The sequence below is a fragment of the Ovis aries genome, chromosome 21 (genome assembly GCF_016772045.2).
Source record: "Ovis aries strain OAR_USU_Benz2616 breed Rambouillet chromosome 21, ARS-UI_Ramb_v3.0, whole genome shotgun sequence".
Lineage (NCBI taxonomy): Eukaryota > Metazoa > Chordata > Mammalia > Artiodactyla > Bovidae > Ovis > Ovis aries.
In genome coordinates, this window is record NC_056074.1 from 17,492,057 (window position 1) to 18,645,489 (window position 1,153,433).

Consider the following 1,153,433-nt stretch of genomic DNA (forward strand, 5'->3'; position numbering starts at 1 on the left):
CATGATTTTATTTGAGAACAACTGAAAAGTTCCATGAAATATGGTTTTAAGGACTAAAGTAGAAGAAAACAGTAGCTTTATACTAAGTGGAGAAGGTTCCAAGGTTCCAATAGGAAGTACTAGAGCAAACTCTTAATTCCATCTTAGGAGCAGTACTAGAGTACTGAATCAGATTTGAGATTCGTAAGGTTATAGAGAAATATAAAGTTCTCAGACTCAGAATTTAAACATTGACTTTTTAAATGAAGTATTCATATTGTATATTTTGGTGGAGTTAATAAGATGAAAGCATATTATCAAAAAACAGTATCTTGATTTGATTTTAATGGAAAAATGAGATCTTTGCAAATTTATAGGCTATGCTTAATGGAGATCTTACACTGAACTATGGTGTCATGATAATGGCTTGCTGCAGAGATAAAAGCATAATTTGCCTGACTTCTGACTCAAAAGGTGAAATAAAGAGCACAGCAAGATGGAAATAGTGAGCACTCTGAAATCATTAAGATTTCATTGGATTTACATCCTGACTCACTGTGAGCTGTTGTGTGCCTCCAGGGAATGGATTTTATCTTCTCAATTCAATTTTTTAAGGTATAAAAATGGGAAGAATGTTACCTCCTTTCAGGAATGCCTTGAAGAATAAATAAAATGATGTAGTTTACACACCTAGGATGGTGTCCAGGGCTTCCCAGGTGGTGATAGTGGTGAAGAACCTGCCTCCCAATGCAGGAGACATAAGAGACACAGATTTGATCCCTGGATCAGGAAGATCCCCTGGAGGAGGGCATGGCAATCCTTCTTCCAGGGAATTAGAGTCTTCCCTGGTAGCTCAGCTGGTAAAGTATCTGCCTGCAATGCAGGAGGCCCTGATTTGGTTCCTGGGTTGGTAAGATCCCCTGGAGAAGAGACAGGGTACCCACTCTGGTATTCATGGACTTGCCTGGTGGCTCAGATGGTAAAGAATCCACCTGCAATGCAGGAGACCTGGGTTCGATCCCTGGATTGGGAAGATCCCTTGGAGAAGGGCTTGGCAACCCACTCCAGTATTGGGCTTCCCTGGTGGCCCAGACAGTAAAGAATCTGCCTGCACTGTGGGAGACCTGGGTTTGATCCCTTGGCCTCAAGATCCCCTGGAGAAGGGCACGGCAACCCATTCCAGTATTCTTGCCTGGAGAATTCCATGGACAGAGGAGCCTGGGAGGCTACAGTCCGTGGGGTCGCAAAGAGTTGGACACAACTGAGCAACTAACACACAAAACATGAATCTCTAGGCAGAGGTTAAGGCATTGGGTATTACAGCAAATACTCTGGCTTCTTTGAGTGTGTATTCTGACAAAGAAGATGGACGAGAGATAAATACAGTTGACCGATGAACAACGGGTGACACTGCTTTACAAGTCAGAAACATGCCTATAACTTTATAGTGAGACCTCAGTGTCTCCAGTTCTGCATCTATGTATTTGACCAATTGTGAATCAGGTAGCACTATGGAAGAGTTTACTGGAAACAATCTGCCTTTAAGTGGCCCTGTGCAATTCAGACCTTTCATTCAAGTGTCATGTGTGAATAGTGAAACACCAAGAAAAGCAAATCTGGGAAAGAAGAGAGCATGTAAAGGAGAGCCAAAAAGGACTCTCCGGAGGTATTTACTGCGGAGGGACTAGAAAGAAGTAAGGGGGTGAACCCCTAGGGGACGAGGCCTTCAGGCAAAGCCAGGGAGGACCAGCAGGACAGGAGACAATGAGACAATGTATTAGAAATGTGAGAGTCAGGGAGCCTGGAAAGGATGAAACAGGGGGAAGATCACACAGTTTTGTTTTGTTTTGTTTTGTTTTAAGGTAAATGCATTTTATTTATTTATTTAAATGTTTTGGCTGTGCCATGAACCATGTGGGATGTTAGTTCCCTGACCAGGAATCAAACCTGCCCCTCTTGCACTGAAAGCTAGGAGTCTTAACCACTGGACTGCCAAGGAAGTCTCATGAATTTTTGAATTTTTTTTTTTTTGTATAAATTTGAGAGAGGACTTAGTTTGAATAAGAAAGTCATATAATCTGGTTTATGTATTATACTATCATTGTGATTACTATGTGGAAATAGACTTTACCACTAAGAGCAGCAACAGGGAGACTAGTTAGCAGGTTAATGTAGCAGAAGAGGTGAAAAATAACGGTGGATTAGATATAATGTTTTAGCAATGGCTGTGGTGAGATGGATTCAGTGATGTGATAGATTTTGAGATTGCAGTTGACAAGATTTGCTAATGGAATCACTGTGGAGTGTGAAAAAAAAAAAACAAAATTTGTCAAGGATGATTTCAGGTTTAAAGCAGCTATCATTTTGGAGTGTTTACACTATGTCAGAATAGTAATTCTAAGAGGTGGGTGTAATTATGATTAGTGTCCCCATTACAGAGTTAAGTTTCCAGAACCTGTACACTTACCCTCCATAATAGAATGCCTTTTAGCAAAGCGAACATTACTAGCTAATAAATAGCACTCCTTAAAATATGATAAAAATAGTAATAATACAGTCTGGTATTTGTGTGTGTGGCAGCTTTATAAAATTTAAGGTTCATGGAAGGCCCTATGAATATTCTTAACAGTTTAATCTGTTCTCTCCTACAAAAGAAGAAACTATGACAATTTTTACCTGGGCTGAAAGGAATTCCTGAAAATGATTTTCTTTATGTGTATTTTCCTAATGAACATTTTGAGCCAAGAATAAAGACTAGTAGCTATTTCTAATGATTTTAAAAAGTAGATGGTCTTCAATTGATTATTTTTTCTTCTCTTTTTTATTTTTAATTATTTTAATTGGAGAAAAATTACTTTGTGTTGTGTTTTTTTTTTTTTTGGCAATACATCAACATGAATTAGCCACAGTTACACCTGTGAACTCCCCTCCTACCTGCCTCCCCACCCTATCCATCTGGGTTGTCCCAGAACACCTACTTTGGGTGCCCTGCTTCTTGCACTGAACTTGCACTAGTCATCTGTTTTACATATGGCAATGTACATGTTTCAGTAGTATTCTCACAAATCATCTCACCCTTGCCTTCTCTTATTATGTCCAAATGTCTATTCTTTACATCTATGTTTCCTTTGTTGTAATTTATTAACATTTCTTCAATGACTAAGTTATTTTTACCAATTCATTAGCTCCTATCTCAGCCCTGATATTAGACACATCCTAGTAAATACTCTGGACAAAAATAAGATAACAGTGCATTTACAAAAAATGCTTTTACTCCAAGTATTCCTCAGGTTTCCTTTTATCAGTTCAAATTAGTTCAAATCAGTTAATGTAATTCTACAATTGCTTTACTTTTTCAAACATTTATGAATTTAATAAATATACTTAATTACTTCTATTAATATACTACTGTGCATTCACAACCCACTCCAGTATTGGGCTTCCCTGGTGGCTCAGATGGTAAAGAATCTGCCTGCAATGCAAGAGACCTGGATTCAATCCCTGGGTCAGGAAGATCTGCTTAGAAAAGGAAATGCCTACCCACTCCAGTATTCTTGCCTGGAAAATTCCATGGACAGAGGAGCCTGGGAGGCTGCAGTCCATGGGGTTGCAAAGTGTTGTGCACAACTGAGTAACTTTCCCTTTCACTTTCACTATTAAATTTTTATATACTAAAAAGTTGTTATCTCTGAAGCTCAAACTGTTGATGCCTCGGTTAGGATGTTCCAGCAGTGTTCATAGTCTGTATTAACTTGATAAACTGCTGTAACCCTAGATGCCTCATAATTAAAATATTTCTTCAAAACTAAAATGCAACTTTCTAAGTAGAAAGGTAACTTGAAATAAAGAATAATGTACATTTTTCAGTTGTTTAATTTCTCAGCAGTGTGACTAGTCCTCACGTTGGTTTCTAGTAAATCCAGACGAAGGCCTTTGGTGTCCCATAGCAATGTCCTATACGAAATAGCTTTGCCAAAATCAGTTCTGCTTCTAATTCAAGAAAATGAGCAGTTAAGAACAAGTGATAGGCTAGAATGTGAGTCTCTTTGTAGGACATTTACCCTCCAAGTTGTCTCATGCCAAACTATATGGGTAGGACACAGCCCCCAAAGTCTCTGTGCACTTATCATCATTGTAATCATACGTGTAGAGGATTTTACCCTCATTTAAGAGATGAGAGACATGGGTTCACATGTCACACTTAGAAGCAGTGGTCTGAGTGGCTCAAAGCTGCATTTCTGGAACAAGTTTAAAATCTTCACCTCACCATTCCCTAGGGTGATCTAGGGACGTTCATATGTTCTCTGCCTCTCCATTTTTCCAATGGCAAAAGGAGGACAACAATATGAACAACTTAAAAAATTATGAAAATTATATAGTATGATAGACCTCTGATCATATTGTGCAAATGACAAATTCTCCATAAATGTTAGCTTTTGTGGTTCCCAGCAATTTATCCTAATGTCACAAAGTCAGTACGTGGTTAAACTAGATCTTAGGCCGTTTTACTCTGTAGAGTTTTTATTGGCTGTATACCACAACTGCTTTTACACAAATCATGTACTTTATTTTAGTCATGATCATTATTTTGTATTACAGGAAAACTTTACTGATACAGGGATTAAGAGATATTCTATCAGTACTATAATTCTACTTTATATCATGCTGTCCTTGCTGAGTGCTAGGACCCTGGCTAAAATTGTCAAGGTTGCATCCTGGTTCTACAATCGGCTGGTAATACTATTTTAACTTCTATGCATGAAAATTTTCTCCTTCAGAAAATAGGGACAAATGTCCAGAAGACTTCTTTTGGAAATTAAATGAAAAGTTGGGTACATATATATGAATATGTATGTGTGTGCATGCAAATTGATATATATATATATGTATACATATATATATACATATATATAGGGCTTCCCTGCTGGCTCAGCAATAAAGAATTCATCTGCCAGTGCAGGAGATACAGGAGACACTTGGTCCATCCCTGGGTTGGGAAGATCCTTGGAAAAGGAAACGGCAACCCATTCCAGTGTTCTTATCTGGAAAATCCCATGGACAGAGGAGCCTGATGGGTTATAGTCCATGGGGTCTCTAGAGCTGGATACAACTTAGTGGGGTGAACTCTGGGAGTTGGTGATGGACAGGGAGGCCGGGTGTGCTGCGATTCATGGTGTTGCAAAGAGTCAGACATGACTGAGCTACTGAACTGGACTTGTGACTATACAGCAACAACAATGAACATGTATGTGTATGAGTGTCCCACATGTGAATCACGGTATGGATTTTATATTAGAATATGTTACATAAATATGAAATCCATACCATGAGAGTTTTCTGTATATAAATATAAAATTCAACCATAATTCACATGTGGAATCCTCCTAAATCCTAATATAATCTAGTAAAATTTTTCAAGTTTTTGACATGTGGTGTACTAGCTTGAACCTGAAGATCACTTTCTATTTTGGAATGAGCCTACCCTGTTTTGTTCTGTTTTTGAATAAGTTTAGGGAAGCAAGTGGATGTTGGTTTCTTTCAAGATCTCATTTATGAACTAACCTTTTCTTGATCATCGGTGAGCTATATAAACAAGCATCTCAATGATTGATGAAAAATGGATCACAATTTTTGTGACTGATCACAGAATGATTGATCATAATGATTGATTACAAAAATTCAAAGAAGGATTTTAAGGTTCAAGAGTATATATCTTTATTATTTTCTTTTTATAAAACTTTTGACAGTCTTGTATTAACTATCTAATTACTCTTAAGTGTGGCTGAAATGTCATATTCTAATAAAACACACCTTCTGGTGACTTTTTGAGTTTTAGAATAGCACCTGCTTTCACTGCTTGCTTTCTCATGCGTTTTCCTGAGTGATCCTCCCAATAACACTGTGAAGTATCATCTGCATGTTGTAGGTGTAAAAATTGAGGTATGCAGTAAATGATGTGACTGTATTTTAAGTGATTACAAGAAAAATCAATCTTATGTTTTTCTAGTTTGGTATAGCGCCTTTTTTCCTATGCTAAAATTTATCCTGTATTCATATTATTGTTTATTTTGAAAGCTCCTAATTCTTTCCTTCTTTGCAAATGTACCATAAAGCCTTAAACAATGATGCCATTGTCTGTTGATTAAATCTACTAGTCAAGTGGGGCTCAGTTAAGTTTGAATTTCATTATCAGGTATTGTTCCTGGCTGGTGTTTCCTGATTAGGTCATAAACTGCTGACAAAAGGATTGAGACTATCTTGGCGTTTGTACCTCTCATTGTGTATAGATTGATACCAGTTATATGATAATTATATGGCGTGTCTTTCATGACTGAATGAAAATATCTAGGATTGGAAAGATACAGGTTTCAGAGCCATGCTAACTTGAATGTAAATCTGATTTTTGCCACTGCTTATCTGAGTGACTTCTCATTTTCTAGCTGTGTGACTTTAGACAGTGTTGAAGTGAAGTGTTAGTTGCTCAGTTGTTTTCAACTCTCTGCAACACCATGGACTGTAGCCCGCCCACGGCTCTGTCCATGGAATTCTTCAGGCAGGAATACTGGAGTGGGTAGTCATTCCCTTCTTGAGGGGATCTTCCCAACCCAGGGATAAAACCCAGGTCTCCTGCATTGCAGGTGGATTCCTTACCATCTGAACCACCAGGGAAGTCTATTTCTTCATCTATAAAATGTGACTAATAATCCTTTTTCTACCATAGCCATTACAGAAATTAAAATGACAAATTTACGCCAAATGCCAGCATTCCTGACTTGTAAAAGTTATGCAAACATTGTTAGTCTTTCCAATTCTATCATCTTTTTACATTTTAGAATAAATTTATTTCAATAAATCATTTTATTTTCAAACCAGTGTTCTACAGAACCACTAATGCTCTTGGTTTTTGATTCAGGTTATTCAATTAAAAACTAAATAAATAAATATGACTTTCATCCTTATAAGTGAATTTTGTTCTTTGGCTCTTATTTTATTTTCAATCAGAGTTTTAACTCTGCTCTTCTCATTTAAATAATCTTCAAAAGGTTTTGCCGTGAAATTCATCTGAATATATAAAATATGTAAGAAAAGTATGAATGAATCTGTATACATATTGTCATTTAATAATCATAGACCATTAATGTATAAGATGGATAGCCTCTAATAGCTTTCTGAGTGATTATATAAAGCTCTTGAATCCAGGTCATTAGGAAAATGGATCGTGGACAGCAAAGAGCCATGGGTTATTCACATAGTTGGAAGACGTATTAAAAGAGAGAAATGAGACTGGGCGGGAGATGCAGTATATAATCCACCTGGAATATAAGCATATAAGCAGGTAGATTATATAGCTATTTTCCTAACTATAAATTGTGCCAGCAGGCTCCTTTTAAAAATCAAATCTAATCGCACTAAACTCTATGCTTTCAAAACATTTCTCAGGGTTTGTGAGTGTTGTCATAAATTCTGAAGTCAGAGAAACTTATTTTGAATAAAAGTCCTGATTCTAACAGAGATGAGCCTGTGAAATGAAGTAAGATCCCGTAGCACTTTTTAAGTGTTACATCTTAGTTTCATTGTTTGTCTCAGTTTCATTGTTTATAAAGTCAGGATAACATTCGTTTCTAATATATCCATCCTTCAGTTAAAAACAAAACAGCAGTGAAAACAGAACTCCTTTTGTGCTTTATTTATGAAATAACCTTTATAATGAATCCCATCACCTTCTCTGAGCTCTTTATTGTTCAACTTCCTTAGCTCCTGATACCGTGTGTTCTGTCTTTATCCTTTGCATCTTAGACTTGATGGTTTAAAATGCTCCTTGGATATTGTTGTAGTTATTTATGGAAACCGTGATTTGAACTTAGTCCACCTGCCTCCTTTTCACCTGGATAAAACACTGGCAGACTATTGTTGCCCAGTCTTGGCCTACCAGATTTCCCCAGCTCCCACAAAATGGACAAATTCAGAAGAGATTGAAAATTGAGAAGTTGAGTCATAGCTGTTTTCAAATGTTTGAATTTTATATAGAGTACAAAAGGACTTACATCCTGTAAAATTTCACAGGACTTATCTCAGACAGTGATGATGTAAATGTTAATGCCAAGCCTAAATAAACATGTTCAGTTGCTCAGTCATGTCTGATATAAACATGAGCCACAAATGTAACTTTATAATCCTTTCCTCTTTCCTTTCCTGTGAAACGAAGACCAATAACATCCTTATCCTTGTCATATGACTTAAAAGCATAGATTGATTCCTTATAGTACTTAGCTTTTAAGCCTTCTAAGCATCAAATTTCCTTTGCCAGCTTAGTAGTCTTCTTGTAAAAATTTAGAAAATAATTTGTAGTTATCATATTTGACTCATTAGGGTTTTATAATGTTTTTCTTATTCTGACTGTAACAAAAAAAAAATCCCTATAAATTGCACAGCAAGCATATCTATTTTTATGAAGGGAAACCTGGATCTCATTGTGATGGAAACAAATCATTTATGATCAACTACTGCTTCTCCTGTAACCTCTTCCTCCTTTTCATCCTCTTTACAGGATAAACTGAGCTGTTAAACTAGGTCTTCTTAAGGTGTACTGCCTCATTCACAATCTCATTGTTTCTTACTTGAATTATTATTTTTATATTTCTGTTTCTACCTTCATTGATGCATTATCTACATGTCCAATTTTACATCTTCTGTTTTGGTTTTTGTTTTTAAGATTCAGAAATTTAAAAAGCATGTTGAAATGGTTCAAGGACCATAAAAATGACTCATATTCCTAATTTCGAAATAGGTTGTCTTAAATATTTTGATATATTTGCTTCTAACTTTGTTTATTTATATCATTATTTTAAAATATCATTAGGGTGCTATATGAATGCAGTCAGTTCAGTTCAGTTGCTCAGTCATGTCTGACTCTTTGTGACCCCAGGGAATGAAGCATGCCAGACTTCCCTGTCTATCACCAACTCTTGGAACTTACTCAAACTCATGTCCATCTAGTCAGTGATGTCATCCAACCATCTCATCCTCTGTCATCCCCTTCTCCTGCTTTCAATCTTTCCCAGCATCAGGGTTTTTTCCAGTGAGTCAGTTCTTCACATCAGGTGGCCAGAGTATTGGAGTTTCAGCTTCAGCATCAGTCCTTACGAAGATTCAGGACTGATTTCCTTTAGGATGGACTGGTTGGATCTCCTTGCAGTCCAAGGGACTCTCAAGAGTCTTGTTGAACACCACAGTTCAAAAGCATCAATTCTTTGATGCTCAGCTTGCTTTATAGTCCAACTCTCACATCCATACATGACTCCTGGAAAAACCATAGCTTTGACTAGACAGACCTTTGTTGGGAAATAATGTCTTTACTTTTTAATATGCTGTCTAGGTTGGTCATAGCTTTTCTTCCAGGGAGCAAGTGTCTTAATTTCATGGCTGCAGTTACCATCTGCAGTGATTTTTGAATGCAATAGCTTTGGGAATGCATGTAAGAATTAAAGATTTTAAAATTTAAAAAAATAAAAAACTAAAAATAAAAAAAATAAAAATAAAAAATAAATAAATAAAAAAATAAATATAAAGCCAAAAAAAAAATAAAAAAATAAAAAGTAGATCATTGCAAATAAAGCTGACTTGGACTTTCACTGGCCTAATATTATTTAACTTAACACTTCTTACAGGCAAAGTAGGTTAGCCAAAACCTCCAGCTAAAATAAAGCTTTCATCAGCTTATAACTGTTGTATACAGGTAGATTCTGTTTTATGTATTATACTGTGATCCCATAGATGTAAATCCCTCTCATATTCTAAAAGCTTGCTGAATATCCATAACTAAACATACTTCTGTCCAGACAATTGAACTTTCTGTCTTTGTTCACAAAATCCTACTCTGTTTAGGTTCCTGAGAAATCCTGTAGGAATCTTTTAGGCAAAGATGATTCTGCTTCTTTCAAGACCTCTTTATGATCCTTTCTCTGTTATGGAAGTTTTCCTAGTGTTCTGAAATTGTGAGTTTTGCGTAGTCTCACCTGCTAGATTTTGAAGACCATGAGAGCAGAGTTTTTTTTCATGTTCATGTTACTCCTCAATCCAAAATGATACTGGATGATGGATCTCAACATGCTTAATAGTACAAAAAGTAGATAAAATGAGGATGATGAGTGCAAAGGATAATGGATGAGGTTAGCAAAAGTTTCAGCTTGGTATTTATTAACTTATATAATACAGTTTTAGATAAGGTAATAGTAGGGATTAAAAAGTGGCAATGTTTCACAGGTTTCCTTCAATGCTCATCTAATTCAGTAGATTTCCAGAAGTAAAACATTTGTCTAGGGAGGAGATACTGAAAAAATGTTCTATTGAGAAAAGTTAGATTTTAGAATTTTTTTCAAGTGCCTTTTCAAGTGTTGAAACTCATTATTTGTCCTTATAGGAAGAAAAATATAATAAGTGAATTGTCTGTTTCTGTAAATTATTTAGCAGTTGACAGCTCTAAAATAATTCCTTGAAATCTTGATCAAATTATACAAAAGAGTATTTTTGCTTGTTTTCAGTTTTATGTAACCCCAACTGAGTCTTACTTCCTTAAAGTGCAGAAAAATGACAACTTATTGATAGACAATCAATGTGAATTTAATATATATGTAGAAATAACTTCGAGAAACTGTAAGTGATCATGTTTCTGGAGTTATATTGATTTGGTATTGGGGAATAATTTCAATAATTAACAATACTATAGTAATTAAATTGCAATAAGATTGATATCAATCCAGTAAAAGGAGATTCCATTATTTTGTGCTTCTAGGTCTTCAGAATTAATTTAACTATACTCATGTCTAGTTAGCTACAGATTGAAGGAGAGGAATTGATTGATTAAAAAAAAGGCTGAATGCGAGGAATTTATTTAGGAATGTATGTATATCACTGTGTGGAAATACTGATGACTTTTCAGAGAGACAGGAACTATTTCACCAATAACAGAGCCAGCCTATGGGATACCAGCTGACCAGCAGTCAAGGACTTTTAACCTCAGTCAAACCAAAAGTTTCCTTGAAGAGCTATATGGCAGTGTTACCCCTTGGATCTTCAGTACATTAAATGACAAAAGTACTTTTATTGAACTTGCCGGTGGTCTCATTTTGATTAAAAGTTCTTTCTCAGCATTTCAGTGTGTTACAGTCTTGCCAGTTGCCGTCTCACTGCATATGGACTAATTTAAAAGATAAGTCACATGCTGAAATGTCTAATCCAGAGAAAAGAGTTCTGATGAAAGGAGTTCCAGAGATGGAATTACTTGGTGTCTCTTAAATGGCAATATCAGTCAAAAAGAAAATCTGTTAAATTGGATGAAATAAAGGTCACTGTGTATTTGTCAGCTTTTCTATGCAGCAAACAAATACAAAAATCTCATGGGCTAAGATATGCACATTTTCCCTCATGAATCTCTAGGTTAGCAGAAGTGTGATTGAGAATATAGTTATGTTTCAGGCTGTAAGTTGAACTTGGGTCTTTTCAATATGTTTTATGCTGAGGATCTGGTCAAAAGCAACCAAGAATTTTTTTTTTTCCCTTGCAGATTGAAACATAAATGCTCAGCATATTTTGGGTCCCTATTTGTCAGTTCCATTAAGAGTTCCATGGTGAAAGCAAATCACATGACCAAGGCCAAGATCAGTGAAGGGAGGAAGTAAATTCTGCCCATAATGGGAGGAGAAAGTAAATAAATCTTTGTTGATCAACTGCTATATTTAAAATGGATAACTAACGAGGACTTCCTGAATCACACAGGAGACTCTCCTCAATATTGTATAACAACCTAAATGGGAAAAGAATTTGAGAAAGAATAGATGTATATGTATAACTGAATCACTTCCCTGTACACCTGAAACTGTCACAACATTGTTAATCAACTATACTCCAACATAAAATAAAAAGTTGAAACATAAAAAACTTTATCACATGTACTTAGTAAGTGAACTCAAAATAATAAACGGGCATTTTCAATGCCAACTTATAGGGAAAAACAAAACAAAACCTTAAACCTAAGTATTAGTTCACCTGCCCCACCTACCTGAGACCATTTACTGGGAAAAATGTTAAGAGTAGAGTAAGTAAGGTAAGAGATTGCTATGGAATCACTGAAGTGAAACTGCTTCTAATGTCAGAATAATGCATCTGGCCGCTCTGAATAGTTTATAAGCAGAAATTGTGTTTATTATTATTAACTTGATTTTTCTGTGGAGAAAATCACTATATGTAGCCAAATATACAGTGTTTACTTTTAGAATAATGGAATCTTGAATATGCGGTTACAACATACCAGAATAAAGACTGTATTTCTCAAGCTTCCTTGCAGATAGACAAGTGCCAACTTTTTGTCAGTGAGATGTAAGCGCAAGAGATATGTGGAAGTTCCTAGAAATTTCAAAACTCAGCAGACATGTTCAAAGCAGAACAATCATATGAAAAAGCAAGGGCCCCTGAGGACTTTGTAGAAGAAAGCCCTGAGCAACATAACATCTGAATTTTACCTGAGGAGAAATCAGAGTACCAGCACTAACTCGGGTGTCTTGACTCTTGGATTTTTATTCTCTTCTCTCTACTTTTCTTATCATGAACTAGGGAAAATGTCCTGGAACTTGTGAAACCTTTAAGATTTTCTTGCCCGCTTTTTGCTGTTAGCATGTAAGGACTGTGACTACAACCTCACTTTGATAAAATTTAACTTGTAAATATTGATCCTCCTTGCTGGTCTTCTATTAACAGTGACTTCACTAGATTACTAATCTCAAGCTAGTAACTAGAAAGTAATTAGAAACAATAAACTCATCTAAAATTCCATGTTCAGGAAATATTCACTTTCCAAAGCTGTGTTTCTTTTTTGAAAACAATTGTATAACATATATTTTAATGATATATGTGAGAGGGTCGTGTCAGCCATTCCATGTATTTATTTAATTAAAAAACAAGGGGAAAAAAAGCTCTCTTTCAGTATTCTATTTTCATGAGGTATAGTCATGGGAATGCTTTAGATAGTGTTTGTTCTGACAAATAGTTACTACATTCCTCATGGTCAATATTTAATGGAAGTGATAAAATGATTTATATGCTGTGGCTTCATGAACTCATATACCACAATTTCCAACAGATATTATAGCACCCTTTGTTGACTTCCTTTTCACCTGGTTAACTCTGGCTCACCTTTCACTTCCTCTACATTTCTAAAATCTGGGTTGGATAGTTTCACTATTTGCTCTTACGGTCCATTGCATTGCTCTTGGTAAGGAATATATTCTATTCTACTGTAACAGTCTCTTCTACCTTCTCTGTTTCATAAGAGTAGAACCTGTTTCTTATCTATTTAAAATATTATCACTGGGATAATGATGTTTAATAATATTACTTTATAGAATAAAGCACTATATCAGTGAAAGCTAACTGAAAAAAGGGTAAAACTTTATATGCACAATACTAAGTTCCCAAAAGAAACTATTCAGAAATTGTTTAATCTCTATTTCACACATAGGATATTGGGGATTTAAAGCAATCTACCCAAATTATTGTATGATTCAGCCACAGACATAACCTCTATTTTATATCAATAAGCATAGCTTTTCTTCATCACCGTCTATGACTTCCACTAACTTCTGTGTCTACTATTCTGTATCTTATATACTTTTGGATTTTAGCCTTAATTGATTTTTCTCCTTTCACATTCTCTATCAAATCTATTCCATAACTTCAGCCATCCTGTTTTTTCATGCCTGGTTCTCCTCATCTTCCCAGCTGTTAGCCCTCCATCCTCAACCTTCATGCTGGAAATTTCAATTTAAATATTTTCTTTAAAAAATATATTTATTTGATTAATTTATTTGGCTGTGTGGATGTGGGATCTTTGTTGCATCATGAGGGATCTTTCGTTGCAGCATGCAGACTCTCTAGTTGTGGCACACCAGCTTGGTAGTTGCAGTGCAAGGCCTTAGCTCCTCCACCATAGGGGATTTTTGTTCCTGACTAGGCATGGAACCCACATCCCCTGCATTGCAAGGTGGATTCTTAACCACTGGACCACCAGTGAAAACCTGGAAATTTCAATTTAGAGGTCTCATATAATCTCTGGCAGAATTTAAAATAAATAAAACGTATAAGTCACTTTTATATGATATAGAAAGATGAATATGATAAAGGGACAGGTTATCTTTATTTGTTAAATTTGGAGGCCATTAATCAAAAATGAAGCAATTATTTTTAAATTAAACGGATCCTCTTTCACTGACAGGATAGCCAGATCAACAGAGAATGATTATAAAATTTGGAGAGAATACACAGAGCAAATAGCAGCAAGGTCTGGAGAGTAATGTGAGGCAGTGAGATTCTGATGGTGAGTGATCTGGAATGTTTCCTTTTTTCAGCTTATAACATCAGGATGGTGATACTGGAGGGAAAATAGTAGTTTCTCTGTCCTGTCACTAGGATACCAAGTCACAGCAATCATGGTTGCTGGAAAGGGGCACGGGGCAATCTCAGAAGGAGAAAAAGAACTGGAGAGGGATCTTTCAAATTCTACTTGCCCGTATCTCTGCCTTATGGCAGAAGAATGCATGCAAAGAGGTGATGTGTGAAGAGATATAACAGTCTAGACAAGGCTATGGTTTTTCCAGAAGTCATGCATGGGATGTGAGAGTTGGACTGTGAAGAAAGCTGAGCACCCAAGAACTGATGCTTTTGAACTGTGGTGTTGGAGAAGACTCTTGAGAGTCACTTGGACTGCAAGGAGATCCAACCAGTGCATCCTAAAGGAGATCAGCCCTGGGTGTTCTTTGGAAGGAATGATGCTAAAGCTGAAACTCCAGTACTTTGGCCACCTCATGCGAAGAGTTGACTCATTGGAAAGGACTCTGATGCTGGGAGGGATTGGGGGCAGGAGGAGAAGGGGACGACAGACAATGAGATGGCTGGATGGCATCACTGACTCGATGGACATGCGTGAACTCCAGGAGTCGGTGATGGACAGGGAAGCCTGGCGTGCTGCGATTCATGGGGTCACAAAGTCAGACACGACTGAGCAACTGAACTGAATGAAAGCACAATTATGGAACAAACCACGTGGTTTTCCAAAAGAACAGCATTCCAGTCAAACTGAATTGAGAGAAGACTGGACTTATTTTGAGTTTCAGAAAGGTCAGAAAGGCTGTTAATTATGAAAGAGGAAAACAGTGGCACAAAGAAGACGAGATCAACACCAAATCTTTCAGTGTAAAGAGAAACCATTAGATGATTTTGAGCAAGACTAAAACATAATTTCACACATCTGGCTGAGGTTTAAACTGTTCAATATACAAGGATAAATGCTGCAACAGGAAAAGTTTTAGAATTCTGCTCTGGTAGCCTAGGCTACAAGCTAAGGAGATTCTTAAATGCAATAATAACTTGTTGAATTCAGAAATAGTTTCAAACTATGCTGCAGTAAGTAACTTCAGTGGAGAGATTACCCTAACAGTGCTGTGATACTTCACTTATTTAAATTGCATTCAAATCTAAAAATCAGCTCCCTCTTTGACACTGATTAACTCTGAAGTGCCATCTTGGGAAGTATTCAATAAATGTTCATTTCTGAATGCTGTTTGTATTGTACAAGCATCCAGACTACCTGATCAGACTGACAAAAATTTAAATCCCTTCTTATGTTACTAGCTCTGTAAGTTTTGGCGAATTAAATAGCCCTCCTTTCCTAATCTTATCATGTGGAAAATATTTTTACCTTAGTCATTGTCCTCAGTGTTAATTGGGACTGTGTATGTGGAACACGGGACATGATCCCTGGCACTTGGTAGAAATTTAACAAAAAAAATGACTGATTATATTCAATTATTTGATACTAAGAGAATTGTCATTGAATATTCATGGTATGAATTACTTCCAAGGCTTTAATATAAAACATTTTATGAAAGAAAGTGATCTTGATGTGCCCAGTGGTCATTTATTTTCCAAGCAATTGACAGAATGCCTGGAATAAGACACCACGCCATGAATAGAAAAGAAAAATGTCATGTCTTTCATTTTGCATTATTTTTCTTAAAGAAGTACTCTACAGTGTATAAGATCTAGACTATACAAAAACCTGAAAACCATAATAAATAATTTTAACAAGCTCTCTACTCTAAAAAGTACTGTTCCCTATTTTGAATCTTTCAAAAAGATTTTATGAAATTTGACTCAGATGCACTTGAGGCATTACTGGAAGGATATGTGATAAAATTCAGGACATATTAGAGCCTCAGGCTAGACGCTGGTAAAGTGATAATGATATGGTTAGAGGTAGCAAGGCATACTACCTTTCTTCAGAGCAGAAACATATGGTGTTAGTTGGAGAAGTCAGTGACTGTGGTGGACTCATCACTATGTCTCTCGGTCTTGCTTTTAGAAATTGCATTAAGGAATATTTAATAAATTGAATAGAATATGATAAGAATTTGCCATATTCTTTTATTTTCTCCTCACCAGTTTGGGGATAAATAAAAATTGTGAGTCTAAAACTCATGAAATTTGAAAGAAAGTCTCAATCATGATTATAATTGAAAAGAATCTTGAGAGGAAAATAATATTAGTGATTCTAGTCAATTGATTAGAATCTAGTCAAATCTCTTTTTTCAACAAGCTAAAAGACAAAATGTAGATTTTTGCATTTGGATTATTATAGACATAAAGAGCACTATTAGAGGTCAGCAAGGTGAGGTGAAATTTGTGTTTAAATGAAATCATGAATGACCCCTTTCTCTGTTTTAATTGACGTATAGTTGATTTAGAACCCTCCTGCCAATTCAGGAGACATAAGGGACATGGGTTGAATCTCTGGGTCAGGAAGATCCCCTGGAAGAGGGCATGGCTACCCAATCCAGTATTCTTGCCTGGAGAATCTCATAGACAGAGGAGTCTGCTGGGCTATAGTCCATGGGGCCACAAAGAGTCAGACACCACTAAAGCAACTTATCATGCATGCACATGCATTTTATCAACAAAAATTCTAATGATGTTTTCAGCCCTTTAATGGTCTGTCTGTAGCTTCTTGCATCAAAACCCATTGTTACAGCAGTTGTTCTGCTGTCTTAGAATAATGACTGTGATAGTCCTCATGATGGTGATGAGGGTACTATAAACAATGATTCTCAAACTCGTCTGCAAAACAGAATCATCAAAGGTGTCTGTTAAACACATTAATGATTGCATCAGCAATTTTGATTCATAATCTTTAAGTTGAAAATTAGTATCTCATATGCTTTTTTCAAAATATTTTCTTTTTAATTTTTAGAATATTATATTGGTTTCTACCATACAGCAGAGTGAATCAGCCATAATTCTACATGTATCCCCTCCTTGAGCCTCCCTCCTGTCCCCCATCCCATTCCTCTAGGTCATCACAGAGCACTAGACTGGGGTCCCTGTGCTGTACAGCAACTTCTAACCAATTATTCATTTTACACAGTATAGTGTGTATGTGTTGATGCTACTTTCTCCATTCATCCCACTCCCCACTTCCCCCACTGTGCACAAGTCCATTGTCTACCTTTGTGTCTCCATTCCTTCCCTACAAAGAGGTTTATCAATAACCATTTTTCTAGATTCCATATACATGCTTTTATTTTAAGAAATGAGTGATTTTCTTGTAGCTAGTATTTAAAAACAATGGGTGTAGATAATTTTCAGAGACTTGAGCCTGTTTGATGTTAAGCATATTTTAGCATATTTATTGGATAGTCTTTTCAAACATTGTGCAATCTGCTCATAAAAATATTCACTTTCACTTTCTTAGGGACTATTTTCTTGGTAGTCCTAAATTTGAAAAGAAATAATTAAAAATGAATTCATCATTATCATTTATTAGTGTTTGATTTTACTGTAACTTGTTTTACTTAATATCTTTCAGGAATAAATGAGAAAGTCAGAATATCTAAATATAATGTTCCATAATAATAAACGGTAAAAAGTTCATTCATTTTTATTTTACAAATTCTCTAAACTAAGATATTGCTAGCAAAAAAGACTTTTTTATTAAAAACATCTTTGCATTGTTACTCTACAATATAATTTAGTACATCACATTGATAAAGCCTGTGATTCCCTAAGAGAATTAAAATGATGTTAACAATATTTATTTCTATGACTTAAGGTATGTAAATATCTTAGACATGGAAGGAATTTAAGCAACCTAGTTCTTACTCCTTATTGTTTGATTCACTGTTTACAAGATGTGTTATCATTCTAAGTTATAGCCTTCAAATTGTTTCCAGTGTAAATGAATATAAGGATAGTATCAATAATGGTTTTAATGAAGTTGTTATAAGGGTCAGATATGAAAGTAAATATAAATATATGGTCCATGATAAGTATTTAATGAATGTTCTAGTTATTTTAATATTTTATATTTTAAGTGAAATGGCTTTTTTCACTGCAACAAAAAGTTTTAATTAATGTCTAAAAAAGGCAATATGGTTAAATGGAAAAAATGTTGACATGGTATAACAATCATAACACAAATGAATCTGAGAAGTGGGACTTCTTTATCAGCTGTGTGACTTGCTTTATATATATATATATATATATATATGTAAAAAAAGATTATAATAATACCTGAACTGCTGCTGCTGCTGCTGCTGCTAAGTCGCTTCAGTCATGTCCAACTCTGTGCAGCCCCATAGACGGCAGCCCACGTGGTTCCTGGGGTTCTCCAGGCAAGAATACCGGAGTGGGTTGCCAGTTCCTTCTCCAATGCATGCACGCATGCTAAGTCACTTCAGTCATGTCCGACTGTGTGACACTATGGACAGCAGCCCACCAGGCTCCTCTGTCCACAGGATTCTCCAGGCAAGAATACTGGAGTGGGTTGCCATTTGGCTGCCCTACCTCATTAAAGTGCTCTGAGGTTTACATCAGGATTGCATAGTAAGTACTGATGCAAACTGTCCATTATGCTTCATGTGTTTCCAGAGTTCTCACATAGCATGCTAATTGGAATAAGCATCTATCAGTACTGGAAAGTCACCAGTCAAGACAGGAGAATAAAAGTGAAATGGTAGTAGCTTTCATTGAAAAAGCAGCTTACAGTAGAGTTTGGAAGTAAGGTGATCTAAGACAGAATGTGCTGTTTGGGTGTGTTAAATTGATGAGGGAAGACATAGTGGGAAGATACAAGAGGGAAATCTATGCTTGGCTTCTAGCTTCAGAAAAATTCTGGAATTCACTTTTCATTTCTAAAATTTCAGAAATCTGAAGTAGATTTTTGAAAATTTGTACTAAATTAAAATATTATGCCCCTCTGATTATTTGTAATGAATATCATTTTCACCAGTAATATGCAAATAAATTGCTTAAAAATTGCTCACATTATGAAATTCATGCTTTCATTTGTTTTTGCGACTCTCCTGGTCCAATTAACTTCAGGAGATCATACAGAGTAATTTACTGTAACCTAGATTCAAGAAGAAGATGAAATTCTTTAGCAGCCCATCACATTTATGTTCATGGGAAAGGTTTCTAATATTTGTGCCCATTATCTTTTGAAACTGTTTTTCATGGCAAAGACTCTCTAAATCATAAGTTCTAACAAATGATTGCTTTCTTACAGCATTATGAGTCCCAGCGGTGCTCAGGGCAACTGGGTAACTGACAAGATTTGAATACAATTTTTACACAGTATTTTTGCTGTTTATAGCATGCAGAATACAATATTTGTGATTTCTCTATTACTGACAATATAATTTCACACTATTTCCTTGTCATTATGTTTTATATTACTTTAAAACTTAGAATTCTATCAATAATTATTGCTGTTTATCTAAGTCACAGGAAATAGTGAACAAATGGAGTGAGCCTAGCAACTGTTCAATAGGATGGAATAAATTGACCCCTAAGTTGGGCCCATGAAACACTGCAAGATTTTCATTTAGTTGGTTTTGCTGTTATGTCAGTTGAATAAAACACATTCACATGCCTGATAAAAATATGTGCATAAACTATATGCTAAGTCACTCAGCTGTGTTCAACTTTTTGCGACCTTGTAGACTGTAGCCCACTAGGCTCCTCTGTCCATGGGATTCTCCAGGCAAGAATACTGGAGTGGGTACCCATTCCCTTCTCCAACGGATCTGCCTAACTCAGGCATTGAATCCACAATTCTTACATCTCTTGCATTGGCAGGTGGTTTCTTTTCCACTAACACCATTTGTTGTTAATATATTAGCTTATTAGATAATTTTCACCAGTCTTCAATGTAAACAGTAAATCCTAAAAGTCATAGTTGAACCCTGGATTGAATGTCCTTCACTTCTTCAGATAAACCTTCTATCATTTTCTGCTGAGTGGTGCTCAGGGTAGACTACATTCATTACTCCTGGGCTTCTGGCTTCTGATTGTTTTCAACAGGGAGGAACAATAATATGTAGGACAGAGAGAAACTAATGAGGTCTGGGAATTCATTTCCTCAGCTTCTTCCCCTGGAGAATTTTCCCAGGAAACAGCATTTCTATGGTCAAAGACCATAATCCTGTTCCACTTGTATCTGAATCCCCATTCAGATTAATTCTTTCCAGTGGTGGTTCAGATGTTTAAGCATCTGCCTGCAATGCAGGAGACTAGGGTTTGATCCTTGAGTCAGGAAGATCCCTTGGAGAAGGAAATGACACCCCATTCCAGTATTCTTGCCTGGAGAATTCCATGAACAGAGGAACTTGGCAGGCTATAGTCCACAGAGTCCCAAAGAGTTGGACATGACTGAGGGACTTTCACTGACCCATAGGGTCGTCATGGTGCCCTGCTGTACTTGCCTTTGTGGTTTACCCTCATCCTCACACACCTTTGAAAATAGTCTCCATAATATAAACTCTGTAAATTACATAATTTGATAGCTTTTTTTCTTTTACCATGTCTGGGACTGATGCAACCCATTTTTTTTAAATTTTTTTTTACTGTCATTTCTTTAAACACAAAATGTTCATCTTCTTCTGGCCTCTGTTCTACTTGCTGTATATCGTATCTTGATATACAACACTAAAGAGATGAAAATGTGAATTCTGAGACTCATCGTAGATTCCTTCCTCTCTCTGGTCTCTTACAATCAGCATCTTACTGCTGGCAGTTTATTGAATATGCCCTCAAAAGTGGTTCCTTAACTTGAAATGCCTTTTCCTTATCTTTTCTTGGAAAATTATTTTTCCTTCAAATTGAAGATCAGATAGAAGTTCTTCCATTGAGCTGTCTTGAAAGTCTTCTCCCATTCCAAGTTCAAATAATCATTCCTTCTTTCTTTAGATCTATATTTTTGCTTTTTATTTTACTCTGATCACATCATGCTCTATTTTGTTTACTTATATATTAGTTTACTCAAACCAATAAGATGGTTCCTTGAAGGCAGAAATCGGTCTTACTCATTTTTCTACCCCAGAAGATCAGCCTAGAACTTGATAAGAAGTAAGTGCTCAATAAGTGTTTTCTAAATGAGATTACTATATAGAGTTTACTGTTTTCTTGCCACTTCTGGGGTTGTTAGGATACAGCTAATTTCCCCGGGTGAGCATTTGACTGATAAACTGTTTACCCTGTTTACCCAGGGCTGGTGGTGGAGAGGAAAGGGCAGCAATCAGGAAGTCAAGTGGAGTGAGAGATGCTGAGAGCTCATATTCCAGCATGCTCTCCAAACTCCAAAACCCTGGATTCTCTTATTTTTGAATTAATTGTTATTGGGGTACAGTTGCTTTATAATGTTGTGTTCTTTCTATTTTATAGCAAAGTGAATCAGCTACATGTATACACATATTGCTTCATTTTTGGATTTCCTTCTAACTTAGGTCACTACAGAGCACTGAGTAGGGTTCCTTGAACTAGACAGTAGGCTCTCACTAGTTATCTGTTTTATACATAGTATCAATAGTGTATGTATGTTAATCCTAAAGTTCCGATTTTTTCCACCTCCTGTCCTTGATGTCCCTATATTTGTTCTCTACATCTATGTGTCTATTTCCATTTTGCAAATGAGACCATCTAAACCATTTTTCTAGATTCCACATATATGTATTAATATTCAATATTTGTTGTTTCTCTTTCTGACTTATTTCACTCTGTACCACAGTCTCTTAAAAAACCCTGAATTCTTGTATGTTACAGAGATTGGCTGCAGTAGATATGCTTTTCTTGACTTGGAAATTTTAGTGATTCCTTTCCTTTGATAACATTTTTTAAAAATAGCCTATAAAATGAACCAAAATATAACTATGTTGACAGATCCTAGAAAATTGAAATTAAAAAATTAGCATTTCCCAGTAAGAAATGTTTATTGAATCTATTCTATTCATCTAGTTTATAAGTTTATAGAAAGTAATCACATTATTAAGTATCACTTGCAGTTTGAAAATGTGTAGTGACAATATTATAAAGTTTACAAGATAGTCATGTTATTCCAAATAAATAAAATCATTTTCTAAAAGTTATTGAGCCTTTACTATATAGCAGGCTCTGTACCTAAGGATCAGAGCAGTGGTTCTACTTTTCATGACCTCATCATGATACAAGGGCAGAGGGGAAGGTACACAGATAGTTAGCCATGATAATGCTGTGACTTTAGTGATAGAGTCTCATGGATAGAATTATGGAGAAACTAAGATTTGCCATTCCACCTTTTAAAGAAAACGATGCCATGATTTTTCTCCAGCAAAATGAACAATAGAAGTATTTCAGGAATACCGATGCTCCCAAACTTTAGACAAAGGAAAAAGCTGGTATCTTTCTCTCTTTTGAAATTATTGCTTTTATTTATTTATTGAAGTATAGTTGATGGATAATGTATATGTTGTATACATTAATAATATACATGTTACAAGTGTACAACAGTGATTCACAATTCATAGCAGTTACACTCCATTTATGATTATTATAAAATACTGGCTATATTTCCTGTGTTATATAATATATCCTTGTAGTTTATTTTATACCTAATAGTTTGTACCTGTTAATTCCCTACTCCTGTATTGCCCTTCTCCATTTCCTTCTCCACACTGGTAACCACTAGTTTATTCTCTGTCTGTGAGTCTGCTTCTGTTTTGTTATATTCACTGGCTTTTTGTACTTTTTAGATTGAAGAAGGCTGTTCCCCTTGTGATAGTGTTCACCTGTGTTACACCCTATCCCCAGCTTAAATTCCCACAGATATTCATTACGATCACTCGCTTGCATTTCACGCTAAACTCTTTTCATTTATTTTTACTCCTCTGGCAAGATGACAGCCCTCATAACATTCAACTCGGTCTATTCTGAGCTGCAGCTGCACATTTCCTGGCAGCAATGACAACAGATTTCATTTTGATTTCATTGTCACTAAACAATGGCACCCCACTCCAGTACTCTTGTCTGGAAAATCCCACGGATGGAGGAGCCTGGTGGGCTGCAGTCCATGGGGTTGCTAAGAGTCTGACACGACTGAGCGACTTCACTTTCACTTTTCACTTTTCACTTTCATGCGTTGGAGAAGGAAATGGCAACCCACTCCAGTATTCTTGCCTAGATGGGGGAGCCTGGTAGGCTGCCGTCTATGGGGTAGCACAGAGTTGGACATGACTGAAGCGACTTAGCAGCAGCAGCAAACGCTAACCTCATGTGGGCTTTAATATTGTCCAGTGGCCATATGATAAGCTTCATACCTGTTTTTTCCGCCTATTCTTCTAGATGACTCTTTAAAATTTCCTTGTCTTCTCCCAGATTTCCAGCAACAAGTCCTCTCTGTCTCAGGTGATGATCTTATTCTCCATTTAATGGATAAAAATCAAAGCACCCTGAACAAAATTCTACCTGCTCTAACTTAGGGTTCACTTCTCCAATTCCAAAATCCTTAGTTTCTTTTTTCTGATGTTTAAATATTTTTTCATAGCACTAAGCACCATCTGCACATCACTTTAAGAAAAAAGTTAACTTCTATACCTCAACTGTCTAAAGCAGTTCCACACTTGTGGTAGTGTTAATAGCAAAATAACTGTAGAATGAATAAGGGAGATGGGTAATGCTTTGTACACTAAGATGAATCTATCAGGGTGCTATGGGCTGAGGGAGGGAGCAGAAGTTATTCTGGCCTCCACACTCATTCCCAGCAGAACAGCTTCAAATCTGTCAGCGTTATCCTCAGCTTTCAGGTGTCTGGCTTGGGTGACTCTCCCAATAGAGCATAACCTGCGCAGTGTTTCTCAGTTTGCAGTACAAAGAATCTTCTAGAGGACAACAACAAAAAATATAGACTCCCATTCCCTAACTCACCAGAGATTCTAGTTTGGAAGTTCTGCATCATAAAGAATTCTGCTCCAGGTTGTTCCGGGTCTAAAGTTTGAGAAACAAGCCTTCGGGAGGTGGGAGGGGGGTTCATGTTTGGGAATGCATGTAAGAATTAAAGATTTTAAAATTTAAAAAAAAAATTAAAAAAAATAAATGCAGGGAAAAAAAAAAGAATTTAAGACAACATTTTAAACAGGATTTTAATTCCACTACTGCAAATATTTATTGACAGATACTGTCATTCCAGCATCAAAAAGGCAATGAAGGACCAGCATGATCACCCTTACTGCTTTTATTTTCTTTTCAAAGCCATGCCCCTGCATTCAGAGTTTAGAACCATGTCAAATTTGGGGTAAAGGGTCAATGTCTTAAATAATTACAAAAGAAAAGAGGTGATTAATCAGCGAAGTGAAGATTTCAAAATAATGAAATTTGCTACTTTCTCTAGCATCAGGAAAAGCATCCATGCCTCAGTTTTAATTAACATTAAATACATCTGCAGTATCATGTACCCTTAATATATTATTCTTCATAGCTCAACACCCAGACTAATTTAGGGAAAAAATAATAATAAATTAGGGAATGCACTTTCTTCAAAAAGCTAGAGTGAACAAAAGGGTAGACTTAGCAAGAAGTCAGTTCCCTTTTGATACTTAGGCATGCTGTGGTAACCTCAGATTGAGAAGCATGGATGAAAAAAGAGTTGATCACATCTCACCTAAGGATTAAAAAAAAAAATGAAAAGTTTTACATTCTCAGGAAAAAAAAAAAGTCTTGCATTCTTCTGAAAAACAAATTACTTTCATTTGCATATTCAGTGAGTATTCATTATTGAGATGGTAGACATCATAGGAAATGATTGAACATTATGGTTATGCCTCCAAGATGAAGTAAATCAGTAGAGGGGGCTGTAAGGAGAAGAAATCACTGGAGGAGAGAACTTTGAGCTCTTGTAACTTCTCGTGACTGACTTGTTATGTCAAGAAGGTCCCAGATTTGTAGGACAGGAATAGAGATACAGACAGAGAAAGGACTTGGGGACACAGCAAAGGAAGGAGGCGGGGGGAATTGGCAGATTAGGATTGTCATATAGAGATTATTTTATACACATATATGCACTATACGCACATATATACATACGTGACACACATGGGTGAAACAGATAGCTAGTGGGAAGCTCCAGTGTAGCACAGAGCGCTCAGCTTGGAGCTCTGTGATGACCTAGATGGGTGTGGTGGGAGGTTCAAGAGGGAAGGGAGATACATATATACATGTGTATATATACTCTTAGCTGATTCACGTAGTTTTACGTAGAAACTAACAAAGCATTGTACAGCATTTATACTCCAATTGGGAAAAAAAAAAACAGTGAACAATAAGGCCCTACTCCTTAGTACAAGGAACTATGTTCAATATCCTGCAATAAACCATAATGGAAAGAAAAATAAAAACAGGATATATATATATATATATATATATACATATATATACATATACACACACACACACACACACACACATAGATGTGCATGTATGATATATATATCACTCTGTACAGCAGTAATTAGCACATTATAAATCAACTATACTTCAATAAAATATAAATGAAAAAAAAATCCCAGATGATGACTCTCAGTAAGGATAGTGATTCTGATTCATAAAAAGGCCCTGTATGAAGCAGGATAATTTATAAATGTTTCAATGTGTGAGAAAGGCTATAATCAATTTGCAAGTTGTGACAACAGTGCCAGAGGAAAAGTCTCATAATAAACAGGGAAGTGACCTAGCACCTTTTAGACACCTCTTCTCATGTCTATGTATTTCTCAAATGGTAACCGGTACTTCCATGATGCCTCCAAAAATGCAGTACCATTTTCATTTATTCATCCCTTTATTTATCAACTGTTTATTAAACTTAATAAACAAGGACTTCCTTTGTGACCCAGCTGGTAAAGAATCCAACTACAATGTGGGAGATCTGGGTTCAATCCCTGGGTTGGAAAGATCCCATGGAGATGGGAAATGCTACCCACTCCAGTAATCTGGCCTGGAGAATTCCATGGATTGTATAGCCCATGGGGTCGCAAAGAGTCGGACATGACTGAACAGCTTTTACTTTCTTTTCCTTTCTATTAAACTTAAAATATGACTGTATATATAACTCACAGCACTGATACTGGCATCACAGTTTGACAACATTCTTACGATAGTCTCTGTTCAAAGGAGGGATATTTTTGCAAATTACTTATTACTAAGCCTGTTATTCAGTATACTCATTCAATATAAGAAAGCCAGACTTCACTCCTTCATTTATGATCTTATAGGCTGTTTAAATCTGTACTCCTGTGTTTCCCACACCTTCCTTCATTTTTCTCCTTGTTCCTCTCATACCATTCATAAGCACACAAACATATATACACGCACATAAGAACGAGTGCCATTCTGTCCACTCCTCCACGTGAATATGAGGATGAATCCAAGAATCCTGCCAAAATTTACCTAGATCTTTCAGCTTTAAAAAATAAGATCTATTTCACTTAGCATAATATCCTTCAAGTTCATCCATATTGCAGCAAATGACAGGACTTCCTTTTTTAATACTGCACAATATTTCATTGTATATGTATATTCTACTTTTTTTTCAACTTTTCATGTGTCAGTGGACATTTCAAGCTGTTTCTCTGTCTTAGATCTCATGCATGAGTGTGGCAATACAGATATCTATTCAATTTCCTGATTTCATTTTTTAAGAGATATATCTAGAAGTGGTATTGTTGGATCATATCATAGTTCTGCTTTTAGCTTTTTGAGGAATCTCCATACTGTTTCTTACACTGGGCTGGCACCATTTAAATTCCCACCAGTAGTGTATAAAGATTCTCATTTCTCTACATCCTCACCATTTGTTATCATTATGCTAGTAAAATAAGCCAGACACAGAAAAAGAAGTACTGCACGTTATCACTTAAATGATTAATCCAAAATAGACAAATTCATACTAAAAAAAAGTAGAACAGTGGTTGCCAGCGACAGGGTGCAACAGGAAATAGGGAGATATTGGTCAAAGACTACAAACTTTCAGCTATACAAGGTGAATAAATCTAAGTTGAATGTGCAATATGGTGACTATAATTTACAATACTCTATTGTATACTTGAAATTGGCTGAGTAGATCTTAAGTGTTTTCACAACCCAAACAAATTTTTTTAAAAATAGAGAGAATGAGTAAGCTAACTATGTGAGGTAATAGCTATGTTAATTAGCTTGATTATAGTAATCATTTCAGTTTATGCATATAAGACATCAGGTTTTTCACATTATCTATATACACTTTTTATTTGCAAATTGTCTCAATAAAACTGAAAAATGAATGAGTGAATGAATGAATGAAAATAAGAAAGACTAGACCAAGGTCCCTCTGTTGCTAGGAGGGATCAGAAGCCCTATGCCAAGGTCAGAGTTCAGTAGAGAAATGAAATAAAGGAGAATTGCATTTCTTAGGCGTCTTAGATACCAGTGCACAGGTGACTGTGATTGCCTCAATCCTTAGCATCAGAATGAGGAGGAAACAGTTATAGTCTCTGGTTTTTGGGTCAAGGACACCGCCACCAGGGCCCTTGCTGTGACCACCATGATGAGTCACCTGCGGGCTCTACAAACATCCACTGCTATGGCTCCCACTACTGTTGGATGGTATCACCGACTCAGTGCACATGAGTTTGAATAAACTCCGGGGGTTGGCGGTGGACAACTCCCGGAGCCTTCCCAAACTCATGTCCATTGAGTCGGTGATGCCATCCAACCATCTCATCCTCTGTTGTCCACTTCTCCTCCTGCCTTCAATGTTTCCCAGCATCAGGGTCTTTTCCAGTAAGTTAGCTCTTCAAATCAGGTGGCCAAATATTGGAGTTTCAGCTTCAACATCAGTCCTTCCAATGAACACCCAGGACTGATCTCCTTTAGGATAGACTAGTTGGATCTCCTTGCAGTCCAAGGGACTCTCAAGAGTCTTCTCCAACACCACAGTTCAAAAGCATCAATTCTTCAGCGCTCAGCTTTCTTCACAGTCCAACTCTCACATCCATACATGACCACTGGAAAAACTATAGCTTGACTAGATGGACCTTTGTTGTCAAAGTAATGTCTCTGTTTTTAATATGCTGTCTGGGTTGGTCATAACTTTTCTTCCAAGGAGTAAGCGTCTTTTAATTTCATGGCTCTCAGTCACCACTGCAGAGATTTTGGAGCCCCCCAAAATAAAGTCAACCACTGTTTCCACTGTTTCCCCATCTATTTGCCATGAAGTGATGGGATCAGATGCCATGATCTTAGTTTTCTGAATGTTGAGCTTTGAGCCAACTTTTTCACTCTCCTCTTTCACTTTCATCAAGAGTTTAGTTCTTTAGAATTCCTTAGTTTTTCTTCACTTTCTGGCATAAGGGTGGTGTCATCTGCATATCCGAGGTTATTGATATTTCTCCCGGCAATCTTGATTCCAGCTTGTGCTTCCTCCAGCCCAATGTTTCTCATGATGTACTCTGCATATAAGTTAAATAAGCAGGATGATAGTATACAGCCTTGACATACTCCTTTTCCTATTTGAAACCAGTCTGTTGTTCCATGTCCAGTTCTAACTGTTGCTTCCTGACCTGCATACAGATTTCTCAAGAGGCAGGTCAGGTGGTCTGGTATTCCCATCTCTTGAAGAATTTTCCATAGTTTATTGTGATCCACACAATCAAAAGATTTGTCATAGTCAATAAAACAGAAGTAGATTTTTTTTTTTTAACTCTCTTGCTTTTTTGATGATCCAGCGGATGTTGGCAATTTGATCTTTGGTTCCTCTGCCTTTTCTAAAACCAGCTTGAACATCTGGAAGTTCATGTTCACATATTGCTGAAGGCTGACTTGGAGAATTTTGAGCATTACTTTACTAGCGTGTGAGATGAGTGCAACTGTGCAGTAGTTTAAACATTCTTTGGCATTGCCTTTCTTTGGGATTGGAATGAAAACTGACCTTTTCCAGTCCTATGGCCACTGCTGAATTTTCCAAATTGGCTGACTCATTGAGTGCAGCACTTTCACAGTATCATCTTTCAGGATTTGAAATAGCTCAACTGGAATTCCATCACCTCCATTAGCTTTGTTCATAGTGATGCTTCCTAAGGCCCACTTGACGTCACATTCAGGACGTCTGGCTCTAGGTGAGTGATCACACCATTGTGATTATCTGGGTCGTGAAGATCTTTTTTGTATAGTTCTTCTGTGTATTCTTGTCACCTCTTCTTGACATCTTCTGCTTCTGTCAGGTCCATACCATTTCTGTCCTTTATTGAGCCCATCTTTGCATGAAATGTTCCTTTGGTATCTCTGATTTTCTTGAAGAGATCTCTAGTCTTTCCCATTTTATTGTTTTCGTCTATTTCTTTGCATTGATTGCTGAGGAAGGCTCTCATTTCTTGTTGCTATTCTTTGGAACTCTGCATTCACATGGGTATATCTTTCCTTTTCTCCTTTGCTTTTCACTTCTCTTCTTTTCACAGCTATTTGTAAGGCCCCCTCAGACAGCCATTTTGCTTTTTTGCATTTCTTTTTCTTGGGGATGGTCTTGATCTCTGTCTCCTGTACAATGTCATGTGGAAGACCATAAAACTACCTGACTACCAGCATCTGATATCATTGTCTTCCCAAAATGATTCAATTTGAGAAAAAGTAAAAGATGTAAAGGTATATTCCCAGTAAGGATGCTTAGCATACGAGGCAGAGATTTTTGGTATGGATGACTGATCAGACCACCCCAGCAAATGAGCTGTACTCTATTGATCTGTGAGCTGCAGTTAATAGTCTGGGTGTTTGGTTAGACTACTGACATGCCTCAAAATGACCTGTAAGCTGAGTTACCCTGTGGGGCTGAGTGAAAAGTGAAAGTCACTCAGTCGTGTCCTACTCTTTGCAACCCCATGGACTGTAGAGTCCGTGGAATTCTCCAGGCCAAAATACTGGAGTGGGTAGCTATTTCCTTCTCCAGAGGATTTTCCCAACCCAGGGGTTGAAATCAGTTCTCCCATATATCAGGCGGATTCTTTACCAGCTGAGCCACCAGTGGGGCTGAGACATTTGGATAAAAACCAACTTTGCTCTCAATAAATTTATTAGATTACCCATCTGGATAATAATAATTACCCATCTGGATACTTACCAGAAAAAGTGTCTATACTGAAAAAGGAAGACATAACCAATGAATAGAACACTTTTCTAGCTAAATGCATACACTCAATTTAAGCTCCAGATCAAGTATGTGCTCAACTCACCAATTCCAATTAGTTGCTAGATCCACTGCAGAAAATGCAGATACAATCCTAGACAGGGCCTACATGCATGGATTACCACTGCAGATAGAAAGTGTCAAAATGGTTGGAAAGGCTGTTCAACCTCCTAGGCCCTGGCTAATGCTAAAAATACTGTCCATGGTTAAATCCATGGAAACAAGTCTAGCACATTCTTAGCTTGTAGATTGTATTGAGTTTCTCATTCTGTCCAGAGGACACTGGATTATAACTACAATCAATACTTTCTCTGGCTTTGGCCTAGTCACATGCATAATTCCATTTACTCTGGCCACACTGTCCAGACCTTACAAGACCACATTTGTTTTCTTTTTGGGTTCTCAGAGCATTGCCTTCGATAATGACCCCAGATTTACATCTCAACAATGGGTCCTATCATGAGGTAGGCAATGGATCCTCCATGCTTCAGATCAATGCAGAACCACCAAAGTGTTTGAGTAGTGTGTAAATGAACAGAAAAGAGACAAGCTTAGGTGGCTGAAAGGAAGAGACAAGATAACCCAAGCCTGAACTACGTATCTCAGGCAAGCAATCCTGAAATCCCTGAAAATCCCTCATTTGTAACTTGCTTAATCATGCTATCTTTCCCCTTCCTTCAACTGTACACCCTCAGACTCTATGGAGGACACTACAAGAGCCTTCCATCACTTTTGACCCCTTCTCAAAGACTGGGAATTTAGGATAGCTGCAGGAAGTCCCTGACGACCTTCACATTGTGAACTTTCAAAGATGTGAATGTGCATGTCAACTGCTGTAAGCCAGCTGTTATACTGTATTACTGTAGTTTTCAAGGTACTGTTAAGGTTAAAAATGGCAACCTGTTCCTGTTAAAGTTGGGAGCAAGTGGAACTACCGAAGAGTGGGTGTGGAATCTGTGTTGCTATGGTAGCAGCTTTCTCGTCTCCTACACTGTCTCCTGTCTTAAGGTGTGATCGCAATTCCTCAAGGGACACCTGAATCAATGAAGCCGACAAAGTCGAATAATCCATTATTAGGCTGTTCTCTACCCCTGGGAGGACCGATCTTCCTGCTTCGGGTGATGTTAACAATGATCCGGGTTTGCTGGTGCCTCTGACATATTCGCTGATTAGGCTTATACGCCCACAATTTCTGGCTCACTTGAGTCTGTGACGGGACGCCTTATGGTTCTCCGTTGGATCCTGAAGAGTCAAGACATAGATTTGAAGAGGTAGGCTCCATCCGTAAATCCTATCTGTGGTTTTTCAGACCTCATCATAGGCAAAACTTTGCCTGGAGGGCCTCATGGAAGCAACTCTTCCTACACCAGAACTGATACACAGCTGATGCATTGCAGTGTTTTTGGAGGGAATTGAAATCAAAAACTCAGGTCCTGCAAACCTTGATTTGGTCATGCAAAGAGCTATGTTCCTAGTCCAGTTGCCTCTATTGGAATGGCTTCTAATTTGGGACTTCTGCTGAGTCAGTTTTCTCTACTCTATACTTTTTCACTTCTATCTATTTTCCCTTTCTCCCTGCTATATCTCTGAGTTGATTAAAAACAGTAGACTTTTTTCCAGGTGTCCTCAGCAGTGGCAAAATTCCCCCAATTGCATTGTGTAATCTGACTCTTTCCTGACAGGTGCAATTCTATTGTGAAAAAGCAGAATTCAGGGCTAGTACTTCTTTTTGCCTCTTGCTTTCACTGTGGCAGCTCTATAGTTTCCTGAAAAGTTGACAATAATAATAATATATTTTTTATAATTTATTTTTAATTGTGGGATAATTGCTTTCTGTGTTGCATTGGTTTCTGCCATACATCAACATGAATCAGTCACAGGGAATCATGTGGCTCTTGGACCTGCCTCCCACCTCCCACCCCATCCCACCCCTCTAGGTTGTCACAGAGCACTGGGTTGAGTTCCCTGCATCAAACAGCAAATCCCCACTGGCTATCTGTTTTACATATGGCAGTGTGTATGTTTCAGTGCTACTCTCTCAGTTCATCCCACCTTCTCCTTCCCCCACTGTGTCCGTAAGTCTGTTCTCTATATCTGCGTCTCTATTGCTGCCCTACAAATAAGTTCATCTGTACTATTTTTCTAGATTTAATATACATGTATATGATATTTTTCTCTTTCTAACTTACTTCACTCTGTATAACAGGCTCTAGGTTCATCCACCTCACTAGAACAGACTCAAATGAGCTCCTTTTATGAATGAGTAATACTCCAATGTATATATTAACCACACTTCTTTATCCATTCATCTGTGGATGGACATCTAGGTTGCTTCCATGTCCTGGCTATTGTAAATAGTGCTGCAGTGAACAATGGGGGTACGTGTATCTTTTAGAATGGCTTTCTCAGGGTATATGCCCAGTAGAAGGATTGCTGGATCATATGGTAGTGATAATAATATTTTTAATCAGGAAAAACTAGTCTCCACTATACTGTAATATTACTTCTAAAAGATATTGCTTTGGGGAAGTTTGAATCTGCATAACCTTAAGACAGACCATTCAGAAATAGCTTAAGTCAGCATTATAAAAAATGTAAGTTTAATTTATATATTTTAATTTAAATTTAAATTTTCTTCCTTTAGAAATCTGGGATATCATATACAAATCCTTTTTGTTACATGATTTTGCTGACATGAGGTAACGACACACTCATATAGAAAAGAAAGCATAAGCCTTTAGACGGAAGACGTGATAATTTAGTTGATAGATCGTAAGATGTTGAGTCATGTTTACCAGTAGGTAGATTTGTGTAGGTTAAAAATATCACAAAGTAATAGAAACTTCTTTAGTTTCCTCCATCCATGTGTTTGGATTTATTGATGGATTGATTGACTTTTTTACACTGGCAAGTCCCTCTAAAGGATAGGAAGGGTGGTCATCTTGTCTGGCTTCATCTTCTCTTTGCCTTACATTTTTGAATTAGCATCAGTAAATTTGCCCTTAGAAGTTTCCAGGAGGAGAGGAAATGTTGCTAGTTTTTTATCTTTCTAGCACTCTTGTTCCACTGCCTTTGGAATGATTGAAATGATAAACTGACCTCAATGCTCTCAAGTAGGTCAGGTTAAGACATCGTCCTTCTCTCTCCACTCTTATTATCACTTAGTTGAAAACTCTAACTTTTCAAGGCTCCTATCAAATGTGGCTAGCAGTATTTTAACATCTGAGTTTATTCCTAGAGCTGTGAAGTAGGCCCTTAGAACTTTAGGAAACTCAAGGTTATATTTCCAGAGAATTCTACATTTAGAGTTTCAGATCATGTCAAAGTAATATTAAAATGGAACAGTCCATACTACTCACTGGACACCATACTATGTTTTTCTAGTCACTGACTTCTTCCTCCTTCTACATGCCTACTGTCCTGCTTTGATGGTGAATGATCAGTGCCATTGCAAAGTCAATCCCTTCACTCATGCCCTAGTCCCATCCCCTCATTCCTACTAAAGAACTTGGATCCTGTGTTTCCTCTCGCTTTCATCCATCATCAAGTTTATCTTTTCTCTCTGATCTTCTCAATAGCATAAAGAAACTATTATAATTTCCATCTGAGGCAAAACAAATCAACCTCCATGCAAACCCTACCTTTTGCTTTTGCTTTCCTTTTTAACACTTGTCCTAAAATTTGTCTGTAATCTGTATTATAGATTGATGGGTGATATATATTAAAAATTCCTTCCTTCCACTCCATGTTATGTCCATCTTAATCAGGCTGTGATTCACTTATGCTGACAGTTGTCCAGGAACCCAATGTTCTCCCTCTTGTTAATTACAATTGTGATTTCTCAACCTAGGCTATACTTAGACCATCACCAGAAAAATGACTCAGTTAAGCCATCCTTCCTCCTTCAGACATCTTTCTTTGACCCTGCAAGATATAATCCTTTCATGCTTTGTTTGGTTTTGGTTTTTCCTCTGAGTCTAACAAACTCTTCTGATTCTCATTTGATTTGTCTTCATAGCATGTGTGTGTATGTTAGTCATTCAGTTGTGTCTGATTCTTTGCGACCCCATGGTCTGTACTCAGCAGGGTCCTCAGGCCATTGAATTCTCCAGGCAAGAATACTGGAGGGGTTGCCTTTCCCTTCTCCAGGTCGTCTTCATGACCCAGGAATCAAAACGAGGTCTCCTGCATTGCAAGCAGGTTTTTTACCATCTGAGCCACCAGGGAAGCCCCAGTAATACTGGAGTGGGCAGCCATTCCCTTCTCCAGAGGATCTTCCCAATCTAGGGATCCAACCCAGGTCTCTCACACTGTAAGCAGATTCTTTACTGTCTGAGCCACCAGGGAAGCCCTGTCTTCATATCTTGGATTTTTACAAATGAAAGTTTCCTGGCACTTATTTTTATGAATCCTTTTCTTTTCAACCTATGCTAACCCTACTATGATGTTACATAATCTCATTTAAAAAAATTTTTATGTGAACCATTTTTAAAAATATTTGTTGAATTTGTTACAATATTGTTTCTGTTTTGTGTTTTGGTTGTTTGGCCAAGAGGCATGTGGGATCTTAACCCCTGGCCAGGGATTGAACCCACATCCCCTGCAGTGGAAGGTGAAGTTTTAACTATTGGACTTCTAGGAAATCCCCATATTTTGTAAAGTCACCTGTATTTAATATCTGTAGATGTATATATCATCTATCTAAACTCAACTCTAGATAAATACATCCAAATGATTACTCATGACCTTAATTTACTAACAGTCCTCTCAAACTTAACACATATTCCCTTCAAACCTGCTTCACAATCAGCCTCATCATTTCTGTAACAATTCCATTCTTCAAGTTAATACTTAGAATTATTTTCACTTCTCTTTCTTAATTGCCATATCCAACCCATAAAAATTGTCTTCTCTATTAGCAAAATATATCAAGAATGTGACTAGTGAGCATTTCTCTTCCCTGCACTGAACCATATTGTTGAAGCTTATATTATTTTCCTTGTATTACTATAGAGTGGTCACCTAATTGTCCTCATGGCTTTTCCATTAACTCCTTTGGTATACTCTTGACTGAGTAGCCCAGGTAAATTGTAAATCATAATTAAATGCTTCCATTTCATTCAAAATAAAATCCAGTCTTAAACACCTACAGAATCTGTCTCCATTTAACACTTGGACCTCTTCTAGTATTTTTCTTCATGCTCAATCATTATGAGTGACACAGACTTCCTTGCCATTCCCCAAGTCAAATGCTTTGAAATTTTCTCCACCTATATCTTGCTTTCCATGAATAGCTACTTGCATTGCTCCCATATTTCCTTCAGGTTTTACTCAAATGTCACCTTGCTTTCTAAGCCATTCCTGAGTACTCTGTTTAAAATTCTCTCTCCTTTCTCCAAAACTCTGTTGCAATTTCCCAATTTATTGTTCTCCATAAAATGTTTCTGTTAAAATACTACAGTTTATACATAACTTATTTTTATTGTTTTGTCTACTTCTCTAGAATCTTGCATTGTCATCATTTGAGACTCAGTAAGTAAAACAGAATAGCAATCCACACCCAGATCTATAGATTCAATACCTGCATTTAACAAGATCTATAGGTGACCCATGTACACATTTTGAAAAGTACTACCCTAGAACTATCATGAAATAACATATATTAATCTGTTTCTTTGAGAGCCTGGCTTATAGAAGGTACTCAATAATATTCATTAAGTAAATGAGTAAATGAATTCCAGTTTTAATAACATCTCACAATTATTCAATCTCACATTCACCTCTGCCAGAAAGGACGGACAGTGAGGATAGGAAATGATGATACTAAGTGCTTTCAGTATATTAGGAGAATTAACTGATCTGAATGTCATTGATTTTGATGTAGGACATGTTCTCAGGTGGTAGATTGAAAGTAAAAATCCAAAGTATAGCTTTTCAGATCAGTGTCATATCCTTATATAGTCACTCTCATTTATTTCTCTGTGAAGTATTTTAAATTGCAAAACATATAAGCAGTTGAGTTGAGAAAGTTATTAAAATATATGAGAAATTAAGAATTTCATATTGAAAGCTCTGAGCTCAAAAGCAGCTAACCTGCAGAAGGCAAATTTTGATTTGAGCATTGGGAGGCATTTATTGCTTTACATGCTCCAAGCTGAACCTAATTATCTCATAAATAACCAAGCATGAACACACAAGCAATGATCCTCTTAGGCCAAAATTAAAGTAGTCAAAACTGATTAAGCTGAAATGAGGAAATGTACCCATGGGCTTGTTTTTCAAAGGTGTAAACTCTTCTTTTTTATTTCAATTAGTGGTATTTTCATTTTTTTAATAAAATTTATTATATCCCCCAGTTCTGCTAAGTTGGCCCTGTTGATTGCATATTTTTTTTTTTTTTTCTGGAGACTTGTAAAGTCTAATGTGGATTAGAATAAATATTTTCATGAATATTTCCTCCTAGTACTTTTAGTGAGTAAATATCCCTGTTTCCACTTTGGGTCACCATTTGGACTGGAAAGTAGCCATAATCAACACTATCACCCTGTTACATTAAAATTTGTTTAAGACTTTGCTACCATTGATAAGAAATAATATCTTTTAAAATTATAGACATTCACATTTATTCAAAAATAAGTACTACTAGAGAAAAATATGTGAAGCTACATTTTTATATTCAAAGCTTTCAATACATGAATTGAAACATTTATAATTATATTTTGTTTGGTGCTTATATGTCATATAGAACAGCAATATTGTTTACAAATGAATGAAACAGAATAAAGAACAATAAAACTCCTGTAAGTTAACACAGAGAAGATGAGAAGATCAACAAAATAAAAAGATAAAAGTAAAACCAACAAAGGAAGGCAAATTATTATTATTATTTATTATTTAGGGCTTCCTAGGTGGCACTGGTGGTAAAGAACACTCCTGCCAATGCACGAGATATAAGACACATGGGTTCAGGCTCTGGGTTAGGAAAATCCCTTGGAGGAGAGAATCCCATGGACAGAGGAGCTTGGCAGGCTACCGTCCATAGGGTCTCAAAGAATCAGGCATGATTGAAGCAACTTTGGACATTATTATTTAACAGATCAGAGAGGATCAACTGAGAGAGAACTCAATGCCTTAAACAGTTAATAAAATTGTTAACCTGCCTAGACTTGCTTGCTGCTAAGTCACTTCAGTCGTGTCCAACTCTGTGTGACCCCATAGATGGCAGCCCACCAGGCTCCCCCATCCCTGGGATTCTCCAGGCAAGAACACTGGAGTGGGTTGCCATTTCCTTCTCCAATGCATGAAAGTGAAAAGTGAAGGTGAAGTCGCTCAGTTGTGTCCAACCCTCAGCAACCCCATGGACCGCAGCTTTCCAGGCTCCTCCGTCCATGGGATTTTCCAGGCAAGAAGAGTACTGGAGTGGGGTGCCATTGCCTAAGACTTGCTTAGGATGTTCCAAATTGAAATGTATTCTGCACTAAATATTTTTACTTTGGAGAAGTTTCTAATCAACCACGACCTCCACTGTTTCTTCTGATCTAGAGTTTATAATCTATGTCATGAAACTCTCACTCTTTTGATATTATAGGAGAGAAGAGAAGGAATATATGAAGGTATTATACATAACTGGATAGGCTAGATTTGTATCATGTTTCAACATTAGGGCTGGGGGAAACATGGCAAAATAATTTTGTCAGTGACTTTTGCTCAGCTCCCTTTAAATTACCTGAGATCTCAGCCTTTTGACATCATAAAAATGTAATTTGAAGGAACGAAAAAACAAACATTATGACAATTTATTCCATCTTTTTGTTATACAGACTAGAAAATTTAGGCCAAGGTATATACAATGTTTGCCCAGAGTTGCACTAGTGGATATGAAAACTATGATGGTTAATTTTATGTTAACCATATCTTTGTCCTGAGGAACCCGGATAGTTGGAGAGTATTTTAGATGAGATTATCATTTAAATCTGTAGATCCTATAAAGAAGATTGTCCTTCCTTAAGTAGGTGGGTCCAATCTACTGAAGGCTGAATAGAACACAAGAGCTGGCTCTCCTCCTAGTAAGGGAGAATTCCTCCTGCCCACCGCTTTCAAATTGGACAGTGACACTTTCCTGCCTTCACACTCACACTGAAGCACTGTCTCTTCACTGGTCTTGAGCTCGCTGACCTTTAGACTAGAACTATACCCTTGGCTTTCCTGGGTCCAACTTGCCAGCTTATCCTGCAAATCTTGGAACTTATTAGCCTCCTTAATCATATGAGACAATTCTTACAATAAATCTAATGTATACATCTTACTGGTTCTATTGCTCTGGAAAACCTGGATAATACAAAAACCAAGACAGAGCCCAAGGCTTTTGATTTTTAGAGGTTTTTTTTTTTTTTTTTAATCGTCCCTCCTCTATCTACTTTCCACTAATTCATACTGAGAAACTGCCAGGCAGACAGCTTACCTCTTTACAGAAAGGACCATTATGATAGACTGACCTTAAAAAGCACCGGATGGACTCTTTTTACCTTCACAAAACCCTTGGTCCCTAATGGTAAACAATCTTTCCTTTTTTGAAATCCCCAAACCACTTCCTTGCTTTTGTGTGGCCAGCCAAAGGCTGCCAATTAGAACATTTCCCCTGCTTCAAATACTCCCAATTTAATATAACAATCTTATGCTGAAATTTATGTTGAGCCATCGATGTTCCAAATATTTTTCTAACCTATACTGCTCCTATCTTCTGGGACTCCAGTTATATTCTGGTGGAACTATTTGACATTGTAAACCAATTTTAGATGCTCTCAATAGTTTTTATACACATTTTTTCTCTTTTTGTTTAGATTTGAAAATTTTTCTTTGAACTTTCTTCAAAGATCCTTTTCTTTGTCATCATTGCTTAATGCATTCTCTTTTCCCTATACCTAGCAGAATACCAGAGCATAAAAAGTATTCAAAAGCATTCAAGAACAAACGAATAACAAGAGGAAAAAAAGTGAATTTAAAACAACCTGAAAGAAGGTGGTAAACTTTGTTATCATGGGAGGCTTTCAAACTCCTTTATAGATGGATCTTCCAGATTATCCGTATTAATGATATGTAACTACTTTTAGGCATTTTATGTCTTTCTTTGGATTTCTCTCACTAGATGCTGTAGTCATGAATTATGGTTGTATTTTTTCCCCTCCTGAGATACAATACTCATCTAAAAAAATAAAAGAGTTACACATTACATTTCTTTACTAAAGAGTGATATTTTTAAAAATCCCTTTTACTAATTACCAATAACATAAACCCAATCCAATAAATGGCACAATGGTGAAAATTCAGATTATTAATCTACAATATTATGAAGCCAAGCATCAATTTTCCAAGCATATCTAGAAAGTGGTTGAGTATAATAAATTTGAAAAGACAAAATTATGGATGCGCACTCCATACCTCCCTTCACCCTCCCTTCCCACCATGCCCCAGGCTGTCTTTCTGTGTTTTAGCTATTAAAAGGCTCTGAGAAGTTTATAAGGAAGAAAATTGTTTGATGGCATTTAAAGCAGAATTTTCCAAACTTACTTAATCATTGAGTGTTTTTCTGCTAGGATATCTATTATTCCCTCTCAGTAATATATTCTTTAAAAAATATGCTACTCGATGTTTGGGTTGGGACCAGCAGCATAGCCATTACCTGGGAACTGGTTAGAAATGCACATCTCAGGTCCCACCCCACATCTCCTATATCAGAATCTTCATTTTAACAATAGCTCCAGTTGGGCAGCACTCCTGATCTTCTATATGGCTTCCTAAATACCAGTTTATTAGCAACCACTGCTTATACTAATTTTGTTTTTCACTGCTAAGTCCAACCATTGAGCTAGATGACTTGTGAAACTTTTAATCTGTTCCCAAAGGCTTCAAGGCAGCAATTTACACTCTGACCATAAAGTGTTTGTTATTCGTAGAGGAGAAAGGAAGTGTAGCTTCTAAGCTTCTTACACCTCCAAAATCTCTATACACATCTAAATACTCCTCTCCCTTAAGGTGAATTCTGCAATTTTGATTTTTGAGTGGTTTGACTTTACAGTTATTTCTGCATTTCCTATTTATCTTGTCTTCTTGGAAAACAATATAAAGAAGCAGGAGTTTCAATTAATATATTACTCCATTGAGAACTGTGACAAGGACATTCAGGTCTGGGCATAACGTCAAAGCCATTTGCATACTCAGTGCCCATATCAGCTGCTGTGCCTCCACCCTGACTGGCTGGAGATGATCTTTGCTACAACATTTCCTTGGTTGGTGTAGTTAAGAAATTTCCTTGACTATATAACTCATAACCTGAACCTTGACCTTACAAAAATAAGTAAGCTACCCAACATCTTCTTAATAAAGTCTGTTTATGATTAAACTAGTCAGTGCAGGACCTATTATTTGCAAATAGAATTTTGACTGATTCAGAAGTCAGTGTCTTTCCTCACTATTTTCAGGGTCATTAAATGCTCTCCTTAAGTGAGGTATGCAATAGCTCTGTGTATTAAATAATAGATTAGAACAGTGCTAGGCATGCAATAGATGGTGAATAATTATGGATTGATTGATATTTACATTACTGGATTACTGGCTCTTTATAAAGGTTGTCTTCTGAGAGTAATGTTAAGAATTTCCTACCAAGTTATCCAGATCTATAATAGATTTAAGGATGTATTTGGAAAGGTGTTTTATCCTCTAAACTCTTCTTTTTTTCATTATGGTACCTTTATATCCCCAATAGCAAATAAAGAGTCTGATGTAATAAGAGACTGTGCAGAGTGTTAGCACTGACAGTTCATTTCCAATTTGCTACCTATGCTGTGGTTTATGTCACAGCCCAGACATTTCAGTGAATTGATGCAGTTTGAATGTTCAACTGGCCTATTTGCTTTTCAAGAAAAAAAGAACAAAACAGTGTCCCTTTCAAATGGTTTTAAACTTTGCTTATCATTCTGCAAAACAGCTTATAAAGATTGCATGTGAAACTGCAGATCAGCTTAGCAATATCTAGGCAGCGGTACCTAAACTTTAAGAGTTTGAGAACAAATAATGAGTGGTAGGTTTGGTTCAATATATCTGAACATAAATTTGTAGATGCCACAATTTTTGGTTGATAGATATTGCCAGGTGGACAACTGTAAGCCCTATAGGGAAAGATGATGATGCTACAGTTAAACTGTCTGACGTTTTAGGCCCTTTTCCCATGTTTCTCTACGTCTTTCTGATTCTATGGAATATGTCACCTGGGGTCCCCTGAATTTGCCTTCTGTGTAGGCTTTAGCTGGTAGGAGACACTAGCAAGAGACTGGAAGATAAAAGAGAAGCAAGAGAAGTTGATGTCCTTCGTTCTGACCTCAGAAGAGTCCCTTTGCCAGTGCCACACCTAATGGCTTGTTCTTATCTCCAGTTAAAGCTTTCCTACTAGGTTTGGCTACTACCTCCTTCTTGGGATTCTCTCCTCAGGCTTAGTGATGGCAGCTACTCCCCACCACTGCTAGCTCCAGGATGCTTCAATATTACTCTTATATTGTCTAACCCCGTTAGTAACTGTATTTAGTCTCTTCATGAAGTTCTGAAGTGAAAGGCTTCCCTGAAAGCTCAGTTGGTAAAGAATCCACATAACTTTATTTAGTCTCTTCATGAAGTTCTAATCCATCTCTTTTGATTGGGCATCTGTTTTTCAGCAGGGACATAGTCACTGGTACCAGGAATTGATCTGGGAAAACAGATCCTGAAAATAAGAATCTGGGATTGGTTTGATCATATATTTGATGTGTATCTTTCATAAGAGATTAACTGAGTTATTGGTAATGGATGGCTTGCAGTGGCATTGTGATTACTTAACGTTTTCCCTGCAGTTGGATGGAAAGTGAAGTGAATAGAGGGCAAGCTGCTAGAAAATAAAGTGTCTATGGCACCTGGATAGTATGACAGTGGCCATTAAAGAGAAATGTGGCATTGACTCTGTTTCTATCAAAAATAGAAAATATGTATAAAGGAAATGATGAAGTTTAAAGAAAATTACTGCGCAGCTCAAGGCGCAAGAGGAAAATCAGAAAGTCTCTATAGCAGGTTTTAAAAAATTCTTTATTGCGTGTAGGTACAAAGTAGATGTGACCTGTCAGTCCCAAGGTGTGAATGTGTTTCAAGATTATAGAAACAAGTTCTCAGAATTGCCAGATCTCTCATTAAAAATACAGCAATTGCGGAAAAGGAGATGAGCTATGAGAAATGAAAAGGGGCATTTAGGAAAATACAGACAAGGCTGAAGTTTCTTTGCAAAATAGACATATTTCTATTCATTCCTTTCATTACCAAGCCCTTAGAAAGCTGGATCCAACATAGCTCAGATCAGAAATGGAAGGCCTTCTAATAGGACCTAGACTAATAATGAAAGAGCTATCAAACTTTAATAGTTTGAATATGAAGATTGGGGAACATAGAGAGGAGTTAATTCTAAAGATATTGAAACTAGAACAATAAAGGAAATCAAGAAAGCATAAGGAGAACCGAATCAACATAATGCGATAAGACTGAATTAACATGAAATTTAGTAGGTTGGTTCAAGCGCTTGAGAATGGCCTCAGTTGTCATTTATGCCTCCTCATTCAGAAAAAGCAAAGGAGAAAAGGAAAGATATACCTATTTGAATGCAGAGTTCGAAAGAATAACAAGGAGAGATAAGAAAGCCTTCTTCAGTGATCAGTGCAAAAAAACAGAGGAAAACAAAAAATGGGAAAGACTAGAGATCTTTTCAAGAAAATTAGAGATACCAAGGGAACATTTCATGCAAAGAAAGGCACAATAAAGGACAGAAATGATATGGACCTAACAGAAGCAGAAGATATTGAGAAGAGGTGGCAAGAATACACAGAAGAACTATACAAAAAAGATCTTCATGACCACGATAATCACGATGGTGTGATCACTCACCTAGAGTCAGACATCTTGGAATGCGAAGTGAAGTGGGCCTTAGGAAGCATCACTGCGAACAAAGCTAGTGGAGTTGCTGGAATTCTAGTTAGGCTATTTCAAATCCGGAAAGACGATGCTGTGAAAGTGCTGCACTCAATATGCCAGCAAATTTGGAAAACTCAGCAGTGGCCACAGGACTGGAAAAGGTCAGTTTTCATTCCAATCCCAAAGAAAGGCAATGCCAAATAATGTTCAAACTACTACACAATTGGACTCATCTCACATGCTAGCAAAGTAATGCTCAAAATCCTCCAAGCCAGACTTCAACAGTACGTGAAACATGAACTTGCAGATGTTCAAGGTGGATTGAGAAAAGGCAGAGGAACCAGAGATCAAATTGCCAACATCCACTGAATCATCAAAAAAGCAAGAGTTCCAGGAAAAAAAAAAATCTGCTTTATTGACTATGCCAAAGCCTTTGACTGTGTGGGTCACAACAAACTGGAAAATTTTTTAAGAGATGGGAATACCAGACCACCTGACCTGCCTCCTGAGAAATCTGTATACAGGTCAAGAAGCAACAGTTAGGACTAGACATGAAACAACAGACTGGTTCCAATCAGGAAAAGAATAAGTCAAGGCTGTATATTGTCACCCTGCTTATTTAACTTATATGCAGAGTACATCATGAGAAATGCTGGGCTGGATGAACACAAACTGGAATCAAGATTATCAGGAGGAATATCAGTAACCTCAGATATGCAGGTGACACCATCCTTATGTCAGTAAACGAAGAACTAAAGAACCTGTTGATGAAAGTGAAAGAGGAGAGTGAAAAAGTTGAGTTAAAACTCAACATTCAGCAAACTAAGATCATGGCATCTGGTCCCATCACTTCATGGCAAGTAGATAGGGAAACAGTGGAAACAGTAAGAGACTTTATTTTGAGGGGCTCAAAATTCACTGCAGATGATGGCTGCAGTGATGAATTTAAAAGACTCTTGCTCCTTGGAAGAAAAGCTATGACCAACCTAGACATCATATTAAAAAGCAGAGGCATTAGTTTATCAACAACTGTCCATCTATTCAAAGCTATGGTTTTTCCAGTAGTCATGTATGGATGTGAGAGTTGGACTATAAAGAAAGCTGAGCACCGAAGAGATGATGCTTTTGAACTGTGGTGTTAGAGAAGACATGTGAGAGTCCGTTGGACTGCAGGGAGATCAAACCAGTCTATCCTAAAGGAAATCAGTCCTAAATATTCATTGGAAGGACTGATGCTGAAGCTCCAATACTTTGGCCACCTGATGTGAAGAGCTAACTCATTTGAAAGGACTGATGCTGCAAAAGATTGAAGGCAGGAGGAGGAGACGACAGAGGATGAGATGGTTGGATGGCATCACCGACTCAATGGATATGAGTTTGAGTAAACTCCAGAAGTTGGTGATGGACAAGGAGGCCTGGCATGCTGCAGTCCATGTGGTCATAAAGAGTTGGACATAACTGAGTGACTAAATGAACTGAATTCAGAAAAATGTGGAATGATGAACTGGTGGAATGGCCTTCTAAAATTTCTGTTAAATACCAACTGGAAGAAAACGCTACACAAGATAGGAGCATAGTCCAGTGGGACATGGTATGCACCTTATATGTGCAGATAATACAGAATGTAGTCTCTTCTGTAGCTACATTACCCATGTCTGGAAGCTGAGGAGTAGAGATGAGTTGCCACTGCCACCTAATATTTCACTTAAGGAATGTTGTTTCTTGTTATTTTAAGCTTTAGCTTGGTGACTTTGGATGACCTAGAGAAATACTAGAGAAGATAGTCATGGCATATGATATTCCACATACATGCTGCTAACCAGAGTTGTGGAAAGGAGTCATTCTTTTGGTCTGAGTGATTGGTCCTGTCTACAAAACAAAAATAGAATGCTGTGTCACTACATTCACTATAGATAGTCATTATAGGACTGTGTCTATAAATTAGCAGGCTCAGCACCTACATTTTTTGGTTCATTATTGCCTTGTGTCTGTGGTTTCCTATCATCTACAACTGCAGTGGACACAGTATTTCCCATATTCCTGAACAAGTTTAAACAAATGAGGACTTTTGTTCTTAATCTCTGCATGTTAACAAATTACCATTAATTAAATATACATGTATAAAAGTGTAAAACTTATGAACTATGTATGATAAAATTTCTAAAATAGAACTGGTAGCTCAACCAAAAAAAAAAAAAAGACTGAAAGTATTGTTCTATATTATGGTAATATCATCCACTGAGTTGGTCATGCTAGGAACCTTGATTCCTTTCTTTCCCTCTCTCCTTACATCCATTTCATCCATGGGCCTTATTGCTTCTGTCTTGAAAATACATTCTAAATCTGATCACTTCTCATTACCATTAAATTTACCAATTTTACTGGTAACTGTCGCTTGTCTCTTCTTCACGCTATATGGAGAGAATGCTTCAGCTACTGAAATCATAATATGTCAACTCTCTTCTCACATTATCCAAAGTCCAGCAAGACCAGGTGTGATCAGACTACTGCCTCTTCCTTTCACTTCATACGTATCCATCTTTTTACTCATTCTGGTTTGGCCACACCAGTTTTCTTACAGTTCCTAGAACATTGCAGGTTCATTTCCAACAGAGCCTTGGCCTAAAAGACTGGCTCTAGGTCTTTGCATAACCTTGTCCCTTCACATCATTTGAATAACATTCAACTTTCATTTGTGACCTAATTACAGTGAAAGCACTTTTCTCATTACACTCCAATCTGTTTTGCTACTTCATTTCATAGTATACATCACTTTCCAAAGTGTAATAGATTTTACATATTTTCTTCTTTATTTCCCACCTTCCTCACCAAAATATAAACTTTGTGAAGTTAAGGAATTTGTCTCATTAAATTCTTTTTTTCCAGTAGGTAGGATGGTGCTTGGAAACTTTAGATGTTCAATGTTATTGTCACAGATAACTTACTGTCTCTTTTCCATTTGACAAGCATTAGAAACTTTAAGGGTTTTCTTCATTCTCTGTTATTTTGGACAAGGCATTAAATCTCTGACCTATTTTTTACTTGTAATAATGAGAGCAATTATCTTCCTTTAATATCTGTGTTGGTGTATGTGACAGTGAATGAATAACAAAAGTTTTACTCTATAATTTTTACCTTTCTCAGTGCTATCCAGAAATATGCAATTCTTTCATTAAACTATAAAATACATAGCCCTAGACCTTTTATCCAATTCACTTCTCTCAGTTACCAGGGTAGCGTCACCCTAGGCACCAAGTCAATTTTAGGGAAAGTATTAATGTTATTAAAAGTTTAAATCCCTGTTAAAATTGAGAATGTACATTTTGCAAATAGTCATGCTTTCCTGCATGGCCTGTTTCAACTTGGTACTTTCATTTTAGCCTAATCCATATTAAAGCAGTTTGTTAAGAAACAAAATTTTATTTTCACAGTGAATAGTGAAAATTCTATTGTTATTGGATTATTAGATGATACAAAAATTATCACTGAGAATCAGTGATAAAATAACTCCAGATTTAATCACCTGCTGAGACTAATTACAACTTTGTCTTAGATAACTATCATAGTGATTGCATCGTGTATCCAGATAAATAGAATTGATTAAGCAATTCTGTAAAGTTAACCATGTTTTATAATTTATGCAATTCATAATCAGTGAAAAATGAAATGATAATTTATTATAGTTAAGAAAGGAGCTAGATGTAGCTGAGATATTTTTGATTTCGTAATTCTGAGCTCAAATTCTGGCAGACTCATTTCTGATCATGATAATGGTTAGAGGAATAATGAAGATCATCAGAGATAATATTGCAGGAAAGCCTACCACAAGTTTTGGCACAATAAATGGTAGACATTCTCTTCTGTTACTGAAGGTGAATATAGTAAAGCATAGACTTTTAAAAACTGAAAGTCTGTTTGTTAGATGATTTGCCATTTGTGAGGATCAATAGTCCTAGAACCTGAAAATAAATATGTTGCTTGAAATAACAGCATTGGAGGTTTCTTCTCCTTTCTAGTTTATGCTTATGGTGGTTTTATTATCAGGAAAAGCTAAACATACATAAAGACAAATATAGATAAATTTTTCATGATATAAATATTTGTCTTTAGACTAACTTTAAAATAGATTTATTCTTCCTAAGAATGAAAACTTATTATATTGGATACAGTCCTAAAGAAGATCAGGAAATCTATTATGTTGGCTAATTTTAGGTATAGGCATCCTTTACTGTGCTATAGGGTGTTCAGATATTTGGTCAAACATTATGGGATTTTTTTTGGTGACAGAGATTTTCGATGAGACTAACGTTTAAATCTATAGACTGAATTAAGCAGACTACCCTGCCTAATATGAGTAGCCCTCATCCAGTCAATTGAAGGCCTGAATAGGACATAAAGGTTGACCTTCACCATAGTAAGAGAGAGTTCTTTTTCCCTGATAGTCAATGAGACATTGGCTGTTTTCTTATTTTTAGAGTCAACCTGAAACGTTGGTTCGACTGATCCTCAGGGCTTTAGACTCAGATTGAAACTAAGCCATTGGCTGTCCTGGGTCATCTCCAACTTGCAAGCTCACCCTGAAGGTCTTGTGACTTGCCAGCATCCTAATAGTATTAACCAGTTCCATAAAATTAAACTCTTTCTCTTTCTTCGTCTGTCTCTCTCTCTCTCACTGTATGCCTCTGTGTGTGCTAATTCGCTTCAGTCATGTCCAAGTTTTTGCCACCCCGTGGACTGGAGCTGCCAGACTCCTTCTGTCTATGGGCTTCTCCAGGCAAGAATACTAGAGTGGGTTGCCATGCCCTCCTCCAGGTGATATTCTCAACTCAGGGATGGAACCCACGTCTCTTGTCTCTCCTGCATTAGCAGGTGGGTTCTTCACCACTAGTGCCAGTTGGGAACATATATATTTTGTTGTATATATTGTATTGTTTAAATATTAATATATCCTAGTGATATACATACACATTCCATTGGTTCTATTTGTTTGGAGAACCTTGACCAATATATTTACTTATGAGAAAATGAAATAATTGATAGTTTTAATTTTCTGAGAAGTAGGACCACCGTCATTGATATGCAGTTTATAATAATAGCTGAAACAAAACTACTTAGAATGCCTTTTAATAATGTCTTATATACAACTTGATATGCATTATCTCTTTCAATCTCCATAAGCATCAGATCAGGAGGCTATAAAAACCTGCCTGGTAAAGATGAAGAAGAATTCATTTTAGGATACTCTGTGTCCTAAAGCAAGAAGGTTGATTAATATTAAGAATGCCTAATCAAAAAATAAAAACAAACCTACTTTTTCTTACACTAATTTTCTCTTCAGGGCCTCTAGATTCTTAATGTTAATTTAGATGTAGACTTTACTTATTAATCCATTTGTCTTTGGAATAAAGATCTTAGCAGTTCCGTTTGGATACCTCCATAATAATCTGAGAACACAGGCATTTCTTTCTTGACTGCATGGATCCAAACATTGACTAGGCCATTGGTCACCTTTAGAAATACAATAGTAAGTAATCAGGGCTGTAGTATCACAAAGTTCTTAGTCTGAAACTCCTGCCGTATATTATATGATATTCTTTGCATGAAATATCCTCATTTGAAGCCTGTGTTCTATGTTGTGAGTGTTTTATGTCATGTGTTCTTCTACTGAATACACTGAAGTTTAGTTTCAATTTATAGCATTCTTGATTTCAGTAGAATAAAAGAGAATTAAGTCATGAAGTTCCATGGTTCCTTCAGTTGTTCCTTAGCAAGTCTTGCTGAGAAACCATTGTTAAGTCTTCCTGATGTAATAACTGAGTATTATAATATACTTTGATCATGCAAGTGATTTTCTTTTCATTCTGTCTTCTTAATTTACAAAATGCCAGTAGTGTATCACCTTTTCCAATGTGAAAGTACTTTGAAGTGGACGTAAATCAGTGTTTTTCCTTTTGTGAAACATTTTTAAAAAATTTTATACCCTTTCTGAGATGCTTTATTGCCATAGGATACATTTTTTATTATTATGAATAGAAATAATAAGCTATGATATTTACATGCTGCTTACAATTTCCAAAATAATTTTTACCAAATTATCACTGAGAAAATTTATTTTCTTGGGCTCCAAAATCTGCAGATGGTGACTGCAGCCATGAAATTAAAAGAAGCTTGCTCCTTCAAAGAAAAGCTATGACAAATCTAAACAGTGTATTAAAAAGCAGAGACATCAGTTTGCCAACAAAGGTCCATCTAGTCAAAGCTATGGCTTTTCCAGTAGTCTGTACAGATGTGAGAGTTGGACCATAAAGAAGGCTGAGCACCAAAGAATTGATGCTTTCGAACTGTGGTATTGGAGAAGGCTCGAGAGTCCCTTGGACTGCAGGGAGATCCAACCAGTCCATCCTAAAGCAAATAAACCCTGAATATTCATTGGAAGGACTGATGCTGAAGCTCCAATACTTTGGCCACCTGATGCAAGGAGCCGACTCATTGGAAAAGACCCTGATGCTAAGAAAGATTGAAGGCAGGAGGAGAAGGTGACGATGGGATGAGATGGTTGGACGGCATCACAGACTCAATAGACATGAGTTTGAGCAAGCTCTGGGAGATGGTGAAGGACAGGGAAGCCTGATATGCTGCAGTCCATGGGGTTGCAGAGTCGGACGTGATTGAATGACTGAACAACAGCAACAACATCTTCACGTAATGTTCATGTACCTCCTGTACGCTCATTCATAGATCCCACGAACGCTTGGGATAATAATCTGTCTGCATTTAAGAATCTCAAATTAGTGGGGAAGATAGAAGGGGAAAGGTAATTGAAACAGTGTGATGAGTGTTGTTAACTCTTAGTTCTTTAATAGCACCTAGGAGTGGCTTCCTGTCTATCCACATAGGAGTGTTTTCTCTAGAGAAAACAAAGGATTCTTTGAGAATATTATATATGCATTTGAAACCAAAATGTGACAAGTTTTACTTAAAATAAGTTGCAGTGGAAATACGTAAGGCAGGGTCAGAAAAGTAGCAAAGGCATAGTTGTGAAGAGATACTTAAGACTACAGATTCTGGAGCCAGAACGTACAGGTATGTAAACTTAGGTTGGCTTTGTACGAGTTACACAACCTTGTATCTCATCTAGAAAATGGGGACAATAGCAGGATATACTTTCTAGAGTTTTTATAAGTATTTTATGAATCAGTGTATGGCAAACAGTAGGGACGTGACACAGTAAGCATTCAGTGAAGGTATCCTTCCATGGGAGTAAGAGGAGGGATTTCAGTAGTGAAGAAACATGAAGTTCCCAACAGGGCGGATTTTTTTTTTTTTTTTTTTACATTTAACACGTAAAATTGCAGAAAAATATGATGTCTAATATTTAAGCAGTCCTTTCTCTTTTTGATACTTATTATCTCTTTCAGTCCTTTGACTAAAACATAACACAGTAAACTTCTTTGTAATGTAATTTAAGAGGAAACTATTACCTAACTAGCTCTGAGTTACAAATAGTCTCTCAACTCTTCAGTGCTGTTTGACAGTGAGAAAAAGAGTAATTTGGTTTTGGTTCAGATCCTCCTCTCAGCGCTTTCAGTCTACTTTAGATCGATCTGAGCATGATACAGAGGTTGCAGTAGTTATACCTCCCACACACCGTACCACTTACATACAAGGATTTCCAAATAAGGACCTCCATAAGGCACAGCTTCACAAATAACATGTTGTCATTTAAAAATGGATGCTGCTTTCCGTGTGGGATTCCAACATGACCTAGAAAGTTCCCCCTTTGTTATAACTCTGCCCCTGATAGAATAGCACCTTTAAATCAGAATAGTTGTTATTTTACACTTTGCCAATTCATTTACCAGCTTTGTTTCCATGCATAACATAATTTAATTGTGTGATAAATCCCTGATTCTTAGAATATCTGAAATTGAATGCATTTAAATATTAACCTCTCCAGCTTATTTTATCAATGTAAGGTGGTGGAAAAAAAGGATTAAAGCTAAATTTTTGATAATTTTTGAAATGACCAGAACTGGTCTATCCATAGTAAAGACTATAAACTACACAATTTAACTCTCTTTTTGAGTATGACTTTTTTTTGTAGTTGTTCAGTTTTTTTGAAATAGGCCTTGCCTTTTTCCTTCTGTTGTTTAAAAGAGATAATGAAAAAATGTGAATGTTCAGACATTCTTAACATCAGGACAGTTGCACAGGAAGGATACAGGAGAGTGATCCCAGCTAGTGTTCTACATACACTGTTATGTTAGCACCATCCACAGTGACTTTATTTCCGGGTTCACATAGCATGTCAGAAATGCTTGGCCTGGACCACTCAGTTATGTGAGTGGTCTGTCTATGTTTTCCAACTGGACAGCCTTTTGTGAGTTTAAGGATTATAGTAGTTGGATTTGTGTATCTATCCTCAGTATTTTTATATGCATGTCTCATAATTGAAAAATAAGCATTTGCTGGATGAATGGCTGAATAAGTAAATGAATTAATTTACTCAGCCTCCCTTAAATATGTCTCAGTGCCCTGTTTTTATTAGCATGGTTTTGCAACCATTACCTGAGTTTGCTTTGTTCAATTTCCTTTTTTTCTTTCAAGGCTGCTTATAAAACCATCTATCTAAAAAATTCTGCCATTCATATCCACTTACCTCAGTTTTCTTTTTTGATTTTCCCTATGCACGTTTTTCTTTCTTTGTTACTATTCTAAAGATAACTAAATAGATTTTAAAAAACTGGAATGCAATCAAATCAGGTATATTATGCAGATGAAGTACTTCAGAAGGGCTTTCACAAGGGAGGTATGTTATTTAGAAAATGTCCTGTGATAGTTGTAATTGAGTACTGTAGTTCAAGGGATGGACTTAGAATTATAGGAACCCTTATCCACCACTAATGGAGAAGGAAATGGCAACCCACTCCAGTATATCTTGCCTGGAGAATCCCATGGACAGAGGAGCCTGGTGCATATTTTACTATAACTTATAGAAGTTAGGAATTTTTAGAGACACTATAGCTAGAAGCCTTTTTAAGAGATGGTGAGCTCAGGATGTTAGGGGCAAACAAGACTTAGGAAGCTAAGTAGTAAACTGAGGAATGTAGCATGGTTAACTATAGGACACATTAAAAGAGGTAGATAATAGATGATAAGGCTGATTCCAAGAGAATCCCTGAAGCAGGAACTCTGTTTGAAGAGCAACAATGATTTATGGAGATAATAAATCTGGGAGAGGGGGAACTGAAAATGTCAAACCTCTGGCCTAATGTTTTTGTAAAAGTATAAAAAAGAATCTTAAACTTGGAATAAACGGGCAGTCCAAAGAAAACTGAGAGGCTGTCTCATTCGCTGACACCGTTCACCTTTTCATGTTGAATCCCTGGCTGCTGGAGTTGGACTCCAGCACAGTTGGACACAACTAAGCAACTAACACTATCCACTATTAAACATTTATTTGGTTAAGTACAGTTGTGAGGACAAAGTGTATCTACCTCCCCATGGCAAGCCAAATGAGTCACCGGGCATTATGGTGAAAATAAATGATTTCTTCCTTGTTGATTGGAAACAAAGGGCACAGATGTTTTAACTGCACAGATAGAATTTGATCTGGGAGTGTAAAAGCCAAGAGGACAGAGTTATCTTTCTGTGTAGCAGGTTATATCAAAGTTTAAGAAGAATTCTGCAAAATAAGATTTGTTGGCTGGAGCATGTAAGGATCACTGTTTCTTTCTAGATTTTCTGTTTTGACCTAGAAGCTGAGACATCTAGACCTGTCAAAGAAAAATACCAATCCTTTTGTGAATAAATCTTCATTCTTCAGTGGGAAAATAATGTAATTCACTTTACATATATTGAGTACTTAAAATATATTCTACATAGACAGTTTCTGTACTTGAGAGCAAGAATGATATACTTACAGCTAATCAAAATATGACATAAAGTTGTCATTCGTTCCCACTCCCAGATTAAAATCAAGTTTAACTGTTCTGTGACTTTTGTTAGAGTACAATTTATCTCTTATTTTTCTTTGTAAAGAAATTTATGCTGAGTTTGCAACAATATTGAATTACTTTTCCCCAAATAAGGTTCATATTATTAATTCCCAACATTGAGCCTGAATTTTTCTTCCTGAGATATAGATGAAAGTAATCCATCCCCAACTAGTAAATAGATGTATTAGAACTTGGTAGATTTTGCTCATCCCTCTGAGAGGTTTATCTGGACAGCCTTTTCCATTTGCTATTAATGGGTATAAATTAATGGAAACAAACCATCTCTTCTCTTTCTTGTTATCTTAAAATAAATTTATTGGAGTATAGTTGTTTTACAGTATTTGTTAATTTCAGCTGTACAACAATGTGAATCAGCTATATGTATTCATATATCCCCTCTTTTTTGGATTTCCTTCCCTTTTAGGTCAATGCAGAACATTGAGTAGAGTTCCCTGTGCTATACAGTATTCTCATTATTTATGTATTTTATACATAGAAGTGTATATATATCAGCCCCAATCTCCCGATGCATCCCACACCCATTTCCCCTCACTGGTGTTCAAAAGTCTGTGTTTCTTCTTTATGTCTGTGTCTCTATTTCTGCTTTGTAAATAGATTCATTTGCATCATTTTTTTAGATTCTGTATTTATGATATTTGTTAATATATTTGTTTTTCTCTTTCTGACTTACTTCACTAGGTCTGACAGTCTCTAGGTCTCTCTTAGCTCATTTCTTAACTTTAATTACACTACTATTTATGGACAAATCATTGTATCTTTTGTTTGCAAGAGTTTTTCTTTGAATTTCTACAGCAATATTTCTGGCCTGACAGAATAATGAATCCTCCAGGCTCCAAAATCCTTTATGTCTTTGCCTGGACAGTCTACTTTTTTTCCCTTTATTTTATACAAAGAGACAAAGAGTAAGGAATTTTTTTTTCCAATTCTTTGAGTTCTCCTAGGTTTGGCTGTTTCTGATAATTTGATAAAGATCATCTTGAGAGACAAATATACTTTAATATTCATTCTGTTATCTTTCCATTCTCCATGATTAATATCAGCAAGGCAAAGCTCTTTGGAGTGAAACCTTCAAACCAATCTTTGGCTAATTCCTACATGTAATGGCCAAATAAAGGTTGAAAGCAAAGCATTATTGGGAGGTGAGGGAGTTTTCTGTATGGGTATACAAAGGATTGAAAAGTCAAAGATAGAAGGCAAAAAGAGGAAGGGGGTGACAGAGGATGAGATGGTTAGATAGCATCACTGACTCAATGGAATTTAATTTGAGCAAATTTCAGGAGATAGTAGAGAACAGAGGAGCCTTATGTGCTGCAATCTATGGGGTCACGAAAAGGTGGACAGGACTTAGCAAGTAAACAACAACATTCAAGGGAAGGCTTTGCAGATAGAGTAAAATTCTGAAAGGGATTTATGCCTCCTATGTTCAAACAAGACCAAGAAACTGGAGAAAAACGAAAGATGAGAAAGTTTGTCAATAGTGGTCAGCAAAGTAAAGTCTTCTCGGCCACTGTAATGACTTTGACAGTGTATCTATATCCTCTGCTTTGAGCATTTAAAGTCTTTGTTGAACAAATCCACCCCCCCCTTTTTATTTAATGTAGAGCTCAATGATTTCTCTCCATCCATCCAGCAGGATGACACAGATAAAGATGACACAGATAAAGATGACAGATAAAGATAAAGATGACACAAAGGATATATGAAGTTTCCATGTTGATGCAGATTTTGAAGGGGTAAAATTTCTCTTCTGCTACCTCCTGGAGCTAATCCATTAGGGTTATTTAAAGGAATGAGATTACTCTTTAAGAATTAGCTGTGCATAAAATCCTTGGATGCTGCTATTCCTCCAAAAGAATGCTCTAAGGCATCACATTCATGTGGATTTGAGGAATACTCTTCTGTTTGAAAGTTGTCAATGTTATTTGCTTCCTGTAATCATAGCTACTTTCTTATGTTGAAGGCACTCATCCCAAATCTACACAATAAATTTTCAAAATTTAGGGTAGTGTAAGATGTTACTTCTCATAACAAACCTAATTTCTCATTTATTCCTTTATTGGCTCTGTAATTTATCATGCCTGGACAACTGTGGGACAGTTGACTTTGGAAATCTAGAATGAATGGTTCACTATTTATACACGACAGGAGCTGCTGGGATGCCATACATTAAAGCAATAGGCCATGTCAGTGGAGGCAGTAGATGTTTTAAAGGTAGATGAGCAAATCAAAGGCACACATTCTTTGATTGTAAACTGACTTTGCCTCTGGGGTTTCTAAACCCTACTACTATTTCTTCTTTGTGTTATGAATATTTATAATAATTTGATTTAACGTGAGTCTTTTTACCATCCTCTGAAGTGAGAAACTGGTGGGAGCTTTCTACTTTACAAATTCAGTCCTGGAAAAGCCTTTTATTATTCAACAAGTACTTTTTGATAGTCATTATGTCAGACTTCCATTTAGGTGAGTGAATGAAAGTAGCTCAGTCTTGTCTAACTCTTTGTGACCGCATAGACTGTAGCCTGCCAGGCTCCTCTGTCCATGGAATTCTCCAGGCCAAAATGCAGGAGTGGGTAGCCTTTCCCTTTTCCAGGGGTATCTTCCCAATCTAGGGATCAAACCCAGGTCTCCCGCATTGCATGCAGATTCTTTACCATCTGAGCCACCAGAGAAGCCCAAAACCTAAAGGCTGGTCTCATCTTTAGGTACTGGGAATAAAACAGAAAAAAAAAAAAAGTTGTTAAAGGCAATTTTTTATGTTATTTATTTATTTTTTCCCTTGTAACTTTCTCCTCTCCATTTTTTAACCTATCCAGACACACATACTAATCAGAAGTTAATGCTTTTTGTATTAATTTCTTAAATTAAGAAATTGAACTATTTTATTATTAAATTTCTGGGAGATTTCTTTAACATCTTTCTTTGCTATGGATTTTACTTTCATATTTTTGTTCAGTTCAGTTCAGTCACTCAGTTGTGTCCGACTCTTTGCAACCCCATGAACTGCAGCATGCCAGGCCTTCCTGTCCATCACCAACTCCCAGAGTTCATTCAGACTCACATCCATCGAGTCAGTGATGCCATCCAGCCATCTCATCCTCTGTCGTACCCTTCTTCTCCTGTCCCCAATCCCTCCCAGCATCAGAGTCTTTTCCAGTGAGTCAACTCTTCACATGAAGTGGCCAAACTACGGGAGTTTCAGCTTCAGCATCATTCCTTCCAAAGAACACTCAGGACTGATCTCCTTCAGAATGGACTGGTTGGATCTCCTTGCAGTCCAAGAGACTCTCAAGAGTCTTTTCCAACACCACAGTTCAAAAGCATCAATTCTTCGGTGCTCAGCCTTCTTCACAGTCCAACTCTCACATCTATACATGACCGCAGGAAAAACCATAGCCTTGACTAGATGGACCTTAGTCGGCAAAGTAATGTCTCTGCTTTTGAATATGCTATCTAGGTTGGTCATAACTTTTCTTCCAAGGAGTAAGCATCTTTTAATTTCATGGCTGCAGTCACCATTTGCAGTGATTTTTGAGCCCCCAAAAATAAAGTCTGACACTGTTTCCACTGTTTCGCCATCTATTTCCTATGAAGTGATGGGACCAGCTGCCATGATCTTCGTTGTCTGAATGTTGAGCTTTAAGCCAACTTTTTCACTCTCCTCTTTCACTTTCATCAAGAGGCTTTTCAGTTCCTCTTCACTTTCTGCCATAAGGGTGTTAATAAATTCTAAATAGTGTTTCACTTTGAATATTCCTTTTAATTGTGTTAATTATTTCTCATGAGTTTACATGTATATAGTTATTATTTCTCTTTAGTATAAATTACAATACTTGGTTTTAAGAGAAAATCTTGCTAAATATTTGTCTGTTCTTTATTGTATTTGCTTTATATAGTGTGTTAGTGTTAGAAGCTGTCCTAAAATATCACATTACTTTTTATACATTTTTAAAACATATTTATATAAATTTTTAAACATGTGAAGGTTGTCAGGAAGGTAGAAATTTTCTACTATACTTCTGAGTTCTTCCACCTGGTCTAATAATTCTATTGACATGAGATGGATTAACCAGAAAAAAATCAAACAAGTTTATAATACACACACACAGGAGAGACCCAGGAGAACTGAGTATCTCACCAATGTGAAGGTAGTGATTTGAGACAAAGGAGAGGAAGACAATTTACACAGAGAGGGAAAAGCAAACAACTGATAAACAGATGTTTGCTGGGACAAACAGGGATGGTGGGACATAGAGATGAATAGATAAAGAAGTTGTGATACATGTGTATACATGTACCACATGTATACACATATATCACATGTGTACACATGTATATCACATGTATACATGTATACAATGGAATATTACTCAGCTGTAAAATAGAACACATCTGAGTCAGTTTTAGTGAGGTGGATGAACCTGGAGCCTGTTTTGCAGAGTGAAGTAAGTCAGAGAAAAACAAATATTGTATATTAACACACACATATATATAGTATCTGGAAAAATGGCACTGTGAACCTATTTGCAGGGCAGAAATAGAGACGCAGACATAGACAAGGAATCTGGACACAGCAGGGCAAGGAGAGGATGGGATGAACTGATAGAATAGCATTGAAACGTGTACATTACCATATGTAAAATAGAGTGCTACTGGGAAGTTGCTGTATAAACCAGGAGCTCAGTGCAGCGCTCTATGACAGTCTAGAGGGGTAGGATGGGGTAGGGGGTGAAGGGGGTGGCTCAACAGGGAGGGGACATATATATATACTTATGGCTGATTCATATTATTATATAGCAGAAGTTAATACAGTATTATAAAGCAATTATCCTATCAATCACTAAACATAAAAAGAGTTTTAATAAATGAGCTTTGCTAGGTTGCTTTCTGTCTACACAAAATAGTTCGTACTATAGTTTCTATGGTGATAGTTCCCTTATTGGAAAAGATCCTCTATCTACATTCTTTTAGACAATTGAAAGTGAAAGTGAAGTCACTCAGTCGCGTCCGACTCTTAGTGACCCCATCGACTGCAGCCTACCAGGCTCCTCCGCCCATGGGATTTTCCAGGCAAGAGTACTGGAGTGGGGCACCATGGGGGAAGGTAAAAAGAGCATCCTGAGTTTTCGTGGCCATAATAGTCATCAGCCTAAATTGACCCTCATGTCAAAGAGATGCAGTTTGGGGTGGAAAATTTTGCTCCCCTATAAGATACTAAGATATGTAAAATAAAGTGCACAGATATTAAATGTACTTCTCATTATATTTATACCTGTAGAAACTCATAAAACTAGCACCCACAACAATATGTGAAACATCTGTAGGATTCTACATGCTTTCTCTCAAATATACCCTAAAAATATATCCCTCCATTCTTTTTTATTTTTTAATTTTATATAAATGAAATCATATAGCATTGTATTTTTGTCTTTGATTTTTCTTGCTCATTATTATGTCTATGAAATTAAATTAATCTATATGTTTTTTTTTTAAATTACTTTTGTGAAGTACATGCTTGTATATGAATATATCACAAGCTTCTTATCTTTTAAACTGTTTGTGACCAATTGGACTGTTTGCAGTTAATACTATACACACACACACACACGTATATCTGCTATGAACTTAACTGGAAATTCATTTTGGAGTGTAACTTTGGGGTCATAGTATAAGCATATGTTTATATTTGCAGATCAGCCCTGCAATAAACGAGTTTAGAACTTGCTGGAGAGCCTCATTCAGTTATTTTTATCTTTACTTACTTCAGTACATGAATAGTGGTGTATCTTTGTGATATTACGTTGCATTTTCCTAATACTGTTATCAGAGCTTCCCTGGTGGTTAAGTTGGTAATGAATCCACCTGCAGTGCAGGAGATCGCCTGCAGCACAGGATATCTAGGTTCGATCCCTGGGTCTGGAAATTCCCCTGGAGGAGGAAATGGCAACCCTTTCCAGTATTCTTGCCTGGAAAATCCCATGGACAGAGGAGCCTGGTGGGCTATAGTGCATAGGGTCACAGAGTTGGACACAGCTTAGAGGCTAAAGCCATGATAATGCTATCTTTTTTCCAGGCTTATTGAAAATCTGAATTTTCTTTTTTTGTGATGGCTGATAAAGATATTTTATCTTTTTTTTTTTTTTTTCCTGTTAGATTATCTCACTCTTTCTTGTCTGCTTATAGGAGATTCTCTCTAATGACCAAATTCCTTTCTAGGATAACATGTCAGGGCCTGGCCTGCTCCGGATTTGATTCTTAGTACATGATCATGGATAAATTAAACTCTCTGATTCTCAGAGAATAATATTTCCTTATATTTAAAATGAAATAAAATCAATCATTCCCTTTGTATAACAGATTTTGTTAGAGCCAAAATAAGATAATGTATGTGTAAGTGCTTAGAAAAGTGTAAGTTCCTCTAAAACTGTAAGGGATTGCTTTGAATAATAAGTATCACAAAATATTTTTACATGAATTTTGAAATGTGTGACATTGTTTCAGTGCTTAAAACTCTCACTGTAAGACAATTAAAAAAAAGTCAATGAAACATGGTCTAAAGAATATACTCTGAGCTTCACTGAATCTTCGTTATCAAATCTTTACACATTGATAAAGTCCATGCACAGAGAAATGCAGGTGACCTCTAAAGGTGCACTGCTTGCTCCAGGAGAGAATAAATCAATACTTCCTTGCCTTCTCCACTTTTAGAGGTCACCTGCATTCCTCTGCTCATGGCCCCATCCGCCATCTAAAAAGCCAGCAGGAGAGTACCATCTTGAAAACCCTCTCTTATCTCTATTATCACATCTCCTCTGACTCTGACTGTCCTGCCTCTGTTTTATAAGGACAATTAAGGTCAAATTAAACTCACCCAGATAGTTCAAGACAATCTCCTCATGTCAATATTTTTAACTTATTCACGTGAAAAGTCCCTTTTGCAAGACAAAGTATTATTTATGGATTTTGAAGATAAGGATATAGACATCTTAAGGGGAAATATGATTCTGTCTACCAACACATATTAAACCAACCAAGAAGATATGAATTATTTTAACAGTGGTAATAAGAATAGACCAAATATTGCTACTTATAGAAAATAAATATTACCTCATACCATATACCAAAATAAATTTTAGAAAGATAAAATAGTTTTATGTGAAAATTATTCATAAACATTTGAAAAAAAAATCATCAGTAACTCATCTCAGGTAGCCCAGGACTTTGAAAGCATAAAGATTAAATTTAATCATAAATAACTATGATACTGAATATATAAATATATAAAATATTATCTAAATAAAATGCCAACTATATAAATAAGAGGAAATGATAAAGAGAAAATAGTTATGACATTACAAATAGTATTACAGCTAATTTGTTAATCTTTTGCAGTCATATCTTATAAAATAGCGAACACTTTGAGTAGGCTCCATACTGTGCCTATATCCTTGTTCTGGTGCTGATGGAGCTTGCTTCTACTAGGATAAGAACTATGAAAAAAACTCACTCTAGCAGTTGAGAGTAGTTAGAGATGATGGTCTAGGAAAATCTCTTATAGAAGTGATATTTAAATTCTGATCTAAAGGAAGAGATCAAGGACAAGAATTTAATACCTAGACAAAAGCAGGCACAGTGGACATGAGACAAGAAATGCCTTGTTTTGTTGAGAAATCTAAAGCAGACCAGGATAGCTGAAGAAGAGGGAAGAAAGTAGGAGGCTTATCTGAGATAAGAGTAGAGAGGTAAGCAGAGGCCAGATCATACAGGGCCCTGGATTGTATTAGGTTGTGAATTTTATGAACAGTGTGATAACAATAAAATGCTGTGGTGTATAATTTAAAAGTTCTCATCAGTTCAGTTCAGTTGCTCAGTCGTGTCTGACTCTTTGCGACCCCATGAATCGCAGCACGCCAGGCCTCCCTGTCCATCACCAACTCCCGAGTTCACTCAGACTTGCAACTATCGAGTCAGTGATGCCATCTAGCCATCTCATCCTCTGTCGTCCCCTTCTCCTCCTGCCCCCAATCTCTCCTAGCATCAGAGTCTTTTCCAATGAGTCAGCTCTTCACATGAGGTGGCCAAAGTACTGGAGCTTCAGCTTTAGCATCATTCCTTCCAAAGAAATCCCAGGGCTGATCTCCTTCAGAATGGACTGGTTGGATCACCTTGCAGTCCAAGGGACTCTCAAGACTCTTCTCCAACACCACAGTTCAAAAGCATCAATTCTTCGGCACTCAGCCTTCTTTCACAGTCCAACTCTCACATCCATACATGACTACTGGGAAAACCATAGCCTTGACTAGAAGGACCTTAGTCGGTAAAGTAATGTCTCTGCTTTTGAATATACTATTTACGTTGGTCATAACTTTTCTTCCAAGGAGTAAGCGTCATTTAATTTCATGGCTGCAATCACTCATCACAAGATAGCAAATTAGTAACCGTATGTGGTGATGGACGTTACCTGAACTTAGAGCGGTAATCATTTTGCACCATATATTTAAATCATTGTGTTTTACACCTAAAACTAATGCAACATGTGTATTATATCTCACTTTTTAAAAAAGGTATACGTTTTAGTTTAAGAGTAATGGAAATCCAATGAGGGATTAAACTAGAAAGTTTCAAAATATTCAGTTCAGTTCAGTCACTCAGTCACGTCCGACTTTTTGTGACCCCATGAATTGCAGCACGCCAGGCCTCCCTGTCCATCACCAACTCCCGAAGTTCACTCAAACTCACATCCATCGAGTTGGTGATGTCATCCAGCCGTCTCATCTTCTGTTGTCCCCTTCTCCTCCTACCCCGAATCCCTCCCAGCATCAAAGTTTTTTCCAATGAGTCAGCTCTTTGCATGAGGTGATCAAAGAATTGGAGATTCAGCTTTAGCATCAGTCCTTCCAGTGAACATCAAGGACGGATCTCCTTTAAGATGGACTGGTTGGATCTCCTTGCAGTCCAAGGGACTCTCAAGAGTCTTCTCCAACACCGCAGTGCAAAAGCATCAATTCTTCAGTGCTCGGCTTTCTTCACAGTCCAACTCTCACATCCATACATGGCCACTGGAAAAACCATAGCCTTGACTAGGCGGACCTTTGTAGGCAAAGTAATGTCTCTGCTTTTGAACATGCTATCTAGGTTGGTCATAACCCTCCTTCCAAGGAGTAAGTAAGCATCTTTTAATTTCATGGCTGCAGTCACCATCTGCAGTGATTTTGGAGCCCCCCCAAAATAAAGTCTGACACTGTTTCCACTGTTTCCCCATCTATTTCCCATGAAATGATGGGACCTGATGCCATGATCTTTGTTTTCTGAATGTTGAGCTTTAAGCCAACTTTTTCACTCTCCTCTTTCATTTTCATCAAGAGACTTTTAGTTCCTCTTCACTTTCTGCCATAAGGGTGGTGTCATCTGCATATCTGAGGTTATTGGTATTTCTCCCGGCAATCTTGATTCTAGCTTGTGCTTCTTCCAGCCCAATGATTCTCATGATGTACTCTGCATATAAGTTAAATTGTTACCTATTATAAGACTGCTGCATTTAAAATATAGTTTATCATAGGTAATTTGGGAATGTCTGTCCTGATAATTTAACAGATTTCTAGCCACAGAAATAATCCATATAGATAATTTTCCTTATGTAAATGTATTTGAAAGAGACAACAGAAATGCAACTCATTATACGTTATGGCAGATATCTCCTCCAAATGTTAATCATGAATTTAGGGGAAATCAAAACATCTTTTAATAAAATATTATCAAGAATGCAATACATTCAAAATGCTATATTCTATAGCCAGTAAAAAGTATTTTTAAAGAACAGTTAGAAAGCAGAATGGGCTATTTTTCATAAATCAATGTTACACATTGGAAATCAGATCACAGTACTATATATGTATGTGGCAAACTCATTTTCTGAGTACATTTATGTGAGGGTACAAACATATAAATATATATATATATATATATATATGTGTGTGTCTCTGTCAGTTTCTGCATTTGTTTAGCCATGTTTGACTTCCAACAGACTGTCTTATTGCTATGGCCAATGTTTCCAAACTTCTTTAGGGTCATTAACCATTCATCCAAATGTAGTTATATTTGCATAGTCAAAATCAGTTGAACATGTATGTTGCTATACAGAAAAGCACAGACAAATGGTCAGAGCAAATGTGATGTCTTGGGAACTAAATGTAGATCTACTAAAGTAGCACCAGCTAAAATATAAATAGAAGAAAAGAAAGCACAACATTTGAAAGGCTACTTGCCTCCCAGGGGCCAAGTTAGTTAGTTTGTTTGTTTTTTAATTTCTTTCTTTCTTTTCATAAATTTCTGAAAGAGAGCTATTTTCAATCCTCCCTAAGATGTCACATAGCATTTATATACATTTTATATGATATGAGACCCAGAAAAATTAAATAATGTTTTAAGGATCCATACCAGCTAGGATGGTGGAATTTTTGGAATTTGAACTTGTTCTTACCTGATGATGGTGGGCTGAAGTCTAGATTGTCTGGAAGGACAACTGAATATTAAAATATCAGTCTCCCCATCCTGCCCCAAAAATCACAAGCAAAAAATTCCAGGACAGGCACACTTAATCATATTCAGAACTGTTTTACCTAACTATACAAACTGCATTAAAGCTGCTTTTGTAACAGGCCTGGTGACAGCAGAAACACCCTTATCCAGGTGAGATAGATGGTAAAAATAGCACCGATGGAGATGGTCCTGGAGTCCCAAGTAGCGTGAGTCAGTCTCAAATGCAGATGTCAGACTTCGCTGGGGTGTGTTTTATCAGCCAAAATAGAAGATATAACTGTGAAGAAATTTCTGATTCCTTCAGAACCTATCTTTAGCATTTATCCATTGCTTTCAAATGTAAACTAGAGAAAAAAGGTGATTGATTATGGCCAAATAAAAATTATACTACATACTAGGCTTTGTGGGAACTCCTGACCCAGGCATGCTGTTTTTCAGCTCCCATACTACTGTTAATCACTTTAACCATCACTATCTAGAAAAATAATTGAAAAGTAAAAAGGAAAGGTTTATAATTTCCCTAACAACTCAGGATATCTTTCATCATTCTCATGCCTCAGTCCTACATTCTGTTTCTTTTTATATGTCCCACTGTTGTTTTGCTTGTCGTCTGATTTATGTCTTCCTGTAAACAGTGCAATCAATTATACTTTAAAACCAACTTCCATGTTATTTACATTGTATAGTTCAGAAGAATTATAGTCTGTCTTTTAAAAAACATGGTCTCAAGGGGAATGTTACCTGTTTATATCCTTGACTTTGCCTTCCAATTGCTCATTTATCACACTTTTTCTCTTTAATTTTATTTTTCCCGTTAGTCATTTCAGACTCAGTCAGTAAGGCAGCTTTAGGAAAAGAGCATCTGGTATCATTGAAGCTGTAAACATGATCTAAAGAGTTTTGTTCTCCAACTGTCCCAGTCATCTATCAAATATCACTCACGGTGACATGCTGTGTCACTCATACTAATGGATATTACAGCATTGTAAATGGAAATGCCAGATGAACTTTTTTTTTTTTTTAGCCTTGCAAGCAATTCAGACTACCAGAAGCGTAAAATGCCTAAATGTAAACTTCCACATTTCAGAGTGTAAATTTTTTAAAGTTAAAATAATACAAAGAGTCAATTTTCACAAAAGGAAAAGCAAGAGTAAACATATACATGGGATAATGTTCATGCTTAAGAATCAGAAAATGAATGTTTATTAAAATAGCCCTGTTACTATTTTTACATGAACAAAATTATTAGAAAATCAATTAAAACACACATTGCTAACAAAGTTTTAGTAAAATTGAAACATATACTATTGCTAGTATTCAAGTTAGTATACCTTTTTTCAAAGAAATAAGGTAGAAAGTCACAATACTTATAAAGACATACATGTATAAATACATAGTGATCTGACCACAGAAATTTATTCTGAGGTAACAGCTCAACAAATAAAGTATGTTATGCTACAAAAAGATGCTTATACCACTTCACACCAGTCAGAATGGCTGCGATCCAAAAATCTGCAAGCAATAAATGCTGGAGAGGGTGTGGAGAAAAGGGAACCCTCCTACACTGTTGGTGGGAATGCAAACTAGTACAGCCACTATGGAGAACAGTGTGGAGATTCCTTAAAAATTGCAAATAGAACTACCTTATGACCCAGCAATCCCACTGCTGGGAATACACACCGAGGAAACCAGAATTGAAAGAGACACATGTACCCCAATGTTCATCGCAGCACTGTTTATAATAGCCAGGGCATGGAAACAACCTAGATGTCCATCAGCAGATGAATGGATAAGAAAGCTGTGGTACATATACACAATGGAGTATTACTCAGCCGTTAAAAAGAATTCATTTGAATCAGTTCTGATGAGATGGATGAAACTGGAGCTGATTATACAGAGTTAAGTAAGCCAGAGAGAAAAACACCAATACAGTATACTAACACATATATATGGAATTTAGGAAGATGGCAATGACGACCCTGTATGCAAGACAGCAAAAAAGACACAGATGTGTATAACGGACTTTTGGACTCGGAGGGAGAGGGAGAGGGTGGGATGATTTGGGAGAATGGCATTGTAACAGGTATACTATCATGTAAGAATCGAATCACCACCAGTCTATGTCTGACGCAGGATACAGCATGCTTGGGGCTGGTGCGTGGGGATGACCCAGAGAGATGTTATGGGGAGGGAGGTGGGAGAGGGGTTCATGTTTGGGAACGCATGTAAGAATTAAAGATTTTAAAATTTAAAAAAAAAAGAATAAATAAATAAATAGATAAATGTTTCAAAAAAAAAGATGCTTATAAATGAATCATCGATCATTTTTAAAAAACAAACTGAATGTAACCAATCCTCAGTCACTCTGAAATGGTATATTAATACCACTACTGTTTACATGGCTGTTAAATATATAATTATTAAAAGCCTATGAAGAAACTTCTGTAATGTTACATAAAATTATAACATTTAGCTGTATGATTGTCACATGTGCATATATACATGTTTTCCCAAAGCAAATACATAGTAGGAATATAAAAAAAAAAATGAGATACTTTTGAAAGGTTTGGTTTCAATGTAGCACAACGGTACACAATGCATGTATGTTTTGGAATTTGGGAGGGAGAAGGAAAGGTAACTGCTCCTCATCTCTATTTTTAGCTCTTAATATAAGATTCTGTTGCTGTTTGGTTGCTAAGTCGTGTCAGACAGTTTGTGATCCCACGGACCATGGCCCGTCAGGTTCCTCTGTGCATGGGATTTCCCAGGCAAGAATACTGGAGTGGGTTGCCATTTCCTTCTCCAGGGGATTTTCTTGCCCCAGGGATCGAACTGACATCTCCTGCATGACAGGTAGATTCTTTATCACTGAGTCACTTGGGAAGCCTGAATATAAGGCCTTATTTCATAAGGCTATGAAGTGAGCTTGGCAAAGTCTCAAGTCAAAACCATTAAGGACTCTGAATGAGTGAGTAAAGTGAGTGAAAGTCACTCAGTTGTGTCCAATTCTGTGACATCCTGGACTATATAGTCCATGGGATTCTCCAGGCCAGAATACTGGAGTGGGTAGCCTTTTCCTTCTCCAGGGAATCTTCCCAAACCCAGGAATTGAACCCAGGTCTCCCACATTGCAGGCTGATTCTTTACCAACTGCTCTATCAGGAAGGCTTTTAGCAGTCTTAAGTGAACCATTTACATGTTTAACTCTTTATCCATCTCTCTCTTCTAGGGTAACCAATTATTCTGATTTGTCTGAGAGAATTTTCCTGTTTTAGCAGTAGAGGTCCCAAGTTCCAGAAAAAGCTTCAATCCTAAGCAATAGAGGATGAATTGGTCACTCTAAATTATTTCCTTATGCTAGAATCCCACCCATGCCTTTTGTATGGCAGGATTCTCCAACCCTTCCTGAATAATAACCAGGACTTCCCAGATGGCGTTAGTGGTCAAGAACCTGCCTGCCAATTCAGGAGACATAAGAGAGGGGGGTTCGATCCCTGAGTCAGGAAGATCCAGTGGAGGAGGAAATGGCAACCATTCCAGTATTCTAGCCTGGAGAATCCCATGGGCAGAGGAGGCTGGCGGGCTACAGTCCATGGGGTTGTGAAGAGTCAGACATGGCTGAAGTGACTGAGCACACAGGCATGCTCTATATCCATGTGCAAATATTGTAGCCACCATCTTTGCCCATATGTCACTATCAGAGGTAATGCTTGTTTCCTTAAATGTGCTGGACCCCCTTCCTGCCAGTGGGAGTAGAATGCTAGTGGAGCTGGTGGAGTTTTGGAGATAAGAGTTGAGTTGGAGAAAAAAATAATACAGAGTCCTTCACTCTGTCTGTGTTTGTTTTTGTCTAAAACAAAGTAGCTCATATCTCAGTGATTTATTATTTCCTCAGCCCCTCCCTGGCATATCAAGTAAATGATAGAAAATCATATCTTCCTGTTGGATAAATTTTACTCTGTTTCAGTAAATTCATGTTCTTACCTTGTTTTACTAAGAGGGCATTGACCCTGTCGTAGCTGATTATTATTATTTTTTTCTCTCAAATCTTACCTTCATTTAAAACTAGAGATAAGCCAAACTTAACAGTCTAAGACCAGCTGAGTGACTCTTAAAGCTTTAAATCATTAAACAATATTGTTTTACCTTTGTAGATACTCATTACTAGTAAAATTCACTGCATGTTTTAGGATACGTAAATGCATTTCAAATATCATCATTATGAATTCCTCATTTATCGCAGGTATGGAATTCTTAAACTAACTTAACGATTAATTGTTTTCTCTCTCCCTACCCAGCTGACCCCAGCTTGCTTTCTTCCGCAGTCACATCTGAAACTTCGCATGATATCTCTTGCTACATGTAAATCAGAGTTGAGGGCTAAGGGGTGAAATATGGAATAGCGAATTGCTTTCTCCCTAAAGTCAACCTTTCAACCTAACGTGGGCTACATTTTACGAATACTCTATAGTTAATCTGGATCCCCAATGCACAGGAATGTCGCACTTTGAGAGAACGTGTGTGTCACAACTCTTGAATCATGATGCCATTTATCCACACAAAATTAAATCAAACCTAATGTACAAATAAGAAAAAAAGGAACAAAATCTCTTCTAGAACACAGGATCTTTTTTTTCTCTTCCTCCTTGTTGATAAGTTTTAATATTTTCTTCTCTGATAATGAATTTGTGTTGATTTTCATAAAATGCTCATCATCACCAAACTTAAAAGCATGAATATAGGTTTTTATGAATGTGTTGAATCATTTCTAGATATTTGATAAATGGCTCATCTTCTAGAATGTTCATACCTGCAAATGATCTCTTTTTCCCCTCTTCCTCCTTTCCTTTCTACTTCCTGTTCTCTCTTCTTCTCTCTTTGTACTGTCTTTCTCTCCCTCTGCCTCTCTCTCCCCTTCTCTGTCCCTGTCTCAAAGACAAAATTCAACACCCAAGTGCAGTGTTCAAATTAGCTTACATTTAGGAAAAAAATAATCCGCCTCCACATATTCTTTGTGTGTCTATAATTTTATAAGAGTTTCATTTGGTTTAAAAGTTATAGCAGACTGGATTCAGATCACAGAAATGTATTACATCTGAGCATTTCTATTCTTTTAGCTTTCTAGCTGGCTTAATCTGCAAGGTTATTAACAGTATTACTTAGACGAACTTAAGCATACTTAACCCATCCAGCACAGTGCTGTGGAAGGCATCCTGGGTATATTTCCAAGGACATAATAACATTCATTTTCTCAGAGCTTCCCCCTGAAGGGAAGTATGTTGGCAGCCATTATTCTATTGTCAACTTCACTGGATGGCAGTCGAACAGATGGCCAAGTTTTTAGGAAATTTGAATCAGAGATTCAGAAATATCCTTTGGCTCAAACAGGGGACATGTAAACTGAGTGTTTTAAATATAGAGAAACAGAAAAAGCCTCTCTGTTTGAAAAAAAAAAACTATATGAAAGGAGTATCTCAATGATAAAGGCAGAGGAAGGGAAAAGAGCAGTGGCAATTATCTGAATACTTTTCAATTTGAGATATTAGTAATAAGTAATCCCAACTCTGTTTGGGCTTTGAAAGTATCTCAGTATCCTTCCAATAGAGTTCTCTTTTTCTTTAACTACTTTAAGTAGTTTCCTGTACCCTGCAATCCAAGCACCATGAAATAGGACAAAAGCCTAGATATAGTGGATACTCTATAAATGTCAGTAAAACTGCCATCTGGTACCACAAATGATTAGCTGCTTTCTCAGAAAAGAAAATTTGAAAGAAAAAAAGTTTTTGACTGTTCTTCCAGAATTTGAGAATAAGAATTGTCTATGGAGTAGAGAAGCTAGAACAGTGTTTATGACTGGATCCTACTGTGATGATGATTATTCCCCTTCCACCTTCCCACCGCAACACTAGTTCCTGATGGCCAGCTGTAATGTGGAAATGTGCATGGAAAGTGACCCTAGAAAATGTAGCCTTCCAGCATAAAAAATTGATGCAAGACTATGCAGCACACCATTCATTTAGTATGAATCAATGATGGACAAAATCGGACACTATATCAATAAGATCAAGAAAAATGAGTCCGTTGTGATTAAACATCTTGAGTCTGTGTTCCCACAGGAATTCCTTTTTTCACATAACACTGTGAGTCAATGTAAAGGGAATTAGTATTTATTGAATGCAACATAATATGAGTAATTATGTTAAGAAATTTATACACTGTCTCCTGAAACATTCCCCAAACACATGCAGTTAGTTATCACAATTCCCCTTTTTAGATATATGGCAACTGAAGTTCAAAGATCTGTGCAGTTTGTTTCATGTTCACGTGCAGAAATAGGTGTTAAGTGTGTCACTGCAAGATTAGATAAAGGCAAACTTAAATATGTGAAATCTACACCAATAACTGTCTGAAACCCTCTTGCCCAAAAGACAATGATAGCAATTTAAATGTTTTAACTACAGCCCATAATATAATTCAGTGATCTAGTAAAAACCATCATATAATTAAACATCAGGGTCCATAGGCTCTTACCTTCTGGCAAAATAATACTCGGATTATGGGATCAGACACATTTGAATTTGTAACTTGTTTCTGACATACGCAAGCTGTGTGACTTTTGATGAACTATTTTAAAGCTATATTTTCTTGCCTACAAAATAGGGGACATGAATATTTATAACTCACAGATTTGTTGTGAGAATTAAAATGAGAGGGTAATGATCTGACTGTGCTCAGATCAAATATTAACATATTAAGCAACATAATGAGAACCTACTGTATAGAATAGGGAAATTACTCAATGTGGTGACCTAAGTGAGAAGGAAATCCTAAAAAGAGGGGCTATCTGATTCACATTGTTGTACGGCAGAAGCTAACATCGCATTGTAAAGCAACTATACCCCAATTAAAAATTTTTTAAAAACCATATTAAGCAACATATAAATTCCACTTATAATAATTATAATGAGAAAGTTTAATATATATAAATAATATATCCATGTGTAAAATGAAATATTTATAATAATATTTTATATATGTACACCTATATATATATATTTATTCCTTATTTAACCTAGATTTGAAAAAAGATAAAGTTAATGCCCAAAGGTAGTAACTATATTAGCCTAGATTTCCAGATAATCACTCCCTTATATTGCCTGTATAATTTATTTATTTTCTGCTATATAAGTTCTGCTGTATATGTCTTTTTGTAAATTTCTGCAAAATCTTTATTAAGAAGATTTAATTTAAATTTTCAGTAAAGAAACATTGCATATGATAATACTATTTGTTAGGTAATTATAACTTTTAGTATGTTGGAGATAATTATTTTGAAATAAAAACATTCTCTGTCTCCACAATTCTATGAAATACATTAAATCCAATGAATAATTTTTCATAAAACAAAGAACAGTTCATCACCTTCTCACTTAATAATAAAAACTTATTATTAATTTTTAATAATATTAAAACCTTCAGTTCAGTCGCTCAGTCATGTCCGACTCTTTGTGACCCCATGAATCGCAGCACGCCAGGCCTCCCTGTCCATCACCAACTCCCAGAGTTCACTCAAACTCACATCCTTCGAATCGGTGATGCCATCCAGCCATCTCATCCTCTGTCGTCTCCTCCTCCTGCCCTCAATCCCTCCCAGCATCAGAGTCTTTTCCAATGAGTCAACTCTTCCCATGAGGTGGTCAAAGTACTGGAGCTTCAGCTTTAGCATCATTCCTTCCAAAGAACACCCAGGGCTGATTTCCTTTAGAATGGACTGGTTGGATCTCCTTGCAGTCCAAGGGACTCTCAAGAGTCTTTTCCAACACCACAGTTCAAAAGCATCAATTCTTCGGTGCTCAGCCTTCTTCACAGTCCAACTCTCACATCCATACATGACCACTGGAAAAACCATAGCCTTGACTAGATGGACCTTTGTTGGCAAAGTAATGTCTCTGCTTTGGAATATGCTATCTAGGTTGGTCATAACCCTCCTTCCAAGGAGTAAGCATCTTTTAATTTCATGGCTGCAGTCACCATCTGCAGTGATTTTGGAGCCCCTCAAAATAAAGTCAGCCACTGTTTCCACTGTTTCCCCATCTATTGACCATGAAGTGATGGGACCAGATGCCATGATCTTACTTTTCTGAATGTTGAGCTTTAAGCAAACTTTTTAACTCTCCTGTTTGACATTCATCAAGAGGCTTTTTAGTTCCTCTTCACTTTCTGCCATAAGGGTGGTGTCATCTGCATATCCGAGGTTATTGATATTTCTCCCGCAATCTTGATTCCGTTTTGTGCTTCTTCCAGTCCAGTGTTTCTCATTATGTACTTTGCATAGAAGTTAAATAAGCAGGGTGACAATATTCAGCCTTGACGTACTCCTTTTCCTATTTGGAACCAGTCTGTTGTTCCATGTCCAGTTCTAACTGTTGCTTCCTGATCTGCATACAGGTTTCTCAAGAGGCAGGTCAGGTGGTCTGGTATTCCCATCTCTTTCAGAATTTTCCACAGTTTATTGTGACCCACCTTAGTTGGTTTTTAATATTATTTCACCTGATTCCCTAGATGCCATCCAGGCAAACTGACCATATCAAAATGTATTCAAACCTACCAAGGGCCTCTCCTTGAATAAGTTTGACTAAATTTAAAAGAAGTCCCGGATGATCTATAGTGATAGTGGGGATTGCATTATATTAAAGTTAATATCAGACAGTATCTAGCAATATTGGCTTAATTTACTGTAATCCAGAGAACTTTTTGTGTGAAGTTTTATGATAAATTGTGTAAAGAGACTCTTGTCTAATGATGCAAGAGGATGGGAAACCTACTCATAGAATTTCATGGCTGAGAGTTGCACAGAATCATTATGCTTAATGGAGTATTGATTGAAGCAGGTAGAAATATGGAGAAACAGTTGGAAATATTCCCAGGACATCTGAAAATCTAAATAGTGTTTCATTTAAGATTTTAGAAAAGCATGCCGGCAATTCTCTTAAGAGTGTTGTCACTTCATTTCATGCTGTTCTAAAGGAATAAAAATGCTGTTGTGTGATAAGTAAAAAGAACTGGAAGCAGAAGTTCCTCTCTGCTTAGCAGAGTTCAGAGAATACCAAATGGTACTTTGGGCAATATTAGTCTTTTAATTTTCCTTTGATTTGGTTTGCTTGTTTTCCCTGCAATTCATGGATGAAATTATGCTTCCAGTCCTTTGTATGGCTACACACTAAACACTATCCTCTTTGATCATAAGTTTTCACAGGGCTATTTTTTTTCATATGTTAAATGTGCTAACAAAGAATAATTTACAATATTATATTGAAGATTAATTGATCAAGAATTAATTATCTAAGAGCATTTAGTGTATGCTGAATATGTGATCACAATTGTTATTTAATTTAAATCACTTCTAAAGGTTTTAACACTTAACTCTATAGAGTTTCTGCTTATCTTCTACTGGCTCCCTAAAAACAGACCAGCCTGGAAGCAAATTTAAAGTTCAGTAAAGAAAGAGGATAATAATAATTCATGTTTCTGTGCCCTCCTACACCATAGTTGGTAACAATTTTGTGGATTTAATAGTTCTTATATTTTAGAGTAAGATGGAAAGTTAAACATACTGCTTTATAGATTGGGAAACTAATTTCTCTAAATCAGTTAGTCAACTGTATTAAGAAGACATAGTTCTTGATTCCAAAAGATTATGCTATGATATTATACATAGAGTTCATAATAGTTTGTGCAAACATTTTGTATACATATACTCTAATTTTTGAAATTGTAGTATTAATGTCTCCAGTTTCCATAACCTTAAATTCTCAAGCTATCTGAGATAACCGTTTCCTTCACTATAAAGCTTTTGAGAATTACTCCTACATTGGATGAAAAATTCAGACCTCATAATATTGGTTAAATCTGTGTTCAGTTTTCTCTTAGTTTGGTATTTTGGAAATGATTCTATTCTGACACCTGAGAAATTGCTGTTGTTTATAGCTTTCAACACAAATGTATATGTTTCTTTAATAGCCCCAAATGGTATTATATCAAAGAATGAATGAGTTACATAATTGATTGATTTTTTTATACATACATATATTGCTGTTGTTGTTTTTCAGTTGCTAAAACATTTCTGACTCTTCACAACCCATGGACTGCTGCACGCCAAGCTTCCTTGTCCCTCATCATCTCCCAGACTTTGCCCAAGTTCATGTCTATTGAATTGATGAGGCCATCCAACCGTCTCATCTTCTGTCACACTCTTATCCTTTGCCTTCAATCTTTCCCATCATCAGGGTCTTTTCCAATTTGTCAGTTCTTCACATCAGGTGGCTAAAGTATTGGAGCTTCAGCATCAGTCCTTCCAGAAAGTATTCAGGGTTGATTTCCTTTAAGATTGACTGGTTTGATCTCCTCGCTGTCCAAGGGACTCTCAAGAAACTTCTCTAGCACCATAGTTTGAAAGCACCAATTGTTCAGTGTTCTACCTTCTTTATTGTCCAGTTCTCACATCCATACATAGCTACTGCAAAGACCATAGCATTGACTATATGGACCTTTGTTGGCAAAGTAATGTCTTTGCTTTTTAACACATTTCTAGATCTGTCATAACTTTGCTGCTAAGAAGCAATTGTCTTCTAATTTCATGGCTGCAGTCACCATCTACAGTGATTTTAGAGCCCAAGAGGAGGAAATCTGTCCCTACTTACACTTTTTTTGTTCTATTTGTCATGAAGTGGTGGGACTAGATGCCATGATTTTAGTTTTTTTTTTTTTTTTCTTTTTAATACTGAGTTTTAATCTGGCTCTTTCATGCTTCTTTACCCTCATCACGAGGCTCTTTAGTTCCCCTTGGCTTTCTGCCATTACAGTGGTATCATCCACATATCTGAGGTTATTGATATTTTTCCTGGCAGTCTTGATTCCAGCTTGTAACTCATCCAGCCTGGCATTTCGGCTGATGTGCTCTGCATGTATGTGAAATAAACAGGGTAAAAAATAAGCAGCCTTATCGTACTCCTTTCTCAGTTATGAATCAGTCAGTTGTTCCATACAGGATTCTAGCTGTTGCTTCTTGACTCTCACACAGGTTTCTCAGGACACATGTTTTTATTAGGTTGTTACTGTTTGGTTGAAAGAACTTCCAACCCTGATTAAAACTGTAAATTCTTAGATCATAGTTCAAGGCAGTCTTAATTAAAATCTCAGTGGAGTTTTGATTCAAAAATTTATCAGCTTATTATAAAACTATGGTGAAATGCAAAGGATGTATAATGAAAAACTTTTAAAGTAAAATATTAGAAGAATAATGCTACTGTTTTCAAAACTTTGATAAAGAAAATAGTATTACCATTACTGAAATAAGAATGTAAAAAAATAAGCCAGAGAGAGACAGATAAATACTGTATGATACCATTTATAAATGAGGAATCTAAAACCAAAGCTCCAACTAATAGAGAGTAGAATTGTGGTTCCCAGGGATGAGAGTAGGGAAAAGGGGAGAGTTTGGTAAAAGGGTATAAACTTTCAATTATAAGATGAGTAAGTTCTGAGGATCTGCTGTATAGCATGGTGACTGTAGTTCACTGTACAGTCTTGTCTACTTGAAATTTGCTGTAGGTACATAAGACAAAAGACCTATACTCCAAAAACTGTAAGATGCGGATAAAAGAAACTGAAGACAATATAAACATATGGAAAGATATACCACATTCTTGGTTTGAAAGAAGCAATATTGTGAAAATGACTGTACTATCCAAGGCAATCTACAGACTTGAGTGCAGCAATCCCTATCAAACTACCAATTGCATTTTTCACAGGACTAGAATAACCATAAAAAAATCTTAAAATTTGTAAAGAGACACAAAAGACCCTGAATAATGTAAGCAACAGGCAGAGAATAAGAGATCAAGTGCCAGCATCCACTGGATCATCAAAAAAGCAAGAGAATTCCAGGAAAACATCTATTTCTGTTTTATTGACTATGCCAAAGACATTGACTATTTGGATCACCACAAACTGTGGAAAATTCTTCAAGAGATGGGACTACCAGACCACCTGACCTACCTCTTGAGAAATCTGTATGCAGGTCAGGAAGCAACAGTGAGAACTGGACATGGAACAACAGACTGGTTCCAAATAGGAAAAGGCTATATATTGTCACCCTGTTTATTTAATTTATATGCAGAGTACATCATGAGAAATGCTGGGCTGGAAGAAGCACAAAATGGAATCAAGATTGCTGGGAGAAATATCAATAACCTCAGATATGCAGATGATGCAACTCTTATGGCAGAAAGTGAAGAGGAACTAAAGAGACTTGATAAAATGAAAGAAAAGACTGAAATAGTTGGCTTAAAGCTCAACATTCAGAAAAGTAAGCTCATGGCATCTGGTCCCATCACTTCATGGTGAATAGATGGGGAAACAGTGGAAATAGTGGCTGACTTTATGTTTTGGGGGCTCCAAAATCACTGCAGATGGTGATTACAGCCATGAAATTAAAAGATGCTTACTCTTTGGAAGGAAAGTTATGACAAACCTAGACAGCATATTAAAAAGCAGAGACATTACTTTGCCAACAAAGTTCTGTCTAGTCATGGCTATAGTTTTTCCAGTAATCATGTATGGATGTGAGAGTTGGACTGTAAAGAAAGTTGAGGGCTGAAGAATAGATGCTTTTGAACTGTGGTGTTGGAGAAGACTCTTGAGAGTCCCTTGGACTGCAAGGAGATTCAACCAGTCCATCCTGAAGGAAATCAGTCCTGAGTATTCATTGGATGGACTGATGAAGATGAAACTCCAATGCTTTGGCCACCTGATGCAAAGAGCTGACTCATTTAAAAAGACCCTGATGCTGGGAAAGGTTGGAGGCAGGAGGAGAAAGGAATGACAGAAGATGAGATGGTTGGATGGCATCACTGACTCGATGGCCATGAGTTTGGGTGAACTCCGGGAGATGGTGATAGACAGGGAGGCCTGGCGTGTTGCAGTCCATGGGGTCGCAAAAAGTCGGACATGACTGAGTGACTGAACTGAACTGAAGTGAACGTAAGCAGTCTTTTTTAGCCTTACTGAAATGAGATTCAGAGTCCTACTGTACAAATTTTCATATAAGGTAGGTAGGTAGGTAGATAGAACAAAAGAAGAAAGAAAATAAAATGTATGTCACTGAACAATAAATTTTTATCAGCTTACTATCTCTAAGAGGATCATATGTGACCCTAAGTCATGATTAAATTGAAATAAACTGATTATATAAGGCAAATAAACAGTGATAGATTCAGTGTTCAAGCACTTCTTGAAACTACTAGTGAACCAGTTCTTTGTATCCAGACTACTCGTGTGTGTTTGGGAGAGAAAGGTGTAAAGTGGATGGTATAATCTAATGCCTGGTACAGAGTAAGTACTCAGTAAACAGTATCTATGGACAATTTTCATAGCTCATTTTAAGAACTTTTTGGAAATACAGGTTTTCACATCTAAATTTTATTCCCTTCTCACCACTCATAATTCCCCAACTCCTAATTTTATGCTTTAAATTTATATTCATCTGTTTTATTGAATACGTTTCTTTGGAACTCAAAATTTTAGTTGAGGAAATAAAAGTATAGAAAATATATGCATAAACATTAAAAAGTATTGTTATACTGGTGATAAAGATTAAATTATTTGAATATAGAAAAAGAAAAAGAATTTTGGAAATCACACTCTACCATATAAAAGCCCAAAAAGAAAGTGAGAAAACAAACAAAAAAATAAACCAAAAAGTCTTAATGGAAGAGGAAAGGAGTAAAAAATAAATGTATTCTCCTTCAAACTTCAGACACAATGTCTCAAATAATAAACGTTTTTCTTCGGTAACTACATCAGCAGAGCTCATTTAAGCATGAAGAAAATTCAGAGATCCACACAGATTCAAGATGAACATGACCTCTGAGGCTATGCAGTCCATATTTTTATGGTTTGAACATTATATTTTACTTGTTTCGTATTACACTTGCCCATCTGTTTTTAAATGTGAAATAACAGGAACAGGCAAGCTAAATGGTCATCACAGAACACAGTCAGCAGTAAACCAAAGCACCAGGGCTTGCCCTGTGAAGAATATATAAAAATTTTCTGCACAATAATGTATGTTTCTGACCAAAAAAAAAAAAAAAGAGTGAAAGATGCCATTCTTCTGACTCTCCAGGTATCATCGTAAAGCAAGGCAAACTTTCATCTAAATTTTTAAAAATGCTTGGATATTCACTAAGAATAGTAAGTTTACTTTTGGCAAATTGAACTTTTAGACAAATTATGCATCTCTATCATTTCTAGTATATCCTTTCAAATCTTAGTAAAAACTTTTCTAAAATCTGTTGGATGGTGAATACTGAGCCTTACTACACATCTTATATACTTACTATATATCTTACACTGAAAACATTCTAAAAATGAGCACTGTCCTTTTGCTATAAGATGGTTCACACACCATATTATCTCTAGGGATCCTTTCTTGATATGCTTTACTAAACGTAACACTTTGTTCGTCTACTTTAATTTTTTTGTAGTTCCACACATATAAGCATGAATTTTCGAGTCAATTCAGGTCTTACATCCTTCACTTAGGGTCTCATGGTCTCAGTAAACACATACTACCAGTAAGATAAATTTTTATTGATTAGAAATATGTTCACTGGTAAGGTACAGAGTGTTTGACTAATAGCTGCTTAAACCCATATAGGTGAATTTTTCCCGTCAGGAATCTTTGAAATTGTTTGCTGCAGTTGTTTGCCCTGTTGGCTGCAGTTGGTTGCTTCTCTGTATTGCCAGTAGGAGCGCAGCCTCTTTCACTGTTTCTTCTCTACCGTGCGTAGTGATTGGATTTTGTCCTCATTTTTGTTCTTTCATGGTCATGGGATGTCTGTTTTCATCTACAGATTACACATTAACATAGTATGGCTCTGTCCCCTTAGCAAGAAGCGAAACTTTTCAAGACTTCTCTTGCTCTTGTTGGCAGATTTTCAGTTACATATCATTGTCCAGAATTTAGTTATAGTCAATCATATCTCAAGAGAGGCTGCAAAATAAGGGAATATGGTTACTGAAGTTGGCTTAGAACACTAGTTTTCCATCACATAGAAGGTGGCATGAAAGGGGAAAGTGTATAGCTTCCCAACAGTGTAGTCCACTATAAATAAGTAGTATTTATTCTACAGGGCTATTACGATAATTATATGCAAATGTATAATTATTTGTCACAAGCTGTGTTTATAATGATTTGTAGGGCCATGATTTTAGCTATAGATTTATACCTGCTTTAACCAATCATACTATGTTCTACTTAAGGATAGGAGCTATATTTAATTCATTTATGTATGTTAGGATACCTCACACTATTTAGAATAATGAAGATGAAGGCCAAGTATTAGCAATTATAGCTTTTACATGTAAGCATTTATTTTTTTCTGTCTTTTAATTTGTATTACCTACTACTTTATGTCAATCATTAATTTTGTTGTAAAATTTATAATTATACTGCAAGCTTTGTGAGGGTTAGCACTATGGGTATTCCTATCTTTGTTAACTCTTCAAATTATCAACGTTCTTTGTTTCAAAAAAAGACAAACTTATTGGCCAAGAATATCTCAAGGTCTTGCAGAATTTGTACTTGACATTTGTAAACAAATGATCAAGTTGCTTTACTCAATTCCCCAACATTATATCACATTTATCTTTAGAAAGACAAGGCCTCTGGTTTCCTCGTGGCCTCAGAGAGAGTTCACTGACTTATTCCTTTTTCAAAGAGTTGCATCCTATGCACTTTCTCTGATCATTAAAGAAAAATACATTTTTGTGACAGAGGGTGAGGAATTAATTACAAGTAAGAATCGACATTTTTGTTGAATATTGGCCAAGTGACTAAGAGCTACATTTTTTTAAACATTTCTAACTCAGAATAAATCAAAGTAGAAGATATTATTAAAGACATAACCTTCCTGTAATCAGAGGAGGAAAATGATAGTGATTTGTGAAGGGAAGGAACTGGCAAAGCAGGTCAAGTCATAATAGACCACACATCTAATAGAGTCTTCTGAGAAAATTAATAAAAATTGTTAGAAAAATTCTAAATTCCCTTCCCTTTTTAATCTCTGAAATTTATTATTATATAAACTGTGAGGGCATAAATATTTATTGCATGGCAGAGAATAAGAACTTAATCAAATTATTTAAGTATTAATAAAATTCATATGTGGAAAAATCCAACTAAAACTGAGAGGAAAACGCCCACTTCCAGAGGATGATGCTACTTATTTTTTAGATCAGTTATGCACACCCAAACAGTATGCTTAAGTCCTTGTACATTGTTGCTTGTAAACTTCTCCATCTCTGGGAATTCTGCCAAACATATTTAGTGATGCAACTATATCAACATCCAGAGAACATACTTTCCATGGTTGCTCTTCCCCAAGTTTTGGTAATTACCAGTAATCATTAGAAAGTTGGAACACACAAAAGACAATAAATCCAAACTAGTGAGTTGATGGTAAACAATATAAGATACAGATTCAGTGCCCAGAGGCTCAAAATCTCCTTGTCTTAAAAAAATAAAATGTGGTCTTTGCATATATTAATTCAGAATAAGTACATAACAATAGCAACAAAAAAAATCACTTGACATTTCAGGTAATTCAGATAATATAGCATTAGAGGTTCTCACTCTTGGTTCTGACCATAGAACTCATTTAGATTTAACGTCAAAATCTATGACCTCATGGAATGCTAAAAACTTTTGTCATATCCCTGAAAGATGGACACATAGCCTCTGGCCAAACACTATGTTGAAATGTAATGATGGTCAAAACTGGTATTATTAAAAAGTCTAAATATGTACATTTCATATAGGATTTAGTTACTAGAGTCTAGGGTCTAAATGTCAGAGAAGGCAAAATCAAACAACCCCATGATGTAATGCTCTCTGAAAATTACACATTTCATTCCACCTCCTTCCATATTTCTTTCTCATTGGAGAGTTGAAGAGTTTAACCAATTTGCTTTTAAAAGTCCCTTATTCCCATGATGTGTGATACATGAGAAATGAAGAAAACGAAAAACTGAGAAAGAAACTTTTAACTTAGGAGACTATGAGTTATATTGACTTATAGAATTCATAATTTTAATGACATTTATTAACAACAAATTTAACATTGACATTTGTAGACCTCTAACTTTTTAGATAACCTGAGATAATCTGCTGCTGCTGCTAAGTCACTTCAGTCATGACCGACTCTGTGAGACCCAATAGATGGCAGCCCACCAGGCTGCTCCATCCCTGGGACTCTACAGGCAAGAATACTGGAGTGGGTTGCCATTTCCTTCTCCAGTGCATGCAAGTGAAAAGTGAAAGTGAAGTCGCTCAGTTTTGTCCGACTCTTGGCGACCCCGTGGACTGTAGCCTACCAGGCTCCTCTGTCCATGGGATTTTCCAGGCAAGAGTACTGGACTGGGTTGCCATTTCCTTCTCCATGAGATAATTTAGATAACCTTAGATATGCACATGACAAAACCCTTATGGCAGAAAGTGAAGAACTAAAGAATCTCTTGATGAAAGTGAAAGAGGACAGTGAAAAAGTTGACTTAAAGCTCAACATTCAGAAAACTAAGATCATGGCGTCTGGTCCCATGCTTTCATGGCAAATAGAGCTCCAAAATCACTGCAGTTGGTAACTGCAGCCATGAAATTAAAAGATGTTTGCTCCTTGGAAGAAAAGTTATGACCAACCTAGACAGCATATTAAGAAGCAGAGACATTACTTTACCAACAAAGGTCTGTCTAGTCAAGGCAATGGTTTTTCCAGTAGTCATGTATGGATGTGAAAGCTGGACTATAAAGAAAGCTGAGTGCCAAAGAATTGAAGTTTTGAACTGTGGTGTAGGAGAAGACTCTTGAGAGTCCCTTGAACTGCAAGGAGATCCAGCCAGTCCATCCTAAAGGAAGTCAGTCCTGAATATTCATTGGAAGGACTGATACTGAAGCTGAAACTCTAATATTTTGGCCACCTGATGTGAAGAACTGACTCATTTGAAAAGACCCTGATGGTGAGAAGAATTGAAAGCGGGAGGAGAAGGGGACAACAAAAGACGAGATGATTGGATGGCATCACCGACTCGACGGACATGAGTTTGAGTAAACTCTGTGAGTGGTGATGGACAGGGAGGCCTGGCGTGCTGCAGTCCATGGGGTTGCAAAGTCAGACAGGATTGAGTGAACTGAACTGCACTGAACTGAGCTTTCTAGAACAAAGCTTCACACAGAATTTATGTAGCTATATTTGGCTCCAAAGTAAGCACTTTCTACATTCAATTTAATTTTAATTAATTAGTATAACCAAAAAGTTGGGTAAGAGACCAGTACACACAGAGGTAACTCATAAATACTAATTAGTAAACTAGCAGTATCTATCAGAGAAGTTAGGAGTTTGCTACTGAAAAGAGATTTTAACTCCCCCATGGAAAGCTTGTACATGATACACCCTGTGAGGAAATCCAAACCCACACTGGGAGGTTCTCAGGTGAGCCCTTCCAACTCACTGTTTCTCTAGCTAGAATAACTTCCTACTAATTCATAATTTTATCAGTACTAGGATTGGCCATTCTGAATTGTTTTCTCTTGACTCTCTCTGATAGAGGCAGAAGATAACCACCTGCCAGGACCTCTCTCACTCAAGATTTTTCCCTATTTTTGGAGGTCTGGATTTCCCTTCATCAAAATCAGTTATATCTAGGTTATATTTAAGTATTTTATTATGTCAGTGTCCTTGACAAGTTATCTAGAAATTCCTTGAACAGAAAACATGGCTTTTCATAATCATATTCAAAAATCATATTTCATATTAAAAACTCAGTGAAGCACACTTTTCTTTTCATTTATAGGATTAATATTTCAGAGGTGTGAAAGAATAAAAAAAAAAAGATCATGAAAAAGGTCAGGGTAACTAAAAGATATTTCTCTCCAACCTGTACAGTTTCGCTTTGTTTGTTTCTTCTAAAGCATGCCTTCATGGTGCCACGTCACTGAAACAGCTACATGTTGATTAAAGCTTCATTCATGCTGGTATAAAGTGACTATTATTTCCTTTAGGAAAACAGTGGACTAAACAAAGATGCTCTTATCTTTATAGAAATGCCAATCAATGTATATACATACACACACATATATATTTATCTCCTAGTTTTAATGATTTTAAATAAAGATTTAAATAGGCTTCTTTAAATCATAAAAGCAATAATAGAGAACAATTAATGCATTGTGTGCATGTGATCTTTTGTTGGGATCTTGCTTCAAATGCAGCCACAGCTGGAGCAGTCAGAGCTGATTAATTACTGAGTCCAGGAGGCCACAGGGGATTAGTGACTGTCAGACCCTGGGATGTTTTGGGGAGAGCCTCAATAACATAATGAATAAAATCTGCATATTTTTTCTGTAACTTGTAAGTAAAATTACAAAGAAATTAGCCTCAAGTATTCTCAAACGTATGAAAGCAAATTGAATTTTGATTTGATAACCCAGAAATGCTTCCAAAATGTTTCATAGCCACCTCACAAAACAGAGCATTTTCTTGATCTATCAAAAAATACTAAGTATTCCCATGGATAAAAATAACGTGTGTAATATCCTTATAGTAGACATCTATACTAGACATTCCTGAAGGAAGCTTACTGATTTTTCATTCTGATATGTACCTCAACCAATGACTGTTTCTTCCTCAACTCCATATTTGTATTAGTAAGCATATTATTGATTTGAACATAATATAGAACAAGTATTCACTGTTTAAAGCATTGTCTTGTCAATTTGAAGCAGTTATATATTCAGGATCATGAAAAAAGTAACGGTACCTTCTGCATACATGGCACTGAGTCAGACTTGTTAGTTGCATACAGCTTTAGCAATTGGACAGAATTTATGGATCCTCTCTTATGAATGTATGCGCAGTCTCTCCCTGGAGGAAAAAGAAGTCGCAGGGTGTTTGTGTGCTCAGTTATGTCCAACTTTTTGCTACCCCATGAACTGTAACCAGCCAGGTTCCTCTGTCCATGAAATTTTCCAGGCAAGAATACATGGAGTGGTTGCAATTTCCTATTCTGGGGGATCTTCCTGAACCAGGAATTGAACCCATGTCTATTGCAAATCCTACATTAGCCAGTTTATTCTTTACTACTGAGCCACCTGAGAAGCAATACATACAAATTTTATTATATAAACCCATGCATGTACCATCTGTAAGAAATACCTTGGTAATTCCTGACCTCCTAAGACCTCCATAGTCCCAAGTTTTACAACCTCTCATATAGGGAGACATTTATGTTCTGTTTATTTTAGCAGAAGGCTGCATGTCCAGTTAATTTAAAAGAAATAGCGATCTATTGTAATTTGTGTTCCTCAGAAGGTAACAGTGAGGTGACAGTTGGGTATAAGATGCTTATTAGGTGTTTATTCCGTAAAGAGTTATGGAAGCAGAGTCAAATAGAAGTTGAACTGTGATGCACATCAATCAAGCGTTGCCAGTCATGAAAGGACCTCTGCAGTGAACGTTTCCGTCAGAGTCGTCTTAAGACAGACTAAAACAGCTGGGGCTTTATGCCTCTCTCTCGTTCAATCACTGCATGCAGGTTGCCCTGAGAAATACATGATGTCCAGTGAAGTGAATGACCCTGAGGAGCCGACACCTGATCTGCTCACTACAACCTCCCCTGTTGGACAGCAACTACTTTCTTGGAGGAATATGGTCAGTCTCCTCCTTGTGCCCTTGAGATTCATTTTTCTCTGTACATTGAACTGCTGATTCTCCTGGATTCTAGTGAACCTCTCTTCCTGAGGAAAATTAGAAAAGTTATAGACAGTACTATTATACTTATGGCTAGAGTTGTTCTCAGTGCTTCAATTGACATTCGTCCTTTCCGTCCTCCACTCCCTACTGTCATTTTCACAGTCAATCATGATCCTTTCAGTTCCTTATCCCTAAGAGATCTAAGTCCCTGTCTATCACATCCTTCCCAGCCTGCATCTCTTAATTTACAGCTAAAATTAAACGTGGAGGTACCAAGAGGCAGCCAAGTACATCAGCTGGGTTTCACGGGTATTCCTGTTTCCCTCTGTTGTGAAATTACAGCCTTGCCGCCTCCTGAGTATCATGATCAATTACCTTTGCTATGAGATATTTCTTATTTTTGCCTGCTAGTCCTTTGATATAAAATGCCCAGGTGATAGCCATAACTTACAATTTTAGTTATAAGTAACACTTATGATTACCTCTGGAGAACTTGTTCTCCCGTTAGAGAATGGGAATGTCTAGCATTATGGAAAGCAGGGTTCCAGAGATGGGAAACAATGTTCACAAATGTCTCACTGAGAATTATGGAATATAGGGCACAACTTCCTACACCTGTCGCTTCCGGGATCCATATATTCTATTAGGGAAACAGTGGCACAGAGGTCTTCAGTCAGTCCGTGCAGTGTCAGTACACTCCTGAAAAAGACTGCCTCTGAGATGGTGGTTCAGCTGTGACTTCAGCAGGCTATTGCAGTCTTCTATCAGGTCAGCTGACTTGGATGATGCAATGTATGATGTCATAGAACCAGAGGCTCACATGAGCATCAGTACTCTCACATATCTCCTTTCCTTCAAAATACTTGCCTGATCTGAAGCAATATTATTTGGATTCTCCTGCTAATGGGACAGTTATACAACAGACTGTCAGATATTAGTGCCATCTAAAAGCCCAAAAGGCCCATAGGTAATTGTATCTATTCCTAGAAGAGAGGTGATACGGATCTATGTAATCAGCTTGGCACCAAGTGACTGCTGAGTCACATCCCAAGGAAGAGCTCCATATCAGAGGTTCCACACTGGCTCTGTGGCTACCAGCATCAGTAACTATTAGCTACAGTAGAAGCAGTCCATGCTGTTAGGCCAGTGCACCGCCTCAATCTTTTCCATTGTTCACTTGGCTCGTTTTTCCATTGTCACCTGACTGTCCACTGATAGTGTGGCTGAAGTCACTCAGCTGGATTGTGTCCACAGAGATACTAAGTGCATCTTTCACGGTAGATGCTCTCTGATGGGCATTGACATATAAGACAAAAATATCTTTACACTTTGTGCTCGTGTCCATGTGTCTATTCATATGACAGTTTTCTATACTTCCTTGTTCATGATCTTCAAGTCCTTCTGCTTAGTTCTCTGAGCAGCCAGGCAAGCTATTTGCCTTCCATGAGTGGACATGTACTCTAAAATTGGGTCTAGTTTCTTCCCAAATAAGGCAGACAGACAGATGCACTGCTCATTGGAAAGATTTTTCCTTACTGCTGTCTTTCAAGGCCATTTTACTTGTAGATATGTATTTTTCAGCTTGCACACATATAAAGAGAGATCTTTATCTGTAAAATAAGTTCAGGCTTTTTCTTTCTCCATGTGGATACAGGGGATCCCCTACAAGTTATAGGCATAGGTTGATGAAGGGCACTGATAAAAGAATAATATGTCCCACAGTAGCCTGGGCTACCAGCTCAGATAGTTCACTGGAACCTTCTGGTCCTATTCATGCTTTTTAATTTCAGATATATCATTTCCGTTATCCAGCGGTTTGTTACTGAGCTACAAACCTTATGATTTGGTGGATCTAAGAGGGATGTAGTTCATGATGGATAGTTCCAGATACATGGCAGTACATGGGTTCAAAATGAGGTTAGAGGTGAAGGTAGCCACCAGATTATAGTGTCATAACTCACGAAGAGTATTTCCTGTCTTGAAAATTTGACTTGACAGCTAAAAGATTGGATCCCTTTGCAGTGGGAGCAGTATAAAAGTGATATTCAGAAGCAACAAGATAGAACCGTTGCTAAATCTAGTCACCACAGAAAGGTGAATGGGTAGACAAGACTGAGAATAAAAGGTATTAGAAAAGAGGAAGCTTTGTGACACATGAAGGAGATAGAGTTAGCAGTCATTCCCTAAATCTACCCTGTGTCCTTAAATATTGTAGTCCCAATTCTAGTTTGTATATGCTTTTATGCAGATAAACCTAGGCTTTCTTGCTCTAGTGTGAATAAATGTTCAGAGATGTACATGTCTAATCCAGAAGGGAAAATTCCAGCATTTAAAGAGTCAGTGCAGAAGAGGAGGGATCAGCAAGAAAGACTGAAAGTAAACAGTCAAAGAATAAAACAGGGAGAACGTGTAATAAAAGTCAAGAGAAAAAAATGTCCATAGAAGAGATTTAAATGAAAAGTATACATCTTTAAAGCACTCAAACAAGAGAGTGAGAGGTGTCTGAAAAGTCTGGCATCACCCGGGGAGGAGGAGCTTTTGTACAGATGGAATGTACTAAAGAAGGGAATTTATACTGTTGCCAGAAAGCTGAACAGCTTCAGCATTCAACCAGCAAAAAGGGACAATGGATTATTAAGATGCAGTGAAAAGAAATTTTATATATATTATAAAATTACTCTCATCTAGTATATGGATGAAGTCAATGGAAAGGACAACATCAAATATTTAATGGCCATGAATTCTGTGTCAGGCAATTTTCATAGCATAGAGTTTAAGAGCACAGAATCTAGAACCAGTCTGTCTGGATTCAAAGTCCAGCTCTATCAGTAACCACAGTGAGATCTTGGGTAATTTAAATAGCCTCTCAGTTTTCTTGATTTAAATTAGGAATAAAAGCAATATTCATTGCATGTTATTGTGAGATTTAAGTGTGCTCCCTAGGTAATTCATTACATGTTGTTGTTTCTACATTACGTCATCTTTTTAGTAACTCTGAGATAAATAGCATCTCCATATAATAAAGAGAGAAAAAAGCTCAGGAAAGTGACTTCTGAAAGATCTACCACCGATTTATGATAGAGCAATAATTCGAGTCTGTGTCTTCTTATTACAAAACTTGGGTGTTCTCATTCTGTGTTGTAGTCTAACAAGGATAGCCTTTATCCAAGGCAAACAGACACAGGTGGTTACAATATCCATGAGACATATGCTAATAAATCCTTCATCCAGGAAAATCTACCAAGAATTTCTCTAAAATGCTGTTACAAATGAGTCAAATAAAATCATATTTTCCAAGCAACTACTATGTGCACAGCTGTATTAGACTCTGGGTGAAGATGATACAAGGTCCGCAAGGATTAAATTTCAAAGCAAAACTGAAGTGTGGAAGAGAGATGTTCACTTCCAATGATATTACTGGAATAAAATTATTGGAATCCATCATCTGTTCCAGAATCCATCAAAGTGTGAAAATAAAGCTTGTGTAGTACCTCAAGAGGAATTCTGGTTTTCAAGGGCAAATTCAAATTGATCAGGACCTGGGAACATACATAAAGCATTTCAGTCCTCAAGGAAGACTTCTTTAAAGCATTAAACTAAACTGCTGCTTAGCAGCTGAACAAAAACAAGGGAGAGAAAATGCTAGTGCTATGAATTTTATGTTATTCTCAAATAATTCCCATTCTTTAGAGCAAGAAGTTACTTTAAAGCTTTTCTAAATAATTGGATGAATAGGGACTTCCCTGGTTAAGACTTTACTCTCTTCACAAGGCTGTCATTGAAAGACAATGCCAGAAATCTCATTCTTGTAATGGCATTTGGTTGAGAATTAAGTACAGAGAAGAGCTCAAGCAAAAAAGTAAATAAGTAAAATAAAATAAAAGTCATTAATTTTTCACAAAATGTTAATGATCCTTTTTGCTAAATGAAAGAACCAATGTAGAAATTTTGGCATAGTTAAAAGTAAAAAATAAGAGCCAGGAGACTGACTATTTCTGTCAGGGCAGTAGAAAGTAAGAGACATAGACATACATTCATCTATTAATGCTTCATCTATCATTAAAATGAAATGCAAACATACAGATACACAGTCCAGATTATTTTTACCATAGATAGCCACAGAATTAAAAACTGTTCAAGTCTGAATATTTTCACTTTGGGTGCATGGAAGGTGAAAAGAAAGTGGTTTGTACATGACTGAAATGTACTGAATCCAAACTCCTATGTTCTACGAGTATATTACCTCAATTTTCATAAAGAATATTGTAATTTCTATGGAGATACACCAAGTTCAGACTTGTTACAGTAGAACATGAGATGTAATTAAACGAGATTATTTGAATTTGTGGTAGAGATGAATCAATAAATTAAAATCTCAGCTGTGAAAAAGCATTCTGAAATGTTTTTCAACTCTTTAGGTTTTAACTAAATAATAATTTCCTAGAGAAACTAGATTTCCATCAATGGCCAGAAATTTTTAAAGAAAGTTTCTTTTCTCCTCTGACATTGTTATATAATAAAGACAGGGAACTATATTTGTTGTGCACAATTAGGAGCTTTTAGAATTTTTAAAGATGTTTTTCATTTAATAATGCACAGAGGGTTTTATTCAATAACATCAGGATGAGTAGTGTGGCAGTTAATAGAAAAAGTCAGTTGAATCAGATCCAGACCAGATCAGAACAATCTGGGAGGAAATTAAGAAAACAATCTCATTTATGATATAAACAAAAAAATAACTTAGGAATAAATTTCAAGGAGTCAAAAGACTTGTACACTAAAAGCTATAAAAAATTGCTTCAAGAGTTAGGAAGACACAAGTAGAAAGACATTTTATGTTCATGGGTTAGAAAACTTAATATTGTTAAAGTAGCCATTCTACCCAAAGCAATCTACAGATTTAATGCAACCCCTGCTCAAATCCCAGTGGCATTTGGGGAAAATAGAAAAACAATGCTAAATTTAATATGGAGGAGCAAAACCAAAACAGCCTTTTGACAGAATAAGGCTGGAGGCCTCACAGCTGCAACTCCTGACTTCAAATCAAAATATATTACAAAGATGCAGTAAATAAGTGAGCACTGTGCTAGCATAAACACAGAGATTGAGACCAATGGAACAGAAAGAAAGCCCAGGGAAAAAAAAACCCCACACACGCAGTCATATAATATTCACAAGGATGCTGAGAATACAAAATAGGGAAAGGAGAGTCTCTTCAAAACATGGAGCTGGGAAAAGTGGATATCCATATGTAAAAGAATAAAAGTAAATTCTTACATAACACTATACAACAAAATCAATTCAAAGTGGATTAACAATTTGAATGTGTGACCTGAAACTGTTCGGAGCAGAAAACACGAGTGCATCTTCATGACAGTGATCTTGGTTTTATTTATTGGTTATGAAACCAAGAGCACAGACAACAAAAGCAAAAACAGGTAAGTGGGAGTACATCAAGCCGACACATTTCTACATATCAAATGAGCAATAAAACACAGTAAAAAGATAACGTCTATGTAGATTGGGAAAATATTTGCAAACCATACATATGATAAGGAGTTACTATTCAAAATATATGAGCAACTCATACAACTAGGAAAAAAAAAACGCAACTTGATCTTTTTCAATGGACAAAGAACTTGAATAGACATATCTTCAGAGAAGATATACAAATGGGCAAGAGATACATGAAAAAGTATTCAACATCACTAATAATAAAGGAAATGCAAATAAAAAATACAATAAATTTTTGCCTCACATTTATTAGGATGACCATTATCTAAAACACACAAGAATTAACCCATGTTGGCAAGAATGTGAAGAAATCAGAACCCTTATGTTACTATTGGTGGGACTGTAAAATGATGTAGCTGGTATGAAAAACAGTTTACAGCTTCCTCAAAAAACATTTTTTAATTGAAATATAGTTAATTTACAGTGCTGTGTTAGTTTCAGGTACACAGAATATATATATATATCTATATATAGATATATAGATATATATAGATATACATATTTGTTTTCAGATTCTTTTCTGTTAGAGATTACTACAAGATATTGAATATAGTTGCCTGTGCTATACAGTAGGTCCTTGTTGTTTATCTGTATTATATATAGTAATGTATATCTGTTAACCCCAATCTTTAATTTATCACTCCTTTCTTTCTACTTTTATAACCGTAAGATTGTTTTTTGTCTATGAGCTTATTTCTATTTTGTAAATGAACTCATTTGTGTCCTTTTTGAGATTCCTTATAGAAGTGATATCATACAACATTTGTCTTACTCTGATTTACTTCTCCTAGTATGATAATAATGCATAGTGTATATTCATATATACATGCTGCTGCTGCAAAGTCAGTTCAGTTGGGTCCGACTCTGTGCGACCCCATAGATGGCAGCCCACCAGGCTCCCCCATCCCTGGGATTCTCCAGGCAAGAACACTGGAGTGGGTTGGCATTTCCTTCTCCAATGCATGAGAGTAAAGATTAAAGTGAAGTCGCTCAGTCATGTCCGACTCTTCACGACCCCATGAACTGCAGCCCACCAGGCTCTCCATCCATGGGATTTTCCAGGCAAGAGTACTGGAGTGGGCTGCCATTGCCTTCTCCCATACACACATACACAATGGAATATTATTCAGCCATTAAAACAAATGAAACAATGTCATTTGCAGCAACAGAGATTATAAAATTTAAAAATGGAATTTCACTTTTGGGTGTCCAAAATAGTGAAAAACATAATCTAGAAATGATATTTTATTCTTATATTCATTGCAGCATTATTCACAGTAGTTAAGAGATGGAAACAACTGTGTTCGTTGGCGGCTGAGTGAATAAAGAGAATATGGTATACACATACAATGGAGTATTATTCAGCCTTAAAAAAGAAAGAAACCCTCTCCGTCATATGCTACAATATGGAGGAACTTTGAGGACATAATGATAAGTAAAATAAGCCAGTACCAGAGGACTGAATATTACACGATTTCACTTGCATGAGGTACTTAAAGGGGTAAAACAAAAGCATAAAGTAGAATGGTGGTTGGCAGGGGCTGGAGAATAAAGGGCAGGAATGTGGATTTTTGGTTGAGTGATTATAAAAGTTTCAGCCATTCAGGATAAAAAAGTTTCTATCTGCTGTACAACCACATGCATATATTTAACAGTACCATCAATTCAGTTCAGTTCAGTCATTCAGTCGTGTCTGACTCTTTGCGACCCCGTAAATTGCAGCACGCCAGGCCTCCCTGACCATCACCAACTCCTGGAGTTCACTCAAACTCACATACATTGAGTCAGTGATGCCGTCCAGTCATCTCATCCTCTGTCGTCCCCTTCTCCTCCTGCCCCCAATCCCTTCCAGCATCGAGTCTTTTCCAATGAGTCAACTCTTTGCATGAGGTGTCCAAAGTATTGGAGTTTCCGCTTTAGCATCAGTCTTTCCAAAGAACACCCAGGACTGATCTCCTTTAGAATGGACTGGTTGGATCTCTCAAAAGTCTTCTCCAATACCACAGTTCAAAAGCAACTTGTTAGATTTTAAGGAGGTAGAGTTCATGGGTTTGTTACTAAAATTTTAAAAAGCTTACAAAAATTTCTATGGCACATTTCAACCTTCTAAACATCAGGAAATAAGTGAGTTATCAAAAGGTAATGAAGATAGTCAAAATTTAAATGATATACAGTGAAAAATATTCTTGATAAAAATGTAAAGCTTAATCTCGAGTCTAGAATACATGTATATATTTGAATACAAATACTCAAATATATATTAACTGAGAGTACATTTCTTCTCATCTTCTAGGCAGTTCTTACTTTCTTCCTCAACTCCCTTCTTAATTGGAGCAGATTAGCTTTTATCATTTTATGTGATAGAGTTCCAACGAAAGTCCAAGTAAGATTTCCTTTGATGAAGAAAAAAATCTGTATTTTATGAAATGATTGAAAATTAGTGAATTCTAGTACTTTCTTTTCGGAGAAGGCAATGGCAACCCACTCCAGTACTCTTGCCTGGAATACCCCATGGACGGAGGAGCCTGGTAGGTGACAGTCCATGGGATCGCTGAGTCGGGCACTACTGAGCAACTTCATTTTCACTTATTATTTTCATGCATTGGAGAAGGAAATGGCAACGCACTTCAGTGTTCCTGCCTGTAGAATCCCAGGGACAGCGGAGCCTGGTGGGCTGCCATCTATAGGGTCACACAGAGTCAGACACGACTGAAGTGACTTAGCAGCAGCAGCAGCAGTACTTTCTTTTACGGATGAGGTGTATACAATCCAGATAGGTTTTGGATTTGTTCAAGATCATGTAACTAGTTAGTTGATTCTCAGCTCAGAAACTCCACTCTTGCCAGCATTCTGTCTATATGTAATTGATTTCACCTCTATGAAACAGAGCAGGACTAAACAATTGGAAAATCATTAAGATAACATGAGACATTATAACAGGTTCAGTTCAGTTCAGTCATGTCTGACTCTTTGCAGCCCCATGAGCCGCAGCACACCAGGCCTCCCTGTCTATCACCAACTCCCGGAATCAACCCAAACCCATGTCCATTGTGTTGGTGATGCCATCCAACCATCTCACCATCTCTCGTCCCCTTTTCCTCCTGCCCTCAATCTTTCCCAGCATCAGGGTCTTTTCCAATGAGTCAACTCTTTGCATGAGGTGCAGTATTGGAAACTATTGGAGTTTCAGCTTTAGCATCATTCCTTCCAATGAACACCCAGGACTGATCTCCTTTAGATGGACAGGTTGGATCTCCTTGCAGTCCAAGGGACTCTCAAGAGTCTTCTCCAACACCCCAGTTCCAAACCATCAATTCTTCGGCTCTCAGCTTCCTTCACAGTCCAACTCTCAGATCTCATATCCAATTTGGATTAAAAAGCATTTCAGAAAGGTTTTTTTTTTTTTCTCTAACCGTATTTCCTAGGTCTAGTTTCACATATAGAGTTAACAGTTTTTTTGCTTAGTACAAGACATGCAAAGTGTCCTGAGGAAATCACTAAGTATACAGAGAAAGCTAATGAGCAGAAGTGCTATCGGAGTTATTTCACTCCTGTTTGCATCCTCTTCTGAGGTCCATTACTTCTAAGAGCTGGACAGTGCTTCTCATCACTTGTTCATCATGTTTTATGAACCAAGAGGAACAGTAAAAAGATAACTTCCAGCAAAAACAAGCAGAGGGGAGCAATTAAACTCATTATTTACATGAGATAGAGTGATTCTAAGAACTTGTATAACTATTGGCAATGGTGCAATTAAAAAGAAACAAAGAGAATGTAATTTATTAATCTCCAGAATTTTATCAGAAGTTAAAAAGTTGACCTCTAAATTATGAGATCAGGTGCAAAGTCTACTGTGAGCTAGGAATTCTATTGTTGCTTTAAATTCTCACATCCTGTAAAGTAAATGCTGTCTTTACCCAATCTGTAAATGAACAAGCAACTCAGACGAGATTGAATAAGAAAACCGTTATGTGTTTATTCATTCAGCATATAATTTTGAGTACTTACTGAGTGACATGATTGGTGTAGATTCTGGGGATAAAATTATGAACAAAACACACAATCAAGCATGTGAGGGCATGTATGTGGTGAGGGGGAGAGGCATACAAAAAATAAGTATGCCAGATTTAGTATTTAGGTCATGTTAAGAACTATGCAAAAGAAATGCATAAGAAAATAATTGGGATGTGTCAGGGTGGTTAGGGAAGACATTATTTTAGGATACCTTTTGAGTAGGAGAATGAAGGAGGATATGAGAGAAAGAGTAAGAGGAGAGAAGATTAAAAGGTAATGGAATCAATTCATGTAGTGTCCTTTAGGCCATTATGCCATTATGGTGATTTCATTCCACAAAAAATCAGTTAATTGGTTGTTGAGGAAAAGTATATTTTTTTCAGTAAAAGATATTTATTCTGGCCAGGAAAAAACATAGATGATAGATTAGATAGATAGAGATACAGACAGTAGCATAAGAAAGTAAATCACAACCTTAACATCTTAGATGTGCGTGATAATAGCAGAAGATTTCACACATTTTTAAAATGCTTTCCATCAAAGAAATAGCAAAGTCATAACTTGGAAAAATCATAATTCAAAATTGAGCTGATGTACTCAGCCTAACATGGTAAATTTACAGGAAAATTGCTTCAGATAAGAATGCAGTAAATTGTGTGTAGCAATGCCTGTTCATCTCTTTTAGAGTTCCCTGTTGGGATCCAAAGAATTAATTTGACATATATCAGATAAAAAGCAGTAGAAAATGGAGACATGCCTAGCACTGTTACAGACTGTCAAGTTAATGTGATGCGTCGATGGTTAATGTACTGTCCCCACCACTTTTCCGAGGAATGGCACATAATGTTTAGTTCCTTTCCTAGAGAAAGAATGTATAAAATGTAAGATGCAGCACTTTTGCTAAACTCTGCATTGGTCACTGGAGGACTGTGTTTCAAACTGAGGGATCACTCCTGAGTTCCAAGTCATCATGTCAACCAGTCTGGCATGAAAGAAGAAATAACCACTCTGTGATTTGAGGTCTGACCAAAGGAATTAGAGAAAACTAGAAAACGGAACAAGTGATCTATTAAATCTAAAAGGCTATCCTGAAAGAGTTTAAAAAAAAAAACAAAACGATTATTTTGATTAGCCCTAGAAGAGATTGGGCTAATTGAATATAGGTAATACTGATGTAGGTTTTTTATATTCTTTAATATAAAGAAGATCTTTATAATCACCAGAGTTATCCACCCCACTCCAGTACTCTTGCCTGGAAAATCCCATGGACGGAGGAGCCCGGTAGGCTGCAGTCCATGGGGTCGTGAAGAGTCGGACACGACTGAGCAACTTCACTTTCACTTTTCACTTTTCATGCATTGGAGAAGGAAATGGCAACCCACTCCAGTGTTCTTGCCTGGAGAATCCCAGGGACGGGGGAGCCTGGTGAGCTGCCGTCTATGGGGTTGCACAAAGTTGGACACGACTGAAGTGACTCAGCAGCAGAAGCAGCAGAGTTATCCAATAATGAAGTAGAGTAGCAAAGTACTAGTGACCTAGTAACTGAAGATATTTGATCTTGATAAACATTTGGAAGAAATATTGTTGGGCAGAGTTTCTCAAACTAATATGCATATTCATCCCCTGGGAATTTTGTTTAAATGAAGATTATGAAAGTGTATGTGAAAGTAGAGGTTGGTTTTCCATTCCAAACAAGCGTCTATAACACCCATACTTCTAGTCCACTGCTCATACTTCCGGTAGCAAAGTTGTAGAGCAATTAAATGAACATCTTTGTAGCTTGAAATAGGTGATCTAATTTTTTTTTTCATCTTGAAACTTTACAGACATTGCTGAGCATGCTGTAAACAAAGCTGCTTTCTTCTTAGGAATTCTCTCCTTCACCCTCACCAAAGCAGAAACTCTTTTAAGTCACTCAGGAAAATGAATTACCTTGTCTGAAGAGGAAGAAATCCCAAATACAGTGTTTGTTAACATATGTGCATTTCTGCTTTCTCCATTGACTTCATGACAAAAAGAAAGTTAAGTCTTTTTCTTATACCCTTTTAGTGATATTCTTTTAATTTTTGTTAGTCCTCCATTGTCTTCATTAATATTGTTGGAAATAAAACCTTTTACTGAGATATTTGCATTCTCTAATGCTGAGAGGCTATATGGATTTTGACAAATTGCATGTGACAGCTAAAACACTCAAATATTTCCAACATCCAAATCTTTAGTTGGGATTTTTTTCCCCTCTTTCATGGCCCAGATATAATAAAGACCAATTAAAGCTTTGGCCACTTGGCTATGATGGGCAATGACTTATATAAATCTTATAAACAAGACTATCAGAGCATAATCCCTTCATTTAAAACAAGATTCTGTCAATTTAGTTTGACCATATTTAAATCTTTCAGTTCCCTCAAGGAAGTGAGTGGTTGTTTTTCTTCTACATGATTAATTTTGGTTATTTAACTTCACATAAGGAACATCAAGAAATAAAAGAGTAAACACTTTAAAATAATGTGCAAAACCTGTCATAGTATAGACGTAACAACCGACTATTCTTCCTTTCTCCATTCTAAGGCTTCAAACAATAGTTGGGAAAATATTATTGTTTCAACAGTATAGTTTTTGAATGTGAACGATACTATCCAAGCAAAGAATTTCAGTTATATTCAAAGAAAAAATCTGTACCATCCTTTCCAGAAAACTGAAAGGAGATATTCTAAACTAAATCTAAGAAAGGCTCTCATTCTGACAGAGGTGTCCAGACTGTCTACTAACTAATAGCAAAACTATAAAGTGCATTAATTCGCTTCCCCTGAATTACAAACAAATCATGGTAATCTGAAGTAAGGAACTCCGCCCATGGCAAGGAACTAAGCTTCAGCCTTTGTGTTTAGGCAAGTGGAAACCATTCTACTGCTTTTGGAATGATGAAAAGGATATTTGACTTGGGAGAATTCGGGTGACAGTTAAACTTGATTCACTTTGTAGGTGGAAAATAAAACCATATTTCCTCTGGGTTCAGATGTCAATCGATGAAAATCCAATCCTTATAAATAAATAGGGTTGCATTGTGTCATTTATTCTTTGCCTGCTTCAGAAGGAGACCGTCACAAAAGCATTGTGGAAGATCAATTGTGGAGCAGGCTTGTGAATCAGAAGAACACAGTGATTTTTCTGAAACAGACTCTGAATTGAAAGAAATTTAAGCATTTATGGCTCGGAAAATATTTCTCACAGAAACGTGTGAAAAAGATATTTTGGAAAATAAACAAGACAGTCTTTCTACCATAAAGTATAAATATACTTATAAATTAAAGTATGTAATTATGTATTTATATATTATATCATGTATAAATTTCTACAATATACCTATGTGTACACATAGGTGTATGTGATATGTACTACAATGTACATATATACCTACATATAACCATCCAAATTTCTGGTCTGTTTATATGCATATATATATACATGTACATGTCTATATTATATATATCATCATATCTGTTCATACACATTTATATATGTGTGTGTATGTGGATGTAGCAGACATTTTAAGTGTTTAATGAAAAAATTTAAAAATCAGAATGTAACAGTCAGGCAGACACCAAGTATCATATATCACCAGAATTAACCGGGGAGGCACAATCTATGTTTTAGTTCTTTGTGCTGGAATCGGAGATAACAACAGCACACTGAAAAATCAGTTTTATTCCAAAGAGTCTGTACTTTAAAAGCAAAAAATATGTTATCTGGAAAATGTTTCAGATTCAGCATTAACTTGTAATTAATTGACTTGACTGAAGATAACATCCATAGTATAGTCTGCTTAATCTCTATTCCTACTGCTTAAAACCAACTAAAGAGGAGACTTTTTTTTTTTACCATGAACCTTTGAACTCATCTTTTTTTAAATATACATTTATTTATTTTAATTGGAGGTTAATTACTTTACAATATTGTATTGGTTTTGCCATACATCAACATCAATCTGCCACAGGTATACACGTGTTCCCATCCTGAACCTCCGTCCCTCCTCCCTCTCTGTACCATCCCTCTGGGTCGTCTCAGTGCACCAGCCCCAAGCATCCTGTATCCTGCATCGAACCTGGACAGGCAATTTGTTTCATATATGATATTATACATGTTTCAATGCCATTCTCCCAAATCATCCCACCCTCGCCCTCTCCCACAGAGTCCAAAAGACTGTTCTATACATCTGTGTCTCTTTTGCTTTCTTGCATACAGGGTTATCATTACCATCTTTCTAAATTCCATATATATACATTAGTATACTGTATTGGTGTTTTTCTTTCTGGCTTACTTTACTCTGTATAATAGGCTCCAGTTTCATCCACCTCATTAGAACTGATTCAGATGTATTCTTTTTACTGTCTGAGTAATACTCCATTGTGTATATGTACCACCACTTTCTTATCCAGTCATCTCCTGTTGGACATCCAGGTTGCTTTCATGTCCTGGCTATTATAGACAGTGCTGCAGTGAACATCAGGGTACATGTGTCTCTTTCAATTCTGGTTTCCTTGGTGTGTATGCCCAGCAGTGGGATTGCTGGGTCATAAGGCAGTTCTATTTCCAGTTTTTAAGGAATTTCCACACTATTCTTGATAGGGGCTGTACTAGTTTGCATTCCCACCAACAGTATAAGAAGGTTCCCTTTTCTCCACACCCTCTCCAGCATTTATTGCTTGTAGACTTTTGGATCGCAGCCATTCTGACTGGCATGAAATGGTACCTCATTGTGGTTTTGATTTGCATTTCTCTGATAATGAGTGATGTTGAACATCTTTTCATGTGTTTGTTAGCCATCTGTATGTCTTCTTTGGAGAAATGTCTATTTAGTTCCTTGGCCCATTTTTTGATTGGGTTGTTTATTTTTCTGGAATTGAGCTGCAGGAGTTGTTTGTATATTTTTGAGATAGTTGTTTGTCAGTTACTTCATTTGCTATTATTTTCTTCCATTCTGAAGGCTGAGGAGACTATTATTAAAAGGGTGATACGGTAAAGAATCTGCCTGCAATGTGGAAGACCTGGGTTTGATCCCTTGGTAGGGAAGATCCCCTGTAGGAGGGCATGGAAACCCACTCTAATATTCTTGCTGGAGAATCCCATGAAAAGAGGAACCTGGCAGGTTATAGTCCATGGGGTCACAAAGAGTTGGACACCACTGAGTGACTAAGCACAGCACAGCACCCAGGAGGCAGGATGACTCACTTGGAACTATCCGTAATGCTCAGGACTAATAGCAAATCTTCTTTTGACTCAGCCCTTGAGGACAGTTATACATTACTAGATTTGGCATTGGTACCAAATACAAGTTGATGATATACTGAAAATCTTCAAAAATAGGAGTTTTAGAAATTTCTATAAGATAAAAAATAGACTGATTCCAATTCCATATGACTCATTTCTGCTACTTTTTTATTCTCCTCTTAAATTATACAGAGTTGTCACAGAAGATTTCAGTGACATCAGAGTACATGGTTTGTTGACTATATAGGCTTTTGCGATTTTTATGCTGTCAGATCCATTTATTTTTCTTTTATGAGATTAGTGTCTCTTTGGAATACTCTCTTTGCCCCAAGGCTACACTGTTATATACATGATTTTATAAGACATTTTTAATTTTAGATATTTGATTAATACACAGTTTGCATTTTTTGATGTAAGTAAAATAACTTAATTGGAATTGCATTGAATATAATTATCATTTATTACAGTTAATTCTCATTCACTATTCTCAGGCACAGAGTTTAAACTCTTTTTTCTGTCAACTCTCATTTTTAATTCTTATGATCTTTTTATGCATTTGGATTTAGTGTTTAGATTATCCGTGTTTTTAAGAAATTTATATTTTGGAAACTCTAGCTTTGGATAGTGTTTTTCTGTTTGTTTTATTTGCTTGTTTTTTTCTTTCCAGCAATCGTTTCATCTCTCTCTGGTAAAATCATCTTCAGCACATTGACTTTCTTCTATGTTCTAAACACCTTCCCTGCCCTAACCCTATTGCATTCATCTCTGTTGCTTCTCTCAAAGACTCTAGCCCTTGCTTCATTTAGTATTAGATATGTCATAGTGCACACAATCTTTAACCTAGGAAGTTAAACTTTTAGAGATTAAATTAGTTTGGAAACTGAGGGATCAGCTCCATTGCACTTGTCACATCTTGAAGATGGTCTCATTAGTTATGTCCTTCTAGATTTCTGACCCTGTTCAAGTATCATATCTCTATGATGCCAGGATCTTCAACCCTTAATTAATAGGCTATCCTTACCTCATTTCCTTCCAAAGAAGCCCTTTACTTTTTCCAAGTAATTGGAGTCTCCCTTTTCCGTTTTTCTTGGCTAGAAACCAAATAATTCTCATAGACATGTAAGGTATAAGCTCTTATGGCTGATTTATGTTGCTGGAATGGCAGAAACCAACACAACATCATTAAGCAATTATCCTCCAAGGAAAAATAAATTTTGAAAAAAGGTATAAACTCTTTGTGGATTGGTGTTCATGCTCTTAGTTTTGTTTCAGCAGTGATTTTTTTTTCCACATCAAGTGTGATAAGGATTCCTATTTATGCCCTAATAACTGTTTATATGTTTTTTCTTAATGATAGAAATCTCAACATTTAGTCATATGCCTGCATATCATATGACTGTTTTAGTCAATAGAATTCAGATATCACTAATATGTGCTATACAGAAATATCCTTAAAGGGAAGGTATCATGGGCTAAATTGCATCTCCCCAAAACTTACATTTCAAAATCTTAAGAACACAAATACAGCAAGTGTGTGTCCTTTTTTGTGACTTTTTAATTCCTGTTTGCCAAAATGTGAAAGCTATGACTAAAACTTGTATCATCCTCTTGAACCAAAAAGGTGGTAGCTACATATATAGGATATACAAGGAAGAGGAATGTTGGTAAATTGTGGATGATTACTGTAATGAGCCACCAGGGAAGTCAAATACTGTGACAGATTTGTCACAGTATCCCTGGAACTGACATGATTGGTCAGCCTATTACAGTTTTACTTGAAAGTCCAAAGTCTGGTGAACACAAGTCTTGTTTCAAATGATCAGAGATTTCTGGATCCTGTACCAGTTTCCAAGCTTTTTTTTTTTTTTTAAGTTTTGGACATTTTATTTTATTTTTTATTTTACTTACAATACTGTATTGGTTTTGCCATACATCAACATGAATCCACCACGGGTGTACAGTTTCCAAGCTTGAATCAGTTTACAAAGTCATCCCTTTAAAAAGAAAGGGAAGATGGGTACCCTTGAGGAAGAAATGCTGTTCTGCCAAAAGGGTATTCTTAAATATTCCTTCTGGTCTTTCCCCAGTGAATCTTCATCATATATCAGGGTGGTTGTATATTGGGGAAGGACAAATAATGAGTTTTATGAGATTATTGACTGTTGACTTTGAACTAACACTAAACACTCAAATAAAAAAGTGCCACCAACCAGTATAGGGTGTTATGAAAGTCATGTGATTAATGGAGTTACCTTAGGACCATCACATGGTGGATGTAGAGGGACCCCAAACTCACACTATGGTTATTGTTTTCAATTCTAACGTGCATACTTGGGACAGATGTATGTAGCAATTAGCAGAAATCCCACTTTGGTTACCTGACCTATGGTAGAAGACATATGGAAGCTCCTAGGTTTGTCTCTGACTACCAAAAGAGCAAAGCAAAAGAAGCGCTACTGTCCTAGAAAGACTGGGAGATTAATTTCACCATCAGTAATTTGAATTATGCAGTTTGGTGATTCCAATCACATTCCAATTCCACTTGCTTATTCACCAAAGACAAATGGATCTAGGAGAAAGACAGTGGGTTATTGTAAACTTAATCGAGTGGTGACTTCAATTTCAACTGCTACTCCAGTGTAATTTCTTGGCTGGAGCAAATCAACACATCCTAGCACCTGATAGTCAAGTATTGATCTGGTAAATGCTTTTTTTTTCTCTGCCTGTTAGTAGGGACACCAGAGACAGCCTGCATAGTGCTAGCAGAGCCAATATCAAAGCTTCATTCTCTTACCCAGAGCTGTGTCAATTGTATCATAAAATAAACCACAGGGACATTGATCGCTTCTCTATTCCATATGACATGTGTATTCATTATATTGAAGATGTCATGCAGACTATAGTTGATGAGTCAGAAATAACAACAAACTTAAATACCTTTGAAGTGAAGTGAAGTGAAGTGCCTCAGTCGTGTCTGACTCTTTGCGACACCATGGACTGTAGCCTACCAGGCTCCTCCGTCCCTGGGATTCTCCAAGTAGGAATACTGGAGTGGGTTGCCATTTCCTTCTCCAGGAGATCTTCCCAACCCAGGGATCGAACCTGGGTCTCCCTTATTGCAGGCAGATGCTTTACCATCTGAGCCACCAGGGAAATCAAATACCTTTAGAAGACATGTACTTAACAGTAAGAAGTAAATATGGAGAGAGTCAATTGCCTTTCACATTCATAATGTTTCTAAATATGTGCATATATATATATAGTTTAGTTATACAATTGTATGTTTATTAATATATCATAGATATATCTCTTCTAAGGTAAAAGGCAGCACAATACTAAGTAAGCCTCTTTGAATTTTGGAGAACTATACATTCATGTTGGACATGGCATTCTAGCCCATTTCCCAAGAAACCCAAAAAGCTGACACTTCTAAGTGGGACTCAAAGAAGGAAGAGTCTTGGTAATGGGTCTTGGCTAATGGACAAGCTATTCTGCTTACATGGGCCATCATAGACTCTGGAGATGGTGATTTTTGAAGTCTGTATATGGAATAGGAATGCTGACCAGAGCCTCTTGTATGTCCCTATGAGGTGATCCTAGCACAGAGCTTTAGGATTTTGGAGCAATGCTATTCCATTCTCTATGTATAACTATTCTGTGGAAAAGCAGTTTCTGATTTATATGGTCTTAGGAAAGGTGGAAAGCTTTCCTTGGTCTATTAAGTTATAATGTGACTTCCTTACCCAGGTAGCCACATTGCCTAGGGTGCAATGTGAGGCATGCCCAGCAACCCTCCATCTAGTGGGAGTGCTATAGTTCTTATGAGGCTCAAGCAGATCCTAAATGCATTAGCAACTTGATTCATTTCTGTGACTGCTATATCTTCTTTTGTAATTGGTATCTACAGTGCCTATATTTCTTCCCTATTTTCAGCTGTAGGTATTGCTTGCCTAACCTAAATTATTAATCACAGATGAGTGCTAACTATATACATTACTTCCACAAAGCTTGTGAGAGAATCACAAAGGAAGCAAAAGGCACCCACTTTGCATTCAAAAGGAAATAGATAATTAAAACACAAATATATAGATGTATGCATTTTCCTTTACACAGAACTAGTGTTTCAAAGTAGTCAGTGTATTTATATTGTTGTATTTTCAGCAAAATACATAAAAAAGCAGTTGTCCCTTTTTGAACCATCTATCTGTCCCACCAACTTCTCAAATTTTCTAAGTCTATATTATTTAGTAAAGATGAGTGCAATACAAATCAAATCTTATTCTGTGGAAAGCACACATATGCCTACACACATGTAAGGTACATGTCCAAGTATAACAGAGCTTGAAATACAGAATATTACCAATTATAGCTCAAGATATACAATCTTATCTGTAAAAGCACAAGCTGTTATTCTGTTCATTATGTGAAAATATGATAATTCATTTTGATCAAAATGTAACATTTAGATCAAGATGGAAAATCAATAAATAAAGATAAGCAGTGTGTACCACCTTGAGGATGCATTTTCCATTAACCCAGCAGGTTGTACCTCCATCCCCCACATTTTGAATGAAAGATCAAGCTGTCTGTACTGAGAAGTAACTTATATCCTGGACCATACCATCCACTTCTCACCCAAATATAAGCTTTTGGGCCCCAGTTTTTCAGAGTTCCCAGCTCTAGTTATCATCAGTGTAGCCAATATGATAATGTTGTCTTAGATAGAGGAGAGGGCTCAGGCATTTTCAGAGTAATCAAGGCTGGGTTACTAAGATTCTGGAGTACAGCCCAGACATCAAAAACATCAGACATATGCTGTAAAGTGATTCAATGAAGGTACAGGTTTGATTATAATTTGGCATCAAAAATGTTGAGAGCAGAGTTTGGAGTATTGTTATGGTATCATGGAAGTATGAGGACAAGAAAATTGGGGATCGGAATTTTGTACTCACATAAATCTCCCAAATACATAAATTGTTTCTAAGTTGAGTACAAGAAGCTCAGATTAAATTATGTAGTTTAAAGACTTCAAAAGTATAGACTTCCTTTGGAGTAAAGAGAATGTTTAGGACTACTATCTAATGTTCTGCATTCAGTACTTTCTCCTCATAAAATTAGCTCATTTCATCCAACCATCAGTCCTTTAACTTAGATGCAGTTTTCATTATTCTCACTCCACCAGTAAGGAAATGAAGGCACAGAGAATCCATCTAACTTGCAAAGATTGCAAATCTAATAAAGGTATGGAGTCTTGAAGCAAATGCAAAAATTCCGCCTTCATAGTGTGTGTGCTTAATCACTCTGCTATTTCATGTTTAACTATGATTTCAGTGGTTAAGATCAATAATACTTTTGCCTTTTCTATTAGATAATACAAGGCTGACAAAGGGTTCCTGTAAGGCGAATGAATAATAAATGATGAAAAATAGAGAACTTAGAGGCAGAAGGGAGAGACAGATGGAATGGAAGTTCTTCCCCAAATCAGATGAAGAGAAGAATTTAAGGCTATGTGATTGACCCTGTTTCTTGATAGAGAAATATTATGATACCTCAGATATGCAGATGGCACCACTCTAATGATGTAAATTGAAGAAGAACTAGAGAGCCTCTTAATAAGGGTGAAAGAGGAGAATGAAAAAGCTGGCTTAAAACTCAACATTCAAAAAACTAAGATCATGGCATTCAGCCCTATCAACTCATGGCAAATAGAAGGGGAAAAAGTGGAAGCAGTGACAGATTTTAATTATCTTGGGCTCCATAATCACTGCAGATGGTGACTGCAGCCATGAAATTAAAAAATTCTTGGTCTTTGGAAAGAAAGCTATGGCAAACCTAGACAGCATATTAAAAGGCAGAGACATTACTTTGCAAGTAAAGGCCTGTGTAGTCAAAGCTATGGTTTTTCTAGTAATCATGTACGGATATGAGAGTTAGACCAGAAACAAAGCTGAGCTGAAGAATTTATGCTTCTGAATTATGGTGCTGGAGAAAACTCTTGAGAGTCCCTTGGACAGCAAGAAGATCAAACCAGTCAATCCTCAAGGAAATCAATCCTGAATGTCCATTAGAAGGACTGATGCTAAAGCTGAAGCTCTAATACTTTGGCCACTGGGTGCAAAGAGCTGACTAATTAGAAGAGACTCTGATGCTGGGAAAGATTGAAGACAAGAGGAGAAGGGGATTACAGAGAATGAGATAGTTGGATGGCATCACCAACTCAATCAACAAGTCTGAGCAAACTCTAGGAAATACTGAAGGACAGTGAAGCCTGGTGTGCTACAGCCCATGGGTTTGCAAAGAGTCAGACATGACTTCCGTTCAGTTCAGTCACTCAGTCATGTCTGACTCTTTACAATTCCATGGACTGCAGCACACCAGGTTTCCCTGTGCATCACCAACTCCCAGAGCTTACTCAAGCTCATGTCCATTGAGTTGGTGATGCCATCCAACCATCTCATCCTCTGTCATCCCCTTCTCCTCCTGCCTTCAGTCTTTCATCAGGGTCTTTTCAAATGAGTCAGTTCTTCTCATCAGATGGCTAAAGTATTGGAGTTTCAGCTTCAGCATCAGTCCTTCCAAGGAATTCAGGACTGACTTCCTTTAGGATTGACTGGTTGGATCGCCTTATAGTCCAAGACATGACTTAGTGACTGAACAATTAAGGTACCAATATAGACTTGCCCTCCACACTGATCTGGGTTAAAGTCATATGTATGTTAAATAGTTAAATAGTTAGATATCTAACAATTCTTTTAAAAATATTTTTTGTTTTGTTAAAATACACATGACATAAACCTAATGACTCTTGTAAAACTGCTTTCTCATTTGCAAGATGAAATAGGTATCTACCTTGTTTAATTAAAAGCTAGATCAGATGTATGGTAAATTCAATGATTTCAATAAATGATCATATTTTTTTCTATTTTTCAAAAGTGTTTGAATGGATAGCACTATATAAACAAGTGCAACAAGCTGTCTCAACATAAGCTCTTGTTTTTATCTACAGTCAAATAAGATGCTAATACAGATATGAAGGAAAATACACAAAGATGTCACATGTCTTTCTAAACTCCACTGTTTTAAAGTACAGGGACTGGTGATGATGAACTGTTTACTGCAGAGAAACATATGTAACAGCCACTTTGGCTCAGGCAGCGATAGGAGGATAGTAGACTCAAAGCCTCTTTTTACACAAATGAGGACACTGAAATCTGTAAGGCTGAATGAATTGCCTGGTGTCTCATAGATTGTTAGTGATATAGGCAGGATTTGAATAGGAATATCTGGGATACATGTGGTGTGATTTTTCTTTTTTAAATTAAATACTCAAAGTATACACCAGATTATAACTCTCTGAAATAAAAGCTGTAGTAAAAAATATAGAGGGCTAACAAATATTTAAATACACTAAATATACAAATAAATAAATAAATAAATAAATAAATAAATAAATGCATGTAAGAATTAAAGATTTTAAAATTTAAAAAAATAAAATAAAATAAAATAAATATATATATATGTATATATATATATATATAAAACTTTTTCACATGTTGGAATATTTTGAGTGGTGAATAAGCCATCTAATCCCCATGAGTACTCCCTTGCTTCATGTTGTTACATAATTAGGGTCATTTTTATTCATAATGTACTTTATATGAACTATAATCTTTACATAGACATAATATTTTGGGGGGGCTCCAAAATCACTGCAGATGGTGACTGCAGCCTTGAAATTAAAAGACGCTTATTTCTTGGAAGAAAAGTTATGACCAACCTAGATAGCATATTGAAAAGCAGAGACATTACTTTGCCAACAGAGGTCTGTCTAGTCAAGACTATGGTTTTTCCAGTGGTCATGTATGGATGTGAGAGTTGGACTGTGGAGAAGGCTGAGCACCAAAGAATTGATGCTTTTGAAGTGTGGTGTTGGAGAAGACTCTTGAGAGTCCCTTGGACTGCAAGGAGATCCAACCAGTCCATTCTGAAGGAGATCAGCCCTGGGATTTCTTTGGAGGGAATGATGCTGAGGCTGAAGCTCCAGTACTTTGGCCACCTCATGTGAAGAGTTGACTCACTGGAAAAGACTCTGATGCTGGAGGGATTGAGGGCAGGAGGAAAAGGGGATGACCGAGGATAAGATGGCTGGATGGCATCACTGACTCGATGGACGTGAGTCTAAGTGAACTCCAGGAGTTGGTGGGATGGTGTGCTGTGATTCATGGGGTCGCAGAGTCGGATATGACTGAGTGACTGAACTGAACTGTACAATAATAATAACAGCTATTCCTCAAAATAAAATCAAATATGCAAATAAGCGAAGACAATCTGCCTCCATATAGTTACAAAAAAAAAAAAAAAGAGAGAAACAGGGGGCGGGGACAAAGACGGAGACATGGGGAGAGATTATTGTGAATTTTATAGGATTATTCACAGTTCCAAAAATGTTCCATGCATTTCTTATGAGTCCTTTATATGTACACTCCATTGCTACTTGTACATGTTTAAGTGGTTAACAATGCAGTTTTCCTATTTGATCTATCATAAATGCTTGAAAGTTAATTTCTCTTTGTATATTTCCTTACTCGTAATCCCCAATTAACACCTGAACTTCAGAGACTTTATCAGTTAATCTTGGTTCCCTACTAGCTAGTGCCATGCTTGGAAACTACTAGATTGAAAAAATAATTCTAACTGAAAAGTACTTTATATAAGTTCAGGTACATATTATCAATGAAATAATTTAGTTTTAGCATGAAATTAAATATATCAGTGTTTGTTTCATTGATAGTCAATTTTATTATTATGACTAAATTGATACAAAAGTTCTTGTAACTCTAAAACAGAATTATCATGGGCTATGAACTATTACTGAAGAATTAGATTCAAACATGTGATTAGATTCAAAATAGCAATACCAAAAGAAACAGATGAATTAATTTAAGTGTGCAATTCACTACAAACTCATTGAGATAGATGCACACACACACACATATTTATAGTTATATGTATATGTATGTGTATATAATTATATAAAATGACAAAATTATCTAAAAATGCACATATATCTTTAATTTATTGCCTCCCTTATCTAGAAAACATTTGTACCTACATAAATTACCTTAAACAGATGTCAAATCCAGAAGGAAAAAAAATAATGTCTTCTGAAGAGTTATGAGGGCTCTACACTAAATTCCATGCCCTTTACTTTCAGAAGAATTTATCAAGATGCTTCAGGTAAAACCTTTTTAGCCTTTTTGTAGAAATTAGTCTAAAATATAGGGCCAATTGTTTTCTCAGTCCAGGGAAGATTAAAGTGCAGGCAGTTATACTGTTGATGGCAAGAAGTGAAAATTGACTATGGTAAAAGCAGAGACATTACTTTGCCGACTAAGGTCCGTCTAGTCAAGGCTATGGTTTTCCCTCTGGTCATGTATGGATGTGAGAGTTGGACTGTGAAGAAGACTGAGTGCCGAAGAATTGATGGTTTTGAACTGTGGTGTTGGAGAAGACTCTTGAGAGTCCTTTGGACTGCAAGGAGATCCAACCAGTCCATTCTGAAGGAGATCAACCCTGGAATTTCTTTGGAAGGACTGATGCTAAAGCTGAAACTCCAGTACTTTGGCCACCTCATGCGAAGAGTTGACTCATTGGAAAAGACTCTGATGCTGGGAGGGATTGGGGGCAGGAGGAGAAGGGGACGACCGAGGATGAGATGGCTGAATGGCATCACCAACTTGATGGACATGAGTCTGGGTGAGCTCCGGGAGTTGGTGATGGACAGGGAGGCCTGGCATGCTGCGATTCATGGGGTCACAAAGAGTCGGACACGACTGAGAGACTGAACTGAACTGAACTGACAAACAGAACCTTGGGAGTTCCCTGTTCGTCTAGTGGTTAGAATTTGGTCCTTCATTGCCATCCATGGCTGGGTTTCAATCCTTGGTCTCGGAACTGAGATCCTACAAGTAACAACCACAAAAAATAATAATAATAATAAATAAAACCTGAACAACTGAACAAACCTAATGTGGGAGAAATATAAAGAGACATAAAGCAGTGACAGTGACAAAGAGCTGAAAAATAGGAAAAAGGAAGGAAGAAAGGAGTGGAGGGAGGGAGAAAGTGAAGGAAGGAAGGAGGAAAGGAAGAGAAAAGAAATATTTAGGGAATCAGCAGAATAAAGTCTTAAAAGTCAAGCAGTTTGGACCATGTAGAGAATGGCCAATAGTACTGGTGTAGGGGAGGAAACGGAGAAGGCAATGGCACCCCACTCCAGTACTCTTGCCTGGAAAATCCCATGGACGAAGGAGCCTGATGGGCTGCCGTCTATGGGGTCGCACAGAGTCGGACATGACTAAAACGACTTACAGTAGCAGCAGCAGGGGAGGAAAACCTTTTCCTTGATTCTCCTACGTTTAGTTTCTGGGGGCATGTGAATTAAACTGATAATGGATAAATTAACAGGAGGAGAGACATGCACATCTATTAATTTTTAATTTTAAATATCCAGGAGCATCACTGAAAGAAATGACTACCCAAAATATCAGTGAGATTTGAGAACAAATATAACATCTTAATAGAAAGAAAGGGGGAAGAAAGGCTACTCAAAGGAGAGTAAGTGACATTTAGGAAAGATAAATGAGTCCTCAGGAAAATAGATGAGCGCTATGATATATTTATGTCCATATCTGTCTGGGCATGATGCCTTCTTCTTTCCTCTCCTGTGGTAGGAGGCAATCTTCCCTGGGGATAAAACTCTAGGGGAGGGAATTTAGGACAATTGAGTTCTTTTTTGGAGAGGATCTGTTTTTAGGTAATAAGGGAACTTTAGAGGAAGCTTCTTCCTGCATTTGTTGATAATCAGATGTTTTCAGCTCAAAATATTTTTTATGCCATTGTGGCAAATTCTGGACTCATTCATTTGGCAGCCCAGTGATTCCTAGAAATGTTATCATTTGTTGTAGAATATATTGAAGTTCATGAGGGCCCATGTCAAGTAATCAGAAAAAGAAAAAGTACTTATCAGTGTGTTTTGCTTAGAAAGATGAAGTATTGGTTATAATTAAAAAGGAATTTTCAAAACCAATGTTATAAAATGTTTTGGTGATTTAACATTTAAGATGACATTACCATCTAATAATATTTGGATATTGATGTAGTGATTAGCAGATACACATATGTGTTTTCACCTAATATGTTACTTACTGCTTATTTGTATCTGAAGGTATTTAGCATAAGTGCAATCCTATTATAATAGTTTCTATAATACATTAAAGCTTTCAAATATTATATATTTAATGATATATGCACTTACCTACAACAAAAGGAAAAAGGTTATGAGTAATTAACATGAGTTGTTGATGTTGTTTAGTCACTAAGTTGTGTCTTTTGTGACCCCGTGGATAGTAGCCTGAAAGGCTCCTCTGTCTATGGTATGTCCCAGGCAAGAATACTGGAGTGGGTTGCCATTTCCTTCTCCAGGTATCTTCCCAACCCAGGGATTCAACCTGTGTCTCCTGCATTGGCAGGCAGGTTCTTTACCACTGAGTTACTAGGAAAGCCCTTAATTAATATGAGTGTATCAATTTATAAAACCAAAAGTTTTCTGGATGACTTAAGCAAACTCAACATGGTAATCAACCTATCGAAATCTTTCCATGAGTGACATAAGTCACAGGTCAAACTCAAAATCCATCAATCTTCCCAGGCAATGAAATGGATGTCCAGTTGAGATAGCTCCTTTGTCTTGTTTACACATGTTTATGCCATACCTCGGGCTTCCCTCATAGCTCATTCTGAAAAGAATCTGCCTGCAGTGTAGGAGACCCAGGTTTGATTCCTGGGTTGGGAAGATCCCCTGGAGAAGGAAATGGCAATCCACTCCAGTGTTCTTGCCTGGAGAATTCCATGGACAGAGAAGCCCTGTGGGCTACAGTCCATGGAGTCGCAAAAGTCAGACACAACTTAGCTACTAAATCGTCATCATGCCATAACTTGAAGTTTGTTAAAATCCAGGAGCATCTTTGAGAATAAGCAGATTTTTATTTCTTTTGCTAAAAACTGATTACATTCATAGTCATTTTCTTCAGATACCTTCCTTTTATCTTTGAATAAATAATGGCCTGAAATATTAGCATCAACCTACAGATTCAAAGAGGGCTTCTCAGGTGGCACAGTGGTAAATAATCCTCTTGCCAATACAGGAGATTCAAGAGATGCGGTTTAGAGCCCTAGGTTTGAAAGATGCCCTGAAGTAGGAAATGGCAACCCACTCCAGTATTCTTTCCTGGAAAATTCCATAGACAGAGAAGCCTGGAGGGCTACACTCCATGGGGTTGCAAAGTATCAGACATAACTGAGCACACGTGCACAGACTCAAAAACTGTGCAGTTAGAATATACTTGATTTACACGACAAGGTCACCCTTAGCAACTTGTGAAATTATGGTATAGGACGCCTTACATCCATCTGCAACTTTGTATTTCCTGTTTAACTCCTAAGAGGGTCAGTGATCTTTCAGGGTTTCATATTTTTTTCTCAGGAAAAGGAAAATACTTTATAGTTTTCATGCTCAACAAATTCCTTTACTGAACAGCCAGAGGACTTGCCTCTTTATTTGAGCCTTGACGTTCACCTTGTAAGAACACTACATTCATTAATTCATCACGAAAATAGAATTGTACTGTAGCACTTTAAAAATCAAAACTGCAATCTACAAGAAAAGAACAGGGATAATAATATCTTTAATATCTAGAAAGATATGGTAGCTATTGTTCTTTCATCACTTGGAATTGAGCTGTTACATTCTTTAGTGAACCTTTCTGAGCCTGTCTCTTTGTTAATTTCTGTGTTGAGCCCTTGTGTTATAACAACGAACAGAAGCTTGCAGTACAAAAGAAAGTGAGAAAAAAATGAGATGTTGCACAAGTCACCATCCAGTTACTTGTAGCTTTCCGTCAAGTCTCTAAAGAGGGAAAGAAAGTGGTAAGATTATGCAACAGAATTTCTAGTTCAGAAGAATCTTACAGGAGAAAGCCAAATTTAAAGAAAGACAAACGATATTTTTGTCAAGAAAAATGTTCTGGACAGAGAAAGCCCATGTTCAAGTCTTAGGATGAGAACATCTTGAGAAGATTGAGGAGCAATATTGAAATTGGGGAAACTGGATCACAGAGAATGAAGTTAGGGAGGGCTGAAGCAGAAGAGATGATAAAGCTGTTGGTCTTTAGAAGGAAACAGTTGGAAACAGAGGATTTGAGCAGAATGGTGAAACTGGATAGAAGGAGAAGGCACCAGGGGTAGTGAGACAAATGAACGTTGCTCAGTAGTGTCACTCTTTGTGACCCCCATGGACTACATAGTCCATGGAATTCTCCAGGCCAGATATTCCCTTCTCCAGGGGATCTTCCCTAGCTAGGGATCGAACCCAGGTCTCTTACATTGCAGGCAGATTCTTCACCAGCTGAGCTACCAGGGAAGCCCAAGAAGACTGGAGTGGGTAGCCTATCCCTTCTGCAGCAGATCTTCCTGATCCAGGAATCGAACCAAGGTCTCCTGAATTGCAGGTGGATTCTTTACCAGCTGAACTACCATCTTGCAGCTATCCCTTCACCTATAAATGAGATGAGGATATCTTAGCCTTTGGGCAATAGCAGAGATGTATAATGACAGAATTAACATTGCTAGGACATGATCATTGATTAGACAGTGTGGTGAGAATGTAGAAAAAAATAATATCGGTAATACTGAGGACAATTCCCAGGTTTCTAGCTTGAGCAAATGAGTGGATAATGATCATGTCAAAACAAATTTTTAAACCTGTGAGAGAGAGACAAATAATTAAATTGCTAATGCAGACTTACAAGATTTAAAGACCTTAGAGCAATGTTTACTCTAATTTCATAGATCCCACTAATGAAGAGACACAGGTAAAGCAGAGAAGAATGGGATATCAACACTGTTCATGCTTTATTTCTTGACAAATTAAGTTCTCTAATGCTTCTTTAACAAAAGAAGACGCCATGCATGTATGTGTGTGTGTATGCCACTCAAAACGGTTAAAACATTTGGGGTTATGAAGGAATGAAATATGCCACCTTACTCTGATATTTAAGTAGCATGCATTTCCTAGATTTCAGTGTGTCTTTTTTCATTTTTTAAATTTTTTATCTATAAACAGTCTAAGATGAACCAGATATAGCTCACTAAAAATATTCTGTGGATATGGACCCTTCTGGTACTACATAGTATTTGTGTCTTTACCAAGAAATCTACTATTGCATATTTAAGAGCTATTGACCAGGTTATGTTTTCTTTTTTGATATTCCCCCAGATGAAGGCATTCAGTGGCAGGCCTGCTAATTCTTTCTCATCCACCGAGCACAAGATCCTTAGAAAGTATCTCTGTTATTGCTTTCGTAAAGAGCATATACTGGAAAAATGAAGACCTATTTAAACTGTGCCACAGCATTAAATTTTTTTATAACATGCTTTCAGATGCGCTGTCATTAGTTGCTGCAATAACCCTGTGCACATGTAGTATTGTCATTTTATGCAAGAAGACTCTTAACATCCAGGGAGGTTAAGTAACTTATCCAAAGGAATTAAGGGTCAGAGATAGTGCTTAAATCCATTTCTGACTCCAAATTCAATATTCTTTTCTCTGTATTATACTGCCTCCATGCTAGTCATAGATTGTACATTTAAACTCTAAGGAAATATAAATGCAGCGTTATATTAATTGGGGGATTGAATTAGATACATTTGAAAGAAAATACCATTAAGTGCCTAGTCTTATCTCATTTCAGTTGTCATTTCAAGAATCAAGAACCTGTGACTGATTTGTACACTGGAGGGCTTATTCATAATTATTTTCCACTTGCATGAAAATGGTGATGAATTTAGAACACATTATAGAAGTTAGCAAAAAAGATAAGAATATATAAATGGAATCTCATATGCTAAGGACTATCTTATAATGCTTTCTGCTAATTGTGCAATTGCAAATTCACTTGCGAAACATCTCTAAGATTTCCATATATCATCTTTGTTACTACAAAGAGATTTTTGTTTGTTTGTATGTTGTTTTTAAGAACAGATCATTTCTATGTACCAATCTGGAAAATCCAAATACAGAGAATTCTACAGTAAAGGTTCTGGTCACTCAATTTCCCACTTGTATTCACCAGTCTACAAGCAATTTTCTGACGTAAGTGGAGTGTCCTACGATTCAGTTCAACTCTGACATTGTCTACTTGGTGATAGAATCAGGCCCTTCAGGTTAAGGGCTCAGTCCTACAAAGCTGCCTGCTTTCCAACCTCAGAATCTAGTTGCAAGTTCAAGCTGTCACCTGGGCTTCTGACTGACCAACTACAGGTAGGATAATCAGTAGTCACCTCCTTGGTTTTGATTAGTTTGCTCGAGCAGCTCATAGAACTCAGAGGATGTTTTGCCTTACTAGATTTATCCATTTATTATGAAAGGATACAACTTAGGAAAAACTGGATGGAAGAGATGCATGGGGCAAGGCGTGGCATGTTGGGGAGGAAATCCTGTACCTCTAGGTTCTTTGGCTGACCAAATAACCAAATCAACATAAGATGAATTAACAAGAGAAAAACGAATTTAATTATGCACACAAGGGAGTGCTGCGAAGACAAGGAGATTCAAGGACTAGTCAAACAATTGAGCCTTATCTGCCATCCTGAGCGTGAATGAGATAGGGGCCTGGGGCTTCACAGGGGAAGAGGGTAATTCATGGGATAATAAGTAGAGCAGATGGTTGGTAATTAGATGTCTGCTCTAACATACAAATAAGTCATTCACATTAAAAAAAAAAAAAAAAAAAAAAAACCTCTGGTAATTGCTCTCTTCTGGGGCCAAGACACCTACCTAAATTATTTTAGGCAATTAAGAAAGAGTAGCACAGCTGGCAAAGAAGTTACCTGCCAATGCAGAAGATGCAAGAGAGGCAGGTTCGGTCCGTGGTCGGGAAGATCCCCTCGAGTAGGAAATGGCAACCCACTCCAATATTCTTGCCAGGAAAATCCCATGGACAGAGGAGCCTGGTGGGCCTCTGGGGTCGCAAAGAGTCAGACATGACTGAGAACAGCACGCATACAGAAACAGGTAAAGTTTTTCTTGAGTTTGCAGGGTTTTCTTGCTTTTACCTCAAAATAATTCTCACGCTAAAGGGAAATATTTTGGGATGACAAATTTGACTTTGCTTCACAGGGAAAGGGCTCAGAGCTTCCACACCCTCTCCGTGCATGTCACTCTCCCCAAATCTCCAGGGATCTGGGTAGGCGTTCCCTTCTCCAGGGGATCTTCCCAACCCAGGGATTGAACCTAGGTCTCCCACATTATAGGTGGATTCTTTACTGTCTGGGCCACCAGCCACAATTGTGATACCACAGTAAAAGATACCTTTAATGCTCTCACTACTTAGGAAATACAGGGGTTTGATACCTGGGTTGGGAAGATCCCCTGGAGGAGGGCATGGCAACCCACTCTAGTATTCTTGCCTGGAGACTCTCCCCTGGACAGAAGAGCCTGGTGGGCTACAGTCTGTGGGGTTGCAAAGAGTCAGACACAACTGACTGACTAAGAATAGCACCTGGGAAATCCCAAGAGCTTTAGGAGCTCTGTGACAAGCAAAAATGATGACTATATATATGTATATATATATACTATATATATATATATATATCATGCATATACATATCTTATAAATTGCAATATAACATACAGGGTTTTTTAATAATTATTTTATCTAAGCAGCTCTGTAGACCAATATAACCATTAGTGACCTTATGGAAGAAAGAGCAATCAATCATTGTTCAATCCTTGAACAGTCTACATTTCTGTATTTGAAATGCTGAATTGGAATACATTTCTCCAAAAGACAGATTTTGTGTAGTGTTTGACTTGTAACAAGAGTTTGGAGGGTTCAAATTATGCTTAAACTAGTTGTCCCAAGTTGTCACAGGAGCAATTAATAGTTCCGTTATTCTTAGTCAGTGTGTCCCAAACAGATTTCAAACTAATGAAGTCTTTTCAGTATAGGTACATTTTTCTTTGTAGAAGAAAGCGGACTTCCTTCTACCCCGTATATGCACACACATATATGCACAGACAATCTTCCCAATAAAACACGCACACACACACTCTCTCTCTCTCCCCCCACCCTTTTCAATAGTGTTTGTGGAGTGAGTATGTTTACCTTCACTCCAATACAAATGGATCACTCAGTTAACAAGGATCCATTTGTAGGGTTAATTCTCAGAGACAAGTCTTTGTTTTGTCTTCTTTGGCTTATACTCAGTTCATGCAACAGTTTGACATTTATTTCAACTTTGGCATTGACTGTGGGAAGACATTAGCACTTTTCTAGTTAATTATATTTTGCCCCTCAAAAGTATAATTAAGATAGCAAACTAAAATTGGTGCTAGTGACTGTTGGAGAAGGGAAACGCTACCCACTCCAATATTCTTGCCTGGAAAATTCCATGGGCAGAGGAGCCCGGTGGGCTGCAGTCTATGGGGCCACAAAAAGTCAGACATGACTGAGTGACTGAGCACGCACAACTACTTTATTTAAGTAAGAAACCAACAAAGCATTGAATGAAAAGCAAGAACAAGCTAACTGAACATCACTCTAACCAAAAACTGCCAGTGAATCTTTTGTGTACAGGTTATTGTTGTATTTCCTGTTGAGGGGTATTGATTATGATATAGTTTAGGACACACCACGTTATAATATGACTCTTTGGCATATTGAAATTTGAAGCTAAAGGGATTTAGGAAATGGTATGTGAAGGGCGGACTTTTCAATTTTCCCAAGAGGCAGGTCATAAAAACTAGGAAGAACTTTCTGATAGTCTCCTGATGCAGTCATAAAAGTTTCACGGGAAAGGCGACCTTCTTGTACCTGAAGGAAAGGAGCATTCTTATCGCTGAAGATGAAGGGATAGAGAGAGGAGTCTGATGACCAAGCCTCAAGAAGGAAGTTGGCCCCAGATGACTATGCTTAGCGCATAATCTTTGTTCTATCACATCTTTCCAGGATGTTCCATTCCTCAGCAAAACTCTTCCAAAAGCATTCAGGCCTAACTGTGTCTTTGGATCTTCATTTGCTCACGAAGGCTTCGGTGTTAGATAAAAATTACATCAAATAGATTTATATGCTTTTCTCTTGTTAATTGTTCTCTTGTTCCAGGGGTCTCAGTATTTAAGAGTAAAGGGTAAAGATATTTTTTCCTCCCTTACAGTGTCTAGTGACCACGAAAGAATGGCCGAGACAGCCCACTTGCTCTGGAGCCTGCAGTTGGGATCCTGGGAAAACTAGCAGACACTGTGAAAGGTAAGATCAACTTGCTTGGGTCTCTGCCTGTCGAGCCCAGTGAGAGTCAAAGGTAACAATTTTATATTGTCATTTCCTTTCAAATTTAGGCTAGGAGGAAGAGAATTGTGAAAAAATAGTTCTTTGGATTGTGGCTTTGAGATACCCACTGGTTATGTTTTCCCTTCCAGGGACAACTACTGCTTTCTTGTCTGTGTGTACCCACGTATGCCTCTGTGTGTGTGTGTGTATGTATGTGTGTGTGTGTATGTGTGTGTGTGTGCCCGCACATGCCTGAAAGTTTGGCATGTCTTTCTGCCTCTCAGGGCAGACAGTTTGTCAGTTCTTATGTTTATGAGGTCAACCATCAGGTTGGGAACCCCAAGAATATGGTCAGAGATTTGGGGTGCATCCCAATAACAGTCTAATATACTACACATCATTGCCAGCTCTCAAGGGGGATTTTCTAGGTCTTTCTTTATGCTACCTTTGGATGTGATTGTGAATCTTAGGAGGATTGCTTCTTTTGTACCCTCTTTGGAGAAATCTCTTGCATCAGTTGTCAAATAAATAAATAAAATGGTTATTAGCTTTGGTTTTGACTCACTCAATAAATATACCTTAGAAAAAGAATTCAGTACTGCCAGGAATGTTTACTGCTTGTCCTAAATACTGATTATAAGATTTTTGAAAGGATGTATATGTGTGTATGGGTGTATGTATGTATGTGTATAAATGTGTATGTGTGTGTGTGTGTGTATATATATATATATTCTCTTTATTTGATTCTGTTCTTCCCATGGGAAATTCTGAGCTGACTAAAACCCCCTTCTCAAACCCTTGCTCACTATATGTTCTGACAGTTCTAGCCACCTTTTTTTGTTGGCATGATTTCACTCAGGATAATTTTGACCTTCATCACCTTCTTTGGGAAACTGAAGATCTCTCCAAACTGAATACCCTGAGATCTCTTCCTTCTTACTGCTGCTTCTCCTCTTTCTCTCCGTTGCCACCTTAGATCTTCCATTCAGTTCCTTTGAACCCCTTGATATGCCCCCCTTCAAATTCCTACCTCCTTCATCGCTGGGTCTATCACTGCCACGTCATCTCTTTTCCGCTTCATTCCCTCAGCTTCCTTTTAACTGTAGGTCCCATACCCTTCACTGAGGATTTTTAAGAAACCTCTGAACACAACTACCTGAAGATGAAAAAGAGAAAGGCTAATTGGAAATAGATTGGGTATTTTATCTTCTTAGAGACATTCAGACAACTGCTTGGTGTCACCTTGGTCACTTGCCTGGAAGGTTGCCCAAGGCCTCCATAGATTCCATCTCATGTTTGTGCTCAGTCATGTCTGACTCTTTGCAACCTCATGGACTGTAGCCCGCCAGGATCCTCTGTCCATAGGATTCTCCAGGCAAGAATTCTGGAATGAGTAGTCATTTCCTCCTCCAGGGAATCTTCCTGACCGAAGGATTGAAACTGTGTCTCTTGCAAGTCTCGTGCATTACAGGCTGATTCTTTGCTACTGAGCCATGAGGCAAAGAGTCTTAAAAAGCCTTCTCTACAATTGTCAATAAAAAAGCATTAGCCCTGATGTTAAGCAGTTAATTTTAAGTTGTCCCATTAACCAGGAAAAGAATTCAGGTAACAATGTAAAGTGTTTTTAAATCAGTGAGTTTGTATTACTATGTTGTTTAAAAAAATGATCTTATTCATTTATTATTTGGCTGTGCTGGGTCTTCGCTGCTCTGCAGGCTTTTCTCTAGTTCTGTGGTGAGCAGGAGCTACTCTCTAGTTATGGTGTACAGGCTTCTCATAGAGGAGCCTTCTCTTGTTGCGGAACACAGGCTCTTGAGCTTTCAGGCTTCAGCAGTTGCAGCACGTGGGCTGAGTAGTCACAGCTCCCAGGCTCCTGAGCACAGGCTTAGCGATTGTGGCACACGGGCTTTGGTTCAGACATGTGAGATCTTCCTGGACAAGTGATTGAACCAGTGTCTCTGGTGCGGGCAGGCAGACTTTTTATCACAGAGTCCTGTGTTTTATTGACTCGTAGTTGCATTTAAACAATGAAAACCGTAGGATGTCTGTATCTGTCTGTATGTTTCGTATGTCTCTTTATGTGTATGTTGTAGGTGTGTAGTGTTATCCTATCTGCAGATGGTATCATCAAATTAATCATAAAACCCATTAGAGGAGTTTCATTTAATTGGCTAAAAAATAAATGAGCACTTATATAAATTAAGTACTTCTAGGACAGTTGGAAATAAAGAAACAACCTCCATTTTTTTAAGTTCACATGGTCTGAGATAATCTGTGATAAATAAAGCTAGTTTTAAAATCGTCAGTATAATAAGAAAACAGGTATGTCTCCAAACTTGTTAGCATTAAGTGTAATGAAGACATATGTATTTTTTCTACCCAGGTAAGCTAAGCTTATGATGCCTCTGTGAGACATGGAAAATTATAAAACTATGAATCCAACCTAAAAGCAAAGTGCACAGTAAAAATAAATTGCTCAATGCATGCCAAAAGCAGAAGTTAAGAAAAAGGAAGAACTATATGTTTAACTTTTAGGTTCCTTGCTTCTGTGATATTTTTGATAACTTGCCTTATTTGTTAACAGGAAAGTAACTGAAGATGATAACTTGCTTTGTTTAATGTCTCATGAAATTTTCATGGGTTATTCAAGCATAATTTTTAAGAACAAGTTAATTAAATAGATATAAGTGGGATAACAGTTTATAAATGAGCTTTTCAACCATAATTATGTTTTATGTCTATTGAAATTCATCTGAAAAATCTTTTTGATGACTTGAAACCTTAAAGCTCTATCAAATTAAGTTAAATAATGAATATTCATTGGATATCTAGATCATTTCTAAATAAGATGAAATACTGCAACATTAATTTCTGAATATAAATGTAAGTTTATCTACTTTTCACATTTTAGTACAGAGGAACGGAAGATATTTTGGCCTATTAAGAATACCTTCTGTAGTTCACAATTGCATGCTTCCTAGTTTTCACTGAAATTTAAGACTGCGAAGAATGAAAAATGTTAATTGACAAATGTAAGTGAAACCAGTAGAAACCACAGGATGAAGGAAAAGAAACTACCCTTTCGTTAAAGCTAATGAAAGTAATTTTGTCCTCATTTAATGGTTACTTACAGGTTGTTTCAGAAAAAAAGGGAGAAGTGAAAAGCAAAATATAAATGGATATAAAAAGTTGAAAAGAGAGAATCTTATTTTACATGATCAAGCTGCTAAGATTGGATGGGTTTATTTATAAAGATTTTATTTTTAAGAATTAGCTTTACTGTTAATCATATACTGATGTAAGATTACAGTTTCCTTTTTTTCTCCATTAAAATTACAGGGATTTATTGAATTATTAGTATATTCTAAATAAGAGATAGTAAAATATTTTTATCTTTTGAGTTTATTTCACTAGAAAACAAATACTCTGCATTTTATCAAAATAATCTGTTTCTGATATCTTAGGACAAGTGGGCATTCTCAACATTAAGAGACCTAACATTTGTTCACAACTGTTTAACCTTCAGTATTTGCCTTTAAAATTTTTTATTATCACTTTGATTAAATAGATAACTAAATATTGTTTTATAATGATCAGTGGTCCTATTTAATCAAATGTTTAAACTTTTTTGACAGGTTTGACGACTCTTCCAAATCAAAATCTAAATGGAACCTTTTTGTTCTTGAACAAACTGAAATTTCCCAGCGTGACCCTGGGATGTCTCGACTGATTGGGTTTATTTGGTATAGTAAATTATGTGGAAAGCATTATCAAATAAACAAGAGGACAGTCCTTCTTAGAGTGTATGTGTGTGTATAAATGTTGCTAATATAGGTATCCCAGAACCTGTGCAAAGTTTAAAAATTTGTTGATATCCTCATTGTCCCATTATTATGTCAAAGTGCCATATGTAACAGAAATAACTAAAGAAATAATAAGCCAGTATTTTTTTTAAATGTCATAGTCATGATAGTGAAGATGGAAAAACTCCTTGATAAGAAGAGACTAAATAGGCAGAAAACTGTACTCAACATGTGGGACCCGGGATTGGACCCTGGACTAGGAAAAAAATGGCAGGAGTCCAAAAATAGGTCAAATTGATTAAATCTGTAGATGAATTAGCATTCTATTAATGTCAGATATGCAGATGACACCACCCTTATGGCAGAAAGTGAACAGGAACTAAAAAGCCTCTTGATGAAAGTGAAAGTGGAGAGTGAAAAAAAGTGTTGAGCTTAAAGCTCAACATTCAGAAAATGAACATCATGGCATCCAGTCCCATCACTCCATGGGAAATAGATGGGGAAACAGTGGAAACAGTATCAGACTTTATGTTTTTCTGGCTCCAAAATCACTGTAGATGGTGATTGAACCCATGAAATTAAAAGACGCTTACTCCTTGGAAGAAAAGTTATGACCAACCTAGATAGTATATTCAGAAGCAGAGACATTACTTTGCTGACTAAGGTCTGTCTAGTCAAGGCTATGGTTTTTCCACTGGTCATATATGGATGTAAGAGTTGGATTGTGAAGAAGGCTGAGTGCCGAAGAATTGATGCTTTTGAACTGTGGTGTTGCAGAAGACTCTTGAGAGTCCCTTGGACTGCAAGGAGATCCAACCAAACCATTCTGAAGGAGATCAACCCTGGGATTTCTTTGGAAGGAATGATGCTAAAGCTGAAACTCCAATACTTTAGCCATCTCATGCGAAGAGTTGACTCATTGGAAAAGACTCTGATGCTGGGAGGGATTGGGGGCAGGAGGAAAAGGGGATGACCGAGGATGAGATGGCTGGATGGCATCACTGACTTGATGGGCGTGAGTCTGGGTGAACTCCGGGAGTTGGTGATAGACAGGGAGGCCTGGTGTGCTGCGATTCATGGGGTCGCAAAGAGTCAGACACGATTGAGCGACTGAACTGAACTGAATGACACGATTGAGTGACTGAACTGAACTGAATGTCAATTTTCTGGTTTTGCTACTTTTTCAGTGGTTACATAAGATGCAACATTTGGGAAGTTAAGTGAATGGCAGACAAGTGCTTTTGTACTGTTTTTTGCAACTTGGTACGTTTGAATTACTTTTAAAAGAAAAGCCATTTGCCAGTTGAGAGTCTTTCTAGTTTTTAGAGATGAGATGAATAATAATACAAGCAGATTTATAGTATATGCTATTAATTTAAGCTATGAATTCAAACATTAAGAAACATGCACATGTGCATATATTTGTAGAAAGACAGATAAAACCAAGATACCACAATGTCTAATTTTTTAACAAAATTTTAAAAATTAGCAAACTTATATTTTAAAAAGTGTTAGAATTTGTCACATAATGCAGTATTTTGATATTAAGTTATTCTTCTGTGTGTTTCTAAAAGAATCATTAGCACACATTTTGCTAGAGTGAAATCGTCTATTTTGTCTTCTCCATTTCTTTCTGGCCAAAGTAATCTCAAAAATCTTATCTCAAGTAATTCATCTAACCTACACGGATTACTTCTTTCTGATTTCAAGAGAGTTTTCAGGTTTAATGTTATTTATTCTCAGGAAAGAATTAGAAGAAAGCTACTGAAAATCAAGAAGGACTAATAAACCATCAAAATATTGCTTATTGCAATGTGTTGTTGTTGAGTCCCTCAGTCGTGTCCAGCTCTTTGCAACCCCAGTGAACTGCAGCATACCAGTTCCCTGTCCTTAGCTGTCTCCTGGAGTTTGCTCAATCTCATGTCCATTGAGTCATTATTGCAATGACCCCACCACTAACATGTTCATCAGATATGCGTAAGCTATTTCAGAGGAGTCATTTCCATAAATATTTGATTAGGAAAATATTCTATTTTCTTAGCAATTCTTGTTAAGTGTTACATTTGCTAAATGCAAATATTTTGTTGATGATATATAATTATTAATGGTCTGGGGTAGATGTAGATGATAGAGTCACTGGACAAATAGATTTTTTTACAAGATCTTCATATTCTTTCATAAAAATTGACACAATGAAATTTTTAAGATGAATTAGTTGGTTTCCTAAAGAGTAATACAACTAATATAAAAACATTGAAGTAGAAAATGCTTTGTGCTCTAAAGGGAGGCTAAGCTTTATAAGGAAAAAGTGTTAGGGCCAAATGCAAGAAGTAGAGTCTTAAAATCTTTGCTAATAAGCAAGAAGGATTTTTGCCAGAGGGCAAACTACTTCTCTCCAGTAATAAATTAGGTTGTCTTAACTGTGACAGCATTATAGAACTGAAAGCAAACAAGCAAATGTGTATGTCAACTTATCTAATTGCTTGGTTTTGTAGATAAGATATAGCCATAGAGAGGTTAACTAATTTGCTCAGTTAGGCATCAGAAACTTTGCACTGCCATATCACACAAAATAATAACACTTCTAGTTATAATGATGGTTTATAATCATCCTTTTCAAACATTTTCAGTGTGCCCCATCCACACTTCCTCAGTGGGTATTTAGTCTTATGGCTTTGGTCAGATACTGGCATAAAAGTGAAGTTTAAAGCTAGAGGTAGCAAATGTTAAGTATGCTACTTTTGATTTATGAAAATGAAAAAAGCCCTAAGGCTGAGAGAAGTAAAATCTTTTTATTTATAAAGAGCAGTGAGGTTAACTCTCAGCTTTGACCTTCTTATTACTCTTATATTTAAAGCGTTCTATGCTATTACAGGAAATGCATTTGTAAAATTCCAAGTGTTGGTGTCTGCCTAAATTGCTTGAAACTTTCTATTCTGTCAATGGTTATAAAAACATATTTTGAAGCATCTATTGTGCCGAGAATTGTGCTAATTGCTCAAGTTATAAAAGGAAGAAAATTAAACAGTATCTCTGCTCTCCTTAAGTGTGCAATGTAATGGGAGATCGTAAGATAACAAAAAGTCATTGCCACAAAAGCTTTATTTGTGATCTGCTATGTAAAGTACATTGTATCATTGTGTATAGGAAGGGTGCTGGATTTAGTTGACTCTTGCTAAAATAATGATGCATAACAAGCCACTATAAAATTCTATGCCTTCTATTTATGACGGAACAATTGATTTTGGAGTAGTCCTCTCATTATAGGTACCCACAAATCTGTATATAAAAGATAAAGCAAAAAAAAAAAGATAAAGCAATGTATTTTAAGGAATTGGACAATAAAACAAAACCCTAATAAGATCCAAGGGGAAACATAATTTGAAAATTGAATCCTTTGAACATAGAGGGACTTGTGTAACATTCTAGGCTTTCAGAAATGTTTCCTAACATGATAAAACCAAGAATACACAGTTAGAAGTGATCACCCAGTAAAGAAACTGTACATTATGACAAAATCAACCCTTTTCTGAGGAAAGACACAGATTTCAGAGTCTTTTAAAATATAAATTAAGAATGACCAATGTACAACACTTAAAAAACCAATTATAAAAAATAACAAATACAGGGCATTTACTCCTACCATAAGCAGTTAAAATAATTACACAAAATATATGAAATGTCCATTTTTATATTGGCCAACAGGCAGTTGATGAAATCTCCGAACTGAGCAAATATTACCTCTGTGATAGCTCTTTCTGTATGGAGGCACTTTATGCTTCAAGGGGAGTTTGTTGAAAACTAAGTTGAACATGGCAATCTTAATGAAATAAGGAAAGCTTTTATTAGAGTTCAAGGGAGCCAGGAATTATTCAGGAAAAATATCTGTGAGGAGAAAGCTACAGGGAGACACAGTTCCAGAATTCTTCTTGGATATCTCCTTAAGTTTAGGCTGTAACAAGAGATGGTGGTTCAGAAGACTGAGTGACTAACACTTTGCCTTTTGGCTTGAGGATTGTTTTTTCTGAAGGTCTTCGAAAATAAGCAGATACAAGAAAAGCTCCCTGCCCTCTACTATTTATGTAAAAGCAGAATATAAATTCATGAAAGGAAAGTGTCCCTCCTCTATTTTCTACCAAGAATGATAAAGGCTAATCCATGGAGACAAGTGCCTTACCAGTGGAGAAGGTACAGACTTATTGTCTAGCAAACTTGGCTCTTTTTTACCATGCTTTTTCTGACTACCTTCCTTCCTATAACTGATCTACCCCAAATCTTTCTTTTTTCTGTCTTTAACTGAGGGATAGTATTTACGTCTGAGGTCCAAGCCAACTCTGAGAGTCACTCATTGTTTTCCCCAAGGAATCTCTCATGCGTGCCTGAGGTATACTGTTAACAAACTTTCGTTAGTTTTTCTTCTGCTAATCCATACATTGTTAAAAGGGCCCCAGTCAAGAATTCATAAGGGTAGAGGGAAAGTATTTTTCCTCCCTTGCAACTAAATAATAAGTTATACATTTGTAGACAAAGACAAGGCCAGTAAAATAACAATTGTTGGGATGATCAATTCTTTGAACTCATACAAGATCGGGAGATGTTAAACTCTCACCGGTTGAAGTGGTGATTCAAACTCCAGAATAGTCATGTCTTAATTATAATGTTCAACTATTCTATTTACTTTAACCCATGTAGTATAAAGATGCTCAAGAACATAAAGAAATTAAGGAACATACAAAGAGGAGAAATAAAATGTATAAAAAATTAAATGGAAGTGTTGGAAAAAAAACAAGAAAACTTTTTTTTTTATCATAGGATGGAACCAATGGATAGGACCCTGCAGACCAAAAAATAATTTTGAAGTTTGAGAGTTGAAAACAAAAAACCTGTGAGATAATACAGCTAATACATGTGTACAGAGTCACAGTAGGAAAGGAGGGAAGATGCAGCAAATATACTTGAAGAAATGATGTTCTCATAGTTTTTAAACTGTCATGGAAACTGTAAATCCACAAATCCAAAACTGTTTAATAAATGTGAATCAGGGTAAGCACAAAGAAAAAATTACCAGGGCAGTTCAAGTTCAAAATGAGAAAGTCCAGTCATAAAAGGAAAATCATAAAATCAGCCAGAGAAGAGACAAATCATTTGCAGAGGAAAAAATGTAAGAATTACTACTTAATTTTCAGAAACAATGCAAAGGCAAAGAAAATGAAATGCCTTTAACTTGTTAAAAGGAGAACAAAATATGTCAATGTTGAATTTTTATCCATGAAAACAGCATTCAGAAATAAAGCTGAAAGAAAGATCTCTTGCAGAGCAAAAACTACCTAGAAAATGTGTTTCCAGAAGACTTGCACTTTGAGGACATATTAAAGAAACTACCTTAGACTGAAGAAAATGAGACAGTTGTAAACTTTGTTATATGGAAAGAACTGAAGAGTACTAGGGATGGTAAAATACATTAAAAATATACAATTTCTTCATCTTTTTAAAAATGCCTTGAAATACAGTTCAGCTAAAGACAAATTAATATAAATGTATTTTGAGGGTTTATATCATATAGAATTCAAATGTCTAATAAATACAGCTCAAAGGGTGAAAGAACAAATGGAATTAATTTCATAACATACACAAAGTGGTATGATATTATTTGAAAGTAAACTGTGATATCATAAAAAATGTACAACTGCTAAAAATACAGCAAAATAAACAAGCTAAGAGTGGAAACAAATGGAAGCTAAATATCTTTATACAATTAATTCAAAATAAGGCACTAATCAGAAAAATAGATGTGTTCACTTCTGGAGGAAACAAAATGAGGTAACAACTTTGGAGAACAGTCTGGCAGTTCTTCAAATAAACACTGTCATCAGACACAACAATTCTGGTAGGTAAACATCTGTCCTCTTCTGTCTGACTTTTAACACTTAACATAGTATTTGCAAAGTTCATCCATGTTGGAACACATCAGAATTTCTTCCCTTTCGAGACTGAATATTTCACTCCATGTGTATACCACCGTCATTGGAAAAGTCCCTGATGCTGGGAAAGACTGAGGGCAGGAGAAGAGGATGTCAGAGGATGAGATGGCTGGATGGCATCACACATGATTGATGTGCCCCATAGCCGATGCAGTGGACATGAACTTGGGCAAACTTCAGGAGATCGTGAGGGTCAGGGAGGCCTGGAGTGCTGCAGTCCATGGCTTCGCAGAGTAGGACATGATTTGACAACTAAACAGCAACAATATATCACCATGCTTATCCCTGTGGCTGACACTTGGGTTGCTTCCACTCTAATATTGTCTCTGCACATATAGGTATACAAATATTCCTTTGAGATTCTACTTTTATATCTCAAGACATAGCCAAAAGTAAAACTGCTGAATCATATTAACTCTATTTTTAACTTTGTGAGGAGCCATCAAACTGTCTCCAATAGCAGCTTTACCATTATACACTTCTACCAACATTGAAAAAGGTTCAAATATTTCCCTCCTTGTCAAAACTTATTAGTCCCAGCTGTTGTTTTTTTTTGGTTTGTTTGTTTTGTTTTTTTTAAATAATAGCTATCCTAATGGGTGTGAGGTGAAATCTCATTTTGGTTTTGATTTGATCAGTGATTTTTTTTAAACACCCTCTCCCTTCATTTTTTTTTTTTTTCAGTTTATGTGCCGTGTATTTTTCCCCATGTAGTTCTGATGTTAGGTGGGTGTATGTTTATAATTATTGTATTTTTCCTAAATGACTGATCCTTTCATCCCATTCTAAAATATCCTACTTTATATGTAGTTACTTTTAAATTTTGTTTGTAAACTGATTTTGTCTGATATTAGTATAGTAATTCCAGATCTCTCATGTCTGCCTTCTGCATTTTATAACTTAAAAAATATTTGTTTGCTTTCAACCAATTGTTAAGTGCATCTCTAATACAAACAGCATAGTGTTGGATCATTGTTTATTTTATTCAGTCTTCTAATCTCTGCCTTTGGACTGTTTAATCCGTATATGTTTAGGGTAATTAGTTACAAAGTAGGATTTATTTGTAAATTTGCTAGTTGTTTTCCATATGTCTCATGCCTTTTGGTTTGTTTCTCTACCCTCCATTGGACTTTGCTGGTAGCTGAGATGGTAAAGAATCAACCTGCAATGCAGGAGATCCGGGTTTGATGCCTTGGCCTGGAAGATCCCCTGAGGAAGGGAATGGCAACCCACTCCAGTATGCTTGCCTGGATAGAGGAGCCTGGTGTGCTACAATCCAGCAAAAGTCGTACATAACTGAGCTACTAACACATATAAACATGCATCCCTCCATTAGTACCTTCTTTTATGTTAAATATTTTCTAGTGTACCATTTTTAATCCAGGTGTCATTCCTTTTACTATTTTTTTCAGTTCCTTTTCTTAGTGGAGTACCTGGGGATTTGCAGTTGACTATTTTTTTTTTAAACTTTTTATTTTTACTTTATTTTACTTTACAATACTGTATTGGTTTTGCCATACATTGACATGAATCCACCACGGGTGTACATGTGATCCCAAACATGAACCCCCCCTCCCACCTCCCTCTGCACAACATCCCTCTGGGTCATCCCCGGGCACCAACCCCAAGCATGCTGTATCCTGCATCGGACATAGACTGGTGATTCGATTCTTACATGATAGTATACATGTTTCAATGCCATCCTCCCAAATCATCCCACCCTCTCCCTCTCCCTCTGAGTCCAAAAGTCCGCTATACACATCTGTGTCTTTTTTGCTGTCTTGCATACAGGGTCATCATTGGCATCTTTCTAAATTCCATATATATGTGTTAGTATACTGTATTGATGTTTTTCTTTCTGGCTTACTTCACTCTGTATAATTGGCTCCAGTTTCATCCATCTCATCAGAACTGATTCAAATGAATTCTTTATAATGGCTGAGTAATACTCCATTGTGTATATGTACCACTGCTTTCTTATCCATTCATCTGCTGATGGACATCTAGGTTGTTTCCATGTCCTGGCTATTATAAACAGTGCTGCGATGAACATTGGGGTACATGTGTCTCTTTCAATTCTGGTTTCCTCGGTGTGTATGCCCAGCAGTGGGATTGCTGGGTCATATGGCAGTTCTATTTGCAATTTTTTAAGGAATCTCCACACTGTTCTCCATAGTGGCTGTACTAGTTTGCATTCCCACCAACAGTGTAGGAGGGTTCCTTTTCTCCACACCCTCTCCAGCATTTATTGCTTGCAGATTTTTGGATCACAGCCATTCTGACTGGTGTGAAGTGGTACCTCATTGTGGTTTTGATTTGCATTTCTCTAATAATGAGTGATGTTGAGCATCTTTTCATGAGTTTGTTAGCCATCCGTATGTCTTCTTTGGAGAAATGTCTATTTAGTTCTTTGGCCCATTTTTTGATTGGGTCATTTATTTTTCTGGAGTTGAGCTGCATAAGTTGCTTGTATATTTTTGAGATTAGTTGTTTGTCAGTTGCTTCATTTGCTATTATTTTCTCCCATTCAGAAGGCTGTCTTTTCACCTTGCTTATATTTTCCTTTGTTGTGCAGAAGCTTTTAATTTTAATTAGATCCCATTTGTTTATTTTGCTTTTATTTCTAGAATTCTGGGAGGTGGATCATAGAGGATCCTGCTGTGATTTATGTCAGAGAGTGTTTTGCCTATGTTCTCCTCTAGGAGTTTTATAGTTTCTGGTCTTACATTTAGATCTTTAATCCATTTTGAGTTTATTTTTGTGTGCGGTGTTAGAAAGCGATCTAGTTTCATTCTTTTACAAGTGGTTGACCAGTTTTCCCAGCACCACTTGTTAAAGAGATTGTCTTTACTCCATTGTATATTCTTGCCTCCTTTGTCAAAGATAAGGTGTCCATATGTGTGTGGATTTATCTCTGGGCTTTGTATTTTGTTCCATTGATCTATATTTCTGTCTTTGTGCCAGTACCATACTGTCTTGATGACTGTGGCTTTGTAGTAGAGCCTGAAGTCAGGTAAGTTGATTCCTCCAGTTCCATTCTTCTTTCTCAAGATTGCTCTGGCTATTCGAGGTTTTTTGTATTTCCATACAAATCTTGAAATTATTTGTTCTAGTTCTGTGAAAAATATCGCTGGTAGCTTGATAGGGATTGCATTGAATTTGTAAATTGCTTTGGGTAGTATACTCATTTTCACTATATTGATTCTTCCAATCCATGAACATGGTATATTTCTCCATCTATTAGTGTCTTCTTTGATTTCTTTCATCAGTGTTTCATAGTTTTCTATATATAGGTCTTTAGTTTCTTTAGGTAGATATATTCCTAAGTATGTTATTCTTTTCGTTGCAACGGTGAATGGAATTGTTTCCTTAATTTCTTTTTCTACTTTCTCATTATTAGTGCATAGAAATGCAAGGGATTTCTGTGTGTTGATTTTATATCTGCAGTTGACTATTTTATTGTAATCTAGATTAGATCGATACCATTTTAATTTCAATTGGTATACACAAAACTGCTTCTGTAATATTTCTTTTGCTTCCTACTTCCTTTGTGCTATGTTTCTCATAAAAATTCCATCTTCATTCATTACTTGTGCATCAACACAGATTACTAATTACTTCTCTGTGCACCTGTCTTTTAAATAAGGTAGGATAAAATAGAGTAATAAACAAAAAATATATTTATGCTGACTTTTGTATACTGTGTGATTTCTGTTGCTGATGATTTTTATTTCTTCATGTAGTTTCGATTTATTGTCTACTACCCTTTAAGTTCTGTCTGAAGATTTCCTGTGGCATTTCTTGTAGGGCAGTTCTGCTAGCAACAAATCTCTCAATTTTACTTATATGTTAATGTTTTGATTTTTCCATTACTATACCCACCTTGTTGCATATAAAATTCTTGGTTAACAGGCTTTTTCTCTTAGTGCATTGAATATTTCATCCATGGCCTTCCGACTTCCATAGTTTTGATGAAAAATAGGTTGTTAATGCTACTGAAATCCCTTGAAAATGTTGAGTCACTTCTTTCTAGTTCTTTTCAACAGTTTCCTTTTATTTTTGGCTTTACATAGTTTGGTTATGTAATGCTGTGTCTGAAATCTTTGGATTTAAACAAAACAGAGTCCATTGAACTTCTTAGGTGTTTAATAGTGAAGTCGCTCAGTCATGTCCGACTCTTTGCAACCCCATGGACTGTAGCCTATCAAGCTCCTCCGTCCATGGGATTTTCCAGGCAAGAGTGCTGGAGTGGATTGCCATTTCCTTCTCCAGGGGAACTTCCCGACCCAGGAATCAAACCTGGGTCTCCTGCATTGCAGGCAGACACTTTACCATCTGAGCCACCAGGGAAGCCCAATTTTTCATCAAATTTTATGCTATTATTTCTTCAAATATTTTTCTTCCCCTTTATCACTCTCTTTTCTTCCTGCAAATGTCTATATTGGGACACTTGATGATGTTCCACATGTCTTCAAGACGGTAGGTAAGGAGACATTTTAGTAAAGAGATCTGCAGATGTAGAGGCCACAGGCAGAAGCAGCAGGAGCACAATGAATACAGTAGAAGATGATGGGAGAATAGGGCCAGTATCAAAGATGTACCACTTTGCTGTGATTGGTCCATCTCAGAAGGGCCCTCTACTTTGTTTGATGCTCTATGTCACTGTCATAAGATCATCAGTGATTTTTCAACAGTGACTCAACGTTTTCATTCGGCATCTGGCCCTGCATATTATGTAACTAGTCTTATGGTAGAGGACAGGATTAATGGGACAGGAACCAGAACTCAAAGAACTCCTACACTGAATCTTAAAGTGAGGTAGCCAGACATTCAAGTGTACAAAGCAAGGGAAAGTTGTGGACTATTTGTAGAGTGGCAAAGTAGTTAAGAATATCAACCCTGAAGTCAAACAGCCTGGGTTCAAATCCAACTCTGCTACTTAGTAGGTGTGTGATTTTGGATGATTTACTTAAATACTTTGAGCTTCATTATCCTCAGATATAAAATGGAAAAAAAAAGGATATAACTTATTTCATTGGTTGTGGTGAAGATGGGGTTAAAACATGAAGTGGTTAAAAGAATTATAGATACCTTATAAGAATTTATATAAATGTTTCTACATATTTTCATATATACATATGCATATATACATACATATAAATCATTTATACATATGATTAGTAGCACTGATAGGGTTTTGCAAAGTGTGTTGTAAGGGTATTGCCTGTCATCTTGCTAGAAGGCAATGAAAGCTATAGGGAATGTGGGCAAATCTGAAATCTCCATGGGCCAGATCTTGTAGGTCTCTGTGGATTATAGGGAGATGTTTAGATTTCAAGTAATGAAAAAGTTACAAATAATGCTCTAATTTGTATTTATTCTTATAGTTTCATCTCTTCATTAAAGATTTAGGTGAGGATCTCCATGCAAAGGCCACTAAAAAAAAATAAATTTTAAAATTCTTGCTGCTTCTTGAGGGAGGCAAAAGAGCTGAATTGAAAGCCAGCTCAATTCAGTTCAGTCAGTCGTGTCTGACCCTTTGTGATCCCATGAATTGCAGCACGCCAGGCCTCCCTGTCCATCACTAACTCCCAGAGCTCACTCAAACTCAGGTCCATCGAGTCGGTGATGCCATCCAGCCATCTCATCCTGGGTCGTCCCCTTCTCCTCCTGCCCCCATTCCCTCCCAGCATCAGAATCTTTTCCAATGAGTCAACCGTTCACAGGAGGTGGCCAAAGTACTGGAGTTTCAGCTTTAGCATCAGTCCTTCCAATGAACACCCAGGACTGATCTCCTTCAGAATGGACTGGTTGGATCTCCTTGCAGTCCAACGGACTCTCAAGAGTCTTCTTCAACACCACAGTTCAAAAGCATCAATTCTTTGGCGCTCAGCTTTCTTCACAGTCCAACTCTCACATCCATGCATGACCATTGGAAAAACCATAGCCTTGACTAGATGGACCTTAGTTGGCAAAGTAATGTCTCTGCTTTTGAATATGCTATCTAGGTTGGTCATAACTTTCCTTCCAAGGAGTAAGCATCTTTTAATTTCATGGCTGCAGTCACCATCTGCAGTGACTTTGGAACCCCCCAAAATAAAATCTGACACTGTTTCCACTGTTTCCCCATCTATTTGCAATGAAGTGATGGGACCAGATGCCATAATCTTCGTTTTCTGAATGTTGAGCTTTAAGCCAACTTTTTCACTCTCCTGTTTCACTTTCATCAAGAGGCTTTTTAGTTCCTCTTCACTTTCTGCCATAAGGGTGCGGTCATCTGCATATCTGAGTTTATTGATATTTCTCCCAGCAATCTTGATTCCAGCTTGTGCTTCTTCCAGCCCAGCGTTTCTCATGAAATACTCAGCATATAAATTAAATAAGCAGGGTGACGATATACTTTCTCTAATCTTCTTTGAAGACAGGGATGGGCCTGAGGCCATCACTTTAATATATGCAAGAAGTGGTACAAATTCAGGTTCCATAATGACCTACTCACCTGTAAACTTGTTGAAAATATTCACATTGTAAGCCCTTTCACAATCATCACTAATGACCTATTTGTTACTCAACACTACTTCTCTAACAAGGGCTGAGGCAAACTTCTGGCTCCTACAATCCATTTCCCTCCTTAACCTCCCTACAGTTTTTTTTTTTTTTCAGGGAAAGGAAGGATTTATTAGTTTAGTAAGTAAAGAGAACACCAGAGACATTTCTAAAAGCAGTGACTCTCCCAATAGCAAAACTTGGGAAGTTTTAAGCTAAGCTAAGGGTACAATATGTTCATGACAGGGCTTGGGTGGTAGACAGAGACCCAGGCTTAGTTGACTAAAGTCACAAGGGTCAGAAAAGGCCAACGTCGTCATCTCTTAGGTTCTAGTTGACCTGGTGGTTGAGCTAATCTTTAACACTGAAAGAGAACTGGATGTCTTTACAACTGATATGACATCTTTGATTGTATTACTTTTCTTGCCTCCTAACAGTTGTTTGTTCCTGCCTTCTTTTGTTCCCTTAAGATTATTAATTACTGAGGCCTTTCCAAGGGCTTTCTACATTTTTTTTATTTCTGCACTAAAAGATATTTGCGGGTGCCAGTCAGTTCAGTCGCTCAGTCGTGTTCGACTCTTTGTGACCCCATGGATTGCAACACACCAGGCTTCCCTGCCCATCACCAACTTCCAGAGCTTACTCAAATTCATGTCCATCAAGTCAGTGGTATGATCCAACAATCTCATCCTCTGTTGCCCCCGTCTCCTCCCGCCTTCAATCCTTCCCAGCATCAGGGTCTTTTCTAGTGAGTCAGTTCTTTGCATCAGGTGGCCAAAGTATTAGAGTTTCAGCTTCAGCATCAGTCCTTCCAATGAATAATCAGGACTGATTTCCTTTAGGATTGACTGGTTGGATCTCCTTACAGTGTAAAGGACTCTCAAGAGTCTTCTCCAACACCACAGTTCAAAAGCATCTATTCTTTTGTGCCCAGCTTTCTTTATAGTCCAACTCTCACATCCATACACGACTACAGGAAAAACCATAGCCTTGACTAGACAGATCATTGTTGGCAAAGTAATGTCTCTGCTTTTTAATATGCTATCTAATTTGATCATAGTTTTTCGTCCAAGGAGCAAGTGTCTTTTAATTCCATGGCTGCAGTCACCATCTGCAGTGATTTTGGAGGGCCCCCCCCAAAAAAAAGGTCTCTCACTGTTTCCATTATTTCCCCTTCTATTTGCCATGAAGTGTTTGGACTGTATGTCATGATCTTAATTTTGGGAATATTGAATTTTAAGCCAACTTTTTCACTCTCTTCTTTTACTTTAATCAAGAGTCTCTTTAGTTCTTCTTTGCTTTCTGCCATAAAGGTTGTGTCATATGCCTGTCTGAGGTTATTGATATTTCTTCTGGCAGTCTTAATTCCAGCTTGTGCCTCATCCAGCCAGGCATTTTGCAAGATGTACTCTGCATATAAGTTAAATAAACAGGGTGACAATATACAGCCTTGATGTACTCCTTTCCCAATTTGGAACTAGTCTGTTGTTCCATGTCCAGTTCTAACTGTTGCTTCTTGAACTGCATACAGATTTCTCAGGAGGCGGGTCAGGTGGTCTGGTATTCCCATCTCCTGAAGAATTTTCTAGTTTGTTGTGATCCACACAGTCAAAAGCTTTGGTGTAGTCTATAAAGCAGATGTTTTACTGGAACTCTCTTGCTTTTTTGATGATCCAACGGATGTTGACAATTTGATCTCTGGTTGCTCTGCCTTTTCTAAAGCCAGCTTGAACATTTGGATGTTCATAGTTCATGTACTGTTGAAGCCTGATTTGGAGAATTTTGAGCATTACTTTGCTAGCAAGTGAGATGAGTGCAATTGTGCGGTAATTTGAGCATTCTTTGGCATTGCCTTTCTTTGGGATTGGAATGAAAACTGACCTTTTCCAGTCCTGTGGCCACTGTTGAGTTTTCCAGATTTGCTGGCATATTGAGTGCAGCACTACAGCATCACCTTTCAGGATCTGAAATAGCTCAACTGGAATTCCATCACCTCCACTAGCTTTGTTCGTAGTGATGATTCCTAAGACCCACTTGACTTCACATTCCAGGATGTCTGGTTCTAGGTGAATGATCACACCATTGTGATTATCTGGGCTGTGAAGCTCTTTTTTGTATAGTTCTTCTGTGTATTCTTGCCACCTCTTGTTAATATCTTCTGCTTCTGTCAGGTCCATACAATTTCTGTCCTTTATTGTGCCCATCTTTGCATGAAATGTTCCCTTGGTATCTCTAATTTTCTTGACGAGATCTCTAGTCTTTCCTATTCTATTGTTTCCCTCTATTTCTTTGCCTCAATTAGTGAGGAAGGCTTTCTCATCTCTCCTTGCTTTTCTTTGGAACTAGCACCTAAATTCTGTGGCTAAATACAAAACCCACTTATCCTCCTGTAGGGGAAAATAAAACCACAGTTCAAAATAATTTACGATAGCTTGCTAGTAAAAATATTGAAACCAGTAGCTTCTGAAAGGGACTGTTGCTGTGGAGATCTCATTATAGTCATCCTCCACGGCAGTCAGTTGGGTAAGTGGCTAGAACAATCATTAGCGCTGTCAGTAACCACATTCAGTTTTAATATATCCAAGTCAGAAGGTCTAGCAAAACCAGTGCCTTGCCAGTTATTTGACTTTGTCTGGCTTGTTTATTTCTGTGTAACAAGTAGAACTGGGGAGATTAGCAATATTGTTTCATTACTGGCTGAAAGCTGCAGTATTTGGGAGATAGTTTGGACACATATTCTGCTATGAAGACCATGTAAGTGTACTGCAAGGAAAAACCTTAGAACAGGAAAGTTTGTTTAACTTGGTAGATCTCATATAACAAGAAACTGGGACAGTTCTAGGACCTAAGGAATAGTAATTATGTAGGTAGCATGTCATATATACTACAAAAACTTTAGCTTTATAGGTTTATCTTGAATAAAAATAAAAAGACAGAGTCCTCAGCTCCAGGGGGAAAAAAAAAAAAAAATCTACTATAATGTTTCTAGAATATGGCTGAGGAATCCTTTGTAATACTAATGCAAGATTGCAAGAAGGATGCATTTTAAAAGTTGGGTAGGCATGACAACAGTGACTTTCCCTTGATTCTGGTTTCATGTACCTTGGGCAAATCAACTAAAGTTTTCAATCACATTCATCATAATCTGATAAATTGATTTACATATATATATATATATATATATTTTTTTTGCTAAGACTCACCTATCCTTGTTTCAGATTATTTCATCATTTAGGAAAAACAATACTATTTTAAAAATTATTTAGTTATTTTTGGCTGTACTGAGTCTTCATTGCTGCATTCAGATGTTTCTCTAGTTGCTGTGAGCAGGGACTACTCTCTAGCTGAGGTGCATGGCCTTCTCACTGAGACAGTTTGTTTTGGAGCGTGAGCTTTTAGGGCATGCAGGCCTCAGTAGTTGTGGTGCATGGACTCAGTAGTTGGTGGCTCACAGGCTCAGCAGTTGTGGCACATGGGCTTGGTTACCCTCTGGCATGTGGAATCTCCCCGGACCAGGGGTCAAACTGGTGTCTCCTGCATTACAAGGTGGACCCGTAAGCACTGGACCACCAGGGAAGGCCCTATGGCTACTGTGTCCAGAGTCAGTTATTATTATTTTTAATCTGTGCTCATATTTTAGTAAGTAGCTCTATCAGAGATCTTAGGGAAATTTGGATGCAAGAGAATAAGTGTCAGTGCTTGCAGCTCCATAAAACCTAACTGCTTAAACACCCTTTTCTTGTTTTAAGAAATTTACCCAAAGCTAGTAGGCCAGTTTTCCTCCAAGAGAGAGCCATGCTCTGCACTGAGATTTTTTGTTTGTTTGTTTTTTTCAACTTTCACATGAGTCTTATTTCACGTTGATGACAGGAAAGGTTTAAAGACATCCAGAACAGTGCATTTTACATGTATTTATTCAACTTGTCTTCATAACACCTAATTGTTCCAGACTTTGGAGATATGACAATGAAGGAAACAAAGAAAGCCCTGCTTTCCAGGAGATTACATTTTAGAAGTAGAGAGGAAGAAAACAAATATACAAACACATGTGTAAGATAATGTCATTTATTGAGACATTTTATGCAGAGAAGACGAGGTGAGGGAATAGATGGTGATGGCAGCAGAGTGGTAGGGATAGGGGCACCATTTAGGCAGGAGAATCAAGGGCAATCCTTCTTATGTGGTGAAATCTAAAAAGAGAATAGAGCCACGTGAGCGGAATAAATATTCATAGGAAAAATATCAAAGCCGGAGGCACCAGCAGGTACTAAGACGGGACAGGAGCGTCTCAGCAGGTTCAAGGCACAGCAAAGAGGCCAGTGTAAAGGGGCTCGAATGAGCTGTGGGGCAGTGGTCAGAAAGAAGACCAAGAAGGGGAGGCCCAGCACTTAGGGGTCCAGTAGACCATGATGAAGTTTATGGTTTTTAAAAATAGAATTCTCAGTGATCTTAGAAACTCTTGGATTGCTTTAAAGAGAGGAAGGTCATGTTGTAACATTAAGTTGTTTTCTATTATTGAGGTAAAAGTCACATCAGAGAAAATGTGCTATTTTAACCATATTTAATTGTACAGTTCCATGGCACTAAGTTCGTTCATTTTACTGTGCAACTCTCACCGTCATCTATCTCCCCAAATTTTCACCTTCCTAAACTGAAAATCTGTCCTCATTATATATACCAACTTTCATTCCCTCCCCACATTCCCCAACCCCTGGCCCCTGGTATCTATAAATGTACTTTGACTGTATGAATTTGACAATTCTAATTATAAATGGAATCAAACAGTATGTATCTGACCCCAGTGTATATTGGAATGCCTTTTCAAGATTAATGTATGTCCTGTGAACAGACTGTGCCTTCTGTTTTTTCCTAGTGCTATGCACTAGGTTCTTACTAGTTATCTATTTTATGCGTAGAAGCATCTGTTTTATACATTGTGTGTATGTGTGTGTGTGTTCATCTCAATCTCCTAATTTATCCTACCCCTCTTTGCCCTCCTTGATGACCATATGTTTGTTCTCTACATCTGTGTCTATTTCTGCTTTGCAAATCAGCATAGATACAATGTAGTGAATAGATTATAAAGTGTAAAAACTTTTTATTTAATGAGTGTGTTCATTATAAGAATTCTAAACTTTTCAAGGGGCATTTAGGTCCACAGAGACCTTATCTCATTTACTCCCTCAGAAGAAATTTGAGGGCACATCAGGAAGTAGTCTGTTCACATACTTTCCTTTAATAAAGGGAAAATAGGAAAAAGGGAGGGTATAAAGAAGTCCACTAGGCTTTTAAGCTTTGAAGTGGGAATGAGGGAAGATTGGAAAGGAAATTTGATGCTTCTAGTTCCCCAAAGAGAATAAAAATCTAATTTCAAAAAAGTAATGAACGTGTATAAAATCTTTTCTGCCATAAAATTTGAAATGAGGCTTGGTTTTGATTAATGTTTTATTGGTGTTTTAAAGGCCCAAGAAAGACTACAGCTGGGCTGATGTAAGTTTAAAACTGGCAAAGCCAAAGAACCATCTGGAGCACATATATTTTTCTTTTTCTATAAAAATATCATTGAAGCATGTAAATATGTTTATCCATATAACTGCTCACCTGATTTTTGACAACCACTGTCCAGCATCTCCTGGATTATAGCCTCCCATACATCTTACTGAAATCATTACGGTTGCAAATTGGGTAAATAAACTTCTCATCCACCCCCCCAAAATTATTAATTACCTATTAAGATAAAAACAATCTGGAAAATAACTTATGCAAGAAGGATAAAGGATATAATTACATTCTTATTAAATTCTTAGGAAACAAACAGAATCCTTTAATTAGTATTTTTTGACTCTCAACAAGACAGAAATTAGATGTTTATAGGAGAAAAATTGTTTGAGGTTATTGTGTAAATAAATGGAGAGACATTTTGTGCCACTATCCAGGGATTTTTAAAAGGATGATAATATTTTGACTCATATTAGTATGAGTGCAAGATAGTGTTATCTTGAAAAATCCAGTCTTTTTCTTCCAATAACTAAAATCAAGAGTTTCTTTTAAACAAGACAAATCATTCCTCCTGCTAAGTCTCTCTCTCTCTCTCTCTCACACACAAATATACTACATATGTGTCCAATTTCAAATGCATAATAATTTTGTATTGGGCATTTGTGAATATATTCATGTGTATATGGATACCTTTAAGATAGATATAGGCAGTGCTTATTAAGGGGTTACTGTTTGTCCTATTTGTATGACCTCATTTAATAGTTAAAGGGAATAGCTATTGTTATCATGAGGTATGCCAACTTATTATTTCCAATTTACTGGTGAATGTACTGAAACACACAGAGGTTAGCCAATTGTCTGAGGTAACACAGTTAAGAAGGTGAACAAAGAATTTAATGTGAAAAGCCTGACTGCAAGTCTTTGCTCATCGTCATATTGTCACACTTCTAGTGTAGTTTTGTGTCCACTCTTTAAGGGTTGTAGATATGCACATGGTGAAGTAATTTTTGGAAATTTGACCTGGAAGTGTAGTATATTTTGAGTCACAAAATTGAGACCCAAGCTCAGAAAGGCTTCTGAGGATTTCCTATAAAAGATTCTACCACCACCACCATGCTTGCCCTAACCCTTGGCCTGAGCAAAGCATACAGGGCAACCTTCAGAGAGCAGTGGGTTTTCCTTATTTATTAATCTTGAAGAGAAGAACAGGCAACATTTATATCTATGGTATGTTAAAAGAACAACAGTTACCTGTCAGGTCACCTGGTGAAGTAGGAGTTTCTAGAAACTGCACAGTATGAATTAATCAGACAAATCTATCTTTAGATTATCTGAGGAAAAGAATGTGCAAAGCACCCTGGATCTTAAGTATAAGGCAATTAGCTGTGGCAGTTATTAGTGTTTCATTCTGCAAACTGCACACACACATTTAAGTAAATTTTACTCAGATTTCAAATTAAACACATAGATAACAAAGGAAGAATTCATCAATTTATTTAAAGAAAGTGAGAACAAGACAAACCGAAGCAAAATATTTCCTCATAAACAGACACTGATTTTCTAAAAGTGTAATGATTTCAAAGTAATCTATACCTGGAAGCTTCTGTACCAAATTCCTGTCATAAGAACATTCTCTTATTAACATTTGAGGTAGTTGAAATACCTCCCTCTCCTTGATCTTATGTTCTCGTCTTATTTCTCTAACAGTGTAGTGCACCTCACTTTAGTACAGTCAGAGCAGGCAGTATAATTAAGACTGTAATTACTCACCTCATTTTCCCCAAATAAAAAATACTTCGGTCACTATAAGGATAGTTGGTAGATTTTTTAGAGGCTCCATACATAGGAAACCATGCCGAAAGAAATTCCTTTTCGAACATCCATTGAATAACTCCAATTCCCTACTCTAGGCCTAACTGTAGACAAATGAAAAGACATAAAAAGGTACATGAAGCAAGCATCTGTATTTGAGGGATGGGGATAATTTTCCATGTCAAATGACTGATATGCTAATTTGGTGTGTCCATTTGCACAACCTAGATCAGCCCAGTGTATTCACTGCAACTGCACTGGGTGGTCATTAAACTATATACACTTTCCTCAAGGTATGTATTTACATGTATAGAAATGTAAACATATGAGAGTATTCATAAACTGAATTTATGCATCCACGAATTAGAGTGTTCACAAGTACCAGAAATCATGAACATATAGAGAAACTACTATATTAATGGCTATAATAAGCAAGTGCCGACAGGAGTGTGCACAAATGCATACAGTGCACATACGTGTGTATGAAAAATACATGAACAACTACTAGGGTTCAGTTAATGATGATAGAAATATCTAAACGTTATTAGTGAATTCCAGTGTCCTGAACTTGAAATGCATAACCCTCAAATAAGACGATCATGAAAGGAGAAACAGAAAGTGAGCTTAACATAGCAGAGGAGAAAAATCTGCCCTAAATCTTGATCCCAAAAATTAGTCTCTATTATGAGATGAATAAGGATATGTCTTCAAGGGTTCATATTTTTCCACCATTTTAATCTCTTTAATTATGACCAGGAGTATAAAATGTGAAAAGCCGTTTTCTTTTCCAATGATCATAGTGTTCATTTCACCAATTTGATACTAATTTACTTTTTTGAACATACTTCCCCTGATTTCTGTCCTCCTGATTCAGAGAAAGTTTGTCTCTATCTCAAACCCTTCCAAACATTACCTGGGCTAATATGCAATTAAATACTGATAGCTACATATTCACCCTGTAACAAATGACTGGAAATGCGTCTAGTAAATACATTCAGTTTTATTTATGCCTCATTTATGCATCTACTTCAGAGGGATTTGTCACAGAGTAAATGAATGGATTTAAAATGTGCTCTTAATTACCTGTTCCTTTTATCCATAATGTCCCTATCTCTTACCCACATTGCACTGCTCCTCTTTTACTATGTTAGAATCACCTGGTAAAGGCATTCTCAGGGGGTTTCATAAGCAAAATGTTAGCAGCCTGTTTTACTCCTATTGGAAATGTGACCATTTCAAGATGTACACTCTCTGCCAAGTGTACACTAAGATTTACATGCTTACTGTGTTATTCCAGTGAAAGGCGAGGAGGTTTGGGGATTTCCAGCCCAAATGATCTTTAAGTTTTGGGATCAAGATTAAAGATACTGGAAGCAGTCAAATGGAAATTTGCAGGAGAAAAACCACCGTGTCACCTTGAATATGCTGTCACTTTAACAGGAGCCTAGTAAAGATGTTCATCCTCTGCTCCATTCTGTTGCATCCATTAACCTTGAGCCAGAACCTTCTGCTTAGTATCTGTCTCTTGATTTACTGGGTACTTCATCGTGAAAAAAGTGGCAAAGATGAGGCAGAGTTAGAAAGAGGACGTGACCCACTACAGGATGCTGTCTCTTTTTCTCACCCTTGGTAGACACACTGCCCAAGGAAATAGGCCCATTTGGTAATCAGGTGCAGTAGTCACCTGCTTCTTCCAGGAGCCTCAAGTAAAGTGCCTGATTTTGGGGGGAAAATATATTACATTATATGACCTTCCGAAGATGCCGTTGGGTCTACATGCTATTAAGTGAAACAGTGTTCTCAAAGGAAATAAGGAACTTAGGAGTGAGGAGGGAAGGGGGTACACACACAGCACATTTGCTTTATTTCTGATGCAAATGCTGTAATGGTACAAGATAATCCTGCTCAATCATCATGATTCTGAATGTATGGTGTTTCTGACAGAGAATATAAGTGAAATAAAATTTCTATTTTTTCTGCAAGAAACCTACATGTCATTGTCATCTATACCTAATAGACTCACGTATATTAACAGAAAACAATGCTAATTTTTCCATATGATGCTTTCTTTTTTTGAACAGCACTAATTCACAGCTGTTTTGAATACAAGCATTCACTCTCAAATATTGCTAGTTAATATCTGTGAAAGTGAAAGTGAAGTCGCTTGGTCATGTCCGACTCTTTGCCACCCCATGGACTGTAGCCTACCAGGCTCCCCAGTCCACGGAATTTTCCAGGCAAGACTACTGGAGTGGGTTGCCATTTCCTTCTCCAGGGGATCTTCCCAACCTAGGGATTGAAGCCGAGTCTCCCACACTGAAGGCAGACACTATACCGTCTGAGCCACCAGGGAAGCTAATATCTGAGAATCCTACAAAATTTAATTTTGAAGTTTCAGACATTCATGAAAAATATTATATATTCATTAAAATTAGTTTAATATCATTTTCTTAAACTGCACACAGCTATGATACACTCATACCCACCATTCCACCCCATCTTGAGATGTAAGGAGAACCTTGTATAGCAGTCATACAGTTTTCTGTGTCCTTCCTTCATTAACATTGTCTCTTTCTCTAAAGCATAAGCTCCATGAAAGCATTTGCAAGAGACAGTGTAGTGAAATAGTTAAGCACATAGATTCCAGAAACTCAAGTCAGACCCACAGCCACCTCCTACCTCTTACTAGCTGTGTAGTCTTGGGCAATTCAGTTAACATTTTTTTATATTAGTTTCCTCATCTGTGAAATAATGATTACTATAATATCTGTTCTAAATAATCCTGAGAATCAGTTCAGTCACTCAGTCATGTCTGACTCCTTGTAACCCCACGGACTGTAGTACGCCAGGCTTCTCTGTCCATTACCACTTCCCTGAACTTGCTCAAATTCGTGTCCAACAAGTCGGTGATGCCATCCAACCATCTCATCCTCTGTCATCCCCTTCTCCTCCTACCTTCAATATTTCCAAGCACCAGGGTCTTTTCCAATGAGTCAGTTCCTCTCATTAGGTGACCAGAGTATTGGAGCTTCAGCATCAGTCCTTCCAATGAATTTTCAGGACTGCTTTCCTTCAGGATGGACTGATTGGATCTTCTTGCAGTCCAAGGGACTCTCAAGAGTCTTCTCCAACACCACAGTTCAAAAGCATCAATTCTTCAGCACCCAGCTTTCTTTATGGTCCACAACCATACATGACTACCGGAAAAACCATACCTTTGAGTCAGACAGACCTTTGTCGGCAAAGTAATGTCTCTGCTTTTTAATATGCTGTCTAGCTTTTCTTCCAAGGAGCAAGTGTCTTTTAATTTCATGGCTCCAGTCACCATCTGCAGTGATTCTGGAGCCCAAGAAAATAAAGTTTCTCAGTGTTTCCATTGTTTCCACATCTATTTGCCCTGAAGTGATGGGACCAGATGCCATGAACTCAGTTTTTGAATGCTGACTTTCAAGACAGTTTTTTTTTTCACTCTTTTTCACTTTCATCAAGAGGCTTTTCAGTTCTTCTCTTTCTGACATAAGGGTGGTGTTGTCTGCATATCTGATGTTATTGATATTTCTCCCAGCAACCTTAATTCCAGCTTGTGTTTCATCCAGCCCAGCATTTTCCATGATGTACTCTGCATATAAGTTAAATAGGTTGAAAATATACAGCCTTGACATACTCCTTTCCCGATTTGGAACCAGTCTGTTGTTCCATGTCCTGTTTTAACTGTTGCTTCCTGACCTGCATACAGATTTGTCAGGTGGTCTGGTATTCCCATCTCTTGAAGAATTTTCTACAGTTTGTTGTGATCCATACAAAGGCTTTGGCATAGTCAACGAAGTAGATGTTTTTCTGAAATTCTCTTGCTTTTTCGATGATCCAGCAGATGTTGACAATTTCATCTCTGGTTCCTCTGCCTTTTCTAAATCCAGCTTGAACATCTGGAAGTTCTTGGTTCATGTACTGTTGAATCCTCACTTGGAGAATTTTGAGCACTACTTTGCTAGCATGTGAGATGAGTGCAATTGTGTGGTAGTTTGAACAATCATTGGCATTGCCTTTCTTTGGGATTGGAATGAAAACTGACCTTTTCCAGTCCTGTGGCCACTGCTGAGTCTTTGAAATTTGCTGGCATACTGAGTGCAGAATCTTGAGAATACTAGTGATAAAAAATCAAAACCATGGCTGGTATATATTATGTGCAATATTAATGTTCATAATTTCTACTTTTGTTTACTATTTTACTATTGGGCCCTCAAAATAAGTGGATGGTAGGCACATTTTAGAATCTCAAAGAATATATAGTGAATGAATGACTGACTGACTAGCTCAATGAATGGAGAGGGCATCGTTGAGATCATGTTATTCAGTGATTTTCACAACACCTTAGATTTTGACTCCTTTTCTTCACTAAAAGTATATGCAGGATGTTAGCCCAGTAAATAAACTGTATGAAAAAATAGCTATCCTTCTTTAGAAATGTTGTTCAGTTGCCAGGTCATGTCTAACTATTCGTGAACCCCCATGGACTACAGCATACCTGGTTTCTCTGTCCCTCACCATCTTCCAGAGTTTGCCCAAGCTCATGTCTAATGAATCGATGATGCCATCCAACCATCTCATCCTCTGTTGCCTTCTTCTTCTGCCTTCAGTCTTTCCTAGTACCAAGGTCTTTTTCAGTGTATCAGCTGTTTGCATCATGTGGCCAAAGTATTGGAGCTTCAGCATCAGACCTTCCAAAGAGTATGCAAAGTTTATTTCTTTAAAATTGACTGGTTTGATCTTCTTGCTTTCCAAGGGACTCTCAAGTGTCTTTTCCAGCATCACACTTCAAAAACATCAATTCTTCAGTGCTCTGCCTTCTTTATTGTCCAGGTCTCACATTCATACGTGACTACTGGAAAGATCATAGCCTTGAGTGCATGGACCTTTGTCAGCAAAGTGGTGTCTGCTTTTTAACACACTGTCTAGGTTTTTAATAGCTTTCCTGCCAAGAAGCAATCGTCTTCTAATTTCATGGCTTCATTCACAGTGATTTTAGAGCCCAAGAAGAGGAAATCTGTCACGGCTACCATCTTTTCCCCTTCTATTTGCCATGAAGTGATGGACTGAATGCCAATATCTGGATTTTTTTTTTAATATTGAGTTTTAAGCCAATATTTTCACTCTCCTCCTTCACCCTGATCAAGAGGCTCTTTAGTTCCCCTATTAGAGTGGTATCATCTGCATAGCTGAGGTTGTTGATATTTTTCCCAGCAATCTTGATTCCAGCTTGTAACTCATCCAGCCCAGCATTTTGTATGATGTAATCTGTGTATAAGTTAAATAAACAGGGTGACAATAAGCAGCCTTGTCATACCTTCTTTTTCAATCCTGAACCAGTCAGTTGTTCTATACAGGGTTCTAATTGTTGCTTTATGACCTGCATACAGGTTTCTTAGGAGACAGGTAAAATTGTCTAGTATTCCCATCTATTAAAGAGTTTTCCACAGTTTGTTATGATCCATACAGTGACAGGCTTCAGTGTAGTCGATGAAACAGAGGTAAATGTTTTTCTGGAATTCTGTTGCTTTCTCTATGATTCAGCACGTGTTGGCAATTTGATCTCTGGTTCCTCTGCCTTTTCTAAACCCAGTTTGAATATCTGGAAGTTCTTGGTTCACCTAATGCTAAAGCCTAGTGTGGAAGATTTTGACCATAACCTTACTAGCATGGGAAATGAATGCAATTATCTGGTGGTTTGAACATTCTTTAGTACTTTAGTACTACTTAAGGCCTAAGCACTTAGTAACTTATACTAAAAGAAATCAAGTGACTTGTGCTAGTTCAGGTAAATGTCCCAGCTGGGTTCCAATTAAAGAAACATACATGGCATATGAGTGATGTCTATTACATTAAGCTGTATTCCAAAATTCATCCTGGAGTGCCATATCTACAAGCTTTCCCTTAGATATGGTTCAGCAGTAAAGAATTGACCTGCAATGCAGAAGACACAGGAGAGACAGGTTTGACCCCTGTGTCAGGAAGATCCCCTGGAGAAAGAAATGGCAACCTGCCCCAGTATTCTTGCTGGGAGAATCCCATGTACAGAGGAGCCTGGTGGGCTACAGTCTGCAGGGTCACAAAGGGTTGGATGTGACTGAGCACAGAAGCATGCACCTATCTACTCTGCTTAAAGTCAGTCACATCTATAGGCCCAAAGAAAAACCTTTCAGATAAAAAGGCAAAGGAAAAACAGCCCCAAATCAAAATAAACAAAAACATATTTATTGTCTTTTCCTAAAAGACGTTGTCATGATTTCCTGTTATATACTAGAGCATGCTCCCTTATTTCCTTTTTCCCTGGATGCTTCAGGTTCTGAATTCATTCATTCAACAGATATTCGAACAGCTTTTATGGAGCAAATAGTTCTAAGCACTTGAGACTCATTTGCAAACAAATAGACAAAAATCTCTGCCAACATGGAACTCTATTATAAAAAAGGGTGGTGGTGGGGAACACTAAAAAAGGGTTTTATTGGACAGAGGCAAAGAGAGATTGAAGAAATTTCCAGGATGAGATTTCAAAAAATTTCTTAGATCATGAAACACATAAGCAAGTACTATTTTAAAAGTTAATATGTGTTTTTCAATTAGTTTATGTAGATATATACATAATGGTCTTGAAAACAAACTATTATTGAGCAAAAATAGACCATTTTCCGCTACCTTTTATTCTTCACGACTTGACTATCAATATTATGTAATGTAACCCAGATGAACAAATAGTTTGGGGAAATTTAAGAATGTATACATGACTAAGAAAATGTCCCCTAAGTAGCTGTTTTCATTAGTCTCTCAGTCTGACCAGTTAACCTTACTCACTGGTGTCACAAGTAAGTTCAACCTCTACTTCAAGTAGTGCTGATTATAGTATCTGAGCTACAAAAATAAAAGATTCCATTTTAGCAAAGTTCACAAATACTGTTTTAATCCAGCTATCCACACTGTCCATCTAAAACAGTAAATGTCCCAGTCTTAGCTTTTTAAACCAGTATACTTTATGAAACAAATGCTGCTCAAATAGCACTTCAATGCTAAATATAGGATTAAAGAATGAGAAAAAATTAGTCATGGACATTCAGAATGTATTCAAAGATTTGAGATCACACAGAAAACCACATCCAGGTGAGTTAATTTTTCACTTTTCATCTTGAAAATGTTGGCACAGGATAGACATAGGCAGCTTTCATTTAGGTCTTACACATTTTAGGCACTAGTTTACACAGTTAATGCATATAAAAGGAAACACAAAATCCAAAACTAATTTCCAACTTAGAATATAGCATTGCTTAGTTTTTGAAAATAACTAGAAATAATAGTTAGTTGTGGTAGTACCTATATTAAGTTATTCCATTGGAAAATGCGTTTGTTTCTCAATAGGAACCAATTTACATTCTGCAAAGCATATGTAATTTTTCAAACAGTACCTAGTAGAACTGTACTATCTACAGTCTATATTCAGTTGATTTCTTTTTCCCCATATGCAGATAGCTAGGCTACAAATGTTAGCCCCTCAAAAATAACATCTATTTATATAGAAGTTACTTTAAAAAATAAGAAATGGTACCTCTCTTATGTACAAAAGCCACACGTTTGTAATGCATTTTAAACCTCTCTGATGCTATTTTAAACCAATTAATGGATTGAGATAAATAAAATGCATTCATAAAGTCAAGTAATAGTACACACTAAAAAGAATTCTGTGATTAACTGTTAAAAGGAATTTCTAAAGTATTTAAAAATGTTTATGAAATTTTTCTATCACAAAAGTTTTGTTTTTTTAACAAATAATGCAGTGAATATACCACAGTAAACTCTGTAGGATGAATAATGCTACCTCTTGTTAAAGAAGTATGTGTATATTATAATCAGTTAAAGCCCACTTGATCATTTCAGTAATTAAGAGAAACAAATTGATTATATTAATGGACTAGAATAGGAATTCAGACCATAGAAAAAATAATTTACAGATGAAGCTGTTGATTAATATTAAGCCAGATTCTCTTTCATTATGTTACCCTCTAAAATTTTCAGAAAAATACCAGAGTGACTCTTTATTATTTCAAAGATTCCTCAAGACATACACAGTGCAATGGTGATTAACTTTCCATAGGATCCATATGAACTAGGATTGAAGTTGGAGCCATGGGGAGAGAAGTAGGAAAGTACACCTAAATTAAACTAAATTATCTACTTCCCTTTCATAAACCTTTAGAGATGGTTAAGAGTTTCTCGGTACAGTATGAAAATTACAAGAAATAAGACTTGGGAAACTAGCAATATTCCATCTCATCGAATCAAATGATTTTTAGAGCTGAGGAGTCGGCAAGAACTTCAGGCTTGATCACTTCTTCTGTCCTGATCATTTCACCCCAAGACTCTACAAATCATCTATAAAACTAGTTATCTTTCTTAGGTACCTTAGACGTATCTTAATGTCACAGTATTACTTAGACATATCTTAATATGTCACAGTATTACTTTTACTGTTAATGATAGTTTGGCATCTCTCCAGATCACTACATTTCTTTGAATATGTCATTGTGATCAAAGTTGGGCCATTACATCCCACAATTTAAGTTCATCTGTTGATTATAGATTTTATATATATGTAGCTTGCCAGCATATTGTGCTCCAAATTAATTGTGGCTTGGCAGATCTATTCTAAAAAAACAATGGTTTTATGTGTTTTGTACAGAATGAGTCCAACCACCAGAAGTGAATATATTTGGTTCAGACAACCTAACCACATCATTTAACCCACTAATTTTAGTCTATAAGTTTGATCAGTATCAATTCCTCTTGCTTGAGAGGAAGCAGACTATTCAAGAGTGGATTTATTTGATCAGTGGTACTCTATGATTTTGAACAAATTCCGGGAGATAGTGAAGGACAGGGAACCCTAGTGTGCTGCAGTCTGTAGGTTTGCAGGGTCAAACACAACTTAGCACCTGAACAACAATTCCTATGTAGAGTCCCAACGTCAGAGATTCCCACAGCCATTAATTATAATTTTTTTCAAAATATACAAATTGGGGTTCATTAGTTCTATAAGGCTATTTACTTTCAAGTCTCCATTTTAAGATGAATACTGTCTGCCTGCATGTTTGTATCCTGGACCCCTCTTCCCATCCCACATTCTGTTACCCAATTTCATATCTAAATTCACACTGAGCTTGATTTGTAACTTGGAGTAATTCCAGCAGACAACGATAAGGGTGTGTCTATAGAATGCCAAAAATCTAATCAATTGTGCCAGTAACTTAGACATTCATTCTTGATATTTTGTCTACATCATACTAAATGTATTTAATGAATTTTCTTAACTAAACCCCTGACATTGTTAGACATGGCTGTAAATAATAATGAGAATAGCAATGAATGCCATCAAACAAAGGATACATTCGGATCAGTACAGATTCCAACCTTAAGGAAAGTGATTCCAGTTAACCAGCATGGACTAAAATGTAGTTTCAAATTATATTCTAAGGATGTTAAGGATCTACAACGTTTAGTTATTCTCCAGTTGATTAAAAAAAAAAAAAACTGGATCAGGGAAGTACTGCCTACCCAAATTAACCAGAAATATTAAATGGTATTTTGCATTTGATTTATAAAAAAGACCAATTTATACTGGGCAACTTACTAATGACAGTGACGACTTGTGACTGCAGATATCCATTTTAATTAGGTTATTGCTTAAGGATCATAATTGGCCTGAAATCTTTTGGAAAATTTGTAGACTATAAAGTTACATAAAATTGTGAAAAAGTTGCATGCTTTAAAAACTTAGTATTTCCATCAAGCTTGTGGTCTAAAAAGAGTATGAATACAAGAGCAAATGGATATTTTTTAACACAGTTTCTTGGTATTTACAGTAATTTTTTTTCTCTATTTGCTGTCCCTTCGGTGTCAGTCATTTGATTTTCTGGTTTCTTTTCCTCATCGCATTCAGTACAAGGAGGCACTGGTTCATCCTGTCAAACAATATGGAAAAGATAATTAGACTCAAAAATGTTTAATGTAAAAGTTAAACAATAACTCAAGTATCTCAACAAACATCTTACAGAAAACCAATGCCAGGCAGAAAATGTTAACACTTATTTATGTTAACACTGTTACTTTGTGAAAGCACATAAAATATGTTTTACAAATAGAAAAAATTTTCAAAAGCTTTTTTGAGAAAACTTTGGCCAAACCATTCAAGAGTGAATTTATTTGATCTTGATTAATCTAACTCCCAAACTGAAAAATGTTGTGTTAAGTAAAATGAAAAGACCCTGATGCTGGGAAAGATTGAGGGCAGGAGAAGGGGATGACAGAGGATGAGATGGTTGGATGGCATCACCAACTCAATGGACATGAGTTTGGGTAATCTCTGGGAATTGGTGATGGACAGGGAGGCCTGGTGTGCTGCAGTTCATAGGGTTGCAAAGAGTTGGACACGACTGAGCAACTGAACTGAAGTAAAATGACTCTTAATAATTGCTATGATGCAATATATTTGGCCAAATATAGAACTACAGATAGAGTTCAGAATTAAGCTCCTGAGTTATGTTTGTTTTGTGGGGGATACATATGTCTTTCTACCTTCTGTTTCTCAAGTCTTCATTTATCTTCTTTGTCCTCTAAGGAATGTTTAAGTGTACTTTTTGTTTTCCGTTTACGTTTGTTTTGTTCCTTGCTTGCTGGGGAAGGGTAAGACACCTCCCTTGCCCTTTTTCTTCTAGGACTTCAGCTAATCAGATCAAAGCTTAGTGGCAGGCACAGTGGCCATGGAAAGGTCCAGAGGCAATAGGTAAAAAATATATGTTGTATTAGCTAATACAACATCCTGGCTTCAGCTAGAGCAAGAGAGAAAATCATAGAACCCATGAGCTTCAAAAAAGTGTTTTCTGACAATCAAAACAACCAACCAACCAAACAAAATACCTGTGGGACAGGTGATGATTCTGCAGTGTCATTGTTTGGAAGATTTTCATCATGCTTCGTAGAACAGGCCGTGCTCTCCTGAAAAACCTGCGATTGAAAGAAGGTCAATGAAGTTAAATGAAGGAAAGGAACAGAAAATCTCCTTGAAATCTTCCCATTGGTAAATTTCCTTCACTTTGATACAAGCTGAAAGGTCAAGCGAGGGACAAAATGATCACAACATGACTGAGATCCCAGGGAGAGGGCAATTATTCACAGTCCGTTTGGAGGTCTCAGTCATGCTTATGACAGACAGCTACTTAAAAAAAAAAAGCTCAATTCCAGTGAAAAATTCTTTGCAAAAAATTTTAAAAAATAAAGAGTTGCACAACTACTATATTCTATTATCCCTGATGTATCTAGACTCTAAGATTTAAATATGTTCATGGTCTATATGCCTGCAGGAACATCAAGATTGCAAGCCAGAAAACAATGTAAACATTATGATCATGGTAAAAAATAAATAAATAAACTGAAATCACAGTTAAATGGAATCAGGAGACCAAAAGGGGAGCGCTCACATGCCACAACAATAGTAGAGCCCAACAAGATGAAGACAGACTCCTCTTCTTTCCCGGCAACAATTCAGCCCATGAAAAGCCAAGAACTCTGTTTATTGTAGCATTTCCAACCCTCTTTTCCCCTCCATAAAAAGTTTTTCATTTGCTTTGGGGGACTTGGACCTTGCTCACCATGATTGCAGACACCCAAATTGTAATTCTCTACCGATTCCAAGTAAACACATAATTGCTGAAGACATGTCTATCAGTCTGTCTGTTTTGGTCAACATCAATCTGTCTAGCAAAAAATTTTCAACACCTTTAAAAAGATTCAGTTCAGCTCAGTTCAGTCGCTCAGTCGTGTCTGACTCTTTGCGACCCCATGAATTGCAGCATGCCAGGCCTCCGTGTCCATCACCAACTCCCAGAGTTCACTCAGACTCACGTCCATCGAGTCCGTGATGTCATCCAGCCATCCCATCCTCTGTCATCCCCTTCTCCTCCTGCCCCCAATCCCTCCCAGCATCAGAGTCTTTTCCAATGAGTCAACTCTTCTCATGAGGTGGCAAAAGTACTGGAGTTTCAGCTTTAGCATCATTCCTTCCAAAGAAATCCCAGGGCTGATCTCCTTCAGAATGGACTGGTTGGATCTCCTTGCAGTCCAAGGGACTCTCAAGAGTCTTCTCCAACACCACAGTTCAAAAGCATCAATTCTTCAGTGCTCAGCCTCCTTCACAGTCCAACTCTCACATCCATACATGACCAGAGGAAAAACCATAGCCTTGACTAGACGGACCTTAGTTGGCAAAGTAATGTCTCTGCTTTTGACTATGTTATCTAGGTTGGTCATAACTTTTCTTCCAAGGAGTAAGCGTCTTTTGATTCCATGGCTGCAATCACCATCTTCAGTGATTTTGGAGCCCCCCAAAATAAATTCTGACACTGTTTCCTCTGTTTCCTCATCTATTTCCCATGAAGTGATGGGACCGGATGCCATGATCTTTGTTTTCTGAATGTTGAGCTTTAAGCCAACTTTTTCACTCTCCTCTTTCACTTTCATCAAGAAGCTTTTTAGTTTCTCTTCACTTTCTGCCATAAGGGTGGTGTCATCTGCATATCTGAGGTTATTGATATTTCTCCCAGCAATCTTGATTCCAGCTTGTGTTTCTTCCAGTCCAGCGTTTCTCATGATGTACTCTGCATAGAAGTTAAATAAGCAGGGTGACAATATACAGCCTTGACATACTCCTTTTCCTATTTGGAACCAGTCTGTTGTTCCATGTCCAGTTCTAACTGTTGCTTCCTGACCTGCATACATATATTTCACTAACCAGGATATCCCTTCTTACTTACTAGCTTACTTACTAGTCTTAAAGAAAATGACTCACTGGCAGCATATTCCAGTCGGCTTTCATTTTCATATTAACCAAGGGTTAAAATATTGAATTTCTCTTCTCTCCATCCCTCTCTTTCTTCCTTCCTCCTCAGTCAGCCTCTTTCCCCTCCTGTTTTCCTCACTGCCTCTCAATTCTCCCTTTATCTCTTCCTTTTCATCATTTTTTTTAACTTAAACACAATTTTATAGTAAATGTCAAAACTCTTTAAGACTGTGTACTTTTTAGTGATATTTCTATAATCCTTTCCCTGTAGAAAATGTATAAAACAGAGACTGGGAGTCTAATACTTCACAGCCCCTGTGTAACTCTAACGTTGAACAAGTTACTTGCTTTGAAGTCAGACAAGGAGGATACCTAAGTTGGCTTTGAAATCTAACTTTCCATAAATTCTAGGAGTGGATGATAACTAAAGAAACTGTGTAGGATATTTAACCTACTCCAACTCAGATTAGAAATCAAAGTTATTCTTACCTGCTCCCTATTATTACTCTACATGGCTCCTAAGTGAACGTTCAGCATGTGCCTGTGTAGCATGCTCTCCCCTCTACACCTCTGTAACAGTCCCTCTTCACTGTGCGATCCTGAAGACCAGCTAGTTTCTCCCTTCCTAGCACATTATTTTCACCACTAGACAGGCTCATCACACTTTCACTAAAGGTACAGTGCATTAGAAACATTGACACTAAATGATTTTATATGTATATGTATGTCTGATTCCTCAATATATTGTAAGTTCCTTGAAGATACAGCCTATATTTTTCAGCCCTAGATCCCAGCTAGATGCCTATTAGATAGCAAATGGTCATATGTAGTCACTGAGTAAATAATAAATGAATAAAAGGAACATTGGCTATGAAAATATTTTAGTCCTTTTGAATTTTCATAAGTGCCTGAGTTTGTCAAATGATGAGATTTAGTTATATTTGATAGCAGCTCCAACAGGGTTATACTTAGCCCCTTCTTCAAAATAAGTCTACAGTGTATAGAAGAGTAGTCAAAACTTTGACTGCCTTAGTCCAAAAACTTTAGGCAGCTACATGAGGAATCTTCTATACTAATTTTTTTTTCTTTTTATGTTATATGGGTGTGAGTTAGACCCAGAAACTAAAATTTCCTTGGAATATTAATGTATTTTGTTTTTATTGTAATAATACAACTGACCTTTGTTTTTATTATACTTGCCTTTGGCCTTGGAGGGGGGAGAAACTAAAACAAATGTACAAAATCAAGCTCAAAATTCAGAAAATAACCAGAAGAGTGTAAGGCTTCCTAAAATATATTTTTGAATAGTGGAGTATATAAGTTAGAGAAGTTTGAGGAAAACTTTACTTGAATATTAAACAATGGTATTTAACGTAGTTCTTCTCAGAGTCTTTAACACCAAATTTCTTAAATCTTTGGCCTTGAATGATCTTCTCGAATAATCATACAGGGTGCTTGTTAAAATAATACTCCTGGGTGATAATTCAGTCTTCTGAATATAGGGCTTGCATTTTTAATCAGCAATGCAGCAATTCAAATGAACAGTGAAATTTGAAATCCACTTCTTTGAAATGTATAAATGCACTATAAATCTCTTAGGAGATATAACCATTTCCAAAATCCATTTGACTTCAAATCATTTTTTGTGTGTGAGGTATTACTTGAGGTCATTGTCTTAAGAAAGATAACATAGGATTTATGGTGGAGTATGGTAAGCACAGCTGACTATTTGAGACAAGCCTTTGATCATCTGAAAATGAAAACTTATTAAATTTCAACATTAAAGAAAATGTTATGTGGTTGGAAGACAATTCTAACCTTTTTGATACTTTCATTTTACAATGAACATAACCTTTAAGTATATTTTTGTGTGTGTGCCTCCCAGGCATTGCGGAAACTTCATGAGATGGGATTCATAAAATCCCTAGTGTTATTCAGAAAAGCAACAGGTTTAAGCACTTCTGAAGGCACAATTCCAGATGTTCAAGCTGGTTTTAGAAAAGGCAGAGAAACCAGAGAACAAACAAATTGCCAACATCCCCTGGATCATGGAAAAAGCAAGAGAATTCCAGAGAAACATCTATTTCTGCTTTATTGACTATGCCAAAGCCTTTGACTGTGTGGATCACAATAAACTGTGGAAAATTCTGGAAGAAATGGGAATACCAGACCACCTGACCTGCCTCTTGAGAAACCTATATACAGGTCAGGAAGCAACAGATAGAACTGGACATGGAACAGACTGGTTTCAAATAGGAAAAGGAGTATGTCAAGGTTGTATATTGTCACCCTGTTTATTTAACTTCTATGCAAAGTACATTGAGAAATGCTGGGCTGGAAGAAGTACAAGCTAGAATCAAGATTGCCGGGAGTAATACCAATAACCTCAGATATGCAGATAACACCACCCTTATGGCAGAAAGTGAAGAGGAACTAAAAAGCCTCTTGATGAAAGTGAAAGAGGAGAGTGAAAAAGTTGGCTTAAAGCTCAACATTCAGAAAACTAAGATCATGGCATCCGGTCCCATCACTTCATGGGAAATAGATGGGGAAACAGTGGAAACAGTGTCAGACTTTATTTTGGGGGGCTACCAAATCACTGCAGATGGTGATTGCAGCCATGTAATTAAAAGACGCTTACCCCTTGAAAGGAAAGTTATGACCAACCTAGATAGCATATTCAAAAGCAGAGACATTACTTTGCCAACAAAGGTCTGTCTAGTTAAGGCTATGGTTTTTCTGGTGGTCATGCATGGATATGAGAGTTGGACTGTGAAGAAAGCTGAGCACCGAAAAATTGATGCTTTTAAACTGTGCTGTTGGAGAAGATCTTGAGAGTCCCTTGGACTGCAAGGAGATCCAACCAGTCCATTCTGAAGGAAATCAGTCCTGGGTGTTCATTGGAAGGACTGATGCTAAAGCTGAAACTCCAATACTTTGGCCACCTCCTGTGAAGAGCTGACTCATTGGAAAAGATTCTGATGCTGGGAGGGATTGGGGGCAGGAGGAGAAGGGGATGACAGAGGATGAGGTGGCTGGATGGCATCACTGACTCTATGGACGTGAGTCTGAGTGAACTCTGGGAGTAGGTGATGGACAGGGAGTCCTGGCGTGATGCGATTCATGGGGTCGCAAAGAGTCGTATATGACTGAGCGACTGAACTGAACTGAAGGCACAAACCTTCAAAATACTCTCAATTAGGTAAAATTTAACGTGATGAATATTGTACCTATTTCTAGAAACTCAAGTAATAATGTATGAAGATTGATCAGGAAAGTCTGCACTGATTTACCTACTTCAGTTTTCAGCTTAACTATTAATTATACAGGCAACCTAGCTGGGTCTGTAAATTACGAAATGGGATGAGCCTTGAACATATCTTTATTGAAGTAATTATGCACTCTTTCTCACATACACATCTTCACCAACACCTCCAGAATCACCAGTTTGTTTCTGTGCTTTGGGCACAGATTCAGTTCAGTTCAATAGCTCAGTCGTGTCCGACTCTTCATGACCCCATGAATCACAGCACACCAGGCCTCCCTGTCCATCACCAACTCCCGGAGTTCACCCAAACTCATGTCCATCGAGTCAGTGATGCCATCCAGCCATCTCATCCTCTGTTGTCCCCTTCTGCTCCTGCCCCCAATCCCCCCCAGCATCAGAGTCTTTTCCAATGAGTTAACACTTCGCATGAGGTGGCCAAAGTATTGGAGTTTCAGCTTTAGCATCAGTCCTTCCAATGAACACCCAGGACTGATCTCCTTCAGAATGGACTGGTTGGATCTCCTTGCAGTCCAAGTGACTTGTAAGCACCTTCTCCAATGCCACACTTCAAAAGCATCAATTCTTCGGCACTCAGCTTTCTTCACAGTCCAACTCTCACATACATACATGACCACCAGAAAAACCATAAGCTTGACTAGATGGACCTTTGTTGGCAAAGTAATGTCTCAGCTTTTGAATATGCTATCTAGGTTGGTCATAACTTCTTTTCCAAGGAGTAAGCGTCGTTTAATTTCATGGCTGTAATCACCATCTGCAGTGATTACAAAATGTTACATTATGGCCACAAAAGTAGGCAAAGTAATAACAAATTTAGTTGAGACAAGCCCTTTAATTATTTACCTCTGTGTGAAAAAAGATACATAATCCTACCATGTTGGTGCACACTCTAATACTGGAGTATCCTGAACAATGGTCAGGATTCTCATTTTAATGGCTTGGGAGTCATGCACAAACAAATTTGAGTCCTATCTCCATCTCCTACTATCTTTATAAGGAGAAAAAAAAAAGAAAAAAAACCTTTTTTTTTTGCATTGAGGTATAGCCAATTAACAGTGTTATAATCTTAGCCATACTTATACCTGTATCCATTCTCCCCCAAACTCCCCTTCTATCCAGGTTGTCACATAACATTGAGCAGAGTTCCCTGAGCTATACAGTAGGTCTTTGTTGGTTATCCATTTTAAATATAGCAGTGTGTACAAGTCTATTCTAAACTCCCTATTCATTTCCCCCAAAATTCCCCCATCCTCACCCCCTGCAACTGTAAGTTCATTCTCTAAGTCTGTGAGTCTCTTTCTGTTTTATAACTAAGTTCTTCGTATCATTTCTTTTTAGATTCTACATATAAGGGATGTCATACGAGTTTTCTCCTTCTCTGACTTACTCCACTCAGTATGACAATCTCTAGGCCCATCCAGGTTGCTGCAAATAGCATTACTTTATTATTTTTAAAGGCTGAGTAATATTCCAATATCTTTGATAATGAGCTTTGAGGTTTCTGATATTTTGAGGTTTATTTGATATTTTACAGAAAAATAGGATTAAACACCAATAACAAATTTTGACATCAGAACAAATAAACCAACAAGCAAAATCTACTGCTAGTTTCAGCAATATTTCAGAGAAGGAATAACATTTTAATACTAATATATATAAAGGATCAACTATCAAAAAAATTATTTTTGAGAAAGAGAGAGAGATTGGCTCATGGAAAATCCACTAACATTCTGTTATTTGATATTAAATGTCAGTTTTCTACATTCCTATACTGTTGAAAGACTTCCCTGGTGGCTCAGACGGTAAAGCATCAGCCTGCAATGCAGGAAACCCAGGTTCGATCCTTGGGCTGGGAAGATCCCTTGGAGAAGGAAATAGCAACCCACTCCAGTACTCTTGCCTGGAAAATCCTATGGACGGAGGAACCTGGTAGGCTACAGTCCATGAAGTTGCAAGGAATCAGACACGACTGGGTGACCTTACTTTTTTCTTTGTTTCTATACTGTTGAAAACTTCATGACAGGCCAGTACTTGTTAGTGAAATGATTGATGGGAAATACCAATTTGACTTCACTTTTCCTTCATTTGTGAAATGAGGATAATGATGCATACATTCAAAATTTCTGACATCAAGTGAAATGATTTAATGAAGGCAACTCAGCTAGGTGAATGGAATAAAGAGGCAATCGGGGTTAGAATTCCTTTAGCTCTTATTTGGTGGGTACACTTGGGAAAGTTACTTTATCTTAAGGAGGTTCTGATTCCTTATGTGTAGGGTAGGCAAAATGATCCTTACCTGACAGGAGTTTTGATGAAATAAAATTTATACAGTGGTTTCTAAAGGAGTATTTTGCATGTATTAGATGCTCAATTAGGCTTAGTTCCTACCCTTTCTTTCCCTTCCTAAGCTTTTTTCCTTCTGTCAAAATTTCTCCATTTTGTTGAAAAATATATGTATCAGAATAGAAACACAGGTATTCAGTCATTTTAATTTTCAGTCTTGGTGTCAACATAATAACCCTGGTCATTGGATGATCTTGGCATTGTCAAAGAATGTATGGCTGTCCTTGATCCTTTCCTGTTCATGATTTAACAGGGCAGGAAAAATGTCATATTAACCAACCACTCATCTTCTTTGAGAAATCTTAACCTTGGAGAATGCCTTTATCCTTTCTGAATTTTCATTTGTTTTCCTCCTCAAGGCAGAATCAGCAGATCAATCTAACCAACTTAAGGATTCAGGTGCTTCAGAAGGTTTTCATTAAGGAACATTCATGTCTTTGGCTTCAGTGCAAATATCCCATTTAGAAAATATGGAGATAAAGTTGTATATTTAGAATGACCTTTGTTAACGGGCACCGTGAGTAAAATTACTCCATAATACTGTTGCATCGGCATCCATTGTGTGTAGTTAAGCAGCCTTCAGGCTGACACTAGCCCCCAGCACCATCCTCCATTGCTTTTCCTAGATAACAGCCAGCAGAGACACAAAGAAGTTTAAGGTCCTAATGGGACTTCTGCAGTGCTGCTGCTAATACAGTTCCTCCTGTTTCTCAGCTCCTTTGCTTGTGAGACCCTTAGGTAAGAACTCTGTGAAGCTTATTGAAACTCTGCTACTGCTCCTTTCAGTTTGAAGTGGCCAATCCAGCCTACCCTGGAACCTCAAGCCCTCCTCACCAACCCTAACAGAGGCATATGCCCCAGGTCCTGCTGCTTCCTTTTGACCTGGACACTCCCATGTAGCTCAAGGATGAATGCCTTGTGTTCCTCCAGGACCTGTGATTAGCAAACCTCTGTATTTCAGTTTCCCTGAGCTTGAGGTCTTTCTCAAACCTTGGGGCACCATCTGATACCTAGGGCTTTACTTAACAAATGTTAACAAAAACCAAAACAGGACTATGATAGAGTAAAAAAATTACTGGAAAGCCTATAAAAGAAAAGCCTGTTTTGCATTTTGTTTAAGTTACACTCCATTCTCCCTCTGAAATAAACAGTAATACTTTAAGAATTAAAGCAGATGAGATGATTTATCAGAGATTCACTTAAAGTCTTCTCTGGGTTTTAATCTCTGATTCTTTTGATTACAGTAACTTTGTTAATAGTATTGAGCATTTGGTTCTACTTTACAAGAGGCATTAGTTTTGTCTCTGATGACTTTTCTGTATACATTAAAAGAACTCAAAATACTTAATATAAACGCATTCTGGGCAACCTGAAATTCTACCTAGAAAAAAAAAACATCTGACAGTTACAAGGTCCAATTCATTCTTCATATTTAATTAATATCTGGGACAAACTGGGGGCTAAAAACAAGCATGATTTTCAGAATATATAAAAGAAAAAAATGAAATTAAGTATCAAGTTTTTAAGAAACATTGGCTAAATTTTTCTCTCATGTGACTTTTGAGCATGAATTTTTTTTTAATTATAGAATGATACTTTAGTACTGTTTTAATATTAAAAAGGCAGAAACTGGAAGAAGTTCAAAGATTAAAAATGGAATGTTGAGTCAAGATGATGGTAGGTAGTAGAGGAACAGTGGCCTGGGAGGGAGGCAGGGTCTGACACTGATGTCCTCTGTTACCAGGCTCCTCCAGGCAAGTTGCATTCCCTCTCTGAACCATAATTCATTCATTACATGAAATAGTTACAATTTGGAAACGGGAAGCCCTAACATAATCATTTTAGATATTTTGGAAAACTATTTAAAATCATCTGTTAAGATTTGCATTTTGTTTGGTTCTGAAGGAAATATCAGTACTTTTATATCTGTCCTCAAATTGCCTATTATCTAATGCAAAATGAGAACCTTATACATATAATCACCTTGCAAGAGGGACTGTGATACGGGATAAATCATGTTTAAGAACCAAGCACTATGGAGACCCAGAGGAGAAAACCATTTTGTCTCAGGGGAGGTAAGAGAGGTCAAAGAGTTATCAACAAGATTAAGCTTTGTATTAAACACACTGTTTGACCTATTTCCTTATAATAATTATTAACGTGCTTATTAGGCTATTTATATTTACCAAATTATAAGTTACCCGTTATTCTTATGGTTTCTATATGACATCTGGTAAGAAAGCATACTTAAGTTTACATTTTGCATGATTTAAATTAAGATGTTATAGGAGGGTAAACATGGAAATCTGTTATCTAATGTGAAAAGCAGAAATTTATTCTAAAGACCTTAGGTAACTATCTGTCCTTCCCATATAATCTGGAGGCATGCCTGTTCCTTCTTAAAAAAAAACCACAGGAGTACAATGAAGACTGCCTATTATGAAGCCAACCTCTTCAGATGGTCTGATGGAACGTAGCCCAGAATGACAATTGTGTATGGTCACTCAGCCCAATTACAGTAGGGCATGACTCTCCTAGAAAATTTTTGTTAATGTAGTGTCTGCCAACAATTCATCAGGGTATCAAATGTCACACAACGAATATTGGATATAATTGTAAACTAGAACTCTAAAAATCTCTGCCAAAATTGTTTTAATATGAAAATGCTGGCATAAGTTTCTACTAGCAGCTCTAGATTTATTTCCTGCACACTTTATGCTCTCATTTTCCTAGACAATGCTTTGCTGTTGAATAAACTCCCTTTGGTCAGGGACTTGCAGGCAGGTGCAACGGCAAGATTCTGAGCAAGGAGTACTTACAATGCTAAGTATAAGCCATTGTTGCCTTTCATTTCCTCAGCACATTAAGAAAAGTTAAGTGTGTGCTATCTAGAGGAGTCAGAAACATTATAAAACACATTTACACTGAGTAGTAGGTCTTATTCCTTTTGTGAAAATTAACATAAACTGCTCAGTATCTTTAATTCTTGATATGCTATTAAACAATATGAGGCACATTTGCAAACTGCATGAAAATGGGATAAAGCAGGTACATCCTTTGCTTTCTCCCTGTGACTACAAAATTATCATTTGAGCAAAACTACTTTCAAGGGAACTTAAACATTCCCCCAAACTTATAGTCCAATATGTTGTTAAGCTCTTGTGGATCCATTTCAAGTTCTCTACATCCACTAACAAAAGGGCCAACAAAGCCAGAAGCCATTTTCCTAAGTGACCCTGCCTGGTTGGATAGGGCAGGAAGTAGAACATATCTAAGAATATGCATGGGCCCTAATTCCAAGATTAGGACCTTGCCATACAAGATATTAAGACCATGAATATGGAAACGGCAGAGTAAATTCAGACTGAACCTATAAGGACATCCATAATAAAACCAAACACTGTATAGTTAATCTCCATGACTACAATCGTCATGATAAGCCTATAAGAAAGAAACATGAAAGATTCTGAAGAATGTTTAACAGGAAATACTGATGGAAGAATATCTAGGAGGGTTTATTCAGACAACACACATTCCTGGTCTGTGCCCTAGATCTACTGATTAATAATCTGTGGGAGTGGAGCCTTACCACAAGCAGTTTTATTTGAAAATAGTTGATCTGAATTTTATAGAAAAGGGATCTGAATAACAAAATCACTTGCCAATAAGTGACGTGTTAGGAAAACAGCACAGCGGTAATTTCCAGGTTCTTTCTAGTATGTTATTTAGTCTTGGGTATGACCAATAGAAATCCAAATGAATCACCTTTGCTATTTATTTACTAAGAAATTGCATGTGCTCTCATCAGCACTCAGTGAGGTTGCTGATCATCCTAGAGTCTTGGAACAGAAAGAGATGCTCTCATGATAGCTCTTTTCCTCTACTCTAAGGCTTCATTTCCTGACTACATCACAGAATAGTTGTTTCTCATTATTTAATTATATAATATACCATGTCTTCTATTCTATGCTAATTCTGTTTTCAGAAAATTTTCATTGAGTTCACTTTAATATTTGACTGAAATATTCACCTTTTTATAGCTGTTTCCATCAGTTACATCTGCATCTGCCCTAAGAGTGAATCAGATTAGGTTTTTTAATGATGGCTATTCTGACTGATGAAGGTGGTAATTCATTGTGATTTTTATTTTCATTTCTGTAATAATTAGTGATGCTGAGTATCTTTTCATGTGCCTATTGGGCATCTGTATATCTTCTTTGGAGAAATGTGTATTTAGGTCTTCTGCCTATTTTTCAATTAGGCTTTTTTTTTTTTTTAGGTTATTGCATTATATGAACTGTTCATACATTTTGGAAACTAAGCCTGGTTGGTGGCATTATTTGCAAGTTATTTCTCCTGGTTAGTAGGTTGTACTTGTTTATGGTATCCTTTCCTGCACAAAAGTTTGCAAGTTTGATTAGGTCCTATTTGTTAATTTTTGTTTTTATTTCTGTTTCCTTGGGAGACTGACTTGGAAAATACTGGTACAGTTTATGTCAGAGAATGTTTTGCCTATGTTCTTTTCTCAGAGTTTTATGGTGTCATGTCTTATAATTAAATCTATGAGCCATTTTGTGTTTATTTTAGTGTATGGTGTGAGGGTGTATTCTAACTTTGTTGATTTACATTTGGCTGTCCAGCTTTATCAATACCGCTTGCTGAAGAGACTGTCTAACTCCGTTGTATTATCTTGTGTTCGTTGTAGAAGACTGATTGACTATAGATGGCTTCCCAAGTGGCTCAGTGATAAAGAATCTGCCTGTAATGCAGGAGATGTGAGTTCAATCTCTGGGTCAGGAAGTTCCTCTAGAGAAGGAAATGGCAACCCACTCCAGTATTCTTGCCTGGGAAATCCCATGGTCAGAGGAGCCTGGAGGGCCATGTTCATGAGGTCTCAAAAGAGTCAGACACTTTGGGGTTCTGTATTCTCTTCTGTTGATCCAAATTTTATGTCAATACCTTGATGTTTTGATTACTGTCCCTTTGTGGTGGGCTTCCCTGGTGGCTCAGTGGTAAAGAATCTGGTGAAGAGATGCAGGTAAAGAGCCAGGTGCACCAGAGTCCACGGGGTTGAAAAGACTGAGACACAAGTTAGTGATGAAACAACAGCCTTTGTAGCACTGTCTGAAATCTGGGAGGGTTATGCAGCATTATTTATAGTATCTAAGACATGAAGACGATCTAAGTTTCTAGATGAATAAACAAAGTGTTACATAGAGAGGAACATATATGTATATGAATATTATTCAGAGATAAAATGGGAATTCTGCCATTTGTGACAACATGGATAAACACTGAAATACAAAGAAAAGATATTAAAATCAAGAAGGGAAAATCTACAAATAATATACACGGGAATCCTCATAAGTTTATCAGCTGAATTTTCAGCAGAAACTCTGCAGGCCAGAAGGGAGTGTCAGGATATAGTTAAAGTGATATTATTATTAATCAAAAGAAAGCTGAAGTAGCCATATTAATTTCAGACAAAGCCAGCTTCAGAGCAAGAAAAATATCAGGGATAAAGAGGGACATCTATATAATAATAGAGGGGTCAATTCTACAAAAAAAAAAAAAAAAAAACACAACAATTCTTAACAAAAATACATCTAACAACATATTTTCAAGATATTTGAGACAAAGCTAATAGAACTGCAAGGAGAAACAGAAGTGAACCAGTACCACTGGATAGAGAGTTTCAACACTCTCTATCAATAGTGGGCATATCAAGTGAGCAGAAATCTCCAAAAATAGAGTTGATGTGAAGAGCACTACAAATCAAATGGATCTAACTGATATTTAAGGAGTACTTCATCAAACAAGAATAAAATACAGATTCTTCTCAAGGTAGCATGGAACATTAGACAGACTGCATTTGAACAAATGTAGAGTATGCCATCAGACTGTAATGGAACTAAATGACAAATCACAGAAAGATAGTTGGTTGCTGTATGGAACTCTGAACTATTGCTCAATTACTCTGCAAACTGAAAGCTGTATTTAAAAATACCTGCTGTCTTTTAGAAAGACACCATTAAGAAAATGTAAAGACAAGAAACATCCTGAGTAAGAGAAATATTTGCAAATCATATATCTGGTAAAGGATATATATCCAGAATATGTAAGGAATCTTGCAACTTAATACCAAGAAGACAGACAACCCCAATAAACATGGGGAAAATATCTGAATAGACATTCACCAAAGAAAATATGTGAATTCCTAATAAGCATATAAAAATATGCTCAAATTTTTAACCATTTGGAAATTAACAGTTAAGCCTGGATGAAATTTGATTTCAGACTCCTTAAATTTTATTTTTAAGCAAAAATTCAGACAATAGCAAGTGGTGACAAAGATGTAGAGAAAATGGAATTCTCATAATTGCTAATTAAGATGTAAAATGGTACAGCCACTTTGTTAATGTCTGTCTGTTTCTTAAAAAGTTAAGAAAGTATTTACAGTATCCTATTCTACTTCTGGGTATCTACTCAAGAAAAATAAAACATATGTCCACTTGAAGATGTTTATGTAAATGTTCATGGTATGATTAATTCATAATAGCCAAAAAGTGGGAAAAAATCCAAAAGTTATCAGCTGGTGAATGGATAAGGAAAATGTGATAAAATCATACAATGGATTCTATTTAGAATAAAAAAGAACAAGCTACTGAAATATATTATAATATAGATGAAACTCAGTCATTATGCTACATGAAAAAGGGAATGCAAAATGCCACATGCTGTATGATCAATCTATAAAATCTATGGAAAAGGCAAACTTATAACCAGTGGAAACTAGGTTAGTGGTTGTCTTTATAGAGATTAACTGTAAAAATGGGCATGTGGTATCTTACTAGGAAGATAGAAATGTTCTAAAACTGGCCTGTGGTAATGGTTGCAAAACTTGGTAAATTAAATAAATGCATAACTAAAATATATACTTAAAACCTGTGATTTTTACAGAATGCAAATTGTTTTTAAAAACTGTCATATTCATGCAGATGACACCACCCTTATGGCAAACAGTGCAGAAGAACTAAAGAGCCTGTTGATGAACGTGAAAGAGGAGAGTGAAAAAGTTGGCTTAAAGCTCAACATTCAGAAAACTAAGATCATGGCATCCGGTCCCATCACTTCATGGGAAATAGATGGGGAAACAGTGAGAGACTTTATCTTTTTGGGCTCCAAACTCACTGCAGATGGTGATTGCAGCCATGAAATTAAAAGATGCTTATGACCAACCTAGACAGCATATTCAAAAGCAGAGACATTACTTTGCCAACAAAGTCCATCTAGTCAAGCCTATGATTTTCCCAGTAGTCATGTACAGATGTGAGAGTTGGACTATAAAGAAAACTGAGCACCGAAAAATTGATGCTTTTGAACTGTGGTGTTGGAGAAGACTCTTGAGAGTCCCTCGGACTGCAAGGAGATCCAACCAGTCCATCCTAAAGGAGCTCAGTCCTGGGTGTTCATTGGAAGGACTGATGTTGAACCTGAAACTCCAATATTTTGGCCACCTGATGTGAAGAGCTGACTCATTTGAAAAGACCCTGATGGCTGGGAAAGATTGAAGGCAGGAGGAGAAGACAGAAAATGAGATGATTGGATGGCATCACCGGCTCAATGGACATGAGTTTGGGTGGACTCCGAGAGTTGGTGATGGACAGGAAGTCCTGGCACACTGCGGCCCAGGGGATCGCAAAGAGTCAGACATGACTGAGTAACTGAACTGAACTGAATACAGACTGAAAATGTATGTATGTATATATGTGTGTGTGGGGGCTAAATTATTACCCAGATTGGCTAGAATGTAAACATTATGATAATATAGAATGAATCTATCACTAGTTAAAAAAAATGCAATATTCTCCAAACCCAGTTTGAGAAACAAAGAATACAATCATGATTTCTCCTGCTACCAAGAAGTTTTTAATGAGGTGGATGAAAGTGGAGCTGATTATACAGAGTGAAGTAAGCCAGAAAGAAAAACACCAATACAGTATACTAACACGTATATATGGAATTTAGAAAGATGGTAACGATAGCCCTGTATGCAAGATAGCAAAAGAGACACAGATGTATAGAACAGTCTTTTGGACTCTGTGGGAGAGGGAGAGGGTGGGATGATTTGGGAGAATGGCATTGAAACATGTATAATATCATATATGAAATGAATTGCCAGTCTAGGTTCGATATAGGATGCTTGGGGCTGGTGCACTGGGATGACCCAGAGGGAAGGGATGGTATGGGTAGGGAGGTAAAAGGGGCATTCAGGATTGGGAACACATGTACACCCGTGGCAGATTCATGTTGATGTATGGCAAAACCAATACAATATTGTAAAGTAAAAAAATAATAAAAATTTTAAAAAATAAAAAATAAATAAAAACTATCATTTTTTCATAAGCAATTAGCTCCAGTGTGCTAATTTTTGTTCATTCTAGTTATTAAGACAGCACAAATCTCTCCTGTTAAGGAGCAAATGGACAAAAATTACCTTAAAATTTCTACTATAGTAATCATTTATTTTAATTTAATATTATTATACAATTTCTCATTTTATTTGAGAATAAAACTATAATTGTTCCAGTCAACCAAGATGAAAATAGAGACTCATATTAGACTTCATCCTTATTCTTGTATCTTTGCTTGAACTCACAATTCTGGAAATTTCTCATTCTGATATTCTGTTTATTTCATGCTTTTAATCATTTGTTATTGGCTTCATTCAGATCCCTAGTTTATCTCCCCTTTTATTATTTTAAAAAATTTCCTCATTGGGTAGTTTCTAGATTTTTTTAATTTCATAGAGCAGAAAAACACATTAAACAGAAAAGAAATGGAAATAAATTTTCCAACTATTAATTTTGTCAAGTAAAGCCACCAAAACTAAAATTTAACTCAACAACTACCATGTATTTTCTCTCTGTAGAAAACTAAGTAGCACTGATTAGTTTCTAATTAAAGTCTTTTATAAAAAAGCAGTGAAAATACTTCAAAATACACATGAAATATACAAAACATAAATGTGAAAAAATAACTGTATTAGGTTCTCCAGGGAAACAGAACTAACAATATATACATAGATGTATAAGAGGTTTTTTTGTTTTTTTTAGTAGGAATTGGCTCATGCTATTATGGAAGATGAGACATGCCATGATATGCACTCTCTAAGCTGGTGAATCAGGAAAGCTGGTGGCATAAAATTCAGTCCAAGTCTGAAGGGCTGAGAATAAGGCTGTTGTAATTCCCAACCTGAATCTCAAGCCTGAAGCCAAAGGCCTGAGAACTGGGGTGAGTGGCCTGCTGGTGTTAAGTCCCTGAGCTGGAAGGTTCCACAAACAGGAGCTGAAGAAGATATATAGCCCAACTCAAAGGGAAAAGAAGAAATTATGCTTCCTCCATCTTTTTGTTCAATTTGGGCCTTCTAGGGATTAGATGTTGCCTGCCATGTTTATGAGGGAAGATCTCTTCATCTACTAATTCAAATGCCAATCTCTTCTGGAAATTCCCTGTCAGACATACCCAGAATTAATATTTTACCAATTCTTTGGTCATCCCTGAGCTCAGTCATTTTGATGCATAAAACTAACTCTCACGGGGCACCTCTTGTCAACCTGGAACAGAGATGCACTTCTTTACTCATATTCAGTCTCCAAACAAAGACAACAAGAAGGTTATATTTTTGCCAAACATGTTAAAACTATCCTTCCTTCAATAGAAAATGCAGCAATCCCTTTACCAGAAGAGGAGGTAAATTTCTCATTTTTCCGTTATGAAATTATGTTTTGATACCTTATTTGGATATTCAGTTAAAGCAATTCAAATTGAAGCTTGAATCACTAGCTTGTTAGAATCAAGCTGAAGCTATTTTCACATTGCTGTATTGAAATGGAAGGAATGCATTTCATGATATTTAACACAAATCAGAATATTTTCGGTGAATTTGGACAAGCTGAGTAAGGGTAGTTCTCACAGATCCAAAGAGCCCTTCACTTTTTCCTGTAAAGTGGAGAAAGCCATCAAAATTATTCTCTTACTATTGGGGAAAGCTGGAAAGGAACTCTAGAGCTTTCTATGATTAATTATACTCTGAGTACTATAGCTTGGGGAGATGATGGTATACTAGCTCTCTCATGGAAAGCTTAGCTATGGACAAAAATCGCACATCAGTTTCCTGATCAATTTCACAGCCCTGCTGCTCTTAGATTTGGTTGCAAAATAAGCAGAAGGTTCTGGGATGGATCCTCTCTACCTACTATCAAAAGTGACATCATAGACTCTCATGGCTACCATTACAGAGCCTCAGTCAGGCATTGCTGTCTCTCAAATGTGAAACTCTGTTACTAAACAACATACTAAAGGCATTATGTCTTATTTAAACCAATCTTTTTCAAATTAAGGCTCACAGACCATCTCTTTCAGAATCACTTGGATTGGAAAGTGTTGTCAGGTCCATGTTTAAAAAAAAAAAGTTACCTTTAGTCCCCTTTACTTAGAATTTACTGAATTTTTCAAAATCTTTATTTTTAAAAGCTCCTCAGATGATTTTAAGAATCATGTACATATGAGATACATTGTTAGTAAAACAGCCTGCATATTAGAATTACCTGGTCATCAGTATTTTATAAAAATCCTCCATATGACACTACAGTGAGGATATGGCTAAGAACTACTGATCTAGAATTGGAAAAAAAGATATTCACAATAGTCTCCCTCACTCCTACTGCTTACACCTGGCTTATTTCACTCCCTTATGTTATTCACTTAGCCTTTAAATGTAACTGAGCCTGCAGACTATAAATATTGAACACTCTCTGCACTGGCAAGTGTGGGTTCTTGGAAGTAGAGACTTCAAAGATGAAAATCTAGGGAACTGGGATCAGGTTAGAGAGAGAGTGTTCATGCTGGTACAGGTAGAGGAAGCTTTTTGAAGCAACCCAGTTGGGACCTCTACCAAGGTAGTAGCTGCTTATGCCACTTACTGAAGGGAGAGGAGCTACTGGTGACAAGGAAGGGCAACAAAAATAGAGTGGAACAAACCAACAACAACAAAGAATTTATACCTCTCTCTTGACAAGAAAAGTACACCAAACTATTGCTTTGAGGAATCTTTGCAAAACACATAAAACTTTTCAGAGTTTGCCTTAAATGGAAATATTTTGTTTCTTCAGTTTGATCAAGTCCTGGTTCTTCTGTTCTTTCAGATATTTTGGCCACTTCAATACATGAACAATTTGCTCATGGCACAGGTATACCAGTACAAGTGCAGGAAGAAAAGCAACTGAATCCCTCCTAATCCAAGGGCTCAGAGCAGGACATTTAAGGATCAAGCCTGAGCATTACCCTGAAGGGTGCAGGCCAGAAGCTTTCAAAATTCTAATTTGTTTCAAAGTTTTTTTTTTTTTTTAATTGAGATATCATTGGCATGTAACATTGTATTAGTTTTAGATATGCAACATAATGATTTGATGGAGAAGGCAATGGCACCTCACTCCAGTACTCTTGCCTGGAAAATCCCATGGATGGAGGAGTCTGGTAGGCTGCAGTCCATGGGGTTGCGAAGAGTTGGACATGACTGAGCGAATTCACTTTCACTTCTCACTTTCATGCATTGGAGAAGGAAATGGCAACGCACTCCAGTGTTCTTGCCTGGAGAATCCCGGGGATGGGGGAGCCTGGTGGGCTGCCTTCTATGGGGTCACACAGAGTCCAACACGACTGAAGCGACTTAGCAGACTTAGCAGCATAATGAGGTGATACATGTATATACTGCAAAATGATTTTTAGGTAGTTTTAGGAAACGGTATCAAGAAAAAACGGCCTTAAAATTAACCCAGTGGTCTTATCTCTTAACTGGACATAAACATATGAAAATCTTAACTATATCCCTGCGTGTTAAGTCGCTTCAGTTGTGTCTGACTCTTTGTGACCCTATGGACAGTAGCCTTTCAAGCTCCTCTGTCCGTGGATTCTTTAGGCAAGAATACTGGAGCGGGTTGCCATGCCCTCCTCCAGGGGATCTTCCCGACCCAGGGATCAAATCCGTGTCACTTACATCTCCTGCATTGGCAGGCAAGTTCTTACCACTAGTGCCACCTGAGAAGTCCATATCCCTAATACAAACCAAACACCTTAGCTTGAGAACCCAGTGCCCCTCCTACCTAAGTCCCAAATTATCTTAGCCACACATCCCACCATTTTCTGTCCGATACTCTGTACTCATATTCTGATGATTTCTTGTCTCTGATATTGCCTCACACTGTCAAAAACCTATCTGTTCTACAAACTATAGCAAAAATTGTCCTTCTTTCCCCAACTCTTCTTGACTTCTTCTTCCCTTGGAAGTAAACTGCAGAATTTCTACTTCTCATTAACCTTATATTCTAAATTTTTGGCTTTGAACATGTTTCAACATACAAAGATGTGAAAGCCAAATTGTTGAGAAATTAGTATTTCTAAATTTACTTTGGCAGTCAACAGAGGAAAGAGAGATTGACTTGGTTAACTTGTTTCTATTCTGCCTTATTTCCTTTGCTATCTCCTGATTTCTTTTTCCATCATGAATAGTTTCAGCAGACACTTTCCATTTTGTCAACTAGATTAAAGGCTATCTTTGAATATATTAAATACAACTGATGTTTGCCATTTTTCAAGCCCAGATATGACAGATCGTAATTGTGCCAAAGTTCCAGAGTTAAAATTTCATTACACTTTTTAGAGTAAAAGCACAGAGTACAAATTCCTCATTTCCTGTTATCATTTGAAGGGTAAAAATGTCCTTCCTCTATTGTAATATCTCTATAATTCAAGGTTTATTTGCTTTATGGGGAGAATACTGTTGAATCACATTCTTTGTTTGGAGTTGTGTTTGCTTTTAATATTTTTAACAGCTTCCTGCCATATGACTGTGGGAATGACCACCTTATCTCTCTGGCAATTCAAGTTTATGAAAGTGAAAGTCACTCAGTCGTGTCCCACTCTTTGTGACCCCGTGGACTGTCCACGGAATTCTCCAGGCCAGAATACTAGAGTGGGTAACCATTCCCTTCTCCAGGGCATCTTCATATTCCTAATTGTCTGATTACACCTCTTAGTAGAATAACCACATGAATGATATCCAAAGAACATCTGCATTATTAAATGAAAAGTACAATGTTTAGATAGCAGAAGTGAAAGAAAAGTGTTAGCTGCTTAGTCATGTCCGACTCTTTGTGACCCCATGACTGTAGCCCACCCAGGTCCTCTGTCCATGGAATTCTACAGGCAAAAATACTAGGGTGAGTAACCATTCCCTTCTTCGGGGGATCTTCCCAGCCCAGGAATCAAACCCGGGCCTCCTGCATTGAAGGCAGATTCTTTACCATCTTAGCTACCAGGGAAGCCCTTAGATAGCAGATGTTACATGTACATAGACAGTTTCATGGCGGCAAAAACTAGGATTTTTAAAATGCTTATGTCCCATCCTTGTTTTCATGTTGAATGTTGTTAAAAACAGGTAAAATTAATCTTACAATTTGAGAGTCGCAGTCAGGGGTATGGAGTAGAACCTCTTCCTTTGTAGTCTCAATTTGCGGGGTTTCATTGACTTCAGTAGTGACTTCTTGAGGCTGGAGAGAAAGAGAACATTAGGAGGGAAATAGTTTCATCAAAGAGTTCCTAATGCTTTGTAAAACATGCTATAATGGCAACCTCACACTCAAGGAAAAGGAATAAAATGAAAATGTGTATATATCAGAGACCTTAACTGTACCTTAAATATTAACTATGAAATTGAATGAAATAATTTCTATTCAGTTTTGTATGAGTGCTGTCCAGTAGGACTACTTTCCTACTGCAAATGTTTATTTCTTGCATAATAAACTTTTAAGGATTCTGGTTCTTAAAAAAAAAAAAAAAAACACAACAACCAGGAATCCTATCTTTCCTCTTCATTTTAACCTCATATCTATCTGGGAAATAATAAGTATACATCTTATTTTCTTAATAGTAAATGATATTTTCTAACATCTCACTGTAAGTTACAAAAAGAATTATGTTGACTCCAATGCTTCACCTACCAATCAAATACTGTTTTATACCTCAAGAAGCCCTACATATTACTCTAAATTTCTTTGTGCTACTTTCTACACAGAAATGCACATGATCTAAACTGGGTCATCAAAACCTTCATTTTTGGAACTAAATACTGACTATATTAAAAAGAGGCTATAAATAGGTATATTAATTTCAGTAAGTTCACTTGTCCAAGTTGTTTCTACAATGAGACACTTCTTATAGTTCACATTCCCAGTCTTCTGAAGCAGCCTCTGTTTCTGTCCATCACCAACTTTGTTACTTCTGCCTTCTCCCAGATAGTATGAGCTCCTGATGTTCTACCATTAAAATCTCCTTCACTTAATTTGGTAAGGGTCAATATTTATTGCTTGTAAACACAGAGATGTAAATGATACTGAGAGTCAAATCAGCAAAATAAAACTGTCAGAACAACATAAGGGTTGAAATAGAAACCATTTGCTATTGAAACCAACAGGAAGGAAAACTAACCCAGCTAGATAAGCTATAAAAAATGACACAGGTTCACCAATGATGGAGATTACATTTAAGAGTAGGTATTCAATATCTTCCTTAAAATATAAATATGCCCATATTGAAAAATGTTAGTGTTTGTTAATTATATTTTCTTATGCAAATATTGTACATTTATGAAAATGCTTCCAGACATTGGTGGTGAGGTTTAGGTAAGAAATATGAGCAGAATAAAAGCTTTTGTCTATCTACCTATCTATTTTTGTAGGCCTTGGCTAACTTGGACAAGATATAAAAGGGGCTCCATTTACTATTAAGTTCACAGAGAGCAGGTGGGAAGAATGACAGTGTAATTTTCCTCCTCCGTAAGTTTGCCAAAGTCTACCCTTGTGCTCATATATTTCACAACTGGGTTGGCTGGTTTGTCAACTTCTGCATCTGTTTACAAAAGTTATTTTAACTTGCTTCAGGAAGGAAAATTACATAAATTAATGTCTTTTAACGACTGGAGGAAATTATACATCACCTTCATCAATGTGAGCAATAAAGCATGAAAAGTTAAATTACTTTAAATACCAAAACATAATATTTGTTTTTAGAACTAGTTGCATTAAACATAATACATGCAGTCCTTAATGTAGGCATTTGCTACCAGTGAAATAGCTCTTTCTAAAAGAAAGAAGCCTTATTGAGTCTGATGAATTAACAAAGAATGGGAACTGGCTTTGGGGAATTATAGTGTATTTTGGTATTTAAAAACATGTGAATTCTGGTTCTGGATTAGCACATAAATAAATTAGGGTCTTAGACACTACATATGACTTTGGAGGGCCTGTTTTCTACTGCCATACTAAATTCGGTCAAGAACACCTAAACTGCAATATTTTTGTTGCTGTTGTTATTTGTTGTTTAGGATAGTTTTAGCTTCAGAAAAAAACTGATAGGTATAGGGACTGTCCATAAAGCCCCAGTTCTTACAAATGCATGGACTCTCCCATTATCAACATTATTCACCAGAGTGGTACAAATGTTACCAAAGGTGAATGGACATTAACACATCATAATCACTGAATGTCCATGGTGTATATTAATATTAGGATTCACTATTAGATGAAATTCTATAGGTTTGGACAAATGTGTAGTAACATATATCCATCATTATGCTATCATACATAGTATTTCCACTGCTCTAAAAATCCTCTGTGTTCTTCCTGTTCATCCCTACCCTCCTCACCCTTGGCAACCTTTAGTCTTTCAATTTTTTCCATAGTTTTTCCTTTTCTAAAATATCCATAGTTGTAATCATACAGTATACAGCCACTTCAGATAGGATTTTTTCATTTTGTGATATATATTTAAGGTCTCTCAGTGTCTTTCTATGGCTTGGTAGCTCATATCTCTTTAGTGGTGATAAATATTTCATTTTCTCCATGTACTACCATCCAGTAATAGATGGATTCACTGGTGAATTCTATCCAACAATTAAAATAGTTAATTTATAGCAATTCTTTTCAAGAAATTCCTCTCAATTTCTTCCAAGAAATAGAAGAGGTGAGAACACTTCTAAATTCATTTTATGAGTCTAGCATTACCCTAATACTAAAACCAGATAAGGATACCATGAGAAAATAAAATTATAGGCCAATATTCTTGATGAGGGATTCCCTGTTGGCTCATTGGTAAAGAATCTGTCTGCCAATATAAGAGTCATGGGTTCAACTTCTGGGCTGGGAAGATCTCTTGAGAAGGAAATGGCAACTAGTTTCAGCATTCTTGTGTGAGAAATCCCATGGATGGAGGAGCCTGGCAGGCTACAGTCCATGGGGTTACAAAAGAGTCACTGACTTAGTGACTAAACAAGAAAAATAACTCTTAATGAATATGGGTTCAAAAATTCTCAACAAATCTTAGGAAATCATATTCAACAATACACTAAGCAAAACAAAACAATCTAATTAAAAGATGGGCTGAAGATTTGAACAGGCTTTTTCCCAAAGAAGTCAAACAGGTGGCCAACAGGTTCATGAAAAGATGCTCAAAATCACTAATTATCAGGAAAATGCAAATCAAAACCACAATGAAATAGCACCTCACATCTGTTAGATGGATATTATCAAAAAGATAGGAAATAACAAGTGTTGGTGAAGACATAGGAAAAGGGAAACTTGTGCACTCTTGGGGGGAATGTAAAGTGGTATAGCCACTATGGAAAACAATATGGTTATTTCTAACAAATTTAAAAATAGAACTGAAATATAATACAGCAATCCCTTAAATGCATCCCCATCAACCTAAGAGTACATCATTTGGACACACTGATAAAGAATATATGGTATATATGTATATAGACTATGGAATATTATTCAACCATTAAAATAATGAAAATTTACCATTTGGGGTAATGTTAATGGAACTTGAGGTTATTATGTTGAGTGGAATAAGGAGACAAAGAAAGACAAATTCTGCATGATCTCACTTAAAAAAAGAAAAAATATAAGCTCATAAACAAGCACAAAGGTTTACTATAGCACAGGGAACTATAGTCAATATATTATAATCTATAATGGAAAATAACTTTAAAAGTAATATATGTTTATATGTATAACTTGTACTTGCCATGTACAAGTACCTTGCTGTGTACTTTAAACACTATAAGTCAACTACACTTTAATAAATAAATATTGAAAAAAAAGAAAGAATATAAGCTCACAATTACAGAAAACAGATTGGTGTTTGCCAGAAGTAGGGTTTGGGGAGTAGTGAGTGAATTGGATGGAGGAGGACATATCTCCCTTATAAAGAAGACCATAATATGAATGGAGTGATTGAAATCATCTTTTTTGTTGATTTAATTTAATTCCCAGGAGTCCTGACCAATAAACAAGATAGGAACATTTTAAAGGCAAGGACAATGCCTTTTTCAGCTCTGTAACATCTCACATCAAGGCAATCTATAGGAAGTTGATGAGCAGAAACATCATGGAACTCTTCAGATGAGGTCACATCTGAACCCTTTGAGGCTCCATCTTTTGAGTAAAGAGACTAACGTCCTCCGAGTCACCAAAGTAAAACAGGTAGAGCTAGTGATTTAACCCAACCTATCAGATTCCAATTTTATGTTCATTCAACCCCATCTTAATACTTCTCTACTAGGTATGATAGTGGTTGACAGGATGTGTCAGCCACTTACTTAAATACTATATAAGCCCCCATTTCACCCTCTAATCACATAATTTTCTGCAGGGGTCTAGTTTTTTTATTATGAGACACTGGTAAAAAGAAAGAGGATATCTGTAGAGTATTCTTGACCTTAGTTAGGGTCTAGTTTTCTAAACTATGCTTTAACTTCATTAAAGCTTGCTTTTTGAACAAGTAAGTATTAATAATTGTTTTAATAATATTAAAGAAAATAATGAATGTAAAAGTTATGCTCTGCGTGAAGGATACAAATACCCATATGTGTTAATTAAAGTAAACCTGCCAAACACAGCATTTTATTTTTCTACATCTTCATTAATTTTGTTCTAGTAAATATCTCTTATGGTTTTATATATTTACAGGTTATTGACAGAGCAAATCATCAGCAGGGGTGACATGCTTATCATTCAATCACAATCTTCCCAGAATCATTCCTTCTTGACCTTTAATTCACAGACTAAAATGAGACAAAGTGAGTGACCAGAAAAAATGTCTGTAATGATAACTAAAAATATTTTTGGAGGATATGGCCCAGAGTGTTAAACAAGGTGAAAGGACAATGCTTTCTCCTTGCTTTATCTCCCTCTCTGTCCTGAACATAAGGTAATATGGTACAGCACACACACACGTGCACACACACACATGCACACACACACACACACACACACAGAGCTTAGAAATTATACACAGTAAAAGTCTAGGGTAGGAATTGTGCATGAATGCACAGCTAATATCAGCCATATTGATAATGCTCCAAACATGTTTTTATGTTGGTTGGTGGACCTATGTGTATTTGTTTTACTATTATGTACACAACTTAGGTAAACACATAAAATAATTAAATGTTATATCAGTTATCAAATATATCTATTGACAAGTGTCAATAGATTGAAATGGTTGAAATATAAAATTGTTGAAATACGTAAAATTGTTCACACTTTGTTAATGTAAAATGATTCAAAAAACATTACACACAGATTCATCCTATTCTGTGAAAATGTATTAAAATGAATATGTACTAAAGTTTCTGAGAGAAAGTATGAGTTCTTGTTTCCTACTTGGTGGAATTATGAGATTGTTTTATGCTGTTTTAAAATCTTTTGCCATTTTCTTTCTTTCTGAAATAGATTTTTTATAAAATTAAAAAATGCTAAAAATTATAAATATTGTATATAAGAGCAAGATTTACTTTAGTCAAAAGAATTTTAAGAAATATGATGGAGAAATTGAAGCTAGAGACTTTACTTGAGGACTATTCTTATAGAATCAGATTTGACATAAGGAAAAGAGGATTCATATCTCAGAAAAGGTAAAAAGAAGAGAGTTCTAAAACAAAATGAGGTTTGTGAGAATGAAAACTAGTATATGAACATGCTTTAATGATAAAAAATAGTGGAGAAATCAGCTATGTCAAGTAGTTGGTAGATTTGACCTCCAGACTGAGGAGTTTAGACTTTGTCCACTAAGTAATAGAGAACTTAGTTGGTATATAAACAATAATATTTAACACCTTGATAACTGTAGACATAGTTACTCACAGGGTTTGTGTTTGTAACTTCAGTCTTTACCACACAATTCAGTTAACTATGTGTACACACAGACACAATTTTATATACTATAAAAATAACACCTATGGAAATTGAGAAGGAAAAGTCTTCATGGGTATTTCTAAAGTTAATTTCTAAAAAAAGAGTTGGTAATAAATTATGAAGTAACTGGAACATAAATAATTGCATACATTATTTAAGATAATTATTCTAAAATAATCATGAAAAATAAAATATTAGTGTTTCCAAATTTTTGAATATGAATACTGCTCTACTAAATGAATCACTAATTATTCTACAAGTAATACATGTTTATTAATATTTCAAAGTGACATATCTTTATATCAGAAGATTCATTTAACAATAATTTATTTTCTGAATAATAACCAGTAAATACATTGCTTATGCCCTGAGGTACTACCAATAATTTTCAGATCCTAGAATAAATCAGGAACCTGACTGACCTCAAATAATACATGGATGTGTGTGGCCCCTATGTGTAAGGAGTATGATTTGAAAATGGGTTGGAAGTTGCATGGATATGTTCTGATTAAAATTTGGAACAATGGGGTTAATTTAGGTGGGAGTAAACACATTGATTTAAAAAGTTGAAATAACTATAGAAGTAAGAAAATAGTCCTATTTGCTTTTTCTTCTATTTTTTGAGGAGGTGCATGACAATAACAGTCTATATTTATAGAGTCCTTGCCATGTTTTAGAAAAAGCTATGTGCATTACATCTCTGTAACAAACTATGTTACCTTTTAAGAATAAAGAAACTACAATTCAAAGGTTAAGAGACTTGCCCAAATTCAATAAGCCAGTAAATGATAGACTTCATTCAAATATTCAATTTTTAATCATACTGAATCCTAATAAATGACCACTTTAAAAATTAATTAGGAAAAGTTGATATTTTAACTCAATAAGCTTTTTTTTAAATTTTTTATTTTTTTACTTTACAATACTGTATTGGTTTTGCCATACACTGACATGAATCCACTACAGGTGTACATGAGTTCCCAACCCTGAACCCCCCTCCCACCACCATCCCCATATCATCTCTCTGGGTCATCCCAGTGCACCAGTCCCAAGCATCCTGTATCCTGTATCCTGTATCGAACCTAGACTAGCAATTCGTTTCTTACATGATAGTATACATGTTTCAATGCCATTTTCCCAAATCATCCCACCCTCTCCCTCTCCCACAGAGTCCAAAAGTCTGCTCTTTACGTCTGTGTCTCTTTTGCTATTTCGCATACAGGGTTATCATTACCATCTTTCTAAATTCCATATATATGTGTTAGTATACTGTATTGGTGTTTTTCTTTCAGGCTTACTTCACTCTGTATAATCGGCTCTAGTTTCATCCACCTCATTAGAACTGAATCAAATGTATTCTTTTTAATGGCAGAGAAATGCAAATCAAGACCACATTTGAGGTACCATTTCACACCAGTCAGAATGGCTGCGATCCAAGAGTCTACAAGCAATAAATGCTGGAGAGGGTGTGGAGAAAAGCTTAAGTTTTTTAAACCTACATTTCTTATAAAATGCTTTCCAAATACAGCATCTCTATACTAATGAAAAACATTAGAAAAACCATATTTATAATACAACAGTTAATCTCCAGAGATTAAATGGTTTGTAATTACTAAACTTTAATTCATCTGAGACTTTCCTGTTAAAATCTTAAATGCATTTCCTTTCATCTCATTTTATTGGAAATACAAAGAAGCTAAAGTTTACTGTCTAGAAGTATTTCTTTAGAAACACAGAATGCCCAGATAACCTTCAACTTCTCAATCTAACTTCATTTTCATAACTTTCTAAAAAGGACCTTTAATACAAAGTTTTTAAAACTAATGTCCATTGGTATTAAATTACAGGTATTATTTTCTGTAGACAGTCCACTGCTTGTATAAAATTAAGAATTCTGCAAAATCCAAAATGATTAAGGACAACTGATTTAAAGTATTTACATCCCTTCACCAGTAAGCATCTTTGCCACAACCATTAAACACACTGTCTTCCTTTTTAAGTTGTAAAATGTATGTCACTCATTTACTCAAAAACTACTTTTGACCATGATGTGGCCAGAATATGGCAGACAAAACCTATGGAACACCCAGTCCGATGAAAGGACTGCATGTAAAATAAGTACTTCCAGGAAACTTTAATTAAATACAATTTGGATAATGATTTTGAGTTAAGATTTTAGATTACTTTGAGGGAACAGCACATGGTAGGGTGAGCTGACCCATCTGGAGGGTCAGATAAGTTTTCCTGAAGAAGTGGTATTACAAACAAGACCTGAAGGATGAGCAGTGCCTGCCTCCCGAGGTGAAGAGGCCAGGGAAGGGATAGGAAGAGGCATGGGACTGAGGAAGGAGGACACTAACTTTAAGGATCCCAAAGAAAGCAGTTATAGCTGGGGAAAGGTGAAAGCAGCGAAGCATCCAGTAGAGTGCAAGGCATAGATGTCTCAATGTCTGCCTAATTCTGCCTTCCAACTCAGATGTTCAGCTCTGCTTTCAAAGTCATCCATATCACGTATAGTTACCTCTTTGTTCCCCACCTCTTTTCCTCGCAGATTCCCTACATACCCCTATGTTGCATCTTCCAAAATGCTCACAGGGCAACTGTAATAAAAGCAAAGCTGAAACAGAGAATGCTGATCTTCCTCTGTTGGTTCCCTCGTATGTTTAGGTTAAGTGAAAATTCCTGGGTCTGGAAACAGACGTGCCTATAAAACCTGCTCTTTAACCTCTTTCTTCAGTTGCCCAGTTTCTCTCCCCCTCTGTCCCTCTCCTCCTCTCTGAGTATAGGTTCCCTCTCACAAGTGTATGAGAAACACACACACACACGTGGGTTCACAGAAAGTGTTTTCATGTCTTCCAGTATTCATAACAGTTCCTCTCCTGGCTCTGTCTCTCTGCTGTGGTTATTTCTTCTACTTTCCTCCAAATCGTTTTCCTTATACATTCCCACTTATTTTTGAAAATATAATTTGAATATAATCTTCACTACAGAATATTCTTGAAATCTGTCCTGTCTGCGCTTTTGTGGTATCATCCACAAAAATCCATGACACAATCTAAGCATAAAAACACACCAGACAGATCCACACTGAGAGACAGTCTGTAAAATATCTGATCACTAGTCCTCAAAAGTGTCAAAATCATGGAAATATAAGGAATGAAACACTGTCAGACAAGAGGAGACTGAGACATGAGAGAATACAATGAGGGTCCCTGAATTGGATCCTGAAACAGAGAGAGAAAAAAACAACAACTAGAAAACCTGGTGAAACCCAAGTTAGGTTCGTAGTTTGGTAATGGTATTATACTATTGCCAACTTCTTAGTTTTGATAACTATGTCATGGCTATATAAGATGTTAACATTAAAGGATGTAAAGGAAATATAGGAACTCTCTGTACTATCTTAATGTTTTTCTAAGTCTAAAGTCATTTCCAAAGAAAAAAAATTTAGTGAGGATAATAAGTCTTTAAGAGAATTGTGAGTATCAAATAAGTTCATATGGGTATAGCACAACTCAATAAAAATACCAGCTACTATTAGTATATTTACTAGTAACAGTAATTGCTAACATTGTCATGACAAATATACATTAATTTCATAAATAAAATAATTAACATATTATTACAAATGGTTATCGTTGGATGATGTTATGTCTTTGAACATATAAGTATAACAACATTTTGGCTACCATACATATGTTCAAAATATGAGTACCTCAAAGCACAAGCAAATGGCAAAAAGTGACAAAAAAATACAAGTAGGAAATCAGGCAGTCTTAGTGAATTTTTTTCACATATTTTAATGTTGAAAAAATATTTTATCTATTTTGTGCCAATGAAATATTAAGCATATGGAGAAGCTAGAGGAGGTCTGTTTTTAACATCGTGGAAAGTGAGGTGTCCATAGCTCAGTCATGTCCAAGTCTTTGCAACCCGATGGACTGTAGCCCACCAAGCTCCTCTGTCCAAGGGATTCTCCAGGCAAGAATACTGCAGTGGGTTGCCATTTCCTTCTCCACAGGATCTTCCCAACCCAGGAATTGAACCTGGGTCTCTTGGATTGAAGGCTGATTATTTACCAACTGAGCCACAAAGTAAAAGCTTAATGAGGCTAAGGCCATGTTTCTGATTGTCTCAGTGCCATGCAATGTAGTTTGAGATTCTACTGGGCCATTGCTGGGGTTCAGCAGCATCAGCAGGAATGATGAGGAGGAAGTGAGGACCAACAATTCAGGGGGAGAGCAACATCTTCCTAATTGTGAAGAGTGGGTCTAGACAAGGGTCCAGTATTTCTAATGCCAAACGGGTGTGACAATTTCAGGCATAGTTCGGCAACTGTGTGGGGAGGTTGGCAGCTACTGCTGCCAAGTCGTTTCAGTCGTGTCCGACTCTGTGCGACCCCATAGACGGCAGCCCACCAGGCTCCGCCGTCCCTGGGATTCTCCAGGCAAGAACATTGGAGTGGGTTGCCATTTCCTTCTCCAATGGATGAAAGTAAAAAGTGAAAGTGAAGTCACTAAGTCGTGTCAGACTCTTAGCCACCCATGGACTTCAGCCTACCAGGCTCCTCTGTCCATGGGATTTTCCAGGCAAGAGTACTACAGTGGGTTGCCATTGCCTCCTCTGGAGGTTGGCAGGGACAGATTTCTATCAGTCAGGTGAAACAGCATTACTGGCAGCAGGTAGTAAAAGCACCATTATCATTACACTATCTTATTCAGTCACAGATTCAAGGAGATGTAGGGAGTAGGAGGATGTTGCTTTTTGCCCATTGAGAGACCTGGGAACCATCACTCGTGATTTCTTAAGTGCTCAGTAAAGCAGGTGGGCATTCATGGAAGAACCCCGATTCCAGTATTAGTGGGAAACTGAATCCCTAATCTGTGAAAGTAAGATGAATTCCAGTTTTAAAAATGGTCAATTTTGTAGAAAGAGAGCAGGAAATTCTGCTCCTGTGTCTTTTTAAAAGCAACCAGCGAACATCCCTGTTATCTACATCCTTCGATACCAAGGTGCCACAGGTGATATGGAGTGTTGTCCAATACACGTTTTAACTGCATCGGGAATGATCCTGGAACAGATTACAGCTTGGTAGTAAATTTAGCCTTAGAGAATGAGCAGTGGCAAAATGAAAGGCTCACGGGAATTCAGTGAATTCACTAGCCATATTTTGTATTTTAATCAAGGTCAAGACAATAAGATTTTTTATTTAAAAAAATAAAACTGTTTTGTAAAAAACAAAAAATTTGGTATGTCTCAGATAACTTAAATACAGCTGTTGTATCATCATCCATGAAAAGGACAGTCATAGGCATTCATGGCTTTTATGTTTTATTTTAAAATAAAATTAGAATATTTTACAAACTATTGGAAACTAAATGGGCAGAACTTCCTGCTTACTTTTCCGTTGACACTACTATAGCCTCAAGTGGGATAATTAACATAAGTAGAAGAAAGTACTAAGGTAAAGCTATTCTATCATGGATACTGAAATTCACAGTGTACTCATGACTAATGATGAAATGTGAAAAGCACATATGTCCAATTTGAAAATTCATAGCCACTGCTGTCATGAAAATGAATATGTTTACTCTCCATGATAGAATTATTTTATGGATATGAAGAGCCTTAGAGACAGATATGATTGCTCATGGATACATTGTAATTTGGCTAATGTGGGATCATTCTCTTTGCAAAATTCCTCATTTATTAATTTATTCATTTGTTTGTTCATCCATCTAACATTTGCTGTTAGTCACAGTATATTGTGATGAGCATGGCTACCCTGATGGTTCAAGTGGTAAAGAGTCTGCCTACAAGGTAGGAGACACAGTAGACGCAGATTTGTTCCCTGGTTTGTGAAGATCCTCTGGCAGGGGAAATGGCAACCTACTCCAGTATTCTTGCCTGGAAATTCCCACGGACAGAGGAGCCTGGTGGGCTACATTCCATGGGGTCAGGAAGAGTCGGACACAACTGAGCATGCATGTGTACAATATATTGTGATGAACATTAGAGGAACACTAATAATGAAGATATGCCCCAGCCCCCACCCTCCAGGAGTCTGCTGTTCTGAATTAAACCGTCAGCCATGATGTGACATTTAGTGGCATTATCGGCAAATTTCCAAAAGCATCAATGATTTTAAGTTTTTAATATAATGGAAATATCAGCTCAGTTGATAATCTCTTGCCTACCATGAGAAGCTAACACTAATTGAGGACTTGTGAGTGTGCTGTACATCATTATCATATATCCTATAATGGGTCAGTATCCAAAATCACTGGGTTGGCCAGAAAGTTGGTTTGGGTTTTTCCTGAAAGCTGTTACAGAAAGACTTGAATGAACTTTTATATAAAGAACTCAAACAACTCAACAGCAAGAAAACCCAACAATTCAATAAAAAATGTTCAAAGAGTCTAAACAGACATTTTTCTAAAGAAGACATACAGATGGTCAACAGGCAAATGAGAAGCTGTTAATCATAACTATAGGGGAAATGCAAATCAAAACCATAATAAGATATCAGCCTAAACTATTAGAGAGGCTCTTATTCCCAAAAAAGTTTAAAAACACTAACTTGTAGAGATATATAGATATACACACCCCTAAAGTCATCACAGCATTATTTATTTACAATAACCAAGATGTGGTAACTACTTAACTTGGACTGAGTGCTGAAGAATTAATGCTTTCAAATAGTGATGCTGGAGAATACTCCTGAGAGTTCCTTGGATTGCAAGACCAAACCAGTCAATCCTAAAGAATATCAACCCTGAATATTCATTGGAAGGACTGATGCTAAAGCCCCAGTATTTTGGCCACGTGATGTGAAGAGCTGACTCCTTGGAAAAGACCCTGATGCTGGGAAAGATTGAAGGCAAAAGGAAAAAGGGCGGAAGAGGATGAGATGGTAAGATAGCATTATCAACTCAATGGACATGAATTTGAGCAAACTCTGGGAAATAGTGAAGGACAGGGAAGCCTGGCTAGCTGCAGTCCATAGAGTTGCAAAGTGTCAGAGATGACTTAGCAACTGAACAACAATAATACAGTGCAATTTTATTTGAACACAAAATAATAAAATCTTGCCATTGAAAACAACATGGATGGACCTTGAGGACAATACACTAAGTGAAATTAAGCCAGACAAAGACAAATACCAATTACCATATGATCTCTCTCATATTTGAAGTCCGCAAATCTTTAAAAAAAAATGAAAACACACACACAGATACAGAAAACAGATTGGTGGTTGCCAGTGGAAGGGCATGGGATGTGAAGACTGGCAGTTAATTGCATGGTAAAAATGGTAACTAGACTTATTGCGTTAATCATTTTGTAGTGTATACACTACAGACAGGGCTTCGCAGGTAGCTCCAGTGGTAAAGAATCTGCAATGCAGGCCATGTGAATTCCATCCCTGGGTCAGGACGATCCCCTGGAGTAAGAAATGGCAACCCACTCCAGTATTCTTGCCTGCAAAATTCCATGGGCAGAGGAGACTGGTGGGCTACAGTCCATGGGGTTGAAAAGAGCTGGACATGACTGAGCAGGAGCAGGAGCAAACCTGAAACTAATATAATGTTATGCACTAATTTTGCCTCAGTTAACTAAAAATAAGCCAGAAAAAATCTCAGTTGTCAATGACCCAGTTTTGAGACCTAAGATGGGTTACTAGCCTCTATGAGCCTTAGTCTTCCTCTCTTACAACATCAGAATACTGTCAGTACCACTCACAATGTTTTTCTTGATTTTAACTTGTGTAAAGCCATCAGCAGCAAGTCAGTCACCCAGAGTGCTCTATACATTTTGTGTTGTGATAACATAAGAAGCACTGCATATCTAAACATCTATTGTTTTTGTTAGCATATCTTTAAGATTCTAAGTAATACACATTTTTGAGTGGGCAGTGTGTTGCACTACACTTGGCATAAGAAACCTGGATTTTAGTTGAAGTTCCTTTTTTAAGTAAAATGGTTATAGTTGGATATGCTGTATTTATTGTGATGATCTAATAAAATACATTAGCAATAGCCATAAAGAACTATACAAATTAAAATTCTCACTATTATTATTACTACTGAACGACTGGAACCATAGTTGGAATCCATGCAATAGCCTTCGAAAGGGAAAAGTTTGTTCTTGGAGTATAATTGATGTGAATAACTTCCTAGTTACTCAGCTGCAGACACTCCATAAATATTGTTACTTTCACAAAGAGATCAAAGATGGCCACATATGCCAAAGGAAAGTCTAACCCCAGCACTCGAGGGAAGTCAAAAACACTGTCTATGATTTCTTAAAATCCTGAATATCAATGCATTTTATATAGTGATGAAAAACAAGGATATTACTTCTAATTTTCTTTGAAACATTTAAATCTAATTCACAATGCACTGAGGGTGGATCAAAATGATAAATAATTTTGTCTTTTGCCAGTGCTGGCAAAATGTGTAATAACTTTCAGCAAATATCAAGATTTTATGTTTCCTATTGCTTTTGTAAATTCTTTTGTGGGGATTCTTTTGAACGTTGAAATTATTTTCTTATTGCTAACCTCGACGTAGAACTGTGTGATGGACACTTTGGTAGAGAAGGACACAAAATAATATCTTATTAGACCAAATAAGCTTGAGAATAATAATATACAGCTTATCCTTACAACAACCTTTTGAAGAAAATGATACTATTATTCCCATATTACTAGGAGCGAACTGGTTTAAAAGTTGTGTCTGTTACACAGCTGAGGAGTGACAGAGCAGAAATTCACATCCAGACAATTTGGCTTTAATATCTGTGCTCTTAAACACTAGATACACTACATGCCAGGCTTTATGCTATGAATTTAGCCTTTTAGTTAATTAGGCTCATTGTTTTATACTGCTAGCTCTATTTCACAAAAAGAATAACCACAGTCTTTAGTTCAGTTTCCAACATTTTACAAATAACTGGCTAAATCCAGGATTTACAATCGGTCTGTTGAATTCCAAATTCTGTGCTCTCGCACACATGGTTCTTGGCACTGGGTATCTGATGTTTAGTCACAGAAGCCAACACAGGTTTCCAGGACAGCAGTGTTAAAGAGAAGCCTGCAAATTCAGGGCACACACCTGAATGGAACTTGCTAATGCCTGAAGAGGATTATTGGGAAGAAGTATAAGCCTGCTAAGGATCAAATTTTCATTGGAAAACTGTAGGCCACGGGGTATATTATTCTTTTTGAACTCCTGTCCATCTACATAAAGATTCATCCACACCTTCATCTTTTCCAACTTATCTCTCCTCTCAGAAGCTGGTATGTCTTTACTCCACGTCCAAGTCTTCACCTTGTGATTATGTTCATATTCCTTAATGCTGCTTCTGAATTTTAAATCCTTATTACATGTTTCAAACTTTGTCTTCATTACCTGTTTTGCATTCTTCACTCTATATCTTACTAAAAATGTACATAATCTCCTGCCATCCTACTAAGTCCCCGAAGATTTGTCCCCTCTCTTCTCAGCTCATTTCCTTAGCATAATCATCTAGTCTTCCCACCTTCATTTTCTCACATTTCCCTTAAAATTTTATGTCCTTTGCATTTCTCAAATTCATTCCCTGTTCCTTTCCTGCCTCTACTGTCTCATTGCTCTTATCAAGAATATTATTCTCCCAATAATTTTGTTTCTATTATCTTATCCTCATCTTTCTATGTTACTACTGGAATTATCTTCTTAAAACTAGAATCTCATCAGGTTTCCCTTGTTAAAAAACTTATAGTAGATTCCAAGTTACTACAAGATATTCAAGTGAATGAATTCCACCAGCGAGAAAAAAAGGAAATACTGTCAATAAAATGATCCCAGGAAGGTGGTTAAGGGCTTCTCTGGTGGCCCGGTAGTAAAGAATCTCCTTGCCAATGCAGTGGATTCAGTCCCTGAGTCAGAAAGATCCTCGGGAGAAACAAACGGCAACCCATTCCAGTATTTTTGCCTGGAGAATTCCATGGACAGAGGAGCCTAGTGGGCTACAGTCCAAGGGGATGCAAAGAGTTGGACACAACTGAGCCGCTAAAGAGCAAACAACAACCAAATTGATTAAATTCCATATAGATGTCCTTTTCTTTTGCAAGCGTTATAAGGAAATATCTCTTATAGTTGTTTTTTTTTTAGGATTAAGATTTTACTGCATCTAAAGAGACAAAGGTTATATTAGAATTTATAGTTTTAAAGAAAAAAATATCTTGTATTGATAATTAATGGACGGGAGGTTGAGGGCTCTCTTACTTATGAATAGCCAACTGGTGATGAGAAGCAACACATTTAAAATAACTTTATCTTTGAAGATACCATGAAAGTCAATACTATCTGATGAGCATCCAAGAAATTCTAATAAAAATACAGGACAAGATAATGGAACAAGGCCATCTGGTGGTTCTCCCACCACCTCTGCTGTGTAATATAATAACCCAGCCACTCAGGCAGTTCAAGGAGTGGCAATGGCCTGCCATCCAGGCCCAGGGCACACGGCAGGAGCTGTCATCGCCAGGATGCCCAAGAGGAAGGTCTGATCTGTCAAGGGGTTTGTGATCAAGCATCACAAGAGGAGAGTGATGATGGTGTCATTTAACCTTCTACCACAAAAGTGTAAATAAAGTAAAAAAGGCGGCCAGAAAGGATGAATCTTCACTTTTTTAAAAAAGTGCAAAGAAAAGGATAAAGAGCCTCAAGTGACTAACCATGATAACAAAGAAGATTTAGCTGTGGAAAACAGAGAAACTAAAAAGGAGAGTCCACTATCTGATGAAGTAGGTAGAAAGAGGCCAAGTCTGATTAATATCATATGGGGCTTCCCAGGGAGCTTACTGGGTAAAGAATACACCTGTAATTCTGGAGACACAGGAGACCTGGGTTTGATTCCTGGGTCTGGAAGATCCCATGGAAGAGGGCATGACAAACCACTATAGTATTCTTGCCTGGAGAATCCTATGGATAAGAGGAGTCTGGCAGGCTACAGTCCATATGGTCACCAAGATTTGGACACAACTAAAGCAACCAAGCCCACATGTACTTACCACATCTAATCACTGGTTCCCATCTCCCTTCTAAGTATAATCCAAGTGAATATTTTCATCAATTATTTTGCAAATACAACCTTTTTTTTTTTTTAGTAGCTCTAGAAACATTTTTAAGAAGGAGGCAATCTCACCTTATCACATTTTATTTTATTTATTTATTTTTTAGTGTAAATGCTTCATTTTTAAGAGGTTAACTCATTGCTGGTTGCCATTGGTGGTGGTTTTTTGTTTTGGTACAACCAGAAAAGAGCAACATGTTAAATATGGGAGGTTTTGATAGTCTTGAGTGTTAAATATCCATAGGTAGGGCAGTAGCTTTTATATCCTATAATGCTTAGCATACTAAATGACAATTTGTAGTTACAGTTGTGCATTGACTATGCCTTGAACATTTACATTACTTCTGTTTTCGTGTTTTCTTAGTATAGTGGTTTCCTACAGAAAATCACTCTTTGATCGTGGCTCCTGTCAGGATGACATGTTCTCCATAACATCCTTGGTGGCAGTGATCTAATTTCCCTAGTAACCTTGTTTTTGTGCTGTGAACGATTTAAAATTTGAATCTGTAGTGCATATGATATTAAACTGTCAATTAGTGAGACTTATGTAATAGTTTATCAAAATTTGAAGATATTGGTACTTGATATACTCTTAACAAAAATTTGCTTCCAAATGTCAAGCTGGAAAGTCACTGGAATAACTGTTTAAAAGAAATTATAGCTACATGCCTTTTAAAATTTCAGTTCATAAGAAATGTGTACAACCAATGAAGTCTCAATTATAAAGGAAAAGAAAGGAAAATGCAAACTGGTGGTCATTCTTTATATAAAAGATATTCAGTAGCATTTTCTCTGAATATCAGTATGCTTTCCTAAACTTATGTATATTAACATTATTATAAAAAATGTCTTGTTCCTATTTTAATTTCAGAAGGATTAAATGAATTATATCCTCATGGAGCTAAAATGTCTTTAAAATAAGTTCATAGAGATATCCAAATAATCAATTTCTCTGTGTAATATTTTATTACAGCATACATGTACCAAGGATGAAGAATAAATGAGAATTTAGTTTCAGACTATTTCAAGGTACAAATATGCACACCAGTAATAAAAAAAAAAAGTATTAAGGGGCCTTTGTTGTTTCCATTTTTATCTATATCATATTAAACAATTCTTTGGCCACCTGATGCGAAGAGCTGACTCATTAGAAAAGACCCTGATGCTGGGAAAGATTGAGGGCAGGAGGAGAAGGGGACGACAGAGGATGAGATGGTTGGATGGCATCACTGACTCAATGGACATGGATTTGGGTGGACTCCAGGAGTTGGTGATGGACATGGAGGCCTGGCGTGCTGCGGTTCATGGGGTCGCAAAGAGTTGGACATGACTGAACGACTGAACTGAACTGATATTAAACATATATCTTATAATTTATAGTGTTAGTTTAAAATATGTATGTGTATATGTAATATATATATATTCATAGAGTAACACGTAAAACATTATATAATTTAAACTTAATTTCCTTGCCACAAATATGCCACATCTACTGGGAAGTAATTAAAAAAGCAATTATGATCTCCTAAGACCAAAAATGAAACCCAAACAAAATTCCTTTTATGTAATGTTATATTTTATGCAAATATTTTAGACTCATGTTTTCATTTTTATTCTCACAATAACCCTGGGCATACAAAGATATAAAACATATTTTTGTAGCATGGAAAGAACATGAACAGCTGTTTGGTGAAGGTGATGGCATCCCACTCCAGTACTCTTGCCTGGAAAATCCCATGGACAGAGGAGCCTGGTAGGCTGCAGTCCATGGGGTCGCGAAGAGTCGGACATGACTGAGCGACTTTCCTTTCACTTTTCACTTTCATGCATTGGAGAAGGAAATGGCAACCCACTCCAGTGTTCTTGCCTGGACAATCCCAGGGACGGGGGAGCCTGGTGGGCTGCCGTCTATGGGGTCACACAGAGTCGGACACGACTGAAGTGACTTAGTAGTAAATGGTTAGCTAAGGACAGAGAGCTGGTAGAAAAACAGATCTTTCTAAAACTGAAAACCTCTGGGCTAGTTGGGAAATCTCTTTCAGAAACAGGAAAGTGGGGGGAAAGGACAAGCTTACTTCTGCATTGTGTTGTTTGGCTTTTAAATCATGCCTGATTTTTTGAGACCCCAAGGACTGTAGCCTGCCAGGCTCTTCTGTCCATGAGATTTTCCAGGCAAGAATACTGGAGTAGGTTGCCATTTCCTCCTCCAGGGATCGAACCCATGTCTCCTGCATTGGCAAGTGGATTCTTTACAAGTGAGCTACCTTGGAGGATCTTTTCCTATTCCTACAGTAAAGATTTTAATACCTCTCAACCTTGGCTGTAAACATGAATAATCTGGGAGCTTTGAATAATCTCCAGAACTACCCTGCGCTTCTACTGGAGTACAATAGAATTGAAAATATTGGCATCAGGTGTGAGCAAAGCTCCCAATGATTAAAAAAATGCAATCTCGTTTGAGACCCTTTGGTCTATGGTAATTCCAGGTGCACTTCTTTGAGAGTTCTTAGAAATTACTTTGCAACAGATTTTTGGCAGGAAAAAAAAAAAAGGGAAAACAAATCCACCTTGCTTTAAACCTCCAGGCACCAAGCAGAATGCAATTTTCACTTGGATACCTTGAGGCTCCTGAATAGGGCCACTGTTGCCTGTTGCCCTAAAATGACTTTGGCATTTCTACCAAACTGGAAAAAAAAATTAACAAATCATCCTTGTCCAATTAAGTTGATGCCACAGCTGTGACCTTTACCAATGTCAACTGCAGCTAAAGTTGACTTTGAATTGCATGGCAAGAAAAACAAAGATAGAAGATGGTGACTCCCTGGGATGGAAATGAAATAATGAGCTTTCATAACATAATTTCATCAGTTTTTTTATCTACACAACTTTTCTGAATTGCTTCTCACTTCTGCTGTCTTTTGATATTCTTTCTTTATGACATTTACTATTGTGATCACTGACATTAAATGTATTGTGAAGATTCATCCATACTTTTTTTTATAAGCCAGATTTTATTTTATTGCTACATTTTCCCCACACAAAATAGGGTACATTTGCTTCTGCCTACCTTTTCTATTAATATAATACTAGCATGGTTTAGAGTTGTTTAAAAAACAAAAAGCAAATCTGGATTGATCCTCTCTTTACAAAGTAGTTGATTTCTTTATACTGCAACAATTCAGCCCCTCCAAATACACAGCTTCCAATGGGCAAACAATCAGGTGTCACAAACTATGGATTAAAAATATGCAGGCAGCAGGCACTGTACCTGTGCGTTTAATATTACTGAATTCTACGGCTTCTCCAAACCAGCTACACTAACAGCAATTCCTGGAGCATCTAGATAGACTCTCAATCCTGATGACAATATGTGGTTGTCATAGGGTCTAACAGGATACCTGGGTTATGCCTTTGGCCTGCCAAGAGGGAAGAGTACGCAAAGACCACATCTAAATACAGCAGGTCTTCAAGCTTACTGTCCTGTCACAGTTTATAAAGGTGAGGAACTAACTGTTGGTAGCTGCGCAGTCAAAATGGCCAGAGAACAGATACACTCCTACAGTGCATAAGATCAAGTCAACCATCTTGTGGATCCTTGATTGTCTCTGGATGTGATCTCAAACACTTGAAAAGGATGCTTCAAGTATACTGGGAGATAGTAATCAGAATGTTTGGGTATCTTTGTTCCTGAATATCAAGTAACAGGGCTCACATCCATGTTACTTCTTGCAGTAAGCACAGAGGGCAACTCCTTAGAGACGGCTTATTATCAATACTGAGCCTCGGAGAGTTCAAGGGGTGGGTAGGCTCAGGACCATCCAGGGCTGAGTAGAAGATTCTATAAGCCAACCTGACAGCCCTAAGTCTTATCCTGGTTCTGAGAACATTTCAGTTCGGCTCCAAGTCCACTTTGCTCCAACTCTGTGGTGACAGACATTTGAACTCACTGGGTCTGAAGCTAAAGATATCCCCTAACCTGTAGGTCTCTTCTCGACCAGTGGCATAGAAGAGCTGAACTTGGCTGGCCACGCACTGTGCCTCAGCATCATTCAGAAACGTGGACTCCATCTCTGCTGCCATTAGCACTGTGCCATTTTCTTCCTTAAGTGCAGGGTCGTGATATAAAATCAGCTGACTGGCCGCAGCTTCCCCTGGGATCTGAATATTTATAAGTGCAGTGGAGTGGAGTTCAGTACCTGTCCAGTGCCAGACAAAAAACTCATAACCTTCCCTTCTTGGTAGGCCACACAGAAATGTTGGACAGGACGAAGTCCAGTTCCAAATCAAATCAAACTTTTCTTCACATAGAAATGTTGGACAGGACTAAGCCCAGTTCCAAATCAAATCAAACTTTTCTTTAGGAATAACTGTGTAGACTGTTATCTTTTGCTGCAAAATACTGCTGCCAAATCTGTTTTATTTCTTCGGCAGTTTTCTCTTTCACCATCTCAGTGTTGAAGATTGAACTGAGAGACTTGTCCTTAGTGAATCCTCGGCTCACAGGCTGTTTCCCCAGTGCCTTCTGTTCCACACATGTGATAAAGTCCCCTTGCTTGGAGTGCCCCACTGGCTGCATGCTAAACTCACTGCGCTTCTCTAGTCAGGACTCAAAAGCAGCTGGGTCAGACCTGCACAACTGCTGGATCTTTTCGCAGCAGCGGTCGTAGAAGGGGTTGGCCTCGAGCACCTTTCTGACCCTGCTGCCACTGGTGCCCTTGGCTGGCCGGCCTGAGGGGCAGCGCATGGCTGACAGGAGCCCCAGGCCCAGGGCGCAGCTGCACACTGTGCACAGGCCGCCCTAGAGGCCGGCCACCTGCAGGATGGCTGGGCCCCGCGTCACCGTGGCAGCCACGGCCGTTCCCACCTCCTCCCTCATCCATACTTTTATGCTAAAAAATCGCAGCTGTGCTTATTTGAATGTGTTCTTAACTCTGCACAGTGAAACTAGGTAGTTTTTGTTTAAATTAATATCCTACCAAAAATCTTCTCCAAGTATTGTCTTCATTTCCACATATATTAATAGTACTTATTTTGAACATTTATTGACTGTTTTCCAGTATGAGACACTATTTCATATACTAAATGCTCTATGTTAATTTTCTTAATCTTCACAACAATTCGATAAGGATGTGCTGTTATGGTGTTCATTTTATATCTATGGGAGTACAATCTAAGGGGTTAGTTGATCAAAATTTCAAAATTAGGAAGTCTTAGAAAAATATATTTACATAGTAGCTTTAGAGATATCAGCATGATATAGTAGTTTTGATACTGATATTTGCTTTTAGTATAATTATTGTAAATGTATATAATTAATATTTAATAGTAAGTGTTTAATAACTACTATAAACTCTGAAAATTTGTGTAACCAGCTTTTATAGGTATGTATCAGCCATCTCCAGCAGACCGCTGGAGTATTCACTGTTTTAAAACCTGATTGTTTCCTCAGCAGAAACTTAAGCTGTGGGTCTAAATGACTATGTAGCAGACGTGCTCCAGAATATTTAAAAAGTGCCAACATGTAAATTATTTTTTAATCTTTCATCAGTAAATTCTCATAATATTGTACTTCTCAATTAATGAAATCTGCAGCTTTTAAAATCCACAGTGAGTATATAATTTGTATGTGAAGTGCATATGTCTATTGGATTCATGTATACACATATATACTCACATACATGATGCAATGAAAACCTGTCTGCATTTATCTAATCTTCTGGAAAAAATAAAAACAAATGACATTTTGGGGACGATTTTGCTTTTTTTCCAGATGTAGGTTAAAAATTGCTTACTTGGATTTGTTTTACAGATTTCAGGAAAAACCATTCAAATACACTTTTCAAAGAAGAGGCAAAGATTTTTTTAAAATGTGGATTATAACAGCTATATATCACGTGTATAATCATAAGGGATTTGATTTAGGTCATACCTGAATGATCTTGTGGTTTTCCCTACTTTAATTTAAGTCTGAATTTGACAATAAGGAGTTCATGATCTGAGCCACAGTCAGCTCCTAGTCTTCATTTTGCTGACTGTATAGAGCTTCTCCATCTTTGGCTACAGAAAATATAATCAATTTGATTTTGGCATTGACCATCTGGTGACATCCCATGTGTAGAGTCTTCTTTTGTGTTTTTGGAAGAGGGTGTTTGCTATGAGCAGTGCGTTCTCTTGGCAAAACTCTATTAGCCTTTGCCCTGCTTCATTTTGTACTCCAAGGCCAAATATTCCTGTTACTCCAGATCTCTCTTGGCTTCTTACTTTTGCATTCCAGTCCCCTATAATGATAAGGACATATCTTTTGGGTGTGGGTTCTAGAAGGTCTTGTGGGTCTTCACAGAACCATTCAACTTAAGCTTCTTCAGTGTTACTGGTTGGGGCATAGACTTGGATTACCGTGATAGTGAATGGTTTGCCTCAGAAACGAACATTCTGTTGTTTTTGAGATTGCACCCAAGTACTGCGTTTCAGACTCTTTTGTTGACTATGATGGCTACTCCATTTCTTCTAAGGGATTCCTGCCCACAGTAGTAGATATAATGGTCATCTGAATTAAATTCAACCATTCCAGTCCATTTTAGTTCGCTGATTCCTAAAATGTCAGTGTTCACTCTGCCATTTCCTGTTTGACCACTTCCAATTAGCCTTGAATTATTGACCTAACATTCCAGGTTCCTATGCAATATTGCTGTTTACAGCATCGGACTTTACTTCCATCACCAGTCACATTCACAGCTGGGTGCTATTTTTGCTTTTGCTCCATCCCTTCATTGTTTTTGGAGTTATTTCTCCACTGATTTCTAGTAGCATATTGGGCACCTACCAACCTGGGGAGTTCAACTTTCAATGTCCTATCTTTTCACCTTTTCATAATGTGCACGGGGTTCTCAAAGCAAGAATACTGAAGTGGTTTGCCATTCCCTTCTCCAGTGGACCATGTTTTGTCAGAACTCTCCACCATGACCCATCTGTCTTGGGTGGCCTTACATGGCATGGCTCATAGGTTCATTGAGTTAGACAAGGCAAATGGGGGAAACTGACTAAGGGGAAACTGGGTCTTGTTCTGATGGGTAGGGCCATACTTCAGTTCAGTCGGTCAGTTGTATCTGACTCCATGAATTGCAGCATGCCAGACCTCCCGGTCCATCACCAACTCCTGGAATTCACTCAAACATACGTCCATCAAGTCGGTGATGCCATCCAGCCATCTCATCCTCTGTCGTCCCCTTCTCCTCCTGCCCCCAATCCCTCCCAGCATCAGAGTCTTTTCCAATGAGTCTCCAATGAGTCAACTCTTTGCATGAAGTGGCCAAAGTACTGGAGTTTCAGTTTAGCATCAGTCCTTCCAAAGAACATCCAGGACTGATCTCTGTTAGAATGGACTGGTTGGATCTCCTTGCAGTCCAAAGGACTCTCAAGAGTCTTCTCTAACACCACAGTTCAAAAGCAGCAATTCTTCGGCTCTCAGCTTTCTTCACAGTCCAACTCTCACATCCATACATGACCACAGGAAAAAACCATAGCTTTGACTAGACAGACCTTTGTTGGCAAAGTAATGTCTCTGCTTTTGAATATGCTATCTAGGTTGGTCATACCTTTCCTTCCAAGGAGTAAGAGTCTTTTAATTTCATGGCTGCAATCACCATCTGCAGTGATTTTGGAGCCCCCCAAAATAAAGTCTGACACTGTTTCCACTCTTTCCCCATCTATTTCCCATGAAGTGATGGTACCAGATGCCACAATCTTAGTTTTCTGAATGTTGAGCTTTAAGCCAACTTTTTCACTCTCCTCTTTCACTTTCATCAAGAGGCTTTTTAGTTCCTGTTCAGTTTCTGCCATAAGGGTGGTGTCATCTGCATATCTGAGGTTATTGATATTTCTCCCGGAAATCTTGATCCCAGCTTGTGTTTCTTCCAGCCCAGCGTTTCTCATCATGTACTCTGCTGCTGCTGCTGCTAAGTCGCTTCAGTCATGTCTGACTCTATGCTACCCCATAGACAGTAGCCAACCAGGCTCCTCCGTCCCTGGGATTCTCCAAGCAAGAACACTGGAGTGGGTTGCCATTTCCTTCTCCAATGCATGAAAATGAAAAGTGTAAGTCAAGTCACTCAGTTGTGTCTGACACTTCGTGACCCCATGAACTACAGCCTACCAGGCTCTTCGTGCATGGGATTTTCCAGGCAAGAGTACTGGAGTTGGGGTGATGATGTACTCTGCATATAAGTTAAACTTAGTAAATCTTTAATCCAATTTTCTGTTGGTGTCCAGGACTGAGTTCCCTTCCTGTTGTTTTTCCTGAGGCCAAACTATAGTGGAGGTAATGAAGATAATGGTGATCTCCTTCAAAATGTCCCATGCACGCATCACTGCACTCAGTGCCCCTGACCATGCAGCAGGCCACTGCTGACCCACGCCTTCGCTGGAGACTCCTGGACACTCACAGGCAAGTCTGGGTCGGTCTCTTGTTGCACTAGTCAAAGCTATGGTTTTTCCAGTAGTCATGTATGGACTTGATAGTTGGACTATAAAAAAGCTGAGCACTAAAGAACTGATGCTTTTGAACTGTGGTGTTGGATGAGACTCTTGAGAGCCCCTTGGACTGCAAGGAAATCCAACCAGTCAATCCTAACTGAAATCACTGGTCCTGAATATTCACTGGAAGGACTGATACTGAAGCTGAAAGTCCAATACTTTGGCCACCTGATGCGAAGAACTGACTCATTGGAAAAGACCCTAATGCTGGGAAAGAGTGAAGCAGGAGAAGGGGATGACAGAGGATGAGATGGTTGGATGGCATCACTGACTTGATGGATATGAGTTTGAGTAAGCTCCAGGAGTTGGTGATAGACAGGGAAGCCTAGTGTGCTGCAGTCCATGGGGTTGCAAAGGGTCGGACATGACTGAGCGACTGAACTGAATTGATATCGTGTGTATCAAGGAAATTAAGAAAATTTATGATTTGTAATGCTCATGTCACAACAATGACCTGAGATAGGCACTGAGGAAACTGAGGCACAGAGAGGTTAAGTGATATGATGGTCTCACAGCTCCCTCTCAGGCACATATCACTGAGGCTATAATTGTGTGTTAATCTCTCAGTCGTGTCCGACTCTTTGTGATCATGAACTGTAGCCTGCCAGGTTCCTCTGTCCATGAAATTCTCAAGGCCAAAATACAGGAGTGGGTTGCCATTTCCTTCTCCAGGGGATCTTCGTGACCCAGGGATCGAACCTGGATCTCCAACATTGCAAGCAGATTCTTTACCACTGAACCACCAGGGAAGCCCCGAGACTATAATTAACCAACTCCAAAGACTTAGTAGTTTGAGGTCCTCATTTGAAAGTTAACATTTTGGATAAAAATTGTTCCATGACTGCAAAGTTTACTTCTCCTACATACACCATATATCGCATTTTATTATTCAGGATTTTTCAAATATTATCTGTGAGGTGCCTGCACAGAGATTCAAGTCCCAAGAAAAACAAATAGGGCTTCCGCAGTGACTCAGCAGGTAAAGCATCTGCCTGCAGTACAGGGGACAGAGCAGATGTGTGTTCAGTTCCTGTGTCTAGAAGGTCCCCTGGAGGAGGGCATGGCAACCCACTCAGTATTGCTGCCTGGAGAAGCCCATGGACTGAGGAGCTTGGCAGGCTACAGTCCAATGGGTCACAAGGAGCTGGACATGACTGAGTGACTAAGAAGCGAAAGGCAAAGGAGAAAAGGAAATATATACACATCTGAAACTGAACAAAGCACACACACATGTACATAAAATACAACTGCCACCATATTTGAAAAGATAAATAATATACGCAAAAGAGAAATGCCAGAGAGGCTTTTAATGCTAATTTGTAAAACAGAATGCACTATGGTATATCACCTTAGATTTATTGAACTTTATCTTAAATAATTAGATATTATTTTTTTAAAATAAGCATTCTGTAAACTACATGCATCTAAATGCTTCCTGTGTTTTCCTGTTAAACCTAGAGAAATAATAATACATACGTATTATTTATTTCAATGACAAGATACCTATTTACTAATAAGTCAGTTAAAGTAACAATCAGTAATTTCTTCCATATATTCAGGGTCATAAAGAGCCCCGTTTTAATAATGAGCCTAATAAATATACTTTAAGTTGGAGACAAGTGTCATATGCCCATAAAATCACAAAGCGGCTTTGCTCCAAGTCACTGGACTTAATACGGTTGAATCTATGCTTCTCCCTGAAACTAACCTGAAGTGGAAGGAGTATGTGGCCTTCTGATAGGTGGCAGAGATTGTGTAAGGTAGCTGTACACTTAACCAATAATCTGCTTCAATACATTTACCAGGAATTTTTTTAAATGTAAAAATATATTATTATGCAACTTTCTTCCCTGAGTTTAGTTAAATTAAACAAACAACAACAACAAAAACCCCCCACTGTTTTCAAAGGAGGATCAGAGAGATGTAAAGGTGAAAAATATTGGCCTAGATTTTTTGAGATCCTTCATTACCTAATAAAAACAAAGAAGATAATATAAAATGGAAAGACTTATTTCAATGATTTTAACAGAAAAAGAAGTTTACACAGATTAATCTGTTTTTGAGAAATCAACCCATTACAGGAGAAAAACAAAACAGTAGATTTATTTTGTTTGACTTAATTTTGACTCTGCATCCTGAAAACAGCATTCCCCTCATCTACAGGTTGGCCACATCCCCAGATGACTGTATTGGTAGGTATTTGTAACAGTGGTCCTCAGGGATTTTTGCCCACCATCCTCTAGCCCACCACGGATTTGCTTTAGAAGCTGGACTCCTCTCTATAGCATTTATTTCAACAGCAAGTGATCCTGAGGCAAGTGATAAAAGAATTGCACCTTCAAGTATACTGCCTGAAACTAAACTCCTTTCTTTAATAACAATTTCAGATTGTCAGTATTTAAAAGTAGAGCTTGCAAACTGAAGGTTCTGATGATTGAAACAAAAGCAGAACTGAAATGCCCTCTTTTGTCCTGTATAAAGTAGAGTGATGGCAGGGACATGCTTAAATTCTTGTTGTTTAAGTTGCTAAGTCGCATCCAACTCTTTTGAAACCCCATGGACTGTAGGCCACCAGGCTCCTCTGTCCATGGGATTTTCCAGGCAAGCATACTGGAGTGGGTTTCTATTTTCTATTTCCTTCTCCAGGGGATCGTCCTAACCCAGGGATGGAACCCATGTCTCCTGCATTGACAGGTGGATTCTTTACCGCCGAGCCACAGGGAAGCCCTCCTAATCCCCTAGGGAGCTCTTAAAAACTAATGATGACTGGAGCCAAACCAGGAAAAATTTGTCTGAGGTGAGCCCCAAGTATTAAGACTTTTCTTTTTTTTAATAACAATCCCAAGTGATTCTAATATACAGTTACAGTGTTGAGAACTACAGGCTTAAATTCTGAAAAATGTATCCACTTTTGTAAGGATGGTGGTTATACCCTAGAAGAAAGTATTTTCCATAATAAACCCCTGGTGAAAACTGGAATATAATTCAAGATATTTTCTTATAATATTGTAAAATAGTGATGATAATAATTCTGCCTAAGAAACACCTTGTTCTCTTATAAAGAAAATTTGTTTCCCAACATCTCCAAGTGACTATGAAGACTTTACAAACTGGGTTACTATCTCCCATTTACATCCTGATTTTTCAATGAATTTGCTATCTTACTTGGATTCACTTTGATGATAATACAGATCGAAGTCAAGAAAGTACCTTGGCTGTTGTGCTTACATATGCAGTCCTCGTGTCACTTAGCATGGTTGGGACTGATATCTGAGTTCGATATGGCCTGAAGGGATTCAAATGGGGAGGATGCTGATCACGGAAAACAGTTGAGAGGCAGAGTTGTACAGTCTCCTTCATTGCTTTCAGCTGTGACTCCTATGAAAACAAGAGAGATCACAGTTTTTACATGTGGTTCTGGTCATCATTCACCTGACTAGATTCTCCCTTTCCTCCTAGCCTATACTCATTCCCCAAACACATGTTAGTTTTAATACATAACTGCCCAGCATAAATTCCATGATAACATACCATGTAATGCACACTCAGTCTATTTTTTAGGAACTAATGTGTTTCATGATATATTTTGATCACTAGAATTCAGAGACATAGCTTACATTTTTTCCCCTTGAATCGACATGATTTCAATTATGATACCTTGATGGCAAGGAAATATACTTTAGAGTCACTCTAAATTGGATCCTTTTAGCATCTGCCATCTTTCTTTTATCATAAACCTTTCAAATCACTCCTCTTGTGATGTTTTTCCTTTTGTTTCTCAAATCAGCCTGTATCTCTACTCAATTAATGCTAAAACTCTTATTTCCTTGGGTCCTGTTAAGTAGTAGGAGTTATTCAGATATGATTGTAAGTGATAATCAAACATCTGTGAAACTGGCATTATTATTTCTGTTTTACTATGAATGTAACAAAATTTCAGGTTCTAGACTGTTTTCTTCTCTTTAAATTTTTATTTTACATTGGAATATATTTTGGTTTACAATGTTGTATTACTTTTAGCTGTACAACAAAGTGATTCAGTTATACATATACCCCTTCATTTTCAAATTCTTTTCCCATATAGGTTATTACAATATATTGAGTAGAATTCTCAGTGCTATATAGTAGGGCCTTATTAGTTATCTCATTCATATAACAGCAGTGTATATATGCTCATTTCAAAGTGCTAATTTACTCCACCTTTCCCCTTAGGTAACCATAATTTTCTATTTCTATTTTTTAAACTAAGTTTATTTGTAACATTTTTATATTCCACAAGTTGTATCATATGATATTTGTATTCCCCTGTCTGATTTCCTTCACTTAGCATGATAATCGCGAGGTCCATCCATGTTGCTGCCAATGGCAGTATTTCACTTTTTTTATGGCTTAGTAGTATTTTGCTGTATATATGTACCACGTCTTCTTTATCCACTCCTTTATCGATGGGCATTTAGGGTGCTTCCATGTCTTGGCTATTGTTAAGTAGTGCTGCAGTGAACACTAGGGTGCATGCATCTTTTTGAGTTATGGTTTTCTCAGGATATATGCCGAGGAGTGGGACTGCTGGATCATATGGTAGTTCTGTGTTTAGTTTTTAAGGAAACTCCATACCGTTCTCCACAGTGTTTGTACCAATTTACATTCCCACTAACAGTGCAGGAGGGTTCCTTTCTCTCCACACTCTTTCCAGCATTTATTGCAGAACTACTTTTTCTTTAGGTTTACATTCCAAGGTAGACTGAACTATATAGAGACAACCATCTCCAACTGCCACCCAACCTCCAGATCCCACTGCTAAAAATATTTTAAATTGCTTATAAGTTTTTAAAATGATGTAAAGTTGAGTCCCAGTGACAGAGACATCCCCAGGTACCAAAATAAAGAGAGACACACAACCTTGAGGAAATCTCATGGTAACACAGGGGTAACTGGGGGCAAGCATACAGACCCTAGTAAGACAATAACATATAAATATCCACTTCAAGATATGAAATGTGGCCTCTGGGGCAAGAGAGAAGAAGAAAAGAGAATAGTTGCTGGAGTCATATCCAGCAAACGGGCACAATTGGCGTTAACCCTTTTTGTGTAGTTCCATGTTTGGATCAGTGGATCCAGTGGATCAATGGATCAATGAAGCAGAAAAGTCTGTTGTCTTCTCCTGTCACAGTAGTATACTCCCAACAAAACTACTGTCTTTTGTATATAATGTCAGGAATATATCTACAGATAGCATCCCGTCCTACTTATTGTCTCCTATACAGCCCCTGGAGTCAATTTCTTGAGAGTGACTATGGCTTTGATTTTTCCCAATGTTCTCTGTTTCCTACTAATATGTGGTATAAAATTTATCTTTAAGATGAGAGTGTATATTGCTAGAATAGCAATTTAAGAAATCTTTCTTTTTGGTCATATCACGAGATTAAAAGAAAAACAACAGTAAGAGCTGCAACTGGAAATATATAAGAAACAGGACATAGATGAATTTCCCTCACATTAACCTTGCCCTGTCATATTTCATAAAAATCTGATAAGAGCAAAATAAAAGTCTGTTAAGAAATAGGATGGAGGGGCTTTGTTAACTGGACAGGGGGGAGTAAAGTTGAATAAAAAACTTATACTCAAAATGGTCCCTTTTATTTGCTTGCCTGAGTAGCTAGAGACCTGCTATGGCTGATTATGTTTGTTTTCTTTATATAATTTACCACTAATTTTAATTTATATATATATATATATATGTATAAGTTGTCTGTTTTGTTCAGAACTGTAGAGCTAGCACCTAACACAATACCTGACACATGAGAAAGGACACATAATTTTTTTTTTTAATAAATACTTAGTTGAAAATGTTATTTCTCTTTTGTCAGGGAAAGAAGCTATCTCAATAAAAAGAAATGAAGTAATGATTCAGATCACCCTTCCTATTGAGTCTTTGTTATAATCTTGGATGGCCCTAACCTTCTATTACTGCAGAATACGTGTGGGTGATGTTCTCTGGAGTGAGATGTTCCAGGTTCCACTGAACAATTTGGTAATGTTTTCTGTTTCTCATAATACAGTTAGATAATGGAAATAGAGCTAATATGACGACGTCAAGCAGGTCTTGGCCAGGACTCAAAGTTAACATAGCTTTGAAATGCAGATTTTTCAATGCTCATTCATGCAGGAAGTTATTTGATAGTTATTTGATTCACTGCATTCATATCATGGCTCCTCTCAACACAGTATATATTTATAAAAGTTAGATCTACGACAGGCACAAAATATATATGTATGCTGCTGCTGCTGCTAAGTCACTTCAGTCGTGTCTGATTCTGTGCAACCCCATAGACAGCAGCCTATGTTGACATAATAGACAACTTCCTGAGCAACAGCTAAACGCAGATGCCAAAAGTAAACAATGAATGGCATCAACCTAATACTTCATTTTAAGTAAATATTCTTTAGGCAAGACAAAATTCCCAGTGGAACAATCGATATATTTGAACGTGGGTGAAATCATCTCATCTGCTCATCCAGCCCTCCTGACATTTTCGGGGTCACTTTGGAGAGCAGAATCAACAATACATAAATGTAACCTCCAACTCCTCACCTTTCATAGCCATTGTAGTAAGCTATCCTTCCTCTTATGTTTCAACCTATTCTGAATCTCATGGTTTTTTACTTCCTTTCTTTTTTTGGATCACAAGCTTGTGAATTGGCCTCCTATATTAGATTCTGGATTCACTCCTTCATTACACTGTAGATTTTTCCTGCCAGAGACCACAGATTTCTGTGAACAATGCTTCCCTAATTTGTTCATCTTTCTATTAAAAAAAAAAAAAAAAAAAGCTCACATCTTTCCAGTTAGTCCCTCTAACTAAATAAAGCCTGTAATTGACACCACTCAGGTTTGGCTTGACCCATCCATGAGCAAGGCCAAGACAATGATTTTACACAATGTCATTACATTTTCATTTATATTGCTAGCTTTAGTCTGTTTTAAAATTGCAAGTAAGGCCACTGTTCACTTTGAAGTTCACTGGAACAGGATGTCACCTAATGAAATATGATGTGACTTATACAAACTATACTTTGCCCTAGATCTTACAGCATATCCCCTCTGAGATTCAGCTTTATTTCTGCCCTTGATCTTCTTCCCACACCAAACCACATTTCCCATTTCCTCTGCCACATAATAAAATGCAAAGTCTTTAAGGATATCCTGCTTGTCACAATGTCCTTTGTTTATAGTCCATCAAACGTTTCAAGTTCATTCTCATCTAGGAATCTTTACACTCAGAACTCTCTTTCCAAATAGCTACATAGGAAACTTCTACTTAAAATGTATGTTTCAGCTCACATATTATCTTCTATGAAACATAATCACTGATTACTCTATCAAAGCACACTTCTATCTCAAAGTCTTTATCATATAGTTCTTAAATTAAAGGTCTTTTGCAGCCCTTGTCATCAGTGCAAATTATCTTATTTTTAATATGTTTATTGTTTCATCTATTTCTATTTCAGTGTTGGGAAACGGTGTTTGCTATGACCAGTGTGTTCTCTTGACAGAACTGTTAGTCTTAGCCTTGCTTGATTTTGTACCCCAAGGCCAAACTTGGCCTGTTACTCCAGGTATGTCTTGACTTCCTACATTTGCATTCCAATCCCCTATGATGAAAAGGACATTTTTGGGAGGTGTTAGCTCTAGAAGGTCTCATAGGTTTTCATAGAACTAGTTACTTCAGCTTCTTCAGTATTAGTGGTTGGGGTATAGACTTGGATTACTGTGGTGTTGGATGGTTTACCTTGGAGATGAACTGATTTGGTCGTTTTAGAGATTGCACCCAGGTACTGCATTTTGGACTCTTCTGTTTACTATGAGGACTACTCCACTTTTTCTAAGGAACCCTTTCCCACAGTAGTAGATAAAATGGTCATCTGAATTAAATTTGCTCATTCCCTTCCATTTTAGTTCACTGATTCCTAAAATGTCAATGTTCAATCTTCCCATTTCCTGCTTTATCTCATGCAATTTATCTTGATTCATGGACCTAACATTCCATGTTTCTATGCAATATTGTTCTTTACAGCATCAGACTTTCACCGCTAGACACATCCACAACTGAACATCATTTCTGCTTTGGCCCAGCCTCTTCATTCTTCCTAGAGTTATCAGTAATTGCCCTCTGTTTTTCTCCAATATGAAGAGTATATCATGCAAACTGCTGGGCTAGATGACTCACAAGCTGGAATCAAGATTGCCAGGAGAAATATCAACAACCTCAGATATGAAGATGATACCACTCTCATGGCAAAAAACAAAGAGGAACTAAAAAGCTTCTTGATGAGGGTGAATGGGGAGAGTGAAAAAGCTGGTTTAAAACTCAGCATTCAAAAAACTAAGATCATGGCATCCAGTCCTATCACTTCCTGGCAAACAGATTGGGAAAAAGTGGAAACAATGACAGATTTTATTTTCTTGAGCTCAGAAATCACTGTGGATGGTAACTGCAGCTACAAAATTAAAAGACATTTGCTCCTTGGAAGAAAAGCTATGACCAACCTAGACAGCATATTAAAAAGCAGAGACATCACTTTGCTGACAAAGGTTCATATAGTCAAAACTATGGTTTTTCCAGTAATCATGTAAAGATCTGAGAGTTGGACTGTAAATAAAGCTGAGTGCAGAGGAATTGATACTTTTGAACTGTGGTGCTAGAGAAGACTCTTGAGAGTCCCTTGGACAGCAAGGAAATCAAACCAGTCCATCATAAAGGAAATCAGCCCTGAAAATTCACTGGAAGGGCTGATGCTGGAGCTGAAGCTCCAATCCTTTGGCTACCAGATGCAAGAGCTGACTCACTGGCAAAGACCCTGATGCTGGGAAAGATTGAGGGCAGAAGGAGAATGGGGCAACAGAGGATGAGATGGTTGGATGGCATCACTGACTGAGTGGACATGAGTTTGAACAAACTCTGGAAGATGATGAAGGACAGGGAAGCCTGGCGTGCTACAGTTCATGGAGTTGCAAAGAGTTGGACAAGACTTTGAGATTGAACAACAACAACTTCCCCAGTAGCATATTGGACACCTTTGACCTGGGGGCTCATCTTCCACTGTTGTATCTTTTTGCCTTTTCGTACTGCTCATGGAGATCCATAACACTGTAAAGGAGGCTGTAATACAAGAAGGCAAAGTGGTTGTCTGAGGAGGCTATACAAATAGCTGAGGAAAGAAGAAAAATGAAATTCAAGGGAGAAAGGGAAAGATATATTCAACTGAATGCAGAGTTCCAGAGAATAGCAAGGAGAGATAAGAAGGACTTCTTAAGTGAACAATGCAAAAAACAAAACAAAACAGAGGAAAACAATAGAATGGGAAAGACTAGAGGTCCCTTTAAGAAAACTGGATATATCAAGGGAACATTTCATGCAAGGATGGGCATGAAGAAGGACAGAAACAGCAAGGACCTAACAGGACCAGAAGAGATTAAGAAGAGGTGGCAAGAATACAAAGAAGAACTGAACAAAAAAGGTATTCATGATCGAGATACCCATGATGGTGTGATCACTCACCTAGAGCCAGACATCCTGAAATGCGAAGTCAAGTGGACCTTAGGAAGCATTACTACAAACAAAGTTAGTTGAGATGATGGAATACCAGCTGAGCTATTTAAAAGCCTAAAAGATGTTGCTATTAATGTGCTTTACTCAATACATCAGCAAATTTGGAAAACTCCACAGTGGCCTTGGGAGTTTTCATTCTAATCCCAAAGAAGGGCAATGCCAAAGAATGTTTAAAATACCATACAACTGCTCTCATTTCATATTCTAGCAAGGTAATGCTCAAAATCTGTCAAGCTAGGCTTCAGAAGTATGTGAACTAAAAATTTCCATATGTACAAGCTGGGTTTCAAAGAGGCAGAGGAACCAGAGATCAAATTGCCAACACTGGTTGGATCATGGAGAAAGCAAGGGAATTCTACAAAAACATCTCCTTCTGCTTCATTGATTACACTAAAGCCTTTGATTTTGTGGATCACAGCAAACTCTGGAAAATTCTTAAAAGAGATGGGAATACCAGACCATCTTACCTGCCTCCTGAGAAACCTGTATGCAGGTCAAGAAGTAACAGTTAGAACTGGACATGGAACAATGGACTGGTTCAAAACTGAGATAGGAGTAGGACAAGACTGTATATTGTCACCCTGCTTATTTAACGTATATGCAGAGTACATCATGCAAAATCCTGGGCTGGATGACTCACAATCTGGAATCAAGATTGCCAAGATAAATAGCAACAACCTCAGATATGCAGATAATACCCCTCTAATGGCAGAAAGTGAAAAGGAACTAAAGAGCCTCTTGATGAGGGTGAAAGAGGAGAGTGAAAAAGCTGGCTTACAACTCAACATTCAATAAACTAAGATCATGGCATCCCGGTCCCATCACTTTATGACAAATAGAAAGGGAAACAGTGGAAGCAATGACATTTTATTTTCTTGGGTTTAAAATTCACTGTGGATGGTGATAGCAGCTATGAAATTTAAAGACCCTTGCTCTTGGAAGGAAAGCTATGATAAACCTACAGATGATAGTAAAAAGCAGAGACATCACTTTGCCGACAAAGGTCTGTATAGTCAAAGCTCTGGTTTTTCCAGTAGTCACATACAGATGAGAGAGTTAGACCATAAAGGAGGCTGAATGCCAAAGAATTGATGCTTTTGAACTGTGGTGCAGAAGACTCTTGAGAGTCTCTTAGACTGCGAGGAAACCAAACCAGTCAATCCTAAAGGAAATAAATCCTGCATATTCACTGGAAGGACTGATGCTGAAGCTCCAATACTTTGGCCATCTGATTTGAAGGGCCAACTCATTGGAAGAGACTGATGCTAGGAAAGATCAAAGTCCAAAGGAGAAGAGGGAGTCAGAGAATGAGATGGATAGACACCAATACCAACTCAATGAACATGGATTCGAGGAAATTACGGGAGATAGGGAAGGAAAGGGAAGCCTGGAGTGCTACAGTCTATGGGGTCACAAAGAGTTGGACATGACTGAGTGACTGCACAACACTGCAATGTAATTTCTTTGAGGGCTGATGTGTTTTAATTTTTATTATATATTGGAGCATAGTTGATTAACAGTGTTGTATTAGTTTTGGGTGTACATCAAAGTGATTCAGTTATACATATACATGTATCTATTATCAATTTTTTCCACTCATGTTATTACAGAATATTAATCAGTGTTCTTTGTACTATACAGCTGGGCCAATTTTTTTTTTTTTTGCACTATCACTGGTTTCTAAATAAACAAATATTTGTTAAAATATAAATAAAGGAAATCTCTAGAGAATAAGTTTTATATAGAAAATAACGAACTATTTTTCATTTCACCCCGTATATTATGTAATATAAATGTATTATTTTGGACATTAAAATACCAGTGCTTATGCTATAGCTTTGTAAAACTTGTAAGAAATTATTATTTATATATATGTTTGTAGGATGGTAGGAGATTTAGAAGCCATTTTTTTCACATCTGTATATGAGTAGTTTTCTCAAGAAAAATGCATTTTTGTGGGGATGCCTGGATACATATGGCAAAGACAACAGTGTCCTCATTTCATATCTCGTTTATAAAGTTCACAAGGTAATATTCATGTCTGTCTTCATTTATTTACATGATGTGAAATCCTCAGAGAAATCTTTGTGCACCAATGGCAGTTGTCTTTGGAAAAATCATGAAGGACTGGGAATCCAAAGGCTTTCCCCTTCCCCTACCTTTATTTCACCACGAAATTATCTCTGAATCCTAAAAGGTCATTTGACAAACAGTTTTATTTCTCTGTTCTAAATGCTTTGGCCCTTGTACGTAGGATGAATAGCACATACGTTAATTTACGAAGTTAGATCTTCATCTGCCTGTTTAATCAGTAACAATTTATTATGCTCTTGCCATGTGCCAGGTACACTGTGGCAAGAAGAGTTCTTGTTCTTTTACTATTTTGTCCTGGGAGTCTGTGCAGATCATCTACCTGTGTCATCTATAATATGATATAATAATGCATACTTTCCTGGGTCAGATTTTGTGAGGATCAGATGCAAAAGAAACTTCTAATATAAGAATTTGAGAGATAGACTTTTCACACCATAAAGATACTTTTACTTTTCAGTAGCTGAGGCTAACTATCCTTCATCCCAACCCAGGAATCAATGTGTCTCCTGCACTGCAGGTGAATTCCTTACATTCTGAGCCATTGGGGAAGTAAGATATTGCCACAAAATAACTGATTGTTTAGAAAACGAAGATTGATTCTTAGATCTTGAGATTATTATTGCTTTTATTGGGATAGTAATCTGAGACTTCTTTCATGAGAAGTATGAGATGAGAAACATGTTAGAGTGTGAATATACTGTTTTCATAATGTTTATTAGGTATTTAAGGCTATTTGAGGCCCAGATGTAATATTCTTTGGAACTAGACACACGAAGACAATTTTTAAAAGTCTTGTCTTATATAAAAAATGGTGAAGTGACGTGAAGAGCAATTTCATTAAACTGTATTTTCGTATCCATTTTTGAAGTGAGCGAGCATTTCTACCTGTCTATGACGACAGTTTACGAGTCTCATATGTATCTTACATGAGATTTGTTGAAATCAACCTCTGGTAATATGCAGTGCTTTTATAGTTCACTGTAGCAAATGGAGTGGCAAGATCCTGAAGGCTAAAGAGAAAAATTATCACAAAGAAGCAGTCTCTCTAGGTTCTCATTCACTAATAATAGTAGTTACTATGCTTATTGAGTATTTTTCAAGTGCCAAGAATTCTCAGGACTTTACTTTTACAGTTGTATATAATTTTCCCATCATCATAATACAGTGAATTTTATTATCATTTTATTTTATGGTGAAGTATAAAGAGTTTGAGGGATTTGAACATGGTCATATGGTGAAAGGGTTATGATCTGAACACAGACTGACTCTGGAGAACCTTCTTAAATATTACAGCATATAGTCTGTCATCCCAAATCTAGTCTGGCTTAGTGAGAGCTAAGCAAATAGTGGTGGTGGTAGAAATGGGGAGGAGGAAGACATAGAGAGGATAAGACAGGAGAGAAAACTGTTTTATCTTCAAGTTCTGTGACTCAGGACAAATTACAACTTGCGCATGATTATCATGTGACGCCACCAGCTTTTGTAACACATGTACTTAAAATATACGTACTCACTCTTCATGTTTCTCTGACTTCATGGTTCCACATATAATTATTTCCTAATTTTTGGTGCCCAACAAAATTGTGAGGGATGCAGTGTTTTCTGTTTCTCATAGCACTTGGTACATGGTGGTCACACAAAAGACATTTCAAACCCAGTGAGTCACTCACTGACTAAATGGGTTATTTGAAGTCACATCATGGGAAAGGTTTAATGTTATGGAGAACATTCCAACAGTCACAGTTGTTAAATCTAAGAAGGGGGCCAGCCTGCCTCAGAATCTTGGAAATTCAGTGTCTTCAGAATGTAAAACATACTGCAGAGATTTTGCCAGGGATACCAAAGAAAGGAAATATAAAAAGATGATCTGATTGGACTTTTTGGTTATACATATCTCTGATTTTCTGATTCTACCAATTCCATAAGGAATCAGTTCCCATTTTAAAAATAATATTATGCAGCATGAGTTGGATATGGTCAGAAATTAGCATAATTGGTATAAACATCTTCTTTCCTAAAGTTAAAAAAAAAAAAACTCCTAAAGCTGAAATCTTGGTAAGGTGAATTATATTTGAGCTAGTCTATAAAAATGTAGGCAGGCTTCCCTAAAATTATTAACTATTACATTAAGTACTTGGATAAATATAAAATGAGACATGTCTGTTTTCTTTATATTGATCAGATTGCATTCTCTCTTTATATGACTAGAAATATTTTTATTATATATAAATGAACCAACAATTCCCCATATGATATAAAGAGAGGGTCTCTTTTTCCACTGTTAGAATGATTGCTAACTCCAATCTAATCAAGAATAGATTTCAGACAGAGGATGCATTGAAAAGTTGTTAAAATGCAGATTATTGCAAAATTGGCCCTGTTGCTTCAGCATAGACTTTATATGCATCTGATTGAGAGCAATGTGGGTTTTTGTATTTCCAAGTCTGAAACACTATGATTTAATTTTCAGTCAGAATTCCCTGTATTAATATTTGCTAGATATATGTTCTAGAAATTAGATAAAACTACATCCATTCAATAAAGGGATGCTGAGTGAACAGAGAAATAATTTCAGAAATCATTTTACCCTTTTCTTCAAGTGAACTAAAGAAAAAATGGAATATTTACTTATAGTTTAATATAGCTGATTTTAAAATGACAGGAGGCCTTAAGAAATTTTTCCAAATACCATAAATATAAACCAGCAGAACCATAATTCTAAATTTTATGACTAATTCCTCCCTCTATATTTTTATTTCCCTTTCTATATACCAATGCCCTATTCTCCATGTATGTCTCATATGAAGAGCATTGATAGGCAAAGGTATCAGACAGGAATTGTGGTTTCTTTCTGAGCATATATAATTGTAACACAATGAGACACTGACAAAAATAAAATGAAGTAGATGAAATAAGATAAAAGAAGGCAAAGAAAACCTTTTGGAATTAATGCTGATGAAAGTACAACTTTGTGAACTTTAAAAATGTGACATTTATGATATGTGAGTTTTATTTCAATAAAGCTGTTATAAAGACAGAATGCCAGCCACTCTTGCATTATTTTTACATAAACAGAGGTGCTAAGAGAGCTACATTCTTTGATGTCTCTTCCTCCTGAAATTTAAGATTTCCAAAATAAAAATCATCAGTGACTACTTCAATTTGCTTTACAACTCAGCCATGCAAATTTAAGACATGGCATCTTTGTTGATGCTTTAAAGTATGTCTATTCATTGTGTTATGGAATAAGTGTACCAGTAAGGTGAAAAATAAAACCAATGCAATCATCACAGAGCCTCAACCCTAAATATATTTATTGGAGCATCAAAAATAAGAACCATCTATAACCATCTTGCAAGCACAGCATCTGGAACTGCACTGATAAAACAAGAGAAACAACGAGTATACCCTAGCTTCATCTGCTACAACCAAAGTCGTGATGGCTCATGGTGTAATCAACTTACCCGGTCAAGAGCTGCTTTCTCCAGTTCTTTTTTCGCTACAGCTAATTTTTGTTCCAGATCAGTAAGCTGTTGGGCCTGTAAAATGAGAGAGGTAAATATTTTTTAGTAAATTCTATAATCTTCCCTCTCCACTTTTAAATATCTGTCATTCACTGTCAAACAATTTTAAAAAAAGAAAACTATTGAAATTCATTTAGAATTTAGGTTAAATATATCCTATTATGTGGTCATTTGTTTAAGCTGCAGAAAATGTTATTCCAGATGAATATGCACTAAATGCTTCACTGGATCAAAACATATGGTTGCAAAGTTCCAGCTCAAGTCTTTGAAAATATTTGTGATATAAAACCATCAGTTGTGTTTCTAGTCATTATGGACTAAATTTTGCCCATCCCTAAAACTCATGTTGAAGCTCTACATCCCTTCCCACAAACCTTCTTAGTGTATTTGGGGGGAGGCGGATAAAGCCTTTAGGGAGGTAACTGAGGTTAAATGAGGTCATAAAGGTGAGGCCCTAATCCCATAGAATCGGTGTCCTTATATGAAGAGGAAGAGATACCAGAGATCTCTGTCCATCTTTACAAAGAGGCAAGAATCAGTGGGAAGTGGCCATCTGCAAGCCAAAGAGAGCTCTCACTAGAAATGGAATCTGCCAGCACCTTAAACGCAGAACCATGAGAAAACAGATTCTGTTACATCACCCATTCTGTGGTAGTTTGTTAAGGTGCCCTGAGAAGACTAATACAATAGTATTTACTTAAAAAAAAAATTTTTTTTCAGTATTACACCAATACAATTCTATCCTACCATAACTCTGTTTCTTTGCAAATATCACAACTGTATTGTTAAAAGAGACTCAGATTTGGAAGACCTGTCAAGTCCTGCCTCCTCCAACTGCTAATTACTGTAGATGACTAGTTACATATTGACAAAGAGATGTTCTGCAGGCTCACAAAGGGCCTGCTGCTGCTGCTGCTAAGTCACTTCAGTCGTGTCCAACTCTGCGCAACCCCATAGATGGCAGCCACCAGGCTCCCCTGTCCCTTGGATTCTCCAGGCAAGAACACTGGAGTGGGTTGCCATTTCCTTCTCTGATGCATGAAAGTGAAAAGTGAAAGTGAGGTTGCTCAGTTATGTCCAACTGTTAGCGACCCTATGGACCGCAGGCTCCTCCATCCATGGGATTTTCCAGGCAAGAGTACTGGAATGGGGTGCCACTGCCTTCTCGGAAAAAAGGGCCTACAGAAGGGCCCAAATCCCTCATCCTCAGAGCCTCTTTCTACCTCTCACTTTTGCCCATCTCCTACATTTTAACCAATGAAAACCCTTCAAAACTGGAAGGAACAAGGCTTGCTCTGATGTTCTTGTGAGGCAAGGGGGTTGAGTTCACTTGCCAGAAATCAGAAGAGGGGGCTTATAACTTCTGCAGTGACCAGGACATCCCCACTCTGAATCTCCATCCTGGGCACTATCATGCTGTGGGCCTGGAGCAAGGCTATGTATAGCCAACCAGCAAAGTGCCTATTTGTCTGTTGCTCTTCGTTTCTCTCCCTCACAGTCTGGGAAACAGCACCCTGCACTTCTGTCCTTAATTAACCTTTTTTCTTTTTCCTTAGAGCGAGCCCTAGGCAGGAGGAGAGGGTGAGGATATTTGTCTTGATTATGAAGATCTATATACATTCTTTAGGTGCATGCTTAGTTTTCATCCCCTAAACTGATCTGTACTACTTTCCACACTTGATTCTCTTGGAAAAGTATTTTCCTGTAGGCACCTGTAGTCCTTAAACAGTAACCTAATCGTGTACATAAAATATACATGAGCACTTCAAAACACCCGAGACTTCCCTGGTGACTCAGGCGGTAGAGCGTCTGCCTAAAATGTGGGAGACCCGGATTCGATCCCTGGGTCGGGAAGATCTGCTGGAGAAAGAAATGGCAACCCACTTCAGTATTCTTGCCTGGAAAATTCCATGGACGGAGGAGCCTGGTAGGCTACAGTCCATGGGGTCGCAAAGAGTTGGACACGACTGAGTGACTTCAATGTCAATGTCAATGTCTAACATCTAATACTATTTAAAAATAAATCATTCTGAGTAAGAGAGTGAGTGAGAGAGAGGTGATGAAGAGAGTTGTTTCCAATTTGAGGCACCCACAAGTGAGTGGACACTCAGACACTCTGAATACTGGACTCCCCTTTGACCATGTCCTCCTCTTTCTGATCACCTGACCCCACCATCAAGAGGGCTGTGGGACTATAAGACTCAGTCTTGCAATCCTGGCCTGGGCTTGGGCCACCCTGCTGGCTGTGAATCACGGCTGCCCTGGTTCCAGCCACATTCCTCAACCACAGAGCACTCCAGACTTGCTCTCTGACCGTGCCTGCTACCATCGTCCCTGCCAGAGCTAGCTTCTGTCCCTGGGACTGAGTCCCAAAGGAAGGAAGAAGAGTTTCCCTTCCATCTATTCCCAGTTTCTAGGCCTATGACAGGAGTTAGGGAAGACACAGGAGGGGCAGTGACTGGGCCTTAGTGGGACAGTGGTCATCCCACACCCCCACTGTGGCTGTAGGCTCTAGGAGAGGTCCCTGGAACTTGTGTGTGATGACGGCAAGAGTGTCAGCACAAGCCTCAGTGCCAATCAACCATCTTGGCCACCAGCCACCCAGAAATCCCCTATGTTTTAACTCCTTTTTACTCCCACAAAGCACCTTGTGATGTTTGCTTTCTTAGGGACCCTTTTGGTGGGCAGCTATCCTCCTCATGATGCTATCATTCATTATCTGCAGTCTAGAGGGGGTCTACATAGATATAAGTCCTCCTGCATCCATCTCTCCCCCTCCACGCGTGGGTTTCAGCCCAAATCTGTCATCCACACTCTCACTGAAGGATGAATTCAGGGTGGACAGTGACATGGTGATTCAGGGACCCTATTTCAGAACAGGTGGGATGAATTCCAACAGAAAAACCATATATGCCTTCAAAAGCTTATTGCCATGAGTTCTCAGGATTTCAAGTATTTACTTCTCCTAAGAACTCATTGAACTTGGTAAAATCTGCCCAAGAGATCTTGGGAGACAAAATGTTAGAAAAATATTAAGAAAAGTATTCATAGGATTGCAGGTACTTACTCATATTATCATACTTTGGTCTTAGTTTTGAAAAGATCAGCTACTGGATTAGATCATAGGTAATATTTATAAAACTATAGAAAATAAAAACAGTTCTGTGAGTTTTAAATCATCAGAAGACCTATGAAAGGCAGCAGAGTTTATCAGACAGTGAATTTTATCTGCTGTAAGTCATTTATTTTCTCAATTTAACTCCCATGGCGGGGGGGGGTGTGTGGTGGAAATGGGTAGGGTTACTTAAGGGGAGGTAGTCATGAATCTAGAGTAGCTTTCACTTGCAGCCAGTCCATTGAATAAGTATCTATGAAGTGATTAATCTTTTTTCAGACTAAGAAGGAAACATCATCTATATACAGAGGTTGAAAATACATATGAGGTAGCAAGCATGTAAAGTGAAATCATGAGGCTCTAACTGCTAAGCTAAGAGTGTGTAAGCCACAGCAGAGAACAGCAAGGGGTTTTTCATAGTGGCCTGAGAAGTCACAGTGTTCTCCTCATAAGGCTAACACCAAACGAAACTGTAACAGTTAATTTTTATATATTTTCTCATTTGAGATTTTTTACATGAGAGGCTAGAGTCCATATAATAATTCTTAATTTACTTAAAAATTATGATGCTCCACAACTCGAGTTTGTATAGACCACAAAATACTGGAAACTGGTTTGGCTCTGCCATCCAGCCTCTTATGTCTGGAACTGTTCCTAGCTGTTTTTCTCAAGGATCTACCTTAAATTGGGTAAGGTTATTAAGGATGAAATCAGTGCTGTATTTATAGCAAAAATCATATATATTTTTCTCTTCTAAGAAACAGGCATGCATAATCATACAGAATGAAGGAAACAGAAAGGACATGATGTTAGGGAGTTGCATTTTATCTGAGATGTCAATGAACCATTTTACAAAATTTTGGCAAATGCACACATCTGCAAGGTTCTAATGCATTATTCATACATCATGTGTATAATTCAATATTTCTGGAAACTCACTGGGACAAAAATTATATTAATCCTCCCCCACTTCCTTCCCTCTAGGTAAGAAGATCCAGTTACCTTCTTTTTAATTTTTTTTGTTGAATTTCCCTGAGGATTGTGGAGTATGAAAGTATTTACAACTCAAAAGGACCTGAAACAACTTTAACACTAAATGAATTAGAATCTTAAACATAAATCAAAAGCACAGAGTTTATGGAAAAGATATGTGTCTTGTGAATGGGATGTGAAGGTAGATTATGGGTAGTGAGAGCAAAAGGAGGCATTAGTCATGGGGCCTATGGAGCTCTATCCATTTGTCCAGACTGTGCTGCAAATTTGCTCCAAGACTTCTGGCAGCCAGGTATTTAAAACAAATTGATAAAATGAAAACTACAGGCCAATCTCACTGATGAACATAGATGCAAAAGTCTGCAACAAAATTCTAGCAAACAGAATCCAACAACATATTAAAAAGATCATACATCATGACTATGTGGGCTTTATCCCAGGGATGCAAGGATTCTTCAATATTCACAAGTAAGTCAATGTGATACATCACATTAACAAATTGAAAGATGAAAACCATATGATTATCTCAATAGATGCAGAGAAAGCCTTTGACAAAATTCAACATCCACCTATGATAAAAACTCTCCAGAAAGCAGGCATAGCGGGAACATACCTCAACATAATAAAAGTCATATATGATAAACCCACAGCAAACATTATCCTCAATGGTGAAAAGCTGAAAGCATTTCCCATAAAGTCAAGACAAGTGTGCCCTCTCTCACCCCTACTAGTCAACATAGTTTTGGAAGTTTAAGCCACAACAATCAGAGAAGAAAACGAAATAAAAGAAATCCAGATTGGAATAGAATAAGTAAAACTCTCACTGTTTGCAGATGACACGATCCTCTACATAGAAAACCCTAAAGACACCACTAGAACATTATTAGAGCTAATCAACGAATATGGTAAAGTTGCAGGATATAAAATTAACAGAAATCTCTTGCATACCTATACACTACAATGAGACAACAGAAAGAGAACTTAAGGAAACAATTCCATTCACCATTGCAAAGAAAAGAACAAAATACTTAGGAATACATTTACCTAAAGAAACAAAAGACCTATATATAGAAAACTATAAAACACTGATGAAAGAAATCAAAGAGGACACAAATAGATGGAGAAATATACCATGTTCATGGATCAGAAGAATCAATACAGTGAAAATCAGTATACTACCCAAAGCAATCTATAGATTCAATGCAATCCCTATCAAGCTACCAATGGTATTTTTCACAGAACTAGAACAAATAATTTCACAATTTGTATGGAAATACAAAAAAACCTCGAATAGCCAAAGCAATCTTGAGAAAGAAGAATGGAAATGGAGGAATCAACCTGCCTGACTTCGAATTATACTACAAAGCCACAGTCATCAAGACAGTATGGTACTGGCACAAAGACAGAAACATAGATCAATGGAACAAAATAGAAAGCCCAGAGATAAATCCATGTACCTATGGACACCTTATCTTTGACAAAGGAAGCAAGGATATACAATGGAAAAAAGATAATCTCTTTAATAATTGGTTCTGGGAAAACTGGTCAACCACCTGTAAAAGAATGAAACTAGAACACTTTCTAACACCATACACAAAAATAAACTCAAAATGGATTAAAGATCTAAACGTAAGACCAGAAACTATAAAATTCCTAGAGGAAATCATAGGCAAAACACTCTCTGACATAAATCACAGCAGGAAAAAAAAAATCAGCAGGATCCTCTATGACCCACCTCCCAGAATAATGGAAATAAAAGAAAAAATAAACACATGGGACCTAATTAAACTTAAAAGCTTTTGCACAATGAAGGAAAGTATAAGCAAGTGAAAAGACAGCCTTCAGAATGGGAGAAAATAATAGCAAACAAAGCAACTGACAAAGAATTAATCTCAAAACTATACAAGCAGCTCATGCAGATCAATACCAGAAAAATAACCCAATTTAAAAATGGGGCAAAGAACTAAACAGACATTTCTTCAAAGAAGACATAGAGATGGCTAACAAACACATGAAAAGATGCTCAACATCACTTATTATCACAGAAATGCAAATCAAAACCATAATGGGGTACCATCTTATGCCAGTCAGAAGGACTGCGATCCAAAAGTCTACAAACAATAAATGCTGAGAGGGTGTGGAGAAAAGGGAACCCTTTTATACTGTTGGTGGGAATGCAAACTAATATAGCCACTATGGGGAACAGTGTGGAGATTCCTTTTATTTTTTTTTATTTTTTTTTTAAACTACTTGATTTTATTTTATTTTTTTTTAACTTTTTTTTAATTTTTATTTATTTTTTTTAATTTTTAGTTTTTTATTTTTTAAATTTTAAAATTTAAAACTGGAAATAGAACTGCCTTATGACCCAGCAATCCCACTGCTGGGCATACACACTGAGGAAACCAGAATTGAAAGAGACACGTGTACCCCAGTGTTCATCACAGCACTGTTTACAATAGCTAGGACCTAGATATCCATCAGCAGATGAATGGATAAGAAAGCTGTAGTACATATACACAAGGGAATATTACTCAGCTATTAAAAAGAACACATTTGAATTAGTTCTAATGAGGTGGATGAAACTGAAGCCTATTATATGCAGTGAAGTAAGTCATAAAGAAAAACACCAATACAGTATATTAACATATGTATATGGAATTTAGAAAGATGGTAAAAATGACCCTATATGCAAGACAGCAAAAGAGACACAGAAATAAAAGCATACTTTTGGACTCTGTGGGAAAGGCGAGGGTGGGATGATTTGAGAAAATAGTATTGAAACATGTATATTACCATGTGTGAAACAGATCAATGCCGGGGTCCAGCCCCAGGGAATTCAAAGCGGGGACGGCGTTGGCAATATAAAAAAGAGATTAAGAAGAAATAGTATAGTAGGAAAATTTAATAGAGAAAAGATGCTAAATAACTTGGTTTACAGTGAAAACCAATAAAATCTCAGGACAAGAGATTTGCACCATCTACGTTGGGCCACTGGTGCCCACTTGAATATCAAAGGGTGCCCTGCCATAGGCTCCCTTTCGCGCTGGTCTTAGAAGCCAGGGCAAGTAAGTAAACGTGGTGAGCCTTCCTGCTCCAGATGGGAATTCAGCCAGAAGAGGAGAGGAAGGGAGAGTGAGAAAAAGAGAGACAGACACGGGGGGAGCCAGATTCCCAACAAACTAGGCCAAGAGACTAGTCCGAGAAACTGGTCCATCCTTTATTGTTCAGAAGGCTTTTTATACTTTTGACAGTACATAGAGATAACACAAAGTTATGCAGCGTTAGCAGCCCAAACTCTTATCAAAACCAGGCTTTTCTCTCTGCATACCTAGTTGTATACACAGGTCGTAGGTGATTTACATCATCTTCCGGCCAAAGGGCCAATTAACATTTTACATCCTTTTTTCCGATAAGGGTTGGTCAACCAGAAGACTTATTTGTGTTGTTCTTCTCAAAGTCTGGTGCCACTCTCAGAAAACACTAAATAAAGTTATACTTTGTATTTAGTGTATACACTTTGTATATACAAATACACTTTGTATTTAGCAAAGATACAGCAATTTATAACAAGTAAAAGGAGTACAGTGATTTGTAACAAAAGAAAAGTAATTAACTCAAAAGCCTAGTGTTGCTAACATCAAAACTATTATATATCTTTTCCATATCCCATTTACATTGATTAACATCCTCCCAGGTGCCCAAAAGATAAAGAATATGGAGGCCTGGCAGCAATCATTGAGTCAACAGTGAAATCAGTCACCAATATGATTTTTGGCTCTTTAGAAAAGGCATGGTATCTTTAAGATGTTTTTAAGCTTTGTGCCTCTCGCGGTTGGGGGGCTGCAAGCAATTCATAAGCTGTAAGAGGTCTGGGGGAATCTGTTAGGCAAGCTAGAGAGTTATCAGAGGGGGTTTAACTGAAACATCCCTTTCAAATGCAGAAGTTAAAGCCCTGAGTTGACTTTTTCCAGAGTGTGTCAGAAGAGTGGAAAAGCAGAGTACAAAGGCCGGCAGATTTTTGGTTTTGGGGGTACATGCTCAGGAAATACGAGGGGAACACCCTGAGATCTGACTAGCCTTGCCCATCAGGCCTTTGCCGCATGACCTTGTCATGGGTGGGATTCCTCACGATGGCTCCCGGCAGATCAACAGTCCAAGTTTGATGCATGAAACGGGGCACTCAAAAGTGGTGCACTCGGACAACACTGAGGGATGGGATGAGGAGGGAGGTGGGAGGCGGGGTTCAGGATGTGGGACACATGTATACCCATGGCTGATTCAAGTCAATGTATGGCAAAAACCACTACAATATTGTAAAGTAATTAGCCTCCAGTTAAATAATTAATTTAAAAAACCCCAACAAATTGTTTCCTCCAAAATTGCCCACATCAGAGACAGTAAACATACCAGAGCCACAGATGGGGCAGGTTTTTCCAAGCAACAGGTTCTAATACAAAGTTATAACAAACGGATGATCCAGTGGATGTTAGCAATTTGATCTCTGGTTCCTCTGCCTTTTCTAAAATCAGCCTGAACATATGGAAGTTCACAGTTCGTGTATTGCTGAAGCTGGGCTTGGAGAATTTTAAGCATTACTTTACTAGCGTGTATTATACCCTGTATATGTATATAATACCTCACTATTGCACTCATCTCACATGCATTACTTTTCTACATAAACCATGAACTTCCAGATATTCAAGCTGGTTTTAGAAAAGGCAGAGGAACTAGAGATCAAATTGCCAAAATTTGCTGGATCATCAAAAAGGCAAGATTTCCAGAAAAACATCTATTTCTGCTTTATTGACTATGCCAAAGTCTTTGACTGTGTGGATCACAATAAACTGGAAAATTCTGAAAGAGATGGGAACACCAGATCACCTGACCTGCCTCTTGAGAAACTTGTATGCAGGTCAGGAAGCAACAGTTAGAACTGGACATGGAACAACAGACTGGTTCCAAATCAGGAAAGGAGTATGTCAAGGCTGTATATTGTCACCTTGCTTATTTAACTTCTATGCAGAGGACACAATGATAAACACTGGGCTGGAGGAAGCACAAACTGGAATTAAGATTGCTGGGAGAAATATCAATAACCTCAGATAGGCAGATGACACCACTCTTATGGCAGAAAGTGAAGAGGAACTAAAGAGCCTCTTGATGAAAGTGAAACAGGAGAGTGAAAAAGTTGGCTTAAAACTCAGCATTCAGAAAACTAAGATCATGGCATCTGGTCCCATCACTTCATGGCAAATAGATGGGGAAACAGTGGAAACAGTGTCAGACTTTATTTTTCTGGGCTCCAAAATCACAGCAGATGGTGACTGCAGCCATGAAATTAAAAGACACTTACTCCTTGGAAGAAAAGTTATGACCAACCTAGATAGCATATTAAAAAGCAGAGACATTACTTTGCCAACAAAGGTCCGTCTAGTCAAGGTTGTGGTTTTTCCAGTGGTCATATATGGATGTGAGAATTGGACTATAAAGAAAGCTGAGTGCCGAAGAATTGATGCTTTTGAACTCTGGTGTTGGAGAAGACTCTTGAGAGTCCCTTGGACTGCAAGGAGATCCATCCAGTCCATTCTAAAGGAGATCAGTCCTGGGAGTTCATTGGAAGGACTGATGTTGGAGCTGAAAATCCAATACTTTGGCCACCTGATGCGAAGAGCTGACTCATTGGAAAAGACTCTGATGCTGGGAAAGATTGAGGGCAGGAGGAGAAGGGGATGACAGAGGATGAGATGGCGGATGGCATCACCGACTCCATGGACATGGGTTTGGGTGAACTCTGGGAGTTGGTGATGGACAGGGAGGCCTGGTGTTCTGTGATTCATGGGGTTGTAAAGAGTCGGACACAATTGAGCAACTGAACTGAACTGAACTAGTGTGTGAGATGAGTGCAATTGTGCAGTAGTTTGAGCATTCTTTGGGATTGGAATGAAAACTGACCTTTTTCAGTCCTGTAAAATGAGGGCAATAAATTCATAAAAGAGATGTTTTCAAATGCTCAGTAGGGTGTATTTTGGTGAATGGATAATAATAAGATTGCTTTTTTATGTATGATTCAATGCATCTGCTGCTGCTGTTGCTACGGCGCTTCAGTCATGTCCGACTCTGTGCGACCCCATAGACGGCAGGCCACCAGGCTCCTCCATCCATGGGATTTTCCAGGCAAGAGTACTGGAGTGGGGTGCCATTGCCTTCTCCATCAATGCATCCATTAGTATATATATGAAGTGTATGCACCCTGCTCAGCAGCACTAACATAGAAGCTGTGGATAGTACTAAAGAGATATAACACAGAACAAAACATCATCACCATCATCTCTACCTTCTACTTTACCACTGAGTTAAGGAGGTAGGACGTCAACAAGCTCTACTTGCTTCTACTCACTGTCATGAAAGTATAAAGTTGTAGTACCAAGATTATCTTTGGTCATCATTCTCTGATGTTACTCCTGCTCACTTCAACATTAATACTTGGGAGTAATTCTGAGAGACTTGGAAGTGAATGACTAATATATGTAAAAGGACCAAATTTAGATCTCAAATTACACAGGTATAGCTTAGAATAACATCTGGTTAAAGCACTATTAAAAGTAAATGTTAATATGTAAAAAATTAAAAGGTTCAGTAAAACCTTTACTGGAAAAAAAGAGCAGACATTCTTTTTTTCTCAAAATTAAATTTTATAAGTATCTTATGCCATTATGTGTATGTGTACATACATCAGCCATACATTTTAGGAGACATTATCTCAACATTCAGTTCCAGAGATGAGGAGGCAATTTCTTAAGGAAAACAAATACTCTATCTCAACTCCCTAGCCAAATGAGTGTAGTGGGTTTAAGTGAAAGTGAAAGTCACTCAGTCAGGTCCGACTCTGCGACTCCATGAACTATAGAGTTCGTGGAATTCTCTAGGCCAGAATACTGGAATAGGTAGCCTTTCCCTTCTCCAGAGGATCTTCCCAACCCAGAGATCGAATCAAGGTCTCCCACACTGCAAGGAGATTCTTTACCAGTTGAGCCACAAGGGAAGCCCAAGAATACTGGAGTGGGTAGCCTGTCCCTTCTCTAGGGGATCGTCCTGACCCAAGAATCAAACCAAGGTCTTCTGCATTGCAGGCAGATTCTTTACCAACTGAGCTATCAGGGAAGCTGTAGTGGGTTTAGACATCTAATTAATGTCAGGCCAGAGACAAGAAGATATTTACTGGTGTATTCTGTAATGAAAGCTGCCTCTCTGCCTCTGAAGGAATAAAAAGTATATTCTCTTTCTCTGGATGGCATAATATGAGGATATTTAAGTCTAAGCTTAATAGGCATTATTTATAAAACAAAAGAGAACAGCATAAGGTTAAAACCATCCTATAGAAGAAAGCAAAGCATATAAAATAGTAATATATATATTTTTGTATATGTACAAAAATACAAAACAGGATATACATACACACACACACACAAACTCTGTTGACTTATAAAACTTCACAACCAAACCACGTCTGAAGGTAAATGAACCTTGTACTTTCAATTACTGTGAGTAAATAACACTCATTTTTATTAATTAAATGATTATGTATTTATATTTTTGTTATTTAAAAATAAAATGATTCAAAATGTCTGCTTCTTGACTAGTAGCTGGGTTTGAACTAGTCCTCCGTACACAAACAATGACAAGCTAACTATGCCAGCCTGTGAAACTTGAAATATGGGAAACTCTCTAGGTAACACTCATGGCTATGGATTTCTACCTGAGGACAGTTTCTTGACTGAAGGGCAAAGGGCTGAGTCCACACAGATCACTGTAGCTGCACTGAACTCTGGAGGCAGATACCAGAGTTTGGGGCAAATTAAATGCCTGGAGTATCTGGGGCAGGGCATCAGAGAAAAGCGAGGATAACAGGACAGGGCCTCCAAAAGTCAGGTTGTTGAGGAATGTTCCTGCAAGTCCCTGGCTGAGAGTTGGGCTGCACATACTCAGAGTAACATATTACACAAGGCTAACCACAAAGTAACTGTTACATGGCTGACAGCAGACCAGAGATGGTAGAGAGTGAGCACTGCAGAAGGATGTGAGCATTCCATAGACACTCATAAACCTTGTTAATACCACAGGCATCAGTGACAGCCTATAGATTAACAGCCTTGCACTAGGGAAATGGCTGGCAAACTATAGCCCAAATTCCAAATCTGGCCTACTGCCTGTGTCAGTAAATAAAGTTTTATTGGAACACAAACACCTTCATTTATTTATGTATTGTCTAGTTGTTTTTGTGCTACCATGGTGGAACTGAGTAGTTGTGATAGAGACCATATAAATTTGCAATGACTAAAATATTTCCTGTATGAGAATTTATAGGAAAAGTTTGCTGAGTCCTTTTGTATTATAAAGTCTACTTTAGGCTTGTCTTAAAGTCTAAATCAATTTTTGCAGATTTAGCTCAGTCAAGTGAGAGGACTTAAGTTTTATCATGGACTTTTCATATATCTGCATAACAAAATACAAAGCCAACTCTACATCATGTTAAATATCAGTGTTTAACTGTATTATTAGACAAAACTTAATTATGTTCAGAAGAAGATAAAATACAGAATCTCTGTTACACATAAATGACAATGTCCAGCACAAAATAAGATCTTACCAGTATTCAAATAAATGAAATGTATGACCCAAAGTTAAAAGAGAAGATGATGTTAGCCAATATCTAGATGGCTCATATGTTGGATACAATAGGTAAATACTGTAAGGCCAGTCATTGGAAATACTATCAAAAAATTAAAGGTAATGTTGATTAATGAAGGGATAGGTAATCTTAGCAGAAAAACTGTATTATAAAAAAGAATCAAATGGAAATTCCAGAAAAAAATTCACTGGATAGATTTATCAAATGAAACTGACATGAGAAAGATCTACTAAATATGAAGTGATATCAACAAATTATCCATTCTGAAAAGGTGTGAGGAAAAAAAAGTCTGAAGAGACATGAATGATCCAAGACATCAATAGAAGAACATTAAAAAAAATAACGTGTTTTGGAATAATGGAAGAAGCGTGTAAAAAAAGGAAAAAAAAATCATTTAAAACTTTGAAAAAAATGAAAAATGTAAAAAATCTTTGTTGTAAACTATAAACGTTACTGACAGAAATGGCAGAAATTCTAAATTAGTGGAAAAATATGTCTATGAACTAAAACATTAAATCCTGTTGAATGGAAATATTCAATATTCTTATGATATCTGTGCTGCCCATATTAATTTATAGATAAAATGCATATCAGGTTAGCATTCCTATAAGGTTTCTTTTTCTTTTGTAAATTTATTAAGCCACCCCTATAAACTATACTGAAATCAGCAGACGAATGGATAAGCAAGCTGTGGTACATATACACAATGGAGTATTACTCAGCCATTAAAAAGAATACACTTGAATCAGTTCTAATGAGGAGGGTGAAACTGGAGCCTATTATACAGAGTGAGGTAAGCCAGAAAGAAAAATACCAATACAGTATACTAACACATATATATGGAATTTAGAAAGATGGTAATGATAACCCTGTATGTGAGACAGCAAGAGAGACACAAATGTAAAGAACAGTCTTTTGGACTCTGTGGGAGAGGGAGAGGGTGGGATGATTTGGGAGAATGGCACTGAAACATGTATAATATCATGTAAGAAATGAATTGCTAGTCTAGGTTCGATGCAGGATACAGGATGCTTGGGGCTGGTGCACTGGGATGACCCAGAGAGATGATATGGGGAGGGTGATAGGAGGGGGGTTCAGGGTTGGGAACTCATGTACACCTGTGGCGGATTCATGTCAATGTATGGCAAAACCAATACAGTACTGTAAAGTAAAAAAATAAAATATAACATGAAAAAAAAAAAAAAAAACAAACACTGGAGTGGCAGGACTTATGCTGTTTGATTTCTAGACTAACTCTAAAGCTACAATAATAAAGACCATGTGGTATTAGCAAAAGAATAGACACATACTTAAATGAGAAGAGAATCCAGAAATTTTCTCAAGCATATAGTCAATTGAAAACATACATAGACATTTTGTTTTTGAAAAAGATAAAAATGCAATTCAATGTGTAAAAAATAATTTCAACAAACAGTGATAAAGGAATTGAAGATTATGTAAATGTGTGTGTAAAATTATGTTTGACCTTTTCTTTACACCACTCACAAGAGCTAATTTGAAATGAATTATAGACCTAAATGTAAAATATAAAAGTATAGAACTTCTGGAAGATAATTTTTATGACCTTGAGAAAGGCAAAAATTTCTCAGGTAAGACTAAAATGTCCAAACATCAAAACAACTGATGGATTAGACTATCAGTTTAAACATTTTCCTTTTCAATATACACTAACTATTAAGAGAATAAAAATTCAAGTCATAATTAATAAGAAGTATTTGCAAGATATATCAGATACAGAACTTGAATGCAAGGTATATAAATGAAATAAACTCAACAATAAGAGTATGAACAACCAGTTTTTTTATAAGGGCAGAAAGAACTGAATAAGCTGATGCACAAATGACAAATAAGCTTATGGAAACATGATCAACACCATTAATTATCAAGTAAAGCAATTAAAACCACAATGAAATCTCATTTCCTTCACTAGAAAACTTAACCATAACATTTTGGTTAATCACTAAAACTCTCTGAAAAATTACTCCAAGAGAGATTATTGACCTCTGAGTCAGAGTTGCTGCATGACCTTGGCCACTTAATGTTTGATCTCAAATTCCTTGGGTAAAAATAGAATTTTAGAGTAGACTATTTTTAATATCTTTTCAAGATAATGGAATTGATGATTTCTTGGGTGCTTCCCAGTTAATGTACTAGAGTAGGCAAAATAACATCTGATTACATTTCCTAACTTTTACAATATATTGTGGTTCATCACTCAGTCACTTCTGACTCTTTGTGACCCCCTCAGGGCTACAGCATGTCAGGCTTCCCTGCTGCTGCTGCTTCTAAGTCGCTTCAGTCATGTCCGACTCTGTGACCCCATAGACGGCAGCCCACCAGGCTCCCCCGTTCTTCAGGCAAGAATACTGGAGTGGGTTGCCATTTCCTTTTCCAATGCATGAAAGTGAAAACTGAAAGTGAAGTCACTCAGTCATGTCCAACTCCTAGCGACCCCTATCCATCATCAACTCCTGGTGCTTGCTCAAACTCATGTCCATTGTGTCTGTGATGCCATCCAACCATCTCATTCTCTGTCATCCCCTTCTCCTCTTGTCCTCAATCTTTCCCAGCACCAGGGTCTTTTTCCAGTGAACTGGCTCTTTGCATCATGGCAGAGTATTCAAGCTTTAGCATTGGTCCTTCCAATGAATATTCAGGATTGATTTCCTTTAGGATTGACTGGCTTGTTCTCCTTGCAGTCCAAGGGACTCTCAAGAGTCTCCTCCAACATAATGCAAGCCATATTTTTAGTATTCTATATACATCTTGTCTAATCAAAGCTATGGTTTTTCCAGTAGTCATGTACGGAGGTGAGAGTTGGACCATAAAGAACGCTGAGCGCCAAAGAACTGATGCTTTTGAACTGTGGTGTTGGAGAAGACTCTTGAGAGTCCCTTGGACAGCAAGGAGATCCAACCAGTCCACCCTAAAGGAAATCAGCCCCGAATATTAATAGGAAGGACTGATGCTGAAGCTCCAATACTTTGGCCACCTGATGAGAAGAACTGACTCATTAGAAAAGACCCTGATGCTGGGAAGGATTAAAGGTAGGAGGAGAAGGGAATGAGAGAAGATGAGATGGTTGGATGGCATCACCAACTCGATGGACATGAGCTTGAGCAAGCTCCAGGAGTTGGTGACGGACAGGAAAGCCTAGCATGCAGAAGTCCAGGGGGCTGCAGAGTCGGACACAACTGAGAGACTGAACTGAACTGATGTACATTTTGCATTGCTCCTTTCTTAGATTCTATTCCCAATACATTTTCAAATCCGTAGGTATAATTCAACATTTTTTATGTAAAATTATGGTACTATTTTATTAATGGTTTCAGTAAGTAGAAAGATATTTGCTAAGTATCAGTAATCTATGATTTTTTTTCTCAAATTGCTTTCAAATTCTATAATTTCATGTTTTAGATTTCACTCAGATATTATTTCAAAAATCTTTGGAATTCATTCAGCCTTTCTGTGATTCACTGAACCATGAACATATTGCTTTTGATAGTCATCAAATTTTATCTTTTATTTCTGGGCAAAGATATTCCAAAGAATCTTTGATATGAATCAACAAAGTTCACATGTATTATATTTTGCCTACTCATAAATTTGAGTGCAGGTGTGAGGATAATGTTGATGAAATGAAGCAATTTTATGCCAGATGAATCTCATAGATAACTCACTATGCCATTTATATTACTAAGAAAATAACTTCTTAAATATAAAATGGAACTAGTATTATGCATATAGACTTGATATCAAAGAAAAATTGAAAAAAATAACTGGTGGCAGAGAGGAGTGATTTTTCCACCTATTCAGTATTTACCATTATAGATTAGACAGTTGCCACAGGCAAATCATCTTTAATGCCCCAATATATTTTTATATATTTTTGTTCTTTAATCTTGAGAATCATGATGGGAGCTTCAAGCTACTTTCCTGAAACTCCATTTAGCTTTTTAGACCTTAACTAACATGTCCTAAGTCTAAACTACCTACCTAGAAACTCTAAAACATGGGGAAAAGTATCTGGAAATTTTTTTCACCATGACTGAATAAAAATTGATGATTAGACAATTTAAATATCTTGCTTTTCAGTACAAACAGACAAGAGGATAAAAATTCAAGTCATAACTGATAAGTATTTGCAAAATATATATCAGATAAAGCACTAGAATATAAGTTCTATAAATGAGATATATAATAAGAGTATGAACAAATAATTTATTATTTATTACTAAAAATAAAAATGCTTGCCATCATGAAAGATGGATGTCAGGTGCTTCCTTTCTTACACTTCATTGAGGAGTTTCTGTGATCTATACAAACTGGGATTGAATACACTGCTTTGAGATATGGTCTAGAAGGGTGTCATTTTTCATTACTGACTTCATGAAGGTAAAACCTTTTGTAAGTTACTATGAATCTATTCTGCCTTTATATATACTAACTTTTTAAAGAAATGATAACTCCTAGGAGTGATGGGTCCAGATCATACTATCCTATGTAATCATCAATTTGAAAGACTGAGAAATAATGGTTATCTGAATTGTGCCTTTCTTAGGCAGATATCATCAACTCAATATATACTTGCATCTGTTAAAATCCTGGATGAGAAATAGTCCTCAAAACTACACAGTTGGCTTTTGCTGATTAATCATAGAAATTAATGGATACCTCAAACAGTTGAGAAATGAGCATGAGTAAAGGAGAAAATACTTTTTGTTCACTGTATTTATGAGTATTTCTTGTACTCACATATATTCTCTTATCTAATATTAGGCTGTTTTCTTCTTATTCTTTCTTTGTTATCATCTAACGAAAAATATATCTTTATAATTTCTACATTGTGGAAGACGTATATAGATTCCCATGCATTACCTCAAAAATTTTATCAACCTTAAGAGGTTAAATAGTATTAACCACATTTCACAAAAGAGGAAACAAAATAAACAAGGGACTAGAAGGAAGTTTTGGTACCAAAGTGTCTGATGCCAAATATACTGTAGTATGCTGCTTTTGTACTAATGATTCAAAAGCTAAATTGAATAACAAGCCAACAAACAGGAATTCTTCCTGTGTGTGAAGTACATCACAAATGTAAACTATTAATTTGGAATTTATATTATAGTCAGATAAATTATTTAAGATTATAATTTATTCATTTTATTTTTTAAAAAATTTGTCTCCACTTTTAATAATGGTATGCTGTGAAAAAACAGTATACTATCATACCCATTTAAAGTGAGGTCATTTTATTCTGTATTATGTGTTTTGTACATGTAATTTCTTCACTATATCTTTCTCCTCTCGCATTCAATCTTTCAAGAGTATTTACTGTAAGACCAATCAATTAGGGCAATACCAAAGAATGTTCTAACTACCAGCCACAGTACAATTGTGCTCATTTCACATGCTAGCAAGGTAATGATCAAAATCCTTCAAGGTGGGCTTCAACTGTACATCAACCAAGAAATTCCAGATGTACAAACAGAATTTAGAAAAGGCAGAGGAACTGAAGATCAAACTGTCAACATAAGCTAGATCATATTAAAAGCAAGAGAATTCTAGAAAAACATCTACTTATGCTTCACTGACTACCCTAAAGCTTTTACTGTGTGGATCACAAAAAACTGTGGAAAATTCTTATGGAGATGGAAATACCAGACCATCTGACCTGCCTCCTGAGAAACCTGTATGCAGGTCAAGAAGCAACAGCTAGAACCAGACAAGGAAAATGGACTGGTTCCAAATTGGCAAAGGAGTGTATATTGTCACTCTGCTTATTTAACTTATATGCAGAGTACATCATGAGAAATGCTGGGCTGGAAGAAGCTCAAGCTGGAATCAAGGTTTTCTGGAGAAATATTAATAACCTCAGATATGCAGATAACACCACCCTTGTGGCAGAAAGTGAAGCATTAAAGAGCATCTTGATGAAGGTGGAAAAGGAGAGTGAATAAGTTGGCTTAAAACTCAACATTCAAAAAATGAAAATCACAGCATCTGGTCCCATCACCTCATGGCAAACAGATGGGGAAAAATTGGAAACAGTGGCAGATTTTATTTTTGTGGGGGGAGCTCCAAAATCACTGTGGATGGTGACTATAGCCATGAAATTAAAAGAAGCTTGCTCCTTGGAAGAAAAGCTATGACAAACCTAGACAGCATATTAAAAAGTAGAGACATCACTTTACCAACAAAAGTCCATACAGTGAAAGCCACAGTAGTCATGGCAGTCGAAAAAAGACTACTTTTCCAATAGTCATGTAAGGATGTGAGAGTTGGACCATAAAGAAGGCAGAGTGCCAAAGAATTGATGCTTTCGAATTGTGATCCTGGAGAAGACAGTAAGGGGATCAAACCGATCAATCTTAAAGGAAATCAACCCTGAATATTCATTGGAATTACTGATGCTGAAGCTAAAGCACCAATACTTTGGCTGCTTGATTTGAAGAACTGACTCACTGGAAAAAACCCTGATGCTGGGAAAGATTGAAGGCAGGAGGAGAAGGGGACAACAGAGGATGAGATGGATGGATTGTATCACTGACTCAATGGACATGAATTTGAGCAATCTCCAGGAGATAGTGAAGGACAGGGATGCCTGGCGTGTGTCAGTCCATGGGGTAGCAAAGAGTTGGACGTGACTTAGTGACTGAACAACAACAAACATTGTATAAGCTTTATATGCCTTTAAGTAGAGGACCTCCCACCCTTCCTCCTTTCCTCCCCACCTTTATTCCTTCTCTCCTTCCCTTTCTCACATTTTCATTTACCGTATATTACTTTCTGAGCTCTAAGATCAGTTATGAATACAACACAAGCAACGCCTCTAATTCTATGAAGCTGACAGTCTAAAAGGGTACTTAAGCAGTTCTGCATTCACCACTAAAGCTATCAATGTGTCTTTCACATAGTGAGACAAAATTATATTGGTTTTCTATGTGGTATCCCAAGAACTCCAACTTTACTAGTAGAATTGTACCTATTTTACTAGGCTGTCAGAAACTAATAGATAGCTTGACCCAATGGACGACGTGATGTCTCATTAGCCTTCTTTACAGTTCACTGAATGAAGTGTATTCTTATACACCTCAGGGTCATCACATGTACCTGTTCTTTGTGCCTAGAATCATGGAACATTCCCCACTACCTTATTTCCCCTGATCAAGTCCTTCTCATCCCTTAGATTCTGGTTGAGGTGCTAATTACTCATCAGAGAGATACATTTCTGAACATTTAAGCATAATTGTAGTATCTTTTAAAATATTCTCGTGTGAAATATTATATTTTCCTTTCTATTACTTTCACTAGTTGTGATATTCAAAATATAAAATGATTTCTCTGGTACAGACATGAACCAGTAGATATGACTCTCCCCTCAGTGCTGGAGCAGGGTTCTGGGAGCTTTCTGGTTGGCAGGTATCAAGCTATCAAACAGTCTGTAAGCAGCAGCATTGTGGCAGCTCCTAGGTGGTTTGCCACTCTCCCACAGACTCAGCCAGGAAAGAGACATGAGCCCAAATCACTTTGGACAGTTTATTATTCATATGCAAAGCATAAGGAAGATCAGCATGGCATTGGCAATCCACACCATCAAGGATCAGTGGATGACATCAAACCGCAGTTGCCATGTGACAGACAACACAGGCAGAGGTTCTCTCTGCCACTGTGATCCAGCTCTGAACTACAAGAAAGCAGTTTTATAGCTTTCAGCTTTACCCAAAGGAGGGAGATAGGTTTAATATGCAAAGTCTTACGCCTCACTGGCCTTAGGAAGGCATACAGGATGTTATGCCTTTTGCAGTCTCCTGTGAGGTATGGAGGGAAATGAAGAGTAGTCTTTCAACAGCTTCTAACAAGACAACGTATACTTCTGTGTTCCATGGAGGATCACAGGGCATTCCACCAAGACCTGGGTTACGCTCAGATTAGCCTTTTGGGGAAATATGCAAGGTCATCAGATGGTCATGCAGAGCCATTTTGCTACAATAACTTTTAGTCATTTATTGCTGAATGACAGGTGTGTGTGTGTGGTAGAGAGAGGGGTATACAATTCCAGGAGAAGGGCCAAGATGTAGGAGATAAAAGTCATTTTCCAGTTATTGTCTTATTCACAAAAGGAATTGCTTCCCTTTTGCCAACTGCTTCCAATTTGCTAAACAGATTACTGTTAAAATTGTGCTGGGTACCTGGTAGATATGTAATAAATATTGGATGAACAAAAGTGCAAATGAGTAAATTTGACATTGATACCACATACTGTACTATTAAGAAGTACAATTAAGAATACCACATATTAAGAAGAGGTGGCAAGAATACACAGAAGAACTGTACAAAAAAGATCTTCACAACCCAGATAATCATGATGATGTGATCACTAATCTAGAGCCAGACATCTTGGAATGTGAAGTCAAGTGGGCCTCAGAAAGCATCACTACGAACAAAGCTAGTGGAGGTGATGGAATTCCAGTTGAGCTATTTCAAATCCTGAAAGATGATGCTGTGAAAGTGGTGCACTCAATATGCCAGCAAATTTGGAAAACTCTGCAGTGGCCACAGGACTGGAAAAGGTCAGTTTTCATTCCAATGCCAAAGAAAGGCAATGCAAAAGAATGCTCAAACTACTGCACAATTGCACTCATCTCACATGCTAGTAAAGTAATGCTCAAAATTCTCCAAGCCAGGCTTCAGTAATACGTGAACCGTGAACTCCCTGATGTTCAAGCTGGTTTTCAAAAAGGCAGAGGAACCAGAGATCAAATTGCCAACATCCACTGGATCATGGAAAAAGCAAGAGAGTTCCAGAAAAACATCTATTTCTGCTTTATTGACTATGCCAAAGCCTTTGACTGTGTGGATCACAATAAACTGTGGGAAATTCTGAAAGAGATGGGAACACCAGACCACCTGACCCGCCTCTTGAGAAATCTGTATGCAAGTCAGGAAGCAACAGTTAGAACTGGACATGGAACAACAGACTGGTTCCAAATAGGAAAAGGAGTACGTCAAAGCTGTATATTGTCACCCTGCTTATTTAACTTATATGCAGAGTACATCATGAGAAACGCTGGACTGGAAGAAACACAAGCTGGAATCAAGATTGCTGGGAGAAATATCAATAACCTCAGATATGCAGATGACACCACCCTTATGGCAGAAAGTGAAGAGGAGCTAAAAAGCCTCTTGATGAAAGTGAAAAGGAGAGTGAAAAAGTTGGCTTAAAGCTCAACATTCAGAAAACGAAGATCATGGCATCTGGTCCCATCACTTCATGGCAAATAGATGGGGAAACAGTAGAAACAGTGTCAGACTTTACTTTTTTGGGCTCTAAAATCACTGCAGATGGTGACTGCAGCCATGAAATTAAAAGACGCTTGCTCCTTGGAAGAAAAGTTGTGACCAACCTAGATAGCATATTCAAAAACAGAGACATTACTTTGCCAACTAAGGTCCGTCTAGTCAAGGCTCTGGTTTTTCCTGTGGTCATGTATGAATGTGAGAGTTTTACTGTGAAGAAGGCTGAGTGCTGAAGAATTGATGCTTTTGATCTGTGGTGTTGGAGAAGACTCTTGAGAGTCCCTTGGACTGCAAGGAGATCCAACCAGTCCATTCTGAAGGAGATCAATCCTGGGATTCTTTGGAAGGAATGATGCTAAAGCTGAAACTCCAGTACTTTGGCCACCTCATGCGAAGAGTTCACTCATTTGAAAAGACTCTGATACTGGGAGGGATTGGGGGCAGGAGGAGAAGGCGACGACAGAGGATGAGATGGCTGGATGGCATCACGGACTCGATGGATGTGAGTCTGAGTGAACTCCAGGAGTTGGTGATGGACAGGGAGGCCTGGCGTGCGGCAATTCATGGGGTCGCAAAGAGTCGGACACGACTGAGCGACTGAACTGAACTGACTGTACTACATAACAGGTTTCTTACAAGCACTTATTATTTTTTTTTTAATGATTTGTGTCTGAAGAGCCTCAGTGTTTACAAGAACTCTCTATTTAGTTGAACATTTTGAGGATTTCTGATTCTCATTTTAACAGTCCAAAGAATGCTCCTCTAGGGGCCTTTTCAGTCTATCATGTAAATCTCTTATTTTGGCCATGTCAGGCAATGGCTGCACTACCTTCTAACAGGCACAGGAATTGATGTTTTATTAACATTACTGACAAGAGTGCTGAAGGGACAGTGAATTAAATCCAGCACAGAATTTTGTAGGTGTCAGGATTAAGTCAGTGGTAAATATTTTGAATAGGTATTTTTTTTTTCCCTTTGAGAATTTGCCTGAATGTCATAGTCCCCTCTATTTGTGCAAATCTTCTTGCCATTTGAAGGCTGGATGAAGCCAATTGTTTAATTTTGTCACTGCCAAAGTACAGCAGCTGCTCTGCATACTTGTTCCAAACATCCTTTCAAAATGTTTATTCCACTAAGTGAATTTTGTTGAAAGCAGCAGGTACTGACATGTCTACAAACCAGCTTGTCAAATTTCCTACTCTTCAAAATCTGTAACTTTTTCCCTTTAAACTCATTTTAATGCATTTTACTAGGGATTTTCAATGTATTTCCAAGACCTCTTTCCCAACAGATCTCTTTTGTTTTTTTCACTTGAATTTAAAAGTGGAACCAGAAGACATAGGATTTGGCAGTTACCCAGGGTAAGCTACACTCTGCTGCTGCTGCTACGTCACTTCTAGGGAATACCTAAAGTCTTAGAAGTGTGTTTTGCACCCTGGAATTAAACAAAGAGCCTTGCAACCTATGGCAATATCTATATATCTATTCTATATATCATGCAACTATATATAACATGATTCATGTTTTTTAGCACCTTCTACTTTCTAAACACACATTAAATAGTGCTCAGTATATGCAATTCAAGCAAGTTCTAAACAATTTACACATATATTTAATAGGTAAAAAGATGAACAAATAAGTCTTCTTTTCTGGTTTTATTAGATGTTCAAAAAAGTTTGTGGAGATCCAGCAAACTATACAGATAATACATAGAAGAAAAAAATTCAAACTCAGATTTTTATGATTCCAAAGCCCACTCTTATCTGTCTCAAACTCTTCCCCTCTTTTAATTCTTGGCTCAAGTGTTACCTGCTTAAAGAGTTAATTTTAGACTTTTAACATTGCAGACAACTTCCCATTTGAAATTCCTCATCCTCTATTTCTCTCTACTTTTTCTTTTTCCTTTACCACTTAACCTCCTAATATACTATATAAATTACTATTTCCATTTATTGGGTATTGCCTGTCACACCTACTTGAACATAAAGTATACCAAGTAAGAAGCTTTTGTTCACTGATGAACCATATAAGCACCTGGAAAAGTGCCTGGTAATATTAGTCTCTCCAAAAAAATGTGCTAATTGAAGCATTATCTTTACACTAAAACATGACTTAGACAGTCTTTGTACAGATTGGAAACACTTTTAAATGTGAGCAAGACATATAGTTGGTGTTCAACAAAAGAAAAAGATAATGATAACAAGAATTTATATTATGATTAAAAAGATATTTCTTCATTTTTAAATTAAGCTGCTGCTGCTGCTGCTAATTAGCTTCAGTCGTGTCCAACCCTGTGCAACCCATAGACGGCAGCCCACCAGGCTCCCCCGTCCCTGTTCTCTAGGCAAGAACACTGGAGTGGGCTGCCATTTCCTTCTCCAGTGCATGAAAGTGAAAAGTTAAAGTGAAGTCGCTCAGTCATGGCTGACTCTCAGCGACCCCATGGACTGCAGCCTACCAGGCTCCTCTGTCCATGGGATTTTCCAGGCAAGAGTACTCGCCAGTCTATGTCTGACGCAGGATACAGCATGCTTGTGGCTGGTGCATGGGGATGACCCACAGAGCTGTTATGGGGAGGGAGGTGGGAGGGGGTTCATGTTTGGGAATGCATGTAAGAATTAAAGATTTTAAAATTAAAAAAAAATAAACTAAAAAAAATAATAATAAAAAATAAAGTGAATAAAAATTTAAAAAAAAAAGAGTACTGGAGTGAGTTGTTATTGCCTTCTCCGTTAAATTAAGCTACTACCACATTATGTAATATTTAGTCATCTTATTAGCAGATCTAAAATTCTCCCCAATCTCAGTTATCAGTACAACTGCCAAATTGTTAACAAAATGATGACTTGTATTCAAATAAATTCAATGTGGTTCCACAAATATTTATCAGTTATCTATCCTGTGCTGGTCAATATGCAAATTACAAAGAATATGAAGATGTGTATCATACAGACTGTGCCCTCCAAGAAGGGGTACTGTATGGGAGATGTCATGCATAAACTAGCAATTACCTCCCATATGAAACAGGGTATGTGTTACAATAGAGAATGGTATAGGTTTGGGTGGGGTATTTCAATTCTGACTTACTATTAATAAGAGTCCTGACACATAAAATACTTATGCCTTATCTTTCCTTTTCTATTTAAGATTACCACCAATACCCTTATTTTCTCAAATCTTCAATTTTTTCATATGCAAAATGGGAAAAATAATACCAGTGAAAAGTTATGGAATATTTACTACAGGCTGAGAATTGGGCTGATACTTACATATTATTTGGCTAAATTTGCAAAGCTCTTTAAGTATTATTTTTACAACAATTCAGCAAAGGAGGCAAGAAAATCTTAAGGAGGCTTTACCTCTGTGGCCCAAATGTGCCTTATTAGAATTTGACGGTAGGTACTCAGATTTATCTGCTTTATTGACTATGCCAAAGTCTTTGACTGTGTGGATCACAACAAACTGTGGAAAATTCTTAAAGAGATGGGAATACCAGAGCACCTGACCTGCTTCTTGAGAAATCTGTACTCAGGGCATGAAACAACAGTTAGAACTGGCCACGGAACAACAGACTGGTTTCAGATCGGGAAAGGAGTACGTCAAGGCCGTATATTGTCACCCTGCTTATTTAACTTCAATGCAGAGTACATCATGAGAAATGCTGGGCTGGAAGAAGCACAAGCTGGAATCAAGATTGCCAGGAGAAATATCAATAACCTCAGATATGCAGATGACACCATCCTTATGGCAGAAAGTGAAGAGGAACTAAAGAGCTTCTTGATGAAAGTGAGAGAGGAGAGTGAAAAAGTTGGCTTAAAACTCAACATTCAGAAAACGAAGATCATGGCATCTGCCCCCATCACTTCATGGCAAATAGATGGAGAAGCAATGGAAACAGTGACAGACTTTATTTTTCAGGAGCTCCAAAATCACTGTAGATGGTGACTACAGCCATGAAATTAAAAGACACTTGCTCCTTGGAAGAAAAGTTATGACCAACCTAGATAGCATATTCAAAAGCAGAGACATTACTTTGCCAACAAAGGTCCATCAGTCAAACCTATGGTTTTTCCAGTAGTCATGTATGCATGTGAGAGCTGGACTATAAAGAAAGCTGAGCACCAAAGAATTGATGCTTTTGAACTGTGGTGTTGGAGAAGACTCTTGAGTTCCTTGGAATACAAGGAGATCCAACCAGTCCATCCTAAAGGAAATCAGTCCTGAATATTCATTGGAAGGACTGATGTTGAAGCTGAAACTCCAATACTTTGGCCACCTGATGCAAAGAGCTGACTCATTTGAAAAGTCCCTGTTGCTGGGAAAGATTGAAGGCAAGTGGAAAAGGGGACAACAGAGGATGACATGGTTGGATGGTATCACCAACTCAATGGACATGACTTTGAGTAAACTCTGGGAGTTGGTGATGGACAGAGAGGCCTGGTGTGCTGCAGTCCATGGGGTTGCAAAGCGAGTGGACACAGCTGAGTGACTGACCTGAACTGAACTCAGGTGCTTGATTCCAAAACCTTCATGCAATTAAGACTATTGATCTGAGGTTATGTAAGATAATGGACAGCTTTCTCCCAAGTTATTATGCTGTTCAGTGCTTCACTGAATCCCAAATGATAGTAAACTGTAATGGCACATTAAACTTCTCCTTCACTCTTGACCAAGAACAAAAATGCTGAAATACAAACTAGATTTTTCATGTGAGAAGCATTTCATGAAACCAGAATACATAACACAAAAAGAAAACAGAACCTTTCAAATCAATGTCTTGATTAATCAAATTTTCATGTGAAGGATGTCACAGTCTTAAAAATTTAGAGCATTTCAATACAAACAACCTGACAAAAATAGTGACTCTAATTCCCTCTGTGGGATTTCCTTCTTAGTAAAATGGTGCTAAAATAGGTTGTTCTAAAGCTTACATCAGGTAACGAATGCAAAAAAATTGATGTACAATTTCTTTGAGTGGCCTTTGGAATAATTTTCTGGTAGAGCTCTCACTTTGGTTTCAGCAAAACAGGTCTTTGTAGCCCAATTCATTAGCTATATTGATTGCTTCTCTATAGACAATAAAAGAACTGCTTACATTTTTTTTTTTTTTGCCATACTCATATGTCATTGGTCTATCCTCACATGTAGAGAGGTTACATGACTTGTAATTGTAGCTGTCAAAATGAGGGTCAAAATGTGTATTTCACTGTCCTGCAGCTATCACTAAGCTTTATCTACTCAGCCTCCAGGGGGTTCAGCGTAGTCCTGTGTCAGTGATTACCATCTAATTCTGAGAAACTCACACCTGGAGAATGAATGAATAAACCTCTTATAAATAACATATTTTTACAGAACGTGGAAAATATTTTCTGGGCAATCTGGTAAATTAAACGTTGCATAGAGATGTTATAAAGTTTACTGTTCCTCTTCTTTAGGTATCCCCTATGGGTCATTCATTCACTCAGCTCATTTAGTTCAGTCACTAGTCAAGTCATCCACTCATCATTTATCCCTTCACTTGCACACCCTTATCCTATTACCTATTCATACCTCCATTTACCTACTCATTTTCCATCCACTTATCCATCTCTGCCTTCATCCACCTCTTTGCTCATCTACCATCCATCATGCATCCATTCATTCACCTACTCAACCCAGTAATCGAGCCAAATAGCTCAGGGTGGACATTTGAAATACAAAGAAGAGCTACATTAAGCTCATCTTAAAGATAAAAGAAGAGAAACTTAATCTCTCTTAGTGAATTGAAAAGGATATTCAGATTAATTCCAAAGATTCTAATCTTTTATACACATTTAAATCATGAATTCTTAGAGTAATGTGACTGTGTATGAAAATAACTGCTCTCCCACCCAAACCACCTGGGGCAGCATTTTAAGTGTCTTAGCATGGGCTTCAGTGGTTTGAATTATCTGTGCGCAAATTTCAATTCCAATCTATTATTAAGAACCACTGTCTCCAGAGTGTTGTTTTCACTGAGGACCATGATTCCATTGGCTTGCCCCATTGGGATATGCACATCCTAACTTATGCTTAACAATAGTATAATTCCCTTATATTCCCAAGACTGAGGTAACCTCAACATCAAAATGTTACTCAAAATGTTTCATAAATGTAGCTGCTTAAATTAAACCAGTATGACCACTGATGTTAGTGAAGAGAAAGATATATTTTAGAAATGCTTTGCACTATGTCTGCAAATAGAAAATAAACGAAATATGTGTGTGTAGTTTCAGAAGGAAGTTTCCTCTTTACTCTCTGAGAGTCAAGAACACACAAGAAGTAGTTTCCTCAATCTTCTCTCCACTGTTTTTCACTCAGGGAATTGGGGAGGTGTGGCTTTTATGCGTGATGAACTTTCAAATTTCTAAAAACTCATGAGCTCTTTTTTTTTTTTTTAATACTCAGAAGGTTGTCCTTTTATAGCCTTTTAAAAATCTTTCTATCTTGTGACTGTTCTGCTTTAAGAAATGCGGGGCCCAGGGCACAATTTTTGCAAGCAGTTGCAGAGTCAATCCCTGCCCCACTCTTGGGATCTTATATATGAAGATTTGCTTTGCATTGTAGCTGGACTAATATCTGCCTCACATATCAATTTATCTTATGCAGGTGTGACTTAAGTGGCCTGGGGTGAGTGAGGGCAGTAATACAGGTTTCAGATATGGCTTTTGGTAGCCACAATCCCACCTTCTAAATCCTGGAATAAACATGTTTTATATTTCCATTCTGCTGATAGCTGTAATATTTTTAATTGGGTCAAACCATAAAGATGAAAAGTATCATTTTAGTAATATCTTCAGGGAAACCTTTAAGTGATATTTGTATACGTACATATATATGTATACATATATGCATATTAAAACTAAATATAGATTTATATACATCTATAAAATTTCAGCACTTTTTGAAATGTGACATGACCAGATAGATCATATGAGACACTTCCTCCATCTTCTCAATTTATTCTTCAACTGGAATTACTATGGAACTGTAGAAGAGATCAGCTTATCAACATTTGCTCATAAGCCTGATTCCAGCATAATCCTTAGTATCTCCTTACCCTTCACCTACCACATTCAGGTTATGGCTAAGCCATCTACAAATCACCTTCTCAGTATCTTTCAACTCTGTCCATTCTCTCATTTACACTTTAGCTTCTTGGTCCACATTACTACCATTTCCATCTGGATTGCTTCAGTAACTTCATGTGTAGAAAAATACTTACATGGGCAAGATTGAAAATGCTAAACTTACAAACATCTGCATAATAGGTTGGAGATTGGATTTTGGTAAGGTTTCCACTACTCACTATTAAGTGGAGCCATACTCTTTGTGCAAACAGTATGGATTATGCTGAAAACCTGCTTTCCTTCTGGGAGTTTGCAATCACTGTATGTACTAGGCAGAGGTGCACATGTCTATGCGTCTAGCCCCCAATAAAAACCTAGGACTCCCAGATTCAGGCAAGCATTTCCAACAGAAAACATTTCACCTGTATTGTCACACCTACTGGCAGGAAGGAAGCATGTCTATGTGACTTTACTGAAAGAGAACTCTTGACATTTATTGTCTTGTGCTCTCAGGTTTTGCCTGTATGCCCTTTTCCCCTTTGCTTACTCGGAGAAGGCAATGGCACCCCACTCCAGTACTCTTGCCTGGAAAATCCCATGCACGGAGGAGCCTGGTAGGCTGCAGTCCATGGGGTCACTAAGAGTCGGACACCACTGAGCGATTTCACTTTCACGCATTGGAGAAGGAAATGGCAACCCACTCCAGTATTCTTGCCTGGAGAATCCCAGGGACGGGGGAGCCTGGTGGGCTGCCATCTATGGGTAGCACAGGGTTGGACATGACTGAAGCTAATTAGCAGCAGCAGCAGCAGCCTTTGCTTACTTATCTTGCTCTGTATCTTTTGGATGTAATAAAACCATAGTCATGAGTATGACTAGATGCTGAGTCTCATGAATCTTCCTGTAAAGTCATGCAACCCTGGGAAGGTCCTGGGGACTTCCGACACCTTTGAACTGGTTTTCCTTTCTCTAAGTTGCCCTCTCTCTGAAAACAAAACACGTCTCTGTGATTATTTGCCCTGTAAATTTTTTTTTTTTAATAAACTTTTAATTTCATATTGGAGTATAGCCAGTTAATAATGTTGTGATAGTTTCAGGTGGACAGCAAAAGGACACATGTATCCATTCTCTCCCAAATTCCCCTCCCATCCAAGCTGCCACATAACATTGGGCAGTTCCCTGTGCCCTTTGAATATTTTGATTAAAACATTTCAATATGTTCTATTACTGTAGAACTAGGGTTGACAAACTTATTTCTGTAAAGGGCCAGATACTTTGGAGGGTCATATAGTCTCTTCACAACTACTTAACTCTGTCTTGGTAGCAAAAGCAGCCATAGACAGTAAATAAACAAATGAGTATAGCTGTATTCTGATACAGGTGATTTTTGGACACTGAAGTTAAATTTCATATAATGTTTAACCCTACTGAGATATTATTCCGCATTTTATTTTTTAAAATCATGTAAAAACACAAAACCCATTTCTAACATTCAGGCTATTTAAGAATATGTAATGGTTATAGAATTGCCTATAGCACTATAGCATTAAGTCGCCTATAGCATTAAGTATAGAGGAGTGTCTCCAGACCTGAGAGCCAAGAAAGAGGAGAGAGTGCTAATGAGTTTGGAACTTGATTGCACAGAATTGGCTATAGTTTGTTCACCACTTTCCTAGAATTAAAGACAAAATCCGGAACATACCCTAAGACCCCACATTCTCAATACAGTTGACTTTTGAACAGCACAGATATGAATCTGTATAGGTCCACTTATACTTGAATTTTTTCCAATAATATGTATTACAGTACTGTAGGGTCTGCAGTTGTCTGAATCAGTGGATATTGAACTCCAGATAAAGGAGGGTTGACTGTAAAGTTATAAGTGGAGTTTTGACTGCATAGGGTCGGCACCCCATCCGCACTCTGTTCAAGGGTCACCTGTTCTACCTACTGCTCTAACTCTCTCTCTCACTCTGCCCTCCTTCACCTTGGCTGTTACACGCACAGTAAGCTCACAGATCCTGGGGTTCCATGCTCGCTCTACTTCTGGGTAGTTGGCATGCCTAACCCGCTGCTTTGAACTCTTCCCCTAGTCAAATAGCATTTGCTTTTTTATTTCATCTCAGTCATCCCTTCCTCATCGTAACTCCAAGGACAACAGATAACACTGTTAACTCCCTGAACACTGGGTACAGGTTTGTCTCAGTCCTTCTTATTGGTTAAATCCATTTGTTTAACTCTGCTCAATATTGTTTCATCTACTAGGTCATATGCTACATGTCAATAAGGTATAGCGTTTGTTAGTGTACACCTTTGTCCCTCCAATACTTTAGACAGTATTTGGCACAGGGTTTTCTCTCAAAATGCATGTGTTAGATTAGCTCATCAATATTTATGGTGTGTTTGGTGCTTACCTAGTTACTAGAGACACAAAGTAAAATGTAATTGAAAAGTTAACAGATATTAACTTAGGTGAAAGAAATATATAATTATAATGTAATTTAGTAAGCACTGAAATATACATATGTGTATGTATTTATATGGCTCATTAAGCATAGAGGAGTGTTTCCAGACCTGAGAGCCCAGAAAGAGGAGAGTGCGCTCATGAGTATGGAACTTGATTGCATTTTGGAGGCTAAGTAGGGGTTGGTGAGATAGATGAATAGGAAAAAAAGTTGAGGAGCTTAGAACTTGAGAATACAAATATTAGAAAAAAGAAAAGACTTTTAATATAATGTAGGAAGACAGAATGGCCCCATACCTCAACCTAGGGATTCAGGAAAGGTTTTAAGGAGAAAACAACACCTGAGCACTAGTTTTATTTATTTTTTTAATTCTTTTTTTTTTTTTTTTTTTTTTTTTTACTTTACAATACTGTATTGGTTTTGCTATACATCAACATGAATCTGCCATGGGTGTACATAAGTTCCCACTCCTGAACCCCCCTCCCACCTCCCTCCCCATACCATCCCTCTGGGTTATCCCAGTGCACCAGCCCCAAGCATCCTGTATCCTGCATTGAACCTAGACTGGCAATTCATTTCTTATATGATATTATACATGTTTCAATGCCATTCTCCCAAATCATCCCACCCTATCATCCCGCCCTCTCCCTCTCCCACAGAGCGCTAGTTTTAAAAATGAGTAAGAATTGACCAAGTTTTCCAGAATGGTGGTGTGACAAGCCCTGTGACATCGTCAATGAAATAATAATTTGATAGATGAAAAATATTTTTTAAGCCATTCAAGGTCAATAATGGTTTATAGAAAATTAACAAATGAATATTTTAAAAACTGACTAAATCTTGTTCAAAATTACTAGGTCTACGGCAACTGAATCACCCTCTTGTAAGAGTCTCTAGCCTGTATGATGGAAACTCTTAAGTGTTCTTCTCCAGGAGAGTAAAGCCAAAAAGACAGAGTTTCCTCTCCGCTAAGCTAAGTCTGTGACTATGGTTTCACCCTGTCAGGAACAGGCAAACAGTATTTCTCATCAGCCTGTAGGACTGGGTGATAAAAGCTCTATTTTGAGTATAACAAAGGAAGAATTCTGGGGCTTGATCCTCCCCAAATCCCCATCTCAGCTCACAATGCCGAGGTTCTTCCCAGGGAGGAGCAAGCCAAGAAGACCAAACGCTAACTGTTCTCAGTCATGCCCACTTGTAGAGCATGTCACTCAGGGAGAAATGGGCAGCTGTCTTCCCCTTCAGCCCAGGTGCAGTGGTACACAGTTTCTGCCCAAGGGGAGAAGCAGGCTTTAATGATCATGAGCTCTGCAATATGCCTGAAAGTGCTGATTTTAGAAGGGAACTAAAATAATTTCATGCCTGAGGTCATTGTAGAAAACAAGGAAGGGGTTTAAAAAGAAAGTGGTGACCTCCTGATACTCCTAAGAAAAAAGGAAACCACAGAGCAGCCAGAAGTTTCACAAAGAAAACTGGGGAAAGAGACAGTCTGAAAGAGTCCTCCTGGCATTACTCACAATTCTGGGTGTCAAGACTATACACACATGTACTGGGCTACACTCACTCAGGATCAATTAGAGAAAAACATAGACAGATTGGAACTCTTTCCTCAGTCACAAGCAGATTCATCAGCCAAGGGCAGAAGTCTCAACAGCACAAAGGGCTTAGGTACAACTTCTGACCAAACATTTAAAAATAAACTACAAGCCCCTCTGACCCAGGACAACTCCCCGGAAGCAAGGTTAATGAATAAATCCTAATCAACACTGATGATATGGAAGAATGGAAGACTGTGTCCATGCTAAAGGCTGTGACCTATTCAAATGAAGAAAAAAGGAAACTTTCAAGGTACTAGTTCCTGGACGAGTGAGTCAAACTTGTAAATTCCTTGAGCTACTAACACAGCTTATTTACACCTTTTGAAGGTTCAACAGTAAAGGGTGAACATCTTTAACCAACAAGTTCCATTATGTTAGACCAGGAGGGGCTCCTGGGTAATCAGTCTGAAAGGAAAATATGAGCAGGACCATCCAAGGCTATACAGTGAAAGAAAAAATAGGCTTCATAGGTTTAGTTTAATGAAATCACTAAATAAAGAAATAATGAACAAGCAAACAATAAGAGCAAGCCTCAGGAGAGGCAGAGAATCAATAATGAGATTCAGTACAATATATTATCTAAAATATCCAATTTTCAACAATAAAATTTTACAACATGCAAATAAAAAAGAATGTATATCTGATACACAGGTTTAAAAAAGGCAATAGGGATTGTCTTTGAGGCAGCCCAGACAGTGGGCACAAGATGAAGAATTCAAAAGAGTTACTATAAAACATGTTAGAAGAAATAAAGGAAACAATGCTTAAATAATTAAATGAAGATATGATAACAATGCCTTATCAAATACAAAACAGCAATTATGAGACTGGAATTATTCAAAAGAATAAAATGAAAGTTATGGAGTCAAAAGTACAATAACTCAGTGGAAACAAAATCACGAGTGAGCTCAACACCATATTAAGAAACAATGAAGACCAGAAGACAGTGTGATGATGTACCCAAAAGAGCGAAGGAGAAAAAGTCACCCAAGAATCTTGTACACGGTAAACCTATCTTTCAAAAAGAAAGATGAAATATGAATATTCCTAGATAAAGGGGGAAAAAGAATTTGAAGAATTCTTTATTTGAGCTAATAGGTCTAAAACCCTCAAGTTAGTTTTTTTAGACCTAAAGCAAGTGATGAAACATTCAAATACACATGGGAAAAAAAGGAGCACTGAAAAGGTATTTCAGTTCAGTTCAGTTCAGTCGCTCAGTCGTGTCCAACTCTTTGCGACCCCATGAATCGCAGCATGCCAGGTCTCCCTGTCCATCACCATCTCCCAGAGTTCACTCAGACTCACATCCATCAAGTCCGTGATGCCATCCAGCCATCTCATCCTCTGTCATCCCCTTCTCCTCCTGCCCCTAATCCCTCCCAGCATCAGAGTCTTTTCCAATGAGTCAACTCTTTGCATGAGGTGGCCAAAGTACTAGAGTTTCAGCTTTAGCATCATTCCTTCCAAAGAAATCCCAGGGTTGATCTCCTTCAGAATGGACTGGTTGGATCTCCTTGCAGTCCAAGGGACTCTCAAGAGTCTTCTCCAACACCACAGATCAAAAGCATCAATTCTTCAGTGCTCAGCCTTCTTCACAGTCCAACTCTCTCATCCAAACATGACCACTGGAAAAACCATAGCCTTGACTAGATGGAGCTTTGTTGGCAAAGTAATGTCCCTGCTTTTTAATATGTTATCTAGGTTGGTCATAACTTTTCTTCCAAGGAGTAAGCGTTTTTTAATTTCATGGCTGCAGTCAACATCTGCAGTGATTTTGGAGCCTGACACTGTTTCTACTGTTTCCCATCTATTTCCCATGAAGTGATGGGACCAGATGCCATGATCTTCGTTTTCTGAATGTTGAGCTTTAAGCCAACTTTTTCATTCTCCTCTTTCACTTTCATCAAGAGGCTTTTTAGTTCCTGTTCACTTTCTGCCATAAGGGTGGTGTCATCTGCATATCTGAGGTTATTGATATTTCTCCCAGCAATCTTGATTCCAGCTTGTGTTTCTTCCAGTCCAGCGTTTCTCATGATGTACTCTGCATATAAGTTAAATAAGGGTGACAATATACAGCCTTGACGCACTCCTTTTCCCACTTAGAACCAATCTGTTGTTTCGAAAAGGTATTTAGTGATTATAAAAGAGTATATTTCCATCTTTTTTTCTTCCTTTAACTAATTATAAACAATTTCATAAACTATACAGATTTCCGTTGCTTTTCAGAATCTTACTTTATGCCACTTTACTTTTATGAAAGATACTACATTAGTATCTGTTTTTCCAAACTGAAAGGAATGTGAATGTTTTATCTCAACTTGTTTTGTGCATCTATTGGCAAGATGTGTCCTAAGGCAACTGCTTTTTCACGTTATGCCATATCAGCTTAGGAAAAGTTTCATATAAATGCTCTACTTTCCAATAGCAGAGGAAGCTAATATACACACACACAAACAACATATGTGCATTTTATACACACACACACACACATATGTGTATATTTAATGTGTGTGTGTTAGTAGCACAGTTGCGTCCAACTCTTTGTGACCCCACAAACAGTATCCAGCCAGCTCCTCTATCCATGAAATTCTCCAGGCAAGAATACTGGAGTAGGTTTCCATTTCCTTCTCTAGGAGATTTGCCGACCCAGAGATTGAACCTGAGTCTCTTGCATTTTAGGCAGGCAGATTTTTACCACCTGAGCTACCAGGGAAGCCAAAAAGAGAGGATTATAGATATAGATATACATATACGTATAGATATATAGATACATGAATTGCATTGTTGGTCATGTAACAAATAGAAAGGTAATAGATTTGACAATAATAGCATATAAGTAGAAACAAAGCTGAACTGTAGTAATAAATTGATAACATTGGTAACTTAAATTCACAGGAATATAAAAGAAGCTGAAGTCTCAAATAAAAAGGCTAATAAAATGCATTTTAAAATTCTTTAATTGCTTTACTTTCATCTCAAATTCTTTAAATACAAAAAATATACATAGTTAAAATATGAATAAAAATAATAGAGAAGAATGTGTGTGGATAAAATGAAGCTATATAGGTGTAAGTTTTCTATCCTTCACTGGAAATAAGTTAATATGAATCCAAAGTAGATACTGATAATTTGATGTGTATTATAAGCCCTAGAAGAAACATTAAAAACACAGCTTAAAAAATATAGTTAATAAAAAGGAATTGAACTATTACATTAGAAGATAATGCATTATACAAAAGAAGGCAATAAAATAAGCACAGCACTGATTCAAATGAATTCTTTTTAACGGCTGAGTAATATTCCATTGTGTATATGTACCACAGTTTTCTTATCCATTCATCTGTTGATGGACATCTAGGTTGTTTCCATGTCCTGGCTATTATAAACAGTGCTGCGATGAACATTGGGGTACATGTGTCTCTTTCAATTCTGGTTTCCTCGGTGTGTATGCCCAGAAGTGGGAATTCATTTGAATCAGTTCTGATGAGATGGATGAAACTGGAGCCAATTATACAGAGTGAAGTAAGCCAGAAAGAAAAACACCAATACAGTATACTAACACATATATATGGAATTTAGGAAGATGGCAATGATGACCCTGTATGCAAGACAGGAAAAAAGACACAGGTGTGTATAACAGACTTTTGGACTCAGAGGGAGAGGGAGAGGGTGGGATGATTTGGGAGAATGGGAATTCTAACATGTATACTATCATGTAAGAATTGAATTGCCAGTCCATGTCTGACGTAGGGTGCAGCATGCTTGGGGCTGGTGCATGGGGATGAACCAGAGAGATGTTGTGGGGAGGGAGGTGGGAGGGGGGGGTCATGTTTGGGAACACATGTAAGAATTAAAGATTTTAAAATTAAAAAAAAAACAAACTGAAAAAAAAACAAATACATACATATTAAAAAAAATAAGCACAGCAATAACAAAATAGTCATGAGGCACATAATATAAAAAGATAGTTGTCACACACTTAAATTCAAACATATACATAATAACACTAAATGTGAGTGGATAAAACAATTCAACCAGAATACAGAGATTCTCATCTGTAGAACTGTTAGAACTATACATGGAACAACAGACTGGTACGTCAAGACTGTATATTGTCACCCTGCTTATTTAACTTATATGCAGAATACATCATGAGAAATGCTGGGCTGGAGGAAGCACTAGCTGGAATCAAGATTGCTGGGATAAATATCAATAACCTCAGATATGCAGATGATACCACCCTTACGGCGGAAAGTGAAGAAGACCTAAAGAGCCTCTTGAAAGTGAAAGAGAAGAGTGAAAAAGTTGGTTGAAGTTCCAACATTCAGAAAATTAAGATCATGGCATCCGGTCCCATCACTTCATAGCAAGTAGATAGAGAAACAGTGGAAACAGTGAGAGACTTCATTTTGGGGGGCTCTGAAATCACTGTAGATGGTGATTGCAGCCATGAAATTAAAAGACGCTTACTCCTTGGAAGGAAAGTTGTGACCAACCTAGATAGCATATTTAAAAACAGAGACATTACTTTGCCAACAAAGGTCTGTCTAGTCAAGGCTATGTTTTTTTCCAGTAGTCACGTATGGATGTGAGAGTTGGACTATAAAGAAAGCTGAGTGCTTAAGAATGGGTGCTTTTGAACTGCGGTGTTGGAGAAGACTCTTGAGAGTCCCGTGGACTGCAAGGAGATCCAACCAATCCATTCTAAAGGAAATCAGTCCTGAATATTCATTGGAAGGACTGATGCTAAAGGTGAAACTCCAATACTTTGGCTACCTGATGCAAAGAGCTGACTCATTTGAAAAGACCCTGATGGTGGGAAAGATTGAGGGCAGGAGGAGAAGGGGATGACAGAGGATGAGATGGTTGGATGGCATCACTGATTAAAATGACAAGAGTTTGGGTAGGCTCCGGGGGTTGGTGTTGGACAGGGAGGCCTGGTGTGCTGCAGCTCATGGGGTCACAAAGAGTCGGACACGACTGAGCAACTGAACTGAACTGAAGAAATAGGTAGTGATGGTCCTTGCAAACCATCTAAGGAGGCTAGACTTTAATCTATAATGGCTAGACAAATAATGATGGATTCAGAAGTGGAATATGGACAAATTTAAATTTTGAACCGACAAGGCTTTTGACAATGTGGAAGAAACATTGAAGGAGTAAAGTGTTGAAGTCAGGGAACTCTGCCCCCGACTCTGGACAGATGAAGAAAGTCTGAACTAACACAAAGAATATGAATATGAAGAAAAACATTTAGAAGGAAAATTTTATAATTACTCTTCTGTGTAGTTATAAATAAATGTGTAGTCATGTTGGAAACATCTCTCTGCTTATTCTTGTAGGCTTCTGAGTTCCACAATTAGATAAGTAAGGTCACCTGCTTCATTCCTTTTAGGTTTTCCTATTATGAAAACAGCAGGGACGAGCATGGGAGGATGCGTTTTGACATTCAGTTATATTGCTAATCTTTGGAACTGGCAAATAGGAGTCTATTCAGGGAAATGTGCTTCTTGCCAGTGGCATCTGGCAATTAAGGCTGAAATGTGGTTTCCAGCCTGCAAATAACTTAGAATTTCTTTGCAAGATTTAAAGAGAAGAATTGGTACTCTCTGCTGTCTATTACAATGTGCTCAAAATCCAAATTGCATAAATGTAGATATGAGCATATGATGTGCATTAATGGTGACTCTATCTGCATTAATCTTTAATTAAATTCAGCAAAGCTAATAAGTGGTAAATATTCCCAGAACTTGGAATACAAGATACTCCAATACCTGACTTAGATACACCTTTCTGCTCTGACTCCATGTCTCAGCTTTTTCCAGGTTATTGCTAGTTCCTTTTACTGTTTGTCAATTTCAGACTTCTTATGGTCTCTGATTCCTCAGACCATTTGGCCAAGCTGCCACATCTTCCCTCAAAGAAACTTCAACAATTTTATACCTGCATAACTACTTCTCTTCCCAAACTCAGGTGAAATGTCAACTTACTTTCAAAATGTTTCTTAAATGCTCCAACAACAATATCAACAACCATCCCCAAAAGTGATATGACGTTTTCCAATTTTTCTTCTCTCTATATCAATTGTCATATATCTCCAATCTGTCTTTATATATGATATATACTTACTTTATAAGTATGTGTATGTGAATATATAATCTTATATATGCATAATGTAAAGGCAATTCATAAAACATAATGTTTGATTGCATGGGGTCCTGGAGTCAGAATGCTTTAATCTCTTAGAGACACACAATTAGTTCATCTGAAATCTGTGCTTGATAATAAAGGGCTTGCCTTAAAGTAGTGGTTCCCAAACTTGCCTATTTATTAAAGGCAACTGGAAAGTGTAAAAATATATTTTGTCCCATTTCCAGACATTTTATTTAATTGGTATGGAGTCAAGCCTGGGGCTTTGGAATTTCTTAAAAAATTTTTTTTCACATTATTCTAAGGGGCATATAAGTTTGGAAACGACTGCCTTAAAGGAAAGATCATATATAGTCATGTAAGTATGTTAGTAGCATATTGATCAGTATTTGACATTTAAAATAGTAATTGCTATTATTATTTGTGGAATTTTTGAATGAAAAACTGTACCTTATTACTATTATTATTTTTTAGCCCATAGCATATAAGTGAAATAATTAGTGCAGGAATAAATCAGTATTAGATGAATTCTTTTCACAAAAAAAGGAGCTTATAGCTCTAGAAAGAAAGGTTGCAGACACACTGATAATTACAGTAAAACCCAGCATGGGACAACTGAGCTCAGAGCACCACATTACAGCAGTATAGAAGAGAACTGGGCAAAAGACATTTTCCTTGATTGAAACAATATGTTAATGGAAGAAAAGATGAAGGAAGAAGAGGCAGGTAAGAAGAGGTAACGTTATAAGGCATTGAAGAAAGATATGAGCTTTCCCAATTTTACAGATGAAGAAACTAAGACCCAGAGTTGAAAAAAAGTTGCCTAAAATCACTGTAGTCAGTGGCAAACTTTTTTGCGTAGTCTAGTTTCAGAGTACCTAAGTGGTGCACTGCAGGGTAAGAGCAAGGAGTCATAACATACCCCTAATCAATAGAGTTGTATCTGGACTTCCCATGTAGAAACCCATGAATGAAGTGCTGTGTTTCTGTACTACTCTGAGTATGCTTCTATACCATCATTGGTCAGTTCTCAGCTCAGTCATCGCTTTGTTAAAAATAATTATGGTGAAACTGAAACAACTGAATATCAATATAGAAGAAAAGGTCCTCCCAGTTCACCAACTCATACTTCATACAAAACCCAATGAAATGTACCACAGACCTAAGTATAAGGGCTGAAAAATATAAAATGTCTAACAGAAAACACAAACCTTGCCCAAAGAGGCAACACTTTATGACCCTGGATTAAGCCAATATTTCTTAGATAGACAAAAACAGTTTTAATATCAAAGTAACATTTATAACTGATTTAATAAAAAATAAGATTTTTTTCCCTATGAAAGTCACAGCTAGGAAAGTGAAAATTCAAGCCACAAAGTGGGAGGGATCATTTGTAAAATATACATCTGATAAAGAACTTCTACCTAGGATGAATATATAAATAACTATTAATATTCAGTTATTAGAAAGCAATCCAATACACAAATAAAACACTTTTATAAAAAGAACAAAGTATTTAAATAGACATTTCAAAAAAGATATATAAATGTAAAATAAGCATATGAAAATTATTCAATATCATTATCCTTAGAGAAGCAAATAATAAATTATTATGCTTGATGAAGATACATGATTAGAAAAGGTAAAGCTTAAAAGACTGACCAAACCAGTATCGGCAGCAAAGTAGAGTACATTGATACACTCTACTGGCAGGAATGCAACTATACATTCAATTTAGAAAAAATGTGGCAGTTTCTTACAAAATTAAACATAGCATATCACCTAACTATCTTACTTCAGAATTTACTCATGAACAATGAAAATATATGTGCACGAAAGATTTCTGTTTGAGAGCTCACTGCAGCATTATTCACAATAGTGCCAAACAGGAAACAACCAAAGTAATAATTAACTGGCAAATGGAGGAAAAAACAGTACCTTTTAATCTTCTCAGTCTTGCCTATGAGCAACATGAAAAAGGTGGGGGCGGCAAAAATTGTATATTTCTGTCTGTATATATTTAGAAAAAATAAACTAGAAGGGAAGATGAAGGCAACTGCTGATTCACACATTATCTATACAACCAACATTTCTATAGAGTAGTAATGATTTTGCCATTTTACAGATGCAAAAACAGCTCAACAAGGTTATTCAACTCAAGAAAATCTGGATTCCACCTAAGTTAGTGTTAGAATCACAAAATCATGCTTATCAATACTATGATCAAAAGAATGATCCTGTTTTTTAAACAATAATAGATAATACTAACTGCACATTTAGTATCTGTATCAGATGCTATTGTATCATTAGATTCTCAAAATAAGTTTATTATATAGAAGCTATCATTAATCTCATTTTACATGTGAGGAAAAAAAAAAAGGACATATGTGTACTTCTCTTGTTCAAATCCATACTGAACCTGACAGTATTAAACACAGAGGCCTGATTCCAGAGTCTCTGCTACTAACTGATGCATAATCCTGCCTCTTCTATGGGTTGGAGATGAAGATAGTAAGAACAGTTGTGAATAAAATACAGGCTTACTAAATGCCTAAAATAGGTAAGACTCCCAAGTGCTCCCATTTTTCCTTAATACCCAGAATATTTTATTCTACTTCTCTTTTCATAGCCTAGTAGATAATTTTAAATGAGAAAAATTTTATACCCCATTAAGTAGCAATACAGTTTCCATTTTCATTAAATTGCTTATTAAAAAGAAATATGAAAATATTAGATTGTAATGTGGGTTTTTATTTTTTATTTTTTTTTATTTGTTGTCTGAGAATAATGCTTCTATATCATCAGGCTTCTTTCTTCTCTCCTTTTGTCCTATATCTACTTTGAAGTCAGAAGACATTTTTAAGTCATTAACCAGTTTCTAAAAAGGGAAGAAAGAAAACAGAACCGGAACCTATAGGCCTGCTGATGGGTCAGAAGCACCTACTCAGTGTCAAGCTGCTGCTGGCATATACCTCACTGACTGGAAGGATAAGCCATGCCCCAGGCCCCACGGGAGGAGGAGAGGGAGTCTTAGAGATCCGAGAGGGAAGCTGATATTCAAATACAAGCCAGCAGGAAATGGACCATTTTTCCCACTAACAAAGAGAAGCAACTATCCATACATTTATTGACACTTTGAAAGTATTATTTTATTTAAAAAGAACAAGTATTGGGTCTATCTGACTTACAATGTCTTAGTTTCAGGTGTGCAGTCAAGTGAGTCAGGTACACACATACCTCTAGAGCCTTCTCCCATATAGGCCGTTACATAGTAGTGAGTAGAGCTCCCTGTGCTACACAGTAAGCTCCTTTTCTGTTTTGAAAGATTTATTTACTCATTTATATGTGGTTGTGGTGGGTCTTCATTGCTGTGTGCAGGCTTTCTCTAGCTGGAGCGCGTGGGGGCCTCTCTTCCTTGTGGCTCACAGCTTCTTTTTGAAGTGGCTTTTCTAGGGCATGCAGGCTTCAGGGGTTGTGGTGTATGGGCTTAGTTGCTCTGAAGCATGTGGGATCTTCTCGAACTAGGGATCAAACCTGGGTCCTCTGCATTTGGCAGGCAGATTCCTAATCACTGGACCACAAGGGAAGCCTCAGCTCTTATTAGTTGTCTATCTTATATACAGTAGTATGTATATGTCAATTCCAGTCTCAAAATTTATCCCTCCCACCCTTATCCCCTGGTAACCATAAATTTGTTTTCTATATCTATGATTCTACTTCTGTTTTGTAACTGACTTTGTTTGCATCCTTTGTTTAAGATTCCACATATAACTGATGTCCTGTGATGTTGGTCTTCTTGTATCTGACTTACTTCACTCAGTATAACAATCTCTAGATCCATCCATGTTGCTGCAAAGTGGAGTTATTTTGTTCTTTTTATGGCTGAGTAATATTCCATTGGTTTTGAAGTCAATGGGGTTGCAAAGAGTCAGACATGACTTTAGCAACTGAATAGCAACAACAAGAGATTTTGATGATGGCCATTCTGACCACTGTGAGGAGATACCTCATTGTAGTTTTGACCTGCATTTCTCTGATAATTAGTAATGCTGAGCATCTTTTAATGTGGTCAAAATTATTAATAATATGCCTGTTAATGCCCCTCTTGATTTGGCATCATTTTGTCTTCGTAATCTCTTCTAGCTTCTTTCCACATTTACCATACATTTCAACAAGTTCCTATAATAACTTCCTAAATAGTAATGTATGTTATGCTGTTTTCTCAAGAAAGATAGCATTCTTCATTTACTGACTCTTCCCTCCTTTCCTATTTCCTTCATTTCAAAATATTTACTGAGTAAATATCAAGCACAGACTTCGTTGCAATGCCCTCAAGATCTAACCCAATGTCACTCTTCCATGATGCTGGTCCTGATGTAGTAATTGATCTACTGATCTCTCTCATGCCCTGTCTTCCAAGAGTGGTAGATAAGATTCTATGTATTCTAATGACATAACTAGTTTTTGCTTTTGCATGGTTATAGACACTGCATGAGAGTATTGTGCTATTTGACAACTTTTTCTGTTTATAAATATGCACATGGCTTATTTTTCATATTTAATGACAATATATTATGTCACTGCACTGTTATACTTGCCAATCTTTCAGTGTGCTCCTGATTATGGATAAGTGCCTATATCTGCACCTATGACTGAGGGATTTCCTCCACCCCATCCCCAACCACTAAAAGACGTTCTGGCCATGCTTAGGGCTAGTGGGAAGTGATGAAGAATTACCACCACCTTGGAACAGGCCCCAGCCTATGATTCTTGGGAATCAGGATGCCACAAGCAGGATAATTCTAACGTATATGATCTCATTTTCATATTTTTCCCATGGAGCTGTCTCACTCTCAGTTGTGGATACCTTGATAATGGACCCTTTACTGACCTTCTTTCCTTCCCTGACTCACTTCCCTAGTCTCCTTCTGGTATCCCTTTCCCCTCTCAAATAAACTAATTTTGCTTGGGGTGGGGGGGAAGCACTTACCATAATGTATTAAGAGTAATTATAAACTAGCCTATCTCCTTTACTGAGGGAGTCCAGTCAGTTTTGTGTATGTCTGCTACAAAATGTCAGCTATGATCAGTGAAAACCAAGGGGAGGAGGGCAGATGTTAAATAACAAATGCATGCAAATACCTGCTTTCAAAGGTCCATATACCAAAGAAACATTCGTAAATTAACTGAAAAGTCTGAAAGGGAATTCAGATCATCTCACTTCAAATGCTCCTTCATTCTCTAACACCAATGTCTAAAGAATTTTTAAATTAAGAAAAAGAAAAGTAAAACCCTTTAACATCAGATTAATTAAATGCCCTAGGGCCTCATAGACCAATACAGTCAGTACTGCCTAAGGTCCTGCTTGAAATGCAGAATCTCAAGCCCCATCCCAGACCTACGGACTCAGAATATCCTTTTAACAAGACATATGGGTAGTCCCTACATTATGTTAAAATTTATGAAATACCAACAGACCATCCTCATTCAGTAAAGCTGAGTATCATTATTAAAATAACCACAATTGAATAGGCAGTCTATAAGACTGTGTTTGAGTACTACCAAACTCTTACAGATTAACATTAAAATCCAAGCAGTATGCAAATAGAAGGGCTCAGATAAGTGAAAATATTAAATATAAGATCACAGTTATCCACAATGCACCTAAAGTAAGAGCAAATGCAACACATGAAGAAAGGGGGAGTGTTATAATACTGAGTTAACACAGTTTCTGCTCAACTTGAAACAAAAAGAAAAATCCAGAGGACTAAATTCAGTATTATTTTAGAAGATTTTATAGATTTTAATGAATAAATTATCAGTATATCTGCATATCAAATTTGTCCAAGATAAAAACCAAGCAAGAAACCGAATTATTTAAAGCAAAGGCTTCTTACACAAGTAATGAGATTAGAGACAACATCCATTTATTATTCCCATAAACAATACATTAAAGGCAGCTGGAAAGAAGACTATCATCTTCCCCATCTTTGTTCCAAGCAATGGTTAAGTGCGATTATATTAAGAAATTGCATCTAGTTCTTGGTCTCTACATTCATTTTTTAAAAATAAACTTATGTAAACCTTTATTAGGAAAAAAATGTATCCCAACAATTTCATTTTTAAAAAGCTTTATTCCTTTAGTACTTCATTGCTATGTAAATACTTTAAAAATATGAGTTCTCTCTAGAATGTGTTGAAGATCCTTTTGCCTTTGTATATATGTGTGTGTGTGTATACACATACATTTGCCTAAAATGAAGAAAATCAACTAACTGTTCTTCTCCAGGCTTCCCAAACAACTCTAGATCATAAAGCTTTATATATTCTGGAGACTACAAAGTATGAAGGTTTGAGTTGAAAAGTTATGACATAATTCTTGAATGCGACTAAGAATATATATTTAACTTATATGAAGAGTACATCATGAGAAACACTGGGCTGGAAGAAGCACAAGCTGGAATTAAGATTCCCGGTAGAAATATCAATAACCTCAGATAAGCAGATGACTACACCCTTATGGCAGAAAGTGAAGAGGAACTAAAGAGCCTCTTGATAAAGTGAAAGAGGATAGTGAAAAAGTTGGCTTAAAGCTCAACATTCAGAAAACAAAGATTATGGCATCTGGTCCCATCACTTTATGGGAAATAGATGGGGAAACAATGTCAGATTTTATTTTGGGGGGTTCCAAAATCACTGCAGATGGCGATTGCAGCCATGAAATTAAAAGACACTTACTACTTGGAAGGAAAGTTATGACCAACCTAGATAGCATATTCAAAAGCAGAGACATTACTTTGCCAACAAAGGTCCATCTAGTCAAGGCTATGGTTTTTCCAGTAGTCATATATGGATGTGATAGTTGGACTGTCAAGAAAGCTGAGCTCCGAAGAATTGATGCTTTTGAACTGTGGTGTTGGAGAAGACTTTTGAGAGTCCCTCGGACTGCAAGGAGATCCAACCAGTCCATTCTAAAGGAAATGAGTCCTGGGTGTTCATTGGAAGGATGGATGCTAAAGCTGAAACTCCAGTACTTTGGCTACCTCATGTGAAGAGTTGACTCATTGGAAAAGACTCTGATGCTGGGAGGGATTAGGGGCAGGAGGAGAAGGGGACGACAGAGGATGAGATGGCTGGATGGCATCACTGACTCGATGGACATGAGTTTGAGTGAACTCTGGGAGTTGGTGATGGACAGGGAGGCCTGGCGTGCTGTAATTCATGGGGTCGCAAAGAGTCAGAAATGACTGAGAAACTGAACTGAACTGAAGAACAGTATCTGTTTAGACTCTGAAAACGTGATCTGGTATTATCTTAAAAAATATATTTCCCTCTAGAAATAAAAGACAAAAACAATCATTGATAATGGAATGGTTGCAAGAAATTTTATAGAATTTCATATACAATCTCATTTGATCCTATTAAATAACGTTGAAGTGTGTGTATTGATCTTATCCACAGTTTACTGACAGGATTAATACCTAACAAGGTTATGCGACTAATTAACCTTAATTTCCAGGCAAGAGAAAGATGCTTCCCTGATAGTTCAGTTGGTAAAGAATCCGCATGCAGTGCAGGAGACCCCGGTTTGATTCCTGGGTTGGGAAGATACCCTGGCGAAGGGATAGGCTACCCACTCCAGTATTCTTGGGCTTCCCTTGTGGCTCAGCTGGTAAAGAATCTGCCTGCAATGTGGGAGACTTGGCTTTGATCCCTGAGTTGGGAAGATCCCCTGGGAAAAGTAAAGGCTACCCACTGCAGTATTCTGGCCTGCAGAATTCCATGGACTGTATATTCCATGGGGCTGCCAAGAGTCAGACACAACTGAGCGACTTTCACTTTCAAAGGAAAGAAATCATAAAGAATACAGATCCCCTGACTGCAAGCACATACTATTTTTGTCACATCAAGCTACATTCACTAAGGAAGAAGAAATAGACAAAATAAATATTCAGAAGATGATGCTTAGGGTTGACATAAGTAAGACTTTTTACACATGGATTAGTCAAAATTGTAAACTAGTCTTAGCTGTGCTATTTTCTCTTTCTCTTGTAGCCTGCAAAGCACTCTTAGGCCCCATAGTAAGTGTTTCTTAATTGTGCCAAGTTTTATCTAACTTGCTGCAAGAAGCACTGAATAAGCTAAAAGATTTCACCCCAAATATTATATAATCATAGAGTTTCTACACATATATATCCCATATGGATTTTTCCAGCCTCAGGGAATTTTCATACTCTACTTCTAGAGGAGTGGAGTAGCAATGGTTGGGGCAGGATGGGAGGATATGCTAATCATGATTTCACAAAAAAGAAGATTATTGGTGGTTGCTGGAGGCAGTGGATGGGAGGTGGATGAAATAGGTAAAGGGGGCCAAATGGTACAAACTCCCAGTCATAAAAGTTATGGGGTTGCAATGCACAGCATGGTGACTATAGTTAGTGATACTGAATTGCATATTTAAAAGTTGTTAGGAGAATAAATCTTCCTTAAAAGATCTTATCACACACACAACTGCAATTATTTATGGTGATGAATATATACTAAACTTACTCTGCTGATCACTTTGTGGCATATACAAATATCCGATCACTATGCTGTACTCCTGAAACCAACATACTGTCATTTGTCAAGTATACCTCAAAAAGAAAAAAGGAAGAGATTACGTGATTGGGAAGAAAACTGAAAAATGTGTGCTAGTGACTGTAAATGTTGGCTTCTGATGACGTAGCATGGATTCTGAGCATTGAAATGAGTTTCGTTGCCTACTCAAATAATGCACCCCATTTCACCTTCCCAGGTTATTTCATCACTAGCAGTAAACTGAGTTCTACTCTTGGTTAAGAAACCACAAATATTTTTCAGACTGAGAAACAATTACATCACATAATTAAATTCTCCTTCTGAAGGCCTCTTAGTGGTGAGGGAGTGAAGAATAGAAAGGGCAAATAGAGACAAAGAATAAGGAAGAAACCACAAGAGGAGACTGTGGGGGGAAAATACATTACTTTTTAGAATGATTTTGGCGTCTCTGTGGGAATCAGGTGTATAAAAAAACTATACTTGAGTGTGAGAAGGGGATTCTTCAATAATCAGAATTCTGTAAGAAGGAAAACGCCTGCTTTGGAATGTTGTGAACCTTAATCACTGAATATTTACAACCAGAGTCAATGCCTCTAGGGATGTGTATGTGCGCTAAGTTGTGTCTGACTCTCTGTGACCTCATGGACTACAGCCTACCAGACTCCTCTGTCCATGGAATTTTTCCAGGCAAGAATATTAGAGTGGGTGGCCATTTCCTCCTCCAGGAGATCTTCCCAACCCAGGGATCGAACCCTTGTCTCCCCCATTGCAGGGAATCATGACATTAGGGATAATAGCCAATACTGGGCAAGAACTGGAGTTTGGTGTGTTACAGGATCCTTCTAATGTGAAGGTTCTATATTGCTGAAAATTTATGTAACAAGTTAATCTGATGTGTTTTTCAAATGGGGTTTGTTAAGTTAGAATGACAATAGCAGGGAAGAAGATACGGAAGAAGACTCCCAGTATGCACTGCTAACAGATTCTGCTCTTGCCTTCATAAGCAGCATATTCCTTTTATAAACTATGAACTTTACGGAGAATTTTCCTATTTAAAATGATTCTAAATTGCTTCTGTTGCAGCAGCTTTCCATTCAATTACTTTCAGAGTAACTGCTTTCTTCTTTTTTATTATGCGTAGTTTAAGAAACATTCTAGTAACTGAGTAACAGCAGTGAAATGAAATGGAATGGAACGAAAAGTTAGGTTCACAAATGCGCTTCTTAAATGTCTCCTGCCAAGACAAAGGAGAACATCTAAATGTGTTACCAAAAGTAGTACTCAAAAGAGAACAAAAATCTGCCCTTGTTTTCTAAAATTATGGTTGGCATCACCATTAAGATAAAGGATATAGAAAACAAGGCATTTAAAAACTGTATGATGCATGAAATTGCTGTGTGTTTTCTTCATTGTTCTCTTCATTTTATATTCAAAATAAAGAATTATGTTTAGCACAGATAGTATTGTAATTGCTTTCTATTTTAATTAGAGATGAAAAGCTATCTGAGGATGGCACATGTCCCTGAGCAGTATGCCTAATGCTCAAATTGACTCTATGAAAGGTTATAATTGCTAATCTATAATTTCAGAATTTAAGACAACTTCTGATCAGAAGCACATGTTGAACTTTTAGAGTACTCAGAAGAAACTGATGTCTCTCACTGGGAAAGAAAAAGTTTAAATGTACTTAAAATAGAAGCATTTAGGACCTAAAGAAAGGAGTGCAGCAATTGCTGACTGTTGTGCCTAGAACTGAAATAGCAGTCCCCCTGTCAAATGCCACCAAAAAAGGTGATTTTTCCCAAAGGTCTCATGATGGTGTCACTGTTCTATATGTGATCCAAGCAGGGACCTGTGCCAAGTCAGCTGAACCTAGCAAAGACTGAGGGCCACTCACAGTGGGAGGACAGTTTGATAAACCCAGATATATATGCAAAATTATGGATAGAAGAAGAATGGGTAGCAAAGGTCAGCAGTTCAAGGCTCATTCTAATATCTTAGACCCAAGAAGAAATGTTCTAGGGCTGGTCTAAAGTTCATTGTACTCACTTTGAATTTTTGCAGAAAGATTCACACTTATGCCTTATTCCCTAAATTCCTTAGCCTTTAGACCTTTTCTGTACAAAGACTTTGCAACACGTAATGGTTGTCCGTTTGCTACAATGGTAGGGCAACAGTGAGCAAATATTGCAGAGTCTCTTTCTAGAAACTGGAGACTGGCTACATGCAAAATAGTTAGAGCTCATTCAGGGATGGCAGATAGATACCAACTGTGACTAACTTTTAGGAGTTGCTTGGAATGAGAATGATGCCCAGACTAGATCTAAGCTCAGTGGAAAAGAACCCCATGAATCATTAGCAAGGGAAAAGATAGGCAGGCCCAGGGTATGGGGCGGGGACACACAAAGAGAGTCACTTTTTAAAATGTATTTACAGTACCTGGCTTAAGTCACTTAACGTGTTTTATTTTCCTATGTAAATTTTTTTCAAATTATGAATTAATGATAAAACATGATTAAAGTGGTAAAATTTAAAAATGTTAAAGTTATAAACATTTTATGAAAATAGTTTCTAACAGAATCATCAACCTGGCAGTTATAGAATACACCTGAGTTTTCTAATAAGTGAACAGAGTAAGAAAGAAAACACAGAAACTTGGAATAAGCACAGTATTCTCAATAACAGCCAGAGATGGCTCTGCTTATCACTGCCTAAACATGCTTAACATGGTAGAAGGTGAGGGCCAGGATGTAAAGCAATGGTTCCTAAATGGTTAAATTTTGGATATGTATAGATCATTTGATAATCTGATAAATTATATAAGCTCCTCTCCAAGAGAAATGCCATATGCAACTCTATAAGAATTATGAAAAAATTCTGAGGAATCAATATCGTCCTGAAATTCATCCACTGACTTTAAATCCCTTTGAAGTGTGAAGGAATCTTGGTCCAATGGAAAAAACTCACTTTGCTCAGTTCCTGACAGATAATGCATTCTCAACCAATGATTTTAGAGGACTGAATGAACTTGAAGTCTGGAACTTAGACTGAAGTTCTATAATCACAGAAGAAGTCACTTTATAAAGTTCTGCATTGGCTTCTTTTAAAGACCTGCACTTTTAGTGACTTTCAGTATTTGGAATATTTTCTACATTTTTGGAGAAAAATTAAAGTTTAGTAGACTTAAATTTGATATGACTTCTGCTAAGAAACATGCATATATTTAAAACATTTAAAACATGCATATATATTCCATTATCTGGTGAATAATAAGAAAATAAGTCAGGCTAGTTGGTTTTATGTTTTAAAGCATGGGGGAGGAGCAAGTCTGAAAAGTTGGGTTGATTTGGGCAAGGTCAATTAAATTTCTCCCTTTTTTTAAATCACAGAATATACTTTTAAAACAATACTACAGTTTTAAAAACTAGTAGAGTAGATAATAAGAATATAGGGAGTTAGAAAAGAATCTGCTGTTTCAAGCAATTGCCAATTCTAAACTGAAACCATTTTTATAATAATAATCCTTATATTTTCAAGCAAATGCATTGAATATTAGTTTCTGACAGATTATTTTTATGTTGACAAGTTATATTTCCATCTATGCATATTTGTTCTTTTAATGCTTTTAAAATTTAAAATATTTCTTACTTGGAGGGTAATTGCTTTACAATGTTGTGTTGGTTTCTGTCTTGCAATAAAGCAAATCAGTCATAATTATATATATATATCTCCTTGCTTTTGAGCCCCCCTCCCCCACATACCACCCTTCCAGGTTGTCACAGAGTGCCTAAGCTCCTTGGGTTATACAGCAACTTCCCACTATTTATTTATTTTATACATGTTTATATTATATGTCAGTGCTAATTTCTTAAATTTGTACCATCCTCTCCTTCCCCCATTTTGTCCACAAGTCTGTTTTCTATGTGCCCTTTTAATCTTTGAGTATAGTAGAAAGTATTTCTGAAAAGTATAATCTATAAATCCCCCCAAGAATCAAAGCAGAAATGTAACTGTGAAAAATGTGACATAGTAGAGTCACAGGACTTAGATTAGAATAACACTCTGCCACTTACTAGTTCTATTATTTCGGACAAGTCTTTTACCTTCTCTTGGTCTTGTTTTTCTGATACACGATAAGGTGACAGCATCACATACCCTGAGTGATCACAGACTTATTTTGAGGCGTGAATGGATGGCATCACCAACTCAATGGACATGGGTTTGGGTGAACTCTGGGAGCTGGTGATGGACAGGGAGGCCTGGCGTGCTGCGGTTCATGGGGTCACAAAGAGTCGGACACGACTGAGCGACTGAACTGAACTGAGGAAACATTAATGTAAATTGTTTTGAAATGACCAAAATGACAACAACAAAAAGTAAGTATTGATAAATGAAATTAAATGGATTACATTTCAAAGTAAATGTTTAAATTGCCCAGAAATCATTTTTATGGCAAATTAAAATAGTAATTTTCATTTTATAATTTCTCAAGGTTTTTTATTGCTTTATTGTATGTATTACTTAATTACTGCAATGAACTGAACTGTCTCCCCTAAACTCATGTTGAAAGCCTACCCCTCAATGTGACTATACTTGAAGATTGGACCTATAAGGAGGTCATTAAGGTTAAATGAGGTCATATGGGTGGGACCTTGATATTGTAGGATTAGTGTCCTTGTAAGGAGAGACACCAGAGAGCTTGTTAGCTCTCCTTCTGTCAGACTTATCCCAGATTTTCCAGCCTTTAGACTGTGAGAAAATAAATTTCTGTTCTTAAGCCACCGGGTCCATGGTACTTTTTACGTCAGCCTCAGCAGACCAACATATTTACTTAAGCGTTAAGTCCTTCAGTTGTGTTCAACTCTTTGTGAACCCACGGACTGTAGCCCACCAGGATCCTCTGTCCATGAGATTCTCCAGGCAAGAATACTAGAGTGGGCAGTCATTCCCTTCTCCAGGACATCCTCCTGACCCACGGATCAGACCTGAGTCTCTTGCATTGCAGGTAGATTCTTTACTGTCTTACCACCAGAAGCCTCTTTCATTTATTCTAGTTTCCTTAATGAGAATGCCCAGGTCTCTGGATAGGTCTATAAAAGCCTTAAACACATTTTTTTTTTTCTTAATACACTGATGGGATAGGGAACTATGGTTAACAATGGGGTATTGCATCATTCAGCACTGCTGAGAGTAGATCTAAATCACTCTCTTATACACCCAGAAAAACTGTTAACTATATGAGGTGAAGGATGTTAGTTATTTTAATCTTGGTAATCACCCCACACTGTATATGTATATCAAATCACCATGTTGTATCCTTTAAATATATGTGATTATTTTTGTCAGCTATCCTCCATTCAAGTTAAAAATCCAAATCCAAAAATAATGTGTGTCAGGTATCAATGCATTAAATTTTTTCAATAACTTTAGTGAATTACTTTATAGTTGGATATGTGTTCAATAAAAACTATACCTTAAGTTAAAAATAAAACATTTTCCATCAAAGCATAACTTAAAATTGTAATACACATTTTTTGCCATAATACACAGTCTTAAAACTTTTCATTTTATGTTGTAGTATAGTTGATTAACAATGTTGTGTTAGTTTCAGGTATACATCAAAGTGATTCAGTTATACATATACATGTATCTATTGTTTTTCAAATTCTTTTCCCATTTAGGTTGTTAACTAATATTGAGCAGAGTTCCCTGTGCTAATAATCAACAGAAGGTCCCTGTTGGTTATCCATTTGAAATATAGCAGTGTGTGCATGTCAATTCCAAACTCCCTATCTCTTCCCTCCCTCCTCTTCTACCCGGTAACCTCAAGTGTGTTCTGTAAGTCTGTTTCTATTTTGTAAATAAAAGATACCTTTATAAATTATGTAAAAAAGCAGAATATATATAATCTATATATTATGATTATTAACATGTACATACATTAATCACAAAGCAGATATGCCTAATACAAAAGGAACTAAATAGCGATACAAAAAGAATATAGTATACAAATACTAAGTTAGAAAAAGTGAAAAAGAAAATAATTGTTAACTATTTTATAAACCCTATAGTACATATAGAAATTGAATATTAAAAAAAATGACACAGCACCTTTGGTTTGGGCTACTTAAAAAAATTCTTTCTTAAAATAATATTTATTTATTTAAATAAAAATTTCAAAATATTGAGTATGTTCCAAGTAATGGGTTTTAAGTGTTTTGGGTTTTTGTTTGTTTGGCCTTATACATTTAGACATGTTTTGAAATTTTTCTATAATAAGAAAATAATACTATCAAAATTTTAAAAATAGATATATGTAAAAGTAAAACAGAATAGCACAATGGAGTGTGGGTATTCCAGAGAATATCAACTCCAAATTGAATTAAGGAGGATAAAAAGTACTCAAGTCCTGGACAAATAATCCTCACTTCCTTCCTTAGTATAGAATGTTTACTGCTACTGGCTGCCTTCCTCAATCAAAAGCCAGCCCTCAAACATTAATAAGGACACTGAATTTATCAACCTGCCTTGCAACTGTCATCACATTCCATTATTCTTAAAATTCATGTGCTTTAGTAGTAAGCACTGCTCCTTCAAATACTATCTTCACTAAAAACCATCAAATCTATTCAAAATTGAATAGATGCTCAGGAAACTACTTTCAGGGAAATAAAATATTCTACTACTTATCTCAAGATTCAGCAAGTTATTACCCAAAATATTTTGTGGACTCATTTGAATAAGTGCATAGATAGGTTCTGATCACAAAATTATAATGTTCCTACTATCTACTGCCCTGGCCTATATATTCATGTGCATGTACATATGTATGTATATTTTCATTAATTCAATTAACATGTTTATACAATATCTAAAATGTACACTGTTGATATAAAAGTAAGCAAATAAGATGATATAAATGTAAGCTGTCTCAAGATGAGTGAATGAGTACATTACGGCAGAAATTGTCTGGGTGGTTCTCGATTAATAATTAGGTTTCTTTACTTCTAAAAGAAGCAATTTTTCATAGTAGAAGTTGAAAACACTGAAGTCTCACTTTTATACACAGATGCACACCCAAGTTTGGGGAGACTTCTTAAAAATGTACTTCCTTTATAAAAATTATGACACTTAAGGACAAACGTTTCCCCCACACCCTTTCTCTGACTCTGTACACAGTCACATAGATCTTTAGACACTATCATTGTACAATGAGGAATTAAAGTTTAGAACAAGTCAGTTATCATGATATGAAAATGTCTGAAATACGGACAAACAATTCTGGGTCCTTGCTGACATAGTTTAGGTACTAAATAAGTTAATTTAGCTAAAAAATTGCCATGCTTCTAGACCTCCTGCTATTGGATGTAAAAAAAATCTAGAGATTAAATTGTTTGGGAAGAGAATAGGGGATGACATTCTAATTTATGCAACTTCATGGTCTATTCATACACAATTCACCTGATTTCATATATAAGTGTTCTTCTCAAGTTGACATAAAATAATAAGGTTTACAAATAATGTCTCACATTTTCAACCAATCCTGATTTGGATAATTTCTGAAAGTTGATAAATTACTAATCTATATTTGAAAAAAGTGAAGCTGTTAGTCACTCAGTCATGCCTAACTCTTTGCAACCCTATGGACTGTAAACTGCCAGGCTCCTCTGTCCATGGAATTCTCCAGGCAAGAATACTGGAGTGGGTAGCCATTCCCTTCTCCAGGGAGTCTCTCTGACCCACAGATTGAGCCTGGGTCCCCTGCATTGTAGTCAGATTCTTTACAGTCTGAGTCACCAGGGAAGCCCAAAGAGCTGTCATAGAACAAAGAAGTAAATCATGGAAAGTTATTGGATCTCCTTATTCTTTTCTCCAAACTTTTCTATTATAACTCTTCAATTTGAGAATGGATATTCAACAAATTTTAAAAGCCTCATATGATCTTCTATCTTTACATAAATCTCCCAGCCTAATACTCCAAACTTATCAGCTCTAGGGAGCCTGGGATTCTTTTCTTATATTCCTAATCTTATTATGACAAGCAAATCAAAGAACTAGACATTTCTTTGCAAATATGAACACGCACACACAGTTGTTTTGTTTTGTTTTTCCAATTTCAATTATTTGTTGTTGATGACTGCAAGAAGCTAAAGCTGAGCTGAATGTAACAGTCAAGATACCCTGAGCGCGAGTCTCAGAACATAGGCAAAACACTCTCAGACATAAATCACGGCAGGATCCTCTAGACCCACCTCCCAGAATACTGGAAATAAAAGCAAAAATAAACAAATGGGACCTAATTAAAATTAAAAGCTTCTGCACAACAAAGGAAACTATTAAGCAAGGTGAAAAGACAGCCTTCAGAATGGGAGAAAACAATAGCAAATGAAGCAACTGACAAACAACTAATCTCAAAAATATACAAGCAACTTATGCAGCTCAATTCCAGAAAAATAAATGACCCAATCAAAAAGTGGGCCAAAGAACTAAATAGACATTTCTCCAAAGAAGACATACGGATGGCTAACAAACATGAAAAGATGTTCAACATACTCATTATCAGAGAAATGCAAATCAAAACCACAATGAGGTACCATTTCACGCCAGTCAGAATGGCTGTGATCCAAAAGTATACAAGCAATAAATGCTGGAGAGGGTGTGGAGAACAGGGAACCCTCTTACACTGTTGGTGGGAATGCAACCTAGTACAGCCACTATGGAGAACAGTGTGGAGATTCCTTAAAAAACTGGAAATAGACCTGCCTTATGACCTAGCAATCCCACCGCTGGGCATACATATCGAGGAAACCAGAATTGAAAGAGACACGTGTACCCCAATGTTCATCGCAGCACTGTTTATAATAGCCAGGACATGGAAGCAACCTAGATGTCCGTCAGCAGATGAATGGATAAGAAAGCTGTGGTACATGTACACAATGGAGTATTACTTAGCCATTAAAAAGAATGCATTTGAATCCGTTCTAATGAGGTAGATGAAACTGGAGCCGATTATACAGAGTGAAGTAAACCAGAAAGAAAAACACCAATACAGTATACTAACGCATACATATGGAATTTAGAAAGACGGTAACGATAACCCTGTATGCAAGACAGCAAAAGAGACACAGATGTATAGAACAGTCTTTTGAGACTCTATGAGAGAGGGCGAGGGTGGGATGATTTGGGAGAATGGCATTGAAACATGTATAATATCATATAAGAAATGAATCGCCAGTCCAGGTTCAATGCAGGATACAGGATGCTTGGGGCTGATGCACTGGGATGACCCAGAGGGATGGTATGGGCAGGGAGGAGGGAGGGGGGTTCAGGATGGGGAACAAGTGTACACCCGTGGCAGATTCATGCTGATGTATGGCAAAACCAATACAATATTGTAAAGCAATTAGCCTACAATTAAAATAAATTTAAATTAAAAAAAAAGAAAGATTGAAGGTACACAGGAAAACATTAATACCTTGGATTTTCTACTTTTATCTATCATATACAATGAGCAGAGGGCTGAGAGTCAGAGAGCATTCATGAGAATTAATTCACATTTTCCTTGGTGTGCTAAAGAACATTTTGTTATAAAAGAGGTTAAAGGAATGACAGGAAGCATGTTTATGAATGACTAAATGGTAAAATATTCCCAGATTCATGACTTGCATGGAATAAGAATTTAATAAATATTGGTTCTCATGATAGGAACACCTTTGCATGACTCTAATCCCAAAGTAAATGTGTCAGAGAAAAGTGAGAAGTTATTTTTTACTGTTTTCATGAGAAAAACTAAAGAATTTTCCAAACACTAAATTACATGAAGAATTATCTCAAATTAAACCTATAGATTGAACTGATCACTGTCATGGAAACATTTTTGAAAAACAGATATTACACATAAATTAATTTACATTTACTTATTAAACAAAGTATTATTCCTAGTACTAAAAGCCTAATATTCTATTGTTCTACTGCATTTGGGAATGAAGGTGTACCACAAGCACAATTAAAGGCTCAGCTTCTCTGCTCAAGGGAGATAAAAGGAAGTATCTGTATTAGTTTCTTCTTGCTGCTATAACAAACTACTTTGATCTCAGTGACTTAAACAACACAACTAATTCTCTTAAGAATTTGCAAAGTTGGAAGTTTGAAAGGAATTTTACGGAGCAACATCAATGTGTTGAAAGGGCTGTTTATCCCAGAGGCTATGTGGAAAAATCTTTTGCATTGTCTTTCCTTCTTCAACTTCTCCAAAGGTTACATAATTTTTTTTTTCACTTAAGCCATCCTGTATTACTCTTATTAAAAATGTGTGCAGAATACTCAGGATTTATCTAGATAACTTAGGATAATCTTCCTACCTCAAGATCCTTAACTTAAGGACATCTGCAAAGTCCCTTTTGCCATAAAATATCACATTCATGGGTTCTAGGGATTAGCAAGTAGATATATTTGGGAGGCATTAGTCAGTTAACCATAATCATAGTGTGTGATAGATGTCTACCTACAGTCTTGGAAAGTATAAATAATGAAAATCAATCAACCATGATTAAATATGAAGATTATAATAAAAAGACTAATGCAGGGATCTCTGAAAGTCAAGAATATAGGTCGCCAGTGAACCTGATCTCTCGAAAATTGTTCAAAATATGCTCACTGTAATGTAAGCATTCTGAAAGGCAGTATTCCTCAATGTTGAATTAAAGTAATTGAAGTTTACAAAGAGACTTTAAACACCTTGAAATGAAGTCTGCCTTTGATTAAGAATGTACCCAGGAAGCCATATCTATATTTATCTCCATTAATTAAGTAGGCAATAAAATGAAAGCACCTTCAATTCAGTCAAATATAACTCTAATTCCTGTGAAAACCTGGAAATTAAATTTAAGCTAAATAGTATTATAGATAAGTCTAGGTATTGAACCAGTCAGTTGCAGGAAGTAGGGAGAAAGATGCTTACCTTAAATAATAAATCCTTCTTCCCATAACGAAGTTCCTTCAGCTGGGATTGAACTTTTTTTGACTGTAAGAACAAAAACATGAATTAGAGACTTAATTTCATTTACATTTTCAAATGTCAAGATTAAAATTCCTTTAACTGCACAAGAATGAACTTTGCAGCCAAACAAACAACAAAAAAAAGAGTTCAATTAGTCTAGAAGTGAAAGAGAAAAGCTTAATTTCTGCTTTGGGAGTCAGACATCCAGCTATTCTAGGCAGGAAGAAAAAACCGAAACCTGTTCAAAAAACTGTACTGTTTAAAAGGTAATATTTAAAGAAAGTGGCTTATTGTTCTTCTCTTCAACCCTCCCCTGCAAAATTCACACACACAGAATGAATCACCTAAGCACACCCACTGAAAGATGAACTCCCAATATGCTACTGGAGATCAATGGAGAAATAACTCCAGAAAGAATGAAGAGACGGACCCAAAGAAAAAACAACACTGAGATGTTGATGTGACTGGTGGTGGAAGTAAAAAGTCTGATGCTCTAAGAACAATATTACATAGAAACCTGGAATGTTAGGTCCATGAATCAAGGTAAATTGGAATTGGTCAAACAGGAGATGGCAAGAGTGAACATCAACACTTTCGGAACCAGTGAACTAAAATGGAGAGGAACAGGAGAATTTAAATCAGGTGACCATTATATCTATTACTGTGGGCAAGAATCCCTTATAAGAAATGGAGTAACTTTCATAGTCAACAAGAGAGTCCAAAATTCAGTTCTTGGATGCAGTCTCAAAAATGACAGAAATCTCTGTTGGTTTCCAAGGTAAACCATTCAATAATACAGTAAGACAAGTCTATGCCCCGATCAGTAATGCTGAAGAAGCTGAAGTCGAACAGTTCTATAAGGACTTACAAGACCTTCTAGAACTAATACGCAAAAAAGATCTCCTTTTCATTATAGGGGACTGGAATGCAAAAGTAGGAAGTCAAGAGATACCTGGAGTAACAGGCAAACTTGGCCTGAAGTACAAAATGAAGCAGGGCAAAGGCAAACAGTTTTGCCAAGAAAACACACTGGTCATAGCAAACACCTTCTTCCAAAAACACAAGAGAAGACTCTACGCATGGACATCACCAGATGGTCAATACTGAAATCAGATTGATTATATTCTTTGCAGTCAAAGATGGAAGCACTATATAGTCAGCAAAAACAAGACCAGGAGCTGACTGTGGTTCAGATCATAAACTCCCTACTGCCAAATTCAGACTTAAATTGAAGAAAGTAGGGAAAACCACTAGACCACTCAGGTATGACCTAAATAAAATCTCTTACGATTATACAGTGAAACTGAGAAATAGATTCAAGGGTTTAGATATGATAGACAGAGCACCTGAAGAACTATGGATGGAGGTGGAGACATTGTACAAGAGGCAGAGATCAAGACCATCCCCAAGAAAAAGAAATGCAAAAAGGTAAAATGGTTGTCTGAGGAGGACTTACAAATAGTTGAGAAAAGAAGAGAAGCTAAAGGCAAAGGAGAAAAGGAAAGATATACCTATTTGAACGCAGAGTTCCAAAGAATAGCAAGGACAGATAAGAAAGCCTTCCTCAGGGATCAGTGCAAAGAAATAGAGGAAAACAATAGAAGGGGAAAGACTAGAGATCTCTTCATGAAAATTAGAGATACCAAGGGAACACTTCATGCAAAGATGGGCAAAATAAGTGACAGAAATGGTAGGGACCTAACAGAAGCAGAAGATATTAAGAAGAGGTGGTAAGAATACACAGAAGAACTATACAAAAAAGGTCTTCATAACCCAGGTAACCATGATGGTATGATCACCCACATAGTGCCAGACATCCTGGAATGTGAAGAAATGAACCTTAGGAAGCATCACTATGAAAAAAGCTAGTGAAGGTGACAGAATTTCAGTTGAACTATTTCAAATTCTAAAAGATGCTGCTGTAAAAGTGCTACACTCAATAATACCTGCAAATTTGGAAAACTCAGCAGTGGCCACAGGACTGGAAAACATCAGTTTTCATTCCAATCACAAAGAAAAGCAATGCGAAAGATTGTTCAAACTACCACACAATTGCACTCATCTCACACACTATCAAAGCAATGCTCAAAATTCTCCAAGCCAAGCTTCAACATAAGATGATCCATAAAATTCCAGATGTTTAAGCTGGATTTGGAAAAGGCAGAGGAACCAGAGATCAAACTGCCAACATCCGTTGGATCATCAAGAAAGCAAGAAAATTCCAGAAAAATATCTACTTCTGCTCTATTGACTACACCAAAGCCTTTGACTGTGTGGATCACAACAAACTGTGGAAAAGTCTTCAAGAGATGGGAATACCAGCCCACCTGACCTCCTGAGAAATCTGTGTGAAGGTCAAGAAGTAACAGTTGGAACTGGACATGAAACAGTGAACTGGTTCCAATTGGGAAGGAGCATGTCAAGGCTATATACTGTCACTCTGCTTATTTAACTTATATGCAGAGTACATCATGCAAAATGCCAGGCTGGATGAAGCACAAGCTGGAATCAAGATTGCTGGGAGAAATATTAATAACCTCAAATATGCAGATGACACCACCCTTATGGCAGAAAGTGAAGAAGAAGTAAAGAGCCTCTTGATGAAAGTGAAAGAGCAGAGTGAAAAAGTTGGCTTAAAACTCAACATTCAGAAAACTAAGATCATAGCATCTGGCTCCATCACTTCATGGCAAATAGATGCAGAAACAATGGAAAACAGTGAAAGACTTCATTTTGGGGGCTCCAAAATCACTGCAGATGTTGACTGCAGCCATGAAATTAAAAGACACTTGCTCCTTGGAGGAAAAGCTATAAACAAACTAGACAGTATGTTAAAAAGCAGAGACATTACTTTGCCGATTAAGGTGCATCTAGTCAAAGCTAATGTTTTTCCAGTAGTGTGTATGGATGTGAGAGTTGGACTGTAAAGAAAGCTTAGTGCTGAAGAATTGATGTTTTTCAACTGTGGTATTGGAGAAGACTCTTGAGATTCCCCTGGACTGCAAGGAGATCAAGCCAGTCAGTCCTAAAGGAAATCAGTCCTGAATATTCACTGGAAGGACTGATAATGAGGCTGAAGCTCCAATACTCTGGCCACCTGATGGGAAGCACTGACTCACTGGAAAAGACCCAGATGCTGGGAAAGATTTAAGGTAGGAAGAAAAGGGGATGCCAGAGGATGAGATGGTTGGATATTATCACTGACTCAAGGGACATGAGTTTAAGCAAGCTCTGGGAGTTGGTGATGGATAGGGAAGCTTGGCATGCTGCAATCCATGGGGTCACAAAGAGTCAGACATGACTGAGACTGAACTGAACTGAGGCATATCTATACATATACCTGCAGATATGTATTGCTCAGTTTTACTGCTTATTTTTATTTTATAAATTGTTAAAGATTAAATAAACATGAATTTCATTTGACAGTCAAGTTTATATTTAGGTTATATATTGAATATAAAGGGGAGGTAGCAGGCAAATGTTTCAGGAGGTGAGGGAAGTTGCTAGAATGCTAAGAAGTTAAGGTGAACAGTGTTTGTTAAGATAATAAACAGTGTTTATTAGAATAATGCTTTTTATGAGGACTATTACAAACAAAAAAGTGTTTGTAAGAAAGACATATCTCCCAGCAGATATGTTTGTCTACTGTTTGGAAGACATTCTGGTGAGCTACAGATGGCTGATTAAGCATTCCTATTTTTCCAGAGCAGACCCAATTTCAAACATTCTAACATTAGGACCTCAATCATTTGTCTTTCTACATCTAAGATTATAGGTTCTGATTCTTCAGCAGGATTAAAAAGAATATATGCAAATAGATTATCATAGTTACATGAAGTGATATTTGAAAAATAGGTTAGTGGGAATGCAAAATGCTATAGTCATTCTGGGAAACTGGTTGATAGTTTCTTATAAAATAGACAAATTCTTTGTAGGTATTCATGCAAGAGAAATAATATATACATAAATGCTTATAGTATCTTTATCCATAAGAGTCAAAAGCTGGAAATAACCCACATGTCCCTTAAGTGGTGAATAGTAAACAAATTATCATAGATCCATGAAATGGAATACTAAAAAAGAGTGAGCCATGTTTTAAATAAAGTCTGAAATATATAACAATATGGGTGGATTTCTAATGTCTTATACTATGTAGTCACAAAAAAAAAGCTTTATTTTGTATAACACCATATATAGGATATCCTAGAAAAGACAAAAGACTAGGGATGTAAATCAGGTTACTAGTTGACATGGGCTGGGGGGAGGGGTTGATGGTAGAGATTATACAATATCAAGTGGGAGGTTTAGTTGTTTTTTTGTTTAGTCACTAAGTCTTGTCTGACTTTTTTATGACCCCATGGACTGTAGCCCACCGGGCTCCTCTGTCCAAGGGATTTCCCAGGCAAGAATACTGGCTGCTGCTGCTGCTAAGTCACTTCAGTCATGTCCGACTCTGTGCCACCCCACAGACGGCAGCCTGCCAGGCTCCTCTGTCCTTGGGATTCTCCAGGCAAGAATACTGGAGTGGGTTGCCATTTCCTTCTCCAGGGGGTCTTCCCGACTCAGGGACTGAACTCATTGTATTGCAGGCAGGTTCTCTATCACTGAGCTATGAAGGAAGCCCCTAACTTCCAAAAGAAAAGAAACAAAAGCAAAAATAAACAAATGGGACCTAATTAAACTTAAGTTTTGCACAGCAAAAGAAACCATCCATGAAATTATAAGACATGAAACGATGCTTAACACTGCTAATTATCAAGAACATGCAAATCAAAACCATAAACAGATATCACCTCACATCTGTCAGAATGGTTATCATCAAAAAGTCTACAAATAACAAATGTTGTTCAGGATGTGGAGAAGAAAGAACCCAAGTAGATGTTGCTGGTGCTTTAAGTTGGTGCGACCACTACAGAAAACAGTATGGGAGTTACTCATATGACTAAGAACACTAATTCTAAAAGATACATCTTCCTAAATGTTTATAGAAGCATTGCTTCAATAGCCAAGATATGGAAGCAACCTAAGTGTCCTTCAAAGATGAATGGATAAAAAGGATGTTGGTATAAATATATACAATGAAAGTCAGACAGAGAAAGACACAGTCTATGTTACCTCTTATATGTGGAACCAAAAAAACCTAAAACAAATAAATCCAAAAAAGAAAAAACAGACTCACAGGTATAGAGGACAAACTAGTGGTTACCAACAGGGAAGGGGTGATGGGGAGGGGCAAGGCAGGTATATAGGATTAAGATATACATGCTATCATGTATAAAATAAATTAATTATCAAGGATATATTGTATAGCACAAGCAAATATAGCCATTATTAAATAAAATATAAAACACTGAATGCCTATGTTATACACCTGAAACTAATAAAAATCAATTATACCTCAATAAAATAAGAGAATAGGATAAATCAAGTACACATTCAGTTTAGATGAAGGATTTAATACAGTCTTAATTTTTTGACTTTTTTTTTCTACTTAGCTTTCAAAATTCTGCAATGAAATGGTTGTCAAATTTTAATGTACACAAGAATTACCTGAAGGGCTTCTTAAACCACAGATTAAGTCAGTGAAACTACTCTATATGATACTGTAAGGGTGGATATATGTCATATATTTGTCAAAATCTATAGAATGTACACCACCAAGAACGAACCCTAAACTAAACTAGAGACTATGGATGATAATCATGAATCAGTGTAGTTTCATTGATTATAAAAGATTTACCATTCTGGTGGAGGATGTTGATAATGGTGGAGGTTATGCGTGGGGGGCAGGAGTATATGCGAACTCTGAACTTTCTGCTCTTTTCTGCCTAAAATGTCTCTAAAAAATAAAGCCTATTTAAAAACCAAAAAATAAAAGTAGCTGGCCATAGTACCTAGTAAATTACATGATCCTCATGGAATTACTATATCCTAGTAAACAGTGCTGATATGAAAATAATTTTTAATAAGTATATTCCACTTATATATTTGAAATATTGTACTTTTCTAAGCATTCACTGAATGCTTATAAGTCTTTCAGTTATCAAACTGCAACTGTTATTCAGTTTACTTTTATATTCAGAATGTTTCCAACCATGCAAAGTATTTTAGTTGGCAAAATGGGGCACTGTGTTATGATGGTGTTATAATTACTAACTCATCATCTAATGGTGAGAGCATCATTAGTTAGAGTAGAATCTTGAAAATGTTGTAAATGGCACACCCTTGAAAGGTTCAAATATTAGAAACTATTCTTCACAGACATTCCTTTCAGGAGCCAACTGCATTGATCTGTTGAATTAAGAAAATGAAACCTCTAGGAATTCATAAATAAGAATGCAGAAATAATATGTCCTCTAAGAAGCTAAGATGAAGAAAATATATGAGTCTTTCTTGAACTAAGGGGCTAAAAACTATAGGTAGACCGAGGTCATCATTGTTGTTTTTTCATTCCTCCGTTTGTTTCTAAACACCACATACCCCTTCTCCTAGGTCCACCTCTTTTTCATGTACATGGATGTTGTGTGAACTCTGGGAACATGTAAATTATCACAGAATATAGCTTCAATTCAGATGGTCCTTATTCAAAACAGCTTCACTTGCTTACCCTCTTAAGGGTAATATTCAGAAACTGCACACTAGATATGCCATATGCCTAGAAATTTAGCAAATATAAACTATATGAGAGTCTATTGATATCCAAATAGAAAAATACAATGGAGAAAATAAAATACATAGGCTTATATCTATATGCCATTCAGTTTGATTTTTTTCATTTATGGGGCATCAACCTTTCAATTTCAATGTATTTAACAGCTCTATTCATTTCATATATAATATTATTATAAAGACATTAGAAGTGGATAATCATATTGCATGCTAGACTCTCAATAGTGACTTACACATGTCCACCAAGGAGTATTCTCACCTTCTTTAATTAAAAAAACTCCAAATTCTGCATGAGCACATGAACACCAACCTAATGGCCTTTTCCAGGTTCCTACAAGTTAGCTAGGCTTGTGACCTAGTTCTAGCAAATAGGATACAAGGACATATGTGCCATTACTTTCTAGATAGACTCCTAAAGAGCAATGCTTGTGAGTCACAAGGTAATATTTCCTGTTCCTTCTGCTAGAAGGTGATAATATCAGGGCATAGCTTTTGAAATAAGAGGTAGCTCCATATTTAGGAGACAGTAGAAGCTGTTCACCATCTCTGTGCCTTGCTTCTAATCTGCTAGGGGGAAAGGGATAAACTTGTGTTAGACTGTTTTTGTTCTACCTAAACCTGTCTCCTCCCCCCTTCCTTTCACAAGTATCTGGTTTTCACTGAAGACTAACATGCCTGGGCCTTATCATTCACAGGCTTTTCCATCATTATAATTATTATTATTATTCTTTTGCACAATGAGTCTTTTTGTATGCTTTGAGGCTCCACTTAAGTGCAATCTCCTCTCCTTGAAGTATCACTTACTATGGCACTATTTCTACTCTCTCTTTACTGTCACTAAGGATTACTGACTGTGAGCTATGTTTCTACAACATTACAGATTCATTTGGAAGATCAGGAAAAGAAAAAATAGATTTTAATTAAACCTGGATTAAACAGAATGACATTTTCCCCCACTTAGGGGGCAATATTGTATGAGACAATCTTTTTGTCCATCAAATAGAACCAGTTAATTTATTTGTTTCTTCCATTTTATGTTCAGTCCTAGAATCCTCATTTTGCCACTCTAGTCTCCAACAGGTATAGACATCACATTGTTGATGTTGTTGTTTAGTCCTAAGTTATGTCCAGCTCTTTGTGACCCCATGGACTGTAGGCTGCCAGGTTCCTCTGTCCATGGCATTCCCCAGACAAGAACAATGGAGTGGGTTGTCATTCCCTTCTCCAGGGAATCTTTTAGATCCAGGGACTGAACCCGCCTCTCATGCACTGGCAGGAGGATTCTTTATCACCACATAGAGGGCACCAAAAGTGAAAACTTTATGGACTTCCAGGTGTTTGCTAGTAAGGAACTCTTAATAATCCAGGGAAGGAATCCAGAATATCACTTAGGAAAGCAACACTTAAGTGGCTTAACATTTTTTCTATTTGGTGATGAAATGTTAAAATATCCAAAATACCTAAAAGTTTAAAATGTGTTTTTATTTTCTTATTCCAATGTTTGCAGTTATGTTTTAAGGGAACAGAGTCACCAGATGTCTGGGTTAAAAAAAAAAAATATCTGGCACTAATACTGTATCTATTCACTTGAAGCTTTAAGAAAGGAAAACATACTCACCTCTTCTGCATGCAGGCCACATAGCTTGTTTCCAAACAACAGTTTGTGTTTCAAGCTTTTATTCTAAGGAAAGAAACATAGTTTTATTGCTAAGAAGTTATAAAATATTAACAATTTCTTTAAATTATATCAGCAGTGCTTCTGTTTTGTTCACAGATAAGTCTTTCATGATATGAGATGTAGCTGATTTGCATAAATTGAGTAGAATCTGTACTATAAAAGATTGTTTTTTTATTCAACAAAAATTGATGGATTTGATGTATTGGCATTAATACCGTCATTAGAAAATATCACCTTTCTTTGGTCTTACATTTAAATCTGTTTATTGTATTTATGTATGCTGTTTTCTAAAATAATTTTAGTTTCAAATTTGTAACTGCTACTAGTTTCTGAAAGCACTCTCTAAACAGCAAGCATTTATTTCTACCATCATCTGGATGCGTGTCACCTTGGAATCTAGTTTAATACAGTCACGGATGCACTAGGACCTGAATTTCCTTTAAACATTGTGGTTTTAGAGTCCTCATGTTTCTGATACCTGTGCATTGCACTCAAGGGCATTTAGACGCTCAGAAGCCATTTCTTCTTCCAGGCCTCATAAGAGTACTCTATCTGCTGGACTTGACCTAGATTCATAGACAAGGCTTGTTACTTTAGAAATGGAGGCACAGTGTTAGCCATCTGAATCTAAACCCTCACAGTGTCAATTACATCTCCCTCGTGACACTCAGGCTGTTTTTCTTTGTCCCATAACTGAGTATCTATTCTTCTTTTAGACAGGAAGGATAAAAGAGAGCAGAAACTCGGTAAAAACTTACAGGATTTAGACCTTATACTGTCTCTACAGTAGCAAACAATGTAATGGCAAGGATATCTCATACATAACTACTCTAAAGAGAGTCAATTTGATGAGCATCACAAGCAAATCGAACTAAATGTATGCAGTGTGCGTAACTCAATGAACGAATACATCAAATTTAAGACTTCTTCACACACAATTCCCACCTGATTATGAACATCATTTCCTATTTTATTTTCCTGTCATGCAGAGAGTGGTTATAGCTCCCTCAGTTGGAAAGAACCCTTTGTCTAACTTTTCCTCTTCAGGTACAAGTTGAAACTCTAAAAAACGTATTTAGAATTTAAATACCATGAATTTTTTTATACAAATGAGGAATTATCTTGATTCATTTAGTAATGGATTCTTTTTTTTTGCAAACATCTGTACTCTTCATACAGCAAAACACAAGATTAAAGTTTTTAAAGTCTTTAATGTATAGTATTCCTATATCTAAAAGCTCATAAACTACAGTAAAGAGACACATACTTATATTTTAACTCCACAGTATTGCTCAGTTTCTAGGTTAAAAATTACCCTTGTTTTCCTACTGTACATGTCTTTTTATGATATTTTTGACACAGGGGATCTTAAATTTTTTTATTAAATTGTGTATTTTTCTTTTTTGATTTCTCTGTTTTTAAATATAAGGTATATATCTTCAGTATGTCTAGAGATTTGTTGTTCACTTAGATTTTCATCATTCTAAGGCTAGAGGTCTTTAGTAGAAACATTGGTAAAATTCACTGTTAATTTTCTGGTTCAATAATTATAGTATCACTGTAGGTTGTTATATTAGAGGTTTGGGGGAAAGGTACATGAGAACATTCTATATTAATTTGCTACTCAATGTTTGTAATGTCTTTTTGGATCTGCTTTAGCAGATTTTAGATTTTTAACCTGCTTTAGCACAAGCAACAAGTGGGACTGCGTCAAACTAAATAACTTCTGTACAGCAAAAGAAACCATCAAAAAGTAAAAATAAAACCTATGAAATGGCAAAAAAAGGTGCTAATAATATATCTGATAAGGAGTTAATATTCAAAATATGTAAAGAACTCGTACAATACAACAGCAAACAACCAAATAACCTAATTTGAAAAACTGGACAAAGAACATAAATAGACACTTCTCCAAGAAGATATACAAAAGGCCAACAGGTATATGAGATTATCCTCAACATCACTAGTCATTAGGGAAAAGCAGATTGAAACAACAAGGTATTGTTTCATGCTTGTTGGAATGGCCATCATCAAAAGACAAAAGATAACAAATGCTGGCACAAATGCAAAGAAAAGGGAACCTTTGCACTGCTGGTGAGACTGTAAACTGCTACAGCCACTATGAAAAACAGTACAGAGGATCCTCAAAACATTAAAACAGAACTACCTTATGATCCAACGATTCTACTTCCACCAAAGAAAAAACTAACTTGGAAAAGTATCGGTACCCCCACGTTAACAGCAGAATTATTTATAATTCCGGACCTGCAGACAACCTAAGTGCCCACTGGTGGATGGACAGACAGAGAAGTCGTGGTATATGTGTGAGTGCATGTGTGTATATATGTGTGTGTGTGTGTGTGTGTGTGTGTGTGTGTGTGATTAAAAAGAAGAAATGCTTGTCATTTTTGAAAACATGGGCAAAATCTGAAATGAGGTATGTCAGATAGAGAAACTAAAGACCAACCAACCAAACTTGCAGAAAAAGAGATCAAACTCATGGTTACCAGAAGTGGAGGGGAGAAGGAGGAGGAATTAGAGAAAGATGGTCAAGAGGCAGAAATCTGAAATTATAAGTAAATATTATATGTAGTAGGAACGTAAAGCGCAGCATGATACCTGCAGCTAACTCTGATGGATGACATACAGAAAAAATATTAAGAGAGAAAATCCAAAGAGGGCTGATCACAAGGAAAATGTTTTCCCTTTGATCTTTCTTTTCTTTTTACTATATCTATATGAGAAGATGGATGCTTGCTGAACCTACTGTGATAATCATTTCACAATACACATAAAGTAAACCATCATGATGTACTCCTTGAACTTATACAGTGATATGTGTCAATTAATTTTCAACAAAACTGGGAATATTTACTTCAAAATAAAAAGTTAAAATATCTAAAAAATAGGAATATTAAATAAACAAATGAAATTGAGACAAGCTGAGTGAAGGACATCTAAGGCCTTATGTGTTAATATCCACACATGTGTAAATTTATTAGAAAGGATAATAAAGCTAATAACATATTTCTACTTAAAAATTTTACCATACTATTTAAAATTTTCATCTTCACTGAAAGATTTTACCCCCTTTTTTCTTTTTCCTTTTTTTCTTCCTTCCTTTCTTTTGATTTTTATTTCATTTGTTCATTTCTATGAACATTTCTTTCAATGTTCAGTTCTAAAGTGATACAGCAGTGGATATTTCTTTTCAAACATGTGTGATAGACTTGGACAATGCAACTATATTAGCACAAGGAAGACTCTCCCACATGGATATCCTGTGGCCATCCCCCAAATGAGCAATGACTATGATGTGTATCCACAGTCTTCTCTGGCAGTTGATAATTCTGGGCAACCATGCAAATAATATGTTTCCACTAAGATAAATATCATTTCCAGAGCTTAAGAACTAGACTATTTCACTATTTTGAAATAAATCCAGAACTGAGGATAATCAATTTTAATCACCCATAATGGGGCCAATTGGGGGATGAAAGTAAGACTTGCAAGACCCGTACTGAGATTTTTCTTAAATGACATATTTTTCAAAAACACAGATGGTGCAGAGCACTGAAGAAGGAACACTGACTCCCAGAAAATTTGCTGACTTAACCTTTTCATTCAGTGCTGGTGATCACCCCTCTTTAATCTCTGAAAGAATTAAGACTTGCTATTTCTATTAGTCATGTGCAGATGTGAGAGTTGAACCATAAAGAATGCTGAGCACCAAAGAATTGGTGCTTTTGAATTGTGCTGGAGAAGAATCCCGAGAGTCCCTTAGACAGCAAGGAAATCAAACTAGTCAATCCTAAAGGAAATCAATCCTAAATAGTCACTGGAAGGACTGATGCTGATGCTGCAATACTTTGGCCACCTGATGTGAAGAGCCAACTCACTGGAAGAAACCCTGATGCTGGGAAAGATGGAAGGCAAAAAGAGAAGGGGGCAGCAGCAATGACTCAATGGACATGAGTTTGAGCAGTCTCTGGTAGACAGTGGAAGACAGAGGAGCCTGGCATGCTGCCGTCCATGGGATCTCAAAGAGGTGGACATGAATGAGTAACCGAACAACAACAAATCATTCAGGCATTAAGAACATACTCTTTACAATTTTGTAATCAGACATGTAGCATTTTTTCTACCCTCTAAATGACGGATCTCATCCCTATCAAATTGGATGATGCTTTCAGAAGGCCTAAAATAACAACTTAACGTGTAATTATGCCCCAAATGCTAGGGTCCAACTATGAGTATGATTTGCTGGGACGTAAGACTATACTATTAGTATAGTATAGTATAAGAAAAAGTAGATTAAAAGAATCATAAAAGGTTTAGGTGTCTGTTTTCCCTGCCTATCAAGCTTATCCTATCCTTTTTCTAATAACTACATCCTGATTTTTCTTGTGAGAAACATTTTTCCGTGCTAATTCTATGTGGCTGTGTGATACTAACTTTCCCCACTCTATCAAGGGAAAGGATGAGATTCAAACTCAGCCAATCAGAGGCTTGATCCACATTTGGTAAAGTAACATAAAAGTTGCTGATGAGACTCAAATATAAAATTTTATGTTCAAGAATTGCTTAGGAAAATATACTGAGGGTCATCACTACATCACAACTCATCTGAGACTGAATATAACATAGAAAAAAGAACACATGAGTATGGAGAGAGATATACTGAATTCTGGTGATGTTGATGGCCCCTCTATTTCCCTTCACACTTATCTAAAGTTAGTATATATAATCCTGGGTTCTTCAGCTATATGCTTATAGCTCCAGCTTCTCTGTTCACTTAATGTTGTACTTAAATCCTTTTGTCCACCCTATCTACATAACTATAATTTTGTCAGTATCTTAGGATTCAGAGTGGTAGCCTCCCCCACACCAAATCCAAACATCCAAGCTTATATCTAATATTCATGCTTGGATCAGGATGTGGGCACAGAACATATCCATCTATTTTGGCTTCACTAAATGAAATACAGACTGTGCTTACTACCTACTAAAGGAAAGTCTCCCAATTGGACACTGCACAAATTTGGGGTGGCTTAAAACAAATGTCTCAACAACCTTCTTGGGAACCTAGTTTCTTGAAAAACTACCTAAAATGTCACTTAATATCTCCTCTTATCTATATGATAAAACTCAAACTCAAATCTGATAATAAAATATAATAGGTAGATCTGTTAATCTAGTTTTGAATTTTGCCTCAAACATAAAGCATCACATTTTCACGGCAGCTTGCATGGTAGCTTGGGCTTCCCTGGTGGTTCTAGTGGTAAAGGACCCACCTGCCAAAGCAGGAGACATGAGAGACCTCGGTTTGATCCCTGAGTCAAGAAGATCTCCTGGAGGAGGGTATGGCAACCTACTTCAGTATTCTTGCTTGGAGAATCCCATGGACAGACGAGCCAATGTGGGGGGGTGGGGGTGGGGAGAGGGGTGCTATGATCTATACGGTTGCAAACAGTCAGATATGACTGAAGCGACTAAGCATACACACATGTGCTAGGTCAAATCCAACATGCAGTCAACATACATACAACATACATAAATCTAGCCCATCTCTATTCATTTTGCTATATGGAAATGTAAAAATTCTAAAATTACTATGTATTTCCATTTTACATAGTAGTTTCAAATGAAATTTGAATTTTTGTTTGCAAAGAACAGAAACCAATAATGGTTCCATCAAGCAAAGCATGAATTTATTTCATGTAGAATAGAAAAAACTTGGGGAATGAGGCTCAGAAAATAGGCAGGAACTAAGTAGGAGGAGGGTTCTATAATTACAAGACAGGAATAGAATTATTTTGACAATTGAAAAAGAGGCTGTAAATCAGCGTACTTAATTACATGGTAGGTTGATAAGTTCTCAATGAATTTTCATGGTGAAAGTCAAAATCTGGGAACACTTAGGTTTGTCAAACATAATAAATTATGTAAATATGCTTATCACATTATTTTCTGGATTTAAATAAAATATACCACTGCTGCCAGGCAGCTGAAAACATGTGTTAATGTCTTCAATGTGCAATTAAGTATAAACCAAAAGTAAAAACACCTGCAGTGGTATTCAAAATAAAACCAGAAAGTGCTGTGTCTCACGGCAGGTAGCATCTCCTTTTTAGAAGTTTCTAAAACTGCACAAACCACTATATAAGAATGCTTGTGAGCCACATTTCAATTGAAATGTTTTTTAAATGCCTGAAAAAAAAGGACATGTTGTTTCAAATAGAGTTGGAACTCAAAACATTATATCCCATATAAAGAAAAGCAACAGTTTCTGAGTAATGTGTGACAAATACTTTGCTTCTAAAGTGTCTGCAGATGTTATAATATTTTACAAATTCCCTAAGAGTCTTTTATTGAGCACATCTCAGGAGAAGGATGGGTTACTGTACTGGTATAAACCATGAACATGTATTTCACCAATTTGTGGAATGCACAAATTTTTCACTGTTTAATGTTTCTGAAATCAGGATGTGGTCTACAATATTTGGCACTTTTCATTGATTATTTTTGGTTCCCTCCACCCCAAGAATGCTGTTAAATCACAATCCACTCTACAATTGATGACTCTTTAAAATTTAAAGATGATTTTTGTTTTAAAATAAGGAGTGAAGAGATCAATAAAGAAGAGAAAATGTCCTCCCATTTAATAAAGCTCAGCTGCATAGGAACTGCATAAAATAAGAAACATATAAGATCTATTTATTCTAAGCACACAAAAGGAAAAAAGTAGAATCTCAAAATGGATGAAAATAAAATTGTCTATAAAATAGTTTCAAATCTATAATGGAGAAAAACGCCAAAGGGAGTCAGCCATTTCTATATAATATAAATGCAGAGCTCAGACAGCTGAAGCACATTTGGTCAAAAAAAAGACTTAGACATTCTCTTTACAATTACACTAAAACATAACGCAAGAAGCAAGAAAGATATTTGAAAACCTAACACCACTATTTTTTCAAGTAATTCCCTTGTTTAAGTATAATGCTATGACTTAATCTGTATGCAAACTAATTGCTACTTTAATTAAGATTTACAATTTTACAGAGTGATTTAGAATAGTAGACATGAGTGGCAGAATCATTCTGTAAACACGTAAAACCACTCTCAGCCAAGTGATGGTAGGGACCCCAGATAAGCTTCAGCCTCGCCAACTTGAACTCTAAATTGGTTAAAGGCATAACAAAAGTTGTATAAGTGCTCAAAGATTTCCTCGACAAGGTTATCTCCTGAACAGGATGGCATACTGACCTTGGCTCTAATTCATTAGAAAATGCATGAGTGCTTCATGAGAATTTTATTCTTAGCTTAGCACCATACTAGCTTTAATATTCAGTGTCACTAGACACTCAGTGTCGACATATGTGAAATGGTGAAGGTCATCTCTCAGATTTCTTACAGCTTCAGGACAATTAAGAGTGGATATGAGTTGGTGGCGTTTTCTGATGACAAGTAAAAAGACAGTTTTAATATATTTCAATTTACTGAGTATATTAATTAGATATTCTCTGAACTGGTTGGCCTCATACCTACAAGATCACTTTGCCAACAGCATGAATATAATATGGCACAGTGACCGAGTTAGGACAGGACAACTCAGTTCTGTCTACAAACAACTGTATTTAAATCTCACTTTTTTATATGCTCTGTGGGTTTGATGCCTCTGTTTTTCCTCTCATAAAACTAGATAACTGTTATAACCAAAGGAGTGTTTGTATTAAGTGAGATGGCATAAACAAAACATTCATAACAGTGACTGTCACATAATAAGCACTCAGTAAATATTAGCTCTTATTATTTCAATATGTCTTGCAAAAAATAAAAACTACTCTTCTTGAAGATTATGACAACACTCTAAGAAGGTTTAGAGTTTTGAAGTCACAATTTTTATATATAAATGCTGTTATTTTAGAAGGTGACATACATTTCTAGCTCTTGAGTCTTCTAATTACTCCTAGAGATAAAAGTTTATTGTGGAAAAACACTGCTCTCAGTAGTATTTCTCTATATGTCTTATTTGGTCTTCTTTAAAATAGACAACTCTCTTGGAAACAGAGCCTGCTTCTGCTGCAATTAAACCCACCTTCCTTTATCAGACAACTCTCATTCTAATGGGTTAAAAAGTGTTGCTAAATAAATGACATGCCATTCATTCCAGAAATGAGTTCATGAAATAAAGCATTAATACTCTTATCAACATTTATAGAAACTTTTTATGTACCAGGAATGGAGGTAAAACAACCCCTCTCTTCAAGAAGGTCACATCCATGGAGGAATCTGACAACAGTAGCAAGCCTCCAGGGAAGCACCTACTCAGGGAATGACACTGAGCTGCTTTTAGATGTGCAAAAGTAAAGTCTCTCAGTCGTGTCCCACTCTTTGCGACTCCATGGTCTGTAGCCTACCAGGCTTCTCAGGCAACAATCCATGGAGTTTTTCAGGCAAGAGTACTGGAGTGGGTTGCCATTTCCTTCTCTAGGGGATCTTCCTGACCCAGGGATCGAACCTGGATCTCCCGCATTGCAGGCAGAGGCTTTACTGTCTGAGCCACAGGGAAGCCCTAGATGGGCAAAAGATTCAGTCAAATAATAAGAAATGGCAGGAGAGAGAGAAGAGTATGTGTATTAGACCTTAGGATTCTCAAAAGAATTGAAAGATAAGATGGGAGAGGGGCTTTAGGGTTAGTCAAACAGGGCCCTGAAGCCATGACAATGGATGTTTAGCATGAAAGCCACATGATCAGATTTACTCTTTTGGAAAATAAAGCAGGAAGAATTTTGGATTTCAAATTCATTAAGATATCTAACATCTATTGCTGCTTTATTGACTATGCCAAAGCCTTTAACTGTGTGGACACAATAAACTGTGGAAAATTCTGAAAGAGATGGGAATACCAGACCACCTGACCTGCCTCTTGAGAAATCTGTATGCCGGTCAGGAAGCAACAGTTAGAACTGGACATGGAACAACAGACTGGTTCCAAATAGGAAAAGGAGTATGTCAAGGCTGTATATTGTCACCCTGCTTATTTAACTTATATGCAGAGTACATCATGAGAAATGCTGGGCTGGAAGAAGCAAAAGCTGGAATCAAGATTGCTGGGAGAAATATCAATAACCTCAGATATGTAGATGACACCATCCTTATGGCAGAAAGTGAAGAGGAACTAAACAGCCTCTTGATGAAAGTGAAAGGAGAGTGAAAAAGTTGGCTTAAAGCTCAACATTCAGAAAATGAAGATCATGGAGTCTGATCCCATCACTTCATGACAAATAGATGGGGAAACAGTGGAAACAGTGTTAGACTTTATTTTGGGGGGCTCCAAAATCACTGCAGATGGTGACTGCAGCCATGAAATTAAAAGACACTTACTCCTTCGAAGAAAAGTTATGACCAACTTAGATGGCATATTGAAAAGCAGAGACATTACTTTACCAACAAAGGTCCATCTAGTCAAGGCTATGGTTTTTCCTGTGGTCATGTATGGATGTGAGAGTTGGACTGTGAAGAAGGCTGAGCGCCGAAGAATTGATGCTTTTGAACTGTGGTGTTGGAGAAGACTCTTGAGGGTCCCTTGGACTGCAAGGAGATACAACCAGTCCATCCTAAAGGAAATCAGTCCTGGGTGTTTATGTGAAGGACTGATGTTGAAGCTGAAACTCCAATATTTTGGCCATCTGATGCTAAGAGGTGACTTATTAGAAAAGACCCTGATGTTGGGAAAGATTGAAGGCAGGAGGAGAAGGGGACAACAGAGGATGAGATGGCTGGATGGCATCACTGACTTGATGGACGTGAGTCTGAGTGAACTCCGGGGGTTGGTGATGGACAGGGAGGCCTGGCGTGCTGCGATTCATGGGGTCGCAGAGTCTGACACGACTGAGCGACTGAACTGAAGATATCTAACATTTGTCCCCATCGTCTTAGGCAATATCTTGTTGGGAGAATTAAACTCATACAACTCAGAAACAATTAAAAAAAAACTCATTAAAAATGAGTGAGGAACTGAACAGACATTCTCCCAAGAAGACATATAAATGGCCAACCGGTACATGAAGTGCTCAACATCAGTAGTTATTAGGGAAATGTAAAGCAAACTACAATGAGGTATTTCACACCTGTTAAAATGGCTGTAATCAAAAAGACAAGAGATAGCAAGTGTTTTTGAGGATGTAGAGAAAAGAGAATTCTATTGCACTAAGGGTGGGAATGTAAATTAGTGCAGCCATTATGGAAAACAGTATGAAGTTTCCTCAAGACCATTAAAAATAGAGTTACCTTATGATCCAGCAACAACACTTCTGGGATATATCCAAAGGAAATTAAAGCAGGATATAGAAAAGATACCTGTACTCCCACGTTTACTGCAGCATTATTTACAATAACCAAGATATACAAACAACCTAAGTGTCCACCAATGAATGAATGGGTAAATAATATATCCTAATGGTTATACAGTGATTTACACATATACACATACATACACTTTGGAATGTTATCCATTGATGAGAATGAAGGAAATCTTGTCTTTTGCAACAATACAGATGAACCTTGAAAGCATTATGACAAGTGAGATAAGTCAGATGAAGTGAGATAAGTCAGATGGAGTAAGATAAATACTGCATAATATCTCCTACATGAGATCTAAAGAAAACTGAATTTGTAAGAAAAGAGAGTTGAATAGTGACTATTGGGAACTAAACAGTTGGAAAATGGAGATACTGGTCAAAAAGTAAAAACTTCTAGTCAGAAGATGAATAAGTTCTGGGGATCTAGTGTACAATACTGTGATTTTATATATAATGATACTGTATCATATACAGTTGCTAAAAGAGTTGGTCTGAAATATTCTCAAAAAAGAAATGGTAAATAGGTGAGCTGAAGGAGGTGTTAGCTAATCTATGGTAGTAATTATATTGCAATATATAAATGTATCAAGTCAACATGCTATACACCTTAAACTTAAGGCAGTATTAGATTATAATTTTACTCAATAAAACTGGGGCAGGGTGGGGGCATCCCCTGAGTATTGAGAGTGTACGTTTAAACTAGGATTTGTTGAACGCTTATTTTCCAACTGGTATTGTACAAAGTTACTTAACATATGTTATTTCTTTGCAGCAACCCTACAGGCAAAAAATTCTAAATCATCTCCATTTTAGAAATGACAACCCTGAGGCTGAATAATGTTATTTAGCCTACCCATATTCAGCAGCTGCTAAGTGGTAGAGCTGGGATTTGTCCAGGTCTAATCTCTGCCAGAACCCATTGTCTTCATCATGTTGTATAGTTTTTCCTCATTGTCTGCTTGGGGATAAACAAGCAAATAATGAAGACAAGTCCTGGATTTCTACTGAATAATGTGTGGGCAATAACCAGAATGTACATAAACACGGAATCAGTCTTTGAGCTTTCAGTTCTAGACACATACACTTTTCAGTTCAGTTGCTCAGTTGCGTCCGGCTCTTTGCAACCCAATGAACTGCAGCACGCCAGGCCTCCCTGTCCATCACCAACTCCCAGAGTTCACTCAAACTCATGTCCATCGAGTCAGTGATGCCATCCCTCCATCTCATCCTCTGTCGTTCCCTTCTCCTCCTGTCCCCAATCCTTCCCAGCATCAGAGTCTTTTCCAATGAGTCAACTCTCCGCATGAGGTGGCCAAAGTACTGGAGTTTCAGCTTTAGCATCAGTCCTTCCAATGAACACCCAGGACTGATTTCCTTATACTTTTACCAGCCAATAAAACTCCTCTAGGCAATAAAATAAATTATGGTTTATAAAATAACTTTGCCCCTAGAGCAGTCACAAGGCAATGTAAATTTGTTGTGAAATCACTAGAAAACATCAGCTAATTCACTTGAAATTAGTCCTGAGAATATGCTCTTCCTGATTTGCCCACTGAAGACTTAACACCTGCCACCTTCTCTCCACAATTCTATTGAGAATTCCCAGCCCAATAAAGCCAGCTCATCTTGGGAACCCATCTGAGCAACTTAGAGCAACTGAGAAGAAATCTCCCTTTTTCTTTGACTTTGTGAGATAACTGAATTCTCTTTTTGGCGTTTTACCAAAATGAATTTGACCATTTCCTCAGGCACAGGATGCAAAAAAAAAAAAAAAAAGTGTTAGAATATATTTTCCACATTCAAATACAGCGGTACAACTGTATAAAACACAGCACCGCTGTGCCACAGTTCCCACCTCATCCCATCAGGCCAGCCCTCACCTTCTGGCTCTCCTCGCCTCCACAAAGGCCACACTGAAACGTGGGCACCCCATCCATCCCACACATCCAGGGCCGCAAAGGGGGCAAACTTGCATGCTCAGAACCGAGTTGGTGGGTCCTCCCCAAGTTCACCTACAGAAACCATGTTACAGCTTTTACTTCCTCTAGACAGTCCGGTTCGGCCTTGCCAGTGCTCCGCCAGGGCCTTGGGCCTACCTGGGCGGGGCCGACCGCAGGGCCTCACTAAACCACTGAATGGGGAGTAGCGGCAGGCAGTGTGCACAAAGGTGAGGCCCCCCGCTTCCTTCCTCACGGCTCCACGTGCCTCACTCCCGAAGCTGTGCGCTCCGTGGAAGACGAAGACAGAGGAGGGCTGGTCTTCGGTCAATGGTATATGAATAGCTGTGTTCCCCTGCTAGAACGAACCACCAAGCAAGCTTTGACACTGCCTGCACCCCCTTGCCCACCCTTATTCACAGCCACCAATACATCCTGTTCATGCAAAAGAAAGTAAAACAAAAGACTTTTTTTCCTTTGTCAGATTAAACAAAACAAAACAAAATTACACTAAATTCTTTCTGTTAATTTTATTTACTATCTTTCATAGCACTAGGGATTTTATGTAGTTTGGAATTTGGTGTGCAGATTCACTTTGTGATGGGGGTCTTATTTATTCATACTTTAATTTCTTTTATTTCTGCTCATCAGTACTTGCCTAGCGGTTGTCTGGTTGGGTCTACCTGCTCTTCAGTTTCTTTCATATTTACAGTACTAAGAGAGTGGGCTCTGAACGCATGATCTTGCGGCTTAGATCAAACATGCGAAGGGTGTTCACAGGACAGTTCCAGAGGGACAGTCATGCAAAAGCTCCCCTACTTACGATTAGCAACAGTACCCAGAGTGCCTGTAAAGGAGCATTCTGCTCTTGGAGGTTGCATCTGTGTTCAGAGTGCACTCTGAATGCTGTGGACAAGGAAGTTGCTCTCACGACGACACTGAAGGATTTTATGGCAAATCTACCTCTCTCCAGCTCAAATTTCACTGTTAAAGTCAGAACCTCGGTTCTGGTTTGACTCATTTAATCATTCATTTATTTCTTCTTTAAATATTAAATAACTGCTCCTCTAACCCATGTATGGTGGGTACAAAGGCATTATTATATGTACCGATGTTCTATATCATATGTCATTAGGGAATTTCAAATTAAAACATCAGTTAGATACCACTGACTATTATAATGGCAACAATTCAAAACACTGACAAGACCACATGTTGTCAAGAGTTGTAACAATAGAAACTCTCACTCACTGTTGCTGAGAATATAAAATGACACAATGACTCTGGAAGACAGTTTACAGTTTCTTATAAAACTATATATATATATATTCTCTACATATGATCCCAGCAATTGCATTCCTTGATGTTTATGCAAAGGAGTTAAAACTTAGATTCACATAAAACCTTCACAAGGATGCTCGTGCTTTACAATGAGCTTTATTCATCATTTCCAAAACCTGAAAGCCACCAAGATATCTTTCAGTAGGTAAATGAATGAAATGTGGTACATCCAGACAATAAAATATTATTCAGCACTGAAAAGAAATGAGCTATCAAACCATGAAAAGCAAACTTAAATGAACATTACTAAATGTAAGGAGTCAACCTGAAAAGTACACATTCTACAGCAGTCCAACCATATGACATTATGAAGAGGTAAAATTATGGAGACAGTGAAAGATCACCATTTGCTAAGGGTCTGAGAGAGAGGGATGAAGAGGCAGTGAAATTATTATTATGGGAGTGAAATTATTCTGTATGAGACCGTAGGAATGGATTATATAATTACACATTTGTCAAGACTCATAGAATATACAACATCACGAGTAAACCCTAACGTAAGCTTTGAACTTTGGGTGACAATGGTGTACCAAAGTGGGTTCATTGATTACAACAAATGAACCACTCTTGTACAGGATGTTAACAGTAGAGGAAGTGTCAGGTATATGGAGATATAAGGTGTATATGAGTATCTACTTTTTTGCTCAATTCTGTGAAACTGAAACTACTCTAAAATATAAAATTTATTAAAACAAATCTGTTCAACTTTATTAAAAACAAAACTATCTGGTTTCATAATCTACAAAGCAACAGGCTGAAATAATCAGTATATTCACCACTTAAAACGAAGTATATTGGACCTTCCATATGAAATACATATTCTTTGAGGAGTATAAGCATGATTGTTTAAGTAGTTGGATATTACTAAAATTTTATTAAAACTTTAAAAATATTAAGTTTGCTTTATTATAAAGTGGCCTTATACCCCAGACATCTCTTTGAAAGTTCAAGTAGCAGATTAATCAATAAGAACTTAAGATCATGTGTTAAACTATAAATATCCTTTTTGTCACTTATTAAAATTGAATAAGCACATGAAATAATGGGCTGGTTCAAAATTGGGAAAGGAGTTTCTCAGGATATATATTGTCACTCTGCTTATTTAACTTATATGCAGAATGCATTAGGTGAAATGCGAGGCTAGATGAATCACAAGCTGGAATCAAAGACTGCTGAGAGGAATATCAGTAACCTCAGATATGCAGATAACACCACCCTAATGGCAGAAAGCGAAGAGGAACTACAGAGCTTCTTTTTTTTTTTTTTAATTATTTTATTTTTTTTTATTTTTAGTTTTTTATTTTTTACATTTTAAATTCTTTAATTCTTACATGCATTCCCAAACATGAACCCCCCTCCCACCTCCCTCCCCATAACATCTTTCTGGGTCATCCCCATGCACCAGCCCCAAGCATGCTGCATCCTGCGTACAGAGCTTCTTGATGAAGGTGAAAGAGGAGAGTGAAACGTGTGTGTGCTTAGTCACTCGGTCGTGTCCAACTCTTTGCAACTCCATAGACTGTAGCCAATCAGACTCCTCTGTCCATGGGGAATCTCCAGGCAAGAATACTGGAGAGGGTTACCATGCTCTCCTCCAGGGGATGTTCCCAACCCAGGGATCTAAACCAGGTCTCAGGCATTGCAGGTGGATTCTTTATAAGCTGAGCTAACTTATATGCCAAGTACATCATATGAAATGCTGGGCTCGATGAAGCACAAGCTGGAATCAAGATTGATGGGACAAATATCTATAACCTCAGATATGCAGATGACACCACCCTTATGGCAGAAAGTGAAGAGGAACTAAAGAGCCTCTTGATGAAGGTGAAAAAGGAGAGTGTAAACGCTGTCTTAAAACTCAACATCCAACAACTAAGATCATGCCATCCAGTCCCATCATTTCAAAGCAAATAAATGGGGAAACAATAGAAATGGTGACACTTATTTGCTTGGGCTCCCAAATCACTGCAGATGGTGACTGCAGCCATGAAATTAAAAGACGCTTGCTCCTTGGAAAGAAAGCTATGACAAACCCAGACATGCCCACTGAGTTAATGATGCCATCCAACCATCTCATCCTCTGTTGCCCCCTGCTCTTTCTGCCCTCAGTTTTCCCAACATCGAGCCAACTCCAGGAGATAGTGAAGGGCAGGGAAACGTGGCATGCTGTAGTCCATGGGTTGCAAAGAGACACAAATGAGTGACTGAACAACAGCCAAGCATACAAAAGAAATAAAAAATAGTTTTGCAAACTGAGTATTTTTACAAATGTCCAATTTTAAGCAAGCAAAATTTTACAATCAATTGTATCTGTCTTGCTGTATCTCACCATTCATTGAAACCAGGGTAGGCAAGACGTGAGTAGGGAAGCTGGAAGAACATGTGAGGAGCTATAGTGCTATGGACATTCATTATTAGCATCAGCAAGGCAAACAGACTTTACTCTTTAAGGGCTGACGCAGCAGCAGCAACGACTGTGAAACTCAATGCAACTTGACTTGCCTCACCTACAAGAACTCTTCAGGTGGTGCTTATATAGGACATTGTACGTGCACGGTTTTACAAACGCTCTCAGCTGTTACACAGCCATGTGTTTACAACCTGTGGGGAGAGAGTCTCTTACCACAGCAATATTGGCTAATTTGCTCTTTCCCTACAGTATCTATATTCCTTGGTCTTTATACTCATACCAACAACCCCCCTTCACTTACTCATCCTGCCCACCTTATAGACACAGAGATAGTCAGATCTAGCTTTATCTCTGTTCCATTGTAGAAACCTCTCTTGCTAAGACATCATGTCACCTTTTTTTTTTTTTTCCGCAAGTACTCACTCATTCCTTTCTACTATTGCTAAATATTTTTACCAGGAATAATTTTTATTTCCCTTAAGTTAAAAATCAAAAAAAAAAAACCTTCAGCTGAAAGAAATGAATATAATTGAACTTTAAATGTGTTAACCCATTTAAGTCTTGATGTATCATAAAGTATGTTATGAATATTCCAAATAATAAAACCCATGTAGCAGTGAAGTTGAACAGTGAATCTGGGCACTGAAGAATTGATGCTTTTGAACTGTGGTGTTGGAGAAGACTCTTTGAGAGTCCCTTGGACTGCAAGGAGATCAAGCCAGGCAATCCTAAAGGAAATCAGCCCTGAATATTCATTGGAAGGACTGATGCTGAAGCTGAAACTCTAATACTTTGGCCATCTGATGCAAAGAACTGACTCATTGGAAAAGACCCTGATGCTGGGAAAGATTGAAGGCAGGAGAAGAAGGGGACAACAGAGGATGAGATGGTTGGATGGCATCACCAACTCGATGCACACAAGCTTGAAACAAGCTCTGGGAGCTGGTGATGGACAGGGAAGCCTGTCATGCTGCATTCCATGGGTCACGAAGAGTTGGACACGACTGAGCGACTGAACTGAACAGTGAAGTAAGGACACAGATTAGGTGATTCTCTTAACTCCCAGGGCAAATAAAAAACAAAGCCAAGATTCAAACCCAGGTTTTGACTTCCATAAGATCTCCTGTCTCCATGGTCCAGGCTCATAAAAACCTTATCCCTGCCTCCCACCCCCAAATGCAGCTATGTCCATAATAGAGGAGGAATTCTCGCCTGTGAAGCAATTATTGCCATGTTATACAAAGCCCTTTCCACAACACAGACATGTCTGAAAGAATGTATTGCTGTCTGGAGTGTTGCCACAATGAAGGAGAAGAAAGAAGGCAGAAAGGCTTCCTCTTAGAAAAAGCAACCAAAAAACCCAAGCAGCTAAGAAATGCCCAGCACTAGACAAAGCCTCCATTACAATAACAAACAAGATGTGGTCTTCGCTATCTAGAATTTTATAATCTAACCTCTATGTGGATAGCGAATGAGAGGAACCCTAGGACTTTGAAAGATATCAACACAGAAACAGTTTGCTTACCTACCAAACTTTACTAGAACTTCCTGTAAGCCAGTGGGCCTCAAAATCTGTATTTTGGACGAGCAGCAACTTACCAGGTGGCACAGTGGTAAAGAATCTGCCTGCCAATGCAGGAGACACAAGAGACACGGGTTCAACCCCTGGGTCCGGAAGGTCCTCTGCAGTAGGAAACGGCAACCCACTCCAGTATTCTTGCCTGGAGAATCCCATGGACAGAGGAGCCTGGTGGGCCACAGTCAGGGGATCATAAAGAGTCCGACATGACTGAGCACTGTCACAATCAATGCAAACAGCAATAGAATCACCTGATACTTATTGGGCCCCCAATTTACCCAGAATTAACCAAATGAGAAACTGTCAGAGTGTGGTCTGGCTGTTTTAACAAGCACTTCAGATGATCCTGCTACTCACTCAAGTTTGAAAAGCACTGCTGAAAGCAATGTAACAACTTGCCCCCAATTTATAGAGAAACAATCTAGTGGGCATTCCATTGTCTGGCTTTGTGCTCACAGCAAAATCTCTCTAGTTCATATCACGTAATTTAAGTTGACTGCTCCCATTCCTTCACCTTCACCACCCCACCTTGAATGGTTTTAAACAATACATATTATCTAACTAACACATGGCTACCTTCAAATGTTCCCCTAGCATTGCTGCTAAGCAGCCCTCTCAAATATGGTAAAAGCACACACATAAATCTTTCTGGCTGTAGTACTGTGACGGGGTTATTTTTCATGAGGACGAGAATATGATTCAAAAAGCCTTCAACAAAAACCCCACACTGTACACTCTCCATGAATAGTAAATCAGTCATCCAAATAACCTTTCTAGTATCCACTTTCACAGACATTACCTTTGTATTTTGTAAGGGCCTTGGAACTCAACATTGCCCCTGCTTGACTTGTGGTTATGTTTTCCAGCAAATCATCAAGGGTCTGATGCCAAGGGTCTGATACATTTGGGCTAGTGTTTTCTACTAAAGGCCTTTTGGCCTGGAGATCACTCAAGTTCCACTTAAAAGTTTAGAGCTGAAGTCAGTTTTTCTTTATATCTCAGTTATTCTACTAACCTTAGCACAGTATCTTTATCATAGAGTAAATGACTTATAAATAATGGCATAAATTACTCAGTAATTAAAATCATTAGAAGGCTGTATTTACAAAGTTGCAGGTATTTCATCATGCAATTTGCATGCATATTTACATCTTGTGGTTCTTCTAATAGCCTTAGAAGGGAGGTACTAGAGTGTTCATTTTACAAGTGAGATAAGTAAGGCTATTCATTTCACATTATAATATTTCACTGTTCTAATCCTGGGTGCTTATTTGATGCATGTATTAGAACAAACTGGGTTTAGTTTTGCATGGTATGGACTCAGAATAGCAGAATCTTACACAAGACACAAGTTTCTTTTCTCTACCTTTCTAACACATAAGTCAAAGCCATGTGATTCTATTCCTTGGAGATCTTAACTTCTCTGTTAACTTCTTTGGCTGTGTTAACCAAACAAACTGGACTGTTTGGTCTATGATATCTTCACCTCTGTATTTACATTCTACCATCAAGGAAGGGGAAAGAGAAGAGTAAATTCATTTCCTTTATGGCTACAACCTAGAAGCTATCAATATCTCTTTTGCTTATAGAACAGTGGCCAGAATGAGGGACTGGTAACATGGCTCAGCCAGTTGCAAAGGATGTTGGGAAATGTTTACTCTGAGCATCAATTTGCTCAGATTAAAGTGGAGTATCTTGTTAGAACAGAGGGAACAGCTTTGGGGGAAAAGCCATCAATCTTCGCCACATTTGATCACTCATCTCTCACCTTAATTCAGAACCTGGATCTTAATTCTTAAAATATGAAGTGTAATGTGGTAAATAACAAATCTTTAGCACTAAGGTTAATTAACAGAACACATGAAAAGCACCCTTTCTAACACCGCACACAAAAATAAACTCAAAATGGATTAAAGATCTAAATGTAAGATCAGAAACTATAAAACTCCTAGAGGAGAACATAGGCAAAACACTCTCAGGCATAAATCACAGCAGGATCCTCTATGATCCACCTCCCAGAATTCTGGAAATAAAAGCAAAAATAAACAAATGGGATCTAATTAAAATTAAAAGCTTCTGCACAACAAAGGAAAATATAAGCAAGGTGAAAAGACAGCCTTCTGAATGGGAGAAAATAATAGCAAATGAAGCAACTGACAAACAACTAATCTCAAAAATATACAAGCAACTTATGCAGCTCAATTCCAGAAAATAAACGACCCAATCAAAAAATGGGCCAAAGAACTAAATAGACATTTCTCCAAAGAAGACATACGGATGGCTAACAAACACATGAAAAGATGCTCAACATCACTTATTATCAGAGAAATGCAAATCAAAACCACAATGAGGTACCACTTCACACCAGTCAGAATGGCTGCGATCCAAAAATCTGCAAGCAATAAATGCTGGAGAGGGTGTGGAGAAAAGGGAACCCTCCTACACTGTTGGTGGGAATGCAAACTAGTACAGCCACTATGGAGAACAGTGTGGAGATTCCTTAAAAAATTGCAAATAGAACTACCTTATGACCCAGCAATCCCACTTCTGGGCATACACACCGAGGAAACCAGAATGGAAAGAGACACATGTACCCCAATGTTCATCGCAGCACTGTTTATAATAGCCAGGACATGGAAACAACCTAGATGTCCATCAGCAGATGAATGGATAAGAAAGCTGTGGTACATATACACAATGGAGTATTACTCAGCCGTTAAAAAGTGTTCATTTGAATCAGTTCTGATGAGATGGACGAAACTGGAGCCGATTATACAGAGTGAAGTAAGCCAGAAAGAAAAACACCAATACAGTATACTAACACATATATATGGAATTTAGGAAGATGGCAATGACGACCCTGTATGCAAGACAGGAAAAAGACACAGATGTGTATAACGGACTTTTGGACTCAGAGGGAGAGGGAGAGGGTGGAATGATTTGGGAGAATGGCATTCTAACATGTATACTATCATGTAAGAATTGAATCGCCAGTCTATGTCTGACGCAGGATACAGCATGCTTGGGGCTGGTGCATGGGGATGACCCAGAGAGATGTTATGGGGAGGGAGGTGGGAGGGGGGTTCATGTTTGGGAACGCATGTAAGAATTAAAGATTTTAAAATTTAAAAAATTAAAAAAAAAAAACTAAATAAAAATTAAAAAAAAAAAGAAAAGCACCCTTTTCAGCTGAAAACCCTGGTGCATCTAATGCCTCACACTCTATGAGTCTGGAAAAATCAATTAAGTATGAATTTTGTTCCCAAGCCACTTACTACCCATCTGGTGAGTAAGCATCATAGATAAACTGTTTAGTCAATATTTCTCACATTAGGATCCTCAAGTCACCTTTAGAACCACATCGAGCATTTAATAATAAATCAGAATCCTGGTTCCTGGCTAGACTAGGTGAATTAGAATCTCTGGTAATGTGGTCCACGAACCTACATTTTAGCATTACTCTCAGAAGAGTCTAACACACACTAAACTTTAAAACCACTGCATAGTGAGAGGAAGAAATAGATTCTAATTCTTTCTGGTTCTCTTTTATGACCTCCAATTATGGTCTTTCTGCAGAATCTCCAGGTTGGTCTTTCTATGCTTATTGATTCCTGACAGGTGTACGAGCTCAACTATTATAAAAGGGAATCATATAGAAATCACTTAAAACAGTCAAACTTTCACAGTTACTATCTCATACAAGCTTCTTAACAACATGGAGAGGTAGCTAGCAAAATCCAGTATTACTATTCAACAGACAAGTAAATTAAAGTGACATTCAGAGGGGTCAAGAAATTTGCACAATGCTACACAGAAGTGGCTGCATATTGTCACCTTGCTTATTATATGCAGAGTACATCATGTGAAATGCCGGACTGGATGAAGCACAGGCTGGAATCAAGATTGCCTGGAGAAATATCAATAACCTCAGATGTGCAGATGACACCACCCTTATGGCAGAAAGTGAAGAGGGACTAAAGAGCCTCTTGACGAAGGTGAAAGAGGAGAGTGAAAAAGCTGGCTTAAAACTCAACAAAAAATGAAGATCATGCCATTCGGTATCATCACTTCATGGCAAATAGATGGAGAAACAGTGGAAACAGTGACAGACTTTATTTTCTTGGGCTCCCAAATCACTGCAGATGGTGACTGCAGCCATGAAATTAAAAAACACTTGCTTCTTGGAAGAACAGCTATGACCAACTTAGACAGCATATTAAAAAACAGAGACATTACTTTGCCAACAAATGTCTGTCTAGTCAAAGCTATGGTTTTTCCAGTGGTCATGTATGGATGTGAGAGTTGGACTATAAAGCTGAGAGCCGAAGAATTGATGCTTTTGAACCATGGTATTGGAGGAGACTCTTGAGAGTCCCTTGGACTGCAAGGAGATCCAACCAGCCCATCCTAAGGGAAATCAGTCCTGAGTATTCATTGGAAGAACTGATGCTGAAGCTGAAGCCCCAATAATCCAGCCACTTGATGCAAAGAACTGACGCATTGAAAAAGACCCTGATGCTGTGAAAGATTGAAAGCAGGAGGAGAAGGGGAAGATAGAGGAGATATGGTTGGATGGCATCACTGACTCGATGGACATGAGTTTGAACAAGCTCTGGGAGTTGATGAAGGACAGGGAAGCCTGGTGTGCTACAGTCCACGGGATCACAAAGAGTCAGACACAACTGAGCGACAGAACTGAACACAGAAGTGGATGTAAATCTTTATCTGACCACAGGTACTTGCTCTTCTGCCCCTGCGTACAACAATCTCACAAGGAATAAGGTTGAGGGCATAACCCCAAGCATAAGGCCCACTGGGCTTCAACTTTGCCATTTGGACCCATGAGGATGTTCATCTTGATGCCTCTTCCCTCAGTGCCTGTAATTTATCCTAACCAGAAGGCCTACTTACAGAAATTTTTAATGTTGAAAATAATATCTAAGGTTTAAAGGTTTTCCTGAGGAAAGAAGGAAGGATTACTGAACGCCTGCCCCCAGCACTCATCGAGGCTCTTCACATAATACAGATATAACAGCTCACACTCCGGACACCAAAGCTCTTGTGCCTCTCTCATTCTGACTTATCTCTCACTGGGCTTATAGTGCACAAATAATCAATGATCCTGCATTGACCTTTATTTTTTCTAATTATAGTCAACAATGTAAAAAATGTTCATTACCTAAGGAAATTATGAATAGATGTAGGATTTCAAAATCCCTAAACGCCACTTCGCTTTCAGAGTTTGGAGAGACCTACAGCTTGAACAGATCTCGTGCCCACGTTTGAGTCTTCTCGTGGTGTGCCTGCTGTGCCCTGTGCTTGTCGACTAGGACTGGGGTTTTAAAGCATGACAGTCTGCGGATGAGCTGTCATCACATCTGTCTTAATTGCAATTCCATCTGCTCACGCGGTGTGCACCTGTACGGGCTGATTAGAACATAGGAAAAAGCCTTCTAATATGGCTCTTACAGTCAAAACCAAGATTTTCCACTGTTTGAGAGAAAAAAAAAAAAAACAAAAAAACATGGAATGGAATTCACAAGGCTTATGTTTTAGTCCTGGGTCTCCCTTTTACAAGCTGTCACCATGGACTTATTTGTACTGTGACATTTCTAAACCTCTGTTTCTCCATCTACAATTATGTCTGCCTTGTTGCTATGTCCTTATGAGAAAAAAAGGAAAGTACAAGGGTTTAGTAAATATAAAAAATGCCATTTTGCATATGCCATATAGTCACATATCATTAAGACTGAATCAGAAATTAAAACAGAGTGCAAGATTCTCCTCAAACACAGCTTCCTGGTTAACTTAAAAAATCCATATGTGTTTCTATTGCTTCTGTATCCTGAAATTACTCTCCCTTTGGATAAGTATAAAATGGGGGATCAGAGCAGGAAGAGAGGAGTACTGGAGAATTGATAGGTAATTAACATTTTAAATATGCCTTCTAATCTGCCAAAATGTTTTAATATCCTTAAATAGTTTAATAGATGCATTACTGAGCTGCTGCAGCCAGGGCAGGGAACAAAGTGCTTAGATTAAGGAGTACAGCTGAGACGGAAACAAATAGAGCAAGCAAATACAGTGTGAAATCATTCCAGATGGACATGCTGCTGCTGCTGCTAAGTTGCTTCAGTCCTGTCCGACTCTGTGTGACCCCATAGACGGTAGCCCGCCAGGCTCCCCCATCCCTGGGATTCTCCAGGCAAGAACACTGGAGTGGGTTGCTATTTCCTTCTCCAATGCATGAAAGTGAAAAGTGAAAGGGGAGTCGCTCAGTCATGTCTGACTCTTCACGACCCCATGGACTGCAGCCTACCAGGCTCTTCCATCCGTGGGATTCTCCAGGCAAGAGTACTGGAGTGGGGTGCCATCGCCTTCTCCGCCAGATGGACATAAATACCCATAATTAGTACCAAACTTTGGGCAAAGGATATGAGAGGGAACAAACCTCCTTCAGAATGCTACTAATTAGATTAGCACTGGTATATAAGGTAGATTTTCAGTAATTTTAAGTAAATACTGACAAAAATCTGCAATCAATAATAATGACTCAGATGTAAGAAATCAGTAACCCAGTGGAGTGATGTGGGGAAAAACAGTGTCTGGACACATGAAAGGGAATCAGAACAACTTCAACATGTATTGTAACAAGGAGGAAGATGGTATAAGAGTGGGAAGAGGGGACCTGAGACGAGAAGAAAGGGAGGAGGTGGAAGGGGAGCAGAAGCAGGAAGAGGAGGGGAACCGTAGGAGACCAGAATCAGATACAACTAACGTGAGGGAGTCTAGGTTTCCATCACTTCCTTAGTAAGGCAGATAAGGAATGAAGCGATATTTGTATAAATACCTGTGATTCATTACAGTTTGGGAGGATGACTTCTGAAAGTAATTACACGTTACACATAAAACTCACCCAAAATGTGGGTCAATCATTTTCAAAGAAACGTTTACACTGACTTCATGAAGTTCTGAATTAATTTTTCTGGATGCTGTTAAACAATTCTTAATGTGGGTTCTATAGAATACTGGCCCTATAAAATAGTAATTGTGATAACACCGCAAACAGTTCTATGAGAAATAAATTTGAAAACCATTTCTCTTTACTGCAGGACAGCCTGGAATTTGATTTAAAGAGAGTCTGGGGAGTCTTCAGAGGCAGCCCAGAGGTACTTCCAAGGGAAGTACACTTTTCAGGCAATTAAATTCAAGACTGAAGTATCCAGCGGATATACATTCAGGTTGACAGCACAGCTTGCAGAATGGGTGATCTCTGGAACTAAGTTTGTGCCGGCTGGGGTTGATGGTAGCAGACTGATGACAGAGATGACTAAATTTTGAGACTGCTAATAACCAGATAAAAAAGGAGCACTGTATTAGTGGTTTAAGGTCATTAATCAACCATTTCCACAGAGGAGATTGTGGTGGTTGAAAACCTCACTAATAATCAACCTAATTCAAATTCATGAGAGACAACATTTTTATGCACCATATTTGTTTAAAAAATCAAGGGAATAGGAAGCACTAGGGAATAGAGGAAAAGTGAAAGTATAGTGAACAAGTATTTAAAAAACGCTAAGCAGATAATTTGTATAGCACTTTTGGAATATGATTTGACAATGTATTTAACTGTCTTAAGGGTCCTATTACATTGTAACTCAGTATTGCCATTTTTTTTAAAGAATGAGCCTAAACAATAGTATAGGAAGAAATGAAGCATCAATTAAAAATTGTTCATTATCTAATATTTTATAATAATGTAAAACCTAGAAACAAATACTTTTCACAAGAGATGGCTAGCTGAATTAATTCATCCTTTCCTTACTGTTTCTCTTACATTTACATTGTAATCTGTGACACAGAGAACAACCACTATTGGATTTCCTACCAAGAAAATGATCAGGATAAGGATTTTAATGACACAAAGATTTGTATTCAATAAAATATATTATATACACTAGAAAGCCCCTTAAGACTTTTGTATAAATGATAGTGAGGTGGTAACAGGCAGGAAGGCTGGAGGTCCCCAAGCAGCAGGAGGAAATAAACGGCAAGTGGCTGACTCTTTTTTTTTCCTTTGCTACACAAAATTAAAAGAGGTGTCTTTTACTTCTATGTTGACCACAGGACCACACCTGGTTCTGCCTTGAGCTAACCAATGTGGTTTTTCTCATGGGAATGGTTTTCTTAAGCTATGTTAATGAAACTATCTATTTGCTTTGGAATTTGTCTTTCTTCAAAATGGTTCCACCTCAGACTAACTTTTCTCTTTTCTCAAACCTTGGGCTGACAATGACTCAACAAACCAGTATTCCTGTCAGTTATTTTATGGCCATGGGGATGACACACGTTGTGCCATCCTATCTCAAAAACGCATATTGTGGGAGAGGGGCCGGTGAAATTCCCTCAGCCTTGAGGTGTCTCTCTTATCTGATTCATAGCTTTCTAACAGACATGAAACACCTTGTTAAAAACTAGCAAGGGGGCGCTCTTTCTGTTCCCTTCTGATGTCTATGTCAGAAGCTTTCCTTATCTCTACATTACATTTTAATAAAACTTTGCTACACAAAAAACTCCAAGTAGCTCCAAGTAGTCAAGTCTCTGACCCTGGATTGAAATTCTCTCCTCCGGAGGTCACAGATCCCACCATAACACATGGCTTGCAGCAGCAACCTTTCGGTAGTCTGTGACAGAGATTAAAACAGACCAAACTTCTTGGGACTTTTTGAGCCAGCAGCATAAAAACATAGAAAATTAAAAAACAAACAAACTTGTGGGAGATTTATTGTAAGTTTCTTCACTCAAATCCTTACTCAAAAATCAGGAAATTCTACCTCTGAGAGAGAGTTTTCTAGGTTGCAAGTAACAGAAATAGATGCCTGCTACCCTACAAAAAATGTTTGTATGTGTGCTTATATGCATATACATAGACGTATATATAGGAACTGCTAGACTCAAGGATTTTGATGGTATAGTATGTTTGCAGGATGAGGCTTGGAAAATATGCACCAAGGTACCACTACAGCTACTCTTAAAGGAGGGGTTTCTCAGGTGGCTCAGTGACAAAGAATCCCCCTGCCAATGCAGGAGCCGCAGGAGATGTGGGTTCAATCCCTGGTTTGGGAAGATCCCTTGGAGGAAGAAATGGCAACCCACTCCATTATTCATTTTAGGATAATCCAGTGGACAGAGAAGCCTGCTGGGCTATAGTCTGAGAGGTTGCAAAGAGTCAGACATGACTGAGTGACTGAGCATGCACTTGTAAGGGATCCTCCAAAATATCCTCTAAGTATTCAAAATTTTGGTAGAATATGTATGATCAGGAGGTTTAAGTAATACGATTGTTCAAGAGACAAATAGCAGAAGGGTCTGCCTTCCCTCAGCGCCTATAAACGGAAGGCAACAGAGGCGGTAGTAAGACTACAACCAAAGGAAAATTCCTCCAGATGTGAGAATAAAATGCGGATAAGATAATGAGATAGATTAAATGTGCTGAAGCTAAAAATGGACAAAGTTTACTCCAGGGTTGCTTTGCGGCAGTTACCAAAACCATAAAATATTCTACTCACAAGATGATGCTCTATTTTATAATACCAAATACAAGCTCTCCTTCCCTTTATAGGAGGTCCCTGGACTCTTTCATCCAAGATTCATTATCTATTGGATCATACTTACATGACCTGCTAAATAATTCTATTTAGGCTGCTGGTTTCTATTAGGTTTTACCTGCTTATACTTGTTTTATCATTTCATTCATCATCTGGGTTATTATCTCCAGTTTTTGCTAAGCTGTCTCACTAAGAATGAAAGTCACAGAATCTATGGTGGTAATATCCTTTAAGAGGAGACAATTTTTTTTACTCTCTTTTTCTAATCAAGTAGCAAATTCTCAATATTATATTCTACTTATTTAAGATATACGATCCCTCCTCTTATCACTGATGTCTATTAATGATTCTGAAAATATCTGTAAAGAGAATTTCCCTGAAGAGATAACATATTTCAAATACTATATGGATTGTGCCTCAAACTGACTGTAATCTTAATTCCAACAGCATTTTCTGTAATTCTGCCATATACTTGTTTGGAGCTTGGTTATGAATGAGACCTGCCATCTGACTTCAACCTACAATATACTGAGAAATACAGACATAGATTGAACACGCTATATTACTGACTCAGTAAATGGTAGTTATTGATATTGAAGGAGGAAACAGAACAGGCTGCATCTTGAAAGCAGGACTCCATCTTGGGCTGGACTAAGGACTTTGAGCTATATGCCCAGTATTTATGGAAATGACATACGAACTGGAAAACCAGACCCCCAGGATGGAAGAGCCCCAGGGCTCGTACCTAGACTCTTCATCGCCTAAAAAAATACCCTGATTATCTGTGTAACTGAATAGAATCATAAATTCTATTATGCTTATTGGGGTACGACCACCAGCTTATTGATAATTGTCCACTGTTAACTACCTAGGCTTAAGGCATATGGATCACAGTTAACTTTCTTTTCCTTTGTTCAGACTAGTTTCGGAGAATTTGCGGGGGGGGGGGTGGGTTTGGGCACGTACACTTAGGGTATATAAAGTTTTCGCAAAAACTAGTTGGGGTCCTTGGCTAAGAGGAGACTCTGCCTTGGGCCTGCCAGTGTAATAAACTGCACTCCACTATCTGCACTGTCCTTCTGAGTGAGTTTGTTTCTCGGAATGTGTGGCTACAACAATATCAGCTAGGTTTTGTGGAATCCAGGGGAGGGAAATTCCCATTTCTGGGGGACTGGGAAGGCTTCTCAGAAAGGTTAATATTTACATTTTACTTTGAATGTCGCAGTAGACCTCTCCTCCTCTCTCTCTCTCTCTCTCACACACACAAACACACACACACACACACACACACACACACACACAGAGCCATAATCTAAATATAACATAACTTCTTTCTGTCTTACCTCCCTTTTAGCAAGGGCAGGCTAGCACTGAAGTTGAAACTAGGTGTGGCTTAGAGGAATGAGAGGGAAATTTAGAAAAATTTGCAACCTGGACAGAAGTGACTCAGGAATTAAGAAAGTATCTGAAATGTGAAATCTGATGAGGAAACAATAAGGAAAAAGAACAGCTTTTTGTAATGATATACATCTTTCTCCATGGGCAAGAAGGGAGCTTTAAAATGTTTCATGTTAGTTTGGAGAAGGCAATGGCACCCCACTCCAGTACTCTTGCCTGGAGAATCCCACAGACGGAGGAGCATGGTAGGCTACAGTCCATGGGGTCACTAAGAGTCGGACATGACTGAGCGACTTCACTTTCGCTTTTCACTTTCATGCATTGGAGAAGGAAATGGCAACCCACTCCAGTGTTCTTGCCTGGAGAATCCCAGGGATGGGGGAGCCTGGTGGGCTGCCGTCTATGGAGTCGCACAGAGTCGGACACGACTGACGTGACTTAGCAGCATGTTAGTTTGGGGGGAAAGCAGGGATGGCACAGATCATATAAGATTAAAACAGAGAGGGTGGGAATGTTTCCTTAAACAAAAAAAAAAAAAAAAGAAAAGAAACTTTAGTTTCACACAATGATCAATGAAATTAGTACCCTTCTGTTAAAAAGACTCTAACAAATTTGCTACTCCCCAGCACTGATACCATTTTACGCTCTGCAATCCATGCTTTCCTCTCAATTGCTTTGCCAGTATGTGTGAGGATGAGTGCTTTTAATTCTACATGTGCTCAACTTATCTGAACAGCTCTTAAAACTCCCAAAGGAAGACTTTGTCATAGGGTGGAAAATCTTCTGGAATAGATTCCTGAAGATGATTTGGGAAAGGTCCAAAAGGTGCTGGACAAAAGAAAAAAAAAAAGGAAAAATCAATAATATTTGTTATGTGAACAAGTTCTTGGAAGGCTGTTGGCTCTTATAATTCCCTCTATTTTGTTGTTCTTCCATTCTCCTGATTACCTATAGGAGAAAGCATCATTAGGTAGCCAGGATGTTTAACATCTGCTTGACACCATTGAACTAAAGAGCCTCTTGATGAAAGTGAAAGAGGAGAGTGAAAAAGTTGCCTTAAAGCTCAACATTCAGAAAACTAAGATCATGGCATCTGGTTCCTTCACTTCATGGCAAGTAGATGGGGAAACAGTGGATACAGTGGCTGACTTTATTTCTCTGGGCTCCAAAATCACTGCAGATGGTGATTGCAGCCATGAAATTAAAAGACGCTTGCTCTTTGGAAGGAAAGTTATGACCAACCTAGACATCATATTCAAAAGCAGAGACATTACTTTGCCAACAAAGGTCCGTCTAGTCAAGGCTATGGTTTTTCCAGTGGTCATTTATGGATGTGAGAGTTGGACTATAAAGAAGGTTGAGTGCCAAAAAATTGATGCTTTTGAACTCTGGTGTTGGAGAAGACTCTTGAGAGTCCCTTGGACTGCAAGGAGATCCAATCAGTCCATCCCAAAGGAGATCAGTCCTGGGTGCTCATTGGAAGGACTAATGCTGAAGCTGAAACTCCAGACCTTTGGCCACCTGATGAGAAGAACTGACTCATTTGAAAAGACCCTGATGTTGGGAAAGATTGACAGCAGGAGGAGAAGGGGATGACAGAGAATGAGATGGTTGGATTTGATCATCAACTCGATGGACATGGGTTTGGGTGAACTCAGGGAATTGGTGATGGACAGGGAGGCCTGGTGTGCTGCGGTTCATGGGGTCACAAGGAGTCGGACATGACTGATCAACTGAACTGAACTGAACTGAACTGACTGACACCATTGGTGGAGTAAGAAATGGCAACCCACTCCAGTATTCTTGCCTGGAGAATCCCATGGACAGAGGAGCCTGGTGGGCTACAGTCCATAGGGTCACAAAGAGTCAGACATGACTAACTTACACACACACACACACACACACACACACACACACACACACACACAGTGCTTCATTAAAATGTTTCCAAAAGGAAGAATATGGAAAAACCAAAGATGAGAAGTAATCCAGACCATCAAACTACAAATGAAAAGTACACCTCATACATTCCTGGGAACTTCAAATCTAAGTTTTCCCACTGTTTGGAGTCTTCTTTATCATAAGAGAGAATGCAAGTGATTTATATTGACTGGTAAAAGGAATCCTTCCTCCTTCCTTTGGTGGAAACATACTATTAATTTATCCTCTTAAAAGAAAAAAGAAAGCGTATGGTCCATAATTTACACTATCTCTTAACTGGGTCACCTAGTAACACTTTAACATTTTTTTTTTTTTTAATATATCAAGAGACGTTACTCAGCTTCTTTCTATTGGCTATAATGCTTTCCTGGGAAACAGGTTTAGAGACTGGAATTAATACCATTAGCAGCAACTGTCCACCTCAGCGTGACCTCAACCTATCTCCAGGCTCATCTCCCACTAAACTGCTGGGAGTTGTCAGAATCTCATTTTCTAATTAAGTATTCTAATCAAAGTATTTCTCAAGCATTGTGGTTATATTTCTGCCATTTCCTACACTTCTGCACTGACTGAAACCCTCTGAAGTCCACCACGCTTAACAAAAATATCATTTCTATGAGGCTTTCCTGGTTTAAAGACCCCCAAATAGTTTCTCCATTTTTTTTCACAGTACACATCATCTTGACAGATGCATTCAGCTTCCCAACTGCACAGCGCTAAGTGGGTTACTGTATTCCTTTTGCTCTGTTCCTCACAGCATGCAGCACAGCACTTCGCACGCAGCAGTGTTTGTTTGATAAACATTATTCCATCCCCTCTTTCCGATAGATTGGTTAAAGAAAAATGGGGCTGTTTGCATGTTACTAAATGGATCATTAAATCTGGTAGATGTCACTTTGCTTATAAAAAAGCTCTTGAACAGTCTTCCCCTTGGAACCTCTGGTTCTAGGCTGGTTGTCATGGCTAACAGAAGAGTCACTGTAGGTTTCGACAAGAAATATATCTAATCCCCTTCCCTGATAGGGAGGTTATACAGAGAATTACCCTCATGAGATAATTTCAGTTCTTCCTGTGAGCCAGGAATTGTGAAGAACTCTTTAGTTATAGTCTTATAAGGATGCTAGGGGAGAACTAAGAGAGGTTCATGACAATTTGCAAAGAATAATACAAGGCAAAATTTAAAATATATCATTCCACAGGGCCAAAAAAACTCCTAGAAATGCATGGTAGAGACATTTAGCATGAATGAGGGGGAAATTCGAGAGAGTAAGTGGCAGCAAGGGTGGAGGTGGCTTTGGATAGTCACAGAGACGGAGTGTTGAGCCACGCTACACCTGCCATGCCCACTAGCCTGCGCTGAATGGGCAAACCAGGGACAGCAAAAGGGACAGGCAAAGAAGAAGCAAAATGGCTGAACCTTTAGGATCGATCTTTAAAAATCATCATGTATTTAATATTTGCCATGGGCAGACTGAGCAGGCCAAGTGTTTATATACTATTACAGTGAAAGTCACTCAGTCACATCTGACTCTTTTGTGACCCCCTGGACTATACAGTTAATGGAATTCTCCAGACCAGAATACTGGAGTGGGTTGCTGTTCCCTTCTCCAGGGATCTTCCAATGCAGGGATTGAACCCAGGTCTTCTGCATTGCAGGCAGATTCTTTACCACCTGAATCACAATATACTATTATACACCATTATTAAAACTTCTCAATAAATATTTTAAGGTAGATTGAATGATGGTACTTTGAAAATGAGAACAATGTAAGTATTAACTAACAGAAATAGTAGTTAACAATTTAGTAAGAACTTTCCAGGTTCTTAAAATTCTTCTCAATATCTGACACCAGTTTTCAGGTGAGAATATGTTAGAGCACCTAAGACTCTCTCCCCCATGCGTGATTGTTTAAATTCACATTCTTCTGGGAGATAATGATAGAAAACATTGCACCATAATGTTGACTTTATTCTCCTCTTTAATGTGGTTTTAATTTACATTTTCTTAATGCAAATTCTAATGTCCTTATTAGTAATTTGATTATTTTCTTTGAAGGAATGCCTATACTTTGCTCACTCTAAATTGAGTTTCCATTATTGAGTTGGAAAATTTATTTATTTCTTCTGGATACAAGTCCTTTAATCAGTATGATCTGAAACAGTTTATCTCATTGTACAGGTTATCTTCTTACTATTTTGTTTTCTGAAGAAAAACATTTCAATTTCGATGAAGTCCAATTTATCTTTTTTTTTTTTTTAACTTGTTCTTTGTGCTAAATCTAAGAAGCTAAACCAAGGTTACAAATATTTACTCATGTGTTTTCTACTAATTTTTAAAAATAGTTTTAGCTCATATATATGTCTACATTTCATTTTGACATAATGCCTGTATGTGATATCTAGCCACAGGGAATGGAGTAGTTCTTTTCAGTGTAGGATTAATGCCAAATTTGAATTTAAGGAATAATGATGAGCTATCATACTAAGTCAGAAGACAAGCTTCCCATATGCCCCACAGTGGGAAGTCCTCCAAGTTTCATTTACATCCAATGCAAATGTACACTAAACAACTGTCTTCCTGTGGCTGCACAAATCTTAAAACATGGAAAACTATTATAATCCATACTAAACTTATTTTCTTCAAAATCATTTATAGACTATAATTAATACTGTGGAAAAAATCACGTTATTTAACCTCAAGTGCCCCTTTCTCCCAATGTTATAATTAAAACCTACATTTTATTCACTTTCAAAAATGTCTTTCACCTCCTATGTTAGCTAAATCATGTGAGAACAGAGTACTGAGTGAGAGGAATAAGGGAAATAAAAGGGTAGGGAAATGTAGTATACGTGGTCAGATGTGGTAACCTCTTTAGTAAATGTGTGTATACATAGAAGATGATCTGGAGCAAAGAGTAATTCATCCTGTTTAACTCAGTTTCCCCCTCTTTCATATTAATTTAGGCCTTTATGAACTTTGTTCTATTTAAACGATAAGAGCATGCATAGATTTTTTTTATCAACTCTGTACCATGTACTTATGAAACCTATTAGCTGGAAATAAGGAAGCAGTGAGATAACCATTAAGAGTGAAGTGGTAGAAGTGGGACAGTGGCGAGCAGATGCAGATGTCTGCGTGGGGCAGGGCCATAACAACTGGGGCTCATCTGTACTGTGTTCCTGGCTAATCAGTGGGCCTACAGTGGAGGCAGGTATGAAACCTCCAACAGAGTATATATAACAAGCCACAGAAATGTGACTGAATCCAGATATTATGATCAATGAGTGATAAGTGTGTTTTATCTCCCAAGAACATTGCTTCTCAAAATGGAGGTGAGATAAGCCAAAGAGCGAAGCCCTGAAAGGGACATGCAGACAAGGATCTTAGAAGGTTTTGCTTCTTTTGTGTGTTTCTTGCTGTTCTTGTTTTTCCCTCCCCTCAAAGTGTATAGGCTCAGATTCACTCAAACTATACCTCATCCTGCTTTGCACAAGAACATCTCTAAGGATTATACTGTTGACAGGCTTTTCATCATTCAAAAGGAAAGGATGTAGCTTTATTTTCTAACTTTATACGGGTCATTAAAGTTCTTTGCATTTTCCAATAGCTCTTTAGTTTTTCCAAATGCTTCTGGTGAGACAGTCAAGACAGGGAGATACACAGAGCAATGTGACATTATTTATTATTCCAATTTTTCTAGGTTTGATAACAATTCCTTAGAAACTTTCTCCCCCAGTGAGAAATGAGAACAACTTTGTCCTAGTAAGTTACTTGAGTTGCCCTGGAAACCATTGTGCTGTCTGAAAAGAATAATTTTATCTTTAAAGAGAGCATCTTTCAATATAGTTAATATAATCTTTCAGGAAAAAGAAGGCAGAAAAACAATTATATTTTCTATTTAGGGGATGGAATGAAGCTAGAATGACAAAATTCATTTTCAGAAAGACAGGAAAAAGATGCTTCTCTAAAGATGTGGTGGTTTATTTACTAAGTCGTTTCCGACTCTTTGCAACCTCATGGACTGTAGCCCACGAGGCTCCTCTGTCCATGGGATTTTCCAGGAAAGAACACTGGAGTGGGTTGTCATTCCCTTCTCCAGGGAATCTTCCCGACCCAGGGAATTGAACCTGGATCTCTGGTACTGCAGGCAGCTTCTTTACCATCTGAACCACCAGGGAAGCCTTCAGAAGCATGCTAAATGACTTTAAGCTGTAACTATTTCATGGATTTTACTCGAGTTCACCCTTGAATGCAGCTCAAGATAATAAAATAATCATAGTTCACAGTTATCAAATGCTTATGTTACTGTGCCAGGTACCATCCTAAGTGCTCCACGTATATTAACATTGTCTTACATTTACAATTCTAAAAGGTTCTGTACCATAAAACACAGAAAGAAAAATAATTCGTTTTCAAGAGTTTGTAAAGGGACAATGCTAGGATTCTTCTACATTGAAAATTTGGTTTAGAAAGACTGAGATATTACCTTCTGTTGTACAGACTCAATAGTAAAATGCATGAGAAACAAGATTTTGACTCAATATAGAGAAATGTTTGATTATAATTAAGCTGTCTCACATAATTTTCTTTTCAAACACTCATGTTTTTCATAGTAACATTATGCTAAAATTGTGGAGAAGAATTCACTCATTATCTATTTTCTGAATAATTGTTCAAGATTAAGGAAACATGTTCTAATAGGTTTTGTTAAAATTTATTTCTAAAATCAAATGGGCCTTTTTTTTTTTTCTTTTTTTGCTTGGGAGGAATTCTAACAACTCATTTTCTTCAGTGGTTATGTCAATTCCCTTTATCTCTCTTTTAGTCAGTTTTGGTAAGTAATTATACATGTCTGTACATATTTGTGTAACTATTAAAATATATTGTCATACAATTTTTTCTTGTTTTGTATTTTTAACATCTTTTGAGATTTGTAGTTACATACTCCTTTTCACATATTAATATAAGGTCACTTATTTTAATCATCTTCTTGACCAAACCTTTAGAATCTATTTTACTAGATTTTAGAATTTATCATTGTTTATTTTCCTTATATTTGACTAGTGTCTTCTTTTTTGGCTATTATTTATTTGCTTAGATTTAATTTTTTTTTTCTTTTCTAACATGTCAAGTTGGATACTTGGATCATTATTATTTTAACTAATCTTTTTAATATAAAAATTGAAGTATAATTGGCTTACAATATTAGTTTAAGGTGTACAACAGAGTGATTTGAAATTTTTATTGAATATACTCCACACAATGTTATTATAAAATATTGACTGTATTTTCTGTGTTGCACATTACATGCTTGTAATCTACTTATTTTGTATCTGCTGCTGCTGCTGATGCTGCTAAGTTGCTTCAGTCGTGTCCGACTCTGGGCGACCCCATAGACGGCAGCCCACCAGGCTCCCCCGTCCCTGGGATTCTCCAGGCAAGAACACTGGAGTGGGTTGCCATTTCCTTCTCCAATGCATGAAAGTGAAAAGTGAAAGGGAAGCCGCTCAGTCCTGTCCGACTCCTAGCGACCCCATGGACCGCAGCCCACCAGGCTCCTCCGCCCATGGGATTTTCCAGGCCAGAGTACTGGAGTGGGGTGCCGTTTCATATCTAATAGTTTGTAATTCTTACCTCTTGCCCTTCACCTGTTTTGCCCTCTCCTACTCCCGTTTTATGCTCTGTATCTTGGAGTCTGTTTCCTATTTTGCTATATTTTCGTTGTTTCATGTTTAGATTCCACCTATCAGTGGAAATATATAGTATTTGCTATTCTGTGTCTGACTTATTTCACTAGGCATAACCTCCTCCAGGACCATCCATGTTGTTGCAAAATTTGTTTTTTCTTTTTTTGGCTGAGTAAAACCCCATTGTATATACATACCACATCTTCTTTATCCTTTTCTCTGCTAATGGAAACAAGTTGTTTCCACATTCTGACTGTTGTGAATATGCTGCTATGTCCAGTAAAGGGTTAGTATTCAAAATATATAAGTAACTCATATAATAAAAACAAAACCCAATTAACAATGGGCAGAGCACCCGAATAGGCATTTTTCAAGGAAGACATATGAATGGCCAACAGGCACAGGAAAAGATGCTCAACATCACTAATTATTAGGGTAGTGAAAATCAAAACCACAACAGCGTATCACTTCACATCTGTCAGAATGGCTATTATCAGAAAGACAAGAAATAACATGCTGGTGAGGATGTGGAAAAAAGGCCTCATGCACTGTTGGTGGGAATATAAATTAAAAATTTAAATGTATCTTTCTCTTAGACTATTAACAAGCTACATTATACCAATATTAATATTAACGTTGTATTTTCATTACTGTTGTTCAGTTGCTAAGTTGTGTCAGACTCCTTTCAAACTCATGTACCACAGCATGACAGGCTTCCTTGTCTTTCGCTATCCCCCCAAATTTGCTCAAACCCATGTCCATTGAGTCAATGATACCATTCAACCATCTCATCCCCTGTCGTCCCTTTCTCCTCTTGCCCTCAATGTTTCCCAGCATCAGGGTCTTTTCCAATGAGTTGGCTCTTTGCATCAGGTGGCCAAAGTGTTAGAGCTTTCGCTTCAGCATCAGTCCTTCTAATGAATATTCAGTGTTGATTTCCTTTAGAATTGACTGGTTTGATCTCTTTATAGTGAAAGGGACTCTCAAGTCTTCTCCAACACCACAGTTCAAAAGCATCAGTTCATCAGCACTCAGCCTTCTTTATGATCCAAGTCTTAATATCTATCCATGACAACTATAAAAAACATATCTTTGACTATACGGATGTTAGTCAGCAAAGTGATATCTCTGCTTTTTAATACACTGTCTAGGTTTGTCATAGCTTTTCTTCCAAGGTACAAGTGTCTTAATTTTGTGGGTGCAGTCATGTGTACAGTGCTTTTGAAACCCAAGAAAATAAAATCCGCCACTGTCTCTACTTTTTCCCCATCTATTTTCTATGAAGTGATGGGACTGGATTCTATGATCCTAGTTTTTTGAATGCTGAGTTTTAAGCCAGCTTTTTCACTCTCCTCTTTCACCTTCACCAATGGGCTCTTTAGTTCCTCTTCACTTTCTGCCATTAAAGTGGTATCATCTGCATATCTGAGGTTGCTGATATTTCTCCTAGCAGTCTTGATTCCAGTTTGTGAGTCATACTTCAGTTTAAATATTTTTTAAAAATTTACCATTGTGTCTTCTCTGACTAATGAGTGATTTTAAAGTATTTACTTATAAACAAAAAATATATATTTTTGTTCGACTGTAGCATAACGGTAAATACAATGCTTGGCAGGTTAACTTATAGTTGAAAACAATGTGTATTCTCTAATTGTTGGGTGAAGCGGTCAATGTTTGCTTATTGAATTAATTTTCTATTTTTACTTAGTTAAGTGAATTAATTAAGTAAAATTTGAATAAGTAAAAATCAATAGAATATTGTATTTTTAATTGTATTTTTTAAAGTGTACATGTTTCTTGACTTTTTTTCTCTGATTAACCTATTACACACTTGATTCACACATGTGTGTCACTCAACCAGGTCCTACTCTGAAACCCCATGGACTGTAGCCTGCCAGACTCCACTCTCCATGGGCTTTTCCCAAGCAAGGATATTTGAGTGGGTTGCCATTTCCTTCTCCAGGGATCTTCCTGACCTAAGGATCAAACCCATATCTCCTGTGTCTCCCTGCATTGGCAGACAGATTCTTTACCACTGAGCCACCTGGGAAGCCCCACTTGACTCATGAGTAGTATCTTAAACTCTAACGACCATTCTGCTTTTATAACTTATAAAGCTAGTATTAGCTTCACAGATGTTTGGAACTATTACATCACTCTTGAAATGCATATTTTCATATTAAATAAGGATTCTGTTAATAATGATTTCTGTCAAATATAATTTTATCTGGTATTAATTTACTTACAACAACCTCATTTTATTTAGTGTTTCCTGATATATTTATATTTTTTTTATTTTAAACGTTGTGAGAGTTGAACTATAAAGAAAGCTGAGTGCTGAAGAATTGATGCTTTTGAACTGTGGTGTTGGAGAAGACTCTTGAGAGTTCCTTGGACCGCAAGGAGATCCAACCAGTCAATTCTAAAGGAAATCAGTTTTGAATATTCATTGGAAGGACTGATGGTGAAGCTGAAACTTCAATACTTTGGCCACCTGATGCTGGGAAAGATTGAAGGCAGAATGAGAAGGGGATGACAGAGACGAAATGCTTGGATGGCATAACCGACTCAATGTACATGAGTTTGGGTAAATTCCAGGAGTTGGAGTTGGACAGGGAAGCCTGGAGTGCTGCAGTCCATGGGGTCACAAAGAGTCAGACACAACTGAGTGACTGAACTGAACTATGTTGAGTACTTATACCACATATTAATATTTTAAAATATAGTTGACATTATTCTAGATATATAAAATGAACATTTTAGTCTATTTGCATCCATTGTAATAATGTGTTTAATAGCTCTAGTGGTAAAGAACCTGCCTGCCAACATAAAAGATTTAAGGGATACAGGTTTGATCCCTGGGTCAGGAAGCTCCCTTGGAGGAGGAAATGGCAACCCACTCCAGAGGTCTTGCCTAGAGAATCCCATGGACAGAGGAACCTGGTGGGCTACAGTCCATAGCGTCCCAAAGAGTCAGACATGACTGAAGTGACTTAGCACATAGCACATACTATGCTAATACTTACTTTAAAGGCTTCAAAGTCTCAGGGGAGATATTATGATTATCACCATCACTACATTTTTGTAACTCAGAAACTGCAGAAGCAGAAAGTTTTCCTTCGATGTTCTTTTTATTCTCAGCCTTAACTTTGACTGTGGGTATAATTCCTTTGAGTATCCCAGCTTCATTCAAGGGCTTATGTTTAGCTGCTGGGCCCAAGCTCTAGAATATCTATGTGTCAGTTAATCCTGCATGTGGCGTTTGCCCTTAGGATACTCTTGACTTCAGGTTCATTTAATAATTTTGTTTCAATTGTTCCTCTACACTTGGGAATTGATTTTCTCTCTCTCTTGAATTTGAAAAGCAACTAAAATAATATGCATTTTAATTTATGAAAAATCTACATGCACTGAGCAGAACAATTCTACTGAATATATGATTCATCACATGGTCAGATGTGGAATCCCACCTGCTATTGCTTCACTTCTCTTTGACATCGTACCCATAACCTCTGCCCTGGAAAAAGACCCTTCCCAACAGTGCCACATGCTGCACCATTCTCATAGAACTTAAGGACACATGATGGCATATTAAACCCAATGCTACATTTTGCAATGAATAACTGGTGTAACTATTTATTATCAGTCTGCAGAAGAGTTGAGCCTTTTGGTTACTGTTGCACTGACATTTTGGTTAGCAAATGTATGGCTCTTGATGCTATTAACCAGGTTTATTAAAAGGACATGGAATGAGACTTGACCCAAATATCAGGCCTTTAGAAATATGTTTTCTCTGTTGTCATTTATTTAGTACATTTGTAGGCCTGGCAAAATTATTAATGCTCTGGTCTTAACCTTGACTATACATATGAATCATTTGTGGATCTTTTTTTTTTTTTTAATACAATTGTTAAACCCCATCTCCAAATACTCTAAGTAAATTTTTCAGGAGTAGAGCCCAGAAATTCCCTAGAGATTTTAAGAGAGAGGACTAGTATATATAATTTTAAAAGGCTTCATGAGTAATTCTATTTTCAGACAGGACTAAAAATTACTAATTTAAGCAATACGCTTAGGACTTGGATTACAGATTTAGATAACTGTTAAAATTGCTTCCTAATCTTGTACATTATGATTTTCTCCAGCCCTTATTAGAGAGCTTTATATTTTGAATAAAGAGCAGAATAAGAGATACCATAATATCAGAGAGCCACTGGGTCTCTTTCAAACCTTTCCTATAGGAAGATGTGCCCCTTTCTAGGGGGCTGCTCTTACAGAGCATGCTGATATTTGTCCTGAATTGGAAGAAACCTTATTCTGACTTAAGCCCAAGTGTGGGAAGCATAGAGTTTGTAAGAAGAAAGGGTTGAAAAGGATAAGAATGAAAGGTACCAACTGGATTTAAAAAAATGTATTAAGCCAACAGTGTACAGATATGGGGCCTTTAAGACTTTGCTTTGTGAAAAGACTGCTCTTTAAATACAATCTGAGAAAAAATAAAAATCACTCCTTTTCTTTCCCCACATATACAAGGTGCTGTTACATGAAATTAAGAAATAATGGTCATTTTCATGAAGCTATCAGTGTATTGAATTGCAGGGAGATCCAACCAGATAATCCTAAGGGAAATCAACCCTGAATATTCATTGGGAGGACTGACACTGAAACTGAAGCACCGATACTTTGGTCACCTGGTGCGCAGAGTAGACTCATTGGAAAAGACCGTGATGCTGGAAAAGACTGAAGACAAAAGGAAAAGGAGGCAGCAAAGGATAAGATGGTAAGATAGCATCACTGACTCAACATAGGACATGAATCTGAGCAAACTCTGGGAGACAGTGAAGGACAGAGGAGACTTGCATGCTGCAGTCCATGGGGCTACAAAGAGACAGATACGACTTAGCAACTGAACAACAACAACAAATCAGCATTATTAAAAAGGGACAGGGAACAATTTTTCTTTTCTCTCTGTGGCAAAATATGACAGGAGCCAGACACCATGGTCTTTGAGCCAAAAATCAATGGAGGATTTATGAAGGGTCATGTCCATAAATGTTCTAATTAGATTACTAGGCTGTGTCATCAGCAGCAAGAAAAAGAATTAAGCCTCATTCCCATTATGTTCTCCCTCAGTTCCGTTCAGTTCAGTCGCTCAGGTCGTGTCCAACTCTTTGCAACCCCATGAGTTGCAGCACGTCAGGCCTCCCTGTCCATCACCAACTCCCGGAGTTCACTCAGACTCACGTCCATCGAGTCAGCGATTCCATCCAGCCATCTCATCCTCTGTCATCCCCTTCTTCTCCTGCCCCCAATCCCTCCCAGCATCAGAGTATTTTCCAATGAGTCAACTCTTCATATGAGGTGGCCAAAGTATTGGAGTTTCAGCTTCAGCATCATTCCCTCCAAAGAAATCCCAGGGTTGATCTCCTTCAGAATGGACTGGTTGGATCTCCTTGCAGTCCAACGGACTCTCAAGAGTCTTCTCCAACACCATAGTTCAAAGGCATCAATTCTTCAGCACTCAGCCTTCTTCACAGTCCAACTCTCACATCCATACATGACTACTGGAAAAACCATAGCCTTGACTAGATGCACCTTTGTTGGCAAAGTAATGTCTCTGCTTTTTAGTATGCTATCTAGGTTGGTCATAACTTTTCTTCCAAGGAGTAAGCGTCTTTTAATTTCATGGCTGCAATCACCATCTGCAGTGATTTTGGAGCCCCCCAAAATAAAGTCAGCCACTGTTTCCACTGTTTCCCCATCAATTTCCTATGAAGTGATGGGCCCAGATGCTATGATGTTCGTTTTCTGAATGTTGAGCTTTAAGCCAACTTTTTCACTCTCCACTTTCACTTTCATCAAGAGGCTTTTTAGTTCCTCTTCACTTTCTACCATAAGGGTGGTGTCATCTGCATATCTGAGGATATTGATATTTCTCCCAGCAATCTTGATTTCAGCTTTTGCTTCTTCCAGCCCAGCGTTTCTCATGAGGTACTCTGCATATAAGTTAAATAAGCAGGGTGACAATATATTCTACCTAACTCACTACAATTTTGATTTCCTTCTCTGGATCGTGAAAAATCATAAAACAGAGATGGTCATAATTTGACTGTCATACAAAAGTAACCCTAGAGTGTACAACGTCTTCAATGCTTTCTTAGTTTCATAAGAATTCATATTCTTTAAAAGGAACTGCGTTTTAACAGTAAGATTCCTATGAGCAGATAAGTCATCAGGCTGTATTCAGAACATTTATAATGATCATTTAGCTGTGACAAAGGATTCCATAAAGATAAAAGCCTAAGGATTTTTTCCTCATCAATATTGTATTGTATTATAGTACTAAATTCAGCAGCACATGCAATTTGGGATATTAATAATTCATAACTTGATTATCTTTAGCATAATTTTTCATAGTATCTCAGTGTCTGCAGCCTAGAAGGTTTAGCTTTCCTAAAAATAGATCATTCTTAACAAAGAAATGATAAAAAAAAGTAGAATAAAAACATTTAATCCATTTGTATGGGCCTTATTTCAGAAAATAGTACACCATCAATGAAACCAACTTAGTGATCAAAAACCAAGTTTGTGATAAAGAAGATATTTTTTTTCTCCAGGGATATAGAAATGCATAAAATAGAAATCCTAAAGGATCATTTCTATCAGAGTTGGAGTCAGCCCTTTAATAAACTACTTGAAAGAAAATGTATACAAAAAAAAAAGAAACACAATTACAGGTGGAATTCAAATACGATAACTTTAGAAAATAAATACTCATGAGAATGAAATTTGATTTCCCCATAAGTGAAACTGTAATGATAATTGTAACTAATCCATAAGACTATTAATAGGACAAAATCAGATATAAAGTAAAGATAGTGAAAAACAGTGAAGCCTGGTGTGCTACAGTCCATGGGGTCACAAAGAGTGGGAAATGACTTAGCGACTGAACAACAGCAGCAACAGATAAAATCTTTAAAGGTTTAGAACAGTGCCTGGAACCTAAAAGCTGACAGTTAAGTAGCAGCAATGGTGGTAGGAATGCATAAGGAAAATGGTTCCTGACGGGGAATCCTAGTGTGGGCCTGGTGCAAGCTAAATATTCCAAAATTTGTAGTAAACCTTTTTGAATGTATACAGTTTTTTCAAGGAGGGAGTCCAAATCTTTTTTCATGCATTAAGTGTTAGTGGTCCCAATTTTTGGTAGCTAAGCACTCTTTTTATTTATTATTTTAAAATTAATTTTTACTGGAGTATAGTTTCTTTTATAAATACCTTAAAAAAAATCCTTGATGTACTGACTATCTCATGATGCTATATGAATGCAATTTAAAGGGGAAAACAAACATATTTCAACTGCTTGCTTTAATAACTTGGGGAGAAAACTATTGGGTTGGCCAAAAAGTTTGTTCAGGTTTCCCATAAGATGTTATGCTGCTGCTGATAAGCTGCTTCAGTGCGACTCTGTGCGACCCCATAGACAACAGCCCACTAGGCTCCACTGTCCTTAGGATTCTCCAGGCAAGAACACTGGAGTGGGTTGCCATTTCCTTCTCCAATAAGAGGTTATAGAAAAGCCCAAAAGAAATTTGGCCAATCCAATGCTTTGGAGAAAATGCTGAATGGTCACATAAATTGAAAATTAGCAGCCACAAAAGTGAACTGAAATGCTGTTAGCTTGTTTGCTGAAGACAACAGCCAAATGCTATATTCTACTCCTCCCACGACCTACAAAATAAGGTCTGTGTTGTTGTTCAGTCGCTAATCCATGTCTGACTCTTTCGCGACCCGGCCAGGCTCCTCTGTCCATGGGATTTCTCAGGCAAGAATACTGGAGTGGGTTACTACTTCCTTCTCCAGGGGATGTTCCCGACCCAAGGATACAACCAAGGTCTCCTCAATTGCAGGCGGATTCTTTACTGCTGAGCCATTGGGGAAGCCTAAAGTAATAAAGGTCTTAGTAATAAGGACATTAACAGGCAGAGGGGACAGTGCATGGAAAGAGTCAGATGCTCAGATTCAGAAGACCTGAACTGTGTCTCAGCTAATCCACAATCTTGGACAAGTGGACTTATCTGTCTCAATTCATCTCTAAAAAGAAGATAGGATAAACTGAGCCTTATCTCCCTTACAAGGTTGTAAGAATACAATAACTTAGACTATATATTAATATTTTATAAAATACTAAATACTGCAAATCAGCCATATTGCTCTAAATAGTAATGGCAACATATATCCATTTCTTGCCACACTAACTCCCAGAATTGTGGGTATCAGGTAGATGTAGTTTTACCTTGGTTTACTACATAAGAACAATGTGATCTTGGGAACATCATTTAAACTTTCTTCCAAGTCTTAGATCACACGTTAAATGACAAAAATGATAACATGTAATAAGTAGGATTGTGGTATATAGGGTGATTAAGGTAGCACTTGATACATACATGCTCAATATACATTACCTGTTATTACTGTTACTGCTCTTTTACAGAATTATCATGCAACTGTATCTACAGTCTACTTTCTTTGTCTGGAAGAGATTAGACTACTACTCACTGGGGTGTTATGAAGATCAAACATCCTGATAAGCAGAAAGTACAATACTAAGATGAGGATCAGTATGAGCAATTGCCACACACTGAGCACATAGGAGTCAAAATCCCAAGCATATCACTCCAATCTCCAAGTCATTTAGCTTCAAAACAATCCATGTTATATCCATTTTACAGATAAAGACACCAAGGTGGTGGTAAATTGAAACAATTTGGCAAATCTGGAGTTCAAAATGGTATCTTTCTGTCCTCAAGGCCTGAATCTACTCAGGGACAAGTGAATCAGTGTGTGCCCCTGTGTGTTTCTAGGCACCAGATTCCCCTTTGAACCACTGTTGCCCCACAAGTCATTTAAAAAATGGAGAGCAGTTGCCATCCTGATACATTTTATCCACAGTGCACATCATTATCTCATAACATCCTTACTTTTGTCCTTATTCCACATGCCTTGGTTAATAATGCCTTCCTTTCAACAGCTTCTCAGACAATCCATAAATAGTAACTTGAAGGCGCATATTCTATCCTGTCTGTTCAGAAGCCTTAGCCAACACTCTATTCATCCTGAGTAACCACTTCTTGTCCCAAACATAAAAACCTCCTCTCTTGTATATTCAGACATAAATCTCTTCTTTAATATAGTCTAATAAATCAATTAACTAAAAATTATGTATTTTATGCCTATAAATAAAAGTACAAAAACATAAATATGGTGCATTAAAAGAGATCTACTCTATGCCAGAAATGGCAGGGAACAGGGAGAGAAGGGTAGGACACAGAAGCAAACTAGATGGAATGGACATGGCAGGATTTTATTTCTACCTATCATTCTTGATCAGCCCAAAGGCTACCAATGGTTGGTATTTCTGTGAATGTTGAGGCTGTCAATATTTTCACTATTATTAATTTTATAGTTTTAGACTCTGAAGGTAACACAGATTACAGGTAGAGTTAAAGGAACGTTGATTTTGCTTGAACCATTTGAGAGTTGGTTGCCAATATAATACTCACAGAAATCTTAGTGTGCATGATCTACTAGCAAGGATATCCTCAAATGCCATAATCATTTAAAAAAAAAAGAAAGAAAGAAAGCACTGATACATTGCTACCACCTAACCTTAGGTTCCACTCAACCTTTTTCCCATTTGTTCAAGTAATACCCTTTATTACAAAACCTTCCAATCCAGAAGTACATTTTGCATTTGGTTGTCAGGTTTCTTCGGTGTCCTTCAATCATCCTCAGCCTTTTTTGTAGATTTCATTTCTCTTTATTTTCAAAGATTGCAAACTAGTTATTTCATAAAATGTCCCTTATCTTGGGATTGTTCGATATTTCCTCGTGATAAGATTGAAGTGAAGTGAAGTCGCTCAGCCGTGTCTGACTCTTTGCTACCCCATAGACTGTAGCCTATCAGGCTCCTCCGTCCATGGGATTTTCCAGGCAAGAGTGGTGGAGTGGATTGCCATTTCCTTCTCCAGGGGATCTTCCCGACCCAGGAATCGAACCCGGGTCTCCCGCATTGCAGGCAGATGCTTTACCATCTGAGCCACCAGGGAAGCCCTCGTGATAAGATTAAAGCTATGCAATTTGGGGAGAAATATCACATAGATAATGGTATTTTTCTCATTGCATCCTATCAGATGGCACATAAATCTGACATGCCCTTTTATGGTGATATTAATTTTGATTTTAGTCGTATCTGCTAGATTTCACTGCTACCCCTAAGTAGGGATCAATAGATATTTTGAGGAAAAGTCTTTTAGGCTGTGTCAGCATCCTAATTCTCAAACTGCCTATTGATTTTTCCCTTCCCTCCTTCTCCCCTCCTTTCCTCCCCACCTCCTTCCTTCCTTCTATACTAGATGTTGCATGGTTTCCTATTATTTAATGGTTTATAATCCATTACTATCATTATTGATTTTGCTGCTGGATTTTCCCCAAATCTGGACAGCTGATCTTTTCACACTGGCTTCTGTGTCCTCTTCTATGCCTCAGGCATTATTTGCGCAATTTCTTATTTTCTGGTACAGTGAGGTTTTCTAGGTTCATCTTGTACTTTCCTTAACACCAGCACTGAAATTAGTTATATTCCTTCAAGCAATCTTATTCCTTTATAATGAAAAATACTATTTTGAAACTGGGAACTGGATTCTAAGGTAGGCTCATAGCTATTGAGGTGATCCCAGACCCTTCTGATGGCAGAACTAGGGATACATGGATTTATATACTTACTGATATACATTATATGTACGTGCAAGTGTGCTAAGTCACTTCAGTCATGTCCGACTCTGCTACCCTCTGGACCAGAACCTGCCAGGCTCCACTGTCCATGGGGTTTTCCAGGCAAGAATACTGGAGTGAGTTGCCATGCCCTGCATCAGGGGATCTTCCCAACCTAGGGATCAAACCCGAGTCTCTTAATATCTCCTGCACTGGCAGACAGGTTTTTTACCACTAGCACCACCTGGAAAGCCCCACATTGTATATGACATCTTTGCAAATGAACATTTTATACAAATGCACTTGCACATGGCCACACTCCAATAATGATCTTATGTCACAGGTTTTCTCCTTCCCAGTCTTTGTAACCTCCTTCTCAGAGAGTAAGAAACCTGCCTCTCTTTAACTTACATATTTAACTGAGCGATGCCCTGTATCTAAGACATTTGATATTGCTATTGCCTGTCTACAGGGAAACCCTCCGCCTTCCATGCAAGCTCTGTCTCACTGCACTTTCTCCCCTCCTGTGTGATGACTGTATTTTCTTGGCTCTGGCTCCCATCCCCTTTGCTTCCTACTTGCAATAACCCACTTCAACTTCCTTGGTCTCTACCAAGCATGATATAATTTCAGCATCACTAGTTGGGAAATCAGTGTTTTTAAATACCACATTTCAATCTTTTTAATGTTCCTTTAAATTCTACTTGGTATAAAAACTTTATAAGATCTTGATGATACAAACAACAGTGACCACATAATGAGGGCTTCAGTTCAGTTCAGTTCAGTTCAGTCGCTCAGTCGTGTCCGACTCTTCGCAACCCCATGAATCACAGAACGCCAGGCCTCCCTGTCCATCACCAACTCCCGGATTTCACTCAGACTCACGTCCATCGAGTCAGTGATGCCATCCAGCCATCTCATCCTCTGTCGTCCCCTTCTCCTCCTGCCCCCAACCCCTCCCAGCATCAGAGTCTTTTTCAATGAGTCAACTCTTCATGAGGTAGCCAAAGTACTGGAGCTTCAGCTTTAGCATCATTCCTTCCAAAGAAATCCCAGGGTTGATCTCCTTCAGAATGGACTGGTTGGATCTCCTTGCAGTCCAAGGGACTCTCAAGAGTCTTCTCCAACACCACAGTTCAAACGCATCAGTTCTTCCGAGCTCAGCCTTCTTCACAGTCCAAGTCTCACATCCATACATGACCACTGGAAAAACCATAGTCTTGACTAGACAGACCTTTGTTGGCAAAGTAATGTCTCTGCTTTTCAATACGCTATCTAGGTTGGTCATAACTTTTCTTCCAGGGAGTGAGCGTCTCTTAATTTCATGGCTGCATTCACCATCTGCAGAGATTTGGGAGCCCTAAAAAATAAAGTCTGACAATGGTTCCACTGTTTCCCCATCTATTTCCCATGAAGTGATGGGGCCAGATGCCATGATCTTCATTTTCTGAATGTTGAGCTTTAAGCAAACCTTTTCACTCTCCACTTTCACTTTCATCAAGAGGCTTTTTAGTTCCTCTTCACTTTCTGCCATAAAGGTGGTGTCATCTGCATATCTGAGGTTATTGATATTTCTCCCGGCAATCTTGATTAGAGCTTGTGCTTCTTCCAGTCCAGCGTTTCTCATGATGTACTCTGCATATAAGTTAAAGAAGCAGGGTGACAATACACAGCCTTGACGTACTCCTTTTCCTATTTGGAACCAGTCTGTTGTTCCATGTACAGTTCTACTGTTGCTTCCTGACCTGCATACAGGTTTCTTAAGAGGCAGGTCAGGTGGTCTGGTATTCCCATCTCTTTCAGAATTTTCCACAGTTTATTGTGATCCACACAGTCAAAGGCTTTGGCGTAGTCAATAAAGCAGAAATAGATGTTTTCCTGGAAATCTTGCTTTTTTGATGATCCAGCAGATTTTGGCAATTTGATCTCTGGTTCCTCTGCCTTTTCTAAAACCAGCTTGAACATCAGGGAGTTCACAGTTCATGTATTGCTGAAGCCTGGCTTGGAGAATTTTGAGCATTACTTTACTAGCGTGTGAGATGAGTGCAATTGTGCGGTACTTTGAGCAGTCTTTGGCATTGCCTTTCTTTGGGATTGGAATGAAAACTGACCTTTTCCAATCCTGTACCCACTGCTGAGTTTTCCAAATTTGCTGGCATATGGAGTGCAGGACTTTCACAGCATCATCTTTCAGGATTTGAAATAGCTCCACTGGAATTCCATCACCTCCACTAGCTTTATTCATAGTGATGCTTTCTAAGGCCTACTTGACTTCACATTCCAGGATGTCTGGCTCTAGGTGAGTGATCACACTATCGTGATTATTTTGGTCATGAAGACCTTTTTTGTACAGTTCTTCTGTGTATTCCTACCACCTCTCCTTAATATCTACTGCTTCTGTTAGGTCCAGACCATTTCTGTCCTTTATTGAGCCCATCTTTGCATGAAATGTTTCCTTGGTATCTCTAATTTTCTTGAAGAGATCTCTAATTGTCCCATTCTGTTGTTTTCCTCTATTTCTTTGCATTGATCCCTGAAGAAGGCTTTCTTATCTCTTTTTGCTATTCTCTGGAACTCTGCATTCAGATGCTTATATCTTTCCTTTTCTCCTTTGTTTTTCGCTTCTCTTCTTTTCACATCTATTTGTAGGCCTCCTCAGCTTCTTCAGCGTTACTGGTTGGGGCATACACTTGGATTACCATGATAGTGAATGGTTTGCCTTGGAAACGAATAGAGATCATTCTGTCATTTTTGAGATTGCATCCAAGTACTGCATTTCGGACTCTTTTGTTGACTGTGATGGCTACTCCATTTCTTCTAAGGGATTCCTGCCCACAGTAGTAGATATAATGGTCATCTGAGTTAAATTCACCCATTCCAGTCCATTTTAGTTCGCTGAGTCCTAGAATGTCGATATTCACACTTGCCATCTCCTGTTTGACCCCTTCCAATTTGCCTTGACTCATGGACCTGACATTCCAGATTCCTATGCAATATTGCTCTTTACAGCATTGGACCTTGCTTCTATCACCACTCACATCCACAACTGGGTATTGGTTTTGCTTTGACTCCATCCCTTCATTCTTTCTGGAGTTATTTCTCCACTGATCTGCAGTAGCATATTGTGCCCCTACTGACCTGGGGAGTTCCTCTTTCAGTATCCTATCATTTTGGCTTCTAAAATCTTGGAATACATTTTCTCATCTAATCCTCACTGGTGCTCAAATCAGATTCTGCCATTCTTGTTGACATCATCACTTTTCATATGCTAATGAGAATATTCAGGCTACAAAACTCATCCACGATTACCATAGTCCTAACTTTGAAAGCTGATTAGCCAGAATTTGAACCAACTCTGATTGCAAAGCCATGTGTTATGATGAGTGCCTCATGATATCTGCATATTTATTTAGAGGGCACTATGATTTGCTTAAGATTTCTTTTTATCATTCTTGAGAATATCAAAGTGACAATTTATGAATAGTTTCTTGATAATTCATGAAAATGTTTGACATAAGTTCATTCAGTATGGTTTTTCCAGTGGGCATGTATGGATATGAGAGTTGGACTGTGAAGAATGCTGAGTGCCAAAGAATTGATCCTTTTAAACTATGGTGCTGGAGAAGACTCTTGCGAGTCCCTTGGACTGCAAGGAGATCCAACCAGTCCACCCTAAAGGAGACCAGTCCTGGGTGTTCTTTGGAAAGACTGATGCTGAGGCTGAAACTCCAATACTATGGCCACCTCATGCGAAGAGTTGACTCATTGGAAAAGACCCTGATAGCTGGGAGGGATTGGGGGCAGGAGGAGAAGGGGATGACAGAGGATGAGATGGCTGGATGGTATCACCAACTCGATGCACATGAGTTTGGGTGAACTCCGGGAGTTGGCGATGGACAGGGAGGCCTGGTGTGCTGCAATTCAAAGGGTTGCAAAGAGTCGGACACGACTGAGCGACTGAACTGATTAGTAAGATTTATAATTAGTTAACATTCAGTTAGTAGATTAATAAATGTAAATAAAATACACACTACATTGATATCAAATATATGGAAGTGTATTCGATATTAAGGGATTTAAAGCACTGAGGCTGTTTATGCAAGCTTCCTAACAGTTACAACATTTCTGTCCTTTCTGTGGTAGGAATATGAAATGTCAGGGGTCATCAGGGTTTAATATGTCATAAAATGAGCATCTGGAAACTTGGATATTGAAGTAGCTCTGCTGATTTTTGGTTCTGTTACAGTGAACAACATTTTCACCCGCTAAGCCTTAATTTTGTTATCTGCAAACTGATAGGTTTGAATTAGATTATGAAAGTGTATGGTAGTTATAAAAATTCAACATTTAATAAATGTAAAACTTTAGTAAGAATCAAAGTGGTGGCACTTTTGAGAACAATAAATGTATGTGATTAATGCAAATAATTTTCTTTCCTTTCTTATGGAATAGTAACTTCCTATGTGTCTTCAGAAGGAAAATGTGAAGGTAGGCCATAATAGCTATCTCCACACTGTTCAGTTCAGTTCAGTCGCTCAGTCGTGTCCGACTCTTTGTGACCCCGTGGATCGCAGCATGCCAGGCCTCCCTGTCCATCACCAACTCCCGGAGTTCACTCAGACTCACGTCCATCGAGTCAGTGATGCCATCCAGCCGTCTCATCCTCTGTTGTCCCCTTTTGCCTCTAATCCCTCCCAGCATCAGAGTCTTTTCCAATGAGTCAACGCTTCGCATGAGGTGGCCGAAGTACTGAAGTTTCAGCTTTAGCATCATTCCTTCCAAGGAAATCCCAGGGCTGATCTCCTTCAGAATGGACTGGTTGGATCTCCTTGCAGTCCAAGGGACTCTCAAGAGTCTTCTCCAACACCCCAGTTCCAAACCATCAATTCTTCAGTGCTTAGCCTTCTTCACAGTCCAACTCTAACATCCATACATGACCACAGGAAAAACCATAACCTTGACTAGATGGACCTTAGTTGGTAAAGCAATGTCTCTGCTTTTGAATATGCTATCTAGGTTGGTCATAACTTTTCTTCCAAGGAGTAAGCGTCCTTTAATTTCATGGCTGCAGGCACCATCTGCAGCGATTTTGGAGCCAAAAAACCAAAGTCTGACACTGTTTCCACTGTTTCCCCATCTATTTCCCAAGAAGTGATGGGACCAGATGCCATGATCTTCGTTTTCTGAATGTTGAGCTTTAAGCCAACTTTTTCACTCTCCTCTTTCACTTTCATCAAGAGGCTTTTTAGTTCCTCTTCACTTTCTGCCATAAGGGTGGTGTCATCTGCATATCTGAGGTGATTGATATTTCTCCTGGCAATCTGGATTCCAGCTTGTGTTTCTTCCAGTTCAGCGTTTCTCATGATGTACTCTGCATATAAGTTAAATAAGCAGGGTGACAATATACAGCCTTGACGTACTCCTTTTCTTATTTGGAACCAGTCTGTTGTTCCATGTTAGAATTAGTGAAATTAATAGATATCAACAGGGTCAGTCTAAGCCTACATTTAATCTTCTCTGAATAAATTAAATGCCTATATGAGGGGGGCAGTGAGCTTTCAGTGGTTCTTCTATTTGCACAACATCATCTAGGTAGGCATGTGGGCTCAGTTGTTTCACTCATGTCTGACTGTTTGTGACCCCATAGGCTGTAGCCCGCCAGGCTCCTCTGTTCACGGGGGTTCCCAGGCAAGAATACTGGAGTGGGTTGCCATGCCCTCCTCCAAGGGATCTTTCTGACCCAGGATCAAACGCACGTCTCTGATGTCCCCTGCATTGGCAGGTGGAGTCTTGACCACTAGCACCACCAAATCAAATCAGGTGGAGTTTTTAAAAATGTTGGTGTCTGAGTCCCATCACCCACAAAATCTGGTTCAGTTAGTCCAGAGGAGAGCCAAAAAATAAGTTGATTTGTATGTTTGTTTACACAAAAAAACTCCAAGTGATTTTGATTGATAGCCAACTTTGAAGACCTCTGTGATAGAAGAAAAGGATCTCTGCTTAGGGATATCTAACTAGGAAACCAGATTATGAGTATCGGCCTTTGTAGAACTCTTAAGACTGCATGGCCTCTTAAATAGGAAATGCAAAATATTTTTCACAACAAACTAATTATCACTTTTTGGAAACCAATTTTGTTCAGCAAAATTAATGAGTGGTGTTTTGATTTGAGCAGTTTTCTTTGGCTTGGTGAATATTATCTTCCAGAATACTCTCTTGTTCTACAATTAGTGCACTTTCTCCCCAATTCTCTAATTTGCAAATTCGATACGAGGCAGAGAGAGAGCAGTTTAAAACAAAGTGTTCCGTTACTATCATTCCAAGGCACCTTTACAAATCTTTTTTTTATCCTTCTATGTTTACTTATGCCGTTGCGTTAATTCATTTTTTTCTAGTAATGGCTGTACCCAGAAGACCACAGACTATAGTTACAGGGTATCACACAGGGTTCCCCTGGTTCAACTGTTTCATTTTATAGTTAAAGTCACTGAAGCCCAAAAATGTGAAGTAATTTTTAGTTTAAAAATCACTCAAGGAGTTTGTCACAAATATAAAATCAGAATCCAGATCTCTGTCCTCCTTAAGTGTTCTGTCCTTTAAGTCATGAGCATTACACAAAGTCCTAAAGCAAAATGGACTTGCTCTGTTTTATTTATATTAAACAGAAACAAATGGTATTGCATACATCCAATTAAATGTGTTTCTTTCTACTCTGAAAATATCTTTGAAACTTCTCTTTTAGAATTTATAGTAAGGCACTTTATAAAATGCAAACATATTCTAACTTCATCACTTTATAATTATATATAAAATTTTATTTAAACAAGCATTTCTCAATCCTCAGTTGCTATGGATACTAATGACTTTGCACGCTTTGCCATTTTTGCATATTTTCCATGTTTCACTGTCTCTAAATGAAAAGAGAATTGATCATTAGCAATATATTACAGAAAACTAAGTTGTGGTATATAGTATTATATTTTTTATTTCCAAAGTAAGTTCTTTGAAATGGAAAATACCCACTTGGAAAAATAAAAGCTGTTGTATTGAAATGTTTATGAAGTCTGTTCCATTACCTTAAAGACACATAGCAAGATGATGTTATTTATTATTTCATTTTGCCCTTGGTTGAGTGTCAGGGCTTTCATAGAGGATAAGATCATTTAATACATCTACACCAAGTCCAATGATATCATCAACATTTTCCAGTGTGAAATCTCCTCTCGTATTTTGTTCTATTCATTTCTCAAGGCTCATTTTCTCAATGATGGTTTCCATTATGCTACAGGCAGATTTGATTTCTCTTTTCTTCTATTATAAATAGCAAGTACTCTGCTATATTGCACCCAATTCTATTAAAGCGGAGCTCTTAGGAGATGAACACATTCATATTTCACTCATACATTAATTTATTAATTCTACACATATTTATTTTGCATCTAATACATAACTGCTAATAATCTAGGCACTAGAGATGAATCAGTAAATATCGCAACATGATCCTCACTGGAACTACTTTCTCCTGGACATCTATCTTGTTATCTTCCCAGAATCCTAAATGCCAGCACACACATAGTACACACACTATTACACAGCAGATTTATGCATTATAGACACTCCTTTAGCAAACAGAAAAAAAAGGAAGGGGAAGAAACTGTTTTACTTTGCACTTTTCAGCATTTTTGAAGACTTCCTCTTCTCACTACAATGGGTTATTTTTTAATTTGTTTGTTTTGGGTTTTTTTTGTTTGTTTAAAAGATAATAGATGGAAACAACAGAGGTACATTTATATATTTATTATTAAATGACATGCTGCAGTGTTCATAGTAATCAAATTTGTACTTGACTCCTCTCCTAAACTCTTTATACCCAATATTAAGAGATAGTCAATTGCAATGTACAAGTTTCTGGAGTATTTAAAATAATTCACAATTTTTGCAAATTTTCTTTTTTTCCCAAGGATGTGTACTACATTGCCTGTCCTCTCTTTCAAAGCTCTCTGAAGAGCAACGTGTTCTGATTTTACTAAAGCAAGCTTCTGAGTTTATTCAGACATTCCTTTTCAGAGATGTTAGTCACATTCAAGATGCTAGTTAGTATCAAGAGCAGTGCTTACAGAAGTGACTCCAAAGTGATCACATGAACTCACTACAGGTTTCTACAGGAAACCTCTACAGACAAAGGTTACAGAACTGCTCTGCCTTTTGAGCTCAAGAGAAACATTGTGGCACTTGAATAAGTTCTCATTTTGCTCCTAAGTAGTTTCTCCCACTAGAGATGATACATGAAGTATCATCAATATGACATGGTTGCTGCTAAGTCACTTCAGTCGTGTCTGACTCTGTGCGACCTCATAGATGGCAGCCTACCAGGCTCCCCCATCCCTGGGATTCTCCAGGCAAGAACACTGGAGTGGGTTGCCATTTCCTTCTGCAATGCATGAAAGTGAAAAGTGAAAGTGAAGTCGCTCAGTCATGTCCGACTCTTCGCGACCCCATGGACTGCAGCCTACCAGGCTCCTCTGCCCATGGGATTTTCCAGGCAAGAGTACTGGAGTGGGGTGCCATTGCCTTCTCCGATGACATGGTTAGTGTTAGGTAATCAGCTTTCTGTTTCCGCTGTTTGAGAGACAGTACAAACAATGGCTAAGAGACCAGGTCTAGAAATAAATTGCTTGAGTCTGACTTGGAGCTTTGCTTCTTACAGCAAGGCTTTGAACAGGTCACAAAATCCAGTTTATTCATTTTTAAAATGAGGATAAACACCGTACTCAGTTTTTAGTGCTCTAAACATTAAATAATTTAATGTATTTAAATCTCATAACAATACCTGGTACTTTCCAACAATGTTAGCTATTGCCATTCCTTAAGTATTTTCTGTGTGTTGTGAGTCATTCACTGCACCAAATCCTATAGCCAGAGCAGTGAGGAAAACTTGGCTTTGACCCTCAGTCAGACTGTTATTCGGGCTTCCCTGGTAGTTCACACAGTAAAGAATCTACCTACAATGCAGGAGCTGTGCTGTGCTAAGTCGCTTCAGTCGTGCCTGACTCTTTACCACACTATGGACTGTAGCCCACCAGACTCCTCTGTCCATCTGCAGGCAAGAATACTGGAGACTCAGGTTCAATCCCTGGGTTTGGGAAGATCCTCTGGAGAAGGGAATGGCTATCCACTCCAGTATTCTTGCCTAGAGAATTCCATGAACAGAGGAGCCTGGCAGACAAATAAATGGTCAATTACCATCTAGTGTGATAAGTTTTCATTTAGGAGAAATACAGGGACAGTGAAGGTATAAGATAGAGACTTAAACATAAGGGAGGAAAGAGGGGGCCTCAGGAAATTGATGAGAAGTGACCCCTGAGCTAAAACTGGATGGATGATTAAAGTGTTTTAACTGAGTAATGTAACATGAAAGTTTATATCATAGAAGTAGTTTTGCAATAGAAGCAAATATGTGGGCTTGATATTTTTTCATTTTTTTCTTCACAAAATTTATTAATAGATTTGAATGTTTTGAGTAGTTTCAATAATCCTTGACTAAATCACATCTTTTTTCCTACAGATTGTTACTGAGCCTTTAGATTTATTTCTTAATACATTGTTGCTACTCTATCTCCTAAGAGAGGACTAATTTCCTATGAGAAAAAATGCTACAGTGAAAAACACAATAAGGTACAAGTTTCATCCATCCACAAATGTGTCTTACAGGAATTATGTGTCATCTGTTAACCCTGGGTTGATCAAATCCTACTCACTGAGAACAGCAGGAAATTATCTTTTCAAAGTCAGCCCTTTCATCAAATAGAAAAGCATACTGACTAAAATCCCAGATAATCATGTTCCTCTCTGGAAAGTTTAACAATACAGTAGTCTAATACTTTCATTTTGTTTGTACAATTTATCAGAATTTCTCTTGACAGACCTACACCCACTGCAGTGTCTGCCCACTCAGGAGGGACCTTGTCACAACAATGAGGAACACCCATTAATTATAAGATTCCAGCGTCACTTCTCCTTTTGTAACTATCAAATCAAGTACTTTCAAAATACGAAACTTTCATATTTAAAGACCCATGTTTATAAAAAGAAAGTTGTGCTCGTCTACCTCCTGTTTTCAGGATTTACTTTTGTGTGTGTGCTCTGGAGCATTCCATTTACTTTATTTCCATCTTTTGTGACATTTCTTTCCCTTTTTGTTGATCCCTACCCACTCTCAAATCTCTATTTTGCTAAGGTCTTGCTAAGCATTCTCTCCTCCCTCCACCTCCAACCCTGATCTTTCTTATTTCAATCCCATCTCTTCTCCTACTCCTACATTTCATTTTGTTTACCCTCTGAAGCAGGTTATTCAGGATAATCTGCCTCCCTCTGCTTCCCTATTCATAGGGAATAAAACAGTTGGCAGTGGAGCTTTTCTCTCTCAGCAGTCAGTTAGTTCATCCTGAAGGAAATCAGCAGGGTTTCATCATGGCAGGACCTCTCTTTCAAAAAGATACAAGAAGATATATCAACATCCTTGTTCTTTCCCTTTGATTTGAAGTTGAAAGCCAGGGCCACTCACTGTCTGTCCTCCTACCGAGAGAGCTATCTCAGAGTTTCACTTCCCTCCTACTTGCTGATTTTTATAAATCCAAAGTAAAAACACTGTAAATGGTAAACTGAAAAGGACCTAAAAGTAAACTGACCTTTCTTTATGGCCCTCTTGATCTTCTAGCCCACCCACAATTTTTTCCATCCCAGCTTGAAGGTTTCTGGGCAGCTGCCTCTCCTCTGGCTTACGGAAAATCAACGTTAGGCTGACAGTGAGATATCACATTTCTTAATTTTGCTTTTTCATTCATCAAGTTATGACATGTCAGAAGCTGATAAAAATACACTGACCCACTAAGCAAGAACAAGTAATATTAGGAGATGCATTTTCTGCCATAGGGCTGGTAGTTGTGAAAAGTACCTGTAGAGGAGGAGATCAATAAGGAATATCAATAATTTCTTCCCAATTACTAATTCGGAATTGTATCTTTTCTTATTCTAAGTGTCTCTGAATGATGAATTTGGGATAGTAAACAAAGTGAGCTTTTACAAAGGCAGTTAGGCATATACTTTCAGCTATATGAAGTAGATTCTAAGCTGCTTACAGCCTTGAACATTGAAAACAAATCAGTCATTTGTTATTATTTATGTATATTCACTCAAACGCCTTATCATTGTGAGAGACTGAAAGCAAATGTGACCTGATAGGAAAGCAGGAGAAAAAATTCATATCAAGGTTCATACTTGAGATTGTTATCTCTTTACTTTCTTCAAAATAATCATTAGGACCTCACTTACTTATCCATTATCCTATTTTTTCCTTCTTTAATTCTTTTCAGTTTTCATTCCTTTATTCCTGTTTTTATTTTTATTTTTTTTGATTCTAAAATTTGTGAAACTGGGTACCAAAACCTGTTACATTTCAGATCTACAGAACACATTAAATGTTGTTCAACTTGGTACAATCTAAGGTACAGTTCTCTATGGAAATTCCCTGTAGTCTAAAGTGTGAGTATCCGTTTCCATCCTCCTCTGATTGTGCCTCACACTGATGGGTTATCCACAAAGCCTGGGTGTCCAAAGACAATTACTAAGGATTGTTTATAGGCCAGCACCCTCAAACATAAATTAATACAGATAAGAACGATTGGACTATTGGCTTTAAGTGCAGAGCTCCAGATACTATCCTCAAAGACACAGCCTATACCACTGTAAGTCCTTGCATGGTCTGGTGACCACCTACTTCTTCAGTCCCAACTTGCACCATGCCCCCCATTCTTTTCCTGTTTGAGCCATACTGTGTTGCTATAATTCCTTTTGTCTGACATACTCTCTCTTGTCTCAAGACTTCTGAATATGCTGTTTCTTAAGAGTGACATGCTATGTTATTAATTAAGATCTGATTCCATGGCCAGAATACAAAGTCCATAAAGGCAAGACTTTTTCCCTCGTCACTGCTGATGATAATTGCTACAAAAAGTAATGTTTATTATGTTTTCCCCTTGACTTTTTACTTTGTCTACAATTAAAATTGTTAAAAATATTTACATTATCTTGGACTTCAAGAAAGCAGAAATCTACCTGGTGTCTCTAGCTATAACCTTTGAGTTCTGATTCATTTTGCATCATTACTCTAGTTTCTGGCTAATTTATATTCACTGGTATTTAAATAATACAAAACTAAGGTTCCTGACTTGAAACTATGCTATATTATATAGGTTTGTAGATCAATCATCCAATATTCTGGCTTATTTGTTTTAGATAGTAGTCAAATTTACTCTTTTGCTTAATTTTACTCTAATCAGCTATTTTTTTTATCAGTCTTCTAATTCTAATTGAAAAATCAATGCCATTATCATTTTTATTAGAATAATTCCATATGATTTTGATATGCCCGTATGCCAAGATATTTTTAACTTAGTGAGTTTCATATTATGGATTCTTCATGTAAGCATCAATATTAGGTGTCCGGATGGCCTAAGAGTTGGGATATTCCCATTTTCTGCTGTACTACCTTAAGAAATACTATATTCCTTTACCTTGAATTCTAAAGTAAACAAGGTTACCTGTCAAGAAAGTATTTTAATTTAATGCATTAGATATCATTTAGTATTAAATCATTTAAGAACTGTGTCTATCCATTGCAGAAATATCTTCATGGAAAACTCAGACCCTTCAGTTTATGACCAGGTAGGTGTTTAGAATAAGATGGTGAATATTACAATGGCAAATTGATCTGACCGTCCTATTATTGAAGTTTCTGCCAAGATACTAGTCATATGTGAAGGTGTTACTAAAGCTGTAAGAAGACTGAAAAATGGGGAAAAATAAAAACAAGTTTAATTCTCTCTTAAGAGTTTTCTAGTACACTGCGAATTTACTCTGAAGAAGGATCTATACATATCATAGTCTTCTGTATGACTTTTGACAGCACAGGAAAAGCATAACATCTCAACTTATTGACAGTGAATTTGGTTTTCCTGTTCCTATGAGACACACCATAGTCTCAAAGGGGCATGACTACTACAACCACATTCAACATTTAGAAGACTATAGTTACAGCGCACCAGTCTTGAGAGCCTAGTAACACAACCTAGAATGAGATAATACAGTTCAAACATTCCTAAATTATTTCCTAAGCCAATTGCTATCATAATATCAAAAATGCACTTCACATAAAGTGTAGCTAACAAATAATAAAAGTGGGATATACTCCCAAGCATGTAAGAATCTTTATAATACTGAATCCACTCAAAAGGGAGAGAAATTGGAGGCCTATGTGTGGGGCTGCTGTGGAATATATAGGTAAGGAAATATTACTTTTTAAATTCATAATTAAGGAAACTACTTTCATAGTTTACATAAAGAAACTTTAACCCAAAGAAAAATGATAGTTTTTTTTTTCTTTTTGGTAAATCTCTTATTCATTCTTTGAGAACATAAAAGACTATTTCCTTTGTCCTCAGATGGTAGATATGCTCTATTGAAATCATTTTGATGTCTAGGATTTCAGTACCAAGGACAGTGTCAATTCTAGAGCCTCTTAAAGGGGGAGGGCTTCCCTCCTGGCTCAGATGGTAAAGAATCCTCCTGTAATGTGGGAGAACTGGGTTTGATCACTGCGTTGGGAAGATACCTGAGTAGAAATGGCAACTCACTCTAGTATTCTTTCCTGGAGAATTCCCATGGACAGAGGTGCCTGGCAGACTACATTCCATGGGGGTCACAAAGAGTTGGACATGACTGAGCAACTAAGCACACACTTAAAGGGAGAAGGGTGCACAAAGATACTGAAGGCCAGGTTGGACAGATTTTTCATACTGACAAAGTGAGAAAAGAGGAGGAAGAAGGATCATGAGAAGGAAGGACAGAGAAAGAAACAAAATGAAGCACAAAGTAATTGGGCTTTCAGTTCGGGGAAAGTGATGTAGGTGATCTCAAAGAAACTATGTTATAACAGTACAAATGACCCCATTAAGTTGTTGTCTTTAATGAAGTGAGGAGGTAGTGGGAATATAGACTTCTCTCATACTTCGATTTATTTAATAAAAACATTTCAAAGAAATATCCAATTATGCTTTTTTTTAAAAAAAGGAGAATCCATATTAGAATTTAATAGTTAGAAAATGTACATAATATCCGAGGCTAAATATTCTATTAATAGACACAAAATTCTGCCTTGAATTCTGTGTGTGTGTATGTGTAGTTTAGCACATGAATCAACATGTATGTGCTTATGTGCCTAACCAAAGGATAATAAATAGTAAGCAAAATTTTAATTTTTGTGTGCAAATACAAAACAATATAATTTATTTTGTTAAATTATAACTAATAATTGAAAATGATTTATTGCTCAATATCATGGTACTGTGCATAAACACAAAATGAGATTTTTGAAAGCACATAACTCATATATTGTAATACCATAGAAAGCATTTTCTAAAATTCCTAAGAATCAAATTATATAAAATAAATATACTAAGAACATTTGAAGCAGAAACCTGCTGGGGCTTATAATTTATTTAATTTCATCATATTAGAAGGCTTTAGAATTAGAAGTAAACTTTACAACCATCTAAATGAATTTACCTGATTAAACTAAGATTGGTATGATTTTGTCTCATTTCTTAGTACAGTATTCATCAAGGAAAAGCTAACAGCCATAACTCAGGTCATCCAAGTTGTCTTCCAGGGCTCTTTCTCAGATATTACCATGTCTTTCCTAAGAAAAGTACCTCCAAGTTTTCCCTATCATAGTAAATGGTATTACTCATTTGCTCAGTCCCAAAACTTAGGGAAAAAAATCATTCACTTATATCTATATGTAAACATTTTCCTTGTGCCTTCAGTGGTTATCATCGCTTTTGTTTCCGTAGAATATGGCCAGTTCTCTTCATCTTCACTGTTGCTATCCCAGCCCAAGTTACTATCCTCCTTACCTGGAATATTGCACAGGTCACCAAGTTGAACTGATTGCTTCTGCTGCTATCCCGCAGCAAACTATACTTTGCAAATAGTCATCATCATTTTATTAATGCAATCTGGTTATGATAAATGCCCGCTTAAGATTCTCTACTCTTTCATATTACACTAAGTATAAGTCAAAAGGTTTATTTTTCTGTCCTCTGTGTTCCCACTTGTTGCCAATCTTTCCTACTACTCTGAATTCATTATCTTTTTGTCAACTACTCTTGCATTATAAAGGTATTCCAAAACAAGCCAAGACATGCTATCTCAGGGCCTTTGAATTTGCTTTAAATTATTCCTGAGACACTATGCTCCACCCACACTGTCATCTGTTTGCCTCCCCTTCATTATTTAGGATTCAGTTTGTTACAGAAGCCTACTATGACAACTGGTCCCACTGGTTAACCTATATCCTATAATCTGGCTCTATTAACTTTACAGCATTTATCTCTACTTGACTGTTTTGTTTCAACAAGAGCCCCAGAAGGACAGAAATATTACCTGGCTAGTCCTTATTGTATTACTAACTTTAGAATGGTTTCTGATGTCTATTGAAAAGATATAAAAAATTTGTGACCATATCTGTACAACAAATAAAGAATATTTAATATTGACTTTTCTTTCTTTAAAGGAAATAAGGTGAAATGAAAGGATTTAATAAAACAAATTTTTAAAGCTAACACACAGGCAAATAATAATTTTAGGATATATGAAAAATCATTAAAACTACTGAATAGGCTTTGACCCAGGAGGAATTTTCCATTGAATGGACTGCTCTAAGAATTACTGCTACTCAGCCTGAGGTTGCAGACAGGTCTGCAGGTGCCCTCTGTGCCCATCCAACAGTACCCTTGCAAAGACTTCAGCACTCAAACTGCCACTAGGGACTGGACCGCAGCTCCTACTGCTCAGGGTGCTGAACAGAGATCAAGCCCTGATTCTTTGGAATGGGAGCACGGACTCCAAGACCTTAGGCTTCCAAAGAACTAACCTTAGGGAGTATCAAATAGTGAGAACTCATGCAAAGGAAACCACTTGAATACAAGACCTGGCATCACCCACCACCAGTGTCACCCTGTGTAGGATGCCTCATCTAAACAAAAATACAATCCCAATCATCAGCAGACAGGATTACCACCTCACTGAGTCTTGCCCATCAGAGGAAAAACAATCAAACAAATAAACAAACAAACAAAAACTCAACAAATATCTTACATAATAGGAAACTTACACAAATCACTGTACCAACATTAGGAGGATAGAAACCAAAAGGAAGAAAGAATTCAACCTTGAAGCCTGGGAAAAGGAGACCTTAAACATAGTAAGTTAAAAAGGAAAAATGAAAAGGCAGAAAAATACCATACAAATAAAGTAACAAACTAGAAACATAGACGTCCAAATAAATGAAGAGGAAACAGGCAAACTACCTGAAAGAGAATTCAGAATAATGATAGTAAAGATGATCAAAAACCTTGAAAACAGAATGGAGAAAATGCAAGAATCAATTAACAAAGACCCAAAGAATTAAAGAATAAACGTACAAACAACACAATTACTGAAATTAAAAATACTCTAGAAGGAATCAATAGCAGAGTATCTGAAGCAGAAGAACGAATCAATGAGCTGGAAGATGAAATGGTGGACATAACATCTGAAGAGCAGAATGAAGTAAAAAGGATGAAAAGAACTGAGGATAGTTTCTGGGACAATATCAAACGTACCAACATTCAAACTGTAGGAGTCCCAGAAGAAAAAGAGAAAAAGAAAGGGTATGTGAAAATTTTTGAAGAGATTATAGTTGAAAATTTCCACAACATGGAAAAGGAAATAGTCAATCAAGTTCAAGAGGTGCAAAGAGTCCTATACAGGATAAACCCAAGGATAAACACACCAAGACACATACTAATCAAACTAATAAAGACTAAACACAAAGAAAGAATATTAAAAGTAAAAGCAGCAAGAGAAAAGCAACAAGTAATATACAAGGGAAACCCCATATGTTTAACAGCTGATCTTTCAGCAAAACTTCAGGCCAGAAGGTAATGGCAGGATATATTTAAATTAATGAAATGGAAAAGATCTACAACCAAGATTACTGTACCTGTCAAGGATCTTATTCAAAATTGATGGAGAAATAAAAAGCTTTTCAGACAAGCAAAAGTTAATAGAATTCAGTACCACCAAAACAGCTTTACAAGAAATGTTAAAAGGACTTATATAGTCAAGAAATACAAGAAAAAAGATCTACAAAATCAACCCCAAACAATTAAGAACATGGTAATAGGAACATATATATTAATAATCACTTTAAATGTAAATGGATTAAATGTTCCAACCAAAAGACACAAACAGGCTGCTGCTGCTGCTTCTGCTAAGTCACTTCAGTCGTGTACAATGCTATGCGACCCCATAGATGGCAGCCCACCAGGCTCCTCCATCCCTGGGATTCTCCAGGCAAGAACACTGGAGTGGGTTGCCATTTCCTTCTCCAATGCGTGGAAGTGAAAAGTGAAAGTGAAGTCACTCAGTCTTGTCTGACTCTTCGTGACCCCATGGAATGCAGCTTTCCAGGTTCCTCCATCCATGGCATTTTCCAGGCAAGAGTAATGGACTGGGTTGCCACTGCCTTCTCCAACAGACAGGCTTAATGGATACAAAAAACAAAACAAAACAAAAAAAGACCCATATATATGCTGTCTACAAGAAACCCACTTCAGACCTAAAGACACATATAGACTGAATGTGAGAGGATGGAAAAATATGTTCCATGCAAATGTGAAGCAAAAGAAAGCTGAAGTAGCAATCGTCATGTCAGATAAAATAGACCTTAAAATAAAGAAGATTGCAAGAGATAAGGAAGGACACTACATAATGATCAAGGACTCAATCCAAGAGGAAAACAGAACATTCGTAAACGTCTACGCACCCAACATAGGAGCACCTCAATACATAAGACAAACACTAACAGACATAAAAGGAGAAATTGACAGTAACACAATTATAGGAGGAGACTTTAACACCCCACTCACAGCAATGGACATGTCATCAAAACAGAAAATTAATAAGGAAACACAAGTCTTACATGATACATTAGATGAGATGGATCTCACTGATATCTTCAGGACATTCCATCCAAATTTAGAAGAATACACCTTCTTCTCAAGTGCACATGGAAGATTCTCCAGGATAGACCACATATTGGGTCACAAATCAAACCTCAGTAAATTTAAGAAAATTGAAATCATATAAAGCATCTTATCCGACCACAACACTATGATACTAGATATAAATTACAAGAAAAAAACTGTAAAAAAACACAAACACGTGGAGATTAAACAACACGTTTCTAAATAACCAACAAATTACTGAAGAAATCAAAAGGGAAATCAAAATTTTCTAGAAACAAATTATAATTAAAACACGACAACTCAAAAACTATTGGATGCAGCAAAAGCAATTCTAAGAGGGAAGTTTATAGCAATACAATCCTACCTCAATAAAGAAGAAAAACATTGAATAGACAACCTAACTTTACACCTAAAACAACTAGAAAAAGAACAAAAACCCCCAAAAATCAGTAGAAGGAAAGAAATCATAAAGATCTGAGCAGAAATAAATTTAAAAGAAATGAAAGAAATGATACTAAAGATAAATAAAACTAAAAGCTGCTTCTCTGAGAAGATAAAATTGACAAGCCTTTAGCCAGACACCTCAAAAAAAAAAAAAAAAAGGAAGAATCAAATTGCCAAAATTAGAAATATAAAAGAGAAGTTTTAACAGACAATGCAGAAATACAAAGGATTATAAGAGACTATTATGGACAAGTATACGGCAGTGTTCTTGCCTGGAGAATCCCAGGGACTGCAGAGCCTGGTGGGCTGCCGTCTATCGGGTTGCACAGAGTCAGACATGACTGAAGCGACTTAGAAGCAGTAGCAGCAGCATACGGCAATAAAATGGATAACGTGGAAGAAATGTACAGATTCTTACAAAATTTCAACCTTCCAAGACTGAACCAGGAAGAAATAGAAATTATGAACTACCCAATTACAAATACTGAAATTGAAGCTGTAATCAAAAATCTCCCCCAAAAGAAAAGCCCTGGACCAGATAGCTTCACAGGAGAATTTGATCAGACATTTACAGAAGAGCTAATGCCTGTCCTTCTAAAACTCTTACGAAAAATTGCAAAAAAGGAACACTTCCAATCTCATTCTATGAGGCCACCATCACCCTGATGCCAAAATCAGACAAAGACAACACAACAGACGAAAACTACAGGCCAATATCACTGATGAATACAGATGCAAAAATCCTCAACAAAAGTTTAGCAAATAGAATTTAGCAACACATTGAAAAGCTCATACACCACGATCAAGTTGGGTTTATTCCAGGGATACAAGGCTTCTTCAATATATGCAAATCAATCAATGTGATATACCATATTAACAAACTGAAACATAAAAATCATATGATAATCTCAATAGAGGCATAAAAAGCTGTTGACAAAATTCAGCACCCATTCATAATTAAGTTCAGTTCAGTTCAGTCACTCAGTCGTGTCGGACTCTTTGTGACCCCATGAACCACAGCACACCAGGCCTCCCTGTCCATCACCAAAACCCACAGTTCACCAAGCCCATGTCCATTGAGTCAGTTATGCCATTCAACCATCTCATCCTCTGTCGTCCCCTTCTCCTGCCCTCAATCTTTCCCAGCATCAGGGTCTTTTTGAATGAGTTGGTTCTTCGCATCGGATGGCTAAACTATTAGAGTTTCAGCTTCAACATCAGTCCTTCCAATGAACACCCAGGACTGATCTCCTTTAGGATAGACTGGTTGGATCTCCTTGCAGTCCAAGGGACTCTCAAGAGTTGTCTCCAGCACCACAGTTCAAAAGCATCAATTCTTTGGCTCTCAGCTTTCCTTATAGTCCAACTATCACATCCATACATGACTACTGGAAAAACCATATCCTTGAATAGATAGACCTTTGTTGACAAAGCAATATCTCTGCATTTTAATATGCTGTCCAGGTTGGTCATAACTTTCCTTCCAAGGATGAAACTGAAGAAACTGAAACTGAAGTCACGCAGTTGTGTCCGACTCTTTCTGATCCCATGAACTGCAGCCTATCAGGCTCCTCAGTCCATGGAATTTTCCAGGCAAGAGTACTGGAGTGGGCTGCCATTTCTTTCTCCAGGGGATCTTCCCAACCCAGGGATCGAACCTGGGTCTCTTGCACTGCAGACAGACGCTTTACCATCTGAGCCACCAGGGAATTTCATGGCTGCAATCACCATCTGCAGTGATTTTGTAGCCCCCCAAAATAAACTCAGCCACTGTTTCCCCATCTATTTGCCATAAAGTGATGGGACCAGATGCCATGATCTTGGTTTTTGGAATGCTGAACTTTAAGCCAACTTTTTCACTTTCCTCTTTCACTTTCATCAAGAGGCTCTTTAGTTCTTCTTCACTTTCTGCCATAAGGGTGGTATCATCTTCATAGATGAGGTTATTGATAGTTCTCCTGGCAAACTTCATTCCAGCTTGTGCTTCATCCAACCCACCATTTCTCATGATGTACTCTGCATATAAGTTAAATAAGCAGGGTGACAATATACAGCCTTGATGTACTCCTTTTGCTATTTGGAACCAGTCTGTTGTTCCATGTCCTGTTCTAACTGTTGCTTCCTGACCTGCATACAGGTTTCTCAAGAGGTAGGTCAGGTGGTCTGCTATCCCCATCTCTTTCAGAATTTTCCACAATTTATTGTGATCCACAGAGTTAAAGGCATTAGCACAGTCAATAAAGCAGAAATAGATGTTTTTCTGGAACTCTCTTACTTTTTTGATGATCCAACGGATGTTGACAATTTGATCTCTAGTTCCTCTGCCTTTTCTAAATCCAGCATGAACATCTGGAAGTTCACAGTTGGAGAATTTTAAGCATTGTGAGATGAGTGCAATTGTGTGGTAGTTTGAGCATTCTTTGGCATTGCCTTTCTTTGGGACTGGAATGAAAACTGACCTTTTCCAGTCCTGTAGCCACTGCTGAGTTTTCCAAATTTGCTGACGTATTGAGTGTAGCACTTTCAGAGCATCATCTTTCAGGATTTGAAATAGCTCAACTGGAACTCCATCACCTCCACTAGCTTTGTTTGTTGTGATGCTTCCTAAGGCCCACTTGACTACACATTCCATGATGTCTGGCTCTAGGTGAGTGTGAGTGATCACACCATCATGATTATCTGGGTCATGAAGCTCTTTTTTGTATAGTTCTTCTGTGTATTCTTGCCACCTCTTCTTAATATCTTCTGCTTCTGTTGGGTCTATACCATTTCTGTCCTTTATTGAGCCCATCTTTGCATGAAACGTTCTCTTGGTATCTCTACTTTTCTTGAAGAGATCTCTAGTCTTTTCCATTCTATTGTTATCCTCTATTTTTTTTGTATTGATTGCTGAGGAAGGCTTTCTTATGTCTCTTTGCTATTCTTTGGAACTCTGCATTCAGATGCTTGTATCTTTCCATTTCTCCTTTGCTTTTCACTTCTCTTCTTTTCACAGCTATTTGTAAGGCCTCCTCAGACAGCCATTTTGCTTTTTTGCATTTATTTTTCTTGGGGATGGTCTTCATTCCTGTGTCCTGTACAATGTCATGAACCTCCATCCATAGTTTTTCTGGCACTCTGTCATCAGATCTAGTTCCTTAAATCTATTTCTCACTGTATAGTAATAAGGGTTTTGATTTAGGTCATACCTGAATGGTCTAGTGGTTTTCCCCACTTTCTTCAATTTAAGTCTGAATTTGGCATTTATGGTTAAAACTCTTCAAAAAACGGGCATAGAAGGAACCTACAACACAGGTTGTAGGGCATATATGATGAGCCTACAGCAAACATTATTCTCAATGGTGAAAAACTGAAAGCATTCCCCCTAAGATCAGGAACAAGACAAGGGTGTCCACTTACCACTCTTATTCAACATAGTTCTGGAAGTCCTAGCTACACCAATCAGAGAATAAAAAGAAATAAAAGAAATCCAGGTTGGAAAAGAAGAAGTAAAGCTCTCACTGTTTGCAGATGACATGATACTGTACATAGAAAACCCTAAAGATAGTATCAGAAAATTACTAATCAGTGAATTTAACAAAGTTTCAGGATACAAAATCAATACACAGAAATCACTTGCATTCCTATAAACCAACAATGAAAAATCAGAAAGAGAAATTAAGGAATCAATACCATTCATCATTGCAACAGAAATAATTAAATATCTAGGAATAAACTTACCTAAGGAGAAACAGGAACTGTACAGAGAAAAGTATAAGGCACTAATGAAAGAAATCAAAGTCGACATAAACAGACAGAGATATTCCATGTTCCTGGGTAGGAAGAATCAATATTGTGAAAATGTCTATAGTACCAAACGCAATCCACAGATTCAATGCGATCCCAAGTTACCAATGGCATTTTCACGGAACTAGAACAAAGATTTTCACAATTCATACGGAAACACAAAAGACCCCAAATAGCCAAAGCAGTCTTAAGAAAGAAGAGTGTAGCTGGAGGAATCAACCTTCCTGACTTCAGGTTAGATTACACTACAAAGCTACAGTCATCAAGACAGTATGGTACTGGCACAAGAACAGAAATATAGACCAATGGAACAAGATAGAAAGCCCAGAAATAAACCCATGTACCTATGGGTACCTTATTTTTGACAAAGGAGGCAAGAATATACAATGGGGCAAAGAAAGCCTCTTCAATAAATGGTTCTTGGAAAACTGGATAGCTACATGTAAAAGAATGAAGTTAGGACACTCCTTAACATCATACACAAAGATAAACTCAAAATGGATTAAAGACCTAAATGTGAGAGCAGAAATTACAAAACTCTTAGAGGAAAACATAGGCAGAATACTTAATGACATAAATTAAAGCAAGATCCTCTATGACCCATCTCCTAGAGTAACAGAAATAAAAACAAAATTAAACAAGTGGGACCTGAGTAAACTTAAAAGCTTTTGAACAGCAAACAAACTATAAGCAAGGTGAAAAGACAACCCTCAGAACTGGAAAAAATAATAGCAAATGAAAGAACTGACAAAGGATTAATTTCCAAAATATACAAGCAGCTCATACAACTCAGTACCAGAAAAACAAAGAACCCAATCAAAAAGTGGGAAAAAGACCTAAACAGACATTTCTCCAAAGAAGACATACAGATGGCTAACAAACACATGAAAAGATGCTCAACATCGCTCACTATTAGAGAATGCAATTCAAAACTACAATGAGAAATCACCTCATACCAGTCAGAATGACCATCATCAAAAAGTCTACAAACAATAAATGCTGGAGAGGGTGTTGAGAAAAGGGAATGAATGCTCTTGCACTGTTGGTGGGAATGTGAATTGATGCAGCCACTAATCAAGACAGTATACTGCTGCTGCTAAGTTGCTTCAGTCATGTCCAACTCTGTGCGACCCCATAGACAGCAGCCCACCAGGCTCCCCCGTCCCTGGGATTTTCCAGGCAAGAACATTGGAGTGGGTTGCCATTTCCTTCTCCAATGCATGAAAGTGAAAAGTGAAAGTGAAGCCAGTCAGTCATGTCTGACTCTTCGCGACCCCATGGACTGCAGCCTACCAGGCTCCTCCACCCATGGGATTTTCCAGGCAAGAGTACTGGAATGGGTTGCCAAGACAGTATGGAGATTCCTTAAAAAACTAGGAGTAAAACCACCATATGACCAAGCAATCCCACTCCTAGGCATATACCCTGAGGAAACCAAAACTGAAGAAGACACATGTATCCACTGTTCATTGCAGCACTATTTACAATACCTAGAACATGGAAGCAACCTAGATGTCGGTTGACAGATGAATGGATAAAGAAGTAGTGATATTTATACACACTGGAATGTTACTTGGCCATAAAAAGGAACACATTTGAGTCAGTTCTAATGAGGTGGATGAACCTAGAACCTATTATACAGAGTGAAGTAAGTCAGAAAGAGAAAAATAAATATTGTATTCTAACACATATATACAGAATCTAGAAAAATGTTACTGAAGAATTTATCTAAGGGCGGCAGTGGAGAAACAGACATAGAGTATAGTTTTATGGACATGGGGTGAGGGGAAGACCGAGTGAGATGTATGGAAAAAAGAAAGAAAGAAAAAAAAAAAAAACTACTGTAAAACCCAAATATAGGATTTATTTTTAAAATCATGCTTACAGATTTATTTCTCAAAAAATGAGTAAGCACCAACATGGAGAAGTACTTTCCTAGATTTAAAATAATCACTGGGTCATAATGAATCAGAGAGGTGGACATGCTGAGATAATAACAAAAAGTACCATCCATTGAATAAGAGTCATTAGTAAAGAGAAGGCAGCACTGGCATATTAAACACTTCCTGAGACTTAGGATCTTAAGAAAATAATAACCAGTACAAAGAATGGGGAATGGGTAAAGAGAGTCTCTGGTATGAGTGCCACTTAGGAAATAAACAAAACAAAAGAAAACAACTTTCACTTTGACATAGTCCCAGTTGTCTGTTTTGCTTTGGTTTACTGTACTTTTGATGTGATTTCCAAGAAATAATTTTCAAGACCAGTGTCAAGAAGCTTTTCCTCTATGATTTATTCAAGGAGTTTCATAGTTTCACATCTTATGCTTAAGTCTTTAATCCATTTTGAATTTATTGGTGTATGGTGTCAGATACTGACCCACCTTCATTCTTTTGCCTATGGATATCTAGTTTCTCCAACATCATTTGTTGAAGATACTCTTTCCCCCATTGTGTATTCTTATCTCTCTTGTCAAATATCAATTGATTGTATGCATGCAGCTTTAATTCTGGGCTCTCTACTTCATTCTTATGGTGTATATGTCTGTCTTTATGCCTGTAGAGACAGGCATACTGTTCTAATTACTGTTGCTGCTACACAGCAAAGAAAATAACAGAATGCAAAAGCACTGCAAGGAATAGAAAAAGAAATTACAAACCATATCTGACAAGAGATTAATAACTAAGATACATAAAGATTCATACAACTCAATATCAGAAAAGGAAATTATTGAGAAATGCAAAACAAAGCCACAATGAGATAATTCACATCAGTGAGGATAAAAAAGATAAAAGGATTAAAAAAGATAACAACTGTTGGTGAGAATGTGAAGAATTTGGAACTCCTCTACACTGTCACCAGGGATATAAAATGACATAGCCACTATGAAAAATGGTATGGATGTTCCACAAAAAAATTGAAAGTAGACCTATTGCATGATCCAGCAACCTCACTTCTAGGTATATAGCCAAAATAATTAAAATAGTGATCTCAAACAGATAACCACCTTCTCAAGTACATCCCAGCATTATTCACAAGTTATAAATCAATACAAATTTCATAGATAAATGAATGGAGAAGGAAAAATTGTTATATAATACAACAAAATATTATTCAGATTTAAAAAGAAGGTAATTCTGCAATTTGTAATAACATGGATGTATCTTGACAGCATCATGCTAAGTGAAATAAGCCAGTAACAGAAGGACAACAAGGAGTGATTGTACTTATATGAGGAATCTGAATAATCAAACTCATAGAATCAGATACTAGAAAAGCAACTATCAGGCACTGGGGGAAGGGAGGGAGAAATAAGTTGTTGTTCAGTGGGTGAACATTAAGTTTCAGTTATGCGCAAATAACTAGTCCTGTGGATCTCCTGTAGAGTGTAATCTCTATAGTCAACAATGTTTTACAATGCAGTTAAAACTTAAGAGAGTAGCGAAAGTGAAAGTCACTCAGTCATGTCCGGCTCTTTGCGACCCCATGGATTATACACTCCATGGAATTCTCCAGGCCATAATACTGGAGTGGGAAGCCTTTGCTATCTCCAGGAGATCTTCCCAACCCAAGGATCGAACCCTGGTCTCCCGCATTGCAGGTGGATTCTTTACCAACTGAGCCACAAGGGGAGTCCAAGAATACTGGGGTGGGTAGCCTATCCCTTCTCCAGTGGATCTTCCCAACCCAGGAAACGAAATGGGTCTCCTGCATTGCAGGTGGATTCTTTACTAACTGAGCTATGGGGGAAATGAACTAAGAGAGTAGCACTCATGTTAAATGTTCCTACCATACAAAAGAGGAGGGAGCACATGAAAAATTTGGAAGGTGTTAAATTTATCTGTGACCTTGATTGTGGAGATGGTTTCATGACTGTATGTGTATTGGTTGGCCAAAATGTTCATTTGACTATTTTCATAAGATGCTACAGAAAAAATGAACAAACCTTTTGGCCAACTCAATATATTAAAACTCATGAAACTGTATTTAATATATATGTGCAGTTCTTTGTATATCAGTTATACTTCAATAAAGCAAATCAGAAAGAGGTCTTTCACCTAATACACACACACATACTCTTATGATAAGAATACCATAATACCATTAAAGGATAAATACAGAAATAGATAAGAAAGGATGCCTAAGTAAGAATGGTATACAAATGTATGTCATGTGTGTTGTTCAGAAGGCTAAAAATAGCAACAAAAGCCTCTTAGGCTCTATTCAAATTTGGGCAGAAGGACAATGTAGGCCAGTTTTAAACATGACTAGATCATAGAAACAAAAAAGAAAGAAAGAAAATCATAATATGACTTCAGACTTTTAAAGTAAAGGAAATAATCTTTCAAGAGAAAAATAACCACTGAGGATCTGCTCTATTCCATACTGTGTGAGGCAATCCACATATTGCTTTTGTATTTAATCCTCATAACAACTCTACAAAGGTTACACCTTATCCTAATTATTTAAAGGAAACACAACAAAACCAAACCAAAAACTCTTGGGAGATATTAAATAATCCGTCAATAAATGCATAACAAATTCACAGTTAACCCAAGATGTAAAGAGAAGGTAATGACTCCACCATTTATATTATGGTATTAAATTAAATCACAAGATTTCAAATATCTTTATTGACACTGCTGTCATATAATGTCATTATTTTTAATATGTGCCATGCAGTGAAATTCATTTGGAAAGTCTGCAGTCTGCTACACTTCTTTCTGACTCACCTGTAGTTTCCATCATTGTAAAAACTAATCTCATATTACCGTCATTTCAAGGAACCAGAAAATAGGCTATTTTCACCTCAGTGGTTTTTCCTTTCTTTTTTTTCTTAAACTAACTATGTATAACAGAATAGTCTGGACAGTTTTAAGGTAGCACTGAAAGGTTTTTTTCTTTTTCCCTCCCCCAGATGCCAGTAGTAAACAGAAAACTGCAACCAGGAAGGTTCAACTGAAAAAAATCATATTGTCATGTTTACTAAGATAATTCCTGCTTAGTAGCAAAATCTAAGATCAAACAGAGTGTGAGAACAGTGGGATAAGAAGGTAAGTTCCAACCATAATATCAGCTGAAGTAGCAATGAACTTAATAAAATAGTTAGTGAAAGCACGTGCTCATGCGTGCTCATTCAGGTCCTATTCTATGGGACCCCATGGACTGTAGCCCAACAGGCTCCTCTGTCCATGGAATTTTTCAGGCAAGAATACTGGAGCAGGTGGCCATTTCCTACCCCAGGGGATTTTCCCGACCCAGGGATCAAACCTGTGTCTCTTGTGTCTACTGCATTGGCAGGTGGATTCTTTACCACTGAGCCACCGGAGAAGCCAAGGCATAGTATGAATTAATAAGGAGCCAGTATTTAGAACTCTCTTGCCTGGAAAATTCCAAGGACAAAGAAGCTTGGTGGGCTACAGTCCATAGGATCCCAAAGAGTCCGCCATGACTGAGCAATTGACACATTTAGAATTCAAGATGCTGTTGATATAATGGTCTGCAGATAGCATCTGGAGAACTGGACTAATTCATTCATTTCTGTGTGCACACATTAATTCTACTAGTAGCTATTGAAAATTCACTGTGTTTCTGGCACTTGTTAGTGATGGGAAATGTGTACATTTATGTACGCCTCATATCTCAAAATGCGAATTAATGCAATAGCCTTGCTAAACAATTGGCAAATAATCCCCTGCTCCACAAGAGAAGAAAACATTTACACAAAACAATCTATGTACTATGTTATATTTGCTTTCTAAAATTTTGTCTTAAGACAGTATCTTCCTGAAATATAAAACAGTAAATTTTGTCAACCATTATTCCTATAACTATGCCTGAAATGCATTTCAACGTCATCTATTTCAAGTTCTATTTGTTTTGCAAATCAATTCATTAGACACAAAGTAGAATGTGAATCTGATTATCCATATTTTTTTCCCCAAGCTCAAAACTTCCATTGAAATTAACACTGATTTTTGAACTTCAAAAGATTCCTCTGTCATAGATTCAATTATAATATCTGAAAAGGAGTTTTAGGTAATTTCTAAGATCTTATTATCCTATGCCTTTCACAACACATAGGGTGTTTTGTGTAAATGTTTCCAACTTGCTCATCTTAGTATTTGTCCTCTGGTCTTGGATTACAACACACCTCCAATCCAATTATTTGAGCTGTCTCTGAATCATTCTTGCCTCCATTTCCCTCAAATATTATCTCATTCAACAAGTCACCAAAGTCATCTTGGAAATGATTTTCAGATCTTCTTTCTCACTAGTCTCATCACTGCCAACTCCCTAACTTTCATTTTAGTCAAGTTTACCCCTAGTTCCCTTTCTGCCTAGTTCACTTCCCACGCAAGTATGAAATTACCCTCCTCAGAAAAAATCCAAATGCTGTACATCCTTATGTTAAACTCTGGTGGCCTTACATCACTTCTGGCTCTAAACTACCTTTTAATTTTCATCTCTTATTCCTTTCCTAAGACCCTAGGGCTTCCCCAATAGTTCAGTGGGTAAAGAATCTGCCTACCATACTGGAGACACGGATTTGATCCCTAAGTCAGAAAATGGCAACCAACACCAATATCCTTGCCTAAGAAATCTCATGGACAGAGGAGCCTGGTGGGCTACAGTCCAAAGAGCCACAAAGAGTTGGACATGAGTAAGTGACTAAGCATGTAAGATTCCTTAATCCTGTCCCCTTCTTCTAACACACAAAGACCCACTATGCTCTCCTAGGCCTAACACACATTTCCACTTATCCATAGCCTCAGGCATGTTTTTTTCTGTGCTTTCATTTCAGGCTCTGCAATAAAAGGCCAAAAAAGTCCATGAAAAGCTGCTCAACACTGCTAATTATTAGCGGAATGCAAATCAAAATTACAATGGGGGTAGCACCTTACACCTGTCAGAATCAGTTCAGTTCAGTTGCTCAGTCATGTCCAACTCTTTGCGACCCCGTGAATTGCAGCATCCCAGGCCTCCCTGTCCATCACATCCCGCGGAGTTCACTCAAACTCACGTCCATCGAGTCTTTGATGCCATCCAGCCATCTTATCCTCTGTCGTCCCCTTCTCCTCCTGTGCCCAATCCCTCCCAGCATCAGAGTCTTTTCCAATGAGTCAGTTCTTGGCATGTGGTGGCCAAAGTACTGGAGTTCCAACTTTAGCATCATTCCTTCCAATGAACATCCAGGGCTGATCTCATTTGGAATGGACTGGTTGGATCTCCTTGCAGTCCAAGGGACTCTCAAGAGTCTTCTCCAACAGCACAGTTCAAAAGCATCATTTCTTTAGCACTCAGCTTTCTTCACAGTCCAACTTTCACATCCATACATGACCACTGGAAAAACCATAGCCTTGACTAAACAGACCTTTGTTGGCAAAGTAATGTCTCTGCTTTTGAATATACTATCTAGGTTGGTCATGGCTTTTCTTCCAAGGAGTAAGTGTCTTTTCATTTCATGGCTGCAGTCACCATCTGCAGTGATTTTGGAGCCCAAAAAGATCTGACAGTGTTTCCACTGTTTCCCCATCTATTTCCCATGAAGTGATGGGACCAGATGCCATGATCTTCGTTTTCTGAACGTTGAGCTTTAAGCCAACTTTTTCACTCTCCTCTTACACTTTCATCAAGAGGCTTATTGGTTCCTCTTCACTTTCTACCATAAGGGTGGTGTCATCTGCATATCTGAGGTTATTGATACTTATACTGGCAATCTTGATTCCAGCTTGTGCTTCTTCCAGCCCAGCCTTTCTCATGATGTACTCTGCATATAAGTTAAAGAAGCAGGGTGACAATATACAGCCTTGATATACTCCTTTTCCTATTTGGAACCAGTCTGTTGTTCCATGTCCAGTTCTACTGTTGCTTCCTGACCTGCATACAGGTTTCTCAAGAGGCAGGTCAGGTGGTCTGGAGTTCCCATCTCTTGAAGAATTTTCCAAAGTTTATTGTGATCCACACAGTCAAAGGCTTTGGCATAGTCAATAAAGCAGAAATAGATGTTTTTCTGGAACTTTCTTGCTTTTTGATGATCCAGCGGATGTTGGCAATTTGATCTTTGGTTCCTCTGCCTTTTCTAAAACCAGCTTGAACATCTGGAAGTTCATGATTCACGTATTGCTGAAGCCTGGCTTGGAGAATTTTGAGGATTACTTTACTAGCATTTGAGATGATTGCAACTGTGTGGTAGTTTGAGCATTCTTTGGCATTGCCTTTCTTTGGGATTGGAATGAAAACTGACCTTTTCCAGTCCTGTGGCCTGTTGCTGAGTTTTCCAAATTTGCTGGTGGGTTTGAGTTTTTCAAATTTGCTGGTCATGGTGGAGAGGTCTGACAGAATGTGGTCCACTGGAGAAAGGAATGCTAAACTACTTCAATATTCTTGCCTTGAGAACCCCATGAACAGTATGAAAAAGCAAAATGATAGGATACTGAAAGAGGAACTCCCCAGGTCAGTAGGTGCCCAATATGCTACTGGAGATTAGTGGAGAAATAACTCCAGAAAGAAAGAAGGGATGGAGTCAAAGCAAAACCAATACCCAGTTGTGGATGTGACTGATGGTAGAAGCAAGGTCTGCTGCTGTAAAGAGCAATATTGCATAGGAACCTGGAATGTCAGGTCTATGAATCAAGGCAAATTGGAAGGGGTCAAACAGGAGATGGCAAGAGTGAACATTGACATTCTAGGACTCAGCAAACTAAAATGGACTGGAATGGGTGAATTTAACTCAGATGACCATTATATTTACTACTGTGGCAGGAGTCCCTTAGAAGAAATGGAGTAGCCATCACAGTCAACAAAAGAGTCCAAAATGCAGTACTTGGATGCAATCTCAAAAATGACAGAATGATCTCTGTTCATTTCCTAGGCCAACCATTCAGTATCACAGTTATCCAAGTGTATGCCCCAACCAGTAACACTGAAGAAGCTGAAATTGAACGGTTCTATGAAAACCTATAAGACCTTTTAGAACTAACACCCAAAAAGATGTTCTTTTCATTACAGGGGACTGGAATGCAAAAGTAGGAAGTCAAGAAACACCTGGAGTAACAGGCAAATTTGGCCTTGGAATATGGAATGAAGCAGGGCAAAGGCTAATAGAGTTTTGCCAAGAGAATGCACTGGTCATAGCAAACACCCTCTTCCAACAACACAAGAGAAGACTCTACACATGGACATCACCAGATGGTCAACACCGAAATCAGATTGATTATATTCTTTGCAGCCAAAGATGGAGAAGCTCTATACAGTCAACAAAAACAAGACTGGGAGCTGACTGTGGCTCAGATCATGAACTCCTTATTGCCAAATTCAGACTGAAATTGAAGAAAGTAGGGAAAACCACTAGACCATTCAGGTATGACCTAAATCAAATCCCTTATGATTATACAGTGGAAGTGAGAAATAGATTTAAGGGACTAGATCTGATAGATAGAGTGCCTGATGAACTATGGAATGAGGTTCGTGACATTGTACAGGAGACAGGGATCAAGACCATTCCCATGGAAAATAAATGCAAAAAAGCAAAATGGCTGTTTGGGGAGGCCTTACAAATAGCTATGAAAGGAAGAGATGCAAAAAGCAAAGGAGAAGGAAAGATATAAGCATCTGAATGCAGAGTTCAAAAGAATACCAAGGAGAGATAAGAAAGCCTTCCTCAGTGATCAATGGATGGAAATAGAGGTAAACAACAGAATGGGAAAAACTAGAGATCTCGTCAAGAAAATTAGAGATGCCAAGGGAACATTTCATGCAAAGATGGGCTCGATAAAGGACAAAAATGGTATGGACCTAACAGAAGCAGAATATATTAACAAGAGGTGGCAAGAATACACAGAAGAACTGTACAAAAAAGTTCTTCAGAACCAAGATAATCATGATGGTATGATCACTCACCTAGAGCCAGACATCCCGGAATGTGAAGTCAAGTGGGCCTTCGAAAGCGTCACTACGAACAAAGCTAGTGGAGGTGATGGAATTCCAGTTCAGCTATTTCAAATCCTGTTAGAATGGCCATCATTAAAAAATCTACGAAAAATAAATGCTGGAGAGGGTGTGGAGTAAAGGGAATCCATTGGTGGGAATGTGAATTGGTACAGCCACTATGTAAAACCATATGGGGGTTACTCAAAAAGCGGAGCAACCATATGATGTAGCAATCTTACTCCTGGGTATGTGTCCCAAGAAAATTGTAATTCATAAAGATACATGCACCTCAATGTTCACTGTAGCACTATTCACAATAGCCAGGATATGGAAGCAACATAAATGTACACAGACAGAGGACTGGATAAAGAAGAAGTGGTACACACACACACTGATATGCTACTCAGCCATGGAAGAGGGAAATAATGCCATCTGCAGCAACGTAGATGGATTTAATGATCATCCTAAGTGAAGTAGGTCAAAGACGAATATCACATGATATCACTTAACAGGAAGAATTTAAAACAATGATACAAATGAACCTAATACAAAACAGAAACATACACACAGACATAGCAAATGGTGGAAAAGCAGGGAGAGGGATAAATACGAGTTTCAGATTAACATATACTCACTAGTATATATAAAATAATCAACAAGGTCCTACTGTATAGCACGAGGAACTCTACTCAATACTCTTGTAATATTGGGATATTACCTGTAGGTTATTGTAACATGCATGCCCAGGACAAAGCTGATGCCACCTCCCTGATGAAATTTTCTCTAAAGTCCACAGGCCAAGTATTCTCTTCCTACTGTGTGTGTATTCATTTATTATAATTTCCACACTTTAGTTCAAAGGTTTCTCCTCTCTGTCTTACTAGGCTGAAGGCTCCTTGAGGGTACAAAACTGGTATTTCTCTTGTGTATATCAAATACTCAGTAAATGTCAAATGAGTGAATTAGTTCCATTCCTACTCTCAATTGCCATGACTTCTTCATAAAGCTTTCCTGTCCAGTCAATAAATGTATGAATAATTTTAATTTAACACCTAAATTAAGGTGGAATTATCACTCTCATTTTTATACTTAATGTCTTCTGCTGATAATTTATTCTGTTTCAGAGGAACAAAAAGAGCCACTTTGTGACAAAATTACTACTGTAGAAGCATCTCAGTGTTAAGCAACTGTACTTAATTTTCTGATGTATACTGTTGCTTACTAAAAAGTAACTATTCCCTCAGAAGTCATTGTGAGAAAAAAAAACAAAAATATCTCTCCTGACTGTGTGAAAGGAAAGACGCTTCCAGGCAGGTGATATGAATTTGATTAACAGAGAGAATCACACTATATACTGTAATTGTGTTATGGTCTGTAAAATGTGAAAAGCAACACATGATGATCAATTAACAAAGCACTCTAGATAAAATACAAAAAAAATCAGAAAAGTTTGAAACATCAGACATTATTATAAATGCATAAGAGTTTCTGGGCATAGATGTCAATAAAGATATACAAGTAACTAAACTAATACTTTTCATCTGTATTCCAGGTGAAAAGTGTTTGGATATTTGAGACCAGAAGTAGTTATTTCTTAGGAGTGTTTTTTATTCACACAAAAATTGAATCCTACCATTTTCTCACTTACTTTTTTGAGGTTATAAGGGATTTCCAACCAGCGTTTTACATATACATATATATATATAAAGACTATATATACACACATATATAGACTTTAAATATATAAAACACTGGAAATCCCTTAGATGGAATCAAGAGCCCTTCAAAAGCTGCTTCCTATAACTTGCCTGGAATCTGGAATCATTTCCTGGTATTCTACACCTCACTCTCTCTGCTCCACTCATAGTTTTCCAAATATGCTGTGCTGGCAGACTCTTTTCTTTCACTTCCTGTTACATCTACCTCACCTTTCCTTCTCAGAAATTAACAAATCTTATCTGAGTTACCTCTCCCACGACTTTTGATGTTCTCAGACACCCAGGCTTCTCCTGCCCTGTATGTCGATTGTACTTCTAAACAAAATGGCATGACATTTAATATTATTCCACATTTTCATTATTTGCATGCATGCCTTTTTAACATATTTAAAAAATACAGAACTCCTGTATGAGAACTGGAGTTAAGGTAATTAACAGAGCCACTATGGCTCCTGATTGCTGCAAGATTACCGACAACTGGGAAAGAGGGACATTATGTCGCAATAACAACAAAATGTATGATTGAGTATTAAGGGCTTATGAGAATATATTTCAGTTGTCAGACCAAGTACGGGGCCAAAGAAGGTTTTCTGTGAGAGTTATGTTTAAGCTGAAGCTATACGGATAAACAGAAGGAATGTTTTTTGCCTAACTTATATCATGATATGTGGTCAGCTCACAGTAAATATTTGTTGAATAAACAAATAAATGATAAAGTAAAACTTTTCCTAAATTTTCCACATAATTTCTGCAAACCTGTCACATTTTTTAACAAACGGAATGCTTAAAGTCTCAGGTTTTATCTCTTACATATAAAAATATTTTAATGCAAATTAGTTGAGAGAAGAATTCTATAATGATTGTGCATTGGATAGTGGTTATGAAAGCCAGAAATATATGTGACATATGAACTCCCAGTGCTATGCCAATTACAAAAATCCCATTTTTTGGCTATGGGATAGAAATAAAGGGCTTCCTTCATAGCTCATACATCATGTAAATAAAGTGTATCTAGTATTTTTCAACTTGGTAAAATAAGCTTAATCACTCTCACAAAGGCAAAAAAATAACTGTTCTATCTGAATTTTCCTGAAGATGCAGTCACTTTTGTTGTCTGCCTTCTTGACACAAAGAACCTGATCATCATCTGCCTGCAAGACACATGCATCTTGTCATCTGTCTGCAAAGGTTTTTGAAATTTTTGCCACTGACAGCTAACTCTGTTTTGACAATCTATTTAAAGGAATGGAGCGAAAGTTGTTTTAAGGAGCTAAGTTGCTGCCACTCAAGGTCCTCGGGGAATTTTCTAGCCTACGGCCTTCATATCTTTATTTAAATATAATGCGGCCCATGCCTGACATTTTTCTAAAGCACTAATGCAGTAAGCATGTGTAATCTGCCAGGAGGGACCAGAAAAACCTCTTAATAAATCATATTATCTAAACATTTGGAAAAATGACTTGGGAGATGTGTCCATAACATAAAAATATCACACAGTGTATGACAGGCCTCTACTTGGAAGAGGAAAACAAGTAGTACAAGAAATTGTGATGCATTTGCTAATTCTGTTTCTTGAACAAGGATTTTTTTTTTTTTTTCCACTCTGTGGTTGGATAAAACTGTCACATATTCTTTGTGCTGAGGACAGAGGCCTGGATGCTGTGCTGTAGACTTGAAAAGGTATTCATCCCTCAGTTCATGGATTTCTCCAGCAAGACGGAATCTCACAGCATCCTCAGTGATTTTGGAGAATCAACTTTGTTCCTCAAAATCTTGTGTGCTCCATGTCTGTATTTTAATTGAAAAGCATGGGGGCTCTGAAGACCAAAAGGTCTTTTGAAATTTGGATTTCAGATTTCAACTCTGTATGTATTCATCTATAATTTTTATTGCTCTACTTAATCTCTCTCAGGCTGTTCCTCACTTGCACATTAGGGACATTATATGCCTTCTTATATATATATCTAGTTATAAAGGTATAAGTGGCATAGTTAGAATTTGATTTACAATTTTAAATATATTTCTCTCAGTACACTTTGATAAATCTTTTAAGTTTATTATTATTACTGTAATGTTTATTGCTTACAACAAAATATGTATAATTAAAATATAAGTCAGATAATGAAAATGGTCATCAGGGGAGTATCATTACTTACCAATATACCGAACATAAAATCTGAATCCAAAGATCTGACCTCATAGCACATAACTACTGTGCTGTAGAGTACTCAAGTAATTTGCTAAGAACTTCTTTTTTTAAATGTAATCCCTGAGGGCAGAGATTATGTCTTAAAGCATATGCTAGGATATTAAAAAATCAGTTCTTTCTTTCTTAGTTTTAGCTGAAACATTAATATAATTGTTATAAAGTGCTAAAAAAGATACTGCTATGGCAGTAAAGCAAACTTTACTCAGAAACTATATCAGTTACATGTCCTTTTGTTACCCCTTGCCCTGAAAAGTTAAAATAGTGAGGGTACTTATTACTGTGGTTGTCATGAGAACTAAGGGAGATAATTGTTTGTAAAGAACTTAACACAGTGCTTACCAAATTACTGAATGATGAAGTAAACTCTGAATCGAAATGTTTGATTTCACAGCATCAATTTTTTTTTTTTAATCAGTCTTTGGTTGGGACAAGATTTTTGTTGTATTGTCATATATTGTGGGGATATATTAATAGCATGCTGTGTGCATACTTAGTCACTCAGTTGTATCTCTGTGGCCCCATGGACTGTAGCCCAGGATTCTCTGTCCATGGGATCCTCTAGGCAAGAATATTGCAGTGGATAGCCATTCCTTTCTCCAGGGAAAGTTCCTGACCCAGGGATCAAACCCAGGTCTCCTACATTGCAGGTGGATTCTTTACTGTGAGCCACCAGAGAAGTCCATATTAACAGCCCAGATTAACACTAATAAACCTGCTGGTATTATTAATGAGATCAAAGTACTTTTCTGGCATAAAAAAATAAAAATAAGTGCCACTAAATTTTACGAACTCTGTCCTTATTTACCATGACTATATGTTTTAAATCTTCTTTATCAAGCTCTAAGCAGATTGAAAACACTCACTTCCATTAATCCCACCATTCATGCTGGAAACTTAATTTTTACCTCATTGATGTCAATAACAGAGGGATAAAAAATGTTAAAGTTGAAAAAATAAAATATGTTAGAGCTTACATGTTCCAGTCACCCTATTTGTAAATGGAAGTTTTGGGCTCATAGAAGTCATGATGTATTTATTAGAAATAAAAAAAGAAGAGGAGAGAGATGCACCAACTAATCTCACCCCTCAGTAGAGGCCTCAGCATTCCCACTTGGCACTTAATCCATTATACTGCACTTAGCTATTAAAATTTTAAGTAAATCTGGATTTTATCCTGTGGCTCTAATTGTTCCATCTGGGATGGAAACTGAGAACACTACTGAGAACACTACCATGTTTTTATAAAGGACATTTTTGACAAGCTATTTTAATAATACACAGAGCATAATGCACTTGAAAATGCATACTGAAGACCTATGTAAAACCTCTAGGAGGATAGTTCACTGAGCTAAGTAGAGGCTGAGAGGTTTGGTAGGTGGAAACAAACTCTTCTGTCTTTATTAACAGAAATGTTGCTGTTTTAAGCTGCTAAACGATGATCAGAGAGAAGCAAGAATCTTCTAGATACACTCTATCCTCAACTCTTATTTATACAGTTATATTACTGAATCAAATAAACTGATTACTGATGGCTTTTTCAAACTCCTCACTAAAGGCAAGCCTTAATGTGTTAGGAAATCTAATTTACTATTCTTCAAAATGCCTAAAGCTAAACTCTTGATTAAAACTTTTGGTTATCATCTCAGATATATTTTTGTAATTGCTTTCAGATGCATCAAAGTCAATATAGAAAATATTTTTAGAAATAGTAAAAACAATCCTGAGTGTATGAATTAAAAATAGATGAGTGATTGATTTAAAATTCTTATATTTAAGTTTGCGATAACAGCATTTTGTAATTAAATTACAGAAGTTTAATGTTATAGACCCATTGATATGTCATTTGCAAAAAACTGTGTGAGGGGTCTAATTATAGGGACTTGAATACATTTTCCATTTTAAAACTGCATGTTTAAATAACAGATTCTGTCCCCTACTCTCAAGCTAAGAAATCAATATAGTTCAAGAAATGCAGCTTAAAAATAATGATTGATTTTGCTCTCATATTGATTCCTGAATAATACTGAGAAATTCCCAATATACTAGAATCTAAGTCTTTCTTCTTGAGCATGCTAAGCTGCAGTTACCATAAGCTACATGGGGTTATGAGCTGAACAAACCATTTTAGCTCTGTGGGTTAATGAAGAATTAAGTTGAAAGAAGGGGAGGAGTTTCTCCAAAGATAAACTAAAAGGCAAAGAGTTGTTCTCAAGGGAAAATTGATATCAGAAACATTAATTGTTTTTGAAAAATTATCTGAAAAATAATATCAGAAAAATTAATACAAGAAAAGGGAACATCCATATGCATGAGAAAGAAGCCCATTTTTTCACATATGTATGTATGTATGTATGAGGACTACATACATATTCTCCAGACATAAAGAAGAGATTCCTCTCCTCTCTCTGGGCTTTTTATGACAGAAATCACTTGATTTTACATGTCATTCCTTCTTTCAATTTATGTCTATGAATTACCTCTTATACATGAAGATCCAGACCAAGAAACAAGGTTGAATAAATAAATGCTTACACCATCCAATGAATTGGCAGATACATAAACAAACAATTTCAATCATTAGTATTAGCTACAGTGTAGATTACGGGGAAAGAGAGAGTAATTTTTTCTCCTGAAGTTAGGGGAATACAGATGTTTGAAATGTTTCACAGAAAAGAAATAAGCAAATTTTGATTCACATGATGTATAAACTGGAATTTGGCAAAATATAATAACAATAGCGTTACCAATTGCTTCCTATGTGCTGAACACTGAAGTGCTTTACAAAGATTATCTCACCTAATCCTCACGACAACCACTGGGGTAGGTGCCATTATTATCTCAACTTTATAGGTGACAGATATACTGTAAAGCCACAGAAAAGTTCAGAACTCTGCCACAGGTCACATAGTAGGAAGATGGATTTGAATACAAGCCAAAACCTTTGCTTCTGTCTACTATACTTTGGTACTGAAGAAAGAAGTGTCTCGGTTAACAACTATTCAACAGTCAGACAAGTGAAATAGCACTGAGTAATTCAGCATGCTTGGAGCAAAAGCTCTGTTTCTGGAGTGACAGGCATAGGACTGGGTAAAAGAAATAGGAACCAGGCAAGGAAGGCTGCCTGTGCCATGTGTATTGAGGATGGAATAAAGACATGTAAGACTATAGGCCAGGAGATCGTATGGGAGATGAACACATTAGCCAAAGTGAAAGACTAGTCAGTCTTAAATAAGACAGCATCGTTGCGGCAACAGGTGAGCAAGATGCAGAGGAGAAAGGGTAGTTAAGGTTTGGAGAGGGACTGAAAGTGGTGAGGGGAGAAGAGAGAGACTAGAATGACTCCTAGGCATATTTCCTGGGTAGCATGGTATAAACCTTTCCCTTCTCCAGGGGATCTTCCCAACCCAGGGATTGAACCCAGGTCTCCAGAATTGCAGGCAGATTCTTTACCAGCTGAGCCACAAGGGAAGCCCAAGAACCTGGAGTGGGTAGCCTATCCCTTCTCCAACAGATCTTCCTGACCCAGGAATCGTGAACCGGGGTCTTCTGCATTGCAGGCAGATTCTTTACCAACTGAGCTATCAGAGAAGCCCAATTTGTATGACAAATCACAACAAAAGGACGACAGCTGTTTTCCTAAATCTAGGTCTTTGGGTTTACCGCAATTCAGAATTTCATGTAATCTTTCTTTTTTTTTTTTTTTTTTTAAATTGGAAGAAAACAGCTTTACAATGTTGTGCTGGTTTCTGCCATGCAACAACTCAAATCAGCCGTAATTATACATATATCACCTCTCTCTTGAGCTTCCCTTCCCTCCCCACATCCTATCCCTCTAGGTTACCACAGAGTACCATCCCTGTGGTATATAGCAACTTCATGTACCTCTTTAAGATATGCATGAGCTTAATGAAAGCATCACCTATTCAGAAGATATTTCTCTGAGAATGCATACCCCAACCCTTATTCCTTTGCTTGGGCAAAAATTAATTCATTCATTCTATTAGCAGTCTGAAAAAGATTACCTTCATCTCTAATCCATGAAAATTCACAGGAAGAATTTAATTTTACCTTTTCTTGTGTGACATTCAAGTGACCTTCCAACTGTTATATCACCAATATTTACCTTAGCCTCATGAGATCTGCCAAGGAAAAATGTATTCCTATTTTTAAAGGGTAAAGAGAGGTTAAGTGACTCATCTGGGGAGCTGGAAATAATAGCTCACTCTCTGGAATCAGCTCATTATGTGTAAGAGCAACTGGCAAATGGCAACTGATATTTCATATGGCTTGAGCTGTTGGAGTCTGTCTTTATCAAAACACAACAAGCTCAGGAGCAGAAGAGAAACTGAATATGGCTTTTTTCAAGACAGGCATTTTTTTTTTTCTTAATTCTTAGCAAGCTTTGCCACTGACCTGTGGACTCAATAAATAAGTTCAAGGTGATAATGAACATCAGCAAAATAGCCAAGAAATGTAGAGAGAAGTGTTCACTATATAATACTTGATTTTTACATCAAACATCTTATAATCCATTCCAATAAAAGTTTCCAATAAGTTTCTAACACTAAATAAAGGTATAAGGGCAGGTCTGCCATACATTAGTATAGGTTGATAAGCAACTCTGATGAAACACTGTAGCCCGCTTTCCTAATGAAGTAATTCATAAGTCCTGGGGAGAAATAAATGATAGATATGATGGCAAATGATAGATAGCTTTCTTTTCCTCAAATCACCTTTTTCTCTGTTGATTGGTTTTGTGTGGTTTTTCAGGTTCTCATACTCATTTGAATTTCTTCCTATCGTTCTGGCTCTTCTTTCTCAGTTTCCTTGGCAAATTGATGCATTGCCAGACCTTAAAAGCTTGAAGTATCTCTTGGATGGCTGATCTTTTTTATCTACACTCACTCCCTGTCAATGATTTTCCCTAATCCTAGAAGGATATAATGGTGGCTTGGGCCACAGTGGAGTGCCATACAGGGGAAAACAAAAGGCTGCATACTGAATATATTGTAAAGGTAGACCAAATAGGTTTCCAGAATAACATACTATGGGGTATATACAAAAGAGAAACATCAAAGATGCCTCTGTGATTTTTGGATCAACAACAGAGGGATTAAGCTGACATTAACTGTTGGGTAAGACTGTGAAGGAAACAAGTCTGTTCTAGCAGGAATCAGGAAGTGAGTGGTGGATATGCTACAGCTGAGAGGCCTATTATGTACAAAAAGTTGATTAGAGTCTTAATTAGCATTCAAAGAAGGAAAACCAGTACTATTGATATGGAACACAGATGAGAGTTTAGGCATTAAACCTTTAGAAACATGGAGTGGAAGGAATTCTTTGGAAGGCTACCACCTCTGAATCTGATGGTGAGCCTATAATTCTCGAAGGATACCAAGGGCTGGCACTCAGTGAAAATGCAAGAAGAGAAAGAAGGTGTGCAAGGAAGAGTAGAACTCTCAAGAACAAACCAAGACCTACAAAAAACAACTGGAACACATGTGGACAAATGGAGACCCTTGTTTATTTCTCACTGTCTCTGACTTCAACAATGAATGAGATCATCAGAAGCTGGAATTGTCTGCCATGGAGATCCTGGTTCGGGACTCAGTAGGAGCTGTGGGACCCATAGCATCCAGTTGAGTGGCAAATCAGGGCCACCAAGTATGTGCTGGGGCAACCCGTGGCCTCCTACACTGACCTGCAGAGTGTAATGGCTACTGTTTTTCTACAGACATTCACGTGGTATGCCCTTCACTTCCCTTAGATATTTTCCTTGAGACTTTCCAAGGTCATCACTTTTAATTGCAATCCCACTCTCTCACAATCTTATCCCTGCTTTATTCTTGCCCTTACTACTTTTTATTTTATAATTTTTTACCACAGTTCATTTCAGTTCAGTCACTCAATCGTGTCCAGCTCTTTGTGACTCCATGATTCGCAGCACACCAGGCCTCCCTGTCCATCACCAATACCCAGAGCCCACCCAAACCCATGTCCATTGAGTCAGTGATGCCATCCAACCATCTCATCCTCTGTTGTTCCCTTCTCCTCCTGCCCTCAATCTTTACCAGCATCAGGGTCTTTTCCAATGAGTCAGTTCTTCCCATCAGGTGGCCAAAGTATTAGAATTTCAGCTTCAACATCAGTCCCTCCAATGAACACCCAGGACTAATCTCCTTTAGGATGGACTAGTTGGATCTCCTTGCATTCCAAAGGACTCTCAAGAGTCTTCTCCAACACCACAGTTCAAAAGCATCAATTCTTCTGCCCTCTGCTTTCTTCACAGTCCAACTCTCACATCCATACATGACTACTGGAAAAACCATAGCCTTGGCCAGATGGACCTTTGTTGACAAAGTGATGTCTCTGCTTTTTAATATGCTATCTAGGTTGGTCATAACTTTCCTTCCAAGGAGTAAATGTCTTTTAATTTCATGGCTGCAATCACCATCTGCATTGATTTTGGAGCCCAGAAAAATAAAGTCAGCCACTGTTCCCACTGTTTCCCCTTCTATTTAAGATGAAGTGATGGGACTGGATGCCATGATCTTAGTTTTCCGAATGTTGAGATTTTTTTTTTTCTTTTAAAAAGATTTTATTAAAGGTCTTTGCAGAGCAACATTCAGATTCCAGATCCAGCGGCCAAGGAGACCTATTATGCTGTGGGTACCGGCTGGGGCATGGCAGGCGGCTCTGGCTTCCCACCCTTCTGTTCAGAGATGGGAGTGGTGGGCAGTATTTCATCTTTGGGTTCCACAATGCTCACATGATCAGGCAGAGGCTTCTTAGGGCCAATCTTACCAGTTGGGTCCCAAGGCAGCATGATCTTTACCTTGATGCCCAGCACACCTAGAAGATGCCACAGTTAAGACCTACCTATAGTTCCACTGACCCCCCACTACACAACAGAACAGAGCAGAAGGAAGAGAAGAACAGGTTACTCAAGCATCCTGTGTCTGGCCCCTTCTCAGACAAATGCCTCTAATCAATCAATGAACAGGACACTTTGCAAAAGGAACCCATGCACAGCGCCACAGAACGTGGCACCGACAAGGACCGAGAGCAGAACGTGCCTTTTCTGACTCGTCATCGTATCATCATGGAAGCGAATGTTGAGATTTAAGCCAACTTTTTCACTCTCCTCTTCAATCCACTAAAATGAGAGCAGGTATATTGGCTATTTTGTTAAATAGTATTTCCTAATTCTGGCACATGATAGACATTGAATAATATTTATTGAATAAAATAAAGGAGCACCAGTTTTATGATTAAATGAAATAGCTTAAAATTTTTCAAAGCATGTTGACTAGGTTTTATGGAATGCTATCCAGAAAAGAATGGTTAATACCTTCATGTACATTTAGAACAATGGTGTCTATTTTAGCTCTTTGGTTGAACATTATGGATTTTAAAGTGCTTTTTAAAATATTTTACAAGACTGGAAATTTTATATGGCTCTACAGATATGCCAACTACAACTCGGGTGAGAAATTTAGATAAACCTGATTTAGATAAACCTATAAATAAAATTGAGCTGTGTTATGTGTATATATGTGTGATGATTGATTTTTCTCCTTTGACTTCCTGAGGTTTACAAACAGAGGTATGAATTCTGAAATCTACAAACCAAATGGATACCAGTAACTTCATAATAAGCAAAACAAATGAACAAAAAATTAAGACTGTCAATGACCCAGGGCACCACTACTTGTAAACTTAACTGTACCTCTGCAGTTATAAATAGTTCCTTCCCTGGTGGCTCAGCAGTAAAGAAACTGCCTGCCAATACAGGAGACACAGGTTCAATCCCTGGGCCAGGAAGATCCCCCGGCAGAAGGAAATGGCAACCCATTCCTTTATTCTTGCTTGGGAAATCCCATGGACAGAGGGGTCTGGTGGGCTAAAGTTCATGGGGTCATAAAAGTGACTCAACTTAGCAATGAAACAAAAACCAAAAGAATCCTGGCACTCAGTACTTTAGTAAGGAAAAGCAGTTGTGTGAACTCCTCTGTGCTTTTGCAGCATTTAATAGCTGCTTTTACTCATGGCAAAAATATTAAAAGAAAAATTTAATATTTAAAAATAGTGAATCAAGTTCTTATTTACACTCTTGTATTATTATAATTCATTTTTATATAGAGACCACCTAAGCAAATCCCATTGCTTCACAGTGACAAACTCACGTGTACACATACACATAGACAAAGACACACATGAGGAAAATTTTAAAAGTCTCTTTTTTTTTCCCTTCTCACAGAGGAAAGTAAAGAAAACATTATTTAAAACATTTGTTTTAAGAACGTTAATTCTCACATGTTCCTCCCTGCGTTCATTTCCTAGCTATGTTAAAAATGGACTGTCTTAGTCTTATGTAGTCTATTTCTTCCAAATACTTAAAATATTCACAAATTAATGGAAAATGGTGAAGGAAGAAAATGTGTCCTTGGAATTTAAGGTGGTGGGTTCAGGTGAGATGCTTAAAGAGTGCACAGTTAGAAAAGAAAATCAACTCAATGATCACCTGTGTGACATGTCAACCAACTGTGAGTTTGCTTCCTTAGTAATTCTGTAAGTTAAGATTATCCCCTTCTGACTCCATGTTTGAATGAGTCTGAGATTTGTATTGGAGAAGGAACTAGCAACCCACTCCAGTGTTCTTGCCTGGAGAATCCCAGGGATGGGGGAGCCTGGTGGGCTGCCATCTATGGGGTTGCACAGAGTTGGACACGACTAAGTGACTTAGCAGCAGCAGCAGCAGCACCAGAGATTTGTAAAATATTCCAAGAGAATTCACATTTTTAAGTGTATTCATACATTGGTTTGGTTTTACTCCACATTTTGTTAAAAAATGATTTGAAACCACTTTAACATAACACATTTAATAAATAACAGCGCTCACATGGAAACACAGATAGCTCTCTTTCATATCAAACTTGTTTTTCCAGCTAAACCATGCTGTCCTTTCTCAATTTGCAAACTTGCTAATGACCAGGTAACATATTAAGGATTTGTATTTCGTCTTTCCAAAGGACCAATTTTACCGAGTTGCCAAAATAAAAGGACTGGACATCATTAGAACAATTTCTCATCTTTAATTTAAGCCAGAGCAATTCTAAATTACTTTGTACAGTCATCTTTTAGTTCTTGAGCCCATAGGCGGTTTCTTCAGTGGTCATTTCTATAACTCAGTATGTCAGGGTTCATTTTGTTTCTTTAATTTTATTGATGGAAATTTCTATACAGACCTGGTTCTGTACTCTCATATTTTTCAACTTATATGAATTTTTTCCAAATTTTGATTGTGAAGATGCTTATTTTTTTTAATAGGAAGAAGGATCCCATGTAAAGCTATCTCTTTTTGTGTAGATATTTCTCAGCATGTTTTTCAAATATAGGGACTCAAATATAGAGCATGACATATTACAGCTGTTACCATAACTGAAACACACACACGGACTTTCTTAATTTTAGAGCTAATACTCAAGATTTGTTACATGTGACAATATATTATGGATTAAATATTGTAGATATTCAACTTCCTGTTGAGTGGCAGAGGACATCTATATAGAAAACACAGTTAAATTTTACATTACAGATAGGTTTATTCCTACAATGTATACAATAGAGTAATTCTAGATAAAAACTTTAATTAAATCAAGGTATTAGATTTTTTTTTAGTCTGGTATGCAAAGACTTTTGGAGTTCGAAGTTAGGTTTGAAACTTTGTTTCTTCCATTCCACAGATTGGCAGAGGAAGAATTAAATTTTCTAAGCCTTATTTTATCAGATAATATCTACAGGAAAGGTTATGTGAGTATTGGAATTTGCCAACCTTTAGAACTGAGTACACTGCAAATCTACTCAGAAGCTTAATAAATACAAGATAACATGTTAGTGACCTTCACAGAGGCATGCACTAAACAGTATTAGAATTTACACTGTGCAACCGCCCCCTTACCTTAATTACTTGAACTAGTTGGGTTTCAGGACTTGGCATGGGTGCCTATATCATCTCTTTCCATAGTTAACTTCTCAATTTACAATTGGTGGTGATTATATATGTGAAAGTGCTTAATAAGCTAAGAACTTCAAAACAGACATTTTAGCTTTCATTTCTATTGCTAGTGTCTTAAGTTCTGTTTCACAACTACTCTGCCAAGCTGACACTGTAAAATGTAAGCTTCCTGTAAAGTCACACTTCAAAACAAGGACTGATTTGTATTCTATTTAATGAGAATGCTTTTATTTCCCTTCTGACCTCAGCTCCATTTTTCACGGTAAACACTATAACTACCAGGCTCCGTCTACCCCAAAAGGGCTATAACCAAGGAGTGACTAGGTGTGTGGTGTCCAGATCACCTCTCTTTTCCTTTTGGACTATGTAAGTCACTCTTTTTACATTCTACTATGTTTAATAAAATTATTAATGAAATATCTCTGTTCAACTTCTATAGTTTTTTTTTTCTGTTAAGTCAACACCTAGCCTTGAAAAAATTAATTTTTGATTCCACAGATGACTGTATAAGAAGCTAATCTTACTAGAGACCCTTCTGAGGAAAGGACTAAGCCTGTTTAATAGTTTGTCTGGGGCGACTTCTTCTATATTCTACAGTCTCATTTCAGAAAACATATCTAAAGAAATAAAAACTACCTGCTAATTTAAATTGAATTTTTAAGTGTAAGGACATTGTCAATAGGACATTGTCAAATATCTGCTGACCACATACTTTGTGTCCACAATGATTCATCTTTTTTATGTACAATGAAAATTTTTATTTTAATGAATAAATCACTATGAACATATTCTTCATTTGTAAAAAGGAACAGTTGGATTTGGACAGTGAATTCCACACAATACAATGATCCCACACAATGTTCCATTAATTTAAGAACTGATGGTCTAAATAGTTTGAGAAAACTGGCATAATTTTGGTGATGTGTTGACAAACAAGTTCTGGGTGTGGCTGAAGGTTGATTTATGACATGTGCCAATTTTTTTGTGGTGTCAATATTCCCACAATATCCAGTTTCAAGCCATCAACAGTTTAGTAACTGACTCAAAGAATATTTAACAATCAGCTCTTACCAACTGATAAAAGCCAGTTCCATCATATCACTGAATTTTCCTATGCTGAAGCTACACAATCACAGATGATAGGACAAGTCTTGGAGCACAACCCAGATTCTTCCCAAAAAGTTTTTGACCATTAAATATTCTTTATAAACTAACATCTATGTAACTCATGTTTACAGATCATAATGTTAGCCTATCCAAGTCTTCTCATCCAGGTGTTTCCATGGAAGTCTATTAACCATCTGAATCCTATTAACTATATTTCTTTGCTATGGGGCTTTCTGCCAGAATACCGTTTTCTTACTTATGTTGCAAGACATGAATATCATGGAACTGAAATCTCTGGAACCAGCCTCAACCAATATCCAAGAGAAGTTTTACAACATCAACCAAAAGTTCCTCTGCTGCTGCTAAGTCGCTTCAGTCGTGTCCGACCCTGTGCGACTCCATAGACGGCAGCCCACCAGGCTCCCCCGTCCCTGGGATTCTCCAGGCAAGAACACTGGAGTGGGTTGCCATTTCCTTCTCCAATGCGTGAAAGTGAAAAGTGAAAGTGAAGTCGCTCAGTTGTGTCCGACTCTTCCCGACCCCATGGACTGCAGCCCACCAGGCTCCTCCACCCAGGCAAGAGGACTGGAGTGGGGTGCCATTGCCTAGGATGATTAAACTCCACACATCTTAACTGTCTATCCTCCCTTCTTTGTTTTACTTCTTGACCCCTTACCACCGTTTCTTCCACTTCCCACATTAAATGCTTAGTTTTGTATTTTTGTCTCAGAGTCTGTTTCAGGGAAAATTACAAAATAAAACACACAGTTTGGAAAATGGTGGGTTAGAAAATTTCCAAGACTACTTTGGTTCTAATTTTCAAAGATTTAAAATAACATTCAGAGATTATTTCTGACATCTTCAGACTATAAACTTCCAGTCCCTTTTATCACCATGCATGATCTTTTGGGTCACTTAATATAAACTATTTGTTAAACTAATTTTTTTCTGATAATAAAACCAAGAGACGTTGACAAAGGAAAGAGTATAAAGTCAGGAGGTGCTTCCTATAACTTTCCTATCTTTGGGGGACTGACTAGAAATTTAGGCTTTATCTGAAGAGCCTGTGTAGTGAGGAGGCCTCCTCACTTTGCCATGGTGGCCCTACTTCTTTGTCTCTTCTCTGGCACCTGCCTTGTGTGTGCTTCCATATCTCACTATTTTTTTTCCAACCCTTTTTTTAATCCCACCTCTTGATGGTTTCAAGTGTCAAATGGTTAAGAAATATTCATTCCTCATAAATTCTTCCAATTCACCTTGAATACCTGTAGGAAAACCTTTTTTATATATCCAACTATAATGACACTTATTTAGACACTGCTAGACACTTGTATACATTATTTAATTTAGCACTTTCAGAAACAATTTGGGGTAAATATTACTAAAACCCATTTTGCAGATGAGCAAACAGGCTCACAGAATTAAATCATTTTCCAAACTTAGGACAATTAGTAAATGGCAGAACTGGGTATTTTTCCTAAGCTCTTTTCATTAGATCACACCCTTTCTTACATTTGAAAAAATAACAGAGTTAAGAAAATTGTGTGTATATCCCAGGACTCAGGTAAAAATAGTCTAGTATTATATATATAAATATCCAACGTAGCATTATTTCAATATTATTTGGGAAGAAATATGGAGTTGTCCCAGAGCGTCTCTTTCTTTAGCTGTGTTACCCTGGACCATATGCTAAGCTTCATTTATTAAAGAATAATATAATCATTATCATCATTATAATAATAATGGCATGATACCCACAATATTATTGTAACAGCCAGTTAAATTAACACATCAAGAATGTTTAACACAATTTTCCCAGAATATAATACATCACCAAAACCTGAAAACTACTATTATCAGTGAACATATGATAGCCAGAAGACATACAACAGATAATTATAATGTTCTGCATAAGAGACTTTGAAAATGCTCTGTTTCTAGGGCAGGGAAATAATATTTCATTATCAGCCATAATTTTTAAAAATTACCCCTTCTGAGAATTTTTCTAGAAATTCTTTTATCAGTGCCACCTTGATGTAAAAGGTTTGTGTGTTGATTCAATATGAATAATAGTCTCTTGTGATACATAAAACCTCAGATATAATTGTTTTATAAATTAAAGCCTTTTTAGCAAATTTACATTTTGGAGTCAAGTAAAATTAAAAAGGGAAGAGAATAAAATGTCATGATGTAACCTGAATCAAAAGAGATTTTGGAAGGTTAAATCTATTCTGTATTTTTCCTACAGGTCATGTTAATCTGGTAGTAAATGCAAATAGAATCCACAGTGCCTTTTAGTTATCAACTTGATACAAAAAATAACGACCATAAAAGAGGTTCAACTAAACAAAGCAAAAGATGCTATTTGCAGGGTTTAAGGAAGAATTCCAGGGGGAACAATTATGAAGCTCCTTATCAAGGAACTTTCAACCTGAGCATCTGTGTGTGTGTGTGTGTGTGTGTGTGTGAGTCCCTCAGTCATGTCCAATTCTGCGACCCTCTGGACTCTAGCCAGCCAGGCTCCTCAGTCCATGGAATTCTCCAGGCAAGAATACTGGAGTGGGTTGCCGAACTTGTATTAAAACTTGCATGATTTTCTCAAACTGTCTAAAATAAATTTCTACAGAACCAGTCCTGTCAGGTGCTCCTCAGTCTCTCAGCAGGAACAGCAGTTTAGAGATGAACGGGCATATAATAGAGTTCTGCCAAGAGAACACACTGGTCATAGCAAATACCCTCTTCCAACAACACAAGGGAAGATTCTACACATGGACATCACCATATGGTCAACACCAAAATCAGGTTGATTATATATTCTTTTCAGCCAAAGATGGAGAAGCTCTATACAGTCAGCAAAAACAAGATCAGGAGCTGACTGTGGCTCAGATCATGAACTCCTTTTTTCCAAATTCAGACTTTAATTGTAGAAACTAGGAAAAACCACTAGACCAGGTACGACTAAAATCAAATCCCTAACAATTATACAGTGGAAGTGAGAAATAGATTTAAGGGATGAGATCTGATAGACAGAGTGCCTGGTGAACTATGGAGAGAGATTCCTGACATTGTACAGGAAGAAGTGATCAAGACCATCCTGAAGAAAAAGAAATGCAAAAAAAGCAAAGTGGCTGTCTGAGGAGGCCTTACAAACAGCTACAAAGAGAAGCCAAAAGCAAAGGAGAAAAGGAAAGACATAACCATCTGAATGCAGAGTTCAAAAGAATAGCAAGGAGAGATAAGAAAGCCTTCCTCAGTGATCAGTGCAAAGAAACAGAGGAAAACAATAGAACGGGAAAGACTAGAGACTAGAGATCTCTTCAAGAAAATTAGAGATACAAAGGGAACACTTCATGCAAAGATGGGCTCGATCAAGGACAGAAATGGTATGGACCTGACAGAAGCAGAAGATATTAACAAGAAGTGGCAAGAATACACAGAAGAACTGCACAAAAAAGATCATGACTCATGTAATCACAATGGTGTGATCACTCACCTAGAGCCAGACATCCTGGAATGTGAGGTCAAGTGGGCCTTAGGAAGCATCACTAGGAACAAAGCTAGTGGAAGTGATGGAATTCCAGTTGAGCTATTTCAAATCCTAAAAGATGATGTTGTGAAAGTGCTGCACTCAATTTGCCAGCAAATTTGGAAAACTCAGCAGTGGCCACAGGACTGGAAAAGGTCAGTTTTCATTCCAATCCCAAAGAAGGGCAATGCCAAAGAATGTTCAAACTACCACACAATTGGACTCATCTCACACACTAGTAAAGTAATGCTCAAAATTCTCCAAGCCAGGCCTCAACAATACATAAACTGTGAACTTCCAGATGTTCAAGCTGGTTTTAGAAAAGGCAGAGGAACCAGAGATCATATTGCCAACATCAGCTAGATCATCAAAAAAGCAAGAGAGTTTCAGAAAAAACATCTATTTCTGCATTATCGAATATGCCAAAGCCTTTGAGTGTGTGGATCACCACAAACTGTGGAAATTATTAAAGAGATGGGAATACCAGACCATCTGACCTGCCTCTTGAGAAACCTGTATGCAGGTCAGGAAGCAACAGTTAGAACTGGACATGGAACAACAGACTGGTTCCAAATAGGAAAAGGAGTACGTCAAGGCTGTATGTTGCCACCCTGCTTATTTAACTTATATGCAGAGTACATCATGAGAAACACTGGGCTGGAAGAAGCACAAGCTGGAATCAAGACTGCTGGGAGAAATATCAATAACCTCAGATATGCAGATAACACCACCCTTATGGCAGAAAGTGAAGAACTAAATAGCCTCTTGATGAAACTGAAAGAGGAGAGTGAAAAACCAATACAATATTGTAAAGTAATTAACCTCCAATTAAAATAAATAAATTTATATTTAAAAAAAAAAAGAAAAAGGAGAGTGAAAAAGCTGACTGAAAGCTCAACATTCAGTAAACGAAGATCATGGAATCTGGTCCCACACTTCATGGCAAATAGATGGGGAAACAGTGGAAACAGTGTCAGATTTTATTTTGGGGGGCTCCAAAATCACTGCAGAATGGTGACTGCAGCCATGAGATAAAAAGACCCTTCCTTGGTTCCTGGAAGAAAAGTTATGACCAACCTAGACAGCATATTAAAAAGCAGAGACATTACTTTGCCAACAAAGGTCCATCTAGTCAAGGCTATGGTTTTTCCAGTATGGATGGATGTGATTGCTGGACTATAAGGAAAGCTGAGCACTGAAGAATTGATGCTTTTGAACTGTGGTGTTGGAAAAGACTCTTGAGAGTCCCTTGGACTGCAAGGAGATCCAACCAGTCCATCCTAAAGGAAATCAGTCCTGAATGATCATTGGAAGGACTGATGTTGAAGCTGAAACTCCAATACTTTGGCCACCTGATGCAAAGAGCTGACTCATTTGAAAAGACCCTGATGCTGGGAAAGATTGAAGGTGAGAGGAGAAGGGGACAACAGAGGATGAGATGGTTGGATAGCATCACTGACTCAATGCACATGAGTTTGAGTAAACTCAGGGAGTTGGTGATGGACAGGAAGGCCTGGTGTGCTGCAGTCCATGGGATCACAAAGAGTTGAACATGACTGAGTGACTGAACTGAACTGAACTGGGCTTATGATCCGGAAGGCCGAACATGCTCTGCTTTCTCCAAGTCTTCGCTGAGCTTCATGGGTAGGTATTTAAATATACCATGGAGAGTAACCCTGAATTCACTACATCCCCAAACATGCTTACCTAGGGAACGTAGTTTACCCTGCCTAGACTGCTGTTAAGCATCTCTTCCATTCAGCAATGTTTGGTAGCAACATAATGTCACACATCCAGGTGGTTCTCATGACTTGGTCAAGTGGCGAGTTAGTGCTAAATGGCATCACAACATAACCTAAGGTGACACATAGTCAAGGACTGATGATAAGGGAGGAGGAGGTGCTGCAGGCCTTCACTTGTGTGTATGCTTCGCTTGTGTATATGGCTAGGGGAAGGGAAGTGACATATTCTCTGCTTCAGCTCTGAAAGGAAAAAGGCCAGTGTGGATGGAGAACAATGTATGGGGAGTAAGACCAAGGAAAGAAAAGGCTATTGGAGTGCTCTAAAATGGAATTAAGAATACCAATCTGGAATGCTGCCTTGTTTTTTTCCCAATGATATTAAGTATTGTCCAGTTCATTAGGTAAATTGAATAAGGACTTCTCTTAAAAATCTCATTTACTATAGCAATCAATTGGTAAGATATGTTTGATGCCTAAACTTAAGGGAACATTAAAGTTAGTTAATTATTTCTGATAAAAAGAGTAACAAAGAATTATTTTTATCCTAATAGTAATTTCCATTACCAAGAGCCATATGATTTTCTCCATATTTTACTTAATATCCACAACATTACTTTGTTTGTTATTCAGTTGCTAAGTGCTCTCTGACTGCAACCCCATGGACTACAGCAGGCCAGGCTCCTCTGTCCTCCTCTATCCCCCAGAGTTTGCTACATTCATGTCCATTGAGTTGATGATGCTATCTAAACATCTCATCCTCTGCTGCGCACTTCTCCTTTTGCCTTCATTCTTTCCCAGCATCAGAGTCTTTTTGTATCAGGTGGCCAAAGTACTGGAGCATCAGCTTCAGCGTCAGTTCTTCTAATAAATATTTATGGTTCACTTCCTTTAGGATTGATTGGTTTGATCTCCTTGCAGTCTAAGAGACCTTCAGTGATCTTCTCTAGTACCACAGTTGGAAAGCATCCGTTCTTTGGTGTTCAGCCTTCTTTATTGTCCAACTCTCACATCTGTACGTGCTACTGAAAAAAACATAGCTTTTACTATATGGACATAAGTTGGCAAAGTGATTTCTCTGTTGAAGTTCCCAGGTGGCACTAGTGGAAAGAATCTGCCTGCCAATGCAGGAGACATGAGAGACGAGAGTTCAAACCCTAGGTTGGGAAGATCCTCTGGAGAAAGAAATGGCAGCCCACCCAAGTATTCTTCCCTGGGGAATCAGTCCACAGGGCTGCAAAGAACTGGGCACAACCTAGCGACTATGCACAAGTTTGTCATAGCTTTCCTTGCAAGGAAAAAGAATTTTTTAATTCCATGGCTGCAGTCACAATCCACAGTGTTTTTAGAGCTCAAGAAAATAAAACATCACTGCTACCACTTTTTCCCCTTGAAATGATGGGACCGTCTGACATGATCTTAATTTCTGGAATGTTAAGCCTCAAACATCTTCACAAGAGGAGAGTGAAAAAGTTGGTTTAAAACTTAACATTCAGAAAACTAAGATCATAGCATCCGGTCCCATCACTTCATGGCAAATGGATGGGGAAACAATGGAAACAGAGACTTTATTTTGGGGGGCTCCAAAATCACTACAGATGGTGACTGCAGCAGAGAAATTTAAAAAGACACTTGCTCCTTGGAAGGAAAGCTATGACCAACCTAGACAGCCTATTAAAAAGGAGAGAGAAACATTACTTTGCTGACAGAAGTCCATCTAGTCAAAGCTATGATTTTTCCAGTAGTCATGTATGTATATAAGAGTGGACCACAAAGAAAGCTGAGTGCTGGAAAACTGATGCTTTTGAACTGTGGTGTTGGAGAAGACTCTTGAGAGTCCCTTGGACTGAAAGGAGATCCAACCAGTCTATCCTAAAGGAAATCAGTGCTGAATAGTCATTGGAAGGACTGATGCTGAAGCTGAAACTCCAATACTTGATGTCCACCTGATGTGAAGAACTGACTCACTGGAAAAGACCCTGATGCTAGGAAAGATTGAAGGTAAGAGGATACGGGGCCAACAGAGGATAAAATGGTTGGATGGTATCACCGACTCTATGGGTGTGAGTTTGAGTAAACTCCAGCAGTTGGTGATGGACAGGGAAGCCTGGTGTGCTGCAGTCTACAGGGTCACAAAAAGCGACTGAACTGAACTGAAGTTTCAAGCCAGCTTTTTCACTTTCTTCCTTCAGCCTCTTCCAGAGGCTCTTTAGTTCCTCTTCACTTTCTGCCATTAGAGTGCTATTATCTGCATATCTGAGGCTGTTAATATTTCTCCTGGCAATTTTGATTCCAGCTTGTGATTCACCCAGCCTAGTATTTTGCATGATGTAGTCTGTATAGAAGTTAAATAAGCAGGGTGACAATATACAGCCTTGTCATACTCCTTTCCCGATTTCGAACCAGTCCTTTGTTCCATGTCCAATTCTAACTGATGTTTCTTGACCAGCATACAGTTTTCTCATGAGTCAGGTAAGGTGGTCTGGTATTCCTATCTCTTTAATAACAGTTTCCCATGGTTTGATGTGATCCACACAGTGAAAGGCTTCAGCATATTCAAAGAAGCAGAAGTAGATATTTATCTGGAATTCCCTTTGTTTCTCCATTAGGAGATAGCTATTATTACTTATTCCATTTTGGATGAGGAAATTGCGGCTCAAAATGCTAGGTAAATTTGCTATAATCACTAAGTGGGTAATTGATAGGGCTTATACTTGAACCGGAGAAGGCAATGGCACCCCACTCCAGTACTCTGCCTGGAAAATCCCATGGACGGAGGAGACTGGTAGGCTGCAGTCCATGGGGTCGCGAAGAGTCGGATACAACTTTCAATTTTCACTTTCATGCATTGGAGAAGGAAATGGCAATCCACTCCAGTGTTCTTGCCTAGAGAATCCCAGGGCTGGGGGAGCCTGGTGGGCTGCCATCTATGGGGTCTCACAGAGTCAGACACGACTGAAGCAACTTAGCATAGCATTTAGCATACTTGAACCCACTTCTGCCAGATGTGGGAGCTCACACCTAAATCCTCTGCAGGGAAACAATATGAAGTCACATGGCCTGAATGAATGAATAGCTTATACAAGTTTCTTCCTGCTCTCTGTCCCTCAGTTTTCTCTCTGCAGTAAACACATTCTCATAGGAATGCTATAACAATTGAGTGAGTTCATGTAGATAAAGCTTGTAAAATAGTGCCTAGAATATTGAAAGCGCTCCATCAGGATGACTTATTTTTAGGCTGATGATAACCACATGAAGAAGATGACAATGGTGGAGGACGAGGAGCAGAAAGAGCAGATGACAATGAAACACAGCCCTTGCAGTGATGAAACAGCTTTCTCTCCAGTGGGTGAAACTTATACTGCTGTAGTCAAACTTAGCTTGTAAATTGCTTGTCCCTCAGAAATTCTTTTTCCGTTAGAAGCAGTGTTAAACATACAGTGAAGAGGCTCACGTAGCCAAAACAAGCCTAGCAATTCTGTACACTTTTTACACTAGTGGAATTGCTTTTCTCACTCCTGCCAATGACTTACACTGTTATTTAAATGGGAAATGCATCTTAGAAATGCATTCCAGAAGCCAGACAGCTAACTCTAGCCCTCAGTGCATTCTTCCGGAGCTCTAGGATAGCAATCCCCAGCCCTTCTGGAACCAAGGGCCAATTTAGTGGAAGACAGTTTTTCCACAAACAGGGGATGTGAGTAATGGCGAGTGGCTCTTGATACAGATCAAACTTCACTTGCTCACCTGCCACTCACTTCCTGTTGTTATCTGATCCTCCTGGTTCAGATACAGGTCCATGGCCTGGGGTTGCGGGCCCTGCTCTAGGAAATCCTGTCCCCTCTCCTAATGGGAAGCAGGGGAAGTGGACCCTCAGCATGCAGGGCAGACAGCCCCAGGCTCCCACGGTTTAGAAGGCCAGTCTGCAGAAGCAAGTGTGCACTTCCCAACTGAAGTTTCTAGGCTGAATGTCCCTTGCGCATTGTGATCTGGTGTTGCCCACAGGGCAGATGAGAACTTAAAAGATTCCTCCCCTGTTGTGGTAAAAACTTGCAAGTTCCTCAGATCAAAGTAACATAAAATATAAGATGCCTGAGACTTCAAAGAAAGAAGGTAATATATACTTCAATTTTTCAAATGAGAAAATAAACATACAAAAAACAAAGCAATTGCATATTTCACAGAGCATCAAAGCCAAACAAAAAGATGTTTTAACAACACAAAACAATATAATCAAAGCAAAAGTCCTTTCATTATTATGGGTTATCATGTTTGGAAAACTGGTCTGGCTTTCAGATGTCCTCTTTACTCTATTTTCCTTCATGTATATCAGATATAGCCCTTCACTGTTTTCTGTCACTAATAATGAAGGCTTTAAAATGTCCTCAAGCAATAAACATAGACAAAGCGTAACTTGGTAAACATTACTTAGCTTTTGCCCATAACTCTTATTAGTGTCTCGTCAGCAGATTTCTAAGAGATCTTTAATGATTCTCTAATAAACAGAATTCCTAAGCTAAATCACTGTTTTACAGATATCCTGGGATGAGTCCTAAATGTTGTTTTCTCTTAGTAATATGAAATTCAGATGCTTATGACAAAATGTTTTCCCCTTAAATTATCACTTTTTAACAAATGGGAAGCATGTTCATTGTAGACTGGCAAACTCACCGATAGGAATAAGAGACTTCAGCTTTGGATTCTGCCATTTGCTTTATGACCCTGGATAATTTTTAAACTCCCTGAGCTTTAGTCTCTTCATGGTAAAATGGGAAGAAATAATTACTTACCTTGCAAAATTATTTTTAGGATTCAATGAGATTATTTCCTTAAAAGAAAAACTTCATGCAGTGTGTATCAAACTTCAGGTATTCAAAAAAGATTGTCATCCTTATCATTTTCATTGACATTATCATAAACTGTGGTTTTGAAATTTTCTACCTGTGACTGCCTAACAAATCTACTTGTAAATTGAGTAATCAGACTCTAGTTGTGGGATGCAATAAATTTTTGATAAAGAAAAGGATTGGGAACTCATATACACCCATGGCAGATTCATGTCAATGTATGGCAAAACCAATACAGTATTGTAAAGTAAAATAAAGTAAAAATAAAAATTAAAAAAAAAGAAAAGGGCAATTTTTAAAATGAAGATTTAAACTAATGTACAAAACCTCTCTACATAGGAAAGGAATTTAATTCATTAAGCTCCTTCTATGTTGCAGACAGAAGCTGAGTGCTGAAGAATTGATGCTTTTGAACTGTGGTATTGGGAAAGACTCTGGAGAGTCCCTTGGACTGCAAGGAGATCCAACCAGTCCATCCTAAAGGAGATCAATCCTGGGTATTCATTGGAAGGACCAATGTTGAAGCTGAAACTCTAATACTTTGGCCACCTGATGCAAAGAGCTGACTCATTGGAAAAGATTCTGATGCTGGGAAAGATTGAGGGCAGGAGAAGAAGGGGACAACAGAGGATGAGATGGTTGGATGGCATCACTGACTCAGTGGACATGGGTTTGGGTGAACTCTAGGAGTTGGTGATGGACAGGGAGGCCTGGTGTGCTGTGGTTCATGGGGTCGCAAAGAATCGGACATGACTGAGTGACTGAACTGAACTGAACTGATGTTGCAGTTAGCAGCAGGAGCTCCAGGTGGCTTAGACAAATTTGCCTGCAATGCAGGAGACAAGGGTTCAATCCCTGGCTCAGGAAGATCCCCTGCAGAAGGAAATGGCAACCCACTCCAATATTCTTGCCTGGAAAATTCCACGGACAGAGGAGCCTAGTGGGTTACAGTCCACAGGGTTGCAAAGAGCCGGACACGACTGAGTGACTAACATAGTGCCATCTAAATATCTCCATGTCTACTCCATTCCCTGCATAATAAACACACAATCTAAGCGTGAAACTGAATGCTTGCTTTACAAACACAGTGTTCAGAAAACATGCACAGTTTCATCTTCAAATGTGATGATGATCCGTAGGCCTCGGATATTTAGAAATTTTAGTGTCACTTTTACCAGGTACTAGACACTGTGCTCACAATATTTAACACTCATTGCATCCCACTGAGAAACTATTTTATAAAAACTAAAATAATACTTTCAAGTGATAATAAACTTGCTCAGAGCTATTAAAATACTAGTCAAAGTGATGTAAGAATGTTAATGGACAGACCCAAGTAAGAAAAGATACATTAGTTGGTTGTAAAGTTATGGGCAAAGTGTAGCTGTAGAATAATGACACTGTCTTTTATCAGTTTGTTTTTGTGGCAAGTAGGAAGCATATACAAATGAGTATCAGGACACAGGCCACAAAAAAGTCATTTTAAACAAAGATAAAAATTCAGAATCTTTGATTATTTTATATTACAATGTACTAATGATAAGGACTAACAGTTATTAAGTTTCTACTTCTCAAGCACTTTATACATATGAATTTATTTAACTCTTGCAACTACTCTATGAATGGTACTATGCTTTTTCCAAGTTATTCAAGAAGGATTGAGGCTCACTGTGTTTGGATGGCTTACTGTATACGCTAAAACAAGGATATGTAGATAGCTTGCACTCTTCTTGAGAAGTATTTATTTTATTTATCTATGCATCTCATATATTGGTCTGGCTCAGAGGTTAATCATCTGCCTCCAGTGTGGGAGACCCGGGTTCGATCCCTGGGTTGGGAAGATCCCCCGGAGAAGGAAATGGTAACCCACTCCAGTATTCTTGCCTGGAGAATCCCATGGACCGAGAAGCCTGGTAGGCTACAGTCCACGGGGTCGCAAAGAGTCAGACATGACTGAGCGACTTCACACATGCATCTCATAGTCCATTCAATTAAGTTTTGCTAGATATATACCTGGAAGCAAACATAATCTGTGTACTATCTAAATCATGTCAAGTGTGAAGCAATTCTTCACTTAAACAACTATTATAGGAATTTGCATTTTTACCATCTAAGGAAATTTCAGTAAAATTTGGACATAACAAAACTGAACCTAACCACAGTTCACCAGTAGCCTGATCACAAGCCAATCCTATGCTTTTTAGGCACTGCAATCAGGGCCAGTGAGGGTTGTCTATACCTTCTGGATCTTCTCTTTTCCAATCACTTTTGCTGTTTATTCTCTATCCCTAGCTCTTTCACACATACACATGCATACCCATAATGATTACTTCAAACTAAATAATAGTTGTAGTTGTTATTACCTTTTATAAACAACTTATATCAATTGGAAAAGTCAATTACAAGTTGTTTGTGGTTACTGGTAAAAGAATGTTATGCTTATTGGCTACATATATATATATATATATATATATATATAAAACACACACATACAAACATATATATTTATAGCACATTGTTTATATATATAGCTTCCCCCAGTGTACTCAGTGGTAAAGAATCCACGTGCAATGGAGGAGTTGCAGGAGCTGAGGGTTTGATTCCTGGGTTGGGAAGATCTCTAGGAGAAGGGCATTGCAACCTACTCCAGTATTCTTGGAGAATTCCATGGACAGAGGAGCCTGGTGGGCTACAGAACCCAGGGTCACAAAGAGTTGGAGGTGATTGAAGTGACTTAAGCTGTACACATGCATTGGAAGAGTGCCAGAAAACATAGACAAGTAGAATATGATAACCATAGAAAATTCTAATCAAGTTATTAAAAAATATAAACTCATGTGATTTTGGAGGAACATGGACTGCTTTGAATGTATCATTTGCTTTGAATGTATCATTTCTTTGAATGTATCATTTCAAGGTCTTGAAAATACCAGAGCAACTTTTAGCCCTAAAAATTACTTCTCCTGGTTTAACAAATTTTCTACTACACTGTGCTTCAAATGAATTCTACCTGGCTCCAAATTCAAAGTTGTGCTCCAAAGGACAAAGCTTTGCCACATTTAAGAAAATTCCATATAATTTTATGCAGTGTCTAAAGCCAAGGCCATGGTCTGTGAAAAGAAAGGAATCCCTTGAGAACTTTCTGGATAGCACAGTAAGAAGTTCGGTTCATAACCATTTGCAGACAGTGGAACAAGGTCACAGTTTCTGCAGAGCTGGCTCTCTGCAGCCACCCAGGATTGCATGGGCATGAACACAAAAAGGTGAGGTAATGTATACCACTGGGGTTGTTAGGGAGGAGAGATTGACAGTGAATCATATAGTTTCAACATAGTTCAGTGCCCTATATTTCTCATAGCTTTCTAAATAGTCCGAGTTTGCTAGGTCCAAATTACACGAGAACATTGTAAAAATAGCGTAGAGGGACTACAGAGCACTGAGGGACACGTGCACAGCTCAGGAAAGAGCTCAGGTTTCAGTTTGAAGATCTGGTTTAGTTGTGAGATATGCACTAATCCCTCCCTATAAAGTATCAGTTTAATCACTTTCATATAGATATTAAGAAAACTATATGTAATAAAACTCACAAAAGTGCTCTGTAAGATGTATTCTTTTTATGGTTATTGCTATTGCCCTTATCCTTTTATTCATACTTCTGATACTCTTTTAACACTATAGATATCAAATACAGTAGTGAATAACTAGTGAACTTTCTGTTCATAAACATTTTTTATCATTGGACTTCTACCAATTATTCCCAAAAGAAGACAATCAGAGCAAAAAACAAACACATGAAGAGAGAAAAGTATTTCTGAGGAACTGAAATCACATTTTTATATAACAAAAGTGATGACAGAGAGCACTAAATACTTAAACTCAGGCATAATGCTATGTTTCCATATGATCACTGTAAGTGATCACTATATTAATGATAAAGAAAAGAAAGGAAAAACAATGAGCTTTCTCAATAAAATAATACTTTGGAGAGTGAAATGGGCTATGAGGTAAATAAACTAATTTTTAATTCTACTCTGTGGATGAGTTTTAATACTATTGAACTTACATCTGCCACTAAACCTAACACAAATAATCAAAGAGACAATCAAAGATATTATCCATAACCAAGATATACCCAAATCCTAGAGTCTTAGAATTAACCTCTTGAAATAGGTCATAAATTCCTCATGGAAGAGGTGCCTTCCTTACACGCAGGAGAAAGGGGCATTCTTACTTCAAGGACAAAGGGAAACCAAAATGAATCCCAACAAATAGGTCTTGATAAATTTTCCCCAGTTCACTATAAACATCATACTCCTTATACTATCATATTTCTATATGTCTGCCCACACTTCATCCAACCTAACATAAAAATGCACAGGTTATAATTGCCTCAAACTTCTGTGGACAGGAAAATTTGCCTGCCTTTTTAATAAGCTAAGAATGCTTTATGCCATCCACAATTAAGCTGTTAGTCACTGTAATCCCCTTGAGGGGAATCTGGGTTGGAGAAAAACAGGAAACATTATGTGCTTTGGATGTGTGTGTGTGTGTGTGTGTGTGTGTGTGTTAGTCACTCAGCTGTGTCCAACCCTTCGCGACCCCACGGACTGCAGCCAACCAGGCTCCTCTGCCCATGGGATTTTCCAGGCAAGGATACTGGAATGCGTTGCCATTCCCTTCTCCAAAGGATCTTTCTGACCCAGGCATTGAACCCAGGTCTCCCACACTGCAGGCAGATTCTTTACCACCGAGCTACTTGGGAAACGTCAAGCTACTTGGGAAGCCCCATGCTTTGGATACTGGCCCTAGACAGTTAAGATGCATATCTCAGGAATAATTACAATGAACCTGATCCTCACATACTCTCATACACAGAAAAGTACTGGGATAATTAACGTGAGATGTCTTTGTGATTCTCAGTAGTCTTTTGTGCTTAACTATATGTTTTTGGGGTAGCTTTTTTTTTTTTTTCTATAGCAAAAAAATATCTCCTATATTTCCTGGCTCCTCCTTTACCTTTTTGGAGTATTTCCTCAGAGGTATCTGAGAAGCTGTCTCATGGGCTGTAGTCCTCAGTAATATTCCTAAGTAAAAGTTAACTCACAACATTTAGGCTGTGTGTTTTTCTTCAGGGGACATTTTCCATCTGTCATATTTGTACATGGTTGCCACTCTTCATCAAATCTTTCATGAAAACATGCACGTCTGTTTCTTTGGGTTTTCATTTCCTTTAAAAGGCTCCTGTGTCAGGTAAAACTTCTATTTAATAAATTGCTATGCTTTTCTCCTGTTAATCTGTCCTTGTCAGTTTAATTTTCAGACAGGAACCCAAAGAGGGTTGAAGAAAGCCTTTGCCTACCTTACTAGCCCTTTGATTTTTCTCTTCTGCTGGGTCTTGGTTTAATGATACTTTCTTCTCAAACTCCATAACTTGCTAAAGGAGCATGACAAGACTAACTTGGCCATGTTCTTAGGTTATATTCTTAACCTACTTTGATCAGACAGAAATTTGACATTTTAAAAGGATGATCTCTACTACCTGTTACTTGAAAGGACAAACATGATGTCAGATCCTAGTTTCTTGTCAAACTCATCATCAGAATGAGTACTTTTGGGGTTTTCTATTAATACATGATTAATGGAGAAGGCAATGGCACCCCACTCCAGTACTCTTGCCTGGAGAATCCCATGGATGGAAGAGCCTGGTGGGCTGCAGTCCATGGGGTCGCTAACAGTTGGACACGACTGAGCGACTTCACTTTCACTTTCACTGGTAATCAAAACACAAAACAGAGAGGAGATACATGTAAGTACAACTCCCCTGTGACTAGGTTTGAAAAAGATAAAATCTCTTGGTGCAGCTAGTAAAAACATGTTAGAACAGCTGCTATTGCCCAGTGGGTGTTTGATGTGTATTCTGGGGGTAAAATAAAGGAACTGACTTATGATTAATGAGTAATGTATTACAGGAAATGAGCTTGGCCAGAATAGCCTTCACATTCCCTTAGCGTGCCTAAATTTTAGATATGCTTCCTAACTCTGTGCTCTGACCCCCTTTACTTAGGGCATTTAATTTAGTAAGCTTGAAATTATAAATTATTTTTCTGCCTTTTTGAGATCTAAAAATTTTAAGAGCCTCTTGCCAGTCTTACAATTCAGGAATATCTTCCTCAGCAGCACGAGGGCTATCTCTTTGAAACGGACTCATCAAAGAAGCCAGCCCTATCTTCCACTCACTGTGGGAAGGTAGTAGCATAGTTTCTACGGGCAGTGATTAGCAAACACAGGTGGCCTAACCACAGAGAAAAACATTTGCAAACTCAGAAATAATTCACCCACTGATCAACCTCTCCCCTAACTTCCTGCCACTGTACTTTTCCTCTAGTCCACCCCAGAGATTAAAGGGCCTCCTGCCATTTGTTTCAGCAGAGTTGATTTCAGACGTTGTTCTGGCCTCTCTCCCCTATTGCAATAGCTTTGAATAAAGTTCCCTATGCCTGTTTTACTTTGCCTAATGCAATTTTTCTTTGCCAAGATTTGACCAGGAGTTGTTTTTTTTTTTTTTTTAATTCATTTACAGCTTAAAATAGGGAGGATCCATATAAATCTTTTCATTCCAGTTATCAGTCAGCAAAGCATATCCACAGGTAGTTGCAGGGAATGACATTAACGGATCCTATTTGGGAATTCCCTGGTGGTCCAGTGATTAGGGATCTGCAGACTCACTGCCAAAGGTCTGGGTTCAATACCTGGTCTGGAAACTAATATCTCACAAACAGTGTGGTGTGGCAAAAAAAAAAAAAAAAAGTATTTGAAAAATATATTTAAAAAAATATCATATTTACATGTGAAGGAACTGTCCATAGAGTAGATGTAGCCTCTCAGGAATACCCATAATTATTTAGAAATAAATCAGAAAATTCTTTCAAAGGTGGCACATCTACTAAGCTGAGTGGTCCCATATTTTAAAGCTAACCTTTGAAACCTGAAAAGTTGAAATAGCAATAATCACAAAATCAGCAATGATAGCAGAGGAAAAAAAAATAAACTGATTTTGTCCAGTGTGTTATTTATTTCAACACCAGACTGAATGCATTAGTGAGCATCAAAGTGAAGCGCTGAGAAGAGACTTACCCACAGTTAAGATGCTCAGCTAAAGTTTAAACTCAGATCTAACAGGAATTCAACCATCAAGGCAATGAAGACTATTAATTCAGAAAGTGGACCCAGCCTTCTCGGATGCAGGAAGCCAAGATCTTTTGGTTAAAAAAAAAAAAAAAGGAGGAAATAAATGTTTAAACTGCCATTCTTGGAAACTGCTTCAAGAGAAGCTCTCTATCCAGGTGACCTCTATCTTTCACTGGAGCAGGTACCAATCCCAAGGATGCCACTGAATTCACGCAGGTAGAATCAGGGTGTAAGCTGAATAGGAACAGCAGTAATACTGTTGAAAGGAGGAGGAAATGCGGGGCATAAGAAAATGCCAGAACTTGACTGAAGGAAATTATTGCTTAATGGTATATCTGGATTTTAGAGCCAGATAAACTTTGATTGAAATCCAGTCTCCTCTTTTTATTATTGGGATTGAAACTAAGCATGCTAAGTTAACTCAGTTTCATTATTTTTTTTCCTGTAAGTTAGAATTTATAACATTTGCTCTACTGGGTTGCTATAAAGATGAGAGGTAATATATACAAAAAATCTAACACAGTATCCACCCTCATAGAGTAGGTACTAGAAGTGGCTTTGTTATACAGATTTTCCTCGACTTACAAAAGAAGTCCTTAAAACCCACCTTAACTTGAAAATATCATCAGACAAAAATGCATTTAACGTGACTAACATATTGAATATCATAGCTTAGCCTAGCCTACCTCAAACATGCTCAGAACACTTACATTAGTGTTGGGCAAATTCATCTAACACAAAACCTATTTTGTAATATATTGATGAATATTTCATGTAATTTATTGACTAATGTGCTGGAAGTGGGGCTTCCCTGGTGGCTCAGTGGTAAAGAATCTGCCTGCCAACGCAGGAGACGTGGGTTTGAGTCCTGGGTTGAGACGATCCCCTGGAGAAAGAAATGCCAACCTACTCCAGTATTCTTGCCTGGAGAATTCCATGGACAGAGAAGCCTGGTGGGCTACAGCCTATGGGGTCACACACAACTTAGAGAATCAACAACAACAAGGGTACTGAAAGTGAAAGACAAAATGGTTCTTTGGGTTACAGAATTGGTTTTAAGTGTACTGCATATCACCAACTCAGAAAAACACCAGAATTCAAAGATAAAAGTGATGTTTCTACTGAATGCTTATAGATTTTGCACCATTGTAAAGTCAAAAAATTCATAAATCAAACAAACTGTAATTTGGGAAATGATTATTATAGACTTGTATAAAGTATCATATCCTTGAAAACAGAAGAGTCAGAAAGATAAGTTTCAAAAGTTAAATGAACTTTTCCATACATAGAAGAAATCATTGGATAATTTTAAAATGAAGGATTCCATTTTGAAACCTCAAAGATTAAAAAAAAAAAAGAAAGAAGGAAAAAAGAAAGAAGTCATTGCGTTTTATTTGGATTGAATAAAGAGAAACTCATAAAGAATCTGAGCATTAGGAGAAAGTCTCTGACATTTACTGTATCAAAGATTCTGCTCACTTTACTGCTATCACTGTCTGAAATGTGGATCACAGGAAAAATGTTTCTCATAATTTCAAGACTCTAAATAACAGTACTATAGTTTGGAAAGACTAAAATGTTGATTCATATACCATCTTCCCCTCCTTTCCTACAAAAGAAAATAACTAGAAAATTATTTACTTAACAGGGAATAGTTTAGTTTTTTTGATGGTCAATTAAAAAGTCTGCTAGTAGCTACATTAATTCTACCACATCGTGAGATCCTGGAAGATATGGCTATTTAATCAGTTGTTCTTTGACCCCTTATAACACAGACCTGAACACTTAACGCAAACATATATTTTAAATGCGCTACTGAGCTTATCATGACAGATGATAAAATGTAAGAACTATTTAGCAGGGTAGTAGTGATTTTCAGAAAAGAAAACTTTTAAAACTGTTGTACACCTAAATAAAAGTTGTACAGATTGAAAGACAAATACAAAGTATTTAAAGAATTAAAGCATCTGTTTGTACTTAGAACAGTAAATACAATAAGTGATTATAATAAAGATTTTGGCATTGGTCTCTGAATTTTAAGCATTTTTTCCATATCATGATGCAATATTACTAACATATATTTACCAGTTATTCCCATAAATTTTGTATATATCATATAGAAACTGCCCTAGAGATATAGAAAAGGTCATTGTGTCCAACTGAAAGGTGTAGCTTTGATGTTAAATGTAAATTTATAATGAAAAAGATTCTTGAAAATGTGGTAGTCAAAAGCACAGGATATATTATCTGAATTTTGAATAAGATTTGCTTATTTAACCAAAATTGACAATAATGCAAAATCATAGATTTAGCATAGGATCACTAAGGCAGCGTGTGCCTTTAAGATTCCATTATTCTTTTAAAATAGTAATAAGAATTTCATATGTGAGAAAAAGAGTAGCATCAAAGATGATTACACATTATTTTATTTTAATAAATTCCACAGTTGAGGAAAATAGTAAGACATTGTTTTGGAACTCCTGTGTGTGACCTGTCATTTAAACATACAAATACATATGTTAAATAAGCATTTGTACATATACATCTGCAGTTCAAAGGAGTAGGCTGAGCAGAAAATATGAACATGGGAAGTATATAGAAGGTGCATCAAATACTGGAACAGACAATGTGTTCTCCCAACAATTTCCTCAGTAAGTCATGAAGAGAACATATAAATGGTAATTCTCATTAAAAATTACCATCTCGACAATACACTGTTTTATATTTGATAATATAATTTATTAAAGAATGATATTTAGAACAGTCAAAGAGATAAAGCTTAGGATTTCAGTTTCACACAATATTATGCATATATATATATATATGGTACACAATATTTATTGATTAAATACATATGCATGACACATTATAGTTAAAGGGATAGACAAATTACTGAAGATAAAGAACAGAGATGGAGATAAAATATAATTGGAGATGTAGCTAGAGATATTCCATATATAAATTCAATTTCTGTTTCTCATCTCTTATTTTTACTCATACTTTTTGTAAGCCATGGTGCTTCAAGAGCTTGTGAATACAAAACCAGACTTTCCTTCAGAACTCACTGCCCAGTCTAATTATCTTATCTTGTTTTTGAGGTTTCTTTGTAATTGGTGGAAATAATGTCTAGTTAGGATAATTAGTGAATAAATCCAGGTTATTCCACTCAGGTGGTATCTCAGCCACCAGCTCGTGCAGAGATCAGGCCTTGCACAGAGGCAGGAATCAGCAGTAACAGGCTTTTGATACCAGTGATTATGCTGATGCCCCAGGTATACCATAATTAAGTATGCTGCATCGAAAAGCTAGTTTCATTAGCTATAAGGACAATTATTAAATATGAACCTGACTGTTTCATCTGTATTTAACATACTGCAAAGAAAATAAATGTGAAGGAAGGACCTTGCAGAGGAAATAAATAGAGGAGGGTATTAAAAGCAGAATCATGAAAACTGTGATTAAAAACAAATAAGTTAGAAATAGTGAGCACTTTACCCCACAGTCCCATCAACTACTCATGCTGATACTTTAATAAATATAAATGAAAAGTCCCTTTGCAACAGTATGCAATTGTCTCTATTTTAGCATTAATTCACAATGATCATAATAATTATGGTGATTAGAGAAAACATTAATGGGATGCTGACTATGAGACAGTGATGGTTCTCAGCACTTTCCATACATTTAAGTTTTCACTCTGTATCTGTGAGGTAGGTATAATAACTGTTTCTATTTTACAGTTGGAGGAAATAAGAATGAATCTCCCCAATCTGCTGAATTTGCAACCAACACACATTCATCTCAATTTCTTTTAGCTTCAAATCTTAAGTCTTGGAAAAAAAACATGCAACCAATACTTAAATATTGAGCCTGAGCTTTTGGGAGATATGAAATAGCAAAAAATAATTTTATAGGCACTTAATTGGCCAGAGTTTCAGAAGGATGTCCAATTATAGCTGTTGAAATAATAAGTTCTTTTGTTAATCATTTAGGGGATCAAGGAGCATAGGTCAGAGCTTGTGTAACTTGAATTAACAGGAATATCCAGTTAATCCACTTGTTCCTCAATTGTGTTGATTGACTAGACCCAAATTAGGTAAGAAAAACTGTCAATCCTTTTATGCTTTAGTGGCAGTCATTATTTCCCAAGTGTACAAATCCTACTAAAAAACGTACAAGTGGCATCATTATATTTGTTCATACAGCAGTATTTTTGCCGAATATTTGATTTATCACAAAAATATCTGAAAGAAAATGTAGGTGAATATTAAACTCATTCCAGGAAAGAGATGGTCTTTCTAACTATTAAATCAATAGTTACATAGGTAATAGCTAGCTAGCTAGCTGATTGATAAATAAATTTCTTTCGGCAAGAGGCAGGGGTTATAAATAAGAGACCATTAATATAACGTTCACCAAAACATTTTGGTATCATGAGAAACTTGGAGTCTATACTAATTCGTAAGTAAAACATAATACAGTCCATCTTCAGAGAGGTTGGGACTGTATTTGTTAGATATGCTTATATATTCTAGATTTTCCCATGGTAAAATAATAGAACACAATTTTATTATTTTCTTCTCAGTTTTCTGCTCCTATATTAAACACGCATACATATATACAATTGTAATTGGGAAATAACATTTACCCTTTAAAAGGTCTTATTACATATATGTAATATGTTACATATATATCTTTTTAAATGAAATCATAAAATATAAATCATGAAAAATATGCTTCTCATTTTTAGGTTTCTCATTTTTAGACACACATTATAATATCTTTGCAACTCTGAGGGATTTTTGAGAGCTTATATAAAACTGTAATTATGTACTAAGTGAATTAGTACATAATGGGGGGCACTATATACTAATGTCCCCCATCATGAATTAGTACACAGTGGGGGACACGTGTTCCCACCAGGCAAACAAAAGTTAATACAATGTTGTGCTCAATGCCATGACCCTTGAGTCTACCTGAAGAGCTAAAACTTAAAGCTTATAAACACAAACTCAACACAAACATTGGAGAATGTCAACAGGATGTTATACTATGGTTTCTGTGAGTTATAAATAACTACTGTCAACTTGAGAAATCTGTATGCAGGTCAGGAAGCAACAGTTAGAACTGGACATGGAACAACAGACTGGTTCCAAGTAGGAAAAGGAGCATGTCAAGGCTGTATATTGTCACCCTGCTTATTTAACTTCTATGCAGAGTACATCATGAGAAATGCTGGACTGGAAGAAACACAAGCTGGAATAAAGATTGCCAGGAGAAATATCAATAACCTCAGATATGCAGATGACACCACCCTTATGGCAGAAAGTGAATAGGAGCTAAAAAGCCTCTTGATGAAAGTGAAAGAGAAGAGTGAAAAAGTTGTCTTAAAGCTCAACATTCAGAAAACGAAGATCATGGCATCCGGTCCCATCACTTCATGGGAAATAGATGGGGAAACAGTGGAAACAATGTCAGACTTTATTTTTTGGGCTGAAAAATCACTGCAGATGGTGACTGCAGCCATGAAATTAAAAGACGCTTACTCCTTGGGAAAAAAGTTATGACCAACCTAGATAGCATATTGAAAAGCAGAAACGTTACTTTGCCGACTAAAGTCCGTCTAGTCAAGGCCATGGTTTTTCCTCTGGTCATGTATGGATATGAGAGTCGGACTGTGAAGAAAGCTGAGCACCGAAGAATTGATGCTTTTGAACTGTGGTGTTGGAGAAGACTCTTGAGAGTCCCTTGGACTGCAAGGAGATCCAGCCAGTCCATTCTGAAGGAGATCAGCCCTGGGATTTCTTTGGAAGGAATGATGCTAAAGCTGAAGCTCGGGACTTTGGCCACCTTGTGTGAAGAGTTGGCTCATTGGAAAAGACTCTGATGCTGGGAGAGATTGGGGGCAGGAGGAGAAGGGGATGACCCAGGATGAGATGGCTGGATGACATCACTGACTCAATGGACGTGAGTCTGAGTGAACTCCGGGAGTTGGTGATGGACAGGGAGGCCTGGCATGCTGCGATTCACGGGGTTGCAAAGAGTCGGACACGACTGAGCGACTGAATTGAACTGAACTGTCAACTTGAAACAATGCAACCACACAAAGCATCAGCATAGATTTTTAAGGCTCCAACTTTTCATCTATGAAACGAGAATGCAGGCTTCCCTGGTGGCTCAGTGGTGAAGAGTCTCCCTCTCAATGCAGGAGACTCGGGTTCGGTCCCTGATCTGGCAAGATCCCACAGGCCCTGGAGCAACTAAGTCCATGCACCACATCTGCTGAGGCTGTGAGCAGCAATTACTGAAGACTGTGTACCTAGAGCCTGTGCTCTGCCACAAGAGAAGAGAGGAGCACAGTGAGAAACCCACACAAGGCAACTAGAGAGCAGCCCCTGTGTGTGTGTGTGTGTGTGTGTGTGTGTGTGTGTGTGTGTTCGTGCACGCTTGCTTAGTCGCGTCCAACTCCTGTGACCCCAAAGACAGTAGCCTGCCAGGCTCCTCTGTCCACGGAATTCTCCAGGCAAGAACTTGCCTCAACTAGACAGAAAGCCTGTGTAGCAAGATCCAGCACAATAAAATAAAATAAAATTGAAAAAAAAAACCCAAAAGGGAAGGAGAAGGGCAGGCTAGATGCTGTCTGAAGCCTCACTTTTGGTGCATATAATATACTCAGGTAGAATCCTAGCCATACTTTTATTACATATAAGGATTTCTTTTTCTTATATAGTTTTTCATCTTCATCCTAATCATATTATAATAACATGTTAGGATTGAACTGACCACAAGGATCATCTAGTCAAGTTCATTAAATGTCCTAATAAAATGTCAGACTCTTCTGCCGATATATCATTAATTCTCCCAAGTAAACAGGGATGTCTTCACAGGTCACAAGCCACTTTAAATTACTCATTGCAACATTTCCAAACAAGGTCCACACTTTAGCAATTCACATATTGCACTTACAATCAAAACTGATGCACCTTTTAAAAACATCATTAATCATAAATCCACCTACTCATTCATTTATTCAAGCCTTAGATTGTTAACTCCTCTGCACCCTGCTCCCTTCTTTTCTGCCCTGAAGAATTTAGAGTGTAGCAGTTCAGCAGTTCCTCAGAATGCAGCAGATAGGTTAACAGTCAGGTTAAAGACTGTTAAAGACAGTCAGGTTAACAGAAACTAACCAGCAATGTGATGGAATTCAAACAGAGAAGTAGTTAACAGCCTGTGATGGCACAGATAAGTAAGTCAATCAATTTACATCAGAAGTGTCTGCAAAGACTTCACAGAGGTGTCCTTCAAAATGGAATTCTATTTACCTGAATTGTGTCTGACTGCAGGAAAGACATGGGTTTGAGGCATGAAACCTATAGACATTTGGAAAAGGCCCTACTCTTACTTTCACTACACTTCGGCAAAGCTGTGGAATTCCTATTAGGATCAAGTTTACTGTTTCATAAAAAGCTGATCCCAAATGAGTTCTAATATTTGGACACACAGTTTTATGCATCAAAATTATGTTAAAAAATAAATGTGACACAAAAGTAAATTTTTGTGAAGATTCTACCTCTCCATGGTCAGGAGCAAACAGTGCAAAAAGGACTATTACTTCACTTAATTATCAAATCACTATGGTCCTTTTTAGGTGGAGGACTCGGCCACTCTTGAAAGGAATATGAATTTCATTAAGCCACAGTGTTTGTTTGCATGGCTTTTACAGAAAGAGACTGCAATGTGTGATAAAAACAAATTAGAGATCCTGATTCATTATTGCTCAACAATGAATTCAGCTTGCTTTTGAAAGGAAACGGATGATATGTTTACCTTTCTGTGACATAATCAATGAGCAACTTCCAAAGGCTGGAAGAAGATGTTTACAAAAAAATCTAACTAAGCCAAAACTACAAAGTATATACACTGATAACAGTATACCCTTAGAATTTGTTATTGTCACCATTTTTTCAAAGGAATTTTCAGAGATTCTTAATTAAAAAGTAAGAAGGTTTGGAAGATAATTTTAATTTTAATGATGTAAAGTGATAAATATTTTAAACTGATGAGTGAAATAAAAAGAAAAAAAGTGGAATTAATTTAAGATAGATGAATACCCAGTTAAGGAAAGCCTGCCTCTGACATTACTGGAAAACAAAAGTTCTGTATCAGCTAACACAAAGGATGTGCTATGTTCTGGTCTATTGATTCTTAAGATAATAAGCGTGAAGTGATTCACCTTTAGTCTCAAGCTTCGTGTCTAGGGACGTTTTTAATGTTACAATACAAGATAGGCCTAGGAACTGCACAAATGATACTGCTTATAAAATTTATATTTTATATATTTATCCTTATAAATTTAGATTTCTAAAGATCGTAAGTAATTTAGGAAGCCTTTTTCCTACCAAATTAGGTTTTACTCTCCATCTTACAGAATGTAGATCTTGAAAAGAAAAAAATAAATTGCCCTAAAAAAGAGGTATCCCTAGAGGACATAGGCAAGGTATTCTTTAGTCATCTTTTTTAAAAAGTTGCCATGTATTGTGAAGTAAATTAGAAACTGGGGATACACAGAGAACAAATAGAAACTTGCCCCTCTCTACCACAGACAAGTTCAATGCAGTGTGATAACTTTTAAGACATGAGAAGTGTAGAGCAGAACCAGAGCATATAGAGCAGACACTGGCCTAGCTCTGCAAGGACAGCAGGGATGAAGCAGAGAGGTCCACAGATGCTGCAGGATAAAGATCCAGGTATGGAGATAAGGCTGCGCCTTATCCGAGCACCAGCAGAAGGCAAGACAGAGACGAGCTGGCGAGGTCTCTCAAATAAGATATACAACAGATCCTAAAAGTAAAGAATGTTTGACCTGAGAAGAGTTTCTGGACTGATCAAGAACTCATCACTTAGTTGAATGAATAAAGACAACTCCAGTTACTTGGTGAGAAAGGATTAACTATTTAAAAGAACGACTACAGTCTTCTGCTTTTCATATAGCCATGGACTTAGAGTTTTGATCAGATCCATTGTCTATGATACAGTCATGTAGCCCTGACTAATTGTGAATCATACTAGGGGCTAGAAAATGTGATACCCTGAACAGTGGGTATGTTTCTAGCTAAAAACCATTTGTTCTATTACCAAATAAAAGACTGGGAGAATGGACGTTGGTGGACATATGGTTGCTTCTACCACACTTGCTTTCTTTTAAACTCTGCTGGTGACCAGGAGAGGTAGTGACCGGAAGACAGTATGTCAGTAGGATACACACATAAAGAAAATACAATTTTTCTACTTAAATCTAGAAAAGTGTGGGATGCATGAACTTTTGAAATTGTCTATAAAAAGTAGTTTGAGATATACAGTTTAAAAAACTAAAATTTATCCTAAGCAAACTATCATTTAATAGCCCAATGGCAGCACAGGAGAAGGCTATATTTTAATGTCCAAATAATTCAAAATGCTTACCAGCACAGTAACTTTTATATGAAAACTTACTCCTCAAACTTGGAAAATATTATAATCTTATTTGGAAATATGATTTCAATTGATAGTTGAGATTTTTGATGGTTTTATCTTTAAATTAGTTTATTTAAAAATTATATCTAGTAACATCAGATAACTTTGAATTGTGAATTATAATTCTGTTCATCTCATTTAGAATAAAAAGGGTAAGTATAATTTTATTAAAAGCCCAGAGGAGTAGTTTTTCATCATGTCAACAGAGGTATGATTTTATCTAGAAAGAAAAAAATCCATGGAAACATAAGAGGTGTAACATCCAATGTAACAGAAACAGCTCTATGAAGAATGAAAGAGAGGTTTATTTTCTCATGGCTGTAGCAAGACTAGGGAACTTACCTGCATGTGATATTAAGAAAGATGAAAAGAGACAGTTATTTAGGTGGTTTATTTTCACACTTATTTCAAAGTCAATAGTCATGGGACTGGGAGAACTCCAAGGAAAGTGAAAGAAGCACCTTAAATGGAGAAGAAAAATCGAGTGCTTAGTTCCTCCCCCACGTTTCTAGCTCTGTGAAACTAAGCAGCTTGAAAAGTCTCTAAGATTTCATTTTCCCTTTCTCTTTCTTCCATTTCAGAATATGTTCTGCTTCATGGCTGGATTGGGCAAAAGAACTTGCCACCAAGATGTGCACATACACGTGTAACCTGTCAGCTGTAGCAGCTCAATAACAGTGGCAGTTTTTATTCCTTCTTTGGTGAGAGATTCTTTACTGTTAAAATATGTAAAACTAGCAATAAAACAGTCAACAAGTACTTGTTTGGACTTGTTTCTTCTCCTTGCCTATCATGAAAGCAGTACTTATTCCATCCTCTTATACATGCTTAAATGGATTCTCTCCATAAATTTTTCTCATACAGGATCCAGACTGCCAGGAGAAAAATCAACAACCTCTGATATGCAGATGATATCACTCTAAAGGCAAACAGTGAAAAGGAACTAAAGAGCCTCTTGATGAGAGTGAAAGAGGGGAGTGAAAAAGCTGGCTTAAAACTCAGAATTCAAAAAACTAAGATCATGGCATCCAGTCCCATCACTTCATGGCAAATAAATGGGGAAAAAATAGAAACAGTGACAGACTTTATTTTCTTGAGCTCCAAAATCACTGCATATGGTGATTGCAGCCATGAAATTAAAAGACACTTGCTCCTTGGAAGAAAAGCTATGATCAACCTAGATAGCATATTAAAAAGCAGAGACATCACTTTGCTGACAAAGGTCCATCTAGTCAAAGCTATGGTTTTTCCAGTAGTCATGCATGTATGTGAGAGTTGGACCATAAAGACGGTTGAGTGCTGAAGAATTAATGCTTTCGAACTATGGTTTGGGAGAAGACTCTTGAGAGACCCTTGGACTGAAGAGAGATCCAACCAGTCCATCCTAAAGGAAATCAATCCTGAACATTCATTGGAAGGACTGATGCTGATGCTGAGGCTTTAGCCTTTGGCCACCTGTGAAGAGCTGACTCACTGGAAAAGACCCTGATGCTGGGAAAGACAGAGGGCAGGAGGAGAAGGGGGCAGCAGAGGATGAGATGGTTGGATGATATCACTGACTCAAATGGACATGAGTTTCAGCAAACACCGGGAGATGGTGAAGGACCATCCTTTTTTTTTTTTTTTTTGGGAAAGGAATAGTGACTTTATTCAGAAAGCCAGGAAACCAAAAAGATGGCGGACTACTGTCCCAAAGAATCATATTTGCTGAGGTAGAATTCGGGTTTCTTTTACACGAAAAGATCTCTATAGCTTCTCTTCAAATATGGACTTACTACAGTTGCTGAGTACCTGAACTAAAGTCATCAGAGAATACATATAGAGAAAAAGGTAAAGGATTTGCCACAACCACTGAGTCTGGGAAGTATGGCTCCCCTACGTTCCTATCTTGTGACTTTTGGGTAAGATCCTTGCCACACACGTTACATTGCTGTGTGTTTTCTCCAGGATAAATACTCTGATACTACTGGTGAGATGTGAGGATAGGGTTATTTATTTATTTTTTTTTAACATTTGTGAAATTGGTGAGGAATCTTTCTAGAATGAATTCACGTTCTAAAGACCTGACTAATACATACATATATATCTGGCTTCTATCCAGTATGAATTTTCTCATAAAGCCTAAGATGTTGCCACAATCATGATATTTGTATGGTTTCTCAGTAGGATGAATTCTCTGAGCAACTGTAGGGTGTGAATTTTGAAAACTTCTACCATATACCACATTCACATGAGTTGCTCTCATGTATGGATTTTCTGATGTTTAGTGAGTGCTGAAACCTGAGAAAAGGATTTTCCACACTGGAAACATTTGAAATGTTTCTCTACATGTATTCTCCAGTGTTTTGTAAGGTGTGAATTTTGACTGAAGAACTTGCCACACTCATTACATCTGAAAGGTCTCTCTCCAGTATGAATTCTCCAGTGAAGTTGAAGATGTGGTTTTTGACCGAAGACTTATCCACACTCATCACATTTGTAAGATTTCTCACCAGTATGAACTATCTGATGACTTAAAAGGGTTGATTTTTCACGAAAGGCCTCACCACACTCATCACATTTGTAACGTTTCTCTCCAGCATGAACTGTCTGATGCCTTAAAAGGGTTGACTTTAGACGAAAGGCCTTGCCACACTCATCACATTTGTAAGGTTTCTCTCCAGTATGAACCGTCTGAAGACGAGCAAGCTTTGAATTTCGCCTGAAGACTTTGTCACGTATATTACATTTAAATAATTTCTTTCCTGTATGAATTTTCTTATGTCTCCTGAGGTATGAGCTGTCAGTAAAGGCCTTGCCACACTCATCACAAGGTTTCTCTCCAGTATGAACTGTCTGATGACTTAAAAGGGTTGAATTTTGGCTGAAGAGTTTGTCACATATATCACATTTAAATAATTTCTTTCCTGTATGAATTTTCTTATGTTTCCTGAGGTGTGAGCTCTGAGCAAAGGCCTTGCCACACTCAGCACATTTGTAAGGTTTCTCTCCAGTATGAACTGTCTGATGACTTAAAAGTCATCAGAAGCCTGGTGTGCTAGAGTGCATGAGGTCACAAAGAGCTGGACACGACTGAGAGAGTGAACAACAACTAGTTGTAGCATCTTTACAACACTCTCCCCCATTCGTATGCAGTCTGTGTCCTTGAGTAAAGACTACTTAAGGTTAAGGGGATGGAACTCTTTTCAAGATAGGACATTATGATGGTTAGGCAGTAGTTTCCAGTGCTGATGTTGGTTTGGACCCTTGATGCAAAAAGGAGGGATAACGGGGTGAAAAAAAAAGTGGCTCAGTCATGTCTGACTCTTTGCAACCCCACAGACTGTATAGCCGCTCAGGCTCTCCAGACAAGAATACTGAAGTGGGTAGCCATTTCCTTCTCCAAGGGATCTTTCCAACCCAGGGACAGACTGGGTCTTCTGCATTGCAGGCAGATTCTTTGCCAGCTGAGCTACCAGGGAAGTCCAGTGGAGTAAAGGAGGGACTGAGAAGCAAATACGAAAGAATGATGAACCTCCAAAGACTGAAAACAAAGCAGTTCTTCCATTTTCTTGCAGAAGAAGAGAAGAAGATCATTTACTTAATATTATGTGACGAAAGCTTCCCTAGTGTCATTTTTATTGAGAATTTGAATGTGGCTAGTAAACTTAAAATGACAGAAGCTAAGATCCTTAATATGTTTGTTATGAAGGTGTAATTATATACAAGGGAGCATTCTTAATAAAGATATGGTTATGCAAATACATCATTCATGACTTGGGACTTGAAATGATTACAGTATCACTTACATGCTCTGATCTGAGGGTTAGTTAGAAAATGAGTGAGGCTAACAGGGACTAATAGAAGTGTTTGATGGTTTTCTTTACACATTTTACTCTATCAGTCCAATAGCTCCTTACTCTTTTGCAAGCAATCTTTCTTTCCTGTGGGAAATCATCTAAATTTTGAGTCAAGTTGATCCCATCAAGAAAGGATAGAAATGTGACTCAGACTTGGCCAAAGTGCTCATTCCCCTGGCCATGGTGACTGATTTAGGCATATGGATAATTTAGACTCTTTCCTGGGATTTTTTTCTGCTCATGCAATCTAAAAAGGCAGTCTCACTTGGCTATTTTTGCTAAGCTGTTAGAATATTAGTCAAACAGTTCTTGGACTTCTTGTTTGCCATGTGGAGAGAGATGCAATGAGAGATGGAATGAGACTGTCTGTAAGTTATAGAGACAGAGTCCTGTCTTACCTTGGTATTTTTATTTAAATGAAGTATGGAATTTTAGTGTATTTGTGTGTTTAAGACCATTCCCTAAGCAAATATTTGTCCATAGTATTGTTTACTGATGAACCCATTTTATCTCAGAACCCAATGAGAATAATAACTATGATGATGATAATAATTTCCTTTTGTTACAAGCTAAATGTCTAAGCATATGCCAAATGTCTTTCACACTTTGTTTTTTCATTTACTAAATCAACAATATTCTGAGGTGTTTAAAACTTATAAAATAATGTTTTACCGAAGATGCAAAATTAATAAACAAAACATTCCCCTTACCTGAAGCATGAGAGAATAATAGATATTCTTTATCACAGAACAGAAACAGTGACCCAGATGCAGTCAGGGGCACAAGACATAATTTCAAAGGAAAATTATTCCTAAAATTGGGGACAATGTTAGCATCTAGGCAACGTTCTTAAGAAGGAAGTTAGAACTGGGTGGAATTAACTGATTGCAACAGTAAATAAAATGAGATTTTAGGTAGACTGTAATCTCTCATAAGCAGTCCTGGTTTATTTCAGAAATGCTGAGTAAAAATTCTGTGTCCTTGTAAACCAGAAGGTTTGTTGTAATTTTATCTGATAGTGGAACTTTTCAGATTTATTTTTCTGTTTTTTTTTTTTTTACCCTTGGCTGTGTCAATTAGTTTGGCTGCTTCCAACCCATTTTTTATAACATATACTTACAGGATTGATTTTAGGATTAAAAAAATATTCTTTGCAAGGTAACTGGACTGAAATTGGACTCAAGGCCTGGAGTGCTGCGATTCATGGGGTCGCAAAGAGTCGGACACGACTGAGCGACTGAACTGAGCTGAACTGACAATCATAAAAATTAACTACTTCCTTCACAGCAACAAACATCTAAAAATCTTTTCATCTACAAGTAAACTTCTGAAGTATTCACCTTTTTTAAGCTTGCTTTCTTGATTATGAATAAATAGCCATAAGTTCTAAGCACTTTTCTTTTGAAACTCACCCTTCAATGACATTTTCAGTGGCCACCACACTGAAGAATGTTATTGCCTTCATCTGCCCCTTTACAATATTTTATTGTAAAATGCTAATGCTAATTTCAATCTGTTTTTATTGTAGATAAATAAAATCCATGGCTCCTCTGTCCATGGGATTCGCCAGGTAAGAATACTAGAGTGGATTGCCATGCCCTCCTCTAGGGGATCTTCCTGATCCAGGGATCAAGTCAGTGTTTCTTATGTCTCTTGCACTGGCAGATGGGTTCTTTACCACTAGTGCCACCTAGGAAGCCCAACAAACCTTACATATGCATCTAAATAAGCAGTATTAAAAGTACTTCCAGAGACAGATTTGCATCTAATAAAACTGTTTCTCTTTCACTATTAAAACATTGAGTAATACTTATACCTAGTAAAACGTTCCCTTCTTTCCTGTTCAAAAAAAAATGCCTAAGCTGTTTACCTAAAATATATAAAATGGTAGGTAGGTAGAGTTGTTTGAATTGTATCACCCTAAAATTCATGTCTATCTGGAACCTCAAGTTGTGCTCTTATTTATAAAAAGTGTTTCTGTATGTGTAATTAAGATAAAATCAGATTATACTGGATTATGGTGGGTCCCAAATCCAATAACAGGTGTCCATAAAGAAGAGGAGAAAAAAAAAGAGATTCACAGACAAGGCCACAGGAAAATGGAGAGATTCTTGACAAGCTGAAGAATGTCAAGGATTGCCAGGAGGCACTAGGAAGTAGGAAGCAGTGAAGCACGATTACTCTCCAGAACGTTCAGAGGGAGCACGGCCTTGTTGCACTTTTTTCATTTTAGACTTCTATCCTTTGAACTGTGACAGAGTACACTCTTATTATTCTAAGCCACCCAGCTTATGTTACTTTATTTCAGTAGCCCTGGGATTTAGTACACATGGGTTACAATAAACTTTAGACACGAGATACACAATTAACCAAGATAACCAGTTGGCCAACATTTCTCAGAAATAATCACTTTAATAAAGGGAGAAAGTTGTAATGAAATTATTTAAAACATCTCAGGCATGTCCTGGACTCAGTACATATTTGACTCACAATGATTCATCTGTAGGCAAGCATGAGAATCCATCTCAGAATGGGGACCCTGGAGCGCTCTATCACATTATGAAATATCCCATCAGTTTCACTTGAGTGTGCTTATTGAGGCAAGAAGACAGAATAATTTATTTTACAGACACTTGCAGCCACAAGAATTGAACGAAAATGGGTTTTCTTCTTAAACTGTACTAGAGCTTTCTCTAGATCAGAGGTTATTGACCTTTATTATTTTTTGTTTCAGTCATGGACTCTCCCTGAGAATCTATATCCTGTCTTTGAAAAATACAGTATGTACCTTCATGTTTTCTTCCCCCTGTTATCTAATAATCCCAGGATGGTCAAATACCCCCTGACATCTTTCAGGGTCTCTAACCATCCCTATTGAAGAGAACAGCAAATTAGGGAAACTAGCTTCCCTCTCCAAATGTGGACACAGTGGCCAATGTTTATTCAGTTTATTGAATTCACTGGTGCTAAGGACAGGCTAAAGAATGGTCTTCTTTTACTCTCATGTAAACAGAGTTCTGGCCCTGTGTTGTGTGTGTCTGAAAAAATCTGAATTATAACATTTTAGGGAAAACAGGATTATAACTTTGGGGAGTCAGCATCTAGTTGAGGAAATAATTCATACAAAAGCAAAGCTAAAATCAGATGATGAAAGACAGGTAAGAGGCTACATATACACACAAAATATTGTAATATACACACAGGTACACAAACGGATACTCTATAAATATTACTTGAAGCATATCACTCAACTACTAAAAACCCTTCAATGATGGCTTAACTCATATTCAAGTTAGTTGGCACAGACTCTAATTCTTTTCTAAGAAAAATTAATACACACACAACCACATTTTGTAACACTGTTTCCACAATGTGAGTAGTTTTTGGTAATGTTAATCCCCTTTACCCAAGGAAAAATTAAAGCAAACAAGTTAGAAATAAGACAAACAAATCCTCTCTGTTTCTAAAGTTCATTGCAGCTCTTGGGAAAACAAAACTTAGTTTATGTTTGCTAATTAGACATGATCCCTGAAAAATGTAGATACAGCAATTAGTTACATGGGTTAGATGTTATCCATTGTCTGATGCACAGGGTTATGGTTATATGATCCTGGAGTCCCTGTGATGGAAGGGTAACCTTGGCTGGTAGCATCTTAATCTTGGCAGAGGTAGCCCTGCCCTGAAACAGCCAGCTCTGAGGTTTGTTTGTGGAGTTGTTCCTAAAGCTTAGTCTACAAACTGAATGTACACCTCTCCTATCACATTGCTGAGGTCTCTAAATGGCTTAATAAGTCATTTTCTTATCAGAGGTTGCTTTTTTTTTCACATCTGACAACAGTGACTGACACATGGCTCCCAAAAACCCATGTTTTACTTTTCATGTAACTGCATATGTGTCAATGGTTGTTTGGCATTCTTTGAAAATCCACAGATTGGCCAGTGACTTGACCTCTAGCAAAGATTTTCCTCCAGGCTTTATAACAATAGAAATAGATCAACCCATCAACGAAGATTAAATCAGTTATTAGTAGGAGATAGAGAGGGCAGTCCTGGGTGTTCTCTGAAAGAAATGATGCTAAAGCTGAAACTCCAGTACTTTGGCCACCTCATGCAAAGAGTTGACTCATTGGAAAAGACTCTGATGCTGGGAGGGATTGGTGGCAGGAGGAGAAGGGGATGACAGAGGATGAGATGGCTGGATGGCATCACTGACTCGATGGACATGAGTTTGAGTGAACTCCAGGAGATGGTGATGGACAGGGAGGCCTGGCGTGCTGAGATTCATTGGGTCGCAGAGAGTCGGACACAACTGAGTGACTGAACTGAACTGAACTGAGAGGGCAGGTTAACATTTCAAAGTTGGGTTAAACTATATGAGTCATGGGAAAAACAAAGGAGCAAAATAACTGAAAGACCAGAAAGAAAGGAAATCAGAGAAAACCTGCTATACAGAGTAGTTTTGACACGTCTGATTTCTATCACTGAACAGAGTAAGGTTCAAATTTGTGGTGCCTGACTTCATTATTACTACTTTTAAAACACATGATTTCTTATTTTTATCCTTACTTTGAACTATCCTGAATAATTTTCATGGAAACAATCAATCATAAGAATTTATACTAAAACTAACCATCACAGAAAACAACAGGGGTGGGGAGGTAAGCGAAATATCAATGACCTCAGATAAGCAGAAGACACCACCCTTATGCCAAAAAGTGAAGAGGAACTAAAGAGCCTCTTGATGAAGATGAAAGAGGAGAGTGAAAAAGTTGGCTTAAAGCTCAACACTCAGCAAACGAAGATCATGGCATCTGGTCCCATCACTTTATGGCAAATAGATGGGAAAACAGTGGAAACAGTGGCTGACTTTATTTTTTGGGGCTCCAAAATCACTGCAGATGGTGATTGCAGCCAGGAAATTAAAAGGCTTACTCCTTGGAAGGAAAGTTACGACCAACCTAGACAGCATATTGAAAAGCAGAGACATTACTTTGCCAACAAAAGTCCGTCTAGTCAAGGCTATGGTTTTCCAGTGGTCATGTATGGATGTGAGAGTTGGACTGTGAAGAAAGCTGAATGCCGAAGAATTGATGCTTTTAAACTGTGGTGCTGGAGAAGACTCTTGAGAGTCCCTTGGACTGCAAGGATATCCAACCAGTCCATTCTAAAGGACATCAGTCCTGGGTGTTTACTGTAAGGACTGATGTTGAAGTTGAAACTCCAGTACTTTGGCCACCTCATGCGAAGAGCTGACTCATTTGAAAAGACCCTGATGTTAGAAAAGATTGAGGGCAGGAGGAGAGGGGGATGACAGAAGATGAGATGGTTGGACGGCATCACCGATTCAATGGACATGGGTATTGGTGGGCTCCGGGAGTTGGCGATGGACAGGGAGGCCTGGTGTGCTGCGGTTCATGGGGTCACAAAGAGTCAGACACAACTGAGAGACTGAACTGAACTGAACTGAACTCACTAATTTAATACAGAATATAATTTAATATAGTATTAATGTATGTTTTAATATGAATCTAATTCTAGTATTACTGGGCTTCCCAGGTGGCACTAGTGGTTAAAAATTCACCTGCAAATGCAAGAGATGTAGGAGACACAAGTTCAATTCCTGGCTTGGGAAGATCCCCTGGAGTAGGAAATGGCAACCTACTCCAGTATTCTTGCCAGGAAAATTCCATGGAGAAAGGAACACAGCAGGCTGCAGTCCATGGGGCCACAGAGAGTTAAACCAGACTCAGCACAGTTCAAATATTTCCAGCTATGTATTCCTTTAAAAAATTCTGAATATTATCAAACTTTCACATTTCATTAAGGGGTTTCAAACAAATCAGAAATGCTTATCCCAATGCTTAATTTTTCCTCATATTTTAATAACTATGCATTATCCTATTTCTCCCCTGAGCCTTTCCTATGTCTAGGACCACTATGTGAAAGTTGCTCAGTCATGTCCGACTCTTTGTGACACCATGGACTATATAGTCCATGGAATTCTCCAGACCAGAATCCTGGAATGGGTAGCCTTTCCTTTCTCCAGTGGATCTCCCCAACCCCGGGATCAAACCAAGGTCTCCCGCATTACAGGCGGATTCTTTACCAGCTGAACCACAAAGGAAGCCCCAAGTAACTGGACTGGGTGGCCTGTATCTTCTCCAGCAGATCTTCCTGACCCAGGAATTGAACTGGGGTCTCCTGCATTGCAGACAGATTCTTTACTAATTAGAAAGACTTATTTTATCCTATAAGAAACCACAGATAAAATTAAGAAAATTAGAAGTGACAATGGAGGGAAGTTGTTTTAAATGTGCAAATCAAAGAGAATTCTAAGCTTTGGTGCAACTTTTCATATTTGTTATAACTATATAATACCCAAATACAAAATGCAAAATAAATGATTAAGTGTAAAAATGGATGACTTTGGCTCAGGTCATAAACTCTTATTGCAAAATTCAGACTGAAATTGAAGAATGTAGGGGGAAAAAAAAACACACACACACACACACTAGGCCATTCAGCTATGACCTAAATCAAATCCCTTACAATTATACAGTCGAAGTGACAAATAGATTCAAGGGATTAGATCTGATAAGAGTGCCTGAAGAACTATGGATGGAGGTTCATGACACTGTACAGGAGGCAGGGATCAAGACCCTCCCCAAGAAAAATAAATGCAAAAAGGCAAAATGCTTATCTGAGGGGGCCTTACAAATAGCTGTGAAAAGAAGAGAAGCGAAAAGCAAAGAAGAAAAGGAAAGATATATCCATTTGAATGAAGAGTTCCAAAGAACAGCAAGGGGAGATAAGAAAGCCTTTCTCAGTGATCAGTGCAAAGAAATAGAGGAAAACAACAGAATGGAAAGACTACAGATCTCTCCAAGAGAATTAGAGATACCAAGGTAACATTTCATGCAAAGATGGCAACAATAAAGGACAGAAATGGTATGGACCTAACAGAAGCAGATGTTAAGAAGAAGTGGCAAGAATATATGAAAGAACTATAAAAAAAGATCTTAATGGCCCATATAATCACAATGGTGTGATCACTCACCTAGAGCCAGACATCATTCACGAGACTTCAGTCTTCTCCCCCAAATCCCTTTATATGCGTATGATCTCCCTCACTTCTTCACATTTTGTTTAATCAATTTACCTTTTTATTTTCTTACTTCTGAACAAAAACCTTTTGGGCAGTGGACGTCCATATAGTTTTACCGTGTAGAGTATGGATCCATTATTCTGTTCAATCTCTACATACCGATTATTTGTCAAAACAATAAATCTAAAATTTCAAGGAATTCATACAAATGAGTTAAACGAAAAGCATTCAGTTTATAAGTTCACCACTAGGTTTTGTTAGAGAAGTCAAAAACTTTTTCTGGTTATCAATTATCATCTTGCAGATTTTCAATAGGATGAAAGTAAACAGCAAATTTACTTATCAGACTTACATTTAGCAGTCATTACTTCTGAAGAGTGGTACCGCTTTTAGAATTATTCTAATTTACACACTAGAAAATTAATATTAAACTTAAAACATATCTCCTGGAAGCAAATAAAATATTTTATTAATCCTCATCTGTACCTGTTATGAATAATTTATATTTTTATTATGAAAAGCTTCCTCATTGGTTGAGTTCTAAATTTTAAAAAAATTATCTATGATTAAAAGTTAACTGATAATACATATACAGAGATATAAATTAGCCCATAATCCTCTCATTATTATACAACCAAGTTTATATTGTTGTATGTGTGTGTATAGGTGTCTGTGTACAAACCCAAATGTATTTCCTTTCCTATTTTAATAACGGTTTTAATTTTGTTTTAAATATTCCTTTTACCTTAAATGACCCATGGAAAATTTTAGACTTGAGTAGTCTAGCCCTCTCTGAGCCCCAGTGAACAAGAAATTATCTAGTATTCCCAGTATTTCAGTAACTCTACTTTGCTGACATTTTCCACCATAAACATTAAATCTAGGAAGATTTAGGCCTCAGGAAAAACATTATCAAGTTCATCTCATTAGATTTTCTTCAGAAGAGTTAGAGGAAAAAATCATTAGAAAGAAATGGAAATATAATAGAATCATAAGAAAGCCACTTAAAACTTTTCTTGTTTTCCTTTCTCATTTTTTTGCATGTATGATACATTTTTTGCATGTATGATAAATCATTTTAATATAATAAACAGAGGACAAATGCTAAATCTTGATACCAAAACATTTATAAAGACTATTTTTCAACCTGGACATAAAAATAGTATCTATTTAGGAATAATGTAGCTCATCTGTTGCTGAAATGTCACAAAAAAATTGAAGAAGGAAGGAAGGGAGGGAGGGAGTAAGGAAGGAAAGAGAGTAAAGGAGAATAGTAATGGCTAAAGCAATTGATTCAGATTTAAAACTAACCTAGTGGGGTTGATCAAAGAAGATGCATGATTAATTAATAGTTTAATTAGTGGTTTAATAGTCCTACATAACTAATTGCAGTCAAGAAAAAAAGGAATACAGAGGTGGAATATAAATGTGAAAAAAATTTTTAAAAATTAAGTAGTTGTATAACAAGATAGACAAAAAAATCAAAAAAGAAAAAAATGCACACAGCATTTTATACAGTCCTTACATTTTAAAGACTGTAAGGAGAGTAGTTACAACTTATTTGCTTGTGTTCAAGTCTCTTTAGTCTAAAATTATCTCACATAATTTTTTCATTCTAGATCAGCTTTTCCTAACATGAAGTGCATTTCTAATTAACTTTCTTCATCAGCTCCTATGACAGAATTATGTAGATAAAAACATTTATGAAATAAAAATAATTTTTGATATTTTCAAAACAAAATATTATTATAAGGATAAATAAATTGGATATTATGAACTAATAACATTATCACGTATGTGATATCACATATCACACATATCACAATTAAATTAGGAATTATCCTCTGTGAAATCCTTACCCTTATAATTTCTCTCCATCAGTACACAGCTAAAGGACAAAATCAAATGTGACCAATACTCTAAAGTTTATGGCAAATCAATATTTGTGTTTGTGCATATTCTTTGACTTCCATAAAACTCCCTCAAATATAAGTCTTACCTCATTCTGGAGATCGCGAATCATTTTGCTCTTTCTTTCCATTTCAGTCTTCAGAAAATTAATCTGAAAATAAAGAGGATACTATGTAGATTCATTTCACATTCATCTCTATAGCTTTTATAAGTTTATTTTCACAATTTCTGAAGTATATGTCAACAAATATGGAAAAAGAACAAAGGATTAAAATTTTCATTAACCAACTTTTATTGCCCAATTCATAAATATATCTGCTAATTATATAAAAGTACTTTTTTTCTTATATAATGAGATACTGTATTTTAATTGAGAAATGCACATTATGACTATGATTCTTTCACCTGTATAACGCTTAGTTTTTAAACATATGGTTCCTAAACAGAGCTCGAGTCTAGGGTTGGGCCTAGGAATCTCTTTTATTAAAACACTCTCCAGGTATTTCTGACATATGGCCAAGTATGAGAGGAATTACACAGTGACGCCCCTCACCTGAAGCATGGAGCCTTATGAATACTGTGCTAAAGAAACCAACAGGTTTCTGCCCATATACAATATTGTTGAAATCTGTAACCAAATGGTAACAAAATCTAAATCAAACAATTTTTGATGGTCAAACTACATATAAAATAGAAGCAGAAGCCTGAGAACCACTATGTCCATCATTTCGGCCATAACAATTTTCAAATTTAAGTTTGAATCATGAAGATACTGACAGCAACCTGAAAATGTGGGTTATACTCATTATCAATTTGATGGATAAAACAGTTATCACTAGAAGGACTTGATGACATTCAAAATTAGATATGTGTACAAAGCAGTAGTATATGTCTCCCCCAAAATAGCTTTTATACCCATTTCTACTGCTCTGGGCTGGTATCAACTTACTGGTTACCACTGTTATGGGCTGGACCAACTCTTATGGTTCTGTTTACCACTGCAAGATGCCTTTAGCAATAACTGTTAGGAAAGTTTGAAAAAAAATTAGGGTTTATGACTTATGAGTTCAGGAAATTGCATGGTATAGTTGGAGGGAGTTTGTGAGGAAAGAGAGAGAGAAGGAGTCCATGAACCTGGCGTTCTGCTTTTATTGGGGTGGAAGGTGGGGGCCTAGGGTTTCAGAATGTTCACTCTTTATTGACGACTTTAAAATATGAGTGGCAATTTAAAGTACAGAACAGAAAATCACTAAACAAAACAAAAATCAAGAAGCCCCAAAGGTTAGTTAACAAACTTAAATGAAGCAAAACCTCTGGAAAAAAAAAAAATGGCTCACTGGGGAGCAGAGGTAGGAGGTACAGCTGATTCTTCAAGTCAGCAGTTGGCAAAGTGTTTATTGGAGAAAGGCCTTTTTGAAGTGGTTGCTTCTTTGAAGTGGCCACCACTACAATCAAATCTTTTTTTTTTTAATTAAAAAAGTTTCACTGGAGTATGAGTCAGACACTTAAACTACAAAAAGAAATGCAAACCATCAGGACTTACAATACTCTACCTCAGTACTTAATGGGCACCAGAAAATGTTGATATGTACAGGTTTGTCTTTAGTTTTGGTTATGAACTACTTAAAGCTGTCTTGATTGTATGAATAACCTGGTGTTTCAGTGATGCCATGAAAGTGAGAGTGTTAGTCGCTTAGCCATGTCCAACTCTCTGCAACTTCATGGACTGTAGCCCACCAGGCTCCTCCGTCCGTGGGATTTTCCAGGCAAGAATATTGGAGTGGGTTGCCGTTTCCTTCTCCAGGGGATCTTCCCAACCCATGGATCAAACCCAGGTCTCCCACATTGCAGGCAGATTCTTTACCATCTGAGCCATCAGGGTCCATGGGGGCAGTGACCCCATATTATCTTATCAGTAATGCCATAATTTTCCCCAAATCCTCACATTTTGATACTATTTATTATATGTTCTCCATAATTAACACTTAATTTTAATTAACAGTGTAATGAAGATATACTGCAATGTCAAGACTAAAAAAAGGACAGAGACTTGGGAATGCAATGTTCAATTATTCAGGACCTACAATACATTCAGAATATTCCAAAGTCATAGCATTTTGAAACCACTGGTCTAAAATCCCAGCAGGTTTTAAGATTCCTGGAAAATCAGAAGTGAAATAGTTCTGAGAGACAGAAAATAACACTTATTTACACTGAGTAAAGAATAGATGGCCATAATTCCTTATTCTTAATGAGAGTCAGAACTTGAAGTTAATTCTTGCCTTTGTACTAATTATGTCTCACTTAGGGCAAGTTAAGCCATAAAAATTAACAAGAGTGGTGAAATGCATCCAGAGAGCATTAATGGATTTAATTACTCCAGCTACACCTGATAGATCATTCTTTCTTGCTATTTGTTAGGTTTTTGATACAGGAAACAAGTTTGTAAGATTTGCTACTCCATTATCTGCTTAGAGATAAAAACAGATGCTCACATGTTCATAAAAAGTATTTGTAAATGGAATTAGATCAAGACAGCTTTATTTTTAATTTTCATTAAAATGCTTTTTCATTTTAATTTTCAAAATTTTGTCTTCTTTTATATTTTTGTGATTTAAAAGTACTATCACCTTCAAGTTTTATAACGTTTTACTATGGACTTACTGGGGATTCTCAGATGGTGCTAGTGGTAAAGAACATGCCTGCCAATGTAGGAGACACAAAAGATGCGAGTTTTATCCCTAGGGTTCTGATTGCTGGGTCAGGAAAATCCCCTGGAGGAGGGCATGGCAACCCACTCCAGTATTCCTGCCTGGAGAATCCCATGGACAAAGGAGCCTGGCAGGCTGTAGTCCATACGGTTGCCCAGAGTCGGACTTATTAATATGGGTATTTGCAACATCTTTTGTGTAAAATATACAGTCTTCTTTTATGGAAAAAGGCAGCATAATTAGATATGTAATCAAGGGCAGCACATAAGAGTATTTGCTCCTAAGTCTAAAATAGCATGACAATATTTACAGAATCAAATCCAAATGTTTTCCCTCTGGTTGGGAATGAGCAGTTTAAATTTCTCACTGTCCCCTTCTTTTTTTATTTTTTATTTTTTTATTTTTTTAAATTTTTATTTTTACTTTATTTTACTTTACAATACTGTATTGGTTTTGCCATACATTGACATGAATCCACCACGGGTGTACATGCGATCCCAAACATGAACCCCCCTCCCACCTCCCTCCCCACAACATCCCTCTGGGTCATCCCCGTGCACCAGCCCCAAGCACGCTGTATCCTGCGTCGGACATAGACTGGTGATTCGATTCTTACATGATAGTATACATGTTTCAATGCCATTCTCCCAAATCATCCCACCCTCGCCCTCTCCCTCTGAGTCCAAAGGTTCGCTATCCAACATTATACTACATCAACTGGAGTCTTTCTGGCAGAAAGAATAATCACTGAATTATTTGCAACAATTAAACATATATACTTATTTAATCCTCAATAAGGAGAAAAAGCACAATCATTTTGAGTCTTTACCAAAGTTTGGAAGTGAGGAGTCCCAGTAGTATGAAATCTATCTTTTTTTAGATTCTATCAGATATACATTAAAAAAAAACATAGTTCTACTAATTAAATATATTTTACTCCCACATTTGTTAAGCTTTCTGTCATCTATTTTTGTACTTTCACTTAGGACTTATTAGTCATTCAACTCAAAGCACAAACACATTCCCTCCAAAAGACAAGTATTATTTATTTCCACAGGTGTTTGCATTCATTGATCTTGATATATTTTGTTAATATAATCTTGAATTTGCTCTTATAGAATTTTTACATGTACATTCATTAGTAGAAAAATAGCTATTAATTTACATACATAGCCATTAATTGATTTTGGAATCATAAGTGATGATGTTCATAAAATTAGATGAAAGTTTTCGAACTTTTTCTATTTTTCAGAAAGTATTTGCCTACATTTGAAATTGGGTCTCAGGTGGCACTAGTGGTAAAGAACCTGCCTGCCAGTGCAGGAGACCTGAGACTTGACTTTGATCCCTGGGTCAAGAAGACCCCCTGCAGTAGGAAATGGCAAGCCACTCCAGTATTCTTGCCTGGAGAATCACAGGGACAGAGAAGCCTTGTGGGCTACAGTCCATGGGGTCACGAAGAATTGGACACAACTGAAGCAAATTAGTCAATATTTGAAATTAGCTGATCTTTAAAAATTGATAAAAGTCACCTTCCAGCCCTGGAATACATGGGAAAGGAGGTCTTTCAGCATAATAAAATTTTGAATGTATTCAGCTATTCAAGTATTACATTTCTTCTTGCAAAAATGTTAGCATTTTATATTTATTCATCTAGGAATTTACATGTACATTTTAAATGTACCAGTGACTTGTTGCTCATAATAACTTATTTTGTTAAATTCCTGTTATGACTATTAGCTCTCTTTTAATTAAACATTTTAAAATTGGAGTCTTTTTATTCTTAGTCTTTCTCAAAGCCTATTTATCAGTCTTTTCAAATAACTTAATAATTTTTTTCTATTTTATTGTTGTCTTCACCAACTTTTATAATACTCTCTTTCTTACACTGATGTTTTGCTTTTTCAATAACTTCTTGAATTTTTGTTGCTAGTATTCTGTCTTTCTGGAAAAAAATGCATGTAAAGCTCTGAATCTACCTCAGCTATTACACTGGCACATGTGTCTTCATTATTATTATTGCTTTATATATTTTATTATTTCTTAGTAACTAAAGAATTATTAGGAAATGTTTTATATATTTTCCAAACATGGGAATTGTTTAATCATTTATTTAAACATTTATCAAAATACATTGAAGCATTTGCTATCAGTAATTTTTTGCCTACATTATTCTTTCAATTGGAAAATTTATTTATTACAATTGTTTTCTTTCTATTGAGTGGATTAAATTTAGTTTCTGTTATCTACTATATGCCAGATAACAATTTTAGGTAATCATGCTTGTTATTTTAATTTGAATTATTCCCCAAATTCTTCAAATAAGGAAACCTGCAGGTTAAAGAACTTAATTTTATAGACAATAGACGGACCACTTCCCAGGTAGCTCAGTGGGTAAAGAAATTGCCTGCAATGCAGGAGACAGAAGTTCAGTCCCTGAGTTGGGCAGATCCCCTGGAGGAGGGCAAGGCAACCTGCTCCAGTATTCTTGCCTGGAGAATCCCATGGACAGAGGAGCCTGGCGGGTACAGTGTATGGGGTCACAAAGAGTTGTGCATGACTAGAGCGACTGAGCATGCGTGTATAGATGAACCACTAGGAATTTAAACTTGAATATTCTTATTCTGTGCCTCCCTGGTGGCTCAGATGGTAAAGTGTCTGCCTGCAATGCAGGAGACCTGGGTTCGATCCCTGGATCAGAAAGTTCCTTTGGAGAAGGAAATGTCAACCCACTCCATTTGCCATTTGCATCTTGCCTGGAAAATCCTATGGATGGAGGAGCCTTTCTTTTCTTTCTTTCTATTCTTATTCTGTAGCACATGTTAAGTTATGAATACATTTAGGGAGTGTCTGGCTCAGTACAGTATTATGGGGTGGGTAAGGAAAATCCTCCCTCAAGATTCAATGCTGAATTTTAAGCAAAGCACTAAAAGGGTTCTGAGAGAGACCTTCTTCTCCCCAACTATGCATCCCTTGTCCCCGTTATTCTGACACTTGGCTATTCTAGTTTTGCTGAGCTCCTTCAAAAATTACAGCTTTCTTTTTTTGGGATGTTAGACACAATTTGTGTAACATATTAGAGTAAACACAGGTTCATGCCTTGGCTTCTCCAAATATTAACTGTGTAAATACAAGCAACAGTTATTCCCTTTCAGTAAAAAAAATATATATAAAAAAAATAATAGTGTGCCATTCTATTGTGAGAATCTGAGAAAATAGTATGTGTGGAAACTTCTGGTCTAAATGCCATTATTTATGACTGGGCTATGCACAAATTGAGATTAAATATGATAAGTCAAGGCAGAAATGGGATTGCAATTAGGGCCACTCAGTACACGGGGTCAGATTTTGACGGGAGGAATTGACACGGTGGTGCTAAAAATGTGTCTGCTCTTTCATGTGACATGTGTGTCCAAAGAAGGGCTTCCCAGGTGGCACCAGGGCAGAAGAATCTGCCTGCCAATGCAGGAGACATTAAGAGACGCAGGTTCAATCCCTGACTTGGGAAGATCCGCTGGAGGAGGGCATGGCAACCCACTCCAGTATTCTTGTCTGGGAAATCCCACGGACAGAGGAGCCTGGCGGGCTACAGTCAGTCCATAGAGTTGCGCAGAGTCAGACATGACTGAAGTGACTTAGCACACACATATGTCCAAAGAGCTAGACACGAGGGTGCGCTGTAGGTTTAGGCTAGCAATGAGTGCTGCCATGGCATAACAGAGAAGAATAAAGGTGCTCATCTCTACTGGAGGGCTGGACAGATAACAGTGAATTTGTTAACAGGAAATAAATCTGCACCTAGGAAAATCAAGTCATTATTACAAAGACTGTCTCCAGGAAGCAGTTACTCCAGATGACAGACAGGGCTAAATTTCAGAGGCAAAATTCTATACTCTAATTCAGATTATTCAAGGAAGCCTTGCAAAAGAAAGGCAGGCGTTTCTGCCAGTACTCAAAGGGGCTGGGGTCCCAGGTAATCAACCTGACAAACAGGCTCTATGTCCCAGAGCCCGCTGAAATCATTCAAACTGGCCAATCCTAGACCAGCTTACCTCGTTTAACCCTTTCCTTCCCATGGAAACCACAACAGAAGCTCTTGTCCACAATTTCCCCACCTTCATTTGCCCTGGGACTGACCTGGGGCTTCCCTGCATGATCCCTGGTCATGTGGCATGTCACCCTTCTTGGCAACTGTGGGAAATAACTATCTTTCCAAATGTAGTCACTTCCTGATCTTTTGCTCTTGTGTGCTCATGCTGAGTTGCTTTAGTTGTGTCCACCTCTTCACAACCCCAGGGACTGTAGGCCACCCGGCTCCTCTGTCCATGGGACTCTCCAGGCAAGAATAGTGGAGTGGACTGCCATGCCCTCTTCCAGGGGATCTTCTTGACCCAAGGATGGAACCTGTGCCTCCTGTGGCTTCTATATTGTAGGTGGATTCTTTACTACTGAGCCACCGGGGAAGCCCTTCTGTTGGTCTTACTATACCTTAAAATTTTAATTAATAGACTATACTTTAAAAAAGACTCAGGTCCTCAAATTAAACAAAAGCTTCAATCCCCATAAATTGTACATAACGGGGGAGCAGGTAGAAATCTAGTTTTCAGCACGACTATACAGACCACTCTCCCTCCTGCTTATGGGGAATATTAGTTATACAAATTGAAATATGAAGGTCAAGTGAACACCATTTTGAGAGAGAAAATCTGGAGAGAAGATTGATTCTTAAACCTTGGGGTGTATCAGGATCACCTGTGGAGATGATTAAATAGGCAGATGATGTAACCCCACCCTTGAGAGACGTCTATTCAGTGGTTGTAGGGTATGGCTTAGGGTTCTGTATAGCTTAACTTAGTTCAAGGTCACATCCCAAAATTCAAGGGCTGCTGATATGGGGCCTGACACCAGCACTCTTGGCCTCAGTTTCTCATTCATAAATAAGGGTTGGGAATTAGTAGACCCCTAAGAAGCAAATACATATTAGTTTTGGAATGAATGCTGATGAAGCATGTTTTATAATCTTGGTGATGGTGTTTTATTTATTGTATTTTCGTATTTATTTGTTAGTGGTGTGTTTGTTCAATAGTGATTTGGGGGGAAAAAAATAAATGAACAACTCTTCAGCTCCAAAGCAAAGGACACAAAAAAGAAACACTTACAGTAGCCGCTTGTTTTTCTGCTTTGTCAGCTGTCTCCTTAAGCTGACTTTCCAGGGCCTCCTGGAGAGCCTTCATTTGTTCTCTTGTTTAGGACAAAACAGAGAAGAAAAGAGAGACATAATATAACTCTGTACACTATGAAATAAGATTTCACTGCACATATACACTTAGGAAACATAACTAGGATGTATACAGACACCGTTAAATATACAGGAAGCGTCTCAGGATTCTGGTAAAGAGTACTGTCTCCCACGGAAGCTCAAAAAGCAAGCTGTATTTAAGAGAAATTGCCTTGCTATTGTGTCTCATAAGAATCCCACTGTGAGAGCTGCATAATGTGTCAAATCATATCAATAAAATAATTAAGAGTTGGAAAGCTAATTTTAGTGACAGCATGCTAGAGTGTGAACATGCTGTTCAGGAAAAAAAAAAAAAAGTTATCATTGACTTGCTGATAGGATAAAATCATCATTCCCTTGGAAACCCCAACTGACTAATTCTAAAGCATTATGTTTTAGACATCTTGTGTAAGGTCTGAGACTTTTTGTAAAAACAAAGAGAAAAAAAAAGACTTATTTCTAATGTGAAAGCTCATTTATTGGGGATAATAAAAAACACATGTCTGCACACATATACACATTGTGTCTCAAGCTCACTAGGACGTACGGACCCTGTCTCACATTAAAAATTAAATACTTTCATAAATATGCATTTCCTTCAAAGGTTTAGGATTTTCTCAATTATGACAGATTTTATTATCTTCCTGTGCATTCATTTGATCATCTAAGCGGTCACTCCAGACAGCAGATAACAGCATATGAGTGAAGTGTGTGTGTCAAGTGTGGTAGTGTGTTAAGCATGGCTAGAGGACTAAACTCCTTCAAAGCAACAGCAACGACCAAATGGAAACCTAGAGTACAAACGAAAATTCCCAGGCTAGTGCCAAAAGTTAACTTCTGGAACAAAAATATTTTCTTGGTGTGTAACCACAATAGGGAGACTATGGAATAGAAGAGTATACTCTGAGACTCATTTTTATCCATCTATAAAATGGGAACAATGACAGAACTGCCTCATAGATTTGTAGGGGAGGTTTAGAAGACAATAAGGCATGCAAAAGGCTTGGGAAATAATCACTTAATACACATGAGATTATCGCCATAACCACTGGTACCACTAGAGGTCCCTGTGTTCATTCTTTGACTAGCACATCCTGTACAACCGCAAGCTGCTCTTTCAAGCAGGAGCACTTAATGACGCCTCCAGTTTTCTTATCTAGAAACTCCTAGGTCACTCTTTCAGTTTTAGGACTATCCATGAAAGTCTATACGATTGTTGGAATCAATCTGTATGTTACCAAAGTAAAACATAATGGGAACAAGTTATAAAATAATTACAGTCACTTTGGTTCTTAGATGATTTATGCGTGATAGGGTCAAACTTCAATATGCTTTCGTTTACAGTGGATTTTAAATCTCAGTTTCCATTACAGCCTCAAATAGGTTTCATTTACTAAAACTGTTTATTAGAATGAAGTATCACACGTCCTGACTGTGCTAAGTCGCTTCAGTCGTGTCTGACTCTTTGCGACCCCATGGACTGTAGCCCGCCAGGCTCCTCTGCCCATGGGATTCTCCAGGCGAGAATACTGGAGTGGCTTGCCATTTTCTTCTCCATGGGGTCTTCCCGACCCAAGGATTGAACCCTCATCTCTTAAGTTTCCTGCATTAGCAGGCAGGTTCTTTACCATTAGGCGCAACCTGGCAAGCCCCAAAAGTGCCACACACGGACACTTAAAATCTGCATTTCCATGACTGCTTCTGATATTTTTCACAAAGAGCACTTGTGACATAATATAATATGAATGTCTACCTATATTGTAGGCTTATAGTACACCAGGCACTCAATAAACTTCACATCAAATTGTAGTATCTTATTGCAAATGGAAAACTGATACATAAAGAGGAGGTGGAACTGTGTTCTGGACCATGTGTGCTCAAATTCTAGAGAGTCATTATAATACCTCTATTGAGGGAGAGAGACGGAGAGAAAAAGAAGGACAGAAGGATCCACGTTCTATTCCAAAGATTCAACAAGTATTGAATAAAAATACAACAGCACTATCATGTGCTGTGTGCTTAGTCGCTCAGTCGTGTCTGACTCTTTGTGACCCCATGGACTGTTAGGAGGCCAGACTCTGTCCATGGGGATTCTCCAGGTGAGAATCTTGGAGTGGGTTGTCATATCCCCCTCCAGGGAATCTTCTCAACCCAGGGATCAAACCCAGGTCTCTGCCTTTGTAGGAGGATTCTTTACCATCTGAGCCACCAAGGAAGCCCAAAAATACTGGAGTGGGTAGCCTATCCCTTCTCTAGGGGATCTTCCTGACCCAGAAATCGAACCACGATCTCCTGCATTGCAAGCATATTTTTTACCAGCTGAGCTATCAGGGAAGCCCTAGGACTCCTATATTTCCAACTAAAAACTTTTATATTAAAATCTTATAATAATTATTCATTACTTCTGGATTTTTAAATTCTCATTTTTATTTTAAAGTGATCCATGTTTTAAATTATAAAATATAAATTTTATAAAATCCAATATATATACATATATTCAAAAATACCCACATACTGACATCTATAGACAATGGGGAGTAAGAAAAAAAAAAAAGTAAACTGCAAAAGTTGTTAACAAAAACTGGAGAAACAGAGAATTCTGCACATTTTCACGGCAAGGAAAGCTATCCACCAGAATGGCAAAGCAGTCCTTTTGAAACATTTGAATATCTCCATCTCCTCTTAGGTTTTTCAAACTTATTGCTGCACATTCTCACTGCTCTCATGCTTTAGGTGGCCCCAAACCCCCCAAACTTGGTGAGTTTTACCCCAATGAGAAAATTCTTGCTGACTTGCTCAAGGACCATCCCAGTCCACCAAGTGTGATTTGCACGGGATAGAGCTCCTCTAGGTCCCTATTTGGCACTGAACTGAAGCTTAAATTCTAAAGAACTGTGACAGGCTTCTCCGATGCTGAGTATATTTTAGCATAGAATTGCATGGTTACAAGGAATTTTAAAAAGCAGGTCTTTCACACATCTTCCATTTCCAATTATAAACATAAAAATGCCTCACCCTACAGGAAGGTATTTTTTTTGAATTGTTACCAGCCCATATTGCGGTAACATCACAGAAAGAAATCTTGCTGCTATCCCAGGCATTCCTTTCCTTTTCAGAGAACTCAATATAGTGAAATCCATTAGTACACAGAGTCCAAAACTGCTTTCTCAGAATCTCTATCCAGCAACCATTCTAGAGCGTAAAATATATCATTCCTTTTTATTTTCAAGTGCTAAGTGGCTTCAGTTGTGTCTGACTCTGTGCGACCCTATGGATGGTAGCCCACCAGGCTCCTCTGTCCATGGGATTCTCTATGCAAGAATACTGGAGTGGGTTGCCATTTCCTTCTCCAAACTTCAGAGTGCTCTTCTATCCCTCAGGGTCTCTATTTTGTGGAGAGACCCCACATGGTATGGCTTAAAAGTCTCTCCATCAACTTGAGGATCCTTTTATGAATTTTGCCTAGGCTGTCTAAATATTTCTGAAAATGTAAAAATCAAGTCAGTGCAACTTTCTCTCTCTCATGTAAAATTCTGTGTGCATGTGTGCACACCCACACATATTCCTTTTTCTGTACCTCTTGGCGGAAAGACATGCTGCTCTACCTGGTTATTTATGGCCACCTCATATCCTCTGAATTTACTTACTTATAATCGAGTACAGCTAAACAGAGAGATTTCATTAGTTGCTTCTTGGCACACAATTCCAAGAGGGAAATTCTAATCAATTCTTTTTTGTTTTTTTTGGTGGCCACCTTGAGCTAATTAACTGTATCCAGTGATATCAGAGTCAGATAAAAAGTAGTCTAGAGACCACTTCTCTAGGGAAGGGCCACGTGGTAATCCCAGAGGACAAAGAATTACTGAATCGGGTATATACCTAGATGGCATCTGCAATACATTCTAATCTTTCCAGCTCTGATAATACTTCTAAATTTGCAATCAGTTAATACTATTTATAGTCTGAGAAGGTTTTCCTCTTCTACTATTTATCAATCTCTCTTATTTTGGATATGAGATACATAGCCTCTTTCACATTCAGATAATCATAATTTTTATATATCTCTAACAAAACAGAAAAAAAATACGTATCAAAAGCATTATACTTTTGAGAAATCACCTATTGGTAGGTGACTTATTTGAATTTCCCATTCTGACTTTGTGCATTACGTAAGTTATACATTTTAAGCAAATTTTATAATTTTGAATGAAACTTGAAAAGCATAATTCCAAAATATTTGCTCCATTTAATCCATTCATTTAAAGACTTGGTCCATCATCTGCCATTCATATACCATGCCAAATATACAGATGATGACCTGAAATTCTTCACAACACTAGTCACATTTTTCCTTGTTTACATGGATATTTTGAGTGTCATGTAGAAACAGCCTTAGATAACTTAAGAAAATAGCAGCAAACTAAAGGAATACGTTTTTCCTTTTCCATATCATGCATAAGCCTGTCTCTTCATCTGTGTGTCTTGTGCAATAAGAAACACTGATGCTGTTGCTTTCCCTCCAAGGTGCTCACTGATGAGATCGCTCTGTCTTCTTCTCTAGGCCCCCTTTTCTCAACCTGGTCTATGTCTCTTTCTTTCTGCCTTGAATGATGTTGTCAGAATAATCCCCCTATAATGCATTTTAAATTATATCATCCTTTTTCAGAGCTACCTAAATGAGCCTTCTGTTGAAGTCCACTTTCAGCCAACTTTCAAGAATGGCCCCCGTCTACACGTGACAGCCTCATTTTCTAATCTTTCCTGACTCTGTCCTCTTCAGTCAATGCAATCCCCTCACTGGTGTTGCACATGGATTATGCAGAAGTCATTTCTATTTTTATGTTTTTGCTTATTATCTTTTCCAAATGTGGGAGACTCTGCAAAGCTAATAACTTTCTATGACACTTGGTCTGCTTTAATTAGCTTTTCCTATTGAAAATGTGGTTTATAATTCTCCACTAACTCAGTGAACCACAAATGCTTATGTGTTTTAAAAGGTGGACTGTTTCAAATCAGTAAAATAGTTTAAAATGAAGACTTTTGAAAATATGCTAGACCTATATTTTACATGAGATCTTTTTAATATTGGACTCTAGAGAGAATTTCATGTTCAAGAAATAAAGATTTCATTGAAATAATGAAAAGAGTCAAGATGAGATGCTCAATTTGATATTTTTAACACATCATTGCCTCAATGACATGAGGTTTCTGGGTCAAGAGGCAGAGACAGTGGAGAAGATACAAGATGGTAAGAAGAGGGTACATAGTGTAGTGTCTGTCAACTTCTTAAACTGCTTTCTGCTTTGAATAGGTAAACTAACTTGAAAGGGTATGACTATAGGTAAGATACAGCAGAGCAAATTCCAATTTAATACAACTCTCAGCAACTTGCTTAAGCATTTTGAGCAATAATTTCCCATTTATTGAATGGGGACAATAATAACTACTCTATAATTGCGGTATTGAAACAAAAAATGTATGTACATATATAAAACCAGTAGAGCCTCTAATAAATGTATAACAAATAACAAAGGCTAGCTCTTTTTTTACCTTATAATACCTTGGCTTTTTTGTGTGTTTGTTAGATAAGCAATTTCAAGTCATACAGTTTTTTTTTTTTTAATACTAGGTATAAATCTAGCTCATACTTCACTTCCTTCAAAAATAAACAAAGTAACAGTAATAAAAATGTTCTAATTCTACTATGCTATTAATAAAATTACCCCATTCCTTACCAACCCAATTATCACCAGGATCAAGTTGTGATACTATTAAAAATAGCCCACTATGTCAGAGCTGTTGGATCTGTATATTGATGGGCAGACTTATGGCTCCATCTTATAAGATAATAGAGGAACGTACTCCAGATCCTTAATAGCTGAATTGAGATCTGCATATAGGCATGGTCACTATTAGCATCACCCATCACCAGGGAACATACTAGAAATACAGAATCTCAAGTGCCACCCTATATATATATAGTGATTTGAGCAAGATTCTCATATATTAAAAGGTTATAAAGAAATAATATAAATCTCATATATTTAAGGTTATAAAGAAATGAATGATTTAAAATAAACTAATTCATGTGAATTTGCTGAATGAATTTTGGCGATGGAAAAAAAGAACTGAGAAAATAGAAGAACACAGCCTTACCTTTGTTTCTGACCTATTTCCAGAAGCTTCTGAACATCAGTTTTAGCAGATATCTCATCGTTTTTCAAATTCTGATAAGAAAATTGGGAAAAGGAAGTCTTATTCAGGTGATAGATTGAAGCTGACTTTACTGTTGTGTTTATGGCACAAGGTGTACCCTGAAATAAGAATGCGCAAATGAGGCTATGCTGGTCCCCTTGGCTCTCAGGACGCACAGTTTATGACACCACTACACAGTGAGTGAAAGGGAATGAACTGAGTTTCAGTCTTTAGAGGTTTAGTGAAAGAGAAAGTACTCTCCAAATATCTAGGTGTCTTTTTAAATGAATATGTCTGTACTTTTGCTTGTACTTGTGTCCGACTCTTTGCAACACCATGGACTATAGCCCATCAGACTCTTTGTTTATGGGATTCTCTAGGCAAGAATACTGGAGTGGGTTCCATTCCCTTGTGCAGGGGATCTTCCTGACCCAGGGATTGAATTCCAATCTCCTGCATTGCAGGTGGATTCTTTACCACCTGAGCCACCAGGGTAGCTCCATAATGGAATATAAAATATATTATCTATTCTTCATTTGAAGTTTTACCATGTTCTCTGCAGGCATGTTAAACTTGTTTTGGCACAGTTTCTACAAACAAAAGGAAACATAAAAGACCTCTCTAAATGAGCTAAATAATAATACATTCAAAATCAAAGCAGTCAAATGGCATGTACCTATTTGGTCGTGTCTATCTATTATTTATAAGCAATGCATTAGGATACACATAAAAAAAAAAAAAAACTAGGACCAGTTCAAATTGTAATGGTACTGTATAGATAGTGTATTAAGGAAAAAAAATACCACCTCACTCAAGTGTTCATTTACTCTGGCAAATTTAGCATTGACAGACTGTGAATCAAAACAGAGAACTCCACTGAGTTATTCTCATTAGGTAAACTGTCTTGTTAAGCCTTCCATAAGAACTTTCTTATTTATACCCAATAAACTATTAAACGTGGTAAGAGATCCTTCTTGATATTAAAAGCTGAAATAGAGACAATAATATTGTTTGTAGGAAGAGCAGCTATGACAAGTAAAACATTAACAATAATAAGAATGGCAAATACTTTGTTTACTTAATATTTACTTAACATCAAAGGCATGGTGTCTGCCTTCACCAATTTTTCATCCTAAAGCTAGGAACAATTTTCATACAGTAAGTTAAGTGTTCTGATAGGCATGTGGTATAGTGAACGTCACAAAAGAATCTTTCCTAAAATGATTGAGGTCATTATTAGGTAATAGCCAATAAAAGATGCTGTGTTTATCGGCAAAGAGTACATGTATTCAAGCTAAGTCACTTCAGCAAAGTCCAATTCTTTGTGACCCCATGGACTGCAGTCTGCCAGGCTCCTCTGTCCATGGAATTCTCCATGCAAGAATGCTAGAGTGAGATGCCATTTCATTCTGCAGGAGATCTTTCCAATTCAGGGATCGAATTGGAAATCGACCCCACGTCTCTTACATCACCTGTGCTGGCAGGTGGGTTTCTTTAACACTAGCACCACCTGTGAAGCCCTTGGAAAGAATAGCTTGATAAAGAAAACAGGATAGAAAAGGGTTGAGGGGAAATCACTAACCACCTAATTTACATTTCAAAGTGCATCATGTCCATATGACCTGGGGCAGGTCACAAAATCTGCCTTTCAACTTCCTTGTGTGATAAATTATGGAATTCAGTTCAGTTCAGTCGCTCAGTCGTGTCTGACTCTCTGTGACCCCATGAATCACAGCACGCCAGGCCTCCCTGTCCATCACCAACTCATGGAGTTCACTGAAATTCACGTCCATCGAGTCAGTGATGCCACCCAGCCATCTTATCCTCTGTCGTCCCCTTCTCCTGCTCCCAAACCTTCCCAGCATCAGAGTCTTTTCGACAATTTAACTCTTCAAATGAGGTGGCCAAAGTACTGGAGTTTCAGCTTTAGCATCATTCCTTCCAAAGAAATCCCAGGGCTGATCTCCTTCAGAATGGACTGGTTGGATCTCCTTGCAGTCCAAGGGACTCTCAAGAGTCTTCTCCAACACCACACTTCAATAGCATCAATTCTTCGGTGCTCAGCCTCCTTCACAGTCCAACTCTCACATCCATACATGACCACAGGAAAAACCATAGCCTTGTCTAGACAAACCTTAGTCGGCAAAGTAATGTCTCTGCTTTTGAATATGCTATCTAGAATGGTCATAGGTTTGATTCCAAGGAGTAAGTGTCTTTTAATTTCATGGCTGCAGTCACCATCTGCAGTGATTCTGGAGCCCAAAAAATAAAGTCTGACACTGTTTCCACTGTTTCTCCATCTATTTCCCATGAAGTGATGGGACTGGATGCCATGATCTTCGTTTTCTGAATGTTAAGCATTAAGCCAACTTTTTCACTCTCCTCTTTCACTTTCATCAGGAGCCTCTTTAGTTCTTCTTCACTTTCTGCCATAAGGGTGGTGTCGTCTGCATATCTGAGGTTATTGATATTTCTCCCAACAATCTTGATTCCAGCTTGTGTTTCTTCCAGTCCAGCGCTTCGCATGATGTACTCTGCATATAAGTTAAATAAGCAGGATGACAATATACAGCCTTGATGTACTCCTTTTCCTATTTGGAACCAGTCTGTTGTTCCATGTCTAGTTCTAACTGTTGCTTCCTGACCTGAATACAGATTTCTCAAGAGGCAGGTCAGGTGGTCTGGTATTCCCATCTCTTTCAGAATTTTCCAAAGTTTATTGTGATCCACACAGTCAAAGGCTTTGGCATAGTCAATAAAGCAGAAATAGACATTTTCTGGAACTCTCTTGCTTTTTCCATGATCCAGCGGATGTTGGCAATTTGATCTCTGGTTCCTCTGCCTTTTCAAAAACCAGCTTGAACATCAGGAAGTTCACGGTTCATGTATTGCTGGAGCCTGGCTTGGAGAATTCTGAGCATTACTTTACTAGCATGTGAGATGCGTGCAATTGTGCAGTAGTTTGAGCATTCTTTGGCATTGCCTTTCTTTGGGATTGGAATGAAAACTGACCTTTTCCAGTCCTGTGGCCACTGCTGAGTTTTCCAAATTGGCTGGCATATTGAGTGCAGCACTTTCACAGCATCATCTTTCAGGATTTGAAATAGCTCTACTGGAATTCCATCACCTCCACTAGCTTTGTTCATAGTGATGCTTTCTAAGGCCCACTTGACTTCACATTCCAGGATGTCTGTCTCTAGGTGAGTGATCACACCATCATGATTATCCGGGTCGTGAAAATCTTTTTTGTACAGTTCTTCTGTGTATTCTTGCCACCTCTTCTTAATATCTTCTGCTTCTGTTAGGTCCATACCATTTCTGTCCTTTATCAAGCCCATCTTTGCATGAAATGTTCCCTTGGTATCTCTAATTTTCTTGAAGAGATCTCTAGTCTTCCCCATTCTGTTCTTTTCCTCTATTTCTTTGTATTGATCACTGAAGAAGGCTTTCTTTTCTCTTCTTGCCATTCTTTGGAACTAGCATTCAGACGCCTATCTCTTTCCTTTTCTCCTTTGCTTTTCACTTCTCTTCTTTTCACAGCTATTTGTAAGCCTTCCCCAGACAGCCATTTTTCTTTTTTGCATTTCTTTTCCATGGGGATGGTCTTGATCCCTGTCTCCTGAACAATGTCATGAACCTCATTCCATAGTTCATTAGGCACTCTATCAGATTTAGGCCCTTAAATCTATTTCTCACTTCCATTGTATAATCATAAGGGATTTGATTTAGGTCATACCTGAATGGTCTAGTGGTTTTCCCTACTTTCTTCAATTTAAGTCTGAATTTGGCAATAAGGAGTTCATGATCTGAGCCACAGTCAGCTCCCGGTCTTATTTTTGCTGACTGTATAGAGCTTCTCCATCTTTGGCTGCAAAGAATATAATCAATCTAATTTCAGTGTTGACCATCTGGTGATGTCCATGTGTAGTCTTCTCTTGTGTTGTTGGAAGATGGGAATTTGCTCTGACCAGTGCATTTTATTGGCAAAAGTCTATTAGTCTTTGCCCTGCTTCATTCTGCATTCCAAGGCCAAATTTGCCTGTTACTCCAGATATTTCTTGACTGCCTACTTTTGCATTCCAGTCCCCTATAATGAAAAGGACATCTTTTTTGTGTAAAACATCTACTTCTGCTTTATTGTCTATGCCAAAGCCTTTGAGTGTGAATCACAACAAACTGTGGAAAATTCTTCAAGAGATGGGAATACCAGACCACCTGACCTGCCTCCTGAGAAATCTATATTCAAGTCAAGAAGCAACAGTTAGAACAGGACGTGGAACAACAGACTGGTTCAAAATCAGGAAAGGAGTACATCAAGGCTGTATTCATCACCCTGTTTATTTAACTTACATGCAGAGTACATCATGAGAAATGCTGGGCTGGATGAAGCACAAGCTGGAATCAAGATTGCCAGGAGAAATATCAATAACCTCAAATATGCAGATGGCACTGCCCTTCCAGCAGAAAATGAAGAAGAATTAAAGAGCTTCATGATGAAAGTGGAAGAGGAGATTGAAAAAGTTGGCTTAAAGCTCAGCATTCAGAAAACTTAAGATCATGGTACCTGGTCCACTTCATGGCAAACAGATGGAGAAACAGTGGAAACAGTAAACAGTAACAGACTTCATTTTTCTGGGCTCCAAAATCACTGCAGATGGTGACTGCAGGCATGAAATTAAAAGACACTTGCTCCTTGGAAGGAAGGTTATGACCAACCTAGACAGCATATTAAGAAGCAGAGACATTACTTTGCCAACAAAGGTCCATGTAGTCAAGGCTACGGTTTTTCCAGTGGTCATGTATGGATGTGAGATTTGGACTATAAAGAAAGCTGAGCGCCAAAGAATTGATGCTTTTGAACTGTGGTGTTGGAGAAGACTCTGTGGTGTTGGAGAGACTCCCTTGGACCGCAAAGAGAGCAAACCAGTCAATCTTCAAGGAAAACAGTCCTGAATATTCATTGGAAAGACTGATGTTGAAGCTGAAACTCCAATACTTTGGCAACCTGATGTGAAGAGCTGACTCACTGGAAAAGACTCTGATGCTGGGAAAGATTGAAGGCGGGAGGAGAAGGGGACAACAGAAGATGAGATGGTTGGATGGCATCACTGACTCAATGGACATGAGTCTGAGTAAACCCCGGGAGTTGGTGATGGACAGGAAGGCCTGGTGTGCTGCAGTCCACGGGGTCACAAAAAATTGGACACCACTGAGAGACTGAACCGAACTGAACTAACATTTAGATAAACTGTGGGATTTCAAATTTAGGGCTTCCCGGGTAACTCTAATGGTAAAGAATCTGCCTGCAATTAAGGGAGACCCGGGTTTGATCCCTGAGTCAGGAAGGTCTCCTGGAGAAGGAAATGGCAACATACTCAAGCATTCTTGTCTGCAGAATTCCATAGACAGAGGAGCCTGGTGGGCTATAGTCCATGGAGTTGCAGAGAGTTGGACACAGCTGAACAACTATTACACACAAAATTTAGAAAAGCCACGGAGGACAGTGGAGGATAGGGGGGCCTGGCAAGCTGCAGTCCATGTGGTTTAAAGACTCAGACACAACTTAACAACTGAACAATAACAGTAGACAGTTATTGGAAAACTCAAAGGGGATAATAGATACGTGACATAACTTTGCATAAATATGCTTATTCATTTGGCTCTCTGCTATACTCTGGCATTGTAAAGGAAACCAAAATTAAAAAGTCACCATCTTTTCTTCAAGAAATTGAAAAAATACAAAAGTATGAGATAAAGAAATATAAAGCTGAAAAGAGTAGGTAGACAGATGGGGGTCTGCAAAGTGTATGGAATTAAAGAGCAGGACAGCACTTAATAAATTATTATTTCCCCAGCAATGGCAGAGAAATGAGATGCGCATCTTGGAAAATAATTGTGATGACTTTGAGGATACTAAAGATTGATATACCTAATAATTAATCAATACAATGTTTATTGACTGATCAGTATTACTAAGCCATTCAGGTGTTATGGTTACAGAGATGAACAAGACTTACAAAGATCATATCTTTATGAAGCCCTACTGGAAAATAAAATATGTACAATTAGCAATATTTACTCATTTATTAGATGTATGCCTTTGGGAAATTTCCTTGACCTATTTGAATCTTGTTTCCTCATTTCAAAATTATAAAAATGTTATCATAATTTTGTGACGATATTGTTAAGGAGATTTAACAAGAAAAAATTTAAAAATTCACCTTGTACAATGACTGGCACAAAATTTTGAAAAATTAAGAATTTCAAGTACATTTAGGGATTGACTTGTTACTCTTTTAAAAAGGTTACTCTACACAAAATTATACATTTCTTTCAAATAATTTCCTAGACTGTGATTAGATGTCTTGACAGGCTACAGGTCCAGAGAGACTGAGAACCCTGGAAATATTGTAAAGATTGACCGCTTATGGCATTTCTTTCACAACATGCTTGGAAAATTCTCAGCGCCAGATGTTCTATTCCTCTAAGAAGGTGCAAGTGTCAAATATTCTTTGTTGTCTCGAAAAATTTTTGAATTTCCACTTAATGAAAAGGTACAGTTCTGGCATCAGCTTCCTATGGCAATCAATACACAGTCATTTTTATCCAATAAGTACATCCCTAATGCTCCGTGTATACTTCCACCATAGAACTGTCATTCCAACACTGTTACCATCATACTATCTGTCACTGTGTCCTATTGGAGTCTAAGTGATTTTTCTATCTTCACGTACTCAAGACGTAATACAGCTTCTGGAATGTGAGCTTGGGTGTTGGCTTCAAAATCGCAGATCTGTCTCCCATCTGTCCTCGTGCTCTTAGTTTCCGAGCCCTTTTCTAACTGTTTTCTTGCCTACAAAATGAGACTAATAACAATCATAGCAAAATTATCATGTGAAAATTAATTTTAAAAAATGAAGAAAGAGTACCTAACACAAGAGACCACACTCAATAAACTGCAACTGCAGTGGTTAGACACCATCGTGGCTGTCACAGGACTAGAAAGCTAAGAACAATGGTGATTATGCAAGGTTCAGAAACGTGCTTCTGGGCAATAACTAACAGACCAGCTTTGAGTCAGGTTGCTTGTATTTAAATTCTGGCTTCCTTTGTGACATTCAAGGATGATTCCTCATGTATAACAAGAAAAATCACATTTATGATGCCTATTCTCACTGGCATACTATGAGAATTAAATTCTATAACACATGCAAAGCTTTTGGGGTACACTGTATATTCAATAACTACAATGTTAAAGGAAAATATTAAAATATATTCTCAGCTATTTCAGAAACTTTTCAAGTATAGGTATTGTGTTTGGTTTTTACTTGAGATTTCACTGAATGTTAATACATTTTAACAGATGACACTTTCCTTTGTGAGGATTTACCCACTGTAGTAATGAGGTTTATCAAAGAATTTTCAGAACTATCTTTTGTGGAATTTAAAGTTCTCTCCTAGAGATCATTTATATATTCATTTAAGTCTTGGCCATAATTGCTTTTCATTATTTTGTAATATAAAAAACCCAGGGGTCAAGTTGATCTGAGAAGCTGTGAGAAACTGATGGCTTTGCCAAGCACACAGATTTCTCATTCCTGAATTTGCAAACCCCAGATTCTTAGACTGCATTTCAAATGACATTTCTTTTCAAAGCTCATATAATAATAAATAATAACTCCCATATTCAAGCCCAGGAATATATTCAAAACTGGTAAAAAAAAATTGTGGAAGTCTTCATGCATCAATCCACTGAGACAAACTAGGTGATTCCCTATACTTGGCTGCTGAGAAAATTAGTTTTCATCTCACCTGAAGGTTGGTTTTAATTCCATCAAGTTCTCTTGATGTCTTTGTCAGCTGACGGAGGATGGTGCTTCGCTCCTTAAAGACTTGTTTCAGCTGCTTTTCTAGCTCTTCATAGTCCTGTCTAACACAGAAAAAAAAGGCATGAGGGCCTCCCAAATTCTTCACTCGGCTCTAGCCACTCTGGCCATGATCACAAACCCTTGCATTTTAAGCAAAGTTTAGATGAATTGAAACCTTAATTATTAGGATGTTTTATTTGTATTAGTTCATCTAAAAAGGGAAAATTAAGAAAAAAATCAGCTTAAAACCAAGAGTTTATTTTGCATTGATGACTAGCCAGGCTACAGTTTCCAGAATAACACTGCACATCTTTTGCATCTATAACATAGTTTATCAGATACCACTTGTAAATACAGATATGTTCCATGACATCACCACACTTTTTTCTCAGGTCCTTCAAGCTTTACAGCAAGACATTTGATTGGAACCAATGTAGCTCAGAGATTTAGATAGATTCTGACACTAAGAGGCAAACTTGGGTAGAACCAGGACAGAATGGAGGGGTTTTTCTTCACCCTTGGTTTGTAGGAAATCAAGTCCACTGAAAAGGTACCCCTTTTCAAATCTCTACTACTACTAAAGTAGTATTGGACAAAGCAAAATGCCTCTAAAAGTAAGTCAGTCACTATAGTAATTACAGTGAAGTTTGAACAGACTTGTTAACTATTATCATGAAAGAAAGACTTATCCATCATACATACATACATATGTAATTTTTGTTCCTATTTTTCTCATATGGACTTTGCAAGATAACAAGGGAGGTACTTAGTTCTAATTTTGCCAATATAAAAGACGGAGCTCAGAAAAATTTACTATGCTAAGATCTTACGCAAGGAATGAATGAACAAGTAGGGTGTGTATTTGTGTGTGCATCTGTATATGTCACAGCAAGTGTGTAAGTGTGTGGAAAAAATGTAGGCAAGGAAATAGTTGTCAGTGCAGCCTAGGAACTACACCTGATAGGGAAAGGTTAAAAATGATTAACTGGCACACACAGGCGGTTAGAGATTAGAGTCATGAACCCAAGAAGGCTTCCTGGTAAAAGTGATACAAGATATACGCACTTTGATCTAGATGTCCATCAACAGATGAATGGATAAAGAAGCTGTGATACATCTATACAATGGAAGAATGCTCAGCCACAAAAAGGAATGCATTTGAGTCCATGCTAACGATGAACCTAGAGCCCATTATACAGAGTGAAGTAAGGCAGAAAGATAAATATAAATATTGTATACTAACACACATATATAACACACTTTTCACTTTCATGCAGTGGAGAAGGAAATGGAAACCCACTCCAGTGTTCTTGCCTGGAGAATCCCAGCGATGGGGGAGCCTGGTGGGCTGCCATCTATGGGGTCGCACAGAGTCGGACACAACTGAAGCGACTTAGCAGTAGCAGCAACATACATATAAGAAATCTAGAAAGATGATACTGATGAATTTATTTGCATGGTAGCAATGTAGAAAAAGACATAGAGCACAGACCTATGGACACAGGGGGAGGAGAGAAGGAAGAGTCCGAGATGTATGGAAGAAGTGAAGTGAAGTCACTCAGTCGTGTCCGACTCTGTGCGACCCCGGGGACTGTAGCCTACCAAGCTCCTCAATCCATGGGATTTTCCAGGCAAGAGTACTGGAGTGGGGTGCCATTTCCTTCTCCAGGGTATCTTCCCAACCCAGGGATCAAACCCAGGTCTCCTGCATTGTAGGCAGACACTTTACAGTCTGAGCTACCTGGAGAGAGTAACAAACTTACAAAACCATATGTAAAATAGATAGCCAATGGGAAGTTGCTGTAAGACTCAGGGAACTCAAAAAGAGGCTCTGTAACAATCTAGAGGGGTGGGATGGGGAGGGAGATGGGAGGGAGGGAACATGGGTGCACCTATGGCTGATTATAGCTGCCGTTTGATAGAAAACAACAAATCTGTAAAACAATTATCCTTCAAATAAAAAATAACTTAAAATGAGCTTTGAAAGATAAGTAGAATTTAGCTATAGGAAAAGGAAATGCATGTATAAATACTAATAAAAATGAAAATACGTGTATAAAGGTTTCTATACATGTCAGAAGGTTTGGAGGCGGAAATAGCGGGTAAGAAATCTGCTTCTGAAATGAGGATGTGGAGCATATGAGCAAAAGAATGCCAGTCTCTTAACATGGTTAGGAGGTTGAGCATTGTTTTGAAAACAAGGAGAAGCAACTGGAGAGTTTTAAGCAGGGACTGACCTGTCGGCTTTATGTTTTGGAAAGACTTCTCTGGCTATAAACTGGGAAATGCACTGGAGGAAGGAGAAATCTGGAGCAAAGTAGGCAGTGGAGGAAGTTACCATTGCAATAATCCAGGGAAAAGACTGTTCGCCTAATTTAGATTCAAAGCACTAGAGACAGAGAAGCTTGGATTGATTTCAGCAAAACATACAAAATTGAATCTATGATATATAATTAAAATTTTTGTATTCTGTGTGTATGTTACAAGGAAAGAGTGGGAAGGAGCTAGTCATTGATGTTGCCAAGCCTCTGGTTTAGGCAACAGTTAAATGCAGCCTTTCACTGAAATAGAGTCCACTGTATAAACAGGTTTTTAGTGAAAATTGGGTTGACACGTTCTGTATTCAACTTATAGGAAAATGGCCCATATTCTCTCTTTAGTCTCTTTGTCTGTAAAAGGCAGTGCTACATGACCTCATGAGATTGTTATGTGCTGCATGGAGCAACTTACATAAAACTTTGAACCCATAGGAGGCAATTCATTTTTTAAAATTATAAAATTTTTATGACTGAGGAATTTGATGAATTTTCCATCTTTCTGCAGAATTATAAAGGAAATGGGTCTACCAGTGAGCTTAGTCATGACTAACAAATGAATGCCATCTACAACAGTTTTCTATTACATTTCTTTGCCTTTTCTCATTTTTTTAAAACGCAAGTTTCTAGCACTCTTCACTTTCTTCTTATTCAAAGGAAATTGGAATGCTCCACTGTAAGAACCTCAATATTTCTCCCCGGCTTTGAGATTTTCACTGATGAATCAGCCAGTAATAAGACAGCTATTAATGTCCCAGGCTTCCTTTCAATCTCATTAGCAAAGTCAAATAATGAATAGCAAGGCACACAGTCATCTACGTCTAATTATACAACTTTACTTCATGACCTGATTTATCTTTCTGAATATTTGTGACAATAGACACATCTCCAAAATTATTTTAAGTGACCATAATCAGTCACAGTGTTACATTCCAAATATTGACAATGTATTATATGCAAGATGGCCTTCTATATGTTCACTTTTCTAATCTTCAGAACTCTATGAGAAAAGCATTAATATTAATAAGTTCTAGTACTAATTCCATTTTACAGTTGAAGAAACTGAGTCACAGGAATAAAAACTTCCAGTAACATATTAAGGAAGTGTATCAGTCTCCAGTATCCAATGTCTTTGCCACTGCACTGTAGGAACATACTGATTGCCTAGAATTTTGTTATAATTAAAAGTTCACTGTGCCTATCACAAATCTCATTGTGTGCTATTTCTGCCATCACTGTTGCATATATAAGTTTTCAGTATTTGGATTTATTGGCCATTAAATAAAATTATAAATAGCATTCCTTTATTATTACTTTTAATCATCTTTTTGTTGGAGTGTAATGCTTTCCAATGGTCTGTAATCAGCTATGTATACACATATATCTTCTCCCTCTTGGACCTCCCTCCTACCCGCTCCCCCATCCCAGACCTCTAGGTCATCACAGAGCATGAAGCTCAATCCCCTGTGCTATATAGCAGCTTTCCACTAGCTATCTATTTCACACATATGTGCTACATGGCTTCAGTCATGTTCGACTCTATGTGACCCTAGGGACCACAGACCGCCAGGTTCCTCGGTATGTGGAGATTCTCCAGGCAAGAACACTGGATTGGGTTACCATGCCCTTCTCCTGGGGATCTCCCCAACCCAGGGATCGAACCCAAGTCTCCTGCATCTCCTGCACTGCAGGAAGATTCTTTACCACTGAGCCACTGGGGAAGCCCATCCATTTGACACGGATAATATATATATGCCAATCCTAATCTCCCAGTTCATACCACCCTCATCTTCCCTCCCTGTGTCTGAGTCTCCACTGCATGCGTGCTCACATTCCAGTCGCTTCGGTCATGTCTGACTCTCTGTGACCCTAAGGATTGCAGCCCACCGCCAGGCTCCTCTGTCCATGGGGATTCCACTCCTGCTCTCCAAATAGTTCTACGTGTACCATTTTCTTAGATTCCACATATATACGTTAATATATGATATTTGTTTTTCTCTTTCTGAATCACTTCACTCTGTTTGATGGAATCTAGGTCAATCCATATCACTCAAATGACCCAATTTTATTTCTTGTTATGGCTAACATTCCACTGTATATATGTACCACATTTTCTTTATCCATTCATCTGCCAAATGGCATTTAGATTGCTTCCATGTCCTGGCTATTGTAAATAGTGCTGCAATTAACACTGGGGTACATGTGTCTTTTTGAACTCTGGTTTAATTCCATTCTCATATTTGGCCTTCAAGTAACTTCATGAGAAAAAGAGAACCAATTTTAACTCCTTTATTTTCTGGCAAATATAGTAAGAACCATGAGGATACCATTTATAAGAAAAATAAAGCCAGAAGTGTTAATAATACAACTCCAGATTCAATCTTTTGAAGACATTATAAAAGACAAAACCAGTTACTCTGTAGAAGTAAATTACCTTGACAGAAGCATTTGTTACAATCTTATCAGATTTTCTAACATCTACAAATGAGTGCATCTTCCAATACATGGTTTTTCCCAAGACAAAATGCAAAAAATACAATGTTCATGCAGTCATGTTTTGCAACTGACTTGTCTTGGAGCTCTTTCCATGTCTACACATATTAAAATCTGTTATTCCCATACAGTAATATATTTTACCACTGGACATTTAAAGGGTTTTCAATTTTTCTTTCTCTCTTGAAAAGTAATGAAGTCCATACACATGGGTAAACATATTTTTCCTAAAATATATGTTCCCATAAGTTGAAATATTTCACTTCAAAGTTGACATGTTAACTTTGATGGGTGCTAGTAAATTGCCTTCCTGTAAACTAGGCTTTGGCTTCCAAGCAGCTCAGGTGTTAAGAATCCACCTGCCAATGATCCCTGGGTAGGGAGATCCCCTGGAATAGGAAATGGCAACCCACTCCAATATTCTTGCCTGGGAAATCCCACGGACTGAGGAGCCTGGCCAGGCTCCAGTGCATGGGGGTCACAAAGAGTTGGACATGACTTAGTGACTAAACAACAACGACAAAACTGGGCTAGTCTGCACTTCTCTTATCAGTGTATTCTGATAGTCTTCTCAACATGTTCTCCTGAAGTGGAAATTGCCCTCCCTTCCTTTATGTATTTGTTGATATTAAGAGTGAACATTGATACCATCTTTCTGATCTGATTTCCAATCACTTCCTCCCTGTTGGCTCAGATGGTAAAGTGTCTGCCTACAATGTGGGAGACCCAGGTTCGATCCCTGGGTCGGGAAGATCTGCTGAAGAAGGAAATGGCAACCCACTCCAGTACTCCTGCCTGGAAAATCCCATGGACGGAGGACCCTGGTAGTCTACAATCCATGGGGTCTCAAAGAGTCAGACACGACTGAGTGACTAAACTTTCACTTTTTCACTTCCAGCCTTATATGATTATATTGGGTTGGCAAAAAAGTGCATTCAGGTTTTTCCCTAACATTATATGGAAAACCAGAATGAACTTTTTGGCCAGCCCAACATTTTCATTACTTTAATCAGTACTTTAATGAATATTTATATTTCTTCCTTTATAAGCTATCTGTTTAGGCCTTTTGAAACTGTGAAAGTGAAAGTCACTCAGTTGTGTCTGACTCTTTGCAACTATCCAGTCCATGGGACACTTTCAGGGCAGAATACTGAAGTGGATAGCCATTCCTTACTCCAAGGGATCTTCCCAACCCTGGGTTAGAACCCAGGTCTCCTTCATTGCAGGCGGATTCTTTACCAACTGAGCCACCAGGGAATGTTTTGGGTTAGTGATTGTATAAATTTTCTGGAGTTGCCATAACAAGGTACCACAGGATGGGTGGCTCAGAAAACAGACATCTTGGTCTCACAATTCTAGACCCTAGAAATCCAAAATCAGGTTGTTGGTCAACTTCTTATGAGGGCTGTAGGCGGGAGGATCTGTTCTAGGGATCTCTCCATGGCTTGAGGATAGCTGTCTTCCTCTTAGGATTCTTCACATTGTTTTCTGTGTGTGACTTCATGTCCAAATTTTCCCATTTTAGAAGGACATCAGCCAATCTGATTCAGAGCCCACTCAAATGACTTCATTTTAAGTTGATATCTTCTGTAAATATCCATCTCTAGATGACGTTACATATGAGGGATTAGGTACTTCCACATATGAATAATGGTTGAACACAATTCAACCCATAACAGTTATCTATTGATTTGCAGACCATTTGTGTACTGTTTGGTTTTCAGTTGTTATCATATGGAAAGTATTTTCAAAATCTTTTACTGATATTTCATTATCCCTACAATTTTTAAAATAACTATTTAAAATACATATTCTTTAGAATATATTTGTATTTTCTACACAAATAATCATTTATCTGCAAAAAAATGATAGTTTCTCTTTTTGTTTTCAATTCTTAAGTCTTTTACTAAGTTCTTTATCTTACTTTGCTATCAGAACCAAGAACCTATTCTACAATGTTCAATAGAATTGGTGACATAAATATTATTTTCTTTTTCCAGATTGTAGAAATACTATAGACATCCTCTTCTTATTCTATATTGTAAGGGAAAGACCTTTCATTATCACAAATATGGTATTTACTACAGGCTTTTTTAGTCACTTTTTTGTGTGTACGATTAGTAATATTTCTTCCCTAAATTAGTACAATGACACGTAAAAATCGTCTGGTTTGCAGTATCCGTTGTGGGGAGGTGTCTACAGAGTCAATGTTTTAATATACTTTGAACTATTCAGATATCCTAACTGTCCCTGTGTAAACAATAATAAAACACATTATTTTTAGGACTCTGTTCATTTTATTGTCATTGATTTAGCTTATGATTCTGGGGGTTAGCAATTTTGTCTGAGTGCCACTGGGCAGTTCTCTTCTTGACTGAGTTACTCTTGTTTCTTTGATGAGTTCCTGGTCAACTAAATGGCTCTGCCCTGTGACTGATATGATATCATTCGTCAGTGAAGACAACAGGCCCATCCATATGTTACTCTTCCTCTAGCCCAGCCCATATTTCAATTGGTTAGAGTTTTAAGAGAATTAACAGAAGTAAAGGTTATTTTTTTCAGGTTTAATCTTGAAATTACAAGATGCTACATCTGCCATAATGTACTGGTCACAAAGCAAGTCACACTTTCAGTCCACATTCAAGAGGAAAAGAAATATACTTTCGATAGGAAAAGTTTAAAAGTCATACTGCAAATTAGCATGTATATAAGGAGAAAAATGATTATGGTCATATTTGCAAATGATCTGGTATATAACCCCATTGCTGAGTTAAGTTCCTGTACTTTATTTCTCAGAGATTTATCCTTTGAGTACTTGCTACCTTGTGCATTGATGGTTTTCCAATGTAGTGAAAGGGATTTTTTTGTCTTTTTCTTTTTTTTAGTTTTTCCATCAGCTCCACAATTGTTTGACAATGAACTTGTCTATTTTCACTGAAGATGAAAGTTTGGGGGCCATTATTTAACAAATTATTATTTTTTTTAACCTCTCAAGGGTAATCAGTTGCTCAGCTGAATCCTACTTCAGCGACTCAAAATATTTGAGCATTTTTTATTTGCAACTATCCAATCTCTCAGTCCTAGTTTAATTCTTCATTATCTGAATTATTTACAGCATTTATTAATTGATTTCTTATTTGCTTCTCCAAACCAATTAATGCACTGCTTTCAAATCAGACTTTCTAAACATAAAGTTTTATTTGGATCAACTTATAGTTCAAAATATCAATGCCTCCCTAGGTTATATCAAGGTCAATGTCAAGGTTGCTTGTCTTCTGGCTTGAAACTATCTTCACAGTCCTTCAGTTTCCTTTGCTCAGGTTTTCTTTGCTCATCTTTATCATCTTATGTGTCCTGTATTTTGCTAATTAACAACTAAAGAGAATTTCTTGAAAACATTTAAATGTGTTTTCTTTATTTGCATTTGTATGAATAAACTGGAATCAAAATAAATTCTCCTAGTAATCATATATTAAATTCCTCCTAAGAACCAAGACCTCATACTCTAAAACCTCATACTCTAGACTTACCACTTTGGATTTCACAAAAGAATGTAACACAAATACAACACAAAACCTCTATATACATCAAGCCAGTCTCTTCTCTTTCTCCATTTCTCTTCAGAGTCTTATATTGACAGTACAATTTAGATGTATAATTTATATACGTATGATTTATGTATATTTATATATGTCTCATCACAAAATTAAAATTTTTGATTACATGAATACTGTCTTCTACTACTATTGCCTAGCATAATATTTTCTACTGACAATGTTAAATTGTACTTGAGGCCTGTGCTCCTCAAAACTATCAGTAGTTAAGATATTGACCCCAAACTTCTATGATTTAGGAAATATCTTACTGCCAAAACCAAGCCTTACCATATGACTTAGATAAGACTCACAGATGACTCCTTTGTTAACCTTTGACAAAGTCAAACATAGATCTGCCAAAGCCCTATCTTTGTCTCATATATGATTAATAAACTGAAATATTGGCCCATACTGACTAATCTGTACAAAATGCCTGCTACTTCACCTGATTAAATTATTGCCAGGTTATCTCCAGCCCAAAGGCCTCTTGAAGGTTGTCTCATTTTGAATTCAAGAAAGTACTGGAAACTTAAGCAAGCATTGGAATGTGAAACATCAAACCACCTTTCCCTAGCTTATCAAATCCTTCTGAGAATCAGGTGATGGTGAAGAAACACTGTCTGATCATACAACCTGCTCACCCTATTCCCCCAAGCCCACTTTCCCTTTTATTTCATCACCTCCTGGCAAACAGAGGCAGAAAAAATGGAAACAGTGAAAGACTTTACTTTCTTTATTTTCTTGGGCTCCAAAATCACTGTGGATGGTGACTGCAGCCACGAAATTAAAAGATGATTGCTCCTTGGAAGAAAAGCTATGACAAACCTAGATACGTTATTAAAAAGCAGAGGTATCACTTGGCCGACAAAGATCCGTATAGTCAAAGCTATGGTTTTTCTAGTAGTCGTGTATGGATGTGAGTTATGTGAACCATAAAGTGGGCTGAGCACCAAAGAACTGATGCTTTTGAACTGTGGTGTTGGAGAAGACTCTTGAGAGTTCCTTAGACAGCAAGGAGATCCAATCAGTCAATCCGAAAAGAAATCAACCCTGAATATTCCTTGGAAGGACTGATGCTGAAGGTGAAGCTCCACTATTTTGGCCACCTGATTAAAAGAGCTGTCTCATTGGAAAATACCCTGATGCTGGGAAAGAAAGATTGAGGGCAGGAGAAGTGATCACCAACTCAAGGGACATGAGTTTGAGCATAGCTCAGGATATACTGAAGGACAGGGAAGTTTGTCATGCTGTAGTCCATGGGGTTGCAAAGAGACAGACATGACTTAGCAACTAAACGACAACAATTATTTAACATAATGTTTAAATTGCTCTGGATTGGGCCAGTGGAGACCTTTACAAACTGACGCTCATATCTTATGACTTGTTCTCATCATTTGAAAGTTTTCCTTACTCCTTCTGTTCCTTTGATGACCTACCATAACAAACATTCCTAAATGTTTATTTCAAATGCAAATACAATTAAATCAATGACACATATAGAGTAGTCTTTTAATGTTTCAACATCATTTGAATTTTTTAGTTTTTGTTTTAAATGAAAAAAAAAAAACACTATGTCAGTGTTTTGAATACCTCCAGATTTAAACCTCATAAAATTCAAAATTCTGAATTAGCATTATGAGATCTCAAGAAAATTTTCTTTTCCTCCAAAAAAGAACAAGAGCAACAATAACTGCCAAAATACAAACCTCCATTCAACCTGTCTGCAGCATCTCTGCTTATATATAAAGAAGCGTTTATTAATGTTTTGGCACCCAAAATTCTTTATGTTATTTATTCTTAAAAAACTAATATCTAATATTTATTATGTACATGTCAGACATGTGGTAGGTATTTCACACATATCATTAATTCTCATAATCATTCTGAAATGTAGGTGATATTATATCCATTATACAAGCAAGCAAGAAGAGATTCAGAACAATTTCTCCAAGGTCACATAGACAGTATATTATATAGGTAGTCTTCAACTCTAGATATATTTGATAACAAAATATTGTATTATGTAGTCTCATTATAATAAATGAACCCAGTAAATAATTTCTTGGTTCCTTCTACATGCAGAAAACTTTGGAAAAAATTATAAGCATTAGCGATACATTATCCCCAATCCAATGGCTTGCAATATTAGGTAAAATAGAGCACATATGGAAATGAGTATAACATATGGAAAAATGTGATAGTCTTAAGTCATTGTTGGAAAAGGAAATGGGTTACCATTTCCTTCTCCTGGGGATCTTCCCTAGCCAGGGATCAATTCTGGGTCTCCAACATCGGTAGGTGAATTTTTTACCACTGAGTGACCAAAGGAGTCCTTGGGACTAAGGCATTAGGAGAGATCAACTTCAGGTTAATCAATCATGGAAAATTTTAAGGAAGAAAATATAATTTTTTTAGGGGTTGAATGACACATAGGATTATTAAATGCAGTAGAGGGAAAAGACATCCTAAGCAGAGGGAGCAATTTAAGTGATGACAGTGCAAATGGGGAAGTGCTGCGTGCATATAAATTGTAACTCAGCGAGTAATATAGTCTAAATTGCATACAGGGTACTTATTGGGCTATTGGGTAAAACCAGAAAAAGTTGGTAAGATTCAAGTTATCAAAATTCTTAAATGCCATGCTCGTGAGTTTTGTACGCTTTCTATAGGAAATTTACTGCTCTGTGAATCACCAAGGAAGATCTATTTAGGAATATAGATAGTCAGATTTCCAACTCAAAAATATATCAAAAAAAGAAGTATTTAAATTATCCTCCCCTCAGTTGTCAGAGCTATTCTGAAATATAGACTTTATTTATTCACAGGCAAGAAGACTGAATAAGAGTGACGTTAACTAGGCTTGGCCAGAATATTAAGCTGGCGACCACAGGGAATTATATTCTGGGAAACATTTGCAATGCTTTCCCTCAGAAAATTGAAGCAGCTATAGAATTTCTCTGAATCTAGGCTCAAAGGCCACGGATTATTTTGCTAAGAGGCATCTGTGTTATCTGAGGCCATTCTTTTCCTATTCTTTGTTAACATTCAATGTGACCACAAGGATATTTGCATAGTGATTTTCTTTCAAGGTCTGCCAATGCAAACTAAGAGAATAACCCAAAGTCCACTAGAGATCTGTGGCAGAATTCATTCTAGGTCCCTATGTAGAGAAGTCTAGAAAAGTATCTTTTAGGAAAGGAGGGGCTCTCATATAAATACGGTCAAAGATGGAAGTACTGCAAGCCTTTTATCAAGATTTCTTGAAACTAAAATACTCAAATCTTCTCCTACTAATCCTACACCTGGGGATCTATTTATCTAGCCCTTAAGAGGATAAGGCAGAGGTGATAGAATTCCAGTTGAGCTATTTCAAATCCTAAAAGATGATGCTGTGAAAGTGCTGCACTCAAAATGCCAGCAAATCTGGAAAACTCAACAATGGCCGCAGGACTGGAAAAAGTCAGCTTTCATTTGAATCCCCAAAAAAGGCAATGCCAAAGAATGTACAAATGACTGCACAACTGCACTCATTTCACATGCTAGCAAAGCAATGCTCAAAATTCCCCGAGCCAGGCTTCAAATGAAGCGTGAACTTCCAGATGTTCAAGGTGGATTTAGAAAAGGCAGAGGAACTAGAGATCAGATTGCCAACATCTGCTGGATCATTGAAAAAGCAAGAGAGTTCCAGAAAAACATCTACTTTGGCTTTATTGACTATGACAAGGCCTTTGACTGTTTGGATAACAACAAACTGTGGGAAATTTTTCAAGAGATGGGAATAGCAGACCACCCAACCTGCCTCCTGAGAAATTGGTATGCAAGTCAAGAAGCAACAGTTAGAACTGGACATGGAAAAACAGACTAGTTCCAAATCGGGAAAGGAGTATGCCAAAGCTGCATATTGTCACCCTGCTTATTTAACTTATATGCAGAGAACATCATGCAAAATTCCAGGTTGGATGAAGCACAAGCTGGAATCAAGATTGCCGGGATAAACATCAATAACATCAGATACACAGATGACACCACCCTTATGGCAGAAAGCAAAGAGAACTAAAGAGCCTCTTGATGAAAGTGAAAGAGGAGAGTGAAAAGGCTGGCTTAAAACTTAACATTCAGAAAACTAAGATCATGGCATCTAGTCCCATCACTCATGGCAAATAGATGGGGAAACAGTGGAAACAGTGACAGACTTTATTTTGGGGGGCTCCAAAATCACTGCAGATGGTCACTGCAGCCATGAAATTAAAACACGCTTGCTCCTTGGAAGAAAAGCTATGACCAAACTAGACAGCATATTAAAAAGCAGAGACATTACTTTACCAACAAAGGTCCATTTAGTCAAAGCTACAGTGTTTCCAGTAGTCATGTATGGATGTGAGAACTGGACTATAAGGAAAGCTGAGTGGCAAAGAATTGATGCTTTTGAACTGTGGTATTGGAGAAGACTCTTGAAAGAGTTCCTTGGACTGCAAGGAGATCCTACTAGTCCATCCTAAAGGAAATCAGTCCTGAATATTCATTGGAAGGACTGATGCTGAAGCTGAAACTCAATACTTTGGCCACCTGATATGAAGGATCAACTCATTGGAAATAACCCTGATGCTGGGAAAGACTGAAGGCAGAAGAGAAGCGGACAACAGAGGTTGAGATTGTTGGATGACATCACCGAAGCAATTGACATGAGTTTGACTAGGCTCCGGGAGTTGGTGATGGACAGAGAAGCCTGGAGTGCTGTAGTCCATGGAGTCGCAAAAGAGTCGGACATGACTGAGTGACTGAACTGAACTAAGAGCATAAATTTAAAGCAGGATTAATTGGGGACCTCCCCTGGTGGTCTAGGGGTTAAGAATCCACTTTCCTTTGCAGGGGACTTGGGTTTTCAGGTTTGGTTCCTGGTCTGGGAACTAAGATCCCATATGCCATGGGGCAACTAAGCCCTCACTCCACAACTAGAGAAAGCCTGTGTGCCACAATAAGGAACCTGCATGTTTCAATGAAGACCTGTTGCAGCCACAAAAAATAAATTAAAAAAAATTTAATTTAAAAGAAAATTAAAAAATAAAAAAGCAGCATTATTCACAGATAAATATCTGGAAATAAGAAAACTGAATAAACTATACACACACACACACACAGGCACACACACACACACACGCACACACACACACACACACACACACACACACAGGCAAAGACTACTGACCAAACTTCAGTTAGATTTCTCAAGCCCTCTTTTCTGCTAAGCTTCACGTTTAGCATCCATCCTCATCAGATCTGCCTCACCCAGATCTGACAAGAATGGATTCTGTAGCGAGAATCTTGCTGAATCAGCTTCGTCAGAACCCACTGCTCTCAGTATCTCATCATCTGATATCAAATCAAGTTCCTTATCCTCCACCAGTGTGCAGGCGATATCTGACAACGTTGGCCTGATTTCAGCAAGAATCCTGTCAAGTTAGGTTAGCCATAACTCTCCCTTACCCCTGATGCTTCTTCTTGGTAATTTTCCCTCTACTTATTCCTTTCCTGCTCCTTAGCCATAAATCCCTATTGTCTAGGCTATATTGAGGACTGAGCGCTGTTCTGTACTGAGATTTCTTTCCCCAAATGCAACAGTCGCTGAATAAAATTTGTTTTTCTCTCCTAATTGCTGTCCAGCATGGGTTTTCTTTGAAAACATGATGTTATTTTAAGATGAAATGATATGCCAGTTAAAGCTATGCTGGATGACTTGGAAGGGCTTCCATGAAATATTTTTGAGTAATAAAAGAATGATTAGTATAATGCATTTGTATACTTATATATAACACTAACCATGATGAATAATGCCTGGCAAATGTACAAATATGTGTTTGTATCTTTGTGTGCGTGCATGAAAACATATTAGTTTAAGGTGAGACATTTGAAAAGGAATGAGTTAACAGAGGCAGAGGAGGGTTTCAGATAGGGAGAATTTAGGAGATCAAAGACAAGAAAACAGGAAAAAAAATAGACTGTGTTACCTTTATAAAAAATTATGTGTATACACATATCTGTATAACAAACTCAAGTTAAAGGTTTTAATTAAGAAATTTCAAAAATCAAAAATTGAGTTTTTCTAAATAAACAAACCAAGGAAGACATGTGACTTTGATATCTCCATTCCCACACAACTGTTCCTCACAGCTGGGCAGGCCCTGTATAGATCTTTTGATATGTATTATTTTTTATGTTTTCTTAAAATTGATTTTCCTTATTAGAGGAAAACTGCTTTACAATGTTGTTTTGGTTTCTGCCATACAGCTATGATAGTCAGCCATAATTATATATATATATATATATATACATATATATATATATATATCCCCTCCCTCCTGAGCCTTCTCAGAAAAGAAATACTTACTAGAGCAATACTTTCCAGATTTAAAATAAAAGAGACACAAAAAAAGGTATAAAAAGTAGAAAAGAGTCACTGTCATGATGCATGTTATAGATATTCATTAAATATGAAATTTGAAAATAAAAATTTGAGTTCCAAATTTTGTCACTTAACCAGCTAGTCAGACATCAAGAGAATCATTGTAACTCGGGTCTCAGTTTCCACATCTGACATAAATAGATTAAATCAATGTCACAGGTTGAGGAAAATTTATGAAAATACTATCAGTTTTGTCATATAAGGGCAAAGGGGAATTTAAAATGAGAGACTTATACTTCCCTGTTGAAAATAAGGATAAAGACCTTCTTCCCTCTGAACATTTACTTTAGAAAACTCAAGTTATTTCTCTGTCTCTTTGAAATACATGTAAATCACTAAAGGTAAATAATCCGCTAGCCAGCTTTAAAACCCAACAATATCCTTCTCAATTGCCCTGGGAACTATTTCTTTGAAATAGAACCATTGAGAAAGATCATATCTATATCTCCCAGTTTCTGGGACAGAGTAGGAGTCAGACTTCAGCAGATACTTCCTTTCAAGATATAAAACTACTTCCTGTCACAGAGATGCACTGTTTATTTTTCTTTTGGATGAAGCCAATTAGCTAAAGCAGATGAATATCCCAACTACCAAGTGACTTTAGGATGTGCAATGTGTGACCAAGAGTACTACTGCGCCCTTTTAGTTGAGAACTAATTACTTTTCATATTGAGAAAATGTAATAGGTTGTATCTGCTCAGCTGTGTATTGATAAAAGGATGAGGGTTCTTTCTCTCTTTGAAAACTTTTAGTATTTGTTTGTGATGCACATCACATTCTGGTTTAGTGTTTATTCAATAATAAAAATAGTTTTCTTTCTCTGCTATCTTTGTGGAGATGTTTTCTGGCTTGGGAAGACATCTAATTATATTTTCCCCAAAGTAGTCACTTAATCTCTCAAAACAGGAGAGAGATAAGGAGAGAGAAAATCTGATAGTGCTAATAATCACAACTGTCATTTGTTTAGTACATGCCTTGAAGAAGTGTGAGATGGAAGGTATTGTTTCTCAGGATGTTAGCATTATGCCACACTGGATATGATTTCTTAGAAAAATCCACCTCCTCCCTCCCCAATGACAACACAGTCCTAAATACAAGAAGACACTGAGTACATCAGATGTTCCACCAAAGAAATAGCAATGTATTTCTACATTTCTATTGGGCTAATTGAGACAAGCATACTATTTGTATGGACCATTCATGAAAATGTAAGGATAACTTGGCCTTACATCCTAATTTAGAATTTGAAGGATCTTCTTTGTGATAGGTTACAAGGGATGTTTCTTAAACTTTTGTGGATTAGTTTGTCAGCCTCTTTGATACTGGTACAGAAATATGAAGACTCTCCTAGAAAAATTTCTACACACTTGCAAACTGACAACATTGTACATAAAGATTTCACAAGGCACCAGGAAATGAACACTCTGACACCAATATAGCCTTTTGTTCATAAACCATAGTTTCCTTATACAGAACTCCTACTCTCAAAGTAGAAAGTCATTTAAGATCTTTAGTTACTTTGTTTTTCAACGTCAAAACCAGATATAAGGTGATTGTCGAAACCAGATATAAGGTGATTATCGGAATCAGCAGTAACTTAAGTGGAAGAGGGGCAAAAAGTTTACAAAATATTTTCCTAATGGTAAGTTGAGGGAAAAAAAAAAAAGTACTCATCTCTGCAGAGTTTAGAATTCTGTGATGGGCAGGAGAGTTTATTGAAGGAAAAAAGATATTGGTCCCATTTCATCCTAGATTGTTTAAACGGTCACACAGGAAAATGTTCCCTTTACTGATGCTTCCACTGTAATGAACTTAGGTAATGACCTCAGTGACAGAAGTTAGCAACTACAGTATCTAACCAGCCATATATATATATCCGCACACATCACTAGATGTTTAGGCATGGCTGGAACTCTAGCCTGTTCTTGAGAACAATGGAGCTCTTTTATTTGACCCTGCCTCCTCTCAATAAATATTAGGATGACTACTTTATTCGAGCTAACTGAATACAATTACTGTGCTGTCTTTTTTTTTTTTTAACCAGTTTTGAGCTATGTTGGAAAATCAGAAACGTCTAAAACATAGCTATTGCTTTTACTTTAATGGAATTCTTAGTCTGAAATGCATAGTTGCAATAATATGTGATACATTTATGCTAAACACATTCATTACGTTCAATAGTAGTGAGAGGCTGGGTTGTATTCTTAACAGATAATTCAAGCAGGAGAAATCCTTTGTGATTAAGAAAATCCATACCAGAAAGGATGGCTACTTTAAAAGTAGTAGAAATTTTCAAAAGGGTTTTCTGTTAACATTGGCATTGAAGGTGAGCCTATTAATCACAGAGAAAAATAGCCCTGCCAATACCTAATCAATGTGTTAGGTTTTTATTAACTTCATGTATCTATACAGAAACTTCACTAGGCTTAGAGGAATCCATGGCTTTGTATTCTGTTTGATGCAAGAAATGAATCTTCTGCTTCGTGTCTCTGACTGATAGGAATTATATTGATTTTGCAAGCCTCATATACTAAGTGGTTTCAGATCCTGCCATTCTGTAAGTTGTATCTAGTCAGGGAGAGACTCTAAAGCAAGAAGAAAAAAAGCTATAAGGCCTGCAGGGTATCTCTGATTGTGCAGAGGGAAAACTCCAAAGGCCTCTCAAGAATAATAAAATCACTACCTTTCATTTATATTAGCTTTATTCCTTTCAAGACTTCACAGTGATGCAGAAATTCCACCCTGCTGCTGCTTACTTTCACTCTAGAAGACAGTGGCAAAGGCCTGTTAAAATGTTAAATGGGTTAATCCCAGTAAATAATAACCATAATTAACGTGGGGGCAAAAGAAAACCTTCTCCTCAGAGGAGTGAATTTCTAATATTACTTCCTGGAAAGGACTGAATCCTGGCTCATGTTTACTTAAACTTGCCCTGTTCTAAGGAGCTGATAAACCAGCAGCTGAGAGAGGCAAACACTAGTGCAGGTATTTAATCCATGAGCTTCTCTCCATATAATCACTGCTGGTGAACAGGAAAGGCTCCCCAACTAAACTCTCCCTATAATTCGTAGTTCCACCCTTCTGACTGCTTTTGAGGACCACAAATATAAGCCAAATGTGCAGAAATTTGAATGAAGGTGCAATGGAGGCTGTGTGAGAGCTTACAGCACTCACTCAGTAATCAGCTGTGTTTAGTAGAACCCATCAGGTGGCTCAGTGGTAAAACAAGCAAACAAAGAAACAAAACTACCTGCCAATACAGAAGACACAGGTTCGATCCCTGGGTCAGGAAGATTCCCTGGAGAAGGAAATGGCAACCCACTCCAGTGTTCTTGCCTTGGAAAGCCCATGGACAGAGGAGACTCATGAACTATGGGGTCCCATGGGGTCACAAAGAACTGGACATGACTGAGCGACTAAAAGAAACAAACAAAATATCAGCAAAGAAGGATGCTACCTAGAAAGATTTTTCCTAAGGACTATTAGGAAGTTTGAAATATTGAATAGAATTCTTTATTGATAACTTTAGGCATAATTTGGTACTATATATGAACAGGCATATGATAAAAATGTAGATACAACTGGCAAAATCTCTTTTCCTCTCTCTTCAGCTTCATCTCCCTGACAGTTTCCTTCCTTACACTCTATATTTTAGTCAAAACATGTTTTGTTCCATTTCTTGAATACTCTATACTCTTTTATAATAACATGTCTCTGTATATGTTATTCTCTTCTCCTAGAATGACATACAGAATAATTCTAGCTAGATAAACTCCTCCTTTTATCCTTCTAGAATGTGCTAGACATAGTTAGCTGTCCATATATTAGGCTTTTTCCCTTCTCTTAGTGGCACAGTCAGACTACATTTGAGGTTGCAAATATCACACATATGCTTTCTCAGCTTCCATTGCAACAGAGATAGTTATGTCACATGATGGATCCAGACAATAAGAGATAGGAAGAAATCTCCAAGATCTTCAGATTTTTTTCTTTTATATGACAAATAGAGATAAAAGATACTAAGGGAACATTTCATGCAAAGATGGGCTCGATAAAGGACAGAAATGGCATGGACCTAACAGAAGCAGAAGATATTAAGAAGAGGTAGCAAGAATATACAGAAGAACTGTACAAAAAAGATCTTCATGACCCAGATTATCACGATGGTGTGATCACTAATCTAGAGCCAGACATCTTGGAATGTGAAGCCAAGTGGGCCATAGAAAGCATCACTACAAACAAAGCTAGTGGAGGTGATGGAATTCCAGTTGAGCTATTTCAAATCCTGAAAGATGATGCTGTGAAAGTGCTGTACTCAATATGCCAGCAAGTTTGGAAAACTCAGCAGTGGCCACAGGACTGGAAAAGGTCAGTTTTCATTCCAAAACCAAAGAAAGGCAATGCCAAAGAATGCTCAAACTACTGCACAATTGCACTCATCTCACATGCTAGTAAAGTAATGCTCAAAATTCTCCAGAACCATGAACTCCCTGATGTTCAAGCTGGTTTTAGAAAAGGCAGAGGAACCAGAGATCAAATTGCCAACATCCGCTGGATCATGGAAAAAGCAAGAGAGTTCCAGAAAAACATCTATTGCTGCTTTATTGACTATGTCAAAGCCTTCGACTGTGTGGATCACAATAAACTGTGGAAAATTCTGAAAGAATGGGAATACCAGACCACCTAACCTGCCTCTTGAGAAATCTGTATGCAGGTCAGGAAGCAACAGTTAGAACTGGACATGGAACAACAGACTGGTTCCAAATAGGAAAAGGAGTACGTCAAGGCTGTATATTGTCACCCTGCTTATTTAATTTCTATGCAGAGTACATCATGAGAAACACTGGACTGGAAGAAACACAAGCTGGAATCAAGATTGCCAGGAGAAATATCAATGACCTCAAATATGCAGATGACACCACCCTTATGGCAGAAAGTGAAGAGGAGCTAAAAAGCCTCTTGATGAAAGTGAAAGAGGAGAGTGAAAAAGTGGGCTTAAAGCTCAACATTCAGAAAACGAAGATCATGGCATCTGGTCCCATCACTTCATGGGAAATAGATGGGGAAACAGTGTTAGACTTTATTTTTGGGGGGCTCCAAAATCACTGAAGATGGTGACTGCAGCCATGAAATTAAAAGACGCTTACTCCTTGGAAGAAAAGCTATGACCAACCTAGATAGCATATTCAAAAGCAGAGACATTACTTTGCCGACTAAGGTCCATCTAGTCAAGGCTATGGCTTTTCCTGTGGTCATGTATGGATGTGAGAGTTGGACTGTGAAGAAGGCTGAGCGCCGAAGAATTGATGTGTTTCAACTGTGGTGTTGGAGAAGACTCTTGAGGGTCCCTTGGACTGCAAGGAGATCCAACCAGTCCATTTTAAAGGAGATCAACCCTGGGATTTCTTTGGAAGGAATGATGCTAAAGCTGAAGCTCCAGTACTTTGGACACCTCATGTGAAGAGTTGACTCATTGGAAAAGACTCTGATACTGGGAGAGATTGTGGGCAGGAGGAGAAGGGGAGGACCCAGGATGAGATGGCTGGATGGCATCACGGATTCAATGGACATGCGTCTGAGTGAACTCCGGGAGATGGTGACGGACAGGGAGGCCTGGCGTGCTGCGATTCATAGGGTCGCAAAGAGTCAGACACGACTGAGTGACTGAACTGAACTGAACTGAGAGGTAAAAAGGAAATAGGAGATGTAGTGGAGATTGGAGAGGTAATATGTAACAGAATTTAATCAATTTAGAAAATACATATAAATCATGATCTGTGTCTGTTAATCACTTAGTCATGTCTGACTCTTTGTAACCCCATGAACTATAGTCCACCAGGCTCCTCTGTCCACGGGATTCTCCAGCAAGAATACTGGAGTGGGTTGCCATTTCCTTCTCCAGGGGATCTTCTTGACTCAGGGATCGAACCCAGGTCTCTTGCATTACAGGCAGATACTTTACCATCTGAGCTATAGGGAAGTCCATAAATCATGTAGGAAGTCCATAAATCATGATAACAGTCTGAAAAATTTTAATTGTTCATCTAACAACATCTTACAACCAATAAGCTCTTCTGTATTTTCCATTTGGTGTTTTTTTCATTGGGATATAATTGACAAGTAAGATTGGTAAATAATTATAATTATATATAATAATTGAAAGTAATATTATATTAATTTCAGGTGTTCACCATAATGACTCGATATTTGTACCTACTTGGACAGGATCACCACGATAAGTCTAGTTCATATCCAAATCTAGTTAATATCCAAGCCACATGATAGCTTTAAAAATGGTGATCTTCCTGTGAGATGGAATGGAGACTCAAAAAATTTAAAATACATATGAAAGAAAAGATCAGAAGTCTTGGCAACTCTCAAATAGCTGACATTTATTATAATAAAATAAATAATATGCTCCCAATATCAATAAATATTATAATGACAATTTTATTCCCTGTCTTGCCTGGTCAAAATACTAGAAAAAGTGGTTAATGATCACCTTCATCATCATTTTTTCATGTGAGCAGATTATAAAACAGGGCATACACTTCCCGGCAATTTCTGTGCCTGAGAATATGACTATTCCTTCTCTCATCTGGGGAAGAAGTGTCAAGTATAAGTCATTGCACAGCTCACAGTAGAACATTTTCCATTGTCCTAGGAGCTAGTCTCACCCTGGGGGTCACAAACGTTAGTTTAACTTTGACACAGTACTTTCTAAAAAGGCAATCAGCAGCTTCAGGACACTTTTTCCTTTTCAGCATTATGAGCACATATTTCATATTTTACACTGCTGGCATCTTCAGTGGCCAATTTGTCATATTTCCACAGTTTGCATATGCCACTTTTATTTGAAATTATGCACATATCCATCAGAGATTAAGAATCTATGTTTGCACAGACTAAATTGACAGCCAAGTTTGAAAATGTAAAATGTCATTTTTTGATGGTCCAGGAGCTGTAGGAGATGGTTATTAATCCAGGTGAGCAGCAGTGTCCGTGGACAACATCCCAGCTGATGTAGGTCTTTTGCAATGCTGTAACTGCAGTTGTTCAGCTGCTTTCTACAAATTTCTGTTCTAACATCTGGGTAATTTACATGTTAGCTTGTTGCTACCAAGTTGCTACTATAAATAGTTTTCAGCTGGCACAGCTGTTTTTTTATTATCAATATGTTTCAATAAATATACAGAGGAGAATATAATTTCAGTAGATATTGAAACCAGATTTTTAAATCTTCCAGTCTAAGATCTTAAATACAATACTAGCTTTGTGATTCCATAAAATTTATATTATCAGTTAGTCTTAACATCCAGATCTGTTTTACTTTTCATAAAATGATTAACAGGGTTGGAAAAAAAATTACAGAAAAAGAAAATGGGACGTTGAAATGTCCTGTCACACGTCCTCTTTTATGATTCCTTCTCTTTTGTTTCTGTCCACATCTCCTTGATGGGTTTTTATTTATTTTATTTTTTTTTATTTTTTTTAAAGAGGCAAGAACTATATAAAATACAAAACTCTAAACCAGAACAAAATTTGCTCTAGAAAGGTAAGCTTTTTACTGTTTAATTTTCTTAATATTAGAAATCAGCTGAATGGTTTCATTTTATATTTTAATTTTAAGGAGGAAAATAATGGAGAAAATAGAGATGCCATGTATGTACAGCGAGAAAAGTTTAGTTGTATGTACATACAACTAAAAAAACTGAAAGTCTGCAAAATTGTGTCCCCTTTAGAAAGGTAGTTGTCTGAAATACATGGTACTTATTCATAATCTGTTTTTGTTTTTTCTTTTACATACTGTGTGTAAGAAATTTTTTAAAATATATGTGGAATATATGTAGAAATAATTTAAAATATATGGGGAAATAATGACTTGGAATATCTTTCTAACACAGAGAAAAACTACAGAATCTAGGATAGAAATGTTGTTAATTTGTAGAAAAGGGAAAATAGACCAATAATGCACTGATTTTGTTCAGATTTCATGGCAAGCAGGGGACAGCAATAATACTTTAAAGGACATTTGTGACAAGCCCCAAAGATCCTCCTTCCATTCACAACAAACGAACCACTTGAAGAAGGCAGCAGAGACCCATTTTGAATAAACAGCACTGAGCACTATTTTTCAAGAGAATAACAAGAGAATGACTCTTCAGTTGAAACCACACTGGAAATTGCTTGGTGAACTGAATTAGTAACTGTGCGTGACTGTTAAGTTGCTTCAGTCATGTCTGACTCTTTGCAACCCAATGGACTGTAGCCTGCCAGGCTCCTCCGGGATGCCCAAATTAGTAGCTAGGGTCCTGAGACTCTCCAACTATCTTGAGGACAATAAAAGCTATTCCACTTTAGTTAGTTTATTTTATGAACACCTTAGTATGGACCCTGAAAGTCTGGATTATGGAACATGCCATGATTTAGCAGCAACTAGTGCTCATAGGAGCAATTTGAGATTCTAAGAGGCAAACTGTCACAGGGCCATTTTTATTCTAGAGAGGCAAATACTCCTCACAGTCATGAGAGGATTGGTTAAAAACAAAGAAACAAAAAAAGTAAGTTCGATCAGCAAAGATCTTCCTGAGGATGATAACACAATGTTAATGAAAAAAAAAGTATCCTTGATTATTATTACACTTTTGTTTAGCAAAGCATAGTTAAATATAAGTTCAACCCTTTGTAGCTCTTCCTATAATGACCATATCATGTTTGGTTCATATATCCTCCCTTTCCCCTCTGAAGACTCCAAAGCATGGGATATCCTGACAATCTAGAGCCCACGTGCTTCAGCATTAAAATGCGTGAGCATGGATGCCATGTGTGTGTGTTTTGTGGCTGGGTCAGAAAAATATTTATCTAAGATCAGTGTTTCTTTTTATTCTGATTGTATGTTATATCTAAAAGGTCAATCAGTTTGAAAAATCATATTCTCTTTTCTACAACTCAAGTTACTAAAGCATACCTTACATCTACATGACCGAGCCCAGGAAAATTAATTTCACAGTTACAGACATTAAAATATATGATGAAGGAGTCTTCACTAGAGCGTTATGATGCCTGAAAACTCCTCTGTGCTGTCTATTTCAGTGTTGTTTATTTTTAATCACTGTTCTGAATAAAGCTTTCCAAAATCAGGCTACTCAGACGTGAAATCTCCGTGCCAAAACAAAACAAAAACAACCCTCCCCAAATTCCCATGTCACTTTCTTTCTGACTTCTGTATTAAACTACTACTGAGTCCACTAGATTACTTATAATAGATACATGGATTTTTAAGATGTACTTAGTAACTGTTGGTGGCCTTGCCTGGTTGATCTCAGGTACTGGAAGTTTATGAACTGATATAGAAATCAGTGGGACAAATCTTCCCACAAATTTGATAGAGATGATAGACAATTATATCAGGAGCTATGGGACTTGTTTAAAAAAATAACTTCAGCATATTTATTGAAAAATTATGTATTCTATCACTTCCACTGCTTCAATTATCTGACCTTGTAATAGTATAATCATGATGTATTATTCTTGAACTGCAATACTTTTTCAGTACATTCCAGGCTCCTTCTGTTTTCACTTGCTTGTCCAGCATAGATTTTATGTTTTGTCATTAAAACATATATTATTAATAACATACTTATTAATTATGTAGTAAATTATTTACATGTATGCACATATTATATCATCCTTTTCTGTGTGCTCTAATTAACCAGTAAAACCTCTCTATTTGAACATAGATATTATCTCCTTTTCTCACCTAAGCAGAATAAAGTAATCAGTGATTATGACATAACCAAATTGATCTTCTTACTTGAAATCAGTTCAGTTCAGTTCAGTCAGTCGCTCAGTCGTGTCTGACTCTTTGCAAGCCCATGAATCGCAGCACGCCAGACCTCCCGTCCATCACCAACTCCTGGAGTTCACTCAGACTCACGGCCATCAAGTCAGTGATGCCATCCAGCCATCTCATCCTTTGTCATCCCCTTCTCCTCCTGCCCCCAATCCCTCCCAGCAACAGGGCCTTGCTCCAGGTGTTTCTTGACTTCCTACTTTTGCATTCCAGTCCCCTATACTTGAAATCAGAAATGGCAAAATCTACTTAGAAAATTCACATCACTTGGCCATCTTGACACTTTACTCTTTTAAATCTCATCTTCTGGAATTACTAGTAAATTCAATTTCTTTCTTCCTTTTCCCCACCAATCTTACTCTCCCTTCTCTGGCAGCGGGTTGAATAGTTCATTGAAGACACTGAAGACATAGAGAAACAGCCTCATTTTCTTCAAGTCTAAGCTCTACACTTGCATTCATTTATATACATCTTCTTTCCTTTTCCAGTGGAGACAGTTTCTAATCACCACTAAGGCTTATGTCTTCACTGGTTTTAAAGACAAAATCACCTCAAACAGCTGGTTATATATGGCCTGATTTCCTCAGTTCCCATTCAATCTTGCATCAACTTCCACTAATTCAGTAAATTTTTTCTTTCAATTTTCAATTCCACAAATTATTAAACATTAATTACTAATTCTATTGAATTCTAGACTTAATTTCATTTAATTCCTCAAAATATTGAACAGCCCAGTATGTCCACCACTGTTTAAAGTTCTAGGGTTATGGCAGGTTTTAAAATAAACAAACAAAAAAAAATTCCTAATTTCTTGAATCATACGTTCTAATAGACAAGTGAGTAAATTGTATAATATGTGAGATTTTGGTAAGTGTTAGCAAGAAAATTAGAGTAGGAAAGAAAATTATAGGGATTAAGGGTACCGGGTATGGTTGATTTGAAACTAGGTGGTCTGGGAAAACATCACTAAGATGGTGATTCTTAAGAAAAGATTCCAGTGAATGAAGCAAGTGGTCATAGAACAACGTGGAAAAGGGTACACACTGAAGGAGGAGGATTGTGCTGGACACACTCCTCCTCCCTCACTGACAGTTCCACCACCATCTTGTTGTTGGCTCCTACCCCAACAATACTGTATGCTGTGGTTCCTCAGTGCTCAAAATTCTCACTCTTCTTTTCATCTATGTCTTCATCTATATGCTATCTTATCAAAGGGGTCATATTTATAAACTATCCACTGTCATATATTTTTCCATCATACAATTCATTAATGTTATTTATATAAATTCTGCAGTTCAGTTCAGTCGCTGTCATGTCCGACTCTTTGCAACCCCATGGATTGAAGCACGCCGGGCCTCCCTGTCCATCGCCAACTCCCGGAGTTTACTCAAACTCATGTCCATTGAGTTGGTGATGCCAACCCACCATCTCATTCTCTGTTGTCCCCTTCTCCTCCCACCTTCAATCTTTCCCAGCAACAGGGCCTTTTCCAATGACTCAATTCTTTGCATCAGATGGCCAAAGTATTGGAGTTTCAGATTCAACATCAGTTCTTCCAATGAATATCCAGGACTGATTTCCTTTAGGATGGACTGGTTGGATCTCCTTGCAGTACAAGAGATTCTCAACAGTCTTCTCCAACACCACAGTTCAAAAGCATCAATTCTTCAGCACTCAGCTTTCTTGATAGTCCAACTCTCACATCCATACATGACTACTGGAAAAACCATAGCTTTCACTAGATAGACCTTTGTTGGTGAAGTAATGTTTCTGCTTTTAAATATGATGTCTAGGTTGGTCATAACTTTTCTCCTAAGGAGTAAGCGACTTTTAATTTCATGGCTGCAATCACCATCTGCAGTGATTTTGGAGCCCCCCAAAATATTTCCACTGTTTCCCCATCTATTTGCCATGAAGTGATGGGACCTGATGCCACGATCTTTGTTTTCTGAATGTTGAGCTTTAAGCCAACTCTTTCACTGTCCTCTTTCACTTCCATCAAGAGTCTCTTTGGTTCCTCTTCACTTTCTGCCATAAGGGTGGTGTCATCTGCATATCTGGGGTTATTGATATTTCTCCCGGCCATCTTGATTCCAACTTGTGCCTCATCCAGCCCAGCGTTTCTCATGAGGTACTCTGTATGTAAGTTAAATAAGCAGGGTAATATATAGCCTTGACGTACTCCTTTCCCTATTTGGAACCAGTCTGTTGTTTCATGTCCAGTTCTAACTGTTGCTTTCTGACCTGCATACAAATTTCTCAAGAGGCAGGTCAGGTAGTCTGGTATTCCCAACTCTTTAAGAATAGAAATTCTTAGCATCTACATTTATATTTTCCTTAATTTTTGGTCTTCACATCCTTAAAAATATATATTTTTCATTTTTATCATATTTGTATCTCTACTACTTGATTCCATTACAGCTTTTTTTTTTTAAGTTTTTTAGGTTATCTTTATTTTTTATCAATTTATTTCAAGCTCCTACCAGAGTTAATGGTTCATGGAAGGTACACAGTAATTTTTGCTTAATTTTTCCACAACTGAAGAAATGAATGAAATGTTAGTATGAAGTAAAGAGAAATCAATCAAATTGTTAGGAATGAAATATACAATATTTTAAAGCATCAGAGTTTGCTTACATAAGTAATTGCAGTAACTCCTAACATTATGCTTAATGTTAACTCTGTGTGACAAAGGGGAAAAAAGTCAGAAATGAGCAGAAATATGTGTCTAATGCTTTAAAGTGAAAGGTTGTGTCTCATTGTCCTCAGAAGCCCTCGTCCTTGTCAGGAGATCTGTGGGTACAGTCTGACCACATCCAGTTGGACTAGGAAAAATGAGTTTTTCTTACTTCCTTGTTCTGCCCAACAGAGTCAATCTAATTTTCTTTAAATGCCAGTTTTAACAACACATAGTTCAGCCACTCCAGCCATGGCTTCTCATTCTTATACACTAAGGCACCCAACCCTTAGTGTGGTGCGCAAAGTTTTTTATAACTGGGCCTCCATCATTTCTTCCCAGAACTGAGCAATTCATAGTCGTACAAGGAGCTTCCACTCAATGAAGATGTGTATCTGCCATTTCCCCCGGGAACCTCTACACTGAGAGTATACCCCAGTGTAAACTTTTCTCAATTGCCCTATTCTTCCATTCTTCCTCCCTCTCACAGGCTTTGCTTTTTAAGTGAAAGTGAAAGTCGTTCAGTCATAATCAGACTCTTTGTGACCCCACAGACTATACAGTCTCCAGGCCAGAATACTGAAGTGAGTAGCCTTTCCCTTCTCCAGGGAATCTTCCCAACCCAGGGGTTGAGCCCAGAGTGCATGCATTTTTTAAGTTTCCACTCAAATGTGACCTCATCATCAAAGAGTTTGACCTTTCTCTGAGAGCATGACACCACTCATTTTATTTTCATTTTAGCATTAAAACACACACACATCATAATATTCCTGTTAAAAATAACTGAGCCATGCATAAATTCTTCTTCATATGTACTTTCCCTCCCTGCCTCACTTCCTTTCCAAAGATAACTGTTGTCAATTTGAAGTATATATTTAGAAAGCTTTTCTTATGTATCACATAAAATTTAAAGGCAGAGGCTCCCCTCCACACAATCAGATCATGTCTTACTGATTCTAGGACTTCCCTGGTGGCTCAGACGGTAAAGGGTCTGTCTACAGTGCGGGAGACCCAGGTTCGATCCCTGGGTCGGGAAGATCCCCTGGAGAAGGAAATGGCAATCCACTCCAGCGCTATTGCCTGGAAAATACCATGGACAGTGGAGCCTGGTAGGCTACAGTCCATGGAGTCGCAAAGAGTCAGACACGACTGAGCGACTTCTCTTCACTTACTGATTCTAAAATCCACTTTAGTCACTTAACTATACATTTCTGATAGCATTTCACGGGTGAATGCATGAATTACCCACATTAATTTAAATATTGTACAATACTCCTTAGAAAGCATATAACCATGGCTTATACCAAAGGATACTTAGGGGATCTCTGCTGCTGCTGCTGTTAAGTCGCTTTAGTTGTGTCCGACTCTGTGAGACCCCATAGACAGAAGCCCACCAGGCTCCCCTGCCCCTGGGATTCTCCAGGCAAGAACACTGGAGTGGGTTGCCATTTCCTCTCCAATGCATGAAAGTGAAAAGCGAAAGTGAAGTTGCTCAGACATGTCTGACTCATAGTGACCCCATGGACCGCAGCCCACCAGGCTCCTCTGTCCATGGGATTCTCCAGGCAAGAATACTGGAGTGGGGTGCCATTGCCTTCTCCAAGCAATGCTACAATAAAGAAATGCTTTGTGTGTATACCTTTTTATATTTGTTTTTGCTTCTGTTGAATCAATAAGGTAGGTCCTAGACACTTGGAATAAATCACTGGGGAGAAAAAAAAAAACGACTGTCATTGTGGAGGGGTAAAGGATGGACAGAACATGTAATGCTGAGTGGGACAGCTAAGGTGAGTCTCTTTAGTACCAGAAGATTTGAGCAAAGGCCAAAGCAAGCAAACAAATTAGCTGAACAGACCTATGGGGGAAGAACATTCTAGACAGAAAAATAGGAACAAATCCTTAAGCAGAAATCATACCTAACACTTTGCAGGAACATCAAGGAGACCTAGGTGGCTCAATCAGTGAGCAACTGGCAATGAGGACGAGAAAAGGACCAAGAGTCCAAAGAGCATGGGGCTTTTAGAAAACTACAAAGCCTTTGTCTTTTAATTGAAATCTGACCATTACAAGGTTTTGAGCAGAAACAAAAATATGTCAAATTTCTCTATCATATTGTATGACCACTTTACATTTTTTATCATTATACATATCTACCAATAATATGTATGAAAATGTATCTTTTTACCTCATTCTAAATATACTCTGGCTATTATCAACCTTATTTATTTTTCTAATCTGATTGCTTTATACCAGCTTTCTCCTGTAACTAGGGAGAGTAGACATAATTTTGTATATTTATGGCCACTGTTATATTTTCTGTATCTGAATAACTTATTTTGTATTGATAATATTCAGTTTTAAAACATATTCATATATAATCCCTAAACACATTTCAAGGACAAGAAGTACAGTGAATTGGCCCTTTGTCTTTGCTTTTCTCTGATAAATTTTAGACTCCACTGAAGACCAACTATCTTATACACAATACCAAAATGAAGCCTTTTTTCAAAGGAATAAGTGAAATATGCTGTTTTTTTTAATAAAAAGCAAAGACAGTTTCCATTGAAAAAAGCCTTATTAAGCATGAATATAAGATGCTGTTTCATTTTAACCAACATATAATTTAATTTCTTTCATGCTCATCAATAATCATCTATTTTATTTAAGATAAAATATATGTGGAGGAGAAACTCAAGGTCACGTATCATATATTGGTCATCCTCAGGTTTCCATCTTTAAAACACTCGATCCTATCAACGTTGAAGATTTATTGCTAAGTCACTCCTGGGGTGGGGGAACTGTCTTTATGATCCATTATGGTAAAATTCACAAAAAATATTGTCATTCTAGTAATGTAACAGTGCAATAAATCATCCAGTGATGCAGAGGACCATGAGACGCTGTGATGTTTGTTTTTTTTTTTCTTTCTTTTTAAAATAAAGACATTGATCAAGCATAAAGAGTGCAGGGATACAGAAGAATGAATGAACTTAGAATATAAAATAAAACTCTAAAAATCAAACAGTATACTAAACAGAAGAAAGCCAGTAATTGATTAGTTATTTCAATGGCACCTAGTATACTGAAAATACAAACAAACAAAAAAAGCAAAACACTTTTACTCACTTTTAGTAAAAAACATACAACTAAGCCTCTTTCTACAACTAAGCCTCTTTTAGTAAAATCCAGGAGAAACATAAAATGTAACTGTCACTTGAAAGTGAGTTAATGCCAATGAAATAAGTAGAAAAGCTGTTGTGAAAATTAAATAAATTCCCATTTGTAGCTATATGCAGGAGAAATGCCAAATGGTTTTAACCCAAATGTATTTTCCTGGGATTTCTTTGGAAGGAATGATGCTAAAGCTGAAGCTCCAGTACTTTGGACACCTCATGCGAAGAGCTGACTCATTTGAAAAGACCCTGACACTGGGAGGGATTGGGGGCAGGAGGAGAAGGGGATGACCCAGGATGAGATGGCTGGATGGCATCACAGACTCGATGGACGTGCGTCTGAGTGAACTCCGGGAGATGGTGATGGACAGGGAGGCCTGGTGTGCTGCGATTCATGGGGTCGCAAAGAGTTGGACACGACTGAGCGACTGAACTGAACTGAACTGATAGATTAGAAAGTAGTGGTTTAATAGTCTCCTAAATGAGAAGTTAAGAGAGATAATTAGCATAATTTGTGTTGACTTCATCTGTATATTAGAGTAAGAAAAAAAATCATACAGCTTTAACATTTTTTGGCAACATGTAGCTAAAAGTCATGATGTGTGTTTGGTAAAATTGTTTTAGCTAGATACTTTTACAATGAGGAAATTGTTCTAAGTGGCATTAAATGTGTTGTAGAGACTAGATGGGCCTTCCTGGTGGTTCAGATGGTAAAGAATTTACCTGCAATGCAGGAGACGAGGTTTGACCCCTGGGTCAGGAAGATCCCTTGGAGAAGGGAATGGCAACCCACTCCAGTATTCTTGCCTGGAGAATTCCATGGACAGAGAAGCCTGGCAGGCTACAGTCCATGGGGTCACAAACAGACACTACTAAGCAACTAATACTTACATATTTCCAGAGACCAAATATCAAGATTTTTTGAAATTTGGGTTATAAATACATATAGATCATGGAAAAAGCAAGATAGTTCCAGAAAAACATCTATTTCTGCTTTATTGACTATGCCAAAGCCTTCGACTGTGTGGATCACAATAAACTGTGGAAAATTCTTCAAGAGATGGGAATACCACGCCTGACCTGCCTCTTGAGAAACCTGTATGCAGGTCAGGAAGCAACAGTTAGAACTGGACATGGACCAACAGACTGGTTCCAAATAGGAAAAGGAGTACATCAAGGCTGTATATTGTCACCCTGCTTATTTAACTTGTATGCAGAGTACATCATGAGAGAAGCTGGGTTGGATGAAGTGCAAGCTAGAATCAAGATGGCTGGGAGAAATACCAATAATTTCAGATATGCAGATGATACCACCCTTATGGTAGAAAGTGAAGAAGAACTACAGAGCCTCTTGATGAAAGTGAAAGAGGAGAGTGATAGTTGCTTAAAGCTCGACATTCCAAAACTAAGATCAGGGCATCCAGTCCCATCAATTCATGGGAAATAGATGGGGAAAGAGTGGAAACAGTGACCAACTTTTATTTTTTGGTGCTCCAAAATCACTGCAGATGGTGATTGCAGCCATGAAATTAAAAGACGCTTACTCCTTGGAAGGAAAGTTATGACCAACCTAGACAGCATATTAAAAAGCAGAGACATTACTTTGTCAACTAAGGTCTGTCTAGTCAAGGCTATGGTTTTTCCAGTAGTTATGTATGGATGTGAGAGTTGGACTATAAAGAAAGCTGAGTGCCGAAGAATTGATGCTTTTGAACTATGGTGTTGGAGAAGACTCTTGAGAGTCCCTTGGACTGCAAGGAGATCCAACCAGTCCATCCTAAAGGAAATTAGTCCTGGGTGTTTATGTGAAGGACTGATGTTGAAGCTGAAACTCTAATATTTTGGCCATCTGATGCTAAGAGGTGACTTATTAGAAAAGACCCTGATGTTGGGAAAGATTGAAGGCAGGAGGAGAAGGGGACAACAGAGGATGAGATGGCTGGATGGCATCACTGACTCGATGGACATGAGCTTGAGTGAACTCCGGGAGTTGTTGATGGACAGGAAGGCCTGGTGTGCTGTGGTTCATGGGGTCGCAAAAAGTCAGACATGACTAAGTGACTGAAATGAACTGAACTGATTGAAGCCAAATATGCAGCTGTCCAATATAACCACAATTGTACTCTCAAGAGAATACCCAGAAGGAAGGAATATATATGTCCATAATACTGCACATACGTGATTAGATTCAGGAACTTCATTTATAATAGAAAAAAAATCAAGAAACAACCAAAGTGTCTATTAACTGGAAAATGGATAAATAATTGTTGTATATTCATATAATAGAAAGCTATGCTGCTGCTGCTGCTAAGTCGCTTCAGTCGTGAGTGACTCTGTGGGACCCCATAGATGACAGCCCACCAGGCTCTGCCGTCCCTGGGATTCTCCAGGCAAGAACACTGGAGTGGGTTGCCATTTCCTTCTCCAATGCATAAAAGTGAAAAGTGAAAGTGAAGTGGCTCCATCATGTCCAACTCTTAGCAACCCCATGGATTGCAGCCTACCAGGCTCCTCCATCCATGGGATTTTCCAGGCAAGAGTACTGGACTGGAGTGCCATTGCCTTCTCCAACAGAAAGCTATACAGCAATTTTAAAAAGAGAGAGAGAGAAAAAAAAAAACAACTATTGCCACACCCAGCAACTTAGAATCTCACAGACATTACATTGAGCTAAAGAAGCCAGATGGAAGAGAGTGCATATGAAATGATTCTATTACATGATGCTCGTGACTGGAAAAACTAACCTCTGGAGGCAGAATCAGAGTAGTGTTATCTTTTGAAAGGGTGCGTGGATGTTGACTGGGAAAGGACACTGGGGAACTTTCTAGGATGTTAGAAATGTTCCATATTTTGATTTTGGTTGTGGTTATTTGAGTATAAAAGCTAATCTATATTTAATAAATGTATGCTTTATGGTATAGAAGCTAAATCTCATTTAAAAAATAAAAATCTACATAAAAAGAGAGGTTTGGGTAAGTCCTCCCTTTGAAAAAGGATGGAAATGCCTATCAGTTATTTAGTGATTTCTCTGTGTTAAATGCTGAATGAATTAATTCAAATATATTTAATACCTCAGACCAGGTCTGGAGCAAAGACATTCAGATTTCACAGAGTTTCAGGGAAGATTTTTGACTTACATGTAAGTGAATAATTTAGGCCTAACCATGAGTAGGGAAGGGTCTATAAATTCAGGAAGAGTGGGATAAAGGAGAAGATTAAGCAAACATAATCACCCCAGGTAGGGATGGGAGATATGCAAATAAGTCCTGCCTTTTGAAGCAATTTAATCAAGCAGTTAAAGATACCATCCCACAATCAAACTCTACGAGACTAAAGCCTGTTTCTGCTTCTTAACAGCTCTGTGCCCTAGGAGAGACTATACAATTTCTCTATGCCTCAATGTGTTCATTGTACAATCGAAATAAATTACCTATCTCACAGGTTTACTGTGAGAATTCAATGGGTTACTATAGGTAGAGTATTTGAGACAGGACTTGGCAAATAGTAAGTTTTATGTAATGTTAACTTGTACATTGTTTCTCAAGGATGACTGTTGGCTATGACATTAATTTTTCTACTTTTGAAATTCAGAGACTGATAAATGACCTCAAAACATGTTTTGGTGACCAATACAGGTTTGATAAATGTTTAATTTGCCAAACAAGGACATTTAAAAGGAACTCTAAAACTATACCAATGTTATTTTATACAAGGACCCTTTTCCCAAATATTAGGAACCCAAAGCCACAGTAAGAATAGATATCTCTGTATTAACATTATCCTTTAAACCAAACCAATCTAACCTCATGGATAATTCTGTAACACAGTAGTTTTTATTTTCGTATCTTAATTTTACCTCAGACACAAGAAATCTTAACCATAGTCATTTATTATGCACAACCCAGCTGATCTTGGCATTTCAGGTGATAACTGATGTTATGCTGCTGCTGCTGCTGCTGCTAAGTCGCTTCAGTCGTGTCCAACTCTGTGCGACCCCATAAATGGCAGCCCACCAGGCTCCGCTGTCCCTGGGACTCTCCAGGCAAGAACACGGCAGTGGGTTGCCATTTCCTTCTCCAATGAATGGAAGTGAAAAGTGAAAGTGAAGTCGCTCGGTCGTGTCCGACTCTTCGTGACCCCATGGACTGCAGCCTATCAGGCTCCTCCATCCATAGGATTTTCCAGGCAAGAGTATTGGAGTGGGTTGCCATTGCTAGGAAGTGTCAAACCTGAATTTTAATGTTTAATAATAAGCAACTCTGGGGAGGGCAAAGGAAAGTCAGGAATGGAGTCAATTTTTCAGCATAAAATGTTGAAGGGCTCCAGTTACAGAGTGAGGAGGCTGAGAATCAGTTAAGGTAACAAGAAGTATAAGGCATTCACCTAAAAGTGGCTGAGTTCTGCAAGTCACTATATTCATGAATATTGGACAGTCCCTACTGCCAACGGAGCTAGACTCACGTGGAAAGCCAATCTCCTGGAAGAAGTAGATATCCTGTTACAAATAACAGATGGGAGACTAATTAGGTGGATAGCATAGAAGACTTTCAGTCATCAGGCAGCTGCGGATGTATTTAGGCAGATGTATTAATACTTACAGTTAAAATAAGAACATTGTGGGAGAGTGATTTTGAAAAACACAATTGCTGGGATGACTAACTGTTTCACTGAGGGGCAGGCTCTTCATAGGACATATGGAAGGTGCCTCCAATTATCTCTGGTAACTGGACTGAAAGTAGGCCAAAGACATCTTTGAATTGCTTATGTTGGGGCACTGTCTCGTGAGCAACTGCTCGAAACAGTAAATGGCACAGCAGTTAAACAGAATATGATTCAGGAACGAGAAAATTAGAAGTTGCAGCAGAAAGTTTCAAATGATAAAATAAGAAATTCAGTCAAAATTATGTCTTCCAGAGTTCACATTTTTTCTTTTTCAAATTCTGCTGAAAGCATGACTACAAATGTTTTATAAGATGTCCTTTCACTACTTTCCTGCATACTGAAAATAAAAGCTTAGGATGAATTTCCCCAATTTCAATAATTAATAACATGTTTGATTTACCTAGGCCTTCAACAATGATGAGAAGAATAATTTCTTAACTTTGGGAGGAGTGAATTAAACAATATATGAGAGTGTCAATCAAACATGATACTCATTTCCAGTTCTACTAAATACAGATTACTCTAATATTCACTTTAATTCCCCTTCAAAAATATTTGGGAGTAGATTTAAGAAGGACATTGGGTAGCCTGGACTAACAGTTTATTCAATAAATTTATTCATTCGTTCAACAAGAATTTATTATTATCCACCATATATTCCAGAAACCATCATTGTGGTAAAGATGATAATATATCAGTGAACAAACCATAATTTCTGCCCAGAAAAAAAATCCCTTAGTCTGTGATATCTCAGGAGGAAAAAGAGGCATGATCTGGATGCTGTAGGAACAGAGTGGGGAAGTGTCCAAAAGAGACTATGCTGGGTGGGCAATTAGAGTGTTCTAGAAGGAGAATCATGGTCAATATCAGTAACAGCATGAGAGAGGAGGGAATGAATACTTTGTCACAGGTGAAAGATAAGAGCACATACAAAGATGCATGGAAGAGGGAAGAACGCATGGACCTGCAGGGACCTACTATCATTACAGCGAGAGGCATACTGGGAAGAGGTAAGAGATGAGAGGTGGTAAGTAGGCAGGTGCTAGATCATAAAGAGCTATGGATTCTGACTTTTGTCCCTAGAATGACATGATCCCCCACCACCCCATCCCCACCAGGATTAATCTGAGCATTGGAAAACATGTGCAAAACACTTTCCACTTCCAAAGAAATTTCTCAATGGACACTTAGGTAAGAAAGTTGTGCTTAGGATAAAGATAGGTTAAAGCAAGGATGGGTTTCAGAAATGTAAAAAGGGCAGGACTGTAGGAGAAAAGACAGCCAATAATGCATTCCTTGTATCTAATGAGTTTAGGGAATTATATAGAAAGAAATTATTTAATATACATTGTATACAGTATTATGATGCTATCTATGATGTTCAAATAACTTAAAATCCTCAGTAAAACCTCAAGGACATATAACCCTTTGTTGATGTGGTGTTTTTAGGGAGTAAACTGAATAATGCAAAATGAAGAGCTATAGTGTGAGAATGCAAATTCAGCAAAAGAAGAAATTCAGAGCAAAATAAATGTAAGCCTTTAATACTCCTAAAAACATTAGTGAGGGTAAGGTGGTGCTGAGTTTTCTACATCTGTGAGATGGATGCTTGAGTCAATTTAAGGCTAACCAAGATTTTTTAAAAAAATATCCAAGTATCCAAATAATTAAGGCTAGAGGCAGCAGATGTCTGATATTTGATCTACAGTACAATAACTGCATCACTAGAAGGAAGTTAACTATGTCTCTTAATCCAGTCAACTAAAAAAATATTTAATATTCCAGGGGTACATGCAGAATTTTGTGTGTGGGGAAGTAAAAAATATAGCAGGAGGATATTAAAGGAGACAGCTACATAAAGTTGAAAGGGATAGTTGAAACAGGAGCCTTAACAAGTCAATGATCAAGATTCTAAGGAAACTAAAAAGATGATATTGATGATATTCATCTCAAATGAATTTTAGCCTGTCTAAAACTTAACAAGTGACCTCTTTCAAGAAAATAAGCACTGAGACATTTCTCTACAACTGAAGGATGAGAAAATATGCAGGCATTGCCTAACTGTACTTGTACAGGGACTCTAGTGATATTTGACAAGTGTATCTCTTCTCCCCACTGTACCCTTAGAGTCACTCCTCAAAAAATGTTTTGTAAATGAACATTTTGATTTTGAATCTCCTGAAATATTTCCCCTCAAATAGCCCTCTCACACAAAAGGAAAAAAAAAAAAAAACCAACTTGGGTAAGTAGGGCAAACATATATACACACACAGAGAGAGAGAAATTGACTTCATTAAATATATCACATACGTCACAAAGAAAGGTGAGAAATATGAAAGCGAAAGTTGTATACCTCTTACTTATCAGGAAATCTAATAATAACAGGAAAGACAAAATAAAAACCCATGTGTAAGTGGTGGCTTTCTAGGAGTCACATAACAGTTCAAAGTGGTAGAAAGCACTCCCACCCTGCAGAACCAAGGAAATCTGCATGGAGATGACTTTTAAGAGAAACTTATTGCCTTTCACTAACACTGAAACTAGACTCTGTGTGCAGTTTGGGTGATCTTATGAAGTTGCATTGGGGAGCTGGAAAATGAGATGGATACAGAAGAGAAACTAGCAGAGTTGGCTTAAGGGACACTGAGGAACTAGAGACCAAAATAGCTAAAGATCTTAGAAATAAAGAATATACCTCATAGTTGTCTTCCCATAAGGGAAGGAAATCAGGTGTGATGGTTAATTTGTCAACTCGACTGGGGCACAGGGTGTCCAGATATTTGATTAAACATTATTCTGTAAAAGCTCCTTGATATTGGTCTTGTCAATGATTTAATGGATTTGACACAAAAGCACAGGAAACAAAAGCAAAAATAGACAAATGTGGGTGGTTACCTCAAATTTAAATATTTATGTTCATCAAAAGGAACAATCAGCAAAATGAGAAAGAAATCTAAAGAATGGGAGAAAATATTTGCAAACCGTGTATCTGATGAGGTTTAATATCCAAAATGTATTAAGGGCCTCCTACAACTCAATAGCAACACGAAACACAAATGACACAATTAAAAAATGTACCAAGGACCTGAAAAGACATTTTTCGAAGAAGATATATACACAAATCATCAGGGAAATGCAAACCAAAACAATAATATCACCTCACACCTATTAAAATGGCTATCATCAAAAAATAAGAGATAACAAGTATTATAAAACAGTCTGAAGTGTCCTCAAAAAATTAGAAATAAAACTACTATATGATCCAGCAATTCCATTTCTGAGTATTTATTCAAAAGAAATCAAATCAGAACCCTGAACAGATATCTGCATGTTCACTGCAGCATTATTCACAATATCCACAATTACCCAAAATATGGAAAAGAACTAAGTATCCATTGACAGATAAATGCATAAATAAAATGTGCAAGAAATTGTGCAAGAAAACACTACAACTTGGAAAAAAATTTAGATGAACTTGGAAGATATTATGTTAAGTGAAATAAACCAGGGGCAGAAAGACAAATATGTATGATCTCACCTGCAAATGGAATCTAATAACGTCAAACTCATAGAATCAAAGATTAGAACAGTGATTACCAGGAAATGTGGAGATGCTGGCTAAAGTGTACAAACTTTGTTATACGATGAAAGAGATCTAATGTATAGCATGGTGATTACATTAATAATTCTCTAATGTACAGAAAGTTTGCTAAGAAAGTAAATCTTCAGTGTTCTCATCATATACACAAAAAATGGTAACTGTGGGACATGATGTATGTATTACTAACTAGATTTTGGCAACCATTTCATGGTATATACATATATTATCATTCTGTAGAGCCTAAATAAATTCAATTATGTCAACCATATTTCAATGAAACTGGAAAAAAATTTAAATTAAAATAATTAAAACAGAACAAAAAATATTTTTCTGGTGTGTATGTGAATTTCTTTCTTGGATGAGATGAACATTTGAGTCCCTAGACTGTGTAAAAGCAAATTACCATCCCCAATGTGGGTGGGCTTTAATCAACCCCTAGAAGGCCTAAATAGAACAAAAAGGTAGAGTAAGAGCGAATTTTATCTCTCTGTCTTTGAGCTAAGTAAGAAATCAGTCTTCTTTCGAATTTAAATTGACTGAAATTTACACCATCAGAAATCCTAGTTCTCAGGCTTTTGAACTTGGATTGGAATTATACCACTGGCTTTTCTGGGTCTGCTGTTGGCTAATTATAGATCTTGGTATTTGTCAGCCTCCATAATCATGTGAGTCAATTCCTTATAATAAATCCCTTTGCATGGATGACAAGGAGATTCAACCAGTCCATCCTAAACGAAATCAGTCCTGAATATTCATTGGAAGGACTGATGCTGAAGCTGAAACCCCAATATTTTGGCCACCTGATTCAAAGAACCAACTCATTGGAAATGACCCAGATGCTGGGAACGATTGAAGGCAGGAGGAGAAGGGAACAACAGAGGATGAGATCCCGTCGTGATGGACATGAGTTCAAGTAGGTTCCAGGAGTTGGTGGTGGACAGGGAGGCCTGGCGTGCTGCAATCCATGGGGTCAAAAAGAGTCGGTGCAACTGAGCGACTGAACTGAACTTATTATAATATATATATATATACATCTATTGGTTCTGTTTCTCTGGAGAACCCAGACTCATACATATATCAGGGTACTTTTCCTTCCAGTTCCTGTCACTGGCTGAGGGCTGCTGCTCCTGTGTTTTGTGGTTTTAACTCCCTCAGGACTCAGATATGCCATCAGTGTGAATCAGAATCACAGTGTCTAGGGCACAGACACATCATTTCTAACAACCAGGAAGACTGGACTAGGCCTAAGGAAACTGGTTGGGGAGGGAATCTACAGGATAGAAGGAACAGTACATAGACATGACATAGGCCTGAAAGTTCAAGGGAAATCAGGGACAATGTGTAAAATAGTTCTGAAGTCTAAAGGGAGTAAGATCTTGATAAAGTAGGACTGGAAAAGGATAATCTAGAGGTCTAGTTTACTATTTTCCCTTGTAGACAATTAGTAGCAAATAAGAGATTTGAGTAGTAAAACAATGTAAACAAAACTAACCTTCAAAAAGGTCAGGTGGATAATCAGATGGAGAATGTAATAAAAGGGAAAAGGATGTTGATTAGGAAATCAGCTAGAAGGTTACTGAAAACATCCTGGAGAGAAGTTTTGAGGACTGAATTTGGGAAGGACAGAGAAAAACTGACCCAAGAAAAGACATGAGGGATTATAGAGGCATTCTTTCTAAGAATTTTTACTATCTAGTGATTTGACATACACAATAAGGAAAAAAAAAGGGGTTGCCTGGTGAGCCTTTCCCCTGGGATCAAGAACTTAGGATAGGATCCTGCTTGCTGAGTGGAGATAACAATAAAGGGAGAGAGTGAGTGCTATTTTCAATCTTCTGTGTTTGCAAAGATGGTTAGACCTCCAGACTGAAAAGACATGATCTGAGGTTAATCATATTAGACCTATTAAAGGAAGTGAGCTGAGTTAACTTGCAGGCAGTGACAAGGACAAGAGGTACTGCTGGCAAGCAGGCAAGGTGTGGGTGCCATTGAGGAGAAATTTATGAGATGTTTAAGGAAGCAGATAAACCAAATGTCCCTAGTTAAAAGCAGGAGACCATGGTAGGCAGCACTGAGAGATGAGGCAATAATCCTTGGAACCCATCTATAAAGATCTGCTGATAGGAATTTGACAAGGGCAACGAACATTTCCATTCTTTGTAAGTCTTGTCATCACTGGGACTTAAAAATAGTAGACGATGATCCATTCATGCTACTTGACTGTTAGTGGGGAAGCAAGAATAAAAGGAAACAAAGCTTTAAAAAAATTAGAAGAAAATGATGGGAAAAAAAAAGGGGGGTGGGTGGGTGGGGAGGAAGAAAACCAGAGAGGTTAAAGAAAAGGAGAAGCATGGTATCCACAGTATATTCTCCCCTCCAGGCATGCAAAATAGAGGGGATAGAGTGGCTAAGGCCCTTCTGGCAAAAGAGGAGCAAGGTTCATTATTTTTCCACTTTCTAAAGTTGCTCCCAGCTTCCCTGTGCTGCTCTGTAGCAGCACTAGACTTGCTTAGATGCAAACATGTCAGAAGGTTTTTAAATCTTTTTAAAAGATCACCCCAGGGCCTCTCCTTCACAGAGCAGGATTAACAGTGCCCTGAAGGTGCTTCCTTAGTGGAAGTGCAGCTCTGGCATAACCTAGACTTTTCGATGTCTGGGTCCTTCTTTAATCACTTTATTTCCTACAAGTGGAGAGAAGTGGTCAGTGTAGTGAAAGTAAATGTCCCAGAGTCAGACAGGGAAGTGAGATGGTAGAGAGAAGGATCTTCATTTCCTCTATTTTTCTATCTGTAGCATTGTTGGACTACATTTCCTCCTTGTGCTTTGAGATCCTTAACTGGAAATGTTTTGTTGTGAGATGAGTGACCACATACTTTTAACACAGTCATAATGACTGGCCAGGAACTTCACATGCCTGGTCTTGAATAATACTCACAAAATCCATACAAAAGACATGTTGGTGTCCATATTTTTCAGGGAAGGGAATTTAAGGCTTAGATTCTAAATGCAGTTGACTTGCCCAAGGTTACAAGACTAATAAAAGTTTAAGGTAGTTTTGGACCCACGTTTTCTGACTCCAAAGTCCATACTCTTTCCCACACTCAGAACCATCTCTCAAACTATGGATGACTGTAACACACCAAATGTGGTGTCAAACTAAGGGAGTTGAATTTGATGAATACAAACACTGCAACTTCATTAATTGCGCTTAAAGACTGTGTTTCTTAAAATCTGTGATCTTGAGAATCTTCTCAAACATTTCTTCACAGAGAAGGTCTAAGGCATTTTACTTACTTAGGAAGTTAATAATTATGGGAGTTAAGAATTGAGAGAAGAAGCATTTCTTCCAAGCCTCCCAAATCCAAAGAGATACCTCACTCTTGTGGCCCATCTAACTTTTATTTATGATGTCCTTAACTTACAATTTCATGTGTAGCAGGAGGTAGCAGGGATGCAATAGATGTTAGGTTCTCAATATATCTTCCTGATGAATTATCTAGCCTATCTGGTTTACTTGTAGCCTCAAATATGTTTTGGGATTCATTTATATCTTTTTATCATTAGATAGAGGTGAGCTACATTTAAGAATTATCTTTACTTTCAACACATCTAGAATTGATAGACTGATTATGTGCAATGTTTACATTAATATGAAATAGTTTAAACTTAACTTTACTCTGCCCAGAATTCATAGTATATTTCAATTTATTTGTACTGCACACTCTTTGCATTAGTTTACCAAATATTACGGAACTAATTGGATGTGATTTGATGGCATTTTTTCCAAGAATAAATTGCATTTTTGAAATAAGAAAACATCACCCTAAGCTAATAGTTACTCTGAATAAAATGAAAAATCGTAATTTTTCTTTACCACAAAGAAAAATTTCTGTCTTACCACAAACTATTTCCATTGGTTTTCCTTATCTACAGGATATTTTAAGAAATCTACCTCAAATAAGCAAAGACAAGAAGGGTTAATGAAAATAGGAAATCTTCTAAGATGTTCCATATTCATTTTCTGTTACTGTGAATACAGTGAAGACAGTATGAATAATACATTATATATTATACAGGGACAAAAATACAAATTCAATATGGTTCTGTCTATATTTACATCTTTGTATCCAAATTAAGGAAGGTATGTTATGACTATGAATAGCAACAATTATAGAAAATCAAGCATATGCTCTCATTTAAGATCATACAAGTTCTTAAGTCATCAAAGGATGATATATTAAAGGTGATTTATCTACATTTTCAGTTTTCTTCTTTTGGTTCTGTAAGAAATATTTACACAACAATTTTTACTTATTAGAAAGCAAGCAAGTGGGCTAGACAAAGAAACACATTGTATTCAGCGCTGCTTCATCATTTCACTACAGTTTTTTGACAGGCTCCTAAAGTTCTTGAGCAAAGACTAAAGATGATGAGCACTTAGAGGATTATTTTGGAGCTGAATTGCACTGGTCATAGCAAACACCCTCTTCCAATAACACAAGAGAAGACTGTACACATGGACATCACCAGATGGTCAACACCGAAATCAGATTGATTATATTCTTTGCAGCCAAAGATGGAGAAGCTCTATACAGTCAGCAAAAACAAGACCAGGAGCTGACTGTGGCTCAGATCATGAACTCCTTATTTCCAAATTCAGACTTAAATTGAAGAAAGTAGGGAAAACCACTAGACCATTCAGGTATGACTTAAATCAAACCCCTTATGATTATACAATGGAAGTGAGAACTAGATTTAAGGGCCTAGATCTGAAAGATAGAGTGCCTGATGAACTATGGAATGAGGTTCATGACATTGTTCAGGAGACAGAGATCAAGACCATCCTCATGGAAAAGAAATGCAAAAAAGCAAAATGGCTGTCTGGGGAGGCCCTACAAATAACTATGAAAAGAAGAGAAGCGAAAAACAAAGGAGAAAAGGAAAGAGATAAGCATCTGAATGCAGACTTCCAAAGAATAGCAAGAAGAGATAAGAAAGCCTTCTTCAGCGATCAATGCAAAGAAATAGAGGAAAACAACAGAATGGGAATCACTAGAGGTCTCTTCAAGAAAATTAGAGATACCAAGGGAACATTTCATGCAAAGATGGGCTCGATCAAGGACAGAAATGGTATGGACCTAACAGAAGCAGAAGGTATTAAGAAGAGGTGGCAAGAATACACAGAAGAACTGTACAAAAAAGATCTTCACTACCTAGATAATCACGATGGTATGATCACTCATCTAGAGCCAGACATCCTGGAATGTGAAGTCAAGGGCCTTAGAAAGCATCACTACGAACAAAGCTAGTGGAGGTGATGGAATTCCAGTTGAGCTATTTCAAATCTTGAAAGATGATGCTGTGAAAGTGCTGCACTCAATATGCCAGCAAGTTTGGAAAACTCAGCTGTGGCCACAGGGCTGGAAAATGTCAGTTTTCATTCCAATCCCAAAGAAAGGCAATGCAAAAGAATGCTAAAACTATCACACGATTGCACTCATCTCACATGCTATTAAAGTAATGCTCAAAATTCTCCAAGCCAGGCTTCGATACATGAACTATCAAATTCCAGATGTTCAAGCTGGCTTTAGAAAAGGCAGAGGAACCAGAGATCAAATTGCCAGCATCCACTGGATCATGGAAAAAGCAAGAGAGTTCCAGAAAAACATATATTTCTGCTTTATTGACTATGCCAAAGCCTTCGACTGTGTGGATCACAATAAACTGTGGAAAATTCTGAAAGAATGGGAATACCAGACCACCTAACCTGCCTCTTGAGAAATCTGTATGCAGGTCAGGAAGCAACAGTTAGAACTGGACATGGAACAACAGACTGGTTCCAAATAGGAAAAGGAGTACGTCAAGGCTGTATATTGTCACCCTGCTTATTTAACTTATATGCAGAGTACATCATGAGAAACGCTGGACTGGAAGAAACACAAGCTGGAATCAAGATTGCCAGGAGAAATATCAATAACCTCAGATATGCAGATGACACCACCTTTACGGCAGAAAGTGAAGAGGAACTAAAAAGCCTCTTGATGAAAGTGAAAGTGGAGAGTGAAAAAGTTGGCTTAAAGCTCAACATTCAGAAAACTAAGATCATGGTATCCGGTCCCATCACTTCATGGCAAATGGATGGGGAAACAGTGGAAACAGTGTCAGACTTTATTTTGGGGAGCTCCAAAATCACTGCAGATGGCGACTGCAGCCATGAAATTAAAAGACGCTTACTCCTTGGAAAGAAAGTTAGGACCAACCTAGATAGCATATTCAGAAGCAGAGACATTACTTTGTCGACTCAGGTCCGTCTAGTCAAGGCTATGGTTTTTCCAGCGGTCATGCATGGATGTGAGAGTTGGACTGTGAAGAAGGCTGAGCACCGAAGAACTGATGCTTTTGAACTGTGGTGTTGGAGAAGACTCTTGAGAGTCCCTTGGACTGCAAAGGAGATCCAACCAGTCCATTCTGAAGGAGATCAGCCCTGGGATTTCTTTTGGAAGGAATGATGCTAAAGCTGAAACTTCAGTACTTTGGCCACCTCATTCGAGAGTTGACTCATTGGAAAAGACTTTGATGCTGGGAGGGATTAGGGGCAAGAGGAGAAGGGGACGACTGAGGATGAGATGGCTGGATGGCATCACTGACTTGATGGACGTGATTCTGATTGAACTCCAGGTGTTGGTGATGCACAGGGAGGCCTGGCGTGCTGCGATTTATGGGGTTGCAAGGAGTCGGACACGACTCAGCGACTGAACTTAACTGAACACCGTCTGACATCCGTAGATAGTGCAAAGGATCAACTTCACTGACTTTGGGGGATTATTTATTTGAGAATCTTGGCTCCATAAATGTTCCTAGATAATCTGACAATTTACTGAAAATATGTTAGACTAATTGCACTTTACTTTCCAACACATACCACTTTTAATTTTAAGTGGATGTAATTTTAAAATGTCGTGAATGTAGAACCTCGAATTTGCATAATTACTTTTTCTTATTTACATCAGTGTTTCAAAATGAGGTGGTAACTTTCAGCATTTGTAGTCACATGTACCTCCCATAGCATGTGCAATCATGGCAAATACTCATCTATTCATCTTTTTATTCTGTCAATATTATACAGTAAGTGTATATTATATGCACATAATAGTAAGTAAGGTTGCCACAATTTCTATAGCAAAAGTTTTATATTCTAGTAAAGGAGATAATTAAACTAGTGATTATAATCTTAGTAAGTAAGGGTTAAAGCAATTATAAGTCCACACATAAGCACACTGGAGAAACACCTATGGGTTATCATCATATCCTGAGACTCTCCCAAAGGTTGAGGGCAAATTCCAAAAGTTGTACCAAGTTTAAAAGAAAGGGAAAGTAATGCAACATTGTTAATCAACTATATTCCAGTTTAAAAAAAAATTTAAAGAATGAGAATAACACAACTGGGAAAATTCAATATTAACTCATCAAAACTTTAAAAAATAAAACCTTAGATCTTTTTCAAAAATCCATAAAATTGAAACAATGAAAAAGCAGTGTAACTTATGAGAAAAGATACTACTGTGGTTTTTCTCAGTGATTTGTACCTAGCTCAATGCCTGTCACCTAGAAACCACTGGTTAAATTTTTGAAATGAATAATTAATGGATAACATAACATAGCTGTTGATAAGTACTGAAATGGGCTTCCCAGGTGGCTCAGTGGTAAAGAATCACCTGCCAGTGGAAGAGACACAGGAGACATAGGTTCGATTCCTGGGTCAGGAAGATCCCCTGGAGGAGGAAATGGAAACCCACTCCAGTATTCCTGCCTGGGAAATCCCATAGACAGAAGGGCCTGGCAGGTTAAGTCCATGGGGTCACAAAAGAGTCAGACATGACTTGGTGGCTGAGCACACATGCAAGCAGGCATATACCAAAATATGTTTCCACGTCTCAGTCCAGTGGTGTTGCCTGCATTGTTATTATTGTTGCTTCAAGTTGGCATGTGTCAAACTCCTAATGTGTCATTAAAAACTTAGTACCTTATGAGGAAGTTATGATATAACATAAAAATAAACATGATTTATAGAAGTTAAATAACTTGCCAAAGGTCGCCTAGACCATAAAGGTCAGAGCTGAGATACATTCTCTTATCCGTCTCATCCATCTCATCTGATGTGACCCGTTCTTTTCCCATGACATTATGAAGTTCTTTCAACCAAAGCAATAACTGGATTCTTTCCACCCATATGTTATTTTATGACCCAGAGAAAATAAACCTGCTTAGCAGTGGCTGTCTCCATATAAGCTTACGGAAAATGTTACTACGATCAAAAGTTAGAAATGAAAAATACCTCTCACAACTCATTTCCTAGCTAGAGGACATAACACTTCGTCTAAATGCCAAGGATTGTTCAGTTATAGAGCAAGCTGGAAGCCTGGATGAAGCACTATATCTTATTTTGCAGAAAATAACCTTTCAGGAAGGAATAAATGCTTCTCAATGATGATATGAACTCTCTCACAAATAAATTCACCCCTCATCTGTCAAGCTTAAATTAACTTTGGGAGATGTACTGTGCTTCTCAGAGGGACTGAAAGTCCTGCCTTTGAGTCAACCTTGATGTCTTCAAAGTTAATAAGCATATATTAAGATAAGAATCTACCTAACAGTCTGTACTATGGAAGTTTAATACTTCAGATGTTTTCTTCTTAAAAGGAAATAATGTCTACGGACTTGGAGCTTATACTGAGTAACTTAGAAGTAACAGGGGACATAAAACATAACATATAATTAGAGTCTTTAATAAATACTTGATTTTAGGACAGTGAAAACAAACATATTTGAAGTAGAGTGAAAAGGAGAAAATAAGGAAAAGCTGTGCGTCAGAGGCGGACATTATGCTCTGGCTCGGGGTTCAGAATTGCATAGTAGAAAGTTTTGGACTGAAATTCTTAAAACTTAGTGAACAATCATCTAGGTGCTTGAGCATGAAAATGAAAGTCGCTCAGTCGTGTCCGACTCTTTGTGACTCCATGGACTAGTCCATGGAATTCTCCAGGCCAGAATACTGGATTGGGTAACTTTTCCCTTCTCCAGGGGATTTTCCCAACCCAGATATCGAACCCAGGTCTCCAGAATCACAGGCCGATTCTTTATCAGCTGAGCCATAAGGGAAGCAGGCGCTTGAATTTAGGTATTAACTCTTTCATTCATTCTTTTTTGGTTCAGTTCAGTCGCTCAGTAGTGTCTGACTCTTTGTGACCCCATGGACTGCAGCACGCCAGGCTTCCCTGTCCACTACCAACTCCCTGAGCTTGCTCAAACTCATGTCCATCGAGTCAGTGATGCCATACAACCATCTCATCCTCATTCAACTATCTCAAACATCACATTTTTTATTCATTCATAAAATTTATTGAACACTTACTATGGGCCATGTATTATCCCAGGCACTGGATATATTTTAGTGAATAAAATACGTATGGTTCTTGCCGTTATAGATTTAGCAATAGTCAAACAAGTCACAAGCAACAATCTACCTACTGACCCCTCTGGTTTCTTCCTTCCTCTTTCCCTACTTCTCTAGATGGATAAACAGGTACAGATAATGCACATGTGAATGAAGGTGTATGTGTGTATAAAGTATACATGGGTAGTAGAACAAAATTCACCCAAAAATGTCTCTCTTGCCTGCAGATTATTTCTATTGAAAAAGAATCAAGGCCCAAAAGACTCAGGAAAAAACTTTGGCCTTCCCTAATGGCCTGAAATTTTTAGACAGAGGGTCAATACAAGGATCAAGCTATCACCAGAGATGTCTGCAGTGAATATGTTTTGGGTATGGTGGGGATACTCTCCGAGTTTAGAATCTAGTCTGTGTCATCTTGTCTCTTCATGGCCCAGCAAACATTTGTTCATCTAAAACTTGCTTTTCCATCTGCATGCCTTTCCCCTTTTCAAAGTTCCAAACCACATCCCTAACATTCCCTTTAGTTTTTAGTTGAAGTTGGTATCTAAGGTAAGGGTTTCAGCTATTTTAGTAACTCAGTTTTCCTAGACCTCTTCCATATATGCATGTTATTAAACTTTGAACTGGCAAAGATTGAAGACAAAAGGAAAAAGGGGATGGCAGAGAATGAGATTATTAGATAGCATCAATGACCCAATGGACATGAATCTGAGCAAAATCTGGGAGATGATGTAGGACAGAGAAGGCTGGTGTGTGGCAGTCAATGGGATCACAGAGTTGGACATAACTTAGCGACTGAACAACATCATTAAACTTTGAGGTTCCCCTGTTAATCTGTATTGTAATTCTTAGATCAGCCAGAAGAACCTAGAAGGGTACAAGAACATTTCTTCTTTCCCTAACACATGTTTTATCTTCACATCTACAAATTGTGGTAAATAACTTACAGGGAAATAAATAAGGGACAATAAGGACAATAATTAGAGCTACCTAGACAGTGGTCAGGAAAGATGTTGCTGAAAAGTGACATGAGAAGTCTTGAAAAATGTGAGAATGTCTGCTTTGCAAAGAGCAAAGACATTCCAGATAGAAGGAAGGGCAGGTGAGAAGGCTCTGAGCCTAGAGCAATCGTAGGACCTTTAAAGGGTTTACTGCAGCTGGAGGAATGGAGAGGGTAGTTAAATGCAAGGTCAGACCAGGGCAAGATCAGACATGGATTTATGAGACTTGGAATAGTATTGTTATATTATTCTAAGAGCAAAAAAAAAAAAAAGTGATTTTAGAGAGTAATTTGTGATTTCAAAGATTTTGATGGCTTGTAAGTGCAGAAAAGATTGGAGGGAGTTTGGAGTGAAAGCAAAAGGAAGTCTCCTACTCAGTGACGGGTAGCTGAGGATGGAGGCGTAAACTGAAATGGTGACAGGAAAAACAGACAGAAATGAACAGAGTCAATATATATTTGGAGGTAGGAAAATAGAAGAAGATGCTTTCTCTGTCTGTATCTTGTATTCTTGATAAAATTTTTCAATTGTGTTATTTATAAAAATTCTCTGAGAGTTATGGCTTTATAGAAGCTACAAGAGATTTTTAATAAGGGATATTAGAAAATTAGATATTCCTAAGGAATTTTAGTGCTACTTCTGGATTAAATCAAATTTGCCTAATCTTAACTAGGTCAACTAGCTTTATTCATTGTCTTTACCTGCTAACTAGAGTTAGTAAATGTCCTATTTATTATATTCCAATTCCTTGAATTGCTGTTTTAATGATAGTGCAAACAGCTTTTATTTAAGGTGTTTGAGGTATGTTCTAACTAATGCTTTGGGATTTGGGGGAAATTTTCTAAAACACCCACTTAAGAAGGATATTTTCAACAGATTATCCATAAAAAATTATGTGATTTTTCAGAAATTACATCTTGGAGTCATTTGGGCTTCACAAGAAAAATTTTAGCCTATAAAAACTACTATCTGAAAGCTCTTTCATAATCTTACTTCACTAATTTATAATCTTGTCTTCTAATTCTGCTAGTTAAGATAAAGAATAAAATCTGTCATTGGCAATTGTTTGGTTTTGTATGCTTTAAGAAAGATTAAAAAAATAATAGGAATTTTATGGAATAGATACATTAAAAATAATAATTTTTAATGGTCAACAAGTATCTTTTAAAGAATGAAAAGTTTTCCTATTTCAGCAGTTAAGAGTAATCACATATTAAAAAATAATTAACACAGTAATTCAAAAGCTGATATAGTAGATATTAGGTAAAGGAATAATATTCCATTTTCAACCATGATGTTTCTATTTTGAAGATCCTTTGCAGTGAACTAATTTTCTAATGAATGATTCAACATTTATAACACTCTAAGCATAATATTAAAATTCTATATAAATGAACAAAAATTTGACCTTATGGAGATTACTTAATGATTTATTATAATAATCCAAAATCATCTACAGTCTCTAAAACTGCCATAAACATGTCAGAAAAAATTGAGTTATTTTCTATTCCTTGAACAGAAAACATATTTTGATAACTTCACAGTACAAAGTTAAAAAATGCTAAGCATGTTTCTTTTCACAAGGCTGTAGGAGAAAACAGGGTCTATTTTTTACCTAGGCACTGATCTACGGTATGAAATTATGGTTCAGATAACCCAATCCCATTTTAGGGCGTTTATTGATTTACTTTGTCCCTCAACTACAGCCTAGTTTTCTTAAAAGTGATTATAGGATAAAAACCAAACATCAAGGTCATGTCTGATGTGAAGATGGGACTCTATCATGGCAGGCAGGTTTCAAAAGCTTGGCTCACTTCCTAGAAACTGGTTAAAAATTCGGGTCAGGCCATAACACATGATACATAAACAATATTTGTAGGTGAAAATTGAGTTTACATTTTTAAGTTAAAATCGCAACCCTGTATTTTCCTAGATATATGGGGAAAATGGAAGACCCTAACTAAAATATCTGAAATGCCTCTCAGCCAATATCTGTGGGGCAATGGTACAAGGGAAACCTCTTGGATCTTGCATAAGGAAGTGTTGAATTATATGGGAGGAAGCAGGAGAGGAAAGAAAGGAAAGGAGGGAGAAGCCAAGATGGACACAGGAAATCCAACTCTGATCATCATTATCTTTTATTTTTGACATGTCCAAGACAATGCCATTTACTGTTTAAGAAGATGGGGAAATATTTGTAGCAGGGGTTAGGCACAAATGTGTTTGCTCATTTAAATATTTATTAAATAAAATAATAAAAATGATGTAAATGACACTTTGTACATGTTAAAGTAGAAAAGTCTTGATAATTTTTTTTCATTTACTTTGAATTTTACAACTGAAATGAGGAACAGAAACATACAAAAAATGAATATTATTATGAAGATCATCTGCAAGAAAGGACTCTGCTCACATTGTTTCTCCTTGTGGATGGGAAAGACTCAAGGAAACAGAATCTTTAGAGGAAAAGTTTGTGAGACCACAGGGCAGCTGCCACCTGAAATCCATTCTTCAATCACAATCAGGGAGAAATAAAATAGACTTTTATGTATTGTATCTGAGGGATTTACAAATTGCCGGGCACACCCAACAGTGTTTAGAAGTCTCAAAACTGAGTTCTTTCACTGTATTTTTGTTTTGTTTTTGCACTGTTATTGTTATCTTCCCAATGATTCCCAGTGAAACCAACAAAATGAAATGGTCTGGGGGCACCTCTGAGCAAGAGCACCAGAGAAAGAGCAGGCAAAGTAACTGTTTCATCCTGCAACCAAAGCACAGGGATAGAAGTATCCAAGAGAGTCCATGCCTTAAATTTTGCTTTTATTTTCACTAGTCTGGGAGGTGGGTGAAATTACGTCCTGCTGTGATTTATGTTACAGAGTGTTCTGGCTATGTTTTCCTCTAAGTTTTATATATGTCTGGCCTTACCTTCAGATCTTTAATCCATTTTGAGTTTATTTTTCTGTATGGTATTAGGGAGTGTTCTAATTTTATTCTTTTATATGTAGCTGTCCAATTTTCCTAGCATCACTTTTTGAAGAGGGCTTCTTCATTCCATTGTATATCCTTGCCTTCTTTGTCAGATTAGGTGACCATAATTATGTGGGTTTATCTCTAGGATTTCTATCCTCTTCCATTTATTTTTTTTCATACAGATTGAAGTAAGTCAAAAACAGAAAAACAAATAGTGTACATTGCCACATGCATGTTGAATCTAGAAAAATGGTACAGATTTTATTTGCAAAATGGAAATAGAGACACAGACAGAGAAAACAAACATACAGCCACCAAGGGGAAAAAGAGGAGGAATGGGATGAATTGGGAGATCAGGTTTGACATATATGCACTACTGATACTATGTATAAAGCAGATAACTAATGCAAACATACTTTATAGCTTGGGGAACCCTACCCAGTGCTCCGTGGTGACCTAAATGGGAAGAAGATACAACAAATGAGGGGGCATACATATAACTGATGCTGTGTAATAGAAACTAACACAACATTGTGAAATAATTCTACTCCAAAAAAATTATGGAAAAAGAGGGAACAGAGAAATTTGCGACTAGCAAGAGAAAAAGGTCACTGGTAATTCTCTCGGGCACGTGGCAAAAAGAAGTAAAAGAAGAATCAGAATCTAGTCCCATGACAGGTTCTTGGGATTGAGAGAAAGCAAATTAAATTTCAAGATGACCATGCTCAACAGTGTCAGATCTGTCTAATAAGCCACACTCAATGATTACTGTGATGATTACAAATCAGGCAAAACAAATATTCAGCATAGTGACTTAACACGTACTTATTACATACTGAGTTAATGATGAATGGCAGTTTTCACCCCTTAATATTCATTTTTAAATTGTGGCTGTATACAAAGTTGTTTCCTTAAAGGAAAGGGGCTGGGGATGTCAAATATTTCAGAATTTAAAACAAAGACAGAATATACAAAGGATTAAGTGACTGGAAGTTTAATGGTCATGGTATTGAGGAATTTTAGCGCCCACATATTGATAGAAACCAAACTATGGTAGACTGAGGAGTAAATGTGTAGAAAAGAAACTAGAGCAGGAAAGGAACCCCGAAATTGTTAAAACTAAAAGAAAATATAGGGAAAAGTATTCTGAAATTGACACTGGAAAAAATAGTTATTGGAAATGACACCAGAAGAACAGGCCAAAAAAAAAAAAAAAAAAGACAAATGGGACTATATCAAACTAAAAGCTACTGCACAACAAAGAAAACAATTAGCCAAGTGAAGAAAAAGCCTATGTAATGGAAGGAAATATTTTCAAATCATATATCTCATAAAAGATTAGTATCCAAATCATGTAAGAAACTCCTACATCTCAATATCAGAAAAAACACCTCATTTTAAAGTGGGAAAAATATCTGAATAGATATTTCTTCAAAGAAGACATATGTACACATGCCCATCAGGTATATTAAAATGTGTTCAACACTGTGGAAATGCAAGTAGAAACCACAATGAGATGCCACCTTATACTAAATGTTGGGATAGTTAGTATCAGCAAGATATGAGATAGCAAATGTTGGCGAGCATGTGGAGAAAATGGAACTGTTGTACATTTTTGGTGGGAATGTAAATTGGTACAGCTATTAGTGAAAACAGCATGAAAGTGAAAGTTGCTCAGTCGTGTCCGACTCTTTGTGACCCCCATCGACTATACAGTCCATGGAAAATACAGTCCATGGAATTCTCCATGCCAGAATACTGGAGTGGGTAGCCTTGCCCTTTTCAAGGGGACCTTCCCAACCCAGGGACTGAACCCAGGTCTCTTGCATTGCAGGGGGATAGTTTACCAGCTGAGCCACAAGGTAAACTGGAATACTGGAGTGGGTAGCCTATCCCTTCTCCAGGTGATCTTTCAGACTCAGGAATCGAACTGGGGTCTCTTGCATTGCAGGTGGATTCTTTAACAACTGAGCTATGAGGGAAGCCCGAAAGCAGCATGGGGTTTCCTCAAAAAATGGAAATACTATATGATCTGGCAATTACACTTCTGAGTATATACCCAAAATGAATTGAAATCAAGATCCTAAAAATGTATCTGTCCTCTCATGTTCATTGATATTTACAGGATATTTATAATATTTTACAATACTTATGAATGAAAAGACATGAAATAACCTAAATGTCCATAGACAGATGAATGGATAAAGGAAAGGTTGTATATGCATATCATGGAATTGTTTCTAAAATGAATTGTTCCATTTAGTATCACATGAGGGAACTTGGAGGATATCACGCAAAGTGAAAAAAAGCCAATTCAGAGAAACAAATATTATAGGATCTCATATTATATAAGGAATCAAAACTAGTCAGATTCATAGACTACAATGTGTTTAACAAGGGGCTGGTTTCAAAGGATACCAAGTTTCACTTATGTAAGATGAGTAAGTAATAGAGATGTACAATCCAGCACTGTTCATATAGTTAACCGTAGTGTCTTATACACTTAAAAAATTTAAGATGGTAGACCTAATGGTAAATGCTATTATTACCCCCCAAAAAGGAGGGAAACAACATTTACAGATGATGGTTATGTCTAATGCATTGTTGTTGGCACTTGCACAGGCATTCTAACTCACCAACACATATACATTAAATAGGTACAGATTTTTACATGTCTATAACACCTCAAAAAATAAAAAGGAAAATGGATTCTCAAAACTTTTACTTCGAAGTTAATGCAGTGCTGCTACCAAATAGCATTAATTTTGCCTTTCCTGCGACATTTGTCAGTGACCAGAGACATTTTAAATGATACAAACTGAAGGTCTACACATCTCATCTGCTAAACAGTGGATGAGAACCAACAATAAAGAATTATCTGGCCCCAAATTTCAAATTTTGACTCACTGCAAAATTCAGAATATATGTGTAAGTGGGTTTAACATTTATATGTGTTAGTCACTCAGTCATGTCCAACTCTTTGTGACCTCATGGACTGTAGCCCACCAAGTTCCTCTGTCCATGGAATTCTCCAGGCAGGAATACTGGAGTGTGTTGCTATTCCCTTTAGAAGTACAATGCTTAATAAATCTCACTGCGAGAGATGTCTCTCAATCAGAAATGCAACTGTTCCAGAATCAGTTCAGTTCAGTCATTCAGTTGTGTCCAACTCTTTGTGACCCCATGGATTGCAGCACGCTAGGCTTCCCTGTCTATCACCAACTCCCAGAGCTTATATCGGTGATCAAGATGGCAATAGTGATGCCAATGATGTTTATGTTCCAGAATACATTTTACTTAAACCCTTTCACAATATTTGCTGTCAGTCTGCTAATAAGCTCTAGGCATGCCCTGCTTATTTAACTTATATGCAGAGTATATCATGAGAAACGCTGGGCTGGAAGAAGCACAGGCTGGAATCAAGATTGCCAGGAGAAATATCACTAACCTCAGATATGCAGATGACACCACCCTTATGGCAGAAAGTGAAGAGGAACTAAGAAGCCTCTTGAAAGTGAAAGAGGAGAGTGAAAAGTTGGCTTAAAGCTCAACATTAAGAAAACTAAGATCATGGCATCTGGTCCTATCACTTCATGGGAAATAGGTGAGGAAACAGTGGAAACAGTGTCAGACTTTATTTTGGGGGGGCTCCAAAATCACTGTGGATGGTGATTGCAGCCATGAAATTAAAATTATGCTATCTAACTTACTCCTTGGAAGGAAAGTTATGACCAACCTAGATAGCACATTCAAAAGCAGAGACATTACTTTGCCAACAAAGGTCCATCTAGTCAAGGCTATGGTTTTCCCAGTAGTCATGTATGGATGTGAGAGTTGGATTGTGAAGAAAGCTGAATGCCGAAGAATTGATCCTTTTGAACTGTGGTGTTGGAGAAGACTCTTGAGAGTCCCTTGGACCGCAAGGAGATCCAACCAGTCCATTCTGAAGGAGATCAGTCCTGGGTGCTCTTTGGAAGGAATGATGCTAAAGCTGAAACTCCAGTACTTTGGCCACCTCATGCGAAGAGTTGACTCATTGGAAAAGACTCTGATGCTGGGAGGGATTGGGGGCAGGAGGAGAAGGGGACAATAGAGGACGAGATGGCTGGATGGCATCATGGACTCGATGGACGTGAGTCTGAGTGAACTCCGGGAGATGGTGATGGACAGGGAGGCCTGGCGTGCTGCGATTCATGGGGTCACAAAGAGTCGGACACGACTGAGTGACTGAACTGAACTGAACTGAGGCATGCCAGTCAGGGCTTCCCTGGTATTTCAGCTGGTAAAGAATTCGCCTGCAAAAGGGAGACCGCCAGTTCGATTCTTCCAGAGTCAGGAAGATCCCCTGGAGAAGAGAATGGCACCCACTCCAGTATTGCTGCCTAGAGAATCCCATGAATAAAGAGGAGCCTGGTGGACTAAGGCCCGTGGGATTGCAGAGAGTTGGACACGACTGAGGACTTAAAGAAAAAAAAGCCAAGTAGAGTGAGCTGTTTGTTTTTTTTTAATCTACTAATCTCAATAAAAAGAAAAAAAAAGATAAATAAATAAATGCCCCTTACTATTCTGTTGACTTTTAAATTTAAATACTCCTCTTTCACTTATGTAGCCTACTGATTGCATCAATTGCTTTTGTACCTTACAATTGTTAGGAAGGCCTAATGCTCTGGAAGGTGTAGCACACATATTTTAACAAGTTTAGCATGATATTTTGGGAATAGGAGTCTTCTTAAATTGTCCTGCATAAAAAATACCATCTGGCCAGTGTGTCCATTAAAGTTACCCCACATTGAAAATGACATTCAGGAAGGAATGTTACAGTCTTTCTGTTGGCAGTACTAAGTATCCTAAATTTGCTTTGAAAGTTCATGTGTGTGTGTGTGTGTGTGTGTGTGTGTGTGTGTGTGAGACAAAAGATTACTTTGGTCAAGAAAGAAAAAAATATCTATAGGGCTTTAGTATCTAGTAATTCGTTATATCTGTCTGAATATTGATGATTTCAAAATTAAATATTCATATATAGACATGTTAATAGAACTGTTATTTATAAAATGACAACTATGGGGATAAACAGAGCTGTAAAAGGGGAATTTCAGCAATCCAAGAAGAGAAATCTGAGATAAAATTGTTAAATAAAAACCTAGAAATGTGTTAAACAAAAAAGAAATAAGATCTACAGGAAAAAAAAAACATTAAAAATCTACACAGATACAAAAATGTACTTGAATAGTTTCAAAGACATATTCCTGTTTCCTTGGAATGAAAGATTCATGGTGGTAAATGTATATTATTTCATTTACATTAAGTTGATAATATGAATTGAATCAATATTAACTACTATCTGGGTTGGATTTTGGAAAAATCATTTTTTAATAATTCTAAAAATTTTTATGATAAATATCTACAAAATGGCCAGGACATCTTTGAGAAGAAATAATTAAGAGGGAAACTGTCTTTAGTAGGAAATGGAAATTAATTATGAAAAGGAATCAATTCAGATTGGCAATGATTTGATTGCTAGACAGAAACAAGCATACTCAAAATCTGTAGGGGAAGTTGGATTATTCACTTAGAAGTTCTAGGTGACAAACTCTTAGCCATTTTGAGAAAAATAAAATAATAAATATTTATTCTCCAAAAAGCAAAAACAAGACAGGGAGCTGACTGTGGCTCAGATCATGGACTCCTTATTGCCAAATTCAGACTTATTTTGAACAAAGTAGGGAATACCACTAGACCATTCAGGTATGACCTAAATTGAATCCCTTAAATTATATAGTGTAAGTGACAGATTCAAGGGATTAGATCTGACAGAGTGCCTGAAGAACTAAGGAGAGAGATTCGTGACACTTTACAGGAGGCAGTGATCAAGACCATCCCCAAGAAAAAGAAATGTAAAAAGGAAAACGGTTGTCTTAGGAGGCCTTACAAATAGCTGAGAAAAGAAGAGAAACAAAAGGCAAAGGAGAAAAGGAAAGATATACCCATTTGAATGTGGACTTCCAAAGAATAGCAAGGAGAGATAAGAAAGCCTTCCTCAGTGATCAATGCTAAGAAACAGAGGAAAACAATAGAATAAGAATAGAAATCTCTTCAAGAAAATTACAGATACCAAGGGAACATTTCATGCAAAGATGGGCACAATAAAGGGCAGAAATATTATGGACCTAAGAGAAGCAGAAGATATTAAGAAGAAGAGGCAAAAACACACAGAAGACCTATACAAAAAATGTCTTTATGACCCAGATAACCACAATGGTGTGATCACTCACCTAGTGCCAGACATCCTAGAATGCAAAGTCAAGTGGGCTTTAGGAAGCATTACTACAAACAAAGCCGGTGGAGGTGGTGGGATTCCAGTTGAGCTATTTCAAATCCTGAAAGATGATGCTGTGAAAGTGCTGCACTCAATATGCCAGCAAATGTGGGAAACTCAGCAGTAGCCACAGGACTGGAAAAGGTCAGTTTTCATTCGAATCCCAAAGAAAGGCAATGCCAAAAAATGTTCAAACTACTGCACAATTGTACTCATCTCACATGCTAGCAAAGTAATGCTCAAAATCCTCCAAGCCAGGCTTCAACAGTATGTGAACCGTGAACTTCCAGATGTTCAAGTTGGATGTAGAACAGGCAGAGGAACCAGAGATCAAATTGCTAACATCTGTTGGATCATCGAAAAAGCAAGAGAGTTCCAGGAAAACATCTACTTCTGCTTTACTGACTACGCCAATGCCTCTGACTGGGCGGATCACAATAAACTGTGGAAAATTCTTCAAGAGATGGGAATACCAGACCATCTGACCTGCCTCCTGAGAAATCTGTATGCAGGTCAAGAAGCAACAGCTAGAACTGGACATGGAACAACAGACTGGTTCCAAATCGGGAAAGGAGTACATCAATACTGTCACCCTGCTATTTAACTTATATGCAGAGTACATTATGCAAAATTCTGGGCTGGATGAAGCACAAGCTGGAATCAAGATTACTGGGAGAAAAATCAATAACCTCAAAACACATATGACATCACCCTATGGCAGAAAGCAAAGAGAAATAAAAAAGCCTCTTGATGAAAGTGAAAGAGGAGAGTGAAAAAGCTGGCTTAAAGCTCAACACTCAGGAACTAAGAACATGGCATCTGGTCCCAACATTTCATGGCAAACAGATGGGGAAACAATGGAAATAGTGACAGACTTTATTTTTTTGGGCTCAAAAATCACTGCAGATGATGACTGCAGTCATGAAATTAAAAGATACTTACTATTTGGAAGAAAAGTTATAACCAACCTAGACAGCATATTAAAAAGCGGAGACATTACATTGCCAACAAAGGTTCTTATAGTCAAAACTATGGTTTTTCCAGTAGTTGTATGGATGTGAGAGCTGGAATATAAAGAAAGTTGAGTGCTGAAGAATTGATGCTTTAGAACTGTGGTGTTGGAGAAGACTCCTTGGACAGCAAGGGAATCCAACCAGTCCATCCTAAAGGAAATCAGTTCTGAATATTTACTGGAAGACCTAATGCTGAAGCTGAAACTCCAATACTTTGGCCACCTGATGTGAAGAACTGACTCATTGCAAAAGATCCTGATGCTGGGAAAGAGTGAAGGTGGAGAAAGGGAGAACAGAGAATGAGACGGTTGGATGGCATCACCAACTTGATGGACATGAATTTGAGCAAGCTCCTGGAGTTGGTGATAGACAGGGAAGCCTGGCATGCTGCAGTCCATGGGGTCACAAAGAGTTGGACACGACGGAGAGACTGAACTGAACTGAACTAAACTACATAAACCCAATGAATACTTCCTATAAATGAAGTGAAAATCTAAACCTGTTGGGAGCATGTTTTGAATAATTTTTAATGAAGGAGGTTTCTGGAAATTAACTTAAAACTCTAGAAATCAAAACAAGTGTGTAATTATTTTAATTTAAATACATAATATCTTGCCTAAAATAAATGTGTGTGTGTGTGTGTGTGTGCCTGGGTGTTCAAATGATAACAAACTAGAAAGAATTCCAAGGCAGCAATTTGGTAGGTGGTGTATACTGGACTGACAGGGTGGGAATTTGATGTGATAAGTGATTAGATCCAGGTCTCACACACTGAAGTCAGGCTTGGTGTCATTTGCTTATATGACCAATCTTAAATATTTAACGTATTTAAAGCTTCAGCTCATCCTTAAAATGAGGATGATAGTATCACAGAGTTAATTTATAGTGTCTATAAAGGTTATTGAGAGCATAATAATCTTTACATAAGAAAAAAATACTATTTTAAAAATTTATTTAAGGTTAATAGCAGTGAAGAGGTCACAGAGCTCTTAGTACCAGAGTTACAACCTCAGTCCAGTGTTTTTGACTCCAAGCCTAATGTTGTTTATGTAAACACTATCTTTAACTACAAAAATGAAAATGCAAGAGTCTCTTAAGAAGCTTCTGTAAGAAAAATTAGCTACACTACATTTTGTCCTTTTCATTTAAACTCATAGCATTGTTTTTAGCTACAATTATTTATTGGAACAAGGACCTACTAGATAATGCAGGGAAATCTAATCAGTATTCTACAACAACCTATAGGGAAAAGAATCTGAAAAAAGAATGGATACATGTACATCTATAACCTAATCATTTTGCTGTACATCTGAAACTAACACAACATTGTAAATATTATACTCTAATACAAAATAAAAATTAAATTTTTAAATAAAAAATTAATAATTGCTATAATGAAACAGGGCTTTCCAGATGGCTCAGTGGTAAAGAATCCTCCTGCCAATGCGGGAGACATGGAGACACGGACTGGATCCCTGGGTCGGGAAGATTCTCTGTATAAGAAAATGGCAACCTGCTCCATTATTCTTGTCTGGAAAATCCATGGACTGAAGAGTCTGGCATGCTATAGTCATGGGGTTGCAAACAGTCAGATACAACTTAACATGCACAGAGCAGCTCATGATGAAATATATTTGCTTTTTAAATTACCAATATATCAGCATATAGCCAGATGGGCATACAATTGATTGTTGTCTCTATATACTTAATATTCTACCATTATATATTTAAAGTAAAAAAAAAAAATGCATAGCCAAGGATAGTTAAAGGAGACCTGATCAGTAAGTAAGGTCTTCAGTTGAAATTTTTCTTCTACTCTCCTTTCTTTGGGACAGAGTTTTTCAAGATTCATGACCTAAGTAAAAGACTCTGCCTGTTTAAAGTCTAGGAAGAGTCTGGGTGACTATTTGGTATAGCACTAACAAAACATGATTCATCAAACACCGAACATGAACACTGTACTAATAAAACCAATGAGGCGTAGCTATTGGCAGTTACTACAAAATATGCCCACTTAAAAATAAACCAAAACATCCCATCTTCCACCCACAAACCTAAACACATTTATATATCCGAGGATGGGCATTTTCACAACACAGAACTTTGGGATGGGGGAAGAAAACTGAAAAGATTCACTGGCTGTTTCCTCTAAATGTTTATAAGAATTATAGCATTAACTGTAATCCCCAAAGTTTAGTTCTATGAAAGTGCACAGATAACTAAAAGAAAATCATTAATAGTAGTCAGGTAAACATTTAGAGAGTCTAGACAGAATTATTACTATTTTTTAATTCCAGGGATAGGATGAAAAGTACCGAGTAATAAGGTATACTTGAGTACAACTGAAAACATCCGGGCGCAAGAATAATTGATAATTTGGAAGAGAGGAATGTTGGACATGTGGAGGAAACCAACTGCTTACTTTGTTTCTGGATAAGCCTGGGCACAAGTGTCGCTTGTCCTAATGCGCTCATTCTACTAACAAGAGAGCTGAAGTCAAAAAGAACATTTTTTCCAAGGTCACAAGGAAACTACTATCCTAGTCAGAGTTGAACTCGGTTCTGATTTCAAATTCTAGTGCTGCACCTTGCTGCCTGCCAGCAGCGCGGTAATGATATTCTATTTCACTAGGTACTTGACCCAGACGTTTTGCTTAAAGGGAAAATAATTTCATGAAAAACTCGTTTGCCTACATATTTTGAATAGCATTTTGAAACCTATGGCGGGAAAACTGGACATTATTAATATTTAACTATCCAGGAAAATGCTATGTATGCTCAAGTTCCAGTTGTGCAGTCATACTTAACCCTTGCCTCCACTTTTTGTACATTTCGTATCCCATGAGATAATTAAGAGAGCTAATAAGAGAGCAGGGGATCGGCTGTATAATTGACATCTACGGTTTTGCTGCCCCATGTCTATTTTCCTTCTGAGGAAAACCGTGTTACTTTATTTATTTAGAGAAGTCATTCTTGTGTAACTTTCTGTCACACAGAAGGCAGATCAGTCGGAGGATTCCACATGTCTGACTACAGTAATTAATTCAGGGATAGGTACATGAGCACAATCTTTCTTTAGTACGACTCAATGTTTTTCAAAAAGGGATATTCTCTTTCTGCATGTGTTGCCAGTTTGTGTATATGTATCTATTTCCTTTCATGTCACTTTTCTCCACATGGAGACAGACAACTTGAGAACAAAACTATAAGGGAAAAGATAACACCCATCAAATCCTGAAGCCATTCTTGGAGTTCCTGCAACCAGCCATGACTGAAGCCCAGCAGACTTATTCTGGACTCCGCAATGAGACTAATTAATCCCCCTTTCCCTTTCTTCATTATTATTTATCTATTTATTCATTTTTTACTGTGCTGGGTTTTCTTGCTGCGTGTGGGCTTTCTCTAGTTGCAGCCACTAGGGGCTGGTTTCAACATGGGGGCCTCTCATTGTAGTGGCTTCTCTTGCTGTGGACACAGGCTCTGGGGGGCATGGGCTCAGCAGCTGTGGTGCACAGGCTTAGGTGCTCCTTGGCATGTGGAATCTTCCCAGACTAGGGATCAAACTTGTGTCCCTTGTGCTGGCAGGTGGATTCTTAATTACTGGACCACCAGTGAAATACCAACTAATTCTCTTTTTATGCTTAAGTATTAGAGTTGAGTTGCTATTATTTTTAAGCAGTAAATTCCATGTAAGTACCAGCATTGAAACTATTGACTGAAAAGCTGAGAAAAACACAGCAGTTTTCCTGTAGTGAGTAAATCAGATGTGCACTATGAACTCTTTAAAGGCCACATGTATTTGTCTCCTATAGTACTCAATACTATGCTTGCTATCCTGACACCGATATTAGTTGTCGTCAGTTTTGCTGCTTTATAGTTCTCATCCTGTAAAGTTGATTTATAAACTCTTAGGGAAAAAAGTATCCATCCTATGAATCCTCTTCATTCTTTGAGTTTTTGCATTTGAGGATTTATTGTCCTGAAAAGAGTCAGAAGACTTGAGTTTTAAGGTACGTGGATTGCTAAGAAGCAAATTCTGTTCAGCCAACACAAATAGCAGCCTTCTTAAGGCCACCGCTGAATTCCAAGGACCCATCTGTCTGCTTAGAGGAATTCCAAGGACCCATCTGTCTGCTTAGAGGGTATGTTCTATATTTTTGACTAAGCCTATTTACTACTTGCTGTTTGCCCAGGTCCTTGGGTTGTGGGTAGTTAAATGTTCTTAGAAATCTGGACCTCAAGTCAGAAATCTTAGGAATGAAAACCAGCTCTTTGAACATACAAACTCCCCATCCTAACCTCTGTTCTACAGAGTAAATAGTCTAATTCCTTTAAAATAGCATAATTCATATTGAATGTTTAAGTTTATAGACAGGCATATCTCAGAGATATTGAGGGTCCAGTTCTAGACCACAGCAATAAATCAAATAATAAAATTAATTGAGTCACATAATTTTTTGATTTCCCAGTACATATAAAGGTTATATTTACACTATACTGGAATCTATCAAGTGTGCAATAGATTATATCTTAAATTAATCAATTATATCTTTAAAAAGTACATATCTTAATTTAAAAATACTTTATGCTTAAAAATATAACTAAACATAATGGAAGCCTTCAGTGAGTTCTAATATTTTTGCTGGTAGATGGTTTTGCCTCAATCCTGGTGACTTCTGAACAGTAAGGGTGGTGGCGCTGAAGGTTCCTATGGCTGTGGCAATTTCTTAAAGTAAGATAATCATGGGTCTGGCGCATTGATTGACTCTTCCTTTCAGGAACGATTTCTCTGAGGCATGAATGCTGTTTGGTGGCATTTTTGTTTTTTCAATTGGAGTATAATGTTTGGGCTTCCAAGTGGCTCAGTGGTAAAGAATCTGTCTGCAATGAAGGAGATGTGGTTTTGATCCCTGAGTCAGGAAGATCCCCTGGAGAAGGAAATGGCAACCCAGCCCAGTATTCTTGCCTGGGAAGTCCCATGGACAGAAGAGCCCGGCAAGTTACCATCCATGCTGTTGCAAAAGAGTTGGACATGACTGAGTGACTAAACAACAGCAAGTATTTTATCCACAGTAGGGCCTTTTCAAAATGGGAGTCAGTCCTCTCAAACTCTGCCACTGCTTTATCAACTAAATCTATGTAATACTCTAAATCCTTTGTCATCATTTCAGCATCTTAACGACTTCTTCACAAGAAGTAAATTTCATTTCACCTCAAGAAGCCACTTGCTCTGGTCCTTCATAACCCACAACCAACTTCTTATCCTTTGAAGTTTTTTCAAGAGATTGCAGCAATTCATTCACATCTTCAGGTTCCACTTCTAATTCCAGTTCTCCTGCTAGATCTAAAACATCTGCAGTCATCCATGACAGTTGGAACCAATGTCTTCAAAACTCCTGTGAATGCTGAAATTCTGATCTCTTTCCCTGAATCAGGAATGTTCTTAATGTCATCTAGAATCGTGAATACTTTCCAGAAGGTTTTTGATTGACTTTTCCAAGATCCATTTGAGGAATCACTATTTATGGTATCTATAGCCTTAGGAAATATATCTCTTAAAAAATAAGACTTGAAATTTGAAATGACTCCTTGATCCATGAGCTTCAGAATGAATCAGACTGTTACTAAGCATGAAAACAACATTAACCTCCTTGTATATCTCCATCAGAGATCTTGAATATCTACCTGCAATGTCAATGAACAGTGATGTTTTGAAAGAACTTCTTTTCTGAGCAGTATTTCTCAAAAGAAGGCTTAAAATATTCAGTAAACCATGCTGTAAACAAATGTTAATACAACAGCTTTCTCAAACCCATCACTGCATTCCAAGTGTCCATCTGTCTGTTGTCATCAGGCTTTGTTATTCTATTTACAGAGCAGAGTTGATTTAGCATAATTCTTAAGTATTTTTCAAATGATAAATGAGTTTTAGCCTCTAGTAAGTTTGTCAACCTTTACAGGCACATTTCCTGGTGCTCCAAAACAATAATAATAGTAACATCAAAGATCACTGATTACAGATCACCATAATAAAAATAATGATAATGAAAATGTTTGAAATATTGAAAGCACTACTGAAAAATGACACAGAGACAAGAAGTCACTAAAAGCTGTTGGAAAAAATGACACAAGGTGTCATTTTGACATAAGGTTATCACAGACCTTCAATTTGTAAAAAATGCAATATCTGTGAAGTGCAGCAAGGTGAAGCACAATGAAGAGAGGTATGGCTGTGTTCAAGAGTGTATTATTTGGGGGATTTAAGTAAGATAATGTCTATTTTGCATAAACAGCTAAAAAGTTAGGAGATCTCATGGACAACATTAATGTTATTATATATATACATATATATATATCTTTTATTAAACTATGGTTCTCTATGTTTTCTCATTGTGTACTCACAAAAAAAATCTGGCAAGAAAACGGGCTGAAAATGTTAAGTGTCTTGTAGAGAGCCACGTGCTGTGTTCTATGCTTAGTCACTCAGTCATGTCTGACTCTGCAAACACACAGACGGTAGCCTGCCAGGCTCCTCGGTCCATGGGGATTCTCCAGGCAAGAATACTGGAGTGGGTTGCCATGCCCTCCTCCAGGGGATCTTTCCAACGGAGAGATCATACCCAGGTCTCTCGCACTGCAGGTGGATTTTTTACCATCTGAGTCACCAGGGAAGCCACAGAGTAAGTGAATAATGGAGTAAAAACTAGAAAAATAAAATCACAAGTAAAGGTCAGTGCATCTTCCATCATGCTTTCCTTCTCCAACGTTTTCAATAGAAAGATGGTTGTGTTTTGCTTTGTGTGTTATAGCTGAAGCAGTCCTTCATCATCTATATAATAGTAAGAACATTAAAAGAGTGTTGATTTCCAAACTTTTGAGGACAGTTTCCTACATTTTCTGATATTTTTCCTTATATTCTTTCCTATAAAATAAAAACTAGAGGATTGAGGGGGTTGCTTACAGGTACCCAAGCAGTGTTTCTGTGTGCTGTTAATATCACTACTTAGAAAATTTGGATCTTTTATCATAATCGGAAAATTGAAAAAAATTTAAATTATTTATTCAGATATTTTATTTTCTTAGTTGTCTCAGTATTTCTCTAGAAATTTATAGAGCTATGTTGAGATTTCATTTTTCCTTTGCTGATTGCTGGTAGAAATTTTAGTCTGGATATTCTATTTATAAATCTATATTCTAGCTAAATTCTTTCTGCAACTTAGACACTTTTAAATGGCACTATTTCATTATTTATTTAATTGGAGAATAATTGATTTACAATGTTGTGATGGTTTCTGCTGTACAACAATGTGAATCAGCTGTAAGTATATATATACACACACACACACATATTTCCTCTCTCATGAGCCTCTCCCCGCCAAATCTCCCCCCACCCCATATAGGTCATCACAGAGCACCAAGGTGGGCTCCTTTAAAGAGTACCTATTTATTTTAAAATCTAGATGTTCAAGCATAGGTTTATAAAATATCTCCTTAGGTACTTTTTGAAAAAGAATTGTATAAGTAAATCCTATGATCTACAAATGTTGATTTTTAATGGGAAACTTTTTTGTTTTATGGATATGATATCTTCCCACATTTCTGAATCTAAGAACTGTGCTAATTTTAAAATCCTCGTATTCATTTAGTTAATTCTTTGTGTGTGTGTGTGTGTGTGTGTGTGTGTGTGTGTGTGTTTTAGTTTTTGATTAATTTGATTTTGAGTTTGGTGCTTATATACTGATCATTTTTATTCTTTTTTCCTAGACATTTTTGGTGATCATTGATTAGATGTTACTAGAGTCTTTTAAATTACTTGTCTGTGGGCACTGGTTTGGTTTACTATAAACTGCATCTGCTGATTGTGAGAAAAGTGCCAAAGTTACTGTGGAGAGTAAAAAGAAAGGAGGGGGTACCATGGGTTGAGGTCTTCCCTTAGGCATAGGCTGTCTCATCTTCCTTTTCTGGCACATGCTTAAGTTTAGGTATGTTTCTCTTTTAAGTATTACTATTCGCTTTCTTAACCAATCTTAAAGAAAATTAAAAAAAAAACTATATAATGAATTGATAAATGTCTTTTACTTAGGTTCACAGATGCCTAAATTTCATATCTGTGAAAGAATTAGTTTAAAATGCAATAGCTAAATAATGAATCTTTGGGAAATATAAACCTACGTCTTATGAGCCCAAGAAATAGAGTTTGATGGATATTTATAACAAGATGGACTTTCAACACAAAGGAAAACTGAGCTCAGTAGTTGTAACAGCACTCGACTCCAATGTCCCGGAAACTACAGCTGTGCTGAGGAGGAGACAGGAGTGGAACGCACAGTACCTGCTGACTCAGCAGCCCCAGCCATGCAAGGTGACATGTGATCCAGGCATCTGCCTGCAGCCCATGGAGCAGACCCACAGAGTCTAACAAGAACGATAATTGTTTCAAAAAGGTGCCAGAGGCAGATGGGTTTCTAAGTTGGCACAATCCTCATGAAGTTTTATTCAACTTCCTATGCCAACGCTGGATTTATCTCCCAATTAGTAATCACACAGCACTGAAGCAAAGGAGTTCCAGCTGCAAATCTCCTGTGAGTTAATATTTCATTATTGCCTGCAGATTCGGTGAGCACAGAAACAAGGCAGAAACACATTTTTAGATCACTAGTGCATTCAGTTTCAGAAAATGTGAAAGAATGATGCCAAATATATCTGTATTTCTTTCTGTGTTTTAAAACATCGCTATACATGTAACTTGCTGGCTAAAGTCAGTATTGTCTCTTAGGGTTAACCATCTCTTCTTTCTAAAGATATGGCTTCAGTGTCTTTGCCAGAGTAAGATTACTGAGCAGTATGTGACAGGCATCCATGCAGACAATGCACTTCATTACTTTAAGAGATAAGAAGATAGAAATTTTCAGTGTCGGGAGAGATAGATCTCATCTCTCAAACAGAGGAAGCAGTTTACAGTCCAGGTCTTTATTGAAGCAGAATTATTTTATGTCTTTTATCATAAGATGCCCAAGTGATTTTTGAAAGAAGTCTAATTAAAAAGAGTAGAGTTTAGAAATATTACCAAACTGTTCCCCTCATAGCATCCAATAGCAATAAAATACATTAACTGAAAGGACACTTTGTTTAAATGAATGTTTCTGAGAAACTGAAGATTACAGTGGCTGCATTTTCTGTTTTGGTATTGATAGTCTGTATAAAGGATTTCTAAAAAGACCCAGTACACATTCTTACTGACAAAGAAACTCTGTAAGCCGGGATCATCTGCGTCCACACTCCCTCACCAAGCAATCCAGAAAGAATTGAGAGTATCAGTGAACTTGGTTGAGTAAAAAATTTACCTTTATTTTTGCTGACCTATAGCTAAAATTTAGTATTTCCTTCCATTATGAATATTAGCAAGTAATCACAGTAGCATTTCCTGTGACGCTGTCATGGCAGAAAAAATCACCTTCACATCACATCTCGGTGGTGGCAGATAATCTAAGTAGTCTGCAATTCATGCTCATTAGTACTTTGAAATCACAGAAATTATCAGACCCATCACTAGATCCTTCATGAGTACTTGTTTTCTACTGCTGCATACTTTAAACCACAAACTTAGTGGTTTAAAACCACCTGGTATCCAGGTATCCAGGCATAGTTTAACTGGGTCTCAGGTCTAAATTCATCTCACAGGACTGCAACTGGACAGGACTCGTAATCTCATCTGAGGTGCAGGATTTGGTTCCAAGCTTGCAAGGCTGTTTCCAGAATTCATTTTCACGCAGTTGTAGAATGCACAGTGATTTGCTTCTCCAAGGTCAGCAGGAGAGAACGACTCTGCTGCTTTCAATCTCTGAGATTAGATCTTTCAAATAGTCTACTGCCCACCCTGGTTAATCCTCCTTTTGGTTTCTCAAAATGAACTGGTTATTGACCTAATTATACCTACACAAAATTTCTCTTCACCTTTGCTATTCAATGTAACCTGCTCACAGGGATGACATTCATTGTATTTAGATGTTCTGTGCAGGCTCAGGGAGAAGGCATCAGGGGCCAGGAATCTTGGGATCATTCTGGATCCTTCCTACCTACCACACTGCATAATATGAAAATGGAAAAGCACATATATTACAATATCACAAATATTTTAATCATATTTTGATAACTATATTTCAATAAATTGGTTCTTTTCTATCCCATGCATCTTATTTTATGTATTCAAAAGAATGACTCTGAGCCAATTTCCATTGGCTTCAATCACTGCCAAAATGATTTATGGAACAAAAGAGATTAAAAATCCTTGTTCTAAAATCACACCTCAATTTCCTCAATTGCTAGGTCCAAAATTTAGAATTCACCTTGCTTCCACCTTTGCTAATAATCTCATTTGTCCTGTCAGGTTTCCCTTCAAAATATGTCCAAAATTGAATCATTTTAATCATTTCCACCATCCCTGAAAATTATATCTCTATTATCTCTGATGATTGCAAGAGCTTTCTAAATAGTCTTATTTTTCTTTTATTCTCATTTTTTTTCTCATATATCATTATCCTTTTCAAGTGAAGTGAAAATAGCTCAGTTGTTTCTGACTCTTTTGAGACCCCATGGACTGTACAGTCCATGGATTCTTGAGGCCAGAACACTGGAGTGGGTAGCCTTTCCCTTCTCCAGGGGATCTTCCCAACCCAGGAATCGAATCCAGGTCTCCTGCATTGCAGGCAGATTCTTTACCAGCTGAGCCACCAGGGAAACCCATCTTTTCAAGAATATAGATCAAATCAGACAACTCCATTAGTTTACCATTACGCTAAGAAAAAAAAAAATCCAATTATCATTCATCATGTCTGTGGAACACATGGCAGGATCTTTTCCCATGCCTTGCCCCCAGCTCTGCACACTCTAACCCCAGAACTTGAGGATCATTACACAGTAATGTGGACTTCACAGTTCTAGTATGGTTAGACATATTAAAGATTGGGGGGGGGGGGCTATCTTGGATTGGCAGGTGGACTCAATCCAATCACAGGAGCCACAAGCAAAGGACTGAAGGCAGCAACTGGCATAACAATTAACCAACACTCAACAAGGAAAGAACCCAGTCCTACAGCAGCATGCAACTCCATTAGCCCAGGAGCTGGAACAAACTTGGACACAGATTCTTCCTCAGAGCCTCCACTAAGGAACAAAGCCCTGCCAACACCTTGATTTTAGCCAGTAACACATGTGTCAGACTGTAGGTAAATGTGTACTGTTTTAAGCCACTAAATTTGTGGTGATTTTGTCATAGGAGTAATAGCAAACCGAGACAATGTCCCATGTAGGCCTAACTAACCAGCCTCTGCCTTACCTCTAAATGGATTATCAGTTTGTTCATTCTTCATTTACTGTAATTGGCCACGAGAGCTTTTTATCTAGTTAAGCCTCTACGTTTCTGATAACATACTGCAAAGCAATCGAAAAGTAATATAATGGGGGTATTTGATTGGATACTATTTAATAGTCTATCAATAGTTACAACATATCTTTCCTAGAAAGTTAGGACAATGTTAGGACCAAGGTATCAACAGATGTATCTTACTCATTTCAAATTTTACCTGTTTACATTTAAAGAATAATAAAACTTTTAAACAATTATGGCAAGTCAGTTATTAAATGTGTCTTTATTTCCTAAAGGAATAAACAAGGACTTTCAGGCCCAATAGAACTTTGCTCAAATCTGAATGACTTTGCACAGGGGGCAAACCCTCATTTGTAAAACTAGGATAATCTTTAACTAGGAGAACGGTTTGGGAAAATCCTCACGGAGTAGTGAGCAAGATCTGGGAAGTACTCAAAAAGGGTGAGTTTTCTAAGTGTGTCCCAGGGATTGGTAAGAAACAGAGCACAGCATTTTGGACAAGTCACCGGGGAAAACATCACTTAGAAACAGCAAACCCCAGTGGACAGATCGGTCTGTCACTACATTTCAAGCACTGTCACTCTCTCTGGCATTTCAGGCCACACATTTGCTTCCTCTTGAGGTTTCCTTTGCAGCACAGAGACTCGGCAATGCTATCTCTTAACTCTGCACACATTTCTCCTGAATCTCAAAGCACAATGGGTAGAAACCTAATATTTTTAACAATTTTCATGCTCTTGATTTTTATAACAGCTTCTTAAGTACCTGCAATTTAAAGGATTATGCTCTCTAGACCCTGAATGTTAAATGTCACCTGGCAATCACTTGAAGTTCATTTCCCACATAGCCCACAAAATCCTCGACCCTCTAGTTATGCAAAACACTTTCAAATAGAAGCACTGCATATTGATATCACTGTGTCAGAACATACACAGACAGCTGTCTCCAAAGTCCCTTGTTAGTTTTTTAAGGTGCTTGAAGTAATGAAATCATGCATAATTATAAGTCTACCCACATGCTTATACTTAACAAAAGACTGATTTTGTCTTAACCCCTAACAAAAGTCCCTGTTGGCACAACTCAGCTCAAGGTCTTAATTATATCAGTGTGAAATTGAAAGGAGGAGGCCAAAATGAAACTTCCTTTCTGTGTTTAATTGCCACTTCACAATAAAACAACTTCGTGTTTAAATGAATCATAAGCATCTTTTATTTTTCACAAGTCTTCGTCTTTCAATACAGTGAAATTACACGGGAGTTTGTTTTTATTTGTTTATGCCTCCTTTAATGATAGTTAGAAATGGTGATGGTGCTTTAGTTGCTAAGTCGTGTCCGACTCTTTCGACCCCATGGATTGTAGCCCACCAGGCTCCTCTGTCCCTGGGATTTCCCAGGCAGGAATACTGGAGTGGGCTGCCATTTCCTTCTCCGGGGGATCTTCCCCACCCAGGGATCCAACCTGAGTATTGGATTGCAGGTGGTCTCCTGCATTGACTGTGGATTCTTTACTTGACTGAGCCACCAGGGAAAGCCTCCACCACGAGGGGCATACGATGCATTTTCCCGAGATTTATTAAGGAGTACTTGACAAACAGAATTATGTATATTTAAAGTGTATAGTATGATGATTTGAGAAACATATACACCGTGAAATGACACCACAACCAAGATGATTAACACTTCATCACCTCACATAGTTAGCTCTGAGTGTGTGTGATGAAAATACTTCAGATCTACTTTTAGCAAATTTCCTGTATACAATACCATCTTCTTTTCATCTCAAAACTTTCTTCCAGGATCTACCCACTTTTGTTTTCCCTCCTGCCTCAATGTGCATTATTTTCCACCCTCTGCTCTATTTCCTTCTCACGTGCCCAACCTCAGGGATTAGAAGGCATTAGGAATGGCCCATACCGGTTAAAACACTTCTCTCTCACTCTTTATAAAAACCTCAGCTTACTTCATGGCTGTAAATGCCGTAGCTATGCTGAAGGCTCTTAATACACATAGGAATTGTTCCCAGAATTCAACTTTTGTAGGGAAGTGACTACTGGCATCTTCACTTGGACGTGTAAATAGTTTGTAAAATGTGGAAAGTTCCAAAACAAATGACTGAATGCCCTGCTTCCTGCAAACCTAGCGGCTTTTCTCTCACTATTCCTCCTCTGGACATAATACCAACAACTTATAGTTACTCAGAGCAAAAAAGAAAACCTTTATAGTCTCCCAAAAGGAGCCAAAATATTACAGTGACTCTCTGAACCCAGACTTGGGTTCTCTTTCAAATTTCTCTTGAAGAGAAAAAGATCACTAACACTTACAAACAGTACTTCAGTGAAGAGAAATTTATGAAAAAGAGAACATGACTGAAGATTCAGATTGAGGGTCCTTTACATTAGACCATTTGAAACTGGAAATTAAATAATCACATGGGCTCCATTAAGGCAAAATCATAATCACACCCATCCATTCAGAAGTCTTAACCAGACTCAGGAGATGCTCCAAGTGAGGTCAGATGGAGCCAACACTTATAGAGATCACCCTCTTCAAGAGAAGCTATTTTTTGAAGAGAATTTAAAAAGTCAGCTGAGATCCATACTACCCTTAATGGACTCTTTGCGATCCTGGGGGCAATGTGACCTACTTAGCCAGGCACTTTACAGCTTATAGGACAGATCACACTGGAAAGACTCAGTCTGGCCATCCACCAGTCACTATTCCTTGGTGAAGGTTGAAAGAATGGAAATCAATTTCCCTTATTAAGGAAAGTTTTATAAGAAAGAAGAATATGTCAAGCACAGGTGTCCTCTGCTTTTTGAAACTTTGCTTCATGCCACTTTGCTTTTATACAAGACCTAGATTAGTACTTGTTTTCATTAACCAAAAGAAATTTGAAGAGGGTTTTGGCTTAGTAAAGGTATAAAGCAAGTAAACCACATTCAGTATTTGTTTTGCTGGGAGCCCTTATAGAAGCAGGGCATACCCCATAAAAAAGTGGCATCGCCAAGCTCCTTCTCAGGAACTATACTCAGCATATCAGTATCATGTCACCAGAGCTTTAATCTATGTCTCTGAGCATCTGTACTTTATCACAATTTATTTTGTGCATCTTTTATCAAGCAATTACTTTATAATTGCTTCTGCCCTCTAGACCATTCCAGCTTACAAAAGTTTTCATAAAATGCTGTACCTTCAGACAGTGGGGGAAACCTATATTTAATTATGCATGTTCTTCCAGTATTTTACCTTTCCTCAAATTTTAAGTAGCTTTTCAGGCTTTATGCTGGGTTATATCAAAATTATAAGAGATAAGTGACAGGAAGGGAAACACATTTGAAACCCTAATGATGAGTGAAAATTAATTCCTCACTGGTTGGTTGGAAAATATTTTGAGGGATCCATTAACAAATAAACATATCTTGTAGGGTATTTCTTGCTCAGCTGACTTAGCAGGGTAGGACAATTTGAAAGCAGTCATTTTAATTTATTCATAGTGCCCTTATAGTTTCAATTTCTAGTATCTACATTGTTTGCAGGATTATTATTAGATTCTGGCCCAGAGCCCCCACTGTGGACTCTCACATTTTCGTATCTGGCTCCTTCACCGTGGTGCATTTACTCACAGAGGATTGCAGTTCCACTTATGCTTTAGCTTCTGGAAGTCACCTCCCATCTCAGGTTGAGCATATATGCCCATATAAATTATCACTGTGGCTCTGATAGTAATGAACCCGCCCGCAATGTGGGAGATCTGGGTTTGATCCCTGGGTTGGGAAGATCCCCTGGAGAAGAGCATGGCAACCCACTCCAGTGTTCTTGCTTGGAGAATCCCCATGGATGGAGGAGACTGGCGGGCTACAGTCCATGGGGTCACAAAGAGCTGGACATGACTGATCAACTAGGCACAGTACATATGTAATCTAACTCTTGTCTTAGTTTCACAGTATGTTTAAAGGCTGTTCATGTAAATTATTGGATGATACTGGCTACACACACCAGAGTAGGCTGAATTATTTTATAACTAATCCTCTGAATTTACTATATATATATGTATAATATATATATATACACACACATATACATAAAATATGTATATGGGCTTCCCTGATGACTCAGACAGTAAAGAATCTGCCTGCAATGCAGGAGACTCAGGTTCAATCCCTGGATCAGGAAGATACCCTGGAGAAGGGAATGGCTACCACCTCAAGTATTCTTGCGGAGAATCCCAAGGACAGAGGAGCCTGGTGGGCTATAGTCCATGAAATTGCAAAGAGCTGGACACGACTGAGTGACTAACACACACACACACATATGAGAGATAGAAGAACAACAAAGGGAAGGAGGAGGAGAAGGAAGAGGTGGAGATGGAGGGAAGGAAAGGGGGGAGAAGGGGAGGGGGAGAAAGAAAGGATCAGGGAGACAAAGAAACTGGGGAGGCTGAAAAATTAGATTTTTAATCTAGGGAAAAAAACTTTTTAGTAGTGCTAATTAGATGATATTGAAGGATGATGTTAGCAAGAAACAATTTGCAACCACGTGAATTAAAGGGATGAATAGTTACAACTAGCAGGTTCCATACAAGGATAAACATGTAAATATATGTGCAGTTGACAGAAATGTAGAAAGTGGGTAGGCGTCTAGGCTTGTAAAGACAAGAGAAGAGCAGCTTTGGGAATGTTGAATTGAAGATGCTCTTCAGCAAATTAAACAGCAAATCATTTCTGTTTCAGTGGTAAACACGAATCTGGCATTAAGATAAGAATTAGGTTATAGAAATAAAAGTCATACTAGACAAGATAAGTGAGGCATGGCATTTGTGCAGAGGGAAGCTGGCATAGCCCACAATGAATTCTCAAAGGTGAAAAGGGTTGGCATAGCAAGTGGAGAAAGGCAGTTCAAAGGCAGTCCATTGAACAATGATGGAACGAAGACAGATGGTTTGTTAGAATTGTTTCCTCCAACCAGCTTGTCTCTTTAAAATGCTTGGTGGTGGGGGCCATCGGTACTACATACCCACCTTGAATAGCAAGGTTCTTAAGGGGGAAAGCATGAGATTAAAATTTATATATATATATATGTGTGTGTGTGTGTGTGTAGTCTGATATTTTGGCTAAAATAAAAAAAGGCAAAATAATTGAAGCAATTAAACTCAAAACAGTATCTTGAGATAAAATAAAACATAAAAGGAGCTCAATAACTTAATTAGAGAAACTTAGATAATAGCATAAGCCACATACCCAAAGTGGTACTGATTTTTGTTTGTCTCCGTGTGAGTGATTTGCAATTAGTGAAATGTTTAGTGTATATAATTACATTTATCTTTATTTCATCAAGTTGAAAGCAATCTATGTTTTCATCAGAGAAAATAATTTCCAGAACTTCCCTGGGATTGTGATGTATTGGTTAGGCACTTATCCTTTGGAAAAACAATGCTATTAGTTGTCCATGATTTTTTATTCAGTAGGAATTTTCTTTTTTACTCATATAATTAGTGGCTACACTTCAAGTCCTCATAACTTTATCTCCCTATAAATTTGTTAATTTATTTTACCAATTTAAAATAAAACAAACCTTAGTGATTAAAGGTAGAAATGTAAAGCAATGTGCTTGAATTTGCATGTGTGCGTGCTAAGTCACTTCAGGCCTGTTCAAGTCTTTGGGACCCTATGGACCAAATCTCGCCAGGCTTCTCTGTCCGTGGGATTCTCCAGGCAAGAATACTGCAGTGGGTTGCTGCGCCTTCAACCAGGGGGTCTTTCCCACCCAGGGATTGAACACCCCCGTTTCTTACGTCTCTTGCATTGGCAGGCAGGTTCTTTACTACTAGCGCCAACTGGGAAGCCCCGTGTTTGAATTTACTGGGGGCTAAATGCATTAAATAATATCGGAAGATGCAGGGAAACATCTCAGACTGAAGGAACAGCTGCAAAGGCCCTTGAGTGAGAATGAACTTAGCATATTCATGAAACAGAGAAAGTCACAATGAGCATGGGAAGGTATAGAAAGAAATAAGTTGGGAAACAATTCCTCATGAGGCTTTTGGCCCACCTGTTTTCTTTTTTCCTTTGCTGAGGCAAAAGAGAAGCACAAACCATACACACACATCTCATAAAAACCCAAACTGTAGAATACATAACCCCTTCTCCCAGAACTGAATTAAAACTGCAAAGGCGCTGGGTAAGAAAACAGTTAACAGTACCATGTATTCATATGTAATTTAATACAACAAAGGCTAAACTATAAAATGAGTGTATGGAAGTCTAACAAAACACTATTGTTTCTCATGACTACTACAGCATCTACGCAAGTGTTCATCTGATTCTCATTTCTTCATTTGTTTCCTGATAACATAACCATAATAAAACTGTTGGGAGCACAATGCCCCATGAAATACTTGCTTTCCCAACTACCTTGCACGTTGGAAGAAACATCAGACACAAATATGGCCAATGAAACACCAGCAAAAGTCTTATGAAAACCTTTCATAGGAGAAGAGTAAGAGAAGTGATTGGTACCCTGCACATTAAATCACTTTTTCTTCTTTGAGCATGAACATGATGATGTCTGTAGAAGTCATCTGGCATGAGATTACAAAATAGAAGAGCAGAGGTTCAAATTCTAATATGGTGAAACATACAGTTGGAAAATTCTGATGGTATCACTGACCTGCTGCACAAATACCATTAACAATAAATCTCCTGATTTGTTTAGATGAGAATTTTTAACCTAAGACCTTGTTGGTTGGACTTTCTGTCATGTATAATTGAAAAAAAAAAAGTACATTAATATAGATTGTAAACACCAATAAAATGAATTGTTATAAAGGTCTGATGTTTTCTTGTTTTGAAAATCAAATATTATAATTCCAGTTATGCTTTATTAACTGGCTCAGACAGTAAAGAACTTGCATGCAATGCCAAAGACCCAGGTTTGATCCCTAGGTCAGGAAAATCCTCGGGAGAAGGGAATAGCAACCTACTCCAGTATTATTGCCTAGAAAATTCCATGGATAGAGCAGCCTGGTGGCCACAATCCATGGGCTCACAAAGAATTGGATGTGACCGAGCGACGAATGTACAAAGCCACACATTTTTAAATGGACACCGTGCTTGCGCTCAGAGGTCAATAGACCTGAACACAGAAAACAGTATTGACTCAGCTCTTAGGAGCCAAACTAAGTCCTTAGATCTAGATCGATACAATTACCTCAGCAACACTATGAGGCTGGTGCTATTACAATTCACATTTTCCAGAAGAACCAGAGGTTCAGAATGTAACCAGTCCCAGGCCACAGGGGTGTAATTAACTGGATTTGAATCCAGGTTTGTCTTCCACCAGGGAGCCTGCTTTTAATAATTGGTATAGCGTCCGCCTCCTAAAATGAATGAGTCATTTGATTTTAAAGTTTCAATGGACCAAATTAGTGAAAGTTTATGTACACATTATTTTTTATGGAAAAAAGAGAAAAAGAGAATGACTAAAGATACACACACACAAAATTAAATATTCAAGTTATATGTCCTTATTTACTTTTTGAAGCTGTCTACATAACTATTCCTTAATACTCTCTCAAGAAACAACTGTAATAGCATACCAAAATGCCAAATATTAGCACCAGGGAAATTGGAAACAGCCAAGTAATATATATGTTTTAATTTCTGTGAAAGCTACTTTAAGGAAAGTGCTGACAGACTGTTAATAGACCAAGCTAGCAGGTATTCTGCTAATTAGGTAAACTGGACACAGTATGCTTCTGCTTGCTTTGGAACCTGAAATTTCCAGAAATATTTGAACACAAGGATGGCAACAAATGTTCCTCTTGAGCTAAAGGTTCCTCAACACTACAGCCTAATTCCAATGCCCTGGGTATCCAAGAAACCCCTGATAATCTGCATTTTAAAGAAAGGTGAGTGACTACAGTTCTGCATCTTATAATTAGGCAAAGAACTAATTTGAAAAGAAAAGGACCATTAAACAAATGAGATACTTGTGGTACACTATAGTAATTTTTTCAAGTATCAAATATATGAGAAGAAAGGTATTGCCAAAGAATGCTCAAACTACTGCACAATTGCACTCATCTCACATGCTAGTAAAGAAATGCTCAAAATTCTCCAAGCCAGGCTTCAGCGATATGTGAACCATGAACTTCCAGATGTTCAAGCTGGTGTTAGAAAAGGCAGAGGAACCAGAGGTCAAATTGCCAACATCCGCCAGATCATGGAAAAAGCAAGAGAATTCCAGAAAAACATCTATTTCTGCTTAATTGACTATGCCAAAGCCTTTGACTGTGTAGATCACAATAAACTGTGGAAAATTCTTCAAGAGATGGGAATACCAGACCACCAGACCTGCCTCTTGAGAAACCTATATGCAAGTCAGGAAGCAACAGTTAGAACTAGACATGGAACAACAAACTGATTCCAAATCAGAAAAGGAGTAGGTCAAGGCTGTGTATTGTCACCCTGCTTATTTAATTTATATGCAGAGTACGTCATGAGAAATGCAGGGCTAGAAGAAGCACAAGCTGGAATCAAGACTGCAGGGAGAAATATCAGTAACCTCAGATATGCAGATGACACCACCCTTATGGCAGAAAGTGAAGAGGAACTAAAAGCCTCTTGATGAAAGCGAAAAGAGGAGAGTGAAAAAGTTGGCTTAAAGCTCAACATTCAGAAAATGAAGATCATGGCATCCGGTCCCATCACTTCATGGAAAATAGATGGGGAAACAGTGGAAACAGTGTCAGACTTATATTTTGTTAGGTTCCAAAATCACTGCAGATGGTGATTTCAGCCATGAAATTAAAAGACACTTACTCCTTGGAAGGAAAGTTATGACCAATCTAGATAGCATATTAAAAAGCAGAGACATTACTTTGCCAACAAAGGTCTATCTAGTCAAGGCTATGTGGTCATGTATGGATGTGAGAGTTGGACTATGAAGAAAGCTGAGAATCAAAGAATTTATTCTTTTGAACTATGGTGTTGGAGAAGACTCTTGAGAGTCCCCTGGACTGCAAGGAGGTCCAAGCAGTCCATCCTAAAGGAGATTAGTCCCAAATATTCATTGGAAGGACTGATGTTGAAGCTGAAACTCCAATACTTTGGACACCTGATGTGAAGAGCTAACTCATTTGAAAAGACCTAATGCTGGGAAAGATTGAGGGCAGGAGGAGAAGGGGATGAAAGATGATAAGACGGTTAGATGGCATTACCGACTCAATGGACATGAGTTTGGGTAGTCTCTGGGAGTTGCTGATAGACAGGGAGGCCTGGCATGCTGCAATCCATGGGGTCACAAAGATTTGGACAAGACTGAGTGACTGAACTGAACTGAACTGTATCATTGTCTATGGCCATTCTCTTTGAAAATACATTTTCTTTTTCCTCTCAAATTTGTGACAGGCATAAATAGTCTGGTAGTAAGCTGAGAATGCAGACTATTATTGGACACAATGTCAGCATGCTACACAGAATTAACACTATATATAAATAGGCTTGGCATTTAGAAGAAAAAAATTAATTAGAGCTAGAAAAATAAAAAGACACAAGAAAGAAAAGATAACAAAACACAGATTAGAATCACAAGTCTATGAAGCGATTTCCAATAAACAGTCACTACCCCTGAATCTTCAGTCCAAGACAAATATATGTATGCTGTATTTTTTCAATTCTTTTGTATTGCTTAATCTTAAAGCTTCAGTAGCAATTATGTATTTCACTTTTGATGTTTTATTTGTACTTGGTTCTAGCAAGATTTTACTGAAGTGACAAAAAAATAAAATAGGGGCCCAAACCAAACTAAAAAAAAAAAGAATCAAGAAATTTATATACTGACACAGTCAAGACCTATCTTCCATTCTGATTTAGTCTTCTGTAATTAATACCTGTTGATCTGGCTACTCAAACACTAGTGTCAGTGTTCATGCCTATCTATCCCCTTCTTTCATTTGCTTTGTGATCTGCATGTAGGGTAAAAAAAAATGTGCAAAAAACAAACGATTTACTGCAAGTCATCTTGTTACCATTTTAGCCATCCATTCTAGCTGCATCCATGTGATTTGGGTGTCTGACTTGGGAAAGGGGAGAGTATTTATGTGCAGCATTCTCCTTGATGCAATATGAAGAGGAGGAGAATAACATGAAGATTTACCCTTCGCTGCACAACTGCCAAGAGCATCTGAGTGTGCTATACTGAAGATCCCAGGAAAAGCAAATTGTTCAGGGCTCACACTCACGCTCTTCTTATAGCCCTTATCTGAAAGTTGCACTTGCTCGTGTATAAGCAGGCTTAACAGCCAGCAAGTGACACTGTAGTAACACAGGAAAGAGCCAAAAATTTCTTTCATCCACAGAAGACAATGGGAGGGTTGGCTGCAAAGTATGTAAATCTAGGGTTTTGCACATTTTATTTTCAGAGGAAAGCAGAAGGAAGTGGAATTATTTTGCCTAAATACTCAGTCCTAGGATGGGAGTGACTGAAACCTATACAAGAGATGACTAGCTATGGAGGACAAATGTAAAAACTGCCTCCATATTTGGGAATAGTGCCATGTGGAAGAAGAAAAACAATTCATCTTATGTGGCCCTGTGAGTTCAGACTGATTTGGTAGCAACTGTATAAGCAGAGAACAATTACAGTATTGAATGTAATAAAAATACTTTTTTAATTACAATTATCCCAAAGTGAAATGTGCAACTGTGAGAAACATAGACTTTCCTATCACTGGAGGTATTCAGCAAGACTCTCCAACAAAAACTCTGTACAGATGTCCCATCTTAGATGTCTTTTCCAACAATTAGTGACTAATTTGTGTACTAAGTATGAAATAAGGATAACACGACTAATCTACCTTCTCCCACCTGCCCTACAAAACAAGTGCTTAGGAGTTGTTCAGGATCATTTGACCAACATTTTTATTGACTATTCACTGGCTCTCAAGGTCAATGAGTAGGGCCCGTGTAATTGGCATGAGGTAGGAAGAAGTTTTAAGGGTTACCAAAATCTGCATTGTGCATTAGCAAAAAAATGAACACATCCCTACTGGTATTCATGTGGGGCTTGTATCTTTGTTTTGTAGTCTAATGGAAATAACCAGTTCCCAGTTCTGGCCTTACCAAAATTCTTATACATACAGAGCTCTTTTCATTTCTCTATTGCAAGTCAATCATCACATTTCCTGCTTTTAATTTTGAAATATTTCTGAAATCTTGCACATTAATCATCTTTCATTCTGTATATCCAATTCTAATAATTTAGGCTGTCATCATAATTTGTCTAGACTTTAGCCATTCAGAATTCTTTTGATCACCCCACTGTGTAAGTATGATGTTTAAATTCAACTATGAGCATTTCATCTTCTCACATAAAACCACTTAATGGTTCCCAACTTTCCACTGCAGGGGAACAAAACTTGACACTTTGTTGTTCAATTGTTAGGTTGTGTCTGACTCTTTGGGATTCCATGGACTACAGCACACCAGGCTTCCCTGTCCTTCACTATCTCCAGAGAGTGCTTAAACTCATGTCCATTGAGTCAGTGATGGCATCCAACAACCTTATCCTTTGTCATCCCCTTCTCCTTTTGCCTTCTATTTTATCCAGCATCAGGGTCTTTTCCAATGAGTTAGCTCTTTGCATCAGGTGGGCATAGTATTGGAGCCTCAGCTTCAGCATCAGTCCTTCCAATTAATATTCAGGACTGATTTTCTTTAGGATTGACTGGTTTGATCTCCTTGTTGTCTATGGGACTCTCAAGAGTCTTCACCAGTATGACAATTTGAAACCATGAAGTCTTTGGTGCTCAGCCTTCGTTATGGTCCATCTCTCACATCCATACATGACTGCTGGAAAAAACCATAACTTTGACTATACAGACCTTTGTCAGCAATGAGGCAGCTGCCTTTTAATAGGCTGTTTAGGTTTGTCATAGCTTTTCTTCCAAGGAGTATTTAATTTCAAGGCTGCAGTCACCATTTGCAGTGATTTTGGAGCCTCCCAAAATAAAATCTGTCACTGTTTTCACTTTTTCCCCTTCTATTTGCCATGAAGTAATGGGCCCAGGTGATATGATCTAAAGTTTTTTGAATGCAGAGTTTTAAGCCAGCTTTTTCACTCTCCTCTTTCACCATCATCAAGAGGCTGTTTAGTTTTTTCTGCCATTAGAGAGGTATCATCTGCTTATCTGAGGTTGTTGATGTTTCTCCCAGTAATCTTGATTCCAGCGGTGCTTTATCCAGACCAGCATTTTGCATGATATACTCTGTATAGAAGTTAAATAAGCAGGGTGACTATATGCAGCCTTGACGTACTCCTTTCCCAACTTGGAACCAGTCCATTGTTCCATGTCCAGTCCTAAGTGTTGCTTCTTGATCTGCATACAGGTTTCTCAAGAGGTAAGATGGTCTGGTAGTCCCATCTCTTTAAGAATTTTCCACAGTTTGTTGTGATCCACACAGTCAAAGGCTTAAGTGCAGTCAATGAAGCAGAAGTAGTTGTTTTTCTGGAATTCCCCCTCTTTCTCTATGATCCAATAGATGTTGGCAATTTTATCCCTGGTTCTTCTCCCTTTTCTAAATCCAGCCTGTACATCTGCAAGTTCTTGGTTCATATACTATTCAAGTCTCGCTTGAAGGGTTTTGAACTTTACTTTGCTAGCGTGTGAGATGAGAGCAACTATACGGTAGACTGAACTTTCTTTGGCATTGCCCTTCTTTGGGTTTAGAATGAAAACTGATGTTTCCTCGTCATTAGCCAATTATTTTAACTTTCTACCTTATTGACTCAAATTTTGCAAGTGTTTCTGAAGAATACACACTCTCAACCCCTATAAGTATGTTGTTGTAGTAAAATCTATGCCCTATCTACAGTGGGATACCGTGATGATTCTTTCAAGTTATTAGTAGCTTTGAATAGAGGATGTTCTTACCAGTCCAGAAAAGTATTAATGACACAACAGAGAAGCAAGCTGTGGCTGAATGCATCTACAATTTGAGATGTTGATGCTTCTTTGGAAAAATACCACGTCTTCCGTCAGGGAGATGATACACTGTTTTCTTACAGCCTTCAGTCCCATTAGACATATAAGAAAAGCTTTCTGGCGCCCAGAGAAATCTCACTTATCCCAGGTTATTTATTTATTTTGGGAGTAGTAATTTAAAAGAAGTAATTTACTTCTTTGAGCTGACATAATCAGCAGCTCCAGAGTAGACTGTCACCCAGCATGTTCCCTGCATCCTGCCTTATAACGATATACTTCTGGCAAGGATGGCATGTCTCTCTGTAGTTCATTTTATTCCCAGCCCTACTTTTCTTATCATTCTGCAACATCACCAAGTGTTTGGACAGACTTTCAAAAGCCTGCCTGCATCCCAGGCCTCATATTTCAAATGAAGTATTGCTGTGGTCCCTCACAGCATTGAAATCCACTTCGAATCAATGCTGTTGTGTGCCTCAAATGTCCTTCCTAACATCCTGTGTTGATTTGCTCCAAAGTTCAAAGTTTCATAAAAGATAAATTTTCTTCTACTTTTTTTCTTTTAGTTTCTTTCGACTGCGTTATAGAAGACATTGAGCTAGAAATGCCAATATTCTGACATCTTTAAACAAACTAGCATTAGTTTAATTTAAACTGATAACTTAGGGAAAAATAGCATAATTCGTAAACAAATAAATATAACATTACTTGACTGTCTAGTTTGGTGAAAAAATATGTTTTACTGTAGATTTAAATTTATTTATATGTTATGGCTTATAAATACATACCCATGATTTTCTAATTTGACATCTTATATATTATATATGAAATATACACACAAAATAATTCTTTTGCAAGTGTCATGCTATGCAATGGCAAGATGGAAAAAGGCATTCACATTTGGTTTTTGGTGGTAATTTTTAACAAAGTAAACGTGATATCATTGTTTTGTGTTTACAGAAATATAAAGTCAAATTGATGGGATTATTATTTCACTTTCATTTTGATAATAGTTTTTGAAGTAACAAGGATAACATTATGTTATCTTTAAAGATAATATGGTGACTAATAAGCCAAAGGAGAGACTGATTTATTGAGAGACGGATTCACCACTGTGTGCATCTAATCTCTAGTGCCTATCCTTCATCTTTGCTAGACTCAAAATAGACTCAACCTTGCTTGGCTGTTCAAAGAGAAACAAAAGAAATGGGAGGATCAATGATATCTTTAATTTTATGAAAACAACTCCCTACCACTTCTCACTTTCAAAGTCAATTACCTTCAGGGACCAAGCAGGCAGATAATACAAATAAAATGAGCAGACTCTGTGAACTATATTTTGAAAATTGCCTTATTATTACTATATGTTACCTAATCTGATTTTTGGCTTTACTTTGTTAGATTTTGTTCTTAGTATTAATGTATAATTCTCAAAAACTTATTTACATATAAGATAACTTGCACAGAGAATTAAGTAATTTGCTCAAGACCACACTTCTAGTAAGTTTTGAGGTTTCTTTGTTAAACTTAAGTATCCTGTCTTCAGAGGCTATGTTCTTAACTCCTGCCATTTAACAAGCTAGTTTAGAATTTTGTCTTTTACTAGACAGACACAAATATTTCACCATTTAAAATTTGAAATACATATTTATGCTTTTTCTCAAAACTGGAAAGATGTCAAATGTGATAGTTCTAAAGTGAATGACAATAATTATTCCATTATGTAACTTACAGCAAAAGTTAATGGCTCATTTCATAAAAGAAATAAAATCCATATTGTTGTAATATAACTGCATAAACACCAGTGAGCACATCTGGAGAGATTTATTAATTCATTTTGAGATAGAAAACATGTGATGCTTAAATATGTAAAATAGATCAAAATTTACAATATAAATTTTTCTACAAAAAGCCTTTGGCAATGGTATATTAAGATATTTTAAAAGTATATTTTGATTGGAATTGTTTTTCTTACATAAATAATTTTATTTATATCCGTAAGGACTTCTTTGTAATGATAAGATATAACAACTTAGAAAATGTATAATTACATAGTTTTTCCCACTATTTTTCCTCTCAGATATACTTTTTGGATTCTAATTGATTGATGTTTTTAATGCTGCTGCTGCTAAGTCACTTCAGTCATGTCCAACTCTGTGCAACTCCATAAGACAGCAGCCCACCAGGCTCCGCCGTCCCTGGGATTTTCCAGGCAAGAACACTGGAGTGGCCTGCCATTTGTTTTTAATGGGGTGATTAACTGAAATTGACTTTTTAGAGAGCTATTTTAAAATTTTTGAATGTTATAATTTGTGTATCCTTTGCTAAGAATAAATTGACACCTAAAGTCAATCTTAATATATTTAGGTTTGGTTTGAGGTGACCTATATATCTAGTTTTATTTTTAAATGTTTGAAAGCATTGTGGAAGCTCTATTTTATTGTTTTTGGATAGAACATTTTTACTTGTTCTCCACTTCTGAATGACTTTGAAAGTGAGGACAGGGTAAGTATAAATAAATTTGCAAAAATGCCACATACACAAATGGTATTTTTACATGTGGTTAGAGTCAAGGAGACAAGACAGTCATTAGGGCTGAGAAAGGCAATTCATATTAAAACATGTGTTACTGCTGTTTGCTTAGATTTCCTATAGGCACCCTATCACTCTTTAGGGTTCCAGTCTTCCATTTCAAACAACAGCTCAAGCAATCTTTCACTCCTTTAAAATCCACTGGTTGTAATCTGTATTATTTTAAAATATACCACCTTGTTGAAGGAATTTAAAATCATCTCTTCCCAAATCAGATTAGATGAGTCCTAATACACCCACAGTGTCTGAGAGGTAAATGTATCTGAGTATTTCGTCAGTTTGGTTTATGTTCTGTGTGACATTTTGCATTTCCTTACATGTTGAAAAGTCTGTCTCCTTTTTTGATTAACATCAGTGCACTGTACTTGTGTACCTTCTCCACATACATTAGGATTTGTGAGATACTGGAGCATATCTTTAAAAAAATTATTTTATATTGGAGTACATTTGATTAACAATGTTTTGTTAGTTTTAGGTGTACCATAAAGTGATTCAAGAATACAACTTTTTTTTTTTTTTTTACAACTTTTTTTGTTGTATGGACTTGCTTGTTGGAGATGACATCAGGGTCACCCTGATGAGCAGACAGGGATTTTCAAGCTCTGATTGGTAGAGAACAGGGATACACAAGGATAATTCTGTGATTCTTACATGAGATTCCTGCAGACATACATCAAAAGGGCATATGTGTTCTATCTATACCGTAGTTTTAATGGTATGGGGAAGGCTAGTTGAATATTAACCATCTTCTCTCTTATATTCAAATTCCATGACATTAATTTCTTTACAAAAGATACATAGTCCAGACTTATTTTAAATTATTGGTATAAAAATACACATTGGATCAGAAAATCACAAATATTTTACAGCACTGCTGCTGCTGCGCTGCTGCTGCTAAGTCGCTTTAGTCGTGTCCGACTGTGCGACCCCGTAGACAGCAGCCCACCAGGCTCCCCCGTCCCTGGGATTTTCCAGGCAAGAACATTGGAGTGGGTTGCCATTTCCTTCTCCAATGCATGAAAGTGAAAAGTGAAAGTGAAGTCGCTCAGTCATATCCGACTCTTCGTGACCCCATAGACTGCAGCCTACCGTAAGTCTCCTCCATCCATGGGATTTTCCAGGCAGGAGTACTGGAGTATCAAATTTCCTATGTGCATTACAAACTCTGAATATATAGATAATGTAGATAATATATCCATATATAGATATATAGATAATTATTCTGTTTTGGTTTTACATGATAGACTCTTGATATCTACATGAGCTATTCTAAATTTTCAATGCATATATAGGCTTTTAGTATTGACATATCCTCAGTCTGGAAAGTAATATAAAATACCAATACCTATAAATGCCTCACTTCCATAACGACCAACAAAAGCCGAGCTGTGTCATTCCCATTTCAGACCACGTCCAATGTCAGCAATAACAGCAGTTGATTATGTGCTAGGAAGGTCAGGTCCAGTGGTTGGTACATTATATTCAAATGCTCTCTTTTTTAAACTAATTTGTATTCTCAGCTGAGAAGATAAATTTGTCACAGAAAATGTTGCCTTCCTTACAGAATTTACCTGATTTCTCTGTTTAATGTAATATATAATGGTATTATATATTAATCATAGTATAATCTGTTAACAACTTTATTTAGCATGTTGCTATGTATATGTATATAAGTACATATATAATGGCATTATATATTAATCATAGTATTGTCTGTTAACACCTGTAATTAACATGCTGCTATGTATATGTATATAAGTGTATATATATATATGTATGTGTGTGTATATACAATCACACCCATATTCTATTTTTATCTGCTACATGCAAGGCCAAACCAGAATGAGTTAATTACTTAAAAAAACACTTTTACAGTAAATATTACATAAAATTATACATAATTATATTTTAATATAATTCATATGTTTTTGTAATTAATAATTATATTTCTTATACCATAGTATAACCTTATAATACATATTATTATTTATAATAAATGAATTAGGACTCATTGCACCTAACTTGAGAAAAGAAAAGAAGCACTTCAAGGACCATGATTCCAGGAAAAGTCTTAAATGTGTGAGTGGGTCTCCACAAAATAACAGAGAAGAAACCAACTCTCATTCTTATTTCCATGGAAATCCATAATACGTTAGTGAAAAAGTTTCTGCAACGCTTTGACCAAGACAAAAAAGTACAAATAACCAAATACCATCACGTTTCTTAAGGCTAAACATAAGCTACAAACATAGACAAGACATGTTTCCTGTGTGTGGTATGTTGTGTCTGTGTGTGTGTCTGTGTGTGTGTCTGTGTGGTAATTTTACAAGAAATCATCTTTGCTCCAAATCTAAAAGCATGAAAATATAAAGTGTGTGCCAACCATCCCTGCCTCTTATTTCAGAGCATAATTTACTTTATAATTTCTTCAACATGGATGAACTGCCACCAGCTCATGTAGTGCCAATGCCTGAAAATCCCCAGGTGGTAAGTATTTCAGTCTAATTTGTCTTACCAGCTTTGACTGTGATTACTCAGAATATAAAACAATACGGCAATTCAGTTAAATATACATGGACACACATACTGAGGGAAAGGGCGACAGTCTCCTGCATTAGATGTAGAGAAGAATGAGCCTTACAGTATGTCCCACAGATTCACAAAGAAAGACCTACTGCCTGTCATCAAAGAAGCACGACATGTACGGCTATCTCCGCCCAGTCTCCGATCTCACCTCTATAGTCTCAATCACCTGACTCTCTATTACTTCAAAGACGTTATATTCTTCAGGGAAGAGTCAAGTTATACTAACTCTCAGAGATGACTATTTGAGCCATAACACTCATTGTCTATCTACTATGAGATATTTTTGCCACCCTGAGGAGACAGACTAGCATTAAAGGAAGAGCCTTGTCCTCCATAACACTGCCAGAATGAATACTGTCCACTAAGTGAGTCAAGAAGTTATCTTTTCAAGGCTGGAAAGCCTCTTTTCTATGAGCACGTTTTTTCTGACAGTTATTTGACAATGGTCAAATTTTCCTGGCCTACCAGCTAAGGGCTTCTGTGGCTTAGTGGTAAAGAATTCGCCTGCAGGAGACACATGTTCTATCCCTGGGTCAGGAAGATCCCTTGGAGAAGGAAATGGCAACCCACTACAGTATTCTTGACTGGTAAATCCCATGGACAGAGGAGCCTGGGGGACCACAATCCATGGGGTTACAAAAGAGTTGGACACATCTTAGCAACTAAACAACAACCACCAGTAGCTATTTAACATGTCTTTTCTTATGTCTGCTCTGAAATATTAAACATTGATTTACGTTTTTAATTCTCAGGCAATTATATCTTACATATTTTCCTGTACTATGAAGGTATCTCTCTGTACTATTTGTGCTCATGTCTTTATTAAAAGAGTTTTCAACAGGTTGACTTACTTCTGTCTTTCCAGTGAACCAAAGTGTTAATTTGTTAACTTGTCCGCTTTATGTCAGTTAAATAACAGAAAGACCAAAACCATTTCAAAGCCTATTTAATTCAGGGTTGTTTGGTTCACCCATGTTCTGGGAAATTATTTTCCCCTAAAAGAAACAATAATGATGACAGACTATATCTAACCTAAAAAGTGGAAGTTTGCTTTTCTTACAAAAGAAAAATTTTAGTGTTGAGACAAAATAAAAGTCTCTCTGCTACGTTTAAAATGTATAACAAAGAATTTATTTTAATATCTATATAATAGAGAATAAAGTATCACTTATACGGATAGGTAACAAAGTTTTGTCTTAATAAAGTAGTAAGTATTAGAAGACTCTAGAAACCCTCAAAGCTTCCTTATGTAGAGCAGGGATGAACATTTTTTTCTGTAAGGCCCAGATAGCAAATATTTTTTGGTTTGGCGAAGGCAAAGTATTTCTGACATAAGTATTTAGCACGGCATTAGCCAGAGATGATATGAAAACAGATGAATGTGGCTGTATCTCAGTACAACTTATATCCAGAAATAAGAAGCAGGCCAAATTTGGCATGCAGGCTGGAGTTTGCAGCTCCATAATATAAAGAAACTCAGAACATATCATTCCACACCACACATGAAATACCATGGTATTTCCTGTGGTCTGTTATTATACACTAATCTAGACTTTGAATCAAAGCTTGATTTTTTTTTTGTCACGATAAAGTAAAGCAGATATTCAACTTCAAGATGTCAATTAATCAACTTAATGTTGATCTGCATTTAGGAACTTGATGCCATTTTTTCTCTATTGATTTTAATAGGCATTTTGATGATGCTGACAACCTTCATCAAGAGTTGATACACAATATCCTTTTCTTTAAAAATGCTTGGCTAAAGTTCAGTAAAGGTCAAATGGATATCATCAAACTGCTTGTGTTATTTACAAAATCGTGTGATTCATTGATTGTGGTCTCCCACCTCACCTGCACAAACTGGCTGAAAGGTCACCTTCTCAATGATGAAAATCTATCAGGGAGAGAAGGCAACAGAATGAATAAAGGGGAAAAATGTCACTGTAAGTCATTATGCAATATCCCTTGGGAATGTATCTTAAGACGTTGCATTTGAGAAGCAGCTTGTTTTCTCCTGCTTGTCTGTCAGTTAATTAAAACCTTCTGATAATTGGAACATGCTACAATGATGGTTTCCAGATTTCTTCGTGGATGGTAGGATGGCATGATTTAGAGAATATAAGCTCTTGGCAACCCACTCCAGTGTTCTTGCCCAGAAAATTCCATGGACAGAGGGGCCTGGCAGGCTGCAGTCCATGGGGATGCAAAGAATTGCACAGCAAGGCATGGCTTATATTCCTTATCTTGGCTGAAACAACTCTCATGCTCAGCTATTCTCAGTGGGGGAAGATAGCAGAAGTAGCTACCATTTGTTGACGGGTCACAAGCAGCCACACCTTTATGAAGCATTACATAGACCCAGCTTGAATTAAAAAGATAATAACCATATGAGGTTGACACATTAAAACAGATGTTGAGATTTTAAATATCTTGAATAAATGACTCAAGGTTGAAAAGCTATAATGTAGCAACCTTCGAATTTCCAAACTGGCTTTTAACTACCACGTTCCCACTCTCTATATACCCAAAGGCAAGGTGACTGGAGACATTGGCATTATGCTGCTCACTGCATCTCCATCGTCCTGTACAAATACATTCTTCACGTCTCAAGCCACCCAGCTCTTCTTTGCTCATACCTCTTCTTCAGTAGCATTTGTGGATTTGGTTTTTCTCCACCTTCAACTGAGGGCTCTGGTCCCTAGTTAGAAACTTTTAATTTCTATGTGGATAACTACTTATACACATACATACCCACACACACACACACACACACACACACACACACACACACACATACACACACACAGAGTCTTTTCTCCAAGGACTTTCCCCTTCATTTCAGCAAATGGGGGATGACTCTGGACTTTGTTATTTCTCTCAAATGTTCCACTTATGAACTCTAAACCTCCAACATCCCATGTTCACCACAAGTATTCACTGCTCCTTTTCTCTCACTCTCTTCTCATAAATCTTACTCTTCTTTACTGTTCCTTGCTATCATCATTTTACCACAATCTACTCACGTACTTATCTATTTCACTTCCTAAATACAGACTGCTATAATAATAACAAAAACATCACTGTTTTTGAGGAACTGCATACTGTACATGGTATAAAGCACCTTACATTATTATATCTGGGGCTCAGAGAAGAGACGCAAACCATTCATGACTACACAGGTAATCATAAAATAATTAGGATCAGAGAGCAGGTCTGCATTTTCTACTCCAGGGTCCATGATTTTATTGCAACTATGCATTATCATCTCTATTATTTAGGCCCATATGATCCATAATTTTAATAAAATATCATTACCATGAGCTCTCTTCTCTCCTATCCTTCAGGGAAACCATTCCTGGAAAGCTCAGTTGATGAAATTATGACTTTACACGTTTCATTCCCTTATCTTCTAATTCAATAGGATCTTGAAAGAAAGGATATGAAAAATATCTGCAACTTGCTATCCTTGATTAGGAATTTTACTCCATTATATCGTCATTGTTGGTTTATGACAAGGCCGCTTTTGGGTTTGATCATTCCCCTCCTGGCTTTGGTGCTGAGTTAGAAAATTTTAATTTCTACATAGATAATATATGTAATTTTTTCTCAGCATTATCATACATACATACATACATACATATATATATATACACACACACACACAATACAGAATCTTTTCTGCCTCCTAAATATGAGTTTTTCAGGCAGGGAAAAATTATTATCAACTTTATCCCAAGAACATACTAGTTACTCGATTGAATATTACTATTATTTAATGAATACATGAATAACATCAATGAATGAATACCAAACAGACAACAAAATATATGATTCTGGCACTGAGATCAGTATTGTCTTTACACCACTTAAGTAAGGCTGGCAAATCCATTTTAGTTCTCTGGCTCTCAGTTTTCCTTTATTTAAATTATCAATAATATTCAGGCTGTCAGTATACTTAAAGTTAAATATATCTAAAAGGTATTTATAAGATGAAACAAAACCATGGATATGAACATCTTATATAAGCTATAACCACTCATAAAATGCCAAGTGCTAATATTAGGCAGATTAGTTTCTTCCTAAGTGACAAGAGCAAATCTTCCTAAGAGAGACAAAGCAAACCAATGCATGTAAAGCAATATTCAACAACTAATTATTGAGCATTTTAAGCATCAGGCAGTGTTTCATGTGACAGGCATATACCGATGACCAGATACATTTTTTCTCTCACATGGGATATATTGTCTAATTGGAAGATGCAAAGTAGGTCTTTTGTGCTTCTTCCATTAAACCAAGTCCCCTTCTGTGTTTCTACATTAAACTGTCATAGCAAAACAAATGGCAAAAAGAAAATCCAGAAAATGAATAATTTTTCTGTTTTGTAGTCAAAATAATAACAGATTCTTCCTAGAGTTACTCTGATTTCATCATTTAAGCCACTATAGGCTTAGTTATTTATGGAACTCCTTTTGAAGTCTTTTATATATTTTTCCCTTGAGTTTTTGTGTTTATAGCTTAGACTGAGAGCCGGGTAGGATTCTGAACTAAGAAAGCAATAGTTTTGTTTGTTTTTTGATTCAGCAAATGTCTGGTTATGTCTCATTCTTCACAAATCCAAGGTGGTGTCTGTGCAGAATCCCTCCACCCCCACTATTGGAAAGAATTGAAATTGATGGAAGGTAGCTTATTTGCATCACTGACCCTCTTTGCAAAAATGGTTTCTCTTCTCATTTGCAATTCTGATTTCTGAATAATTTCACACATATAGTATAAAAAATGAGAAACAAAGTTTACATAAGAATCCTTCAGGACAATGGCTGATTCTTCTTGATGTTTGACAGAAAAAAAAAATCTGTAAAGCAATTATCCTTCAATTAAAAAGATAAATAAAGTGGAAAGAAGAATCTTTCAGGGTAGAGATAGGCAATTCTGCCAAGTAAAGGGTAATATGGAGAGGACAATAATTGCTGATTTCTCACAAAACTTGTCAAGTAAATTACACCTATTTCTTCATTTAGTCTTCATTTAGTCCAATCCGAGGAAGTGGGTGTTATTATTATTCCTAGATTTTTATTACCAGTTTAGCAAACTGAGGCTCAGCTCTTCTCAACAAAGAGAAAATAAACTTTCCAAGGTTACTGTGTGGGTGAGCAGTTAGTCAGGATTTAAACTGAGAACTGAGGGGTCTTAAGGAACACTCGCTATTTGCTCACCGGCGAGTCTACCCTCCTAAAGTATGGGGGGAGTCTCAAGAAGTGTTAACAAAGAGACATACAAAGAAAGAACAAGATAAGAAATATTTCAAGATATACCATTAGAATTTGTTTTACTTCTTTCAGATTTAAGGACAATTAACTCAACCTAAGGGGTTGAGTAGACAACGTTGTGCTACACAATTCTCTTCACAAGGTGAAGAGAAGTCAGACACCACAGAACTTGATTTGTAACTATTTTGTGAGAATAAGGGAATCATAAAATAGTTGAAACATCAAAAAAGTTCAAAGAAAATATGAAATGGACACAGAAAAGAAGAAAATGAAATTAGAATCAATGTGCTAATACTATGAGGAGAGGGCTTTAAAGCCAGACTCCAGTTCAAATTCAGGCAATGTTGCTACTGGTATAGACAGTTTTCAGTATTTAACAGCAAGCGTGGTCACCTTGTATGTATTTACTGAAAAAGAGAGCTGTGGTTCAGTTAAATTTCTGATAAATCACATCAAGACTTCACTGATTTTTGTCTTAACTTACTTTGTAGTAATTTATTAATAGTATTTCCAGTCCTATTGTGAGTTTGTATATGTGTGACAATGTGTGTGTGTGTGTATGTGTGTTTCCCACTGAACTAACTTGTTATTATCGACAAGTGGGTCAAATGTTCAAACAATGTGTGCTATTTGATGAAATTAACTGTTTAAGAGTTTGGAGATCCTCGTACCATATTCTGGCATCATGTCTGTCACCATGTCCTTAATCTAAAATGGATCGCCTTTCAGAGAATATAACATACTGTTATTTTGATATTTTGCAAGCACTTTCATCTTATTCAATTCATACAACTGCATGGAGAGATAGGCAGTGTAGAATTCAATAATTTATAAATTATTTTCAAGCAAGTTCCTTCAGTTGTAATACTGCCTGACATTGCGCAAAAAGTGAAAGTGAAAGTCGCTCAGTCATGTCTGATAGAATTCTCCAGGCCAGAATACTGGAGTGGGTGTCCTTTCCCTTCACCAGGGAATCTTCCCAACCCAGGGATCAAAACCCTTCCGTGTTGCAGGCAGATTCTTTACCAGCTGAGCCACACGAGAAGCCCCAAAATACGAGAGTGGGTAGCCTATCCCTTCTCCAAGAGATCTTCCCAACCCAGGAATCAAACCAAGGTCTCCTGAATTGCAGGTGGAAGCAGTTAAAGCGTCTCGCTGCAATGTGGGGGACCTCGGTTGGATCCCTCGGTCAGGAAGATGCCCTGGAGAAGGAAATGGCAACCCACTGCAGTATTCTTGCCTGGAGAATCCCATGTACAGAGAAGGCTGGTGGGCTACAGTCCATGGGGTTGCAAAGAGTTGGACATGACTGAGTGACTTAATTTTCACTTTACTTTCTTTACCAATACTACTATTATCTCCATTTTAAACAGGAGAAAATTGAGGAACAGTGAGATAGAATATCTTGTTGAAACTTAAACGGTAATCAATATTACTGTACCAAAAAAATGCATCTTGAGTTATTCGAAGATAGAATTTTAAAATTAAAGAACTTTCATGCATTGAATTAGATAAGGGTAAGAATTCTCATTTCAGTTTTTAAGGTAAAGATCTGGAAAACACTATTTCCTGATGTTTGTAAAACACACAGGTAACAGAATCAAACTCTCATCCTAAAAGCTTTTATTCCAGTTGACTATTTCCTATGGAATTACAAATAATTAGATTTTTCCTTTAGAATCTAACTAAAATGTGTGTATTTAATTAAGCCTGAAACTAGACTCCACACAACACATCTGGCATTAGAGAAAAACCAAGTCAAGTCTTTTAAATAAGAAATAAAAACAATGCTTATTTTGTAAATATAGCTCTATAATACTTATACTATTTATAAGAATTACTAATGATTTTGGAAATACTTACACTTTTTATACTACTTTTTTCCAAACACATAATATAGAAATTCTACTATCTTATACATTCTAATAAGATGTCAGCAAGTACAAATAACTCATTTTTCAGAAAAACATTCACATGCCTTTCATGTGTAAGGCACTGGACCAGGTGCTCTGAGGATAAGCAAAACCTAGTTTTGTTCTTCAAGGTGCTGTCAGTCAGTACAGAAGATGCTGTATATGTATATATAAGCTTTATGCAAAATTCTGTGTGATGACAATTGTAAGAAACCCTATGAAAGGCAAAGACAAGATAATTTGGACAATGTGGACAATGTAATGGTATGTTCTAGCTGAAACAAGATGCCATATTTCATGGAAAAATTTTCATTTTATAAAATGAAATTTTGCTTAAATTATACAAGTTTATTCAGTAAGCAGTAGTATAAAAGTACAAGCATTTCTGCTTCCAAAAAGATGTGGAGTAGATGAACTTTTCCCTATTTATCCAAGTAATATATATATATAATATAAAACAAACATAATATCAATATTTATAAATATAAAACAAAACATACATATATATATATATATATATATATACACACACACACACACATAAAATAAACAAAAAACAGAGGAAGACTCTGAAAGATGGAGAGAGGGAAGCAGGTTAATTAGCAAACCTGGGGCTGCCACTCGGAAGTAAGCGCTGGTGAGTTTCTTGATTTTCTGTACATATTTGTATCAGACTTGGAACTGTAAAAGCCATAACTCAGAAACTCCAAAGGAACAAAGAAATAAAAGTTTCAACAAAAGCTTACAGTCTCTAGCCAAAAAAATGTGAAAAGGGACAGCTTAACAACACATACACACACACATACACACACACACACACACACACATACACACACACACACAAATATAGGCAGTGACCTCCCAAATGCAGTCAAGTACAGCAGAAAAAAAATTGTGGAACCATCTTAACTCAAGACAGGGAAAGACTTGTGAATAGCTTGACTTCCATACTTGCCAGGTTATACTGAAGTGGACCAAACCCTGCAACATGTAGTGTCAGAGGACTTTCATCCTCAGTGAGTCATGGCAACCTTTCCCCAATGTATCAATGAAAACTTGTGGGGATCCTTTACTTAACACTCACCAAACAAGACAGCTTCTCCCATCCCTAGCAGAGAGTGGCCTAGCAGAGTTTAGAGTTTCAGTGCTGCCCAGAGGTGAAAATGTCACACATAGCCTACCCTTCAAGTGATGTCATTGCAGGCTGCATAGACAGTGAAAACTCACACCTTTCCAGCAGTAATAAGAAGTCCCCTTCTCCTATAGGTTTCAAAGGAGGCTTAGTGGGGAATTGATATTGCTTCTACTACATGGCAATAACAAGGGATTCTTCTTGTTACCAGGGTGGTGTCAGAGGAAGTATGCTAAAACAGATGATAAATAAATGATTCAGAGTTTCATAACAATACCTAGAAACCTTCAGGTTTGAAAAATATCATGAAAATCTTAATTTGAATAAAACAGAAAATACAAACCAACATTGAGATGATAGAGATGTTAAAATTATCTGACAGTGATTTTTCAAGAAACCAAGATTAAAATGCTTTGGCAGGTAGTTACAAACACACCTAAAGCAAATGAAAAAAATTCTCCTTCAATAAATAAAAAAAGATAAAAAAGATGTTATACCAAAGAACCAAATAGAGTTTTATAATTTAAAAATACAGTAACCAAAATAAAAAAATGCAATGAATAAACGCATTAATTTAAATTCAGAGCAAAGAGAGAAAAGGAAATACATCAGCAAACATGAAGCTAGAATAACAGTAACTGACCTAAGTAATACAGAAAAAATAGACTAAAAAATGTTATCAAAGCTTCAGGAACCTTTGAAAGCATGACAAGACACCTAGCATTTCAGTCTCAACAACTGGTAGAATCACTACACAGAAAATCTGCAGGAATACAGAAAAACTCAGCATCATCTATCAATAGGCTCTAACCAACAATTATGGATAACTCTACCCAACAACAGCAGAAAGAACATTCTTTTCAAGTACCCATGGGCCCTATACCAATAAATAACCATATCACTTCCCATGAAGTAAGCCTCAATCATAAAGAAATAATAGAAATCATACACAATGTGTTTGTTCTCTTATTGCAAGGTAATCAGACTAGAGATAAATAACAGAAAGATAACAGGCAAATCTCTAAACACTTAGAAACTAAACAACATACTTGTGAATAACAAGAGGAAAAAGCACAGCGATATTACAAAATGCAATAATCTGAATGAAAATGGAATTAATGCATACCAAAGTTACTTCATATCAGAGCTAAGTCTGTGAAATTTCATAAGGACAAGAGGAAATTTCACACTAAATGCTTACATGAGAAAAGAAGAAAAATGTCAGATTAATAATCTAAGGTTATACCAAGAGAATCTAACAAATAGGTTCAAAATAAACACAATTCAAGCAGAATGAAGGGAATAATAAATGTAAGAGCATATATCAATTAAATTAACAGCAATAGATAATACAGAATATTGATGAAATCAAAATCTGGCTCTCTAAAATGATCTAAAAAATTGACAAACTTCTAGTAAGACTGCTTAAAAGAAAATAACACAAATTACCATTATCAGAAATGAAATAGGAATATCAGTACAAACCATACAGATATGAATAGAATACTACAAGTAACTCTGCAAACAATTTGACAATTTGGATAAACTATATCTACTACTTAAAAAGTTCACAACTCACAACTCACTTTGTATGTAACATATCTGAATAGTCTTATAAGTATTAAAGGCAATAGACATTTTTAATTTGTAACTTAAAATTTCCAAAACTAAATTGCCACCCCCAGAAGATGTCATCACTGAAGAATTCTAAGTGTTTAAAGGAGTAATTAACACCAAATCTGTACTATATCTTACAAAAAGGAAGGGAACACTTCCCAAATTATTTTATGAAGCTAATATTACCCATATTATCAAAATGAGACAAATATAATATCTAAACACCAAAAAACCCACCCCAAACAAAAAATTACTGATCAGTATCTTTCACAAATATAGACCAAAGTTCTTTAAGAAAATATGAAAAAAAATATAATTTGGCAACACATAAGAGAAATTATACGGAGAAGGCAATGGCACCCCACTCCAGAACTCTTGCCTGGAAAATCCCATGGATGAAGGAGCCTGGTAGGCTACAGTTCATGGGGTCGCTAAGAGTCGAACACGACTGAGCGACTTCACTTCCACTTTTCACTTTGATGCATTGGAGAAAGAAATGGCAACCCACTCCAGTGTTCTTGCCTGGAGAATCCCAGGGATGGGGGAGCCTGGTGGGCTGCATGGGGTCGCACAGAATCAGACACGACTGAAGTGACTTAGCAGCAGCAGCAGCAAGAGAAATTATAAACCAGGATAGGGTGGTATTTACTCCTCAGATGCAAGACTGGTTAAATACTGAGAAATTACTCAATGCAATCCAATAGATTAGCAGACTATAGAATAAATATCACACAATCATATGAATGTAGGCAAAAATTTTTGTTGACAAAATTCAATTCCCGTTCATATGAAAACTCTTAGAGAACTTGAAATAAAGGAGAATCTCCTTATCTATTAATGAATATCTATAAAAAACCCACAACTGTTTTTACAAGCAATGGTGAAAACTTAATCCTTTCCCTCCTAAGACTGGAAATGATGCACAGATATCCACTCTTACCATTCTTCTTTAACATATTGCTGGATGTTCAAACCAGTGCAGTAGTTAAGAAACAAAATATAAATAGATAAGAAATAAAGAAATAAAACTGTGCTCGTTAAATGATTATATACATAGAAAATCTCAATAAATAAAAAAAACCAAATCCTAGAATTAAGACATGTTACAAGAATACAAAAATTAATTTTATTTATATGTGCTAGCAGTGAAATGTTGACACTAAAATTGAAAATATAATACCATTTACAAATAGGAAGCAAAGAAATACATAGGTATTTCTTAATATATCAAATCTAGCAAATGAGGTAAGAACTTTTATGCTCAAGCTTAAAATGCTAATAAAAAGATTATGCAAAAAAATGGAAAGACAACTAATTCATGGATCGGAATACAATAAAGATAGCTATTCTCTCCAAATTAAAACTGTATGAAAATTTCACAGATATAGATATGCATGCTGTGCCATGTGCTAAGTCATGTCCAACTCTTTGTGACCTCATGGACTGCAGCCCACCATGCTCCTCTGCCAATGGAATTTTCCAGACAAGAATACTAGAGGGGGCTGCCATTTCCTACTCCAGAGAATCTTCCCAACCTAAGGATCAAACCCATGTCTCTTGAGTCTCCTGCATTGGCAGGTGGATTCTTTACCACTGAGTCACCTGGGAAGCCCCAAAGATGAGTATATGGAAAGTTAAAATATGTACAATAGATAAAACACTTGTGAAAAGAATAAAGTGAGAGGAGTTAGTCTACCCAGTTTGAGGACATTATAGATCTACTTAAATTGGGAACATGTGGTGTTGGTGGAGGATGGACAGACATATAGATCAGTGGAACAGTATAAAGAACTAAGAAATACAGCCAAACAATTAAGTCCAGTTGGATTTTGACATAGGTGCAAAGTGATTTCACTGGTGGAAAGATAGCCTTTCCAACAAATGGTGCTGGAGCAATTGGACATCTATGAACAAAACAAAAACAAAGATAAAACTTGATCTTAAATTCTATATTTCATTCAAAATAAGTCACAATGAGTCATGGACTTAAGTGTAAAATGTAAAAAGGAAAAAAATTGAGAAGAACAAAAAGCATAAGGAAAAACATAGTAAAAACTCTTTTGGATCTAAGACTGAACAAAGACTTGATGCCAAAATTGTTATTCATACAAGAAAATAATTAAGTTTTGTTTCATAAATCTTCAAAGTTTACCACTGTGTAAGAGATCATTAAGAGAGAAAAATATAAGCTATATAAGCTGGAAGAAAATATTTGCAAACCATGTGTACAGCAAGAAGTAGAATTTATACTATATAGAACTTATAAAACAAACTCCAACTTAAAACATAAATCAAAATAGAAAATGTGCAAATGAACTAATGAGACATTTTGCCACTGAGAATATACAGGCAGCAAATAAAAAACATAGAAATATTTAACATCATTAAAGATATACAAATTAAAAGCATAATGAGATATAAGCACATACCTAACAGAATGGCCAAAATAAAATTTTGAAAAGTTGTTGTAACAAAAGCAAAGAATTGCTGGTGCAAAGGTAAAATGGTACAACTGCTCTGCAAAACTGTTTGGCAGTTCCATGGGAAACTAAACATACTCCTACCATATGACCCAGCAATTTCACTCCTCGGCATTTATCCCAAAGAGACAGGAACTTATGTTCACATTAAAAACCTGTTCACATATGTTCATAGCATCTGTATTGGTAAAAGCCCCCAAATGGGACAAAAAAAAAAAAAAACAAAAAAAAACACAAAAACAAACTGTGGTATATTCAAATTCCCAGCAACAAAACGAATAAGCTATGAATTTAAGCAATAATTTGGACAGATTTCTGGAGAATTATGCTGAGTGAAAAAAACAAACTCAAAAGTTTACATGCTGTATTTCATTAATATATCTTTCTTCAAACAGAGATAGTTTATAAATGGAGAAGAGGTTACAAGGTTGCCAGGAACTAAGGGCAGAGGTGTCAGACTGAAGTAAGTATGACTATAAAAGGGTAATGCAAAGGAGTCATTTTGATGATGAAACTGTTGTGTATCTTAATGTTCTCTATGTCAACATCCTGATCATGGTATTTCATAACAGTTTTGTGAGAAGGTATCACTGGAGAAACTTGATAAAGATAATTGGGATTCCTTTTATTACCTTCGTATACAGATATACAATTATCTCAAAGTAAAAAGATCCCCTGGAGGAGGGCATGGCAACCCACTCCAGTATTCTTGCTTGGAGAATCCCATGGACAGAGAAGCGATGATAGGGTCACATGGAGTCGGACATGGCTGAAGCATGCACACACATGCGCTCGTGCATACACACACATAAAGTTTAATTAAATATAGATAAAATATATTTTTAAAGCAGTGATAAAATTAACTGTCGTTCCAAAATTAAAATTTCCTGATCTCTTTAACTATAGAACCTGGAAGAGAACTTGAAGATAATATTCATCTATTCTGTTACATAATCAACACATGTACTGAGAGTTATTATTTTATGCTAGGTACTGTTCTGTATTCTTGTAATAGAACCATGCACAAAGCAGTTAAAGTCTGTGATGCCAGGAAATTACACTGAAATTGGGGATATAAACTACAAAGAAGTAATCAAATCAACAAGGTGGTTTTAACCGATAATGAGTACAAAAATGAAGAAGGTGAAATAGAATGATGGTGTTACAGTAATGGGTAGGGACAGTGAAGAAACACTAATTTTAGGTGAGTCATCAGATAATGTTTTCCTCTGAAAACACAAAGGACTGAGTTATATGAAGTTCGGTGGGTAGTTTTTCCAGGAAATTGAAAACACAGCAGGAAAACCTTAATCAGGAACAATTTTCATGCATTTGAGGAACACAAAGGTCACTGTGGTTAGAACAGAGTAAATAAAGGAGAAAGAAGCATAAGGTGACATCTGAGAGATTGGCCAGGGCTAACTTAGGGAGGGCTCTAGTTTCCATAATGGAAATAAGTCATCAGTTAAAATATATTGCAGAAGTAAGAAAAAAATACGATGATGGTTTGAATTATGGTGGAAGAGATAGTAGAGATGCCGTTGTTTAAAGTTATGTTTTCTACAATAGAGAGTACTTAGAGAAGACTGAATGGACTGGATGTGGGGTAGGAAGAGAAAGAGGAATCAAGCAAAATTTCATGGTTTTCCTTAGACAGATACTTAGTTATTTTGAAATTAGATTTGAAAGATATAATTTACATATTTATTCAACAAACATTTATTATGATCTATTAGGCCCATCATTATGGCAAGTTGAAACAGTTGAAAGAGTTTAAGGATAGCAACATGCACCATAGAGGCAAACAGAACATACACAGAAGAGGCAATTATCTGTGCCTGGGAGATTAGAAATGACCTGGACATTTACTAAGAAAATACTTTTATTGCATCTTTAAGATACTTAGAGTTTTCACATAGGGAGGGGGAGCTGGAAGTTTCTTAAAACAGTGAATTTCTCAAAACAATGTAAAAGCAAAGATTTGTTAAATAGTGACTGAGTCAGAATTACATACTTCTTTTGAATGATTGTCTTGTGATCTCTTACCATCATTCTCTTTGTAATTTATTTCCTTCAATGTTTTTTACTTTTAATCACTTTATTGTTCTCTCCCTTTCTCAAGTCCTTAAGTCAGAAATACTCATTGTTCACATTTACTTGGATTTGTATTTCTAAGTAACATATTCAGCTAATTCTCCCACTTTTGTTGCATCCTCTCTCATGTGCATTTCAAATTCAGTATGCACATGTCTTTATTCTTCCAGAAATACGTGAAATGGGACTATTAATGTCAAAATTCTCTTCATTCCAAGCTTGTATAATGAAAATAGCAAATGTGATAAGTTTCCTTAACTTAACTATCTATATAAAGTTAGATAGTTAACTACCTATATTAAGTTAGAGAGAAAATATTCAGTGTTTTTATACCGTCATATTTTTGGGGTATGTTTATGATTTTAAAATTACCCTTTTAGTAGTATTCAACAGATTACAGAGAAGTGTGTGTGTGTGTGTGTGTTCAAATGTATGTGTGTGTTAATGTCCTTTCTTGATCAAATATGAAATTTTCTCCTATACGTCATAATGAAGGTACCCCTTTGGTACCCCTTTGTTGTACATGTACATTTGTTTTTGGAATCCAAAGGTCAGAAAGACACTATTTACCAGGGCAACTGAATTGGTAGCTCAGCTGGTAAAGAGATCTCGGTTCGATCCCTGGGTGGAGAAGATCCCCTGGAGTAGAAAATGGCAACCCACTCCAGTGTTACTGCCTGGAGAATCCCCTTGGACAAAGGAGCCTGGCGGGCTACAGTCCGTGGGGTCATAATGAGTTGGACACCACTAAGAAACTAAGCACAGCAGAGTAGTTACAGTGCAGAAAGACAAACAGAGGTCTCCAGGTAACTGGAGAGACAGAGATGGATGCTGCAGGAGATCTCTTCTGCTGATAACATTCAGAGTGTGGTCCTAGCCTGCGGATTCTTCAAAATATACTTCAAATGCTTGTTTGCTAAAAACTAAATCCAACAAATGTCATTAGGTGTCCCTAACTCCATAAGAAGCAAAAATGAAGTGAAAGAATTTTAAAAATTGGTAGATTTCTACAGGAGAAAGGGAGAGATATACCTCACTTAAGATAGTTAAAGAAATAGGCCCAAGATACAGGTTTATAAGCCTTAAAAGAATATGCCATGGAATGGGCATGAAAAATGGTTTGCACAGAAGACATTAAATATATAACCAATTATGTAAAGAAACATGGATTAGATAATGAAGAATATTCTTATCCAACTGGAAAGTTTTGCCGGGAGCCAGCGGGAGGAATCCCACCCATGACAAGCTCATGCGCAGAGGCCTGATGGGCAAGGCGAGTCAAGCCTCAGGGTTTCCCCCCGGTATTTCCTGAGCATGTACCCTCAAAATAAGAATCTGCCTGCCTTATTGTATTGTACTTTTCCACTCTTCTGACACACTCTGGAAAAAGTTAACTCAGGGCTTTAGTCTTCTGCATTTGAAAGGGATGTTTCAGTTCAAACCCCCTCTGATAACTCTCTAGCTTGCCTAACAGGTTCCCCTGGACTTTTTACAGCTTGTGAATTGTTTACAGTCTCCCAACCTGGAGAGGCACAGGAAGCTTAAAACATCCTAGGAATGCAGGTGTCAAGATCATTAGAATAAAACTGATTAAGTGTTTCATTGTTGAGCCAATACTTGCTGCCAAATTTTCATATCTTTTATTTGTTGATATAGTTGGTATGTAGAAAAAACAAGTAGCAACATTAGATCTTTGAGTTAACTACCTTCTTTGTTATAACCCACTGCGCCTTTGTTCTATACAGATGTAACTTTAGTGCTTTAAGGAGATGCAGATTAAAGAAAAACACTTCAGGGGAAACAAGATTAACATTCATTAAGGAAGAGAGCCAAAAAGTGAAAAGTGTTAACAAGCCTCTTGGCCAGAAGATAATGTAAATCACCTGAGACCTTTTGTAGATGAAAAGATATACAGAAAGGGTCAGGACTGCTGCCCCTGCATGACTCTGTATCTTCCATTATGTAAAATTTAGGGTATATAAACACCTTTTAAATAATAAAGTTGGAGAGGTTTTTGTACAAGCCTGGCCTCCCCCATGTCGATTCTTTCTCTTGCTCCCTCTCCCTCCCTCTCCTTTTCAGGCTGATCCCTTGGAATGTGGAGGCTCACGAGTCTACTTACTTGCCCAGGCTTCTGAGACCCAAGGCGGGGCACCCTCCGCTATTCAAGCGGGCGCCTGTGGCCCAACGTAGATGGTGCAAGTTCCTTGTTTGGAACTTTATTGGTTTTCCATGTAAACCAAGTTAATCAGCCTCTTGTCTCCACTCATTTTCCTACTACACTATTTCTTCCTAATCTAATTTTATATTTCTAATTTAAAAAATCTCTCCTCGTGACTCCGTCCACCCTTCGAATCACCCTGGATCCACCGGGGCTGGACCCCGACAAAGTTTCTATGCAGAAGAAAAGATATGAATTAAGTATTCACTTATTTATAGATATGTTGCTAGCCATCAGTTATCTTTGAAAGGAAACCATTTATAAAATTGCTGCAGTGCGCAAGCAACGCTGAGCTCTAAACCAAACCATATTCTGAAAGTTGCTACTAGTACTGATAGATTACCTTCAATGTAAAGAAACTGAAAGTAGATTACATTTAACTGAAATAAATGGTAGCAAAATAATCCTTTACTTAACAGAGAGAACTGATTAACATAGCCATAAAGATTTCATTTGTTAAAGAAACTTTTGGCAGTTTTAGAAATTTATTGTTCTTATACCACAGACATTTTAAATACAATCTGCTCAAACTTAAAATAATTAATTTCAATCAAATTTGTTTCTCTCCTGCACATTTTCTCTCTCTGATAATGACCCTATCCTTTAACCAATTTGTCCAAGTGTGAAACTATGTAATCAACATTAATTTCTCTTTCTTCTAACTCACTGCCATCCAAATGATCACATCTGTCAATTTCATGCAAAATTTAACTGGGTTTGAATTCATTTTTCCCTATCCTCAAAATGATTCCCTGTTTCAACTTTCATCCTTGTTGACTTGGAACTTCATACTTTTTTCCAAACTGTCCTCTCTTGTCACATTTTATACTACATGGTCTTTGGAAACACATAAAGTCATAGCAAGCTCCTTCATGAACTTATCAGTGACAAATTTCTTGGCATCATATACATGGTCTGACTCAGGGCTAATTTTATACACCTTATCTCCTATGATTATTTTAATATTTCAATTACCCAAAATTATATGCTATTTCCTAGAAATGCTGTGCTCCTATGAAAGACATAACATAGTAAGTATCGATCATGGCTCTATGCATTCACTTTATCATTTATAAAATGACAAATATGGCAAGCACATTTTGGCTAGCTGTGAGGATTAAAAGGGTTATTTACTCATAAGCATGACATATGAGTACTAGAATCTAGACATATGATGGCAACAACTAACCATAACGTAGAAAAACATCCATAATTTTATAAATGTCATTTTTATTTTCCAGTAACAGCCTCCATTTTTACCATAGGTCACTACTTGGCAAACTCTGACTTAGTATTTATTACAATATAACAAATGTTGCTTGAACAAGATGATAGCACATCACACTGCAAAATTAATGTTTATATTTCCCTTAGTGTATGAAATATTTTGAAGAAGGCAATGGCAACCCACTCCACTACTCTTACCTGGGAAATCCCATGGACAGAGGGGCCTGGTAGGCTACAGTCCATGGGGTTGCAGAGTTGGATACAACTGAGCGACTTCACTTTCACTTTTCACTTTCATGCACTGGAGAAGGAAATGGCAACCCATTCCAATATTCTTGCCTGGATAATCCCAGGGATGGGAGCCTGATGGGCTGCCATCTATGGGGTTGCACAGAGTTAGACACGACTGACGTGACTTAGCAGCAGTAGCAGCAGCATGAAATATTTACAGACATTCTATGTCTGTGCATTTGTGTAAGTACTGGAGGTAAAACAGTATTTTTCTCACTGTATTTTATGAAGATTAAATAGGTTAGCTATGTAAATTCCTTTGAATAGCAGACTGTTAAGTGCTAGTTTTGGTTATTACTTTTCTCCTTTAAATGTTGAGCTCCTTAAAGGTCAAGATTAACATTAATATATACTCAGCAGTTGATACACTTTTGGCACATAGTAAGCATTGAACATTTTTGAATAAATGACCCAAATTTTTAAATTTTGTAAGATTTAGAAATGTCAGACAAGAAAATGATATACATTTTTTAGCTTATATAGCCAAAAAAGTTATGTCAAACAAGGGATACATTAAAAAAAGACACAAAACCTATCACAAAAGTATAATACCAATGTATCCATAGTAGAAAAGAAAGGTTATTAGTGCTAATTCCAATAATGTTATCAAAAGTTATTCTTTCTATTATGTTCTTTTCAGCTACTTAATATCTTTTGCTCTTCAAAGCTATGGATATACAGAGAAGTTTAGCCTCTAAGTGAACCAACTCATACAATATGATTAGAATCAGTGCATTCTGAGGGGACTTATGTCCTTGGATGTCCTTTTTGAGCCACCATAAAGAAATGTTTCCATGGAGGGCAAAGATGGCTGAATAGATTGATCCATTCATTTATTCATTGACTCACTCCACAAATGTTTACTTATTCATCTTTGCTATATGTGAACATGTGTTCCATCACATACAGCAAAGTATGACTAGGATTTTAATGCTTTAGGGAGATTTGACATTTCACTTTATTTTGGATTATCATCAAAGATAGTGTTTCCTAAACTTGATATTCTTAAATATAAGAGATTAAAACATTTATTTGGTAACACTCATTAAGATAATGTATTTTTATTAGACACTTATAAAGTATTGTCACCCTGCTTATTTAACTTATATGCAGAGTACATCATGAGAAACACTGGGCTGGATGAAGCACAAGCTGGAATCAAGACAGCTGGGAGAAATATCAATAACCTCAGATATGTAGATGGCACCAACCTTATGGCAGAAAGTGAAGAAGAACTAACGAGCCTCTTGATGAAAGTGAACGAGGAGAGTGAAAAAACCAGCTTAAAGCTCAACATTCAGAAAACTAAGATCATGGCATCTGGTTCCATCACTTCATGGGAAATAGATGGGGAAAGAGCGGAAACAGTGTCAGACTTTATTTTTTTGGGCTCCAAAATCACTGCAGATGGTGACTACAGCCATGAAATTAAAAGACACTTGGCTCCTTGGAAGAAAAGCTATGACCAACTTAGACAGCATATTAAAAAGCAGAGACATTACTTTGCCAACAAAGATCTGTCTAGTCAAAGCTATGGTTTTTCCAGTAATCATGTATGGATGAGAGAGTTGGACTATAAAGAAAGCTGAGCATCAAAGAATTGATGCTTTTGAACTGTGGTGTTGGAGAAGACTCTTGAGAGTCCTATGGACTGCAAGAAGGTCAAACCAGTCAATCCTAAAGGAAATCAGTCCTGAATGTTCATTGGAATGAATAATGCTGAAGCTGAAACTCCAATACTCTAGCCACCTGATGCAAAGAACTGTCTTATTGGAAAAGACCCTGATGTGGGAAAGATTGAAGGAAGAGGAGAAGGGGACTACAGGGGATGAGATGGTTGGATGGCATCACTGACTGAATGGACATGAGTTTGAGTAAACTCTGGGAGTTGGTGATGGACAGGGAGGCCTAGCTTGCTGCAGTCCATGGGGTTGCAAAGAGTTGGACAGGACTGAGCAACTGAACTGAACTACAAACTAAAAATATACATAAAGTGAAAGCATAGTTGCTCAGTCGTGTCCGACTCTTTGTGATCCTATTGACTGTATATAGCCACCAGACTCCTCAGTCCACAGGATTTTCCAGGCAAGAATACTGGAGTGCGTTGCCATTTCCTTCTACAGGGGATCTTCAGGACCCAGGGATAGAACTCATGCCTTCGTCACTGAAGGCAGGCTCTTTACCATCTGAGCCAGGAGGGAATCAAAAAAATATACATAATCCTTCCCCAGATGAGTTTTAAGGTTACTGGGGAAGCATATAACAAACAAAAAAAATCATAAACATATAATTACAAATTGTGGTAGTGACATTAGAAAATACAGAAGTATAAATTAATTTATATCTGTGCTTTTAGAAAGTCCTATCCAGAAAATCATTCTTAAACTGCCATCCTCAGGTCAAGTACTTTAGTTAAATAATAAAGACTGAACCAGAGAGTTGAACCCTCGATGGGGGAGAGAACGGACAATTGAAAAAATCAGTATGACTGAAACTGAGCTAGTACAGAAAAGACGGAAGGAGATAAAGATGCAGAAGGAGTCAGTGACCAGACCACAAGGAACACAGAGGCTAGAGTGGGGACTCTGGTACTTCCTCCAATGTGCACTTGGAAGGCAAGAGGAAGATTAAACAGGAAAGTGACTTGTTGGTACATCTTCCTCTCCCACTGTGCAGTGGGCCCTTGAGATGAAGAGATCTGTCTTTTTCATTCAGTGGAAATACATGATTTAATTCTAGTTCAGGCAGAACTGATGCCAAATCCAGGCTCCATCATTTATGAGCTATGCAATTTGAAGCAAGGTTCTTCGAATCCTTATATATAAAATGGGGATACAAGTTCGCCTACCTCACTGTGTTTTCATAAGGATTAAGTAAGACAATACACTAGTAGGCACTCTTTAAATATTCATTATTATTGTTAATATCACTATATCCCAATCACCTAGCACATTGATTGGCCCATGGCTACACATATGTAAATAATTACAGAGGTAGACTGTATTTTATACATGATAATATACAGTTACAGAATATTTAATGAAGGTGGGATACTGTAGCACTTATATTCAGCAAGTTTTTTTTAAGACAGTTAATAACAAAAGGTATTAAAAAAACACACACAAATTAGAATGTATCTATATCATATGGACTCCTTCCCCAACCCACACTTACATGTTTCTGCCTGCCCTTTACTACATTTTCATTAGTTCGCTATTTTATACATCATTTCAACTCTATTAATCAGCATTCAAAATCTTCACCAGAAAGCCATAGAGTCAGCCTTCTAAAGTTCTCTAAAGTGCCTGCAGATGGACTGTTAAACACCTTAAGTTACTGTTGGTATAGCAAATACTTGATGACCTTTCACTGGCCTTAGAGCAATAGACCAGGACTAGAAATCGAGTCTGATCTTTCCCAGCACTAGAAGCTAATCAATACCTCTTCAGTAACATGTCTCTTTGGGTAGAGACACAACATTCAATCAGCTCAAGTCACACTTTGCTATCTCGTAATGACTCAATCTAAAATTCCCACGAGTCAGCTTTCCAGTAACGGAAGTGAGCAAGGAAAGGAGTTTTACACTGTTGGCCCTTATCCAGAGAAAAGTCCCATCACTCATGCTGGCCAAGCTGAGTGCTCAGTGTTACAAAAAAGAGTATGTTCCTCGTAAGAATGTAGACACAAGGCTGGGTATGTGACAGACAGTTTCAGCATCTTAACTAATCTTAACTAATCTCTGTAGCTCTGCTTTTCTTTAATGTAATACACAGAGGACTTTGTGGTTACTGTCTTCATGGGAGGGAGGTAAGACTTCCCTTAACACACAAGTGATGCTCTCCCCAGAACTGACCATAGCACAAAACCCAGCTCTGAGTACCAAAAAAGAAATGGCTACCACTCCCCGTGATCTTGCATTCTCCCCACAATCTCTACTTGCTAAATGCATGTTTTCCATCCTCATCACACGATTAAAATTTCATCTCATTTGGATCTACAGAAAGTAGATGCTACAACACAGCATTATCTATGAGATTTATGAGAACAGATTTCTTTGAAGTTCTAAAATAGTACTAAGGCTGACAAGTAATAAACAAAGCTACCAGTGCGTGGTTGTCATAGGGTTCAGTTCAGTTCAGTCCCTCAGTCGTGTCTGACTCTTCGCGACCCCATGAATCGCAGCACGCCAGGCCTCCCTGTCCATCACCAACTCCCGGAGTTCACTCAGACTCATGTCCATCGAGTCAGTGATGCCATCCAGCCATCTCATCCTCGGTCGTTCCCTTCTCCTCCTGCCCCCAGTCCCTCTCATTAAATTCTACATGTTGCTTTTACACCTACTCCAAAATCCTGCATATTTTCAGTGTCAATGTCTTCCAATCTTTTTGCCTTCGATTCTTGTTTCCAACCCTCACAACCTTCTTGATTTGAGAACAAAAGTTTATTTAACTGTGTATTTAACCCTCGAGGACATATTTATTCAGGCTCATCTTACTCTAGACCCAGCTTTAACTTCCCAGTGCTCTGTGCTAGAACTGCTCTCTGGACTTTCCTCAAGGAGCTGGTGATGAACTACGGGAACTGAGAGATGAAAAGATGGCAAGTTCTGGAATATCCACTCATGCTAACCAGTAAACAAATCAGGATAAAAATCAAATATTTGTACCTCTTAAATTTGTCACATGTGTGGTTCTACAGAATCCTCCCAGTAACCCCAAGATATGTTTATAGGGTCATTTTACAGAGGAGAAAACAACCTTATTAAAGGAGCTTCAGTGACTTGTCATATTTTACAAAATAATAAGATTATTTTCAAACTCACATCTCATTTCATATGTTAATGTTAATCCTGATTACTGAAGTACAATGCATCATAAATTAATCTTCATCAAAATACACACATACTTTTCCAGATTCCAAAGTACATATTTGATACGCATTCAATTGTGCTCAGTTGCTCAGTTGTGTCTAACTCTTTGTGGCCCTGTGGACTGTAGCCCACCAGGCACTTCTGTCCATGGAATTCTCCGGGCAAAAATACTGGAGTAGGTTGCCATTTCTACTCAGGGAATCTTCCCAACCCAGCATTCGAACCCAGATCTCTTCTGTTTCCCACATTGGCAGATGCATTATTTACCACTAGTGCCACCTGGGAAGCCCCCAGATATTTGATAATTAAACAATTAAATGCTTGGATAACATTTTACATTTTCTATTTAAGTATGTATGTGTAAGTGTGTGTATGTGTTTATGATTGTATATTTATCTTAAATTTGAGTCAGAACCAGAGCAATCATTAGAGATGAAGTTCAATCTCTTTTGGTAAGAGGGAAATGAGTCTCAGTGAAATTCTGTAGTTTTTGAAGTTTGTTCAACTAATTAGGAATCATAACTGTGACTTTAAGCCAGGAATTTGTAAGTGAATCTCTCTTTCTATTCTGACAAGAACATCATACTTTATTTGGGTCTTCAGATAACTTTACTAAATGATGCCAAAAGGTAATAGCAATATTTTACACACAAGAAAATAGGCCAAAGATGTAAATATATAATATAATCTTTGCCACTGACTATAGGATCACAGGGCTAGGTAGGGTCAAGGATAGGACAGAAACCTAGATCCCTTGTCAGCATTTTTTCTCCATTGCACCACCCTGGTACATAACATAGTCCTTATATGAGGAAAAATATTGGTTTAAATATTTACAGCAGAAAAAAATAAATGAATAATTTAAAACATAGAATGTTGTACTCTATAAGAACTAAATTGAACTCATCAGATTTTTTTAAAAGCCCTGATATAGAACAGTCTCTTGGATTCTGTGGAAGAGGGAGAGGGTGGGATGATTTGGGAAAATAGCACTGAAACATGTATAATATCATGTAAGAAACTAATCGCCAGTCCAGGTTTGATGCAGGATACAGGATGCTTGGGGCTGGTGCACTGGGATGACCCAGAGGGAGGGTATGGGGAGGAAGGTGGGAGGGGGTTTCAGGATGGGGAACATGTGTACACCTGTGGCGGATTCATGTTGATGTATGGCAAAACAAATACAATATTGTAAAGTAATTAGCCTCCAATTAAAATAAATAAATTTATTTTTTTTAAAGCCCTAATATTGGGCAACCTGATTTAAAAGATAGCATTAATCTTATGACATTAATTGTTTAGGTTTTGTTTTCATGATTATTTTTTAATTCAAATTTCTGGAAAGTAAGAAAGTGAATTTCTGATTCACCATATAACAGCCACATTACTTAAATAAGGGAACTCTGGGTCTACACACTTGTTGATTATATGACTTCCCAAGCATTTTTGTTACACAATATATTTATGTTGGACTTCCCAGGTGGTGTTAGTGGTAAGGAATCTGACTGCCAATGTAGAAGTTGCAAGAGATGTGGGTTCAACTCCTGGGTCAGGAAGATCCCTGGAAAAGGAAATGGAAACCCACTCCAGTATTCTCACCTAGGAAGGCCCGTGGACAGAGCAGGCTGGTGAGCTACAGTTCATGGGGTCACATGAGTTGAACACAATTGAGCAGACACACATACATTTGTGTTATATAATTTGTGTCCACTGACATATGAAACAAGGCGTCATTTGAAGAAAGTGGGAATTATCAGTTATGGCTGAACTAGCGATCTCTCTAAAGCACAGCAGCTACTCTCAAAGCCCCGAGCATACCAGTGAAGAGAACTGAGACGGATCAATCTTCATTGATGTCACGGTACATTTACCGAGACACACAGGAAGCACGATTCTGACCTTGTAATGAAGAATCCATGTAGGAAATTTGCTTTGAGTAGCAAGACTGTTTCATGAGAAGGGAAAATGTCATCTTTTAGTGCTCGGTTTTAGGAATTTATCAATGTGAGCATAAAAAATGACTCTAATCAAGGTTGTCAATGAAGTGGAAAGGGAAGGAAAGTAGGATCGATAACCTCTACCAGATATCAGGCTTTCTGCTGAGCGTCAAATGCCTGATTTTATTTAAAACTCTCTGTATTAGTGGGAGGAAAGTGTCATAATGTGCACTTTGCAGAGGTGGCTAATAAAGGTTAAGTTAATTAACCATGTCTTTAGCCAGTTTGAGCTGGAGCTGGAGTTCAAATTCTACTTGATGCCACATCCCATAAATTACATCTTCTAAAAGTCAGTTGTATGGATCTCTGAAGCTTCTGAAAGTGTACATTTCAGGTTTTTAAAAATGCCATAGTGTATTACATTCTCTCTGACCTAATCTTTAGTGTTTTCTTTCCTTTTGGTTCTTCACTAGGTCAGGGTCAGAACTTAGGAAATGATGCCTCAGAGGAGGGGACACATTAGAGCCTTTTGTACCATATGAAGAAAGTCACAAACATAGAACCCAAGCTATATTTCTAAGGCTGGTAAGATCAATGGAATCACGAGGGAGACCAACTATTCCCACTTCCTAAAACCATTCACATGGAGACACACACAGACAACCACAAAGCAAATGCCCCAAACCATTGTCTGAATTTTTACTTAAAGCTCAGTTCTTCTAGTAGATTAGGACATTGCTAGTTATTGTGTATTTACCAATACCTCTATAAACAGATCATGGGATACTCATTCAAGCAATAGACTTTTTTGCTTAAATAGCTTTACATTCGCTGCCATATTCCAAGAAGACCAACACCCAAGAGATTAAAAGAACAATCTGCCAGAAACACAGAACAGGTCAAATGAAAACTTTGTCTAATACTTTAGTATGGTACCCACATGAACCCAGAGGAGAAGGGATGAATTTTAATAAAACCTATATTATGTCCATTCTCTGTGTCAGCATCTCTATTCCTGCCCTGCAAATAGATTCATCTGTCCATGTTTATAGATTCCACATTGGGGGAAGGGATGGGTGGGACAGATTGGGAGATTAGGATTGATATATATATATACACACTAGTATGTGTAAAAAAGACAGCTAGTGGGGAACTTGCTATATAAAACAGGGAGCTCAGCTCAGTGTTCTACGATGCTATAGAGGAGTGGGATAGGGTGGATGAGGGAGGTCCAAGAGAGGCAGATATATGTAAATATATAACTGATTCACCTCATTATACAGCAGAAACTAACACAATATTATGGAACAATTATACTCCAATAAATAAAGCCTATACCATCTTTATATCTTATAAAGATCTGCACTCTGCTGATCTAGAAAGCAAGATACTATATTTGGTGAAGAAAAATGACCATTTAAGATTGTACACTTTTAACCATTTATAGACAATTATGCTGCTGAACTCTGGCCCTTGCTTATAGTCACCTGGGTGTAAAAGTGCATTAATGAACCAGAAGACAGATGAGAGACTGTGGATTTTAAAAATGAAAAATGGAAAATGACACCATCTTATTTCTCTTACTTACTGGATAAATGTGAGACAGTTCATTAACTTCTCTTGAACCTGTTTCCTTTCCCATAAAACTGGGAATAGGAATGTCTCTTCCACTGTCTCTGAGCGAGAGAAAAGAGCCTTGGACTTTTCTGTTTTTCAAATGCTGCTGCGTGGCTTAGAGCCTCTGCAGGATGCAGCTAGCAGCCTTCCTTCCAGATTAGATTTGTAGCCCTTGACTATGATGGAGAAGGAAATGGCAACCCACTCCAGTATTCTTGCCTGGAAAATCCCATGGATGGAGGAGCCTGGCAGGCTCCACTCCATGGGGTCACAAACAGTCGAACATGACTGAATGACTTCACTTTCCTTGACTATGATCTGGGATGAGATGAGGTCTATGTTCTTGGCTGAACCCCATCCAAAGTAGTGCTTCTACCACATGGAGCGATAAGACAAAGCAGATCATAGCTCAAATACCACAACTCCTAATTCTTCTCAAAATTTTAGTATATATCCACAAATAAATGGTTATCTTCTGTACACTATTATAAGAATTTCCTGAAATTCATAATTTTTTTTTTTATCATTTTCAACAGTTATGGTTGCTTCTTTAGGGAGTGGGTCTACACAGATCCTCAAATAACTATTACCAAAGTCATCTCTACCCTGTGTTTCTAAAATAATCTTGTCCATCACCTATGGAAGGTTTCTCATCTGGCAGCAAATACTATCTTGCTGATATAGTGGACTATGGAGTACTTGTTCAGTACTCCAGCAAATACTATCTTGAATCAAAGTGGTATTTGTACTACTGTACATATATGTAGGAAAAATGTAATTCTGAAAAAGGTTTTAGCACTTTCTTTTTAAAAAGTTAGTACTTCATAAGTTTTTACTTGTGAAAAAAATCCTGTATCTTACTGAAAGACTTCTTTGGGTTTAAGTCTACAGTGCTCAGTTTTATTATTGTATTTAATTGTATTAATTGTATTGTATTTAATTGATTAAGTTTAAATTTCACGAAAGTATATAGGACAGTCCCCAAATGAGGGGGTGTGTGTGTGTGTGTGTGTATGTGTTTACATTTATGAGCATTCTCACTTTAGGTACTTTTTCCTTGATTAAATATACAATCCTAACTCCTGAAACTACTCTTTAGAATATCTATTCATATCATAATTTGTAAAAATTTGAATTGCTTCTTCGTACTCTTATGTCTTTCTGAATAGACTCACAAAAGTTCACTCATTAAAATGAAATGATATTGTGGCTTTTTGTTGTTGTTGTTATTGTCTTTGATTTTATAAGGAGACATGATAGAGACATGATAGACCCAAGATATTTTGCTAAACTATTTCTTTATCACAGAAATTTTGAGTTTTATTAAAAACCATTTAGCTTTTACACAATATAATTCTACAGTGCTTAATGATACTCTATTTTCATATTGTGGAACTGAAGAGGAACTAAAGAGCCTCTTGATGAGGGTGAAGAGGAGAGTAAAAAAGCTAGCTTAAAACTCAACATTCAAAAAAACAAGATCATAGCGCCCAGTCCAATCACTTCATGGCGAATAGATAGGGAAGAAGTGGGAACAGTGAGATTTTATTTTCTTGGCCTCCAATATCACTGTGGACTCAGACTACAGCCATGAAATTAAAAGACATTTGTTCCTTGGAAGGAAAGTTATGACAAACATAGTGTATTATAAACCAGAGACATCACTTTGCCTCAAACATCTGTATAGTCAAAGCTATGGTTTTTCCAGTAGTCATGTACAGATGTGAGAGTTGGAAAATAAAGAAGGCTGAGTGCTGAAGAACTGATGCTTTTAAGCTGTGGTGCTGGAGAAGACTCTTGAGAGTCCCTTGGACTGCAAGGAGATCAAACCAGTCAATTCTAAAGAAAATCAACCCTGAATATTCATTGGAAGGCCTGATACTGAAGTTCCAATACTTGGCCACCTGATGCAAAGAGCGGATTCACTGGAAAAGACCCTGATGCTGGGAAAGACTGACAGCAAAAGGAGAAAGTGGTGGCAGAGGATGAGATGTTTGGATGGCATCACCGACTCAATGGACATGAGTTTGAACAAACTGGTAGATAGTGGAGGACAGGGAAGCCTAGCATGCTGCAGTCCATGCAGTAGCAGAGTCAGACATGAATTAGTGACTAAACCACAATGATTCACATTATGACAAGTTGTTCATTAATGCTGTGAATTCAGTGGGGACAGGGAGCAGTTTGAGGAGACAGATACTGCCAATCTTTTGATTTGTTATTTTGTACCTAGTAAGTTGATGACTCTAGAAATTAAAATAGAGACAAAAAATAGATAGGTAGACAAATAGATATAAATTGATAGATAGATGGATATATTGATCTATCCCCAAGGAATTAGCCAAATATATGGTCATTAAAATTCTATGAGAAATCTAACATCATTTCAATAGAACAACTATACCATTTTTACTCTCTAATTCTTAAAATATATTTCAAAACAGAAGAAGAGAGGATACCAGGAAACTATCTTCATTGTTTTATATAAATTCATTGAAAAAAAAGAAACATTTTTTAAAGCTCAGATTCAAGGCATTATAATGATCAGAATAATAACTCTTCAAGAATTTGGTCTCATGAAGTTAATGTTCTTAGAAATAATTATGATTAGTTGTTTTATTTAATCTCTTGAGATAAATTAGAAATGATATTTGCTTATAGAAAGAGATTTCTTACTATAAAGTGGTTCAGATTAATATCTACATCATAAACCTCTAACTCAGCATGGTCCTGTCATGTTGATGGCACTCTACATGAGACATAATTTCAAAGTCCATTATTAGTCAGAACTCGGTAGGGAGCCCCTAGAGAGGAGAAGCCTCATTTCTGCTCTGTTCCAATGTTAAATGTACAGGCTGGTGTTGGCATGATTTACAATATATATTTCCTGTCCTCTTTTGGCAGATCTCTCCAGCTTCATCATGAGGAAATTTCAATTAATACTCTCCCCAAAAAGGTAGAACCCAAAGATAACTTTGGATTTTAAAAAACTATTTTATAAAATAGCGCCCTTAAATACTAGACATATTAAAATCAAACTGAGAACTGTCTCCACCAAATCATAGTGGGCATTTGGAGAAGATAAACTTAAAGTTTAGAGTCTGGGCTTCTTAAAGGAAAAAATCAAATAAGTGAACATTCTCAAGAATAATAATCTTAGAAGTATGTAAAATTATTAATTGTAATGTCATTACTTTGGGAAACCTAAGAGGCTGCAAATTTAATATGTGGCCAAGGTCAAACTGGAGAAGGAAATGGCACCCCACTCCAGTATTCTTGCCTGTAAAATCCCATGGATGGAGGAGCCTGGTAGGCTACAGTCTACGGGGTCGCAAAGAGTTGGACACGACTGAGCAACTTCACTCACTCACTCAAGGTCAAACAAATAGCACATGGCTGAGCTAAAACTGAAACACAGTTGGTCACTGTCATAGACCATGTTATCCTCTGTGATGACTCCCTATGCCACCACTTCATTTCCATCATCTTCACTTTCTCCATCGCTTCTTGGCCTTTTGGCTAAGATCAAGTGGTGGCTCAGACGGAAACTGTCTGTCTACAATGTGGGAGACCTGGGTTCGATCCCTGGGTTGGGAAGTTCCCTGGAGAAGGAAATGGCAACCCACTCCAGTACTCTTGCCTAGAAAATCCTATGGACGGAGGAGCCTGGTGTCCATGGGGTCGCAAAGAGTTGGACACAACTGAGCAACTTCACTTTTTTCTTTTTTTTTTCACTTTCTCCATGGAATATCACTTAATTGCTATTTCTGTATTTCTATAGGAGACAAAAAATGCATACTAGAAGAAAAAGCCAAATGGTATTTTAATGCCATTGTTAGCCTGAACTGTTAACATCAGTTGATTCTTGTTTATAGTTTATAGTTATAGTTTAAAACTCCTGATTAGGAATACTATGTGCCACTTCTACATTGCTTAACATTGTATTTGTAGCACATATCACAACCTGGATCATGTTATATATGTAATAACTAGCTTTTGAATGAATTAATTTATCAGATAGTAATCCAAATACTACATGTAAGATACATATAAAGTGAGAAATGAAGAATAAAAGATGAATAAAATAAATTATGGCTTCAAGGACCTCAACTTCAGTAGAAAGATTAAGGACTACACTGTTAAGACATGGCAGAAAATGTTAAGTATCATGGGATATAGCATGTAGACGAAAATAGTAAAACTCCTGATTTCATATAATACTAAGCTAGAAGGAAAGCTGAACTAATGTTTCTTTATTTCATTGTAATTTACACAGAAAAATCTCAAAACCCATCCTTATGATTAAACATATTGTAATTAATCTCCTTTTAAGTCTCACCTTACATCAGATAAAACTCAGGCCTAGAGGCCTGATACAGCAATATGCCTAATATCCAAACATAAAAGAAATGATCAGAACAGAACATGAAACTAGGTTCTTTGATTGATTATAAACTCTATAATCCTATGTTTTTTCTTCCCTATTGCTTCACAGAATGGTTTTACAGAAAACATGTGAGCTGGACCTGAACATAAGTTCACCCCTTGGATAACCGAAACAATAAATATCCACATCTACTTACAGAATAGAATTTTTTTAATAAGATCACATCTTCATTAATTAAACTGATATAGACCCAGAAAAAATCATAACTAGATGCATGGTTACATGTTAACACAGTATGCATCTATACTCTAGATATTTAAGTGCTTCCCTTTTCTCTCACATTTTACAAAGTACTTCTTTGGAAGAATAGCATGGCCATAAGAATATTTGCATCCTATATTTCCAGATACACACAGTGTCTCCTGAATTCAAAATGTTTTAGTTTCTGTGACATATTTCTGGCTCTCTGTTGGATGATATTCAAATATTCCAGAAGAACATTAACATCTGGAAGGCTTAGATAAAGATTCCTCTGACATGTAAGCTAATGAGCTAAATCTTCTTCTAGAAACTGTCTTTCCCTTCAAATTTAAGAATCAAGCTGAGACTTTTTGGGTCACTCACAAATAACTTTTGGAATCATACGCTGGGGGCCGAGGCAAAGACTGGATTCAAAGACTGCATCTCCTGAAAGCTTGCCTGCTTTCTAATCTGTCTTGGGATTTCACGTTTGAAAGCTCAAACCCTATACTTTCTTAAATGAAGCTACCTCTAACATCATTAGAACCAAATATACATCTTTTTATTGAATATTTGGAAACAAATGTACCATAACCATAAAGAAGTGAAGCAAAAACAGATAATTTTCCTTTAGACATTTGGAGATTAATTTCAAACCATTATGACACCTATTCTGCCCTTGCTATGAAAGAATACCTATAGATTGCTCCACCCTTGATAATTGCTCTACTACAGAATAGAAATTTCTATTCATTGTGAAGCAAGAAGATGCCACCTTCTCCTCTTCTCACTCTACTTCTCCACCCAAGAAATGAATAACGATTTCTTTGAAGGGGAGTTATTCATATCGGCAGGCAAGTTTGGCATTCGAGGAAATGTGAGAGAGACTGGTTGTGGCTGTACATTGAAGACACGCTTCTAGTTCAGTACTGTCAATAAGAAAGCTAATATTTCCACTTTATGCTGGTATTTTCAAACTGATTCTAGTTAGGAGGAACTCAGCACTGTGGTTATTACTCTCAAAATTCAACATGCATAATCTGAAGGGAAACATTTGAGAGGCAAAATTTTTCTGAACTTCAAATATGAATTTTCCAAAAGGAAAATGCTCACAATGCATGTCAATGTATGCAAAGGTAGGTCTACTTTTCACTTTTAGAAAAAAAAAAAATCTCGTGTTAAATAGTATCTGTATTTCTTCTTCTGTTCATGAAGGGACATTATGTATCTCTATTTATTTGTGAGCCTCTATTCTGAACACCCTTGCATTGCCGTCACGATCAAGAATGGACACGTCTTGCTAAGTCAGAGGGATTTCAAGTGATTTCAGGCTATTGGGTTTTTAATCACTGGTAATTGCTAGCAATAATGGAGCACATTTAATTTTTGCTCTTAGTATGCAGTGAAAAGCAATATATGCTTTTTATATGATAACATAAAATTTATTGGGTGGAAAAAATTCAGAAGAATTTGGATAGACTACCTGATAAAGTACAACATGACTTCTTGTATTCAGCTTTCTTAGAAATGTTTGTTTAAATCAAAACAAAATTAGATTTACTCTATCATACTAAGTGAAGTAAGTCAGAAAGAGAAGGAAAATATCACATGGTATCACATTTATATAATCTAAAATATGACACACATGGTATCACATTTATATAATCTAAAATATGACACAAATAAACTTATCTATGAAATAGAAACAGACTCACAGACTTGTGGTTTCCAAGGGCAGGGGGCTGGGGAGGAGTGGGAGAAGGAAAGATTGGGAGTTTGGGATTGCTAAGGAATGCTCAAACTACTGCACAATCGCACTCATCTCACATGCTAGTAAAGTAATGCTCAAAATTCTTCAAGCCAGGCTTCAGCAATACATGAACCATGAAATTCCAGATGTTCAAGCTGGTTTTAGAAAAGGCAGAGGAACCAGAGATCAAATTGCCAACATCCGCTGGATCATTGAAAAGAAAGAGAGTTCCAGAAAACATCTATTTCTGCTTTATTGACTATGCCAAAGCCTTTGACTGTGTGGATCATAATTCTGAGAGATGAGAATACCAGACCACCTGACCTGCCTCTTGAGAAACCTATATGCAGGTCAAGAGGCAACAGTTAGAACTGGACATGGAACAACAGACTGGTTACAAATAGGAAAAGGAGTACATCAAGGCTGTATATTGTCACCCTGCTTATTTAACTTATATGCAGAGTACATCAGGAGAAATGCTGGACTGGAAGAAACACAAGCTGGAATCAAGATGGCTGGGAGAAATATCAATAACCTCAGATATGCAGATGACACCACCCTTATGGCAGAAAGAGAAGAGGAACTAAACAGCCTCTTGATGAAAGTGAAAGAGGAGAGTGAAAAAGTTGGCTTTAAGCTCAACATTCAGAAAACTAAGATCATGGCATTTGGTCCCATCACTTCACGGGAAATAGATGGGGTAACAGTGGAAACAGTGTCAGACTTTATTTTTTTGGGCTCCAAAATCACTGCAGATGGTGATTGCAGCCATGAAATTAAAAGACGCTTACTCCTTGGAAGGAAAGTTATGACCAACCTAGATAGCATATTAAAAAGCAGAGACATTACTTTGCCAACAAAGGTCCATCTAGTCAAGGCTATGGTTTTTCCAGTGGTCATGTATGGATGTGAGAGTTGGACTGTGAAGAAGGCTGAGCACCGAAGAATTGATGCTTTTGAACTGTGGTGTTGGAGAAGACTCTTGAGAGTCCCTTGGACTGCAAGGAAATCCAACAAGTCCATTGTAAAGGAGATCAATCCTGGGTGTTCTTTCGACGGAATGATGCCAAAGCTGAAACTCCAGTACTTTGGCCACCTCATGCAAAGAGTTGACTCATTGGAAAAGACTCTGATGCTGGGAGGGATTGGGGGCAGAGGAGAAGGGGACGACAGAGGATGAGATGGCAGGTTGGTATCACCGACACGATGGACATGAGTTAGAGTGAACTCTGGGAGTTGATGATGGTCAGGGAGGCCTAGCATGTTGCGATTCACGGGATTGCAAAGAGTTGGACACAACTGAGTGACTGAACTGAACCGAAGTATAATATATAGAATGGACAAGGTCCTATATACTGTGGGTATAGCACAGGGAATTATATCCCATATCCCATGATCAACTATAATAAAAAGAATATGGAAAAATATACAACTGAATCACTTTGCTGTAAATCAGAAGCTAACAAGCAATTGTAAATGAACTATACATCAATAAAAATTTTTAAAAAAATTAAGCTATTAAGGAAGTTGATATAGAGAAACTAATGTAGTTGTTAAATTATTAAACATGGAGGTAGTCAGACTGAGGTGTTCCATGCCCTGCTGGCCTAAGAAAGCAAAGTTAAATTTAAGCCTGCAAATGTCTTAAAGTTATGACATGAAAACCCTAAGAACAACCAATTATAACTACAAATAGCAAACAGGTATTTTCCTTTCTTTGCTTCTGTACTTTTTCTACATAAATCTTTCTCTTAGTTCCTATTGTTCCAGTGCTATTAACTACTTCTGGTTTGTTGCCACTCAACTGCAATCAATTTTTGCTCAAAAACATACTTAAAAGCTTTTAGATGCCTCAGTTTATTTTTTAATTCAGGGAGACAGGGTTATTATTTTCATTCTAACTTCTCAGAGCTATATGCATTCACTGGCTCATTGCTACTTAGCAAATTATCACCAGTTTAATTGTTTAAAACTATATTCATTTATTATTTCATTCTTCTATTGGTCAGAAATTCAATACCATATAAAGCTGAAATTTCTGCTAAGGGTCTCCTAGGGAAAAAAAAATGAAGGTATTAGTAGGGTTTTGTTCCCTTCTGGAGTAGCTGGGGAAGAATCTATTTCCAAGCTAATTCTGGTTGTTCCCAGAATTCAGTTTCTTCAATTCGTATGATTAAGGTCTCTATTTCTCTTATATATGCCTTTGCCATCTTCAACTTAGGAATGATTTATTGTATCTGTTGCTGTTCAGTCACTAAGTTATGTCCGATTCTTTGCGACTCTATGGACTGCAGCATGCCAGACTTCCCTGTCCATTCATGTCCATTGGGTCGGTGATGCCACGCAACCATCTCATCCTCTGTCGCCCTTTCTCCTTCTGCCTTCCATCATTCCCAGCATCAGGGTATTTTTCCAATGAGTCAGCTCTTTGCATCAGGTGGCCAATACTGGAACTTCAGCTTCAGTCCCTCCAATGAATGTTCAGGGTTGATTTCCTTTAGGATTGTCAGATGTGTTGTATTATAATATTTCAAATCTAATTTTCATTTCTGCCTTCAGCAGGGGGAATCTCTGCTTTTAAAAGCTCAGATGATTATATTGAGCCCAACCAAAATAAACCAAAATAATTTGGTTTTTCAGGTCAGCTTACTAGTAAACTTAATTGCATTTGTGAAGTCCCTTTTGCCATATGGGCTATCAGGAAGTCCCTGGTAGCTCAGCTGGTAAAGAACCCACCTGCAATGCAGGAGACACCAGTTTGATTCCTGGGTTGGGAAGATCCACTGGGAAAGGCTACCCACCCAGTATTCGTGGGCTTCCCTGGTGGCTCAGCTAGTAAAGAACCTGCCTGCAATACAAGAGACCTGGGTTCTATCACTGGGTTGGGAAGATCTCCTGAAAAAGGGAATGGCTACCCACTCCAGTGTTCTGGCCTGGAGAATTCCATGGACTCTATAGTCAATGGGGTCCCAAAGAATTGACACGACTGAGCGACTTTTACTTTCACTTCTGCCATATGAGATAACATATTCATAGGTATAACAGTAGGTGAAGGTCACCCTCTTGGCAGAGTGAAATCCTGTCAACAACATCTAATAACCATATATAAGATATTTCACCTCTCTGGATCTTAATTTTCTCATTGAGACCAGAAAGTCGACCACATTTTTTTAGTAGGTCATGTGAATGAACGCACAGTTAGCACACATCATGCCTCCCATCCTTTGTCTTCATGCTTACTTTTATAGAGCATTTCCACAGCACTAGTCAAGGTATTAGGTCTTTACACACATGGCTTCATTTAATTTTAAAAGTATCATTAAATGGCCATTATCTTCTTGTAGCAAAATTTGAGCACTGCTGTTAAGAAAACTTCCTGAAAAGAATACTTCTTCCCAGTGAAATAACTGGGAATTTGAATACAGATTTCTCTGAGCCCCGAGGTTTTGGGGGCTTTCTTAGCCTCTAAAGCTCTAATCCTACACACACACACACACACACACACACACACCCACACACACACACACACACACACACCCACACACACACCCAAACACACACAGAGTTTCCTAGTACTTTCATAACAATGTACCACAGTATTATAAGCCAGAAATTAAAAAATCAAGGTGTTGGCAGGGCCCTCTTCTCTCTTGTTGCTTTTGGTGTTTGCCAGAAATCCTTGGTTTTCTTGGTTTGCAGCAACCTAACTCCAATCTCTGCTCTGTTGTCATATAACAGTCTTTCCTCTGTGTATCTGTGCCTTCATATGACATATTCCCTACCTTATTCCCTACCTTCAATTATAATGTGTGAAAGTGAAAGTCGCTCAGTTGTGTCCGACTCTTTGCTTCTCCATGGACTGTCCATGGAATTCTCCAGGCCAGAATACTGCAGTGGGCAGCCTTTCCCTTCTCCAGGGGATCTTCCCAACCCAGGGACTGAACCCAGGTCTCTCGCTTTTCAGGAAGATTCTTTACCAAGTGAGCCAAAAGGGGAGCCCAAGAATACTGGAATGGGTAGCCTATCCCTTCTCCAGCAGATCTTCCCAACCCAGGAATCAAACCGGGGTCTCCTGCAGTGCAGGCAGATCCTTTACCAATTGAGCTATCAGGGAAGCTCTGAGTGTGAAACAAAAGGCAAAGGATTCTGACTGACGGAAAACTGTAGCTTTATCCACACAATACAAATGACAGAAAATTTTGTTTCTTAATGCAGTACTGAAATTTGGTAGTGTCACCAAAATACTAAGAATATTGTTAGCAAATACCTCAGTATATCACAGCTATATTGACTCTCAGATGATTCTACCTTTTAAGAGAAACACAGCAAAACTGTAGAACATGCTAACTGAGGAAGAACAAAATAAAACAAAGAGAAAGAGATGAGAATGAGGTCAAAGTTTCCGTAGTTGTTTAGCCTGTAGAGATGAAGGCAAATGACTCATGCTTGCTATGTTTGAATTTGAATATCAGAATCATCCAAAGCAGAACTGTTATTAGACAGGGTCTGGAAGTGCAGAGAGTAAGCTCAGGAGATGACAACTGCAAGCAAATGAAGGACAATTAAAGTGACTCAAAGCTAATAGGATTTTACACAAATAGGGAGTAAACTCTTGGAAGTAGTGGTCTGGTAGGGATTCACTCCTAAATTGAGAAGTGTGGTGACGATACACATCGTACCTGAGAATCTATAGCATGGCAGGTCATCTCCCTGGTTCTAATCCAGAAATGCAATTTTACTTTGGAATCTATGTGTTTGTAATTTTTCCCTAAGTTTAAACATCTCAAGAATCAAAGGGAGACTATTTTCATATCCTCTTTGCTTTGTTGATGGAGAAAATGTTTCTAAATATAAAGGAAGCTCAGTATTTGACAGCTACGCACAAAGTGGATAATCCAATTAGTATGGTGGTGTTGCACTCAATTGTGTCTGACTCTCGGTGATCCCGTGGACTATAGCTCACCAGGTTCCTCTGTCCATGGAATTTTCCAGGCAAGAATATTTGAGTGGGTTGCCATTGCCTACTTTAAGGGATCTTCCTGTTCCAGTGATCAAACCCGTGTCTCTTTTGTCTCCTGCATTGGCAGGCAGATACTTTTACTGTTGTGCCACCTAGGAAGCCCAATTAGTATAAAACCAAACAAATTTTGCAATCATTATCTATTTATATACTTGAGAGTAGATTCTAAAGTGTACTGAATGGTTTGGAGAATGAAAAGCCACCATTTGGCCCTTTGAACAGACCCAAAGAATTCAGTGTAATCATTACACCTACCCTTCATTGGCCCTGACTTTCTGCAGTCAGCAGGCTTGCAGTGTTGGCAACAAGCCCATCTTTGAAATTACTTCTCGGGAGGCAAAGACATTCCAGTGTGCTGTCAGCAGCTGCAGCATTTTCATGTACCATAAGAATATGCTTTAAGACACAAAACCAGACAGATTTCAGACTGCTGCAAGAATCTATCTCTGAAGATGGCATGATTATCTGCCTTGGCATCATTGTTCTCAATAATATCATTTTTCTCTAGAAATTATTAGCTTAATAACAAGGACAGTATGAAAGCATATTTTTTTTGTTTTCTTTGAATACAGGAAGATACACATATTTGCATGTTAGTTTTTCCTCATCCTTACTTCCAGCCAACCTGCTCAGACAGTACATTTTCCTCCACCTGATACCAAATTGTACTTAGATATAAATCACACTGGCACTTCTATAAGAAGTCATTTATTATACCATCTCCCTGTTCCATACCAGTTTTTTAAGTTTCAAAAGATGAAAGTTTTAGGCAAAATTTGGCTCTTGTTTTTATTTATTTGCTTAGTATACAGCATCTTGTGCAAAACTGTTTCTATGGCTTATATTTTACTATGGCGTTCATTTGCTTATTTTCTCATATGCCTCCTTCTGGAAGGTTTTCTTTTCTGCATTCCAGGGATCTGGTCTAACAATTCTCTGTCTACAAGGCACAAAGCAAGTGCTTGATAAATGTTTGTTACCTGACTAAAGAATGAATTAATGTCACTCTGTTTTACTCCAAATATCTATAATGTAATCCTATATATGGTAGGCAAGGTGGAAGAGGCTAGGCGTTTAACTAGAAGGACATTACAAGAAAAGTGCAATATTATTGCTTTACTTATCATTAAACTTTCAGCTACGAGACAAAAGGGCAGTCTTAACATTCATCTAGAGCCTAGTGCTTTGATAATTTTCATCACAAAAAGTAATTACTCTCTTTCAGTGGCTTATTATGTCCCATTCTGTCTTAATCTGATTACATCTGGACACTTAAAATTAACTCTCAAAGATCTTTAAAACTAATGGCACCTACCATATTATGGGAAGCACCAAACATAGGGTCTGAAAGTCTGAAACTTCAGAATATATGTATGTTGAAGCCTCATTTAATGTCTGCACATATATTGTTTTGAACTGACATATCTCCTACTAGTATTCCCAATGGCAATCTTTTATTGCAATTATCACTTCAATGTTGAAACAGATTAAAAGTATTGGTCTCATTTCCCACCAATTATAAACTATTATGATGACATAAGACAAATGGGTATATTCTCATATTTTGACATTCCAGCTGAAAACAGAGACTAAATTTCTTTGGATTTCCATTCTTTTTGAACAGGGATATCTTGAATGTTAATAGCAGGTCAAAATAATAAGAGATCACTTCTGTTATTATCCCTCATGCGGTTTGAGTCTCCATTCTCATCTCTGGAGATCACTTGATTATTGATTTCTGAGTCAAAAATTTTAGTTTGAATCTCTGAGGAACAGAGATCATTTTTGTTTACATTTTTTATTAACACAGACAAAATTGTAGTTTATTGCTAATTGCTACTGCCTATGGATTACTTTACTAATACTTTTATATCATTTTAGGTGCTCTATAATAAGGAAACAATCTCCTTTAGTCAATAACCAACAAACTTGTTAATAAACTCCACGCTACCAATAATAAATATCATATCTTCCTAAAATATTCACTATTTTTATCATCATTGATGATGGTGCCACTCTTCCCAAGCTGGAAATACTTTCTTGAAATATTATTACTGGTTTAAAAATCTTACCAATTTCTCATGGGTCAGCTCAATACAACATGCTCCATGAATCTTACTTATCTCCTAGTGGAGGTAATGTTTCCTTTTCTTAAGATGCCCACAAAATTTGAAATCTGAATTTAGAACGTAATCTGATTTGCATATGGTGATTTGTGGGAACATATGAAATGTTATTAGAATACACCATAATATTGATTGATATATGAGGAAAAGTAAAATGCAGGCTATCAGTTCAGTTCAGTTCAGTCACTCAGTCTTGTACGACTCTTTGCCACCCCATCAACTGCAGCATGCCAGGCTTCCCTGTCCATCAACAACTCACAGAGCTTGCTCAAACTCATGTCCATCGAGTCAGTGATGCCATCCAACCATCTCATCCTCTGTCGACCCCTTCTCCTCCGACCTTCAGTCTTTCCCAGCATTAGGGTTTTTTCAAATGAGTCAGTTCTTCGCATCAGGTGGCCAAGTATTGAAGTTTCAGCTTCAGCATCAGGCCTTCCAATGAATATTCAGGACTGATTTCCTTTAGGATCAACTGGTCCCTTGCAGTCCAAGGGACTCTCAAGAGTCTTCTCCAACACCACAGTTCAAAAGCATCAATTCTTCTGTGCTCAGCTTTCTTTACAGTCCAACTCTCACATCCATACATGACCACTCGAAAAACCATATCCCTGACTAGGAGGACCTTTGCTGGCAAAGTAATGGCTTTTTAATATGTTGTTTAGGTTGGTCATAGCTTTTCTTCCAAGGAGCAAGTGTCTTTTAATTTCATGGCTGCAATCACCATCTGCAGTGATTTTGGAGCCCCCCAAAATAAAGTCTGTCACTGTTTCCATTGTTTCCCCATCTATTTGGCATGAATTGATGGGACCGGATGCCAAATCTTAGTTTTCTGAATGTTGAGTTTCAAGCCAACTTTTTCACTCTCCTCTTTCACTTTCATCAAGAGGCTCTTCAGTTCTTTGCTTTCTGCCATAATGATGGTTTCATCTGCATACCTAAGTTTATTGATATTTCTCCCAGCAATCTTGATTCCAGCTTGTGCTTCATCCAGCCCAGCATTTCATATGATGTACTCTGCATAAAAGTTAAGTAAGCAGGGTGACAATATACAGCCTTGCTAAAAATTTCTCAATGTTAGAACAAAATTATTAAATTTATTCCATGTCTCTGGAGCCAAAATGATTCCAGGAGCAGGGCACTGACAGGAAGCTTTGTCCCGTGTTGACTATGCTGCTGCTGCTGCTGTTTAGTCACTTATTTGTGTCTGACTCTTTGTGACCCCATGAACAGTAACCCACCAGGTTTCTGCGTCCATGAGATTTCCCAGGCAAGAATACTGGAGTGGGTTGTCATTCCCTTCTCCAGGGGATTTTTTGACCCAGGGATTGAGACTGCCTCTTCTATTTGCAGGCAGATTCTTAACCACTGAGCCACCAGCAAAGCCCATGCTAACTCTAAGCTGCTTGAAAAGAAAGGCAAATAAATATCAGGTCTTCTATATTCCATTATCAGAATCATGGCCCATGTCTTCACTAAAGTAAACAAAGAGATTATCTTCTTTATAGTCTCACATTCTCTCTGCAGAGGTGTCTAGAATGTTTTGACTCTGTTCTCAATTATCTATACACGGCCACACTCTTGCCATCCTAACTGGCTTTTGTGAAGCATGGGCTCGTTCCTAAAATGCAAAATTTTAATATTAAAGTCAAATATCTCAAAGATATTTGATTAATACCAACAACGCTAACACTTGCACTTTGGTTGTGAGGTCCATATACCATCTAGCAGAAACTGGACTGCATCCAAGCCTGATTTCCCATAAAGTAATTTGCCACTGAGGAGAATGAATCTAAGTTACTACTGACCTGAGCCTAATGTAAATCAATGACCTAGAAAAGCTTCATGTTCCCAAACCAATTAGTTCTCCACTGCCTGTGCTTTTTGCTCCTGTTTGAAGCACCTGACATTTTGAAGCAATTAGAGGGCATCTGGATGTGCAAAATGCACTTTATGATGGTATTTATCAGAGCTGAACTTCTGTGCTTCAGTCCAAGGAAAAAAAGCCATCAGAACTGCCCACAAACTCTGACTGCCTCTTTTGAAAGAATCTAATAGATTTGGCCCTATATATTCACAAAGATTAAACCGTCTCTTTGCAAGAATTTGAGAGGCACAATATTCCCTATCCCCACAACTAGTATTTTAATGGACCTTTCAAAGTGTTCACAATCTCAACACTCAATGCCAAATTTCTGTGTTAACTTATCAAGGCTAATGGATAGTACAAAATATCCATTTCTTAGGAGAGTTTAACATATAATTGGTAATTGTCGATGAGTATATAATGTTGTTTACATAACTGAGCCTGAGATTCATCACATTGCATTTGATGTATCACATTTCATAGGACAATAGGAAAAGTAGAAATGACCTTACTGTGACACTAAAGTTTGGGGCCCTGTATAGCTTGAAGAATATATGTTTTTTTCTCTCCTAGTGACCAAAACTGAATCTAAATGCTAAAGCAGAAGATACATAACCAACAAGAACCTACTATATAGCACAGGGAACTCTACTCAATATTCTGTAATAATCCATATGGGAAAAGAATCTGGAAAAGGGCGGATATATGTATATGTATAACTGAATCACTTTGCTGATATAGGAGTTTGTCTATTTTTTTTTCACTCCAGTACTTGTAGATGAATAAAATAATGCATAAGTTTTCAACAGTGCTATTAGTTACTGTCTTTCCAAACACTAATGGCTCTATCAAAACACTACCAAGGTTTGGAATTGTTAACAGACTCTTGACAGTGCTTGGCGTGGACATTATCTGCGACATTTTCTCTTTTGAATCCCCTTTTTCTTGATCCAAATTTGTCACTTTCAACCACATAAATTAGGAAAGATCTAAACAAAACTGAATGTATTTTTATCCAAGTAATAATAATAAATTTAGAGGTAAAGATTTTCCTTGTTTTTATTTTCAGGCATTTTCAAAGTGCTAAGTGCAAAGGGCTTTGGGAGAGATATATGGGAGCAACGTAAATGTGGACTGAACCCTGCCCTCTGAAAGTTGAGGTAATATATACTTTGACAAATTATAGCTTCCAAAGAGGGCCACAGCAACATCTTCCATTCCAATCTCTCTCCTGCAGCATCACTTTTCTATTCCTTCAATGTGGAGGTTAATTCCCTTCCTCTTGAATTGGGGCTGACCTTAATAAAATCCACTAAAATTCAGTAGAAGTGATAATCTGTAATCACTTCTACAGATTAGAAGTAGTTTGAAATTAGTCGCTAAAAAGCCTTGCAACTTTTGTTGAATACTCTTGGAACACCCACACTTTAGATAACTGAGCTTAGAAATCCAGCCTCAAAGTTGTAAAAAGTCTAGGCTGAGTGGGTGACTAAGCATCTCACTTTGCCAAAAACTGTAAGGGGTACCTCGATGTAGGACTTTAAAGAATGCCCTGGGAAGACTAGGACAGTCTTGTCACTCTACAAAAAAAGCTAATAGTAGCAGGACAGACAGTAGGCTCAACTAAGTTCCCAGTCAACAAGCAAGCATCTACGGGTAGCTATTGCACTGAGCTATCTTGACAGCCTTCAGTTGACATCTCACTACAACCTCATGGAAGACTCTAAGGAAGAACTACTCACCTGAACCCAAAGTGAAGGTGAAATGTGAAAATGTTGGTCAGTCAGTTGTGTCTGACTCTGCGATCCATGGACTGTAGCCCACCAGGCTCCTCTGGTCCATGAATTCTCCAGGCAAGAATACTGGAGTGGGTAGTCATTCCCTTCTCCAGGGAATCTTCCCAACCCAGGGATTGAACTCGTGTCTCCTGCATTGCAGGTAGATTCTTACCATCTGAGCCACCAGCGAAACCCCAGCTGAACCTAAGACAGACTTAAATCATAAGAAATGACAACAAATTATTATTAGGGCAATTTGTTACTTAGTGAAAGATAACAGGAATAAGAGTACACATGCCAAAATATGCGATTGTAAATTACATTCATAATTCAAGCAATTTACAATGTAGAGAATGATAAAATATTATATGAAAGATGGAGATCTGATGTTAACTGAGAAGAGAAAAAATGATTTTAGTTTAAGGGCCAGAGTTATCAGTATAAAGCATTTTAAGGGATGTAGCACTCACATAAAGACTTGGACATGCAGAAATGGAGAAGGGACACTGAAGATTAAAGCAATGCTGATACTGCACAGTGAGAGAAAAAAGGATGGGAGTGATAAAGTAACAATGTGGTAGGAACAAAGGAATAATTAAACAAAGTTGTAGGTTAATTTGAGAATCATATGAGAGATCTTGATTGTACTTATCCAGAACACAAATTAGAGCCAGGCAGAGTATAGATAGATTAGTGGATGGGAACGGGTCTTCCCTAATGGCTCAGTAGGTAGAGAATCAGCCTGCGATGCAGGACACACAGGAGAGGTGGATTTGATGAGGTGCTGGAGAAGACTCTTGAGAGTCCCTTGGACTGCAAGAAGATCAAATGAGTTCATCCTAAAGGAAATCAACCCAGAATATTCATTCGAAAGACTGATGCTGAAGTTAAGCTCCAATACTTTGGCCACCTGATGGGAAGAGCCAAATCATTGGAAAAGACTTTGATCCAGGAAAGATTTTAGGCAAAAGGAGAAGGGTGGTGGGCAAAGGATAAGATTGTTAGATAGCATCACAGACTCATTGGACAAGAATTTGAGCTAAATCTGGGAGACAGTGAAGGACAGGGAAGCCTGGCATGCTGCAGTCCATTGGGTCGCAGAGTCGGAATGACTTGTGACTGAAAACCCGCAACAAGGTGGATGGGGTCCATGAGAGAAGCTGAGTCCTACTGGGAGAGCATCATCACCAGCCCCTGAGGCTTACCAAACATGAACTACCATTTAAAACTCTGCACAGGCCAAGCATTCTAAATAGGATTCCCCATTTATTCCATTACTGTTTCCATGACATTTTGAAGCTAAGAAAAAGTTTCTAAAGGCAAAGTTTCATATTCATAATTGCTCAAGTCTTAACAGGAAAAAGAGTGAAAGTCCATTCGAGACAGCAGGAAACCAGAGAATGGGGTATTGTTTGACTTGTGTGCATCACTGATAGATGTCTGTAATGGCTTCTATTCTTAAAGCTACAAAGCGTTCTATTCAAAGACTGGCCACATTCTGTGTAATTTTAGTTCTCTTTGCCTATCCCTGTTATTATATAGCTCTGACTTTTAAAAGGAATATTTTACTACCTGTCTTCATACTAGGTAAAACCTTCCCTGGCAGCATATTCAGAAGGTCATTTCTACCGTGCTCTTTTCCAAGCCAGAGAGTGCTACCCAGACAAAGGTTCTCCCCAAGAATACTCCAACTGCTTTGGTTGAATTACATAGTCCATGCTGCAAATGCCTTTCCTGATACGGTTTAACATTCAGAAAATCGTGTCAGGGGTACTGAGTAAGGCTGGGAAAAGTCTTCCAGATATATATCAGATCATTTGTAATGTTGGCAATCATACTAAGACAATGAAAACAGAAAAATGTAAAATTAGAAAAACATGAAGCACAGTTTCTCTTAATATGCCACATGCTTCTGCTCATGTTGCTTTGGTTCTTTCTCTTAAATAAACAATTGCACTTAAAAACACTGTAACAGTACTTTTTAATAGAAAGTTGTTGGAAAGTCAAAATCTTGCATCAAGTATGAAACAGTCCACAAATTATAATTACTAAGATTGGTGAAAAGAGCAAATCTAATCAAATAAAACACCAAGAAACACATGGCATGAATTTAAAGATCTTCATAATATTCCAAATAAAGGTTAACGGTAAAAAAAAAAAAAAAAAAAGTGCTGATAGCTAAATGGCAAGCATATACACAATGTGCCCTGGTGGATTTTTCCATTTTCGGTCAAACTACACAGTTTGTTTTTGCCGATAGCTCTTTGTTAATCTGCAGGAGATGAAGTTGGTATATGTAATAAAAACTGGTAGGTATTTGTTTCTAATCAAAAGATAGTAAGTCCTAGGTAAATAATTGCTCAAATATTCTTAGTGAATATCTTAGAAATAAATATTTTAGGAAGTCACTGCTGTTTCATATCTTACTGAAGGCCAGAGACACAACTGCCTTTGTAAAGTACAACCTGCTTTGTGAATATGACTTCACTCAACTTCACAGAATGGTATTCAGATGTTGTCTATTACAATCACATTTTTTTCAGATGGTAAAAGAGAACTTCTGGGAGGTTACATAACTTGTTCAAGATCACACAACTGATGTGAAGCTGCAGTCATGCTCTGTACGAGATTTAAGAGATTCCACATCTTATCTGACTTCATGAAGCCAATCAAAAGGCAAGGTCAGAATTTGGACAAAGTCAGATCTGAGGTCCACTCTTACCTCGATTCCCCACTACCACCATTTAATCCTATTCCTCTCTCCAAAGGAATGCAGAAGAACAGTAGTTATAACTAAAATATCTGGACTCCAGAAATGAGACGGGTAGGATGTAGATGAGTCAACTGATAATCCGAATGGTCACTATTCTAAAACCAGAAGGGCAGCAGTAGAGGACATGCAAAGAGTTGGGCTTTGTATTAATACTTGGAGTGACTAGGATATGAAGCAAGTTTCTGCCCTTCGCTTGGTATGATATGTTTGTCAAGTAGTCATCTTTTCTCCGTTTTGGTTTCCTCAGACAAAAATGGGGCAGTGATTCCTATTTTAAAGAAGTAAGTGAAAGTGAAAGTTGTTCAGTTGTGTCCAACTCTTTGTGACCCCATGGACTATACAGTCCATGGAATTCTCCAGGCCAGAATACTGGAATGGGTAGCCTTCTCCAGGGGATCTTCCAAACCCAGGGACTGAACCCAGGTCTCCCGCATTGTAGACGGATTCTTTACCAACTGAGCCATCAGGGAAGCCTGATGCTGTAAATCTGTTTGCTAGTACACATATTATACATGTTTAAAAACAGTGGCTAATGATATTTTTCTTGTATTTCAAATCTGTATAGAAGCCAGAAAAGAAATGTGACTAGAAATCTCTCCATGTGTAACATATGCTGAAAACAAGTCAAGGTATTACCCAAGACATTCATGGATGGAAAAAAAAAATTAAAAAAATTGTGTATTTTGAGAATGATTTTAGAAAGTGTGGATACAGATAATATATTTCCTATTCCGAATTATCTACCTTTTGAAAGCTATGTAAATGATATCTATGGATTAGCACTAAGGTAATGGGAAATAGATGGGGAAACAGTGGAAACAGTGTCAGACTTTATTTTTTGGGGCTCCAAAATCACTGCAGATGGTGACTGCAGCCATGAAATTAAAAGATGCTTACTCCTTGGAAGGAAAGTTATGACCAACCTAGATAGCATATTCAAAAGCAGAGACATTACTTTGCCAACAAAGGTCCCTCTAGTCAAGGCTATGGTTTTTCCAGTGGTCATGTATGGATGTGAGAGTTGGACTGTGAAGAAGGCTGAGCACCGAAGAATTGATGCTTTTGAACTGTGGTGTTGGAGAAGGCTCTTGGGAGTCCCTTGGACTGCAAGGAGATCCAACCAGTCCATTCTGAAGGAGATCAGCCCTGGGATTTCTTTGGAAGGAATGATGCTAAAGCTGAAACTCCAGTACTTGGCCACCTTATGTGAAGAGCTGACTCATTGGAAAAGACTCTGATGCTGGGAGGGATTGGGGTCAGGAGGAGAAGGGGACGACCGAGGATGAGATGGCTGGATGGCATCACTGACTCGATGGATGTGAGTCTGAGTGAACTCCGGGAGTTGGTGATGGACGGGGGAGCCTGGCATGCTGCGATTCATGGGGTCGCAAAGAGTGAACTGAACTGAAGTGAACAATTTTCAATAACATGGTTGCTATCTTTTAACTGGTACTTTATAAGAAAGAAGAGGATCAATCTTTATAAATTACTAATCTTTATATTTTATCTCTATTACAAGGAAAGATAATAGGGTAATATGAAGTTAATTAAAATTATGGGTAAAAGTTATTGGCGCTTTTAAAAATTGAAGAGTCTTCCATGTGGCACTAGTGGTAAAGAACCTGCTGCAGGTTTGATCCCTGGATCTGGAAGAGCCCCTGGAGAAGGGCATACAATAAAATATTACCACCTGGTGAGGAAATATAAATGGCTGTCCACACAGTAGCCAGAGAAGGCAATGGCATCCCATCCCAGTACTGTTGCCTGGAAAATCCCAAGGTTGGAGGAGCCTGGTGGGCTGCAGTCCATGGGGTCGCAAAGAGTTGGACACGACTGAGGGACTTCACTTTCACTTTTCACTTTCCTGCATTGGAGAAGGAAATGGCAACCCACTCCTGTATTCTTGCCTGGAGAATCCCAGGGATGGGGGAGCCTGGTGGGCTGCCGTCTACGGGGTCGCACAGAGTCGGACACGACTGAAGCGACTTAGCAGCAGCAGTATACACAGTAGCTCTGTCACCATGTTAATGATGACAAGGCGCATTTTACACAGAGTCCCCTATTCTGTTATGTCGGTCTCATATTATTCACACAGTCACACACCTTTGATTATTTATTTTGAAAGTGAGTAGATGATTCTACTGCATAACATTCTCTAAAAAGTTCACACTGTAAAAAGTGGAAAGTTGAATGCCAAGGATACATACAGGAAAATAAGGTTTATGATTCTGGTGAATCATAGGAGAAAACAAAATTATTTTAAATGCACATAAACCAAACTAGAATATTCCAAGTACTGAAACCCTAACTAGAATATCAAACTTCAAGGGAAAGCATTCTATTTTTTATTTTCCCCTCAAACCCCAATTACTTTAGTGGTGAACATAGTTGCTGTCATATCATGCCTCTGATCCAGGGTTAGAATTGAGAATGTTTGGTTTGGGATTAGATGAGATGAAAAGGCACTTGTTCAACATTAAATTATAAGCCAAATTGAAAATAAATGAGGTAACAGGTCAAGGTTAGACTGAGCAAAAATAATGTCTTTGCCATATATATAATTTCAAGTGATGGTCTGAATTTTTTAATGTTGACCTACAATGACGTATGTACTTCATATGATGTAAAGAAAATGGGAAGCCCTTTTCACAAAAAAACTTAATCCAAGCACCAGTTTGAGAATAGGTTAGTGTAAAGAGACACTTGAATTCTTTTCAGTGTTTTTAATTCTCCTTTCAGTTTATACAATGCATACTAGAAACTGCCTCAGCAATAAACTAAGATATTTGGAGGCCAGTGTCAGAATATTGCACTTGAAGAGCAAGTTAATAAATCAGAGATAATGGAATCAGTGAGCCGCAGGAGCTTTAGAGAATGTCTAATTCAATCCTCTTCATTTTAGTGAGGAGAGATTAAGGAACTTTAAAGCACTTTCACATACATCATCTCAGTTTTTTCACAGTAGCTCTGTTGAAGCAGGGGACAGGTAACTAGGAAAATAACCCAGAACACAAGAGTTTTGGGTAGGACACAAGAGGCAACTGAAGATCTGAGAAACATCAGAATCCTAAAGAGAGGCAGAGAAAATTCAGAGGTGCCATAGTGGTGATGAATTAGGTATCTAGAAATCACTAGGACTACAGTACATTTGTAGAAGACCATCACATGGCATGTCCAATTGTTGCAACATTATTAGCTCTGGGATTTGTGGTGGATAGAGTTTATCTATCTGAAGTGGGAAAGAAGAATGAGATGGGCAAATGGCAAATTAATAACTGAAGTCCAAGCTGGTCCAGAAATACAACACGTCAGCAATAAATAAGCAGGGATGTGTACTACTTCAATCGCAGCTGAGGCCCAGGTGGTTAGGAAACACAGTTGCTATTTTAAATATAATATTTATTTTTTAAAAATACCATTTGTTGTTTGTTTTTAAGGGAGCCTGAACCAAGGATTTGGAGGTGGATAATATGCTTAAGTGTCTTTTTCAAAGTCATGAGGGACAGATTACAAAGCCAGGTTCCTTCCTTCAAACTTGTAATGTTCTTTTTGCTATCCACATTTCCTTCAATCATTTAAAAACAATTAAAAACAAAATTCCCATTCTCTTGACATCCTCAAAGTAGTGATCAAATGAAATCACAAGTTACCACAGATTATCCATTATTTGTCAATCTCAGTTTCAGGGAAACTCTGCCACTGCTCACAGTAAGATTTCTCATTCACTGGCATTTATTCCTTTAATGCCTCACCTTCTGGTATCTGTAAATGGCATGATCCAAGAGTCAACAGTGGCTCAGCAAAATGAAGGGATAGATGCCAATTCACCTAATAAGGGATTGTTTCCTTTGGGGTATAAAGTAAATATTTGACACAAAACACACATTATAATTAGGGCTTCCCTCATAGCTCAGTTGGTAAAGAATCTACCTGCAATGCAGGAGACTCCGGTTCAACTCCTGGGTTGGGAAAATCCCCTGGAGAAGGGAAAGGCTACCCACTCCAGTATTCTGGCCTGGAGAATTCCATGGACATCCATGGAGAAGCAAAGAGTTGGACACAACTGAGCAACTTTCACTTTCACACATTATAATTGAAGGTAGGGAATACAGATCAAATTTATAAATAGATTCATGAAAACTGAGCAAAGAAAGCAGGTTAAAAATTATTCTATCACACTAAGTTTTCTGTATTTCTCCATATATGACACCTTGGACTCATTTGGCTGGACCCCTGTACTAGATGACCTCTCTTCCCTTCCTAAAAGGAAAATTCATGTGAACTTACAATGTCTGGCATCCATGGGATACCTTCTCTGACTTGTTAAGTTGCTAAATTGTGTGTCTGATTCTTTTGCAACACCATGGAAGCCTGCCAACGCTTCTCTGTTCATGGGATTTCCCAGGCAAGAATACTTAGCGGATTACCATTTCCTTTTCCAGGGCATTTTCTCAACCCAGGGGTCGAACCCAGGGATCGAACCCGTGTCTCTGCATTGGTAAGCAGATTCTTTACCACTGAGCCAGCAGGGAAACGCCCTTCTCTGATACTTCGATACAATATGCCCTGCTTACTCTCCTCTGATCCCATAGCCTTTTTTACTTCGGTCACATATATTACATTTACTGAAACAACAACATTTGTTTTGAAGACAGAGACACTGTTTTAATAATTTATTAATTAATTTCCATCTCCACTATTATCTTCAGAACCTACTATGCACTCAAGAAAACAGTTACATGTATTTAGTAATCACAAGATGTTTTTAGTTTCAAATAACATTCTAAATATTTTCTTATAATCTTCTTTTTTGTATTTCACAGTTTCACAAAATTGAAAGTGATTCTAACTACCAGTGCCACAAATTATAGACAGTAATAGTCTAAGAATGCTGATTTCCCTAGTGGCTCAGTTGTAAAATCCTCCTGCAATGTAGGAGACACAGGTTCAATCCCTGGGTTAGGAAGTTCCCTTGGAGGAGGACATGGCAACCTATTCCAGTATTCTTGCCTGCAGAATCCAATGGATCCAGGAGTCTGGTGGGCTGCAGTTCATAGAGTTGCAAAGAGTCAGATATGACTGAGCACACACCCTAGGAATTGAAAGACCACGGAATATTTTTTATATTTAATTTTTTATTGAAGTATAGTAGCTTTACAATGTTGCATTCGCTTCTACTATACAGCAAAATGAATCAGCCATACATACAAATATAGCGCCTTCCTTTTGGATTTCCTGCCTATTTAGGTCACCATAGGGCACAGGGTAGGGTTTCCTGAGCTATAAAGTAGGTTCTCATTAGTTAACTATTTTATACATAGCATCAATAGTGTGTATATGTCAATCTCAAACTCCCAACTCATCTCATCCCTCCTCCTTTCCCCTCTTGGTGTACATATGTTTGTCCTCAATGTGTGTGTCTATTTCTGCTTTGCAAATAAAATCATCTGTATCATTTTTCTAGATTCCACATATATGCATTAATATATGATACTTGTTGTTCTGTTTCTGACTTATTTCACTTGCATGACATTCTCTAGGTCCACAAGGATTTTTAAGACTCAAAAGTCTAAGAAGAAAGCCTCCAACTAGATCTCTCTCTATCTCTTATCCTAAAAGGGTGTTGAAAATAATACCAAGTAGGAAAGTCTGAAATGACATATTTGGCTAAAACTATCATCTGATTCTGCCTTGTAAATTCCAAACCAATGCTCTTTTTCTACCCACATCCTGTTGCAAAGCCCTCTGGCTCTTTCCCAGGAAAAACATTTTAAGTACATACTCAAGGATAGGTTCATAAAGAAATACATTTGTGCATAAGCAAAGAACATAGATAGGTTCAATTTACAATAATTGAATTATAACATGAAAGTTTTAAAAATTAAGAAAGTATGTAACTGTACCCATTTAACTTCAAAAACAGTCATAATACAAATTGTTTTGATGCATAACAGGGGTGTCTGAGTTCATCTTAAGACGATTTTGTTGATATGCCTAAGAAGATAGATTTTTCATAGAATTTGTTTATAAAATGAAACTCCTCAGATATCTTAGGAGTATATATCTGGGTGAATTTCATAAATAGGAACACTCTAAAAAAACAAAACCAAAAGAAGCATAATAGCTTCCAGAGTAGAGAGTTAAAGTGACAGAGTAATACGATACGAGATTATTGAGTTTGCGATTGGGAAGACAAAGCTTAGTTAGGTCCACTGCTTCTATAGACTATGGTTAAACACATAGCTTCTGATGACTTTTCATTTCTACCTTGAAAACATTGCCTCCTTTCTGATAGTAATTATGTGGACATTAGTCACTTATTTGATTCTCCACAAAAAGGTATTTGAGAAAGAAAGAGATGGTAAAGCTAATTTTGTTGCATTAGTAGGCACAGTCAAAAATTCGGAAAAAGAATTTTAGAATGAATGGTAAGGATTATGGATAAATGAAAATGTACTTTAAAGTTTCCTGCGGTTGGTTCATTTCTTTCCCACTGAACTCGATTAATTATAAATTGGGCAATTTTTACCTTCATTAACCATCTAATATTTAATGTTAGAAGCAGCATTCTGAAATCATATTCCAATGATTTTATCTCCTCTGAGTAAATTGAAACCTTGAACAAACTAGGTCAATCTGAGAGCAACTCTTTAAGAAAAATCCAATTTAAAAGAGAGTAAGGGAGTTGCATTAATCATTTTGTTCACTCCTTACCAGCATGTCACTTCTATGTTTAAGAGCCTAGAAAAGATTCCCAAAGATTCACAAAGACTTTTTTTTTTCAGGAGAAGATAAGGAATATACTAAAAAGTAGTATGTGGACAGTCCCAATGTAAAAATATTATACACCATTTATTTTAAAAGGAGTGTGACAGAGACACAGACATAAATAACAGACTTGTGGACACAGTGGGGGAAGGAGAAGGTGGGACAAATGAGAGACTGGCATTGAAACATATACATAAGCATGTGTAAAATAGCTAGCTAGTGGGAAGTTGCTATATAACACCAGGAGCTCAACCTGGTGCTCCGTGACAATGAAGAGGGGTGGGTTGGGGTGGCGGGTGGGAGGGAAGTTCAAGAAGAAGAGGACATATGTATACTTGTGGCTGATTCACATTGCTGTACGGAAGAAATCAGCAGAACACTGTAAAGCAATTATCCTCCAATTACAAATATTTTTTTTAATTTATGTAAATAAAACTAGCTTATGAAGTGCAGATATGAGTGGGAAAAAAAACCCTAAGATGGAAAAACCCTTTCAGATGGTTTAAGCAATGTTGTAGTTCAAACAATTATTTAAGCAATGTAGTGAGGCATAAAATGATGACTCAAGAAACTAACAGTAATGAAATTCAATTTGGACCTGACACTTCCTATTGATACACAAGTGAGACTCAGTTCTGAATTCTCACTGATGGCAGCTGGACAAGTCCAGTCAAATAAATGTATGGAGCAGAACTTTTTCTTTAGAAACATCAATATTCAGGCCTTCTTACTATTTTCAGTCCACAAATCAATTAAACACTGAATACAATCTGAAAGAGTCTGTTTACACATTTTCTCTATTTTTCATTAAACTTACTCATATTTATAATTGTTCCTATAATTTTACAGCATTTAAGTCACTCAAAGAGAACTTCTAAGTGTGCCATGTACTTAGGGAAGCCTGGCTTGCTACAGTCCATGGGGTTGCAAACAGTCAGACAAAACTGAGCAATTGATCAACAACAATAGAGTATTTAGTTAAAATAACAATTTAATAACATTAATTGCCAAAACTATGCTATATCAACATAGATTCAGCCTGTGTTGTGCTTAGTTGTTCAACCATTTATTAGCAAACAGAAATAATTATTATATAAGAAACATGATTGAGAACTTGATGGTGGTTTAATCGGTAAGTTGTGTCTGCCTCATGCGACCCCACGGACTGTAACCCACACCAGGCTCCTCTGTCTGTGGGGGTTCTCCAGGCAAGAATGTTGTTGTGGGTTGCCATGCCCTCCTCCAGGGAATCTTCCCAACCCAGGGACTGAACCCAGGTCTCCCACATTGCAGGCAGATTTTTTACCGTCTAGCCACCAGGGAAGCCTAAGATATCTTAAGACGATCTTCAGAACCTGTGTTGTTCAAGCTAGCTATAAATAGGAGAGAGGAAATGAAGAGAGCACATAATCAAGAAGGTTTGGGGAATATTTGGTTAATGAAGTTATGCTTGATTCTGTCACTGTTCAATATGCTCCCATTCACTGATTTTTCAAGATGGGAACATAAAGTATAATATTTCCAAAAGTAACTTGACCATAGAATTCATTTTCAAAGGATACCTACTAGAAACAGGATTCTGGATAATATGCTTCAGAAATAAATCTGACCTAATTTAAATAAATGTGCAGTTTCAGTTCTGCTGATGACCACAGAGGCAATAGGAAACTACTGCAGAACCCCGGGGTTCCTCTCTTCCAAGAGGAAAGCAGCACCTTTCCAAAAGAAAAAAGTGCTTTGTTGCATTCTTATTCCAAAAAGATTTAGTTAGAATCGAACTAAATTGATTTAATTAGAAAGACTCAATAATTAAGGAAAGAAGTATATTTAGTATTGATAAGGACCTGGCCTTGAATCTCACCTAAGCATTGGAGGTAAGTTACTCAGTAGAGGCATTTAAGTCATATGCTCCTTAAACACCATATAAAATCATAGGTAGCATGCTCCATACCCATTCCATGTAACTTTACGCCACATGGCTGTTGTGTTTGATTTTGTACTTTGGGTAGAATGAGTGTGTGTGTTTTCATATCTTCTGACTAAAATAAACTGAATTTCACAAGGGAAAGGACTACCTGTCATCACCTATGCACTTTCAGACTTACAACTGTACTGTTAACAAAAGCAGAGGCTTAAATAAATGATTGCTAAATGGATTCTTCTGGCCCTTTTTCAAATCAGTGCCTAATTTCCACTTTTGCAGTTTGCCTAAGACATATCAGGGCCCCCTGGAGGCTCAGATGGTAAAGAACCTCCCTTCAATGCAGAAGACCCAGGTCTGATCCCTGGGTTGGGAAGATCCCCTAGAGAAGGGAATGGCAGCCCACTCCAGTATTCTTGCTTGGAGAATCCCATGGACAGAGCAGCCTGGTGGGTCCATGCCGTAGCAAAGAGTTGGACATGATTAAGCAACTAGTGTGTGTGTGTGTGTGTGTGTGTGTGTGTGTGTGTGTGTGTGTGTGTGAGGCATATCACACAAACTGGCAGAAACATATTACCCAACAACATTTGCAGGCAGTAAGGCAGGTGCTGCAGATACTGCTATCAGTACAGACCCTGTCACAGAGGAGGTCACACACATGCATGCACACACACACACACACACACACACACACACACACACCCCAGAGCACATGTAAATTACTAACACGTACAAAGATAATTTGAATTAAGTAACTTCTCTTAGGAGAGCAAAACAACTGTGAAAAAGTCATTACTGCAACAAAACATTATTGAGGACTCTGTTTGATCATGAGATATTAAGTCATTTATCCATATCTAACCACTTAGGAAGCAATAAATCAGATGTATAATTACAGAACGGAAAATGTCCAGCTGTTTTCTCCTCTGGTGAACAGACCTGGCTTGTTGTCATGGTTGTCAGTTTTCGGCATAAGACTCGGTAGTTAAATATAAAGAACAACTTTCTAATGTCTCAAATACTAAAAGTTTATTGGATATCATATCAGAATTAGGCAACTAATCCTTCAAGATAGAGGTTATGAGGCTTATGTGTGGTGTGGGATAGATTTTCAAAAAGCTGGCAAGTTTCATTTGCTTCCTTCAGACATGTCCAGAGTTTGGTATCCAGATGGTGGACTTTATTTTACCACAGTCTTTAGAGAGCCTAGTTCATTACAGATACCAATATGCATTCATGTTCTTGAATTAATGAAAGAACAAAACAATACAATTAGCAGTAATTTAAAAGCAGATCACATCTTGACCTTTCCTTGTCACTCAACATAAAATTATTACCTGCTTTGTTTTCTTCCTAAACAAGTCTCAGCCAGAAAAACATGAAGAATGCTTGGTTTTCCTCTATTAGGGAGATATAATCTAGAGTTTAGAGTTTGGATGTGTTGAGCACAGGGTGCCAAATAAACTTTTTCTTGGTGATTTAGAATACTAAAATATCTATTAAATAAGATATTTCATAGCAACAAGTGGTAGTATATCCTGTTTCCTTACACAAATCTGCCCCATCTCAGTGTTCTGGCTCTTAACCAAAGTGCTACTCAGGCTCTTTGGAGTGCAATCCCTGTACAAAAATAGCAGGGCATGTACGCAGAGCAGAGAATGAGAAATAATGTATTCCAGCTTCTGGTAAATGGCTAATAGATCATGTTGTAAATGGCTAATAGATCACGTTTGCTTGCTCGTTTTTAACCCTGTTGACTTTAAAATAGCCCTAAGCTATTGTATGTATCTAGAAATTGCAATGAGCCGAAAATTTTACTGTGAAACAATACACATATTCTAGAATGAGTATCTATAATATATATTACATTATTACTATATATAGTATAATAATGTTTATATATTATGTATATATATATAATTTTAGAATTATTAAATATAAATTACTAGATAAACTCCCAGGGAGACAGGATGTAAGGCCAGAGGATAACTAAGGGTTGGCTGTAGAAACATCCATGAGACAGCATATTGATATCCTCCTTCACGCTCTTTTTGTTCTTCACCAATCTTAGCCAAATCTGAGAAATGCCTATATGTGGTTGTTCTTATCAGATGTCTATTCTTCAAGACCCTCGTTCCAAATGTATTTGCATTTGGAGTATCTGGCCTACTTTTATATACCTTTTTATTCTCTTATGGTTGAAGACAAAATTAGTCTCATTTACAACAATTCATACAAGGTAAAACAAATGTGTATATACACACATACACAGACACACGCACACACATACACTAAGACTTTTTAAAAATCACAAACCTAGACAAAAACAAACAAACAAAAATTACTGGAGTCAAGTACACATTTTTCTAGACCTATGAGATGAATAATAATAGCTGTAAACTTAATAAAAAACCACAGTACTATTATCAATTACTTTCAGTGCCCCTGGACATAATTTATGAAGTTTCAAGTGAGGGTAGGAAAAAAACCAACGCTTATTGAGCTCTTATTATGTTCAAGGACTTGAGCTATATTCTTAATATTTAATTAATTTTTATTTTATGTAAAAAGTCAAATAAATTAAAGTGAAAGAAGAGATTTAGCTTAGTATAACTTATTTTTGTTGTTATATATTCACTAAGTCATGTCTGACTCTGTGACCTCATAGACTCTAGCCCATTAGGATCCTCCATCTGCAGGATTTTCTAGGCAAGAACGCTGAAGTGGGTTGCCATTTCCTTCTCCAGGGAATCTTCCTAACCAGGGATCAAACCCAGGTCTCCTTCATTGGCAGAGGGGTTCTTTCTCACTGAACCACCAGGAAAGACCATAACTTATTTCACAAAATCCTGAATCGAAATTTTACAATTAGATGCGAGATACAAATGTCTCTAAGTCCTCTGGTTTTAGTAACTTTCTATTTCCATCCATTTAAAAAATCTTCCTTTTAGTAGAAAAATATCTAAGGAATTGTCTCAAACCAAAATATTTCTTTGAAAATTGTCTGCCTAAGACACACTTAGAAAATATTCATGAAAAAAAACGTAAGTTTATTACACACAAATGTGCTGCAATTAGATGATCTGTTAAATTACTGGCAGTGTTCCCATTAGAAGACATCAGAATTTGCTTAATTTTTTTATGAACCATTTTATTAGCATTATATGGTGAAAGTGCTCAAAGCTTATACTCCCCAAAATAAAATCATATGAAATAGAATAATGACTGTGACTCAGGAGGAAGCATGTCCAGTCTAGCTTAGGGAGGGCAGTCAGTAGTCCTCACGAATTATTGGTGGACAGGCTTTGAATGCCTGCTCCACCACTGACCTGCTGATTTTCAGGGAAAGTGACTCAAGTGCCTGAGCTTCAAATCCCTCATCATAAGGAAAGTATAATAACATCTATCTCCCAACCTTGCTTGTTGTGAGGATCAAGAGAGAAATGTGTGAAAGATTTTAAGACAGAGACAGGTACACAGCTCAACACAAGTCAGCAAAGATTTGGAGATTCCGATTATTTTTAGATTATTGCACTGCAATAATTGCACCTATTGTACTTTAAATGAAATGTAGTGCTTTAAAAACGCACAATCCAAGATCATGTTTGTTTGTTTGTTTTTTAACGATGGCACTTTCTTCATCATTAAACCATTATTTTGCCAGTGAAAGAGGGTGCACCCAAAAACAGAAATGTTTTTTAACCTTTTGAAGAAATATTATGATGCTAGGCTTAGTATATAAAATCCTAGATTACTAAAACTTTGAACCATGCTGTTCAACATTGAGGTGAGCTCAAACGGCCTCAGGGCTTAGGGAAATAGGTTTATAATTGGGTTCTATGTGATTGTTCAACATGTAACATCTAGGAAAAAGTAAAAATTATAAAAACTGAGTACTTTCCAATTTATTGCGCTCATTATCTATCTATATAGATAGATAGAGAGAGAATAGTAAAATTAGTAATTATTTTTGTTAGTGGGAGAAATTCTGCTTGTAATACTAGAATAAAATTCCCAGAAAAAATTTTAAAACATATATTTTCCCTAATAACAATATATAGTACATTGCTGAATGCATTTTGCTAATGAACACTTTTCAATTCATAAACATGGAATAAAATTTATAATTTGGTGTGGAAGTCAAATGAGAGAGGCTCATTAAGTCTGCAGAACCAATACCAAGTGTTGAATAATTCATTAGCTGTTTAACACATTTGCTAAAAAATGCAAATTACTTTTATTACTGAGCTTATTCTACTTTTTTTTTCCATTTTGTGAAAGGATTATATATTTTCAATATGAGACTCAAAAAGTCTAATTGTAAAGTGATTAACAGGAGCTTTTGCTAATTAAATCAGCAAAAAGAGATTTAGGCTGACACTATGCTAGGTGCTCAAATTAAGGGACTGTCCCATTGCATTAAAGAGAGTGCATTTATCACAGATAAACTCTCAGCCTCTTTATTTGATATGACAGGCAATAGAAAAAATAAAAATGAATCTTTCTATTATGATCGGCAATAGATACACAGCTGTTTTACTCCTAATTGCCTGGTCTATAACTTTTGAAACAATTAGAATGGACTTAAACAATGCTGTCCTTAAGCTGAATCAGAATGTAATAAAAAGTTTCTTCACAGTAAGTTAACTGGTCTTCCACAAAAGAATTTCCAGATGTGTCTATAAAGACCTTGAATATATTCCAGATGTGGGTTGTATTTGAACATTAAAAAATTAGGGAAATCTTAAAACTTTATAAACAGAAAATAAAACTAAGCTATCCAGCACTATTTTCGGCAATCATAAAAAACCTGGGAAATTTAGGCTTTAACCAATTAATTTTAATAAATGTCATTTGCTAATTTACCCATATATATTCTGTATTATTTCATACTGGTCACTAAACTGATTCAATAAACATTGATATAATGAGCAGATGAACATTCTTACCTGAAAAAGCCTTGCAGCTTATTTTGTAGGTGTTTCTGTGATAAAGAGAGTCTATCAAGTTACAAGACTACTGTCTAGTATAAAATATGTACTTAAATAGTAATGGATGAACTGACAAAATATATGGCAATTTCTGGGACTTCCTATTTTTTAACATAAAGAAGTTTTGGGATTTATTATTAAGACAACATTTTATATTTTCTCTAAAGGGATAAAACTGCTTGTATTGATCTTTTCTACACTATAATGTTCCAGACAGATGATTTTCTTTTTAATGTTCTTATCTTTGTATTTTGTAGAATTTATTAACTCACTTGCAGGATGACGCTAACTGTGATTCAGTTTACTAATCAATATGTCATCTAAACTTTGACTTCTAGGTTTGAAAACAAAAATCTGTACAATCACACAATTGTTTCATTTATATCATTATTTGGTAGCTGAGTAACTGGATTTTGGGGTATGAGTTTGGAAAGCAAAGAATTAACAGCTAAAACTGGAAGTGTATTGAGCATTTGCAATAAATTTACTCTGTACAATTCAGCAGAGAGAACTGTATTATTGTATTATTCCAAGCTGTATAAATATAGGAGAATGGAGACTATAACCAATCAAAATTGCTATGATCGTATTTAACATTATTTAACAACAGAAGGCAGTTGCGCTCTATCTATAGAGTGTATTTCTTCCATCCTTAAAGTTTCAAAATGATCATTTGATATTTCAACTGCAATTTATTCAAGAAAGTTTAATTTGTTGAATTGCAAAAAGCTTAGAGGTTCCTGTTATAAAACAATATAAAAGTAAAATAAGAAGTCAAAATATTCACATAGGTAGTATGTGCCAATGCATTTATATAGCTTTCCAAGATCCTTCTAATTCCCACTGATTTAATGAATTGCCATACTTCCCAAATTCACATAATGAATCTTTCGACATAGTAATAATATAATACTGTACTATTCTTTATATTAACGTATCAGTTGATTTACGGCAGAAACCAACACAATACTGCAAAGCAATTATCATCTAGTCAAAAATAAATTAAAAATGTACACACATATGTATTAGTCGCTCAGTCATGTTCAACTCTTTGGGACTCCATGGACTATAGTCTGTCAGGCTTCTCTGTCCATGGGATTCTCCAGGCTAGAATACTGGAGCGGGTTGCCATTCCCTTCTCCAGGGGAACTTCCCAACCCAGGGATCGAACATAGGCCACCAGGGAAGCCCAGTTAAAATAAATAAATAAATAAAAACAAGCAACAACAACAAAAAAATCGATGTATGCCAGGGAAATGAAATAATATTCTATAAAATAAAGATCAGTACCCCTGGTTTCATTGAGTTAGACAAGGCTGTGGTCCGTGTGGTGAGACTGGCTAGTGGTTTGTGATTGCACTCATTTCACACATTAGTAAAGTAATACTCAAAATTCTCCAAGCCAGGCTTCAGCAATATGTGAACCATGAACTTCCAGATGTTCAAGCTGGTGTTAGAAAAGGCAGAGGAACCAGAGATCAAATTGCCAGCATCTGCTGGATCATCAAAAAAGCAAGAGAGTTCCAAAAAACCCATCTATTTCTGCTTTATTGACTATGCCAAAGCCTTTGACTGTGTGGATCACAATAAACTGTGGAAAATTCTGAAAGAGATGGGAATACCAGACCACCTGACCTGCCTCTTGAGAAACCTATATGCAGGTGAGGAAGCAACAGTCAGAACTGGACATGGAAAAACAGATTGGTTCCAAATAGGAAAAGGAGTACGTCAAGGCTGTATATTGTCACTCTGCTTATTTAACTTCTATGCAGAGTACATCATGAGAAACGCTGGGCTGGAAGAAGCACAAGCTGGAATCAAGATTGCCAGGAGAAATATCAATAACCTCAGATATGCAGATGACACCACTCTTATGGCAGAAAGTGAAGAAGAACTAAAGAGGCTCTTGATGAAAGTGAAAGAGGAGAGTGAAAAAACCAGCTTAAAGCTCAACATTCAGAAAACTAAGATCATGGCATCCAGTCCCACCACTTCATGGCAAATAGATGGGGAAACAGTGGAAACAGTGGCTGACTTTATTCTTCTGGGCTCCAAAATCCCTGCAATGGTGACTGCAGCCATGAAATTAAAAGAGGCTTGCTCCTTGGAAGGTAAGTTCTGACCAACCAGATAGCATATTAAAAAGCAGACATTACTTTGCCAATGGTCTGCCTAGTCAAGGTTATGGTTTTTCCAGTAGTCATGCATGGATGTGAGAGTTGGACTGTGAAGAAAGCTGAGCACTGAATTGATGCTTTTGAACTGTGGTGTTAAAGAAGACTCTTGAGACTCCTTTGGACTGCAAGGAGATCCAACCAGTCCGTCCTAAAGGAGATCAGTCCTGGGTGTTCATTCGAGGGGCTGATGTTGAAGCTGAAACTCCAAACTTTGGCCACCTGATGTGGAGAGCTGACTCATTTGAAAAGACCCTGATGCTGGGGAAGATTGAGAGCAGGAGGAGAAGGGGACAACAGAGCATGAGATGGTTGGATGGCATCACCAACACAATGGACATGGGTTTGGGTGGACTCCGGGTGTTGGTGATGGATATGGAGATCTGCCGTGCTGCGGTTCATGGGGTCGCAGAGTCGGACACAACTGAGTGACTGAACTGAACTGAAATGAGCCCTGGTTTTGGAACTAGATAAATCTGGCTTCAAATCCTAATTCTGCTTCTTGAAAATTAGGAATGAAATATTTGGTTACCCAAAAACCATTGTGTTGGTTTTTTCTTCATTATATCCTGATATTGTTGATGGTAGAAAAGTGCAAATGTGCATACCTGCTCATGCATCCGACTCTGCCACCCCATGGACTGTAGCCCATCAGGCTCCTCTGTTCCATGGAATTTTCCACGCAAGAATACTGGAACACATTGCCATTTCCTACTCCAGTGGATCTTCCCAACCCAGGGATCAAAACCACATCTACAGCATTGACAGGAGAATTCTTTACCACTTGAGCCACTAAGAAGCCGGCAAAAGCGTGAATACAAAAGCGTATATTTTGTTCCACATCACGTGCTTGTAAACAATGAGATGTAAGTCGAAGATGTCAATGCCTAACATTTCTCAGCAAGATTCTTAAAATGGAGTAAAATAACAGCATTTTTCTTTGAAGTTTTCTCCTTTTCTTTCTTCTAATATAAAATTTGATTGATTTTACATGACAGATTCCACTATGAGGAAAAAACTCCATGCTGAGAATGGCCAAGCTTTTGGAAAAAAGAAGTCTTAGACTCCTAATGCCATCATAGAGCCGCCATCCCATATCTGGAATTCCTTCCTTCAGACGTCTCATGATATGAACAAACTAAACTGTACTTGAAGCCGCCATTTATAAGTTTCATCCTTGGAACTGGATGATTTTTAATTTATATACTAACTGCATCATGACAGGCATAAACATGAATCACAGTACCTCTGAATTTCATTTTTTTCACTTATAAAGAAGGTATAATAGCAATAATTAGTTATCAAATTTGCAGGAAGGATAAATTAAATGGATAAAAAAACACATTTAAGTAAACTGCTTATTATAATTCCAGCCACAAAATTTGCATTTATTATTTATTTTTGTCATATTTAAAAGCAAGTGTGTATATGTGTGTGTATATATATATATATATAATTTCTTATTTTAAAATTTTTTATTTTACATTTGATGGATCAAAGTAGATTTTAAGATATTTGATTACTTAATTATAGGATAGGGTTAATCTTATAATATTATATCTGCATTTTTATTTTTTTCAATGTATCTAATCAAGAAACAGAATTTACAAGGCATGCTATGCCTCTGGTATATTGAAAGAAATGTATAATGCATTTTCTTTAAAGGGCTGCTTCTTTTCCCCAAATTTGCTCTAATTTTACTATTTTGTAAATTCCTCTGAGTGAAAATTTCCGTTCATCTCAAAATACAGAAAATAATGTCTCTGTCAAAACCACAAGTTTTCAAAAAGACATAACTTAAAATATTAAGCTCAATATAGTAATTTATACATTGTAAGCAAACAGTGTCATAATATTTTTATTTGAAAAGGTTCTTAAAAGACAGAGTAGTGTCATTTTTGGCAGGAGCTGATTTTTTTTTCAAATACAGAAGTAAATTAAGATATTCACCATAGCAAAGTTGCTAATTATACTAAGAGGCAAATTTACATAAAATCTATCCAGATTGAACAAATAAATGTTAGAGGAATGAACTTTTAAATATTCTGTGAAGAGATGTATAATTTATTATTGTTTATAGACTGTTTTCTTTAAATAGTCATTGATTTCTTCTTAAGATTTAATAAATGATATTTTAAAGATTAATCATATTCATTATATTTCTATTAATCATAGAAGTTAACATGTTTATTATAATATTGATATCTAATACACCAAGCAATTTATCTTTATAAATAACTAACTTAACTTACTGTTAAGTACATTTACCAGTTCCCTCTTTTTTCAACTTTATCTAACTATCTTCTTAGCTGTATACTCTAAAAGTCAATTCTCTATGATTCACTAGAAAATAATATTATAATTCTTAGTTTATTTGGATGAATATTTCCCATTTGCAACTTAGGTACTCTCTGATTATCATTTTGTCAATTACTTCTAAAGCAGCAATCTTTGACATTAACAATTAGGCATAGTCTATCCATGTAAGTTTTCTTTTTAATAAATCTATATGAAAGCCTGAAATCTTGACGATTATTCATCCCCTATCTCCCTTAATAGATAACTAAAACATTTTTAACATAAAGTAAATACATCAGATTGCAAAAAAAAAAAAAATTCTAGTCAAAATTGACTTGAGAGGTTATACTATTTTTAGTATATGTTTAACAAGAAACATGTGCTAGAGAAATTGAACTCTTTAGGTTAAGTAAAGTTTCCTTTATTTCATTCACTGGTTTATTTAGAATTATTGAGTGGGTATCAAAATCCTTTTATGGCATGTCATATGTGATAAGAAAGGAGATTGTGAATGTCTTGAGTGTAGGATTCCTGATCAACTGAATTTTTAATCTTCTGTCCTCAGCATATTACAGGGAAAGATAAAAGGATGACAGAGAAAAACTAATGAAAGCAAACCGAAAGGGAATAAAGAGAGGTACCCTGACAAGGAAGAGAGGGAGGTAAAAGGACGAAAGACGATGTAGTAGGGTTCTGTGGTGATTAGAAGTTTTGTATATGGTGAAAGATAAATCTGATCATGGCTATAGGTTTTTATACTAACAAACCATGTAATCTTTTCCTCTTATTTTCTCCTCTACATAGCAGATAACAGAAGGTACTTCATTGAGTACTTTGGGGTTTAAATAGATTATGCAGCTAAAGTGCTTAAGACAGTGTCTGGTAAAGAAAAAAAAGAAACACTCATATGGCAATTACCAGTATATGGAAAAATATATCACAGGAAACATGAGTCTTGACATTTATTTTATCTAAAATCTATGTTATAATATAAATGAGGAAATCAAGACCAAGTCAATGAAATATGACAATAATGTCAAATTAAATGAGCTTATTATTTTAAATACTAAGCAACTTCATTGAGAATACATCACTCAAAATAATGAACTCCAAATTACAGCAATCTGCCATGCAAATATAGAAAAAGAAAATTGACCAGAGAAATGTAGATGTAAATATGATGGACAATGATAAAAGTACAGTTAAGAGGGGGCAGGATAAGCACCCTGAAATTACTGTAAAATTGCACAGGAAAAGTTAAGCAGGCCAGGGATATCTTATTAAAGACTACTGCAATAAGACAGTGATTGAAAGGAACTAGGAGCTCAATTGAAGTGTAAGTTAGGAGAGTTTGTAAGCACGGGGGTGAACTGGTGGTAAAGTACTGGAGTGTACTAGGAAGGAGTCTGGTCAGTATGATTAGGTCATCTACACTGACCAATGGACAGTTATCACAGTTAGGTTCCTATGCTCACACAGACAATGGGAAATAGGGATGCTGTCTTTCTTGATGATTATATTTGATAGAGATGGCTCCCAAGTCTTTGGGTGAAGTTTTACAGCTTAAAGGGGCAGAGGAAGAATTTACAGCTGCAAGTTTGTAAATGCCATAAAAAAAGGAGGGTTAGGAGCACATATGCAGTCTAAAGTTCAGTCAAGGAGAATGTTGAGCTTGTTCTGGCCATTATTTATGATTATTCTTTGCTAAGTTAGAGCATTTCTGTCCTTTCCTCACAACCATCTCTTTCTATCAGAAATGGAATACCCCTCATAGTCAAAAAAACGTCCAAAATGCAGTACTTGCCTGCAATCTCAAAAATGATAGAATGATATCAGTTTGTTTCCAAGGCAAACCATTCAATATTACAGTATCACAGTAATCCAAGTCTATGCCCCAAGCACTATGCCAAAGAAGCTGAATGATTTTACAAAGACCTACAAGACCTTCTAGAACTAACACCCCTCAAAAGATGTCCTTTTCATCACAGGGGACTGGAATGCAAAAGTTGGAAGTCAAGAGACACCTGGAGGCAAGTTTGGCCTTGGGGTACAAAATGAAGCAGGGCAAAAGTTAACAGAGTTTTGCCAAGAAAACACACTGGCCATAGCAAACACCCTCTTCCAACAACACAAGAGAAGACTCTACACATGGACATCACCAGATGGTCAACACCGAAATCAGACTGATTACATTCTTTGCAGCCAAAGATGGAGAAGCTCTATACAGTCAGCATAAACAAGACTGGGAGCTGACTTTGGCTCAGATCATGAACTCCTTATTGCAAACTTCAGATTTAAATTGAAGAAAGTAGGGAAAACCACTAGGCCATTCAGTATGACATAAATCAAATCCCTTTGATTATACAGTGGAAGTGATAAATAGATTCAAGGGATTAGATCTGATAGAGTGCTTGAAGAACTATGAATGGAGCTTTGTAACACTGTATATTTATAAAACAGATATATATATTAAACAGATAACTAATGAGAACCTTCTATATAGCACAGGGAACTCTATTTAATGCTCTGTGGTGACCTAAATGGGAAGGAAATCCAAAATATAGGGTATATTTGTGTATATATAATGATTGTCCAAAGAAGTGCAATACCAAAGAATGTTCAAACTACCCTACAATTGCATTCATTTCACATGCTAGCAAAGTTATGCTCGAAATCTGTCAAGCTAGACTTTAGCAATAGGTGAAGTGAGAACTTCCAGACGTACAAGCTAAGGTTAGAAAAGGCAGAACAACCAGAGATCAAATTGACAACATTTGTTGGATCATGGAGAAAGTAAAGATATTCCAGAAGAAAAAAATCTACTTATGCATCATTGATTATGCTAAAGCTTTTAACTGTGTGGACCATGAAAAACTGTGAAAAATTCTTAAAAGAGATGGGAGTACCACCTTAACTGTCTCACGTGAAACCTGTATGTGAATCAAGAAGCAACAAAATCAGATATGCAACAAGAGACTGCTTCAAAATTGTGAACGGAATATGTCAAGGCTGTATATTATCACTTTGCTTATTTAACTTATATATAGAGTAAATCATGTGAAATGCCTGGATGGATGACAAGCTGGTCAAGACTGCCAAGAGAAATATCAACAACCTCAGATATGCAAATGATAGCATTCTAACAGCAGAAAGTGAAGAGGAACTGAAGAGCCTCTTGATGAGAGTGAGAGAGGAGAATGAAAAGGCTGGCTTAAAACTCAATATTCAAAAAACTAAGATCATGGTATCTGGTTCCATCACTTCATGGCAAAAGTGGGAACAGATTTTATTTTCTTGGGCTCCAAAATCACAGTGGATGGTGATTGCAGCCATGAAATAATAAGACGCTTGCTCCTCAGAAGAAAAGCTATGACCAACCTAGATGGCATATTAAAAAGCAGAGCCATTACTTTGCTGATAAAGGTCCATATAATGAAAGTTATGGCTTTTCCAGTAGTCATGTAAGGATGTGAGTTAGACCACAAGGAAAGCTGAGCACCAAAGAACTGATGCTTTCAAACTGTGGTGCTAGAGAAGACTTCTGAGAGTCCCAATGGATAGCAAGGAGGTCAAACTACTCAACCCTAAAGGAAATCAACCCTGAATATTCATGGAAGGACTGTTGCTGAAGATAAAGCTCCAATACTTTGGCCACCTGATGTGAAGAGCTGACTCTGGAAAAGACCTTGATGCTGGGAAAGATTGAAAGCAAAGGAGAAGAGGGTGGCAGAGGATGGTAAGATAGCATCACTAACTCAATGGACATGAATTTGAACAAGCTCTGGGAGATAGGCGAGGACAGAGAAGCCTGGTGTGCAGCAGTCCATGGGTTGCAAAGAGTCAGACATGACTTAGCGACTGAACAGCAACAACAACACAGCTGATTCATTTGCTGCACAGTAGACACTGACACAGCAGTGTAAAGCTGCTCTACTCCATTATGAAAAAGAGATACTGGAAATTTTATATAACTGTTTCTATACTCATATCATATTCTTGAAAATGGTTTCTTAGAGATGGTTTAAAGGAATTAGAAGCACATCATTCTTAGGGAGACATTTGGGGCTAAGCAACAGTCTAAAAATTACACCCCATATTTTTCCTATCTCAGTGGATGGATAAAACTTTCAAAAGCCTAGTAAGATCACTAGAAGAGTATAGGAGATGTAATGGGTCCCTTCTCAAGAAATTAAAGAGATAATTTTTGAATTTCAAAAATTATGAGTAAAGAATAAAAACAAATACATGCATAAGGCAATTATATACATTTTTCCAATCTATTAAATCATATGCCTGTGTTGCTTTCATTACACAGCAAATTAACTAGTAATTTGCTCACTGATTTACACCGCAGATGCCTAATACCTGGCTTAAGGAATGTGACACCCAACGTTGAACCCAAACTAAACAGACAACTATTTATAACACAAATCTGGAGACAAATACTAACTCTAATTTGGAGTTAGCACTTGAGTTAAATGTATTTGCAAAGACAAACACAAAATCTGAACAAGGAAACATTTTTATGGTATGTAAATGCCTTTTAGGGTACGGTGAGAGGTATAATACGTACACCCTGGAGGAAAGCTCTGAAAGGCTATCTGGACAAGGAGCACAGGCCAATTTCAAATTTGTTTTTTAAGCAAATATTCCTTTGCCTGAGAAGTGCTATATAAAGATCACCTTTTTTGCACGTAAGAAATCACAAACTCTAAGAGCCGAAATATGTCTTAAGAGACACTTGATGCGACTTTTGATCAGAAGCATCTGTTCTCCATACCACCAAGATTGGAATGCCACATTCTTTATCTTTGTAGTTGGGAAAATCACTGCTCCTCATGGCAGCCCATCTGATCTTTAAGAAGACTAAGTGTTGAATTTTATTTTTTTTCCTTTGAATAGTAGTGTTTTTTTTTTTTTTTTTTTGTCTAAGACTTTCATCTTGAATTCACTGATACTATCATGATCCTGAGGGAATCCATAGAATGACTTTTATTTTTTCATGTGTTAGTTTTTTAATATTTGAAGATAGGTATTTACCTTCCATATTATTCTTCCTATTTCCTGTAAGTGTATAATTAGATAAATTCTTTCTTATCAGACCTTAAGTTTCCTAACACACAAAAGAAAAAGTAAAAACAAATACATTAGTGGCAAAACATATTATATATGAAAAGTTAGTGGTAAGTTTGAAGCCCCAACTTTTAGCTTTCCTACTGGCTGTCTTAGAAACCTGTTAAGGGAATATATCTGCAGAAGTCAAAAGGTATATAGACGAGAGACAGAAACAGACATATTTGCTGCTGCTAAGCTGCTTCAGTCATGTTCAACCCTGTGCAACCCCATAGACGGCAAATTTCAATAATCTTTCCTACGTGAATTATCTATTTTAGCCTTTGCTGAAGTAAATTCATTTCACTCTTTCTGGACATGCCCCAATTTGTTGAAATGCAAGATGAGTGTTCAATAAATTTCCCATTTTAAAAATCAGTCAACTTCAGTATTAGATTCAAGATATACAAACTATTTAAATATGAAGGCTTTTTTCTTGCCTTTGTAACAGGAAAAAAAAAGAATCTATTTTAAAAGAAATAGTACTTTCTTTTTTAACATTTTAAAATTATTTATAACGTTATATGTTTCCTGTGTATGATTTTATAACTCAACTTTGGTATATACTACAGGATGTGTGTGCGTGTTAGTCACTCAGTCATGCCTGACTCTTTGTGACTCCATGGACTGTAGACCACCAGGCTCCTCTGTCCATGGGATTTTCTAAGAAAAAATACTGGAGTAGATTGCCATTCCCTTCTCCAGGGGACCTTTCCAATCCAGGAACTGAATCTGGGTTTCCTTCATGGCAGGCAGATTCTTTACCATCTAAGCTACCAGGGAAGCCCATACTACAAGCATACTTACCAACAAAAATTTTGTATTCCTCCATCACCATACTATTGATTCTTTTTACCCATTTGGTCCTCTTTCCAACCCCCTTCGGTAGCCACTGTTTGTTCTGTGTGTTTGTTTTGCCTTTTTTTTTTTTCATTTTTTATGCTAAATATGAGTATAATTATATGGCATTTGTCCATCTGACTTACTTCATTTAGCTTAATACCCTCAAGGTCCATCCATGCTTGCCAAATTTGATCTTTCTCATGGCTGAATAGTAGCCTATATATATATATGCTACTGCTAAGTCACTTCAGTCGTGTCCGACTCTGTGTGACCCCATAGACAGCAGCCCACCAGGCTCCCCCATCCCTGGGATTCTCCAGGCAAGAACACTGGAGTGGGTTGCCATTCCCCTCTCCAATGCATGAAAGTGAAAGGGAAGTCGCTCAGTCGTGTCCGACTCCTCACGACCCCATGGACCGCAGCCCACCAGGCTCCTCCGTCCATGGGATTTTCCAGGCAAGAGTACTGGAGTGGGGTGCCATCGCCTTTTCCTATATATATATATATATATATATATGTATGCAATTTCTTCTTATCCATTCATCCATTAATGGACACTTAAGTTGTTTCCACATATTGACTAAATATAATGTTATGATGAACACAGGAGTGCATGTATCTTTTCAAATTAATGTTTGTGTATTTTTCAGATAAATACCCAGAAACAGAATAGCTCATCATATGGTAGTAAGATTTCTATTTTTTTTTTTTTTTTGAGGAATCTCTATACTGTTTCGATAGTTACTGAACCAATCTTCATTTCCACCAATAGGGTATAGGGTTTCTAATTTTTTCAAACCCTCTCCAATACTAGATATTTCTAGACTTTTGCATACTAATAGGCATGAGGTGATATTTCATTGTAGTTTTTATTTGTATTCCCCTAATAATTAGTTACGTTACACATCTTTTCATGTGCTTGTGGCCATCTGTACGTCTTGTTTGGAAAAATGTCTATTCAGCTCCTCTACCAATTGTTCTATGATCAACATGTAGGTCCATTCAAAGGCATTTTTTATTTTCTGCTCTATTTTCTGTGTAAGGTTACATTTTTTCCCCCTAAATTTCCATGCTTTGCAATTTCTTTATTGCTATTGTGGAAACTGGACATTTTACATAATTTATGTAGCAATTATTTTGTACTACATTGATAAATTCTACATCTCTCAATAAATTGAATTATCTTTCCTTTTCTTTAAAGTGACTAATTTTGCCAGGTAAGGAACTATTCTTCAGCTCAGTTCAGTTCAGTTCAGTCGCCCAGCCATGTCCAACTCTTTGTGACCCCATGAATCACAGCAAACCAGGCCTCCCTGTCCATCACCAACTCCCGGAGTTCATCTCCCATCCAGCCATCTAATTCTCTGTCATCCCCTTCTCCTCCTGCGCCCAATTGCTCCCAGCATCAGAGTATTTTCCAGTGAGTCAACTCTTCACATGAGGTGGCCAAAGTACTGGAGTTTCAGCTTCAGCATCAGTCCTTCCAATGAACACTCAGGACTGATTTCCTTTAGAATGGATTGGTTGGATCTCCTTGCAGTCCAAGGGACTCACTCTCGAGAGTCTTCTCCAACACCACAGTTCAAAAGCATCAATTCTTCGGCACTCAGCTTTCTTCACAGTCCAACTCTCACATCCATGCATGACTCCTGGAAAAACCATAGCCTTGACTAGACGGACCTTTGTTGGCAAAGTAATGTCTCTGCTTTTGAATATGTTATCTAGGTTAGTCATAGCTTTCCTTCCAAGGAGTAAGCGTCTTTTAATTTCATGGCTGCAGTAACCATTGCAGTGATTTTGGAGCCACCCCCAAAATAAAATCTGACACTGTTTCCACTGTTTCCCCATCTATTTCCCATGAAGTGATGGGACCAGATGCCATGATCTTAGTTTTCTGAATGTTGAGCTTTAAGCCAACTTTTTCACTCTCCACTTTCACTTTCATCAAGAGGCTTTTTAGTTCTTCTTCACTTTCTGCCATAAAGGGTGGTGTCATCTGCATATCTGAGGTTACTGATATTTCTCCCAGCAATCTGATTCCAGCTTGTGCTTCTTCCAGCCCAGCATTTCTCCTGATGTACTCTGCATAGAAGTTAAATAAGTAGGGTGACAATATACAGCCTTGACATACTCCTTTTCCTATTTGGAACCAGTCTGTTGTTCCATGTCCAGTCCTAACTGTTGCTTCCTCACCTGCATATAGGTTTCTCAAGAGGCAGGTCAGGTGGTCTGGTATGCCCATCTCTTTCAGAATTTTCCACAGTTTATTGTGATCCACACAGTCAAAGGCTTTGGCATAGTCAATAAAGCAGAAATAGATGGGTTTTTTGGAACTCTCTTGCTCTTTTGATGAAGGCAGCTTGAACATCTGGAAGTTCACGGTTCACGTATCACTGAAGCCTGGCTTGGAGAATTTTGAGCATTACTTTACTAGCGTGTGAGATGAGTGCAATTGTGTGGTAGTTTGAGCATTCTTTCGCATTGCCTTTCTTTGAGATTGGAATTACATTCTTAGTAAACGTTTAACCTTAAAAACTATCATTTATGACACTTCCAGGTTCTAATATTCTGGAGAAGTTTAAAATTTCGTATTTCTTCATTCATAGTTAAAATGTTTCACTTTGTTTTTGTTTACTAATGACTACTTTGTTTTATTTTGCTTTCTCCACTTACAAATTTGTAATATTATTTATTCCTGTAATTAAAACTTTTTTCCACCTAGATTATTAGTTTTGTCCTTTAAAAATAGTGATTTGGTAACCAGTGAAAACTTTAGAAGTGCACCCTTAGTTAAGTTATCTGGTACTATATATGTGATAATATTTTTCCTTCTATTTGTTTTAGTAGGTTATTCAAGAATATGTGATCCTCACAAATATTTAATTATTCTTGACCATTATAAATTTTCTTTGACGAGAATTTGTTTTGCTATCTACCCTGCAAATATTTACCTTTGTGTATCATATACAGGCACAAGGATGGTGAGTAGGATTTACTCAGTTACTTTTACTATCAGAATGATTTACGTTGAATCTCTTTTGCAACTAAAGCGTCAAGGACATTTGTAAAACATTTCACATCTTCAGATCTTACCTTCTTTTGTTGAATCTACTACTCTGAGGCAAGCATATACAGCAAGCTTTCTTGTTACCCAGGTCTGTACACAAAGTCTGAGGATGATTATATTTAGTCTCCTCAATAGTTATCTGTCTTGCATCTTAATGACGATCCCATTGTATGACAGAGGATGCCTTTGTTATCTAAAAACTCTTCTTATCCTACTTTTAAGTGTAGTACACACGACAAGAAAAATAATACTCTGTGAATCCAATGGTTTCACCATTTTCTCCATGCTTTCCTTCTATTCAGATCTTAGACCACTAAATTAGGTAGTCTTAGCTGAATTTTTTCCAGAGTTCATTGAGAAATTCATTTATTTATGCAGTAATGCATATGTGCTCAGTTGTGTCCAACTCTTTGTTACCATGCTTTCTCTGTCTATGGAATTTTTCAGGCAGGAATACAGGATATCTTTGAACCTAGGGATTAAACCTGTGTCTCTTGCATTGGCAGGCAGATTCTTTACCTCTGTGCCATCTGGGAAGCCCTTATGAACAGTAGACCTAATTTATCTTAAATAAATACATTTATAAAATCCTAAGAATCAACTAACAAAGTTTTTCTTTGGTAACCAGAATGAGAAAATGTCCCTTGATTACACATTCTCAGAAGATATTATTAGCTGAAAAGATCAAATAATCACTTAAAAATTGTTAGAAACTTTCTGTTGGTTGCAAATATAATTATTGATCTACATGCTATCTAAAAGCAAAGCTCTGGTTGCCCCTTAGGTACTATACCAGCTGCAGCTTCTAGATAAATGAGACTGACCAGTATGAATAACTGTCCCATTTTGATCTGATTTTTGGCTTGGGGCATGCATATACACTGCTCTTTCTGAAGGCTTAAATAAGATCAGAATGAAATATTCAACATAAAAATATGTCTGAGAATGTCACCTCAAAAAGGAATTATTTGTGTGACCTGCCCAAATTATTCAGTATTCTTTTAATAGACCAAACAGAATGTTACATTTTTATAACATTATTTTGTAAAATGATGTCTTTGATGTCTTCTTATTATAAGCCTAAACCCTAATTTCAGTGCTATTAAAATCAAACCTTCCTTTTTAGTGATGCACTTTGTGGTAACAACCTAAAATCAGGTGGCTAGATGTCACATAATACTGGTTTTACTCTTTGAATGAGGAAGGAGAAAAACTTTCAGAATTTCAGAACTTTTACATTTGCATATTAAAGCCTGCAAAGCACACTGAAAGAGTTCACACCTAGAACTCAAAGCTTCTTATTTGATTATAAGCCTTTGAGAGGAAAAATTATACATTCACACCTCAAGCCTTGCACCCTTTCAAATCTAGAAGTAATACTTTGAGAGAGGGAATCAAGTGAACAGCATAGTTCAGTGGATTAAAGTCAATTTAACTGAACTGTTCTTGGGTTTAATTTGAACTCTGAACTTTAAGAGCTAACACTTTCATTATTCTTTTAAGGAAAAAAAATGGAGTTCAATTTGAAGACTAAGATATATTCTATTTAACCATCATTCTGCTTCACTAAATGACTCTAATTATAGTTATAAATGTATAATTCATAAATAATGTGAAATAAAATAAAAGAGTTAAATCATGGAGCAGGAACTGCCTGCCTTTACAATTATACCTTTAAAAAATTTTTCTTGTTCACACACCATATTAAACTATCTTCCTTCATTTTCCTATGCTAATAAAGAGGACTTGGCTTTCTGGAAATTGAGGTTAAGGTCAAATGACTAACTAACAGGAAAATGCCTATCACCTGTGACTGTGATGACAATTTGAGGGACAAGAGAAGCACCATATAAGGGTGGCAATGTTGTTCAGTTGTTCAGCCTTGTCCAACTCTTTGCGCTGCCATGCACTGCAGCACACCAAGGCCTCCCTATCCTTCACCATCTCCCAGAGCTTGCTCAAACTCATGCCCATTGAGTCAGTGATGCAATCCAACCATCTCATCCCCTGTCGTCCCCTTCTCCTCCTGCTTCTATTTTACCCAGCATCAGGGTGTTTTCCAGTGAGTCAGCTCATCGCATCAGGTGGCCAAAGCATAGGAGTTTCAGCATCAGCCTTTCCGATGAATTTTCACAACTGATTTCCTTTACAATTGATTGGTTTGATCTCCTTGCCTTCCAAGGGACTCTCAAGAGTCTTCTCCAACAGTACAGTTCAAAAGCATCAAATCTTTGGTGCCCAGAATTCTTTATGGTCCAAATCTCACATCCATACAAGACTATTGGAAATACCAAAGTTTTGACTATATAGAACTTTGTTGGCAAAGCAATGTCTCTGCTTTTTAATATGCTAAGTTGGTCATAGCTTTTCTTCTAAGGAGCAAGTGTCTTTTATTTTAATGGCTTCAGTCACCATCTGAATCATGACAGTGATTTTTGGAGCCCAAGAAAATAAAGTCTCTCAGTGTTTCCATTGGTTTGCCATGAAGTGATGGGACCGGATGCCATGATCTTGGCTTTTTGAATGTTGAATTTTAAGTCAGCTTTTTCACTCTGCTCTTTTACCTTCATCTAGAGACTCGTTAGTTCCTCTTCACTTTTTGTCATAAGGGTAGTGTCATCTGTGTATCTGAGGTTATTGATATTTCTCCCTGCCATCTTGAGGCCAGCTTGTGATTCATCCAACCATGCATTTGACATGATGTACTCTGTATATAAGTTAAATAAAAAGGTTGACACTATGCAGTCTTGGCACACTGCTTTCCTAATTTGAACCAGTCTGTTGTTACATTTTGGTTCTAACTGATGCTTCTTGAGCTGTATACAGGTTTCTCAGAAGGCAGGTAAGGTGGTCTGGTATTCATATCTCTTTGAGAATTTTCCACAGTTTGTTGTGATCCACACTGTCAAAGGCATTAGCATAGTCAATGAAAGAGAACTAGATGTTTCTCTGGAATTATCTTGCTTTTTCGATGATCTAACAGATGTTGGCAATTTGATCTCTTGTTCCTCTGCTTTTTGTAAATCCAGCTTGTAAATCTGGAAGTTCTTTGTTCAGATACTATTAAAGCCTAGCTTGGAGGATTTTGAGCATGACCTTGCTATTATGTGCAAAGAATGCAACTGTGCAGTAGTTTGAACATTCTTTGGCACTGTCCTTCCTTGGAAATGGAATGAAAACTGACCTTTTCCAGTCCTGTAGCCACTGCTGAGTTTTTCAAATTTGCTGGCATACTGAGTGCAGCACTTTCACAGCATCATCTTTGAGGATCTGAAATAGCTCAGCTGGAATTCCATCACCTCCACTAGCTTTGTCGCAGTAATATTTCCTAAGGCCCTCTTGACTTTGCACTCCAGGATGTCTGGCTCTAGGTGAGTGATCACAGCATCATGGTTATCTGGGTCATTAAGATCTTTTTTGTATAGTTCTTCTGTGTATTCTTGCCACCTCTTAATATCTTCTGCTTCTGTTTTGTCCATACCGTTTCTGTCCTTTAGTGTGCCCATCTTTGCATGGAATGTGCCCTTAGTATCTCTAATTGTTTTGAATAAATACCTAGTCTTTCCCCTTCTGTTGTTTTCCTCTACTTCTTTGCACTGATCACTGAGGAAGGCTTTCTCTCTCCTTGCTATCCTTTGGAATTCTTCATTCAGATGGATATATATTTCCTTTTATTCTTTACCTTTCTCTTCTCTTCTTTTCTCAGCTATTTGTAAGGCCTCCTCAGGCAACTGTTTTGCCTTTTTGCATTTATTTTTCTTGGGATGGTTTTGATCACTGCCTCCTGTAACATGTGATCAACCTCTGTTCATAGTTCTTCAGGCACTCTGTGTATAAGATCTAATCCCTTCAATCTATTTTGCACTACCACTGTATAATCAAAAGGGATTTGATTTAGGTCATACTTGAATGGCCTAGTGGTTTTCCCTACTTTCTTCAATTTAAGTATGAATTGTGCAATAAGAAGTTCATGATCTGAGTCATAGTCAACTCCAGGTCTTGTTTTTGCTGACTGTATAGAATTTCTCCATCTTCAGGTGCAAAGAATATAATCAATCTGATTTCAGTTTTGACCATCTGATGATGTCCATGTGTACAGTCATCTCATGTTGTTGAAAGATGGTGTTTGCTATGGCCAGTGTGTTCTCTCTGAAACACTCTGTTAGCCTTTGCCCTGCTTCATTTTGTACTCCAAGGCCAAACTTGCCTGTTACTCCAGGTATCTTTTTTGCATGTTAGTTCTAGAAGGTCTTGTAGGTCTTCATAGAACCATACAACTTCAACTTCTTTATCATTACTAGTTGAGGTATAGACTTTTATTAATATGAGATTGAATGTTTTGCCTTGGAAACAATCTGAGATCATTCTATCAGTTTTGAGATTGCACCCAAGTACTCACTGTATTTCGGACTCTTTTGTTGACTATGAGGGCTACTCCATTTCTTCTAAAGGATTCTTGACCTCAGTAGTAGATATAATGTTCATCTGCATAAAATTCACCCATTTCTACCCCTTTTAGTTCACTGATTCCTAAAATGTCCATGTTCTCTCTTGCCTTCTCCAAGGGAGGCAATGAGTGACTAAAATCATGTGAAATGTGACAGAGTTCTACTTAGTCTTTTTTTTTTTCTAGTCTTTTCAACAACATAGAAAATTTTCCCTCACTGAAAACAGAAGAATTTGAGAATTTCGTACTAACATGTGAAATTCATGTGCTCAGGGTCTGTTGAAGTTCAGTTTAGTGCCTCTAAAATTAAAGGAACACATTTGTACTGTAGGTACTCCATAAATATGTCCTTAATAAACTGGTTGTCCATAATTTTTTCAATGTCATAGAACTGTCCATTTTTTCTATGCCATAAAAATAAACTGAATGTACCTTAATGTGAAGTATATTTTATGAATCATGCTTTGATAATCCATTTCCATTCTTATTACTTGATTTCCCAATGACTTGCTCCAATTCAAACAAGAAGAGAAAACTGTCAGATGCATCCATGTACCTTGTCCCCTGTATGGGTGAATGTTTAAAGTTTTTTGAAGTGGTTTCATTCCATTTCCTTTTTCCAAAGACAATTATCAAAAGATGATTAATCAGCTCCAGTCTATACGCAGGGCTCATGTTCAAGCCATCTTTTCAAATTGTCTGCATGAATGCTGTACCTTAGTTTTAATTTCTTGATTCTTATCTTCTTCCTAGGTGCTATAATCACATCTTTTTATCATTCCTTATATCATGACCCAGGCGCCGATTGTAGCCTTTCCATATTGGTTACTGTTGACAGATTCTTGCCCTCGTAGGCTCACTGCTGTCTCAAAGTCCTGCTATAGTTGTGTTTCTTATTATCTCTTGCCAGGACTCATTTTTGAGATCAAAGTCCTACTTTTGAAATAAAAAGAGTATAATATAGCCCTCTGGCTCCAAGTTATTATACAGATAGGAAGTGTCACTGAGCTACAGCCAAGACTCTACCCCTCAAACAACAGTTATAGTTTCAATTCTGAGTTCTTTACCACCTTCCATGTTATGCTATAAAGCGTACCCTACCAATTTACATATACGGTGACAATGTTTATCAGTGTTTCAAAGCGTTCCTACAAAATGCTTATTTTCCATATTTTTAATTCTTTATCTAACTCACTCTGTCAATCTTTGTGTTTTAAACTCTTCTGTATCCCATTTTTCAAAGTAAAAAGCAAAAAAAAAAAAAAAAAAAAAAAACCACAGAAAAAAAAGTTTCCCTGGTGGCTTAGATGGTAAAGCGTCTGTCTGCAATGCAGGAGACCTGGGTTCAGTCCCTGGGTTGGGAAGGTCTGCTGGAGAAGGAAATAGCAGCCCACTCCAGTATTCTTGCCTGGAAAATCCCATGGATGGCGGAGCTTGGTGGGCTACCGTCCCTGGGGTCGCAAAGAGTCGGACACGACTGAACGACTTCACTTTCACTTTCTTTCACTTTCACCAATCCACAGCGTGAAATGAAAATATCTTCTGCCAAATCTGGGCTTTCCTGGTGGCTCAGATGATAAACAATCTCCCTGCAATGCGGGAGACCTGGGTTCGATCCCTGGGTTGGAAGATCCCCCGGAGGAGGGCATGGCAAACCACTCCAGTATTCTTGCCTGGAGAATCCCCACGGAGAGAGTTGTCTGGCAGGCTAGAGTCCATGGGGTCACAAAAAGTCAGACATGACTGAGCAGCTAGGCACACAATAGTTGCCATAATCAATAAACAATAAATGTCACAGCCATCAGCGATTTCTGGCCTCCAAATGTGAATGAGGGCTCCCAAAACTGCGATCCAATGATGCCATCACCCACCAAGATGTCTACTGAGGAGACTAAGTAATGTAAGAAGCAGCCATCTGCCACTCCTTGTAGTGAACAAGGAAATAGGATTTAGCCAGATAGTCTATGGGGTCACACAGAGTCGGACACGACTTAAGCAACTTAGCAGCAGCAGCGGCAGCTGAAGTATATATGAAAGGAATGAACTGAGTGAGCCCTGAGGCTTGCATCTTACCATTCAGAGAAGCTAAATTCCTTAACTTGATATCTGTTCTTTGATGTTCAGACTGCTGGCTTCCTGTTTAGGAAACTTGTAAATAGCCTGACTCCCCTCACCCCCACCTGCTTGGAATAGTTTTCTCAGAGCTACGGAGATCAACCCTGAATATTCATTGGAAGGGCTAATGCTGAAGCTGAAGCTCCAATACGTTGGCCACCTGATGGGAACAGCCAATTCATTGGGAAAAATCCTGATGCTGGGAAAGATTCAAGGCAGGAAGAGAAGGGGAAGACAGAGGACGGTATGGTTGGATGGCATCACTGGCTCAATGGACATGAGTTTGAACAATCTCCGTGAGATGGTGAAGGACAGAGAAACCTGGCCTGCTGCAGTCCATGGAGTCACAAAGAGTTGGACACAACTGAGCAACTGAACAACAACAACCGATATGTGGTCTCAGTCCCCCCGGGCTCAGAATCCTAAACATTCTCACCAAATAAAATGGCTCTCTTTCAGGTTGTGACTACGTTTTTTAGTTGACAGCATAAAGTGTTCCTTCCCTAATCCTTAGCAACATTTTCACTCTTTATTTTTAAGCTTTCTCCCGCTCATATTACTTTCCAGTCATGTTCTTCTCTCTTCCTGGAGAGCTTTCCCTATGTTTCTTTATTACACAAACTTTACACAGCTTTCATATTTTTTAGGACTCTCATCTGTGTCAAATGGCTCCCTTAGCATAATACTTTTTCAAAATTTTATTTCATATTGAAGCACAGTTGATTAATGATGTTGTATTAGTTTTAGGTGTATATCGAGGTGATTCAGTTATAAATATACATGTATCTATTATTTTTCAAATTCTGATCCCATTAGGTTATTACAGAATATTGAGCAGAGTTCCCTGTTTTACACAGTAGGTCCTTGTTGGTTATCTATTTTAAATATAGTAATGAGTACATCTCATCCCAAACTCCCTAACTATCCCTCCCCAACCCTTTTCCCCTTGGTAACCATAAATTCATTCTCTAAGACTGTGAGTCTGTTTCTGTTTTGTAAATAAGTTCATTTGTAATCTTTTTTTTTCCCAAGAGTCCATATATAAGCTTAGAAGCAGTCAAGAGGATCAGGATTTGAATCCTAGCTCTGCTACTGAGATAATGAGCCTCAGCTACTTTACATGTGAAATAGGATAGGGTTAAGCCATTTACATTTTTAAAAATTACATGGATCATTCTTAAGTTCACCTAGAATAGAGTCTGATGTATTGCTGTGCCTTGACAGTTTTTGTCTCTGATCTTTTCTTTACACATTCATAGTGTGATTTCTATAATGGAAATCTGACTTTGTCACTTTCTCCTCCTTTCAATCAGGTCTTTTTGTTCTCAGAATGAATCATGTTATGTAGTGTATTTAATTTTTGACCACCACTTATTTTTCCATGGGGCTTCCAGGTGGTGACAGTGGTGAAGAACCCGCCTGTCAATGCAGGAGACGTAAGAGACGTGGATTCGATCCCTGGATGGGGAAGATTCCCCTGGAGGAGGGCATGGCAACCCACCCCAGTATTCTTGCCTGGAGAATCCCATGGACAGAGGAGTCTGGCGGGCAATAGTCCATAGGGTCGCAGAGTCAGACATGACTCAAGTGACTTAGCAGCAGCAGCAGCAGTAACTCTCCACATCAAGTGCATTTTTACTTGCTTTGTACACCCGTGGTGGATTCAGGTCAATGTATGTCGAAACCAATACAGTATTGTAAAGTAAAATAAAGTAAAAATAAAAATTAAAAAAAAAATAAAGTGACAACAACAACAACAACAAAAGTATTTGTATTATAGCCATATGTATATATTTATTATATGCTTATACCAAATATATTTATATTTAAATTATATTTTGCAAAGAAGCCCTGCTTATCATATGTTGTTATTTTAGCATAATACAGTTCCATACATTTTGATTTTAATTGTGGTCAATTATAACCTACAAGAATTTGCTTGGTATATTTGCTGCTACTGCTAAGTCACTTCAGTCGCGTCCAACTCTGTGTGACCCCAGAGATGGCAGCCCACCAGGCTCCACCATCCCTGGGATTCTCCAGGCAAGAACACTGGAGTGGGTTGCCATTTCCTTCTCCAATGCATGAAAATGAAAAGTGAAAGTGAAGTCACTCAGTTGTGTCTGACTGTTCGCAACCCCATTGACTGCAGCCTACCAGGCTCCCCTGTCCACGGGATTTTCCAGGCAAGAGTACTGGAGTGGGGTTCCATTGATTATGGTGTCATGGTTGCACTGCTGTCTCCGACGACTACTGTTCATTATGTCTATGTTGCTTCAAAAAGCATTATCCAGATATGTGACTTATTTCTTCACTTGCAAGACTAGTGTTCTTGCTTGTGTTTCAGGATGTTAGGAAACATGTATAATTTAATAACATTTATAAACATGATGAGAAAAACTGCTTTCACAAATGTTTAAAAACTAAGTATTCAATAAAAATTATTTTAGTAATAAAACATTTATTTAGAATTTCACTTATCAATATGAACATTATTCATTACTCAGTTTAATGAACAAACTAGTTGCAATTGATTTTTTTCCAAGTTTAAATTTTGACATTTCTTTTTTGCCCAAGATTTGAATTCTTTATGCTTTTGCTTGATACTTAATGCAAAATAACTCTTTTCCTTCCATTTACACTACTTCTTAACAAATTTTCATATACTTATGCTTTCTATTTGCTTCAACTTGACTGCAATGCAAGAGAGATTTCTATCCAGTCCGTATATTCTAATGTTAGTCACAGGCTAGAAAGTGATTTAGATACATGTTACTTTGCTCAGAAGGCTTCTCTGGTGGCTCAGCTGGTAAAGATTATCCCTGGCAATGCAGGCGATGCAAGACACGTTGGTTTGATACCTGGGTCAGGAAGATCCCCTGGAGAAGGAAATGGCAACCCACTCCAGTATTCTTGCCTAGACAATTCCATGGACAGATGAGCCTGGCTGGCTACAGTCCATGAGGTTGTAGAGTCAGATACAACTGAGCACAGAAGCCTTGCTCAGAACCCAAATCATACAGCCCTTAAAGTATTAGGTTTAACAGGATATACTGATACTGTTAACTCACAAGTTGTTGAGATGCTGACATTTCCGCCATACATTTATCATCCACTCACTAATTTTAAAAGAACTGCCTATATTTTACTAGCCAAACAAAGGACAGAGTTCTGGAAGCAAAAGAAATATGATTTTTGCTATCGTACACCTACATTATGATGGACAATAAAGATAAGTAAACAATTATAACCCAGTGGGGAAATTCAGCATAGTAAAGGAGCACAGGGGGCTTCTCTGTTGGCTCGGACAGCAAAGAACCTACCTGCCAATGCAAGAGACAGGGGTTCAATCCCTGGGTTGGGAAGATCCCATGGAAAAGGGAATGACTAACCATTCCAGTATTCTTGTCTGGAGAATCCCATGGACAGAGCAGCCTGGTGTGCTACAGTCCATGGGGTCACAAAGAGTCAGGCATGATTGAATGACTAACACTCTCACTTTCAGAGGTGCACAGACAATGTTCTCTAGATGTGGCATCAGGGAAAGGTTTTTGATTGAAATGGTAGCTAAGGTAAGACGTGACTAGATAAGAGAAAATTAGCCAGGGAAAGGTAGAGTGCAGAGGCTGGATGAAAACAGAACATGCCAGAGAGAGGCATTAGCTAGATGAAAAGGTATTAGCAAATGAAAAAGCTAGAAAGAATCTTGGAAGATTTGGGGAAAGTCTTGGGGAAGTAAAATTAGTAATAAATGGCCAAACATTATATAAGTGAAAGGATGCAAAGGAGTGACAAAGGGTATGGTTGGAATAAAATCTTTGGCCTTGTAAACCATGTTTAGGATAGAGAAGAATGTGACCTAATTCATACTGAAATATGATAACTGTCTCTATGCTATACCATTATTTTTCAGGCAAATATCCTATAGTGAAGATACATTAAAAAATTATGTAGTTACAATTCTGAAAAAAATGAATATCACTATTAACTTATAGCTAAGACCATATCTTCTAAAATTATGTTAAACAGTAGTCATAAAGGCAGGCTTATGTGGCTTATGTACTGTTATCTATGGTGTTCTGACCAACTTCCACCAGGTTAGGGAAACGTTCCTCTATTTTGCTAATTTGCTAAGAATTTGTATTGTTAGAAGGTATTGAAATGTATCATTTTTCTTCATGTGACATTCATAACTAGAAGTTGAAACAGCTCAGACTTTCTATGTTAAATGCTGTTTGATTACAATACATTTATTATTTATTTTGTGTAAAAGCAGATTTAAGATGCTACATCTACATGTAGAAGAAAAATGGGCCTTCAGTTTTTCTTTCTTTAGTTCTCTTTGTCATGTTTTGCCCACCACTTTACCTTCATAATGTAAACTGATTAGCCTTTGTCCTTTTTCTATTTTCTATAGGAGCTTAAATAATATAAAAATTAACTACTTTTGGAAAGTATAGTAGAATTCATGTATAGTTGTAAAGACTGAGTTATTTGTGTGTAGAGACATCTGAGTTGGACTTTCGCTTGTGTTGTGGTTTGGTGTTTGTTTATGATTTCTCTTTTAATCAAATAATTATTTAACATGATATTTTGTAGGCTCCAAATAGATGGTTAAAAATATCTATCCTCTTGTCAATATTCTTGCCAAGATAATCCCATGGGCAGAGGAGCCTGGAGGGCTACACTCCATGGGGTCTCAAACAGTTGGATATGACTGAGTGACTGAACTTGTCAATAAATTTGCTACACTCTTTCACAATATATATAATATGAATATCATGAATTGGTATTCTCCTAAGTTAAGCAAATTAGGATTTTAAGGCAATGTTCTAATCTTAGATAACAACAAAGCTGATTTTGAAATCTGAAATAATCTATAATCTCATGAAAAATTGCAGTCAAAATCTCAAAAATAAAGTGATAACCATCCTCAATTTGCTTACTGCTTCATTTAAATGTACATAAAACAGTTTCTATTTAGGCTTAAAGTAGTAAAAATCATTATATGTATATTGCGCTTCAGTGAAGAAGTAGGCCCAGTGAGGACAGACATTTGGGGGGAATCTGTTTAGTAGGAAATCTCCTAGTGGCTCAGACAATAAAGAATCTGCCTGCAATGGAGGAGACCCAAGTTCAGTTCCCGGGTCAGGAAGATTCCCTGGAGAGGGCATGACACTCCACTGTGGTATTCTTGTCTGGAGAATTCCATGGAGAGAGGAGCCTGGAGGGATACAGTCCATGTGGTTGCAAATAGTCGGTCACAACTAAGTGACTAACACTTTCACTTCTCTTTCTGTTTTAGCACACTAAAAAGATATCATTTGCTAACATTTAGAGATTTTTATTCCTTGCCTCTAGAATTGGTAAATATGCACTGCCATCTGAGACCCACTAAGACACCTCAAGTCTAGGCTGATGCCTCAGGTCTGCACTGCAAGATAACCAAACACTCTTTGAGTGTTAGAATGTAACATCCCGTTAAGCATCTTTAACAACCCATTCAGCTAGAAAAATCAGTCCCTCTCTTACAACTGTGTTAGTTAAACCTGAAACAGCGTGAGCATTGATTTCTTACCTAAACTAGAGTATCATTTGTAGGTTGTCTTGTTTGAGTTTTACTACTCCGGTATCTTTTTGTTCCTCTTCCCCATTGTGTTCAGATATACTTGGCACAAAGCACTGTATAAGCTTAAGGTGTACAGCATACCAATTTGACTTGGATACCTCAAGAAATAATTTCCACAATAGGTTTAGTGAACATCCATCATCTCATATAAGTACAAAAGAAAAAAAGTGCTGGCCAAAAAGTTCATTCTGGTTTCCCTTAACATGCAAAAACAAAAACAAAATACAAAAAAAACCCACAAATGAACTTTCTGGACTACTCAAAATTTTTTCTTGTGATGAGAACTCTCTTAATAACTTTGTTAAATAACATATAGCAGTGCTGATTATATTATTCATGTTGTACATTATATCCCAGTATACAGATTTAAAAATAAGACAAATGAAACTTCAAAATTATTATTTAAATCATACTTTAGATGTATGTTTTAAATACATAAATGTAGGCAGGTTCTTTTTTAAAATATTTCTAGTTCACTGTCATATCCAGTAATTAATATCAGAAGAGTTAGCACATCTGAGTCACTATAATAAGATTGACATGTTACGTTATACTACAAGGAATTAGATTCATGAATGTTCTGAAAGCCCCAGCAACTTAAAATTTTCATATAATTTTATGACTATTTAAAAAAATCTCTCTCACAGGATATACTTATAGAAGTCAGATGTTTAATGAGAGAGTGGTTTTCTCCTATGTTTACTCATATTATTTTTCTAGCCCAGAGCATGGGGACCTCTTATTTCTCTATTCTAAATAGCAATAACTTTGTTTATATGTATTAAACAGAATCTTCCAACCTATTTATCAAAAGCTACCATAAACAGTGACATGACCATTTAGATTTCTTCAGCTAATATTGTGAGCATTTAGAATCACATAGGACTTCCCAGGTGGTGCAGTGGTAAAGTGGTCCACCTGCCAGTGTGGGAGATGCAACAGACACAGGTTCAATCCCTGGGTCAGGAAGATGCCCTGGAGAAGGAAATGGCAACTGACTCCAGTATTCTTGTCTGAAAAATTTCATGCACCGTGGAGCGTGGTGGGCTATCGTCCATTGGTTTGCAAAGAGTCAGACATGACTGAGCAACTGAGCACGTGTGATAGGGTCATATAATTCATCTCATTCAAAGTTTTCTTTTTCTTTTAAAAGACAAAACGGTTAAATTTTAATACACAACAGAAACACAAAATACCATAGCAAATTCATGGCAATAAAATGTGCTATTTCATTTGCACTGCATGACAGTCATTCAGAATTTTCTACTTCAATGACATTTGTATTTTGCTACCCAGAAACACTGCAGTTCACATTGGCTGTATCTGTGCTCTTGGCCATTTTCAAATGAAATGCTAAAAAGTCTCCCCCCTACTTTTTTTTTTTTTTTGGAAGCTTCCAAATAGCTCTGGGATACTGCATAAAATCTAGGACATCTCCAACCACAGACATGGTCACAGAGACACAGTCATACTAATTTGAGAATAAAACAAAGGTGCATTTAGATATTTAGGACCTATCATCTACTGTGGTTCTCCCATATAAATACCAATTGGCTTGTTAAAGTAGCTAGACTAAGTCAATATATTCTTTTCATAAATTTATCCCTCATATTTTAAATAAACAAATTTTCTGATTCTTTCTAAGTATCAATTTCCATATATGCAAATTTAAATGCTCTACAGGATCATCTTATCATCAAAAGTACATACATTTTAAAAATAAATAAGCCCAACTATCCCTTAATACTTTTTGACACAATTTTTCCAAAAGTCATGAGTACCCACTTTTATAATATCTGTTATAATGTCCTATCTTCCTGGACAAACAGGTAATAAAGATGCCCTCTTTTAATCAAAACAAAGAAACCCCATGAAACTAAGCAACCCTAACTCAGTTAATCAACCTGAACTCCTCGAATTTCACTGCTAAATAAAAGCCTTTTCCGTTGATCTTTACCACAAACCTGTGAGGGACAGCTAAATTGTTAAGTGACAAAGCCATTCAAAACAATGATGGATCACATATTTTTATAGCTGAAAGTGATTATAATTCAAACTAGCAAACTAGCATATTGTCAAAAACTATTTTGAATAATCATATATATTACCCAAATGAGGGCTCTGTCCCAGCATTTATCCATATTATTTTGTTTCATTGACTATGGAAGGTGAGGGATTATACCCACTGTCTCTCTGTATACACACTTTTCATAATAGCTATACCTAGCATTATTTTTACAAAAAGAAATATTCTCCAAATTGATATTTACCATTAGTAATAACATAACTACCAATTTGGTAAATGGCACATGAAAACCAAATGTTAATTCCCCTGGGCATACTTCTCCCCCATTTTTTGTGTCTAAAGAGGTGATCTTGTCTAAAGCATCAGTTGTGGTCATCAATTCCTGACTTTTAAAATGCAACAGAGATTACCTTATATGTTCTGTCAGCTCTATATGTTAGAATCCCCCACAGTTCTGGCATTCAACTCTGACTTTTTCTCTTCTAGAGAGGGGAACCGGAGAAGGCAATGGCACCACACTCCAGTACTCTTGCCTGGAAAATCCCATGGATGGAGGAGCCTAGTAGGCTGCAGTCCATGGGGTCACTAAGAGTCGGACACGACTGAGCAACTTCACTTTCACTTTTCACTTTCATGCATTGGAGAAGGAAATGGCAACCCACTCCAGTGTTCTTGCCTGGAGAATCCCAGGGATGGGGAGCCTGGTGGGCTGCCGTCTATGGGGTCGCACAGAGTAGGACACGACTGAAGCGACTTAGCAGCAGCAGCAGCAGAGAGGGGAACATACAATGAGTGTTATGGTAAGGAAGGGTGGAGGTAGAAATGGGAATGCTGTATAGTTATTTTGTTATATATCATCTTTAATTTTCTCTTTCATCAGTCTTTTTCTATTACTTTCAAACCTGATCATGTTATATGCCTTCCTGGGGACCTTTCTCTCTTTCCAAAATGTACTATTGGGAAGAGCACACCATTGACACAATAATTTGGCATGTTTATGTGATCAAATTCAATTAATTCATCTTTGATATACCATCTATTCTCTGAAATACAGACCTAACTCTATTTCTTAAAAGTGCGTTATGATTACAATTATCAGACTTTTACTATGGTGACTTAAATAAGTGTTTCTTTAATGTAAATAGAAATCTGAAAGCAGTTATGCCATAGATAGTGAAGTTACTTCATGATAATCTTCGAATTTCAGGCTGTATGTATTTTTATGCTCATCCTTGCTTGAAATACAGGTTTTTCATTATTATGCTTGCATTCAATGATCAGAAATCACAAGACATGAAAGATCATACAACACAGGTGGGATTTGAATACAGATTTATTTTGCTCTTAATTTTATGGTTTTATAAGTGTGATTATGCATATGTTCATATGTTTAATCTCAGTTTTATATCTCCATCTATGTATTGCTTGTTTATGATTTTGGTGTGTATATGTGTGTGGGGAGGGTTAGTTTTTGAGTGCATGAAGGAAATGTAGAAGTCCATTTTCTTTTGGAGAAGTGACTACAAAATAAGCTAATGGAGAACAGCCACACAAGTAACTAAATATTATATTTCTTCTGGCTAACCCAGGTTGGTTTATTTACAATTTTTAAGATAAAGCAAGGTAGTAAATATAGTATTCATAATTAAAAGGTAGATTTTATTTAAAGATAAAGCTCCATATTTTGCTTGTTCTTTTCATATGAAATGTTGACTCTGTAGTTTGCATTAAACTATCATGGTAAGTGGTATTTAAAAAAGTATTTTTAATCATTTGTAATAAAAGTTCTTTTGTTTTTTCATTTTAATGTCATAGACTAGAATGAAACTAACTTTTAGAATATACCTTGATGAAATCTAATAAATTTTGTTTCAAAAGTGAGATATTTTTTAAAAGTTTCTTTATTAGTAGTAACCACTTGCACTATTAAAAATAAATAATCTGCGATTTGAATATATTTTATATAAATAAGAGTAGATGCATTTCAATACAAAAGTCTTGGGCTTAGTTCATTATACAATTTATATCTCATCTTCTTTTTACTTTTGAGATGAAGCACAAATCTAAGACTGTATTACTATAGTATAGATACTATACTATACTGTTTATAGATACTATCAGTTTAGTTCAGTCACTCAGTCGTGTCTGACTCTTTGAGACCCCATGAATCACAATATGCCAGGCCCCTCTGTTCATCACCAACTCCCTGAGTTCACTCAAACTCATGTCCATCAAGTCAGTGATGCCATCCAGCCATCTCATCCTCTGTCATCCCCTTCTCCTACTGCCCCCAATCCCTCCCAGCATCAGAGTCTTTTATAATGAGTCAACTCTTCACATAAGGTGGCCAAAGTACTGGAGTTTCAGCTTCAGCATCAGTCCTTCCAATGAACACCCAGGACTGATCTCCTTTAGGATGGGCTGGTTGGCTCTCCTTGCAGTCCAAGGGACTCTCAAGAGTCTTCTCCAACACCACAGTTCAAAGGCATCAATTCTTCGGAGCTCAGCTTCTTCACAGTTCAACTCTCATATCCATACATGACCACAGGAAAAACCATAGCCTTGATTAGACGGACCTCTATTGGCAAAGTAATGTCTCTGCTTTATAATATGCTATCTAGGTTGGTCCTAACTTTCTTTCCAAGGAGTAAGCGTCTTTTAATTTCATGGCTGCAGTCGCCATCTGCAGTGATTTTGGAGCTCCCCAAAATAAAGTCTGACACTGCTTCCACTGTTTCCCCATCTATTTGCCATGAAGTGATGGGACCAGATGCCATGATCTTCGTTTTCTGAATGCTGAACTTTAAGCCAACTTTTTCACTCTCCTCTTTCACTTTCATCAATAGGCTTTTTAGTTCGTTCACTTTCTGCCATAAGGTGTTGTCATCTGCCTATCTGAGGTTAGTGACATTTCTCCCGGCAATCTTGATTCCAGCTTGTGTTTCTTCCAGCCCAGCGTTTCTCATGATGTACTCTGCATAGAAGTTAAAGAAGCAGGGCAACAATATACAGCCTTGACGTACTCCTTTGCCTATTTGGAACCAATCTGTTTTTCCATGTCCAGTTCTAACTGTTGCTTCCTGACCTGCATACAGGTTTCTCAAGAGGCAGGTCAGGTAGTCTGGTATTCCCATCTCTTTCAGAATTTTCCAGTTTATTGTGACCCACACAGTCAAAGGCTTTGGCATAGTCAATAAAGCAGAAATAGATGGGTTTTTTGGAACTCTCTTGCTTTTTTGATGATCCAGCAGATGTTGGCAATTTGATCTCTGGTTCCTCTGCCTTTTTTAAAACCAGCTTGAATATCTGGAAGTTCACGGTTCACATATTGCTGAAGCCTGGCTTGGAGAATTTTGAGCATTACTTTAATAGCATGTGAGATGAGAGCAATTGTGCGGTAGTTTGAGCATTCTTTCACATTGCCTTTCTTTGGGATTGGAATGAAAACCGACCTTTTCCAGTCCTGTGGCCACTGCTGAGTTTTCCAAATTTGCTGGCATATTCAGTGCAGCACTTTCACAGCATCATCTTTCAGGATTTGAAATAGCCCAACTGAATTCCATCACCTCCACTAGCTTTGTTCATAGTGATGCTTTCTAAGGCCCACTTGTCTTCACATTCCAGGATGTCTGGCTCTAGGTGAGTGATCACACCATCATGATTATCTGGATTGTGAAGATCTTTTCTGTACAGTTCTGTGTATTCTTGCCACCTCTTCTTAATACCTTCTGCTTCTGTTAGGTCCAGACCATTTCTGTCCTTTATCGAGCCCATCTTTGCATGAAATGTTCCCTTTGTATCTCTAATTTTCTTGAAGAGATCTCTAGTCTTTCCCATTCTGTTGTTTTCCTTTGTTTATTTGCACTGATCGCTGAAGAAGGCTTTCTTATCTCTCCTTGCTATTTTTTGGAACTCTGCATTCAAATGCTTATATCTTTCCTTTTCTTCTTTGCTTTTCACTTCTCTTCTTTTCATAGCTATTTGTAAGGCCTCCCAGACAGCCATTTTGCTTTTTTGCATTTCTTTTCCATGGGGATGGTCTTGATCCCTGTCTCCTCTACAATGTCACGAACCTCTGTCCATAGTTCATCAGGCACTCTATCTATCATATCTAGTCCCTTAAATCTATTTCTCACTTCCACTGTATAATCATAAGGGATTTGATTTAGGTCATACCTGAATGGTCTAGTGGTTTTCCCCACTTTCTTCAGTTAAGTCTGAATTTGGTAATAAGGAGTTCATGATCTGAGCCACAGTCAGCTACCAGTCTTGTTTTTGCTGACTGTATAGAACATCTCCATCTTTGGCTGCAAAGAATATAATCAATCTGATTTCAGTGTTGGCTATCTGGTGATGTCCATGTGTAGAGTCTTCTCTTGTGTTGTTGGAAGAGGGTGTTTGCTATGACCAGTGTGCTCTCTCGGCAAATCTATAGTAACATACAATTTCAGGATTGTTTTAGAAAGACACTTCAAGAAATGACCTTAATGAAGTGACACTTATAAATTCAATTGTAAGACTTTCACTAATTTGCATTGGTAAGGGTCATCAAAAGAATAGCATCTGTATTATAAATATTGATTAGATGACATTGTTAAAATCATTAGGAAAGGTCCTATGTGATAACTGTTTTTACTGCCATAAAAAATTATCTTCTTGAAAGACTGATTTTTCCCCAATAATTAGATTTATAGATGGTTTATTACCTTTCCTAGATGGAGAAAGTTGAAGAACATTTAATATTCAATTACCTTCTATCTGAAGACTACTTATATCGTCCTTTTTAAAATCATGTTCTATTGCTAGGTCAAAATATGTGTATGTGTATGTAGTTTAAATGTAATATATATATAATGTTACTACAGTATTTATGAAACATATATTTTAAATTTGTACTGCATCTCGAAAATGCTTAAGAAAAAGGTGGGATAGAAAAAACTATTCTAGAAATCAACTTGATGAAAATACTTTAAAAATCCAACATGAGCCTGTCATTAACACACTGAAAAGATTTAGAGACATGTGTTCAACAAACAGAAAATGATGAAGTGAAGCAATCTTCTTTTCATCACCACAGAGTTGATTTGGATTCAAAGACACATTAGTACCTTTACTTTAACTAAATAGGTACACATTTTTAAAAGGAGTGATGTATTTCCTTATATATTTTTGTGCTTTTAAAAACATGTTTTAAGGTATTTTTAATATTTATAAATATTATTTAAAATAAAGTAGCAGAAAGATAGAGAGTAAAAACTGGGGTGTAGGGAGGAGACAGGCAAATGGATTGAATCTCTAAATACTATGCATCAATTATTTCATATAATCCTAATACTTGGCAAGAGGGGTAATATCATACTCTGTGTTACATATATATGCACACTAAGAATGAAACACATAACTTAAAGAAATTGCTACAAAGAACTTATAAGTAGAAGCTTCAAAACCTTTAAAAAAAATGTAAAACCTTTAAAAAAAACCTTTAAATTTTTTTTAAAATATTAAAAGAGGCTCTTGACAAAGACACAGAGAATAAAGAAGGGAAGAGTTAAATAGGAAATGTAACGGAAGTCTGCAAGAATAAATTTTATGTTCATACTTTTTTATACTGGGATACCAGAATATTTTAAATTCCATGAATATCCATTTAAGAGTACATCAGAGAAACAGAAGACAGTTTGAAAGGCGAGTAAAATGATTTAGGACCTTGGAAGTTCTAAGCAAAACTAAGAATAAAACAACTAAGCATCATTTGGGCAAAATTAAACAGATATGAAAGTGTCAATTCCAAAGCAATATAAGGAGATCTGAATGATTAGGAGATAACTATTCCTTATAAAAATATAAAAGATCAAACACTTTGGAATTCTGGAGAAGGTAAGTCAAAAACAGATGGAATCTTCCACATGTGGAATTGAATGAAACTCCTTAAAATACAATTAGTAACCTGGAGAAGACAGAACTGTAGAAGATCTTGCTTCAGGGAATCCAATTTTTTACACCAGTTGAATTTTAACATAACTAAGACTATCATTATTTATATTTATCTAATTTTCTTTTGATATTATTTCTAAACAGAAATTTATTATATAATTTTATCTGAGAATTTAATATAATTAATGAAAAATGCAAATTACATCCCAAAGTGTGTCCCATAGTTGTATTAGTAAAAGTACGGATTGATATATACACAAGGGTATTCAGTGATGCGAACAGAATAAACAACTCAAATGTCCATCCACTGGAGCCCCTATGGTACTTTGTACAGTATTTAAAAAACCAAATACAGATCTTTATTTCTAGAAGTATTTTCTAGATAGTTATACAACAGGTGCAATAAGTAGATAAGAATGTGAAACCGAAAGAAAGTATTTATTTTACTAGAGAAGATACTGTACATTTATATCTGAATGTCATATATGTATATAAGTTGTGTATATATGCATTCAATGAGTAGTCTGATACCTAGCACATGAGTGACAGTTTAATCAAAAATCAAATTTCAGACTGAACAACTGTTACAGATGTCAAGCAGAAAAACTGGCAGGTAAATATGATAGTACTGATGTTATTCATTTAACTGGCTCTGAATCTCCAAAGGGATAATGATAATGTAAATCTTCTCAGTGAATTCATCATAACTGTGTGCATTGCATTTACATTTTTAGATGTCTTAGTATTAGAATCAGAATACTTTTGATGAACTAAACAAAGAAAGGTACCAGTCTTAAATCTGCAGCCAGAATATGAAAGGAAAACAAAAAGAACAAGAATTAAAGTAAGTTAATGGCCAATGTTTGTAGGTATTTCAGTCAAAAGCCTAAAATAAAAATATAATTTTGATATATTTTTATTTTTAAGAAGATTAAAAAAAAACTCAAATGACTTTTCTTCCCAAAATGGTTTGGAGACTCATGAATATTTTGAAGATAAATGGAGATATTTATTAGTAGTCTATAATGACCTATTGCTGCTAAGTCACTTCAGTCGTGTCTGACTCTGTGCGACCCCATAGATGGCAGCCCACTAGGCTCCTCTGTCCCTGGGATTCTCCAGGCAAGAATACCGGAGTGGGTTGCCATTTCCTTCTTCAATGCATGAAAGTGAAAAGTGAAAGTGAAGTCACTCAGTCATGCCCGACTCTTAGCGACCCCGTGGACTGCAGCCTACCAGGCTCCTCTGTCCATGGGATTTTCCAGGCAAGAGTACTGGAGTGGGTTGCCATTGCCTTCTCCGATAATAACCTATTAGAAGTACACAAAATAATATCATCACTTTTCAAAAAGAAAATAAAACTGAAAAGTTTAAAGTATTTTATAGATGGACTTATATAACTTGACAGATTATCAGTATTTAACTCGAAACCTAATTTTGTATTACAGGTAAACTTTCTCAAATAACCATACTAATTTGCCCTACGATAAGAGATAAAGGTCACCATTTGTAAAGAACTGCTAGAGTACTACCAGTGATCTCGAGCAAAACAATATTTTTATTTATCTATAATTTAGAATTTGTCAGTTAAAAGCATTCAATCATTGATTCCTGATGTTGAATAAGCATGTATTAACCATTGTTTAAGAGAGCACTATATTGATAGAAATAGTGTCTCTTCCTGATGATGAATATTAACTACTGAATGTGCTTTTTAAAAACCAATACTTGAGAATTTTCTTCAGGTGTCAGAATGTATAGCATATACTTTCAGGAAGATCATGATTAGCACTAATGTATTAGTGTTCATATTTTTTCCCCTTGGAAAAATAATGTTTAAAAAGTTTTTGCTACATGGTTGAATCAGTAATTTGATCTCGTGAACTGAGCACTTGAAAATGAAGCATGCCTACATTTATACGTTCGCTCATATTTTCATTCATTCACTCTAATTATTGAACAGTTATTCATTCATTCTAATTACTGAATACAATAAACATGTTTCTCAGCTAAATCTTGTGTATAAAGACATAATGATAAAAACAGAGATAGTCTATTTTATAGAACTTAATGTCCTATGGTGTTTTTTTTTTTTTTCCATAGTCATGTATGGATATGAGAGTTGGACCATAAAGAAAGCTGAGCACCAAAGACTGGTGCTTTTGAACTGTGGTGTTAGATGAGACTCTTGAACTGCAAGGAGATCAAACCAGTCCATCCTAAAGGAGATCAGTCCTGGGTGTTCATTGGAAGGACTGATGCTGAAGCTGAAACTCCAATACTTTGGCTACCTGATGCAAAAAACGGACTCACTGGAAAAAACCCTGATGCTGGGAAAAACTGAAGGCAGGAGGAGAAGGGGATGACAGAGGATGAGATGGTTGGATGGCATCACCGAATCAATGGACATGACTTTGAGCAAGTTCCAGGAGTTTGTGATGGACAGGGAAGCCAGGTGTGCTGCAGTCCATGTGGTTGCAAAGAGTTGGACACAACTGAGTAACTGAACTGAGAGGGGGAAAAAAACCCACAAAATTATATCAACAACTAGATGATTAGAAACTAAAATGAGTTCTGTGATATGGAGAATGAATATAGTGTGATGGAAGAAAATAACAGTTTTGACTGATTAGAACTGGAGGGTGGAAACAGATATTACTGAAGAAGACAGAAGCCAAGTTATGTACAAAATCTAAGAATGTTCAGAACGTTTTGAAGTTTAATTTGGATGTAACCCAACATACTACCAACTAATGACCTACTATGTATAAAACACTGAAATCAATATAGGAAATACAATGTGACATCAGATAATACCTGTGTCTTTCAGGACTTTATGTTGATAGCAATTAAGAATCAATGTTTTTTAGAAGCCAGAGAAGTAAGACTAGAAAAGTCATATTAGGTAATTTATTTGGCAGGATTCCAGAGTTTGAATGGGTGGATATTGTCTTCAATACCTTTTAGCTCATCTTTACACAAAGCAGACTCTCCAAGCTGTTTTGTTATGGTCACTCCAGAGAAAAGAAACAGATGGTAGAAGCCAATGAAATAACTATTTTCTTGGGCATTAATAAGAATTTGGCTTGATCTCAGACAGGTCACTACCATTCTACAAAAAAAAAAAAAAAAGAAAGAAAGAAAGAAAAAAGAAAAAAAGCTTCTCCAGGTTTTAATCATCATTAAAAAAACACTATACTATTGGCATATATAACAGCATTTTCAAGAGTATGTTTCAAAGAACCTATGCTTCCATGAGATGTTCTTTGGTGGCTAAATAAATTTAGTCATTTCTGCATATTTATCCACTCCTTAGAGGTTCACCCACATTAGTATATCAAAGATTATAAAAATTCCTGCAATAAAGAAACTTGTTTAACTTTCCTAAACCCAGCGTTTCCCTCAAGAGGATTATTTTGCTCATTTAAGGCCTATTAATATCTACAGAAACTAGTGTCCCTGGAACATGCTGAGAAAGATGATTTTGACTCTAAAGAATCATTTACTTCCTTTTGCATTTTCAATTAGCCATCAATTTCCATGAAAGGAAACTTTTATACTTCTTCCACCAAAGCAAAATGCCCCTACTTACTATGAATAGAGGATTGAGCCATATTTTCAATAACAGTCACTTTGAGAGACCTCTGCAAAGACATCTAACAGGGAACGGAAGTCCGGACCTGGGAATTTGCACATTCCTGCTTCTTAGAATTCTGCGGTCACAAATCCAAACCCTTCAGCACTACCAATTATAAACCACACTCCATTCAGTGCTGTTTGTATTCCGACCTTTGCCTTTGAAAGATTTTTAAGACTCTTCTCTGAGAAATTTTTAAAGCTCTATAGAAGAGTGAAGCATTTGCAAAGAAAATGAGTCAGTGACCCAGAAGCAGACTGTTGAGTGACCCAATTTGTAAGAAAAAAAGATTATGCTCAGTGTAAAGACTGATTTTCTCAAGGCTGGATTAAGTGGGGTCTGTGTGTGTTTGTGTGTGGGAAGCAAGGGTGGGAAATAAAGAATAGAGGCACTGAAAGAACAGGAAGAAATTTCCAGAAGATGCTAACAAATAACAAATTGTGTGTAAGAGAGACAGAACCCCCACACACAAATCTATCTATCGATCCGTAGAGAGAGACAGACAGACAGAGACAGAGATGAAAAGGAGACAGAGATAGAGAGATTGTGATTTAACCAAAGTAAAGGGACACTTCTCACATTCTAGTAAAGAATTAAACTAGTATAGTCTGAAATAGTAAATATATATATATATATATATAGTCTAAAATAGTAAATATATATATATATATATATATATATATATATATATGCTGCTAAGTCACTTCAGTCGTGCCCGACTCTGTGTGACCCCATAGACGGCAGCCCACCAGGCTCCCCCGTCCCTGGGATTCTGCAGGCAAGAACACTGGAGTGGGTTGCCATTTCCTTCTCCAATGCATGAAAGTGAAAAGTCAAAGTGAAGTCGCTCAGTCGTGTCTGACTCTTAGCGACCCCATGGACTGTAGCCCACCAGGCTCCTCCATCCATGGAATCCTCCAGGCAAGAGTACTGGAGTGGGTTACCATTGCCTTTTCCAATATATACATATATATCCAGATATGCAGCTACCTGTCAGAGAGAGAATGTGATTATATCTCTTTACCCTTAAAGTTTGGAAAAACTACGCGTGCGTGTTAGCTGTTTAAGTCACGTCTGACTTTTTGCAACCAATGGACTGCCTGTCATCCTTTGTCCATGGGATTCTCCAGATAAGAATACTGGAGTGGGTTCCCATGCCCTCTTCCAGGTGATCTTCCTGACCCAGAGATCGAACCCACATCTCTTACGTCTCCTGCATTTCCAGGAGGGTTCTCTACCATAGCACCACCTGGGAAGTCCCTCAAAAAAAACCTATTAATTTTAATAAATAAAACTGCTTTTGAACTAATATATACTTAATGAGGAGAAGGCAATGGCACCCTACTCCAGTACTCTTGCCTGGAAAACCCCATGGATGGAGGAGCCTGGTAGGCTGCAGTCCATGGGGTCGCTAAGAGTCGGACACAAATGAGTGATTTCACTTTCACTTTTCACTTTCATGTATCGGAGAAGGAAATGGCAACCCACTCCAGTACTCTTGCCTGGAGAATCCCATGGACGGGGGAGCCTGGTGGGCTGCCGTCTATGGGGTCGCACAGAGTCGAACACGACTGAAGCGACTCAGCAGCAGCAGCATACTTAATTAAAATTACTTCTTAAAAACATTTTATTTAGTAGTTGTCAATATCTGTATTCTTATGGAGACATTCAGAGAATCCCTAACTATTATCTGCTCCTTTCAGCAAATTATACTAAGACACATTTATCTCTCTTTGAGAAGATAAAAAATACTGAGGAAAAACAAAAAAGTATCTTCAGAATATATTGCTTGGATCCTCTTTGACTGACAATAATACTATTTGTTTAACGTTTCCATTAAAGAAAAGAAACTTGGCTTCCAGAACCCCATATATGATAAGAGATATATGACCGGAGGTTACCAAGGACTCAAATTGCTTTTACTCCAATAAAGATTAAAAAAAAAAAAAAGCATCAGTATCATATTCCCCACAGAATTTAGCTAGGGCAAAATCTTTGGGATTTCTGTCCTCATGTTTCAGTGAACTAGTCCAGTCCCTGTCTAAGGTTCTCTAGAGAAGTGTAGAACCCCACCTCCAAGACACACAGTGGGGTCTCCTGAAGTACTGTCTAAATATTGCTGCACCGTAACAGGGTGCAAAGGGACAAAGGGGACACTTTGATGGATTAGTCCATTTCATTGAAGAACTGAAACGTCTGTCCCAATGTACCAAAAGCATCAGTGTAAGGTCTGAAACAGAAAGACAAGTCCTTCAGTAGAAATAAAATTCTGGTTAATCATCAGCTTCTAATATATCATAAGAACTGTCAAGCACTAGCAAGTATTAAAATAATTCAGCTGAATATTCTTCAAGCATGAGACACTAATTTAACAAAATCATGTGAAACATAGTTCAAATGAATATATATGTAATTTTATATATATATATATATATATAGTTTTGTAATCAAAGATCATGATGACTAAAATAAGCAGTGGTAAGTTATAACTGATAATTCTTAAATTGCCTTTTCTCATATTTTATCATAAAGGTGAATAAGGAGATTAAAATTACATCCTCAAATCAAAGTTAGACCTCCTACTTTAATCATTAACTATACCAAAACCATAGCTTTGGGAGCAATAAATCACACCCGAATGAAATCTGGATGAATCAAGGTTCAGTTAGAAATGCATTGTCCATAACAGAAGCAGTAATATACACTTTTCCTCTGGGTGTCATGTGTTATACACCTGATTAATTGCTACTAATTGATTTATTAGGTTGGAGTTCTGCAGGAAGTTAAGCACTTCATCGTAGAATGATTGCTTTAGGAGCCACAAAGAAATACAGATCAACCCATGAACATGATGGTATCTCCTTTAAATCGATGTTCATCCTCTACAGAAAAAAAGCTGATAGATATACAGGCAAAGAAGGAAGGAAAAAAGGGAGGGTGAGAGGAAGGGAGGAAGGAAACACTTCTAAGGGAAACATTAAATTGACCCTTTGGCATTTGGAGGGATTCCCTGGTAGCTTAGCTGGTAAAGAATCCACCTGCACTGCAGGATACTTTGGTTCCATTCCTGAGTAGGGAAGATCCCCTGGAGAAGGGATAGGCTACCCACTTCAGTATTCTAGGGCTTCCCTGGTGGCTCAGCTGGTAAAGAATCTGCCTGCAATGTGGGATACCTGGGTTCTATCCCTGAGTTGGGAAGATGCCCTGGAGAAGGGAACAGCTAGCTAGCCACTCCAGTATGGGAGCCATTAAACTGACCCTTTGGCATTTGGAAATATGTATGCTATTTTCATTTAGAGGTTTCATTAAAATCGTGGGAAAAAGAAAAAAGAGCCCCTGGAGATGGATAGCATAATATAAAATCTGAAGAAAAAAATAAGGTCAGCACTGTTTCTAAGTTATCTCCCCATACATGCTTTGATTCCACCCACTTCATATTTAAACTCAATATTTTTACTTTATACTCAAGTAATATATGATGCAAAGAGTTGACTCATTGGAAAAGACTCTGATGCTAGGAAGGATTGGGGGCAGGAGAAGGGGATGACAGAGGATGAGATGGCTGGATGGCATCACTGACTCGATGGACGTGAGTCTGAGTGAACTCTGGGAGTTGGTGATAGACAGGGAGGCCTGGCGTGCTGCAATTCATGGGGTCGCAAAGTGTCGGACATGACTGAGCGACTGAACTGAACTGAATACATGATGCAAAATATATATATAGGATTTCCTAGAAGGCCTTTCTTAAACACACATCTGTTGCCTAGGAAGATTACCTATATATGTGTGCATGTAACTCACTAATATCAGTGAATTTTCAAAGCAGAAATAATCTTTTCATAGAGTGAAAATTAGGAAAAAAAAAAGTAGCGGTATCTTTTAGCATGTCTATTATTACCTTGTTCTCTAGTTTCATTAACATCAAGTTAATTCCCATTTTTTCAGCCTCTCATTAAAGGAACCCCAAGTGGATCCTATCTATGTGCTTACAGTTACATGAACTAATTTTGCTGCCAGAAATAAGAGACAATATTTTGTACAAGTTGTTTCCTCTGCCTAAAAGTCTGCTATTGGTTAAAGTCACATCTATATAAAGACATAATAATATCAAAACTAATATGAAATTGGAAATATCAGGTAATCCCACTGTATTAATAGTCTCTAGGATTGTTTGAGGAGGATAAGTATTTCGGAAAAAAGAAATGCGGTAAACTTCCAGAAAGGCCTAATTTCATTAATATAAGACTGAACACTTCGGTACCTGTCAGTATAACTGTAACCATTGTTATCAATATTCTCAAAATTAGTAGAGATAGGGAAATTAATATGAAAATGCTGTACTTTACATACCTTCATATGTATATCCATGTTTATAATCATTTCTAAGTCATGGAATATTTTCTACACCCCCAAAATGAGCGTGCACAAAATACCTGTAATAACTAGAAATTAAGGATTTTTAAAATTATTTAATACTCCCACACAGTGTTTCTTAAAACATAGTATCCACACTTCACATGTGAAGGTTTTAAGTAATAGGAGGATAAATTTTAAAAACATGGAATAGTTATATACTCATTTTATAGCTTCCTCTTTTGTAATGGTAAGTTAAATTTGTTATCATTAATAGGCAGCGATATTAAGGTTTATTTCAAAATAAATGTGCTTAAGTTAAAAAAAAATTAACTTAGGTTAAAGTTCCTATTAAGGGAAGAATATTCCTCCATTTGCTATTACAAGTTGACAAATAACCAGGAAGAGGGGATAATGTTGACAAAATCTGAGGGGAAAACAATACCAAAATACATCATTTTGTTAGACCAACAAAACTAATTATATAACATCTACCATGTTACCTTCTCCCAACAAGGTTGTTTGTTTTTTTAATTTTTTTAAGTCAAAATTTTTATATTGAGGAAAAAATATATATAGATAGATTTACATGCAGGTGTAGGGAAAAACAGAGATCTCATGTTCTTTTTCTCCATTTTCCTCCAATGGTAATATTATGCAACAGTACAATACAACATCAAAATCAGATATAGAACACTGATGTAATTCATATAGAGAATATTCCTATTACCACAAAAATCCCTTGTTACCATTAACCCACCTACCTAGCCACTTCCATATCATACCTAACAGCTGGAAACTATTAATTTATTTCTAAATATTGTCATTTCAAGAATGCTGCATGAATGGTTTCCCAGTATGCAAACTTTTGGAATTGACCTTTTTCAATCAGTATAATTTTCTGGAGACTCATCTAAGGCAGCATGTATATTTGCAGTACATTCCTTTATACTGCTGCATTCTGTGGTGTGGGAATACCACAATTTGTTTAACCAATCACTTACTGAGGATTCAGCTTTTGAGTATCGCAAGTGATGCTGCTACGAACAAATATGCACGAGCAGTTGTGTGGGAATGAATTTTCATTGCTATTCAATATGTCCCAGGGTGCAGTCCCTGGTTTACATGACAATTGAATAGTTGCATGTTCAGTTTGTTAGGCAACTGCACAACTGTTTTCCAGAGTGGTTTTAGCATTTTACATTTATACCTGCAATGCGCAAGTGAAATGGTTTCTCCTCAGACTTGTCAGCATTCGATGCTGACACTCTTTTATGTTATTCATTCTGTTAAGTGTATGTGATACCACATGGTTGCTTTAGCTAGAATTTACTTGAGGAATAATGATGTTGAGTATCTTTCGTGTATTTATTTGCTACCTGTATATTCTCACTGGCGAATTGTCTGTTTACATCATTGGCTATTTTCTCATGAGGCTGTCCTATTATTGTTGCGTTTTGAGAGTTATTTATATAGTCTAGGTACTAGTTCTTATTGGATATGTGATCTGCAAATATTTTCTCTTCATCTGTAGGTTATGTTTTGTTGGTTTTAACAGGGTTTTTGCAAACCAAAAGTTTTAAACTTTGATCATATTTGTCAAATTTCCCTTTTAGACTACAAGAGAAAAGCCTAAAGTCTTTTTCAAGTACACTTTCATTATTCGTATTTCATGACTCTGGGTTTATTCATAAGCCTTGCAAACTTTAGACTCTTCAGAGGCAAATGTTTATAATTCAATGACTTTGAAGATCATGGTATAAAAACACCAGAAAAGGTGAATTATAACTATTTGATTCTCTGAAAGAAGAAAGTGAAAGTTGCTCAGTTGTGTCCAATTCTTTGTGACCCCTTGGTCTGTATAGTCCATGGAATTCTCCAGGCCAGAACACAGGAGTGGATAGCCTTTCCCTTCTCCAGGGGATCTTCTCAGCCCAGGGATCAAACCCAGGTCTGAGTCACAACGGAAGCCCATTTGATCCTCTAGATGGATATAAAACTGATTTAAATGACATGATATTAAAGGCCAAAACTTTTATATTCTCCTCATTGACCTAACAACATTCCCCATTCATTTTTATATTTTTTAAATTGATGCACAATATTTCCTAATTAAATGTGGCAAGTGTACTATTAGTTTCTTCCTACACAAGTGTGCCAAGGAATATGAGTTTATAGGCTAAAGTATAAAACATTGCTTTTGCCCAGTAGAAACAGCATTTCTATGGTATACAGTGGATTTCAGGAAAAGGGTGGATTGTTTTGTTGTTCAGTCACTAAGTTGTGTCCAACTGTTTGTGACCCCGTGGACTTTAGCAAGCCAGGTTTTCCTGTCCTTCACTATCTCCCAGAATTTGCTCAAATTCATGTCCACTGAGTTGGTGATGCTATCCAACTATCTCATCCTCTGTTGCCTACTTCTCCTAACCTCAGTCTTTTCCACAATCATGGTCTTTCCCAATGAGCTGGCTCTTTGCATCAGGTGGCCAAAGTATTAGTGCTTTAGTCTTTCAAAGAATATCCAGGGTTGATTTCCTTTAGGATGGACTGGTTGGATCTCTTTGCTGTCCAACGGACTCTCAAGAGTCTTCTCCAGCACCACAATTCAATTGTTAGTAACTAAATCAATGCTTTTGAACTATGGTGTTGGAGAAGACTCTTGAAAGTCCCTTGGACTGCAAGGAGATCCAACCAGTCCATCCTAAAGGAATTCAGTCCTGAATATTCATTGGAAGGACTGATGCTGAAGCTGAAACTCCAATAATTTGGCCACCTGATGTGAGGAACTAACTCATTTGAAAAGACCCTGATGATGGGGAAGATTGAAGGCGGGAGGAGAAGGGGATGACAGAGGATGTAGACGGGTGGATGGCATCATTGACTCAATGGACATGAGTATGAGTAAGCTCTGGGAGTTGGTGATGGACAGGGAGGCCTGGTGTGCTGCAGTCCATGGGGTCACAAAGAGTCAGACACGACTGAGTGACCGAACTGAACTGAACTGAAGTTGTATCTAAAGAATTTGAACTCTAAATCAGAGAGAAAAAAAGAAACTTTTTGAACTAGATGTCTCAGAATTCATCGAATGGAATCCTTCTAAAGCAGAGTTCTTGTCTATAAAGCCATTTTGCCAGGATGCTTCATCAAAGCTTAAAGTCACATGAAGATGTATCATGCTTATAACCAGGCCATGCATTTTTATATTAGTCATCTTATATCACCTTGGGTCACCAGCACAGGAGACCAGGGGTTTTGACTTGAATTGCAACATACAGGCTATAAAACTATATTTTAGTTTTAAAATATTTACTATTAGTTTTTTGTAATAAAGTGTAGCATTTAGCATCTTTATCACTTGGCTGAGGATAATGGAATTGGCAGCTCAATTTCTGAAACACTTTCAGTAACCAAGAAAATTAATTTGAAAACTAGACTTTTATCCTGTATCAGCATCTGTCCAACATCTTTGTTTAGGGTAAATTAAATTCTGACTCATTCATGAGATAAATGAGTGCGGACATCAATTCACCTTTTCACTGCCCTCATGTTTCACCTGAACTTTGTTTAAAAAAATGCATTAAAAGTTTTATTTTGCATTGTATAAAAATATGAATAACATTTTCACTTTCACAAATGCTTTATACCCCGCTGCGTCTAAGACCTATGATTAGAGATATTTCACTGGGGTCAGAGTTAATGTCTTACAAAGTAATGATGCAGGTTTCTAATAAAAGCCAAGTCCATTGAATCTTTACCTAGACAGGGAGATTAGGTAGGACCTCAATTAAAGTGATACTGTTATCTCTTACGGTTCATTTGTCTGTGAATACTGGTTACCAGGATCTTGATTTAGAGCTAAGCAGGCAATCTAAATACAATAACCTGACAAAATGAAATCCATTACTAACATGGGCGGTGTAATAGTCTTATTTGTAAGCTAACATTTCAAATTAACTCTTTGCTTTTTAAATACAATGGAGCTTGATATTTTAAGCAAACTAATATGCATTAACTTATTCATTAATCACCATTAAATTTACTATATATGATCCCTGGCATATGAAGAATTTATACCAAATGTTAAAGATATTATTGAATATAGGTTTTTTCACTTGTGCTTTTCCAAATTTTCTACATTGTCTACAGAGTTATAAAAATGAAAATATCTTTATTTTGAAAATTATATGTTTCTCTGAATAAAAAGGAGTTACTTCTTTAAGCCTCAAATTTGATGAGAATGTGATGTTAAGCATAAACCATAGGGACCTAAATCTTAGAGGAAATGCTTTAGAGTTCTTAAATTAAAAAGCAACTGTAAGGAAAAATATAATAAAAATCCACACCAGAAGAATTTTCATTGTATAGCCAGATGCTAATTGAAAGAAAGCCATGCAAAGTTTATTACAGAATAATTTTTAGGACCATTTTTCAGATACAGAGAGATGAGATAATTGCTGAAACATTAAATATAGGTTGGTAAAGAGGAATTTGAGGGGAATCTTAAGTTTGAAATTATTATGTGGGTGTAGGGAAAAAGAAATGATACAGTCATGCCTTATGGACAGCTCTGAGTTTAAAGGTATATTTGTCAAGGGGTCTAAGCTCTATTGTGAAAGCCTCTTGAGCAAGTTTGTTCTATAGCTTTCTTTCAAAGCACTCTCTTCAACGTTCTCCTCACTGATAATATACTATCCTAATAAAATTAGCTATTAGTACTTATTAGAAAAACTATGGGCCAGTTTTTGCCAAACATTCAGTTCAGTTCAGTTCAGTCACTCAGTCGTGTCAGACTCTTTGCGACCCCGTGGACTGCAGCACGCCAGGCCTCGCTGTCCAAAACCAACTCCTGGAGTCCACCCAAACCCACGTCCATCAAGTCGGTGATGCCACCCAAACATCTCATCCTCTGTCGTCCCCTTCTCCTCCTGCCCTCAATCTTTCCCAGCTTCAGGATCTTTTCAAATGAGTCAGCTCTTCACATCAGGTGGCCAAATTATTGGTGTTTCAGCTTCAACATCAGTCCCTCCAATGAACAACCAGGACTGATCTCCTTTAGGATGGACTGGTTGGATCTCCTTACAGTCCAAGGGACTCTCAAGAGTCTTCTCCAACACCACAGTTCAAAAGCATCAATTCTTCGACACTCAGTTTCTTTATAGTCTAACTTTAACATCCATACGTGACCACTGGAAAAACCATAGCCTTCTTCAACATTCTCTTCCATTGAAAAACAAATCATTTCCAGTATTTAATTTGGTGATGTTTACAAATCAGTGTTCAAAGAAAATACACATAATAAATTGTAAGACACAGTTCACATCATTCCTCCAAAAAAAGTGTTTTATGACATAAAAGTCTTGAAATCATAGCTTTACTGATATTCAATGGATGTATCATTTCCAAAACGGAAATCTGACTAGGAAAAGAAAGGTACCATCTGTTTTGAATTGAAAGCAGCTGCTCCCTCATTGTCTGATCTGTTTCGCTGGAACTAGAGTTATTAAAGTTGTAATTCCAAATATAATTCCTTTTAATTAAAGTAAACGTTGGGCCTCCTGTGAGTTTTCTCATTACTTTTTTTTTTTTTTTGAAAAGTAAGGTGGGCAATGACAATTCGTTCATGAAGCTGGTTACTCTAAGTATACAAAGTATATCACAGATTTTCCTTCTTTAACTTCAAAATGCTGCGTTTCTTTAACCCTTGAAAAACACTGCCATGGAGACTGTTAGTTTAGCTTCTTTTTATTCTTCTATTGTCTTCCAAGTATAAGTCTAAGGCTGTAAGCAGTCTCTTAACAGGTTACAGAGTTTCTTAACAGTTTCTTAAAAGGTTACAGCAAATAGCAGTGCCCACTCACAGAGATATGTAAGTGTGAAACACAAATCCAGAGAATTAAAAACATACTGTCTATTTTCAATGCTGTCCTTCACTCTAGAATTGAACATTGTGGCTGACTCTAGGTGTATACAGAGCCAGAATCTTCAACCTCTTGATTGGACTGAAATCCTGGAAAACACTTGGTACAGTGTTTGTCATAAAGTTCACCATCAGTCTAAGAACCAAAAACTATACTAATCTTTAGGGAGAAATACTTAATGATTTAATGCAACTTCAGAAATAGAAGTTTCAATGTGATGATCAAAAAGATGATCGTTGATTAGAAGTTTTTTACTGACTCAATGGACATGAGTTTGAGTGAACTCCGGGAGTTGGTGATGGACAGGGAGGCCTGGCATGCTGCGATTCATGGGGTCACAAAGAGTTGGACACGACTGAATGACTGAACTGAACTGAACTGAACTGCTTTAAGCTATTGTGTTAAGTTTCTGCTGTACAATGAAGCGAATCAGCTATTTGTATAGATATATCCCCTTCTGCTTGGACGTCCCTTCCCCACCATGCCATCCCTCTAGGTCACCACTGAGCACTGAGCTGAGCTCCCTAGAATCTAGAAATATGGAACAGATGAACCTAGTTCCACGGCAGGAATAGAGACACAGACACAGAGAATGGATGTGAGGATACAGAGGGGGAAGGGGATGGTGGAATAAATTTGGAGATTAGGTTTGACACAAATAAACTTCTAAGTCTAAAACAGAACTTCCTTTGATTAACCTCTTCTTCCTATCACAGTAGAACAAGCCCTATCCTCTTGCTGCTTCTATAGCACTTAAGTACATATTTGTAGAGGAGTTTATATCTTTTACTATTTATTAGGGATCTTTACAACAACAACAAAAAATCTCCTTTGGACTATATGTTCTTAAAATGCAGGGTAGTTAATTCACCAGTGAACCTACAGTACTAACTAGCAAATTAATTAGTATTGATTCACTTTCCTTGAGACAAAAAACATTTTTTCAGTTACTTCTGTGTACCAGACTTTTCTAGTAATTCAACACTAGTATGTCCTCTAAGCTCTTAAAAGAAAACAGGTGTTTAGAAAAAGGCAACTTATAAAATTTGAATTCGTGAATCACTGCTGTTGTCACGAAGCTTTAAAATCCACACTAGGAATAAAGAAGCTTCTTTTCTGCTGTTAACTCAAGGGTTTCCAAATTTGTTTCACAACAGATGCCATGTTTTCATACTCTGTAGGCACATATGGATTACTTCAAAATAAACTTTCTATAAACCCTTGGGCTTCCCTGGTGGCTCAGTGGTAAAGAATCTGCCTGCCAAGGCAGAAGATGCAGGAGATGTGGGATAGATCCCTGGGTTGGGAACGTCCCCTGGAGAGGGAAACTGAAACCAGCTCCAGTATTCTTGCTGGAAAAATCGCAGGGAAAGAGGAGCCTTTGGGGCAACAGTCCATGGGATCACGAAAGAGTCAGATAGGACTTAGCGACTAAACAACAATTATAAAGCCTTGTCTTAATGTGTTTCTCTGTCACATTTGTCATTAAGACTCAAAAGAATTTTGTTGAGGTCTTAGGAGAGAGTTGTGTTCTGAAGATGGGTTTGCACACGTGATCTGCTACCATGTCTTAAGATTTAGAGTACTGCCACTCTGACAGATGATTATCTCTTCACAGGACTGTTAGTAAAATGTAACTCTTACTTGCTAAAGTTTAGCATATTAACCCATTATCCCTACTGATACTCAAGCACAAGTAAATGTGTTGTTGGCATAGTAACAAGTTTTAGCTGTCCACTTTTGAAAGAAGAGAAAACTACAGCCCAAACTATTCACAATAAGACTGAGTATGTTTACAGGCATTATTTGGTGAGGTCCATGTTGACAAAAAATATTCTGAGAGATTTAAAAACAAAATTTCAATTTCTCAGATTAGACCAGGTCAAACTCTTTCTCTAAGTACAACTGCTTAAACATCTTTAATCTAAAGTATTATTTTAAACAAGACCTCTAAAAATGACCCAGGCAAATTCCTCTTATTCAAATTTTGAGTCTAATAGATGATATTATGTTTCTGATGATGAGTTGCCCTGAATCAACTATACAGTAGATGACAGAGCTAGGCCCTGATGACTACACAAATGAGATCCATATGTGATGAAATAAGTATTTTAGATCATTATGTGAATGTCTGAATAAGAGGGTGAGATATATGTAAGCCTGCTTCAAAGTGATCCAAATATAATATCACAAGGGCTAAATATACCTAGGACTGTCAGATAAAAAAATGGAATTGTTCAGTCCAACAGCTAGGAAAAAGATTTAAAAAGGAATATTTTTCACTGGCTAAAGGAAACATGTAATGTGACTAACGAGCCACTATGTGGATGTCCTTCAGGTAAATGGAAGATGAGCTATTAAGTCGCAGTGTGTCATGGATGACTCATTTCTCAGGACTGCTCATTTTCTACCTCCAATTAAAACTCACATGGATTGCCGTAAAAAGCCCCATTCTTAATCTGTTTGCTGAAAGACAGACATGTCTCTAAAATCTACCTGTGGTGTTGACCATCTGTGAGGTTTGTGTAAATCCTTAACTTCCCCAAGTTTTAGTTTCCTCAACTGTAAAATGATAAAAAGAACTTATGCTTTGAAGTCGTAAGAGAATAAAATTGTGAAGAGTTATATCACTTAGCACAATGCTAAGATCCAAGACAATTATTTTTTTCAAAAATGATGACAACTGCTACTTTCATCATTATCATTATGACTTGACCATAAATTGGCTACCTAAGAATATTTCCCTGCTGAAGGGTAAGGCAATGACTGGAAAACATTCATATCCATCACTCTTGCATTTTTATTTCTCCTCAATGACAACACTGGAACTTTATATTTCAACCTCTTCTAGGTTTAACTAATATGAGTTATCTTTTCTTTGCTGATTTTATTTATTTGGGTATATGCTCACAAAAAAATAAGTATCTGATCTTTCAATGGTATGACTGTTGACTACTTGACTGAAATATTCCGATTTTCTAAATCGAGTTGGGTCTAGGTTTCAGTTCCTTATAAGTGGAATTTATGTTAGTCTGTGCTTCACTGTACCCCATTCCCACAGGCTTCAAAAGAATAACTGAATATAGGAAAATGTGTGTGAGATAAGACCATATTTTCTAATGTCCTTTCCATTGTTAAAAGTTCCATTAAATATTATTTAGCAATTTACTGAATTATAAATTTAAATTTATATAAAGATTCTTCTGTGCAATCTCAATGCTATATTGCAGTCTTTCTTTTATTTTATATATATATATATATATTTTTTTTTTATTATTACGCGCACACACACACACACACACACACACACATATGATTCCCTTGGATGGGAAAACAAAACATCACACCTGATTTCTATGGCAGGCAGTGCTTCAAAGTGATGTTCAAATGTGATCATACAAACAAATATTCATTTCAATCATTTTTCAATTCTGTCTTCCCTTCATATTGATAACAGTTCCATTTTCAAACATTCCTTTTGGTCATGCACTAATGAGTTCTGGAGTAGAGAGCAACTTTTTGTAAAGTGTGATTCATTTAATTCTGTTGGTAGTAATTTTACTGCATCTTGACATCTAGCTGTCTTTCCACTAGATCTCCCCTGCTGAGAGTAAAATCCTTAAAATCCTACTATTCAAATTCTTCAAAATTAAAGATCTTAGATATTAGGTATTTTATGCATTTTAGTCCTACTTTACAGTCACACAACTATGAAACTTCTGAGATTAGATAATAAACTAAGAAAACTAGTGAAACTAGAAAAAAAATTGGATATTAAAAGTAAAGCATTTATAGCTGCCTGACACCAACAGGTGTTGTTGCTATTGCTGCTGTTTTTGTTGCTGTTGTTCTATTGAGTTAGCAGAGAGAAGCAAAACTATAATCCAGGCCTGTGCTGGCAGTGTCTTTAGGTCTAAAGCTTGGCTAAAATGAAAAACTCCCTGAAAATTATGTTCATTCACAGATTTAAAAAGACCAAAATATTTTTAAAAAATGAAATTGTTTTGGTTTATTCATTTTTAATCATTACTATAAATTAACTATGTTGAAGTAGTAATAATTTATTAAAGCCTGAAGTATAACTTCTCATATAACAAAGCATAAATAAATGAAATCCAAAGAGAACCAAGACATGAGAAAATGACACATTCCAGTATGTGCACAGACATGTGCAGACCTGATTCACTGAAACTATATCCTAGGAAAATACAAAACCTCTTTGTTAACAACATTTTGCAGAGATAGTTTAGAGGGAGCAGTAACAGGTCTATACTTCCACTATGTTCACAATCCAGTCCTGATTCTGGAAATCATGCTTCCTTTCTTCAATGTTGTTTTTAGTAGACTTAAGCTCAACATGTTTTAAAAACATGAAAACTAGAAAACCTTAAAACAAGGATCTTTAATTAAAACCTTTGTCTTTTCACTGAAACCTACATCCAATTTGCTAGATTCTCCCAGATGACAGACAGAATTATACAATAACATGTAGGGCTCTCCAAAATTCAAGACTCATTCAGAATAAAGTATTAGAGTATTTGAGTGGTGATGTTAATAATCCTTAAACACACGCGTCTGAAGAACAACCATAAGCAAAATATGAAGCAAGATGATGATAATGACTGTGAGAGCAAACTAGTTTATGAAGCCATTCTCCATTTGCTGACTAGCTTTGAACCAGTTACAGATAAAAAGTGGAAAGACCAAAAGAAGAACATTTCAACAGTTTGCATGATGATCCCCTACCACCTTCTGATGTTTCAATCATCAACTTAATACTGTCACGGCTATATTAGAGACAGTCAATAAACACGTTCTTTAATAATTTTTAGCAATTTCTTTTAGACCTGTTTTAGGTAGGAGGAAGAGGCTGCACAATTCTCTTACCAAGGCTAAGGTACTGTCTCATGCTTTCCTGAGGTAAAACATGTCTTGCTTCTGAAACTGTAATCTGGAATCTCCCTGGAATATATCCTGACTTATCCCAAACTCCTAAATCAGAATCTATGTTGTCATTCAATTGCTCAGGGATGTCCAACTCTTTGTGATCCCATGGACTGCAACACACCAAGTTTCCCTGTGCTTCACCATCTTCCGGCGTTTGCCCAAGTTCATGTTCACTGCATCCGTGATGCTGTCCAGCAAGCTCATCCTCTGATGCCCTCTTCTCCTTCTGCCCACAATCTATCCCAGCATCAGGGACTTTTCCAATGAGTCATCTGTTCACATCAGATGACCAAAATACTGGAGCTTCAGCTTCAGCAGTAGTCCTTTCAGTGAATATTCCGGGCCAATCTCCTTGTTGTCCAAGGGACTTTCAGGAGTCTTCTCCAGCACCACAGTTTGAAGGCATCAATTATTTGGTGCTCTGCCTTCTTACAGTCCAGCTCTCACAACTGTATGTGACCGCTGGAAGACCATAGCCTAGATTATACAGACCTGTGTCAGCAGAATATAGTGTCTCTGCTTTTCAACATACTGTCTAGGTTTGTCATCAATTTCCTGCCAAGAAGCAATTGTCTTCTGATTTCATGGCTGCAGTCATCATCCACAGTAATTTTGGAGCACAAGAAGAGGAAATCTGTCACTACTTCTACCTTTCCCCCACCTATTTTCCATGCAGTAATGGGGAAGGATGTCATAATCTTAGATTTTTTAATATTTAGTCTTTTTTTTTAGTTTTTTATTTTTTAAATTTTAAAATCTTTAATTCTTACATGCATTCCCAAACATGAACCCCTCCCACCTCCCTCCCCATAACATCTTTCTGGGTCATCCCCATGCACCAGCCCCAAGCATGCTTAAGCTGGCTCTTTCACTCTCCTCCTTCACCCTCATCAAGAGGCTCTTTAGTTCCTCTTTGCTTTCTGCCATTAGGGCGGTATCATCCACATATCTGAGGTTGTTGTTTCTTCCGCCTGTCTTGATTCCAGCTTGTAACTCATACAGCCTGGAATTTCTCATGATGTGTTCAGCGTACAGGTTAAACAAACAGAGTCTATGTACCTAGTCAAATTCTCACTCAATTAAAACAGTTAAAGTAGTAGAGGATGGGTGGTTCCCTTGCCAGAGCTGGAAGCCAGGAAAGAGAAAGGGAGGGAGAAGATCAGAAAGAGAAATAAAGACAGAGACAAAGAGACATAGACAGAGATAGGTGTTTAAAGCCCACACTAAAATCAAGTGAATTCAGATTTCTCCATGATGATTTCTGGAAAGGATAATACACCTTCAAGCAGCTATTTATCTGTGTGAGGCCAACTTGTAAGTATAGAATGTTATAATGGAAAAAATAGCTCTTTTATATTTTTCTTCAAAATATTCAAAAGGCTTTAACAGTTACGACTAAAGTAACAGAGAACACAAACTTTAGCTTTAGACACCCCACCATTCTGATTTCATCAATGACTAGCTGACCAGCTAACAGAATTCTCTTGCCTTACCTAAGCCATAATATCTCATTTATACATTGTATATATTAATTTAATTAGGCAAAATAGATTAAATGTGATAATATCTAACATGTAAGTGCTGTTTAATTTTTCTGTTAGTATTTGTTATTTTATTCATTAACAAAGTATGATGAATTAAAGACTTTTTAGTCACTTCATCTCAAAGTATCATTTCCCCTTCATTTCCATTTTATTTTCCAAGTTAGTAGACCCTTAATGGATACAAAGTGCTAAGTAGCCCACATTTCAAAAACAATTCCTGGAATATGTCATTTAAAAAGCCCAAAGATTAAGGGTTTCTTTATGGGAGGGAAATTACTTTCTCAGTGATAAAAGGCAGGATTTTGATGTAATTAAACAGAGCCTCTAGTATACCATAAATATTAAATACCAAAGGATTTTTTCTTTCTTCAGATGCAACATGAAAATAACTTTGAGCAGCAACATAAAGTCATTTTTCAATAAGTCAAGATAAAACATTCTTTTAACTACGTTATAGCAACTGATGAATTCAACCTTTTTAATGGATTTTCAAGAAAAAAAATAGAAATTGGCTCAAATAATTAAACTTAGGGTTTTTCTGGTAGCTCAGATGGTAAAGAATCTGCCTCCAATGCAGGAGATCTGGGCTCGATCCCCAGGTCAGGAAGATCCCCTAGAGAAGGGAAGGGCAATGCACTCCACTATTCTTGCCTGAAGAATTCCATGGATAGAGGAATCTGGTAGGCTACCATGGGGTCATGTGGGGCCCATGGGGTCACAAACAGTCAGACATGATTGAGTGACTAGTACACACACACACACACACACACACACACTTATGCAAGTGATATAACTGATGTGCTCACATTGAAATTTTCAGAGTCAATACATATGTAAGAAAAAATAAGTGAGATTGAATAAACAGGATAAAATTTTTACATGAAAACTATATAGAATCTTTAAACAGTAGCAATAATTCTTTGACAGGCAACTGATTTTTTCAACTATTTCATTTAAATGGTTCAACATAGAACACTGAAATATAAATTTAAAAAATCATGTATTTTGTAGGGAGGAGTACAAGAAAAAATAATATACATGGTAACAAGAAATTATCAAGCCCTGGAAAGAAGTCATATGGAGAATTTGGGGGTCGCAGAATTTCATATTCACAGAAAAACTACTCACACTTCACAAAAATAGCTTTAGGTTTTGCATTAATCTCCATAATTGAATGGTAAGAAAAGTAGCATACATTAAGTATGTATAAGTGCCAGGTGTTTTTAATCTGTTAATCTTCACCACAGGATTTCCAGATTGCTTATTTTTCCAATTCAAATGAAACATATTATCATAAAGAATTTTCAAAAGCTCAGTCAAGGTCACATAACTAGCAATGTGGAAGACTAGGATTTAAACCCAGGTGGATCAGTCTCTTAGGTCAGTTACCCGAAAAGTAAAGCCTACAAGGCCTCCTTTGGACAACTGATGTATCTCAATGAGTGAGTACTTTCAAGAGAAGGTGAGAACAAAAATGTTCAGCAAATAAGTGATACCAGAAGAACACAGCTTCTCATGGTTCCTAGGGAAGCTTGGAGCATGCATTGCACCACAGAGGTAGACCCACATGGTTGCTAACTGTGGTGACTGAGGATAGGGGCACCCAAGGCTGGGAACAATGGAGGGAGAGGAAGTCTAATTAGGCATGGGGGTGGGAGTGAAATGGGGGAGAAAATTGATAGGAATAGAGAGATAGACTCCATTAGGCCAGGTTAGGGATGGGAAAAGGTATTGAAAGAGAGGATGAATAAAGCATAGAATTAGGTGAAAATCTCACTAAGGCCATTTTTCTGTTATTTTTTAGGTTATTCGTTAGCTGTCAGTACCACCAAAAGCAGTTGGTACCATGAAAGGCAACAGGCAAATGGGCCACTCCTAGTGAAGCTAGACTAGGCGCCAAAAAGGTCTACTGCAGCCTCTAAATTCATTACAATAGTTATCTTTTCATATGAATATTTCACACGCTGGGAGGCTGGCTATCAGACCAAACTGATACCCTGTCAACTTCCTAGAACATAAGACTCTCTATGTTATTTTTCTTGCTTCCTACATTCTGATTTTCTGCTTCTCTTATGGAGGTTGGAAATTAACCATGAAAAATTTCTGGCCAATTGATTTCTCACCTCAACACAGGAAAGACTATAAAGTTACTACACAATGTTATGCAAGGTGGAGGATGGAGCGCACATGGCACATACGTGTGTATGAGTGTCTGCGTATGCATGTGTATGTGTGCAGTGCCTGCTCAAAGGCAGATCCATCTCAATCGTTTGTGACTTCAATGAAGTATCTGACTCTATCTGAAAATTATAAAATCCATTTGTAGATAGTGATAATACCTTGGTTATAATACATTATTTACATATAAATTCTTAATGTAAAATTTGCTTGAGTACAAGTCACATAAAACTCACTTATGTGACAATTTTCATTCAAATTTATATAACCTTAAGATATTTTAGCATGGAAGATGGGCAAATGGCCCATCTATTTTCACTCACTTTTTACAATTCTGCTTAGAAGCTATCACTTTGAAATTATTATTAATTATAGTGCCTTTATACATAGCAGTTTTCTTTCTGAGATTTATTTTCTTAAACAACTTGTTTCCCTGGACACATTTAGCTGTTGAAAACCACAGAAGAGTCATTTAGTTCTGTGACACCTTCTACATCTCTCTCCTCTCTATTCCCAGCAGTGGGGAAATTCACTCTTCTGTTCGGATTTGGTCTCCTTCAGTTCCACATTCTGCTACCCAATTCTCAGTTCTCCTGAGATGTAGAGACTGTTTTATTTGTTTAGGGTCACTCAGCTATGAGGCAAACTCACTTACTCTGAATCCATTCTTCTTGTGTTAACGGTACTCTCAGTTTCACTATGAATGAGGAATAAGGGACTCATCACCACCAACTATTTATGTCCCTTTTTCTGCCAGTTTGTCTTGTATGTTCTTTTTATAGCAAAATAAAACAAACAAACAAACAAACAAACAAAAACAGAAAACAGTCACAGACTGCATTTTCCCCCCGATAATCCAGTCTCCTCTTCCACAAACTCTGCTTCAATGCCAGTGATGCACTGTGGGCATCTGGTTACAGTCTCTGTGCTCATCACTCATCTTTAAAACATTGTTTTCCAAAGGTATTTTTTGTTTGTTTGTTTGTTTTGCTTTTTCCAGATGCACTTCTTATTACAACAGAGAATCCTGACTATGCATACAGAATGTACTATACTTGAAAACATCAGAACACTAAATCGGTTCCATTCTCACTTTGCCCTCCACTTAGCATTCTGTCTAGCAACTCTTATTTTCCCAGGCTATCACCCTTTCATCACTTCTTTGGGATAAATACTCAGTACGTTCATTGTTTGAAAGGTTATGGGTAGACAAAAGCTGTTGATTTCCTGAAAGAACAATTGACACATTTCTACCACAATTTAGCCTTTGCTTAGGACAAATGGGATTCACTGACTGATTTTTCATGGTACAATCTAAGCTTTGGAATCAGAGTCTAGGGTCCAAATCTTGGCCCTGCAACTTACTATAGCTGTAAGGGATGATGGATAGAGACAAGTCACAGATGAAATGCTGTTTTGTGGCACACAGGTCCTGAGCATATTAAAAAACATAATCTTTACACTTCCAATTCTTTAAACCGTCAAAGCAGAACATAATTTAAAGTAGCTACTGATAAATTTATGTTTTCCAAACGTCTTAAAGTACTTTAAAACACAGCTGTTGGCCTGGGACAAATCTCATTCATTTCTTTCTCTTACTTGCTACATGGATTATAAAAATAAAATGTTACCAATGATTACTACAGGATCATGACTAATTATCTTATGACTCTGTATAGATTTTCTGTTACCGAGTCCAAGCTCGCTTTGATCACTGTATGACAGGCCAATAAATTCAGGAGATGAGGTGCTGAGGCAAGGAATATGACTTTATTCAGAAAGCCAAGTGACTGAAACATGCCAGACTAATGTCTCAAAATAACCATTTTGTCCGTGTCTGGATGCCAGTTTCTTTTATACAGCAAAGATGGTTGCAGGGGGGTGGGGGAGGTGAGAAAACAAGGTAAAAAGCCCATTAATCTCACAAATATAACCTGGAAAAGACAGCCTTGGCGAATGCAGTGAAAGTGAAAGTGCAATTCGCTCAGCCGTGTCCAACTCTTTATGATCCCATGGACTATACCGTCCATGGAGTTCTCCAGGCCACAATACTGGAGTTGGTAGCCTTTCCCTTCTCCCGTGAATCTTCTCAACCCAGGTATCAAACCAGGGTCTCGCACATTGCAGGAGGATTCTTTACCACCTTAGCCACCAGGGAAGCCCAAGAATACTGGAGTGGGTATCCTATCCCTCCTCCAGAGAATCTTCCCAACCCAGGAATAGAACCAGGGTCTCCTACATTGCAGGCAGATTCTTTACCAACTGAGCTATCAGGAAAGCCTTGGCGAGAGGGTGTGTTAATTTCTCCCTGTCTTTAGGCATTCACAAGAGGACAGGATTCTGAACAAAGGCACCTTTGGTTTAATATTCAGGCAGAGGGGCAGGGTTCCCGAGGTAGACCATTACATATAACCAGCATCCTTTTAGTGAACAAAAACAACAGGAAGCAAAGTTTAAAGTAACAGATTCAACGTGAAGTCATAATTGGCTCTTCTATGCAACATTTCTTTCTTGTATAGATGCTTCCAGTTCAGTTCAGTTCAGTTGCTCAGTCGTGTCCGACTCTGCGACCCCATGAATTACAGCACGCCAGGCCTCCCTGTCCATCACCAACTCCCGGAGTTCACTCAGACTCACGTCCATCGAGTCGGTGATGCCATCCAGCCATCTCATCCTCAGTCATCCCCTTCTCCTCCTGCCCCTAATCCCTCCCAGCATCGGAGTCTTTTCCAATGAGTCAACTCTTCACATGACGTGGCCAAAGTACTGGAGTTTCAGCTTTAGCATCACTCCTTTCAAAGAACACAAAGGACTGATCTCCTTCAGAATGGACTGGTTGGATCTCCTTGCAGTCCAAGGGACTCTCAAGAGTCTTTTCCAACACCACAGTTCAAAAGCATCAATTCTTTGGCGCTCAGCCTTCTTCACAGTCCAACTCTCACATCCATACATGACCACAGGAAAAACCATAGCCTTGACTAGATGGACCTTTGTTGGCAAAGTAATGTCTCTGCTTTTTAACATGCTATCTAGTTTGGTCATAGCCTTCCTTCCAAGGAGTAAGTGTCTTTTAATTTCATGGCTGCAGTCATCATCTGCAGTGATTTTGGTGTCCAAAAAAACAGTCTCACACTGTTTCCACTGTTTCCCCATCTATTTGCCATGAAGTGATGGGACCAGATGCCATGATCTTTGTTTTCTGAATGTTAAGCTTTAAGCCAACTTTTTCACTCTCTACTTTCACTTTCATCAGGAGGTTCTTTAGTTCCTCTTCACTTTCTGCCATAAGGGTAGTGTCATCTGCATATCTGAGGTTATTGATATTTCTCCTGGCAATCTTGATTCCAGCTTGTGTTTCTTCCAGCCCAGCGTTTCTCATGATGTACTCTGCAGAGAAGTTAAATAAGCAGAGTGACAATATATAGCCTTGACATACTCCTTTTCCTATTTGGAACCAGTCTGTTGGTCCATGTCCAGTTCTAACTGTTGCTTCCTTACCTGCATATAGGATTCTCAAGAGGCAGGTCAGGTGATCTGGTATTCCCATCTCTTTCAGAATTTTCCAGTTTTTTTTTGTGATCCACACAGTCAAAGGCTTTGGCATAGTCAATAAAGCAGAAATAGATGTTTCTTTTTGGAACTCTCTTGCTTTTTCCATGATCCAGCGGATATTGGCAATTTGATTTCTGGTTCCTCTGCCTTTTCTAAAACCAGCTTGAACATCTGGAAGTTCATGGTTCATGTATTGCTGAAGCCTGGCTTAGAGAATTTTGAGCATTACTTTATTAGCGTGTGAGATGAGTGCAATGTGCTATATTGGCAATAAAACATTAGCTTTATCCCCCTTTGTCCTTACTGTACCACTAAATGGTTGTAGCACTTTTGATAAGTCATTTGGTATCTGGGGACCTTAGTTTATACATTCATAAAAGTAAGAGCTGCAATAGAGAAGACCCACTGAGATCTGAAATGTTATGATTCAAGGAAGGTTCTTAATATTAATACTACTTATATTTGGCTGACATCACAATTTGGTTTTTCAGCCTGTGCCTACCATAACATGGTTCAGTAACCCTGTGGAAACCTCTAGCCCCATAACCTCTTCCTTTGCTTCCAACACCATCTTGGCTTAACCTCTTTCCCTACTCAGCTTAGTATCCATGATCCACTATTTCAATCACTCTGTTGCCATATCCCTCTTGCCATTACAAAAAACTGTACAAAAATTTACTTTCAACCCTCTTTTTCTTTTCCCTAAGGAAAAGTTCCTTACAAGGTGGAGACTTTGAAAAAAATGGTAGCCTCTGATAACTTAAGATACCAACATAAATAAATGTGGATGGTAGTTGAATATGTTCACAACATGGTTTGGAGGTAAAGCACAATTTCCTAAAAAAAGATAGCATCACTGACTTTAAAATTTTAAAATCATCTATATCATTCTTTCCATCCACAAAAAAAAAGCACAAGGAAAAACAACAAGGCAAAGAGTCAAGCACATATTTGAGTATTTTTACATGTAAAGCACAATATGAAGCCATAAAATACATGTGAACCTTGCCGTTAAAGTGGTCACCTTCAGAACAGATGCACTAAGTTTAAGGCTGGACCATTTACTGACATTACTTTATTGTTAGTAAATATTTAAGAGTCACATAAAATAATTAATTACAAATACCTCTATTTTTAAGTTCAAATTATTCCCAAGTTTGGTTCCCATCTCTTAGCCAAAATTCCAGTGATGTAAGCATTTACCTTACCTATAAACCAAAAGAGAAAATTTACCATTATCTGTTTTGCTTTGATTTTAATTTCTAGTGAGAGATACCCATCTTCTACTCTTTTGTGCTCAAAATAGGAAAACATTTTAGAGTAATGGGAACCATTTACCTAGTAGAGAATTTGAGAAGCAAACAGGAAAGAAGACAAAGTGAATATAACAGAGCTTCCAATATTCATTTTCCATTTGTCTCCTCTTAAGAAAAAACTGATTTACCCCTGAATATATCACTGAAGCAAAGCGACTGAAAGTCTCAGCCTACCTTTTAACTGGGTGGTGAGTGTTGGTTGCCTACTCGTGTCCAACTCTTTGCAACCCCATGGACTGTAGCCCACCAGGCCCCTCTGTCCATGGAATTCTCCAAGCAAGACTGCTGGAGTGGGTTGCAATCCCCTTCTCCAGGGGAATCTTCTTGACCCAGGGATCAAATCCAGGTCTCCTGCAATCTGAGACTCCAGGGAAGCATAACTATTCTACTATTCTACTACGGCTAGCAAAATATTTGGAAAAGGAGAATGGTGTGTCCCTATCCCATGCTGCTCTTTAAAAGGATGACCTGAGCGCTCTTGGATCATAAAGGCCAGGCTCACAGAGCAGAGAGCTGGAAGAAGCCTGTGTCCCGCTGACAGGGCCAACAGGTCCATTAGGCTCATTAGGCACAGTGCTTTCATGACACTTTTGGGGGCCCATAAACATTTTAAAATTCTTTTAAAATAAAAAAAAAATAAGTGAACTTTTAGGCTTACATATATACAGTATTAATATATCATCTTTATATCAACAGTCACAAAACATTATATATATCTTTGATGGGGGTATGAGCTGATGAAGGTAAGCATACGCCAGGTCCAGAAAATTTATAAGGCAGGCCTGCTTGCTGTCCATGAGAATCAACCAGCCCTGCTTTTCCTCCTGGAAGTATATCCCAGATGACAGGAAGATGAACTTCTATTTTGCTTAAGCCACTATTACTTGGAATTTTCTGTTACATACCAAGAAACTGAATCTTAGCTGACTAAAAAGATAGGTACTCACATTGACTTATAAAAGGTACACAATTAATACAGGGCCAAAATCATGTATGACCAAAGATACAAATATTGCATATAGGCCACCTCCTTTAACACTACAAGGCTAATGGCATCTGCTTCATCTTTCAATAGCTGTGTTACGGATGCATGTCTGTCTTCCTCCAAAATTCAATGTTGAAACCCTAATCCTCACAGAGACGGAATTAAGAGGTAGGGCCTTTGGGAAGTAATTATATCAATTACTTGATTACCCTTTTATGAGGGTAGAGTCCATTGTGCTCTTATAAGCAGACACACAAGACGGTGATTCCTGCCTAATCCACCACGGAGGGGTACAAAGAGAAGACCACAGTCCGCAGACCAAGAAAAGTGCTTTCATTAGACACTGAATATGTCAGCATATTAATTTTTGGCTTCTCAGCCTCTAGAACTGTGAGGAGGAAATGTTTGTGGCTTGAGTCATCCGATCTATGCTATTCTGCTACAGGAGCCAAAGCAGACCAAAACAAAGCCACTCTCCCTCCTGTACACTCCAGCTTTCTAGATCCTGAGGTAAGGTTGGTGTTGGGAAAGTGAAACTCAACTCTGGCTCTGGGCCACCCACCTGACATTACTAACAGTCTCTTCATCTATAAAAAGGAGTCATTACTAACTGCCACACAGGATAATGTGAAAAGATATAAGCATGTATAAAAACTCAAATTTAAGTACTATAAAAATGTCAGACACGCTTGTCTCCCTTACGTAATGTCTTCTTCCCGACAAGTCTGTCCTTTAAGATTCTTTTAAGTAAGGGCACATAGGGGAAATGGGTACATTATTAAAATTTCAGGTCCAATTCCACTTAGGAGGGACAAGACATGTAGGAATCACTGTAGTGATGAATGGGATCAAGCTTTGTTTGATTTACAAAGTATATTTTCAAGGATAGGTTCCCCCCCCCCAAAAAAAAACTGTTAAATAACATGCATACATATATATATGATATATATTATAAAGTATATGTGCATGAGTATACATACATATATCTCTTTGGTAATTATTTTGTCATGAAATGAAGCCGAATTATTTTAGACATCAGTTTTCGGATGTGTCAGTCCAAGTGGGTTAAATCTAAAACAGAGATAACTGTACTATACTTCACACTTCGCAGTGCCATCTTCTGCCTATCAGTGGAAGTGCAGTTCCAGTAAAACTGCAGCCCTCTTTATTATTTACGATAGACTGAGTTCAAACAATGAGTCTGTTGTTTTCAACATCTGTAAAAGAAAAAAAAATGGCACTATTCACGACACGGGGATATTGCGAAGGTGCGTGTGCACCAGACACCTTGGCTCATGAATCCACATTGCATGTATGTGATTACATACTCTAGTCTCATATGATTCTCACCAGCTCCTTTGTTTCTGAACTACCTTCCAAATGCCTGACATCATAGATTTTAGTGTTAATGTTCACTGTATAAGACCCAGACTTTGAAGCTATGCCTATTAAATCACTGGCTCAAATTTCACCTCTACCTTGGTAATTTTGTGATTTTAGATATATTAACTTCTCTAATCCTCAATGTCCTAATCTATAAAGTACTTTTATGAAGTACAAAAGAGCATGAATTAAAGTAATCCTAAAGAAATGTATAGTTCTTATACATAGAAATCTAACAATAACCTTTAACTACTATTATAATTTTAAAAATTAAATTATGACTCCAGGCAGTAAGACAACTTCCCCAGGATCCTACAGGTAGAAAGGGCTAAGCTGCGGTTAGGGCCGGTCAGTGTGATTCCTACCATAGGTTTCTAAACTCCACAGTTGAAGCCTGGAAGCCACCTGGAGCCAAACAGTAGGACACTACAAGTCGCTGGTGTGACTCTGAAAAACGACATCCACAAATAAACACGGTATTATACAAATACATGATTATTTTTCTTTCACAATAAAAACAAAATAAAATGAACATTATTTTTTGTAAGAACTATAAAGAAAGGATCTTTTATCATATTTAGTTGTGAGCTTAGACGGAGCGTGAGAAGGAGTCACATATTTATAAGTTCTCAATGTGTAAATCAGAACACAAGCTATTGCAGATTTAGGGTCATTCCAGTGTTGTACGTTACACACTAGGAGGCGCTACAGCACAGTGATGGGCTAAAGGGCTAGTTGCTGTTTGACTTTAGGCTCCACTACCTAGGAGCCTAGGGCTTCCCTTGTAGCTCAGCTGGTAAAGAATCCACCCGCCATGTGGGAGACCTGAGTTTGATCCCTGGTTTGGGAAGATCCCCTGGGGAAGGGAAAGGCTACCCACTCCAGTATTCTGGCCTGGAGAATTCCATGAACTGACTGTATAGTCCATGGGGTTGCAAAGAGTCGGTCATGACTGAGCGACTTTCATTTCACTTCACCTGGGAGCCTGGGGCTTCCCTGGTAGCTCAGCTGCTAAAGAATCCACTTGCAAAGCAGAAGAATCCCCATAGACAGAGAAGCCTGGCAGGCTACAGTCCACGGGGGTCACAGGGTCGGACAGGGCTGAGCGACTAAGCACAACAGCCCCTGGGAGCCTAGCGGGCTACAGTCCATGAGGTTGCAGAGTCGGACAGAAGTGGGAAGCGTTAGTCACTCAGCCGTGCCCGATTGTGAACCCCATGGACTACAGCCCTCCAGGCTCCTCTGTCCATGGAATTCTCCAGGCAAGAATACTGGAGTAGGCTGCCATTTATTTCTTCAGGGGATCTTCCTGACCCAGGGATGGAACTCAGGTCCCCTGTGCTGTAGGCAGATTTTTTACCATCTGAGCCACAGAGGAACAGGAGGGAGCGACTAACATTTTCACTTTTCACTTTCACTTATCACTTTATAGCCGAGGACTAGTAGTCTAATCCCTGCGTTGCCTTAGTTTCCACAGATATGAAAGGGAACCAACAATAGCAACCACCTCACAAGTAAATCTTCTGCGAGGATTAACCTAGTTTAAGATATTACCTGTTAGCTCTTAACCATTATCAAATCATCTTTCAATTTCTTTCTTATTCCAGAAGAACTAATACTACAGAGAAGATGAGCACTGAGACAGTATGGATGACACAGTTGCATATTCTATTTAATATATAAAATTAATAGAATCAATTTGATTTTCCACATCAGTCAAAACCAACTGCTGCTAGTGAAGGTGAGGGCGATCAACAATTTCATTTCTACCAGGCTAAATGTTATTCCTACTTGGTCTAAAAACTCAAATTTCCTGGCCCAAGTAGAAGAACAAAAGGCATTTATATAGCCTCAAGTGCAGATCTTAGTTTTCATCGCCTCTTTATCATATACCATGAACTGATGAACGTGAAGAAGGATGTTAAGTTTTCATTCTTTTCAGTGTTATCTATAAGATTTCACCTCACTGTCAAGTACTTTCTAAATAGAGTTACCCCTTGATAAATCCATGTCTGATAGTTTTATATCATTCAGTTTATTTGAGGATTTTCTCCATCCTCTGTAGAAAAGCACAGGAGGCAGAGAATTATTTTCATGTAAACTTGACTGATAAATGCAGCCTGGTATGTGACAAGATACTCATCTACTAAATTTATTTACCTCCATGTGAAAATAGGTGTGATTTCTGTCAAAGCAGCACTGTCTTTCCATCTTTCTGAGTTCAGCTGCAATGTCCACGTTAAGCAAACGTGCAAGATATCAGTGCTGTAGATGCTACAGTTTCAAATATTGGTTTTTAAACTTTCCTGTGTATAGAAAGCATCCAAATTCCACATTCAAATGAAAATTCCTCGGCCCTTTCCTCAGAAAATCTAATCTGTCTGCAGTAGGAACAAGGAAGTAGACTTTTTAATGTGTCCCCAGGGATCCTGACTTAGGTATACTGAGGAGTGTACTTCGAGAAATATTGGTCTGACACACACGTTTTCTACATAGAAGTACTGAAATTAACTTGCAAATTGTGTACTTATAATGACAGTTCCAATTTATCGAGTTTAAAACTAACCAATTTCTTTGGCTCCTTTAAGAATGTTTTCAGTGTAGCCTGTCCCACGCCACGCAAACGTGCAGCTACTTGCCAGTGCAGTTTAGTTTCAGCAATTCTTAGTTTTACGTTATTTTTTTCTTCAGTGTGAATTTATACAGAGATTAGACGTTATGGGTATTGCTACAGTTTCATTCATAAAATGATTCTCAGAAATGATGAGCTAAGATCTAGGAAAATATGGACTAAGTTGCCCCAAACTCCTCCTCTGTAGTGATAAAACAGGGACAGGTATAATGTGTTACAAGAATGTAAGGGCTGAGTGACAGAGAGTAAGCATCTGGCACATTGCAGGGCAATGATTAGTCCTCAACATTACTGGCTGAATCTGTGATTCAAATGTTGTATACAATACCAAAAGAAATAAAGACATAGGTAAGGGATTCAATAGTTTTCTAAATTGTAGTGTCAGAAAAAAATGTCTGCCTCCATTTTTATATGAACTTTTCTTTGTAGAATGAGCTCACATCTCACTTTGTGGCCTCTGAAGATGTTCTCAACGTTATATAGCTTACTCAACCATATCTGCTTCTTGCCAACATGCCACTTCAATTTTTCATGCATTTCCTTATTTCCTTTATAATTCAAAGGATCCCCCCTCTACTTCCCAGCCCCACCTTTCCTGTCTAAGGACTTAATTTACTGCAAAGACCTGCACTGAATGACTGCTAGCATAAGAAAAGACAAAGTTAAAAAGAAAACGACAGCAAAAAAAAAGAAAAAAGAGGAAAGCTCATGATTACAGACTTTCTTCTCTACTCCTACCATCTCTGCTCATGCACACAACATTCACAGTGCCCTAGTGTATAGGTTTCTCATTTCCTTCTGCCGTGCCAGCTCTTCTCCACCAGATCAAGACTAACCGTACCCCACTGTGAGACTGCTTAATTTTAAAACTGAGAATCTTCAACTTGTCCAAAGGCTTATTTGTATTTATGCTGTCCTACTTTAAGATATATCTTTTGATCCTGCCATCTTTTTTTTTTTATTAATTTTTTTTAACTTTATTTTACTTTACAATACTGTATTGGTTTTGCCATACATTGACATGAATCCACCACGGGTGTATACAAGCTCCCAATCCTGAATCCCCCTCCCACCTCCCACCCCATATCATCTCTCTGGATCATCCCCATGCACCAGCCCCAAGCATCCTGTATCCTGTATCGAACATAGACTGGCACTTCATTTCTTACATGATAGTATACATGTTTCAATGCCATTCTCCCAAATCATCCCACCCTCTCCCTCTCCCTCAGAGTCCAAAAGTCCGTTCTATACATCTGTGTCTCTTTTGCTGTCTCACATACAGGGTCATCATTACCATCTTTCTAAATTCTGTATATATTGTCAGTATACTATATTGGTATTTTTCTTTCTGGCTTACTTCACTCTGTATAATTGGCTCCAGTTTCATCCATCTCATTAGAACTGATTCAAATGCATTCTTTTTAATGGCTGAGTAATACTCCATTGTGTATATGTACCACAGCTTTCTTATCCATTCATCTGCTGATGGACATCTAGGTTGTTTCCATGTCCTGGCTATTATAAACAGTGCTGCGATGAACATTGGGGTCCATGTGTCTCTTTCAATTCTGGTTTCCTTGGTGTGTATGCCCAGCAGTGGGATTGCTGGGTCATAAGGCAGCTCTATTTGCAATTTTTAAAGGAATCTCCACACTGTTCTCCATAGTGGCTGTACTAGTGTGCATTCCCACAGACAGTGTAAGAGGGTTCCCTTTTCTCCACATCCTCTCCAGCATTTATTTCTTGTAGACTTTTGGATCGCAGCCATTCTGACTGGTGTGAAATAAATGAACCTTCTTTAAAGGCATTTGTGTGATACGGTAATATAATTTCAATAACTATATTTAACATTTAACTAGATTAGCAACATTATTAACAACACAGTTTGGAGCAGTCAAATTCAGAATAGAAGCTAGATCATCATACTCATTTTCCATACTATTTTTCTTGAGGGTGTTGTACATGTTTAAATCAGTGTTCCTAACTGCACTGATTAGGGTGATTTAGAATTGACTTTCACATTGGCTGCAAATCACCCACATGAGCTGGAGAAATGCATTCTCCATTCAGGTGTATTTGTTTGTTTGCTTGTTTTCATCTATAATAAGGGAGGACACGGCTGAGTTCCAAAATCTGTTCACTAGCACTTTTGAGATGGTAGGATAACATCATCGACACAATGGACATGAGTTTGAGCAAACTCTGCAAAATAATGAAGGAGAGAGAAACCTGGCATGCTACAGTCCATGGGTTCACAAAAAGTCAGACATGACTTAATGACTGCACAACAAAACTTTTGTCTTGCCTACACCAAGTAAAAGTTTTTATTAAAGACTGCTCTTTCTGACATGCAAGTACATTCTGTTAGGGTAAAATCTCTCTGATCCTTTCAATAAAATGATGTAAGTTTGGTAATATATTGAGTTGTATTTCTCTGTGCTAGACATTACTTTTTATGTACATTAGTTTATTTGATCCTCTTGACAAATCTATGAGAAAGGCAATGTTATTGCCTCTTCATTGATGAGAAAAATGTGGCTGTGTTAGTCATTCAGTCGTGTCCGACTCTCTGCGATTGCATGGACTGCAGCCTGCCAGGTTCCTCTGTCCATGGAATTCTCCAGACAAGAATACTGGAAGGGGTAGCCATGCTCTTCTCCAAGGGATCTTCCCGACCCAGGGTCTCCTGCACTGCAGGCAGATTCTTTACCATCTGAGCCACAAGGGAAGCCCAAGGGGATGTTAGTTGACATTTCTAACCTCATGTAGCTAGTATGGCTGACTCAAAGTCTGTTTATTATTCTATGTTCTTTGGATTTAACACATAGGATCCCACAAACACTTTCTGTAATCTCTACCTCATTAACCTCAAACTCTCACTGGGTAAGTGTTTTTAGGAGCTCAGAGCTGTGTGTTGAACAGAGTCTGAAGGATGTGCAACTAGAAACTCTTTTGATGATAAACAGGAGCAAGTCACAGAAAGTCACATCATCTATAGGGACATGAGATATAGGTTGGCCCAGAATCTGCATTAGTCTTTGTTGATACCTTAGCTCAGCTGAAAGGACTACTTTAGAAGGTGCAGGTCATTGCATGCTTTTTGTTCCATGTTCTCCTAAGGAGTATTTTCACTGAGTTCAATTTCCTCCAGACCCTACACCTAGAAAAATCATATCAGGAATAAACTATGAGTTTATTATTTGGCTGTGTCAGTCAAGAACTTTGAAATTCACTTAGAGGAACGATATATTTTGATTTTTAGTATAAATATTAAATTTTGACCCCTTGAGGTATCTAATATAAAAATCAACACACTACACTAAATTTTAATTTCTACACACAGTAATGGCTAACACGTTTTAGGATTTCTTGAAGGACCAAAAATATAGCAATGTGTATGCACTGAAATAGAACATAAATATCCTTTCTTAAATCCTAATGTCATTAAATGTTGGACATTATTATTTCCCATTTTATAGATGAGAAAGTTAAGTCTCAGAATAGTTAAGAAATATATCCAAAGGAAGCAAGTTAATGATATGTATGTGTAAAATAAAATCCATTACCATTTCACCCTAAAAAATTTTACTCACTATAAATTGTTGATAGGCTATGATGAAAGTATAGAGATATGGAAACCAAACAATGTAATGTCACCATAAATTAAAGCTAGATATGAACATATTTAGGAACTAAGATAGTTCAGTATGCTACTCATTGAACAATACCACACAGTTGCAGTATAGGTTTAATAGGAAAGAAATATGTAAGCAAATCTCCTAAGAAATACACTTAAAGAAAAGAGTTTCAAAGAGAAGATTCCAAAGGTACCAAAAGTATTACCTTACAATAGAAGTCAAAAGCCAAGAGGAACCATTATTGGTGTATCTCTTATAAGGTAAACTGTGTACAAATGTGAAAACTCTTTTGTAATGCTGTTTTGAAATGCGGTTTTGAAAATGACCTGGGATCTTTTTAAAGCCAACTCATTCTTCAAAAAAACAGCTGAATGCAGGTGAACAAATGGTGCCCAACTCATTACTGTAATTCCCTTTGAATGTAGCCTGTTGTTCTATCATGATTCTATGTGGTCAGAGAACTTAAATTACTTTATACTCTATAATAACGAGAATAGTTCTGGATATAAGGTAGGCAGCAATTATACCAATGTGGCTTACTTACAGAAGAGATGATGTGGAGAGTGGTCATATGATAGAAGAGAGAAGCCCTGCAGAAAGTTCTGGGTTCTTGTTTTGGTTTCCTCTGGTCTCAGTCATCCTGGACCTTGGTTTTCTCACCTCTACTATGACGGGCTTTGGATGAGAACACAACCTTACATTCACAGCATGCTTCCCGATAACAGACTCTTTAAAGTACACTCAAAGAGATTAAAACACTTGAAAGCAGCACCAAACAAGTCAGACATAATTGCAATGCAATCACTACCTATAGTATAACGATGTCTCCTAGTGTTTATGAAAGCATTTTCAGAGCACAGCGTTTATTTGGTTGAACTTTAGCTTGTGTCTGAAAAAAATGGTCTACTTTTGATATTTTGTTTTTTGCATCTTATAAACATGAAGCGACATTTCTAAATGTCCCAGTAAACACATGCCCTTTTCTGATGCAGATTTAACATGATCTACGCCTTTTCTTTACCCTTTAGCTCCAAATTATACCCTGTTCTATGATCCACTCAACTGACACACACAGACACATATGCATGCACACAGAGTAATCTATGGCAGAAATACATACACTGTTTTCATTTAATGATCAGAATTCCATGGTACAACTATGAAGAGTTTATGATAAAATATATGCACGCTAGTTGAGAGCACACGATCTCTAGAGCTGTTTTGAAATCTGATTTAGTATAAAGTCCCTTTTATGTGATGTTTCTTAAGACATTTAGTAGTTAAGCTTTTTCTGTATTAGCAGTTCTCAAATTGTTGTCAATGGTTGAAAAAAATCTACATTTTCTTTCTGTAATTTTCCTAAATGTCTGTGCTTTATAGAGCTTGCTGATGCATGATGAAATTGATTAACAAGTAAAAAATAATGTTGTAGAAACTTTTATATCAATCTTGCCTATGCAGCTTGAACACATCCTTTTTTTACTCATTGATGCTTATGCTCACAGTTTTGACTTAAAAATTTATGCACTTTAAATGCAATTTAATTTACTTGTAACTATATAAGTTAAATATCTAAGTATGTACTTTTGTGCTCAATCATATTCTACATGGTAAAAGTAAATGTCACAATTTTTCATGGCGTTCACAAAAGTCCACAGTACATGGCCATCGAAACACATTTTAAAGAGCCAGGAGAGTTACCAGGTAATCCTCACTATTTCCCTTGCTTCCCCTCTTTTTTGGCAAATTTTTCTTTCTTTTTCATGATGACTGTCACTCTAGTGAATTTTGTGTCTTCCAACTGATTTGCAGCCAAGTTTTCATTTATTCTGCTTTGTCCAGATCAATCACAGATACAAAAATTTCATGAAAATATTAACCATATACTACTAGCTGCATGGGCTAATCTCTGTTAAGCACTTTTATGTTCCAGGAAATATGGTAAACTCTTTTTTTCAGGTGTACTCAGTCTTTACCATAGCCCTCTCAGGTAGTTTCTATGAGTAGTCCTATTTTCTACATGAGGAAACTGGACAAAGAGGATAAGCAATTCATCTAACATCACACAACTAGCAAATGTTGAGCAATATTAAAGTCTATTCAGTTCAGTTCAGTTCAGTCGCTCAGTCGTGTCCAACTCTTTGCGACTCCATGAACTGCAGTACACCAGGCCTCCCTATACATCACCAACTTCAGAAGTTTACAAAAATTCACATCCATCGAGTTGGTGGTGCCACCCAACTATCTCATCCTCTGCCGACCCCTTCTCCTCCCGCCTTCAATCTTTCCCAACATAAGGGTCTTTTCAAATGAGTCAGCTCTCTGCATCAGGTGGCCAAAGTATCGGAGTTTCAGCTTCAACATCAGTCCTTCCAATGAACACCCAGGACTGATCTCCTTTAGGATGGACTGGTTGGATCTCTTTGCAGTCCAAGGGACTCTCAAGAGTCTTCTCCAACACCACAGTTCAAATGCATCCATTCTTCTGCGCTCAGCTTTCTTTATAGTCCAACTCTCGCATCCATACATGACTATCGGAAAAACTATAACCTTAACTACACGGACCTTTGTTGGCAAAGTAATGTCTCTGCTTTAGAATATTTTGTCTAGGTTGGTCATAACTTTCTTTCCAAGGAGTAAGCATCTTTTAGTTTCATGGCTACAGTCACTATCTACAGTGATTTTGGAGCCCAGAAAAAAAGTCAGCCACTGTTTCCACTCTTTCCCCTTCTTTAGGCCATGAAGTGATGGGATTGGATGCCATGATCTTAGTTTTCTGAATGTTGAGCACTAGGCCAACTTTTTCACTGTCCTCTTTCACTTTCATCAAGAAGCTCTTTAGTTCCTCTTCACTTTCTGTCATAATGGTGGTGTCATTTACATATCTGAGGTTATTGTCATTTCTCGCCTAGTCTTGATTCTGGCCTGTGCTTCATCCAGCCCAGCATTTCTCATGATGTACTCTGCATGTAAGTTAAGTAAGCAAGGTGACAATATACAGCCTTGACGTGCTCCTTTTCCTATTTGGAACCAGTCTGTTGCTCCATGTCCAGTTCTAACTGCTGCTTCCTGACCTGCTATTCAGATTTATCAAGAGGCAGGTCAGGTGGTCTAGTATTCCCATCTCTTTCAGAATTTTCCATAGTTTATTGTGATCCATACAGTCAAAGACTTTGAGATAGTCAATAGAGCAGAAATAGATGTTTTTCTGGAACTCTCTTGCTTTTTTGATGATTCAGCGGATGTTGGTAATTTGATCTCTGGTTCCTCTGCCTTTTCTAAAACCAGCTTGAACATCTGCAAGTTCACGGTTCACGTATTGCTGAAGCCTGGCTTGGAGAATTTTGAGCATTACTTTACTAGCGTGTGAGATGAGTACAATTTTTTGGTATTTGGAGCATTCTTTGGCATTGCTTTTCTTTGGGATTGGAATGAAAATGGACCTTTTCCAGTCCTATGGCCACTACTGAGTTTTCTAAATTTGCTGGCATATTGCTGTGCAGCACTTTCACAGCATCATCTTTCAGGATTTGAAATAGCTCAACTGGAATTCCATCACCTCCACTAGCTTTGTTCATAGTGATGCTTCGTAAGGCCCTCTTGACTTCATATTCCAGGATGTCTGGCTCTAGGTGAGTGATCACACCATCATGATTATCTGGGTTGTGAAGATATTTTTTGTACAATTCTTCCCTGTATTTTTGCCACCTCTTAATATCTTCTGCTTCTGTTAGGTCCATACCATTTCTGTCTTTTGTTGAGCCCATCTTTCCATGAAATGTTCCCTTGGTATCTCTAATCTTCTTGAAGAGATCTCTAGTCTTTCCCATTCTATTGTTTTCCTCTATTTCTTCGTTATGATTTCTGAGGAAGGCTTTCTTATCTCTCCTTGCTATTCTTTGGAACTCTGCATTCAAATGGGTATATTTTTCCTTTTCTCCTTTGCTCTTTGCTTTCCTTCTTTTCACAGCTATTAACATTGATTACAAAATACTTTTTCATTATCCTCAGCAAAAGTTATTTCTAGTACTGCTTAATTGGCATTAGTTGCTCTTTCCTCTGTTCACACTTAAAACTTTGTTTAAAATATTGTTAATATTTATAGAACTTTATTTATAAGTATTTCTGAACATAACTAGATTTTAGGTATAGGCATTTGTAACTAATATATTACTTAATTGCCTTGTTGCCTTGTAACAACTAACTTGCACTTTTGATGTGTGGTAATGAAAAGATTTCTGTATGTTAAGATATGAAGATAAGGTCAAATTGATTGTTTTGGGGTTTTCTAGAGAATAAAGTCTGATATTAAACATTATCTGCTTAAGCAGGTTACTTAAGTGACTTAGCACTATTTATTAAAAAAGATTTTCTTCTAGAAGTCAGTCAAAAATAGGCACCCGTGCACCCAATCACACACAAACACTCTTATAACATACATGAGAAAGCATAATTTCATTACATCCATATAGCCCCACCAGTGGTTGCAGTGATTTTTGCTTCCTGGTGGGTAGATCACGTTCTCCCTTTCAATTACATAGTTTGGTCTGGGACAATTGTACCGTCAATTCAATTTGAGAAGTCTCTTTCACTGGTTGTAAAGAAAAATTTAATGCACAAAGATAGTCCCCAAATAAGTCATTAAAAAAAAAAAAAACCTGCTATTGGAAACAGGCAATTAAGATGCACAAAAGGAATTTAAAAAGTCAAAAAAAAATTTGTTAATATCTTCTTAGCCTAGAAAATTCATTTCTCTAATGCAGTTATACAGAATGGAGCAATTCTTACCAAGACATTTATGCTGGGTCATATAAAGGTGTGTAGAGGGTAAGACTTGTGTTCAGGGCTTGGTACAAAAAAAATATACTTCCACAGATCAATGTAGGGGAGTTATAGTAAGACTCCTACCAATATCAAATTTATTTTGTTTAAAAATAAAATATTTTGGTGCTTATTGGTTTATTACTATAACTCATCTTTCCTTTATCCTATCCATCAACTTAGTTAGATTAAGGGTTGAGCAAATAGGAGCCTGCAAGGAGATCCAACCAGTCCATTCTAAAGGAGATCAGTCCTGCATGTTCTTTGGAAGGACTGATGCTAAATCTGAAACTCCAGTACTGTGGCCACCTCATGCGAAGGGTTGACTCCTTGGAAATGACTCTGATGCTGGGAGGGATTGGGGGCAGGAGGAGAAGGGGACGACAGAGGATGAGATGGCTGGATGGCATCCCCAACGTGATGCACATGAGTTTGGGTAAACTCCGGGAGTTGGTGATGGATAGGGAGGCCTGGTGTGCTGCAATTCGTGGGGTCGCAAAGAGTTGGACACGGCTGAGTGACTGAACTGAACTGAACTGAAATAGGAGCCTGGGGCATCTTCAATATATAGTACCATCCAAAAATAGATTCCAAAATAAACACGTGGTATGACTGCTGGTCAGAGGGCCCAGGACACACCTCTAAGGTGACTCCTGTTGGGAGGACTATAACCGACCATCTGCTTAAAGTTCTTGCTTGATGGAAAACCACCAGAAGTCAGTAGACCTTCACTCCTCCCTGCCACATTCTCTCCCCATTAAGTCATTTAAAACCAAAGGTATTAAGAGCAGAATCACAGCAGAAAGGAACAAGAGGTTCAGCAGACTAAAGTATGAGCCTTCTCCAGCACTCCATGGGTCCCTTTTCACCAAGAGCTTCTAAAGACTTTTTTCACCCTACTATTCCTTTCTATACCTATACTGCTTCTTTCTGAAGTGAATTGCTGGCTGACTTTAACAGAATAAGGCTGTTTAAAAAGTATAGTCAATCTACTCTGAAGATATGTTTGCTTTCTTTGATCACATTTATTTGTGCATAGGTTAAACGGCTTTCTGCATTAGCTACATTATTCATAACATTAACTCTTTAAAAAAATTATATGTACTTTATAAACAGGAGAAACAATATGCTAGAAAATTAAATAGCTCTTTTTAAATCTATGAGGTTTAGCTGTAAAACAGAGAACAGTTCTTGGCTAATGTTGAAGGTGAACATTTACCTTTCTTTCAGGACAAACTGGGCTTCCAGGGTGGGTGTTAGTGTTTAAGAACCCGTCTGCCAATGCAGGAGACATAAGAGGCATGAGTTTGATCCCTGGAAGAGGGCATGGCAATCCACTCCAGTATTCTTGCCTGAAGAATCCCACGGACAGAGGAGCCCAGCGGGCTACACTCCATAGGGCCACAAAGAGTTGGACACAACTGAAGTGACTTAGTATGTACCCACCCAGGGCAAATTAAGTAGCTCTGACTGAGGGGCATAGATGTTGTTCACTATGGTGAAAATGATGAATTTTTTTGTGCTTCAGCATCTAAAGTTGCTACAGAAAATACAGGAATAAGAAACAAACAAAAACAGAAAGCTATTCAAAAATTCATATTTAAAAGGCAGAATTGCTTTAGAGTTTTCATCCCTGTGGGTAGAATACTATTATATAGTAACCATCCTTCTCTAATTGCAGCATTTGCTTTAGTGAACACATTCCTTTACCTTAAAACAGAACTGAATTTAGCCCTATTGGAAGGATAACAGCAAGGTATAAAAGAGCTATACCCAGAAAAGAGATTTTGAAACAAATATACATCAAAAGTCTCAGATCTATGTCTTTAACACTTTGAAAAGAACTTAATAATAAAAGACAAGTGATAACACCCAAAAGATATAGGAAAATCTTGCAACTGCCACCCCCTGTTAACGCATTCAATACAACTGAAGCAAGTGAAATGCCTTTGGCTTCACATACACGACCACTGACTAAGAAATTAAGTTAGCCAGAAGTCTTTGGCTAGAAAATCCACTATCACAGGTGGCCACAGCTCAGCTACAACAGTTTTTTTCTCAGCAGGACAATAAGCTCATCTTGACTAATGCAATTATTCTTGCAAACCTGTTCAGCTCAGGTTCTAACCCACACATTAACTGAATGACTATAAGAACTCTTAATTATTACAAAGAGAATAGGCTCCTGCTAGAGTCCACTGAAATATAAGCTCTTCTTGGCAAAATGACATATTGATAGTTCCAAATTCATTGTGAAGTTCTCTGATTTTCACAAAGTAATCTGGGTATCCAGTAAGATTAATTGTTATAGAGTAATCACAATAATAAGACATACCACCCACTAGGAAAAGTTTCAGTCTTTTAGGCCCAGTGTGTTCTTTTTGTTGAATGGGCAAGAGGGAAAATTTAAAGAAGACTGGTCAGTTTTCACATACCACAAACACTGCAGATATTTCCTATCTAAAGTAAGCTAGGGACAACTCATTCAGTTTTTGCTGTAAAATGTGCACTATTTTAAAAATTTTTATTTATAAGAATTAAGTTTTATAAGCCAATGACTCTTTGTTTTTGCATTATATAACCAACATTAAAACTTTGGAAGCTAGAGACTATAGAGTTTTCTGAGTCACTTAAATTATAGTGTCCTTAAAAAGCAAATGTACTTTTGGAACACTAAGGAGTCACTGTACTTAAAAATCATTGTGGGCAGAATTTCCATTGTTTAAATATTTATAATTTTCTGAAATATTGACAAGCACCTACTCAAGTGCCCCAAACTTGGAGAATTTGCTTTCTCTAGAAGAATCCACAAGTAATTACTAAACTGTAACACAAGAGTTCAGAGTAAGCGGCAGGACACTTTAAAAAATAATTGTTATGCATGATTTGCACTGAATTGTTTAGAGCTAGACACAAACATTAAAATGGGCTCTGTAACTGGAACAAGTTATTATAGTATTGGGAGGCAGTGATTTTAAAACCATCTGCATTTTGTGAACTCCAGTAATGAGCAACCCTAAAAGAAAATAAAGAATCTGATTTATATTGCATTTTAGCCTAGGAAAGTTACCTGGGCTTTGTTTGCAAGCAAAGACTAAGTTCTTCAACTCTTGGGGCTACAACAGTCCTCACACTCAAAAGAAAGTTGGGTTACAAGAGCCTGATAGAGGGTGGGTCCACTAGAAGTGGAATCAAGAATTTCGCTGCCCTGATTTTTCACAGATAATGACTTTCCTTTATACTTCTCAATTTCAGAATTAGATATAATCCTATTTCCTCTCTTTATTATCCACCAGACACATAATCAGATAATGTTTCCATTCACATAGATTTGAAAAGATCCTCATCCTGTGTGGGTCATTTTATTTTATAGTGGCCAAGGCAGAGAGACTGCTGCCAATATGATGTTCAGGCCATGCAGAATAAAGGCTCAGTCCTGGGCAATGAAACAGTCCACCTTTGTTTTGCCCTCGTGGAAGAAGAATACAAACCCATCACCAACTTTGGGACTTGATCAACAGTGGGGAGTCACAAAACTCTTTTCAATCACTGCATTTTAAACCTTCACTAAAAATAGCTCCTCTGTGCTTGGGCTTAATGTCCCATCTATGGCCAGTGATGGAATACAGTACTTAATTGTTTCTGACTAGGGTCCTTGCATCAGCACTCTGAGAGTGTCTTCTAACTTTTAATCGCCTGTGTGCTCTTTAATTAGACCTGCTTACAGGACAGCCAAGACCAGTCAGCCCACTCAAGATGTTAAAACAGTCTATTTCACAAGTCCAGGAACTTTTGTACACGGCTATCCATTTCCTAAGATTTGTTATTTTTTCCTGTGCCTTAAAATCAGACACACTTAGGGGAGGAGGTCATCTTTGTGGCTATTGAGACAGCTCCAATGTATAGAGACACTGCTTGGTGACAACCCTCTCCTTGTCTATCTAATTCCCTTCTTTATGTGGTCTCCTATCCGCGTGTTATCTGTCGGCTACTACTAGGGCTGGAGGGAAACGCGTCTTTGAAAGGAACACTCGGTCCCCTCACTGGCAGGAATACGATGATTTCTTTAAGGACTCGGATAACTAGAAAGGGGTTCCACTCCCCCAGAAGAATTTCAGAGTCTGAATCATAGAGATCTCCCCCGCTGCCCTCCGCCCAACTTAAGCGGGAGATGCAAACGGACGAGGTGTCTGTCCTTGGCCCCCACCGGTGACCTGCCGGCAGCGCCCCTCGCCTCGGGTCACTCACGCTCCAGGACTCACCTGGTGCCGAGGACCAGCGCCGGCAAGAGAGGCAGCAAGTAGTGCGCTGGGCTGAATTTCATGCTTGTCACCTGCCGGGGTCCTCCTTTCCTCGCTGCCTCCGCTTCCCCGCTTCCTCCTCCAGGTCCCGTCGCTCCTCCTCGTTGCCCGGCTCTGTCCCCGGCCGGCAGTGAGCCCTCTCCAGCAGCGGACGGAAGGAAACCGACAAACGGACGGCCGCCTCGCGAAGGCAGGCGCTGAGAGCGGGGAGTATCTTCGGGAGTGATGTCACCAGCGAGGCGAGCCCTGCCCCGGATTGTTCGGCGCCGCCGCTCCTGAGCCCGGAGGGCGCGCTGTCACTCGCGCCGCAGGCGGCGCGGGGAGCGGGAGGGGTGCCGGCGATGGCCCCGCGCGCTCAGGCAACGGGCTGCGCTCACCCGGCTGCACGTCCCGGACCCCGGGAGCTGGTCTTTTATTCCCGCTTCTCCAGAGGATGGGGAGGTGCCGGGCGGGGGCCAGGGGAGAAACCTAGTCTGCCAGTAACTGAACCTGCATCCGCGGCAGGAGGTGAGCCAGAATGCGCTGGGGAAGACTCTCAGAGGCTCACAGTCACAGGCAAGTGTCCCTCACCTGGTTAAAGCGTGTTTAGAAAAACGGTGCTCCGGAGGGAGAGAGTGTTTAAAATGTTAACTCGAATTACAAACGCGTAATGACTCGTCGGATGCGAATGGAAGGACAGGAGGAGTGAAGAGCGTCCAGAAATGCACCCTGAGCCCCTATCGCTATTGCGAGCTTCTTAGTCCGCAAAACGTGGACTGGGAAGAGGTTTCCGGACACTTAAGACGTCTGTGGCTTCTGTGTTTTGAAGATTTCTGATTTTCCTATAATTTCAGTTTGTCTATCTGTACAACCAGCTGGCAGTGGGGTTGCAGCTCGTGGTGTCCCAGTTGCACACACCTAAAGGGTGGCTTGTCTTCAGGTGAGGAAATATAACTAAAGAAGTCTTCAAAATGTTAACGGTAATTAACCCGGAGTGGTAGTACTGGAAGAAAGAAGGTTTTATCTGTCCTTTTTTCCCCCTATATTTTTCAAGTTTTCTATAATGAACATCTGATATTTAGTAAGCTTTATTTTAAAAAATTAATAAGGGAAACGAAATAACAGAACTCTAATACAAAATAACATTTTGCAAATAACCTAGAAAATAGGGCCAACTTCATCTACTGAGATGTTCAGTTCTAGGATATTTGTAACATGCTGTCTGTGTGTGTGTATGTGTACTCCAGCAGGGAGTATGCATGCCTGCTAAGTCTCTTCAAGTCCTGTCCAACTCTGGGACCCTATGGACTGTAGCCCGCCAGGCTCCTCTGTCCAGGGATTCTCCAGTCCAGAATACTGGAGTGGGTTTCCATGCCCTCTTCCAGGGGATCTTTCCAACCCATGGATCAAACCCACCTCTCTTACATCTTCTGCATTGGCATGGCAGGCGGGTTCTTTACCACTATATATATATATATATATATATATACACACACACACACACACATACATATATACACATATATATTCCAGCAGGATATCCTTGTTAAATAAATGTTTATAAAGAACTACTGTATACATTATTTCATTTGATTGCTACAAGAGCCAATCTAGAGAAATACAAGTGATTCCTATTATAGAGATGAGGAAATATCTCATCAAGATCAGAATTTTAAAAACTGTGTTCTTCTAAATCTTAAGCAAATCCTACTGTTGCCTGGACTATCATACCCAGCATAACAAACTCAGTGATTAACACAAAGTTGATGTTCAGTAGCTAGCTGCTGACATGCACCAAAGATCCTAGAGGGCAAAGGTCAGATGTTCTCCAGGAATTCCCATCCAGATGGTTCAGCCTATATTCCAGTTTTTTTCAGGGACTAGCCATTTACAATAAAATTCAGATGAAGCATCCCCTTTAGTCTATTTTTTTTGAAGATACTATTTGTAGGAAAAATGCATTTGTTATAAAGCTTTATTTTAAAGAGGATACAAATTTAAAGAATTGACTTTCTAATTTACTGAACTATTTTTGTTTTTGTTTCTAATGGGATTGAAATTAAAACAATCATATAGAACAGATATTGCTTTAAAACCCCAGGCCAATAAAACAGATGAGTAATAACTTTTGCAAACTGGATACCACCCTCCTGGGCCATAGTAAGATCTACAACAGATATAACTAGGCATATACAAATCAACTCGCTTGTGAATTGCATGTCATTTACAAAGAAAGACTGTATTACACTTTACTAAAACAGAATTCTGACTCCAAAGGAAAATACGCATTTCAGTTTACTCCTGCCAGAATTATCTAACAATAGATTTGCTGTTCAGTTTGGAAAGTGATCATTTGAGTTGTATACTCTATAATAAAGACCTATGACTGCTTATTATATAGGTATACTGGGGAATAATATCTATGTTTGTATATCATATTTTTGTTTACCTATCAAGTTTGAATTTACTATATGTTAATTATCGGAATCAAGTGTAGTAGTCATTTCTATTCTCTTTTACAGTTGAGGTTAACTAAGTGGTTAATTTGCTCATGGCTCAGACGGTAAAGCATCTGCCTACAATGCCTACCATGTGGGACACCCGGGTTCAATCCCTGGGTCGGGAAGATCTCCTGGAGAAGGAAATGGCAACCCACTCCAATATTCTTGCCTGGAAAATCCCATGGATGGTGGAACTTGGTAGGCCTCAGTCCATGGGTTCGCAAAGAGTTGGACATGACTGGGCGACTTCACTTTACTCAGTAAAATACAGTGGAGATGGCATTCAAATCCAGTCTGCATCACCCTAAAACATTTGTTTTCTTGACAGAAAGGTTTCCTTTTTTCAATACACTTACATAAGATTTCCCCACCTTAATTTATATTACTAAATTAAATCACTAAATGTTCAACATAAAAAGGCAATCAGATTATTGTAGATTGTCAACCAAGAAAAGAAAGTACCAGAATGAACTTTGTTTAGACAATGTCTCATAGTTAGGGTGTGCCACTGTGTTGGAAATCAGTAACATGCCTCAAGGTTTGTTGACCTTTATGCATTTTCTGTAAAGCATAAAAAAGACATCCAACTTATGAGAGCATAGAAGCATCAGTCAGGCACATCTTGGACAGTGAACATGAGTGAGATTGCAGAAATTTAGAGGACTGAAGTATTATATTCTAAATTCCAGGATAGGCCTGCCTCCTAGCAGAAGACACTTATTCTTCTGGAATTCCAAGACCATAATTCTCCATCACCCATGACATTCTGTCCAGACTGTCATAGGAAAACTCAAATCCAGAATCGATTTTATGGCTTCAGAGAGTTGGTATACGAATGTTAAAAATGTAGTAGTGCTGCTGCTGCTGCTAAGTCGCTTCAGTCGTGTCCGACTCTGTGCGACCCCATAGACGGCAGCCCACCAGGCTCCCCCGTCCCTGGGATTCTCCAGGCACGAACATTGGAGTGGGTTGCCATTTCCTTCTCTAATGCATGAAAGTGAAAAGTGAAGTGAAGTCGCTCAGTCATGTCCAACCCTCAGCGACCCCGTGGACTGCAGCCTTCCAGGCTCCTCCGTCCATGGGATTTTCCAGGCAAGACTACTGGAGTGGTGCAGATAGGACATTGATTTAGCGGAAACCACTTGCCCCTATGTTCAGTCCCAATTAACTGTGAACTCAGCAATTTGTAGTAACTATTCCAAGTCTGGATAAAAGACATGAAGAAAGCCCATGTGTTTACACTGAAAGGCTGGTATCTGGAAAATGCTGGAATTGGGAGACACAAAGGCTATTTTTCTAAACAGTTTTATTGTGAATTAATTCTGGCACCCAAAACACCATTTTAAAGTTCATAGGAACTTTCACAATGGCCTGGTGGCTAAGACTCCGCACTCCCCAGGCTGGGGCCCCTGGGTCTGATCCCTGGTCAGCAAGCTAGATACCACATGCCACAGCTAAGAGTCTGCATGCTGCAATGAAGATCAAAGATCCTGCATGCTGAAACTAAGACTCAGTGTAGCCAAATAAATAAAAATGGAGCGTATAACTCAGAGTTTTAAATATAATGACAAGTTTATGAAAGCATTGCTGTTATCTATTTCCAGAACATTTCACCACTCCCAAAATAAACCCTATACCCCCAGCAGTCACTCCACGCCACCCCTCCTCTTTCTTCTCCCATCCTTGGCAACCTCTAATCACCGTCACTATGTGTGTGTTAGTCGCTCAGTCATGTTCAGCTCTTTGTCCATGGAATTCTTCAAGCAAGAATACCATCACTATGGATGTGCCTAATTCTTGGCATTTCATATAAACTGAATCATACTGTATGCGGTCTTATGTAACTGATTCCCTTAATATCACTTCAAGGTTTACCTATGCTGCAGCATGTATCAGTACCTCATTATATTTTATTGCTGAATAATGCTCTACTTTACAGATACACCACATTGTATTTATCCATTCATCAACTGATGGGTATTCAGGTTAATTTCATGTTTTGCCTATATGCTATGACCATCATATAAAGGGTCCACGGCGAACATCTGTGTTCCATTCCCTTGGGTATACACCTAGAAGAGGAGTTCCTGGGTCATATAACAATACTATGTTCAATTTTTTGAGAAACTGCCAAACTGCTTTCCAAAATAGCTGTATCATTGTACAGTCCTACCAGTAATACAGGAAGATGTCAATCCTTGCCAGCACTTGGTATTTTTAATTAATTTATTTTTAATATTACTACAGCCATTCTTACGGGTATAAAGTGGTATCTCATTGTGGTTTTGATATGTGTTTACCCGACTTAATCATACTGAGCATCTCTCCATGTGCTTATTGGTCACTCATATGCAATTTTTGGAGATATGTTTATTTAAATTCTTTGCCAATTTTGTCATTTTTATTTCTGAACTATGGGAGTTCTTCATATATTCTAGATAACAATTTCTTTACTGTATGTATGATTTGAAAATGTTTTCTCCCAATCCATGGGTTATCTTTCTATTTTATTTATGGTATCATTTTCAGCAAAAAAGCTTTCAATTCTCATGAAGTCCAATCAGTGTATTTTTTCTTCTGTTATTTGTCCTCTTGGTATCCAAGAAGGTTTTACTTCACTCAAGATCATAAAGATTTATGTCTATTTTTTCTTCCAAGAGTTTTATTGTTCTAGCCTTGATGCATTTGGAGCCAGTTTTTATATACAATAAGATATAGGGATCGAACTTATTCTTTGCATATGGTTATCTAGCTGTCTTAGCGTCATTCATTGTCAAGGTTATTATTTCCTTCCATTTAATTATCCTGCTGTTTTTTCTCTCTCAGAGTAATATATTTTCATCATTTCTGCATTTTCTTTTCTACTTTTAGATTCTAAACTCCAACACCCCCTAGAGTTTCATCCTTAATCTTTCTCTTTTAAAATTCAGCATTTTTCTTTCCATAATGAACTTACTGTTTTTTGTTTGTTTGTTTGTTTTTGTTTTACTGTCTCCAATATAGTTAATCTCTAAGTTAGATTTCTTCACTGAGCTCTACATAGATTTCTCTTGGGTACCTCAAAGTCAAACTCAATTGCAGTGAAATTCTGTTCTTCTTCTGTCTGATCATCTTTCAGTTTATTCTTTCATATATCCATAAATTCAGTCACCCAAGTCACTTCTTCCACATTTGGTCAATCAACAAATCCTATAAATTTTACTTCCTAAGTATTCCTTTACAACAATCACCAAGCTGCATGTTAAACATGTTACTCTCTGTGCTATGTATTCAGTCATATTCAACTTTTTGCGACCCCGTGGACTGCAGCTCACCAGACTCCTCTATCCACAGAATTTTTTAGGCAAGAATACTGGAGTGGGTTGCCATTTCCTCCTCCTCCAGGGGATCTTCCTGACCCAGAGATCTGAACTGCCTCTGTCTCTTGTGCTTCCTGCACTGTCAGGCAGATTCTTTACCACTGTGCTGCCTGGGAACTTGTTGCCGCTCCTGCTGCTGCTAAGTCACTTCATTCGCATCCTACTCTGTGTGACCCCATAGATGGCAGCCCATCAGGCTCCCCCGTCCCTGGGATTCTCCAGGCAAGAACAGTTACTAGGGCTTTATTTAGGGTTCCTCATCTTTTGATTCTGAAGTATGTTCTTTACTCTCAGGTGTATTTCCCTCATATCCATTTCCCCAGTATAATATATCAAAGCTATAAATATTTTTTATTGCCTTAAAGATCCTAGGGGTTTATTCTTAATAATATTTTCAATATATGTCTTCTCTGTTCCTTCTTTAACTTCCATGTTTTATTCCTAACAGAACAACAGGATTTTTCCTTTGATTTGACTTTACAATTTTTCACATTATTCCTTCTTCCAGAAATGTTCTCTCACTCACCTTACCTCTATGGGCAGCCCTCCATATCTATGCGTTCTAAATCTGCAGATTCAACCAAATGTGGATGCGAAGTATTTGAAAAAGAAATTTTCAAAAGCAAAATTTCAATTTGCTGTGCACTGGCAACTATTTACATAGCATTTATGTTATATTTACAACTATTTAGATGCCATTTACCTTGTATTAGTTATTATAACTAATCTAGAGATGATTTAAAGTATCCTGGGGGATGTGCCTAGGTTATATGAAAATACTATGCCATTAATTATACAGGATTTGAGCATGCCAAGATTTTAGTATCCCTGGGTATCTTGGAACCAATACTTCCCCATAGTTACTGAGGGGCGACTACAACTTCTTTGAACTATTTGAGAATCACCAAGGCTACTACCTCTTTCTGGTATGTTGTCCTTAATCCACCTGTCACCACATACTTGGTAAGGCCTCCCTTTTGACTGTGTTATGGTGTATGACAGATTGCCATAATATTGAACTTATAATGTTACTTAGTAATTACATATTTATTTTCCTCACTACACTATAAGTCTAATAAAAATAAGAAAGGGGCACTCTCACTTTTCTCAGTGCTAAAAAAGTTGAAGATATTGTAAAAATTGTATTTTCATTTACTAAGTCAATCACTAATTTTATCTGTCACCCTAGCAAGTTAAAGACCTAAAAATTTTAACTGCTATCAACCCAGCAATGAAAACTCCTAAAAAAGATGTCTTATATGGCTCATTGGAAATATGCTTACAATTTTCATAGTGTTTTATTGCTGCTAGTGAAAACTATCCAAAGGAAACTTACTAAGGCTGATTATCTTTTTTTTTTTTAAGCAAGAAGTAGAAAGCTAATACAACTGTCTTTATTTTATACAAAAATAAAGCAAAAGCAATAAACATAAGACAGAAAAAAAGATCAAATTATATACTCTAAAAGAACTAGAGTTCTTCTGAGCCAGTCATGAACACAGAATGCCTTTGATCCACTGAATTCGCCACTTTCTTGTTATTTCTGCTGGTTCTCAACAATGGTAAGTCTGTGCAAGAGCCCTGGAGTGGGACTTCCCCAGGAACGAAAAGGGACTCAGGGATCTCATCTACCTTATACTTGTTGCCCTGGAAACAACCCTGTGTCCTCTTCTTTGCTAATATCACCATGCATGTGAGTTACTCTGGGACTAGGTTTATTATAAGTATCTCTTTCTTGGAGAAATAGATAAATACAATAATACAATGGTTGCTCTGCTTTCTTTTTTCCAAATGCAGGAAAATAAATCATAATTCTGCATTTGTCAGTTATAATGGGAATTCACCAGAGTACTGAGCCCTCAATGAATCTTTTCATAAACTAAGTCTAAGTCTTTTGTAATGAGAACAGCAAAGCTTTAATGTATAAACTTTACATTGTTTTTAAAAACAGTATTTTCATATTTTGCACTATATTTACAAATGGATCTCCCCTGCTGAACAGATTCATTTACTGTATCAGTTAAATCCCACCTAACTTTCAAAAATCAGTGGCATATCTTATTTTCTTTTGCTACCCATATTTGGCTATCTCACTGAATTTCTTAACATATAAATTTAAGACCCAATTTAGTCTCTCTTCTATGACAATCTCTCATTATAGAACCATTATTAAACCAAGACTTCTAAGACATAATTTTTCCATGCTTGCTCTATGTAATATTGGACATATGGTTTTCAAAGCATCCTTTCATCCAACACTATATTTAACTCAAAATATAATTAATGAGAATTCTGCTTCCAGGCATGAAGGGATAATTGGTATAAGACTTGTCCTCCTACTATAAACAAATATAATATTTGAAAAAAATGAAATGACTATTTCAAGCATTGAGAAATAGGAAAAGCAAGATCATAGAAAGTAAGCCCATGCTCACACCAGATTTCTCAAGAGGAACATTTTAACTACTATAGCACAAGAGGGTGGGGAACAAGAGAAACAATAGTTTTACTGAGCCGAGGAGGCAGAGTTTTGATCTGCTAAAGTACTTAGGCTTTGTGGGAAATAGTATCAGAGAAAAAGCAGCTTTGCTAAAGTCTCTGGAATACTAGATGAGGATTTACTATGGATCCTTGGCCAAGGACTGGGCTTTATAAATGCAGACCAGAATCTGAAAGGTCAAGTTCTGCTATCTTGCATTTGCAGTGTGTATGGAATGCAGACACCCAAGTTCTTAACTATTGTGAGATACTGGAATTCTCATCCAGTCAGACTGGCAAGCCCTAACAGCACTTTACACATACACCATTCAGTTGAAATTCCAGAATTTTGGAGTAAGAGTCATACCTTGGTATAAAAGATGTATCTTAGAACTAATGACAAAACTGATAGTGTTTAATCATAAAAATCTGACAGTACTGTATCTTTACACCAGTAACTTAACTGTTTAGAGAGGAAAATTCAACATCTGTTAATTTAACATACGTTAAAGGAAGAAGGCACAATCTGGAATCTCTACAGTGTGTTCAGCACAATGCCAAGCATACAACTGAATTACTGGATACATCAGGAAACATGAACATGCACTCACATTCAAAAATAACAGTAACTAGTGGAAACAAAACCCCAAACAACACAGATTTTGAAATTAACAGACAAGAATGAGAGAGAAATTTGGAGTATAAAAAAGAAACAAATTAAAATCCTAGAACTGATAATATATGATATAAAAATACAAGCTTTTTAAAAAATGTTTGGGAATGCATGTAAGAATTAAAGATTTTAAAATTTAAAAAATAAAAAACTAAAAAGAATTAAAATAAAAATTTTAAAAAAAATAAAATAAAATTGAAAAAAAAATGTTTAATACTAAAAATTAAAGGATTGGTAAACTTGAAGACACATAAACAGAAATAATCCTAAACTGAAGGAGAAAGAGAATAATTGAAGAAATGTCTGAAAAAGTATTTAGTGAATTGTGACATCATATCAGGATGTCTAATAAACATATTTGGAGTTTCAGAGAGCAAAAGATTAGGGCACATGAATTATATTTTAAAAATGACCAAAATGCTTTAAAAAACAAACCTTTACATTTTCAAGAAGTTCTGCCAAACTTTTGCAGGATAAATCCAAAGAGAATGACACTTAGATATGTCATCCTCAATTGCTGAAATGAAAAGAAAAAATCTTAAACAGTAGCATCATATTCAAAGTAACCTCAATATTCATGACATATTCTCAACAGAAACAACAGGGTGGAGAACACAGTGGAACAGTATCTATAAAATGTAAAAGTGTCAACCTAGTAAGTATAGCCTTAAAAATTGAGGGGGAAAAAAAGACATCTTCAGTTGAACAAACCTTGAAGAATTCTTAAAAGAAAAGCTGCTCTATCACACATAATAAAACACTCTGGTAAGGCTGAAGAAAAATAACATAATATGAAAATGCAAATTAATAAGAAAGAATGAGGAGTTCAATTACTAGCACATATTTAGGTGAATACTAAAGGCTATAGTTTCTCATTTTTTAAGGAAAAAATAAAAACCAGTAACATTATATTCCGTGGCTTGAATATGTAAAACTAACATAAGGCAACAATGACAAAAAAGACAGAGAGAGTAGAATAATTATACTAATGGAATGATCTTTGTTCTGTTATAGGAAGTTGTGAAACATTAATTTTAAGTAGAATATAAAAAAATATGAATGCATAATGTTTACTAAAGTAACCAGAAAACAAAGTGCACATACATACATCAAGTAAGTAAGTATTCCAAAGTATAGAAACAGAACAATGATATAAAAGAAAGATTAATTCAAAAGGAGGCAACCAAGAAAGAACAGGGGAACAATAATTTAGATGTGAGAAATGGAAAGCAAATAGTGAAATAGAAGACATGAACTATATTAACAATTAAAATTAAATGAAAAGAGCATCAGTTAAAAATAAAAAACTATCAGATCAGATAAATATGAAACTAAAGGTTGGCCACAATATTTTTTTAAATATAAAGACTAAAGAAACAAAGAAATAAAAATATTTCCATAGGTAAGCTTGAGTGATTAAAATCATAATAGAAGTGTTTCATGACAATAGCCTATTACTAGAGATAAAGAGGTATAATTCATGCTGATAAAAAGTTGAAACATTAGAAAAATGTTATAATTTTAATTGTGTATGTTCTTACAAACAAAATTTTTAAATAGAAGAAAAGAGAAGGGACTCAATGGAGAAAAAATAACTAAAGATACAGATAGACATTTCAAGAAACTATTCCAATAATCTATAAACAAATACGCAAAACATCAGTTAGAATATACAATATTTGCTGAACATAATCAACTAATCTTACTTAATCGACACTTATAGAAGAACACTTCACCCAAAGTACAGAAAACATATTTTTTCTAAGTGCACATGGAATATTAACCATGGCAGATAATGTGCCGGGCTGCAACATAAGTCTCTATTCATTAAAAAAAAAAAAAAAAAAAAAACGGAAACTTTCAGAACGTATACTGTGATAAAATATAAATAAAGTAAAAATTCAATGTCAAATTTTCCAGATATTTTAAGTAACCAATGAATAAAAGAAAAGAATAACAGAAAAATTGGAAAAGATTTTAAATCTGATGAAAATGAAAACTACAAGATATCAATAGTCATGGAATACAATGAAAGTAGTGTAACTCAATAGATACAATAGCATACTTCCACAAAATGACTTGTATAAAAACATGTATAGCAGTTATATTAATAGTTAAGATTTGTAAACAACTCAGATATAGATCATAAAACTAATGGGTGCAAATTTGAACTTTATTCATATAACTTTAAATAAATCACGGTTCAGTTCAGTCATTCAGCTGTGTCTGACTCTTTGAGACCCCATGGACTACAGCACACCAAGCTCCCCTATCTGTCACCAACTCTTGGAGCTTACTGAAACTCATGTCCACCAAGCAGTGATGCCATCTAACCATCTCATCCTCTGTTGTCTCCCTCTCCTCCCATCTTCAATCTTTCCCAGCATCAGGGTCTTTTCCAATGAGTCAGTTCTTTGCATCAGGTGGCCAAAGTACTGGAGTTTCACCTTCAGCATCAGTCCTTCCATTGAATATTCAGGACTGATTTTGTTTAGGACAGACAGGTTTGATCTCCTTGCAGTCCAAGGAATTCTAAAGAGTCTTTTCCAACACCACAGTTCAAAAGCATCAATTCTTCAGCATTTAGCCTTCTTTATGGTCCAACTCTCACATTCATACATGACTATGGAAAAAACCACAGTTTTGACTAGACGGACCTTTGTTGGCAAAGGAATGTCTCTGCTTTTAAATATGCTGTCTAGGTTGGTCATGGCTTTTCTTCCAAGGAGCAAGCATCTTTTAATTTCATGGCTGCAGTCACCATCTGCAGTGATTTTGGAGCCCAGAAAAATAAATTCTCTCACTCTTTCCACTATTTCCGCATCTATTTGCCATGAAATGATGGGAATGGATGCCATGATCTTAGTTTTCTGAATGCTGAGTTTTAAGCCAAATTTTTCACTCTCTTCTTTCACTTTCATCAAGAGGCTCTTTAGTTCTACACTTTCTGCCATAAGGGTGGTGTTATCTGCATATCTGAGGTTATTGACATTTCTCCCAGCAATCTTGATTCCAACTTGTGCTTCATCAAGCCCAGTGTTTCCTATGATGTACTCTGCATATAAGTTAAATAAGCAGGGTGACAATATAGATGTACTCCTTTTCCTATTAGGAACCAGTCTGTTGTTCCATATCCAGTTCCAACTGTTGCTTCTTGACCTGCATATATATTTCTCAGAAGGCAGGTCAGGTGGTCTGGTATTCCCATCTCTTTAAGAATTTTCCACAGTTTGTTGTGACCCACACAGTCAAAGAAAGTGCAAAAAGGCAAAATGGTCATCTGAGGAGGCCTTACAAATAGCTGAGAAAAGAAGAGATGCTACAGGCAAAGGAGAAAAGGAAAGATATACTCATTTGAATGCAGAGTTCCAAAAAATAGCAATAAGGGATAAGAAAGCCTTCCTCAGCAATCAATGCAAAGAAATAGAGGGAAAATAATAGATTGGAAAAGACTAGAGATCTCTTCAAGAAAATTAGAGTTACCAAGGGAACATTTCATGCAATGATGGGCACAATAAAGGACAGAAATGGTTTGGACCTAATAGAAGCAGAAGATATTAAGAGGTATGAAGATACACAGAACTATACAAAAAAAAAAATCATGGTTATAACCAAAGAAACTGTATATTAAAAGTTCATAATAATTCATTTCATATGAAGTTCAACAATAGGGGCAACCAATCTATGGTGATAAAAATCAGAACAACTTTCACCAATGAAGAATGTTAAGATGTTGGTTACAAAGGTGTTCAATATTCCAAAGCTCATCAAATTTTTAACATTTAACACATTTATCAGCTTTCTGTGGCATAATCATATAATTTTACACTTAAGACCTGTGTGTTTCACTTTAAATAAAATATATTTATAAAATAGGTTTAATTTTGATAATCATTTTTATACATAATAAAACACTCATAGAGATATCATCCACTCAACCATAGATTAATCCATCCACACATCTATCCATACATTCAACAATTTTATTAATAGTGTCCTAGTCAATTTTGCTAGTCAATCATTGATTATCTGAATATTTCAGAGGAGCTTCAGTGAATGTAAATATGAAATTACTAAGCAATTATATACATTTTCTGAAAGAGAAAGCAAAATTCACTTTTGAATGGTTCTAATCAAGCTTTTGAAGTCATAGCTTAGAACCTTCTCCAAGAAGTTTCTGTGATTCTCTCCTTCTCTTTCTCTAAGAACGTAATTCGTTCTCTCCCACATAGTGCTGGTATACAGCTGGGGCCAATGAAATATTAGAAAGTAATGGTAAGTCATTTCTGTTTTTCCTGTATCTTAGTTAACTCTTGAGATGATGCACCCTGGCTAAAAACTCAAATGCAAACTAATGAAAAACCATAATCAGAATTTAGCAGAACTAGTCACTTGAATTGCTTTCACATTCCTTACCAACAAAAACTGACTCTGTTTTATGTCACTACACTTTAAAATAATTTCTTATGATCCAAGAGATTATCCAACATATAATTCTGAGATATGACCTGATATGTGTTTACATTTTTTAATATTATAATTTATTTTGGGTACAGAATTTAACCTACTACTTGCTAAACTGTATTGAGTTTTTAGCATTTTAGAACTGCAAAACACTTTCAAAATTCATTCGGTTGCTTTTATCAAGGATACAATATATTCTTTAAAAAGAAGTATTAACTTCCACAGAATATATTAATATTTACAAAGTGCTTTTTAAGAATAGGAATTCATCTACTCACTACAATTCTGTGGAGTAGACATTCTTATCTCCAGTATATAGATATAAAAGCTGAGCTCAGGAATTTATATAGCTTATCCACAATCATACAGTTAACAAGAATCAGCACTTGGATTCAAACTCAATTTATCTATTTTAGAGACAGGAAAATGGGAAACTTGTAAATAGCCCAAAGTCACTAATGGTCATGGAAAATGTGAACTCAGGTTTTCTCATTTCCAATTTTTTTTAATTTTTAATTATAAATAACTTTCCTTATACTTCCTCCATAAACAGATTAATTTTTTCTTGATCTTCACTATTGATTAAAATATAGCATTGTGTAAACCAAGTATACATCTTAAGATCCTTACTCATATTTTGATGCTTATTAGTTAACGCTATTCAAACATACTAAGTGCCACATAATAGAGTCTGCTACAGTACAGTATTGGTTATAAACAACCAATATACAAGTTTTTTTTTAACTTATTGAGCTCTCTCATATTTAAACTCTCTCTGCCCTTACAGATGTTCGTGGTATTCCCTGGTGTCTCAGTGGTAAGGAATCTGACTGTGAACCAGGAGACGCAGGAGAAGTGGGTTTGATCCCTGGGTTGGGAAGATCCCTTGAAGAAGGAAATGGCAACCCACTCCAGTATTCCTGCCTATGGAATCCCATGGATAGAGGAGCCTGGCAGCCTATAGTCCATGGGGTCACAAAGAGTCAGACACGACTGAGCACGCATGCACGTAAAGATGTTCACACAGTGTTACCCCCATTCTCTGTGGTTAAAACTGTCTGCTTCTCCCTTTATAAAAATGCACTACTTTGGTTTTATTTAAATGCAGTCTCTTTAAAAATCTATGGCATTAGAATAGTACTGAAGAAATTATCGACACATGATATTTTATTTGCCTGTTTCTAAAAAGTTATACATTTTCCTTAGTTGTTCTTGCTTCTTTTCTTCAAACCCCAAAATTAAACCATACATTTTGCTAGTGATTGTGGTGTGTATCCCAAAGAGTCACACCAAGAATAATAATCATTCTCAGTCATGTTGGCAAAATCTTGCATTTTACTAAATCAGATACCGAACATGCCTCTGTACATGATACTGAAATCAAAGCTGAAAATTTCATGTTAAAACCGAACTGAAAGTGATCTTATGTAAAGACAATGACCACCAAATATTTGTTGCTCTACTACCTTCTTTGAGTAGGAAGTAAGTAAATGTGTATATGATATTAGTATGACTATATGATATTAGACTTATTAGTATATAAGTCTACAATAAGTCACTTACATATGAACAAGTGTCATTCAGAGAGCACATTTGTTAAGTCTAATTTGTTCTTAAGTCCAACAGAGTTAGTCTAGACACCCAAGTAACACAACTGGCTATATCGTATTACACTATATAATACTTCTCACACAAATAATACATTAAAAAACAGCAAACACACAGAATAAAGAAAACTGTTTTAATCGTACAGTACCTTGAAAAGCACAGTAATACACTACAACAGCTGGCATACACAGGCTGGAACTGAGTGAACAGTCAAAAAAGTTATTGACTGGAGGAGGAAGAGGAGACGGGAGGTGATAAATCTGAAGGACTATTGGCAATAGGAGATGGAAGGCAAACTGCAATTTCAACCATGCCTGGCACATGTTCTGGTTCCTTAATGAATTCAATTCTATCCACCCTTTTGAAAAAATGATCCAATGATGTCTGGGTAGTAGCTCTTATTTTCTCATAATACTTGACACAGTAGCACTGGGGTTGCAGTCTTTGTGTACCCTTCTACATTTGGGTCCTGTGCCTCAAAATCTAATAGTGCCTTCTCAAATAAAGAAAGCTCCCTTGCCATTCCCTGCATTGTGAATCCCTTCAGGTTTTCAGTAATTGTTCTTGTCTCTCTTCATCCATTCTCTGGGCCTCCAGTTTCCTTCAGGTCTTCATTTGTAAGCTCTTCATGTTGTACAGCAAGTTCAATGAAATTGTTCTCTTGCACATCTAGCCCCGGCTTCCTGCTGAGGACCGTTAAGTTACTGAAGACCTTTTTGGACTCCTCATCCATCTTGTCAAACCCATGAAAATCGTGAACAAACTACGAGCAAAGATTCTCCCAAACCCATTCATGGTGATGGCTGTAACCTCACACCAAGCAAAGTTAATGTTTTCATGAAATTGTAGATGCTATAGTTTTTCCAAAACTGTTGCAAGGTTGTTCCTGATTCATCACTCACCTTTATTCCCTGACAAAAAGTGTGACATAAATAACATTTCTTGAAAGTCACTTAATATAACCCCCTGGTCCACAGGTTGGATGAGCAATGTAATATTTGGTGGCAGATGCATTACTTTGATGTTGGGATGAAGGTTGTCCATAAATAGGGTGTGTCTCAGAGCACTGTTGAACAGTAAAATATGTTGAATGAGTTGTCCTTCCCCCAAGCAATATTTCTCTACCTCCAAGATAAAGGGGTAGAAATGCTATTCCTGAAAGTAGCCTGTGTAACCTAGAGCCCTTGGCTACACTTTCGGGATCTTTTGGGTTCTCTGAATGATACTAAGAGAGGCTTCAGCTTCATATTGCCAGAAACACTGCCACCAAACAACAGAGTTAGCCTATCCTTCAATGTCATATAGTGTGGCATCAACATTTCCTCTTTACTGATTTAAGTTTAGTCTGGCATCTTCTTCAGTACAGTCTTGCCTCATCCACATTAAAAACCTGCTTGGGTAAATACATGCCTTCATCAGTAATTTCTTGAAGCATTTCAGGAAATTCCCAGGCAGCACCTCTATCTGTGCTCACTTCCTCACCACTTAAATGTTATGTTGTGAAGATTGGCTCTAGCCTTGATCCGATGAAGCCAGCTATGGCTGGAATTAAAAGACATTCCCTCTGATTCTTTGCCATGTATCTTCTTCAAGTTTCCATAAAGGCTTTTAGCTTTCTCTTGAATCAGCATTAAGCTGAGTGGGACTCAACACTGATACTAATCCTCCATCCACACACTGAGAAGTTTCTCCATCTTCTCTATCACTCTTCCACGAGTCTTCCATACTATTGTTGAAAACACTGGCACAGCAAACTTCATATATTCTGTGTTCTTTAGAATCAGGCCGACAATTGATTCAATCATGTTATAAGTAAGAGCAACATCTACCATCTTTTCACCTCGCTTCACTCTCCATCATCATTTTCCATCATCATCTCTTGATGCTTCTCAGCAGTATCAGCTACGTCACTCCTGCTTGTTTGCTTCTGGACATCCTTAAAATAAAAATATGTACTACTGTACTCTACATAGAGCATGTGTGTGCATGCTTAGTTGCCCAGTCAAGTCCAACTCTTTGCGATCCATTGGGCCATAGCCCATCAGGCTCATCTGTCCATGGGATTTTTCAGGCAAGAAAAGAAGTGGGTTGCATTCCCTTCTCCACAGGATCTTCCCAACCCAGGGATCAAACTTATGTCTCCTTTGTCTCCTGTATGAGAGGCGGATTCTTTACTCACTGAGCTATCAGGGAAGCCCCATGCACACGTGCATAAGCTCTACACAGTATTGTACAGCAAAGTATACAAAAGCACAACCAATCGTAGAGGTTGATGCACATGACAATGTATATACCAGACACATGAACTAATTTATGAGGTTGGATGTGTGAACACATTCACATCTTTCAAAGTTTGAAGCTTATACTAAGTGGGGGACTTAGTATATATAAAGCACATATACACACACACATATATATATACTGTATATAGTGCATGTTGTCTATACACATGAATATATATAATTAGGATCATGTCCAGTCTTAGTGGATATTTGCTGTTTTTCCTGTTTGCTCTGCTGCTGATTCTCCTGCCTTTGTAAGTAAATATCACTTTTCCTTTGTCAAAACACCTCTGTCTTCTCTCAGTTGGATTTGAATGGGACTGACACAATGTCCTGGTTTCAGAAGTAGGTATTCATCTCACTCACTATGCACCTATTCAGCATATTCTGTACTCTGGTCACAATATTGGCTTAGGGTAGGCTATTGCAAGTATAAAGCCACCATGAATATAAATCCATAACACATCAGTTCACCTCAAACACCACATCAAGCTATTAAGTATTTTCAGACCACTTTTGAGCTTTCATTTTACTTGACTTTTGTGGCTTCTATGATAAGATCCCCTGGAGAAGGAAATGGCAACCCACTCCAGTAGCCTTGCCTGGAAAATCTCATGGACAGAGGAACCTGGTGGATTGCAGTCCATGGGGTCGCAAAGAGTCGGGCACGACTGAGTGACTAACACAGACACACATGATATTCAAAAGTATCCATTGCCAATCCCCTTCTGTTTTCCCTCCCCTGTTAGTAGTTGGCTATGACAACCTTTTTATGCAGACATCCACTACATTCACTGTTAACAGTTCCCCAGACTTCTTCCCCATGCTGCTGCTGCTGCTGCTGTGTCACTTCAGTCGTGTCCGACTCTGTGCGACCCCATAGACGGCAGCCAACCAGGCTCCCCCGTCCCTGGGATTCTCCAGGCAAGAACACTGGAGTGGGTTGCCATTTCCTTCTCCAATGCATGAAAGTGAAAAGTGAAAGTGAAGTCCCTCAGTCATGTCTGACTCTTCGCGACCCCATGGACTGCAGCCTACCAGGCTACTCCGCCCATGGGATTTCCCAGGCAGGAGTAGTGGAGTGGGGTGCCATTGCCTTCTCCTCTTCTTCCCTATATTGTTTCCTAAACTTCCAGTTGTGTTTTCTTTCATTCTTTCTGGTTAGAAATATTGAGATTTCTATTACTTTTAGGCATTGCTTCACTGGAATTATCTCAGGCACATTTTTCTTCAACGTTTAGCACTTCAGCCTCTGAATGTGAGAGTAACTGCAAAACCCATGTAATATTTAAGTCTGCATTTAGTTCAGGTATCTCTTTTCATTTGACAATTCATCTTAAGTTTATATTTATTGTATTCCATTTTCATGATGTCTATGGAAATATGGTTGTCCAGTAAACAACTACATGAATTTATGATAAGGCCTCAGCCATTCACTGAAAAATCAATTGGATTCACTAGAAAACGTACCTGTTTGAAAGAAACTGATTGCACAATTTTTTGGCTGCAACTGCATAGAAATGTAATTGGATAATAAAACTTGGTCTTTACAATACTCTCAAATTATGCAGCAAAGGAAAACAAGCAGGACATGATAGGAAAATGAAACACAATGAAGTAAATGACATCTGAGCTCACACTGGATGCTGATCAGGTATCTGGGATTTCAACATGGAATAAAGAATATCAGTTTATTGTCCTAATTACCACTATTGCTTCATAATTGCTTTTAATCAAGTATCAGATATGCTAGGTATTTTGTTAAGGAATGGGAAGGAGTGGCATTTCCTATCAGAGATGGAATTAAAATTATTGTTGTTAGTTTTCTTCCTTTCCTGACTTGAATGTGTACTGAGTATCATATAAAAACTTAGAGACCCGTTGCTTAATTAGTCTATGGGTCTCTCCTCATCTTCTATTTCCATTTAGGAAATTCTGTCTTTCTTATAGTCAAGGATTTCAGATTCTTCTGATCATGACAAAGGGATGTCTTTTCTCAAGGTGACATGAAAGCCCTTGGTGCACAATAGAGAGTGACTAACGAATCAAGTTAAGGTTCACTGCACAGACAGGCTGCAATAATTTCAGTGCTGCCCTGTAGGGAGAGGGTTGTGGCGGAGAGATGACTTTCTGCTCTTAGACTCTCTCCCTGAATTATATTTCAGGTATGAAAGGTCATCTGGTAGTTTTAAGTAGCAAAAAATGCAGATTAAATAATTTATTTGCTAGAGTATAATTGTTTTTATTTATGTTAACTTGAAGATCTTGTTATTATATTATTCAGAGGAGAAGTGCTGTGTCCTAAGTAGGCATAATTAAAACCAGTTTATCTTAGACATGCATTCAGTTGCTAAATTGTGTCCAACTCTTTTGGACAGGCTACTCTGTTCATGGGATATCCTAGGCAAGAATATTGGAGTAGGTTGTCATTTCCTTCTCCTTATCTGAGACAGATGAAGATATAAATGAACTACTATTTGTTGAATACATTCTATGCCTCAGACAGAATATAACATTCTTTATATTTGCTGCCTCACTTAATTTCATTTAACCTGCCCCCAAATCAACTTTGAATTGAAGATATAAGGGAAATTAAGACATGTGTAACACTTAGGAACAGGAACCTGGACATAGGTAAGTAGAACACAATGGTGGTTAAGCATAAAAAGTGACACTTGTATAGTCTTAGGTGAATATTTTTAACTTGATCAACTGTAAAATGAGAACAATAATACCAATCACCTCTTAAAGTTGTAAAAGTTGGGTGAGATCATGCATTTAAGATCTTAGTTCAGCACCTGACATAAGTATCTGACATAGGTTCATGACAGAGGTGCATGCCTCATGAGTGTTATTGACTGCAATGAACACTGTGATAAAAGGTAAACCCACATACCCACCCTGTCTTCTGACAATGTCTGTTGCAGTGGCTCACAGCTGTTTCTTTCGGAGGAAACTGTTCTTTACCGCCAAGAACTGCCCAAAGTATCCCATTCCATGGGTTGATTTTGGCCAATTACAGGTTCATGTTTGGAAACCAAGGCTCAAACTTGATCAACTTGGAAAAAAAGAAATTCTGCAGGATGATCTCTAAACAATAAAGCTCCTCAAAGGATCCACTGAAGCTTTACTGGTATTTCACAACATGTTCTTTCTCAATGCTTTCCCTTGAAAAGTGGAAATCAGTATATTTACCTAATTGACCTCCCCAGATGTCTGGAATATCATATAATGCAATAAAAGTGACCAAACTGTTACCAGCTACCACAGAAACAGAAAACATCATTTTCCCTATTATTACTGTACTAAACAGAGAGAGATGTTGACATAAGGTCTAACTTTTTATCTTAGGACATATCAAGTAAGTGTGCAACTCTGCTTCAAGACAGTAATTAAAGGCCTTGGATGGTTATGCAGCAAAAGCACTGAATACAAATTAACCTACACATTTTTTCTTTGTTGTTTATGATGGGTTAGGTCTATGACCTTGGATAAGTCAAGTAATACATCTAAGTTTCAATTATTTGCCACCTACTTCAGGGACAGATTGCATGATAAAGAGATGATGAGATCGTTAATGAGATAACATTTGTTGAGCCCTTTGAGATTCTTAGATGAAAGATGCCCCACTAAGAAAATACATGATCTTCTGTTATAAAGTTGGGGAAATAAACCATAAAGTGGCTTCTCAGGCAACACACATAATGGTGACAACTAAAATCAAGGTGTTGTTAATCCTCCAGACCCTTGTTCATATTCAGGGAACACAATTCTTAATCTTTTCTAGAAGTTCCAAGGGCAATCTTAACTAAGTCCCTGTGTAAGTTACAAGTACCCAAGGACACACTGTAATGATAACAAAGGGTTTCTAGTTTATTTTATAATCTAAATACAAAGTTGGAGTTAAAATCCCAGAATCTCATGTCAACTATGAAATCCTAGATCTAAAAGGTATTAGCTTTAACCGTGAGTTAGATTCCTTGCCCTTTTCGCTTTCTCTTAATTATTTTGTAAGTAACATGGCATTAATAATAGTATATGCTTTATCGAGTTGTGAAGATTAAATTAGTAAAGAAATTAAAGCAGTATCTCCCATATGAGAATCACTCATGATCGGTTAGCTTATTTATGTGGCCTAGTGTTTGTGTTGGTCACTCATTTGTGTCTGACTCTTTGTGACCACAAGGACTATAGCTCGCTAGGTTCCACTGTCCATGGAATTCTCCAGGCAAGAATACTGATTGCCATTCCCTTCTCCAGGGATTTTGTAATCTAATGGGATCTCAAACTGAACAAAGGTCAAGCAGCATCTTGGGATAAATAACACGATATTTTCAAGAGAGATGAGATGTGAACAATATTGCAACAGTGCCACAATACAATATTGTGAAACTCAGTATTGGTTTCTCTGAGAAAGAACCTGCCTAAGTGAGTTTGAAAGCTATACTGAAAAGCGGAACCCATGATCTGAATCCAAATACACTAACTCAATCAGGTGGTTGAAAAAGGGTCATGGCTTAGAATACACACTATCCTATCACCTGGAGCTATCATGTTTCCTGACATCTGGAGCTGTATTTAAGACCTTCATGTATTTAGGGGGATTCAACCTGGAGGTAACTTAAAAATACCACTTAGTTTCTTATAAAACTAGATCTTCCCATTATAGGCAAAAAAAGGACTCTTTCTGATATATGTTAGCTATCTCATTCAAAGGAAATAACTAGATTTCACACAGGAAATTGTATTTGAAAACTGTGATGATGCAAATAGGATCTAGTCCCTAACTCCTTCAGCAAACTAAATTTTGTTTCTAGAGAAAGTAACACTAGTAAGCCGTTATCTTAAGACTTAGCATTACCCTGATTTATTGTAAATCACTCAGTCACATATATATGTATATTAAAATGATATTAACACTGAAATACACTATCAAAAGCAAAGAAATTAAGAAGGCAGTAGGAGTTTATTTTTCAGCATTACTGGTTGGGGCATAGACTTGGATTACTGTGATATTGAATGGTTTGCCTTGGAAACAAAGAGAGATCATTCTGTCATTTTTGAGATTGCATCAGTAATACGTGAACCGTGAACTTCCAGATGTTCAAGCTGGTTTTAGAAAAGGCAGAGGAACCAGAGATCAAATTGCCAACATCCGCTGGATCATCAAAAAAGCAAGAGAGTTCCAGAAAAAACATCTATTTCTGCTTTATTGACTATGCCAAAGCCTTTGACTGTGTGGATCACAATAAACTGTGGAAAATTCTGAAAGAGATGGGAATACAGACCACCTGACCTGCCTCTTGAGAAATCTGTATGCAGGTCAGGAAGCAACAGTTAGAACTGGACATGGAACAACAGACTGGTTCCAAATAGGAAAAGGAGTACGTCAAGGCTGTATATTGTCACCCTGCTTATTTAACTTCTGTGCAGAGTACATCATGAGAAACGCTGGGCTGGAAGAAGCACAAGCTGAAATCAAGATTGCTGGGAGAAATGTCAATAACCTCAGATATGCAGATGACACCACCCTTATGGCAGAAAGTGAAGAGGAACTAAAAGCCTCTTGATGAAAGTGAAAGTGGAGAGTGAAAAAATTGGCTTAAAGCTCAACATTCAGAAAACGAAGATCATGGCATCTGGTCCCATCACTTCATGGGAAATAGATGGGGAAACAGTGGCTGACTTTATTTTTTTGGGCTGCAGATGGTGACTGCAGTCATGAAATTCAAAGACGCTTACTCCTTGGAAGAAAAGTTATGACCAACCTAGATAGCATATCTAAAAGCAGAGACATTACTTTGCCAACAAAGGTCTGTCTAGTCAAGGCTATGGTTTTTCCTGTGGTCATATATGGATGTGAGAGTTGGACTGTGAAGAAGGCTGAGCGCCGAAGAATTTATGTTTTTAAACTGTGTTGTTGGAGAAGACTCTCGAGAGTCCCTTGGACTGCAAGGAGATCCAACCAGTCCATTCTGAAGGAGATCAACCCTGGGATTTCTTTGGAAAGAATGATGCTAAAGCTGAAACTCCAGTACTTTGGCCACCTCATGGGAAGAGTTGACTCATTGGAAAGGACTCTGATGCTGGGAGGGATTGGGGGCAGGAGGAGAAGGGGACGACAGAGGATGAGATGGTTGGATGGCATTACTGACTCGATGCACATGAGTTTGGGTGAACTCCGGGAGATGGTGATGGACAGGGAGGCCTGGCATGCTGCGATTCATGGGATCGCAAAGAGTCAGATAGGACTGAGCGACTGAACTGAACTGAGGAGTTTATTTCTAAATATTTTTCTAAGAGCAAAGTATCTGTGTGTGCTGTGTGCTCAGTTGCTTCAGTCTTGTCTGACTTTTTGCAATCCCATGCACTATAGCCTGCCAGGCTCCTCTGTCCATGAGAGTCTCTGAGCAAGAATACTGGAGTGGGTTGCTATTTCTTTCTCCAAGGGAGCTTCCTGAGTTGGGGATTGATCCTACATCTCCTGCATCTCTTGTACTGCAGGCAGATTCTTTACCTCTGAGCCACCTAGGAAGCCCCACGAAGTATAATGACACTGAATTAATTCACTTCTCCTTAGTATATGAGAGAACACAAGGTTACAGTATATAGACATCCATTAGATGCCTCTGATGATGGGGATATTTAAAATAATCAACGAGTCTTCACCAGGGCTAGGGGCTAGGGGATGATCTCAATTTGATCCTTGGTAACAGTTTTCAATAAGCTCTTTACTTCTGATCTCCCTTAGGAGTCATTTGAATAATGTTTCATTATTCTCTTAGATTAAACTTTTGAAGTGCACAGATTGTTATTTAGATGAGATACATGTAAACTACTATAATAAAATGAACACCAAATACAGTGGATTAATGTAAGAAAGGTTTATTTTTCCTTCACATAATTTACAGAAGTGAATAACTCAAGGCTGGTACGCACCTATCCTCAGCACATGGATTTCAAGGTTGCTTCAATTATTATGACTTCCAAAACAGCAGGAAAGATGAAAGAAGGAAACTGACCTTGAAACAGAAAGTCATCATGTACATTAAATCCTTTGGGGTGTACACAGTCACAAAGCAAAAGATGTTGGAATATACAGTCTCTAGCTGAGTAATCACGCAACCATTTAAAATTTGACTGTGAACCATTTGCATTAGTACAAGGAAAGAACTGCATCTAATTGGTTGTTACAGAAAGTTCAAATTATAGCTAAAGAAAATTAAAATGTGGGCATAAAAATGATGTTAATACAATGCTTTATACTTCTCTTTCTGTTCCTATTTTTTTCCTTTCTTCTAATAATGTTTTGACCAAAATTATTATTTTTTCATTAATACCTGTTGTACTTGGCTTCTCTAATATCTGTGCTTCTTGGTTCTCATCTGACCTCACTGACCAACCTGTCTCAGACTCTTTGTTGGTTTCTCCTCATTTCCCCAACCTGTAAATATTATTAACATGTCCCTCCTCTCCAACTTTTTCCTTTTAAAAATACACACTTAGGCTTCTCTGGTGGCTCAGTGATAGGTAATCTGCCTGCCAACGCAGGGGATATGGGTTCAATCCCTGGTCCAGGAAGATCCCCCATGCCTTGGAGCAGCTAAGCCTGTGTGCCACACTACCGAGTCTATGGTTTTAGAGCCCATGAACCGCAAGTATCGAGCCCACATGACGTAATTACTGAAGCCGCTGCAACTACAGCCGATGCTGCAACAAGAGAAACCACTGCAATGAGAAGCCCGCACACCACAACTAGAGAATAGCCCCTACTCGTCGCTAGAGAAAGCCCGTGTGCAGTAAAAAAAAGACCCAGCACAGTCATAAATAAACGGATAAAAATAAATTAATCTTTACAAATTATAAATAAGTTTACAGATGGTCCTTAGGTGATATTAACCTCATAGATAACAATGTCTCCAGGTCTATGAGCCGATAACATTAAATAGACTCTAACTTGGACCACTCCTCTGCACACAATATATCCTAGTACCTATTTAACATCCTCATTTGGATGTCAAAGAAGCATAACACAATTAAAATATCTGAAACTGAACTTCTGATGTTTCCATACTGCAAAACTGCAACTCTTACTGGCTTCCACATCACAGTGCTACCACATCTCTATCCTTCAGCAGGAAGAGAAAAAAGAAAAAATGTTGTCATAATTATCTCTTCCTCTCACATATGCCCTTACATATTCGCCACTAAACTCTGCCACCATTCCCTTCTATCCTCAGTTCAACAGGTTCTGATGACCTCATTAAAACCACTTCAATCCAAGCTGTCTTCATTTTTCACACTTATTTTATTCCCTAGTTCTGTTCATGCACTCCTTATTCCCAAATTCAGACTTAAATTAAGGAAAGTAGGGGAAAACACTATACCATTCAGGTATGACCAAAATCAAATCCCTTATGATTATACAATGGAAGTGAGCAATAGATTCCAGGGATTAGATCTGACACAGTGCCTGAAGAACTATGGACAGAGGTTCCTAACACTGTGCAGGAGGCAGTGATCAAAAAGATTCCCAAGAAAAAGAAATGCAAAAAAGGCAAATGGTCATCTAAGGAGGCCTTATAAATAGCTGAGAAAAGAAGAGAACTGAAAGACAAAGGAGAAAAGAAAAAAAAACATCTGTCTGAATGAAGAGTTCCAAAGAATAGCAAGGAGAGATTAGAAACCCTTCCTCAGTGATCAAAGCAAAGAAATAGAGGAAAACAACAGAAGGGGAAAGCCTAGAGATCTCTGCAAAAAATTAGAGATACCAAGGGAATATTTCATGCAAAGATGGGCTCAATAAAGGACAGAAATGGAATGGATCTAATAGAAGCAGAAGATATTAAGACGAGGTGGCAAGGATACACAGAGGAACTATACAAAATAGATCTTCATGACCCAGATGACCATGATGGTGTGATCACTCACTTAGAGCCAAACATCCTGGAGTGTGATGTCAAATGGGCCTTAGGAAGCATCACTATGAACAAAGCTAGTGGAGGTGATGGAATTCCAGTTGAGCTGTTTCAAATCCTTAAAGATTATGCTGTGAAAGTGTTGCACTCAATATGACATCAAATTTGGAAAACTCAGCAGTGGTCAGCACAGGACTGGAATAGGTCAGTTTTCATTCAAATCCCAAAGAAAGGCAATGCCAAAGACGATTCAAACTACTGCACAATTGTACTCATCTCACATGCTAGCAAAGTAATGTTCAACATTCTTCAAGCTAGGCTTCAACAGGACGTGAACCAAGAACTTCCAAATGTTCAATCTGGATTCAGAAAAGGCAGAGGAAACAGAGATCAAATTTCAAACATCCGTTCGATCAGAAAAAGCAAGAGAGTTATAGAAAAAGCAAGAGAGTTCCAGAAAAACATCTACTTCTGCTTCACTGACTATGCCAAAGCCTTTTACGTGTGGATCACAACAGACATTCTTAAAGATATAGGAATACCAGATCACCTTACCTGCCTCCTGAGAAACCTGTATGCAGGTCAAGAAACAACAGTTAGAACTGGACATGAAACAACCAACTGGTTCCAAATTGGGAAATGAGTATGCCAATGCTGTATACTGTCACCCTGCTTATTTAATATTTATGCAGAGTACATCATGAGAAATGCTGGGCTGGAAGAAGCACAAGCTTGAACCAAGACTGCTGGGAGAAGTATCAGTAACCTCAGATATGCAGATGACACCACCCATTTGGAAGAAAGTGAAAAGAAACCAAATAACCTCTTGATGAAACTGAAAGAGGAGAGTGAAAAAGTTGGCTTAAATCTCAAAAGTGAAAAATCTAAGATCATGGCAACTGGTCCCATCACCTCATGGCATGGAGAAACAGTGGAAACAGTGAGAGACTTTAGTTTTTGGGTCTCTAAAATCACTGCAGATGGTGATTGCAGCCATGAAATTCCAAGATGCTTGCTCCTTGGAAGAAAAGCTATAACATATCTAGACAGTATATTAAAAAGCAGAGAGATTACTTTGCCGAGAAAGGTGCATATAGTCAAAGCTATGGTTTTTCCAGTAGTCATGTACGGATGTGAGAGATGGACCATAAAGAACCGTGGTGTTGGAGAAGACTCTTGAGAGTCCATTGAAATGCAAGGAGATCAAATAAGTCAATCTTAAAAGAAATCAGTCTTGAATATTCATTGGAAGGACTGATGCTGAAGCTGAAGCTCCTATATTTTGACCACCTGATGCAAAAAGCCAACCTATTGGAAAAGACCCTGATGCTGGGAAAGATTGAAGGCAGTAGGGGAAGGGGACAACAGAGGATGAGATGATTGGATGACATCACCGACTCTATGGACATAAGTTTGAGCAAGTTCCAGGATTTGGTGATGGACAGGGAAGCCTGGCATCCTGCAGTCCATGGGGTTCCAAAGAGTTGGACAAAACTGAGTGATCTGAACTGAACTGAATTCTCGTTATAACACCTACAGTCTTTTCTCAACACAGAAGCTAAAATGATTCTTTTAAAGTTAATTACATCATTCTGCTGATCAGAACCCTCTGATCAATTTAAACCTCACTCAAAGCAAGAGTCTGTCTTGTCCATGGTCCGTTCCCTTGTTCTCTTTATGAATTCATCTTCCAGCAATGCTGACTTCCTAGTTCTTCCTTAAACCTGTCAAATGTGATCCATTTCTGGTTCTTTGAAACTGTTTTTTTTTTCTCTGCCTGCAATCTTTTTTCTCTAGTTAAGCCTACAGCTGGATTCCTTACTTCGTACAAAACTTCGCTGAAATTCCACGTTATCAGGGACTCAGGCTAGTTACTAATTTAATGCCTTAATCCCACACCCATCCTTTTCCGACCCAATTCTTGTTACTGAAAATGATTGCTAAAAACTGTACTGCTTTTCTTTTTTCCATGTGGATTTTTGTCGAGTCCTCACAATAGGAAGCACTGGAATGAGAAGGCCAGAAGAAAGGAAGAAAAGACTACTTTTTCTTTATTCACATTTTTGTTTTCTCTGCAGGGTTAAGTTCAGGAGAGTCTTTTCAGCATTTTCCATGGTGGTGAGTTCTTCTTCCAGTTCCTGGGTGACCTGCAGAAATTTTCCAGTTTACTGTGGTAGCAGGCAATGCACTTGAGCCGAAGGTAGACCACCTCTTCAGTGGCATTAATGTCAATCTTGTGGGGTCCTTCCTCAAAGTTTTGATTTTTCCTTAGCCCCAGAGACAGCAGGTGCTTTTTGTAGCTCCTCTTGCTACCCTTTAGATTTTCTCCTTATCATTATCAGTAATTAAGAATATCTACCTAGTTATTAATCCTTTACATTAAATTTACTTTTTTACAAAACTGATGTGATTTGTTTCACTTGACTAGGTCTTTTCTGATACATTTACTCTGATCTATTTTCCTTTGTTATTTATCCACATCTCAGCTATTATGCATTTAGTTTTTGAGTTTCTTGATTATATTCCTAATAGCAAGATCTTTTTTTTTTCTTTTGATCATGATTTTTTACCTCCACTGCCTAGAATAATATCTGGTAGAACAATATTTGTTACTCAATTAAAATTTATTGAAATAATGAATTTGTGGGAGGAGAGGCAAAATATCCTCTATTGTATACAGATTGTATAGGATGATAGAAGTTCTATGAAGATGCCTTAAATGTATAGTCTTGGGTTGGGTTTTGTTGTGTGGGTTTTTCTACAAGATGCTATGAAAAACCCAAATGAACTTTTTGGCCAACCTGATATTCATATTAATATTATTCTCAAACATATTTGTGTTTTCTAAACATATACAGCTTGCTTCAGTTGTCAGCATAGTTTAGATCTCAGCATCTAAAATTAGTTCAGCACTTCATGCTTCTATTTAACATTTACTATAAATGAATGTTAGGAGGTCATTTTTGCTCATTAAATACCATCTTTATTTTTGTGTGTTTTTTCAGTTTCTTGGAATTGAAGTATAAATTTCAATATAATTATAAAAATTATATAAAACTCTCTTTAGGAAAACATGACTTATTCTGCAAATATTTATGAACCAAAATACTAAAAGCTATGTACCAGGTACTGAGGAAACATCTGGGAAATAGGAATAAAAAGGGGAGAGAAAAACAGACAGAGGAGGTGAGAAAATAAGAGACAGCATGGAACTTGAAACCTCTCAGAAAAGACAGATATCATGTAGGTGATATGTTCATCTGGAAACTGAGTGGATGGAGACGGATGTGGGGCTTGTTTCAGGAAGGACATCCATATGCAGCAGAAATAACGGACAGCGTTCTCTGCTGAAGAAATCAAAAAAGATGAGGTTGGCTAAATCACAGAGAATCAGAAACGATAATGGAGAATGATGAGATGCGTGACTTAACAGTAAAAAGCCAGATTGCAGACAACTGCATAGGTCCTCTACTATCATCCTAATGGAAGCCACTGAAAGATGTTAAATGGAAAACATTAGATCAAATCTGGAAAATTACTAGGATTGCAGTGTGCAGTATAGATTGGTGCACACTTAACCTATTTACAGGAGTCAAATATGGAGTCTGTCTACATAGGCCAGGCGCAATATCATGGTGGTGTGATATACGGCAGTGATGAGAGGGATTTAGAGATGCAAACAGGTGAAAGAGCTATTTAAAATACCAAATACAAGATATAGAAATTGAATGGAAAGGTGGATAAAGGACAGGGTTCCTGACTAGCTTTTTTTTCCCACTAGACGTAAGTGTTCAATCAATACATGAATGGTTCAGTATTGATGAAAATGATAATGGCTTGAGAGTTGCATGCTCCCTGCCAGCTCTAAAATTCAGTAATTCAATATTTTATACATCAGTAGAACAACAACAACAAGATTACAGAAAAAGAGCAATGAAAAACTAGAAACTATTGCCTCTTCTTTTTTATTTAGTTTGATTCTTCTCCACACAGCATCTCTGAAACTGGCTTAAAATTATAATACCAGTTAGTATGAAACACTGAGAACAGAAGAGCTGACGGGGCCTTTTTATGCCTCATTATTTTTTTGGTTTATGTGTAAGTCCATGTAAATTCCAACTGTTCAATACTTTTTATAATAAATCTTGATAATAGTCATAGCCACAATAAATATACAGATGATCTCATCTTTAACAAATAAACATCTAAAATCTACTTTGCTCTATACACTGTCAGAGAAGCTGGAACTGTATCAATGAACAAGACACATCTATGTTACTGGAGACTTAGTGGAATAAACAGATGATACACAAATTGATAAGTGTGGGTTTGGCACATAGCTTTCTCCATCACAGGTGATAATAAAAAGTGAAAAACATGTCAAGAGGATTGAAAATGCTGAGGGATGGAGAACAGGTTTACATTTATTGATCATCTGTAACATTCTAGGTGATCTTCTAGGTATTTACTGCTTTTTCCTTAATATCCTCCAAAACAAGAGTTAGATTTTTAATATTTCTAGTAAGACCTTTGAGACTCAGAAATGTTAAGAAACTATCTGACCACTGATAATCTAGCAGCGGAGGCTACAGCAAAAAGCACATGTTCTTAGCACAAAACCTAAAGACACTTCAAAAGAACTTTCAATAGCTACAATTCAATGTTCAATGGATTTTCAGCTCATTTCATTATGCCCTGCAGAGTCAGCACAGAACCTCCAAGAGCACTAATCACTTGACACCAAGTGTATAGATATAGAGGGAGAAAGATGTAAACTTTTTCAGAAGCAAGATTAAAAGAAGCTTCTGGACAGTAAAAAAAAAAAAAAAGAAAGAAAGAAAGAAAGAAAGAAAAGTCACTTGCAGCAAAGTGAAAAGAATGTCTTATTTCACCACAAGTATGGCAGCAGGAAAAGGAAAAGAAAAATATTTTCAAAAATGAACTTAAAAAAACCCAAAACTTAGCAGTAGGTTTTAACTTTCATTTTTCAATCATTTTTTCCTGGAAAAATGAACAAATGTTCTGGACCAGTTGTAGGAAGCACATATTTATTAACCAGGTTCTTTTCTAAAAAAAAACTTCCTACTACATAAATATAGAGCAAGAGATATAACAGATGCTCAAGTGTTGTAGTGGCTTTATGAAAGCTAACAGCAAAGCATTAAACATATTTAAACACGCCCACAACTGCTTTGCATTTATATAGCATTCAATATATTTGAAAAACATATTTTTACAATCACTGAAGCACAAATATTCTCATTTTGCAAAGGAATAATAAAATATCACAAAAGGGAAATAGTATTATTGTATTTTAGATGAGAAGACTTATGGTTTTTATCCAGCTCAGCATTCTTATTTTATGGATGAGACAAGAGGGTCCCTGAGTGGACAGCTGATTTGCTTGAGGTCAGTGGCAGATTTTAACCAAAAAGCAGTGCCTTTTTATTTCTAGTCCTGAGATTTTGTAGCTACCACTACTTTTATACACATGCAGTCCTGATGTTATGTATTTATTGAATTACAGACACTCAAAAGCCTGGCAAATAGGAAGCAGCCAAAAAAAATGTTGAATGAATAATTTTTAATCTTTTTTTTCATGTCTCTAAACATGCTTCCTAAGTATGTCTATGGCTTCAGAAGGGGCAGGCTTATGCTTTCCATCTTTAAATCCTTTGAATACCACCCAAATAGAGTCTTACTTGGTTGTTCAGAGTGTTAATACACAGAGAAGATTTTTTGTTGTTGTTGTTAGTCATGACTAAGTGAGAATGGATGAAAATTCAGCCCATGTCAGATCCATTTGGCTCTTAGAAGGTGGAATAAAGGAGGCAACTTTAAGGAAGGTTAAAAATGAAATAGAGATAATATTTAATTAGGAGCTTCTATTTCCTGGGCTCCAAAATCACTGCAGATGGTGACTGCAGCCATGAAATTAAAAGACGCTTACTCCTTGGAAGAAAAGCTATGACTAAACTTGACAATGTATTAAAAAGCAGAGGCATTACTTTGCCGACAAGCTCAATTCAGTTCAGTTGCTCAGTTGTGTCCGACTCTGCGACCCCATGGACTGCAGCATCACAGGCTTCCCTGTCCATCAACAACTCCAGGAGCTTACTCACACTCAATGTCCATCGAGTTAGTGATGCCATCCAACCATCTCATCCTCTGTCGACCCCTTCTCCTCCTGCCTTCAATCTTTTCCAGCATCAGGGTATTTTCAAATGAGTAAGTTCTTCACATCAGATGGAGTTTCAGCTTTGGCATCAGTCCTTCTATTGATATTCAGGACTGATTTCCTTTAGGATTGATTGCTTGGATCTCCTTGCAGTCCAAGGAATTCTAAAGAGTCTTCTCCAACACCACAGTTCAAAAGCATCAATTCTTCAGCACTTATCTTTCTTTATAGTCCAACTCTCATATCCATACATGACTACTGGAAAAATAGCTTAGACTAGACAGACATTTGTTGGCAAACTAATATCTCTGCTTTTTAATATGCTGTCTAGGTTGGTCATAACTTTTCTTCCAAGGAGCAAGTGTCTTTGAATTTCATGGCTGCAGTCACCATCTGCAGTGATTTTGGAGCGCAAGAAATTAAAGTCTCTGTTTCCACTGTTTCCCCATCTATCTGCCATGAAGTTATGGGACCGTATGCCATGGTTTTAGTTTTCTGAATGTTGAGTTTTAAGCCAACTTTTTCACTCTCATTCACTTTCATCAAGAAGCTCTTTAGTTCTTTGCTTTCTGCCATAAGCATGGTGTCATCTGCATATCGGAGATTATTGATATTTCTTCCTGCAGTTTTGATTTCAGCTTATGCTTCATCCAGCCTTGCATTTTGCACGATGTACTCTGCATATAAGTTAAATAAGCAGAGTGACAAAATACCATGCTCAGTAAATCTTTAATCCAACTTTCTATTGATGGGTGGGGCAGTGTTCCCTCCATGTTGTTTGACCTGTGGCCAAACTATGGTGAAGGTAATGAAGATAATAGCTACCTCCTTCAAAAGGTCCAATGCACACCCCAATCCTGCAGCAGGTCACTGAGGACCCATGCCTCTGGAGACCCATGCCTCTGCCTGAGACTCCTGGACAATCACGGGCAAGTCTGGGTTAGTTTCTTGCGGGATCACTGCTTCTTTCTCCTTGTAGACAAAGGTCCTTATAGTCAAAGCTATGGTTTTTCCAGTAGTCATGTATGGATGTGAGAGCTGGACAATCAAAAAGGCTGAGTGCCGAAGAATTGATGCATTTGAGCAATGGTGTTGGAGAAGACTCTTGAGTCCTGCGGAATGCAAAGAGATCAAACCAGTCAGTCCTAAAGGAAATTAACCCTGAATATTCAATGGAAGGATTGATGCAGAATCTGAAGCTCCAATACTTTGGCCACCTGATGCAAAAAGCTGACTCATTGGAGAAGACCCTGATGCTGGGAAAGATTGAAGGCAGGAAGAGAAGGGGTCGACAGAGGATAAGATGGCTGGAAGGCATCACCTACTCAATGGACATGGGTTTGAGTAAACTCCGGGAAATACTGAAGGACAGGGAAGCCTGGCAAGCTACAGTCTATGGGGTCACAAAGAGTTGGACGCAACTGAAGAACAATTTCTGGCTAAATTAGTATTGGCTCCTGGATAGTTCCCCTAAATTCAAATCTCATGGCACAGAGAAAAGCACAGCTAATGAATCTAATAAATCACCGGAGACACAGAGGACAGTTGAGCTTTTATGAATGGTGACTGGAAGATAGCTAGTTACCTCAGATAAGGGAAACGTTAGAGGACACCTTTCTATTTATGTCTTTTTCTTTACCCATGTTGTCCTAGGAAGACAATTGTCCAGGTTCCCAGAAAATGAAATCTAAGACAGAAGCTTCCATATTATTTACTGCTCTTATTGGGAAATGCTGAAGAGGTGAGGGAAATGCAGTAGAGACAGGAACCTCTGCTTCTTCAGTTTATGGAGCTATATATATATATATTAAGATTAGCCACATAAACTACAGACTTACTCTATAGCATTTCTCCATGAGTGCTTTTGAAAATTTATACCACTTTTCAGGTGACTCTTTAAATATAATAAAATATTCACTTCCAAACACAGTAAATAGGTACACTATAAAACTGATATTAAAAAAAAATAAAACTGATATTTTGATATAGCTGCAAGTGTTAACACACTCCTCTGTCTAGCTGACCCAGTAGTTACTACTCACAATACATCTTATAGAACAAACCTGAATTACAGCCTGTTTCAGTTCAGTTCAGTCACTTAGTCGTGTTGATTCTCTGGACCCCATGAACTGCAGTGCAACAGACTTCACCATGTTTGAATGAACCCAAAGTTATTTTCTTTTTATACAAAAGCTACAAGGATGAAGAGTCTAGAAATTAAATACAAACAAACATGTAAAAAATAAAACGAAATCCACCATGACAAAAATTGAATTTGTATGAGACTCTGTTTTTAATGTATAGTTGAAAATGCATGCAACAGAATGAGTAGAATAATATGTTTTACTAAGATTACACAGAGATAACAATACCAAGAAGAAATACAGTGCCAGAGCAAATTCAGTAAGGGGAGAGTGGAGCTTTGCATATAAGAATCTAGGTGGAATTTGTATTAACTCAGTTAGGATAAGAGTGTGTGTGTGCGTGTGTGTGTGTGTGTGTGTGTGCGCGCGCATGTGTGTGTGCGTGTGTGTGTGTGTGTCAGAGAGAGAGTATATATGCAATGTGTGCATGTATGTGTGTAAAACATGTAAACAGTATAAAATCTGGATCCTAATAGATAGACTCCAAACAAAAAATCATCAAAAGTTAAATCTTCCAAGATATCTTCAAGTTTCTTCCAAGAGCTTCTGTGTCTTTCTGGGTGCAGCCTCCTATGTAATCCTGGCTGGGGATAATGTTTCCACATTTTAATGTGAGACAGACTGGCACCTCCTCACTTCAGGCTGTGTAGACTATCTGGTCTCTCTGGCAGGAGCCCTTGATAAGGGAAAAAATAAAAATAAAAGAAATTGCCTCTGGACTCAAGAAACTCACTATCCATTTTAGCTCATTTGAGGGCATGGATGAGCCATGGTCCTGACCCCTGTCATATTATTTGTGAAGCAGAAGTGTGCAGGGAAAGTAACAAGATTGAAAACTCCATACAAAATGCCATTTACCATTTGCAAGTAAGTGTAGAGTTGTTCTTAGGCATGATTTCAAAGGTAAAAGTGCAGGAAAAGCCTATGGCTGGAATGAACGTGAAAGCAATTCTGTGCCTACACATACTATAAGAGGCCATCTGTCCCTGTTGGGAACTAGACTATGATTGTAAAGACTCCAAGGTACTACCATAATATTTATTATAGCCTAGTTTGTAATAATTTTATTTGGCCTGCAGAAACAGAGTTATGGACAGTTGTGCATCACCATTAGAAAAAAACTTAATGAGGATGGAATTGATCTCATCAATTTCCCTGTTACTAAAAGCTTACCATACTCCACGCCTGCTCTTTACCCAAATTCCTTGTCCTGGGTAGACCAATCAAAATGCTGCTTTTACTCATGGTTTTGTCTAAGGAAAACTGAAAGGCCCTTGGTGAGACAGCAGCATCGGCAGGTCTCTAGGTGGCTGAACTCTAGTCTGACTCAACCACAGCAGCTTGAACCAGTGGTGGGAATTTAACCCATCAGCCAATTTAGTACTGAGTCCAAGTTTGCTCTGCTGGCCACACTGCAGGTCAATGAATTGGAGACGAGGTGTTGAGGCAAGGAATATGACTTTAATTAGAAAGCTGGCAGAATGAAAAGACAGCAGACTGATGTCTCACAATAACCATCTTATTGGTATCTCAGTGCCAGGTTCTTTCATAGAACAGAGATGGGGGGGAGGTGAGGAAGTAAACTAAAAACCCCATTAACCTTGGAAGTGTCTCCTGGAATGTCCATCCTGGGGAGGGAATGTGTTAATTTCTTCCTTCCTGAAGCCATCCACAGGTGGACAGGGTCCTGAACAAAGGCACTTTGGTTTGATATTTAGGCAGAGGGGTGGGGTTCCCTGAGGTAGGTCATTATGGGCAGACAGTATCTTTTTAGTGAACAAAAGCAACAGGGAGCAAAGGTTAAAGAAAAGAAACAGATCCAACATGCAGTCCATTCATCCCAGTAAAAAAAATTAAAATATTAAGCCAGAGACTATTTGCCTCCCAATACCAATTACCTTTCTGTCTGCCTAGATGAATGAACAAGATGAATGAACAATGCAAGAAATTCCTTCTAGTTATAAAGGTTTCCCTTTTCTTCTTCCTCATGATGGATAGAATATAAACATAATGGCCAAACTGTCAGTTTTAACGTAACCTCAGCAACAGTTAGAACCAGACATGGAACAACAAACTGGTTTAAAATTGGGAAAGCAGTATGTTAAGGGTGTACATTGTCATGGTGCTTATTCAACTTATATTCAGGGTGCATCATATGAAATGCTGGGCTAGATGAAGCTCAAACTGGAATCAAGATTGCCAGGAGAAATACCAATAACGTCAGATGTGGAGATGATATCACTCTAATGGCATAAAGGGAAAAGGAATTAAAGAGCCTCTGGATGAAGGTAAAAGAGGAGACTGAAAAACCTGGCTTAAAACTCAAGATTCAAAAAACTAAGATCATGGCATCTGGTCCCATCACCTAATGGCAAATAGATGGGGAAGCAATGGAAACAGTGACAAGCTTTATTTTCTTGGGCTTAAAATCACTGCAGATGGTGGCTGCAGCCATGAAATTAAAAGATGCTTGCTCCTTGGAAAGAAAAGCTATGACAAACCTAGATAGCATGTTAAAAAGCCGAGACATCACTTTACCAACAAAGGTCCCTATAGTGAAAGGTCTGATTTTTCCAGTAGTCATGCATAGATGTGAGAGTTGAACCATAAAGACTGATGAACAATGAAGAACTGATGCTTTTGAACTGTGGTGTTGGAGAAGACTCTTGAGAGTTCCCTGGACAGCAAGGAGATCAAACCAGTCAATCCTAAAGGAAATCAACCCTGATTATTCATTGGAAGGACTGATGTTGAGGCTGCAGCTCCAATACTTCAGCCACCTGATGCAAATAGCTGACTCTCTGTGAAATACCCTGGTGCTGGGAAAGATTGAGGGCAGGAGGAGAAGGGGGAAACAGAGGATGATATGGTTGGATGGTATCACTGAATCAATGGACACAAGTTTGAGCAAACTCCAGGAGATAGTGAAGGACAGGGAAGCCTAGAGTGCTGCAGTCCATGGAGTCCCAAATAGTCAGACATGACTGAGTGACTGAACAGCAACAGAAATAGGAGCCACATTAAGAAAGATACCATTTCCTTGACACATCTTCCAGGCAGCTCTCCTTCCAAATTCCTTTGACCTAGAGGAAATAAACCTCTCCTTTCTTTAAATCATCATTTTTTGAGGTTTTGCTATTCTCAGTCAAAAATGGTTTGGACAGTTCTTTCTGGCTGGTGGTCTGTGAGAGAGAAGTGACAGCAGGCATGAAGGAGTGAAAAATAGGACTATTATATTTCTTTCCTTTAGAATTCAAAATGTAGTTTTGGAGAGAGAATCACTGGTGGGAACCAGAAAAAAAAAAAAAAAGAAAAGGTAAATCAAGACATGTAGTATCAAAGGGCCTCTGCAATGATAATGCAAAGTCCTAAATTAAGTATCAAGAAACTCCTGATGCAGCAGGCACTGCAAGACATTTTGACCTCTAGTAGAGCCTTGGATCATGAATCACCCTACCTTCATGAAACTTGGCAGTATAACAACTCCTGGAGTCCTATTAGATTCCAAACTCTTTTACTATCATGTATTTCATTGTAATAAATACTTAATTTTAGGAGCAATCCTAAGAATAAAGGGAGCTTCACACATGTGTTTTCTTTTCAGTGTCCTGTTAGGGTGCCCATAAATGCATGTCTGTTCTCTGTCCCTTCCATATAATCCTTTGCCAAGACCAAAGGCTCTAACTATAGGCTCTCCAGAGCAGATCTTTCCCTTTCCTTTCTTGTCAAACCTTTAGGTAGACATTTACTTTCTACTTCCTAGACAACTGGCATTGGCTCTTTCCTCTGATTTTCTATTCCCCTTAAATCGGTATCAAGTGATATGTTTTATGGTTGGGTTAGAGAATGCTTCATCACCTCAGTCTGGGTTAACTACCCTATACAAGTTCACAGGTTGGACTATCCCATTTCTCCAAGCAAAACAAAAAGAAGTAATGACTCAAACTTTCCTCAAGGTTTCCCATAAATATATGTGTATGTATGTGTGTACACACACACACACACACACACACACACACACACACACAAGCTTCAGTCTGACATTCAACATGACTTAACATTAGTCACCTTGGTAATCTGCTCTGGATTTACTGTACCTGATGCCTCATTCTGTGGCCTTTCCTATTTCTATACTTTCTCCTCATGGTCATCCCTCTTTCAAGAGCATCTCATTTCCTCTTATGGACCTTCTCACTATGGCTGACATCACACTCATCTTTCAGGTCCCATCTCAAATATCTTCTCTATGGAGACTTTCTGCTTGGTCTCTCTCAACCTTTCTATATCATATGTGATCTGAACATTTGAAACACAAGATTTATATTGGTAACAATTGAAATTATAGTTTGTCATTCCAATAAACTATTGAGAGTTTTTTTGGTTTTTTCTTTAAAGGAACAGGCCCTATATCTTGATGTTTGCTTGGCAACATTGATAACTGTTTGCAAATTTGGTATGTGTTCAATTGAATTGAATGAGTCCTTACTGTCTTTATTTAAAATTTCCTCTAAAACAAAGTGGTGAGATTCCAAGCAAAACAACTAACTTTAACCATGCAAAATACAAAGATTATAAAGAATGCACCTTTTAAAGTTCAGAATGTATGAATGAAAATTATAGGCTGAATAAAGAAGGGACATATGGAGTCAATTTTTAAAATTGCATAGTGGCTGAAATGTTTGAGGAAATACAATTCCTTATCCTTGCTGAATGCATGAGATAAATCAGTCACATTCTTATCATTCATAAATCTTTTCATTTCTTTTTCTAAAAGGAAATTAGGAAATTCTAGGATACTGTGAATTAAAGAGAAACCCTGGAAATCTGAACTATGAATTGACTCCTAGGAAAACTCTTCTTGTGGAGAATGGAAATCATCTAAGGGTTGAGGAAAGAAAAAAAAATTGTGGCACTCATAAAGAGACAATATAGCAATTGATTAATACAAGTTTTGTAGCAGGACCTGAGTTGAGAACCTGGCTCTGATGTTTCCTGTCCACAACTTTGGATAAATGGCTTAACCTCATTAAATGTGAAATGGCCAGCACTCTTTTTTTTCACTGGCGTTTGTGAGAATTAGGGGGAAAAGTGAATAGAAAGGATTCATTTATCATGCTGGGCACATAGTTGTTGCTTCCTAAATTATTGTTGTTTGGTTAGTTGTACCTCTGTGTCCTTTATCTTGTGAACTAAATCAGATTAAAGTAAAGGGGATCCATGTCATGTTATCATGATTAGGAAAATTATAAATGACACTCATCTTCATTTAAGGACATTCTCCCAGCTCCTTTTCAAACATTCAGCAAGCCGTAAAATATAACTGATTTTCAGCAGGAAACAAAATCACAGTTAACTAATATATTGAAGATTCAATGAGGTTTTGTTGCTGATATATGATTCACTTAAACAATAGTAGGAGAAAGAGAGAATTTTCTAAATAGGCTTTAAAAGTATCTCCGTGCAATGAATTTTCCTATTTAAGAAAATATCTTAGGTTTACATTAATGAAGACCCTGTATCTTACCAAGACCTTTATGAGCTTATTATTGATAATTTAACCAAATCTTGTGTGCAAAGAAGAGCAATTCCCCCAGCAATTCATGAACCACCATGCTTATAGGAATAGCAACCCTTTCTTGTAGCTTCCAATAAATATCTTTAACCTCCCTCCTCCAAATAAAGTAAATAATGATAAACTCCAAATGTCATAAGGTCCTCAAAACATTCTTGGTGCATCTATTTAAAATTATGAGTCAGGCTTTTCTATATAAATATTTCATAGCTCTAGAGTGACTATAATGTCCCTGCACTCATAACAAATGGGCAATTTGATATGTATTGTCAAACTCAATGAACATCAATCTTCCACTGCTTCCAAGTAATGGATGGGTTTTAATGTACTGTTAGTGCTAGTCACTCCAGATGTGGACAGGATTTTGTAAGTATTATGAACTTTGGGAGTCATCAGGGTGGAAGCCTAACAAAGGTAAAGAAAGGAAAGTAAAATATTCTCCTACTAGTCCTCTACCTGTAATGCTGCTACCTTTCTATTGTCCATAAACTAAGAAAGAACCAGGATAAAAAGAAAAGACATCAAAGTCAAAGTAAGAGAAGCTATGGAATATACGTCCACAGAGTTTAAAAAATGTGCATCCAATTTACATAAGATCTCAAATTATTTACTATTATTTGATCACAAGTAGAAGAAACCCAGTGTAGTTATAGTAGGAGAAGGATGGAACAAGGAACATGAAAAATGAGGTAGAAAATGTGCTTACCGTGAGAAGGATTTGAAACAATTATCTAAAGACATCATGCACCCTAGGCAGTGAGCTCTCTCTGGGTCTCTTGCCCTGATTTCCCTGGGCATTGGTTTCCTTCTCTTTCTTTCCAGAGACCACTCTCTTCACCCCATGGGAGAATACAGCTACCCTCAGTTCTAAAGTTCTCTTTATGTGAAGATATGGAAACAATCGTGTCTTTCTTAATCCCTCCATGTCGATCTCTGCACTCATCTTCCTACCATACACCTTTGTGTTTTACTTAAATCTTTCAGGACTTCCAGTGGCCCGAATGGAGTCAAATGTCTACTCATGGTCTGGAAGCAAAGATGCTACTACAGAGGATCACCAATGATCAAACCAAGAGCATCCCTCACAACAGTGAACTCAGGAGCTATGAAACAACACATCAGATTTCAAAGACCTAAGGAATACCTAGGAGACAGAACACACACACAGCGACACACACACATATAAAGTTTAAACCACCATTGAAAGATCCTGGAAAAAGATATACATTTATTCTATTACTCCTACCAAGTACAACTAAAAACCCTGGAAAGTGTTTGTTGCTCAGTTGTGTTAAACTCTTTGTGATCCCATGACGGTAAGCCTCACCAGGCTCCTCTATCCATGGAATTCTCCAGGTAAGAACACTGGAGTGTGTTGCCATTTCCTTCTCCAGGGCATCTTCCTGACCCAGGGATCAAATCTGGGTCTCCTGTATTAGAGGGAGATTCTTTACCATCTGAGCCACAAGAGAAGCCCCCCAAACTGGAAGTTATATGTAAAACAATATAAGAAGACCACAAAAAGTGGAGAGAAGACAGGGTGGGAAATTGTGACACAAGTAACAAAGATTGGAGAGTGCACTGAATACTTTTTTTTGCCTCAAATATCCTACACTTGGAGGTGAGGAAGCTGGCAATGCAAAAATACCAATAGTCACACGCAAAAAATAGCCTAATAGAAGGATGCTCTTTCTAGCCAAGATCAGGAAAGAGTCAGTCTAGCAAGAGAGAAAATGTTTGGACAATAACTTCTCTAATCCAGTTGAATACCACACACACACAAAAAAAAGGTGGCTCACCACCACCCTTCCTAGAAAGGACTGAATAGGCAGCCTAGACTTTCTTTTTAGTCTTACCCGCTCACTAGGAGGTTTCCAAAACATCTCACCACTGCAGTGTCAGAGAGGATCAAACAGGAAGCCAGGAGATATATCCCCACTAGCAGGTATAGAATGCTCTCCACTTAAAAATATAATCTATAAAACTTTTGGGGAAAATATAGGATGAAATCTTCAGGATTTAGTGATAGGCTAAGTTCTCAGCCTTTACATCAATAGTATGTTATTTATAAAAGAAACAAATTGATGAGAAGGACTTTATTTAATATTTATAATATAATTATTTCTCTGTAAAATTCCCTGCAAAAATAATGAAAAGACGAGCCACAGACCACAGGAAAATATTTGCAAACTATGTACACCACAAATGACAAGTACTAAAAATTGAAAGAACTCTCAAAACTCTACAATAAAAAAGTAAATAAATAAAAGAATCAGAAATGGAAAAAAAAAACAGGAAGAGACATTTCACCCACAAAGTTAAACAGTAAATAAGCATATGAAAAAATGTCCAGCATGAGTAGTCATTAGAGAAATTCAAATGAAAACATAATTATATTTAGTAATATATGTAGTAATATATTACTACATTCTATTAGAATGATGAAAATTTTTAGAAATTGGCAAAAATCAAATGCTAGCAGGATGTAGAGAAACTGATCACTTGTACATTGCTGGCAAGAATGTCAAATGGTATTGTCATTTTGAAAAACAGTTTGGCAATTGTTAAATGGAAACAAAAACTAAATATGCAACTAACATACAACTCAGAAAATGTACACCTGGGCATTTATCACAGATAAATAAAATAAAGACTTGTGTCCTTATGAAAACCTGCATGCAAATGTTTAAAGAAACTTTATTCAAATAGCCCCAAACTGGTAAGAATCCAGATATTCTTCAATGGATGAATGATTAAACAAACTATGGTAGACCTATATCATGAAATAATATAAAGAAACAAATTATCCATGCAAAACAACAACTTGGGTGAATCTCAAAAAAATTATTGAGTTAAAAAAGCAAATCCCAGAAGATTATATATGAAACTATTAATAAAACATTCCTGAAATGACAAAGTTATAGAAATGGAAAACAGTTAAGTGGTTCCTGGAAGTTAAGTAGGGGATCAGTTGTAGGGGGAAAGTGGGCATGACTAACACAGGAAAACATGAGAGATTTTTGTGGTGATAGATCTCTGAGTCATGACTGTATCAATGTCAGTATTTGAGTTTTGATATTATGCTACAGTTTTTACAGAATGTTACCTTTGGAAAATATTAGATAAATGGTCACAGGATTTCTCTGTATTATTTTAACCGAATGTGAATGCACAAGTGTCTCAAAATTAAAACCTTAATTTAAAAGATAAACAGCAGTAAAACTATCATGAACCACACAGGACTAAGAAAGTTGTCAAATAAATGCAAAAGAAATGCAAAGAATGAATTTGTGTGACTTTTGTAGATACTTTCTGTCCTTTGATGACTCACAGGAAGTGGGAAAACTGCATAAAGTCTTGAAGGATAAGTCACTTAAAAAAGGGGGAGGAGTAGAGATGAAATGGATTTCCCGTAGAATAACACAACTAACAAAACGCAGAAAGAGGGGTGCATATGGCATGTGGGTTGGGGCAGTGGATCAGTGGGCATGCATGACTGACTGGCAGAATATATCCCCAGATCAGTCATTCAGAATATTCAAAGTAGACAGTTCATTTTTCACCCCAGATTCACCAAGTTAGGCAATAAAATTCTGGTATCACATACCACTTCCTTTTCAAAGTCTCACTGCTCATCAAATGAGTCCTTCAACAGATCATTCGCCTTCCAGAAAATTCTCAAAATCCCAGAGCTTCTCTGACAGTCTCACTTAATAACACTTCATCATGACATATGGTCTTGATCATTTTACTTTAAGAATTTTACAGGCTTTACAAGTATTAGTTCCTGTGGGTATAATTGGAAGAAGCTTCCTTTTGACCAAAACAAAACAAAACAAAACAAAACATCGTGTTTTCTCACCTACCTCCCACTACTATTTAATTAATTCATCTCTAGAGACTCCCCATTGTGACAGCTAGGTTCTTTTCATGCCACAGGAGATTATTTCTCAGTATGATGAGTACAGACTGAAGTTCTTCAAAGATGTATGAATAATATTTAAAAAAAGAAAGATGTTAAGAACCTATCATGTAAATAGATTTCTAAATAAATGAAGAGCTTGGCTAGACTTGAAAGCTTGCTAACACTCCTCAGTTTCAGGAGAGGTTTCCTTGAGGAGAGCAGAAGTATCATCTGTATGTTTTCTCTAATGTATACTTATTATACTTAATGTATACTTATTTCTGGGCTTCCCTGGTGGCTCAGACAGTAAAGAATCTGCCTGCAATGTAGAAAACCCAGGTTTGATCCCTGGGTGGGAAGGATCCCAGGGAATGGCTACTGGCTCCAGTATTCTTCATGGAGGGGGAGTCATATACAATAGAGAGACTAATATTTTCATTTTCTCTCTTTTCAAACTTATTTCTAGTCACTTTTATTTCTCACCAAATAGCTTTAATCATGAAAACCACTCATTTATGAAGCATCAAAAATTTATATAATAATATTGAAACCTGTTGTTTACCTCAGTTATAACTAGATAGTATCAAGTTACATGATATTACAATGTGTTTTTTAGTCAGTATCTGAGTTATTATTAGGTTTCTAAAACTGAGATGGTGAAAAATTTTTTTCATCTATTATAATCCTTTGTCTGAATATTAAATGTAACTTTTCAAAGCATTATCGTTTATACTCTTTCATTTCATCTTCAAACAATTCTATTTGGAAGGAATTAGTCATCAAGTTTGACAGGTAAGTACTAGATGGGGACATTAAGATAGAGAGAGGTTTAGTGAGTTTCTGAGGCCTCACAGGTAATGTCAGACTTGGGGTGAAAACACTAGAATTGTATAGAGAGAACAGATGAGTGAACCAGGATTATGGACAATTAACCATGGGCCGGGCACCATGGTAAATGCTAGAACCAAATTTTATCTTATTTTATCAAAGCAAAAGCCCAGTGAACTACTGTTGCCATCTATACTAAAGAATGTGATAATCAGAGGGATATATCAATTTCCAGAAGTCACTTTTCTAAAATGACGGGATTAAAACTGAGATTTTTCTGACTCCCATTTCCAAATGGTAAACAATAGTAATATTATCCAGAAAGCATTACACATTTAGCATGTGTAAAGCATTATTTTAAGTGATTTTTAATGGCTATTTTGTTTTCTGCAAAGAACGTTTGTCCTCCCTAAAATAATAGGAATGTGCCTCCCCATCCCAATTAGAACAGTTCCCTAGCATTTTTTAAAAATTGAAGCTGGGAGGGAAAAAGAAAACAAAACAGCTTTTCTCCTTTTGGATCATGCATCTTTAAGGATATGAGCCTGGAATTAGGCAGCCAACTACCTTACATTAGGAAGAATTTTGTCTGATAGAACAAAAACAATATTGAGTGAAAACACATTTAGAAGAAGCATATCAGATTTAAAAACCTTGTGTCTAAAGACCTCTACAATTCTAAAGGCAGATTTACTGCTATCTAGGCTACAGTTTTGATATGTTATCCATTTATAACGGGTGTCATTTTTTGGGGGTCGTGCTTTGCACTTACAATTTGTAGGTTTTTCCTTTTACTTGACAAAACTTTACAGATAGAAGATAACTTATACACATTGCTTCATTTGAACCTAAAACTAAGCCTAACATAGTCCATTATTCATTCATTATTATTGAAGTCTTATGCATCAGATACTATTCTAGGTGCTGAAGATACAACTGTGAAAAAAAAAAAAAAAGGCCAAGTGTTCTGCCCTTGTTTTCATTAGAAGGTGAAAAATCTGAGTCACAGAGAATTCACATATCTTACTCAACGTTTCAGTATCGGTAAGTGGCAAAGAAAAACTGAGACCAGTTGGACGTAAGGTTCAGAGTTCAAGTTCTCCTTGGATGACAGTGATCCTAAGGAGAAGCTGGTTTCTCCCTTCTATGTGGTCTCTACAGCAACTACAAGTTTAAGTATGAGTTTTAACTCATGGTTCCCTAAAAGATGAGTATTACATGGCATGGGGAAAACTATAGAGTCATAAGACTACCTCTTATCCACTGAATATTGACTTCTTTGCTTAGTCAAGTTAGCCTGCTGTGTCTAAGAAGGATAGAATTACAAGGGAAACTGATAATCAGAGAAGTCACTCAGAGGATATTTTCCATATTCAATTTTATAGCTCACAGGAATTCATTATCTCACAGAGAGATATATGTTTAAGGCATCATATTTCAGATACTTTATCATGAGGTTGGAAAACTCCTGAAACCTAGTAAGTGATTCATAACTGAGAGAAATTCATGCTGAGAGAAATCTCAAATATGCTCAGTTTAGCAATCAAACTTCCAGATTTTTTAAGAGTTTATTTAATAGAAAATAACATTTCTATGAATTGAATTTTAAGAAGTTCAAGTAAATAAATACTTAGCAACTAGTACTCAGGGTGATGGGAGATAAAACAGATTTGGGCTTCTGTTTTTTTCTTTTGGTACATCTTTCTAGAGAGATTTTTTTTTTTTTTTTTTGGTGAGTGTCTCAACACATAACTGTCTTTTTTTCTGGGTCTTTTAGTTTATATCCTCTAAAGAGAAAAACTTACTGATAAAGTGAAACTCAGAGTCTTTGCTTGATCTAATGAACAAAGGCCAGGGAAACAAGCTCACAAAACATAAACATGATTGGAATACAGACTCATAAATTATATTTGGCCAAGGATTCTGCAGGTGTTTACTAAAATTATCTTGATTTATATGACTCAGTGTCAATTTTATTTGATAGAATCATTTCTTCTCTGAAATATGTGGATCCAGCCTAAAATAACTTCTATAATGAGTCATGTTGTTATAAACTATCTTAAGCCTGGTAGGGGTGGTAGCAATCACAGAGACCCATGCTATTTTAAAAAAAAGATTTATTTTTGGGCCCAATTCATGACAGTTTAAGTAAACCATTCATCAAATGTTTACTTTGTAATAAAGGGTTGGTTTTAAATTATGCAGTGCCAACTTTGTTCTTTCACATTATGTCACCTTAGATTTACAATAGCCACATGAAGTAGATATAACTGCTATTCCTTCTCTACTCTTTTTTTCTTTTTTTGACACATGAGGAAACAGACTCAAAGAAGTTAAATATTAACACTTTGTGCATCCATAAAGCAGTACAGGTGTATTAACAACAGTCAACAACAAGTGACAAAAATAAACAAAACAAGGAAAATTTATTCTGAAGCAAATGTAACTGGTCAAAATGTGACTTTGGTCTGGGAAGCCCAATCCCTAATATGCATACATTTAACAAAGGTTCTGAATAGTTTAGCATTTCAAGGCTTTACCACATAAATTCTCATATCTCCTACCACCTTATGTATATTCCACTGTCCATGGGATAAAGTGCTAAATCCACAACCATGCTGTTCAGAGCCCTATGAGATTTCAACCTTTTCTACCATTCTGTGTCATTGCTCAATCCTGCCACTGTGCAGCCTATATTTTGGACAGTTCAACATGTATTGTCACCTGAATGTTCGTTAAGCGCACATGTCTCCATGCGCTCGCTGTTATTCATCTTCTTCCTGAGACTCTCCCTCTGTCTTCCTCATTGTCTTTTCCTTTGCCTCACTTCTCACAATATCCTGCTCTCCACCACCAGCTTCAGTTTCAACTAAAGAACTTCCTTTCATCATTCAAGACCTAATTCAAAGTCTGTCTCTAAATTCTCTATTAATTTTCCCTTTCCTCCTCTAATATACATACATATATATATATATATATATATACACATACACAAACACACACACATATAAATGATCCTGATTTTCATTCTTATTCCCTAAAGCATTCATTTTGACTATATATTACAGTGCATTTTGTCACCAATAGTGGTTTTCTTTTAATGTTTATGATTTTAGCTCTGTGAAAATAGAACTAGACTACTTTTCATATTTTTTTTCTTCTATAGTGCATCACTTAGTGCTTTGTGAATATTAAGAATCTAATAAGTGTAACAGGACTTCCCTTTTGGGTCAGCAGTACAGACTCTGCCTGCCAGTGCAGAAGACATGGGTTTGATCTCTGGGTCGGAAAGATCCCCTGGAGAAGGAAATGGCCATGCACTCCAGTATTCTTGCCTAGGAAATCCCATGGACAGAGGAGCCCAGAGGGCTACAGTTTATGGGGTCGCAAAGAGTTAGACACGACTGAGTGACTAAACCACCACAACCAATAAATACGGACAAATTAAAATTATTTTGCTGAATGGTGATCAAAATTTTATCACCAGAAAGATAGAAACTAGAAAGACAGATTGATAGCTAGCTAAAATTCAAGCTTATATAAATATGACATTAATAGCTTTAGCAAGAATTTCTCTTAAAAGGGAACAAGATTTGGTAAAAATAATTACTTGAAACGCTTTGTGGATACAAAGTGGGATAACAAGGGCTTGATTCTCAGCCACCTTCAGAAAGTATGAAACTACCAAAGAATTAAATGAGTCATCAAAGGTAGGAGAATTAATAGAAGAAGAGAGATAATTTTGAAAAGATGGAACTGATCAGTGAAAAGTATGGCCAAAAGGTAGTCAAATGTTTTCTGTGTATCTGTGGTACCTAGTGCTTCAATGGAAATTTAGTCAATGTCTGCACTATAAATCTCTTCTCAGAGACTTCCATTTCTAGAAGTAGAGTGGTTATCCTGTAAAACCTCTGACAACAAAAATGCTAAGCGTTCAAGATGATATATAGTAAATGTATTTCTAAATTTATGGTTGTGTTTGCAAGAAAGCAAGGGAAATCAGAGGCTACCCCACAGAGTGAGAGTGCACTGGAGAGCTTTAAGCTATTGGCAATCTTAGTGACCAAATGACTTCATTTAATGGTTATGTGGAGATAAGGGGTCATTGCCTTGGGCTTATATAAAGGAGATTTGAAACTAACATCCCCTTATATAGCTTTACCCTTGAAAGTCTCAATGAAAAGAGCAAACTAACAAAATACAATTCTAAAGAGGGAGAAACAGATAAATCGTCTGAGCCCTGAAGCTGAGTAAGAAAAAAAAGTTATTTCCCTAAGATATATTAAACAAAACTTTCCCTAATTAGTCACCAGTATTGAATTTACATTTCATGCAAATTCTATAAAAATTACTGTGGTGGTTTTAAAATACACAAATTATGGTATACTTTTTCCTTTAGAAATAGGAAATGATTTTCCTTCCTTGCATGTGGATTGGACTTATTGACTCATTCATAAGAGGCAGAATATGGCAGACATACACTTTGTGACATTTGAGACTGCGTCTTAAAAAGGAAGTGTAGCTTCCTCTCTGTTCTCTCTTTTGAGTCATTCACTATGGGAGAACCCCTGCCCTGTTCTCTGGATACTTAAAACAGCCTTAAGGAAAGCTTCATGTGGAAACAACTAAAACATCTGCTAGTAACAAGAAGGACTTAAGGCCTTCTGCCAATAACCATATGAGTGAACAATATTGAAAGAGGATCCTTCAGTCCCACTAAAGTTTCCAGATGACTAACGTTTGACCAAGGCTTTGAAATCTTGAGCCAAAACCATCTAGCTAAGTTACTCTTGAATCCCTGACCCACAGTAGAGACCAGGTATCTCAAAATGTACAAATGTTTTGGTGATACATTATAATAAATATTTGTTGTTTAAAGGTAATTTGTTGGGTCTCCCTAGTGGTTCTGAGGGTAAAGAAAGAATCTGCCTGCAATACAGCAAACCTGGGTTCAATCCCTGGGTCAGGAAGATCCTCTGGAGAAAGGAATGGCTACCCATTCCAGTATCCTTGTCTAAAGAATTCTAAGGACAGAGGAGTCTAGCGGGCTACACAGTCCACAGGGTCACAGAGTTGGACACAACTGAGTAACTAACACATGATGATAAATCATAATCAATATTTGTTGTTTAAAGGTAATTTGCTGTAGAGAAAAAGAATGCGAAATCTCACACGAAGAATTTAACTGAAAATCTCAGGCTACGTTACCTGTTTAAAAATTTCTGGCAAAACCAGTCTAAAGCCTGTGAGAAAAAACAAATCATCTGGACAAATCTTCAGTTCAGTTCAGTTGCTCATCTGTGTCCAATTTTTTGTAACCCTATAGACTGCAGCACACCAGGCTTTCCTGTCCATCACCAACTCTTGGAACTTGCTCAAACTCATGTCCATCGAGTTGGTGATGCCATCCAACCATCTCATCCTCTGTCATCTCCTCCTCCTGTGTAAAGACAAATCTTAAATTTACATAATTTCCTTATTTAAAGAACATAAACTCACAAACAAAATTTTAAAATGAAAGTATTTTAGAGAGAAAGAATCAGTCAAAAGCTAAGAATAACAAAGAGTAGGATATAGAAGATTTAAATAGCAATTATCTGCAAAGTTTATCTGGATATATACAGAAATTTGGATTCCAAATTTAGAATATTGTTTCAAGTATAAAAGGGATATTTCTAACAATCGACAATATTAGATCATAACCATTTTCAATAAACTTAGAGAGTTTATATTGTTTATGTCATGTTTTTTCAACCATGATTTAATTACATTTGAATTCATTAATAATATTATACCTAAATACTCATATGTTTTTAAAATTATAAACACTCTTCCAAATAACTTATGATCAAAAGGAAAGAATTATTTGAAATAGATACTGAAATATATACTAAAAATATTTAACACTGCAGACAAAATATTCTATTTTAATATTTTGAAGTATGCCTAAAATGGTGCTTATAGCTAAATTTATAAGTATGAACATTTATGTTTTTAAGCAAAGGCTAAAACTTGGCAAACTAAACTTCTGAGTTTAAAAGTAAGTAATAAAATAACCAATAAATGTAAAAAATTATAATAAAGATAAATGTTATTAAAAATAATCAAAGTGGGTTTGTTGTTCCAGAAAAATAAACGACCCAATCAAAAATGGGCCAAAGAACTAAATAGACATTTCTCCAAAGAAGACATACGGATGGCTAACAAACACATGAAAAGATGCTCAACATCACTCATTATTAGAGAAATGCAAATCAAAACCACAATGAGGTACCACTTCACACCAGTCAGAATGGCTGCGATCCAAAAATCTACAAGCAATAAATGCTGGAGAGGGTGTGGAGAAAAGGAACCCTCCTACACTGTTGGTGGGAATGTAAACTAGTACAGCCACTATGGAGCCCTGTCAGTAAAAAATCTGCAAATGAATGCGTAGACCCAGCAATCCCACTGCTGGGGATACACACCGAGGAAACCAGAATTGAAAGAGACACATGTACCCCAATGTTCATCGCAGCACTGTTTATAATAGCCAGGACATGGAAACAACCTAGATGTCCATTAGCAGATGAATGGATAAGAAAGCTGTGGTACATATACACAATGGAGTATTACTCAGCCGTTAAAAAGAATTCATTTGAATCAGTTCTGATGAGATGGATGAAACTGGAGCCGATTATACAGAGTGAAGTAAGCCAGAAAGAAAAACACCAATACAGTATACTAACACATATATATGGAACTTAGGAAGATGGCAATGACGACCCTGTATGCAAGACAGGAAAAAAGACACAGATGTGTATAACGGACTTTTGGACTCAGATGGAGAGGGAGAGGGTGGGATGATTTGGGAGAATGGCATTCTAACATGTATACTATCATGTAAGAATTGAATCGCCAGTCTATGTCTGACGTAGGATACAGCATGCTTGGGGCTGGTGCATAGGGATGACCCACAGAGATGTTATGGGGAGGGGAGGTGGGAGGGGGGTTCATGTTTGGGAACGCCTGTAAGAATTAAAGATAATAAGTGCTGCCCTAACAAAATACTCCAAACTATATCATAAGAAATGTGTAGCAGGTCAGTGATAGAAAGTTTTTGGAGTGTAGAAAAAAATGTCAATAAATATCACTGGAGGTAAAGACTTGGTATATTTAAGATATTGAGAACTTGAAAGGCAAACAATGTACCTAATAAATGTGTGGATTTAAGCAAAAAAAAAAATAATAAAATTTAAAAAATAAAAAAATTAAAAAAATAAATAAAAGTAAGTAATAAAATAACCAATAAATGTAAGAAATTATAATAAAGATAAATGTTATTAAAAATAATCAAAGTGGGTTTGTTGTTAAGTCACTAAGTGGTGTCTAACTCTTTGTGAGCCCATGGACTACAGCACCTCAGGCTCCCCTGTCTTTCACTATTTCCCAGAGTTTGCTTAAATTCATGTCTTTTGAGTCAATGATGCTAACTACCATCTCATCCTCTACCGCCCTCTTCTTCTCTTGCCTTCAATCTTTCCCAGAAATTTATAAAGGTAATAAAATATATTTTATTATAATACTACACTTGATCTTAGCCAAAAGGCCAAGAAGTGTCATTCCCTCACAGCCCAGTCGGTAAAGAATCTGCCTGCAATGCAGCAGACCTGTGTTGAATTCCTGGGTTGGGAAGATACCCTGGAGAAGGAAATGGCAACCCACTCCAGTATTCTTGCCTGGAGAATCCCATGGGCAGAGGAACCTAGCAGGCTACAGTCCATGGTGTTGCAAGAGTTGGACAAGACTGTAGTTTTAGGAAGAAAAAATTCTGTAATCTTTTCAATATATTTACATAATAATTTGATAAAATCCAACACACAATATGCCTGTAAGTTCAGACGGAGATCAGCCAAGAAAAAATACCAGGGAGGTCAGATAAAATAGAAGACTCTTCTGTTTAAAAGAATCAGAGAGCTACTGAAACACTAAGTTAAAATACTAAGAGCTAAGGTTCTGGAAAGGGACATGTAACAGAGAGGTCAGCTGACCTTCTGCTGGCTGATTTTCCTGGGGAATGTTCGTTGATTCTGGGCTTTGACAGGAGGCTGAGAATACAGGCTCTACCTGGGCAGAGGGAAGCTGATAAGAGTCAGACTATTCAGCAGAGTTTTTCTTGAAATTATTAGAGAATCAATTGTCTTCTTGGGTGTCCAGTTATAACACTTGCTTGATTCTCATGCTTCCTGGACTAAAATACCTACAAAGTTAATGTAAACTTAAAAGCAGAGCAAGGTTTTGGCTGTACATAGAGAAGTTATTCAAACTGATAGATGAATATAATCAGGTAACTGAATAAAAGGTCAATATAGATAAATTTATTGCATTTCATGTATCAATATCAAACAAAAAAGGAAATTTGAAAAACAATGATACATTTTAAAATGACATGCTAAAGGATCAAACAGCTATGAATAAATCTCACAAAACCTTAGAAGACTCTGCACTGAAAAATACAAAATTTTACGGAAGAAATGGAAGGAAGATCTAAATATATAAATATTACAAAGATGTCAGTTTTTTCCCAAATTTAATTTAGCACAAATAAAAATCCTAGAAATGTTTGGAAACTGATAATGTCAGTCTAAAATATTTCTAATCATTCAAAAGACCAAGATAAGCCAAGCCACCTTTAAGTAAAATAACTTAGCTATAGAACCACCAGATACAAATAGTTAATACTTTAAAAAAGAGAGAAATAATTAAGATGACAGGATTTCAACACAAGTATAGACAAGTGGAACAGAAAAGAAGTTAAGAGAAAGAATCAAACACTTAATTTTCCATACAGCCATGCAGTGAATTTTTAATAAGTGCTAACAGGTCAATCCAATACCAACATGGGAAAAACATGGAACTTAAACTCTATTTTTTTTAACCTATGAGAGGCAGAAAATGGCCCCCCAAAGATGTCCATGTTTCTTCTCTAGAAAATGTGAATATATTTCCTAATTTAGCAAAAGGGAATTAAGGTTGCAGGTGAAATTAAGGTGACTAATCAGCTGACATTAAAATAGATTACCCCATAGTATCTGAATGGACCTAATGTCATCACAAAGGTCTTTAAAAGTGGAGGAAGAGTCTGGAAGAAACCAACACAATTCTGTAAAAAAATTAACATTTAATGAAAAAAAATTAAACTAAAAAAAAGAAAAAGTGGAGGAAGGGAGAGAAGAGGTCAAAGTGATGTAATATGGGGAGAATTCAACTTGCCTTTGTTGGCTTTGAATATGGAAGGGGGTCATGAACAAATACAGGAGGTTAGACTTTAGAAGATGGAAAAGATGAGAGTCTCTCCCCTGCAGCCTCCAGAAAGGAATGCGGCTCTGCTGTATATTGCATTTCAGTGAGATCAGACTTAGACTTCTAACCTATGGTACTATAAGATAATACATTTGTGCAGTCCTTGTGGCAGTCTGTTTAATAAGTCATATATAACTAATACAATGCCATAGGCAAACATCAATAACAAAGGAACTATAAATCTAAACCAAGCAAACTAGTACAGCCACTATGGAGAACAGTGTGGAGATTCCTTAAAAAATTGCAAATAGAACTACCTTATGACCCAGCAATCCCACTTCTGGGCATACACACTGAGGAAACCAGAATTGAAAGAGACACATGTACCCCAATGTTCATCGCAGCACTGTTTATAATAGCCAGGACATGGAAACAACCTAGATGTCCATCAGCAGATGAATGGATAAGAAAGCTGTGGTACATATACACAATGGAATATTACTCAGCCGTTAAAAAGAATTCATTTGAATCAGTTCTGATGAGATGGATGAAACTGGAGCCGATTATACAGAGTGAAGTAAGCCAGAAAGAAAAACACCAATACAGTATACTAACACATATATATGGAATTTAGGAAGATGGCAATGACGACCCTGTATGCAAGACAGGAAAGAGACACAGATGTGTATAACGGACTTTTTGGACTCCAGAGGGAGAGGGAGAGGGTGGGATGATTTGGGAGAATGACATTCTAACATGTATACTATCATGTGAATTGAATCGCCAGTCTATGTCTGACGCAGGATGCAGCATGCTTGGGGCTGGTGCATGGGGATGACCCAGAAAGATGTTATGGGGAGGGAGGTGGGAGGGGGTTCATGTTTGGGAATGCATGTAAGAATTAAAGATTTTAAAATTTAAAAAATAAAAAACTAAAAAAACAAAAAAAACCAAACAAAAAATAAATAAATAAAATTCAGAATGTAATGAAAAAAGAAAAAAAGTAGGTAATACAAAGCAAACCAACATTTTTAAAATACAATATAGAATATCTTCAAAATTTGGATGTAGACAAAAGTTTCTTAAACATACAAGAAAAGCACTGATATATAGAAACACAAAATACTGGACTATGTAAACATTAAGTTCATTTTTATAAATGTCATAAAAAGAACAAGCCACAGATTGGATGAAGATATTTTGAGTATATACAATCATCAAAGGGCTTGACAGAATATATATAATGATATTCTACATCAATTAAACAGATGCAGACAACTCAATAGAAAAAAACATACTTATGAGCTATGATTGACACACAAAAATGCTGCACGTATTTAATGTATATATTTTGATAAGTTAAATGCCCTAATCTTATCATCACCTCTAGAAGTTTCTTCCTTTCTTTTTTTAAAAAGAATATTTAGCATAAGATTTATCCTTTTGCACACTTTTAAGTATATTAATGCAGGATTACTAATTACATGTACTATATTGTATAGTGGGTTAGATCTCTAGGACCTATTCATCTTGCATAAGTGAAACTATGAATCTTTGATCAATATCTATTCCCCAATTCTCACAATAAATGAGTCTTAGCTCTTAATAACTTTCTTTAGTATCTTCTCTTCACATTGTTGGTTATTTACCCGATAATCATTTCTGTGTTCTTTCTTGTAAAAAGGAAAACTTTTTTCCTTTTTTATTTGAAATCCATTCTTTTTCAAGGAATTCAGGAGTAAATCTTGATAATGTAAGATAATCAAGAGATTATATGATTCATCCTTCTAGGTGCCTATTAGGAAGGATATTGTGATCAAATTCTAGTCAATCCCTAAGGGGATCTTTCCTAGAAATTGATTAAGAGACTGTTTATCTTTAATATTCTGTTACCACTTTTAAGAAGTTCTGAAAAATTTGTTCTAATTTTGTGAGCATGAGAAGGACTTAGCCAGTATGTCGGTCAGACCAGAGCAGAATGTTAGAGATCAATAGTCTAACTGACATCCTTAGGCTGCTCTGTTAACCAATCCGGGATACACACTGACTGTTTTGGAACTTCTGTTTATGAAGGTATAAAATGGCTTTACTATAACTAAGACATTTTGACATGATTTTTCCATTACTTGCATCAAAACTGATTACATTATCACACTTAATATAATACACTTGATGGTGACCACTGGGCTCAACCATTTCTTTAGCTTAACTAAACTTTAGACAGGTTACTTTCTGACATAGCCTTCCCCTTTTTTGGAGCATTTACTTTAGAAAACTTGCAGCTTTAAATTCTTTCTCTTCTCCTTGGCGATGTAAAACTTTTCCCAGCCTCTTGCCAGTTTTAAAACACAAGAAAGTGTTTCTCAAGGTTCTGGGAGCCATCCTTTGAAATATTATTATTTTAAAAAAAAAAAGGAACTCCTATCTCCCAGTTTCTGTAGGACTGTGGAAACCCAAGTTAGATAAGAGCTACTTAGGAAGACAGATAACCTAAACACATTTTTTACCAAAATCCTCACTAACATCCCCACTTTCCACTAGGTCTCCCCAGTGCTTCTCCTACCCCTTGTGTCAAGGGAGGAATTGAGTTTAGTTTCTCTCTTCTATTTCAACAGTCATGGATCCTGTTTGTCTTGTCTGCTGGTGTTTCCTACTATACAGTATAATAGGGAAACAGAGCTACATTGCTTTGAGAGTCAGAAGTCACAGTCCTGACTTAAAATAGAGCTGCAGCAAGCAAACAAGCAACAAAACCCCCTCAAAATTCCCAGGTGTATTTATTTATTGTTTTATGGCTGATTCATATTGAGGTTTGACAGAAAACAGCAAAATTCTTTAAAGCAATTATCCTTCAATAAAAAATAAATTAACTTTAAAAAGTCAAATGTTACGTTAAATATAACAGAGAAATATTTACCTCATCAAAGGCAAATACAATTTCTTTCAAACAACATATACCCTAAGGAGAATGGGAAAAAGAACTGAGGTAAGGAAACAACAATACTAAAAGTAAGTGCATCTTAGATCCTGAAAGTTAAATAAAAAAAGTCATGGGGATGTAAAGGAAGGAGAATTATATCCTACTAGGATTCGACTAGAGGTAAGAAAAGCTTTGATTAAAAAGGACATTTGAAATGGCACACATTATAAAGTGACAGGGAAAGAGATAGGGTGGACTCTATGCGTATGCAACTGCATAGCGCAGCTATAGAGGGAAAGATTCAAGCACACATATGGTCAGGAAAGGGGCTTCCCAGGTGTCACTGGTGGTAAAGAAATTGCCTGCCAGCACAAGAGATATAAGAGATCCAGGTTCAATCCCTAGATCGGGAAGATCCCCTGGAGAAGGAAATGGCAACCTACTCTAGTATTCTTGTCTGGAGAATCCCAAGGACAGAGGAGCCTGGCGGGCTGCATACAGTCTATGGGTTCACATAGAGCTGGATGGGACTGAAGTGACTTAGCACACACACAGACATGGACAGGGAATAGAAGAATGCAGTATATGACCAGCAGGATTGTAGGTTCCAGCTGTTTGAATCTGGAAAGTCATTTTTATTGCTAAGCCTCAGTTTCCGTTAAGCAAGGTATTTGGGCTGGATAATTATGAAGATATCTTTCAGTTTGAAAAAACTCACAATTTTATGATATATAAAGAGTTCAATTAGGTAAGAAATTATAATTCATTGTTTTACTTGCTTTCACTTAAACTATTAAATAATTTGCAAACATGTATTCATCAAAAAGGAAAGAACAACTTTTGAAAGAAACCAAAAAGGAGAAACAGATTTTTGTCATCTAATAGCAAAGTGGCACCACATTACAGTTCATGGCTCATTAGGTCTGAATAGCTTAAGATGTTTCCACTCATTCTAGTCTAGCCAATCTTTCTTTGTTAAAAGTCACTGAAGTGGTATCCTTTGGTACTGGAGCCAAGCAGTTCCTCTTTGTCATGAATTTTGCAAAAGGAGAAAAATTATGCTGCTAGAAATGGAGAAGCAGCAAAGATTATTTAATTTCCACTTATTAAAATAATAATGTCATTTCTAGTGTAGGAGGTCCAAGGAGAAAGTGATGAGGATACAGTTCCAGTTTTCTTGTTTGTGTATTATATTTTTTGATTATTAATGGATGCAATTAACCAATTTGGGCATTAAGTTCTTTCCCCTAAATGGAGCCTGCAAACAGCCCTTGAAATTTGGCACCTTAAAACAATGGTAGGCAGAAAAATGTCCTTATAAAGGCAGTATTTGGCTGCCGAACTTTTGATTCTCAACTCCTAAAAATTAAACCAAGTCAGTGCACTTGACTGTTACTGGTGTAATTTTTTTTAAAATTCCTGTATTACAAATGCATTCATTAATGATCTCTGGCTTCCTTACCTAAATAACTCACTGTTTAACCACACTTTAATCCACTGAAATTCCAAAGTAAGGACAGCGTTTGCTTGTTATATCCTACTGAATTCTCACTGTCTAAAGAAAATAATCTCAGCATCAAAAATAAACTGTGACATGTCACATTAAATATGAATTTGTTTCTATTAACTTTCCACAAATACAGTGTCATACTCTAGGATGAGTTGTGAAAAGTGAAGGTATTCAAATATAGAGTTTAATCATATTTGATGTATCCTCACTATTCTTTTGGTTTCTCTTGTTGTAATAATACTCATGATAGAGGTAATACTCATGATAGAACTGCCAGAAAAGGGAACATTTTTCTCAGCTGATGTTTGCAGCTAAGCACCCTGCTTTACACCCTGTTACTCAATATTAATAATGTAAGTCTGATGAACTCAGAGGAATGCCCAGCAAGAGGGTCAAAAAAAAAAGCAATCTTTCATTAAATGGTATCTCTATAAATCTCTAGAAGTCTCATTTCTTTATCTGTAAAAAGAATAAAAAGTCAAAGAGGAATAATTTACATCCTTATAGACTCATACTATTTCTAATGGATATCAAGAGTAAAAATTATTTAATTATTTTTAAATACAAAGGTTTTTTTTTTTTTTTAATAATGAAGCTCTGTGACTGGGAAAACTATGTTTATATTTTGCAAGTTAAAATATTTTGTAAGCTCTGTGACAGTTTTGTTGGGTTAAGCTATTATTATATCAATGGACATGTTATGAAGCGAAGGCCAATTTACTTAGGTAAGGGAGTGTTAAAATAAAGGGCAACAGCCCTCATTCCTGTGGTCAGTCATCTGTAGGGCATGCTTTATCTCTTCACTTAAAAAAAATGAAAACTCAGTCTTGAAGACAAACTGAGGTGATGGTGATTAATACATCCTATGGGGAGGGGGAGTTCCTCCTCTTGAATTTCTGTGGAGTGAGATAAGGTCAGAATGCAAAGATGGCTACGGCAGGATCACAAATAATTTTAATGCATCAGTGAGAATATGCTTACTTATGATGTGGTGTGTTCTTTGCTATCTTGTAAAGTATTTCTGATGAGCTTCCCAGGTGACTCAGCGGTAAAGAACCTGCCTGCCAATGTAACAGATACGAGTTAGATTCCTGGGTCAAGAAGATCCCTTGGAGAAGGAAATGGCAAACCACTCCTGTCTTGCCTTAGAAATTCCCTGAACAGAGGAGCTTGGTGGGCTACACAGTCCATGGGGTCTCTAAAAGAGTCATTCGTGACTTAGCAACTAAACAACAACAAAATATTTCTGATAGAATCAGATTACTTCAGTTGCATAATCTATTTTCTGCTGCTGCTGCTGCTGCTAAGTCGCTTCAGTCGTGTCCGACTCTGTGCGACCCCGTAGATGGCAGCCTACCAGGCTCCCCCGTCCCTGGGATTCTCCAGGCAAGAACACTGGAGTGGGTTGCCTTTTCCTTCTCCAATGCATGAAAGTGAAAAGTGAAAGTGAAGTTGCTCAGTCGTGTCTGACTTTTCGCGACCCCATGACTGCAGCCTACCAGGCTCCTCCGTCCATGCGAGTTTCCAGGCAAGAGTACTGGAGTAGGTTGCCATTGCCTTCTCTGAATCTATCTCCTAGAGACCAATAAATTAACAAAATTAAAAAAAAATGAAAGAAGACTCCATAGAAAATATGCTTAAACTTAATGCTACTAAGAAATCTTTAGTAACACTGCTAGTGTGTATATGTGTATGAACAAATGAGGGATTGTGAGTTTACTTATTAAGGAAATTATTATCTATTCTTGGGCAAGGTATTTCTCTAATTTGGGAACCATTTCTTTTCATTTGTGAATAAAATAAAAGGACAACTCATGGAATTCTAAACTTTGACTTACAGTATTATTAAAATGTCTTGAACTTAAATCACATGAAAGTCAAAGTGTTAGTTGCTTTGTCCTGTCTGATTCTTTGTGATCCCATGACTGCAGTCGACCAGGCTCTTCTGTCCACAGAATTCTCCATGCAAGAATGCTAGAGTGGGTAGCCATTCCCTTCTCCAGAGGATCTTCCTGACCCAGGGACTGAACCTGGGTCTTCTGAATTGCAGGTGGGTTCTTTACCCTCTGAGCGACCTAGGGAAGCCCTAAAGCATATGAAAATTTTCTAAATAGAAAAAAGTAAAAATCATGGGTGACAGTCATAAATCCTAACTCTCATGGATTCATGAAAGCCACGTGTTGTGACAAGAAGCAAGCCACAGAAATTTTAAAGCAATTTCTAATATACATTCAAGAAACAGATAATCACCATTATATAATTTAAAAAGTGTAAAAAGAGGGAAGATTCCTAAAAGTATTTGATAAAACCAGTAGGGCACTGATATAAAAACCATGATGGGAGAATATGAAAAAGGAAGTGTAACAGGCAAATATATTTGCTATAACTACAAATACTCAAAATGAAATATTTAAAAATATATATGTGTATTAAAAATTGTGTGTGTGTGTGTGTATATATATATATATGCTATATGGAGAAGGAAATGGCAATCCACTCCAGTATTCTTGCTTGGAGAATCCCATGGACAGAGAACCCTGGCAGGCTACAGTCCATGTGGTCAAGAGTTGGACATGATTTAGTCACTAAACCACCACCACCATATGTGCTTATATATATATGCTTATATAGGTATACAGACACAGGAAATATAGTTTATCTGGAGAAAAATACAGTTTATCTCAAGATGACAAACTCTGGTAAGTAGTTTGCTAGTGTGACCTTAAGAGTGAGGGAAACAGGCTTTCTCAAATGTTGGTGAGAGTATAAATTGATATGATCTCTATGGAGAAAATCTGTCAATATATATCATAATTCTAAATGCATACCCCTTTAATTTAGCACTTTTAAATTGTTTCCAATAAATAATCATACATGTTAATTACATATGAACAAAAATATTTCCTGTAGTGTAATTTGTGAGAATAAAAGATAGACTGTGTCCTTATTCAAAAGAACGATCAAATAAATCATAATATATCAACCTAATGATATTTTCCAAAACTAATCTGTTAAGTTAAAAATTGAAAGCACAGATAAGAATAAACTTCCTATATGTACAGTTAATGAAAGTTAAAATGCATTATAGTAGAAGATGCAATTATTTTTGCAAACTCACAATTATGTATATGAGAAAATACATAAATTATATATGATAATAAATTTATTAACACTGCTTCTTGGGAAGAACCTGTCTCTTAGAGAAAGGAGATGCAGTATTAACCACGTCTTTTTATCTTCTGTATTTCTATCCCTTTGACAACTGGAGCCCTGGAGATTCTGGAGAGGCTGCCTTTCCTAGGACTAGCCAATTTCTAGAGATAGTAAATGACTCATCTGAGAGTACTCCTTTCATCTACAAACCAACCGATCCAAAGTCTTACCATCACCATTTACTTTAACAGACTCTTAGACTCTGGGCAAAAGTTTTCCTGCTCTAATTACCTTAGGACAAAGTACCAGGCAACCAGGGAAAATAGTTCATCCCAGAGACCCCTAAAATTATTCAAACTTGCTGTTGTTCATTGCTAAATCATGTCTGACTCTTTTTAACCCCCTGTAGTGCAGCACAACAGGCTCCCCCGTCCTTCACAATTTCCTGGAATTTGCTCAAATTCATGTCCATTGACTCGTGGTGCTGTCTACCCATCTCATCCTCTGCCACCGTTTTCTCCTTTTGCCTTCAATCTTTCCCAGTGTCAGGAATTTTTCCAAAGAGTCAGGTCTTTGCATCAGGTGGCCAAAGTATTAAAGCGTCAGCAATAGTCCTTCCAATGAATATTCAGGGTTGATCTCCTTTAGGATTGATTGCTTTCATCTCCTTGCACTCCAAGAGACTCTCAAGAGTCTTCCCCAGCACCATAATTGGAAAGCATCAATCGTTTTGCGCTCAGCCTTCTTCATGGTCCAACTCTCACATCCATACGTGACTACTGGAAAAACCATAGCTTTGACTATACCGACTTTTGTCAGCACAGTGATGCCTGCTTTTGATAAGCTATCTAGTTTTCTCATATCTTTCCTTCCAAGGAGCAAAGGTCTTCTAATTTCGTGTCTGCAGTCACCTTCCACAGAGATTTTAGAGCCCCAAATAATAACATCTGTGACTACTTCCACTTTTTCCCTTTCTGTCATGAGGTGATGGAACCAGATGCCACGATCTTAGATTATTTTTAAGTTGAATTTTAAGCCAGCTTTTTCACTCTCCTCTTTTACCCTCAGTAAGAGGCTCTTTAGTTCCGCTTCACGTTCTACCATTAGAGTCATATTATCTGCATATCTTAGGTTGTTGATATTTCTCCCAGCAATCTTGATTGCAGCTTGTGCTTCATCCAGTCTGGCATTTTGCATGATGTACTCTGCATAGAAGGTAAATAAGCAGGGTGGCAATACACAGCCTCGTTGTACTTCTTGCCCAATTTTGAACCAGTCCCTGTTCCATGTCTGGTTCTAACTGCTGCTTCTTGACCAGCATACAGGTTTCTCAAGAGATAGTTAAGGTGGTCTGGTATTCCCATCTCTTTAAGAATTTTCCAAAGTACACAATTAAAGAGTTTTATGTAGTCAATGAAGCAGATGTAGATTTTCTTCGAGAACTCTATGATCCAACAAATGTTGGCAATTTGATCTCTAACTCCTCTATCTTTTCTAAATTGAGTTTGTACATCCGGAATTTCTCAATTCATGAAATGTTGAAGCCTAGCTTGGAGGATTTTGAGCATTACCTTGGTAGCATGTGAAATAAGTGCAACTGTAGGCAGTCTGACACTCTTTGGCATTGCCTTTCTTTCTGGTTGGAATGAAAACTTGCCTTTTCTAGTCCTGTGGCCAATGCTGAGTCCAAGTTTGTTAACATTATCAAGTGCAGCACCTTAACAGCATCGTCTTTTAGGATTTGAAATAGCTCAGCCAGAATTCTCTTAGCTCCACTCGCTTTGTTTGTAGTAATGCCTCCTCAGGCCCATTTGACTTTGCACTCCAGGATGTCTGGCTCTACATGAGTGATCACACCACTGTGGTTATCTGGGTCATTCAGGCTTTCTTTACATAGTTCTCCTGTGTATTCTTGCCACCTCATCTTAATCTACTTCTATTACGTCTTTACCATTTCTGTATTTTATCGTGCCCATCCTTGCATGAAACTTTCCCTTCATATCTCCAGTTTTCTTCAAGAGATCTCTAGTCTTTTCTATTATATTTTCCCCTCTATTTCTTTGCATCAATCATTTAAGAAAGCCTTCTTATCTCTCCTAGGTATTCTCTGAAACTCTGCATTCAATTGGGTGTATCTTTCCTTTTCCCCCTTGCCTTTCACGTCTCTTATTCTCTCCAGTATTTGCAAAGCCTCCTCAGATAACCACTTTGATTTCTTGCATTTCTTTTTCTTTGGGTCACTGCCTCCTAAACAATCTTATGAACCTCTGTCCATAGTTCTTAAGGCACTCTGTCTATCAGGGCTAGTCCCTTGAATCTATTCATCACTTCCACTGTAAAATTATAAATGATTTGATTTAGGTCATATTTGAAGGGCCTAGTGGTTTTCCCATGTGTAGAGTTGTCTCTTGGGTTGTTGGAAAAGAGTGTTTGCTCCCCTCCTAAATCTATTTGCCCTTCCCCTCCTATTCCTTTGGAAACCACTTTAAAGGCTCCTGTCAATCTTTAACCTTCATTTCCTTTGCTTTCTGGCATCCCTTGGTGCTACCCCATGTGGCCATGTGTGGAGTGGCATGGCATCCCCTCTGAGACCTGTGCTGCTGCTGCTGAGTCACTTCAGTCATGTCTGACTCTGCGCATCCCCATAGACGGCAGCCCAACAGGCTCCACCACCCCTTGGATTCTCCAGGCAAGAACACTGGAGTGGGTTGCCATTTCCTTCTCCAATGCATGAAAGTGAAACGTGAAAGTGAAGTCGCTCAGTGGTGTCCAACTCTTCGCTACCCCATGGACGGCAGCACACCAGGCTCCTCCGTCCATGGGATTTGCCAGGCAAGAGTACTGGAGTGGGGTGCCAGTGCCTTCTCTAAGACCTGTGAGTAGCAATCATTTTAATGTCAATATTCTCCTAACCTGCTGGCCTCACAAGACTTGAATAACAATAATAGTGGCATTATAAGACAATGTAAGAGGAAAACATTTTATGTCTTTTATAATTTTTATTATTCTTTTTCAATTTATAGATATTACTTATTTAAAATACATTATAAAAAATCTAAATGTCAACAATTTCTGGCATATATTAATATTAGTCAAAGTCTCAAAACAAATATGCTCTTTTTGCTGAAATGTGGAAATATAATGTGAAAAATACAATGTCTAGCAAAACCCAGGCAAAAGTTTTGAACCATATGCTGTTACTTAATGTCCAAGAAACCAACGTATCCTTGTCAATGAAAATATGTTCAAAAGACTTGGGAAAAAGTAAAAAATGGAAATAGAGGACACAAAACAAAATGCTAAAAACTAGATAATGTTTATATACATGTTGATTCAGTGTGACAAAAAGCCAATTTCCCCCAATTTAATCCAGAATTCAATGAAATTCCAATTAAAATTCTTACTTGGTCAGAGCACTCATAGGAGTATAGAAATCCACCAATAAATAAGTTGATTTTAAAGAAAATACCAAAAGGACTTAATTGCTGATATTGTTTGTGTGTTTAGTTGTTGTTTGTTTGGTAGTGTTTAGTATGTTTAAAGTTGTTCAGTCATGTACAACTCTTTGTGACCCCATGGACTGGAGCCTGCCAGGCTCCTCTGTTCCTGGGCTTTCCCAGGAAAGAATACTGGAGTGGGTTGCCATTTCCTAATCCATGGTATTTCCCCGACCCAGGGATCAAACCTGTGTCTCTTGTGTCTCCTATATCGGCAGGGAGATTCTTTACCACTGCACTACATGGGAAGCCCAACTATTGATATTAGGGATTATAATAAAGCTAGAAGAATTGAAATGATAATTAAGCACAAGGATAGACAAATTAAGCGATGAAACTAAAACGGGAGCCCAGGGGAAAAACCTATCTCTTAAAGGAAACTTATATACAAAAGCTATGTTACAAATAAGCAGGAAAGGATGAATTCTAATAAACAGCACTATCAAAATTACTTATCAATATGGAACAAAAGTAAAATTAGGTCATTAACTGAGAGCATTTATTCATACACTCCAAGATTTATATAGCTAATTACAATTGTAAATACTTTTTAAATTTGTGGAAGAAATTATTGGTGACTTTTATTTATTATATTGGGATGGAACCAATGATAAACAAAAGAGAAAAAAATAAATTCTGACTTACTGGGCCACTCTCCACCTAATCTTCAGGATATTTTTTCTAGAGCTATTAGGGTTTAAAACAGCACTGGTCTGGAAAATCTTAATTTGAGATTGAGTCAATGCAAAGGCTTATCTGATTTTTATAAAATTTTCAAGAGGGAAATGGGTAAATATTTTTCCCATTTTACAAGGAGTAACTGAGGCACAGAAAGAATATTGATATGTAGGGGAATTATTATATATTTTATACATGCACTAAAAAGTAGGAAAAATGTCAGCCAGTAAACAGTCTGGTATTATATAACACTTCAATTATTATCTAGTTTTCCCAGATTTATTTCATTGTAAAATATGCCCTCATTTAAAAAAAATTGTAATATTTTGCTTCTGGGAAATTAACATCATATAGATTTGGAATAAAATAGGAGCAACTGTAGCTCTACTGAACCACAGGCAACAATTTCAAATGCAGCACTAGCATAAGATGGTGTTACAATAACATCATTAAAAGCTACATCTCTACATGAGAAATCTTCAGAGCAAAATTAGCTCTAATAGAGAGTTGGCCAAAACGTTCATTTAGATTTTCCCATAACATCTTATGGAAAATTTATTATAATATAAATGAGACTAGGATTGTGCCAAGATTCACCAGTTACAAATCATCTTCTGTGTTGTAGCATCTTTTCCCACTTGAATAGAAAATACAGTCAAAGATACCAACAAATAACCCTCATTAAGAATATAAGGAATAAAGCTTTTATAGCTGTTTAGAAGAGCACACTGAATCTCCTATATTGATTATTCTGTCAATAAAACAATCTTCAGTACAGAAGTGGTTAAATCACAGATATCCATCAACTGGTTGGTTAATTGCTGTGAAAGTTATTTATACTAAATAGTACAGTCAAAAATTCTAGTGTATAGTTTAGACTGTGAGTTCCCTGAGGGAAGAGGTTTGTTTTCTTACCCCACCTCAAATATCCCATAACTACATAGAGCCCTGATGCATAATAAAAGTTCAAAAATATAAAATTGGTTTTCCACACACTAAAATAATCTGTGATATAGCTATCCCAAGGCCTTTCTCTTTTGTCTTTTTATTTAAAATGAAATTCTGACTTTAAGCAAAATGATATCATTATTTAAGTTTTTAAAAATCTAACATAATAAAACTTTTCTATCTATGTAGGCATCTGTGATACTCCAAGGCCTACATTAGGAGATTATCTATACATGTTATACAATGAAATTTGCATGACAATTTATGGGGTGGGTCTTATTACTTTTCATTTTCAGGTGAGAAAACAGAAATGCATATAGCTTAAGCAATAAGTTGCCCAAATTCACATGGTTAGTGTGAATTAGGGGGGAATGCAGTCCTTTTCTTTATGATTTAATCATCATGCCTAACAGATGTTTCTAAGAAATATGGCTTCCTTTACTTGATATTTAAAGCACTTTGAATTTTTAAAAGGCAAAAATATTGACTTCCCATACTATGATCTGTACATTTGCCCTGCATCAGTGTTTCCTGGCCTGTTAAAGCATGTTTTTCTTGTTATACTCAGTGGCTTCAATTATCTCATTGTCCAAAGAGAAAACAAAACAAAACTTCTACCATCCTCTAGTTAATCAAGCTCTCTAACTATTCTAAGAACTACCTGTTCTCATCAAGTTTATTTTTTACTGGTAATCAGTGTAGCTATGAAATTAGAGACAGAAATCAAATTATGAGAAACCAAAGTGAGCATACTTTTAATTATTTCTATTTAATATATTTGATTGTATTTGCCTATGAAAAACTCCCTGAATAAGCAGGCAAGTAAATTGTTTGTTTATTCTAAAATATCATGATTCATGATTCATATCATGATTCATATCCACTGCACCTTTATTCCTATTTTTGAAATGTAATTCTAAAAGGGAAGATGAGTAAAAATGCATAATTCTTAAAAGTGAAACAGATCGTCAGTCCAGGTTCGATGCATGAGACGATGGGGTGCTCAGGGCTGGTGCACTTTAGTGTGTGGAAAACCAATTTTATATTTTTGAACTTTTATTATGCATCAGGGCTCTATGTAGGGATGGGAGGGAGGTGGGGGGGGTTCAGCATAGGGAACACATGTACACTGGTTTTGCCATACATTGACATGAATCATGAATACTAGAAGACCTGACCTGCCTCTTGAGAAATCTGTATGCAGATCAGGAAGCAACAGTTAGAACTGGACATGGAACAACAGACTGGTTCCAAATAGGAAAAGGAATACTTGAAGGCTGTATATTGTCCACCCTGCTTATTTAACTTCTATGCAGAGTACATCATGAGAAACGCTGGACTGGAAGAAACACAAGCTGGAATCAAGATTGCTGGGAGAAATATCAATAACCTCAGATATGCAGATGACACCACCCTTATGGCAGAAAGTGAAGAGGAACTAAAAAGCCTCTTGATGAAAGTAAAAGAGGAGAGTGAAAAAGTTGGGTTAAAGCTCAACATTCAGAAAACAAAGATCATGGCATCCGGTCCCATCACTTCATGGGAAATAGATGGGGAAACAGTGGAAACAGTGTCAGATTTTATTTTTGCGGGCTCCAAAATCACTGCAGATGGTGACTGCAGCCATGAAATTAAAAGACACTTACTCCTTGGAAGAAAAGTTATGACCAACCTAGATAGCATATTCAAAAGCAGAGACATTACTTTGCCGACTAAGGTCCGTCTAGTCAAGGCTATGGTTTTTCCTGTGGTCATGTATGGATGTGAGAGTTGGACTGTGAAGAAGGCTGAGCACCGAAGAATTGATGCTTTTGAACTGCAGTGTTGGAGAAGACTCTCGAGAGTCCCTTGGACTGCAAGGAGATCCAACCAGTCCATCCTAAAGGAGATCAGCCCTGGGATTTCTTTGGAAGGAATGATGCTAAAGCTGAAACTCCAGTACTTTGGCCACCTCATGCGAAGAGTTGACTCATTGGAAAAGACCCTGATGCTGGGAGGGATTGGAGGCAGGAGGAGAAAGGGACAACAGAGGATGAGATGGTTGGATGGCATCACTGACTCGATGGACGTGAGTCTGAGTGAACTCCGGGTGTTGGTGATGGACAGGGAGGCCTGGTGTGCTGCGATTCATGGGGTTGCAAAGAGTTGGACATGACTGAGCGACTGAACTGACATGAATCAGCCATGGGTGTACATGTGTTCCCCATCCTGAACCCCCCTCCAACCGCCCTCCCCATCCCATCCTTCTGGGTCCTCCCAGTGCACCAGCCCTGAGCACCCCATCGTCTCATGCATCGAACCTGGACTGACGATCTGTTTCACTTTTAAGAATTATGCATTTTTACTCATCTTCCCTTTTAGAATTATATTTCAAAAATAGGAATAAAGGTGCAGTGGATATGAATCATAAATCATGATATTTTAGAATAAACACAATTTATTAGCCTGCTTATTCTGGAGATGTACAACATCATGACTACAGCTAGCAATACGGTATTGTGTATTTGAAAGTTGCTGACAGATTTTTAAAAGTTCTCATCATTGGGGCAAAATGTGTAACTATGTGAGGTGATGGAGGTTAACTAAACTTACTGTGGCAATCATTTCACAATATATACATATATCAAATCATTATTTTGTACATGTTAAGTTTATACACTGTTAAATGTCAATTATATCACAATAAAACTGGGAAAAGAACGATTTACATTAAAAAATAATAAATAAATTTAAAAAATTAAAAAAGGATACTTAGGATGATTTGCCTATTCTCTGAGACAAATTTGTCCATTTAGGAGTTGGGCATTTTGTTTGTTTTCTGGTTTCTTTACATTTTCCAATTTTTAGTCTAGATTGGGAATTTAGATGCTAAAGAAAAATTACTTCCAAAAAGCAAAGAAATATGCAAAGAGATACTTAAAACAATAAGTATACTCATTTCACACAATTTTCTATTAATATGTTTTTCTAAAGCAATTCTCCATTTGATCATCTTTCACAATTATTTATTTCTAACAAAAAGAAGAGTGTAGTTCTTGCCACAGAGATACAACTTCTTGAATTTTTGTTGCACTTTGAATTTAAAGAGAAAATTTCTTCTCCAAACTAATTTAGATTTTTTTTGTTTTGGTATTTTCCTGCACTGGCTTTCAGATGCTCCAGTTTGAAAGTTCTGTCATTAAAAAAGTAAGCGCTTTGTATTTGGGAATATTTCAATTTTACACAATTTGAAGCTTTGCTATGTTGCAAATGATTTTTACAAAAAATGCCTGGGTACTTCTTAAAAATTATTTCAAAAATAGTATATTTTCATTGATGAAGGGCTTTTACATATATTATCTTTTTTCAGTTTTCATAACGATTCTATAAGGAAGTTACGAAGCTCATTTCTAAAATGAGGACATAGAAGTTGAATAGTGAAGAGTTTTGTCAATATTGTTACTAACTGGCAAAATGACAATGGTCATTATTGTAATAAATTAATTCATTAAATCAATAAAACATTTTGCCCAACACGTACGTAGGTCCTTTGTGATGTGGTAAACAATTTTTCTACTCAGCTACCCTTCTTCATTTTAGTATAACTAGCATAATGATTGGTGGGACTAAACCTACACTTGGCTACAGGGATTGGAAATCTATGGGCCTTTCCAATCGATGAAGTCCCACCTCCCTTACTAATTCTAGTGCTAGCTTCAGTTAAGGACTCATACCTCTAGTTTATGTCAATCTATAGCCACAATGACTGTCTCAGGAATAAGCTTTTCAGTCATGGTTGAAACCATGTATTTTCATTTGATATTTGAGGATGTGATTCTTGCAATCCTGTTCAACCTAAACAGAAAATCATGTTTCTGTAGCTGATGTCAGCCATTAACAGAAACACAAGAGCAAGGTGACACTTGAAAAGGTACAGCAGACTAGTTGAAGGTGTTCAATCAAACTGCTGCTGCTGGCTACAATGCTTCTAAAATTGCAAGTCACTTGGGTTAATATCCTCCATTGGTTAAGCCATTTTCCATTGGTTTTCCTTTTACATATAACTTAAGGACAAAGCCACATTCTAATATTATGCTATTTACTCAGTTTTAAAGAAAGTCGCTTTTTCTTATACACAAAAGCAAGTAAAATCATTGTGTAATTGACAGTGAGAAGATTCTTAATTTATAAGGATAAAATGATGTAGCTTTATTGACTTTAACAGTATATCTTGTTATCAGTTTTTCCTTCTGACTCTTTGCAGTTCAACACATGCTAAGCAGCAGTCTTTGCTGAAATAAGATTGTTGTAGGTGCTAACAAAATTCTCAAATGTCCTTTCTGCTGTGATTAAGAAGCAGAAACATGCAAGACCTCAGTTTCTGCCAATCGCTCTCACTGATTACAATTAAAAGTTTTTTTGTCTAAAGACGGTTGTGAAACTGAAAATTACCACCCAAAGCTGACGACATTTATTTGGACTAATAACAAAATGACTAATGAAGACTGGTCAAATATATACATGTTCACATTTAGAAGAAAATCCATAAAGGAACTTTGCTGAGTTGAATGGAAATGAATAAGCGAAGTATTCAGCTGAGCCCATAACCCACCTCACAAGGAGGCTAAAAGCAGCCAAATAAAAGCAGAAGTGACTTGTGCTTGGAATGGAGCCCCTGATTCCTATCAGCATAAGCCTGGAACCTAAAAATCTCAGAATGTCAGACAACAGGGTAGAATTTGAATCTTTAAATTAAAATGTAACATGGAAACTTACAATACCATACATAAAATTGATAGCCAATGGGAATTTGCTGTGTGACTCGGGGAACTCAAACAGGGCCTCTGTGACAGGCTGAAGGGTGGGATGAGGAGGAAGATGGGAGGGAGGTTCGGGAGGGAGGGAACATGGGTGTACCTATGGCTGATTCCTGTTGATGTATGACAGAAAATCACAACATTTTGGAAAGCAAATATCTCTCAATTATTAAAAAAAAAAAAAACAAACATGTAATAGGTTTTTAAGAATCAAATGAACCAATGCCAAATCTAAGCAATGATGCATATGTAACTCAGCATGTAATGAAAAAAAAGAAAACATGACAAGCTGATAAGGTAAGGTTTGAGATACCTTAGAAGATATATACATGTAAGATATGTACGTAAGTTCAGACAACAATGTAATTTAACAACTTCAGTTCCATTCCCCCCCGCTTAGCTTCTCATGACTATTTTAGTATGTAGAACTACATTTTATATACCGTCTTTTCATTCTATTCCTCAATCATTCTGTAATAAGCATCTGTTATCTGAAGTGTGCCATTCCCCTTGACCCATGAAGTTTTAGGCTGGGGTTGCTTTGGATCAGATAGGACAGAAGTTATGGAGTGAATGTATGGAGGCTACTATGTTATCAATATCTCCAGAGGTGCCTATGTAGTATTTTTTCCATCAATTTTTCTTCATAGAGTACAACTACCTGTTTAAATGTCTAGATCTTTGAATTAAGATAATTGTACGCAATTATATAACCACAACAAACAAAATACAGAATATTCCACCACCCCTCCCCCCAAATTCCCTAAAGTGTCCCCTTTTTAGTCAATTCCTCATCACCACATCTAAGCAGGAAGTCACTGATCTATTTTCTGTTCTTACAATTTTGCTCCTCCAAAAATTCATATAAATGGCCACACACAGTAACCTTTTGATTCTGGATTTAACTTATTTGAGATCCATCTATGTCATTGCATGCATGAGTAATCTATTTGTTTTGAATGCTATAGTTCAAACATATTCCATTGTATTGAGATACTACCTTTTAAGTAGTAGCATTTGGCTTATTTCAAGTTTTTGTTGATTATAAATAGAAATGCTATACACATTCAATTAGATTTCATCATATATATGTTTTTATATGAATATACATTTTTAATTCTATTAGGTAAATATCTCAAAATGGAATTTCTTGGAAGCATAGTAAGCATGTGCTTAACTGTATAAAGAAAGTGTTCGAGAAGAACTGTACCATTTTTCTTTCATATGAGAGTTCAGATCTATGCATCCTTGTCAATATTTGTCTTGTCAGTTTTGTCTTTTGTTTTCATTTGTGCTTTGCCATTTTCTAATAAATATGTAGTATATTTTCATGTGCTTATTTGCTATCTGTATAGCTTCTTTGAACTAGGTAATCAAAATTTTTTCTTTGCTTTGATGTTATTGAGCAGTGTGTTTTCCTGTTACTGAGTTTTGAGAGTTCTTTTCATACAAATACTTTGTCAGTTATTTGATTTGCAAATATTTCTCCCAATCTGTTGTATTTCCTTTATTTTTGTTAACACTCTCCTTCAAAAATTAGAAATCTTGATAAATTTATCAACTTATTTATTATGATTTTTAAAAGATACTGTCCCATAGTTGTTTTCTCTTTTATTTACATTTTTATTTTTGGACACATCAAGCAGCTTGCAGTATCTTTGTTCCCCAACTGGGACTGAAATTGGATCCCCCAGCAGTGGAAGTGGGGAGTCCTAACAATTGGACTGTCAGAGACGCTGGAAAATTTGAATACGCCTAGGTTAGAAGAAAATGGACCCGAATCCTTATTCTGCACTAAAATCTATAACTATAAAAATGACCAAAAATGGGAAAAATCTTTGTGAACTTGGGCTAGGTAAATGTTCTTTGATAATCAAAATCATATAGCCTCCTACCTCTTACATTCTAACACATCACTGAGTAGGTACTTGTTTGGCTCACTAAGGCACACTAACTACAGTTTTTTATTTGTTTTAAAATGCAAATATATCTGACAAATGTACATTTAAGCAGCTGAGTTAATTTATACTTTATCATACAGAGGACTCTAAGGTAAATTTATTAGAGATGGCAGGGACGAGGAGATGATAAACTGCCTATATTATAATTTGACTCTAAGTGAAGCATGTTTTCAATCTATATACACAGCATACTTAGATACACTATAAATTCAAGTAGAGTTCTGACACTTTCATAGCATGGAGTATATTAATAACTGTTAAGACCTTCATTGTGCTAGACAATACTGCATTCACCTAAAGAATATATCTCTTAAAACATGTTTGAATGTAAAATCTAAAAGTAAAATAAAACTCATATAGTTTAAGAGAGTTTGCTTCTAGTGAGCTTAAACAAAAACATAAAATATCAAATTATAATTTGTACCAAACCTTTGAGAAACAGATAATTTAGCAATCAAAATTAAAAATCAAATGTGAAGAGTTGTGGACTCTATAGATGTATGAACATTTGTTGACTGAAGAAATAAATTACACAAAAAGTAGTTTACTAGTGAGAGTTTTCCTGAGCAACTGAAACCTGTAAAGCTCTAACAATTAAACTTTTGAATAAAAACGGGACAAATGTCTTCCACTTGCTTACTTGAAAAAGTATATTTTCTGAAAAAAGTAATAAATGAGCCAACTTTCTTTAGTATTTTTTTATGCTTTGCTTCTAGTTGGTAAGGTTACTCGGAGGACTTTTTTAAGGCTTCTATTTATAAGCTCTTCTTAGCAACACAAATTAAAAGTTGACATTTCAAAAAAATTAAAGGCTAAATAAGTTGTAATATTTGCTTTATTTTCTACTTTTAGTGTCAGTGTTTGTTGTATTAAAATAATTTTGCAATATTTTTTTAACCTGTTACCTCAATGAATGATTTTGGACAATAACAGTATGTTAGATAAGCTAATGCCCTCCCTTCCAAGGTGTACATATTTTAATCTCCCAAACTGGTGGCTATGTTCCATGGCAACATAGCGGCAAACTGGATATTGCAGATGTGAATAAGTGAAAGACTCTGGTGTGGGGGATTACTCAGGAGAATCCACTGTAATGCCAAAGGTACATGTAGTTAAGTAAACATGAAGCCAAACATACTCTTTTCTACCATCATAATAAAATGCAAATTGATAATACTTCTGGGGTTAAATGCAAATAAACAAATTAATAAATTCTATATATTTATTTGTTCTATTATCAGAGTTGCTCCTTAGGTCATGCATAAGACTTCAGTAGGTTTCATTGCAGAAAAGGATGAAGTAATCTGCTATTTTATAGATAAGTAACATTCACTGCATGAATTCTGTGAGTATTGCATAGTAAAGGCTTTACTATGTAACACTGCACTATAAAAAGCAAAAAATCAAGAGGATATAGAACTTTACCATGATATTTTTTGCTTTATTAAACCTAGATTCCTTGATGAAGCCTGATATGGCAGGTCTAAAATAAATTAAAAGGTTTTCAATATGTGCAGTCTTAGAATTCCTTTGTGTTGGCTATAAAATGGATAAGGAATCAAAACAATCAGCTTCTGTTTAGGTGGAAAGTAAGGAGTCACCCATCCTCTCTCCACTTCCTCCATCCTCCAAACTCCAGATTCCTCATAGCAACCTCCAGTCACTATTTACTTCTGCCACCATGACTAATCCCCCAGTGCTGGCATTCTCCTCACTGCTGACGTAGGGACACTGGCATTTGACCCTGCACAGGTCACACAGTCCTACCCACACTTGGTAATGAAGTTCACTCTAATGCAGACATTCTCAGCCAGTGTTCCTGAAGCTGAACCACCAAGTCAGAGCGGCTATGTCTGGAGTGTCCTTGTCAAGGACCCTTCCAGAATAAAAATCAATCCTTATGAAAGCCCCCCTTTTACTAAGCTGGCCCCCAATTATTCATGTCCCTGGAATTCACATTATTTGTGGTCCTTCCCCTATTAAATTGAGGGTAGCTCTGTGTCAGTAATGGCAAATGGCAGAAACAATGTGTGGGACTCCCAAGGCTAGTTCATATAAATAAAAGCAACCTCTGCCTTTTTCTCTTGGACAGCTTGTTCTGGGAGAAGCTAGTCACCCTGCCATGAGGACTTTTAAGAGCCCCTTGTAGAGGACCAAGCAGCGAGAAATAAAGACCTCAGAGTTGAAGTATCTCAGGGAAAAGGTCAAAGTAAAGGTGGTGGCTATACAACAGATACTAGATAGTCTTATTAAAGTATCCCCAAAAAACTGAGAGAAAAAGAGAGAATTATAAGATAAAAAGGCAAAGAAAACAATTAAAAAATTTTTTTTAAAGTGTCAAACTAAACTTCAAGTGCCAAAGAAACTATTACACTAAAAACTCGATAGAGATTCATGGAGGCTTAACATACTCTTGAGTCACTATTTTTCTTTAATCAATAAGTAGTCTGAGAACAGTATAGCAGGATTAGAGTCTAGCAATGGACCATCAGCCACCTCCAGGATAGGATGCTCTCACCTACATTTCTATTAAAAAAAAAACAAAAACGTGAATTCCTATATGTGCTAAGGTCCAGGTATTAAATCAAGGCGCTATAATTATTAATATGCACCCTTGTTGTAAGTAGAGATTCTTTCTGTGTTAAACACAAGCAGCCTTACTCAAAGCAATTATTTGCTACAGTTTCAAATTGCCTTAGAGTGACTGCATTTAAGCACAATTGTAGTTTAATTAATTTAATCACTGATTGATCTGTATCTCTGGCAGGATGGCAAAATAGATATTTTTATAAAACTAAATATGTTAAAAAATTGAAAGTTTATTAAATGTGTTCAGGTTATACCAAATCAGGACATATTTCTTTCATGGTTATGACCAGTCTAGAATAATTCATATTTGGATGGAATAGTTGCCTTAATTGAGGCAATGCTTTTTATTCTGGAAAAGTAGGAATAGGAAAAAAAAGGCCATCAAATAAAAATTTTACAGTTTCTAGTTTCCTTTTTGCCATTTCCCTTGGGTATATATTTATATTTATATATTCAAAATACTGTCCCTCTTGACTGAACACTTTCCCTCCAAAGAGAAAGGTCAAAGACAAGGTTTCCTCAAGATGTCTTTTTTCTCCATCTCAGTCTTAAAGTTTATCTTTATACATATTTTTACACTACTTCCCTCTGAACATTCTATAATGCTCAAATAGGCCTTTTGTTACAGTCTGGAACTAAGTTTACCATAAATTTAAAGTATAGAAAACCATTATATTAGTATGTCTGTTCACAGACCATTTTTGTCATTTAACCAACATATGAATTTAGAGAGGACCCACATCCAACACACAGTAAAGTTGAATTATCTTTATAAGACCATAAATCCTCAAGTTTAAAAACATACTTTTCAATTTTTCATTGAGGTAAATTTTAATAGATATGTTATAAGATACTAGCTTTTCCACAAATATCAGGAAATACATAGTATATTGAGGAAAATGGCATTTTATTCATTAATTCAAGTCTCTATATGAGTTACTTTAACTTCAGGTCTCAACTTAAACATCATTTCCATAGAGAAGACTTTAATCTCTCATTTGGTTTAGTTTCCTTGCTTTATAATCTCATATCAACCTCCTCTGTTGTATTACAGATTTTCTTCAACTTGTAATGATGTTATATCCTGATAAACCTATTGAAGTTTAAGAATGCTGTGAGTCAAAAATATATTTAATACATCTAACCTACTGAACAGCAAAGCTTAGCAGAGCCTATCTTAAACATTCTCAGAGCAATCACATTAACTACAGTTGGGAAAGATCATCTAACACCAAGCCTATTTTATAATAAAATATTGAATATCTCATATCACTTATTGAATACTGTACTGAAAGTGAAAAACAGAATGGCTGAATGGGTATAGAATATGTGTATGTATCAGTTGTTTTCGTGGCTGACTGAGAGGTGAGGCTCCTATTGCTATTAACCATCACCAGAGAACATTGTACCATATATTACTAACCTGAGGAAAGCTCAAAATTTGAAGTTCAGTTTCTACTGAATGTGTATCACTTTTGTACCACTATTAAGTCAAAAAAATTATAAGCTGAAACATAGAAAATCCAGAACCATCTGTAGTATCATTGCTTTCATACTGATTGACTTTCACACTCATCTATATCCATCCAGAGATAGAGATGACAAATGTTTTTGTTCATCACTCTATCCCTTGTTTCTAGGGTAGCAGGAAGCATGTAGTATGCGCTTGTTAAAAATGTAATATTCAAATGAAAGATAATGATTACTATTACAATGGAATTTTAAAATAAGTACAATCCATGAGTGCATGCTAGGTTGCTTCAGTCATGTCTGACTGTGTATGACTCTATGGACTGTAGCCCACCAGGCTCCTCTGTCCATGGGATTCTCCAGGTAGCAGTACTAGAGAGGGTTGCCATGCCCTTCTCCATAAATACAATAGCATAGGTGATGTCAGGGAGTAGACTTCAGAATGAGATTTGATTTGCTGAGCAGACAGGCAAGGTCAGGCAGGTATAATAGCATGTAAACAAATGGAGGTCTGCAATCACAGCTAAGTGTGGCACTGCAAGCAGGAGAATATGGCTGAGGTAGAGAGTGCCAGGATATCATTTTAGTGAACGGGAACTGGTTTTTGAAAAGCCTCCTATACCACCTGAGGAGTTTTCATTTATGTCTTAGGATGCATTGAACAATTGTAATCAGGAGACTAACAAGATTCATTTTTATGTGAGGGAACGCAGACCTGCAGTGGATTTAACAGTAGGCAATGGCAACTGCTGTTGTTACACTCGATGTCCAAACCTCATTTGGCACACAAAATATGCGGACTGTGGAGTCAAACCTGTTATATCTCTCTAGTGAGTTATATACACATAAACTAAAGAACATAAATTAATAATACTCCTGGAGCTCAAAATCACTCCTAGTTTCTTTGGTATTTCATCTAGGGTGCTTTGTTAATTTACAATTTTACAATACTTTGCATATTGGAATTGCAAATTCAAGCCCATAAAATTCTTATGGCATGTAGTGTAACTCTATCCATTGATCTGATTCATCTGACCTTCCCAGAACTAAAATTTCTCTTTATATGATTATCACAGAGATTTTAAAATAGTATATTGCACCTGGAAGTAAGCACTCTTTAGGCACTTAACTTCTAAGTAAGTAACAAGGTAATCAGAAGGTTAAGTTTCATCCTTGTTAACAAAATTGACATTTCTGTAGTAAAATACTCCCTAAAATACTTTCATTTTCACCCTGGCACACTAATAAGAAATAAAAAGAAAATAAGCCATATGCAGAAAATTATAGCATATCTTCATTGTTTTTTGTGATAGCACTAAAATTAAAATGAATTTCACATTTAATTACCTGAAGAGAATATCTATTTGAGGGAATTACACCAGCTTGCTGTTACAGTCTAATTCAATCATGAGATATTTATCAGATATACACAAGTCCTTCTAAGTATTATAGTGTCACCATGAAGAAAATCACATTGTCTGTGTCATAAAAGAGGCGAAAGGGAAAAGATGATTACAATAAACATGGCAACTATTGTAATAGGCAAATACAGAGATTGGCACAAAGCCTCTTATTTTAGAAAATGTCTCATGAGAATCAGCACCTATATCAGGGTACCAGGCTAAGGGCATGAACAGGAATTCATCAGACAGAGCCTAAGTAAAGAAAAATAGCCATGGAGTTATGGAGATGGGAAAATGAATGCAAAGAGAAGCACAAAGTGTGTGTGTGTGCGCACATGTATGTGTGTGCATGTGTGTGTGTGAATGCTGGGATGGGGTCTGGAAGGAGGAGTCATAGGAAAGTACCAAAAGAGGAGAGTGAAAACTTCGGTTAGAGCCAGGTAAGGAAGACTCTTGGATCCCTTGCTTCAGGACATTCCTAGAAAGAATGATTGAGCATTCAGGAGGCTGATAAAGGACATGACTTGAGATACATTTTAATGATAGATTTTTTAAATATGAAGGTTACTGGAGGGGGTAGAAGTAAAAATGATTTTGTGATCAAGCTCAAATAACTAGATTGGCGAGATGCTACAACTGAAGACTTCAGAGAATACATTTTCAAGAGTAGATGAAATGGGATAATAAGAAAGACTTCAGAGATCAACAAGGTTTACCAATTCTTATTCACATTCCTAGGTCTGTTCTATACACAAAAGATCTTACTGAAGTTGAGCAAGCAGTGATGACTTAAATGTATAGCCTGAGCCTAGAAAATAGGCAATCTGTTTTAAGTCCTACTTTGTGAAGAAATGAAGAATATATAAGCAAGCAAATCTGAGGTGGAGAAACTTTGGTAAGTCTTGTAGATATTGTCATGGGACAAAATTAGTGTATCAGACACAAACGATACCTTCTCTTGTGAAGTGAAGTGAAGTCAGTCAGTCATGTCCAACTCTTTGCAACCCCACAGACTGCAGCCTGACAGGCTCTTCTGTCCATGGGGTTTTCTAGGCAATAGTACTGGAGTGGATTGCCATTTCCTTCTCCAGGGGATCTTCCCAACCCAGGGCTCGAACCTGGGTCTCCCGCATTGTAGACAGAGGCTTTACCGTCTGAGCCAGAACTGCCAAAATCCACAGAGCAAGAATAACATTAATATACAGTTGGCCCAAAGAATCCACATGGAAATGGTTCCAGACCTCCATGGATACCAAAATCCTGGATGTTTAAATTGCTTTTGTAAAATGACATAGTACAGTCTGCCCTCCATATACCAAGTTCTAGATCCATGCATCCAACAGACTGCAGATAAAATGCAGAATCTGTGGATATGGAGCACAGACTATAGATGGTGATTTTATTTCCAGATTAGGCAGAAAGTTAAATAATATTTGCTTGGACACTTTGATTAATCTGTTATATTAATTAATCAGCATTCTCTCTGACATTTGGCATTTGCAACTGAACCTTCTTCTCAGTGTTGTAAAAAGTACATAATAGATGCTCAATACATATTTATGAAAGGAATCAACATGTAAGTGGATGCATTGATTTCAAATAGTTTCTGTAAGCTGTAATAAATTCAAAACACCAGTATATAGATTATTATTTAATACCACCTACACTTATGTTATTTATATTTAAAATGACTCAACCATTTCACTTGATATTAATGGCATAGTTGACTAAAACCATGTTATACTTACTGGTAGTTGAATTCAGCTCCCATCTTGGAGTTCTCAAGAATTATTGTGATTGATATGCTGATGGGGAGACTGACATACCCTCTGTGAGTCTAGCATTATTTAATCTGTGTTACAATCTGTTAGTTGCTCAGTCATGTCCAATTCTTTGCGGATCTGTAGCCTGCCAGGCTCCTCTATCCATGGAATTCTCCAGGCAAGAATACTGAAGTGGGTAGACATTCCCTTCTCCAGGGGATCTTCCCAACCCAGGGATCAAACCCAGGTCCCATGCACTGCAAGAACATTCTTTACCATCTGAGCCACCGGGAAAGCCCCTAATAAATCTCAAAGAGGGTATACATTTTCTTTCAAGAATCAAATCAATCCAGATGTTATGACTGTGTGAAAACTCGTAGCAATCCTCTCACACATGGAGGGCTGGGTTTGTTTCAAACAGACAAAACTCTTTAATTATTGGGGTCTTTGATGTCACAATATGTATAACTTGATAACCATCAGTTCAATTCAGTTCAGTTCAGTCGCTCAGTCGCATCCAACTCTTTGCGACCCCATGAATCGCAGCACACCAGGCCTCCCTGTCCATCACCAACTCCTGGAGTTCACTCAGACTCACATCCATCGAGTCAGTGTTGCCATCCAGCTATCTCACCCTCTGTCGTCCCCTTCTCCTCCTGCCCCCAATCCTTCCCAGCATCAGAGTCTTTTACAATGAGTCATGAGGTGGCATGAGGTGGCCAAAGTACTGGAGTTTCAGCTTCAGCATCATTCCCTCCAAAGAAATCCCAGGGCTGATCTCCTTCAGAATGGACTGGTTGGATCTCCTTGCAGTCCAAGGGACTCTCAAGAGTCTTCTCCAACACCACAGTTCAAAAGCATCAATTCTTCGGCACTCAGCCTTCTTCACAGTCCAACTCTCACATCCATACATGACCACTGGAAAAACCATAGCCTTGACTAGACGGACCTTTGTTGGCAAAGTAATGTCTCTGCTTGATAACCCTAAGAGGCTGTAAAATGTGAAATGTAGTAGAAAGAAAATAAAAGGACAAATAAGCACTGGCCACTCAAGGAAACCTAAATTTGCTTGCATCTTGGCCTGACCACTTACCAGATTATTATTCAATATATTCTTTTGTTCATTCATTCAACAAGTACTTCCTAAATGTCAACTATGTGCCAAGCACTGTCTAGGCTCTGACATGCAGCAACAAATCAACATATTCTCTGTCCTCAAGGACACAACATTCTTGTGGGAGAAACAGACCACAATTTAAGAATAATTTCATAAAATACCTATTGCCATGAATAAAAACATAATATGACAGACATTGATGCATGTGGTGGAGGAAACTGTATAGAAAATTAGACATTTGCACATGAGGCAATACCTTTGTGTCTATATAAGAATGCATTTTCTTTAAGCCTAAGCTGTTACCATTTTGAGATAAAATCAGAATGATGTGAAGTCAATTAAACAAAGTAAACAAGTTTCTTTCTCTGTAAAGTTGAGATTATAATATAAACTCGGTGAACCAGTTCTACAGATTAAGAAGAAAACAGAATATGCTATGTGAGTCTTGTGGTGACTGACATATTTTAGGATCTTAAAAAAGTACCATCATCTTAAGTTGATGCTTACAATAGTGGTTGATGACAGTAGCACAATTAGTCAGTATTTAAAAACAGTAGATCTTTAAAAAAAGGTGTTATTACTGGAAGAAGTAGTTCAGAGAACTTTATTTGGAGTCTGTGTCTAGAACTGTGGTCCTCTTTTCCAGAGTTTGTCTACCTGTCTGGAATCTTACCAGACTTGCTGGTCTCAAAATGGAACTTACCATCTTAATCATGGTCTCATACCCTGAACTGACCTGATTGACTACAGATGTAATAATTTCATCCTGCCAAACTCTGGATTGGCCTGCCTCTGTTGAATGGGATTTATGTTATAGAATTATCCTTATTATTGAACCCTATATCTTTAGTGCCTCCAACGATTCACTGGCCTCTTACTGGCAAACTTTAAATACAGAGTGTCTCCTTTTTATCTTCAGTTCATTTTGCTGTCTATCATGTTTTCAAGCACAGAGGGGAGCCTCCAGTGTTGAGAGAGCACATGTCTGAGATTATATAAATGTCCAATAAAATGGAAAAGCTAAGAAAATTATGGGAACCCTGGATAGGAAAATGGAAGGTAAAGTACGGTCCAGTGATTCAAAACTGCATATGCTTGCCCTACACAGTATGCAATCATAATGAAATTACATTTAAACCAGATGTGTGAAGAGTTTTAATATAATTAGGAACATCAAAGGAAGGTCATCCTGGTTAATTGTAACATTTCTCTTTTTTAATAAGTTGTTGGTATTCAGTTTTCGAGTCTGTGCTGAATTATTCAGGACAAGAGTGAATAAGTTCTTCCAGGAGCAGGCTTCCACAGTAGAAAGTGTCCCTCTGTCCCTGAGAGTGCACTCTTTGCTTATAAATCAAGCATGAGTTTTTAATAATATAATTCTAAGGAATACCAGATTAGTAGTTTACCTTCCATGGTGAAGTTTCACGGCTTAAGATCTAACTCTAGACTAGGCTCTTTTATTTTTAGGTAGACTAAGCCTGAAAAGGGCTTCCCTGGTGGCTCAGAGGATAAAGCATCTGCCTGCAATGTGGGAGACCTGGCTTCAGTCTCTGGGTCAGGAACATCCCCTGGAGAAAGAAATGGTAACCCACTCCAGTACCCTTGACTGGAAAATGCCATGGACAGAGGATCAGTCAATGGGATTGCAAAGAGTTGTACACAACTAAGCAACTTCACTTCTTATGAACTCTAAAAATGTCTTGTCTCAATGAAATCCACGTAAGGCAGTGTCTACTTAGTTTTTGACAAAGGCAAACAATGACTCCCTCTGTCTTCTTCATTATTTCTTATGTCCTGCTCTAAGAACAGTGCCTAGCATCTAATGGAAATAACCTAAATATCCAATAACAAATGAAAAGATAAAAATGTATTACACACATACCATGGAATATTACTCATCCATAAAAAGGAACAAATTTAGGTCATTTTTAGATGTGGATGGACCTAGAGTCTGTCATACAGTATGGAGTAAGTCAGAAAGAGAAAAACAAATATCATATATTAATGCATATGTGTGGAACCTAGAAAAATGGTATGTGATCAGCCATGTTCAACTCTTTGCAACCCCAAGGGCTGTAGCCTGCCAGGCTCCTCTGTCCATGGGGCTATCCTGGCAAGAATACTGGAGTGCATTGCCATATCTTTCTCCAGGGGATCTTTCTCACCAAGGGATCGATCCCAGGTCTCTCATGTCTCCTGCATTTGGAGAAGAGTTCTTACCACTAGTGCCACCTGGGAAGCCCAAGGAAAACGGTACAGATGCACCTATTTCCAGGGTAGGGATAGAGACACAGACATAGAGATCAAGTATGTGGACACAGAGGGGAAAGAGAATGGTGGGATAAAATAGAAGATTGGGATTGATACATATATCCATACACTATATATTACCTATATGTAAGTAGATGGCTACTACCATATGTAAGTAGATGGCTACTGAGAACTTGCTATATAGCATAGGAAGCTCAGCTCAGTGCTATGATGACCTAGAGGGGTGGGATCAGGGCAGGAAAGGAGTTTCAAAAGAGAGGCACTATACAGATAGCTGATTCACTTCATTGTACAGCAGAAACTAACACAACACTGTAAAGCAATTATACTCCAACAAAAAATAATAAAAGGCAATCAGAATGTGAATGTATTCTTGTGGAGTAAGGGCTGTTAGAACATAACATAAATAGTAATGGAATTCAGTCAATGTGGTGTCATGCAAACCTAGAGGATTTTAGTGACTACTACAGCACATTTTTTTCCTACCTATTATCTATCCCTTTAAAAAACAAAACAACAACAACAAAAAAACTCCTTTCAATTTGTTTAGAAATGGTCCTAAATATTGTCTTCATCTTCTATATATTGATACGTGCAATATGTATATGATAAAGTTATTCTAAAATTTGGAAGAAATAAAATCACTGATCTAAGTTACACAAAACTAAGTATAACATTTTCAAATTGGATAGCACCTTTAACATCCTTTACTTGGATTCTCCCATCGACCCAGCACCTTCCACGGGTATTCATGCCCTTTTGTTTTAATTTCAAATTCTCTAGTATTGTTATTCTTGCTGATAAATCATAGTCAGACTTATTCTTCAAAATACCTGGGAGGTAAATAAAGATACTATTTTACAGTTGGACCTGAGAAGGAAGAGATGCCATCTTTAGATTCAAAATTAACATTTATTGTTGTGAATTTCAGGCTACAAAAATGATCATGACCAGAGAAAGTGGAAATCAAAAACTAAATATTTTGATACACCTTATTTGGCTCAGGTAGAAAAAATATTGTTCATAAATTACTTTTTCTGGATGGCAAATACAGTTTGAGAGTGGCTGTGGCCAACTTATATTTGCATGTCATATAACACACCTGAGAGGTATCTTATAGATTTTTGTTCTTGCTTAGTCAACTCAGTTGTGTCCGACTTTTAGCAACTCCATGGAATGTAGCCCACCAGTCTGCTTGGTCCATGAGGATTCTCCAGGCAAGAATACTAAGTAGGTTGCCATGCCCTCCTCCAGGGGATCTTCCTAAACCAGGTATGGAACCCAGGTCTCCCTCATTACAGCCAGATTCTTTACCGTTTGAGCCACCAGGGAAGCCCAAGAATATTGGTGAAAGTGAAGGTCACTCAGTTGTGTCTGACTCTTTGCTATCCCTGGAGTGGGTAGCTTATCCCTTCTCCAGGGGATCTTCCTGACACACGAATCGAACTGGGGTCTCTTGAATTGCAGGCAGATTCTTTACCAGTGCAGATTATTGGACAATGTTAAATAAAGAAAGCAAGATACAGAGAAATATATACACTGTAGAAGCATTTCTATGAATATTTTAAGACATGAAAAATTCAAAGATATTCGGTTTTTATGAACATCTACGTGTGATAAACCTGTTTAAAATAGTCAAAGGAATGAGAAAAAAATAATAAGCAAATTCAAGAAACCAGCTACTTCTTGAATGAGAGACAGAATAAGCAGAGATTTACTGAGGAGCCTCCTAGAAGAATATTATTTCTTACGTTAGACAAGTTTAGGTTCAACAGAGATGGTAAGGGAGTCCTGAATTCACCGCCTCCCCAAAACACTCTGTTATTGCCGATCCTGTTCACAGCGGCAATTGTCTCTCTGTATCTCACTGTGCCCACTGTTCCCTGAACCCACAGCAGGCAAGGAGCAAACTAAGAGGCTCGAAGAAAATGCCAGGAGCCCTAGGAACTGCAAATGGGTTTATTCTGTCCTGGCTGGCGCAGCAGCAGAAGCACCAGACATTACTGTAAGCATACACAACCCTTCAGGGCTTTACCAGGTGAAGCTTTTATGGCATACCACACAAAGCAGCCAGTGACCAAGCAAGTACCTCCTCACCAGGTATAAGTGATCTCAGCTGTTACATTATCTGCAAAGTCATTGTTTACAGAACATGGGGTGAGAGGGCTGGACCAGAGTGCCTGACTGGCGCCATCTTGTTAATTTCCCCACATACTCCAAACCTACAGTTACATATCCCACAACTTTCTCTGAAAACAAACAAAGAACACTTGAAAACTGGCTCAGCAACACCCTGCACTGAGCAACGGACAGCAGGCCCACTTGGAAGAACATGGAAGAGGCCGGGAACTCACCAGAAATCCCACCCTTGACTGGACACCCACGGTCCCACAGTAGGAACAGGACACAACATCGGAGCTTCTCCCTGAGGACCGAAGGGTTCAAACACAGCACATCAGGCAACCCGGCTTTTAAGATCTACATCTGAGAAACAGGCCCTCCAAGATATTGGCTTTTGAAAGCCACTGGAACTTGTGCCCACAAGACCCACACACCTGTCGCAATCTGAGAAGATTCTGACAGGCTGCTGCGCGAGGACTCACCGTCCCGGGCCCAGCGTGGAAGCATCAGATCAGAGTGAGCCCAGGCTTTGTGTGCCTGAGTCTCCTTCGCCTGCCGTGGAGTGTCGGCCTGAAGGCAGGCGACTGATTTAACAGCCACCTGAGGGCCCCTGGGATGATCTCAGCAGGACAGCCCGACGGGCTGGCGGCCATCTTCACACGCTTCCAGGGTGTATCTCCACAAGGCGGCTTGTACGCATGTCCGGCACCCGGTTTTTCGCCTGGTGCCTGGTTTTCCACTTGGTGGCGGGTCTTGTCTGCTTCCCAGTTTTACGTCTTGTGCCCTGTTTTTGCAGCTGCCACTAAGGGACAATGCTACATCTCTGGTACAGGTGGTAGTCCGGCAGGAATGTCTATATCCATGTACTCTAAAAGCTGCTGCCTCCTGGGTCGGGCTTCCCGCTGGCCTGAATTAAGACTGAAATCTTCCCTTCTGGGACACCAGCAGATCTTCACACGGCTCTCAACTACTGAGCCACACTAAAAATTAAATAGGCTACTTGGACAATTGCAAAGGTATGAGAGACAACCTGTGAACAAGGTAGAAAGAGATGATTTATCACCTTCATGAAGCCTCTCCTTTAAGACTGGAAGAGGTGGCTGTCTTACCAGATGTACATTATGACAGAGTCAAGCAAAATGAAGAAACAAAAGAGTGTGTTCTAAACAACAGCAGCGAAAAGGTAAAAACCTCAGGAAAAAACTTATAGTGTACTCACAAGTGTTTATATTACTATTAGGCACACCAGTTATGTGTAACTTATTTTATACATTTGTTACTTTACATAGCTAAGTGTTATATGTGTAATTTGCTTTATATATATACACACACACTGTATTACTTTATATAATTCAAATATTTAATAATTAAATTTAACAAGCAAATATATGAAATTAAAACAGTATCTTAAGAGCATTTTTGCATCTATTAGAAGATGATTTAATGATGCACACTTTTGCTTAGGAAATTTCCAACCTTGGGACTTAAAAATATAAATATGACTTAACACTTGTTTACTAATATTACTAACATTTTTGTGTCATAAGATTAAAAAGAAGTTTAATTCCTTGGGGCGTCCTTGGTGGCTCAGGCAGTAAAGCGTCTGCCTGTAGTGTGGGAGACCCAGGTTCAATCCCTGTGTCAGGAAGATCCCCTGGAGAAGGAAATGGCAATCCACTCTAGTACTCTTGCCTGGAAAATTCCATGGACTGAGGAGCCTGGTAGGTTACAGTCCATGGGGTCACAAAGAGTCAGACACAACTGAGCGACTTTACTTTCTTTCACTTTAATTCCTAAATGTAGGAGACTTTTGTCTGTGTAATGATAGAAGACTATATAGGAAAACACAATAATGTTCCTTATTTTAAAAAAACAACAACTGTTTTACATTCTTCTAATACTTTCTGCTCCACAGAACAATTATTTTTATAATTTTCCTTAATGCAAATCTATAATGTTATAATTAGAAATTAAGGAAAAGAAAGTAAGCCATCTCTCTGATAATAAAATTTTCTGAATAATTCAGTCACAGCATTTTTAAAATGAGAAGCTTGAATCATGTTAATGTCAAAAACCACCACAATATTGTAAAGAAATTATCCTCCAATTAAAATAATTAAAATAATTAAAATTTAAAGAAAAGATTAGTGACTAGCCCACATTCAAATACTCTGTTAGTCTAAACGCTAGAATGATATAAAGTTCAAAAATTTTCTTAATTTTTTTTGTATAAACATACTCAGAATGACATGAAATAAACCACTGTTTATTATAAAGAGGGAAAAGAAAAGAGAGAGAAGCTTGGTCTAATAGATATCATTCATCTCTAATGTTTTGTGATCTAAGCTAAAGAGCCTCAAGTTTGATATTTAGTCTCTGACTCTCCATTCTTAGATGGTGTTCTAAGAAACATTCATCAAAATTTACTTTGCTCTCCAGAATGATGCCAAAGGTATGGAAAGCATATTTGTCACTGAATAGCTTCAGAGGACATGAAACATACTGAGGCAAATGTCTTCTTAAGTCCATTAGCTGGAGAAATGAAATAGTCAGAGAACTACAAGAACAGAGGTCAGCCTCACAATTCATGTCTGTTTGCCCTCTTCACCTTGTTAGTCTGGTATTTTTGACAACTTCTAAGCCTATGAGTTATCCCGGTACAAGCCAGTGCATTTCAAGTGTCCTTTGCTTTTGAGTAACGTGAGACACTCTTTAGTGAGAGAAAGACATCATTGTAGGAGTTTCTAAATGATAATAAGTTCATAATATAGAAGTGTTTGCTGTGTTTCACACAGAGAGTATGTGTGTGTGTCTGTGTGACTGTCAGCAGCAATGATGCAGGTGCAGAAAAACCTTTTTATTTCACATCATGTTAGCAATTTTATACCAAGGAAAAAGATATAAATGATTCAAAATATAATGGGCAGTCTCATGAGGTATTCTCCTGTGAGCAGTTTTCCTGTGTTATCTAAAGTTTCAAATCTAATACAAATAAGGAAATAGCCCTCAGATGGTCAACACCAAAATCAGATTGATTATATTCTTTGCACCCAAAGATGGAAAAGCTCTATACAGTCAGCAAAAACAGGACTGGGAGCTGACTGTGGCTAAGATCATGAACTCCTTAGTGCCAAATTCAGACTTAAATCAAAGAAAGTAGGGAAAACCACTAGACCATTCAGGTATGACCTAAATAAAATCCCTTATGATTATACAGTAGAAGTGAGAACTAGATTTAAGGGTCTAGATTTGATAGATACAGTGCAAGATGAACTATGGGCGGAGGTTCCTGACATTGTAGAGGAGACAGGGATCAAGACCATCCCTGTGGAAAAGAAATGCAAAAACACAAAATGGCTGTCTGGGGAGGCCTTACAAATAGCTCTGAAAAGAAGAGAAGTGAAAAGCAAAGGAGAAAAGGAAAGATATAAGCATCTGAATGCAGAGTTCCAAAGAATAGCAAGGAAAGATAAGAAAGCCTTCCTCAGTGATCAATGCAAAGAAACAGAGGAAAACAACAGAAGAGGAAAGACTAGAGATCTCTTCAATTAGAGATACCAAGGGAACATTTCATGCAAAGATGAGCTCGATAAAGGACAGAAATGGTCTGGACCTAACAGAAACAGAAGATATTAAGAAGAGGTGGCAAGAATACACAGTAGAACTGTACAAAAAAGATCTTAATGACCAAGATAATCACAATGGTGTGATCACTCACCTAGAGCCAGACATCCTGGAATGCGAAGTCAAGTGGGCCTTAGAAAGCATCACTATGAACAAAGCTAGTGGAGGTGATGGAATTCCAGTTGAGCTATTTCAAATCCTGAAAGATGATGCTGTGAAAGTGCTGCACTCAATATGCCAGCAAATTTGGAAAACTCAGCAGTGGCCACAGGACTGGAAAAGGTCAGTTTTCATTCCAATCCCAAAGAAAGGCAATGCCAAAGAATGCTCAAACTACTGCACAATTGCACTCATCTCACATGCTAGTAAAGTAATGCTCAAAATTCTCCAAGCCAGGCTTCAGCAATATATGAACCATGAACTTCCAGATGTTCAAGCTGGTTTTAGAAAAGGCAGAGGAACCAGAGATCAAATTGCCAACATCCGCTGGATCATTGAGAAAGCAAGAGAGTTCCAGAAAAACATCTATTTCTGCTTTATTGACTATGCCAAAGCCTTTGACTGAGTGGACCACAATAAACTGTGGGAAATTCTGAAAGAGATGGGAATACCACACCACCTGACCTGCCTCTTGAGAAACGTGTATGCAGGTCAGGAAGCAACAGTTAGAACTAGACATGGAACAGCAGACTGGTTCCAAATAGAAAAGAAGTACATCAAGGCTGTATGTTGTAACCCTGCTTATTAACTTCTATGCAGAGTACATCATGAGAAACCCTGGGCTGGAAAAAGCATAAGCTGGAATCAAGATTGCCAGGAGAAATATCAGTAACGTCAGATATGCAGATGACACCATCCTTATGGCAGAAAGGGAAGAGGATCCAAAAAGCCTCTTGATGAAAGTGAAAGATGAGAGTGAAAAAGTTGGCTTAAAGCTCAACATTCAGAAAACAAAGATCATGGCATCTGGTCCCATCACTTCAAGGGAAGTAGATGGGGAAACAGTGGAAACAATGTCAGTCTTTATTTTTGGAGGCTCCAAAATCCTGCAGGTAGTGACTGTAGCCATGAAATTAAAAGACGCTTACTCCTTGGAAGGAAAGTATGACCAACCTGCTGCTAAGTCACTTCAGTCGTGTCTGACTCTGTGCGACGCCATAGATGGCAGCTCACCCAGGCTCCCCCGTCCCTGGGATTCTCCAGGCAAGAACACTGGAGTGGGTTGTCATTTCCTTCTCCAATGCATGAAAGTGAAAAGTGAAAGTGAAGTCGCTCAGTCGTGTCCGACCTAGACAGCATATTAAAAAGCAGATACATTACTTTGCCTACAATGGTCCGTCTAGTCAAAGTTATGGTTTTTCCAGTGGTCATGTATGAATGTGAGAGTTGGACTGTCAAGAAAGCTGAGCGCCAAATAATTGATGCTTTTGAACTGTGGTGTTGGAGAAGACTTGAGAGTCCCTTGGACTGCAAGGAGATCAGTCCTGGGTGTTCATTGGAAGGACTGATGCTAAAGCTGAAACTTCAATACTTTGGCCACCTCACGCGCAGAGTTGATACATTGGAAATGCTGGGAGGGATTAGGGGCAAGAGGAGAAGGGGATGACAGAGGATGAGATGGTTGGATGGCATCACCGACTCAATGGACGTGAGTTGAGTGAACTCTGAAGAGTTGGTAATGGACAGGGAGGTCTGGTGTGCTGTGATTCATCGGGTCGCAAAGAGCCGGACACGACTGAGCAACTGAACTGAACTGAACTGAAGAAGATTATACTCTCAGTTGCCACTTGGCACTTTCACACGTGTGATCATATTTAATCTTTACAACAACTCCCAACAATCAGTTGATTTTTTACCAGGAAATATAGGTTAGGACTTGGCAGCATAAGTAACTTTCCTTAAGGTCACAGCTGATAGTAACAAAGCAGACTCTTGAACTCAGGTCTAAGTCAAAGATACCCACTTTCTCACTGATTCTGGGAACAAACAATAATTTAATCCTCTGAGCAGGGTCCTTTGCACATTTTTATTTAGTCCCTATGTGGCGTTTGGATGTTCAGAACTTTAAATCCAAAATTAGTAGAATAAGTTTTATTGAAACTATAAAATCTGTAAGCTATAATTTATACTTTTTTAGCCTTAATGTACATATACTGCATTTCTAACAAGTTATTACTGATTTGAAAATTTGTTAATATTCCTATTTATGCTGAAAAATTATTCATGACAAAAAGACATATTCTTGAAGTTATATAGCTCACCTTTATTTATTAGCCTATCAGACCAGGGTGACTTAATCCAGCTTTAATAATTGTAATAACCCTGGCTTTGACACTGAAACTAGTAGTGAAAAGAAGATTTAATTATTTTATCTAATTATCTAATTATGCTTTTTATTGTCTCTCTGCTCCCTTCATTAGACTCTTAGCTTCTTGAGAACAGAATTAAAGTCCCTTTTTCTCCTTTTATCCCCAGGACTTAGCACATCACATGGCTTATATTAGATGTTTGATACTTGTTTAATTAGTATTGCTTGAATGTTTCTGTGCATTAACTTTATTGAAGGAAAGTGATATTATTGAATATAATGATAAAAATTAGTGTTATGAAAGATTAATAATGTCAATTCTATATAATGTATATAGAATTAGTATACTAAAAATTAGTAGCCAATGAAAGCATTAAGTGATAATTTAGTTTGTCCCAGTATAAGTTTTCTCACTGTTCTGTGTAGCATTTTCAACTGTCGCTTCCCTGATTTGATGAGTAATTTGGATAGGCTCTAGTACCCTTGTTGTTGTTCAGTCCCTAAGGCATGTCTGACTGTGACCCTGTGGACTGCACCATGCCAGGCTTCCCTGTGCTTCACTATCTCCTGGAGTTTGCTCAAACTCATGTCCATTGAGTCAGTGATGTACCCAATTTTGGGTAAGACACCAATCTAGATATCATGGTGAAGATATTCATTTAGATACAATTGATACTTAAATCAATAGACATTCGAGTAAAGTAGATTACTTTCCATTATGTGAACCTCATTCAATCAGTTGAAAGTTGTTAGAAAAGATTAAAGTCATTGAGAAAAAAATTCAGCCTACATACTTGCCTTTAGACTCAAGTTACAACATCACCTCTTCCTTGAGTTTCTAGCCTGCCTGGCTGCCTTGCAGATTTCAAATTTGCCAGTCTCTACAATTCTGTGAGACACTGCCTTAAAAAATATATTCATATCTCTCTATATCTTTATCTATATCCATATCTGTATTTATATCTATTCCTGTTAGACACCCATACACACACATCCTATTTATTCTGTTTTTTTTCTGGAGGATCATGACTTCTATAACTGCTATATAGGCAATATTTTATCAGCCTTAGTCTTTTCTTTGACCTTTAATTAGGAGAGTAGTGGTAACTCTTTGTAGTCCCTCCCTTTTTTCTTTCTTATGTCTGGAATCCTGAGAAGAAAACATCTATCTGTAACTGTTTCAAAGTAAAGCAGGTATTATGAGACATGATGGTTTCTCTATAACAACCTATTAGAAATAAGATAATCCTAGGGTTTTAAGACCAGTTCCATATCTCACTAGTTGCATAGCTTGAGTGAATTAAGCTAGTTCAATTATTTTTGAGACAGGGTTTTTATAATCATCAAAATTAATACATAAAAAGTAAGATCCTTAGCATGAAGTGAAAAAGAAATAATCAATATTATTATTGGCTATTTCATCCAGTCATGAAAATAAAATGTCAGTGAAAGATTTCCTTATGTTTTATTACTACGGCTACACTTATATTCCCTACAATCGATTGCTACTGACATTGCAGGGCCATTTTACACTGATGTTTTTTAAATTCCCTTCTTAAAGATAGAATAAGTTTGATGAGTCAAGTTCATCATAGTTTTCTGCAACAGATAATATGACAAAAGAGTGAAAGGTTACAGACAAGATTCTAGTGTGTAGGAATTGTTTTGGTCCAACCTAGTCTATTAGCACAGATAATTACAAACTATGCACCATGGATATTGACTGAGGACTTTTTGTGCTGTGGCAAATTTTGTTTTAAATGTCTGATCTAGGGCCTTTTATTTTAGAAGATATCCCAACAAGTAGGCAGCACTTTTTATGGTGCAGTCAGAATAGTTTTCAGCTGAATCCCTCTTTTATTCTTTAACATTTATCACTGTGGATTGCATCTCCATAGTCTCTTGGGGCAGAGTGGCTCAAACAAAGCAAGGTTTACATCTGCCTTTGACTCATCTGTCTTCACATGCAGTTTTCACTCCTTCACTTGCCGTGATCCAAAATCCTGCAGAAAAAGGCTCTGATATGATTCATCTCTGTCATGTGGATGTCTCCGCTCCACTGCTGTTGCAGTCATACCTACCTTATATCATGCTCATGACAGCATGCTCAATGCAATGAAAGGAAATAGAACTAAAGACATTCATCACAGATACTAAAGGGTTCCACCTTTATGACTGAATAGTAGTTTATGCCTTAGTCACAATAAATATAACCTGCTTACTGAAATCTGAATTAGAGTCCTGAATTTTGGATTTTAAAGCTGAGACTTTTGCAAGATGTTGCTTCTCTATACCTTGATAAAATCCAAGGTACCACACCCATTGTTGACTCCATATCCAAATGATATTTAACGCTTTCTTTGTTACTCACAGAATAAAGCTTCTGTTTACCATTCACTTTTATAGAGAGGATGAGTCGCACAGTGAGATGAAGGGAGATCTTCTAGGGATATTCTTAAAGAAAAAAAAAAAAAGTCCTTTCTTGGTAAAAATGGAAAGCTATTTAATCCCTGCTCCCTTTCCTATTTGGGATGCTCTCCTGTAAGAATGTAATGGTGGGAGATATAGCTGAAATACTGGGACCATGAAGAAAGATATTGACAGTCTTCTTTGGACATCATGAAAAACTGTGATGCCTCTGAGTTATTCATGATATTGCTAAGTGACTATACCAAAGCTAACATTTCCTAATGCATATCTTTCATTGAGTGACATAGCATTTATTTTGTTAGATCTGTTTTAGTTGAAGATCGTGTTTCTTGAAGATGACAAATTTTCATTGATCTAGTTCCCTTCTTGTTCCTTGGAGGGGGTTGAGACCTGGACTGGTAGATTGATATCTGGAAGCAGCTTAGGGGAGACAGAGATGGATCAGGAGGAGGAAAAACTCTTATGTCCAAATAGAAAAAAAATGTCATTTTAAATCATTTTAATCTCAATACTTATATAAAAAGGGAAAACAGTGTTTTACATATAGTCCAAGAGGTACATCTGTGTCTTGGTATAAGAGACAAACCAAACAGTTTCAGAGAATCTCCAGAAAGAGGAATAGATACCAGAGCAAGGTCAAGTAAGGAAGTTAAATAAATCCAGTGAAAAAACTAGGATGCCCAAGGCTGGTAGTAATTGGATTTCTTTCTACCGCCAAAGGAGTTAGTGAGTCTACTGTGATTAAGAGAGATGTGTGAATTCTTGTTTCTAAAATCCCAATACCCTTTTAATTCCTCTGTGACTCTTATTCCATACATTCTCTTGAGTAAAGGAGAGAGGGGTCACAGGCATCAGAGAGCTTTAGATATGTAATTCCCTGGTATCTTTTTAAAGATCATCAGAAATATCAGCCTTCTTGTCCAGCAAGTGAGGGGCCAAGAAAATACGCATGACAGTTCCTTATACCGCACTTAATAAAATCAAGTTAAAAAGCCTTGACTTACTGAGAATCTTCTATGAACTTGGCCCTGGAACTTTTATTACCTCTTTCACCAATAAGAATGCCATATTGTATAAAGATTTTTATTTAATCCACTACACACTTAAAGCAAAGGACACTCTTTCCCTTGAGCTACCTTATTCTTTTGAAAGTGATCTTGCACATTTCATATTCTATAGTTATTTCACTAACATAATATGAAATAAATATCCATTGTTTTTCTCCAGAGTATGGTCATCAATAAGATTCTAGGTTATAGAAATCCTCACTTAGAGTGAAATATTATTTATCCCTGTGTCATTTGTCAAGCCCTGTTGGAATTTATGAATAGATTCATCATCTGCTGCATCAATCCGGGTCATTAGTTCAAGCAACAGAAAACAAGTCTAGCTAATAGAAGCAGAAAATGTATTCAGAAGTTACCAGACAGCTCTTAGAATCTTTAGGAGAGAAGTGGAACCAAAGCAGAGGACCAGTATTATAAATTATGGTGCCGTGCTGCCCTGGCACAAACACTAGCATTGTTTCCCCTGGGAAAGGACACAGGAGCTTAATCCATCTGCCTTTGGAAAGGTCACCCCTGATGCTTCTGCAGTCTGCTTTAACTCATGCCAGCCTCAGCAGAAGAGCTTCTGGACGGACCTCAATACTTTACATCACCAGCATATTACTCAAGTTGGAGCTGAATGCCTGTGATTAGAGTGCCCAGGATTATGCCAATTAGTCTTACTGCTGGAGAGGTCAGGAGATTAAATATCTAGCATTTTATATTTTTGATAGAGGACTTTGTTTCATGAGGAAGAGTATTCCTAAATGCGGGAAAGAAATTCAGAGTCTCAATTGCCAAATGAATGGCAAACAAAGCAGCTAATCATTTTTCCCCCTTTACTACTGATTGTCTGCTTCGGTTATAATTTTCTGTCTTCTGTGAGAAAAATAATATATGAATATAATTGATTCATTGTCAGTGAGAAAATATATTCAGAGGGTGATTAACTTGTTGAGTAAATGGTACAGTCTTGCTTCTAACCCATGGAAGACTTCAAAACTCATCTCATTTCTCTGATTGCCTTCTGTGGTCAAGGATACATATTTAAGATTTTTGATTTTGATTATTACAACAAAATATGCTCTACTTAAAAGTTTAAGTAGAGTATACAGCAAATGGGCGATGCATCTGTGTCCTAATTTGGTTGACCTCAACCTGAACCTGGATGAGACAAGTGGGTATTGAACTCATATCCCTGTCTTCAGGATGATTTCACACCTTTCCAGCAGAACACAAGCCAGAACTTCACATGAAACTGACAGTAATGGTTTGAGTCAAATGAACAACCTGTTGTAGGATAAACTGTCTGTTCAGACCTGGGACTAAAGCAGTGATGACATTCACAAAGGGTACTCCTGTAGTAAGATAGGAAAATCTGTTAGGCTAATTAATGTCAGTGAGAGGTGAAGAGGTTATGTGGCAAATAGGAGGACCGTATCTGGGGAGCCCATGTGTGAGAGTATGCAGAGATTTCTTACAATAACCGAGTCATAAGAGAGACTCTCTTGTAAGTGATTCTGGTTACAACATAGCACTCCATTCTCTCTGCTGATACAAGAAAAATACCTTCTCCTCTTCCCTTAAGATTTTTTTTTTTTTTTATTAACTGTGACACTGGCTTGGCTACATCCATTGCGGAGGTCAGTGCAAAATGGAAATGTAAGCCTCCTTGTTCACAAGGCAGGAAACCTATGCTGTTAATGGTACTCAAATATGATATGTTTTCCTTTCTTCAGTATCCACTCTCTTTCTCTACCTGTCATGGCAGTTTTTAATTATTAGATAGGTACTTGCTAAGATGCTTCAATTATGTCTGTCTCTTTGCGACACTGTGGACTGTAGCCCACCAGGCTCCTCTGTGCATGGGATTCTCCAAGCAAGAATACTGGAGTGAGTTGCCATGCCCTCCTACCCGGATCTTCTCTACCCAGAGATCAAACCCACGTCTCTTACGTCTCCTGCATTGACCGGAGGGTTCTTTACCACTAACACCACCTGGGAAACCCAATATTAGTTAATAGTATTCTAACTAAAGAAAAAAAGAAACTTTATTAACATAAATTTTACTATTAACTTTTGCACTGTACAATGTTGTGTGAAAATGTTTTATATTTATTTAGATTTTTAAATGCTTTAGTTACAATTTTAAATGTTTTAATGTTACAATATTAAGGGCTTTAAATAAGAACCTTATTTTTTAAGCTCCCCTATGGAGCTGGTGAAGAAGCTGCCTGCAGTATGGGAGATCTGGGTTCGATCCCTGGGTTGGGAAGATGCCCTGAAGAAGGGAACAGCTACCCACTCCAGTATCCTGGCCTGGAGAATTCCACCAACTGTATAATCCATGGGCTCGCAAGTCAGATACTACTGAGCAACTTTCACTTTTAAAAAAAAATGTTTTAAAAATTATTTCTAAAAGTTTTCAATAACAAACACTGAACTCTTGCAGAATCACTGAAACTGCACAATTTGTGTTTCAGAGCTCCTGATGGCCTATGTGTTTTTCTCTTATCATAGTAGCAGAAATGCACACACTTTACCCAGATCTTATTTATCCTCTTGATGCATACAAATCCTACCAATACTCTCAGCTTAAGTAAGGAGTGAAAGGAAAACAAAGTACAGGTTGCCCGGTTTTCCCCCCTTTTTCTTTCTGTCATCTGTTCCAGATCACTGATTGGTTAGTACAGGAAAAAGAAATGAGTAGGAAAGAGTATGACCTGGTTACTTGGTTATTCATGGTTCTTAAAACACCACTGCTTTCTTTCTGGATTTGAAGCAAGTAGTAGATATAACATGCTGACCTTGTAGTGACTTTTGATTATCACGAAACTCATGGGTCTCCCATAATTCTGAGCTCACAGAGCATCATGACGATGTACATAAAAGGTGGCAGCAAGGGAGCAAGGCCAGGGTCAGACATGTTGTGCCCGGCTTCTCTGTCCTCGTGAAAGTTCCATTGTTCACCAGACTTTAGGCAGAGAAAGACAAGCTCAAAGATAGCTGTATTAAGAATTTAAAGGTGTCTCCATGAAGCTACCCTGATTTCTCTGTAGGAGACTCCCAAGGCAGGGTTTTTTGTGTCTACGTTGTTGTACTGAAATATCAGTCATTGTTGTCCCTCTCTCTCTCCCTCACCCCTCGCTTGTTCTCTCTTCCTTACCCTTTGTCCATTTTCCTGGTACTTCACCATTCTGGCCTAAGTTTGAAAATTGGAAAAGTGAAGCAGAAGATAATTAGAAGTCTTGGGTGCTCTGAAATCACACTCTTCCCTCACATCTACTTCAACTTTGGCCAAAGCTTGTATGGTGTATACAACTAAGATCATTTCTTATTTGTGAATATCTCGGTGCCATACCGTGCTTAGTCACTCAGTCGCATCTGACTCTCTGTGACCTCATGAGCTGTGGCCCACCAGGCTCCTCTGTCCCTGGGAATTCTCCAGGCAAAAATACTGGAGTGGGTTGCCATGCCCTCCTCCAGATCTTCCCAACCCAGAGATCGAACCCAGGTCTCCCACATTGCAGGCAGGTTCTTTACCATCTGAGCCAATAGGGAAGTGCTGAATATCTCTGTAGCATCTCTTATTAAGAAACCCTCAGAGAATGTCACCCTCGAGATTCCATATATGCTCTGACGTGCTGCAAATCTGTAAAAGACAAAGAATCCTATTCCCCCTGGTTGCCTCCTCCGTTCCTCTCCATCAGGCCCCCAGCTGCAGTATTGCATGAGTGCCGCGTGTGTACAGTTTACATGGCTGGACATTGTCTGTAAATCTCTTGGTCCAAATTTCACTCATCTCACAGATACTTACTGTAAAATTTCCATCCCTATAAATGACACATGCTTCTGTAACATAAACATATTCAGACTAGAAGATAACTTACTTTACAGATCTGTAAAGCATTTATAAACTTTGCTGTTTTGAAAGGACATGGAAATACCATGCTTCATATGAAGTATGTTCCTGTGAAGTTCTATGCAAATCAAAATGTTACAAATCAGATTTTAGGGAAATTCAAGGAATGTGATATTTAAATAAATACAGTGAGTTTACTTGTAAAAGGATAATCGTTCTCTAATATGTGTTCTTTGGGCATTTATAATTTTTATTTATGGAAATTTTCCTGTACGTATGTTTAGATAAGCAAATCATTTTATTTATACCATTTATATCTTTTGCTCTGCTCTGAGTATCTGTAACAAAGCTATGAGGGCCTCCCAGGTGGTTCAGTAGTAAAGAATCTACCTGCCAGTGAAAAAGTTTATGTGTTAGCCGCTCAGTCTTGTCCAATTCTTTATAGCCTCTTGAACTATAGCCCACCAGGCTCCTCTCTCCATGGAATTCTTCAGCCAAGAATATTGAAGGGTAACCATTCCCTTCTCCAAGGGATCATCCCAACCCAAGGACTGAACCCGGGTCTCCTGCATTGCAGGCAGATTCTTTACTGTCTGAGCCACCAGGGAAACCAGAGGAATGGGTTAATCCCTGGGTTGGAAAGATCCTCTGGAGAAGGAAATGGCAACTCCAGTGAAAAATCCCATGAACAGAGGTGCCTGGTAGGCTATAGTCCATGGGGGCTTAAAGAAGTCTGACAGGACTTAGCAACTAAATAACAGCAATGTATGTTGAAATGAGATATCCCAATAGGAAACAGAGCACCATTCATAAACTTTTACAACACCACATAGTATGATTGTGATATTATTAAATGAGACAGAAATAAAACGTACTTTGTAAAGAAAAATCTTTTTACTTAAAAACTTTCATTTTCTCCTGGTTGATATCACAGATTTCAAAAATGTGTAGATAAATTCTGGGCACCTATTTCAGAGTATTGTTGTGCATTTCTAAAACTGTGTATATAGTTGGAAGTGGATATTTAAAATTATGCAGAAGGCTTCAGTCTGACTGCAGAACTTAGTTTGGCTGCCTAATTATAAGTAGGTCCAGATGCCGACCTTAGCTCAAGAATGACAATGTTTTCTAGACTGTATCGTTCATTTTTTTACTACCATTTCCTAGGCAAATGTAAGCTGCTAAGAAAAGTTGTGTTTTTTGTTTTTTTTTGTGTTTTTTTTTCATCTAAAGTCTAACTAAATGCACAGATATTTTTTCATTCTCACTCCTGCAATTAAAATGTCAAAATTCAGGTATGAAACTTTGCACATCACATCTATTTATTTGTATCAAGAAAGAGACATTGATTTTAAAAATAATGCAGGGCAAGTTTTGTATTTTATTAACAAGCTTTAATATTTTAGGTTGACATTTATGGATGCTTTGCTGAGAATTATTTCATATTACAATTTATAGGTCAGTTCATTCGCTCAGTTCTGTCCGACTCTTTGCGACCCCATGAATCACAGCACTCCAGGCCTCCCTGTCCATCACCCACTCCTGGAGTTCACTCAAACTCATGTCCATAGAGTCAGTGGTGCCATCCACCCATTTCACCCTCTGTCGTCCCTTTCTCCTCCTGCCCCCAATCCCTCCCAGCATCAGGGTCTTTCCCAATGAGTCAACTCTTCACAGGAGCGTCCAAAGTATTGGAGTTTCAGCTTCAGCATCAGTCCTTCCAATAAACACCCAGGACTGATCTCCTTTAGGATAGACTGGTTGGATCTCCTTACAGTCCAAGGGGCTACCAAGAGTCTTCTCCAACACCACAGTTCAAAAGCATCAATTCTTCGGCACTCAGCTTCCTTCACAGTCCAGCTCTCACATCCATATATGACCACTGGCAAAACCATAGCCTTGACTAGACGGACCTTTGTTGGCAAAGTAATATATCTGCTTTTTAATATACTATCTAGGTTGGTCACAAATTTCCTTCCAAGGGGGAAGCATCTTTTAATTTCCTGGCTGCAGTGACCATCTGCACTTATTTTGGAACCCAAAAAAATAAAGTCTGACACTGTTTCCACTGTTTCCCCATCTATTAGCCATGAAGTGATAGGACTGGATGCCATGATCTTCGTTTTCTGAATGTTGAGCTTTAAGCCAACTTTTTCACTCTCCTCTTTCACTTTCATCAAGAGGCTTTTTAGTTCCTCTTCACTTTCTGCCATAAGGGTGCTGTCATCTGCAAATCTGAGGTTATTGATATTTCTCCTGGCAATCTTGATTCCAGCTTGTGCTTCTTCCAGCCCAGCGTTTCTCATGATGTACTCTGCATAGAAGTTAAATAAGCAGGGTGACAATATACAGCCTTGACGTACTCCTTTTCCTATTTGGAACCAGTCTGCTGTTCCATGTCCAGTTCTAACTGTTGCTTCCTGACCTGCATACAGGTTTCTCAAGAGGCAGGTCAGGTGGTCTGATATTCCCATCTCTCTCAGAATTTTCCACAGTTTATTGTGATCCACACAGTCAAAGGCTTTGGCATAGTCAATAAAGCAGAAATAGATGTTTTTCTGGAATTCTCTTGTTTTCTGGATGATCCAGTGAATGTTGACAATTTGATCTGTGGTTCCTCTGCCTTTTCTAAAACCAGCTTGAACATCTGGGAGTTCACGGTTCATGTATTGCTGAAGCCTGGCTTGGAGAATTTTGAGCATTACTTTACTAGCATGTGAGATGAGTGCAATTTTGTGGTAGTTTGGAGCAATATTTGGTATTGCCTTTCTTTGGGATTGGAATGAAAACTGACCTTTTCCAGTCCTGTGGCCACTGCTGAGTTTTCCAAATTTGCTGGCATATTGAGTGTAGCACTTCCACAGCATCATGTTTCCGGATTTGAATTGCTCAACTGGAATTCCATCACCTCCATTAGCTTTGTTCCTAGTGATGCTTTCTAAGGCCCACTTGACTTCGCATTCCAGGATGTCTGGCTCTAGGTGAGTGACCACACCATCGTGATTATCTGAGTCAAGCTCTTTTTGTACAGTTCTGTGTATTCTTGCCACCTCTTCTTAATATCTTCTGCTTCTGTTAGGTCCATACCATTTCTGTCCTTTATTGAGCCCATCTTTGCATGAAATGTTCCCTTGGTATCTCTAATTTTCTTGAAGAGATCTCTAGTCTTTCCCATTCTGTTGTTTTCCTCTATTTCTTTGCATTGATCCCTGAGGAAGGCTTTCTTATCTCTCCTTGCTATTCTTTGGAACTCTGCATTCAGATATTTATGTCTTTCATTTTCTCCTTTCTTTTCACTTCTCTTCTTTTCACAGCTATTTGTAAGGCCTCCCCAGACAGCCATTTTGCTTTTTTGCACTTCTTTTCCATGGGGATGGCCTTGATCCCTGTCTCTTTTGCAATGTCAGGAACCTCCATCCATAGTTCATCAGGCACTCTGTCTATCAGATCTAGTCCCTCAAATCTATTTCTCACTTCCAGTGTATAATCATAAGGGATTTGATTCAGGTCATACCTGAATGATCTATTGGTTTTCCCTACTTTCTTCAATTTAAGTCTGAATTTGGCAATAAGGAGTTCATGATCTGAGCCACAGTCAGCTCCCGGTCTTGTTTTTGCTGACTGTATAGAGCTTCTCCATCTTCGGCTGCAAAGAATATAATCAATCTGATTCTGATGTTAACCATCTGGTGATGTCCATGTGTATAGTCTTCTTTTGTGCTGTTGGAAGAGAGTGTTTATCATGACCAGTGCGTTCTCTTGGCAAAACTATAGATACTTGAGTGCTCTTCTGTGCTTATTAACGTTGCTTGGAGGTTTGTTAGTTCCTAGAAAGGAAGAATAGATACCTTTCACATTAAAATACTATAAGATTTATATTAATAACTATGGATAGTGACGGTGATAAATAATATTGGTAGTGATATTTGTGCACATTGTGTGTGTGTGTGTATAGAAGTCAGTGTCTACATTTTCTATTCTCAAGGTTTCTATTATTAAAAATTGACTCCCATTAGCTGTATAGCCTAAAAATATCTGGAGAGACATTTATACAACCTCTTGTATTATAGCTAGTTTCTAATTTTCCTGGTTTTGATTCTGAAATGGCACAGATTATTAAAATGGCACTGATTTATTAAAGAGTTTTACTTTCAGAAATGAACATTACTATATTTAAATGTCACTAGGTCTTAGACATATTCAAATGTGAGAAAAATCTTTAGATCAAAGAAATTCAATATGTATTTATATCCTCAAGTATATAATGAGCTCCTTTAGGGCAGAACTTGATCATTTTAATTTCCTTTCATTGTTTTCAGATGGTGAAAAAAATGGGCAAATCATTACTAATCAAAGAAATGTGACCTGTGTTTCTAAAGCAGGTAGTTTTGCTTTGTTTTTTATGACTTTTAATTTCTTTTTTTTTCAGTTTTTCAATTGTATTTTTTCATCTCTCCTTGTGGCATATAGGAATTTATTTCCCTGGCCGGGGATCAAACCTGTGTCAGTTGCACTGAGCATGGAGTGTTAACCATGGGACCCTCAAGGAAGTCCTTAACTTTATTTTTAAAGTCTGGATAGTTTTAGTTTATGTAACTGTGCTGTGTGAAAATTATTGATTGCATCTAAAGGGCTAACTAGTATATATAAAATAAGTTACAAGGATATATTGTAGAAGAGAGGTTATATTTAATATTTCAGCCAGTATGTTAAATAACTATAAATGGAATATAATCTTTAAAAAATTATGCATTAGTTTTTGTATACCTGTAACTTACATAATATTGTATGTCAATTCTATATCAATAAAGGAAAAGAGCTCTGTACCAGCAACTCACGCACATCTCTCTGTTGCACATCTGCAGCTGAGCACAGCACTGAGGGGGAAGGTTGTTCTAATTGTGGACCTCAGATGGGGTGGACACCTGTATTGATAGCATGAGCAGCTTCCAGGGCCTTGGACTCAGGGCTAACCACCTACATGAGACATGTCTGCAGCAATAAGCAGACAATCTTGTGGGATGTATTGTTATTAGCTGTGTCAGTCAGTCTTTGCTTTGACAGCAGCTGGAATTTGTAGAGCACAACAGCTTGTTCTGAAGTAACAGACTTCAAATGGTAGGAGGGGTTTTAGAATCCTGCAGGAGCAATGGATATATTGGAATTCTGAATTCACACTGGTTCTTTGGTGCTTCTTTCTGGATGTATCTAGGGAAAAATGTGTTAGGTGAAAGTCTTGACAATGGGGATATGAGTGTGAGTTGGGTGCAAGTGTTACACTTGAGAATGTTAGAGGACAGTTGTTGTTCATTGTTGTTCAGTTGCTAAGTTGTGTCGAACTCTTTGAGACCCCATGAACTGCAGCACACCAGGCTTCCCTATCCTTCATTGCCTCCTGCAGTTTACTCAAGCTCATGTGCAGTGAGTCAGTGATGCCATCCAACTGTCTCATCTTCTGTCACCTCCTTCTCCTCTAGCCCTCAATTTTCCCCAGCATCAAGGTCTTTTCCAGTGAGTCAGCTCTTCGCATCAGGTGGCCAAAGCATTGGCGCTTCAGCTTCAGCATCAGTCCTTCCAATGAATATTCAAGGTTGATTTCCTTTAGGGTTAACTGTTTTGGTCTCTTTGCTGTCCAAGGGACTCTCAAGAGCCTTCTCCAGACGACAGTTATTCACGGCTTAAACTGTAAATCAGGATACTCCAGTCTTTATATGTTAATGTACTTAATTTTCACAATAATATTAAGAAATGAAAAAGAAATGCTGTCATTATGCTACTTTGTAAATGAGAAGTCTTTGAATTAGAAAAGTTAAGTAGTTTCCCCAACATGAAACCAGGTTCATCTGATTCTAAATTCTAGACTTTTGAGTCCCATGCTTTACTATTTACAACAATCATTGTTCTCCTTTCTGAAGGAGATGGAGGGGATGTTGTTGTTGTTCCGTCTCAATCATGTCCAACTCTGCAACCCCATGGACTGCAGCACACCAGGCTTCCCTGTCCTTTATCTCCCAGAGTTTCCTGAAACTCATGTTCATTGAGTCCTGAGGCCATCCAACCATCTCCTCCTCTGTCATTCCCTTATATTTGAGAATTATTTCTACTGTTTTCATCAGTGCTATTTTGGATGCCTTGTCTCCCTAACTTTTTCCTTGACTTGCCACAAGGGGGCATCCTTAGAATTCTAAGGACAGGTGGAAAAAAGTGAACAGTGGGAAGAAATCCATGATTTCCCCTTAGACTCAAAAGTGTGAAAACTGCTAGATTCTCAAAGAGTACACCCCAAACCAGCAGCATTAGCATTACTGAGAACTTATTTAAAATGCATATTATTAGATTGCTCACCACTCTACTGTATCAAATCTCCAGATATGGAGCCCAGTAATTTGTGAGTGTATCAATATGCCGTTCAGGTGACCCTCATTCATGGCAAAAATTTAGAACCAGTGATCTCTTGGTTTTCTTATAGCAAATATGTGCTTTTATTCATTAATATTACATAGTTTTTCTTTAATTTCTCTACTCTCTGAGAACCACTACTTTAAAATTGAATATCTTTTTCAAACTGAGGATTATGACCTGTAAATGTACGCATTATCAATTTATGGACCTGTAGGGAGAATATATAAGAGAATATCAAAGTATGTTACACTTTGTAAGAGAAAAGTCCCTTTGTGAAATTCTGTCTTTACATAGATCATGATGTAATTTGTGTGTCTTCCTGTCCATGGTCAAAAAGCTACTGAATGGTTTGAAAACAAAATGAGATACACTGTCTTTTTTAAAAATGTATTTTACTGAAGTATAGTTGATTTACAGTGTTGGGTTAATTTCTGCTGTAAAGGAAAGTGATTCAGTTATGCATATATTAATATATACATTATTTTCATATATTTTTTCTATTATGATCTGTCACAGAATATTTAATATAATTCCCTGTGGTAATAAGTAGGACCTTAATATTTATCCATTCAATGTGTAATATTTTGCATTTGCTAATCCCAAACTCCCAATCCATCCCTCTCCCCCTGCCCTCCCCCTTGGGAACAGCAAGTCTGCTCCATGAGTCTGCTTCTATTTCATCGATAACTTCATTTGTCTCATATTTTAGATTACATATTTTAGATTATATAAGTAATGTTATATTTGTTTTGTCTTTTCTTTAAGGTTTTTAAGTTATTGTCTTTCTTTAAAATTGCATTTTTAATATTTATTTATTTATGTTTGGCTGTGTTGGGTCTGCATTGCTGCATGGGCTTTTTCTCCAGTTGCAGGAAGTGGGGGCTGCTCTCTAGTGGCAGAGTGCAGTCTTCTTACACTGGAGACTTCTCCTGTTACAAAGCATCGGCTCTAGGGCACGTGGGCTTCAGTAGGTGTGGCTCCTGGGTCCCAGAGCACAGGCTCAACAGGTGTGGTACACGGGCTTAGTGGCTCCGTGGCATGTGTGATCTTCCCAGATCAGGGAACAAACCCATGTGTCCAACATTGGCAGACAAATTCTTTACCATTGAGCCACCAGGGAAGTCTCTGTCCTTCTCTTCCTGACTTAACTTCACTTAGTATGATAATCTCTAGTTCCATCTATGTTGCTGCAAATGGCATTATCTCATTTATTTTCATGACTGAGTGGTACCCTCATATGTGTGTGTGTGTGCCTTTGTGTATGGATATCAGTTCAGTTCAGTTCAGTCACTCAGTCATGTCCACCTCCTTGCAACCCCATGGACTGCAGCACACCAGGCTTCCCTGTCCATCACCAACTCCTGGAGTTAACTCAAACTCATGTCCATTGAGTCATCAGGGTCTTTTTGTGTGAGTCAACTCTTTGTATCAGGTGGCCAAAGTATTGGAGTTTCCGTTTCAGCATCAGTCCTTCCAATGAATATTCAGGGCTGATTTCCTTTTAGGATGAATTGATTGGATTTCCTTGCTGTCCAAGGGACTCTCAAGAGTCTTCTCTAACACCACAGTTCAAAAGCATCAATTCTTTGGTGCTCAACTTTCTTTATAGCCCAACTCTCACATCCAAACATGACTACTGGAAAAACCATAACTTTGACTAGACGGACCTTTGTTGGCAAAGTAATGTTGCTGCTTTTTAATATGCTATCTAGGTTGGTCATAACTTTTCTTCCAAAGAGCGAGTATCTTTTAATTTCATGTCTGCAATCATCAACTGCAGTGATTTTTGGAGCCTCCCAAAATAAAGTCTGTCACTATTTCCACTGTTTCCCCATCTATTTGTCATGAAGTGATAGGACTGGATGTCATGATCTTAGTTTTCTGAATGTTGAGTTTTAAGCCAACTTTTTAATTCTCCTCTTTCACTTTCAAGAGGCTCTTTAGTTCTTCACTTTCTGCCATAAGAGTGGTATCATCTGCATATCTGAGGTTCTTGATATTTCTCCCGGCAATCTTGATTCCAGCTTGTGCTTCATCTAGCCTGGCATTTCTCATGATGTACTGTGCATATCAGAGTAAATAAGCAGGGTGACAATATACAGCCTTGACATACTCCTTTCCCGATTTGGAACCAGTCTGTTGTTCCATAAACAATTCTGTTGCTTCTTGACCTGCATACGGATATCTCAGGAGGCAGGTCAGGTGGTCTGGTATTCCCATCTCTTTAAGGATTTTCCATAGTTTATTGTGATCCACACAGTTGAAGGCTGTGGCATAGTCAATAAAGCAAAGGTAGATGTCTTTCTGTAACTCTCTTGCTTTTTTGATGATCCAGCAGATGTTGGCAATTTAATCTTTGGTTCCTCTGCCTTTTCTAAATCCAGCTTGCCTATCTGGAAGTTCACGGTTCACGTACTTTTGCAGCCTGGCTTGGAGAATTTTGAGCATTAGTTTGCTAGCGTGGGAAAGGGAAAGGGAAGTCGCTCAGCCGTGTCCAACTCTTTGCGACCCCGTGGACTGTAGCCTACCAGGCTTCTCTGTCCATGGGATTCTCCAGGCAGGAATACTGGAGTGGGTTGCCATTTCTTTCTCCAGGGGATCTTCCTAACCCAGGGATTGAACCTGGGTCTCCTGCATTGCAGGCAGACGCTTTACCCTCTGAGCCACCAGGGAAGCCCTTGCTAGCGTGTGAGATGAGTGCAATTGTAGAACCCCACCATACAGCCTCTAGAACTTACACAGGACTGGGAAACAGACTCTTGGAGGGCACAAACAAAACCTTTCATGTATGTGTATAGGCTTCCCCAATGACTCAGCAGGTAAAGACTCTGCCTGCAGCGCAGGAGATCTAGGAGATGCAAGTTCGATACCTGGGTCAGGAGCATTCCTTGGAGAAGGAAATGGCAACCTACTCCAGATTCTTGCCTGAGAAGTTCTATGGACAGAGGAGTCTGGTGGGCTACAGTCTAAAGGATTGCAAAGAGTTGAGTACAACTAAGCAAATAAGCGTGTGTACACGAGAACACACACACACATATGACATCTTTTTTTTCCATTTATGTGGTGATGAACATTTAGGTTGCTTCCATGTCTTGGCTATTGTAAACAGTGCTGCTATGAACATTGCGGTGCATATATCTTTTCAAATTAGAGTTTCCTCTGAATGTATGTCCAGGACTAGAATTTCTGGATCACAGGCAACTCTATGTTTAATTTTTTTAAGAACCTTCACATTCTCTATAGTAGTTGCACCAGTTTACATTCCTACCAACAGTGTAGGAAGATTCCCTTTTCTCCATACCCCCTCCAGAATTTGTTATTTGTAGACTTTTTAAAGATGGTCATCCTGACAGGTGAGAGATGGTAAAAATGAGATACGGTCTTGATAATATATCGCCATGACAGTGCCTGAGCTGAGAAGGATGAAGTGAAGGTAGGAAGAATGTTCATCTTAGAAGGTTAGAATACAGAGAAGGAACTTTATCATGGAATTCAGTACTGTAGTGAGGGTGTAAACTGCTTAAAAACAAAGCAAAAACAGATAAACATACAAACATCCCTAAGAATTCTGTAGTCTAGAATGAAATTTCCTGTGCAGTCCAGCAAAAGATAACTAATTTACTTTGACCTTAAAGGAAATATTTATTCCCAAACTATTTTAATCTAGGATTACTAAATATACCCCACTAATAAAAAATCTGACTGCATAAATATCTTCCTGCTGGAAAATGCTTCCTGCATTAGGAATTCAGGTAACCCCATCATTAAGAAGGCATATTTTCCATTACATGCAGCGACATATGGAATCCTGGTTTATTTTTCTCTCTAAGTTTAGTTTGGGGAACTCTGCTACCAGGAGGTAAATGCCTCTAGAGAATAGAAGCATCATAGTCTCTGGAGAGCTGAAGCCCACTGAGACCCTATTTCAGAGTAATCCGGACTGATTCTGTTTTTCAAACTGTTTTTTCTCTTCCTCAGCTTCACCATTGATCATTTGGGTATAAGGTCCCTGAGCTAAATGCAGTAAGGCAGGCTTACATAAAACAAGTTTAGATTTGTTTTTCATTAAGGGGCTAATAGGATCAGAAGAAAACACATATATTTTAATAAAAGTCACAGAAAAGTAAATCAGAGTCATAAAAACATCATGGAAACCAAATTTCCACCATCTGTGCACATACTATATTTAGCAGTGCCCTACCTGGGTGGCAAAAAATAAATTATCTGATCTTGATATTCTCAGATCAATATGCACAATGATGTTGCCATCAAAGAAACCAATAAGGTCCACAGCAAAGCCCCCCAAAACACACTTTGCATCTTACATGTGAAGTCTCTAACATTCAGATAAATATCATATTATTAAATACTGACTCCAATAATTGCTAGTGGAGTGAGTTCAGGGGAAAACATCGCTGTCCTTTTAACCTTCAATTTCTTTTTCAACAAAATACAGATAGGGGGAACTGAGAATAATAACTGAAGAGTGTAAAAATGTATAAAGATTAAATGAAATATATAGAAAACACTTGGAACCATGCTTGAAATATAATAAGCCTTTATAAAAGATGCCTATCATTATTTTTTTCAATCAATAGTCATTACAATGAAAATTTAACCACAGCCAGAAAATCCACTTTCCCTAAACTATTTCATTCCTTTTTTATAAAACATCTACCATGTACCAACCCTAGCCAATGGGTGCTGAAATGAATAAAATATGCTTTCTACTTTTCAGAAGCTCATTTTCTACCAAAGGACCTGCAAGCTAATAACTATAAGCAATATGATGGAAACTCTGATATGCCACATAAAGATGTTAAAGGAAACACAGCTGGAAACTTGAAGTAAAAGTTTCAGAGAGAAGCAGCATCTTGGTCAGGGTCCAGGGGCACACTCGGGTTTGGAGACTCATGACTGAAGCCCTGAGCAAACATGGAACACCAGAACATAAGTTCCAAGATTGCACCTTTCTTCTCTTCAACTCATGATTCTTGTCTTCTATTAGCAACATGCTGGGGCTCCTGAGAAAGACAGAAGCAGCGTGAAGACCTTAATTCAGTGTTCACAGCAGCAGTTATAAAAAATGTGGCCCATGGAGCCCTAGGGGGTCTTTAAAAATCTTTTAGTAGGTTTGTCAGCAAAAACTATTTTCTTAGTGATACTAAGATATTTTTGTCCTTTTTTTCTGTGCTCATATTTTCCCTGATGATGCAAAAACAGTAATGGGTGAACTGTTGGTGCTCCAGCTTGAGTCAGCATAGTGGCACCAAAGTCTATTAATAGCCATGATATTCTTCACTTAAATTGCTCTGAAGAGGAAGTAAAATTATTACATTAAATCTTAACTCCTTCTTATATTTGGGGCAATTAAACCAGAAGTATACATAAAACACATCTATTGCAAATAAGAGTATGATAGTTGCCTCAAGAAAAAACACACACTTGCTTGTTTGAGTTACAAGCTAAGTCAACCACCTTTTTATAAAAAAATAAAATACAATTTTCAGTTGAAAAGAACTAAAAACAGATAACCATGTTTAGACTTTGATGTTCAGACATTGTTTTTTTCAAATTGGTGTGAAGGGAACGTATAACTTCTAAATTTGGTAGAGCAGACTCCTAAAGGAATGCAAGATGATGTTGTAAAGGAAAGTTGAGGTCAGGTTGCAAAATATTAAGGAGTTCAAGCAGTGTTCAGTAGGAAAATGTGAAAAAAAAAAAAAACAACACTAAAACTTAGGAGCAGGGAAGACCAAACTGACATTCTAGAGTAGCAATGGTTTGCTCAGTGGATTGGTGTTGAGAGATTGGGTCATGAACTAGGAAGCTACTGCTGCAAACCAAGTGCAGAAAGGTGAAGGTGTGGAGGAGACTCATAGCAAGAATGTGGTAGAGTGAAGGCACAATCTGATAGTACTAGGTTAGCCACAAGGGCATGTTGCTATTAGTATCTAACTTGAGAATAATTGTCAATTCTTACATATTGATAAAACAAAGATAATTGAGATTTATTTTTAACAAGTTATAATTCATCCTCTATTGTCGTTCGTGTTCTGTTGTGCTTGAACTGTTTGTATTTTTATTTTTTCTCTTTGGTGCTACTTCTTGTGTGATGTTAGAACATTCAGGTGGTCATGACATAAAGGGGCAGCTGTGTACTAGATAAGCACAAGAGACTAGACAAACACGAAAGATGCTCCCCAAACAGAATTAGGTCTGCAGCAGAAAACGCATGATACATTTGAGTTAATAATTCAAGACTTTTTACTTACACAATAATTATACTAAAGTTTGGTGGCAGGATGAAGCACAAAGTGGAATCAAGACTGAGAGGAGAAATATCAATAACCTCAGATACAAAGTAGACACCACCCTTATGGCAGAAAGCAAAGAAAAACTAAAGAGCCTCTTGATGGAAGTGCAAGAGGAGAGTGAAAAAATTGGCTGAAAACTCAACATTCAAAAGACGAAGATCATGGCATCGGGTCCCATCTCTTCATGGCAAATAGATTGAGAAACAATGGAAACAGTGACAGACTTTATTTTTGGGGGCTCCAAAATTATTGCAGATGGTGACTGCAGCCATGAAATTAAAAAACACTTGCTCCTTGGAAGAAAAGCTATGACCAAGCTTGACAGCATAGTAAAAAGCAGAGACATTACTTTGCCAACAAAGATCCATCTAGTCAAGGCTATGGTTTTTCCAGTAAAGTCATGTATGGATATGAGAGTTGGACTATAAAGAAAGCTGAGGCTCTCTACACCTACCCATTCAACAGACAATCGCATCGTTGGTGCTGTGCCAGCTGCATCCCTGAGACAAGATGGTGAAGGTTGGAGTAAATAGATTTGGCCGGTTTGGGCGCCTGGCCACCAGGGCTGCCTTTAACTCTGGCAAAGTGGACATCGTCACCATCAATGCCCCCCTTCATTGACCTTCACTACATGGTCTACATGTTTCAGTATGATTCCACCCATGGCAAGTTCCACGACACAGTCAAGGCAGAGAACAGGAAGCTCATCATTGATGGAAAGGCCATCACCATCTTCCAGGAGCAAGATCCCACCATCATCAAGTGGGGTGATGCTGGTGCTGAGTATGTGGTGGAGTCCTCTGGTGTCTTCACTACCATGGAGAAGTCTGGGGCTCCCTTGAAGTGTGGCACCAAGAGGGTCATCCTCTCTGTGCCTTCTGCCGATGCCCCCATGTTTGTGATGGGCGTGAACCACGAGAAGTATGACAACTCCCTCAAGATTGTCAGCAATGCCTCCTGCACCACCAGCTGCTAGGCCGCCCTGGCAAAATTCATCCATGACCACTTTGGCATCATGGAGGGACTCATGATCACCATTCACGTCATCACTGTCACCCAGAAGACTGTGGATGGCCCCTCTGGAAAGCTATGGTGTGATGGCTGAGGGGCTGCCCAGAACATCATCCCTGCTTCTACTGGTGCTGCCAAGGCTGTGGTCAAGGTCATCCCTGAGTTCAACGGGAAGCTCCCCTGCATAGCCTTCCATCCCCACCCCCACGGTGTCCATTGTGGTTCTGACCTGTTGCCTAGAGAAACCTGCCAAGTATAATGACATCAAGAAGGTGGTGAAGCAGGCATTGGAGGGCGCCTTCAATGGCATTCTAGACTACACTGAGGACCAGGTTGTCTCCTGTGACTTTAACAGTGACACTTACCCTTTACCTTTGATGCTGGGGCTGGCATTGCCCTCAATGACCACTTTGTTAAGCTCATTTCCTGGTATGACAATTAATTAGGCTACAGCAACAGGGTGGTGGACCTCATGGCCCACATGGCCTCCACAGAGTAAGGTCACTGGATCCCCAGCCCCAGCAAGAGCATGAGAGGAAGAGAGAATACTCAGCTGCTGGGGTGTCCTTGCACCACCTCGATCCTCCACCATGCTGAGAATCTCCTGACCTCCAAACAGTTTCCATCCTCGAGGCCCTGAGGAAGGGGAGGGGCTTAGGGAACCCTGCCTTGTTGTGTACCATCAATAAAGTACCCTATACTCCCCCACCCCCCAAAAAAGCTGAGAGATGAAGAATTGATGCTTTTGAACTGTGGTGTTGGAGAAGGCTCTTGAGAGTCCCTTGGACTGCAAGGAGATCCAACCAGTCCATCCTAAAGGAAATCAGTCCTGAATATTCATTGGAAGGACTGATGCTGAAACACCAACACACTGGCCACCTGATGGGAAGAACAACTCATTGGAAAAGACCCTGATGCTGGGAAAGATTGAAGGCAGGAGGAGAAGGGGACAACAGAGGATGAGATGGTTGGATGGCATCACCAATTCGATGGACATTGAGTTTGAGCAAGTTCTGGGACTTGGTGATGGACAGGGAAAACTGGCATGCTGCAGTCCATGGGGTTGCAAAGAGTTGGACATGACTGAGCAACTGAACTAACTACCTTGGTGTCAGGGCAGGAAAAATATACGGAATAGGTAGGTAATCCTGATTTCTTATGACAGTAGAGAAGTTAGGAGACTTAATTCTAAAACGGAAAGAAAGAAGGGGTCCCAAAAGGGAAAAATGATGTGGAGAAGATTAGCGACTTTTGAAAGGACACAGATTATGTGCTATAGAAGGAGTTAAGTAAAAAATATATATAACCTTACTCCTGTCTCTCTTTTCAGTCTTCACTTGGGGCTCTGAATGGCCAAACTCACAGAGAATCTGAATCTCACTGATATAAATCAGCACCCAGGGCAGACAGCAAGGTAGAAATGGATGGGCACTTCTAACTGTATAAGCAGAAGGCCAAGCTAATTTACTTTTAGAATGCTTGACTCCACAAAAGCCAGCATCAGATGAGAGGGGATTCCGAATCAAATTACCAGAAACACAATATCCATCTAGAGCAGGGTTTCTCAACCTCCACACTATCCACATTATGGCAGATGGTTCTTGGTTGTGGAGGCTATCCTGTAGTTTGTAAGATGTCTAGCAGCCACCCTGGCCTCCACTCAGTAAATGCCTCTGGAACCTGACCTGCCCAGTGGTGATAACCAAAAATGTCTCCAAAGACTGACAAAAATATCCTGTGGGGTTTGGGGGGAAAGACACCCTTTGATCATTCTTTCTTCACTGAGAAGCATTAAACCTTCAGTCTAGGCCTCCAGAGAACACTAGACCATGCAGTCCATTTCAACATAGTAACTTGAGTAATCTAAGATGAACCTGTGTAGATTATATTAAATCTCACTCAAGAGGATTAGCCTGATTAATTTAAATATGCTTCCAGGTATACTTAAATACACAATCCCCAGGTCTAGAAAAAGAAAATATATTTAATTTTGAAAATCACAAAGTTATATATAAATATATATACATTTATAAAATGTATGTATGAAAGAGCGAGAGATTCAAGGCTTTAGTTAAAGGAGCTGCCATGTCAGAAGTCATATCATTCACAATCACTTCCATTTCATTTCACAGAAGTTTTTGACATTGTCAAGTGGACTGTGAAAAAGTGAAATGTCTGGTATTGGACCTATATTTGAAATGTCAGTGACAGCTGGCAGCTTGTTTGAGGTGGCTGTAACATAGGATAAGGATATCCTGGAAACCATGTCTTGGGCACTTTGTGGAAGGAGACTGTACTGAAGAGAAAAAAGATTTTCATCTCTGTCTCTCAACCCAGACTCCCAGCTCTTAGGTAAGAGGGACATCTCTGCTTGTTAAAACCAATTGCATCTGATTAAAAACAGGAAAGGAATCATTTGACCTGATCAGTGGGGGCCAGAATTATCAAGAAAAGTAAACAGGGAGAAACAGGATTTTAGAAACAAATGCTACTTAATCTCTGTTGCTTTTCACTTCTCTTCTTTTCACAGCTATTTGTAAGGCCTCCTCAGACAGCCATTTTGCTTTTTTGCATTTCTTTTTCTTGGGGATGGTCTTGACTCCTGTCTCCTGTATAATGTCATGAACCTCCTTCCATAGTTCATCAGGCACTCTGTCTATCAGATATAGTTTCTTAAATCTATTTCTCGCTTCCACTGTATAGTCATAAGCGATTTGATTTAGGTCATACTTGAAAGGTCTAGTGGTTTTCCCCACTTTCTTCAATTTAAGTCTGAATTTGGCAATAAGGAGTTCATGCTCTGAGCTACAGTCAGCTCCTGGTCTTGTTTTTGCTGACTGTATAGAGCTTCTCCATCTTTGGCTGCGAAGAATATAATCAATTTGATTTCAGTGTTGACCATCTGGTGATGTCCATGTGTAGAGTCTTCTCTTGTGTTGTTGGAAGAGGGTGTTTGCTATGACCAGTGTGTTCTCTTGGCAGAACTCTATTAGCCTTTGCCCTGCTTCATTCTGTACTCCAAGGCCAAATTTGCCTGTTACTCCAGGTGTTTCTTGATTTCCTACTTTCACATTCCAGTCCCCTATAATGAAAAGGGCATCATTTCGGGGTGTTAGTTCTAGAATGTCTTGTAGATCTTCATAGAACCATTCAACTTCAGCTTCTTCAGTATTACTGGTCAGGGCATAGACTAGGATCACCGTGATATTGAATGGTTTGCCTTGGAAATGAACAGAGATAATTCTGTCGTTTATGAGACTGCATCCAAGTACTGCATTTTGAACTCTTTTGTTGACTATGATGGCTACTCCATTTCTTCTAAGGGATTCCTGCCCACAGTAGTAGATATAATGGTCATCTGAGTTAAATTCACCCATTCCAGTCCATCTTAGTTCGCTGATTCCTAGAATGTAAATGTTCACTCTTGCTATCTCCTGTTTGACCACTTCCAATTTGTCTTGATTCATGGACCTAACATTCCAGGTTCTTATACAATATTGCTCTTTACAGCATCAGACCTTGCTTCTATCACCCACCCATCCAATTCTCCAGTAGGATATTGGGCACCTACTGACCTGGGGAGTACATCTTTCAGTATCCTATATTTTGCCTTTTCAAACTGTTCATGGGGTTCTCAAGGAAAGAATACTGAAGTGGTTTGCCATTCCCTTCTCCAGTGGACCACATTCTATCAGACTTCTCCAACATGACCCGCCCGTCTTGGGTGGCCCCACACGGAATGGCTTAGTTTCATTGAATTAGACAAGGCTGTAGTCCATGTCAACTTCCAGATGTACAAGCTGGTTTTAGAAAAGGCAGAGGAACCAGAGATCAAATTGCCAACATCCGCTGGATCATCAAAAAAGCAAGAGAGTTCCAGAAAAACATCTATTGCTGCTTTATTGACTATGCCAAAGCCTTTGACTGTGTGGATCACAAACTGTGAAAGATTCTGAAAGAGATGGGAATACAGACCACCTGACCTGCCTCTTGAGAAATCTGTATGCAGGTCAGGAAGCAACAGTTAGAACTGGACATGGAACAGCAGACTGGTTCCAAATAGGAAAAGGAGTACGTCAAGGCTGTATATTGTCATCCTGCTTATTTAACTTCTATGCAGAGTACATCATGAGAAACGCTGGGCTACAAGAAGCACAAGCTGGAATCAAGATTTTTGGGAGAAATAACAATAACCTCAGATATGCAGATGACACCACCCTTATGGCAGAAAGTGAAGAGGAACTAAAAGCCTCTTGATGAAAGTGAAACAGGAGAGTGAAAAAGTTGGCTTAAAGCTCAACATTCAGAAAACGATCATGGCAACTGGTCCCATCACTTCATGGCTAATAGATGGGGAAACAGTGGAAATAGTGTCAGACTTTATTTTGGGGGGCTCCAGAATCACTGCAGATGGTGATTGTAGCCAGGAAATTAAAAGATGCTTACCCCTTGGGAGGAAATTTGTGACCAACCTAGATAGTATATTGAAAAGCAGACATATTACTTTGCCTACAAAGGTCCATCTAGTCAAGGCTATGGTTTTCCTGTGGTCATGTATGGATGTGAGAGTTGGACTGTGAAGAAAGCTGAGCACCGAAAATTGATGCTTTTGAACTGTGGTGTTGGAGAAGACTCTTGAGAGTCCCTTAGACTGCAAGGAGGTGCAACCAGTCCATTCTAAAGGAGATCAGTCCTGGGTGTTCATTGGAAGGACTGATGCTAAAGCTACTCCAGTACTTGGCAACCTGATGCGAAGAGTTGACTCATTGGAAAAGACCCTGATGCTGGGAGGGATTGGGGGCAGGAGGAGAAGGGGACGACAAAGGATGAAATGGCTGGATGGCGTCACCGACTCGATGGATGTGAGTTTAAGTGAATTCTGGGAGTTGGTGATGGACAGGGAGCCCTGGCGTGCTGCAGTTCATGGGGTCGCAAAGAGTTGGACATGACTGAGAGACTGAACTGAACTGAACTGATTTAATGTTTTTTACTGGCATCATAAATTAATTTTTTTCCCTGGAAGTAGTATGAAAGTAAACTGCTCTCTTGGTTTCCATTATGATCATTTGCTTTGAAGTTTAGGGCAAACAGAAGAATTCCTGTTTGTAAAAATAAAATATTTCTAATAATCAATTTGAAAATAGTGTGCATTTCTGCATCATAAAACTTCATCTCTCTCAGCTCATCTGTAATGTGTTTGCTCAGTTACAGTGTTTGTCACTGAGTGTAATTTGTAACTGTTTGTAATTTGAGTGTTGTGTGTTTGCTTGTTTCTGAGGGGTATTTGTGTGTGTATCTGGGTTGACATCTCCATCACAGAGACACAAACTCTGGATTTGATATGCCTCATCCTTCACAACTTCTTTTCTGTCCTTTATTAATACAGAGGCTGAAAAAAAACAGTACTCATCCTTCAAGCCCATCTACCAAAGATAGTTTGCTTAGGTTTAAACAATGAGATGTAATTGAAAGTTGCTTATTGGGGCTCACAAGAACCCTGTTTTAAAAGGATTAAATTGGCTGACATATCTCTCTTATCTTTTGCTCTCTTCTTTCTCTTCTGTGTGTAATCTATGGCTCTGGAAGTACACCATCCTTTTAGTGACCATAAAGTAAAAATCTTGAGAACAAATTACCTGAATGAAAAAGTAGAAGCTGAGTTTGCTCCTTGGTTTCCCTGTGGCATCACTGTGCTTCTTTACTAGCTGGGACTCACTAGTCTTTGTTTTATAAGATTATTAAATTAAACTTTTTTTCTTATGTTGAGACATGATTTTGGGGGGTTTATATCATTCGCAGATGAGCAAATTAATCTAGAGAATAAGACTATCCTTAAATTAATCGAGAAGTAGTTATATATCAGGCCAGTTGTCATTCAGAGAATGTGAATATGTAGAAATTTGCAGAAATTCTTCAGCAGTCACTGGACTTTCCATGAATCAAGACATGGAAGATAATGTAATCATATCAGTGCCTTAAGATATGGAGAATGTTTACATCTTACTCATATTGCACACATATTTTGTCTGTTTCATATTCATTGTATAAAATATATAAATATGAATGTATTTATTTCACTGGAATATAGGAGAGGAACAGAAAAAGAAAAAATAGCTAACATTTTTCTATGTGGCAGAGATTATAAGGGACACTTTAAAAGCACATCATTTAATCTTTACAAGAACTATATAGCATATGAGTAATTATCTCGTTGGAGGAGGAAACTGCCATTTCCAGAGGTTAGGAAATGTGTCCATGGTTTCCAAATTAGCAAGTAAAATTACTCAAATTCCTCAAGTCAGATTCATTCCCCTAACACTTTACTGAAAGTGCGGTTGTCAAGGCCCCAAATAGCCTAAGCATTTTTGCTAAAATGAAGTCCTTTCTCGGTTCCCTTTTTGAGTTCTCATCAACATTTGCTACATGAAGTTCCCACTTCTTCTCCCTGAGTTCTGTCCTTCACCAGGTTTCTCATTATATTCACCTATTTCATTTCTCCCACTACATTGTTGTTACTTCATAGTCTTTGTAGTTTCCTGTGATATTTCCTTGTTAGCTTTACCATCTGAAAAGTTGAAATGACCTAGAGCTCAGGTTTTAGACCTCTTTTCTATCTTCTTCACTCTATTTGAAGATCTGACTTGATGGCCTGGCTTTAAATGTTATTTAAAAGTGGTTACTCACAAAGTTATCTTTCAAACTCAGTCTTTACTCCAGAAATTCAACTTGAATAGCCAGTGGGATATTTGACAGACTCACTTGGAGGCCTCGGAGGCCTTCCTCTTGCTCTTCCCATGTTTTCTCCATCTTAGTAAATGTCAGCAACGCCCTTGGAGTATCTCAGACCAAAAGCCTGGGCTTCATTCTTAATCTTTCTCTTGCACCTGACATACAATCTATTTGTAAATTATTACAACTCTCTTTCAAAGCACTATGTAGCATCTATAATGGAGTCATTTGGTGCCAGCTCTTCTATTAGCATCTTAGTTCAAGTCACCATTCTTTTTTGGGTCAGTCCCAAATTATCTCCCCAGTTATATCTTTAATCCCTTTGCTATTTTCCTTTGACTGCTTCAGCAAATCACCACAAATGTGGTGGCTTAAACCAGTACAAATGTCATTATATTTCTGGAGGTGCGATGTCAAAATGGGTCTCACTGGGTAAAATCAAGCAGTCAGCAGGAACACAATCCCTCCTGAAACTCTAGATGAGAATCTGTCCTCTTGCCTTTTTCATCTTCTAGGGAGATGCCTTTTCCTGCCTTTCTTGGCTGTGACTCCCTCTTCCATCTTCAAAACCATCAGCAGAGCATCTTCATATAAGTGTCTGACTCTGGCTTCCCTACCTTCATCTTTTAAGGACCCTGGTGATGACATTGAACCCATCTGGATAATCCAGTCTAATCTCCTCTCAAGATCCTTAATACAATCACACCTTCAAAGTCCTTTTTTTTGCAATATAAGGTGGCATGTGGCGAGGCATTATTCTGCCTACCACAGTCCTTTACAGTTTATTCTTCACACAGCAGTCAGTGTGTAAACTGTTCAGAGCCCCCCAGCTACTTTTCAATCAACTTCCTTCTCACTGTTTCAGGGGTGGGGTGGTATCAGCAAGCATGTGCTTGCCTGCTTGCATCCTTCAGAGACAGTCTCAGTTTCTTCTGCCCTTCTGTTAATGCCACTGGTTTTCAAACCAGCTAAGGGGACTCATTGTCCTGGTATCAGACCATAGGGCTGAGGTTCCTAACATATGGCTGGAACCCCTCACTCCCCAGGGAGAATCCCCCCACCCATGATATCTCCCTCCTCTTCTGTGTCTCCTGGTAAGGGCATGGGTCCTGACCCAATCACTTTTCTGCCTTTCTACCTTACTCCCTGTGGATCTTTCTTTACAACTTTGGTTGTAGAGGAGGCTTTCTGTCCATCTCCAGGTTGTTTTCAGCAACAGTTGTTCCACATGTTCACGTATTTTGATGTGTTCATGGGGCAAGGTGAACAGACCCACACATGTACATGCAGTTTCCATAGTTGCAATCAACATGTGCATGAAACTTATGCTTTTAAAATAAATAAAACTTTCCTCTGTGTCTGTGGTCCTGTATAAGTGACTATGTTGAATTACTCTGTTGATAATCTACCATTTGCTATGCCGTTACTTTGTATTATGTCTTTCTGTTGTTTCCTAATTATATGGATTAATTATATGTCTGCTTATCTACTCATCTTATACTTTATTTTATTGGAGATAGGCTTATAATAAATTTTGAACACACTATGGGAACAATAATAATATGTATTTTATAGATTTTGCTTTGTGTTTTATTATCTTTTATTAAGTTTTTTTTTATCAATTTAAACGCTGCCTTAAAAAAAGTGTACATGATGTCACAAGCATCAAGGGCTTACAAAGAGTGTCTTGTTTACTAAGTAATCTGGGAGTCAGCTCACTTTCAGTGCTTGAATTAGCCAAGAATCCACTTATTTGAATGTCACCCTTTAGTTCATTTTTCTTTAGGATTCGCTAAATCTGAGTCTACCATGAGTTCAAAGCTTTGCTTCCTCTAGTTTTTAAATTATATATAATATTTGTATAATAAGATTACTACTGAAGCAAATTTTTTTAATTTTTATTTTTACTTTATTTTACTTTACAATACTGTATTGGTTTTGGCATACATTGACATGAATCCGCCACTGGTGTACATGAGCTCCCAAACATGAACCCCCCTCCCACCTCCCATCCCACATCATCCCTCTGGATCATCCCCGTGCACCGGCCTCAAGCATCCTGCATCCTGCATCAAACATAGACTGAAGCAAATTTTGAAATTCAGATCAGAGTTGGATTTCATTTCAAACTTATATAACATGCTAGAATGGCATTCTTCTTGCCACCATTTTGAATGTTTTAGTAGCAAAAATGAAAGTAAAACAGAATGTGTTGCCTGACTCTGTATATATTTTATAAAGAGAACTAAGGAAAACCTGTTTTGTAACACTTGAACTCTTATCCATTTTACAACTGGGAATGAATCAAGAGAGTAGAAATCACACTGTTAGAGAGATGTATTTGGAGAACTGTTTCTGTGCTCTGAGTCCCTATGCACAGAGGGAAATAAGGTGGGCACCTTCTGTTCCCTCGTTTAGCTTCAAAGGTTCCACATGATTAAGCTTAAAATATAGTCCCTATAGTGATAATCACAAAGAACTGATGACTGACACAAATCTAAAAAAAATTTTAAAATGTCATTAACTCAGTCAGCCTCTATTCTGAGCAACCTAAATGGCAAGACATTGGTGATAGTAAAGTAAGTTTTGTTAGGATTACCTGCACTGCTAGCATTAGGGAAGGCCAAGTCTGCCTAATTTAAGAGTTAATATTCTAAACACTTGAGTATTTAGAGTAATACTCTAAATGCCTTGCCTACTTGAAATACTTAGTGTGGGACAATTTTGGTTCACAGAGTGATTAAAATATAGAAATAAGTCAATGTAAATTGCAATTCAAACTAACATGTCCTGTCTTTTAAACTGCAGCAGCATATTTGTAGTGATTTTAGTAGCATGAAGCATACTCTGTGTAACATATAGTTACACAGAGCTAGATTGAACTACAAAGTTAACAGTTTGAAGAACACCCAAGATGGGTATTTTGCAAGACCTTTATGATTGTGAAATGTTTTTTGTCAATTTCCAATTTTCTTTAGGCTCTCACCCGCCTCTCTGTCAAATATTCCAATCTATATAAAGTTTAATCATAATCTTAGCTTTTACATGTTTTTTAATAAGCAGACATAAATTTCACCACATCATGAGATTTGAACTGAATTAAGCAAGAGGAGAGTGAAAAAGTTGGCTTAAAGCTCAACCTTCAGAAAATGAAGATTATGGCATCTGGTCCCATCACTTCATGGCAAATAGATGGGGAAACAGTGGAAACAGTGTCAGACTTTATTTTTGGGGGCTCCAAAATTACTGCAGATGGTGACTGCAGCCATGAAATTAAAAGACACTTACTGGAAGAAAAGTTATGACCAACCTAGGTAGCATATTGAAAAGCAGAGACATTACTTTGCTGACTAAGGTCCATCTAGTCAAAGTTATGGTTTTTCCAGTAGTCATGTATGGAGGTGAGAGTTGGACTGTGAAGAAAGCTGAGCACCGAAGAATTTATGGTTTTGAACTGTGGTGTTGGAGAAGACTCTTGAGAGTCCCTTGGACTGCAAGGAGATCCAACCAGTTCCTTCTGAAGGAGATCAGCCCTGGAATTTCTTTGGAAGGAGTGATGCTAAAGCTGAAACTCCAGTACTTTGGCCACCTCATGTGAAAAGTTGACTCATTGGAAAAGACTTTGATGCTGGGAGGGATTGGGGGCAGGAGGAGAAGGGGACGACCGAGGATGAGATGGCTGGATGACATCACTGACTCGATGAATATGAGTCTGAGTCAACTCTGGGCAATGGTGATGGACAGGGAGGCCTGGCGTGCTGCGATTCATGGGGCCGCAAAGAGTCGGACACGACTGAGCGACTGAAGTGAACTGAACTGAACTGAAGCAAGGCACAAAATCCTTTGGATCTGCCTGTTGGGCATTTAGCTAGGATATCTCATGGGTTAAGGACCCACTTCTCCAATCATTCTCACAGAGCATATGATTAACAGAAGTTCAAATGGCTGCATACAAATGGCTGCATACTCCCAACCCAGGGATCGAACCTGGGTTTCCCATATTACAGGATTAATCTCTGGGTTGGATCCTCTGGAGAAGGGAATGGCTACCCATTCCAGTATTCTTGCCTGGAGAATTCCATGGAGAGAGGAGCCTGGATGGCTACTGTCCATGGGCTCACCAAGAGTTGGATACAACTGAGCGACTTTCACATCGTTTAAGTGTTTTTCAATATTGTGTTAGTTTCAGGTATACAGCATAGTGATTCTGTATCTGTGCCGATTATTTCCCAATATAGATCATTATAAGATAATGGATATAATTCCCTGTGCTATACAATATATTTTTGTTGCTCATCTATTTCATATATATTAGTTTATATCCATCTATCCCACGACCCTAATTTGTCCCTCCTCTCTTCCTTCACCCCTTTGGTAACCACAACTTTGTTTTCTTGTCTGTGAGTCTGTTTCTGTTTTGTATATATATTGATTTGTATTATTTTGTAGGTTCCCCATATAAGGAATATCATAAAGTTTTTATCTTTCTCTAACTTATTCATGAAGGATATTATTCTCCAAGTCCAGCCACATTGCTGCAAATGGCAGTATTTCTCTCTGTGTTATGTCTGAGATGTATTCCATTGTTTATGTATACTAGTTCTTAATTTAATTTTCTGTTGATGAGCACTTGTGTTGCTTTCATATCTTGGCTATTGTAAATAGTGCTGCTGTGGACTTTGGGGTGCATCTTTTTGAATTACTGTTTTTATTTTTTCTGGATCTGTACCCAGAAGTGCAATTGCTGGATATATGGCAATTTGAGTTTTAGATTTTTTAAGGAGCCTATATGCTGTTATCCACAGTGACTGCACCAATTTACATTCCCATCAACAGTGTGCTAGTTTCCCCTTTTCCCCACATCCTGCCTAACATTTGTTATTTGTAGACTTTTTGATCCTAGTTTACTTCTGCAGTCTTGATATTGGTGTCAAACTAACCCCCAGAGTAGCTAGTGCACTAGTATGAGAACTTATGGTAAAATTGTTAACTTTATGATATAATTGCTAACTTATGATAACACTGATTATACAAATTCTTAAAATCAGTCTTAAAATTCTTCAAATCAGTGGGCCAGTCCATGGATGGACTCTCTGGCATATGATGTGGACTTTTTTAATATAGCACAGTCCTTATGATTTAATAAAAATAGTGTGTGTCCCTTGTTTATTTATCAAAATAAGACCATTGCAAAAGTGTAAACTGTCAGCTCCTCAAAGGGAAGGAATTGTGTTCTACTTATTTTTGTGTCTCCAGTATCCAGCAGCGTAGTTTCTCATGCACAGTTGTACTTCATACAGAATCTCTACTCGAATATTTAGAATATTAGAATAATAATAGAATATTTATCTTCATATCTTTTGTTGAATGTTGTCAATATGAAGACCTTATATTCATCACTATACCGTCTTCGTAGTGAATTAACCAAATGCCAAGGATATGTTAAGCAACCACAACAAAGACAAAAGATTTGTAAACTCTTGAAATGTGCTGCTTTGTATCTTCCCTTTTTTAAAATTTCTGTTCCTAGTAAATAGCTCTTTCTTTTTTCTTTTTAGTAAATAGCTCTTTCAAACATGTCTGAATTTCACTTATTTAATTTCCCTCATTCGAATCAAACTTAGAAAATCTCAACATAAACTCAAAGCTTTTTAGAAGCTAAAAACCTGAAATGATTTCTGATAAAAGTGATGGAAAAAATATTATGATACCATTAACTATTCTTTTTCCCCAAGGATATTCATAGGGCTTTTAAGTGTTACCATCAATGTGTGTTTATGCTGCTGTAAAGTATAAGAGCTCATACTGAAAGAAGAAAAGCTATTTTAACCACATAACATAATAAACTTTTCTAAAATGGTCCTTTGATTAGCTGTTTAACCACATCTGACAGAGATTACTGTGATGAGATTCAAGTTCCAAAATTCCTTGACTCAGTGTGTGTGATGGGTTGAGGGAGCATGTTAGTCAAAACATTTTATCCAACAAATAGCACATTTGTTGAAATATTTCACTTTTCAAACATTTCTACCATTGTGTAATCACAGCTTACACCACAATACAATATAAATAAGAATGCTTTCTGAAATCCAGACTAAAATTCTACAGCCATCTGTTTCCCTAAACATTTCATTGAGTAACAATGCAGTTTTCTAGCGGACCACATATGTGGTTCTGTTTTGTCTTTTGCCAATATTTACAAGACATGCAACTGAAAAATCCATAGAATTTGTCTGATCATCCCAATTCTGGGAATTACATGGGCAAGCCATGAAATGATAGACTGCTTTTCTCCTTTCCCCTACAAATTGTTCATGTTAGTCTGCTAATTATCTTTTTGTGTGTGTGTGTGTGTTCAGTGCCAAGTGGCAGTGCATATTCATTATCTCTTACTGTTTAAAAATCAGAGTTGCTTGGAGAAACTATATCTTGAATTAAGTATCTCCTGTCAGGATGAATTGTAAAGACAGATTTAGGAAGACAGGTGCCATTCCATAGCGGTGCAGTGGTCTCTGCCTAAACAATTGAACTGAATTATATAACAATGGCATGGTGAATAAGTAGAATTTGGCTCAGAAAAAAGTTGAAATCTGAAACAGAAGCCAGTTTGGTCTCTATAGAATTGGAGATGTTTTTAAGAGAGCTAAATAAATATGATAAATATTTCCACTTTACCTTCATAAAATAATCTTTGAGTAAAAAAGTTATTCAAAATAATCACACAGAAAACGTTTTTAATGGAATACAATATGTTTCTGTACTTTATCTGTGTTCTTTTCCTCTTCCTGAAGCATAGAGTGTCTATCTGCTGGTTGGCCCTCTTAGTATAGTACATTGTTTATACTCATGCATGGCTAGGACTTTCAGAGCATAATTTTCAAAATAGAGTATTTTAAATTTTAATTCAAAATAATGACTTTTGGAATTGGAATTCTACTTTTATAAGAAATTTTGACCTTTTATGATTGTCTTTTTTCTCCTTATTCTTTTTGGCTAGTCTCAGTACAGTTGTTTTATTCCTTATCTTCCAATTAATGTCCAAATATTGAGGTTTTTTGCAGTTGTGTTTAGTGTAAAATTGGAAGCATTTTTTGAAGTGCAGTTTACTTCAGTATTAAATTAGTTTCAGATCTATAGCACATGGTGATTCAATATTTTATATTGCTTATACCAATTTAAAGTTACTACAAAGTAGTAGCTATGTTCCCTGTGCTGTACAATATATCCTTGCTACTTATTTATTTTTACATGGTAGTTTGTACTTCCTAATCCCATACCTCATCTTGTCTCTTCCTACTTAAACATTTTTTGAACAAGTGAAACACTGTTTATTCACTGTGAGACAGTGTACGAAAGCAATAGGTAGCTGGATAGAATAAGAAAAAATAAGCTTTAGCTTCCTTTTAAAAATATAATGAGACAAATATATATATACAGGGAGTATTTCAACAGCAAAATGTTTATAATCAGTACTTAAAAAATGACAAAGAAACTTGAAATCTATTGTTTCCTTGCATTCAACGGAGGGCTTGAGAAAATGATGGTCACTGATGGAAGGATGGGAACTCTGAATTTGACTACATTTTAGGTAACATCTTTTAGATACACCACCAGCTCAGTGACTTATGGATTACTTCGTCATTCTTTATATTATGATTTTACATCTACATTCTCAGCTTTGGGACTTCCCAGTATATTATGACTTTAAAAGAAATCTGTCAAGTAAAATATTAATGAAATATGGTGGAAGGGAGAAGGGGAAACACTTCTTTCCTTTACCATGTTAGCAATAAGGTTATGTGTTCTACCGTTTTCATCCATACATTTTATACTAGATTTAAATAAGTAGACTGTCAGAAAGAATAGGAATGTGTTTTTCTGGAAAGACCAATCCTCCAAAATTATATGGCATAAGACGAGAGTTGAAAATAAGTAAAATTGTTTCCCTTCAACCTTGGCCATTATACCTTCTTAATTACCTGATATCCGGCTTTTGTTTAAAATTCTTGGAAACCAGGGATATTGTGGTACTGAAAGAGCTGGTTTCAAGTCCCTAGACAGTAGTCCATCCATTTCTTTTTTATTCTCTGCTCTACCTGGACAAGGAATGACCCCAGCGAAGTATTGCAGACTCCCCAGCCTGCTCTTAAAAGCCACCTTGGCAATTCTTTTGGCCTGAGGTTGCACCACTGGAAGTGTGATCAACTTCAGGAGGATGGAGTTGGGAGAGAGCCCTGAGCAGGTGAGGGAAGCAGCTGCGAATATTATCTGCAAGGCATTGCCGGCTCAAGTGCTGGAATGGGGGCTTGGAGAGAGCTGGAAAGGGTCTATTTCTCCTCTGTGTCCTCCTTCTCCATGAAAAGGGCGGAACAGAGGAGGGGCAGCAGAGGACCCCCTGAAGTTTAGGAATCAGGGAAGAGGACTCTCTTACCTGGTTCTAAGGGCAGTTTTACAGGTAGATCTCAGATTAAAACTCCTTACTATTAATTATTAGTATTTACTCTGTCAACTAAAAAAGATGCGTAACTTGAGAGTTGCAAAGTAAGTTTTATTTGAGGCACAATGAGGACTGCAGCCTGGCAGACACCACCTTAGAGAACTTGGAGAGACTGCTCCAAAGAGGCAATGGGGGAAGGTCAATAAATAAGATTTTGGTGAAGGGGGAGTTCAGTACAATCAAGTGCTTACTTTACAAAAGGTTTTCTGCTAGTCACAAGATGATGTCACCATGAAGCGATTTAGTGACTTTCTAGATATGAAGAGATGTAAGGATGGGGATCATGAAATCAGTTCCAGAAAAATGTGACTATCTAAAGACCTGTTCCACCAATTTCCACGGAGCCCAGAGTGCCTCACTCTCCACCTGAGTTCCTCTCAGAGCGTGTTGAGGGTCAGCGGGTGCAGCAGCACAGGGTTCGGTCTCTGCAGAGGCAGAGGGCAGATGCCCTTGTTGTTGTTGTTCAGTGCCTGGCAGAGCTCTTGGCAAGTGCCAACTCATAGTAGACAACTGCTGGATAAATGTCTTAAGCCTTCTAATCTCTAGTTTAAAGCAGAGGACTAGGTTTGTTCCTCTACCCCACTATGTGATTGCTGCACAAGTTTGGGCAAATTACTTAATCTCTTTTTGCTTCAGTTTCCATCTGCAAGATGTGAGTAATAATGGTATCTGCAAGGAGGGTGTAATGAAGATTGAGTTCGTATTTATAAAATGCTTTAACAGTGCCCAGCATATGATAAACATTGTAAGTATTTATTTTAAAAAATAAAAAGCTTTACAACTGAGTATTTTCTTACATCCGTCATCTAATGGTTGCAAAGATTTGCATGCAATTCTTAGCCAAGTGCTTGATTCTTAATAAGTGCACCAAATTATAACTAATATCATATGTAATGTAAAAATGAAGAAAACACTGTGTCAAAATACATATTGTAAAATTAAACATCATAAACTGTTCATTTATTTACTGTTCTGTAGCATTAGTATGAGTTTCTACTTTGATAGCCAAGAGATGTTTAATTCCCTTGTATTTCATTGATGTTATCTTTATGAACATTAATATTAGTTAAAGGAAAATCTGTGTCAGTTATCCTTATCATTGGGAACCAAGTTGTTGACTTAGAGCATAAACACTTATGTCCAAACTGATGAAAGCTACAAAGAGTGTAAGAAAGCATCAGTCCCAATTTTTCTTTTCTTTCTTTTTTTTTGCTGTACAAAATAAAATTTTATTTGCTCTAACTTTGTTTTTTACTCTACAATATTGTATTGGTTTTGCCCTACATCAACATCAATCTGCAACCAGTGTACACTTGTTCCCCATCCTGAAACCCCCTCCCTCCTCCCTCCTCATACCATCCCTCTGGGTCATCTCAGTGCACCAGCCTGGAGTATCCAGTATCATGCATCAAAATCAGACTGGCGATTCACAGCCACTATGGAGAACAGTGTGGAGATTCCTTTCTGCTGCTAAGTCGCGTCAGTCGTGTCCGACTGTGTGCGACCCCATAGACAGCAGCCAACCAGGCTCCACCGTCCCTGGGATTCTCCAGGCAAGAACAATGGAGTGGGTTGCCATTTCCTTCTCCAATGCATGAAAGTGAAAAAGTGAAAGTGAAGTCGCTCAGTCATCTCTGACTCTTCGCGACCTCGTGGACTGCAGCTCACCAGGCTCCTCCGTCCATGGGATTTTCCAGGCAAGAGTACTGGAGTGGGGTGCCAGTGCCTTCTCCAAAACTGGAAATAGAACTGCCTTATGACCTATTTTTCATCTGAAGCAATATCTTACCCCAAATGACAAATAATGAATCAATTTTATTTTTATAAAATAGGTGTATGTCTTGTTAAAATGATATATTAAAGTACATGTCCACTGTACTCTTCTGAAAGTTACCTGAGATTTGAACTTCAGAACTTATAACTTTCTTATCTTTGAGTCATTTTTTATATTCAAAATGAGAAATAGTTCCTGATTTAATACAACAGAAGATGGCAATTTGTCACCTAAAAGTTTCAGTAGTTTCCATTTGCTTTGAATGAATGTCCATAAGATAATTTACTAAGATACATGTGATTTTTTAAACATATTACTGAAAATACTGGATTAAAATATCACTCATAATTCATGTGATAGAGATAGAGATGTTATACCCTCATTTAAAAATTATTTTTTGAGAAAATAAATTACTTATATGTGCAGTGGTTGCTAGTTGAGTTCAAATGATTCAACACTGTGAATTATTAGTAATATTGTCTTATTAGACATTTATACAGATATAAACATGCTTTTAACTTAAAGTGTTTTCTAAATAGTCACAATTTAATAGTCTCACTGCCAACTGCTTTCTTAAGGTCATGCCTTCTCATCTCTAATTTAGAAAAGGTATAAAGATATCTTTGAAAGTCGTAAGTTAAAGGGCAAATGGGCAGCATACTTGTAGGCTTATACAATGCTTATATGTTTTTTACTTGTAAATAAAATAGTCTCTAATGTAGAAAAGATGGATTGAGACAAAAGATCTGTTACTGATAACTAGTTCAGCTCAGTTCAGTCACTCAGTCATGTCCGACTGTTTGCGACCCCATAGACTGCTGCATGCCAGGCTTTCCTGTCCATCACCAACTCCCAGAGCTTACTCAAACTCATGTCCATCAAGTTGGTGATGCCACCCAACCATCTCATCCTCTGTTGTCCCCTTCTCTTCCCACCTTCAATCTTTCCCAGCATCAGGGTCTTTTTGAATGAATCAGCTCTTCGCATCAGGTGGTCAAAGTATTGGAGTTTCAGTGTCAGCATCTGTCCTTCCAATGAATATTCAGGACTGATTTCCTTTAGGATTGACTGGTTGGATCTTTTTGCAGTCCAAGGGACTCTCAAGAGTATTTTCCAGCACCACAGTTTGAAAGCATCAGTTCTTTGGTGCTCAGCTTTCTTCATAGTCCAACTCTCACTTCCATACATGACCACTGGAAAAACCATAGCCTTGACTAGATGGACCTTTGTTGACAAAGTAATGTCTCTGCTTTTTAATATGCTATCTAGATTGGTCATAAGGGCTTCCCTGGTGGTGCAGAGGTTAAAGCGTCTGCCTGCAATGTGGGAGACCTGAGTTCGATCCCTGGGTCGGGAAGATCCCCTGGAGAAGGAAATGGCAACCCACTCCAGTATTCTTGCCTGGAGAATCCCGTGGACGGAGGAGCTAAGTGGGCTACAGTCCACGGGTTGCAAAGAGTTGGACACGACTGAGTGACTTCACTTTCATAACTTTCCTCCCAAAGAGTAAGCATCTTTTAATTTCATGGCTGCAATCACCATCTGCAGTGATTTTGGAGTCCCCCAAAATAGTCTGACACTGTTTCCATTGTTTCCCCATCTATTTGCCCTGAAGTGATGGGACTGGATGCCATGATCTTAGTTTTCTGAATGTTGAGCTTTAAGCCAGCTTTTTCACTCTCTTCTTTCACTTTCATTAAGAGGCTCTTTGGTTCTTCACTTTCTGCCATAAGGGTGGTGTCATCTGCGTATCTGAGGTTATTGATATTTCTCCTGGCAACCTTGAGTCCAGCTATTGCTTCATCCAGCCTGGCATTTCTCATGATATACCCTGCATATATGTTAAATAAGCAGGATGACAATATATGGCCTTGACATAGTCCTTTCCCAATTTGGAGCCAGTCTGTTGTTCCATGTCCAGTTCTAACTGTTGCTTCTTGACCTGCATACAGATTTCTCAGGAGGCAAGTCAGGTGGTCTGTTATTCCCGTCTCTTTGAGAAATCCATTGTGATCCACACAGTCAAAGGCTTTGGCAGAAGGACTGACAACAAAGGACTAACTTTGACACTCAATCCACAACTTTAAGAAAAGTTCATCCTTTAGAGTTTCATAATAACATGAATTATTTTTTTAGTTTAATAATACATTAAACACCTCATTTCTTACTTGCTAAATTTACTTACATTATTTCTGTAAAAATTTGTTAGAATTTAATAGCTTAAAAATTCAAATCTAATATAAAATCTGATAAAACATTCCCTCCTTTCTTCCATATCTAATATAACCACCTTTTCTCAGTGTTTGAATGCTTGTATGCTGTTTTTTCTCTCTCTTGGTTCCTTTTACTGAGGTATTTTATTAAATTACATGTAGATGAAGAAAACATGTATATGATGCAAAATATATATTGATATATATAATATTGAGTATGTATATTTTCACAAACACATAAACATATATTTATATAGAAAATAGAAATATTCATCCAAATAAAAACTTCATGAATATGTAATTTCAAATCTATTTTTATTTAAGAAGTTTCTGCTTGATTTTCAAGGCAAGATACTTGTTCTCTTTTATAATTTAAAGTAATGGTCATGTATTCGTCAATGCCTATAAAAAATTATCTAGAAATATATGCTGGCTTAAATATTGTTGATTTATTTTTTCTAACAGTGGAGTGGTTCTTCTTCTGTTAGTGGGTGATTTCCATTTCTAATGTTACCACTTTAAGTGGACTGTAGTTTTGCAGTATTAATCAGTATTACGTATGTGAATGAGGAAAGAATAGTATAAGTTGGGGTTTTGGCCAGCCAGAGCTGAAAGTGAATTGATCAGTTTCCTCATAACTGTTGGCTAGAGCTCAGTCACATGGCCACACTCTGCTACTAAGGGGATTGTAGATGGAATATGGTTGTGTGCTCAGGAATAAGAAAAAAATAATTTGAGTCTTAGTTGCAGTGAAATAGATATAAGAGATTTCAAGATACCTTAAAGTAACAATACTGTTTAAAAATGCTTCTTAGTGTAATATTTATATTTGGCATAATAGTTTTCTTAAGTATAAGTAGATATTTTTCTAAAACTAAAGATTAAATAACAAAGTTATAGCAATGATGTAGAGGCAGCCATTTGAAAATTAATTGAATGTTGATAAATGGAAAAGAGAAGAGCATGAGAAAAGTACCGTAGTAAATAAAAAGGGTTAATTAGAAAATAATAGTGTGAGGGAGAAGAATTACTCTAAGGGAAAAATTACCATTGTTAGAAAAACAAGCAGAAAGTTGGGTTGTGTATATGAAAGGGTTTGAAAACAAACTTACAGTTTACATGCAGTGTAACAACAGCAACAACAAAAGGCAGAGTAACCCTAGATGGTTGTGCTTCTTGCACACCCTGCAGAGACCTTTGGTTGAGGTGCAGATGGGATCTGAAATCCTAATTAGTCTATGCTGACTAACCTTGTGTTCAGGGAAAAGCTTAATCAACTGGGAGGAAACAGAGGGAGCATTTTCTTCACAAAAATGTCCTTTCTCTCTGGAACCACTAGAAGAGTAGGTTTGGTGAAAATTTCTCTAATGCCTCGGCAGTTAGCAGGCACTGTTAAATTTCCTGGGGCTTCCCTGGTGGCTCAGAAGGTAAAGAATCTGCTTGCATTGCAGAAGACCTGAGTTTGATCCCTGGGTCAGGAAGATCCCCTGGAGAAGGGAATAGCAACCCACTCCAGGATTCTTGCCTGGAGAGTTCTATGGACAGAGGAGCCTGGTGGGCTACTGTCCACGGGGTCGCAAAGAATGGGAGACAACAGTGACTAACTCTTAAATTTTCTAAAAGGCCTATACAGGCTAGTGGATACCTTAAGCATGTTGATGTATGGCAAAACCAATACAATATTGTAAAGTAATTAGCCTCCAATTAAAATAAGTAAATTTAAATTTTAAAAATAAAAATAAAAACATAAAAAAAGAATGGTGGGGAAGGAAAATAAAAGAAAGGGTCTATAAAATTTGCAAGTGGATGTGGTATCCCAGGGGAAGATCAAGATTTGGATATTTTTGTCATCTGGGCTTAGATTACTGCTCATGTAAAATAAGAGTGGACTAGAATTTTATTTTACCTTTTTAGCACTAAGAAACTATGATTTAAAAATATATCTATATATAAATCTATGTCTGTATCTTTCTATCTATCTATCTATCTATCTATCTATCTATCTATCTATCTCTCTATCTATAACATGTGTGTGTGCAAGTTTAGTCACTCAGTCGTGTCTGACTCTGTAATTCCATGGACTGTAGCCTGCCAGGCTCCTCTGTCCATGGATTTTCCAGGCAAGAATAGAGGAGTGGGTTGCCATTCCCTTCTCCAGAGGATCTTCCCATCGCAGAGATCGAACCTGGGTCTCGCACATTGCAGGTGGATTCTCTACCTTCTGAGTCACCAGGGAAGCTCCATATCATATGTGTGTGTAAATATATGTGTGTGTGTGTGTGTGTGTGTATGCTGTATATATGTATGTATAAGTATATGCTGTATATATATATATGTGTGTGTGTATATAAATATGTATGTGTGTGCATACATATATATATATATATGCAGGGTAAGATTGAATGCAAAAGGGGAGGGGGCAGCATAGGATGAGATGGTTAGATAGCATCACTGACTCAATGGACATGAATTTGAGCAAACTCCAGTAGATAGTGGAAGACAGAGGAGGCTGGTGTACTGTAGTACATGGAGTCTCAAAGAGTTGGACAGGACTTAGCAACTGAATGACAACAGGTATATATATATATACACACACACACACACACATAGAGATATATATGTACCCCATTATGTCTTCTTTATACAACTTAGAGTCAAATATTTTGCTGCATGTTAATTGTCAAAAGCAAGACATTTATTTAATTGTAGACTCTTTTATTTTCAAACTTTTGAATCTTATAGTTTATTATCATTAAAGATCAAAATCTGAGAAAAATTTAATTGTTCTGACATAGACATTTATTTTTTAATTTTTTTGAAAGGTCACAGGATAGATGTTAGTTATTTAAGCTCACTTGGCCCAAAATTTAATTGGAGAGGTCAAAACTTTATTTTCTCATTTGATTAATTAAAATGATGTGTTAATGCATGAACTAACCCTGTGGCAACCAGACACATTTTTAAGTTTTGATCAAGCAGCCATTAGAAAAGTCTCCTCAGACTTGTTAGAAAACTAATTTATTTTTATCCATTGACTCAGGGAAGAGGAAACCAATAATGCTAGGCCCAATGTCCCAGGAGGTTTAAGAGTTGGTTTCAGAACCCTTCAAAGATTATTTAATACTGTTGTTTATCATATAGCTTATTTTAATGCCACTTTAGCTGCAGATGAAACATCGGTCCTGAAAGAAGGGATACATGATCATTTATGATAAACTCATAGATTTTAAAATCATGTAAAGAAATTAAATAAATGATGCAGTATTTTACTTTTTAAAAATCTTTCCCAATATTTGATGTTCAGTTGCTAAGTCACATTCCAGCTCTTTGCAACCCCATGAACTGCAGCATGCCAAGCTTCCTTAACCTTCACCATGTCCTGAAGTTTGCTCAAACTCATGTCCACTGAGTCATGATGCCATTCAACTATCTTATCCTCTGACACCCACTTCTCCTCCTACCATCAATCTTTCTCAGCATCAGTGTCTTTCCAGTGAATCAGCTCTTCATGCCAGATGGCCAAAGTATTGGAGCTTCAGCTTCAGCATCAGTCCTTCCAAAGAATATTCAGAACTGATTTCCTTTTGGGTTGACTGGTTTGATCTCCTTGTAGTCCAAGGGACTCTCAAGAGTCTTCTCCAACACCATAGTTCAAAAGTATCAGTTCTTCAGTGCTCAGCTTTCTTTACAGTCCAACTCTCACATCCATACATGACTAGTGGAAAAAACCATAGCTTTGACTAGATGGACCTTTGTTGGCAAAGTAATGTCTCTGCTTTTTAATATGCTGTCTAGGTTGGTCATAGCTTTTCTTCCAAGGAGAAAGTGTCTTTTAATTTTGTGGCTGCAGTCACTGTCTGCAGTGATTTTGGAACCCAAGAAAATAAAATTTTTCACTGTCTCAACTGAGTGATGGCACTGGATGCCATGATCTTCGGTTTTTGAATGTTGAGTTTTAAGCCAGCTTTTTCAGTCTCCTGTTTCATCAAAATGCTCTTTAATAGCTCTTTGCTTTCTGCCATAAGGATAATATCCTCTGCATATTTCAGGTTATTTATATTTCTCCCAGCAGTCTTTATTCTAGGTATGCTTCATCCCAGCATCTCACATGATGTATTCTGCACACAAGTTAAATGAATGGTGTGACAATATACAGGCTTGCCATATTCCTTTCCCAATATTGAACCAGTCCATTATTCCATGTCTGGTTCTGACTGTTGCTTCTTGACCCTCAAACAGGTTTCACAGGAGGCAGGTAAGGTGGTCTAGTATTCCCAACTCTTTAAGAATTTTCCACAGTTCATTGTGATCCACACAATCAAAGGCTTTATCATGATCAATGAAGCAGAAGTAGATTTTTTTTGGGGGGGATCCCCTTGTTTTTTCTAGGATCCAGTGGATGTTGGCAATTTGACCTCCAGTTCCTCTGCCTTTTCTAAATCTAGTTTGTACATTTGGAAGTTCTCAGTTCATGTACTGTTGAAGCCTAGCTTGAAGGATTTTGAACATTACCTTGCTAGCATATGAAATGAGCACAATTATCTGGTAATTTGAATATTCTTTAGCATTGCCCTTCTTTGGGATTGGAATGAAAACTGACCTGTTTTTGTCCTGTGGCCATCGCTGAGTTTTCCATATTTGCTAGCATATTGATTGCAGCACTTTAACAGCATCATCTTCTAGGGTTTGAAATAGCTCAGCTGGAATTCAGTCACCTCCACTAATTTTGTTTGTGCTTCCTAAGGCACACTTGACTTCACACTCCAGGATTTCTGGCTCTAGGTTAGTGACCACACCCTCATGTTTATCCAGATCATTAGGACCTTTTTTAAAATAGTTCTTCTGTGTATTCTTACTATGTGTTCTTAATCTCTTCTGCTTCTGTTAGGCACTTGCTGTTTCTGTCCTTTATTGTACCCATCTATGTGTGAAATTTTCCCTTCGTATCTCTAATTTTCTTGAAGAGATCTCTATTCTTTCCCACTCTGTTGTTTTCCTCTACTTTTTTGCACTGTTCACTTAAAAAGGTTTCTTATCTCTCCTTGCTATTTTTTGGAACTGTGCATTCAGTTGGGTATATCTTTCCTTTTTTTCTTTGCCTTTCACTTCTCTTCTTTTTCAGCTATTTGTAAGGCCTCCTCAGATGACCATTTTGCCTTATTGCATTTTTTTTTTCCTTTGGGAGACAGTTTAAAAGAAAATAAGTAAGACCTATATTCAAGATGAGCGTTCTTTGTAAGATTATTTATTAGATATAAAAGGCAAATGGTGTGAGACAATACAACATATGCAATATAAAAAGTGAACATTAGTCATATTTGCAAGAATCGGAAGACAGAATGTGGTTTTGAAAAGTTAAAAATACTGTTTCCCCCACCAGCTTTAGTTTAAATGACAGATTCTGCTGACTCTTATTCCCGAAACACAAAAAATTTAAATAGTATATCAATTTATCAAGCTACTTTGAAGTTCACTAATTCCATTAAACTCTCTCCTAGGAGAGGAGTCTTGAATTGTACTCATGTGGGTGGGTTAATGCATTCTCTGACATTTTCATGTAACTCCTGTGTGATGGTTAATTTTATGTGTCAACTTGACAGGGCTAAATAATACTCACATAGCTTGTAAAACATTATATCTGAGTGTGACCGAGGTAGGAGGACATCCTTATTGACAGATAGGGAATTTGAACCAGAAGCCTATATAAAACCTTGTTATTATCTCCAGCCCAAACTCTGTTTAAATTATTTATGATTATGTATGCAAAACCTAAATTTCTTTTCCCTGTCCACTTCTCTCAAAGGTATTGTTTCTTTGGCTAACAATTGTGAAAGCTGCTTGCTTTGGCTGCTTCTTAGGTCCCATTTCTGTGAGACACAGCACGCACAAATTAAAGTTTATTTACTCCTGTTAATTTGTCTTGTGTCAATTTTATTATTAGTGTAGCCACAAGGACTCAACCACTGTAAGGTGAATTATTAATTCTAGCCAACCATTTGTTAATATGTATATTTTATATGTATGCACATTCTAATTACCACTTTTTAAAACATGAGTTTATGTATTAATAATTTTAAATATGCAAATTTTCCTGTTCTTTCTTGACAGTAATTTTTTTCAAGACTTGACTATTATTTCCCCTAAGGTCTTTACATTAGTCTTTGATACTGAAAGGTACTTTACAAAATACCTTTCACACAAGGTATTAGAGAAAAATATGGGCTTTAACATTAGACAGACAAAGACTTGAATCCTGGCTCTCTCTCTCTTTTTTTTTTTTTTTTGTATTAGACAATGACCTAATAGTCCAAACTCTCTGAGCTTGACTTTTTATCTGTCACAGGAAAATGGTGAAACTCATAGACCTGATGTGGTTATTAAATGATATGATAAATTCAGAAAAATAAAGTTTATTACCTTAAGGATGATAAGCCCATAAGTTATTAGCTCTCCTAATTTTCCTCCTCTTTAGTGGAAATTTACTGTATTTTGATTTGGACGAAAAGAGTATTCAGTCACATATCACAACTATTGATATTTTCTTCAATCTGTCTATTTTCACTATGGCTTTCTTTTTTTTTTACCATTGCTTTCATTGTGATTGAATTAGTGACGTGTAGAGCAGCAAAACTCTCTGCCTTTACACCTTATTTGTCTAAAGCTCTATTTCCTACATCATCTATCCACTAGATACTGTCATCAATGAAACTTTGTTAAACATTGTTTTTTATCATTTTCTTCTTTGATCAATGATCCTTAATGGCTCCCTGGGTGCTAATGCTGCCATGCCTAATTATATACTACTGCTGACACTTCTGACTTGGTGGTACCTGGTACCAATGTTATAGGTACCATTGACCTATAACTATCTCTACAGGAGATCCACAACATATAGCATTATCTTGCTTTGTCAAATGTGTTTTTTTTTGTTTTATTTTTAATTCTCAGATTATTTATTCAAGAATATTTTAATAATTTTACCAGATATTAATAATATAAATTTCACATCATAATCTAAATATAAACTTTAGTGTCAGACCATAAAGGCTTCATGACAAATTCAAGTGGAAGATACTGAAAATGTTGCAGATTTTGCTATAATATTAATTTCATTTTCTTTCTATTCTCTTCTTTCTGTGCTAATCTCAATCTGAGCTCTCTATATTTTTTCTTTTTATTTTTTTACTGAAGGATAATTGCTTTACAGAATTTGGTTGTTTTTTATCAAACCTCAGCATGAATCAGCCATATGTATACGTATAGCCCCTCCTTTTTGAACCTCCCTCTCATCCCACCCCTCTAGATTGATACAGAGCCCCTGTTTGAGTTTCCTGAGGCATACAGCAAATTCCTATTGGCTATCTAGTTTACATATGGTAATGTAAATTTCCATGTTACTCTTTCCATACATCTCACCTTCTCTTCCCCTCTCACCATGCCCATAAGTCTATTCTCTATGTCTATTTCTCCATTGTTGACCTGCAAATAAGTTCTTTAGTACCATTTTTCTAGATTCTGTGTATATGCATTAAAATACAATATTTATCTTTCACTTTCTGACTCCCTTCACTGTGTATAATAGGTTCGGGTTCATATACCTCATCAGAACTGACTCAAATGCATTCCTTTTTATGGCTGAGTAATATTCCATTGTGTATATGTACCACCACTTCTTTATCCATTCATCTGTCAATGAACATCTAGGTGGCTTCCATGTTCTAGCTACCGTAAATACTGCTGCAATGAATAATGAGATACATGTGGATTTTTCAATTTTGGTTTCCTCAGAGTATATGCCTAGGAGTGGGATTGCTGGGTCATATGGTGGTTTAATTCCTACTTTTTTAAGGACTCTCCATACTGTCTTCCATTGTGGCTGTATCAATTTACATTCCCACCAACAGTGCAAGAGCATTCCCTTTTCTCCAGACCCTCTCCAGCATTTATTGTTTGTAGACTTTTTTGATGAGGGCCATTCTGACCAGTGTAAGGTGATATCTCATTGTAGTTTTGATTTGCATTTCTCTAATAATGAGCAGTGTTGAGCATCTTTTCATGTGTTTGTTAGCCATCTGAATGTCTTCCTTGGAGAAATGTCTGTTTAGGTCTTTTCCCCACTTTTTGATTTGGTTTGTTTTTCTGGCCTTGAGTTGTATGAGCTACTTATATGTTTTCGAAATTAATCCTTTGTCAGTTGTTTCAGTTGCTATTTTTTTTTCTCCCATTATGAGAGTTGTCTTTTCACCTTGCTTATAGATTCCTTTGCTGTGCAAAAGCTTTTCAGTTTAATCAGGTCCCACTTGTTTACTTTGTTTTTATTTCTATTACTCTAGGAGGTGGGTCATAGAGGATCTTGCTTTGATTTATGTCGTCGAGTGTTCTCCCTGTTTTCCTCTAAGAGTTTTATAGTTTCTGGTCTTACATTTAGGTATTTAATCTGTTTTGAGTTTATCTTTGTGTATGGTGTTAGGAAGTGTTCTAATTTCATTACTTTACAGGTAGCTGTCCAGTTTTCCCAGGAACACTTATTGAAGAGGCTGTCATTGCCCCATTGTATATTCTTGCCTTCTTTGTCAAAAATAAGATACCCATAGGTACATGGATTATTTCTGGACTTTCTATCTTGTTCCACTGGTCTATATTTCTGTTTTTGTGCCAGTACCATGTCTTGATGACTGTAGCTTTGTAATATAATCTGAAGTCAGGAAGGTTGATTCCTCCAGCTCCATTCTTCTTTTTCAAGACTGCTTTGGCTATTAGGGGTCTTTTGTGTTTCCATATGAACTGTGAATTTTTTTCTTCCAGTTCTGTGAAAAAACTCATTGGTAATTTGACAGGCATCACATTGAATCTGTAGATAGTATAGTCATTTTCACAAAATCGATTCTTCCTACCCAGGAACATAGAATATCTCTGCATCTGTCTATGTGTCTTTGATTTCTCTCATTAGTGTCTTATAATTTTCTGTGTTGTTTTGTCTCCTTAGGTGAGTTTATTCCTAGATATATAATTCTTTTCTTTTATTGATTCCTTAATTTCTCTTTCTGATTTTTCGTTGTTAGTATATAGAAATGCAAGTGATTTCTTTGTACTGATTTTGTATCCTGCAACTTTGCTAAATTCACTGATTAGCTCTAGTAATTTTCTGACACTGTCTTTAGGGTTTTCTTTGTACAGTATTATGAAATCTGCTAACAGTGAGAGCTGTACTTCTTTTCTAATCTGGATTTCTTTTATCTCTTTTTCTTCGCTGATTGCCATAGCTAGGACTTCCAGAACTATGTTGAATAATAGTGGTGAAAGTGGACACGCTTGTCTTATTCCTGAGCTTAGGGGGAATGCTTTCAGTTTTTCACCATTGAGAATGATGTTTTCTGTAAGCGTATCATATATGGCCTTTACTATGTTGAGGTAGGTTCTTTCTATGACATTTTTTGAAGAGTTTTAATCATAAATGGGTGCTGAATTTTGTCAGAGGCTTTTTCTGCATCTATTGAGATTATCATATGATTTTTATCTTTCAATTTGTTAATATGTTATATCACATTAATTTGCATGTATTGAAGAATCCTTGCATTCCTGGAATAAACCCAACTTGACCACGGTGTATGAGCTTTTTGATGTGTTGCTGAATTCTGTTTGCTAAAATTTTGTTGAGGATTTTTGCATCTATGTTCATCAGTGATATTGGCCTCTAGTCTTCTTTTTTTGTGTTGTGTTTGCCTGGTTTTGGTATCAGGGTGATGGTGGCCTCAGAGAATGAGTTTGGAAGTGGTCCTTCCTCTGCAATTTTTTGAAAGAGTTTTAGAAGGATAGGCATTAGCTCTTTTAAAATGTTTGATAGAACTCTCCTGTGAAGCCACCTGGTCCTGGGCTTTTGTTTCTCGGGATATTTTTGATCACAGCTTCAATTTCAGTGCTTGTAATTGGGTTGTTCATAATTTCTGTTTCTTCCTGGTTCAGTCTTGAAAGATTGAACTTTTTAAAGAATCTATCAATTTCTTCCAGGTTATCCATTTTATTGCCATATAGTTGCTCATAATAGTGTCTTATAATCCTTTGTGTTTCTGCATTGTCTGTTGTAACCTCTCCTTTTCATTTCTAATTTTGTTGATTTTATTCTTGTCTTTTTTTCTCAGTGACTCTGGTTAAAGGCTTGTCAATTTTGTTTATCTTCTCAAAGAACCAGCTTTTAGGTTTATTAATCTTTACTATTGTTTCTTTCATTTATTTCTGCTCAGATATTTATGATTTCTTTCCTTCTACTAATTTTTTTGTTGTTGTTCTTTTTGCAGTTGTTTTAGGTGTAAAGTTAGGTTGTCTATTCAGTGTTTTTCTTGTTTCTTGAGGTAGGATTATATTGCTATAAATTTCCCTCTTAGAGTTTCATTTGCTGCATCCCATAGATTTTGAGTTGTCGTGTTTTCATTGACATTTGTTTCTAGAAGTTTTTTATTTCCCCTTTGGTTTCTTCAGTAACCTGTTAGTTGTTTAGAAACATGTTGTTTAATCTCCATGTGTTTGTGTTTCTTAGTTTTCTTTTCCTTGTAATTGATATCTAGTCTCATAGCACTGTGGTCAGAAAAGATGCTTGATACGATTTCAGATTTACTGAGGTTTGATTTGTGACCCAAGATGTCATCTGTCCTGTAGAATGTTCCATGTGCACTTGAGAGGAAGGTGTATTCTTCTGCATTTTGATTCAATGTCCTGAGGATATCGATGAGATCCATCTCATTGAATGTATCATTTAAGACTTATGTTTCCTTATTTTTTGTTTTGATGATCTGTCTATTGGTGTGACTGGGTTGTTAAAGTCTCCTACTATTATTGTGTTACTGTCAATTTCTCCTTTTATGTCTGTTAGTGTTTGTCTTATGTACTGAGGTGCTCCTATGCTGGGTGCATAGATATTTACAATCATTATGTCTTCCTCTTGGATTGATCCCTTGATCATTGTGTAGTGTCCTTCCTTATCTCTTGTAATATTCTTTATTTTAAGGTCTATTTTGTCTGATATGAGGATTGCTACTCCAGCTTTCTTTTGCTTCCCATTTGTTTGGAATGTATTTTTCCATCCTCTCACTTTCAGTCTATATGTGTCTTTAGGTCAGAAGTGGTTTTCTTGTAGACAGCATATATATGGGTCTGGTTTTTGTATCCATTCAGCCAGTCTGTGTCTTTTGGCTGGATCATTCAATCCACTTACATTTAAAGTAATTATTGATATATATGTTCCTATTGCCATGTTCTTAATTGTTTGGGGTTGATTTTATAGATCTTTTTTCTTCTCTTGTATTTCTTGACTATATAAATCTCTTTAACATTTGTTGTTAAGCTGGTTTGGTGTTGTAAAGCTGAATTGTCTTAACTTTTGCTTGTCTGAAAAGCTTTTTATGTCTCCATCAATTTTGAATAAGATTCTTCCTAAGTACAACAATCTTGCTTGTACATTTTTTATTTCAGTACTTTAAATATATCCTGTCAATATAGGCCTGCAGAGTTTCTGCTGAAAGAAAATTTCAACTATAATCTCTTCAAAATTTTTCTCAAACCCTTTCTTTTTCTCGTCTTCTTCTGGGACCCCTATAATTCGAATGTTGGTGCGTTTGCTGTTGTCCCAGAGGTCTCTGAGACTATCCTCAGTTCTTTTCATTCTTTGGCGATGGTCCTACTCTGTAGTTCGGTGCATCAGTCACTTCAAAGGGCACCCTGGATGGGGTCCTGCTCTGTGGCTCAGTGTCAGGTGTTTGATGGGCCAGCCTCTCTGTTGTTCAGCTGCAGATGCTGGCATGTCAGATGACAGAGGATATGGTGATGACTCCACCCCCTACATGTGACTCAGCAGTATCACCTTGCTTCCATGGCTGTCTGGCTTTCCTCCATAGGCATTTCCCCCAACAATCTTCTTCATCACATCCCCTCTTTCCACATCCCCCCGTCTCTCCACAGTCAACAGCAGCCCTCACCCTGGAATTGCTCCACAATCCCTAAACTCCAGTTTCCAAGCTGCTGCACCTTCTAGGGAACCTGCATCCCTGTCTGGGGTATGTATGGCTGCCTCAAGGACTGTCTGATTCTCATTCCATTTAGGCTGCCACAGATCAGCTGTTTCACTCACAGCCTTAAATGTTTCTGCTCTGACTCAGACAGTTGCTCCTATGTGGGGGTTGGACCCCTGCTTAAGTTCCCCCACCACTGAGGGCAGGTCCAGTCCTACTTAACACTCCTGTTGATCCCCCTGGTTCCTTCATCCTACCAAGTTTTGTGTGATTCTGTATATTCTTTTCCACTTGTCAGGTACTCTTGTGTACTCTCAGCTGGTATTCTGCGTGCACTTCTGTGTCTGAAGGTGTATTCCTGATGTATTATGGAGAGAGATGTATTCCATGTCCACCTACTCCTCTGCTATCTTGTTCTAACCTCCATCAAATGATTTCTTCAGCCCTCATTCAGTTCCCAAATCTTTGTCTGGGATTTAGCCCAGAACTTCCTTGCAGACTTTTCCACATCCTGTAAGCAACATAAAGGAAATAATAGAAGGAAAGTTATCAGAACAGATTCCTCTTTTGGTATGATAACTCTGTCTCCTGATGCTGCTGCTGCAGCTAAGTCACTTCAGTCGTGTCCGACTCTGTGCGACCCCATGGATGGCAGTCCACCAGGCTCCCCTGTCCCTGGGATTTTCCAGGCAAGAACACTGGAGTGGGTTACTATTTCTTTCTCCAATGCATGAAAGTGAAAAGGGAAAGTGAAGTCGCTTAATCGTGTCTGACTCTTTGCAACCCCATGGACTGCAGCCTACCAGGCTCCTCCATCCATGGGATTTTTCCAGGCAAGAATACTGGAGTGGGTTGCCATTGCCTTCTCCAACTCTGTCTCCTACAAATGATCAAACATACCCTGACTCTTGTCTTTATCCAAGCAATAAGCTCAGATATGCAGATGACACCACCTTTACAGCAGAAAATGAATAAGAACTAAAGAGGTTCTTGATGAAAGTCAAAGAAGAGAGTGAAAAAGTTGGCTTAAAGCTCAACATTCAGAAAGCTAAGATCATGGCATCCGGTCCCATCACTTCATGGGAAATAGATGGGGAAACAGTGGAAACAGTGGCTGACTTTATTTTTCTGGGCTCCAAAATCACTGCAATGGTGATTGCAGCCATGAAATTAAAAGGCACTCCTTGGGAGGAAAGTTATGACCAACCTAGACAGCATATTAAAAAGCAGAGACATTAGTTTGTCAACGAAGGTCCGTCTAGTCAAGGCTATGGTTTTTCCAGTGGTCATGTATGGATGTGAGAGTTGGACTATAAAGAAAAGCTGAGTACCGAAGAATTAATGCTTTTGAACTGTGGTGTTGGAGAGGACTCTTGAGAGTCCCTTGGACTGCAAGGAGATCCAACCAGTCCATCCTAGAGGAGATCAGTCCTGGGTGGACTGATGTTGAAGCTGAAACTCCAGTATTTCGGCCACCTGATGCGAAGAGCTGACTCATTGGAAAAGACCCTGATGCTGGGAAAGATTGAGGGCAGGAGGAGAAGGGGATGACATAGGATGAGATGGTTGGATGGCATCACTGACTCGATGGACATCGTTTGGGTGAATTCTGGGAGTTGGTGATGGACAGGGAGTCCTGACGTGCTGCGGTTCCTGGAGTCGCAAAGAGTCCAGCACAACTGAGTGACTGAACTGAATTGAACTGAACTGAAGCCTTTGTTAATTATTACTCCACTTTCTGTCTTTTACTTCAATCAGAACCAACTAACCAAATGCTAGGCCTTTTCTGAATTATGACTGTTTGCATTTTATACTCTAGAAATTATACTATAACAATGGCATATAACAATTTCAGTCCTCTCATTACTTTTCATCCTTTATTGTTTTTAGTTTATCCAATAATCCCTGTTGAGTCTGGCTGCATAGAGAATAACTGGGATGCTTTCTCAGGTCTAGACCAGTAAACAGGCTCAGAACAGTTACAATACTTTCTCAAGAACTTGCTCTGAGAACTCCCTCTTATTATTCAGTCTCTTAAGATTTATCTTATGTCAGCAGTAGCTTCAATTCCTTTTCTTGGCAGACCCCTGAGTAGACAGTCATACTGGGCCTGGGTTTATACATAGCATCTAATCACTATATAAAACAAATAAAACCTACAAACACATTATAGTTTAAAAATAAATATCTATAATTTTGTATCTACTTCTTATATCTGCCGACTCTGGTAACTAGGAACCCTCTTGAGCATGCTAACGTTCCCATCCATTTGTATAAGAAATAACATTGGTCACGTACTATGTGTCAAATTATTGGTTCTCATCAATTAATACAACAAAGGTTACTGATTTCATGTAGTTTTCACAGTAGTGAGTAGTTGGGCAAAGTGAAGAAGACAGACAACAATATGGCTGAGCTCACCACTCACCTTGGCAAAGGTCTGAGTCCTCATCTCAACAATGGCTTGTCTTCCTAGGCAGAGATGGAGTAAAAATCCATATTGGTATATCAGGCAGTATTTGTGTCTCTCATGCATTCCAAAGCTCTTCACTCACATATTATCCTACCCAGTAGACTTTTATGGACATGGTAGCACTGGTTATTTCATGTAGATAAGAAAACTGATAATCAGGGAGGTTAAGGAATGTGTCCAAGTTTACATTGTTATTGCCAAATATATTGTCACTGAAACATAAATTGTCTAACTTTAAATCCCCTCCTTTCCATTAGAGATCTTTTACCAAAAACCTCTGTTTAACTATTTACTTTTAATTACAAATTGATCTCTATATTTCTAACAATGTTACTTTCTTAAGACCAGCTTTCTAATGTTGCTTTCTTAAGACTAATATCATGATGTTGTCCCTAAGAGAGTCTTATGTATATGTATGTCTATGTATGTATGTATATACACAATAGGTATTCAATAATACATGTGGTTGGCTATTTTTACTTAGATTTTAATGTAGGGAACTTTTTGGGGCATAGAAGCTATATTTAGATAGAAAGTTTTAAAAGGCTTGCTCTGTGTTAATTTACAAGCTAAAACTTCAGTGACAGATGTTATTTCTCTGCAATTTCCTTTCCATTAACCAGGGTATTTTCATCCACAAGCACATACTCATTGGTACAGAGTAGATACTTGTGTATACAATTACCAATGCTGAATGTACCAATAGGTGCGCTGACTTTTAACTTATGATAGTTGCTAAATGTGTTTGGTTTTGCTCAGTTGTATTTTCTTTAAGTTTTGATCTGGCTCCAATGAACTTGGATAGAATTGCTTTGAATATTCTCTTAATTGTCCTGCACATGTGATCTATTTAAGTGGGGAACGGATCTTGTAGAGAATCTTGGGCATGTGCACACGTGTCTTACAGATGCCACTTTTTCTCTATATAGTAGGAAAGAACAAAACCACAATCAAAAATAATTTTTTTCCGCCTGCCTCATCTAATGTTATTTCAATCAGGAAAGAGAAAGTGTCTGTAAAAAGGATACATGCAAAAAAAAGGGAAATATTCCTCTAACTTTTCAGAGTCTTCTACCCTATCTAAAGACTCCAAAGAAACAAAACTGGTTTTTTTAAACTATTTAAGTTAATACTAATTCTAATCTTACTTACAATACATTTTCATTTTTTATTCTAATAATCATAGAAAAGATAGTTATATGATAACAAATGGAAGGATGTTCTGGGGAAGAATTGAGTATGTGGGAGAGGAGAGAAAACTTTCCTCTATCCTTCTGAGTTCTTCTGGCAGGTGTAAAACTTAAATTGACATGAGACAGATTAACAGGAGAAAGTAAAATTTAATTATGTACTTGTGGGGGTGTCCTAAGAATATAGGGCCCAAGACAAGTTGGGCAATTGAAATTTATATGCCATCTGAGAGAAGGAGAAATTGATAAGGATTTGGGAATTAAAAAGGAAGAAAGGAAATTTGTAGGAAGGTTAAAAAGAGCAAATGTTTTGTAAACCAGTGTTTACCGGGCCATGCAAAAATAATAAAACATGGAGGATCCAACAGGCTTTACTCAATTTCCCCCAGTCTACCACACATAGTTCATATTATACTCTAGTTATCTGTGGTGATAGTTCTTGGAACAGACCTTTTATCTAAATTATTTTTGGCAGTTAAGAGAAGAAGGTGAAAGATCTTCCTAAGCCTTTTGTTTCTTCAAATCAATCAGCCTAAAATAATCCTCAAGCCAAAGAGACACATTTTGGGATGGCAAGTTTTGTCCCCATGAAAGTGTAAGACTTTCAGCTTTAGAAAATACCCATTAAGTCCAAGTGTTTAACTTTTAATTAGCAAGCCTATAAACTATTTTACATAAAAGTTTATTTCTTCAAAATTGGTCATTATAGCAGTTGTCTGCCAGAGGATAGTCAAAATCTAAAGTTGTAAGTTTGCATAGAACCTGTCAACTATAAATTGGCACTGTCCATGGAACTATTGCCCCTAAGGGTGTTTGTATATGAGACTTTCGATCTATGACAGAGAAATATTTTTATTTTGCAGTTTCCTCCAACACTGGGGACATATAAATTGATGAATGATCATTGTACTAATATTGCTTTTAAGAGAAAAATACATTCTACAGGAAATATGGATAAAATAGGTCAACCAGATCAAAAGTATAAAGTGTCTGTTTCTTTTTTATAGCTATGTCTTTAGTTGAAATTTAAATATATATGTGTGTGTATACATATATTTATATACATAAAATTAAGATAAACATAAAAATATTTTTTGAAATGATTTCCATATTTAATCTTGAAATGAAACAGAATCTGTTACCCTAAAATATGTCTCTTTAGCAAATAGATTATTTCAGGCTGATTACTTCTAAGAAATGGCAAAGATAGAAAACATTTTAAAAGCTGAGTACAAGTTATATGAAAGGGAAATCAACATGGATTTGGAACTGCTAACAGAACTCTCAGAAATGGAGCTGGGAAGCCATTGAAGGAGCATGACTTGTACTCATCTCAGCCCCAGTGGAATCTAAACTGTGACCACTTACTGTCTTAGTACAGGCATCCAGAACACCTGCACAGTGTCAAGAAACTTAAAATCCTTCAGTTCAGTTCATTTCAGTAGCTCAATCATGTCCGAATCTTTGCAACCCCATGAATCGCAGCACACCAGGCCTCCCTGTCCATCACCAACTCCCGGAGTCCACCCAAACCCATGTCCATCAAGTCGGTGATGCCATCCAACCATCTCATTCTCTGTCGTCCCCTTCTCCTCCTGCCCTCAATCTTTCCCAGCATCAGGGTCTTTTCCAGTGAGTCAGTTCTTCTCATCAGGGGGCAAAAGTATTAGAGTTGCAGCTTCAAAATCAGTCCTACCAATGAACACCCAGGACTGATCTCCTCTAGGATGGACTGCTTGGATCTCCTTGCAGTCCAAGGGACTCTCAAGAGTCTTCTCCAACATCGCAGTTCAAAAGCATCAATTCTTCGGCACTCAGCTTTCTTTATAGTCCAACTCTCACATCTATACATGACCACTGGAAAAACCATAGCCTTGACTGGAGGGAACTTTGTTGACAAAGTAATGTCTCTGCTTTTTAATATGCTGTCTAGGTTGGTCATAACTTTCCTCCCAAGGAGTGTCTTTTAATTTCATAGCTGCAATCACCATCTGCAGTGAGCCCAGAAAAATAAAGTCAGCCACTGTTTCCACTGTTTCCCCATCAGATTCGCCATGAAGTGATGGGACTGGATGCCATGATCTTAGTTTTTTGAATGTTGAGCTTTAAGCCAACTTTTTCATTCTCTTCTTTCACTTTCATCAAGAATCTCTTTAGTTCTTTTTCACTTTCTGCCATAAGGGTGGTATTATCTGCATATCTGAGGTTATTGATATTTCTCCCGGCAATCTTGATTCCAGCTTATGCTTCCTCCAGCCCAGCGTTTCTCATGATGTACTCTGCATATAAGTTAAATGAGCAGGGTGACAATATACAGCCTTGATGTACTCCTTTTCTTTTGGAACCAGTCTGTTGTTCCATGTCCAGTTCTGACTGTTGCTTCCTGACCTGCATACAGGTTTCTGAAGAGGCAGGTCAGGTGGTGTGGTATTCCAATCTCTCTCAGAATTTTCCACAGTTTATTGTGGTCCACTCAGTCAAAGGCTTTGGCATAGTCAATAAAGCAGAAATAGATGTTTTTTTTCTGGAACTCTCTTGCTTTTTTGATGATCCAGCGGATGTTGGCACTTGATCTCTGGTTCCTCTGCCTTTTCTAACACCAGCTTGAATATCTGGAAGTTCACGGTTCACGTATTGCTGAAGCCTGGCTTGGAGAATTTTGAGCATTACTTTGCTAGCGTGTGAGATGAGTGCAATTGTGCAGTAGTTTGAGCATTCTTTGACATTCAAATTAAATGCCTTTCTTTAGGATTGGAATGAAAACTGACCTTTTCCAGTCCTGCGGCCACTGCTGAGTTTTCCAAATTGGCTGGCATATTGAGTGCAGCACTTTCACAGCATCAACTTCCAGGATTTAAAATAGCTCAACTGGAATTCCATCATGTCCACTAGTTTTGTTCGTAGTTATGCTTCCTAAGGCCCACTTGACTTCACATTCCAGGATGTCTGGCTCTAGGTGAGTGATCATACCATCGTGATTATCTTGGTCATGAAGATCTTTTTTGTACAGTTCTTCTATGTATTCTTGCCACCTCTTCTTAATATCTTCTGCTTCTGTTATTGGGCTCTTATTCTGTAAAACTCACAGCAGGATATCTCTTAAGAATAAATGTTTCTTTTCTGCTTTAGAGCCAGTCATAATTCTTGCAAGACAAATTTAACAACCTCAAAGCTTTGGCCTTTATAAGCCCCTGACTCTTTTTTCTGAAATGCTTTTTCAGTTTTACTTAGGTCTATGTTCCCTGGATTGCAATTCCTAAGACCTCAAATAAATCTCTTTGTCCTCTCTAGCCTCCTGTTGATTTTTGTTCAACATTATGTGGTATCAGAAGTGGGACCTGAAGGGACTCATCACTGTCTCTACTGCAAGTAAAACACCTACAGGAGTCCTTTGTACTCTGTTGTCTCCTCATCAGTCTTGGATTATGAGGTAAGTGCGCTTGGTTCAAAACCTCCTATTTCGGTTGAGGTTCCAAGCCTTTATTTGGATATCCTCTGTTGCCAACATTTTCTGGGAAGAAACTCCTTCATCTTGGTGAAGACTCAGTTATGCTGTGTCTGTTTTTCAAGGCTCTGCCACTGGGCAGCTGCTGTCGAGTTCTCCACCTCATTTTGTTTCAAACATACATATTTTCCTCTTACGTGTCTGTTGCATTAGACTGAAGTCATCCACAATTATTCAAAATTGCTGACTCACTCAGGGCACTTTTGACATTCCTATGTCAATTAATACATCTGCTTATAGGAGAGGTTATGGCTAGAGAATGAATGGAAACTGTTGATTGAAAAGGTCCTTCTGATGACTTTTTTAGAGTAGGCATAAGCAGGCAAACAGATGCACAAAAGTTGGCTAAAGATCACAAATTCCCATTCTATTTCCTAAATGTATTGACTGATATGTTATTCAACAATGCATCCAGATGATGGCCTGATGAAAATATCCATAACTATTAAGGCCATTTTGAAAAAAACTAAGGGCCTGAAAAATAAAACTGCTAGTGTATTTAATTCTAGCTCTATGGCAGGATTACAGAATGACTTAAGTACAATATTCTTTAACATGGATTACTCTGAGATCCCATGAACTGACTACTCTAGCTGAACAGATTTATGGGGCTCTTGCCCAGAAATCTAAGTGGAAAACTATCAGAACCATGGATTCTCAGATCCCAATGGCTAAACTTATGAATATTCAAATGAAACAACTGTCCAGTCCCCTTGGTTGATAAAGCCTACTAATGGAATAATTAAAATTCAGTGAACAAAATTATTAATAGTTGAATCATTTAAGTTGCCTTGGCCAAGCACTATCTTTAATTTTGCTTAGTCTAAAATCTCCTTTAGGAAAAATTTGACTGTTGTCCTCCCCTACTACATACAGGCTTGTCAACTTCATGAGATTTTTCTTTAAATGTACCTTGTTCACTCAGTTTGTGAGATTACTGAAGGGGAGTCTAGAGAAGAGATCTGGTCATCTGTTAATTACTTATTCTTTGTTTCTACTTTTTTGATCTATGAAAAGGACCAACATCTTAGGCAAGGTATTGTATGATTGAAAGATTTGAAATATGAGCTAGGGCTAGAGATGAGTAGGGCACAGTGTCGCCTTAAGTTTATGACAAGATGAAGGGGGGGCTTGTGCAGAGAGCTCTTTCCTGCCAAAAACTGCTTACAGATATGCTTGTGGAAAGTCTTACACATTGTGGACATTACTGTTGGTAATCACTGATCTACAAAAGTTTGCTTCCTACTTTCTGAGATAAAAACATTTACATTTGGCTGACAGAAAGCATAATTAAAATAATATTATATGCATGTGCTTAGTGATGATTAAAATGCCTCATAATTAAAAAAAATGAAACTAGGCAATAATACCAGTGAAAAATTGATAATATAAATTTTTATTCAGAAGAGTTCATGTTATTTTTGGAATCAGGCTTTTAATTTGATTGAGCTTTTTACAACCTGTATAAAAAAAATGCATGAATTACAGTGTTCTCATTATTGAAAAGGCAGAAACATAGCAGTTTCTAAAAGATGACATTTAGCCAACACTCAATTCTGAAGGTATGCCAAATATATGTTGCAACAGGAGGACAAATGACTGAGAATTAAAATTTATATGTTACCCAGGCCAAAATCAAAGCCAAAGAACATCATCATAGATTGAACTTCTGAGAGCAAAAAAAAAAAAAAAAAGACTTTTCTGTCTTCATGAAACTGATCATGGATGTTGTACATTCTTCTGAGGTTTTTTCCTGTCATCTTTTCATGTAGATAAACTGATATTCTACTATTATTTCATGCTCACAAGAAGTAAAACACCTCAAAAATCTCTTAGCTACTGTCAGTCTAAATAAAATTAAATGACTAAAAATTCTGAAAGGTTGAAGAGGGCGAGGACAGGATGATATGGGAGAATGGCATTGAAACATGTGAATTATCATATGTGAAACGAATCGCTAGTCTAGGTTCGATGCATGATCCAGGGCGCTTGGGGCTGGTGCACTGGGACAAACCAGAAGGTTGGGATGGGGAGGGAGGTGGGAAGGGGGTTCAGGATGGGGAACACATGTATACCCATGGCGGATTCATGTCAATGTATGGCAAACCAATACAATATTGTAAAGTAAATAAATAAATAAAACTGAGATAAAAAATAAAAGATAAATGAAAAAAAAAAAAAGGAATAAAAGCTGGACTCAGAGTAGACTCTGCACCTCAGTCCAATAGAGGCTGCAGGTCCCTGACCCACTGCACTAGGAAAAAAAAAAGAAACGCAATTACACTAAGTAAATATATGAAAGTTGGAATCATGATTTAATAAATATCTATTAGTTTACCCTATTTTATTGCATATATGTTAATACATTTGTTGTTACTTTTTAAAAAAGTATTTAATATCTATTGCAAAGAGTCAGACATGGCTAAAGAGTTGAACACAACTGAACAACTGAACTGAACATCTATTACATGTATTTTACTTTATTGTTTATCTTTTGATTTCTCCCCTTGAATCAAGTTCTAGATGGGTGAAAACTTACGTCTCTCTTTCCTTTTGTAGCCAGTCTTCCTTATACATAGCAGAAGCTCACAAACAGTAATTTAATAGGAATAAAAGGAGTGTATCTTTGAACCAGTATTTTCCAATACATATTTTATGGTTTATAGAAGTATAAATGGATGATCCAAATGACTGAATTAATGCCAATTAAATTGGCCAAATCTCTGGTAACAGTTAAGAATATTTTATTGGTTTCTTCTTTAAATGGCCTAATATATTAATATGATTTTCAAGATGTGGTTTAGTATTTCCTTATTTCAAAACTTATTTGACTGCAGATGTTTACATCTATTTTTACCAATAGAATATATTATGCAGTTTTATAAACTCTTGAAAGGCTGCTACTTTGTAAATGTTTACAGGGATCTTGCTCTAACTAGAATAAAGCAATTTAAGTTTTATTTTAATTAGCCTTAGTGTAAAATGGGGTGGTTGTAGCAAAGCTAGATCAACAGGGTTTTTCCAATGCTGTTTATTTACAGTATCACATTTTGTGAAGTTATGTCTTAATTATTTATCTTTTATTATTAAAGTCCATCAGGTTTTCAATAAAAAGATTATCATAAACCTCAGTGCTATAAACTATCTGATACATTTTATTACTAAAAATAGATTTTCATTTAAATGCCATTTTATTACTAAAAATAGATTTTCATATAAATGCTTGTAACATTAAATGAGTTAAGAAATCAGGTAGTCTTAAAATATACTTTGTTTGAACCTATGTATAGCCTTTAGAGTTACAACAGAGTGTCTTTCAGAGTCTATTTGATTTAGAATCTAGGTTTAATCAAGCCTTTAGATTATAATTCAAATAGCACACATATGAATTAGAAAGCATATTTTAAAAGTTTTATTTATTATATATTTCATTATATACTCACATAAACAAATCAGATGAACAGCATTTTATCAGTTTGATTAGTTTATCTTAAACTAGCATCTTTGCATCTATGAGTCATGTTTTATTTTGGACTTCTTCAGAAGTAGATTTTGATATGCATATTAGTGAACAGTAAGTTTATTAGGGAACACCCTTGGGATCATTGCTGGTAGAATGAAAATGGGGGCAGAATTGGACAGAGAAGTTGGGCCACAATGCTGTTTCATTGGATAACTCAGTTTATTTTATAAAGAACTCTGAAGCTGAGACAATCCTTAAGAGATATCCTGAGTTGAGGAAAGGGCCCAGAACTTGATATTCCCACATCCAGTAGTCGCTGAATGCATTCTTCCCAGCAAGGGATATGTTCTTGAACAGAACAGCTCATTTCCTTTGAGGTGATTCTTCAAGTGGACTCAGAACTGAAGCTTGTTCAGCTGCATTTCCAGCAGCCAAGATTAAAGCTGTCCATTTCTGAAAAGAAATATGAGAAGGAGATATTAGTATCTAACCCTGTAAACTTTTGAGTAGTTTAAATCTACTTTTTTACATAGTGAAAACAACTCCTCCAAGAGTCCAGTGAGCCTGCTTTCCTGGGAGCAACTTAGAAGATACAAGATTAGAGAGACTGCACGCCCTTTCACTGCAGCTGGATCGGACATACAAGAACAGTGAAGTCATGTCCCTATACTGTATACTCAGCTAGTCTATCACCTCTGGTGGTTTTGTGGCTTATGTGTCACAGAGTCATGTATTAGAGACCCAAACTCCTTATCACCATGACTCTTTTTTGTTAAGCCATACTTGCTTCTCTTGTCATTTACCATAAAAAGTGAGCTAAGGCATACCAAAATGCATCCAAATGAATCAACTGGGCGCCAATACATATTCTTCCCAGCCTAATGTGCATAACGGTGTCCGTACCTCCTTGCCAAGGGAACAATTCCTCTTCTTACCTGCTGGATCACTGGCTTAAGAACCCTAGAGTGTTGAAGCCACAGCCATAGCTTTTGACTCAGTGGGTCTCTTGTTTTTCTCCTGGAAAAAATGTATTTCCTTTTTGGGAAATAGGACCTTGAAATCTATAGAACCTAGAGTTGCAGAAACAGAAAGAACAAAAATCCCCAAATAAGTCAGTGAGGTTAAGGGTATGTGGGTCACTCCTGTGTCTACCCTTGGTTCCTATACTGTATATTCTATTTACTGGCAATACAGCACTGCATAAAATTCAAGTTGATTTAAGTTGTTCACTGAATCCTTAGGGATAGCAAAGCACCCTAGCCAAGTATTGACACTAACCTAATTCTTTAGCTTTGCCTCCAAAAGGCATTCAGAGAAGTTTTTAACGTTGGCATACTCTAGGTTCTGGAATATATGATATGAGCAGTAAATACCATGATCATCTACCTACTTTTGTGCATTCTTTGCTAATTTTTGTGGTTCCTGTGGTTTCATATAATGTGATATGTGATCTCATATGGATGGATCAGACATCCCCTAAGCCCTTAGATGATCGTTCTGGTTGATATCAAAGTCAAACATATATTTAGATCGTGTGCCTATCTCTGTCAGAATGAATGTTAGCCTCTTTAAGAGTAGAACGGGTCAGGTGAAGTGAATTTAGCAAGTATGCAGTTGATTTTTTCAAAGGATCACACTGTATTAGGAACTTGGGTTAAGTTCTGTTGCTGGCAGTAGTAACAAGAGCTAAAATTACCTTCATAAGTAGAAACCCATGGCATTGGACCTATGCATAACCTCCATAGCTGCATAAATGTGCCAATATATGCAGATAAATGTGCCAATTATATCAGTTTTGGGTCATGGATTTCAACAGGCCAAATAATATTGTCTACCTGTTTTTAGTGTCCCTTCTGTGAAGATGCTTCCCACTGAACATCACCTTGTAACACAAAGATCCTCTTATCGACTATTTTACTTGTGTTACCAGAAGCATATAAAAACAACAAACACAGAAAGCCATATCTTATGATCTGCCCCTCCATATTCTGTTATTCAAAAGAACAGGCAGTTAAAGGAGTAATGAGAATAATTTCTACTAGATTGTTTTCTTCCTAGTGTATTTGATAATTTTTATACATTTATTAATCTTTTAACAAATATACAAGCTAAGAGCACACAAAGACCATACATTTGATATTTATTTGACATTTACTATGTAGACTTCATCTTTATATGTAGACTTCATCTTTATAATGTCAGGTTATTTTTAACAGATAATGGCAGTTCTGCTAACTATAAGGAGAAAGCAATGGCAACCCACTCCAGTATTCCTACCTGGAGAATCCCATGGATGGAGGAGCTTGGTGGGCTACAGTCCACGGGGTCAAAGAGTCGGACACGACTGAGTGACGTCACTTTCACTTTCAGGTAGACTTCGAGGGTGTTTTATTTTTTGTTTTTTTTTTTTTTAAACCAGCCTTAAATTAATGAGATTTCATACATTATGAACAGAATCTGAAGATGTTAGGAGACTAATAATTTATAGTTAGCTGCTGCTGCTGCTAAGTCGCTTCAGTCGCGTCCGACTCTGTGCGACCCCATAGATAGCAGCCCACCAGGCTGCCCCATCCTTGGGATTCTCCAGGCAAGAACATTGGAGTGGGTTGTCATTTCCTTCTCCAATACGTGAAAGTGAAGTCACTCAGTCATGTCCAACTCTTAGCGACCCCGTGGACTGCAGCCTACCAGGCTCCTCCGCCCATGGGATTTTCCAGGCAAAGTACTGGAGTGGGTTGCCATTGCTTTCTCCTTATAGTTAGCAGAATTGCCTTATCTGTTAAAAATAACCTGACATTATAAAGATGAAAAAATAACTTTTGCTGCAGCAAAGGGAAAAAATGTGTTATGAAGATTTAAAAAGTTGACAATATAAAACATTTTTGAAATATACCTCAGTTTTGATTTAAAAATCAGTTGAAAATATGCGATGAACCCTTAAGTTTTTTGTAAGTGCTGTCAATATAAACTGTTTTTTTTTTTTTTCAGGTAGATGTGTTTTCAACAGTTAATTCTTGCTCTTTTTCAGCATTTAAGTAAAATCTGGAAAGCCATATACTGTTTAAAAAATTATAAAATTAAAGCTGCTTCCTCTATTTTTAATCTATATGGCTTTGAAATTACGAGTTGCTCCAACTCATATTAAAATGTTACATGAATGAAAGCTGTGAATATAGCATTTTATCTTTTAAATATTGAATATTTAAAATAACCTGGTATATGACAAATAGAGAACACAAAAGTCACAACTAAAATAGGGATTTTACTTCAGATTTTATTTAATCATCATGAAGTGTTTATAATGTGTGTTGGGGAGGGGAGAGGGACTGTATGGAGCACAGACTAATAAAATACACAGTCTTTGTTCTCCGAAAGATTATAGTAATCTAACATAGAAAGGGTTTTCCTGGTAACTTAGGCGGTAAAGAATCTGACTGCAATGCAGGAGAACCGGGGTTGATCCCTGAATCACGAAGATCCCCTGGGGAAAGGAATGGCTAGCCACTCCAGTATTTCTGCCTGGGAAATTCCATGGACAGAGGAGCTTGGTGGGCTGCAATCTGTGGTGTTGCAAAGAGTCTGACATGACTGAGTGACTAACACTTTCACTTTTCAACATAGAAAACATTTTATTATTGAACCTCTTTCTTTTTTCTTTTCCCTGTCTCCCTTCATTTATTTTTCCTTTTACTAAAATTTAATATTTACTGATTCCCAGAGAGTTGGCATAGCTGTGATACTGAGAAATTACTTCAGGTTTGGACAGAGGTCTAGCTTGTCTGGTCAATCGTTCTGATCCTTCCTTAGCCTGAGGACTGAGCCCCCTTTCATCCTCAGAAGAGAGACATGATACCCTACACTTCTAAAGCAGGTGTGGCAGCTTTTGTGCTGGGGAACAGATGCTATGGAAAGACAGATATTTAGAAAATGTCAAGAGGTGAGCATATAGTGCTAAAAAACATAAAGAAGACGAAGTAAATGGCAGATATCCATGTTCATGAATTAGAAAGTTCATTATTTTTAAGGGGTCAGTAGTTTTCAAATTAGTCTTAGATTTTACACCATCTTATTCAAATTATCAGCAGGATTTTTAATAGGAAATTAAAGACTGATTCTACAATGTATACAGAAATTAAAAAATAATAATAATTCAAGTAGCCAAAACAAAAAATCTAAAAGCAAAAATGTAAGGTTAAGAGTTAATTATATTGAAATCCAATATAAACGAACAGTGATTAAGATTGTGAGCTAGAAGTAGACAAATACAAAATGAGAAAATAGAGTTCAATTGATCACATACATGGTCAGTTAATTTTCAGCAAAGTACCTGCAGTTTGACGGGTCCCCAAGATTATATTCAGAATTAATAATTTGTTAGAAGAACTCATAGAGCTCAGTGAAATTGTTAAACTCACAGTTATGCTTTATTACAATGGAAATATACACATTAAAATCTCAGTGGGTAAAGATACATAGGGCAGGTCCCAGAAGAGTTCTAGGCGCAAGCTTCCCATTGTTTTCCTTCAGTGGAGTCATTTGCACAGTGTTTGTTTCTCCCAGAATGGAGTACTGGCAAATACAGAAGCTTATTTAATCCATGATGTCCTAGACTTGTATCCGGCACCAGTGAAATATGTATGACAGACCACCTCTGTGACGGCCCTTAGTCTTCAGTGCCTCCAGAGGTCCAGATGATGCTACATGGTCCAAAGTTATCATTGTAAAATGCATTGCTGGTGTAGACTGTCAGGCATAACCCAAGGTTCCCAGGTAAACAAAGCCACTTTTATCAGCTAGGACATTCCATGAGATCACCTTCGAGGAGTTCGATAAGGCCAAACATTTTTTTGTTTTGTTTTTTGAACATGACTAATTTTTTACTGCACAATTCCATGGTAATTAAATTGAGAAAATAAAGTCTTTTATAATAAATAGCTCTTGGATATATGTCCTTGTGGAAGAAATGAAGCTTGAGCTCCATCTCACACTGTACACAGAATATAATCCCAAATCTATCAGAAGCATAATATAAAATTAAAATTATAAAGTTCCTAAGAGTATATATGGCAAAATTTTATGACTTTGAGTTAGGGAAATAATTTTTAGCAAACAAAAATAATAATTATATAAGAAACATGATTGAGAACTTATTTCATTAAAAAATATCTTCAAATACAATTGTAAAAATTAAAAAGAAAATCAGATAGAAAATACTTGTGTTATGTGTAGCTTACAAATTCCTTGTATCCAGAATACAGAAAATTTACAGCTCAGTGATCCTGAAAAGATAAATACACCAATCAAAACAAAAAATATTTGAGCATGTATTTTAAAAATATTTCATAAATGAATAATAAAACAATTAGTCATTGGGAAAATGCAAATTCAAACCACATTGAAAAGATCAACAATACCAACTGTTAGCAAGAACATAGAGGGGCTGAATTTTCTAATGTTATTTTTGCTGTTTAGTTACTAAGTTATGTCTAAGTATTTGTGATCCCATGAACTGCAGCATGCAAAGCTTCCCTGTCCTTCACTATCTCTCAGAGTTTCCTCAAACTCATATCCATTAAGTCAGTGATATTATCAATCATCTCATCCTGTGTTGCCCCCTTCCCCTCCTGCCCTCAATCTTTCCCAGCATCAGGGTCTTTCCAGTGAGTCAGTTCTTCGCCTCAGGTGGCCAAAGTATTGGAGCTTCAGCTTCAGTATCAGGCCTTCTCATTAATATTCAGGGCTGATTTCCTTTAGAATTGATTTGATCTGCTTGCTGTCCAAGTGACTCTCAAGAATCTTCTCCAGTACCACAATTCAAAAAGCATCAATTCAAAGGAGTGCAAAATCATACTGCCTCTTGGGGAAAAAGTTTGTTTCTTTGAGAATTAAATATACATTGATCATAATACCCAGCAGTTCTTACCTAGAAGAAACAAAGACATATATTCACAAAAATATTTTTTATAAAATACATACAACCACTTTATTTGTAACAACCTACCATTGGAAACAAACTGCATTTCGATCATTAGATGAGTGTATACACAAACTGAGGCATGTTCACACAGTGGAATATCACACCTCAATAAAAATAAGATATCACCATTTGCAATGACATAATTGCATCTCTAAAACATTTTATTAAATGAAAATAGTGTGGTGAGGGAAAGACTGGATCAAAAGATAGCATACTGTATGACTTTTTTATATGAATTTCTAGAACAGAAGATAGTAGTGACATAAAACAGTTGGTGATTATCTGATTTCATGGAGGGTGCATAGCAAAGAAGAATGAGAGAACATTGATGTTTGTTGGATTATTCAATAAATGTCATCCTGTCTGATGGTGTTATATATGTGTGTGTGTATATATATATATATATATATATATATATATATATACCACTGTTACTTTTCTGTCTAATTGCCCTACCAATTATTGGAAGCGGATTTTGAAGTATCTACCAATAAATGTAGATTTATCTATTCCTTCTTTCACATCTTTACATTTTTGTTTTATTATTTTGAAACTGGTGTATACATATATAGGAGTGCTGTATCTTCTTGATATATTAATTATTCCATCATTATCTAATGCCCATTTTGTCCCTAGTAATTTTATATGCTTGAAATCCACTTACATAATATTACTGTAGACTTCTAAATTATTACTTGAACTATATATATATATTTTAAAATTTGTGTTCTTTCAAATGTTTATGTCTTTACTGAAGTAGGTTCTACAGACAGCATAGAGGTGGGTAATCTTTTTTATCCAGTCTATGAATCTCTAACTTGTTCTTGGTGTTTTTAGATAATTTACAAATAATTATTGATATGTCAAATTTATTATGTATTTTACTTTGCCCTCTACTTCTCATTGAACTGATTCTTTTACTTACCTTCTTGTGATTTACTTGAATATTTTTAGCATTCTATTGTAATTGATGAATATATTGCTTTTCATAGATTTCATGATTGTTCTCAATATTCATATTATTACAACCTAACATATATGACTATATCAGCACTTTTAGTGAAGTGTAGCCACCTTACTTTTGTTCAGGTCACCTACCTCTCCCTAATTTTACAACATAATTATATAAGTACCATTGTCTATTTCTTCACTTTTTATATTGGGATCAAATGAAAAAAGGGGGGAAAAAAGAATAATGCAGTATACTAAGTGTATTTCTTTGATTGGAACTGTGTTGTCTTATTTCTGTGCACTTGAGAACTTTATGCACTGTGGCTTTACCATTTAGAGAGGATTAAAAATCCATACCTTGTCATATCATTTAGAAGCTCATGTATTAGGTGTTATCTTTGATTATATGGAAAATACTTTTTGTAATTTGCAACACTATTTGTTCCAGGAATATTATATATAATTGAACGAACAACTTATCTCTACTTAATCTATCTAAACCTGCTTATGCTATAATGGATGAGTATGAAGTAATAAATTTGCAGGTTTTCAAAAGAAAATATACAGCTTTTGAGTCCAAGGTAAACAGCACTCTTCCATTAATAAAGTTTTAGACAATATTTCAGTTCAGTTCAGTTGCTTAGTCGTGTCCGACTCTTTGTGACCCCATGAACCACAGCATGTCAGGCCTCCCTGTCCATAACCAACTCTCAGATTACTCAAACTCATGTCCATTGAGTCGGTGATGCCATTCAACCATCTCGTCCTCTGTCATCCCCTTCTTCCCCTGCCCTCAATCTTTCCCAGTATCAGGGTCTTTTCCAATGAGTCAGCTCTTCGCATCAGATGGCCAAAGTATTGTAGTTTCAGCTTCAACATCAATCCTTCTAATGAACACCCAGGACTGATCTCCTTTAGGATGGACTGGTTGGATCTCCTTGCAGTCCAAGGGACTCTCAAGAATCTTGTCCAATACCACAGTTCAAAAGCATCAATTCTGCAGCGTTCAGCTGTCTTTATAATCCAACTGTCACATCCATACATGATTACTGGAAAAACCATAGCCTTGAGCGGCGGTCCTAAGATGGCGGAGGAATAGGAAGGGGAGACCACTTTCTCCCTCACAAATTCCTCAAAAGAACATTTCAATGCTGAGAAAACTCCACAAAACAACTTCTGAATGCTGGCAGAGGACATCAGGCACCCAGAAAAGCAGATCATTGTCTTTAAAAACAGGTAGGAAAAAGTATAAAATATGAAAAAAGAGACAAAGGAGGTGGGGAGGGAGCTCCGTCCTGGGAAGGGAGGCCCGTCCCGGGAAGGGAATTTTAAGAAGAGAGGTTTCCAAACACCAGGAAACACTCTCCTTGCAGAGTCTGTGGCGAGCCTTGGAAGCACAGAGGGCAACATAACAGGAAGGAAAAATAAATAAATAATTAAAACCAACAGATTACAAGCCCAACAGTAACTCCCCCCAGTGGAAAAGCAGCACAGATGCCTGCATCCACCACTAACAAGTGGGGGCAGGGCAGGGAGGCACGGGAGGCGTGGGCTGCAGTGCTTTGTAAGAATCAGGCCGGAACGCCCCGCATGTAATCAGAATGAACCAACTTGGGCTAGCAAACCAGACTGTGGGATAGCTACCACGCGAAAAGCTTGAACATAAGACACTGCCAGGACCGAGCACAGAACAAAGGATGGAATGGAAATAGCCAGCTAGCAGACCATCCCCCACTGGGGTCAGGCAGCCAGAGCCGTAAGGGCTGGAAAGGGGCAATCGCAGCCCCAGAGAGACGTTACCTACCAAACTGCTGCAGGCTTCTTTGCTAAGACTTCTGAGGGTGCTGAACAGTCACCATCTGCCTCACAAGGGGTGCCAGCGGTACACCCAGAAAACTGAGCAGCCAGAGACAGGAAAGGCGACAAGTCGCAGCAACCGCGCTCACCAAACACCTGAGCTACTCGGACCTGGGAAGGGCACAAAACGCAGTCCCAACCAAATCTGTGCCTCTGAGGGCTACCTGAGAGCCGAACCTGAGTGGCTTAGACCAGGGAGGTGCACACAGCCTAGGGCCGGCGGAGCAAGGTAGAGCTGGAGCGGTTTGTGCACTGCAAGCAGGGACAGGCCCAGCGGGGCTGAAACACTGCGTGCGCATGACAGTGTTATTTGTTTGCAGCATCCCTTCCTCCCCACAGCGCGACTGAACAAGTGAGCCTAAAAAAAAAAAAAGTGTCCACCACCGCCACCCCTGTGTCAGGATGGAAATCAGACACTGAAGAGACCAGCAAACAGAAGAAGTTAAACAGAGGGAACCGCCTTGGAAGTGACCCCACACTGCCCACAACACCAGAGAAAGGGCCAGATATATCTTTACTATTTTTACAATCATTCCTTTTTATTTATTTATTTATTTATTTATTTTTGCTTTTTATTTTTTGTTGATGCTGTTGTGGGGTTGTTTTTTCTTCTATTTTTTTTCTAACTTTTTAAAATTGTTAAGTCATCTATTTCTCTTCTAATTTTTATTTCTATAACCTACTATTACTTTTCAAAAAAAAACCTCTTATTTTTTAAAGCAAACACCATATATAGTCTTTGTGTGGTTGTTGGTGGTGTTTTTTTAATAATTCTTGTAGCTTTTTTTTTTTTTAGTTTTCTTTTTTTTTTTCTTTTTTCCTTCTTCTTCTTTTCTTTAATATTGTATTTTTGAAAATCCAACCTCTACTATAGATTTCTAATCTTTGCTTTTTGGTTTTTGTTGTCAATTTTGTACATTTAAAAACCCAAATTTCACTACCCAATTTTACCTGAGAGCGAGATTACTGGCTGGACCACTCTCTCCTTTGGACTCTCCTTTTTCTCCACCAGGTGGCCTCTGTCTCTTCCCTTCCCCTTCTCTTCTCTATCCAACTCTGTGAATCTCTGTGTGTTCCAGACGGTGGAGAACACCTAAGGAACTTGTTACTGGCTGGATTTGTCTCTCTCCTTTTCATTTCCCTCTTTTATCCTCCTGGCCACCTCTGTCTACTTCCTCCCTCTCCTCTTCCTTGTGTAACTCTGTGAATACTTCTGAGCGGTCCAGACTATGGAACGCACATAAGGAAGTGATTACTGGCTAGCTTGCTCTCTCCTCTTTTGATCCAACCACATCTCATTCCAGTCACCTCTAACTACCCCCTCCCTCTTCTCTTTTCCATGTAACTCAGTGAACCTCTCTGAGTGTCCCTCAATGTGGAGAAACTTTTCATCTTTAACCTAGATGTTTTATCATCAGTGCTGTATATATGGAGAAGTCTAGAGGCTACTGTAAAAATAAAACTGAAAATCAGAAGCAGGAGGCTTAAGTCCAAAGCCTGAGAACATCAGAGAACCCCTGAATTCAGGGAACATTAATCAATAGGAGCTCATCAAATGCCTCCATACATACCTACACTGAAACCAAGCTCCACCCAAGGGCCAACAAGTTCCAGAGCAAGACATATGCAAATTCTCCAGCAACACAGGAACACACCCCTGAGCTTCAATATACAGGCAGCTCAAAGTTACTCCAAAACCATTGATGTCTCATAACCCATTACTGATCACTCCATTGCACTCCAGAGAGAAGAAACCCAGCTCCACCCACCAGAACTCCAACACAAGCCTCCCTAACCAGGAAACCTTGACAAGCCACTGATACAACCCCACCCACAGTGAGGAAGCTCCATATAAAGAGGACTCCACAAATTCCCAGAATATAGAAAGGCCACCCCAAACGCAGCAATATAACCAAGATGAAGAGACAGAGGAATACTCAGCAGGTAAAGGAACAGGAGAAATGCCCACCAAACCAAACAAAAGAGGAAGAGATAGGGAATCTACCTGAGAAAGAATTCCAAAAATTGATAGTGAAAATGATCCAAAATCTTGAAATCAAAATGGAATCACAGATAAATAGCCTGGAGACAAGGATTGAGAAGATGCAAGAAAGGTTTAACAAGGACCTAGAATAAATAAAAAAGAGTCAATATATAATGAATAACACAATAAATGAGATCAGAAACACTCTGGAGGCAACAAAGTAGAATAACGGAGGCAGAAGACAGGATTAGTGAAATAGAAGATAGAATGGTAGAAATAATGAATCAGAGAGGAAAAAAGAAAAACGAATTAAAAGAAATGAAGACAATGTCAGAGACCTCCAGGACAACATGAAACACTCCAACATTCGAATTATAGGAGTCCCAGAAGAAGACAAAAAGAAAGACCATGAGAAAATCCTTGAGGAGATAATAGTTGAAAACTTCCCTAAAATGGGGAAAGAAATAATCACCCAAGTCCAAGAAACCCAGAGAGTTCCAAATAGGATGAACCCAAGGCAAAACACCCCAAGACACATGTTAATCAAATTAACAAAGATCAAACACAAAGAACAAATATTAAAAGCAGCAAGGGAAAAACAACAAATAACACACAAGGGGAATCCCATAAGGATAACAGCTGATCTTTCAATAGAAACTCTTCAGGCAAGGAGGGAATGGCAAGACATATTAAAGTTATGAAAGAAAATAACCTACAGCCCAGATTACTGTACCCAGCAAGGATCTCATTCAAATATGAAGGAGAGGCCGGCCTTTGAGCGACAGCGACACAAGATGGCAGCCACCACGGGCTTGGACAATTTATGAAAACCGAATATACAGCCTTAAAATAGAATGTGGACCTAAATACCCAGAAGCACCCCCCTTTGTAAGATTTGTAACAAAAATTAATATGAATGGAGTTAATAGTTCTAATGGAGTGGTGGACCCAAGAGCCATATCAGTGCTAGCAAAATGGCAGAATTCGTATAGCATCAAAGTTGTCCTGCAAGAGCTTCGGCGCCTAATGATGTCTAAAGAAAATATGAAACTTCCTCAGCCGCCTGAAGGACAGTGTTACAGCAATTAATCAAAAAGAAAAACCACAGAGGCTTTGGCTTTCTAACATGGAAGAAGCTTTACACAGGGCTCTCACTGGGCCATCCTTTGAGTCCACTCGGGTCTGGTTCAGAAGCTGACAACTGGAGCGAAAAGAGCCTTGAATCCGGTGCATACTTTGGTTTGGGTGCTGCTGCTTCTCCCGGCCCTCAGCAGGGATCACGAAAGACCTCGGTGTGCACGGCAGATCCCCGAAATTCCTGGCGAATCGCTGCATTTTTCCACTTTTCTGTTCAGGACCACTAAATGCTGAGATGTGGATGCCTACCGAAATAAAATCAATTCATTGTGCAAAAAAAAAAAAAAAAAAAATATGAAGGAGAAATCAAAAGCTTTACAGACAAGCAAAAGCTGAGAGAATTCAGCACCACCAAACGAGCTCTCCAACAAATTCTAAAGGATATTCTCTAGACAGGAAACACAAAAAGGATGTATAATTCTGAACCCAAAACAATAAAGTAAATGGTAATGGGATCATACTTATCAATAATTACCTTAAACGTAAATGGGTTGAATGCCCCAACCAAAAGGCAAAGACTGGCTGAATGGATACAAAAGCAAGACCCCTCTATATGCTGCTTACAAGAGACCCACCTCAAAACAAGGGACACATACAGACTGAAAATGAAGGGCTGGAAAAAGATATTCTACACAAATAGAGACCAAAAGAAAGCAGGAGTGGCAATACTCATATCCGATAAAATAGACTTTAAAACAAAGGCTGTGAAAAGAGACAAAGAAGGCCACTACATAATGATCAAAGGATTAATCCAAGAAGAAGATATAACAATTATAAATATATATGCACACAACATAGGAGCACTGCAATATGTAAGACAAATGCTAACAAGTATGAAACGGGAAATTAACAGTAACGCAATAATAGCAGGACACTTTAATACCCCACTCACACCTATGGACAGATCAACTAAACAGAAAATTAACAAAGAAAGGCAAACTTTAAATGAAACAATAGACCAGTTAGACCTAATTGATATCAATAGGACATTTCACCCCAAAACAATGAATTTCACCTTTTTCTCAAGTGCTCACAGAACCTTCTCCAGGATAGATCACATCCTGGGCCATAAATCTAACTTTGATAAATTAAAAAAAAATCGAAATCATTCCAAGCATCTTTTCTGACCATAATGCATTAAGATTAGATCTCAATTACAGGAGAAAAACTATTAAAAATTCCAACATATGAAGGCTGAACAACACGCTTCTGAATAACCAACAAATCACAGAATAAATCAAAAAAGAAATCAAAATATGCATAGAAACTAATGAAAATGAAAACACAACAACCCAAAACCTGTGGGACACTATAAAAGCAGTGCTAAAAGGAAAGTTCATAGCAATATAGGCATGCCTCAAGAAACAAGAAAAAAGTCAAATAAATAACCTAACTCTACAACTAAAGCAACTAGAAAAGGAAGAAATGGAGAACCCCAGAGTTAGTAGAAGGAAAGAAATCTTAAAAATTAGGGCAGAAATAAATGCAAAAGAAACAAAAGAGACCATAGCAAAAATCAACAAAGCCAAAAGCTGGTTCTTTGAAAGGATAAATAAAATTGACAAACCATTAGCCAGACTCATCAAGAAACAAAGAGAGAAAAATCAAATCAATAAAATTAGAAATGAAAATGGAGAGATCACAACAGACAACACAGAAATACAAAGGATCATAAGAGACTACTATCAGCAATTATATGCCAATAAAATGGACAACGTGGAAGAAATGGACAAATTCTTAGAAAAGTACAACTTTCGGAAACTAAACCAGGAAGAAAAAGAAAATCTTCACAGACCCATCACAAAGATGGAAATTGAAACTTTAATCAATCTTCCAGCAAACAAAAGCCCAGGTCCAGACGGCTTCACAGCTGAATTCTACCAAAAATTTAGAGAAGAGCTAAACCTATCCTACTCAAACTCTTCCAGAAAATTTGGAAGGTAAACTTCCAAACTCATTCTATGAGGCCACCATCACCCTAATACCAAAACCTGACAAAGATGGTACAAAAAAAGAAAACTACAGGCCAATGTCACTGATGAACATAGATGCAAAAATCCTCAACAAAATTCTAGCAATCAGAATCCAACAACACTTTAAAAAGATCATACACCATGACCAAGTGGGCATAATCCTAGGGATGCAAGGATTCTTCACTATCCACAAATCAATCAGTGTAATTCACCACATTAACAGATTGAAAAATAAAAGCCATATGATTATCTCAATAGATGCAGAGAAGGCCTTTGACAAAATTCAACATCCATTTATGATAAAAACTCTCCAGAAAGCTGGAATAGAAGGAACATACCTCAACATAATAAAAGCTATATATGACAAACCCACAGCAAACATTATCCTCAATGGTGAAAAATTGAAAGCATTTCCCCTAAAGCCAGGAACAAGACAAGGGTGCCCACTTTCACCGCTGCTATTCAAATAGTTCTGGAGGTTTTGGCCACAGCAATCAGAGCAGAAAAAGAAACAAAAGGAATCCAAATTGGAAAAGAAGAAGTAAAACTCTCACTGTTTGCAGATGACATGATCCTTTACAGAGAAAACCCTAAAGACTCCACCAGAAAATTACTAGAGCTAATCAATGAATATAGTAAAGTGGCATGGCATAAAATCAACACACAGAAATCCCTTGCATTCCTATGCACTAATAATGAGAAAGTAGAAAAAGAAATGAAGGAAACAATTCCATTCACCATTGCAATGAAAAGAATAAAATACTTAGGAATATATCTACCTAAAGAAACTAAAGACCTATATATAGAAAACTATAAAACACTGATGAAAGAAATCAAAGAGGACACTAATAGATGGAGAAATATACCATGTTCATGGATCTGAAGAATCAATATAGTGAAAATGAGTATACTACCCAAAGCAATCTACAAATTCAATGCAATCCCTATCAAGCTACCAGCGATGTTTTTCACAGAACTAGAACAAATAATTTCAAGATTTGTATGGAAATACAAAAAACCTCGAATAGCCAAAGCAATCTTGAGAAAGAAGAATGGAACTGGAACAATCAACTTGCCTGACTTCAGGCTCTACTACAAAGCCACAGTCATCAAGACAGTATGGTACTGGCACAAAGACAGAAATATAGATCAATGGAACAAAATAGAAGGCCCAGAGATAAGTCCACACACATATGGACACCTTATCTTTGACAAAGGAGGCAAGAATATACAATGGAGTAAAGACAATCTCTTTAACAAGTGGTGCTGGGAAAACTGGTCAACCACTTGTAAAAGAATGAAACTAGATCGCTTTCTAACACCGCACACAAAAATAAGCTCAAAATGGATTAAAGATCTAAATGTAAGACCAGAAACTATAAAACTCCTAGAGGAGAACATAGGCAAAACACTCTCAGACATAAATCACAGCAGGAACCTCTATGATCCACCTCCCAGAATTCTGGAAATAAAAGAAAAAATAAACAAATGGGATTGAATTAAAATTAAAAGCTTCAGCACAACAAAGGAAACTATAATCAAGGTGAAAAGACAGCCTTCTGAATGGGAGAAAATAATAGCAAATGAAGCAACTAACAAACAATCTCAAAAATATACAAGCAACTTATGCAGCTCAATTCCAGAAAAATAAACGACCCAATCAAAAAATGGGCCAAAGAACTAAATAGACATTTCTCCAAAGAAGACATACGAATGGCTAACAAACACGTGAAAAGATGCTCAACATCACTCATTATTAGAGAAATGCAAGTCAAAACCACAATGAGGTACCACTTCACACCAGTCAGAATGTCTGCAGTCCAAAAGTCTGCAAGCAATAAATGCTGGCGAGGGTGTGGAGAAAAGGGAACCCTCCTACACTGTTGGTGGGAATGCAAACTAGTACAGCCACTATGGAGAACAGTGTGGAGATTCCTTTAAAAATTGCAAATAGAGCTGCTTTATGACCCAGCAATCCCACTGCTGGACATACATACCGAGGAAACCAGAATTGAAAGAGACACGTGTACCCCATTGTTCATCACAGCACTGTTTATAATAGCCAGGACATGGAAACAACCTAGATGTCCATCAGCAGATGAATGGATAAGAAAGCAGTGGTACATATACACAATGGAGTATTACTCAGCTGTTAAAAAGAATACATTTGAATCAGTTCTAATGAGGTGGATGAAACTGGAGCCAATTATACAGAGTGAAGTAAGCCAGAAAGAAAAACACCAATACAGTATACTAACACATATATATGGAATTTAGGAAGACAGCAATGATGACCCTGTATGCGAGACAGCAAAAGAGACACAAATGTGTAGAGTGGACTTTTGGACTCTGAGGGAGAGGGAGAGGGTGGGATGATTTGGGAGAATGGCATTCAAACATGTATACTATCATGTAAGAATCGAATCACCAGTCTATGTCCGATGCAGGATACAGGATGCTTGGGGCTGGTGCACGGGAATAACACAGAGAGATGTTATGGGGAGGGGAGGTGGGAGGGGGGTTCGTGTTTGGGAATGCATGTACACCCGTGGTGGATTCATGTCAATGTATGGCAAAACCAATACTGTATTGTAAAGTACAATAAAGTAAAAATAATAATTAAAAAACCCACAAAACATAGCCTTGAATAGATGGACCTTTGTTGACAAAGTAATGTCTCTGCTTTTTAATATGCTGTCTAGGTTGGTCTTAAAGCTCATTTGAAAAGATCCTGATGCTGGGAAAGACTGAGAGCAGGGGGAGAAGGGTATGACAGAGGATGAGATGGTTGGAAGGCATCACCGACTCAACAGACATGGGTTTGGAAGACTCTGGCCATTGGTGATGGACAGGGAGGCCTGGCAATCTGTGGTTCATGGAGTTGCAACAAGGCAGACATGACTGAGTGACTGAACTGAACTGAACTGAACTAGATTGGTCAAAACTTTCCTTCCAAGGAGTAAGCATCTTTTAATTTCATGGCTATAGTCACCATCTGCAGTTGTTTTGGAGCCCCCCAAAATAAATTCTCTCACTGTTTCCACTGTTTCCCCATCTATTTGCCATGAAGTGATGAGACCAGACGCCATTTTCTTAGTTTTCTGAATGTTGAGGTTTAAGCCAACTTTTTCACTCTCCTGTTTCACTTTCATCAAGAGGCTCTTTACTTCTTCTTCACTTTCTGCCATAAGGGTGGTGTCATCTGCGTATCTGAGGTTATTGATATTTCTGCTGACAATCTTAATTCCAGCCTGAGCTTCTTCCAGCCCAGCGTTTCTCATGATGTACTCTTCATATAAGTTAAATAAGCAGGGTGACAACATAGAGCCTTGACATACTCCTTTTCCTATTTGGAACCAGTCTGTTGGTCTGTGTCCAGTTCTGACTGTTGCTTCCTGACCTGCATACACATTTCTCAAGAGGCAGGTCAGGTGGTCTGGTATTCCCATCTCTTTCAGAATTTTCCACAGTTTATTGTGATCCACACAGTCAAAGGCTTTGGCATAGTCAATAAAGCAGAAATAGATGTTTTTTCTGGAACTCTCTTGCTTTTTCAATGATCCAGCAGATGTTGTCAATTTGATCTGTGGTTCCTCTGTCTTTTCTAAAACAAGCTTGAACATCTGGAAGTTCATGGTTCATGTATTGCTGAAACCTGGCTTGGAGAATTTTGAGCATTACTTTGCTAGTGTTTGAGATGAGTGCAATTGTGTGGTAGTTTGAGCATTCTTTGGCATTGCCTAGCAAAACCCTCTTCCAACAACACAAGAGAAGACTCAACACATGGACATCACCAGATGGCCAACACTGAAATCAGATTGATTATATTCTTTGCAACCAAAATGGAGAAGCCCTATACAGTCAGCAAAAAAAAAAAAAAAAAAAAAAAGACCGGGAGCTGACTGTGGCTCAGATGATGAACTCCATATTGCCAAATTCAGGCTGAAATTGAAGATAGTGGGGAAAACTACGTGACCATTCAGGTATGACTTAAATCAAATCCCTTATGATCATACAGTTGAAGTGAGAAATAGGTTTCAGGGACTAGATCTGATAGATAGAGTGCCTGTTGAACTATGGACGGAGGTTCATGACATTGTACAAGAGACAGGGATCAAGACCATCCCCCTGGAAAAGAAATGCAAAAAAGCAAAATGGCTGTCTGAGGAGGCCTTACAAATAGCTGAGAAAAGAAGAGAAGTGACAAGCAAAGGAGAAAAGGAAAGATATACCCATTTGAATGCTGAGTTCCAAAGAATGGCAAGGAGAGATAAGAAAGCCTTCCTCAGCGATCAATGCAAAGAAATAGAGGAAAACAACAGACTAGGAAAGACTAGAGATCTCTTCAAGAAAATTAGAGATACTAAGGGAACATTTCATGCAAAATGAACTCAATAATGGACAGAAATGGTATGGACCTAACAGAAGCAGAAGATATTAAGAAGAGGTGGCAAGAGTATACAGAAGAACTGTACAAAAAGATCTTCATGACCCAGATAATCACGATGGTGTGATCAGTCACCTAAAGCCAGACATCCTGGAATGTAAAGTCAAGTGGACCATAGGAAGCATAACTATGAACAAAGCTAGTGGAGGTGATGGAATTCCAGTTTGGCTATTTCAAATACTAAAAGGTGATGCTGTGAAAGTGCTTCACTCAATATGCCAGCAAATTTGGAAAACTCAGCAGTGGCCACAGGACTGAAAAAGGTCAGTTCTCATTCCAATCCCAAAGACATTATTTAGTAGCCATGAAATAAATATTATTCTATTGCATTTGTATTATATATTCCCACCTCAACCCTCATTTTATGGTTTTGCCTTGTGATTTATCACCAGGATTATTATAAAGATTATAGAAATATATGATTACAGAAGAATATACAGTGATTTCATTGCATAGATGTAAATGAGCTAAGTATATATAGCAAGTGAATATCAGGCATTGGGCTCAGTTCACAGACTTTAATAATAATCCTTCCCTTGACTCTTCACTATTCTCTGAACTGGTAGCTGGTTTTTAATTCTCTGTGTCCTAACAATTCCTGATGCCTGTGAATTGTGTTTGGTACATAAAGTTGAAATACTTGCAGAGCTGAGAATGTAGAACAAGAGCTAGATTGGGGTGTTCTAACAGAGATCTCAGAGGAATAGCAGTCTTTAACAACTAGCAACAGGAATAGAGCCTATGTGTGTGTATGTGTGTGTATGTGTGTGTGTGTGTGTGTGTGTGTGTGTTTTAGTCGTTCAGTCATGTCCAACACTTTGCGACCCAATAGATTGTAGCCTGCCCTGCCTCTCTGTCCATGGACTTCTTCAGGCAAGAATACTGGAGTGAGTAGCCATTTCCTTCACCAGGGGATCTTTCCAACCCAGGGATTGAACCTGGGTCTCCTGCATTGCAGGCAGATTCTTTTACTGTCTGAGCCAAGGACGCCTATAGAGCTTTATAGGTGAAGATATAAGTGGGATCAATGAGAAAGAATTTCTCAAGGATCAACTGGAATAGCAAGAGCAGAGCAGAGACATTAGTAAAGGACTTACCAGAGAGATGACGTTTTATCTGTCTCTTAAGAGATGAATTTGTTTATTAGACATTTTAGAGCGGAATTTGGGGCACAGAATAGAGGAAGGAAACTATATACAGAAGTAAATGTCCAAGTAGAAAGATATGAAACCAAATGCTATGTATAATAAATGATACTTCCAATTCATATTGCAATGAAGGTGAAACATTGAAAAGAGATCGGGGTGTCTTCAAATCATACACAAAGAGAACCATGATTGCTCGTATACCATATGTGTAAATTTCATAAGTTATGAATTAAGCTGTTAAGTACATAGCATACATATTTTCACAGTGGTCTGACAACCCAGTGGCTAATTTAGCAATCTCAGACTGGTTGAATTTCTTCACTAAAATGATCTAGTAAGAAGAGAGGTTTTCCTTGTGGTTTACCTTTCTTCTTTTGTCAAATCTAGGTCCACCCTGTACCGTAAAAGGCCTGTTGCCCATGCTTTCAGATCCCATGATTCAATGACTTCCAGCACATGTCTCAAAAGAAAAAAGCACTTCACAGTCATTCATATACAATGTATTTCCTTGACCATACAGACTCCCTGTTGTGTAATGATGTGCCCAGAGGACAGCTGGAACACTACCTTCCAAAGCATGGGTTCTAGGGCCTTATATCTCATTATAATAACTTGGTCATTTTCTTACTGACTAAAGAAATACTGAAGCCTTTTAATGAGTGATTGATTTGTATATGTTTTTAATTTTCATATAGCTGTAAATTAGTGTTTAACATAAATGGGAATAATTTTCCTTACAAGGAAAAGCAATACTTGATATTGTTATTCTCTTCAAAAGGCTCTGTTTACTGAGGTATCACGTGCTAAGTAGAATTAGAATTAACAACCTACTAAATTAAGTGCTCACAAACATCTGTCATGTGAAATGTTCTATATATTTCAATAATGCCAAATAACTCTATTAAACTGGGGATTTAAATCTGCTAATGAGACATCCCAAGCTATGGAAGGAAAAAAATTGCCTTAAAGTTATTTGCCTACTTTTAGACTAAGCTTCACACCACCACTGCTTGGTGAATAGAATACCTTGTATGTTCAGTCGCTCAGTCATGTTCAACTCTTTGCAGCCCCTTGGACTATATCCTGCCAGGCTTCTCTGTCCAGACAAGAATACTAGAGTAGGTTGCCATTTCCTTCTCCAGGGAATTTTTCCAACCCAAGGACAGAACCCGAGTGTCTTTCGTTTCCTGCATTGGCAGATGGATTCTTTACTACCAGCTCCACCTTACCTTTAGGTAAAAAAAAAAAAAAAAATTGCAAAGAGGAAAGCTTGACTGGATGGACAGATATAGACCTGAAAGTGAAATCTAGGTAGCCTGGCTTTCAAATAGCATTGTCGAGTTGCTCCTCTTTCATTCCTTAAGTATGTAGACTGAAACTTCAGCAGTTTTTTCTGAAAACTTTTACCCATGCTATGACTCCTACACTAAATAAACATGACAAATGATGGAATAATTTCTATCTTAAAAAAGAAAATGTCAAAGACAGCAACTTTGTCGTGTCTTAAAACTGCGGTATCTAGTGTATATGCTAGGAAAGATTAAAGGCAGGCGGAGAAGAGGACAAGAGAGGGTGAGATGGTTGAATGGCATCACCGACTCAATGGACATGAATTTGAGCAAGCTCTGGGAGCTGGTGATGTATAAGGAAGCCTGACATGCTGCAGACATGACTGAGCAACTGAACTGAACTGAGCTAACTTAGGGATGATTGGGGGATTCATTTAATGAGTTAAAATATAAAGATTAAAATTCCAATTTTTTATCAACATTAAGCATACATTAGGAATTTTTTTTTAGCCATGAAACAATCTTTGTCACAAGACTAGGAATGTCACTGTCATCAGTGCTTACTTTGTTTATTCTACTGGTTTTTCTGTCACTCCATCATTCCTGGTAATGTAGTTGCTGAATTAGTCGTGTCTCCAAGGTGGCTCAGTGGCAAAGAAGCTGCCTGCCAATGCAGGAGACGTGGGTTCGATCCCTGGGTCAGGAAGATCTTCTGGGAAAGGAAGTGCCAACCCACTCTAGTATTATTGCTTAGAAAATTCCATGGACAGGGAAGCCAGGAAGGATACAGTGCATGGGTTCACAAAGAGTCAGACATGACTTAGTGACTAAACAACAACCAAGGTAGAATAAGTTAGACAAGTGACTGTGCTCAAGTTCTAGAATCCTCATATATACAGTGAGAGTTCTGGTGCTGCAGCAGAACTTGAATCTTCCACCTTCTGTGAATGATGATTAAAATAAGTTCTCTGGGGTATGTGTGGGATCTTCTCACTTAGGTTGGAAGTCCTAACTGGCCTAGTCAAAAGTGGACTCCCTTGTTTCATTGTTTCGAAGACAGTGGTAATTAAATTGAGGACTGTCACTAATACTTTGTAAATGGGATGAAAGCCATGAACTCCCAATTTAGAAAAGCATATATATATATATATATATATATATATATATATATATATAAAATTTCCTAAGCAATAATACTACGCTATATATATATATACACACACACACTCAAAATCATGTATGCAGTTTCAGGGAGATCCTGCCCCTCTTTGAGATTATTCATAGGATCTCTTAAGCTCTTCAGGTCTCTTTCCTTCCTCAATCATGTTATTCAAAGCTCCCTAATACAGGACGATGTAAATAGAGCTGGCAATTTGTAAATATTTATTGGGTGAACACTAGCTTTCTTTAGAGAAGCAGATGAAGTCTTTTGCTAAACTTTTTTTTTTTAAATAAATTACTTCTTACAATGAACTGAGTCTCCATTATAAATTTTAAATCTATTTAAATATTGAATTTAATTAACATTTGCTGTGTTTCTAGCAAACATCTTCTTTATATACAATTAAACAGGTAATGAGCAACTAAACTGAACTGAACTGAAACAGGTAATAACTTAGTGTTTAAGAACATAGACTGTTGAGTCAGAATGGATTAGATTTGAATTGGTGAAACTCTCTGTGCTTCAGTTTAATAAAGTTCACATTATAATATCTGGTTCATAAGCTTGGTATGTCAATCAAAAAGTTAATGCAATAAAACAGTAACCAAATATCTGACATAATAAGTGTAAATAATATTTAATTGTAATTTTTATAAGAAGAAAATGTAATATACAAAAATTACTCTTTGCAGGTATATGCTTAATAAAAGGTGACCATCAAGAAAGGTTACATGTAATACTAGATACTGAAATTTACTTTTGTAGCTGCAAAGTAAACTGTGGTAAAGGGGTTATTTTGTAGAAATATGAAGTGCTCCTATTTTTAGTTCTCTTCTTTCTGAGAGTCAGAGTAAGAAGAGTAGAAGAGAGATCCAGCTGCAGTTTGATCTACATAGATTAATTTGGACTAAGGAACAATTACATATTTAAAAGTTTAGCCCTTAGAGAGAAGTCCCATATCCATGAAACTCCTGATAAGGCCACACAGGTTCTTTACCTTTGAGATCCGTTTTCTACTTAAGCATTCATAGAGGTAAAATGAATGGGGAAAGCAAATAAGACTTGCTAGTGAAGACTTGCAGATAATGTAATAGAATATGAGTGTTTGTAGAACAGAGATCATTTTGGCATTTACTTTGTTATTTCTTGTCCAAAGAAGCTATTCTTAATATTTTTGTTTTCTAGTTGGAAATTATGTTTTGAGAGAACATATTCACTACTTATTCAGATAGCTAAGTATCATTCCTTTTTTCAATGCTATTGCACTAAATGTGCAAATATATATCATTCAACCCACTCTTTGTGAACAGCTTGAAAATGCAGATAATGGAGCTAATTCAACTCCCAGATTTTTATTTTGTAATCTAGCTAGGCATCCAGGAGGCAAAGTGTATTACATTTTTCTACTTCATTATCATTGCAATTCCTCAAGGGATGTGCTGACTTGTCTCTGTTTTGCAGGATGTCCTAGGGGATTGAGGCTACAAATCTCATGCTCTACAGAAAAGTGATAACTTTCATAGCCAACATAGTCCAGGTGGATTTATTACATGGAAGTTTGACTTTGTATTTGTTTCTTCTGTTTCTGTAAATTACAGTGTCTGTGAAATAGATTATCAAGGAGGAGGAATCATTCTCCTTGTATTTCTACTTAGCCTGAAGATAAAAGTTTAACAGATTCTATTTCATGTATAACTGTAGTTTAGAAGACTATTTCCTCATAAACACTGGCTACATTCAATGTCCATTTTTTTAATGTCCTTGAAGCAATGGTATTTGATCCCCTAGATTCTAACCTTCACATCTTTTCTCTTTTTTTTTTTCACATTTAAAATACTTTCCCCCTTTCTACATTTACAAAAATGCTGTTTGTGATTTAAAAGATTGTTAAAGCTTCATCTCCTCCACGAAGTTTTCTCTGACCACTCAATATGAAATAATCTTTTATCTTTCTCTGTAACATTTGTTGTCTGTGACATTCATTTAAAATGTACAACTTTCTGTCTCTGTAAATTTCCATTTGGCTACTGTATGAGCAGTTTAATCCATTGCATTCTCCAAAAGGAACTTGTAAACTGATTTTTATCACAAAATTGTGTTTTACGCTTAAGGAGTAACCCTCCCTTTTCTAATTCCAAAGACAGCTAGAGGACTTTTGTGTTTTTCTCGGTGAAAACTTCCTGTTTAGTCTTCAAATTCCAATGATAGGTTAAAGTAGAGATTAGCAAATTATGACCTTGGGCCAAACCCATTGGCTGCTTATTTTTATAAATGAAATCTTATTGAAACACAACCTTATCTACTCATTTATATACTGGCTATACTGTTTTATTGCTGGCTGAGTTGAGTAGTTGCAACAAAGACTATGTGGAGTGCAGAGCCAAACATATTTACTATTTAACCCTTTACAGAAAGAAAAACAAATAGCCAATTCATAGAACATACCCCAACTTGCAGTGGCCCTTTTTCTCCATGCTGATCCTGTATCATTGGTAAGGCTAATAGACTTCCATCATTATGTCCAATATAACCCTTCCCACTCAATCTCTCGCCTTCTTGAGTAAAAGACCTGTCTTACTGGATCTTCTCAATTCTCTGGACCTTATAATTGCACTCAAGAAAAAGGCTCATCCTAGACATTGCTCTACCCTCTGTTTAGAAGGCATTAAAGCCCAGTCCTCATAGCCACTTTTCCATATTCCCATCTTTTATGCCTCTACCCCTATCTCCTGATGCTCTAGAAGCTCAGGAAGGAGAAGGAAAGCAGAAAAGATCTGGCTCAGCTGAACAGGGACCATGCCAAGTGAGATGAGAAGATTAGATTTTTTCATAAGGTTTTTCCTTTAGTAAGAAACATAACCTGAGTAAAAGTTACAGAGAAAAGTATAGACAAGTTTTCAATAAGGGGTTGTGAAGCTGAAAGAAATTTTTCTAAATCATTATATAAAAAATTACAATTCAATCAACTACCAGCTGGAAGTCTGAATTATCTTTCGGTTCTCTCTATAGAAAATCGCATTTCAGAATTTTGTTATAGAAGATGTGGGCTACTAGTATACAACTAAAAATGTAAATCACACAGAGGTATAGAGGTGAGACAACTAAGTAAATGCTTTGGTTACATTATTTGGTGGGGGGCTGGATTTTGTAATTATTTGCTATTTGCCAGATCTTTATACTTAATGATATGGTGCTATTTCTCTCATATTTTTTAGTAAGTATTCACAATTATGTCCAATTTTTAATTCATATTACTGTCTTTTTATCTTCTTTACAGGTGCTCCTCAAAATGTAGAGCCATTTGTGTTCATTCATTGCTTGGAGACTCCATTTGTATGTTCCAGAGGCACCCACATTCAGCATGAGCATAGAGGCTCCCCACAGCCTTAGATCATTGTTTTTCTTCCTGTGCTTGCAATATTTGAATGATAGTGAAGCAACAGTTAGAACTGGACATGGAACAACAGACTGGTTCCAAATAGGAAAAGGAGTGCGTCAAGGCTGTATATTGTCACCCTGCTTATTTAACTTCTATGCAGAGTACATCATGAGAAACGCTGGACTGGAAGAAACACAAGCTGAAATCAAGATTGCCAGGAGAAATATCAATAACCTCAGATATGCAGATGATACCACCCTTATGGCAGAAAGTGAAGAGGAACTAAAGAGCCTCTTGATGAAAGAAGAGAGCAAAAAGTTGGCTTAAAGCTCAACATTGAGAAAATGAAGATCATGGCAACCAGTCCCATCACTTCATGGGAAATAGATGGGGAAACAGTGGAAACAGTGACAGACTTTATTTTGGGGGGCTCCAAAATCACTGCAGATGGTGATTGCAGCCATGAAATTAAAAGACGCTTACTCCTTGGAAGAAAAGTTATGACCAACCTAGATAGCATATTCAAAAGCAGAGACATTACTTTGCCGACTAAGGTCCATCTAGTCAAGGCCATGGTTTTTCCAGTGGTCATGTATGGATGTGAGAGTTGGACTGTGAAGAAGGCTGAGTGCTGAAGAATTGATGCTTTTGAAGTGTGGTGTTGGAGAAGACTCTTGAGAGTCCCTTGGACTGCAAGGAGATCCAACCAGTCCTTTCTGAAGGAGATCAGCCCTGGAATTTCTTTGGAAGGAGTGATGCTAAAGCTGAAACTCCAGTACTTTGGCCACCTCATGCGAAGAGTTGACTCATTGGAAAAGACTCTGATGCTGGGAGGGATTGGGGGCAGGAGGAGAAGGGGACGACAGAGGATGAGATGGCTGGATGGCATCACAGACTCGATGGACGTGAGTCTGAGTGAACTCCAGGAGATGGTGATGGACAGGGAGGCCTGGTGTGCTGCAATTCATGGGGTCGCAAAGAGTCAGACACGACTGAGTGATTGAACTGAACTGAACATCTGTTCATTGACCCTAAACACCAAAGCAGAATTTCTTTCTCTGTGAAACCTTCCCTCTCCTAGGCTGAGTTAGTTCCTCTCTTCTGAGCTCTCACAACTGCTTATACTGTCCTCTAACAAAAACTCCTTACCATATACTTTCATTTTCTATTTATCTGTCCTCTTTCTCCTCAAGCTTTTAAGTCCTCTAGAATGGGGACTCATTATAAGTTCATCTTTTAGCATAAAGCCTGACATATTTGGCACAATAAATAATACTAAATTCACTTATAAAGCTTTTTTTAACAAAACCACAAAAAGTTAATCTTTATATCATAGATTGATTAAATGAGTCAATACATAAATATTAGATCATCATTTAGGTGTCAATCTCTAATCCATGAAATGGATTGCACAGCAATGAATAAGATGCAAAGTCTGCTTAAATTACAGGAGAAAGAATAACAGATCAACTTCTCTCTTCCTAATAGTAATTAACTTTTCCTAAGCACTCATTCTGCTTTGGACACTCAGACAATATTTCACATATGTTATCCTCATAGTGCAAGTAAATATTTTTTCTGTTATTAACACATTTTACTGATGAGAAAGACAAATCACTCAATATGAAAGAAACCTGTTCAAAATTACCAAGCCAGTAAGTGGCAATTCTGAGCTTAAACCTGGTGATTTGGCTCCAAAATCCAAGACCATAACCTTGACTGTAAGGACTTTTGTCAGTGGAGTAATGCCTCTGCTTTTCAACACGCTGTCTAGGTTTGTCATCACTTTCCTGCCAAGAAGCAGTCATCTTCTGATTTCATGGCTGCAGTCACTATTGGCAACTATTCTTACTTTGTCTTTAAATTCATTTTTATTGAGATATAATTTATATAACTTTAATAGTTTCAGCTGTACAACCAAGCTCATGGGCACAGGGAGCAGATGTGGTTGCCAGAGGTGGGGGTGGGGAAAGGGTCAAAAGGTATAGACTTCAGTTATAAGATAAATGGGTCCTGAGAATATAATGCACAGCATGATGACTGTAGTTAATCATCATAATAATATATTGCATATTTGAAAGCTGCTAAGGAAGAAGATTTCAAAAGTTCTCATCTCAAGAATTTTGTTTTTTCATTCACCTAACTATGTAGGGTGACAGATATTAGATATCCTTTTTCTACATGCAGATTTTGTAGGATGCACGTTGAGGCAGATGTGGTCAAATGAGAAGTACTCACCACATTTACAGAGGAGCATCTTTTATGTTGGGCTTCCATGGTGGCTCAGTGGTAAAGAACCTGCCTACTCAGGAGACTCAGGTTCAATTCCTGCCTCAGGAAGATTCCCTGAAGGAGGAAATGGTAATCCACTCTGGTATTCTTGCCTGAAAAATGCCATGGACAGAGGAGCCTGGCAGGCTACAGTCCATGGACTGGCAAAGCAATCAGATAAGACTTAGTGACTAAACAACAGTCTTTTATGTTACATTATGTACATCCTCGTTTTTTTTTCCCCTCTAGGAGCTAAACCAAGCCATTTCCAATGCTCTTCACTCTATTTAGCATCTCTGTGTTTGGTATGCTTCTGAATTTTTTCTCATAAATACCCTTGACTGCAAAGAATCTGGAATTGATTTTCACAGATTCATTAAAGTGAAGGAGATTCAATAATAAATCAAGGCTGAGAGCAGCTAGTGTCTTTGTGAAATGATTATGTCTCAGGCCACATGTTCTCAGAAAGTCAGGACGCTTGCCTGTGTGTATGTTGTTCTCCACAAATATGTTATATCATTGAAAGAGAATTTGGAGGTCAGATAGATTGTTTGGGGCAATTGATCCTTCATAGCCTTAGTGCCAAGAAAAGGGATACATATGGGGGGAATTTAAGAGTAAGGACCATAATTTTAAAAGTGATAACTCTAGGATGTCAGGTAGTTCAAGAGGATAATGCCTGGTCCCTAGGAGTTCCACAGTATTTTTTTTCTTTTTTCTTTTCCTGAATGTTGGAATGACAATCTAATTGCAAGAATAAAATTATAGTTCTTGTTTTCGCTGAGATCTGTAACTCAAATCCCTTTGGCAAATAGTAATAGAGAACCAGGTCAGAAAGGACAAACTGCATTTTATGTTAGTCTTAACAATTTTGGATTCTGTAATGAAGGGAGGCGCTTTTAATATGATTTGTTCTTTATAGCTTATTTACCTAACTAAAGGCTTTTGTTGTGTATGTGTCTTTAAAAAAAATGAATCCTATGCTTCTTAAATATTGTTTATAGACCAGATAGATCAGAATCTAATAAACTCAGGGAGCTTATTAGCAATACCGATGCTTGCAACCTGTTCCTTACATGTTAAGATTCATTAGATCTGAGTTCAGATACTTGTGTTTAATTTTAAATGTTCACCTAATAACTCTGATGTGCTTCCAGGATTGGAATCTATCTCAGTAACTCTAATTGCCATTCTGTTCATAGATGTAGTACCTCAGTAGTAGATACAATGATCATCTGAATTAAACTCACCCATTCCCATCCATGTTAGTACACTAGTTCCTAAAATGTTGGTGTCCAGCCTTGTCATCTCCACTTGACCACATCCCATTTATCTTGATTTGTGGATGTAACATTCCATGTTCCTATGCTATATTGTTCTTTACAGCATCGGACTTTACTTTCACCACTACACACATCCACAACTAGACATCGTTTCCACTTTGGCTCAGCCTCTTCATTCTGAAGCTGTTTCTCCCCTCACTCTTCCTCAGCAGCATATTGAACACTTACTGACCTGGGGGGCTCATCTTCCAGGGTCATATCTTTTTTGCCTTTTCACTGTGTTCCTGGGGTTCTTGAGGCAAGAATACTGAAGTGATTTGCCATTGCCTTCTCCAATAGACATTATTTTGTCAGAACTGTCCTCCATGACCTGTTGGTTTTGGGTGGCCATGCATGGCATGGCATGGCTCATAACTTCCTTGAGTTATACAAGGCTGTGATCATTTTGGTTAGCTTTCTGTGGTTGTGTTTTTCATTCTAGAGGCTATGGGATTATAGTTCTTGCTTCCTGATGGGAGGGACTGACTGTCTTGCTCTGGTGAGCAGAGATATGCTCAGTAAATCTTTAGTCCAACTGCCTGCTGGTGGGTGGGCTATACTCCTTCCTTGCTAGTTGTTTGGCCTGAGGTGACTCAGTCCTGGAATCTGCAGGCAGTGCTACTGGCGACATCCAGAAAAGACTTATGCCAACACTTGCCTTCCAGGACTGGTGCTTCCAGCATCCCTGTCTCCACAACAGGCCACTGCCAATCCAGGCCTCCACAGGACATCCTCAGACACTCACAGACAAAAGGTCTTAATGACCCAGATAACCACAATGGTGTGATCACTCATCTAGAGTCAAACAAACATCCTGGAGTATGAAGTCAAGTGGGTCCTTAGGAAGCCTTACTATGAACAAAGCTCGTGCAGTTGATGGAATTCCAGCTAAGCTATTTCAAATTCTAAAAGATGATGCTAATACAGTGCCTCATTCAATATTCCAGAAGACTGGAAAAGGTCAGTTTTAGTTCCAATCCCAAAGAAAGGCAATGCCAAAGAACATTCAGAGTACTGCACAATTGCACTCATTACACATCCTAGCAAGTGAAGTAAAAGTGCTTCAGTCATGTCCGACTCTTTGAGACCCAGGAGACTATACATTCCATGGAATTCTCTGGGCCAGAATACTAGAGTGGGTAGCCTTTCCCTTCTTCAGGGGATCTTCCCAACCCAGGGATTGAACCCAGGTCTCCCGCATTGTGGGAAGATTCTTTGCCAGCTGAGCCATAAGGGAAGCCCACATTCTAGCAAGGTCATGCTCAAAATCCTTCAAGCTAGGCTTCAACAATACATGAATCAAAAACTCGCAGATGTACAAGCTGGATTTAGAAAAGATAGAGGGTACAGAGACTAAATTGCCAACACCATTGGATCCTAGAAAAAACAAGGGAATTCAAAAAAAAAAAAAAAAAGAGAGAGAGAGAGAGACATCTACTACTGCTCCATAGACTGTGCTAAAGCCTTTGTGTGGATCACAATAAACTAGAAAATTCTTAAAAAGATGGTAATACTGACTACCTTGTCTCCTGAGATGCTTGTATGAAGGACAAGAAGCATCAGTTAGAATTGGACCTGGAAGAATGGTGCAGAGACATGTGAAATGCTAGGCTGGATGACTCACATGCTGAAATCAAGATTGCCAAGAGAAATACAAGCAACTTCAGATATGCAAATGGCACTGCCCTGATGGCAGAAAGCAAAGAGAAGCTAAAAACCTCTTGATGAGGGTGAAAGAGAAGAGTGAAAAAACCTGGCTTAAAACTCAACATTAAGGAAACTAAGGTCATGGTATCTGGCCCCATAACTACATGGCAAATAGATGAGGGAAAAATGGAAATAGTGCCAGACTTTATTTTCTTGAGCTCCAAAATCACTGTGGATGGTGACTGCAGTCTCAAAATTAGACACCTGCTCCCTGGAAAAAAAGCTATGGCAAACCTACACAGCATATTAAAAAGCAGAGGCAGCACTTTGCCGACAAAGGTCCATATAGTCAAAGCTGTGTCTTTCCAGTAGTCGTGTATAGATGTGAGAACTGAACCATAAAGAAGGCTGAGCCCTGAAGAATTGATGCTTTTGAATTGTGGTGCTGAAGAAGACTCACAAGAGTTGCTTGGATTGCAAGATCAACCTAGTGAAATCTAAAGGAAATCAATCCTGAATATTCATTGGGAGGATTAATGCTGAAGCTGAAGCTCCAATACTTTGGCCACCTGATGCAAAGAACTGACTCATTGGAAAAGACCCTGATGCTGGGAAAGATTGAGGGCAGGAGAAGAAGGGGCAAAGGAAAATGAGATGGTTGGACGGCATTGCTGTCTCAATGGACATGAGTTTGAGCATGTGCTGGTGAGTTCATTTCGGCTGCAAAGAGTCAGACACAACTTAGCAACTGAACAACAACAACGACTAACTGAGCTCTAGTTGTCTGGATACTTGAATATATAAAGGGGATTCTAGTTGATTATGCTCTTTCCCCACCCCCATGTGACCTGTATTGGGAATTGAGCATGATATTTTTAAGCTGTACAGAAATGATATTTTTTAACATTTTAAATTGCTATTTTCTAGTATGAAGATAGAGTAATTTTAAATGTTCACCTCTATGACACCAATATTTCCAACTTCCTATATCCATGAAATAATTCATTTCCCTCATCATTTCACTAGTAAATTATTTCCATTAACTGTCAGAGCTTATTCAGTTCCAGAGAACAACTTTCATCAGCTATTTTAGTAGCAAAGTGCCTTTTCCCTCTGAAGTATATACATTGTTAGATGTCTGCATTTTTTTTCTAATTCCAGACCTATTCCCAATCACCTTCCTCCCCAATAAAATGAGAATAGGGTACAGAGTTCTACAATATTAAATCAGAACATCAAACATTACCCTAACGAGAGAAAATGGCACTTTAAATTTACTTTTATAACTAAAATATTTTGTTTAGTAAAAGATCTTTGAAACTTAGCTACAGCAACCCCTGTTAGTAAGAGATTAATAATACCCAATCCCTTGAATTAATAATTGTAATAGTAATAAAAATAGTAATAATAGTAATAATAAGAGGAGCTAATGAATTATTTAAATAAGTCTTAAAATATGGGAATTACCTGATCAGGACAATCAGAAATCTTGTAGTTGACAGCATGGTCCATTGCCCACCTCTTAAAAGAAAGATCTGCTGAAGAATTGATGGAGACTCTAGAAAGCACTGTTAGGCTTTGTGTCACTGATAGGAAATCAGTGTGGGTGGTGTTAAATATATATAATTCTGCTTAGTGGTGAGAAAGATTGAGACCTACCCCAGGATGCAGAAAGGGAACATGTCTCAGTTGATGAGTCCCACTAAAAAAATAAAAATATCATTACGTGTTTCTAGCTCTAGAAGTTTCTTCCTATATGTGAATGCATAGTGGTGTCTCTAAGTGGAATCTATCCAGGGAAAACCATTGCATTTTCATTTTTCTTGTTTCCTCTATTAGCCAGAGTTCAGTCACATAAGTGGAAACATCTTCAGAATGTTTAGGCATTGAAAGATCATACCCAGGGAATGAGCTGCTTAAAAAAGAACTGAAAGGGCTGGAAAAGTGATCAAGGAATCTCACTCCCAGCTCACAGACCTGGCAATAGAAGCTGAAAGTTGTTTCTGCCATAGATCAGGAAACTGTTCACAAGGTTCACAGCTGAAACAATGAAAAAAAAATGAGATTTATAATGAAAACCCAGAACCTGGTGTTACATCTCGGGTCTGAGAAAGTCAAAGGTGCCTGCCATTGCTACAGGAAACATCAAGCTTCTGCTTGTCAAGTTGGCTTATAATTGGTGCACTGTATCTTGGAATGCTGCCTAAAAAAGGTTCTAGAAAATGTAGAATCCTCCCGAATGTAGAGATTTCCAAACTCAACAGTATAAGGGAGAAAATCAAAAGGGATAGAACTGACACAATTTCTTTCTCTTTTTGGCATTAAACACAGAGTTTCATTTGCACTTTTGCAACAATTATCTCTTCTCTAGAATTCATTTAAAAATAGGGATTTGTAATGACAAGCACACCATGCAATAGCTGGTAGAATTAAATATGATTAATTTGTAGCCACTGTCCTATGTTGAGTTAGCTGTGTTGTGGTATGAAGAAATGTTTAATAGGGTAGTATTTGAATAGCAAATAGTTACAAATGATTGTTTTCAACTGTGACACAATCCCATGGCACTATCCATGAACTTTAGAAGTATAAATATGAATTATAGCTACTTTACTTACTAATTTGCATAAAATACATTTAGTTTTCAACTACACGTAAAAATGTCAGTTGACTATGCACTGTAAAGACTGCAATGAGTATTAAATAAAAATACAAACAAGGATGTATTTTCACAGCACTTGCCACACTGTAGGTATCAACTAATTAGCAATATTTTTTCTCTTTCTTTCTTCATGGAAATAATCAATATTATTGTGTGCTGTGCTGTGCTTAGTTGCTCAGTCATGTCTGACTCTTTTTGAACCCATGGACTGTAGCCTGCCAGGCTCCTCTGTCGATTCTCCAGGCAAGAATACTTGAGTGGGTTGCCATGCCCTCCTCCAGGGGATCTTCCCAACCCAAATATTGAACCTAGGTCTCCCAAATTGCAGGAAGATTCTTTTACTGTCTGGGCCATATTGTATAAGATAAGATTTTAAAAATCTAGAAGTTCAGCATTTTTACCTTAAGTTTTGAGGATAATGATGATTCTTTTTTAAGCATAATCCATACTATTCAACACATACAGACCATTATTCTGTTTACCTGCTCTGTTAACTAGACTAAAATGCATTAGAATTTTATGAATTAGAATGATCCATTGCTAGTCATAGTGTTTTGTCGAAGATATGTTTTCTAGAAAGTAACTAACCCATATAACCTCTCAGAATATCAGTCTTTTCCATGTTGCCATAATAAAGCCAACATCTTCCTCTTCTTTTGTGCTATCTTTTTAAAAATATTTCTTGACTGCTCTGAACATAGTGTAGTCTTTTTTTAGAGTGCACATGTGGACAATCTCTGAGTATAACTTTTAATATTGATGATGTACAGATACTGTGGTCCCTGAGACAAATGTTAATGCAAAAACTTAAGTTTCCAGTATGAGAGATTTGTGTATATCACTGCTGCCCTTCTAAACCAATAATTACAAGTCCACGGGCATCCTGTTTAATGATGAGTAGACATTAAATCAATACTCACAGTTCATTGTTATTTCCGGTTTAGCCCTTAGAGTGAACAGGCCACATTTCTTTGAATCATTTCCTTCTCCTGATGTTTATGGCTTTTCTGAGGCAAACAATAATCGGATGCATGTTTCCAGGTGAAGAACCACAGTTCGTGGTTATGAAGAGGCAATAAGCATTCACATCATACAACCTCTGTTGCTCTCTCTCCCCTTGAACCTGTGCACTTTGGGGTGTATACTTTAAAAATGTGTGATTGTGTTTTCATGCAGATCTTTGGTCCATGTATTATTTCTGACAGGTTTATTTTCATTTCTGCGTGTACAGAATTTTTCCAAATTTGTAGCCACTTTAATTTAATGGATCATTTTTCTCTATTGTATCCTCCTATGAAAAACACACGCACACAGTGGTATGCTAAACTTGGGCATTTAATCACTAGTTATTATGCATACAGTTTTGTCTTCTGATCTTAGCTTTTATATCAGAATCTTCAGGGGTTTTGAAGGTCTATTATAGAGCTAAAGGTATTTGTGCAGAGAGTACCAGGCGTTATTGGAAGACTGGTTATATCAGACCTAGGCATTAATATAAAATCTTACTTTGTACATTAATTAATCCCTACTTACAACTAAACAAATGAAATTGTTTGCTTTAAATAGCACCAATATGGGTGGACTAAAGGTTACATTTGAAATAAATAATACAAAAGCAACATAATAAAGGAAAAAAATAACGTGTATTGATTTTTTAAATATTTAATGGGTTGAGCTCCACACACAGGCACACTCTGAAGGGACTTTACAACTTCATTAGCAGCTGAGTTTTCAGTATCTACTCTTGATAATATAAAATGTTGAAGACTCTATATTTGCACTTTAGGAGCATATCTGTTTGGGAAGACACAGGATATAAATTTATTAAAATGTAAACAGTAATGTATAAAGCAAAGCAACAACAAAGGTAGCATGTTTAACAATTAATTGCATTATCAGAAGGAAATGTGGCTTTTAAAAAAAGGAGAAAACCCTACAGATATAGAGAAATCTGTTTCCATGGTATTATCCCTTGCAGCCAGTCTGGACAGTTTCACCACTGAAAACTTCACATAGACCCCCACTTGTTTTAGTATACGGCCATTCAAGAAAACCCTCAGTCCTTAATTATAAACATGCCTTCTTCTATTAAAGTGTTCCCAACTGCTCTCTTGAACCCCTGAAAGGACCTCAGGACTTACAATGTACTCTAAGACCAAGTAAAATATCTCCTCAATTTTAACAGACCCACTTAATAGAACTGCTTGTCAAGCAGAGATTGTCTCAGCCTTTCTCTTTTTTACACTTTATAAGTTGCTCTCCTCTATAATGCCAGTGAAACCCTGTTAAAGTAAAAGCAATAGGACATGAATTCCCTTGCAACACTTTAGGACTAAACATTCATTGTTGATTTTGTCTTGGACCTAGTTTTTTTCTCCAACAGAAATATTGGGCGACTTAATAATTTATATTATATCCTTATTGCTGTCAATAACCAACACTTTTGTATTCTGTTAATTTAAGAATAAAATTTCTTCTGAAGGATTTTCTGACCTTGGAATACAAATCTGATCATTTTTGAAAAATATTATGGAGAAATATACTTTTAAAATAATCATGTCCAGTTTAAAAACGGAATTTATTTTTCTTGAGTGTTTAGCCAAAACAATAAGAAAAAACCTCAAAAAATTAAGTAAATCGTTGGAAGGACTGATGCTGAAACAGAAGCTACAATACTTTGGCCACCTTTTGTGAAAAGAACCAACTCATTGGAAAACACCCAGATGCTGGGAAAGATTGAGGGCAGGAGAAGGGGGTGACACAGGGTGAGATGATTGGATGGTATCACCAAATCCATGGACATGAGTTTAAGCAAACTCCAGGAGATGGTGAAGGACAGGGAAGCCTGGCGTGCTGCAGTCCCTGGGGTCTCAAAGAGCAACTGAATAACAATGACAACTTAAAAAGATAATATTGTTCAGCTCAGTTCAATTCAGTCGCTCAGTCTTGTCCGACTCTTTGCGACCCCATGAATCACAGCACGCCAGGCCTCCCTGTCCATCACCAACTCCTGGAGTTCACCCAGACTCGCGTCCATCGAGTCAGTGATGCCATCCAGCCATCTCATCCTCGGTCGTCCCCTTTTCCTCCTGCCCCCAATCCCTCCCAGCATCAGTCTTTTCCAATGAGTCAACACTTCGCATGATGTGGCCAAAGTACTGGAGTTTCAGTTTCAGTATCATTCCTTCCAAAGAAATCCCAGGGCTGATCTCCTTCAGAATGGACTGATTGGATCTCCTTGCAGTCCAAGGGACCCTCAAGAGTCTTCTCCAACACCACACTTCAAAAGCATCAATTTTTCAGCACTCAGCCTTCTTCACAGTCCAACTCTCACATCCATACATGACCACTGGAAAAACCATAGCCTTGACTAGACGGACCTTAGTCAGCAAAGTAATGTCTCTGCTTTTGAATATGCTGTCTAGGTTGGTCATAACTTTTCTTCCAAGGAGTAAGTGTCTTTTAATTCCATAGCTGCAGTCACCATCTGCAGTGATTTTGGAGCCCCCCAAAATAAAGTTTGACACTGTTTCCACTGTTTCTCCATGTATTTCCCATGGAGTGATGGGACCGGATGCCATGATCTTCATGTTCTGAATGTTGAGCTTTAACCCAACTTTTTCACTCTCATCTTTCACTTTCATCAAGAGGTTCTTTAGTTCCCCTTCGCTTTCTGCCATAAGGGTGGTGTCATCTGCATATCTGAGGTTATTGATATTTCTCCTGGCAATCTTGATTCCAGCTTGTGTTTCTTCCAGTCCAGCGTTTCTCATGATGTACTCTGCATAGAAGTTAAATAAGCAGGGTGACAATATACAGCCTTGACGTACTCCTTTTCCTATTTGGAACCAGTCTGTTGGTCCATGTCCAGTTCTAACTGTTGCTTCCTGGCCTGCATACAGTTTTCTCAAGAGGCAGGTTAGGTGGTCTGGTATTCCCATCTCTTTCAGTATTTTCCACAGTTTATTGTGATCCACACAGTCAAAGGCTTTGGCAGAAACATAATTTAAAAAAAAAAAAACTAAATCAGGCAGATATAAAATAAATCTGTGTTAAGGATTTTATTTAACTCATTAATTCAGTAAGACAGCTGGCAAAATGTAAGAAATAATTCTATATAACATCTAAATAACAGACATACTTATCAATCAGGAATACTGAAATGAATTTGCAGTTGACACAGAACTGGGTTTCCCTTGGATTAGGGGTATCAGCTGCCACTAGAACTGGATTTCCCTTGGGTTAGGGGTATCAGCTGCCACTAGAACTGGATTTCCCTTGGGTTAGGGGTATCAGCTGCCACTAGAACTGGATTTCCTTTGGATTAGGGGTATCAGCTGCCACTAGAACTGGATTTCCCTTGGGTTAGGGGTATCAGCTGCCACTAGAACTGGATTTCTCTTGGGTTAGGGGTGATCAGCTGCCACTAGAATGAACTGTGGAAAATTCTACAAGAGATGGGAATACCAGACCACCTTACCTACCTCCTGAGAAACCTGTATCCAGGTCAAGAAGCAACTGTTAGAATTTGACATGGAAGAGTGGGCTAGTTCAGAATTGGGAAAGGAGTATGTCAAAACTGTATATTGTCAAGACTCCTATTTAACTTATATTCAGAGTCCATCATGTGAAATTCCAGGCTGGATGAAGCACAAACTGGAATCAAGATTGCTGGGAGAAATATATCAATTATCTCAGATATGCAGATGATACCACCCTTATGGCAGAAAGCAAAGAGGAACTAATAACCCTTTTGATGAAGATGAAAGAGGAGAGTGAAAAAGCTGACTTAAATTTATTTTAAAAAACTAAGATCGTCACATCTGGTCCCATCCCTCATGGCACATAGATAGGAAGACAATGGGAACAGTGGTAGACTTTATTTTCTTGGGCTTGAAAATCACTGCAGATGATGACTGCAGTCATGAAATTCAAAGAAAAACCTCTCCTTGGAAGAAAAACTATGACAAACCTAGACAGTGTATTAAAAAGCAGAGACAACACGTTGCCAACAAAGGTCCATATGGTAAAAGCTAGATATAAGAATAAATAAAAGTGACATTCTTCATTTTTTAGAGGGGAGGGAGGCCCTTTCTCCTCCTTCCTTTCTTAAGGGTTTCCTAGGAGTCACAGTGAATCTGGGCCCATATGTCAATCTTTGGAATACAGATAAATCTAAGGATTAAGGCTATCAACAGTTTTCACAGTATAGAGATGTTGCCAAGTGTTAGGCCAAATCACTTCAAGATATGTAAGAATATATCTTCAGAATTAGCTCAGGGATCTCTCAATAGATGTACAGATAGATCATCACAAGATACAATCCTTTGTCTAATAGGAAGGGGAAAGATACTATTGTTCTTTCTTCTGTTTTGCTATATAAAGTATGTGAGGTTTTACTCTAACTTCATAATCACTTTCATGCTGCCTTCAGTATCAGTTCAATCGCTCAGTCGTGTCCGACTCTTTGCGACCTCATGAACTACAGTGCACCAGGCCTCCCTGTCCATCACCAACTGCCAGAGTCTACCCAAACCCATGTCCATTGAGTTGGTGATGCCATCCAATCACCTCATCCTCTGTTGTCCGCTTCTCCTCCTGCCCTCAATCTTTCCCAGCATCAGGGTCTTTTCCAATGAGTCAGCTCTTCGCAGCAGGTGGCCGAAGTATTGGAGTTTCAGCTTCCACATCAGTCCAGCATTAACAGATCTGTTAAAGCGTATTCAATAATAGTCTATATTCTCTCTCTTTTTTGTATTGATACTGAGAAATCTTTTTATCTACATGATTGTTTTATTTCCCCATCATAGGTAAAAGTGACATGACTCACAGAATCACATATTAGTAAATTTTGAAAGTTAGATATAAAGTCAGTATAACAAATCATCAGAAATGCTCAAGAAGCAGACAGCTCTGAAAACTATTGATACTATCAGGCCCTCAGCTATAAGTTGCTCTCAGATGTCAACGCAGAACTCCTAAAACTTGTTAAGGAAACAGTTATGAAACCACGATTAGATATATGAACTTTATACCCAAAATAAAATGCACAATAGAACAATCAAAATAAATTGAATTTGCTTTGTGCCACTTCTCCTGTGTCCTTACCTGCTTGCTATGGGTTTCCCATAAATCTGTATACTATTATTAATAGAGAAACAGGAGGAAAAAGCAGTGATAGAATCAAGCATGGAATTATTCAGTGAAAATCCATGCTAGAAAAAAATTTGCTGATTTGATGGGTTAACATTCTTGAGCAATTCTTTCGAAGGAAAATTTAGTTTTCAGTTTGTCACCAAGATATGATATACAGTATTTCGATTATAATGGCTTCTTTAAGTCCCAGATGTAATTTCTCAGCAGTTGAAAATCTTTTCAGATATTTTTAAAAGGTTTTTGACACTTCCTAAGTTTAGATGGACTTCCCTGGTGGCTTAGATGGTAAAGCGTCCGTCTACAATGCAGGAGACCTAGGTTCAATCCCTGGGTCAAGAAGATCCCCTGGAGAAGGAAATGGCAACCCACTCCAGTACTCTTGCCTGGAAAATCCCATGGACAGAGGAGCCTGGTGGGCTACAGTCCGTGGGGTCGCAAAGAGTCGGACCCGACTGAGCATGTGCCACTGAAATAATCGATTTATGTTATTTTGCTAACCAATGACCAATAGGAACTATTTTTCTTTTTTGCTTAATTTTAGCTCAGCAAAGTAGGAGGCAAATCACCAGGCATTCCAAAATGGCATCTAGTTATCAGCATTTGCACTGAACACCCGTGAAGTCTTAAGTGTTCCTTATTCAGTGTATGCCTTTCAGACTCCCAAAATAACATTAAGTCTTTAGGTATAGTGTCCTTATAGAGGACTAAAATTCAAGACCTGTTCTCTATGAATAGAAATGCTTATTAAACTGGCTGCCATTACATTTTAAGAAATAATAAGTAGAAATGCAATGTGTATATTTAAAATAACTCAAAATTTAACACATCAAAAGCAAATGGGCTACATATAAAATATAATTTCTTCAAAATCAAATGAGCCAAATATAATCAGCTCTTCAACTTGAAAATTCAGAGTTGTGTATATATGATCTTTGGGCTGCAGCAACCTGGAAAAACATAAGCAGCCTTTTCAATATGTAGTTATACAATAACATTATTTGTTAAAAAAAAATCACTTGAGAATTAAAAGAAGGTTAATGCATTTAGTGAAAGTGATTTGTGATAAATATGTAGTACTTCAGAAATAAGAGTATTTTAAAGTATTTGAGCCAAATACTATCAGCTATTTACAATGAGTACCTAAACATGAATTCCAAATATTAATGATAATTTTCTATCTTCTGGAAAAGATTAAATTATTATACATATGAATGTTGTTTAATCAATGGATTGTATTATACAGAATAGCTTTGAAAAAAAGAAATGTTGCTGTATAAGATTTTAATCGTGTTGCATGTATTGATTAATATAGGCTTCTTAGGTATTACATGATTATCTATGCTTTATGGCTAGCTAGCTATTGTCATAATATGAGAACGGGTGCTGTCGATTATCCCAAAGACTTATTCAATACTACATTCTTGCCATTTTTGGTGGAAAATTTTTTACCTGAAAGTGTAAGTAAATTAGGATTTGAGTTAAAAATATTTGAGCCATAATTGTATACATGCATAATATATTTTATGCAAAATAGAAAAACATAACTACTAAACTTTCCTCTTCTACCTTCTCACAAAGACTTCATCACCAAGTCTTTAAGCCAGACATTTTAAATCATTTCCTTTATTTTTAACTTTCTTCTTATGACTAATAATTCTAATAATATAATTCTCATATGATTATAGTCTTATTTTTGATATCTCAAAATCAATCAGTGTCTATAAATGTACTCTGATAAAAAATGAAAAATGAGCCCACTTATAGCCATGAACCCTCCCACTCATTTATCCGTTTTTAATTTCAATAGTAATTTGCTTGTTGGTTATATTTATAACTCTAAGAGAAAATCTTTTTTTCAATCAAAATTAAATGTCTCTTCACACACACTGTTTTATTTATATATATATGAATATATGTACTATATGTACCATAGTAGAAATGACCTTGTATATATTTTATGTACTATAGTAGAAACAAATTGACCTTTCCTCTATTTCTTTGCACTGATAGCTGAAGAAGGCTTTCTTATCTCTTCTTGCTATTCTTTGGAACTCTGCATTCAGATGCTTATATCTTTCCTTTTCTACTTTGCTTTTCGCCTCTCTTCTTTTCACAGCTATTTGTATGGCCTCCCCAGACAGCCATTTTGCTTTTTTGCATTTCTTTCCCACGGGGATGGTCTTGATCCCTGTCTCCTGTAAAATATATAATACATGTACATACATGTACATATACATGTAATGTAATGTACATGTACATGTAATTTGACAATATTAGTTTCCCTACAATTTCCTCTACCTCATCTCCCCCTTCTATTTCCTAATTGCTATCAGTTATAGCATTGCTTTTGCAGTGTTTATCTTTATATCAGACACATTAACTTATAACTATAATTAAATCAGTTATGATTTGTCTACAAGTTAAATCTACAGATTGGAATAAGGCAATGAATAGCATATAATTCTAATGCATGCAGAACTATGTACTGCTATTGGAATCTTTTGAAAGAAATATTAATCTATATTGCTAACCTGAACCACTCAAAAGAATTAATCATTGTTTCTTAAACTTCATCAATGGTTAAGACTCATAGTAAATTTTAGTTTATTTAGTAATTGAATCCAGATATTCTTACATAGATCATCATTTTGTTTGAGTTTATTTTTCTGAAAGCTTCTTTTTATTTTCTTCTCCTACTATTTAAAATAACAAATATCTGTGTCATATACCTGAGATAATTTATCCTCTTAATCAAGCTAATAGTCACAGTACCTACTTTTGTTTTCAAACCACTCTTCTGGGAACATTCTAACCTCCAGCACAAATATGGCCCCATTTGATATCCAGGCAAGTTCCACAGCTGTTACTGTGACGTTTATGAACTCATTCCCTTGTTAGAATATTTTTTTCTAACATTTTTTTTTCTCATTGTTGGATTCTTTTTGATTTGTGATGATATTACTTACTGAACTATGGTTTCTTTCTTCCAAAAAAGATGTTTTGAGTCCTTGAATCAGCATCCAGTTTTGTTTTTTTTTTAATTGCTGTCCCACTCCAAATGCATATCATGGAGTAGAATAGATAAAGTGGTTAGCAGTAAAAGCTATGACACCAGAGGCTGGTATTCAAATCCTAGCCCTGCCACTTGGTGACCTTGGGGAAGTCACTTATCCCCTCTGTACTCAAGTCTTCATCTAAGACAGGAAATATTATGGTAGCTAAATCAGATAGTACATGTAGAGCTCTTAGAAAAATGCCTAGCGCATTATGAAATTGTATAAGTATTGATACTAGCTGCTAGTATTTGTGGTTATCAAGATCTAGGTTCAAGTCATCATCTCTCAAAACATATAAGATAGTGTTTTGTTGCTTTTGTTGTTGTCTATTATGTGATACTTTTGATAAAAAATTGGATGTCAGGTTCTTATTCTTTTAATGTAATTTTTTGTTTGTTCTCTCATCTTAAAGCTTTTAGGGTGTGTGTGTGTGATTGCCTTGGATCTGAAGATTTTGTCCTTCATCATGCTCAGCCCTTGATGGACCAGTGATAGATTTGTGGCTCTTCTTTAGAAAATGTTCTTCCATTATTCTGAGACTTCATTCCTGGAATTTTTCCTCCCTCTTATTTTCTCTCTTTGTTTCTGTTTGATGTAGAGCAATAAATCATTCTTAATAATAAATAGAGTTAGAAGAAAGTTTTAGAGGTGATAAATATGTTTATGGCATAGATTGTGATTATGGTTTAATGAATGCATAGTTATCTTGAAACTCATCAAGTTGTACATATTAAATATGCACAACCTTTGTGTCAATCATATCTCAATAAAGTGATATAAATTATACATATTATATATATAATTTATAGATCTGTTCTAATATCTACTTAATTTATTCAAGTCAGTTGAAATGTTAACCAAAATTAACATATACATAAAATCATACATATATACTGATTTAGGAAATCAAAGATATAATGTGTATAACATATTTCCTATGTTCTGGGGATATAGCTGTGATCAAGACAGATGGTAATTTGGTCTCATGTACATAACATCCTGCTGATGAAATATCAGTAATCAGTGATGAATACTGTGAAGAAAATAAAGCCAAAATTATGTTAGAGATTGACTGAATATATCTTACCTTTTCTCTTTGGTATGTTGACTATTTCCTCATATTATTAGAAAGTTTTCCTAAATATCACTGTGATGCCTTTACAATATTTCATCATTTAGATCTATAAGTTTTCCCACCAAGGTCTATTTTGCCTCCAAGGGATATCTGACAATATCTGGAAACATTTGTGATTTGCTATAACTAGGAGTAGCTATTTTATGTAGTGGGTAGAAGTCAGTGATGCTGCTAAACATCTTGCCATACCAGGATTTCCTCAGCAAATATGGTTGTTGTAGTTGCTGTTCATTCGCTGTCATGTCTGACTCTTTGTGACCCCATGGACTGCAGCATGCTCGGCTTCTCTGTCCTTCACCACCTCCTAGACTTTGTTCAAATTCATATCCATTGAGTTGGTGATGCCATCCAACTATCTCATCCTCTGCCAACCAAAAGGAAATGAAGGTGGCCAATATGGTTATCTGGTCCGAAGTATCAGTAGTCCCAAAGATGAGAAATCTTATAGACATAGCTTATGTTTTTAAAACAATTTTTAACATTTTTCTTTCACTTGAATTTGCTAAGGAGTTTTAATTTATTCTCATGTTTTCTCCCATGGATCTTGTCATCAATTAATATAACATTCCTGGCTTCTGTCTTCGTCTCCTTATTACTTTCCTTCTCCCAGAAGTGTCTGTCTTGATTGGTGAATTTGTGGGGAGAAAGTATACATGCAGAACTGTGTCTCTACATGTCCTCTACCTTTGTTAAACAATTGAAAGGGAATTTTTATTTGTGAGGTTGGAAAATGCAGTTTTGGTGTTACAGTCACCAAGAGCCTGACAACAGACACATGGCTTTTAGTGATATTGTATTGCTGCCATTGTTCAGGCATAGATGGACTCTGTGCATGTGCCAGGCTAAGCTCATGAAGTAGAAATTAGGCTTCAGTCAGATGTATTTTTCATGGTTCTCTTTTACTTTGTAATTCTAAGGAGGAACATTTAATTGTTTTTTTTCTAAGAATAACACTTTTCTAAGACATTTTACATTGAAATAATTCATTTGGTGGAATCAAGATCATGCTAGTTCAAAGAATTTGTCATTGAATTTCAAGACCAGGAAACTATGTGTTCAAAAACAGATGAAGCATTTGACAGGAGTTGGACATCTCTGAGAGAGTCAAAATAACTTCTTAATTCTCCCCTGTTTATATTGTCTCTGCTGAGTTTAAAAGAGTGCGTGACCCCAAGGCTGACCCTGGGCAAGAAGTTTGAGCCTCAGATTGTCATTTAAAGTCCTTCACTTTTTGTCTCTTATTTTTCTTTCTAATCTTACCCTAAATGCACTCATCAAGTGGTTTTTTTTGTTGTTGTTGTTGTTTGAGCCTTTTTGACTTATAAGAAGTCCTCCAAAACCTCATTCCTCTTTCTTCCCCCTGGTCCTTTGCTCTAGCTGTTAGGTCTCTCTTGCCCTTGGGTATACCTAAAGAAAAATCAGGAGACTTCAGAGCTAGTTCAAATTCCAAACTAAGATACTAATATTTGGCTTATATTGCCTTCCTTATACTTCTATTATTTCCTTTTACTTTTTTTTTTTCACATTCTATTTCCAGTACTGCCGCAGCAGACTAGAAAAATAAATATTTGAAAAAAGAGTAATAAAACACGGATATGAGTCTGTGTTAGAGTCCCTGATGTTAGTCACCAGTAATTCCTTCCCTCCCAACAACTAGTTACTGACCTTCTCTTCAAGTGGCATCATCTGTTCTCCCTTCCCTTGAAACTCAGCTGGTCTTGCGATATGTTTTATCTAACAGAATTTGTAAAAGTGACCTTCTAGTCCAAGCTCAACCTTTACTAGTACTGACAGCTTTCTCTTTCTGTCTTCTGAAACCAGCTGGCACATAGAATGTTCACCTACCCTGAGATCTTATGCTGCAAGGAAGCCAATTTCACCATGAGATGCCCAGTGGAAGAGCATTGTACTCAAACCTTCTTAGATCTTTCAGACTAGCCCATGCATCAGCTGAATGCATCTGAATCAATAACCTCTTCTGATGTCATGTGGAACAGAACCACTCAGCTAAACACATTTATTCCACAGAATTATACTGGTACTTAAACCATTAAGTTTTTATAGGTCTGTTACTCAACAATAGACAATTGAAAATGTATTGAATTGCTTAATAGAAAAATAAATATGTAGAGAGGAGATTAGAAACAAAACTCAAACCAAGTGAAGATCCTCTTTGATTTTTTCTTTGTTAGCTACTTATTATTATTGATTATTTTTATTTCATTAAATGAAAGGTTAAACATTTTGCCTTCTTCCCTTTGCTAGTTCTAGGCTACTTAATTCCTATGTGCCTTAAGATCATGTTCACTAACATTAAAATCACTGACTTGTTGTGAGTTAAGCCACATAAGGAGCTTGTAATATAATGTATATAAAACACTTAGAAAATTACCAAGTGTGTAGTAAGCCTTGGAGAACAGAATGGCAATCCACTGCAGTATTCTTGCCTGGAAAATTCTGTGGACAGAGAAGCCTGGTGGGCTAGTGTCCATGGGGTCACAAAGAGTTGGACATGACTGAGCAACTAACACACAGTAAGCCTACATGATTGTTTGCAATTATGATTATTCTCATTTTTCCTAAGAGATATAAATTCAAAGGAGGGATGAGAAAAATTCAATGTTTGGAAAATTATTGCTTATGTTAAGCCTTAGGTAGGAACATTCTTTTTAGATCAAAGTTCTGTGTAAGAAATTTCATACTAATTAGTGTAAAGAACTAACATACTTTATCCCATGGGTCTCCTTTTGCTTGTTATTAAGATACTTCAAAATTCAGTTTATATTTAGAAATTTCAAATATTTAGGATATTGAAAACTACTCATATTTGTTCTGTCTCTTCCAATTTTTCTTCAAATATTAACTATGCATTAAATTATGACATTATCATTTAGAATTTTCCTTTTATATATTCACTATGCCTATTTTATTTATTAATTAAATACATTAAATATCATTGGCTTAAAAGTTGGTTTAAAACTCAACATTCAGAAAACAAAGATCATAGCATGCAGCCCCATCACTTCATGGCAAATAGATGGGGAAACAATGGAAATAGTGAAATAATTTATTTATTTGGGCTCCAAAATCACTGAAGATGGTGAGTGCAGCCATGAAATTAAAAGACGCTTGCTCCTTGGAAGAAAAGCTATGACCAAATTAGACAGCATATTAAAAAGCAGAGACATCACATTAGTTTGCTGACAAAGGCTGATCTAGTCAAAGCTATGGTTTTTCCAGTGGTCATGTATGGATGCAAGAGTTGGATTATAAAGAAAGCTGAGTGCTGAAGAATTCATGCTTTTGAACTGTGTTGTTGGAAAAGACTATTGAAAGTCTCTTGGACTGCAAAGAGATCCAGCCAGTCCATCCTAAAGGAAATCAGTCCTGAATATTCATTGGAAGGACTGATGCTGAAGATGAAACTCCAATACTTTGGCCACCTGATGAGAAGAACTGACTCATTGTAAAAGACCCTGATGCTGGGAAAGATTGAAGGCGGGAGGAGAAGGGGATGACAGAGGATGAGATGGTTGGATAGCATCACCGACTCAATGGCCATGAATTTGAGTAAGCTCCGGGAGTTGGTGATGGACAGGGAAGCCTGGCGTGCTGCAGTCTGTGGGGGTCTCAAAGAGATGTACACAACTGAGCTACTGAGCTGAAATGTTTTTATGATAAATGCTTTGTTAGAGATTTAAAGAGATGAAGAATATAAAACTAAAAATCAGAAAAAAATATCTCTGTACACATGGATATTATTTTTTAACCAAAAGTTGACAATTACAAAAATCACAAATTAATGTAATATAAAAAGAAGAAATGCAGCAAACTAATGCATTGTGCCCTGGAGCACTTCACTGTGGTAAAAAGAAACCTGCTTAGAAAAAAATCAAAGGAAGGATTCCTAAAGAAATGACAAATGAGCTAATTTCTGATGAGAAATGAAGGGGGGCATATGTCTGTGTGTCTGTGTGGTATATACGTGTAATTCCAGATGTACAAGAATATATGGGAATCTGTAGGGCAAAGAGGTAGGTGAAGGTGAAATAGATAGGGCTCTGTGTCCTGTAAGTTTTTTTTTGGCTCAGGGATGGAGTGCAGATATACGTGATCAAATTTATGTTTGAAAGTCCACAGTGCAGGAAGACAGGTAAAAAATGTGTAGATGCACCAAAAGAAAATAATTGACTAAATTACCATCTGTCCAACTTATACAATATTATGTAGCTAGTGAAAATGATGAATTAGAAACATATGAATTAATTTCTAGGAGTATCTATAAATTGTGAAGGGAAATACAAATGCAACAAATAATTAAAAGTAAATGTTTAATATATGTGTGTATGTATGTACACTAACTTTGCTCTGTGGTAGTATAAAAATGATTATACATTATGAGGTTCAAATGCAGTTCATTTATGTCACTCACTGAATGAGACATGCATAATACAGTGTTGTAAATCTCAAATTTTATGTGTATGGGCAATAAAATGGTGCATTACAGGGAAGAGTTCAAATAATTAAAAGGTTGTTTTAAAATAGACTGATTATGCCAACACTGCTAAGTTGCTTCAGTTGTGTCCGACTCTGTGCAACCCCAGATACAGAAGCCCACCAGGCTCCCCCGTCCGTGGGATTCTCCAGGCAAGAACACTGGAGTCGGTTGCCATTTCCTTCTCCAATGCATGAAATTGAAAAGTGAAAAGTGAAAGTGAAGTCTCTCAGTCGTGTCTGACTCCTAACAACCCCATGGACTGCAGCCCACCAGGCTCCTTCGTCCATGGGATTTGCCAGGCAAGAGTACTGGAGTGGGGTGCCATTGCCTTCTCCGATGCCAACACAAATGTGGCTAATTAACTTTCAAGAATATCCAATGGAAAAAGGATAGTCTTTTCAATAAACATATAAATTTTTCTGAGGTTCTAAGGTATAGCATGGTGACTATAATAGATAATACTCTATTGTATAATTAAACAGGTGAAGGTGAAGTCGCTCAGTCGTGTCTGACTCTTCTTTAGCCTACCAGACTACTCCATCCGTGGGATTCTCCAGGCAACAATACTGGCCTGGGTTGCCATTACCTTCTCCAGGGGATCTTTCCGACCCAGGGATTGAACCCAGGTCTCCTGCATTGGAGGCAGACGCTTTAACCTCTGAGCCACCAGGGAAGCAATTAAACAGAGTGCATCCTAAATATTCTCCGCCCCCCCCCCCAAAAAAAAACAGTAATTATGTGAGGTGATGATGGTGGTGATGGATATGTTTATTAACTCAATTGTGAGACTTCTTTCACAGTGTTCACATATATTGAATCATCACACTGCGCACTCTGAATATAGTACAATTTAATTTGTCAACTAAACCTCAATAAAACTGAAAAATAATTAAACTAGCAAATTATGAATTTGTCCAATTTGTTTCTTTTTCAAATCATATTCAAATATGTTCAGTTCAGTTCAGTTCAGTCGCTCAGTCATGTCCGACTCTTTGCGACCCCATGAATCGCAGCACGCCAAGCCTCCCTGTCCATCACCAACTCCCGGAGTTCAATCACACTCACATCCATTGAGTCTGTGATGCCATCCAGTCATCTCATCCTCTGTCGTCCCCTTCTCCTCCTGCCCCCAACCCCTCCCAGCATCAGTCTTTTCCAATGAGTCAACTCTTCGCATGAGGTGGCCAAAGTACTGGAGTTTCAGCTTTACCATCATTCCTTCCAAAGAAATCCCAGGGCTGATCTCCTTCAGAGTGGACTGGTTGGATCTCCTTGCAGTCCAAGGGACTCTCAAGAGTCTTCTCCAACACCACAGTTCAAAAGCATCAATTCTTCAGCACTCAGCCTTCTTCACAGTCCAACTCTCACATCCATACATGACCACTGGAAAAACCATAGCCTTGACTAGACGAACCTTAGTTGGCAAAGTAATGTCTTTGCTTTTGAATATGCTATCTAGGTTGGTCATAACTTTTCTTCCAAGGAGTAAGCATCTTTTAATTTCATGGCTGCAGTTACCATCTGCAGTGATTCTGGAGCTCCTCAAAATAAAGTCTGACACTGTTTCCACTGTTTCTCCATGTATTTCCCACGGAGTGATGGGACCGGATACCATGATCTTCGTTTTCTGAATGTTGAGTTTTAAGCCAACTTTTTCACCCTCCTCTTTCACTTTCATCAAGAGGCTTTTTAGTTCCTCTTCGCTTTCTGCCATAAGGGTGATGTTATCTGCATATCTGAGGTTATTGATATTTCTCCTGGCAATCTTGATTCCAGCTTGCGTTTCTCATGATGTACTCTGCATAGAAGTTAAATAAGCAGGGTGACAATATACAGCCTTGATGTATTCCTTTTCCTATTTGGAACCAGTCTGTTGTTCCATGTCCAGTCCTAACGGTTGCTTCCTAACCTGCATACAGATTTCTCAAGAGGCAGGTCAGGTGGTCTGGTATTCCCATCTCTTTCAGGATTTTCCACATTTTATTGTGATCCACACAGTCAAAGGCTTTGGCATAGTCAATAAAGCAGAAATAGATGTTTTCTGGAACTCTCTTGCTTTTTTGATGATCCAGTGGATGTTGGCAATTTGATCTCTGGTTCCTCTGCCTTTTTTAAAACCAGCTTGAACATCAGGCAGTTCACGGTTCACGTGTTGAGGTAAGATTTAAGTGTGTTTGCATATCATATTCAAATAAAGGCTTTTAATTTACTTGATTTTGTAAGTTTGTGTGGATGTTGTACACTACTTTTTGATAAAAACACTCATAAATTATGTCCCTATCAGATGTCTTTACTATGTAAAATATAGCTGTCTTAATATATGAGATCCATCTTTGAAATAAAGTGGTATGAAAAGGCAATGGTATTATTGTTAACCAAATATTATTCATATTAATTTCTTAAATTCATATTCAGCTTAATTTGTGTCAACATTTCATCATATATTGTCCTATATCATACTCATTTTATTTTATAAATGTGAGATGATATTCCCAAAATGCCGGTTGGTGTACAAGTCACTATGTTCATTGACTTTATTATGTTGCTTCAATGGATCTTTATGATAATTATTTGCTCACAGTATTCTAATGACTTCAAAAATGCATAAAATTCATTGAAAAGTCTAGATCCTCAGTATATTTTTAAAATGTCATCTTAAATATTTTCATGTGCCAGAAAGTTTAGTAGTTTCATTTGTGTCAATTAATTAATGCTCACTATAATTTCTCTTGAAGTCTGTGCTGAAAACACAGTTTAAGTTCCTCCAATGCTCTCATTCTTTCAGATGTGGTAATTTCTGAAGAACTCATGGATTGTTGACCTAAAACAAATAAACTGCCAGATATTTCTCCTGCAAAGATAGGTCTATTTGGGTTCAGCAAATAATTACAGTTCAGGTCTAGAACCATGGTGAGCCATACCGCTATACAGCAAGAGGAGGAGAGGGCTTTAATAGGGAAGAAAAGGAAGCTGGGAATAAACAGAGTCTGGTTTTTCATTGGCTGAGTCCTTCCAGGAAGGAAGGGGAGTGTTTGTTCTTCCTGTTGGGCTCTGCTACTTTTACAACGAGTGAGAGCTACCTTTCCTGGTCTCCTGACTCTACTTAATTGTTTACAGTATAAACCTAAAAATGTTATAAAGTAAAATCTTAAAAAGGAAACATTATTATAATACTGAAAGTGCTTCCTACTCTCTGTACTTTATTGTGGTCTCAATGTACATGTCTTGCTGCTGCTGCTAAGTCACTTCAGTCGTGTCCGACTCTGTGCGACCCCAGAGACGGCAGTCCACCAGGCTCCCTCATCCTTGGGATTCTCCAGGCAAGAACACTGGAGTGGGTTGCCATTTCCTTCTCCAATGCATGAAAGTGAAAAGTGAAAGTGAAGTCTCTCAGTTGTGTCCGACTCTTTGTGACCCCATGGACTGCAGCCTACCAGGCTCCTCTGTCCATAGGATTTTCCAGGCAAGAGTACTGGAGTGGGGTGCCATTGCTTAGCCTGTTTCACAAAGACCATAGACTGGATGGCTTATAATCAACAGGAATGCATTTTTCACACTTCTTATGGCTGGGAAGTCCAAGATCAAGGTACCAGCAGATTTGGTGAACCCCACTTCCTGATTCATCTATGACTGTCTTCTCACTGTGACCTCATATGGCATAAAGATCTTTTATAAGAGCAAAAGACCTATTCATAAGTATGCCATCCTTATTATCTTATCATCTCTCAAAGGTCTTATCTCCAAATACCACTGCAATGAGAGTTACCTTTCAAATAAGAATTTAAGGTGCAAGGGATATTTACAAACATTCAATCTGTAGCAGTACTTAAAGGAAAATAAGCTTGAAATAGTAACAACCCCAAAAATATATACTTGTGTTCCATAGTGTCTATGACTGCCTCTTTGGAAATAATTTAGAGTTAACAGGCAATTTGGTTTATTCCTGCTACAAAAATTAGTCAAGTATAAACTACACCATCTTTCCCTACCCTATTCTTCTAGTTACCACCATGGAACAAGAGAAGAGGAATATGGGCAGGAACCAGGGCACAGAAGATGAAGTTACTTTTTAGGAAAGATGAACACATATTAAGCAAAATGTAATGTTTTCTCTTAATGTGACAGTGTAAGCACATTCTCAAATAGATGCCCTCAGGTATTTTTCCTCTATTGTTGATTTAAGGCAAAATCTCTTTAGAAATTGAGTTCACACACATTCTATATTTGAAGGCTAAATATAGAGCCCAATAGTATAACACTTAATTTTTTCAACATTTAGCAATAAACATCCATATATGAAGGGTTAACATTCATATTAACAGTGGAGCCAGGATTATAAGAAAGTGATGAGAACTCATCTCTCTGGTGCTATAATTAATATTTTCACCAATTCCTGTAGAGAAATAACTAAAAATTAATTTCAGTTCAGTCGCTCAGTCGTGTCCGACTCTTTGCGACCCCATGAATCGCAGCACGCCAGGCCTCCCTGTCCATCACCAACTCCTGGAGTTCACTCAGACTCACATCCATCGAGTCTGTGATGCCATCCAGCCATCTCATCCTCGGTCGTCCCCTTCTCCTCCTGGCCCCAATCCCTCCCAGCATCAGAGTCTTTTCCAATGAGATAACTCTTCGCATGAGGTGGCCAAAGTACTGGAGCTTCAGCTTTAGCATCATTCCTTCCAAAGAAATCCCAGGGCTGATCTCCTTCAGAGTGGACTGGTTGGATTTCCTTGCAGTCCAAGGGACCCTCAAGAGTCTTCTCCAACACCACAGTTCAAAAGCATCAATTCTTTAGCGATCAGCCTTCTTCACAGTCCAACTCTCCCATCCATACATGACCACAGGAAAAACCATAGCCTTGACTAGACAGCATGGACCTGACATTCCAGGTTCCTATGCAATATTGCTCTTTACAGCATCAGATCTTAGAACTGTATTATTAGTTAGGCTTAAGGAAAGTATGTAAACTATACATCTATATTGAATCACAGTAAAATTAACTTCTACGAGCAATGCTCAATTATTTTTCATTTACTTTCTTAAACTTTAGTCTACAGAAACTTTGATATAGGAGTTCAGTTGAATTTATTACATGTCTCTATATATATGAAGTATCATTTTTCCTTTTTTTGCTGTTGTTAATGAATGAGCTTAAATGCAAACTTGAACAGGAAAAGCCATAAGCAAACATCCCTTTTTGTTCACTTTAACTTTGTGAAAAAACCAAAACATAGACTGGCTGTGCTTATGTTCCACATGAAAAGTTTAATATCCATTATGTACCATATATTATCCAAACTTATATGTTATGACTTGTAGGATATATGCAATTTATTTTGAAGACACTTTTGAAACCTTATTCACACACACACACACACACACTGCTGAGTTTTCTTAAACTGTGTAACTAAAGCAGTAATTTTTGGTGGATGCTTCATCTCTTCTTTGAGTACAATTTGTATCTGCCTTGTTCTTTTCTTTCTATATTCTCTTCTAGTTTTATGACCATTATTATCTGTAGGATTTATTCAGTGTTTGCTTATGTACTTGCTTCTAGTAAAGTCAAATTTTAAGAGCCCTGTCTATGTCTATCAGCTAAGTTTCTGTCTCTGCTATTAGTGACACTATTTACTGTCTCATTTGTTTATTAATAGCATTGAATGCACATTCTTAGGACATTGGACCCTTTCCCCCCACTCTAGTTTTCAGATCAGTGATTTCATTGCTGTATTCATCTCTCTAATTGGCCTAGTATTTGACTGCCTCATTCTACAGGGAATGGATTTTACTCTTCCTCTAATATTCTCTTTGTTTTCAACAATAAGACAAATCTGATCATCTTTTGACTATCAGTGACTACCATTGTTGCCTCAGAAGTCATAGGTTTTAGTGAGTTTCATTTCCACTTCTCATTCTTGCCCAGGTTCCTAGATCTCATTTTTTCTTGCCTCTCATTTACCAAGAAAAGTAATTTTGCCTATTACCAAAGTTCTAGATATAATTATCTAGAACTAGTTCTGATTATGCAAATTATTATCTAGTTCTGCAAATTATTATTATCTAGTTCTTATTATGCAAGTTATTCCCCATAATTCTTGTCCAAACAATGATTTTACATAAGAGAAACCTCAGGAGGAATTTGTGTATTCCTACTGGAAGTGAATTGTTGAGTAAGTTTTTTATTTTTTTAATCACCTGCTCTTGATACATTGAAATTTGTGTCTGCATCTTTAGTAAATTTGCATTATAAGTAAATCCCTTTTTCCCAACCATACTCTCACTCCATAACCTTGGCCCCAGTATATATTATTTTCGATGTATTGTTTTAATATACAGGCTGTTCACTATTAAAACAAAGAAAAGTTAGATTTTCTCAGCTGAGGTAATAAGACAAAGCAATAAAGGAATCCCAGGGGTTTTCTCTTGTACTAGCAAATTGCTTTTAAAACAGTTTCATATTGCAACGTTTATTCAGTTTTTCAAACTAACACTCACTGAACTATTCAGTATATTACTAAATAAAGTTCTGCAAAAACTCTGTGTATCAAGAGTTAATTTTAGCACATATGTTATCTCCCACTTGAATATCAAAGAGGGAAATGAACCAACAAATGCTATTTTATATATAGACTAGCATTTAGTTGCTAGATCAGTAGCATATGCAACTTGTTGGAAATGGAAATTCTCTGACCCACCCCCAAACTTCCTAAGTCAAAAACTGTTAAGGGTAGAGCCCAGAAATTTGTGTTTTAACAAGCTATGTTTGCCATGGAAATGTCACACTCAGCTCTCCTCCTGCATGGAACATGATTAATCAGCCCCCCATTTTTGCACAAAGCAGCTCCTGGCCAGTGATGGAGTAGAGTAGGTATACTGAAGGAGCTGCATTTCCTCCTTTAGGAGCTCCTTTAACAGGTGACTTTGGTCCACAGCATCAGTCATGCCAAAGCACTCTTAGAACTGTGCTTAGTCTGGCACTCTTTATATCATATGTTCCTTCTTTCTAACTCTTTCTCAAAGTAAAGCTTACATCTCTTGGCCGGAAGGATTTACCCACTTTTCTGACTCCTTCCCTTTTGTATTTATCAGACATCTCCTCCAATTCCTCTTCTGTACCTTGAATTTCATCTTAGCATTGGCTTCTCAGAGGACCCTAACTGCTCCAAGTGATACCAGAAATGATTAAAAACAAAAAACAAAACAGGAGATATAGATGGTGGGTTGGAAAAAACAGAATTAACAGCCAAGCTCTTTAGGTACTTTGATGCGTGTTGAAGCTTGAGAACTAGTTTTCTTGACCTTTTCTATTTTTGTTAGAGTTATCAATACTAAGTGGATCATAACCCTCACATTGAGGGGATTACCAAGTGTTTTGTACTTGGGGGATTGATTCTTAGATGATGACGGAATTCAAACAGGAGTTGACAAAGGCAATATTTAACTACATCTATTTAATTTTGAATCCAACTGAAGAACAAAGAGAACTGAAACTATCATCTGACATAACTCATGTTGCTACAGAATCTTATACAAGGTAAAGAGAATAAATCAAGTTAGAAAAGAACTCCTTGGGAATAAATAAGCTCTGAAATGATGAAAACAGAAGTGTATCCTTGTTTCAGACTTTTAACTAAATGACATTAAACCTTTTTTCTATATGACCCTTTCAAAGCTTATTATCCTGAATCCTTGATTGTTAGATTACTCAAGTTATTGCATTCACAATAAACAGGCTGCCAGCCATGATTATGTGATAGTCTACAAGGGAATACATCTTTTTGAAAGTCCTAAAGTACTTACTGACATCCTATGAGGACTTGGATTGTTTTATCTTTTACCTTTTCACTTTGCAAATATTATAAGAAGTGATATTTAGAAGTCTCACAGAATCTATTCAGAGGGAAAATATCCCTGATATTTTAAAATAAGTATGCTGTGAGAGGGGATGGGAAAAATCATATAATGTTTTCTCACTTTCACAAATGCTGCCTGATGATATTCTTAAAGAGAAAAATATTTTTATCACAATTTCAAACAGAATTTTTTCTTTTTTTTTTTTAAAATTTTAAAAATCTTTAATTCTTACATGCATTCTCAAACATGAACCCCCTCCCACCTCCCTCCCCATAACATCTTTCTGGGTCATCCCCATGCACCAGCCCCAAGCATGCTGCATCCTGCGTCAGACATAGACTGGCGATTCAATTCACATGATAGTATACATGTTAGAATGTCATTCTCCCAAATCATCCCACCCTCTCCCTCTCCCTCTGAGTCCAAAAGTCCGTTATACACATCTGTGTCTCTTTCCCTGTCTTGCATACAGGGTCGTCATTGCCATCTTCCTAAATTCCATATATATGTGTTAGTATACTGTATTGGTGTTTTTCTTTCTGGCTTACTTCACTCTGTATAATCGGCTCCAGTTTCATCCATCTCAACAGAACTGATTCAAATGAATTCTTTTTAACCGCTGAGTAATACTCCATTGTGTATATGTACCACAGCTTTCTTATCCATTCATCTGCTGATGGACATCTAGGTTGTTTCCATGTCCTGGCTATTATAAACAGTGCTGCAATGAACATTGGGGTACATGTGTCTCTTTCCATTCTGGTTTCCTCGGTGTGTATGCCCAGCAGTGGGATTGCTGGGTCATAAGGTAGTTCTATTTGGAATTTTTTAAGGACTCTCCACACTGTTCTCCATAGTGGCTGTACTAGTTTGCATTCCCACCAACAGTGTAGGAGGGTTCCCTTTTCTCCACACCCTCTCCAGCATTTATTGCTTGCAGATTTTTGGATCGCAGCCATTCTGACTGGTGTGAAGTGGTACCTCATTGTGGTTTTGATTTGCATTTCTCTAATAATGAGTGATGTTGAGCATCTTTTCATGTGTTTGTTAGCCATCCGTATGTCTACTTTGGAGAAATGTCTATTTAGTTCTTTGGCCCATTTTTTAAACCTCGAATAGCCAAAGCAATCTTGAGAAAGAAGAATGGAACTGGAGGAATCAACTTGCCTGACTTCAGGCTCTACTACAAAGCCACAGTCATCAAGACAGTATGGTACTGGCACAAAGACAGACATATAGATCAATGGAACAAAATAGAAAGCCCAGAGATAAATCCACACACATATGGACACCTTATCTTTGACAAAGGAGGCAAGAATATACAATGGAGTAAAGACAATCTCTTTAACAAGTGGTGCTGGGAAAACTGGTCAACCACTTGTAAAAGAATGAAACTAGATCACTTTCTAACACCGCACACAAAAATAAACTCAAAATGGATTAAAGATCTAAATGTAAGATCAGAAACTATAAAACTCCTAGAGGAGAACATAGGCAAAACACTCTCAGACATAAATCACAGCAGGATCCTCTATGATCCACCTCCCAGAATTCTGGAAATAAAAGCAAAAATAAACAAATGGGATCTAATTAAAATTAAAAGCTTCTGCACAACAAAGGAAAATATAAGCAAGGTGAAAAGACAGCCTTCTGAATGGGAGAAAATAATAGCAAATGAAGCAACTGACAAACAACTAATCTCAAAAATATACAAGCAACTTATGCAGCTCAACTCCAGAAAAATAAACGACCCAATCAAAAAATGGGCCAAAGAACTAAACAGAATTTTTTCAATTTAACATCTTGCTTTCATTCTTTGTGGTCAAGGAGGGCATTATTGATTCATTGTCTTCTGGAAATTTTTTATGCTCTAAAAAATAAAACTAAAAAAATATCTACACTGGTACACAGGCATTTTCTAAATTATAATTTCTTTCATCAATTGGTAAAACCATTTCCTTTTTCTGTTTGTTTGTTTTGCAGATTTGTGTTTGCATATTTTTAGTTAAAATGAGTATTTTTACGCAAAACTATTACTGAAAATTGGGAATTAAGGAAAGGAATACCTCAAGGCTGCATATTGTCACCCTGCTTATTTATATTATATGCAGGGTACATCATGAGAAATGCCAGGCTGGATGAAGCACAAGCTGGAATCAAGACTGCCAGGAAAAATATCAATAACCTCAGATATGCAGATGACACCACCCTTATGGCAGAAAGCAGAGAACTAAAGAGACTTTTGATGAAAGAGGAGAGTGAAAAAGTTGGCTTAGAGCTCACATTCAGAAAATGAAGATCATGGCATCTGGTCTCATCACTTCATGGCATATAAATGGGGAAACAATGGAAATAGTGACAGAGTTTATTTTTTTGGGCTCCAAAATCACTGCAGATGGTGACTGCAGCCATGAAATTAAAAGGTGCTTATTCCTTGGAGGAAAAGCTATGACCAACCTAGACAGCATATTAAAAAGCAGAGACATTACTTTGCCTACAAAGGCCCGTCTAGGCAAAGCTATGGTTTTTCCAGTGGTTGTGTATGGATATGAGATTTGGACTGTAAAGAAAGCTGAGCACTGAAGAATTGATGCTTTTGAACTGTGGTGTTGGAGAAGACTCTTGAGAGTCCCTTGGACTGCAAGGGGGAGATCCAACCAGTCCATCCTAAATGAAATCAGTCCTGAATATTCATTGGAAGGACTGATGATGAAATGAAACTCTGACACTTTGGCCACCTGATGCAAAAACTGATTCATTTGAAAAGACCCTGATGCTGGGAATGATTGAAAGTAGGAAGAGAAAGGGACAACAGAGGGTGAGATGGTTGGATGGCATCATGACTCGATGGACATGAGTTTGAATGAGCTCCAGGATTTGGTGATAAACAAGGAAGCCTGGCATGGTGCAGTCCATGGGGGTCTCAAAGAGTCAGACATGACTGAGCAACTGAACTGATGACTGAATAACTGATTTAACAAACAGTGCTTTTTTGAAAGCTAGATTTAACTACATTAAACACATAGGTAAAGTCAAAGTGTTAGATGGTGTGGCCAACTCTTTGAAGAACCCATGGACCATAACCCACTAGGCTCCTCTGTCGATGAATTCTCCAGGCAAGAATACTGAAGTGATTGCCATTCCCCTCTCCAGGGGATCTTCCTTACCCAAGAATTGAACCCCAGTCTACCATGTTGTGGGCAGATCCTTTCTTGTCTGATCCACCAGGCAGGCTGTTCCCTCTTATCAACAGGGGATACCTTCCAAGACGCCCAGTGAATGGCTGAAGCCTCAGATAGTACTGAATTCTCTGTTTTCCCTATGATAAAATGCTATTTATAATTTAGGTACAGTAACAGGTTACCAATAATCAGTTCAGTTCAGTTGCTCAGTCGTGTCCGACTCTTTGCGACCCCATGAATGGCAGCATGCCAGGCCCCCCTGTCCATCACCAACTCCCGGAGCTTATTCAAACTCATGTCCATCGAGTCATGATGCCATCCGGCCATCTCATCCTCTGTCGTCCCCTTCTCCTCCTGCCCCCAATCCCTTCCAGCATCAGAATCTTTTCCAGTGAGTCAACTCTTCCCATGAGGTGGCCAAAGAACGAGAGTTTCAGCTTTAGCATCATTCCTTCCAAAGAAATCCCAGGGCTGATCTCCTTCAGAATGGACTGTTTGGATCTCCTTGCGGTCCAAGGGACTCTCAAGAGTCTTCTCCAACACCACAGTTCAAAAGCATCAATTCTTCGGCGCTCAGCCTTCTTCATAGTCCAACTCTCCCATCCATACATGACCACAGGAAAAACCATAGCCTTGACTAGAACTTCCTGATGTTCAAGCTGGTTTTAGAAAAGGCAGAGGAACCAGAGATCAAATTGCCAATATCCGCTGGATCATGGAAAAAGCAAGAGAGTTCCAGAAAAACATCTATTTCTGCTTTATTGACTATGCCAAAGCCTTTGACTATGTGGATCACAATCAACTGTGGAAAATACTGAAAGAGATGGGAATACCAGAGCACCTAACCTGCCTCTTGAGAAATCTGTATGCAGGCAAGAAAGCAACAGTTAGAACTGAACATGGAACAACAGACTGATTCCAAATAGGAAAAGGAGTACGTCAAGGCTGTATATTGTCACCCTGCTTATTTAACTTCTGTGCAGAGTACATCATGAGAAATGCTGGACTGGAAGAAACACAAGCTCAAATCAAGATTGCCAGGAGAAATATCAATAACCTCAGATATGCAGATGACATCACCCTTATGGCAGAAAGTGAAGAGGAACTAAAAAGCCTCTTGATGAAAGTGAAAGAGGAGAGTGAAAAAGTTAGCTTAAGTTCAACATTCAGAAAATGAAGATCATGACATACGGTCCCATCACTCCATGAGAAATAGATGGGGAAACAGTGGAAACATTGTCAGACTTTAGTTTTTAGGGCTCCAAAATCACTGCAGATGGTGATTGCAGCCATGAAATTAAAAGACACTTACTCCTTGGAAGAAAAGTTATGAGCAACCTAGACAGCATATTCAAAAGCAAAGACATTACTTTGCTGACTAAGGTCCATCTAGTCAAGGCTATGGTTTTTCCAGTAGTCATGTATGGATGTGAGAGTTGGACTGTGAAGAAGGCTGAGCACCGAAGAATTGATGCTTTTGAACTGTGGTGTTGGAGAAGACTCTTGAGAGTCCCTTGGACTGCAAGGAGATCCAACCAGTCCATTCTGAAGGAGATCAGCCCTGGGATTTCTTTGGAAGGAATGATGGTAAAGCTGAAACTCCAGTACTTTGGCCACCTCAGGCTAAGAGTTGACTCATTGGAAAAGACTTTGATGCTGGGCGGGATTGGGGGCAGGAGGAAAAGGGGACGACCGAGGATGAGATGGCTGGATGGCATCACTGATTTGATGCACGCAACTCTGAGTGAACTCTGGGAGTTGGTGATGGACAGGGAGGCCTGGCATGCTGCAATTCATGGGATCACAAAGAGTCGGACATGACTGAGCGACTGAACTGAACTGAACTGACTAGACGGAACTTAGTCGGCAAAGTAATGTCTCTGCTTTTGAATATGCTATCTAGGTTGGTCATAACTTTTCTTCCAAGGAGTAAGTGTCTTTTAATTTCCTGGCTGCAGTCACCATCTGCAGTGATTTTGGAGCCCCCAAAAATAAAGTCTGACACTGTTTCCACTGTTTCCCCATCTATTACCCATGGCGTGATGGGACCGGATGCCGTGATCTTCATGTTCTGAATGTTGAGTTTTAAGCCAACTTTTTCACTCTCCTCTTTCATTTTCATCAAGAGGCTTTTTAGTTCCTCTTCTCTTTCTGCCATAAGGGTGGTGTCATCTGCATATCTGAGGTTATTGATATTTCTCCCGGCAATCTTGATTCCAGCTTGTGTTTCTTCCAGTCTAGCGTTTCTCATGATGTACTCTGCATATAATTTAGATAAGCAGGGTGACAATATACAGCCTTGACGTACTCCTTTTCCTGTTTGGAACCAGTTACCAGTAATAGCTAGTAATAAAAATAGAACTGTTATAACAACATATTCTAAGAAAAGTTAGGTGAATATGGTCTGTTTCCCTTTCTCTCAAAATATCTTATTGTACAAATGTCACACCTTTTCCATCTTGATTAAGCATTCACCATTCACTGTGGCTGTAATTTTTGGATTACATGGATTTCTTTTTCCTTCTTTACAATGTAACAGATAGAAGACTTGTTCTTACAATAGATTTTAGCAATTTTCAGCATACAATTTTTCGTTTTCCTTATTAGTTCAGGAACTCTCACCTTTTTCACTTAAAGGAAGCATTTTAAGGCTTTGGCTCATCTGAATGCCAGTAGCACTGCTTTTAGACTTTGCGGCAATATGAAGTAAAATAAAGGTTACTTGAACACAAGCATGGCAATACTTTGACAGCTGATCCAATGGATTTGATAAACAAAAAGGCTACTAGGTCACTGTGTAAGGATGTCTTAGACTGAGATGAATGGTGTCCTGGGCAGGAAAGAGTAGAATGACTTGAGATTCTATCACACTACTCAAATGGTGCTGAAATTAAAATGTGTCAGTTATTTATTTCTGGTATTTTTCATTGATTTAAAGACTGCAGTTGACTATAGTAACTAAAACTGAGGAAAGCAAAGCTATCTGGATAAGGGAGTCTATTGTAGTTTATGAAATGTTTAGTTTTCCTTCTTTGTTTTGGTATATAAGTTGAATGTGACCTACAAATTTGATCTATGAATTAATCTTAATTTCCTAGGTCAAATTTTCAACATCCTTCATCTGAATGATTTAGTTAGCAATTCAGTTTCAAAAAATGATAAAACATAAAGTTAATAGCTTAGGCTCCACTAATGATGGTGTTTGTATATGCCCAAACATATCATGGTACACATTAAATATATACAGTTATTTGTATATTAAAGAATAAATACTTTAAAGAAGTCAGTTTTGTGTTTTCTGTGGACTAGAAAAGTATGCATCTGGAAACAGGGGAATAACCCAGAGTATAACAGGGGAATTATGATGTATATAAAACCTTTAAAAATAATGTTTATGTTAAGACAATTTTTGAAAAATAAATTGTTAGGATACAGAATGTATTTTCCATTTTTGATTTGGTACAATAGCTTGCTCACCAAGTGAAACATCAATATTTTTGCTGAACTAGATGCAGTAGGCAGCTTCCCAAATATTCTAGAATAGGAAACATGAAAGACTTCCTTGTTTGCTCATATCCAGTACATTGCACTCTATTAAAAACATTAGCTTTTATAAATTGACGTATAAATGGTTTAAATGTTTTTGCCTTTGCATAACCTAATTGAGAGAACTTTAAAATTATATCAAGGCCCAGCTTTTTATTCAGTCTTGTTTAATATCAAAGTTTAAACTTTTGCGTACATGGCCTCTTGGTGGCTCAACGTGTAAAAAATTTGCCTGCAATGTGGGAGACCTGGGTTCAATCCCTGGGTCAGGAAGATTTCCTGCAGAAAGGAATGGCAGCCCACTCCAGTATTCTTGCCTGGAGAATTCCATAAACATAGGAGACTGTCCAGCTACAGTCCATGGGATGGCAAGGAGTCGGACATGACTAAGCAACTAACACACACATTTGTCTATCAGTTATACTTCAATGAGGCTGCTAAAACAAAACAAAACCCCAGAAAAGTTTAGACTCTGATGTCAGATTTACACCCTATTATTTAACTGCAAATTCTATTAAACTTCTACAGATTTGTTGTTGTTGTTGTTCTCATTTGTATAATGGATGAGAAATATAGTGCTAGTATGAAGACTGAAGCTCCTTTCATTTTGATGCTATTATTGCAGAAAGTTTGTGGGTTATAAAAATCCAGGTAACTAGAAAAACAAAATGTTTTTTTAAGTCACATGGGTTCACAGGTGGCACTAGTAGTAAAGAACCTGCTTGCCAATGCAGGAGATGAAAGGGACGCAGGTTTGATCCCTGGGTCAGGAAGTACCCCTGGAGGAAGGCATGGCAACCCATTCCAGTATTCTTGCCTGGAGAATCCCATGGACAGAGGAGCCTGGTGGGCTACAGTCCATAGGGTCACAAAGAGTCAAACATGACTGAAGCAACTTAGCACACACGCACACACTGCAGAAAGTTTGTATATTTATAAAAATTCAGATAAGATTAAAATCTTTTTCTAAAGTCATATATATGACTAAATTAAAATACATTTAAAATATAAATGAATATTTAACTACCAATAAATGGTCCTTGGTTTAAATTTGATTGTAATGAATTGTGCTCTGGTGTTATCTTAAACTGTACACATCATGTATTCTCTGAGGGAAATAAAGTCTGTGTGAAGAAATGCGAAGGAGAATTTTGTTCTAGATTGTTATGAATTTCTCTGAGTCTTTTTTACTTGCATTTTCTATGCTTACTTAACAAATTGTTAAGCACCTCTGATTTATTAAGTCTGTTTAAAGCATTCCAGAGAGTGTTCACATGGGAAAAATGAAACATCTTTTTAATTTTATTTTTACTTATTTTTAATTAAAATGCATAAATCTTAAGTGTATAGCTTGATATATTTATATATATGTGTGTGCCTCTATAACCCTTAACTAACTCAAGATATAGAACAATTCCTTCACTCCTGAAGTTTCCCTTATGTCTCTTGCCCCTTCCATGTTATTATTCTGACTTCTGTCATCAGGAATAAGTGCTGCTGATTCTGAGCTTCATTTAAATCGAATCATACAGTAGATGCCTTTTGATGTCTAATCTTTTTATTTCCTCTAAACATATAGATCACTCAGTTCAGTCACTCAGTCATGTCTAACTCTTTGAGACTCCATAGACTGCAGCACGCCAGGCCTCCATGTCCATTGCCAACTTGTGGAGTTTATGCAAACTCACGTGCATTGAATTGGTGATGCCATCCAAACATCTCATCCTCTGTCCTCCCCTTCTCCTCCCACCTTCAATTTTTCCCAGCATCAGGGTCTTTTCAAATGAGTTAGTTCTTCACATCAGAAGGCCAAAGTATTGGAGTTTCAGCTTCGGCATCAGTCCTTCCATTGAATATTCAGAACTGATTTCCTTTAGGATGGACTGGTTGGATCTCCTTGCACTTACTAAAACTGTATTTTCTTGCAACATGTTTCATTAATCTTCTTTCATGTGTGCTTGCTCAGTAGTGTCAGTCAGGTCTCACTCTTTTTGACCCCATTGGGCTGTGGTCTGCCAGGCTCCTCTGTCCCTGGGACTCTCCAGGCAAGAATACTGGAGTGGGTGCCATGCCGTCTTCCATGGGCTCTTCTCAACTCAGGGATTGAACCTGTGTCTCCTGCATTGCAGGCGGATTCTCTTTCATTGAACTACCAGGGTGGTAGTGGTTTAGTTGCTAAGCTATGTCCAACTCTTGTGACCCCATGGACTGTAGCCTGCCAGGGTCCTCTGTCCATGGAATTCTCCAGGTAAGTATCCTGGAGTGAGTTGCCATTTCCTTCTCCAGGGGGTCTTCCCAACCCAGGATTGAACCCAGGTCTCCTGCATTGCAGGTGGATTCTTCACTGGCTGAGCTAGAAGGGAAGCCCTGAGATACCAGGGTAACCAGTGCTAATCTTCTCACCATTTAAGTTGTATAATTACAATGACAATTAGCAATAATAGTTCTCTTGTGAAATGCAAATGAAATTTGATAAGCATACCTGACTTAGATAATTTGGATAATGAGATTTGGAATATTTTGAATTGATATTTAGATAAGATTTTGGAATTAGAGTTGGAGCTGGTATGAGTTTAGACCTTTGGAGATGCTGAGATGGAGAGAATGCATTTTGCATGTGGGATAGATATGAATTTTGAGAGGAACAGAAGGTGGATTCCCCAAATTTGTGTCCACCTGGAACCTCAGAATGTGACCCAACTTGGAAATAGGGACTTTGCAGATGTAATCAAATTAAGAGGAAGTCATAATGGATTAGGGTGAGTCTTAATTTCCATATGACTAATGTTCTTATAAGAGGAGCCAATACACAGATCTAGACACAGGGAGAAAGGACATGCATGAAGATCTAAGCAGAGAATGTGTTGGTTGCTCAGTCATGTCCGACTCTTTGCAAACCCATGGACTGTAGCCCACCAGGCTTCTCTGTCCATTTGATTTCCCAGGCAAAAATACTAGAGTGGGTTGCCCTTCCCTTCTCCAGGGGATCTTCCAGATCCAGGGATTGAACCCGGGTCTTCTGCATTGCAGGTAGATTCTTTTCCATCTGAGCCATCAAGAAAGCCCAGGCAGAGAAGAGAGTAATGCCAAAGAATGCCAAGGATTGCTGTGTGCTAGCAGAAGTTGGAAGATGTAGGGAAGGATTCTTCCTTAGAGCCTTCATAGGGAACATGGCCCCATGGGCACCTTGATTTCAGACATCTAATTTACAACACCATGAGAAAATAAATTCCCTTTGTCTTTAGCCAGTAAGTTGTAGTAATTTGCTCTGATAAGCCTAGGAACAAAAGCACACGTTTTTGTTTTTAATTTATGTTGGTTTTACTACTCATGATACTTTATACCCCAGTGCAATTTAAATACTTTCTACAAGGTTAATGCCTTTCTAAATCACCTGTTTAGGAGATAACTTTTCTTAGCTTTAAAACATTTTCATTTCTCACATTTTTTTAGGCCAAGGTCATTACAGTATTCTGGTACCAAGTCTTTTAAAATCAGAAATGACTATACCGTATTATTCCCATTCCCAGTGGGTTGCTTCCTTCTCTTCCCCCAAAACACCTTCCTTCTATTTACACTTGCTTGTGATTCTCTCCTCTTAGTCTTTACACATGCTATTTACTTGCCTAGATGCCTGTCCCCTTTTCTGTACCAAGACCCAAACTCCAAGCATCTATACCTTGAAAGTTTCTCTATCTCTAGTTTTAATAACTTTGGTGGAATTTTTATGTATGTGATTTAAACATGTTATTTCAGCAGTTATCATATTGTACTTTAATTATTTATGTAGCAAAGCAGGTTTCTTTATCATCCTCCCTGGTACCTGAGGTTAAGGCAACCTAGCCGGCTTTGTGGTCAGACATTCTCTTTTTAAAAAATTCATATCAAAGTTTAACTTATTAGTTATCCTGCTAAAAGAGAAAGTTCTGGGTGCATTTTATATTGTTTCCCTTAGGCAAGCTCACTCCGAAGCCCTCCCCAGATACTTCTGTTGACCTTTGCATCTGAGAAGTCATTCTTCTCTCTTCCCTTCTTCATTTCTACCCAAAAGCAAGATATGATTGTCATGCTCACTTCTGATTCTCTTAGCTTTCTATATGTGTGTTATTCAGCCTTCCAAGCTCTCCCTTAGCAATGTAAACAGAAATACTTTGACAGAATCAGTTAGTCAAATCCTAGTCTCATTTTGAAGACTGCTCTCCCAAAGTGGTCTGATATAACCCACAGCTGGATGGGTGGTTCAATTACAGAGATTTTGAGCTTGGATCTTCCATTTTGCATGTTCTAAAGACTTTCCTTTTACTTCTTCCTATTCTCATTTGTCTGCTTCCTGGTCCTCTGTTTTTAGATTCTTTGGCGACACTCCTTCCAGAAGCTTACTAAATGTTAGACAGTGGGCTAAGAACTTCAAATGCCTTTTCTCATTTAATCCACACATTGCAATCCTATACAATAAATTATTCTGTAATCAATTTTTTTCAAGTAAAGAAAATAAGGCTTAGAGTACCTTATGACTTTGCCCAAGGCCACAGAGCTAGAAATGTTGGTCTTAAACCTAGAACAATTTAAGTGTACTTTATGCTCTTGGGCTTCCCTCATACAGAATCCACCTGCAATGCAGGAGACCCCAGTTCGATTCCTAGATCGGGAAGATCCATTGGAGAAGGGATAGGCTACCCACTCCAGTATTTTTGGGCTTCCCTTATGGCCCAGCTGGTAAAGAATCTGTCTGCAATGCGGGAGACCTGGGTTTGATCCCTGGGTTGGGAAGATCCCTTGGAGAAGGAAAAGGCTACCCACTCCAGTATTCTAGCCTGGAGAATTCCATGGACTGTATATAGTCCATGGGGTTGCAAAGAGTCAGACATGATTAAGTGACTTTCACTTTATGCTCTTAATCAGTATTTGCTTTTAATCAATGGTATCAACAGCAAAGAAGCTCTCTAGAGGAGCATTTTTGTTTTAATTTCTTTTCCTTTTGAGTCATATAGTAATGGTGACTTAGTGATAAGTGGCAAAAGATACTTCAGGTACAAAGACGACTTGGCCTGGTTTTTAAAAACACCAAAGAATGCAGCTCCAGTTCTTCTGCAGCAGAACTATTATAAGATGCCTATAAGAATATGAACAGATGAGCAGAATATAATATTCTATAGCAGTTTTGACAGCAGTAATGAATAGAAGGAATTTCATAGAGATTGCTAAAAAGATTTTGAATTATATTATCATGTAAATGATTATTAATGTTTAAAGCAGTACATTGGAAATGCAATTTATAAAGCACTAATTTATTTGAAAGTTTGAGTAATGGGTAGAACATATTTAAGAGTGAATTCATCGTTATAAGTCTGAAACATCGTGTTTACGTGAAATAGTACTAAATATGTTCACCAATATAAAATATGGCTTTACATTAAGTTGGAGGACTATAATTCATTCCCATTGTGAAATAGATATAAAAAATAATGCATATAAAATATTTGCTTTTCTAAATAATGTTATAGTACAATAAACCAAATAAGTAATATATTTACTAGGTAATTCAAGAAAAAGAAAATGTTAGCTATATAAAATTGTCACATCCATCAGAAACATGCTTTTCTTTATTCTTTACCTCTTTGTTCTTTATGGTGTAGAATGGAAACATATAGAGGCCCATATGTGTTATTATCTCAGGAATTAGAGACAGATACGTTATCTATCAGCAGAATGACCTCAGTCAGTGCAACTCTCTGAATACAGGCTTTCTCATTTGCCATAAGTGATAATGTAGCTACCTGTGTCAGACAAAATTAATTTAGACTGCAGAAACAATGACAAAATTAACAGGGCAGTCAGACACATCTTAGCAAATAAACAACAACAAGGTCTGCTAACACAGAAATTTATTTATCTCTTTTGTAAATATCTAGGGTATGTAACCTGAGGCCACATGTAGGCTCTTCTCTATCATTCTTGGGGTTGGCTTCCATTCTTGCAATCCAGGACAGTGTCTTCCACATTCTAGGCAGAACAGCAAAAGAAGGGCAAAATTAAAACTTCCGCTTACGTCGTATTGACCAGAAGTCATTCTTGTGGCCACAAGAAAGATACAAGGGGTGGTTGGCAATATAATCCTCATCTGGATGACTCTGTGCTCAGCTTTTTAGTGGTCATGCAATGAAGCAGTTTAGTATGTTTGTTAATGGCAAGAGCACTAACTGTGGACTTGCGTTACCTGAGTGTATAGCCTGGATTTGTCACTTGCTGTTTGATCTTGGGGAAAATATAAATATTCCCAGTGTCTTCACTTCCTCATATATAAACTTGAGATGAATTTGCTTTCAGCACTTACCTTGTAAGTCGTTCTAAAGATTTCATAAGTTACAATGTGTAAAGTGCATGCATGTAACATTTAAATAAATGCGAGTAAGTGCTATATCTTAAGATTTCATTCTTTGGTTCTATATTTTTGTTTGACAACTTGAAATGAGCTACTAATTAATGTAACTAGACACAATGCATTTTTTTCCTTCCAAAGAACAATCAAATGTGTATAAAAATATGCAGTATCCTTATTTTGTATTTTGCTAAGGATAGCTGAAGTAATTTTTGATCCCCAGTTAAACCATGAAATGACCCTTAGGAGCCGCAAAAGTAGACCAGCAGATCCCTAACAAGGTCCATAGATAAAGTTTGTTAATTTCTAAATTTAACTGTAAAAAATGTATTTCACTCTGAAATTTCACTTTCATAAAATAATCTAGATATTTTTAATGTACTCAGTAATAGGAAACTTCAGCATTATGTTCACATTTATGATCACATTCATACCAAGATGTATCACTATTGGTAATGGCTTTACAGCAGTTTAAATGAATAGCCAATATTATAGCAACACCCAATTTAAAAGATAAAATAAAATGTCTTGTTCCTTAGCATTCACATCACCGTTTTTGAAATTTTTTAGCCAATTTCTATATTCCAGAGTTTCCTCAAAAATAGGGGTAATGATAATGAACTTATAAAGCAAATGAAACGAACTATGTATTTAAAAAGATTTAGATTTATCCAACCTCACTTTCCTCATTCCATCAACCATAGAAGTAGTGATAACAATACAGATATGTTTTTATTAATTCACAATGGAGAATTTCATATGCCTCAAAACAAACTGTTTCATCATAGGAAAAAGTCAGCTTTAGATTATTATAACAATTCCCCTTATCAGAAGAAGTATTCAGGACTGCTCTCTTAAAGATTTTTAAGTATGAGATATCATTTCGTAAGACATGATGATTATAAACAGCATTCCCTGTTTTATTATATTGAAGTCATAGTAGAAATATGTATTATCTGTTTAACAGGACCTGATGCTTTTATATATATACATATATATAAATACACACACACATGTTAAAGCAAGGCAAGATTATTTAATATACTAAGTTATCAATATGAAATTTATAATCTGATAGTTTTTTTTGTACTTCTAAAAAATTAAGAAAATTGTATTTTAGTAAGTCGAATTGTCTAATCCCAAGCATGTATGTCCATGTCTTAACCCCTTGTATCTGTGAATGTGACCTTATTTGAAAATAGGGTCTCTGCAGATGCAGTTAACTTAAGGATCTTGAGATGAGATCATCCTTGATTTATGGCTCTAAATCTATTGACTGGAGTCCTCATAAGAGAGAGAATGATATTTGAAACCCAGAGACACAAATTTAAAAGTCATGTACAGATAAAAGTGAAGACAGAAATGATGCATCTGTAAGCCGAGGAAGCTTGAGGATAGTAGAAACTGCCAGCAGTTAGGATACAGGTGCTTTACAGCATTTATTTATTTATTATCTCTAAGTGGAGATTATCTTTTAGTTTGAGAGTTAGTAGCATAAGCAGCAAATACTATTAAAGAAGGTGAAATGAGACATTATAGTAGCTGAAACAGTGAAAGATGGCTGGGAAGAACCTAGAGAGCATCTCTTCTAAACTTTACATTTTATAGATGAAGTCTGTGTTTGGATTTGCTCTGTGACTGGTTTTCACTTCACTTAATTTTCCTTATAGAAATTTCCCTAATGGAAACAGTGACCGATTTTATTTTCTTGGGCTCCAGAATCACTGCAAATGGTGACTGCAGCCATGAAATAAAAAAGACACTTGCTCCTTGGAAGAAAAGTTACTACCAACCTAGTTAGCATATTAAAAAGCAGAGACATTACTTTGCCCACAAAGGTCCTTCTAGTCAAATCTACGGTTTCTCCAGTAGTAATGTGTGGATGTGAGAGTTGGACTATAAAGAAAACTGAGCACCAAAGAACTGATGCTTTTGAGCTGTGGTGTTGGAGAAGACTTTTGAGAGTCCCTTGGACTGCAGGGAGATCAAACCAGCCAATCCTAAAGGAAATCAGACCTGAATATTCATTGGAAGGACTGATGCTGAAGCTGAAGCTCCAATATTTTGGCCACTTGATGTGAAGAACTGACTCATTGGAAAAGATCCTGATGCTTGGAAAGATTGAGGACAGGAGGAGAAGGGGATGACAGGGATGAGACGGTTGGATGGCATCACTGATGTGACGGACATGAGTTTGAGCAAGCTCCAGGTGTTGGTGGTGGATGGGAAAGCCTGGCATGCTGCAGTCCATAGGATCGCAAAGAGTCGGACACAACTGAGCGACTGAACTGAATTTCCCCTAATCTGCCATCTTTACTGGTTAGTAGCGTTAATGGATAATTTAAAATCTTTACGAAGGAAAGAGATCAAGTGACTGTGTAACCCACAAACTAAATAGTTTCTCCTCAGAGATATAAATATTAGTTAAAACTGTACATTAATGATTTCAGAAATCACTTTTCTCAAAGCATCTATAATAAACAAAAGCTAGATTTTAAAAGAAACAAACAAAAACAAAATTTCCTTTGTCTCTTCAGATGTTGCCAAGATGCAGTATAAAAAGATCACAGGTTCTTGTTTTTAGTCCAGAAATACGAGTTTTGTAATGACAATGTTTTCTCTTTCAAGGTCTTTGTGCACAGATGTTTCTGAAAGAAAAAGATTTAAGGAGAGATATTTTACAGGAGTTTTGCCTTTCAGTATCTGAACACACTTCTACTCTGTGGGGTACTTCTCTAATGTCTTCATCTTTGTCTTCATTTTCTGTCTTAGTAACTGATCCACAGGCTACTGGCTCTTGGAACTGATGCATTTAGGCAGATTCAGGTGGTGGATGAGAGTTGCTAGGCAACCTCACCTGTAACAGCAAGGTTGCTGGGCTTTTTACCTGAGAGACTTGTCTTGGAAGAATCTAAGGCAAAGACTGCTTCCAACTCTTCTTTCTTTAGGTCTTTAAAAAGAGAGATTTCAAATGAGTACATAAGGTACTTAAAAAGAATTAATGAAATAGAAAAACCCAGTGTATCGATGTTTTATTTTCAGGTTTTATTCTTTAAAAAAACTGACAAATTTTAAATATTAAATCAGTTCTATTACGATCTTTAAAAATACAACCTGAAAGAATAACACGTATTTGTAAATTCTTCTGGCCGTACTTTCTGTTTTTTTTTTTTTAATATTTACTTAATTTTTATTATTTTTAAACAACACTGTGGTTATGATTATTTTCGACTCAAGTCATTCTTGTTAAGATCTTCAATCCTAAAGAAATGGCACAAAATGAATAATTAGAAGTTTATGTCTGTTATAGTATTAGAGGATTCAATTTTATGACTATGTCTAGTAGATAAGTATTGATTGTTAAAAAGTTACAAGAGAAAGACTGAAATATTTCCACTTGAATTGGTTCACAGAAGTCATAATTTTTTTGTACCTGATTAGAAGTCAAATCTCTACTTAAAGACTTTCAAATAAGAGATAATTTCTCTGAGGAATACAAGAGTTCAGTTTTTTTCTACTGTGCATTCCCTATATTCTGTTATTTTCTTAACACAAGAGGGAGGTTTAATTGGCTTAGAAATACATAGTAGTTTGTTAAATGTGGTCTGCTCTGTTGGTACAATGCTGTTCATTATATTTTTTAAACCTTGAACCCAAGGAACTGATGAATAAGCATTCATGATAATTGTAGTAAAAGACCAGAAATGATATAAATATTTTCAAGACTTTACCCAGAAGAATTTGAGCAGATAGCAAATGTAGTTGTTTTTTTTTTCTATTTCTGTAATGCATACATTAAAACAAACTTCCTCACACTCATTTTTATCCTTTAACATACTTCTTTATCATTCTTATAGGTAGGTATTCACTGAGTAGCCCCTGAACCCATTTCAATTTGCTTATAATGGAAAGGTAATATGGTGACTTAAGAGGAAAATTGTCCATGGGGAAAATACAAAATTAATTAGATAATTAGGAAAAAGGTCTAAATTGCCTTAAAAAAAGAAAAATCCAAGAAACTAAATCTGTTGGCAGAGGAAATTTAGTTAGTGATTCTGTCTGTATAACCCCAGCAGATGGAATGAGTTTGAAATGATCTACTCATGTGACACCAGCCTTTCTTCACAACCTTGTTGTCCATTGCTTTCCTAAGTAAACCCTCTGCAAAGGATGAATGATAAATGTAGGAATCTTGATTTCTTTAAATGCAGTATTAGAGTATTCCTGAAACTACTATGGAGCATGTTTTGCCACATGAGCACTATTTTATTTTCACTCACTGTATGCAGGCAGCTCCCATGGTTCAATTTGTCATTTCAAAGAGCTCTTTGATAAGTTTGACATGAATCCAAATCAGCAGAGGAGAAGTTACCATCAAGCATGCTTGCAAGTGTTTTTATATACACACAATAAAACCATATTGGTAAAAAAATAAAAAAACTAAAGTTCTAATACTTTTGCCACCTGATTCGAAGAGTCAACTCACTGGAAAAACACCCTGATGCTGGGAAAGATTGAAGGCAAAAGGAGAAGGCGGTGGCAGAGGATGAGGTGGTTGGATGGCATCACTGACTCAATGGACATGAATTAAGTAAGCTCTGGGAGTTGGTGATGGACAGGAAAGTCTGGTGTGCTTCAGTCCATGGGGTTGCAAGGAGTCGGACATGACTGAGTAACTGAACTGCACTGAACTGAACTGAAATGTTTATTGGAGAGATTGAGGGATTTCCTTCAGGAGCAAAGGGATGGAAATATCCATCACAAAGACTTGGACATGACTTAGCAACTGAACAACAACAACAAGAAAAAACAACAGCCTTCTTAATGTAAGTTTTAGATTTCATATTGTAGAGAAATAAAGCTAGGTTAGAGGAAAGATTTAGTTACACTTGGAGGTTTAGGACTGCCATTGTTGCCAATACCTGTTACCAGGGAAGAGTTTATGCTAAGAATTAAAAGTGCCTCTCCTAAGCACTAAAAGTTAATGTTTCTACTAAATATTAAGAAAGGTATAGAACACTTAATAGGAAAAGGATGTGTTATATAATAAGACATTAAAGAAAATTTTTTTTAGAAATCAATGGTTCTATACTGTTGTTTTTACTGTTCGGTTTTTTCTCCTATGTGTCTTAATTGCAGTTCCCAGAAAAAGACCCCACCTCTGTGCAAGCTGAATGATGCAAACAGATGTCAACCATTGACAGGACTTGTTTTGATCATAAGATTGTTCTTTGCGTTTGTTAAGTTCTCTAGGTTTTAAAGTATAAGCAAGATGATTCAGCATTTTATACTTCAGTGTTCAAATCTAGTTTCATATTTAAACATATTATAGAGTTTCAGTGATATAATTTGAAAAAGAATCTGCATGGGAAACTGCACCCATAAACACCTGGTCACCTTTGATAGAAGCTAGTTAGATAAGGCTATTTCAGCAGTGCAGATTTAGAGCAGAGTTATAGAAATAGATATAGAAAGAAATACATGTGTTTAGGTGTATTGAATATTCCAAGCTTGATGATACATTAAATGGAAGGAAAACGTAAAGGGACCTGTTAAGGATGCCTCAGGTCTCTGTGTTATGTGTCCTTGACATTTTAAACAAAGTATTTCTTATGAACAAACATGTACTTGATATTAGTCCTATCTTAATTATAATTCCCTGCTTGTCTTTTCTTCCTCTTTTTGTTTAATTTCTAGTTCAGTTACAGTTGTTTATTTGTTTTCAAATTTATAATTCTACTTCTGTTTTCCTCTTATGGGTGATTAACCTTTTATTTTAACAAATATCTTTTTAAAATTGTTTCTTCTTTCACTTCTGTTTCTGAACAAAGCAAACCTTTTTAGCTGAATTTACTATCTAGTGATCTCCCTACTGACATTCCAAAATCTGTTGTAATTACCTAGAGGGTTTTTAAAATTATATTAATTTTTTTTCTTTCTTAAAAAAAGAAGTCACATTTAATTCTATCATGAACATGTCAAGCATTCTGCCCCAAAACATCTTGCCATTTCTAGATAGAAAAAAAAAGAAAGACAGTACTCAAGGAAGAAAGCATCAAATAAATCAGAATGAAGAGCCCTTTCCCCACAAGAAAAAAATGGGAAAGTACAGTTTGATGTGCACAGAAGCCTGGGTTAGGTGCACAGATCATCACTGCAGTAGTAGAGAGACTGCAGGAGACTGTACAGATGGCACCCTCTTCTTGGTTTAGCATATTAGGATTCAACTGAAAAAAGAAAACAAAAACCAAAAACCCACATTTTGGGGAAAAATATCAATAATCTCAGATATGCAGATGACACCACCCTTATGGCAGAAAGTGAAGAAGAACTAAAGAACTTCTTGATGAAAGTGAAAGAGGAGAGTGAAAAAGTTGGCTTAAAGCGCAACATTCAGGAAACGAAGATCATGGCATCTGATCCCATCACTTTATGGCAAATAGATGGGGAAACAGTAGCTGACTTAATTTTTCTGGGCTCCAAAATCACTGCAATGGTGATTGTAGCCATGAAATTAAAAGATGCTTACTCTTTGGAAGGAAAGTTATGACCAACCTAGACAGCATATTAAAAAGCAGAGATGTTACTTTGACAACAAAGGTCCATCTAGTCAAGGCTGTGGTTTTTCCAGTGGTCATGTATGGATGTGAGAGTTGGACTATAAAGAAAGTTGAGCACCAAAGAATTGATGCTTTTGAACTGTGGTGTTGGAGAAGACTCTTGAGAGTCCCTTGGACTGCAAGGAGATCCAACCAGTACATCCTAAAGGAGATCAGTCCTGTGTCATTGGAAGGACTGATGTTGAAGCTGAAACTCGAATACTTTGGCCACCTGATGCGAAGAGCTGACTCATTTAAAAAAAACCCTAATGCTGGGAAAGATTGAGGGCAGGAGGAGAAGGGGACGACAGAGGATGAGATGGTTGGATGGCATCACCGACTCGATGGACATGGGTTTGGGTGGACTCTGGGAGTTGGTGATGGACAGGGAGGCCTGGCGTGCTGCGGTTCATGGGGTCGCAAAGAGTCGGGCACGACTGATTGACTGAACTGAACTGAACATGCACCTCTAGGGGCTTCCCAGGAGTCTCAGTGGTAAACAAAACCACTTGCAGGAGACACAGGAGACAAGGGTTTGATTTCTGGGTTGGGAAGATTCCCCTGGAGGAGAAAATGGCAACACACTCCAGTCTTCTTGCCGGGAAAATCCCATGGATGGACGAGCCTGGTGAGCTACAGCTCATGGGGTCACAAAGAGTCAGACACAACTGAGCACACAGCACAGCACAAAAAATGCAGCTCAAACCTGTGTTGCACAAGGGCCAACTAATATTGTAAGCCACCTATAGATTTTTCATAAATTTAGTTAAGAAATTAGCTAATTTGCAGCATTTTCTTGTATTCATTTTAAAAGTCAAAACTACATGCGAAATATTTTTAAAAATTAATTAAAATAGGTATTTCGTTTAAAAATAGAGCTATCATTTGTACTCACCTAGAACTAAATTTGAAAATTTTAATTTTGTAAAGCAATCCAGATTTTCTCCAGAGTTTTACTCAATTTTCGTTAAAAAAAAAAATTCCTCCCAAGGAAAGTGAATCAGAAATTCTGTAGAATATTATGGGAATTTTTAAGATGATATCTGAAATTTGGTGTTTTTTTTCTTTTTGTATTTGTTGATAATATATTGAGATGAACCATATTCTTTAGAGAAGTCTCTTCTAAAATACAAGGCTTTATAGAGTTTTCATTTTCAGTATGTTTAATTTATTTTAAATGTTTCTAGTGAGGAGATGTGTATCTTTAAAACTTTTCTTTTATAGTGTGATATGTATGTGTGTGTGTGTGTATATATATATATATATATATATATATATATATATAATATTATTTCCCTAGTATAGAACAATAAACTGAATTACTTTGCTATGTAAGGAATATTTAGTATTAGAATGTATTTGTGTTGAAAGTGATTCTAATGATCATCTAACTCCTCTACTTTATTAATTCAGTCATTGAAAAGATATATTTGATTTATTCACTAAATGAAAGGCATTATAAATACAAAAAAATAAGATACTGAAACCGTGCAAAAATTACTAAAAAAACCATGAAGAAAATAAGACCAAATGCTGTGAAGTGAATCATTAGAATCTAGGCACAGCTCCAGTATATTAAACTTTTCCCTGCCTCTTAACTGCCATGCACATTTAAATATTAAAAAATCTAACTATAGCTGCTAAAAACAGATCCAAGTCATCTGAAACCTTGGAATTATCCTAACCGTTATAATTATTAAGTGAATTACAAAAAGGTTTCTGTTACTATTTCGTTATTGTCAGTCTTGTTTGTAATGAAAAACTGAAATAAAATATATCTCATCAATAGTCCAGAGAAGGCAATGGCACCCCACTCCAGTACTCTTGCCTGGAAAATCCCATGGACGGAGGAGCCTGGTGGGCTGCAGTCCATGGAGTCGCTAAGGGTTGGGCACGACTGAGCAACTTCACTTTCACTTTTCATTTTTATGCATTGGAGAAGGAAATGGCAACCCCCTCCAGTATTCTTGCCTGGAGAATCCCAGGGACAGAGGAGCTTAGTGGGCTGCCATCTATGGAGTCGCACAGAGTCGGACATGACTGAAGTAACTTAGCAGCAGCAGCAGCAGCAGCAACACTCTGCATATAAGCTAAATAAGCAGGATGACAATACATACTCTTCTTCCATACTCTTCTCATACTCTTCCCAATTTTGAACCAATCAGTTGTTGCATGTCTGGATCTAACTGTTGCTTCTTGACCTGCATATGGTTTTCTCAGGAGGCAGGAAAGGTAGTCTGGTATCTCCCATTCTTGAAGAATTTTCCACAGTTTGTTTTGAGCCGCACAGTCAAAGACTTTAGTGTAGTCAATAAAGCAGAATTTCATGTTTTTCTGAAATTCCCTTGTTTTATCCATGATCCAACAGATGCTGGGCAATTTGACCACTGGTTCCTCTTCCATTTCTAAATCCAGCTTGCCCATCTGGAAGTTCTCAGTTCACATACTGTTGAAGCCTAGCTTGGAGGATTTTGAGCATTATTTTGCTAGTATATGAAGTGAGCACAAGAGTATGTTAGTTTGGACATTCTTTGGCATTGCCCTTCTTTGGGATTGAAATGAAAACTGAACATTTCCAACCCTGTGGCCCCTGCTGAGTTTTCCAAATCTGCTGGCATATTGCATACAGCGCTTTAATAGCATCATCATCTAGGATTTGAAATAGCTCAGTTGGAGTTCCATCACCTCCACTAGCATTGTTTGTAGTCAAATTTCCTCAGGTAAGGTAAGGTAAGGTGAAGTTGCTCAGTCGTGCCCGACTCTTTGCGACCCCGTGGACTGTAACCTACTAGGCTTCCCCGTCCACGGGATTCTCCAGGCAAGGATACTGGAGTGGGTTGCATTTCCTTCTCCAGGGGATCTTCCTGACCCAGGGATCGAATGCAGGTCTCCTGCACTGGAGGCAGATGCTTTAACCTCTGAGCCACCAGGGAATTTCACACTCTATGATGTCTGGCTGTAGGTGAGTCACCACACCATTATGATTATTTGGGAAATAAAGACCATTTTTTTTTACAGTTCTTCTGTATATTCTTGCCACCTCTTCCTAATCTCTCCAAGTTCTGTTAGATCCTTACAATTTCTGTCCTTTATTTTACCCATCTTTGCATGAAATATTCCCTTGGTTTTTCCAATTTTCTTGAAAATATCTTTCCCTTTCTGTTTTTTTTCCCTCTATTTCTTTGCATTGTTCACTTAAGAACACTTTCTTATCTTTCCTTGCTCTTCTCTGGATCTCTGCATTCAGTTGGGTATATCTTTTCCTTTCTCCTTTGCCTTTAACTTTTCTTCTTTTCTCAGCTATTTGTAAGGCCTCCACAGACAACCATTTTGCCGCCTTTGATTTCTTTTCTTTGGGATAGTTTTTGTCACTGCATTCTGTACAGTGTTAGGAGACTACATCCATAGTTCTTCAGCCACTCTGGCTACCAGATCTAATCCCTTGAATCTATTTGTCACTTCTACTGTATAATCACAAGGGATTCGATTTAGGTCATACCTGAATGGCCTAGTGGTTTTCCCTATTTTCTTCAATTTAATTCTGAATTTTGCAATAAGGAGCTCATGATCCAAGCCACAGTCAGTGCCTGGTCTTGCTTTTACTAACTGCATAGAGCTTCTCCATCTTCGGCTGCAAATAATATAATCAATCTGATTTTGGTATTCACCATCTGGTCCATGTGTAGAGTTGTCTGTTGTGTTGTTGGAAGAGGGTGTTTGCTATGGCCAGTGCATTCTTTTGGCAAAATTCTGTTAGCCTTTGTCCTGCTTTATTCTGTACTCCAAGGTCAGACTTGCCTCTTACTCAATTCTCTCTTGACTTTCTGCTTTTGAATTCCAGTCCCCTATGATGAAAACAACATCTTTTTGGGGTGTTAGTTATACAAGGTCTTGTGGGTCTTAGAACCATTCAACTTCAGCTTCTTCAGCATTACTGGTTGGCACATATACTTGGATTACTGTGATATTGTATGGTTTGCCTTAGAAATGAACAGGGATCATTCTGTCGTTTTTGAGATTGCACTCAAGTACTGCACTTCAGACTCTTATTGACTATGAGGGCTACTCCATTTGTTCTAAGGGATTCTTGTCCACAGTAGTAGATATAATGTTCATATGAATTAAGTTTGCCCATGCCTGTCCGTTTTAGTTTTCTGATTTCTAAAGTGTCATGGTTCACTCTTGCCATCTCCTGTTTGACCACATTCAATACTCACTGGAAAAGGCTCTGATGCTGGGAGGGATTGGGGGCAGGAGGAAGATGGGACGACAGAGAATGAGATGGCTGGATGGCATCACCGACTCGATGGATGTGAGTTTGAGTGAACTCTGGGAGATGTACAGGGAGGCCTGGCGTGCTGCGATTCATGGGGTTGCAAAGAGTCGGACATGACTGAGTGACTGAACTGAACTGAACTGAACTGAATTTACTTTGATTCATGGACCTAACATTCCAGCTTCTCTGTGACTAAAGCCATGTTTTATTTGCATCTCAGTGTTTTCTTATTGCAGAGATAAACATGTCTCCCTTCTCTCATTGTAGGAGCACCATCATTGCAAATACTAATGCTAGTTTCCAGAATATCTTTTTTTTAAGTGTTCAATAATTGTTTGAAGTTTTTTTTTTTACATATTTCTACTGTACAAATACATTTCTTTCAAATATTTTTCATCAAATATTCCATCTAGTACTATAAATTGTGCATAGGGACTAGCATCTGCAAATTTGTCCTATATGCAATAAATATTTTTTAAATCTAATAATCTTCTGGGTTTGCATTGTCTTTATGTCATCTGGCATGTTGTCATTTCATGTTATAAGAGTTTCTTTCAATAGTAAATGTTTTATTTCTTTGATGAATTGGTGTGAAACATAGCATTGAAAACTGCAAATCAGCTGGGAAAATAAGCAATTTTGCATCTATGTGAGACATTTTGAATTTAACTGTTGATTGCAGTATTTTCCAAACAGCTTTTTGATCTTGATCTGAAAATGCAGTAAATGATCTCATTGAAGCATAGTTTTTCTTAATCTGAATTTAAAAAAAAAAATGAGCTGAAATGAGTTCAACATTTTTTTTTTTCCCCATCAAGTATTGGTGGTCTGGTTGGCACTATTGCATTATTTAACTTTCTCGGACAGATAAAACCCTTAGACAATGAAAGTGAAACATACTGAAGAATATGTATTAAATCTGAGGTAGCCCTCACATATAATACCCTTTATTCTGGTGTGCAGTATAGGAAACATTTTATATTAATTTTCATTTAATTCTATAATTATTTTTAAATAATATAGATTGTGGGCTTCTTTGGTGACTCAGTGGTAAAGAATCCACTGCTAATGTAGGAGACACAGGTTCAATCCCTGGGTCAGGAAGATCCCCTGGAGAAGGAAATGGCAATCCACTCCAGTATTCTTGCCTGGAGAATCCCATGGACAAAGGAACTTGGTGGGATACAGTCCACGGGGTGGCAAAAGAGTCAGACATACCTTAGCGACTAAGTAACAAAAGTATAAGTTGTATACTCATGTAAACATAAACACTTTGAAGAAGTAATTTTCTGAAGATACAAAGTTCCCCTTTTATAAATGATTAAGTTGAAAAATTTTTGATTAGTATTTTTACAAATAAGCACTGTTTGGTATTTTGGAAAACAGGTAGTAATTCATAACATAAATCCATCATGAAAAAGAATTTCATTGTTAACATCAAATACAAAAGATAAGTCACCATAATCAGTTATAGTTTGTATAGAAGCGTGTGACAACAAATACTACTACTAGTGCTATTGAGAAAGATATGTCGTATGGAAACTGTTTACAAATGTATTTTGACAAATGTAGAATTACTTAGATAAAAATAAGCACTAAATCTTTTATAACTGCGAGAAAAATATAGAACTTTTCTTTCTACCATATCTAAAATGACAATCACACTTTATAGTGTTTGAAGAATAGTGTCAAGTTTGGGTGCTGTGTGATCCCAGAAAAGAAAAATCTAACTGGTGTGGCTGTGTATTAAATCTTTTATGCCCAGAGAAGGAAAAGATGATTAAATGTAGTCATTTTACAGAACAAGCCAAACGAGTGTTATTAACAATTGTTGTAACATTTTGAATGGTTGTTAAAATAATTTTGAATTTTTATTACTGTAAAAATTTATAAACATTGATGTTTCATGGCCTACCAACCCATTTGTGGCTCACCTGAAAGCTATATCATACTCAGTTTGGAAACTTTTTATTATGTATAACTTTACATAAATGAGAAATAATTTACAAGGAAAAAAAGTGAATCTTTACAAATAAGATATTTTAAATATTGTTTGGAGATTTTAAGTACAGTATATAAATATTCTCATTGGACTGCTTCCTACCACAGTTGATGAGAGTTTAGGAAAGAAATATTTGTTTTGAATGGTAAAATATGTATCACGTTAAACATGAATGTGACACAAAATATCTTTGAAATATGTTAATTGTTACCAAAATTTTAATGTTTATTCTGTTTTAATGTTGACAAGATATTTTCATAAAAACTAACATTGGAAGGACTGATGCTGAAGCTGAAACACCAATACTTTGGCCACCTGATGTGAAGAGCTGACTCATTTGAAAAGACCCTGATGCTGGGAAAGATTGAGGGCAGGAGAGGAAGGGGACGACAGAGGATGAGATGGTTGGATGGCATCAATGGATGGTTGGATGGCGCCTCAATGGACATGGGTTTGAGTGGACTCTGGGAGTTGGTGATGGACAGGGAGGCCTGGCGTGCTGTGGTTCATGGGGTCGCAAAGAGTCGGACACAACTGAGTGAATGAACTGAACTGAACTGAACATAGTTACACCTAGGAAAATCTTGTGAGGCAGGCAGTTATTACAAAGAAGAGAATATTGTCTCAGAATAATTCAAATAGTTTCACTAAAATCACATGCCTTATACAATTAGAAAATACCCTGAAGTTTTAAAGTTTGCCTGAGTTTCACATAATCTCAAATTTGTTAAATGTAGCTTGATAGTTGAGATGAATTCCTAATGAGTTAGCTTAGGTAGGACCAATTGATAATCATATAGTGTGCTAAATACGGTGCTTGGTAATATTCAATTTGCAGTGACAAACTGGCATTTATGTTTTAGTCTGGATAATACATTTTCTAATACATAATAATAAACAATAATAAATGATTGTCACCTTTATCCACCAGGTTTTGTACAATTTGAGAATATTGCATTGGTGTATTTCACTACCTCCAAAATAAATCTATGTGTCTATAATACCTAGACCACTTTACTTATACTCTAATTGACATACTAATGGAATAATAAATTAGCATCATGCATGTATGTGTTTGGGTATGTGTACATAGGTATGATATATTTTAAATCTATATGTTATAAAATATTGTTAAAATGGTAATAAAACTTTCCTTCTCATCGGGTTGAGACAATCCACTAAATGCTCTCAGGCATTGTACGGAAGAGTGTGAAGCTTAAGAGTCAGTCTTCTGTTATAATTCTTTCGGTTCTACCCTTGATTGCTAGGCTTAACCTCATTTTGATTTCTTTACATTACTTAACAAACTTTGTCTTCCTTTTTAAATCAGTGCATCCTCCACCAGGAAATTCATTCTGTTTCTTTCTGACCACTACTTCATTCTCTGCTCCATTATTTAATAATTTTGATACTTTGGGTTTCACATACAGCCTTCTTCATCCAAGAGGGAAAAAAATTCATCCTTGACTGAAAACAGTGAAATATCATTCCCCATCAATTTACAGAAACTTAACCCAGGTGGCACTCATGGTAAAGAACCTGCCTGCCAATGTAGGAGATCGAAGAGATGGTGATTGGATCCCTGGTTCTGGAAGATCCCCTGGAGGAGGCCATGGCAACCCACTCCAGTATTATTGCCTGGATAATCCCCAAGGACAGAGGAACCTGGTGGGCTTCAGTCCGTGGGGTCACAAAGAGTTGGACACAACTGAAGTGACTTGGCACACACACACACACACAACTTTCTAGCAACTTTCTAAATCGTTCTTCATCGGTAATAACAGTCACAAAATGTGCTCTCTGCTTGTTTAATTTATCTGTGTGTTGCAGACTTTGGAAGTCTGCCGGCCTCACTGCACACAAAAAATATTAGGTTCACAAAAGAAAATATTTAGTATGTGATGTTTAAATGTAATAACTGATAAATAGTTTTTAATAAAAACAAGCCATAAGTCTAATATTAAAAATAGTTTTCATTTTAGTTCTTCATTCAAAACAACAGTTACTTGAACAATTAAAATTAGAAGTATAATTTTTGTTATTCCTTTTTTAAACTTTCAGTAGTTATGTGTCCTTTTATATCTCCATTTCTTCATGTAAATTGGTTCTTTATTATCCCACTGCCTGCTAACTGTACTCTAGGAATGACATATAATGACAATTTATGTCATTTTATGAAAGTGACAATAATTTTCATAAAGATTCTTTATCTCTTTAATTTGGGATCAAATGGAATAATGTTTCTGAGAACATGCAGCATTTTTGCATTTTTACTGAAGAGGGATCATTATGGGATCTTGACATCATTGTAGCAAATAGAAATGCTGCTGCTGCTAAGTCACTTCAGTCGTGTCCAACTCTGTGCAACCCCATAGATGGCAGCCCACTAGGCTCCCCCGTCCCTGGGATTCTCCAGGCAAGAACAATGAAGTGGGTTGCCATTTCCTTCTCCAACGCATCAAAGTGAAAATTGAAAGTGAAGTCACTCAATCGTGTCCGACTTAGCGACCCCATGGACTGCAGCTACCAGGCTCCTCTGTCCATGGGATTTTCCAGGCAAGAGTGCTGGAGTGGGGTGCCATTGCCTTCTCCATAGAAATGCTACAGCATGCCAAAAGAAGTGTAAGATTTAATGGAGGCTTTTCTAAAAGCATTTCAAAAACAAATTTGAAAATGTGTACACAAGGTTTTGGTTTTTGTATATGCTTTTTTCTTTTTTAGACATTGTTTTGTTTTGTGCACAATTATTCAGAAGACCTTATAAAGCAATAGATTTTGTGATGTGCAAATAGAGATGAAAAAGGGGTGTCTAAGTATCCAAGTCAGTAAATTCTAGATACTACTGACCATCAGAAGGAATCAGTGGAAAAAACAGAAATAATATAGGAGAAAAGCCTAATTTTGAACAGGACATGAAATGAAATAATATATCCCAAAGATTTTAAACAAAATAAAAATCAACATAGTGAGGCTCTTGAGGATAAGGATTCCTGTTTCTCCGCTGGCGTATCAAGTACTAGTAACACAGGAAACACAATATTTATTTCATGAATGAATGAATAAGTAGATAAGAAGTAGTTGCCAGGGCCTGGCATGATGAAAACCAGGAGATAAATCTCAAAAGAACAAAGGAAATAACCAAATTGTTAGCCAAATATCAACCTAGGTAAACACCCTTAAAGTAACCTGAGTAAAACCAGCCATGAAAGAGATGAAGCTTCACTGACATTTGAATATCATTATATGATTTTAATTCTTAACTACACACACACACACACACACACACACACACACATATACACACACTTTTTTCATGCCACATTTACATGCAAGTTCAGTAGTGCCTGGTTCAAGATCAATGTCAAGTTAAAAATGTATCTGTTAACTCCTAAAGAGTTCTGAGGAACTAGGCTTAATGGAGGGAGGAGTAAGCATACTATGGAAATATTTGCCTTAGTGAACCAAATGTAATGACCCTGATCAATTGTGTCCATGTATGGACCCAGGAAAAGCAGAACAAATTCACTGTTTTTAGCGTATTAAACATTAGGTCTGAGTCATTTGACATGCAGTGACAAACTGTAAGATTTCCAACATATATAAGGATTCAAACATTTGCTTTGGAATTTCTGAAGGTAAAGTGATTCTGTGAACATAGGAGCAATAACTTTTCACCTCAACTTTTCTGAGATAAAATTATTTCCTGTTACAGAAATATGACAAAAGCCTGCTTCTCATAGTCCTCTTGAGTTCTTGAGCGGGCAGAAAACCTGTTATTTTAGTTATTGTAGTTAACTCTCTGATCATAAAGGACATCCCCGAAGGCCAATCTTGAATCCCAAACTTCAGCCACTGTGACATCTGGGGGGTGACACTTGAGATCTTTCACTAAAGAGGAAGCAACTCATGACCTCTTCCTCTCTTGTTTCTGCACTCTGCATTCCTATTAGTGTTATGCTGTCTCATGACATTACGAGCTGTTGAAAAGGAAGCAATATGCAAAGTCATGGTACTCAGTAACTACTGCAAATCATCATTTCCTTCTTTTTCTTTAAATCTTTACTTATTTATTTTCCTTTTTAATGACATTTGTTGCTTTTTTCTAATTTTATAAGCAATATGTATGCATTGCAGACAACTAAAAAAACAGAAAAGCATAAAGTAAAAATTAACAATTCGTAATTTCTACCCCCAGAGATAACCATCATTAGCATTTTGATGCATTTTCTCCAAGTGTCTACATATGTTGTTTAATTGAAATATAATTGATTGACAACACTATATTCTTTCCAGGTATACAACATAGTGGTTTCTATACATTTCAAAACAATCACCATGCTATGTCTAGTTAACATACGTCACTGTGCAAAGATACAGCAATTTAACTGGATATAGTTCATTCCCGTTACTCATTTTTTTTGTAACTGGAAGTTTGTATCTCCTAATCTTCCTCATCTATTTCACTCATTGCCCACCCCTTTCCCCTCTGGCTACCACCTATTTACTCTCTGTATCTATGAGTCTATTCTGCTTTGTTATATGTGTTCATTTGTCTTTTGTTTTATATATTCCACTTATAAGTTAAATGATACTGTAAGTCTAACCAAATTATCAAAAATGGCAATAATTCATTAATTTTTATGACTGAAAATTATTCCATTGTATATTGGTGGCTCAACAAGGAGCTACTGTATAGCAAAAGAAACTCTACTCAATACTCTGTAAAAACCTATATGGGAAGGTGAGTGTGTGTTAGTCAGCCAGTCGTGTCCAACCCTTTGCAACCCAATGGGCTAGACCAGCCCACCAGGATCCTCTGTCCATGGGGTTCTCCAGGCAAGAATACTGGAGGGGGTTGCCATTCTCTTCTCCAGAGGATCTTCCCAACCCAGAGACTGAACCGTGTTCTCCTGTACTGCAGGTGGATTCTTTACTCTCTGAGCCACAAGGAAAGCCCTTATATGGGAAAACAGTCAATATATGCATATGTATAGTTGAATCACTTTGCAATATACCTGAAACTAATACAACACTGTAAATCAACTATATGCCAATATAAAATAAACATTAAAAAGAATCCCTTCTGGATATTTGAAATTAAAAATCAATGATAATGTAAAAAAAAAAAAAAACTTAATGCTCAACACAGAGATGGTGCTCATACATATATGTTGAGAAAATAATCAAAGGCATATTGCATATGCCTAAGACCTGTTACTAGTGGCAACTCACAAATTCAGCCAGCATTAGTTAAAAACCTACTGTTTGGTGCCAGGTGTGTGCACCAGATGCTGAATGTAATACATTAAAATGTAAGACATGATGGAAACCCTCTGGGACAGTTGTGAATGGGAAACCAGATGTAGTTAGGACAATGAGGTGAGTGAAAATATGAGCCTCTCAATGTGAACACTTCAAAATGAGGGACACAGAAAACAAATTTGAGATGGGCTGAGTACACTGGGCTAGAGAAGACAGAGGTACCTAGTTTGCAAGGAAATAATATGACCATTGCTCCAGAGAGTGTCCATTTGCACGCAAGGGAAGACGAAAAGCATTGCCTTAGAAACTGGTTACATTAGTGTCACACTTTCTCTAGTTTACAATGTTCCAGGCACACTTTCCTTTTTTCAGGTTATTCAAATAAGCCAAGTGTTGTTGTTGTTGTTGTTGTTGCTGTTTTTTCCTCACCTGAAGGCCTTGACATGCAATTTTCTTTGCCTTAAATATACTTTGTTTCCTTCTGTTCTGATGATTCACACCAGTTTCCTTTCAGTTCTCAGCTGAAATTGTATATTTTTATAAAAAAACCTCCCTCTCTTCTCTCCCTACTCGCCCCAGACACTCACTGCCCTCTCTCTGATTAGGCCAGCTTGTCCTACAGTATATTTTCATTGGATTTCATAAATCTTTGTGGGACACTTGCAATGAATATAATTAAATAAAATAATTAATTTTAATTTGCTGTTTCTTGTATTAATTGTTTTATCGCTGGACTGTTAGCTCCATGCTTAAAGAGGTTTTATCTCCTACATCAACAACTAAAAGAATAATTTTGACAGAAGGCATTCATTAAAATTTTATTAAATTACTCATGGCACATCAGCTTTCTAAAGTGTTTGTCCAAAACTAACAGGGTCCCCAAAACTGTTGATTGAGTTGAGTCCCCTAACCTCAAGGGTAAAATTTGATCATCCACTATGGAAAATTTTGAGTCACCTAGATACATAGATGGTTACTATTTTAAAAAGCTGAAAATTTAAGAACCCAAAGACTTTGGCCCACTAGCAATTTATAAAAAGTGATTGTTGCTGATGTTGTTGTTTTAGCATATGCTCAAACAACTCAGTAACAGTAATTTTGAATGCTGAACAAAGATTTCTTTCTACTGATTTCTCCATGTTCCACCTTCTCCCTGGATGTAATGAAGCTTTAGAAGATTCAATCCTTCCCCACCCATGTCTCATTCTACCATCCTTGTCACTGAGCAAATACAGTTCCTTTTGGCCAAAGTCATCTTCCTTATGTCTATTGCTCTCTGGTCCTGTCTTTGACTTTTAGAGTTTCTAACAGATCTCAGGACTGAATGAAGTACAGGCTGGAATCAAAATTGCTGGGAGAAATATCAATAACCTCAGATATACAGGTGACACAGCCCTTATGGCAGAAAATGAAGAAGAACTAAAGAGCCCCTTGATGAAAGTGAAAGAGGAGAGTGAAAAAGTTGGTTTAAAAACTCAACATTCAGAAAACTGAGATCATGTCATCCTATCCCATTACCTCATGGCAAATGGATGAGGAAACAATGGAAACAATGACAGACTTTTTTTTTTTTTTTTGGCTCCACAGTCACTACAGATGATGACTGTAACCATGAAATTAAAGACGCTTGATGCTTGGAAGAAAAGTTTTGAGCAACCTAGACAGCATATTAAAGAGCAGAGGCATTACTTTGCCAATAAAGGTCCGTCTAATCAAAGCTTTGTTTTTGTTTTTCATTATATAGTCATTTATGGATGTGAGAGTTGGACTATAAAAGCTGAGCACTGAAGAATTGATACTTTTGAACTGTGGTATTGGGTAATACTCTTCAGAATCCCTTGGACAGCAAGGAGATCAAACCAGTCCATCCTAAAGGAAATCAATTCTGAGTATTCATTGGAAGGACTGATGCTGAAGCTGAAGCTCCAATACTTTGGCCACCTGATGTGAAGAACTGACTCATTTGCAAAGACCCTGATGCTGGGAATGATCGAAGGTGGGAGAAGGGGACGACAGAGTGTGAGATGGTTGGATGGCATCACTGACTCAACGGACATGAGTCTGAGTAAGCTCCAGGAGTTGGTGATGGACAGGGAAGCCTGGTGTGCTACAGTCCCTGGGGTCGCAAAGATTCAGACATGACTAAGCTACTGAACTGAACTGAACAGCTCTCAACTCTCCCTCAATGGTTCTCAGCACTTTTACATTTGCAGTAATCCTGTCTACATTCCCTCCTCTAATCATATGTAATCTCTACCTGCTTGCCTCAATCCTCAACTACAACTGCATCGTCTAGGGAGAGGGGAACTTTTCTCCTTGAGAGGGGCACTTTTCTCTTAAGACAGACTTTTTATTTTAAAATGAGAACACTTTTCTCTCTCATATCCCAGAGTTGTAGAAGTCTAGAGACATTATCTGCAAATTTCAGGCTCCTTATCACTAATTTTAAGACAGTAATTTTTGTGTTGTTTCTCAGTTGCTAAGTATTGTCCAACTCTTTGCTACTGCATGGCCTGCAGCATACCAGGCTCCTCTGTCCTACACTGTCTCCTGGAGTTTGCTTAGATTTATGTCCAGTGAGCCAGTGATGCTATCTAACCATCTTTTCCTCTATTTCCCCCTTCTCCTGTTGCCTTCAATCTTTCCTGGCATCAGGGTCTTTTCCAGTGAGTTGGCTCTTTGCATCAGGTGGCCAAAATATTGGAACTTCAGCATCAGTCCTTTCAATGCATATTTAGGGCTCATTTCCTTTAAGATTGACTGGATTGATCTGCCTGCAGTCCAAGGGACTCTCAAGAGTTTTCTCTGGCACCACTCAGCCTTCTTTATGGTCCAACTCTCACATCTGTACATGACTACTGGAGTACTTTTCCACTTGCCTAAGATAAACAACCCATAACAAGCAAAACTCTTTGGAAGTTCTTAATTGTTAATTTCACTGTGGTGGAATCAATCCTTCTTTAAGTCATCAAGAAAGCTACTGTCACCCATTTCCACCCACTGACAATTTTGACAGTTAAGCCCTAGACACTGTACATCCCAAATTTCTATCATCATTGAGATGATATATTGTCCATGTGGTTGAACCACAGAATAATAGAGCTTCAGTAGTCCATATTGTGTTCACACCAACAAATTTGATCTCTTTCCTCTTCAACTCTTTCCAACACCTTTCTTTTTACATATTTTTTTCTTTTTGTCATTTCAGTATTCATCTCCCATTGCTACACATTGGAACATATCAAATACTATGTTGTGGCATAATATTAACACTGAAATGATAATTTTAAAGATCAAATCCAAGATGAATTTAGAATAAAAACCTTAAGTTGACCTTCTTTGCCTTGATTATTGGAAGCCTTCAAAGCAGCTTGCCTTTAAAGGACCAAATAACTATTCATACCAGGGTCTTGTTTCCATTGAACTAACACTCCTAAGCTTCCTCACTGTGTTCTGATGAATAAATGCTTGTTTAGGCCTGATGTGTGCCTGAATAACACGAACCTGAGGAGTCTCTGCTTGCTTGCTTGCTCCTTGGAAGAAAAGCTGTGACCAACCTAGAAAGCATATTAAAAAGCAGAGACATTACTTTGCCAACAAAGGTCCATCTAGTCAAAGCTATGTTTTTTTCTCCAGTAGTCATGTATGGATGTGAGAGTTGGACTGTAAAGAAAGCTGAGCACAGAAGAACTGATACTTTTGAACTATGGTGTTGGAGAAGACTCTTGAGAGTCCCTTGGACTGCAAGGATATCCAACCAGCCAATCCTAAAGGAGATCAGTCCTGAATATTCATTGGAAAAGACCCTGATTCTGGGAAATATTGAGGGCAGGAGAAGGGGACAACAGAGGATGAGATGGTTGGAAGCCATCATCGACTCAATGGACATGAGTTTGAGCAAGTTGTGGGAGTTGGGTGATGGACAGGGAAGACAGTTGGACACGACTGAGTGACTGAACGGAACTGAGCAGTCTCTGAGAAAAAGGCGCTCCAGTGTAAGAGGACAGATAAATTTACTTTACTGAAAATAATACGGATTTTCCTGACTTCCCACAAAGCCATGCCTGGAAGGTTGTTTTGCATTCCACATCTGAAATATCTAAAGTCCACTCTAGAGACTGATCTTTCCAGGTGGCACTAATGGTGAAGAACCCACCTACCAGTGCAAGTAACATAAGAGATGTGGGCTCGATTCCTGGGTCAGGAAGATCACCTGGTTGAGGGTGAGGCATGGCAACTCATTCCAGTATACTTGCCTGGAGAATCCCGTGGATAGAGGAGCCTTGCAGGGTCCATGCAGTCTCAAAGAGTCGAACATCACTGAAGCGACTTAGTACACATTTACATTCTAGAGATTACCTAAATCAAATTTGTTTCCAAAAGGAGTGGAAATCTTCACATCTAGTGACAGAATAATGCAATTTAAAATTACCAATTTATTTAGCTTTATCCAATACATTGTTAAAAATTATATAAATTAAGAAAATCAAAAGAAAAAATAAAGGAAATAAAAAGAATTGTGTTTACTCAAGTTTGCAAAGTCCCTCTCTTTCCATCAAAAGTTGAGGAAAGCAGATACGGGAGTAAGTATCAACCTAGCCTCATTCCAACATGACTTATATTTTAGACCATACATAGAATAGAAATGTTTCCATTCTGTTCAGTTCAGTTGCTCAGTTGTGTCTGACTCGTTGCGACCCCTTGGATTGCAGCACACCAGGGTTCCCTGTCCATCACTAACTTCCGGAGCTTGCTCAAACTCATGTCCTTTGAGTCTGTGATGCCATCCAACCGTCTCATCCTCCCTTGCCCCCTTAGCCTCCTGCCTTCAACCTTTCCCAGCATCAGGGTCTTTTCCAATGAGTCAGTTCTTCACATCAGGTGACCAAAGTACTGGACCTTCAGCTTCAGCATCAGTCCTTCCAATGGATATTCAGGACTCATTTTCTTTAGAATGGACTGGTTTGATCTCCTTGCAGTCCAAGGGACTCTCAAGAGTCTTCTCCAACACCACAGTTCAAAAGCATGAGTTTTTGTCACTCAGTTTTCTTCATAGTCCAGTTCTCACATCCATACATGATTACTGGAAATGTTCTGCAGTCTTCACTGCCAATATAATAGACCCTAGCCACATGTGTTTATTGAGTGCTTGAATGGTGTTTAGTGTTACTGAATCATTGCATTTTAAATTTTACTTAAGTTTAATTTACGTGAATTTACATTTATATAGCATGTGTGGTTAGTGGCTACTATAGCTACATAGCTGGAAACTGTTTTTCAGAATTCAGTGCTTTTCCACACCCACACTACTGACTGGAAATTGTGAACTTTTTCCTCTTATTACTTCCTCTCCACAATATGAACTTTGTATAATTTACTTTTTGTCTACAATGATTCATATAGAGTCTGACACATATTAAATGCTCAAAAATGTTTATTAAATGAATAACTGATGAATAGATAAACTAAAAAAAATTGCAATTTTTTCAATTCTTGAAAACGTTTTACTAATTCAGGTGTTTTTAAGAATGTTGAATGGTCATGATAAGGCTATCAGAATCCTATTACCTGTCCAAAAAAAAAAAAAAGACATAATTTTATCATTTATCTATTTTTATAGATATTAAAGTGTTTCTAAAATTTTATTAAAATGTCCTGAATCTAATAAAAACAAACATATTGAAATAAGAGATGCAATTTCTGGGGATAGGTTACAAGAGAAATAAAAATAGATTACAAGAGGTATTATATCCTACTCATTTAGATGGGAAGATTTAAGTTATTTATTCATCTGTCAAGTAATGTTTTATGGATTATAGATGCATAGAATTAGGTAAATCATAATCATTGATTTGTGGTCATCTTTGAATTATGTGTGATTCTATCCCTCGGAATAAAAGAAAAGTCCAAAAGCATATCCTATTTTGTAATTATTTTAGTGCTACTTACCTAATAAATTTTTGTAAGCAACATTTAAACATTGATTAAATAAGTTATTGTGTCTCCATATGAAGAATCAGTTAAGCATAATACTAACAAAAATTAATATAGTACAAATAAGAAAATAAAGCAAATACAAGTTGAATCTTTGATTCTATCTTTTAAAAATAAATATTCTGTTTCTTGAAAGTCTGGAAGAAAGTACTTTGGGAAAAAAGTACTGTTATGTTGATTATAAATTTTGGAGGATCAGTTATTTTTAAATTTTGTGTGTTTGATATGTTAGAATTAAATTTTTTGTAGTATATAATAATTTAAGAGAAGATAACTCATTGATACACAGAAGAGATTGTAAAATCAAATATGAATTAGAAACTAATCCATGCAGATAAATTACACTGTTTAACATAAAAATGAAAAGTATTAGATTTCAGTTTGTCAGCTGAATTTTTAATGTGATGTTTTTCTTTCATTTACCATAAGATGTTTTACAAAATCCATTTGAATGTAAGATCTTGAACCATTTTGAAAGATTGTGTCATTTTAAATGTGTTTTATTGAAATTGTGCAACACATGAGACAACAGATATTTATAAAATAAGCCTTATGTATGTGATATTAGGGATGTTCACCAAACATTTCCAGCTATCTCTGTTTGGAGACATGATAGCAATGTCTCTCATCATCCCCTTTTAAAATCAGGCATGACCAGGTTACCTGCAGTAGCCGATAAAATGTTGATACAATTGATAAATGTCACTTCTAGGAAGAAAACTTTGTGAGTCAGAAGGTGATTTGTTTTATACTTTTCCTATATTGAGGTGGTTTTGGAAGCACACATGGGCTTCCATATACCTGAGTCTTTAAGTGACTATGATGATATACTACCAACCCTTGACATACCAGTAGCATGGGCATGACACAGATATTTCCCTTATTAAGAATCTGGTAATTCAGTTCTGTATAAATAAAAATTTCCATAAAAAACCACTAAGTTTGAAAATGCATTTATTTCCAAAAAAGAAATATATAGCTCCAACTAAAGAGAGCATAGCAGGAGCGTGGCAAATCATGAATTAGAAGATTCAATCCTATAAAATATTTTATAGTAATTGCTGTCACCCCCAAGCTTATTAAAGCTCAATATTCAGAAAACAAAGATCATGGCATCAGTCCCATCACTTCATGGCAAATAGCTGGAGAAACAGTGGAAACGGTGGCAGACTTTCCTTTTTTGGGCTCCAAAATCACTGCAGATGGTGACTGCAGCCATGAAATTAAAAGACGCTTACTCCTTGGAAAAAAAGTTATAACCAAACTAGACAGCATATTAAAAAGCAGAGACATTACTTTGCCAACAAAAGTCCGTCTAGTCAAGGCTATGGTTTCTCCAGTGGTCATATATGCATGTGAGAGTTGGACTATGAAAAAAGCTGAGCACTGAAGAATTGATGCTTTTGAACTATGGTGTTGGAGAAGACTCTTGAGAGTCCCTTGGACTAAAAGGGGATCCAACTAGTCCATCTTAAAGGAGATCAGTTCTGAATATTCATTGGAAGGACTGATGCTGAAGCTGAAACTCCAATACTTTGGCCACCTCAAGCGAAGAGCTGACTCATTTGAAAAGACCCTGATGCTGGGAAAGATTGAAGGCAGGAGGAGAAGGGGATGACAAAGGATGAGATGGTTGGATGGCATCACCAACTCAATGGGCATGAGTTTGAATAAACCCTGGGAGTTGGTGGTGGACAGGGAGGCCTGGCTTGCTGCAGTCCATGGGGTTGCTAAGAGTCGGACATGACTGAGAGAAGTGAACTGAACTAAACAAGCTTACTACAGACAATAAATAGTAAAAGCACACAAGGACTGCAAGGGATGGGTCCTGTAATGTTTAACAATATCTCGACCATACTGAACATTTAATAATTATTAGTTAATAAACTTTCTTATCTGTTGCTAATATGACATCTAGGATTTGTTTTGTTTTTGTTTGCTTTTTAATCTGAATTTTTAATTTGGCATACAAAATAGCTTTATTAAGCAAATGAGATATGAAAAAACTAGGAATTGAACTTTTACAGACAGACCCCATTAAAAATTCTTCAGCATAGCAATTTAAGTTTAGATGCAGTATAGTCAATGATGAGGAGAAAGGGGCAAATAAGCATAGATGAAGCCATAATAAATAAGCTTTTAATTATTTTATTAGCTTCATCAGTTCCCTAATATAGGAAGAGTAGGCTTCTGGGATAAAATTTAATTTTGGATAATATCCATGACTTAACTATACTTGATAAAGCATCTCAACCATAAAATCCAGATAATTTAATGAAAAGTAAGCTTATATAAAAAATGTCATGTTTAATAGTCAAAAAATTGGACATATCATTGAAGACATCAGGAAAAAATAATTGCACTAAGGGGAAAAATGCTTTCAGGTAATATCGGAAATGGGCTTTCCCAGGTGGCTCAGTGGGTAAAGGACCTGCCTGTAATGGAGTAGATGCTGGAGATATGGGTTTGATTCCTGGGTTGGGAAGATCCCCTGGAGGAAGGCACAGCAACCCACTCTGGTATTCTTGCCTGGAAATACCCATGGACAGAGGAGCCTGGCAGCCTACAGTCCATAGGTCACAAAGAGTCAGATATGACTGAAGCGACTGAGCACAGCCCAGTAATATCAGAAATATAAATGTACCCTTGATTCTTGAACAAAATCTTAACATATTACAAAAGTCTCAGTGTATGAGACAATTCCAAGAGGAGATGATTTCTAGTGAAACAGAGCTGTGCTTTATTTCTTTTGAAAAGAATTCAAATCTGACTTAGATTTGAATTGCTGACTTGATAAAATGATAGATCATGTAATAGTCTTCCTGAGTACATCTTCAGAACTGACAATGAGATAAGAAAGAATAGTCTTTATTCAATTATAGTTAAAAGCAGAAGATGCACACTGGAAATACCCACAGAAATAAAAACCCAACATAATGAGATATCACTTTGCACCTGCTAATTATTTATATTTTATTTGTCTTATTATTTTTCATGTATTGTTTATTGTATTACTCCACCTTCTTGTACCCTCTATTCCTGAATTACACTTGCAAAAACACACCATATTGTAAACACTGTGAACAAAAAAGCATTCTTTGTTTTGATATTATACCCCCAGGGTCTAGAACTGTGGTAATTAATTAATGTATGTTGAATAAATGAATTTAGTAAAGATTAAAATCGGGCTTCCCAGGTAGGGCAGTGCATAGGTAGTCTCCTACTAATGCAGGAGACATGGGTTCGATCCCTGGGTCAGGAAAATCCTCTTGAGGAGGAAATGGCAACCCACTCCAGTATTCTTGCCTGGGAAATCCAATGGACAAAGGAGACTGGCAGGATACTGTCCATAGGGTCTCAAACAGTTGGACATAACTGAGCAACAACAGCCCACTCTTAGCCTCTTAGCCCAAAGATTAAAAAAAAAAAACAACAAAAACTCACCAGGATAAAAAAGTTGTGAGGAAGCATCTACCATTAAAACTACTGTATAGTTTGGGCTTATATTCTTAGTCATCTATGTTCACATTCTTGCAAAATTTAAACTTGCAGCCTAGACCTTGAACTTGGTACCTTTTACTTACTGTTCCTTAAGCAAATAAGTATCCTCCAAATTTATATATTATTTTAGATTTTCATGAGTTTTAGGACAATTTATGTGTTTTATGGCATGTATGTCTCAAATTGTTTAGAGCTGTGTATTAACAGAACCTTTTGATTTGTGTGATAGAGTACCAGGAAACAGGGGTTTCGAAGAAGCCGTCTTTCAAACCAAGGATCTAGCCTCCTACAATACCGTCAGTGTCTTTTCCTCTCTCTGGCCTCCATCTCACTTCCAGCCTCAAATATGTCCTGTTTATAGAAGTTTAGCATCCATTTGTACTCATATCTTCTTACAAGGCACCCTAAAGACGCACTACCTCTTCCAAATGGTCTAAAGGTGCAGAACTTAACTTTTCATATCTCATAACATCTTTACTACTAGCTATTAAAGATATATATGAATCTTAGTAAAATAAATAATAATAAATATTTTTACTATGAAAATTTACTCAGGACATTTTGTTGAACACATTAGGAGACACCCACAGACACATACACACACACACATAGAAGGAATAAGAGTATATAAGATGACATTAACGTGGTAAAATTTTAATCTTATTTTCCCTTAATTCTATTGCATACTGTAAGATTTTTTAATGAAGGTAAATTATTCATATAACATTTGCTAAAAATATCTATGCTCATTTTATCAAAGAAATAATTTTATTTCCCTTATGTTTGAATGCTAACTTCTGATCTACTCAGATGCTAATATTAACTACTTGTGCTCCTTTTATTCTCTTAAAAACTTCATGGCCAAAATGCAGACTGAATAACCACCACGCACAAGGGCCTGTGCATGTTCTTTGATGCTTTCATATCCTTACTATGTATGCATCTCGTTTTATTTTGGTTTCTAAAATTTTATTTTCAGTATTTAGTAAACTGTGCAAGCTGTACTCATTTGCTTTTTTGTTTGTCTCCTTTTATTAATATTGGAGTATGGCTGATTACGAGTATCGCATTAGTCTCAGGTGTACGGCAAGGTGAGTCAGTTATACATATACATTTATCTGGGCTTCTCTTGTGGCTCAGCTGGTAAAGAATCCGCCTGAAATTTGGGAGACCTGGGGTTCGATCCCTGGGTTGAGAAGATCCCCTGAAGATGAGAAAGGCTACCCACTCCAGTATTCTGGCCTGGAGAGTTCCATGGACTGTACAGTCCATGGGTCCACAAGGAGTCAGACGTGACTGAGCGACCTTCACAGTATACATGTATATATTCTTTTTCAAATTTATTTTCTAATTTAGATTATTACAGAATACTGAGCAGAGTTCATTCAAATTTTAATTTATAGTTTTGCTTTGTTATATGTATAAAAGTTTGTTTATTCTTTTTCTTGAGAGAAGCACAAGGATATTTCCAGCCTGATGTTTTACCATGCTCTTTCTTTCCCGTATCACTCCAGTCACAATGTTTCTCAACATATGAAGCATGCTCCTATGTCATGCCTAGCACATACTCTTTCTCTGGCAGAAATGCTCTAGACCAAAATATCCACATGATATCCACATGATATCCCCCTTACCAGCTAAAGGTCTATGCAAATAGAACCTTCATGGTGACACTTTCCTAGATCAATTTATTTAGAATTATAGCATCATCTGATATGTTTGACTTTCAATCTAGCATCCTTTATCCTCTTGCTTATTTTTTCCTCTTAGAAATTTTCACCATCTGATATACTACATTACTAACCGTTTTTCTTTCTTATTGATTGCTTCTCTCATTGGAAAATAAGTTCCATGAACACAGATAATTTTATCCAGTTTATCCATTGCTATATCTCTAGTCCTTTTAAGAGTACATTGTGTGTAATAAAACCCATTTGAATAAATGGTTAAACTTTACTGCAAAATACATTAGAAACAGATATTATTTAAAAGGGTAACCACCGAATACAGGAGTTAAGTATTCACATATTTTATATGCCATTTACTATTTTCATGACTTTGGAAAATTACCTTTATATTTTTCAATTAACTTAGCTGTAAATTATTCTGTAAAATTATTCTTATAAAATAATTCTGAATTAATTTAATGCAGGTAAAAAATACTTAGGAGGCCAGATATTGATTTCTAATTATCATCCTAAAGAATCAGAGATCCTTTGAAAAAACTGGTTGGTTCCAAGGCTGGAACAGGGGAAGTACAAATGAGCTTGGAATAACTTGTTGTGTTAGAAATTAAAACAGTGCTCAAAAAATTACATGCATAGACATAAAGACACAGGATTCTCACTGGCCGAATCTGGGATAATTTGACCATCAAAATTAATTTAAGATAACCCCAGTGAATAAAAAGTAAACACGTGTGTTTCAGTTCAGTTCAGTTCAGTTGCTCAGTTGTGCCCCACTCTTTGCGACCCCATGAATCACAGCACGCCAGGCCTCCCTGTCCATCACCAACTCCTGGAGTTTACTCAAACTCACGTCCATCGAGTAGGTAATGCCATCCAGCCATCTCATCCTCTGACGTCTCCTTCTCCTCCTGCCCTCAATCCCTCCCAGCATCAGGGTCTTTTCCAATGAATCAACCCTTTACATGAGGTGGCCAAAGTATTGGAGTCTCAGCTTCAGCATCAGTCCTTCCAATGAACACTCAGGACTGATCTCCTTTAGGATGGACTGGCTGGATCTCCTTGAAGTCCAAGGGACTCTCAAGAGTCTTCACCAACACCACAGTTCAAAAGCATCAATTCTTTGGTACGCAGCTTTCTTCACAGTCCAAGTCTCACATCCATACATGACCACTGGAAAAACCATAGCCTTGACTAGACGGATCTTTGTTGGCAAAGTAATATCTCTGCTTTAGAATATGCTATCTAGGTTGGTCATAACTTTTCTTCCAAGGAGTAAGTGTCTTTTAATTTCATGGCTGCATCACCATCTGCAGTGATTTTGGAGCCCCTCAAAATAAAGTCTGACACTGTTTCCACTGTTTGTCCATCTATTTCCCATGAAGTGATGGGACCAGATGCCATGATCTGCATTTTGTGAATGTTAAGCTTTAAGCCAACTTTTTCACTCTCTTCTTTCACTTTCATCAAGAGGCTTTTTAGTTCCTCTTCACCCTCTGCCATAAGGGCTGTGTCATCTGCATATCTGAGGTTATTGATATTTCTCCCAGCAATCTATATTCCAGCTTGTGCTTCTTCCAGCCCAGTATTTCTCATGATGTACTCTGCATATAAGTTAAATAAGCAGGATGACAATATACAGCCTTGACATACTCCTTTTCCTATTTGGAACCAGTCTGTTGTTCCATGTCCAGTTCTAACTGTTGCTTCCTGATCTGCATATAGGTTTCTCAAGAGGAATGTCAGCTGGTCTGGTATTCCCATCTCTTGAAGAATTTTCCACAGTTTACTGTGATCTGCACAGTCAAAGGTGTTGGTATAGTCAATAAAGCAGAAATAGATGTTTTTCTGGAACTCTCTTGCTTTTTCCATGATCCAGCTGATGTTGGCAATTTGATCTCTGGTTCCTCTGCCTTTTCTAAATCCAGCTTGAACATCTGGAACTTCATGGTTCATGTAGTGCTGTAGCCTGGCTTGGAGGATTTTGAGCATTACTTTACTAGCGTGTGAGATGAGTGTGATTGTGCAGTAGTTTGAGCATTGTTTCGCATTGCCTTTCTTTGGGATTGGAATGAAAACTGACCTTTTCTAGCCCTGTGGCCACTGCTGAGTTTTCCAAATTCGCTGGCATATTGAGTGAAGTGAAGTGATGTTGCTCAGTTGTGTCCGACTCTTTGCGACCCCATGGACTGTAGCCTACCAGGCTCCTCTCTCCATGGGATTTTCCAGGCAATAGTCCTAGAGTGGATTGCCATTTCCTTCTCCAGGGGATCTTCCCAACCCAGGGATCAAACCCGGGTCTCCCGCATTGTAGACAGACGCTTTACTGTCTGAGCCACCACTGAGTGCAGCACTTTCACAGCATCATCTTTCAGGATTTGAAATAGCTCTACTGGAATTCCATCACCTCCACTAGCTTTGTTCGTAGTAATGCTTTCTAAGGCCCACTTGACTTCACATTCCAAGATGTCTGGCTCTAGGTGAGTGATCACATCAATTGGGATTATCTGGCTTGTGAAGATCTGTTTTGTACAGTTCTTCTGTGTATTCTTGCCACCTCTTCTTAATACCTTCTGCTTCTGTTAGGTCCATACCATTTCTGTCCTTGATCGAGCCCATCTTTGCATTAAATGTTCCTTTGGTATCTCTAATTTTATTGAAGAGATCTCTAGTCTTTCCCTTTCTGTTCCCTTTCTGTTCTTTTCCTCTATTTCCTTGCATTGATCACTGAGGAAGGCTTTCTTATCTCTCCTTGCTATTCTTTGGAACTCTGCATTCAGATGCCTATATCTTTCCTTTTCTCCTTTGCTTTTCTCTTCTCTTCTTTTCACAGCTATTTGTAAGGCCTCCCCAGGCAGCCATTTTGCATTTTTGCATTTCTTTTCCATGGGGATGGTCTTGATCCCTGTCTCCTGTACAATGTCACAAACCTCTGTCCATAGTTCATCAGGCACTCTATCTATCAGATCTAGGTCCTTAAATCTATTTCTCACTTCCACTGTATAATCATAAGGGATTTGATTTAGGTCGTACCTGAATGGCCTAGTAGTTTTCCCTACTTTCTTCAATTTAAGTCTGAATTTGGTAATAAGGAGTTCATGATCTGAGCCACAGTCAGCTCCTGGTCTTGTTTTTGCTGACTGTATAGAGCTTCTCCATCTTTGGCTGCAAAGAATATAATCAATCTAATTCTGGTGTTGACCATCTGGTGATGTCCATGTGTAGAGTCTTCGCTTGTGTTGTTGGAAGAGGATGTTCGTTATGACTAGTGTGTTCTCTTGGCAAAACCCTATTAGCCTTTGCCCTGCTTCATTCTGTACTCCAAGGCTAAATTTGCCTGCTACTCCTGGTGTTTCTTGACTTCCTACTTTTGCATTGCAGTCCCCTATAATGAAAAGGACATCTTTTTGGGGTGTTAGTTCTAAAAGTTTTTGTAGGTCTTTATAGAACCATTCAACTTCAGCTTCTTCAATGTTACTAGTTGGGGTATAGGCTTGGATCACCGTGATATTGTATGTTTGGCCTTGGAAACGAACAGAGATCATTCTGTCATTTTGAGATTGCATCCAAGTACTGCCTTTTGCACTCTTTTGTTGACCATGTTGGCTACTCCATTTCTTCTCAGGGATTCCTGCCCACAGTAGTAGATATAATGGTCATCTGAGTTAAATTCACCCATTCCAGTCCATTTTAGTTCGTTGATTCCTGGAATGTCGACGTTCACTCTTGCCATCTCCTGTTTGACCACTTCCAATATGCCTTGATTCATGGACCTGACATTTCAGGTTCCTATGCAAAATTGCTCTCTACAGCATCGGACCTTGCTTCTATCACCAGTCACATCCACAACTGGGTATTGTTTTTGCTTTGGCTCCATCCCTTCATTCTTTCTGGAGGTATTTCTACACTGATCTCCAGTAGCATATTGGGCACCTACCGACCTGGGGAATTCCCCTTTCAGTGTCCTATCTTTCTGCCTTTTCTTACTGTTCATGGAGTCCTCAAGGCAGGAATACTGAAGTGGTTTGCCATTCCCTTCTCCGGGAACCACATTGTGTTTACAATGCTAGAAAGAAAGAAAGAGCTGTTAGTTGCAATATAATACAAATTAATAATACTAGAAAATATCAATTTGGCAACCATCATAGAAATAATTGCTTCAGACAGGAATCATAAATGACTGTTAAAATTATGAGTGAAAGCTTGACGAGGAACTAGATATTTCTTTACCCTAGCTCAAATTGTCCCTATAATTAACTCACTAATTAGGAAGAGAAAGAATAATAACTTCAGAGTGGAGCAATCTTGTGGGCACCTCATAACCAAATGATTCAAGTTGATGTCACCAACAATGGGTTGAAGCAATATCCTGTGTTTTCTAATGCGATATACTAAGAAAGAGTTAGTATCGCTTCTGCTGTTTTTGCTAAAATTGCATCAGAGTCATCTTTTTATAACAAACAAAAGACAACCTTAAATTGAGGATAATCTACCAAATAACTGATGATCTGTCAAATAACTGATTTGCAAATATAACAAGGTCATGAAAAATAGCAAGATAAAGAAATCAAACATACTACATATTAAAGGATGCTAAACAACCATAACTAAATTTAGCATATGAGCCTAAACTGGATTGTGGATTGGGAAAGAAAAGGAGCCATGCAGAATCTTATTGGAGCAACTGATAAAAATTGAAATATAACTTGAAAAAAAATATGTATTTTAATATATCCTTGAAAAATGTTGAAAATCTTGAGTATAATTTTATACTCCCTGCTGTATATCCACAGTTGTGCATCCACACGTTCAACCAACCACAAATAATGTAGTACTACTGCAGTATTTATTGAAAAGTAATTTGAGTATAAGTAGTCCTACACAGTTCAAACTGCTATTCAAGTGTCAATTGTATAGATGTATCCTGAGAATAAGAGCAGCCAATAATGTTAATCCCAGTCTGAGGGCCAGAGGAAATGAGATGAGACATTCTGTATCAAGCAGTCATACAAGTATAAGAGGAGTGATTTGCCCCTTGTCCACTGTTTGTTCCGTTCAGGCCCTCAAGAGATCAAATGATGCATATCCACACAGATGAGGATAATCTACTTTACTGAGGTCACTGATTACAATACTAATCTCATCCAGAAACACCCTCATAAACGCACCCAGCAGTGATGTTTGATCTAGGCACTCCATGACCAGTCAGCTTGATACTTAAAATTAATCATTGCAAATGTGTCATATAGATGAGATAATAGAAATATCAATGTTAATATCTTGCTTTGATTATTATAATATAGCTGTAGAAGTAAACAGTAAAATCTTTATGTATAAGATTCACAATATCTGCAATTTAATATGAACTGATCCAGAGCAAACAGAGCTGAAATAATAGAGCAATGGATCAATTAATGCATCTGGATAAAGGGTATAGGAGGGTTCTTTGTGTTACTCTTAAGTCTTAAGTGTTAGTTGCTCAGTCCTGCCTGACTCTTTGCGACCCCATGGACTGCAGCCCACCAGACTCCTCTGCCCACGGAATTCTCCAGGCAAGGATACTGGAGTGGGTTGCCATTTCCATCTCCAGGGAATCTTCCCAACCCAGGGATTGAACCCTGGTCTCCAGCACTGGAGGCTGATTCTTTATCCACTGAGCTATGAGGGAATATACCCAAATAAAAGTCATGGCAATTCTTATTGGGAAAAGCAGCATGTCTTATAACTCAATATGTGACTTGAACTTAATTCCATGAAAAGATGACACAGGGAAGTATTGTCTCTTATCAATACACTTAAAAATCCAATAATAATTAGAGTATTATATAACTTTAGAATTAAAGCTCACAATGTCCAGTAACATTAAATAATTGCTTAGACCATGAAAAAAAATTTATTGTTTGAGCTCCAGAATTTTTACAGATAACAGAAAAATACGTATTATTAAGTTCCAATGTTATTTTTATCTTTTTAAGGGAAATTGATTTTCATTCTGTGTAAGTAGAAAGTACATGGCCAAGGGGAAAAAAGTCTGAAGATATATGACTAGGGAGCACTAAGCTAGATTTAAGGGTTTGATTTTTAGGCCAAAAATATTGTCTCCATGGTATTGAATGAAAGGGGAAATGCAGTTTTTGATAAAATATGTTGGCATTTAATAAACCATGGAGAATATGAAACATGTCAGAGCCAAGAGATGCCCACCTGCTACTTAGCTGTCTAAAAGAAATTAAGCAAATGCTGTAATCTATGGAAACACAAATTTGACAGTACAACCACCTTCGGATCCTGGAAACCATTTATATGAATTTTATTTGAGGTCTCTGAATAATAAATTAATGAACCAGCATAGCTAATCTATTTTTTTTTTACAAGTGGTAGGTCAGCGTAATAACTTAGGTTTGGAGTAGCATGATTCAAAACTGCATTAAAATGACTTTCACTGTACAGTTGTAGATAATGGATAAATATGGGCCAGAACCCACGGATATGGAAGGTTGACTTCCCGATACAATTGTACAGAGAGGACTTCAGTACCTGTCAGTTTTGGCATCCCTCAAGATAGCAAGGAATGACTGTCCAGTTTTTCTGTCACTGAAACCAGTATCAGCTAAAACTGTCAAGATAAAATTCATGTGACATCTAACAGCAAAGTAGATTTGTTACCTGAGAAACTCATTTGCTATCAAATACTAGAATATTTCCAAGATCCCTTTTAATTCTAAATTTCAAGATTCTCTTATGTTCAAATTTTTAGTTTTGAAAAAAACTTCTAAAACATCCATTTTCTTTTTTGCATTTATTGGATTAGATGATGAGCCTTCTGATGCAAACATATGTGGCTTCATAAGCTCAAATGCCTTGTATCCTTGTAATAGTACTTTAGGAAATTATGTTCCACAGTTATGTTAATTATGTTTCCTCTCAATGGACTAACCACAAAAAGCCAAGAGCCTCTTGAAGTCCTCAATTTAAATGATATTGCTTTAATGGCAGATTTCAAGACTCACTAAATATTAACATGCAGATCAAATCCATATAGAGGCAGAGATAAATCAGTGCTTCTAAGTCTTTGACAGCTGAAAGTGTGTACTTTTGTGACTGAGTCCTCTAAGTTGAAAATAATCCTGAAAACAGAAGCTTTTAATAATGTGTAGACTATGTAATAAAATAAATATTTTTAAATATTATGAGTACTTCTTGAGTCTCTGTTCTGCCCTACCGCATACTATCACAGGTCTGTTCTAGGAAGAGCCCTGGACAAACATATGATCCAAACTGAGATCCATTAAAGTATGTATTCAAACCTTTTGAAAATGAATAAAGAATTTATGATAAAGTTAATGAAATTTGAAAAATCAAGAGTAAGATTTAGAAAAAAGATGCTATGATTTGGGCATTGCTTCTGTTTCCAAGACTGTGTAATAAATATGAATAGAGAAAATACAAGAATTTATCTCTTTATTAAAAGTGAGGAACCATACCGGTTATTTAGGGTAAAGCAATAATAGATACTGAATTATATTCACAATGTTTGGAACCCTCTTTTACCTCTCCTCTTGCACCATATTTTTAAAGTATAGTGAAAGTTGCTCTGGAGTCAAATTCTATTAGGTAAAAATTAGGTAATATTTAAATAAAACACTAGAATAAATTATCAAAATATTAACTGTGATGAACTCTCAGTTGTGGCATTATGATGACTTAATTTTATTCTATATATTATATTTATAATCAGAAAAAATAATACATTTTAAATCAAATAATAAGAGGCAACTAAATAGTAATTGGAAACAGTGTCAGACTTTATTTCTCTGGGCTCCAAAATCACTGCAGATGGTGATTGCAGCCATGAAATTAAAAGACGCTTACTCCTTGGAAGGAAAGTTATGACCAACCTAGATAGCATATTAAAAAGCAGAGACATTGCTTTGCCAACAAAGTTCTGTCTAGTCAAGGCTATGGTTTTTCCAGTGGTCATGTATGGATGTGAGAGTTGGACCATAAAGAAAGCTGAGCACCGAAGAATTGATGCTTTTGAACTGTGGTGTTGGAGAAGACTCTTGAGAGTCCTTTGGACTGCAAGGATATCCAACCAGCCAATCCTAAAGGAGATCAGTCATGAATCTTCATTGGAAGGACTAATGCTGAAGCTGAAGCTCCAATACTATGGCCACTTGATGCGAAGAATTGACTCATTGGAAAAGACCCTGACGCTGGGAAAGATTGAGGGCAGGAGAAGGGGACAACAGGATGAGATGGTTGGATGGCATCGCCGACTCGATGCACATGAGTGTGGGTGAACTCCTGGAGTTGGTGATGGACAGGGAGGCCTGGCCGTGCTGTGACTCATGGGGTCGCGAAGAGTCAGACACGACTGAGCGACTGAACTAAACTGAAAGTAAAACAAATGGCGCCAGAAATAGCAGCAGGAAGCAGGCAACAAGAATAAGTTTGGAGTCTGGCTCCCTCACCACCTCGCAGAAGGCACCGTCCTGAGTCATTCAGTAAAGCACAGGGTGACAACCCAACTATCACTGCTGGTGACCTGGGGAATCACTCCTGGCACATTTGATAATTCAAGGATTGAAAATATATAAGGGGAAATGATGCATACAAAGCCAGTAGTTGGCTGATTACTGCTAAGTGGTTTTAATCAGAGACTGAGGTCGTTAACGAGTAGTTAGGGCTTAACTGTAGATCAGAGAGATTCTTTGATAGCTTAAAGACATCTTTATCACCTGAACTGGAAAAGCCAGAACAGCTGAACAGAAGCTAAACTGACAGAGTTCCAGAGCTTTAGAGACATAAACATGCCCAAGCAAGGTAGAGCTTTTAAGTCCAGGATCCTAATTAGCAAAACTGGGACCCTGAAATGTGAATGGGGGTATCTAGGTGGGATCCTTGAAGAATGGCTCAGCAGATCTTCCAATCTCAGCACTCAAAGAGGATAGCCACACTTCCCTAGTGCAAGCTCGTACTCCTCTGCTGGAAGGGGCTGCAGAAGCCTTGCCACTGCCGAGCAGCAGGTGTCTCCTTGGAAGCTACTCGGATCTTCTATCCTGTGACTAGACTGATAACTTGAGTTGAATCTCAACAGGAACGTGCTGAGCCTAATGAGGGAAGAAACACATTATACAGTATAGAAACTGAAGCAATTAATGTGCATGTTTGGACAGAGCCAAAAAAATACTCTAAGGATGTAAGAATACTCTAAAGATGTGATGTTAAGGGTATATGACCAAGTTGATCAGAATGGACAGAAACCCATTGACTTTTGTGCATGTATATATATAGGATTTATTGCACACACACACACACATATATATATATATATAAGTGCATATATATAAGACATATATCTTGTGCAAGATATAGGATTTAGCAAAAAGACACAAAATAGAGTCAAATTGTTCTTTCATTTATTTATTTATTATTTTTTATATGGATTTTGGAGCTAGATAGGTCTGCATTTTACTAACAACTTCAAATCAACTGCATGCTGGGAAGCTAGTTGCTTGTCTCTCAAAGCCTAGGTTTCCACAACTGTAAATACAATGTGGACTTCGACATCACTAACTAACAAGGTGGTCCTGAAAACTAAAGCAAAGAGCAAATCACTCCTTGAGTGACTCTTAGAAGCCTGGAAATCTGGAAAATAATGAAAGAAGTAATGTCTAAATTGCCTTGGCAGACACTCTAAAAATAAAGAGAATAAAGTGGAAATGCCAGAATGAGTATACTCTGTGAAACAAAAAAACCCACCAGAGTATTATGTTCCTTGGAAGCACCCAGAGGACACAGCCTTCACCAAGGCTACTGGGAACACTCTGCTGAGAGGGAACTCAGCTTCACAAAAAGTTCAGTAATAACTCTCTGGTGTAGACAACTGCTTATAACAGGAGAGATGGCACACAGTTGGGCTCATGAATATCTGATAAAATTATGGGACCCCATGTAATTGAGGTCACCTAACATCCAGAAGTCTGAAGACCTCAATCATTAGCAATATTAAAAAGCAAGCTAATGGAGCTTGATCTACAGGGAATTGTGGAAATGATTAATAGAGCATGTTCTCCCTGGAGGCAAAATAGATGAGCAGCCAACAAAGGTCCTACTTAACATCTGTGTGATTGTTTAATTTGTGCATCAAATTGCTGGGCTAAGGGATTCCCAGATAGTTGGTAAAACTACATTTCTGATTGTTTTCAGAATAGATTAGATTTGAGTTGATGAGGAAAGAGGATGACCCACCTCATTGTAGGTGGGCATTATCCAATCTGCTGAGGGCTTGAATAGAACACAAATATAGAGGAAGGATACATTTGCTCTCTTACTGCTTGAGCTGAGACATCCATCTTTTCCTCAGGTCAGTTCAATTAAGTTATTCAGTTATGTCCCATTCTTTGCAACACCATGGACTGCAGCATGCCAGGCTACCTTTTTCAACACCAAACCACTGAGCTTGCTCAAACTCATGTCCATCGTGTCGGTGATGTCATCTAACCATCTCATTCACAGTCATCCCTTTCTCCTCCTGCCTTCAATCTTTCCCAGCATCAAGTCTTTTCCAGTGAGTCAGTTCTTTGCTTCTGGTGGTCAAAGTATTGGAGTTTCAGCTTCAGCATCAGTCCTTCCAATGAATATTCAGGACTGATTCTCTTTAGGATTGACTGGTTTGACCTCCTTGCAGTCCAAGGGACTCTCCAGTTTTCTCCAACACCACAGTTCAAAAGCATCAATTCTTCAGAGCTCAGCTTTCTTTATAGTCCAAATCTCACATCTGTACATGACTACTGGAAAACCATAGCTTTGGCTAGACAGACCATTGTCAGGAAAGTAATGTCTCTGCTTTTTAATGTGCTGTCTAGGTTGGTCATAGCTTTTCTTCCAAGGAGCAAGTATCTTTTAATTTCATGGCTGCAGTCACCATCTGCAGTGATTTTGGAGCCCCCCAAAATAAAGTCTGTCACTGTTTCCATTGTTTACCCATCTATTTGCGATGAAGTGAGGGGACTGGATGCCATGATCTTCGTTTTCTGAATGTTGAGTTTTAAGCCAACTTTTTCACTCTCCTCTTTCACTTTCATCAAGAGGCTCTATATTTTCTTGTCACTTTCTGACATAAGGGTGGTGTCATCTGCTTTTCTGAGGTTATTGATTTTTCTTCCAGAAATCTTGATTCCAGCTCGTGCTTCATCTAGCTTGGCATTTCGTATGATGTACTCTGTATATAAGTTAAATAAGCAGGGTGACAATATACTGCCTTGATGCGCTCCTTTCCCATTTGGAACCAGTCTGTTGTTCCATGTCCAGGTCTATCTGTTGCTTCTTGACCTGCATACAGATTTCCCAGCAGGCAGGTAAGGTGGTCTGGTATTCCCATATCTTGAAGAATTTTCCACATTTTGTTGTGATCTACACAGTCAAAGGCTTTGGTGTAATCAATAATGCAGAAACAGATTTTTTTTTTCAGGTATTCTGTTGCTTTTTGATTATCCAAAGGATGTCAGCAATTTGATCTCTGGTTCCTCTGCCTTTTCTAAATCCAGCTTAAACATCTTGAAGTTCACAGTTCATATACATTTGAAGCGTAGCTTGGAGAATTTTGAGCATTTCTTTGCTAGCATGTAAGATGAGTGCAATTGTGTGGTAGTTTGAACTTTCTTTGGCTATGCCTTTCTTTGGGATAGGAATGAAAACTGACCTTTTCCAGTCCTGTGGCCACTGCTGAGTTTTCCAAATTCGCTGGCATATTGAGTGCAGCTCTTCAACAACATTATCTCTTAGGATTTGAAATAACTCATCTGGGATTCTACCACCTCCACTAGCTTTGTTTGTAGTGATGCTTTCCTAAGGCCCCCTTGACTTCACATTCCAGGATGTCTGGCTCTAGGTGAATGATCACACCATTGTGGTTATATGCATCATGAAGGTCTTTTTTGTATTGTTCTTCCATGTATTGTTGCTACCTCTTCTCAATATCTTCTGCTTCTGTTATGGTCCATAACATAATGGTCCATACCATTTCTGTCCTTATTGTGCCCATCTTTGCATGAAATGTTCCCGTGGTATCTCTGATTTTCCTGAAGAGATCTCTAGTCTTTGCTGTTCTATTGTTTTTGTCTATTGCTTTGCACTGATCACTGAAGAAGGCTTTCTTATCTTCCCGTGCTATTCTTTGGAACTCTGCATTCAGATGGGTATATCTTTCATTTTTTCCTTTGGCTTTAGCTTCTCTTATTTTCATAGCTATTTGTAAGGCCTCCTCAGGAAACCATTTTGCCTTTTTGCATTTCTTTTCCTTGGGGATGGTCTTGATCACTGCCTCCTGTATCATGCCAGAAACCTCCATCAGGAACTCTATCAGACCTAATCCCTTGAATCTATTTGTCCCTTCCATTATGTAATCATAAGGGATTTGATTTAGATCATACCTGAATGGTCTAGCGATTTTCCCTATTTTCTTCAATTTAAGTCTGAATTTGGCAATAAGGAGTTCATGATCTGAGCCAGTCAGCTCTCAGTCTTGCTTTTGCTGACTGTATAGAGCTTCTGAATCTTTGGCTACAAAGAATATAATCAGTCTGATTTCAGTATTGACTATCTAGGGATGTCCATGTGTAGAGTCTTCTCTTGTGTTGTTGGAAGAGGGTGTTTGCTATGACCAGTGCATTCTCTTGGCAAAACTCTATTAGCCTTTGCCCTGCTTCATTCAGTACTCCAACGCCAAATTTGCCTGTTTTTGTCTTGACTCCCTACTTTTGCATTCCAGTCTCCTATGATGAAAAGGACATCTCTTTTGGGATGTTAGTTCTAGAAAGTCTTATAGGTCTTCAGAGAATTGCTCAACTTCAGCTTCTTGAGCATTACTGGTTGGGGCATAGACTTGGATTACTGTGATATTGAATGGTTTGTCTTAGAAACGAACAGATCATTCTGTGATTTTTAAGACTGCATCCAGGTACTGCATTTTGGATTCCTTTGTTGACTCTGAGGGTCACTCCATTTCTTCTAAGGAATTCTTGCCCACAGTAGTACATATAATGGTCATCTGAATTAAATTTGCCCATTTTAGCAATCACGAGATCAAGAGATGTATCACCTCCAGAACCACAGGAATCAATTTCTATAATAAACTTTTTAAAATCTATCTAGCATCTCCTATTGGTCTGTTTCTATGGAGACTGATGACTAATACAGCCTACAAACAGAAAATGAGAAGAATGATGAGGCAGAAGACTTAAAGGGTAGTGGCCCCTGTCCAAGGTATGATCCTTTGACAATTTTCTGATTTAGAATCCATCAACTGGAAAGGATGAGTACTGGCTGTTCCCCAAACCAGCTGTTGTGATGGAAACTACATTTGTGCAATTTCCCTTTACCCTCCCTTGTCTAAGTTTTCCCCTTAGAAGAATAACCCAGTAGGGATTATATATAGAGACAGTTTGCTGACTGCATGATGAAGAGGATCTATGCTCTGCAAGTAGTGACACGTGGTCACGAAAATGCACTGTTTAGGTCTACTGTGAGGTGTGTTGTTGGCTGGTAGTTCGAACAGATTTCATGAAAATTTAGGATGTCATTTGTGCCAGGACTTACTGTGGTAGACATGGGCTTCATAGGTGGCTCAGGTAGTAAAGAACCCACCTGCCAATGCAGGAGAGGTAAGAGAAGTGAGTTCCATCCCTGGGTTGAGAAGATCTCCTGGAGGAGGGCATGGCAACCCACTCCAGTATTCTTGCCTAGAGAATCCCATGGACAGAGGAGTCTGGTGGGCTACAGTTCATAGGGTTGCAAAGAGTTGGACATAACTGAAGTGACTTAGCATGCACACATGTGGTAGAAAGCCTATTCTGGAGCATTCCTATAAGATACAGGATTCATCTGACAGGCAGCTCTGACATGTAGACTCTCTACTTACCTAATCAAACTTTCTCACAACTGAGCTGAAGTCTGAGACACTTCCTAACTGAATCTTTTTCATCCCCCTACTTCTTCAAAGTGTCAGAATTATACGCTGGTTTGAACATTCTAGATGCCTTTTCATGTATTCTCTTCTTTATTTCCCCAAAGCCCCCAGTAAATCTCTTGCACATATAATTATGTCCTGATTTCTGTTCATCAAATAACCTGAATGAACTAACAAGCCATAATCGATTATAAGAACATCTTGGAGAAGAAACTATGTCTTAACTCTCTTTTAAATGAACTCCATACCATGTACAAAGTAAATATTTAACAGTTGAATGTAAATTTTATGTATATATGTAGATAAAAACCTATAATCTTTCATAACTATTTTTGTTCTTTACTACTATCTATAGCTGTGATGTGACATAACAGAGCAGCAATACAAAGTTAAAGGATGAAGCACTGTGTTAAAATCCATAATTCTCTATTTAAATCCTTCCAAAAAGCTAAGAGAACATTCAGAAATTATTGCTTTAAATATACTGAACAGTTTAGAAAGTAATCAGTGCTATTTAAGTAGAACCTAAAATTCAGTAATTGTCGTGCTTTGGGAAAAGTTGCATTCATTTACATAGATACATAAGACTTTGTACACACAATTATTTAGGTGGAGCCCAATAGGATGTCAGGACCACGACTGATAGTATGAAAAGATCTCTACCTATGGTGCTGGGAATTTGTTAGCCAGTGTTTCTTCTACCTGGAAGGTTGTGAAAATGAAGGGGAGAAAATCAATTATGAGTGAAATGACATGCTTAGCAGCTCTTAACAGCAGATCTTTTAAAGCTGCAAAATTCTGCCACAGCTGCAAGTTACTGCCAGGCAGAACGTGAAAAATTGCCTTTGGCAATTAACAAGCATTTATTAACTTCGGTAACCCTGGTATGAATAATTATAATGACATAGGTATCAATTAACAGTGCAGCAAATGTAATTGCGTTGTTTTGGTGCAACGCTATGTAATGCCCCCCTTTTCTGTTGTCAGGCTGTTATTTAGGCAGGTGTTTGTTTCCTTTGTTTTTTTTTTTTTGTGATACAGTAAATAATTAGACTTGGATATTATTCTTTTTACTATCAACATGCAGCATAATATTTTAAACTGTCATTTAAGAGGTTGATTGGTTGATTTTATAGCAAGGACATTTAACATGAGCTCTAACTTATTTACAAAATTTTAAGCGTACAGTCCAATATTGTTTGGACTTCCCTGGTGGCTCAGAGGTAAAGAACTCCTGCCCATGCAGGAGATGCAGTCTCATTCCCTCAATGGGGAAGATCCTCTGGAAGAGGAAATGACAACCCACTCCAGTATTCTTGCCTGGGAAATCCCATGGACAGAGGAGCCTTGTGGGCTGCAGTCCATGAGATAGCAAACGAGTTGGACAAAACTTAGCAATTAAACAATAACAACACATTATTGTTTACTATAGAACTCTCACATTTATTCATTTGGCGTTTACTGAAACTTTATACCAGTTGCACATCAATGCCCGTTTTCCCCTAACTCTAGAACCTAGAAACCGTCTTTCCATTCTCTGCTTCTATGAGTTTTACTTCTTCACTTACTCTATACACACTGATTCATATAGTATTTTTCCTTCTGTGCCTGATTTCTTTCACTTAGCATAATGTCTTCCAGGTTCATCTGTGTTGTCACATAAACAAGATTTTCTCATTTTAAGGCTGAATAATATTCCATGTAGGTATATACCGCATTTTCTTTATCTACTCATCCATCAATGGACACCTATTGTTTGTTTCCAAATCTTGGTTACTCTGAATAATTCTGTAATCAGTGCAGCTATCTCTGGATTTCAGTTATTTTAGATTGAAGTGAGATTGATGGTACTTCTTTTTTTAATTTTTTCCAAAACTTCACACTATTTTCCATAATTGCTGAACAATTTGCATTTCTTCTTTTAAACTACTTCATTGATTTATTAATAATCACTGAATTCTTCAGTTCAGTTCAGTTCAATCACTCAGCTCTGTCCAACTCTTTACGACGCCATGAATCGCAGCACGCCAGGCCTCCCTATCCATCACCAACTCCCGGAGTTAACTCAGACTCACATCCATTGAGTCAGTGATGCCATCCAGCCATCTCATCCTCTGTCGTCCCCTTCTCCGCCTGCCCCCAATCCCTCCCAACATCAGAGTCTTTTCCAATGAATCAGCTCTTCGCATGAGGTGGCCAAAGTACTGGAGCTTCAGCTTTAGCATCATTCCTTCCAAAGAAATCCCAGGGTTGATCTCCTTCAGAATGGACTGGTTGGATCTCCTTGCAGTCCAAGGGACTCTCAAGAGTCTTCTCCAACATCACAGTTCAAAAGCATCAATTCTTCGGCACTCAGCCTTCTTCACAGTCCAACTCTCACACCCATACATGACTACAGGAAAAACCATAGCCTTGACTAGACAGATCTTAGTTGGCAAAGTAATGTCTCTGCTTTTGAATATGCTATCTAGGTTGGTCATAACTTTTCTTCCAAGGAGTAAGTGTCTTTTAATTTCATGGCTGCAATCACCATTTGCAGTGATTTTGGAGCCCCTCAAAATAAAGTCTGACACTGTTTCCCCTGTTTCTCCATGTATTTCCCATGGAGTGATGGGACCGGATGCCATGATCTTCGTTTTCTGAATGTTGAGCTTTAAGTCAACTTTTTCACTCTCCTCTTTTACTTTCATCAAGAGGCTTTTTAGTTCCTCTTCACTTTCTGCCATAAGGGTGGTGTCATCTGCATATCTGAGGTTATTGATATTTCTCCCAGCAATCTTGATTCCAGCTTGTGCTTCTTCCAGTCCAGCGTTTCTCATGATGTACACAGCATATAAGTTAAATAAGCAGGGTGACAATATACCGCCTTGACGTACTCCTTTTCCTATTTGGAACCAGTCTATTGTTCCACGTCCAGTTCTAACTGCTGCTTCCTGACCTGCATACAGATTTCTTAAGAGGCAGGTCAGGTGGTCTGGTATTCTCATCTCTCTCAGAATTTTCCACAGTTGATTGTGATCCACACAGTCAAAGGCTTTGGCATAGTCAATAAAGCAGAAAGAGCTATTTTTCTGGAACTCTCTTGCTTTTTCCATGACCCAGCGGATGTTGGCAATTTGATCTCTGGTTCCTCTGCCTTTTCTAAAACCAGCTTGAACATCAGGAAGTTCACAGTTCACATATTGTTGAAGCCTGGCTTGGAGAATTTTGAGCATTACTTTACTAGCATGTGAGATGAGTGCAATTGTGCCGTTTGAGCATTCTTTGGCATTGCCTTTCTTTGGGATTGGAATGAAAACTGACCTTTTCCAGTCCTGTGGCCACTGCTGAGTTTTCCAAATTTGCTGGCATATTGAGTGCAGCACTTTCACAGCATCATCTTTCAGGATTTGAAATAGCTCAACTGGAATTCCATCACCTCCACTAGCTTTGTTCGTAGTGATGCTTTCTAAGGCCCACTTGACTTCACATTCCAGGATGTCTGGCTCTAAATGAGTGACCACACCATCGTGATTATCTGGGTGGTGAAGATCTTTTCTGTACAGTTCTTCCGTGTATTCTTGCCACCTCTTCTTAATATCTTCTGCTTCTGTTAGGTCCATACCATTTCTGTCCTTGATCGAGCACCTTTGCATGAAATGTTCCCTTGGTATCTCTAATTTTCTTGAAGAGATCTCTAGTCTTTCCCATTCTGTTCTTTTCCTCTATTTCTCTGCATTGATCGCTGAAGAAGGCTTTCTTATCTCTTCTTGCTATTCTTTGGAAGTCTGCATTCAGATGCCTATATCTTTCCTTTTCTCCTTTGCTTTTGCTTCTCTTCTTTTTACAGCTATTTGTAAGGCCTCCCCAAACAGCCATTTTGCTTTTTTGCATTTCTTTTCTATGGGGATGGTGTTGATCCCTGTCTCCTCTGCAATGTCACAAACCTCTGTCCATAGTTCATCAGGCACTCTATCTATCAGATCTAGGTCCTTAAATCTATTTCTCACTTCCACTGAATTCTTAGTATGTCTCATTTAGCATGAAAAATTTTACATTTCCATGAACAGTATACAGAGAATCTCAATTTCTTCACCAACACTTGTCTTTTCTTTTAAATAATAATTATTCTAACAGTTTGAATTCCAATCCCAAAGAAAGGTAATGCCAAAGAATGCTCAAACTACTGTACAATTGTCCTCATTTCATGTGCTAGCAAGGTAATGCTCAAAATCCTTCAAGCTAGGCTTCAGCAGTACATGAACGAGAACTTGCAGATATATAAGCTGAATTTTGAAAAGGCAGAGGAACCAGAGATCAAATTGCTAACATCTGTTGGATCATAGAAAAAGCAAGGGAGTTCTAGAAAAGACATCTGCTTCTGCTTCATTAACTACACTAAAGTCTTTGACTGTGTAGATCACAGCAAACTGTTTCAAAGAGATGGAAATATCCGACCATCTAATCTGTCTCCTAAGGAACCTGTATGCAGGACAAGAAGCAACAGAACAATGGACTGGTTCCAAATTCAGAAAGGAGTATGTCAAATATATCATCACCCTGCTTATTTAACTTATATGCAGAGTACATCGTGAAAAATGCTGAGCTTGAAAATTCACAAGCTGGAATCAAGATTGACAGGAGAAAGATCAGCAGCTTCAGATATGCAGATGATAACACTCTAATGGCAGAAAGCAAAGAGGAACTAAAGAGCCTCTTGACGAGGGTGAATGAGGAGAGTGAAAAAGCTGGTTTAAAACTCAACATTCAAAAAACTAAGATCATGGCAACTGGTCCTATCACTTCATGAGAAATAGATGGGGAAAAATTGGAAACGTGATAGATTGTATTTTCTTGTGCTCCAAAGTAATTGTGGGTGTTGACTGCTACCATGAAATTAAAAGACATTTGCTCCTTGGAAGAAAAGCTATGACAAACCTAGACAGTGTATTTAAAAGCAGAGATGTTATTTTGCCAACAAAGGTCTGTATGGGCAAAGCTATGGTTCTTCCAGTAGTCATGTATGTATGTGATAATTGGACTATGAATAAGGCTTAGTGGTGAAGAATTAATACTGTCAAACTGCAGTGTTGAAGAAGACTCTTGAGAGGCCCTTGGACCGCAAGGAGATCACACCAGTTCAATCCTAAGGAAATCAATCCTGAATGTTCATTGGAAGGAATGATACTGAAACTGAAGCTCCAGTACTTTGGCCACCTGATGTGAAGACCTAAGTCATTGGAAAAGACCCTGATGCTGGGAAAGATTGAGGGTGGGAGGAGAAGAGAGGAGAAGAGAGCAACAGAGGATGAGACGGTTGGATGACATCACCAACTCAATGAACATGAGTTTAAGCAAACTCCAGGAGATAGTGAAGGGCAGGGAAGCCTGGCACGCTGCAATCCATGTGGTCGCAGAGTTGGGCATGGCTTAGCAACTGAACAAGAACAGTAGTGAGGTGATACCTTTTTGTGGTTTCATGGCATCATACTTCCTGGTTCAAAATATGTTACAAAGCTGTGATAATAAAAATAATATAGAATTAGTATAAAACCAGACATACTCTGTGGAACAGAATAGAGGACACAGAAATACCTCCACACATGTGGTCTGTTGAACTTTGTTAAGCGTTCCAAGAATGCACATGGAGGGAAAATAGTCTTTTCAACTAAGAGTGTTGGAAAAACTTGTTATCAACATGTAAGGGAATGAAATCAACTCATGTCATACACAAAATCAACCTAAAATTGATTAAAGACTTAAATATGACACCCAAACCTGTAAAACTCCTAGAAGAAAACAGGGAAAACTTCATGACATCAGTCTTGTCAGTGATTTTTTGAACACAAAACCAAAAGCACAAACAACAGAAACAAAGATAGACAGATGAAATTGTATCAATCTAGAAAGCTTCTGTACAGAAAAAAAAAAAATTAAAAGAGTCAGAAGACAACTTACAAAATGAGAGAAAATATTTTGCAAACCATATATCTGATAAGAATTTACTATCCAAAATATATTTAAAAATTCCTACAACCACGGGGTCGCAAAGAGTCAGACACAACTGAGTGGCTGAACAATAACAGCTCAAAAACAACAGCAACAAAAAATCCAAATAACTCAGCGTGATTCTAAATAGGTTAGACCTGGCTGATCCCAGGTAATGCTGTATTGTTACCATTTAAAATAGGCATTCCCAAAAGACCTTGGCTATTTGAAGACTAATTTGGGTGACTTAAAAATAAGAGTATCATTGACTGAGTATTGAATAAGTAGTTTTTTATCAACTTGATTCTGATATAAATTTTGTATAACAAACTGCATCTATTTACAATGCACATTATTATTATTATTTTAATTTAAATGTATTTATTTTAATTGGAGGCTAATTACTTTACAATATGAGCTTTGACAGTGTGTGTACCTGTGGAACTACAGTCACAATCAATATGCAAAACACCTTCATCATCCACAAAAGAGTCCTCATTACACTTTGTGGTCAGCTCTTAATCCATCCTCAGCCCCAGGCAAGCACTGGTCATTATTTTATCACCATGTATTAGTTTTTGCTTTTAAAGTTTTTGTTTATAAGTGGAATCGTACAGTGTCCTATTTGTTTGGATCTGACTTTTTCCATACTGCATCATAATTTTAAGGTTCATCTATGTTTCAGTTTGTATGGGTACCTTATAACTTTATTGCTGACTAGTATTAAATTGCATAAATACATCAAGGTGATTTCATTCATTCACCTCTTGTTAGATACTTGATTTATTTCCATGTTAGCTGGAAATAACTTAAAAAATGGAAATAAAACTTCAAAGAATATGAAAACACACCTTTGTTTATGCATATATTCTCATTTTTCTTACCAAACTTAGAATAGATATATCATTAATATTTAAGAAACTAGTGATATCACTTTAAATTTCCACCAACTATATGATTATTCCATTGCTTCATATTTTGATAAAGAGATGATATTTTCAGTCAGGAGTTTTGATTTGCACTTCCCTAATTATTACTAATTTGGTATAACTTTTTTTATGTGCCAAGAGTTTTATTCATGTATTTTCAATTGAAAAGTGTTTACATATATTGCACCTTTTACATTTGGTTGTTGTTTCTGTCATTGAGTGGCAAAAGTTGTACAAGGATATAGATATTCCTATGGAAGACACATCAAATAAGTGATTTGTGAATATGTGTTCCTAGACTCTATTGTCTTATTTCCCCATGGTGATTTTGAAAGAGTAATTTATTTGATTAAAAAATGATTAAACTTATTCTTTTTAATTCATGCTTTCTGTTTCTCCCATCTAAAATATCTTTACTTTTGCCAAAGTCACAGAGATTTTATCTTTTTTCTCTAGAGGTTTTACAGTTTTAATTTTTATACTTAGAACTATAATTTTGAATATGTTTTTCAGATAATATGTGAGAAGAATTGATGGTTATTTTTTTTTAAAAATATGGATATGTAGTTGTTTCAGCACCATACTTGAAAAAGCCTTTCTTTACTGCATTATGTTGCCTTGGTTTGTTTGTTGGAAATTATTTGACAGTGTGTATGTAAGTCTATTTTTGGAATCTCTATTCTTCCATAGAGTTTCCCTAGTGGCTCAATTGGTAGAGAATCAACCTGCAATGCCAGAGACCCGGGTTTGATCACTGTGTAGGAAAGATCCCTGGAGAAGGAAATGAAAACCCATGCCAGTATTCTTGCTTGGAGAATTACATGGACAGAGGAGCCTGGTGGCCTATAATCCAGGGGTCACAAAGAGTCGGACACAATTTAGAGACTGAATCACAACCATTATTATTCCATAAACTTATAAGTCTATACTGATGCCACATCCACACTGTCTTAATTTGTGTATCTCTTTAGTAAGCCTTAAAATTAGGTGCAAGTTCCAAGTTGTGTAGCTTTTTCAATTGTTTTGGTTCTTCTAAAATATTTGTATTTCCACATAAGTTTTAAAATCACTCTGTTAGTTTCTACATAGCATCGTACTGAAACTTGATTTGGATTAAATTGAATCTATTGATCTATTTGTGAAGAATTGTCATGTAAACAACAGTACTATCTTTATTTAGATCTTTCATTTCTCTTAGTATGCTGTAGTTTTCAGTCCAAAGGGTTCATATTATTTTTGATAATTTACTCTTAAGTACATTGTGTTTTTCAGCACTTTAAAAAAGAAATTAATTTCATCTTCATCTTGCTATTATTTTCTGCTAGTATAAAGATACAATTATATTTTTAAATATTAGCAATGCATTTGACAAACTTGCTAAAATTTTATATTAGAAATTAGATTTGGCAGCAATCATAGTGGTTAATAATACACACTTTGGAATCATTTACGTCTGGGTTTACATTCTAACTCCTTCCCTTATCACCTCTGTGACTTTTGAAAAATTTGTCTAAGCAGTCCAAACCTCTCTTTTGTTCATGTATGAGGCAAATATAAATCATACTGAGGGACTTCTCTGGTGGCTCAGACAGTAAAGAATCTGCCTGCAGTATAGGAGATCCGGGTTTCTTCCGTGGTTTGGAAAGATCACCTGGAGAAGGGAATGGCAACCTAATCCAGTATTCTTGCCTGGAGAATTCTGTGGATAGAGGAGCCTGGTGGGCTACAGTTCATGGGGCTGCAGAGAGTTGGACACAACTAAGGGATTAACGCTTTTCCTTTTCCTTTCAAACAATACTGAATACCTTGTTGAGTTTTTGTGAGGATAAAAATATTAGTTTTCATAAAGTTCTCATAAATTATTGTTTTAGTGACCCACACCACTTTTTGGCCACCACTATCCTGCTCAGGTCATCCAATCTCCATCTTCCAGCAGTAGTATCTCTTTGCTGGAGGGCTTATCTAGCCACCTGAGGCTGCTTGCTTGTAGATGTAATCGATTAGAAGTTCTGGGAATTATTCCTTGAAAGCTGCTGTGAACCTGTGATTGACAGAGTAGGTGGCTAAACATTTCAGGAGCTCTTTGTCTGCTAGAGTGGAATAACTCTAAGACGTGTTTTATATTGACTCCAAGAGTCTCCAGTAGGGTTGAGATCTCATCGACTAGAGTAGCAACATGTTTGATCATTCCCTCTTGACCGGTTTTCTTTCCTTCCCTGTCTCTAAAATATGGTTTGATTAAAAAGGTAGAATCACTATGAGTGAAATCAAAGAAAGAATCTGTTATAGCAATTGGAATTTACAAAGTTGTGAGAGCTGGGAAAACAAGATAAGGAAGGTTAATGCCTCTGCTTTACTTGGGGACCTGAAGTTGTGCCACGTCAGCAAGGCCTGGAAGTCAGGAAAAGAAGTCTTATGTGACGAGAGGGAAAGAGAGGCAGAGTGGAATGCATGCATACTGACTGGAACCCACGTTTGTCTCACATTGTCTCCGACCTTATTGGCACAGATGATTCACAGAAAAAGTTGGAGCTATTTACCACACAAGTGTGTACATTCAAAATGTGTCCTCATTCTGAAAGGCTGGAGAAGAGATATCGTGGGATCACAGGAGGTGCAAACCTAGCTGCTGGCACTCACTGCCAAAGTGACCCAATAGATCACTGAAACTTGGTGGAGCCACACAAGTGCCTGGCATTCTCTGCTGGCCTCCTAAGCATTGCAGCTGCTCCTTCGCTCTTGCCTCCCGGTCTTGTGCACTTTCATCTTGCAGCCGACTTTAACCTGGGACCATGCACGGAAGGTAGGGTGAGAACCACAGTCGCCATGGTACAAAATCACCACCCCAAATAGCATTTCCTTCACTTTTAAAATAAGCCATTTGTACTCAATTTTTGTTGTTGTTGTTGTTGTTTTGGTCTTTGAGTCTAGGGCATTCTTCTTGATGGGAACTCAGTTTAAAATATTACTTAACAGATAATATAGTAAAAATGAAAAAAGTCTCTGTTATCTAGAATCCTAGTCAAAGCAATGCTGCTGCTAAGTCACTTCAGTCGTGTCCGACTCCGTGCGACCCCATAGACGGCAGCCCATGAGGCTCCCCCGTCCCTGGGATTCTCCAGGCAAGAACACTGGAGTGGGTTGCCATTTCCTTCTCTAATGCATGAAAGTGAAAGTGAAAGTGAAGTCACTCAGTCGTGTCCGACTCTTATCGACCCCATGGACTGCGGCCCACCAGGCTCCTCAGTCCATGGGATTTTCCAGGCAAGAGTGCTGGAGTGGGGTGCCATTGCCTTCTCCAAGTCAAAGCAGTAGTCCCTGATAATTGTCAATATAAATGTGTGGTCTCTTCATCTTCCATACCCTACTGTCCCTGAAACTGGAATGGTTATCATATTTTAGTGGGTATGTATATGCCTGCTTGGTGTATATGTGTGAGTATCTATCTATACATATACCATTTTATAAACATATAGAAATATAGAGAGATAGATAGTCTTTTAGAATCCCATTCATTGAGAATATGATTCAGGAAGTACTTTAATGGTTGAAAACATCTAAATGTTAAGTATACACCCTAGTTTGTTCTGATAAGGGGTTTCCATGGACTACATTTTCAGAACATCTGATCTAATGTATACATGTTATGTTGTGTATAGATCTTTTAAGTTTTACTGTATACAATGAGGGATTGGGGGCAGGAGGAGAAAGGGATGACAGAGGATGAGATGGCTGGATGGCATCCCTGACTCGATGGACATGAATCTGAATGAACTCCAGGAATTGGTGATGGACAGGGAGGCCTGGCATGCTACAGTTCATGGGGTCACAAAGAGTCGGACACGACCCAGCGACTGAACTGAACTGAGCTGATATACAATGTTGTAAGTGTTTTTAGGTTTTTAGTTTTAGATAACATGTGGTTTTATCTATTTATACCTGATTCCAATGATGAGGAAGAAAAAGAATAAATGAAAATAGAAAAGAAACTATTTTACATTTTTCCTCACCAAGAAACAAGAGACTGAATTATAGGACAGACAAATACATGAAATGTTTATCATTCAAGTATTTCATCGTATTATTTAAAAACACTTACATAAAAATATACTTAAAAGGAATCCTGTTGTTTAACAGAAGACCATTTCAAACTCTCTCATCAACTATCTCAAAATATACACAAAATTGTAAATTTAGCAACTATATTATAACTTCCCACCTTTGAGAAATAGTGTAATTGCTTGGCACTGACATTGTAGTTGGCAGGTTTAAAAAGGGAACCCATACAGCACTGCAAATTTTGGCAGGATTTCCCTTTCTTTCTACTCGTACTATGCAAATGACTATCACAACCTAACAGACCAGTTCCAGGAAGGAGGTTATAATTAAAATGGATCATTGACCTCTTTTTAGAGACTTTCAGGATGAATCCACCCTGTCTTATACCTGATATAAGTATAACAGGTATAAGAAAAAAGTAGGAAAAGAATACAAGATAGATGATAGGCCGTGGAAATACTAACAGATAGGATATGCCAGTGAGGCAAATTTTATTTGAAGTTGGGGTATTAAAATGAGTGAAATGGAAAGAGTAGGCAATCAATGGAAACGGCGATGCTTTAAGAAGTTTGGAAGATGCGCAATTACTAGAATGAAGAAGATAAGGCCATGGTGATGTACAAGGCTAACCACAGTAATCACAGAATATCCAGTACTCATAGTTTATACTTCATTCATCTCTGTAAACTCTTTCTGATGGTATCTTCCTGATTACCCCAACTTTTTATTTATGACCCCTAGAATTCATAATATGGCTTCAGCAAAGTTGCTTCTTTCCTAATGTCTTGTCTGAATTTCTCCGTTCTCACCCTAATAGAAAACTGGATGTCATCTGGGGACACTGCCTCATATACTAGTACAACTTTACATTTCGGAGAATATGCCAGCTAAATCTTATATTTGCATATGGCTGTTACTCTCTCCTCCCTGTCATCCTCATATGAAGCTAATTACATCAGGTTGCTGCTGCTGCTGCTAAGTCGCTTCAGTTGTGTCCAACTCTGTGCGACCCCCACCAGGCTCCGCCATCCTTATATTGCCTCTATCATATCTTGTTCCTAAAATTGTTGATATCCGCCTTCCTTTCCCAACAATATTCTCTCTGTCTCTCCTCTCTCCCCACCTCCAGTTCTCTAGTTTCTTACATCTTTAGGCTATCTCCTGCAACCCTCAATCCACTTCCTAACATCACCATGGCCTTATCTTCTTCATTCTAGTAATTTCACATCTTCCAAACTTCTTAAAGCATCACCCTTTCCATTGACTGCCTACTCTTTTTCCATTTCACTCATTTTAATACCCCAACTTCAAATAACATTTGCCTCACTGGCATATCCTATCTGTTAGTCTTTCCACTGCCTATCATCTATCTTGCATTCTTTTTCTACTCTTTCCCTGCTTTATCTTCAATAAGTTAATTGTCACTGTCTTAACTCTGTTGCCTCTATTTCTGTCTGAGAATCCATCTAACATACCTCCAATCTGAGTTCAGTACTGCTATTTCTCCACTCTTTCCCCATCAATACAGAAAAATAAGCAAGCTAAAAACTGGTCTCAATTTAAATTTATAACCATACGAGCCTTCAATAGATGCCACATATTCTACTTACATAAGCTGGTGAATTCATTCTCCTACTCACTTAGACATTTATTTCACACATCTTGACTTTTCAAACTTCCAACAGGCACTCCCATGTCTCCTTCTCTTGAAGAGAATAAAGAAATAAGAAAAGAAAATCCGTATGTTTTCAGTACCAAATCAGGGAAGGTGATGTTTGCCTCTTCATTCTTTCTTAGGATTTCTTCAGTTATTTGGGGTTTTTGTGGTCCCATAAACAGAAGGCAATGGCACCCCACTCTAGTACTCTTGCCTGGAAAATCCCATAAACAGAGGAGCCTGGTAGGCTGCAGTCCATGCGGTCGCTAGGAGTTGGACATGACTGAGCGACTTCACTTTGACTTTTCACTTTCATGCATTGGAGAAGGAAATGACAACCCACTCCAGTATTCTTGCCTGGAGAATCCCAGGGATGGGGGAGCCTGGTGGGCTGCTGTTTCTGGGGTCGCACAGAGTCGAACATGACTAAAGCGACTTAGTAGTAGTAGTAAACATTTTAGGATTTTTTTTTTCCTACTTCTATAAGAAGTCATCATTGGCCTTTTGGTAGAGTTTGTGTTGCATCTATAGGTAGCTTTGGGTTATGTGAACATTTTAACAATATCGATTCTTCCAATTTGTGAGCATGGGATATCGTTCCATTTATTCCTATCTCTCCCAATTATTTTTACTGCTGTCTTGTAATTATCAGTGTAGAGATCTTTCACCTCTTTGATTAAGCTTATTCCTAAGTATTTCATTGTTTTTGACATTATATATATACATGTTTGGTATTATAGTGTTATAGAAACAGAGATATGCAGATGGCACCACCCTTATGGCAGAAAGTGAAGTAGAACTAAAGAGCCTCTTGATAAAAGTGAAAGAGGAGAGTGAAAAAGTTGGCTTAAAGCTCTACATTCAGAAAACAAAGTCCCATCACTTCATGGCAAATAGATGGAGAAAAAGTAAAAACAGTAGCAGACTTTATTTTCTGGGCTCCAAAATCACTGCTGATGGTGACTGCAGCCATGAAATAAAAATATGCTTACTCCTTGGAAGTAAAGTTTGGACCAACCTAGACAGCATATTAAAAAGCAGAGTCATTACTTTGTCAACAAAGGTCCGTCTAGCCAAGGCTATGGTTTTTCCAGTGGTCATGTATGGATGTGAGAGTTGGACTATAAAGAAAGCTGATCACCAAAGAATTAATGCTTTTGAATTGTGGTGTTGGAGAAGACTCTTGAGAGTCCCGTGGACTGTAAGGAGATCCAACCAGTCCATCCTAAAGGAGATCAGTCCTGAATATTCATTGGAACAACTGATGCTGAAGCTGAAACTCCAATACTTTGGCCACCTGATGTGAAGAACTGACTTATTTTAAAAGACCCTGATTCTGGGAAAGATTGAAGGCAGGAGGAGAAGGGGATGACAGAGGATGAGATGGTTATGGCATCACTGAATCAGTGGACATGAATTTGAGTAAACTCTGGGAGTTGGTGAGGGACAGGGAGGCCTGGCGTGCTGCAGTTCATGGGGTCACAAAGAGTCAGACACGACTGGGTGACTGAACTGAACTGAACTGATTTAAACTTTAAAACCACTATTTGCAACTCCCCTCAACATTTGTTTATTTATTTACATTTCAAAATAATCTATCAATTTAATTTTTAATTTCCTCAATAAAGTGCACTTACTCAGCTAATTTCTCTTTAAATGTTTAAGGTTGCAGTACATAACACACCTTCAAATATTTCAGGTTAAGATATATTCCATGAAGAATAAAAATTATATACAGCCTATGATTATGGGTATGCAAATTTGTTGATGCATATATAAAAAATGGAAATGGAGCAAAGATATAAAAAGTTGATTTGCGGGGAAGTGCCAATTGTTTTTTCCTTTTGATTTTTGGTATTTTTATAATGCCTCTAGAATGCTTTTAAAACTAAACAGTATAAATGTAAATACCCTTAGTAGACTATATGGTTTTCTACTCTCTAGTATGTGTTTACTTGATTGTGTTCTGGGCCTAGAGAGATGGAGAATCAAATGGCAAGATCAGCAGGGGACTCAGAGGCAACTAGCAAATGGTTTTTGAAAAGCTGCTCACTGAACTAGGCATAATGGTAGCTACATGGTAATAAAGACACTGTTTCTTTAACTTAACACATTTAGTCATGTAAGAAATAACAGATTTTATTACTGCAATGCTTTTTTTTTTTTTTTAATTTCTTCGCAGGTACCTAGTCTCAATCTGCCTCTTCCTTTGCCACTGAAACTTGAGTGGAAATAATCATACTCAGAGCATTTTAAAGCTAGAAGACATGGTGGAAACTGTTATTTTCAACTATATCTTAGATACACATCCAAAACCAGGAATAATCCAACCTACTAGTCTTCACATAGTTGCTTGAAAAATAAGCTAATAAAAGTTTTGAACTTTAAACACTCATAATTAACAGAATTACAATTTTTTCATTTCTGGATGTTGAACAGTATGCCTTCTACCAAAGACTGCTGCTCAAGGCAAGATTTAGCTTTCTTGTATAATTTATAGCCTTGGGATTTGGCTGGGTAACACTTCCTACTCACTGTCACTCAGTATTTTTGCCTGAGTTAATTACAGTACAGTACATTAAAGTCAAGTTGACCTCAGTGGCCATCTAAGGCAGTAATTGTGAAAGAAGTCCACCGTGTTATTTCCAGGAAGAGTAGATTTTGCTTTATTATTGTCATGATCTTATAAATACTGGACAATAGTCCCATAACAAAATGTCTATAGGGAAAGAAATTGTACATGGTTCATTTTAAACATTTCAGCTTAAGTAGTAGTTTACAACATAGCTGAAAAGTACACCAGAGATTCTATTTCCACAGGTAAGACTGCCTTTTCATACCAAAACAGAAAATTAGTTCATTCTTTTTAATGCTTTCATAGTATGTCACTAGATACATCTACCTAAATTTATTTAAATTTAGCTGAGAGTGGCAGAAAGACAAAGTCCAAAAACTGTCTATGTGATTTGGTAATTGGGAAGTCATTAGTGACATAAAATACCAGAAGAGAAAGCAAAATTACATTGGGCTGATGACTGACACAAAGTGAGAAAAGATGCACTAATGTCTTTTGAGTCATGTGACTTGGAAGAGAAAAGATATTGAATCACAGCCAAGAGGAATTCAGGAAGACAGGATGACATCGAGAATGAAGATGAAATATTGTTGAAAAAATTAGATGAAAGAATATAAAATACATAACAGGGACTGATAAAACTTAGGAAACATTAAATAGTAGAGCAGTGCAAAGAGAACTGAAAACTAAAGAAGACAGCATAAAAACAGATATAAATGAAGGAATTAGGAAGCAGTGTTAAAAGCAGAAATAAAAACAATGAGCAGATAAAGATTTGCACTTAGGCTGTAAGACTGAATAATAATAATAATTTATAGGCCTGATGTTACTTGTAGTGGAAACAGCATTTTAAATCTTGAAGCAGAAGAATTGTAGGGAATAATATTAATTCAAGAAGTATACTCTATAAGTTAACTGTAGATATCTTTAGAAGAGGAGCACGAATTGTGACAAGAAAGTGACTCAGTCCTATATACTTTTATCAGCTAAAATACCATCAACTCAAGAAAAAGATACAAATTTAACCCATGTTTCTCTTGCTTGAGATAGATATAATTACTTGCAAATATTTCCTTGGTATGTTTAGTCACATTATGATTTTGCTTATAATTGAATGTGTAATTAACTACAATAATTGTAAGTCCCAGGCCATGACTCTAGGGCCATGTGATATTATGAATGAAAATGTAAGTGAAAGTCAGTAGTGCCTGACTCTTTGCAGCCCTAGACTATACAGTCCATGGAATTCTCTAGGCCAGAATACTGGAGTGTGTAGCCTTTCCCTTCTCCAGGGAATCTTCCCAACCCAGGGATCAAACCCAGGTCTCTTGCATTGCAGGCGGATTCTTTGCCAGCTGAGCCACAAGGGAAGCCTGATATAGTGAACAAATATTACTTATTTAGGTGAATTGACTGTGACCAGCTTAACAGATTCTTGTGCTTTAGTTTTGTCATCTATAAAATGGTAGAAGTAATGCTTTTCCTTTCTTGCCCAGAAGGTTGTTGTGAGGATCAACTGATAAGGACGTGTGTGAAAGTATTCTATAAATTATGTTTTCAATACCATTATTAGTCTGACTATAATAATTTAAAAAATTACTATTATGATAAGTTAAGGTAATGAAACAAGAAGTCATCTTGAATTTACTGTCTTACATAACAACACAGACTTTTAAACTGCAGTAAAATTATATTCTCTGTAATTTACTCACCTATGTGTTGAGTTTTTCTATAATAGAGTCACTGAAAATAATTAAAATATACTAGTGCCGAATTTTGTAGGACAATATGACATCATAATTTCTTGGTAGATTGAAATACACATTTTATCCTTGGTAGATTGAAATATACTTTTGATCTCAGTAGTGAACTCTAAATAACAACTCATCCATTTGACCTTGTTCTTTTTTATAAATAAAATATTTCAATTCCTTCATGTCCTAATAGTAATAGAATAGTTAAAATAAACATATGAAATAAACTAGGCCATGTAAATTTTATTTTTTATCAGTAGGAAACAATAAAATTTGAAGCTGGCCAAACAAAAGGTGACAGATTTTCTTTTTTGCCTGGTGAACAGTTTCAAAAGAGCGCAAATTAAATGAAATCTTATTAAACATCTTGAAATGGATTTTGAACTGTAAAATGCATTGCTTTGAGGAACATCTTCATTTAGAGTGTTTATAATTCAGGCTATTTAAGCTTTCTAATGCACAAAATCTATTACTTTTGTGTTTTGTTCTGTCTCCTACTTCACATCAAGCAGAAGTTCTCTCCCAATAAATTCCCATGGAAAACAATGGTTATTTTCTTATTCTGCTTTTAAGCAACTCTGATTTATTGAACATTTACTTAAATGTTCTTTTAGAGCAATTTCCCATGCACTTCAAGTAAAATTTATTAGTTTGATTACATCATACTTATATTCATATAGCTATATGCCTATTCATATATTCTCACACTAGGATATATTATCCATATTTTGGATGTTTTGATCTATCAGGCATCTACTCAGTAATTCTTTGTACCTTTTTTATTCTTCATATTTTCCTCTGTGAATTACACACGTATCTTAAAATTATTTAGTTTCTGATAACAGGCATAAGAGAGACCTTATTTTGCATAATGAGTCAAAAATTTTAAAAAGGTTAAGAAACTACAAAGCCTGGCGTATACTCATGTGGTTCAGCTAGTTTCAAAACAATAATTCAGCATGAGATTTGGAAGTTGCATGTGTATAAATGAATATATACATATATATATATACTTCTTTTATTGGGAAAATTGGAGGCTTTCCCCCCACCCAAGACAATATTTTTATTATTTAGAAATGACAGCCATATGCATTTTCTTAATATAAAAATATTGATACTGTGGGAAAATGTAATTTACATAAAGAAATACATGTTGAACTTCTAATAATTGTTTCCAAATATCCACATATAAGAATTTAAGCATCAGTATATATTGTTTTGCAACTTTGTGAGAATATTGAATATCTGATAGTGTATGAGCTGATGTTACTTTTAAGTGTTATAAACACTTATAAGATAGTCTATTTGGGGGAGCAGTCTGTTCCTGGTTCTTACTTAAAGATCAACAAAAATGATGTTTTAAAATGTTAATGGAATAGACTTGGTAATGGTTATTACAGAACTTATGTTTGTTCTTTAATGAAAAACATAGAAAGTTAACTTGTATTTTAGAACAGATTCAATAAGAACTTGAGTGAATTGAACTTCACCTATTTCAATGTTCCCTAATACACCTCATATCTTGATGAGATACTTTTTGTCAGTTACCTAAAAGGAAAAATAAAGGTATAATATATTTGGGGACATGAAAAAAGAAGAAAGTAACATTAACTTAACCCATCTCTCCCTTTTCCTGTCCTTGGCTTTAAGGATAACTTGTTAGGAAGGCTTTGTTCTCAGATACTGCAAGTCAGAATGGATTCAGGGGTAACGACTCCTCAAGGACAATGACTCAAGGGCACTAATATCTTCAAAGACTCTATTCAGGGGCAGTCTGAGATATAGGCTTGGGTGGTGTCCTGGTAGAAGCAACTCTGGCTCTCTCATCTCTCCAACTCCTGGTAGCTCCTGGTCTCTTCCTCTTTCTCTTATTACAGGTATGTAGTTTTGAGTGGCTTAGGGGAGAAAAGTAGTACTTTATTAGATTGTCTTTTTTCATTCTGCAACTTGGTCATAAAATTTCAGCTTGAATTATTTTTAATAAACTGTTTTCTTTTAGTTATAGAAGCAAGTTTAATAATTCAAAATATATTTAGAACTTGTTGACTATTAACAGATATATTGGATTCTTGAAAGATGTTAAAATACTTGGTATCTTATTTTAAAATCTTTGCTAAATAAATATACTTCTGCTGTTATAAAATAAAATAAAATAAAATAAAATACTCAGTATCTGAACTCTAAATGTACATGCTGTAAGTTTTACTCTCCATGCTTAAGGAGGGACAATTAAAATAATATTATTTTAATATTTCATTAGGATTCAAGAGATAATTTTGAATGTGGGCACAGTAGTAGCTTTGCCTACTAGTTGAGTGGCTTTGTATTCTCAATTATGAGCTGAAAAATTATTGAATAATATCATCTCACTTTCTCTTTAGTATCCAAATAAGTCTGTATTTCAGCATCTTTCATTCATACTGAATTAAACTACAATATTCTTCTTTATTACAGAATATTAGCTTTCAGAGTTTGAAGAAACTTTGAAGTTCATATAGTTCAAATATCTAACCAGTGTTTGATTTCTCCCTGTATGCTTTATTTTTTTCTCTAAGTTGCTGTTCAACTTGTTTGTTCCTCTGCAAACATATTGCTCTCATTCTTATAATGCAAAGCATTAACGTAATGAATACTATAATTGTTAAAACAGACTTTAAAAAATAGTTTCCTAGTGACTCCCACCAAATGATCTTCTTTCTACCCTCTAGACAATACAAGTCGACTCTCAGTTTTCTTCCACAGAGCAGTTTCCAGTATCTGAAGGCAATGTTAGTTGCTTCGTGTTCTCTTGGATTGAGTTTGTCAAATTTAAATGTTCTTGAACTCAAGTTACTTTTCTTAAATAGCATTGCCAGAATTAGCTACATGATTTGACTGAGAGATTCTAAAAGTTTGGATACAAGGGCTCTATTCCTAGTTCTGATATCATCTTATAGATTTTCCCAATTGTCTAGATAAGGGTGAGTATCAAAAAATGAAAAATTTCCAATTCCTCATGGAGATTTATTTTATAGTTTAAAGAGTAAGCTAAAATCCCAAGAAGGTAATAGTATATGTTTCCCCAGATTTGGCTTAAGAGAGTTCCATATGTTGTGCCATTTTATGCTGCACTAAAGAGATGCCACTCCCTCTGGTGCAAAAAGCCATTTGTCATGCCCTTTAAATATCCCTCTCCCCAGGGCTAGAAATTCCCTAACTGGCACCTGTTATGGATTAAATTGTGACCCCTAAATTCTATCCTTGGAAGTATTTGTAGCTAGACAGTGGGTGCTATTCAAGGATGTTTTTGAACATTGCAAGAGATAAGCATTAACAGTATTTTGAAGCACATGATTATGTACGTAGACCATGAAGGATCTTCTTCATGTAAGTCACTTTAGCAGATCATATAAGCTGATGATGAATAAAAATTTTGGAGATAGACTGACAAGGGTTTTACTATTTAACTGTGTTATGTTGGAATAATTAATTTAATCTTTCATATCATAGAATCCTCATCAATATAATAATGCAACTGTAGCATTCATCCTTTAGAGGTTCTGTGTGTATTAAAATAAAGATAATGAACATGATACAATTATAGAATGACTTTCATAGTGCCTGCCATGTAGCTTTTTCAGTTCAATTCAGTTCAGCCTCTCAGTCATGTCCAACTCTTTGTGGCCCCATGGACTATAGCATGCCAGCCTTGCCTGTTCATCACCAACTCCCAGAGCTTACTCAAACTGTCTCCGTCAATGATGCCATCCAACCATTTCATCCTCTGTCATCCCCTTCTCCTCCTGCCTTCAATCTTGCCCAGCATCAGAGTCTTTTCCAGTGAGTGAGTTATTTGCATCAGGTGGCCAAAGTACTGGTGTTTTCAGCTTCAACATCAGTCATGCCAATGAATTTTCAGGGCTGATTTCCTTTAGGATTGACTAGTTTGATCTCCTTGCAGTCCAAGGGACTCTCTGCTCAGCATTCTTTATGGTCCAACTCCCACATCCATACGTGACTACTGAAAAAACCATAGCTTTGACTAGATGGACCTTTGTTGGCAAAGTGATGTAGCTTTTTGGCTGTCCTCAAAGAATATATCAGCTTTATGAGATTTATATTGAGCAGTAAGTTTACATGGCCAAAATAGTTCTCAAAAGTGGCTTTCTATTACCATTTGACTTTGAATGTAATTGTGGCATACATTATATTTGGTCATCACATTTTTTTTTCTTTTCCTTTCCTTTGATCTCATAAAATCCAGTATATACACTTTGGATGTTGAAAAGTAGATTGGAAAGTAAGGTGAGTTTTGTGTTTGTTTATTTTAATACCAAAGACTCATATGTTTTCCAAATATATATAAAACTGAAAAAAACATGAGATTATTTTTTCTGAAGTTTTAATAATATTTAATATATGCAGGTCAGGAAGCAACAGTTAGAATTAGACATGGAACAACAGACTGGTTCCAAATAGGAAAAGGACTATGTCAAGGCTGTATATTGTCATCCTGCTTATTTAACTTATATGCAGAGTACATCATGGAAATGCATGGCTGGAAGAAGCATAAGCTGGAATCAAAATTGCCAGGAGAAATATCAATAACCTCAGATATGCAGATGACACCACCCTTATGGCAGAAAGTGAAGAGGAACTAAAAAGCCTCTTGATGAAAATGAAAGACGAGAGTTAAAAAGTTGGCTTAAAGCTCAACATTCAGAAAACTAAGATCATGGCATCTGGTCCCATCACTTCATGGGAAATAGATGGGGAAACATTGGAAACAGCGTCAGACTTTATTTTGGGGGGCTCCAAAATCACTGTAGATGGTGATTGCAGCCATGAAATTAAAAGACGCTAATGGTTTGTCAATTTTATTTATCCTTTCAAAGAACCAGCTTTTGGCTTTGTTGATTTTTGCTATGGTCTCTTTTGTTACTTTTGCATTTATTTCTGCCCTAATTTTTAAGATTTCTTTCCTTCTACTAACTCTGGGGTTCTCCAACTCTTCCTTTTCTAGTTGCTTTAGTTGTAGAGTTAGGTTATTTATTTGACTTTTTCTTGTTTCTTGAGGTATGCCTGTATTGCTATGAACTTTCCTCTTAGCACTGCTTTTATAGTGTCCCACAGGTTTTGGGTTGTTGTGTTTTCATTTTCATTAGTTTCTATGCATATTTTGATTTCTTTTTGATTTCTTCTGTGATTTGTTGGTTATTCAGAAGTGTGTTGTTCAACCTCCATATGTTGGAATTTTTAATAGTTTTTCTCCTGTAATTGAGATCTAATCTTAATGCATTATGGTCAGAAAAGATGCTTGGAATGATTTCAATTTTTTTTGAATTTATCAAGTTTAGATTTATGGCCCAGGATGTGATCTATCCTGGAGAAGGTTCCATGAGCACTTGAAAAAAAAGGTGAAATTCGTTGTTTTGGGGTGAAATGTCCTATAGATATCAATTAGGTCTAACTGATCTAATGTATCATTTAAAGTTCACTCATTATTAGAGAAATGCAAATCAAAACTACAATGAGGTACCACTTCACACCAGTCAGAATGGCTGCGATCCAAAAATCTGCAAGCAATAAATGCTGGAGAGGGTGTGGAGAAAAGGAACCCTCCTACACTGTTGGTGGGAATGCAAACTAGTACAGCCACTATGGAGAACAGTGTGGAGATTCCTTAAAAAATTGCAAATAGAACTACCTTATGACCCAGCAATCCCACTGCTGGGCATACACACCGAGGAGACCAGAATTGAAAGAGACACATGTACCCCAATGTTCATCGCAGCACTGTTTATAATAGCCAGGACATGGAAACAACCTAGATGTCCATCAGCAGATGAATGGATAAGAAAGCCGAGGTACATATACACAATGGAGTATTACTCAGCTGTTAAAAAGAATTCATTTGAATCAGTTCTGATGAGATGGATGAAACTGGAGCCAATTATACAGAGTGAAGTAAGCCAGAAAGAAAAACACCAATACAGAATACTAACACATATATATGGAATTTAGGAAGATGGCAATGACGACCCTGTATGCAAGACAGGAAAAAAGACACAGATGTGTATAACGGACTTTTGGACTCAGAGGGAGAGGGAGAGGGTGGGATGATTTGGGAGAATGGGAATTCTAACATGTAAACTATCACGTAAGAATTGAATCGCCAGTCCATGTCTGACATAGGGTGCAGCATGCTTGGGGCTGGTGCCTGGGGATGACCCAGAGAGTTGTTGTGGGGAGGGAGGTGGGAGGGGGGTCATGTTTGGGAATGCATGTAAGAATTAAAGGTTTTAAAATTAAAAAAATAAATAAATAAAAAATAAAAAAAGAAAAAAAATAAAAGACGCTTACTCCTTGGAAGGAAATTTATGACCAACCTAGATAGTATATTGAAAAGCAGAGATATTACTTTGCCAAAAAAAGGTCTGACTAGTCCAGACTATGGTTTTTCCAGTGGGCATGTATGGATGTGAGAGTTGGACTGTGAAGAAAGCTGAGTGCCGAGGAATTGATGCTTTTGAACTGTGGTGTTGGAGAAGACTCTTGAGAGTTCCTTGGACTGAAAGGAATTCCAACCAGTCCATTCTGAAGGAGAGCAGTCCTGGGTGTTCATTAGAAGGACTGATGCTAAAGCTGAAACTCCAACACTTTGGCCACCTGATGCGAATAGTTGACTCATTGGAAAACACTGATGCTGGGAGGGATTGGAGGCAAGAGGAGAAGGGGACGACAGAGGATGAGATGGCTGGATGGCATCACCGACTCAATGGACATGAGTTTGAGTGAACTCCGGGAGTTGGTGATGGACAGGGAGGCCGGTGTGCTGCGATTCCTGGGGTTGCAAAGAGTCAGACACGACTGAGTGACTGAACTGAACTGAGCTGAAAATGTTTCTTATAAAAACTGGCCCATGTTATACTTTATAATAAATTATTATAGGTAATATTTTCAAAGTAATTTTTTGCAATAGATTGTAAACATTCATTTACCGAGGCAGAGAAAATAAATATATGGATAGTTTTTACTAAAAGGTACTTTTAAAAATGTTCTTATTGTTTTCTAGATTAGATGATGGATTTAATTGTGGGATAAGAGGTTCTGAGATTGCTTAGTGTGTCCATTTCTCAGTGACTAATTCCATTCAGAAATGTTTCAAGAAAAAGAACATATTAAAATTCATCCTCTTGGGAATATTTGCATAACCTCCACCTGAGTGAAAAATTTCAAACCTGGTATGGAATTTCATACCATTCAGGTATGATGTAAATAAAATCCCTTATGATTATACACTAGAAGTGACAAATAGATTCAAGGGATTAAATCTGATAGAAGACATGAAGAACTATGGATGGAGGTTGGTGACATTGTAAAGGAGGCAGTGATCAAGACCATCCCCAAGAAAAAGAAATGCAAAAAGGCCACATGGTTGTCTTAGGAGACATTACAAATAGGTGAGAAAAGAAGAGAAGCTAAAGCCAAAGGAAACAAGGAAAGATATACCCATCTGAATACAGAGTTCCAAAGAATAGCAAGGAGATACAAGAAAACACTCCTCAGTGATCAGTGCAACGAAATAGAGGCAAATAATATAATGGGAAAGACTAGAGATCTCTTCAAGAAAATTAGAGATACCAAGGGAACATTTCATGCAAAGATTGGCACAATAAAGGACAGAAACGGTATGGACCTAACAGAAGCAGAAAATATAAAGAAAAGGTGGCAAAAATACACAGAATGACCCAGATAACCGTGATGGTGTGATCACTCACCTAGAGCCAGACATCCTGGAATGTGAAGTCAAGTGGGCCTTAGGAATCATCACTAGGAACAAAATTAGTGGAGGGATGGAATTCCAGCTGAGCTATTTTAAGTCCTAAAAGATGCTGCTGTTAAACTGCTGCACTCAATATGCCAGCAAAATTGGAAAACTCAGCAGTGGCCACAGGACTGGGAAAGGTCAGTTTTCATTCCAATCCCAAAAAAAGGCAAAGCCAGAGAATTTTTAAATTACCACTAAATTCCACTCATATCACATGCTAGCATACTTCCCTGGTGGCTTAGACGGTAAAGCATCTGCCCACAATGCAGGAGACCCAGGTTTGATCCCTGGGTTGTGAAGATCCTCTGGAGAAGGAAATGGCAACCCATTCCAGTACTCTTGCCTGGAAAATGCCATGGACGGCGGAGCGTGGTAGGCTACAGTCTATGGGGTCACAGAGAGTAGGACCCGACTGAGCGACTTCACTTTCACTTTCTTTCACATGATAGCAAAGCAATGCTCAAAATTCTCCAAGCCAGGCTTCAACAGTGCATGAATCAAGAACTTCAGATGTCAAAACTGAATTTACAAAAAGCAGGGGAACCAGAGATCAAGTTGTCAACATCCACCGGATCATCATAAAGCAGGAGAGTTCCAGAAAAAACATTATTTCAGCTTTATTGACTGTGATAAAGCCTTTGACTGTGTGGATCACAAAAAAAGAGTGGAAAATTCTCAAAGAGATGGGAATAGTAGACCACCTTACCTGCCTCCTGAGACATCTTTATGCAGGTCAAGAAGCAACAGTTAGAACTGAACATGGAACAACAGACTGGTTCCAAATAGGCAAAGGAGTACGTCAAGTCTGTATATTGTCACCCTGCTTATTTAACTTATATGCAGAGTATTTCATGTGAAGTGCTGGGCCAGATGAAGCACAAGCTGGAATCAAAATTTCCAGGAGAAATATCAATAACCTCGGATATACAGATAATACCACCCTATGGCAGAAAGCAAAGAGGAACTGAAAAGCCTCTTGATGAAAGTGAAAGAGGAGAGTGGCTTATAACTCAACCTTCAAAAAACTAAGATCATGGCATCTGGTCCCATCACTTCATGGCAAATGGATGGGGAAACAATGGAAACAGTGACAAACTTTACTTTCTTGGGCTCTAAAATCACTGCAGATGGTGATTGCAGCCATGAAATTAAAAGACACTTGCTGCTTGGAAGTAAAGCTATGACCAACCTAGACAGCATATTAAAAAGCAGAGACATTACGTTGCCAACAAAGGACCACCTAATCAAAGCTATGTTTTTTTTTTTTTCAATAGTCTTGTATGTATGTGAGAGTTGGACCATATAGAAAGCTGAGCACCAAAGAATTGATGCTTTTGCCCCTTGGTATTGGAGAAGACTCTTGAGAGTCCCTGGGACTGCAAGCTCATCCAACCACTCCATCCTAAAAAAAATCAGTCTGAAATATTCATTGGAAGGACTGATTCTGAAGCTGAAACTCCAATACTTTACCATCTGATACAAAGAACTGACTCATTTGAAAAGACCCTGATGTTGGGAAAGACTGAAGGCAGGAGAAGGGGATGACAGAGGATGAGATGGTTGGATGGCATCACGAACTTGATGGATATGAGTTTAAGCAAGCTCCAGAAATTGATATTGGACAGGGAGGCCTGTTGTGTCCATGCGGTCCCCAAGTGTCAGACATGAATGAACAACTGATCTGAATTGAATTGAATTTTCAAAAATAGATTATTTGTGAAACTTAAAAATAAATAAATCAATAAAAATACACACATTTGCTATAACACTATGTAACAGTGTTATCTGCTTTTATGAGCATAAAAGGGAAATATTAAGAAAAGTTAAATATAATGTCATTGTTTAATCACTGTTGCTAGTAGGACATGCTATTAAGCTTTTGAATAAATTTCAATGAGCCATAGATATTTTCAGTGATAGGTCTTACTTACCAACATCATTAAGACTATTTACATCTTCAGTTAGATTTGGAAAACAAAAAATATTCTGGATATTTGAGTTCTACAAAAGAAAGTGTGGTTTTATTAAATGATGTTGAAAATTAGCTCATTTCAGTGAAAATAAAATGGATGTCCTATGCAATTTAAGATATAAGAAGAAAAGCAAAATAAAAATTGCTTTTTATGTACTCAAATGCCTTATTTATTGAATTAAGCAAATAAAAATGTAAGTGGAAAGCATTTTAAAAATATATAATCTATTGTTATCAGGAGTTTTAAGATTCAAGATTGCCATCCTTTGAATTATTGTTTTTTAACACTGTTACTCCACTCATAACAATCATAGTCCCTAAGAATGTATCTGTGAATAATAGTGTCTTAGCGTTGTTTGTTTGTTTTCTTCAAAACTTGAAAGGACACCGACCTAGTAGTTCAGTGTGCACCAGGAAGCATCCTGTGAGTAGTTTCAGGATGTAGGAAACAAAAGTCTTGAGAACAGTGAGGTCCACAGAGCTCTCATAAACTCTGAATACTTACAAAACTGTAATCACTTATTGAGCTCTAATGCTCTGGTAAGTCTTTGAAGACTCCGGAAAACACACACACACACACACACACACACACACACACACACAATTTGAAATGTTTTCATTTCTCAGTCTTAGAACCTCTTTTCATAGACTCCCAGATAGCTGTAATTCCAGAAATCTTTTATTTAAAATAAAATACCATGGTTATTTAAAACTACAAAAGTGTGATGCTGAGCTAAATTTGAAAATTTTTTCTAGTATATAAATACTATGATTTTCATTAAAGAGATGTTAGTTTTGTCACTAAAATGATCAAACCATTTTCAATTTTGTGAGATATCAATTCAAATAAAGGAAGTTTTATCTCATGCAAATAAATGATTTACCTTTTAAAACAGAAAGCAGATAGGTGATATTGTTTAATAGTCACCTCCACTTTTAATTTTTTTACATACTCCGATAGAAAGGTGAGAATAAGATTTTTCAGTATTACAAAGTTTATGTTTCTTTTCAACTTTTAAAAGAAGGCAGTTTTGCCACTCCACTTGCAATGCCACTTACTTTGCAATGTTTATTATTAGCATTTTATTTATGATTTATATTTAAATGTTGATGTGACTTTTATTAAATTAAAATAACTATACAAGACAAAATTGCTGAAATTTTTAACTGAATTGTTTTCTTATTTGCTGATTAAGTTTAGTGAATGCAAGAGAAAGTTACACAAATGTGAAAATATATATAGATTCTATAGAAATTTAGTTTATAGAAAATAAACTAATTATAGAAAAGCTTAACTATATGGAGACAAACAAATTAACATTATATACTTCAGCTTCTACTGAGATACTAAGGTACTTATTAGAATAGGGGCTTCTCTGGTGGCTCAGACAGTAAAGAATCTGCCTCCAGTTCAGGAGACCCGAGTTTGAATCTTGTGTCGAGAAGCTCCCCTGCAGAGGAAAATGGCTACTCACTGCAGTATTCTTGCCTGGAGAATCTCATGGTCAGAGGAGCCTGGCAATCTACAGCCCATGGTGTCACAAGAGGGTTGGACATGCCTGAGCAATTAACACTATCCCTAGTACTAAGTGCAGTAGTTAGAATGCTGTTAAATATGATTTTAAACTAAGAGTTCAGATGTGACAAATATGAGAAATGAATGAATAGAACAATATCCAACTAAATAGAAAAGTCCAAGCTTAATTACCACCATATTATTATATTACAGATGAGTAGAACATTCACCCTGCAAATAAATCTTAGTACAGTAAAACATCTGTAACATTGTCTTGATAACCTGCTTTTTTAAAACTATTTGTCCTGATGTTATTTCAGTACACATACATATACTGAGAGAAGTTGAGGTTATTCGTCAGCAGAATTCTGATCATTAACATTATGAAATAAAGAAAAAGCCGTTGCACTCTTTTGCAGAATGGTAAAGTTCATTATCAGTAATATGCAAAAATCTTAGAACTCTCAAATTTTTTTTTTTGAGGTGAGTAGCTCTTTGTAAAAACATAGAGTTGAGAGTGAGTACTGAAATAATTCTGCCTATATAATATCTGTAGCAGACAGGTTTACTGAGGCTCCTCTACTAATTTGTTCAGCAAATCAGTGGTATTGTAGGGATAAACTCTGAGTTCTTTTCCATTTAGCTTTCTACTATGCTACTTTTTGAAAACATTTATTATATTTTGATATACGTTTATTATGTTTCAATATGCATTTTATGTTTGATATTTTATTTTAATAAAAATTTATAGCATTATTTTTTGGACTTGGGGGATTGGTTCTAATTAGAAAAAATTCAGTTAAATATTACAAAATTCACATAATTCACATTACATAATTCACACAAATTCACAAAATGCCAAATATTGTCCTCATATTATCCATTTCTGAAACTTGAAAGCTCTGTTGAATGCATTAAACATTATTTCAGTATTATCACAAAAATAGATATAAAACTGATCATTTTAAAAATATTTATTGCGATACATGATGAACATTCAAAATCATACACCTGTGATTTATATAATTTTTTTGTTTTAATTAAATACAGGAATATTTTAAATTAATATATTTTAAATTAATTAAAGGATTGAGTCTTTATAGTCAGGATATACGTAGTGATGTTATCAGCAGTGAAAGATGGTAAGAGAAATAGTTTGAGAATTAGGACAATTGGTGTTTATTCAGTTGACTCCTGGTGAGAAAATTGCATTAGTATTTTAGACATGTAAAGGGTAGGTAGCTACTGATCGGTACCTGATTCAGAGGATATGGAGAATATTGATTTGTAAGGAAAGTCAGTTATGAAGGATTCTATTCAATGTAACAACAGAGGTAGTAAATTTCATTTGGATTTTCACTTAATGATAGACCTGAATAGACTCTTGGTTTATCTGTTAGTTTATCCACATAAAATCTAAATTGGGTCAGATCATGTATTTGGATTCGAGTTTTGAATTTTAAATAATGTTGAGTTTAAATAACTAGATTTTTTACTGATTATGAAACATCACACTGTTTCAGAATCCTGTTATGTTCAAATACACTAAGTGCTTATTTTATACTCAGCCTATAAGACCTCCATATGTGAAAAATTTTAGGAATGGGTAATGGCATCCATTTCCGAAGCAGGTATTTTTAAAGTACTGGCTTGGTATGATCAAGAAATGCTTCATGGTGAATGTAGGAAATGGATGGATGACTGAAGAACATTGAGGCTTAAATTAGAAAGCAAAGTAATCTAGCAATAAAGAATGTTCTCTCTCTCTTTCTTTCTTTGTTTTAATTATGAGACCAAGGGAAAATGATTTCGTATATTTGTTTTTCAAAATCTTTAGTCACAAGCTGGGAATAAAAATAATATCTACACATTATGAATGTTGAGATAATTAAATGATATGAGCACATTGAAGTTTGCATAGGACCTGGAATTAATAACTGCTTTAAGTGAATACATGTTTGGAAAAAAGGGAAGAATGGCATTTAAATGAAAAAAATGAATTCAATCACATTTCTCAGTACTAACAATTCCACAGTTTATTACCATTTTCCAAGGGTCTTATCTCCTCAAGATCATAAGCATCTCTTTTAATCAGTAATAAGTTACATTTAATAGTATTAAATATTCAGAGATTTACTTAAATAAAGTAGCAACAATCACATACAGTTTTGGTTGGCATGAACAGTGCCATAGAATATTCTAAAATCTTTGTGTAAATGCATTTTATAGAAATTTATTAAAAAATATAAGTACTTTTAATAGGGGCAGGAACTAATAATTTTTTTGGCTAAGCTATGGTATATTTTGGGCTTCCCTCATGGCTCAACTGGTAAAGAATCTGCCTGCAGTGCAGGAGACCTGAGTTCAATCCCTGGGTTGGGAAGATCCCATGGAGAAGGGAAAGGCTACCCACTCCAGTATTCTGGCCTGGAGTATTACACAGACTGTATAGTCCATGGGGTCTCAAAAGTTGGACAGCACTGAGCAACTTTCACTTTTTACTTAGTATATTTTTTAGAAAAATTCTACATTGGATAATTTAATGGTGTTTGAAAAGAAACAATTGTGTTTGCTGCTTTTTATTATAATTGTTAAATTCTCTGTGGTAAAAAGCAGCTGGAGATTACATGATTGGTATTTCTGATCATAAAAGTAAAACTAAAAAGAAAATGAAATATTCCTGTCACCAACAAAATTACTTATAAACTTTGGTCATTTCCCAGTTGCTTCAACTTTATAAGAAGCATGTCTATCTTCATTTCCTTTGATAGTACTATAAAAATAAAAGAAACAACCCTCATTAATACCACATTTTCTAATCTTTTATATCCTATATTATTATTACTCCACAATCTGAAGAAAAAAGAAAAGAAAGCTTCAAAAGCTTTGCTATGGTTAAAGACTAAACTCAAAATCACAGGACATTAACTTTGATCTTGAATCCATATGTTCTGACCATTTCAACCACAAGCCCTACATATTGCCTTCTATTTTAGCTGCATGAAATCATCAGAACACTACTTTTCCTCTAACTAGTTGTATTCCCATAATTAAATTACAGAAAGACACGTGTTAGCATATTCAAAAATTCTGAAAATTTGGAAGAAACAGGACAAAGTCCACAAGGAAGGTGATTACCTCCTGGGTGACGCTTCAGTTCAGTTCAGTTCAGTTCAGTCACTCAGTCATGTCCAACTCTTTGCGACCCCATGAATCGCAGCATGCCAGGCCTTCCTGTTCATCACCAACTCCCAGAGTTCACTCAGACTCACGTCCGTAGAGTCAGTGATGCCATCCAGCCATCTCATCCTCTGTCGTCCCCTTCTCTTCCTGCCCCTAATCACTCCCAGCATCCAAGTCTTTTCCAAAGAGTCAACTCTTCACATGAGGTAGCCAAAGTACTGGAGTTTCAGCTTTAGCATCATTCCTTCCAAAGAAATCCCAGAGTTGATCACCTTCAGAATGGACTGGTTGGATCTCCTTGCAGTCCAAGGGACTCTCAAGAGTCTTATCTAGCACCACAGTTCAAAAGCATCAATTCTTTGGCGCTCAGCTTTCTTCACAGTCCAACTCTCACACTCATACATGACCACTGGAAAAACCATAGCCTTGACTAGATGGGCCTTTGTTGGCAAAATAATGTTTCTGCTTTTCAATATGCTATCTAGGTTGGTCATAACTGTTCTTCTAAGGAGTAAGCATTTTTAATTTCATGGCTGCAGTCACCATCTGCAGTGATTTTGGAGCCCAAAAACAAAGTCTGACACTGTTTCCACTGTTTCCCCATCTATTTCCCATGAAGTGATGGGACCAGATGCCATGATCTTCGTTTTCTGAATGTTGAGCTTGAAGCCAACTTTTTCGCTCTCCTCTTTCACTTTCATCAAGAGGCTCTTTAGTGCCTCTTCACTTTCTGCCATAAGGGTGGTGTCATCTGCATATCTGAGGTTATTGATATTTCTCCCAGCAATCTTGATTCCAGCTTGTGCTTCTTCCAGCCCAGCATTTCTCATGATGTGCTCTGCATATAAATTAAATAAGCAGGGTGACAATATACAGCCTTGATGTACTCCTTTTCCTATTTGGAACCAGTCTGTTGTTCCATGTCCAGTTCTAACTGTTACTTCCTGACCTGCATACAGGTTTCTCAAGAGGCAGGTCAGGTGGTCTGGTATTCTCATCTCTTGAAGAATCTTCCACAGTTTATTGTGATCCACACAGTCAAAGGCTTTGGCATGGTCAATAAAGCAGAAATAGATATTTTTCTGGAACTCTCTTGCTTTTTCGATGATCCAGTGGATGTTGGCAATTTGATCTCTGGTTCCTCTGCCTTTTCTAAAACCAGCTTGAACATCTGGAATTTCACAGTTCACATATTGCTGAAGCCTGGCTTGGAGAATTTTGAGCATTATTGCCCCACAATTTGCAACTACATGACTTTTCATTGCAATATAGGCTTTTCTTATATCCAGGGGGTGTTTAGGGTGGGATCAGATAGCAGAGGGCTTTGAACATAAAGCAAAATTCTTTACGCACTTGCCTGTTTGTAATGGGGAGATAAGAAATATTCTAATGAAGATTTGGTGGCAAGACAGTGGAGTAGAAGGGCATAAGCTCACCCTTTCTTACAAAAATTTCAAAGTCACAACTAAATGCTGACTGACAAAATAAACCATAGGAACCTACTGAAAAAGGATACCCTAAGACCAAAAACAAAGAAGATGCCTTGCAAGGTGGGAGGAAGGACACAATCAGAATAAAATCTAATCCCATAACTACTGGGTGAGTGGTCCACAAACTGGAAAATAATTATACCACAGAAGTTTTCTCACAGGAGTGAAAGTCCTGAATCCCATGTCGAGCTTCCCAGTCTGGGGTTCTGACTACAAGAGAAGAAGCCCCCAGGTAATCTGGCTTTGAAATATAGGGGACTTGGTGGCAATGATCCCACTGGAGTGGAGGAAACAAAAATTTCATTCTTGAAGAGCTCCTATAAGGTCCTGTGCACATGAGGACCCAGGGGGAAAAAAGCAGTCTCTTATGACCTCATAAGAGACAGTGCAAGACCTACCTGTTAGTGTTGGAGGGACTCGCGCAGGGGCAGGGCTGGATCTGTCTCACGACTGGGACAGAGACATGGGCAGCAGCAGCTCTGGCAAGTACTCATTTGTGTGAGCCCTCTTGGAAGCCAGCATTCCCTCCCCACACCCCAAAGACCCAGCCCTGCCCAACCACTTGTAGGCTCCAGTGCTAGGATGCCTCAGGCCAAACAACCACCAGGGTGGAAGTACAGCCCTGGCCATCAGCAGGCAGGCTGGTCCCCAAACACACCAGACACATGGCTTGCCTCGAGGTCTTGCATTTGCTCTTCCCTCTGCCTGAAATATTCCTCCTGCAGATGGTAGCCTGGCCCACTCTCGTGTCTTTTCAAGTCTTAAAAATGTCACCTCAGGGAGGGCTCCCCATCCTATCTGTAACTGTTCCCCCTCCCACCTTCCGTTATTGCCAAACCTTTTCCTCATTTTATGTTTCTCATTAGCACTTAGCAATCTTAAAATAAAATCTTGAGATAATTTATAAACCACACAGTTCATCCATTTTAAGTGTACAATTTTAATATATTCACAGAGTTGTGCAACTTTATCAGAATCTAATTCTAGATTCTTTCACCATGTGTGAAAGAAACCCCTTGGCAAGTAGTAATCACTCCCCATTTGCCCCCACTGTTCTAGCCCTAATAAGAAAACATGGGCAGACAACCTAAATAGATATTTCTTCAAAGAAGACATACAGATGGCCAACAGGCACATGAAAAGATGCTAAGCATTGCTAATTATTAAAGAAAGGCAAATCAAACCTACAGTCAAATATCACCTAATACCAGTCAAAATGGCCATTGTCAAATAACCTACAAACAGATTCTAGAGAGAGTGTGGAAAAAGGGAATGCTCCTTCACTGTTGATGGGAATGTAAATTGGTATAGCCACTATGGAGAAGAGTGTGAAGCCTCCTTAACTAACTAAAAATAGAGCTACCATATGATCTTGCAATCCCATTCCTGAGTAAATATCTGGAAAGCAAGCAAACAAACAAAAACATGATTCTAGATGATGCATGCACCCCGTGTTCATTGCAGCACTGTTTACAATGTTTATGGAAGCAACCTAAATATCTATCAATAGATGAATAGATAAAGAAGATATGGTACATATATATAATGGAGGATTACTCAGCCATTAAAAAGGGTGAAATAATGCCATTTGTAGTAACACTGATAAACCCAGAGGTTATAATACTAAGTGAAGTAAGTCAGAGAGAAGTAAGTGAAAGTCGCTCAGTTGTGTCCGACTCTTTGCAACCCCATGGACTATGCAGTCCATGGAATTCTCCAGGCTAGAATACTGGAGTGGGTAGCCTTTCTCTTCTCCAGGGGATCTTCCCAACCCAGGAATCCAACACAGATCTCCTGCATTGCAGGTGGATTCTTTACCATCTGAGCTACCAGGGAAGCCTGGTACTAAGTGAATATATTACTTTAAAGCCTAATACTAAATAAATCAGAGAAAGAAAGAAAAATGCCATATGAATTTCAGAGAAGAGATGGCTTTTCTTCTAACAGAACAAAATACCACTTTGGATATGATTTATTCTTCAAAATATCTTGAAGGGTTGCTCCAATATATGGTTCATTGAAAGTTATTAATTATTGTAAATGAATGATTTAAAGAAAGGAGATTATTCCATTCAGAGACAAAAACATTAAAAAAATAAAACTTCAGAAGTAAAACTATAAGGCATATATGGGACATGCACTTTATTTTGTGTGTGTGTGTATGTACATGTATATAGAGATAATGTTGTAGTGAATGAGAACAAGCAGGAGGCGGAAGGAATAGAGCGCCCCTGTGCTATGTACTTAGTTGCTCAGTCATGTCCTCCTCTTTGCAACCCCATGGACTGTAGCCCTCCAGGCAAGAATACTGGAGTGGGTTGCTATGCCCTCCTCCAGGGGATCTTCCCAACCCAGGGATTGAACCCAGGTCTCTCACATTGCAGGTGGATTCTTTACCATCTGAGACACCACAACTACTGATACTCTGTCTAGAAAGGACTTCCCTGGTGGCTCAGACGGTAAAGCGTCTGCCTACAATGCGGGAGACCCAGGTTCAATGCCTGGGTCAGGAAGATCCCCTGGAGAAGGAAAATGGCAACCCACTCCAGTATTCTTGCCTGGAAAATCCCTATGGACGGAGGAGCCTGGTAGGCTACAGTCCATGGGGTCACAAAGAGTCAGACACGACTGAGGAACTTCACTCACTTTTAAGCAGAATGTATTTATGCTAACTTTGAGTGCTTGCTTTGTTGATAACATTTTGCATCACTGTTGTCTAGTCACACTTTTAAATATGGAGCTCAAATAGATAATCTTGAAAGGTTTCCCCATCCTCAAAGTTGTGTAATTCTCCATTCTGAATGTTCAGTGGTCATAGCAGGTACACAAAACATCCTTGAGATTCAACTGTACACTTGCACTCTTGTGAAAACACACACATACCCAAGGCAGCATTAAAATTATTTATATACTTCAGCAATAATGCATAACAAAAGAAACTTGAAATTTTGAGGCCCCTTTGAACTCAGATTTTACAATTGTGAGCTCTTAAGATTTCAGGAACAGTTTTGGTCCTCAGGCGACTGTACACGCATTGTTGCATTTGTCTCTTCTTACATCTGAAATTCAAAGGCCACAGAGCTTTGCTGAGAAAGTGCACAAGGGAAAGCTTTTATTTCTGGCATGTGACATGGCAGGACAGCAGGGGCTCTTGCAACATTAGGAAGCCTTAGTGGTCCCCACAAGGCTGTCACAGCTGTGGCCTCCACTGAGTTTTGAAATGCAGGGGCAAAGATTCCTGGCAGAGAACATTAACCTGGCTCTTTCTCCTTGGGAATGCTGTCAATTTAGTTAGTTCCTAAGGTGTGGTAGATGGCAGCCCCACTTTTGAAGGTCTTTAAGAGCTCAAGTTATTGTTAAGATGTTTTCTGAAATTACGGTTGACATGCCAATGCGCTAAGTACACTGATGGGAGCACTAAGAGTTTGAGAATCACTGTAGGGAAAGTTCACAGCGTTTCTCTCTTCTTCACTGTCTTTATAAATAATTTGAATAAAAGTACATGGCTTAGGCATAGTGAAAATGTGTTGGATAATATTTAAAAGGAGATAGCTGCTACTTATAGGCATGCCACTTAATAATCACACCAATTCTAAGACATTGCTATCATGGGCCTGGTCACTCTCCATCCAAGATGAGGTAAGTTAAGCTCAACGAGATTTTAAAAAGTGTTCAAGTTTACTCAGGTAAAAGTTTTTAAAAAACTGTATGTCTTAGGCAGAATACATTTATAGGTATTTAAACTAATATTTTTCCCCTGATATTTATATCTTTCATCCAGTCATGAATTTGTCAATCCCATGACCACTGCTTCAAATAATTAATAAAATTTGTCAGAAAGGAAATATAATCATCTATTTTGGTTTTAAGCCTCTGAGGTCTTTGAAAACTCTAGGAAATAGGTTTTAGAGAAACATATGAGCTGATAGTAAGTCTTCCTCTATTGCCAATGTTCCATTCCCTTAAAAGATTCCTTTTGATAACAAAAGGAAGAGAGAGAGAGTGGAGAAGAGATGATGAAAAAGTTATTGGTGAGGTCTAAAGAAGGAATCCACTGTTGTTTCCTAGACAGAGCCCCAGATAGCAACAAGCCTTCTGTGATGGAGTGGCTCACACATACACACACACAATGTAGGGATACAGTATTTTGCATAGTGTCACACATATTTATATATTGGTCATTTGGGGGGAGCAAATTAGCTGTGAATCAGTTACAGTATAGCATCAGTCTTGGTGAGAGAGAGTCCATGTTGTTGAGACATGTTCGAATTCTAATCCCTGTCAATTGGCTGCTTTTTTCATTAGTTGTTTGAGTGAGCCAAGGACTCAGTGGATAAAGAAGCTGACCAACATCCAAATACTGGGTTACCCTATCTTTATGATTATTGTAATAATAATATAACTGTATACCCTCCTTCTGTTGTAATAGAAGATGATCTTGTGTGTATGCACAAGATGTATAAAAAACAAAATATGTAATTCTTTGGAAGGACTGATGCTAAAGCTGATGCTCCAATACATTGGCCACTTGATGCAAATAACTGACTCCTTAGAGAAGACCCTGATGCTGGGAAAGATTGAGGCAAAGGAGAAGGGCGTTACAGAGGATGAGATGGTTGGATGGCATCACCAACCTGATGAATATGAGTTTGACCAAGCTCTGGCAGTTGGTGATGGACAGGAAAGCCTGGTGTGCTGCATTCCATGAGGTCTCAAAGAGTTGGAACGAAATAGGAGATGGGAAGAGTGAATGTCGACATTCTAGGAATCAGCGAACTAAAATGGACTGCAATGGGTGAATTTAACTCAGATGACCATTATATCTGCTACTGTGGGCAGGAATCCCTTAGAAGAAATGGAGTAGCCATCATGGTCAACAAAAGAGTCTGAAATGCAGTAGTCGGATGCAATCTCAAAAACAACAGAATGATCTTCGTTTCCGTGGCAAACCATTCAATATCACAGTAATCCAAGGCTATGCCCCAACCAGCAACACTGAAGAAGCTGAAGTTGAATGGTTCTATGAAGACCTATAAGACCTTTTAGAACTAACACCCAAAAAAGATGTCCTTTTCATTATAGGGGACTGCATGCAAAAGTAGGAAGCCAAGAAACACCTGGGGTAACAGGCAAATTTGGTTTTGGAATACAGAATGAAGCAGGGAAAATGCTAATAGAGTTTTGCCAAGAGAACGCACTGGTCATAGCAAACACCACAACAACACAAGAGAAGACTCTACACATGGATATCACCAGATGGTCAACACTGAAATCAGAATGATTGTTTTCTTTGCAGCCAAAGATGGAGAAGCTGTATACAGTCAGCAAAAACAAGACCAGGAGCTGAATGTGCCTCAGATCATGAACTCCTTATTTCCAAATTCAGACTGAAATTGAAGAAAGTAGGAAAAACCACTGGAAAAGGCAATGGCACCCCACTCTAGTACTTTTGCCTGGAAAATCCCAGGGACAGGGATTGGGACAATGGATGGAGGAGCCTGGTAGGCTGCAGTCTATGGTGTTGCTAGAGTCAGGCATGACTGAGTGACTTCACTTTCACTTTTCACTTTCATGCATTGGAGAAGGAAATGGCAACCCACTCCAGTGTTCTTGCCTGGAGAATCCCAGGGACAGGGGAGCCTGGTGGGCTGCCATCTATGGGGTCACACAGAGTTGGACATGACTGAAGCGACTTAGCAGCAGCAGCAGGAAAAACCACTAGACCATTCAAGTATGACCTAAATCAGATTCCTTATGATTACACAGTGGAAGTTAGAAATAGATTTAAGGGACTAGATCTGATAGATAGAGTGCCTGATGAACTATGGAATGAGGTCCGTGATATTGTACAGGAGAGAGGGATCAAGACCATCCCCATGGAAAAGAAATGAAAAAAAGCAAATGGCTGTCTTGGGAGGCCTTACAAATAGCTGTGAAAAGAAGAGAAGTGAAAAGCAAAGGAGAAAAGGAAAGATATAAGCATCAGAATGCAGAGTTCCAAAGAATAGCAAAGAGAGATAAGAAAGCCTTCTTCAGTGATCAATGCAAAGAAATAGAGGAAAAAAACAGACTAGGAAAGACTAGAGATCTCCTCAAGAAAATTAGAGATACCAAGGGAATATTTCTTGGAAAGATGAGCACAATAAAGGACAGAAATGGGATGGACTTAACAGAAGCAGAAGATATTAAGAAGAGGTGGCAAGAATACACAGAAGAACTGTACAAAAAAAGATCTTCACAACCCAGATAATCACGATGGTGTGATCACTCACCTAGAGACAGACAGACATCCTGGAATGTGAAGTCAAGTGGGCCTTAGAAAGCATCACTACGAACAAAGGTAGTGGAGGTGACGGCATTCCAGTTGAGCTATTTCAAATCCCGGAAGATGACGCTGTGAAAGTGCTGCACGCAATATGCTAGCAAATTTGGAAAACTCAGCTGTGGCCACAGGACTGGAAAGGGTCAGTTTTCATTCCAATCCCAAAGAAAGGCAATGCCAAAGAATGCTCAAACTGCACAATTGCACTCATCTCACATGCTAGTAAAGTAATGCTCAAAATTCTCCAAGCCAGGCTACAGCAATACATGAACCGTGAACTTCCAGATGTTCAAGCTGGTTTTAGAAAAGGTAGAGGAACTGGAGATCATATTGCCAACATCTGCTGGATCATGGAAAAAGCAAGAGAGTTCCAGAAAACATCTATTTCTGCTTTATTGACAATGCCAAAGCCTTTGACTGTGTGGATCACAATAAACTGTGGAAAATTCTGAAAGAGATGGGAATACAGACCACCTGACCTGCCTCTTGAGAAACCTATATGCAGGTCAGGAAGCAACAGTTAGAACTGGACATGGAACAACAGACTGGTTCCAAATAGGAAAAGGAGTATGTCAAGGCTGTATATTGTCACCCTGCTTATTTAACTTCTATGCAGAGTACATCATGAGAAATGCTGGGCTGGAAGAAGTACAAGCTGGAATCAAGATTGCTGGGAGACATATTAATAACCTCAGATATGCAGATGACACCACCCTTATGGCAGAAAGTGAAGAGGAGCTAAAAGCCTCTTGATGAAAGTGAAACAGTTGGCTTAAAGCTCAACATTCAGAAAACGAAGATCATGGCATCTGGTCCCATCACTTTATGGCAAATAGATGGGGAAACAGTGGAAACAGTGTCAGACTTTAGTTTTTGGGGCTCCCAAAGCACTGCAGATGGTGGTTGCAGCCATGAAATTAAAAGACGCTTACTCCTTGGAAGGAAAGTTATGACCAACCTAGATAGTATATTGAAAAGCAGAGACATTACTTTGCCAACAAAGGTCTGTCTAGTCAAGGCTATGGTTTTTTCAGTGGTCATGTATGGGTGTGAAAGTTGGACTGTGAAGAAGGCTGAGTGCTGAAGAATTGATGCTTTTGAACTGTGGTATTGGAGAAGACTCTTGAGAGCCCGTTGGACTGCAAGGAGATCCACCAGTCCATTCTGAAGGAGATCAGCCCTGGAATTTCTTTGGAAGGAATGATGCTAAAGCTGAAACTCCAGTACTTTGGCCACCTCGTGTGAAGAGTTGACTCATTGGAAAAGACTTGGATGCTGGGAGGGATTGTGGGCAGGAGAAGGGGAGGACAGAGGATGAGATGGCTGGATGGCATCACTGACTCAATGGACATGAGTTTGAGTGAACTCCGAGAGTTGGTGATACACAGGGAGGCCTGGTGTGCTGAGGTTCATGGGGTCACAAAGAGTGGACATGACTGAGCGACTGAACTGAATTTTACAATTGGTAAAGAATTGGAAAATGAGGCTTCCCAGATGGCACTAACAGTAAAGAATCCTCTTGCCAGTGCAGGAGATGCAGGAGACATGAGTTTGGTTACTGAGTTGGGAAGATCCCCTGGAGGAGGAGAATGGCAACTCACTCCAGAATTCCTGTTTGGAAAATTCCATGGACAGAAGAGCCTGGGTCTACAGTCCAAACTCTACAGGTTCACAGAAGAGTCAGACATGACTGAGGTCACACGCATATTAATGAATTTGAAAAGGCATTTTGCAAAAGATATGTCAAATTAACAATAAGTGTATGAAAGGCCCTCAATTTCATTAATCACCAGAAAAGTACAAATTCAAATAAAACTGATATACAGTACAAGAACAACTAGAATGAAAAGTCCTACTATGGAACATAATAGTATATAATATGGGACAGTCAGATGTTTAGACATGACCAATGGAAGTTTACATTAGGATAATATAACCAATGTGTAAACAGTTGGACAATGTCTCCTAAAATGGAACACATTTATTGTACCATATGATCCAGCAATTCTACTCCTAGAAATGTCATCAGAAGAAAAGCACAAATATGTTCATTTGCTGCACTACTCTTAATAGTACCAATCTGGAAGCTGCTTAATGCCCACCTATTGTGTAATGCATAAGTGGCATATTCATACATGGGAGATATGTACTGAAATGAGAATGAGAGTGGGTCATTTACAATACGTTATCAAGATGGATGAGCCTCACAAACATTATTCAGTGAAAGAAGCAATCCCCAATGAGTACATGTTTTATGATTCCATTTTCAAAAGCTACAAAAGCAGGCAAAGCTAACTGATGCTGTTTTAGGTGAGGAAAGTGGTTGTTAAAGGAAAGAAGAAATAATTAGAAGGAGGCTCAAAGGGAATTCCTGAAGTTTGCTATCACAATGTTTTTTTATGATGTCTTGGTTGTTAAAATTCATCAGACTATGTACTTTAATATGTACACTCCTCTATATTTTACTTCGAATAAAATTTAATAAAACCTAATTTAGGTAGTATTTATTCAGTAAATGGGAACATAAATATAAATGGTTTTTGGTTCCAAAGAGGACTATTGTGAAGTGGACTTAATTGAGGACTTTATCAGTCATCCTAGTATAACTTCCCTCACTGACCAGTTGTCTGTACTAGTTTCTATGTTCTTTGGGTTAAATACAGACTTAGACCCAATACATGATAATTCTCTATAGGTATAGATTTGAGTCTTTCTACAGAGCAAAGATTCTTAGCTTGCAGTTTCGTTTATTGAAGCCTGGAAGAAAGATTCACCCTATACATAGATGACATGCAGTACCTCCTCTTATGGACACAAACACTTCACCTCTGTCAGGGGTTCTGGCTATGACAGATACCTGAGGGACCAAGCTTTCTAATGCGGTGGCTTAAATTGTGTATCTGTTATGTTAGTCATATATTTTTCTTGTTGGTCTATTCATTTCATCTTTTGGAACAACTTATTTAACAAACAATCCTGAGTTTTCTGCGGGTTAAACCAGTGTCAGGAATCTGATTATTTTGCTATGATGAGCATCATTTCCGCTTTGTTTATGGGAGGAAGTTGTAGCCACTTCTGCTTGGCAGTTCTGAGCTTATTCCAGCCCAAATGCAAATGAGGAGCCTATTTTAGTTGCAGATAGTCTTACCAGTGAAAAAAGCGAGAGCATCAATTTCTCAGTTATATACAACTCTTTGAGGGAGACCACATGTCCTCTGTCCATGGAATTCTCCAGGCAAGAGTTCTGGAGTGGGTTGCCATTCCCTTCTCTAGGGGATCTTACCAATCCAGGGATAGAACCTGGGTCTTCTACTATCTGAGCCACCAGGGACCCCCTACATGCAGTATAATAAAGCAGTAGAGAACTATTAAGATATTGGAACATCAACTTCTCCTTCAAATCAGAATATAAGTCTGCTTTTTTCTTATCTTTCTTTTAGTCATTTTTAGGGGAAAAATTAGTGGTCCTGAAACACTTTTCTCTCGCAGGTCCTTTAAATAGTTTCTCCATTATAGGAACAGATTTCTGTCCTATAGTATCTAATTCTGTACAGAATTAGAACTAGGTTTGTAACTGTTCCTCTAATAAAACTGCAGCTGTCTATCAAAGCTAGAATGTTCAATGCAGATTGTCCTGCTAGGATGCCTACATAAATATATTCTGCCTAATTCAAAATTAAATTAAATCCTCCCTGGTTGAACACATTCAAATTCTATTTGCTAGATTTTAGTTATCATACTATAGATGTGCAAATACTTTGGGGGTATAACCATTCTCTTCTCTGTTATCACTCCCATTTGCATTCCCAGTCTATGTTGAAAGTTTGTGATGTGTTTGAGCAATAAAATTTATAGAATATGATTATGTTCTGTGGTTAATATTGCATGATAAATTTCTATTTTTCATACATGGTACTTGTTTTATTTATTTTATGATTTTATTCATGATTTTCTCTGTAGATCTAAGTTTTTCTGCTGTATACTGCTTTTCCTAGAGTCCTGTTTTATTCCTATCTTGCTTTCTTGACTTTTGCATGTTCCCTTCCTACTTTCTCTGTCCCTCCCTACTCTTTTCCTTCTTTCTTTCTTCCTTCTTTTCTATCTCTCTTTCATTCTTCCCTTCTTTCCACTCATTTTTGGTTGTATTATGTTTTCTGATTCATATGTGAATCTGTTAGAACAAAGTAATTGGAACCTGACTACACTTAGTTCAGTTCAGTTTAGTCGCTCAGTCGTGTCAGACTCTTTGCAACCCCATGAATCGCAGTGCGCCAGGCCTCCCTGTCTATCACCAACTCCCGGAGTTCACTCAGACTCACGTCCATCGAGTCACTGATGTCATCCAGCCATCTCATCCTCTATTGTCCCCTTCTCCTCCTGCCCCCAACCCCTCCCAGCATCAGAGTCTTTAGGGACCAGTAATATTTATATAACAGGTGGACTGCACATAGGAAATCTAGGTCTTTGTGAAGATAACTCATATCAGGAGCTCTAGATTGGCTTCCTGTGTGTCAGCTGACTTTTTTCTCAGGGCTGACAAGTGAATTGAAGGACAACATGAGAAAACTTTGTTCAATAAATTATATGAAATACTGTAATAGAAGTGTCAGTGCCGTTGGAACTCCGAAGGAGAACCATTCCTTTATACTGGCTGTTAAGGGATGATTGGAGGTGTCAAGATAGGTATCATGTCAAAGAAAACCCCTGAGCTGAGTCTATATCTTTATAGTATTTGACATTATAACTATGAACTCTATCTAACTAGAGTTCCTATCTCACAAGCTTGCTATTGTTCATGCCAATACTGCTTGATACTGTCTCTATTTTTTCCATAAACTATATGGCTATCATATTATTAAAGCTTATATTACATTTCTAGTAATCTTCACTGGTGGCTCAAAAGGTAAAGAATCTGCCTGCAGTGCCAGAGACCTGGGTATGATCCCTGGGTTGGGAAGACTTCCTGGAGGAGGGCATGGCAACCCACTCCAGTATTCTTTCCTGGAGGATCCTATTGACAGAGGAGCCTGGTGGGCTACAGTCCATGGGGTTGCAAAGAGTTGGACATGACTGAGAGACTAAGCACAGTAGTGTGTATATATATATGTAGTATATATGTGCATATATATACACACAGTAGTGTGTGTATATATATATATATGTAGTGTATATATGTACATATATATGTGTACATATGTGTATATATATGTATATATGTGTATATATATACACACAGTAGTTGGACATGACTGAGAGACTAAGCACAGTAGTGTGTGTATATATATATATGTAGTGTATATATATATGTACATATATATGTGTATATATATACACACAGTAGTGTGTGTATATGTATGTATGTAGTGTATATATGTACACATATGTGTATATATGTATATATGTGTACATATATGTGTGTATATATATGTATATATGTGTGTGTATATGTACATATATGTGTGTATATATATATACACACAGTAGTGTGTGTATATATATGTATGTAGTGTATATATATGTAGTGTATATATATACAGCATTATAAAGATTTTTTAAAAAATCTTGTACCTGTTTAAATAACAAAATGCATTTGAAACTTCATAGTACTTGATGTGAGGAGTGCTAGGGTACATTTATTCCTGTATCTGTGACCTCTAGAGGAGTCATATGGCAACCTGAAGTTAGAAAAATACCCTTTGCCCAATAAAGCAGGACATTATTTGACTATATAGTATATCCCACACCACACCATGAGAATTAAGTATTGTCTGCAAATGAAGAGATCCTTGATAAAGTTGTTGCCAGTTTAAAATTTAAAATAATTTCCTATCTCTTTATCTACCAATTCTCTGTCTCTGTCACAATATGATATGTAAACACTTGCATCCCTAGGATTAGAAAATGAGGAGGGAGAAATGTTTTGAAGATTGCCTCATCCTCAATGTTTTATTGTAGAAAATTTTCCTCATTCATTTTTTTTTCGAATTAAATATGATAAAATCATGAGTTCTAAATTCTATATTTTCCTCTAGTAGGTTGAAACCAACATGTGTCATTTTTTATCTAATCACGTCATCCCCTCCATTGATAGTTCAGTGCATTGGTGCTACGTTCTGTGTCCACCATTGTGTCAGGAACAGAAACAGTGTCCATGAGAATATCTTTTCACAGTAAAACAAAAACAACTTAAAACCATCCAAGATTTAAGCGAGAAGAATTTTTGAAGAAAACAATCATAAGTCTTTAAACTTTCATTTTACCTTTCCTTTGGAATTATAAAGGTGATGAAGATATAAGTAAAGTGATTTAGCAACTATTGAGCTCCATTAATTCTTAGAATGGCCCTAGCATTGGTTTTACATCCATGAATAGAGCTTAAAAGCCTCTCTCCTTCCTGTGCTCTATAGATCCAGAGAGAAATGTTCCCATCCTTTATCCCTCAGAAATACAGGAAAAATAAACTATCTTCTACTTCTGTGCTTTCAACTTAATAAATGCAATTCTAAATAAAGAAGCTATAGTAGAATAAGTTATCCTCTTTTCTATCTTCCCTCAGACTTAACAGGTGGTAGAGTGGAAGGTACTCTGCAAATAGTTACTTGGCATTTTCAATTCCCTTCACACAAACATGTGAGCAACTACTATGACTATCATTTTAACATTATCTATGATGACTATCATTAACACAAACCATTTGAAATGATAAAAGCTTAGAAGTTATTTCCAAATTCTCTCTTAAAATCAAAGAATAAATATTTAATATTTACTTAAGAGATTACTAACAATTTCTCAAAAATGTAAATAATGGAGATTTTAAATAGTGACAAAATAGCCATTAGAATCTAAAAATGAATTATATTGATAAATACTAGCTGATGATGATAAACTGTAGTACTTTGAAGTGTTATACATTTGGATCACATTTCACAGTATATATTGTATTTTTGCATTGATTATCTCATCTAATATTCATAGCAAAAATATTTTATTTGTGAGAAAACAGAAATTCAGGGAAGACATGTGACACGTCTAAGGTAATACAGGGATTGAAGCCCCCAGTTCCCCAACACATTTCAGCAACACTATAACCTGCCACTTTTATTATTATAAAGATACATGCAATTTTTAAAGTATCAGATTTTTAGGATTACAGTATTTCCTTTTCAGTTTTATTTAAAACAATTTTCCTTTTATCCTGCTCCTGAGATTCATTTTTCTTTAAACTAAGATGCATGCGTTCATATTCAGTATGGATAGAAATTCATAGAAACATACAACTTAACAACAGTGACTCATGAAGAAATATAAAATATGAATAGACTAATTACTAATAAGGGAATTGGATGAGTTACTAAAAAAAAAAAAACCTCCCAAATAAGAAAAACAGGATGGTTTTACTGGTGAATTCTACCAAGTATTTAAAGAAGAATTAACTCCAGTCTTACTCAAGATCTTTCAAAAAATTAAAAAAGAGGAAATACTCCCAATTTATTTTATGAAGTCAACATTACTCTGACTTCAAAGCTAGATAAGGATACTAAAAGGAATGAAAATGACACATCACCATCTCTGATGACAATTGTTAAAAAATATAGTCAAAATTTGTCAAAAAATCAAATTCAATTGCACACTCAAAGGCTCATATACCAAGAACAAATAGGATTCATCCCTGGGATACAAGGGTGGTACAACATATACAAATCAATAAATGTGATAAATCACATTAACAAAATGAAGGATTAAAATAATGATTATTTCAGTGGATACAGAAAAAAACATTTGATTCAATTCATTATACTTTCATGATTTAAATTCTCAACAATCCTTCCCATTCTTGCGGTATCAGTTGTAATATGTCCTGTTTTAATTTCTACTTTAATTAGAAGCAGAAAAGGCAGTTCTAATAGGGAAGTTTATTGTTATAAATACCAAAAGAAAGATCATAAATAAATGATCTAATTTTATACCTCAAAGAACTAGAAAACAAAGAACAAAATAAGCTCATATTTAGTAGTGAAGAAAGTAAAAAAATCAGAGCAGAAATAAATAAAATAAACAATAGAAAAATGATAGAAAAGATTGATAAAATTATGAAGTGGGGTTTTGAATAAAGCAAAGTTGGAAAAACTTTAGGTAGACCAAAAATTAATGGCCTTTTAATAGTATTATGAGATTGTGTAATATTAATAACTTCCAATGACCTTTTTCTTTTCTATTTTCCCATCTTCATATAACAACAAATACTAAGCCACGATTCAATATTGCATTTCAACAGGCAGGTCACCTAACCTAGTTAACCTTACTATAGTGACTAAAAGTTTAAAAGATAAGTCTGAAAGATACTCAAATACAAATCTATATAAGAAGAAAATTAATTAAAAGAGACATATTTTTGTCTTATTTTCTCTGAAATGGTTTCTTCTCATTTAGATACTGGGTATGTGATTTTCATGGCTGACTTAAACCTAGTGTTATCAATCACCTACTTATAGGACTTTGAATATTCAAGGTGAAGTCTTGTTTGAAGCTTAAAACTATGTGATTGATCTGGGAATCAGCTTCCACAGATATTTAATTAAAGAAAATTAGTGAAAAATATTTTAGTAGATCTTTCAGAAATTTTAAGTGATTTTACAATGTTCACTTCTCCTCATTAATGTTTATTTTATTGTGTTGAGCCATGGAATACCTATATACACATTTTCACTAGCATCATATCTTTGAACATTTTCACTGCAATTATTTATCACTTTTAATTCGAGTCTAATTGACAAGTGCTGGTTTAGATATGTGCAACAGGCCACAACTCGAATCTTTATTCATAAATATTTTTCTCACATAGCTATATCAAACATAACAAAACTAAGCAGACTCATCTGAGTCATAATGTAGGGAAAGAATCCATACAGATGAATAAGCAGGACTAAGAATCATCACTAGCATAGTCAAATTTTAGTACAATTAATTATATATTAAATTGTGAGGCAGAAAAACTGTAGATTTGACTTTAATTTGTGATATAATTCAGCCTACAAATAAAATAAAGCCCATTTCTAAATCTCTTTATTTGTGGCTATGCACTTCTAATTAGAAGGGTGAAAGCATTATATTTCATATATTTATATTTGGAAATATTTGTGTATGTTTATTCCAAATTAATTATTGAGTAACCATTTATAATGGTTAATTATAAATAACCAGATAATCACGAAGGTGTGATTGCTCACACTCACCTAGAGCCGGACATCCTGAAATGTGAAGTCAGGTGGGCCTTAGGAAGCATCACTATGAACAAAGCTAGAGGAGGCAATGGAACTCCAGTTGAACTATTTCAAATTCTAAAAGATGATATTGTGAAAGTGCTGCACTCGATATGTCAGCAAATTTGGAAAACTCAACAGTGGCCACAGGACTGAAAAAGGTCAGTTTTCATTCCAATCCCAAAGAAAGGTAATGCCAAAGAATGCTCAAACTACCACACAATTGCACTCATCTCACATGCTAGTAAAGTAATGCTCATAATTCTCCAAGCCAGGCTTTAGCAATATGAGAACCGTGAACATCTAGATATTCAAGCTGGATTTAGAAAAGTCAGAGGAACCAGAGATCAAATTACCAACATCTGCTGGATCGTTGAAAAAGCAAGAGAGTTCCAGAAAATATCTATTTCTGTTTTATTGACTGTGCCAAAGCCTTTGACTGTCTGGATCACAATAAACTGTGGAAAATTCTGAAAGAGATGGGAATACCAGACCACCTGACCTGCCTCTTGAAAAACCTGAATGCAGGCCAGGAAGCAACAGTCAGAACTGGACATGAACAACAGACTGGTTCCAAATAGGAAAAGGAGTACGTCAAGGCTGTATATTGTCACCCTGCTTATTTAACTTCTATGCAGAGTACATCATGAGAAACGCTGGGCTGGAAGAAGAACAAGCCAGAATCAAGATTGCTGGGAGAAATATCAATAACCTCAGATATGCAGATGACACCACCCTTATGGCAGAAAGTGAAGAGGAACTAAAAAGCCTCTTGATGAAAGTGAAAGAAGAGAGTGAAAAAGTTGACTTAAAGCTCAACATTCAGAAAAGTAAGATCCTGGCATCTGGTCCCATCACTTCATGGCAAATAGATGGAGAAACAATGAAAACTGTGGCTGACTATTTTTCTCAACTCCAAAATCACTGCAATGGTGATTGTAGCCATGAAATTAAAAGACACTTACTCCTTGGAAGGAAAGTTATGACCAACCTAGACAGTATATTCAAAAGCAGAGACATTACTATGCCAACAATGGTCCATGTAATCAAGGCTATGGTTTTTCCAGTAGTCATGTATGGATGTGAGAGTTGGACTATAAAGAAAGCTGAGTGCAGAAGAATTGACGCTTTTGATCTGTGGTGTTGGAGAAGACTCTTGTGAGTCCCTTGGACTTCAAGGAGATCCAACCAGTCCATCCTAAAGGAGATCAGTCCTGGGTGTTCATTCGAAGGACTGATGCTGAGGCTGAAACTCCAATATTTTGGCCACCTGATGCAAAAAGCTGACTTATTTGAAAAGACTCTGATGCTGGGAAAGATTGAGGGCAGTAGGAGAAGGGGAGGACAGAGGATGAGATGGTTGGATGGCATCACTGACACAATGCACATGGGTTTGGGTGGACTCTAGGAGTTGGTGATGGAGAGGGAAGCCTGGCGTGGAGCAGTTCATGGGGTCTCAAAGAGTTGGACATGATTGATCAACTGAACCGAATGGTTAATTTCATGCGTCAGTTGATGAGTCCCAGAGATGCACAGATAGCTGGCTAAACATTATTTCTGGAGATGACCGTGAGAATGTTTCCTGAAGAGATTAGTATTGGAATTGGTTCATCTGTAAAGTTGATGGCTTTCCCCAGTGTAGTTGAGCACCATCCAATTCATTGAAGGCCTAAATAAAATAAGAGAGGCAGAGGAAAGTAGATTTTGCACTCTGACTGCTGAAGCTGGGATATCAGTCTCCTCATGCCCTGGGTGCTCTGGTTCTGAGACCTTCAGACTTGGATTGGAATCTATACCATCAGCAATCTGGTTTTCAGGCCTTCTAACTACATCATTGGCTCTCTCGTGGCTCCATCTTACAGACAGAAGATCATGGGACTTAGCCTCCATATTCATGTGAGTCATTAGAATACAGAATCATATATATCCGTATGCTCTGTTTCTCTGGTAAACCCTAACACAGTGTTTATAAACCCATTGTTAGCCACAATGTGGTAAAATAACAGCCGCATGGTGTTCCTACCTTCATGTAAATTACAATCTAGCAGAGAATAAGACATCAGATGAATAATTATAATCATAAAAATTAAAGCGTTAGTCTTATCCGACTCTGTGATCCCATGACCCTGCCAGGCTCCTTTGTCTGGAATTCTCCAGGCAAGAATACTGGAGTGGGTAACCATTCCCTTCTCCAGGGGATCTTTCTGATCCAGGAAACAAACCCAGGTCTCCTGCATTGCAGGCGGATTCTTTACTGTCTGAGCCACCAGCAAAGCCCATAAAAGCAAAGTGTAATTACAAATTCTGATAATTGTGATAATAGAACTTTCAGGAATTTGCTTATGATTGGGGATGTAACAAGAAAGATAATCTTTGCCCAAGTGACTCTTAAACTGAGGCATAAACCAGGAAAGGAATGATGGGTGGGGTATTTCAGATAAAGGGACAGTGCATGCATAGCTCCATTATTTGAAAAGTTCTTTACACATTGGAGAAACTGGAAGAAGGCCAGGATGCACTGCTGTGTGCTGAGTGAAGCAGAAATTGCTTCAGGATGAGGATGGTGAATAGGCAGGTCCTAGTACCATCTGTGAAGGAACTTTAGTATTGTATTAAGCACAACAGGCTAACACATTATTTTTAAGCAGACGATGCCCGATCTCATTGTCAGTTTTGAGCAGATGAGAGCAGTCATTAGTATCAGTTGGGAGATGCGTGTTGCAGACAAAATATGATAGTTGTATGAATTAGAGTAGTAAATGTGGAAACAATATATGTGGATTTGAGATGTATCTGGCAATCTATCTAACAGTGTGCTGTATGTAGAGATGGGTCAGGAAAAGAGATGCTTTACAGGTGACTCGGGTTTTTAAAGTATGCGCAGCAAGATATATATGGCATAATTTATTGAGAAGAGAGATATAAGGAGGACATATGCTGATCATAATCAACTGTAATATACCTCGTATTGTTGTCCAGTCGCTTAGTTGTGTCTGACTCTTTTTGACCCCATAGACTGCAGCACGCCAGGCTTCCCTGTCCCTCACTGTCTCCGAGTTTGCCCAAGTTCGTGTCCTTTGAATTGGTGATGCTATCCAACCATCTCATAATCAAAGACAATACAAGTACATAAGAACTTAAACAGATCAAACCCTAAGCTTCGATGATAGAGGATACAACTTCTAAATGAACTTGGGCTATGAATGAAAATTGACTACATTTCAGACAACACGCTAAACCCAAATAATTACCAAGAATAAAAGTAACACAAACATCATCCTCTGCACTTGAAGTATAAAATTAAAATTAAATAACAAAATTTAGAAGGTCCTAGCAGTTTAAACATAATTTAAAAATAATAGCCCACTAGCAAGTATTAGGTCAAAGAAACTCTACAAATTTAAATTTCAAAATTTCTTGAGAATATTGATAATTAAATCAAAATATATCAGAATCATGGGATGAGGCTGGGTCAAATCCAAAGAAAACTTATAGTATTAAAATAACTGTATTTATGGAAATGAAAGTAAATGAGATAAATGCTCCATTTAACAAGTTCATTAAAACAGCAGCAAACTAAGAGAAATAGTATGATAAATATAAAATCAGAAAATTTAGAATAACCAGAAAGCCTTTAGAAAGCCTTAAGGAAGGTAGATAAAATTGAATCTACTCTTTAAACCATACATGAAAATATAAAGAAAATAAAATGTATCTTAATCATATGAATATGGTGTGGATATCCTATTCTGTGCAAATTTATGGCAACTTATACTTGTATTATTTATATTTAAAAATATGCTCTGCACTTTAGAATATTTCAATATCATGAATATGTTTAAGTCTTCTTTATTTGTAGGTTAATTCTGAGGTCTAAGGTTGCCTCTTTGATAAATAGTTAAGGTGTTCTACTGGGTGCTAAAAGGCAAGAGAAATCTCAGAGTAAACCTAGCATACCTTCCTGATACTTTGTTTTGATCTAGTGTTATATTGGCAGAGAAACCAATGGCACCCCACTCCAGTACTCTTGTCTGGAAAACCCCATGAACAGAGGAGCCTGGTAGGCTGCAGTCCATGGGGTCACTAAGAGCTGGACACGACTTCACTTTCACTTTTCACTTTCATGCATTGGAAAAGGAAATGGCAACCCACTCCAGTGTTGCATGGAGAATCCCAGGGACGGGGGAGCCTGGTGGGCTGCCATCTATGGGGTCGCATACAGTCGGACACGACTGAAGCGACTTAGCAGCAGCAGCAGCAGTGTTATATTGGAGGGTATTGGTGGTAATATGTTTACAATTAACACATTTAAAGCATTACTTTTAAAAAAGCATCTATATTATATAACAAAAGGCAAATTCTTGAGAATCTGAAGAAAATTTGAGTTTGAGATGGATTACTTCAGGCTGCCCCCAGACTCATAGAAGGGTACATCTCCACTTCAACCTGCTGCTAGCAGTACTTGAAGGGAAAAAAAATGGAAAGCACTGCCTTCAGTTATTTTCTTTCCTTCATCTTCTCCCTTCCTCATTTCCATTTCAAAGCAAATCTTTCCAGTTTTTCTACTCCTGGCCTGTGGGAGAAAGGATCTGTACCCTCAGTGGAGGAACTGCTCAGTTGCCCGAGACCATTTACTAAAATGCTTGCTAAGAACAGGGATAAGTAGATTGTAAGCAATGGAGGAGATACTTGAGCAGCAAAAAAATGAGAGAAATGAAGACTGAAGGATCAAATCGTTTATAGAAATCCTATTCTGTGAAATAGGATAATATTCTATTTCTGTGAAAGAGAATTTAACTCTGGCCAGAAAGACCGCTGTCTCTTGTTGATTAATTTAGGCTTACGTATGAACCATGTATTTAACTTTTTCACTGGCCTTGTGTTTTCCCCTTGTCCCATCAAAGGGCATTTTAACAAACATTCTGGGACCCAAGGAGAGAAACAGTTTAGACCAATCCTCTTTTCTCCCTTCTGATAGTTACTTTGGAATTGCAGGATGCAGGGGATTTCTTCAAACCATAGAAGTTGCAGGGTAAGTTCACTTATGGTGATTAGGTTTAGATCATAGCAAAGGAAATATTTCCATAAAAATGCAAAAAATAGCTACCAGAATCATGTGAAGTAACTTGTAAATTCAACAGAATACATTTAATCCTGTGTGCCTGCTAGAGAGAACTTGACGTGTGGTTAAGGATGGGTCCCACTTGATTATACCACTTCTGTCTGTATGCATTCTTGCCAATCTCTTCTCAACTGAATTTGCATCCTTGATTGAAAGTAGTTAAAGAACACTGGCTCTCTTCTCATTTTGCTGATTATAGGAGAAAGAATGAGAGTACTGCAGAGCACTGGACAATGGTCAGTACAGCTGGAGCGTGTTAAGTGAGGAATAAAGAGACATGGGTTGTAGTAAGATTACGGCTAAACAGCAGTTGCACTGGGCAGATGTGTAGAAAACAGAATTTCCAGTATTGGTGTAAAATGTATGCTTGCTAATGCTTTTTACTTGACATTTTTTTCAGATGATCTTCTGCCTGGAAGCATATACTCAGTTATTTCAAGTATATAATTTTCATTCAGCTAAGGTGAATACAGCTGATTCACTAGAATATGATTCTATTTAGTATACTTGAATCAGAACGAGAAAGTAATTCTCTTCTGAACATCCTACACGTATCTCTCCAACACGATGTTCTTACAATTTTCTTAACTGCTTGTGAGATGATGTACAGATTTATGCATTATGGAGACTTAGGCGCTACATTTCATTTTTGACTCTAGTGAACTGAGACATACTAGCCGGTCTTCCGTTTCCATTATATGCATTATTTAAAATGCCAATCTGAAAAGGCTACACAGTATATGATTCCTTTATGACATCCCGGAGAAGCCATGAAAAACTATGGTGACAGTGAAAACATTGGTGGTTTCCTGGAATTGGGAAGGAATGGGGAAGAGGAATAGAGAATTTTTAGGACAGTGAAAAGAATCAGTATAATATTATAATGGAGAGTATGTCATTATACAGTTGTGCAAACCCGTAGAATGTAAACACCAAGAATAACCCTACAGTAAACTATGGATTGTGGGTGATTATGATGTGTCAATGTGGGCTCATCAATTGTCACAAAGGTGCTACTCTGGTGGGGACTGTGGATAATGGGTGGAGCTTCCCTGGGTGACTCCTACAGTAATGAATCTGCCTGCAATATGGGAGACCTAGGTTCTATCCCTGGGTTGGGAAGATTCATTGGAGAAGGGAATGGTTACCCATGCCAGTATTCTTGCCTGGAGAATTCCAAGGACAGAGGCTACAGTCAATGGGGTTACAAAGAGTCAGACATGACTAAGCGACTAACATTTTCACATTCACTTATGCATATATAGGGTAAGGATATATGAGGAGTCTCTGTGCCTCCTCCTCAACTTTATTATGAACCTAAAACTACTCTTTCTAAAAGAAGTATTTCTAAAAGAATTTTCTTCTGTCATTTAAAAAATATAAGGGACCTGGCAACCATAATCTTTCCTGTTTAAGGTTGTAATTCTTCTCCAGGTTTGAGTTATGAGAGGAGCCAATAAATGCACTTCTTGGTGGCTCAGACAGTAAAGAGTCTGCCTGCAATGTGGGAGACCTGGGTCAATCCCTGGGTTGAGAAATCCCCTGGAGAAAGGAATGGCTACCTGCTCCAGTATTCTGGCCTGGGAAACCCAATGGTCAGAGGAGCCTGGTAGACTAAAGTCCATGGGGTTGCAAAGAGTCGGACATGAATGAGACTCTAAGCATTTTTACTGTCATACAAATCTCTGTGAAATCCTAAGTATTTTCATCTGAAATCCTTGCAGCAGTATCTGATATTGGAATTGATTCATTCATTTGTCAAAAGTATTTCATTAGTACGCTCTATACTGGCAACTGTTTAACTCTTCTGACATTGACTGCATCATGAGAGTTGGCCTTAAAAATATAAGCCTATAAAGTGGGAATAAATGTAACAGATGATGTTAAACTATTTTTTATGTTGAAACTTCCTGTTTTTTATATGTATAGTTTTTTTAAAGTGGGAAATAAAACAGTAAGTAGGAAGAAATATGCCAGTTGTATTTCTAAATGATTGATAAAGTCATTGCTTCTATATATGAAAGGTAAAATACAAAGAAACTCTTGACTGCAAGAAGGAGAAACAACTAGCATAGCTATTGACTCATTATTTACACTTCTATTGTTCATCATGATAGTTTTCTAGTTTCTGTATATTAATATTCAACCCATGTAAATGTCATATAATTTCTAGGGCTAAATTAAAGCTAGATAAATTTCATAATGACTTGTAGGTAGTGTTATTAAAATACAAACATTTGAATAGTATGTATTATTTCAACTATTAACAATGAAGCAGATTATATGTGTTTCCCTGGTGGCTCATCTTCCTTTCTATATGTGCTTCTCTGGTGGCCTAGCTGGTAAAGAATATGCCTGCAATGCAGGAAACCTGGGTGCAATCCCTGAGTTGGGAAGATCCCCTGGAGAAGGGAAAGGCTACCCATTCCAGTATTCTGGCTTGGAGAATTCCATGGGGTTGCAAACAGTTGGACACCACTGAGCAACTTTCACTTTCACTTATTCTAAATGTAGCAAAACTTGTTTTTGCCTGGAGCAGTAGAGGTGAGAAAAGCTTCTAGCCAACTAACAAATGTAGTCCCTGTACCCCTGTGCTATTTAAGAATTTGCTAATGTTTTGAAGTGGCCTACTCATTAATGACTTTAGCTTTCTTTCTTCTCTAATGTAGTTCCTATGTAGAGCTGAGTTTCAAAAACAGCTAGAGGACACATTCAAAAATGAGAGTAATCTTAACTGTGATAGAGTTTCTAGATAGTTTATTTTTCATGCTATTTATAACCTTTTTAATGTCCACTGATTTTAAAAGCTTTTAGTTAAAAATTGGGAAATTTTTTTTTTTTTTTTTTTAATATCAGTTCAGTTCAGTGGCTCAGTTGTGTCACGACTCTTTGCGACCTCATGGACTGCAGCACGCCAGGCATCACTGTCCATCACCAACTCCCAAAGCTTGCTCAAACTCATGTCCATCAAGTCAGTGATAATATCCAGCTATCTCATCATTTGTCAGCCTCTTCTCCTCCTGCTTTCAATCTTTCTCTGGATCAGGATCTTTTCCAGTGAGTCAGTTCTTCCCATAAGGTGGCCAAAGTATTAAAGTTTCAGGTTCAGCATCAGTTGTTCCAATGAATATTCAGGACTGATTTCCATTAGGATTGACTGGTTGGATGTCCTTGAAGTCCAAGGAACTCTCAACAGTCTTCTCCAACACCACAGTTCAAAAGCATAAATTCTTTAGCATTCAGCTTTTTTTATACTCTAACTCTCACATCCATACATGACTACTGGAAAAACCATAGCTTTGACTAGATGGACCTTTGTTGGAAAAGTAATGTCTTTGCTTTTTAATATGCTGTCTAGGTTGGTCGTATTTTCTTCCAAGGAGCAAGTGTCTTTTAAATTCACGGCTGGAGTCACTATCTGCAGTGATTTTGGAGCCCACCCAAATAAAGTCTGTCAGTGTTTCCATTGTTTCCCCATCTATTTGCCATGAAGTGATGGGACCAAATGCCATGATCTTACTTTGTTGAATGTTGAGTTTTAAGCCAATTTTTTCACTCTCTTCTTTCACTTTCATCAAGAGGCTCTTCAGTTCCTCTTCACTTTGTGCCATAAGGGTGGTATCATCTGCGTATCTGAAGTTATTGATATTTCTCCCGGCAATCTTGATTCCAGCTTGTCCTTCATCCAGCCTGCATTTTGCTTGATGCACTCTGCAAAGAAATTAAATAAGCAGGGTGACAATATACAGCCTTTATGTACTCCTTTCCCAGTTTGGAACCAGTTCCATGTCTGGTTCTAAGTGTTGCTTCTTGACTTGCATACATATTTCTCAGGAGGCAGGTAAGACGGTCTGGTATTCCTATCTGTTGAATTTTCCAGTTTGTTGTGATCCACACAGTGAAAGGTTTTGGCATAATAAAGCAGAAGTAGATGCTTTTCTGGAATTCTCTTGCTTTTTGATGATCCAATGGATGTTGGCAGTTTGATTACTGGTTCCTCTGACTTTTCTATATACAGCTTGAACATCTAGAAGTTCATGGTTCATGTACTGGTGGAGCCTAGCTAGGAGGATTTTGAACATTACTTTGCTAGCCTATGAGATGAGTGCAATTGTGCGATGGTTTGAGCATTCTTTGGCATTGGCTTTCTTTGGGATTGGAATGAAAACTGACCTTTTCCAGTCCTGTGGCCACTGCTGAGTTTTCCAAATTTGCTGGCCTATTGAGTGCAGCACTTCCACAGCATCATCTTTTAGAATTTGAAATATCTCAACTGGAATTCCAACACCTCCATTAGCTTTGTTTGCAGTGATGCTTTCTAAGGCCCTCTTGACTTCTCATTTTAGGATGTCTGGCTCTAGGTGAGTGATCACACCATCATGGTTATCTGGGTCATGTAGATCTCTTTTTGCAGTTTTTCTGTGTATTCTTGGAACATCTTCTTAATATTTTCTGCTTCTGTTAGGTCCATCCCATTTCTATCCTTTATTGTGCTCATCTTTGCATGAAATGTTCCCTTGGTATCTCTAATTTTCTTGACGAGTTCTCTGGTCTTTCCCATTCTATTGTTTTCCTCTATTTCTTTGCATTGATCACCGAGGACGGCTTTCTTATCTCTCCTTGCTATTCTTTGGAACACTGCATTCAGATGGGTATATCTTTCCTTTTCTCCTTTGGCTTTAGCTTCTCTTCTTTTCTCAGCTATTTGTAGGACCTATTAGACAACCATTTGGTCTTTTTGAACTTTTTTCCCTTGGGGATGGGCTTGATCACTGCCTCCTGTACAATGTCAGGAACCTCTGTCCATAGTTCTCCAGGCACTCTGTTTATCAGATCTAATCCCTTGAATCTATTTGTCACTTTCACTGCTTAATCATAAAGGAAATGATTTAGGTCATACCTGAGTGGTCTGGTGGTTTTCCCTACTTTCTTCAATTTAAGTCTGAATTTGGCAATAAAGAGTTCATGGTCTGAGCCACAGTCAGCTCCTTGTCTTGTTTTCACTGACTGTATAGAGCTTCTCCATTTTTGGTTGCAAAAAACAGAATCAATCTGATTTCAGAATTGCCCAACATTTTTTTTTTTCAGTAGTGAAATTTTGAAGAGTGTGCTATGTTTGTCCTAGTGTAGTTTAGTTAGCTAATGCAAAATTAATTTTCCTTTGCTTCCTTATATGTATGTCTCAAATCTAACGTTATCTTAATGATGCTCTGACACAAATCAATTGTGTATATTTACTTGTCTTCTCAGTTCAGTTCAGTCACTCAGTAGTGTCCGACTCTTTATGACCCCATGTATTGCAGCACACCAGGCCTCCCTGTCCATTGCCAACTTGCAGAGTTCACTCAGATTCACGTCCATTTAGATGGTGATGCCATCCTGCCATCTCATCCTCTATCGTCTTCTAGAGAAAAATAATTCAGAATATATGTCATTTAAACTCTTCTATAGAAAATCAATGGCACTTTATACATGAAGTTTCTGTAAAATTTTCCCATTAAGATGAATTATTATACAATTTTAAGACCTTGTTTCACTATGATTTAAATGTACAATTCAAATAGAATAATTTTTATTTTCTTTGATAATAAAGCTATACATTTTTTACTAAAATAGCATGAAAAAGTTATAAAGGTCACTAAAATATGAATAATCAATATATTGATTAACAAATTACATTTTCAAGATGAGGTACGGTCTATAGTAAATTCTTAATGCTGTCTCCAATTGTTTCATTTTTCTTTCTCAGAATTGAATGTTTCAGATAATTCACAGTTCTCTCTTAAAAAAATAATTTTTATCAGAAATAAAGGAGTCTTTGGATATATTTGGGTTCAAAACCAAGATTATCCCCATAATGTCGTTTTTTTTTAATACTCTGAAATCTATATGTCCACATGCTTAACTAAAATGAAGATTTTATTATTTACTTCAACGAGCTTTTGTGGATGAGATAATGTTTGCAAATTAACTAGCAAAATGGTTGACACATAGTAGGTGCTTACTCCTTTCCCTTCTATGAGAAGATGATTATACTTTCACTTATACATGTGAATAGCCCATTTGTTTTGGATGCATCCTTTCTTTGCATTTTTATAGCTCTTTGATTTGTTACCTGTCTTGACAGAGATGGTGTATCCAAAACCATTTATCATTTCAGACAAACAAATGTATTTTCAGGGAGATGATTAAAATTGACCATGTTTGATTGCATGTTTCTGGTATTAGAAGGACCAACGAGTATTAAATGAGATTGAAGGTTCACAAATGGCAGTGTTTTACCTAACCCTTTTGAGGATTTAAACACTCAGTAAACTGGCATGTAGATGGATTTTGCATCTAGAGCTAAAACTGCTGTTAAAATCATTTTGCTAATGGCAATTTCTAGCACATAGCTCTATAGACAGTGAGAGACGTGACTTTTGAAGTAGGCATGGATCAATTTAAAGGATCTTGCAGGTTATAGTTTAGTTAATTTTATTTAATAAAGTTTAAATTAGTTCTGTTTTTCTCATTGACCAGGTTTTCTGAATGATGTTCCAATCCCATTGTATCTTTCTGTTCTAGAGAGTAATACAAAAGAGTGAGTGTAGGGCCTGGAAGGACAGAAGTGGAGAAGGGAAGTGAGAGTTTGTTTCACATTGTGTATTGTGTATGATTTGGAAATATTTTCTCCCACATTGTGGCTTTCTCTCTCTTTCTTAACAGTGACTTTCAAATAACAAAAGTTATACATTTTGATGAAGGGTAGTTTATCTTTTTTTTTCCTTTTACATTGACTTTTTGTGTCATGTCTTAAAAAAATCTTTGCCTAACAAGATCTTACGCTTTTTTTTTTCTGTTTATTTCCAGAAGTATTGGTTTTAACTCATATTTAGATCTATCATCCATTCTGTATTAATTTTTTATTTGGTACAAGATAGGGATCAAGTCATTTATTTTGGTACATTTATGTCCAATTGTCTAAGTATCATTTGTTTAAAACATTCCTCTTTCCTGTCAATCATGACATCCTTGTCAAAAATCAGTTAACTATATGCATGCATGGTAAGTCTTTTCAGTCGTGTCTGCCTTTTTATAACCCTATGGACGGTGGTCTGCCACTCTCCTCTGTCCATGAGACATTTCATTTCGCAGTTCCTTGCCCTGGTCAGAAATTTGACTGTATTTCGAGACATTTCATGACTATTGTTTCTTTTGTCCCATGGCACTGGGAGACTCATGCAAATGAATGAGGCAGATGAATGTTCTTCATTGATATGTCACTTCAGGTGTTAATTTCAGGGTTAGCCTCATTGGTGGGAATAAAAGATTCTCTGGATCCTCTGTCTTCTAACCTAATAGGATCCAGGAGTAATTTCCCTTGTTGCCTCTTCTCATATCTAGAATCACACAATTACAATTATTCTATATTATGAATGTGATCTATTTCCTCAAGAACTTTAGCTATGATTAATTTGGAAGGGGGCCTGGTTATATATTGTGTAATACAAAAATCTTATAAAATAAACAGATTACAAACAACAGCTAATAATGTTGTTAAAGTTACAAGCAGGGATTTAAGCCATGAGCTTCCAGGACCAAATCATCTTCCTAAAAGTTCGCCAAGACTAGAAAGTGGATCATCTAACTGTGCTCCTCAAAAATCAGCAGGAATCTGATTTTTCATGTGAGTCACTAAATGTGTTACATTAGAGCATTCATCTGTTATAAAACACAATATTCTGTTTGAATTATATCATTTCTCATAGAGTAGGTCTAAAAAGCCTATTCATGGAAGTGTGGTTTAGAATTAATAAAAAAAGATAGTTGTTGCTTTAGTTTTAAATTTAGAGAAATGATTGAAATACTGTCATTATACATAAAATTCATATTTTAAATTTTATGAGGAATGTGTATTTGTCAAAGATTAAAATGATCTAAGAAAATCTGCATTATACTTGGAGATAATGAAGTGTTTTCTATTCTGATTTGTCATTTTTATATATGTCTTATGTTTCATGGAAGAAATGTATTGCACACGTTTGTTTTCTTCATATCACTGAGTTCTGTAAGTTATAGAGTACATTGTGAATCCTTAATATCTGTGCCTTAAAAAATAATTACTTTTTTATTATATATAAATTTTAGCTTCACACTTTTGAAATATATTATGAACACACTAACTTGTATACCCTTTCCAGAATCTTGTCTACAGTTTTGTGCTTTTGAAGTATGATTTAACTTATCTTAAGTGAAAATGTTGTTTCTAAGAAATATAACAATTTCTGCAATCTTAAACATAATTATTTTAATGAAGTAAGAGATAACAATTAGAGAGCTAGCAATAGAGTGATGGAAACTAAACAAATAGAGAAAATGGCATAAATTGTTTCCCAGAATTCGATATGCAAAATATGATCTCTCATCAGGTATTAGAATTAAATACAATCACTGTCTGGATATCCAATTAAGTGAAGGTGAGGCTAGCATAGAACAACTGTAATTCATGCTTAATACCAAGATAAAAGTAATATATTGTCCCATTATATTTAGTTTTCTAATTATAGTATTTAGTTTGGCTTAGGTTGATAGTAAAGTTAATCTTCTCGGTTTAGAATGGCTCCTCCGTTATTCTTGCTCTTTGCAGTGCCGCTCATTCTGCAGCGCTAATCCCCCTACGTTTCCCCCATGGCTCAGCGTTGAAGAATCCGCCTACAATGCAGGAGCCTCAGGAGATGTGGGTTTTGTCCCTGGGTTGGGAAGATCACTCGGAAGATAAAATGGTAATCCACTCCTATTCTTGCCTGAAAAAGTTCCAGGGACAGAGGAGCCTGGTGGGCCACAGTCTATGGGGTCACAAATAGTCGGACATGACTGAGCAACTAAGCAGGAGAACAAAGCTTCCTATGCTGTGAAAGCTTTCTCAAAAGCCAGGACCCAATAACTTGTTTTTGATTCAGTCCTTCTATAGTCTGTGTTCATACTGATGCATTCCCCTTTATTGCATTCTGCCTTGTATAATACTTTGTGTACAGATCAATCTTTCTCATTAGAAAGAACATTACTTCAAGGCAGGACTATGCCTTTCTTTTTCCCTTTTGACCTTTGGTTTGTCCTTCCTTTCTTTTCTAATTTAATTTAATTGCTAAGAACATGACAGATTTTATTTTCTACTACATCAACATTATGTAAGGTGCAAATAATCACAATAACACACAGCCATGCTGCTGCTCCTGCTACTGCTAAGTTGCTTAAGTCATGTCCGACTTTGTGCGACCCCATAGACGGCAGCCCACCAGGCTCCCCGTCCCTGGGATTCTCCAGGCAAGAACACTGGAGTCGGTTGCCATTTCCTTCTCCAATGCATGAAAGTGAAAAGTGAAGTCGCTCAGTCGTGTCCGACTCTTCATGACCCCATGGACTGCAGCCTACCAGGCTCCTCTGTCCATGGGATTTTCCAGGCAAGAGTACGGGAGTGGGGTGCCGTTGCCTTCTCCTAACACACAGCCATACAAAGTGTTTAATATTCTCATAAGCATCATTATTTTGAAATTATTTTCTTCATATAGCAGAGCAAAAGAAGTAAAACTTAGGTTTTGGTTTTCAGAATGGCTAATTTCTACTGCCAAGAAGAACATAACTGTCAATATAACCAAAGAAATTGAGGTGAAAACTATAGTACCTAAACAGAATTAGAAATATCAATTTGGACTCAACACTAAAATATACATTTCTTCAAGCTCCTTTCCAGTAAAATGGCCTGGAAGCAAGTCATTCTAGTAGAATGAGCATCTCTAACCCCACAATTTTCTTCTCTAGTGCTTTTTGCTAATAGGAACCATAATTCCTTACAGGAATGTCTGATTCTAGATGTGACACTTTCATCAGTTCTTTTTACAAGAGGACCTTTCTGTCTATACAGTCATCTTGGTTTTACATTGTCAGGCTCTAAGTGAATTTTTGTTGTCACTCTAGTTCTATTTTACCTGCTAGGTTCTAGTATTTCTTCAAATCCTGAAGAAATTGATTTAGGTTCTCAAGTATCTTGAGTTCTAACCAAAAACAAGTGGTGCATGACACAGAAGTTTCTATTCTGAAGGCTTTTGAATAAATAGTTAGGTAATAATCAGATGAACAAACCATTTTCCTTCCACTTGGGCATGGAAAGAGAGCATCTGTGAACTCAGATTTCTGGGTGAAAGCACCTGTCTCTTTTCCAACATTTAACTCTTCAAGTTTGCGAGAGCTTCATCACACCAATGCCATACCACATAACCCTCAGGGGAAGTATGAGGCAGAGGACCTGCACAATTCCTTGCTGGAGCAAACCTTGGGCGTGGACACACAGACTTTCTTAGAGGTAGGGCCTTAACAGGCTTCTGTAGGCTATGTCTTCATCAAGAAAGCACAAAATGTTAGTTGTCACATGAGACTGAAAAGAAAGGCAAAGTCTTCCTTGTTCTGCCAGCCTGTAACTTTCTGTAAATGTGAAGAATACAGTTTTATATTTGTTCCCAGCGTGGCAACCCCAATTACTTAGAAAGAATCGAAGGCTTTTGGTGAATGTCCCCATTGTCAATCAGCACTCACTGGGGTTTTATGGCAAATGTGAAACTGAGAGCAAGACTAAGTCAGAAATATAAATTCAATCCAACATTTTTCCAGAAATCTCTAGACATTTGTTAAAAAATGTTTAGCTGTTCTTTTCATATGAAATATGTATATGTATTACACACTCATTGTTATATTTTGTGAATTTTGCCCTTTAATATTATCGATCATCTTCCTATAGGAATAACGGCAAAGGCACAGATGGATCCTTTTGTTTTGAGTGCCAGTCACATATCAACCCAAGGGAAAATAGAAGGCTGCTGCCTAGAGTTTAAATTAACTCTCTTTACCTGGCTTTAGTCTAGCAGGCAACTTCCTGAAGCACTGGAGAAGTGAAATGGAGATAAATCAGTCATGATTAAAGAAATAATCTTAGTTAAAACTAATGAGGAAACTAATTGGAATCGTTTATCTTCATGTCAGCTCATTATTATACTGTTGCTCTCCTTTGCATTATAGTGGTCAGAGTGTCCATGTGAATAAACAATTTACCATGAAATTAGAGCATTAAAATGAAACTTAAAGTTGGTTAAGAACTTTCTGTGGCACTCCTTTTTTTTTTTTTTTAACTGAAATGATATAGTTCTTCACACTCTCCATCAGTAATGTAATGGAACGACTTGAGTTAAGTGACTTTGTAGAGCATCTTCTGTGTTTCAGGACTGTTAAAATCATTCTACTCATAGATGTTTCATCTCTCTTATTGAAGAAGCCTTTTATTTAGCGTTTGAATGGATAGCATGAGAACAAATTTAACTTCGGTAAGTTTCATTTCATGTTTATTATCATACACCTGAATAAAATAGTTAAATCCTGTTTTTTAAATGATTCAAAACTGTTATCTCAATTTTTTGTAATAAGCTGAGGCAAGATTAAAGAGGAAAGATCATATCCGAGTACTTTAATAAATGAAATATCTGCCCTTTAATTTTTGCCTCAGCTTATTAATGAAGAAACAGGGAGTGACAATACAGATCATTTAGTGTGGTGGTTCTCAATCTTAGATTCACATTCAAATCTGTCAACTTGAAAAGTTCATTTTTAATTGGAACTCAAGTGTTCAGATGGATTAATGATAATCTTTGGCCCACATTTATTTGTTTTATGAACATTACTGAACTAGCCATTCAACCCCTTACCCTTATATATGTGTAGGCCTTTCTTATACTAATTTTCTTCCTCCCCAAGAATGAAAAAACTCTTCTCGACTTTCTACATACGTATACATTTATGTGCATGAATAGTACATTTTTGCTTGCTTTTGTACTTTATAAAAAGGTAGTTATATAATACATTTTTCTCACTTATCATTATACTATTAAATTTATTCATGTTATTGCATGTTGCAACTCTTTTTTACTGGTCTAAACTATTCTATTGAATAAACATATCACGTTCATTTTAATGAAAATGTCTAGGGATATTTTCACAGTAATTTTTGTTACTTTCCCTCTTTCTTTTCCCTTATTTTTTCATATTTTCATTTTTCTGCCTTCTTTTTTGAAATTGAGTGGTGCTGATATGAACATTTTTCAATACATAGCCACTTTACAAATTTTATTTGGGAGTATACTCAGGAGTTGAAACGTTTCTCATCAGGAAATGTCTTGGCTAGCAGAAGAGCCAGAGTCGGATGAATGGAATCAATAACAGTTGGTAGAGGAGGGACATAATGACTCTCAGTTGCAATTCCAGGATAAACTGTAGTAGCCAGGCATAGCTCATGATTCTAAAAATGACCTATTGTAAAATCCCCCCCAGGAACCGTGAGTGGTCATCATCTCAAAGAAGCCCTGACTGAACACAGTGAACTTAATGTGAGATGGGAGTGGATCAAAGAGATGCAAAGGGTGGACTGTAGTGGACCAGGCTTGTGGCTATTCTCAGAGAATGATTCCTCAGTGTAAGACGGAGTGAATCAGAGAGACCCAAGTGGTGGGCTACAGTGGACCAGGCCTGTGGCAGTCCTTGAGCAACAGCTCTTCAGCTGTCCTAGTGACATTTTCCTTCACAAACAGAGATCTGAAAGTGCCCAAGTTTTCACTAATCTGGAGATGCTCTAGTGCAAAAGTAATAAAGCTTAGTTCAAGCATCCCCAGCTGGGGCTAAATCTGAGCAAAACTTCCCTCCGGAGGTCCCCAGTATGGTGAAGCTGAGGCTAAGAATTTGCTTGAAATAACACTTGTGCTTAGATTCCTCTTCCCTGACTTCCGAATCCAACCCTTTGATCACCATTTGACAAGAAAACACTATGCAGCCTAGTATTTAGCAAAAGTGTGGAGAATGTATTGGAAGAATCGGAAGAGATTGATTAAAAAGGAAGCTAGTGAAGAAGCTATTTTGAATGCTTTTGAAAACAACGCTAAAGAATTTGGTGTATATCCAGGACCAAACTATGACAGTTTTTCAAGAAGATGGTTTATGTATTATCACATAATAGATATCTTAACCCAAAGTATAGCTCACTTAAACTATCTATATGCTTCCTAAAAAGTAATATCTAATCTCTGAGTTGAATTGAATGATCCTGGCTAACCTTGACATTCAGTTCAGTTCAGTTCAGTTCAGTCGCTCAGTCATGTCCGACTCTTTGCGACCCTCTGTGCTGAATCACAGCACGCCAGGCCTCCCTGTCCATCACCTACTCCCGGAGTCCACCCAAACCCATGTTCATTGAGTCAGTGATGCCATCTAGCCATCTCATCATCTGTCGTCCCCTTCTCCTCCTGTTCCTAATCCCAAAGCATCAGAGTCTTTTCAAATGAGTCAACTCTTCACATGAGGTGGCCAAAGTACTGGAGCTTCAGCTTCAGCATCATTCCTTCCAAAGAAATCCCAGGGCTGATCTCCTTCAGAATGGACTGGTTGGATCTCCTTGAAGTCCAAGGGACTCTCAAGAGTCTTCTCCAACACCACAGTTCTAAAGCATCAATTCTTCGGCGCTCTGCCTTCTTCACAGTCCAACTCTCACATCCATACATGACCACAGGAAAAACCATAGCCTTGACTAGATGGACCTTAGTCGGCAAAGTAATGTCTCTGCTTTTGAATATGCTATCTAGGTTGCTCATAACTTTTCTTCCAAGGAGTAAGTGTCTTTTAATTTCATGGCTGCAGTCACCATCTGCAGTGATTTTGGAGCCCCGCAAAATAAAGTCTGACACTGTTTCCACTGTTTCTCCATCTATTTCCCATGAAGTGATGGGACTGGATGCCACGGTCTTCGTTTTCTGAATGCTGAGCTTTAAACCTTGACATTAACCTGTAGATATCTGCCGATATACCCCTCCTTCAGTGTACATGCCTCTAAACATGAAGAGGGCCTTCTCCATTAACAATGAAAAATAATCTCATTACCAAGAGGTCCTTTGAGTTTCAGGTTGCACTGAGCTGTAGTCTCAGAATCACACTTTGAACCATGTCTCTGAATTGATGTTATACCTGTCTGGGGGCTAAAACTTGTAGCCAGGGATATTTTATATACAGTGGACTGCATAAGGTATGTCTCTCTTCACTACTTAAAGTGTAATCATTTTTACACATTTCACTTAAAAATCGGTTCAAAAAAAAAATTTGGTTCCATTGTCAGAAAGCAACAACTGCTTTAACTTATATACATATTATGAAGAATATGATTAAGCATATGATATTAAAAAAACAAATAAACTTAAGGAGTTATTCACCAGACTCTTTGTTATTCACAAACCTTAAATGACCAGGAAAAAAAGAAACTTAAGCAAGGGAGGAAAGAAAGCAATGGGTTGGGGTTGAGGGGTGGGATTGCAGCATCATTGTCTTTTTCTTTGCAGTAGAAAGGTCAGGGACCTGAGAGTTATAAAGTTGACTTTCTGGTGCTTGCTAGTCAGATTTTTACTAAGCAGTGTAACCTTTGTAAAGCCTTCATTTTCTCTGTGTTTCATGGTTTGTTTTTCTCTTCTGAGAAAATTATCTAATTATCTGTCTTGAATAATTATTTGATGTCTGTGAGGAAAGAAAAATAATAAATGTTAGCAGGGTTTGAAATGGTAATTAAAATATAACATATGGAATAGTAATAGCTATTGTCTTACCTGACAGATTCAACTAAAAGAAAAAAATATATTAACAAATGGGTAAGATCCCATCCAAACTTGTGTCATCATCACAAATATTAGCTAAAGTCACGCAGTAATTCTTTTAAATTATACTTTCAGTAAATATTTTATTGCTTTCCTCTTCTGGTCTGATTTCTTTATTAATTTCTCCTCTTCTCTGACTTTACATTCAGATTAATGAAGGAAAATAAATGTTTAAAGAAAACACCCCCAATTTGTATAAATACTCTTAATATCCAAAAGCAAATAACTATCTAAACCTAATAAATATGATAAAAAATCTAAGAAATATAATTTTAGATGAAAATCAAGAGACATCATAAAATATTGATATATCTGCATTACAGTTATATAGGAATTACAGTTGTATCAATAATACAGATGTTGTATCCATTTGCATAATAATTAAAATCTTTTCACTGCCAAAAGGAGTTGAAGGTCTTCTTGATAGAATAACTCAAATGTATTAATATTTTAAAATAACATATCAAATACATTATTTAGTAATAAATAATTAGGTGCTTTATTATTAGCTGATGACTCTGTCAATGGGAATACTTAAAGGAATATTTGTCTCAAGTAGATTGTCACTGAATACTGTATCCATGTTTTTAATCTTTTATACACACTAATTTCTTTCTCATTCTTTTGCCTCTCTTTCAAATACAGTTTCTACAAAACTTTCCTGGTTAACAGGCCCCTTTGCAGAGAACAAATTGTCTACCAGAGATATAATTTTGCTTTAAGGTTCTTCATAGAAAACAAAGTCTGAGGGAGGGGCTCTCAGTGGCCACTTCCTAGATAGCACATCTGTGATGTTTGATTCAAATATAAAGAGCAGAGCAGAGATGCAAATCCAGGTCTTTCTCATTCTAGAATTTTCCTTTCTCAACCGCTGGGTTGCTGTGTGCTTTGTGTTGTGTGCTCAGTCGCTCGGTCATATCCGATTCTTTACAGCCCCATGAACTGTAGCCTGTCAGGCTCCTCTGCCCATGGAGTTTCCCATGCAAGAGTACTGGAGCGGGTTGTCATTTCCTATTCCAGGGCATCTTGCCAACCCAGGGTTCAAACCCACTCACCTTTCTTGCCTCTCCTGTATTGGCAGGCAGATTCCCGCTGAGCCACCTGGGAAACCCACTGTGCCCTTTAGATGGTGGTATAAAATAGCAAACTAGTTGTGGTGCCACGCCCTGTGCAACTTCCAAGGTCTGTGCACTTTTCCATGCTGTTCTCAGCCTGGGATGTCTTTTAAAACCCCCTCTACTCCATAAGCTCCCACTTGTTTCTGAAACTGAGTATATAAACCGTTCTCTCCAGGAAGCCTCTTCTGGTCCCATTTTTTTTTTTAAGAAATTCACTGAATGTATTTTTATTAAGCACCTACTATGTATACCAGACACAGATCTAGACACTGACAATACAGCTTAAGACAAAGCAGACAAAAATCCCTGCCCTTAGGAAGTTCCTGGAGCTTAAGTTCTAGTAAAATCAAGAGAGAAAAACTAATCCATGGAGAAAATGACTAAGTTATAAACTGAAGAATAATTACTTTGAAAACTAATGGAAGGGATTCCCTTAATAAGTTTGAGTCAGAAAGAAACAGCAAAATCTGTAAGGGGTCACTCGCCAAAAAAGGACTTTTCTGAGCACCCTGAACCTTGTTAGAGAAAGCAAGGGCTCTCTGTCTCCCTTTTACCACAGTCTTAAGACACACTGCTCTGAGGGGAAGGAAACACAGGACCTTTAAAGTCCATTCCCAAACCAATGGCAGGTCCAACCAGAGTAAAGCAATGGTTGTGCAGTCTGTTTCAAAAATCAGGACAATAGTCACTCAAATATGAAACTTTCACCATATGTTTTCACATACCACAAAATATACCTTTGTGTTTTTGTTAACTACAACAGCGATATACTCTAAGTTAGAGAATATACCCTACTTATCTTTTTCCAGTAGTAAGTAATCAGTGAGTGCGTGCTAAGCCACTTCAGTCATGTTCTACTTTTTATGACCCAATGGACTGTAGCCCACCAGATCCTCTGTCCATGGGATCCTCTGAGCAAGAATACTGGAATGGGTTGTCGTTTCCTCTTCCAGGGGATCTTCTCCACCCAGGGATTGAACTTTGTTTCTTATGTCTCCTGCATTGGCAGACATGTTCTTTGTTACTAGTGCCACCTGGGAAGCCCAATCACTCAATAAAATTCCATTGCTCAGTCATGTCCAACTCTTTGCGACCCCATGAACCACAGCATGCCAGGCTTCCCTGCCCACCACCAACTCCTGGAGCTTGCTCAAACTCATGTCTATCAAATCAGTGATGCCATCCAACCTTTTCATCCTCTGTTGTCCCCTTCTCCTGCCCTCAATCTTTCCCAGCATCAGGATCTTTTCAAATGAGTCAGTTCTTCCCATCAGGTGGCCAAAGTATTGGAGTTTCAGGTTCAACATCAATGCTTCCAATGAATATTCAGGACTGATTTCCTTTAGGATTGACTGGTTTGATCTCCTTGCAGTCCAAGGGACTCTCATGAGTCGTCTCCAGCACCACAGTTTAAAAGCATCAGTTCTACAGAGCTCAGCTTTCTTTCTAGTCCAACTCCCACATCCATACGTGACTACTGGGAAAACCATAGCTTTGCCTAGATGGACCTTTGTTGGCAAAGTAATGTCTCTGCTTTTTAATATTCTGTCTAGCTTGGTCATAGCTTTTCTTCTAAGGAGTAAGAGTCTTTTAATTTTATGGCTCATGGCTGCAATCACCATCTTCAGTGATTTTGGAGCCCCCCCAAAATAAAGTCTGTCACTGTTTCCATTGGTTCCCCATCTATTTGCCATGAATGGATGGGACCGGATACCATGATCTTAGTTTGCTGAATGTTGAGCTTTAAGCCAGCCTTTTCACTCTCACTTTCATCAAGAGGCTCTTTAGTTCTTCTTCACTTTCTGCTATAAGGGTGGTGTCATCTGCGTATCTGAGGTTATTGATATTTCTCCTGGCACTCTTGATTCCAGCTTGTGCTTCATCCAGCCCAGAGTTTCACATGTTGTAGTCTGTATATAAGTCAAATAATCACGGTGAAAATATATAGCCTTGATGTACTCCTTTCCCAATTTGGAACCAGTCTTTTGGTCCATGCCCCGTTCTAATCGTTGCATCTTGACCTGCATACAGCTTTCTCAGGAGGCAGGTAAGGTGGTCTGGTATTCCCATGTTTTGAAGAATTTTCCACAGTTTGTTGTGATCCACACAGTCAAAGACTTTGGCATAGTCAATAAAGCAGAAGTAGATGTTTTTCTGGAACTTTCTTGCTTTTCCAATGGTCCAACAGATATTGGCAATGTGATCTCTGGTTCCTCTGTCTTTTCTAAATTCAGCTTCAACATCTGGAGGTTCAAAGTTCATGTACTTTTGTAGCCTGGCTTGGAGAATTTTGAGCATTACTTTACTAGCGTGTGAGATGAGTGCAACTGTGTGGTAGTTTGAGCATTCTTTGGCATTGCCTTTCTTTGGGACTGCAATGAAAACTGATCTTTTCCAGTCCTGTGCCCACTGCTGAGTTTTCCAAATTTGCTGGTATACTGAGTGCAGCAATTTAACAGCATCATCTTTTGGGATTTGAAGTAGCTCAATTGGAATTCCTCTGGAATTCATTATGTTATAGAACTTTACAGAAATAAACAGAAGAACTATACAGAAAAGATCTTTATGACCCAGATAACCATGATGGTGTGATCACTAACCTAGAGCCAGACATCCTGGAATACAAAGTCAAGTGGGCCTTAGGAAGCATCACTATGAGCCAAGCTAGTGGAGGTAATGAAATTCCAGCTGAGCTGTTTCGAAGGGATCAGAATTAAATAATCATACATGCTATTAACACATGTGATTAAATTCTGATGTGAACTAGTTCTCTCCTTTGGCTGCAGTGTCTTCTCCGTTTCTAAGGTCTGAATAATGCCCTACCTTAGAGAGTTTAAAGTTCCATAAGATAATGACAACAGGATTACAAAGACTGCTTTTCCATGTAACTTTTGCATTTTTAATAGTTATGTTCATATGGATTTCTATCTTTTTATTATTTTCCCGCATCAGATCAATTCACCTCTGAATGACCTGGCTGCTTTTCTTCAAGTCTTCTACAATTGTCAAAGCAGTCATTGTAAATTTCCTTACATTCAAGTTTGTTTTTATGTAAATCTGTGCAGTTCCACTTTTTCCACATGTACAGTGGTTGGTTTTCATAAGCTATTTTAAACATCTTTTCTAGTTTGACAATACAGTTCAGTTTTTTAATTAAACTATAAATATGACAATTTCTCTTTTTACCAGTCCTTTTAATTTTAAAATATCTCCCTGCGTATTTTGTTCCATAAAGTGTAAAACTCATTTTTCCCAATCTTAAAGGTAATGGCAACCCACTCCAGTGTTCTTGCCTGGAGAATCCCAGGGACGGGGGAGCCTGGTGGGCTTCCGTCTATGGGGTTGCACAGGGTCGGACACGACTGAAGCAATGCAGCAGCAGCAAAGGTAATTGCAGAATCAGACTGGGGCTTCCCAGGTGGTGCTAGTGGCAAAGAATCTGCCTGCTAATACAGGAGACGTGAGATGTGAGTTCAACCCCTGGGTCAGAAAGATCCCCTGAGGAGGGCAAGGCAACCCATTCTATGGACAGAGGAGCCTGGCAGGCTACAGTCCGTAGGGTCACAAGGGGTCAGACATGACTGAATTGGCTCTGCACAGTATAGCACATAGAATCAAATTAATCTCTTCAAATCTTAAAATCCTTTATCTGTCCTGTGATATCTAATAGACTAAGTCCAAAAGCATATGCTTAATATGCAATTCTTTCTCCTGTCTTGACTTAATCTCCTTGTTTAGCTTTAACTTATTCCACTTACAGACATCTACCACATACAAGAATCAAAAAGGTTCTATTTCTAACTCCCCAGTTCAGTATGATTTCCCTTATTGCTGCATTTCTTAGTGGGTCTACTCTTATATGGGACATCCTGTTATCATTTCTTCTTCTTGTAATCCATATCATTCTTCAAGATTGAAATCAGCTTCTTCATGTAAAGTCTTATCACCAAAAGATGATATTAATTGCCCCCCTCCCAAACTGCTGCCATTTTGGTCTCTTCTGCTCATTATATTCTGCCTATAATTTGTATAGATGTTCTATCTCTGTCTTTAAACAAACTTCAATAAATGTTCACCAGAAAAGCCCACTTAGGTGAGAAACAGTATTTTTAAAGTTGGGGTGGTATTTTAATGCACTCATGGCTAGAGTGATTGGTAGTGCTAGATGAAGTGAATGACCTTTAAAGATTTTTAGACTGGATAATATTTGAACACCAAAATATGTTTGTTATAAGGAAGGGAAAAAAAAAATCCAGGTAGAGGAAATAGGACATAGAGGCAGGAAAGCTTGGTGCTTATTTAAAGAATATTGAGTGTTCTTATTTTGCTGGGAGAGCCTGTGTTTTTGGCTACACTTAGATGTTATATGATTGCCTAACAATGTTAAACTCCATCTTTCTTCACTCAGAACTTCCTGAAGAGCTCCCAAGTGCATGCAGTGTCCAAAGTGCTCTTCATTGCCAAAGGGACAGACCCACGGTTGCCTTGCCTGCTGAGCTAAGCTCCTCTGTGGGAGATTCATTTGGAATTTTCCCCTTTGTCTGTCAGGTGTTGTTCCTGTGGTGTGTGCATCTGCCTCTGATCCCATTTTGCTTAAGATTATTTAATTGCTCCACATGCTGGGAGTGTTTATTTATTCACCCACCAGACACCTGCGCCTCTTTGAGGCTGTCTTTTTGATTCGTTTATAAATAGAAAACAGAAAATCCCATTGAGGGTGAAACCCATTTTATGTCCAGTGGAAATGTTTAGCAATCACAGTAGAAAGCACATTGTTTTAATTTCACAGTCCACCGGAAACATTAGGTCATTAACAGTAGTCTAATTAAGGAAAAGGAAAGAGACGTGATTTGGGATTGAGGGTGCCGCTACCTCCAGTCAGCCTGCAGTAGTAGAGCCCATAGATCCTTCACTGTTAAGCACAAATCAGGCCTCTGCTTAATCTCTTTCTATGCCTGAACCTATTAGGTTTTTACTTCTCTCTCCCTTCCGTGTCACAGAAAATATAATTGTTTCCTGATTGGAGAATATGGGTCAATTTTATATTTCACATCAGTTTTGTGTCTTGAGAATTGAGGGGAATGAGAAACATTACTTTCATTCTTTTTTTTTTTTTAGTTTTTATTTTTAAATTTTAAAAATCTTTAATTCTTACATGCATTCCCAAACATGAACCCCCCTCCCACTTCCCTCCCCATAACATCTTTCTGGGTCATCCCCATGCACCAGCCCCAAGCATGCTGCATCCTGCGTCAGACATAGACTGGCGATTCAATTCACATGATAGTATACATGTTAGAATGTCATTCTCCCAAATCATCCCACCCTCTCCCTCTCCCTCTGAGTCCGAAAGTCCGTTATACACATCTGTGTCTCTTTCCCTATCTTGCATACAGGGTCGTCATTGCCATCTTCCTAAATTCCTTATATATTTGTTAGTATACTGTATTGGTATTTTTCTTTCTGGCTTACTTCACTCTGTATAATCGGCTCCAGTTTCAACCTAGATGTCCATCAGCAGATGAATGGATAAGAAAGCTGTGGTACATTACTTTCATTCTTTACCTTTTGCTCTCCTTCCTTAAACATTTACCATGTGTGAGGCATGAGTGTGATATAGCATCTGAGTGTCATTTTAGTTTCGAGATCTACTTCTAAAGAAGCTATTGACAGCAGTGTGATAATTGCAGGCACATAGTCATGTATAAAATCTTTGAGGAGATGAGAAGATGGTTGGGAAAGACTTCCTATAAAAGATGAATATTTAAGTTAGGTTCTCCATTTTGATTTTTATAATAATATATTAAATTTATGAAAGAACATATATATTATATTTTTCTGTGACTATATCTCCATGAAGAGGAAATTAAAGTATTAACAATAATAATGATGACTGACATAATTTCCTATTTACCTGGCACAATTCTATTTACCTTGGGTGAATTAATTTGTTTAGTCCTCACAGCAATGCTACAAAGTAGGTATTATTTGATCACTTCCATCTTGCAGATGAGAAATTAGAGGCTCAGGGAGGTAGAATAATTTTCCCAAAACATCACCAGCGAAATTAAATATCAGAACCAGAATACAAACTCAAGTAATCTGATCGCTATGCCTTTGATTTTTAACAATTTCGTGAAATATGGAAGTAAGAGTCTTTGGAAAAAAAGAAAAGATTGCAGAAACATGTAATATTAGGGTGCAGTCAGAAGACAAATCACACCAGTAATTTGAGCAAGGAGATATTCACATAAAGAGCCATTAAGAGGGGATTCATTTGGAAGGGAGGTCAAGAGACCTCTGAAGAATGCCCTGGAATGGCGGATATAGGGACAGCCACTACATTTAGAACTATGTGAGAGAATCTAAGGAAACAACAGATTAGGAAAGAGGTCTACCCTGTACCACGTCTATATATGTATTTACCTCATTGGAGAGGTTGCATCTGAGGGCTAGTGGACAGTAGGGAAATTCTCTGAGATGCATGCAAATCTCACTGTGAAGGTGCCTTCTTTGCTGCAGGTACAACTATCCGGGGTCTTATAGGATCTCTCATACACCACTAGGCAGGAAGCTATAAGAAAAGCTCCAGACCAGTAAAGAAATTCCTTTTTCTTGCAAAGACTCTTCAGGAGCTCAGTACTAATGACAGTTATCAAAACAGAAATATTTCGAATCCAGGTGCAGCACCATGAAACAGGGCAAAAATAAGTGGGTTTTGAGCTGAACATTAGAAAGTTGATGGCTGATATAGAATGAAGATTTTTAGAAGCTCACACCATGTAAAAATATAGTGTCCAACTCTATGCTATTGAAAATGAAACAATTATGTATTATTTAAAAGTTAATGTCATAGAGCAAAGCTTTGAATTTCTTTTAATGCCTAGATTAGTATGTTCACATGCATACATACCAATTAGCACGTTATTTCAAAAAATTTCTTTTGTGCTCACAATTCAATGACAAGCATATGTTTTACTTTTTCTGTTGGAAAATCTAGTAATGCAAGCATTTTTCTCCAATTTCAGAGTTTAGAATATAAAGATGTAATACTTGTAAAACATTCCTCCATTTCCTTTTTTTTTTTGCTTTTTCAGATCTAAGAGGATTTTCTATATCAACCTTAAAGTTTGAACTAGATTTAAATGTTCTCTTTCCTATGTCACAATGTGACTATTCTAAAATTGAATTCCAGGACATTCTTTAGTATTTGTATATATGTTGTCCTTCTCAATGGTATTAAAAGTGGGGTACATGGGTTGTTTGTCTTTATTCCATCTCCTTAAAGCCAATTCAGAAAGGCTAAAAAATGTTTAAAAAATATTTAAAAACATATTGCAGCTTGACCTTATCTACTCCATAGAACCTTAATATCTCTCCAATAATAACTCCCCGAATCTAAAGAAACAAATTAACAAAAGCAATAGAAGCACAAGCATAGAAACACAATTTGTCTCTAGTTTATAATAGATGACTTAGTCTTCGATTAGAAAAGTTTAGTTTTTGAAATTAGAAAACCTTTGAGCTTCTTTGTCATTTTGAAGGCTATCATTGATCTTTGTTATTTTTCAATGTAAGGGAGAAAGTGTAATTATAGTAAATACATGGTCTATATTTACTGTAAGAAGAATAGGAAAACTATGAATGTTTTTGTCCAAAGAATAGTCGTTATTGTTTTAGATTTCTGTAGATATTTTAACATTTTAAAAGAAGGGATGGTTGGAATTAATAACTATTGACTTTTTTTTCTAGCTCAATATCTGATTCTACAATGGAGAAATGAGATAAAGGAGTTTTTCAAATGAGATAATGTAACCTAATTGTTAATACTTCGGTTCTTCAAGAGCTTTCAAGAGGATTTGGGACACTGAAGAAATACATCTGTGAGATTTATTTTAACATCTCTGTGAAAATATATAAGAAAGTGAATAAAATAGTACAAACTTTTAATTTTGGAAATTGAATACAATTTTATTTCTCAATATTAAAACGATAATTTGCAGGGTTAGAATTGCATTTTAATGTTCAGAAATCTCTTCCATATTTGGAAATGTGGTGTGCACTAAGCAGACGATGGGCTTTTGAAAAGTTCTTTTTCATCTAATACTTAAGCATTTAATTTAAACTCAGTGAATTATTTTATAATAAAAGCAAACTTTTGGAACAAAGAGCATATATTACATTTTACAGAGGAAGGGATTACAACTCAGACTAAATGAACTCAGATGGCAAATCATAGTTAATACTCAAACCCAGGATGATTGAGTCCAAATTGTAGTCTTCCCATCAAACTGGCTCTCAAGTCTGATTTTTAAGAAAATTTCTTAAACATGCTGCTGCTGCTGCTGCTGTCACTTCAGTCGTGTCCGACTCTGCGATCCCATAGATGTCAGCCCACCAGGCTCCCCTGTCGCAGGGATTGTCCAGGCAAGAACACTGGAGTGGGTTGCTATTTCCTTCTCCAATACATGAAAGTGAAAAGTGAAAGTGAAGCCGCTCAGTCGTGTCCAACCCAGCGACCCCATGGACTGCAGCCTTCCAGGCTCCTCCGTCCATGGGATTTTCCAGGCAAGAGTACTGGAGCGGGGTGCCATTGCCTTCTCCATCTTAAACATGAAATCAACATAACTTTTTTTGTGTGTATGGATCTCAAAGTCTCTAAGAAGTAGATCCTCAGCTTGTCTAAGAACAAGAGGAAATAGTGTGTGCAGGTGTGGTAAGTCGCTTCAGTCATGTCCTATTCTTTGTAATCCCATGGACTGTAGCCTGCCAGGCTCTCCTGTCCTTGGGATTCTCCAGGCAAGAATACTGGAGTGGGTTGCCATGCCCTCCTCCAGGGGATCTTCCAGACCTAAGGAGCAAACCCATGTCTCATGTCTCCTGTATTGTCAGGCAGATTCTTTACCAATAGCGCCACCTGGGAAGCCTAAAAATATTCAATACAAGACTGAAATGCTTCCATGGGCCCTGAAATGTCTAATATTACACCCATAATTGTGGTTGGAAGGGCTCCTCTGGTGGCTCAGTCAGTAAAGAATCTGCCCGTGATGCAGGAAACCTGAGTCCAACCCCTGGGTTAGGAAGATCCCTTGGAGGAGGGCATGGCAACCCATTCCAGTATTCTTGCCTGTAGAATCCCCATAGACAGAGGAGCCAGGGGGCTGCAGTCCATGGTGTTGCAAAGAGTCAGACACGACTGAGCGACTAAGCACAGCACAATTGTGGCAAAGGACAGATTAATTCTAATGAAATACATGACTATGAATCAGCATTCTAGGAGATTTAACTTCACTCCATATCATTCACTGGTGAGCTTCAAGATCCAGAAATTTATTTTATAATAAGATTGGTAATTTTTAATGTTCAGGAATCTGTATTTGGGCTTCCTTGGTGGCCCAGACGATGAAGAATCTGCTTGCAATAGAGATGACCTGGTTTCAATCCCTGGTCAGGAATATCTCTTGGAGTATGGGATGGCAACCCACTTCAGTATTTTCACCTGGAAAATTCCATGGACAGAGGAGCCTGGCAGGCTACAGTCCACATGGTAGCAAAGAGTCAGGTGCAGCTGAGCAACTAACACTTTCACTTTCAATCTATGCTTGTGATAGACTGGCATAATTTCCATTAAATAATTCTTTGATCTGCCTCATGAATATTTTTACATTGTCATCTAAGAACATTTTATAAAATAAGGTTGAACATTGGATTTTATAACAAACATGCTCTGTTTATTTGAATAAAACAATGTATTTGTATTTAACCAACTGTGTTACATGTGGGAAATAATTTATCTTGAAATTTATCTGTTTTCAGAAGGGTATAACTTCTGCCTTTAGTAGTCTTAATTTGAAAAAAGTTCTGGAATTTCAGTTCAACAGATTCTAAGTCCATTATTTATTCATTTTGGTGCACCATGATCCTAAGCTTTGTTAAATCTGGCTATTCAAATTCACACTCAGTTGATCTGATCAAAAATGAACTGCTTTAATTAAAATTGGGAGATAGCCACAAACAGGAATAGTACTGAAATAATTACTTGGAAGAGCTCTTTCTTTCAAAGAGGGGCATGAATATTGGCCTGAGACTATTCTTGTCAAATGGAAAGAATACATAGTATTAGAGATAATTATTTCTAGGACATGGAAAACCGCACATAATTTTTCTTACTTAGCATTTCCTTTTACATTCAACGGAAAACTGTCATGGATTTTGCAGATATAAGAAATGATTCATTGATCATTTTTTCTTGATATAAGCTATCAGTTCAGCTCAGTTCAGTTGCTCAGTCATGTCCGACTCTTTGTGACCCCATGAATCGCAGCACGCCAGGCCTCCCTGTCCATCACCAGCTCCCAGAGTTCACTCAAACTCACGTTCATCGAGTCAGTGATACCATCCAGCCATCTCATCCTCTGTCGTCCCCTTCTCCTCCTGCCTCCAATCCCTCCCAGCATCAGAGTCTTTTCCAATGAGTCAACCCTTAGCATGAGGTGGCCAAAGTACTGGAGTTTCAGCTTTAGCATCAGTCCTTCCAAAGAAATCCCACGGCTGATCTCCTTCAGAATGGACTGGTTGGATCTCCTTGCAGTCCAAGGGACTCTCAAGAGTCTTCTCCAACACCACAGTTCAAAAGCATCAATTCTTTGGTGCTCAGCTTTCTTCACAGTCCAACTCTCACATCCATACATGACTACTGGAAAAAACCATAGCCTTGACTAGATGGACATTTGTTGGCAAAGTAATGTCTCTGCTTTTGAATATGCTATCTAGGTTGGTCATAACTTTTCTTCCAAGGAGTAAATGTCTTTTAATTTCATGGCTTCAGTCACCATCTGCAGTGAGATATATATATATATATATTCTATAGTTTTACTCTTTTGCTCTTGGACCTCCCACAGAGCTGCTAATCACCACTTATTTTTTGATAGAAAAGTTAATTATCTAAAATAATTAAAAATTAATTCATGACATAAATGCATAAACATAATACATATATTTTAAATAATATATTTTATACAACTGTTTTATAGTTTAGCTCTAGAGTGCTGAAACTTTTTAAAATGATAAATATTAAAGATACATTTACAAATAATAGCTTGGTGCTTCTACTTATGAAAGAAATGTATCACTTTATTATCAGACAAAAGTGCATTTGTCATTTACTTATTTTGGAAAAAGTAATATGAGAAATTCAAATTCCCCGAGCAAATGGTATAACACACTGCTGCTGTTGCTGCTAATTCGCTTCAGTCGTGTCCGAGTCTGTGCGACCCCAGAGACGGCAGCCTACTAGGCTCCCCCATCCCTGGGATTCTCCAGGCAAGAACACTGGAGTGGGTTGCCATTTCCTTCTCCAATGCATGAAAGTGAAAAGTGAAAGTGAAGTCACTCAGTCGTATCTGCCTCTTATCGACCCCATGGACTGCGGCCCACCAGGCTCCTCCGTCCATGGGATTTTCCCGGCAAGAGTACTGGAGTGGGTTGCCATTGCCTTCTCTGAAAATCTAAAATATCAAAAATTAAAGTTTACTTTCTACATTCACTAAGATAAAATTTATTTTAATCTGTATAATTCATGCAGAAATTTAAAAAAGAGTATTTATTGAACAGCTTGATACACTGTCTCACAGTGAACATGCCTGTGTAATCACTGCTCCAGTCAGGAAGTAGAATTTTATCATTCTAGCAGCAGTCCCTCAAGCCGCTCACACCACCACCTTACTTTCCCTCTTTCCCCAAAGGTAACTACTACTCTGAGTTATAATAGCATAGATTACTTTTACCTGTTCTTAATATTTGCAATGGGATCTCACAGTGTGCATAATCTGTATTTTTTTGACTTAGCATTCTATGTATTTTTCACTCAAAGTAAGACCACTCCATGCTACTTTTTTTCACTGTAGATTTTCACTACCATATAATTATACTACTGTTCTATTTATTAGTGCTGTGTAGAAAAAAAATTCAGTTGCATAAAGCAATAATTTTATTATTCTCAGTCTCTGTGGGACAGGAACATGGACTTGTCATGGTAAGGACAGTTTATTTCTACTCCTCAGGGGTCTAGGGTCTCAGCTGGGATTATCTGAAAGCCAGGAATGATTCAATGGCTGGGACTGGAGCCATTGGAAGCTTCTTCACACATGTCTAGCATTTGATGCTGCTTGTGAGCTAGGACTCCCACTGGGAAATTGGCTGGAACATTTATGTCATCTCCCTGTGTAGTCTATTTGGGATTTTATACAGTAGGATAGTTTAGTTCCAAGAGTGAGTGTCCAGATAAATTAAAGTGAAATCTTGGCATCTTTATGATCTAGCCTCAGAAGTCACATGCATCAGTTCCTCCTTAATCTTACTTCTAAAGACAGTAGCAACAAGAAAAACAGCAAATAAGTTTAAGGTAAATAAATATAGAAAAAAAAAAAAAACTACATGAGAGGAGTGCTAAGGTCACATTTCAAGAAGGTCAAATGCACTGGGAGAGGGCTTCCTTTGTGGCTCAGACAGTAAGCAATCCACCTGTAATGCAAGAGGCACAGGTTCAATCCCTGGATCAGTCCAAGACGCCCTGGAGAAGAGAATGTCTACCCACTCCAGTATGCTTGCCTGGGAAATTCCATGGACAGAGGAGCCTGATGGGCTACAGTCCATGAGGTCGCAAAGAGTCTGACACAGTTGAGTGACTAACAAGTGGAACCAGAGGTTTGTCTGTTTGTTTGTTTTCAACTGTTTATTTTATACTGGAGTTTAGTTGACACACAATGCTATTAGTTTCAGGTGCACAGCAAAGCAGCTTAACCATACATATGCACTGATCCTCCCCCTTCAAGGTCCCCTTTCATCTAGGTTGTTACACAATAATGAGCAGCATTCCCTGTGCTACACAGCATGTCCATGGAACAGCAGGTATTTTGCAGCCTCCTTTGGAAAATACAACCTGCCATATACTGTATTCAAATATAAGTTAATATAATGAAAACAGAAGAGTATATATATATATAATCTCCACTAACTATTGATAGACACTTGGTTTATTTCTAGTTTGGGGATATTATGAGTGAAATTGTTATGAACACGTCTGTACATGTTATACGATGTTAAATGTATCCATTTCTTTGGTTGAATGTATTCAAGAAATGGTATTGCTTGGTCATAGGTAGTTTCCGGTTGTGTTTTCAAGAAGCAGTGATTGAAACAAATATGCAGACATATTTGATTCATTTAAAGAGTACTTTCCAGGAAAACCTACTGGAAAGTGAGAGAAACAGAATAGGCAAGGTGAAAAGCTAATCTAGATTGTCATCTGAGATAGTCAGGCCTTCCTTGGCCTCATCCACAGGAGAGTCTGAAACTTAAATCACATGTCAGAGTAGTCTTTCTCTAAAGGCTGGTGAGCAATGTAATGTATCAGTTGATCATCATCAGTGAACAGTCTGCTTCATTGTGTCACGTGAGTGTATGTTCCTCGGTTCTTTGTCTCGTCACAACAAAGATTTGGAGTGACGGACATTATAGCCCCCTCAGCGTGTCACAGCTCTCAGGTCTTGGATAGACCGTGTTATAGCTCTCAGGTCTCCAATGGACCATGTTATAGCTTCTTAGACAAATCAGTGTTACAGCTCAGTGTTACAGCTCTTTTTTATTTAGAAGATAGCAGGAAAATCCATCTTCGAGGTGCGAGGGCCCGTCGATCCAAAGACACGAGGAGAAGAGCGCCCCAGCATGTGGGGGTGGGGGGAGGGAGAGAGAGAGAGAGAGATCTAGCTTTGGCTCCTCTATTTATATGCTTATCTCTCCCTAGGCCTGTCCTACGTAAATTGGGCCAGCCAGGAGTGTTGTTTGTTTTACCTGAGGTCCCCACTCAGGTCCTCGGACCTTCTTTTGTTCCATTTTTGGGGCTTTTTCCTTCCTTGTCTTATAGCCACCACCATTTTGGACTCCTTTTCTCTGTTTTACCTACCTAACAATTGAGTATGGTGGTGAAGACTGGGCAGCAATGGGATACCTCTGTCTAGACATGTCTACTGTCAATGGAAAGCAATTCTACAAAGTAAAGGGCAGTTATGAACTGATGGGAACCAAGATTCATGCTAACTGGGGGATGGTACACAACAGAGACCAGAGACATAGGTGGAAATACTAACTGTATTTATCACAGTGCACTCTTTGAACTTGAATCTCCCATTAAGTTAATTGTATCCATTATAGTACTAAATGCTGATTTATCACTGTTCTCTAAAAAATTTACAAATGTTAGGTTAGTAGTAGAACTCAAGATCCTGCTCTTAATTACTTCCTATTATCTGTTATCTTCAATGGCAACCCACTCCAGTACTCTTGCCTGGAAAATCCCGTGGACGGAGGAGCCTGGCAGGCTGCAGTCCATGGGGTTGCTAAGAGTCGGACACAACTGAGCGACTTCACTTTCACTTTCTAGATAATAGATAATAAGGCTCTATTATCTTCTCCTTCCTAACTTAATCATTCTCAACTCCTCTCTGCCACAATTCTTGGCTAGCACTTCTTGTCTAAGGGGCTTGCCTGATGGAGTGACCCAGTTTCTTATCTCTGAAGTGTGGGAGACCTTGATCACCATACACTTATATCACATTGCTATACTTGTCAATTTACAGTTAAGTTAGACATGGGAGTGAAAAAAGATGCCTTGGTGGATTACATTGACATGTTTCCTCCAATCCCATTTTTTGACAGTAGTCCTATCTTTTCTTGATTATCAAGGCTAATTACCCTTGGCAGGTGTGATAACTTCTTTGATATTAGTGGTGACTTTCTTTTTCTTACCTGCTCATCTACTGACTCAAAGTTAGTGATGAGGCAATATTCTTAACTTTAAGGGAAATCTTACTCTTCATCTAGTAAAAGTTTTCTTTCATGGGAATCAGAATTTTCTGGCCAAGCGAAAAACATACAAATTCACTGGAAGTGATGGTAAGCCGTGCCACTACCACTTCCACTCCTTGGTCCTTTCACCTATGAACTCTACCTATTGAGTCCAAACTATCATCTAATGGCTGTTTGCTTATAGTCTATAAACACAATCAAGATTGCTTCCTTATTCTTGATGGTGTCATTGTCAAGCTGATGTTTCAGCTGTATCTTTATGAGGCTATCTCACTTCTCTAACAGGCTAGCACCTACTAGTTGAATCAGTATGTGAAAGGACCAGTGAATTCATGGCTTTGATCACACCTTCTTTGCTATAAAGGCTCCTTTGTTTTGAAATGATGTTATGTGGGATTTCACGTTGGTGAATCAGATACTATGAGAGTTCATAGAGGGAGGTTTTGGGTGACATCCTCAAGACATGAAAGGCAAGCTAATTCCTGTAGTATATGTTAGCTCTAGTCAGGATTAATGAAACACCTTTATGGGATGGAAGGAGTCTGATGAGATTATTTGACAATAAGTAGCTGGTAGCAAATCCCATGGACAGAGGAGCCTGGTAGGCTGCAGTCCATGGGGTCACTAGAAGTCGGACACAACTGAGCAACTTCACTTTCACTTGTCACTGTCATGCACTGGAGAAGGAAATGGCAACCCACTCCAGTGTTCTTGCCTGGAGAATCCCAGGGATGGGGGAGCCTGGTGGGCTGCCGTCTCTGGGGTCGCACAGAATCGGACATGACTGAAGCACCTTAGCAGCAGCAATCTTCTAAGTTTAGGGTAGGAAACAGCAACCTCTTCCAGTATTCTTGCCTGAAAAATTCCACAGACAGAGGAGGCTGGAGGGCTAGTCCATGGGTTCTCAAAAGAGTTGGACACAGCTGAGTGTGTACCCATGCATGCATGCTCGTGCACACACACACGCACGCACACACAACACAATCTTCCAGGGAATGGTTCTTCATTGGTGGCTCAGCATTGATGTGTATTGTTGACTAGACAGACATTCAGCTGTTGCCATAGCTAAACTCTCATTGGTGAAAGAGATTCCATCAAACTGGAATTGGGCTCATGTAGTTGGGTTTATGAGTAGCCTTCATCTCTGACACCATGGCTGCTCCATTTGGCAATTCACTGTGCCAAGCTGTAATGCAGTCAAACAGTGGAGAGTCTAAATGACATGACCAATTTGCTAAACTGTTTTCCACTTCTCATAAGTCTCTGAACACACTTTTCTTGGGTCATTTCTCCTTATGATGCCCAAACATGTGCTCTTTGGGAGAACTTTCATACTCCATTGGCTTTCTAGGGTCACCCTAAATGTGACCTTGCTCCAGTAAATTAGAAACCTTCCTTTCACAATAAAATAATTTACTTATAATAATAGACAACTCACTCATACATGTAATATAGATCTTTTATCTCACCCACATTCTTATATTGAACTATTAATTTTTAGTCTATAGTATCATAAGCCCTTATATGTTGAATACTTATTTTCTAAATGCAACAACGGAAAAAAAACAAACAAACAAACAAACAACAACTTAGTTTGTATGTGTTGTAAATAAATGAGTGTTCTTGTTTTGTTGGAAAATCTTCATATGTAACCATGAACAATAGTGTGCACAATCTCTTTTTTCCCAATGGTCTTTATTTATTTTTAAACATTTTTAAAGATTACTTTCCATTTATAGTTACTATGAAATAATGGCTATATTTGCCACTATATATGAGAAATCCACTAGCCTTCTCTTACACTTAATAGTTTTTACCTTCTATTTGCTGCCAGTATATCTTGATATAGCCAAAAGAAACTAACCAATTATCAAAAACCCGCTACTTTGAACGTTTAAATTTTTTTCAGAACTTGGTTTTAAATATTATTTCTTTTTTGATTTATATACAGAAGTATTACTATCAAGAGTATATTATTTCCTAATAAGAGGGCTGTGTGGTTGTTATGACTGTTGTGATTTGGCAATAATTACTGATAAATACTGGACCCTGAGAGCTGCAGGTTGGACTGTAGTGCATCTGAGAGTGCAGCAGGGACACTGTAAGAGTATCAGGTACACAGAGCTGTTTCTAAGAGATAGATGGCTCTGGCTACTCTTGTTTCTTATCCTTCTTCACCTGGTACCTTCGTGTCTCTTCCTCTTGGCTTTCATCCCATATAGAAGCTTCCAGTCATCTCACTTCCCAGACTTTACATTTCCCATGGTATATCCCTCTCTTTACTTGATAACAATGGTCATATGCACAAATCTAGTCTCATTTCTTCAACACAGTGTTGGTATACATTGTTCTAGAATTTTGAATGACACATCATCCCTGATTTCTGTTCTGCTGTTCTGTCTCCATGCTAAGAGAAGTCTCCACCACTACACAATTCTGATGAAGTATGACAGGATATTTGTGAGCTATTTTGGCCTCCATAGGTTTAATGTCCATTCCACTCACGTAAGCACATGAGAAGTTTATTGCTTAGTGACATTTCTTGATCTAAAGTACCTGTCACTACTTGTGATGTTGCAGCTCAGATTAAAGATCAGCCTGTAGCATTGGCTCAAATGGGCCTTGAGGCCCCAGGAGTGGTTCTGTTTCTCACAGCTGTACCTCGGGCTCATCTATCCCAGGTTGGGGCTCTCTTGCCACATACACTGCCTTGCTCGAGGCAAGGCTGTCATTACAGTTTTTCAGTTGAATAAGAGAAAGGAGGTCTCATTTTTCAAAGCATATAATTATACACTCATTTTAAGAACTAGCACTATTATTGGTCCACTGCTTTATTCATATTTATGTTGGATTTTGAAAGCATGCTTATCCAATTTTTGAATTACCATACCCATCTGATATTGTTTAGGGCTAAAAATAATTTGAGTAATGACCACATGAAAGAAGTATTAGACATTACAAAACTGCAAAAAATATATTGCATAAAAATCAGGATCCAAGCAACTAACATTTAGACAATGGAGATCTATGTGATTAAAAAAAATTTGTTACAAAAGTAGTTCAGTATTTTAATGTGTTTTTCATATGACGTATGTCAGACTGTATATAAGATATTGATTTTCATCCCTGCCAGCAAATAGTGAGTGAAATGCTGCCAGTCAGAAAATTGTCTAGAAGAGAATGAAGGCCCTGAGAGTGATAACATGTAATAAATAGTCAACAGAAATGATGTTAAGATTAGGTCGTCTAAAAGGTATAACTTTCAGTGGACCTCTTAGCTATTCTCAAACACTTAAAAGACTTTTACATGCTATAAACAGATGTGAATAATTGTAGACATTGCCAAGGACTTAGACTTCATTATAAAAACTAAAACCATTCAAAAAATAACCCAATCACATAAGGACAAATACTGCATGATTTTGCTTCTATGAAGTATCTCAAATAGCCAGTCTTATAGAAATCACAGAATAGAATGACAGTTACCAGGAACAGGGGAAAAGGAATGGGAAGTTTCTATTCAGTGTGTATAGTGTTTCAGTTACACAAGATGAAACATTCTATAGGTCTGCTGTGCAACACTGTGCCTACAAATAATGATACTGTTTTGTATACTTAAACATCCAAAGAGAGTAGATAGGTTGTATTCTTACCATAACAATAAAAAAGTAAACAGGGGCTTAAAAAGTGAGTTTTATCAAAAGAAAATAGGTATTTACTATAATGCTCAACGTTTTGAAATCTTTGTTGGCAAGTTCTGTGTAAAGACAGAGGATTGAAACAGTATATCTACCTGTAGTTCCTTCTGGATTCCCACTATTCAGTATTTCAAATTATTTTTGAAATGATTTAAGTCCAAAAGGTCAAAGGGAATGAAAAACTAGATAACAGAAACAAAATATTGGAGGAGAAAGATATATAAGATTGTAGAACATAATTTAGATGATTAGAAATTCATTTCAAGAGGACTAATATTCCAGTGATAGGTGTTCTAGGAAAAGAGGACATATGCAAACCATTAGTGAAATAATTCTTTAATTGCAAACTCATAGAATTTATAGTCTGATAGAACCCATATGTCCAGAAAAAACAATGAATTAATGCGGGGGAAGAGGGAGGAGGCCACGGCTTCTGAAGAAACTGAATGAGGTATGGAGAATGAGAGCCAGCAGCTGAAGAGGCGGCTGGGGACTTCTAGCTATTCTCACACCAGTGTCTTCATTGTTGGAGTGATTTGGGCCCAGGAGGACTTATGTTTTGGAGAAGGAACTTCAAACTGCCTTTTTTGGGACTGTTATAACCCTGCATGTTGATGACAGATTTCCTGAGTGATGGTAACCAGATGGGTGTTGGGGTCAGCTTCTTAGCTGTGGCCAGGTGACTAAACAGTGAACCCCTCTGAGTGTCCCTCAATGTGGAGAAACTTTTCATCTTTAACCTAGATGTTTTATCATCGGTGCTGTATAGATGGAGAAGTCTAGAGGCTACTGTAAAATAAAACTGAAAACCAGAAGCAGGAGGCTTAAATCCAAAGCCTGAAAACATTAGAGATCTCTTGAATTCAGGGAACATTAAGCAATAGGAGCTCATCAAATGCCTTCATACCTACACCGAAACCAAGCTCCACCCAAGGGCCAACAAGTTCCAAAACAACACAGGAACACTCCCTGAGCTTCAATATACAGGCAGCTCAAAATTATCCCAAAACCTTTGATGTCTCATAACCCATTACGGGTCACTCCACTGCACTCCAGAGAGAAGAAACCCAGCTCCACCCACCAAAACTCCAACACAAGCCTCCCTAACCAGGAAACCTTGACAAGCCACTGACAGAACCCCACCCAAAGTGAGGAAGGTCCATAATAAAGAGAACTCCACAAATTACCAGAATATAAAGAGGCCACCCCAAACGCAGCAATATAACCAAGATGAAGAGACAGAGGAATACTCAGCAGGTAAAGGAACAGGAGAGTTGCCCACCAAACCAAAAACAATGAATTAGTAACAAAACCAAAATAAGCATTTGAAAACAAAGTTAAACCTCAAAAAACACATTAGAATAGCTTTGGACTTCTCAACAGCAATATTACAAGGTAAAAGAGTTTGAAGCCGTACTTTCAAAATTCTGAAAGAAAGTTGCTTCAAACCTAGAATTTTATATTCAGCCAAACCATTGTTCAAAAGCAGAACAATAAATAGCATCTTCACAGCTCAATGCTCTAAAAAAATGTCATTTACATGCTTTCCTTAGGAAGATATTGGAGAATACTATCCATGGAAGCCATAAATAAAGGAGCCTCTGGATAAATAAATGGTGCACAATTCAGGAAAGAATAAAAACGACTTCCAGGATGCCACTGACAGAAATCAAAAGATCACATCTGAGAACCACCTGCTACAGCAACCAGCTTGCATTTGATCAGGTCAGAAGTTCTCGGGGAGAATTCTCAAAAAGATAAAATTGATAGTGCATGTGATATGTCTTAATATCCTGAGAGAATATATAAAAAATTGAAAATTTGGAGTTTGGTTACTGTTCATTCTACAGGATATAAGGAAACATTTTAAAGATCATTTTTTAATTTAAGAAGTAAAATGCGATGAAGGAAACGAGATTGTTACATGTGTTGCCAATGATACAAACATTAAATTTCAAACTAATCGAAATCATGGTATAAGTTTATTGGTAAAATGGGATGATGGGAATTTTATGTTTGTGATGCTTGTGTGTACTTCAGTTCTATGTGCCTCGCTTTGCATATGTAGGCTTACTGATTCAAGATAGAAAGAGCGATCAATCCTCATCTGTCTCTAGTTGAAGTAATACTGCCTAAAGTGAAATAAGTTTGAAAGTTGTCGCTATGTGTGTGTGTATGTAACTTAGGAGATATGGAGGTAAAAGCAAAGTAATAATTTGAAAAAAAAATGAAGGGATATTCTGATATATAAAATGAAAAATGTGAGGATAACATGAATAATCATTTCATGAAAAAAAATATGGAAAATTATTTTAAACTATATATGCTTAGACTCTTCATCAAAATAAAATATGAAAGGAAGTTTTAGAAATGATGTCCTTGTATTGGATTGGCCAGTTTGTCTAGGTTTTTCTGTACCAGTTTAAGGAAAAACCTAAATGAAGTTTTTGGCCAATCCAGTATTTGGTTAGCCCAAACTCCTGTTTATGCCCCTTCTTATAAAATGTCACTCCACCTTACTCAGAGTGATGGGAGCATCATGGCAGCATAAGACCTTGCTCTTCTTTGTCTCTCCTTTTTCACAACTAAAATCTGACATATATCCACATACAAACGTCCCATACAAAGAGGCCTACTGCATTGTATGCCAAGGAATCTGGGAGCTATGGAAAATAAACTGACTTTGGCTACATGTGCAAAAGTAAATTGCCCTGGTTAATGATGAACACCTTTTTTTTTTTTAATATTCAGATAGTTGAGCAAAGATTACCTTTGGATTTGAGTTATTTTTATCTCAGTAAATGGTTTCTCTTCATGAATGAGAGGATGTAAAGAATGTCTGTCTCTATGATAAAATAGTGAATTGGAAAATACTTCAGTGCTTTGATATTTTTCATGATATGATAGTCAAAAGTACTATTCCCTAGTATTTCTGGTCTTACCCTTCATGCATGTAATAAAATCGTACTGTCTGCCTCTTTGAGAGGCATGACCGTGTGACTTATTCTAAGAAATGAAATGTGGGAAGACATGATAAGTGTCTCTTCAGGGTAGGTGCAACTCCAGGTAGTAGTGTGGATAAGAAAAACATGCACTTTAAAGAAAATTGCAATACTCTCACACTAGTGGAACAAACTTTACATATATTTACTCATGAAAGGTAATTTTATTACATGAATTTTTTTTTGGGGGGGGTTAAAATCCAATAAACATTCTAAAAGTTAAAACTTATTGGGTATTTTCTATTTGCTAGACACTATTTTTTTCATTATAATCCCCTCAAAAACCTTATGTTGTAAGGTAATATTATGATCCCCATTTTACAGAACCCTCCACAGACCATAGACTTTAAAAACTCACCAAAAGTTCATAGACATACTATGCCCCCAAGCCAGAGTTTGAACTCAGGCATCTTGATGACAAAGCAGATACTTAAACTCTATGCTTTAGAGTTTACTCCACTGCAGAAATGTGATTTTTTTTAATTTGCTGCATAATCTGAGGATACTCAATGACATTTCACATTTTTAAAATCATATTGATTCCAAAGAGAATTATATGGATTTTTATATTTATCCATCTTCATGTTATAATTTTTATTTTATCTCCTTTTATCAATTTACTTTTTCTCATAGTAAAGACAGCTTCACAGGTAGCTCAGTAGCAAAGAACCCACCGGCTAGGCAGGAGATGCAGGATACACAGGTTTGATCCCTGGGTCAAGAAGATTCCCCTGGAGAAGGAAATGGCAACCCACTCCAGTATTCTTGCCTGAGAAATCTCATGGACATAGGAACCTGGCAGGCTACATTCCATGGTCTCAGAAGAGTCAGACACAACTTAGCAACGAAACAACAAGCATGAAGTAGCTCAAATTATCATTAACAGAGTTCTTTCTCTTACAGAGAACTAAAGTTCAAAGCAGTCAAAGAATAAAAATATGTTGACCAGGCCCTTAGGAGATTAGAGTCTCTAAAGGAGAGAAAAACATATATAGGAAAAATTTTCCATTACAAGGTGCAATGGCACAGAGCATAGGAGACATGCCAGTTCAAGCCAATGAGGGTAAGAGGTCATGGAAACCAGTCATGTGTATGCATGACCAGGGAAGCCAAGGAAAGCAGCATCCCCAGCCTGGATTTTTTTCATACAGACAGGAAAAGGAAAGAGTGAAAGGGAGAAAGGACAGAACTCATAATATAATGCTAAGAAATTCAATTTAGTTATAAGACAGAATTCATGAAAACTAAAACTGGGAGATGAGATTGGAAAAGATAAATATGCACTTTAACTACATGCATTTTTGTCTATTGACAGTACTTCATGGTTCATTTATATTTATTGATGTATTGTTATTTGAGAAAATATCCAGGTTCCCTGCCTGAGAGGAGGGTAGGGGCAGGGGCTGGGAGTGGGTGAAGAAATGCAAAGAAGCACCAATTCTCCCTCACACTGTTTGTAAAGTCATAGACACAAATGCCTTACAAAAAACTAAATGAAATAAACTAAGGACATTGAAACATTTTTAGTTCCTACATTGCACATGGCACATAGCTCTAGAAGGGAAGAGGAACTGTGTTGAGCTACAAAAAGAGGAACTGTGTTGAGCTACAAAAGATAGCCAAAGGGTAGAGCCAAAAAGTTGTTTTTGAAAAGTTAATACAGTTATCTAAGACCTTATTTGGAAGTGTGGCCAAATGCTAATATTTGAGTAAATGGCTTCTGTGTCAAATGTTAAAAGTTTAACCTTTTCTCAGCTGTCAGTAAAAGGCAATTGTCAGCATGCCATACAGGTAAAAAGCAAATAAGCAAATCAATCAACTTCTAGGTTAGGATCAAGTTCCATTCTGCTTTTTTCTCCTTTGCCAAATAGCAGAAGAAACAAATTTCTTCTACTGGTCATTGCAATTTAGTCTAGAACTTAAAATAATGTTCCCAAGAAAAGTGGCAGTGTTTTAATAAAAATATCTAATTCTATTTTTGTTGCTGGTTTTATTCTTGGTCTAGTACTAAAAGTTAGCTTGCTGTGGACTCAGAGGTATTGACAAAATACAGAGGTAAGCCCATTATATCTTCCCAGGTGGCCTTAGCAGTAAAGAATTTACCTGCCAATGCAGGAGACAAAAAGAACCATTCGATCCCAGAGTTGGGAAAATCCCCAGGAGAAGGAGATGGCAACCCACACTAGTATTCTTGCCTGGAAAATTCCATGGTCAGAGGAGCCTGGTGGGCTAGAGTCCATGGGACCATAGACCGTCAGACACGACTGAACACACACAGAGATAAACCAATGCATTACGCCACACTTATAGCAGAAAAACAAAGAGGAACTAAAAAGCCTCTTGACGAAAGTGAAAGAGGAGAGTGAAAAAGATGGCTTAAAACTCAACATTCAAAAAACGAAGATTATGGTATTTGGTCCCATCACTTCATGGCAAATATATAGGGAAACGATGAAAACTGTGACATATTTATTTTCTTGGGCTCCAAAAATCGCTGTAGGTGGTGACTGCAGCCATGAAGCTAAAAGATGCTTACTCCTTGAAAGAAAAGCTATGACCAACCTAGATAGCATATTAAAAAGCAGAGACATTACTTTGCCAACAAAGGTCCATCTAATCAAAGTTATGGTTTTTCCAGTAGTCATGTATGGATGTGAGAGTTGGACTATAAAGAAAGCTGAGCACTGAAGAATTGATGCTTTTGAACCGTGGTGTTGGAGAAGACTCTTGAGAGTCTCTTGAACTGCAAGGAGATCCACCAGTCCATCCTAAAGGAAATCAGTTCTGAATATTCTTTGGAAGGACTGATGCTGAAGCTGAAGCTCCAATACTTTGGTCACCTCATGGAAAGAGCTGACTCATTGACAAAGACCATGATGCTGGGAAAGATTGAAGGCAGGTGGAGAAGGGGATGACAGAGGATGAGATGGTTTGATAGCATCATGGATTCAACGGACATGAGTTTGAGCAAGCTCCGGGACTTGGCAATGGACAGGAAGGCCTGGCATGCTGCAGTCCATGGGGTTGCAAAGAGTCCAACATGACTGAGTGACTGAACTGAACTGATTATGGGACATCTGGCATCATATATAAACTGAAAAACAAAAAGTTGTTGCTGATGTTCCCTGTTAGTTTAACTGCTTTCCACAATATTTCATTAACAGTTTGTGCAAATAAGTGCTGAAAAATTCAGGAAGGAGAGTTTTCTCAGTACATTAAATGGGACTGCAGACCTTTAAAAAGTAACTGTTTATGTGATAGTACACTATAAATTAAGGATTAATTCACAATTAGAAAATGGTTAAAATTACATTTTGAGCTTTCAATGGTGTGGTTATGTGGAAAATATTTCACTGAAAGGTCAAACTTGTAAATGTTTCAAGACAAAATATTCTTCCCCTGCTGCTGCTACTGCTGCTAAGTTGCTTCAGTCAAGTCCGACTCTCTGCGATCCCATAGATGGCAGCCCACCAGACCCCCATCTAAAAACTGTGACCTTTACACTGTTTTTTTCTGCTCTGGCAGAATAGACTCCTATGGCTGTTTTACTTTTCTGAGCTTGTCTGTTGGTGGTGAATGTGTGCGTATGTCTTTTGTACAAAGATGCTAGTAATAGAGTTTTTTTTCCCTGTAGTGTATGTGTGAGTATGCACATCCATAATTCATCAAAACAGACATTTGGAAAATGAATTAAGCACACCAACCACTTTTCTAAATCACAGGGTTTCATGTTTGCTTATTAAAATAACAGTTTTTTTGACCAAGTGCAAATGTGGTTTTAGCATATAAATGTATTCTTTTTGCAAATAATCTTTTCGTATTCTGTTTAAAACTTCTTTTCTAATGAGTCATATAAGCAGAGATCTTTTGAAAGAATAGTTCTTCTTGGCCAAAAGTGAGTAGTCAATATAAGCACGTATATTTCCACATGTTAAAGGACACATAAGCTGGAGAAAAAGAAACATATACTGTAAATTAAATACAAAAGTCCTGGAATGATTTATAGAACTGAGTACATCATAAGCAAAGAAATAGGAAGAAGTTTTCAGAAGCAACGCTTAGGGGGAAGCATAATCATAGCTTTAGAACTCTTAATAAGTTAAGGGAGAAAATTCACATAAGAGGGATACTACAGTATATATTCTTTGAATCTTATTATATATGTATACATATGCATTTGGTGTTGATACGGCAGAATTTATATGCCAAGACAAAATGCAATTTTTCCCATACTATCATTAAAGTAGCTAGAGAAAAAGCCAAATAAAACATAAAATGTTATGGTATATGAGGAAAAGCTCATATTCTGGAGACAAATTTTCAATTTCCTTGCTGCCTTGGACTTTAGATAGTTCAATTTTATTTTCCATTAAAATTCCATGTTGTTTACTGAATGAATTAATTGTGTTTCTACCAGGTCAATGACTGCATTTTCATTCAGTAACTTACACAAACTAGGAAATGTGATGATAGATATCTAGAGTGGCTGTAATGTTGTGTTAATGAGGAAGAAAAAATCACAAATGGGCTGCACTTGCAAGATGGGTTTCTTCTTTCTCTAAGGAGTAAATATCCCCCAGAGAATTTAACAGATCAAACACTCCTAGAAACTCTATACTTGTATAGGTTTTAAAAAAATTCTTCTAAAAGAGTAGAGACTGAGAATAACAATCGAAGCTTGTAGAGATTTATTGCAATCTCTTATTTCTCTTTGGAGAATAATACTTAGAGAAGACTATTGGATTCTAAGCCCTGTCAAATCTGCGATAAATTTAGTGTCCTGTAGTGAAGCCCCAGTATACTGATCCAGTCGTCTCTGACAAAGCTTATCTTCTGTCATCAGATTGCTAAACAAATAGCTCTACTCAAAAAAATGACAAAAATCTTCAAGTTTTAAAATGTAATTTCTTAAAATTATATAACGTGTATCTGTATAACCTTGTAAAATATATTAGCAAGTTTGTGAAAGGACAGAAAATTGCAGAATGTAGTTGTCTGAAAAAGTCTAGTGAGCAAATAGTTTTTTTATGTTTTCTGGCACGTATTTATTCTTACATTATGTCAGTTTTACATGTTATACACTCAGGGTACACATCTTTTGTTAACCAAGATACCATAATACATCTTGAGAAAAATGCCATTATTATTTTAGGAAGATTTATTTATTGAATCATAGGAACTCAGCATTAGAAAGCATCTCAAAGTTTCTTTGAGCCCCTTCTTTCCTAGTGCGCTATGGTGTGACACACAGAACATGGTTAGGAGCTACTTGTGCTTGTCAACTGTTGTTTATTTTCTCAACCATCCTCATCCTTAGCCAGTTGTCTCTGTGTCTTAAAAAAATAAGGGGCTTCCCGTGTAGCTCCATTGATAAAGATTCTGACTGCAATGCAGGAGACCCGGGTAAAATCCTCATCACCTGGATAGCCAATTTCATACATTATATTTTTTTCCCTGTGGAAATGCCCAAGAGTATTTTTGTTTCCTAACTAAAACGTAACTATTTACTCATTTAGTCCCTTTGAAAATGATTATTGCTTTATCTCATTTTAATTTAATTTTATCCTCACTTGAGGAAAATGTAATTGATCTCTTTCCTTTATACTTTGGTTAATATGGTTCATGAGAATTTTAGTGAGCCAAGTCACTAGGCCCATTTTTGTTTTGTGTACACATATTAGGAAAAGCTTCACAAATCTAAATTTACCATGTAGTAGCCCTGTCATATCTCCCACTAGGTTTTTTTTTTTTTTTTTTAACAAATAGCTGCATTTGGTGTAAAAAAAAACCAAAAAACCTTAGGCTTGTTAGAACGATGTAAGTGAAACTGCATTCTCATTTCACAGTATTTTTAAAAGGTATATTGCAGTTGCTTCAGCCCACTGAAAATGTGTACCATTTAGTCACTGGTCATCTATTTGTGCATTAAGCATATTTCCTACTCCAGACCTATTTGTATCATTGAAAATCATATAGTTAGGATGCTTGGGGCTGGTGTACTGGGATGACCCAGAGAGATGGTATGGGGAGGGAGGTGGGAGTGGGGTTCAGGATTGAGAACACGGGTACACCCGTGGCAGATTCATGTTGATGTATGGCAAAACCAATACAGTATTGTAAAGTTAAAAAAAAATTTAAAAAAAGGGGGAGATTACTTCTAATACTGTAATTTAATGCTGAATTATTTTCTCATAGTGAGAAAGGGGATTTCAGATGATTATAGTGGAACCTTTAACTTCATCTCAACCTGTGGTTTGATGGTTGCACTCTCATTGCAGCTGTAAGGTAGGAAAAGATAGTTAGAAGTTCAACACTGAAGATGAGGAGGTAGGGCTCTAGAGAGCAAAGTTGCATTTATCATGATGATCATAGCTGATATAAAATTTTGAAATCTCAATGGCATATTCATAGGCTTTCAAACAATGTATATTGAATAAATGGATGATCAGAAATTTAATTTACATGAGAAAGCAACATAGCTTCTTCATTTCAGCTGTCCCCATGTACTGACAGTTTCTGCTCAGTCAGTAACTATAAGGACTTCATGTAGATCTCACGATTCTCAATTCAACTGCTCAGGACTTTAAATTTTTGTCTTCAAACAGGCAGTCTTGCGACCAATATCATTGTCTTTTCTACTTGTCACCTTGTTATTTTTTGCTAATCATGCCATTTTCTCTGCCTACATGCTCTTGACAGTATGTGTTTCGTTCTCATTCAATAGACTACCCTTACCTTTTGGTCCTTTTGAAATCACTGCTTACCTTGGCAATGATTGCCCCTCTCTCCTCACTCTGCTGCCTAATGGAGGCCCTTTTAATATTCTTCCCAGGAACCAGCCTCCTTGTATGTGTATGATGCCAGGGTGTTCCTGGCTGTCCAAAATCATCACAATTCCTATTCCCTCTTCTAGTTCTTTGGGCACAGAATGATGTTTCTTGGGAACACCAGGCCACAAGTGTCTACTTTCATCACTTATCCAAGCATATTGATTTTATATTTTTTTAAGCCATTCGAGCCATTGAGCAGGAAATTACAGTCTAATGAGACCCCAAAAAAAACATTTATTAATATCTCTCATATATCCAATAATGACATGATTCAGATTGAACTGTGTGTGTGTGTCATAAAGTATTTAAATGCACACTTGAGGTTATTATTGACCAGCCTAATTGACTGAGCATCATTCTGTTATCCCTCTGTTTACTGAGTGAGAGAGTAAAGCCTCTTATATGTCTATGAGTAAACAAAGCAGATGGTACAAATTCATTTGCATAAACATGAGGACCCTGTATAGAAAGTGAAGTACTATTTTAGTTCCTAAAATGGAATCAGTACGCAGAGAGCTCCACAGCTCAACACTTGACCTTCTAGAGCTCTACTAGGGGCCCCTAGTGGTTTTGTCAGCATCATCCCTCTTTCTTCCCTTACAGTTCATGGATCTTCAGACCCCTTGGCAGTTTGAAGTAAATAGTACCAGTGTCAGCTATTAGTGATGCATTTTGTGCCCTTAATGGCAAACAGATGTATTCATTAAGAGAATGTTCTTTGCAGAGATTTTAAGGATTTAAAAGATTTGAAAGGAATAAGGAAAACAGGACCTTTCTGAGATGCACTGGAATGAGCATTAGTATATAAGCAATAATAATTTGAAAGCATAAATGTACCTGCTGTGTCAGCTGTTGTATGGATGGAGAGTATAAGCAAAAAAATAAGTTATATTTATAACTAAGTGAATAATTTGAAAATTCACTAATATAGATATCTATATTACAGCTAACAAAATGATATAAAGAAAAATCTATTTTCTTTAAAAAATCTAACAGGATGCTTAAGTTTTTTTTTTTTTAAAGCTGCAATTTTAAAGGAATGATATTGAATATTTGTGGTCTTCATAACACTCTGAAGACTAGAATCGGAAAGTTTAATTTGTATGCAAGTCAATGTCTATCTAAAAATACATTAATATATTCAGTAAAAGAAATCTTTATGTTTGAAAGTGCCTTTATAGTATGACAATTGTCCCCACTATTAGGTGAACTTGGAAACCCCAACTTCACCATAATAGAAAATTTTTTGAAAGGAATTTAACATGAATACCACAATTTTGGGTAAATATTTGTGAGGGAAAAACCCCATGGTACAGAATATAAGCAACCCTGTGCAATGAACCCAAGACCTCTTCTCTCCATATTGCTCTCATCAGAATAAACAAGAATGGTGTAGATTTGGAGATAATGTAATGAACCTTCATTCCTTTAATTAACATGCCCTGAAGATAATCTATAATAGAGAAAGATAGAAGAGAGTAGTATTTAAGAACCTCTAATGTGTAAGCAGATGTCTCTGGGGGTGGGGGTGGGGGTGGAGGGAAAAATCAGCTTTATCCTTTCTGCTTCCTTTGTAGACTGACTGAGTACCAAGGTGTTCAGGAAAAATAATTTCACTGTGCTTCCCAACAGAATTCAAATCAAGTTGATGCTTCAATTAAAAATCAATGTTGTTTACATCTGTGTCTCTTTTGCTGTTTTGCCTACAGGGTTATCATTACCATCTTTCTAAATTCCATACATATGTGTTAGTATACTGTATTGGTGTTTTTCTTTCTGGCTTACTTCACTCTGTATAATTGGCTCCAGTTTCATCCACCTCATTAGAACTGGGAGAGGGTGGGATGATTTGGGAGAATGGCATTGAAACATGTATACTATCATGTAAAAAACGAAGTGCTAGTCTAGGTTCGATACGGGATACAGGATGCTTGGGGCTGGTGCACTGGGATGACCCAGAGAGATGATTTTGGGAGGATGGTGGGAGGGGGGTTCAGGGTTGCTAATGGATTCATGTCAATGTATGACAAAACCAATACAGTAAAGTAAAAAAAAAAAAAACAAATAAATAAAATAAAAAATAAAAATTGATGTTAAAAATATCATGAAATGTATAATTGCAGTTACATACAATGACAGTTTTTATACAACTCCCCAGCTACTGGCTCTGTAATTGGCCTAGACCCTGGATAGAAGCCATTTATACTTTTCAGTCTAGAGGTCATGAACAATTTGACAACCGTGTACTAATCTATAAAATTATGGGCTTCTGGAGAACTTGATCTTTATTCTATCTTTACTTAATTCAAATAATTGACCATAGTATTTAGTCTAGAGTATGGGCTTCCCAGGTGATGCTAGTGGTAAAGAACCTGCCTGCCAATCCAGGAGACATAAGAGAAGTTGGTTCGATTCCTGGGTCGGGAAGATCCCCTGGAGAAGGGAACAGCACCCCACTCCAGTATTCTTGCCTGGAGAATCCTGTGGACAGAGGAGCCTGGTGGAATACAGTCCATAGGGTCGCACAGAGTCGGACACTACTGAAGTGACTTAATATACACCCACAGAAGTACTACAAAGATGTACCAGATAAAGCCACATAAGTTTGCAAAGGTAGGTATTAATACAAAAGGAGTTTTGAGACTGAAGATAGTTTATCATAAAGGTCTCCCTATGGATTGCTTCTTTCATCTCTGTACCTCTCAAGTACCTCGGAGTTATGGCTCTAACTGTAATGAGGAAATAGTTGCTGCATTTCTCTTAATGGCAGACATCTAAATTTCACACCTTTGTCAAACACACAGACACAAGTGTTTGCCTGAAGAATTGCATCAAAACATTTTATTAGGGTTGTTATTATTATTACTAGGGAATCTAGTTACAAATTCTCTGCTTTTGTGACTTTTTACAACATTTCCTCACAACATTTAAGGGAAAATCACATTTGATAAGGGAAGTTGGCATTGTAATTGCAGATGGGACTTGGCTTTATAGGAGTTGTATGTATGGATATGAGAGTTGGACTGTGAAGAAGGCTGACCGCCGAAGAATTGATGCTTTTGAACTGTGGTGTTGGAAAAGACTCTTGAGAGTCCCTTGGACTGCAAGGAGATCCAACCAGTCCATTCTGAAGGAGATCAGCCCTGGGATTTCTTTGGAAGGAATGATGCTAAAGCTGAAACTCCAGTACTTTGGCCACCTCATGCGAAGAGTTGACTCATTGGAAAAGACTTTGATGCTGGGAGGGATTGGGGGCAGGAGAAGAAGGGGATGACCGAGGATGAGATGGCTGGATGGCATCACTGACTCGATGGACGCGAGTCTGAGTGAACTCTGGGAGATGGTGATGGACAGGGAGGCCTGGCGTGCTGCGATTCATGGGGTCACAAAGAGTCGGACACGACTGAGCAACAGAACTGAACTGAACTGATGCAGTGTGATATTACTTTCTTCCCTGATTTTATCCTGATCTTGCTTCTTCCCATAGGTTTTTAAAATTTAGTGATTCCTGAAAATTACCTCAGCTACTAAAATGGACTTTAAAAAAAAGACATGATTTGATTTAATTCTCTGTAATTAGCTTTTAACTACTTTTTAAAAAGTGTTCAACATAGATTTCTATCTTGTTTTATAGAAATGATGACCGGTGGATTGCTTCTTTGAGATGCAGGTTTAAACCATTTAGCTTTTTTGTTGTAAACTACAAAAATATTCCACTTTCAGCTGTAATTTTCCTTGTGCAATATATGCCTATTTAAAATTCAGTACTGAGTTCATTCAGAAAATTCCTATAGACTTTCTGTTTAACACTAAAACTTTTCTCTGTGTGGGGGAATAAAAATGTACATTCTATGCAGACTTTAAGGATTATTAATGAGGAGATATATGTATAATTTGAAATAAATCATACATTGACAGGAAAAAGAGGAAACATAAAACTGCACCATACTGTGTTGCTGAATAAAAATGTCAGTGTAAATTTTTATTTTTGGCTCTGTGAAAAAATAGTTTTATTTTGTGACTACAAAATTCTGGACATACTATTCATTTACCATGATGATCCAAAAAAGAGTGCCATACAAAAAATGTCGTGTGTGTGTTTTGCATAAAACTAAGTATTTGATAAAATTAGTTTAAATACAAGTCAAAATGGAATTATTTCTGGTATTATTTCTAATGTAACATTTGTGAAAATGTTTAAAAACATTTATTAACAGTTAAAATTTCCTAAAATCTAGTAATTTGATACTTGTGATAATATGATCCAAATTCTGCTGACTTTATGTTGACTATCTATTGATCTATTCAAATGTCCTTGAATTACCACCTCCTATGTTGCCATTCCTCCTGCTACTCTGTCTACCACCATCACTGCTAATAAGCATAATCTTAGGTAACATTTATTTAATGGATGTCTATGTCCCAATACTATGTTAAATAATTTATAGCATTATGTTTCTCGATAAATATTTATTATATGACTTTCTCTTATGACATATGGGATTCCAAGGTAAGCAAGCAGTGATGTGTATCACTTTTCAGGAAGTATTCAAAGATAAAAAGTACACTTCAAAATGTAATGAGAAAAGTATATTCTGTTTACCTAGCACATGTTAGTGCACGCTTAGGTTTTAAATACTGAAGTGAGCAAATAAGATGTTCAAATCCCATCATTAGGGATGAGTTACTCAAGATTTTGTGGCAAATGCTGTAATGAGTATTTAGAAGTTAGGAAACAAAATATCCCTATGCTCAAGGATCTCAGATGCTCTATGAGGAAATAAGGTTGAATTATGTGAACAGAAGGAGCAATCTTGATTGCAAAAGAGCCAAATAGCATCTAAGAGAGAAGAAATCAGAAGTGGACATGAGGAATGTAACAGGCTAGAGAGCTCTTAGTCTTCTCTAGGAAAGCAAATCTTGAGTTGGCTCATGAATTCCTTTTGGTCACTACAGTTAATAAGAAAGACTTATTAACATAATTCCATGACCTAATCCAGGCTTCTAGTTGAGATGGTATTTTCTATTACTGTAGATCCTACTTTCCAGCCATTCTAACTTTCCTAATTTATTACTCAGCTGGTCTGAGCATACTTGCCTGTGTGCCTTCATGCATGTTTTCCCTCTTTTGGAATATCCTTCCCTTTATTTCTTTATCTTTCCTCAGAAATTCATCAAAATTTAGTTCAAATATCATTTCTTCATTGAATCCTATGATCCCAGAACTTACTGTATATGGCATTCCTTTTGTAAAATTACTATAAAGTAAGGTAAAGTTGCTCAGTCTTGTCAGATTCTTTGCAACCCCATGGACTGTAATCTACTAGGCTCCTCTGTCCACGGGATTTTCTTGCCTGGAGTGGAGTGGGTTACCATTTCCTTCTCCAAGAGATTTTCCCAACGCAGAGATTGAACCCGTGTCTCCCATGTTGTAGGCAGATGCTTTACCATCTGAGCCACCAGAAAATTACTATACCACCTTCTTATTTTGATTTATATGTCTACAGGCATTTTTTGTCAACTGTAAGTTCTTTGAGGTTAGTCCATGTGGTTCATTTCTAGCACCTAAGTAACACAGTTCTTGTCACACAGTAATGCTGAATGAATAAATAAAGTGTTTAGAGAGTTAATACAATTTTAATTTTATAATTTTAATTTATATTTAATTTAATAATTAAAATATAAAATAATTAAATTATAATTATAATTTAACTTTATAATTTTATAAATTATTCTTAAGTATTAAAGGCATGAACATTGTCTGTTTTCTCATACATTTGCAAATCTACCAGGAATGTCCTGTCTTTAATGTGCCCCCCTGGTGCTCAACCAGCCTTTGTTAAAATACCAAAAAGTCACCATAGGGGGAGATCATTGTGTTCTCCCATTTTGTGTAAAACTTCATGGTTGACTTAGGGGAAAAAAAAAAGAAAAGTGTCAAGTAATATTTTAAAAACACAATAAATTGCATCCTTAGTTTTCACCAGCTGAGGCTGAAATTGAACAGCATTTTATAGAGAAAGCCAAATGATCCCTGGTACTGCCAGAATGTTTAACAATTCTCTACCCTCCAGGCAAAACTAATCATACAACCCAGCTAAAGTCAGCTTCAAAATGCATAGAAAATTTTGTCTAAACTCCTTTTATTCTTCCAGTAATTAGGCTATGCCATATGAGCCAATTTTATCATTAAGTTATGAATTAAAAGTACCATCCACTAGTAAACTCACTAAGCCATCATATTCAGCCCTGTGCAGTATTGTATTACTACTACTCTGTGCTCATATGATTATCTGTAGACTTCTAGGAAAATTAATAATTTCCCTGAGAAATAAAAATTCTCACCCCTTGATGCTTCAAAGGATTAGCAATGGAATATGTGAATCAGAAAATGAGATTCTTCTGAGTTCCTGTAGACATTTTTCTTACTGTGTTTGATTGCTTTTCTAAATTTTTTAGTTTGCCTTTTTATTATTCCCCTCCCATGTCTCTATTTTTTAACACTGATATATTTCTTAACTTCCCCTCCATTTTTTTTTTTTTTCAGTTCTTGAGAGAATATTCTATAGCAAATTTTTGGAGAATGAAAGTATCTGTTAAAATCAAATATTTGGGAAAAAAACCTAAATGTAAGAAAGTTGGTTTGTTTCACACTATCTTTGGTTTAATCATCACATTCATTCTATTATAATGTATTTTGCTTGTGTGATCATGTAGAAATTTGGAGAAGTAATTGTAGTATCACATCCCAGCCTTACTGTTCAGAGAAATATCAGAAACCCTTAACCTTTCATGCAAGGTTTTCTATCATCCAAGCTCTATATGCATTGCATTTTCTCTTCTTTATGTTCCTTTATTCCCTGAGGTTATAGTCAATCACATCTACAACCTGTTACCATATGCACATTTGCCTTGTTTTAAGACACAGAGTGGAATTCAAGGCATTCACAGTTAGAAAACTGTAAATCTTTAACAGATTTCCCAGTGCAATTTCTAGTGCTTTCCATTTTCAGGAAATTTTGGCCATTAGAAAATCCTTTTTTATTAACTTTATGTTGATGACTGTTTGCTTCTGAATAACTTGCTTTCTAATCATCTCCTTTTATCTGAAGACCAAATCAAAGGAGGCTAAGTTGCTTTACAAAGTTTGCATGTATGCAGGTAAATATATCCCATTTCTTCCATCAGGTAAAATGATTTTGAGTCCTTCTATGTTATTGGGTCCTCTTTTAAGAAATCCTTCTTCTTTTGTCTCTTTAAAATTTGAATTCAAAACTTAACATTATATTCCAAGGGTAGTTTGATCAGAAGGGAACTGGATTTCATTATAGAAAAATGATTAACAAATAAGGGAAAATAAAGTCCTCCTAGTGGAACATCAGGCTTCCCTAGTGGCTCAGAGGTTAAAGCGTCTGCCTGCAATGAGGGTAGACCTGGATTTGATCCCTGGGTCAGGAAGATCCCCTGGAGAAGGAAATGGCAACCCACTCCAGTAATCTGGCCGAGAATCCCATGGATGGAGGAGCCTGGTGGGCTACAGTCCATGGGGTGGCAAAGAGTCGGACACAACTGAGCGACTTCACTTTCACTTTCACTTTACTGGAACATCAGAATGGCTATTGTATTTTATTTAATTATGTAATAGCCATCTTACTATCTTCTCTCTGTCTTAAGACTTCTAAATGTAGTCGAAAAATTATGACACAAAATTATGAGTATGTTTATTGATAGAAGTGTGTTTGCACTTACAGGCAAAAGTTTAGAGTCACTAACTTACATAGCATACATCTATCAAACCCCACCCACATAACCAAACAAAATTTATCTCTTTGTTTCAAAAAGTTAAACTAAGGGTTTTTTAAAATTGAGTATAAGGCTTGGAAACAGGACCTTAAGTTAATTATGCTTAAAAATTAAAAGAGTCTTTGAGAAAGATTTGTAGAAAAACAAACTTACAAGCTCTACTCAGTTTATAATAGCCAGGACATGGAAACAACCTAGATGTCCATCAGCAGATGAATGGATAAGAAATCTGTGGTACATATACACAATGGAGTATTACTCAGCCGTTAAAAAGAATTCATTTGAATCACTTCTGATGAGATGGATGAAACTGGAGCCGATTATACAGAGTGAAGTAAGCCAGAAAGAAAAACACCAATACAGTATACTATCACATATATATGGAATTTAGGAAGATGGCAATGATGACCCTGTATGCAAGACAGGGAAAGAGACACAGATGTGTATAACGGACTTTTGGACTCAGAGGGAGAGGGAGAGGGTGGGATGATTTGGGAGAATGACATTCTAACATGTATACTATCATGTGAATTGAATCGCCAGTCTATGTCTGACGCAGGATGCAGCATGCTTGGGGCTGGTGCATGGGGATGACCCAGAAAGATGTTGTGGGGAGGGAGGTAGGAGGGGGGTTCATGTTTGGGAATGCATGTAAGAATTAAAGATTTTAAAATTTAAAATATAAAAAACTAAAAAAAAAAAAAAAAAGAAAAAGAAAATTACAGAAATGACCAAAATAGCAAGTTTTAGATCAGGGCCTTATATTAGTTTTCTAGGGCTGCTCTAACAAGTTATCACACACTTGTTTTAAAACAACAGATGTACGTGTGTGTGTGTGTGTGTGTGTGTGTGTGTGTGTGATAAGTGGCTTCAGTCATGTCTGACACTGTGTGGCTCTATGGACTGCAGCCCACCAGGCTCCTCTGTCTATGGAATTCTCCAGGCAAGAATACTGGAGTGGGTTGCCATGCCGTCTTCCAGGAGATCTTCCTGGAGGGATCGAACCCGCATTTCTTATGTCTCCTGCATTGGCAGTCAGGTGACCACTAGTGTCACCGGGGAAGCCCAAAACAACAGACATTTATTCTTAGTTCTGGAAGTTTGAAGTTCAAACTCAAGATGTCAGTAGAATTATACTCGCTTAGAAGGCTCTAGAGGGAATCTTGTCTTTCCTTTTTCAGCTGATGATGGTTCAAGGCGTTCCTGGTCTTTGACTCAATCTTTGCTTTAGTCATCATATGGGGATTCACATGGCTTTCTCCCCTGTTTCTCCATGTGTCCTTTTCTGTCTCTTATAAAAACATTCTCATTGGATTTAGGGGAAACTTTATTTTTTTAAAAAATTTTAATATCTTTAATTCTTACATGCGTTCCCAAACATGAACCCCCCTCCCACCTCCCTCCCCACAACATCTCTCTGGGTCATCCCCATGCACCAGCCCCAAGCATGCTGCATCCTGCGTCAGACATAGACTGGCGATTCAATTCTTACATGATAGTATACATGTTAGAATGTCATTCTCCCAAATCATCCCACCCTCTCCCTCTCCCTCTGAGTCCAAAAGTCCGTTATACACTTCTGTGTCTCTTTCCCTGTCTTGCATACAGGGTCGTCATTGCCATCTTCCTAAATTCCATATATATGTGTTAGTATACTGTATTGGTGTTTTTCTTTCTGGCTTACTTCACTCTGTATAATCGGCTCCAGTTTCATCCATCTCATCAGAAGTGATTCAAATGAATTCTTTTTAACGGCTGAGTAATACTCCATTGTGTATATGTACCACAGCTTTCTTATCCATTCATCTGCTGATGGACATCTAGGTTGTTTCCATGTCCTGGCTATTATAAACAGTGCTGCAATGAACATTGGGGTACATGTGTCTCTTTCAATTCTGGTTTCCTTGGTGTGTATGCCCAGCAGTGGGATTGCTGGGTCATAAGGTAGTTCTATTTGCAATTTTTTAGGAATCTCCACACTGTTCTCCATAGTGGCTGTACTAGTTTGCATTCCCACCAACAGTGTAGGAGGGTTCCCTTTTCTCCACACCCTCTCCAGCATTTATTGCTTGCAGATTTTTGTATCGCAGCCATTCTGACTGGTGTGAAGTGGTACCTCATTGTGGTTTTGATTTGCATTTCTCTAATAATGAGTGATGTTGAGCATCTTTTCATGTGTTTGTTAGCCATCCGTATGTCTTCTTTGGAGAAATGTCTATTTAGTTCTTTGGCCCATTTTTTGATTGGGTCGTTTATTTTTCTGGAATTGAGCTGCAGAAGTTGCTTGTATATTTTTGAGATTAGTTGTTTGTCAGTTGCTTCATTTGCTATTATTTTCTCCCATTCAGAAGGCTGTCTTTTCACCTTGCTTATATTTTCCTTTGTTGTGCAGAAGTTGGTTTCATATGGATTCTTGACTTAATTACATTCACAAAGACCCATTTCCAAATAAGATCACATTCTGAGGTTTCAGGAAGACATTAATTTCAGGGGAGAAGACTTCCCTGGTGGCTCAGAAGGTAAAGTGTCTGCCTACAGAACCTGGAGACCCAGGTTCTGTCCCTGGGTCAGGAAGATCTTCTGGAGAAGGAAATGGCAACCCACTCCAGTACTCTTGCCTGGAAAATCCCATGGAAGGAGGACCGTGGTAGTCTACAATCCATGGGGTCACAAAGAGTCGGACACGACTGAGCTACTAACCTTTCACTTTACCTTCAATCCCATCATATCTTTTGACTTGTAGAAATGCCTTACAGAAAAGTAAGATCATGGCATTCTGTCCCAACACTTCATGGCAAATAGATGGGGAAACAATGGAAACAGTGACAGACTTTATTTTCTTGGGCTCCAAAATCACTGCAGATGGTAACTGCAGCCATGAAATTAAAAGACACATCCTCCTTGGAAGAAAAGCTATGAAAAACCTAGACAGCATATTAAAAAGCAGAGACATTACTTTGTCAACAAAGATCTGTCTAGTCAAAACTATGGTTTTTCCAGTAGTCATGTATGGATGTGAGAGTTGGACCATAAAGAAGGCTGAACACTGAAGAATTAATGCTTCTGAACTGCGGTGTTGGAGAAGACTCTTGAGAGTCCCTTGGACTGCAAGGAGATCAAACTAGTCCATCCTAAAAGAGATCAGTCCTGAGTGTTCATTGGAAAGACTGATATTGCAGCTGAAACTCCAATACTCTAGCCAATTAGAAAAGACCCTGATGCTGGGAAAGATTGAAGGCCAGAGGAGAAAGGGACGACAGAGGATGAGATGGTTGGATGTCATCACCGACTCAATGGGAGTCGGTGATGCTCTGGGAGACGGTGAAGGACAGGGAAGCGTGGTGTGTGCTGCAGTCCATGGGGTCACAAAGAGTTGTACATGACTGTGACTGAACAACAACAGCAGATACAGTCCAGCTGGAGGATACCAGAAGTTAACGTACTTGTTTCTTTTTATTTAGAATAATGGCTAGTAAGTGGAGACCTATTTGGAAAACCCTATCTTTCTATTTGGGGAAGAAAGGATCGAGACATCAGTACTTTACGTAGTTGATGTAAACTGCTATATAGAACACTTTCTTCTGCTTCAAAGAAACACCTTTCAGAGCCTCAACTTTCTGTGTAAGAAGGTAAATTACATGATTATTCAATATCATTTTATATCTTATTTCACTATAGTTATAATATTATTCTAATGTAGAAGTAATTCCCTAAGTAAGAGTGGCAAGTATTGAAGGGCTGGGGAAGCTGGTAGGTGAGCTGAGAGCTCACCTCTTGATTTTATCAGAGTGTCATGAAAGCCTTTGATGAAAGAAATGCGCTTGGCCTGACAAGTATAAAAATTGTTATGTGGATTATGAGTCTTTAATTGCTCTCCAGTATGTCTGGTTTATTATGAACCTGTGGAACATTTTAGAATGGGTAGACCCCAATTAATTCATTTTACTTCTTGAACTCAACAGAGCTGGATGACCTCAGGTTACTGTTATAATTAAACAAAGAAAACAAGAGAGAGAGGAAACAAACACCTCAGAAATTTAATTTTCCAACTGAAATGTTAAGAATTCCAACAATCTTCCTCATACAGCATCAGACTGCTATGGTAAAAAAAAAAAAAAAAAGGTGGATAAAAGGATAATGCTAATCATTCATCATTCATGATCTCAATTTAAATTTTGACAGAAGAATTTTACACATATAAGTAGGAAATGGTAAAAATACTCATATCATTTTTTACACTCACAGATGGCTTGAACAGTGTCACCTATAAGAATATGAAAACATTAAGAGGAAATATTTTAAAACTATATTCTGAAATAAGAATAATAAACAGAAATATGTATATGTGAAAATACTATATCTATATATTATTATAATATATATGCTCCCAAGTGAGCATACATATAATATGTATGTTCATCTTCATCAAGAGGCTCTTTAGTTCCTCTTTGCTTTTTCTGCAAAGAGGAACTAAAGAGCCTCTTGAGGGCATCTGCATATCTGAGGTTATTGATATTTCTCCCAATAATCTTTATTTCAGCTTAAGCTTCATCCAGACTGTGACATAAAGTAAAATGGGATAAATCTACCTATAATTATTCATTCAAAATATGCATTTTATGAGAGTTTTGCCAGAAATAAAGTACTAAAACAAAAAGGTTGAGCCACTCATTTCAGAATAATGGGTTACCCTCACTCATAACATTTGAAATGATAGTAAAGAGAACTACAAAGGAAAATAAATCAATCAATGCACTGAGAAGGCTCAATGCATTCACTTCCCAGTAGAATCCATTATATTCACATTCATGAATAAATCAGGGCTGAGTGATCTAGAGTTTAGGATACCCAAAGAAATAGAGAAGATATAAGAACAATTTTGTGACAGCTAAATACCAGTGAGATGGAAGATACAATGTTCAAGAGTGATACATTTTTATAAAATATTTCACTAAAAATAATATTAAGGCTGGAGAAAATGTACAAGACAAATACGTGTGTGTGTGTGTGAAGTCACTTCAGTCATGTCCAACTCTTTGCAGCCCCATGAACTGTGGTCCACCAGGCTCCTCTTTCGATGGAATTCCTCAGGCAAGAATACTGGAGTGGATTGCCATGCCCTTCTCCAGGGGATCTTCCTGACCCAGGAGGGAACCTGCATTTCTTATGTCTACTGCAGTGGCAAATTTAGACAAAAAGAAAGCAGATATAAAAATACTAATGTCTGACAGTGTAGATTTTAAAATAAAAATAATTAAACGGAAGAATTGTGAAGCTATTATTGATTAAACTATGTCCTTAGCATATTACCCCCAACTCATTAAGTAATAGAGATGAACTTATAAATGTATGTATGTATATACCAGTAAAGATAGACTGACACTCTATTGACACTCTAGAGTGGGATTCTAGTAAAAATGGCAACCCTCCAGTTCAGCCCCATGCCATTAAAGTTTTGCACCATTTTTGAGGAGTAAGAGCAGCATGCTGTATCTGCCAGGGTTAAGTCTTTACCAGAGATATACTCACATCACTTTTAAACAATATTTTGTTGTATGTTTTGTATTTTTTGAGTTACCTATTCTTTTGTCATTGACATATCAAATATTGTAAAAAACTATTCATTCTTTACTAATTGATTTAAAAGATGGTGCTAGAATTGACTGGTCATGGAAATAAAACACCTGCAAGCCCTGTGGACTCAGCCATACACTAATTAATGATAATTATATGTCCACAGTGGAGGAGGCAATGGCACCCCACTCCAGTACTCTTGCTTGGAAAATCCCATGGACAGAGGAGCCTGGAAGGCTGCAGTCCATGGGGTCGCTGGGTCGGACACGACTAAGCGACTTCACTTTCACTTTTCACTTTCATGCCTTGCAGAAGGAAAGGGCAACCCACTCCAGTGTTTTTGCCTGGAGAATCCCAGGGACGGCGGAGCCTGGTGGGCTGCTGTCTATGGGATTGCGCAGAGTCGGACATGACTGAAGCGGCTTAGCAGCAGCAGCAGCATATGTCCATAGTACTTGGTCGTTTAGAATCCATTTTTTCTTCCCATGTGTTTTCTGGTTTCTAAGCTTTTCTTATAATGTCAACAGCAAAAACTTGAAATTTCAGACAAATTTAGCTGATGTTAATATAAAAACATGCTTGATTTAGAGAGCAATCCATGCATGCAGTTTCAAGGATATGGATCTGATCCACTTGTTTTGTTAAAGCATGAGTGCCAATCAATTCTACTTATAGAAATCATGAAAGTTCCCAGAAAATTATTAAACAGGGCTTTGACAACTTAATTTATTTTTATATGCTATATAAATATTATTCATTTGTTTTATTGATTCAGTTATTTAAACAAGCATATAGTAAACACAAATTCCATTTCTTTTTCTATCTTAATATTTCTGCTGCCCAGAGATGACGACTGACTTTAATGTGAATTGAGGAGAATTTTAAGTGGCTTATGATATTTCAATTTGAAGACTAAAACTAGAGATTTGTAAAATGTGTGAGGACTGAGATTGGGGGAGAGGAAAAAGAAAGTTAATGAAAAGAATCAGAACTCCTCCTTGTGGATCATACTTTGAAGTGATTTATCTCTCATGAATAATGAAGCTGGGCTTCCAAAATGGATTTAAAAAATAATATAGGCGTGTGTGCATGCTGAATCACTTTAGTTGTGTGTGACTTTTTCCAAACTGTGTGAACTATAGCCCTCCAGCCTCCTCCATCCATGAGATTTCCCATGTGAGAACGCTGGAGTGGGTTACCATTTCCTTCTCCAAAAAATTATGTATGTATGTGTGTATATACAAATGCACCATGCTTCTAATTTAAAGTTTGTTTGTTTTCAATATTTTTAGTTTTATATTCTTTAAATATTTTGTTTTCCTCTTTGAGACAAAAGAATCACATAATCATGTTTCAAAGATCCCTAGAAATCTCTTTAATGAAATGAATTATAGATTTATTTTCATCACCCAAAAATGTAATAATTTTATAGATTAATCATTTTAAATGTTAGACATCATATATGAACAAAAAGAATTAGTATTTTGTTCTATTTAAAAATATGTTTCTTTTAGGTTAAATTTAGCAGCAGTCATTTATTTTTTTCTTTTCCCCATAGGTTGTAGTGAATAATTGCAGAGAATTGTATGTGTATCCTCTTTCATTTGCACAGAATTAGTTAACAGTATGATTATGCTAAAAGAAATTTTAGAGGTTTTTTAAGGAAAAATAAAACATAGATGCAAAGAAGAAATAGGCATAGAAGAGAAAATATAAACATGTAGAATAAGGTAAAAATAACTTTTTTACTGAACAACAACAAGGTAAAAAATATGCATTGATTTTATAATGACCTGTGTGGTTGAATGTAGAAATATAATCGAAATACATGATAATCAATTTGGAAGCAGCACAATAATTTGTGTTGGATCAATTCATACACTGAGAACAACTAGCCAAGCTGGGGAAAAAAAAAATTAGAACAAAATATGTTTGAGGGCATAAAACAGCAAAGACATTGTATTATAATTCCCAGAGAATAAGGAATCTAAGCAAAATGCGTCAGACATTTGGAAATACTTTTCCTATTGAAGTATTTTTCCAATTTAAGGCAGGGGGAGTGGTTCCCTGAGATAGGAAGCTAAGCAGAAATCTGAGGCTGACCATCCGAGGGTTCAAAGTCTGCTTTCATCATACAGTAAGACAGGTGGAATAAAAATTAGGTGAGTTCTTGCTGTGTTACAGAGGCTCTAGTAAACACCCAGGAGTTTCTCCTGGAATCTAAAATACTATAACCAAGAAATAATACTAAAATGGAGATAAACCAGCTGAAAATAAATTAGAAGCACCTGATTCCTGAAAGGATTAGGTACTACAATCCTATCCTAGCTTGCCTGCCAGAAGAAAATCAATTCTTATCTAGACTATATTTCAGAGATACCAATGAGCTATGTGATTTCTATCTACAAATCAGCCCGAAGATTCAACAGGATCATTTCCAGGTAAGATTCAGTAGTTGTGGAACATAATGCTCCTCTTACAGCAACAAGTAAGTCCAGATGAATTACAAAACCACGTTTTTAAAGGTATCAGAGGAGTTTGGAGGCAATAGGATCTAGATGAGCTACAATTCAGAGAAAAGAAAACTGCCTTGAGATGAGTTGAGGCTGGCTGGCTGCTTTGTTTTCCTTAGGACATTTGCTGGTTCTGCATGTGATTGAGGATCAAGCTTGTCCTACATAGATACATTTCACAGTCAGAAAGTTAATCTAGCAGTTCATTTTGCAGAAACTTGGGGCTAGAATGACATATAAATCCTTCAGTGGCCTCAAATTCAAAGCTAATTTTGATTTGTGGTGTTGCATGCAAGACTGGAAAACGAAATCAAAAGCTTAAAAATAAGAAAGTTCGCTTGAATTTTTGCAGGCTCCCAATTTTTAGGGGAAAATAGATACATGGTGGGAAGAGGTCCTCCCTCAATCTTAAATATAGTCTTCCTTATAGATATTTATAACATTTAAAATGTCATTGGCTAGAAAGCTCATGGGCTAAACTTGGGTTCCCAAGAATGTCTTAAACACATAGTTAACAGGACTGAGTGAAAAGAAGTCCTAGACCTGAAAGCACCATGCAGAGAAAACAGGGATAAACTTGATGCAGACTGACTCTTTCTAGAATTTAATAGATATACAAAGAGATAATAAAATATGACTAATAATGACAAAAATGGACAATAAAAGCAGCCCAAATAAAATTAATATTGAAGTTCAGAAGTAAATACTCAGACTACAACATAAAGAGTCAATTGAATAAATAGTGTAAGAAACATGTGGGACACAGTCAAATGTAAAAGCATATATGCATTTCAAGGTTGTTTGAAAGAGAGTGAGAGTAACGAATAAGCCATATTTGAAAATATGATGGCTAAGAAGTTTTCTAAAACTGATCAAAGATATGATACAGAAATTCAAAACACTTGGCAAACTCAAAGCAGTATCAACATACAAACACATCTACACACACTATTTCTACACATCATAGAAAAACTGCTGAAAACTAACACATATTGAAAACCTTGAAAGTACACAGGGAAGGAAGAAAAATTACTGAGTAAAGAAATATTTATTGACACTGACATCTGAGTAGAAACAGTGGAATCTGGAAGATGATTATCTGACATATTTAATGTACTAAAAATAGATAAAAGCTAATCTAGAACTCTACACTCAGGAAAAAATTATATAAAAACAAAGCTGAAAAATGAATGTTTACAAAAAAGAGAAACAGGAAATGTAAAAGAAGTTTGCACATAAAGGAAGGATTTTATTCAGAAGATTTTCAAGATATACCAATGGAAACATGGACACATAGGAGAAAAAATGAAGAAAACTGAAAAAGGAAAATAAGTGGACAACTATAAATTAGTAATAATTTAACAAACACAAAATATATTTATATCGCTCTGATTAGTTTTACTCCATATTGATCTAAAGACAATAAGGGAGTACAAAGTAGATATAATTTAACAATCTTAAGGTTCTAGCAAAAGTGAAAAAGATTAAATAGTATTTTTATTAGACTGTAATAAGATAATGGCTGATGTTATAGCCCTTTAAATAATCACTTAAAGAAAAGTAAAAGAATTTATAACAACTTAATAGAAGTTTTGAAAACATATGTACCATACATAAGAAACATATATAATATAAACGTACCATCATATAATGCACACATATGATTAACTTAAAAGGTAAGAGAGAAAATATAACATAGACCAATTCACACAAATGGGAATCAATAGTAGGAAGATAAAATAAAACCACATCAGTAATTACACTAATTGTAAGTGTATATTAAACACCAAGAAACATCCTCTACCTGAATTCTCTCAATTCCGCTCCAAAATGTAACTGTTAAAAATTCCTTTGTTTTCTTGAAAATAAATGCATATATAGGTGAATATATATAACATAATAATTTTCTTTTTTTAATTTAAATTTATTTATTTTAATTGGAAGCTAATTACTTTACAATATTGTATTGGTTTTGCCATACATCAACATGAATCTGCCACGGGTGTACACATGTTCCCCATCCTGAACCCCCCCCACTCCTTCCTCCCCGTACCATCCCTCTGGGTCATCCCAGTGCACCAGCCCAAAGCATCCTGTATCCTGAATTGAACCTGGACTGGCGATTAGTTTCTTATATGATATTATACATGTTTCAATGCCATTCTCCCAAATCATCCCACCCTCTCCCTCTCCCACAGAGTCCAAAAGACTGTTCTATACATCTGTGTCTCTTCTGCTATCTCACATACAGGGTTCTCTTTACCATCTTTCTAAATTCCATATATACGCATTAGTATACTGTATTGGTGTTTTTCTTTCTGGCTTACTTCACTCTGTATAATAGGCTCCAGTTTCATCTACCTCATTAGAACTGATTCAAATGTATTCTTTTTAATGGCTGAGTAATACTCCACTGTGTATATGTACCACAGCTTTCCTATCTATTCGTCTGCTGATGGGCATCTAGGTTGCTTCCATGACCTGGCTATTATAAACAGTGCTGAGATGAACACTGGGGTACATGTGACTGTTTCCATTCTGGTTTCCTTGGTGTGTATGCCCAGCAGTGGGATTGCTGGGTCATAAGGCAGTTCTATTTCCAGTTTTTAAAGGAATCTCCACACGTTCTCCATAGTGGCTGTACTAGGTTGCATTCCCACCAACAGTGTAAGAGGGTTCCCTTTTCTCCACACCCTCTCGAGCATTTATTGCTTGTAGACTTTTGGATTGCAGTCATTCTGACTGGTGTGAAATGGTACCTCATTGTGGTTTTGATTGCATTTCTCTGATAATGAGTGATGTTGAGCATCTTTTCATGTGTTTGTTAGCCATCTGTATGTCTTCTTTGAAGAAATGTCTATTTAGTTATTTGGCCCATTTTTCGATTGGGTCATTTATTTTCCTGGAATTGAGCTGCAGGTGTTGCTTGTATATTTTTGAGATTAGTTGTTTGTCAGTTACTTCATTTGCTATTATTTTCTCCCATTCAGAAGGCTGTCTTTTCACCTTGCTTATAGTTTCCTTTGTTATGCAGAAGCTTTTAATTTTAATTAGGTCCCATTTGTTTATTTTTGCTTTTATTTCCAGTATTCTGGGAGGTGGGTCATACAAGATCTTGCTGTAATTTATGTCAGAGAGTGTTTTGCCTATATTCTCCTCTAGGAGTTTCATAGTTTCTTGTCTTACATTTAGATCTTTAATCCATTTTGAGTTTATTTTTGTGTATGGTGTTAGAAAGTGTTCTAGTTTCATTCTTTTACAAGTGGTTGACCAGTTTTCCCAGCACCACTTGTTAAAGAAATTGTCTTTAATCCATTGTATATTCCTGTCTCCTTTGTCAAAGATAAGGTGTCCATAGGTATGTGGGTTTATCTCTGGGCTTTCTATTTTGTTCCATTGATCTATATTTCTGTCTTTGTGCCAGTACCATACTGTCTTGATGACTGTGGCTTTGTAGTAGAGCCTGAAGTCAGGCAAGTTGATTCCTCCATTTCCATTCCTCTTTCTCAAGATTGCTTTGGCTATTCGAGGTTTTTTGTATTTCCATACAAATTGTGAAATTATTTGTTCTAGTTCTGTGAAAAATACCGTAGGTAGCTTGATAGGGATTGCATTGAATTTGTAGATTGCTTTGGGTAGTGTACTCATTTTCACTACATTGATTCTTCTGATCCGTGAACATGGTATATTTCTCCATCTATTAGTGTCCTTTTTGATTTCTTTCACCAGTGTTTTATAGTTTTTGATATATAGGTCTTTAGTTTCTTTAGGTAGATATAGTCCTAAGTATTTTATTCTTTTTGTTGCAATGGTGAATGGAATTGTTTCCTTAATTTCTCTTTCTATTTTCTCATTATTAGTGTATAGGAATGCAAGGGATTTCTGTGTGTTGATTTTATATCCTGCAACTTTACCATATTTTATACTTATTCCACAATTTTTTATTTATTGTAGATAATATATAACCCTTGTCAGTATAAATGATCTATCTATATGTCTATGTCTATACATAAATGTATTGATATATAAAATTATATTATCACTTTGAAAAATTCTTATTACATCACTCCATGTGCTGTCTTGTGCTGTGCTTAGTCACTCAATCATGTAAGACTCTTTGTGAATCCATGGACTGAATGGACTTCCAAATTTCTCTGTCCATGGTATTTTCCAGGGAAGAATACTGAAGTGGGTAGCTGTTCTCTTCTCCAGGGGATCTTCCCCACCCAGGAATCAAACCAGGATCTTTTGCATTTAGGCAGAATCTTTACCAATTGAGCTACCAGGGAAGCCCAAATTATTCCATAAGTACACACACACACACACACACACACACACACACATCATAAAGATACAGATCAATGAATTCCCACAAAATGACCAAACCTTCTGAACTAATGTCATTTCAAAAAGCCTCACACAAAAACATGAGAAACATATGCAAAATTTAATTACAAAATGATACTTGGAAATGAGCAATAAGGAGAGATTTTTTAAAATATATCTTGTTAAGACAGGAGGAAGAACAGATTTTCAGAGAAAGAAAATACAATTGCCTAATCTGTTTTACATACTATTATCATTATCTTCATCATTTTCTCAGGGATACAATATTGTCTTGCCTCTCTTCACAACACTCTAGATACTCTGAATCAGAGAATTCCAACCCAGCTGTATAAATTTGAATTGCTATTGATTTTGGAAGTAATAGCATTCAAATTCCTGTGAAATATAAGTTTTAAATCTTGTCATCTTGGAGACAGATTGCCAACACAAGAGCAACTGAAAGCAGCTTGTAGCAGTTGATGAGAAGATCTTTATTTTCACAATATGTTTTGGATGGTGAAAATTCTATTGTTTCATCTTCTGGTGCAAGGATAATAGTCTAGAAAGGAGCCACGTAATCTGCTGACTACATCAGCATGTTGTGCATGTTAGTCACTCAGTCATGTCCGACTCTTTGCAACCTCATGGACTGTAGCGCACCAGGCTCCTCTGTTCACAGGATTCTCCAGGCAAGAATACTGGAGTGGGTTGCCATGTCCTCCTCCAGGGGATCTTTCCAACTCAGGGATTGAACCCAGGTCTCCTGCATTGCAGTCAGATTCTTTACTGCCTGGTCCATCAGGGAAGCCCATCAGCATAGGGTGATTCAGTTAGAGTAGAGTGCTGTACTCGTCCTTTTAGAGTCAGTATGGTCTTCTGATCAGAAAGAACCTTATGTTTCTAAACTAGAAGAGGGGAAACACTTGGCCACGGGGACCATATCAGTTCAGTTCTGCTGGGAGATTCAGCTCTCTCACCCCTCCAATGGAATTAATCCCTCTTTTTTAGTTTCCCTCACTTCTGTTGCCTCAGTAACTATCCAACATCCCTACAGTTTAATTCACCACCAAAAAGGCAACATTTTAACATTTTTGGACACAAATTGGCAAGATACACAGCTGCTGGATTGATTCCAGGTCCGTTGAGGATATAAAAATCTGCAGATGCTCAAGTTCCTTATATAAAATGGTGTAGTATTTGCATATAAACTACACATATCCTCCCACATACTCTAAATCATCTTGAGATGCCTTATATTATCTTGTATAATGTAAAAGCCATGTAAATAGTTGTAAGGATAGCGTAAATGCTATGTACATAGCTACTGGTGCACAGCAAATTCAAGCTTTGTTTTTGGGAAACTTTCTGGAATGACACCCCACCCCAATAGTTTCAGTCTCTTGATGGTTGAATCCACAGATGTAAAACTGCAAATACTGAGGGCCAGCTATAGTAAGGGGCTTCCCTGGTGGCTCAGATGGCAAAGAATCTGCTTGAGATGCAGGAGACCAGAATGTGATCCCTCTGTTGGGAAGATCTGGATAAGGGAATAGCTACCCACTCCAGTCTACTTGCCTGGAGAATTCCATGGACAGAGGATTCTGCAGGGACTATAGTCCATGGTGTCACAAAGAACTGGACATGACTGAGTAACTAACACTTTACTTTTCACAGCTATAGCAGGAAATGTATGGTAGAAAAATGAAAAGTAACTCCAGTAGACAACTAAACATTCCATGTGTAAGCAAAATGTCTTGAAGAGATATGCTACAGTATATCTAGTATTTGAAATGTACTGTAGTTTAGGAGCAATATCTGATTCAAGGAACACTTTGCGTGTGCATACAGTTGTAATACTGACAGTGAAAATTACATGCAAATGCACTGACATGATCTCTCACTTCAGGGAACTTGTGCACCTCTGCTACAGATAAAACATCCAATCACGGTTAAATCAAGTCAGTGTGAGAACACAGACGCAACTTTCAGTTCTGAGTGAACACTTGTAGGAAAGTTTTACATATGTATGAAATTCTAGGTGTCCTCTGTTGCTCCACTTGAAATACGGTTATGGGGAGGGCACTGGAGACAAAAAAAAATACATGATTAAAATATCAAGAAAAGCATAGACATCCTTTAGTCAGATCAGAGAATGACAGAAAGAAAATCTTCTGTGAATTAGAGTAGGTGTGAATAGAGTGGCAAATATAAAAATGGAAATGTAGATAAATATTAAGTATTTTTGCATCAATCTTTCAAATTATCCTATAACAAGAACTAAGATAAGTTTCTTTCCTAATAAATAATCATCAGTTCAGTTCAGTCACTTAGACGTGTCCAACTCTTTGCAACTCCATGAACTGTAGCACGCCAGACCTCAGTGTCCATCACCAACTCCCAAAGCTTGTTCAAACTCATGGCCATCAAGTCGGTGATGCCATGCAACCATCTCATGCTCTGTCGTCCCCTTCGATCTTTCCCAGCATCAGAGTCTTTTCCAATGAGTGAGTTCTTCACATCAGGTGGCCAAAGTATTGGAGTTTCAGCTTCACCATCAGTCCTTCCAATGAATATTCCAGAACTGATATCCTTTAGGATGGACTTGTTGGATCTCCTTGCAGTCCAAGGTACTGTTAGAGTTTTCTCCAATATCACAGTTCAAAAGCATCAATTCTTCAGTGTTCAACTTTCTTTATGATCTAACTTTCACATCCATACATGACAGGACTAAAATGAAATTGTCTTTCCTTTATTTAAGTTGAAATAAAGCTACCAAATAATATGAATAGCATCACTTTGTCACTATCATAAAATATTACATTAAATACAGCCATTTAAAATGACTAGCTTTAGTGATATAAAAACAATTTAATGCCAAATCTTTATATTAATCAATGTAATATGTAATATTTCCATATGCTATGCATATATGCTACTTAATTTATAAGTTCTCAAATATTTTCAGCATCCATAGACAATTTAGAATTTATTTTTCTTCTAAATAAATCGGGATAAATCGGGTCCTAGAATTATACGTATGAAAGTGAAAGTGAACTGGTTCAGTCGTGTCCAAGTCGTTGAAAGGCCATGGACTGTAGTTTACCAGGCTCCTCTGTCCATGGGATTTTCCAGGCAAGAGTACTAGAGTGGGTTGCCATTTCCTTCTCCAGGGGATCTTCCCGACTCAGGTATCAAACCCAGGTTTCCCACATTGTAGGCATACGCTTTACCATCTGAGCGACCAGGGAAGTCCAATTATATGTATATTTACAGATTATATGTATGTAATTATATGTATATTTACAGATAAATTACCACACATGCAAACTAAATAAATTTTGTATAAAGAAGTCGTTTTCAAATGGCTTTTGGATTTTTAATCTGCATAGTTCTTTGGATAACAAGAGTATCAATTCATACTTAGCCAGGATACACACACATTTAATGACAAGATCAATTAACTAGAAAACCTTATGACTCTATTGGTTTCTAACTCAATGAAATTAAAAGTTCTATTATAAAACATTGTCTTTCTTTAGTTTTCTAAGGACACATTTCTTGTCATGAGATTATCATCCCAGCTTTGAATTAGGCTTATGGTGCTGTTAATTTTGCTTGGTTTATACTTTTTAATGAAGATATATCTATACATTTCATTTTATAATATATATTATAATATGCATATTTTATGATATACACATATATACATTTATATATACATATATGTGTGTGTGTGTGTATATATATATATATATATATATACACACTGTATCACAGCTAATATTAAGTTGACTACATTGGAGAGAAGCTATAATGAAATGGTTCTCAAATCTAACCATTTATAACTCTTCATTGCTACCAAACTGTCTTGGCAGTGTCTATCACCATCTCTTTTCTGTACAATTTTAATAACTTCCTGATTAGTCTTCCTCCCATTATTCTTTTTATTTCAAATCTATTGTGCACACTGATGACAAAGCCAGATTTCTAAATGGGAAGTTTGACTGTTTACAAAATATCCCTCTTCCTCATAGAATAATATCCATTGGGACATATAAAATTAATGATTTTCTGTTGTCTTCCTAACTTTAATGCACCATCAACTGCTGCCTCATGCCCTCTAGGTAAATTGAGTTTGTTGCCAATCTCAAAATACATTTGAGTTCACTTACCCTTGTCTTTGTGCTACCCTGGTGGCTCAGATGGTAAAGAATCCACCTGCAATGTGGGAGGCCTGGGAAACTAGAGATCTCTTCAAGAAAATTAGAGATACCAAGGAAACATTTCACGCAAAGATGGGCATGATAAAGGACAGTAATTGTATAGTAGCATAGACCCTAAATATCTTAGATGCCAGTGATATGATTTGTTAGTATAAAATAATAGTGTGATGGGAAAGATAATGTAGATCTTAAAAATTAGAAGTAGTTAAATGGTGGAGCATGCAGAATTTGAAGACTACCTTCAATGACCCTTGGCCTTCTATAGTCCTCTCCCTTGAGTGTGAGTAGTAACTGTAAATAGAAGGACATATCATTCATTTGATTATGTTACATTAATGTAAGCAAAGATAAAGTGATATGGCCAAGGTAGATTTTATTTCCTTGTCAATAATATATAATAATTTCCTCGCAAAATTTTTTTTAAATTGCATTACCATTTCTCCTTTCTTCTGTGTCGTCTGGATCACCATAATGTAACATTTGGTCTCTCTGTTACTCATGGATGCTCACTCACTCTCTGTCAGTCATGTCTGACTCTTTGCAGCCCCATGGACTGTAGTTCACCAGGCTCCTCTGTCCATCGAGTTTTCCAGGCAAGAATACTGGTGGAGCAAGTTTCCATTTCTTCCTCCAGGGGATCTTCCAGACCTAGGGATGGAACTGAAGTCTCTTGCGCCTCCTGCATTGCAAGCGGATTCTTTACTACTGTGCCACTGAGAAGCCCCTTACTCATGGAATCTCCTTTTATTCTTCACTGGTCACTAGAGTCATCTTAAAATTCAAAGCTGATTTTGTTATTTGTCTCTTTAAACTTTTTTGGCAACCTCCAGTTCATATTGTAGTCTTCTTTTAGTTGCTGAAAATCTTATTTAAATGAAGTAGTACATAAAGAATCAATACATACAACTGAAAAAAAATTAATAAGATAAATAGAGCTTCTCCACTTGAAGTATGGTTAAAAGCTCATATCATTGAACGTCCAGCTCCTTATTCCCTGCCGTGAAATTTGAGGAGTTTCTAAGTTTATTTGAAAACTCTAGGTTTATGACAGAAAGTCCTGAGATTACCTAGGACTGCTGTGGTCAAGACATTTATATTTTAAATGTCACATCTGAAGATAGAATATGATTATTAGCTAGAATATGAGGACAGAGAGTGACATAGTAACTTCTGGACCACCAGACTTCTAAGTTCCCATTAGACATTTTACCAAAAAATCCTGCTGTCATCTACATGCAACTTGCTGAGATAGTTTGAAGTTTCAGTAGATCACAAATGGAATTTATACAGAAGTCCTTAAAATTCTGGAAGACAAATTTGCATGTGTAAGTTTTTTTTCCTTGATTATTTCCTAGAAATTTTATTATGCTCAAGACCAAAGACTAGAAATTAAGAGCCTCAAGGCATATATTGTCTCTCAAAATCATTAAAAAAAAAATGCTAAGCTTAAAATCCTTTAAAGCTTAAATGGCAGTTTTACCTTTTCTTTTAATGAAAATATGAATTGAACAGTTACAAAGATAATGGAACAATTTTGTCATATATAATATTTAAGTCTAGTTTGTGCCAAGCATTATGTGAGGTAAGAGAGATTCAGTGGAGAAAAGCACAGATGTGTCTTCCACCCACTCAGCACTACAGAAAAGCCAAAATGCTGTTACTTGCTTCAAATTGTCAGCTTGCTCTCAGGTTTCTGTTTGTGTTTTGCTTTTCTGATTTGATTTGTTTTACACTGTGTTCATCAGCTGCCAGTTGTAAACTGCATAACTATCAAGCCCAGTATCAATACTGTTTTTGATTCTGGAGTGTTTATCCCAATTACTGAGTCATCCCTGAGCTACAGAGATGCAATAAAATTTATTTGTATAGTTTTAAAATATATTTTTCAGTGTTTTAAAAAATAAGTTAGAATTATATGAGTTTAGATGCCAGTACTTACAAATTTAAATGTATTTGGATTTGTAGTTTTTAATTTTGGAAATGTTTGTTTTAATCTCTCCTTCCTCATCTTAGTATTACCACCAGCACCATATGTGAAGTAGGTATAACTTTGAATTTAGTAAATATTCCCACTGGTTTTATCAGCTTAAACTCCCACTAGGAGTATGAGAGTGTTTCTATTGGTGAACATTCCTGTCAACACTTGATATTATCAAATTTCTGTTTTGGGGGTCTGTTTAATTTTAGCCGTTCTTCAGGAACTACAGTAATATCTCACTGGAATTCTAAATAGTATTTTCCTAGTTACTGAACACCTTTTTATATTGGATGCTTCTTTATACTCAAATGTTTTAATCTATTAAGAGAATTTTTCTGCTTTCATTTTTTTCTCATCATTTTACTATAAAAATTCAAACAGAGAGCAATGTTGACAGATTTTCATGATGAAAACAAGTCTAGCTATTACCTAGATATGACCATTAATATTTTACTATATTTGGTTTATTGCATTATCTCTCCATTCACTTAAGCCCTGTCCTATAGTTAATCCACTCTATTTATTCTGATACATTTCAAAGTACATAAAGAGATCAATATTCTTTTCACTATTAAAGATTCTTTTTGAAGGTTCTAAGATTTTATGTTGGAGGTTTGTTCTTTTATAACTTGAAAGATGCCTTCTGTTTTCCATTGCATGTCTTTTGATCAGTCGCTTATCAACCTTACATTGTGTCTTTTTTGTTTCACTGCTTTGAAATTTTCTGTTTGGAATTTTAACTTTAGCAGGTTTATTACTGTGGATCTGGTTATTATTTTATAAGATAACTTCTATTTTTTGGAAAGTTCTCAACTGTGCAGTATATTTTCATGGAACATTAAACCATAGATACTTTAATGTTCATTTATGAAAATTGAAATAACTGGCTCATCTGTGTAGTGTCTTTTTTATTTCCTCTCTCTTGGTTCAGTTTGTTGTTTAATTTGTTGTGGTTGTTATGTTTCAAGTACATATTTGAAAAGTGAAAATTGTTTATAAAAATTCAGAGTTCTATAGGATAATGTGTTCCTTACTCTTCTCTGGCAGGTGGCTTGAGTAAGGTCCAGTCACTTTAATCCAATATGGGGGGGGGGGGCGGAAAGCTGTAGTTGGTCACAGTTTGTAAGGTCAGTGACCATCTTTTAATTGCCCTCTCCAACTGAAAACTGGTTTTACTTACGAGAACTCTCTCTCTTGGTGAGCTTTCCATCTCACTTTCTTTTCTCTGCAATATTAAAACCTACCACTTGTTTTTAGGTTTTTTTTTTTTTTTTTTTTGCCTAATGTCTTGACCTCTTTCCTGGTTCAAATTAAGACTTTAGCAGATGCCTCAGGGACAGAAACTGTGGGGTTTGGCTTATTTATCTGCCCTTCTCTTCTGTTGGAAATTTCGACTCCCTACCTCTTGCCTATCTTGGTAGCTTCAAAGTCTAGTTTTTAAATTTTATTTTATTTTTAACTATTTATTTTTAAATTTAAATTTATTTATTTTAATTGGAGGCTAATTAGTTTACAATATTGTATTGGTTTTGCCATACATCAACATGAATCTGCCATAGGTATACACGTGTTCCCCATCCTGAACCCCCCCTCCCACCTCTCTCCCCGTACCATCCCTCTGGGTCATCCCAGTGAACCAGCCCCAAGCATCCTGTATCCTGCATCCAACCTAGACTGGTGATTCATTTCTTATATGATATTATACATGTTTCAATGCCATTCTCCCAAATCATCCCCCCCTCCTCTCCGACAGAGTCCAAAAGACTGTTCTATATATCTGTGTCTCTTTTGCTGTCTCGCATATAGGGTTATCGTTACCATCTTTCTAAATTCCATATATATACATTAGTATACTGTATTGGTGTTTTTCTTTCTGGCTTACTTCACTCTGTATAATAGGCTCCAGTTTCATCCACCTCATTAGAACTGATTCAAATGCATTCTTTTTAATAGCTGAGTAATACTCCATTGTGTATATGTACCACAGCTTTCTTATCCATTCATCTGCTGATGGGCATCTAGGTTGCTTCCATGTCCTAGCTATTATAAACAGTGCTGCAATGAACATCGGGGTACACGTGTCTCTTTCAATTCTGGTTTCCTTGGTGTGTATGCCCAGTAGTGGGATTGATGGGTCATAAGGCAGGTCTATTTCCAGTTTTCAGCCCTGTGAGATAGCCAAAAACTCTGCTAGCTTCTATACTTCTTAGCTGCAATCCTTCTTCTGAAGTATTTTCATCATTTCTCCCTTTCCTAAGAATGAGACAAATCTTGAGCATTTGGAATGGCATTTTTCCATCTCCCAAGTTGCCTTTTCTCTGTACTCTTCTATCCTTAAATTCTGATTGTCTCAAAAGTCTCCTGTTGCCTTAAGGCATGCTATTTTTTGTTTTATATTCAGTACTTTTTCCTTCTCAGAAATGTTGATTTTCTGCGAGGAAATGGAGGACCCAATAATTTAATCTATATAGAAAATATTGGTTCAAGAATGGATGGAGACTTTATTGCTTTCTAGGGCTAAATTTGGACCTAGATTTGGATGGTCTGAGAAAGATAGTATCTGTGTCAGATAGTTCCTTTCTTTCTGGCTCCAGTAACTCCTAACATAATCATGTACAGATAGGTATAGAAGCCAGAGGTTGAATGAGATATTTTCACTTAGTTTTTGACCACTGACAGTGGTCCAACTGAAAACTGGTTTTACTTACTAGAACTCTCTTTCCTTATTCAGGAATTAAGAAAGAGGAGGAGTTTGTAGTATCTTAATGGAAAAATTTCATGACTCTGGCACTGTGAGGTCTCAGTAGAAGGCAGCATCCCTTTTGCTACTCAGTTGTTTGTTTTAGCTTAGGTTGTCTGGGACCTGGGTTTCCCAGGTGTCTCAGTGGTAAAAAATCTGTCTGCAAAGCAGGAGATGGGTGTTTGATTCCTGGGTTGGGAAGATCCTCTGGAGAAGGAAATGGCAACCCACTCTACTATTCTTGCCTGGAAAACCCCATGGACAGAGGAGCCTGACAGGCTATAGTCCATGGGGTGGCAAAGAGTCAGACATGACTTAGTGACTAAACAGCAGCAGCAGCAGCAGCTCTGAGAGCTAACCTCCTGACCAGTGGTATCAGGGTCGCCCTGCAGGCAGCCATGATAACAACGTAACTCAGGATTCAAGTGGCATTTTGGACAGAAGACATCCAACAGGAGTGCTGAGAACATTTGCAACATGAGAAAGTCCACAAGTACTCCAGAGGTACAATCTGGGATGCCAGCTGGCTAGTGGGGGATGAAGTGGCATGGAAAGTAGCAGGATTAGTGAAATGTGATGAGATGAAGACTTGGTCTATTTAGAAATTAAATTTTAATGTTTAAATTCTGACTTAAAATCTATCTCATTCAAGCAGTATATCACAAAAGACCTTGATGATCTCTAGATAACTCTTTTCTTTTACTCCTTAAAATTTGTTTCATATATACATACATATATATATTGTAATTTTTGTCTGTGATTAGTTCATAGGCCTAGGGATTGGATGCAGCATGTATTATTTTCCTACTGTTTCTGCAGCAAATTGTCAAAAATTTAGTGACTTAACAAAAATTTAGTATCATACAATTTGCTACATCAGAAGTATCACTTGGCTAAAAATCAAGTTGTCAACAAGGCTCTGTTCCTTCTGGAAGTTCTAAATGGAAATGTGCTTCCTTTACTTTTCCAGCTCCTAGAGGTCAACTTTATTCCCTGCTTGGCTCTTGGTCCTACGTTACTCTGATCTCTGCTTCCATTGTTGCATGTCATTCACTGATTCTGAACCTCCTGGACTCCCTCTTATAGGGAAACTTATTATTATATTGTCTTCATCCAGATAATTGGAAATAAGCTCTTCAACTCAAGACCCTTAATTCCATGTGAAAATTTCCCTTTTCTATTTAAAGTATCATATTCACACGGTTATAGGATTAAGACACAGACATAATTGGAAGGCCATTATTCTATCTACAGCTTAGTATACCAAGTTCTTTTATATTCCTCTTAAATCAACTAGTAAACTATCCTGAAAAGAATAAGGGCTCAGGAATTGCCTGTGGGTTCCCTGGAATAATTTTTAAAGTCTACTTCTTGAATACTTGGGAACTACTTAGAAAATATATGCTGAAATAGACTGTACATGCATGTTCAGTAGTATCTGACTCTTTGTGACCCCAGGGACTGTAGCCTGCCAGGCTCCTCTGTCCATGGGATTTTCCAAGCAAGAATACTGGAGTGGGTTTCCATTTCCTTCTCCAGGGGGATCTTTCTGACATAGGGAGCGAATCCGCATGTCTTGCATCTCCTGCATTGCAGATAGATTCTTTACCACCTGAACCATCGGTCAAGCCCTGGAATAGACTGATAGCTGGCAAATATGAACCTCTGAATTCCTGACTAAAATATGAGCAGTCATCAATGACTAATTTCATATAGGAATAATTGAATCATATTTGACATACTAAGAAATTATATTGCTAATAGATCTGTAAACATAAGCTTAAAAAGTATGTTCAGAGATAAAAAGATTTCCAATTAAGTGTAATAATAATAAATTTTTATTATTTTTTAGAGCTCAAAGTTTCAGAAACAGTCAGAACTATATGATTCGGACAGTCCTTTATTATATTTTCTACTTTATTACTTCTGATGAATTTTTCATGTATATTTAGCATATATATATTTGGGAGGGGAGGCCATGCATTGACCCAATTCAATGTTTAAATACATTTTATACCTTTAACTTCCAATTATTTATCCCACTCATCATCTGGCTCCTTTTAAAATAGGTCATATACAGCAAAAACTAACACTGTTTTTTAAAAAGAGGACATATTTTACCCCCCTAGTTACCTCATAAGACTGGAACCATTAATTTAACACCACATTTATGTGGATTGTTTTTTGTTTAATGAATTAGATTATTAACTTTGGAACTATGAACCTTGCAAACAGCAGATGGTGATATAGAAACTTCTAATTTGCCTTAACAATTATAGGATTTGATATACCATGTTTCACAGTGCCAAAATTATAATAAGGAAAGAATAGCAAATGTGTATTAAAACATAAGATTACATATTCATTAGAATGAAAACACATATTTAAAAGTGAAAATTATGTTCATTACATCAGATATTTATCGTCGTGGTCAAAACAGAGATTAATATTACGGAAGCTGGTCAAAAGATTTTTCATAATGCAGCATCAACTGTGTCAGTGATTAATAGCTGTGTTGCTTTAACATCAAGCACTTGGTTGATTTGTCTTTTCATTTTATCCTAAAATATCCATAGACTAAATGTTTCAGAGTGGTAGGCCATTATATAAAGCAAATAAAATTGTATTGTATAATAAAAACAATGATAGTAATTAAAAAAAAATATTTAATATAACTATAGTATTGAGTGGAAAATAATCTTCCAAGGAGTTAAATGAAATGTTTTACCTATATCATTTCATTAACATCACATGATTAATACAAATGTGTTGAAATCAGGTATTACAATCTCTAGTTCAAGGTGGGAGTGCTGAGGTTAGGAAACATGAAGTAATTTGCCCAAGAAAATCCTGAGGCTTTTGTTGTTATTCTTTAAAAAAGAAATAATAATCAGACTTACAAATTAAATGTTTACAAAGAAAACCTTAATATTCCCCTCAGCTTGGCTAAATTTCAGGCAGTCTTCCTCCTGTCTCTGGGCCCTAAATTCCCTTTTACTAAGAGCATTTAGTTTAGAAAACCTTTCGCTATAAATGCGTTTGTTGCCCCTTAGAGATATAAGGCTTTTGTAAAAGTCTTTTGTCATTTCACGACCCAAGACTATCTCAAAGACCTGGGAGCCATTCTTTTGAAGTATAACTATCAAGGAAGACAGTTCCCTGTTTCCCAGTCTCTGTGGAGGGGTAGGAGCCTAACTTTGTTGTATGCCTTGCTCTAAGTTGTAACACTACCACCTGCCATGAGTATATGAGTGAAGTTGCTCAGTCGTGTCCGACTCTGCCACCCCATGGACTGTAGCCTACCAGGCTCCTCCATCCATGGGATTTTCCAGGCAAGAATATTGGAGTGGGTTGCCATTTCTTTCTCCAGGAGATCTTCCCAACCCAGGGATTGAACCCAGGTCTCCCACATTGTAGGCAGATGCTTTACCATCTGAGCCACCAGGGAAGTCCGTGAACATATAAAAAAGCTTAATTTACATTTGGTTAAGGCCAATTAGCAAGCACAGGACCTAAATCCTCCTGCTCTTTGTTTCCCTGAAAATGAGTTCCAAGTATGTCTGGCTTCTCTTCCCCATGGCACGAAGTCTTCTCTTGTCTGATGCTGTCTTCTGCAACTTTTGCTTTAATTGTTAAGGCCTCAGTTTCTGTATCATTAAGCCTATGCTTCCTTTCCAGTATGATTATATTATAGGAACAACTATCTTGGTTCTGGAATAAATATATATGTACATATACTTTATGTATGTATACCTTATTGGGCTTCCATTGTGACTTAGTTGGTAAAGAATCTGCCTGCAATGCCAGAGACCTGGGTTGGATCCCTGGGTTGGGAAGATCCCCTGGAGAAGAGAAAGGCTACCCCCTCCAGAATTCTGGCCTAGAGTATCCCATGGACTGTATAGTTCATGGAGTGCAAAGAGTCAGACATGACTGAGTGACTTTCACTTTCACATCTTGTTGTTTTTATGGTAAATATCAAAGTTATTTTAGACTGAGTCACAGAGACATTTTTCTTTTTTTTAAGCCACATATCTGCATACACAATATTTTATGTATGTTTTCTGATTCTCAAATACATTGTAAAATTCTATTGAGTGAATCATGAGTGACATCTTTATTTCTTTTCAATATCTTAACAAATTGTTTTTAGTCTATCTGTACATGTGATGACAAAAATAGAATAAGTGCAAGAAGGTAGATAAGACATAAATACTGATATAGAGCAGCAGGGATTAAAAGAGAAAAAAGTATATATTTACATCATGTGACAAGCAATTTTTAAGTATTTTTTGGATATGTATTCATTTTTTCCCCCAACAAACCTATCACTAACTTACAACATGAACACTGATCTATATTATACACTGTGGAAGAGAAAACTAAGATACAAGGAGGTTTCTATGTTGACCCAAGGATGAAAGAGCAGATAAAACCAAGGAGGGTCTTGGAATACAAGAACAGTAAAACCAGACCCTATTGTCCTTCCCTCCCCCATGTTGTAACTATTAATGGAACAGTATAACCTGTCTCCTCTCTTACCCCATAGGGAGAAGGTATTTGCCCTACTCTTCCCACACCCAGTATATGTGCCTCATCCAATCAGCAAATGACCTGTAAAACCCCTGTTGCACTCCTTGTACCCTGGGTATAAAAGTGGACTAAGGACCCCTATTCAAAGTCAGTTCTCCCTTGAGCTGGCCTGCTGTTCTAACAGTCTCCCACTCTAAAACTTTATTTTCCCTCTCATTCTATCTCATATCTGGAAATTCTTTTCTAGCCCATGCCTGGACCAGGACAGTTTCTAATTGATTTCAAAGATAAGAAAACCAAGGCACAGAGAGGTTAGTAAATTCTTCAAGGTCCAGGGATTAATAATTGACACAACTGGGTTTTGAAATCTCAGCAGTTTGCCTCTAGAATCTGAGCACTTAATCTTTCTGCCGCACAGTCTCTCTTTATTTCATATACACAGTATTTCAACAAGAACCAGAATGAAGTCATGAAATTTACATATAAGAGCATCCATCTGATTATGAAGTTTGTATGGAACTCTAATTGTCCTTAACTGTTTTAGAATAGGGCTTCTCTATGGGCTCAGAGGATAAAGCATCTGCCTGGAATTCGGGAGACCCAGGTTTGATCCCTGGGTCAAGAAGATCCCCTGGAGAAGGAAATGGCAACCCGAACCAGTACTCTTGCCTGGAGAATCCCATGGATGGAGGAGCCTGGTAGGCTACAGTCCATGAGGTCGCAAAGAGTTGGACATGACTGAGCGATTTCACTTTCACTTTCTTTCTGGGCTCAGTTCATAGAGAATCTGCCTGCAATAGAAGAGACTGCCTGAAATGCAGGAGATGCGGGTTCAGTCCCTGGGTCAGGAAGATCCCCTGGAGAAGGAAATGGTAACCCACTCCAGTATTCTTGCCTGGAGAATTCCATGGACAGAGGAGCCTGGCAGGCTGCAGTCCATGAGATCACAAAGAGCTCACCATGATTTAGTGACTAAACCACACTGGTGGGCAGGGCCTTGCTCAGTAAAATTTTAATCTGATTATCTGCTGATGGGTGGGGCTGCTCTTCCTCTCTGTTAGTTGTTTGACATGAGGCAACCCAGCCCTGGGGTCTATGTCTTCTATGGTAGGGGTAATGGCAACCTCCAAGAGGGTTTATGCCACTGACTTAGATTCACTTTACTTCAGTTCAGTGCCTCAGTCGTGTCTGACTCTTTGCGACCACATGAATTGCAGCACGCCAGGCCTCCCTGTCCATCACCAACTCCCAGAGTTTACTCAAACTCATGTCCATCGAGTTGATGATGCCATCCAGCCATCTCATCCTCAGTCGTCCCCTTCTCCTCCTGCCCCCAATCCCTCCCAGCATTGGGGTCCTTTGCAGTGAATCAACTCTTAGCATGAGGTAGACAAAGTATTGGAGTTTCAGCTTTAGCATCAGTCCTTCCAATGAACACCCGGGACTGATTTCCTTTAGAATGGACTTGTTGGACATCCTTGCAGTCCAAGGGACTCTCAAGTGTCTTCTCCAACACTGCAGTTAAAAAGCATCGATTCTTCAGCACTCAGCTTTCTTCACAGTCCAATTCTCACATCCATACATGACTACTGGAAAAACCATAGCCTTGACTAGATGGACCTTTGCTGGCAAAGTAATGTCTCTGCTTTTAATATGCTTTCTAAGTTGGTCATAACTTTCCTTCCAAGGGGTAAGCATCTTTTAACTTCATGGCTGCAATCAATATCCACAGGGATTTTGGAGCACAAAAAAATAAAGTCTGACACTATTTCCACTGTTTCCCCATCTATTTACCTTAAAGTGATGAGACCAGATGCCATGATCTTCGTTTTCTGAATGTTGAGTTTTAAGCCAACTGTTTAACTCTCCACTTTCACTTTCATCAAGAGGCTTTTCAGTTTCTCTTCACTTTCTGCCATAAGGGTGGTGTCATCTGCATATCTGAGGTTACTGATTCCAGTTTGTGCTTCTTCCAGCCAGTGTTTCTCGTGATGTACTCTGTATATAAGTTTAATAAGCAGGGTGACAATATGAAGCCTTGACGTATTCTTTTTCCTATTTGGAACCAGTCTGTTGTTCCACGTCCAGTTCTAACTGTTGCTTCCTGACCTGCATACAATTTCTCAAGAGGCAGGTTAGGTGGTCTGGTACACCCATCTCTTTCAGAATTCTCCACAGTTTATTGTGATCCACTCAGTCAAAAAGACTTTGGCAAAGTTAATAAAGCAGAAATAGATGTTATCTGGATCTCTCTTGCTTTTTCAATGATCCAGCGGATGTTGGCAATTTGATCTCTGGTTCCTCTGTCTTTATAAAACCAGCTTGAACATCTGGAAGTTCATGGTTCACATATTGCTAAAGCCTGGCTTGGAGAATTTTGACCATTACCTTACTAACATGTGAGATGAGTGCAATTGTATGGTAGTTTGAACATTCTTTGGGATTACCTTTCTTTGGGATTGGAATGAAAACTAATCTTTTCAAGTCCTGTGGCCAGTGCTGAGTTTTCCAAATTTGTTGGCATATTGAGTGCAGCACTTTCACAGCATCATCTTTCAGGATTTGAAATAGCTCAACTGGAATTCTATCACCTCCACTAGCTTTGTTCTTAGTGATGCTTTCTAAGGCCCACTTGACTTCACATTCCAGGATCTGGCTCTAGGTGAGTGACCACACCATCGTGATTATCTGGGTCAAGCTCTTTTTTGTACAGTTCTTCTGTGTATTCTTGCCACCTCTTCTCAATATCTTCTGCTTCTGTTAGGTCCATGCCATTTCAATCCTTTATCAAGCACATCTTTGCATGAAATGTTCCCTTGGTATCTCTAATTTTCTTGGAGATCTCTAGTCTTTCCCATTCTGTTCTTTTCCTCTATTTCTTTGCATTGATCCCTGAGGAAGACTTTCTTATCTCTCCTTGCTATTCTTTGGAACTCTGCATTCAGATATTTATATTTTTTCTTTTCTCCTTTACTTTTCACTTCTCTTCTTTTCACAGCTATTTGTAAGGCCTCCCCAGACAGCCATTTTGCTTTTTTGCATTTCTTTTCCATGGGGATGGCCTTGATCCCTGCCTCCTCTGCAATGTCAAGAACCTCCATCCATAGTTCATCAGGCACTCTGTCTATCAGGTCAGACCCTTAAATCTATTTGTCACTTCCACTGTATAATCATAAGGGATTTGATTTAGGTCATACCTGAATGGTCTAGTGGTTTTCCCTACTTTCTTCAATTTAAGTCTGAATTTGGAAATAAGGAGTTCATGATCTGAGCCACAGTCAGCTCCTGGTTTTGTTTTTGCCGACTGTGTGGAGCTTCTTCATCTTTGGATGGAAATAATATAATCAATCTGATTTCGGTGTTGACCATCTGGTGATGTCCATGTGTAGAGTCTTCTCTTGTGTTGTTGGAAGAGGGTGTTTGCTATGACCAGTGTGTTCTCTTGGCAAAACTCTATTAGTCTTTCCCCTGATTCATTCCACATTCCAAGGCCAAATTTGCCTGTTAATCCAGGTGTTTCTTAACTTCCTACTTTTGCATTCCAGTCCCCTATGATAAAAAGGACATCTTTTTTGTGTGTTAGTTCTAAAAGGTCTTGTAGGTCTTCATAGAACAGTTCAACTTCAGCTTCTTTAGCATTCATGGTCAAGGCATAGACTTGGATTATCATGATATTGAATGGTTTGCCTTGAAAACGAACAGAGATCATTTTGTCGTTTTTGAGACTGCATCCAAGTACTGCATTTCAGACTCTTTTGTTGACTATGATGGCTACTCTATTTCTTCTAAGGGATTCCTGCCCACAGTAGTAGATATAATGGTCATCTGAGTTAAATTCACCCATTCCAGTCCATTTTAGTTCACCGATTCCTAAAATGTCGATGTTCACTCTTGCCATCTCCTGTTTGACCACTTCCAATTTGCCTTAATTCATGGACCTGACATTCCAAGTTCCTATGCAACATTGCTCCTTACAGCATCAGACCTAACTTCTATCACCAGTCACATCCACAATGGGTTTTTTGTTTTGTTTTGTTTTGTTTTTGCTTTGGCTCCATCCCTTCATTCTTTCTGGAGTTATTTCTCCACTGATCTCCAGTAGCATATTGGGCACCTACCGACCATTTCAGTATCCTATTGTTTTACCTTTTCATACTGTTCATGGGGTTCTCAAGGCAAGAATACTGAAGTGGTTTGCCATTCCCTTCTCCAGTGGACCACATTCTGTCAGACCTCACCACCATGACCCTCCCATCTCGGGTGGCCCCACGGGCATGGCTTAGTTTCATTGAGTTAAACAAGGCTGTGGTGCATGTGATCAGATTGGCTAGTTTTCTGTGATTATGGTTTCAGTGTGTCTGCCCTCTAATGCCATCTTGCAACACCTACCATCTTACTTGAGTTTCTCTTAACTTGGAAGTGGGGTATTTCTTCATGGCTGCTCCAGCAAAACACAGCCGCTGCTCCTTACCTTGCACGAGGGGTATCTCTTTGGGATGCCCCTCCTGAACTTGAACGTGGAGTAGCTCCTCTCGGCCCTCCTGCGCTTGTGCAGCTGCTGCTCCTTGTGCTTGGGGTTGCTCCTCCCAGCTGCCACCCTGATCTCGGATGTTGGGTAGCTCCTCTCAGCCGCTCCTGTGCCACAGCAGCCTGGCACTCTCATGCTTAGATTAGATCTTAGAATAACCCCAAATTAATTGCAGGCCTCTCCAATGCTGTAAAGAGCAATATTGCATAGAAACCTGGAATATTAGCTCCATGAATCGAGGCAAATTGGAAATGGTCAAACAGGAGATGGCAAGAGTAAACGTCAACATTCTAGGAATCACCGAACGAAAATGGACTGGAATGGGTGAATTTAACTCAGATGACCATTATATCTACTACTGTGGGCAGGAATCCTTTAGAAGAAATAGAGTAGCCATCATGGTCAACAAAAGAGTCTGAAATGCAGTACTTGGATGCAACTCAAAAACGACAGAATGATCTCTGTTTGTTTCCAGGGCCAAAAGTTCAATATCACAGTAATCCAAGTCTATGCCCCAACCAGTAATGCTGATTAAGCTGAAGTTCAAAGGTTTTAGGAAACCTACAAGACCTTTTAGAACTAACACCCCCAAAAGATGTCCTTTTCATTATAGGGGACTGAAATGCAAGAGTAGGAAGTCAAGAAACACCTGGAGTAACAGACAAATTTGACCTTGGAAAGTGGAATGAAGCAGGGCAAAGATTAATAGAGTTTAGCCAAGAAAATGCTTTGGTCATAGCAAACACCCTCTTCCAACAACACAAGAGAAGACTCTACACATGGACATCACCAGATGGTCAACACTGAAATCAGATTGATTATATTACTTCCATCCAAAGATGGAAAAGCTCTATACAGTCAACAAAAACAAGACCAGAGCTGACTGTGGCTCAGATCATGAATTCCTTATTTCCAAATTCAGACTTAAATTGAAGAAAGTAGGGAAAACCACTAGACCATTCAGGTATGACCTAAATCAAATCCCTTATGATTATACAGTGGAAGTGACAAATAGATTTAAGGGACTAGACCTGATAGACAGGGTGCCTGATGAACTATGGATGGAGGTTCTTGACATTGCAGAGGAGGCAGGGATCAAGGCCATCCCCAAGAAAAAGAAATACAAAAAAGCAAAATGGCTGTCTAGGGAGGCCTTACAAATAGCTGTGAAAAGAAGAGAAGTGAAAAGTAAAGGAGAAAAGAAAAAATATAAATATCTGAATGCAGAGTTCCAAAGAATAGCAAGGAGAGATAAGAAAGTCTTCCTCAGGGATCAATGCAAAGAAATAGAGGAAAAGAACAGAATGGGAAAGACTAGAGATCTCTTCAAGAAAATTAGAGATACCAAGGGAACATTTCATGCAAAGATGGGCTCGATAAAGGACAGAAATGGTATGGATCTAACAGAAGCAGAAGATATTGAGAAGAGGTGGCAAGAATACACAAAAGAACTGTACAAAAAAGATCTTCATGACCAAGATAATCATGATGGTTTAATCACTCACCTAGAGCCAGACATCCTGGAATGTGAAGTCAAGTGGGCCTTAGAAAGCATCACTAAGAACAAAGCTAGTGGAGGTGATGGAATTCCAGTTGAGCTATTTCAAATCCTGAAAGATGATGCTGTGAGAGGGCTGCACTAGATATGTCAGGAAATTTGTAAAACTCAGCAGTGGCCACAGGACTGGAAAAGGTCAGTTTTCATTCCAATCCCATAGAAAGACAATACCAAAGAATGTTCAAACTGCCATACAATTGCACTCATCTCACATGCTTATAAAGTAATGCTGAAAATTCTCCAAGCCTGGCTTTAGCAATATGTGAACTGTGAACTTCCAGATGTTCAAGCTTGGTTTAAAAAAGGCAGAGGAACCAGAGATCAAATTGCCAACATCTGCTGGATCATCGAAAAAGCAAGAGAGTTCCATAAAAACATCTATTTCTGCTTTATCAGCTATGCCAAAGACTTTGACTGTGTGGATCACAATAAACTGTGGAAAATTCTGAAGGGATGGGAATACCAGATTATCTGATCTGCCTTCTGAGAAACTGTATGCAGGTCAGGAAGCAACAGTTAGAACTGAACATGGAACAACAGACTGGTTCCAAATAGGAAAAGGAGTTAGTCAAGGCTGTATATTGTCACCCTGCTTATTTAACTTATGTGCAGAGTTCATCATGAGAAACACTAGGCTGGAAGAAGCACAAGCTGGAATCAAGATTGCCAGGAGAAATGTCAAAAACCTCAGATAGGCAGATGACACCACCATTATGGCAGAAAATGAAGAGGAACTGAAAAGCCTCCTGATGAAAGTGAAAGAGGAGAGTGAAAAAGTTGGTTTAAAACTCAACATTCAGAAAACGAAGATCATGGCATTCGGTCCCATCACTTCATGGGAAATAGATGGACAAACAGTGGAAGCAGTGTCAGACTTTATTTTTGGGGGCTCCAAAATCACTGCAGATGGTGATTGCAGCCATGAAATTAAAATTCTCCTTGCTTACTCCTTGGAAGGAAAGTTATGACCAACCTAGATAACATTTCAAAAGCAGAGACATCACTTTGCCAAAAAGGTCCACCTAGTCGAGGCTATGGTTTTCCAGTAGTCATGTATGGATGTGAGAATTAGACTGTGAAGAAGGCTGAGTGCTGAAGAATTGATGCTTTTGAACTGTGGTGTTGGAGAAGACTCATGCAAGTCCCCTGGACTGCAAGGAAATCCAACCAGTCCATTCTGAAGGAGCTCAGTCCTGGGTGTTCTTTGGAAGGAATGATGCTAAAGCTGAACCTCCAGTACTTCGGCCACCTCATGTGAAGAGTTGACCAATTAGAAAAGACTCTGATGCTGGAAGGCATTGGGGGCAGGAGGAGAAGAGGAAGACAGAAGATGAGATGGCTGGATGGCATCACTGATTCGATGAATGTGAGTTTGAGTGAACTCCGGGAGTTTGTGATGGACAGGGAGGCCTGGCGTGCTGCAATTCTTGGGGTCACAAAGAGTCGGAAACGACTCAGTGACTGAACTGAACTGAACTGAACTGACTAATGAACTCAAATCTGAATTTCACCTACAGAGATAATTAAATCTCTACTTAGAAGACAAGAACATGGAAAAGGATCTGTAGGATCTAGTTAGCATTACCATTGTGAAGCAGAGCCTGTTGCTAGACTAAGTTGTTTCAGGAAGTGTTTCCAAAATTGGGTATTGGAATTATCTAGCCCAGAGGGCACAAAGAAAGCAAGTCAGTTAGCTTTCAGTTAGTTCAGTTGCTAAGTTGTGTCCGGCTCTTTGCGACCTCATGAATCGCAGCACGCCAGGCCTCCCTGTCCATCACCATCTCCCGGAGTTCACTCAGACTCACGTCCATCGAGTCAGTTATGCCATCCAGCCATCTCATCCTCTCTGGTCTCCATAGCTTTAAGACACTCATTAATTAGTATTTTCTCAGTAGTTTACATTTTTATGGCTTCTTGAGATTATAGATAATTGAACAAAACAGAATTGACAGAATTGGTAATTTTCAGAAAAGTGGTCCAGAAATGCCATTTCTATCATCACATTATGGTTAAACAAAGTTAATGAGAAAAGACAAGATCTCTCATTCGATCTAACTACAGATGCAAGAGATAGGTCTCACATACTTTATATTAGGAAGTGAAAATATTTAGGAATTTCAAGCTGGTAGTAAATGCATCATCCCACCAGTTATCCCAGTATCACAATCTTTAGAGAGAACTACTGATAGATAACATGAAATTTATTCAACGGAAGCCAGTTAGATAATTCATGATCAGTTCAGGTCAGTTCAGTCCCTCTGTCATGTCCGACTCTTTGCAACCCCATGAATCGCAGCAGCAAGGCCTCCCTGTCCATCACCAACTCCCAGAGTTCACTCAAACTCATGTGCATCGAGTCGGTGATGCCATCCAGCCATCTCATCCTCTGTCGGCCCCTTCTCCTCCTGCCCCCAATCCCTCCCAGCATCAGGGTCTTTTCTAATGAGTCAGCTCTTCACATGAGGTGGCCAAAATATTGGAGCTTCAGCCTCAGCATCAGTCCTTCCAATTAACACTCAGGACTGACCTCCTTTAAGATGGACTGGTTGGATCTCCTTGCAGTCCAAGTGACTCGCATGAGTCTTCAACACCACAGTTCAAAAGCATCAATTCTTCAGTGCTCAGCTTTCTTCACAGTCCAATTCTCACATCCATACATGACTACTGGAAAAACCATAGCCTTGACTAGGTGGACCTTTTTGGCAAAGTAATGTCTCTGCTTTTTAATATGCTATCTAGGTTGGTCATAACTTTCCTTCCAAGGGGTAGATAGCATGAAATGTATTCAATGGAAGCCTCTTAAGCTGGAAATATATCAAAATGTAAGGAGAGAAATGAAAAGCAGGCAAAGTTAAACCTGGGGAAGTATATTTGCAGAAAGAGATCTAATCCTCTGTGTAACCGAAATCATGACCTAGTAGCAGGTATTGGAAGCTCTATAGAGGTATAAATTTTTACATTCAGAGCTTGCTTAAAAAGGTGACTCAGTAATTAGCTTTTCAACATAGTCAAACCTCAATTTCAACTTGAAGATATTCTGCGTGATTGAATATTCAGATGGAAAGTTAAATTAGAACTGCTGTATGGTTTCTTTTAACTTTTGATTCTATGAGTCTGATAAGTGAACTTCTTGAATGATATGACAATTTGTAACGTGTAAACTTCAGGTGGTGCTAGTCATAAAGAAACTGTCTGTCTAGTTCTTTGGCCCATTTTTTTATTGGGTTGTTTATTTTTCTGGAATTGAGCTGCATGAGCTGCTTGCATATTTTTGAGATTAATTATTTTTCAGTTGCTTCATTTGCTATTATTTTCTCCCATTCTGAAGGCTGTCTTTTCACCTTACTTATGGTTTCCTTCATTGTGCAAAAGCCTTTATGTTTAATTAGGTCCCATTTGTTTATTTTTGTTTTTAGTTCCATTACTTTGGGAGGTGGGTCATAGAGGGCCCTGCTATAAATGGGCCAAAGAACTAAACAGACATTTCTTCAAAGAAGACATACAGATGGCTAACAAACACATTAAAAGATGTTCAACATTATCAGAGAAATGCAAATCAAAGCCACAATGGGGTACCATCTCACACCAGTCAGAATGGCTGCTATCATAAAGTCTACAAACAATAAGTGCTGGAGAGGGTGCAAAGAAAAGGGAACCCTCTTACACTGTTGGTGGAAATGCAAAATAGTATAGCCACTATGGAGAACAGTGTAGGGATTCCTTAAAAAACTGGAACTAGAACTGCCATACGACCCAGCAATCCCACTGCCAGGCATACATACCAAAGAAACCAGAATTGAAAGAGACATGTGTACCGCAATGTTCATAGCAGCACTGTTTATAATAGCCAGGCCAAGGAAGCAACCTAGATGTCCATTAGCAGATGAATGGATAAGAAAGCTGTGGTACATATACACAATGGACTATTACTCAGCTATTAAAAAGAATGCATTTGAATCAGTTCTAATGAGGTGGATGAAACTGGAAGCTATTATACAGAGTGAAGGTACCTAGAAAGAGAAATACCAATACAGTATATTAATGCATATATATGGAATTTAGAAAGATGGTAATGATGACCCTATATGTGAGACAGCAAAAGAGACACAGATGTAAAGAACAGACTTTTGGACTCTGTGGGAGAAGGTGAGGGTGGGATGATTTGAGAGAATAGCATTGAAACATGTATATTACCATATGTGAAACAGATTGCCAGTCCAGGTTCAATGCATGAAACAGGGTGCTCAGGGCTGGTGCACTGGGATGACCCTGAGGGATGGGATGGGGAGGGAGGTGGGAGGTGGTTCAGAATGGGGGTACACATGTACACCCATGGCTGATTCATGTGAATGTATGGCAGAAAACACTACAATATTGTAAAGTAATTAGCCTCCAATTAAAATAAATAAATTTACAAAACAAAAACAAAACCAAAACCAAAAAACCTGCCTGTCAATGCAGGAGACATAAAGAGACATGAGTTTGATCCCCAGTCAGGAAGATCCCCTGGAGGAGGGCATGGCAACCCACTCCAGTATTCTTGCCTGGAGAATCCCATGGACAGAGGAGCCTGGTGGGCTACAGTCCATATGGTCAAAAAGAGTCACACACGACTGAAGTGGCTGAAAGAGCAAGCCAGGGAAGGAAGCTCTCGGTTGGTGGGGGGAACGTGGAAAAATATATGCATAACTTTGGAGACGTGGTCATAGCTGAATTTTGGCCCTCTTATAATACTACTTGCATTGCAATACTACTTGGATTCTAGGAGGATGAGACTATCTTAAAGACTGTATGAAGATCGTTCCTAATTTTTGTGCCTTGGAAGAAAAAGAATGAAATATACAGGATATAGTCACATAAATTTTCAGGATAAACATCAAAGGTACGACAGATGTTGGTAAAGCAGATACAGCAGTGGTGTGTTAGCGGGGATATTTCCACCAAGAAAGGTCAATTCAAGCAGTCCTCACAATTAGACTTTAACCTGATGGATTTACTGAGTCTCAGGTAAATCTTTACTTTTGCATTGGAATGAGATAAGGATCTAAGGGGATTCTAGGATCCATCCATACTCATACATACCGACTTTTATTCCACTGAAGTTTTGGGAAGCCAAAATAGAAAAACTACGCATTTGTGGTGAGTAAGGAAATAGAGAAAATTCAGGTATGGGGGATAATCTAAACTTAATTTTCCAAGTTTGTCACTTCCTTCTTTCGAGAACATGTTTCTTTCAATTTAATAATCTAGATAGTGGTTCTAGCAGGGTTAGTAAATTTTCTATCTCACACTATTGTCTGCAGGTTTAATTAGCTTAAATTTCAGAGGTCAACTCTATTTTCTTAATCTCCGAGATTTTGTGGAACATGCCACTGTTTCTTATGTACTGTTGACAAAGAGCAAGAGAATGTATGGAATTCAATACCAAATAGCCTTTTGAAGGTCTGTAGTAAGCCAAATGTATATTTCCATCACTTTGCTCCTGAAGGAAATCTCTCAGTTTCTCCAATAAACAATTCAGTTCAGTTCAGTTCAGTTCAGTCGCTCAGTCATGCCGACTCTTTGTGACCCCACAGACCGAAGCACACCAGGCTTCCCTGTCCATCACCAACTCCCAGAGCTTACTCAAACTAATGTCCATTGAGTTGGTGATGCCATCCAACCATCTCAGTCTCTGTTGTCCCCTTCTCCTCCCACCTTCAATCTTTCCCAGCATCAGGGTCTTTTCCAATGAGTCAATTTTTTGCATCAAGTGGCCAAAGTATTGGAGTTTCAGCTTCAGCATTGGTCCTTCCAAAGAATATTCAGGACTGATTTCCCTTAGGATTGACTGGTTGGATCTCCTTGCAGCCCAAGAGACTCTCAAGAGTCTTCTCCAACACCACGTTCAAAAATATCAATTCTTCGATGCTCAGCTTTCTTTATAGTTCAATGCTCACATCCACACATGACTACTGGAAAATCCATAGCACCCATGATTGATTCATGTCAATGTATGGCAAAAACCACTACAATATTGTATTAGCCTCCAATTAAAATAAATAAATTAATTTGAAAGAACAACAACATAGGTTTGACTAGACAGACCTTTGTTGGCAAAGTAATGTCTCTGCTTTTTAACATGCTGTCTAGGTTGATCATAGCTTTTCTTCCAAGGAGCAAGCGTCTTTTAGTTTCATGGCTGTAGTCACCATCTGCAGTGATTTTGGAGCCCAAGAAAATTAAAAGAGGCATTTTTATCATTCTCTGTTCTCTAATATATTTTTAATCAAGTTACAGTAGGAATCTAAAGTGAATTATAGACCCTCAGGAACCTCTCCTAAGATGAGTTAACCAAGGGGACTGAATTGCAGTCTTGGCTTAATATCTTCAAATAAATGAAAAATCTTCCCACTTTTGAGAAGAAATTGCTTCAGTGGACAAATGCGTGTCCTCATCTCCCTGCCAAGTCCCTGAATTTCTGCTTTGTGTCAGATAAGACCATTTTTCTTAGTATTTCATCAAAGATTTTTTTTACTCAATTTGTTTTTTTTTCAATTTGTTTTAAGATTCATATTATTGTTAGTATTAGATGATTTATTCAACTATACAAAATAATGGAGAGCAAATTTATAGGACAAATTCCCCTTCAGCATTTTCCTTGGCATTTAATATTCACTGATGACTTCTGAAGGACTTAACGATATGCTGGACACATAGCGTTGCACATAGAACTCACTAGTTAACATGGGAGAAGGAACGCTTAAATATATGCATTTGTGTTGTCATTACATTAGTACAATATAAACAGAAAGGAAAGGTGAGCATATCAAGGTGAGCACAGAGTAAGTAAGACGTGAGGCTTATATTGAAAGGAAAGAATCAGAGGAAAAAGACTCTTGGTATGGGGACTAGAAAATGTGAAGAGCCAGTGAAAGTGAATAGCATGCTTAGAAGATATTTTGATTTGAAAATTTCTTAAATAAGACATTTTATACTTTAAAATCAAATCCAGTCAAATGCAATAAAATTTTCACTTAGAATAGGATATAGGATATACATTTTTAATAAGACAGGAAAGAATGAAGTAGAGGAAACATATGGCAGATGAAGATTTGGATATAGTTTCATACTTTTTTCACAAGACCTCAATTGAGTTTAATGTCAAAGATCAAAGGACAGAGCAAGAATTTTTAGTTCAAACTTTTTGTCTGCCCTTTATCCTCCAGCTGCAGTGTAACTGAATCATAGAATTCTTGCCCCAGGAGCAAACCTCAGCTGTCTCAGATAATTTGTCTGATATGCTAACTAAATATTCATGCCAGGTTGGTTTAATTATGTTAATTTGTAGATCCATAGTTGAGTTTTCAGTTTGTTTATATGAACTATTTTCTATTTGCACTCAGATCTTAGCTCTGCTTGAAATGGGATATGGTGCTAGTGGCTTAGCATACAAGCTCTAACTCCCTCATCAATAAAATGGGAGCACATTATTTTATCTATTCAGAAACACCTATGATTATAAGATAGTCTATCATTTGCTGTACCTCTAAGGAAAAAAAAACAACTAAAATTTATTTGTAGTAATTTTTATTTTATATTTATCAGAAGAGCTCTTTTAATCCTTATAAGAAGTGCTATTGCTAAAACACTCATAGAGCTACAAAAAGAAAAATGTAAGCAACATATTGATTAAATGTTCTGTTTTTCCACACTCAGTCAAGTGTTTCCAACTCAACTTTCAACTCAGAGTGGTTAATTTTCTTGTTTTTACATATCCTTTGTGCCATAAGTAGCATTGGTAATATAACATCTCTTGAGATAATGTATAAAATATTTAAAACTTAGTGGTACTAAGCTCTTAAATTGACTTCAAAAGTAAGTAAACCTAGAAAAATATTTTATTTCAATTTTAAAATGTTTATAAACATATTTGATTCACCATTTCCCCTTTCCACAATCCTTAGGCTCCTTAAAATTAAAACAGTGCTTCACTATTTATTACTACTAGGATGTGCTCCAAATATGCAAGTTTTGAAATTTCTTTCTTGATGTTTCTTTTACTGCTTTGGAATCAACAACCACATTATACCTGACCCAGGGCCAACATTGATAGCCAAATATCATTGCTTGTGAGATCAACCCTGATTTTAGTGCTCTTAAAATATGAAAGGTATGAGCCTTAATATCTATGAAACAGTGTTGATAATATCTGTCTCCCAATATGAATGATAACTGATGTAACTTCATAAGCAGAATTTATTGAACCTTTAGCAAGCTGTTTAGTACATAGCAAGTACTTGCTACTGCCCAGTTAAAAAGCCAGTCACACTTGTCTCAGGAAGGCTTGCCTTCTTCGGAAATCAAGATACTTAATTAACTCAAAGAATAGAAAATGATGAAGCTTCTATTTTTAATATTGAATCTGAGTCAGCATGTAAATAGGAGATTTGACACCACAGTAATAAAGTTAGAGTGTTTCTGGTCAAATGTTTAGTGTTCATATTAGTTTTTCCTAGCAGAGATTTTAGAATTTCCTAGCAAGATACAAAGACTAATATTCATAAGTTTTCAGTTATTAAGCTATTGCCAGCTTTCTTTGGTCTTAGATACATCTTATTCTTTCCCCTCATGGCATGAACATAACATGTATGATACAGGTGTGATCTAAGGAGAAGAAAATGCTAGTGAATTTTAGACATGTCACTTTGCAATAGCAAATAGAAATCAAAAGCAAATATAGTGATGTTTTTACCTCATAACTGAGATATTTTAATATAAAATATCTGCAATATAGAAATATATTTATTTGTATGCACTCTTTACAATAGTTAGAACTTCAAATCTATCTCAATTAAAAAAGAAAACAAAAACAAAACAACTACCTAGTTGAAGAAACACGCATAGGAAGTATACATTTTAATTTTCAATTTTTCTAAAATCAAATATGTTTCAGAATGTCTTCCTGATATTACAGAAAGGGGAGCCTGAGAACTCTCTAACATACAAGGGAAAACTTAAAGTTATATTATACTAATTTGATATACATCTATATAAAATATCATTCTACTATGATGTTTACGCTATTCTGATGAAGTTTTTAAAAATAATTTTATTTGCTGGAAGCTTTCTGATTACAGTCAAAAGAGACACAGACGTATAGAACAGTCTTTTGGACTCTGTGGGAGAGGGAGGGAGGGACATGATTTGGGAGAATGGCATTGAAACATGTATAATATCATATATGAAATGAACCACCAGTCCAGGTTTAATGCATGATACTGGATGCTTGGGGCTGGTGCACTGAGACGACCAAGAGGAATGGTATGGGGAGGGAGGAGAGAGGGAGGTTCAGGATGGGGAAAACGCGTATACCTGTGGTGGATTCATGTTGGTGTATGGCAAAACCAATACAATATTGTAAAGTAACTAGCCTCCAGTTAAAATAAATAAATTTCTATTAAAAATAATAATTTTAGTTTTAGTAACAAATGTACTAACAAATAAGTAAGGGATCTTCATAATTTGGCCAATGACTTTGGTGTGCTTCTGTCTGCAAGTATTATTATTCATTTGGGAGACTGATAGCAGAAAAGAAATAGATATTATCAGTTCTGAAACCTAGTATCTCTCTTTTGCCAAAAGAGAGAAGAAGGAATGATCTAGTCGCTTTTAAAAATGCTAATGAGAGTTTGCTTGTCAAACCTACAGACTAGGGAGATTTTATCTAAAGAATTCTTCTATGAAGATGAACTTGGTCTAAGTTGCTATTGTAAATTAATCAGGAATTTGTGGATTTATAAAACCCCAAGAAAGCTTGTACGAGCTATGGAATTGAAGGGGTGTGTAAGAGATATAACATAAATGAAAAGTGAGGTAAATAGCGCCTCACCTGAATGCTTAGTGATGTCCTGTCTGAACCAGAATGCATCTGAATGTAGAAAAAAAGACCTGAAGAGCAACATCGGTCTCACAATGGTTCCATGATTTTATCTACTTTTCCTATGTTTTGACATTTTCTCTAGTCTTTGGATTATTGATACAATTAGTTCTAGGTAACAGCTAAGATTACTAATCTGATGATTAAAACTTTTATTTTTTAATCGAAGTATAATTTACAATGTTGTATTAGTTTCAAATGTACAGCTAAAGTGAAAGTGAAGTTGCTCAGTCGTGTCTGACTCTTTGCAACCCCATGGACTAGCCTACCAGGCTCCTCCATCCATGGGATTTTCCAGGCAAGAATACTGGAATGGATTTCTATTTCTGTCTCCTAGAGATCTTCCCAGCCCAGGAATTGAACCTGGGTCTTCCACATTGTAGGCAGATGCTTTACCGTCTGAGCCACCAGGGGAGTCTTGGTACAGCTAAGTGTACAGCTAAGGGATAATTATATATATATACGTGTGTATGCATGTGTGTGTGGCAACACATGGCTCAGCCACTCAGTCGTATCCAACTCTTTGTGACCCTATGGACTGTAGCCCATGAAAGCAAGAGAATTACAGAAAAATATCTACTTCTGCTTTATTGACTACACCAAAGTCTTTGATGTGTGGATCACAACAAACTGGAAAATTCTTAAAGAGATGGGAATACTATACCACTTTCCCTGCCTCCTGAAAAATCTGTATGCAGGTCAAGAAGCAATAGTTAGAACCAGACATGGAACAACAGACTGGTTCCAAATTGGGAAAGCAGTATGTCAAGGCTCTATGTTGTCACCCTGCTTATTTAACTTATCTGCAGAGTACATCATGAGAAATGCTGGGGTAGATGAAGCACAGCTGGAATCAAGATTGCCGGGAGAAATATCAATAACCTCAGATACACAGATGACACCACCCTTATGGCAGAAAGTGAAGAGGAACTAAGCCTCTTGATGAAAGTGAAAGAGGAGAGTGAAAAAGTTGGGTTAAAATTCAACATTCAAAAAATGAAGATCATGGCATCTGGTCCCATCACTTCATGACAAATAGATGGGGAAACAATGGAAACAGTGAGAAACTTTACTTTTTTGGCTCCAAAATCACTGCAGATGGTGACTGGAGCCATGAAATTAAAAGATGCTTGCTCCTTGGAAGAAAAGCTATGACCAACCTAGATAGTATATTAAAAAGCAGAGACATTACTTTGCTGACAAAGGTCCATCTAGTCAAAGCTATGGTTTTTCTGGTAGTCACGTATGGATGTGAGAGTTGGACCATAAAGAAAGCTGAGCACTGAAAAATTGATGCTTTTGAATTTCAATATTGGAGATGACTCTTGAGAGTCCCTTGGACTGCAAGGAGATCAAAGCAGTCAATCCTAAAGGATATCAATCCTGAATATTCATTGAAAGGACTGATGCTGAAGCTGAAACTGAAATACTTTGGCCACCTGATGTGAAGAACTGACCCATTCGAAAAGATCCTGATGCTGGGAAAGACTGAAGGCTGGAGGAGAAGGAGATGACAGAGGATGAGATGGTTGGATGGCTTCACCGACTTGATGAGTCTGAGTAAGCTCTGGGAGTTGGTGATGGACGGGGAAACCTGGTGTGCTACAGTCCATGGGGTTGCAAAGAGTTGGCTGAGTGACTGAAATGACTGACTTAATAGTCCATTGCATATATATTTATACTCTATCTTAAGCTAATTGTCTATTGATGAACACTTGGGTCACTTGAGTTGTTTCCAGGTCTTAGCTATTTGTGGTGTGAGTATCATTTCAAAATAAGAGTTTTCATCTTTTCTAGCCATATACCCAGGAGTGAGAATTACTATATCATATTATAGCTCTATTTTTAGTTTTATAAAGAACCTCCACACTGCTTTCAATAATGGCTACACCAATTTACATTTCCACCAACAGTTTAGAAAGGTTTCTTTTTTCCACATCCTCCTCAGGATTTATTGTTTTGAGATGTTTTGATAATGGCCCTTCTGACTTTTATGAGGTGATACCTCATTGAGGTTTTGATTGGCTTTCTCTAATAATTAACAATATTGATCATTTTCATGTGTCTGTTGGCCATCCATATGTCTTCTCTGAAATAAACGTCTTCTATTTAGGTCTTCTGGTTATTTTTTGATTAAGTTGTTTATTTTTTAGATGTAGTATTTATATATTTTGCTTTGGAAGATTGGTCTAAGAAAATATTGCTATGATATTTGTCAGAGAATGTTTTACCTATGCTCCCTTCTAGGAGTTATATGGTTTCATGTCTTACATTTAGGTCTTTAAAGTATTTTGAGTTTATTTTTGTATTTTAACTTTTCCTGATATATTAAATAGTAAAGAACATGAAGTCTGTGATGCAATAGATCATTAAGTTTATTTTTTAACCATTATATTTTCATCATTATAATAAACCTTGAGGTTGGAAAAGAAATTATTCAAATAAAATCTCCATATCAGTTATTTAGTTTATAGTGTCTTGAAAAGTGAAAAGTGAAGTCGCTCAGTGGTGTCCGACTCTTTGCGACCCCATGGACTGTAGCCTACCAAGCTCCTCCGTCCATGGGATTTTCCAGGCAAGAGTGCTGGAGTGGATTGCCATTTCCTTCTCCAGGGCATCTTCCTGGCCCAGGAATCGAACCCGGGTCTCCCACATTGCGGGCAGATGCTTTACCGTCTGAGCCACCAGGGAAGCCCTATAATGTCTTGGTGTTTCACAATTATATCTAGTTTTTTTTTTTTTTTCTACTTTGTAAAACTAAGTTTATATATGGATAGCTGCTAGTGGGCCATATGTCTAAAGAATATTTAAATTCGCTTTTTATTTTCTTATTTTACTTTTATGTTTTTAAATTCAGCTATGATAGATTTGTCTTTGTACAGAATAGATATTCTGTGTGTAATATATATCCCAGATCAGAGAGTAAACTTAGATTGAAGCTATCATATATAAATATTAATTCCAAAATGTAAAACCTGTAATAATCGTTTTTCTCTTTGACATAAGCATGTATATATGAGAAGCTCATGGATAAGGAAGTAGTCAAAAGATATCAGACTGGATAAGGAGGTCATTTCGATTCAGGATAATATAATACCACCTATCATCTTACTTTTTGTACAGTTTTATTTCTGTGAAATAAAAGAATTCATTGAAAGGAAAAAGATGGAGGAGGGATAAAATACTATTCTGTTTTCAGATTTTATCATGAGAAAGGAACATAAGATAAAATTTCATTTAAATTTTGCCTGAGCATTCATGTGAGACCCTAGGAACTCTCACTAGTGGTTTTGAATCAATGAAATTGAGTATATAGGTTCCATGGGAAAGGCCAGAAATATTGAATAAGTTTTGATGAGTTGATAGAATTTAAATTTTAGGACTTACCTTGTCCATACCTCTGATCCCTTAGAATAGTAAGGAAATTTAAAAGAAGATAAGGCTCATAATCTCATGATGAAAGTGAAAATGTTGGTCATTCAGTCGTATCTGACTTTTTGTCACCCTATGGACTATAACCCACCAGAGGACAGAGGACAGAGGCTCCTTCCTCTGTCCATGGGATTCTCCAAGCAAGAATACTGGAATGGGGTGCCATTCCCATTTCCAGGGGATCTTCCCAACCCAGGGATCCAACACAGATCTCCTGCACTGACAGGTGGACTCTTTACTGTCTAAGCCACCAATGTTACTACTTTATAGTAGAAGTATGGCAATAAATACACGCTAGTTTAGATAAAACTTCCCAAATAAACACTCTTTATAAAAATTACATAAAAACTGTTAGCTGATCCTCCTCTTTGAATTTTCACCTTTTACCAACATTCTGATACCCAAAAAGTGTTCAGAAGGTGTTGCATTTCCATCTTGACCTGTGTATCAGCATTTTATTTTTTTTCTTATGATTCTCAAAAACTGTGCACTTCAACCCAATATTTTAGAGTTTGAGTTATTTACCCACACTCACAATTGACAGATGATTAATACCTAGAATTACAAAGATTTACTATTCTATCAGGGAAAAAACAAATAAGTAAACAAACATAAAGCTTCTGATTAACAAATATGGAAATGTAACACTTTATATTTGAAGCAGCTTTGACTCCACCCCACACCATTCAACAGGGAGCCAATCTATGAAACGTCTCCCAACATAATTTTAATTACCATCATTTAACAACTGATGTTTTTGAACTGTGGTGTTGGAGAAGACTCTTGAGAGTCCCTTGGACTGCAAGGAGATCCAACCAGTCCCTCCTAAAGGAGACCAGCCCTGGGATTTCTTTGGAAGGACTGATGCTAAAGCTGAAACTCCAATACTTTGGCCACCTCATGTGAAGAGTTGACTCATTGGAAAAGACTCTGATGCTGGGAGAGATTGGGGGCAGGAGAAGGGGATGACAGAGGATGAGATGGCTGGATGGCATCACCATGCCATCGCTGGACATGAGTTTGAGGGAACTCTGAGGGTTGGTGATGGACAGGGAGGCCTGGCATGCTGCAATTCATGGGGTCTCAAAGAGTCAGATATGACTGAGTGACTGAACTGAACTGAACTGAACTGAACACTGAAACAAATACACTTTCTCCTCTACACATTCACAACCAGGAAAACAAAATAAGACAAATAAAAATAAATCATATAGTACAAAAATGAAAGACATAAGCCAAGAAACTATAAGATCTCAAGCTAATAAATTCCATGGACTCAATTTTACATAATAAAATTAAGATGTTTTTACAAATATTTCTGTAATTGGTGAAAATGTTTTTCTAATATCCAGAATTTAATTATGAAAATACAAATACATTTTGATCAGTTAATTCTAAGACTGGATTCTAATTTCAATGCTATATAAATTGGAGGAAAAGTTTATCATCTGTACAGTTTTATATATAAGGTTTTATGTGTTTGCCTTTTTCTACCTTTCCAGATTGCTTCATATATAAATATCAGAATAAAAGTATATTTGCCATGGCATGTATCAAACAAACACGTTCAGACATTTAATGCGAGTCTTACTAGCTTCAACCTGTGCATTTTAAAACAGAAAGCATGAAGGCCAAATTCTAACATATCAACATTTCCTGGAAAGGCCTTTAAGGGCAATTCATACTATAGGAGACATCCTCAGCAAACTAATAATTTGACATTGCAACAATTTCATCTCCAGTTTTGGAACAGAGTGGAAGTTTTGTTTGAAAGTGGAAAGTGTTAGTCACTCAGTCATGTCTGACTCTTTGTGACCCCATAGACTCTAGCCCACTAGGCTCCTCTGTCCATGGTATTCTCCAGGCAAGATACTGGAGTGGGCTGCCATTGCCTCCTCCAGGGATCTTCCCGAACCAGAGATGAAACCCAGGTCTCCTGTACTGCACGCAGATTGTTATTCATCTGAGCCACTCTAGTGGGTTTGAAAGCAGAAATGGATATCTACAGCACTGTATAGTAAAAGATTTCTATTAGTAATATGTTATACAAATATGCTTGAATTTCTCTATAAACGGCAGTAAAAGGAAGTAGCTAAAAATGTTAAGCAGTAAATGAGGGCTTAGATATTGACCAGAAGAAGTGTGATAGTACAGATCATGCAAAGAGATCAGAGAAAAAAAGATGGTTAAGAAGGGTCTGTGGGCTGATAGGCAGGAGAGACACTGTGTTGGATGGTGGCTTCAATAGCTGAATTCAAGGGAATACATATGGCACAGTTATACCCAGCAGAATAGCAGCAAAAGACAAATAAATAAATAATAACAAAAATAGAGCCAATATGTGAAAACAAGATGGAACTCATCAACTTTGGAATTGCTTTTTTATCTTCCAGCTGCCCAAATCTGTTCAAATTTGCCCAGACTTTCTCGGGTGAGAGACCTACACGTTTCACCAAAGCTGAATAAGTCCCTGGGGAGCCTTTCCTTCCTCTCTACTCATTTTCTTACTCTTTTTCTTCTCCTTTATTGACATTAGTATAAATGCAGGTGGAAAGATGAAAATCAAAAATATCTTTTAAATGTGACCAATATTTCTCACTTTTTCCCCTTCATCTACTTAAAAATGCTTTAAGGGAATTTGTCTGTAAAGAAAAACATGTGTAAGCAATATAATTATTAAACTCAAACAGAATCCACCATCTCTCAAGGATATTTGAAACAAAATGTATTATGTACATATATTGTAATAATTTTGGCATTGTAGTTATGTATGTTGTTAGCACCATAAGGTGAATGAATGAAATTAGAAACAATGAATGAAATTTGTATAAAAATTTCATAAAATATTCATAGAATGGAAAATTTGAATTTATATGAAATATTTAAATAAACAACTAATTTGCAGTTTAAAGCACAGAAAGTGTAAAATGTTTTATGAAAGTGAAAGGCGAGGAAATAAATAGAATTTCTTTGAAAATTTTAGTTCACATTAGGGATTTGCTATTCTATCCATTTTGTTTTTCAAGGGAAGAGACAACATTTGACAAATTATTAATCACTCACTCTGTGCCAAGTATTGTTCTAAGTACAATAAATAGTGCTGCACTTCAACCTTACAACAATTTTGTGAGATTGAATATCCTATTATACATTACTCTGTTAAAGATTATCATCAAATTGAAATACAAATTGGTCAAGTGGCTTGCCAAAATTTCTATAGCTATTAAGGTATTAATCAAAACCCTACTCTAAGTAGTATGATTCTAAGTAGTTCTGGAAATTGCAGCTCCTGAAGAATTCTTCAGAACTTACAAGATGACTTTGGTGCCCTATAAGAACATATACTCCTCAACAGACAATAAAATATTGGAGAAGGCAATGGAACCCCACTCCAGTACTCTTGCTTGGAAAATTCCATGGATGGAGGAGCCTGGTGGGCTGCAGTCCATGGGGTCGCCAAGAGTTGGACACGACTGAGTGACTTCACTTTCACTTTTCACTTTCATGCACTGAAGAAGGAAATGGCAACCCACTCTGGTGTTCTTGCCTGGAATATAAATGTTCCCCTTAACTTCAAGCCTTGTGATTCTAATATTACTTGTATGTGCCAAGAACTTACAAAACTATAAAAAAAAATAAAGTTAATTCCAGTCATTCTGACAAAAACAAAGTAGTTTTAATGTAACTAGTTCCCATTTAGAAATTCAGCCCTCTGTCAAGTGCAATACACTACAACACCAACCTTCGTAAGAGCAGGTAGAAAGACATGTAAAATTTAACCAATTTTACATTAGGCTTCACTCTAGTTTGTTTTTCTAAAATTCAAAAACACTGGTAACTAGCATTTTATAAACCAGAACCAACTTCTCATTGCCTATCTCCCCCACTCCTTTTTCACCAATGCTTTTAATGATGACTTTGTGATATTGATATCTCTCCTGAATTATGAAATACATTTGAAGACAGCGATTAACTTTTGTTCTGTTGTTGCCATGTGCCAGCACTTCGCATCCAGTATATCTCATTTACTTCTCTCCATATCTTCCCAGATCAGGATCAATGCCCCTGTTTTATGGACAGATTGCCATAGAATAATGGAAGAAAGATATGAACCAAGGGTTTTCTGGCTCCAAAATATGTGCCCTGTTTGTGCACCAAATGACCCAACATGAGGTTAATCCCTTTATTATGGTAATATTATATTTTAAGAATTATCTTCCAGAAATATTTAAAGCTAAATATTTTAACCTTTTTACAGCTTTAAAAAATTTGTTTCATATATGATATGTGTGCAACTCTTTTCTTATTTATTTTATTATTGTACTTATTATTTTATTTTCTGTGTCAAGTCACAGAGTTTGCCATACATATATCAAACATTTCCTATACTTTTCCCGTTTTTAAAAATTCATGCTTATTACCTACATTCAGTCATGTCCTTTTTCTGTAAAGGATAAATCATACACTGAAAGATAGGTATAAATCATAGGTGCTGATCTAGCAATAAAAACTCATCAAGCAAAGTGGTTGAATATTTAGCCATTGATATCAACATTTCTCCATAGCTGGAAATTAACTTTAACCTGTATTCTCTGAGAGCCATAATTATGTCAGCTACACACAAGAATACAAACATCTTTAAGACATCATCTCTGACTGCAGGATGATTAAAAGAAACAAGGCTCAGAGTTAAAAAAAAAAATCATGTTAAACATAAAAAGAAAAATTTGCTATTAAACAAAGAAGTACGAATGTGAAAAATGTCTGGTACCAATGAGTCCAAGAAACACAATAAAGAGCCTATCAGAAGTAGGGAACATCAATGGTGACTGTATTCTGGATCTTTCTTACATAGCTGTGCCCAGATTTGAGAGGCAGGAAAATATATTCTGGTGTTCCGCTGAGAAGGACAACAAAATCATATGGCAAGGGTGGGATGTAGGAAAAGGGGAAAAATTGCCACGATTATTGTAAACTACCTCAGAGATCATGTCTATATTATGTACCATTAAGTTCTCTGTGTCTTAAAGAGTTCTTGCTATATTTAATAATGTATATGTAAATACCATTTTTAATCAATTTTTTAAAAATGTATAAATGAAGAATGAGAAAACAATGGGGAGTGTGAGGATTAACAAATATGTTAACTATTCCTCAGGAATGAAGTAACCAACAATCGTAAAGATCCCTATTTCACCTCATTCTGGTACTAAAATATTTGACCCAAGCAGTAAGTATCATGACACAATGGAAAAAGCAATAGATTTGAAATTATAAACATTATGGTACTATCAGTTACTATCTAAAAGCTTGTGGATAAGTGACTTAACACTACTAAGCTTCTTTTATAGTAGCACCAACCAAAGAGATGTCTTTCAGGGATTTAAGAAATTATATGTATGAAAACATGTAACTCAGTGTTTAACTCATTAGACAGTGAGCTTATGGAACTATACACTTTGCCCTTTCTTCTTATTATAAAGGTGTCCTACATAAGGTCTGACATTTAAAAATGAATTTAATAATATTGTGTTGAATACATAACTAGAATTATGCTATGGACTAGGATTCAGCAGATTTCTTTCATGAGGTAAAAGCTAATAAATATTTTAGGTTTTGCAGGCCATATATGTTTGTTGTAACTATTGAAATCTGCTGTTATAGTACAAAAGCAGTTACAGAACACACATAAAAAATGAATGTAACTGCATTTCAATAAAACTATGTATTGAAAATAAGCAGTCTTGCATTTGGTCCATGGCCTTTGTTTACCAATTCTTGCTATAGAATATCAGAATTTTTCATAAGTTTTCTTATGACCATATGTTGAATGATTAATTAACTGTTATGTAAAATATAGAGAACTACCCAGCTTTGAGAAATGCCAGAAAACCACATGTGGCAGCCCTCAATTATGAATGCTTTATGCGATATCTAAGGGGAAAAAAGCGATAAGAACGCAAATGGCCTAGAAGAGAAGAATGCAACGGAAATGGATTTTTAACCTAAGTTTGTTACATGTAATCATTGAGGATAAATCTGAAGATTATGCTTAAAGCCAGACCATTAGACAATTTTAAAGATAGAGGAATATGAACCTCAGAGATATAAACTGGCCCTAAAAATGATACATAATGATCAATCACAAAATATGAGCAGAATATTATAAATACTAGTCCATCACACAAGTGGAGCTCAGCTGGGCTTGACTGATATGGGCTGAGCTCAGCTGGGACCACCAGCTCTGCTCTGTCCATGTCTCAATGTCTTCCCAGCACAGTGGGATCTATTCTCATGGTCCCCCTATGCTGATGGCAAAGGTACAAAAGAGCAAGAGGTAGTACCAGCCTTACCCTGTTGAGTAAAAATTGCTTTACATTCTAAAGAAGAATAAATTAAATAAAGTTAAAAAAAAAAGCAGGAACAGTTTTTTGATGAGGTCCCTGTTTGTCCTCACGTAGGATGCTATGTGTTTGTGTATGAGACGAGAGTAGAAGAGAGCTCTGTTTTTCCTAAAATTCTTATAATTAGGATCAGTCTGAAGAAACATATGCAAAGCTATGAAATAACTCAAATATGAAATATATTAAAATGTGAAGATGAAGAAAGGACATAGGGACTAAGAATGGAAATGAGAAGGAGAAAAATGCCCTTAGCTACTTAAAGCACAAAAATTACTGAAAAAAGAAATTAGAATGTGTTTAAGGGGGAGCATTTATGGGTGGTGGAAGAAATAGTCATCTATAGTCAAAAACTCAATATAAACCTGATTCTGGATTAATGACTGAAGTCAAAGTGGAAGAGTCATGTGGACTTTGGGGACCTTCTCATTCTCATTTCTATAAGAAAGAGTTTGAAATCAACTCTGCAGGAGTAAGCATGGCAGCAATTCTAAGTATGGAGAGCACGTAACTAACCATCATGGTTCTGAGGCAATAACTACTATGATTGTCACATAGACTTGACATTTTTGTCTTAAAATATATTTTATATTTTATTTCATTATGTGTATATCCATTTTAATCTAAAAGTAATGCTTGATTCTTCACAAATAAGAGATAAAGTATTCCAGGAAGATGCATTGCATCTTGCCTATAGATTTGCCTATTACCAGCACATTTCTCTGTCTTTATAATTTGAGAAGAAAGATACTAGATGCCGTTTTGTTCCCTTTTTTTTCTCTAAAAGGATGATGAGACTGCAAGATGATGATTCTAGCTTCCAGTGACAGGCTTGAGTGAAATATAAACTGACTATTTATCTAAGGATCAGTGACACTATGTACTTTTATTTCCTAATATCTTTAAGAATTGTCCTTTAATAATACAAAGAAGGATAATCATAATCGAGTAGTAAAAGCAATCTTTCCAAATGCTTCCTTTTCCATACCACATCCTCTGATTATTCAAGCAATCATCCCTAACTCGTACAACAATGAGGTGCCTCTTTTATAAACTTTATCATGCTTACTTTGTAAAAATACGTGTGTGTATTCATGATGTATATGCCTTCAGACCAAGTATTAGTTTTACATTCTTTAATCCAATTTGTGCTTAATAAGTGCTTAATAATAATAAGTAATAATAATAATAATTAAGCACTTAATAATAAGTGCTTAATACAGTGCCCTGGTTCAAAATATGTGCTTAGCAAATATGTGTGATGAAATTTAAAAAAATTACAGTTGATTACCTGAATTGGAATTACTTATTCAATACCTTTTATTTATCTGGCTTTATTTTTCAGATACCTTTATCTTTAATCAAAAACTTACTAAAGTAGCTTACACTTGTAAAAATTATCCAGGTTTGTTTATACACTAGCAATGTTGATATTGCCATCTCACATACTTAAGTAAAAACAAATTGATTTTGTGTGGATTTTTATGTAGTTCCCTTTTTTGTTGCAGTTTTTTCTTTGATATATTCAAGTCTATTTGTTAGTGATATTGACTGATTATAAGCACATGGATTTTACATCTTTCAAGATACTTTATAAAAAAATGGGCAGGGAGAATCTCTTGTCCAAAAATCTTTCATTTATAACACTGCAGAATGAATAATAAAAGGAATTAGTGCCCTATTCAACTAATGCCATATGATCCCTATGGTCACCTACCTCCATCTAATGCAACTGAATTTAACTGTATGAATAATTAGTCAAAATGCAATATTTTAAACCATAACAATATGAGATTTTAAGGAAAATCTTAGGGCTTTAATATCAATTAATGTAATTTTTCTATAACAAATGTAGTTAATAGAATATAAGGTAAAAAAGGTAGATTCAAAAGACTGTTCTATACATCTGTGTCTCTTTTGCTGTCTCGCATACAGGGTTATCATTACCACCTTTCTAAATTCCATATATATGCGTTAGTATACTGTATTGATGTTTTTCTTAACCAATACAATATTGTAAAGTAATTAACCTCCAATTAAAATAAGTTTATATTAAAAAAGGTAGATTCAATTAATGGACATTCATGAACATGTTTAGTGTTAAACACATTCACAACTGCTAGTTGCACAAAATCCCAAATGATCAGTTCCTTGCTGTCAGTGTAAGATCTAAAATGGAGAAATCCTTTTAACCCTCAATAAAATATAATTGGAAAAGAAAAAGTGTAAAATTCTTTCATTCAAAAATTATTATTGACTGAGTGCCTACTATGTGCTGACATGCAATACCAAGAAAGGAGCCTCTTGTAGGCAGAAATAGGTCTTATAGATGACCTCAGGTGGAGTGAGCTATTTACATATACAAATTCTGTCTTTTCCAGTTTGTGTTTTTTCAGGTACTCAAGCAGTATTTCAAATAATTAAAGGAGGGCAGGGGCAGCATTAGAAAAGGTTTACCATCAATCAAGCACAGTCCTTTCTAGGCAAATATGTGTCATCCTTTGTCCACTGGTCATAGAGTTTTACATACGTACTGGTCATAGCCAGTACACAGAGGTGCCACCAGAACCAAAACAAGCTCACAGCGGTAAGGACAAATCGCCTATCCCTTTCCCTTTGAGTGTCATGATCTTCCCTTTGAATGTCAGTTCTCTCTTATCCTGCATTAAAAAGAGAATCAAAGCTTGGTGATCTAATTTCTCCTCTCTCTTTTCTATGACTTTTATATACTCACTAAAATTATGACCTATTTACTTAAAAAATATTACATGTAAATATTAAATGTAACTGCTTCATTTTCACATGGTTTTATTTTGGTTAAAGCATTGTTTTATGATGTCCATTAAATCAGTCATTAGGCACTGATTGCTAACTTTCAGAATTCAATTTTTAGAACTAATCATGAAAATTAATTGAATTAATTTTCTGAAAACTTATAACAAATAAAAGATCTATTATAATTGATATTCTATTTTGTGGATGTCACACTTCCATGAACCAAATATAATTATAGGTATGATTATAAGAACTATAAGTGATAACATTTTATAATGATATATTAAGAATTGTAGTGAAGCAAAATTATTTAGAGAGAAGTCTTAAAAAGTGAATTTGCATTAATACTAATTTTTATTTGCTTTGGTTCTATGCTTATTCCATAACTTTCTGATCATCCAGTGTTTTTTTTTCCAGATTCATATATATTTTTTTGAACTCATGTTTCATTTTTAAGATAATATGAGATTTAAGAATTAGTGTTATAGTTTTTTCTCTCTTACTAATTACATTTGAACTTTTATGTCAATATTAAGCTCTTTCTGGCCCTCACTAAGTGGTGCTAGTTGTAAAGAATTTGCCTGCCAATGCAGGAGACAGACTCAAGTTTGATCCCTGACTTGAGAAAATCCCCTGAAGGAGGGCATTGCAATGCACTCCAGTATTCTTACCTGGAGAATCCCATGGACAGAGGAGTATGGAGGACTATAGGCCATAGGGTAGCAAGAGTCGGACACAACTGAAGTGACTTAGCAGGCATGCATCTCTGCCATTATTTGTTGGAGTGCTCCTAGTTCATTGTTATATTAACTCCTACAAATGCTTTTTGAGAGACTTCCCTCAACCGTCCGTCCAGTGGTTAAGAATCCGTGCATCCACTGCAGGAGATGCTGGTTTGATCCCTAGCCTGGGAACTAAGATCCTGCATGCCAGCACAGTGCAGCCAAAAAAAAAAAAAAAAAGAACACAAATGCCTGTTGAGCACAACCGTGTGTCAGGCTAAGGATACAACTGTCTGAAACAGAGGCAGCCCTCCTCTGAGGGAGTTACCACTCTGGGTCACCTTTGCCCCTGCTGATGCTCAGAATGAAGTTAAATCTGGAGAAACACAAATCCAACATCCAGCTCTCAGTGAAACTTGGCCTGGTGACAACTTGGGCTTCAGTATCTTAAAGATGTTTATGAAGGCAACATAATTGGTGACATCTGAGGTCACCACCAGTGGAAGCATCCCACTTTCTCATGGAAATGATCATCCTGGAATCTCACCAGGGCTGGATTTGCAGCTTTGTGGGATTGTCTTCTTTCTTGTGTTACTTGTAAGCTTACAGAGCTGGGGGAGAAAGTTAATCATTACTATTATTCTAGAGAAAGAAAGAAGGAAGACAGATGAAGGGCGGGAGAAAGATGAAGGGAAGAAGAAGAAAACGATGGCCTCAACTTTTTGGAAATCTGGTGATGCTCCATTGTTTATTCGATTCTTAAAAAGTTCATACATCATCGGTATCATTTACATTTTCCTTCCTTGGGTTACCTTTTTCTATTTGTGACATAAAGCAGATTTTGCTGTGAGTGCTATTAAGACAGTTAACATAAAGATTACTGAAACTGTCAAGGTTAAAAAATGTCCAGGAAGCTCAAAGACTGAACTGATATACTGTCCAGTAGCTTCTTTACAGTACCAACTCCTCAGTCTCAGTCAATGGCGGGAGAGTAATTCTGCATCAGTGTTTCAGCTGACCCACTCCAGGTTTTTTCATGAACCTCCTTGACTACATTTACAGGTGCTTGCCCATTATACCTACAGGACATTTGCACATTCAGATAGTCTACCAGACATGTTCTTTTTTCTCTTCTTCAATCACTAGCAATTAATACCTTTACATTTCAGCCCAAATAGCACATTCCTCCCATTACCTTCCTCAATCTCCTTGAAGAAATCAAATTTCCCTACCATAACCTAGAATGCTGTGTATCGTAACATTTTAAAACAGTCATGTTTCTAATCTTATAATTCAAATGTGACTGTTTAAAAAGTTTGGCTTTCTCTTTGGTTTATAAACTTCACATATATAAGAGAATATTTTATTCTTTCTACCATGCTTGACTAAAATATAACCACAATAATATTTTTAAAATATGTAAATAAATCATCTGGAAAGGTAGCATAATGGCAGATTTGAGGGTGTCAAATGTAGCCAACTCATAAATTTGTACAAAGTAATCTCTGTTTATTCTCAGAAAATAACATTCACTTCTATTTCTTTACATAACTATTTATCCTGTATAGTTTGTATTGACTAATCATGTATTTTTTAATATGAAGAAAGATAGAACTAAATAAATAGAGCTACATAAACATAATTAAAGCTCACTTTTAACTTCATTGTGGTAATTTTTTTGGTAACAGTTGGGTTCTATCATCCTGAAATGTATTATCTTTCAGAATTTAGCAAAATAATATTTATTAGAAGTGATGTAAACATCTGTGTAAGTCTCTCTAGACCCCAAGGACACCTCAATGTTCCTCTTATTGCAAAAGCCCAGATATAAAGAAACCAGAACTCAAACCTACTAAGCAATGAAACTGACTTATATTTTTTTAAATAATACTTCTAAATATTATTTTTCCCAAAGGATATTTTTGCTCAACATAAATATACAAAGAACATGAGCAGGAACTGAATGTCACCCCACCAAAATCCTCATTTTTTGTTGGTTGTGTCAGGAAGATCTAGAGAGTTAGAATCACAGAAGCTCAGAATAAGTCAGCTCACAGTTCCCTTGTTTGGTATAGTCAAGAGCCATGCTAGTGATGACTGCATTTGCTAAATGTGTCTTATGAAATTGTTGCTCTGTAGGGGGAAACTAGGATTGAAACGGTAGCACAACTGGTAATGAATCTCAAAGAAAGTTTCATTATTCCAAGTTGTTTTGCGGCTTGAAGCTAAGAAATGAACATACCAACATAAAGGCGATTTTTGTGACAGATCCTATATTTCTTATGTCACTGAGATCTAATAAATTGATAATTATAAAGTTAAATCATTATAAAAATGTAGTTTTAAAAATGTTATTACCTTCATTTAAATATGTTATATAGATTATATCATAATTTTTAGGCATATTATTCTCCCCAAGAGCAAAATGATAATGATCTATCTAAAGAATTGTCATCTTCACTATAAATCTTACCTCTGAAGTCAAACAGAGATGAACCTAGATCTGAGCATTGCTGTCCAAAAAGGCAGAGAATTTTACCAGCTGAAAACATGCCTGGGATTCACACAACATTGCTAAGACCTATAGAGCTTCTTTGATTTATATTAAACAAGTGTACAAGTAAATCTCTAAGTTATCACTGTGACATCATGTAGCAATATTTTCTTTCAAAATGATGTATTTACTATAAAATGATATGTTTTCCATTATAAATAGTTGGAACAACACACAAGTGTGCTGTTTGCATTTGTAGCTTCCTTCCCCAAAGGAACCCATATTAACAATGTAATAAATATTCTACACACACACACACACACACACACACACCCCTTTACAGATGCTATACTTATTTTCTAAACTCATATCACATATTGTTATGCAAAATGAATTTTCATTTAGTATACTGGAAAAACCTAGAATGTTGTTAGGTCTATGAATCAAGGTAAACTGACTGTGGTCAAGCAGGAGATGGCAAGAGTGAGCATCAACATTCTAGAAATCAAGGAACTAAAATGGACCAGAATGGCAGATTTTAACTCAGATGACCATTTTATCTACTACTGTGGGCAAGAATCCCTTAGAAGAAATGAAGTCTCCCTCATAGTCAACAAAAGTGTCTGAAATGCAGAACTTGGGTGCCTTCTCAAAGATGACAGAATGATCTTGGTTCATTTCCAAGGCAATCCATTCAGTATCACAGTAATCCAAGTCTATGCCCCAACCACTAATGCTGAAGAAGCTGAAGTTGAGAGGTTCTATGAAGACTTACAAGAACTTCTAGAACTAACATAAAAAAAATTATTTTCATCATAAGGGATTGGAATGCAAAGGTAGGAAGTCAGATACCTGGAATAATGGCAAGTTTGGCCTTGCAGTACAAAATGAAGCAGGACAAAGGCTAACAGAGTTTTGCCAAGAGAATACACTGGTCATAGCAAACACCCTCTTCCAACAACACTATAAACAACTCCACACATGGACATTATCAGCTGGTTAACACCAAAATCAGGTTGACCGTATTCTTTGTAGCCAAAGATGGAGAAACTATAGAGCCAGCAAAAGACAAGACCTAGAGCTGACTATGGCTTAGATCATGAGCTCCTTATTGCAAAATTCAGGCTTAAATGAAAGAAAGTAGGAAAAAACACTATACCGTTCAGATGCCACCTAAATCAAATCCCGAAAGTGAAAGTGGCAAATAGATTCAAGAGCATAGGTCTGGCAGAGGGTATAAAGAGCTGTAGATGGAGGTTCCTAACATTGTACAAGAGGTGGGGAGCAAAACCCTCTCAAAGAAAAAGAAATGCAAGAAGGCAAAATGGTTGTCTGAGGAGGCCCTACAGATTGCTGAGAAAACAGAAGTGAAAGGCAAAGGAGAAAGGGAAATGCAAAGTTCAAAAGAATAGCAAGGAGAGAAAAGAAAGCTTTCTTAAGTGAACAGGGCACAGAAATAGAGGTAAACAATAGACTGGAAAAGGCAAGAGATCAATTCAAGAAAATTGGAAATGCCAAGGGAACAGTTTTTACAAAGATGAGCACAATAAAGGACAGAAATGGCAAGGACCTAACAGAAGCAGAAGAAATTAGGAAAAGGTGGCAAGAATACACGGAAGAACTATATAAAAATGTCTTAATAACCCAGATAACTATGATGGTGTGGTCACTCACCTAGAGCCAGACATCTCACAGTGTGAAGTCAAGTGGGCCTTAGGAAGCATTACTATGAACAAAGCTAGTGAAGGTAATGGAATTCCAGCTGAGCTATTTCAAATCCTAAAAGATGATGCTGTTAAAGTGCTGGACTGAATATGCCAGCAACTTTGGAAAATTAGCAGTTCTGGAAAAAGTCAGTTTTCATTCCAACCCTAAAGAAGGGCAATGCCAAAGAATGTTCAATGATTGCACTCATTTCACATGCTAGCAAGGAATGCTCAGAATCCTTCAAGATAGGCTTTAGCAGTACATGAACCAAGAACTTCCAGATATACAAACTAGATTTAGAAAAGGCAGAGGAATCAGAGATCAAATTGGATCATCCTTTGGATCATAGAAAAAGCAAGAGAATTCCAGAAAAACATCTACTTATTCTCCATTGACTCCGCTAAAACCTTTGACTGTGTGGATCACAATAAACAGTGGAAAATTCTTAAAGAAATGGGAATACCATACTTCCTTACTTGCCTCCTGAGAAACCTGTGTGCAGGACAAGAAGCAACAGTTAGAACAGGACATGGAACAACAGACTGGTTCAAAATTGGGAAAGAAGTATGTCAGGGCTATATATTGTCATTTTGCTTATTTAACTGATATGCAGAGTACAAAATGCAAAATGCTAGGCTGGATGAATCCCAAGCTGGAATCAAGAGTGCTGGGAGAAATATCAACAACCTCAGATTAATATGGATGATGCCACTCTAATGGCAGAGAGAGAAGAGGATCTAATGGGCCTCTTAATGAAAGTTAAAGAGGAGAGTGAAAAAGCTGGCTTAAAACTCGACATTCTGAAAACTAAGATCATGGCAACTTGTCCCATCACTCCATGGCAAATAGATGGGTAAAAAGTAGAAACAGTGACAGAGTTTATTTTCTTCTGCTCCAAAATCACTGTAGACAGTGACTACAGTCATGAAATTATAAAAATGCTTGCTCTTTGGAAGAAAAGCTATGACAACCTAGTGAAAGTGTTAGTTGCTTAGTCGTGTCCACCTCTGTGACCCCATGCACTGCAGACCACCAGGCTCCTCTGTCCATGGAATTCTCTAGGCAAGAATACTAGAGTAGGTTGCTATCCCCTTCTCCAGAGGATCTTCCTGACCCAGGGATTGAATCTGAGTCTCCTGCATTGCAGTTAGATTTTGTACCATCTGAGCCACTAGGGAAGTCCAGGAGAAACCTAGACAGCATATTAAAAAGCTGAGACATCATCACTCTGGTAACAAAGGTCGTAGGCAGTTTTTCTACTGGTCATGTACAGATGTGAAAATTGGACCGTGAAAAAAACTGAGCGCCGAAGAATTGATGCTTTTGAATTGTGGTGCTGAAGAAGACTCTTGAGAGTCCCTTGGACTTCAAGGAGATCAAACCAGTCATTCCTATAGGAAATCAATCCTGAATATTCATTGGAAGAACTGATGCTGAAGCTGAAGCTCCAATACTTTGGCCACCTGATGTGAAGAGCCAACTTATTGGAAAAGATCTTGATGCTGGTAAAGACTGAGGGCAAGAGGAGAAGAGGGCAACAGAGGATGAGTTGGTTGGATGGCATCATCAACTCAGTGGATATGAATTTGGACAAACTCACGAAGATAGTGAAGGACAGGGAAGCATGGTGTGCTGCCATCCGTGGGTTCGCAGAGTTGGCTACGACTGAGCAACTTGAACAACGGAACAGCATTACTTTCAGAATAATGATATGTGGAAAAGTAGCAATTTTAGATTTCTCGCTATATGTTTGAATTGAAGTCTTTCCCATGATTTCCATACATTTTTTTTCCCCCAAGACTTGAAATTCACTTCATATAAAGTGAGAGAAAATGTTCTCTGGAGACTCAATTCATTTATTTTCCTTTGTGAAGAATCTGAAGCTAAAATTAGCTCTGCTATAGATTTGCTGTTATACTCTTTCTTTTGAGAATAAAGTATGAAAATACATATATAAATATGAAATTCTTGATAAAATTAACTTTTCTCATTTGGTTTCCTTATACAATAATTTTTAAGACTCAACTTCCATTTAATTTTCATTTGGTTTAATTTAATATAAAGTTAATTTCTGTGTTTTAGCAAAATAAATCACTTAATGAGTATCAGATAACTGGCTGGATCCTGTAGGTATTGTGGGGAGATTTGTAGTGAATAACCTGTTGAATTCTGTAAATTCTTTAATTGTTTGGTTTTTGAAAACTTTGCTCACCTTTCTAAAGTAATTCAACCTTTTGGAAAGTTTTTATTCAAGTTTCTTCAAGTAATAAATAATACGAAATCTTGCGGTTTATAAATTCAGTAATAAATCACCAAATGTTTAAAGTTTCCACTCAATATGTATTCTATGAGGGCTGTTCACCACCATGGACATTGTATGAACAATGTCAACAAGCCACAGGCCACCTGAATGTGAAATCGACCTCCGTCACTTAACAGATCCAATTTCAGCTACTCAGACTCTTCTGTACCTTAGTTTTGTCATCCATAAAATAGACAACTGCAACTACTACAGAGGTATTGTATAAATTAAAAGAATTAGTAATCATAAAGAATTGAGAATAATACCTGAGATCAAGAAAACATTATGTATTAAGTGTAATTTTTATTCTGAGAGTTTACACCTTCCCCGCTGTCATTATGACCATTGTTCTAGCAATGTCAGCTTTGATCGTCCTTAACATTTATCAAATATTTGCTATGTCACAGATATTCTGCAAGTGTTTTAGTGTATAATAATAACCCATTGACTCTGCACAGATATATTTGAGATCTCTGTTATTACAGCTTAAAAGAAAAAGTTTAGCACATGAGATTTTGAGAGATTCAATAATGAACTACAACCCACAACTTGTAGGTAGAATATCAAGGATTTTTATCCAGATTGTAACCATAAGGTTTAACCAGGTACAGGGCTTTCTACTGTGAGATCTATTGATAAATTTGCCCAAGCTTTAACTTATTTATTCTTAATTTCCCTTTTCCCAGATATCCTCTCTTTTTGGTGATGCTGAACTTATGCCATTTTGTTAAATCTTGTCTTGCCGTTATCTCTCAACCTCCTGGGAGTTCCTTTCCACCACTTCTTCATGGACATCACTTTCACTTCTGCCTCTGGTTTCCTCCCTTACCACTCACGCTTTTCTTTGTTCCCACAGTCCCCTGGTATTTTTAAGTCAATTGGCCACTTTCACCTGGTCAGTGGAAAATTCTTTTTATGATCATAAAAGGCTAGGCTCCTTTCCTTTGCAATCAATTCCACTGAGAAATTTTCCAGACATTCTCAAGGTCTGAAATGAAGGAATTTGTGTGTTATAAAATCCTGATTCACTTCCAAGAAACATTCCTCCTGACTGTGAGTATGCCTGTTCCCTACACTTGGACACTTGTTTGGCTTCCTCTTACATCTGGGCAGATTACTAGTCTTCCATGTCTATGTGGCTCTATCTCTTTCCTCCAGTGATGTCAGGACAGCCTTTGCCTGCCATCTTTGTTACACCATCCAGTGTTTGAGTTACCCGACTCTCAGCCTCTGTAGATTCATCACTATTTCATCAGATGGTGTACAAAGCAATGCAGTCAGTGGGGAGAAAAAGAACTGTGGCTTCAGTGTATATATATATTTCCAGCTTTACTTATAAAATATCTTTAGAGAGACTGCAAAAATATATATACTGTGTTTGTGTTCAGTCACTCAGTCGTGTCTGACTCTTTTGCAACCCCATGGGCTGTACCTCAGGACTTCTTTATGCACGGGATTTTCCAGGCAGGAATATTGGAGTGGGTTGCCATTTCCTTCTCCAATATGTGTATTACCATGCTATTAAAATGTATTTGAAAATCTTGAAAATGGCAAAAAAGAAGCAGAGTAATAACAATATCCATGTTATGATTTATACATGTGAAATCATGTAAAAATTCACTGAACATGAATCCCACTCAATGTTTAATCATGTATGTGTTTATGTCTGTGAGATATTATATGGGTGTTATATATCAGCCCATGAATATATTCTTTTCTAAGAATAAAACAGAAGTGATTCATTATGTATATTCTACAGAGAGATCATAGAATAAAGGCCTTACTTAGACAATTTGTGAAAATAATACATATTCTGTAAAATAGCACATAAATTATTAACCCTTGGGAAACATGCCTTACAGGGTAAACTCCAAGCCTCAGAGACCCAGGTTATGAGGTCATTCATAACTTTGTCTTATAACTTGACTACTTTTCCTGTTTCAGTCCCTATCTTTTTTCATCTTGTTGCCTTCACTACTCCTTTATTATTTCCAGTTTTTGGTGTGTGTCTGTGCTATAAACACACTATAATAATTGATTGCACTTCATCTATTTTTCTCTCACCTTCTAGAACAGACTGATTTATTTAATGGCTAGGGCCTTATCTTAGTTACCTTTGTATTCTCAAGGTCTGGCACATAATAAGAGCTCAATGACAGTTTAAATGTGAGCACACTATTATTATATACCCATACCCCATAAAATTTTCTTGTAACAATACATTAGCTGAAAATATACAAGGTGATATGTATTCCTTAAATCTGACATTGTTTTTCCAAACATTTTTAATAATATTGTCATGTAACAAACTAAAAAAAAGTGACAGAAATGCTTAATCAGGGCCTTACTGAATCATGTTTAAAATGTCTATGTTGTGGTGCTCTATAAATTGCTGAGGATATACTTAAATTTTATTCTTATTTATACTAAGAATAGAAGCTTAATGCCAAGTGAGAACACATAGAAAATGAGAAAGTATATATGGTATTGTGTTCACTGTCATACTTTTTAAGGCTATCATAATAAACTTTCCAATGAGAACTTGCCTGAAATGCCATGAAAAAAGGTACATTTAGGCACAATGTTTTTATTATTTTATTTCCCCTTATTACAGATATTATAATTTTGTGTCACTGACATTGCCTGAAAATGCTTCAGTTAAGAATAGTGTTTTAGTTTTTTATTATCACAGTAACAAATTACCACTAATTTAGTGGCCTATTATCCACTGCTTGTGTTTCTGACATGCTTCTTACTGGATAAAGTCAAGATGCCAGTAGGGCGAAGTTCCTTTAATTGTATGTTCAAGAAAACAATCAACTCACTTGCCTCTTCTACCTTCTAGAGGACACCTACATTTCTAGACTAATAATCTTTCTGCTTTTCAAAGCCAGCAGTATTAAATCTTTCTGACTATAATCAAGTGAAGCTTATTCTAAGATTTCAAGGTACGTTTGACATCCAAAATCAGTTAATGTAATATACAATATCAATAGGACAAGAGAGAGAAAGCACATGATAATTACAACCAACAGAGAAAAAATAAAAAGCCCAGTGCTTTCCTAACATGTTTTAAACTGTTCTCTTTCACGTGTGATAGTCTTTCAGTTCAGTTCAGTTCAGTTGCTCAGTTGTATCTGACTCTTTGCCACCCCATGGACTGTAGCACGCCAAGCTTCCCTGTCTATCACAAACTCCTGGAGCTTGCTCAACTCATGTCCATCAAGTCAGTGATGCCATCCAAACATGTCTTCCTCTGTTGTCCCCTTCTTCTCCAGTTTTCAATTTTTCCCAGCATCAGGGTCTTTTACCTGAGTCAGTTCTTCACATCAGACGACCAAAGTACTGGAGTTTCAGCTTCAGCATCAGTGATATTCTCTAGTCCAGAAATTGTATTGTTCATTAAAGTAATTCTCCCCTGGTGAAGGAAATGACAACCCACTCCATTATTCTTGCCTGGAAAATCCCAGGACAGAGGAGCCTGGTGAACCACAGTTCATGGGGTGGCCAAGAGTCTGACAAGGCTAAGCAACTGAGCACAAAGTTACTCTGTTTTTAAATGAGCCAAAGTGTCAAAATAAGACATATCTTCATTTAAAAAAAAATTGCAGGGAGGTTGAGGAATGAATTGCTAACTCCTGCAATAGTCATTGCAGGAAAATTATATTTCTCAAACCTAAGATATACTATATCCAGATTCCCATTATTGTTTTTGATAGTCAGTTACTACTTAAAGGCTTAGTGTATCCAGTACCAAAAGGCATTCAGAAAAATCATTAAGAGAACTGATAAAATGACTTGGATCAGTCTAGCGAAGATATCAGACAAGAGGTCTTTGATAACTTTCTAGAATTCTAACTTTTTGGAATTCCAAATTCTGATACTAAACCACATTGGAAAAAAAGTCAACCAGAGACATTTAACTACTGTGTAAACACTCTATTACCCATAGCACTCCTTTCTCATAGAATAGCATTTAAAACATACTTCAGTTCAGATCAGTCGCTCAGTAGTGTCTGACTCTTTGTGATCCCATGAATGACAGCATGCCAGGCCTCCCTGTCCATCACAAACTCCCGGAGTTCCCTCAAACTCATGTCCAGCGATGGCATGGTGATGCCATCAGGCATCTCATCCTCTGTCGTCCCCTTCTCCTCCTGCCCCCAATCCCTCCCAGCATCAGAGTCTTTTCCAATGAGTCACTTTTTGCATGAGGTGGCCAAAGTATTGGAGTTTCAGCTTTAGCATCATTTCTTCCAAAGAACACCTAGGACTGATCTCCTTTAGAATGGACTGGTTGGATCTCCTTGAAGTCCAAGGGACTCTCAAGAATCTTCTCCAGCGCCATAGTTCAAAAGCATCAATTCATTGGCACTCAACTTTCTTCACAATCCAACTCTCACATCCATACATGACCACTGGAAAAGCCATAGCCTTGAATAGACAGACCTTTGTTGGCAAAGTAATGTCTCTGCTTTTGAATATGCTATCTAGGTTGGTCATAACTTTCCTTCCAAGGAGTAAGCGTCTTTTAATTTCATGGCTGCAGTCACCATCTGCAGTGATTTTGGAGCCCCCCAAAATAAACTCTGACAGTGTTTCCACTGTTTCTCCATCTATTTCCCATGAAGTGATGGGACCAGATGCCATGATCTTCGTTTTCTGAATGTTGAGCTTTAAGCCAACTTTTTCACTCTCCACATTCACTTTCACAAGAGGGTCTTTAGTTCCTCTTCACTTTCTGCCATAAGGGTGGTGTCATCTGCATATCTGAGGTTATTGATATTTCTCCCGGCAATCTTGATTCCAGCTTGTGTTTCTTCCAGCCCAGCATTTCTCATGATGTACTCTGCATATAAGTTAAATAAGCAGGGTGACAATATACAGCCTTGACGTACTCCTTTTCCTATTTGGAACCAGTCTGTTGTTCCATGTTCAGTTCTAACTGTTGCTTCCTGACCTGCATACAATTTCCCAAGAGGCAGGTCAGGTGGTCTGTATTCCCATCTCTTTCATAATTTTCCAAAGTTTATTGTGATCCACACAGTCAAAGGCTTTGGCATAGTCAATAAAGCAGAAATAGATGTTTTTCTGGAACTCTCTTGCTTTTTTGATGATCCAGCAGATGTTGGCAATTTGATCTCTGGTTCCTCTGCCTTTTCTAAAACCAGCTTGAACATTTTGAAGTTCACAGTTCACTTATTGCTGAAGCCTGGCTTGGGGAATTTTGAGCATTTTTTACTGGCGTGTGAGATGAGAGCTATTATGCAGTAGTTTGAGCATTCTTTGGCATTACCTTTCTTTGGGATTGGAATGAAAACTGACCTTTTCCAGTCCTGTGCCCACTGCTGAGTTTTCCAAGTTTGCTGGCATATTGAGTGCAGCAGCACAGCATTATCTTTCAGGATTTGAAATAGCTCAAGTGAAATTCTATCACCTCCACTAGCTTTGTTTGTAGTGATGCATTCTGAGGCCCACTTGACTTCACATTCCAGGATGTCTGGCTCTAGGTGAGTGATCACATGGTTGTTATTATCTGGGTCATGGAGATCTTTTTTGTACAGTTCTTCTGTGTATTCTAGCTACCTCTTCTTAATATCTTCTGCTTCTGTTAGGTCCATACCATTTCTGTCCTTTATTGAGCCCATCTTTGCATGAAATATTCCCTTGGTATCTCTAATTTTCTTGAAGAGATCTCTAGTCTTTCCAATTCTGTTGTTTTCTTCTATTTCTTTGCATTAATCGCTGAGGAAGGCTCTCTTATCTCTCCTTGGTATTCTTTGCAACTCTGCATTCAGGTGCTTATATCTTTCCTTTTCTCCTTTGCTTTTCACTTCTCTTCTTTTCACAGCTATTTTTATGGCTTCCCCAGACAGCCATTTTGCTTTTTTGCATTTCTTTTCCATGGGGACGGTCTTGATCCCTGCCTCCTGTACAATGTCACGAACCTCCCTCCATAGTTCATCAGGCACTCTGTCTATCAGATCCAGTCCCTTAAATCTATTTCTCACTTCCACTCTATAATCATAAGGGATTTGAGTTAGGTCATACCTGAATGGTCTAGTGGTTTACCCTACTTTCTTCAATTTAAGTCTGAATTTGGCAATAAGGAGTTTATGATCTGAGCCACAGTCTGCTCCTGGTCTTGTTTTAGCTGACTGTATAGAGCTTCTCCATCTTTGGCTGCAAAGAATATAATCAATGTGATTTTGGTGTTGACCATCTGGTGATGTCCATGTGTAGAATCTTCTCTTGTGTTGTTGGACGAGGGTGTTTGCTATGACCAATGCATTCTCTTGGCAAAACTCTATTAGCCTTTGCCCTGCTTCATTCCATACTCCAAGGCCAAATTTGCCTGTTACTCCAGGTGTTTCTTGACTTCCTACTTTTGCATTCCAGTCCCCTATAATGAAAAGGAAATCTTTTGGGGTGTTAGTTCTAAAAGATCTTGTAGGTCTTCATAGATCTGTTCAACTTCAGCTTCTTCAGTGTTACTGGTTGGGGCATAGTCTTGGATTACCATGTTATTGAATGGTTTGCCTTGGAAATGAACAGAGATCATTCTGTCATTTTTGAGACTGTATCCAAATACTGCATTTCTGACTCTTTTGTTGATCATGATGGCTACTCCATTTCTTGTAAGGGATTCCTGCCCACAGTAGTAGGTTTAATGGTCATCTGAGTTAAATTCACCTATTCCAGTCCATTTTAGTTTGCTGATTCCTAGAATGTTGATGTTCACTCTTGCCATCTCTTGTTTGACCACTTCCAATTTGCCTTGATTCATGGACCTGACATTCCAGGTTCCTATGCAATATTGCTTTTACAGCATCGGACCTTGCTTCTATCACTGGTCACATCCACAGCTGGGTATTGTTTTTGCTTTGGATCCATCCCTTCATTCTTTCTGGAGTTATTTTTCCACTGATCTCCAGTAGCGTATTGGGCACTTACCAACCTGGGGAGTTCCTCCTTCAGTATCCTATCATTTTGCCTTTTCATACTGTTCATGGGGTTCTCAAGGCAAGAATACTGAAGTGGTTTGCCATTCCCTTCTCCAGTGGACCACATTCTTTCAGCCCTCTCCACCATGCCCCATTTGTCTTGGGTGGCCCCACATGGCATGGGTTAGTTTCATTGAGTTAAACTAGGGTGTGGTCCATGTGATCAGTTTGGCTAGTTTTCTGTGATTATGGTTTCAGTGTGTCTGCCGTCTGTTCCCCTCTTGCAACACCTACAGTCTTACTTGGGTTTCTCTTTGCTAGAACCCATCCACACATACTGTATTTTATTGAAATCCCCCTAAGTTTTCTGCTTATTTTCAGGGAAAGGGATAATGAAAATGCATGAATTATAGACCAAAATCGACATGAGTAAGAAGCCTTAGTTTAGAAGGCTTCATGCATCATTCTTATTCTCCCTCTCTTGTTTCCTCTTTCTTCTTTAACTCCTTCCTCTCCTCCGTTTTACCCCCTAAGGGTGGCACTATATTGAAATTTTCCAATTTTTATCATTGCCTTTGACCTGCCCACCATTCTATTGGCCTAAGATTCTGTATCTTTCCATTAGTTTGCACAGGCTATCCCACCTGCATCTTGACTGTCTTGAGTTTAGTGACACACTCACAGTAGGTGCCCATCACCTACTGCGCTCATGTCTTTACCAAAGAGTCAAGCTTTAGGATCAGCAGATGCCTCAAAACCAAAAGCTCGATCCAGTTATGACAACTTGAGCCCTTGGATTGTTTGCCTTTCATAAAGGATCAGAACAAGCATGCATTTTAAGAGCAAGATTTTCTATTATACGTTGTGTTTTTAGGGATGCTATATTAGAATTGATTTATCTGAACATATAAATTACTACAGGATTAGAAGTACTATTTTAGATATTTGAGCCTTGTGTGTCTGGCAATCCATTTTAATTCTGAATTCGATGAAGGCTCTAAAAATTCCATCCCATTAATTAATATATATTTGAAATAGAAAACTTTTAAAGTTCATATCTTAGCTGTACATTCACCACATTCCTTGCCTACAATCTCTGTTTTTATATATATATGATTAAACTTTATTATTATTTTTATATATTATTATAAGATAGGTATTTCCATATGGCCTATGAATTGGCCTTTGACTGTCATCGTCATATACTTGGAAATTGTGTGGGCTACAAATCCCTGTTTGTTGTCCCTCTATTTGCTTTTATAATATAATAAGCTGTAGTATTTTTTTACATTTAAGCTACTTCAGCATTTTGAAGTTTTATGTTTTCAAGAACACCAATATATTTCCATTCAGTAACACGTTGGGTCATCAAGAACAGTTGCTTTGGTCTATATATTTTTCTGAAGTTATGGCATATATCCCTCATTTCCCACTTTTCTCTATCCTCCTCCATTTTATTCAGACAGCTTTCTTCAGTTTGTAACATTTTAGCCTCCTTCTTGTGCTGGCTCTTTTGCTTTTCTCCTTTACATAATGTTATCACTGCTGATTGGATCAGCCAGTGTGTCTTCATTTTACGTTTTATTTATTTGCCTGCTTTAAGGCCAAGCTACTTGTTTTGATTATGTGCTTCTGTATATTTAGATTTATGCATAGCTTCTAAAGCAAGAAAAATGAAGTAGAGAGTTCATGTGTTCAAAAATTTTGGCTCCCTTCTACCTCCTAAAAAAAAATAATAAAGCAGTATAACTCCACTCAGGAAGCATCTCCATTTATTCCTATTCCTCTCCTAGACTTTCTTCCTTGCGGCTTATCTTTTCTGAGTTTCACTTAGAGACTTGATTCAATATATACATTGGGGATGATATCATGAATTGCCTTATTCTCAGCAGCAGAAATAATCATCACTTGAATGTCATCTAATAAAGCTTGATATATTTTATCTAATCTTTCCTTTCAAATTTGTCAAAGTTTTATGTAATAACAAAACATTGCTGTTCCAGACTCCGCAGTTGCTCCTGTTAACTCCTTAGTTATAAATTTAGGAGGCAAACTCTCAATATCCTCCTGGTTCTTGTTTACCACAAGGGAAAAGAACTCCATTTGATTTTTAAACTCTCAACTGTTTTCTTCCATTTAATCACTTTGACTCCCAGAAATGGTAGTGACAGTTGAATTAGCTACCATTTTTTGGCTTCATCTCAAACAGTAATTATCTCATTACCTTTTTTTTTTTTTTTTTAACTTTTGCTTCTCTTAACCTCTGAGATGCTTACATTTTAAAAATGCCTATTGGTTCTCCAGATGAACTGACTTCTTTCATTCTTCTTTCTTTCTCCTTCCCTCCTTATTCCTTCTTTATTTTTCTTTTTAATTCTTATTTTATTAGGTATACCACACACAGCTTGTGGGATTTTAGTTCTCCTACCAGGGATCTAACCCTGGCCCTTGGCAATGAAAGTGCAGAGTCCTAACCATTAGACTGGAGGGAACTTGCCATCCCAGCTTCTTTCTTTCCTTCTATTCATTGTTTTTTTATTTCTTTTCTTTATTTTTTTTGTATTCATTTTTATTGATGTTACTTTTGAGTCTAAGATTAAAATAATTTTCAGACTCTTAATTACTGATTGAACAAACTTGATTCCTAGAGAGAAAGAATTATGGGCACAAATTTTAAATTACCCACTTTAGATTTTGTATTTGTAATTTCACTCAAATTTATAGTTTCTCAAAGAAAATAAATTGACTTCTATAAAATGAAACAGCTAGTTATCTTTATCTTTTCACTGACATAGCCTATCACTTCTTGTGTTATTAAAATCATCAAATTCTTGTATGCATGCTCAATTGCTCAGTTGTGTTCAACTCTTTGTGTCCCCATTGACTGTAACCCACCAGACTCTGTTCCTGAAATATTCCAGGCATGAATACTGGAGCAGGCATTGGCAGGCAGATTCTTTACCACCTGGGACGCCCAATCAAAGTCTTACAAAGGAGTTTATTACCACTAAGTCAATCTTATAAAAAATGTTTTGGGACTTCTCTAAGCCAAAAGAAAAGGTCACAGCTACAAATAAAATTTTTTAAAAGAGAAAATCTCACTGGTAAAAGCAAACACAAATAAATGTGGTGGATCAACCACAAATAAAGCTAGCACAAGGTTAAAATATAAAAGTATAAAATCATCTATGTCTATAATAAACTGGGGATACAAAAACAAAAGAATGTAAAGTATGATGTCTAAAATATAAGACATTATTGGGGATATAAAAATGCAAGATTGTTGGAACACATTCAAATTTAAGATATTATCAACAATATATACATATAGTATATTAGTTACATATATGAACCTTACGATAGCCATGAAACAGAAAATTATGACAGATACACACCCCAAAATGAGAAAAACATTCAAACATAAAACTAAAGATATTCATCAAATCACAAGGGAAGAAACCAAAGAAGAAAAAGGACAAAAATAAGAACTACAAAAGCAACCAGAGAACAGTTAGCAAACAGGCAGTAAATACTTTAAATGTAAAGGAATTAAACATTCCAATCAAAAGATGTAGTTTGGCTGAACAGTTAAAAACAAGATCCATCTATGCTGCCTGTAAGAGACTCACATTAGATCCAAAGATAGACAGTTTAAAAGCGAAGGGATGGAAAAATAAACCCCATGAAAAAGGAAACTGGAAGAACTCTGGAACAGCAATGCTTTTATCAGATAAAATAGATATTGAAAACACAGATTGATCTTAGCAATATCTTTTTGAATCTGTCTTCTCAAGCAAGGGAAACAAAAATACAAGTAAACAAATGGGACTACATCGAACTAAAAATGTTTGCACGGTTAAGAACAACAAAACAGAAAGACAACCTACAGAATGGGGACAGATATTTGCAAATAATATATCCAATGGGGGTTAGCATCGAAAGTATATGAAGTATGTCAGCTATATTTAATTTTTTTAAAAAGTCCTGCAGTCTTAACCAGGACTTAGGACATTTTATTCTTTCTCCTTGCATTTGTAACTTGGTTTAAAAAAAAAATAGAAAATTCCATCATTTTGGAAATGGTGAGAAGAAAACTTGTATCTTGACCTCTTGTTTTCCACTCATATTTCAGTTCAGTTCAGTTCAGTTGCTCAGTCGTGTCCGACTCTTTGAGACCCCATGAATCACAGCACGCCAGGCCTCCCTGTCCATCACCAACTCCCAGGGTTTACTCAGACTCATATGCAACGAGTCAGTGATGCCATCCAGCCATCTCATCCTCTGTCGTCCCCTTCTCCTCCTGCCCCCAATCCCTCCCAGCATCAGGGTCTTTTCCAGTGAGTCAACTCTTCACATGAGGTGGCCAAAGTATTGGAGTTTCAGCTTTAGCCTCAGTCCTTCCAATGAACACCCAGGACTGATCTCCTTCAGAATGGACTGGTTGGATCTCCTTGCAGTCCAAGGGACTCTCAAGAGTCTTCTCCAACACCACAGTTCAAAAGCATCAATTCTTTGGCGCTCAGCCTTCTTCACAGTCCAACTCTCACATCCATACATGACCACAGGAAAAACCATAGCCTTGACTAGACAGACCTTTGTTGGCTAAGTAATGTCTCTGCTTTTTAATATCACTCATATATAGTTGATTGTGAAATCTGGAGAAAAAATGGTCATGACACAAATGTATTATAATTTACTTTTGGGTCTATTTTTTGATACCTTCTTGTTTTCTAGCCTGAAATAATTTTCCAGTGATCCATAGAGTAAGCCTGATTGGACTTGCTTGCAGCAGAGTCTTGACCCTCCTCTGTGTATGTGTATGTAGATAATTTCAATTCAATGGAAGATGTCAATTTTGTTCCTGTTGTTGTTCAGTAACTCAGTCATGTCCAGCTGTTTTGGACTCCATGGACTGAAGCATGCCAGGCTTTCCTGTCCTTCAGTATCTTCTAGAGTTGGCTCAAACTCATGTCCATTGAATTGATGATGCCATCCAACCATCTTGTCCTCTATCATCTGCTTCTCCTCCTGCTTTCAATCTTTCCCATCATCAGGGTTTTTTCTAATGAGTCAGCTCTTCACATCAGGTGGCCAAAATATTGGAGTTTCAGTTTTAGCATCAGTCCTTGCAATGAATTTTCAGCATTAATTTCCTTTAGGATTGACTGATTTCATTTCCTTGCAGTCCAGGGGACTCTTAAGAGTCTTCTCCAACACTACGGTTCAAAAAGCATCAATTCTTTGGCACTCAGTCTTCTTTATGGTCCAACTCTCACATCCATACATGAATGACTACTGGAGAAACCATAGCTTTCACTAGATGGACCTTTGTGGGTAAAGTAATGTCTCTGCTTTTTAACATGCTGTCTAAGTTTGTCATAGCTTTTCTTCCAAGGAGCAAGCATCTTTTAATTTCATGGCTGCAGTCACCATCTGCAGTGCTTTTGGAACTCAAGAAAATAAAGGCTGTCACTTGATTTATCGTTAAGTATATTTTATTAAAAAGTTTTATTTTATTATAAAGTTTGTTCCTGAGTCTTATTAAGTTTTCCAGGTAACTTACAGAAACAACCATTTTGATCCTTACATTCTTCTCCTGTTTTTCCATTTGTATCTCTCAGAACCTCTGTAGAACACTTTTAAGAATGATAAAATCTCTCATAACTTTAAATGTCTACAAAATCCTTTTAAAGTCTATTATCATTATAGATTTCCATGATAAATAAAAGTAGAAGATATTCAAGTTGTTAAGTTTCTTTTAAAGAGAAGAAAATTGGAGCTTGAAGAGATGAAATAACCCACTACATTTCAGAGATGTCAAGTTGCTGAGCTGAGACAAGAACTAAGATCTGTCAATATAAAATTACAATCCAGGAAAATTGCTAACCCTTAATGTGCATTTAGGTAATTGAACTGAAGAGTACGGTGCATTAGACCTGAAAATATGAACATTCACAGTCGATTCCTCAGGTCATAGCTGTCAAGATGTTTGACACTTTTGCCATTACCAAGCTTTTCTGCCGCTAGCAATCCCAAGGCTCTGTGCCTCCCTAGACCAAGGACATTCATGCAAATGACCCACTTAATGTAAGGAAGCAAACTTTTGACCATTATTTTCATAGTAAATGTGAAGAAATTTAAGTAGAGAAGTGTGAGCTAACTGCTGCTTTAGTTATGGGCAGCAGCTAAGAGTCTTTTGATCATGTTAATGAGATTTTAGCACTGTTTTTTTTTTTGTTTGTTTGTTTTTTACCACATTAGGGAGGCTTGGAAATTACTTGATGGAACACCTATTCATTCTGGCAAAGTGTTTTCATGATTAGATTTATGGCTGTGTAATTTTGCTTTCATGGTAATCCATCCAGTTCAATAATCAGAAAGGTCATGAGAGTAGTTCTTTCTAGATCAGCCAGTGTTACAAAGCTGACAAAATGTTAGAAATGGAATTTGTCATATGTCCCGGATACAAAAGAATTCACAATGTTATTCTGTTTAGTAACGACAATTAGTATACATTTATTCCAAAGAACAGCATATGATAATTAATGATCTGGAGATGGTCAGGAATGTTCACAGAGATGAGGGTTCATTATGATCAATTAATCGACCAAGGCTACATTTTGTCGAAAAGATTAGCAACTTTTGTTCTTCATGACCCAGTGTTTAGAATGTGCAGTTGTCAAGGCAGCTGTACAGAGCATCTACTAAATAAATAGCGCAGAGCAGAATATGGGAAACCTTATAAGTAGGTTCAGTTATAAGCAATGAGCACTAAGAGATAGTGGGAGCTCAGCTAAGCCATCTATGTAGGGCTTTTGTCTGATGCCGGAGATTGAACATCACTAGGAATTGATGACGGCTGTGATATGGGAAAGACCATGGGCAGGATGGAATCCACAAGCATGAGATGGAATCCTACAAGGTGTCAGGAAACTCTTAAGAGATGCAGAGCAGAGAGAATAATGCAGCGATCATATGAAGACACATACAAAAGACCGGGAAATCACATACAAAAAAGAAACTGGCCTCACTAATCTCAAACAGCATTAAACCACTCATATTTTCTTTATATCCTATACACTAAATATATATAGGGCTTCCCAGGTGGCTCAGTGGTGAAAAATCCTCCTGCCAATACCAATGCAGGAGAGCCGAGTTTGATCCCTGGGTCAGGAAGATTCCCTGGAGAAGGAATAAGCAACCTACTCCAATATTCTTGCCTAGGAAATACCATGGACAGAGGAGCCTGGATGGCTACAGTCCATGGGGGTCACAAAAGAATCAGACATGACTTAGGGACTAAACAACATCAACAGAATATATATATATATTAAGCCAACTGCTGTTGGCTTATTTTTTGTGAAAGAAATTGATCTCTCTTGGGGTCATTAAATATAGTAGGTGATTAATAGGTTTCTCTGAAAAAGTAGATATTTCTGTTATTAATTATGTATTCTAGGAAGAGATCAGGGGCCAAAATACAAGAACTAAAGAAATCAAGGAGAAAGACCATCTCTTATAAAGCATTGACACTGATATTGACACTGGAGGTAGAAAAAAGTTTGACAAAACCCATGAAGAGACAGCTCTGTTCTCAACAGGACCCCATGGCAGTGGCATTGAAAGTGTGGGCTTTAGTAGATATTCTAAGTATTCTTGCCTGGAAAATTCCATGGGAAGAGCAGCCTGGTGGGCTATAGTCCATAGGGCCACAAAGAGTCAGACACCAGAGTGACTGAGCATGCAAACACACACGTGGGAACATATAAGTAACCAGCAAAATAAGACTCTCCACTGTAAAGCAGGAGCGAAGAATGTAGTGATAATAATTTAGCTTATGAATAACAATAAAAAGTTAAACTCATAAAATAGGTGATATAAGATTCATATTACAAAAAAAATTGGGTTATTCTAGAATTATTCATTTAAAATGGTAATTCACATGCCAAAATGAAAACATGGTAGCTAAAATACTAAAAAAGGAGTTTTTAAAATGAAAGTGCAACACTAACTTCATATTTTGTGAGAACAGGAACAAATGTATTATATCTCTTCATTTATTTATTTATTTTTACTTTATTTTACTTTATGTATTATGTCTCTTAATTGGCATTAAAGGGGAAAGTATTTTAAATTCAGAGGAGACCACATTATACTTTGTATCTGGGCCAAATTGTCCTCATTAAGACGCTTCTTTGGGCATATGGAAACAAAAGTCTGGATAGACTTTTTAAGGAGCCCTGCAGGTGTTCCTGAAATGGACAAGGTTGGACAAGGTGGCCTGCTGATGGCTGGATACTGGTTTGAAACACAGCACAACTGTGATGCCTATGGGATATCCATCCTGCATTTATATTTGCCAGCTATCTTCAGCCTGTCTGAAGATGAGAAGATTAAAAAAAAAAAATGGTTCTCTTGCTTGGGCTTGTCTGACAAATCAGATTCTTGGACTGATCTTCTTGTAGCACCTGCAGTTATGTTTAGATCAAGGACTAAAAGCACCTCCTGTTCCCACCACTACCATCTTACATTCAGTAGGATAACTGTTATGATGGTTCCTCTTTTATTTGTCTATTCATCAAATATTTACTAAGTGTCTATGGTGTTATGCTGGCCGCTGGGAATACAGATGGACAGACGTTTGTTTGTCAGGGAGCCCAGCCCAGTGATGAGGAAGGAAAGTAGACAATTACAATAGATCCATCAACAAAGCCGCTTGACCATGAGCAATGGAAAGATACTGATGAATCCCACCAAGATGTTGCCATTATCTGTTGCTGTCATAGAAGAAGCTTTGCTGAGTTTATAAGGTGTACAGCAGGAATAGAGGGCTTTAGAGGGAAAAAAAAATCAGGATGCTGATGTGTGATAGAGATTTCTTTTTCACATTGAATACATTTCAAATGTGGAAATGAGCTATGAAGCTCAAAATTTTTCTGCTTGGGAGATACCATAGGCGTTGATCAGATTTTATAAAGCAGTGAGGAGAAGTAAAGGTAGGCAGGCTTCACTCCTCTCCTTAACACCCAAGGCAGACATGTCTGCTAGAGTGTATGTGCGTATAGTCCCTACTACATAAACTGCTCCCAGGCCTGCGCCACCAGCCATCAGTAACTGATCAGTTAAAGTAGCTGATCTTGCTGGTATGGTAGAAAGAGTCTGTCTTAGTTTGCAACCTCTCTGAGATGTTCTGGAAGATAGATAACAACATTATTCCAACAAGACCTTGAGCCAACTTTTGGGTTGGCTTTAAAATTTTCCAGGGTCTAGGTGTGAGCTCTTACTTAGTGTCTTCTCAGTCTATTCTAGTTGAGTGAGCTTAAGATTGAATCCTAAGTGAATCTTCTTTTTCTTTCACTATTTCTCAGATAAATAATAGGGTAATTGTATTTTTGTCTATAAATATATTTGCAATATTCAAAGATTTTTTTGTCTCTAATCATAGTTAATGCTTGGTGCATAAATTGTTTTCTTAGAGACTTGTTCCTTGATCACCATGTATGGTAAAGTTATATTTTGTATCCTTTGTCTTTATGACTTTTTATATATTAATTTCTTTTCCCTTAGAATATATGCTCAAGAAAGCAGATAATTTTATTTCTTATTTTCCATGAGGTATTACCTCAATACCTACAATTAAACCTGTCAGATATTGAATGCTTACTTGAAATATGAAATAATCGTGAGAGGGAAGCATGGCACAAGTGCATTTTTGATGAGGAAGCAAAATCGGAGTGTCTCCTGGCTTAATTCGACCACATGGCATGTAAAACAGCATAATCCTCCACCTTTGCTACCTTATATTTGGTGCTTCCAAAGTTTAAGGTTACATGATACTTGTTAATTGCCTGTTCTCACTCAAAAGAGGTTGCAAAGGAGACCATTCAACAAAACCTAGCACTTGAAAAAACTGTTTGATATCCAGAGAAATCTGAAAAGAATTCTGAGTCATTAACTTTTAGAGAAAGACTGACACTTTTATGCCCAGCCATAACATGAGAGAATGCAAAACCCTACAGGATTCATTAAAGCTATTCAAAAGTTCAACAGCTCACAAAACTATGTAAAACAAATATTTGAGAGGATTTCTTTTATGCTTGATCTCTTTTCGGTTAATTCTGCTAAATTATTTCCGTTCATCTTTTATTTGCATGACACCTACTATCACAGCAATCCACTTAACTGACATTTTCCTTAATGAACATTCAAGAGAAGCAATTGAAAATGGGTATCATTTTCTTCTTTTTAACTACCTTGTTAAGTTCTTGCAAGTTTATGCCAAGTTTTCCTCTTTTAAAATAATCGAGTCTCGTTTAAAGGAATTCTAAATTTCAACATTAAATTTGCTGTATTCTATGAAATAATAAAATGATAAAGGAAGACTTCACAGATACTCAGGTTCATTTAGAATTATGTATGTCTATTTTCATGAATATGTAATAATGATATATATATATGTTGCAATTGCCTAAGTGACGTAAACAAGGCTAAGTTGCTAATTTGCTTGACATGAGTTTTGAATTTTTGGCCTTACCAGAACTGTCAATTCGGTTGGTTAAAAGCAGAAGCTAAAGCTGTCTTATCTACGGTTTACAAGACAGCAACCTTGAGATCTCTAAAGCAGCAAATTAAAAAATATATATATTCACCCTCTAACAGGTATCTCTTTTACCAAACTCAATAGCAACACAACCTTCTTCTACCCAGCTGTGCTTAGTTGCGTCCAACTCTTTATGACCCCATGGACTGTAGCCCATCAGACTCCTCTGTCCATGGGATTTTTCAGGCAAGAATACTAGAGTGGGTTGCCACTTCCTCCTCCAGGGGATATTCCTGACCTAGAGATTGAACCTACATCTCCTTCATTAGCAGGCAGATTCTTTGTCATTGAGCCATCTGGGAAGCCCAACCTTCCTCTAAAACTGTCCAAAACAAAAAGCTAACACAATATGGGCTTAAGCTCCTTTCAGGGACATCCAGATGTACTGTTTACTGAGTTCTTTCAATTTCATTGATTTTATTAGAATTGAGAGAGGTGAGCAAATCACCAACAACGGAAAAACTGTCTCCAGTGTATTCATTTCCACCTTTTCTTTTGAACATTTAGAAAGGTAATAAGTCATTCACTAGCGAATTGTTTCCCAGGTCTCCCCTGTGAACCACTTTTCCGGCAGTGATAAAAGCTCTATTTACAGAACACTCTAGTTTCCAAGTTTGCAGAACAGAATACATCTTGAGTATCCTTTCTTCACAGTCCACCTCTCACATCCATACATGACCACTGGAAAAACCATAGCCTTGACTAGATGGAATTTTGTTGGCAAAGTAATGTCTCTGCTTTTCAATATGCTATCTAGGTTGGTCATAACTTTTCTTCCAAGGAGCAAGCATCTTTTAATTTCATGGCTGCAATCACTATCTGCAGTGATTTTGGAGCCCCCAAAAATAAAGTCTGACACTGTTTCCAGGGTTTACCCATCTGTTTCCCATCAAGTGATGGGACCAGATGCCATGATCTTCGTTTTCTGAATGTTGAGCTTTAAGCCAACTTTTTCGCTCCCTCTTTCACTTTCATCAAGAGGCTTTTTAGTTCCTCTTCACTCTCTGCCATAATGGTGGTGTCATCTGCATATCTGAGGTTATTGATAAGTCTCCTGGCAATCTTAGTTCCAGCTTGTGCTTCTTCCAGCCCAGCATTTCTCATGATGTCCTCTGCATAGAAGTTAAATAAGCAGGGTGACAATATACAGCATTGACATACTCCTTTTCCTATTTGGAACAAGTCTGTTGTTCCATGTCCAGTTCTAACTGTTGCTTCCTGACCTGCATATAGGTTTCTCAAGAGGCAGGTCAGGTGGTATGGTATTCCCATCTGTTGAAGAATTTTCCACAGTTTATTGTGATCCACATAGTCAAAGGCTTTGGTGTAATCAATAAAGCAGAAATAGATGTTTTCTGGAACTCTCTTGCTTTTTTGATGATACAGTGGATGTTGGCAATTTGATCTCTGGTTCCTCTGCCTGATGCTTTTGAACTGTGGTGTTGGAGAAGACTCTTGAGAGTCCTTTGGACTACAAGGAGATCTAACCAGTCCATTCTGAAGGAGATCAGCCCTGGGATTTCTTTGGAAGGAATGATGCTAAAGCTGAAACTCCAGTACTTTGGCCACCTCATGTGAAGAGTTGACTCATTGAAAAAGACTCTGATGCTGGGAAGGATTGAGGGCAGTAGGAGAAGGGGACGACAGAGGATGAGGTGGATGGATGGCATCACAGACTCGATGGACGTGAGTCTGAGTGAACTCCAGGAGTTGGTGATGGACATGGAGGCCTGGCGTGCTGTGATTCATGGGGTCGCAAAGAGTCGGACATGACTGAGAGACTGAACTGAACTGAGTGTCCTTGCTCTCATCAATTGGCTACAACAAAGCCCCGAAACAAATTACTAAATCAGCAAAATTTGTCCCGAGAATATTTTAAGTAGAGATTGTTCTGTGCTCCATCATGGAGTGGTGGATTTAGGAAGAAAAGTCTGTGTTTCTGCTACTTGAGTGAGGCTACTACAACTACATCATAGACGCGAGAACCTGGCAAGATGTATAAGCTCTCTGTGCTACCATCTTCTCCCTTGTGAAATAGAAACAATAATATTTACTTCATAGGATGGTATGCAAATCATTTAATAAATAAAAGTGCTGCATTCTGTACTTGTGTGAGGATTCGCTATTACTGCTACTCAGTATGTGCACACACATACACATGTAAGCACTGTCTTTTATTATTGGCATGAGTTGTGTTTGCTCCCCCCTCTTAAAAAATGTTCCATTTCTTGAATTAATCTTGTTAGTAATTAACTTGATATCCTACTTTATGCAAATAAAGAAAGTCAAAGTGAAGTCGCTCAGTTGTGTCCAACTCTTTGCGATCTGGTAGACTGTAGCCTAACAGGCTCCTCCGTCCATGGGATTCTTCAGGCAAGAGTACTGGAGTGGGCTGCCATTTCCTTCTCCAGAGGAGCTTCCCCACCCAGGGATCGAACCTGGGTCTCCCGCATTGCAGGCAGACTCTTTACCCTCTGAGCACCAGAGAAGCCCCTTTATGCAAATAGGTTCTCAGATAAAGCCTGAATGTTTTAACCTTCAACTGTTTTCAGCTATTGAGATATTCTAAATTTCTCAGTTTAACTTGCAATAGCCTTGGTACAATGTTCCTTTTTATTTATGTCTCTAGATACTGATACAAAATTCCTCTTTACTAAGAAGTCTTTCTACATCATATTATCTATATTTTAGTTTTACTATTCCCTCTCCCATAAATATCTGTCTTAATCTTCCCTTTCGTTATGTGCCCAACTCAAATTTCACTCTGATCCTAAAGCGTTTCCAAAATTCCTCAGTAAATGCTTTGTTTTATGTTTCAGCATAGTTCCTTTTTTTTCTCTTTCTTTCTTTTCTTTCTTTCTTTTTTTTTTTTTTAGTTTACCTTTTACATACATTACTGTGGAAGGATCTTACACACTGTGAAATGTATAAATCTTAAGTATGCAACATGATGAGTTTTGATAAGTGCAGGTACCCATGTAGCCCACACTCTTATTAATTCACAGAACATCTCCATCATTCCAGAAAGTTACCAGAGCCCCTGGTCAGTTCTGACAACCTCTATTCTGAGGTCCATCACTCTGGCTAGTTTTGCCTGTTTTGATACTTCATAGGAATGGAATCCCTTTTGAGTATGTTGTCTATGAGTTAAAGTGTATGTAGTCTGATAATCCAGAAGTGAGGCAGCACAATGGTTAACACACTTTACATAAGAAGTTGATAAGAATTTAAATTAGAAAAGAGGAAAAAGTCAAGCAAATACTAGAGGAGGTGAAGTACACAGCTATAGGCAAAGCATCTTTGGGAGAAAATGCTGACAATCTTAAAATTTAAGATGGCTGATTGGCTAATTTTTAACTGATTATATCACGTGTTAGTATGGATCCTCTTTATTTGCCCCAAACTATTGAAGTATTATTGTTCTACACAGACCTAATGATAGTAATGTTTAAAAAAAGGTGAGTTCAGCTCAGACGCTTGAACTGGAAAATAATAGGAGACACAGAGGCAAAGCATAGGTGCTGGCTCAAAAGCTCATCAGAAGCAGAAAATTAGAAAAAGATGAACACCCAAAGTTGCGAATTGTTAGGAAAACATTCCAATTTCCTACCACGTATGACTGGGTATTTAAGCCAATTTCAATAAACATGGATGATCCCAACAGTATGAAAATTAATAAAATCCTGGAAACTGACAACTGATTTACCTCAAAATATAATCCCACCAGTTGAGTCATATTTCTCTTTTTCCTGGTCACTCTGATTCTTGCTTTTCTGAATCATTCCACAATTTTTACCCTAGACCCCTTTAAGCTCCCCTTCTTTTCATGGGCGTGTGATTGTTTATAATGTCTTATTGAATCTGGTTCAGATGGCACAAAGCCAAGTATAACACAGTTTATCCATTTTTTTTTTTAAGTGTATATATTTAGCTGCACCGAGTCTTAGTCGTGTTACATGGAACCTCTCATTGCAGTGCATGGACTCTTTAGTTCTGGAACGCCGGCTCCAGAGCACGTGGGCTTCAGTAGTTGTGGCTTACAGGCTCCGGAGCACATGGGCTCAGAAGTTCTGGTTCGTGGGCGTAGTTGCTCCCCAGCATGGGTGATCTTATTTCCCTGACTGTGGATTGAAACTTTATGATTTGGAGATAACAACTTCTAATACTGCAATTGTAATCAAGCAGGGCAGACTGACTTTTAAATAGCCATTTCTCACGTTGCTCCCTTCATGCACTTTGTGCTTGGGTGTCAGACTCTACCCTACATTTCAGATGTGCCTGTGTTCCTGTAGGAGTCATGAAAGAGAAACTTAAGACCTTGAGAAAAACATAAGCTGAGTCTGAAGAGTACTTCTGGTTTCTATTCAGCATCTGGTAAAGCACTCTGAGGAAATTCCCATGAAAACAACTTTTATAGTGTGTAGAGACATGATTGTATTAGGTTTCTATTGCTGTGTAACAAATTACCACAAACTTGTGGTTTAATACAACACTCATATGCTGTTTCACACTTCCATAGCTCAGAATTCCAGGCAAACTTGGCTGGTTCTCTGCTTAGGGGATCACTCGGCTGGGTTTGGTATTTAACTTGAGGCTCTGGGGAAGAAAGTACTTGTAAGCTCATTCAGGGTGTTGGCAGAATTCAGTTCCATTTTCTTGCTGAGTGCTGACCGGGGACTGTTTTCAGCCACTAGTGACTGTTCCTGGTTTTTACTCTGTGCTCTTTCTATGTCAGCAAAGGAAAAACTCCCTCACATTGAATTGTCTTCTGCAGTCTCACTTCCTTTTCTACCAGTACCCAAGGAAAATGCTCTGCTCCTAAAGGATTTCTGTTAGACCAACTTAGATAAACTTCCTACCTCCTATCTTAGTTATCTTAGTTCCTAGGTAATCTTACTAAACAGATTAGTAAATTTAATTCTATCTAAAAATCAGTTTTACTGTGTTTGTAATATAATCCCTGAAATAACACAAGAGGGCAAAGTTAATGGGGTCAGATATTTTATTTTAAAGAGTCCAAATTACATGGCTTAAGCCACACTGTACATTATTTTATTTCCACTAGATTGGTACTGTTTGTTTACTATATGTAAGTGGTTGGCATTTGCCAAAGTATATCATGCTGACAAACGTATAGAACATTTTCAAATTCCTTCTTGTTTAAGTGTTTGGTGTACTGTGGGAATGGAAAAAAATATTTTTTAAATGTAACATTTAGAGCTACAAACTCTAAATATTTAAGATCACATATATTTGAATTATGGTTAATGATCACTTGGTTTGATATTTAAATCAAGATTTCATTTTTTAAAAACTACATAAATATTGACTATTTCAAGTAATTCACTTTGAAGGTCATGCATGCATTTCTTTTTCAGATGATAGCTAGTGATCATTTGGGTTGATACTTAAATCAAGATTTCATTTTAAAAAACTAAATAAATATTGACTATATTCAAGTAGTACACTTTGAAGGTCATGCATGCATTTCTTTTTTAGAACATTTGGTATATTTTAAATGCAATGTACTGTATGCCCAGTAAAGTTTTTTTCCCCTTTACTTCATTACATACTTTATTTCTAATGTATTTTCTATTTTAATCACAAACCAGAGACTCTGTAGGGCAACTTTGAATAATGTACTGCATAATCCTAAAATAAAGTCTCCCCACTACAACTAATAAATATATAACACAACCCGGAAAACTCCAATGAGAAAGATTTAAATTCAACTCCAAAACAAATAAAAGGAAAATTCCAAGACTACTTTGAACCAAAATGACATTACTCATATGGATAGTTAAGTTCAGAAGTATATTTCACAAGAAAATTAATATAAATGAAGCAAGAACCTCTTTATCCAGTTACTCTGAGAAATCTCAAAGCTCTGAAAATCCTGCCCAACAGAACACTTACTTGTTCTTGCTGTTTCAGAAAAAGGGTCTAAATGGCAAATATGACAGAGTTACTGTCTGTGCTGTGCTAATTTGCTCAGTCATGTCCGACTCTGCGACCTCATGGACTGTATATATAATCCACCATATATTTATATATTAATATATATTATATATGTATATATATTTCAAATATGTATATATTTGAAGAACTATCTATGGACCTTCCCATAAATACATGTATATTTCCAAATTGCTTATATTTTAACTTAAAATATCTTACAAAATATCTTATCTTTAAAAAGGAAAAATTTTTATATATAATCCACCATATATTTATATATAAAAGTGTATTAATTATGTATATACCTTTTTAAAGACTCTCTATGGACCTTCTATATATTCAGCAAAAACAAGGCCGAGAGCTGACTGTGGTTCAGATCATGAACACCTTTTTGCCAAATTTAGACTTAAATAGAAGAAAGTAGGGAAAACCACGAGACCATTCAGGTATGACCTAAATGAAATCCCTTACAATTATACAGTAGAAGTGACAAACAGATTCAAGGGATTAGATCTGCTAGACAGAGTACCTGAAGAACTATGGATGGAAGTTTGTGACATTGTACAGGGGCAGTAATCAAGACTATCCCCAAGAAAAAGAAATGCAAAAAGGACAAATAGTTTTCTGAGGAGACAGGCCTTACAAATAGCTGTGAAGAAAAAGAGATGCCAAAAGCAAAGGAGAAAAGGAAAGACATAAACATCTGAATCCAGAGTTCCAAAGAATAGCAAGGAGAGATAAGAAAGCCTTCCTCAGTGATCTGTGCAAAAATAGAGGAAAACAATAGAATGGGGAACACTAGAGATCTCTTCAAGAAAATTAGAGATACCAAGGGAAAATTTCATGCAAAGATGGGCTCAATAAAGGAGAGAAATGGCAAGGTCCTAACAGAAGCAGAATATATTAAGAATCTGTATGCAGGCCAGGAAGCAACAGTTAGAACTGGACATGGAACAATAGACTGGTTCCAAATAGGAAAAGGAGTACATCAAGGCTGTATATTGTCACTCCGCTTATTTAACTTATATACAGAGTATATCATGAGAAATGCTGGACTGGAAGAAGAGGTGGCAAGAATATAAAAAAGAACTATACAAAAAAGATCTTCATGACCCACATAATCACGATGGTGTGATTATTCACCTAGAGGCAGAATCCTAGAATGCGAAGTCAAGTGGGCCTTAGCAAGTATCGCTATGAACAAAGCTAGTGGAGGTGATGGAACTCCAGTTGAGCTATTTCAAATCCTAAAAGATGATGCTGTGAAAGTGTGGCACTCAATATGTCAGCAAATTTGGAAAACTCAGCAGTGGCTATGGGACTGGAAAACGTCAGTTTTCATTCCAATACCTAATAAAGGCAATGCCAAAGAATGTTCAAACTACTTCACAATTGCACTCATCTCACATGCTAGCAAAGTAATGTTCAAAATTATCCAAGCCAGGCTTCGACAGTACATGAACCGTACATTTCCAGATGTTTAAGCTGGATTTTAAAAAGCCAGAGCTACCAGAGATCAAATTCCCAACAACCCCTGGATCATCAAAAAGCAAGAGTTACAGAAAAACATCTAATTCTGCTTTATTGACTATGCTAAAGCCTTTGACTGTGTGGATCACAATAAACTGTGGAAAATTCTGAAAGAGATCGCAATACCATACCACCTTACCTGCCTCCTGAGAAATCTGTATGCAGGCCAAGAGGTGACAGTTAGAACTGGACATGGAATGACAGACTGGTTCCAAATAGGAAAAGGAGTACATCAAGGCTATATATTGTCACTCTGCTTATTTAACTTATATGCAGAGTACATCATGAGAAACGCTGGGCTGGATGAAGCACAAGCTGGAATCAAGATCGCTAGGAGAACTATCAATAACCTCAGATATGCAGATGACACCACCCTTATGGCAGAAAGTGAAGAGGAGCTAAACAGCCTCTTGATGAAAGTGAAAGAGCAGAGTGAAAAAGTTGGCTTAAAACTCAACACTAAGAAAACTAAGATCATGACATCTAGTCCCATCACTTCATGGCAAATAGATGAGGAAACAGTGGAAACAGTGAGAGACTATTTTTTTTTTTTTGCCTCCAAAATCACTGTAGATGGTAACTACAGCCATAAAATTAAAAGACGCTTGATCCTTGGAAGAAAAGTTTGAAGAACCTACATAGCATATTGAAAAGCAGAGACATTACTTTGCCAACAAAGGTCCGTCTAGTCAAAGCTATGATTTTTCCAGTAGTCATGTATGGATATGAGAGTTGGACTATAAAGAAAGCTGAGCACTGAAGAATTGATGGATTTGAACTGTGGTGTTGGAGAAGATTCTTGAGAGTCCCTTGGACTGCAAGGAGATCAAACCAGGCCATCCTAAAAGAGATCAATCCTGAGTATTCATTGGAAGGACTGATGCTAAAGCTGAAGCTTCAATACTTTGGCCACCTGATGCAAAGAATTGACTCATTGGAAAAGACCTTGATGCTAGGAAAGATTGAAGGTGGGAGAAGGGGACGACAGATGATGAGATGGTTGGATGGCACCACCAACTCAATGGACATCAGTTTGAGCAAGCTCCGGGAGTTGGTGATGGACAGGGAAGCCTGGCGTGCTGCAGTCCATGGAGTTTTAAACAGTCAGACACGACTGAGCGTCTGAACTGAACTGATGGACCTTTATATATATATATATATATATATATATATATATATATATATATATATATTTCCAAATTGCTTATATTTTAAGTTAAGCTATCCTACACACAACCTACCAATTTGAAACATATGTATGGATTATGTACGTCTGGTTTTGATAGGTAGGTAACACAATTCCTTCTAGATTACAGGAGCTGCCAGTGACAGTGATAAAGTAACAAACTAACTCCACCTAAGTCATTCCCTGTATATGCTACAGAATGCCTAAAATTTTAGGGGTCTCTCTCAGACTCTAAAAGACTACTCGAAAAGGCAAGAGTGATGAAAAATTTAAGGTGAAGTGTAGGAAAATTGAACAAACTATTTCAAGCATATGAACTGAATGTATTTCTTCAGACTAAGAGCACTAAGTCAGGTGGTATCTGAACTTTTCAATACAATAATGGGACTATGAACCAAGGTGTAATTTTCATTTAAAATGTCAAGAATATACAGCACTAATGCCAATTATCGCAGCAGTGGTCATGGAAATTTTTCACTTCAAAATTACAGCTCCATATGCTGTAAAATGTGTGGGTAGAAATTTCTACTTTCACTTGCTCACACTCCCTCATTCTTTAACCCATTTTAATCTGTTTTCAGTTGCCCCTTGAGAAATGGCCATTGAGAAATGGCCATCTTAAGTTTTACAGGTGGTCATCGTTCTAGAAATTCAATTGAAAAAATAAATTTATTGAGTGCATTCTGTAGTCTCAGGGCTCTGAATACAGAGTTAAACAGAGTAAGAAACCTTATTCTTAAAAAAAAAAAAGACCTCTCAATGAAGAATATAAAAGCATGCAAATATTTATAATTCTAATCAGTGTGTTGTGCTTTGATGCCATTATAAGATCTTACGAGGTACTAGAAGAAAGAGAAATAACTTTAAAAAGAATCTGGAGGAATTCACTGAAGATTTTAAATTTTAGGTACACTTTTGTAGAAAGCACTTTTTTTCCTAGAAAATTAGCAGCAGGAGCAATGTCATAAGTTCCTGGTGAGAATAAAAATTTCTACAAAGTGTTTCTATAGTTAAAAACCTCCTGTCTTTTTTAGCCAGTCTCTTAAAATAAGTGGTGCTGGGAAAAGTAGACAGATACATGTAAAAAAAATGAAGTTAGAACATTTTCTCACACCGTAATAAAAAATAAACCCAAAATGGATTAAAAAAAATGTAAGTGAAAACCATAAATCTCATGCAAGAAAATATGGGCAGAATACTCTTTGACCTAAGTTGTAGCAATATTTTAAAAATCCATCTCCTCAGATAAAGGAAACAGAAGCAAAAATAAATAAAAGGGTCCTGATTAAACTTTAAAAGTTTTTGCACTACAAATTAAACCACTCTCAAGAAAAAAGACAACCTACTAAACAGGAAAAAATATTTGTAAATGATGTGACTGATAAGGGGTTAAGATCCAAAATATATAAACAGCTCATAAAACTCAATACAAAAAAAAGAAGAAATGATTAAACTATGGGCAGAAGAACTAAATAGGCATTTTTCCAAAGAGGTACAGACAGCCAACAAGAAATGAGAAGTTGCTCTACACTCTAATCATCAGAGAAATGCAAATCAGAGCAACATTGTGATATTACCTCATATCTGTAAGAATGGCTAAAAGACTACAAATAACAAATGTTGGAAAGAATGTGGAGAAAAAGGAACCCTAGGAAGCTGTTGGTGGAAATGTAAATTGATGGAGCCACTATGAAAAACAGTGTGGAATTTCTTAAAAAAAAAAAAAAAAAGGCTAAAAACAGGATGACCATCTAATCCATGAATTGCACCTCTGATTATATATCCAAAGAAAATGAAAACACTATTTTGAAAAGATAACACCCTTATATTTCCAAGTAATAATCCTGTGAGTTCTATATAGAATTAATCAACTGAGAGGAGAAACAGAATACTGATAACAGAAATGAGAGAGGTGCAAACAAAATTATACAGACATAAACAGATAGTAAAGAAATAGTCTGAACTAAGTCTGAACAAAATTTTGAAATATTCTAAAATAAGTTGTATGCAAGTCAGTCTGACAACTTATATGGAATGTAAGCATTCTTTAATTAAAAAAAAAAATTGCAAGAGATTACTGTATTAGGCAGTGTTTTCCAGTGAAATAGAACAACAGAATGTGTGTGTTTATTCAAGTATTTGTTATAAGAAATTTGCTCACACATTTATAGAGGTTAGCAGGTCTCAGCTTCTGTGTGGTGAGTCTTCGAGCTGGGGACTCAGTAAAGTCAATGGTACAACTCCAGTCCAATGTCTAGCAGGTATGAGACCCAATAAAAGTCAACGTTTAGACTCAAGTCTGAAATCAGAAATGAATTATGCACTGATTGTGAAATCAGTATTATTAAGGTGTCCATATTTATAAAATTGATCTATGGGTTCAATGAAAACACAGATTTAAAACGTGTCAAACTTACTCTAAAATGGATAGAAAATATAAAAGAACTAGGATACTTACACGTATTTTGAAGAGAAGGACAAAAGGGAAAACTGCATGGTTATTATGAATGCAAAATAATCGAGAATATGAAGTTGTCTTTAAAAAATAAAAAATAATTCAGTGGAGAGCTAGGTCCACAAATAGAGACACAAGAATATAATTAATAGATACTACCCAAAAAATGCAAAGGCAGTTTAGTCCAGAAAGTATATTCTTTTCAACAATTGGTCATTCAAATGAAAAATAATGCATTCAAATCTTGCAACATATATAAAAATGTTATCTCAAAATAAAATATTTATCTAATTTTAATCCTTAAATAGAAAGATTCATTAAAAAATAGATGTTGAGTTAGATGGGGAAACATTCTTAGATAAGACGTGAAGGCATGATCTATACAGAATAAAAAATGATAACTGATTTTATTAAAAACTTATATTATTCAAATAGCAAGGAGAGATAAGAAAGCATTCCTCAGCGGTCAATGCAAAGAAATAGAGGAAAACAACAGACTGGGAAAGACTAGCGATCTCTTCAAAAAAATTAGAGATATCAAGGGAAATTTAATGCAAAGATGGGCTTGATAAAGGACAGAAATGGTATAGACCTAACAGAAGCAGAAGATATTAAGCAGAGGTGGCAAGAATACAACAGAAGAAATATACAGTAAAGAGCTTCACGAACAAGAAAATCACGATGGTGTGATCACTCACCTAGAGCCAGACATCCTGGAATGTGAAGTCAAGTGGGCCTTAGAAAGAATCACTACGAACAAAGCTAGTGGAGGTGATGGAATTCCAGTTGAGCTGTTTCAAATCCTGAAAGATGATGCTGTGAAAGTGCTGCACTCAATATGACAGCAAATTAGGAAAACTCAGCAGTGGCCACAGGAATGGAAAAGGTCAATTTTCATTTCAATCCCAAAGAAAGGCAATGCCAAAGAATGTTCATACTACTACAAAATTGCACTCATCTCACAGGCTAGTAAAGTAATGCTCAAACTTCTCCAAGCCAGGCTTCAGCGATACATGAACTGTGAAATTCCAGATGTTCAAGCTAGTTTTAGAAAAGGCAAGAAACCAGAGATCAAAGTGACAACATCTAAAAAGCAAGAGAGTTCCAGAAAAACATCTATTTCTGCTTTATTGACTATGCCAAAGCCTTTGACTGTGTGGATCACAATAAACTGTGGAAAATTCTTCAAGAGATGGGAATACAGACCACCTGACCTGCCTCTTGAGAAACCTATATGCAGGTCAGGAAGCAACCATTAGAACTGGACATGGAACAACAGACTGGTTCCAAATAGGAAAAGGAGTACATCAAGGCTGTATATTGTCACCCTGCTTATTTAACTTCTATGCAGAGTACATCATGAGAAAAGCTGGACTGGAAGATACACAAGCTGGAATTAAGATTGCTTGTAGAACTATCACTAACCTCAGATATGCAGATGACACCACCCTTATGGCAGAAAGTGAAGAAGAACTAAAAAGCCTCTTGTTGAAAGTGAAAGAAGAGAGTGAAAAAGTTGGCTTTAAACTCAACATTCAGAAAACGAAGATCATGGCATCTGGTCCCATAATTTGATGGGAAACAGATGGGGAGACAGGGGAAACAGTGTCAGACTTTATTTTTGGGGGCTCCAAAATCACTGCCGATGGTGATTGCAACCATGAAATTAAAAGACGCTTAGTCCTTGGAAGGAAAGTTTTGACCAACCTAGATAGCATATTCAAAAGCAGAGATGATACTTTGCCAGCAAAGTAGTCAAGGCTATGGTTTTTCCAGTGGTCATGCATGGATGTGAGAGTTGGACTGTGAAGAAAGCTGAGTGCCAAAGAATTGATGCTTTTGGACTGTGATGTTGGAGAAGACTCTTGAGATTCCCTTGGACTGCAAGGAGATCCAACCAGTCCATTCTAAGGGAGATCAGTCCTGGGTGTTCTTTGGAAGGACAGATGCTAAAGCTGAAACTCCAGTATTTTGGCCACCTCATGCGAACAGTTGACTCATTGGAAAAGACCCTGATGCTGGAAGGACTGGGGGCAGAAGGAGAAGGGACGACAGAGGATAAGATAGCTAGATGGCATCACCAACTCGATGGACATCCGTTTGAGTTAACTCCAAGAGTTGGTGATGGACAGGGAGGCCTGGCGTGCTTCAATTTATGGGGTCGCAGAGAGTCGGACATGACTGAGTGACTGAACTGAACTGAATACTATTCAAAATACATTGTTAAGGAAAATGAAAAGACAAGCCAGAGACAAGGACACATTTGGGGTAAATAATTTTCTACAAAGGGATTTTGATTCATGGTGTATAATAAATTCTGAAAACTCAACAATAGTAAATAATCAACATGTTTCAAAAAGGCATTTCACTAAAGCATTTGTATGAGATGTATGAATAGAAAATAAGTACATGAAAAGATGACAGTCATTAGAAAAACACAAGTTAAAGCCACAAGGTATAACTATAAATTTCTTAAAATCTTTAAAATTAAGGTCTAACTTATCAAATGTTAATGAAGATGTAGAGAAGTAGAACTCTCATACACTGCTGACAGTAATGTAAAGTAGTATGACTAATTTAGATTATTCCCTTCCCACTGGAGAAGGGAATGACAAACCACTTCAGTATTCTTGCTTTGAGAACTGCATGAAGACTATGAATAGGCAAAATGATAAGATACTGAAAGAGGAACTCCCCAGGTCAGTAGGTGCCCAATATGCTACTGGAGATCAGTGGAGAAATAACTCCAGAAAGAATGAAAGGATGGAGCCAAAGCAAAAGCAATACCCTGTTGTGGATGTGACTGGTGATAGAAGCAAGGTCCAATGCTGTAAAGAGCAATATTGCATAGGAACCTGGAATGTCAGGTCCATGAATCAAGGCAAATTGGAAGTAGTCAAATAGGAGATGGCAAGGGTGAACGTCGACATTCTAGGAATCAGCAAATGAAAATGGACTGGAATGGGTGAATTTAACTCAGATGACCATTATATCTACTACTGTGGGCAGGAATCCCTTAGAAGAAATGGAGTAGCCATCATAGTCAACAAAAGAGTCGAAATGCAGTACTTGGATGCAGTCTTGAAAATGACAGAATGATCTCTATTCCTTTCCAAGGCAAACCATTCAATATCACAGTAATCCAAGCCTATGCCCCAACCAGAAATGCTGATGAAGCTGAAGTTGAACAGTTCTATGAAGACCTACAAGACCTTTTAGAACTAACACCCCAAAAAGATTTCCTTTTCATTATAGGGGACTGGAATGTAAAAGTAGAATGTCAAAAAACACCTAAGGTAACAGGCAAATTTAGCCTTGGAGTAAGGAATGAAGCAGGGCAACGGCTAATAGAGTTTTGCCAAGAGAACACATTGGTCATAGCAAACAGCCTCTTCCAACAATACAAGAGAAGACTCTACATGTGGACATCACCAGATGGTCAAAACCAAAATCAGATTGATTATATTCTTTGCACCCAAAGATGGAGAAGTTCTCTAGGGTTAGCAAAACCAAGACTGGGAGCTGACTGTGGCTCAGATCATGAACTCCTTATTGCCAAATTCAGACTTAAATTGAAGAAAGTAGGGAAAACCACTAGACCATTCAGGTATGACCTAAATCAAATCCCTTATGATTATACAGTGGAAGTGACAAATAGATTTAAGGGACTAGATCTGATAGACAGAGTGCCTGATGAACTATGGACAGAGGTTCATGACATTGTCAGGAGACAGGGATCAAGACCATCCCCATGGAAAAGAAATGAAAAAAAGCGTAATGGCTCTCTCAGGGGGCCTTACAAATAGCTGTGAAAAGAAGAGAAGCAAAAAGCAAAGGAGAAAAGGAACTATATAAGCATCTGAATGCAGAGTTCCAAAGAATAGCAAGGAGAGATAAGAAAGCCTTCCTCAGCGATCAATGCAAAGAAATAGAGGAAAACAAGAGAATGGGAAAGACTAGAGATATCTTCAAGAAAATTAGAGATACCAAGGGAACATTTCATGCAAAGATGGGCTTGATAAAGGACAGAAATGGTATGGACCTAACAGGAGCAGAAGATATTAAGCAGAGATGGCAAGAATACACAGAAGAACTATACAAAAAAGATCTTCATGACCCAGATAACAACAACGGTGTTATCACTCACCTAGAGCCAGACATCCTTGAATGCAAAGTCAAGTGGGCCTGAGGAGGCATTACTATGAACAAAGGTAGTGGAGGTGATGGAATTCCAGTTGAACTATTTCAAATCCTGAAAGATGATGCTGTGAAAGTGCTGCACTCAATATGCCAGCAACTTTCGAAAACTCAGCATTGGCCAAGGGCTGGAAAAGTTCAGTTTTCATTCCAACCCCAAAGAAAGGCAATGCCAAAGAATGCTCAAGCTACTGCACAATTGTACTCATCTCACACGCTAGTAAAAAATGCTCAAAATTCTCCAAGTCAGGTTTCAGCAATACGTGAACTGTGAACTTCCAATTGTTCAAGCTGGTTTTAGCAAAAACAGAGGAATCCGAGATCAAATTGCCAACATCCACTGGATCATCAAAAAAGCAAGAGCATTTCAGAGAAACATCTATTTCTGCTTTATTGACTATGTCAATGCCTTTGACTGTGTGGATCACAGTAAACTGTGGAAAATTCTGACAGAGATGGGAATACCAGACCACCTGACTTGCCTCTTGAGAAACCTATATGCAGGTCAGGAAGCAACAGTTAGAACTGGACATGGAACAAGAGACTGGTTCCAAATAGGAAAAGGAGTATGTCAAAGCTGTATATTGTCACTGCTAATATTTAACTTATATGCAGAGTACATCATGAGAAACACTGGGCTGGAAGAAGCAAGCACAAGCTGGAATCAAGATTGCTGGGAGAAATATCATAACGTCAGATTTGCAGATGACACCACTTTTATGGCAGAAAGTGAAGAGGAACTAAAAAGCCTCTTGTTGAAAGTGAAGGAGGAGAGTGAAAAAGTTGGCTTAAAGCTCAACATTCAGTAAAGTAAGATCATGGAATCTGGTCTCTTCACTTCATGGCAAATAGATGGGGAAGCAGTGAAAACAGTGTCAGAATTTATTTTTTGGGCTCCAAGATCACTGCAGATGGTGATGGCAACCATGAGAATAAAAGACTCTTACCTCTTGGAAGAAAAGTTATGACCAAGCTAGATATTATTTTTTAAAAAAGAGACATTACTTTGCCAACAATGGTCCGTCTAGTCAAGGCTATGGCTTTTCCAGTAGTCATGTATGGATGTGAGAGTTGGACCTTGAAGAAAGCTTACTGCCGAAGAATTGATGCTTTTGAACTGTGGTGATGCTGAAGACTCTTGAGAGGCCCTTGGACTGTAAGGAGATCCAACCGGTCCATCCTAAAGGAGATCATTCCTGGGTATTCTTTGGAAGGACTGATGCTAAAGCTGAAACTCCAATAGTTTGGCCTCCTCATGCGAACAGTTGTCTCATTGGAAAAGACCCTGATGTTGGGAGTGATTGGGGGCAGGAAGAGAAGGGGTCAACAGAGGATGAGATGGCTGGATGCCATCACTGACTCAGTGGACATGAGTTTGAATGAACTCCAGGAGTTGCTGATGGACAGGGAGGCCTGGCTTGCTGCAGTTCTTGGGGTCGCAAAGAGTCGGACACGACTGAGCGACTGAACTTAATTTAGATCATATTGTGACAGTTTATCATAATCAAAACAGAGTCATTGCTCTTATTCATATTGCATTAAGGGAAAATATTTTTTATCTGTTTCTAAACATGGAAGACTTTTAGTACAGGTATTCTGATATTCTGGTTGAATTTTACAAAACTCTCTCATTTAAAACAGTTGAGACCAAACCACTTGACTTCTGGGTATTTTATCAAAATAAATGAAATAATAGTAGATATTATAACTAGTATGAAAACTGTAAACCTGCAAAATGTCTGTCAATAGGACAATGGATAAATAAGTTTTGGTGAATGCATAAAATGTAATGTGGGTGTGTGCTTAGTCACTTCAGTCCTGTCTGACTGTTTGCAACCCTATGTACCATAGCCCACATGACTCCTCTGTCCATGGGATTCTCCAGGCAAGAATAGTGGAGTGAGTTGCCATGTTCTCCTCCAAGGGATCTTCCTGATACAGGGAACGAACCCATGTCTCTTAAGTCTCCTGCAATGATAGGCAGATTCTTGACCGCTAGTGCCGCTTGGAAAGACCATAAAATGGAATACTAAGCAACAAGAAGAAAGACAGTATTTCTGGATGTAACATAGATGGATCCCAATATAATTATGCTAAAATAAGTCAGAATAAAGAATAAAAGACAGCTTTATAATAAATCATACAGCATTATTTCACTTGTGTAGAGTGTACATATCAGATATCTCACAGAAGTGGAATTGTACAGTTTTTGTCCATCTATGACTGACATTTCAGTTAGCTATAGTTCTTCAGGCTCATTCATGTTTCCATATATGGCAGGATGTTCCTCTAAGACTGAATAATATTCCATGGCATGTGTATACCATATTTAGTTTCATCTATTCAATTGTAAATAGACATTCTGGCTATAAATATTGCTACTGTGAATGATGTCACAATAACACCAACCTAAGAATGGGGAGAGGGAAATGAGTAGTTGATGTTTAACAGATATTCCAATTCATCAGGTTATGCAAGATGAATAAGTTCTAGAGATCTGACATACAACTTTGTGTATATAGTCAACACTACAGTATTATGCACTAAATTTTTTTTGATACAGTACATCTCAAGTTGTATGTTTATCATAATAAAAATACATAAATAAATGCATAATGCCACATGATTTCACTTATACAGAATTCTTACTAAGTTGCTAAGTTGTAGCCCACCAGGGTCCTCTGGCTATGGGATTTCTCAGGCAAGAATATTGGAATGGGTTGCCATTTTCTTCTCCAGGGGATCTCCCCCACCCAGAGATAGAATCACATCTGCTTCATTGGCAGGCAGACTCTTCAACACTGAGCCAGCAGGGTAAAGAACTCAGCAAGTGTAAACTAATCTAGAGGAAGAAAACAGCTAAATGGTTGCCTGGGAAGAGGTTAGGAAGGGCCAGAAGGAGGAGGTAGAAAGGATCATTAGAACAGTTTTTCTGCTGATGGATAAGTTAATTTTCTTTAAGATAGAGATTATTTCATTGTATTTATAAATGTTCACACTTTGTTCCCAATTCATTGTCTGTCAATTATTCCTCAACAGTAAAGCTCTAAAAGCCATTAGGGCCACATGAACACATTTTTCAGGCCTTCTCTAGGGCTCTGGAGAAGTTCTGTTTTAAGTGAGACTTCTGGAACTTTACTTCCTTGGATTTACTATTGCTATAAACCTATGATATTTATGAGATACAGCTAGGTTTATACTGAGCAGTGTCTTGTTCCTCAAATGAGATAAGAGTTTGATCATAAAACACCTTGAAGACAGGGACTTTCAATCTCATGATTGCACAACAGCACTTATAACTATAGCCAGAGATTCAAATATTTTTATGAATCAGCTCATATCATAATAAATAAGTGGCTAGTGATCAGAAATTCATCTGTTTATTATTCAACAATTAAACTCTAAAAGAAGAGGTATGGCTACATGATTCATCACATCTTAAATATGAGAAAACTTAGAGATTCATTTCTACTAGTTGATTTTTTTTTCCCTCAGTGTTGCACAAATCAGAAGAAAGTGTGAAGAGTCAAAGAAAAGAGATATATCTCAGGAGTAAGTGAAAGATGTGCTTGAAATAAAGATCACACCAGCATCGGTGATCAAAGAGACTAGCGAGACCAAGTAATAGGTAGGCCTGGGCAGAGCATAGGTGCAAGTGTGTGCCGCCTCACAGAACCTGCCCTCTAGGAGAATGAGGGCTAAGTTAGTCATCTAGTCAAGAATTCTTTCACACAAGTGGGGAAACTGAGGTCCAAAGATTTAGCCAAGTTAACAAACTCATACATTGCTGGTTCTCTATTTATTGCATCGCTCTGCCCTGGTAGCCCAGCTGATAAAGAATTCACCTGCAATGCAAGAGACCCTGGTTCCATTCCTGGGTAAGGAAGATCCCCTGGAGCAAGGGATGGGCTACCCACTCCAGTATTCTTGGACTTCCCTGGTGTCTCAGAGGGTAAGATATCCACCCATGATGTGGGAGACCTGGGTTCCATCCCTGGGTTGGAAAGATCCCCCAGAGGAGGGCATGGCAACCCACTCTAGTATTCTTGCCTGGAGAATCCCTGTGAACTGAAGAGCCTGGCAGGCTACAGTCCATGGGGTCACAAGGAGTTGGACATGACTGAGCGAGGAAGCACACAGCCTTTTATTTTTATCCAGATTTAGTTCACACATTTTTTAATGTGTGTGCATATATGTATATGTATCATTCTAGGGAAGGAACTGAGGAAGCATGTCATTAATAGAAAATTGGTGTCATCGCTTTGTCAAAACCTGTTATTTCTATTCCGTATGCAAAATACCAAGTGGGCACAGGCAGGAGTAGTATAAACCTTGCTTAAACCTTAGCTCTACCCATATTCTCCAGGTTTTTCCAGCTCATTTCAAGGCGAGTCTGTAAATCTATTGCCAGCTACCTGGAAACCTCAAAGACAAGGTTAAGAACAACCCACCCAGTGAGTATTAGAAGGAAATATTTTCTGGATGTAACACTTCAAATGATATCTATCTATTTCTATTTTATTAACCTCAATTCAGTGAATTGTATGTCACTAAAAAGTCTTCTAGGAAGTTCTGTGAATATGTTAGGAATAAATTTGTGAACTAGTCTGGACATCAGAGGCCTCATGTCAGTTTTAGCACTCATTTGCTGTGTTACAAGAGGCTTTGACAATGTCTCTGTGCTGTGAGCTGATTTAAGATAATGGGACAGATAATCTCCATTATCTCATCAACTTTGACATTCTAAACTCTAGCATAAGATGAACAGCCACCTTCTGTAGACTTACAGTAACGTGGATGACCCTCTTCTCACTGTCCACTGCCCACATCCTATTCCAAAATTCTATTGCTTCATCTGCACTTCCCCACTTTCACCCAGCCACCTTCAGGCAGAAACAAATCTAGGACAGACCATTTTATATTCTGACCAAGCCCTGAGCTCTTTATGCATAAAACCTGTGGTATGTGTTAGTCTTTGCTTATTTCCTTAACAACTTTTGAGATCATTGAGAAAGTAGATCATAATTAAATACCTGGCTGAATTAAAAAAAAAAAAAGTATATATTTTCAAATTGCATTTGAAGGCCTTTAAAGAAATTTATGTCTACTCATTGTGAAATTATTTAAAGATAAGCCCTCATCATCACCATTGGAAACCCTGTTACAAAAACAGAAAAATATATTTAATCATTTGAAACTAATAAATAAAAGCATAGTTATTTAAGAATAAAAATTATTTTTGGCAAGAGACCACTACAGCAGTTTCTATGTTTTCCTCCCCAAAATATTTAATCTATTTTATAAAGCATCTGAATGAGTATCCCATTATTTTAGCTAGCAAGATGAAGTCTGAATGTTGCATCCATTTCTTAATGTTATTAACTCAGCAAATTTATCAAATGTATTAATGTCGAATAGACATAGATATTATATTGGTCACTAGACATACATGGTTGACTATAGCAACCCTTTTTAGTTCAAGTTCAATCTATAGTGAAAGAAGTGAAGTCGCTCAGTTGTGTCTGACTCTTTGCGACCCTGTGGACTGTAGCCTACCAGGCTCCTCTGTTCATGGGCTTTTCCAGGCAAGAGTACTGGAGTAGGTTGCCATTTCCTTCTCCAGGGGATCTTCCCAACCCAGGGATTGAACCCAGGTCTCCCACATTGTAGGTTAGACGCTTTACCATCTGAGGCACTAGGGAAGTCCTATAATGAAAGAAACAGAATGCTAAATAGAAAATTACCAAATACACAAAATAGAGGATTTTACAACATGTAGCTGGGAACAGAGAATAGGTAACAATTACTCTATTTGATGGAAAAGGACAGTTTTACGGTAAAACTGCTTTTGTTGAATGAGAGATTTTCCCCAGAAAGAGTAGAAGTTTCCTTGGAGGGAATAGCAGAGAGACATTCCAGATAAACTAACATGAACAGAGGCTTTGAGATGGGAAAGCCGATAGATACATTTAGAGAATAAATTGATGATAATTTGATGATTTGATGATACTATGATGATTTGGTGATAATTTGATGTTTTTGGAACATAAACCTAACTAAAAGAAGTATCATGGAAAAGCTAATGAATTAGCTTTTAGAAAGGGACAATGTCATAAAAAGATTTATATGTCAAACTAAGGAATATGGATATGGTGATGCATAATAATTTTTAAGACCAACATGGATTTGTTTTCCCAGTGTCTGATTCCTTATTCCTCCTTTTTTTAAAATAAAAGAATTACAATTTATTTTAAAGACCTAATTCCCCCTTGTATTCAGTCAAAATTGTTTTGCTAGAGATGACTTCAACTAGGAATGAGAATATAACTTAGGCCTACTGTCTAGACAGTGTGTTCCTTCCCCTAACAGCTGTCTTTAGTTCATGAATGGATATGGCCTGTGTTGGTCCACTAAAAATATATTTCAGAAATGTTACTGTGATGATTAAACAAGAGAAACTAAAATGAGAGCCTAATCTAAAGTCAGAAATGCCCCTGAAGATGTGTTTGTAAGGCAAGTTAAAAAAAAATAAAAATAAAAAATAAAATACTCAAGCTAGTATTAACTGAGATTCTTTCATTTACAACCAAAACAGCCAAACAATAAGGATTTATATGGTTATATTTTATAACGTATGATATGATTGTATTTTAGATATAGACCACTAATATTCTGATGCCAGTTTACATCAGAGATTGGAGTGAGAGACTGGAGCCAGAAAGATCAAGTTAAAAATTATTGTAGCAGGAAAATACTAAGATGGTCTTGATTAAAGTTTAGATTGTTGTTGTTTAGTCACTAAGTCACGTCTGGCTGTTTGTGACCAAACGGACTGCAGCCCACCAGGCCCTTCTGTCCATGGGATTTCCCATGCAAGTGGGTTACCATTTCCTTCTCCAGGGAATCTTCCCGACCCAGGGATGGAACTCATGTTTCCTGCATTGGAAGGCAGATTCTTTACCGCTAAGCCACCAGGTAAGACAAAGGTTGAAAGCATTCCCTATTTTATTCTACCTTGAGTCACTAGGTCTCAGCTCACAGTCTAGCACAAAATTCAGCATAGGGACTGATAGGAAGCAGGGGAAGTGGTAAAGAAAGAGGAATTAAATGAGAATAACTGGTCATTAGAATGTTACATCAACTAGGGAATGAGGAGAAGGAGCTAATTATACGTAAGTAGGGTAGGTAAGTGGCTATCAAAATTGACTTTGCACATTTGTGTGTATGGCAGGCAACATTTTAAAACAATTCCCAGGATCCCTGCTCTTCATGGCACCATATAGATGCTCAGTAAATATTTTTGAAATGTAAGGAAGCTTAAAATATCTTCTACAGAAACACATATATTTCATTATATATATGTGTGTGCGTGTCTGTGTGTGTGTGCTTATATCATACTCCTGTGTTTTGTGTTCAGTCTTTCACATCAAAATAGATCCAGAATAAAAACACTTTTCAATACCTGAAGCAGCTCCTTTCACAGGCCTCTTAGCACCCACCTCTACATGCTAAAGTCAACTTAGACTTATATGAATCTCTACCTGAGGGCTTTGGACTTGCTACAGGACCATTTTCAACCAGAAGAAGGCAAGCCAGAAATGTCCCTTCAAGCAGCCCTCAACCACTGCTTGACAAGAATTTGATGGAAATCTTTCCCACACCTCTTGGCTGGAATAACTGAAGTATTAACATGTCCTACACTTTTTTTGGAGATGCTGAGCACTAGGCGCTTGCAAGCACAGGTGACTTATTATACGCTGCATTCTCATACTGACTCCCATTCTCCCGTCTATTCCAATCTCCTTCCTGTATCTCCTTTCTACTTGTCCTGAAATACTTAAACTCAAAATCTGCTTCTCCAAAAGTGCAAATAAAGATTGCACCTCTGCTGCTACTCTCTTGTCCAAACCACCAATATATTTTATTGGATTTTTAAAATAACGTTCTTCTTGCTTTCAACTTTGCAGTCCCTGCAAAATTTTTCAACTTGAGCCATTAGAATATTCCTTATAAACTTGTCACACCATGTCACTTCTCTGATCAGAATACTCATTACACCCCTCACTTATTTACAGGAAAGGTGTGGAAGACACTGCATGTTCTGACTCCAGGCTCCTCGATGGCCTCTCCTTCTCCTCCTCCTTCTGCTCCCTCTGCTGTGGCCACTGCTGTCTACATTATTCTTCAACACAGTGGGCACAAACCACCCCCAGTTCCATCAGCCAGGGATTTTGTACTTTCTCTATGACCCAAAGTGGTCTTCCCCTTTACATCCGACTGTTGTACAAATGCGATCCTATCAGTGAGGACATCTCCCATCAGATTTTAAGCTGTTGTGATTCATGAGTTACTATTGCAGTTATCACCTTTTAACTTGCTTCAAAATACATATCTCCAGCCCAAAACTCTTGTCAATGCTATAATTGTATACCCATGTCTACCTACTTTACTTTTCCATGTAGATGTCTAACAGACATGTCAACTCGTATAGTCCAAACTGAACTGCTGATTTTACCCCCAAACCCGCTTTCCTTCTCAGTTGCTGGCAACTTTATATTCACTCAACTACTTGGGTCAAAAAACTTAAAGTTAATTTGCTTGTTTACCCCAGGTCCAGTCTTTCAGAAAATTCTACCAGTTCATTATTTAAAATATAAATGAAAAAATATAAGTAAAATAAATAAAGAATGCTTAAACTGCACTCATTTCACATGCTAGCAAAGCAATGCTCAAAATTCTCCAAGCCAGGCTTCAACAGTACGTGAATCGTGAACTTCCAGATGTTCAAGCTGGATTTAAAAAAAGCAGAGGAATCAGAGATAAAATTGCCAACATCCGTTGGATCATCAGAAAAGCAAGCAAGTTCCAGAAAAACATCTATTTCTGCTTTATTGACTGTGTGGATCACAATAAACTGTGGAAAATTCTGAAAGAGATGGGAACACCAGGCCACCTTAACTGCCTCCTGAGAAATCTGTATTCAGGTCAAGAAACAACAGTTAGAACTGGACATAGAACAACAGACGGGTTCCAAATTGGGAAAGGAATACATCAAGGCTGTATATTGTCACCCTGCTTATTTAACTAATATACAGAGTACATCATGAGAAATGTTGGGCTGTATGAAGCACAAGCTGGAATCCAGATTGCCAGGAGAACTATCAATAACCTCAGATATGCAGATGGCACCACCCTTATGGCAGAAAGTAAAGAACTAAAGAGCCTCTTAATGAAAGTGAAAGAAGAGAGTGAAAAAGTTGACTTAAAACTCAACATTCAGAAAACTAATGTCATGGCATGTTGTCCCATCACTTCATTTTTATTTCTTGACATCTAGCAAAAACCTTCATATTCTTCAAGTAATATCTACCCTGACAACCCTATATATTGCTGCTTCAAAATGGGTATATTGTTAGGAGTACAAATTTTCTCAGACCCTCTTATTCTATTTCCTATTTTTTTTTTTTAAATAGGACACATCACCTTTTAACAATGGAAACAGTGACAGACTTTATTTTTGGTGGCTCCAATATCACTGCAGATGGTGATTGTAGCCATGAAATTGAAAGATGCTTGCAACTTGGAAGAAATCTCTGACCAACCTAGACAGCATATTAAAAAGCAGAGACATTACTTTGCCAGCTAAAGTAGTCAAGGCTATGGTTTTTCCAGTGGTCATGTATGGATGTGAGAGTTGGACTATCAAAAAAGCTGAGCACCGAAGAATTGATGCTTTTGAACTGTGATGTTGGAGAAGACTCTTGAGAGTCCTTTGGACTGCAAGGAGATCTAACAAGTTCATGCTAAAGGAAATCAGTCCTGAATATTCACTGGAAGGGCTGATGCTGAAGCTGAAACTCCAATACTTTGGCCACCTGATGCAAAGAACTTACTCATTTTAAAAGACCCTGATGCTGGGAAAAATTGAAGGCAGGAGGAGAAGGGGGATGACAGAGGATGAGATGGTTGGATAGCATCACTGACTCGGTGGACATGAATCTAAGTAAGATCTGGGAGCTGGTGATGGACAGAGAGGCCTGGCATGCTGCAGTCCTTGGGGTCGCAAAGAGTCAGGCATGACTGAGCAACTGAACTGAACTGAAAATAAGCAAATAATAAATGTAAGTTGTTTTTAGTCTCCAATTTGTGTCTGACTCTTTTGCAACCCCATGGACTTTAGCCTGCAAGGCTCCTCTATCCATTGGGTTTCCCAGGCAAGAATACTGTAGTGGGTTACCATTTCCTTCTCTGGGTAATTTTCCCAAACCAGGGATCAAACCTTCATCCCCTACATTGTAGGGAGATTCTTTTTACTGCTGAATCATCAGGGAAGCCCAATTAATATAAATAAGCAAATATAAATTCACCACTTAGTAACATATCCAAAGTTACCACCAGTTCAAGCCACCTTCAGCTCTCACTTGGGTTATACTGTAACCCTTCTCTGGTTTCTTCACTTCTGTTGTTACAAAAGAGTAGCCAGAGTGATGATTATAAGACATACATCAGACTCTTTTTCTCAAAAACCTGAGTTTTGGTCTGATTGTGTAAATCAAAATCCTTGTAAGACTGTAATACTTTGCATTACTGAGTTCTCCATTTCCCTTCTGAGCATCTTACCAATTTTGATCTAGCTGCTCCCCTTTCTTGGAAAACTTTATTTTTATTTCTTGGCATCTAGCAAAAACCTTCATATTCTTCGAGTAATATCTACCCTGACAACCCTATATATTGCTGCTTCAAAGTGGGTCTCTTGTTAGGAGTACAAATTTTCTAAGACCCTCTTACTCTATTTCCTATGTTTTTTTTTTTTTTTTAAATAGGACACATCACCTTTTAGCAATGACAACAATTTATTTTAACTTTTTTAATGTCTGTCTCTTCTCAGTAAAATTCATAAGCAACGTGAAATTTGAAATCTTTTCTTTTTTTTCTGATTTTTCAAATTTTTCCTAGTAAACAAAACAGGGAAGTGTCCATGGAAGTAGTCAAGAAGATATGCTGACTAACTCACTATATTTTTTGGTGTTAATTTTGTTTAGTGTATATTTACTTATTTAAGCTGCCGCATAACATAATATACATATTCAGGTCTATGTGAATGACATCCTTGGTAAAGCTGTAGGTATAGCATATTCAAAAGCAGAGACATTACTTTGCCGACTAAGGTCCATCTAGTCAAGGCTATGGTTTTCCTGTGGTCATGTATGGATGTGAGAGTTGGACTGTGAAGAAGGCTGAGCGCTGAAGAATTGATGCTTTTGAACTGTGGTGTTGGAGAAGACTTCTGAGAGTCCCTTGGACTGCAAGGAGATCCAACCAGTCCATTCTGAAGGAGATCAGCCCTAGGATTTCTTTGGAAGGAATGATGCTAAAGCTGAAACTCCAGTACTTTGGCCACCTCATGCGAAGAGTTGACTCATTGGAAAAGACTCTGATGCTGGGAGGGATTGGAGGCAGGAGGAGAAGGGGACAACAGAGGATGAGATGGTTGGATGGCATCACTGACTTGATGGACGTGAGTCTGAGTGAACTCCAGGAGTTGGTGATAGACAGGGAGGCCTGGAGTGCTGTGATTCATGGGGTCACAAAGAGTCGGACACAACTGAATGACTGGACTGAACTGAACTGAACTGATAGCCTTTGAAGCCCAGTGAGTTGCAACTACACAAAGATAAAGACTGTCATCTATTTTTTTTCCCTACTGTACCTTCAGATTCAAGAAAAATGCCTGACATATAGTAGACATTTAATAAATTATTAAATAAATAAATCAGTAAAATCATCCATTAAAAATATGAGGAGAGTGCAACTGGACTAAGGTGGATGCTTTAAATGTTTTACTTGTAGATCTCCCTGATACTAGCGTAGTGAATGAGAAACTAATTATATCTTGTTAAATGATAGATAAAATCAACACACAGAACTTAGTAATTGTTTATGATTACAATGGAAGAGTAAAAATAAGAATAATAAGCTATATATTATATTTCTTCGCATTTAGATTCCTTCAAAGTATATTCCATCATCGTGGACAGCCTTAGGGGAAGGGGAAAAGAAAAGGAAGGTCAAAGATAAAATATCTACTGCTGCACACAGGTAGGGGATTGAGATAAGAGAGATTTCATTAGTTAGGTCACAAAAACATGGTGAAACAGATAATCGTCACATTATGGTTCTCTGATATAGGATTGTATATGCCAAAGAAGACTGTGGGTGAAACTGACAGCCATCTTTCAAAAGTAAGAAATAAATACCCCCAAACTTGGAAATGAGAAAAGAACAATTCTGAACATTTTTGACAAGGTATTCACTTACATAGTCACGTATAGACAAACACACACACCACACACACACACACACACACACACACACACACACACACACACTACTCAAACTCCTGGATTCAAATTTCTATACTCTGGAGTAGGATATTTAGGGTGGAGGTGGTAGAGAACCTTCTCTGTCCCTTGATATTTATGATCAGCTTTTTTTTTTTTTCCCCACAGCCATACTGTTTATTGATCAAAAGACAAAAATTAATAAAATTCATATGAGAGGTGAGAAAATGGAAATGGAATGTACAACTCTAGCCAATCAAAAGCAATTGTCGAGACTTTTATTTTATTATTATTATTAATTTATTTATTTTAATTGGAGGTTAATTACTTTACAATATTGTATTGGTTTTGCCATATGTCAACATGAATCTGCCATAGGTATACACGTGTTCCCCATCCTGAAGCCCTCTCCCTCCTTCCTCCCGGTACCATCCCTCTGGGTTGTCTCAGTGCACCAGCCCCGAGCATCCAGTATCATGCTCTGCAACCTGCACTGGCGATTCGTTCCATATATGATATTATACATGTTTCAGTGCCTTTCTCCCAAATCTTCCCACCTCCTCCCTCTCCCACAGAGTCCAAAAGACTGTTCTATACATCTGTGTCTCTTTTGCTGTCTCACATACAAGGTTATTGTTACCATCTTTCTCTGTTCCATATAGATGCATTAGTATACTGTATTGGTGTTTTTCTTTCTGGTTAATTCACTCTGTATAATAGGCTCCAGTTTCATCCATCTCATCAGAACTGATTCAAATGTATTCTTTTTAATGGCTGAGTAGTATTCCATTGTGTATATGTACCACAGCTTTCTTATCCATTCATCTGCTGATGGACATCTAGGTTGCTTCCATGTCCTGGCTATTATAAACAGTGCTGTGATGAACATTGGGGTACACGTGTCTCTTTTGATTCTGGTTTCCTCGGTGTGTATGCCCAGCAGTGGGATTGCTGGGTCATAAGGAAGTTCTTGGACAGAGGTTCGTGATATTCTACAGGAGACAGGGATCAAGATCATCCCCATGGAAAAGAAATGAAAAAAAGCAAAATGGCTGTCTGAGGAGGCCTTACAAATAGCTGTGAAAAGAAGAGAAGCAAAAAGCAAAGGAGAAAAGGAAAGGTACAAACATCTGAATGCAGAGTTCCAAAGAATAGCAAGAAGAGACAAGAAAGCCTTCTTCAGCGATCAATGCAAAGAAATAGAAGAAAACAACAGAATGGGAAAGACTAGAGATCTCTTCAAGAAAATTAGAGACACCAAGGGAACATTTCATGCAAAGATGGGCTTGATAAAGGACAGGAATGGTATAGACCTAACAGAAGCAGAAGATATTAAGCAGAGGTGGCAAGAATACACAGAACTTTACAAAAAAGAGCTTCAAGGACAAGAAAATCACGATGGTGTTATCACTCACCTAGAACCAGACATCCTGGAATGTGAAGTCAAGTGGGCCTTAGAAAGAATCACTATGAGCAAAGCTAGTGGAGGTGATGGAATTCCAGTAGAACTATTTCAAATCCTGAAAGATGATGCTGTGAAAGTGCTGCCCTCAATATGCCAGCTAATTTGGAAAACTCAGCAGTGGCCACAGGACTGGAAGAATGCTCAAACTACCGCACAATTGCACTCATCTCACAGGCTAGTAAAATAATGCTCAAAATTCTCCAAGTCAGGCTTCAGCAATATGTGAACTGTGAACTTCCAGATGTTCATGCTGGTTTTAGAAAAGGCAGAGGAACCAGAGGTCACATTGGCAACATCCACTGGATCGTCAAAAAAGAAAGAAAGTTCCAGAAAAACATCTATTTCTGCTTTGTTGACTATGCCAAAGCCTTTGACTGTGTGGATCACAATAAACTGTGGAAAATTCTGAAAGAGATGGAAATACCAGACCACCTGACCTGCCTCTTGAGAAACCTATATGCAGGTCAGGAAGCAACCATTAGAACTGGACATAGAACAACAGAATGGTTGCAAATAGGAAAAGGAGCACATCAAGGCTGCATACTGTCACCCTGTTTATTTAACTTCTATGCAGAGTACATCATGAGAAATGCTGGGCTGGAAGAAGCACAAGCTGGAATCAAGATTGCCGGGAAAAATATCAATAACCTCAGATATGCAGATGACACCACCATTATGGCAGAAAGTGAAGAGGAACTAAAAAGCCTCTTGATGAAAGTGAAAGAGGAGAGTGAAAAAGTTGGCTTAAAGCTCAACATTCAGAACATGAAGATCATGGCATCCGGTCCCATCACTTCATGGGAAATAGATGGGGAAACATTGGAAACAGTGACAGACTTTATTTTTGGGGGCTCCAAAATCACTGCAGATGGTGAATGCAGCCATGAAATTAAAAGACACTTACTCCTTGAAAGGAAAGTTATGACCAACATAGATGGCATATTCAAAAGCACAGACATTGCTTTGCCAACAAAAGTCTGTCTAGTCAAGGCTATGGTTTATCCTGTGGTCATGTATGGATGTGAGAGTTGGACTGTGGAGAAAGCTGAGAGCCAAAGAATTGATGCTTTTGAACTGTGGTGTTGGAGAAGACTCTTGAGAGTCCCTTGGACTGCAAGGAGATCCAACCAGTCCATTCTGAAGGAGATCAGCCCTGGGATTTCTTTGGAAGGAATGATGTTAAAGCTGAAACTCCAGTACTTTGGCCACCTGATGCGAAGAGTTGACTCATTGGAAAAGACTCTGATGTTGGGAGACATTGGGGGCAGGAGGAGAATGGGATGCCAGAGGATGAGATGGTTGGATGGCATCACTGACTTGATGGACATGAGTTTGAGTGAACTCCAGGAGTTGGTGATGGACAGGGAGGCCTAGCGTGCTGCGATTCATGGGGTCGCAAAAAGAAGGACAAGACTGAGCAATGAACTGAGCTGAACTGAAAGAAAGTGAAAAGTGAAAGTGAAGTCGCTCAGTTGTATCCGACTCTTTGCGACCCATGGACTCTAGCCCACCAAGCTCCTCCGTCCATGGGATTCTCCAGGTAAGAATACTGGAGTGGGTTGCCATTTCCTTCTCCAGGGAAGCTTCCTGACCCAGGGATTGAACCAAGGTCTCCCACATTGCAGGCAGATGCTTTACCCTCTGCACCACCAGGGAAAGGCAGTTCATTTTCAGTTTTTTAAGGAATCTCCACTCTGTTCTCCATAGTGGCTGTACTAGTTTGCATTCCCACCAACAGTGCAAGACAGTTCCCTTTTCTCTACACCCTCTCCAGCTTTATTGCTTGTAAACTTTTGGATCACAGCCATTCTGACTGGCATGAAATGGTACCCCATTGTGGTTTTGATTTGCATTTCTCTGATAATGAGTGATGTTGAGCATCTTTTCATGTGTTTGTTAGCCATCTGTATGTCTTCTTTGGAGAAATGTCCATTTAGTTCTTTGGCCCATTTTTTGATTGGGTTGTTATTTTGCTGGGATTGAGCTGCAGGAGTTGCTTGTATATTTTTGAGATTAGTTGTTTGTCAGTTACTTCATTTGCTATTATTTTCTCCCATTCTGAAGGCTGTCTTTACACCTTGCTTACAGTTTCCTTTGTTGTGCCGAAGCTTTTAATTTTAATTAGGTCCCATTTGTTTAGTTTTGCTTTTATTTCCAGTATTCTGGGAGGTAGGTCATAGAGGATCCTGCTGTGATGTATTTCGGAGAGTGTTTTGCTTATGCTCTCCTCTAGGAGTTTTATAGTTTCTGGTCTTACGTTTAGCTCTTTAATCCATTTTGACTTTTATTGAACTGTCATTTTATTACCAGCATCTACCATTTCTAGTTTTGCCACATTTGGATAAGCACATTAGACAGAAAATGTAAATTAAATACTATGAAAGTTCACGTATAAAGAAACATCATCTTGATAGGATATGGATATATAAATTGAGTGATTTTATTGCATTGTTATAAAACTGTATTATGAAAGATACAAAAAATCAATAGCTGTTATTATTTCTGTTTATTTTCCAGTCAGCACCATCTTTTGCTAATAATGGCTTTAAATTTTTATTCTGCCCAACAGGTTTCAAAGAATAGTTTATTACATGCTTTAGTAAGACAGTTAAAACATTTTCAAATTCAAAATAGATGTTTCTTAACTGAAAAAAAGTTCACCTGAGAGTTCATTATAACATTGTCATTTTTTAATTTACTCTGTTAAGAAGAATAACATGGGCTATAAGTTCACAATTTCAGTCATCAGTGTGAGTCTGGGAGAGACTTGACCATCAGTTTTTAACTCTGCACCATTGATTCCCATTCCATCTGCACCACTGACAAGGACTGATGCTTGGCCGCATTAATTTCTCCAAAGTATCCCATTTGTTTTAAAACTGAAAAAAATTTTCAAAGCTTAGGCATCATCCAGGACCAGCTGTGTTTTAGACTATGATTGGGTTTGTGAAACGCCCAAGATGGTTGATATGCTGTGCATTTTTACTCAGCCAATAAGCATCACCCTAATAGAGAAATGTTTAACATTCTCGAAATAATGAAAAGAACAAAACCTACCTGGTGTTATAGAAAACAAATCAGATAACAATTCTGCCTAGTGGAACTTATTAATTGTGGGAGACATGCAGTAATTAATAAATGAGTAAGTACATTGTGTTGTACAGTAGAAGTGATTAATTAAGAAATTAAGGGATTTCAGAGATGTATGTGTAGGTGGAAGGCATTTTGCAGCAGACCCAGGTTAGTGTGCAAATCATTTATTAACAATATTTTCAAGAGAAAATGGTTAACTGGGGGTAACAGGATAATAATAAGGAAGAAAACAAACAAAGTTTCATTTTCAAGCAAATAATTGGCCTCAGTCTCATACTGTAGAGTTGCCTGGAGTGTATATCAGTTTCTGGGCTTCCCTGGTGATTCAGCGGTAAAGAATCCATCTGCCATGCAGGAGATATGGATTCTATCTATGGTCAGGAAGATCCCCTGGAGAAGGAAATGCAAGTTCTTCTGGGAAATCCCATGGACAGAGGAGCCTGGAGGTCACAAAGAGTCAGACATGACTTAGTAACTAAACCAAACAACAACAACAGAATCAGTTTTTACCTTAACAAGTGATAAGAGGACTGCATTATTATACCTCCACTCAGTCAGTCATTGGCTAAATGTTACTCTGGAGGAAAGAAGGTGGAACAGAAATTCCTAGAAACTGCAGTTTTTGCAAAAGGCTAAACTGACCTTTTCCAGTCCTGTGGCCACTGCTGAGTTTTCCAAATTTGTTGGCATATTGAGTGCAGCATCTTCACAGCATCATCTTTCAGGATTTGAAATAGCTCTACTGGAATTCCATCACCTCCACTAGCTTTGTTCGTAGTGATGCTAAGGCCCACTTGACTTCCCATTCCAGGATGTCTGGCTCTAGGTGAGTGATGACATCATCATGATTATCCGGGTCGTGAAGATCTTTTTTGTACAGTTCTCTGTGTATTCTTGCCACCTCTTCTTAACATCTTCTGCTTCTGTTAGGTCCTGCACTTAATATGCCAACAAATTTGGAAAACTCAGCAGTGGCTACAGGACTGGAAAAGGTCAGTTTTCTTTCCAATCCCCAAGAAAGGCAATGCCAAAGAATGCTCAAACGACAGCATAATTGCACTCATCTCACACGCTAGTAAAGTAATGCTCAAAATTCTCCAAGCCAGGCTTCAGCAATACGTGAACTGTGAACTTCCTGATGTTCAAGCTGGTTTTAGAAAAGGCAGAAGAACCGGAGATCAAGTTGCCAACATCCGTTGGATCATAGAAAAAAACAAGAGAGTTCCAGAAAAACATCTATTTCTGCTTTATTGACTACGCCAAAGCCTTTGACTGTGTTGATCACAATAAACTATAGAAAATTCTGAAAGAGATGGGAATACCACACCACCTGACCTGCCTCTTGAGAAATCTGTATGCAGGCCAGGAAGCAACCGTTAGAACTGGACATGGAACAACAGACTGGTTCCAAATACGAAAAGGAGTACGTCAAGGCTGTATGTTGTCACCTTGCTTATTTAACTTATATGCAGAGTACCTCATGAGAAACACTGGGCTGGAAGAAGTACAAGATGGAATCCAGATTGCCAGGAGAAATATCAATAACCTCAGATATGCAGATGACACCACCCTCATGGCCGAAAGTGAAGAGGAACTCAAAAGCCTCTAGATGAAAGTGAAAGAGGAGAGTGAAAAAGCTGGCTTAAAGCTCAACATTCAGAAAACGAAGATCATGGCATCCAGTCCCATCACTTCATGGGAAATAGATGGGAAACAGTGGAAACTGTCAGACTTTATATTTGGGGGGCTCCAAAATCACTGCAGATGGTGACTGCAACCGTGAAATTAAAAGACACTTACTCCTTGGAAGAAAGGTTATGAGCAACCTAGATAGCATATTCAAAAGCAGAGACATTACATTGCTGACTAAGGTCCATCTAGTCAAGGCTGTGGTTTTTCCAGTAGTCATGTATGGATGTGAGAGTTGGACTGTGAAGAAGGCTGAGTGCCGAATAATTGATGCTTTTGAACTGTGGTGTTGAAGAAGACTCTTGAGAGTCTCTTGGACTGCAAGGCGATCTAACCAGTCCATCCTAAAGGAGATCAACCCTGGGATTTCTTTGGAAGGCATGATGCTGAAGCTGAAACTCCAGTACTTTGGCCACCTCATACAAAGTGTTGACTCATTGGAAAAGACTTTAATGCTGGGAGGGACTGGGGGCAGGAGAAAAAGGGGACAACCAAGGATGAGATGGCTGGATGGCATCACTGACTCGATGAATGCGAGTCTGAGTGAACTCCAGGAGTTGGTGATGGACAGGGAGGCCTGGCGTGCTGCGATTCATGGGGTCACAAAGAGTCGGACATGACTAGGCGACTGAACTGAACTGAATTGAAGCAGCTTCAGTAACATAAGGACAATTCTCCAGAGCATTTCAGATGCAGGTTTTAGAAAGAAAGCTAGGCTCAGAGAATAGGGAAATAGTAAAAGGAATATGAGGACCTCTGGGCAGAGTACCAGTGGTATTTGCAATAGTCATAGTGGGTTTGACTGACAGAGTAGATTTGTACAAAGACTTGAACATTAAGAAGTTTAGCCCAGCAGAAGTCAAAAGAGAGCATTTCAACAGTGGGGAATGCCAAAGCAAAATCATTATTTAAATAAGTCCCAAAATTCTCTGATGCTTTCTTCAAAAATTTTACCCAGATTCCCTTCC

The 1,153,433-nt window shown here is 37.3% G+C and overlaps 2 protein-coding genes, 1 long non-coding RNA gene, 1 other non-coding gene and 3 pseudogenes across 6 annotated transcripts; 3 read left to right on the forward strand and 4 right to left on the reverse strand.

Annotated features, from left to right (window-relative positions):
- Positions 1–148,634: 148,634 nt before the first annotated feature.
- On the reverse strand, positions 148,635–666,252 carry LUZP2 (leucine zipper protein 2). 3 transcript variants are annotated; one of them, XM_015103087.4, is made up of 12 exons: positions 666,082–666,252; positions 437,800–437,913; positions 429,949–430,019; positions 423,674–423,755; positions 415,892–415,954; positions 281,697–281,759; positions 273,371–273,433; positions 214,349–214,423; positions 202,390–202,557; positions 173,728–173,823; positions 152,667–152,753; positions 148,635–151,711 (listed from the first exon to the last, which is right to left on the reverse strand). In XM_015103087.4, exons 4-12 carry the CDS (start codon positions 423,746–423,748, stop codon positions 151,607–151,609), a joined length of 795 nt encoding a protein of 264 aa, XP_014958573.1. In that variant the 5' UTR covers positions 423,749–423,755; positions 429,949–430,019; positions 437,800–437,913; positions 666,082–666,252; the 3' UTR covers positions 148,635–151,606. The 3 variants fall into 3 exon arrangements, with proteins under 3 accessions (XP_014958573.1, XP_042093629.1, XP_011957665.2); XM_042237695.2 differs by having other exon boundaries at positions 202,408–202,557; positions 437,800–437,917; XM_012102275.5 differs by having other exon boundaries at positions 437,800–437,917.
- On the reverse strand, positions 194,507–195,523 carry LOC105604163 (ATP synthase mitochondrial F1 complex assembly factor 1-like; annotated as a pseudogene).
- Positions 371,976–372,119, reverse strand: LOC114110195 (small nucleolar RNA SNORD15). The gene has a single exon (XR_003586521.1). It is a non-coding gene; the product is annotated as a small nucleolar RNA SNORD15 (small nucleolar RNA).
- Positions 666,253–718,541: 52,289 nt separating the features above from the next.
- On the reverse strand, positions 718,542–718,608 carry LOC114110176 (U2 spliceosomal RNA; annotated as a pseudogene).
- Positions 718,609–778,970: 60,362 nt separating this feature from the next.
- On the forward strand, positions 778,971–779,986 carry LOC101119089 (glyceraldehyde-3-phosphate dehydrogenase-like; annotated as a pseudogene).
- Positions 779,987–817,682: 37,696 nt separating this feature from the next.
- Positions 817,683–833,538, forward strand: LOC114110167 (ubiquitin-conjugating enzyme E2 variant 1-like). Its single transcript, XM_042238427.2, has 2 exons — positions 817,683–817,795; positions 832,864–833,538. The coding sequence occupies exons 1-2, from the start codon at positions 817,683–817,685 to the stop codon at positions 833,189–833,191; spliced, it is 441 nt and encodes a 146-aa protein (XP_042094361.1). The 3' UTR covers positions 833,192–833,538.
- A 118,820-nt stretch (positions 833,539–952,358) lies between these two features.
- On the forward strand, positions 952,359–1,011,013 carry LOC132658358 (uncharacterized). Its single transcript, XR_009597892.1, has 3 exons — positions 952,359–952,457; positions 998,509–998,609; positions 1,010,837–1,011,013. It is a non-coding gene; the product is annotated as an uncharacterized LOC132658358 (long non-coding RNA).
- The last annotated feature ends 142,420 nt before the right edge of the window (positions 1,011,014–1,153,433 follow it).

What these genes read in the sequence shown, in the direction of transcription:
- LUZP2 (XM_012102275.5), bottom strand. Translation starts at nt 666,143, where the DNA reads ATGAAATTCAGCCCAGCGCACTACTTGCTGCCTCTCTTGCCGGCGCTG. An exon ending in GCGCTGGTCCTCGGCACCAG is followed by an intron (nt 437,918 to 666,081) that starts GTGAGTCCTGGA and finishes TTTCTGTGTTAG; the next exon opens with ACAGGACTATGAAGAGCTAG. An exon ending in GAAATAGGTCAGAAACAAAG is followed by an intron (nt 423,756 to 429,948) that starts GTAAGGCTGTGT and finishes GTCCTAAACAAG; the next exon opens with AGAACAAATGAAGGCTCTCC.
- LOC114110167 (XM_042238427.2), top strand. Translation starts at nt 817,683, where the DNA reads ATGTGGTATCAGAAGTGGGACCTGAAGGGACTCATCACTGTCTCTACT. An exon ending in CATCAGTCTTGGATTATGAG is followed by an intron (nt 817,796 to 832,863) that starts GTAAGTGCGCTT and finishes TCAAATATGAAG; the next exon opens with GAGAGGCCGGCCTTTGAGCG.